The sequence below is a fragment of the Canis lupus genome, chromosome 5 (assembly GCF_003254725.2).
Source record: "Canis lupus dingo isolate Sandy chromosome 5, ASM325472v2, whole genome shotgun sequence".
Lineage (NCBI taxonomy): Eukaryota > Metazoa > Chordata > Mammalia > Carnivora > Canidae > Canis > Canis lupus.
In genome coordinates this window covers 44,075,567-45,154,394 of record NC_064247.1, presented here as the reverse complement: position 1 = coordinate 45,154,394, position 1,078,828 = coordinate 44,075,567, and the positions used below count along the sequence as shown (strand labels likewise).

Below are 1,078,828 nucleotides of genomic sequence, written 5' to 3'. Positions count from 1 at the left end.
GGAGAGAGAGAAAATCTCAAGCAGGCTCCATGTCCAGCATGGAGCCTGACCCAGGGCTGGATTCCAGGACCCTGAGAACATGACCTGAGCCAAAATCAAGAGTCAGATGCTCAACTGACTGACCCACCCAGACACCTCAATATTTTGTGATTTTTGCTGTATGTCTTGTACATTGTTAAAATTTTTATTCCTAGGTATTTTGTTCTTTTGATGCAATTATAAATAGAATTATTTTCTTAATATTTTCATATTGTTCATTGCCAGTGTATAGACATATAATTGATTTTTGTATATTGATTTTGTATCCTGACATCTTGCTGAAATTCTTTTTTAGCTCTAATAATTATTCTTTTTCATTCTCAAATTGTCCCAAATTTCACAAATAGGATATTTTTCAAGTTGTTCTTGTTTCTTTTTGACACGGCTCCATCAGTGTTTGAACACTTACTTTATTTTTGGCATCAGATCTCAGAGACTTCTGAAATTTTCCTTCTAAGACCTAGTATTAGCCATTTCTCCACAGAGCTCTAGTTTCTTTTAGCAGGGTGTATGATATTTAGAAACCACTAAGATCTTGGTACCAGGGGTGCACGTTTTTATTCTAGTGAAATTAGACAGAATGAAGAAATATATATTTTTCCCTGCTTTTTATTTTTTTATATTGAAGTATAATTAATATACAGTGTTATATTAGTTTACATGTACAAGGTAATGATTAAACAGTTCTATACATTACTCAGTGCTTATCATAATAAATGTATTCTTAATCTCCTTTATTTATTTCACCCATGCCTCCAGCCACCTCCCCTGTGGCAATCATCAGTTTATTCTCTGTATTTGAGTCTGTTTTTTTGTTTGTTCATTTGTTTTCTTTATTAGGTTCCACAAATGAGTGAAATCATATGGTATCTGTCTTTCTCCATCTGACTTATTTCACTTAGCATTATATCCTCTAGGAAATGGCAAGATCTCATTCTTTTTTTATGGCTAATATTCCTCTGTGAGTGTGTGTGTGTGTGTGTGTGTGTGTGTGTGTGTGTTTGTGTGTGTGTGAATAATCTATCAATGGACATTTGGGTTGTTTCCATATCTTGGCTATTGTAAATAATAAATAAACATGAGGGTGCACATATCTTTTCAAATTAATGTTTTTGTTTTCTTTAGGTAAATATCCAGTAGTGGAATTACTGGATCATATGGTAATTCCATTTTTAATTTTTTGAGGAACCTCCTACTGTTTCCACAGTGGGTGCACCAATTTGTGTTCCCACCAACAGTGCACAAAGATTCCTTTTTCTCCACACCTTCTCCAACATTTATTATTTCTTGTATTTTTTATTTTAACCATTCTAACAGCTATGAGACGATATCTCATTGTGGTTTTTATTTGCATTTTCCTGATGATGAGTGATGTTGAGCATCTTTTATTGTGTGTGTTGGCCAATTCTGTTTTCTTTGGAAAAATATCTATTCACGACTGCTGTCTATTTTTAATTGGATTATATGGAGGGGTTGGTGTTAATTTGTATAGGTTCTTTATATATTTTGGATATTAACCCCTTGTTAGATATATCACTTGCAAATATCTTCTCCCATTCAGTAGGTTGCTCTTCTGTTTTATTGATGGGTTTCTCAACTGTTCAGAAGCTTTTTATTTTGGTATAGTCCCAAGATTTTGAGTTTGTTTTTGATTCCTTTGCCTCAGGAGACATATCTAGAAAAATGTTTCTATGGCCAATGAAAAGAAATTACTGCCTAAGTTTTCTTCTAAGAGTTTTATGGTTTCGGCTTTCACATTTAGGTCTTTTGTTTGTGTGTTTATCTAGAATTCAGTTTTGTTTTGTTTTTTTTAGAATTCAGTTTTTTAAAAAATTTACAATGCTTTATTTTATTATTTTAAAATTTTATTTAAATTCAACTTACCAACCTATAGTATAACACCCAGTGCTCATCTCATCACCCTATTCCTCCACCCACCTCCCCTTCTGCAACCCTTTGTTTCCCAGAGTTAGGAGTCTCTCATGGTTTGTCTTCCTAATTTTTCTCCACTCAGTTTCCTCCCTTCCCTTATAGTCCCTTTCACTATTTCTTATATTCCACATATGAGTGAAACCATATGATAATTGTCTTTACTGATTGACTTATTTCACTCAGCATAATACTCTCCAGTTCCATCTACATCAATGTAAATGGTAGGTATTCATCCTTTTGATGGCTGAACATTTAGGACTTTAATCCATTTTGAGTTTATGGTGTATGGTATTAAAAAGTCATCCAGTTTTATTCTTTTGCAAAAACTAAGATTTTGGCACTAGGTATGCTCATTGTTATTGTGGTGACCTGTTAAGAAACATATATATGTTTAAATTATGTTTTAACATATTTAACATTTATTATATATATAACATTATATATAACATTTAACATATTAAATATGTTTAAATTAATATAAATTAAATATATATTTAAATTATAAGTTCATACTGCTAGTACTAATTCAAACTTAAGCATTACAAAATTTTTCCATACTCTTTTATTTTATATCTTTGTTCTTATACTGAAAATCTAGGTTTTTTATTAATAATATATTTACTTATTTGCTTTATCCAGGTGCTACTCCTAGTGTCATGTAAATTAAATCATTGTATTCTTCAGAAACAAAGACATTTTTCTTTTTAAAAAATTGTCAGTTAAATAGTGTGCTTGGTGATCTAGTTGATTTACATTCTAGTACTAGCTCCTTATCTTCTTGACCACTGGTACCAACTGGCTGACTGGCAGTTGGCTATGGATTTTTGTATGTCAGTTTTATATTCTACTATGTTAAGGAATTCTTTTATTATTTCTTTGTTATAGCATTGATTCTCATGGGCCTTATGTGTACAATATTTATACATAGTTTTACTCATTTTCCACTTCTTAATTCTAATTGTTTCCTCTTGCCTGACCAAATTAGCTAATATTTTCTTTTTTCTTTTCTTAAGATTTTATTTATTTATTTATGAGAGACACGGAGACAGAGAGGCAGAGACACAGGCAGAGGAAGAAGCAAGCTCCATGCAGGGAGCCCGATGTGGGACTGATCCCAGAACTCTGGGATCACGCCCTGAGCCAAAGGCAGACACTCAACCGCTGAGCCACCTAGGAGTCCCTGGCTAATATTTTCAACACACTGTTAAATAGTAGTGGAAACAATGGCACCCTTACCTTGTTCCTGACCTTAGAAGGAATGCCTTTTATGTTTCTCCATTAAATAGGATTTCTTAAATTTCCCTGGTTTTGAAAGTTGGTATGTCTCTCTCATTGATTTTTTTCCTAAGAAGTTTTAATTACATGACTATATTATATTCCATTGATTTCTGTTTTTATCTTTATTATTTGCCTCGTTGTGCTTTCTTTTGGGTCAGCTTGGTTTATTTCTAACCCTTTGAGTTGAGAATTTAATTCATTTATATTCATTGTATCACTTTTATATGAATTAAAGGCTATGAATTTTCCTGTGATTATTATATCACAAATTCTCAAATGTAACATTTTTCTTTATAACAGCCTCAGAAATTCTTCAGTTTTTTTGACTAGTCCTTTTACTCAAAGGCTGATAGTTTTTCTTTTAAAAATTTCTCTGTGGAAGGGCTTTCGATTTTTAAAATTTTGACATTTCTAGCATTATTGCCTTGTGGTAAAAATTTTTTTGTACTTCTGCTTTTTGGAACTTTTGAAGTTTTTTGTCAAGTTTGGTGACTCTCCACAAATACTTGAAAAGAAGGTGTGTTTTCTGTTATTGCACATTTGCATTTAAATTATGGACAACTATAAAAGAGTTCAATTATATTTATTAAGTGTTATATATGAGAAAAATGAGTGTTAATCAGGATTACATTGTAATATATTAATATAAGATTATCTAATAACTTTTAAAATCTACTAGAAATCTAGTTTGGCTGACTACTTTTGTCTGTTAGAAGTCTCTACTTCTCAAACTCCTAACATGGGATGTGCCAGTTGGCCAAAACTGGGAAAAAGAAGAAAATTTCATATTTTACAGTTATCTTGAAGTGTTCTTCTTTTTTATGCTCTGCTACTTATTCCTTGGTTATATTTTTTCTGGAATCAAAAAGTTCAAAGAGGGATGTGAGGTTTTGTTTTTATTTTTGTTTTTAAATTTTAGAAAATTATAGAAATGGTATGTGCTTAGTAAAGAAAAATGGGGTGGAGTATAAATGAGTAATAGTCCCATTGTCCAACTATAGCCATTGTTAATAGTTTGGTATTGTCATTCCAACTTCTTTTCACTTGTGTATACATTTTTCTTACATATAGTTATAATAATTATTATGGATTTATATCCCTTTTTCTTGTTAGCATTATAGGAAAAGGATTACCATATATTTATACATATTCTCTTCCTAAATACTGTTTTTAGTAGTTTCAGACATATCTATTCTTCTATAATTGGATTTTTAGGGAAGCCTGGGTGGCTCAGCGGTTTACTGCCACCTTTGGCCCAGCATGTGATCCTGGGGACCTGGGATCGAATTCCACATCGGGCTCCCTGCATGGAAACTGCTTCTGCCTCTGCCTGTGTCTCTGCCTCTCTCTCTCCGTGTCTCTCATGAATAAATAAATAAAATATTTAAAATATATATATAATTGGATTTTTGACTTTTTTGCTAAGTGAAAATCTGTTCGAATTTATTTTTTTAAAAGATTTTATTTATTTATTTATGAGACACACACACACACACACACAGAGAGAGAGAGAGAGAGAGAGAGAGGCAGAGACACAGGCAGAGGGAGAAGCAGGCTCCATGCAGGGAGCCCCACCTGGGACTCCATCCCAGGTCTCCAGGATCACACCCCGGGGCTGAAGGCAGCGCTAAACTGCAGAGCCACCCCAGGGGGCCCTGTTCTAATTTATAAACAATACAAATTGATATATAACATTCACATAGTACAGAAAATTAAAAAATAGTGTCCTTAATTCTTTCACCTAGAGGGTGAACTCTATTAGTATCTCGGTTCCCAGTTTTCTGGGTATCATACTTAGCATAAATGCAATCATAGTTTGCTAATCTATAACCTTGTTTTTTTTATAACTCAACAATGCTGTTAACAAGGAGAATGACAACAAAACCCCTCCAATCTTAATTGACACCAAACAATGTATTGTATTTTGTTTCATCAACTCTTGGCTTATCTTGTTTCATTTATATCCTCACCCATTTCCCCACTCTCAGATTATCTGTGGTTATTCGTTGAACCCCAGGCTCAATGATGACTCAGAACTTCATGAAGTAGTGTACATTTTTCAAGGCCCTTTACAATGATCCTAACTTTTCAGTTGCATCTCTTGCCACATCCCCATAACCCCTATACACAAGCTATTTCAAACTAAGATATGGCCATATCAGTCTTCAAACATGCCTTGCTCTTTTAGGCCTCTAGGTCTTGTATGTGTTTTTCCATTTTCCTGAAATGTTTCTTCTCTTTGTGTGTCAAACCTTTATTTACCTTTCATGGTCCAGTTCACATCACCTTGTCCATGCAGGCTTCTTTAAACTCCTGTGAGTATTCCTGTACCACTTTCTGCTATTTCTACTTTTGCCCTTATCACACTGCACATTCTGAGCAACTACTCAAACAGGGTGGGGGCCAGACTGCCACAGGGCCTGATATGAGGAAAAAACTTGGTAAACAGAGTCCATTGGAAGTTTTGAAAAGTATGCTTTAAGTTGACCTAACCATTTAAATGTTTAAAGGTATTAAAAGAAAATAGAAATGATTTAGTTTTATAATACTGAAGTGTAAAGTCATTCATAATTAAGACATTTATAAAATAAGAGATCAAGAGCCTTGACTACAATGAAGACTTAAATTTTATGTAAAGGAAAATACTATAAAGAATTAAAAGAAGAGATGCCTGGGTGGCACAATCAGTTAAACATCTGACTCTTGGTTTTGTTCAGGTTGTGATCTCAGGGTCATGAGATGGAGCCCCATGTTGGGATTCTCTCTCCTCTCCTCGCCCTCCCCCTGTGCTCTCTGTCTCTTTGTCTCTCTCTCTCTCTCAAATAAATAAATCTTAGAAAAAATAATTAAAAGAAAAGTGACTAAGATGGAGGAAAATTTTACAGTATATATAATAGAGAGAATATGATATCCTAATGTATAAAGAGCTCCTACAAATCAGTAAGAGAGAAGCTCAATAGAAAAATAAATGAAAGATATGAACAGATAATACACAAAAGAAACACAAATGGTAAATAAACATATAAAAGTTGTTTAAACCTCTTATTTAGAGAAGTTAAAATAAAGAGAACAATGTAAACCATTTTTAACTACCAGACTCTCAAAATTAAAAATACTAATAAGATTCAGTCAGGATTGTGAAGTTATAATGTAAAGGTAAACTCATATGATGCCACAACATATATAAATTGATAGAGTAATTTTGTAGGGCAAATTGCCAGTATGTACCAAAATTAAAAATTTACATTCTTTTGACCCTATTATCTAATTTCAAGGACTCTGTCCTATAGACATACATATGTGCACAAAATTATATATGAATATATGATATCCACTGAAGTCTTGATTAGACGAACAAAAACTGGAAACAATCTACATATATTACAGTAAGGATATGGTTTAGAAATAATAAATCATAATCTATACTTTTATGGATTACTAGGCATTGGAAAAATTTTCAGATATATTGTTAATGAAAAATATGAAGAATATGTAAATTATGATGCATGTTAGGTAAAAAATACTGTGTGTGCATGTGGTGGATAGTAAGTCCATAACTGGTGTATAAGAAATAGAACTTCTCGGGGTGCCTGGTTGGCTCAGTCAGTTAAGTGTCTGCCTTTGGCTCAGGTTATGATCCCAGGGTCCTAGGATAGAGCCCTACATTAGATCTTCCCTCATCCAGGAGCCTACTTCTCTCCCACCTCTGCCCTACCCAACCCGACTCTGCCCCTGCTCATGCTCAGGCACACTCTCTCTCTCTCAAATAAACAAAAAATCTTTAAAAAATAGAAATTCTCTTATTATTCTATAGTTCTAATTTCTGTTTTGAATCCCTACATTAGCAACTTTGTAGATACGCTCTCAGTGAATTTGAAGTTTCTTGTTCCTTTTCTGCAGGTCTTCATCTGAGTTCCAAGGATACAGTCAAGGGACAGCATTAAGTCCAGTAGGTACTTGAGGTCATATGTCAACACAGGCCTCTGATGAGATCTTCATCTTCTTGTCTGCTTGGTCACACAGGTGTTCCTGTCCTGTCAGCCCCAGATGTTATCCCTTCTACTTCACCCTGCCCGTGGGCACAGAAATCATTCTTTAGGACCAGGACTCATTTTGCTGCTTTTGCTCTCTAGCAAGGCACTGGAGTGTCTGAGAAACTCTATAGGCAACTTCTCAGGATACTGCCTCAGAGACAGTTCTCTGAGCCATTTATTTCATGGCATTTCAATATCTAAAGCACCATTTTCTTTGTTTCTGTACTCCTCAATTTCTAGGTGAATACTATCCAAGGAGAGGAGAATGACTCATGGGCTTTCCTCTGTCCTCAAATCTGCTTTTCTTATTATGTTTTTCTAAAAACTTTGTATATATTGAGACTCATCCTCATTCCAAGGATTTTGGACTTCTGGAAAGCAAAGCCAGGGAAAGACTTTCACAACCTATGTACTTGTTTTTTGTCTTCCTTCTCTCACCATGGCAATGAGCACAAAAGAGACAGGGTGTTTGAATTAGAGAGTTATAGCATGGAAGGAATTTGGTTAATATTTCTGAATATTTTCATGTGATATTTTTTACTTGTATTTATTCATATGTGGAAATGTAAAAGAAAGGCCTGGAAAAGTATATTTTAAATAGTTAACAGTGGCTGCCTCTGGGGAAGGTTGTACGATGTGGGGAGCTTTAACTCTGCTATGTGCCTAGAAGAAGATAGAGCTTGACATTTGTGAACCCTATTAATGAGTCTACACAACTCCAAACTAGAGGTTTGGAAAAAGTGACATGTACAAGACAGATTCCTCCTAGGAGCCTGAGTGGTGCAGTTGGTTAAGGGTCCAACTCTTGATTTCAGTTCAGGTCTTGGTCTCAGGATTGCAAGTTTAAGCTCCATGTTGGGCGCCATTTTGTAGAGCCTACTTAAAACAAAACAAAACACCAGCAGAGACACTTCCTTTTCTTCCTTGCTTACTGATTCTTTATAAAGAGAGTGGGTGTTACCTCTCTTTCATTTCCTCTAGACCAGGGATATGATTCATAAGTGATGGATTGATCAAATGGGTTTCTAATCTATATTTAATTATCAGTGGATTCTTCAGGGGATCTCAAAACCCTATTTTATTTCTATTGTTTCAAACTCCTCTTGTGTTGAATTTTTTTTTTCAAAAGCTGTTAGACAGTAGTAAAATACACTGATACGTTCTCTCTTTCACCATGCTTGAAAGACGGTAGACTGTCTTTTGGTTCCAGTCTAAACAGGGATACCTAAAAAGAAGGAAGGGGGGGAAAGCAGAATCCAGTAGAACATTAGTTGCAGAACAAGACTCTTGCAAAAATTGGTAAGGGAGCAGATTCATGTATGTGGAGCAAGGTCATACTTTTTTCATCATATACAGGCCTCTCTTCTTGTCCTTGGATGCTTCAGTAACTTAGATGGAAATAAATTCATATTTACATTTACAGCTGGGAAAGATCACTGTCTGGATGAAAGAAACAAGTTTTTAAAAGACCTTGAGTCTACTTCAAAACAATAAAATGCAATTTAATGGAAATGCATGCCAAGTCCCACATTTAAGTTAAAAAAAAATTCATCTGTAGAAGTATAGAATAGGAGGAACTTGGCTTGGTCACAATCGTTGTGAAAAAAAATTGTAAGATTTTAGATGACTTTATACTAGACTCTAAACTTGCCTAATGTTTCAAAGTTAATGTAATTTTCTTAGGGAGACCTTCCCTTTTGGTGAGTTTTAATTATCACTATCCTCCCACCCCCCACCATTATACATCTTAATAGTGCTTGTGTGCTGGGCTTTTCTTTCCCAGCACATGTTCCACTCGCATGATTATCTGTTTGGATGATGGATCGTTTAATGCCTTTCTCCTCTTTTGGACTGTAAGGTCCTTGAGTAAAAGAACCATATTTGTTCAGTTGTTCAGAGTTGTAACCAGGGGGTTAGTGCGGTAATTGTTCAAGGTAGTTGTTTAAAAAAAGAGGGATCCCTGGGTGGCGCAGCGGTTTGGCGCCTGCCTTTGGCCCAGGGCACGATCCTGGAGACCCGGGATCGAATCCCACATCGGGCTCCCGGTGCCTGGAGCCTGCTTCTCCCTCTGCCTGTGTCTCTGCCTCTCTCTCTCTCTCTCTGTGACTATCATAAATAAATAAAAATAAAAATAAAAAAAAAAGGAAGAATTTGGGCAGCCTGGGTGGCTCGGCAGTTTAGCGCCGCCTTCAGCCCAGGGCATGATCCTGGAGAGCTGGGATTGAGTCCCACGTCAGGCTCCCTGCATGAAGCCTGCTTCTCCCTCTGTCTGTGTCTCTGCCTCTCTCTTTCTCTGTGTCTCTCATGAATAAATAAATAAAATCTTTAAAAAAAAAAAAGGAAGGAAGAATTCAAGGAGGCATGTCAGTATTATAGGTGAAGGCAACCCAACATTTCAAGTCAAGCTCATAGAAACAAGCTCTCTTGAATATTCATATTGTCAAGACCCTCTTCCACTTTGCAACCCCTTTTACTCTATTTGCCCAATTCAGTTCTCCCTATCATCAAAAACCCACAAGCGATAATAAGCAGCAGCGGTAGTTATTAATAAAAGAGGGAAACATAAACCAGCAAATGTTAATCAGGGAAATATGTTCTCAGAGGTTATATCAAATAATCGCATTTATTTTTCTGGGGCCCCTTGGGAGATGTTGATATACAGCTCCAGCTAATCTTCCCTTGAAAGTGTCCATCATGCATCATGTTGCCAGGGATACCTCTTGGAGTCAGATGTTTCTCTCCCTAGGTACATCTTCTGTAAGGGCACTAGTAGGAATATTCTAACTGCTCTTACAAACATGTACAGGTCTCATTGGCTGGACATGGCAAAGGTGCTTCTTGCTTACATTGCAATCCAATGTGATTGATGGAGAAGAAGAGATATGGCAACTCTACTATCAATTGACTTCAAAGTCAGCTACTGGATCTTCTGACTCCAGCTAGCCTATGTTTGAAGGAAGAGAGTTTGAAAAATTTTCAGAGGCCAGGCCTCAAAGTGGTGGATATCATTTCTCCCCCATTCCCTTAGCCAGACTCATCATGGGGCCATAATCAACTGAAAGTTAGGCTGGCAAAGTAGTTTACTGCTTGCCCAGGAAGGAGAGGAATGTGGATACTGGTCAGCACCAGCCATCTCTGTCACAAAAGTAAACTAATATCATGCATGATAACAACGCACAGCAAATAGAATGGTTGTAAACTCCAATTTTAACTTTAATTTACTTCAACCAAAAAAGGGAGCATGTACACATATAAGCTTTAAAAGCATATGGGCTTTTCCTGAAGGAATCACAAGATCCTAACTTGCAAAGGCACTCTCCAGCAGAACAGGTGAGGACTGTAAGCCCAGCAGATGAGATTGCTTATCCCATGAGTCTCTAGTAAAGCCCACTTAATTCTCATTCACCTTTAACCACCCATTTAAAAAAATTATTTATTTTAGAGAGAGCGAGCAAGTGCGTGTGTGAGCAGGGTGAGAGGCAGAGGGGGAGAGAGAGGAACAAGCAGACTCTGTGCTAGTGTGGGACTTGGCACCAGTCTTTGTGCATGGCACTCAGTCCCACAACCCTGAGATCATGACCCCTGCGGAAGTCAAGATTGAGATACTCAACTGACTAAGCCACCCAGGCCCTGCTATCACCAACCATTTTAAAGGTGCCCCAACAAAGTCTTCTTTTTGCAAAAGAGCCTAACTCTTTTTTTTTTTAAAGAGCCTAACTCTTGACACTATTTTTTCCCCTTTCTTATTATACAAGTAAGATTCATTTGAAAAAGCTTGAAGAAATAAAAGAAATAGAAGGACATGAAGAAAAAAATCATTTATAGTCACACACCTGGGTTGTCCTTTTCAAAAAGGATTATTTTAAAAAAATAAGATTTTATTTGTTTGACAGAGAGTGAGCATACAACCAGGGTGAGCAGTGATGGAGAGGGAGAAGCAGGCTCCCTGCTAAGCAGAAAGCCTGACGTGGGGCTTGATCCCAGGACCATGGGATCACTACCTGAACCAAAGGCAGATGTCTAACCAACTGAGCCACCCAGGTGCCCCTCAAAAAGTCTTCTGACAAAGAGACTGAAGGAAGAGGAGAGGAACCGGGCAGCCCCGGTGGCGCAGCGGTTTAGCGCCGCCTGCAGCCCAGGGCATGATCCTGGAGACCCTGGATCGAGTCCCACATCAGACTCTCTGCATGGAGCCTGCTTCTCCCTCTGCCTGTGTCTCTGCCTCTCTCTCTCTCTGTGTCCCTATGAATAAATAAATAAATAATCTTAAAAACCAAAAGTCACCATTCGTCATGTTCCTTGCAGCTAACCACATTCTAATTGGTACATTGCTTTCATTGTGAAAGATTTAACATGTTGGATGAAAGGAGATTTAAAAAAAACTAAAAAGAGAGAAAGAGGGGAGGAACCCCCAAATTACCCTCCCTCAGTTCCTGTCAACCATTCCCATGGCCCTGTCTTCCACCTTGAAAGCTTCCCAACTACAAATCTATAGATACCCACTCACCCTGAACTTCATTTCCCATCCACTAAGGCATACATTTAAACTGAGCTATGGAGCAAAAATTTTCACAAAGATCCTTTGCCCTTTGATAGATTTTCTAATTTCTTTCTTTCTTTCTTTCTTCTTTCTTTCTTTCTTTCTTTCTTTCTTTCTTTCTTTCTTCTTTCTTTCTTTCTTTCTTTCTTTCTTTCTTTTTCTTTCTCTTTCCTCTTCTCTCTTTTTTTTTTTTTTTTAGATTTTCTAGTTTCTACACAAAAGCTCTTCTCTAACAGAAAAGAGTTGAATACAAAAACCTTTTGTTATAGCATGTTTGTGTCATTCACAAGAGGAAGGTGTGGATTAGCATAGTCTGAAGCATGCTTTATGTCAGACAAATCTAGATACTTTATGAAGGTAACTTCACATTTTATCTTCAAAGTAGTCCCCTGAGACAGACACTGGTCAGCGCCAGCCAGTGTCTGGTGAGAAAACTAAGGCACAGAGAGGCCAGTAACTCAGCCAAGGTTGCCCAGAAGGGATCAGTTCTATTCCATTGATCACTCTTCTTCACTCCCCCAAAGCTCCAGACATTATGGGGAAGATAGAGAAGGAGGATTTCTGGAAAAGCTCCTTGGAAATGGGGGGTGTCTGGACTAGATTGAGCTGCACATTAAGTTATAGGTTAGAAAACATTTCTTGAGCATCTCTAGCAGAGGAAGTTCTCCAAGGCATCACCTTGATTCTGGCCTCTACCTGGTAACCCCAGCCCCTGGACTCCTATAGCATCTCTCCTGCCCTTCTAGACTTGAGTGGTAGTGACTTTGTGCTGCTGCCATCTCATGCTCACCACTCCCTTGCAGTAACATCCCTTCATTCTGATGTAAAATGAAACCAGAATTAATATATCTTTATTGAGAACCTCTTCTTTTCCAAATCTAGTGCTAAGGGCAGAGAATCTCATGAGTAATAAGCAATGTATCAGATGCAAAAATGGGGAGCTTAGTCTATGGAGGAAAGACAGATCTTCAAGCACATTTCAATACAATATGGAAAGAACTATGACAGAGCTACAGGTGAAGTCTTGTGGATACACAAGATCAGGGTCAATTGGCCAAGCAAGAATGATGGCTGTTACACCTGTGTCTTTAGTGACTTTTGTGACTTTGGTGACTTTTGGTGTCTTTAGTCCATATGTTCTCTAGAGGCCAGTCACCAATCAACCATTGTGTCTAGACCCTCAAGATCATTGATTCAATCCCTTCATTTTACAGAGAAGGATATGCAAGCCATGATTTCCTCAATGTTTATTTTCTCCTGCCCTATTTGCATCATCCTTCTGTGACCCATAGAAAGGATAAGAGTCTCAACTATTCATTTTACTAGTTGTATAACTGTGTGTAGTTACTTAGGCTTTATCTGCCCCAATCTCTTCATTAATGAACACAATAGTAATCGTTCCCATCATTTACCACTGGTTCCATTTTACTCAAAAGGGAAAGTGATAGCCTAGTAGCAACCAGACTCTACTCGATTCCCCACACCTGCCAGCTCAAGACTCCCACTTGAGGGTCATGTTATGGATCTAGTGGATTGTTATGGATCTAGTGTGTTGTTTTCTCCAACCCCATTCAGCCAAACTCCTCTCCTTCTACAGCAGCCTTCCTTGCTCTCTCCACTCCACCCATTCTTGTCTCCTGCTGTTCCTCAAACCTAACAGGCTCAGTCCCAATGCAAGGCCTTATTCCTCTGATCCTTCTGCCTTGAATGCTCTTCCTTCAGGTACCTGCTTGGTTGACTTTTTTTTTTTTTTCACTTCCTTCGGATCTTTGCTCAAACTTTCTCTCTCAACCAGGTCTATCATGATTACCTGCAACCTGGGGTGCCTGGGGGGCTCAGTCAAGTAAACATCTGACTCTTGATTTCAGCTCATGTCTTGATCTCAGAGTCATGAGTTCAAGCCCCACATTGGGTTCCATGCTGGATGTGGAGCCTATTTAAAAAACAAACAAAAAAGAACCTCCACCAAACTCCAACCTACTCCTGCTCCTCCTTCCCCAACCAACATTTCCAGTCCCCCAGCCTGCTCTATTTTACATTTATCCATACACTTATGGATATCACTTATCATCTGTCAAACTTCAAAGCTTTTTGCTTTTTTCCCCCTATTGTTTATTGTCTGTCTCTCCCATCCCCTAATAGAATATAAGCTCCACAGAACAGGAATCATTATCTGATTCATTCCTTATGAATCTCAACAGCCTAGAATAGTATCTGACATACAATAGGTGATTAGCTGATACTTATAGAGTGCTATAAATAAATAAGTCATGTTTCTAAAGTTCTTAGCGCTGTGCCCAGCATAGAGTATTATCAAAACAATAGCTCACACTTATTTATTGCCAGATGCTGTTCTGAGTGTTTATGTATAATAACTCATTCAGTCCTTACAACAGACCGGGGACGTGGGCTCTACTATCTCCATTTATAGATGAGAAAATGAGGTGCAGGGATGTTAATGCAACTTATTAACATCACTCTGCCAGTAAACTATAGAGGCAGGATAGGGTGGCACCAGAGTCATTATTATTATTATTATTATTATTATTATTATTATTATTATTTTATTTTTTTAAAAATTTTACTTTTATTTATTCATGAGAGACACAGAGACAGAGAGAGAGGCAGAGACACAGGCAGAGGGAGAAGTAGGCTCCATGCAGGGAGCCCAACATGGGATCAGGCCCTGGGCTGAAGGCAGCGCTAAACCACTGAGCCACCCGGGCTGCCCAGAGTCTCTGCTTTTAATAGCTATGCCATACACCTTCTCAAAAGACATCATTTATATTTTTAGGTCAATTTAAAAATGAATCAGCATTTTTGAAGGGCTGAATTAGTACTCTAACAGTTGCATTATAGTAACATTCTATCGCATGAGGTAGGCACACAAACTCCATTCTGGACTTTCTACTTCTTTTCAACTTCCCACCTCACCCCATCTTTGCACCCACCATCTGCCATGACAAGTCTGCATCTAAGGTGATGGATTCAATCCATCCTCATCTAGGCGCAGATTTGGCAGAAAGTGAAGTCCAGAGGTTTCATTCTCTTTAAAGTTCTGAGATATCGAAAGTTGGTGCACCATTTGTTCATAAAACACTTGCAAAGTAATTTACTAGATTATTATAGACAGAGTTTTCACACATACTTTCATGGAATCTCTACATTGCAGGATAATTGGAATTACCCTGTTGTGAACAGGTAAAGCAAATACTACCCTCAATTTACAAATGAAAAAAGTGAGGCTTGGAGGAATTATACAACTTTTGCAAGAGCCTTAAAATGGCAAGTAAACTAGACTCAGTCGTGGTCGTTGACACCACACCTGGTGCTCTTTTCATATTATTCAGTGGGAGAGAGAACCACAAGATTTAGTTTGAGCATGAAGGTGCTCAAAAATGGTCTCTTATGGTTTTAATCTGTGATATTATGGTTTGCCCTTGAATGATTACTCCTTTCTGTGCTTGTTTCCCTTTTTCATGGGCCTCTTGCAGAACCCCAGTTTCTTGAGAGTAAGTTGATTTCTAATTAGGAGACCCTGAGTATTCACCTTTTGGTTGGGGTTATTCTTAGGTGGGTAGGGACCCAGGCTAGCTTGTCCTTGAATATGACCTCAAATAATTCTGCCCTCCTTGTACATGCATGCCAGTCCTCCAGTTAAGAGGTAGAGCTTACAACTCTATAGAACAACTGAGCCTGTGACTGATTTGTCTAATAAAATGTGCAGGAAGTACTTTTTGGGAACATTTGGGCCAAGGCATCTGGGGACTTCTCAGCCAAGTCTTTGAGAAGCCCAGCAGTTTCAGCTTCCTCCCTTTTGGAACCTAGCCACTGTCTTGTGACAAAGTCTAAACAACCATGTGGAGAAGACTCGAGGCTCTTGGCTGAGCACCCAGCTGACAGCCAGTACCATCTTGTTAGGTGGGTGAGCCACTGAGAAGTTGACCTTCAAGCCCCAAACACCACCAGATGACATCATGTGGAGCAAAAACGAGCTGTCCCCTTTGAGCCCTGCCCAATTTGCAAAATAAATGATTGTTGTTGTTTTAAGTCATTAAGTTTTGAGGAGGTTTGTTAGACAGAAAAAGATAACTGAAACAAACATCTTAGAATTCCTGAAAACATTTTACATCAGCAGTTTCTCCTCCCCTCACACAAGGTCCCACTGCTGAAAATGTCATGGCGATTTATGTAGGTATTGCTCTTTAAATTTTGACTATACTATAATGCTGGACACTTGGAGAACTTTAGATTGAAAAATAAGTTTAAGCGGAGACTGTCCTTAATTGTTTCCTACACTAACAGAACTCCTATCAGCACTGCCACTAGGATAATAAGAAACAACACCATTAATTCTATTGGTTTCAAAGATACCTGAGATGCCTTTAGGTTAGACACTTTCATTTATATTCTGGGACTTTCTGTAAGGGAGGGGGCAACAAGACATTTCCATTCCTCTCTATATATAGATACCTATACACACACATTGATTTATCGCAAAAAAAGATGCCATTCTTTTAAAATCTGTCATTGGGGGCACGTGGGTGGCTCAATGGTTGAGCATCTGCCTTTGGTTCAGGGTGTTATCCCAGGGTCCTGGGATCGAGTCCCACATGGGGCTCCCTGCAGGGAGCCTGCTTCTCCCTCAGCCTGTGGCTCCGCTCTCTCTGTGTCTCTCATGAAGAAATAATAAAAATCTTAAAAAAAAAAAATCTGTCATTGACTCTCTAAATGGACACAGTATTATAATAAACTACCATTTATTTTTCCTTTTGGGTCCATTACATGTAATAATGAAACACCGCCACCCTAGGTGCTGTCTCCATCATACAGAAGGGAAAATGGAGCCTTAGAGAAGATGGACAAGTCGGTAAGTGGCAGGGCTAGGATTCATACAGCTCTGCCTAGCTGGAGAGCCTAGGTTCTTTCTACCAGGCCCTTCTCCCCTTCACACACACACACACACAAACACACACAAGAATTGTGTATCCCATTGACTTTGAGGACTGGACTGTTGTTCTCATATTTCTGGACTTAGCTTTGTAAACACAATAACAGGAATGGAATTAATGTTTTCTTTTTGTTTTGTTTTTTGTTTTGTTTTTCCAATGTCCAGTGATCCAGATGTACAAATAAGTGGGCTTGTTTTGCATTTTTGACATTTGAAAAGAAATTCCATGTTGCTAGTGCTCATGAATGTGCCTTAGGGTACTTGAGTGTTTCTACTCAGAAGACCTCCTTTCAAACTGCATTCTTTTGCCATGGACCCCTGGGACTGTGGAGAAGGCTCCCCACTGGGTCTGCCTGGAGCAAGCTGTGACTGTGGGAGCCAGAGGCTTTTGGACTTATTTCAGCTCTGAGCTGGAGGAGTGCCATGAAATCACATGATGTTTGGACTAAAAGGGCAAGCCAAAGAATGTCTCTCTCATCCTGCCCTGGCCAGTGAAATCCAAGCACTGAGCAAGTGGGCCCCTCCACGTTGCCGCTTCAGTCCACTGGACATGCCAGGACAATGGAAGAAAAAGATGAGTCTCTAAGCCAGGCCCACTGGGGCTCCTATCACTCAGCAAAATTCCAAAACCAGTTAGTGAAAGTCAGGACATACAGGGAAAGATGGTGGCAGATCTCAGAAGGAAACTTTTTAGATCATCTGGTTAAATCCACTAGAGGGAATGAGGAGGGTGGTGGTGATGCAAATAGTAAGCAAGGAGGAGAAGTGACATAACCAATATTTTACAGATCATTTGAGTAACCAGGACTAGATTCCAGGTGTCCTAATTCCAAGGCCAGGTAGGAAGCCCCAGGAGCAGAGGGCAACCCTAGTCTAAGGTATTGGTGGCACGTGGCCACTATTCCTGAGTAGCTTTGTGAATTAGATCACTTCTTCTAGAGCCTATTTCTTCAAACTTTAGTCTGGATGCCATGGAGAATAAAGGTTGGTAAAGAAGAAAAGTCAGCTTATTGCTGATAGAGAGAAGGTACTCTAAGTTTCTACTCTCTTCCTAGACTCTTCTGTTTTCCTTCCTTATTTCATATCTTCCTATTCTTCCAGAGTATACAAAGAATAAAATAGAGTGTCATTTATCTAGATCACTAAGGGCCTCATACCAAAGAGGAACATTAGTTTCGCCTTCACTGAGCAACCTGCGTCTCTGTGCTCCAGTCACCTTTCCATGTCATCCCTGAGACCTACCACATGATTCTTGGCTTCCCACAGTGATATGGTAGAGTATAGCCATGAAGGCATGGATCTAGGTTGAATCCTGGTCCAACTTTTTTTTAGATATTGGAACTAATTGTACTAAATTGTAGATATGTAACTTCTTAAAAAATTAAACTTTTTATTTTAAAAATGATTATAGGTTCACATGCAGTTGTAAAAAATAAATCAGATCCCACAATCACTTTTACCCATTTTTACATAATGGTAACATTTTGCAAAACTATAGTCTAATAATCAAAACCAGTATGTCGATATCAATACGGTTAAGGTACAGAATAGTTCTATCACCACAGGATTCCTTGTTTTGTTCTTTTATAGGCACAATTTTCTCTCTCATTCCTGGCAACCAGTATATGTTCTCTATTTCTATAATTTTGCAATTTCAAGAAAGGACTATAAATGGAATCATACAGTATGAAACTTTTTGGGATTGGCTTTTTTTTTTTTTTTTTGTCAACAGATTCTCTGGAGATCTATATAGTTTGTTGCCTATATCAATTAGTTACTTTTTATTGCTCCTTCTTATTTTGTGGTGTGGAGGTACCACAGCATATTTAATCACTCACCCATTAAAGAACATCACGGTTGTTTCCAGGTTTGGGAATAGATTATAAATCTACTGAATCTTATGAATAAGATTATGAACAGAACCATTATGAACATTTGTGTATAGGTTTTGTGTGAACATAAGTTTTCCTTATCTCTGGGATATGTACCCAGAAGTGCAATTGCTGGTCTTATAGTAGTTTTTTGTTTAGTTTTATAAACTGTTTTCCAGAGTATCTATACCATTTTACATTCCTACTAGCAATGTATGACTGATCTAATTTCTCCATCTACATCCTTGCCAGTATATTAGAAAGCTGTATTTCATTTTAGCCTTCTGATAAAGTGCAATGATATCTCACTGTGGTTTTAACTTGTATTTCCTCAATGGCTAATGATGATGCGAATCTTTTCATGTGGTTATTTGCCATCTGTATATCCTCTTTAGTGAAATACCTGTTCACGTCTTTTGCATATTTTCTAATTGGATTTTTTAATGTTGAGTTTTGAGAATTCTTTATTATAAATACTGTTCCTTTATTGGATATGTGGCTTGCAAGTATTTTTGCCCTGTCTGTAGCCTGTCTTTTCATCCTCTTTTTTTTTTTAAGATTTATTTATTTATGATAGACATAGAGAGAGAGAGAGAGAGAGGCAGAGACACAGGCAGAGGGAGAAGCAGGCTCCATGCCGAGAGCCCGACGCGGGACTCGATCCTGGGAGTCCAGGATCGCGCCCTGGGCCAAAGGCAGGCGCGAAACCACTGAGCCACCCAGGGATCCCCTTTTCATTCTCTTAACAGGGTCTTTCACAGACCAAAAGTATTTAATTTTGATAAAGTTCAATTTATTAATTTTTCCTCTTATGGATCATGCTTTTAGCAACATGTCTAACAACTCTTTGCATAGCTGTACTTCCTAGAAGATTTTATCCTATTTTTGTCTAAAACTTTTATAGTTTTACATTTTACATTTAAGTCTGCAATCTAGGGGGATCCCTGGGTGGCGCAGCGGTTTGGCGCCTGCCTTTGGCCCGGGGCGCGATCCTGGAGACCCGGGATCGAATCCCACATCGGGCTCCTGGTGCATGGAGCCTGTTTCTCCCTCTGCCTGTGTCTCTGCCTCTCTCTCTCTCGCTGTGTGCCTATCATAAAAAAAAAAAAAAAAGTCTGCAATCTATTTGACTTGATTTTCTTTATTAAGTGTGAGATTTAGGTTGAGGTTCATTTTTTTTTTTTGTCAATGGATGTCCAACTATTCTAGCATCACCTATTGAAAAAGCTATCTTTCCTGGTGGACTGCGTTCACACCATTGTCAAAAATCATTTGGGCACATTTATGTGGGTCTATTTCTGTGTTCTTTATTCTGTTTCATTGACCTATGTGTCTGCCCCGCTGTCAGCCTAGCACAGCACACTCTTTTGATAACTATAGAGCGATACAAGGTAGAGTGATTCTCGCCACTTTATTCTCTATTTCTATGGAACTTAGAACTTATGTTTTTTTACCATTTTACTTGGGAATAAATCTCGAACTTACAGAACAGTTGCAAAAATAACAATAGTATGAAATATATCCATGTACTCTTTAGCCAGATTCACCAATTATTTATATTTTTCTGCATTTGCTTTATCACTTGCCCCGCTATACACAAACATATATATGATACTTTTTTTTTTCTAAACCATTTAAAGCTAAGTTGAATGTATCATGGCCCTTTATTTCTAAATGTCCTTATGTGTACTTCCTAAAAATATGGATATTTTCTTACATAACTACAGTATACTTATCAACTCCAATAAACTTTTCATTGGTGAACACTTTCACCTAATCGACTATCCGTATTTCATTTTTTCTGAAAATTGGCCTAATAATGACCTTTAGAGATTTATTTATTTATTTATTTATTTATTTATTTATTCACACAGAGACACACAGAGAGAGGCAGAGACATAGGCAGAGGGAGAGGCAAGCTCCCTGTGGGAAGCCTGATGCAGGACTTGATCCTAGGACCCAGGGATCATGACTTGAGCCAAAGGCAGATGCTCAACCAATGAGACACCCAGGTACCCCCTTCCTTTAGAGTTTTACAAAAGCCTCCAACACTGGGTCCAATCTATGGTCAGGTATTAGATTTTAGCTTTAGTTGCCATTTCTCTTTAGCCTCCTTTAATCTAGAACATCTCCATAGCCTTTTTTCATCTTTTATGAAATTGACACTTTTAAAATTCATAAAAATTTCATCTTTTATGACATTGACACTTTTTGAAGAATGCTGAACCACTCCTATCCCACTTTTATTTTTTTTTAAAAGATTTTATTTATTTATTCATGAGTGATACAGACAGAGAGAGACAGAGACACTGGCAGAGGGAGAAGCAGCCTCCATGCAGAGAGCCTCACGTGGGACTGGATCCTGGGACTCCAGGATCATGCCCTAGGCCCAAGGCAGGCGCTAAACCGCTGAGCCACCCAAGGGATTCCCCTAGCCCCACTTTTAAAGTGCAGTCCTCATTTGCGGTATATCTTAGATTTAATCCCTATGATTAGATTCAGGTTTTGCATTTGCGGCCAACATATTACAGAGCTGATCCGTCTTTTTCTAGTCTAACACATCTGGAGGAAGTCACATTTCATCTGCCTCCATTTTGATTTTGATCACCAGGTGAAGCTATTGTATGATATTTGTCTGGGCCTTAAAAAAATGGCAATTTCATGTGTAACCTGCCCTCTCTGATGCTGTTTTTTTTTTTTTTTTCACCTGTTAGGTGTGGATTAATAATTTCTCTCCCATGAGTATCATTGGGAGGGTTAAATAAACATAAAAAGCACCCCATAGGGGATCCCTGGGTGGCTCTGGTTGAGCGTCTGTCTGCCTTCGGCTCAGGGCATGGTCCCGGGGTCCTGGGATCGAGTCCCACATCGGGCTCCCTGCATGGGGCCTGCTTCTTTCTCTGCTTATGTCTCTCTTTGTGTCTCTCATGAATAAATAAATAAAATCTTTTTTTTTTAAAGCACCCCATAAATATTAGCTACGCTTATTGCAGCCAGCAAGTGTTAAGGGATCTCGGTTTGGATCTTCCCTTCGGACACTCTAAATTACAAGCAAAATCGCGACAGAGACAAAGTGGTGGGGCAGCCTCAGCTCTGCCATTTTGGGTTCCTCAACTGGAAAATGGGAAAATGCTGTGAGGTTTAAGGACTTGTATGTAAAAGTGCCCCTCTAGACTTAGACTGGGTTCTCAAAAAAATCATTAGTGATCCATAAGCTGTTAAAGGAGGAAGGAAGGACTATCTGTCAATAGTCAGTTCTTTTAAAAATTGAAAATTGAAATGTCAATTCAATTCTTTAAAAAAAAAAAAAAAGAATGTGAGATCATTCCTAGGCAGGAAAAAAATACGGTTAGAGCCCAGGACTTGGGAACTGTCCCCAATCGGCTGCTCTGGGCAGAGAGCTAACCTCTCGGAGCTTGAGTTTCACCATCTGTGATTTGGGGATCAAATCCGCGCACTTCCCCGGGGCTCCCGGCGTCCCTTAACGACGCCTCGCAGGACCTGGCACTGGCTCCGTCGACGTCTCCTGGGCGCGGGACGCGGGCCTAGAGCGCGCACCTGCAAGGCCGCGGGCGCTGGGGGCCTCCCGGAGGGCGCCCGGCTGCAGCGCCCCCGCCCCGCCCCGCCCCGCCCCGCCCGGCCGCAAGCTCCTCCCCCCCGGCCGCGGCCGCCCGGCGACCGCCCGGCACCTGCAGACGCGCGGCGGCCGGGGAAGCGCGAGGCCACCCTCGGGCGGCGGCGGCGGGGGAGGGGCGCGGGCGCACAGATGGGAGCAACTGAGAAGGGCGGCAGGAAGAGCCGGAGGCTGTTTTCTTCTCTGCGGCCGTGGAAGGCGACCCGGCGGCTGTGGAGGACGCGCTCGGCTCCCAAGGCGGCGCAGGGTGAGTGCGGTCGCGGCCGGGGACCTGTTGGGACGAGCCTCGGCGGCGTCTCGGGCCCACCTCCCGGGCCCTGGCACCTGGGGCTGCGGGCAGCGCGGCCTGGGCGTCGGCCGGGCCTGGCGACCCTCCCCCCCGCCCCCGCCCCCGCCCCGGGACGAGACCAGCTCCGCGCGCTGCCTCCGGGGTGCGGGGGCCGGCGTCCGCGCTGTCCCCCGTTCTCCTTCCATCCCTTGGCCTCTTAAGCATCTCTCCTCGGGCCAGGTGGTTGGAGCTTGCTTGTTTCCTGCAAAAGCCCCTGTGTGCACGTTTGACTCTGGCCAGAGCGAATTCAGGGTGCCTCGGGGACACTGTTCAGGTTTGCGTCCCGCCCGACACCTGGCCGGTTGCCTGCAATGCAGTAGCCATTGGAGGAGTGAATCTGGACCCAAGGCTGCCTTCAAGGTCTCCCCCGTCTGCACCCATCCCCCGTTCCCACCTGTCTGCGGTGATCCCCAGTTCTCTCCTAAGCTCGAGCCACAATACGCTGCTTCCCAAACCCCATTACACACCCTGTCCCCACCATGGCCTTAACTCCCATTTATCCAATCACTGATTCACCCCATTCCTTCCTTCCAGAGTCTGGGTTGAGCTCTTCCAGCGTGCCACGGCCTGGAGTGAGCAAGATAGGCAAGGCCCAGCTCTAGGCACTACTTCTAGAGGGGGCAACACGTTGCACACACAAACTGGCTAAACCTCTCCATTACAAATTGCTGTGGGTGCTGGGAAGAAATCACATAGTGTGCTGAGAGAAAAAGAAGGCAGAGGCACCCTGGCTTATATGGCAGATGGACGGGGAAGACCTCTCGGAGGCAATGGGATTTCACCCAGGACCTGAAGACTGAGTAGGAGTTACTCCAGCATGGAGCCTGGGGAGAGCACCCCTGCCAGACAGTAACAAGTGGGAAAGGTTCCCGGAGTGCCTGAGCTTAGCAAAGGGACAGTGGGAGACGCGGGACCTGGATCGCGGTCTGGGTAGGACACGACGAGGAGTTTGGATTTTATTTCCTAAGTGAGCTGGGAAGCTACTGGTGTTCTAAGCAAGGACATGTCATGATCTGCTAGCTCACTGCCCTGTGTGTATTTGCAGTAGCCATGCCTTTGTCTCTCAGCCGACCCATCCATAAGGAAATGCCATTTCCTTTCTGAAGCCTTTCCTGGGGTTTCTGCCACCTGTAACCTCTTTTTTAGCGTTTTGTCACCCATAGGGCATCTGTCACTGTTCATCTGGTCTAATAGATTCCACATGGGCAGGTTCTCATCTACTTGGCCTTTGCGTACCCTACCAGGCTAAGACCAGGCTTGGTACTTTCTTAGATAACCTGTTTGCTAGAGTGTGTGTGTGTGTGTGTGTGTGTGTCTCCTGTCTTGTCCTTTCCATCTGTTTCTATCATCTGAGGATTCTTTTTCTGAGAGGCTGACATGCCTTGATTCCTAAAATGGCCGACCCGATCCAAGGCAGAAGCTACACTGCACCAGGGCCCTGTCATTTATACGGTCCTCACCCCCCCACCTCCACCGCAGGATTGTCTTGAAGATTAAATGAATTGATGAGTTAAATGAGTTAATAATTGTGAAGTGCTGGCACAGTAAACATTCTAAAACTAAACTTGACCAAAAGCAAGAATTATTTCTTAATATTTATTTATTGCATTAGAAACAAGCTTTTCTATTGTTGGTGGTTAGACTAAGGCTTGGTATTGTCATCTTGCTGGCTTTCAAAGAATGTGTTATTACTTTTAGTCAATGCACAATTAAATTCCTTCCCCACTGCCATTCAACTGTTGCTGAAACTTCATAGGTCTGAAGGCTAAGCACCCTTTTACTTTAGTTTGGCTGAGGAGTTAAATAGAAGGGTCACTGCAACAAGTATTCCTTGAGTGATAATTACATGCAGTATGAAATTCCAGGTGTCTGCGAATGTTTGCAAAAGAGGACAAAACGGCTATTTCCACTGCAGTAAAATGGGTTACGATAAGTTTCCTAGTTTTATAGTTTTTATTTTTTAAAGATTTTAATTGTTTATTCACAAGAGACCCACAGAGAGAGAGGCAGAGACACAGGTGTAGGGAGAGGCAGGCTCCCCACGGGACTGATGGTAGGACTCAATCTCAGGACCCCAGGCCCAAAACCTGAGCCAAAGACAGACGCTCAACCACCCAGGCACCCCATTTTATAGTTTTTAAAGTCAGGTCTATACTGTGTATACAGTTGTCCTCTCCTCTCTTCTCTGTTTTTGTCCCGGAGGTCAATCATGGCTTCTTGGGACCTATTGCCACACTATCCCTCTTTTTTCTTAAGTAGGATCATGGCTGATCACTGTATTTCTCTACTTCTCCCATACAACCTGGGGATAAGGCCATTATAATATTTTATATGATACTTCACAGTTTATAGAACATGTCAACTACAAGATGTTATTTTAATCTTGATAGCACACTGGAAGGAGGGAGGGCAGATAGTGTTTATTTCCCCCATTTTATAGATGAGGAAGGTGAAGCAAGAGACAGAGTGACTTGCAGGAGGTCATATGACTAGTCAGTGGCAGACTCGGGCCTGATTGCCCATACAGCATTCTTTCTGCCATATCTCCCTGCACAAAATAAACATGCTTCAATATCTATACTCATGGAGAGAAGTAAAATTAATAAATATCATGCAATGCAAGAAATCCATATCCCGATTTTATTTGTGTTTCTTTTAAAGGTGCCCTGAATTTCTTATAATGATGGGACATCATCACATAATTGATAGACACCAATTTGGGCATCTAGAATCATGTGCTTTGGTGCCAGACTGTGATTTGAATCTCCCATTACTAAGTGGCACAGTAATAAGCTGTGTGATCTTGGGCAAGGTGCTAAATCATTTTAAAACTCAGTTATATATCATATATAAAATTGAGATGATAATTCCTATCATAATGTTCTGTGATGATTAAATGAATTAATGTATATAAAGTACCTAGTACACAGTAGCTTAGTTACTATTTTTATTGATATTAGTCCAGATAGTCTACCATATGATCACAACTCAACAATGGCTAGTCACAGAGCTGGAAAACTCAGTAACCTATGAGAATAAAAAATGACCGGGAAGCTCCTTAGGGGCAGCTGTTCCTTCTGTACTAACCAGAACATCTTTCACAGCATCTTTTTTGTTCCCACCTTTTTGTTTTTTTTCCCACCAGGAGGCTGCAGTGAGAAGTAGTTTAGCTTTTGGGGACTCTTGGCATCTTTTCAGCCTAACACTGTGTCCTGAATATAGCAGACATTCAATAAATATGTTTGTAATGAAAAGATCCTTTAGGAGATTATCCTTTAGGAGATTTTATATATCTATATATCTATATATATATCTCCAAAGAGAATGCACCAGAAATTTACCTTATGATCATTTGTGACTTTAAGTAGAATACATACCTAGATAGACAATTACTGAGTTAAAAGGTATATGCTTTTTTGATTTTGGAAAAATAGCTAACCTCCATACATTTGTGATAATCTAGTTCCTACCAGAAGTGTGTGCGATTCATGATTCCTTACATCCTTGCCAATACTGAGTACTGTCAGACTTTTTAATGCTTGCCAGTTTCATGGGTGTGAAATGGTACTGCATGGTTGTTTTATATTGAGTTTCCTTAACGAATGATGAAATGAAGATCTTTTCATGTGAATATTGGCCATGTGTGAATAAGGCCTATTCATGTTATTTCCCATTTTTTGCTTTAACTTGATGGTTTGTCTTTTTCTTATCCACTTACAGTTGTTTAAATATTCTGGATAGTAATAATTTGTTGGCTTATATGTCCAAACAACTTTAAAAAAATATACCTAAGCATGCAAGCTGTTCCAAATGGGAATATGAACAAGCTGTGCCCAGTGGAAATTAACCTCCCAAATGCTTCCAAACTTTCTAAAGAACTACATTTTAGACAAATATCAAAGCTTTTAGGTTACAGAAAAGGGAGTGAACAGTTGGTGGAAGTATTTTGTAAGAAGTAGACCTTGAAACAATGCTAGAAAACTGGCCCTAGTTTCTCCCACCAGAAGTTACCTCCCTGAAATCCCAGCGGGTCAAAGAGCCCTTTCCTGAACTGTAGTATTCCCTGGAAAGACAGATTGGAACTTGAGCCAGTCTCCATCAGCAGATGGTGCTTTCTAGGACAAGTTACTTGGAGAGGAGGACAGGTGATCAGCGGTTTTAATCCTCCACTGCCAATTTCTAACCATATACCCCTAAAAACAAATCACGCTGAATGGAAATATTGATTACTACCTAGGGATATTGGAAAGATCAAATGAGATCATAAATATAAATATGAAAGACCTATGTAAATACAAGGATATTTGCTAGGCCCTGTGAAGTAACCAACACTGTGCCAGAGTGGAGAGAACTTGACCTACAACGATCTTTAGGCCCTGTTCCCTACCATTTGTTCTGCATACGAGTGCATGATTGTCGAACAGTAGTTCTCCAAGTGTGGTCTCCAGACTAGCAGCATCAACATCTCCTGGATCCTGTTAGAAATGCAGTGTTGGCCCTCACCTCAGAGCTACCAAACCAGAAACTCTGGAGGTAGGGTCCAGCAATCTGTTTTAACAAGCCTTGCAGTAATTCTGATGTATGCTAATGTTGGAGAACCACTGGCCTAGTGGGATGTGCAAAGACTTAAACGTTAGCAAATGTGGATTCTAAAGTGTTAACTCCATTTGCCAGCTTCTTGCATGAGCAAGTTCCTAGGCCCCTTATTGGGTTTACAAGCTCTCATCTATAAAAGGAAGATGGTATCACCTCCCTCACAATGTTGTCTTGAGAACAAAGTATCCTAGCTGTGCTACTTTTTAGCTCTGTATCCTTTGGCAAGTGGCTTCTCCTCATTTCTGCCTCATTTTTCTCATCTGAAAAAAGATGGAACAGCAAGAATTATCATATATGCACGGTTTACTGTGTGCTGGCCAGGGTCCGAAACAGGTGCATATTTTTGTTTTATTTAATTCTGACAATAACCTTTTCTTAACCATCTCTGTCTTACCAATGAGAAAACTGAAGCACAGGGAGGTTAAGTAACATTTCCAATGTTACACAACTGGGTAAGCTAGGATTCAAACCCAGGCAGGGTGCTGTGAAAGTCTTTCTTTCTTTCTTTTTTTTTTTTTTTAAGATTTTTAAACAAATTTATTCATGAGAGACAGAGAGAGAGAGAGAGAAAATGAGAGAGAGAGAGAGGCAGAGACACAGGCAGAGGGAGAAGCAGGCCCCACGCAGGGAGCCTGACGTGGGACTTGATCCCGGGACTCCAGGATCATGCCCTGGGCCGAAGGCAGGCACCAAACTGCTCTTTAAACACAATGCTTGGCAAATAAGTTCTCAATAAATGTCTGAAAATGATGATAAGAAGAGTACCCAGCACAGACTAGGCACTCTATGTATTAATTGCCTTCCCTTTGCCTTGTAGCATGGCTTCATGGGAGCCTCTGCAGCTTTTCTTACAGTCATGCTGCCCTCCCGTGTGCTGGCACAAACCTTCCTCCACCCCCAATCAGCAGTTTTTCTCTATTTTACCTCCTTTATGGCCACTCCAGTGATCTGAGCAAACTATACAGAGGCTTGGCTGGATGGAGGAAGATGGAATGTGGTGATGCATGTGGAACCATCCTCCTGTCACCACGTGGTGACAGGAATGAATGACTAAAGCTACAAGAGGGTCAAGGCAAGTCAAAGAAAGGCCATTAGGTCTGCCTAATTTGGGACATAACCTCTAAGTCTCTTTTGCTCTCAGATTTCCAAGAGAATGTAAAAGCTCTTTTTTGCTCAGTTTTTCTTCAGAATAGAATTTACAGCTGGGAAGCTGAACCCACAATATTAACAACAGCATCTTTTCTTTCATTTTTGTTTTACAAGGACAATAAAAAGCCTATTCTTTTTCAATTCAGGGTTTCACTTATTGTTCTTGAAAATTCTGTTCGGTTTTGCTCTCAAGATGGCCTTCCTTACTGGGCATGACTCACTGGTCTAGTGACTCAGAAGTGGCATCAAACAAGACAAGGACTGTGCAGAGCTATGAAAGGACGTGGTAGCCAGTGGAGCCTGTTTGAGCTTTGCTAAACCCAGCTATTGACATAGGGCATCATTTCCCTTAATGGGTGTTTACAGAGGTCCTTGATACCAGTTTCTTTGAAGTGTGGGGTCTGTCAGAGACCCTACTTTATTTTGGAAAGCTCCAAGGCTTGAGCCCATTCCTGTCCCTCAATTGGGTGGGGCCTTGAGGTTTACTGTGGATCAAGACAAGGTTTCTGAGAATTCACCTGACCCTTCTTGGAATAGCTCTAGAAATAGAGGTGTAAGGCTTCTGTAAATATTGTAGCAGGAGGGAAATAAAAGCTCTTTTTATTTGAAGAGGACTTCAAACTTCTGTGCACTTAATTAAAAACAAAAACAACAACCAATCAATTAAGGATGCATAGAGATAACAGATATGCGATAAAGCAAATAGAGCAAAACCAAAACCGTTCATCATGCAAAATACTGTGTTGGGTAAAATGTAGGTACCCCTAGAAATGACCACACTCTTGAAAACAATTGGCTTTCTTTTAAATATAAATAGGAGCTCTTTTCTCACTTCTTCACTCCTCTCAGCCTTAGTCTTTTTTCCTGGGAAACCTACTTGATTAAAGCTCACCTCCTGGAGCGAAGCTGGCAGCTGAGGGGGAGCTACTCCTTTCTGCTGAGGCTTGTATATTCTTTCTGATGTGTAAGTCTCACAGCAGCCCTACAAGCTAGTTATTATTTCCTGTAGAAGGAGCAGAGGGGTAAACTTGACCCAGGTCACAAGGTAGTAATATTAGTCTTAAAGCATTTATGAAGCCCTCACTTTATGTGTCAGGCTTTGTGCTATGTACTTTACATGTATTAACTCATTTGAGCCTCACCCAACCCCAGGAGGTAGTTCCATTATTGTCTTTATCTTACAGATCAGGAAATATAGACAGAGGTGTAGGAGAGTGTCCCAGGTTACTTTAGGGCCCAGAATGTAGTAGAGCCCATGTTTGAACCATCTCTCCTGCTTTATGGCCCCTGCCCTACTATTCAAACCCAGGTCTTGGCATTCCTTTTCATTAATGAGTAAATCAGCATACCTTGTAGAGACCTCTTGCCCTGAAGCCACAGGCTTCTTCAGGACACAGTGCTTTTTTCAGCGCTATGTCATTCCCAGTGTTCGAAGCAGTACCGGGCACAATGTATATTTATTGAATGAAAGAGTGCATGAATGGTGGCTGCATATCACCTCCTTCTCTCTCCACTCTGCCCCTAAAGGTGCTCCTAACTGGGCACAATTTGGCTGTTCTGAACTTGGACCTTCAAGATGGAGATGTCTCTAGCTTTGATGTGGTCTATGCACCAACATGGCTCATTTGGTGGCCAGCAACGAGTTCCAATGAAGGCAGATTTTCCACACTGGTCTTAAGTTGTCGAAGAGAAGCATAAAGGTATTATTTACTGCCAAGGAAAGATGGGAACAAAAACTGAATACTTAAAATTTCCTAAAACTTTCAGGGAGTCTTTAAATTGTGGCAGCTAGAAATCAACTCCAGGACCCTTAGTGGCCATGGCAAGCTTTCAGTCTACAGCTCTATCTGACTGGCTACAGTAATGATCAGGTGAACACTAGCAATTAGTTCTCCTTAATGTGTCCAAGTATGTTGATAATTATACCTTACATTTATATAGGACTTAGTTTACCAAGTACCACATCTATTCTCCCTTTTGATCTTCTGAAAAGCCTGGCACATACAAAGGGTAGATATGATTAGTCCCACTTTACAGATGAGGAAACTGGTGCCAGAGAGGTTGTCACCTACCCCACACTACTCAGTTAATAGTGGTAGAAACAGGTTTTTGACCTTATCTCAACTACTCCAGCAAATTTTCCATGTCAATATTGCATTGTAACCCAGCAATTTCTGGGGTTGAAAGCAACAGGTAGGTGTATTTCTTGGTGTTGCTCTTCTTACAACTTAGTGAGGTCCTGGATTGGGTCACTTAATCTTTTTGGATATCAGTTTACCAATTTATAATGGGGGAATAAACACCACCCATCACCTAGAGTGTACCCAGAGCAGAGGAGGTTGTGAGGAGTCAGAACTTAAAATAATGTCTAAGTGAAGATGTTTGGAAGGGACTATGATGACCTTGACCCATTTTTCATAAAATAAATTGTCACCTCCTCTGACCACCCTGTCTAAAATGGCATGTCTCTTTTTCATTACCATGCTTCATTTTTCCTCATGACATTTATTACCATTTACTACATGTTCACATTTTTGTATTGTCTGTCTTCATACTCTCACCAAAATGTAATAGCCACAAGAGCAGGATTTGGTCTGTTTTCCCTAACAGATGGACTTCTACCTGGTACAAATAAACATTTGTTCAGTGAAGGAATGAAGGAATGAATCTGAGCTATGCAATGATTGAAAGTAAGTTGGAATTGGATGACTGAAAGATTTGTTTGAATTTTCCTTGCCCTCTAAGAGAGAGCTCTCATGGTCTGGCTTCCTCATGCCCATTTCTTGCTCAGCCCTGAGAATCAACTTACGCCTGAGTGAAATGGATTCAATGATCTGTGTCCACGCAGCAGACACAGGTCACTCTATGCCTCTGTATTGTAACAGCCTGTGAGCCCCTTGAGGAGTGGGACTGGTCCCCTTCACTGTTGTATCCCCACTACTTAGCATGGATCCTGGGTCACAGAGAGGTAAAAGAAATATGTGTTGAATGAATGAATATGAAAGAGAAAATAAAGCACAGGTCTCTTAATTCCCTCCAAAATTAAGGTCTCCATTTGAGAATAAGCTTGGCACATGGCACAAACATTCCTCTTTCAACCTGAACTAAATCTCTACAGAGATGAGGAGGCACTAAACAGTTGGTTCCCTAATCAAAGAGAAGGAAAGGCAAGCCTAGACTCCAGATCCAGTTCCATGCCATGTTTTGGAATTTGTGTTTACGTCGGCCTTCATCCCCATCCTTTCTGCTCCAGCATAAGCAAAATTATCACCCCGCACACTGACTTGCATGCAATTATCAGAGCTCGGGTGCTCCTCCGTTGAGGGACTTCGCCCCTAAGACTCCTGACTTTCTGTGAATGACAAATCAAAAGTCAGGTTTGCAGAATCAGCCGGACTTTCCTGCTCATTTGCAGCAGAGGGAGGAAAGAGAGAATGAAAGATTCTGAAAATAAAGGTAAGGGGCCAACTGCAGAGGGGCGACTAAAAGATGCCAGGGATGAAATGTCACTCCACAGATAAGGTTAGTTTGTATTAATGGATGACTTTAAATTACTGTGTATATATTATTTTAAAATTCTAGTTATGTAATAAACGTGACTTTTTTTTTTTTTTTAATGACTGGCTTCTGGTTTCCAAATATTGTGTCATTCAATTTTCCATATCTGTACTACCAAATAGAACAATATTTTTGCATTCTTCATGTAATCTTGGCTGCCTAACACATATTTCCATTTCACAGATTTTCTTATAATAGCTCCCAGGATTCTGACAATTTTATTTTGGGAGAGTTCACAATAGTTATTGATGGGTAGGTTTTCAATGCATTTATTGCAATTGGAATATCTGAAATACTTCAGACTTTTACAGTTTGGGTTCACAAGAAAATGTTGACGGGAGACTTGTCTGATGAACGTTAATCCTTTCAGGAGGACCCAATGGCGAAGCATCCCTGACCTTCAGAACTGTTTATCTTGCAGAGATGTTCCCATGCAAACTACCCCCACCCCTCCAGCCTCCAGCCCCTAATTCTCCCCGCCCCCCCCCCCATTACTCGAATTCTATTTTAAGCATGGGGGCAGAGAGAAATGGATTTAAATGAAAACCCTGGAAAGGATGGGGCTCACTAAAATGAGCCAGCCAAATTTTAATTCACCAACAGGGATTCTGGAGGATTCTGGTGTTTTAAATTCCCAGGCTCCTTAAATTTTCTGCCGCAGTTGGGGGAGGAGCGATAGACCCCAAGGTCTCCGGAGGCTACACGTGTTCCCCGACCCCGTTACCGGAGGGAGCCCTTCCTGCAGCGTTGCTCCTGCTCGAGGTCCGAGTGGCCGAGGAGGGCGCCGAGGGGCCAGGCTCCCGGGGAGGGAAGGCTCCAGGGCGGACGCCGCAGCGGAGGACGCCATCGCCGCGCCACGGTGCCCAGCCCCTGCTTCCCGAGCGCTAATTTTAGGGTTCGCCCGCCCCACTTTCCCCCGCGGGCTTTCGCAGCTCTCGCCCCGGAGAGGCTGCGCCGCAGTTTGCACCCCACCCTCTTCCGGCTGCGAGCTGTGCGTTGAGGAGGCCTCAGCACTTTGCCCTTGGACAGCGGGGCTGCGAGCCCCAGGGGGCGGCTGGCGCCCACCGCGCCCCTTCTGCGCCCAGTTATGTGGGTGACCTAGCGGACGACACAAGCCCCCAGGCTTGGCCTTCCCCAGACGAGTTCCCAGTCACTCTGGCTTGTTATAAGATTCTCACCTTTTTTGATCAGGGATGTTTATTCCACATTAAAAAAAGGACCCCCCCCCCAAAAAAAAAAACCCAAACCATCCAACCAACCAACCAACCAACCAACCAAACAAAACCCAAACCACCCAAAACACCAAAACCAAAATACAAAACCCCAAAGCCACAAACAGCTTGATGCCAGCGAGGAGACTAGTATTTTAATCTACTGAACTGTTTGTAATGAAGGCTCCCAAGCAATGGGCACTTTCTGTAAGAGAGGCTATAAAAGCGGCAGAGGTAGTTGGTGTTGGTAGTATTAACATCTAATAAGCTCTGGATCATTCACATCCACGTATTGATCTGTGTGGTTTCCATGTTTAAAATTTAATTAAGCAGCCCAGAGGTGGAGGTGGGGGGGCGGGGGGGGGGAGAAGAGCTATGTATGCCTGGGTCTGGCAAAGTGGAAAGAGGGCCTCTCTGCACTGCTAAGCCAGCCTCTCTGGTGAACAAATAAAACCTGTACTCCTGTAATCCAAAGTATTTAAAGTGAACTCAGAGGGTTGGCTTTCCCTGTGTTGTTTTCAGGGGCCAGATAAAGGGTTTTTGGAAAGAAAAAAAATTGCTTATATGCCTTGTCATGCTAGGCCATACTCATGTTTTAGAAATAGTGAAGACTAGCTCAATTGGAGGCTCAGGATAAGGCTAATTACTCACTGCTGTTTGGAATTTTAACACTCGGTTTCTCAGTGTGTCAGAATGTTTTAAGCTTCAAATCCCTAGCTGCTTTTTGAGGGGAGTTGGTATTTAGAATTTTTGTTTCACTTTGGGAAAGAGCCTTTGTTTGGGAGTCAGGATAGTTAGGTTCTGGCTTGTTTCACCTAATTTATTAGCGACTAAGGACAAGACCCTTTATTCCTTTCGATTTTAGTTTACATATTTATGAAATAGAGAAATGTTAAACTAGATCAGTACTCTTCAGATTGTGGGTGGTAAATAAGTAGTATGGTGAGTTTTGAGCAACATTTTAGAAAGATGACATAGAATAGAAAATGTTGGTCACCATTGCACCTGGTAAAGATAAACATTCTTTACTGAAACTTACCAAGACTACTGAAATTTTGGATATTTATGCTTGTTTCTGCATGTAGGTATGGGCTGTCTTGGCGTTAGGTCTGTTTCTTACTATGAATCCCAGTCAGGAGTTTGAGAAACATTGAAACACAGCACAGTTTATTAATTTGGTTTTCAAAGGGTCTGTGAAGTACAGTTTTATATGCATGCCCATTTGGTTTATGGATGAGGAGAACATTAATAGTTCTCAGATTTTCAAGATCTAAGATCCCCAATAGGTTCTGAAAGATTGTTTATCTAAGGTCTCCCAATACTCTTCCAAGCTAATTTATTAGTGATCAAAGAATCTTTTCAGGGCCAGGAGATGGGTATGTGTTGACAGAGAGCAGCTGAGTATACAGTGTGAGGTGGTGTGTGTGTGTGTGTGTGTGTGTGTGTGCACGTGCCCAATGGTAAGGAGAAGGAGTGACCGTGGTAACCAAACCATGAGAGCTATTTGTAGGTTCCAAAGTACCAGTCAGTGACCTGAATATGAAACATAATATCTAAAAATTTGAGGCTTTATGCTGAAAAGTACCACAGAAAAACTGTTAAAATGTTGTGAATTGTTCAGAAGTCTACTCTTCTTGCAAAGACTGAAAATGAGAATTAGATGAAATCTGAGGAGGTTGTCAGGGGCAAATAAATCATCAGGATATTGGTAGGCACAAACTGAATTTTTATAAGCTACCATCACATGACTAATGTTCAGGAAATGTTGATTTGTGGTTGAACAAATGCCTTTCTTTTTCCTCCTTTTGTTACCTCTTAAGACAGTTCAGTGAAACTTTTATTTACTTTTGAATTTTAAAGATTTTATTTATTTTTAGAAATTCATTTTTTTAAAGACTTTATTCATTAATGAGAGAGAGAGAGAGAGATTGAGAGAGAGAGGCAGAGACACAGGCAGAGGGAGAAGCAGGCTCTATGCAGGGAGCCCTACGTGGGTCTCCAGGATCAGGACGCCCTGGGCTGAAGGCGGCGCTAAACCGCTGAGCCACCCGGGCTGCCCAAGATTTTATTTATTTGAGAGAGAGACAGTGAGGGCTCCTAATAGCCAGGGGAAGGATAGAGGGAGAGGAAGAAGCAGACTACCCGTGGAGCAGGGAGCCAGGAGGAAGGACTTGATCCCAGGACCTTGACGTCGTGACCTGAGCCTACTGACCGAGCCACCCAGATGCCCCTCAGTGAAGCTTTTAAGTACAAAAACTATCATATGACATTTACGTGCATATCTCAAAATGCTTTGCAAGCCAGAAAAAAAAAATTATGTATGAGGCAACTAAGAAGAAAATAGTTGAATGAGTTAAACAGATATTGGCAAACATGACAGCTAATTATAATAATAACAACCATAATTCCTATTTAATGAACACTTAGTATGTGTAAAGCTCTCCGTGAGGTGCTTTACATACGGTCTTGTCATAACACTGTAAGGTAGGGGTATTGTGCATGTAAAGAAATGGATTAAGAATTTTGTATAGATACACATAGCTAGATACACGTAGCTAGTAAGTAGCAGAGTTGGGATTCAAACCCAGATCATTATACCTCCCAAACCAGTCACATGGTAGGCAAGGGCTTGAGAATAAGCAGCATGATGAAATTGCATAGTTACTAATAAAATTTCCAACATCATCTATTATTAGAAATGATTTACTTATTATTCAAAGGGAAATGAGAACTATAGAAAGTGATGGCTTTTGACTAATTTTCTGGATTGTGTTTATTTGGAAAATAAGTGTTTCAACTCAGCTGGAAATTTTCCTTTTATTTAGAAAGTTCTCTGAGTATTTTGTGCAATGAGGTTTTTAAAAGCAGTGATAGGAAAGAAGTGGAGAATTTGAAAATTTGGTTGGAAAATATTTTTCCTACAAGAATGTAGGGCAAAAAAGTTCTCTTTTAAACTTTGTTATTTTTCTGTATTTTGTTTCAGAATAACAAGCATGGCATTTTTTGAACAAATGAAGTTATGTATAACATTTTAATGTGGTTAAAGTAGGTGTAGAGTTCTTGAAAGAATTTGATTTGTTGCTGAAAGTTATTACAAAATCTGATTGAGAGTTTGAATAGGTCAGATTCAGCCTTTTAGGTGCTAAGTATTAAAAAGGCTATGGTATATGTACGTCTCCCAATCTATAATCAAAATACAATAAGTGAAAGGAAATAAAAAAATGTTGTGATTTTTCTTAACCACTATGACTATGTTGATACTTTTAGAGAAAACCCAAATTCTTTCAAGGATTTTTGTCATTTGTTGCTTGTGACTGGGTAGGTTGGAGAAATGATATGTTGGTTGGGATGATCTATAAATGGCTGCCTGATTTCTTAGTTTTCAGGGCTAGCATGTGATAAAACTGGATTTTGAGCCTGGTCTATTCCACTGGTTCTCAAATGGGCAAAGTACTGCTTTCAAGGGGACACACTGGAAATATGTAACGGGATCTAGAAGCATTCACTGGGCAGAAACCAGAAATGCTGTAAATGTCCTGCAGTATTCCAGAGTGTTCCATTCAGTGACAAATTATCTCATGTCCTGTGCAGCTTTCAAATGTTTTGCTGAAGAGGTAAGTGAAAACCCTCTATACTTTTCTGAGCCTAGAACATGCATTGGTTTTACACTGAAATATACGTGCACTGAAATTTCCAGGATTAAAAATACTGTATAAATTGGGTAGAGATCATACTTAATTTTGTTCAGAAAAACTACTTAGCCAAAGCAACGCTGCTTGTATCTGAGACATCAATATAACACGCCTGTGACATTCAGTCTACATAGAGGTACATGTACCTGATGACTTTATTATGTTCTCTAATACAGTACTGCTTGAATATTTGCATATTGAAATCTATATTATTTTATTATAAATAACTTTTACTTCTCTTACATTATAGTTGGTATATTGTATATATTTTCGTTTAGTTTTGTGTGAGATAGGGTTTTTTTACCTTTCAGTTTCATTTTGAGATACTAAAAAAGGAAATACAAAATATTTTTATATTTATATATATTTGTGTTACTCAGTGTGTCAAAATGATTTTATTTTGATCCCCTCAATGATTTTAGAGAATCTGAGCCAACATAACAAGTTTTGGAGATTATATATTCAATTCTATGATCCAGGTGTATTTAAAAAATTAGAATAATCTATAACAATGAGATTGAGCTAATCATAAACTGCCCTCTTTAAGGCAGAAATACTGAGATATAGATGTTACAAATCTAAAAAATGATGTCACTGATAATTGATATTTAGTTATGCTACTGTAACTGGCATTTTAAAATTTCACTCTCAAATTACTTGTTGTTAGGATATAGAAATATAGTTGATTTTTATTTCTTGTCCTTATTTTAGGACAAGAATTTGTCCTAAAATTTTAATTTTAATAGTTTTATATTTTTCTATTTATATATAATTTATATATTTCTGTGAATAATAGCAGTTTTATTTCTTTCTTTCCAATCCTTGGATTTTCATTTTAAAAAATATTTTATTTATATATTCATGAGAGATACAGAGACAAGGGTAGAGACACAGGCAGAGGGAGAAGCAAGCTCCCTTCAGGGAGCCCAATGTGGGACTTGATCCCAGGACTCTGGGATCACGACCTGAGCCAAAGGCAGACGCACAGCCACTGAGCCACCCAGGCACTCCTTACAAGAGAGATTAACCTGCAATTTTCTATTGTTGTGGTCCCTTTGCCAGGTTTGGACATCAAGTTTTGATGCCCTTATAAAACCAGGTAGGAGATATTTCCTCTGTATTCTGTTCTCTGGAATGGCTTGTTAGATTGGAATTATTCTTTAAGTGTCTGGAGGAATTTACTGGCGAAACCATTTGGGCCTGGAAATTTTGTTATAGGAAGACTTTAAAATATGGATTCATTTATTTCAATAGGTATAGATTTATTTAGATTTTCTGTTTCTTCTTGTGTTAATAAGGTGTGTTTTTCTAGGAATTTATCCATTTTATCTGAATTTTCAAACTTATTAGTAAAAGGTTTTCTTTACATTCTTTTAAGATCTTAATATTTATAGATTGTTTGGTCTTTTTTTTTTTTTTAAGATTTTATTTATTTATTCATGAGAGACACAGGGAGAGAGGCAGAGACACAGGCAGAGGGAGGAGAAGCAGGCTCCGTGCAGGGAGTCTAATGCGGGACTCGATCCCAGGAATCCGAGATCATGCCCTGAGCCAGAGACAGATGTTCAACCACTGAGCCACCCAGGCATCCCAGATTGTATGGTCTTATCCCTATATTTTTGTTGTTCTTGATACTGATATTGCTCTTTGTTTTTTTATACTGGTAAATCTTATTTTTTTGATGCATATTACCAAAGTTTTATGAATTTTATTAATTTTTGCAAAGAGTATTTTTGATTTGTTTTTTATATTATAAATATGTTTTCTATCTCATGAGTTTTTTTTTAAGATTTTATTTATTTATTCATGAGAGAGAGAGAGGCAGAGACACAGGGAGAGGGAGAAGCAGGCTCCCTACAGGGAGCCCAATGTGGGACCCCATCCTGGGTCTCCAGGATCACGCCCTGGGCTGAAGGCGGCGCTAACCCGTGAGCCCTCCGCCCCCGCAGCCCCCCCCCGCCCCCGCCCCCCGCCCCCGCAGCCCCCCCCACCCCGACCGCCCTCGCATGAGTTTTTTTTATCATTATTATTTACTTTTACACTCTTTGTTCTTTTTTTTTTAATTTTTATTTATTTATGATAGTCAGAGAGAGAGAGAGAGAGAGGCAGAGACACAGGCAGGCTCCATGCACCGGGAGCCCGATGTGGGATTCGATCCTGGGTCTCCAGGATTGCGCCCTGGGCCAAAGGCAGGCGCCAAACAGCTGCGCCACCCAGGGATCCCACTTTTACACTCTTTGATTCCAATTTTCTGCAGTTTTTTTTTCTAGTTTCTTAAAATAGAAGCTTTTATCTCTGTTTTCTTTAAAAAAATATTTTCATTTAAGGGTATTAGTTTTCCTCTAAGCATAGCTTTAGCTGAATCCTGTTTTGTTATATTTTTATTGTCATTTAGTTGAAAATATTTTATAATTTCCATTGTGTGGTTTTTTTTTTTTTTTGGACACACAGGGTCATGTAGAAATGTACTTCTTTTTTAAAAATGTATTTATTTAAATTCCAGTTAGTTAACATAAGGTGTTATATTAGTTTCAGGTGTACAATATAGTGATTCAGCAATTCCACACATCACCTGGTACTCATCACAAGTGTACTCCTTAATTCCCATCACCTATTTCATACATCCTCCCACCCACCTAGAAATGTACTTCTTCATTACTAAGCAGTTAAGGAGTTTCTAGTTGTTCCCCCTCCCCCCCTTGCTGTTTGTTTCTAGCTTACTTTTCCTGTGGTCAGAGAACATACTTTGGATGATTTTAGTTCTTTGAAATTTCTTAGAACTTGCTTTGAGGCCCTGCATATTGTCAATTTTTGTATCTGTATGTTACATGCCTACTTTTTTTTTTTTTGAGGCTGATTTGGCCTTTATTTTTATTTATTATTTTTTAAAGTAGGCTCCATGCCCAGCATGGGGCTTGAATGTACAACCCTGAGATCAAGAGTTGCATGCTCTACCAACTGAGCCAGCCGGGTGCCTGCCTGTTACATGTCTACTTCAAAAGAATGTGCATACTGAGGTTATTTGGTTCCATGTTTTTTTTTTTTTTTTAAAGATTTTATTTAATTTATTTATTCATGTGAAACACATGCAGAGAGGCAGAGTCACAGGCAGAGGGAGAAGCAGGCTCCTCACAGGGAGCGCGGTGTGGGACTCAATCCCAGGACCGGGATCATGCCCTGAGCCAAGGGCAGACACTCAACCGCTGAGCCACCCAGGCATCCCAGTTCCATGTTCTATATATGTCAATTATATCAATTTTTAAAATCCTGTAGCACAGATCTTGTATATCCTTACTCTCCCATTTTGACTTTGTATTCCCATGTTGCTTTTCATAGTTGCTAACTTTTGCTTTATTTAACTTTGAGGGTATGATATTAGGTGTATTCTCTCTCTCTCTCTCTAGAATTCTCTCTCTCTATATATAGAATTGTTATATCTTTATTGTGAAATATCTCTCATATCTAGTAATGCTTCCTATCTTAAACTGTACCTTTCTGATATTAATGGAGCCCTATCAGCTTTCTTTGGGCTAATAGATACATAGTACAGTTTTTTTTTTTTTCCATCTTTATACTTCAGTTTAATTTTGCCTTTATTTTAAATCTGTATCTTTTGTAAGTAGCATATAAATGAGTTTTTAAAAATCCAGCCTGACAGTTTGGTCTTTAAATATTTAAAGCATTTAATATAATGATTGATATATTAAGGTCTACAGCTACCATGTTACTATTTGTTTCCTATTTGTGTCTCACCTGTTTTATGTACCATTTTTTTCATCTTTGCTTTTTTTGGTGGGATTCATCAAGCATTACTTTTAACTTTCCCTTTTTCCCCTCAACTAGCATGTTACACATTTGTTTCCATTTTACTTTCTTTCTTTTTTTTTTTTTTTTTAAAGATTTTATTTATTTATTTTTGAGAGACAGAGAGAGAGCGAGGCAGAAACACAGGCAGAGTTAGGAGCAGACTCCATGCAGGGAGCCCGATGTGGGACTCCATCCCGGGACTCCAGGATCACGCCCTGGGCCTAAGGCAGGCTGAGCCACCCAGGCGTCCCTCATTTTACTTTTTGTGTGTATGTGATTAATCCAGTGTTGCTTTCACTTGATCACAAGTTAGGCTCTAAGAATATTTTGATTCCATTACCCTATCTTCCCTTCACAATTCCGCCTTCCCTTCTGCCTCTTGTGTCATTATTATAATTTATTTTAATTATATATTTAATTCTCCATGAGGCACTGATGTTGTTTTTACAATCAATCTCTGCTTAGGTTTACCCTAGCCATTGCTTAGATTTACTCACATATTTACCCTAGCCATTGCGTTTCATTACTTCCATGTGTTCCCTCTGAGATCTTTTCCTTCTGCATAGAAACCAAAACAACAACAACAACAACAACAAAATAACTTCTTTTAGTATTTCTTGTAATGCATATCTGGTATAAAAGAATATTCTTAGTTTTTTTGGCCTGGAAATAATTAGTTTTGCCTTTGTTTTTGAAGATAATTTCACTGGATGTATAGAATTCTGGGGAGAGGGGACACCTGAGTGGCTCAGTGGTTGAGCGCCTGCCTTTGTCTCAGGGCGTGATCCTGGAGTCTTGGGATCGAGTCCCACATCTGGCTCCCTGCATGGAGCCTGCTTCTCCCTCTGCCTGTGTCTCTGCCTCTCTCTGTGTGTCTCTCATGAATAAATAAATAAAATCTTAAAAAAGAAAAAGAATTCTGGGGAGGAAGATCCCCCCCTAACCTCACCCCGAGGCACTTTAAGAATGTCATTTTATTGTCTCTGGCTTTCTTCCTTTCTTGAAAAGTTGGCTGTTCGTTTTATTGTTGCTGTTTGATGTTACATATTTTTCCTTTGGCAATTTTTAAAGACTTTTCTTGTGGCACTTGGGTGGCTCAGTCGGTTAAGTGTCTGCTTTCTGCTCAGGTCATGATCCCAGGGTCCTGGGATTGAGAGCCCCTCATCAGGTTTCCTGCTCAGTCTGCTTCTCCCTCTGTCTGTGCTCCCCCTGCTTCTTCTCTCTCTCTCAAAAAATAAGTAGTCTTAAAAAAAAAAAAAGACTTTTCTTTATATATTCGGTTTTCAGCAGGTTTTCTACATGTGATTTTCCTTGTGTTTGTCCTGCTTGTGGCTTTCAGAATTCTTGAATCTGCGTGGCTTGATGTTTTTTGTAATTCCCATAATTCTTTGCCATTATTTTTTCAAATATTGTTTTTGCTTTGTTCTCTCTCTTTTTGGGACTCTAGTTACTTTTATGTTAGAACTTTTTACTCTGTTATGTACATGTCCAGTTTTATTATTTGTATTTTTAGTTTTCATTTCTCTTTTCCATTTTGATTATATTTTGCTATTTTAGGGCTCACTAGTTCTTTGCTGTGTCTAATTTATTATTACACAATCTGTTAATATTATTTTGTATTTTTCAGCTTTCAAATTTTTATTAGATTATTAGATTATTTTAAAAAATAATTCTCCAGAAAAAAAAAAAAAAAAACCCAGGGGTGCCTGGGTGGCTCAGTTGGTTGACTCTTGGTTTTGGCTCAGGTTCTGATTTTAGGGTCATGGAATCGAGTCCCACGTCAGGCTCTGTGCTTAACATGGATTCTGCTTGGGGCTCTCTCTTCCTCTCCCTTTGCCCCTCCCTCCGGTTCCCTCTCTCTCAAATAAATAAATAAATAAATCTCTTTAAAAAAAGATTCTCCATCTTACCTATTTCTTCAAATATATTAATCAGTCATTTTAAAGACCAGCTTATTAACTTTTATGTATGGGCCACTTGTGAATCTGTGTATATATTCTGTTTTTTCTTCTTGGTTCTCATCATATGCCTGACATTTTTTTAAAAAATGATTTTATTTATTCATAGAGACAGAGAGAGAGAGAGAGAGAGAGAGAGAGAGAGAGAGGCAGAGACACAGGCAGAGGGAGAAGCAGGCTCCATGCAGGGAGCCCGATGTGGGACTTGATCCCTGGTCTCCAGGATCACACCCCGGGCTGCAGGTGGCGCTAAACCTCTGCGCCGCCCGGGGACTGCCCTGCCTGCATCTACCACCAGGGATGCCCTGCCTGACTTTTTTTTTTTTTTTTTAATTTATGATAGTCACACACAGAGAGAGAGAGAGAGAGAGAGAGGCAGAGAGGCAAAGACACAGGCAGAGGGAGAAGCAGGCTCCATGCACCGGGAGCCCGATGTGGGATTCGATCCCGAGTCTCCAGGATCGCGCCCTGGGCCAAAGGCAGGCACCAAACCGCTGCGCCACCCAGGGATCCCCTGCCTGACATTTTTATATTAAATGTCTAATATTGTGTAGGAAGATGCTCTGGATGATGTCATCAACTTTATGAGAGTATTTACCCTATTCTTTGCTCACAGAAGGCAGATCACCTCAGTCTAATTAGGCACTCAGTCTAACTAAATGTGTTTTGCAGACTTTTAAGATTTGGTCTATTTCTGGGTTTCCCCAATCCTAGGCGCCCAGGAGCACTGATAGAGAGCCTGAGATGTTTCCCTCAGCAGGTCCCAAACTCCAAGTTTTGTCTTTCTAATACTGCGAGTCCACTGAATACTCTAAAAAAAAAAAAAAAAAAAAAAAAAAAAAAGCTCATTCTGCCTTTCATCTCTTTGGCTTCTGAGTCTCTTACCTTGTGCACTCAGTTAGCAATACTTCAAGGAGAAAGCTCATGTTAGGTTCACTTCTTTGAGCCTCTCGAGGATATGACTTTTTAGTTCTAAACTCCATTTTTGTCACTGCAGCCCCAGAAGAATGTCTAAAGTTCTGCACGCTTCGCTGCCTCTTAGCAGCTGCCCTCTGCTTGGCTTCTCAACTTCTTGCCCCATGCCAAGAACTGGCAAAAACCCTACTGAGAAAAATGGGCTTTCAGAAAGCTGGGCTTGCCTCAGGAAGCCTCACATCTCCCCAGGATCTGGATCCTCAAAGCTGGACTGATCGGTTGCTTTCCTGTTGCTTCTTTCAAACAGATGTTTTTGGACTTTACCTGGCTTTCTGATTGCCCTCAGCAGAACTGTTGGTCTGCTACAGGGGAAGTTATATTAATACTAATTAGAAATACTGAAAGAAGTTACGGTCTGTTATAGCCGAAAGTTGAAGCAGACCATGTTTGTTCTGTTTCATTTTATGTGAGCTCTTAAAAAATAAAAACAACAGAGCAAAAAATCTCCAAGGTATCAATGACATTTTAAACATCTTATATAAATGATAAAGAATGTGTGCAGTTGTTGATTTCTAGTTACTGTTTATTGCTTTTTAAAAGTGTGTCAGTATCTTTTTTCCCCATTTTTTTTCTTTGAAATACGTACATATTTGTGTTGCCTTATTCTGGAGAATGTGTATACTAAAAGACTTTTTCATTTTCCTGAGTCTGGTCCTCCATCCAAATGTTTAATACTTCAGTGATTTTATGAGTTGAATTTTCAACTCTCACCTCCCAAGTTCCCTATGATTCCAAAATTCACAAAGTGATTTGAATATTGCATTGTCATAAGCTTTAGAAAACTTGATTCAAACCTTTTGCCATAGCCGAGTAGATGTTTTTTATAATGTCCTTGTCAGGATGTAGAGTTACATATGGGGCTGGTCACATCCATGAGCTTCATCTCAGTCTGTGTCCTCAGTTTCTCAAATTCAAGTTCAGTTTATTCACTCATTCATCTCATATATTTTGAGCACTTGTGCACTAGACTCTCCTTCCTTCTCAAATACACATTTTTATAGTTCTAGGAACTAGGTCATGGCAATAAATAGCTCTCCTCAAGTGTGGCATAAAACTGAAGGGTGACTGAGTGATTGGTGCATAACCCATTTGTGGAAATGTTTTTCATGTTTCTTCACATTTCCTATTAAAATCAAACCATCAGGGTGCCTTGGTGGCTCAGTAGATTAAGTGGCTGCTTTTGGCTCAGGTCATGATCCTAACTAAGGTCCTGAGATTGAGCCCTGAATCCCTCCCCTTGCTTGTGCTCTCTCGTTTGGTCTTCCTCTCAAATAAATGAATGAAATCTTAAAAATAAAATAAAATAAGCTAGGAGCATCTGGGTGGAGTTAAGTGAGTTAAGGAGTTAAGTGTCTGACTCTTGATTTTGGCTCAGGTCATGATCTCAGGGTGATGAGATGGAACCCTGTGTGGGGCTCTGTACTGGGGGTGGAGACTGCTTAAGATTCTCTCTCTCCCTGTCTCCATCCTCGCCCACCCCACTCTCTCCCTTAAAAAAACCAAACAAGCTGGCATTCATTTTTCAGTCTTTTCAGATGTGTTTTCCTACTCCAGTGCTGGTAATGTTCTATTTCTTAGATTTGGCTACTGTTTTTTTTTTTTTTAGGTCCATTCAGTTTGTGAAAATTCATAAAGCTGAACACATGACTGGATCACTTTTCAGTATGTTTGTGGCACTTAAATGAAAAAGTTTTTAAAGGAACTAATGTTTTCATGTTAAATACAAAAAAAAAAAAAGTGTCATGGGCAAAAGGAGCTTAAGAACCACTGATCAAGTTCAGCCTCCAATCCCTAAAATGATTAGGAATGAGGAGACTGAAGCTTAGAAAGGAGAAATTGCTTGAGGGGTGGGCAAGGACTGGCAACCAGACTTCTCACTCCTGGTCTGTTTTGCTTTTCTAACTGGTTGATCCATATACATATAAATATATTTAATTTATTTAAAGTAATCTCTGCACCCAATGTGGGACTCGATCTCAAAATTCGGGGATCAAGAGTCACATGCTCTACCAGTTGAGCCAGCCAGGTGCCCCTCTAAACAGTTGATTCACACAGGGAATGAGGAAAGATCCAGCATGCACTAACACTGGAGCTGGATAACATTCTCAGAACCCCAAATGTATCTTACATGAGTCAGCCCTTAACTCCCCACTCTATTTCTGCCTGCTTCAACCTCTTCCCTGATCATTAAAAAATAGACACTTTTATCTCATGTGAACTTGGAGATGGTTATTTTATTACCTAAGAATCATTTGACTATATCTGCTTTAAAAAAAGGGTAATATGTGCCTGTGAAATCTAACAAGAGCCCAGCACAAGGTACTTTATTCCCCTTTTAAGCCATTTTTAGTTTGGTGCTGCATGGTTTAAATTTAGATACTTCTTCCAAACTGGGGATGGGGGTGGGGGTGCAGAGATTGAACCCAGCTGTGACTCCTGCTGCTGTGAAATAAATGGGAAAACCTGAGAACTAGTGTTAGGAGAGGATCTCAAGAGAGGGGTCCTGCAGGGAAGGGGGCTTGCCTTCACTGGGGTAGGGGAGCAGTAAGGAGAAAGAAACAGTGGTTGGTATCTCTTTCCCTCCTGCTCTTGCAAGATTTGGCCTCCTGAGAATGTGGTGAGGGCATTTTATTTACACACACACACACACACATACCCACCCAAGTCCATGCACAGGCACATATACATACACAGGCAAATAAACCTTGGAATTGTTAGTGAGTTGTTAAGTCGTTTTAATTCATTTTATTTCTCAAGGGCTAGATTTTGAGTTCCCAGCATGCTGTTCCTTCTATCCGGAATGTACTTACCCTCCTCTTTCCTGGCTTAGTTTGTCTCCTCTTTCAGATAGTAGTTTCCTCTGGGAGGCTTTCTCTGACTCCAGTCCCCTCCCCATACCTTGCCTCATAACATACTCCCAGAGCATCCTGTGTTTCCCTTTCATGTCACTTCTCATATTTTTAGTTCCTAGATTAAGTTCTGGCACACCACAGGCACTCAATACATACTGCAAAATGGGAAGGGAAGGGAAAAAAAGGAAGAAGAGAAAGAGGGAGGGAGAGAGGGAGAGAGGGAAAAGAAAAAAGAAAGTCATGATTCAATTCCTGCTCTTAGACTAACAAGGTGGACAAGTTCCTTAATTTCTGAGCCTCAGTTTCTTCATTTTCAAAACTGAAATGGTAATACCTAATTTACAGGGTTGTTGTGAGATTAGAAATAATACGTAAAAAAGCAGCCCAGATCCCACCTGGCGCCTAGTCTGCCACAGGCCTGACTCAATTTGATGTCATTAAAAAGTACATATGTTTTCAAAAGAAAGTATGATCAGAAAAGCACAGAGAAAATCTGTAAAATCATCTATTAATCCATACTTTAGAGACCACTGTTAAAATTTGATGTTTCAGGACACCTGGGTGGCTCAACAGTTGAGCCTTGGCCTTTGGCTCAGGGTATGATCCTGGGGTCCTGGGATGGAGTCCCACATCAGGCTCCCCTCAGGGAGCCTGCTTCTCCCTCTGCCTATGTCCCTGCCTCTCTCTCTGTGTCTCTCATGAATAAATAAATAAAATCTTTAAAAAATTTGGATGTCTCCCCTTTCTGTGCATATCTTTATATTTCCATATATGTGCTTTATGGGGTACCTGGGTAAACAAATAATATAGGGGATAGAGTACAGATTGATGTTTTGTCCTGTTTTCTGTTTAGATAACCCTTCTTATTTATTTTGGTGCATTAGAAGATTATTTGAGCTTTTAAAGATATGAGGAGGCCGGGGGAACGATTACTCCATTGGCCTGGAGGTTCAGAGGCCTGGAATTTTCATACTTACAGTTCAGTCCCCAGTACAGCTTGACTCTGACTTCGAATTTGGGTCTTGTTTTCCCCACCTGTGTAAATGAGAGAGTGGGTTTTGTTATAGATATTTTCAAACTGGGAACGTTGGGGACATGACTGTGGAGAATTTTTTTTTTTCATATAGGGTAGGATTGCCTCTGAGGAAGTAATTATATGGCTTAAAACAAATCCCAGAATAATTATATGGCTTAAAACAAACAAATACCAAAAAATCAAACATTTCTAATAAAACTCCGGTGTGCTTTTCCTCTTTTTCCCCTGAGATGTAATTCACATACCATAAAACTAGCCCTTTTATTTATTTTTAATTTTTAAAAATATTTTATTTAAATTCAATTTGCCAACATATAGTATAAAACCCAGTGCTCATCCCATCAAGTGCCTTCCTTAGTACCTGTCACCCAGTTACCCTATCCCCCCACCCACCTCCACTTCTGCAACCCTTTCTTTGTTTCCCAGAGTTAGGAGTCTCTCATGGTTTGTCTCCCTCTCTAATTTTTCCCACTCAGTTTCCCTCCTTTCCCTTATAGTCCTTTTCATTATTTCTTATATTCCACATATGAAAACTCACCCTTTTGAAGTAGTATACAATAAAGAGGATTTTAGTCTATTCACAAGGTTGTGCAACCAATTGCTGCTAATTCCATAACATTTTCATCGCCCCCAAAGAAACCTGGTGCCCATTAATGCTCTCTCCTCTTTTTGCCTTCTCTACCAGTCCACTTTCTGTTTCTATGGCTTTGCCTTTTTTGACTTCTCATATAAATGGAAACATAAAATATGTGGTCTTTTGTGTCTGGCTTCTTTCACTTAATATAGTATTTTCAAGGTTTCTTTGTATGGTAGCATGGGTAAGTGCTGCATTCCTTTCTGTTCAAGGTTTTCAGGAATTTTTTCCCCTCAAATTTGGAAAAAAAAGTTGATCAGACTGTTAGAAGTCCCATAGTAGTAGAATGCTTTATCAGCACGGTTCTTTGAGAGGCAAAACAATTTCAGTATTTCAGGCTTTTAAATAAAAGGCTCGGGCAGCCCCGGTGGCTCAGTGGTTTAGCGCTGCCTTCAGCCCAGGGCATGATCCTGGAGACTCGGGATTGAGTCCCACCTCAGGCTCTCTGTAGGGAGCCTGCTTCTCCCTCTGCCTGTGTCTCTGCCTCTCTCTCCCTCTCTCTGTGTTTCTCGTGAATAAATAAATAAAATCTTTTAAAAAAGGGCTCTATTTAGTGCATGTAATAAACCACTTAAACACCCCCTCGCCCAGCCCCCCAACCCTCCTTAAATCCAGGAGACGAATATACTGACTGGCTAGTTTTGTTTTTGTCCTTTGGGTCTGGGGTAATCTTTCACTGCTGGGAGTATATGAAGTGTCTCTTCCCAATTCAGTTGGTCAATTAAGATTAATCTTTTTGAAGACCCCTTTCAAGGGAGTATATTCCTTGCTGCCTTATCACCTGTATGAGAGGCTCCCTCCTAGCCATATGAAGTGCACACTATGCCAAGCACGGTTCTGAGTCACAGCGATATGAAGTGATCAGGAGATCGCTCTGGATCTCTCATTGGTGTTCCCAACCATTTCTCCTTCTCTAAGTCCCCATAGCTTCTCCACCCCATCCTTTTGTAGTATCTACCTTATTCTGTGCTGTATTTTAGGTTTGGGGAGGTATCTAATCCAGGGTCCAGCACTATGCCTATCACCAAGTTGATGCTCCTGATACATTTACAGAGTAATTTAATGTATCCTCTATCCCCAGCAACTTGGGAGACCAATGAAGAGGTGCTGAATGACATTCACTCTTACTATGTGTATATTCTTCTCTCATACAATTAGGGTCTAATTTTTGTTTTGTTAATTAGTACTCTGCATTAGCCATTTGAACAGCAAAATTCCAAGTGATCATCTGTTTTTGTTTCTTGTGATCACCTTTTAGGAATGAAAAGCCATGGACAGTCTCTTTCATCTTATTTGATAAATGTAGAAAACTATAACAGCAATGATGAGAGCAGTGTGTTGGTCTTGATATGACTCAGATGAGATAATGCATATAATTTCAAATCTTAGATATAGAAAGCAGGTTATTAATATTAAAAAAAAGTAAAGTTGCTACTTACTTTTACTATGTGCAAGCATTATGCTAAGTGCTTAGCGTATATTGTCTCATTTAAAACTAGCAATATGGGGATCCCTGGGTGGCGCAGCGGTTTGGCGCCTGCCTTTGGCCCAGGGCGCGATCCTGGAGACCCGGGATCGAATCCCACGTCAGGCTCCCGGTGCATGGAGCCTGCTTCTCCCTCTGCCTATGTCTCTGCCTCTCTCTCTCTCTCTCTCTGTGTGACTATCATAAATAAATAAAAATAAAAAAAAAATAAAACTAGCAATATTAATATGTCCGTTTAATTGAAGAAGGCATCGAGGATCAGAATCATGAAATAACCTTAGTCAAACAACTAGTAAGCAGTGAATCTGGGATGCCAACATAGATTTCTTTGACCCCCAATGTACGTTCTCTGTGCTGTTTTGTCACTTTAGATAAAAAAAAACTGTCACATCGTGAGAGTTAATGCCCACCTGAAAATTATGTTCTGAAAGCTAAATTATTATTATTTATAATGATATTATTACTATTATTTGTTTTTGGCCCATATAAAAATGCATAAATCAGTGAGAGAATGACTTGAGTAAAAGAAAGAGTGAAAAAAGGTTGAAGTGGGTAGATTGGAGGTACCATATGTATTAGTTTGCCACATAAACTAGTGCACTTAAAATATTAATTAAAATACTTATAAAAATATATTAAAATATTTATAATGGTAGATTTGCTGGAAAATAATCTTCAAAGAAATTAAAAATCCATTCAAAAATTGCAGGCAAATGAGGGAATGCAGTGTGAAAACATGAAGGGGGTGATGACCTTTAGAGGTCCATGAATCAGTTAAATAATGAGATTCTGTGGTAGTTCATTTTGGCCTCATTGTCCTGTCTCCTGTAAAGGTACTTCCTCAGTGACTCTCATAGAGTAGTAGTCATTTATTCCTGATTGCCATGTATTTCCTTTTTAGTCATCAGGGAACAGACTCATTCTAAGGCTTCAGAGATTGAATGAAGAATAAACACTTCCCTTACCCATTTTCCTGCCTTATTTTGCTGTGCCATTTAATTTAAGAGGTTGCTGGTATATCCACTGAGGTACCGGGAAGAATGCTAGGGGGTCTTAGCATTCAGAATGTCAAAATGTATTTTATTATTTCAGCCTTAAACTCTGCCTAATGTTCCCCTGTCCAGCAAACCTCCTGATGCTCTCTCCAGAGAAAACCTCTTTGTCTTTAGCTGGGATTTGGGGAATGGCAGCTGCCCAGCTGCATAAGCCAAGGGCAGGGGTCTACTGGAGACCTCACTGCCTTTATCCCTCACTATATTGCTCAGAGCTAGGTGTGCTATCACATCCTGAATCCTTAGGGGAGTCTGTATTATCGTTCAGCTTAATATCAGCTTCAGCTTTCTCGATTCTGTTTTTTCTTTCTAAAATTTGTTGCTAGTTTCCTCTGAATTAATAAGAAAGGATTAAAAGTTTGAAGGGAAAGCAAAATCAAGAAGCTTAATCTAACATGAGAAATTTATAATGAACGATAGCACTGGGAAAGGCCAGATTTGGGTCATCAAAAGTAAATAAGAGCATTGCACAAATAGGCATATTCAGAATCTTCTCAGGAGACAAAATGGTAATCTTTGGCCTCAGAATTCTTTGATTCGATTTGTGGGTATGCTAGTGCCCTGGAAATATTGAATTTTAAAGCAAGCTTTTAAATCAAGCATATGGAAAAAAACACATGACTTCTAAGTGTTCAGGTTGATGAATTTTTATGAAGTTAGCACATTTGTGAAACTAGCATCCAAATCCAGTAACAGGAGGTTACTTGCAACCCAGAGCCGTCTTCAGGCCACCATCCATGCTCTTACCACTGCTGAATAACTACTAATTTGACGTCTACCACTCTAGATTAGTTTTACTTGATTTTGAATCATTCAGTATATAATCTTTAGTTCTAGCTTCTTTTTCCCCAGTGCTGTCTGTATTTGTGAGGTCCATCCATGCTGTGTGGTAACTGTAGTGCATTTTCATTGCTATAAAGTATTCCAGAGAGTAAATAAACCACTCTACTTTTTTTCATTTTAATTTTGACAAGGAGAAATTTGTGTAATTTCTGGTTTTGGTGTAGTACAAAAAGTACTGCTCTGAACATTCTCAGTGTGTCTTTTGGTGCACTTATTTCTGTTGGCTGTACACTGAGAGTGAAATTACTAGGTCATACCATATGTGTACATTAAGCTTTGGTAGATACTGTCAAAGAGTTTTACAAAGTCGTTATACTATGTTTTACTTCCATCAGCAGTCTATGAGATTTCTAGTTGTTCTACATCTTTACCAACATTTTTTTGATCATGTCTGTCATTTTAAATTTTAGCAGTTCTCGTTGGTATATATGGTCTATCACTGTGGTTTTAATTTGAACTTCCATGATGAATCTGAGGTTAAACATCTTTCTAGTAGCCTATTGGCCATTTGTATACAGTTTTTTTTTGTGAAGGATCTGATTATGACTTTTGCCAAATTTTCTATTGGGTCATCTGCCTTTTTCTTATTGATCTGAACATTTCTTATTGATTTATATATTCTGGAAGTGAATCCTTTGGATATATGTATTGCAGAAATTTTCTTGCCTATGTGGCTTGCCTTATCACTCTCTTAATGATGTCTTTTGATGAACAAATTATTTGTTGTAGTACACTTTATTATTTTATTTTTATTTTTTTTAGTACACTTTATTAATTTTTGCTTTATGGTTACTACTTCTGGAGTCCTGTTTAAGAAATCTTTGCTTGCTTCAACATCATGAAGATATTGTTTTATGCTTTTTTCTAGAAGTTTTATTATTTTAGAGTGCATTTATGTAAAAAAAATTAAATGCATTTGTTCATAAGTCAGCCTGATCTATTAAAACCAGTTAAACATTAAATAAATTTAAATAATGACTTTTCCACAAACTCCATACCTGCATGATCTCTGGCAAGGCAAATTAGCATTCTGAACTTATCCTCAACTATAAATGGGAATAATAATATCTACCTAAAAATATTGTTGTGAGCATCACATCTATCTATATGTAAACTGTTAAGAAGTCAGCTATTATAAAAGACATTTTGGGGACAATTGAGGATATTTGAATATAGACCGGATACTAGATGCATTAGGGAATTATTATTAATTTTGTGGTCGTGTGAGAGAATATCCTTATTAGGAGACGCATGATGAAGAATTGAGTGGTAAAGTAATATGATGTCTCAATTTATTTGCGCTAAGTTCAGCAAAAAGAAAAAAACCCTCAAATATCTAGATAAAACAAATTGGTAAAATATTTTCTGTTGTTGAATCTAGGTATTAGGTATGTGGGTATTGTGAAATTCTTTCAAATTTTTGGCATGTGTGAAATTTTCATAATAAAATCATCAGGGTAAAGTTAGCTATTAATACAGTTATAGCATTCTATTATTTAATATTTTTTCCAAAGCTTAAAGTACATAAGGGCATAGTTCAGTGGTTTTTGAGTAAATGAGCTTGTTCCATCTAGGAAAGGAGAAGAAAATGCATTAAGAATAAAAAATGAACTCAAGAATTGCCAACTTGAGTGGGATAAAGCTGAGCTATTTCCAGAAAATGAAGGCATTGCTGGGAATATAAGTAAGGGGAAGATAAGAAAGGGATCTAGGATGTATTGAGTGCCCATTAAACTACTCTGCTGGATGCTATAAGCATTGTCACCTTTAATTTAAAAAGCAACTCTTTGATATAGGTAATATTAATAAAGTTCAGCATGCTTTGAATAACTTCGCTAACACAGCTGCTGGATAGTGGTCAGGATTTGAATCCAGATCTGTTTTGTCTTTTTCTTTCCCCTCTCCCTCCTTTTCTTCTTTATGATGAAGATTGGGTTTTGGTTTGTTTTGATTTTTAAATGAATGGTATTATTTTCTTTGTAGAAACTCTGGAAAGCACATATTTATCAATTACACTTATTGCTTAGCAAACCACCCAAAACTTAGTTGTTTAAGACAATATATATTTATTCAGCTCACAATTTTTTGGGCAGGAGTTGGGCTCAGCTGGGCAGTTCTGGTCTGGGCCAAGCTTGGCTCTTGTCAGGCTTGCTGTCATGTGTGGAATGACTGAGCCAGCTCGTCCATGAAATCTCCAGCCTATGGCAGACTAGCTTGTGATCATTCTTCCAGAGAAGGCGAGGAGAGCCCAAGAGAGCAAGAGCAAGCAGGAGTCCACCTGGCCTGTTGGGGAGAGGCTTAGAACTGGTACAATACCACTTCCCCTCTGTCTTAGTCCATTCCAATAGACTGGACTATTGGTGGCCTAGAGCTCTAGAGGCTATGAGGAGATAGGGTTGGTGGTGAGAGCCCTCTTACTGGCTTGCAGGTCACCTTCTTGCCAGGTCCTCACATGATGGAGAGAGAATGCTCTCGTCTCTCTTCTTTTTATAAGGATATAAGTGCCATCACTGGGGCCACCCTCATGACGTCACCCTCTCCTAATTACCTCCTAAATCCCCCACCTCCACATACCATGGCATTAGGGTTGGGGCTATAACACATGATTTGTGGGAACAAAAACATCTAGTTCATAACACCCTCTGTTGTTCAAAGGAAGTTTTAAGGCCAGCCCAGATTTAAGGAGTGAGAAAGTAAACTACTTCTTGGTGAAACGAAATGTGAAGTAATGTTGCAAAGTGGTGTGGATGGCAAGAAGTGGGGGAGGGCTGATTGCAGCCATTTTTGCAAACAATCTTCCACAACATACAAAAATAAGCATCCTTTAATCATTCTTAATACTACTATCAAAAGATAGTTACTGTTAATATATTGGTGTATTTCCTTCCATTGTTAGGTCTATGTACATATAGAGACAGACTTTTTTTTTTTTTTAAGATTTTATTTATTTACTCATGAGACACACACACACACACACACACACACACACACACAGAGATTGAGAGAGAGAGAGGCAGAGACACAGGCGGAAGGAGAAGCAGGTTCCATGCAGGGAGCCAGATGCAGGACTCGATTCTGGGACTCCGGAATCACACCCTGAGCCAAAGGCAGATGCTCAACTGCTGAGCCACCCAGGTGTCTCCAGACTTTTTTTTTTTTTTTTTTTTAAAGAATATGATTCATATCTAGAATCTGATTTGTGTCCTGATAATTTCTCTTAACGTTATATTGTAGGTATTTCCCTGACATTAAATATTTCTTGACAATGTGGTTTAATTTATGATGCATAGGAAATCAACAATACATTGCTGTGTTCCAGGCATTATGCTAAGCACTTTCACAGTTATCTTGATTAGAAAACAAGTTTCTTGTTAACTTGCAGGATTTATAGTCTGCTGCTGCTGCAAAAAAAAATCCCCCCAAACCAAAAAAACAATGAATTTTGAGTGATGAAAAAATCCAGAGAAAATTATAATGGTTAAAATATATCAGCAATGCCCATTTTTCTCCTGAAAGCTTAACCTGTCAACTTCAACCACTTAGGAAAGGGCAGTCTCCCTCTTGTTAATGGTGGGAGGGTTGGGACACTGACAAAGAGGAGATTGTGTGTTCTCCATTTCTGTCTGTTGCTTAAAGAAACCATTTTGTTGGACTAGTTCAGGTGTTAACATTACATTGTTGGCAATTGCAGACTGTTTTCAGTGAAAAATTTTATTTGCAAAGATTTTGATTTTGAGTCTGTGAACAGAGTGATAATTGGTGAGAAAAGGTGTAATGGAGGGAATACTTCCATTTTTGATAGTAAGAGATTCATGACGCTCGTGAATCAATAGAGAGAAGTTGGGATTGTTCCGATTTGAACTCCTCTGTCCCATTGGCTGGCTCTATGTCCTAATGATCAATAAAAAATTACAGAACCTGTGCCTAAAGACGACCTATCTAACCTTTCATTTTATAGATGAAGCCACATCTGTCCCATTGGCTGGCTCTATGTCCTAATGATCAATAAAAAATTACAGAACCTGTGCCTAAAGACGACCTATCTAACCTTTCATTTTATAGATGAAGCCACATCATCATTAATTTTTTTGATCTGGCTGTATTTCAGGATCATGCTGAACATTAGTTCTTACTATACAATGAGCATAATGTGATAAGGAGCATAAAATATGGAGGAGACCAAAGACCAGGACTTAAGCCTGGGCTTTGTATTATCTAGCTGTTGAGTATGAACAAATTGCTTAATTTCTTTGAGTTTCAGTTTTCTCATCTATAATTACAAAAGCTTCAGTCTTCTTAGAGGTAATTGTGGAGATTGATGGACAGTTTATATCTGCACTAATGCAGTAGCCACTAGCACTGAGTGGCCTTTGAGCACTTGAAATGTGACTTACCTAAATTGAGATGTGCTGTAAACGATGTGCTGTAAGTGTAAAATATATCCTGGATTTTGAAGACTTACTATGAAAAAAACATTAAGTATCTCACGGATTACTTTTTCCTATAGACTATATGTTGAAATGGCAATATTTTGTGCTCATTGAAGTAAATAAAATATATTCAAATTAATTCACTTGTTTCTTGTTTTTTAAAAATGTGGCTATTAGACATTTAAAAGTTATATATATGATTCATATATGAGGGAGAGGGAGAAACAGGGTCCTGCTAAACAGAGAGCCTGATGTGGGGCTCAATCCCAGGACCCTGGAGTCATGACCTAAGCTGAGGGCAGATGCTTAACTGAGCTACCCAGGCACTCCTGAGTAATTTCTGATTATATACCTTTTTTTTTTTTTGGGAGGTACGTATTGCCTACTTCATATCAATAAATATTAGCTACTGTATTTATCATACTAACGAATGTTAGCTGTTATATTTATATTAATAAATGTTAGCTGTTATGTTGATTATATTAATACATATTAGCTATTAAAATCATCATATCCTATTAATAACTTAACATCTCTCATATTAATTTTTTTGCAAGAGCTTTATTGAGACCTAATTTATGTACCATGCAATTCACCCATTTAAAGTGTATCATTCAGTGGTCTTTAGTACATTCAGAGTTGTGCAACCAATTGTCTATTTCTTTTGAGAACTTTCCCATGTCATTTTTCACCAACACATGATTTCCTATAGTCTATACAATATGGGCATAGTGATTTCGGAGGGAAGATGAAAGAGCCATCTTCAGTGATTCATAAACAATATATGGCCCAAAGGAAATATTCTTCAAAAATGATGATTTGTGAGTCTTTCAGAAGGATGGTCTGGAGTGTGTGAATCCTCTACTCAGGTCAAAAAGTAAATTTCAAGCAGAAATGATTTCAAGATGCTATAAATCTGTGTGTTTTCCCAACCCAGTAGAAATAATTTTATTTACATAGGAAACTAGCAGTAAAGTATAGCTTTATTGGCTGAATTCATATTAAGTAAAATACTTGGAATAGGAATATTAAGAGCTCTGACTGGTCAGAATGCCAGCCAGTCCCTTATGTGTAGTAAGAAATTCAATGACTAACCTTCATTGAGTGCTAGACATTATACAGAGCAACTTTCCCTTAATGTCTTTCATGGACTCTTCCCAGTGGCAGTGGTCATTCATCTATTTAGCAAGTATATATCCTGTATTTGCATTGTGTCAGGCATAGAGTTAGACCAAACATGGCCATACCATCATGAAGCTTATAATCTGATGTGGGAAGTCATACATCAAACAGGAAATTTCAAAGTAATGTATTATAAGTGCTATGTTAGAAGATGTACAATGTGCTGTGGGACACACAGAATTATGTGACTTGGTTTTGAGAACTTTGATGGATTCCTTGGGAAAGTGTTGTCTATGCTGAGATCTGAAGGGCAAGCAGGAGTTGGCTAGACAAGGGATCATAAAGAAGCTTTATGTCTAGACTTAGAAAGAGGATGTGGGGAAGGGGAAATGGTGAGGGCTGGGTCTCCAGAGGGAAGTAGTTTATCTTAGAATGTGAAGGGTTTGTTATGTTAAATACCTTAGACTGTGGGCAATGGGCAGCCCTTAAATGGTTTTAAGTAGTTGAGTCACATAATTAATTGGATTTGCATTTTAGAAAACTCAGAAGTGAATCAATTTGCTCACTTCCCTGTCTCAATATTCTTATCTTTAAATTGAAAGGGATAGTCTACCCTTTATAGCTCCTTCCAATTTTAATAGTCCATGAATTTCTGCTATCCTGGGAAAACTTAATCCATGCTGATTTCCAGATCTCTCAAGTAGCAAGGCGCAACTAAGATTATGGCCAGTACTTGAAAAGGTAGGTTTTGTGGAGATGGAGAGTGGGCAGGAAGCTGAATGGATGATACATTATTTCCCTGGGAAATGTGGAAACAGAAAGGTTATGCAGGATCCTCTGACAGTCTCCTGAAAGGGAACTGGTGGATGACTTTCATTTCTCAGATACAGTGGGATGGCACTTTGCCCTCTTCCAATGTAATGAAATCTGATGTTATGTTCCAAAAATTAAAGTGCTGCATACAGAGATGTTTGCTGATGAAATGATACAAAGTCTAGAATTTGCTAAAAGGGTAGTTAGGAGAGGCACCTGGGTGGCTCAGTCAGATAAGCATCTGCCTTTGGCTTAGGTCATTATCTCAGGGTACTTGCATCGGGCCCTGCTTTGGGCTTCCTGCTCAGTGGAGAGTCTGCCTCTCCCTCTCCCTCTGACCCTCCTCCCAGCCTGTGCTCTCTCTCTCTGTCTCTGTCTCTGTCTCAACTAAATAGATAAAATCTTTAAAAAAAAGGAAAAAAGGTAGTTAGGGGTTCATACATACAAAACATGGTTGTCTGTAACTTGGTAATTGTTGATGCTGAATGATGGGTACAAAGGGATCCATTATATAATTGTCATAATTGTATATGTTTGAAAATTTCCATAATAGAAAGCAAAAAGATAGAATAATAAAATAAAAATACTCTGATTTATTACCTTACTTCCTTATTACTTTTAGCACAAATGGAGAAAGAATCAGAGTGTCATTTGGTCATACTGAAATAGACTCAGAGCTACTGTATCATCAGCACTGACACTTTGCTTTCTTTTTTAAAAAAGTTATTTTTATTTTTATTTTTATTTTTATTTTTATTTTTTTAGAGAAAGAGAGTGATAGAAGAGAGTATGTAAGCCCAGTGGGGGTCAGAGAGAGAATCTCAAGCAGGCTTCACACCCAACACAGAGCCCGATGTGTGGCTCTGGCTCGATTCAATGACCCTGAGATCATGACCTGAGCTGAAATCAAGAGTCGGATGCTCAACCAACTGAGCCACCCAGGGGCCCCTGCTCTAAGTTCTGTATCAACTTTAAGGGCTTAAAATGTTTCAGACTGCATTGATATTGAGAAATAGATTTGTGATTCTATATGGCCATGTGCCCAGCTAAAGATTAAGTGTTCTGTTAGCATAACAGGCGGAAAGGAATATTGGGGATCTGGTCTCCATGGGTATAAAATGGGTATGGTAATCCTTCTCAAAACACCTTTTGGATTTAAATAGGTAAATAGATCTAAAAAAACCCACAAAAAAACAAAAAATAAAAGCCCAGGAACTTAATTTAGTGCTCAGGAAATGCTAATTCTTTCCCTTTAAGGAGTTGTGGTCAAATGAGTAATGGTGGTTTGGTGCCCTGGAGACTCAGCACCCCAAGAATTGATTCCGCCTGTAGCTGAGGTGATCATTGTCTTTCTCATCACTGTCATATAGGATCTGCCACATGCTCTAGGGCTCAACCTTTGCACAAAGGGGTTACAGAGAATAAGAAACTACATTTTAAACATCTTAAAGATAAAATCATATAAAATGAGCTCAGAGCAAAACATGGGAACGTCTGAGATTTAGGGAAACTTTCACTTCTGTGTAGATTTTTTAAAAAAGATTTTATTTATTTATTGAGACACACAGAGAGAGAGGCAGAGAGAGAAGCAGGTTCTATGCGGGAGCCCAACATGGGACACGATCCTGGGTCCCCAGGATCTCGCCCTGGCTGCAGGCGGCGCTAAACCGCTGTGCCACAGGGGCTGCCCAAGATTTTTTTTTTTAAGATTTTATTTGTTTATTCATGAGAGACACAGAAAGAAAGAGAGAGAGAGAGAGAGAGAGGCAGAGAGAGCCAGAGACAGGCAGAGGGAAAAGCAGGCTCCGTGCAGGAAGCCCAATGTGGGACTCGGTCCCGGGACTCTGTGATCACCTCTGCGCCAAAGGCAGATGCCCAACCGCTGAGCCACCCAGGTGTCCCTTCTGTGTAGATTTGTACCTGACTTTGGGGAACTAATTACCACATGAATATTTTCAGTTTGTTATTCCCAATATTGAAAGCAGTTGAACACAGGGCCAGTTTATGGTAGTCTGTCAGAGTCTGTCCATTTGAAAAGCTGGTTTCCTTGCTTATAAAATGACAAATGAAAGAGACATGTGCTTCCATGAGTTACTCTTGAAATGGTAATGTAGGTGTAACATCGTTAAACCATGAGCATGTCCTTGAAAAGTCAAGGGTAAGTTGAATGTTCACAAATGGAACAGCATTTTAAATGAGCTTACTAAAGAAACCCATGGTGAATTTTTCTGTAAGCTAAAGATGGCTTCTGAAATAACTTTTTTTGCATTTTCATTCAATTAGATACTGAACATCTATTACTTGGCAGGCACTATGGTAGGCCTGGTAAATATGATGAATGTTGTCTTTACCAGAGTTGCTCAAAATACCTGAATTATAAATAGACAAATAATATTCTCAGATTAACAAGTAGTCAAATAATAAAATTTGTTTCATCAATTCTAAGACAATTTTTAATATATTAACATTTATGTATCTGTACGCATCTTATTTTTTTTAAAGATTTTATTTATTTATTTGAAAGAGAGCAAGAGAGCACAAGCAGAGAGAGTGGCAGAGGGAGAGGGAGAAGCAGGCTCTCCCCTGAACAGGGAGCCTGATGTGGAGCTCGATCCCAGGACCCTGGGATCATGACCTGAGCTTAAGGCAGATGCTTAACCTACTAAGCCACCTGGACACTCCTAATCATCTTAAAATTGAGAATACTCCATGTATATATATCATCAGTAGTATATTTTTCTTGATGCTGTGACTAAAAATGTATGATTTCTTAGATTTGATGAAATGCAGCATTTGAGCAGGGCTTTAGTGTTTATTATGTGCTCTCATGGACCTTATTTCATTTGATTCTATGAGGTAGAACAAGTATCTCCTCAACTTTATTGAGAGGGAATGTGGCTTTGGGTGGGAAACAGGGAAAAGATAGAAAACTTGCATGTGGCAGGCCAGAACTCAAACACAGTTGTATTTTTTCCCAAAGCTAGTGGTTTTTCCACCATGCCTTGATGTCTTTGTAATCTGCATACATACATATTTATACACATACACAACAGGGGCCAAGCTTCTCTGAAAGCTGGGGGGCTTGCATTTAATGAATATAAAGATTATTTTTCCTTCTAGTGATTAAAATTAGGCCAAAGAGTAGACAAGTATCAATTTTCAAGAGCACAACATAAAAAGTCCTCTAAGCCAGATAGTTACAAAACAAGATTGCCTATTGGGAATCCATATAAATTAAAACCTTTTAGGTTTCTCTGAACAGAACCTACCACCTGGGGAGTAAAGCAAGGGTAATTCCCATAAAGTGCCCAAACTATTTTTCACTGGCCACGCTTAGGTCACATCCAAGAAATGACCCACATGTCATACAGCATTCATGTTGACCACTGGAATTGCCTCCTCAGGCTGCTGAAGTAGACAAAGTATAATTGGAAAGATGTGATTTTAAATACTAAATGACAGCTAGCTGTATGAGCTTAGGCAAGTTATTTAACCTCTCCTAGTGTGCCTCACAAAAGGGGTTGTGTCTTCATGGGGTTGTTGAGAAGATGACAGTTAAGGTAGGTAAGGTACCTGGCAAATGGAAAGTAAACTAATGGCAGTTTTTTGTTTTTTTTTTTTATTTTTTATTTTTTTATGACTGTTAGAGATTCAAGGAGGCACATGTTTTGGGATATTGAGTTACCTTAAAAAATATGCCCTGCCTGGAAAATTTGTCTCATCTTGTGGGAAACCCAACACTCCGCCAGGCACTGGGAACAGACAAGCTCATTTCTAAGGAAATATTGTAGGAATAGTTGAGGTTTTCCTTTGCTAAATATTATCAGCTCACTCTGTTTTTCCAGCACATTCCCTCATGTCTCTTGTGTATTGCTCTATGTGCAACTCTTGACAGCTGCCACTACTTAAGTATGTGCTCTCTAGTAAAACCTTGATTGACTGGGACTTAGAACTGAAGTACTTAAATGGTCATAGTTTTTCCCTCTGGGCTTCCTTTGGAGAAGGAAGGAAATGACAACTCAAGTTTTGAGAAGGATAGAAAAATTTGAGAACTAGAGGGAATGCTGTAATCCAACACCTTCAATTTTACTGCTAAGAAGAGAATGATTATCAAGGCCACTCTGCTGATTAATAATCGAGTCAGGAGAGGATTCCAGCCTGTTGCTCTTTCTTTTGGATGGTGGCCTAAAGATGTGGCTTTTGGCATCTGTCTTGGTGTTGTTATTCCTCCAGTTTTGGCCACTACACCAGAGGTCTCAAATTCAAATGCCTGCAAGGGTTGACTGACAAGGAATGAGTGGAGTAGGTTGGATGTTTCATATGGGAAAGTGGTGGTGAACTATGCCACTCAAGTTGGAGCCTCTGAACCTTCTGTGGAGATATTTAAGTTTACAATTAAAAGAAAAAGTACAGGGAGCCCCTGGGTGGCTCAGTAGGTTCAGTGTCTGCCTTTGGCTCAGGTCATGATCTTGGGGTCCTGGGATTGAGCCCCACATCAGGCTTCCTGCTCAGCAGGGAGTCTTCTTCTTCCTCTGCCTCTTCTCCTCCCTCTGTGCTTGCTCTCTCTCCCTCTCAAATAAATAAATAAAAGTCTTTTTTAAAAAAGTACAGGGCAGACAAAACAAGTTTGGGGGCCAGATATGGCCTGTTTGTCCCCAGTTTGAGCACTTCACATTGTCTATATCCATAGACTTTTCTTCAGTAAGGACATAATCTAAATTATGTACCTGAGGCATGTTGCCAAAGAAAGTTTCAGTGCTATTCATTGATTTATATTAAAGCATAAAATCGAAGAAGTGCATTTTAGAAACCCGATCATACATAATAATTTTTGCCTTTTGTGACAGAGAGAACAGAGCAATTCTGTTTTCATTTATTGTCTGGTTAGCCAGAACTCTTTGTTGTCCAGTTATGTATCCGAGTGAGTTCAGATGTCACAATGTGTAGGACATTCACAATTGGGAACCCTAGGACCTCTTGGTACTGGAGACTTTGCTATACATAGACATTCAAACATTTGTAACTTGTACTTGTAAGAAATACATTGATGTCATTATTGAGGAGAAATACACGCGCACTTTCACCACACAATCTCAATAGTTCAGGAAACAATATCTTACCAGATGCCAAAAACTGATGTTTTCTGACCTAGTTCATTTATATTAAAATAATGGTTATGAGGGATGCCTAGGTGGTTTAGTGCCCGCCTTTGGCCCAGGGCATGATCCTGGAGTCCTGGGATCGAGTCCCAAGTCGGGCTCCCTGCATGGAGCCTGCTTCTCCCTCTGTCTATGTCTCTGCCTCTTTCTGTGTCTCTCATGAGTAAATAAATAAAATCTTTAAAAATAAAATAAAATAATGGTTATGAATTTCTAATTTTATTTTATAATCTAATAGTAGACCACAACATAGTTTTTTAAAAAAATCACTAGACTAGGTGATTATTAATACATTTTATTTACTTATTTATTTATTTATTTATTTATTTATTCAGTAGATATTTACTCGATGTCTCATGAGTGTACGGTGCTCTTTTGGGTATCAGGAGGGATATAGACATGAGCAAAATACGGATTTTTGTTCTCAAGGAGTCTAAAATCTAATAAGAGATGTATGAAATATGTAAAACCTCAAGGCAGAACAATCACTCTACATTATACATAATGCTTTTATATTATACATCATCATAATAAATTTCTTAAGTTAGGCAGGACAGATTTTAGCCTAATTTACAGATAGGAAATTACATGAAAAAATGTTACTTTCCTTCTAAAAATACTAGAACAATAGTGGTAACTATTTGTTAAGCATTTACTATATGTTAGGTACTGATTTAATTTTCACTTACAGCCTTATTCTGATGGTACTATTCTTTTTTTTCTTTTATTAAGATTTTATTTATTTATTTATTCATGAAGGACAGAGAGAGAAAGAGGCAGAGACACAGGCAGAGGGAGAAGCAGGCTCCATGGCAGAAGCGCCCCCCCCCCCGCCCCACCATGTGGGACTTGATTTGATCCCAGGACTCTGGGATCACTCCCTGAGCCAAAGGCAGACACCCAACTGCTGAGCCACCCAGGCGTCCCTGGTGGTACTATTATGCTCATTTTACAAAGGAGAAAAGTGAGGCAGAGAAGTCAAGTAACTTGCCTAAGGTCATAGAGCTAAAAGGGTCTGCGGAAATAGGGTTCAGTCCTAGGAAATATCATTCCAGAACCTGAGTTTTAACCGCTGTGTTATAGTTCCTGGAAATTAAAAAGCACAGATCATAATCCAGATGGGTCATGGCATTTATTCATCTTCTCCTACCCCGCACCACAAAAATAGTGTGACATCTGTTGTGATGGGAGAGTATTTTGGGGGTGGAAGGGATGGGTAGGAATAGAGCCTGAACATTCCTCAGTGTGAGTAACCTTTGCCAAGTTTAGAAGTGACTGAAGTCAGCAATTGAAAAGGCAAAGGGAAAGAATACTCTCCCCCAAAGAGGGCACCTAATCCTTTGGCTCTGCTCTGTGATGTAGTATTCTTGAAATAAAGTAAATTGGAAAAAACAGGATAGTTTAGCTCTGAATGTTCACCTTGGATCTTACCAGTGCCCTTTGTTAGGCACGGATACTCATTCAGAATCACAAAGACAAATTTCTACTAGTATAGTACTGGAAAAAAATACTTATCCTTTATTGAGCATCTTCCACGGGAAGAACTAGGACTATTGGGCACTGAGGATAGAATTGTGCACAAGCCAGCCCAATCATAGTAATAACAGTGAATATTCATTAAATACTTATTCTCTATGTGTTAGGTACTAATTTAATTCTTCAACTATATATAATGATGGTATTTTTATTATGCTCTATTGTATAGAGTAGAAAAGTAAGATCATCATGGATAAGTGAACTTATTATGAATGTGATCTTTAGGATAAGAAAAACAATGTTAGTGTCAGAATTCGTATATATTCCAATTTAAGCTCCAAACTATTTTTTAGACTATTGTATGTTAAAACAGCTATTGTGTTTTCTACCTTTTTGTGTTCTTGTGTGTGTGTGTTCTTTATATCCTTAATTTTGTAAGGTCATGAATAGTTATTCTGATTAATTTTAATTATGTTAAATTAAGTGTAAAGAAAAAAATTAAATGGCCTCTTTAGCCCATTCAAGTTTTTCTTTAAATTTGCAAACTGGGGAGATAGATATTAAAAAATATAAAGGCATATGTTTCATCTTAATTTCTTCCAGCAATATGTCTGCAGCTCTGAAAACAGTTGAATGAAAATAACTGAAAGCACTCTTTTTGAAAATAATAATTTTCAATTTTGAAAAATGGTCATCTCTGAATTCTCTTAATCCAGTGATTATAAATCCAGAATTTGCCGAGGCACATGATGGACACTAGGCATTTACTCTCTCTGTGCCTCAGTAATGAATTAAAAGAGAAGGAAAAATGCAGAAAAGGATTATTTAAAATGTTATTTGAAAATATTTACTAGACTTTACAGAGTACAGTTTCAGTCAAGTACCTAAAAATCACTCAATCTGACAGATTTGGAAAATTGAAAGTATAAAATTTGTGTTTAAAATTGTATTACAGTTTTAACTGCTATCCCTCAAGTTGTTTGATCTTGTTATAAATAAGCATTAACTGCGATTTATGATTTGGGTCAGGTTACATCTTCAGTGAACGAATTGAGGTCTTCCCAGAGGGGAGACTAGCATTCTTGGCCTCTACTGATTCATCCTCTTCCTATAAGAATTTGCGTTTGAGTGATCCTTGAATAGGCAAATGTCTCTCAATCCAACTTATTTTACATAGACCGGTATAGAGCTAGAATTTCCTGGAAACTCTTTGGGTCCCAAGTGATTTGGACCCAATCCTATTAGATGCTGTTGTTTGATTTTGTGTTCTTAAGTGATCAAAATGACACCGAGAAAGCCATGAAAGGCGAAAAGAGAGAAATGCTGGCTTTGTGTATGGGCTTAAGCAAATTTTACATATGTGAACTTTTTTCTTGCTGATGCGTGATGAAACTCTGCCAAATGACTTTTGAAAAGCTCCTCACATAGTCATTCCAAATCCTAATAGGGAAAAGGACCATTTAAAAACCACAATTTCACTCGAAATGATAAAAATGAGGGATAGATACTTCTGCATGCTTTTTATATCAAGTGAAAATGAACATTTGATAATTGCATTTTGAGACTTAGAGTTATGTCCAGTGTTTGCAAGTCTTGAAATATCCAATGTTGGGGTTCTCTTTAAGAATAAGAAGGCAAAATCATGAATATAAAATTAGGTACACAGTCTTGAAAGGGACTTCTCTGCCAGAAAGGGGCTCTGGCCCTTCAGCTTGATTACCTTGGTGATTAATTCTCCTCTGATAATGAGTGACTGCTTTCTTTGTTTTCTCAAAATTATGAAAGAAAAAGGGGGAGGAGCCAGAGAATGGAAAGAAAAATCCTCGTCTCCTAACCATCCATCCCTTCAAGCCAACTGAGTGGTATAGTCCTTTTTCCAGGTCCCAAGGTAAATGATGTCAGAACTGAAATTGCACCTGATTCAATCTCTTCCCCGGGGTCACCCTCCCCAATTATTGGTTCATAGTTACTGAAACAGTCCTATCTACTCATTAGGTGGAATGGTCTCCTACTTAGAATAGCCAGCTCTTGGGGATTATTCCCCTTCTGGTTTGAAAGAAATTGCTGTTCCTTTCTGCCCTAGCATAGGTTTAACATGTGTTCTTTTTCTATTCAGTTAAGTTACAAGTCAGCCCTCCAGGACGGTAACCGTCGGGGTGGCTTTGACTTGCCGAATCTTCCAGCAAATATAGGCTAAGTTATACAAAATGGGCGTGTCTGGATTTTACCAAGAGACCCCCCCCCCCCCCACCGTCCCCAAAGCTTACGAAGCAGAGACACCCAGCCTCTTTCTTCTTTACGTGACGCGCGAAAATACTCTCTGCTCGGGTCGTAGTAGTCCCCTCCCCCTCCCACCACGCCCCATTTACCGCCCCCCCTCCCCCCCTCCCGCTCCAGAATCTCCCCTCCCTCACTCCCTCTCTTTTCTTCCCTCCCCGTGGGCCAGCCGCGCTTGGAGCTGCCCTGCTGCGCGGCGGGGCGACGCGGCGACACCTATAGGATTGCTTCCGGGCATTCCTCAGCCTGCGGGTGGCTGGCCCGGGGCTGGGAGCTCCGCAGGGCCCGCTCGCCCTCCCGCCCGCGCCCTCTTTTTCTCTCTGGGTCGCGCCGGGTGCCCAGAGCTGCGCTCTGCCCAGGGCGGTGGCTCCGCCGCTCGCCCCGCACAGCTCCTCTCCGCTAGCTGCTCCCTCTTTCCCTCCTCTTTGCGTCATGTCGGACACTTGATGGTTTTTTTTTTTTTTTCTTTTTTTCTTTTTTTTCTTTTTTTATTTCCTCCTTTAGCCCTTTCCACCTTCCACCCCCCCCTTCGTTTCCCAGGTTGATATTTTTTCCCTGGTCTCTGGGCTTGCCCATGAGTCTCCTCGGGAGCTACCGGAAAAAGACCAGCAACGATGGTTATGAATCCTTGCAGCTGGTGGACAGTAACCGGGACTTAAGTGCGGGGAGCGGCGCGGGTGGCGGCAAGCAGAGAGTGAACGCCGGGGCGGCAGCCGCGCGGAGTCCCGCCCAGCAGTCTCAAGACCGCGCCAGCACCATGGACAGCTCAGGTAGCGCTGGCGACGGGGTGCGCCCAGCTGGACTCCGCCGGGTCCTCCCGAGGCTTCCTACTCCACTAGCCCGACCCCCCCCCCGCCCCCCCCCCGCCACCTTGGCCTGGGAGGGGCCAGGATGGAGCGAAGGCATCTAATACCACCAGGGTGTTGCGTCTCTAATTTCTCTAGTTCAAGGAGCTAGGAAACGTTAGATCAGTCCTGAGGCCCAGGGACGTAGCGAGCGCCTCTTAATCTCGCTGGGCTGCTGAATACACTAGCTGGGGGCGGGGAGAGGAGGCGAAAGGGGAGGGAAGAGTGACGCGAGAAGGGAGCGGGTGGCGCGAGGAGCCGCTGGGAAGGAGGGCAGGGAGAGGCAGCTGCTTTCACTACCCAGCTGGATGAGGGGGAGAGGTGAAGGAGCCAAGTGCGTTGCTTGTTTTTGCAGCCTGCGGACGGTATTTATTCTAATTATTATCCTCGTAATGCTGATGTTGTTTGCAATTCTGTAAAGACGTGCCTCTTTCAAACTCCGGCTGTCGGCTAGGGTTAATGCTGTTACCTTTCCTCAGCAATTTTTACCTTGAGCGAATTTTTATCTAGAAGTCTTTTACATAGCATTTATGATTTGTTCAATGAAATTTATTTCATCTGCTATTGGCTTTGGTCTTATCATTATCTTTTTTGCATTGAGTGTATTAGTGTTTCATAAACTTTGCATAGAAGGAACACGAAAAAGCCTCTAAACTTTGTATCTGGGCTTGCAGCCTTTTTTTTTTTATTTTATTTTTTTTTATAAAGCGTTTTAACAAGTTGGATTTCTCTCTGTTGGAATGCTCTTTTAGCCATATCCATAGCAAAAGAGTTATTTAATATATGTATGTTGGACCAGGGGTATTATCATAGCTGTTTGCTCACCTTTTCAAGGAACCAGGATCAGAGGGTTGTTTACATAAAGATAATCTATAATTGAAGGCTCAGTGGTTTGTTCCACATTGGTGACTTTAATATACTGGACAACTTAGGACTCCAAAGGAAAGATTCATGTTGGGTTGTTTGGGAAGGAATGAAAGCAAACTGAATTTAATTCCTGTGCATTGCAAATAAATGCTTTTTTCTTTTAATTGTGTAATGGCTCTTCCTGGACTACCACTTCCTATTTTCCTGACCCCATAAGTGGGGTAAAATATTGTCTACAGATGTTCAAGTGTCCTGGCCTGAAAACATGTTTTACCCATACAAGTTCTTACTGAAGTTGAATAAGGTGTTGGTAGAGTGTTTTCTCAGGACCATCCTAAATTAAAGTTAAAATTACCTGAGGGATTCTTGGTTCTAACAGCTTTGGTATTGATATTGTACATAAGTATCTGATTTATGATTTTCTAAATCTGTGATAAAGTCCAAAGCATCTTTTGACTGGATGTGATTGCCTTTAAATCTTAAAAAAAAAAAAAAAAAAAAAAAAAGATTCATCCATTCCAAATGATGCCACTATAATCCTTTCTGGAACATAGTGGGCATGTACACAAATAACTGAAATGGAATAAACAATTTCCAAACGAGTGAGGAGGAGCCCCACCTTTAGGAAATGAAAGAAATATGAAATTTTGTATTTTTTCACTTTTCATAAGAATTAAGATTGGAATTTGTTTTTATTTTTTTATTTTTTTAATTTTTTAAGAATATTTTATTTATTTATTCATGATAGAGAGAGAGAGGGAGAGGCAGAGGCAGAAACACAGGCAGAGAGAGATGCAGGCTCCATGCAGAGAGCCCGACGTGGGACTTGATCCCAGGACCCCAGGATCGCGCCCTGGGCCAAAGGCAGGCGCCAAACTGCTGAGCCACCCAGGGATTCCCCCTGGAATTTGTTTTTAAAGTATATTACATTCTAGCATAAATTCAACACCTATTTCCTGAGTCCATTATGTGTCAGGTACTGTGCTAAGCACTGTGGGGAATATAATAGTGAATGGCCTTTAGGGGACTGTCGTTTAATGGGAGCAGTAACAAACACAGGGCAGCCTGTAGTAAGTTTGGATTTTTGAGGATTGTCTTTTTCACCAAATCAGACTTTTCCAGTAGGTTTAGGGAAGAATGAATTGAATTGATAAGCCATTGTAATGGGAAAACATTTTTATTAAGAATATTGTTATCTCTAAAGCATCGTTGTTAGGAATTGATTCTTCAGCTTGATCAAACTAGCCCCGTATGAAGAAGTTGCAGGGACTCTTCCTTTTGCCGGTTTCTCTTTCTGGTTAGGGAAATGTTGTGGCTTCATTATGGCAGTACTATGTATCTTATGACTTTTGATGCATATTTGCAATTGAGAACACAGTCTGGGATGATGATGTTTGTTTGGTTTGGATGAGCAGTTGGGCCCTGAGAACAGGGTTTCTTTCAGTGGGGAGCAAGTTTCATTGACCAGTGCAACTATACCTATCTTGTCTAATTATAGTTTCTTTCTTCTAAGATCCTCAAAGAGTGGCCTCATGAAATGTAAATGTATCCATTTGTTTAAGATATTTAATTAAGCTCATGGATCATTTCTAAAGCAGCAGTGATCCGCTCATTTATTTAATTCGTTGTACTGTGATGTGCAGGACAGGAAAGGTGGTTCATAGGGATCTAATAGAAATGTTTATGAATGGAAAATATGTCTAGAGGACTTAAAAATAAGTCTAGAGGATTTAAAGCTTAGTTTTAACAATACCTTAAACTTGTATAGCTATTTATAATAAATGGTACATATGGACACTTACCTTATTTCATTTCCCCAGAAGTCTGTTAGGCAGGTGATGTGGCATGTCTGTGCCTAGAGACTTGATATCAAACATCTGGGGTACTGTTACTACTTATAAAACCTAGGAAAATTTTAAGCCTGTTCCCCCATTTATAAAAGGAGAATCATGATAGTTGTTCTTACAATAGAGCTTTTAGTTTGAGGCTTAAAACAACATGAGGATATGTTTGCAATTTTCCTTTATTTTGCTGTGTCCTTAAATTAGATGAGGAAATCTGTTCTTAGAGATGGTAGGAGACTTGTTCAAGGTAAAATAGCTACTTAGTGACAGCCAGATTCAGGTTTTCTGACTTTAAGGTCTAAGTTTTTCTCCACTGAACTAAACTGTCTTTCTGTATAGATAAATATCAACTGATTATTGAAAAGGAACCAATATTATGTCCTTGGATTTTCCCTCTGTTTTTGGATGAAAGAGTGACAGATGTTCAGAGAAGTTTAATGACTTTCTAAGTCAACAGACTCTGGATTGGTAGATTTCAGAGCAGCCCCCAAGTCAGATGTGTCTTCCAGAGCTCTCTGCCTGCCTTGGCTCACTTTCTCTTCATTTAAATTATTCTCTAGCAGAGATTGCCATTCAAAGGTCATGCTCTCATCTCCAGATGGCACTGTAGCTATCCCAATTCATTAGCTCAGGAACCCCGTATTTATCTTGTGTGCGTTTCACCTACCATGGAAATTAGAATCTACAAACATAGAACTCCCAGTCTTGAGTCACTAAAGTGTTCCAACATTAGGCTTTACTTACCAAATTCATAATGGCAAGCCACAAAACAGTAGTCCAATTAAAATCCATTTCCAGATTTTAATGGGATTTAAAAGTATAGGATAATGAGGAGTGCTAAAATACTTCCCTGTTTAGTATAAATCTGATTGAAAGCAAAAATTACCTTTAACAAATCCAATTCTAGGTGGTGTTTTTTTTTTTATTTTTAAAGAGACACACAGAGAGAGGCAGAGACACAGGCAGAGGGAGAAGCAGGCTCCCTGCAAGGAGCCTGATATGGGACTCCATCCCAGATCCCAGGATCACACCCTGAGCCAAAGGCAGACGCTCAAGCACTGAGCCAGCCAGGTATCTCTCTAGGTGGTGTTTAAACACAGCATCTGTATTTTGAATCAGGCTATACCATTATGAAGTATTTATTTGGATAACTTCATATTGTATTGAGATATTATAAGCATAAATATGCTAGTATTTCTTTTTTAGGAATACCTGCCCATTTAAGGGTTTTGGAGGTTGAAGGTAAAGCTGATATACTAACTTAATTAGTGTGTGGTGAAAGTTTGAATGTTTCTAGGTAGCCATTTAAGGATGCATCCAAGGTCAAATGCTTGGAGACTGCCCAGTTGCATAGACTTGGAAGAGGAATTTCGTTCTTTCTTTTTTCTTTCTTTCTTTCTTTCTTTCTTTCTTTCTTTCTTTCTTTCTTTCTTTCTTCTTTCTTTCTTCTTTTTTTCTTTATTTTCTTTTTTCTTTCTTTCTTTCTTTCTTTCTTTCTTTCTTTCTTTCTTTCTTTCTTCTTTCTTCTTCTTTCTTTTGATTTATTTATTTTAGACAGAGAGAGTCTGAGAGTGTGTGAGGGCAGGGGGTGGGGGACAGGCAGAGGGAGAGGGAGAGAGAGTCTCAGGCATACTCCATGTTGAGTGAAGAGGTTGTTGTGGGGCTCCATCTCCAGATCCTCAGATCACGACCCTGAGATCAAAACCCTGAGATTGTAACCGGAGCTAAAACCCAGAGTTGGAGGCTTAACTGACTATGCCACGCAGGTATCCCAGAAGAAAAATCTTTTGAACCAAGTTTCAGAAAGATGACCATGTAGTCTATGATATACACCTTCTATGATGGAGCTACCACTGCTTTTTGAGGCTGTACCTTTGGATTGTTCTCATCAGCCCAAAGTTCTTTCTTTTTATTTAGGCCTTTTGGCTGTCTAGGTACAAAATAAATCTAATTCTTTGTCCACATGGCTACCCTTTGAAAATTAGGAAACAGATCCTGTTCCTCCTCTTACTACAGTTTTCTTCTTTTCTAGGCTAAATCTATATCTATAGCTATACATAAATATATGTATGTAAATTTATATTTACATGTTTATTTAGATATATATCTGGGTATCTTTAGATATCTGGATATATTGGATAGATATATAATAATATATATTATAGACAGATATATAGATGTATAATAATATATGTAATATTTAGATACATTTTTATTTTATTTAATAAGGTTTTAAAATTAATTTTTATTATAGAAGTTCTTATCATAAAAGTTTTCCATGCTCTTGTTAAGAAAGAGTTAAAGATTACAGAAAAAAATACAATGGAAAATATACCTTCCCTCTTCCCTGATTCTTTGTCTCCGCAATTACCTCTATTGAAAGTGTGTATCAACATATATATATATATATATATATATATATATATATATATATATTATATGTGTGTATACATAAGATTAAAATAATAGAATATAAAGTTACAACCCTGTATATTTATATACATTGTTCAGTAATGCTTAAAGATAAAAATTGTTACAATTTTTTTATTGTAGCAATGATTACAATCCAGGCCACCTGCCAGAGACTGTACATAGGATATCTTATTTAACCCTCATAAGAGTTCTTTAAGGTAGGTGATAGTTAATTTTTTCTTATAGTTGAATATACCAGGCACAGAGAGGTTAGGCAAGTTGTCTGAGGTTACACAGGCTCTACTTATTCAACATTGAGTAAAATGTCATAGAGAAATGCCCATAGGGTTGCAAGTGAAGAATTTAGTGGTAAATGTTTCTATTTGTTTCTTTCTCTATGGTAAGGAAAAATAGGAGTGTCTGAGGTAACTGAAATGAATGTAGTTATTTTTTCAGCTTGAATCTTGTAAATAAGACATTGCTGTTGAATTAAATATAACATAAAAAATTTTTAAATGCTAGAAAAAAAAGAAGGCAGAGAAAAAGCAGTATTGAGTAAGACTGATTAAATCCTTATATGACACTGAGAGAACAATATTGGTACTGCTTTATAACTTTATGGAACAGTATCTTGCCAATGAAAATGAGTCCACACTCTTCTCAGGATTAAGTCCAGAAATGGGCTTTATCTTTTTTTTTTTTTTTAAAGATTTTATTTAATTATTCATGAGAGACACACAGAAAGAGAGAGAGGCAGAGACACAGGCAGAGGGAGAAGCAGGCCCCATGCAGGGAGCCCAATGTGGGACTTGATCCAGGGACTCCAGGATCACACCCTGAGCCAAAGGCAGATGCTCAACCAATGAGCCACCCAGGCGTCCCAGAAATGGACTTTATCTTAACTGGACATCAGAAGTCTATCATGGTACCTCTGCAAGCCAGGCCAGTAGAACTTCTTAGTGTGTCTCCACTGGGAGGTCCTCATCCCCCCACCTCCATCTCTATGCTTTTGTACACACTGCGCTCTCAGGGTAGGCCAACTTTTCCCATAGCCATCTAGATGTCTACTTTTCCAGGTTAGCTCCTACTCATTTTTCAGCTCCTTAAACCCTGTAGACTGCATGAGATGGCCATTCTCCATATTCCTTCCCCAGCTAGTATGTTCCTGCCTTAGCAATCATCACATTAGATTGGGATATGTTGCCTGGCCTATCTCTCCCTCTAGACTATGAGTAAAGTTCAGAGCAGGGCTGTGTCTTACTCACCTTTGTATCCTTGTCACTGCTCGGCATTTGTTAGGAGCCTGATAAATACTCATTGAATGAATAAAAGCATGAACTGATTTTGAATTTTTAAAAAGGGCATTTTTAATGAAATGTATGCATCCAAACTATAAAATAAACATACAACTAGATTTTAATAGAAACGAGGCCAGACTTGATAGCAATGAAACTGCTGGCAGAAAGCTAGATCAACTCAAAAATGAGCATTTTTCATATGCAAAGACACTAGAGGGGAGAGAAAGATAATTAATACACAGTCCCAGACCCCTAAGAGCTTTCTAATGTGGAAATGTAAAAAAATAATAGCTTACCAAAAGACTGCTTTCTTGACAAAAAAAAAAGCAACCTATTGTAGTATTCATCATCAAGATAATTTTTTAGCAGAAAAGAACACTAAATGTATACAAATTTTTAAAATAAACTAACAATAGATTACTTTTCTCTGTAGATTTGTGTGTTCATCAATATTATGAGGTTGGAATCTTAGCTATTTTCGGGTTTAATATTAAAAATTTTATCACTTTTGGCCATCTGCAATTGTATGTAAGCATTATGATATCCTTTTATAACCTGTATTCTCCATTTTGAACTCCTTTTGTAGAGAGTCTATAATTTCGAAGTGGAGTAATGAATCCTGGAGTTTAAATTGTACATTTCCTCATTGGCAAAACTTTGTAACTCAGGAAGAAACTAAATCATAATTATTGTCTACTTAAACAACATCTCTTGACATTTACTTAGAAGCATTTTTAAAAGAGTTTATTTATTTGTTCATGAGAAACACACAGAGAGAGGCAGAGACATAGCTGAGGGAGAAGCAGGCTCCCTGTGGGGAGCCTGATGTGGTACTCGATCCCAGGACCCTGGGATCATGACCTGAGCTAAAGGCATCTCATTGTCTCAACCACTGAGCCACCCAGGTGCCCCTGCTTAGAAGCTTTTGACAGAGCAACTCAATGTCTGTGTAATAAGTCCTTCATGGTCTAAGGAATTAGGAAATTTCATGACATATGCCAAGAGATCTGGCAATTTCTACTTCTTAAAATTGCTTCACCTGACATGTCTTAGGCCATAGCCTGGACCCAAAGTATTTTTTTCTTTCAATAATGCATCAAAGCATAATTTAAAAAGGCACTAGGGATTAAAATTAAAATTCAGTTGTGTGTGATGTTGAGAATGCAAATAACCCTACAAATGAAGGAATTAGATGGTCCAGGGCTTGCTATTCATTTTGGGTTTGCACATGCAGAAAATTATTTTTGGCACATTGAAGTGTAGTACTCTACCTGGTGGCTGGTGAGTTTGCTTGGCATGTGTTATAAGCCACTTCCTGATTTTAGAAATATTATGCTGTGAAAGAAGTACACATCAGAATTAGGTATATTTGGCACAGGGCAGGGTGAAAAAGTGGTATTATTAGTGGTATAATAATAGACATGTAAAGTGCTATGGAGTGCAGAAGCAGGAGGCATAATTTCAACCAGGGGGACTAGGGGAGACCACAGTGGAAAGGGCCATTTGAATAGAAAGTCAGTAGGTAGACAAGGAAAGGAAACCTGTTTTGGGCTGGGCTGAGAGCTAAGGTGCAGTGGCATCATCATATATGCATGGGGTATTGAGAGATTTGCATTTAGGCCTGGAAGCTGGAGCCCATATGGATTGGAAGTGCTATCATGGATGGTGCTGGGAAGACAGATTGAACCCAGATCAGGGTAAGTGTGTTGAGAAGATTGGACTTCATTCTGTAGGCAGTGTGAGGGTCCTGAAGATTTGGGAGAGGGGCTGAGGCAGGGCTGACTTACTCATAGGCATGGCACCTAGGGATCACAACAATTTTAAGGCTGACAAACGTGTTTTAATTTTGATTTCTTTTAAAAACCAGAATAAAATAAATGAGTCTAACCTTAAGGAATTAAGGAATTCGTCATCATACCAATGCAGTAAAAAATAATTTTTTTAAATGGGGAATGAACACACAAAAGCAAAACTACCTAGGGCCCATAGAAGTCCCACTGCAGTTCCAGAGAGAAGAATGTAATGTGTGAATACTGGAAATTCTTTGCAGCTGCATAAAAGGTGGATCCCATCTGTGGTTCCCCACTGTGTCTTGGCTGCATCAGATTTACCTGAGATGCAGGTTGAAAACAGATTCCTGGACCCCAGGGATTTATGATTTACTAAGGGAGGGGATGTATTGACAGGGAGAGAGCCTGACCCTGATGGACAGGGAGAAGAAATACATGTCCGTTAAGTTAATGACCTGAGAAATAATGACAGCCCCTCCAGGGTAGTGCTACTGAACTGTGGAAGAAAGAGGAAAGCATTGCACAAAAGACTGGACAGACTGACAGCTGACTGGATGTGGGGTGGGAGGTATAGGGGAAGCTAGAGGTGTCTAGCCTGATAGAAGAAGAGGTAGTATTTTCATTCTTGGCCCGAAGTGGAAAATGTGACCAATTGGTTTTCTATGCTACAGATGCACCATGAACATACTAGTGAAAGGGCTGAAAATGCTGTCAGGTTGGCACAAGGTTTCACCAGGTTTTCAGCTTTTTGATAGACTGCCCACGAGGCTGTGCAGATCTCCAGGGCAGTGCTGTGGAGGAGGGAGGAGGCAGGAGCAGGGTCTGTGCTTGCCTAGGGGAGGAGTAAGGTAATCAGTGGAAATGCTAGAACTGAAATTCTACGGCACTGGGCTGAGTGGCTGGAGGCCAGGATGGTGTAAAGTAGCCAGCCTGCCCTTATGCCTGTTCTCACAAGGCAAGCCCTAGGCTCTGGGTCCTTCCTTGCCCGCTGATGGGGAAATAGGAAGAAAGCTCAAACACCAGAGAAACCTGGAAGATGATTATTGAAGCAGGAATTCTTAGTCTCTATGGAAACAGACAAGTGCCTGAAAAAACACCCTGACCACAGAAATCCTCAAGGACTGCGTTGTGCCAGCGTTTGGCCACTTGAGCATCACAGCTGAATGGTATTTCTCTTCACTACTTATTCTTCCTTCACTTTCTCCCTCTTCTATAGTCCTTCCCCATATTCTCTTCCTTCTGCCTCCTTCCCCTCCATCTTCAGCTTCCTTGTCCTCTTCTCTCCTCTTCCCCTGTCCTACCAGCATCTTCTCACTTTTTCCCTAGTTAGTGAATCAGCATATTTGCAAAAGTTGGAACCCCATGCTGTAGGAGGGCATGTGGATGACTTTAGTTTGGGGGTATGAGTGTGGGGGTGTATGTGTGTGACTTAGCTCCCAGGCTGCTGTGTGTGGTCCAGTGGGTGTGAACACTGGTGTCACTTTCCAATTTGGGTAATTGCATCTGACCTACCTAAAATTTCCCTTGCTGTTTCAATTAGCCAAGTGTTCCGCACCGTGACTTGGTGATGAGAGGTTTCATAAGCCTCCATCCCAGAGGTAGCTGCATTTCATTCAGATGAAGGAAAGAATTTCACTTACTAATTTGCAGCTAGGGAGTACAAGAGAATAGCACACCATTTCCCCCTCCCTGTCTCTCCTACCTCCTCCCTGCAGGAAGGCAGATCTTTTTCTTCCCTCCCTCTGTTGCTAAAGCCCAGATAAATGGCCCTATTTTCAACCCTTCCAAGTCCAAATTTGTGGATGCTATTGGATAGTGGGGATATTAGGGAATCATGAGTCAGAAACCCCAGATGTAAGCTTTGACCTTGGGCAGGTAATTCAAATGAGAAAAATCATATTGGCCCTTCCTGTTTCACAGGCAAGGGAAAATGTGGGACTGTGGATGAAAACACTTTGTAGTTGGTAAATTCTGCATTCATTCATTTCATGAATGTCTCATGATTGCCTATTGTGTGCTGGCACAGTTCTAGCCACAGTGATACAGTGGAGGATAAGACAGATAAGACTTGGGTGCTTATGAGCTTACATTGTAGCTCACAAGATATGCCATAAACCAGTAAACAAGGATAAAGGATTATATGGTATGCTAAATGCCACGGAGGGACTAGAGTGAGGGAGAGAATAGCTCAAGGTGGTGGTGGGGAGGAGGGAAGCCTAATTTACAGAGCACAATCAGGAAGGGCCTTTCCAAGGAGATAGCATTTGAGCTGACATCCAAAGAAACAGAAGCAAACAGGAAAAAATAAGAAAGCAAGCTGTAGTATGTAGCGCATTTTAAGTACTAGGTTCAGCAAATACAAAGACCTAATTAGAAGAGGGGCCAAGCTCTGTGAAAAGATATGTAATTGTTACAACCAGCACTTAGTGAGCCAGGAGGGAAGGGGGGCAAATGAAGTCTGAGTTGTGTTTTTAAAAGATCATTTTGGCTGCTTGCATCAAGTAAGAATTTGAGGTGGCTTCATAGCTTCATAGGCATTCGAGACCATAGACAGGATGTATATCCCAGAGATGACATCAGTAACTACACTGTTCAACACTAATGGTCGGCCTTTTTTTTTCAAGTTCAAATGATAATATTCTCATAGCATCTTAGTGTTGGCAACATGCTTTTCTATACCCTATCACACTTAGTTTTTAGAATGTCCCAGGGAAATCGGTGGCATTAACAATGTTTTAGAGGTGAGAAGCTCTGTAGAGGTCAGTGAGCTGATATGCAGTTAAGCCAGCAGCAGGCTCCAGGTCTTCTAACATACTAGAGCATAACACATTTGCAGAGGAGGAGAGCTGAGGTCTTGGCCAAGATGTATCAGCTACTTTAAAAGGAGACAAGCTGGAGGGATAGAACAGTAAAATTGGGTATTAACTGCTAAAGAAATTGGCTTAGGTTGCCTTGAAATGTATAGCAGCATTTCACTTTAATTATTGGTCTTAAAATCCAGCCACTAAATCCCCTAACATGATAGGAGCCTGGCTTTGTCTCTCAGTGTGCCAGGAGAGAACTGTCTCCATTATGCTTCATTGGCACACAGATCCTGGGAGGCTTTCACACACTGTCTTGTTTTGTGAGCATTTGCAATTATAACAGAAGACAGTTCTATATCATATGTTGCTTTGTTTTCAAGCTATTGCATGAGAGCAGGGCTTCTTGTCTCTTAGAAAGCAAAACCAAACCAAAACAAGAACGCTGTTTTTTGCTTACAGCAGAATACATATTTATGAAGAGAAAATATAAAATAATTTAGTAAGTGGTATAAAATTTCATTTCCTTTCTCTCCAACTTTTAGTTTTACCCTACAGATATAATTAATATCAATTGTTTCTTGTATGTATGTACAGAATTTTCTATGCATTTACAAGCTTATACACAACCACATAGACACATACAGATTCCTGCATACTGACATATGTGTATGTACATATTCATATATGATAAATACCTGTGTATCCTGAGATCCTTCTGTACATGCTATTATATAACTTGATTCTTATTTAACACCAAGTCTTGGATAATGTTATACATTCTTACCTAGTGAGGTACCTTATTTTTTCTAATGACTGCTTTGAATTCCACTGTTCTAATTTTTCTATTGATAGGCAGCAAATATCTTTGAGTATGAATTTATGTATTATATATGTGGTATGCCATAGGGTCAATTCTTAGAACGAGTTGCTAGGAGAAAGAGCATAGTCACATCACATTATGATAGATCTGCTAGATTTCTTTCTAAAGAGCCTTGTACCAACTTAAATTTCTGCTAACGGTATATGTGACTACTTATTTTCCCAGGCTCTTATTAAAGTTGATGTTGTTACCAAATTGCTAAATTTTTGGCAGTCTCATAAGTGAGAAATAGTGGTAATGGTTTACTTGAAACTGGCATTACGTTTTGATACTTCCATGCGTTATTTTTGTTGTTGGAAGTGGGTTTTTTTTTTTTTTTAAGATTTTATTTATTTATTTGAGAGAGAGAGAGAGGAAGTGTACGTGCAAGAGAGCATGAGTGAGGGGAAGGGGCAGAGCGAGAGGGAGAAGCAGACTCCTGGCTGAGCAGGGAGCCTGATGCAGGGTTTGATCCAAGGGCTTTGAGATCATGACCTGAGTGGAAGGCAGACTCCTAACTGATTGAGCCCCTCAGGTGCACCAGAAATGGGTTTTAATTGCTTTTTATTACATAGGTAATACATATTTAGGGCAAAACAGTTTAGAAAATGTAGAAAAGCACAAAGGGAAAAATAACTGATAAACTTGTTTTCTGTAGATGACTATTATTGACATTATGAAATACATACTTTTGTCTCTTATCTGTGCATAAGTATGAATGAAATGACTGCGTTACCTTCTTTGCTCTTTGTTGATTGTGGCCACTAAGGTTTTCTTGTGAAATACAGCAATACAGAAGTGGGGAGTACATGGGAACGGTAGCCAGTGGTTGTTCAGATTCAAATTTTGATACCATTGACTAACTTTGTGAACTTGGGCAAGACATTTTACTCCTCTGAGCCCCTCTGCAGAACAGATAATGTCTTTCTTATCAGATTGTTGAGAAAAGCAAATGAGATAAGGTTCAGAAAAGTACCTAGTGCATTCCCTGCTCTAGAGTTGCTACTTGCCTAATGTTGGCTGTATCAAGAGGTTGACATGAAGTAAGACCATATTGGCAATATTTAATTATCCTGAGGTTTCTTTAAGGCAGATCATATTTCTCTCTTCATTTTACAAGGTTCTGAGCAATTTCTTCATTATATTCATACCGGGATTGTTCATAAGCTTTGGGTAATTTGTGGTCACCATATAGTCCTCATAAATGTGTAGGATATCTATTATTACAACTCTTGGTTGAGGCAATTAGCAGGCTTGATACATGGTGGGGTGCTCAGAATAGCCCGGTTTAAGGAGAATTTTGAGGGTGGAGGATGAAGTGAGGAGCTAACTAACAACGAAAGGAAATTACCATTTATGTTCTAAGTATAAGTAAGCATTGCTTATTTTTTCTTTTTCTTTTCTTTTCTCCCCACCCCCCTCCAGTGTTTCCACAAAAGCTAATTCATGTAAAGCAGTGGTTCCCTACTTTATACCCCCTCTCTCTATGGGACATTTGGCATGTCTAGAGACATTTTTATTTGTTGCAGTTGCAAGGATGGATGATGGGTTGTCATTGGCTTCTAGTGGGTAGAGGTCAGAGTGCTGCTAAACATCCTGTAATGCACAGGACAACTCTCCACAACAAGGACTTATTTGACTCAAAATGTCAGTAGTGCAAAGGTTGAGAAACCCTTATACAAAAGGAATAGATATATTGAGTATGAATTGAAGATGGCGAATTTGGTGAAGTATGTGTCCATGGACCCATCAGGTCTGGTCAGTACTACAAATTAAACTATATCTAAAATGAATTCTTTCTGACTGCAGGGGGGTTGTCCCTTGCTTTTCAGAAAGATGGCATAGAAAAGATGTAAGCTGTGAAATAGTTCTGTTTGTTTGTTTAGGGCTATTCTCTAAAGGCCACTGAAGTGTTAGAGAGTTCAAGTTCCTGTCTCAGTTTTCTCAGAATCCAAGGTAGACTTCTTTTGTTCCATCAAGCATTTATTCATCCTGCAGACACTATTAATAGTGACCATTAGCCTAAGTACTGTGCTCTGAGATAAAAAGAAAAAGAAACAAAAGCCATGCTATTTGCCCTGAAGGAGCTTGGAAGTGGTATTATGGGTAAGGACTCAGATCTGGATCTGTGTTTCCTCTCTTCCTGCCCCTGCCATTTGTAAGACATTGGATTTGGGTCCTCAATTTAGGTTGAAGTGAAGAATATCTAGCTCATGCGATTGTTACAATGATTAAAATATTGACAAGCCGAATATTTCTTTTTTTAAGCCGAGTATTTAGAACAGTGTCTAGCTCAATAAAATTTTAGTTGGTTTTATTATTTTTATTTCACTACTATTACTGGAATCCTGGAGCTTTATAGATTATCTAGTTTAGGATTTTCAAATTTGATTAGTACTAGATTCCTTTTCTCAATAAAGCCTTATCCAGACTCCCAATATATGAATTACATGAAAACAGAGGACTCTTGTTAAAGTAAGGATGGGAAAAAAAAAATAAAGTAAGGATGGGAGCCTGGGATACTGCTTTCTTGGGACCACTCACCTCTCTTTCCTAATTGCCAAACATGAGGCTATGGAGAATCCACTTTAACAACCCCAGTCTCAAACAGTTCACTCATTTTAAGAGCAAGGAAACTGAAGCCCAGAGAGAGGAAGTGATTTAAATGGGGCATTAGGCAAGTACATGAATAACTCTAATGTACATGTGTCAAGCACAGAAATGATAGTCCTTTTTTTTTTTTAAGATTTTATTTCTTTATCTGAGAGAGAGAGAGACAGAGAGAGCTCACGAGCAGGGGAGAGGGTCAGAGGGAGAAGCAGATTCCCCACTGAGCAGAGAGCCTAATTGGAGGGTGGGGTTGGATCCCTGGACTCCAGGACCATGACCTGAGCTGAAGGCAGATGCTTAACTGACTGAGCCACCCAGGCACCCTGGAAACAATGTTCTAAGAGGGAGTTCAGAGAGGGCAGAGACAGATTCCTTGGCTAGGTTGCATTTAGGATCAGCCTGAAGAATGAACAGGATTTTAAAATTCTAGATAAAGTGGAAAAGAATATTTCAGAGGAAGAAATAGAATAAAAAAAATGATGGAAGAAAAAGCATTGGCGTTCTTACCCATGTTTGTAAATTATCTTTGGTTGCAAGTAAAAAAAAGCTTATTTCAAAATATTTTAATTGAAAACTGAAGGAAGGGAGTTGTAAAATCACAGTGTACCTCCTGGGTGCCAAGGCTAGGGAATGGAACTCGGCTTCATTTGGGCCTGGAACACCAGAGCTGAGAGCCTTCTGGCGGCCTCTGTCTTTCTTGTGCTTCATGGTTCTTGTTTTATCCTCTCCTCTGCATTTGCTGCATCCTTCATTCTCTCTATAGAACAGCTTTCCTGTCTTTGTGTGCATGGCTTCCCCGAACGTGACAAATTTGCATGTCACACATTCAAGCCACCCATCTGCATGGATCATTTGTCTCCAAATCTCAAACTCTAAATTCCAAGAGGAGAGAATCTATTGGCCTAAGAGATATTACTTGTGTACCTCTCATCCAGTAGTTGTAGCCAGAATGACGTGCAAAACTTATCATGTCAACCCAGTTGGCAAAGCCCTACTCAAGGATGAAAAAGGAACAGAACTGACCCTCCAGTTGTTCCTTTAATGTAAGTGCAGACAGACATCTATGTTGCTGTACCTAAGTACGAGGTGGTTAATATGGGCAAGAAGTAAGTGAGTGAGAAGTGAGTGAGTAAGTGAGAAGACAAAGGCTTCTCTAAAGAGGGACAATAGTGCTGACTCTAAGGTGTAGGGAGGATGTCCTCAGGAGGAACATCCATAATTCCTTGGAGGAACAGTGAATGTTTGAGTAGCCGTGAGCAGCTGAGTACTTAATGTGCCAGTAACTTCAGTCACTCATTCAGACAATGAATATTTATTGAGGGCTTGCAAGGAGGAAGGTATGTTTATGGATGAAGAAATAAAAATTAGAATAGTTCAGCTGCTTCCTCAATGTCATAGAGAATGGGAATGTGAACCATATCTAGCATGTACCAAAGTCTTAAAAACTTTTTTCCTCTTTAACTTCGTCATTTATGCTTTTTTCTACCTGATTCTACAAGGTCAAAAATTACTTAGAGCAAGGTCGGTGGCTCATGTTTTGTTTTTTTTTTCTCAACAGCCTTTGAAATTGTGCCTTGTCCTTACTTCCTAAAGTGAGAATAGGCACATAGTTTTCATAACTATAAAATGATTTATGTGTGTTTGTTTTAGAGGGATTGTTTGGGCAGGTGATTTCTAAAATGCTTGGTAATTCTAACATTTTAGTATTTAGAGACTTGTTCTGTTTCATCTCAGTAAAGTTGGCAGTCAGTTAGATTTAATTTATTATAGAATTACTTATAATAGGAGAAATTTTAAAACACCCTAAGATGTTTCAAATAAAGGAATTGGTTCAGGTAATTATGATATGCCTATATGGTATTAATTACTAAGTAGCCATGAAAAAATAATTGTTTAAGGAATTTTTTACTATAACGGGAATATCTTTGAAATAGAAAGATATGTGGAATAAACAAAGAATAAACTATGCTGAATTAAACTATATAAACATGTATATATTTATATATACATATAGGAAAATCATTGTAAAAGGTAAAAAGGTAAAGGTAAAAATGTAAGGTAAAAATGAAAGAACTAGATCAAAATATTGCAACAGGATATTTGAGTCATAGAGTACCTGCATTTCCAACACTTTATTTTCTGTGTGTTTTGCTAAAGTTTCAATAATAAATTCATATTTCATAACTACAGTTTTATATAACTATATTCTTTTTCTGTTGCTACTTTCTTAACTGCAATTTGTATTGAAATAATTATGGATTCACATGCAGTTCTAAGAAACAAATACAGGGAGATCCTTGTAAATGATGAGCTTTTCTCAGTGACAGTATTTTACAGAACTATAGTGTAATATCACAGCTAAGATATTGACATGGATACATCCCACCTCATATTTCCCTGGGCCATGTGTTTGTGTGTGTGCACATTCTGTGCTATTTATCATGGATTTATGAATCAAATACCACGGTCAAGATACTACTGCACAGTTCCAACAGCATAGGGAGCCCTCATGCTGCCCTTTCATAACCAAGTCACACCCACCCACCATTACTCTCTTAGAAATGTAACTAAATCAGGGCACCTTGGTGGCTTACTGGTTGAGTGTCTGCCTTCAGCTCAGGTCGTGATCCCAGGGTGCTGGGATTGAGTCCCACATCCGGCTCCCTGCAGGGAGCCTGCTTCTCCCTCTGCTTGTGTCTCTGCTTATCTTTCTGTGTCTCTCATGAATAAATAAATAAAATCTTTTTAGAAAAGAAATGTAACTAAATCACACGTGTAGGGCATTTATTTTATTTTGCTTTTTCATCCGAAGCCATAATTGTAGAACCTAATTATCTTAAAGTGGAACAATTAGTAGAATGTAGGAATTTTAGAGGGGAAGTGGGAAAGTTCTTATGATTTTCCACCCTCCTTTGAATACATCATCAGCTTGAGCTCTCTTTCTACCTTTTGTTCTCAGTAATTTCTGTCTTGAGTTAGCTATCATTTTCTTTTTTTACAGACTTTATTTATTTGTTCATGAGAGACACACAGAGAGAGGCAGAGACACAGGCCTTGATTATACTCTGTGTTTAATTCTTTGTGACACTTTTACTATATTATAATTGCTTGTAGATAACCAATAACGGATGGGTGGATAAGGTCTGGATGAGAGCTCTTTCTCAGTTTCTGATGAACCTCCAACTCCCAGCTTCCCTTTCTCTCCTACTCTTACTTGCTTTTGATCCTCCTTGCATGTCACAGCATTTATGTAGGAAGTCCTGGTTAATTTTGGCTGTGCGAATATGTGCCCAGTCCACAAATTCCAGCCCTCTACCTACTGGTGCTTCCACCGGGATGACTAACTTCCATCTTCTGAGCTCCTCACATTTTTCTCTTTTCCTCCTCCATTTCTAAAGCTAATGCGATATTGATGATGACTGCTAACACTGTGCCATGTGCTTGCCATGCATTATCTCTTTTTTTTTTTTTTTTTTTTGCATTATCTCTTTTAATGCAGTATACTTTAAGGTATGTTTGCTATTCCTGTTTTTAAAGTGAGAAAACCGAGAATCAGAAAAAGGTGGGCAACTTGTCCAGATCATATATCCAAGGAAGTGGGAGAAGTGGATTGAAATTCAGAACTGTCTACTATAAAGCTCGCTTTCCCAACCAGTCTGTGAGAAGGAGCTGAGTCTGGTTTAACCCCATGGTCCTCGCCAAACTCAGCACTTTCTTCTAGAAACCTAGTCTAGATGGAACCCTTCAAGTCAGGTAACTTCGGACTTTGGATGGCAGCCATTCTATTGCCGGGCAAGAAACATTGCTAAGAAGTTGTCTTTTGATGTTTAGTGGAAATCTGTCCTTGACTGTCACTGTGCTGTTTCTAGGTGGGTTGTAGTTCTGTCCTGTGGTGCAATATAAATTCCTCTGAATCTGTAGATCTCTTGTGGTATAGCTAGAAGGGATTTTAATGATTTTCTGGTCCTATCTGTTACAGATGAGGAAACTATAGTGCAAAGAGAGGAGCCCTGTTCAACTTACTACACTTGAGTTACTTGAAACCTAATTCTGTTGCTCTGGCTTACCTTTCTCCTCGATCTTACAGTCTTTCCTCCTGAGATGGGTTTTTCTGACCTTTCATTGCCCTAGTCATTGTCCTGTGGACACTCTCCAGGTGACCACTGTCCTCTTATTTCTGGAGCTGACCTCGATATTCAAAATTTGGGTTGATTGCCCAGAACCCTAAAGATTAATTCTGCAAGTCATAACGAGAACCTGCTGTGTGGATTACTTTTGCGGTAAGCATCTTTGTCCCTGAGATCTCTGTGGCTAACATTTTTGCCACATAACTTAATTGGCTGTAAGGCAATTTTGCCGTAAAAGATAACAAAAATAACTGTTTGACAGTTTGGATTCCTTTCTCCATTGACACAGAATCCTGTTTTTATATTATATAAATCTTAGCTCATATAATGATCTATACAGTGGCCTAGTGTTTTAGTCCTACACTTCCCATAGAGCTTTGGAATGTCTATAAACAGACTTGTGATAGTATACCAGAACAAAGAATAGCATAGAAGACTTTTACAATGCAATAGAAAGCTCAGTTACGAATAAGCATCCTAATATTTGAAAACTGATACCTCTCAATGAAGGAAGAAATTTTAGCAAAAAAAAGAAAATAGTGTGATGGCAAATGAGGAGATAAATGAATCAACAAGCAAAAAATGTATAATATGACAAATGAAAGACTTCAAAGACAAGTGTGTAGGTACAATCCACAAAATAAGATCAGTTATTTGTGCAGTATTGCCATGAATTTACACACATATTAAATGCATTCAGATATTTTGTATTTTGCAATAAAATCTTTTCGTTTTTCATATTTCATTACAGCTTTTTAAATGGATGTCTCTTTTATTTTTCATGTTTTTATCTTTTACAGCAGAATTGTCTTATGGCCAGTTAGTTACATGATGAAAATGTTTGCAGCAAAAAATGCTCAGGGCAAAGAAGTCTATGGCAAAAATGCTTATGGTTAAAAATATCATGCACCTATTTTGTGCCAGGGACATGTTGTACCCTCCAACACATTCTACCTTTCTTCTAACTCTACAGTATTTATGAAGCTCCAGGTTTGGCTGCATATATTAAAAGCCATCATAACTCTGGCTTAAACTGATGGAAGCTTATTTCTTGCTTTTATAAAAGCCTAATCTGGAATGGCAGCTCTGCTCTATGAAATAATGAGGGTCCCAGGCTCTTCTCTCTTGTTGCTTTATGTTCCTTAGGATGTTCCTTTCTCCCTCCTTATGCAGGATGGCTAGCCAACACATTTGTTTTCCAGCATACTTCTTCCGTCTAAGACACACTCTGGAAATTATATTCTCACTTCCACTCACTTCCTGTTGGTTAGAACTTAACCACATGGTCACATTTTGCTGAAGGGAAGTATGGGAAATGTAGTCTTATTTTGGGAGGCCCCATGATCAGCTAAAACATATTACTAAGGAAGGAGAAGGGAAAAATGAATATTGGTTTAATAAATAGCTGTCTCTGCCACATCCTTCCTCATGTTTCAGCTCCAGGAAAACAAATCCCCAGTTGTTACTCTATAGTTACTAGCCTCCCAGGCTTATGAAGTTCTATTTCTAGGGAAGATGGCAAAGCAAGACCCCCTCCCTTTCCCCACCCAGGAGAGTTAAGAGAAATTCTCAGGATTTCATGAAAGGCTGAAATTCAGAATCTTTGGTGAGCAGGTCACAATGGTAGAAATAACTATCATTATTTGAGCTTCCTAATTATTTGTCATGCATGTGCAAATGCTTAACAGGCATTATCTTACTAGTTCTCAGAGGCATTTTGGGAGGCAGGTACTTTTATTAGTCCCTAATTTACAGATCACATTTTCAGAGATGAAGTGACTCCCTCAAGGTCACAGAGCAAATACGTGGTAAAACTGCTATCTGTCATGGTGTGCTGGTGGCCCGAGGTCATTGCCCTCTCCACTTTGATTCCAGGCAAAGCAGAGTTGCTCATTAACACTTCATAAAGCCCTCTCATGTTCTTCATAATCATCAGATACTTCTAATTATAACCTGAGCAGGAAGTGTTGTTTTAAATAGGTTATGAGCCCAAGTTGAAGAGATGGGTCTTACATCCTGTTTGCTGACTTTGAACTCGGGAAAGAAAAAAAAAGTTGATGACCAAATTGTCAAAAGCTATTGTCCCTTTGCTCCATCTTGTTATCAGCAGTGTTCCTTGGGATATTTTCTTTTGTGTGAGGAAACTGAGGTGCAGAGATTATAGGATTTATTAGTTATGGTAGAGCTGGGAGTTGACTCCACGTTGTCTGAGAGGATCAAGGAGAAAGAATCAATCATCCAAAGAGCCAGGAAGAGGTTCCTAAAGAAGGAAAAGCAAAAATGAATGCTTTCCCTGAGTGGGGAAAATGGAAAAGAGGCAAGAAATAAACTAAGATCATGTTTGAGTCTTATGTATTTTAGAGTTATGGAAGCGGAGAGAGAAGCTCATTGTCAGTCATACCCTCAGCCCCAGTGGAGAATCAATGGCTATTTGGGGGCAAAGCTTAATGAAGCTAGGGCAGAGGCCATCATGCTTGTCAAGTTCTACTTTGCTTAGGTATCTTTGGAAGAGTGATCAACCACTTCCTTGATGAAGTGTTGTTCTCTTTTGCATCATTAAACTCACCTCCAGAAGTGGTAACATTGGCAATGTTCTTTCTGAATTTTTTAGAGATCTTCCCGGGGCTTTGAGCATAGAAAGCAGTGAGTTTTTTATATTAGCAGTGGTGTATCAAGATATTTACATATCCCTTTCCTCTTAAAATCCATTCAGGCACGTAAAGGGTTGAAAATCAGATGATTACGTGAGAGTTTCAAACCTGGGATTTATAGAAAAGTGGGGGGTACTCAAAAGAGTGTGCTGTTGGTAGAGGTGCTGAGCTGCTCTGAAAACAATGGCAGATTCTTTTATTTACAATGACTAGAGCCTCCCAGATGTGCATCAACTGGCAACAGTCCATCCATTGCTAGCGGATTTACACATGGTTCCAGTTTGGGCACTTAGGTTTTCAATCTGATGTTAATTCAGCTATTCATATTAAGGTTTGTAATAGACCAAAAGGTTCTTAAAAAAAAAAAAAAAGCAAGCACAAAGAACGCAAGTCCAGTAATTAATTGTGGGACTTTGATAGTACATTCTGGACTTATCATTTGCTCAGGCTCAGCAGAAATCCTTTTGATGTACTTCCAATAACAATAAAAATAACAGCTTGGTGAAATAAATGGACTCTTAGGTAGAGAACTGAAGTTCTGGGAAGAGCTCTGTCTTCTAATCTTATTGCTCTTTGGCAGAGGCCATGACTACAATCCATCGATGCCTTATTTTTAGTCTATGAAGGGCTTCCTTGGACATCATTTTACTTTATTCTTACAACTGCCTTGTGAGCTGAGTATAATTATCTTCATATTGTGGCTGAGGAGAATGAGGCTGAAAGGGGTAAGTGACTTGCCCAAAGTCACAACATAGCTAACAGGTGACAGAATCAGGACTATAACCTAGATGTTGTACTTAGAGGCACAACTTCTGAAAAAAAAGTAGCTTTAAAATCTAAAAACAAAAAACAAAAAACCACAACAACCATCAGTGCAACCTTTAGGATAAGGTGTAGGGATTTTTTTCCCCATAAATATAGTTTTAAACATTTTAAATAAATAACTGCAGATTCTGTTCTGTACTGACCTTAACAAAACTTTCTTTTTTTTTTTTTTTAAGATTTATTTATTTGACAGTGGGGGGTGGCAAGCACAAGCAGGAGGAGCAGCAGAGAGAGAGGGAGAAGCAGACTGCCCGCTGAGCAGGGAACCCAATGTGGGGCTCGATTCTGGGACCTTGGGATCACGACCTTAGCCAAAGGCAGACGCTTAATGACTGAGCCACCCAGGCACCCCTTAATAACACTTTCTGTAATGTCCCTGAGTCTAGAGTTCCTCAGGACTATCTGATTTTATCCCAAGCTTCGATCTTTAATATTGCCTAGTGTTTGATGATATCACATTAAAGGCAGAGCCTAGAGAACCATTTATTAAGGATTTGTTGATTGTTTGCATGATCTTTTTTAGTTTGTTATTTTATTTTTTGGGGATAGTTTTATGGTTTTATTAACACAAATACGACGTGCGCATAAGCTGTCTCTTTATTTTCTTTGCTGCACAGCCTGCTATTGGGATTGGTGACTCTCGTGGCCAGCCAGCTGGCCATCTTTCCACAATGGCTCTGTGGTTTTTGGAGGAGATATTGTGAGCAATCTCTGCACAGTGAGATTTGTTGCACATCAGCAGCACTTCAAGCTCCTTGATGTTATGGACTAGGAACTTCTGGAAGCCACTGGGCAGCACATGCTTTGTGATCTTGTTGCTCCTGTAGCAATGTTGGGCATCAATATCTGACCTTTCAATCTTCTATGCACCCTACTGTTAATGTCTCTGGCTTTCCCTCTGTTACACTTAATTTCGACATACTGGTCTGACTGGTGCCTGGTGAGCTTCTTGCTCCTCTTTTGAATGATCTTGGGATTCACCAGAGGTCTGAGGGCAGGCATCTCCACAGAGGAAGAGAAGGGAGTTGCATGACCTTTTTAGAAAAAGCATAGGACAGCCCTGGTGGCACAGCGGTTTAGCGCCGCCTGCAGCTCAGGGTGTGATCCTGGAGACCCTGGATCGAGTCCCATGTCAGGCTCCCTGCATGGAGCCTGCTTCTCCCTCTGCCTGTCTCTGCCTCTCTCTCTCTGTCTCTCATGAATAAATAAATAAAATCTTTTTTTAAAAAAAGAAGCATACATATGAATAGAAAGAAATAAAACTATTTCGCAAAATAACCAAGGCTCTAGCCATGTCCATATCTGATTCACTTTTTGCAAGAAATTCTTGAAGATATATTTTTAATTTCTTGAACTAGATCATTGAGAAAAAGATGGCAATTTTTGTTGTTAGGTTAATTTATCTCTGCTTTGAGAGAGGGCCATGACAAAACTGTATCAAAAGAAAAAGAAGATTCTCAGATGAGATCATACTTGCAGAATTTTTTAGGCAGACATGAAGACTCTAAGTATAAGATGTAATTGTGTTTGACACAGAACTTAAAGAACATAGACTATGAAACCCTTAAGCCTGACAGCCTCTGGCAAGGTGGTAAATCATGTGAGGCCCCTTAGAATGGCCTTTCTTGTGACAACACACAAAATGTAACATATGCAGAATTGTTGCTGGAGAGACAGCTAAAATACTCTCCAGCAGCAGCAGCAGCAGCAACAGCACAGGAAACAGAAAAGCATGTACATAGTTCAGGAGAAAGCCAGAGCCTGGGCTATTGGGAGAAAGAAACTCGGGTGATTTCCTGGGACTAGCTAGAGCCAGGAGCTGGAAAATTGGAGAGGAACACAGGAGGTGAGACTATTGAGGTAAGCAGCTCCCAGGTCATTCAAAGCTTTGTAGACCCTGTTATCTGGAGCACCTACAAGTTTCTAAGAAGGGCTGTGATAAGATTAAGTTTGTATTTTAATGACATCTTTCTGGAGAGGACTGGAAGGGTTCCAAGCTGGCCATAGGAGACTGATTTAGCAGGACACTTAGGCTGCAGATGGAAGTGGCCTAAACTAAGGCTGTGGGTTTGTAGGAACAAAGGGAGGAGACAAGGTGCCTCTTAGATCTCTTTGTATTCACTCATTTTTGCCATAAAACCTTTGTTGCCATAAAACCTTTGTTGACACTTTGCTTTTGTGGTCAGTCAACAAGAGAGATTTATTGATGCTTTTTTTTTTTTTAAGATTTTATTTATTTATTTATTTATTTATTTGAGAGAGAGAAAGCATGAGCAGGGGGTCAGGAGACCAGTCAAATGGAGAAGGAGAAACAGACTCTCCATTTAGCAGGGAGCTGAATGTGAGGCTCACCATGGGGCTCCATCCCAGGACCCTGGGATCATGACCTGGGCCAAAGGCAGACGCTTAACCAACTGAACCACCTGGGTGCTCTTAGACTTGTTGATTCTAGAACAGATTCTTTCCTGGTAACCACTCCCATACTAAGCTGCTAATACCCTTGGGACTTTTTTATTCAAAGAATCTTATGGGCAAATGATTGCCTTGTTTGTTTATGTCTATATCTCATCATGCAGGGACATTTTATTCTAATCTAGGAGGAAACATATGTCTTAAGTGGCTAACCAGAAGTATAGTGGTTCAGCTTTTTTAGAACATGATAGACCTTCTAATCTATATGTTATACGAACACTAAAAATGCATGTGTTTCTTTTAAGATACTAACAAAAGTGGTAAGAATGACTATCACTAAAATTTGAAGGCCTGTTATGTATAATTTGGGGCACTCCATCACCTACAAGACAAAATTCAAGTGTCTTAAAGGGGCACACAAGCATTTCATAATGTGTTTCCTACCTACCTACCCCACCACCCTTTGCTTGACACTGTGAAGTATTGTTGACTAGTTTATAGTACAGAATTTAAAAACAAAATTAATAATGTTTATTGAGCCAGACACTTTGGGAAATAACATTGCCCAAAACACACTATGTCTATCCTTTTATGGAGCTGCTTTTCTAGTAGATGGAGACAGAAAAAAAAAGATAAAAATGTACCATGCAGAAAAATAAACTAGATTGGAGGGTGCTGCTTTATATAAGGCAATCTGGAAAGCCTCTCTGAAAATGGAACATGTAAGTAGAGACCTGTAGGAAGCAAGGAAGCAAGGCATGCATGTATCTGGGGGAAGACTGGGTTAGTAAGTGCCAGAGCCCTGAGACAGCTAGCTATATGTTGAATAGAGGTGCAGTGCGGCTGCAGCGAAGACAGGGAAAGAGAGGTTGGAGATGAAAAGCCAGAGAGATGTGTAGAGCTCAACTCCTACAGAGCCTCATAGGCCATCACAAGAACTTTGATTTTTACTCCAAGTGGGATGGGAAAGCAATGAAAGATTTTAAGCAAAAGAGTAACATAATTTGCCTTATTTCTTAGAAGAACACTTTTGTTGCTCTTAGTTTAACAGACTGCAGGGAGGCAAGGGTGGAGACAAAGACACGAGTTAAGAGGCCACTGTGTAATTCAGGTGAGAAATGATGGTGACTTACATCTATGGTTGGTGGCACCATAGGCGGTGAGGAAAGGTGGATTATATCTATATGTATGTGTGTATATAAAATATTGCATAAAAATTATGACATATAATGTGTATAATATGTAAATACATAAACCTTTCTAATTCCAAATATATATGGATGTATGAAGGGGAAACAACACAGATAGAAAGCAGAAACCCATGTCCCTATCACTTAGCTTCAGTAATTCTCGGCTTGTGAACAATCTTATTTCTCCTGTATCTGTACTTCTCCCCTCTGGATTATTGTGAAGTAAATCCCAGCCGTAATATCATTTCATCTTTAAATATTTCAACATGTCTCCAAAATATAAGGTCTTTCCTTAAAAACATTATCACAATATCTTCCTTCCATCTAGAATATTAATAGTAATTCCTTAATATCATCAACTATCCATTGTGTTCAAAATTTCCCAATTCTTTTACGTAGGAGTTTTATTTATTGATTTTTCTTTTTATAGTTTGTTTGAACAAGGATCCAAATAATGTTCATGTTGAGGTTGGTTGACAGGTCTTTTAATATTTTCTGAAATTTCCTCTCTATCTCTTTTTTGTCCCCTTATAATATCTTTGTTGAAAAAATCAGGTTATTTGCACTATAGATTTTTCCCAACACCTGGATTTTGCTAACTGGCTGCATCCCTGTGGTACACAACCTATTCCTCTGTCCTCTGTGTTCCCTGGCAGTTAGATCTAAAGGCTTGATCAGATTGAGATTCAGATTAGATTCTTGCAAGACTGTCTCATACACTGTGTTTTGTATTTCCACTGGGGGTACATAATGCATGGTTGTTTCTGTTTTTCTGATCACTGCCTAGTTCCTTTATTTTATTAGGAGTTGTGAAGGGTAAATTCTATCACTTCTTCATCTGTTAGCTGGAATACTTCTATGGAATAAGTACTCCCCCCTCATCAGCTATTTGGTTACCCTGAAACACAGTTCATATAGCAAAGGCAGGAAAGGCTCATTTCTTTCCTTTTACTTATTTTTAAAAATAAAGAACTGGTTCCCTAGCCTTCTCCAAGGGTGACTATGAAGTTTCTCTCTCTCTTTTTCTCTTTATCTTATTGTTATGAACTCATGTTTGTAAACATATCTGTTTCAACCCAGAGCACTTACTATTCTTACTCAAATGGACCCATCTTTGACCAAAGCCAGCCTTTTCAATTGGTGTCTGTGTCTTTTTGACACATTGTAGTAGTCATTGACTCTTTCCTTGCTTTCTGATATCACTCATCAGGCTCATTGTATGTTTTCTGTTCCAATCTTTAATCAGAAATTTTTCAAAGTTTCCTAGTTCTTTTTAGAGGGAAATGATATTTCAGGACCACACTCTTGTGATAGATGCTCATTGCTGCTGAGTTGGCCTTTGTGTCTGGCCTTGTTCAGTGGACAGAATTAGAAACACATTTTTAAGAGATATTAATTATTTATTTGTCAGTGAGAGAGAGAGCAAGCACACAAGCAGGGGGAGCTGGCAGACAGGGAGAAGCAGGCTCCTGAGCAAGGAGCCCGATGCAGGACTCGATCCCAGGACTCTGGGATCATGACCAGAGCCAAAGGCAGATGCTTAACTGACTGAGCCACCCAGGTATCCCAGAAACACATTTTTTTAAAAGATAAAACACATCATGAATTCATTATGATACTTCCAACTCAAACAGGAATGTGGGATTTTTACTTCTATCAGTCTTTCACACTGGTATCTCTTACACCTGCATCTCTTTTTTCCCATTCCAAAAATCCTGGTTCTCAATTATGCCAATATAATTACTTATTTGCCTTTTGCCATAATACACAGTCACTGAATAATAATATCAACACTACCACCAAACCAGTTGAAGGTTGTTACGTTTCTTGGTTGTTTCGTTTTGTTTTGTTTTGGTCTGGATATATTTCACTTTAAGACAGTTACTTTGTGTCTTAAAGTCACTTGAAGTATTTTCTGTCTGTGTGGTTATATCATTGATTTGAAACCTAGTTGGGTTCATTTACTTCATTTTGCTCTCACTTTTTAGAGGTTGCTTTTTTTTTTTTTAAGGATTTTATTTATTTATTCATGAGAGACACAGAGAGAGAGAGAGGCAGAGACACAGGCAGAGAGAGATGCAGGCTCCATGCAGGGAGCCTAATGTGGGACTCTATCCCGGGTCTCCAGGATCACGCCCTGGACTGAAGGCGGCGCTAAACCGCTGAGCCACCTGGGCTACCCTAGAGGTTGCTTTTAAATGGATGTTTGTAGTTATATATCTACATAGCTCCAAATTCAAATCTATCAAACAAGTGTATTCAAAGAACTCCCTGTTCCCTATACCCTGTCTCCTGCTGCATTGGTAGTTTTGAGTTTATCTTTTCACTTTGCAAATATGAGTTTGTGTGTGTCTGTGTGTGAGTGTATTCATTATATAGAGATGTTTCTCCCCAATGTCCCTCCAATCTGTCTTAGATAAGTAAGAGTTGTGCACACATTTTAGGTTCTGGATAAAATTTGAAGGTAGCACAGACAGTATTTTCTGAAAGATGGAATGTGAAATATGAGAATAGGGTCCAGGCTGCTACCCTAGAAGTATTGCTTAATTGATGGATAGAACAGAATAACCCAGCCCTGCGAGTCCTTCTGCCATTTGTCCAAATGGGTCTGGTTAGCCGCCATCATCCTTGCAGACTCTGTTCAGCTTGCCTTTCCCTCAGGTGCACTTCTCTGTGTTCCACTGATATCCTGTGTGTAACACTGTCCTTCCCATGTGGTACCTACTGCTTTTGTTTATGTTACCTGATCAGTAGACTGGGAACAGCTTGAGGGCAGGGATCATGCTTTCTTCTATTTTCCTACCACCCAGCACAAAGCCGTTTAGTAAGTAGCAACTCAATAAATATATGAGTAAATGAGTAGGCCGAGCAGACCACCAGGTTCTTTTTACAGGTATTTATTTCTGATTTTCAGAATAACTCCACAAGGTAGATGCTATCCCATTTTACAGATGAAGAAACTGAGGCACAGAAAGATTCAAGTGCTTATCTAAAGGAGTAGCTGGTGAATTACTGAGCTGGAGTGGACACGGGCCTGTCTGATGCCAAAAGCACACAGCCTCACCTGTTGTTTAGATCTGGGTCTAGGCATATTCATTCGAGAATTGATTGTGAGAGACTACCAGCACTTTGCTTTTATTGACTGTGTCACCTCAGCAAGTGAGATAGCCTCTCTCTATCTGTTTCCACGTCTACAAAACACAAGATTGTAATATTATGTACCTCATAGGGTTGTAGAGCATTTAGAATAATCCCTGGCACACAGTAGGCATTCAAATATTAGCTGATTTTGTTAGTGTTTATTTTGACTAGCAGAATGCTAGAATATGCTTACTACCACTGGCCACAGTTCCCTGCTTTGTGCTGTGTGCAGTCTTGTCTAACCCACCCAGCTGGACTTGTAGGAGCTCACAGTTACTTAGTTAAAAAGGCAAGTTGCAGATGTTTAAAAGTTGCAAAAAAGGGCACCAAAAGAGTGGCTAGTCAGTTTGAGATTAGGGCCAAGTGCAGGGAAAGAGGACAGAAGGAGCTTGCAGCTCGTTACATAACAGGGCCTCCCAGACAGAAGTAGAAAACAGGAGTCAGGATGGAGATTTGAATGTCTTTGCTGCCCGTGGTGACAGTTAAATTTCAGCTCCTTGTCTGGTTTGTTAGGGCCCTACCCCTCCCTTGTCCTGTAGCAAATTGCATACAATTGCACACTCACATTCTGTAGTGTCTATGAGTGAAGACTCACCAGTGCTACAGGACCTTAGAGAGCAGCTAATTCCACCGCCTCATTTCACGGAGGAACAGATTTTGTCCAGAGAGATCACGCTGTCTGCTTCAGGGCACACTGATATTCGGAACTTAAACTCCTTTGGTTCTCCTCCAGAGCCAGATGATACAGATTCCCAAATGTCTAGGTTCAGCCAGAGGGAGTGGCCCCCAATGTGGACATGTGTGAGGAGGAGAGTGAGGGTTCCACTCCTGTCTGCTCCATCATCCTTGGCCAGTTCAGGCTTCCATGCCTGTGAAGGGCCAAGTGGCAGTGGCTGCTGAGGGAACAGTTGGGAGGCCCCAGGACATAGCCATCTTTGCTACCTGATTAGTGTTGGGTAAGGTCTAATCAGGGGCCCTTTCAGATGTACCTCACCCAAGCACTGTTGGCCGTTGCACTGAGACCTCTACTTTTCTGTCAAACGGGTAATGAAGAATGTGGTAGTAAAAGAATGTAGAATTTAGAATCAGGTAGACCAGATGCATGTCCTTACACTGCTGTTTGTTAGCTGCATGACTTTTATCCAGTTACTTAACTTTATTTTTTAAAGATTTATTTATTTATTTATTTGAGAGAGAAAATGAGAGCATGAGCAAGAAGGAAAGTCAGAGGGAGAGGGTGAAGCAGACTCCCCACTGAGCAGGGAGCCTAACTTGGGGCTCTGTCCCAGGGCCTGGGATCATGATCTGAGCTGAAGGAAGACATTTCACTGACTGAGCCAGCCAGGTGCCCCCATTATTTAACTTTATTTTTTTAAAAAATATTTTCTTTATTTATTTGAGCGAGAGCATGAGCAGGGGAGGGGCAGAGGGAGAGGGAGAAGCAGATCCCCTGCTGAATGGGGAGCCCAATATGGGGGTCGATCCCAGGATCCTGAGATCATGATCTGAGCCAAAGGCAGACACTTAACCAGCTGAGCCACCCAGGTGTCCCCCCATTATTTAACTTTAATGAGCCTCAATCTCCTTCTCTGTGAGATGGGTGTAATAATATCCTCTTCAGCAGGTTGTTGTAAGGTTTCACATATGGTAGCATTTGGGAAGCACCTGGCAGATAAAAAATGCTCAGTAAATTATAGCTCCTTCATCTCTTCCCTTTTCCCTCTCCCTTTCTCTCTCCATTCCCTCCTCTTTCCCTCCCCTGCCCCCCTCCCTCTCTCTCTCTTTCTTTCTCACTTTGTCTCCTCCTCCCTTTCCCCCACCCCACCTTCATTTAAAGCTGCTTATCTTTAGTGAGGAAGTTTGGCATAGGGCTGTGGCTGTGTTCTTACACTTACTTGATTATCAGAAGGTCCTCAGGAGTGTTGAAAGATGCAGACTTTGGGTCCCACCTTCAGATTCTGATTCAGAAAAAAAATGGAGGGCAGCTTGGGTGGCTCAGCGGTTTGGCGCCTGCCTTCAGCCCAGGGTGTGATCCTGGAGACCCAGGATCGAGTCCCATGTTGGGCTCCCTGCGTGGAGCCTGCTTCTCCCTCTGCCTGTGTCTCTGCCTCTCTCTCTGTGTGTCTCTCATGAGTAAATAAAGAAAACTTAAAAAAAAAATGGAGATCTGTATTTTAAACAGGCACCTCAGGCTATTTTAATGCAGTAGCCTGGCACCTACCCTTTCTGGAGTCAGACCTAATATTTAATCCTGGGAGCCCCTGGTACCATTGCTTACTAGGCTTCTTAGGTTGGGCAGGTTATGCAACTTCTCTGAGCCTCATCTAAGTACCTGTAAAGTGGGGCCATCATAGCCTTTTTGCGAGGTCCTTGTAAGGGTGAAATGACTCGGTGTGTGTGAAGCATGTGGCTTAGACCTGGCACATAAGTGGGGGCCAGTGAAGATTAGTTTCCCCCAAGACTGTCATATTTGCATGTACAGTTATGCTATGCACAGGCAGGCTTTTCTGAAGGGTGCAGTGGGGACCGAGATCAGATAACAAAAAACTGTACCAACCTTTTCCAACATGTATGAAGGTTCTGTGTAAGCTAGCTGTAATCCCATTTCCTCCTTTTAAAGAAGGGAACCAAACCTTTCAAATGCATGCACTGACCTACTCTGACACCATTCTTTGGGTTTTGTGGAGGACACATTATTCATGATGGAAGGCCACCTGCTTTCAGGCTCTCATGTTGTCCCTCCTTTACCAAGGCTCTCTTTTGTGATTGTCGGTACCCACCTTTGAAATCTCAGAGCCTGTGAGCTCTGATGATGTTATCTGGGATTTAAAAGGCACCAAGGGAGACTAGGCACCGCTAATGATTTATCATCCCTCTCAGCCATAGCCCTCTCAAAGAAGACTGTGACCCTGGGTTTGTTAGTGCTAATGTGCTTTTATACCTCAAAGGGCCTTGACAGTGAGCAAGTCTACAAAGTCTATAGAATGGTTCTCTGGGAAAGATGGAGAGCATGTTTGCAGGCTGCATCTTTGAGCTCTTGCTCTTTCCCTTCTTGGGTGCTCTGGGTGCCATTCCTAGAATACCTGTACGTGGGCTAGTAAACAGGAGAATCAGCTGCTGCAGCTGCTGACCTTGAAGACTGTGTGTGCCTGTAGGGTGAGTACCATGAGGCAGCAAGAAGACGCTAATTCAGAAAAGCTTCTCTTTTTTTTATTGAAATATATTTGACATACAACATTATGTACCTTTAAGGCATGCATTTTGATTTGATACGTTTATATATTGTAGCATGATTGACATTATAGTGATGGCACTTCCATCATGTCACATGATTATCATTTCTTTTTTTTTTTGTGGTTGAAATAATTAAGTTCTAGTCTCTTAGCAAGTTTGATGATTATAGTCTGTATTTACTGTGCATTAGATCTCTAGGACTTATTTACTTCTTGTTTCAAGTTTGTACTCTGTAAACCACATCTCTTCTATCTCCTCACCTTACAGCCCCTGGTAACGCCATTCTATTTTTCTGTTTTTATGAGTATGGCTTTTAGAATTAATTAATTTTTTTTAAGGTTTATTTACTTGAGAGAGAGAGAGAGAGAGAATGGGGGGAGAGGGAGAGAGAGAGGGAGAGGGAGAGAGAGAGAGTCTTAAGCAGACTCCCAATTGAGCGAGGAGCCTGACTCTGGGCTTGACCTCATGATACTGAGATCATGACCTGAGTCAAAACCCCAAGAGTCAGATACTTAACTGACTAAGCCACTCAGGTGCCCTTGGCTTTTTTAGATTCCACATATGAGAAAAGAACATTTAAGCCACTGCTAACACCCCTTTATATGACCACCAAGGCCTCATGAGGGACCATAAGCACAGCTGAGCTTTGGCTTCTCTCCTCTGTCAAAGTCTCAGAAGGCAGTTTTCCTTTATTTGTGCCTTTCTAGTGCCTGATCTTTCTCAGTTTTTCCCTTCTGAATGTCTGTTCTTAAAAGATACCCTTAGATCACACCAGAGGAGACACCAGGCCAGGATCTGGCTTCTCTATTCTCCAGCAGTTCTTTCTGGCTTAACCATTATCCTTTGTGTCCTAAGCTTTTAACAAACACATAGGAGGTAACCAAATGTCATGAGAAGAACATGAGCTTTTGAGGACGACAGACCTGAGAAAAGTCTCGGCTGTGTAACTGTATTTGTGTCTTTGGTCTGCTCATGTGTAAAAGGGGGATAATAAAGCTTATCTGGAAACATAATTGTGAGGATTAAGTGAGATAATGGGTATGATGCTTGGGGTACCACTTGCCAGCAGTCAGAAGGTGATTCATTAATAAGTGTTAGCTACAGCCATTACCTTGCAGCACTTCAAAGCGATTGCAGTAAGTTTAAGAATGAAGTGGGGCTCCTGATTTCTTGACAGCTCTATTTCAGTTCAATTCAGTATCCTGTTTTGCAGTGTTTGTCCTGCTAGGTGTCCTGCTGGGTGCATGATATGGATATAAATTAAACATGGTCTCTGTCTCACTAAGCTCATCTTGGTGATTCTCAAATTAATTTGTCTTGTTGCAGCTTCAACAAAAGCATTCCCCTCCCCCTTCCAGTAATTCTAAATAAATGTCTGCTCCTTTGAAGGAGTGGTTAGTTTGACCTTCAAAACCTTTGGGGACTTGCAGATTACTCCACTTCCTAGTCTCACCTTCTACTCTCTTAATACACTCTCTACATCTTCCCAGTTCCCTGAGGAAACAGCATATCCTGGTTCCAGCACATACCACAGTTTGTACATCAGACACATTAGTCACCGTCTCAGAGACCCCTCCTTCTCTTCCATAAGGGACTAATTCCTATCTCTCAGTAGTGGGTGAGGATTCATGCCTGTAAGTCTTTGTCCCAAGAGCAGATGGACTCACATAGACCAGACTGGAGGAAAGAGAAGAGACATACAAGAATCTGTATCTGCCAAGTTGCCAAGCAGAGACAGAAGCTACCTTGAACTCAGGAAGTCCCTAGGTATAAAGTGACATGTCTGTGCTATTTGTGGTGCCATTTCTGCAGCCTGCAGTAGAGAAGCCACATGGCTCTCTCCTGTCTCCCTTCCCCCTCTAGGCTCCTTATAGTTGTGGGTGATGGCAAAGATGGGATGATGATGATAATGGTGCTTCTTATTGAGCGCTTTATATATATATGAATATATATGTATATATTCATATGTGTGTGTATATAATGATTAAAATTATTATCTCAAAATTGAGATCCACAGAGAATACACAGCATCCTTGAGCATGTAGAAAACAGGGAAGGTGGTAGAAATGATTGCAATGATTGCAATGACTCCTCCAAATTTGACTTCAGATTTCTGATAGGTAACTAGTTTGCCAGGAAAATAATTATCTATCTGTCTTCTAAGAAACTCCAATGTTTGGCTTAGTTGTCACTACTGTAGTTCAGTTATCTTCCTGTGGATGAAGAAACAGTTCTCAGAAAATTTAACCCAGCTGCTAGTGCTATGCCCAGAATTCAGTTAAGTCCATAATTTCCAATTAATGGGCCTTCATGCCAAGATTGGGTCATATCACTAATTTTGCTTTTATTTTAGAATTTCCACTGTCATGATTTATAGGGAAGCTCAGCCAGTCTTGTCAGGATTATTGGAGCATAATTAAGCCAGGAAGACAGCCAGAACAGCTATTTAATAGTTAACATAGGAGCCAGGGAGGGATCCCCTTCCTTTCCTTAGTAAGCCTGCCTCAGGCATCTTGGGGCCACATGTAAGAATTTCCAACTGAGGACCATTTCCTGGAAGTCTGATCTCTGCTTAATTCAAATTCCCATATGGTAAATCTCCAGATAAGGGAAAGATTTCACTAATCCAGTTGGTGATCCATTGTGAGCAGTGTTACAGTTAATTTAGTGCCACCACATATACCCCACCTTAAGTTACCATTTACTAAATTGTCAGTGTACTAGACAGTAGGCTTTTACAGATGATGGATTTAATCTCTGTGATGGTTCTATGAATAAGGAATCATAGGCTTTTCCTTTGTCTAAAGTTTATACAGATAGTAAGTGGCCTTTCCACTGAGTTGATGGAAGAACTTGGCAGTTCCTAGATGTAGACCATTCCTAAGTGCGTGTTTCTTTCTCTTTCTCATGGTCATTTGCCTGATAGGATCTCCTCCACTTTGCCCTAGGGTAATAAGAAGATAGGCGTCCATGGGAAAATACTACCTATGATAGCCTTGCAGCTGACAGATGGTTTTCTGCATTATCTCATTTAAACCTTATATATTGAAGGAAGATATTATCTGCCCCCATTTTACAGATGAGGAAATGGGGGCTTAGATTAATTAACCTGCCCATTGTTGCACAGGAAATAAGGTCAGTGTCATAAATCTGCTTATTTGCAAAGCTTAGGTCCTTTCCATCACATTATTTGTACCAAATGCTTCTTCCCTTTTCCTGGTTCTCTAGGAGTGCTTATTGTTGAGTTAATGCTCTTTGGGATAAGTAGAACCTAGAGGGCCAATTTTTGGAAAGCAGGGGATCCACAGAGAGGTTAGGAACCAACCTACTATTAATAGATAAGGGTGTGCCTGGAGAGTTAGCCCATGTCCGCTGTGTGCCAAGCCCAGACCCACAGTCTCTTAAGTCTGGCCAAGCACTGAAGCCAACCCCTGTCAGTCTTTGATTGAATCTTCACAGTGTTTGTTTTTTTCCACATGAGAAGATAATGGTCAGACCTTTATGAGAATGTCTCCACAAGCCACCTCAATGCCAGAAGCTTTGTCCTTGAGAGGAAACAGAAGAGTTGCAGGTTTTCTTTGCACTCAGGTAGCAGATATTCCTCCCAATGCTTGCTGTGGTTTGGTTTGGTTTCGTTGACTTTTTTTTTCTTTGTTTTGTTTTGGTCTTTTGTTTGTCCCACAGTTCACCTTCAGAATGTTTCTGCATTTCCTGTTGAGTTAGCGTTTAGATGTGTCCTCGCTCCAAGTTCACTCAGTGTCATTAAGCATCTTTATGCTTGGCATGACCTAACTAGAGGTTCCTGCTAACACATTTATATGAGAATTAGGTGCCAAAAGTACTGCTTTGAAATTTCCTTCGGGTGCCCTCAGACGAAATACTGGCTTTTGAAATATGTCCTAAAAGATGTGCAGTCTCTGGGGAATTCCACTTGTCTGAGGCAGTATTCATCTGCTCTGGGAACAGCTTCTTGGCAATCTGCTGATAACCTTTTTTAATCATTTGTTATGTAAGTGTGAGGACCAGTTTCCCAAGCAGCTGTACAGAGAGCAGATAAAAGTTCTTACTCTTTAGCTTGACCTTCAAGCCTTCTGGAATCTGAGGACCCCCCACATTCCTAGTCTTGCCTCCCTCCCCGTCTATACAGCCTCCACATGCTCCCAATCTCCCTATAGGATCTCCTTGTTCCTGGACTTGCCTCAGACACATTACTCACCATCTCACAGTGCCCCTTGCTTCCTCATCTTTTTAGTGGAGGCTGGAATACCCGTGTCTCAGTGCTTTCAGTGAGGTCCCCAGGGCTGTTATAACTCATGCCCAGTTATGATCCTTTCCCTTTAAAAAAAAGATTATTGATTTACTTCAGAGAGAGAGAGAGAGAGAGAGAGAGAGAACATGAGTTGGGGGTGGGGTGAGAGAGAGGAAGAGAGAGAATCCTCAAGCAGACTCCCTACTAAGTGCAGAGCCTGATGCAGGGCTGGATCCCAAGACCCCGAGATCACAATCTGAGCCAAAATCCAGAGTCAGCTGCTTAACTGACTGAGCCACCCAGGTGGCCAGTCGTCTTCCTTTTTATCTGTGTCCCTTCAGCCCATTTCCACCCAAACTGCAAATCACATACCAGCTCTTCATTAAAGCCTTATTCCTTACTACTTCCGGTGACCTGTATCCCTCTCTTCAAACTGGACATAAGCACTTCTGAACTCCTGTCCACTTTAGATGTACATATAAATAGCATTTGGTAAGTCTGAACAAAAGAAAAGCAGTTAATAATTATGGTACATCTCTATGAGAGATATTAGAGAAAACTCGTTAATTACTTAGAAGACTATTTTTCAGGATTAAGTGGAAAAAATGGAAGGTCCTAAACTGCATATAGTGTGATCTGACTTCTGTGTACATGTACACAGAACACACAATATGTTTGTGTGCATGTACATAAAAATGCAGAACGAAAAATGCTAGGATACACGGTTCTCCAAAATGTTAACAGTGGTTGCTATTGTTTGTTTGTTTTAAAGCTTTTATTTATTTATTTATTTGAGAGAGAGAAAGAGACAGAGTGAGGGAGCGAGGCCAAGCAGGGGAGGGGCAGAAGGAGAGGGAGAAGCAGATTTCCCGCTGAGCATGGAGCCCTACAACACCGGGCTCCATCCCAGAACCCTGAGGTCATGACCCAAAACCAAGAGTCAGTTGTACTTCCAGCTCTAAAATACCAGGATGCTTTATTGCATATATCAGTTGATCCCTCCCTACAGCTCTGTGATACACGGTTATACGAAGAGTTCTCACTCTGACTTGTCCTGAGTGACTGAGCAGGGTTCGCTGCTTCTTAACACAGCATTGCACTTTAGCAGAGAATGACCGTGGCATGGTAGACAGGCCTATGAGACCACGCATAGTATTTTGTGGTGATTCCTATGTTTGTCTATCTTTTCCCAACTAGTCTGGGCTCTATTCAAGTGTATGGCAATAAAGACATTAGTTTTGGAGTTAAAGGTGTGTGCATGTGTGCACATACACTTCCACACACATATACATCAAAACTTATCAAGTGTTTGCATTTTAAATGTGTGAAGTTTATTGTATTTCAACTTTATAAATGTCAATAAAGCTGTTTTTTAAAAAAGTTGATCATAATAGTGGGGAAAATAATTTTATCTTCTGATACATCTATTTGAGGCATGGAAACACATTACTAATATCCCATCGAGTATTGAAATGTTAGGAGTCTGAGTTGCTTCCTTTCATGGACCAAGCAAGACTTCCACCTCTTGACTGTGTATCTGACTGTGTCTCATGAAATGAAAACAGATAGACATTTGTATGTCCTCACTAGATAACCCTGTGTGAATGAATCTGTCTCTTATCTGAAAAATAAGAGGGAAAGTATCATTCAGTACTGTGTGGGATAGTGTGTGTTTTGAGTGCAGTGTTTAGCATGTAGGAAGACTCCCTTATGTGGCATCCATATATGTTTGTGTGGTATGTAGTATATACACATCGACCCTGATTTTGTAAACAACACATAATATACATCCGTGGTAGTTGCTGTTCTTCTTGAGAGCAATGATTGGATCTAGGAAATCTGATGGAGTAGCAGCTCCAAAATCTCTGTGTAGGAGGAGTTAAGAGGAGGCAGTCTCACAGGAAGAAAAGGGGTTGAGAAGCTCCTCTTAGAGCTGCATTTGGACAACAAACACAGTGCTTTTTTTCAAATTCTACATGTATCTGGGGTTTATTTGGGAGGACTAGAGTTCTATCAGCCACCTTTTGAGGCTTCAATTGTCTTCCCTCTTTCTAAGAAAAAGAACCAAAATGTTGTAAAGAAGACTTTTGCTTGATTTTTTTCTTTGCAGTATTTTTAAGCAGGTCCTTTGCTATCTCTGTCCTCCATCACAGACAGGGTCAGGTAACAGTTGAGGATGTTTTCTCTGTTTCAGGCAACAAGGGAATTAAGAGAAATATCATAGTCCATTTAATGCAATTTAAGCCCTGACCTTTTGGTTAGAGAAGGGAGAAAAAAATTGATAGCCTCTTGCTTCCTGGAGTTGAGAGGCTATGTTGTAGGCAGAACCCTTTCTATTTCTTCGGAATTCTCTTGGGTGTTCTGATCTTGCCAAGTAGGTTTGATCATTGCTATTTCATAATGGTGAAGCTCTTTAGTTGACTCAAGTGTTGGAAAGTAAAGATCTTTCACATAAAAAAAAAAAAAGGTCTTTCATGTAGATCTGTTTTTCTGGCACACTGTAATCACTTGAAATATTTGCAAATAATAATCAAATTAAGCAATATCCATGTATCCATTGTTTCATATGAGAGTTTATAGAATAGAATTTGGATGACAACTGTAGCCCTATCCCAGGGACCCATGAAAGAATAATATATGTCACATTGATTCAGCTGGAATTTCCCTAGCATTGACCTCTGCCTTACTTTTATTCTTCACAGAGTCAATTTTGGTCTCACTGTAGTCTTCACTTGGATTCCGTTTCTCATTCTTTCTCCTCTCGTTATTCTTTTCTTTATATCTTGGATTTTTTCAGGAAAGAGTAGCCAATGATGGTTACTTACTTGGCTCCCCTTACCTATCTAGAGATAGAAATTTCTCCTTGGCTTTTTGGTAAAGTGTTAGTCTTCTATACAATAAAACTATTGTTGAGTTTCATGAAATCCCCATCTCTCAGGAAAGCATGCCAGTGGGTGCTAGAAGATACTGTGCTACAGTTAGAAATTCAGAGAGGTGTGAGGAGACAGTAAAAGTATCTGGCTATATTTGCTGCCTACATTTAGGCAAAGACCAAGTCACTGACAAGTTGATGTGTTTGGTCTTCCTTGCCATCCCTTCCCTCTTCTCTCTGATTCCTGTATTCTATCTATGACAGCCCAGTTTCACATACATTTATTGAGTGCTTACTGTGTACCAGATATTTTGGTAAGATTTTAGGGGGCTATGAAGAAGTGAAATATTATCCCTGTTACTAAAGACCCAGAATCACTTGGGATTGAGTGTGATGGGTCAGACCCACTTATAAATAATTCTCAGACTGCTCCAAATCCTATGATGGGGATGCAAAGTGAGGTGGGAGCATGGGGCTGTGAGAGATGAAGTTCTTATAAAAGAAGGCAGGATAAGAGGTGGTTAATAAGGGCAGAGGCTTTGGATCCAGCCAAACTGGGGTCCCATCTCATTCTGCCACAACTGTTACTAAACTTCACCAGAGCTTCCTTTTCCTCAGTGGGCCTCCCACCTTCCACTATGCTTAGTGTGAGGATCTAACTCAGTAGTTTATAGAAACTGCTCAGCAGAGTGCCTAGTCTAGCGTATGTGTTTAATAGGCAACCTTAAAAACAATTCTAGTATTGTAACATACAGAGTTATATTAGTTTCAAGTGTACATTATAGTGGTTCAGTAATTCTATACATTACTTAGTGCTCATCATAGTAAGTGTACTCTTAATCCCCCTCACCTATTTTACCCATCGTGCCAGTTACCTTCCTTCTGAGAACCATCAATTTGTCCTCTATAGTTAAGAGTCTGTTTTTTGGTTTGTCTCTTTTGTTCTTTGTTCATTTGATTTGTTTCTTAAATTCCACATATGAATGAAATCATATGGTATTTGTCTTTCTCTGATATATTTCACCGAGCATTGTACCCTCTAGATCCACGCATGTCGTTGCAAGTGACAAGATTTCATTCTTTTTACGGCTCAGTAATATTCCATTGTATGTATATACCACATCTTCTTTATCTGTTCACCTATTGATGGACACTTGGGCTGCTTCCATAATTTGGCTGTTGTAAATGATGCCACAATAAACACGGGGTGTGTATACATATACATACATATATATGTATTCAAATTCGTGTTTTCATATTCTTTGGGAAAGCAATGGAATTATTGGATCATTTGGTAATTCTATTTTTAATTCTTTGAGGAACCTCTATACTGTTTTCCATTGTGACTGCACCAGTTTGCATTCCCACCAACAGTGCATGAGGATTTTTTTTTCTAATAGATGGCCTTTTAAAAATGATGATAGTGGGGTGCCTGGGTGGCTCAGTTGCTTATGTGTCTGCCTTTGGCTCAGGCCATGATCCCCAGGCCTTGAGATAGAGCCTTATGTTGGGCTCTCTGCTCAATGGAGAGCCTGCTTCTCCCTCTCTGTCTGCCCTCCCCTCACCTGCTCGTGCTCTCTCTCTTGCTCATTCCGTCTCTGTCTCAAATAAATAAATAAGACCTTAAAAAGTGATGATAGTGTCAAAGAGTTTTATAACTTTGGTGGAGGAGGGACTTAGGGAATCATCTAATTCATTCCCCAGGTTTTATATTCTCTGAGACCACGAGTCTGTGATTCTCCCATGGCCACATGGCTCAAGAAGTTGCTGGGGCTTTTTGCCCCACTAAAGTCCTGAGAAAAACAAACAAACAAACAAACAAACAAACAAAGTCCTGAAGAGTAGGTACAAAAATACTGAACCTAGTGATATTATGGTATCTGGAGGGATAATAAAATACTTAATAACTGGTATGACTATAAATTAATATATAAACATATATCAAATGTAAAGTATAGTCCCCTTTTATTCTTTAAACAAATATACATATGTACATATAACTGCTTAACAGGTGATAATATTTATAGCACAAACTATCATTCTAATTTTCACTTTTGTGTTGATTTTGGACATTCTTTACAATGTTCTTGTCACTAGCTAAATGTTCACCGTTTCTGAGCCGTGGTTTGACATAGGGAATGGCAACAGATCCTTCCAGCAACTTCCCAATTAAATTGATTGTAATGAGCCCTAGTTCTTTATTCCAGCCAAAGAAGGGCTGAGCATACTGTTGTTTTGTCAGAGCTGTGTTGCAGGTGGAACCAGTGCTTCCTACGTGGTTTGGGCCCTCAGAGCCTGAATCACTGGCACCACCTGCTCTGTGGCCTGTGCCTGCACTGCTGAGCTCCTCTGGAACTGCTGGTGGGTGCTGCAAACCCAGCCTCTACCCCCCTGGTCTGTTGAGTGGCTTCCAGATTTATCCATGTCTAGAAAGGCTGCAGCGCAATGGCTTGTAGTTTTACAAGTAACTTGTAGTTTTATGACTGACTTGTAGTTTTAATAGCTCATACTATGTGCCAAATAGTATAGAAGTATTGCAATATTTCAAAAACCAGACCGCTGAATCTGTGTGAACCTAGGTATTAGTCGTGCAAGTAGCACATAATAGTTTCCCATACCAGGCACCAGATCACTTCAAGATGAGAAGAAACCCCAGAATATAAAGAAGTTCACCTCTGTTTAACATTCAGGACTCTTTCCTACTGAAAGGGAAAAGTTTATATGTGCTGTAGCTGAAGCTCCAGAAAGAGGCTTTGTCCTTGTTGTCCCATCTGGCTTCATCAACCCTGAAACTGAGCAGCATAGCCTGTTTTTGCTGAGGCTTTGTAATTTTGCTGGAGACAGCCTTTTTTCATAGCTTCAGTCTTTCTATTCCCCAGAGCCACCTGGTACCTATCATTTATTAAGTGCATGCAACACACCAAGTATTATGCTAAGGGATTACAGAGTTTTCTTGCATGATCCTCACCAGAATACAATGTGATATTCTATTAATACTTCCATTTTACAGATAAGGAAGTCAAGACTCTGATTAGGTACTTAACTTTTGGCTGCTCATCCAGTGGTAGCAGAAATTGAATCCAAACCAGTTATAGCTGCTTAAAGCCTATGTTTGACTATAGTGGTTTTGTCCTATTCCTAGCCTCTTGTTGGCCTATTTATGTTTGTTTTATTTAGTTTTTTTCTTAATGTTATTTATTTTTGCTATGAAATTGTTATTTCTACTTGGATCCTCCAGTATTTTGTAGCAGACAATCCAATGACTCATTTACATGAGAGCTGAATTTCTAAGAAACTAAAAAATTCCTGATTGTTTTGGAAAATCTCACTATTTGGGGTACCTGGGTGGCTCAGTGGTTGAGCATCTACCTTTGGCTTAGGTTGTGATCCCAGGGTCCTGGGCTTGAGTACCACATTGGGCTCCCCGCAGGGAGCCTGCTTCTCCCTATGTGTCTGCCTCTCTCTCTCTCTCTGTGTCTCTCATGAATTAATAAATAAAATCTTTTAAAAAAAGAGAAAAAAGAAAATCTCACTACTTAAAAATCATATTGGGGACACCTGGCTGACTCACGCAGGAGAGCATACAGTTCCTGATCTCAGGGTCATGAGTTTGAGCCCCATGCTGGGTGTAGAGATTAAATAAATAAACTTGGGCAGTCCCGGTGGCGCAGCGGTTTAGCACCGCCTGCAGCCCGGGGTGTGATCCTGGAGACCTGGGATCGAGTCCTGCGTCGGGCTCCCTGTGTGGCGCCTGCTTCTCCCTCTGCCTGTGTCTGTGCCTCTCTCTCTCTGTGTGTCTCTATGAATAAATAAATAAACTTAAAACAAATCATGTTGACATATATGGCCTCACTTGATCCTTTTGACATCAAAATACATGTAGGAACGTTTTTGTTTTCAATTTGTTCCCATTTACAGAGGGAGAAGAGGTCTGAGAGGAAGATGATATCATGTTTGAGGACACAGAGTTTTTAGGTAGAAAAATGAGGTCTCCAGTCAAGAACTCTCTCCCCAATGTTCTTCTCTTTTTTCCAAGCTGTCCTGAACTAGAGTGTATGAGGAATGAGATATAAGCAGCCTTTGATTCTGGAAGCCAAGACAGTGGGCTTTTTCATGGTCAATCTTGTTATTATGCCCATGGGATCCATTTCTTTAATTTGGGAAGCCAAGAGCCGGAAAGTCAGCTGTAAACAAGAAGGATGAATCTTTCTGTGGAGATGACACTGGTTCTGTGCTTTTTGCTGGGTGTTGTGGAGAAGGAATAGTATTTTCATAAGACAGGAGTCAATAGTACATCTCTGCAAGCTCCCAAGTTTGTAGAAGGCAGGAAAGGACATGTATAGTGTTATGACTCTTAGATAACTATGGAAAAATATGCTCCATTGGTGAAAAGGAACACAAATATGAGCAGATTATTATGCCAGTATTCAGGTTATTAGTCACTCTTCAAACAGACTGATTCTGAACCTACAGAATGATACCTCATAGTGACTAGACCTGAATGACAAAGATGTTCCAGAAACAGAAAAGGTAATGCTCTGTAGAAGAGTCTTTGTGGAGGTTCAGAGAACCCACTGTAGAAAGCTGATGTCCCAAGAATTTCAATTTTGCCAAGTGTCCTTTGCCATTCTTTTCTTGTCCTGATGTACTAGCTTAGCTTGAGTATTCAGACTAGAGCTGAGACAGTCACAACCGTGATGAAGCAGGGTCTCAGGTCTTAGATTACTTAGAGTACTACAAGATATTCATGACAAGTTCCCATCCTACTAGGAGATAAGGCTCTGTATAGGGCTACTCCAGTGCTTGTAGGCAGCGTTTGCCTCCATCTTACACGCTGGGCCTAGAAACCCTTCTGTGGCTGTGAACTCCAATGAATTGTGCACAGAGGAAGGAGGTCTCTCCAAGCCTCTGAGAACCACATATTGAACCTTAACAGCATAGCACTTGGCTGTTGTCTTTATCCTACATAACTTGTTTTTTTTTTTTTTTTGTAGAACTTACAAATTTACAAATTGTAAATTATAGAAAATTTAGAAATTATAGTTTAACAACAAAAAAAAAATCACTTTTTCTCTCTCTTCAATTGCTGTAACTATTTTTGAAGGTGTAGCAGCTAAGAGCCTAGACTGTGGAGCAGTCTGCCTGGGTATGAATTCTGACTTACTGACTTTGGGATCTAGGGTGGGTCACTGATGTGTCTTTGCTTCAGTTTCCTCATGTGGACAAATAGGACAGCAATGAATAGTATCTCCTTCACAGGGTGGTTGTGAAGATTTATTACTACATGTAAAGAATTTAGACTAGTACCTGGTACAGAGTAGGCATTCAGTAAGTTTGACTTGTTATTTTTATTTTATGTTTAGTAAATTGTCTTAATTCTTTCTCAAAATGCAAATAATTTTCTTTTGCAAAAATGAGATTGTAATTATGTGTTTTGTATCCTGCTTATCTTCCACGTAATTCTTTATCATGAGCATCTGTACTCTACTACAAACTGGTTTTAATAGCTGATTATGTGGCGTTGTTAGAGGTACTCAACCCTTCCCTTACTGTGGAGAAATACATTGATAATCTTTTGCCATTGTAAACAATACCTCAGTGAACATGTGGCTTGCTAAATCTTTGCATACTATCCTTTTGTTTTGATGACAGTACTTTATCAGGGAGCATCTTTTTTTAGGGGTCACCAAGCAAAATTATATGCAGCCTAGGGTATCATGGACACATATATTGTATGAGCAGTAGGAGCATACATGGAGAATGACTGAAGTGCATCATGGTCAGGCCTTTGTCAACATTTTCCTTCCTCTTTCATAGTACTTCTCATAGCATCTTGCTAATGGCTTACAAATCAGTAAGATGTTAATGAAAAGTAGCCACGCCCACTTTTCCTATTACATTAAGGCAGTTAAGACCAGCCTTAACATTTGTGCTAGTCTTCTTAAAAGCATATTCAATGCCAAATAGCTATCAAATAACCTCAAATCTTTTTTGGAATAAAGTGTGATATAAATACAGAGCAAATAGCTAACTCAGTCCAGTGCACAGCAGAGATTTTTTCCCAGAAGATACCAACATTGTGTTGCTCTGTGAGAACCAGTAAGGTTCCTCATGTGACTTCTCATGACTTGGAAGGGATGGGAGGCTGTGCCTTATCTCCTAAATTAGGAATTCCAGGAAAATTGTGTTTACATCCTTAGAAATGACACAGGGGCAGGGTGCAGTTCTCTAGTGCTTGTCTTTGGTGGGCTAAGATTTTTTAAATGATAAAACAAGACCTACTTGGAGCCTTAGAGGCACAGACCTGGATCTTTGTCTTTGGATCGTACTCTCATATTCTATCAACTCTGACCTCCCCACTCCCACCTTCTAAGACCCACCAATCCCTGAGGACCCTTTAGTAAACTCAGGGTATATTGCCACTAGTTGCCATTTAGTTAAAGCATTTAGAAATATTTCAGAGGTGGCAAGGTTTGGATTCCTAAGAATGCAAATCTTTTCAACCAACTAGTGCAGGGATTACAAAACTTTTTTGTAGAAGGCCAGCTATGAAATACTTTCAGACTTTGTGGGCCATCGGCTCAACTACTCAACTACTCAACTACTCAACTCTGCCATCATAGCATGGAAACAGTCATAGACAATGTGTAAAGAAATGAGTGTGGTTGTATTCTAATAAAACTTTACAGATAGACATTGAAATTTGACCTTCAAATCATATTCACCTCATTAAACATTTTCTTCTTTTGACTTTTTTTTTTTCAGTCATTTAAAATGTAAAACCCATCCTTACTTTACAGACTGTACAAAAATAGGCAGTAGACTAGATTTGGCCTGTGGGCTGTAGTTTGTCAGCCCCTGACCTATAATAGCCATTATTTTTCTCCTATGTATTACTTTCTGACTGCACCATTTCCCTCTGTGCTGTGTCATTTTTTGAAGCCTCTCGGCCCTTTCTCTCCACTAGGACTCACATATCCTTTGGCAAATCTCTGCTTCTGGCCTTCATGTAGCTCATCAGGGAAGGCCAGAATACCTAACCTAAAAGAACCAGTAGGGCAAATTCAGATAATATATCTCCTCTCTTTTTTGTGTCCTGGCTAGTTTGACATATAATAATATGGGCTATGAAGGGTACAAATAGACCCTGACAATTGGTTCTGATTTCTGTAGGGCTCCAAGGTTCTAATGAACAGTGCATGCAGCCTTAGAGATGGTGAGAGTCTGGTTTTTAGATAATCAGGGTATTTATATACTCTTAATAGGCTGCTACCATGCAATTCTGCTCCAGCACAAAATCGAGAGTCACAAAGAGGCCTGAATAATCAGTTTGGTGTCATCTCTTAGAAGAGTGGTATAAACAAGGGCTTTGGGGCTGGAGAGGAAACTTGGGATGGAAATGGGGGAATTATAAAGATTTTATACTACCCTATCCTCAATATATTTAAAATGAAACGCGATACAGATTTTTATGTGAGGATGCATTTAGAGGGAAATAATATGCCCTGTGTCATAGGGAAACAGACCCGAAAGGACATTCTCAGATCTGTGGTTCTAGCCCTAATCTGTGCGGCTGCCCATCAGACCAATTCCTGACATTTTATTTAAGGCTATGAAGCAGTGGGAGTGACATAGTGTATCTACCTACATAATGAGATTGGTTTGGGGGTCTGACAGATGCAGTGATTTATGGGAGTGTTTATTGTGGAAACATCTGCTGCTGAGAGTAGCCAGATGAAAGGTGTACAGGTGGGAGGTGGAGAGCAAGGAATAGGAGAGGGGTGGTTGTGCATAGGGCAGGTAAAGGTTGTCCTAAGTACAGCTGTTAGAATGGAGCTGATATGGAGCTGTAGAATAGCGACAAATGGTAGAAATAGCCTAGGACTTGTATTGTGCAGATCTGGGTTTGAATCTCTGGCTCTGCAAGTAGTTAGCTGAAATTTTAGGAGAGTTCTTCCCTTCTTTGAGCCTCCATTTCTTCATCTATAAAATGGTGATAATAAACACCCTACCTCTTTCCACCTATGTGAAATTGTACTAACATAAAAGTCCAAATGGAGTTCCTGGTACATAGGGGATCTCAGTCTGTGGTAGACATTATTCGTGTTTGTCCATGTGTTCATTCATTCGTTTACTCATCACCATTGACTGTTCTTTGCAATTTCTAATAGAGCTGTATTTTCAAACAGATGCCCAATCGTGATGTAGGCATTAATACCTCCTGTGACCAGGATGAAAGTACATAATAGTCAACATGTATTTATAGATACATATGTGAGCATCCAGATGCCACATAGGAATTTAGTGGGAACCTGAAGTCTGATATAAAGAACAACTGCCTGGCCAATAAACACAATAAAAGATATACAGATCCCTAATTGGGGAAGGCACAAAACAAGATAAAAGTGAGATATTGCTTCACACTCACCAGATTGGTAAAAAATTTAAAGTCTGACAATACCACATGTTGTATTGCACTACTAGTGGGAGTTTAAACAGATATGACTCCTTTGGGAAATGATTTGTCAATATCTAGAAACCTGAAAATGTGCATATCCTTTTTAATAACAAGTTCCATTCCTAGGTATAACCTAGGGAGAATTTCCCATATATAATCAAGGCGATGTGTTCATAACCACATCATTATAGTAAACGACCTTAGTGTCCATCAGTGGGGTAATGGATCATACTTTGAGTGAGCTAAAGGAACAAGTGGCACCATGATAGATGAATTTTAAACCATGCTAAGTGAAAAAAATAAAATTTCAGACAGAAAACCATTTATATACAGCTTTAGAACATGGAAAAACAATATTAATGTATTGTTTATGGATACCTACATATGTAATAAGTGTTTAAAGATATTATTTGGGTTGATACATATGAAAATCAGAATAGTATTAGGGAAAGAAAGAGGGATGTGATTGGAAGGGTTGCCTAGGGGACATCTGGGTGGCTCAGTGGTTGAACGTTTGCCTTTGGCTCAGGGCGTGATCCTGGGGTCCCAGGATCAAGTCCCACAGCTGGCTCCCTGCATGGAGCCTGCTTCTCCTCCCTCTGCCTCTGTCTCTGCCTCTCTTTCTGTGTCTCTCATGAATAAATAAATAAAATATTTTTTTAAAAAAATGAAGGGTTACCTAAGGCTCAAATCCCAACCCTGCCATTTAATTACTACCGATGTACCCTCACATAAGTTCCTTAAGCTTTGTGCCTCAGTTTCCTGATCTATGAAAGAGAGTAATAATAGTATCTGCTTCACAGGTATGCTTTGACAATTAAATGAGTAAATGTTGGCAAAATGCTTAGGATGATACTCAGTAGGTAGTAAGTACTATATAAGTGTTAGTAATTATAGTTATTACATAAACCTTTTTATCTTTTGTTTATTTTAAAAAATCTTAAACATTGCATTTTTTATTTATAAATATTTCAGTATTTATTCTGATAGGTGAGCACTATTGTTGAACACAACTATAATATTGTTATTACTCCTAAAAAAGTAACAATAAATCCTTAATATCAAATAGTAAGTGCTCAAATTCCAGTTGTCCCCTAAATGTGATTAATTTTTTAGTTTTGTTTGGATTAAGTTCCAAACAAGATCCACGCATTCTGCTTGGTTGACTTGTCTTTTGAGACATTTAATTTATAGATTCCTCCTCCAACTTTCCTTTTTCTCGCAATTTATTTTTTTTAGCTTCATTGAAGTATAATTGATATGCAAAAAATTACACACCTTTAATGTATACACTCTGATGACTTTAAACATGCATATACTTGTGGTACTATTACCACAACCTCCAAAAATCTCCTTGTGTTCTTTTGTAATTTTTTTTTTGAGAAGAACACTTGAGATCTATCTTCCTAACATATTTTAAAGTGCATTATAAATATTGCAATTTTTAAAAAAGAAGAGATGTCATCCTATAGTTGAAAAGTGAACAAAGATTAAAAGTATCAGTATAGAAATTTTAGGATGTGGTGTAATAATAGTTAGCTACAATCTATTGACTCCCTAGATATAGTAGATACTATACTAATAGTTTTATATGCACTCATTTAACCTTTCCCAATGAAGATGGCACTATTTTTATCCTGATTTTATAGTTAGAAAGAAAGAGGCTTATAAAGACTGTTACTTGCCAAGGTCACACAGAAGCAAGGCTGGGCCAGAACCCAGGTGAGAATGACTCATGCACTTGACTGCTAGGCTGAACAGACTACCTAGCCATTGTTTACACTAGCCTCCTATATGTAGATTTCTTCTTTCTTCCTATATCAACCTTTATAAGTGGAGTTGTGCTGTGGTAAGGAACATTCCCAAAATGGGAATAGGGGCCCTGCTAATAATAAAAGGTTATTGGTCACTCATGCTACAAATTATTCATCAAAAGTCAGCTGGGAGCTCTCTACTGCACAGCTTCTTACTCCAGGACTGAGGAGCACAGCCATGATCTCAAACCTTAACAGTTGCTAGGGCAAAGAAAGAGAGAAACAGAGACACAGAGAGGGAAAGAGAACTATAGAAGAGTTTCACACTCAGAGTTCAATGCTCTCTCCTGAAAGTGACACACAATATCTCCACTCACATATCATTACCTATCATAGACTAGAGCAATGGTTTTCAGCTGGGGGCAGTTTTGCTCCTCCCCCCAGGGGATCTGTGCCAGTGTCTAGAGACAATTTGGATTGTCACACAGGCAGCAGAAGGGTGCTATCTAGTGGCAAGGGGCCAGGGATGCTACTAAATACCCTGTAGTGCACAGGGCAGCCCCCCTCACAGCAAAGAAGTATTTGGCCCTAAATGTCAATAGTGCCAAGATTGGGAAATTTAGTTAGAGCTAACCACAAGGGGCCAGAAGATACAGTCTTGGGAATCTGTAAGGAAGGAAAAACTGGAATACTTGACAAATAACACTGATGATCACTATGCATCCTAAAAACTGTTATGAAGGCCCTGGAGAAACTATTTTCCATGATGGAAGTGAAGAATGACTTGGAGGGATAGCCATAGGATGAGTCTTCTAACATAGCCCACTCCATCTAAGGGCAGAGGAAGTCCCTGAACACACTTCTAAGAGGCTCTTCCTCTGATGTGGCACTGTCTGAAAGAAGTATAATGCAGGCCACATGTACAATTAAGATTTTTCTAGTATCCACATTAAAGAAGTAAAAAGGAGCAGGTGAAATTAATTTAAGAGTATAGTCTATTTGGTATATTCAAACTACCAGCATTTCAACATGTAATCAATGTAAAAAGTATTAACGAGAAATTTTACATTTTTATATTCTTTTTTTTGCCCCATCTTTGAAATTTGTTGTGTATTTCTTACCCATAACACATCTCAATTCAGACTAGCCACATTTCAAGGGTTCAGTGGGCACCTGTGGCTAATGGCTATAGCACTGTGAGGTTCCTGCACCTGAGACTTAGTGAATTGTTTCCCTGGGCCTCTGAGGCCCAGAGAAATTCTAAGAGTGGGCATCACTTCCAGGAGTATCTGCCCCAGTCTGTGTACGTTTTAGGGATGAAGAGAGACTGTGTAGCCTGTACATCACCTCCATTTCTGTTTTGCGTTGGCAGGTGCCTCATCTCCAGACATGGAGCCCAGCTACGGGGGAGGTCTCTTTGACATGGTGAAAGGAGGTGCAGGGCGGCTCTTCAGTAACCTGAAGGACAACTTGAAAGACACCCTCAAAGACACATCTTCCAGAGTCATACAGTCTGTTACCAGGTATGCACATTTTTTCAGCTGAGTTAATGGACCTCCATGCCCCCAGAGAATCTGGTTATCTGCCAACTGCTTTTCTGGCTCAAGGATTGACAATTGTTTGATGTAATTGCATGGAATCTGACCAACTGAGCAATGTCATTGAAGCCATAATGTTGAGGCCTTCAGAATATCAAGCACAGGCTCAGAGAACTCACTCAGCACATTTTTACATTAAAATATAGTGGTTGCCATTCTTATCTTGTGAATCCAGCATCCTGGGTTCTTGTGCGTTATCTGCCCTTGTTAACCATGTGACCTAGGCAACTTAATTGGCCTCTCTGAGCTTGACTTTTATGCTCTGATAGGATTCATGTCTCTGGTTGATTTGAGAATTAAGTGAAATAATAAGGTATGTGTGATCTGAAAAAGCAATATTCATGGATTTTAATTGAAACAATTATCTTTTCTATCTTAATAGCCCTTTGAACCTTGTTCAGTGGAAGAAATTTTCTACCACTTCCACTATGAAGATTCTTACAAGCAGGCCATATGAATTATTTTTTATTTGTATTTATTATAAAATTTCAGTGTCACCTAAAGTTACAGTATGCAGTTTTGAATCATAAATTCACATGTCAAGTCCAAAATTTCAATCAACATTTTAACCCTTGTTCAAAAGAATTTATCCCTTACCTGCAATCCCCATCTAGGGCCTGATGGGCAGAGAAACGGTGTCCCTGTTTCTCCATTATTTCCTTCCTTATTCCCTAGCTGCTCATGCTTAGAGGAGATATTCACACATAGGCACAGTGGCTGGAATAAGCTGTGTTAATGAATAAGAACCTTTTTTTTTTTTTAAAGATTTTATTTATTATTTATTCATGAGAGACACACAGTGAGAGGCAGAGACATAGGCAGAGGGAGAAGCAGGCTCCCCGCAGGGATCCCGAAGTGGGACTCGATTCCGGAACCCCGGGACCATGCCCTGAGCCAGAGGCACACACTCAACCACTGAGCCACCTAGGCATCCCTAAGCAGCATTTTCTATTCTGAGATTGATTCTGTTCATGAAGCATCATCTACAAAGGGTATTGGGGCACACATCAGTTAGAGTGGTAGATTCACACTCCTGAGAGTGTGGGTTGCTTCTCTCAATAATTGTTCTTTGTTAGAGAGAAGGTCTTGAGGGAAGTAAAAATGCCTACTGGATGGAAGTGTCCAAGTCATGATAGGCAGGTGATTGAGAGAGGGGAATCCTAACATATTTGGATCATTTTAATGAGCACCCTTTCCTGTCTTGCTTTTAGCTACACAAAGGGAGATTTAGACTTCACTTATGTAACCTCCAGAATTATTGGTAAGTTTCTCATGTTTAATAACTGCTCAATAGCTCAGCTTTCATTATTTACCAATGGCAACAGCAAACCTGTTTAACCTCTCTCTTATGATCTCTCTCTTATGATCCCTCCTAGTGATGTCCTTTCCTCTGGACAATGTTGACATAGGATTCAGGAATCAGGTTGATGATATCCGAAGCTTTTTGGATTCCAGACATCTTGACCACTACACGGTGTACAATCTGTCACCTAAGTCTTACCGAACTGCCAAGTTTCACAGCAGGGTAAGGAATTTTAGTGCTAGGATCACATGGTTTGAAGCTGTAACGGTATTTTTCCCTTTAAGAGCTGTCGTTAAAGCCTTGGTCCTCAGCCACACAAAGCTGATTAACTATATATTTTGGATGCTTCTAGCCACAAAATATTTATTAGGCTATTATGAAATATTTTGAAGATTTTCTTTGGGTGAGGACATTTGCAGGAAAGTCTGTCAACGAGATACCATATAATCTGAGATCTCAAATCACTTATGACTGGTTGCTCAGTTGTTAGGGCAATATTGCTGTGAGGCTCAGTTGGAAATTGAACTGCTATGTAGGGTGGTTGGTGACCGCTATACTACAGTGCTGATTATGCCTTTAACCTTTCCTTATTGCTACTTCAGCATCATGATGAAGCAGTGCCACTAGACCGGTACAGACAGCAGTTAATGGAAATAGCTCTCTGACATTCAGTAAAGGTGCTTCTTTCATAGGTAGAGGATACCACACAGACAGTCCCACACAGTAGGTGTGGTAATACTGTTCCTAATATTTGGAGCTTTTATACTGTCTTTTGAGATGGATGGAGATCTGGGGCACAGAAGAGTAAGGTGACTTGCCCAAGACTACCACTAGTAGGTGGTCTCAGGCTTGTGTTCTTAACCATTACTGGGCTGACAAAATTACTTGGAAAAGCTGGCATATCCTCCTAAGGAGCTTTTTGAATGAGGCAGAGAAATATTCCTAGTTTCCTGCTGGTTGAGAAGCCGTAAGTGCTGGCTTAGGTTTGAATCTGATGTGGAATTCTTGATTTACTCCCTAAATTAAGGCTTTTTCTCTCTCAAGAACAATTTCAAATATTTTGATTTAACCTTAGATATGATTGGTTTTGCAACTACATCTGAGTCTATTAATAAATAGAAAGGATTTTCTATACAATGGGCACTTTAAAAGTGAAAATTGATTTCAAATAAGCAAAATGATAGTTGGTTGTCCATGCTGTGTATCTAGGATTTCAGCTTTGATGCTGGAACACATTTTGGTCAAAATCTCTGGGTTTTGGCTTCCAGATCTATAAAAAACACAAAACTTTGGTCTATGTGTTCTCTAAGACCTCTGCCTGCCTTAATGTTCAATAAGATAAGGGAGAGTTTTGCTAAGGACTTTCTTTTCTCTGAGTGTTCCTGGAATCAGCAAGAGGAAACCCAATGGTTCTCAAATTTAGTGAGCAAGAAAAGCACCTGGAGTGCTGGTCAAATACCTAGGCCCAGAATTTCTGATTCAGCAGGACAGGAGAGTGGTAGGAATCTGTGCTGCTAACAACTTTCTGGGTGCTACTCTGGCTGTTGCCCTGGGGACCACTCTTGAGAAGCACTGATAAAACCATTCTGTAGCAGTTTGGTCTAAATTGCCATCCTGTAATGGAGATTTTAAATGCAGCTCTTTTAAATTCCCTATAATTAACTGCCTTTCCAACTCTTATTCCATCTATTACCTAATTCAGAGCAAGTGAATTAACATCAAACAAAAATGTGAGTAGATACTCTATTTCTAACTTGGATACAAATCTTTTGAATTGATTTTTCTTGTTTGGCAACTCAGTGTCATCATTTTCATAACTGAAGGACTCTGGAACATTCTCCACAATATTTCATAGAAATTTTATTAGATCTTGAAAGCCCTGTCATAGTCTGGAAAAATTTCACTCTGAAAGTAAAGAAAGATATATCATTATAGAAGCATTCATACACATGAGGATATCTCTTTGTGTAGTATTTGTAAAAGCAATCTCTATAAAGGTACTTAAAGAAAGGCATCTATTAATGTAACTACATGTTTTGTGACCAGTCTTAATAGTGTTACAGCAAGACCAGGACTTACATATTGAACATCTGTCCTGGGCTACTCTTGTTTGCCCGAGAAGAGCAGGAGGTATGTTTATTTTATTTGCCACCTAGAACAGTGCCTGGCATGGCTAGTACATGTTTTGCAGAAGAAAGAATATGCCAAGAATTGTTACTTATATAGATCAAAAATACATTTTTGGTTCTTGTTCTCAAGACACTTAAGCCTAGCTGGAAAGAGAAGCCAAAACATACTAAAGACAAATGCAAATAATATTTACAATCCCTACTGAGGGAGTTTAGGGAAAGGAGACAGCCGTGAGAGCTAGACTTTGAAGCATGAGTAAGTCTTGCTTACTTATGAGTGTAAGTGAAAGGAAGGGGGTTATTTCCTCTCTGTGCAGATTGTAGAAGGTATCTTACAGAGCTCTTCATGATTGGGACTCTGTCTGCCTCTCCAACTTCATTTTTCACTGTTCTCCACTGCCTAAAAAAACCCATGCTCAAACCAGGGGAGACACATACTGTATCTTTGCATGAGTTGCTCCTCTCCCTAAGAGGCTCCCATGTCATACCTCCCCATCGCCTCTAATAGCTTAACTTTGCTAAGGAGAGGATTTGAGTATGCTACCCCACAGGCTTTTCCAGTTGTTTTCTTCTAAAACCCAGGCCTGCAACATATCTTCAGCCTGTCCCAGACAGTCCCAGAACTTGGCAAAATGAAACTGGACCCATTGACCTAACTAGCTTTCAGCTGTCGGTTCCATTTTAGCAAGATAGCCCTGAAACCTTAGTATTTTTGTCTTAGCTCTGTTTCCGATTTGGCTACATCTCTTTTCAAACCCCAGTCCTTTCTCACCCCAGCACATATACCACAAATTGATTTGCATTGCATTGTTGCATTACTTAGGAAAGTTTTTTTGGTTCTTATCTTCCAGTGCACAAGGGCTAGAACTATTTCTCCATCCTTCTGGGACAGTGGAGTGCTGGGTCTGCAATTAAATTTTATTCTATTTTTTTTTTAATTTTTTATTTATTTATGATAGTCACAGAGAGAGAGAGAAGCAGAGACAAAGGCAGAGGGAGAAGCAGGCTCCATGCACCAAGAGCCCGATGTGGGATTTGATCCCGGGTCTCCAGGATCACGCCCTGGGCCAAAGGCAGGCGCTAACCCGCTGCGCCACCCAGGGATCCCAAATTTTATTCTAATAAATAGAGAGGGCATGGGGTGCCTGGCTGGCTCAGTCAGTAGAGCATGCAACTCTTGATCTCAGGGTTGTAAGTTTAAGTCCCATGTTGGGTGTAAGGGATTATTTAAAAATAAAATCTTCTTAAAAAAAATTAAAAAGAATTAATGTAGATGGCAGAGTCTTCCATAAATACCAATGTTGGAAAAGACCAAACATGAGACTGGTTTTATTTAGAGACTCACAGGGGTCTAGCTCTGTGTATATCTGAACTGAGTCACTTGACATTTTTATTATGTGATGTGTGTTTGGGGATATGCGTGGTAGTGGCAGAAACAGGCTGTTTCCAGGAAGATTTCACTTTGCTGAGGGGAGTCATTCTGTATTGTGATTAGCTTTTATGCTTGGAAGCCACATGGTTTGATAGGAATCATATAAAATAATCAAATAGCAGTTTCCTTAGTATGTGCATGTGTAGCAGAATGTTAGAATAGGACTCATAGTTAGTCTCCATTTTAACAGAGGTCCCAACTCAAAACAGTACTTGGCAGATTGCCCCGCTTTCAAAGTGAGGTGCTAAAATACCTCTTCAGAACTATACCAGAGGTATTTAACATCAGTTTTCTTACTAGTCTTAGCCAGTTTCCACCTTGAGGAAATAAAAATTACCGATGTTGACAGGAGAGTCCTGGAGACCAGTGAGATGCATTATCTGAACCAGATGTTCCTAATCTCAGTTAAAGAAATCCAGGTCCACTGTATATTCAGATCCATGGATGAGCTTCAGAGAGTTTAACCATCTCTTTCCTTCCTTCCTTCCTTCCTTCCTTCCTTCCTTCCTTCCTTCCTTCCTTCCTTCCTTCCTTCCTTCCTTCCTTTTTTTCTTTTTTTTTTTAGTGATAAACTATACATGCCAGGAACATACACCATCTTAAGCATTGGTCAGAATACAGTTCGGTGACATTGAATACATTCACAATACTGTGTAACCATCACCATTGTCTATACTCAACCTTTTCCATCATCTCTCAAATAAACACTGTACCTATTCACTCTGTGGGTGCAGGTATACTGGTTTACTCTGCACAGGTTTAGAACTGCTCAGAATATCAGGAACCACTGCTTTACACATTTCTCAGCATTGCTGTTGGCAGGAAGTGGAAAACTGGATGAATGGCTACTAAGTTTAACCTGGTACTGAAGTTCTTACATTCTGATAGCGCTCCAGTGCCCCTTTGAGCATCCTTTTTCCTCTGTTCAAGTGGAAGGAAAGTATGCTGAAGGAACCCTGTTAGGGGCATAGAAAAATTAAACCCAGTGGTTCCTTTAAGACCTTTCTTCATTTTGACTGTTTCTAAACTACATGATCTTATAGGATTTCTTCCCCTTGGAGAACAAATTGATTTTGGGGGGAATATGCTATCAACTTGAACATCTTAAAGGTCAGTCTTCTATTTGTTTCTTTATTTCTTTTCCTTTTCCTTCCAGAGCTCACCAAAGAGGTCACCATAGCTCCCAGTTGTTTGGCTTTGGTTCACTGGTGGGTGAGAAGGGTTGGCTATAGAGGAGTGACTTTACAGCTAACACAGCTAAGGATGGGGCAAAATGAGGTAGGAAAAAAAAAAAACCCTGGCCTAGAAGCCGGAGGACCAGTGATCCCCACACTCTAGTTCTGCAGGCTTCAATGAATTATCTTAATCTTAGAAAATATAGCCATCACTTGAAGCCATAACCACCCCACAAGTATAAGATGGAATTACAGTCAACAACCAACCATCAGATAGTGTGATAGGATAGAAAGTACATGACTCTTACTATTTTTTTTTATTGATATGAAATTATAGCATATACACAAATTTTAAACTTTAAAAATCACCCTAGGTTCACATCTCAACTGTTTTCTTCCTGGTTAAATCACTTCACTTCACCCAAGGTACTGTTTTCTCCTGTATAAAATGGGGCTGACAATACCAAAATCTACGTTGCAAATACTTAGAGAAGTTTTTTTCTGTAGGTTTGCTGTAAGGGATAAACTTGATAGCAGTGTCTGTCCTATGGAAAACAGTTGGTAATGGGTAGTTAATGATTAATGTTAGTAATAATAAAATGCCACATTAAATGATTGACTGAAATACCTTGTTTTCCAAAAATGATGTAGCAGATTCTTAAAATCCTGGATATGGCTCTTGAGTCTGATTCTCTCTAGTGCCGTCTGCTCTTATGCTCAGCAAGTGGGATGCTTCTGCCATTTTATCTCATGCTTGGGGTGATGGAGAGATGAAAACGGAATGGCATCCAGCCCTGGTGCTGTTTTGGCTTCTTTCCCCACTGGGTGGTATCATGGCAGCCTGTAATCCATATGGCGTTTTCTGATGCTTAGTGGCTCTGGGAGATGTTTAGAGACTGGAGATAGCATTGTGAAGTGTCACATACCCAAGGATTGTGCTTATTGCATGAACCTGTGAGACCCAGGGAGCTGCAAAAATAACTTGCAGTGAATTGCAATTCCTTAAAATTTTTTGTTTTGTTTTGTTTTGTTTATGCCTTAGTGGTTTCCTTCCCTTTTATACAGAGTACATGCTTTAAAAAAATTCTAATTGTATGTTTGCTTAATGGTGTATAATTATGTATCAAGTAAATATGTAATTATGGAGTACTTTAAATTAATATTATTTACTTGATTGATTTAATGATTCTGGAGCTTTTAGCCTATTGTGCTAAGAACAATTTAGCTGAGACTCATTGCAGATATTGACATTTAAAGTGTTTGTATGGTTGACAGCTTCTACGAGGTTTAAAAATACTGCATGGAAAAACAGTTTATTCATACTTTTACATGATTGCAACCTAAAACAACAACAAAATTGATTCACCTGTTCCTTCCCTGAGATATTGTACATGTAGACAAATCTTAGTACAAGAAGGAGTTGCCAAATGGGGTTCAATCCTTTGTTACTTCACTCATTCATTCACTCTGCAAATATCTTCTGAGCACCTGCCATTCAGCTAACATACGGACATGACTCTGGGGTTACAAAATGAATAAGTTATCGTGTCTCTTCTCATGGGGCTTAGTGTCTAGAGGGGGAGACAAATGTAAAGAGTTAATTTGAGTACAGTTGGACAATAAGCTGGCACTCTCTGTGCTTATGCTGTGCTACTTAATTCTCCTAACAGTCTTGTAAATGCCCACTTTAACTTTACATACGAGAGATTTTAGGCTCTGAAAGATCAGTAACTTGACTAATGTGAATCTGGTTATAAGCGGTGAAGCAAAGGTGAAAACCCCCAGCCCATGGGTTCAACCATGTTGCTCTACTGATAAAATTTTAATAGATGAAAATGGACAAGAGCATGGGTACGAAGAACTAAGTTAAGATTTCTGCCTGTGGGTGTTAGAGAAACTGTGAGAAACAAAAGAGCACTTAAACTTGGGTTTTAATGGATGAATACAAATTTACCAAAGGAAGATAAAACATTGCGGATAAGAACCAGTTTGTACAAATGTACACTTTGCAATTTCTCTGATGGTAAAATAAAATTTATCTTCCCAGCTATTCTTTTTTAAAAAAGATCAATATATAATTTCCATCCCTTAAGAACACATCAGTTAGGCATCCATTTTGAGGTAAAGAATGGGCCAGAAACAGCCCTGATTCATGTTGGGTAAAAAGAGCAAGTTGATACGGAGTTTAAGCTGACAGAAGCCCAGTGGTGGGTCACCCTGGATTGTTTGGTAGCTATGTCAAGCATTTCAACTACTTTGTTTAATAAACCACACCTGTCATTGCTGAAAGGCATAGGGAAGTGAGTACCTGAAAAGTACCTGAAAGATCCCCTGCCATTTCTCTATAATCATCTTGTAGAGAAATGTTACCAATTAAGCTAAAATATTGGGCTTTCTTGACAACCCCAGAGAGAGAAACTCCATGTCTTTGCTTTTAGATGTCAGCTCTACAGAGACCACACAGCATTTCCCATTTATATTTTGACTATTGATTATCTGGTTACCAGAAAAAGGCAACCAAATAGATTGCTCCTGCCTCTCTCCCCACTGTTAAACATTAGGAATTTGAGACACTTGGGTTTTCTTAGGCCAGTGGTGTTAGTGTTGCAGAGTATTTTCTGGTAACACCATCCATATAAAACCTAGTCTTTCTTCAGAATTCCCTACCTCAGCAAATGGCACCTGCCATCCTTTTATCCAGCCATTCCAGGCTGGAAATCTGGGAGCCGTCCTTCATTCTTTCTCCCTCATCTCATAAGTACATCTTTCCACACTTACTCACTGCCCCCATACAATCAGTCTCCAAAACATATGAACAAATAATTCCACTTCATCTCTAATTCTTGAATCCATCAAGTCTTTTTGCACCCCACTGCCACTCATCTAGCCCAAGCCACCATCATCCCTGACTTGGACTCTTCAGTGGCCTCCTGACTACTCTTCCTGGCTACTCTCATATCATCCACATCCAGTCTCCATATTGGATCCTAAGAGATCTTTGGAAAATATAGATGAGAGTCACTCTCCTTCTTAAATATTCTCCCAGCTTCTAACAAGACCTTGTATGATCTGGCCCTTCAGTCTACATTCTTGCCAAACAGGGTTTCATTCATTTTATTCAAACAAGGCTGGCTTCATCTGAACTCAGAGCTTTGCATTGGCAGTTACCTGATAAATAATGATAATAACAGTTAACATTCCTTAATCACTTTGTGTGTGTCAGATACTGAGCTGAGCCTTTAAAATATATCCTTATGTACTAACTACACCCTATGAGGCAGGAGGTACCACTCACCACATTTATGAAGGAAGAAAGGACTAAAAGAGGTCACCAAGTTTGCCCACGTCTAACCTTCTCTTTATTTTTATTACCCAAATTAGTAAATATCTAATCATTTAGAGTTCATGCCCAATATTTTGAGCAAATGCTAATCTTTACCAGTATACTGTTGTCTCACAATGATTTATATTCAGAAGATCTGGGTTGCGCTGCTGGTACTGACTGGCAGTATGACTTTAGACAAGACAGCCTCTGAGAGTCAGTTTTCTCATCTGTAGAATGGGGAGCACATTAATACCTGACTTTTATGATTGTGTATAGTTCAGAGTCAAACATAATTCCAGGAACATAGTCAATGCTCTGTAATGAGTTCAATGAACACATGTGTTAGATGAATGAAAATACTAAATATTACCCCCAGGAGTTGTGAGTTCCCTCATTAAGGCAGGAAGAAATTAGCGCTCCAAGCAAGGGTACCTTTGGCTCACTCTGCAACTCTTTTCATGTTCTCATGAGAACTGGTATAAAATTAGGGATAATCCAGAATTTATAAGGTAATACTATAATTAAATATCTAATAGGCACGTCAAAACATTTTATACATAATAGAAATGAAATGCAATCTCATAGAATTTTTAAAAATCCAAATATGTAGTTTAAATGGTCTTTTTCTTAGAGAGAGAAAGAGAGTGTGCCTGCGGGTAAGGGATTGGGAGGGGGAGGGGGCAGAAGGAGAGGGAGAGAGAGAAGCTTAAGCAGACTCTGTGCTGAGTGCAGAGCCCAATGCAGGCTTGATCTCACGACCCTAAGAGCATGACCTGAGCAGAAATCAAGAGTCGGTCACTTAACCAACTGAGGCACCCAGGAGCCCCTTAATGGTCTATTTTTATTTAAAACATACTTTAATATGCGTTCTTATATCTTTACTAGAATGGAATTTTTTAATTAAGAAATTGCTATATTAAACAACTCTTTTTTCTGTGTTTGGACCCTGTTCCCATCTCTTCCTGTCTATATTAAAAGAGAATATGGTATCATATTTCAGAAGTTGTTTGGTGCGACAGCTCCTTATGAAGAGGAGTTGCTTGGGGAATTCATTTCCTTTTGCTCTGTTTCCTTAGGTGTCAGAGTGCAGTTGGCCCATCAGGCAGGCCCCCAGTCTGCACAACCTTTTTGCTGTGTGTCGGAATATGTATAATTGGCTACTCCAGAATCCCAAAAATGTCTGTGTTGTCCACTGCTTGGTGAGTAACCTTTATTGTTGTTGTTGTCTTTTGTGCTAGTTAGGTTTGGTTTGGACAAATACAGCTGGCTCTATAGAGAATGGTGGAGAGGTAACATTTAAGCTAAATAAGCATTTATTGAATCCCTACTTAGGATATAAAAAATGAGGGAGGAATTTATTATTCTTGCCTTAAAGCTTGAGAGAGGCAGATATATACATAAAATTATAGGGTCTCTAGAATGTGCTAAGTATTATAAAAGAAGTAGAAACAAGGACTATGGGTACATAGGCAAAAATACCATTGAATCCTGTGTGAATAAAATTGATAATCACATTGGAATTTTTTGTGCTTGAATAAAAATGAAAAATAAGAAGACCTCTATGCCCTTGTACGTGGTCACATAGATTGACTGTATTTTATCACAATTCCTAGTGAGACTGATGACTTTTCAGATCACTGACTTAAGAGTCCTTTTCCCCAATTCTTCTCTGGTAGCCTATTACCTACTGTTTAAAACTCAACTTCTGGTAAAATCTCTGACTCTATGGACATTCCCATTGACTATCTATCTCAGTGGCATCATCATAATCTGGTGATCTGCCTGTTTCTCCACTAGACTGTAAGCAGGCAAAAACTGTGTCTTCTTTACCTTTTCACCCCGAGTATGAGTATGAAAGGTTTGAAAAAATGATTGAATACATGAACAAATGAACACACAAATGGAATCTGAGTATAAATACTGTAACTATTCATTGCTTTTATAAACTTCAGGGTGTATTTTTTTTTTTTTTTTTTCTCTATGATTACTTGACAATTTTCTCTCTCCTTCTTGAGAGCCAGTTGGCTAAAAGAGGGAAGAAAGCTAAAGAACATATTTTCTTCTTTCCATCTCACATTCCCAAACTCTTGGCAACAAAAGAAAAACACTTGGTGTTCATAGGAGTTTAATGCAGAAGGCCAAAGTGTTTTCCTTTGGAGACACAACATATTGTACAATGGAACAGATTACTTTCGGAGACTAAGCAGGCGTTAGGCACCTTGGTGATTTTCTCTTCACTCAAGAGCTTTCTAAAAGGTCAGAGAGCCAAAGTCTGACAGCCTTGTAAGGGGAGATGGATCAAGAGAGACCTGAGGCTTCCCATTCTTCAGATACAATCATGAAGAATAAAAAGCCAACAAAGAAGAAAAAAGCAGACAAAGGATTATGACACCATGGGCTGCTCTCTGGCTCACTGAAAAAAGATACACATGAGTCAGACATCTGCACCAAGTCTTTTTTTTTTTTTTAATTTTTTTTTTTTTTATTATTTATGATAGTCACACAGAGAGAGAGAGAGAGGCAGAGACATAGGCAGAGGAAGAAACAGGCTCCATGCACCGGTAGCCTGACATGGGATTCGATCCCGGGTCTCCAGGATCGCGCCCTGGGCCAAAGGCAGGCGCCAAACCGCTGCGCCACCCAGGGATCCCCTGCACCAAGTCTTTGGGAAATGGAATTGGAGCTGGAAGTGAGAGCTTTTATTTTTATCATATATATTTATTAAAAATAATTAGCATATATTAATCTTTCAGTAAAAAATTGATTAGACTTTTTAAAAGGACTTGTGTGGTAGATAAAAAGAGGGGACACATATCCACGAGCCATGAATCAGTTAAGAGTATCAGGAAGGCTAAATCTAAAAGGAATAAAGATTTAAAATGTCTTTAAAAAAACTGTCCTTGGAATATGGACAATAACAAATGCTTGAAGCACATGGTATAATCTTAACCCTTTTATTCTGTTTTCTCTATCAGGGGAACAAATGTCAGGCTAGGAAAGGAGTAACAATGATCATAAAGGCACAGCTGGTAGGTAGTGAGATATGAAAAGAACCTCACAGTACTGAAAAATAATTCACTCTCTAGACTTAAATTCTGTGACAGAATGCTGAGAGCCCTTGGAAAAGCAATCATGGACTCTTTATGTAACATGAAGAAACAGGAAATAGAGGTGCCAGGCAAACAAAGACAGCAGAGTTTTTCCAAAAGATAGAGGAGGTTGATCCTGGGAAGTTACAGGCTGGTGAACTTGATGGCAATTCAAGGCAAAATTCTAATATAAATCTTTGTACAGATGATTTTAAACTCTTAGGAAAAAGAAGTCCTCATTGCTTCCTTATGAACACACATGTCAAAACAACTGAACTTTTGCAACAAGACCAATTGATTAGTAAGGACAGTTTATTCGATTCCTGCAAGATATTTCCCAATTTCTTATCAAGATAGAGAAATTTGGGCTAGGTTGTTATACATTTAGTTGGATTGTGGCTCAGTATCTGCTTCCAAAGGTAGGTGATTAATGGATCAGCATCCTTCCAGGAGAAGGTTACATTTGGTTGCTTTTTTAATTAAAAATGTTGATGATGGGACGCCTGGGTGGCTCAGTGGTTAAGCATCTGCTTTCAGCTCAGGGCATGATCCTGGAGTCCTGGGATCAAGTCCCAAATCGGGCTCACTGCATGGAACCTGCTTTTCCCTCTGCCTATGTCTCTGCCTCTCTCTCTCTCTCTTTGTGTCTCTCATGAATAAATAAATAAAATCTTTAAAAAAATGATGATGATGTGAAGATCAAGCTTACTAATTTTCTCAGAACTGGGAGGGTCATGTAATGAATCTGGATTTTAAAAGCCATTGCAGGTTGATTATTTAAAAGAAGCTAACAATGTGAAATTAAACACAGAATAAATGTGAAGTCCTGAATCTTGTTGTAAAAGATTAAATATATTTGTCTCTTAGCTTAACACATCATTTAAAAAAGAACTAGGGGTTTTAGTGGATAGGAAGATCATTAAGAGCTGATGGTGTGACTTAGCTGCATATAAACTAGTTTGGCCTGAGGTTATGTTCGTAAAAGCATAGTGTCCAGAGTAAGAAAGATATTTCTTCTCCTCTCTAATTTGGTTGGAATGTATCTCATATCTTGTATTTCACATCTGGGTAGCACATTTAAGGTTGTTGTTTTAAAACGAATCTGTTCAGAGAAAGTTCGCCAAATGATGTCTCTAAAAATGCAATGTCAAATGGGAAAGAATCAAAGGAACCGTGTATTATTTGGGGTTCTTTAGGGAAACAGCCAACATATAATGTGTTTATTATAGGAATTAATTGGCTCACGCACTTGTGAAGGATGAGAAGTCCCACAATTTTTTGCTCTTTGCAAGAGAACCAAAAAAGCTGGTGATGTAATTCAGTTTGAGTCCTGGGTCAGTTCTGATGTCCTAGGGAAGAAGATAGACATCTCTAGTTCAAGAAGATAGAAAATTCGCCCTTCCTTCACTTTTTGGTTCTGTTCAGTCCTCAACAGTTTAAATGATGCCCACTCACATTGATGAGTGTGTATCTTTTTTTTTGAAAAAATTATTGCTTTATTCATGAGAGACACACACACACACACACAGAGAGAGAGAGAGAGAGAGAGAGAGAGACATAGGCAGAGGGAGAAGGAGGCTCCCTCCGGGGAGCTCAATGCAGAACTCGATCCCAGAACCCTGGGATCATGCCCTGAGCCAAAGGCAGACACTCAACCACTGAACCACCCAGGCATCCCTGAGGGTGTATCTTTTTTTACTCAGTCTACTGAATCAAATGCTAATCTCTTTTAGAAACACCCTCGTAGTCACATCTAGAAATAACATTTTTACCAGCTATCTGAGCATCCCTTAGCCCAGTCAAGTTGACACAGAAGATTAGCCATCACAGATTGTTTTTAACCTGGAAAATAGAAGAGCTGGTGGAAAGGGAGGGTATTTCAGATATGTGAAAGGCTTTCCCAGGGAGAAAGAAGTAGGTTTACTTTTTCCTGACAGAAGGAAGAATGAGGATCACTGAGTAGAATAGACTTCAACTCAACTTACTCAAGATAAAGAACTTTATCCTGAATAAGGATAACTTTATAAGATGGACTAGGCTTCTTCCAAGTAGCAGCAAGCTCCATGTCACTTAAAATATTCTAGAAGAGCCTGGGTCACCATCTGTCAGGAATGTAACTGTGTATGTTTCTCCATTGAATGTGGTTGAATCATACAAAGCTTCTTTATTTTCTATGATATTTTCTAGGAACATACCTTGGGTGAAATATATACATAGCATATTCCAGAAAGCAGTATTTACCTAATCTGTGAACTCTACCTCCGGCCTGTCACCAAGAGACCTCAACTACTAGTTCTGACCCTACAGGTCCAAAGCTACTTTGAAGATTAAATTGTTTTTCAGTCAATCTATGTGAATCAAATTTATGTTGCTTGGTTTCTTAGGTTAGCAGAGAGTTAATTTCACCCTAAGAATAACTCTTTCTTGCCACTTTGTGATTTGAAGACCTGGGACAGAGTTTGGTTTTTCAAGTGCATACTTTTGAACTGAAAATCATTCTATTAAGTGATTTTCTCTTTTAACCTCCAGTACAGCCGTTCTCGGTGGTGAGTGGCTGATTGGCTCATGTTTGTGACAGGTTTACGTATCTTCCTTGGCAGGATGGACGGGCAGCATCGTCAATTCTGGTTGGTGCTATGTTCATTTTCTGTAATCTCTACTCTACTCCTGGCCCAGCTGTGCGATTGTTATATGCAAAGCGACCCGGAATTGGGCTGTCGCCATCTCACAGGAGGTAAAGTAAGCTAGATGCAGGGTAGGGACAAATGTCTTCAACAAGTATTGTGCCCTTAGAAAAAGGAATTGACCTTATTATATTCTGTTAGTCACAGTTTCTTCTTTTAAATAACTTCTCCTTACTTTTTTTGGATTAAAAGTGCTTCTGATGATAAATTCTAAAATTTTTCCAGAGCCAGCCTTTAGCTGATAAACTGAATCTGGTCGATCAAATAGGAACAGAGGTGCAAATATCGAGCTAGTATAAGACTCCCATAAGCTTTTTCATTTAATAAATACCCCTTTATCAGTTCTTTGGGGGGACATATAGCGATGTTGCCAGCTGAAAGCTTTCCTAAATTTTTGGCCACATCCTCTTTTGGTAGTTAACGTTTAAGGAAATTACACAGTAAATTGTTATTATAAGTTAGTCATTTATAAGAACAGACTTCATGGCAAAGATTGCTTCTTTTCTTCTGGTGTACTGGGCACTAACAGAATGTGAATCTTATGTTTCAGATATCTGGGCTATATGTGTGACCTCCTAGCAGACAAACCCTATCGCCCTCACTTCAAACCTCTCACTATTAAGTCCATCACTGTCAGTCCAGTTCCTTTTTTTAACAAACAGAGAAATGGATGTCGTCCTTACTGTGATGTATTGATTGGAGAAACTAAAATATATACAACCTGTGCAGATTTTGAACGAATGAAGTAAGTCATGATACTTTTCTTCACTTCTTGTAAATTGCTCAATTCCTGTGTAAGTTGGATCATATTCTTCCTGTGAGAACTACATTACTGTGACATGGCTGGTACTAAAAAAAAAAAAAAAAAGTTAAGCGTAGGTTGTAATTACAGAAAAGCACAACTAAATAGAGCGATGCTATAGCTCCCTCTCAAATGGAGATACCAGCTAAGGGACTGACATGAGCTGTAATGAGGATGAAGACAGTAATGGGGACAGAGGACCTGCACATTTAAGAAAGAGGTGACCTTGATGAGATTTGGTGAGGATGAGGGAAGAATCAGGGATGAATGAAGTTTCTGAGTGAGCAAGTAGGTAGACAGTGATGTAATTAAAGACGTTATAGAATCCACAAATAAAAAGCAGGTGCCAGTGGCAGGTGGCTGAAGGGGTAGTGTGGAGAGAAGCAAGTGGATGGTAACATAAAATGAAGTTAGTTTGGAATAGATTGAATTTGGGGATTGGTATCCAAGATCCTCATAGACCATGGCATTGCAATTTCTATACTGATCTGAGTTGGATATTTTTGTTCCCTCTGTCCCTGCTTTTACTATTAATTTAAGTTAGGAAATGACAAATACATCAGGGCTAGGTATATTTGAGGGTTATGAGAGCTGCAAAGTAGGGATGGCTGTCAATTTATCTGGAAATCCAGATAGGACAGAGATAGAGAGGACCTAGCATTAGACCCATACAATCCCACAACAGAACCAGTTTGCACCCATGGCTGTACTCCTGACTCTGCTCAGATAAGAAATGGTTCTTGGGTCCAGGCTTGGAAAACAGGTCCTTGGCCAGAGCCACAGAGGATTATACCTATGTGATTATACAAGATTAGACTCTTTCAATGTATATTTGTGTCTCTGTTTAAAGAGAATATCGTGTCCAAGATGGAAAAATCTTTATTCCCTTGAGCATCACTGTGCAAGGAGACGTGGTTGTTTCCATGTATCACTTGAGGTCAACCATCGGGAGCCGGCTACAGGCTAAGGTATGGTTTCAGGAAGAATCATGGCATAAATTCTTCTGAGCCTTTAATAAGACTATTTTATTTTATTTTATTATTTAAAGTAAGCTCTATGCCGAGTGTGGAGCTTGAACCCCAAGATCAAGAGTCACGTGCCTTACCGGCTGATCTAGCCAGGCATCCCTTAGTATAAGGAATATTTTAGAGTCTTTTCTCTGCATCACTTTGAGTTTGAATGATTTACAGTTTTAGTATTAGAAAGAGTCTTTAAAGATTACTTATGCCCATTTCCCTGATTTTATAGGCAGTGAGACTCAGAGAGGTTGTGATTTGTCTGGTTTTTGGCATGATAACTTTGCCAGAAGCTGACAGCCCTAGAACTTCTAGCAAACCTTTCTCTTTAGAAGCTTGTGCCCTTTTTATAGTGTTCCATCTGGATCAGTGTGAGAGGAGATATTTCTGTTAAGGATGTGGGGTTAAGTAATTATATTTTTTCAATTTTTTTATTACAATAAGATTCACATAACATAAAATTCACTTTTAGTGTATATAGTACAATTATGTTTAGCATTTTTAAAAGGTTATGCAGCACTACTATATAATTCCAGAACATCTTTGTCATCCCAAAAAGGAACTCTATACTTATTAGTGGCCACTGCTCAATCCCCTCTTCCATCCTCTGAGCAAACACTAATCTACTTTCTGTTTCTATAGATTTGCCTATTTTGGACATTTCATATAAATGGAATTATACAATATGTGGTCCTTTGTGACTGGCTTCTTTCACTTAGCAGAATGTTTCTGAAATTCATCCATGTTGTATCATGTATTAGTGCTTCATTCCTTTATATGGCCAATTAATATTCCATTATGGCTATATCACCTTTCATTAATCTCTTCATTAGTTGATAGACATTTGGGTCTTGCCTCTTTTTGGATATTATGATTAATTTTATAAGTAATTGTATTTTAATTCATCAAATATTTGCTAAATGCATGCTTTGTGCCAGTTATTGCCTTAGGAGTTTAGGACAAACAAGAATAAGACTGGGTTCCTGCCCTTAGGGAGCTCAGCCTAGCAGGAGAAATTCACCACATGTCCGAATATCCATGATCACAGTAGAGATAGGATGAGATGCTATAGTGGGAATGATTCATTTTAGCCAGTGGTGGCTACAGAAAGGCTACAGAGAGGATATGACCTTGTAAGGTGGCCCTTGAAGGTTGAGTTCATCAGGTTGGAGCAGAGGCATCCTGGGTAGAAGGAATGGAATGAGCCAAAGTATGGCAATGTGCAGCAACATGGGACATTAGGGGAAGAGGAAATGGCTTACCAAAGCAGAGCTCGTGGAAAAGAGGCTGGAAATGACTCTAAGCTATTTCTAAATGGGAAGGTTATTTAGTATTTATAGTAAACAAAGGCTCAAATGTCAAAACAGTTGAAGGTGCACAGCTCCCCAAAATACAATCTTTTGATCCAGTTCCCTTTTCACTGGCTGATTGTAATATGCTTCTCTCATGTATTTTTAGGTGACCAACACCCAGATATTCCAGCTTCAGTTTCATACTGGATTCATACCACTGGAAACCACAGTTTTAAAGTTCACCAAGTGAGTTCTGCATGGATGGAACACCCCTTTCAATACAAGCAGCTGTGAAATGCTGGGAGCCAAGTGCCCAAGGCTCATTGGCTCTTTGCTGCAGCATCCCCTGGAATCCTGTGGTACAAGACTGTTAAGAGTATAGCTTAGCAGCACAGAGAGCCTGGCTGCATTTGGAACTTGCAATTGGGTATAATTTGTTTTGAACAATAATGGATCAAAGACTTCAAATAGAAAGGACTGAAGGATCATATGAGGGAACAAGACTGGACAAAGTGGAAACAAAGTATCAATACCATTACCCTTTGCATCTGTATATCCCTTTGTGTTTCTCAACAGGGATGGCAGTTTAATCTGTGGTATGATATGAGCAATGACCCTTAAGACAGGATGCCAGGCCATAGCACTGAAGCAGGGTAACCTTCTATCCCAGATGGTGAACCTTAGTTGCATTATTATGGTGTGGTCCAGGGAGCTCAGAGGGATGGCTGAAGCCAGGGAGATAGGATGAGGGTAGGGGTAGACATTCAGGAGCTCAGGGTGGCAGCTGGGGCCTATTTCATTAAGTTGACAATTGATTTGGCCTTGCCCATGCATACTGCGTGGATCTATCAGCCCTCCTTCTAGAATGCTTTATTTCTTTCCTTTTTTTTTTTTTTTTTAAAGATTTTATTTATTTATTGATGAGAGACACTCACAGAGAGAGGCAGAGACATAGGCAGAGGGAGATGCAGGCTCCTTGCAGGGAGCCCGATGTGAGACTCGATCCTAGGACCCCAGGATCACGCCCTGGGCCAAAGGGAGATGCTCAACTGCTTAGCCACCCAGGCGTCCCTAGAATGCTTTCATACACAGTAGTATCCAAATTCTTTGGGCTTTATTCTCCTTTTTCTCTACATGAGGAAAACAGGCTCAGAACAGTAAAGTAACTTAACTGGTTAATGATTGCTTTCTCCCTAGGAATGAGTCTCAGGGTTAACCTGAATCAACCTACAATGGTTTCTGTGCTGAACATCCTACTGATTTCATTGTTTTTACGAATCTTATTCTTTTAAATTCCCGTGTAGGCCTGAGCTGGATGCATGTGATGTACCAGAAAAATATCCTCAGCTATTTCAGGTGACTCTAGATGTAGAACTACAGACTCACGACAAAGTGATAGACTTAACCCCACCATGGGAACATTACTGCACAAAAGATGTCAATCCCAGCATTCTCTTCTCTTCTCACCAGGAGCATCAAGATACTCTGGTGTTAGGAGGTATGAGTCCCCTGCTGGTTTTGTTTTCAGGACAAAGCCTCTGTGTTAGTTATCACTTTGACTTATTTCCTATATTTTCATTGATGCCACATGGCTTTTTGTCTTGCAGGACAGGCTCCAATAGACGTCCCTCCAGACAACCCCAGGCATTTTGGGCAAGGTGGCTTCTTTTCCTCTCTCTGTTGGCAAGGTACTTCCAAGCACTTCTCTGAGTTACATGGTTAGATCCTTAAGTCATGTGGTTCTTCTATAAACATGGTTAGTTCTCAAAGCAGTCTCAAAGAGAACAACACTTAGAAGTCATCCTTGTCCCTCCTTATTTCTTTCACACCCTCCGTGCTCATTCCTTTTACAAATCAGGCAATTTGAAATTACTTCCCTATTTCCAACTCCATGGGTGCTCTTAGACTAATGTAAAAAAAAAACATTTTAAGCCAAATTCTACCTTTTGTCTCTGTGCTGTTTTGGATCCCATCTTTCCTGGATTTATGAATAAGCATGATATTTTCTAGGATTTCTCTTTATGATGCCAACACACGAATTAATAAAGGACTCTGTCTCCTACCCTTGTGTACATATTCTGAAAATATAAAATCTGGCATTTCCCCTAGAGGGCTCTCACCACTAACAGGGCAGATCTAAACTTCCCCTGGTGCAGAAAAGGGGAACACTTTGCCCATATGTCTCTTCTACGTGCTTTAACAGCCATGGCAGAAATTGGGCTCAATCATGGTATCCTTTTCTGCCAAACCTGGGGTTGTTTTTAGAATATTTCCAATGTAAAATTTGAGACTGCTGCCATTAGTAGACTGGCATTGGCATTCTGTCCATATACATTTGCCTCCTTGCTGTAGAGTTTGCTGAGGTTAACTGCAAGATCCAATGCAGAATTGAATTGCAAGGACTTTCTCTAAGAAAGGGGTAGGAAAATAGCTTTGGCAATGCTCTGGTTAACATTCTTTTGATTGACCTTTCTCTGCTATGTGAACATAAGATGGTATTCTCATTGTCTATGAAGTTTTCCACATTTGGTGAAAAAAAAAAAACTTCACAGAATTCCTTTGAATTAAAAGCCTTACTCTCAGAATTTCCTACTGAGAAATGAGACCAATAACAAAAAATTTGGAAAGCCCAGCAAAACCTAGACAGCAGGTAGACTTCCCAATTCCTCCCAGTAACAAGCTCCCCGTATCTTACCTTCCTCACATAAAGGCTTTTAATAAAACTTCACTTTTTCCTCCACACTGACATTGTAGTAAGTAATTTAGAAATCATTCCTGTTAGGCTCTGAAATAGGTTTTAGCACAAATGCACAGCTTCTTATCTGAACCCCACAGAACCAGAAGTATTTAGGAATTGCAAAAGTTTTTGAATTTTAGAAAGATGATAGGGTACATAAATTGTATATTACTCAGCATCCCCCAGCAGCATCTCAGACAACTTGTAATGGAACATATTAATGTTTCTGTAGTGAAACATATGAAAAGAATAATACCGGGTGAGATAAATGAAGATTATAAATACTTTCACATCCGTTCTGGTTAGATTTTTCCATCAGCTGAATTTCTTCCAAACTTAGGGAAACCTTCCCCTTTTCATAACTTTATGTATTTCAGAATTAGGGATTAGGGATGTGGATCTGTACTTGATTTGAAATGGGGGTATACTTGACATTAAATAACAAAATTCCCTTGTAGGATCTGTCTCAAGGAGGGCCTGGTAAGTCCCTCACCAGCCTCTCCATTCCTTCCCCAGAACAGGCTTCTTCCCTGCTGCCCATCTTATGCTGAAATGGTCTCCTTTCAGGTTGGTATAAGGACCATCCTGGATGGAGCCTCTTGTCAGTTCACTTGTTAGGTGTGTGTGTGGTTTGCTTCCACTCCAGATTGTGGGAGGAAAGACTTGCTTTTGGCTGCAGGCCTGGAAAAGAAAAGACAGTGAGAGGAGTTGGCAAAGGATTAGGAAATAACACGGTTGTTTTTTTTTTTTTTCTCAACAAAGTGCCTAACATAGCACCTGGAAGATAATAATCATAATCATAAACACTCAAGTGCTACTTAATATTTATCTGATACTTTCTGTATGTCATTTCATGTAATTTTTACAGCAGCTAGCTGAGTTAGGTTTCTTTGTTACCCCATTCTGCTGAGAAGGAAACCAAGACACAGAGGAGAAGTAAAGGAATTTTCTCAATGTCACAGAACCAGTAGGTAGTAGAGCTGGGATTCAAACCCAGGCTATCTGGCTCCATAGTTCGTCCTCTTCCCCATTATGCTATATTGCCCCTCAGATGCTCAACAAAGGGCAATTGGATGCAATGTGAAATACGGCAAGTTTTCTATTAATAAGGATCTAAAGGCAGCATTTGCTCAGGGCTGCTCCTTCCCTCTTTCTGGAGTTACATACTAATTCTAACTCACAGAAATCAGTAATGCTGTGGCCAGTAACCAACCCTTTATCTTTGCCTTCCTTAGATCAGAAATCAGAAAAATCATTCTGTGAAGAGGATCATGCTGCCTTAGTGAATCCAGAAAGTGAGCAGTCGGACGATGAACTTCTGACCCTTTCCAGTCCACATGGCAGTTCCAGTTGTGACAAACAACAGGGAGCTAAAAAGCCCAGCAAAAAGCAGCAGGAGCCAGCTGCGCCTCCACCCCCACCACCTGAGGATGTGGACCTTCTGGGCCTTGAAGGGTCTGCAGTGAGTAAGAACTTCTCTCCGCCAGTGGCTCCTCCCACCAATTCTGAACTGCTGAGTGACCTGTTTGGGGCTGGAGCCGCAGCTGGGCCTGCCCAGGCTGGCCAGTCAGGGGTGGAAGACATGTTTCATCCAAGTGGACCTGCGTCTGCCCAGTCGACACCACGCCGATCTGCCACATCCACCTCTGCATCTCCGACCCTAAGAGTGGGAGAAGGTGATTTTTTCCGTGTTGCACTGTACCTCTCAGTTTTGAATTGTAAATTTTGGGCCAAGCAGGCACAACTGAACTTTCCTAGTAAGCTAGACTTTTCTGGTCTCCCTGAAAGTCTTTTAGAGGTCTCTATCTTCAGTTAAACTGAGAACCCAAGAGGAAATAGAAATGTTGTCTGTTTTGGTAGGACAGTGTAAGAGTCAATATTTGAGCTCTTCATCTTTTCTTTGTTTTTTTTCTCCTCAAAGCTTCAATCCCTGAGCTGCTTCAGTTACGTTTGCTTGGAGATGTAGATTGATGAATTATTACTAATCATAATAGCTAATATTTAAGGAGTACTTACTGTTTGCCTAATATGAAATTTAACACTGAACATGGATTCAGTTATTACAAAAACCTGGTAATTAGGTGCTCTTATTGTCCCAATTTTTATAGTTAAGGAAACGGAGGCATAGGGCCAAATTAGTGGCATACATTTATACAGCTAGTAAGTGCTGGGGCCAGGGTCCAGAACTGGGCCATTTCACTTGAGAGCTCTCTCTTTAGTTTTCCTGTAATGTTTCCTGGAATTGTAATTTTCTGAATACACTTTGATTATGCAGAGAAGTACTTGCTTACCTCAAGATACATTTAAGGGACATATGCTAGTTGACTATATACAGCTGACTATAGTAGAGCAGTTATCACCCATGTGGTTCAGCTTCATTTTGCTCATTGCTACAGATTCCACCTATGATCATCCACAGTTTTTTGAAATTTGTAAGACACTGTAGGTGGGTAAGCATTTGAGCTGCCCCTTATTACCATCACCATTATCCAAGATGACATCACATTAGGAAGAGTAAAGAGAAATGTCTCCACTCTCCACTCATATGGTAACCTTTGGGGACTTTCTTTCCCAAGCAAATCCTCTGGTTCTCGGAAGGCTAGGCTCTGAAGTGGTCTTGATTTATAGCCTTCAACTGAAGGCATTATTTGTAAGAGTGAGCCTTAACATCATAGAATGTGGATATTGAGGCTCAAGCTCCTACATTCGGGATTGATGGAGTCACTGTGGTACCCAGGTCCCCTGAAATCCAGGCTGTTTCCTCTATCCTTGGCTTCCTTTTACCCAGTTCTATTATCTGACAGGGAGAGACTGAGAATCAGTTGAAGTATTTTTTTTATGAAAGGCAACAGAAGCCCTAAGAAATGATACAATATTAGTTTTACTGTACTGTTGCTGGAGACCTCAGCTGCTCGCTTTGTTCTAGTCTTCTTAGTACATCCACAGACTTTTCCTCACTTCACTAAATCTGCATCTGGTTTCTAGCAAGTTATCAAGGGGTGGTGTTTTGAGAAAGCATTTGAGTTGTGCATAGCAACATTCATTTTTCCTCTTTCTAACTTTAAAGTGAACCAGAAACCACTAAAAACACAAAACGAAGCAAAACCTGATCAGTGTGGTTTTCTACTGTTCACTTTGATAGCGGAGCTACCCCACCTAGTATTTGTCCACTAATGTATTCAGTAGGAGCACAGTTTATTCATTGAGCATCTCTTTTGGCCCAAGTATGGTTTTGCTAGTCATTTATAGAGGGCCCAAGAGGTCCTCATTTATAGTGTTTACAGATCATCCAGTGGATAAATCTACAGTCCTCCTTTGTCCACAGAAATAGGATTATTCTGTACAGTCAAATCCTTAGGTTCCATCATTGGCCTGGGGGACGTTTTAAGGATGGGATGGGCTGTGGGGCAGCTCAGGAGGCAGACTTCATCCCCATTTTTCAAGTATTTGGTCTAATGCCTGCCTATAGTGACAACTCTTCAATATTTACTTAATGAATGAACTCACAGGACAAAGAGACACGTTTTTCATTTGGTTGCCTAGGTGCCACCTTTGACCCATTTGGAGCCCCTTCTAAACCATCAGGTCAAGACTTGCTGGGCTCTTTTCTGACCACATCCAGTGCTTCCAGTGACCCCTTTCTTCAGCCTACAAGAAGTCCTTCACCTACAGTGCATGGTAAGAACGTATTTTAGTTAATTAATTAATTTTTAAAAGATATTATTTATTAATTTTAGAGAGAGAGAGTGTGTGAGCAGGGAGAGGGGCAGAGGGGGGAGAGAATCTGAAGCAGACTCTTTGCTGAGAGCAGAGCCCCATATGGGGCTTGATCTCATGACTGCAAGATCATAGCCTGAGCTGAAACCAACAATTGGACACTTAGCCAACTGAGCCACCCAAGTGCCCCATAAGAATGTATTTTATATTGTGTTCAGTGGAACATCATTTTCCACAAGACACTAATAGGTCCTCATATATAAAAGCATCCTGTAGGTGATTTGTTTTGTTTGGGAAAAGCTACATAATGCATCTCCCTTTTGGAAATCAAAAATTACAGTAACATATTAAATGCTCTGGATTGTCTTGAGCACAGGAAATGTGGCTAGTCTGATTTGAACTGCTCTCTAGATATTAAATATATGACAAATTTCAGAACTTAATACAAAAAAGATTGTAAAATATCTCATTAGTATATTTATATTGATCCCTTAAGGTAATATTTTGAATGCATAGGATTAAATAAAATATATTAAAATTATTTCCACCAGTGGTTTTTTTTTTTTTTTGCCTTATTTGATGTGACCACTAGAAAATTAAAAATTACATATGAGGACCACTTTATATTTCTATATTAGAGACTTAGGTTATATGGAAAGAATAGTAATTATCCATTTGTTCAGTACAAAGGGTATCATTTAGGTAACACTGATTAAAACTGGAGCTTTGTAGTGGAGAACAAATGATTTCAAGCTAGAGAATTATAGCTTATTCTCACTGCTGAAGTCTACTGAACATTACTGGCCTCAGTCTGCAGGGTGAGGTATTGTTGAAGGCACCCTGAGCTCACCAGGTGAATGCAGTCTAGTCATCATCAGGTTGACTTCTTGGAAGCCAAGCAAATGCAAACAAAGGATAGTTGTACAACATTGGCCAAATTCTGAAAATGAGAACTCATTCAAAGAAAAACTTTTATGGGTGATTTCCAATTGGTCTTAAATGTCAAACTATTTAAAGTGGGGTCATAGGACAACATACAAGAAATTCACCTCTCACCTTGAGTAGTGGCCCCTGAAGAGAATCTCCTGATTGGAAGTTAATTACTTTGGGAAGAAAGATGCAGGGATAGGGGTTAAAGCTGTCGTTTCTGCTCACTCGGCATGGAAGCCAGAGTCATCAAAATGGCCTATGTAGCCCATGTGCTCTCATGCACTCCAGTGCTGTGACCTCATATCCTCTCCCTCTTGCTCCTCCATTCTAGCCATACTGGCCTCTTGCTGTTGTACTGGCTGTCTTCTCTTCCCCAGGCATTGGCATGACTAACTCCTTCACCTCCTTTGATCTTTGCTCCCCTGGCACCTTCTCAGTGAGGTCTCCAACTGCTTCACTTCATATTATAACTCATCTCCATGCCCTTACTCTAGATTTTTCTTTCCATTGTATTTATCAACTCAATAATTTATGTGTTATGTATTCAGCAAAAGTTTACTCTACCAATGTGTATTCTTCTAATACATCTGATTCTCTATAGCTGAACATTTCTTTCAAATTCTACATTTGGAATTTTGAGAGGGGTCAGAATGATCTCTCTTCAAATGGCAGTTAGTTTTGAGTGATAGTGAACTATGACACCAGCATGGTAAATGATGTATATAGTTAGTGCTCAATACATGCTCTGCTTGACTCATCATTCTTCGTTCAGTCACAGCAGAAGATAAAACAAAATTTCAGTTCTAAGCTGATCATGGCTCTCATACACTTATTAATACCAACTAAAGGCAAATGGAGTTTAAGTTTCTTTTTACCTTTTCTTATTGGCTACTGACTGTGCTATATGTAGAGGTAGGACACACAAAAATAAGATTTTTCAGGTCTTCAAGGAACTAATTCAAAGTGTGGATGGAAGTAAAATATGGGTAAGCCAATATTCCTTCTGGAAGACAAACAGACAGTATATGGGTTTTACCCACTGTAATGTAAATAACCATAGATGAAGGCACGAAAATATCAGTGTTGCAGAATGTTGGGAGAACTTAGAAGGGGAGATGAATCACTTGGGACCCACTTGGTACAGGTCATGCAGGCTTCATGGAAGGGACAGTGTTTTTCTGTGTGAACTCAAGAAAGCAGGTTCTCAGTTACTTTGTTATGATTCTTTTTCTTCCCATTTGCAGCTTCTAGTACACCTGCTGTGAACATTCAGCCAGATGTTTCAGGAGGTTGGGATTGGCATACCAAACCAGGTAAAAGTCAACTGGTTATTTTTGTGCACATTTAGCCAATTGCTAAAGCATAATCCTTCACCCAAGCTATCATGAGTACCTGCAGAGTATTATAGCCCACCTAGGTAATTTCCTAAAGACTGACCTTCTGGTGGAGCTTTTCATATTGTCTTTGATGACATGGTAGTAGTGTGTTTTATTATACATTATTTAACTATTCACAGTTTCATTTGCTGCATGTCTGTTTTCACAATAGAATTAGATAACATCTGGGTATGTAGCTGACTCAACCACTTAGAAACGTGCAGATTTTTTTTATAAGCCTGACCCTCCATTTTTCAATCCGTAAAACAGAGTTAATAATCTTGTCTCACACAGTTGTATAAGTGAAACAGCTTATATGAAGTTTTCTGGCATAGAGTAGGTACTGAATAATCTGCATAGTCTTTCTTAACAAGGGATTTGTTTTAGGGTTGAATTTGTCTGTAATAAATAAATTCTCTTTGTCATGGCTAATATGATAGTTCTTGAGAGCCATCTTGTATGACTGCATTTCCAGTACAGTGCAAGTTAACACACACGCTCATACATATATGCACACGTGAGCATGCGTACACACATACACACATTATATGCTTATCACAGCAACTTTTTGAAGCAGTTACTATTTCCTTGTTTAACCAATTAAAAAATATTGAAGCTCAGAAAAATCAAGCAACATGTCAAGTTACTCAGTTAGGAAATGGCAGAGCCAGAATTCAGATCCAGTCCTGACTTCAAATCTCATTGGAAAGAATGAAGTCAGGTGATATGAGACGTAAACACTGGACATAATAGTTTACAGGGATGGCCAGGAAATGACATATGCCTTCTCTGTTCCCTGTTCCTTCTCCAGCCCACTATTGCTTAAGTCAGGGAAATATGGTCTGGTAACTTCTAACATATTTGCAGACCCTATCCTAATTTGCTATTGGAGGCAAGATGAGCAGTAGCTCTGGATTTCTGAATTTCAGAATTCAGCCTTGGACAACTAACTCATTTTCAATGATTTTATCCGTTTCAGGAGGTTTTGGTGTAGGAAGCAAGTCAGCTGCCACAAGCCCAACAGGATCCTCACATGGCACACCCACCCATCAGAACAAACCGCAGACTCTGGATCCTTTTGCTGACCTTGGGACACTAGGTATGAACTCAGCAGGTTAAGATATAAATAGCACTTATTTTGGCTACAAAGCCTTACATCTAATCTCTGGTATTACAATAAGCTGGTATTGTTACGTGGGAAAATACATACTAAAATAGTATATTCTTAAGCAATACTCTAAAATTTGAGATTGGCTTTAAAAAAAGAAAACAGGCTTCAAACACTGAGTTGGAATTAACCCCTAATAAACCGTTTCTCCAATGCATTATTTTGGATTAGTAACATAAGTATAGTTAGAACCTTCAGGAGCACCTAATAACAGAGTTTAGCAAAGGTAAGGGACATGTAGGGAAATGCTGAGAAATGATGCTAGTCAAGATAGATTTGTGCCATATGGGGCCCGCTGTGCGCAGGCCTTCCTGTGATGGCACCCCTGGGATCCTCACGTCAACATCCCTCTTCTCTCCACTGACTACAGCGCTCTTTGGTCAGTTTGTAAAATTCCATACAGAAAAAAGAGTCTGTATATTATTTTCAAAATGCCTTTCATCATATGTTAATCACTGTTGTAGGATAAGTATTCCATGAGCAAGTCATTTTGGAAGCACTAAGTTTAGTGAACATTGATTATTGCAAAAACTTCTATGCATAACCGTTCATTGTGATGTTCCCCAAAGGATGTAGTTTGCAGGGTTCTCAAATTATGTTACCAAGGAACCTTTTTTTCAAGGAACAGTTTGTTGGACTAGCATGTCATAAAACTTTTTTTTTTTTTCCTTTCTCCTTCCTCCTCTGGGCAGTGTGGAGTTAAATAAGGATAGGGTGTTCCTCACCTAAAGCTTCGAATTGGCCATGCTGATAGTTTAGGTTCTCAAGAGAACCCTTCTGAGTCTTTAGAGCCAAATCATCTATAGGGAATGAGAGCATGACTCCATTATTGCCAGTAATTGTGTCAGAATCTTGACCTTCCATCATACACTCTTTAGAATTCTTTTTAAGAATTCTCAAAATGATTTTTCTTTCCTTTCTTTTCCTTCTTAGTATAAGCTTCAAATTTTAAAATCATAACATCAGGTGAAATTCTGCTTCAAATAAAATCTTACTCACTGTTCATTTTTTGTCCATTCCACAACTATTTGCTAAGTGCCTTCTGTTTTTTAACATTGTGTTAGTAAAAACCAAACAAACAAAACCAAAACAAAATTCCTGCCTTCCTGAATCCTATATTCTAGAAGGGGAAAGAAATAGTAAATGAACAAATGTATGATAATAGTATCAGTTAATAAAAAATAGCAATGTTATTTTAGGTCCTCTACCTGTATCATTTTATTTAATCTCCTCAATAATCTTTCGAAATAGGGACTGGTATCCTCATTTTGCAGACGAGGAAACTGGGGCACAGAGGATTAAGTCACACACCCGAGTCACATGGTTTCACACCCTGAAGCTCCAGAGCTCACACTTACAAGCCCCATCTTAAGCGCATGGGAAAAAAAAGCAGAGAGCATGTGAGTGATGGATGGCCTGGGGTGTTATTTTAGGTATTAGGTGGTTAGGAAAGACCTCTCTAAAGAGGTGATCTTTATAGAAAGTTCTTTTTATTTTTTTATTTTTATTTTTAAATTTTTTTTTAAAATTTATTTATGATAGTCACAGAGAGAGAGAGAGAGAGGCAGAGACACAGGCAGAGGGAGAAGCAGGCTCCATGCACCGGGAGCCCGACGTGGGATTCGATCCCGAGTCTCCAGGATTGCGCCCTGGGCCAAAGGCAGGCGCCAAACCGCTGCGCCACCCAGGGATCCCAGAAAGTTCTTTTTAAAAATCCAGCATCATATCCTGCATTTAGTTGTCATGTCCTTTTAGACACCTGTAATCTGGAATCATTCCTTTATATATATATTTTTTCCTTTTATGATATTGATCCTTGAAGGATATATAGACTAGTTGAGAAAGTCTCAGTTTGGGTTTGATGTTAACTTTGATCACTGGCTTTAGGGGCTGTCTGCCAGGTTTCTTCATTACAAAGTTACCATTTTTTCTCTTTGTAATTGATGAATAATCTGGAGATAATTTGAGACTATCCTATCTGAGAATATCCGATTCTCCATCTGATTTAGCTACTGGTTTTAGCAGTCATTAATAATTCTTGCCTGGAGCAGTTATTACTATGATGGTGACAAAACTGTGATTTTTCTGATTCTGCCCTTCTTTTTGCATATATTAATTGGCATTCACTTTTTTTTTTTTTAAAAAAAGAATCTCTTTTTCTTTCTGTCTCTCATCAGAATGGACTAATATATTCTTTTTTTGATTCGCTATTGTCATTACTTTCTGTAATGTTCACATCTCAGATTTGGTTTGGTTTGTGAAAGTTCCTTTTTTTTTTTTTGCTTCTGTGCCCTTTTCACTTGTGTTCATCAGTTTTTGAGATCCTTCTTTCTTTATGGCACAACGAAATGTTCTTTGCTTGTTTTGAAATGTCTGTTCCCCAGTCCTAAAACCAGTCATTCTCCAAGAAATCTTTATCCATTTTTGTAAAGAATGGCATTTGGAAACCAAGGTCTGTGTGCTAAGGGTGTTCACTGATACTGGAGTGGGTGTCACTGCTCTGCCTTTCAGGAGACAGAGAGGGGAGATGAGCAGGTATAACTATATATAAAATCCCATCCAGTCACAGGGATTTTCTGTGCTTTGCCCTGTTCCACATGTGTGTCTTCCATTGCCCTGGATCTCAACAGCATTAACTGTCATACAACAAGAATAATTTCAGAGTAGCTACACCCATATCACTGCAACAACAAACCTGCTGGGTAGGAGTTCTTTGTCAGTTTTGAAAGATAGTAATTCTTACAACTGCTGGGAAAACTGGCTTCCTACATTTCTTCATTTTTCAGGTCACATAACTTAGGAAAGTGAAGTGACTTTCCTCAAGCCTTATACACTGAACCAGGTGTATAAGCAAAGGGAAGAAGAATTTTTGACACCTTGGCAATTGCTTTGAGGATTAAAATTAAACTTCTAAATTACATATCTGCAATTCAGAAAAGACAAAAGACAGTGTCCTTCTCCTAACGGTATTTTCACATTCAACAATTCTGATATGAACACCAATGCCTTAGTTCCTCCCATAGACAGTCTGATCTAATTGGTCTGGCTGTGGCCTGAGTATAGGGAGTTTTAAAAGCTCCCCAGGTGATTGTAAAGCACGACCAAGCCTGATAACCACTGCTTTAGCTTTTAATGAGGATAGCAGTGGCCTCTGGGTTTAGCTGCTGCTTTGCATTTTTGTCAGTTCCCTGCTTCAGTAGCATTAAAAATTAAATTTCTGAACATGGTAGAGAATATTCTGGAAGAGTAGGCATCAGAAAGTCCTGCAATGTTGATGAGCCCCTTGTGAGCAGGATCAGCATTTGCCTTTTCACCATTATGTCTGCAGCCTAGCATATGAAAGATGCTCAATAGTGTTTTATAAATGAATGAATAAGGCTGGCTAATGGTTTATCTATCTTATTAATTCTTTCAAAGAACCAACTCCTGGTTTTGTAATGAATGAATAAATAACAGTGTAATGGGAATATGGAAGCTTTTATTTTATTTTATTTTGTTTTGTTTTATTTTATTTAGTTTTTAGGCTTTTCCATATTTATTGAATTTAATATATATATTCTGAAGACAATATATATCTATCTATATCTATCTATATATATATTCAGAAGACAATAGTAAGGAGCCTCACACTGTAAAATGAAATCCCAGTGCAGAATGAATACCCCGCCTAAGGTGTATATTGATGTGCTGTTGGCAGTTGGGCCCAGAGGCTCATGAAAGAGGCTTCGTGCTCTGAGTTACATATTGACAAGGGGCAATGCCAAGCCTCAGACCTTCCATCATTACCTTTTCCTATTAACAAGTATTTATTGAGCCTTTATCATGTACTGGTGTATACTGGTCATATGAATTTACATTGTATTATAATATATAATGTCTCTTAATTCACTTAATTCAGGGTTTGTGAAATATTTTCATATAGCCTTTGTGTCTTTATTATATACCTGTGATATAGATGTGGTTCTGGTTTTACAAATGAGGAAACTGAAGCTCAGTGAGTTGAAGTTTTTCACTGAGCTTCAGAAGAGGTAGGATTCTCTATAGATCATATTCTCAGTGCTGCATTTCCAGCGCCCAGCAGAGTAAATGGGACACAGATACCCTGTAAATACTGATGAATAAACGGATGGATGGATGAATAAATGTGTGCATAAATGGGTGAAAAAACTGAGACTCAAAGTCAGATTGACTCCAATTCCCAATGTCCATAATACAGCATTCCCAGTGGGGAAGGCAGAAGGAGTCCTAGATGAGAATAAGGGAAAGATTTATAGAAAGAAGAAACAGTAAGGGATAAATTGTAGTGACAGGCTCAGAGATTTGGGGAGGAATTCAGGATTATGGGTGCAAAAAATGAGCATGACATTTGGAGGTAGGATGCCTATAGTTAAGTCCCAGCACCACTAACTAGCTGTGCCATCATGGGCACATGTGGAAACTTCTCAGAGTTTTGGATTTCCTCATTTTCAAGGTGGGGTCAGCATGAAAAAAATGGTCAACATCACTTGGTAGCAGGGAAATATAAATCAAAACCACAATGAGATACCACCTCACAGCAGTCAGAATAGCTAAAATTGACAACTCAGGAAAACAGATGTTAGTGAGGATGTGGAGAAAGGGGAGCCTTCTTACATTGTTGGTGGGAATGCAAACTAGTGCAGCCACTCTGAAAGACAGTATGGAAGTTTCTCAAGAAGTTAAAAATAGGGCAGCCTGTGTGGCTCAGTGGTTTAGTGCTGCCTTCGGCCCAGGGTATGATCCTGGAGACCCAGGATCGAGTCCCACATCGGGCTCTCTACATGGAGCCTGCTATTCCCTCTACCTGTGTCTCTGCCTTCTCTCTCTCTCTGTGTCTCTCATGAATAAATAAATAAAATCTTAAAAAAAAAAAAGTTAAAAATAGAGCTACCCTACAACCCAGTGATTCACTACTAGGTATTTATCCAAAGGATACAAACAGTGATTTGAAGGGCCACACGCATCCAATGTTTATTGCAGCAATGTCCACAATAACTAAACTATGGAGAGAACCCAGATGTCCATAGACAGATAAATCGATAAAGAAGATGTGGTGTATATATACAATAGAATATTACTCAGCCATCAAAAGGAATGAAATCTTCCCATTTACAATGACATTGATGGAACCTAGAGAGTATTATGTTAACTGAAAAAAGTCAGTCAAAAAAGACAAATATCATATGATTTCATTCATATGTGGAATTTAAGAAACAAATCAGATGAACATAGGGGAAGGGAAGGAAAAATAAGATGAAAGCAAAGAGGGAGACAAACCATAAGAGACTCTTAACTATAGGAAATAAACTGAGGATTGCTGGATGGGTGGGGAACCTGGGTGATGGGCATTAAGAAGGACATTTGATGTAATGAGCACTGAATGTTATATGCAACTGATGAATCACTAAATTCTACCTATGAAACTAATAATACACTACATGTTAATGAAATTCAATTTAAAATAAAAATATATGTACATACATACATACACTACTTATGGATTAAAAACATAAAAATAATAAAGTGGGGTCATAGTACTACCTACCTCCTTAAGAGTGTTGTATAGACTGAAGACAGTAATATACACAAACATATTTTGTACATAAATATTAGTTATTTTATTATCACTCTTACTTTGGATTTGGTGCATGGAAGGCTTCCTCGAGATCACTACATTCCAGTTTCTCATTTTGCTTCCTTAAACAAAGCCACAACTGGCTTTTGTATTTTGGAAAGAGCCCAGCATGTATGGAGTGAATACTTAAAAGTTTGGAGATGGTGGAATCAGAATTCTACTTAAATTCCCAGCACAGAGTAATAATCATTTTTTTAAAGCTTGAGTAAGATAATTTGCCTGGTTGAAAGTTGTGTTTGCTTTCCTGCAATGAAATGCAAGAAGTGTGAAATTGAAACCTACTTCTGAAATTTCAAAATATCTTTGTTTACTCTTGGGTACTAATCACGTTTGTACTTACAACAAACAATGATTAATCTTGATCATTGACTTTTAAGTCATACCTTAATGAGTGAGCATATTTGTTTTATTCTCTATTCTTGTCTTTTGGTAGTTTTTCTTCCAGTGAAAAAATAGAATGTGCTTAGAAGGTAGGAAGGAGGGAGATGGCACAGAGGGAAAAGCCAGGGCTCTTCAGGCTTGGAGTCAAAGACTTGGATTCAAATCCCAGTTCTGCCACTTGTTGGCTCTGAGTCTTGGAGTAAATCACTTAACTGCTCTGAACTGCAGTTTGCTTATCTGAAGAAAATGATGGGGCTATTAATACATACCTCAAAATGTCAATGTGGAGATTAAAGGAAATATATACCTGTAATTTCTCTATTAGGAAGGTTCATTGTGCTATTAGTCAAGGTAATTTCCGCTCAAGCCACTGAAAACAGTAACTTGGGACACAGGAATTAGAGGCTACTCAAAATAGCAGTCCTACCCTCTCTCTATTTGTGTTTCTGTAGGTAGTTCTTCATTTGCCAGCAAACCCACCACACCAACTGGATTGGGTGGAGGATTTCCACCTCTCAGCTCACCACAGAAAGCGTCTCCCCAGCCCATGGGTGGAGGGTGGCAGCAGGGAGGCGGCTACAGCTGGCAGCAGACACCATCTAAGCCACAGGCTGGCATCCCCCACTCCTCTCCTCAGAACCGGCCCAACTACAACGTGAGCTTCTCAGCCATGCCTGGGGGGCAGAATGAACGTGGGAAAGGATCAACTAATTTGGGTAAGGATGATGGTGTGTAGCCTGACCAGAGGGTAGCCTGTATTGTCATACTACCTGTATGTGTGTACATCTGAAGAAGGAGACTGAAAACAATTCCAGTGTTTTCTGAATCAGTCTTATAGTTGTAGAGGCACACCATGATCCCTACTTCCCACTCTGTGCCTGAAGCACCTGGGTTTACCATGCTCATAACACTTTAATCATTTTGTGACTACTAGTTCACTTGTCTGTCTCCATACTGAGACCAGATGGAGAGCAGGGACTGTGGCATATTATCATTAGCCCCTAGCTTAGTGCTTGGCATGTAGTAGGCATTAAGTGAATACCGAATCAATGTGAATGGAGGGGTGGCTGGTTCTTGGAAGCTGTTATTCCTTTGGAAAAAGGAGTAGAAGAGACAGGTTGGGAACCTTGCAAGCACTGGTCATATTTGAATCCTGATTAGAGGAGTGTGTACATCCTGGACATTTAGTCTTGCTTATGCTCTGGTTGGTGGATGTTTCTGAGATCATTGGGTTTTCTATGATGGTTTTTATCCTCTCGTCTGAGGAGAAAGTTAAAAGAACACAAACAAAATGGGCCAACAGCTAAAGCTGGCTAGAGGATACTGTAGATAGGACTCTTTCTTTTTTTGAATGAGATTCTTGATAACAAGTAAAAAATAATGTATTTTGCCTAGTTAGGGATGGTTAAATTTGAGTTTATTAAATGGCCTGTTATAATGTATTACATTTCAATTGATTTGCTCGTACTCAAGAACTAAATGTATAAGGACATGGTAAGGAAACAGGCCTTTCGATGGACCAAGGAAAAGGAAATTCTACTTTTTCTAGTAACTGTAGCTCTGCCACTTATTCCAAGCAGTTTCATGTATTATTTCATATAATCTTCAAAACCAAACCCATGTCGTAGACAGAAAATCTATGACAGAAATAAATAGTAATTTCTTAAGTTTGTACAGCTTGTTAGTGACAAAAGCAAGATTAAAACCCAGACAATGTGGCTTCAGAACCCCTTCTCATAACTGTCACACCCCTTCACATAACTGTCTTCTCAAGACAACAACATAATGGATTTTTTTTTCATATATAACATCATGTTTGTTCTTTGGTTAGCAGTGGATATTGCTTGGACAATTCCATAGAGTCTTGTAGCTTCTCTTCCATTTTTATTTTGAGTAGGGTCTTTAGTCAGCAGATATTTATGGACCATCTTCAGTAAGAAAACATTGGGGATTACAACAGTGAACAAGACAGACAAAATCCCTCATCTCAGAGTACTTAAATTTTAGTGTGTGCATGTGTGAGAGTGTGTGTTCAGAACGTCTTATAGTATAGAGACGGCAAATGGGTTTCAATTCACATGCCACCTTTGGTGGATGAGTACTGACAGTGTGGATTTCTGTGTTTTGGTTCTATTCTGTTTTAATTTAATAAACATTTAAGTAGTAAGGCACTATTCGAAACACTTTAAAATGTTAATGTACCAATTCTCACAAGAACCCTATGAGGTAAGTAAGTATTGTTAACACTATCCCTGTTTTACAGATGAGAAAATTGAGGCATGCAGATGATTAAGTGACTTGGCCCAAGGTCACATTGCCAATAAGTGGCAGAGCTGTAACTTAAGCCTGGAGAGTCCAGCTCCAGAGACTTTGCTCTTTGCCACCATGCTAGGCTGCTTCTTTAAACACTAAGAAAGATTGTGAGGCTACAGCCAGACTTGGTGAATAAGAGCACTGTAAGGGACTAAACTGTCAGCTGGGTGTGGGCAGGAAAGTGGTGGCATCTGTGCAAGTACCAAAACCCAGGTGTTATTCCCATCACTGATACTAACTAGTTGTCTGACTGGGGTGAGTGGGGTGGGAGGCATAATGAGTATCCTCAGCTGTAAAAAGGTGACACAATGGGAAAGGTGTTATAGAGTTGGATTTAGTCTAACAATCTGGCCTGGAGTTCTAGCTTTGCCACGGATATGGTTTATGATTCTGGGCAAATCTCTTAGGTTCTCTAGACCTCATTTTCCTCATCTGTTAAATGGGCATGACAGTCTCATACCCTATTCATTTGTTAATATAAGGACTAAGAGGATTAATGCATGTGAAAGCACCTAAGTGCTATGAGGTGATATGATTTTATGTTTAAGAGTAAAAATTATAATGATTTTTCAAAAACTGTATTGCAGAAGGGAAACAAAAAGCAGCTGACTTTGAAGACCTACTTTCTGGTCAAGGTTTCAATGCACACAAAGACAAAAAGGGGCCTCGAACAATAGCTGAGATGAGAAAGGAGGAAATGGCTAAGGAAATGGATCCTGAGAAATTAAAGGTGAGTGAGCCCCCCCCATTGTGATTATTCTGTGTGACAAAGTCATGTGACAAGGTCATGGGTATGGAGCATCAGTGTTCCTGTTTCCTGGCTTCCTCACTGCTTCCCTCCACTTTCAACCAAAGCAGTTCTACTTTTATCTGTTTTTATTCTAGAAGTCTAGGTAAGATTAGATTTGGGGAAAAAATATTTCCCCATTAAAAAGAAATTGTAAACCAGATACTCCAGTTTAGCTTGGAAATAAAAGGATGGTTATGTGGATGAATTGTGTGAGGTAGTGAAGGAAGGGTTTGTAAAAGATCAAGAGAATTGGAATGTTTCTCACAGATGGAGAGATTGAATTCCTACGTGACAAAATTCTAAATATGCTGACCCACTAGAACAAACTGGGAGATGGGGCTCTGATCTTGTTACTGCATTAAAAGATCTCCAAAACCAGGATTAGCACAGCCAGTCCATCTTACACATTTTAAAGAAATGTAACATATTTCCAGACAGATTTGAACATTTGTTAAAAATATATAGATTCTTAGAAACTCTTTTGAGTACTCTTTGAGGATCCTTTGTTTGTATGTGCCTTTTATTTCATGTAACACCACAGGGGTTTCATATACCTTCCACAACTCTGTGTTCCATCTTGATAACTTTTGTTCATTAGGCAAACTCTGAAAGTTTTCTATGAAAGAAAGTAGTTTATGCTTGGTTATTTAGCTATACAGAATATTTAGTTGCTTGGGAGAGCAGCCATCATTACCTTGCCTAAACCATTCATTTACCAACAAATACCCACAGAGCAGCTATTATGTGCTCAATGCTGGTGTGTTCTTACAAATCCTTCAACTTTATCACCTCATTGGTTCAAACTATGAGCATTCATAGAACTTCTTGGATAATTCATTTTTGAGCTCTGTTTTGAACCAGGCATGTTATTTGGCTCCTGAGTTACACTGATATAAAAGAAATGGTACCTTTTCTCAGACAACTCTGCCTAATGGCAAGGAAGGACAAACACACAGGTGATTATGATAAGGTATCACACATATTATGATAGAAACATGTTTAAGGGATTATCCCAGAGAAATTTGTTCTTTTTTTCAAGGAGTATTTATTTAGTGTCTGTGTGCTAGACACTGCACTAGACAGAGGCAGATAGCAGAGACCAAAGTAGACATGGGGTATGCTGCCATAGAGTTCATGCTTTAGGAGTGAGATTAACTCTGGGGTGGGGCATAGAGGAAGGAATTCAAGCTCTCAAAGGTGAACAGTATGAAATTCATGAGCAGGCTTTAAAAGGACGATGAAGGGTCAACCAGAAAGACAAGTTAGGAGTTGGATGGGGAAAATGATCCCAGGCAGAGGAAACGGCATGGCTGTATGCACAGAGTCCTAAGTAGTTGATGTTGCTCTGGGTTCCAAAGTCTTGGTGGGGACCTTGGGGACTTGAAAACATTTGAATTTCCTAATTCTCTGTGCATTTACAGATTTTGGAATGGATTGAAGGCAAAGAGAGAAATATCAGAGCACTTCTGTCCACAATGCACACTGTGCTGTGGGCTGGGGAGACCAAATGGAAACCAGTTGGCATGGCAGACCTGGTAACACCAGAACAGGTGAAAAAGGTGTACAGGAGGGCTGTGCTGGTGGTACACCCAGATAAAGTGAGTATAACTTGCCCTATCAGGTTGCTTCTGCCATCCTCATTCTATTGGTTTCTGACCATGTATTAAAACATTATATTCTCAACTTGCTGGTTACTAGGCTATTTAAATGATAAAATAAAGTCCATGGGCTAACATCAAGTATTTAAACAAATAGTTTGCTTTATGAAGCAAGAGAAATTAAACTATATATTACAATAATAGGATGAGAGGGCTTTACTTAAGTGTATGATTTACCATGGACTAATTTTCAGGGAACAGATTTAAATTGTGTCCTGGTTTAAAATAGTAAGGATGGGCTAAGAACCGGACAGAGGAAAATTTTTCTCCTGTAGAGATATAGCAGTATGTTTAGTCACAATTATGGGGGAAAAGCTTTAGAATGTAGTTGGCAAAATTGGTGTGAATCAACAAAGTGTTCAAAATGCGGGATCCCTGGGTGGCGCAGCGGTTTGGCGCCTGCCTTTGGCCCAGGGCACGATCCTGGAGACCCGGGATCGAATCCCATGTCGGGCTCCCGGTGCATGGAGCCTGCCTCTCCCTCGGCCTATGTCTCTGCCCCTCTCTCTCTCTCTCTGTGTGTGACTATCATAAATAAATAAAAATTAAAAAAAAAAAAAAATGGAACTAAACTTGTCATTATATCAATTGTGCCAGTTTATGTTTGCATTGAAGTACATACACATATACATGCTCTGCAATGTCAGAAACTACTGCATGGCACGACTGAAATCATAACACGTGGAAACCTCTTAGATAAAAGTGAGTCGCCTTGCTGTCATATAGACAAACTAGGTGTTATTTATCCCTGTCCTGTTATGTGAGGCTATGGTTGAAATGCCACTTGGGAACACATGTTTGAATTTGATATATTTCATTTTCATTTCTCCATACATTTTGTGACTAGTCTGAAGAGAAGACTTAATAAGAAACAATGTATTCCAGTGAATCAAAACAGAAAAAGAAATAGGAGCCTAGAAAAATACACAAACTCTACACCTGTGTTGTGGGTCTAGGAGTTTAGAAATACAATCAGTTATAGATAAGCTATCATGAGCCTTTGTCAATTAGTAGATAATTCTGGAGAATGGGTGCATCTTTTGCTGCTCGTTAAGTGCTCTATATCCACTCATTCATGGATTACTATTACTGCATATGAATCCCTAAGGGGAGGGAGTATTGGGGAGGTCATAGTAATTAGGATCATATAGATTGAGCTATAAAAAGAGAAATGGGCTAATAGAAAAACATTTCAATTACTCAGAGCCCACATATTAGCTGTGAAAATTGCAATACAAATAAAATTTTGGTCCGCAGTATCTAATGTTTTTTTTTTTTTTTTTTTTTTTGCTTTTGCTTCTTCTATAGGCTACGGGGCAACCCTATGAACAATATGCAAAGATGATTTTCATGGAGCTCAATGATGCCTGGTCTGAATTTGAAAATCAAGGTCAAAAACCCTTGTATTAATTCGTGAGCTTTTCCACCTCCACTGCAGACCTGTGCTAATGCTTAGTGTGCATCACAATTCTGAAGTTTTCACAGGTGAACCAAAAAACTCCAGTAACATGTATCCAGTACTAAACTGTTAAATTACTCGTGAATTAATTCCTCATTGATAAGGAACGTGGATGTTTGTTTCCCCAAGTCCCCACCATAAAAAGTCCAAAGCAAGGGAAGGAACTTTTAGTGAGATGAACTTGTGGAGTTACAACATTCCAGCCTGCCCTTTGGGGAGCTGACTCAGCATTTTGTGGGGAAAACAGAGGCCACCAAAGGCATAACACCCATCTCATTGTCTGAGAACAGGATTAATGAGCAAAAGCTATGATAATTGGATTTACATGATGGATTTTAACTAATGGCTTTTAGATTTTATTGGAAAGATGTAATTTGAGCCATGGCTTTACATACATTCTAGGAACACAACCACCAAGTATTTTATTTTTATGGAAATTTACAATGGTCTTTAGCATAATACTGTATACTTCTTTTGGTCAAGAGGACTAAGTGGTGTAAAAGAACTTGAATTGTGGGAAGCGATTGTATTACAATGCAGCAATTGCCAACTCTTCCTAGATAAGCTAAAAGTTAGTGGAAATGCTGACTGAAGAAAACAGTGACTCTGGAGATAGAAATCTTTGCTCCTGTTCAGAAAGTTGGGCTTCTCCCTACCTTTCCCTTTAGAAAACTGTGGTTGCTTAGAGAACATGTCTTAATGACGTAACTTCAACTCTAAACCTGATTTGAAAGAAACTTACAATGTTGTCATTAGGCTTCATACGCTTCCTTTTGCTTAGTCAAGAAAATGTTCTTAGCTGGAAATGGGTTGTGAAGCAGTTTGGGACAGTCACAGTGTAAGTGTATTAGGAGTCTCTGTCCTCTAGGTTTGTGAGCGGTTGCTGTGAGAGGGTAGCAAATCCACACTCAACACGAGTAATGAGGTAGGCACAGTTGCGGCAGGAGAGCTGGGCTCACCTTCCCACCCGAGTCCGATGGCTTGTCCAGATTTGCCTAGAGGAACCGTGTTCTCCTCCCACATGTTGAAACTGGATCCCTTGGATTATTACAGTGGGGGTTATTTTTTCAGAGTAGCCGGGGGCCCACAGGAACAGCATTCACACAGGGACATCTGTGAAAGCAAAGCAAGAAGGAAACCTTTGCAGACTTCACACTGGTTGGATTTCAGTTCAGTGTTTTGGCTGTTTCTCATCTTGAGGGGTCAGCACTTGCTGTCCCGTGACTTCAGGAAGTTTCTCTGGGGGTGCACATACACGATGTGCATAGTAAATATATGCAAAGCAGACGGCAAAAAGATTTCCATGCTAATGTTAAAAGGTTCATGCTCAATATTGTGAAAAGCTTTCAAAAGTTGTTTTTAAAAGACAATCATTTTTCTGTTTCTATTTTAATTTTCTTGTGGCAAACTGTACCAGAAAAGCAGCATGTCAAAAATACTTTGTTCTGTATAGAACTAACTCTTTCTTTCCTGCTTGCTCACTTTCTTGCTTTCTTTCTCTCTCCTTCCTTTTTTTGTTATGTTTGTTATTTATTTTACCCTTTACTGACAATGTCAAACTCACCAAAAATATTCTCTTTTTAAATATACAGCTGTAAACTGTTCAAGGTAACCATAACAAACTAGGTGTTATTTATTAACGTATTATGAAATAATGTTTGATCCAGTATGTGCTTGTCTTATTTAAAATTGGAATGTGAGACATGTTGCTGTGACCTGGGTTTTTTTTTTTTTTTCTCATTCACATTTGTAGATATTGTGTGAACCACAGTATATAATGATAATATTAAAAGGCTATTATGTGAATGTCACGTACATTTTGAAATGATAGAACTATATTAGCTTTGTATCATGTTTGGGTAATTCATCAATGTTCACAGTTTAAAACATCATTAAATATTATGTAATTAGCAATGAGAAAGAATCTTACCTAACTTATTAAATTTGGGATTTCCCTCATCTTTTTCCAGATACATTATAATTCTGGGCCCTATTTATCTCAAAACTCTTAATATATGCAGACCAACAGGTTTTTGCATTCCTTTTAAATATCTGGTTGTGACAAAGCTTGTTGTTGATCAGATTCACTGTTTCATTCATGTTTATTGTAATATATTTTTTGTTTTGTAAATATGTTACACACAACAAAATGTGATTGGTCTAAAATATTTGTAATGTATATTAAAAGGCTCAAAAATATTTGTAGAAACCTAAGTTATTTTTGCACTTGTAGGAATATAATGACAAGTTTGAGTTGTATCTTCTGACATGATTCACTTTTAAGAAAAGTTACGGGAAAAGAATATGAAAAGCATTTAATACATTTGCACCAAATTGTAATCTGAGAGGATTTCTAGATGTATACTTTAACCACCTCCAAACCACTCTTTCCCTACACACACACACACACACACACACACACACACACTTTTGTTTGATCATGCTACCTAAATACTATGTTTTAAAAGGAATCAGCATAGAAATCCTGGTCTCCTAGATAGAATATTAATGGATTTTCAAAGCTACATTTGTATGCTGAGGCAAAGGGATTCATCCTGGGAGTCTGGAAGTTTGTCATAGAATACAGATATAGCCGACCTATGAGAAATATGCGGATTAGGGTTTCTGAACCCCCACAGTCAAAAATCCATGTATAACTTTTGACTCCCCCAAAACTTAACTCTTAAGAGCCTACTGTTGACCAGGAGCCTTACTGAGAACATAAAGTCAATTGACACACATTTTGTATATATATGTATATAATACAGTATAATGTATAATATTTTATATTACAGAATACTGTATTCATATAATAAAATAAGCTAGAGAAAGGAAAACGACAAGGAAGAGAAAATACATTTACAGTCCTGTGTTGTATTTATTGAAAAAAATCCACGTATAAATGGACCTGTACAGTTCAAACCTGAATTTTTTGAGGGTCAACTGTATTTTAGTTCTTTAAGGATAGAAGCAGCATGTTCATTTGGAAGCATATGCTGCAAATCAAAAAGCATTTGAATCATCCCTCTGCTGTCTCTGTCTGGAAGAATGTTCAAGTTGGATCCTCGTGCTGCTGATGAAACCCCATTGTGAAAGGAGTGAACACAAATGTTGAATTTCAGAAACAAAAAAAAAAAAAAAGAAAAAAGAAACAGTTATCACAGCAACAGGACAGTTTCCCTGCTGGAAACATCTATGGGGGAATTTAGGTCAAGTAAATAGGTCTTGGTTGTTCTAAAGATAAACCATGGTGTTTGCCTTAACGGTACAGTATTGGTTTGAGACCAGAAGACTGCGTTTAAATCCTGGTTTTTCTACTTAAGGACTGTCCTATTCGACAAGTTGCTTAAACTAAAGCTTAATTTTACCACTTGTACAATAGAGAGAATTGTGGCCACCCTGCAATGGAGGCATTAGGGACTGTACAGAAACTGCTATCAAGTGAGTACTCATGACACAGGAGCTGTTGTCATTGTTACTGAGAGTCTGTAGGATGAAGTAGATCACTGCAGGTCAGTATTGGGGCTGGAATTACTCCAAAACTTTGGGTTACGGGGAGTGAATAACATAAATAGAAGAAAGCTTCAAAAGAAACTTGTGCCTTGGCCCTTATTTCTGTATCCATGGAACTCCAGAGATCTGCCTGCGTAATGTGGCAGAGATTTGAACCGTAGGCTCTGTGAAGGGATGGCTGTGTGAAAAGTGGTTGTGAGTCAGGGAGAGAAACTAATGTTAACTCATTTCAGTGGGGGCATCACCCTTGGATTTAACTTAAGCCCTGACTTGAGAGCGACCTTGGTACAGACAGATGCCACTGCATCTATCTTGCATGTACGATCCTAGGTGTTATTATATACATTTGTTTTCTTATTTCATTCTCAAAAAGTTCTTAGAGGCAGGTTTTGTAAATCCTGCCTCAGGAAATGGAAGCCTGGAGATGTTTACCCAGACTTCGGGTATGAAGCTAGATCTTTCTGTAGGATACTACAGAGTAGGATGGTACTATGGATGGTGAACTTGCTAATTTTTTTTTTAAAGATTTTATGTATTTATTCATGAGAGACACACAGAGAGAGGCAGAGACAGGCAGAGGGAGAAGCAGGCTCCCTGTGGGGTTAGGACCCCTGGATCACGACCTGAGTCAGCCAGATGCTCCGCCACTGAGCCACCCAGGTGCCCCTGAACTTACTAATTTTTGTTAATTCAACCAATATTTTGTGTAAACTGTATGCAAGATACCAATAGATATGTAAGGGAAAATCAGAATGACCAAATCTGCCCTGTAACACCTAAGAGGTTGCTGTTCTAAATACTACAACAGATTTATAGGGAGTAGTATAAGTGCTGATTGTCAAGTTCACCAGTTTTGGATTTTATCTCAGCTTCTCTACTCACTAGTGACTATTTGAGCCTCAGTTTTCCCATCTGTAAGATGGAGATAATACAACCCAGTTCACAGTGTGAGGCAACTGAATCAAGGAGAGAATATAAGAGTTTATCTAAAGTGGTTCACTGAAGTCCTAGGCAGCGTGAGGGAGGACATGGGTCTTACACATCCAACTCCAGGCTAGGTTTCAACTCCTAAGGTTTTACTTTCTTTTTGGGTAGCCCTTTTATTCTTGAGGAAACATGGAATGGGTAAGTGAGAGAACAAATTTTCAGTGCAACATCTGGCAAAGGGAAAGCAGATTTTCTCAGGAGATGGTTAAAGCCTCTGGAAAGATGCTGTCTCTTTAGAGTGTTTAGTAAACTGGAGAGGACAGATGGTGTGAATTACTGCAATTTTGTGAATTATAAGAAGTATATGTCTGATCATTTGGATGACCAAAATATATTTCTTACATATATTTGGTCTTCATCACAATTCCTGGCTCACAGCTCCCCAGAGCCTTGGAATTTCCTTTAGTGTAGAGAATGATGAAGATGTTTTTTTGTTATGTTAATGAGGTGACTTTTGGAAAGCAGCTAAGGATCTGGGCTGGTTGCCAATGGAGCCAACCACATTTTTTAAGGGGGTTGGTACTTTTGGTCCTACCCCTGACCCCCAGGGTGGTGGGGAGGAGCTGGAGGTTGAATCATTCACCAATGCCTAGATTTAATTGATTGTGCCTATGTAATGAAGCCTCCGTAAAACCCCAGAAGGACAGGGCTCAGAGAGCTTCCAGTTGGTGAACACCTGGAGACATGGACGGAGAAGCTCTCCTGAGAGGGTGGAAGCTCAGTGCCCTTTCTGCACACCTTGCCCTATCTGTTTCTTCCATCTGGCTGTTTCTGAGTTATAATCGTTTATAATAAACTAGTGATCTGGTAAGCAAAATGTTTCTTTGAGTTCTGTGAACTGCTCTAGCAAATTAAACATGAGGAGGAGGAGGTCCTGGGAACCTCTGATTTATAGCCAGTCCATCAGAAGTACATGTAACAACCTGGACTTAACAACAGCATCTCAAGTCCAAGGTAGGTCAGAAGCAATAGGTAATGACCTGCCTTATGACTTGGGACGGAAGGTGAGAGGTGCAGAGTCTTATAGGATTAAACCCTCAACCTGTGGAATTTGATGCTATCTCTAGGTAGAGAGTATCAGAATTGAACTGAATTGTAGGACACCCTGCTGGTGTCCAAGAATTGCTTGGTGTTGTATGGGAAGCTTCCCTACTCACCCCCCTAACCCTCCCAACCCCCGCCACACACACACACTTAGAAATTAGGTCCAGGAACCGAATTTAGAGATAAATACTGTCTCTGCATTTTTCTGATTCCAGACATTACCCTTGAGCCAGCATCTCATCTATTTGCTTCTTATTCCCTTCCAGTTTCTTACAGCTAAGCCTACTCAGATCAAGTTGCACCTCTGAAGTAATGTCACTTTCCTCCAAAATCACTTCCCTTGTGTGGGCCTGGCCTCAGGCTGACTTGGAAGGCTCCAGCAAACCTTTATATACGGCTTTTCAGGCACTTGCTGGGTGCCTAGAAATAGGGAAGTGGGGAGATTTGACCCTATAGAAAATCCTCATCAATTAAGGGGGGAAAGTCTAAACTTTCTAATGAGAGCAGTTTGGCAGTATGGTAAGGGAGCCAAAAAGGACAGGCTTCCAGTGTATGGCTGATAGGCGGTTCCCCCTGAATGCTTTAACAGATATTAGGAAGGGTGTGATACAGAAAAGAGGGAAAAAGACGTTCTCAACGATCTTGAGTAGATTGCAGGCTACAAAGCAGAGCGCAGTGTAATTCTGGATCTTCAAGGGTCTACAGTGAGCCAAGTATTAGCAACACAATGTTTTTTTTTTGTTTTTTTGTTTTTTTTTTTTTTGCAACACAATGTTTTTAATAAGTGTACCTCCATCTCTGAGGAGAAATGGAAGGGGCTAGAAAAATAAATTCACAGGTAAGCATGTATTGAGACAATAATAAACTCATTGTACAGTTTTGAGAAAGTAAAGTGAATGGGGATCCTGAAAGGTGGTGGTGGTGAGAATTTGTACTTCTCACGCAGCCAGGGGAACCCCTTTGTCTTTCCGTCCCTTTGAAATATAAGAAAAAGCAATAGAAAAGGGGCAGTAGTTCTCAGCTACAATGAGGCATAAGTGACCTGTAATCCAACCTCCAAAAAGCTGGCAAGTCCTACCTTTTCTGAGCCTCTTTCCATAAAGGTAAAATAAAGCACTTGGATCAAATGGCTCTTAAGGTCTCTTTCAGATTGGCCCCACCAAGACAATACTCTGTATTCCTGTGAGGAAAGGTAAGTACCAAATGGCCCCCTGACGTTTAAATTGGCCTTGGTTACCTGCAGACTTTGAGGTCCTAAGGTGTAAGACTAATACATATTTAGGGTTCCTGAAAGCGTACCGCAAAGCTGGGGCTCGGTGGCGCTGGACCCGTACAGGGTTGGCTGCGCTGGAGGGTCTTGGCCTGCGCACCCAGGGGACCGGGAGGAGCAGAGGCCCCAACCGACGGATTGAAGGACTGAGCGTGGGGCAGGTTCGGGGATTACGCGTAGGGCTCAGGATCTAGAAGGAGGGGCCTCTGGGGGCAAGGTCGGTTCACGCGCTGAGAGTGGGTGTCCAGGCCAAGCCCCGACCGGGATCACGGGGTGGGGCGGAGCCCTGCAAGCTGGAGGCGGCGTACGGACGAGCTGGGCGGGGCTCTGCGTGGCCCGGGCGGGGCTCTGCGTGGTGGGAGTGAGCTTGGGACCCGCAGGGATCCCGCTCTGAGCCGAGGAGGAGAGGCGGCCGGGACCAGCAGGGCGGGGCTCTGAGTGGCGAGGCGGGATCGAGACCCCAGCGGCGGGGCTGTGCAAGGTTGGAGGGAACTTGGGACCCACAGCGTCTGGCAGGGGCGGGGCTCTGCGTGGAGGGTCTTGGACTAGGAGGGGCGGGGCTCCGGGTGGCGGGGCGGGCCCGGGACCGGTGGGGGCGGAGCTCCGGGGGCGGGGCGGATCGGGGCGGGGCTCTGCCGGGAGGGGCGGGGCGGATCGGGACTGGAGGGGGCGGAGCTCCGGGGGGCGGGGCGGGGAAGATCGAGAAGGCGGGGGCGGGGCTCCAGGGGCGGGGCGGGGCGGGGCGGATCGGGGTGGGGCTCTGGTTGGCCGAGCTGGGAGGATCGGGACCGGCGGGGGCGGAGCTCCGGGGGGCGGGGCGGATCGGGGCGGGGCTCTGCCGGGAAGGCGGGGAGGATCGGGACAGGCGGGGGCGGGGTTTCGGGGACGGGGCGGGGCGGATCGGGGCGGGGCTCTGGTTGGCCGAGCTGGGAGGATCGGACCGGCGGGGGCGGGGCTGCGTGGAGGGGCGGGCCCGGGCCCGGCGGTGCGGTGCTGGGCCGGGTCTGGGCCGGGTGTGGGCGGCAGCCGGGCCGTGGCAGGAAGCCGGAAGCAGCCGCGGCCCCAGCTCGGGAGACATGGCGGGTGTTAAAGGTATATGGGTGGCCGCCCAGCTCGCGGCTCCTGCGGTGGGGTGAGCCTCCGTCCCGGGCTAAGCCTGGAGCTGCGCCTGAGCGCGTGGGCGGGGACCGGCTTCCCCCGGGCCGGGGCGCTCCCGTCTCGGCTCGCCCGCGGGGTGCGGGTGGACCCGCAGGTTCTCACGCCCTAGCCCGGCTGTCTGGGGCCGTCCGGGCGGGGCCGGGAGCAGTGCCTGCCTGGGACGCCGGGCCACCCCGGAGCATCACCTCCCGGCTCCTCAGTTCCTCGGAGCGGCCCCCGCCCCCACCCCTGCCGAGTTTCAGACCGCCTGGGTCTCTTTCCACTTCCTGACGTGTCCACCCTGACGCCTCTCCTCCTCCCTCCTGTAGCTCTGCAGTTTCCCATTTCCTCCGGAGCAGCCATTGTCTCGAGTCTCCTCGGCCTCGGGGCTCTTAATCCTCCCGGTACTGATCTTTTTTCCAGTTGAGCAGAGTTGACTGCAGGCGACGGAAAGGCCGCAGGAACTGCTGTATTTCTCGTAATTTGGGGTGTAGAAGAGGTGCAGTGTTATCGCTACTTTAGTGTTTATCTGTGGACAGACAAGGAGGAGTGTTTGTACCGTGTGTGTTTTTTTGACTGGGGCAGTTCCGCAAGGGGATGCCGAGAACACCAGTTCCCTGACTTGCTCGCCTGTAGAGAAAGGGGAGATGGCAGCGGCGGGAGAGGCTATTGGAAGGTTCCTGTTATTTTGGTGGGAAACCGTTATATCTCTAATGTTTGGTTAGAGTAGTATAACTTGTTCCTATCTTGGAATTACTGTCCTCTTTGGAATTTGTACCCAAGAATCTTCCCAGTTAATCAGCATCTGCTCTAAACATGTATAGACTGTATCTGCATGCATGTGCGTGCACTCTGAAATTTATGTGAGTATGTGAGCTGTTAGCCGCAGACACATTTTGTCATTATTTATGGCTGACTTTTATATCGGTTTAGTAAACACGATTTACTTGGACATTGTGTTAACATGTGTCCGGTTGGACGTTGTGCTACACGTGTCCAGTGTGTAGCATGTCCCTCTGAAGCCGGTGCAGAAAACAGATGACGTGTAGTATCTCAGCACTGGACTGTGCTGTTTAGTCATGCCCCCCAAAACTATCAAATAATAATAAGGTTATGTGTGAATGTGTTAGAAATCATGATGTGGTAAAAAGGAAGATAGACTATGAAATGGCAAAGGACTAAAGGAAAGGGGAACTGTTTTACAGATAGTTCCCCTTTTATTGAGGGACTACTGTATACCTGTGGCTTGGGATAAAAAGATAAAAGCAACTTTGGGGTGACAGAACTGGAAATAATTATATTACTGTTGAAGTCTTCAACAGTGCTTAGATAACAAGAGCAGCAGAGAGATGGTGTTGTGGATTGAATTGAATCCCTCAAGAGATTAATGATCAAGTTCTAAGTCCCCACTACCTGTGAATGTGACCTGATTTGGGAAGAGGGTCTGGCAGATGTTATCAAGTTAAGATGATACTGCATTAGAGCGTGCCCTAATGCAATGACTGGTGTCCTTATAAAAAAAGGAAATTTGCATGGAGGGCTATAGGGACAACACCATAGGGAAAGAGAGGCCAAAATTGGAATGATGCAGGTAGAAGCCAAGAAGCACCAAAGACTGCCAGTGACCACCAGGAGTTAAGAAAAAACAAGGAAAGATTCTTGCCTTAGAGCCTTCAGAGGAAGCATGGCCCTGCCCACACCTTGATTAGAGATGCCAAGCCTCCAGAACTGTGAGAAAATAAACTTTGGTGGTTCTAAAGGGTCCACGGTATAGTACACTGTTAACAGCAGCCCCAGGAAACTAACACAAATGGAATTCCTTAACCTTGCTCCTGGGAGAAAAAGGACTGCTTTCACAAAAGAGGCAATTTTGCACTGCATCAAATCTAAAAAGATCAGTCAGGTAAAGCCTTACTGAGGATGGAGCAAGGACAGAGTTTTTGCCAAGTGGAGAGAACATGTTCCCAGAACACTGATAGGCTGTGGAAGCAGCTGTGAAGGGGTGACACCAGCTTCGTTTATTGGAGAGATCACTGTCTGCTATGTGGATTGGAAGGGTCACGGTTGGAGGCAGGTGTGAGATGGTGAGGGCCTGCACCAGGGCAGTAGCGCAGGGTTCAAGAGAAGAGGGTGGTCGTCTCACTCCTTTAGGGATTCCCTGGATCCTGGAAAGTGCAAGATCGAGATGCCAGCAGATTCAGGGGCTGATGAATGTCTGCTTCCTGATTCATAGATAGCCATCGTCTTCTCACTGTGCCCTCATGTGGCAGAGGGCAAGGGAGCTCTGGGGTCCCATTGATGAGAGCCCTGATCCCATCCAGGAGGGCCCCGCCTTCATGACCTAATCACTCCCAGAAGCTTTACAGACCGTCACATTGCCAGTAGGGTTTAACATGAATCTGATGAGGGGACACACTCATTCAGCCTATAGCAGTAGGTTTGAGTGACATCTGGGAGGAGTCACTTTGCCTTGCTGATTTTTCTCGAAGATAGAGTGTGATGATAGTGTTGGTTGTTCTTTCAAGATGGAACTTAAAGGGGAGAAAGTGTGTTTGGAAGGACAGAGTAAAATGTTTCCGTTTTACAGGTTGCATTCGAGGTCCTTGCTGGCTACCCAAGCAGAGAAGTGCGGAGTGGAGTAGGATGCGCAGGCCTGGTTCTTAGGACCTGTTCTGGGCTTGCGGCATCAGATGTGGCTGGACCCTTGTGGTACCAGGGAGTTTGGGGTTGAATGCAATGTGTCAGCAGAAGTGTACAGTGGAAAGAAATGAAGGTGAATTCTTGGTTAGCTCCAACTTTGATAGCGGAGGATGTGATTTCCTAAAAAATTAAAAAAGAATCAACCGGAGGTACATTTGTGACCTTTGAGAGATCAGTATCACAAAACAGAAAGAAGATACTATGGTTCCTAGCTCTGAAAGGTCTCCAGCAGGAGGGAGTGATATGGATGGTGAGGCACAGCGCAGGGACAACGCCAACTGGGGAATGACCATATGTAGTGAAACAGTGTGTGCAAAGTTACTTTTGTAAGCGTTTCTTTAAAAAGTGACATGTACCACATGGAAAAATATAAAAATTAAAATTGATGGTCCTTCCTTGCCCCCTAATGTCTGTATACTTGCAGATGTTTTTAGAAAGCACCTTAGCATCTTCCTATAAAGCAGTCTCCTCAAATCTCTTAAAGTAAAAGGAAATAATCAAAACGTTAATTAAGTTAGTGAATAATTTTGAACATTATGGATTTTTTGAGAAGAAAATTTGGCTAAATTGTGTCCTGTGCTTTGGGTTTATACCTTGAGCAAAGAACTTTGCTAAAATGAGCAGATACCTTCATCAGGCAAGATTTATATATGGAGCACCTCCTTTTGCCAAACACTTCACATAGATTATCTCCTTTACTTCCCATAAGCTCCATGAGAAGGTGGCACTGTTATTTCCATTTCACAGGTGAGAAATCAGATTGAAAGAGGTTCAATTTCTCTCCAAGGTCACACAACCACTTGGTGGTCCAATGTTAAGATTTGAACCCCTGGGGACACCTGGGTGGCTCAACAGTTGAGCATCTGCCTTTGGCTCAGGGCGTGATCCCCGTCCTGGATTCAAGTCCCATATCGGCTCCCTGCGAGGAGCCTGTTTCTTCCTCTATGTCTCTGCCCCTCTCTGTGTCTCTCATGAATAAATAAAATCTTTAAAAAAAAAAAAAAAAGATTTGAACCCCTGTTGGTGACTCAGAGCTCAGAGCTTTTTTAACAGCCCTGAATCTTTATCTCCCACTCAGCAGCATTACAAGAACAAATGCATTCCTACCCCCTCAGAGATTAGTGTTGAACAGAGGCAGGGAATAAATATTTTATTCAGTGGATAGTAGTTGGGAATCATTTTCTATGAAGACATGAAAGCAGTCTTCAAATACTTGAAGTATTGTGGTTGGGCGAGGCAAAATGATCAAAAGGTATATGTATTACAGTGAGGCAGTTTGGGATATAATTTAAAGAGGATTTCCAGCATTTGGATACTGTCAGAAGAAAACGATCTGCCTCAGGCAGTAGTGAATTCTCTCCACTGGAGTTGTGTGGACAGGCTGGCTGGTGTCTTATGATGAATAGATGGAACTCCTATATTAGGGGTTGGGGAATGCTTGAGAGTGTTCTCACCTAATGGTTTTAAAGTGGTGGACATAGCTAGTCATTTGCCCGTCAAATGTGACATCAGCTAATAAGTAAATCACTATATTTGCTTAAATTGGGGATCTTTTCTTTAACTGAATGTTTTTATTGAGATACAGATCACATACCAGGGGTGCCTGGGTGGCTCAGTAGGTTAAGCGGTTAAGTGTCTGCCTTTGGCTCAGGTCATGATCCCAGAGTCCTGGGATCGAATGTCTGCATCATCCGAGCTCCATGCTCAGTAAGGAACCTGCTTCTCCCTCTCCCTATGCCCCTTTCCCCTGCTTGTGCGCTCACTTGCTCTCTCGCTGTCAATTAAATAAATAGAATCTTTTTTAAAAAAAATCATGTACCATAAAACTAACCCTTTTATTTTTTTTTAAGATTTTATTTATTTATTCATGAGAGACACAGGCAGAGGGAGAAGCAGGCTCCCTGTGCGGGACTTGATCTCAGGACCCCGAGATCACGACCTGAGCCAAAGGCAGATACTCAACCACTGAGCCACCTAGGGGTCCCCAAACTAGCCCTTTTAAAGTGCAAAAATCTGTGGTTTTTAGTATATTCACAAGGTTATGCAACCGTCACTACTAGTTAATGCCAGAACATTTTATCACCTGAAGGAGAAAAACTCCATACCCATTAGGAGGAACTCCCCATTCCTCCCCTCCTCCTCCAAGCCTCAGGCCACCATTGATCTGGGACCTTTAATTCTGGGTTTTTGTTTTTCACAGCTCTTGTGGCATTATCCTTCAGTGGGGCTATTGGGCTGACTTTCCTCATGCTGGGATGTGCCTTAGAGGATTATGGGTAAGTTATCATCTCAAAAACAACTATTCTTGTTTTTTGTGCCTTTGTCACCATTAGTTTGGGTGTTAGCAAGTTTGTTCACTGTAGCACTGAGCTTTCACCAATGAGTTAGTGAAGTCCAGATGCCTTCACAGGTCAGTTGGATTTGTGCAGAGAAAAGCTTTTTGTAAACTTGATGTATTCGTTTAATAAGCATCTACTGAGCACCTACTCTGGACCCACTGGGGATACAAGAATGAAGACACAGTCCTATCCTCAAGGAGCCTGTGGTTCTAGTTGTACCTGAGAGGTAGGCAGGTGACGGTCCGGTCCGGAGATGAGAGCTGCGGTGGAGTCAAGTGTACAGTACACAGAGAGCTTTGAGAAGGCAGGTTTGAGTCTCTCTGGAAGAGTCAGGAAGGGCTGCGGAGAAGCAGCAGCTCTTTAAGCTGAGACGTGGTGCCTGTATTAGGGTTTGTGGGGCTGATGAGTTAGGGAAGGACATTCCAGGCAGTAGGAACCTTCAAAAAGATTTATTTGGCAGCTGTTGGTTGAGTGCCTACCGCATGCCAGCCACCATTATGAGAATTAAGGAATCTGAGAACCAGGTCCTCTCTTAGAGTGTGTATTTCAGCGTGGGGAGCACAGACAATAAACAAATATAAAAAAAAAATCCATTCTATCAGTGGTAGAAATGTTATGAAAGATAAAGGGCCCAGAGGTCTGGGAGAGGGTGATCAGGGCAGGCCTTTCTGAGAGGGTGACATGTGAGCAGAAACGTAAAGAAGAAAAGGAAGCAGGACATATAATTAACTGGGGAAAGAGGACTTCGGGCAGTAGGAAGGTCATATGCTGAGGCTCACATATATGAAAGTATATGGACTGTTCAGAAAACCACTCGGGGTTTGTTATGGTGGGGCATAGAGGGTAGCTGGGATGGGCAGAAGAAGGGTTGGTCAAGGATGTAGAGTTCATCCTTAGGGCACTGTATGCCTTGTAAAGGAGATGAGATTTTATACTTCAGGCAATAGGAGCTGGAGAAATAGCTTGAAAATAGGTTTAAAGGGTGAGGGGGTTTAGGTTTTCAGGTCAGTCTGGCCAGAATGTTAGTGTGGATAGCAAGGTACTGAGAGTATAGTCAGGGTGAGTAGTAGGGCACTACCATCATAAGTCAAGCAAAATGTAGGGCTGTGGCAAGAGCAGTAGAAAGGAAGGAGAGAAATCCTGGTGGCAGAACTAATAGGTTTTGTTAACTGACGTCAGGGTTCAGCAAGGGGAAAAGGTTCTGGGATGCTTCCAGGTGATTGGCTAGAGCAACTTACTGCACGGAAGATGATGGAACTAACTTAGACCAACTGGAGCCAGTTGTTAAGACATTGATGAGTTTAAGTCCTCATCCCAGTCCCAGCCAGCTATCACAGAAATTGTCTAAACACAAGAGGGAGCCCTGCAGTTATAAGCAATACTCATATTTGTCTGGAGCTTTTGCAGCTGTTACGGGAGTCTAGCATTAAGGGTATAAGCTATCCTCATTTCTAGCTGGGGACCCAGAGCCCAGAGAGGTTAAAGACTTAACCCAAATCACACAGCTTTAAGTGATTCATGTTCAAATTGGACTCATGTTCTGAATCTCGACCATTTTTCTGTAACCAACTCTGAATCCAGGTGTTATAATTCTCTGTGGTCTCTATAAGGTTAAAAAGAACAACCCCCCCCCCCCCCAAAAAAAAAAACCCAGACAAATGAGCCATTACTACTACAACAAAGAAATTAGTTTTATGTCATAACAATGGTGATCAAGGATTATCATCTTCATTAGGAGTCAGCATACTGGCACACAGGCCAAACATACCCTGATGCATGTTTTTGTAGTTAACGCTTTATAGGAACACAGCCATGCTCATTTAGGTACTATCTTCGGCTACTTTTATACTACTGGGACAGAGTAGTTGAGACAGAGAACTTGTGGCTTGCAAGGTCTTAAGTATTTACTATTTGGTCTTTGCAGGAAAAGCTTGCCAATTTCTGGCCTACATGTTTTCCAAATAGTATACATTTAATATTTAAATTTTGTGTATAAGCAGGGTTGCTTCTCTATTAGTTCTTGTAGTTGAATATTGGTGGCTTATTGTGAATGGAAATGTAGTCTCCTAGATTTTTTGTTTTTGCTTTTTAAAGATTTTATTTATTCATGAGAGACACACAGAGAGGCAGAGACATAGGCAAAGGGAGAAGCAGGCTCCCTGTGCGGAGCCCAATGCGGGACTCGATCCCAGAACCCTGGGCTCATGACCTGAGCCAAAGGCAGACCCTCAACTGCTGGGCCACCCAGATGCCCCTCCTAGATTACTTTACAGACAACTCTCACTGTATTTTAGGAAGAATTTAGAGCTCCTGGCTGTGGGCATGTCCGTCATAGCTGGATCTATTCCAGGCCTCTTCCCCTCTCTGTATCTCTGTTTCCTCAGTGGTAAAATAAAGACTTCGAACTAGAGAATCTCTAAAAGTCCCTTCACCAGGATTGGGTGATTTTTGAAACACACAACAATCCCTATAGTTTGAAATTAGGAGTTAGAATTCAGTGTTTACATCCTGAGTCCTCTTGATAAAGGGCCTTTTCTGTTCTTGCTTTTTGGTTATTACCATCCTGCACTCCTAGATCTGTGGCTGAAATAAACTTTCATCACATTATAGCTTTGCCACAACTTCTGCTTAATGGTGCTGGCTATCAGGGTGGATCTGTGTTGTGGTGATATATATTACTGTGATGTGGATATATAAAAATGAGTAGAGACTATGCTTTTTTCCTCCCTCAAGAAATGAAGCATAATAACTACCTGATAAAGATAAATATTTTTGAAGTAGTTATAGAGAAAATGTAATTGAAAAGCAGATGGCAATTTTTAATAAACGTAAAACATTAAAATTTTCATTACAGTATTGTTACCTCTTATAATAAAGGTTATCTAAAATTTTTGCTAGTAAGCATCTTTATTTTTATGACTTCCATTCATAAAATTCATTCCGTTAATTCAGTAAGTATCAATGGAATACCTCATTCTAGGCCATGGAGATAAATGGTAATTGATTAAGACAGATTAGATTCTTGTTCTCATAACAAGGAAATATCAAATAGGGATAAGTGTTGTGTAAAAAAAGCTAAGAGAGTGATGTGCTTAAGGATAACTTGAAGTATTTAAAATGGGTGGTCAGTTGTATTTCACTTAGTGTGATAGCCTCTATGTCCATCCATGTTGTCACAAACGCAAGATCTCATTCTTTTTTATGGCTGAGTAATATTCTAATGTGTATGTATGCATACACACACACACACACACACACACATATATACACATATATTCTTTGTCCCTCCATCTGTTGATGGACTCGAGTTATTTCCATATTCCATATCCTGGCTATTGTAAATAAGGCTGCAGTGAACATAGGTATGCATATATCTTTTTCAAATTAGTGGGTTTTTTTGTTTTCTTTAGGTAAATACCCAGTAGTGGAATTACTGGATCATATGGTAACTCTAATTTTTTTGAGGAATGTCCATACCATTTTCCACAGTGGTTACACCAATTTGCATTCACACCAACAGTGTGCAGGGGTTCCCTTTTCTCCACATCCTTGCCAACACTTGTTGTATCGTGCCTTTTTGATACTAGCCATTCTGACAGGTGTGAGATAATATCTCACTGTGGTTTTGGTTTGTGTTTCCCTGATGTTGAGTGTTGTTGAGCATCTTTTCATGTGTCTGTTGGCCATCTGTATTTCTTCTTTGGAAAAGTATCTGTTCAGGTCCTCAGCCTTTTTTATTTTTATTTTTTTAAAGATTTTATTTATTTATTCATGCGAGACACACAGAGAGAGAGAGGCAGAGACATAGGCAGAGGGAAAAGCAGGCTCCATGCAGAGCTCGATGTGGGACTCGATCCTGGGACTCCAGGATCATGACCTGAGCCGAAGGTAGATGTTTAACCACTAAGCCACCCAGGCGTCCCCCTCTGCCTTTTTAAAATTGGATTATTTGGGGGGTTTCTTGGTGTTGAGTTGTAGAAGTTCCTTGTATATTTGGGATATTAATATCTTACTGGATATACTACTTGAAAATACCTTCTCCCATTCAGTAGGTTGCCTTTTCATTTTATTAATGGTTTTCTTCACTGTGCAAAAGCCTTTTATCTTACTGTAATCCCAGTAGTTTAATTTTGCTTTTGTTTCCCTTGCCTGAGGAGACATATCTAGGAAAATGTTCCGAAGGCTGATGTCAGATATTGCCTGTGTTTTCTTCTAGGAGTTTTATGGTTTCAGGTCTCCCTTTTAGGTTTGTAATCCATTTTGAGTTTATTTTTATACATGATGTAAGAAAGTGGTCCAGTTTCATTCATTTGCATGTAACTATTCAGTTACCATTTTTTGAAGAGGCCAAATTGATGGCTGGGTCGGGAGATGGAGGGATGTGCAAAATGGGTGAAGGGCAGTGAGAGATGCAGGCTTCCAGGTATGGAATGAGTAAGTCACGGGGTTGAAACACACAGCACAGGGAATGTAGTCAATGGCATCATAATTGCAATGTATTTGGACATATATGGTAGCTACACTTTTGAACATAGCATTTTGTAAAGAGTTGTTGAATCACTGTGTTGTACACCTGAAAACTAATGTAATGTTATGTGTGAACTATATTTCAGTTAAAACATAAATAAATTAATGAAATTGAATGGTCAGGGAAAGCCACTTTTAGAAGGAGACCTCTCAGTTTAGATTACATAAGAAAGAGCCAGTCAATGAGAAGAGGGGGAATGGTGCATTCCAAGCAGAGGGCATGGCTAGTGCAGAGGCCTTAAGACAGGGATGAGCTTAGGAGTGTTTAAAGAATAGAAAAAAGGCTGGTATGGCTACTGACTGAGTGAATGAAGAGAAGATGGCACAAAATGAATGGAAGACGCTGACAGATCATATAAGGCTTTGTAGGCCAGAGCAAAGAATCTGGGTTTTTCTAAGCCATCAAAGGGTTTCCAACATGCATACACTCAAAAGATCTCTATTGAATTAGCGTGTGCAAGGCACTGTACGGTGTTCTATAAGGAAAACAAAGATGACTAAGATGACTAAGCTTGTCTTTAAGAAATTACAGCTCAATAATAACAGAAAACAGTAAAGATTCTAGATTACACATCTTGTAGTTGTTTTTTGTAACACGATGTAAACTATCTACATATTAATGGACTAGTAGCTTATAATCATTACATCTTATTGGTTCCTGGTATAAATCATCTCATGTACGAATATTGAAATTAAATTAATGACTTTGACCTAGACATCAAAGATAATTCTGACTTTGAAATGCAGTGTGTCTTTAAAATGTAACCATAGCTTTTCTTTTTGGGTTTCTTCTGGGTCCACCTGACAGCGTTTACTGGCCCCTGTTTGTCCTGATATTTCACGCCATCTCTCCCATCCCCCATTTCATTGCCAAAAGAGCAACATATGACTCTGACGCAACAAGTAGTGCCTGTCGGGAGCTGGCATATTTTTTCACTACTGGAATTGTTGTTTCTGCCTTTGGATTTCCTGTTATTCTTGCCCGTGTGTCTGTGGTAAGTTTTGTTTTCTATTGTTTTGCCTTGTTGTTGCTGAGTGTTCTTCAAAGGCTGTGTCCAGAACATCAATTTCATTTCCATTGCTTAGGCTTGATACTCAAATCCAAGTGTGTTTTTAGTTCCTCTTTTCTTTTTATTTATTTATTTATTTATTTATGATAGGCACACAGTGAGAGAGAGAGAGGCAGAGACACAGGCAGAGGGAGAAGCAGGCTCCATGCACCGGGAGCCCGATGTGGGATTCGATCCCGGGTCTCCAGGATCGCGCCCTGGGCCAAAGGCAGGCGCCAAACCGCTGCGCCACCCAGGGATCCCTAGTTCCTCTTTTCCATTTTAGATCTCCCTATCGGTGTCTTGGCCATATTTTCAGAATGCTTTCTTTGTCTCTCTTATAACTTTTAGCCAGACCATGTGATTTCTTGCTCTTTCAACTTTAAGCTATTTTCTGGAATTGTGCTTAAATCCTTGCCTCCTAGAGCGATCCATGGAGACTATGGTAGTAATGCTCTTTTGGTTCCAAAGTAAACATCACATCAGATTCTTCTCCTGCAAATAGGATCATGGACACAATTTTCAACCCAATACAGTGGGCATGTTTTGAGGAACAACTACATGGCCAATAGAAATACAATGAATAAGATGCCATCTTCACATCTAATATAAAATTTTTCCTTTTGTTTCCAAAACACATATCATGGGTATAGTTTATTCACTTCTTTGACGTTCACTGTCTTTCATACTACTTGCTTTTATTCCCCCTAACTACATACTGTTTCAGTTTCATGAAACTCTTATTTGGGGCATTGGATATCTTACTTGTGGCATTGAAACTTTGGAACATCTGCTATTTGTAAGATACCAGGAATAAGAGCCAGATACTGTCTCTGTTCCAGAGAGCACAGAAACTAGCCTGATGGGTAAGTACACTATAAATGTATTATGTGTGATAATTGAAACATGATTACAACACCATAGGAGCACCAGGAAGAAAGACATTCCAACTGGCATTTGATGTAGGCCCCTAAGGATAAATAAGGTTTTGATTAAAGTAGGGAAGACTGTTATATGGAATGGCACCCACGTGTGAAAATGAAGTATGTGGTATTTCAGTGTGTGGAGCCAAAAGGATGTGGTTGAGATGGAGGCTAGAAAGGTTGATGAAGCCCAGTTGGGCAGGCTCTTGAATGCCATGCCAGCTTGAACTCTGTCTAGATAATTTGAGAAGCATTGGAAGGTTTTTGAATGCAAAATCATCATGACCTTATTCTTCTTGTGCCTTACACTAGTACTTCTTATGTTTGACTGTAAGGATTTTTGTTTTATGCATCATGTTTCATGAAGAAACTTTTTTTTAAAGATTTTATTTTTTTCATGAGAGACACACAGAGAGAGTCAGAGACATAGGCAGAGGGAGAAGCAGGCTCCCCGCAGGAAGCCCAATGTAGGAATCAATCCCAGACTCCGGGATCACACCCTGAGCCAAAGGCAGATGCTCAGCCGCTGAGCCACCCAGGTGTCCCTCATGAAGAAACTTTCATTGATGTTCTCTTTCTACTGGTTAAGTTAAAACAAAAAATGTCCACTAGAGGGTACTCTCATCCCTTACTCTGCCCCCCTAGAAGGATCTGCCAAGCTGGAAAGCTGTTTTCATTTGTATGCAGATTATTATTTAAAGCTTTAAAAAGAAACAGACCAATCCATAACTCTCCAATTTCTATTCTCCTGAAAGAAGGCAATGGGTATAGAACGTTTAGTACCCAATATTATACTTGGACCCTTTATATTCTGGCTGCTTGTATTTTACTTAAGGCAATCATCATCTGCTGAAAACAAGTTGAGAAATACGTCTAATGGGGAAAATGATAAGGATGATACAGACTTAATTATCTAGCATCACGAAGTAATTAGGCTAATTACTGAATAGTTCACTGTCTCCTGCCTGTTATATTATTAAGCCTTTTAGCAGTTTTATGTAATATTTCATTGCATGACTCTAATGCAGAAAATAACAGAGATTTTCAAAGAGTACAATATGAAGAAAGTAAAGATTTAATCCTTTTTTTTTGTGTTTCAGATCAAATGGGGAGCCTGTGGCCTTGTGCTGGCAGGCAATGCAGTCATTTTCCTTACAATTCAAGGTTTTTTCCTTGTATTTGGAAGAGGAGATGATTTTAGCTGGGAGCAGTGGTAGCACTTTATTCTGATAAAATGCATTTTATTTCTTAGAAGTCATACTATATGTACTTGTGTGTGCATGTGGCCTTTTACTATGAAATATCATATGCTGTTTTTTTTTATACCTTTATCATGTTCACTGTAAGGACTGCATGAGAAAAAGTTTTATTTCCAGCAAATAGACCTCTCCATTTCCTCAAGCTGAATTATGTTATTTGTTGGCTGTTCATAGGGTCATGGTGCTCTCGGATACTAACATGGTCTTGTAGACAGCTGCTCACTTACGCCGTGTACCTTTTGCCGGGGGATGCGCTTGGGTAGGCAGATAACACTGGAGCAAGTGTCCATTCTGCCCAGGACTTCCAAGGTGTACTTGTGGCCCAGAGAGACAGATGTGGCTCCCTCTTTGTGTTGTAGATCCTTGGCGCGCAAAGTGTGGTCTGCACAGCACCCACCTCACCGGCCAGTAGGTACAGACTCAGAGGCCCCACCATGGACCTAGTACATTTTGGATGAGACCCCAAGTGAATAATTATATGCACATTAAAGTTTGATAAGTGCTGTCATAGAGGAATGAGCATCACATCTAGCGTCCCTGTCTTCCCTTTGGCTTACCCACTTAACCTCTCTGGGCATGAGCTGCTCATTTGTAAAAATGGATTCACCTGCCTTTGTGTTGATGCCTAAGTTCAGAGGCCCTTTGGTATTTGCGAAATGCCCAAATCTATAATCTTGTTCTTCACATTGTGGAATTGCTCTCAGTAGGGAGGCACTATGTCTTCATACTGTCTGAGAGGCAGTGGCTGGGTGCATAGTGCTGGGAGAGCAGAATCACCACAGAGCCCCCCTGGGGTGTACAGAGGGAGGCCAGGCTGGAAGCAGCCCCTGCTCTAGCATGGTGGGCAAGAGAGGATAGATAATAACTGCTTAATTTCCCTTTATAATCACACACTTCTCCCCAGCTCCTTCTCTGTGATGCGCTCCATCTCCACCCCACCAAACACACACACTCCTCGCAGTTCTGTGTTGCCCTTACTTCCTCACGGCTCTGGCTTTTCCAAGGTAGGAGGCGGAGGGCGAGCTGCTTAACTTTATCCACATGTTGATGTGCTTACTGTCCTTCATGCCTTGTAGGTCTTTTTCTATGTATATATAAAACACCTTAAGCCACTTTTAATTAAATGAACCATTGGGAATACGTGTCATGCTGGGTCCTGTAATCAATTTTTCTAGCTCAACTTCTTGTCCAAGATCTATTGAGAAAGGGAAATACGGGAAATAGAACCACTTGGTGAGACTGTAATGACATCAAAACACTGAAATTGTGAAGTTTGGAATCTGAGGAACTGGCATATATTTTCATATTCTGGAATGATCCGGGACCAGGAGAAGAGAACAGTGATAACTAAAAGGACAACGTGCAGTTATATTTTGTCCTTGTGCATGATTTTATGTTTTCAAAGATCTATGTACATACAGAATTATTGATTTTGTTTCTGATATTTATACTAGAAAAATTATATAGACACTTTATAATTTTAACCAGCATTTTAAATAATACTTGCACTTATTTTATTGTAATAAATTTCTCTTTTAACATAAAAGAAAGTTTAATTTCAAAAGTCTTTATTCTGATGTAGCCTTGCTTAAAAGATAAGAAGTGAGAATTTCTTGGCATTCAAAATGGGCAGTTTGAGCAATAATCTATCCGGCCTTATATAGTAATAGCAATAAATTTTAAGATACCATGTGAATGTCTAGTTGGCTTGTAATAGTATTTCTTTTCCTAACATGGAAATAGTGTTTAATTTATACTCCTCTTTTGTAAAAGTATCTTTGTTACTTATACATATTTCAGAAAACCAGGTAGCCTTAATATGTAGCCTTAAAGCATTGCCTCTGATTGTATTTCCAGAATGATATAAAGTACTTGCATAGAGAATATTTGTAACTATTCCCTAATAATAGAAGGGTTGGTTGAAGTGATATATTGTTGAATTTGCTCTTTGTCTAAAAATGAACATTTATTCTTAGTGGTTAACTGTCAGCTGAGTAATAAGTGTCAGCAGGAAGCAGTGCTGTGTATGAATGTACAAGACAAAAGTTTCCTTTTGATGACACAAGTGTTGGAATTTGTTTTTTCCTTTATAAAAGGTTCGTTTTTTTTTCCCTGTATACCTTAGAAAATATTTTGGAGATGCAGAGCACATTGATTACATTCTAAAACTGAGAATACACATAATGAATTGCTCTTATGAGTAAGTCAGTCATCTTATGCAGGGATTCTCTATCATACTCCAAACAACTGACTTATAGGTGGGCTTTGAAACACTTCGCCACAGAAAATGGGAGATTGGTGATCCCAGGCCAAGCCTTCTGAGATGTAGTGGACTTAACAATGCTCAGGAAACCTGCCTGAGTTTCCGGTTTTAGAAACAGGGTAGCACGAACAAGGTGGAGAAAGGAAAGTAAATCTCCACCTCTTTTCCTAAGAACAAAGATCTTTATTCAATTTTTGCAACGCTTCCCATCCCCTAACGCCCTTGGAGTCCAGGTATATTCCTGAGTTTTTTTGGTCTCCTCTCCTGATGTGGGACCTTCCTCCCAGCCTGCCTCACTTCCTGAGTTCCTCTTATGCCCAGATTACCCACCTCCCAGCTCCTACCCAGTCAGTTTTCTTAGTGTCGCTGATACGGTGCAGTGCTGATCAGACTCCTCCCCAGAAAGAAAGGCTGACTTGTGATCATCTCCCCACTCCCCTGGAACTCTTTTTTTTTATTTTATTTTATTTATTTATTAATGAGACACATAGAGAGAGGCAGAGACATAGGCAGAGGGAAAAGCAGGCTCCCTGTGGGGAGCCCAATGTGGGACTCAATCCGGGGACTCCAGGATCACTCCCTGAGCCAAAGGCAGCCGCCCAACTGCTGAGCCACCCAGGTGCCCCTCCCCTGGAACTCTTAACAGTGCCCACAACATTGAGCAGTTCCCAAGCTGAGCTGCAGCTGCATTTTCACAAGGTAGTGCCTGAGAACCCAGTGGCTTATTCACAGAAAATGGCAGTGTTTCAAAGTGAAGTGGAAAAAGCATTCCAGCAGTTTATAGAAGAATAATAATATTTGGGTTAGGGGCAACCCTCTCATCTTTGATCCCTTCCTCCTGGTGAGTTCTCAGCTGGTTGCACTTTTTCATGGTGGTTTCTTTTCCTCCACTTACAGACCCACAGATTCTCCTTACAGTCCTCAAGAAATTTTTACCTCTGAGCTATTCCCCTGACGAAGACTCAAGAGGCTGAAATGTTTCATTAATAACATTTCTATGCTCCCAGGGAAATGCTTAGATGTCACAGAAATGAGCCCCTTTTGCAGAAAAGTCCAATTTTGCACCATAATTTAACCAGATTTTTATGAGGATACTAGCATTTTCCAAGCAGAGTAATTAGTCCACAATGGGGAACTGTTATTTTTGTAAGTGGATATAGGTTGTTTGTTTTAATTTTTTTTCCCCAATCTGCCTCATGAAGTCCCTTATTTGCAAAAATCCCAGTGCATAATAGCTCATGAATTATAATCTGTTTTGTAAGTGGCCATGCTACCGGAACACAGTCAGTGGTACCCCAAACATAATGTGAAGGATCTCTAAGAGTGCTTTAGAATGAATTATATATGTATGATAAGGATGATTACTTTTTCAATAAAACTTGTCATTTATACTTTAACAAACACTCTTCTTGTATGTTATTAAAGTGTTTAATTTGGGCAGATTAATTTTCCTAGTCTTTTTGTTTGGATAATCTTAATGTGAACGTGACTAGTTTTGAGCCTACACTTACTGTGATAAAAGAGAAGCAGGATAGGGATATGTGCATTCTGGAAGGGATCCAGTTGCTAATTAGAGCTTTGCTGAGGCTAACACTCCTGTGGGTGGGGGTGGGTGGCTGGACCTGGTTAATAATCAGTAATTCCTGTATTGGAAAAGAGAGAAAAGTCAACTCTTTAAAAAAATTGCTGTACATACTTTAAAGAGTTTTTGTGCGCTATAGAAAAGAATGAGCTGCTGTAAAATCCTACTTAAAGAATAATATGTTCTCCTTATGCATGAAACATTTGGGGAAGATCTAATGTCTTTCAAGTGGATTTAGGCTGCTAGATTACAAAGAGCCTGAGCTAGTTATTTCTTTGTGTTGTCTGAGTAAGTGTAAAGTTTTATTTTATTTATTTTTTTTAATTTTTTTTTTTTATTATTTATGATAGTCACAGAGAGAGAGAGAGGCGCAGAGACACAGGCAGAGGGAGAAGCAGGCTCCATGCACCAGGAGCCCGACGTGGGATTCGATCCCGGGTCTCCAGGATCACGCCCCGGGCCAAAGACAGGCGCCAAACCGCTGCGCCACCCAGGGATCCCAAGTGTAAAGTTTTAGTAGAAATTTAATATTATCAATATAACCATAAAATGCCCGTAAGAAAGAACAGTTCCCAAGGAAACTTCTCTGGTCCAAGGGTTTTTACATATGCATTTTCATTTAGAAAGTACACTGGATGCATCAAGGTTCCTCCTCTGAGGCTGAGAATGGATGTGTCTGAGAAATCATGCACCTGGTATTTAAACAGCATCTCCTGTTTTGAGATTTAAACAACAAACTTCCCTCTTTGTTTTTTGTCAGTTAAATGCGAATAAAAAATGTCTTGTCCAGTCATTGTAATTGGAAAGTTATTTTCTCCTTTCTGCTTCCTACAGTGGCTCTTTACAGATTTCCACTGAGGGTATCAGTTTTTGCAGAAAGAAGTAGAAAACAAATGTCTGGGTTGTTTGTTTGTTTGTTTGTTTGTTTTAAAGAACTAAAGTGGGGGTGCCTGGGTGGCTCAGCAGTTGAGTGTGTCTGCCTTTGGCTCAGGTTGTGATCCTGGGGTCCTGGGATCGAGTTCTGCAGCATGATCCCTGCAGGGAGCCTACTTCTCCCTCTGCCTATGTCTTTGCCTCTCTATGTCTCGCATGAATAGATAAAATCTTAAGAAAAGAAAAAAGAGAACCAAAGTTGCTGGAGAATTTAAATTTCAGAACTTCCCTCACATTTTTTTACGAAGTGTAACTTTGTAGAAAGTGAATTCCAGTTCTAACATTTAATACCTTGTAGTCACCAGGCATAGTGCAAAATTAATAAATGACCATTTTGAAACAATTATTCATGTTCAGTATTGGGCACTTAGACGAAGTGGTCCTAATCTTGAGATCACACATATGGAAAAGACCACACTTGAAATCTGCATAGTATCTCTATTGTTGATGATCTCATAATCAAAACTGGTTAATTACAGCTGTTTCACACACTTTCAAATTAATTATTAGAGATTATTAAATCAAAAGTGTGCCTTCATTTTCTTATCCTCCGTATAACTCTAAACCATCAATTCAATCTTAGGTGGATAATTATTTTACTTAATAATTTAAAGCATAAATGCACTTATGTTTCTGCAGTTGAGAAACACATTTTATCACCACATTCTATATCAGCATTTATCTCTTCTTTTAAGATTTTATTTATTTATTTGAGAGAGCACGAGCTGAGTGAGAGGGGCAGAGAGGAAAGCATACTCCCTGCTGAGCAGAGAGCCTAATGTGGGGGGCTCAATCCCAGGACTCTGGGATCATGACCTGAGCCAAAGGCAGATGCTTAACTGACTGAGCCACCCAGGTGCCCCTATCTCTTCTTTTTCTATAGCTTATCAGTAAGGGGAAGTTGAAGGTTGGGGGCAGATACACAGGCTGTTTGAATTTAGCACCCTAAAGCACATTAGTGAGAGATTGAATGCAAGGTGTCACATAAAACATTTTTGAGGACAAATGAATAGCATGAGAAACTGCAGGATTAATACACTTTCCACAAATTTAGTTGGAAGTTTAATTAATAGAAATATATATTTATTAATAGAAATAGAAATTAATAGAAATTAGATTAATTAATAGAAATTAAATTAATAGAAATAGAAATTAATAGAAATTAAATTAATAGAAATATATATATATAAAATGCATTAAGGAATAAACTTCATTTATTCAACAAAAACCTATCCTCTGTATCTATACTCACTGACTTGGTGATCTCATGCTATCTTGTGCCTTTAAATAACCTTTTGTAGGCAGCTGATACACATTTTATCTCCAGCCCAGACTTCTCTAAACCCCCGAGTTATATATACAACTGCCAACATAATCTCTCCACTTGGATGCCTAATAGGCATCTCAAACTCAGCATGTCCAAAATCAAACTACTGACTCTCTGGTTCTGTTCCTCAGAACAAAGGACTTGGAAGTGTTTCAGAACTTATCATTGCACATCCCCCATGCAATCCATCAGGAAATCTTGTCACTTCTAGCTCCAAAATGTATCCAGAATCAAAACATTTCTCAGACCACCACTGCTACCACTGTGGTTTGAGGACACTATCCTATTTTGCTTGTGTTACTGCGCTAACCTCCTCACTAGTAGTTTCCCTGCTTTTTGCCTATTTTCTCCTTCAGACTAGTCTCAACACAGCAGTCAACTTGAGCCTGTAAAATGTAAATCAGATCGTGCCACTCCTCTGCCCCAGTGGCTTCCCGTCTCACTTTAATAATAAAAAGACACAATCCAGTTTTAAAAAGTGAACAAAGGATCTGAATAGGCATTTCTCCAAAGATATGAAAGTGGCTAATGGATACATGAAAAAAATGCTCGAAATCTGAAATCCGGAGACATTAGGAAATGCAAATCAAAATCACTTTGAGATATCACATTTCCCTAGGAAGGCTAAAATAAAAAAGGCAGACAATAACAAATATTGACAAAGATATGGAAAAATTGGAACCCATGTAAATTGCTGGTGAGAATGTGAAATTGTGTAAGTACTGAAGATTTTGGCAGTTCTTCAAAATGTTAAATTTTGAGTTGCCATATGGCAGCAGTTCCATTTTCCTAGGTATATAGCCAAGAGAGATGAAAACATACATCATACAAAAAATTATACACAAATGTCCATAGCAGTGTTATTAATAATAGCCAAAAAGTGGAAGCAATCTAAATATCCATCAACTGAGGAGTGGTATATCCATACAATGAAATATTTTTCAGCCATAAAAAGAGGTGAAATACTGATACGCGGTTGGATGAACCTTGAAAACATTTTGTTAAGTGGGAAAAAAAGCCAGGCACAAAAGCCCACATACTATATAATTCCATTTATTTGAAATGTCCAGAATGAACAAATCCGTAGAAATAAAATGTGGGTATGTGGTTGTCAGTGGCTGAGGGAACGGGAAATGAGGAATGACTCTAATGGGCACAGAATGTTTTGTGGGTCATGACAATGTCCTGGAATTAGTGGTGATGGTTGCACAACTCTTTGACTATACTGAAAGCCATCGGACTATATACTTTAAAAAGGTGAATTGAATAGTATGTTAATTTCATCTCAATAAAAAGTCATAAAAAACAAAAACAAAAAAAAGTAGGAACACCCTAAATGTTGATGATAAGTATGGTATGAACTTGGCATGGGTGATAAAAATGGTTCTAATTTGAGTGTGGTGATGTTTGCATAACTGTACTAAAGACCAATTGTATACTTTAAATGGGTAGATTTATGGTATGTGAATTATATCGCAATACATTTGCAAAATATAATGAATGAATGAACTCTGATTTACAAAAAAAAAAAAAAAGTATCAGTTATTCCTTGGCTTTGTGTGGGAAATATCTTTAAGAATCCAGCCAATACCAAAATAATTCAACTTATGAAGGGTTTTAATTTAAATGTGTGTTGTCATTTTTCTAGATTTTATAGATTTTTTTTAAAAAACGATTTGATATTCATTTTAGAGAAAGATAGCACAAGTTGGGGAGGGACAGAAAGAGGGGGGGAGAGAGAATCCCATGCAGGCTCCTTGCTGAGCTTAGAGCCTGATGCAGAACTCCGTCTCAGGACCCTGAGATCATGACCTGCATCCAAATCAAGAGTCAGATGCTTAACTGAGCCACCCAGGGGCCCCTAGATTTTGTAGATTTGTCCTCGGGTTTTTTAAGTTTGAAATTTTATTTTTTTTATTTTTTAATTTTTTAAAAAGATTTTATTTATTCATTCATCAGAGACACACACACAGAGAGAAGTGGAGACACAGGCAGAGGGAGAAGCAGGCTCCAGGCAGGGAGCCCGACGTGGGACTCGTTCCCAGGTCTCCAGGATCAGGCCCTGGGCTGAAGGTGGTGCTAAACCGCTGAGCCACCGGGGCTGCCCCAGTTTGAAATTTTAAAATTTACTTTAAAGGGCAGCCCCGGTGGCATAGCGGTTTAGCGCTGCCTGCAGCCCAGGGCGTGATCCTGGAGACCCTGGATCGAGTCCCACATCAGGCTCTCTGCATGGAACCTGCTTCTCCCTCTGCCTGTGTCTCTGCCTCTCTCTCTCTCTCTCTGCATCTCTATGAATAAATAAATAATATCTTTAAAAAAATAAATAAAATTTACTTTAGAAACAGTTTTTTAAGGAGGACCCCAATTGTATAAATGTCAGACCCCACAAATCTTAGGACTGTGCCTGGTCATAAGAGTGATCAAAACAGACAAAAATTACTTGTCATACTGAACTTATATTTTAGTGGAAGAAGAAAATAAAAAAACTAGATAAATAAATAAAATATCTGGCAAGTGCTTTGGGGGAACTTGATCAAAAAAGATGTGACTGCAGTTGACCTATCCTCTGGACCTGGGTACTCAGAGGCTCCTTACACCCACCCCTGTCCTGAGGATGTGGATTCTACTTGCCTTCCCTGCTTCCAGAGGCTGTTCTAAGGACACAGCCTTGAGATGGCAATGTGATATTGAACATACCCTCATGGTGTATGTGACTGAGCCCAGTTAGGGCCTCTTTAGAAGCCTCTTAAGATTTGGAGGGCAGGTGCAGAGATCCATTTCTCTGGCTGCTGCCTAAGACAAGTGTGTGTAAATTCCCTTTGTTATTTTTTTTTAAGATTTTATTTATTTATTTATGAGAGACACAGACAGAGAGAGAGGCAGAGACACAGGCAGAGGGAGAAGCAGGCTCCTCTCAAGGGATCCAGATCCCGGGATCACGGCCTGAGCTGAAGGCAGACGCCCAAACGCTGAGCCAGCCAGGCGTCCCTCCCTTTGTCATTATTAAAATTGCCACCTACCAATCTGGAGTGGTCTGCTTCTTCCTTTGGTCTCTCCCTGCCCTCTGTATAGTGGGGCTGGTTTCAGATTGCACCAGGAAATCTGAGATGGTCATGAACCTACAGGTGCCATGGTGGGGAAAATACATCAGGGAAGGGGGTAAATGGTATATGAGGCTTTGGACTTTACATAGGGTGGCATGTCATGCAGGCTTCACTGTGAAGAAGACATTTGAGTTCAGTTCCAAAAGAGGTGAGAAAGAGAGCAATGTAGATTTCAGAGGACAAGTCAATCTTTGAACACATCCTTAATTATTCTTTAAGATGCTTTTTCAGAAGATCAAAGTGGGATTGAAGAGTATACACATTTCTTTTTTTTGTGGTACTAAATCATCTTGCTTAACAGGTTTTTTTTCTTTAAGATTTTATTTAATTTATTCATGAGAGACACTGAGAGAGCAGAGACACAGGCAGAGGGAGAAGCAGGCTGTCTGCAAGTAGCCTGATGTGGGACTCGATCCAGGGACTCGATCCAAGGGCTCCAGGATCACACACACCCTGAGCTGAAGGCAGACGCTCAACCGCTGAGCCACCCAGGCATCCCTTTGCTTAACAGTTCTTGAGAATACTGTCCCCCGCCCCCCAACCAAAATATGTGTTTTCGTGTTTTAAAAGAATTACTAATTTACTCAGAAAACAAAACAAAAAAACGACCTCAGTGTTATTTTAAGTGAAACTATTTAAGAACTGGTGATATGGAATTCTTTTTCATATTTTCCCCCTCTCTTTTGTGAATTACTTACATTTCCCTTTTTAAATTGATACACAAGAGTTTTATACATATTAAGAATCAAAGTACTTTACTTCTGCAAATATATTTGCACACGATCACCTAGCAAAAGGTAGTCCTGTGATTTTATTTTATTTTATTTTATTTTATTATTTTATTTTATTTTATTTTATTTCAGTCCTGTGATTTTAAACTTGATATCATTTTCCTACCTACAGAACTACTTATGTAGCCAAATATATTAATTTTTTTCCCTAAAAATCTGAATTTGTATGTATTCTTAGAAAGTTCTCTGTTTCAAGAGAAAAAAAGATATTCCCCTAAAGCATTTATGGGTTTATTAAGAATACATTTATCTTTCATTCATCTAGCATTTACTTTGGTAAATGATAGGGTACAATAATATCTGTGTGGATATCTTCATCCAGTATCTTAGCTGCTTCATAAGTTGTCTAAACTATTCATTTAATTTCAAATATCGCCTTTAACATATAGTAAAACTGTAAATTCACCTAGTTTATTTCTAGATTTTTCTCTTCTGTTCTTTTTTGACTTAATATGTATTCCCGAACTGAACTAGTACCATATTTTTAACAAATTGTATAGCTTTATAATATGCTTTTAAATTTGGTAGACTAAGTTTGCAGTGATTTTTCTTCTTTTCATTAACACAAAATTCTAAGTACTATTGGCATTTATAGCTTGAGACATAGAAAGTATAAATAAAATAGCTCTTGTTCTAGGAAGTGAAGCTATGTGTTAGTTGACACTCTGTCAGGTCTTGGTCATTGATAAAGAAGAGAGTAAGTAAAGTGTCCCTCATAGATGGTGGAACAAGTAGCAACTGGTTCCTGAATTCTGGTGCCCATCAATTTTGAAGACAAATGAAGGCAACGTCAGGAAGACTGTTATGTGTTCTCTCTTCATTTTTCTGCTCTTAATACATTTTTTTGTTGTTGTTATTGGAAATTATCCTGATTCAGGTTGAAAACTGCTGAAAACAGTGAATTCTTAAGGTTTGTTTTTTCGACTCCAAGTCAGTCCGATTACAAATCCCCTTGTAGCTGATGTAACCCAGGTCATTCTTCAGGTGCTCAACAACTTTTAGGGACCTGCCGAATCTTCTGTATTTCTGAGCAGCATTAGTATTAGAGGACCTTAAATTTACATGTTTTATCAGATGGAAATTGATTTTGGTTTGTATTTATTTGGATCGTGAAATATTTTAATCAAAACAAATACAGTGGGCACATTGTAGGAACTCTGAACATGAAATGGCAATTTAATTGATAAGGAGTTTCTTAGAGAAGGGGTAGTAAGATTAAGTAGCCTTAGCTAAAAATAGGTTTAGTTTAAGAGATTAGATTATGACCTATATTTTAGCCTCTGGTTTTCAGTCCTCAGCAATTGAGGACTATGTGGTGTCTTATTAAAGGTGTCTTTTGTTAATTTTTAAGTCTGCTTCTTTCAACCCAGTGGGAAGTTCCCAAGTGCTTCCTCTACAGTTTGTTTGGGTTTGACATGACTCTTAAAAACATGGGAATAAAGTCTGAGCTGATAACTGAATTAAATTAACTCACATAATTCACATACCACACACACAATTTACCCATTTGAAGTGTGTAGTGCAACAGTTTTTAGTATGCACACAGAATTGTGCGACTGACAATACTATCAATTTTAGAACATTCTCATCATCCCAGATGAAATCTGTAACCGACAACAGTCACTCATTCCCCTCTCCCCCAACTGTCTCAGCCCAAAAAAACCACTACTCTGCCACTTTGTGTCTCTATGGATTTGCCTATTCTGGATATTTCATATAAATGAAATGAAATATAATATATGGCCTTTTGTGACTGGCTGCTAACACTTAGCATATTTTCTTTTCATTCTGTTCTATTATTAAAATATAGTTGGCATTTTCTTTCCTAAAATATTTTCATTCATTTATTTTTGACAAAAATTGTCAAAGAAGTTGACAAATTATTTATGTAATTCATTTATTTTGGACAAATAATTGTCAAATATTTAAGATGAACAACACAATGTTTTGCTATACATATACATTGTGAAATGATTACCACAATCGAATTAATTAACACATCCACCACCTCCCATAGTTTCAATTTTTGTGTGTATGTGGTGAGAACACTTGGGATTTATTCCATTTGCAAATTTCAGGTATACAGTACATTATTGTTAACTATAATCACCAAGCCATACATTAGGTCTCCTGAACTTACTCATCTTGTAACAGACGTCTTGTACCCCGCCACTCCTAGCCCCTGGTAACCACCATTCTACTCAAGGTTCCAATGAGTCTGACTTCAAAAAAAATTTTGTTTAGATTCCACGTATAAGTGATAACCATACAATACAATGTCTTCCTTTGTCTAGCTTATTTCACTTACATAATATCTTTCAGGCTCCTGCCATGTTGTTGCAAATAGCAGGATTTCTTTCTTTCTCATGGCTAATATTCCCTGTGTATCTATCTATTCTATCTTCTTTATCCAGTCATCCATATATTTAGGATATTTAGGTTGTTTCCATATCTTGGCTATTCTGAAAAATGCTGCAATGACCATGATACGCAAATATCCCTTGGAGATACTGAATTCAATTCATTTGATATATACCCAGGAGTGGGATTGTTGGATCTTACGGTAGTTCAATTTTTAATTTTTTTGAGGAAATTCCATACTGTCTTCTGTAATGTTTTACAAACCCACCAACAGCATTATAAAGGTTCTCTTTTCTGCATAATCTCACCAACATTTGTTATCTTTTGTCTTTTTGATAGTTACCATCCTAATAAGTATAAGGTGATATCCCCTTGTGGTTTTGATTTGATTTTCCCTGATAATGAATGATGCTGTGCATCTTTTCATAGGCCTATTGGCCATTTTATGTCTTCTTTGGCAAAATGCCTCTTCAGGTCCTTTGCCCATTTTTAAATTGGTTATTTACTTTTTGCTAGTGTACTGTATGATTCTTGATATATTTTAGATATTAATCCCTTATCAGACATGTGGTTTGCAAACATTTTCTCCCATTTTGTTAGGTTGCCTTTCCAGTTTATTACTTCCTTTGTTGTGCAGAAACTGTTTAATGTAGTTTCACTTTTTTTATCTTAGTATTTGTTGCCTGGGCTTTTGGTGTCTTAGCCAAGAAGCCGTTGCCAAGGCCCATGTCAAAGATCTTCTTCTGTATGTTTTCTCGAGGAGTTTTATAACTTTAGGTCTTACATTTAAGTTTTTTGTGAGTGGTGTAAAACAGGGATCTGATTTCTTGGGCTATCTTGGTGATATTTAAAAATACATGCTTCCTTACCTTGAGCACTGTTTTAAAAACAGAATGCTGGGGTTCATTCCTGATGGATTGTGAAAAGCTTCTCCTATAATTTCTTTTTTGTCCTCTCTACTTTTCTCTTCACATTAGCCTGTGGATCTATGTCTTCCTGAACAATGAGTCAGAAACTGATTCTGGTGTCACGAGTATGAATCTTAGTCCAGAAATTTGGGTGCAACAATTATCTCCTGTGATGGTTAATTTTATGTGTCAACTTGACCAGCCAGAGTTCTCAGCTATTTGGTTTTTCTGTTTGTTTTTTTCATTAAGGGTGTATCTGGATGAAATTAACATTGGAATCAGTATTGCCCTCCCCAGTGTGGGTGGGCCTTATCCTATCATGCAGACAAATGAGTAGAACAAAAAAAGGCTGAGTGAAAGAAAATTCACTCTCTGTCTTCAAGTGAGGACACTAATTTTCTCCTGTCTTGGAACTTGGACTTGGGCTAGAACTTACACCATCAACTCTCTTGGTTCTTCGAATTTCATCTCTACTGCATCTCTAGTTTATTGACCACAAATTTTGGGACTTCTCAGTCTCCATATTCGTATGAGCCAATTCCTTATCATAAATCACCCCTTTTATAATCCCACCCCACTCTCGATATATGGATGGATGGATAGATGGATGGATTGATACATAGATAGGCAGATATATAGGTCTCCTGTTGGTTCTGTTCTCTCTCTCTCTTTTTTTTTAAAGATTTTATTTATTTACTCATGAGAGACAGAGAGAGAGAGGCAGAGACAGAATCAGAGGGAGAAGCAGGCTCCATGCAGGGACCCCGATGTGGGACTTGATCCTGGGACTCCAGGATCACACCCTAAGCTGAAGGCAGACACTCAACCACTGAGCCACCCAGGGGCTCCAGTCCTGTTCTCTGGAAAGCCCAGATTAATTTAATTTTCTTACTTTTTGTATCAACTTGAATTCTGTGCATCCCATCTCGTTGGACTGATTGGAAATTCAACTCCAATTTTTTTTTGAAATTGAAACTTAGGCAGCATAGAGAACCCACATCTTAAGGCAAGGGGCAAGTTTTCTACCTTTATAGTCATTGATCCTTATCCATCATGAGTCATTGTGGAGATATTCATTGCCTCTTATTACACAACTCTTTAGAATGAGGAGGTTCTGCACCTTTGGGGCTGCCATTGATGAAAGGGCATCTCTAATGAGACTTTACCAGAAAGCTCCTTTCCCTTTCTGGTCTTTCCACCATCACAGGACTCATGTCAGGGATTAGGGCCTGATCCTGCTTGCTTAAGGGATTGACTTCACTATTGTTAAGATTTCAGTTCTCCCCAACTGATCTGTAGATTTCGTACAATCTTATTTATTTATTTATTTATTTATTTATTTATTTATTTATGATAGTCACACAGAGAGAGAGAGAGAGAGGCAGAGACACAAGCAGAGGGAGAAGCAGGCTCCATGCACCGGGAGCCTGACGTGGGATTCGATCCCGGGTCTCCAGGATCGTGCCCTGAGCCAAAGACAGGCACCAAACCGCTGCGCCACCCAGGGATCCCGATTTCATACAATCTTAATCAAAATCCCAGCAAGATTTTTAGGAGAAATTAATATACATCCTGATTGCCAGACTTATTATACAGTTAGCTAAGACAATGTGATATTGGAGAAAGGACTTTCATATAGGTCAATGGAATAGCATCAAGGATTCAAATAGAAATAGACCCACACATATATGATCAAAATGATTTTTGACTAAAAAAATTCTAAGCTGAGGAGACACAGCAGTGAACAGGACAAATTCTTTGCCCCCATTGAGCTTACCTTCAAATGGGCAAGACAAATAACTAAATTTTTAAAGTTAACAAATTTTGAGTAATAACATTTAATAATGGTGAATGCTATGAAGAAATAAATCAGGATAAAGGCATAGAGAAGGACTTGCAGGATGGGCTACTTAAACTGGGTGGATAGAGAGGTTTCTTGAGCAGAGATGTGAATAATAAGAAGGAATAAATGTGATATGACCTATTCTTAGGGTACAATTTTGGCTTTGTTCACTCATTCTTTTAATAATTTTTTTGCTAAGCACCTATGTTACAGATATTTTTCTAGGTGCTGAGGATATAGTAGTGAATAAATCAGGCAAAACCTCCACCTCCATGCAGCTTACTTTTTTGTACGGAAGCAAAGAATAATCTATACAAATAAGTAAAATGTCTGTTAAATGCTAGAGCAAAAATATAAAGGAAGGGATCTAGATGATGTATGTGAGTGTGCTTGTGGGGGTGGCCCAACGATACTCATTTTAGATACAGTGGTCATGAAAGGCTTCCTCAGAAGATGACATTTGAAGGAACTGAAAAAGATATATGGTCATGGGGTGGGAAGGTGACCCAAGAAGAGGAACAAGTGCAAAGGTCCTGTGGTGGAGCATTCCTATTGGCCAGCAAGTAGCATTCAGGGGAAGAGTGGAAGAGTGGAGGGTGCATAGAGATTAGATATATCCTACAGGTCACTGTAAGGTCTTTGACTTGCTTAGAGATGAGAAGCTAATAGAAGGCTTTGAGCAGGAGTAGCACAATAGAACTTAGCTCTCAATGGGATTCCTATTTCAATTAAAACTATTTTATAAAGAAGCAGAGAAAACAATTTACTTTTACAAATTAAATGTGTTTGTCTTTGAAACAAGGAAAAGAGAGACAACAAGCCACAGAAAACAAACAAATGCATTGTGTTCAGGGACAGACTGCTAAACCAATGACAGTGAATCACAGACTCATAGAATCAATTATGTCCAAAGTACTCAGGAAATGGTTTCATCCCTAAGTAATCATCCCACGTTGTTAAACTCTGTGGAGTCAGATTTAGCTGGTAGTAGGTGGAATGAGATGAGTTCCCATGAAAACATATTTTCAATGAAGTTGGCAAAGAATGCTGGGTAAAGCCAAAATAACCCAAACTATGTCGAAATTGTGTTGCGTTGAGTGAGCCACATCCCCAGCGGGGCTCTCCTGCGTGTCAGTCCCTGGGGCACGAAGATTGCGGATGCTAACCTTTGATGTAGCGGGATGGGGGGCGGGGGGGGGGGGCGGTGGGACAGGGCTGGAGGAGCCTTGACACACACCGACGCTTCGGTGCTGCCGCCCTCTCGTGGCAATTCCGGGAGTTGACTTTGGTGTAATTTAGTCATTTGCTGTCAGGACCCACATCTGTTTAAGTTAACTATCAAGAAAAGGAAAGTGATTTCTAAGCATTAGCCCTTGGATTGCATTCATTTAATTAATTAAATGAGCAAGGGGAAAGAAAGTTGCCATTTTATTGGCTGGCAGCACAATTCTTCCGAGGAGAAGGTCGTTTTTTGTTTCAACTCAGAAGAGCCATTTATTTGAGTGTCCGGAGCTGAGACCCAGGATGGGGAAAAGGGTTGAAATATTTTGAATAATAAAGGAGGAATTTGGGCTTGGCATCAGTATGAGGGAGTGCTCGTGACCCTGGGGAGAGAGGGAGGGAGGGAGGAAATACTCCAGAGCACGAGTCCATGGGGAAGGACTGAGAAATCCTGGCAAGGGAGACTGGGACCTGAGGCTGAAACAGTGCCCAGGAGATGTTCCTTTGAGAATGAGCCCAAGGACTTTTGAGAACAAAGTCTCAATAATAACCTTTCTGGGTTTTGTCGGGTGGGGGTGACACCCTCAGGACTTCCCCACTGCCACACCCTCCTTTGCCCAGACTCTCAACCTGCGATGCACACTGTTGTTGACCATGGTGTTCTGGTCTATAGGAAAAAGGGAAGATTTGGGAAAAGGGGAATGATTGCTTCTTGTGGCTAATGTGAGCTAAGACAGAAGGACAGCCAGCGGCTGTGTGAGTCACAGGGTAAAGAGGAATTCAGAACAAAATGACAAAGAGGTGAGTGAGAGAAATGTAAGCCACCCCAAATATCTCAGAAATGTTTGTTAGGGGGAAGACCCTCCTATTTGTGGGTTGAGAATCAAGCCAGTTTTGTCTTGTTTTTAAAATTATAGCATGGAAAGATAATTCCCCAAATGTTGATAGACTTTGGGACACTGAGGTGGTGATCTTTTGGTCATATGGATGTATTAATAGCTAGCATTTTGCTACCTGCAAGGCTGTGGGACTCTGATTTGAAAGAATTGTTATTTGAAAAATATAGCTTAAAAATGTAATGAAATTCTTAGAAGCACTATGTATAAGAGCTCACACCTGGAAACAATCCAAATGACCATCAGCTGTAGATGAATAAATTGTGGCATATTTATGTGATAGAATGCTACACAGCAATAAGAGTGAACGATCTACAGCCACGTGGAAAGCTTTGAATGAATCTCACAAACAAGGTTGAGTGAAAAACCAGATCCAAATGGGTATATATCGAATGATTTCATTTATAGACAGTACAAAAACAGGCAAACTAAACCTTGCTGTCTACCCTGGGGGCTGTGGTAAGAGCAGGAGACTGGCGGCGGGGGGGGGCTCTGGGAATGCTGGAATGTCTAGTTTCCTGACCTAGTGGTGGATACAGAGCGGTTTTAAGTTTGAAAGTTTACTAAGTTGTACACTTAAAATATGTACACTTCTCTATGTGTAAGTGTAAGGAAACTTCATTTCTTCTGTTTCTCCTTTGCTCCCACAGGACTATCACACTCTCAGCACTTCCCACACCAACCAGTTCTGTGACACCACCTGGATGTTCTCCAATTTAAGTCAATTCAGACACTGTCTACCCCAGATAACGTCAGATCACACAGTTAAGGGCTCAGTCCGGTAAGACTGCCCCGCCCCCTTTCAGTTGTCAATCTCAAGTCCCGGTTGTGACCTGTGCTTCTGACAGATTGCCTAAAAATCAGAGGTTCCCATGACTCCTTCTCTGGGTTCAATTAATTTGCTAGAGTAGGTTACAGAACTCGGGAAAACAATTTACTATAAACTTAATATAAAAGGATATGATAAAGGGTACAGATGGACCAGATGGAAGAGATGTATAGGGCAAGGTGTGTGGAAAGGGGCTTGGAGCTTCCATGGCCTCTCTGAGGGCCACTGTCCCAGCACTGCCATGTGTTTACTAACCTAGAAACTCTCCAAACCCCATACTTTGGGAATTTTTATGGAGGCTTCCCCACATAGGCATGATGGATCATTAACTCCCCTTTTAGCCCCCCGCCTCTGGAGAATGCAGGGGTGAGACTGAAAATGCCAAGCTTCTACTCATAGCTGGGTCTTTCTGGTGACCCGCCCAGGAACCATCTGGTTCCTAGGAACCATCCAGGAGCCCACCAAAAGTCACCTCATTAGGACGGAAGACACTGTTCTCACTCAGGAAATTCCAAGGGATTTGGGGGCTCCTGTCAGGAGGCAGGGTCAGAGACCAAACGTTAGAACAGATGCTCCTGGTGCTCTTACCACTTAGGAAATCACAAGGGTTTTAGGATCTCTGTGCCAGGAACCAGGGACAGAGACCAATGCCTGTGTTTTTTCCTTTTATCTCACGGAATGTTATACTGCAGTAAAAACTAAACAAATAACAAACAAACACCTTGGGAATGCAAAGATCAAGTAAGGATGCCAGAGGAAGCTGAGAAAAACTTCATGGGAATGCATGCCTAGGTGGCTCAGTGCTTGAGCATCTGCCTTTAGCCCATGGCATCCCTGGAGTCCCGGGATCGAGTCCCGCATCGGGCTCCCTGCAGGGAGCCTGCTTCTCCCTCTGCCTGTGTCTCTGCCTCTCTCTCTGTGTCTCTCATGAATAAATAAATAAATATTCTTAAAAAAGAAAAACTTCATGGAAGGGGCATTCCACTCAATTCAACACACATTATTGAGGTATCATCAAGCATCGGAGACCCTGTAGTGGAGACTGTGAGACACGGATGTACAAGGACTCTGAATCACTGACTCACAGGGAGGAAGCATCGGCATCAGTCTGAGGCCCTCATACTCTAAGACAGAGATCGACATGCTAACATTATTAGCAGTAGTCCAATTCCGGCAACATGGTTCACTATACTAACATCTATCACTTGTTCAACATTTTACTACAAATGTAAGTGCTAGAAAGACTGGAAAGGAATGAACAAGTCATTATTTGGAGGCAGTGTTATTATTTACTTAGAAAATCCAAGAGAATTTATAGATTAGAAAAATATTTATCAAGCCTAATAGTCAGAATATAGATCAATATAAAAAGCAATTGCTTTCCTATATGCCAGTAACAATTAATTAGAAATACAGTTTGGTTTTCTTTGTTTAAAGATTGATTTATTCATTTTAGAGAGAGGGAGAAAAGAAGAGAGAGAGAGATGGAGTGCACACGAGCATGTGGGGGTGCAGAGGGAGAGGGGGAGAGAATCTCCAGCAGATTCCCTGCTGAGCACAGAGCCCAATGTGGCCCCATCTCATGAGCCTCAGGTCATGATCTGAACTAAAATCGAAAGTGAGATGCTTAATTGACTGAGCCACCCAGGCGCCCCAGAAATACACTTTCCTCATATATAGTACCTAGGAAAATAAGGCTTATTTAAAAATGTGCAATGCCTCCTTAGGGAAAAATTTCAAAATTTTATTGCAGGACATTATAAGCATTAAATGAATAAAAAGATATACTATGTTTAAGTATTAAGGGATTAAATAGTAAGCACTTAATAAATATTGATATGTGATTGAGTTAAGTAATGCTGGAAAGGGCCATACCTTGGTCCTTTGTTTTGGTACCTTTTCCTTACATAGCACCAGAGTAGTACCTGGTACATAGTAGGGACTCAGATATTGAAAGGTAGAAAACAAAGGAAGGAGGGAAGAGGAGGAAAGGGTGAATAACTCTCTCAAATAAATACTTAAAATCTTTAGGGACACCTGGGTGGCTCAGCAGTTGAGCATCTGCCTTTGGCTCAGGGTGTGATCCTGGGGTCCTGGGATGGAGTCCGGCATCAGACTCCCCATAGGCAGCCTGCTTCTCCCTCTGCCTATGTCTCTGCCTCTCCCTCTTTGTGTCTCTCATGAATAAATAAAATATTTTTTAAAAATCTTAAAAATTTTAAAAAACATTTTGAATTCTTTGTATTCTATTACAATTGTTGCTTGCTAACATCCACTTGCTTCATGGTGATAGTGTATTTGTACAGTCTTCTGTACTTTTCAAGGCTGTTTCATTTCATGTTTTAATGTATTCCATATAGCACTGTGAAAAAAAACCCCAGCGTCATCACTGGGAAATCTGGATGTTCTCCAAGCCTTAGATCAGAAATAACCTTGCTGTTTCTCAGATCCAAGGTTTCTGACTTCAAGAGGAATGACTTAGTACTCTACAAATGCCAGCCTCAGTGGACAATAAGCTAGATGTGTGGGCTATGAATTGCCATCTTAACTGGGACATTTTTGAGAGTGGAAGTAGGTACCATTCGTTATGCTGGCACAACAGGTATAAATTGGGATGATCCAGGCACATCTGAGATACAGTCACTCTAACTGTGGAAGAAAACGGAGTGTAAGTTAATCCTCCTCAAGGGCAGCACATGTCAAAAGACCTTTACCAAGCTATGGCGATTGTAAACACCGCCCCTGGTGATGTTTGAGTTTTTGATCAAAGTCAATAATCGGTAACTTAATAAAGAGCAACTAAGAATTGAAGTTTGCTTTGTTTAAGAGGAAGGTCACCTGCTTGGAGGGTTAATACGCTACCTGCATGTGGGGCAAAGTTAAGTGTCATTCTTCTTTTTGTCCTTCTAACCCCAAATGCTATTTCTTGTTCAAGTGTCCAACACAGTGTGAGTAAGGTAACATTGGGAGCTGACTGTAATTTTATCTTCTTTCTTGAAGTCTTTTATAATATGAACATAATGAGTAGATCTGTGAGTAAACTCATTACTAGGAACAGTCAATACTTGTTTTCCTGTGAAGCTTTCAGTGATTATATTAACTGAATAGAGGTTTTCTTTAACTGCAAATCTTTCAATATACAGTATTAGCAATTTTAAGTTAGAGGTCACTAATTTGTAAAGATGTTGAGCTTAGTTGTTTTTTTTTTTTAAGCATGTTCCACTTCTGCAAATAAACAAGAAAATTTCAACTTAAAATAGAAGGCTAAGTCAATTTCTTAATTACATGTTTTAAATTAACCTGCTAACTCTCTAACAAGTGAAAATTCTCTTAACACTATAAGTACATAAAGCATCAAATATGCAGATTTGATACAAAAACGTTAATATATTTGTTTAAAGATTTTATCTATTTATTTGAGAGAGAGAGTAGGTGTGAGAGAGACAGCATCAGGTGGGAGATGCGGAGGCACAGAGGGAGAGGGTCAAGCAGACCCTTGCTGAGCAGGGAGCCCGACTCGGGGGTTGAACCCCAGGACTCTGGGATCATGACCTAGCCAAAGGCAGATGCCTGACAGACTGAGGCCACCAGAAGCTTCCCAAAACATTAATATTATGTGGTTGATTCTCTTCAGCACTTCTATATTTAATTTTAGATCTTTCTGAGGACAAAGTTGTTTTCCAACGAAGAAAACATTTTGTCATCTCAAGTCATTTGGGGAGATACTACTTAGCCAAATGAGACTGTATAATGAATGACCAGAGACAATAGCAGAGGTGCTGACTGTATTCTTGTCTGGGGCACCAATGAGTATTTTTACTTGGTTAAATACTTAGAAGCAGATTTTCTGGATTGAATTATAAATGTGCATTTAACTGTCAAATAAACTGCCATTTTGTTTTCCAAAGTGGCTATACCATTATGTATTCTCACCAGCAATGTATGACAGTCCCAGTTCAGCTCACTCAGTAGTATAAGAAATTGTTTTTATATTTAGCCTAATAGGTATGTAGTGATTTCTCATTGTGATTTTAATATGTATTTACCTTAATGAATAATGATGTTGAGAATATTTTTATGTACTTATCATATCTGTATCTTTAAGTAAGTATCCATACAAATCTTTGGTTCATTTCTTTGAGGAGTTGTTTGACTTATTAATATTGAATTTGAAACTTATTTTGTTCTGGGCTTGTCTTTTTACTTTCTGTTTTTTTTTTTTTTTTTAAAGATTGTATTTATTTATTTGAGAGAGAGACCATAAGTGGAGGAGAGAGGCAGAGGCAGAAGGTGAAGCAGGGAGCCCGATGGGCTTGATTTCAGGACGCTGAGATCATGACGTGAGCTGAAGGCAGATACTCAAATGAGTGAGCCACCAGGTGCCCCATCTTTTCATTTTCTGAAGAGCATCTTTGGAAGAACAGAAATTTAAAATTTTGATGAACTTTAATCATTTTTTAAATGGATCATGTTTTTGTTATTATCTTAGAAGTCTTTGCCTAAACCTAGATTTTCTCCTATGTTTTCTTCTAGAAGTTTTATACTTTTAAGGTTTAGATTTGGGTCTATGCTTCATATGAATTAATTTTTTGTATAGGAAAGGAGTTATGAATCAAGATTTTTTTTCTTTTTTACATATAGATATCTGATTGTTCTAGTACCATCTGTTGACAGGCTGTGTTTCTCCTTGAATTGCCTTTGTGTATTTATAAAAAATAAATCAACATATGTGTGAATCTATTTCTGGATTCTACAGTCTGTTCCATTGATTTTTTTATAACTACCATTTCTCCAATACCAGACTGTCTTGACTAATGTAATTCTACGTATATAATAAGCCTGAAAATCAGAGAGTATGTTAGGTTTCCCTAAAAAAAAAAAAAAAAAAAAAAAAAAAAATCATGCTAGGATTTTGACGGGAATTGTACTAAACCTGTAGATCAATTTGGATACAATTGACATCTTAACAGTATTGAGCCTTTTGATCTATGAACATGGTTTGTCTTTCCATTTGCTTAGGTCCCCTTTGATCTCTTTCACCAGTATTTTGTTTTCAGCATATAAAACTATTTATATTTATCCCTAAGTATTTTGTGATTTTTTTGTGCTTTTAATTTTTTAAAATTTCCGTTTCTAATTGTTCACTGCTAGTATATAGAAATAGGATTTTTTAAAAAATCTGACTTTTATGAGTTTGGGATGTACCTGAGACCACACTCAGATTTAATAATTCACTAGAAGGACTCATAGAATTCAGCAATATTGTCACAGTTATGGTTTATTACAGCAAAAGGATATAGATTAAATTTAGCAGTGGAGAAAGGTCCATAGGGTAGGGATCAGGAGAGATGACATGCAGAGCTTCAAGTTGTCCTTTCCCACTGGAGTTATGCACAGTATTTATTTTTTTCCAGCGATGGAGTGTTACAATATACAGAGTATTGCCAGTCAGGGAAGCTCACCCAAACCTGGGCATCCAGAGTTTCTACTGAGGATTGGCCAGGTGGACACAGCTTATTACCTGGGGGCTAATGTCAGCCTCCAAGCCCTTCCAGTGGTGAGGCTGATTCCATGTCGCTCAAGACCTCATCATAAATCACATTGTTAGCCCAGACCACGTGGTGTGACAGATGGCCCTCACTCTAGGTCATAGAATTAGCCTGGACTATCTGGCTTGATACAAAGCCCCAGGTAATCAGACACTTCTGTCATGCAGAACATTCCAAAGATTTAGAGGTTATGTCCCAGAAGTCAGAGGCCAAGAGCTGAAACTTTCTTTGGGCAAAGTTAATCCTTTGTTTTCGTTTTTTTTTTTTTTTTGGTAAAGTTAATCCTTGACTAGCTAATGATGTTGAGTATCTTTTCGTACGCTTACTGGACATTTTTATATTTTCTTTGGAGAAACAGCTATTTAGATCCTTTGTCTATTTTAATCAGGTTATTTATCTTTTTAACATTGAGTTGTAAGAATTTTTTAATACATTAGATACAAGTCTCCTCTCAGATAAATGATTTACAAATATTTTCCCCTGTTTTGTGTGCTGGTGTTGTCTTTTTACTTTCTTGATGGTACCCTTGAAAGCACAAACGTTTTTAGTATTGGTGAAGTTCAAATTATCTGTTTTCTTTTATTTTTGTACTTCTAAAGTTATAAATTTAATTTCTTTAATAGGTGGAGGACTCTTCTGGTAAAATCTTACAACTTGAATGAACTTTGTCAGTTTGTATCCTTCAAGGAATTTTTTCATTTCATCTAAATTATAAAATGTATGAGCCCAGATTTTTTTGTTGGATTTCCTTATTATTTGCTTAGTGCCCATAGGGTATGTGACACACACACACATACACACACACTCTCTCTCTCTCTTTTTCCCTTTCTTCTTGGTCAGTCTAAGGTTTATCATTTTTTTTTTTTTTGCCATGAAATCATTTAATGGGGATTTTCTTTTGCTTCCATATAAATTTATCTTTGTCTATTTGAGATATCAGTTTTTCTTTTCAGTATTGAATAGCAGAACAGAACTAAATCTACAGATAAAGAACTATGTAGTCTCAAAACTAGAGTTGATGATACATTTGTACCCAGTCTGAATGATTCTAAATAGCTTGAGTTTTGAGATCTCAAAGGCTAGTAGCCTGTTACCTTCTGTGTGCCTGGGACAAGCTTGGGTGTAGTGTAAGTGCCTGACTTTAAGCTTTTGTTTGCTGAGACATCCATTTCGAAAGACACCCATCTTGAATAAACATACTGTCAGCTGTTTGACATAGCTACCAGCAAAACAACCAGACAAGGAAGTTCTCTCTTCCAGAATGCCCTGGCTAGCCTAGGTTATTGACTATGTGAGTCTCCTGTCTAGCATCCTAATTCCTGCTCTTATGCTTTAAATTAGCCAGTGAACCCATAACACACTAGACATTCTACCTTCCAGCTCTAAAGGCAAAGCCTTAGATCCATGCTCCCTTTCTTTACCCATGATCTTCCTGTTTGGCCTTCAAGTATTCTGTGTACCCTCCGGGACTTGTGGGTACTAAATCTTGTTCCTCAAAGATCCCTGAAGGTTTTTGCTGATGTGTGTCTTGAGATCACAAGAACCACAAAGATTCATCCAGCCACAGCATTGGCCCCAATGAGGGAAATGTCTGTGGGGCTCACTAGGAGAACTATGGGCCCAGGTGAATGCCTCAAGCATTCCTAGCCTGGAGCATACCCATCAACAGGTTAGAACCGATGCAACATTGGGTTAGCCTATGATATATGAATGCCTATAGAGTTTGGGCTTATAAAACTTGTATGGCAAATAAATTGAAATGTGATAGCAGTGTGATTCTGTTTACTTGCAGATGACCAGATATAACTCCAAACATGTTTCCATGGTGATCTCTCTGATCCATGAGATCAAAGCTGTGGTATGAATAGCATTCTTTCATCTAAGCAGGCACAGTGCTGAGAACAGTCTTGACAACTATACATAAAGCCCAAATCTCAAATTTAGATGACAAAATTTAAGGACTTAATTTTCACTGAGGGATAAACTGGGATAATATTGGAGGGAAAGTCTATGTGAGCTCTTGGAGGCTGCCTTAGCTCTCTCACATCCTGAAGTCACCATAGAAGTAGAGTTAACGCTTAAAGAATGCAGTAGTTAGACACATCAACCACCACACAGTTGGAAATCTGCTTATAACTTTTGACTCCCCCAAAACTTTACTAAGTAGTTAAGCAGCCCACTGTTGACCAGAAGCCTTATTGATAACAAAAGATCAATGAACACATATTTTTTGTTATATATAATATACACTGTATTCTTACAATAAGGCAATACTAAGTAACAAAAACTCAATTGAATAAATTAAAAACATCTAGTTGGCTTTATTAATCAATTCATGAATTGGCCATCATCCCATCTAGCAAATAGAGGGGGGCTCCAAAGGGCTATAGAAAAGAAGTTTTTAAAGATAGAAGAGTGGAAAAAAATTATTAGCAGCAAATCCATTGTTTTTTGGCAAGGTTGCCTTGGAGGAATGGAATATCAGTAAATTTCCTAGTGCTGAAAGGAAATTCCCATGTTGACTGGTTAAAAGTTACATTTCTGAGGAGCTGAAACTGCAGTTAGGGTTGGGACCAGGGTAGTCTTAGTTTACTTACTTGAAGTTTTTTTTTTTTTTTTTTAACTTACTTGAAGTCTTAAGTGGCATCAATTTGGACCTGTAGTTTGCTTTTTAGCAGTAAGCTAGAGAAAGAAAAATGTTATTGAGAAAATCATAAGGGAGAAAATACATTTACAGTAGTATACTGTATTTATCAAAGATAATCCATGTATAAATGGACCTATGTAGTTCAAAACTATGTTGTTCAAGGGCCAACTGTACCTTCATTTATTCCTTCTTGAATGCACTTCCTTTCTTTATGTAGATCCAGGTTTCTGGCCTACACTATCATTTTACTTCTCTCTGAAGAATGTAACATTTCTTTCAAAGCTGATCAGATAAAGTCTTTATGTCTCCTTCACTTTTCAAGGATAAAAGTGTATCTGATTTGCTTGACACAGAATTCTGGGTTTGTGGTTTTTCCACTCTCATCTTGTTTATGTGGTTTTTGAAGGTACATCAATGTAATTCTTATCCTTGTTCTTCTAGAGGTATTATTTCCCCCCTTCTGTCTTCTTCCAAGATTTTCTCTTTGTCTTTGACTTTCTGCAGTTTGGATATGATATGACTATGTGTAGATATTTTAGTATTTATCATGCTTGGTATTCTCTGAGCTCCCTAGATCTTTGATCTTATAGCCAAGAAGAGGTTAATAAGACATGATGACTAAATTTAACATGGTATTCTGGATACAGTCTTGAGAAAAGAAAAAGGGCATTAAATAAAAAATAAAGAAATATGAATAAAGCATAGACTTTGGTTAATAACCATATGTTAATATTGGCTTACAGTTGTCACAATGAGCCATACTAGTTAGTATAAGATTTTATTTTTTATTATTTTTTAAAATATTTTATTTATTTATTCATGAGAGACAGAGAGAAGCAAAGACTTAGGCAGAGGGAGGAGACGCAGGCTTCCATGCAGAAGCCTGATGCAGGACTTGATCCCGGAATTCCAGAGGCAAATGCTCAACCGCTGACCCACCCAGGCATCCCAGTATAAAATTTTAATAACAGAAAATTTGATTTGGGGTATATGGGAACAATCTATCTTATCTTAGCAACCTTTCTGTGAACCTAAAACTATTCTGAAATAAAAAGCTTACCAAAATAGTGGATGGCATAGGACGAGTAACAGTTTTGTCTTGCAACCTAGGGAAAAAGAGAGTTGGAGAAAATTCACAGAGGACTAGGACCTATATTTCTTTTTCATGTGGGAGAAAGGAAATGACATTTGATTAGGAGAAGGGCTGAGACAAATTGAGGTGTCCAACTTGTTTCTACTTTGCTGTCTCGTGCTCTTCCTGGGAAGAGCAAGAGCTCCACAGAGACATGTGTACTAGATGGTGAGATTTGACAATTCAATGGTGCAGGAGGTGGTGGTGTGCAAACTCAAATGCCCATAACACCCAGTTAGGTGGTCGTCTAAATGACTGAGCAAGCAGAGTGCAAGAACTATGGGAGGGCTGGGAACTGTAGCAAATAGGAGAGACAAGTTTTACATGAAAGAGCAGCTGCTACTCAGTGCTGGCTGATTTTTGCTGTGCAGGAAGGTTAGCTCAGATGCCTTATTTTTTGATATTTTGAAAGAAGTTGGAAATCCAGATTTTAAAAAAATTATGTGAAATAGTCTACTTTTTTTTCCCCAAATGGTCTTCTTTTTTAAACATTGGCAACTGTTTTAGAAAGTTTTTGTTAAATATCATGCATACCCAAACTATGCTGGAGGAAATATTTCTGTGGACATGGTCTTCACACTGCCAGTTTGCAACTACTCTCTATAAACCTGAGCTCTGATGAGCAAGGTGGACCAGTCTAGGGGAGCCAGAGCTTTGTCTGTGTAAAGTCTGTGACTCTTAAGGTCAATATGGGGAGTAAATGTTTGACCTCATCCTTGAAAGTTTTGGATAATGTGGAGAATAGCTATATGGCATCCCTGGCAAGTAGTATGAGCAAAAGCTGAGGGTTACAACATCACAGGGTGTGTTTAGGGGACTGAAGATTCATGAAGACTGGGAAGTTATTGGGCTAGAAAGTTGGATTAGAGCTAGATTATGGTGGTCCTGGGCATTTAGACTTTATGCTTGGCAGCACATGACTGATCTCCAGCTTCTCTTGAAGGAGCACAGGGCAGAAATCACGAGCTATAATGAGAAATTGGACATTAACACCTAGATTTCCCAGCCATAAAGAGCAAGGCAAGAGTAATATAAATATACTGAATGTAGTTAGAAAAGTTGAATTTAAGTGAGAGAAACCATTAATAACAACCAGCCAAAGAGTATTTATGCATATGCCCTTGTGTGATTATTTGATACATAAATAACCTTTGTAACTGAGCTAGACTGGCCTTTCTGGGCCCATCAGAACAGTTCCCACAGGCACCCCAGCTTTATACCAATGAGGAAGATTAGATTCATCCTCATTCTCTTTCCTCTCTTAGTGCCTCTTGACCCCCCAGGGATGATTACACTGATCCAGGGCTGTTGAAACGGAGAAAGAAACCTATGCCTGACCTGTGCACATGCACACAGCAGTGATATTTGATGTAAGATTAGGTCAGAGTCGGCTAGGAAGCCTTATTAGGTATGGCATACAGCCAACAAAATGAAAAAGGTTTATCTGGGGGGAAGTTTCCCTCTCTGCTTGTCTGTCCTTTCTTATCCTCCTTTCTCAGTCTCCTTTAGACATCCTTTTCCCCAAAAAAATCTAGTCCATAATTTCTGTTTGAAACTCGTCAAATTCCACTAGGCCACTAGATGAGCACATTCCAACCTCAACAAAAGCATTATATTTCATATTCTTATTGTTTGAATTCTGGTATTTTAATAGCCCACAAGAGGCTGAAATAACTACCCCCACCTCACTACCATTACCGAGAAGATCAAATATCATTTCTAGGATTTATTATAAGCTCCTTGGGGTGAAAGTAGGAACCAGAGGCCAAGAAACTGGCAGTTACATATTTTAAGTAGGTTATTGCTAATGGTTGGCGGGTCCTTTCTAACAATGAATTAAAGTTGGTGTTCTTGTTACTTCCATCTATTGGTTCTAGTCTGTCCAATGAGACAAATCAGCTCTAATCTCATTCCCATTGTATGGAAGAGAATTTATTAATGACAAAAACTATTAGCAACCCTGAAAAAGTTGTTAAATAGTGTAAGTCCCTAGTGGGATCCTGTCTGATTTCTCCTCCCTTCCCAACAAAGCAGAGGGAAATTCCTCTTCCCTCAAACAAAGGAAAAGTTGCTTATGATTTTGCCAGTAAGATTTATAATGAAAACTTCTTTTGATGTCTATATGATAAGGATGAAACTTTATGTGAAACTTAAATAATGAACATTCATGATATCCAAATGGGTGTTATTTTCTATCCAAGTAATAGCATGGGGAAAGGTCCTACCCCGTATTTCAAATTTGTCCAAAATCTTTTTATAATAATAAAGTAATTTTATGTAATTTTCAACATTTTTAAAGCACTATTTGAAGTCAAGCACGGTGAATAAAGTGAATGTTTGAGACACCTGATAATCCTTTATTGGAAGGTGGTAAACAGGGCACAAGTAATAGTAGGGACCTTCATTAAAGAGGTTCAAAAATCTCTTTAAGGTCAATTCACCCAGGGGAACTCCAAAGGTGTGCTTGTAAGCAGCAATAAAGAAAGATAATACTCATGATGACTGTTAATCAAGTAATGCTGGATTAAAGAGTTATTTAATAATCAAACTTATTTTGCTCATATAAATGTTTCTATTTATTTATTGTTTTGATCACCCTTAATTTGCCTCTGTGTAAAGAGAAATATGATTCTCTTCATACTTAATGTAAGATCCAATTATTTACTCCATGATTGCTAACTAAGCACCTTTTTTACACCAGGCACCAAGGGTAGGAAGAACAACACTGTGGTTTTGGTCCCTGCTCTCATGGATCTTTGGTAAGAATGGGGTTTAAGATAGGGAATGGAGAACAAAAAAGCAAATCTTTGAGGCAAGCCAGTTGGAAACCACTGCTATTTGTTATATATGCCCACATTTTAAGTTAAATTTTTACCTTTCCTCCAAAACATCATCTTGACACCATTATAGTCCTAGGAAGTATTAGGGATCACAGTCATGAAACTGTGGCAAGTCTGGTGTCTTTATAATGTTTACATTGCTTGTGACCTTTGCACATGAATGTTTTTGCCCATGTGGCCAGTCAAAAAATGATCAGGTTGACCTGTTTTTCCAAAAGACCTTTGACCAAGTCTTTGATGAACAAACAGAAGATCATGTTTTCCAAAAGGATCTACCTACAAGCAAAATTCTATGGTGGCATAATTTTTACATAAGAAACATGAGCCAAAGTTGAAAAAAAAAAAAAAAACAGTAGTGAGGGACTGAGTTCAACTTTTAACTTTTAAAGCCTCACCATAGTAAGGATTTGACACTGAGTTATTTTTCTTTAATTTAATGTCATAAAAAATTAGAAGATACTCATTCATTGCACAAATATTTATTGAGCCCCCACCACATGCCAGACACTGTCCTAAATGTTGAGACACAATAGAAAGCAAGATAGAACTGGTATCTATGGTTTAATACACAACTACAAATTTTGAGGAGGTGCAAAAGAAAAATGGAAGAGAACACAGAGACTTAATGCAGGATAGACAGGGAAGGCTCTCTGAGAAAGTGATACCTTTAAGCAGAGACCTTGGATAAGTAGAAAATTATCTCATCAAGAATGAAGAGAAGATATTTCCAAGCAGAAGGAGCTCCATGTGAAACAGTATATTGTGACTTCAATAAATTTCATTTTGTGAAAAATTTCTAAAGTTCAAAATAGAAATTCAATATCCCATGATATTAGAAAATCCCATCACTTTACTTTAGACCGGCCAGAAATGTGTGAGGAAGGAAACTTCAAAGAGGTGGATTTTATTTTTCTGGCTTGTAAACAGAATGCCCCAAAACACTTTCCCAATGCTTGAGGTCAGCTTATAATTACTTTTTCATCATCTCAGATAAACTTCCAGACTTTAGTAACATAGTAAAACTTTTTTTCAACCTTTGTAAATAAATATGCTACAGTGAAATCTGGTTCAAAAGGTAAAACAAAGGGCAACTCAGGTCTTCAAAACACCATGTAAATTTGAGGTGCTACCAAACATTCATTAAAAAAAAAAGAAGAAGAAAATCAATTCACCAATGGCTTGGTAGTGTGAGGTAGTAAAAGGAAGCAACTCAGACCAGCTACTGTAATTCATTAACGGGGCTGTCACTGGGAGAAGGAGAGAAGGGTGCTGTGGCCAAAGAAGTTAGCATGCAGTCATGCATTCTTTCCTTTTCTGTTGTATCCTGTTGAACTAACTCTATTCTTCTGGATCATTTAGCTATGGCTATACATTATATATATGTAAAACAATATAAGGGTGCCTGCCAATCTGGGATTACCATTAGTCCTTTACTTTGATAGACTTTTGGAAGGGGTATGTCCTTGAGCCCACCGGGGAATGAGGAAGGTGTCTCCACACACTCTCACACCCTGCCAAAAGTCAATGCATGGTCCTACAGCTGGTTGGTTGGCTGGCACATTTTGTAGCTGGATAAAAGCACATATGTTTTTATTCAGAATCTCCACTTTTAAAGGGACCTCAGAGAACATTTAATCTAAAAACACATCTAATGTAGTGCAATATTTCTGTAAAGTACACATATAAATTTACTATGTGCCTTCAGTTCACTGTTTCCCCGAGGCAGTTAATTCTCTTTCTGACTGTGGCCATTTTAAAAGTTTCTTCCTAATGTCAGGGTAAAGTCCATTTTCCTTAACTTCCATGAGAAGTAATAATACTATCTCTTGAGCATGTCTCTGTACCAGTGCTGTGCCAAGGGGCTTCCCATGCCTTGTTTCTAGTGCTCCCAGCACTAGTGGCAGGAAGGATCACCGTGAGCATTTTACAGATGGGGAGAAAAGGTCACACGGTGAGAGAGGTGGATCCAGTCTAGGCTAAGTTCCACGCCAAGGCCCCTTCCTCGACATCATGCATAATTCTTGTTTCAAGTTTGTGTATTTGAAGGCATCTCTTAAATTCTGCTCAGTTTCCTCATTGATTTTTCATATGCTGCTTTCCGTTGCTCTCAGGACACACTGTGACTGCATCTTTATGAAAGCTATAGATCGATGAATATAAAACTGCACAGAGTACTCCAGTTGAGATGTGAGTATTGCAGAGACTTCCTTGAGTCTTTTATTAATGACATTTATTCTTAAACAGTAACAGTAGCATATTAATTAAGACATAGGTTTAGGTAAATTTAACTCCTGGCTTTAACACTGACAAGCTGTCAGACTCTGGGCATTTTACTTCCTGGATTACTAGTTTTCTCACCTATAACAAGGGGGTGATGATGATGCCTACTTTTTAGAATTGTTATGAGAATTGACCTAATACATGTAAAAAACTTAGCATGATGCTCAGTGCTATGCTCAATGAACAGTAAATATTATAATTTCTTGATTTGTAGTAAACCCACATTCTGGGGGATGAAGTTAGGCTTCACCTGTACCATGCTTATAAATTTGAATCTTAGATATAAATTTAAAACATTAAAAAAATCTATATTGAATTTCATCATGGTTGGATTCAACCAAGAGTTCCAGCTTGAATCTTGTTTCTGTCGTTCATTTGATGATTTAGTAATGCCTTCTAGTTTTGTGTTGCCTGAAAATTGGTAAACATATTTTCAGCATTTCATCCAAGTTGTTGCTTGAAGTGATTACATAGTGAAGTTTATGTTCCCATGTAGTTAACTTACTGTTCTGTTGGTTCCCATTTACTTGCTTCCACTGCGATTTTCCTCACGCTTTTGTATCATACACTTGTTATATTCCCTGGTGATCCCTTGGGTTTTAAGCTGCCTCTGACCTATGATTCCATAGATCTCCTGATATTGACATAGCAGAATCTATTAACCGATTTCTAGAGTAGAAACCAGACACCTGGGGTTCACACTAGCCTTTCCATCCGTGCACTTTAAGCTCTCTGTGGCTCTGTTTTTATACTTATAAACCTGAGCAAATATTTGCCCTTTCCTTCCTTCCAGTGCCATGGAGAAGATGAAATAAATAATTATAAAAGAACATTGTGTTCTTCAAAAAATGGCAGCATACCATTTACAGATAAATTCCTCATCTAGTCACTACCAAAATAGCTAAACAACTAACTGTTGGCAAGAGAAGTCCCTGAGCAGCAAGGCAGCATAGATGACGCCAAGCCTGTGTGTTTGTCATCTGCATTTTGCTCAGAGACCCAGACTCATTTAAAACTTCATGACACACATACCTCTGACAGGCTCAGCTCCTTCATTTCCTAGTCCATAGGCAAGTAGAGGTAGGTAAATTGAGGATAGTGAGGTGGGTAAATTGAAAGCACCAAAGTAGGCAAATTGAAGGTAGCAAGAAACAGATAATCATTTTAAAAGAAAAAGAGAGGGGTGCCTGGGTGGCTCAGTTGTTTAAGCATCTGCCTTGGGCTCAGGTCTTGATCCCAGGATGAGCCCCGCATCTGGCTCCCTGCTCAGCTGGGAGCCTGCTTCTATTTCTCCCTCTCCCTCTCCCTCTGCTGCTGCCTCTCCCCCAGCTCGTGCTCTCTCTCTTTCTCAAATAAATAGATAAAATCTTAAAAGAGAGAGAGAGAGAGAGAGACAACAGAACTACAGATTAGAGACTTGAGAAGTACACAGATCTGAGACCATTAAGGACAGGGGAAAACAGCCTTAAACAGCTGAGGAGATTCCAAGAACATCACTGGATTATAATCTAGTACCACCACTGATGTTCAAAATGATCATTGATTTCTCTGTTGGATCGCTGTGTTTTCAGGTGTGTGCAGCCTTCTTTCTGCTCTCTTTTGAAAGCAGCACTGTGACTGTCCTTTGGAAAACTACCTTTCCCGGGTTGTACTCTGTGTCAGAGGAGCCGTCACTCAAGGTGCCCTCTCTGCTGCTGCACAAGTTTGAGCATCTGATCTGAGCAGATCAGTTGCTATTGGGCAGGAGTTTGGATGTTGAGCCGGGTGACTCATACCTGTTGGGGCTGCTTGATCCTGGGGTCCCAAACTTTATTCTTCCCTTCCACACAGACCCTTGGAACTGCGTGATCCCTGACCTTCTCAAGATTGGTTATCCAGTTTTCCTTAATTTGAGGAATACTCTGAAACACTGCAGTAAAATATTTAGCTTAGGGGCATCTGGGTAGCTCAGTCCATTAGGCATCTGACTCTTGATTTTTAGCTCAGGTCATGATCTCAGGGTCATGAGATCAACCCTCGAGCCAGACTCTGTGCTGGGAGTGGGGCCTGCTTAAGATTCTCTCTCTCCCTCACTCTGCCCCTCCCCAACCCTGCTCCTCGGGTTGACCGAACACATGCTCAGGCTCTCTCTCTCAATCTCTCTCTCTCTCAAAAAAAAAAAAAAAAAAAAAAAAAAAAAAAAAAAAATCACTTAGCTTAGTTAGCCAAAAGCATTTTTAGGCTGCTCACAGTTTGTGATCCGGAACCAACACGGATTCATTAAAGAAAAGGCTCAATTTTGTTCCATATGCAGTTAAAAAGCCACAGATATTTGTAAAAAACATTTAAAATATTTCCATCCAACTCTGTTAAAAGAAAATTTAAAACCTTAGCATTAAATGGCCATTTTCATTCTAAAGCATTTTCGAATTTCCAAACCACACCAGATAAATGAGTTGTGATTGTGTACACACCCAAGAGTGATTGCATTGTAGTTAAGCTTGAGTATATCTTGCTTAAGTCTGTCTCCGCATGGCTCTGGTTAGCTCCTTGTTAAAATGATGACTGATGTCATAAAAATGGCCTGAGGTTACATTTAAAATGGAAAACCTTCAGTCGTGGTCCAAATACTGTGAACATTCAGCAAATATCTGCAGCTGTGTTCTGGGATAAAGCAGTGAGCAAGGTGGAGCTAATGGTCAAATAGCCCAGTGAATGTGTACGGAATGAAAGGAGCCTTTGCTTGAAATACGCTCATTGCCCATGACTCTGGCCTTGTATTTCTCCTGCCTAGAAAATCTAATATCTGACCTTTAACCACATCCTTTACCTATCTTTTCCCCACATATCCCATTCATTTTTCAAGATCCAGATCAGATACCTTGATCTCCACTAAGCCTCTCACAATAATAACAGTGATGGTAACTAAACATTTACTGTGCAGGACTCTAACTTCTTTACTTGGACTACATTATGTATTTCTCATAATGCCCTCTGAAATATTTATGTATGAAGCCTTAGTAATCTAACTGATGGGATTTTTGGAAGATTTATCACTTGAAATACTGAATTCGGTATGTTCAGATTATTGGGATCTTTTTGACCATAAGATCTAAAATATAAAGTGGGAAGGAAACAATTTTATACCTGTTATGCATCAGAATTGCCTGGGGGAATTTTTTTTTTTTAAATAGAGATGCCTAAGTACATCCTTCTAAAAAATTCCAGTTAATTAAAAATACACAAGCACACACATTTGGAACACAGCACAAATAATGACCCCAAAATCCTACCTTCTTAAGATAATCACAAACATCACTTTGTGTATTTCCATTTGATCTATTTTGTAGCTCTAAAATTGTAAACATTATATGGAGTTAAACATGGCCTTATCATTGAGAACTTCCCTGACCACCTTATTTAAAACTATAACTTAGGTCCATTTCCTTCCCTATTATGCTTAACTTTTCTCTGTAGAATTTCTGACCTTCTACTTATTGATATTTTAATTCATTTATTTTTCTCCCCCAGAGTAACCTATCTTCCCTTGCCTCACACCCCCTAGAATGTCAGCTCCAAAAGAGCAGAAAGTTTTATCTGCTTTTTTTACTACAGTATCTACAGCCCTAGAAGAGTGCCTGGCACAGAGAGGATGTGGAAAATGAATGAATGAAATTGGCAAAATGCCCTCCAGAAATGCCATACTGTTTCCACTCCTACAGAAATGTTGACTATGTCAGAGAAGTATTTTTGGTGGGTAGAAGTTTGAGGCACCAATCGAATGCTTCCAAGACTCTCTGTAGAGGGTGCTGAGAGTCAGGAGCCTTGCAACACGAGAACAAAGTGTGGTTCCTGGGACTGCTAGGCCAATAGCACATGCCATACACAAAGGGAGATGCTATGCTGAAGGTACCACCTGCCCTAAAACAGGTTCAACAGGAAGATTTTTCAAAACATGTACCTGTGCAGCTATTGGTTTCAGGCCTTGAGCACCTAACTTGTATACACTACAAATTTTGAGACTTGTTCAGGACAATGTTCTGGTTACTTTGGTTCGCATCTTTCTACCATCCAGATTGCCTAATTTTTGACCTTTTTATGAGCAGAGTACTGCTTTCAGTGCTGTTTAGTCATTTCCCATGGCTCTCTATACTTTAGAGTAGCTTTTAAAGTTACTTGGGCCATTTTGGGTAGAAGACTTTGGATGACAATTTTGTGCAACTACATAAATGGAAGGCTTCTTGGTATTATTAATGTTCAAAATATGCAAACTACACTCATATTATTCAACTGGAGATTGTTTTGAGGTCATTTTTTAATTATAGAATTTCCAAATCAGAAAGTACATCTGAAAATAGAAAGCTGGAACTAAGTACATCCAAGAGCATGAAGGACTTTTTTTGTTTGTTTGTTTGTTTGTTTTTAAGATTTTATTTATTTATTTGAGAGAGAGAGAGAGAGAGAGAGAGACAACACAAGCAGGGGAAAGAGGGAGTGGGAGAGGGACAAGCAGAGTCCCTGCTGAATGGGGAGCCCATTGCAGGGCTCCATCCCAAGACCCTGAGATCATGACCTGAGCTGAAGGCAGATGCTTAACCGACTGAGCCACCCAGGCACCCTGAACATAAAGGGCTTTTTATAAGAAGTAAGAGGAGCAACAAAGTGTAGGGGGAGAGCACCAGGGCCATGACCCCAGAGATCTGGGTCCCATGGGCTTCTCTGCCCATCAGAGACTAGACTGCTAGTCCCCTACTTAGTTGGGAAATGGGCCTGCTCATCCTAATTCCCAAGCTTTGTTATGTGGAACTATAGATATGTGAATCACAATGAAAATTGTAATGTTTATTCAATTGAAAAAGCTGCATTAATTTTCTTAAATGCTGGAGAATGATGGTAGGTTGGTAGAAAGAGGGATTCTGAAAGACTCTGGAGCTTATTTTCCCAAATTGTTTTGCATGGCATACTACATCAGTGACATGTTTAGTCAGCTTTTGATGATGGCTAGCCTCAATATCTCAGTGGCTTATCCCCCATATACATTTATTATCATGCTCAATGTCTTCAGTTCAATCACAGTTCAGCTGGTCTAGGCTGGGCTCCACTGCATACTCAGCATCAAATTCTGGTCACCATGGCTTGTTTCCAAGCTACTGGTTGGGTTCAGATCTTCTCTATGTATCTGTCATCAGTCTAGTACAAGTGGCTAACCAAGACAGGTTCTCCCAGAAGATGCAGAAGTGAGAGAGAGAAACCGATCTGCACCAGAACATCCAAGGCCTCTAATGTTCCATTGACCAGAGCAAGTCACATGTCCAACCCCAATGTCAACGAGGTTGGGAAGGATACTTCATTGACAGTGGGGGCAGAAGAGGTGAATATTTGCTAAACACTAATCCAAACTTTCTCAGACATCTTTAAAAAAAATAGGAACATGCTTTAAAGAGCTTAGAAATTTCTTAGATGTTCCCAGTATATAATTACGTATTAAAGGTTGTAAGAACTCCTATTGTAAATAAAGTTGTCTGGTTTTGCTTAGCATAGTGATAACCAAATTTATGTGACCATAGTAATTTTTACCTATACTTCACAAAACCCTTTTATATTTCATGAAACAGGGTTTTCACTCAATACATTTTGGTAAATGCTTTTCTCAAGTGTGCAATTGATCAATTGTCAAATGTACTCACTCTGGACCATACAGACCTTTCTTTGACTCTTGGCTCTGGAACAACTTAAAATGTCTGGTGGTCTAACTGAGAGTTCTCATGATGAGTTTCTGCACAAACCTGGTTAAAAAAAAAAAAAGATTCTACCATCGTGGTCCTGACTTAGGAAATATAGAAGATACAGCCTCTCAAACTAAGTATGTACTATATGTTGGCTAATTGAATTTAAATTAAAAAAAAAGATAAAGCCTCCTCCTGGTAGAAGAAATTATAAATGTGTGGAGAAGAATAGTGTGTTGGTAAGAAAGAGCCCTAGTGATTTGAAAGAAGGGTGTTAGGGCCTGAATGTTTATATGGCTGCCCCCCCTCCTCCATTTATATGTTGTCTTTGCCCCCAATGTGAAGGTACTGCGAGGTAGGGTCTTTCAGAAGTAATGAGGATTAGGTGCAGTCACCAGGGTGGGACTCTTATGAGTGGGATTGTGCCCTTACAAGAGAACCTGTGTTCTTTCTCTGCTCTCCACCGTGTGAGGACATAAGTAGTGGGCAATTTGTAATCCAGAAGGGGACCCTCATGGAAATTCAACTGTGCTAGCACCTGATCTTGTACTTCCAGCCTCCAGAACTGTGAAAAATAAGTACCTGTTGTTCGTAAGCCACTCAGGCTGTTGTATTTTGTTTTAGCACCACAAGTTAAGACAGAGGGGAAGAAACTCAGAGAGGAAGCAAGAAAGAGGTAAAAAAAAAAAAAAAAAAAAAAAAAGGATGCACTGCAAAAACATATTTGATCTGAGCTGCCTGAGGACAAATAGAACTTTGTGTTAGGTTCTTGTCCCAGGCCCAGTTCTACTTTGTGGGATTTAAAGATCTATGTTTGTTTAATATAGACTTTGGATAAAAGAGCTCTGTTCCCAGGAGATGCAGGAAGCTGCATTGCTGTAGGTTCCACAGAATCTCAGTATGTCAAAGCAGGAAGGATTTTGAAGATTATGTATCCGAACACTACAATTTTACAAATGAGAAAGTTAAGGCACAGAGAGGAAAGGAAAGCTCAAAATTATTCAGCCAGAAGAGATAGAAATGTACCTACATCTCACAGCTCTCAGAACAGGACACATTTCACAAGAACAACTATGTTATTAAATAATAATAGTGATAATGATAACACCTACCACTGGTGAAGCACTTATTACAGCCATGCATGGTTCTAAGTACTTTATGTGGATTGTTTCTTTTATGTGTCATAATGATCCAATGAGGTAGGTATCCTCTGTCTATAGGAGGACATTGGAGCACAGAAGAGCTAATAAACTTGCCCCCAGGGTTACCTGCAAAGAAGTGACAGAGACAGGGCACATCAAAGTAATTTTCAAAGCCACATCTGGCATATACCAGTTCTTGTTCCAGAAGTAGGGCAATACTGAATGCCCTCATTCACTCAAACAGAAAATGGGTTTTAAGACATGTTTCTTGATCTTCCCTGTATCCACCAGTAAACTCAAGCATCATCTTCTCATGCCAAATAGGCACTAAACTACAAATCCCCTGAAACAACTGGGGAGAAATAAGAATTAGCAGTATTCACTGCATTCACAGGAATACTGCTCTGAAGGTTTGAGTTGCAAGGAAGAAACTTGGTCTTAGTGGGTACTTAATCAGTTCAGATGACTCAAAACAAAGCAAAGCAAGACAAAACTCTCAGGTGAGTAGAATTGTGGAGTTGTGTGAGTGGAATATGTTAACCATGTAGAGTGGAAGCAGGCCAGATAGAAGTTGACTAGAAGCTAGATTTTGGAATGAGAGCAGTGCCAGTGAGTCTGCCCATCAGTCACAGATGTGAGAAAAGTAGTCAACATCCACAGCAGTGGACAACAGGTAAGACCAAGGGGAAATCCATGTACCCTACCTTTGGAACCTGGAGCTTGACTGGGTTTTGCCTTGTTCAAGAAGTAAAGAAGAAAAAGTAAATTGAAATGGTCCCTTGGGTGGAAAAAATACTGTGCAACAAAGAAAAGAAGCAATATGGAGCAGATTTGGGAAGAGTACACATTTCAAAACAAGTAGCTCTGGGATCCAAAAGGATATTTAAGAAAGAGTTTCATCCTCAGAAAAGGACAAGAAGATATGGCATTTGTGCCCAAGGGGCAGAAGGCCCTCAGCACACTGAACTGGATGGAGACAGATGTGTTAAAGAGAGGCTGCAATAAAGCCAAAATATAATGGAAGTAGGATAAATGACCCCACACTTCTGGAAACAAACTTAAAAAAGAATATTGGTGCCAAGTTAGCCTTGTAACAGATGGCAGTTTAAAAGAAAATGACAAAATACCTACAAGTGAATGATAATGAAAGCATGTGGGATGCCTGGGTGGCTCAGGGGTTGAGTGTCTGCCTTTGGCTCAGGGCGCATGATCCCAGTCCCGGGATCGAGTCCCACATCAGGCTCCTATGAGGAGCCTGCCTCTCCCTCTCCCTTTGTCTATGTCTCTGCCTCTCTCTCTGTGTCTCTCATGAACAAATTAAATAAAAATTTTAAAAAATATAATGAAAGCATTTTGTATCAAAATTTGCGGGAAGTAGCCAAAGCAGAGGAAATTTATCAATTTGAGTAGGTTTTCTGAATAGAAAATAGCAATACTGAGAAATAAATTAGCAAACATCTTAACTTCACCTGGAAAAAAGAAGAGTAAGCTAACAGAAGAAAAAAAAAGCCACCAACCAACAAAAAACAGGAAAGAATATAATGTAAAAATAATACAAAACAGAAAAACAATAGAGAAAATTGGCAATACCCAAATATGATGCTTTGAATAATAACAACGATAACAATATTAACAAAAGAGCTAATATTTAGCACTGACTAGCACTGTTTTAAATGATTTATTTATGTTCGCTCATCTAATCTCCGTAACAACCTTACAACGAGGGTAATGTAATTATCTCCATTTTACAAAAGAGGAAAATGAAGCGAAGAGAAGTTATAGCCTGTCAACAGTTATACAACTAGTTATGGTGGAGCCACGATCTGAACCAGGGGGTCTGGTTTACCCTTCAGAAGACAGAGCCTCTATCAAGTCTGATAAGAAGAAAATCAAAGAGATGAGTAGACAAAATACACAATAAAAAGGGAGAGAGAGAAAAAAATTTTGAACAACCAGCTTATATTTTGATAAATGTGTAAATGTGCATACTTGTTTGCTAGGGCTGCTCTAACAAAATACCACTGTGGGTGACTAAAAGGACAGAAATTCATTTCCTCACGATTGTGGATAATTGAAATCTAACATCAAAGTTCACCAGTTTGGTTTCTCCTGACCTCTGTCTTTGGCTTACAGATGCCTGCCTTCTCCCTGTGTCCTCACATCGTGTTTTCTCTGTATGAGGGGATGCTTGCTGTTAAATTTCTCTGTGAGTCCAAACTTCTTTATATAGGGACACCAGTCAGATTGGATTAGGGCCTACCCTACAGCCTCATTTTAATTTAATCACCTCTTTGAAGGCCCTTTCTCCCAATAGAGTCACATTCTGAGGTACTGGGCGTTAGAGAATCAGCATAAGAATTTTCTGGGAACACGGTTAAGCCCATAATAGCCTAGAAAAGTGGATTGCAGTGGGGTGGTGACAGGGTGGTGTACTACTGGCCTAAGGTAAAATAGAAAATTAAATACATCAATAACAGTATGGTTGTCAACCTTCTTCTTTTACTTTCCTACCCATCAATGAATTAAAACCCTGTTGGTCTTACAGGTGAGCTCAAACACATTTTCCAAGAAACAGAAAATCCCTTTCTGGAAAGAAAAAGCTAAGAAACAATTGACCAACTTATTTCATTCAGAAAGTAGGTAGAATAAGTGTAAAGAAATGTTAGGCTTCATGTTTAAAACATAGGTACAAAAATGCCAAACAGCACACTTAAAAAAAAAAATCCAGCAGTGTAAATAAGACCCTAATACATCTTGATCAAGTTCAATATATTTCAGAACATAAACATACTTTAACTTTGGAAAAGTCTGTTAATAAAATTCACAGCAACAGATTAGAAAAGATAAAAGATTTATCATCTCAATGTATGTAAGAATTTGATAAAATTCAATATCTATTCATATGCTATTTTTATTTTTTAAAGTAATCTCTGTGCCCAACACGGGACTTGAACTCATGATCCTGATTGAAGTCAAGAGTTGCATACTGAGCCAGCCAGGTCCCCCCTCAATGTCTGTTCATGATTGAGGAGAAAACCTTATATAAAACTAGGGATAAAGCGAATTTCAGCGGTTTAGCACCACCTTCAGCCCAGGGAATGATCCTGGAGACCTGGGATCGAGTCCCACGTCGGGCTCCCTGCATGGAGCCTGATTCTCCCTCTGCCTGTGTCTCTGCCTCTCTCTCTCTCTCATGAATAAATAAATAAAATCTTAAAAAAAAAATAAATGTAAGAACAAGAACTCCAGAAACACTCAGCCAGAACACTCCACTCAGTCCTCTGTTCTAAGAGACTTAACCAAAATTAAAAAAAAAACAAAACAAACAAAAAACCAAGAAAAGATATCTCCCCAAAACTTACAGTAAGTTATACTTAATGGTATAACTTTAACACATGATCTTTCAGGTGTTAAAACTAACAAGAGAAAAAATAGTGTCAAAATTACAGAGAGAAAATTATAGTTATAAGGAATTTATATGATTATTTATGTAGAATACCTATGCAATCTAGACATACGTTACTAAAATTGATGAAAAAGTTTAGATACGTTGTTGCATAAAATTTAATATACAAAAATCCATTGTATTTCTATGGAACAGCAACAAAAACTTAGAAAATAGTTGAAATAGAGGCTTTTGGATGGCTCAGTTGGTTAAGCATCTGACTCTTGGTTTTGGCTCAGGTCATGATCTCAGGGTCCTGAGACTGAGCCCCACATTAGGCTCAGCATACTCAGTGTGCAATCTGCTTGTCCCTTCCCCTCTGTGTCTCCTCTTCTGTTCGTGCTTTCTTTCTCTCAAATAAATAAGTAAACAAACAAATAAATATTTAAAAAAAGAAAATAGTTGAAATAAAAAGGTACAATTCTATTTTCAGTAGAAATTTTAAACACATAACACACATATACATGCACAAACACACTACTGAAATATAACATTAAAAATCTTTATGGAGAAAATTATAAAATTTATTAATAGAGATTACAAATACCAGAATTAATAGCAGATAATAGGTAAACTATCTTGGATGTCTACTCAAATGGAATAATATATTCAATGGTATTAAAATAAAAATCTAAAAATGATTTGGGTTGTCCTTGAGAGCTTGACACAACAAAGCTTGAAAGCTGGTTTTAAAATTTATATGTATCATTGAGGGCCCAAGAATGACCAAAATAGTTCTGAAAAAGAAGAAGCAAATCTTATTATAATGTTGTATGAAATAAGAAATGGTGATTGGTGCAAGAACTATGAGACCAAGAGACCAATGGAACATAACAAATTAGATATATACCAGATACTCATGGAAAAATGGAATGGTCAACAAATGCATTGAAATTGTTGAAAAAATGGAATTGTATCTGTACTTCACAGTGAACATAAATATCCATTCCATATTGAGTGAAAATGTAACTGTGGAAGGCAAAGCCAAATAAAACTTTTAGGAGAAAGTATGAGGAAATGTCTGTGACTTGGAGTAGGAAAATATTATTTGGACAAGATCTAAAGAGCACAAACCACCAAGAATGATGAATGTAATTGCATTAATTAAGAGCTTTCGTTCATCAGGAGACACCATAGAGACAGCAGAAAGGAAAAGACTTGGAGAAAGTTAGATGATAGATAGATAAATAGATATATAGATACTGTGCGTATCTGGCAAATGATTACATAATTGGTATTCAGAATATACAGTATTTGTACAAATCAATAAGAGAAGGCCAAAACCATGAAAATACACTCAGATTCATTAACAATTTTGGAAATGCAAATTAAAAACATAATGAGATAACCATTTCAGACAGAAGCCTGACACTAAAGATGTGGCAGAGAGAACATAGTTGAAGTAGAGCTATATTCAGTAGGTAGGAACTACTGGTTTAAGATTTGATTTAAAACTACTTGGATTTAACTCTTGTAGTTTATTTATTTATTTATTTATTTATTTATTTATTTATTTTCAAAAGACTTTATTTATTTATTAATTCACGAGAGACCCAGAGAGAAGGGCAGAGCTATAGGCAGAGGGAGAAGTAGGTTCTTCGCAGGGAGTCCAATGGAGGACTCGATCCCAGGACCCCAGGATCATGACCTGAGCTGAAGGCAGACGCTCAACCTCTTGTAGTTTTAATCAAGAGTTTTTCCAGTCCTATTACTCACTAACTATTGACTATGAATGACTTGCTTAACTTCCCTAAGTCTTAATTTTCTTATCTATACAACAGGCAGAGTAATAAGAAAACACATGTGAAGTCCTCAGCACGTTGCCTGGCACATAAAAGGATAGTCAGTGCAGGTTCATTGTTATGTAAATATTATAGCTAGTGTATGTTGAGTGCTCACTGCACTGGGCTAAGTGCCTCGTGAGTACGATTATCTCTTTTAATCATATGTGTTTTGATTATATTCATTTTACAAATGAGGAAACAGGCATAGGTAGAGACAAGGGAGCTGGGACTCAAACCCACATCTCGTGGGCTCTGAAGTCTGCATGCAGAATTCAGCTTCATTGTCTCCCACTGTTACCACAGAAAGCCTATCCTAGGGTCGATACAGATGATCTCCAAGGTCACATAAATCCTTTATTGCCATCACATGCAGACACACATGGAGGCTAACCTATTTATTTCCCTTTCTGGTTAGAAGTTGTGTCATTTTTCAGTATTGTTCTAAAAACAGATTAGTAACAATAGATCCTATAGTGCTTCTATTATCAATTTGTACAGTTGGCCTACAACATTACTCATAAAAATGTTCTTTTGGAGCTGCTGTGGGTCTCTGAACATTTCTGCAATGCCATTTGTACAGAGAGTGCATCTGAGAAGAATGAGGGTAGGGAATAACATAATGAAGCCTATTGGGAAACCCTCTTTCTGGGCTAAACTGGAGGTTCAGATATGGTATTATGTTTCTCAACTCTGTTCTCTGAAGCCCCATTTTGGGGTCTTAGACTTATAAGGGGCTTTAGCAATTACCTTGTTCCACCTTTTCTTCTCTGTCAGAATGACTGGCAATATTCCTGACAGCCCACTTGCTGTAGTTGGGCAGGGAGACGTATTTTCCTGGGAGTTTTTATTTCTGGACCCCACCAGTGGTTAAATAGCACATTCTTCTATCTTCAGGTCTGTAACTTTCATTCTCTGATGAATTCTGCCTTTTAGAGCAGCATAGAATAAGTGTATATTTTATACACGACAAATTGTTAAAATTTGAAGACAGTAATCAGGTTTCCTTTGTAAGGCAGGTTTCCTGTGTGAGAAAATTGGGTCTCATTTTGTGTTCCATTACAATCACAGCATCTAGAACACTGTGGGAAATAAATAAGGTATTCATGAAATGTCTTGATGAATGACTTAATGAGTTTTCTCTTCTCTACGCTAGCAACTTCAGAGTCTTGAACAATTCTTCATGAGACAGGGCTTCCAGATTTCTCATTGACTTAGTGATCCATTCATGAACATGGTCTAGTTCCTTAACATCTTTCATAAAGTGACTGCAACATTGTGTTTCTTTGAATGGAAAACCAGAAATGTGACCATTAACTCTTCTCGAATGTGAGCTCCATGTGGTTGGGGACCTACATATCATGTATAAATACATAAATGAGTGGTTGAATGAATAAATGCTTAAGGACTTCTTTAGGTGATTACAGTATTATGTTTGACTGTACCATGGTTGGTCACAACTGGTTGGAATAAAGGTGAATATCTGACTTTAACTGGGCCAATTAGATACCTCTCCTGGAGTGTGGAAGCCCTGTCTGAGAGAAGGGAGAGAAGATGAAAGGCCCAGAATTGAGGCTGAATGTAGAGATGTGACTAGTCATAGCCTTAAGGAGTGGAAGTAAGAGAAATAGTGCAGGTCCACAGAGAGAGACACACCCCATGGCTGCAAGTGAACCACATGGCTTCCCAGCACCTGGCTCCAGTTTACTCTGGGGGCCAGATTTTGTGAGATCTCTGAATCTTTTTTTTTTTTTTTTGTGGCAATCTCTGAATCTTTATGATAATTCCTGTTCCATTCTAATACACGGACACACGCACACAAATGCACACTCACATTGCATAGAACAGTTTATTCAACCTAGTATAACACTAATTCTTTTTTTTTAAAATATTTTTTATTTATTTATTTGAGAGAGAGAGAGTGAGAGCACGAACAGGGGGAGTAGCAGGCAGAGGGAGAGGGAGAAGCAGGCTCCCGGCTGAGCAGAGAGCCCGATGTAGGACTTGATCCCAGGACCCAGGGATCATGACCTGAGCCAAAGGCAGAAGCCTAACTGACTGAGACACCAGGTGCCCCTATAAGACTAATTCTTGACTCACATTTTGCATTCAGAAAACTAGAATGCCCGGGTCTTTTCCCATGAACTGCTGTCAAACTGATTGTGTAATTTAGGTTTTGGGGAACATTTGTTCATGCACCTATTCATGCTACAACAGTACATTAAGCAACTACTATATGTGAATATACTTTCTATTGTTTAGTTATTTGCATGTCAGTTGTCACTTTTTGCTGCTGACAAGGACTGCTGCCTCTCATAATCCTCCCTTTCTATCTACCTCTTATCAGCAGTGGAATGAAAAACAAACAGGTTACCAAATACTGAGCTGTGAGCAGTAACAGCAAAATAAAAGTCCTTAAGCTCTTAGCGTGGGCATGTGCAGGGATGGAAGCACATGATGTTTACTGTATCTATGCTGCCTCCAAAGAGAACATTTTGCCTATTTTCTGTTTTCCTCTTAGATTCTGGGTTGTTGAAGATGTAGTAAATAAATATTGTGTAACTGGGGTGTTATGTGTGTTCAATACATACATATTTCACATAAGCTTCTATCTAAATATATATACATAGCTAGGGAAAAACTGAATAAGGTTTCTACCAGAATCCAACAGTGAGGAAGAGTCGATGATATTTTAAAAAATGAAATTGGTTACATTTATAGACTAGCAGATGTACTTGGGGACTTTTTCTCTCTAATTATTATAGTCAAAATGCCAGTGTAGTAGCCAAGTTTATTACTTGGTCTGTCCTCCTTTTTCTTTCTTTTCTTTTCTTTCCTGTTCTTTTCTTTTTTTAAAGATTTTATTTATTTGAGTGAAAGAGAGAGAGACAGAGAACAAGTTCATGGGAAGGGGCAGAAGGAGAGGGAGAAGCAGACTCCTCATTGAGCAGGGAGCCTGACACAGGCTGGATCCCAGGACCCTGGGATCATGACCTGAGCCAAAGGCAGATGTTTAACTGAGCCACCCAGGCGCCCCCATCTTCCATTTTCTTTAGCAATAAAAGCAGAATGGTGATCAACTAAGGCATTTGAATCCTGCCTCTATCTCTTAGCCATACAACTTTTCCTCTGTTCTCTTAATTTCTTCATACCTCAGTTTGTTTATATCTAAAATAAAATGAATACTACCAAATTGTAGGAATTGTGGTAAAGGTTAAAACACTCGCATGTCTATGGAATACTTGGTGTAGTGCCTGGCACATGGTGAGTATTCAATAGCTGGTAGCTTTTATTGTTCTTTGTATTTCTGTGAGACTCTGTTGTCCGTGACCTCAGAGAGAGATATAGAAAACAACGTGCAAGACAGAGAACTGAGAGAAACATTTCCTAAGAGCATAATATGTTTTCTGGGAATTCCGATGTTAGTTTGAAAAATCTTCAACATTTGTCAGTGGTAACACAACTTATTTACAGACCTGCCCTGGGGATAATGTGAATATTCTTATGAGCACTATCCCAGATTTGTTCTTCTGTGAGAACCAACTCCCTTGTGCTTCTTAAATTTCTGTTTTCTTGGTCGAGAATTTCTGTTTTCCCTAATGTACCATGGGTTTTCTCAACTTTCCCCCTTTCAATCCTAGGAATTTCAATCTGGGCTGTGGCAAGAATGGTATTTCGAGGAAAGAGATATGAGAAATGGCAGTTCTTCACAATGAACACTGTTTTTAGACCCCAGAATAGTTTTTCATCCCTTCTTAGACATTTTGTGGGAAATGGCCTATCCTGTGTATGTTTAATACTTGAACCTAAGAGAAAGTTCTGACTAGCCGACAGCCATGCCCTTAATGGCTGAAATGTTTGTATTTTGATCTCCGCCCCCTTGGATGACTGGTGGAACTATCTTCCAACCTCTTTCCTGAGTTTCTGAGACTTAAACGGAGAAGTAGAAATGAGGACTTTGAGCAGAGAGTTAATCCCAGAGGTGTAAATAATCCATCAAATTCATGGAACACTGGGTCAAACTTGCAGGGGAGCCTGAGGAATCAGATGCCCTTCCATTTTTAATAATAGGTAGAACGCTATTTGGAAAGCAGGTGGTTAAATAGGCCAAGTGACCACAAAGTTATGACTCTAAGATAAAAACTGTTGGCTGAGCAACATACCATCATACATATGGTTGTATAATGTGCTTCCATATTCTTACCTAAAATAAGTGCTTGTTGCTGGCACAGAGATCAGCCTGGCCTTGAAAATTTGCTGCTGCTTGTCAGATGTGAAGTGGTTGATGTTTGTGATGTACTTAAATTCTCCTTATGGGGGCAACCCAGATGGCTCAGCAGTTTAGCGCCGCCTTCAGCCCAGGGCGTGGTTCTGGAAGCCCGGGATGGAGCCCAGGGATGGGGATGGAGTCCCACGTCGGGCTCCCTGCATGGAGCCTGCTTCTCCCTCTGCCTGTGTCTCTGCCTCTCTCTCTCTCTCTCTCTCTCTCTCTCTCTCATGAATAAATGAATAAAATCTTAAAAAAAATTCTCCTTATGGTAGAGGCAGTTATTTCCCTCAATATTCAGATTATGTCAGCTGGGTCCAGAAAATCTTAAGAAGCTCCTTTTCCAGCTAACAGGTTTGTGTCTATTTGTTATTCGTTTGTAAAACTTCCGAAGAATCTCAAAAGCTCATATTATTCTGAAGCAAGAAATGAAACTTCTTAGAGAATATCCCACTAAGTTACTATTAAGTAGCCAAACATTACCTTTACCTATGCTTTAGTTAAGATTTCAGAGAGAAATGTGGTCAGGTTTATCAGTGTGATTCGCTCTCTAACGTTGTCTCTGCTAGGAGAGAGCCACTTTCTCCTGTGATCGACTGCCCCGGGGGACCTCAGGAGATCTCCGGTGTAAAAAGCAAACATCCTTTTTAGCAAAAAGCTGGATATTATGGTAGGAAGTATGCAGATCATCTTGCTTATTTTACCATCCATCTGGGCAGAGATGGAAACATTATGAGCTGGGAACATTGAGTTTCGTTTAACCTGTATTGTTGCCTTTTAGAAGTTATCTGTTAGGAGTAGTTAAGGTAAATGGATTGCTTCTAAAATTGTGAGATGAGCTATAGGGCAGCATTTCTATTTAATTAGCTTTTCTTTCTTTTTGTATTTTCTGTTGAGAAATACGGAGGAGGACGACGACATGAGCTATTCATTCGTTGAAGCATATAGTTTGCTTAGAATCCTGAATAGCTTAGCTAAGAACACCATTTATGGCTGTTTCCAAAAGTATAGCTAGATAATTTGTAAATTCAATTTCATGTCAATTGTAATCTACTTTTTGTGCTCCTTTCTATACTGTGTTTACCAAGGTCAACCATAGTTTATACTTCTAATTAGAAAGATTTACATTAGAATATCTTTTCTATGTACAAGTGGGGGTACACTCATTATCTTCTCCCTCCACTCCCAGAGCACACAAGCTCCACACTTCAAGATCACATATGCTTTTCCCTCTTCTAATCTAATATTAAATCATATGGATTTTATCTTAGAGCCCCCCCCCCCCATTTCCCATTGCCATTGTCATTATCTTAATTCAGGCCTTCTGATTTCATCCTTTAAATGTTTTTTTTTTTAATTAAAAATTTTATTTACTTATTTGGAGAAAGAGAGAGAGTGCACGTGTGAGTGATCTAACTCACTGCCAAAGCCTTAAAAAGATCTGTTATATAGCCTCTCTCCCTGCATTATATTAGAAACACGATTGCCAGTTTAATTTTGTTTAATGCTTCATTCTGGTTTGCAAGACCCTAATAGCGTGGTCTTAGACTTTTTTTCCAAGGTTATCTCACATTAGTCTCTTAATTTTCTTTCTTTCTTTCTTTCTTTTTTTTTTTTTTTTAAGTAAATTCTACCTCCAATGTGTGGCTTGAACTCACAACCCCGAGATCAAGAGTCATGTACTCTACTGACTGAGGCAAACAGGCACCTACACCCTCTCTTAATTTTCTTAGCTCTCTACATTTTAGATACACTTATCTATTAGATACGTGACCACAATCTCTGGCTTTTCCCAGTTTCAGTGGTTTTGTTGTTCTCTTCATAAAGAAATGCTTTTTTCTCCTATCATCCCATATGATAAAATCAGTCCATCTTGTAAAGCTTACTCTAATGGTCAATTTCTTTTCCTGATCTCCCTCCTCCTTCTTCTTTGGCAGATCCTTGGAACTTGTTCTCCAGCATTCATTAGTCCTTGCTAGCTAACTATCCAGACTCAGCCCCTACACATTCCCAATTGTTTGCCTAATAACTTAGAAAGGGCGCCAGAGATGCCCACAGCAGCCATCAGAGGCTGCGCCAGCCTTTTCTCTTTTTTTCTGGTACACTCTGGCCCTCCAGTTCTAGAGCCTGCAAGTTCTTTGCCCAACTCTGTCCTCTCTCCTGGGCATCTTCCACCCCAATTCTGGTTCCTTATTATTTCTACTTGTTTTCCTAGCGTTTGATGATTGCTTCTCCATCATGGATTTTGAACTGAATTGTGTGTGTGTGTTTTCCTAAAGTGGATTTTCTTGGGCAGAATCCAATCTTGCCTGGTGCCAAACCAGGGGGGGAGGTGGTCAATCAACTATCTTTATTTACACTTTTTTTCCTTTTTAAAAATTAAAACAAATTTCAATTGTGGGAACACATACACATAATACAAAATTTACCGTCTTAACCATTTTTGAGTATATAGTTATGTAGCACTAAATATATTCACATTGTTATGCAACCAATCTCCAGAACTCTTCTCATCTTGCAATCTTTATTTTTCAAACAGCCATTTATTTGCTTGCTCTATTTAACTTGCCTATTAGACTGGAAGTTTCTTGAGGACAAGGCTGTGTTACTGATTTTTGTATCCCTTATCAAACTGCCCAGTATAATCAATTAGTAAGGTAATTACTTCATGAGGTTGAATTGACCCCATTTCCCCCATGTGCTCATCTAACCTGCTTTCCTCAGGAACCCTACTCTGCTCACAGACCTGGATCCTTCTTTCCATGAAACCGAGAGTAGTTTTGAAAACATTTCCACTTAGATAAGCAAAGGAGGTGAGCGTCCATAGAATTAGAATTCGGCTTGAGGGGTTGATCTGCTTTGGAGGTTTTGCTTTAACTGCTACATGGTGGTGGTGTTTTTGTTCTGAGAGGTAGGATAAAGCTGTTTTATTTATTTTAAGAAGGCAGAAAGCCAGGAACACATAATTGAAAGGAAGTTTCTGTGCTGGCATATTATTATTCTAACTAACATGGTAACAAATAAATTGCAACTTCCTTTTGTTTGAAGTGATGGGTGTGAACTGGAGTCTAACATTTTACACTTGGGGAAATTGCCAAGTAGCAAATACTTTCATGGTTCCTATTTTTTAAAAAAGGCCTATGAATCTGCACCCTGCTAGGAATGTGTTTTGTTATGTCATTGCCTCACAGAATTCTACTGTTTCTGTTACTCCTGTCTCCAGCCTGAGGGGAGACCCAGTGTCTGTCTCCCCACTCCTTTTCATATCCCTGAAGGCTCGCAGAGGGCTCATGTCTCCCGGAGTCACCTCTCCTGGGTTTTCTGCTTCTGCTTCTTGTGGCTGTTTTCTATCTTCTATCCAACAAGTGCCCCAAAGCATCCCATCTTCCTCAATTTCTCAAAAATACTGCCTGTGTTGTCCAGAAGAAATATGTTAAGTGGGGAAAGAGGAGGTAACATGAAGGAAAGTGGAGGTTACTTAATGGTGCAGAAAAATTTAAATTAGATATGAGGAACACTATGCTTAAACTTCATTGGCCATTCCTACCCCTGGAAATATTTGGGGGCCTGATTTCATTCTTCAGTATCCTTGGTCTCTTGCTGTATCACTGATTTCATCCCATTTCCTTGATGGCTCATCTTTGGGGCCCAATCTTCTAGTCAGTTCTTGGAATACTACAATCCATCCAAATTTAGTTCATTGTTTATCTTGCCCAAATTTCTATCATGCCCTGGGACTATCATTCCATAATTATAATGACAAACATTTTTTTGTTTGTTTTTACTAAAAGGTAGTTATCTCCTTAAAAGTAATTTAGTTTTTTTTTAACTTTTATTTTAGAACAGTTTTAGATCTAAAGGAACGTTGCAAAAATAGTACAGTTTCTATGTACCCTGCATCAAATTTTCCTTATTATTAACATCTTACACCAATAGTTCTTTTGTCACAATGAACCAATATTGATACATGATTTTTTTTTTTAAGATTTTATCTATTTATTCATGAGAGACACAGAAAGAGAGGCAGAGACATAGGCAGAGGGAGAAGCAGGCTCCATGCAGGGAGCCCGACGTGGGACTCGATCTCGGGTCTCCAGGATCAGGCCCTGGGCTGAAGGCGGCGTTAAACCGCTAAGCCCCCGGGGCTGCCCTACCTGCCCTACATGATTATTAATTCAATTCTATACTATATTCAGATTTCCTTAATATTTTCCTAATGACCTTTTTAAAAAATGCCAGGATGCCATTCAGGATACTACACTACATTTAATTGTCATGTTTCCTTGGAGTCTTCATAGCTGTGATGTTTCTAAGACTTTCTTTGTTTTTGATGACTTTGACAATTTTAAGGAGTACTGGTTAAGTGTTTTGTAGAATGTCCCTCAGCTGAGATTTGTCTGATGTTTTTCTCATCATTAGACTAGAGTTATGTGTTTCTTGGAGGAAGAACACAGAAGTCAAGTATGATTTTTATTAACATGGCTTATCAATGTCAATGTTGACCTTGATCCTTACTTATTACTAGTGCAAGTGAAGTAGCCATGGACTGAGAAGAACAACATGGTAATAAGGGGCGCATACATTTTAAGAATGTGATTCTGGGTCACCTACCAGTTAAGCTACCCAGACCAGCAGAGATGCTAGCTGAGTAAAGGAGATTAAGAATAGGAAGTAGAATTTTTCACAGAACTGGAGCAAACCATCCTAAAATTTATATGGAACAACAAAAGACCCCAAATAGCTAAAGCAATCAAGAAAAAAAAAAAAAAGGAAGCAGGTATCACAATTCCAGATTTCAAGTTGTACTACAAAGGTGTAGTAATCAAAACAGTATGACATTGACAAAAAAAGTAAGGACATAGATCAATGGAACAGAATAAAGAGCCTAGAAGTAAACCCATGATTACATGGTCAATCAATCTTTGACAGAGGAGGTGAGACTATGCAATCGGAAAAAGACAGTCTCTTCACCAAATGGTGTTGGGAAAATTTGAAAGCTACATGAAAAAGAATGAAACTGGGGATCCCTGGGTGGCGCAGCGGTTTGGGGCCTGCCTTTGGCCCAGGGCGCAATCCTGGAGACCCGGGATCGAATCCCACGTCGGGCTCCCGGTACATGGAGCCTGCTTCTCCCTCTGCCTATGTCTCTGCCTCTCTCTCTCTCTCTGTGACTACCATAAATAAATAAAAATTAAAAAAAATTAAAAAAAAAAGAATGAAACTGGACCACCTTTTAACACCATACAGAAAAATAAACTCAAAATGGATTAAGTACCTAAATGTGAGACTTAGAAAAAATAAAAAATCCTAGAAGAGAGCGCAAGCAGTAATTTCTCTGGTATCGACCATGCAACATTTTTCTAGATACATCTCCTGAGGCAAGGGAAACTAAAGTGAAAATGAACTATTGGGGCAGCCCTGGTGGCTCAGTGGTTTAGCGCAGCCCTCAGCCAGGGGTGTGATCCTGGAGACCCAGGATCGAGTCCCACGTCGGGCTCCCTGCATGGAGCCTGCTTCTCCCTCTGCCTGTGTCTCTGCCTCTCTCTCTTTCTCTCTCTCCTCTGTGTCTCTCATGAATAAATAAATAATATCTTTCTTAAAAAAGAAAATGAACTATTGGGACTATATAAAAATAAAAAGCTTTTTCACAGCAAAGGAAACAAACAACAAAATGGAAAGACAACTTACTGAATGGGGGAAGATATTGGCAAATGACATATCTGATAAAGGGTTTGTATCCAAAATATTTGAAGAGCTTACAAGTCTCAACTTGACTCAAAATACAAATAATCCAATTTAAAAATGGGCAGAAGACATGATCAGATATTTCTCCAAAGAAGACATACAGATGACCAATAGACACATGAAAAGATGTTCATCATCACTAACCATTAGGGAACTGCAAATCAAAACCACAATAAAATAATCACCTCACACCTGTCAGAATAGCTAAAATCAAAATCACAAGAAACAACAGATGTGGAGATGTGGAGAAAAAAGAAGCCTTGTGCTTTTGGTAGCTCAAACTGGTGCAGCCACTGTGGGAAAACAGTACAGAGATTTCTCAAAAAGTAAAAATAGAATTACCATATAATCTATTAATTCCACTACTGAGTATTTACTGAAAGAATATGAAAACAATAATCCAAAGGATATATCACCCCTGTATTTATAGCAGCATTATTTACAATAGCCAAGATATGGAAGTAGCCCAAGTTTCCACCAATAGATGAATGGATAACAAAGATTTGTTTTATATATACATATATAATATTAGATTTGTTATATAATATTAAATATTTAATATACAATATTAAAATATATATAAATATTTAAAACAGAATATTACACAGCCATAAAAAAAGCCATCAAAAAAGAATGAGATCTTTCCATTTACAATAGCATGGATCGACCTATAAAGTATAATGCTAAGCAAAATAAGTTAGACAAGGACATACTGATTTCACTCATGTGGAATTTAAGAAACAAAACAAATGAAAAAAAAGAAAAAAAACCCAGGAACTAACCAAACAACAGACCCTTTAAAAAAAAGATTTTATTTATTTATTCATGAGAGAGGCAGAGACACAGGCAGAGGGAGAAGCAGGCTCCATGCAGGGAGCCCGATGTGGAACTTGGGATCCTGGGATCCCAGGATCACACCCTGGGCCGAAGGCAGACACTCAACCGCTGAGCCACCCAGGTGTCCCTAGACTCTTAACTATAGAGAACAAACAGATGGTTATAAGAGGGGAGGTGGGTTGGGGGGTGAGTGAAATAAGTGAACGGATAAAGAGTACACTTATCTTGATGAGCACCAAGTCATGTGTAGAATTGTTGAATCACTATGTTATATTCCTAAAACTAATATAACACTATGTTAGGGGATCCCTGGGTGGCTCAGTGGTTTAGCACCTGCCTTCAGCCCAGGGCATGATCCTGGAGTCCCTGGATCGAGTCCTTGGATGGAGTCCCCAGATGGAGTCCCGGGATCGACTCCCACATCAAGCCCTGCATGGAGCCTGCTTCTCCTTCTGCCTGTGTCTCTGCCCCCTGCGCCCCCACCCCCCCGTGTGTCTCTCATGAATAAATAAATAATTAAAAAAAAAGCCCACTATGTTAATTGCACTGGAATAAAAAAGAAAAAATAAATAGGTAAATAGGAAGTAGAGAAAGGTGATAGGAATCTACTATGTTTCAGGGACCAGCTGCAGTGACAAGCAGCTTGTCCCACCAACCTTCTTTATCTTGTAAGTTTTCCCACGGGTTAAGACCAACTAGAATTCTGGAAGAGTTCTTCCCAGGTGAGGTAAATGTATTATATGAAGCAAATGAATTCAAGCAATGGAGAGGTGGATTGTAGTGGATGCTGTGTTTTGCTGTTTAGACTGTATCTTGAGACCTGATACTCACATTTCTCCAGCTGCCCAGAGCACCAATGTCTCCCATCTGAGTCCAACCCTGGGACCAGGTATTGGAGAAAGAAAACCAACTCACCTGATTGTGCCTCTATCACGGGAGCAACTTACATCCCATGACTAATAAATGTAGGTGATACAAAGCCCTCTCCCCTTGCCTCACTTAGGGATATCTCAGAAGGGTCATCCCAGCTTCAGAGTTCTTTGTGAAATTGATTAGGCATCTGTGGCAGCTGTCTTGCTTTTCTTCCTTTCCAGCTGTCCAGTTCTGCTTCTTTCACTCCCTTGGAGATGATGTTCTGTGGAGCACTGCCCAATGAGCCACCTGCATGCAAATCTCCATCTGGAAGTCTGTTTCCTGGGAAACCCAGCCTTTGACACACAATGAAGAGACCTGAGAATATGTAAAAATACTTCAGTTTATCTCCATCTTCTCTCTCACGTATGAGCTTAAATCTTAAATGGGAGGAATGGCAGGGTGAAGGAAAGAAAATAAAGATGGCATAAGGGAAAGATGAGAGGATTGGACCCTTGTAAAACAGAAGTCAGAGGACATAATCCATAATGGGCCAAGCAGTCTCTGAGCCTTAGGAAGAGATAAAGAATGAGAGAGGTCACCCAGGAAATTCATGAGGGGATTGGAAGAGAGTAATAGTGAAGTGCTCTGTGCACCAGCTTATTGAAATAAGAAATTCCTAGGTTAACTTTACGCTAAAATTGAAGGCACTAGTGCTAATCAGCCTGCAATGTCTGGGTGGGTTTTTATTTCCTGTGAGTCTGCCTGTTTTTGCAGTGTGAAAGATTCTAGACAGTTTTAATGGGAGGATTTCAGGCCCATCCTACAAAGGTGGGTGTGGGGAGGTAGGTCAGCTGGTGGAAAAGTGAGTAGATGGGATCTTCAGTTTTTGTTTTGTTTGTAGAAGTTAGGATGACTTAACCCTTGCTAATGTCACACTTTCTTGAGGTTTAGTGAAAAATTGGCCTTGTCATGCTGTCCATCCTAATAGAGCCTAAACTGCTGGAAAATTCAGCAGAGTCCTTCTCTGTCACTTAAACGATGACACTTCTAACTATGGCTTCTCTTCCCTGAGGTCTCATTGTCATAGTAATCAGTTTTTCTTGATCTGAGAGTCTTTGACAATTCAAGGTGCTAATAGCAAATGAGATTTATCACATGGATGTGTTACGTGCTATTCAGCTGAGTGTGATCTTTGGAGGGCAGAGACCACATCTACCTTGTTCATTGGTGGTTGTCTAGCCATGTGCTAGATCTTGGCTAAGAGTAGGTGCTCCATAAATTCATTGTATGACAAAGCGAATTTTGAGCAAAATAATTAATGTCTAAGATCATTTGTTTCCGAATCTATTGAAGTGGTAAGAAAAGTCTCACTTTACTTTCTTCATTATCTCTATGCAAATGTTTTAATACTTAAAGTAAGCCATCATGTGTAAAACTAATTCCTTTATAAAAATCACTGAATCAAATGACTTAGATTTGAAAGGGAACATCTAGTGTACTCTCTCATGCAGTATAGCTTTCCTTTCTGTTGCATGCCTGACAAATAGCTACTCAGCTTCTGCTTATAGTTTTAATGCTGGCAATATCTTGGTGAGCCTAGTGAATGTCAGAAGACTCCAGAGCAGTAATATGTGAATTTTAATCCTAGGACTGGTGGCATCAGCCTGAACTGGGATCTTGTTAGAAATGAAAAATCCTTGGGATGCCTGGGTGGCTCAGTGGTTAAGCATCTGGAGTCCCAGGATCGAGTCCCATGTCGGGCTCCCTGCATGGAGCCTGCTTCTCCCTCTGCCTATGTCCCTGCCTCTCTCTCTCTCTCTCATGAATAGATGAATAAAATCTTAAAAAAAAAAAAAAAAAGGAATGAAAAATCCCAGCCTCCATGACAGACCTGAATTGAATCTCAATCTACATTTAATAGGCTCTCCTACCAATTCACCTGCATATTACAATTTAAGAAGTATTGCTCTAGAGCTTTTTAAAATTTTTTTTATTTTTAGTAGTGTTCTGAAAGCTTATTTTTATAGTATCCACTCATTAGTCTCAATTTAGTTTCTTGCAATTTTATATAAGTCTAGAGTCTTACTTATTCCACATGAGAACCATTCAGATCTTTGAAGGTAGAATCCAGGTTGTTTATTGTCTGGGATCTTTCTAATTCTCCAAGGCTGGAAACTTTCCTTTCCTGAGCTTTCCCATGGTCACTTTGTTCTGTAGGATTCTTTTTTTTTTTTTTTTTTTTTTAAGATTTATTTATTTTAGAGAGGGCACGAGTGGGAGGGGCAGAGGGAGAGGGAGAAAGAATCTGAAGCAGACTCCATGCTGAGCGTGGAGCTGGGCATGGGGCTCAATCTCACGACCCTGAGATCAGGACCCTGAGCCAAAACCAAGAGTTGGGCGCTTAACCCACTGCACCACCCAGGTGTCCCTTGGTAGGATTGTTTTAACAAGAATATCATAGTCTGCAACTGAGGGATTCATGAAGGGAAATGCAGGCTGCCTCATCCTTTTGCCTGCGGAATGGAAACAAACAAGAAAGAACATTTGAGCTGATTGTTTATAAACTCTAGCCTTAGGACATATAAACAGGATGCAACCACTTATCTCACTCATATTGATTGTTTCCTACAGATTGTGGTATTTTCCTAAATTTGCCATCTTCTCAGGGACAGTTGTTCCAACTCGGTCTTCTGTTTTCTAAACTAAAAATTACCCTGTTCATTCAACAGTCTCTTGCATGGCTAGATTGGAATGTAAAGTTTTTGAGAGGAGGGGATGAAGTCTTACTTAATGTTTTTTGTTTTGAATTTCAGGTTAAATCAGTGCTTAGTACATAATATGCTTTTAATAAGTAATTTTTGAATACACAAATGAATTAATGAATGGGGGAAAGTGCTTCCAAGACCTTAGTTGTCATCTTTTGAAAATACGTTAGGTTGGGGCACCTGGGTGGCTCCGTCAGTTAAGAGTCTGTCTTCAGCTCAGGTCATGATCCCAGGGTCCTGGGATTAAGCCCCACATCAGCCTCCCTGCTCAGTGGGGAGTCTGCTTCTCCCTCTCCCTGCCATTCCCTCTCCTTGTGTGCTCTCTCTGTCAAATAAAAACATAAAATCTTAAAAAAAAAAAAAGAAATAAAATACATTAGGATGTCACTATCTGTAACAAAATGTGACATGATGGCTTGGGCAGACTAGTCCATACGTTGTATGACTGTTTTGGCGTGGAGGTAGTATTAATTCCCCTGATCAGGACCAAAGAGACTATGACCCCCATCATGATGGTCATTTAGGGGTTTAGGAAGTCAAAATAGATGTCTACAAAGTCAATTCAGTTTATCAATAAGGTGTAATTTGCTTTAAGTGACATTTTTTAGAGTTTTTTTCCTTTTGGATATGAGGGCCTTTCCAAGGTTAGGTTGGCCCTTCTGGCTAGAGAGCTGTGGTCTTTCCCCCTCCTTCCATCATTCTTTGCTTCCTGATGTCTCTAACTGCATCTGAAGCCACTTCCCTCGCCTGAAATCACTCTTTGTCTAAGTATCACTATGAAAAAGACTGTGACTAGAGTAGTAAATGCAGAATAGATGGAGAAACATAATGATCCAAGAAAGATGATAGTGAAGTATGACATTTTCTGGTGTTGGTTATAATAATAACGGGTAGAAACAGAGGAATCAGGAAAACAGACTGGCCCCTTTGCCATGGCAACAATGAGTGCATTTATTATATAAACAGAAGAAGGAAAGGCAATTATTTGGTCCCTGTGCTTTTCTTTCCTGATCCTCCAGTTCTCCTGTTTTTAGTTTAGATTCTCAAAAGATGGCAGCCAGTTATCTTGCAATGGCATTGATCATTTCTTTTAGTGCCTGAGATGTGCAGGAATACACTTGACTTCCCAATATTTTACTATTAAAAATAAATAAATCAAGGATTTCTATAAAAGCTCATCAAAGGATAGCTTGTGTTCTATTTCATCAAGCATAAAAGAATGCTCTCTTTAAAAGTTTGTATCTTTACTTTGATACAATAAACACAAACAGGAATCAGGTACTGTTTTCTTTCTAATTCAGTATCATTAGAAAATTGTCTGATTCATTCATATGTGTCTCAAGGCTAAGTGGTCGTCAGTGAGTGTCTGACAGAGGAACACTAAGTGGTTCTGGTTTAAAAGGAAAATCAATGTACACTGAGTAGCAGTGCTTCAAAGATAGTTCAAAAAGGTACTTTTCTTTCCTATGTCAAAATGCACCTGATGTCCTCAGGTACCAGTGGGAAAAGGAAAGCTATTAAATGCTTACGATTGTCAAACAGTGTGTTTTAGGAGCTAGGAAAGAAGGAAAAATAATTGGCAAATGAACTGCAATCCACACAGTGGATTTCCCAAAGAGAATTGCTGTTTTCACAGTATTCTTCCCCTTTTGGAGGAGGTGGTGCAAAATTGAAAAGTGTGCAGTCTCATTCAATGCATCTTCCAAATAATGTCTAGAATTTGCAACATGAGCTGTAGGATAGGTAAGCTGATGAGGCAAAGAGCCTAAAAATATGCCAAATTTCTGGGTACAAATATCAGCCCCACTATTTTTTTTAGCTTTGTATACCTAACGTCTCTGAGTCATAGTTCCTACAAGTGTACAATTAGGACAGTAAGTTCTACCAGAGAGAGGAATTGTCAGGTTTAGTGCAATTAACATATATAACGCAGCCAGCAGAGGACCTGGTACGTGATAGGGCTTCAAAACTAGGAACTTTATTTCCATTCTTATTGTTGCTTTAGTTCAGATCCTCAGAATATCTCCTCTGGGCATTCTAGTTGCTTCCAGTTTTCCTTGTCCATAGTCTTCCCTTTTGTCCATTTTGTTTCTTCTCAGGTATTTTTATAACATTTTTCACACAATCCTCTTAACTTAAACTTAATATTGTGCCATATCTCACTTTCTAGAGGAAAGTTCAAACTCCTTATTTAAGGACATCTATGATGTGATTCCAAATAACATCTCCTTTATAAAGACCTTGTGTTCTCGTGGTTGTTTCCTCTTTGTGTCCTGAATCTCTTTCTCCACATAATTTCACTAATTTCTCCCCCTCTCACTGCAATACCTTCTATTTCTGTAATTTGAAACCCTATTTATGCTTTAAATTCCATCTTGAATGCTATGCCCTCCCTCCATGAAATTTTCCTTAATCCTTTAGACAGAAGTGATCTCTACTGACACTGCTTAATGATTCCTTATGATATTAACAATAAATGCCTATGAGCCTGTATAATGCTAAACTCAATGGATAATTACAATTTGGATATTATCTAACCTATCTAGAGTAGTTCACAATACAAACAACTCTCCATCCATTGTTCTCTTTGATTTCTAAAAGCTGGATTTTTTTCCCCTTCTGAGTCTTCTCAGAGGTTGTCTTAGTTTTCTAGGGCTGCCTTGGAAATATACCAGAAACTGGATGGCTTAGAACAACTTAAATTTGTTATTTTCCAATTCTGGAAGCCAGAAGTCAAAATCAAGGTGTTAACACGTCCATGTTCCACCTGAAACCTCTGGTGGAGGATCCTTTCCTGACTCTTCCACCTTCTGGTAGCCCCAGGCATTCCTTGGATTGTGGCAACATAACTCCATTTTTGGCCTCCATCTTCACATGGCCATCTTTGTCTGTAATATTCTCTTTCTGGTGTCTCTACTTTCTTATCTTATAAGGACCCCAGTCACATTGGATTACAGCCCATCATAATTGAGAATGACCACATATTAATTTGATTATATCTGCAAATACCCTACTTCCAAATAAGGTCACAGGTATCAGGTGCATCAGGACATAGCTTTCTGGGGTAAAAAATTTGACCCATAACAATGGGGCTCCTATCTTTTCTTGCTTTTTTTAAATAATAGGACTCTTCAGACTGATTTTCTAAGTTTTCTTCTCTCAACAGTCATTTAAATAATGACTAAAATTATAGAAGTTGATAGTACCAAATATGGTGACTCACAAAACACAAGTGGGATGCACAAGATACAGTTTTTGGATATATTTTCCTAGAATGTAGCTACTTTCCCTTAACTTTTCCTCTCAAACCACATTTGAGATGCATTTTTAAAAAAGAGAATAAGAGATTTTAATAAGGCAACATTGAAAATGTGGAAGTTATATGAGATAGATATGCAGTGGTCCTCATCTTTTCTCCTTCATATACAAAACAAGAAATGGTTGCTCACTGGAAGCATAATTGCTGTGGACTGAATTTTGTCCCCTCAAACATTTGTAGATTGAAGACCTAACCCCCAATACCTGAGAATGTGATTGTGTTTGGAGATATGGCCTTCAAAGTGGCAATTAAGTTAAAATGAGACCATTAGGGTAGACCCTAATCTAATCTAACTGGTGTTCTTAGAAGAAGAAATTTGTACACATACAGAGATACCACCATACAGAAAAGATTGGAGACATGGAAATGGGGTTGGATAAGGAGGAGAGGGAGAGAATGAGAGAGGAGGGGAAGAAAACAGAAGAGAAGGAGGGAAGAAAAAACAATTTGTTGGTGTCATTTGTGCCATGTTGAGAATCAACTATTACTGCACATTTCAACTCAATAAGCCAAAAAATACCATCACTCCTGCTTCTGCCCTTTTTCTCCTTAAGATGATTTGGGATGCTACTAACTTGCACGCAAAGCATCTGACTAACCCATCTTTTTTACTCACTTTGGTTTTTTTGTTTATATCTTCTATTTAGGTGGTATTGCAGAGGACATCTTTAGCAGTATAGACATTTATCTGACCTCTCACAAGGGCAAGTAAGTGGAATAGTGTAGTTCCAAGATTTATCACCAGATATATCTGTGATTTATTTATCCACAAAAATTCGTGACTGCTGTTTGTATGATCAGTGTCTTGAGCTATGAGTAGTCTTGAGGAGGAGAATGCCCTAAAACTCTCTTTTTGTAGCCCTCATATATAGACACTCCTCCTATCCCTGAATCTTTTCTTAAACCTTTGAGAGTAGAGCATCAGCCCCTAAATTTTATTGCACATTGGAATCATCTGGGAAGCCCTTAAAAATCTCTAAGTCATACATCCACTTGGCAAGACAGTTTGGCAGTTTCATATAAAGCTAAATATGTACTATTGTATGATCCAGAAATCCCTAGATATTTACCCAGTTGATTTGAAAACTTATGCCCCAAAAAAAACCTCCATGTGAAAATTTATAATAAGCAGCTTTACTCATAATCAACAAGATCTAGAAATGACCATATTTTCTCCAATGGGTGAATGAATAAACAAATTGTGGTACATACATATAGTGAAATATTACTTAGCATTAAAAAACAATGAGCTATCATGTCACACAAATACAGATGAATGATAAATGCCAGTCTGAAAAGGCTACATACTGTATGACTTTATAGGACATTCTTGAAAGGCAAAACTATAAAGACAATAAATAGATTTGTCATTATTGAAGTTTAGGGAGGGGACAAAGTTGAATAGGTAGAGTACCCATGAGCATAATGGTGGTAAAAACTTTCTGTATGTTGCTGTAATGTTGGGTGTCTGACACTATGTCAAAACTCATGGAACTCTATAGCACAAAGAGTAAGCCTTAATGTATGCAAATTAAAAAATCATTTAGAATGCCAAGGGATCCTAAGATGGAATATAGAATATGAGAAAACAGTCTAACTCTGTTACAAATGTATGGAAAAAACCTCGCTGCTGGGACTAGGGGAAAAGGCTGACCAAATAACTTTAGAAATGAGTGGTGACTAGAAGACCAAAGGAAAAAGGATTGTGCATAAGCACTCTATTCAAATTGAAAAAGTTTCCCATGGGGGCATGGGTCCTGAAAACAGTATACATGTATACCAGAATTAAACAATTCAGTAAGTGGATAGTAGAAGCCTACAGGTAAGCAAGGGCAGAGGCAGAAATGATCCTTGTGGTTATGGATAAGAGACACAGTATGAACACTATGCTCTAGATGTTTACATATAGAAATATATATATAGATATGTATCTATATGGGGATTAGCTATATACATACACATTTTTTTGCTCAGTCAGCTGAAAGGGCCAAGAAACAAGGGTACACACACACACACACACACACACACACACATACTTGTTTCTAATACTATTGTCCACTAAAAAGAACCAGGAATCCTTAGAAAAGTGGCTGACTATAGAGGAAATAGGCAAGATGAGCCTGGAGCATCTTATAGTGTCAGAAAATATGGAAGTGCCAAAAACAAACAACACCTCACAATGATGGAGCATATCAAAGGGAGACAAGAGCCAATGGAAGGTGTTCCTAATGGCCAAAGATGGCACAATGTGAGCAACAAAATAAAGTAGCATTGGATTATAACCCAGAATATAAGCGTTTTTAAAAATTTCATTTATTTATTCATGAGAGACACACACAGAGAGAGAAGTAGAGACACAGGCAGAGGGAGAAGCAGGCTCCATGCAGGATGCCCGACGTGGGACTTCATCCCAGGTCTCCAGGACCACGACCTGGGCCAAAGGTGGTGATAAAACACTGAATGACCCGGGCTGCCCTATAATCCAGAATATAAAATAAATATCTGTTCATCTATATTCATATAAATAAATGATTGAATCAGTAAATAATTGTGGGAGATATAGACATATTTCTGATACAGAACTCCAAATAATCTATGTAGATCCTCTGTCCTCAAGGAAGAAGAACACAACTCCCACTTCTTAAGTGTAGACTGCTCATGACTTCTTCCTAGAGTACAGAGTGGAAAGGTAAAAAAAAAGAGTAACTTTACAGTGGAGAAACCTGGTGAACACTGTGTCTCCCACGTGATCAAGGTCAACATTGTAACAGTGATAAATCTTATTGACAGTATGTACTCTTGATACAATGTGATTGAGAGTAGCACTTTCCCTCTGTGGTCTTCTTTCCCATGTAACATAGAATCATAGTTTCATCATTAGAAAAACATTAGACAGATCTAAATGGAGGGATGTTGTACAAGTCCTCTGAAAATTCTGAGAAATTATCACAGCCAAGAGGAGCCCAAGAAAACTTGCTGACTAAAACATAACGTGATATCCTAGATGGGATCCAGGAACAGAAAAAGAATATAAGGTAAAGACTAATGAAATCTGAATAAAGTATAGACTTTAGTTTAGAATTATGTCTCAGTATTTTAAGATTGGTTCACTGACTGACCAATGCACCATACTAAAGTAAGATATAAATAATAGAGGAGACGAGTATAAGATATATGGGAACTCCACTATCTTTAAATCTAAAATCTCCTAAAATAAAAAGTTGTTTAAAAATTCCTTTGCCAAGTTCTACCTCTGCCAATGAAATCAGTATTTCTGGGCTATAAGCCAGGCATCATTATTTGTTTCTAGAGATCCCAGATGATATCAATATACAGCAAAAGTTTAGGAACTTCTGGAATAGGAGAAATCTCTGAGCCTGGAGGCTGTTATGTTTTGGCATTAATTCACTCAGAATGTTCCGAACTAAATAAAAATGTTGTGTTGCTTCCATTTTATACCTATGTGAAGTTGAATTTTTAATAATGAGTGTGATAAAAATAAAGTCCTGGAACAAGTTGCCCATTTGAACACCACTTGATGGTACATAATTAGAGACTGAGCCACTAAATGACCAAGGTATCAAGCATATAATTATAAACAATATCGTATCTTAAAATAAAATTTCTCTTGTAATTTTCCTGCAATTGAAATGAAAAATGATGTTCACATGTACACCCTCTCCTCTCTCTGGTCCCTGGCCCCCTCACCAGAGTATGTCAATATGCTCTAGTGGACCCATGGTCTGATCCATCTTTTACTGTTTTTGATCTACTCTGTGGCCCGTGGAGGCTGTCTGTGGACTGCAACACCCAGGCCCGCTGAGCTCTGAGTTCAGGCAGGATGGAGGAGATAGATGCGGCCTTTTGAGCTCCACTCTCTCCATTCCTCATCATGGCGGGCAGTGGCTGCCTTTGTCCCTGATCCAGGTCTTATTGTCTCCTGTCCTTGCTTGGCTCTTTCCTCATGCCTTCAGGCCCCAGAGAAGTAATGGCTTCCTGCTGTGGCTATTTCTGGGTTACTCATATCCCCTACTGGAGTTAAAAAAAAATTGCCCACACCTCTGTAGTCACTTCACTGAAATATTTTTAATTTAACTCCTTTGAGAGTGCCTCATACAATCAGTGTGTAGTTGTCTACCATTTCTTCTTGGGAATGAAGACCGCCCCCCTTCCCCACTTTTTTTTTAACTTGATATAATGTACTGCTTACTTCTTTGGCCTTAAAAATGTTCTATGTTTTGTAAAATGATGCTTCATAGTAGAGACCATTATTTTTCCAAAATCCTTTCTTGGCAAAAGAAACGGTTGGCAAAGCTATGCTGGCTCACCACACATTTTTGAAATTTCATTTTTGAAATCCAGAGTCTGGGAACCATTGATCTAAATGAGTATTTGACTTTGAAACATTAAGGGAATTCAGCAGTAATTCTTCTTACCACAAGAATCTTACAAATCTGGGGAAAGCAGCCAATGTGGACACTGTCATGGCAGGCATTCAAGTTCCTGGGTTTAGTTGTTTATATAACAGGATCTCACTCCTGGTAAAGAGGGAAATAGTATCGGAGCAAATAGAAGGAACTATAAAAATGCAAATGGTTATTTTCTGCATCTTTCACTATTATATGTTGCTGCAGATCTCATGGGGGAAGAGATAGGGGAAGAGGTTAAGAGTGCGTCTGGAAGTGTAGGCAAAAAGTTTACAGGACTCTTCCATGTAGTTTGAGTGAGAGTGACTAAGAATTTTCGTGTTCTCAGATCCAGAAATGTTTGTATTTGCACTGATCCAAGTTCTTTTTATTATAAATAATTGCAGAAGTTCATTTATAGATGACGCCATCGCTAACTGTGTTTCATAATGTCAAGTATAGTCAATTTATAATTGAAACAAATTTCTGAAGTACCCTGTGCTTGGGCAGGGTAGAACATAGGGTATGATTTACCAGGTTCAGTCTCCTTGACTTTAAAATTCTTCTATGTTAGCAATATAATATTCTCCTTTGTTGTGTGGTATCACCTTTAATTTTGACTGCAAAGACATTAATGCGTGATTGTTTTTTAGCTTTCATCCATTTAAAAATATATTCCTTGTTTTTTATATTCTCATTTTCTGTGTTTGGCTTGAGAAAAGACACAAAGCAATCTTTTAAAATTCATTCTTTCTAAAAAAAAATTCATTCTTTCTTTTATACACTTTAAAAAAGGAATTTAGTAGGGTCAAATGGCTTAGTCACAGGGAGGAATTTTTTTTTTTTATACTGTTATAATCCAAACAGAAGCTATTGTCCATATTTCATGAAAGATGAACTGATGAACTCAACAATTTTCTTTCTCTTTACATTTTTACGACTTAAACAAAATAATAGAAATGTTAAACCCTGACTTATTGCTTTCTTTATCTGATGGTGGAACCCACAGTTGAAAAACCTGGGAATGGTCAGTAGCCATGTTTCCACCTTGTGGAGAGATGTAGTAAAAAGGAACAAACCCCACTCGTATTGAGAAGCAGAGATAAGAGATGGAGAAGGTTGGGGTACCTGAGTGGCTCAGTGGTTGAGTGTCTGCCTTCGACACAGGCCATGATCCCAGGGTGCTGGGATCGAGTCTTGCATCAGGCTCCCCTCAGGGAGCCTGCTTCTCCCTTTGCCTATGTCTCTGCCTCTCTCTCTGTATCTCCCAGGAATAAATAAATAAAATATTTTTTAAAAAAAGAGATGGAGAAGGTTATTGGTGGTTTTAGGGTTCCTGAAGACCAGCTACATGTCTGCTCTTCCTGGTGTTTGGTTGCTCAAATCTTCCTGATTCCATGAAATAAAAATTTCCATTTTTGTCTAAGTTACTATATTGGGTCGGTCAGCCATACATAGCTTGAGCTAGCTTAAGTAAAAGGAAGGAATCAAGGAAAGATCATGAAGCAACTAGGAGAGTTGATTAATACAGCTTCATGAAGGCAGGAGCAAGCTCTCTGGGAGAAACTCAGAGCCATGGGCCAAGAAGTAGGTACCATCAGGACTCACTTTTTCCTTATGTGACCACTGCCTCTTCTCTGCCTGGGCATCATGTCCTCCTGGAGGAATATTTTGATATATTACTTACTGTGTTTTCCCCCAGTACTTTTCATTTATTTATACTGTAACAACTCCATTCATGGGCATTTTTGTGTCCATTGCCACAGGAGACATGATAACAGACTGTGTTTTGAGTCCCAAATTTAGACTCAATTCAGGCTCTGAAGACTAATAGAGGTATCCTAAATTAGAGAGAAAGAAGAAAGCCAAAAGGGAAATAAAGAGAGCTACATTGGTGCACCATTGAAAAAGAAGCCCTGTACCCCATAGATGGACGATTCCATCGCTAAGCAACACACTGTGGACATCTATGTTTACTGGCATTTTAAACAATGTGTTTCATAATATCAATTACAGCCAATCTATAGTTGAAAACATTTTTTTTAAAGTACCTTATGAAGTTTATATCTGAGGACTGAACTTGATGCAGGAGCAGCAACGGACATTCCCAAAGAGTTTGGGGGAAATCTAAGAGCATAGAGAATCAGAGAGTAGAAAGAGGCATTGCCTCTATCGTAGATAGAGCTAGGGATGGAGAGAAGACCCTAGGGGCTCAGCAACATAGGAAAGCATGGGGCAGCACATAAGAAGGTCTGTGTGGTGAAGGCAGTCAAAACTGAAGTAGCTTTGCAGAGTTCCAACTTGACTCACTGAGCAAAATTCTTGAGAATGGCACAGATGTGGTTGTGGATTGGAAAGCCTCATCAAGGTGGCTATGGTCCAGGGCAGTGTTTGGAGAATACTCGGTTCACTTCAGGAAGGCACCAGGGGCAAGCAGGGAGAGTCATTGATCCTGAAGTGACCTTTGGCATGGACCCATGTAGCTCAACATCTGAAAAACAGACACGCTGAGGAGTTAGATGTGAAATTCAACAGATGACCAAGGATCAGAACTTTTGCTTATATTGGGTCCAACCTACCTTTCTGTCCCACTGCCTACTGCTTAGAAGTTAGAAGAAAAGTTAGGGAAACAAAAGAGGAACCTGATTTCATTGAGGATTAGTTTCTATCTGTGTGAAAGAAAATATCACTGAAGAAATTAAGTTGAATTGCATAAAAAAATTGTCACACTTTCTGAACACCTGCTTGTGTGGCCTGGAATTCAAATTCTGTCTTCTCCTGCAGGCTGTGTTCTTCCATGTGGCAGAGAACCTGGCTGCTGGCAGCTGCAGTTAACAATCACACATGTTCACCATCTGAGGGAAAAAAGCTCTTGACCTGTTTAATATCCCCTCCTTGGTCCTCCCATCCCAGCTTCCATTTGAAAAGCCTCAGATATCAATCTTTGCTACACTTCTATTCATGTTCCCACCCCATTGACCAATTATAGAGCCAGAACTGTGAGATATTACCATAAAGCCGAGCTTGGACCATGTGCTATGTTGCCCCTGAAGTCAGGAGGCTGTAGCAGATCCATGTGCTTAGAGTCAATGGACCAGTAGTTCCACTGCCAAAGGAAATCCTCTGACCAGAGGAAGAAGTGGGGAGCTGGCTGGTAAAATAGTAAGTCTGTTTGTATTGGGTAGCTATCTAGTAGGACCACACTGATAATGGTATTCTAATGTCACACTGAAATGCTGAAGCTAAGTAAGATAATTAACAAGATACTGTGTCTTTTATGACCTTTTAGACCTTTGGGACTAGAAACTGGGCTCTGAAACAAAACAAAACAAAAAACAAAACAAAACAAAATGAAACAATGGCACCTATGTGGTTCAGTGGTTGAGCGTCTGCCTTTGGCTCAGATCATGATCCTGGAGTCCCTGGATCGAGTCTTATATCATGCTGCAGGGAGCCTGCTTCTCCCTCTGTCTATGTCTCTGTCTCTCTCTCCGTGTCTCGCATGAATAAATAAATAAAATATTAGAAACAAAAAACAAACCACCAATGACAACAAAAACACTTAGCCTTTTCATTGTGAATGCGTAAACTCTGTAGCAGCTCAACTATGAGATTTGGCTAATAGGCCATGAGTAGGCCTGGTGCTTTTTGCTCTCAAATCTTATTATATGCCTGCAGAGAACAAAGTGCTTTGTTCTACGTGAAAATTAGTTTATAGTATGTGTATACTAATCATCAAGATTATCAGAAATACTGGCCACTCTCCTTTAAGGTCCATAGGGACCTAAATCTGAAATGCATTTCGATGAAAACTTCATTTGGCCTCATAATTCTGAAATTATTCTAGCCCACTATTTATTCATAGCAACCTTCTCAGGGAACAGGCTAGGAGTAATTTCTCTACATTTACTTTCTTTACTTTTTATTATATATTCTTTCAAGTACAAAGAAATGATAATTACTTTGGCTTAATCTGGAGAATTTTGTAATCGCTTTTACACCCTGGTACCCATTTCTGATAAAAAGGGAAGTGGATCATAAATACAAGGATAGAGCAAGAAGTACTGACAAAATATAGAAAAGAAAATCCTATTTTAGTCCAAGTTCTGATACTAATTTTAACCTTCAAGTTAAAATCATGTTTATACTTGGTACTAAATTGTAAGCAAATAATCCAATTACCTTGCCTTTCAACTCTAAACAGTTTTTTCATCCTAGATGATTTAGCTACTATGAATTTCATTGCTGTTCTGTAGCTTTTGAGGCAGGCAGGATAATACATTTCGTCCACATGCACACCAGTAGCATCCCAAGGGCAAGAAACAGTTTTGGACAGATTAAGAGCCTAAATGAGTTACAAATTGGGGCACTGGCCAGTGAACAACAGCAAACAGTAATGGGGCTGCCCCAGGCCTTAAGGTGTATCTTAATGGCTCTAGTTCCCAGGAGTCATTTCCAAAGAACACATGATCTTACACAGATACTTTCAAATAGCTTTTTAATTTTTTTTCCCTGACTATAAAGTAATATATGATTATTCTAGATAATCTGGAAAGGTAAAAATTATTAAACAAACTCATCTATTCTTCAATCCAAAGATCCCTACTGTTAACATTTCATTACAGTTCTCCTCATTTTTTTTTCTGTCTGTATATTTAAAAATTCATTGAATTTATATTACATATATAATTCCTATGGAAAAAATTCTACAGAAATTCAGAATAAAAATCTTTTTGTATATAATTTTAAATAGTACTGTAGGTAAATAATCGTAATTATTCATAAAATAAGACAGTCTTTGCTTTTTTTTTTAAATAATACAGATGGAAAACTATACAATTTGCCTTTTCTATTTTGGTCCAATGCATATTAATTGAGCAATCCAAGATACTGTGATATACTTTTAGGGGATAGGAAACCAAACACTAATAACATATTTGCCCTCAGGATATTTGTGTAGATCTCTGTCATGATAAAATGGACACAAAATAAATTTTTAAATGATCGTAGTCCATAGGTAGCATAGCTCCAAATGAGGAGCTTACAAAGAAGAGTCAATTTAGTTGGATGTTGACAGATTAGCTAAGATGTTGACCAGCAGATAGAGGATGATGATGGGTGATGGTTTAGGTAGAAGTGTTGTGGGATGGAGGAAGAACATTCAGGATGGAGGAAACCTGGGTGACTCAGTGGTTGAATGTCTGCCTTCAGCTCAGGTCATGATCCCTGTGTCCTGGGATTGATTCCTGCATCAGGCTCCTCGCAGGGAACCTGCTTCTCCCTCTGCCTATGTCTCTGCCTCTCTCTCTGTGTCTCTCAGGAATAAATAAATAAAACCTTAAAAAAAAAAAAAAAAGAACATTCAGGATGGAACAGCATGAACAGGGCAAGAAATGGGTAAAAAAAAAAAAGTTGTGTTTAGATAACTAAGTGTTGTCCTTCATGGTGGGAGAAAACATTGGACAATTAAATCTCAGTACATTGAGAATGAATTTGAATGCCAGAGTGAGTTTAAACTTTAATCCATAGGCAGTGGAGAACCACGGATTCTTCTGAGCAGCACATGAAATGATGAAGACTGTATATTAAGAGGATTATAAAAAACCTAAAATTCCTACAAGGAATGATATATGGCCAAATGTGTATGGGTAGGTGTTCATGTAATTGCTTTCTAGGTTTCCTTTTTGAAAAATGTAAATCATAGATGTTTTTGTTTTTCTCTCTACACCCCAAGAATACCTTTTTAGAACTTCTGGGAAGAGCATACAAATTTCCTGAAGTATTTTAATGCCTAAACTTCCTTATTAGTATTTTTTAATCATTTACAATTTGACAACATAATGTTCATTTGTTCTGTATATATTTTCCCTTTATCTTTCATAAAATGCTTTATGCACTCAAAAAGCATTTATGGGGCAACATTATTAGTAGAATATTGTATTATATAATGAGTATTATAGAAACTATGTCTTCTGGATAATTTGGGCCTGGAGATAGCATTTTAGTAAGAGGAATTTTGAATATTTTTCACATAAGGATAAAATTACTAACATTTATGATAGCCAAACTTCATTAGTTGATACCAATTATCCTTTTTATTAAATATTTGGAACCACAGGTTTTCTTTATTTGTTCTTCAGTTTCCTTCCTACATTTTTTTTTTAAGAGAGGGAGAGAGAGAGAGAGTGAGAGAGTGTGAGTAAGGGGAGGTTGGGAAGGGTAGAGGGAGAGGATCTCAAGCAGACTCTTCCCTGAGTGTGATGTGGATGCAGGGCTCAATCTCACCACACTGAGATGACCTGAGCCCAAATCAGGAGTCAGACACTTAAAGACAAAGCCACCCAGGTGCCCCTCCTTTCTACATTTTTAAAGTGTTTTCCTTTCATTGCTTTTTACTATTTCATTTAACTTTGAATTGCTGAAACCTTTTGAAAAATGTATTTTAGGGGTAGTATTTGTGTTTAATGTAGAAAATTCAATTTAGGCTTCCATTAAATCCGCTTTTACATTTTCTGCTCTAGACTTACCATTGTTTAATATATTTCTGGTGTAGGTAGGGGTACTGGCTACCATTTACCCAAATAAGTTGGCCTGATAATTATCGGCAAATGGCATGTCAAGAGACCCCCAAATTTAAACACCCTTGTGTAAAAGGTCTTTTCTTCTAAAGTTAACTTCAGTCTCAGAAACCATTATTTAATTAAGCAGTTATATTGTGCTTAATATATATAATATATAGTTGTTTAATATATACATATAAATATATAATATATAGTTGTTTATATAACTAATGCAATGTTACAGTTAAATATTGATGATTGTATTGATGAATTATTTTTTACTATAGCACCTTTTAAGTTTGTGAATACAGCTCTCTTATTGGTAGATCCAAATGCCTTTGTATCCATTTCATGAAGCCTCATCACATATTCTGAGATTCCATATTTGCTACTTTCATTCTTTTCCCTTCCAAAGGCATGAAACTCAGAGCAATTGTAGCAACACAGAAATCACAAAATAAAAGCTAACTAAGACAAGTGGTGTTTTTTAGGACCATGATAACCAAATAGTCTCAAATTACTCTCATGAAATTTTAACACTTGGGTAATCTCCCATAGTTTTTAGATGATCAAAATAATGCCCTTTCACCTCTCACCATATTCTCTACCTCTTTGACATTACTAAGGGAGTGTGGAATATAAAGCTGGTCAACATCAAGACAACTTTGCTAAATACCCCTCTGCCCATAGACACTAATGATTTCTGCAGAGTACTGGGGTCCCAGACTTAAAGTATTCATGTATAATTAATCTGAAAGTCACAGCAGAGCATATACATTACAAGCTGTCAAGTTATTTGGCTGCTTAACTGAACTAATTAAATAAAGTTAAACCTGTGTATGTATGTCTAAATAACAATCTGTATCAATTAATTTTCCTGTTTCAGATTTACTGGTTCACCCCAACAGTCTTGGAAATAAGACCCACAGACACACACATTCTATTTACTTTTTTATTTATTGCAATAGAAAACAGATGTGGGCAAAGTAAAGCAGTATTCACTTTTGGAGGGAAAGGATTGTTCATGCTCTGTGAATGAATTAACTCTCTGTGGATGTAGTAGGTAATATTTTTCCTATGTAACTTTTCATTTACAGCCCAAATCCTCTTCCTGGAAATATTCTGAAGTTGCAGCTCCAAACCATAGATACTTTAGTATGGTTCAGGCCTAATTACCATCATTCTGATCTTTCCCACCCAGTGTCATCCTCCAATATTTCTGATAGCCAGTCCTTTATTCTCTATTTAAAAATATCTACTAGTGAAGAGTTCATTTGTCTCGCCTGGTAGCCCATTGTACATCTAACGACTATGACAGCTGGAAAGGGATTCCTTTGATTTGGTTTAAATCTGGCTACCTGTGCTTTGCATTCACTGATTTTACTTTGGCTTATAGGTTCTATATAGAAAACCTACCACATCTTCATGATCATCTTTCCAGTGTTTGAAGTAAACTATCATTCTTGCCTTTCTCCAAAAGCTAATTACATCCAATTTCACTTGGCCTGCCTATTAAAACACAGAGTTCTGTTTCCTTCTCTTCAGAGGCTTTTACTCATTACATCTTTGATGGGCCCTAGGATTTTTGTCTGTTTTATAGTACAAGCTGTGTAGTTTTGTTAGCCTATTTTCTGCATGTAGAATTCAGAGTCCAACAGCTTTCTTTGTTCCTTACTCTATCCCTTGAAATCCAAGGTGGCAGTATTTCCACTGGTATAAAATTTTTGAGAACCTTAAAGGTGTCCTGGGTATGTTAAAAGGAATTCACTCCAGAAGAAAAGAGGCTTATTCATAGATCTTCCCTAAATAATCCCATTTCTATTTGGGAGATCTGAGGCGAGCCGTCGTGTGACTGAATATTCTGATTTTTAAAAAATCTTTCTAACGTATTAGCAAAAGGTTGACTAGCCATATTCTTGGCTTTTTCTCTACAGCACACTTTCCTGGTAGTAAATCTGTCAATCTTTGTACCCTTCAGAAATTGGATTGGATAAGAATTGGATAAGCCAAGAATTTCCCAATCATCAAGTCCTGGTTACTTTTTATTTGAGAATTCTTTCTTCAATCTATTTTTTCTTCTTACATTTTATTGTAGGCAGCAGGGAGAAGCCAGATCACATTTTCAACACTTTGCTTGGAAATCTCCTCAGCTCTACGTCCAGTTTAACTATATACAAGTTATGCTTTCTATATAACTGCAGGACAGAGTTCTGTCAAGCTTTCCTCCACTTCATAACAAGAATCTCCCTTTCTCAAATTTCCAATAACATGCTCCTCACTTCCTCCTGAGTCCTCACTTAGCAGAGTTGTTAACAACCATATTTCTACTAGTAGTCTATTTAAGACAGGTTAGGCTCTTTCCATTATGCTTCTCAAAATTCTTCTAGTTTCTGCCTGCTGCCCAATTCCAACACCATTACCACATTCTTGGGTCTTTGTTATAGCAGCTCCCTGGTTTCAGTTACCAAAATCTTTTTGGGTCCAACCAGAGAAGCAGAACCAGTAGGGGATATAAAGTAAGATATTTATTGGAAGGGATATGTGATTGTAGGGACTGGCTAGACAAGTCTAAAATCCATAAAACAGATGGTCAGGAAAGGCAAAGCTGGAGCACTTGGTCATGGGCTGAGGCTTCTGTCCATAAGTGGAATTACTTCTTCTTCAGGGAAGATCCAGATCTACTTTTACAGCCTTCACCTGCCTGAACCAGGCCCTCCCGGATTATTTAGGATAATTTTTCTTACTTAACGTCAAGTGATTATGAACTTTAGTCAAATCTAGAAAATATCTTCATAACAACACTTAAATTTGTGTTTGATTGTGTAACTAGGAACTGTAGCTAAGTCAAGTTGACAACATCAAAAAGACCATCATTGTACCCTATATTACACTTCTATTCACCACAACCTCCTCCATTTGGATGTTCAGGCTTTGAAGGGATTTATCCTCAGAGACATCTTAAGAATTACGATAAAACATTTCTATCTTGTTGCCTTGTTGTGCACAATAGTTCTTCAATTAGTTGTTACCGCTTAACGAGCTGCAAATTATTTCTCCATGGGGACTTAAAAGTTTGATGTATATTAGATACAGATTCTTTTTGTTGGAAGCAACATTGCCAGTAAATAGTCTGTTGCCTTGCTGAGGACCAGCAGCATTGACATTACCTGGAAGCTTATTAGTCATGCAGACTCCAGGGCCCCACCCCAGCACTCCTGAATCAGAATTTATGTTTTAAATAACGCTCATTTGATTCAGTTGCACATTAAAGTTTGCCTACTTTCTTAACTGTTTTAACTGTTATTCCTGGTTCTATATTTATCTCTTTCCACACCTAGTGTGCTTTCCTTCCTACAAATTTGAAAATAATTCTTGAGCCTAAAAGTTTTCAACATTTCTTCATTCATAGAAGTTAAAGTCCAAATGGCCTTCAAAATCCACATGACCTTCACAGTTCTTCCTATTACCATGTACTTTTCTAGGTACACCTTACTGACCATACCCAGGGCTACACTACTGGCACTCTCCTAAGCTACTATGCCTTCTTTCCTCTGTGTTCCTTCCATTCTCTGTTCCCCTGCATGGATTGCCCTACAACAACCTGGTTGAACTATGGGAATCCTAACTTGCCTCCTCCAGGGTAAAAAGAACCCATGTTGTTTATCTTGGTAATTGTGCCTGATACATAATAGATATTGATTATTTATTAAGAGAAATATAAATGATCAGAGTATAACTCCCCAAAATAGTTTCCAGGGATGCTGTGAAAGCTAATTTACATTAATAATAAACAAACATAATAGAGTTCTAGGTGACAAGTCCTAATATGAAGGTATAGTTATTATCTCATTACATTGCATGACATTTCAGAGGGGCAATTATTATCCACTCCATTTTACAAAAAAGGAAACCGAGAAAGAAAAAGGATAGAGAACATAGTCTCGTAATTAACGTGCATTTAAAAAAAAACCAAGGCAATCAGATTTCAGAGTTTACGTGCTTGCTATATGGCTTTACATACATATAAAAACATTTTTTCACAGTCTTTTGTAAGTGTAAATTCTAAAGATTTGTGTGGTAATTAGACATGTAATCAATAGTGACAATTATCAATTCATTTTTTGAAGACTATGGAAAACTTTTAGAACACCATAGAAAAGGTGAAGTGCTGTTTTAATTAAAACTACATTCAGTTAACAAAAAACCTTTTTAAATATCTATTGCAGTGGATATGTATGCTTTTTTGCCCACTTTCTCTAGTTTATTTTTGGATACCACTTTCCCCCACTCTAAGTTATTTGGTTAGGGTGAGATCAACTCTTTTCCCATTCCCTATTTTCCAGGAGTGCACAGGTGGTACATACCAGAATGGTCATCATATTCCAACTCACCGGCTGCCATGACTGGTTCAGGGATGAGCCTATGACTCAGGTAAGCCCAAGAATGAGAAACTGTTGGGTAGTTATTAATATATTGGTTGATTGTCTAAAATCGTAAGAGTAGAAAAGTGAGAAGGAAAGTCAAAGAGGGAAGAGGTGAACCAGGAGAGACTGGAGTCATTGAAATCATCGCAGGAGTTTCAAGAAGTGATGTATGTGTATCATGAAATTACCAGCTGAATAGTATTTATGTTTTTGAAAGTATTTGTCAAGCAAATACTTGGACAAAATATTTTACTCACCAAGTAGCTATAACTTCAGTCATCATTGATTGTTCTCAGCAGGACCTGTATCTGTGTAAATAGGCATATTATTGATTTAAAAAAAAAGTAGAAAAAGGTAGATATCTCATTATTTTCTTTTTCAAATCAAAGTTTTTCTTTTAAGGACTTTTCCTTCACTCAAGGCAATACTGAATGAGTCAGCATGTTAATCTGTTTTGCTCTAGTAAATCTAGTAATATCTTCTTATTATATTGATGTTTTCCAATGCAGTAATAATTGCCTAGCTGATTGGTAGTGATTTATTTATACCCATCTATTCATTCAACAGCTGTTTATCAGGCTTCAGACATGCAGCAGACATTGTGCAGAGGGAATGAGATTCAAAGTTGTTTCCTAACCTACAATGAAAGCTCCATAGGAGCCCCTGACTCAGAGCCTGGTGCTTAGCAGACATTCATTGTTGGATCACATTATCAGAAATCCATACCAACGGATATGGGGTGTATTTCTGTATTAATTTAGCAATGGTAGCTGCTGAGGAGCCTTGCTCGGCCTTCAAGTATCACCTGTGACTCAAACATGAATTTCAGGCTCCGGCCTCTGCACTTTTTTCCTCGTTGCAGTTATTCCTCATAATGCTCAGGTTTAATGATACCTTTGTTTAGTATCTCACAATGAAATGATAAATTCTACTTAGCATCAATATGATTTTGCATATGGTGCAGAAATGACACCTTGATACCACAGTAGACAATCATTTTGGTCCCAATTGGTTTACTAGCTTTAGTGGGTTGAATTGTGGCTTCCCCCAAAAAACATGTCCACACTCTAAACCCCAGAGCCTACGAATGTGACCTTATTTGGAAAAAGGGTCTTTGAGATGTAATTAAGTAAGGATCTTGAGCTGAGATAACCCTGGATTATTTGGATGGTCCCTGAATCTGATGACAAGAATCCTTGTAGGAGGCAGAAGACATAGAGGAGAGGGCTATAGAAGATGGAGGCAGAGACTGGAGGAAAGCTGTCACAAGCCAACGAATTCCTGGAGCCACCAGAAGATGGACTAGGCAAAGGAGGGTTCCCTTCTAGGTCTTTGGGAAGGAGTGCAGGCCTGATGACACTTGATTTTGGACTTCTGACCTTCAGAACAGGGACAGAATAGATTTCTTTTGTTTTAAGCATTAAGTCTGGTCATTTGTAAAAGTAGCCTTAGGAAACTAATTAGCTGGTTCACACAGATTATCTAACTACACACAGATTATCTAACTAAGGGTTCTGTTGTGTTGTTTATAATAATTTGGGAAAGTCAGTATCTCTACTCCAATTCTTGTCTCTGTCCAATGGAGACATTTGTCTGTCTTTTTGAGGTTTGATGAAACCCAAAGTTTAGTGCTTCTAACCACAGATGCCCCAGAAAGCCCATTTAATGCACAAATATGAAATTTCTGAGTGAAGTGGCCTCAACAAGTGGTCTGGAGATCTCAAAGCTTCACTTCATAAAAGTGCCACTGGTTCTGAGCGGATATTCCTATGGATGCAAAGTTCTATTTACAAAGCTCCACAAGTTGACAAAGTGGCTGGGTCAGAGAGCCAAGACATATTGCTTCTGGCCCTACCCAACTCTGGGCTACTTTCTTTACCTCCGCTGCATCTTCCTATGAGGGTGTTAGGCAAGTTCCCTTTTTGGAGAGAGACCTTTGAAAAATTAACCATTTCCTTCCCATAGCCAAGCCAGAGTATGTCCACTCCCCTTTATTCTTGCCTTGCCCGGTTGGTTTCCTGGGTGTCACCCATCATAATTGTAATTTTGTGAACACCTGCTTGTCCATCATAACTCCAAGTTCAAGGAACATAAGAATCATACCTAACATATTGTTTGGCACATAGTAGGTCCTCAATAATAGTGTTATTATTAATAATGATAAATAGTGAATGAACATTTTGAGGGGGGTAAGAAAATGTCTCTTAGGGGGTGTCATCTGTTCAAGAACAGATTTCTTTGGTTGGTTTTGGTTTGTTTGTTTGTTTGCTACATCAAACGCCATAGACTTTCAGGCCTGAAGGAGAAGTGGCCATTTAGTCCAGCCCCGCAGAGACGCACGAGGACCCTCTTCAGCCCTCCCGACCAACAGCATGCTTGGCTGAGACATCCTTGGTGACAGGGAACTCACTCCCTCTGGCCTTCGCCATCTGCTTTCCTTCCCCACGCCTCCCCGATATTGCACTCTTCATCACAGCGCTTTGCACGCGCGCTGCAGCGGAGGCCCCGAGGTCTGGGCGTGGGAGGAGCGGGAGGAGCAGGGGAAGCGGGGCGCCTAGGCCGGGTCTGGAGGCCCCCGGAGGGGCGCGCGCTAGCCCACCGCTGCCCTGGCCGCGCGCCGCCTGCCTGCTGGGCTCGCCGGGCCGCCGCTGCCCGCCGGGAGCGCTCTGCCCCCCCCGCCCCCGCCGCCCCGCCCCCGCCCCCCGCCGCTGCCCGGCTCCCCGCCCGTGCACCTCGGCCGAGGAGTCCGCGGCCCGCCGCGCGCGTGCGACGCAGGTGCCCGAGCCCCGGCGCCACCGCCATCTCCGCCTTCCGCGTGGTTGGACCCCGGCAACCAGGTGGGACCCGCTTCTCTCCCCTGCGCCCCCGGGGGCCGGAGGAGCGGGCGCTGGGGCGCGGAGCCCGCGGGCCACCTGGGACCCGGGAGTCCGGGAGGACCGGGCGGCGCCAGCGCTGGGGGGCGGGGGGCGGGGGGCGGCGGGGACCGTGGGCTCCTGGGCGGGGGAGCGGGAGGCTCGAGGGGCGAGGAGGAAAGGGGCGCGCGTCCGATGGCCCCCCCCCCGGGCGCGCACCTGCCCGGCCCCCCCCCCCCCCCCGGGCGCGCACCTGCCGGGCCCCTCCGGAGGACGAGCCGCCCAGCCAACTTCTTTTCCAGGTCTCCCTCTACTTTGGAAACTGAAGGGACCGCGACACAAACCAGTAAGCCCTGGGGCTCGGGGAAGGATTTGTTAGTTTTGCTGACAAAAGAACAAACTTTGTGCTGCAAGGGGCGGTTTAACATCCGAGCTTCTCTTTTCAACCCTCTCCGATTCTAACCCCCCCCCCCCCAAGAAATGTGAAAAACAAAATAAAATAACCAACCCGATCCAGCTAAAAGCACTTACCTAAAAGGACTCACAGAGGTGAGAAAAATAGACCTAACTGAGCAATCATTGGAAACCCCAGGTCTGGCGAGGCAAGCTCAGAAGCCGGTTGTTGCCAGTGCTATTTCTAGGACTTGTGTTTGTGAACAGGTGAGCTGGCTCCTTTACGTGTGTAAGAGTTCCTTCTGTTGAGGGCCTGCCCGGAGTGCCTCTTGTGCCATTAGTGTATTGAGACACATACTCTTTCAGAGCTCTGGATTTGGAGTCAGAATATCAGGATTTTGCATGATTGGCCATTTACTATCTGTGACAGCTGTGGTTAGCTTAATCTCTCTGAGCCTCACTTTCCTCATCTGTCAAATTAGAGGGTTCCGATTCTGGAGGCCTTTCAATAATATTTAAGATGTTTCCCGACTTAAACAGGTATGATTCTGTAATTCTCTATCATGCTGCAAACATTGTGAGGCTCATAGTTTCATGAAACTTCAAAACTCTTATTTTGATCTTGGCATTTTGTTTGTATGCATTTACGACTTGTGTCTTTAGGGTTTTCCAACCAAAAATTAAAGAGAAAAACACTTATTAAAAGACTTCGGAAATGTATAGTAAATATTTAGATTATCTCTGACTCTACCTTAGGGAATTCTGTTCAACTTTAAGCCAATATTTGCAGTACAGCAACAAAAACGTGTGGCTTTAGCACAGCACTTCTTTTCTGGTATCGTATTTTTGGAGGAAATAAAAATTGTGTTTGAGGAAAACAAAAATTGTACCTTTCCTGTCAATTACTGATCTCGAAACATCTGTTACTTTTTAGCATAAGATTGTGTGCAGAATATTAAAAAAGTGGCTTCAGACCATTTCAGAGCCTCTCTGAAATTAAGCTCAAAAGCAGAGATGCCAATTTTGGTAATGCATTTTTGTGGTCTTGGAATGAAGCCCAGAAAATAGCAGAGGTTAACTAAACAGGTAAACCAGAAATTAGGAATTGACACACACACAAAGTTGTACAAGAAGCGTGTGCCCCAAAGTGTCAGTGAACCTTTTATTTATTTTTGATAAAAAATAAACAACAAACAACTGTTGGCTTGTTTCAGCAGACAGAGGATGTTAGAATGGCTTTTGTTGTTACTTGTAATTTAAAATTATTTGAGATATGTTCATCAGTAGATAGGATAGGTTTTAGAAGTGTCTCTGGCTCTTTTTGGTGGCTTTGCTATAAAATAAAATAATATATTCCCACCCAGAATATGCATTTTTTGTAGTTTGGGAGAGTGGAAGGGATTTGAAGTATAATACTCTTTCATGAACACATTTCCTTATTTCTATGGCCTCTTCCTCTTTGGGTTGGAAGTGTCCTTAATCACTCAGGCATTTGTCTTGCCTCATGTTCTCTGGTGAAGTAGGTGATCATCTCCTTTGAAACAGATGCTCAAGGAGTTAAGTAAATTGTTTGTTGAATGAGCAGAAAGCAGGAAAACCCAAATACCCTGCTTTGTAGGTGCTTATTGGAAAACAATAGATGGATCTGACCACTTGAAGTCTACCCCCAATTCATTCATAGCTTGGGAGTGTCACCATGGTTGGCAGGAGCTCTGTTCCTCTTTTGTAATGAATTTACCAAGGAAAAAAGGGTCATGTCTTCACACTTAGATCATTATTATATAATCCAATGGTTTTTGTTTGTGAAGTGCAATATCTCTGGGGGCCTTGGAAATAAAACTTAAAATATCCAGAGAAAAAAATTGTCTTGGCAGTTGCTGTACTATTTCTTTCATACCGAGAACCAAGCACATATACTAAAAAAAAAAAGTATCCTGTGGAGTTAAAAATGAAGAAAAGGGCTTACAGACTCCTCTAATTCTTAAGATTTTACGTGATTTACAAATTCCACTTTTAATTAAAACAGAAAGGCACAAATATTCACCTACTGGCCAGGTCTAGTACATGTAACCTTTTGAAGTTTCAATTCAAATTTGGTCTGCTTATAATTTCGAATATTCTTTCTCACATACTTTTAATTAAAACTTTTGTGATGCAATAGTGATATTTTCTGATGTCTTTTCATGCGCATGATCTTATTAATCTTTAATTTTTTAACCCTTTGAACATATATATGACATATATATACAGAAGAGTTACACAAAACAAATGTAATGGTTGGTTGACAAATAATAATAGCAAATCATTATAACAGATAATTATAAGACAAATACCCTGTTATTTGCCACATCAGTAAGAGGACATGCCGCTATCTAGAAACTTCTTGCTTGTTCCTTCTTGATCACAAGTTTAGTTTCACCTTTAAAAAAACATTATATGAACTTAAGAGGCATTCTTTCATAGATGGTCTTGCATTACATGTTTGTGAGATTAAGCCATTTCTTTACTCCCTTTTAAAGCAAAAACATTTTTTAAAAAAGATTTTATTTATTTATCTGAGAGCGAGAGAGAGCACAAGTGAGGAGGGGAGGGAGAAGTAGGCTCTTCACAAGCAGAGACCCTGACATGGACCTCGGGATCATGACCTAAGCCGAAGGCAGATGCTTAACCAACTGAGCCACCCAGATACCCCCCAAACAAAACCTTTTTAAGAGAGTTGTCTTTGTTCCCTTCTGCAATGCATCTCTACATATTTTTTAAAAAGGATCTTATTTATTTATTCATGAGAGAGAGGCAGAGACATAGGCAGAGGGAGAAGTAGGCTCCCTGTGGCGATCCCGATGCAGACTTGATCCCAGGACCCTCAGATCATGACCTGAGCCACCCAGGCTCCCTGCATCTCTTCGTATTATCTCTTAAACCCATTCCTGTTAATCTTTTGTTTGCAGTACTCTACCAAAACTACCCCTGTCATGGTTACCAATGACATCACCTTTCCTAAATCTGATAGTCAGTTATCAGTGTTATCACTGTCTGCTCATTGTAATCCTTCACTATTAACTTTCAGGTCACCAAACACACTTGGTTTCCCTCCTTCTTCATTGGCTGGTCCTGTCTCCTTTGCTGGTCAAGAGCTTCTCTGAGGTTTTACTCTTGGAATGCCTTAATGTTTAGTCCTCAGGAGCTCTTTCCCCTTGACACGCTGATGATTTCATGCAATCTCTTTATTTTTTTTCTTTAATTTCTATAATTGTGTGCTGGTGACTCCAAAATGATAGCTCAAGTCTTGACCTCTTACCTCTCTATAAGCTGCCTAGTCAACATTTCCATTTGGATGTGTAGTAGACATCTCCAGTTCTACATTCTCCAAACAGAATCTTCGTCTTGCCCAAGTCTACTCCATCTGTAGTCTTTTTCACTTCCAACCACCCTTTCAGTTGTTCTGGCCCCACAGTCATCTTAGTTTTCTCCCATTCCCTCATACCTGAGATGTAATGTGTTAGGAAATCTGCTTTGCCCTATCCTTAGAATCAATCCAGAATATAATTACTTCTTATCACCTCCCTGGCTGCCACCGTGGTTGCAGCTGTCATTATATCCCATAAGAATTACTGCAAGGACCTCCTAACCGGTCTCCCTGCCTTTATCCTTTGCCGTCTATGATCTATTCTCAAAATTGCAATCAGAGTTCTCCTTTTACTGTGTATATCAAAAGATGTCACCTTTCTGCTTCAAAAGCTCCAATGGCTTTCTAGTTCATACAGAGTAAAAACCAAATTTCTTAGGATCGCCTACAAGACCCCTACCTGATACTTCTCTCCCCTTTACCTATCTGATCTCATTTTCCTACTGTTTTTCTCACTCGTCTTGATATTCCTTGACTATATCAGAGGCCACCTTTGTTCTTCAGTTTCCTCTGCCTAGAATACACTTTAAATGTTCAAATACTTTTCAATGAAGCCTACTCTGAATATCACATTTTCCCCCCACTTGTTCTAATAGTTCCTTTTTTTGGTGTTTTCCGATTTTCTATGGAGAAATTTAAAGGAGGCAATTGACCACTCCTGACTGTTAATCTGCCATAATTTCCCCCTTCTTGTTCCTCACAGAATATGTTAGCTACCAAAATGGCCTACAAGGCACAGACACAGGTCAGATCCAAACTCCAAGAGAAGGAAAGGGCTCTAGATAAGAAAAAAAAAGTAGGGCAAGAAAATATGCCTGTTTCACTGTCCTGGGGAATTGCTCATATTAACCTTCTGCTTTTCAGAATGAGCATTTTGATAATCTTGGATGCGTTGGAGCAAGCGTGGGGTTGGCTTTGGGTGGGTTTCCATTAGTGGCCTCTACTCATCGTTTCCAACAGTTTCCTTCTGATGGGTTTGGAAAATGGTAAGCTATTTGTGAGCTTCTAACACTATCACATTTCCTTGCATTTGGAGGGAATGAAGTCTAAAAAGCACTCTTGTCTCTCACATAAACAGTTCCGAACCCGGCTACGACTGAATATCACATTTAAAACTATACATCCTCTTACTTGCAATACACTTTCTCCCCTTTCCTTTGCTTTTCCCCATAGTACTTATCACCTTTTAAAATACTATGGCTGGGACCCCTGGGTGGCTTAGCAGTTGACCATCTGCCTTTGGCTCAGGGTTTGATCCTGGGTCTGGGGATCGAGTCCCACATCAGGCTCCCTGCAAGGAGCCTGCTTCTCCCTCTGTGTCTCTGCCTCTCTCTCTCTCTGCGTGTCTCTCATGAATAAATAAATAAAAATTTTAAAATAAAATACTATATGACTTCTCATTTACTATTTTTTTCCTGTTTTATTTCTATTCAAATATGAACTCTATGAGAATGGATTTTTTTTTTTTCTATTTTGCTCACTATTGTATCCCCAGTACCTGAAATAGGGCCTGGCACACAACAGCTGCTCAGTAATTTTTTTGTTGATTGATGCCATATAGAACTGATAGTGGCAGTTGTTTTACATTGCTGGATATATTATATTATGAATATAATATCTTTTTGTTTACTGATTCTGAATAACTGGATCATTTTCATTTCTCCCTACCTTCCTCCTTCTCTTCTTTCCTTCCTACCTACTTCCATCCTCCTTCCTCCCTTTCTTTCTGTTTCTTTCTTTCTTCCTTCCTTCCTTCCTTTTCTTTCTCCCTCCCTCCTTTCCTTCCCTCCTCTGTTCCCTTCTTTCTCCTTCTCTTCCCTTCCCTTTCTCTCTCCCTCTCTCCTTTCTTCATTCCTTTCCTTCCTTCCTTCTTTGTTTCTTTCTCCACCATAAACAAAACAACTATGATTCTTCTTCTACAAGTGTCATGGTGCACAGATGCAGGAGTTTCTTAAGAGTATAAAACTACTAGTCAAATTACTAGATCACAGGGATTACAGATAGTAGCTTTGTTAAATAATGCCACATTTTCCCCCAATGGGTCTACCAGTTTACATTCTTGCTTTCATTGCTCTACATCTTTGCTGAAACTTAGTATTATCAAAACATTTAATTTTTGCCCATCTGATGGGTATGTATTGTTGTCTCATTATTGTTTTTTTTTTCATTACTAGTAGGATTGAGCCTGATATCTGTAAGTTATGCTGTAGTCACAAATGATCTCCAAATCTTATTGACTTAATGAATAAAGCTTTATTTCTCATCCATTCAAAGTTATGGATTGAGGCAACCCTCCAGGGCAATTGTCCTTTGTAACTCAGAGGTCTAAATTCAGGGAATGTCCATCATTCTGTAGCTGTACAATCTGCAACACAAGTCTTTCCCAGTTGGTATGGTATGAGAAGAAAAGCATGGATAATCATGAGCCAGTTTTAACTACCTTTATCTGGAAGTGACATGAATTGTTGCCACTCACATTTTAGAAGCAAAAGAAGTCATGTGGTATGCTGAAATTCAGGGAGGTGGGGAAGGTTAATCTTTGGTGCCAAAAGGAAAATAAATCTGGGAATACTGGTGAGTAAACAATTTATTAGTTACCTGTTGCTGTATAACAGATTACCCCAAAATTTAATGGCTTAAGACAACACATATTTATTATTTCAAATATCAAGTGTTAATATATTCATAGGTGTGTTTCTGGGCACTATATTTGTGCTTTTGATCTCTTTCTGTATTTTTGCCCATATCCCATTGTTGTAATTACTGCAGATTTAAATTAAATTTTGCTATCTGGTAAGTGTAGTAGCAAATCTTCCCACCCTGTGCAATTTTTTCAAGAGTGCAATAGCATTCCTTGGCCTTTTGCCTTTCATATACATGCTTTTGGATCAGCATTTCAGGTTCTATAAAATTTGTTAGGAATTTAATGGAGATTATGTTGAGATTGTGTTAAGTCTATAAATAATTAAAAGGAAATTGATATCTTTTAAATATTTGGTCCTAGAATCCGTGACTCCCAGTATATTAGGTCTTCTCTGATTAAGAAATGTAAATGTTGTTTAATATTTTCCTTAGGAATTCTTGAACAAGTTCATGTTAGATTTATCAAAAGAACTGCGTATTTTAAAATTTATTTAAAATAATATCTTTAGAAAAATTCATTGTTGATGCCATATAGAAATACACTTGACATTTAAACATATTTTCAAATTAATAGCTTCATTGGACTGTAAGTCACATATCATAACGTTCATCTTTTTATGGTATACAACTCACTAGTTTTTAGTACCTTAACAGACTTATGCAAATTTATGCAGCCATCATCACTGTGTAATTTAAGAACATTTTTATTACTTCTTAAACTCTGTATCCATTAGCATTCATCCCCCAATCCTTCTCCTGTCCCTTAAAACCACTGATTTGCCCTCTGTGTTTATGGATTTGCCTATTCTGGATATTTCATATAAATAAAATCATGGGGCCTTTAGTGACCAAATTCTTCCACTTAGCATGTTTTCAAGGTTCATCTATGCTAAAACATGGATCAGTACTTCATTCTTTTTTCTAATAGCCAAATAATATTCCATTATATGGAATACTACTTTTTATTTATTCATTCATCAGTTGATGGACATTCGGGTAAGTTTCCACTTCTCGGCTATTATGAATAACGCTGCTACTAACGTTTATGTACAAGTTTTTATGTGGATGTATGTTTTTATCTTTTTTGGGTATATAACTATGAATGGAATTTCTGAGTCACATGGCCACACTATGTTTAACACTTAAAGATCTGCCAAGCCACATTCCAAAGCAGCTTTCATTTTACAATTCCACCAGCAATGTGACCCTTAAATCTGCATTGCCAACATGCCAAGCTTAAAAAGATGTGATTAATGCCATTATAACATTTTCAAATAAATTTTATTTAAATACTTATAAATACTTTTATAAGTATTTATAAGAAATATTAGGCACAGCAATGCCGGATATGCAGTGAAAATTACTGTCAAATTTAAGTGCCACATACTTGGGAGTTTAAAATCTTTTTCAGGGGGATCCTGGGTGGCTCAGCGGTTTGGCTCCTGCCTTCAGCCTGGGGCGTGATGGGGCGTGATCCTGGGGTCCCGGGATCGAGTCTCACATCAGGCTCCCTGCATGGGACCTGCTTCTCCCTCTGCCTGTGTCTCTGTGTCTCTCATGAATAAATAAATAAAATCTTAAAAAAAAAAGGTGAAGTATAGATAAAATAAAAAAAACATCTTTTTCAGAATTGTGAACACTTAATAAGTTTAGGTAGACTATGAGAAATTTTTGTGGATATTGATTCTCATTGAATGAAAGCAAGTCACGTATTCTTCTATAAAGTTAGTAGGCTAGGTTCTTCCCACTTATACAATTTTATGGTACCAAATAAAGTCTCCCCAATGCAAGTGAATACAGTCTACTTTCAGGTAGTATGGGAGAGTGTTTGCCTGGCCAGTGCAATCTCTCAGTGATCTGCCCAGCTGGGTGAGAGGTGTGGCCCTGCCTAGAACAGCATAGAGACTTGCCGAGGAGAGCACAGAGCTGTGGAGGAGCCACTGCTTGGTGGATGGGTGGATGATCTTGAAGAAGAGAGTCATGTGTTTGAATCACAGTAGAGCACTATGGACTGGCAAAAGAAAATGACCTCTTAAGGAGAGGAGACTCTCTTAAGGAGCATTGTGATACTAATTTTAAAGTCTTTGGCAATTAGTGGGGAAAAAAACCCTGGAAACAATATAGACTTACAAATGTGTATACATATGGGTATAATAGTGAATGAGAGAGAAAAAGGAGGAGTTGGGGGCAGAGAGAGGCTTTACTACTGGGTTAATAGTTTCTATAAGGTTTATGGGAACATATATATGTTTTATCTGTTGGTACTAGAAAGTAGCTAAAGATTTGAAACAGATTCTCAGGAGCTTCTATAATGATATTATAATAGGCTTTAAACGTGTAAACTCATGTTTAAGGATAGCTGCTACTAAATATTTGTTTTGTGAAGGCGTAGGACAACTTAGTTTTTCTGAGAATCATATTTTCTCATTTTACTTTATCCAGCAGCTGTTATTTGGTTGTCTAAACCTATGAAAATTGAGAAACTATGAAAATGAGATAATTGAACAATTAGATTTCTGTATGTACTAACAAAATTTTTGAACTAAACTGGTTAGCATTTAGGAGATAAAGAAGAAAACAAATTATAAGCTGACATAGATAGCATTTAGGAGATAAAGAAGAAAATAAATTATAAGCAGACATAGACGCTATATAAACAGAGAGAAAAGATAATGACACATACATAATAAGCACTCAGTAACTATAGTTGCTGCTATGTTATTAAGATGTTATCCCTTAGAATTATGACATATTTACTATATTAGACCTACCCAGGAGGTAGCTGTTTCTCTAGTGAAATGGGTGTCTTGAAACAACACTGCTACTCACAGGTTTGATTTGAGGGAGAGAAGATTTTTGTACAGAACAAAAGGATGTAAAAAAATGTTCTTTCTATAAAAAGCAGTCATCTGGACAAGTGGCTTCTTGAAGGGTCTTTTGATTCTAAATGTGCAAATCAGTTCTCACACAGGATTTCCTATTGTCTTTTATGATATTCTTTGGCTGATCTTTGTTTTTTCTGACCATAGGTTCTATGAGAATCTCTCTTATAACCCTGAAATTATGCTTCATATGCCTTCCCATTCTTCAAGGGGTCAGTTAACTCATTACTCCTCTCTGGTATCTGTTACGATTTCCCCAAACTAGAAGTAATTTCTCTGATTTCTCCTAATTACCCTCTTTCTTGGTAGTTGTAATTCTGTAAATGTAGACATCATGAATTTTAAAGATATACTACCATTTTTGTACCTCCAGGAAAGAAAAACCTCTGCCTATTTAACCATTTTACAGTGCTTTCTTATCCTTTAGAATTTTTCTTTTGTACCTACTGGAATAGTTCTTTTAGAATTATTTAAATAAAAGATTTTTTGTTTAAATTGTGTCATTCTCATAAGGAAAGTATAAATCAAAGAAATTGGTTAAGGAATTCTTTTTCATATTCAGAATCTGGGTTTTTTTTTTTTTAAACTAGTTTTCAACTCAGTGCTGTTGATATCAGTATTTTTCCAAACACTAGCATTTTCTGGATTATCAAGAATATTTGTGATATAGCACTACATAAAAGAATGCTTCACTGTTGTTTCTTAGATTTTCTACCAGTGTCATCCGTTTTGCAGACTTTATGCTGGTTCTGTATATGATCTTCCCATAAGATGTCAACACAAGGTTTTCAGACAACGCTCAGGGCTCCTATTTCTTCAAATGGACTTTAAATAGTTTGTTGACCAAAATATTGATGGGTTAAAATTGTCCAGGCTGTCATGAGGTAAGCACCCCAGTTTGTCTGTATGCAATCAATGACAACTCAATCATAGCCGCTACTAGGCTATTGGTAATTGTGAGATGACATCAATTTTAACAAATATCTTGATGGCAGAGGTGTTAACATATTGTGAACCTTAAAGTAGAAGAAATACAAAACTACTCTCTTCTTTTGTATTCCTTAGAGTTCAGCTAAAATTTCACTTCTGTGAACCTTTTGTCGGCCCCTAGGACTTTGTTACTGGTATTTTCTCTGAAATCTCATAGCCCTCTATTTAGTTAAAAGGACTAAATAATAATTTTACATGAAAGTGATCCACACGCATGGTTACAAAAACCAACTGCAATAAAAACAAAACAAAACAAAACAAAACAAAGCCTCTAGTTCCCAGCTTCGCTGCATTCTCTATGCCAATGCTGACTTCAGGAACAATTAACTTGAACCATTTCTGGTTTTGGTTCTTAGACCTGTGGTTATCTCTGTAAAGGCTGAGTAATATACTGACTTCTTTTCTTTTCATTTACCAACCTTAAACAGATACCATAGTAGAAGAGAGTTTAGCTTACTAGTTTGCCTTCCTTCTTTCTCTGTTCCTACATATAATTATATTAATTTTCTGAGCTTTTTAACTGGTTACATTTGTAATTCCTTCCACTATTTCTGTTCCATTCAGTACAGACAGTTCCTCTTGACTTCCTACATGATCAGGTTGGTATATTTTACCCTTTTGCCTTTCTCCTGTTTTTCCTTATATGATCATACTACCTGAGTTTTGAGAACTTTATATAGTGAAAATATTGTTAATATTTTGTATTTGTGAGAATATTGTTAATATTTCATATTAGTATTGTAATTAATTGAATCTTTCATTTTGGTCTATTGGTTGAACCAAAAAGTTGAAAAATCAATAAATAGCATTAATGTTATTATGACTTGGTAAATATCATTCACTGCAGAATCAAGAAGTGTTCCAGGATTACATTTCATTTAATGTGACTCCTTAGCCAACCAAAGAATATTCCTAGAATCAAGGTTAAGGGGATGCTTATTTCTTTCAGATGGATTCTTTAACTCTAGTATTTGGTCAAAATTATGCCAAATATGGGGTACCTGCCTGGATCAGTCCATAGTGCATGCAACTCTTGATCTTGGGGTCATGACTTCAAGCTTCACGTTGGGTGTAGAGCTTACTTTAAAAAAAGTATGCCGTATTTTACTTTGGTTCATATTTAGAATAGGACTTTCTATAAAGCTTTTCTTAACTAACTTTATTTTTTCTTGTTAGGAGAGGGTAGGTGGGCCTTCTTCATTATATCCTTAATTTTTTAGTTTTTAAATTCATTCTCTTTATTTTTTATTTTTATTATTATTTTTTATTTTTTATTTTTTTAATAAATTAATTTTTTATTGGTGTTCAATTTACCAACATACAGAATAACACCCAGTGCTCATCCTGTCAAGTGTCCCCCTCAGTGCCCGTCACCCACTCACCCCCACCCCCCGCCCTCCTCCCCTTCCACCACCCCTAGTTCGTTTCCCAGAGTTAGGAGTCTTTATGTTCTGTCTCCCTTTCTGATATTTCCCACAGATTTCTTCTCCCTTCCCTTATATTCCCTTTCACTATTATTTATATTCCCCAAATGAATGAGAACATATAATGTTTGTCCTTCTCCGATTGACTTACTTCACTCAGCATAATACCCTCCAGTTCCATCCACGTTGAAGCAAATGGTGGGTATTTGTCGTTTCTAATGGCTGAGTAATATTCCATTGTATACATAGACCACATCTTATTTATCCATTCATCTTTCGATGGACACCGAGGCTCCTTCCACAGTTTGGCTATCGTGGCCATTGCTGCTATAAACATCGGGGTGCAGGTGTCCCGGCGTTTCACTGCACCTGTATCTTTGGGGTAAATCCCCAACAGTGCAATTGCTGGGTCGTAGGGCAGGTCTATTTTTAGCTCTTTGAGGAACGTCCACACAGTTTTCCAGAGTGGCTGCACCAGTTCACATTCCCACCAACAGTGTAAGAGGGTTCCCTTTTCTCCGCATCCTCTCCAACATTTGTGGTTTCCTGCCTTGTTAATTTGCCCCATTCTCACTGGTGCTAGGTGGTATCTCATTGTGGTTTTGATTTGTATTTCCCTGATGGCAAGTGATGCAGAGCATTTTCTCATGTGCATGTTGGCCATGTCTATGTCTTCCTCTGTGAGATTTCTCTTCATGTCTTTTGCCCATTTCATGATTGGATTGTTTGTTTCTTTGCTGTTGAGTTTAATAAGTTCTTTATAGATCTTGGATACTAGCCCTTTATCTGATAAGTCATTTGCAAATATCTTCTCCCATTCTGTAGGTTGTCTTTTAGTTTTGTTGACTGTTTCTTTTGCTGTGCAAAAGCTTCTTATCTTGATGAAGTCCTAATAGTTCATTTTTGCTTTTGTTTCTCTTGCCTTCATGGATGTATCTTGCAAAAAGTTGCTGTGGCCAAGTTCAAAAAGGGTGTTGCCTATGTTCTCCTGTAGGATTTTGATGGATTCTTGTCTCACATTTAGATCTTTCATCCAATTTGAATTTATCTTTGTGTCTAGTGTAAGAGAGTGGTCTAGTTTCATTCTTCTGCATGTGGATGTCCAATTTTCCCAGCACCATTTATTGAAGAGACTCTCTTTTTTTCAGTGGATAGTCTTTTCTGCCTTGTCGAATATTAGTTGACCAGAGAGTTGAGGGTCCACTTATGGATTCTCTATTCTGTTCCATTGATCTCTGTGTCTGTTTTTGTGCCAGTACCACACTGTCCTGATGACTACAGCTTTGTAGTACAACCTGAAATCTGGCATTGTGATGCCCCTGGCTCTGGTTTTCTTTTTTAATATTCCCCTGGCTATTCGAGGTCTTTTCTGATTCCACACAAATCTTAAGATGATTTGTTCCAACTCTCTGAAGAAAGTCCATGGTATTTTTATAGGTATTCTACTGAATGTGTAAATTGCCCTGGGTAGCATTGATATTTTCATAATATTAATGCTTCCAATCCATGAGCATGGAATATTTTTCCATCTCTTTGTGTCTTCCTCAATTTCTTTCAGAAATGTTCTGTAGTTTTTAGGGTATAGATCCTTTACCTCTTTGGTTAGGTTTATTCCTAGGTATCTTATGCTTTTGGGTGCAATTGTAAATGGGATTGACTCCTTAATTTCTCTTTGTTCAGTCTCAATGTTAGTGTATAGAAATGCCACTGATTTCTGGGCATTGATTTTGTATTCTGCCACGCTGCCGAATTGCTGTATGAGTTCTAGCAATCTTGGGGTGAGTCTTTTGGGTTTTCTATGTAGAGTATCATGTCATCTGCGAAGAGGGAGAGTTTGACTTCTTCTTTGCCAATTTGAATGCCTTTAATGTCTTTTTGTTGTCTGATTGCTGAGGCTAGGACTTCTAGTACTATGTTGAATAGCAGTGGTGAAAGCGGACATCCCTGTCTTGTTCCTGATCTTAGGGGAAAGGCTCCCAGTGTTTCCCCATTGAGAATGATATTTGCTGTGGGCTTTTCGTGGATGGCTTTTAAGATGCTGAAGAATGTTCCCTCTATCCCTACACTCTGAAGAGTTTTGATCAGGAATGGATGCTGTATTTTGTCAAATGCTTTCTCTGCATCTAATGAGAGGATCATATGGTTCTTGGTTTTTCTCTTGCTGATATGACCAATCACATTGATTGCTTTACAAGTGTTGAACCACCCTTGCATCCCAGGGATAAATCCCACTTGGTCATGGTGAATAATCTTCTTAATGTATTGTTGGATACTATTGGCTAGTATCTTGTTGAGAATTTTTGCATCCATGTTCATCAGGGATATTGGTCTATAATTCTCCTTTTTGGTGGGGTCTTTGTCTGGTTTTGGAATTAAGGTGATGCTGGCCTTATAGAATGAGTTTGGAAGTATTCCATCTCTTTCTATCTTTCTGAACAGCTTTAGTGGAATAGGTATGGTTTCTTCTTTAAACGTTTGATAGAATTCCCCTGGGAAGCCTTTGTCCCTGGACTTTTGTGTCTTGGGAGGTTTTTGATGACTGCTTCAATTTCCTCCCTGGTTATTGGCCTGTTCAGGTTTTCTATTTCTTCCTGTTCCAGTTTTGGTAGTTTGTGGTTTTCCAGAAATGTGTCCATTTCTCCAAGATTGCCTAATTTATTGGCATATAGCTGCTCAGAATAAGTTTTTAAGATCATTTGTATTTCCTTGGTGTTGGTGGTGATCTCTCCTTTCTCATTCATGATTTTATTAATTTGAGTCTTCTCTCTCTTCTTTTTAATAAGGCTGGCTAATAGTTTATCTATCTTATTAATTCTTTCAAAGAACCAACTCCTGGTTTTGTTAATCTGTTCCACAGTTCTTCTGGTCTCTATTTCATTGAGTTCTGCTCAAATCTTTATTAACTCTCTTCTTCTGCTGGGCATAGGATCTATTTGCTGTGTTTTCTCCTTTAAGTGCAAGGTTAGATTTGTATTTGAGTTCTTTCCAGTTTTTGGATGTATGCTTGTATTGTGATATATTTCCTCCTCAGGACTGCTTTTGCTGTATCCCAAAGATTTTGAACGGTGTATCTTCATTCTCATTAGTTTCCATGCATCTTTTAAATTCTTCCCTAATTTCTTGGTTGACCCTTTCATCTTTTAGCAGGATGGTCCTTAATCTCCACGTGTTTGAAATCCTTCCAAACTTCTTCTTGTGATTTAGTTCTAATTTCAAAGCATTATGGTCTGAAAATATGCAGGGGATGATCCCAATCTTTTGGTATCGGTTAAGACCTGATTCGTGACCCAGTATATGGTCTATTCTGGAGAAAGTTCCATCATTCTCTTTATTTTTTTGGAATCCATTTCATTCTTCTTTTTGAAGACCATGAAGTCATACTCTTATTTGGCCTAATGACTTCAATTTTGAAATATGGCTTCCTTTTTTCACTTGTGCTATTCTGTTTTTTTTTTAAAGGTTGTATTTATTTATTCATGAGAGACACAGAGAGAGAAGCAGAGACACAGGCAGAGGGAGAAGCGGGCTCCTCGCAGGGCCTGATGTGGGCCTGTGCTGAGCCACCCAGGCGTCCCTCTGTGTTTTGTTTGATTGTTTTTTTTGGTCACATTTTTGCAACTTCAGAGTCATAGTCCATATTGAGTTACCTTCATCCCTGCCTTCCTTCTGGCCATTTCCTTTAGGGGTCATCAGCTACCTGGACTGGTCATTCTCAAGTCTGTGGAGGCATCAACTAGTTTGCTTTGCTGAATCCTGAATTCCTGAATCCCTCTTTCTTGGTTTACTCCTCATTTTGCTGGAATACTTCATAAAATTACTTTTGAGAAGAGATTCATAGGATATAAGTTTTCTAAGTCATTGTGTTATTGAAAATATAGTTACTTTTCTCTGATGCTTGCTTGACTGGCTAATAGAATTTTCCACTCTAATAATTTTCCGTCAAGCATCACTGGATTATCTCTAGTATTCATTGTTTTGGCATAAAACATTTGCTTCCATTCTGTGCCTCATTCTTTTAGAGATTTTTTTCTTCCCTGGAACTGTGTCCTGTCTTCTCTTTGCTCTTTTCTAACTTCTTAGTGATATGTTTAGCAATGGATATTTTTTCATTCTTCTTCCTTGGATTTGGTACACTTTTTTTTTTCCTTCAGTTTGAAAACTTGTGTCTCTCATCATCAGCTCTGGAAAAGTTTTTCATATTATTTAATTGATCATTTTCTCTTTATTCTCTTTTTCTGGAAATACTACTGGTTAGATATGGATCATTTGACCCTTTTTTAAAGCATTTTTTTCTCTTTTTTTGAGGAGGAATTAAGTGTACAAAGGTGTTTTCTAACATTTCTATTGAAAAATGTTCTTGGAACTATGCATGTAATTTTCCAAAGCTCTTTCTTCTGATGATGATTCCTTTGTCAGAGCAATCTTTGAATTTATGGATGTAGTCTTCTGAAATGTCTTTGAAGATATTCATGAACATTTGTTAAAGCTATTTTTTTCTACTCTGATTTATTTATATTTATGATTTATCTATGTTCCCTGTGGTAGGTTCATTCATTCTTTCTTTCTTTTTACCAAATTTTTTCATCAAGCTGAAGTCTTCATATCTTAGTTCATGTCTTCATTCAACATGGCTGTTAGGGAAGAAATAGAAAGAAAGTGAATTCTATGCATATAGGCAGTGTTTTCAACTAGTAGGCTTTATTCTAGGCACTTGAACAGGGATCTGCCTTTTAGGCAGAAGGCTTGTCCTGCTAAATATCAGAACATGTAAGTTCTTGGGGAATCCCTGGGTGGCTTAGCGGTTTAGTGCCTGCCTTTGGCCCAGGGTGCGATCCTGGAGTCACAGGATCAAGTCCCACGTTAGGCTCCCGGCATGGAGCCTGCTTCTCCCTCTGCCTGTGTCTCTGCCTCTCTCTTTCTCTATCATAAATAAATAAATAAATAAAATCGTTTAAAAAAATCCTCTTAAAAAAAGAAAAAGAACATGTAAGTTCTTTACCATGTTGGTGTCAAGTCTATATTAAACTGCCAAGTTCTCAAATAACTTGTACTTTTAAACTCTAACGTATAGGAGTATATGGGACAGGTTTTTTTTATACATTTATTTTTTATTGGTGTTCAATTTGCCAACATATAGAATAACACCTAGTGCTCATCCCGACAAGTGCCTACCTCAGTGCCTGTCACCCAGTCACCCCCACCCTCCACCCACCTCCCCTTCCACCACCCCTAGTTCGTTTATGGGACAGTTTTTAATTGTCTTTGGCTATTTGACGTTTTTGAATATTTTGTCTATGTTTAGGGATTTTCCCACTTTATAAATCTTTATTTCCCAAGTTTCTTAACTGCCTACACATAGACTGTGAACTAGGCTCTATCACTGAAAGGCATTCATGCCAGATCTTAGATCAAAAGTGTGAGATGCTTCTGCCAAGATGATGGAAGTTTTTAAAATTTTAAAACAATTTAAGTCTTTAACAGCTACTTGATGGAAAGAATAACATGACCAGTTTCTGTCCAATGTGAAGAAATAAAATTAAACATATTTAAAATGACAAGGTTAGTAGAGATAGACCAGGATATGTTTATTTTGACACTTGAAGAAATAGGGTTTTTTATTTATATTTAAACAAAATACTTAAATGGTGTTGTCTAAGTGAAGGATGGGTGCTTCTCCAGCAGAAGTAAAAGCAAGAATTAGTGGCAGATGGAGCTCATTAAGTTTACTCATCAAAGCAACGGAATTGTCAGAATTGTTTTTCTTACTCATAAACCTTTCTACAAACCTAGAGACTTTGTGAGATCATTGGAACAAGTTGTAAATAATTTCCTTCTTCCCAATCACTCATTCAAACACTAATTGAGACTATTCTGCTTTATTTAAGTAGAATTTGATATATAAAGTTACACAAAGAATTTTCTATGATAGAAGTTAAAATCTGATTTTCTTCTGAAAACCCATAATATAACAATTTAGTAGAATATAGATTTCGATTTTTCTTTTTGTTTAAAGTTTATAGTAATAACTGAAGAGTCAGTAATGTGTTTAATATGCCTACTCTGGCATGTTATGAAAATCGAATTATTGGCTGCACATCAATGTGTTATGGATGGATCATTTAGTCTATGGATAAATCTTTTATACTTTATGAATGTTTCAAATAAAATACATTATTCATTGTAACTGTCAACATAGAATGACTACATTCCAGGAGGAATGTTAGGCAATATTATCTCGAACTCCTCATGGCTTGGTGTCTATCAATGGATCAATTCATAGGAGCACTACTTACTGGGTTCCTCAGGAGGAATTACCTGAGCAATGTGAACTCCATTTATTTATGTATCAGGATCTTGTAATCTGGGAACTTTGGATAAATTTCAGAGAGTTTGTTAACCCCCTGAAATTATAGCCCTAATTTTGGGTATATGCATCTCCTTTTGGGAGTTGGTCCCTTGCTCTTAACAAATTCTCAACAATAACCATATTTATTTATTTTTTATTTTTAAAAAAGATTTTACTTATTTATTTGAGAGAGAGGGAGGGAGAGGGAACAGATGTGAATGGGGGCGGGGCAGAAAGAGAGGGAAAGAGAGAATCCTAAGCAGACTCTGTGCTGAGAGTGGAGCTGGATCTCATGACCCTGAGGTCATGACCTGGGCAGAAATCAAGGGATTGATGCTTAACCAACTGAACCACTCAGGCACCCCAACAAGATCCATCTTTAAAAATGGTTAAAGGGGCAACTGGGTGGCTGACTTGATTTAGCTCATGTTGTGATCTCAGGGCTGTGAGATTGAGCCCTGTGTCAGGCTGCCTGCTTAGTGGGGAGTCTGCTTCAGGATTCTCTCTTTCCCTCTGCCCCTCCTCTGCTCTCTCTCTCTCAAATGAATAAATAAATCTTAAAAAAAAAAGATTAAGAATTGGAGATTTTCTTGCCCTCTCCCACTGCTCCTCCCCCTTGTATGCATGTGAGTTCTCTTTTTAAAATAAATGAATCATTTAAAAAAGTGGTTATGAATAACCATTCTGAAATTCTCTCTGGAATTAAATATGATTCTCTATGATGGGTTATATTAGAATGACTCCTTTAAAACAATTTTTAAATTTGAGTATAGTTGACATACAATATTACATTAGTTTCGGGTGTACAACATAGTGATTTGACAAGTTTATACATTATGGTATGTTTGCCACTAGTGTACCTACCATCTGTCACCATACAACACATTGCAATATCATTGTCTATATTCCTTATGCTATGACTTTTATTCCCATGCCTGTATTTCCTCCTTTCCTTCACCCATTTTGCCCCTCTCTCTCACCTCCACCCTAGCAACCATCCCTTTGTTCTCTGTATTTATAGGTGTGATTCTGCTTTCTGTTTATTCATTTTGGTTTTTTTAGATTCCACATATGAGTGAAATCACATGATATTTGTCTTTCACAGTTGTCCATCCATGTTGTCACAAATGGCAATATATCCTTTTTATGGCTGCATAATACTCCTCAGTGTGTGTGTGTGTGTGTGTGTGTGTGTGTGTGTGTGACATCTCTGTTATCCATAGAATGCATCTTTTGAAGATTATTGTTACTTTCTTGGTATGATGCCACTGGCCTATTTTGAAGAATATTTCAGGAAAGAGTCATATTATGCCATTCATTTATTCACTCATTCAGTTAATGTATAGAGAGCACCTAGTATGTGAGAGGCAGGCTTCTATGTATGAAGGATATAATGATGAAAAGGAAATAGTAAAAAAAAAAATCCCTTGGTCTAGTGGCATTTACATTCTAGTGGGGAGTTAGACAATAAGCAAAACAACAACAACAACAAAAACAAAAAAACAAAACAAGAAGTCATATTCACATTAGATAGTATGAAGTAATGAGAAAATTCAGCAAAACATCAAATATGACATGTCAAGGTAGGGAAGGTGTTGAAATTTTAGATGGGCTAGTCAGGAAAGGCTCTGAGAAAGGGGCTTGAACAAATGCAAGAACAATGGTTGATGAGTTCAGAGGGGCAATAGAGATCCAGGACCTTGTAGTTCTGTGCAGGACTCAGGCTTTTACTTAGAATGAAAAGGAGAGTACTGCAGTGTTTTGGGCAAGACAGACATGATCTAGCCCACTCTGGCTGCTGCACTGAATAGAATGAACTGGAGAGTAAGGGCTGGAGCAGGGAGATCAGTTAGGAGGCTCTTCTGACTGTCTAGGGAAGAGATAATGGTGACTTAGAATAGGATATTGGTAGTGGAGGGGTTGAGAAACTTTTGAGCTTTGACGTTCCCATGAAACTCTGGTACTGTTAGGATATTCATGAGGCTATTACCTGTTTTGAAGTTACTGAGACAAAATTTCTTTTCTGTTTTTAGTGTCAGGATTATTTGAATATTTCCCCAACCTTTTGGTTTCATTTTATTTTAAAAGTACTCTGAATTTATAATTGGACAATTTGACATAAGGAAGTAAAAAGGAAATTAATAGTCCATCTTTACAAAGTGAATTCAAATTAATGGCATTTTGTATATTACACATGTTTTGGTCATCTTACCATTAGTTTTCACTTTGCTTAATTTTTTCCCTCACAGCTTAAAAATTTCTCTCCCTTTCTTTTTGATAGTATTTGTATTTTCATAAACCCCCTTATGTATTCCTTTCTGCTACAATGGAGGGTCATATAAATATTTGTCTCATTGAGTCTATGTAGGACCACATTTCACACTCTCTTCAAGGTTACGTCTATGCCCTTTTCATTTTTGTGATTGTTTCTCTGCTATGTAAGAGTGAAACCTGCCTGCAAGAATTCAAACCATAAGAATAGTTGGTGTTTGCGTGGAACATTAAATAAAAGAATACTTGTCTTATATAAGCAAAAACAACTGATCTATTTGGTCATTTGACTCAGCAGATTAGTTGAGTTAAAACTGAGTCAAACCAATTGTTGGACTGAATTACTTGTCACAGTTGATTCATTCAAAAACACTTAGTCTAATGAAATATTTTATCTATGACACATCCTGATTATGAAACTTACACTTAGGTTTATTTTATAAGACTTTTAAAAGAGTTTTTATTTAAATTCTAGTTACTTAACATACAGTGTAATATTAGTTTCAAATGTAGAATGGAGTGATTCAACACTTCCATACAACAACCAGTGCTCATACAACCAGTGTACCTCTTAATCCCCATCACTTATTTTATACATCCCCCCCACTGACCTCCCCTTATGAGAAAATTTTGTATCAGAACTAGGTAGCATAAAGAATTTTGTGTCAGAAACAGATATCAAAAAATTCATATCATTAAATAATGAAGATTTCAAAGACTGAACTGATTTTTTAGAAATCCTAAAGAAACATTGTGATACCAGTATATAAAGAACCAAACTTCTGATGAGAAACCGAGAGGGTGAAGAACAAATTGCCAGACTACAAAATGTTTATACTCATACATTTTCTTCCTGAGTGTTAAGTTGTCAACTAAACAAACATGTTTTTCTGTTTACTTATCACATGGTACCAGTTCTCAGATATGACTTATAGTACATATTTCTCACTTAATATTATATAATATTCTTTGTGGTAAAGCTGTGACTTCTGTTTTAAAATAAAATCGCTCAGAATCGTAGGAAGCTCTGAAAGGGATTGTAGAGCTCATCTACCAGGGGGATTTGTATGTGAGGAACTTGAGGTCTAGAGCATTCAAATCCCGAGTCCTATAGCTGATTAATTGAAGAGTCTAGATTGACACTTCAAGACTTCTGACACCTAATTCAGAGTTTTTTTTTTTTGTTTTTTTTTTTTTTTTTTTTTTTTACCTCAGATTAACTTTTGCGTAGTGACCTGAATCCCCAATCTGAGATAACAAAAAACACTGGAACAACAAAAGCCTTTAGGGTTTCATTACAGATTGGAGCCCAATATATTAAAATTATGCTACCATTCTAATTCATGGTGTACTAGTACAAATAATCTTATTCATGATGAATTTTAAATTGAGTCGACTTCATGGGAAAGCTGGTCTCTTAGAGCTCCCTATCATTTGGATATATTAAGCCATCAGCCTTTCCTTAGATTACTCTGATAACTCTCCAATGTGAATATTACTGCATCTGCAAATAAACAGTGGGGGTTTCCAAAAGCATACGGGAAAGTTTCCTCCTCTTCCTTAGAAATAAATATACAATCATTACCTATACTATAACTGTTTGGCTTTGTAATATCACAGTAAAGATAAAGGCTTTAGAAAATAAAGAGAAATTTAAGAACTGAATATGAGGATCCCTGGGTGGCTCAGCAGTTTAGCGCCTGCCTTTGGCCCAGGGCATGATCCTGGAGACCCGGAATCGAGTGCCACATCGGGCTCTCTGCATGGGGCCTGCTTCTCCCTCTGCCTGTGTCTCTGCCTCTCTCTCTGTGTGTTTCATGAATAAATAAATAAAAATCTTTAAAAAATTAAAAAACCCTGAATATGAAAAAAATTAATCTTAGATTGTACATATTTAATCAACATTATGAATACTCTGTTGAGTTAAAAATTCGGTCTTATCTTATGATGCCTGTCCCGGTTTGTAATGGCATGAAGGAACATTAAAACTTTTTTGAGGGCAGCCCAGGTGGCTCAGTGGTTTAGCGCCACCTTCAGCTCAGGGCATGATCCTGGAGACCCTGGATTGAGTCCCATGTCAGGCTGCCTGCATGGAGCCTGCTTCTCCCTCTGCCTGTGTCTCTGCCTCCCTCTCTCTCTCTCTGTCTCTCATGAATAAATAAATAAAATCTTAAAAAAACTTTTTTTGAATATGCCATATGTGAATATGTGGTTTATATCTTAACTGTGTAAGATAGTGTGTACACAGGACTAAACCTATAATGTATAGTTGTACTTTAACATGAGATACTTCTCTCATATTGATGCAGAGTATTATAGAGGTTTAAAATTTAAAGACTTATTCATAATCCTTTTCATTTTATATTTTCCCAGACAGCTTGTATAGATGTCAGTTGTTTTTTTGTGTGTGTGCGTGTGTGTGTATTTGTTTTGGATGTACTATTTTTCAGGTCTACTTCTCTGAAGTAAGATGACTTGTCAAAAATTCTGTGTGGCTTTGTTACATTGGGGTAAGTAATTTGCTTTGTAAATGTTCATGTATAAGAGATTTTGCCCTTAGAGATGTGCTGTTTCTTTTATTGGTTAGCAGAATTTTCCTTGTCTACAGTTAGGAATTCTCATGCTCATGATTAAAAACGCAAATCAAACAAAAGTGTTAAGTGTGAAAATGAAAACCCTTCCCAATCTCCTGGGAACAACCTGATGTGTAGCTTTCCAGAACTATAACACACAGAAACACACGCAATTCGTATCTATGGTTGCAAAAATAGAATTGGTCTATACACATTGTTCTGTGTTTTTCTGCTTAATAGTTTTTCAATTTATCATGATGGCTTTTTTTTTTTTTACTGAGTACTTACTGATACATTTATTCATTTAATGGTCGCATAACAATGAACTGTATGAATATGCCTTAATTTATTAATCTATTTGACCAACTCCCCATTGATAGACATTTCTTTTTCTGTAACAAATAATTGAAATCCATATACATCTATCTTTATATATTTGGGAGAATAGTCCTGTTGATTAATTATTAAGGAGGAAGTTCTATGTTAAATAGTATGCGCATTTAAAAATTTGATAGGTACTGTGAAATCTTCTCCACAAAGCTTGGTACTATTTGCAGTACTAACACAAATATATGAATGCTATCCGATTGCATTTCTGTCAAAGATGTATATTATCATTCTTTTACCTCTTTGCCCTATCAGATAAGGCAAACATGACATCTCATTTCAGTTTTATTTATTTGATTATTTGTGAGGTTGAGCACTGTTTATTGACCATTTATATTTCTTAGGAGATTTTCTAAACCATATACTTTGATCATTTTGTTGTTGTATTTTATCATAGTGAGTTTTAGAAATTTCTAAAATGTACCTGATATTTAGTTCTGTATTAGTCCGGATTCTCCAGGAAACAGAATCAGTAGGATTTAGAGACAGGGAGAGAGAGAGACAGAGAGACAGAGAGAAACAGAGAGAGGGAGAGAGAGAAGATTTATTATAAGGACGTCGCTCACAAGATTGTGGAGGTGAAAAAGTCCCATGATGTGCAGTTGGTAGGCTGGATACCCAGGAGACCTGATGTTTTAGTTTGAATCTGAAGAAAAGGAAAGGAAAGGAAAGTCCAAAGGAAAGAAAAGACTGATATTAATGTTAAGGTCATCCACAACGTCCTCACAGATACACAAAAACTAATGTTTGACCAAATGAGCGAATGTTCCATGGACTTAGACAAGTTGACACATAACCTTGATCATCATAAGCCCTTAACAATTTATTATGTTTTACAAATTTTTTCTTCCTGCCCATTGTCTGTTATTTAACTTTGTTTTCTTTTATAGTACAGAACATTTATGTACGCACACCAACACCTTTACACATGTGTAGAAATAAGATATAGTGACACTTAAATGTTTTAATTTTAATTTAGTAAATGTAGCAGCATTAAATTACAAATGTATATATAGATATCAGATTGGTAGTAAAGCTTTAAATTTCTATATCAAGAAGCAATTTACTTGGTGATAATATTTAAAACATATGGCTATGACACAAAATAATGGATTTATTCTCACATGGAAGGGAGATGCTGTTTTAAGTGCTATTCCATATTATAACTCTGGTACACAATGACAAGTATAATGCTATAAGGGGATATTATCAAGGAATGGTGTTTACATTGAAAATTTCCATCTTGAATACCACTAGAAGAAGAATTAAGTGTGTACTAGACTTCTTCCTACCCATTGCAGGAATATATCCTCAAGAGAAAGCTTACAGAGGTTTTTTAAAATGTCATTATTTTAACTACTGTGAACCATAGCATGCTTGTTTGAAATTAGTCACCCAGTGCCAATGACTTTTGAGCATACTATTCTCACTTGTTTCTTACTGCATTCTAAAGATACTCTGATTTAAAAAACCCTCAAATCATCTAATTTAGGTTATGTTTCAAGTTTTTAAAATTAAAACAGGTTATTTTTAACAAAAATATTTTTAACAAAACCGATTTATTTTTAACAAAACCCATTTTATCTGGCAATCATATTGGGAGATAATGCAGCTGTCCACCTCTGGGTCACCTAATTCTAAGCATCTCCTTGGCTAATCCAATTTGAAAGTACTCTTAGGAGCTTCTCTACAAGTCTTCCTTGTTCTGAATACTGTTCTTTCTTCTTGTAGGCATCTATATCTATGTCTGTGACATTTGTTGTTACATTTAAAATTTCAAATACTTTGAGGGTTTTAGGCTCATTTCAGTTCAGAGGACTGAATCTTCCATGTACACCTAGAAAATGTGCTTTTAATTAATACCAACAAATATTCATAGTTTTGCAAAACCCAAGAAATAACCTATTTTTATTGAGATGTTATAATTTCAGAAGCATATGTTAGAAAGATGAAGTCCAAAGGAACACAACTGTAATGAAGAGTCACTTTTAGTGATATTATGATACCTAATTGTTATCAGTGTGGGCAAAATAATATTAGTTGTGTTAGTCACGTTTGATTTAATTTTTGCATCTGGTACATTTTTACGTTAGTTTATTTTTATGGAAAAGTTTAGAAATCAAGCTTTAACAGTCATTACTTACATATTTAGGTATTTTTACATATATTACTTTTATAATTTAAAACATTTTTTGTGAATTATTTTCAATTGCTATTTTCTTAAATTTACTCTAATTCTTCAAAATTATCATTCCATGCAAATACATGCTAAATTCTCAGAATTCTCATTCTACGTTGGTTTGTATATGAGGCAACACACTGTTGAATAGTATGAGTAGCTTGAAAAGAAAGAATTATTGAGAATTATTATTTTATTTTCAAACAATTACTTATTAAAAACCAACTACCACTTTTGAGAATTTTTTGGGGTACGAGATTATATAATTATTCTTAATTTTTACATGTCTAAAAAGTGAAAATTGTCTGTAATAAGCAATAGAATTTTCCTGTCATTGTATATTGATTCTTGGAGAGTGCATTAAGCACATGTCTTATACAGTGTCATATATCTAAGGATCATGGGCAGATTCAAGAGATCATCCAACTGTATTGATGTTGAAGAAAAACCCTTTCTAAAAGCTCTCATCGTGCTAAAATATTGGTATTATTTCTTTAAGAAATATTAAAACAATACTTTAATATTTGTTTATAAAATTGCACATCTAGATATTTCCACTTTTACTGAAAGTTTATTAGAATAATCTTTTTTAGAAAAAGTAATTGCTATATTTTTATTTAAAATATAAACATAGAATGCTAGATTAATGAGGAAAATGAAGCATGAATTTTCAAAAAGAAGTGTTAAAGAGTAAGGTTTTTCTCCATAAATTAATGGATCCTTTCAAGTATAACACATTGTGTAATAGAAGCTCTGCATTATGCACAGATTGAGCACTTAGAAAGGTAAATAATTACTGTTGAGTACACATGGCTTAATCTTAGCTACTTCCTATTTACGTCTTAGTCAAAATGATTGTTTTTCTATGTATCTGTTTAATATCCCAACAGAATTCATTTATTTGACAACTGCATTTAACTTGGCATATCCAATTACTCCCTGGAGATTTAAGTTGTCTTGCATGCCACCAAATACAACCTATGACTTCCTTTTGCCTGCTGGAATCTCAAGGAACACTTCCAATTTGAATGAACATTATGAGGCAGTTGTTGAAGCTAAATTAAATTCAAGTAGTACCTACATTTCTAATTTATCTTCCAAAACAACTTTCCACTGTTGCTTTTGGAGCAAGGAAGATAAAAACTGTTCTGTCCATGCAGACAACATGGAAGGGAAGGCATTTGTTTCAACAGTGAATTCTTTAGTTTTTCAACAAATAGGTAAGTATTTTAATGTTCCAAGCATTAGCTATTATTTAACTATTTTAAACAAAATGTTTTCATTCTCTGAATCCTGTATGAAATAGATATCATATGGATGGGATTCTTAACACATATCATCATTTTATGTTAGTAATAAAGTTATTATTATAAACCAATGAGCCCTGAATTATTTTACGTCTTATAAAAATGCAATGAGGGAACTCTTTTAAATCCATTTCTTGTAATCTTCTGAATTTGCTTTAAAATAGAAAAAGCACATCTTATTTTGTTGGATAGATAAAATATTCAAAACATGAATATTGGGGTGCCTGGGTAGCTCTCGGTTAAGCATCTGCCTTCACCTTGGGTCATGATCCCAGGGTCCTGAGATTGAGCCAGGATCAGTAGGGTGTCTGCTTCTCTCTCTTCCCTTACCCCTCCCTCATCCTTGGCTCGTGTTCTCTCTCTCTCTTTCTCTCTCTCTCCCTTTCCCTCTCTCAATAAATAAAATCTTAAAAAATTCAACTGTTGAATTAATTAAATTTTAAAGTACTTATAAATAATATTTGTCCAAGCAAGAAATCTCTCTTTAGCCAATTATGTACTTTAAATCAAGAGGATTTTGCTGTTTAAGTATATTGCATACTGAATGTAGCTAGTGCCATTAATAATTCTGTATCTGGAAATCAAAACCACAAAATCATTCCCAAGCCTTCTGGAAAAGCTAATGGAGCAGTCAATTGATTCAATAATACAAAGAGACCTACAGTATGAAAATAAAGGCACACATAAATATGGCACTCCTATAAAGGGTTAATCAGAATTTCTCAATCTCAACATTAACATTTTGGCCCAGACAATTCTTGATTATGGGGGGTTATTATGTGCATTGTAGGATGTTTAGCAATATCCCTGGCTTCTACCTACTAGATGCCAGTAGCTCCTTCCCCAAAACGTTATCTCCAAACATTACCATGCTCCTGAGGGTCAAACTGCCCTTGGTTGAGCATTACTAATTAGATGGAAGAAATACTCCAATTTATTGAAATTCAGCTTGGGGATAAGAATAAAGCATAAATACATAATTAGAGTTTTAAAACAAGTTAGTAGTAGTAACTCCTAGTGTCTCCAACTGAGTCTATGGCCATTAATCAATAAAATTCATTTAATTTTAAGTGAGTTTTTTAATTTGTAGGGGAACTTAACTTGGCCTTCAGCAATTATTAAATATACCAAGAGTGAACTTAAGGCAGGGTCTTCGTGATGAGTTTTGAAATGATCAAAAATGTTAGTACTTTGTTCAGTTTTCAAGAGGAATGATTATGATGCTATAGATTTAAATTTTACACATAAAACTTACATAACTAGCCACTTCTTAATGATTTTAAGTTTTTGTAACTGAAAGTGAGGGATTATGTGATAGTTACTGAAGATTTCAGCTGATTATTCTACCAAGCATGCTGTTTACTTCATAAGAGGGGGGCACTTGATGGAATGAGCATTGGGTGTTATGCTATATGTTGGCAAATTGAACTCCAATAAAAAAAAATACAAAAAAAAAAAAAAAAGAGCTCAACAGTTTTGTAAAATCCCTACCAGCTAGAAATCCTCAGGTTTGGGGAAATATGTTAGTGTTGTCTTAAGTTAGTCATTATTTGTAGTTGTTGCTATTCTTGCCTTTTAAATTACAAATCACCAGTAATTTATTATCAGGTGTGTTTTTCCATGCACAGTGAAGTAAACTTGCATCAGTTATATTTGGGGCCAATAATAATACAATAGCAAGAATTTAAGATATGAATCATATAGTTCACATCTGAATCACTGCCTTTATTGCTAAAGCAGATACATAAAAATCACTCCACATTTACTTGTACCTTGATATTGAATATGTTCTTTTCTGTTGGAAAGCAAGCATGTGACTTTTGAGGCCTTTGTCCTCCTTAAGTAGTTCAAGATTTAAAAAAAAAGTGTGAGACTTTACTTCTTTTACTTTACCAAAAAGAAACTAGGGGCCTAAGGGCCTAGGTGACTTGGACAGATACATACCACTGGTTAGAGCTGGCTCTTTTTCTCTCGGAATAGGCAGTGGAAGTTGTGTCTGAACACTGGTAAATTTAATTTAGTTCTCCTCTTTCACTGAGTTGTTCAGAATGTTTTTCAGATTTAATATAGTTTATTTTTAATTCAGGTGCAAACTGGAACATACAGTGCTGGATGAAAGAGGACTTGAAATTATTCATCTGTTATATGGAGTCATTATTTAAGAATCCTTTCAAGACCTATGACCTTAAGGTCCATCTTTTATATGTTTTGTAAGTACCAAATAAATTAATTTGGAAATTTCTACAACCCCATTTTTTTTAAATGCAAGACCTTCCATATATAGAAGTGGATTATGAAAACTCTCCTATCCCTACATTTCATTTTGTATATATGTACATTTCTAGAAGGCAGTTTTATATAGTTTTTCATGCAATATTCATCTCTATTAGGTTTCTCTTTGCTCCTCCTGTTGATTATTTTTATTGTTTTGTTGATTAAGGTAGCAAGACACCGCAGTTATGGATGGGCATATATTCTGAAAGAAATATGAACTCAACTCAGGGGTCTTAGATATTTGAGTGGAGGAGAAAGCTTGTTATGCATTTCTTTTTCATGGAATTTTTTTTCATGTTTGATGATTTTGTTAGCTTAAAAATATAAGTGCTTGATATTTGCGCTAGCTAGAGAGCCAAGATGGAAGTTTTCATAGCCATACACTCACAATTCCAGCTAATACATCATTCAAGTTTTCTAATAACTCCAGTGATAATACATATATTTCCATGTGAATTTTAGCTCTTTAAAATTTTTTCTAATTTCTTCTTTTATGTGATGCTTAAGGAGAAAGAGACTCATTTCCCTCAGTTCTGTAGTTATTGAGATCATACCATTAAGGAGTGATGTGCTAGAAACTGCCCATATAAACATGAGTCAAGATAGAAGGTAGAATGGTGGTTACCAGGGACTAGGGGTAGGAGTAATGGGGAGTTCTTGTTTAAATATGTATAGAGTTTTAGTTTGGGAAGGTGAGAAGTGTTCTGAAGTTAGATGGTGGTGATGATTACCCAACAACATGAAAGTACTACTGTCACTGAGCTGTACACTCAAAATGGTAAATTTTATGTTACGTGTATTTTAAATAAAATAATTAAATTAATTATATATTTAAATACATTTTAAATTAAAATAATATTTAAAGGAAGCAAATATATTAAAAAAGAATAGTTATGATCTCTGCCTTGAAGGCATCACAGGCTAGTTAGTGATGGGGGCAGATATGCACATAGCTTCAGTTTTAGTGGTTACTATTGTATGTTAGGTAGGTACGTGAAGCTATGGGAGCGCAAGGTTATTGGGAAGCCTTAGGTGGGGATGTCTGGTGCAGCTGAATTCTAGATGACTCTGGAAGCCCCTCCTAGCTCCTCCTTTGTACAATTCTCATTATGGTCAGAGTCCTAAATGGAACTATTTGATTGGTGAGAATGTGCCCCTAGCTGCCAGTATTTGTGCTGTATGAAATACTAGATTTTCCAGACAAATTCTGGGCAGCAGGAAACCTAGATACATGTTCACAACAGAAATGACTGAGCTGTGTATCTCTAGAGGCTCACAAAGTAGCTGAGGTTGTAAAGTGGGAAAGATTAGAGTAGTAATTAGTAATGTATGGCCAAGGGTGGACATTTAAAGGATAGGAAAAGAAGAAGCTTGTTTCTAGTCTATAGATAATGACCCAGCAGAGAGAGAAAGTCTGAAGATAGGTAGAAGAGGACTCTTTGAAGGTCTATGATAGAGTGAATATTTAAAAAAGCAAGTTCCAGAAAAAGAGCACAGTTGGAAGGTTGGCCTTAAAATGAAGGAGGCTCACTTTGACTTTGATGAGGAAAGAAAGGAAGTACTCTTTTGGGTGGAGATATATTTGAAGTTTGGAGCAGGACGTTTCCTGCTTTATTGAGAAAAATAGATTTTAGCTCAGAGAAAAGAATTCATTTGCAATGTAGCACATTCCTATGATGACCTAAATATTTTGGATGGTGATCAGAAACTTGCTGGGTGCCTATTCAAGAAAATTTCAAACGTTATCGGCAAGCTAGGGCAATGTGCTTGGTGTTAAAGCTCTGTGACTATGTATAAGGATTTAAATTTTATTATGTATAGATTACAGTTATGTCTTGAGGTCTGCATTTTCAGAAAAGATACGCGTGAACATATCAGAACAGTACAAAATTACATAGTAACTTAGCTAGAACTGAGAATTTTCACTTCACTTCACTTGACTACACAAGTAGCCATTGGTCTATTCATCTAAAGGGTCAGAACCAGAAAAATGAGAAAATTATGATAAATTAACTAGATTTTTCAACTTTCTCATATGATGAATTTAGCAGATTCTTTGACCTGCTTTTTATTTTTATTGTTTTTTTTTTCTTTCTTTCTTTCTTTCTTTCTTTCTTTCTTTCTTTCTTTCTTTCTTTCTTCTTTCTTTCTTTTTAGACAAGGAGGGGCGTGGGGTAGGGACAGAGGGAGAGAGAGAATCTTAAGCAGGCTCCATGCCTAGTGGGGAGCCTGACTCAGGGCTCCATCCCACTACTCTGAGATCATGACTTGCACCAAAATCAAGAGTTAGGAACTTAGCTGACTGAGCCATCCAGGTACCCCAACCTGCTTTTATTTTGAACTCAGGTTTCTAAAAATATATCAGTACAGGAAAACTTATCATAATTGCATACAATTTGAGAAAGTTTGTGGGTTTTTTTCCTTTTTAAGAATTTTTTACCACATTAATTGTTCTCTTCTTTGTATGATTTGGTTAAATTGTCCATTTTTACCAATTGTTACATACTGTTTCTGTCTTGAATTCTGTTGTGTACATCTTTGGGCACTGTATCTCCAAATAATTTAAATAAGACTTTTCAGATCAGGAAGAAGAGATGGTCAGTATAATGGACAATTCCCTCCTTTCCATGAGAGGGAAAATGCATAAAGGTAGTTACTGTAAGAAGAGTTTTTAATCAAAATCCCCTTCTCTAGACATTAGAGAATTCTTGAGGCAATCTTTTAAATGCTTCCATGTGTAAATAAGTATTTTTTAAAGGAACTAACACCTAATGTTTATAAGGGATTTAATGCCCTATACATATGTCCCTTAAGGGAAAGCATTGTTTGAGCTCAGATATTAATGTTTGTCAGAGAATCCAAAGGAGAGATACCATAGAAATGTGCTACTTTGGAACTGCTTTAGGGCATTTTATCTTTGACCTGGAAGAGAAATCCTTTTCTTCCATTGTGAGATGTCTCCTGTGTGTACCAGCCCCTGAGCTGAGTGTGGGGAACCATGTTGAACCACTCAGACACAGCCCTTGTCCTCCTGGAGCTAACAGTAAAGACAAAGAATATAACAAAGTTTGAAAATGCTGTGATGTAATGAACACAGAGACTTGTGAAAGCATATACAGAGTATTAGAAGTATCTGCCTGGATTACAAGGGGTCAGGGAATGAGCCAGGTTGAGTGAGGAGTATTTGCAAAGTCCCACAGTCATATCTGGACATTTGAGGTTATAAAAAGTTAAGTATGCTTGGGTTATAAAGCTGGGGAATCGTGAGAAATCAAGGTGGATGAATAACTAAGAGTCATCCAAGGAGTTTGCACTCTTGTAACTGCTAACATCTAGTTTACTTTGTCTCTTTACTATTACCCCCTCCGCATTCTTGGTGATTTCCATATTCATTTGGATGATCTTCAATTTCTTGAAGGCTTTACTTTCCTTGTTCTTGTTTCTTCACTCTGCCTAGTTCACCCATTTTCATGGCCCTCCTCTAGACCTTGTCACTACTGGTAAGAATGCTGTCTGTAATTTCAGTTTCAGGGATCCCACTCTTTGACCATCTCCCCCTCTTCCTCACTTTAGGCTTATTCCCTCTATTACCTCACCCTCAGAAATAATTCCCCATGTTTCTCGGCTCTGTCTCCTGAGTTTCTTTTTCATGAAAGACAGAGGTATCTCTGCTGCAGCAGGGTGAGGGGGAGGAGCAGGAGTTCTCAGCATGCTTCCATCAGCACAATTTTGGGAGTCCAGTGGCTTTGATTCATTCTGTACCCGTTCAGTCTGAGCTAGCCACATTCTCTCACAAGACAACACAGCCTCCTGTGAATCTCATGGGGGTTTACCCCTTTAGATAAAAGCCCACAGATCTTTTAGAGATAAGCCCTTCTTTGCCTTCTCTTTGATCTTTGCTTGGGAGCCATTTCCTAGAGGTGCCATCTTTGCCATCTGGAGAGGCTGGGCATCTCACCACTCTCAAGACGTGTTTTCTTTTGTTTGACAGTCCTTTGCTCAGTGGTCTATCTCTTCTTGTGGCAAGAAGAAAACAAGGGGCACCTTCACCACCTACTTGGCAGTCTGCTGCAGCAGATCCACCAGTTCGGGAGATATATTTCCTGCTGCCCAGGGAACTGTAGATGTGTGGCTTAGCTTTCTGCCAATATGTAAGACTCTCTTTCCTCCAAGATCCAGTCTGTGTTCCTCACTTGCTTGTGTGCCCTCACTGGTAGTGTCCTCAAACTCCACATTTCCACTCACAGTCTATTCAAGGCAGTTGAGGCTTTCTTTATCATGCTTCTCCAATTGTTCCAGCTTCTGTCGTCACCAGACTCTAGGGCCACTCCCACATTTGCAGGTGTATTTTTTTTTTAAGATTTTATTTACTTATTCATGAGAGACACACAGAGAGAGAGGCAGAGACACAGGCAGAGGGAGGAGCAGGCTCCATGCAGGGAGCTTGATGTGGGACTTGATCCTGGAACCCCGGGATCATGCCCTGAGCCAAAGGCAGACGCTCAAGCTCAACCGCTGAGCCACCCAGGTGTCTCTGCAGGTGTATTTCTATGGCAGCATCCCATTTCCAGGTACCAATATCTGCCTTGGTTCTCTGTGCTATATAATAAGCTACCCCAAGTTTAGTGGCTTCTAACAACAATCATTTATCATCTCACAGGCCCTGTGGGTCAGGAATCTAGGAGCAGATTAGCTGCCACTTGCCTTAATGTCTTTCACAAGGTTCTTCCCAGGCTGGGACTGGAGGTCTCCTTCAGTTCCTTGTCTGTGGATTTCTCCATAGAATACCTTACAACATGGCAGCTGGCTTCCCTGAGAGGGAGCCGAAGACGCTCCCCAATGACCTTGCTTTTGATTTGCAGCAGGAAATTAGGGGGAGGTTAGCTTCTCTTATAATTGCTTTTCTCACTGACATCTACGCCTGCTCACATCAGTGCCCATGCAGTTTCTTTTCTCTTCTTTAATCATGGATGAGTTCTCTGGGTTCCAATCTAAAGTGAATCCTTTCTCATGTGTTTTTAGTCCCATCCCCTGTAGCTTACTCAAGGATTTTGCTTTTGCAATGATCTCTCTTTCTTATATCATCAAGTTTTCCTCTCAGCTGATAAACATGCTGTAGTAACTCCTATTTAAGACATAGATCACACATTCCATCAAGTAACCACCCCATTCCACTGCTTCCTTTAAAGAAAACCAAGTTTTGAACTGTTTGAATATATTAGATTTTCAGAAGCTAATATATAAAGTCAAAAGTGGTTTCTGGTTATGAGGGAATAATACAGTCTGGGATTACTCTTCTGACTCTTCTGTCATAAATAACCAGAGAACGTGATAAAATGTGGGAAACATCTGTTTCAAGCTACAGGACAAAAGCAGAACAGAACTGTGATACCTAAGGAAACAAAGTGAATCCTGAATTACTCAGATTTGCTGGACTAAAGGCAATATCCAGAACCTGGCACAGGGCTGGGAAACTCTAGTAGAACCCAGTGATAATGCTGGATCAAGGAGACAGAAATAGAAATTCAGAGAGCCTAAGGAGGCTTGAGTTTGTGAGGCAGAGGACTTGAAGCAGGGAGTATGCAGAATTAGTACTGGGGTCCCCTTCACTCTTTGACTGATTACTAATCTGTCCCATGATGTTGAGTAAGAAACACTGAGTTGAGTAAGAACCACTAGGAAGAGAATGATCACCAGGAACTGTAAGCTAAACAATTCTCAAAAGTTACATAGGACCAGGAATAATTAAAGTTTCCACCAAGCAGATTGGAGATATTTGTTGAATATCAAATGACAGTCAGTAAAAACCTCATTATAGCCACATTTTAAAAGTGAGGCCAAATTAGCCTTAGTAGCCTTAAGGCTACTGTATCTCCAAAAGAACTTCTAAGAAGCTTGAAAGGTTCAAACTGGTGCCCAGATAACTTACCTGACTGCCAGAACAAAATCCAACATTCTTTAAAGTAAAACAATACAGTCCAACACTCGAAAATGTCATATTCATAATGTCTGACATCTAGTAAAAAATGGTGACACACATGAAAGAACAGGAAAATACAGCCCCTAGCCAGGAGGAAAAGAAACATCAATCCATAGAAATAGGTCCAGAAATGAGAGGGATAATAAAATTAGCAGGCAAGGGTGGCTATTACAATGTTCCACATGCTCAGGGATATAAAGGAAAACATGAATAAAATGAGAAGAGAAATTGGTAATATAGAAAAGAACTGACTATAATTTTAGAGAAGAAAAATACATTATTTGTAAAGTAAACAAAAGTACCCAATATAAATTAGAACATTTTAGGGCTAGTATCATTAGTGTGTAGAGGCCACAGTGCTGTCTCTGTGAGAAGTACATTTTCCATTCTCTTTCCTTCCTTTATTTTCTTCCTTCCTCTTCCCATCCTCCTTCCCTCCTCCTCCTTCCTTCTTTCCCGACCAGATGGACTTGTGGATTCTTTATTTTATGGGCTATAATCAGTTGCTATCATTCAAAAAAAATTTTTTTTATTATTTATTCATGATAGTCATAGAGAGAGGAGAGAGAGGCAGAGACACAGGCAGAGGGAGAAGCGGGCTCCATGCCGGGAGCCTGACGCGGGACTCGATCCCGGGACTCCAGGATCGCGCCCTGGGCCAAAGGCAGGCGCTAAACCGCTGAGCCACCCAGGGATCCCCTCATTTTTAATTTTATTGTTCAAATTGCCCCATATTTAGCCATTGGGAACTTATTCACTGGCCTCTATGTCCTTTTGATGTGTCCCATCCTTTTTTTCTTTTTTGAGAATTTCCTTACTCTCTAGTACTACAAGACATTTCGGACACAATACACACATGATATGTATGTATCATATCCACAAATCTATATTTCTATATCTCTGTATAGACATATATTAAAAGCATGTATTCTTACTAATATCCTCCATTTTAAAAAATATTTATTTATTTATTTATTTATTTGAGAGAGATTGAGAGTGGGGAAGAGGAGCAGAGGGAGAGAGAGAATCTCAAGCAGACTCTCTGCTTGAACAAGGAACCTGATGCTGGCCCCCATCTCAGGACACTGAGATCATGACCTGAGCAAAACCAAGTTGTTATTCATGACCTCAGCTCAACCAGCTGAGCTACCCAGGCACCCATAATGTCTCCCATTATAGTCCAAAAACCATAGGATCCATTCCAGCTTTCCTTTTTTTCTTCCTTTCTTCCCTCTTTTCTCCCCTCTCCTCCTCTCCTTCCTCTTTATCCTTCTCCTTCCCTTTCCCTCTTTCTTTTTTCTCTATTTTCCCAGCAGTAAGAAATCTGGCTTCCACTTCCCACAATTTATAACCCATTTGCTTAGTCCTAGAATACATGTAAAGTAGTTTTGGAATTGCTAACTTACACCACTGTGAAAAACAAGGGTACTAGCTAGAGTACAATATTTCCTTTTTTTAAATCTTTTTTTTTTTAAAGATTTTGTTTATTTATTTATTTATTTATCATTCATTCATTCATTCATTCATGAGAGATACAGAGAAAGAGGCAGAGACACAGACAGAGGGAGAAGCAGGCTCCCTGTGGGGATCCCCATGCGGGACTCCATCCTAGGACCCTGGCATCATGCCCTGAGTCAAGGGCAGATGCTCAACTGCTGAGCCACTCAGGTGCCCCTGAGTACAATATTTCTTGTACACTCATTTTGCCTTTGCTAAAGCTGAAGGTTACGTGATCAAAATACTATGTCCCAAAGTTAATTAAGATATTCCCTCCTCCTCTACCCCTGTGGTTATATTGTTAACTTGATAGATACTAAGATTCATTTGTTTAGTTAGCATTCTTCTTTTCCTTTTCTTTTTTTTTCTTTTCCTTTTCTTTTTCCTTTTCTCCCTTTCATCTTTGTTGATTTTTCATTTGTTTGGTAATATCTTATATCTGAAGAGTACTTTGAGTTTTATAAAATGCTTCTTAAGCTTGTCTCCTTGATGAGATTTATCTAGTCATTACTTTTCACTTGGGCCTGATTCATAAGATCTGGAGTGGAGCCAGTAGTTTGCATTTTTATCAAGTTCCAGAGGATGTTGATGCTACTGGTTTGGGGCTAACGCTTGGAGAATCAATCTATGGCTCCTACTGAAAACAGGTTCCTTAGCTCCAGACCAACTGAATTCTCCATGGAGAGTCTAGGACTCTATTTTTAACAAGGCTCCAGGTGATTCTGATGATGAGACTAGTCTGTAACACTAATTTGGTCTTTGAGCTTTGGGGGATTGGTAAAGTAGACTTTTTGGGTAACAAAATTTATTTATTTAAAATAAATGACTTGATCAAATGATATACAAAAGTAATACTGTTCTAAACAATTCCTATGTACACATTTGTCCACCCTAGTTTGCTCTCAGTTTATGTCACAGTCAGGACCTTGGGTGGCATCCATTTGATGTTATTCTTGTAATAATTTAGCATAGATCTTTGCTTAGAGAAGTTTTAATATATTCATAGAAAAATAATTCTGGGAACAAATAATTTGACTGAAGGTCAGAGGATAGAATGTGCTCTCTCTATAAACCACTGTGGCTATCAAAAATGAAATTTTGGTACTAAATATATATCTTACTTCTGACCAGAAAATAGCCCATATGATGAAATTTGCAAAGAAGCCAAATTTAAAATTTGAGAAGTCTTTTTTTTTTGGTTTTGTTTTTACTATTTTCACTTTTAAGTAAAGTTTGTTCACATACAGAGAAATTAATAATTGTGGCACTGAATTAGTGTGTGTTGGCAAGGCATAAGATACTTTGCTGCATAAAAATTTTTCAAGCATTTTGGAAATTCTTTTTTTTTTTTTAAAGATTTTATTTATTTATTCATGAGAGACACACACAGAAAGGCAGAGACATAGGCAGAGGGAGAAGTGAGCTCCCCCTGGGGAGCTTGACGTGAGACTCGATCCCGGGGCTCCAGAATCACAACCTGTACCAAAGGCAGAAGCTCAACCAATGAGCCAAATGAGCCACCCAGCTGTCCCAATTTCAGAAATTCTTAAGTTTGGTTTAAGTCAATGTCTCTCCTTATTTTAAAAGTTTGATTACCATTTTAATCCTTATGCTTTAAATTATCAAAATTTAGAGTAGTTGTTTGATGTTTACAAATACTTCAAACTTCTTTTAGAAGATGAAAGTAGTTCTTAGGCTGACTTTGACAAATAACGAGGCTTGTGTATTCCAGTTTCCACACAAACTGAAAAGATTATGCTCTCATAAATATGAGAAATATCTAATATTTTCTTCAAGGAAAAAGTAATTTGAAATAATCCTCTAATTCTTTAAAGTTCTGATTTATAGAAATGTTAAGGTGCTTCAGATTATAGTTGTTTTTTAGTTGTGGCCACTAAGGAATTAATCCCCTACATAAAATAATAAAATGGCAGCAGTAACAGTGTCTTGTGATAATAAGACACCTTGGGTATAATGAAATGAGCAATGAACATGGAAGCACAAGACATCAGACAAGTTTAAGGACTACATTGTCTCTGAGCCTCACTTTCTCACTTAGAAAGTAGGTGATATTAGTTCCCTCATAAGGTAGTTTGAAAAATTAAATTAGTGATTCTCAGGGTGTTTGTGTAAATTGTAAATATGCTATAAAATGAAATATGATGATATATTTAATATGGATTCTGTATTTTTTGCCCATTGAGTTCCCACCAGTAGGGAGTACAAAATGTTTCTGGCCAATAGCTGGGATTGAAAATTTTTTCTTTTTCTTTTTTTTTTTTTTTAAGTGAAAATTTTTTCTTTAAGGGTCAGATAGCAAATATTTTAGACTTTTCAGGCCAAACTCTCTTTCGTACAACCTTGTAGTCATAGTTAATATGTAAATGAATAAGCATAACTATGTTTATGGACACTGAAATTTGAATATTATGTAATTATCATGTAGGGACATTCTTCCTTTTTTTAAAAAACCATTGGTAATGTAAGAAACCATTCTTAGCTCACAGGCTGTACAAAAACAGGTATATTTGGCCTGTGGGCTGTAGTTTCCTTACCCCTGTGAAGGATATTTGAATATTAGTTTTAGATTGATTATTAGTTTCATAATGGGTTATCTGTTGGGGTGCCTTGGGAAATTTCTAAATGGATATGCTTTAAAAAAACAAATAATGAATTACTAAAATAAACATATAAATTACATATAATCATGATTATGAATATATACTATATATTTTCTTTGTATATGTTGAAATTATAAAGAAGTTAACAAGGAGATTGATTAAACAGAGCACACAACAGTGAAGTAATAGAGAAACGAGGTAGTTAATCTAATTGGTAATCAGCCCAATTCTACAATTATCCAGTCTATTTAGAAAAAATGAGGGGATCCTTGGGTGGCTCAGCGGTTTAGTGTCTGCCTTCAGCCTGGGGTGTGATCCTGGGGGCCAGGGATCGAGTCCCACATCGGGCTCCCTGCATGGAGCCTGCTTCTCCCTCTGGCTGTGTCTCTGCCTTTCTGTCTCTCTCTGTGTCTCTCATGAATAAATAAATAAAATCTTTTAAAAAAATGGAATTGGCAAGACCATCTATAGTAAGACAGTGCAATTCTAACCTTTCTTTTTTTAAAAAAATTTATTTATTTATTCATGAGAGGCGGGGGTTGGGGGGCAGAGACACAGGCAAGAGGGAGAAGCAGGCTCCATGCAGGGAGCCTGATGTGGGATTCAATCCTGGTACTCCAGAATCATGCCTTGGGCCGAAGGTAGACGCTCAACCACTGAGCCACCCAGATGTCCCTAACCTTTCTTTTTAAAAAAGAAAAATATCACTAAATTTTCTGTCCTTTAAAAAGTGTCAGTCAAGAACGATGTGCTTATTTTCTATTTAGTTCTATTTTTACTATAAAATTTGGGAGTTCTTCAAAGTATAACACCATACAAGCATATTTCTGACATAAAATACCACAATTTTTTCAATTTGTTCCATAATCTTTTGATAAAAGCCTTTAATATTTGAAAAACACCTAAAAGGCATAATGTGGTTTTTTAAAAAAATAACATTTCATTGGCTTTGTTTAAAGATTTAAATAAAATTGAAAGTGCTAAGTCATTCCAACGCTAATTCCAAATGGTATTTTATGGATCTATAGCACTTTAAAGTTTTCAAAAATACTTTTATGTAATTGTCTTTGATATTTATAACAGCCTTATAAAGATGATGCAGGAATTTTTCTCTGCTTTGTTGATTGTGGAAACCATGGCTCACAAAAAAGAACTTACCTGTCTAATGGTCTTATGGCTCATAAATAAACAGAAGGACTTGATTTTAAGTGTTGGTGTTAATTTACTGTGCTTCCTACAATAATATTATTCCCTATTACAGTGCCCAGTAGACTGCTTTACACGTTAAAAGGCCTATAAATGTTATTTCTTGATTGTTTTCTTTTAGGACTAAGGTAATACTGAAGTCTATCTCAGGAAACTTGAAAATCTATCTTAACTCACATTTAATACTAGTGGTGTATGTATGAAAGATTTGGATCCATTTCTTTCATGTTGTATTGATATCTCAATTCTCAGATATATGCTATTTAGCAGTTTCTAAAGCAATGCTTTCTCCATAGTAATTTTTAATTAGTATATTTAGCACTTACAGTATTTCTGAAGGCAGTGATCATATCTAAGTATTAATACTCTCTTCGCATCCCCACATTCTTTAAAAAAGATGGAGTGGTTTAGATAGAAGGCAGCAGGTGTTTTTGGACAGAATGGGATAGCTTAAGCAAGACAGGGAAATATTAATTACCCCTGTCCACCACCCCCCACCCCGAACTTCCACCTTAGAGGTTTTTTTTTTTGTTGTTGTTGTTTTAAAATTTTATTTATTTATTAGAGAGAGAACAAGCTGGAGGGAGAGCAAAAGAGAATCTGAAGCAGACTCTGCACAGAGCCCGATACGGGACTTGATCCCAAGATCCCAAGATCATGACCTGAGCTGAGACCAAGAGTTGGCAGCTTAACCAGCTGAGCCACCCAAGGGCTCCCACCTTAAAGTCTTTTTTACTTACACCTAGATTTAGACTCTCAAGGCAACCAGGCTGATTAAAAAAACTAACACTAATAAATCAGAAATAACAACTCTGTGTCTTTGTTGCATGCCATTATTCTTTCTGCCTTGAGATAGGTAACTCAACCCAACTAGTTACAGTCACCCACTTACAATGGTTTGATTTATGACAATGATATGAAAGCAATACTCATTCAGTAGAGTTTTTAATTTTGATCTTTTCCCAGGCTGGTGATATGTAGCCCCTCTTGATGTTGGGCAGTGGCAGTTCCTAGTCAGCCACATGACCATGAGGGTAAACAACTGATACACTTAAAACCATCCTCTCTCTCTCTCTCTCTCTCTCTCTCTCTCTCTCAATGTCTCCTTTAACTCTTGTATGCTATTCAGTAAATTACATGAGATGTTCAACATTTTATTACAAGATGGGTTTTGTGTTAGATGATTTTGCCCAACTGTAGGCTAGTGTAAATGTTCTGGGCATGTTTAAGGTAGGCTGGGCTAAGCTATGACATTTGGTAGGTTAGGTGTATTAAATGCATTTCAACTTGGGATATTTCCAGTTTACAATGAGTTTATCAGGAGGTAACCCATCATAAGTCAATGAAAAACTGTACAGTTACCTTTAAAAAAAAGATTTTATTTATTTATTTGATAGAGAGAGATAGAGATAATGAGAGAGAGCGCACAAGCGGGGCAGGGGGTGGTTGTTGCAGAGAGGGAGAAGTAGGCTCCCGACTAAGCAAGGAGCATGAAGCGGGGCTGGATCCCAAGGACCCCAGGATAATGACCTGAGGTGAAGGTAGACTTTTAACCAACTGAGCCAACCAGCCACCCCTGCAATTACTTTTTAAGGTTAGTTCACTCATTTGTAGGTTTACAGTGATAGGCAAAGTATTGCTTAAAAAGTTTTTCTTAAATTTTCTTTTTTTGAGTAAACAACTGTATTTACATAAAATTAATAGACAATAAACTGTATATATTTACACAGTTTTTTTAATTTATTTTTTATTGGTGTTCAATTTACTAACATACAGAATAACCCCCAGTGCCCGTCACCCATTCACTCCCACCCCCCGCCCTCCTCCCCTTCTACCACCCCTAGTTCGTTTCCCAGAGTTAGCAGTCTTTATGTTCTGTCTCCCTTTCTGATATTGCCCACACATTTCTTCTCCCTTCCCTTATATTCCCTTTCACTATTATTTATATTCCCCAAATGAATGAGAACATATAATGTTTGTCCTTCTCCGACTGACTTACTTCACTCAGCATAATACCCTCCAGTTCCATCCACGTTGAAGCAAATGGTGGGTATTTGTCATTTCTAATAGCTGAGTAATATTCCATTGTATACATAAACCACATCTTCTTTATCCATTCATCATTCGTTGGACACCGAGGCTCCTTCCACAGTTTGGCTATCGTGGCCATTGCTGCTATAAACATCGGGGTGCAGGTGTCCCGGCGTTTCATTGCTTTTGTATCTTTGGGGTAAATCCCCAACCAGTGCAATTGCTGGGTCGTAGGGCAGGTATATTTTTAACTGTTTGAGGAACCTCCACACAGTTTTCCAGAGTGGCTGCACCAGTTCACATTCCCACCAACAGTGTAAGAGGGTTCCCTTTTCTCCGCATCCTCTCCAACATTTGTTGTTTCCTGCCTTGTTAATTTTCCCCATTCTCATTGGTGTGAGGTGGTATCTCATTGTAGTTTTGATTTGTATTTCCCTGATGGCAAGTGATGCAGAGCATTTTCTCATATGCATGTTGGCCATGTCTATGTCTTCCTCTGTGCAATAACCAGGGAGGAAATTGAAGCAGTCATCAAAAACCTCCCAAGACACAAGAGTCCAGGGCCAGATGGCTTCCCAGGGGAATTTTACAGTTTTATTATATATTTAAGGTTTAAACTTGGTAAGTTTTGGTATGTGAAATCACTCATAAAATCGTCAACCCTAATAAAGAAAATGAATATACTACCAATCACAGAATTGCTTACTGCCCCTTTGTAACACCATCCACCGCCTGTATCTGTGGCACCCTACCACTCTCATCACCCTCCATTGTCCCCAAGTAATGAATGATCTGCATTGTTACCCAGGTTACTTGGTATTTTATAGAATTTTATATAAATGTGATCATACAGTACTTTTGTCATGCTTTCATACAGCACGATTATTTTCAGATTCATTAATATTGTGTGCATCCACTAGTAGTTCATTCCTTTCCTTTTTGATATATTTTTTTATTGGAGTTCGATTTGCCAACATATAGCATAACAACCAGTGCCCATCCCGTCAAGTGCCCCCCCTCAGTGCCTGTCACCCAGTCACCCCATCCCACCGCCCACCTCCCTTTCCACCACCCCTTGTTCGTTTCCCAGAGTTAGGTGTCTCTCATGTTTTGTCACCCTCTCTGATATTTCCCGCTTATTTTCTCTCCTTTCCCCTTTATTCCCTTTCACTATTTTTTATCTTCCCCAAATGAATGAGACCATATAATGTTTGTCCTTCTCTGATTGACTTACTTCACTCAGCATAATACCCTCCAGGTCCCTCCACATCGAAGCAAATGGTGGGTATTTGTCATGTCTACTAGCTGAGTAATATTCCAGTGTATACATAGACCACATCTCCTTTATCTATTTATCTTTTGATGGACACTGAGGCTCCTTCCACAGTTTGGCTATTGTGGCCATTGCTGCTATAAACATCGGGGTGCAGGTGTCCCGGCGTTTCACTGCATCTGTATCTTTGGGGTAAATCCCCAGCAGTGCAATTGCTGGGTCGTAGGGTAGTTCTATTTTTAACTCTTTGAGGAACGTCCACACAGTTTTCCAGAGTGGCTGCACCAGTTCACATTCCCACCAACAGTGCAAGAGGGTTCCCTTTTCTCCACATCCTCTCCAACATTTGTTGTTTCCTGTCTTGTTAATTTTTATCATTCTCACCGGTGTGAGGTGGTATCTCATTGTGGTTTTGATTTGTATTTTCCTGATGGCCAGTGATGCAGAGCATTTTCTCACGTGCTTGTTGGCCATGTCTATGTCTTCTTTGGTGAAATTTCTGTTCATGTCTTTTGCTCATGTCATTATTGGATTGTTTCTTTGCTGTTGAATTGAATAAGTTCTTTATTGATCTTGGATACTAGCCGTTTATCTGATACGTCATTTGCAAATATCTTCTCCCATTCTGTAGGTTGTCTTTTAGTTTTGTTGACTGTTTCAGTTCATTCCTTTCCATTGTGAAGTAGCATTCCATTATATGGATATGCCACAATTTGTTTATCCATTCACCTGTTGATAGACATTTGAGTCACTTACCATTTTTGGCTGTTACAAATAAAGCTGCTGTAAGTCTCTGTGTTCGTTTGTGCATGAGTCTCTGAAAGGACATAGGCTTTCATTTCTCTTGGATGAATACCTGAGATAGAATGTGTAAATCCTATGATAGGTGTAATTTTAACAACTTAAGAAATTACTAAACTGTTTTTACAAAGTGGTACCATTTTACATTCCCACTGGCAGTGCATTAGAGTTCTAATTTCTTCACTTCCATTAATTAACTTCTGAAATTTTAGCCATTCTAAAAGGTGGATAGTGGTATCATTGTGGTCTTAATTTGCATTTCCTAAATGACTAATGATCTTGGGCTTCTTTTCACATGCTTATTTTCATGTGTTTATCTTCTATGGCTGAGTGCATGGTGAAATCTTCGCCTGTTTTTTAATTGTATTGTTTTATTGAGTTTTGAGCATTCTTTATATCTTCTGAAGACAAGTACTTTATCAGATAAATAATTGGGAAATATATTCTTTCAGTATATGGCTTGTCTTTTTGTTGCTCCATAGTGTCTTTCTTTCAAAAAATAGAGTTTTCAATCTTGGTAAGAGTCCAGTTTATCAATTTGTTCTTTTATGGATCATGGTTTTGGTGTTGCATCTAAGGAAATGTTACCTTACTCAAGGTCACACATTTTTGTCCCCATGTTCTTGAAGTTTTATGGCTTTAGGTTTCTCGTTTGAACTGATGATCCATTTTGAATTAATTTTTGAATCTGGTGTGAGTATGGATTGAAATTTGTTTTGTTTTGCATATAGATATCCCATTGTTCAGCACAACTTAATGAGAAGATTACCATTTCTTCACAGAGAGAAAGCTCTGTATCCCTGTAGAAAGCTGGTTGCCCATATAGGTGTTGGTCTCTATTCTGTTCCATTAATCTGTTTTTCTGTCTTTATACCAATACTCTGTTAGCTTGATCATTGTGGTTCTTTAGCTATAACCCCTTGTTTTATTATTTTAACAATTGCTTTAGGATTTATGATATAGGTTTTTAACTTATTATAATCTAACTGATGTACCTTTAAGTAATTTTATATCAATTAATGTATAGTATGAGAACATTAAAACTGCATGCTTACATTATGTCTCTTGCCCCCAAACTGGGAGCCAGTGTCATACATTTTACTTCTACCTGTGTTATAAACTCTACACTACATGGTATTATTTTTGCTTTAAGCAGTCAGTAACTATTTACCCTTTTAAAGCTATTTTCAGTTCTTTGTATAGAATCAGACTTCCATCTGCTACCATTTCCTTTTTGTATGATTGACTGTCTTTGGCATTTTTTTTATAATGCAGACCTGATAGTGACAAATATTTTCAATTTTGGTATGCCTGAAAAAAGCCTTTATTTCATGTTTATTTTGAAAGATATTTTGGGTATAGAGTTTTAGGATCGCAATTTTTCTTTCCTTTTAGTACTTCACTGTTGCTTCACTATTTTCTTCCTGCTATTATTTCTAATGGCTAACCTGCTTTAACCCTTTCTTTGTGTTTCTGATATAATGTACCCTGTTTTTTCTAGATGCCATTTAAGCTGGATGTCCAGAATAGTTCACCTCAGTTTGGATTTTTGTCATATAGTTTAAATAAATCCAGTCCTGTCACATCTGTGCTGATATTTAGCTCTTCCTTTTTCACATAGGCCTGAAGTTTTAGAAGAGTCACCTCCAGTCCCCCAGAAGGGAAGTTTTCAGATTGTTCCATGCAACTGCAGTGTTCATGACAGCTGTGAATGCCATGTGCCTGTGCCAACAGCCAAACTCAACCACACTCTTCTTATGTATTTGAAAATCACGTTGGGTGGAATAAATTTTCAGTCACCTCTAATGTCAGTTAAGCCCATAAATGTTGGTAAGTTGTGCATTAGAAAGGTAATAGATCTAAACATCAGTCATACAAACAGGTTAAATATTGTGTACAAAATTTTTCAATAGCTTATCTTACTTTGACCAATGTGGTAAGGACAGCAAATGTAGAACTGGGAATATTAAAAGCGGCTTCTAGAATGTTTTCACAGTAGTATAGATATCTCTGCAATTATAACTTCAGTTCTTTCTTTTTTAAAGATTTACCTATTTATTTTAGAGAGGGAGAGAGAGTGTGTGCAAGTGCGAGTGAGGGGAGAGGCAGAGAGAGACTTTTTAAGCAGATTCTTCACTGAGCATGCAGTCTGATGAAGGTCTTGATCTCATGACTCTGAGATCATGACCTAAGCAGAAACCAAGAATTGGACACTTACTTAACTGACTGAGTCATTGAGGCCCCCCCTTAAATTCTTTCTTAAGAACAGTTTTTCTTTCAGTCTTGGATCTGTCTAAATGATATGTATTATTTGGTTGTTACTTTTTCACTGGTCAGATAACAATTTCTAAAAGTAATTAGAAGTTTATTTTTTTATCTTTATTTTATACTTTTTTTTATTCCTTCAATAAATATTTCTTAGAAGCTCATGTATGTCAGCCACTGATCTAGGAGTTGGGGAAACAATGGTGAATGAGACAAAGTTCCTGCCTCAAAAACCAGAGACAAACAATAGTGAGCAGAGAGAAACAATAAAAAAGTAAACAACTAAATAATTTGCTATACAAATCTGATTGTAAGAAAAATCCAAATAGGTAGTGCCATCACATATTTTTAGTGCAAAGATTCTCAGTTTCTTTTGATCAGCTTGAACATATGATTACAAATGTGAATAATATAGGCCATGTTCACTTAAAATATTTAATTTATTAACTTACTTTTATATAGGTATGTATTTTATATATAACATATAACTTAACAGCGTTACTATTTTCCCTATTTCCTGAGACCATTATATATAAACTCTTTGCATGCATCTTAGCATCAGTAGATGTCTAGTGACACTAGAGCCACTTTTCCAAGTATCTCACACAAAGTTTTTCTACAAACTTCACTGTCATTTCCTTCTAAGTTACTGGGGATATGCCACTTTTTGAATCTGCATGACATCATATTTTAACATTAGGATTTTCAAATAATTTGTTCTCTAGGGTTATATTTGTGGTCTCTACAACATGATTAAAATGTCATCTAAGGAATTCTGTCATGAAGTTATACCACAGGAAAAATATATATGAAATTTATAAAATATTGTTATGTTCTCTTTTAAAAACTAATTCTGTCAGGTGATTTTTAGAAACATTTAGAGCCAAAATTTAATTAAATATTTAAAAAAATAGTTAAGAGAAGGTGCTATGATAGAGTTTGTAAGAAACTTAAATTTTGTCTTTTCCTCAGGAATAATATTTTTTTAAACATTATTTATTTATTCACGACAGACACACAGAGAGAGGCAGAGACACAGGCAGAGGGAGAAGCAGGCTCCATGTAGGGAGTCCGACATGGGACTCGATCCCAGGATCACACCTGGGCTGAAGGCGGCACTAAACTGCTGTGCCACAGGGGCTGCCCAGGGATAATCTTTTGAGAAAAAAAATTTTCCTTATACTTGGGCACATATGATAATGTCCTAAAATTTTAAGTGCCACAAAAGAAATAAGACATGGAGAGGGCCAGGTAGGTGTAAGGACTGTTATTTCAGCTATGGAGGTCAAAGAAGACCTGTTAAAGAGATAGCATTTGGGTTGAATGTAAAAAAGAGATAGCCATGCAAAAATCCAGAGCAAAAGGTGCCTCAAGCAGGAAAAATAGCACCCATAAAACCTCTGAAATGGACTGAGCTTGGAAGTTGGAGGAACCAAAGAGAAAACCTTTGTGCTTAGAGTGAATAAGGCAGGGGAATGTTTGGAAGATGTGGTCAGAGGTATTGGATTCAGGTCATATGGTAGGCCAGGCTATAGAGTTTAGATTTTATTCTAATTACAGGGGAAGTTTTGAACCAATAGAGTGGTATTTTCAGGTGTGTGTGTCTGTGTGTGTTTTGTCTGTGTGTATATTTAAAATTTACTTGACATGTGAAGAAGGAAATCAATGGGGAAAAGAAGAATAATAGTTACAAGACTGAAATCAGAAGGCTCAGACAGGAGGCTAACTGGAATGATCTAGCTGGTTTAGGAATGTAGCTGTAGAGAAGTAAAGAAATGATCATAGTTGAGATTCATTTGGGAGATGGGGCTGACCAAAATTTCTAGTGGATTGGGTGTAGAGTATGGGCAGAGAAGAACCAAGGATAACATTCAGACTTGGCCCTGAGCATGTCAGTGAATAGTGGTACCAGATACTAAGATGGGGAAATTTAGGGAGGATCAGGTATGTGACACATTATTTTTGAGATGCTTATAGATATCCAAGAGATGCTGAGTAGACAGTTAGACATATGATCGTAGAGTTCAGGAAAGATATATATGGGAGTATCTGGCATATAGATGTTTATGGGACTGCCTGAGATCATCCACTTAGAGTTCAGTGAGAGAAAGACTGAGGCAATCAGAGAGAAAAGAGGAGTAAAAGAGGTTGGTGGCCAGGTTGGTGGCCTGGAAGCCATGTGGAAACAGAGTGAGCAGCTGTGGAATGCCACTGACAAATGGAGTAAAATGCATCGGACAACTGGCATTGTATTTGGCAAAGGATGATGACTTTGACAGAGAAGTTTTGGTGGATTGCTGAGAAGGAAGACCTGATCACAGTAGGTTGATTAGGAAAATGGAACACAAAGTGGGGAGAGTGAGTAGTGCCAACTTTTTCAAGGAATAATACTCTGAAAGAAGCAGGTAGATGGCAGTATATCTAAGACTGGGGACATGGGTGATCCAGTGAATGATTTGTTTTTAGATTTCTAATATTAAGGTACATATGTATGCAGGCAGGAAATATACGATAGTTTATAATTTCATGATTTCTATTATTTCTTTATTTTATTTTAGTTTTTATTTGAGAGAGAGAGAGAGAGAGCACAAGCTGAGGGGAAGAGGCAGAGGGAGAGGGAGAAACAGACTCCCCACTGAGGAGGGAGCTTGATATAGGGCTCAATCCCAGGACGCTGGGATCATGACCTGAGCCAAAGGCAGCCACTTAACTAACTGAGCCACCCAGGCACCCCTAATTACATGATTTCTGTTTGATGTTTTTGTTTTGTTTTCTTTTTGATCATGAGAACTCAACTAATTTCACCTATTATTTCTAGACTTTAGTGTTTGTGCTTTAAAGTAACTAAAATTTATAATATGTCACATAAAGTAAAAGCTTTATAAATTTTGACTCAAGACAAAAACTATGTCTAAATTTTCGAAGATATAGTATGTTAATAATAATATGCCACTTTAGTTCTTGATAAATAAAATTTAAATCAGCCAGCATTTCAGTGTAATGATTATTTCTACATATGTTAAGTCCTGCTATTTAAAATCTTGAAAAAAACAGGGCAGCCCTGGTGGCGCAGCGGTTTAGCGCCACCTGCAGCCCAGGGCATGATCCTGGAGACCCTGGATTGAGTCCCACAGTCAGGCTCTCTGCATGGTGCCTGCTTCTCCCTCTGCCTGTGTCTCTGCATCTCTATGAATAAATAAATAAAATCTTAAAAATAAAATAAATAGAATCTTGAAAAAACAGAGATGCACAGAAAAGAGAAATGCATCATCTATTTTCTATCATTTTGGCATTTTGTTTCTATTTTATATATATTTGTAAATATACTTTTATTTGTTAATTTTAACAAATCAGGAACTAAAAGTATAAATGGTGTTTAATAAACTTTTAAAACTAAAAATCTTAAACATTTTCGGTATTCTTCTCCAATATGATTTTTAAAGGTTGCATAGATTTCCCTTATAGGGATAAACCATTATTTATTTAATCTTTTATTGTAAGAGGTTTACATTGTTTCTACAAATAATGTAAAGGTTATGTGTGTTTAAAACTATATACACACACGTACAACCTATAAACAAATGAATATTCATATATGAACACATGCATATACACATGAACTCAAATCATTTACCAAGTTAAACACATTGTTAGGCTAAGAAACTCTATCCACATTTCTGGTGACAAGCCAGGGCCTGCAAATGCTATGTTTATTGCATGTAAAATATGCATACTGTGGATTTTTTGAGTAGATGTGTCTAGATTATATTTCAAAGTTAATAGACTTGCTGAATTTTGCATGCATATTTGCATGCATTTTTGCATGCAAACTAAGTATGCATTTTCCAAGTACTGTCCTGCAAAATGCTGTTCTTTCTTGTCACCCACTAAATCAGTGTGTGAGTATGGTGGGGGAATTCTGGAAGTTTGGGGAATGCTAGGTTAAATAAGGTTAGCAGACATTTTTTACAGCAGGAATTTATGCTTATCAAAACAACCTCATTACTGATTTATACTTATTACCACTTGAGAGAGGAAATGGGTATACATGGGTTGCTATGGAAAGGTACAAGGAGACCTAATATTTTGCTTGTATAATTAGCCTTTGAATAAGGTCACCTTTTAAGTAGTTGAAAGAATGGGAAATGCTAAAAATTCATTTTGACTATATTTTATGATTATCATGAAAATTGCTTGACTTAAAAATGTTCTTTTTTTCCTTAAGTGAAGCCTGATCCACCATTAGGTTTGCATATGGAGATCACAGATACGGGCAATTTAAAGATTTCTTGGTCCAGCCCAACATTAGTACCATTTCAACTTCAATATCAAGTGAGATATTCAGAGAATTCTTCAACAAATGTGAGAAAAGTAAGTATATTTTAGAAAATAAAATGAAAAGTTGAGAAGCAAGTAAAGATGAGATGCTTTCTAAGTCTCATAGAAAATGCCCTTTGCAGGGTACCTGGGTGGCTCAGTGGTTGAGCATCTACCTTCAGCTCAGGTCGTGATCCTGGGGTTGTGCAGGCTCTGCATGTAGCCTGCTTCTCCCTCTGCGTATGTCTCTGCCTCCCTCTGTATGTCTCTTATGAATAAATAAATAAAATCTTAAAAAAAAAGAAAAAAGAAAATGCCCGTTGCATGCCAAATATACATGGTCCTTCTAGAGCAGAATCAACTGTAATTTAATATTATATCATTGGCTTTCATTTAAGATCAGCATAGGAAATGAACACCTGAACAGCATGTCTGCATCTTTGGTAAAATCCTTTTAGAAAAATTGTTTGATGTTGCACAATCTCTCTTACCTATGGATGCGTGTTATATGTTGAGGACTGTGACAAATTCTTCCCAGAATTTATTGCCAGAGAAGGTTCCTCTTCCAAAAAGAAGTTTACGTAGATTAGTATCTTTCTTTGTCTCTCCCTCTCCCTCTAGTTCCCTCTTCCTTACACACACAGCTAAATAACTACAGAAGTCCAGTTATAGAAACTTTAGTTAATAGTTATTTTTTTCACTTACAGAGCTCTGGTTTTTTATTTTACAATTCAAACTTAAAAAAAAAAAGATTTATTTGAGAGAGAGAGCAAATGGGTGGGGGGAGGGGAAGGGGAAGAAAGAAAATCCAAGCAGACTCCCCACTGAGTGTGGAGTTGTCCTATGACGCAGGGCTGGATGTCACGACCTTGAGATCATGACCTGAGCTGAAATCACGAGTCAGACACTTAACCAACTGAGCCACCCAGGTGTCCCTCAAACTTTTTTTTTTTATTGTTCAGTGTATTTATATACAGGCAGTGCTTTCATTTGTAATGAAAAGTGTGTGAAATTATTTTCTCATTCTTTCAGTATTTATTGAGTACCCACTAAGTGCTTGGAATTGTTCTATTTGCACCAGGATATACTGGATGGTAGAGCTAACTGGACAAAGGAGTTTGAGGGTACTGGTGCTATAGGTTTTAATATTAAGTGGAGATGAGGAAGACCTCATTGAGAAGGTGACATTTGAGTGAGGACTTGAAGGAGGTTGGTGATGTAGATATCTGGGGGAATTAGTTTCCAAATAGAGACAACAGCAAGTCAGAGACCCTTAAGCTGGATGAGAAGGGAGAGGCCGGGAGAGTGAGTGAGGGCAAGAGTAGCAGTGGATGAGTCAAAAAGGAATAGGAGAGGAAAAGGAGAAGGTCATGGACTATAGCATTTGTTATATAATTTGGAAGTAAACACCTGTCTTTTAAGCTCTGGGCCTATTTTTTTTTAAGATTTTATTTTCATAGAGAGCAGAAAAGGAATCCTTAGTGTCATGTAGGGAAAAAAAAAAAAAAAACAGAGGACAAGGCTGGAAAACAGAATTTATTTGCTAAGCAATTCTTAGTAGTGGTTGTTTTATGCAGAATTAGGTCTCTTAAATATTTTCCCTCTAGTTTTCAATCTGTATTTTGATTTATTATAGCTTATCTTTGGGTTCAGATTCTTGAAATTATTCATGCCCTCCTCTGTGACAGTTTCCTCTAGGAATGTTTATAATTCTCAGTCCATTCCTGCTCATCATTTTCTACCACATGTGTAATATAGATGTTAGCCGTGGCTTAAAACTCCCCATTGACTTTAGCCATACCTGTCAAATTTTGCAAGGTCAATATTCATTATCATTCAGTTAAAAATATCTGCTGATTGTCATTATGATTTTCTTCTTGCACTCATGGGCTACTTAAAATTTTATTGACAAAGGTGCAAACATTTTTTTTTTTAAGATTTTATTTTTTTATTCATGAAACAGAGAGAGAGACAGTAGAGACATAGGCAGAGGAAGAAGCAGGCTCCCTGTGGGGAGCCTGATGCAGGGACTCAATCCCAGGACCCTGGGATCATGACCTGAGACGAAGGCAGACGCTCAACCACTAAGCCCCCCAGGTGTCCCAACATTTGTTATTGGTTACTGATTTTGGTTAAATCCCACTGTGGCCAGCTAACTATTCTAAAGCCTTTAATTCTTTGAAATTTCTTAGGACTGCTTGTTCTCCATTTTGATAAAGGTTCTGTGTCAACTTGATGCTCTGATGTTTTCATTTTTCATGTTTAACAGGCTAATGAAATTGTCTCAGCTACATCTCTGCTAATAGACAGTGTGCTTCCTGGGTCTTCATACGAAGTTCAAGTGAGAGGCAAGAAACTGGATGGCCCAGGAATCTGGGGTGACTGGAGCACCCCTCTTATCTTTATCACACAAGGTAGGTTTTGTAAGAGTAGCTCCTATTTTTTTTTTATTTATTTATTTATGATAGGCACACAGTGAGAGAGACAGGCAGAGACACAGGCAGAGGAAGAAGCAGGCTCCGTGCACCAGGAGCCTGACGTGGGATTCGATCCTGGGTCTCCAGGATCACGCCCTGGGCCAAAGGCAGGCGCTAAACCGCTGCGCCACCCAGGGATCCCAAGAGTAGCTCCTATTGAGAGGAGAATATGCTTCCTGATTTCCTTTGGCCTATTATAAGCATCTTAAATTTTGTGGCAGTAAACCAAAAGAAGGGACACAATATTAATATTTTATTTAAATGTTGGCAGGTTAATTTGTGAATGAAAAACTTGTATAAGAGTTCCCATGTTTGTGTATCTTGCTGAATTACTCTTACCTATTCAAAATATAGGGTTAATAGAAAGGTTCCAAATTTACAAATTCAGAACATTACTGGTCTCAATATTTCCTTTATTTACATTTAAAATCAGATCTATTTATTTGACATAAATTTCAAATATTCAAATTTCATTTAATTATTACATTTATGTAATATAAGTAATAACATAATGAAATAATTCTTTTCACTACAGATGCTTGCTTTTGAGACTTTTCACTTACAATTTTCATATTTTTCAAGTTGTCTTTAACATCAGAGAAACTGTGGTTTATTCAATACTTTCTCATGAAGTTGAGGTGGTGTTTTACAAAGAGGCCCAGCCGCCTAAGAATAGTCCAGCCCTGTCATATGCTAACTTGTTACCCTAGGAGGACACTTCATGGTCCTTTGCCTACTTGTCTGATCTGTCAAAAGAGCAAAATTATTCCTACTGAAATTCATGCAGGTTGATTATGGGTATGTAGAGACAGCAAGTACCCTGTAAATCACTAAGCAGATAGTCAACATATTTAATGAAATAAATTTGTTTATTGTTTACTTACTATTTAAAAAGTACTGATCAGGGCTGCCTGGGTGGCTCAGTCAGTTAAGCATCTGCCTTGAGTTCAGGTCATGATCCCAGGATTTTGGGATCGAGACCCACATCTGGCTTCTTGGTCAGTGGGGAGCCTGCTTCTATCTCTCCCTTTGCCATTCCTCTCAGTTGTGCTCTCTACCTCTATCTCTCTGTCAAATGAATATATAAAATCTTTAAAAAAATTGATTAGTCAAAGAATCAGTAGCATTAGTGGTTTAAGAGCACTGACTTGGAGTCTGACAAAATATTATAGAACTTCAGGCCCCACCACTTATTTGAAAAGTTTCTTAACCTTTCTATGCCTTGCCTCAATTTTCCCAATTGCAAAATAGGAACATTCTTATAGGGATAGAATGAATCCTTGTACCAACTGTGCTCACTGCAGTGCCTAATCCTTCGTAATCACTCAATAAATAGTATCTGCAATCATAGTTTATAAATCCATAATCTCAATACTCAAAATCTCAGTATCTAATGAAGGTGAGAGGTTGACATGATACATAACTAATTGTATGAGCAAGCTTGTCAGAAGAGTTAACAAAGTACTAGGCAATAAGAAGGATTGGTTCTCACCAGGGAAGTCAAGAACCTTGTGTCAATGGATTTAGAAGACATGGATTTCTCATCACGATTCCTCAGATAATTATTGAACATCACAATGTGTGTGCTGACACCTCAGCTTCTGGAATTTTTCTAAGGAAGGTTACCTTTTCTACCTTCAGTGATTTATTGTTGATTAATTGGTCTTAATGAGCAGCTGTGAATTATGTAAAGAGGAATGAATTACAACATCAAATTTTAAAGAATGCCCAATGGAGGCTTTTTATAGTGGGATGGGGTAAAGTGGATGGCAGAGGAGGGAAGTAACCCTGACTCCCACTCTGAGTGGCCTGTGGCTTTCTGCCTTTACGTACCATCTGGTGAAATATTTCTCTTTCACAGGAAGATGGCTTTCTTCTTTATTTTACTTCTCTTTTTTTTTTAATTTTACTTCTTAATTAGATTAGAAAACCTACCCTGACTAAAGAAGAGGGAAATTCTAAAAGAATCTAATAATGTAATACGTGGGTACTGAATCACAGGTAAAAGGTATAACTAGATTCATACTTCCCTACTGAATAATAATACTAATAATAACAATAAAGATAGTTATGGGGTGCTTCCTGTGCTTCAAGCACTGCTCTAAGTACTTTACGTATATTAACATTTTATCCTCTCTATCCCCTGTGAGATAGGTACTAATATTTCCTTTTTATAAACAAAGAAATCAAGATTTAGAGAGGTTAAATAAATTGTAAAAGTCTAGAGCTGGCAGTCTCATTCCAGCGTTCATGTTTGTACGCACTAATACAGTGATGAGGTACACGATGTATATGTAGGCGCATTTTCTGGTGTCACTAAAAATTGATCCTGGGAACTAATAAGCAGTAAGCTTAATTACATAGAGCATTTCAGTGGAACACCTCATTTCCTTCATGATTCCTGATAAATGAGGTTTCAGTGTTGCTTGGGTTTTTCAGGTCTTAGGTTTGCTGAGTTGCCTTTAGAGCAGTTCCGATACTTCCAGCACTCACTGCACTGGAGGCTTGTTCTTGGATGGTGTGCACCAGTGAAGTATCTTTCTCCAAACTTGGGAGCTTCCTATTCTTTTGGACTTCTTTTTGGATCCTTCTCTCTTAAATCTAGGTATTTAATATTGTTGGATTATCCTCTGTTATCAACGGATGGGTCCTACAATGGCCTCCACCTAACAGAAACAGTCTAAGGTTGAGGCACTAACTTATTTAGAATGAATTAGCATACCTACTTTATTCATTTCCGAACATTTGGATGTTACTGATTTTTTTATTTTTTGCTTTTTGTTTTGAATAGAGGTTGTCTGATGTATCGCTGCCAGAGCAAACAGATGCTAATTATCAGTACCTTTATAGCTACTACTTTTTATTCATTGATTTATCAAAGCTTTCTCTACCAAGTGCACAATTAATGAAGCATTGACAGTTTTTAATCAAGGCAATCCTATGGATTTTTTGAAAATGAATTGGCTAGATTCTTTGTTTAGCTGTTGGGAGATCTTGGACTCTGAAGAAAATCCAGGACCTTACCGGAACTTAAGAAGTCCAAGAATATTGTACTTTAGTTATGCTGCATGCTGAAAATAAGTTTAGAAGTGCTGACTTCTTGTAATACGTTTCTTAATTGTATTCTTGTGCTGCCAAAGGAGAGGAGAAACAATTTCAACATTTCGTTCTAGACATTGCTGGTAATGCATTAGGGAAAATATTTTCCCCTTGAAGAAAAATAGGAAAACTGCTTTGAAAATTTAAAAATCTATTTTCTGGCACTATAATAAACACATTTTAAAGATTTTATTTATTTATTCATGAGAGACACACAAAGAGAGGCACAGACACAGGCAGAGGGAGAAGCAGGCTCCCTACGGGGAGCCTGATTCAGGACTCCATCCCAGGACCCAAGGATCATGCAGATGCTCAGCCACTGAGCTACCCAAGCGTCCCAATAAACACATTTTAAAATAACTTTAAAATGTTTTGACACATGATTTATGTTCATGTAAGTAACTCACTAATATCAATAGAATTTCTTTTAATGAAATTCTTAGTGTAGATTCTGCAAAAGTATTTCTTAGTCATGAGAAGAAAATTCTTATTTTATAAATGAAATATTGTATAGTATCTCACATGAGAATAAAATATACATTTATACTATTTTGAAAATCAAATATTTAACATTTACTTCCTACCAATTCCTATATATTCAATGTAGATTTTACAAAATCAAGTTTTTAATAACTTGTTTTTCTTCTTTTTAAGCTAATATTTTAGTATTTAATCATGCCAAATACTATGACTTTAACTGTATTTCTCAATTAAGCCTTACTTAGGCATTCAATTTTGAAGTGAAATGCCTTTTTTAGTATCTTTAAAAGATTCAGCTTAACTTTTGAAATCTTATTTATACTCTTAAAAAAAATAAATTAGGGATGGTTGAATGGCTCAGTCAGTTGAGCGTCTGCCTTCAGCTCAGGTCATGATCGCTGAGTCCTGGGATCAAGCCCCGTGTTAGACTCCCTGCTTGGCAAGGAGCCTGCTCCTCCCTTTCCCTCTGCTACCACCCCCTGACCCCCGACTCATGTACCTGCTCTCTCTCTCTCTCTCTCTCTGAGATAAACTCTTTAAAAAATAAAAAAAATAGATAAAAATTACTCTTAGACTTTTGAAGCAGTTCAGTAGTGAGATGTGTAGCATATTGAAGGTAGGTTAATGATCTTTCAGATCTGTGCTAGGTATGTGTGTAGTAAGCATTGTCCCAGTGAAGCCTGAGTGCCACCCTAGGCTAGGATTAAAAATCTAATGGACTGGCTTCTGCCAGTGACTTCATGCTACTAAAATTTTTCCTGTTTATGCTTGACTATAGACATTCAAAGTACAAATGTTTTGTATAGGTTGTAAATATAAAGACTGTTATTATAAAAAAACTTAAATAATAAGAACCAATGAAATTTTTTGTTTTTGTTTTGGGGGCAATCCAGACGATATAAATGAAAACAGATACTCATATTCTTTCATCAGAAAATGGCCTACCTTAAATTTTACAACTGAAATATACTGTTTTTATAATGCATTGTAGCAGAAATAATTTCTTCTGTGTAAACAATCATTACCTTCTATTCTGTTTCTAAACTAAAACTATAGGCAAGCTATGTTTCCAACAATAGGGGGCTGGAAAAAGTAGTATGGAATAGTATAGAGGCCTTAAAAATAATATTTTAGAAAAATATTGGTTCTCTTTGTCCTTAACCACAGCATATTGGTGTTAACTAACTTAAGATATTACAGATCAGTATTTACAGTGTTTCCTGTTTTGGTGCTTTGGTACAGCATTGATTTTACATATCCCTAACTGGTTTTCTTATTTAAGGCTATTTCTCTACTCTACCTGTTTATTTGAAATTTTCATATATCCAAATGAAACAATATCAACCACCATTTATTCTTCAGGTTTTTGCCTTATAGTGATTTGATTCAAGAACTTGCCCTAAATTTCACTGATTCTTAATGCAGATGATGGAAAACGTGTCATAGTGGAATTAAATTATATTTATTTGAATGAATTTTCTGCCTATCAATTAGCAAGTGACAGTTATGCATTCAAAGATATTTTATAATAAGTCTGTATGTTTAGAAAATACTGAAGATATTTTTGATGTTCAAGTCCTTTGGGAATAGGAGTGCCTGCAATTCCATAACCAGGCAATTACAGTTACACAGTCTCTTGGTACACTCATTTTATTTTTGGCAGTGTGATCTTGAATGCATTATGAATCTTTTCACATAGCGTAAATTCCTAATGGGATGATGGGATGTTTTTGGTCTTCCTCTGATATTTTCCCTTTCTTCTCATACTGCAGATGTCATATACTTTCCACCTAAAATTCTGACAAGTGTCGGGTCTAATGTTTCTTTTCACTGCATTTATAAAAGTGAAAACAAGATTGTTTCCTCAAAAAAGATTGTTTGGTGGCTGAATTTAGCTGAGAAAATTCCTCAAAGCCAGTATAACATGGTGGGTGACCGTGTTAGCAAAGTTACTTTTCCAAATCTGAATGCTACCAAGCCTCGAGGGAAGTTCACCTATGATGCAGTGTACTGCTGCAAGGAGCAGGAATGCCACCATCGCTATGCTGAATTATACGTGATTGGTAAGAATACTGAACTTCTCTTCATTTTCTTCCACAAGCAAATTGTTATGATAGGCCCTATGTTAGAGTCCCATTGATAATGTAAGGAAATGTGATTTTCATTAAAAATTGTTTGATGTTTTTGCTTTGTATTAATATTTTAATGTGTTTTAAATAGATGTCAATATCAATATATCATGTGAAACTGATGGGTACTTAACTAAAATGACTTGCAGATGGTCAACCAATGCAATCCAATCACTCGAGGGAAGTACTTTGCAGTTGAGGTATCATAGGTATGTATTGTTTTTGCTGTTTTCTTTTTCTGTGGCTATGGTGAGATAAGACTTTCTGTAGAAATATCATCATAACAGTCCTCTAGTAGATGTTCTTCCTGAAAGAGAAAGATGGAATCTACTTGATTGGAAAACATTTGAGGGATTAAATAAATTGGTGGCTTTTGAAAAAATCCACATTGAGGTAAAAAGTGTAGTTTTTTACCTCAAATTATTTTTTTCTGATAATTGATTAATGTCCCATAATTGCATTTTAACTACAGAATGAAATCCAGGAAAAACTGGCTTCTGTACATTTTAATTTGACTTAGAGAGTTGACCAGAGGAGAATAGCAATGATTGTAGAAGTCCAATGTCATTTGCTAAAGATTAATATTTTGGAAAAAAGCCAGAGGTAGTAGTGCAAAGATTGTGAGAGATAATATCAATACTTTTAGAAGTAAAAAAAGATTAAGAAAGAAACATTAAGGAGTAAAGTGTTATAATAAAAAGTAATTTGTGCTTGTTTATTTTTACCCTTCTCTGTTTTGAAAAGAATTCAAGGCATCATCTTCCTATAGTATCATCTGAAATAATAGCACTCTTGATTAGGAGACAGTAGATACATTTTTATTTTTATAATCTCTCATAGTGGTTTTCAATTATGTGTACTGTTCTCAAACACCCTGTCTTAAATTGTGTTTGTATTGGGGGTCTTCCAGTTTGTATCACTTGTCCTCATTTATTTTTAAAATCTAAGTTTTCTACTTGAAAAACAAATCCCCTTCCTCAAATACTGCAGTCTGAATTCTATTCCTAAAGTGACCAGTCTTTTCTTATGTAGCATTAGAAAAACTGGGGCCATTTCTACATTTCTTACATGGGAGTAATAGCTAACTTCATCCTACCTGATATGAGTATTTTAAAATCAATAGAATATTTATGGGATTCCATTTTACTTTTATAATCTGTCTTTACTTTCTTTCCATGACATTTTTCACATTAAAAAAGGTGTTTGTGGATGACCATCACATAAGCTCTGTGCATCATTTATCTTGCTAACATTTACAGAAGAACTACAGAGGCCCCTGCATGTAACTCGGGCGGGTGTTTTAACCTCTTTAAGCTTAGATTTCCTTGTCTGTAACCTGGAGAGAATAATAGAACTTACAGGATTTCTGCAAGAATTAATGATATATTTCATTTAATTATAATTGATAGAATTTCTACAGGTAAATTTTCAATAAATGGCTGTTGCTGTCATGATGACAAAGACACTAACCTTTGCGTTCCAAGTGGAGTATTAACTGTGCTTCGGTACATGGTCACGATTCTTCTTACCCTCAGAGGACTCTTCGAGCCTTATTCTCTTCTCTTCCCCCCACCCCCCAGCACTCATTCATGCACACACCCCAATGATTGTAATTTTGAGGAGATGAGCAGGGAAAATGTCACAAAAAATGGAAAACGAGAAACAGAAGAATATACATTTTTCATTTTCTTGTAACCTCCTTACAGCATTTATGGAAACAGTAACTGCAATTTTAACCATTTAAATGCCATATTCAGAGCAAATAGTGGCAGCAGGGCTACTTCAAAGAAAAAGAGAAATGCTTTGTATGTTCTGGGGTGGAGTGTGGATCAGGACAGTTATAAAAATTACTTTCTTAATTTTCTTCTCTGAGAAAATGTGTTATATATCTAACCATATGATTCAGATATGAATCAAGAATTGGTATTATTTTCATCATATTGCTTTGAACTAGAAAATATTAGGACATTATCAATTAATCTATATTTTACTATCAATTATGTCTTCAATTTGTGGTGGAATTTAATTCCTATTTAAAGAGTAAGGGATTTATCTTTTTTCCCAACAAAGGGGACACCAATTGGTAATGTTCCCAGTAATACTTGTGATCTATACATTTAAAATGGCATCACTTATGCATAATGTTAGCTTAACTTTCAAAGTGTTGTAGGATCTACCTCTAATTGGATCCTTATCTCCTTGTTAGAGCAATGCCATTTATTTTATTTGCATTTCCACTTAGTACAATAAAATATTTAAAGGTTTATTGTCTATTTTTAGGGACAGATATAAAATTGTGATATAGCTGGGAATCCAAAAATGCCTTTCCAATAAGAACATTTATTTTAGATGGAACAGACACTATGGTATTCTCAAATATCTTACTGCTTTCATCAATGTTGTATATTAACTGACTGTTCTCATATCTTTTAAGGAGCAGCCTTTACTGTTCTGATGTTCCATCTATTCATCCCATATCTGAACCCAAAGATTGCCATTTGCGGAGGGATGGTTTTTATGAATGCATATTTCAGCCAATCTTTCTATTATCCGGCTATACAATGTGGATTAAAATCAATCACTCTTTGGGTTCACTTGACTCTTCACCAACGTGTGTGGTTCCTGATTCCGTGGGTATGTCAAACTGTGTTGTGTGTCTTCATTTTTACTAGCAGATTTGGATTCAAGTTAACTCATGGAAACTGTTGTGTTTTACCATTTTTTGATTACACAATATTTAAACATTTTTTTCATGTTTACAGTGGAATTGAGAAGACAAGCAATCTTACAAAGTTATGTCATTTTTATTTTATTTTAAGTTACATATAGCACAATATTATTGCCATAGGAATATTTTCAGCATATAATCTGGTGAGTTATATTGATCATTAGGAATAAAATTTAGCAGTAATATTATTCTAAGTAATGCAGTGCTTTGTTTTTCTCTTAATATACTTGTGAAAACATTTGGTGTTTTCAATTTAAAAATTTAATTTGGGTATTGTGATGGATTTTGTAATCTGAGTAGTAAACCCAAGGGTTTAATTTGTGAGGTTATGTAGGATGCAGAAGGATTCAAAATAACTAAAGTCTGAAGAAGAGAAAATAGATCAAGGATGATGATATCCATCATGATACTTTACTCTTTTAAAAAGATATGTTAATTTCAAAGTTAAGAGCTCTTGAAGTAAATAATATATTCTTCCAATATTGCTGAGAAATCTTTGAGAAATGACCCATTTATGATTATACAACAGAGGTAAAAGAATATCTTTTGGTGCTATATACTGTTTTGTTGAGAAATTAAGCCAGAAATCAATATTTGATTCATTATATTTTCAAATAGTTAGTATACATCTGAATTAAAACTTATATTTTGTTAAATATAGCCTAAAATCATAATTGTTACGGTTTTAAAAATCACTATAGAGTCCCAATTAATTGATTTTCCACATCGCTCCCCCCCCCATGCTATTTAGTTTGATTACATTTAAAGTGATTTTAGTGTAAGCAATACTTCTCTGGAACTGAACATCTTGGGACAGCAGAAAACCCTTCTACTACTCTCTACTCCACAAATATGCACAGATGTAATCTCACATGTAAGATGTGACAAATGCAACATGGATTCAGTTCTATCTGCTATCCAAACCTTCAATGTTATTCTTTTCAGTACTACAATAAGGAGTTCGATTCTATTAACTACTTAGTACTAGAAAACAATGTGGAGATTCAAATGCCAGCTCAATCTGTTACTACTTTGTGAACAGGGGCTAGACATGTATGTAAGTGCTCTGTGACTATTTTATCACCCATAAAACGTGAAAAGCTCCTCCTACCTTCCCAGTGTGTGTGTTGTGGGGATCATGCAAACTCTTGTACTTTAAGCATCCTTTCCATAAACTAGATATTCATGGATTATATCCATATGACATCTGTATGATTCAGTTGAGTACAATCTTAGTGTCTCTCAAACATACATAGTTTTTCTGAGGAGAAATTATCTTTCCAGGAGACAAAATGCGTGTCATCTTACTGTTGGTGAAGAATGTCTTCTTCATATGTGAAGAATTGAATAAGTATGAGAACTCTTATAGTAATGAGAAAGTTTAGGGGTTTTGGTTATCAACAGTCTAAGGTATTATTGATGAAGTCCAGAGCTTCAGAGTTCACACTAGTGTACTCTGGGACTTTGGGACATTTAGTTCCCAAATACGTTGAGTTTGCTTATTTTTTTTTTTTGAGTTTGCTTATTGTCTTTTACTTTTTAATTTTTTTTGAAAGCTCTTGCCCTTCTGATCATCTTTGCCTCTATCTCTGTCCTTCAAAAGCCTCTTTTCCTTAGATGATAGAGAACCAGGGCTTTACTCTATAAGACTATCTCGACCATGGCCTAGAAATACTTAATAATAGAACTGTTTGAAATTCGCACATGTGGAAATGAATGCAATGTGTGTTATATTTTTCCTTTTATTAAAGCTCTATGTAGAACAGAGTATGCTATCGATACTTAGATGTTCAGTATGGAATCTTTTGCATGCAGAACTAATGGCTCAGTTTCTGTTACTTGCAGAGTGACATGGTCAATGTATTGATTTTTTTTATCAATCTATTTGCAAAATAGAGATAATCCTTTTTTATGTGTCACATAAAATTATAGGAGATCAAGTGAGATAATGAATGAGAAAGCTTTGAGAAAGAGATATTGCTTTACAAATACTGAGTATAAGGGTACCTGAGTGGCTCAGTTGGTTAAGCATCTGCCTTCAGCTCAGGTTGTGATCCCAGGGTCCTGCTTCTCCCTCTCTCTCTACCTGCCACTCCCCCTGCTTGTGTGCACACACTCTCTTTGTCAAATAAATAAAATAAAATCTTTTAAAAAGTAAGTAAGTAAATAAATAAATAAATGTTGAGTATCAAAGTTCTAACATCATAGTGACATTTTAAAGATATTGTCACTGTTTAAATTTCTGTTACATTATACTATTTTTAAAATTTCTAGTGAAACCGCTGCCTCCATCCAGTGTGAAAGCAGAAATTACTGTAAAAATTGGATTATTGAAAATATCTTGGGAAAAGCCAGTCTTTCCAGAGAATAATCTTAAGTTCCAGATTCGCTACGGCTTAAATGGAAAAGAAGTACAGTGGAAGGTACCTTTTACCTAGAAATGTCTTCAGCTTGCCTCACTAAATGTTATTTCTTACAACTATTTTAATAACTGTATTGCATAAGATTTATTTTATTGACATAAAAGTACATCTTCCTGTATTCTGTAACCATTTTTGTTAAATAGATTGCTTTAGGGTCTAACTCTTCTAAGGAATGACATTTCCTGCAATCCATCATTTCCCAAAGTGAGTGTGATCCCATAAAGTATTCCTTGACAAAAGATTGCATGGCTGAATCAACTTAGGAAACCCGGCATCCCTAAGTGTTCCTAGTACAGAATCACATTATGTTACATATTAAAGGTTCAGAGAGGTCCTGCATTAAAGAAGCATTTGTGAATTTATTTGTGACTTTTGTTTCATCCTGTGTTTCACAATTTCATTTTACTAAGGAACCCTTTTTCCTTTAACATCTAATAATATTCTTTAGTACATGCATGTTCAATGAGATACTTTTTTGGAAGAAGCTGCTTTAATCAAACAACCCAAATCACGTCTATAGTGGTAAGCGTGCTATGATGACTGGCCACATCAGTTTTTAGATGGCAGTCTGTGAAGATCCAGAAATATCAGGAATCCTAACTATGTCATTAGGTAATAAAGATTTTAGCTGAAAGGAATGTGACAGCTTACCAGCTTATTGAGGAGACTAAATATCAGAGATACCACTATGTAACCACTAGGTTAAAATTACTGTGAGTTTTTGTGGCTAGAGGATTAGTGGACAGAGATTAGTAGCAGAGTTAAGAGTGACTGGAGAGTGAGGCTGCCTGTAGGCCAGTCCAGATCTTGTCCTGAAAAGGAAACAAGATGACTAAGACAATCCTTAACTTGAAGAAACTCATAATCCAAGCCTACTACAAATATCTCTCAAGCCAGAAAACACAAAATCAGGTCTTTCTGAGTTTTGGCATAGTATTAAGGTTGTACGTAGAATGCAGTTCAGGACCTGTTAGCTACGTAGGTGATAGTAATGATTAGTCTAATGTTTGGCCTTACTTTACAGATGTATGAGGTGTATGATGCAAAATCGAAATCTGCCAGTGTCCCGGTGCCAGAGCTGTGTGCAGTCTATGCTGTTCAGGTGCGCTGTAAGAGGCTGGATGGGCTGGGATATTGGAGTAATTGGAGTAGTCCAGCCTACACAGTCATCATGGATATAAAAGGTCTGTAGAGATTCTGTAAATGTGTCTTAAAAATGCACAAGGGTGGGATCCCTGGGTGGCGCAGCGGTTTGGCGCCTGCCTTTGGCCCAGGGTGCGATCCTGGAGACCCGGGATCGAATCCCACGTCGGGCTCCCTGCATAGAGCCTGCTTCTCCCTCTGCCTATGTCTCTGCCCCTCTCTCTGTGACTATCATAAATAAATAAAAATTAAAAAAAAAAATGCACAAGGGTGTGTTTCAAATATGACTAAAAAAGGTTCCTTCCGAAAACATGTATACAACCTAGGCTGCTTGTTGTTTTGCAGTTCCTACCAGAGGACCTGAATTTTGGAGAATGATTGATGAAGATACCTCCCGAAAAGAGAGAAATGTTACTTTACTTTGGAAGGTATTCCTACTTTTTATATTATTCTTAAATTTAATTTTTATAAAAAAAAAATTTAATTTTTATACTCATAAAAGATTTACTTTGTTGTTCGGAATCCTGTCATTTTTAGGCTCTGCAGCCCCACATTTTGTTTTCGTTGTGAGATATGATTGCAGAGAGCTATGAGGAGAGGGCCCAGGCACAGAGGGAGGGAACTTCATTCTGTTCTCAGCTGAACATATTAGAGCTCAGTCAGCATTATTTTGTAAAAGTCACTTAGACTCTTCAGCCTCAGTTTCCTGATATAGGGCTGGACTGGATTATGCTTACTCAAATCTTACTCCTCACCTACCCAGATTGTTCCACACCCTGCAGGGATACACGTATATGTGTTTGTATTTTTTTTGTTGTTGTTATTATTTTTGACTTAGAAGATTCTTGGTGACAAAAAAATATATTGAGAGGCACTGTTCCAGTTTATTGTAGAGAGTCATTTTCTGTAGGTTTATAAGGGACTGAAAGCCCTTAATCTTATTTGAAACAGGTGATGGTAATGTGGCAAGTGGGGCATATTGTTAATACTCTGTAGATTGGAAGAGCAGAATTGGACTAGGCATATATTTTAAACTGGAATCATCAGTGATCTGGTATGATTTTTTTAAACTATGGGACAGAAATTCTGGGGTGCGATCAATATACACAATTCTGATAGCTTCTGCAACTTGAATTAGCAACAGATTAGAAGAAAACAAATGATAAATCTTACTGGGATTAACATAAATGATGATGAACATCTTTTCAGCTCTTTCTTGTTTATAGAACTAGAGTGTTATTCCTTGTTTGCTTTTTCAATGAGGAAACTCTTGACTCCTTGTTGTTCTCTCTTTTCTCTAAAATTAGTGTGAAACTTCTTGGCATGAAAGTGTCCTAATTGTATCCATACTTAATTATCTTTAAATGATTTATTCTCTGAGACTTAAGGGAAAAAAATAAAAGGAAGAAAATAAATCTCCTGTGTTCCATACCCACCCAGATGCCTTTATTGCATCAGTGGTCAGAGAGGGATCCTATCCTACCTCACCATCCCATCCCTCAGCCTTGAACTAGACAGGGCTTGTCCTGGTCTGACCCTGCCTCCCAGTGGGGAATGTATAAGAAGAATTCATGAGCTTGGTTGGTATAAAAAGCACTGGAGCCCTTAAACTAATCAATTTTTATGTTTACTACAGCCTCTGATGAAAAATGACTCATTGTGCAGTGTGAGAAAATATGTGGTAAAACATCATACTTCCCGCAATGGAACATGGTCAGAAGATGTGGGAAATCACACTAAATTCACTTTCCTGTGGACAGAGCAAGCACATTCTGTTACAGTTCTGGCTGTCAATTCAATTGGTGCTTCTTCTGTGAATTTTAATTTAACATTCTCATGGCCTATGAGCAAAGGTAAGAAAGGATGCAGGGTAGTAAACCTATGCCCCTTTTAGTATTTAATCTTTACATAATCCTCCCATTCTAAATGATCTCCAAGAAACCTGCAATTCTCTGAATCTGAGAGACTCTTCTTTTCTGAAAAATAGCAATGCAGATTGTACTCTGATGATGTAATATGGTCCTTGAGTCTTCATGTGATAGAACCATGTTGAAATAGTATTATGATAAATAAGAATATTCTAGCAAATCTGATACTTAAACCTTTTAGATCAATGGAAAATGTATGTAAATCAATCTCTTCCCTTGTCTCTCTCTGTGTGTATATATATGTATAAATAAGTACATGGACATGTGTGGGTTATATTTATTACATATATGTAATAGTATTATATATTATATGGATATAAGTAATTGCTCAGACTTGAAAATTAACCTGTACTTCATTTAATAAGAGTGGTGAACCTTCTTTCATTAATTTTGTTATATTTGATTAACTAGAGAATTGAGAACTACCTTTAGTAGGAGTTTCTAATCTGGATTACATATTCAGAGTGTAATTTTGTAATGAAAAATTCAAATCTTCTGTACCTCTACTAATCTCTTCCATGAAGTCTTTGCTTATTGCTTTAATGAGATATGTCCTAAATCAAGGTGCTTCCTACCTTTCTTAAGGTATTTTATATCTTGCCTTACATTATGATTACTTTTGTACATATGTCATAAGCTTCTTGTAAGTTCCATAGCACTTGTGCAATGTTTTACATTTAAAATATTTTCAACTAGTATGTTTTAGAAATATTTATTGACTGCTGCACTGTGTTAGGTGGTGGGAATTCCAATGTGAGAAAAAGTGTAACAGTCTCAGCATTCAGAAACCATTCAGAAACCAGCAGAAAATCCCGAAAGGCTGGGAGGTAGCCTGAGGCTTGGCCCAGACATGATAGGCAGTTTATCCTCACATGTGGAGATCCAGTGGAGGCTTTTACATGGGACTCTGTGGAGGGTGTTAAATAATCAGATTTGTTTGAAAGCTCAACTCTCTTAGCAGGAAAGAAGAGTTTGGAAGGAAGTAGAGGGTGAATAGGCTTGTGCAGTATTCCAGTGGAGAGCAACTTTCTTGCCTCTATCCAAAAAAATCCCATTTTGGTTTTTCCTCCATGGCATATGTTCCCACATCTTTCTGCATATGTGACTCTGTAGTATAAAAATAATTGCATTGTATTTACTGATGTAGATCTTAGCTTTCTCTTCCTTTACCCTTTCTCCAATAGATATATGCGCCTCAAATGTATTAGATTTTTTAAAATTAATTTTGAATTTAAAAACAAATTTCCTTCTTTTCCCCTCAGTAAATACTGTGCAGTCACTCAGTGCATATCCTTTAAACAGCACTTGTGTGCTTCTTTCCTGGACGCTAACACCCAGTGACTACTATCTGACGTATTTTATTACTGAGTGGAAAATTCTTAATGAAGACAGTGAAATCAAATGGCTTAGGATCCCTCCATCTGTGAAAAAGTATTATATCCACGGTAAGTTTGCTGTGCTTTAATAAGTTTCTCTTATGGATTAGCATGAGCGTGATTATTAATTTAAGTAAGATAGCCAGTTAATGAAAACTTCAAAAATATAGATGATAGTACCATCTTACCACATATAATTCTATCACTTTTTTAAAAAAAGATTTATTTATTTATTTATTTATTTATTTATTTATTTATTTATTTATTTATTAGAAACACACACACAGAGAGAGAGAGAGGCAGAGACACAGGCAGAGAGAGAAGCAGGCTCCATGCAGGGAGCCTGATGTGGGACTCGATCCCGGATCTCCAGGATCACACCCTGGGCTGCAGGCGGCGCTAAACCGCTGTGCCACCGGGGCTGCCCCTATCACTTTATAATAAACATTCAATTCTGTTTCATTTGATCCTTTTTTAAAAAAAATTATATTTATTTATCATGAGACACACACAGAGAGAGAGAGAGAGAGAGAGAGAGAGAGAGAGGCAGAGACACAGGCAGAGGGAGAAGCAGGCTCCATGCAGGGAGCCCGACATGGAACTCGATCCCAGGTCTCCAGGATCATGCCCTGAGTTGAAGGCTGTGCTAAACCACTAAGCCACGTGGGCTGCCCTCATTTGATCCTTTTAAAATATTTTACACAGTTGTAATCATATCATCTATCACTTTTCTTCTAATTTGTTCATTTGATATACCACAAACATATTTCTATTTTCTCCCCAATCCTTTTAACCATTATTTTTAATGATCATATAGCATTTTATTCCTAAGTCTATTTAAACCTTTTATTTGAGAACATTTTTGTTGCTTCCAGCTTTACTTTTTTTTCTAGGCTATTTTTTAATGGCTTTTGATATCTACCACTAAATTGTTTTCCCAAATCTGTGTACCAACTTATAATTGCCAATAACAGTGAGTGGGAATGCCAGGCTAAAGGTATACAAATTTAGGACTTAGTGATGTAGGCAGCATAAACTCCCCAAAGTAGACTGGTTGCCCCAGGAAGTGATTAAAATATGAAGTAAACGTGCACAATACAGTATCTCCAAGTCTGAGTAAGATTTTAGTAGGGCACCTAACGATTACTATGACCCTATTATACAATATCACTCCAGAGACTTTTACTTCTATTTCATTCCAAAGACCCTAGAATTTAGCATCAGGGCAAATAGAAATGATTGTTAGAGAACTAGATTCAGTTCATTACTACTGTTGTCCAGACGGTTAGTCTCTGTGCTTTTTTTTAAACCATGGAAATAAATAATTTAGGCTTCAAAGAGATTTATCCCTCGTGGAATATTTATATATTATTAACATTTGTAAAAATGATACATCACTGATTGATTCGTTTCGAACTTTGCTATACAGATGGTTGTCCCCCTGACAGGGGGACTCCTGGATAAGCAAGGGGACTCCTGGCCCCCACCTCCACTTCTTTGTATTTCATAAGACTCAGTCTCTTAGCTGCCTTGAATGGGGGAAAATAAGTAAGCTAAATGCTTATGAAAGGGGAATATTGCTAGCTTTGGGGATATGGGAAGGAAGGTAGGGCATATTGTCCTGGAAAGGGAAAGTGGATGTAACATACACTGTGAGCTTGATCAAACTGGGTATCATTGGATCATGCCTTTGATAATTGGAATATCCTGTCTCTGGGTAATATTTTCAAAAATTATTTGAAAATTATTGTTATTAGTTGGAGAATTTGGATTGCTTAGGTTGTTTTTGAAACTCTCTTCATCATCAGTTTCAATCCATAAATAACTTATTTCTATGTTTGGAAAGATAGGAGAGTCACCTAAAATTTTTTTTATATATGTTTCACATGTTAATATTAATTCAATAGGAATGACCCTTTAATATATTTTTCTCCTCAGATCATTTTATCCCCATTGAGAAGTATCAGTTCAGTCTTTACCCAGTATTTATGGAAGGAGTAGGGAAACCGAAGACAATTAATAGTTTTACCCAAGGTAAGAATTTTCCTTTTGGTTTCTTTTTACACAGATGTGTAGTTTCTCACTCAATTAGCAGTTATATTACCATCTTATTTTCTTTTCAATGGAGTCATGGATGAGTCCAGAGTCTTAAATAGATGTGCTAAGGAGTGACAGTAAGGGTATGGGGTTCCTTGGTGTTAGTACTGAAAATTAAAATTTTCAGTCTCAAATTGGGTAAAAAATTAATGGAAACAAAATAAAGGAAAATGTACAGTAGTATAATAAAACATATCAGAAAGACTAATTAGAAAAATAGTAATTTTCTGTGGATATAAATGCATCTACTCCAAACAATATGTTTTGGGGTACATACTTAGGAGCCTTTAAATTTTAATCAGTCTTTTAAAGGAAACATTTTTCCTCTAAAAATAAAACTGGAAAAATAGTTATAGAAGTAAATTCACTGTGCCCCTTAAATTCCTGATTCATCTTAATAGAATATCAACATTTTGATTTTGCGATTATTGCATAAATTATCTTCAAATCCAAGCAAACTAATAATGAAGTTTCAAGAGAGAAATATTTTGCCTGGTTTTAGAATTCAAATAATTATAAACATTCATTCATTTATTATTTGACACATACGGGCTGGACACAACTGGGACTTGAATAGTAAATATCAGTCTTTGTCCTTATGGAACTTAACACCTAGTGCTCGAATGTGAGTGAGAGTAAATAAATCATGTATAATATAATGGCAGAGTGGAAGAAGTGCCATGCTTGTTGTGATGAGCACTGGGTGTTGTATGTTATGTGATGAATCACTAAATTCTATTCCTCAAACCAATATTACACTACATGGTAACTAACTAGAATTTAAATAAAAACTTTAAAAAATTACTTGGGCTCAAAAAAACCCCAAAATCAATGAAAAATAAATAACATAAGAGTGGCAATTGGTAATAATTAATAAAAGGACTAATTTAATAATAATAAAAAATAAGTGCCATGAAGTAAAATAAAGGTAAGATGAAAGGATAGAGTTAAAATGTGATTCTTTAGGGGCACTTGGGTAGCTCAGTGGTTGAGCATCTGCCTTTGGCTCAGGTCATGATCCAGGTGTCTTGGGATCAAGGCCCCCATCAGGCTCCCTGAAGGTTTTTCCCTCAGCCTATGTCTCTGCCTCTGTCTGTGTGTCTCTCATGAATAAATGAATAAAATATTTTTTAAATAATGATAAAATGTGATGCTTTACTTAGGATGGCCAGAATTGGTCTTTTTCTCTGTGCAGGTGACATTTAAGTCAAGCCATGTAAGTACCAAAAGAGAATAGCATTTTAGGCAAAGGGATATAGCAAGTGCAAAGGTTCTGAAGAGTGAGCATGCATGGTGGCTCAAGAAAAGCAAGATCAATGTATGTGGAGCAAACAAGGTAGAGATTGGCAGGTGTTGAAGGTTGGCTTCTCTAGAAGCAGATTCTGAGACAGAGTCATCAGAACAACTTTAATTGGCACTTTGACTCATATAACCTAAACTGATCACATGGAATCAGCAAAAATTTATTTATTTATTTATTTATTTATTTATTTATTTATTTATTTATTTATTTTTTTAGCAAAAAATACTTTTAAAAAATGTTTTGCTAACTTACAGTAAGCATAATTCTGCATAAAATAATGATTTCATTAATGTGATCATAACTATACTTTTATCTTTTCTTATTTTTATATCTTTAAAGGTAATACAGACTTATAGTGAAATCAGAAAAAGTCTGCTGTAATTTTTGATACAAAAAGATGTTATTATTCCCTCAAGCTTCTGAATCATGTGAATTGTATTTCTTTTTCAGATGATATTGAAAAACACCAGAATGATGCAGGTCTATATGTAATTTTGCTGATAATTATTTCCTCTTCAATCTTACTGCTTGGAACGTTGTTAATATCACACCAAAGGTATTGTACTTGGTGTAATGAATCTTTATGACAAAAGCCCTTGAGCATATTTAAACCTTGATTTAAAACCCAAATCAGAAACATTAAAGTATCCTAAATACATTTATGTGTTATTCAGTATACAATTAAGATGGCCTAAAAAGAAAAGACCTGTTTTCAGGAAACCACATTCTGTTTTGCTGGCACAACACAAACGTCATGGAAGAAATTCATTTTTTAAATGTAAATACATTCAGGAAATAGTAAGCTTATAACAGGAAATCCTAGGCACTGTGTTCTCAGAGATGGCAAAAATGGCTTTTAGATCTGTACTATTTGGGTTAAGGACTTTGAGCGGTGAAGATTAGCTGAAGTGGTCAGTTCATTTATGATTAGGAAGCACTCCAGTTTTTAAAAATCAGCAGTATGTGGTTCCCCAGCCTGTCTGGTTTGGCAAATGGCCTTGAGTTTCTTCTGGTTGCAGGGTGCCATATCACCACGTGCCAAAAGACTTAGACCTATGAAATTATTTCACACGTGTTAAATCTCTGCAGAAACTTTTGTCTAATAGCAAAAAAAAAGAAGGATGGGAGATTTTAGAATCTGAATATACCTTTTAGTCAAGTGGACTGATGGGGCTATATCAAGTAGAATTGTTTCTGAAACTCTTGATGCCCCCCCCCCCTTTTTTTTGAGAGAGAGAGAGAGAGAGAGAGAGACAGAATGCAGAGGGGAAAGCAGTGGAAGGAGAGGAGGAGAATCTTAAGCAGGCTCCTCACTGGGCCTGCTCCACATGGAGCCTGAGGCAGGGCTCAATTTCACTATTCTGAGGTCATGACCTGAGCTGAAATCAGGAGTCAGATGCTTAACCAGCTGAGCCATCCAAGTGCCCTGATGGCCACTTTTAATATATTATTTCTCCAGAAGAAATCCACATAAAGCCTTTAGCATAGTGCCTGGCACAGAGCTTTCAATAAATGTTGGTTATTTTATTATTATAGAGATTATTAACTTTGATCTAGATATAATGTTGGTAGAAATCTTCATGGGATAGCATGTGAAAATGAATCATATTCTACTGAGCAATAGCTGATCTAGAGATTAATTTCTAGTTTATGCATTAACTGTGAACATTTTCAATATGAATGTTTTTTGTTTATTCTTCGTAGAATGAAAAAGCTGTTTTGGGAAGATGTTCCAAACCCCAAGAACTGCTCCTGGGCACAAGGACTTAATTTTCAGAAGGTCCCATTTTTAATTTTTTTAACCCCAAATATATAAGATTGCAATTTAGATGCTCTATGCCTTATATAGCATCAAACATTTTTAAGGTTTGAAATATTTTAAGAATAAGGTTTGAATCTTATATTATTCAATTCATTTAAATATGAGTTCTGTTCATTACGTATTTTCAAAAATAGCAGAATACAGGGATTTGAAATTAGAATGAAACAAAATTCAGTAGGTAGTTTTCCATATGAAAATTAAATATAAATATATATATACACACACACATATAGACATCTTCTGTGTCATAGTGTATAATAAATATTAGAATATTAAGGGTTCAATCTGATGGCAAACAGATATTTAGATATACTTTTTTGGTGTAAATCAATTGTCTTTAGGTAAAGGCTGGAATCAATATTTTTAATCCCTCTAATTAGTTTCATAATTATTTAAGTCAACGAAAAACTATATAAATAATACTGTCCTCAAACACTACAACCTGAAAAAATGCAATTATCCTATAAAAGCTTACATTTAAGTACATAGTTTTTTTCAAGCTTAAGTACTTTATAAATTAGGCAGCTATAATAAAATTACTTGTCCAAACATCTTAGAATTTCTCAGAAAACTCTAGAGTTTAACCGATATTTTATTAATTCTCATAATTTCCCCTGAAGCAAGGTTGGGTTTCCACCCATAAAATTGAGAAAATAGAATTCAGTTTTCATGTAAAAATATATCTACAATGTCTTAAATAGAAATCGTATGGAGGTTATTGAACAGTCTCAATGATTACATCTTTATCCTTAGTTACTGTTAAAAGTCTTCAGTGGCTTCCTTTTAGCTACAAGTTAAAGTACACTCCCTTTAAGCTAGTACTCAGTAACTTCTCTCTACAATCTGTTACCAACCTACATATTCTATATCTTCTGTGCCTGGGCCTTGATCATGCCTTTGTGTCCCCTTAACCTCCACGGACTGCCCCTCCTCCACATTGGTGAAAACCTCTTTTTCCCCAAACCTTCCTTTAACAAAAGTAGTTCAGAAGAATTTCTCCCCTTCTAATTTCCAGAGCGTTTTACTGTTTAATTTATTGTGAAAATGCTCTGAGTTCCTAGGGTATGTTTTACTCCTTACAAATACATGTTGAACTCTTGCTACATGGGAAGTATTAAAGTAGAGATTCATTAAAGCATTGCTGGTAATTAAGAGTGCCCGTTCATATATGTGCAATTCACTGAGATACAGTATACTCTTATATGCATTAAGATTTTTGCTTCAATCCCCAGTATCTTAGCTTTCTTTCCTGTAAAATGAGGTTTAATGGAACTTACTTCATAAGGTTGTTTTGAAGATTAAAGAAGATGATACTGGTAGTGTGGTAAAGTCTCAGTAACTATTAGTTATCATTATTTTACATATTTAGATTTTTTTAATTATTATTCTTTCAGTTACATGGTGGGATAAAGATCATTATTTCCATTTTATAGAAGAAAAAAATTGAAGCTTATAGTGGTTAGGTATCTTGTTTTAGAACCAGGCTTGGCTTGCCCATTTGTGTGACTATGGGGCCTGTTTCACTAGTCATTCTTCTCCAGAGCAGTGACTTTCAATTTTTTTTTTTTAATTTGACCATGACCTACAGTAAGAAATACATTTTACCTTGCAGCCTAGTACATGCATAGATGTCAATATGCCAAACTGAAATGATTTTGTTATATGCAGTGGTCTGTTTTCAAAATTCTGTTTTCTTTTAAAAAAATACTGGTTGCAACTACTGATGTCATATACTACTGGCCTATGACTTACAGTGAGAAAAACACTGCTCTATAGCTTATCAATAAACAAATAAGCAAATTTGTGATATTGTAGATATAATAGTACAAACAATTGTAATCTTTCAGCAGAAATGATAAGGTCTTATCCTTAGACCAGGCAGCACAAGATGATCATTCTCTTTATAGAAACTTGACTTTGTTTTGAGCCCACTCAGTCCCATACTGTAAACCTCTCAGCTATGCCCTTATGCACTTTAAGCCGTGGAATCCTCCTTTCATTAAACAGAACTCATGATTTTTTTCAATTAGTAAAATATTTGTTCCTCCCCTGTCTCTTCCATTATGGATTCACACAGTAACATTTAATGTAGCTATAGTGATATTTAAGCCATATGTATTCATTCATTCAATAAGCACATAGTGAGTATTTATATGTAAGTCTAGGATGTTGCTAGGATCTTGGGAAACAAATTTTTCAGAGATTCTCCTTACTATCTGGGAAATAAGATGGTAAGGTTATAGAGGAGTGGTTGAGTAGAAAGCACAATAGAAAGAACTTGTCTTCTTTACCATCTCCAGAATAGTTTATTCATTTTAAAATTAATTCATTAGTTCATTTCACTCATTCATTCACAGGCTATTTATTGAATACCTGTCCTCTCCTAATCACCATATTATACCTTCAGGTTTTACTGATTAGGAAAACTGAAACTCCTGGAGTGGACAGTCTAGTGTGGAAATAAGCATTAATCAATGATAATGGAAATAATAATGTATAAATGATATATATAACATACTAATACTTATAAATTACATATTGTGAAAGAAAAGAATCCAGTATGCTGAGCTTATTGTGTGGGATGGATGGGGATGAGAGGTACAGATAGGAAAGCTAGGCTCTGAAAGATGAGTAGTCATTGACTAGTTTTTGTGGTGGAGAGGTAGAGCCCAGACAAAGCCACCTTCAAATACAAAGCCCTGAGGTAGGAAGGATTGTAGCACATTCACAAACTGAAAATAGGGAGATTAAAGGAGGAGACTATTTGTCTTAAATATGAATAGTTCTTTCTTTTAATATGAGCAATTTTTTTGGTCAAAAACTATATATGTAAGTAAAAATTTTATTTTTATATTTTTAAAGATTTTATTTATTTATCTGAGAGAAAGAGAGAGAGAGAGAGAAAACACAAGCAGAGGGAGTGGCAGGCTGAAGGAGAGGGAGAAACAGACTTCCCACTGAGCAGGGAGCACGACTTGAAGCTTGATCCCAGGACCCTGGGGTCATGACGTGAGCCAAAGGCAAACACTTAACTGACTGAGCCACCCAGGTACCTCTGTCAATAAAAATTTTTAAATGTCACTATACGGGTATATCTGAATGTGGGAATAACCATCTTACTGTCCCTTTAAGAGAAGCTCAAATTCTCTCTCTTCAGTGAAGCTCTGAAATCTCCCCTATGTACCACCATGAAAATAGTTTCTAAATGTTTACCAGGACAGGGAAACAATCAGGCTCACCTCAGCATATGAAGTTTGAACCTGCATCAAGTGATCTTACCCCTTTCCGGAAGATGACCGGCGCAAAGGAACCCCTTGGTGGATAGAGGTTGAGTCAGTGAACGTTTGTAGACTATGTGCTACCCTGCTGTCTCACACACGCGCTCTGAAGATGAGCACAATGTTGCAGCAGATCATCTGACAGATATTATTCACAAGGAGAATGAAATATCACTCAATTTTTCCATGTTCTAGTAAACTTAAGAAACGCGAAGAATTTTTGAGATACTGTGGGTGTGAATATATCCTTATTTGTAAGATTGATTTATTTCCCTCTGAAAATGTTTGACTTTATAATCTGACAAGATATTATTTGAGCATAACTAGTCTTCAAGATGCTTAGTGTATTTCTAGGGTTTAACAGGTACACAGATAACATAGGAATAATTCAGTTTTGGAATATAATATGAATATTTGAAAAGTGAAGCAGAATATGATTTCCAAGATTTTTATTAATGATAAAAATCTAATCTTTTAAAATTCAATAACAAAAAAAAATCTCTTCTACTTTAATCTTCTAAATAACTAAAAATGTACTTTTTTAAGGAAAAATAATATAGTGTAACTCATGCTGTATTTCTAATGAGGTTAAGGCAAATTTACTATTGGCTCTTTGCTTTCATATTCATTTATTTTATTTAACTCTCTCGTGGCCTAATAGTCTTATATGTTCTGATGACCATACTGAGTCTCAGAGTGGTTCAGTAGCTTCTCTTGATCATCTAGTCTCTAGTTGTAAAAACCTGGGTTAAACCCAACTGCATCAGACTCAAACTGCTGCCCTTGCCATCGGTTCCATATTAACAGTGTATTGTGTAATGTAACTAATGCCACTAAACTGTACACTTAAAAGCAGTTGAAATGCTAAATTTTATGTTATGTATATTTTTGAAAAATTTAACAAATGAGTAAATATCGGAATAGACATTTCTGCAAGGAAGATATATAAATGGCCAAAAAGCACTAATGAATATATGCTCAACATCATGAGCTCTTAGGGGAATACAAGCCAAAACCACAAGATACCACTTTACACTAGCTAGGATGGCTATGATCAAAAAGACAGTAAGTGTTGGTGAAATGGAGAAATCAGAACTTGTACTCTTCCGGTGGGAATGTAAAATGATGCAGCCTTTTGGGAAAATGGTCTTTAATTATTCTTTAGTAGTTAAACAGAATTACTGTATGACCCAACAATTCCATTGCTAGGTATATATCCAACAGAAATGAAATCATGCAGACATTTATACATGAATGTTCATAGCAGCATTGTTCATAATACCCAAAATGTGGAAACAAGCCAAATAATTACCAAATTATGAGTGGATAAGCAAAAGGTGATAAATCCAATTTTAAAACAAAAGGAAACAACAAACACAAAAAAACCTACTGCATATTGCAAAGCAAGTGGACTGTGACAGCCCATTGCTCTTAAAAACATGTATAGTATTTTCAGAGGAGATAATTTTTTACATGATTTCTTTAATTTGTTCTCCAAATTCAGATTATTTTTAAACATTGTTTTTTTTTTAATATTTTATTTATTTGAGAGAAAGAGAGAACAGAAGGAGAGGGAGAAGCAGACTCCCTGCTGAACAGAGAGCCCGATGCAGGGCTCAATCCCAGGACCCTGGGATCATGACTTGAGCTGAAGGCAGATGCTTAACCAACTGAACCACCCAGGCACCCCTGAGCATTAGTTTTCATGAAACTAACCTATACTTAAAATTCCTTAGACATCCAACTTGATATCTAAAATGGTCCCTAAAATTAATCTTTTCCACTTAGCTTGCAATTTTCATTCCCTTTGGCTTATAATTAATTTAAATCCATATTTGCCTCATTTTTTAAATAAAAATTATAATGTTTGTCCTGCTTGTTATCCTCAGTAGTTTCAGTGCCTCCTTCCCTTCATAGGGGCACCCACTTCCAAGAATATAGTATGTATTTGTCTAGGTTGTGCTTTTATACTTTCCCACACCTGCATAGATGCAACTATGACCAATGGACAATAACACTTTGGGTTATTATTACTGTTCATGACATCCATATCATTCAAAAGTTATTTTTGTTCTCAGCATTGTTTTTTGAGATCTTTCCATGTTGATACAGTTAACATAGTTTTCCTATGTGTACTAGCCCATGATATTCCATCCTATAAATATATCACAATTAATATGTCTATTCCCCTACTGATGGATATTTAAGCTGTTTAAAAGCTTTTTTGTTTATTATAAATAATGCTGTAGGAAACATGATTGTATATGTCTGTTGTCTGGGGATATTATTTAAAAAAAAGTTTTCGTATTACCATATGAACAATGTGCATGGTTTACTGGTGAAATAGTATAGAAGAATATTTATGCAAAATACAGTGTCCTCCTCTCCTCCTACCTACCCTTAGTCTTGCTCTCCAAATGCTATTACTTTAAACTGGTTTTCTTTTAATTTTTCTGGCAGATCACCTTTGTATTTCTAACAATAATATAATGTGGGCAGCCCCGGTGGTCCAGCGGTTTAGCACCACCTTCAGCTTGGGGTGTCATCCTGGAGACCAGGGATCGAGTCCCACATTGGGCTCCCTGCACAGAGCCTGCTTCTCCCTCTGCCTTTCATTCTCTCTGTCACGAATAAATAAATAAAATCTTAAAAAATAATATGCTTCTACTACTATGAAATATAGTTATTATGTATTAATTTCTGGCTATAATGAAGGTTTAATCATATATATATATGGTATATATATATATCATATATATATATATACTTTTCCTGCCCTTCTCCTTCCCCCATGCCCCTACCACATATTGTTTTGTCACTTTTATCAATTTTTTCAGTAATTACTCTGCAACCTCAGAAAAATCTTCTTATATTCCAGTTATTTCCATCAAATAGAGAATACTTCTTGGAGCTCTCCTTTCTCCCCCTTTCTTAAAATAAAATCCATTTCTCCCTCCACTTCCCAATCTCTGTAAGTATAATTCTACGCTTTAAGACAGGATCGACAGTATGCTTTGTGCTATAATCATTTAAAAATAGAAAGTCAATAAGCTGCATTTACACTGCTATGAATATATAAATACTGTTGTTTGTAGAGCAAGTAATATATTTGATGACAATATTGGGAATACTAATGTCACAGGAGAATATATTTTTTAAAGATATTAGAAATATTTCACCTGTTGGTCAAAATTGTGCCAAATTTTAGGTTGGCTTCATTTTTAGTTTCTGTGGGTTGTTGCTAGTTTTTCTAGGATTTCTTTTCTTTTTTTTTTTTTTAAGATTTTTTGAATTTCTGTGTGCTACTATTATATAAGTTTCTTCACTGGATACTTTTCTAAAATTGCTACAAGCCATCAGTCACTATTTTTCCTGAACGGATTTCGAGTGACTGCTGCTTCCTAAATTCTCTTTCTCTTTCTTGATGAACTACATCCTTAAGTAACCTCCTAAGAAATGTATGTGTCAGGTCAGAGTCTCTTCATGCCAGAGATTCTCTTTATTGTGCCTTCATTGATTGATAGTTTGGTGGAGTGTCAATTTCTAGGTTGGACAAGTCTTTTCCAATTGAACTTTGAAATGATTCCTTGCCTTATCATCTAGCACCCAGTATTGCTTCCAAGAAGTCAGATGCCATTCTGATTTTTACTCCTCACTGGTTAATTGCAGTTTTCTTGCATTTAAAGTAGTCTCTCCATTTTTGATATTATAAAATTTCAAGGATGGGTCTGGGATGTTCTTTTTCATTTAACTTGGTCACCAGTTGAAGACACTTTCGATTCCATGATTCTGGTCATATCTAAGAAATTTTGTTATTTCTTTGCTAATTTCTTCTCCTCCTGTTTCTTTTGTTCTCACTTTTTAGAATCTGTTAGATGTTGAACCCTCGGCATAGATCTATCTTTCATATCTCTTTAATATGTTCTGTTTTGGCTTTTGTTTTACATTTGAGACCTTGCTGTATCCTATTCTTTTAGTGCTTCTGTTGAGCTTTTATTTACTATTATGTTTGTAAATTTGCAAGTTTTTTTCAGGGTATTTTATTCTGATTTTATGCATACAATATTTTCTTAAATCTTATAGAAATACTAATTAAAGGATCATTGTTTAAAAAAATCCTCTTTTTTCCCTATTCTCTGAATTCCCTTTCTTCTAGGATCATGTTTTCTTCTTGTTTATCCTTGCTTTTCTTTTTTTAATCTCAGACTTTCCCGCAAATATCTAGTAATTCTTTGTTTTCCTTTAATGTTTTAGAATGAAATAATAGGCGAGCTGAATAGGTGAATAGGTGAGCTTGGGAGCCCAATGCATCTAGGCAGGGATTATTGCTTGGGTGGGTAGATAGGGCTCTGGCTAGATGAGGGAAGATGTATTCACAGGCACTAACACCCCATAGCTGCTTGGTAACCCCATGGATAGCTCCTTAGTTGATTTTGAAAACAAAACCTTAAAAAAAAAAAAAAAAAGAAAACAAAACCTTAGTTTGGGTGTGAAAGGTAGTTCTAATGTGAAGGCTTTCCCATGTACAGGAGAGAACTAGAAAAGCCCCATCCCACATAGTTCATGGTTTTCAGCCTCAGGTCTCATACCTCCCTCTGTTTTTACCTACTGTTTCTTCACTCACCATCTCTACTGTATTAAACTGGGCAAACAGACTTTCTCTTCAGCCACAGCCCACTCTGGAGATACTTTGGTCTATAGCTTCCTTTGCTAATCCACTTTGATCTACACTCTTCCAGTTGTTTTCTGTCTCTTAGAAATGAATTCAAAATCTTATTCCCTCTTGCTTTTTCAGATTATCTTCTGTGTTGTGGGTGTGTATTTGTTATTTGTGTACTTTAATTCTAATAGAGTATCTACAAAGATGAGAGAGCAACGTGTTCAACCTGCCATCTTGAAAAGAATACCCCTGTACACCATTTATCTTGATAATTTAAAAATCAGAATTGTAAAAAAAATAAAAATAAAGATAGAAATCAGAATCTTAAATAAAGGCTGAATTCTTGTTTTAGGAAAACGTATTGTAGTGATGCAATAGACTTGCTTTTCTTTTAAGTCAAATTTCACAGTGTTTATAACAGTGTACCCAATTTGCTTTTTTTTTTTTACTTTTTAGTTAGCATTTTTGCCTCATCCGTTATTTTCTGCCTCTAAATCTAAGTCATCTGTATTTTTTTTTTTTTTTGGATGTCTACCCCTCCCTTTTGTTGTCTACATCGATGTCCGTTTCCACAAGAATGTACTCCAGTTAATAATGTACCTTAGGAGTTTGAAAGCTAAAACCAAGTGGATTTTTGACTTGTGATTCAAAGACTGTCTAAGATTCCTCAGTCTGCTCTATGCCTCCAAAGAAGCTCAACAACCTGCAGGTTCTCAGAACCCTAGTCTCACAGATGTGAGGCAGAATATCCCTGAAATTGCTTGAATGGTCTCATAGAAGTGGGTAAAGCTGGTGCAGTTTTGAGTTGGAAGCTCTATTTAGAAGTGTGCGTTATTGGGCTTAAAAGAGTATATCTCATTCCCCTAAAATATAACTTCAGTTTTGTTTATTTTCATGTTCTTAATATTTATGATATTCCCACGGGTTAGAAATAACTAGAAGAGAGTATGTATTAGTTAACTGAAAACTATCACAGCAAGTAGAAAAAGCAAAACAAAGAACATGTTTTCCTGCCAGTTTGCATTTAGGATATCTTTTAATCCTTCCATTGTTTTATAGAAAGATTGTTGGACTAGGAAAAATTAAAGAACTAAGTCAGGGTCCTCACTCTGGTTTAATTAGCTCTGTAACCTTAAGCCCTAGCTGCTTTGTTGTAAAAAAGGGAGGCACATGGAACAGATGGCTTCTTAGATTTTTCTAGATTAGAAAAATCATGATAGTGATCTGACATTCTCTTCACTATTTCAGCTCTTCTCTTTCTTCATTTAAAAATTTTTGTTTTTACTACTCTACCCTTTTACTCTTTCTTGTTCCAAGCTCTCTATTACTACTGTTGCTCCCCCACTTCCTCCTTTTTATTTTTCCTGCTTTTTTTTCCCCCTCCTTATTCTGTAGTCTTTCCTTGTCTAGGGTCACCAAGACTGTTCCTAGAGTGTAATGTTAAGGCATGCGTTATGAAAATAGAAGAGGCAACCTCAGTTCAAAATTTTACTCTTTCCTAAAAAGATGTATTACTGTCGTGTAACAGAAGAATTTATAGTCCAGAAACCATGCCTGACAGAAAATGTTTTTGAAATCTTTTATCTTTTGCTTTTAGAGTGATTTTTTATTTTGCTTTCTTATTTTGTTTTATTTTATCTAAACAGAGAATGGACATTCTTTGAAGTCTAATCATGATTACTACAGATGAATCCAATGTACCAACTTCCCAACATTCTGTAGAGTATTAGAAGATTTTTACACTTTGAAGAAGGGGAGACAAATCTAAAAAACATTTGAACTACTGAGAACTAAAATATGGTGGATGGTGTTGATTTAGAACTTAAAAGGGTAAAAAATGTGGGGTCAAGAGATAGGTCTGAGTCCAAGTCAGTTTGAATGCATGATTACTTTTCAGGTCTCCTAAAGTTTAAAAAGTAATATTCATGGTGTCTGGCTTTTGATTTATCATTTGTGTAGTCATGCCACAGTAAAAACTATGCCTATTGTTCTTACCATATATCTATCTATTCCATATCATCAGGTATGTAGTGGACAATGCTGTACCTAAAACTGTAGTTCTGACACGTAACTTTGCCAACACAATGAATCTGATCACAAGATACAGTGAAACTATATAGTTTATATTTTTATGTACAAAATTTCTCATTTTATATTCTTTTATAGACACCTATGCTTATAAACGGACCCATTTGGGTATTTTTTTCTTTTGTTTTGTCTTGCTTTTTTTACTGTCTTGTAGTTTTTATGTCTGTCTACCCTTGGTCAATCCAGGAATTCCTATCTTCAGTAGTCTTGCAAATGGCTTAGGCACCAGCTTCTATTTCAGTTCAAGGAAAGCCAGAAGTTAGGGTTTGTGCTGGTCACAGGCCAGTGGAAGTTACAGTTCATATCACGATGACCTGACATATCCAGGTCATATTGACCAGATCAGAAAACGCATCAGTCTCCAATTCAACCTCTTTGTGAAATTCTTGCCTAAATGTAATTTCTTTACACTGAACCACCCAAAGCTTCTGGCAGCAGAGAAGTACAAAGCGATGCAGGAGGGGAGCTTTTTATAAATAGTTCGTGGCAAGCACAGGATATTTCTTCCTGAAAAAGGACCCTTGCTATCTCTATAATATTAGCATACTAAGTGTGTTATGTTGCTCACATTCATAATAAACCAAAGCATCTGTTTAGTGAACCTAAAGAATATTCAAATTTAGGCTATATATAGATCACTTGCTTTCAGATTTCACTCATAGTTTTGTCTATAAAAACAACACTAAAAATGAGGAAGAATGTGTCCTTTTTTCCCCTTCATTGACTTTTAATAGATATCATTGGAATATAAAATCTAAGTGTGAGATTATGAAAGGTTATTCTTTAATTTCTACCAGCTGAATATGTGTTTAATATGTTCCCAGGCTATTCTAAAATCTTGAAAAAATAGATGCATATAATGATTAAAGTGATTTTTAAAAAATAAACATATTTTTAATAAAGGTTTCTGACCCACTGATGAAATATACTTCAATAATATATGGGTATGTAATTTCTTGTTAATTATTAGTGAAATCTTCCATCTGAATGCATTTGAAGACATGTAAATTACTCAGTATCAATAATTAGTTGTAAAGCTTTAGAGCACAAAAGATGCCAAAGATATCATCTGAAGAGCATATGTGAGTTTGACTGTGTGCTATTGGCTATTTGTGAGTATTTTTTGTTTTCATATTGATAGCATGTAATTCCTTTATTTGGTGATCTTAATTTCGAAGTTCATTTAAATTTTAAGAAATTCAAGACATATAGTAGCAAGTTTAAGAAAAGGCAAAATAAGCAAGTAAATATTTGAAGGAAATCATAAATCTAGTGATAGATTTCTGATAGAAATAGAAAAAGGCATAGAAAATTTTCATATATTATGTTCACAGAATAACAGAAAAGGTTCTGTTAACATGATATTTGTCATTATGCAGTATTTTAATATCCATATAAGTCTGTTCAATTTTTATTATATTTAGTGTTTGGTATATTTATTCTTTTATAGTTATAATCACCAATGTGTTTCATTTGAGAGTTTAAAACTGCTAACGAAGTATGTTTTTATATGGAATATATTTGCCATTATGAAGAATAGTTGGGTACATTGTTATTTCAGGCAATAAATTTGAATTCATTCTAGTAGTTTAAAAATTGTACTATTCAGAAGTTCAATCATATGTATGTTTTATGAATTGAACACATTTTCAGTAGTACTTCATTTAGTTCTGTTAAACTTTCAGTGTGATGTGCCTGGTATTTTTTATTTTGCATTTATCTTTTCAATATGTTTACATTGTATGAGTTGAGCTTTTTGCACATAGGTTCTTGATTTGTAGCTGCATGGCAGGGCTTTTTGTTGTGATGTAACCAGCATTCTTATAAAAGATACGATGTGCATTTGTCTTGTGTCTTTGTCTTCATTCCACATGTTCCATAGTATGTGTTTTTATATGAAGTTATTTAAAAGGAATAGTAATTTAACAGTCTGTGATCGTGTCTCTTACCATCCTTGTTTTCAACAAATTGGTATTAGTTCTTATTTTCTGATAGTCTTAAACAGATTTTTCAGTATGGTGTAAGGCAGGTAAGTCTTAACAGTCACAAATAGTCTACCCTTATATCATATGTCATGGGGCAGTTATTTTCACTGTCATCAGACTAGTTGGTTTGCTTATTTCATTTTATTTTGGTTCCTTTTTTTAAAATTTGAGGTTTAAATTTTCAGTTTTTGGAAATCTAATTCGCTGTAAAATATTAGGAATTCTTCAGAAAACAGCCCTTTTTAATTACAATCACCAATCTCTATTGAGAGCTAAGCACTTTCAGACCTTCTCTAATTTATTCCTCACCACAATGCCAGGAAGTAAATATTGAACACATTTTAACAGATGAAGAGACAAAAAGGCAAAGAGGTTAATGTACTTGTCCAGGGTCATAGAAGGACTCAAACCAAAGTCTGTCTCATCCCACTTTTATTTTTTTTTATTTCTTTATTTTTTTAAAAGATTTTATTTATTCATGAGAGAGACAGTGAGAGAGAGAGAGAGAGAGGCAAAGACACAGGCAGAGGGAGAAGCAGGCTCCATGCAGGGAGCCTGACGGTGGGACTCGATCCTGGGACTCCAGGATCATGCCCTGGGCTGAAGGCAGGCTTTAACTAAAGCGCTGAGCCACCCAGGGGTCCCTCATCCCACTTTTAACACTATCTTCTATTGCTTCTCACCTATGATTTTTGACATATCCGTTTTCAGTCCAAAAAACCCAGTTAATTTGTGGTTGACTTATGTCCTTTAGTAGTAAGCTTTCACACTTTCATTTCTGCATTGATGTCATAGTGAAGCAAAAAAAAAAATAATAATAATAATACAATTGAGCATTAAAATGTGTCTTTTCTTTTAGCCAGAAACATTTGAGCATCTTTTTATCAAGCATACAGAATCAGTGATATTTGGTCCTCTTCTTTTGGAACCTGAAACCATTTCAGAAGATATCAGTGTTGACACATCATGGAAGAATAAAGATGAGATGGTGCCAACAACTATGGTCTCTCTGCTTTTGACAACTCCGGATCTTGAAAAGGGTTCTATTTGTATCCGTGATCAGCACAACAGTGCTAACTTCTCTGAGCTGGAGAGCACCGTGGTAACCCGTGAGGATGAGGGCAGGAGGCAGCCCTCTGTTAGATATGCCACCCTCCTCACCAGCTCTAAATCAAGTGAAATTGAGGAAGAGCAAGGGCTTATAAACAGCTCAGTCAGCAAATGCTTCTCTAGCAAAAATTCTCTACCAAAGGGTTCTTTTTCTAACAGCTCATGGGAGATAGAAACTCAGGCATTTTTTATATTATCAGATCAGCATCCCAATATAATTTTGCCACACCTTCCATTCTCAGAAGGATTGGATGACCTTTTGAAACTTGAGGGAAATTTTCCTGAAGAAAATAATGGTGAAAGGTCTGTCTATTATTTAGGGGTCACCTCAATCAAAAAAAGAGAGAGTGGTGTGTTTTTGACTGACGAGTCCCAAGTGTTGTGTCCGTTCCCAGCCCACTGTTTATTCACTGACATCAGAATCCTCCAGGATAGTTGCTCACACCTTGTAGAAAATAACTTCAATTTAGGAACTTCTGGTCAGAAGACTTTTGTACCTTATATGCCTCAATTTCAGATTTGTTCCACTCAGACTCAGAAGATAATGGAAACCAAAATGTGTGACCTAACTGTCTAATTCCATTCAAGAAGCATCTCAGATTTCTGTTACAATGAATCAGATGAAGTGTAATATATTTCACTATGGTGGTGGATATGGGAGAGAGAAAGAAAACTATCAGTCAAAACTGAAAATGACTGTCCCCAAATCAATGATCTCTGTCCTCGCTTGGTAAGATAGACAAAAGAATGTGAGAAAGCCTTCAAGATCCTGGCAATATAGACTGACTCTTCTAATGATTCCATTAACAAGCTACAGTGGGAAGGTCTCCAATGGCTTGTTTCTAGCTAGAAATAAGCCCAACAGATATCCTCTTTTGTGAACATGAGACCTATATAGAAAGAGCTGATCTTTTCAGATGTACCTAAGTTTGAAAGACTTCAAACTGATACTTGTGAGATGGAACTTGCTTCAAGGGTGTGGTTGTTTTACCTTGAGTTGTCTTTGTTCTCCAGTGATTTGCACGTGCACACACACACACACACACACACACATACACAGGTTTATACCTAAGAGGCATCCTCATACATTTTTAAAGTATGTGATGTATTTGTATTTTGTGCTACTTGACTGTATGGTTTTAAGATTTTGCAATTTAACAAACTTGTCTTGAGCACTTACTCTGTGGTAGGCACTCCACAACAGCTGCAGATAAGTAGAAGATTTAGCTCTGTCTGGCCTAGGGGGATAGACTTCTGAAGCTGACAAGTAAGCCAATCTTTATGTATCAAAGCTAAGATATGTACCACTGAGTGAAACTACCTATTAGAATGGCAATACCCACAACCAATATTTTGATGACAACAAAAGTACTTTTGAAGACATAATATCTGTCTTAACTTTTCTCTGTAAAAGATGTTGCAATGGTCACTTTCTGATACAGTTAGACTGCCAAATGTTACTGTATATCAGTCTGGAATCATTGTCTTCCCTGATTCCTACTTGCTTATACATTATTTTTCCCTCACTTACTGAGCATTCTCTCTCATATAACCAACCACTGTATTAAATTTTTCCATACTTTAACTCAATTATTAAAATAATTGTATGAGACATGTATTCCTGTAACATCCCTTTTAAAGATTAGAAGATTAAGTCATTTTCCCAAGGTCACAGAGTTAGTGGGTGATGGAACCAGAATTCAGATTTAAACCCAGATCTTTTAATGCTAGTAATTATGTTTGAAGCCTATTCCTTTACATTGCCATTCATTAAAAATAAGTGATTTGTAATCAAATAAGATTTATTAAGTGGAAATATAATGCTGGATGAAAATTAAGTGAGAATTACACAGATGTTGTTTTTGTCCTTAAAGACTAGAATATTTATTGTCAGTTTCAGTTTCTGGTATGGCAAGAAAACTCAAAGGCAGCATATTGAGTAACAAACTAAATTAAGAAACTGACAGAGATGTTGAATGGCAATAATTAAGAATTTCAAGATCAGTATGATCAAAACAAATACTTCAGTCCTCAAAAATATGCCTGTTGGGTTGCTAAACATCACCAGTTTCATACTTAGACTGAGAAAGGATCCTACTGATTTTACTGTTACCCTAAATAAAATCCTGCACTCCATTTCTATTCTAGTTGTAGCCACATGAAATGCTCAGTTCTAGACAATGACAAAGATCTCAGGCCCCAACCACCAGGTATTTTTGCACACCTCATGATCATTTGCCGATTAGAAATCAATAAAACTGTTTGATATCGTAAGCATTGTTGAGCTATCTCAGGATCTCACATACTCAGCTGATGACTCTCACCAGAGAAAGGTAGAGGGCTTACATCAATTCACTGAATAATTGGTGTGGTATGAAAGCCTTACTTCTATACAAAGATAAATCAAGAGAATATTTTTTTTTCCCCACTGATGTATTAAGTGGTTTACAGATCCAGAAACAGAAAGAAATTATTGCATGTATTGAAGTTCTGGTAAAATGGACCATTATTTTTAATGCTGCTCAGAGAATACATTTAATTGAGAGTAGAGTAGGGTATAGGAGAGACAGAAGAATTACATCTTGCTCCACACTGCACATATTTAGAGATTAAACACTAAGCATGTCCACTGAGACATAGCATTCTCCTGCAGTTTGGGATTCATAACTGTAGGGAAGATAAACTGCTAGATGTTCCAGTCACCATGGTACATGAATGCTGTAGTGAATTCAGAAGTCTCAGGACCACTGTAGTGCTGTAGATCTGTGTTACAGGAATTTAGTAACAGCACATTAACTTGAGATCATTAATATCGTCCTGGTGCAACTTCGGTTCCTAAAAACAAGTGAAAACATCACAATTATTGATATGCCAAGAAAATTTCTTTCATAGAAAGGGCTCAAGTGGTACAGTTTGGCCCACTGGCATATGTAGATTTAGTTCTTATCTATGGCCAGTATGTTAGGGCTGTGATTTTCACTTTTGAAAGTTTGATTCACTGTTTATATTACTATAGAATTTATATACTTCAGGATGGTCAGGTATCCTCCATTTCTTCCCAAAGATTCTTTTAAAAAAAAATGTTAAGGGAGAGAAGAGCTGAAACATGGATTTGGACTTTTACACTTAGGATAAATATGGAATTTTGAGTATATCATATAAGGCCTTGAATTGCAATGCAAGTTACTAGTCAGCCTCTCTAAATCTGAACTTAATGAAAAGAAACTCAGAAGTTACCAATTTGAGCTATGACCTCAAGTTTCACCAGACTGCCTGAAGACAAATCATTTGTCAGTGTTAATGAGATTATATGTTTCTTAGGTTAGACTCCCAAGAACAAAGACAAAGAAAACAAATCAAGGTATGCTTATCAGTAACAGCAGGGGCCTCCTGTGGGAGCTGTTTGTTCTCATTTGGAGATGAGCTACATATGAACAAGAGGAGTAGGAACAGATCTTTTATTTTTAAACCTAGTCTCAAGTAGTAAGAAGACTTGGATGAAATTTGCAAACCAGTGGGTAATCCTGGACCTAGAATCAGGTTTGATGCTGCTGAGCATGAGCTGCTACCTTCTCTCATCCCTTTCCAATAAAGCCAACTCCCTTTTTCCAAATACCAAACATATGGTCACATTCCCTTAGGAATATTCATCCCGACTACCCAAAAGCTGAGAGAAGATAAACTTCCTCCACAAATTGATACCAGATTCCAATGCTACTTTGGTTGGCACAGGATCCAGGCTAGGTCATAAGAGCTGTGCCTGCAGGCTCCTGTGGAGTTGGACAACATGCTAAATAGATCAGGACATGCAGCAACCATATGTCCCATAGACATGGATGGAAAAAGACCTCTTCCCCAATTCTTTCCTGTGGTTTTTAAAAGAAATTTGTTCCCCTTTTCATCTTTTAAGGGTCATCTTGATAGTTATGGATTTTTCTAAACTATTTATTATTGAGAAAACACATCCTCAGATTTAAAACACAAAATTAAAATTGTCCACTCTACTATATGAAAAGCTGCATTTGAGAAAAAGAAAATGTAAACAGTTACCCACCCACCCCCATGTGAAGAAACATTTACACCAGGAAACTAGATAAGTTACTACTTTTACTTTTTCTTGAACAACTAATTGAAAACAGGCACTCCTGCACATAATCACAGTGTAGAGGGAGTAATTTAGAATACAAAGGTCTGTATGGGAACTGAGATGTTATTACATGCATTTGAGCATTGAGAAATGGTTTTCATGGGTTCTTATACTGAACAAATTATTTTTATACAAAGTTTATCACTCAGTATTTTGGCAAGCTGCTGGAGATGTCTATTTTTCAAAATTGATTACACTTTGGATGTTTGGCATTAAATTCAATTTTGTGAGGATCTTTGACAGGATATTTTAAATAATGTTTATTCAAAAACTCTAGAACCAAGAAAGGATTTGGAAACTATCTAATTTTGTACTGAAATACCTAGATCACAGACGTTGTGCTTTTAAAACTTGTCATTAAGTATTTGGCATGCAGTGAACACTTTCTCTTTAGTCACAATTGGTACATTAATAAATGTTATAAACAAGTGCTAAGATATGATCACCAATTGTTTTATAAAATGTAAAATGTATTTCAGTTCTTCTTTATGTTCCTAAAATCATAAAGAAGGAAAATAAATTATGACTGTGAATATTTTTATCATCATAAATCATGAGCAATGTCAGAATTTTGAGAAATTGAATGTCCAAATAGAGTTATTATGAATTTAGGTTATTTAGAATTATTTTATCTATTATATGATTACTTTCAGCAAAGATTTGAAAATACAAAGAAGTCATCTTTTATGTTAATCTTTTTAACAAAATTTTTATATGTTGTTAGCCTTTATATCTTCAAAATACTTACATAATGCCTGACCTTTGAAAGGGGTTTGAAAACATTTTAGATGCAAATATCTCCCTTCATTGTTATTGTCTCAGGTATCTACTCCATACATCACCCACACCAAATTTTTCTGGCATGATAGCTGTTTAGGATGAAAAAGTACTCATTTTAAATATCAAAAGCTCTTTAGTTTGATTCTTTATTTCATTAAGAAGTCTTGATTTAGTGATCTGTGAACATTTGTTTTGTCATTTAGGTTTCTAGCAATTTGAGTTTTTTTTTTTTTTTTTTTCATTTTTTTTTTTTTTCATTTATTTATGATAGTCACAGAGAGAGAGAGAGAGAGAGGCAGAGACACAGGCAGAGGGAGAAGCAGGCTCCATGCACCGGGAGCCTGACGTGGGATTCGATCCCGGGTCTCCAGGATCGCGCCCTGGGCCAAAGGCAGGCGCTAAACCGCTGCGCCACCCAGGGATCCCGCAATTTGAGTTTTTAACCATTATTTGGTCTAGTATTCAGACGCATTCTCTTTCTTGTTTTCTAATTTTAAAATGTAAATAGAACAAATACACACAGGAAAAAACAGTACAGAGAAATATAAGCTAAAAAGTCTAAGTGTCTCTTCCCTCGTACCCTTCAGTTCTGATTCCCCAGAATGCTTATTATTATTATATCACATATCTTTCGAAAAATTTATATATCTGGGATTATATTCTGTCTGCCGTAAAGTTACCCTTTTAATAGGTCTTGGTGATATTTCCATATAAACCCATATATATCTGCTTCATTATTTGTAAAGTTTTCATGGTGTTCCATTGTATCAAAGTACAATGATTTATGTTTACAGTTTACAATTGGTGAACATTTAGGTTCCACTCATTTACTATTATGGGCAATACAAGTGAGCATTCTTGTACCTAATTGTCTTGGCATACTTTTGGCAAATCTACTTGTCAGGAGTCTTGGCTAAAGTGTAAGAAATCAACTCAAATTGTCTAAAGTATCTTTTTGATATTTCAGTTTCATCTTGTTTAGTGAAGTTGACCATATTTTCATGTTTATAAGCTATTTGCTTTCCTCTACTTTCATATTCTTTGTCTAGTTTTCTATTGGGTTATTATAATTTTATTGATTTCTTATAATTCTTTTTTACATATGTGATCTTTTTCTTAATTGAGATATAGCTGATATGTTGTAAGGTACACAAGCCTTCAGTGTATAGCTTAATGAACTTTTACACATTTCCCCCTGAGTATTTACCCAGGAGTAAAATTGCTGAATGCAGAATAGGTTCTAATTTAGCTTTAATAGATACTGCCAAATAATGATTTAACTAATTTACACGCAGAAGAGTTCTGCTTCAACACTGATATTGTCAGCCCTTTTAGCCATTCTGATGGTTGTGCAATGGTTTCTCGTGGTTTGGGTTTACACTTCTGCAATATGTGATGATTTTGAGTAACAATCCCTTTCGACATTTTTGCTGTTTTGTTGTATATCTTATTTCTATGTATTTCATAAACATCTAAAGTGTTGTGTTATATTGTTGCTTTAAGCAGTAAATAGTCTTTTTAAAATCTGCCCTTTGTAGTGTAGTCTATTCCTTTTTGCGTGTCTCTGCTTCCATCTGGGATAGTTTCCCTTCATCCTAAAGAACTTGCTTGTCCTGTGGATCAACTGTGACTTCCTTAATAACTATTTTTTCTGGTATTTTGTGCTATTGTTTTGGAGTGAATATCTTTAATCTATTTGGAATTAATTTTGTTATAAGGAGTGGAATAATGATCTAGCTTTTATTTTTTCCAAAGGTCTAATCAGCTGTCCCAACACTGTCCCAATTTGATTCTGGAACAATCTTTTTGCCCACTCACATAAAATGTCACATTTATCATTTATTAATTCTCAAGTATATTTGTGATTATTTCTGGGCTCTCTATTCTTTTTCATTGATTGTGCAATCTGTTTTCATCTGATTATTAAATCTATTGATTACCACCAGCTACTCAATATGTTTTAATATCTGGAGGGCTGGATTCCTCATCCAGCCTGCTCTTTATGCTTCATTGATATTCTTTCAGAGCAATTTTAGTATCATTAAGTTTTTTTTTTAAGATTTTATTTATTTATTCATGAGAGACACAGAGAGAGAGAGAGGCAGAGACACAGGCAGAGGGAGAAGCAGGCCCCATGCAGGGAGCCCGATGTGAAACTCAATCCGGGGACTCCAGAATCATGCCCTGGGCCAAAGGCAGGCGCTAAGCTGCTGAGCTACTAGGGGATCAGGGATCCCCCATCATTAAGTTTTATAAAAAATAATTCTGTTGTTATTTCAGTTGTAGGTAAGATAAAAGTATTGTAGTTAAGATAAAGTATAAAAAATGTTATCAGTATTTAGTTGCCCTACGTTGCCTATAAATTTAAAACTTTGGACACCTGAGTGGCTCAGTGGTTGGCGTCTGCCTTTGGCTTAGGTCATGATTTCAGGGTCCTGGGATCCAGTCCTGCATCGGGCTCCCCACAGGCAGCCTGCTTCTCCTTCTGTTTCTGACTCTGCCTCTTTCTCTCTATGTCTCTCATGAATAAATAAATAAAATCTTTAAAAAAATAAATAAAAATAAAAATTTGGAGGGAACTGTGCCTTGTATCTTGCTAAATAATGAGACAAATCATTCATATCATATCTGCAATATTAAATTACTTCCAGAATCTACCTTTGATACTAAGGAATAGAAATGTGGCAGGTGCTGTAAACTGCATGCTTTAGATATGCAGATATAAGTAGGGTGATTATCAATCCCACTGTGCTTGTCCAAGTCTTCCTTTAGGTATATATAATGATCCCTGTCACTCCTATAAATGTCCAGTTTTGACAAACAAAATACATGGTTATCATATAAAGGATTAGCTCTCTGACAGTAATTGTTACTGTTGCTTTTATCTCTTTAATGTATCAGTAGTTACTAAATTTGTTCAGGTATGGAACATCTGGAAATCATAGTGCACTTTAAAGAACATGAAGATACTGCTTTAAATCTCCCACTGTAACACCTGAAAACAACTATCTAGTAGCAAATAGTTATTTGTACACATGTGTCTGTTTCTCAAAAGTAGCATAAAAGCTTTCTTTATCCAGCAATATGGTACACTAGATGTTCTGAGAAATGTCTCCCAATACAGCATATCTAAAAAAAAATTGGTAGGTTAAAAAATCATTTTAATGTAGGCTTTGTTGAAGGATAAAGAAGAAAATACCAGAGGAGTCTAACTTTGGAGTCAACTGATCTCCATGACCTATAGCCTAGTTTTGAGAGGGAAACATGTCAAAAGAAAAAGAGTGGAGAGACCTTTCATAGAGGACCTCAGAAGTGAACAAGATAAAATCTTGCTGGGGCTTATGTTCTTATCTCAGCCACTGTGCTGGACCAAGTTGAAAAAATAAAAGGAAAAAAAGAAAAAAGAGCTACCAACCGTCAGGTCTGCATCCACTCAGATTTCTAACCTCAGATTTTCATTCACGTGGATTTGGGGCCCAAATTTATACTTGTGTGGTCCAGAAAAACACAAATAGAATATTTATCTTCAGGAGCTCAAGATTGGTTGAACCTTTAAGGTCCATCACAGAAGCAAATACAAATGAAATTTGGGTAAACCACCTTCAACCTAGACCCAGAAGACCTCAAAGTTCCAAGGAACATATGGTTATTGACAAAGTCACTTCCACAAGGACACAGATCCCACTAGTGAGAATCAGCGGGAACAACAAATGATGGTATCAGAACTACAGAGACTGGAAAATCAAGCCAATATGCTGAGGAAGGAGGAAGAGGAAAATGGAAAAGTTTGGTCCTTAAAGACAGTTTTGAGCTGCATATCAAAATTTATGAAATGCAGTCAAGGTACTTAGTCTGTAATATACACAATAATGTGGATGAATCTCAGCAGAATTGTACTGAGTGAAAAAAGCTAGAACAAAAAAAGAAAAAGAGTACATACCAAATGATTTTATTTGTTTAAAATTCTAGATGGGCCACCTGGGTGGCTCAGTGGTTGAGCATCTGCCTTCGGCTCAGGTCGTGATCTCGGGGTCCTGGGATGGAGTCCTGCATCAGGCTTGGCCCTCTGCAGGGAGCCTGCTTCTCCCTCTGCCTATGTCTCTGCCTCTCTCTGTGTGTGTCTCTCATGAGTGAATAAATAAAATTTGAAATAAAATAAAATAAAATTCTAGGAAATTCAAAGTAATCTATTATAGAAATTAGGTCACTGTTTTTTGTTTGTTTGTTTTTTTTTTTAAAGATTTTATTTATTTACTCATGCAATATATATAGAGAAAGGCAGAGGGAGATGCAGGCTCCCTGTGAAATGCCATACACAAAAATAAACTAAAAATGAATTAAACACCTAAATGTGAGACCTTGAGACAATAAAATTCCTAGAGGAAAATATAGACAGTATTTTCTAAATACTGACCAAACAAAAAAGCAACCTACTAAATGGGAGAAGATACTTGCAAATGATACATCCAATAAGGGGTTAATATCCAAAATATATATAAAAAAACTTATACAGCTCAACGCCAAAGAAACAAATAATCCAACTAAAAATCGGCAGAGGACCCAAATAAACATTTTTCTAAGGAAGACATACAGATTTCCAACAGACATACCAGAAGATGCTCAACATTACTAATTTTCAGAGAAATGCAAATTAAAACCACAATGAGATATCACTTTACACCTGTCAGAAGGCTAAAATCAAAAAGACAAAAAATAAGTGCTGGCAAGGATGTGGAGAAAAGGGAACCCCTATGCTCCGTGGGAAGAAATGCAAATTAGTGCAGCCACTGTTGAAAACATGAAGGTTCCTCAAAAAATTAAAAACCCATATTCCCTGCCAAGCGGGGAGCCTGATGCGGGGCTCCATCCCAGAACCCTGGGATCAGGACCTGAGCTGATGGCAGATGCTCAACCAACTGAGACACTCAGGCGCCCCAGTAGGTCACTGTTTGCCTGGGGTACAGAGGGGTTAGAGGAGGGATTGCCAAGGGGCACACTTCAGTCTAAATTCTTCCTATATAAAGCAGAAAAGATGTATACCACTTCCAGGATGGAAATGTAAGGCCTACCCATTCTTCCTCTGTTCTTTCTTCTCCCTTCTGACTAGCTGGAACCAATGATAACCCACTCCTCAAAATGTAGACAAAAATAAGGACCTAGAGCATAACGGAGCAGCACATTTTATACCTGAATGGTCAAATGAAGTAAAGTTCAACGTGTCCTTGAATTTTACCCCAGACTATTAGAAGAAAATAAACTTGTATCCTTTAAGACACTGAATTTTCTTTGGCTATTTTTGTTACAGCAGCCTAGCCTTACCAAAATAGTTCTTGAATTTTAAATTCCAATGACATTATTTTTTAATTCGAGGAATTATTTTTCAAATCAGCTGGTCATTTTCATTATATCTTGTTCAATGTTTATTTTTTGAAATGTCAACATCTATTTCTTTTTTAAAATTTTTATTTATTTGAGAGAGAGAGAGAGAGAGAGTGAGCACAAGCAGGGGAAGAGGGAGGGGCAGAGGGAGAAGCAAATTCCCTGCTAATCAGGGAGCTGCGCATGGGGCTCCATCCAAGGACCTTGGGATGATGACCTTAGCCAAAGGCAGACACTCAACCACTGAGCCACCCAGGCATCCCAAGGGTCCTAGTTTTGCCTGAAGCTCTCAGGTTTATCTCCCACTCTTTGCAATGATAAAGTCTCATTTCCCAGTACCATGTAAGCATTAATCATTTGGCTCTGGGATAGGGTTGTCAGATAAAATACAGACCACCTAGTTATATTTGACTTTCAGATAAACAATGAATAATTTTTTTAGTACAAGTATGTCCCATGCAATGTGTATTTTTTCACTTGTAACTCAAATTTAACTGGGTGTTCTGTGGTTTTATCTTCTGAATTTATTATCTGAATTTGGTTTTCAAACTTTTCTGGCTTTAACACCCTGTTCAAGATTTTTGACCTTGAAGATTTCATTAACTTTTTATCGAGTGGTAGATGTTTTCCAGTGGGATGTCTGTCTGTCTGAGAACATCAAATCTATCCACTCTCTGCTTAGGCATATAGATATCTTTGGGTTGTACTTTATTCAAGCTTAGACTCCATCGTATACTTAAAGATGTTGCGTATTTCTAAGTGAGATAAACTCTTGATTTCAAAGACTATTTATGTCAACTTAAGGAAATAAATATTTCCAGAAAATAACCTTAGCCAGCTAGATCTTCTGTGGTATGTTTCCCAATAATCTGGGAATAATGAAGTTGTAAGAGTCACTTTATCAACCTTACTATTTGAAAACTAATACAAACCTCCCAAACTTAAACTTTTATTTTCTAAAATCTTTCCTACTTACTATGTTTTGTTGATTCCATCTGAGTATGGTATCTTTCACCTTTGCAAAACTGATGTTATTTCACAGAATGAATGAGAATACTTCTAGATTTATTTACTTTCAAAAATTTTATACTTAATTGCCTTAGGACTGATGTCCTGGGCTCCATGTCTGCCCCTCTTCATTTTCTAGCGATGATCCATGAGCACCTACCTGTCTGGCTATCTACTTCTGATCTAGACTGGAGCTGGAACCGGAATTTGGTGTCTCTCAGAGCCTGAGGCGGTACTGGGGGATGCTAAGTTCATTATTTTTGGCCCCCCCGCCCCCCACTCAGCCTGCTTCTTGTGGAATCTTTAGTCCTGGAAATGTGTACTTCCAAGGTCTTCTCTGAATTCCCCAGTCTAGAAAAAAGAAGATAGTTTTGGTAATTCCCAGCACTACTAATGTATAGTCCTTTAAGTCTGAATGCCTGTCACTCTTGTCACTGTCTATCACTATGGAAAGAATTAGCCATTGCCTCTTCCCTGTACTGGAGGTGGGAGGGAACTTAAGGTAGAAGGTCATGTTGGGTGCTGTGTGCTCTGAAGCCCCTGATGTACTGCATTAGTACGTCTTTTAAGCTACACAGTGTTGTCCAGACATCAGAGGAAAGGATGATTTGTATCTAAGAAGTGAGGTCCTTTAAGTAAAAAAAATGCTGTAAAGGACATGAAATCTTGGTAAAGTGGATGCGTGGTGCACAGGAGGTGGCTATTCCTTCTAAGCTGCGATGTGTTTGATATGCAGTAGAGGGCACTTGAAGTGAGAAATGTTAATTATTTTCTTCAGAGTAACTGATCCATTAAAGTTCTTGAGGCAAATCAACTGCTTCCAATTCCCTAGATTTTCCTTGCAGCAGCTTCAGCAATATGTGCCCAGCATTGCTTGGTGCAAGACAGTCTGTGCTACAGACTCTGGTTATAAGGACTAGGCATAGAAACTGCTCCCAGTTGAGATTTACAGCTGGATTCCATAGCTCAGCCAGATGTGTAGGCCAACAGAATATAAGATTAATTAAGGTGCAATGGCTGTGGGGAGTGTTAGCATAGTAGAAGAGAAAAAGGTTTTAGAGAGAAAAACCAGGCCTAGAAGGAAGAGATTCATGCCAGAGAGTACCTGGGGGTGTAAGAGATGCAGGTCAACTATATCACTCAACTTCATCAGAAATATATATACCTAAAGCCAGGAAAACATATGATTCTAAAATATTACACATGGGATGATTAGTTTTCTAAAATAAAAATCCCTTGCAGATATGTAATGTTAATCCTACTTAAAATAGCTAACAAATTATGATCATTACTTTTGAAATGTTATGCACTCAAGGAGTAGCATCTTTGGGAGGCTTATGCCAAAGAATGTAAAATTGAAAAATGTAGCCATTGGCTTTGCAGTAATGGCAAGATATTAGCAGAAGCTAAAATTTAGCTTTGGATGATTTGATTTGAATCAGGCTAAGATAGTTTTTATATAAGTTTGTGTCATCTGCTTTATGATAGCTAAGGTATGCATCAGCTCTCTAGACGAACTCACCCATACCACAGCATGGCTTCCCTAGGAGTTAGCAAAGACAGGTGCGCATGCATCATGCTGGGGAATGAAAATCATGAATTTTAAGATCCAGGAATCACAGGCCCAAATTGTGAATTAATGCCATGGCAGGAAATAACAGTGTACTTAGAGTTTCCCATGCATAGGAGGATATGATACTGATAAGTAAGAAATGGAACCCAGGACAGAATGAGATACAATTCATATTCTGCTGCAAATAAATTAGTAAGATATGGGCAAATTGACTGTCTCAAGCCATAATCAAAATGTTGACTTAACTCACAAGGAGAAATTTCTCTTCTAAACGATAACTTTGCAAATTTTTCATTGATATAGACACTACCACGTAAACCCTAATCCTTACCACAAATTCGCAACCTCTACCTCGAAATTAACAAACCCAAATGGTGGGGGCCTCTAATAATCCTCAGGGATTTCTCATGTTCCAGCCTAAGACTGGGCTCATCCTAAGATCTTTAACCAAAAATATTCTTTCCTCCTCTATGCCATCATACCTGCAAACTTGATAGGGAATACAGAATTGCCAGGTTATTCTAACCACAGGGTTCTGTAGTGGTGGCTAATTGGTTACAGGGTCTCTAGAAATAGATGGAGAGCCTTGTGAGGTGTTGCTTGACATATATAGGAAGAAAAATTGGGATTTTGCTGAGAAGACATGAGGACCCATTGTAGAGATTCATAACTTCTTACCAAGTTCCTAGAACTAAGTTTGCAGAACAAAAGGCCCTCAGCTGAGAGCAACTGGAGCCATTAATGGTGGCTGGGGCCAGCCAAATTAATGGTGCACTGGGGATAGGGAAATACTCAGGTCTTTCAGGGATTATTATATGCTGGCTCTGGATTTAAACCCATTCCCAGAGGTGAGAAACACCCGCTATGTTCCACAGGTTGGGTTTTATGGAGATGAGTGAGAGATGGAATCTTGGCCTGAGTCTCAGATTTGCCTTGTGTTCCTTTTCCCAGTCCCAGATTATGTAGTGGGAATAGACTTTCTTTGTAACTGTAAGAGTCACCATGTTTGTTTTCAGACCCAGGAGTGGGAGCCATTGTTGTGGGAAAGGCCAAGTGGAAGCCCTTAGAACTGTTTCACCCCTAGGGACAAATGCAGAAATAAATGCCACCATTAAAGACCTAGGAGCTGCCATGGGTGCTCCTACCAGATCTCAAACTGAGGGTTCTTATTGTCTAGAAACTGATTATCTCCCAGTAGGTGACAGCTCCCACCCAAGACCTTCCACCCAAGTAGATGACTGCGTGAAATGTAAACAGCTTTCTCCTCAAATTCAATGAAAAAAAGATAAAGATGGTCATGCTTTCATCTTCATTCTTTTTTCATTATTTTCCTAGCTATCTTCTTTCTTTTGCTACTTTAAGACTACTTTCTGTGGCTGTGTGTGTCAGAAGATGCTTTACTGGGGAATCTTGATCTGTACACTAAAATTAGACTCTTATTCTTTTTTAAAATTTAATTTTCTTTAAATTCAATTAATTAACAGATAGTGTATTATTAGTTTCAGAGGTAGAGGTCAGTGATTCATCAGTTGTATATCACACCCAGTGCTCATTACATCACGTGCTTTCCTTAATGCTCATTACCCAGTTACCCCCTCCCCCACCCTTCCAGCAACCCTCAGTTTGTTTCCATGGTTAAGAGTCTCTTATGGTTAAGGCTACTTTTAAGCATTCTGATTAACTTCCTCTCTTTCCTTCCTTCCTTCCTTAGGTATTTGTGCCACTTTATCACTGATTCTTAAGTGCCACCCCTGGGCCCTCCCATGCCAGTATCCTATTTTCCCCATTAAGCTCAGGAACCCAATTCCATTGCATCACCCTGCATAGTCACAGCCTCAGAAGACAGTCACCACATCAGCATTCAAGGATGCAGGTGCCCCTTCATGAAGACATTTTTTAACTGGTGAAGGGAGTATCCCCTGGTCCCCTGAGGAGGGTATGACAAAGATGGTTGAGTAGGTTGCACATAATAGATCCATTCCAACTTACCTATTTCTCTAAGACTTTGGATTCTTTTTTTCATTAGGATGTCAAGAAAGTCACAGCCAAACTGTTACCACCCCTAGGCACAGAAAGATGAGTGGACTGAGTTTCCACCAGAGAACATAGTAAACGAAAGAGCCACTGTGAGAGGAGGAGTGGGCTTCAGATGAGGGACACAAATCTGAAGGCCTTCTGGCTCTAGATAGGGAGAGAGCCAAAGGAATCACTACCTCAGCATCACTCTCCTCACCTTCCTTGTTTGTTTCCAGAGGTTCAACTCGTCAAACCCAGCCAGAGGAAGGAGCCAAATGGAGCCCTGTTGATACAGGCCATACATGATTAGCTTTCTGAGGCTAAGAGAAGTATGGAAAGAGGGAAAGAGCAGATAGCAAAAGGCAGAGAGTTTTTAGTTTCCTCTCAGCAGAAAAGAAGTGGAGATTCATAAGTAAGTTTTGTATCTTTTTTAAAAAATATTTTTAAAATTTAAATTCAATTTGCTAACATATAGTATAACACCCAGTGCTCATCCCATCAAGTGCCCTCCTCAGTGCCTGTCACCCAGTCACCCCAACCCCCTGCCCACCTCCCCTCTGCAACCTTTTGTTTATTTCCCAGAGTTAGGATATTACTCAGGCATCAGAAGAGATGAATACCCACCATTTGCTTCTATGTGGATGGAACTGGAGGGTATTATGCTGAGTGAAGTAAGTTTGGTGTCTTTGTAGAAAAAAAAAAAAGCTGGGATGCCTGGGTGGCTCAGTGGTTGAGATCTGCCTTTGGCCCAGATCATGATCCTGGCATCCTGGGATTGAGTTCCACATTGGGCTCCCCGAGGGAAGCCTGCTTCTCCCTCTGCCTGTATCTCTGCCTCTTTCTCTCTGTCTCTCAAGAATAAATAGAGAAAACCTTAAAAAAAAAAAAAAGCTACATTTCTTCCAACATGGCAGATATGTATAGATGTAAAAATGAGTGGCACTTGGATTTTCTTGCTTCCCCCAAAAAGAGAAGGGAGCTAAAGGCCTCCTCCCACCTCCTGTACAAAGAAGGACAAACCAGAATCTTTGTCAAGAGGTCAAATACATTCACCTGGACAAGAACATAGTAAAGCCAGACTTGAGAACAGGAGACTCTGGTTCTCACTTGGTACCTGTTTGCTGCAAATGCTCTGCTCCCCTGTGTGTGCATGGCTCACTGACTCATCTCAGGTGGACCTCTGCTCTGATTTCCTCACCCAGAGGAAACCCAGAGAGACCATCCAAGACCAGACTATTGAAATCTGTGACTTTTCCTTTTTTTAAACCATTCTCTAAGTAGAATTATATTAATATTTATTTTGCTTACTTTTTTGTTTGTACATTTTGCTACCATATAAGCTTATGTGCTTCCGGAGGGCATGGTATTGTTTTTTTCAACTCTATGTCCTTAATGCCTAGGGCACTGCTTGAAACAAAGTAAACCTATCATTTTTTTCCCTAAATAAATACATTATTGAATTCCCAGGAGCCTACTCTCAGAATCATAGTTCTCCTTGCACATCTTTAGCCAAGTGCTTTTCAAAGATAGCCTTTTTTACTATCTGGGTGTTATTTTCTGCCCATTGTGCCCTGTGTTCAGTAGCTCAGAGCGGCACAACACAATGAAAATTCAGAGACTTACATCAGTTTGACCAATTCCTTGAAAGACACAAACCACTAAAGCTTAATCAGAAGGAAATAGCCTGACTAGGTCTGTATCTATTAAAGACATTGAATTTGTCCATAAAAATCATCCCCCAGAACACAAACTCTAGGTCCAGACATTTTAATTCGTGAATTCTAGAAAGCTTTAAAGGAAGAGATAATCAGTTGTGCACAATCACTTCCAGAATTTTTTTTTAAAAGGAGAAAATACTTCCTAATTCATCTTAAGAAGTTAAATATGCCCCAATACTCAAACCAGACAAAGATATAAAAAAGAAAACAACAGACACAAATATAGACGCAGAATCTTCAAGAAAACATTGGGAAATCAAATGTTGTACTTACATGGATACCCCTTTGTATCTGTCTATGCGAGTGCCTGGGGCCTAGTAGATCTTTGGTAAATCTCTACTTGTGTCACTGAAGATTCAAAATCAAATTTTGAGGGAGACGTTTAGGACAAAGAAGTGTTGACATTGCTCACATTGCAGAGGAAAGTTAAAAATTAATTAACAAAGAAGATTTTGGCCTGAGAATCATTTCCTCTATCTCTTTTAAACCTTTGAAATGACAGCCCTCCCTATAATACATGATTTCTTTATTCACCCCACTTTACGTTGTCTTGGTTGGGGCAAGATCACTGGCGTTTACTGAGGACTTTCCAAGTGGCCAACGTGCTGGTGATTTAACTTCATTTTCTTGTTTTAATCCTGATAATGGTTAATAACCCCAGCAGGAGACTGGGAGCTTAGTGAATTTCCCAGCAAGTTAGAACTAGTAAGTGGCTGAGTTAAGGAAAGGAGTGGGGCCTCAAAGCATAGGAAATATGGGAAGCAGCTCATCAAATAGTGTGCTTCTCACTGGAAAGCGCTCCTAACTGGGGTGCGAGATCTGGAGTGGCAGTGGCTGAGGGCAGAGGATCCCTGGACCCCAAAGCCCCAAGGGGTTAGGAAACAGGCCCAAGAAGGTCCCGACTTGCGTTGTGCTCTGCTGCCACCTGCTGGTCGTCTGTGGGAAGGCAGATAGAAGCTTCACCCGCAGTCCGTGCTCGCCCTCCTCGGGGTCAGGCCTGCCGTGACTACAGCGCCACCTGCAGTTCTTCTGGAGGAGTTTGTTTTTACAGCTTTGGCTTGGCTCTATTGGTGCAGGTGTGCGCGGAAAGTTTTTTTTTTTTTTTTTCTTTTTTATGATAGAGAGAGAAAGAGAGAGAGAGGCAGAGACACAGGCAGAGGGAGAAGCAGGCTCCATGCACCGGGAGCCCGACGTGGGATTCGATCCCGGGTCTCCAGGATCGCGCCCTGGGCCAAAGGCAGGCGCCAAACCGCTGCGCCACCCAGGGATTCCCTGCGCGGAAAGTTCTGAGCGAAGGACCCACGCCTCAAAGTCTCAAGTTCCAGCCTACCAACCGGATGCAGGCGGAAGCCGCTCCCCTGGGTCCTCTGAACCACTGATATAAAGGGGATGGATGGTTCAGATGGAGGGCCCAGACGTGCCTCACCGGCACCCAGTGGGAGTTTTTCAAATGAGAGTTTTTCCCTTTTTTTCCTTGTCTTCCCTTCACCAGACCTCCCCAGCCCGCCACCCTTTGCCCACCCCCAGCTCCCTGAGAAATGCTGGTCCCCCCGCAGTCCACCTATTTGGAGCACACTTAGAGCCTGAAACAGTCCCATGGACTCGGGGCCTTCTTGCTGGCATTTAGGACTCTGCTCACTGGCTAAAACTCTGCCCACAGACTTACTCAGGAGGAAGCACCCTCATTTGGGATGTGTGCACCACTAGACAGTCTGCAAGCTGCTGACCTGGTTATGCCAGGGCCTCGGCTAGGTGGGCTGTCAAAGTCAGCAGGCTTCCCAGACTCAGACTCCAGATTGTTCATGAAACAGTTGTGGAAATGGTGAATGGAAACCCTCCATGATGACTTCAGAAGGCCGCCCCTTATTTTTCCACCTGCAATCTGGGGAATACATATAGTCACACATATACAAAGAATAAAAAATTTCTGATAAAAGACCAAATATCAAACAGCATTTATCTGGGGGTGATGAAGATATTTTTCTATTGTGAACATTTATTACTAGTATGATTTTTTTAACTTAAAAAAATGCTTCTTAAGCAGAGACCATATTCCTGGGACTTTTTTTTTTTTTTGCTCTGGGTAGGGTGGACATGGGTCTCCCAGGCAGGAGAGGGAAAGGCAAAAAGGAGCAGCTCTGCTTCGTGGTTGCAGCTCACTCACGCCAGCAGTTTGAAGACTGTGGCAGAGCTCTTTGGCCTCACTCGCTTGGCGGGGAAGGCAGGATGCTGGCTATTATGGAGTCTAGAGACCTGGCACTGTCCTCGTGTCCCTACCTCTTCTCATTCCTGCCTCACCCATGATCCCCTGCCACTACTTCTCTCCCTAGCCCTCCTCTCTCAGGGCAATTGTCCCACCCTCACTCCAACCTCTTTTCCCATTGTCATGAGAAATGATCACAAACAAGTGGCTAGAAACAGACATCACAGGTACCCCCCCCATTTTTCAAAAGTCTAAGTTATGCTGCTTCCTTTTTATGAAAGACCAGTGTTAGTATCTGTTTTTGAGAACCGAAGGACATAAGAAGGGAATTTTCACTTAAAAAAAAAAAAAAAATCCCATTCAGGGTGTATTTTGCAGACCAGTTAAACAGAGGCAGTAGGCACCCTGAGCGGGGAGCGTGGCGCCACCAAGTGCCTTCCCTTGGAACTACACTCAGAAATCTCAACGTCAAGGGGCCATAGCTTGGAACTGTTTCTGTCAGCATCTGTGCTTTATCTCCATTTATTCTGGGCATCTGTTGGCAAGATGTGTCCTTGTGGATCAGAAAAGCCTAAAGGAAGTTATTTGAGAGGTCTGGGAAAGTTCAAAAATGCTTTCATAAAAATTCACGGTAATTGCTTCTTTGCTTTATGATGTTTCCATTTAGAAAGGTTTTCATAGGAACCCTCAAGTTTTGGATAGTGGGGGAAACCTGTGTCCATTCAGAATAAATTCAAGGGAGAGAGGGAGGGGCCACAAGGACTTTTTTTTTTTTGCCACTGGAGACGCTTGTGGATGTCAACATTTAAGACTTATTAACATGTATAGTTTAACTTGAGCTGAGAGGAGCTAAAATCTAGGCTCTCCCCATTAGCAAAATAAACACCACATGAGTGAAATCAAATTCAGCTTCTCCCCAATCCCAATAAACTCTTCACGGTCTCCCTTTCTGAAAACAGGGCCATTATCCTGCTAGAAACTAAGCATAGAATCTGGGAGTTACTTTTTTGACTCTTTACCCCATCTGAACAAGCATCCAATCCTGAAGATTCTGTTTCTGGGCCTCACTATCATCTCTCCTTCCCCCTGCCGCTTCCCTGTTCCATCTGGTTGCCTCTGCTCACTGTCCCCACCCCCCCAGTGCTAGCCTCCCAAGCCATCTCGATCTCTCAGGCTTCCTCATCTTTCCATCCATCTGAATGCGACGGAGATGCTGCTTTCATCCATCTGAGGGCCAGTTTTGACTGTTCCTGCCAAAAACATTCCCAAGGAATCCAGCATTACCAAATAAAATCTGAAGTCCAGAGGTGGCCATGTAAAGCCCTCCACAATTTCATCCCAGGATTATTGTCTGTTCCTCCCCTCCTGGTAACCCAGTGAGCAGCCAAATTTGCCTATTATTTCCCTGGGGCTACAGAGAATGTGAGACACACTCTCACAGCCTCTTGCCCTCCAGTCTCCAAATCTTCTTGGAGAGGCAGCCAGCAGTGTAGTCAGTGCTAAAGAGATCAAGGTCCAAAGCTGTCTAGGAGTGTAGGCCGAGAGCCTCGCGGGAAGGCAGTTAGCCTTACCACTTGGGGTGGGGATGGGTGTTGGGGGGTTGGTGGATGGTTTAGGCAGGGGCAACAGGCAAGCAGATGTGTGGAACTGCAAGAGCACAGGGCAGGTGCTACTACAAGTAGTCCAGGTTGGCTGGGGCTTAGGTTGCCTGAGAGAAAGCAGTTGGAGAGGATGCTGGGGGCAGTAGAGCAACAGCACTAATGTTAACATCATCCTCGGGGCCCTGTCTTCTGCTCAGCACTTTTCAGAGGCTTTCCTCTGGATATTTTTCTTTTCACAAGACCCTGGATATTGGTATAGTTTTTTTGCTAAAATATGTGTTACGATAGCACCAATGAACTCTCATGTGATTGGAAAAATGGGAGAATGATTTCAGTATAATGAAGTTGGGTTGGTTGAAAGGCAAAATCCTCCCCTCCCCCTGGGAGAAGTGGAATTGGAAGAGCAGGAGTATAATTAGAACTTTCAGCCGGAAATAAGAAAACCTTCAGCTCAACTATGGCTTAGGCTAGGGCCTCTACTGCTCTATTTTAAGAAAATCAAAAATGAGAGCCTGCCCCGGGGCTCTCTCTCCAGAGAGCCCAAGCTCCTGACTCCTGGCTCCTGGCTCCCTCTCTTTCTGCACTCACTGCAGCTCCCCCAGCTCAGAGCTCTGCTTCTGTCTCCATGGGCTTCGCTGCCACAGGATAGCATCTCCACTCTATAATTTTATGTTTTAAAAATATCCCCCAAAGCAGCTTTACATGTACTCAATAACCTGCCTGGAGTCTCTGCTTTACCTCCTGAGATTCCAACTGTAGTTTTCCTTGTGCTCTGGTTGCAATGCTTCACAGCGTCGGAGAGACCTGCCCGATTTTATGCTTCCCTTCAGTCCTTTTATCTTTAGTATGTGATTTTTGTAGAACAAGAGATTTTTCAGGATCATATATGTAATGCAATAGGAGACATGAACCATTGAATTCCCACTGCATAGAAGAGGAAATGGGACCTTGGATGCATGTAACTTGCTCTTGTTTTGCGTAGCCCGTCAATGGCAAAGCTGCATTTTCCAGCTCAAGCAACATCATTCTGTGGATGTGGATTATACAGGGTCTTATGTGCCACAAGGGCTGGGTGTGTCGTTGTTGTTTTTTTTAAATCTATATCTCTCAGCAACTAATCTAGCCTTTTATCCGTGATCTGTGTGGTGCTGGGCCAGGGACTGCAAATTGCATTTCCTGGACTATTTTGCCAGCTGTTTTTCTGTGAGGTTTTGCCATCGGGAGGCACTAGAAAGAGACTGGAGAGTTGAGAGCAGGAGAAAGCTATTTCCTCCCTGTTCCCCTGTGCGTGTCCCTGTTTCTCTGGTTGGCTCCTCTCTGGTTGTGTGCCCCTTGGTTGTCAGCAGCAGCTGGGTGGCAACTCCATTGGCAAGCAGGGAACCAGCTGCCCCATGATCCTTCACCAGATGGGCCTGAAAAATCCCTTGATCATCCAAAGCTTTGTTGGATTCTTCTCCCACAGTGATCTGAGTGCCAGCTTTCTAGAGCTTCCTCCAAGAAGTCTGAACGCCCAGCTCTTTAGTTCTGGAAACACCATCTTTTTCCTTGAGGTTCCTCCTTCCTAATGAGTGAGGTTTTCTCTCTGCAGTTCTTACTCTCTAGAGGTGGCGGTATTCCCTTTCTGCCCTTGCAGGCTTCCGGCACTTAAATAACCAATTTCTAGCATTAAATGCCCTCTCTTTGAAACACAATGCATCCGCTGTTTTTCAGAACAGTTACCGACAGTGATATGCTTATGAATATTCCTCTGTTGGGAAGGGTGAATCTTCTAAGGCATCTCAGTAGGAAATGGACTACTTGCTGCAGATGTGACTTTATTTCGTTTTTTGGTAACATTTGACTCTGTTGACCACTTCTTCCATTACACATTAGACCATCTTGTCTTCTGTAATGTCACACTCCCATTGATACCTCCTATCTTTCTAGCCATTCTTTCTCAGTTTTTAATGAAGACTCTTTTTCCTTTATCCTGGTGCTCCTTAGGGCCCTGACAGTAGCCATTTTATTTGTTCAATCTACCCATTTTCCCTGGAATAGCTCATCCATTTCCCATAGCCTCAGTTAGGATCTGTCTTCTGTTGACTTATAGATTCATGTTTTCAGCACAGACATTATTATTGGGTTCCAGACCCATTTATTCAACTGCCTTCTGGAATGTGTACTTGGGTGTTCCTTCAGTTAGTGGTAGATGGTCTGTATACTGATGGAGGGGTCCTGGTTTCCATCCAGAGCATGGCTAGAAAGCCCTTCTACTTCACCCAAATCCAAGCATCCCAACTGAATTGATCATTATCTGTTTCTCCTACCAGCCCCTGCCCACCCGCCCCCCCACCATGTTCCTAGTGTGAGTGGCTAACTTGAGTTTACTCAGTTATCCTAGTCAAAAACCTGGGTGTCTATTTCTATCCTTGTCCCTGCTTCTCCTTCATGTCTCATAGACAAATAAGTCTTGTAGATTAAATCTCTGTCACTCAGAATGTGCTAAACAAATCAATGGCCAATATGGTGCTGTGTCCTCAATAGCCAGAATAGGTGGATCCAGAAAGCAGTAGAAGTAGATGTGACCTCATCACTTCCAGTGACTTAGGTGGGGTATTTATACTTTCTGTCCTTATAACCTAAAGTTCTGCTATGTTAGGGGTCCTAATTCCCAATGGAGTGGGAATGCCTCTTCCAGGACATGCCTCTGCATAGTTTTCTGAATTAGAAGCTGCCACCTGGCCACTTTGGGCTCTTCATACATATAACCTATCCAGCAATAAAGGAGTTATTTTATTTGATATACTGGACCCTGATTTCTGTGAAGTGGCTACACAACAGGCAGCGTGAAGGAGTACATTTGGAACTCAGAGAATTCATCGAATTTGTTCTAGCTTTAGATCAGGAGTTGATAAATTTTTTCTTGAAGGGCCAGATAGTCAATATTTTCAGCTTTACAGGCAATATGGTCTTTGTCATAACTACTCAACTCTGCTGTTGTAGCAGTCATAGATAATACATAAATGAATGACCATGGCTGTATTCCAAAAAAGGTTATTTAAAAAAACAGGCAGCCAGGCCAAAGGCTACATTTTGCTGACTTCTCTAGATTTAACTTTTAACCTTTAGAAGTAACCAAGAATTATAGAGCATAGAGCAAGATGTCAAATGATATCATGAAGATGCAATCAGCCAAATTCAGAATGTGAGAAGTTCTGTAAAACAAATGACTTATTTTCTTCAGCAGATAAATGGATATCAAAACAAAGAAAGAGGAAGAATGACTATATATTAAGAAATTTAAACAATAGGAGCCTGGGTGGTTCAGTTGGTTAAGCATCTGCCTTCTGGCTCAGGTCATGATCTTGGGGTCCTTGGATCGAGCCTCACATTGGGCTCCCTGCTCAGTGGGGAGCCTGCTTCTTCCTCTGCTCCTCACCCTGTTCATGTTCTCTCTCTCTCTAATAAATAAATGATCCCTCTCAAATAAACAAATGAATCTTAAAAGAAAAAAGAAACATATTAATAAATTCATGGGGTGCCTGGGTGGCTCATTTGGTTGAGCATCCACCTCTTAGTTTCGCTCATATCATGATCTTGGGGTTGTGAGATCTGGTCTTGCATCGGGCTCAGCATCCAGTGCATAGGTGGCTTGCTATTCTCCTTCTCTCTCTGCACCTCCCCCTGCTCATGCTCTGTCTCTCTAAGATAAATCAATAAGTCTTCAAAAAAATTTATTTTAGATCATCTGGGAAAATCAAACATAGATTGGGAGTCATATGATGTTAAGGATTTTTTTTAAATGTATTTTTTTAAAAAAGATTATTTATTTATTTATTCGTGAGAGACACAGAGAGAGGCAGAGACACAGGCAGAGGGAGAAGCAGGCTCCGTGCAGGGAGCCTGATGTGGGACTCAATCCCAGGACTCCAGGACCATGTCCCAGGCCGAAGGCAGGCGCTAAGCCACTGAGCCACCCAGAGATCCCCTAAAAAATGTATTGAATATGATAAAGGTGTTGTGGTTGGAGTAAAGAAAAATGCCTCATCTGTCAGCCACATATAGTGTAGTATTTAGAATGAAATGATGCAACATCTAGGATTTACTTTCATGAGCAAAAAGAAAATATGTGTGTGTGTGTGTGTGTCGGTGTGTTTTGTGGGGGTGGGTATTGATAAGACACTAACAATAGTATGTTGACATTAGTTGAAACTGTTATATACATGCGGTTTCATTGTACTGTTCTCTTTGCTTTTGTGAATGTTTGAAACATTCCATAAGAAAAACATTAAACAATAGCAAAAATAATTTTAATTGAATGAAAACATTGACACTATTGCCATGCGAACTCATTTATTATTTGGGTACCCACCAGATGAAAAACATGTTGGATGCTCAGTTTTATCAGCACACAACTTTCTCAGTTTCCTCAGTGGTAGTTCTGTTTCTGACCTGCACTTTTGGGTAAATTTCTTATTCTACTAAGTTGTATTTTCCACCAGGCATTCTCTAATGTTTTCACAAAGCTAAAACATGTCTGCTGAATAAGTACAAGAGTACATAAGAGACATCATTCTTTTGCCTGATTCTCTCAGTGAAAAATTTAGGGGGGAAATGTTGATTCATTTTCTTTTTTCCATTTAAACATCAAACATATATATTCCATGTGCCACACATGACACACATCTGATGGCTGCTCCCAGTATTAACCTTATTGGCCTGATTCCTTAAAGCATTTGAGCTTAGAATCCCCTGGGACACTACCCCTACCTTTGACACCTAGGAACTACCTGTCACTGCCTAGTTTGCATGCACTCTCAAGTTCTGTCTCTTTTTCAAATATGTCATTTTTAGATGAGGGAAAGTCTTCATTTTTCCCTCTCCTTTCCCATCTTTTTAGTGAATTTTACTGCCTCCTAAGCTTCTGATACATATGATTGAGTAAGGGACAGGTGGGGCTAGGTAGGGAGAGATAGGTAGGGGCTATGGGATCGGGCTCACAAAAATTCCAGAAATGTGGAGGTGAAAGGAAATCAGAGAGACAGAAACAAACCAGGCCATCCTGTCCTAGGTGTCAGAGGTAGGGTCTTGTTATAACGGCTACTTGTGACCAGCAAAGAATTACCGGACCCTAAAAAGAAAGTAAGCCATTAAAGATGTTATTACTAGTCCTTACTCAGTAATGCTATCAATAAAGATGTTACAAGGGTTTAGGTTCCCTGGCTGGCTTTCAATAAAAAAACCAACCCAACAGGCCCCAGTGGCAACCCTGTTGGGACTCCTCTTATTCCTGAGAGCTTTTTCTGTATCCATACTAAATAAAACTCTATTACTCTACTCACTCTCCTTTGTCCACAAGATTCATTCTTTGACTATGTGAGACAAGAACCTAGCTCTCCCGCATCATGATGAAGATAATAAATGACTTGCCTTTGACCTCAAGCCCATGGGTTTTTCATGTATATAAGGCTGTGGAAAGTTTAGCCTTAGAAATTCTAACCCCAACCATTTTTGAAAGCCAGAAAAGGCAATGAATGAAAATTATTAACCAGGAAGTAGGGCTTGGGCTGAGGAGATTAGCCCCCTGAGTATCCTTCTGAGGGACTGCCTATTGGATGAGAGAGGCAATTCTGCTGAGGAGAACCACAGAAATCCCCACCTTCACCTTCAACTTCAGCCCACTCAAGGCCTCAGATGCAAGTACAGCTTTTCTTGGCCTTAAGAAGGCAGCTCCTTAGCTCCAGTGCCTCCATCTGCCTCCTACCACCTGCTTACTCCTGGCTGGAAGTACAGAGGTCCTAAATTTAACATAGGAAGGGTGAACATTTTTGAAATTCATTTGTCTACTTAAAAATAAAAAAAATAATAAAATAAATTTATTTGTCTAAAAGAGGGTAACTTTGTCCAATTTATAAAAAGATACCAAATGTTTTAGGACAGCCCGAAGTCAAAAGCTCTAGAACCAGCTTGACCAGAGCTTATGAAAATGTCCAAGACCTGAAGAACCGTAGAGAGCAAGTTGGAGTCACTCATATCAAGCAGTGATGGAAGCAGCCAGGGGCAGTGCCGCTAAGACTGGGTATCTCTGAAACCAGCACAGGTTGATGACACCCAAACTGATAATCAGCAGAACCAGAGGGGGATGCAAAGGCCCAAGATTGATTAAACTCCTTTAAAAAGAGAGGATTTTTTGTAGCCAACTGTCAGACTCCCCAGACAATCACCCTTTCACATCTGACAGCATCAAAAAGCCAACTCTGCTTGATGGATCCCTGAACATCACAGAGATCCTCCACTGCTTAAGCGTAGTAACTGACTTCAGGTTTGGTTCATTAATTTCTTGTTGAATCTTGTCTGTTGTGTGACTTTGCCTGGTGCTTTGCTTTGTGTGACATGTAAGAAGCCAAGCTGAATGTATATATGTGAGATATCATTGAATTTGGAATCCTAAAACTGCTTTACAATTTTTTTTAATTTATTTTTTATTGGTGTTCAATTTACTAACATACAGAATAACCCCCAGTGCCCGTCACCCATTCACTCCCACCCCCCGCCCTCCTCCCCTTCTACCACCCCTAGTTCGTTTCCCAGAGTTAGCAGTCTTTACGTTCTGTCTCCCTTTCTGATATTTCCCACACATTTCTTCTCCCTTCCCTTATATTCCCTTTCACTATTATTTATATTCCCCAAATGAATGAGAACATGTAATGTTTGTCCTTCTCCGACTGACTTACTTCACTCAGCATAATACCCTCCAGTTCCATCCACGTTGAAGCAAATGGTGGGTATTTGTCATTTCTAATGGCTGAGTAATATTCCATTGTATACATAAACCACATCTTCTTTATCCATTCATCTTTCGTTGGACACCGAGGCTCCTTCCACAGTTTGGCTATCGTGGCCATTGCTGCTATAAACATCGGGGTGCAGGTGTCCCGGCGTTTCATTGCATTTGTATCTTTGGGGTAAATCCCCAACAGTGCAATTGCTGGGTCGTAGGGCAGGTATATTTTTAACTGAGGATAAACTAAAATTTACCCCAAAGACTGTAGTCAGAGATGAAGAGGGACACTATATCATACTTAAAGGATCTATTCAACAAGAGGGCTTAACAATCCTCAATATATATGCCCCAAATATGGGAGCTGCCAAATATATCAATCAATTATTAACCAAAGTGAAGAAATACTTAGATTATAATACACTTATACTTGGTGACTTCAATCTAGCTCTTTCTACCCTCGACAGGTCTTCTAAGCACAACATCTCCAAAGAAACGAGAGCTTTAAATGATACACTGGACCAGATGGATTTCACAGATATCTACAGAACTTTACATCCAAACTCAACTGAATACACATTCTTCTCAAGCGCACATGGAACTTTCTCCAGAATAGACCACATATTGGGTCACAAATCGGGTCTGAACCGATACCAAAAGATTGGGATTGTCCCCTGCATATTCTCAGACCATAATGCCTTGAAATTAGAACTAAATCACAACAAGAAGTTTGGAAGGACCTCAAACACGTGGAGGTTAAGGACCATCCTGCTAAAAGATAAAAGGGTCAACCAGGAAATTAAGGAAGAATTAAAAAGATTCATGGAAACTAATGAGAATGAAGATACAACCGTTCAAAATCTTTGGGATACAGCAAAAGCAGTCCTAAGGGGGAAATACATCGCAATACAAGCATCCATTCAAAAACTGGAAAGAACTCAAATACAAATGCTTTACAATTATCTTAACCTTGCTTTATGATTGAATAAAGCTGCCAGTGAGATGAGACACAACTTGTGTGTGTGGCTTCACAATGCGCCCCCATCAAGAGTAAAAAATATATATACATATACATATACATATATATGTATAAACTGCTGGGTTCAGTGCAGCCCCACAGCCACTGAAGGCAGCCTGGTGTGGTAGGCTCTTCCCCTTCCCAGGAGTAGAGCTAGGAAGCAAATCTCCTCACACCTCCTATTTTTGTCATCCATATCACTCTCCACCACCCCCTCAAAGAAGTCCATTCAGCTCTGGGTTTTTTTCTATATAAGATTTTATTTATTCATATATGAGAGACACACACACACAGAGGCAGAGACATAGGCAGAGGGAGAAGCAGGCTCCATGCAAGGAGCCCAAAGTGGGACTCGATCCTGGATCCCAGGATCACACCCTGAGCAGAAGGCAGATGCTCAACCGCTGAGCCACCCAGGCGTCCCAAGCAGCTCTGGGTTTCTAATGCAAATGAGTTGTATCAGCTAAGGCTGATCTGAAATTCGTTCAGGACTCCAGCGAAGGAGCCTTGAAACCAGAACTGAATTCCATCCCAAAGTGATATCATTTGTCACTCCAGTGAGTGCCTACTTTGTGGTAGCATGGAGAAAGAAAGGAGTAAAGCAGCATCTGAAACAGTCTGTACTTAAAAAAAAAAAAAAAAAAGAAAGAAAAAGAAAAAAAGATTTATTTATTTAAGAGAGAGAGAGAGAGAGAGTGCAGGCGAGTGGGGAGAGAGGGTTCCAGGGAGAGAGACAGAGAGAATCTCAAGCAGACTTCCCTGCTAAGCAAGGAGCCAGACCTCTGGCTCTAATCTCACAGCTTTGAGATCATGACCTGAACCAAGATGAAGAGTGGGATTGCTTAACCCATGGAGCCACCCAGGCGCCCCCAGCCTTACTTTTTAATGTCTCATTTAACAAATAAATAGTAAGCAAACCTCTAGTCTGTGCCAGGCTTCTTATTGCTGTTGCCCTCTGGATTTTCCAAGGCACCAACGCCCCCATCCTCAGCACTTTGTTTTTTAATCCAAGTGTTCAGCCCATCAATTCAGGCTGCCTAATTATCCTAAGGAACAATGGAAAAAGACTGCATTTCCCTGAAGAATGTGCTAGAAGAAGCTTATGTGGCATCCACATTTGGGGTATCTCCATGTCTTGGAAGCAAGGGAAACAGGATGGGCCTTGGAGTCCAGCAGAGTGTGGGAGGAAGTCTGCTCTGTCATTTGCAGCAAGAACATATAAATCACTTAATCTTTTTTATAAAACCATGATAATGAGCTAGATAGTAACTGAGGGATTAACTGATTTATATAGGCAAATCGCAGGCCCATAGTAGGTTCTTAACAAAATTAGATCTTCCTTTTTCTCCAATGTTCAGTGTGGTCTTCACTGAATATTCACTTTGTGCTACCACAGTGTTCTTTATTGAAAAAGCTAAACTGATGTATTTCCGAGACCCACCTGACAGCAACGGTGGAAATGCAGTCTTGTATGTACAGTCCCCACAGAAGTGAGAAATGGATAGAAATGAGGTAGACACTATTATGCACTTATTAATAGGAATAGGCTGGAGGAAGGGAAATTAATTTACTAAATAGAAGGAATATCTTTTTATAAAAAAAATCTATGTGCAGAAATGCCACATTTGTGTCATTTGCTTTGCCTCCTGGCTTTTATCTTGTTTTCTTCTGGACATGGGATTCATTGCTGTGTCCCCAGTTAGGTATGCATTCAGACCTCACCCATAAAATTTCCTTACTCTTGGATAGATGAATATCCTTCAGCAAGTGCCTGTGTTATCATAACCAAAAGGGACACTTGGCAAGTTTCCTATTTATAACTTAATCTTTCCCAAGGGTATCTTGACCATACATACATACCAAAGACCTTACAATGGGCATACTTCTTAATTCGTGATTCCAATTCTGGGAAATTTTTCAAAGGAAATAATTAAAATGTGCTAAAGATGGATGAACAAGCATGCTATTTGTAATTTGAAATGGAATGTTATGTAGTCATTATTAATTAATTTTAGAATTAATGTAATAATAATACATTATTAATGTATTATAGAAGAATAATGATATGGAGAAATGTTTATAGTGAATTTCTAATCAGGAAAACCAGTAAGGCACTTTGATTTGTTATGGACTGAGCTTTATAGAGTCTAGAAGGAAATAGGCAACTTATTTAGTGATTATTTCTGGATGATGGAATTAAAGAAAAATTTTAGTTTTATTTCTTTGTACTTGTCTGTGTTTTATAAGTTTCAGGATGAGCTATTACTGTCACTACCAGCACAAAATGAATGATGCTTTCTTTCCCTTTAGAGACTCAGAATGCTGGTCCTACTTCTCAGAATATCACTTTCCTTCTCTTTGTCTATTGAAGAGAATTTTCTGTTCATTATATTGACCAAGAAGGAATTTACTGAAAATTCAAGCAAACAGTCATTTATTTGGGCAATTAAATTTGCAATTTGGGAGACACAGATTTGGGTAGAAACCTGAATTGTCTTCCTAGGAAGACAAAAGAGGGAGCTGAGGTATGAAAGTGCAAGGTCATGAGAGTGGTTCACACTTGGGTCCTCCATGCAAAACAGGGATTGAGGCAAGATTAACTGGGATTTGCTGGGTTAAGAAGCAAATGAGGGTTTAAAACTTGTCAAATAGAGTTGGCTCCATTAAAAAAAATCAAAAGTATAGTTGGCACACAATGTTGCATGAGTTTCAGCTGTGCAACATAGTGACTAGGAAGCCTATATATTATGCTATGTCATTGCAAGTGTAGCCTCCGTTTGTGTTTTGGCTCGGTTTAAAGTGAAGAATGGGAGTGCTAGGTGTCATGGCAACAAGGCAGTTAAGTCCAGGCTGAGGGGTTGCAGTTGGCAAAAAGTTCAGAAATTGCTCCTGCCTTAATGGCTTCCCAGCCCTTTTGTAAAAGGAACTCTCTTAGCTAGGCTTGCTTGCTCCATTTTGCAATATTTTGTAATTATTTAATACTTAGCTTAAATATCACTGATCCCCAAATTCTTTGCTCTGCCCAAGTCCTTCCGCATTTAAAATGTCTTGGCCTTAAAACACAAGAATACACATTTATCACTTACCACAGGCTAACAAACACTTTTTAAAACTTTTTGTATGTATTGACTCACTTAATTTTCACCACAGCCAAATGAAGTAGAAGACACTATCTCTACTTTTTGGATAATGCAATTGTGAAAAAAACAAAATTCAGCTGAGTAAATTTTAAAGATCTTATTGGCTTTATTCAGTGATCCATGTAGCATATATAAAGGAGCTTTGAAGAGCTCTACAAAATGAGAGACCTTTATAGGCAGAAGAAGGTGGGACAGAGTTACCAGCAAAGTGTTTCAGGTAGGTCACCTTCCTTTGGAGCACAGCAGGGGTCTATCAGACAGATGACCTCGTCTCATGCAGACCAAGGAATTCAGGATTGACTGGTATAAGATTCCACTCCTGGGAAAGGTTGAAAGTGTAATTTAAGTATAAAGCCTCAGTTTGGTGATGTGGGCTTAGTACAAGTGACGCCATTTGAGGCCTGTTCCCCCTTCCTTCCTAAACTGAAGCTCAGAGATCAAACAACTTGCCAAGATTACACAGCTAGCCAATAGTTCAGTAAGAACGTTATGAGCCTAAGCAGTCCAATTCTAGAACCCATGCTGTAAACTTCTCTGCTAACCTGCCACCTGCTTGCATGTGTCACTTACCACAACCTATAGCACTCTTGGTTTGGTTCTGGAACTCCATGCTCTCCTGCACCATGAGCCTCTTGAGGACCCCAGCAGCTAAGTCCGTCCCCAGCACCAAACATCTTCAGAAGTAAATACTTCTGGAATATATAAAATCACCAATGAGGCTTACCAGTGCTATTAAATACTGAACCAAATGTTTATTCTTATAGAGAAACAGTGGGAGGAAGGGGAGAGAAAGATGGAGAAAGGAAAAAGAAGGTGAAGAAACAAAGAGGAATAATAGGAAGAACAAGGAATGGTTGTCAAGAGGAAAAAAAATGTTATGTCAAGGCCCTGGGGCCATGCAAATAACACCCCACTCTCTCTGTTTGGCAGAAATGCTAGTTCAGGGATTTTCTTTTTTTTTTTTTAAAAAACGCAGCAAGCCTTTTTTTTTTTTAAAGTGAAATTTTGTACCGAAGGCTAACATATAAAATAGATGCCGCTGGGCATGGAAGCAGAGCTTACTGTAATCATCTGGGGAACTCCTGGCCGCCTCTAGCCCTGCTACAGCCCTGAGACACCTCTGGAGAAATGTTAGAATCTGAGAGCAGTTTGAAAGCCACTGACTTAATTCATTCCAGGATGGTGGTCACAAGTGTGCCTTTGTGAGTAGAGCCCTTATCTCCTATAGGATCAATGTTAACATTTGCAATCTGTTTCTGAGATACCATTTCATACCATATTAACTCCAAAATCAGTCATTAAAATAAGTGAAAAGAAGATGAAACTGTTACGTAATATGGAATTTACATAAAAATGTTCCTTTTGGGAGACTTTTTCCTACGTGGATTTTATTGGCTGAAGAGGTTTTTGTTTTGTTTTGTTTCAAATAATGATACAGTGATTCTGTACACTACTCAGTGCCATCGTGGTAAAAGTGTACTCTTCATCGGCTTTATCAATTTCACCCATTTCCAGTCTGCCCTTCTGGGAACCTCCAGTTTGACATTTAAGAGTCTGTCTTTTGATTTGTTTCTTTTTTTCTTTGTTCCTTTATTTCTTAAATTCCACATATGAGTGAAGTCATATGATATTTGTCTTTCTCTGACTTATTTCACTTAGCAGTATACCCTCTAGATTCATCCATGTTGTTGCAAATGGCAAGATCTCATTCATTTTTATGGCTGAGTAATATTCCATTGTAGATATATATACCACATCTTCTTTATCCACTTATCCATGGATGGGCACTTAGGTTGTTTCCATATCTTGGCTATTATAAATAATTCTGCAGTAGACATAAGGGTGCACATACCTTTTTAATTTTTTTTTTTTTTTTTGCACATACCTTTTTAAATTAGTGTTTTTGTTTTCTTAGGGTGATACCCATTAGTGGAATTACTGGATCATATGGTAATTCTCTTTTTTACTTTTTGAGGAAACTCCATACTGTTTTCCACAGTTTCTGCACCAATTTGCATTCCCATCAATAGTGCACAAGGGTTCCTTTTCTCCATATTTTTATCAATCCTTGATATTTCTTTTGTGTTTGATTTTAGCCATTCTGACAGGTGTGAGGTGATGTTGTGGTTTTGATTTGCATTTCCCTCATGATGAATGATATTGAGATTTTTTTCATGTGTCTGTTGGCCCTTTGGATGACTTCTTTGGAAAAATGTCTATTCAGGGCTTTTGCCCATTTTTAAATCAGATTATTATTATTATTATTATTATTATTATTATTATTTTGGTGTTGAGTTGTAGAAATTCCTTACATATTTTGGATATTAATCCCTTATCAGATATATCATTTGCAAATATTTTCTCCCATCAGTTAGGTTGCCTTTCTTGCTTGATGGTGTTTTTCTTTGCTGTGCAAAAGTTTTTTTCTTTTGGTGTAGTCCCAATAGTTTATTTTTGCTTTTGTTTCTGACTAAAGAGTTATTTTTTAACTTCAAAGTCCTTCTTTGATAACTATTCTCACAACAAATGTAGGCAGTTGCACTGCTCCAAGGATTTCAAACTGCTTTTAAAATTAGTATTATTTATCCTGAAGTTTAATGATTTAATATTCATGAGTGCCTCGAAAACCTCTGAATGGAAGAAAAGTTGGTGGGGGGTAAATTTCCAAGGTAGCTTTATTTTTTTCAGTGATTTCTTCCTCAAAACAGAGCAAATCTGACTTCAGCCAGCTGGTCATTAATGTTATTCTACTTCTTGCTACATCAGGATCCATAATAGAGTTGCTCATTAGTAATCATACCTAAAAATGCTGATTATGACTATGAGGTTTTTACTTATGATAAGGAAGATTATAAGAGCAAGGTTTTTCGGGTCAATTCATGTACTGACTTTAGCTTGTGTATTAGCCTATAGCTATCTTTTGAGTGGAACAATCATAATATTATTTCAGTCATAGCAGACATGGCTTGGTCTTGAGGATACTGTTTATAGAGGATTGAAAGGAGATATTTATGTAACATAGGTTGTGTTGCAAATATCTTCTATACCAGTTTCCACATCCAGGACAGAATGTGTTAAGTAGAGTACAACTTCTATGACGGGCCACTACCTTGTGGTGAATTCACGTCTCTAAGTAGAAAGGATTCTCCAAGTACCCACCTGATAACCATGTATCCTTTAAATCAGAGTTGCATTTGCAAATAAGCCAACTTTGATGTATCTTTGATATTTCAGTTGTTTGATGAACCAGGAAAATAGCTGCCACTTATAAAAAATTTCTAAATGCAATTATCTTATTAGTTTGACATGCATCATCTCATTTTATTCTCAAGACGATCCTATAAGGTAGGTGCCATTTATGTTCATTTATAAAAGTGGCTCAGAAAAAAATATGGCTCAGAGTCTTTCTCACCACTTGCTTAGAAGCATGGTGAGAATTCAAACCAGTCCATTGGACCCCAAAGCCCAGCCTCTTGACTGCTCTGCTAAATCAACCCTTGCCATGTTTTCCAATTATAACTGTATCTTTATTTATTATACTTCCACAGTCTAGTGCATGCAGGCATTTAAGACATATTTGTTTATTGAATGAGTAAAAATGATGATTTGAATTGTGAATAACCAAAATAATACACTAATTACTTCTTAAATATGTGTAAGCACTATTTAGTTTTCTCCATCTCTACTGCCAGCACTTGCTCAAGCCACTATCCATTTTGCTTGGCCTCCTTCAAAAACTTGGCCCTTTCTGATCTGTTTCACTACAGCAACCCGAAAGAGTATTCTGAAATGCAAAATGTTTCCCCCTTCATCCTCATAAAACAATTTTCAATCTTTTTCTGTTGCTTCTCAGATGGAAGCCCAAATATTTCACACAGGATACAAAAGCCCTTCCAGCGTCACCTCCCACGTGTCCTCCGTGGCCCCCAGCAGTCCAGCCACTCTACTCTGGCTGTGCTGGTTCCCTAAACTCTCACCTGCTGCTTCTCTCCTCCAGAATCTGCTCATGCTGTTTCTTCTGTTGGAAATGCACATCTTTCTTTCCTCCATCCTTCACCCCCAGTAATTCCTCTTTACCCCTTAGATCTCAGGTCAACTGTCCTTACTTAGAAATGATCCCCTAGCTTCTCAGTCTAGATCAAATTCTTCCCAAGTTCCCTTTGATGGTACCTTGAACTTCTTATTAGCACTAGTCACTACTGCAAGATTACATTTATCTATTTTCTGCCTCTCCCATTTCAAATGTAAGCTCCATGGGGTCTGACCATTTTCACTCACTTTTGTGAAGACATTCAGTGCCTGTCCTATACTAATTGCTCAATAGATATTTAATATTCAAATATAAATACAGTTGGGATATTGTGAGCTTGGGTTTTCTCATTTTCTCTCCTTATCATCATCATCTAATGTTTCTGGAGCAACTATTTTGCTCAGGGCACTTGGCTGTTTATTTATTTATTTTTAAAGATTTTATTTATTTATTCATGAGAGACACACAGAGAAGGAGGCAGAGACATAGGCAGAGGGAGAAGCAGGCTCCATGCAGCGAGCCTGATGAGGGACTCGATACCAGGACTCTGGGATCATGACTTGAGCCAAAGGCAGACACTCAACCACTGAGCCACCCAGATGTCCCCACTTGGCTGTTTAGAATGGATTTTTAAACCTTCAGGACATCTGTGGCTAGGGCTCAACCTAGGGAAGTTCACAGAGTTAGAATTAGAAAAAGCAAAGCACGTGTGTGTTGGGCAGGTAATAAAGGGAAAAGTTGGTCCGGGAATGGCTGGGTCACTGATCACCCACAGGCTGCCCTCCTTCTCTTCTCATTACCACCTTCCATTTTCCTTCAAGTGGGAGAGAAGGCAAGTTCAGAACGTAAGCTGCCTGCTGACCTGGGTGCTGCAGAGAGCCGGTGATTAAAGCTGGAGATGGAACTCTTTTTCTCCATTTCATCTTCTTGAATGTAATACCAGCTGTGTTTTAAGCTGAGCTACCGTGCACCTGCTGGGAAGCCGTTTTCTACCCAATGCTATGAAAATGATGACATTTACTCCTTTGAGTGAGAAAGATGATCAACTTGATAGGAGCCTAGAGGAGGAAAAATTTTTTTCAATTGGGTGTGAGTCTTCCACCCACTGACCAGTCAAGGGACTAAGAGCAAAAGCACATGTGTGTGTGCGCATGTGTGTCGAGCAGTGTGGATCTGGGGTTCTCTATTTCCAAAGCATCTATCACTGTGAGCAAATTCAATTTCATGAAATTGAAATGGTAGGTGCCGTGCTGGCTCTTGAAATGACTGCTGGCCTGAAGCTCTGGGGTTCTTCATCTGCTTTGTCTCTGAGCCCGCTGGCTCCATTTATAAAACTAGAACCTAGAGAGGCAGATTATATGCTTACTTCTCCACCACATTATTAAAAAGCATTATTTTTCACCAAAAAGAACAGAGAAAAGCCAAAGAAAAGGACAAAGCTTTTCTCTCCAGGGGCATAGCATGTTGATTTTCTAAGCATTCACCCCAGAGAAAAGAAAGTATTCAGTATGTAGTTATCTTTCTAAGAGAAAAAATGAAATGTGCTAGGATGGGTATTTCTATTCAAACTTTGCACATCATATCTGCCCTACATTACTAGCATTCTCAAGGAACGAGAGTTTTTTTCATTTTTATTTTTTTAAAAGCCTCTCTTATGATTTGAATTTAGAAGTGTTAGAATATTAGGTACTGCCTTGGATTGAAGTATTTGGGGTCAGACTGTGAAGTTTATGATTGAAATGTTTCTCACCCTGATTTCTAGGATATCAGCCAAACAAATCTGTGGAAGCTAGAAACTCCCTATCAAACTAAAAAACATGGGATGCTTGGGTGGCTCAGTGGTTAAGCATCTGCCTTTGGCCCCAGACATGATCCTGGAGCCCTGGGATCGAGTCCCACATCGGGCTCCCTGCATGGAGCCTGCTTCTCCCTCTGCCTGTGTCTCTGCCTCTCTCTCTGTCTCCCATGAATAAATAAATAAAATCTTAAAAAAAAAAGGTAAAGGACATTTACCTTTCTGGGTTGTCAATACGAAGTTTTTAAGGTTGATAAAGTTGAAACATAGAATAGAATTCACTGGGAATTCATCTGCTAGACCATGTCTTTCTTTTTTTTTTTTTTAAGATTTTATTTATTTATTCAAGAGAGACACACACACACACAGAGGCAGAGACATAGGCAGAGGGAGAAGCAGGCTCCATGTGGGGAGCCCGAAGGCAGCTGCCCAACCGCTGAGCTACCCAGGCATCCCCCATGTCTGTCTTGTTTGCTATTGAATTCCCATTGTAAAGCACAGTGCCTCAGTTTTATTAAGTCCTCAAAGAATGTTTCAGTGGGCTAAGTGACTACATGATTTTTTCAACATCATTATTAATATTACCCTCTTGAGCACCCCAATTTTGTAGGGAATTCAGTGAGGTCCTTGTTTCCTCTGCTTGCTTAACTATTGACCCCAGTGACTGTCAGGCTGCAGAGCAGCACCCTACCCAGTTCCTGAGCTTGTGTTGCAAGTCTACCACATGTCTCATCCTTACCAGTGGGTGGGTTCTGGAATAAATCTTGTTGCTGTAACCCCAGCATCTGTTGTATTTGGATGAAACCTCAGAATGAGATGCTTTTATGCTTAGATTGCCAGCTTCATTCATCTGCCTGGGAGCATGCTCCTCTTTTATTGGCCAGTAGGGGTTTTCTTCAACAATGGTCAACCAATAGATAGTGACGGACAGAAAGTCTGCTGAGAGTTTCATCTGTATCTGCTGCCTTCTACACAGACTACATAGATCCTGTGCCTGAGAGAAATTCACAATAATAATCAATACTTACTGAGCTTTTATGTGCTTGGCGTAATTCTAAATATATTGCCTATTCTAGTATATGTAATTTTCATAACAGCCCTATGAAGAAAGTACTGTTATACTCTTTTTTAAAAGATAGGGAGATGGAGTACAAATAGGCAAAGAAAAGTTTTCCTAAAATTAAACAGCAGCATGATTCAATTCAGTTCATCTAATTTGGGAGCTCATATCCCTAAGTACTATGCTATCCTAATTTCTCTGTAGGCAAGGAGAATATTCAGTCCTTATACACTGATAAGTTTTAGCAGCTAGTTACCATTCTGCTTGATTGGGAGTCTATTCTCACTAATATTTTTAATATCAGCTCTTCTCTTTGGGCATTGTGAGGAAGAGTCTTGTCTATCTCTGGGAACCTGTTATGTAGCGACTCTACCCAGTATTAGAATCCATTCCTTCTGGACTAGTCCCAGAGCTAAGGGTACATGGAGGATGAAGAGGATACTTTTAAGGCAAGCCTCAAGTATAAAACAATAGATTTGATTCAAGGTAGCTTATACACAAGACACCAGCTAAGAGGTATAGGAAATCCATATATAAGTTCAGAGAAGGAGAAAACCATTGAGACTGCTCACAAGGGAGGCAGGCCTTGAACTGAGCCTTGAAAGAAAAGTTGGGCCAATAACACAATAAAGAGAGACTGGAAACACTATGTGCCCAACAACTAAGTCAATCTAAAATGGCAATCAGAGAAATAACTGCTAATTAGCAGAAGGGGTCAAATTTCAAGCTCTAAATGTCTGCCAGGCAGATGCCGATGAAAACTAGAAGTGAAATTTTGCTCCTGCATATCCTTTGCCAGAACACTAACAAGCTCTCTCTTGTATTTAAAACTAAGAACAGTAGAGATTTTAAAAATTGAGTTCTAGTAGTATCTGTGACTCACATATGTACAGGGAAAAGATAACCAGATGAATTCTTGCAATACCGAAGACACTGAAATAGAAGTCCCAAAGGGTACACATAGGGGTAAAGCCATATGTTCTTTTGGGGGAGGGAGAGTAGGGTAACTCCTTTAGATCAGGAAGGGAGAGTATTCAGAAAAGCATGCAAGTCCAAGGGACTAGATTTTGAATCTAGTCTTTGTCCTTTGATTTTTAGATATGTCACTCAGTGTCTTAGTCTGTTAGGGCTGTTATAACAAAACCTCATAAATTGGGTGGCTTATAAAGAACAGAAATTTATTTCTCACAGTTCTGGAGGCTAAGAAGTCCAAGATCAAGGTGCCAGCAGGTTTAGTGTCTGGTGGAAACCTGCTTCCAAGATGACTATCTTTTTGCTGTGTCCTCACATGAAGGGGCTGAGAAGCTCTGTGGGGTTTCTTTTGTAAGCACTAATCTCATTCATGAGGGCTCCACTCTCATGACCTAAGCACCTCCCAGAAGCCCCTCCACCGAACACATCACTTTGGACATTGGGTTTCAACATATGAATGGGGGAGATATAAACATTCAGTCCATTGTATCCAAACTCCCAGTTCATTTCGCCCGAGGATGTAGAGTGGCTAAACACTTGAATGGTTTTGCTACAGACTGCGTGGGTTCAAATATTTACTCTGCCATAACTTAGTGGCAAAATTTGGGGGGGGGAAGCTTTTTTTTTAAACTTCTTAGTGTTCCAGTTTTCCCATCTGTAAAATGGGATAAATAATAATTAATAAAGTTTTTACAGGAATCACCGAATTAATTTAGAAATTAAAATAGTGCCTAGCATAGGGGAGGTGCTCAACAAATGCTAGCTATTATTAAAAGCTGCCAAATGGAGGTAATGACAATTGCCTCTCAATTATCTTTCTCATGAGAATTCTTTAAGATAACCTACAATGAAAGCATCTTGTATATAATAGATACTCAGTGATTGTTGACTCCCTCTCATTACTCCAGCCAATATTAGCTGCCAGGTAGCAGTAGAAAACATGGAGAAAGCAAGACACATTTCAGTAGCATCAGATTTAGCCTATGTTTATATTTCCTTAGAAACCTATCTTGAAACAAACTTGAATTGGTGACAGAAAAAGGACACCTTTTATTTTTGTTTTTCTTAATTTTTAATTTTTATTATTTTTAAAAGCTTTCTTGAGGTCTAATTTATATACAAAAAACATTTAATGTATACAACTGGATAGTTTGGACATATGCATATACCTGTGTAACCATCACCACAGTCAAGGTAATAAACATACCCATCTCTATCAAACCATTCCTACTGCAGTCTTCCCCTGCCCTCTTGTTTTGTGATAAATCACTTAACATGTAAGATCTACCTTTTTAATAAAATTTTTGAATGCACAATACAGTATTGTTAACTATAGGCATTAGGAGATGCCTGTTAACTATAGGAGATACCTGATGTAAGTGGAATCATGCAGTATTTGCTTTTCTGTGACTGACTGGCTTATTTTACTTAGCATAATGTCCTTCAGGTTCATCCATATGACAGGATTTCCTTTTTTTTTTTTAAGGCTGAATAATATAAATTATTTATAATTATAGATAAATAATATAAATTAAAAATTATCCTCATCCATATCTTTGGATGTATGGATAAGATCTCCGTATATCTATATATATATACACAACATTTTCTTTATCCAATAATCCATTGATGGACATTTAGTTTTTTCCATGTCTTGACTATTGTGAATAATGCAGTGAATGTGGGAGTGCAGATATCAAAGAAAACATACAGATGGCCAATAAGCATATGAAAAGGTACTCACTATCACTAACCATCAGAGAAATGCAAATCAAAGCCACAATGAGGTATCCTCTTATACCTTAGGATGGCTTTTTTTTTTTTTTTTTTAAGGTAAGTGTTGGCAAGGAGGTAGAGAATTGAAATCTTTGTACACTATTGGTGGGAATGTAAAATGGTGCTGTTGCTGTGAAAAATGGTACGGGGGTTCCTCAAAAAATTAAAAACAGAACTACCATGTGATCCAGCAAATCCATGCTTGGTATATATCCAAAATAATTTAAATAAAGATTGCTTTTTTCCCTTAAATTCATGTGTCATTATTCACAGATGCTTATTATGGTCCAACATATGTAATATTTATGAAAAAAAATCACGACATTTTCTCTATCCTTAAAAAACTTCAATTTCATTTGGGAAAGATGATCTTTGCTACCCAAATTATCACTAGAAAGTAAGAGCTGCCAGGCAATTGGTAATACTGTCATCCTATGTGCTAGAAAGACGGATAGACTGGCCATTATTCTTCAAGCTTCCCTAGAGGTTTTTTTCCTACCACATCCATCCATGAAGAGTTTCAGATATTTGTGCTGTATAATTTTTAATGGATACCTCCAACTTTGGAGCTTGATGGACTCTGGAATTAGATTGTTAAATATCTGGTCCTGGCTCTGCTACTTACTAGCCATGTGACTTTTGTCAAATTAAGCTCTTCATGCTTCAGACTTCTCACATGTAAAATAAGGAAGAAGATAATGCGTGATTCCTGGGATCATGGTGAGGATCACAAGAGTGAATAGTGGTAAAGTGTTTAGAAGAATGGCTGGCATTGTTGGAAGGCCTGTATATGTGTTAGCTAGCTATCATCTTCTGCTGTTGTTCCCTTAAATATTTCTTTCAGAGAGAAAATATTGTTCTTTGCCTGGATAAAACTGTCTTTGTCAGGCCACAATAGACAATTCTGTCTCTGTGTTTCAAATCAATCTGGATTCATAAATTTAAAAATGTCTAGTCCAGGGACTCCTGAGTGGCTCAACGGTTGAGCATCTGCCTTCGGCTCAGGGTGTGATCCCAGGATCTGGGATCAAGTCCCACATCGGGCTCCTTGCAGGGATCCTTCTTCTCCCTCTGCCTGTGTCTCTGCCTCTCTCTTTCTCTCTGTGTCTCTCATGAATAAATAAATAAAATCTTTAAAAAAAAAGTCTAGTCCAAAATATCAATTTCCTCTTATATATTAATTGAACTTTTGGCTTTCCCTTTGTTGGTGAGCCACCAGCCCCCAGAGAAGCTGCTCTCTGTTCATTTCCTCCCCAGTGAGTTAGCTGCTATTTCTGACTTTGACCAGATGGTTTCAAGAGCATGGTATTTCAAGTGGACTCACTTTTGGTGGGGGGCTTCTGTGGCCTCTCAGGGCAGCAACCTTGTTGAAGGCCATGCTTTGCCTTTGACTCATCTCCCAACCCTATCATGCCACCCTAGCCCCTAGTTTTCCAGCTATCTCTCTAGCAGATTCTCCTTACTGGAGTTCTTCACCTTTCTAGATACTCCTCTAGACAGGATTAACATGGCTCCAGGATGGCCTTCTTTCCTGATTGGCTCCTATTGAGACCACAGGGAACAGTAACTCATCCTTTGCTCTGACAATCTGGAAATGCTGGCACAATGCAATGCAGCGACTTTTAACCTTTATCTGCAGACACTTTATCTTTCTCTCATGAGGGTCAAGGCAATATTCCTTAGTGTTGTCAGCTTTAGAGAACAATTTAAAGCTCTTAGAGAAGCCAGTGCATGCCCCCTCCATAAGCTAAAGGTTACTGAGGTAAATCCTCTCCTTTTGGGAAAATTGATTAGGGTATCACAACAAAGCCATTTCCAAAGAAATTTCTTTACAAATCATTCCATCTCTCTGTCCCCTCTCTCAATCCTGTTATAGGCTGTACCTGCAGTTTAATATCTGCTATATACCACATCAGTTAAAATAGATGAAAAGGATCTCATTTTAACATGCTATTGTTATTATTATTTTTAGTCACATTTGGGAATTTTAAGAAGTCCAGAGAATTTTATTCCTTTCTTTCTTTTACCATATCAAGGAGCTGGAGATTCAGCTGAAGAAAAATGTCCAGCAATCTTTTCATTTTGAAGAATCATCTTGATAGATAGAAGCAATTAGAAGTGAAAAAAAAAAAAAAGTAGCTGGGTCAAATCTCAGTCAGAAGATGGCAGAAGTCCCAAATCTTAAACTAGCAGCTCAATTTAAGCCTATTTTCTCTGTTGTGTATTTTATTAAGCCACTGGGAAAGGATGCCAATATTCAGCCTTAGGGACTTGTGTAAAAGCTTTTTCAATTGATAGCTACAAGATTTGAAATAAATAGCATTCTGAAGTTTAATAGCGGCTTTACAGAAAATAAGCTATACATTTGTAATACATTTAACAAGAATAATTAGGAACATGTGTTTATATTAATAAGAGGTATAGATTTGAGTTGGGCTCCATGATGGTTTAGTAAATAGGGAACAACCAATAATCCTTTCAGGATTCTCAAAAGTGATATTGATCTTTCCTTAGTCTTTTTTCTAACCCATGTCAACCACTCAAAAATAAAAAGATGCCCTTTAAAAGGAAATTTGCAGAAGTGTGTAAATACTTGCTTGGTATTGATGAGGTGTGGTAAAATAGGTGCATTAACTAACATAATTCAGGTGGAAATGTAATTGTTACAACCTTTAGAAGAAAAATTTGACAAAATGCATTAACAGCGCTAAAAATTACATACTCCTGAATCCATTAATTTTTTTTTTCTAGACTTTATCCTAAGGAAAGAAAAAACATGCAAGAGTATTTTTTCAAAGAAGTTTTTGTAAGTGGAATAATCTTAATGTTTAACAATAAAGCTTTACTAAATTATCATATATATATATGATGGAATTTTATGGAATCCTTTAAAATTAGGATACAAGTTTTTTTTTTATCAATACAGAAAATATTCAAAGAAAAGTAGATCGAGAGCAATATAAAGAAGCAAAACCCATGTTTGTTTTACATTTCATATATTTATGTATAAGATATATAAGTCAGGAAGAACCACCATTTTAACAGTGGTTTTCCTGAGCAGTGTAATTTTGAATGATTCTCTTATTCTTACATGTATTTTCTAATTTTTCCATAACAAGTATGAATATTTATAAAGAAGACAGTCATTAGAACAGGATTTATATGATTCAGAATCAAGAATATATCAAAAGAAGAAGAAAATATATCTACCCAATATTGAATATAGATGGGTATAAGAGAAAAATATAGCTTAGTGCTAATGGGAAAAGAAAACTGGAATCTTCTTTTCAATGAATATTGATCACCTGTTAATTGTATGGTTCTGTGTGTGCAGCAGAGACTCCCTAACATACCTAAGGCAAGAGGGTTAGGTAAAAGGACATAGTAGAGTATATATTTTTAGTGAAACAGTCAATTAAATTTCCTGGATTGTGAATAAATGTCCCCAGTATTCATCTACTATGTTAACAGATTTTGAATTCTATCCTACTTTCTTTTAATTGAACTATGGAAAGTTGGTCTTTTATTTTTGCATATTTCCCCCCTACAATAGAAAATATTGGTTATTTGTGATTAATATGAGTGCATGGTAGTTTCATTTGAGTTCAGCCAAACCCTCCAGAATGACCCTTCTACCAAACTCTTTCATCTGCAATGCAAATGTCTTCTGCAAGGCACATGTTTCCAAGGAAACTTTATGGAAATGGAAAAGCTCCAAACATATCATCTTATATCTAAAAGAGAAAATGACACAATGTTAATAACTAATGTGATTGTCTCAGGCTCAATGAAATGCATCAGTCATAGCTGTTCAGGATGGAGACCAGTAATAAAAAGGGATGCCCTAACTATGTTCTGCATGCCAAAGAGAGAAATATGCTCACATTATATCTTAGCTATAAACCATGAAAGGGAGAAAGTGTTTGTGGGAATAAATGGAAAATCATTAGCAAGTCTCCATCAAGAGGGCAAGGAGAGAGCTAATGCACTAAAGCCAAACTGGCTTCTCAGAATATGTTTATCAAATCTGTCGCCCTCCTCCCTCAACGCTCTCACTCTCTTTGCTTTCTTTATCCAGTTGATCTGAACTCTCAACCTACAGAGAAGGCAGTTATTAGTAACTAAATTCTGTATGTAAAATGTTTGAACTAACCTAGAATAACCAACATAATACTTAAGCAGAAGTACAAAGTAGGAAAACTGGCAGTACCCTCCTTCAAGACTTACTATAAAGCTAGAATAATCAAAACAATGCAGTACTGGCAAAAGAAGAGACAAATAGATCAATGGAACACAGTTAAGAGCCCAGAAAAGTATCCCCATAAATAATAGTCAAGTGATCTTTGACAAAGGAGTAAAGGTAATACAATGGAGCAAAGACAGTCTCTTCAACAAATGGTGCTGGAATAACTGGACATCCACATGCAAAAAAAAAAAAATGAATCTAGACACAGACTTTACATTTTTCACAAAAATTGACTCAAAATGGATCACATCACATACCTAAATGTAAAACACAAAATTATAAAACTCCTAAAAGATAACATAGTAGAAAACCTAGATGACCTTGGATATAGTGAGGCCTTTTTATATACAATACCACAGACACGATACATGAAACAAATCACTGATGAGACAAACTTCATTAAAATTAAAAATTTCGGGATCCCTGGGTGGCGCAGCAGTTTAGCGCCTGCCTTTGGCCCAGGGCATGATCCTGGAAACCTGGGATTGAATCCCACATTGGGCTCCCGGTGCATGGAGCCTGCTTCTCCTTCTGCCTGTGTCTCTGCCTCTCTCTCTCTCTGTGACTATCATAAATAAATTAAAAAAATTAAAAAAAAATTAAAAATTTCTGTTCTGAAAAAACAATGTCAAGAGAATTAGAATGTACTAGGGCACAGACTGGCAGAAAATATTGGCCAGCAACATATTTGGTAAAGGACTGTTATCCAAAGTATACAAAGACTGTTATCCAAAGTATACAAAGAACTTCTAAACTCAACAATGAGAAAACAACTAGATTAAGAAATTGGCCAAAGACTTTAATAGACACCTCACCAAGGAAGGTATACAGATAGCAACTAAGTATCTGCAAAGATGCTCCATATCAGATGTCATTGGAAAAATGCAAATTGAAACAATAGATACCACTACATATCTATTAGATTGGTCAAAATCTGGAACACTGATAACACCAAATGCTGGGGGAAGATGTGGAGCAAGAGGAACTCTCATGCCGTGCTGGTGAAAATGCAAAATGGTATAGCCACTTTGGAAGACAGCTTGGCATTTCTTTACAAAATTAAACATACTCTTACCATAAAATCCAGCAATCATGCTTCTTGGTATTGACCCAAAGGGTTAAAAGCTTATGTCCACACAAAAATTTGCACAAGGATATTTATAGCTGCTTTATTCATAATTGCTAAAACTTGGAAGCAACCAAGATGTCCTTCAATAGGTGAACAGCTAAATAACTGTAGGTGTAATCTGAGATTAAAGAATGGAGAGCATGATCCCTGATGTGTGCGCTATAATCAAGTATTTGAGAAACAATTTGCAGTTTTAAAAATATATTAACAAATTTGCTAAGGAACATAAAAGAAATTTAAATCAACTTAGTGACATATTTTGCTTCAAGATGAGAAGTGGCATTAACAATGTTAACCCTAGATTAGTTTAACACTTGACAGAATTCCAATAAAATTTCCCCAAAACAAAATGGTTTCAATGTTCATCTAGAACAGGGGTCTGCAAGCAGAGGCCCATGGGCCAAATTTAGCCTATTCTTGTTTTTATAAATAAAGTTTTATTTATAAAACTCTGTAGTGGCAGAGTTGAGTAGTGTGACAGAAACCTTTTGGTCTGTAAATCCTAAAGTATTCACTATGTACAGAAGATGATCTCCAGTCACTGATCTAAAAGGACAAAAAGGCAGGAACAAGTAAGAATATACTGAAATGAAAAATAAGAAAACAGATGCATTTCCAATTTTAATTCACAATAAAGAGCTTTAATATCCAAAGTTCCTTGTTTCCAAAAACACATATTTTCTCACATTTTTAAGGTCCTAAAGTTAAAGTGAATACCAAGATAGATATCAAAATAAACTTGTCATCAAACAGAATAAATTGCACCACAGTTATTACTGTCTATACTTGTGTAAATTTAATGTCTTTAGAAAATATCTCTAAACTTCGCCTTATTTAAATTATGCAAGTAAGTAACAGTATATATTTTTCAATTGTAATAAATACAAGTTCACTTCTTTACATCAAAAAGATAAACATTCTGTAAATATGCCCTAAGGAAAAAACTGGACACACATGTAAAGATGAATTTGGAAGAATAGTAATGCACATGTTGCAGGCTACAAAACGGCAAATGTGGTCCATCTTCTATGAAACGAGATGTTTGTGGTTGTTTCTATATATACATTTCTATGCAGTTATCTATCTATCCATCTATCAAGTCTGGAAGGATATAGAACAAAATCTTACCAGTTATTATCTCCAAGTTGGAAAGTTACGAGAAATTTCCTACTTTTTTCTTATACTTTTAATTATTTTCTAATTGAAAAAATGTATGCCTATACTTATGTATATATAGTGTTCCTTTATTTTATTCCTTTACATATATAAAGGAATAAAAGCCTCCTTAAGAAGAAATAAGAGGCAAAGGGCAAATTGGATTTTTTGATAACGGATAGAGCAAATTACTATTATTCTTCTATATCACGTATTATAAATCAATGTCACATGATGACTCCTATATAGACATAGTCAAAAATCATGAAGGGGCAATTCACAAAAAAATAAACTAACTCAGCCTTCTAGTCACCAAAAGTTATGCATTAAAATGAGACTCTTCTTTTTCCCTATCAAAGTAGAAAATCATTTTTTAAGGTGGAACATTCAATGCAGAGTATTGGCAAACATTTGGGCAGAACCTCCATTTGTTTTGATTCATGTTTATACATGGAAGGAGTGCAGCTAGATTAATACCTCTGGCTTCTCTCTTCTCAGCCCTCTCTCTCAGCCTCCATTGTTTTTTATGGGAGTGACCTGGTGATCTTTGGAGAAGAAACTAAATATATTTGTCTAAATTCTTTCTCAATTCTAATTCTGAGAAGGTATGCCTGCCATAATCTGCTTTCCTGTAATTTTCTATGTGATCTGTTTACTGGGCAGGGTCCCAGGGGGTAGCCTGTGGACTCCTCCTGGGCGGGAGATGGAGCCCATAAGTCTGTAGGCTTAGAGGTCAGATATTAACAAAACAGTTTGACAGCAAATCTAAAGCATTGTCTTCAAATTCATTTTTTATCAGTAATAAAACTATGTTTTCATCTTCATTTGTCTGAATCTTGCTTCTCTCCAAAATCCCAGGAGCAAAGGTAAAGGGAGAGGAGAACTCCCATATACCACTAGGGACAATATAAAGATAATCATCTTCCTGGAGAGCACTTTCACAACATGCTACAAAGGCTTTGTCCTATTCTGGTACACTTCTCTAAGGACTCATGCTATAAAAGCAATCAAAGGAATAGACAAAATATGTGTATATGAATGTGTAGCAGAGAGTACTATTTATGATAGCAAAAATTAGAATAAACATATGTCCAACTATGTAGGATAATTAAGAAAAATATATTTGTATATGATACAAAGATATTAAAAATCATGTGGAAGAGTATTAGTGGCATGAGAAATAGTTCACTATACAGTGATAAATTTTTAAAATGTGCTACAGAATAGTGTATCAATATATCAACTTTGTAATGAATTATGAATCTTATAAAGTTGAGTAAAAGAAATATTGGTATAACAGTATCAAAATATTGACAGTATTTACTTTTGGGTTACAAGAGCTATTGTTTCTTTTTTGCTTCTGATTTTCCAAGTTTTCTGTATTATGTATGACTAAGATAATTAGAAAAATGTTATTAAAATATAATTAGTAGATGTAGCAAATCGATAAATTTGTAATTATATTTATAAAGACTTTCTTTTCATAGAATACAAATTAGTTCAAAATTATGTTCATGTTTAAAAGAGTTCTTAAATGTAGGAAAGAAAAAATTCTAATTAGAGGAGTATTTGGGTGTTTCAGTGCTCTAGATGACCGACTCGATTTGACCTTGGGTTGTGATCTCAGGGTCCTGAGATCGGCTCCATGCTGAGTGTGGAACTTGCTTGGGATTCTCTCCCTCTTCCTCTGCTCCTCCCCCAACTCTTTCCCCCCACTCTAAAAAAAAAAAATCTAATTAAAATTAATGGATGTACCATGGGCAAAAAAGAACTGGGTTAATTCTGTTTTTGTTATTTGTAATAACTCGTATCTTCTAAAATTCAAGTGATTATAATACATACCTTGCAGAACTGTGGAGGATGAAAGATCATTTATAAAAATCGGTGAGCTCTCAACAAGTGGTAACTTTATTATAAGTAATAGGTATTTATTTTCAAATGGTGAAGTATGGTCATCCATTGAATTCCCATTCCTCTAAAACATTTATTCAATATTTCCATTAAGTGAGGAGAGTTCTGAAACATGAATTAAGGAATAAAGAATTAACATTGAAAGAGCCAAATTTAATGCTAGAGAATTTACATATGTCATCTCATCTTATAAACCTCTGATGCCTTGATTAAGCATTAAAGAAATCTTCCCCTAAAGTGATACTTTCAAATATTCCCTTTTTTAATTCCCTCAAGTTTTTACACTCTGATGCAGTCTATCATGGTAAGACTCTGGACAGATGAGAGATATTGACTTAATTTTTGTTTTTTGAAGTAAGAGAAAGGCTACTGTTAAAAGGGAAGTAGGAAATAAGAATCTATATGTTGCTAGGATAGGGTACGTGTAGAAATAGAGGACCTGGAAATTGATTCCTTTGCAACTGTCAATAACCGTGCTCCTTTGGAGTGTCTCTGTGCTCTCCGAGAGATGCACATTCCAGTTTGAAGACCAATCTAGAAGAATGGGATGGCTTTGCTCAACATTAAATCTCATGTGGAGGAACAAAAAGAATAAAGAAAATCTGTATCTTAGATATATGGAAGAGATAAGAATAAATTATTCATATAATAATTAGAACAACTAACATTTTGTTAAGTTTACCAAGAGTATTATAAATTATCTCATTGGGTCCTTACAAAAGTGCTATGAAGAAGTTTGGATAGTATCATTTCTTTAAAAAGAGGATTTGAGAATTTAAATAACTTTCTAAGCTCACACGAAATGAAGTGGCAGGACCAGGACATATATCCAGTCTTCTGGGTATGCAAGATGTGTACTGGGTAATAATTATTACTTGTACTATATTATGTCTGAAACCATTTTAAATGACTACATTCTCCTTTTGAAGATTAATTTTGTTAAAACTTTCTTAAAATAGTATTCTCAAGTATTTTAGTAAAGGATTTGTAGAATATATAGATTTATTTTCTTACTGCACATGTTTTCTTTGAACCATCGAGCTAAAAATTCTATTGCTATTTAGTTTTTAAATCAATGTTTATAGAGCATGATACGGTATACATAATGACTTGCAATCAAGAATGACATCACAACAATTTCAAAAGCCATGCGTTTTTCTTCTTGCATATATATTCAGTACTTTAGTTTGGTATCTGAAGCATTAATGTAAAAATATGAAGTTTATGACACTTAACTGAGTACTAGTACTTTCAATTAGGAGTTAAAGCTGATATATTATTTCTCAAAATATTTTTTAGATATTTGTATTTTATGGATTTTTTTCTCATTAAAAATAATGAGATTGTCAATTGCTAATGAGAGATGTAAATTATTGTTTTTGGAGCAGATCATCAGAAAATTTTGAGACTAAAAATGTGTGTGTTAAAAATCTAAGCATTTTGTCCAACACACTTGCATTTTATAAAATAGAAGTTTTAAGAACTGTTTTCTGGTATTTAATGACTTACAGATGTATGTATCTTATTATACCTGAGAGAGGCCCCAAGGTACATCCTACATCCCATGGGAGGCACTTTTTGAAGGCATGCATAACTAATTGCATCCCACCACAGCGGACACAGGGCTTAATACTTGTTTCCAGGAAAGCCAGTGGTAGGTCATGGAAGGCAAAATAGGGGACATTTACCATACCACTGCAAATGGTTCGTGATGGTTAATTTTGAGTGTCAACTTGACTGGACCTTGGGAGGTCCAACTAGTTGGCTGAACATTATTTCTGGGTGTACTTATGAGGGGTTTTCTTTTTTTTATTTTTAAAGATTTTATTTATTTATTCATGAGATACACACACACACACACACACACATACAGAGGCAGAGAGACAGGCAGAGGGAGAAACAGGCTCCATGCAGAGAGCCTGACATGGGACTCCATCCCGGGTCTCCAGGATCACCCCTGGGTCGAAGGCGGCACTAAACCGCTGAGCCACTCGGGCTGCCCCTACCTATGAGGGGTTTTCTGAAAGAAATTAGTATTTAAATCGATGGAATGAGTAAAACAGATTGCCCTCCCCAACGTGGATAGGCATTCTCCCAACCATCGAAGGTCTGAATAGAAGAAAAAGGCAGAGGAAGTTTAAATTGTCTCTCTCTGCCTGTTGCACTGGCACATTGACGCTTTTTACCCTTGGTGCTCCTGGTTCTCAGACCTCAGACCTGAATCTACTCCATTGGCTCAAACCATACTACTGATTTTCCTATGTCAATCTTGCAGATGGCAGATCGTGTAGCCCCTTTGCCTCCATATAATCATGCAATCACCTTATAACAAGTCATAATATTTTATTGGTTCTATTTCTTGGGAGAAATCTGACTAATAAAACATTATAAGAAGATATAATGTGTGAAAAACCACAATCCCTTCCCAAAGAAATGGTTGTCTAAATTAGAAAAATTCATCCCAAAATCCAGAAGCATGGAATTTTTTCACTTTGAGGATCATTTCCTTAAGCTTGGAGTTTAAGAGGGAGACAATTCTTTAATGATATATCTGATCAAAGGTTAATATCCAAAATATATTTTAAAAACTCATAAACTTAATGGCCTAAAAACAATCCAATTAAAAAATGGGCAAAGGACCTGAATAAAAAATAAAATACCTTTTTTTCCAAAGAAAATATATGAAAAACCAACAGGTACATGAAAAGATGCTTAACATCACTAGTCATGAGGGAAATACAAATTAAAAACAAAATGAGATATCACCTCATGCTTATTAGAGTGGCCATCACCAAAAAGACAAGAGATAGCAAATGCTGGTGTGATTGTGGAGAAAAGAGAACCCTTGTGCACTGTTGGATTGTGAATTGGTACAGCTACTATGGAAAACAGTTTGGAGGATCCTCAAAAAATTAAAAATAGAACTACCATATGATCCAGCAATTCTTTTTCTGGGAATATATCCAAAGTAAATGAAAAAACTAACTTGATAAATACCTGCACCCCCATGATCATAGCAGCATTACTTACAATAACCAAGACATGGAAACAATCTAAGTGTCTGTTGATGGATGAATAGATAAACACATTGCATACGTATATATACTGCGGAATGCTATTCAGCTATAAGAAACCATAGATGGAATTTGAAGTCATTTTGCTAAGTGAAATAAGTCAGACAGAAGGACAAATATCATATGATCTCATTTATATATGAAACCTAAAAATAACCTGACCTATCCCGCACTAAACTCCTAGAAAGAGATCAGGCTTGTGGGTAACAGAGATAGAGGGTGGGGGGGAGGGGAAATTGGAGGAAGGTAATCAAAAAGTATAAATTCCAGTTATAATTAAGAACTAGGCATGTAATATACAACATGATGACTATAGCTAATAAGTTGTATAATATATAGAAACATTGTTAAAGAGTTAATTCTAAGAGTTCTTATCACAAGGAGAATTTTTTTTTTAGTTTTTCTTTTCTCCTTTCTTTTTATTGCATCTATAAGAAAAGATGGATGTTAGCTGAACCTATTGTGGTAATCATTTCTATGTGTATATATAAATATATATATATAATATATATAAGTAATATATAATATATATATAAATCAAACCATTATGCTATCCTTTAAAAATTTATACTGTGATATATGTCAATTATTTCTCAATAAACCTGAAAAAAGAAACCAATAAAAAAGATAAAAGAATAAGAGAAACAGTAGATTCTTCCAAAAGGCAGAACAAGAATGAAACTCATTGTAGAACAATCAGTATAACAGAAGTACAAGAAAGTGTGAACCCTGATATAAAAGGATGTGAGAAGGCCCTCTGAAGAAGAATCAAGACACAGAAAATTCAAGATTTAGAGACATAATGAGGGCCCAATTGGAAGAGTATCTAAAGAGAAAGAAGAAATAAAGTGACAGATGAGAAGAAGGAAGGAAAAAAAGAATGAGAAACCCTACTGGCCTGTAATTAGGCAGAGGGAAGTGCTGTTGCTGGGATACCTGTTCAGGTGCTGCTGGCAATTACTGTCCCTGGCAGCTGGGTTCTGAAGAGGAGTGGCTCTTAAGTAGCTGACAGCCTTTGTGCTTCTGGTCATTAAAAATACAACTTAATAACAAGGGAATTCAGCAGAGCTGTGATTCTGAGACTATTGCCTTGGCTGCAGAGAGGGAAGTTGCCCATTCTTCTGTTCTGGCCCTGGCTGAGTTTAAGCTGTAGTTTTTGAGTATGCTCTGCACAGGGGACAGGAGCTCAACATTACAATTAACTGTTTTAGTTTCTCCCAAACTTTTCCCAGAATGTCTATATTACTAAGCCATAAACCACTGCAGTGTTCCTCTGGAATGCTTTCTGGGAATATCATTGCACAGATGCTTTCCAGGAACCCTCAAATTTCCAGACTTTCATCTTCCTGTGATTCCTGTTATTTTGTATATAAAATTTAAGATTATAGTACCTGACAGCATTATGATTGGATATATAATGATCTGTGATTCACATTTCAGAACAACAGATATTTTATAATCTAGGTATCATTGTATAACTGTAGATACCCAGTGTTTGCTTTTAAATGTGGGGCAGCCCGGGTGGCTCAGAGGTTTAGCTCTGCCTTCAGCCCGGGGTGTGATCTGGTGACTCGGGATTGAGTCCTGTCAGGCTCCCCGTATGGAGCCTGCTTCGCCCTCTGCCTGTGTCTCTGCCCCTCTCTCTCTCTCTCTCTCTCTCTCTCTCTCTCTCTCTGTGTCTGTCATGAATGAATAAATAAAATCTTAAAAAAAATAAATGTGGATGACATGTCTAAACATAATGCTGCAAAAAGATGGAAAAGCTAACTTTAGAAAACAGCCCTCTTTCTGATATTTGCTTAATCTATTTTTATTTTTTGGCTCTTTGTTTCTCACATATATATTTCAATTTCTATAACCTAGTAGAGGTTCCATGTTTTGTAATTTCTTCAGATTCTACACATTGGCTTAATATCTTGGTCTAGTTTTCCTCTACTTCAAGCTCCCATGGGTTTTCATAAAAGAAACTTCCTGTAACAGCCTTGACTGTGCTGGCTCTAGCTCTAGACCTTGTAGAAGAAGGATCAGATAACTGGTATAAATGTTCCAATTGGGAAAATCTCTTTGCCTTTCAAGAACCAAGCACTGAATGTGTCCAGCTGATGTATTATGCTGATTGCATTTAGGATGTATTTAAATTAGAAATCAGCTACATGCTTCACCCATGAGCTTTGGCAGAAAGCAGGGGAGAGATTTTTTTCTTTCTTTTGGAAAATCAAAATTACCAGGAGAAGAAAGCATGGATGCTGGGCAACAATAGATAATTACCACAATCATATACATAAAAGTTTTAGTAATTTAATGTGTCATCAGCCCAAAGTGTTTATATTTCCATCCTGTAATTAAGTTTTTGAATCTTGAACTAAACTTCAGGTCATGGAATCTGAGAAACCCTAGATCCTTTATACAATCCATCTTTACTCATGGTTATTTTAATTATGTATCTAAGAAAGATATTATAGTTGACTGACTTACATTTGAAAAGTGAAAAATCATGTCACGTTCTTTGAGATAAATTAATATTAATTTATTCCTAGATTACAGCATCTAGGAAAGTCTCTGCCATAGCTCACTAATAAGATACAAACATACATCAATTTCCATACTTTCTTAGTTGGAAGCAAGTTGCTTATTATAATCCCATAATATGTAAGACACAATCAAAAGTCAAAGCAAGAGGTTACCATACATTTAAACTGTAACACACACATATAAAGCAATATAAAGTTTGACTTATAAAGCAATCTTTGGAAGTGGGGTGTGGGGCTCATTGCAACATGTCATTTAGGTATCAGATTATAATAGGCTGTACTTACTGCAAGGGAATACTTTACTAATAGTGGTGTATTATTGTGCAGAAATTTGTATTTCTGATAACATTCCCAGATCTGCTCAGTAAGGATTGAAGAGATTCCCAATCACACTCAATCTTGACAAGCCCTTTTGCAGAAGCAAGAAACAAAACTAATGGTCTTATTATCCCTTCCCCACTAAGTACTCAGGATAGTCTAGGCTTTAGGAAATAACAAGATCCGTGACCTTAGTCATTCCCAGTTTCTATCCCTGGATGTTTGCAGAAGCTAAAGGGACTGCTCTGAAAGCTGAAGATCCTGGGGATAAATACAATTCAGATACCTGTGTTAGGGAAGAGAAATTTTCCTCTACTCTTCAAGAGTCTTTTGGCTGATCTAAGAATTAAATTGACATGAGACAGATAAACAAAAGAAAATAAAATTTATGTGTGTACAGGCACTAATATGAGGCTAACAGACGGGCAGTTGAGGCTTATATGCCATCTAGAACTAATAAGGAGTTAGGGGTCTGGGACTTCACAGGGAAGGAAGACAATTCACAGGAAGATGGAAAAAAAGTTTCCCATAAGGAAACAATAGGACATAGAGAAGAATTTTAAAAAACAGACCTTGCTAAGTTCCTCCCTGTCTACCATACCTAGTGCATATTATACTGCAGTCATCTTTGGTGATAGCTCCCTTTCCAGAGCATGTCTTCCATCCAAGTTCTTTTAGGCAGTTAGGGAGAAGGTCAAAAGTTCTTCCTGAGCCTTCTGTTTCTTAAAAATAATCAGCTTAAAATAATCCACATGCCAAAAGACACATTTTGGAGTGACAAATTTTTCTCCCCTACACCTGCTAAGTTAGTAAAGTAGAATTTCTTTGTTTCTCTTGTTTTCTTAGAATCCATACATGGGTTATCAGTCTGTATCTCTGAGGCCTATAGCAATTATTTTTATTTTTACTTATGGTCTCATATAGTTCTTTGAGTAGCAACAGTCTTGCTTTCTGGTACAGAGATCTTTCCCCCTTTGTCAGAGCTTTTGGAGGAGATGAGAGGGAGAGAGATAGAACGCAGTATTCATGGCTAGTGGCATAGGCAAGGTTGGGGTAGATGTAATTAACTAGGGAGCTTCAAAAATTTATGAGTCACCAAAGTGATAAAATCCAAAGTACCAGTTAAAACAGCTTAGAGAGGCTGGAGAAAGAGATGAAGCAACTTTTGCATCATGGAAACCTGATGCCTTTCTTTCCTCTGGCTTGTGTAAGGATCGCTGTAATGCTCAGCACAAAGTAGCTGTTGCGTAAATAGATATTGCATATTGAATGAGTGAAATATAAAAACATGATGAGTGTAGGAAAGTTTTATTTTTCATGAATAACATCTGGGTAAAAATGATGAAGTGAGGATGACTCATATAATTTCCCTCTCTCTGGTACCCAATTGAATCAGGAAAAAAAGTAGTAAAATAAAAATAAGCAAAAATAATCATAAGAAACCTAACAAGGAAAAGGGACAATACTTTCTGACAAAATTTTAAACTATATGTAGTTGTGGAAAGAAAGAAGATGTGAGCCTTGTTTTGTTGGGTACTGATCTGGCCTCAACTCTACATCAGCTGTAGGGAAAGAAAATGGATCAATCCAATTCTGGTCTTTTCCTTTCTTTCTTTTTTTCTTTCTTTCTTTTTTTGATGAAATATAAGCAGTTGAGGAGATAAATTAATGGGCAAAGGATCAAGTAAATAATGTTTTACTTAATAATAATAATTAAATAAATAATAATAATAATTAAAATGTTAAAACACAAAACATATCTAAGGCCTTTTTACAAAAACTGCACTACTCCCAAGTTGGTATCCCTCCAAACCCATTACCCATTCTCAAACTACAGCCTAGAATAAGGTGGGAAGGGAATTTTAGGAAATTTCTCAACAGGATATCAGAGGAAATAAAATAGGTATTCAGAGCAGGCCACATTATCATTGGATATATATGAAAAAATTGCATGACAACTATGCAAACAATCTATTAAAGCATGAAAGTGAAACATATTGTGGAAAAGACAAATGGACAACGGGCAATGCAAAAAATATCACTCAAGGGTCAGAAGGCAAATTCTTGTGATCATGTCCTGCTGTAGAAGGATTAATACAAGCACAAATTTGGTAAAATGGGAGTTCTGATAAGTCAAAGAATAAGATGACACAGGAAATTGCGGGGATGAGATTAAAATGTGCCAAAATAACATCATCATGTAATGGACGAATGGGAAACACCAAAACTAGAATATACATGACTCATAGACAAATTCCTGACATGGAGGAAAGGGTTGAAATGATCACACTGAATGAAGAGAAAAATGATGATGAGTATAAAGCAATTTTAGATATAATTATAGGTTGAAAAACAAGATAATAAAGCATAACTATACTTGGTGTTTCTGAAGTAGAAATTCCAAGAAGCAGGGAAGATGTGCAAGGTTAATAGGAAAAAATTCTGAAGTCGGGGAACTACATCTGAAGATTAATCAATGAAGGAAATCAATCTAGAATGAATGACACTATTTTAAAAGACCCCTCCAAATTATTGAAGCTACAAACCCTCAGAAGGAGTATCTGGCAGTGTTTCCACGCTTCTACAGAATATAGGAGCACTCACCAATGATTGTTTTCAGCTTTGGGCTTTTGGTGGCAATGCTGACAGACAGAAACAAAAGTTCTGCTCTTTAGACTGTTCCTGTACATATGCACCAGAGATGTCGGCTATTATGTTCTTGTAAGTGGGTAGGTCAATGTAGCCTGGATATTTTATTATGCACTTTAAAAAATTACCTGTATTGGGGCACCTGGGTGACTCAGTGGGTTAAGTGACTGACTACTGGTTTCAGCTAAGGTCATGACCTCAGCCTCCTCATGAGATGGAGCCCTTTGTCTAGCTCCTCCTCCTCTGCCTCTCCTCCTGCTCTGCCCTCTCTCTCAAATAAATAAGTAAATAAATAAATAAATCTTAATTTAAAAATGAATTAAAAATTAATTAAAATATTTTAAAAATGCCTGTTTTATTTGTAATGAGCTTGTATCATGCATTACAAAATTAATTCATTCTTCTTAAAAAAATTTCTACAGAAGAAATAACTTCCCAAATTTTTTTTAAGATTTTATTTATTTATTCATGAGAGACACAGAGAGAGAGAGAGACAGAGACATAGACAGAGGGAGAAACAGGCTCCATGCAGGGAGCCCAATGTGGGACTCGATCCTGGGATTCTGGGATCATGCCCTGAGCTGAAGGCAGATGCTCAATCACTGAGCCACCCAGGTATCCCCCAAAATTGTTTTTATATCTCTCTATATATAACAGTAGCAATGTTTTTTTTTTTTTTTTAATTTAATTTATTTACTTGAGAGAGAGAGCAGGAACAGAGTGGAGGAGCAAAGGGAGAGCGGGAAAGGCAGGCTCTCTGCTAAGCAGGGAGCCTGTCACAGGGCTCGATCCCAGGACCCTGAGATCATGACCTGAGCCAAAGGCAGACACTTAAGCAGACGTTTAACCGGCTGAGCCAACTAGGTACCCCAGACAGTAGCAATGTTTTACAATATCCTTCCAGGAATCCTATAAAAGACAAAAGAACCGAGTTCCAGCTTCTGCTTCTGCTAGTCATTTGGTATTACTTTGGTCAAGGCACTTAGTCTCACTGTCCATTTCCTTAACACAGCCAGTAGGCAGGCATTACTCCCTTCATTTTATAGAAGAAACACTTGCAATTAAGTGACTTGTCCAAATGCACAGCTAACTTTCTGATTCAAGGTATTATGATTTTCCCATCACTCTACTTGGTTGAGTAAAGTAAGTTAATAGATAGGAAAGTGTTTCTCAAAGGAAACCGCCTAAGCACTATCAGTCTTGTGGTGGCATTATAGACAGCAGGACCTAGAAGTAACTTCATGTTTTTTTTCCTCCAGTTTATTACTACTATTTTTAATATTAAATGAAAGCCAAGTGCAAGTTCTTCTTGCAGTGTAAAAAAGTATACTTTTTCCTCTCTGTCTTATAGTGTTTTATGTCCTACTAGAATTTGGGTGAAGGAGAAATACTAATAAGAAATACAGGTGAAAGATGACTCCTTCCTTATTTAAAGGTGGTAAAGAGGGATCCCTGGGTGGCGCAGCGGTTTGGCGCCTGCCTTTGGCCCAGGGCGCGATCCTGGAGACCCGGGATCGAATCCCACATCGGGCTCCCGGTGCATGGAGCCTGCTTCTCCCTCTGCCTGTGTCTCTGCCTCTCTCTCTTTCTCTCTGTGTGACTATCATAAATAAATAAAAAAAAAAAATTAAAAAAAAAAAAAATAAAGGTGGTAAAGAAAATTTTATTTCTGCTCGCACATTTCTACTGGCCCCATTTACTCCTTATATGCCCATTTTTAACCATGTAGTAGAGGACATACTGTTATTCGTCTTCCTCCTCTTTTACATTCATATGACTACTCTCATTTATAATGATAACTGATCACAGAGAGCAGCAAAAATACACTCTCAGAAAGGGGGAAATGGTCGTTCTTCTTGTTCCTCATTTTCACTCCCTCATGGTGCCCCTTAGTAGCTGGCTCACCCAACAGGAAGAAGGGAAATGGAGTTTACTAATACATCAATACATGGGATGGAAAAAATAAATAAAAGAAGCCACCAGGAAGAAGGCTTCCAGAAGAAACATTATGATAGGACATTTATTAAATAAATGTAAGTTCAAACATATCTCCTCTCTGGAAATCAAATTAAAACACAGCTTTGATGCACTTGCTATTTCTGAGCCAGTTCTTGTCTAGCTTTTCTGAAGCTATCCAGACACCAGTTTTGGATTTTTCAGGGTTGCAAAAACCAAACCAAACCAAAACACAGCATCAACAACAAAATTCTGTGTTTGCTGTATACTATTTTAATGATTTTGTTCCTTTAATCATTCATTCAATAAATAGTAGTTTCTTACTATGTGTCAGGTACTAAAATAAGAAAATATTATTAATATATTCAACAATGCACTCCACCCTTTTGCTAATGGGTGTTCAAAACCTCCTAAGATTGATTTATGGGGATCCCCTTGGCTCACCTAAACAATAGGGTGGGCTGGCTGGACCTTTGGCAGGCCTCAGGGGTAACTGCAGCAAGGACTTAATTGCTATCTCCCTTGTCCCTCCCTAGGCCTCACTCTTGCACCCCTTTCTCCATTTCTGTGCAAAAACCTCTATTTCGTCCTGCACATTAATTTTGTGCCCACAAGCATACAACTATAGCTGTGGGGATCTCTGGTCCTTACAGATTTATCTCTGGAGTAGAAAGCAAACCTTTCCCAAACAACTTCTGTTAATTGCAGGGAACCTACCTGGTCAAAGGATGTGCCTAAGTTTGGACCAGGTGGTTGGGTACAATATCAGCCCACTAATGGTCATATGCCCACACCTGGGGCCAGGAAGGGAGAGTCTATTACCAGAATATGAAGTGAGAAATCAGGGAAAAGGGGACAATGCTATGTAAAAGTAACCACTGCAAAGACAGCATTTAACTAGTGTTCTAAGACTTGCCAGAGAAAAACACCATCTAAAATTAATACTTCCCTTTTAAAAGTGATGCAATTTCAATTAAAAGTGTGCAAAGAAAATGATTGGACAGTCTAAAAATGAATAAAATAGCCCAAACAATTTTTAAAATGCTTAACCAACTTCCTTGGACCCCCAAGACTCAGCTAATACCTTCAGTATTTATTTGACCCCCACGACTGGTTAGGATCTCCCTATTATACATATTTGCAGAATGGCACTTCTCTTTTCTCACAGTTAACATAAGGGCAAATAATTATTTGTTTAAAGTTTGTCTCTGGTGAGAGGGTAACCTCCATTAGAACTGGGACAAATTCAGAGTCTCACATAATGCCTGGCACATAGTAAGCACTCAGTAGTCATTAATTTAATGAATGAAACGAAATGAATTGTTTGATATGGGATGATGGTCTTCTTTTACTTTTGTTTCCTTATATATATACACCAGAATTCTAAAAATAATGAGTTCTATCCCATTTTTTTTCTTTTAAATCCCAGTATTTTGGAGTCTGCATAATCCTAGGTCCTTATATCCTTTAGACCAAAACTTTATAAAATGTGTGTATGTGTTAAATTAGTAGGGTTGTTTGTTCGATAGAACTTTAGAAAAAAGAGACCAAAAAATAAAAATTAATTTTCAGTTTGAGAATTGCTAATCTGTAGCTGTACTGTCTTACAAAAGCTACTCCTAGATAATGATATAAAACCATTTTCTTTGTGGTAAAGTGATATGAATCTTAAAATCCTTTATAGTAAAAGAACACGTGATCATTCTATCAAAATGGAATCAAGTTCACTTTAGAAAAGTTTAAAAGGCATAGTATTCCATATTAGAATGTTTTCACTGCCAATGTTTTAACTTCTTTTGTTGAAAATGGGGACAAAAGTAAAGTCTTCATCAGTCTCATATTCTAAAGCTAAAGAAAACATATTTTCCTGGCATGTGATTATAGCTTCATCAGTAACAGAGGAATAAAGATATTTCTCATGTTAATTCATTTAAATTGTCAGAACAATTTGAAATTGTTTGAATTTCAAATTGAAACCCTTTGAAATTGGAATCATTATTTTATTATCACATCATTTTTATGGATGATAACCTGGGGCTTGAAGAAGGAAGTCTCTAGGGGAAGGATTCAACCCCAAGAACAGTATTCAGACAACACAGTCAGCAGTAGTATTTACACAATGAATCACATCTCAATATCATACTGAAAGTAAATCAAGGGTAGAGATGGGAAATCCATAATGATCATTGATTATGTGTTATTAACATACTAAGCCTTTTACATGTGATAAAGCATTTAATCCTCACTATAATCTGATGAGGTGGACACCATTATGATGATTTGATGAATGGGGAAATAGAGGCTCAGTGAGGTTAAGTGAGTTGTTTATGTCCTCAGTTAAGTATGTTTATGTCCTTGCATTGAATGGGCAAGTCCACGAGCCCCACATGGCCCAGATCATGGCTTGGTGCAGAAGGCAGTAGCCACAGTCTTGGTGGAAGCAATCAATGTGTGTTACTCCTGAGCCTTGTCTATACATCACATTGATCCTACCTGCTCTTCTTTCTTCAGTCGAGTCTTCTTAAGGTGACCTAATGATTACTCCCATTTTGTAGACAAAGGTAAACATGGTGACACAGTTTGATGAGGCTGTGGATTGAACATAGGGCAGATCGTAAAGCCAATGCATAACAAGACATGAGTGAATCACTATAGCCATTTTATCTTATTTTATTTTCACTGTGGCCATTTTAAAAGGAGCAGTTTAATTTTGGCAAAACAAAAACAAAAACAAAAAACAAAAAAAACCTATTGGGCAGCCCCAGTGGCTCAACAGTTTAGCACCACCTTCGGCCTGGGACCTGGTCCTGGAGACCCGGGATCTAGTCCCACATCAGGCTCCCTTCATGGAGCCTGCTTCTCCCTCTGCCTGTGTCTCTGCCTCTCTCTCTCTCTCTTTCCCTCTCTGTGTCTCTCATGAATAAATAAATAAATAAAATCCTAAAAAAAAAAAAAGACTATCTTGTTTCATTGACCAATTGGAAACACTGCGAAAAGTTGTTAATATACCCAGAACATGACCTAGTGGCTCTTCAGTGGCTGGATCTGTCCATGTAGGCTGGCCAGAGACACTTGACTCAGATGTGATCCAGCCCCTTAGAGCAGAGACTGCCACCCACAAAGGAATCAACACAAATCTTTAGTTGAGCGTGGTTTCAAAATAGATAACCAACAGATATGCTTAATAAACCACTGAAAGAACTACTGATGATCTGGGAAGCTAATAGGTTATGTTCCAGGTTTCAAAGCAATTCAGGAAAGAAAATAATGCTGAAAAGTTGTAACTGGGCTCTTTTGAGAGATATGTTTTGATCAGGGAATCTTTTGATCCCTTCATACTTGAAATTCCTTATATTCTTTGTATTTATATAGCAAATTAAAATGTGGTGCTTTACAGTTTACTTGTGTTATCACATGGGTTTTCTCCCTTGAGCGTTGAAAAATGATGTGAAGTAGATAAGAAAGTATTTTATTCCTCAGAAAAGGAAACTAAGCTTCTATATTACATATTTCGGCCATTTGGGCCAGATATGTAAAGAGATTACATATTTGGGCCAAAGATACTCAGTGGAGACAGTACCTATGTCTTGGTCTTTCTCTCCCGACCTCTCTCCACTACACCACACTGCCTCTCAAATACCACCACCTGGGAATCCGCCTGGCTTTCTTTTGTCCCCTATGTGGAAAACCAACTCTGAATGCCAGAATCAAGAAGCCATCTTACAGAAAAGGATCGATTGTTATAGAGGAAAATAGATGCTATACAACCTCAAAAAATATGAAGAAAGCTCTATGGATTTGAGAAGTGTTTCCCCTTCTGATTTGCTCATTCTTTATGCTCAGAGGTTGTGACCCGCCGCTGTGCTATACCCATGGTATGAGCCACATTCTGTCTCTCTTTTCTATTTCATACAATAGCATTCAGTACTGCATGCTCAAAATTATCCTGCCATCCTGCTGGGAAAGCTCACCCCTTTTAAAAAAATAGAGACGTTAATATATTACTATTTAGAAACTCTGAAAAAGGTTGGGTAAGCATACATATAAATCATCTAGGCATTCAACAGGAATTAATTGCTTTTAAAGAACCAAGAATGTTCCATAAAGAGGTGATGAAAATTAAAAGGTATTTGAGCAGTGGTGTATTTTCAGAAGACCGGAATCTTACTGTGTGAATTGGCCTGTTATAAAAGCATCAATAAGCAGTGTATTTCATTGGAAGACCCAAGTACGAGGGAGTCAGAAATTTTGACTTCTGTTTAAAATGGGAATTCTTACAAATAAATTCTGAAAGGCATCACATAATTATCTTGCTTTTCCCACTGAAAAACCCAATGTATCATAAAAGGAAAAAACCTTACCAATATCTTCTCTTGAGAGCAGAGGGAAGACTACAAGTCTTGATTTCTGAACTCACCAATCATCTCTTTAACTCTTTTTTATTGGCCTGTTGGGTATCTGTGCTTCCAGAGTTGCTTCTTTTAAATTGGTTTTTGTAGGTCTACTCCTTAAATTCCAAACCTAATTTATCTATTCTGAACCCATCATTTCAAACCAGTGGCAGTTCTCAACAGGAAACTATATAAGAATATTGGAATCACCTAGGCAATATTTCAAAACACACCTCTCTTTTCTTTTTCTCTTCTCTATCATGTTCCGACCCTACCCTTAAAGGCTGTTTCTGAAATCACTCCTTATAAAGGTCCTTGGAACAAATTCATAGAAACATGCATAAGATAATTTTCTCCTAAGCTTTTTTGGCTGTGTAATTCCCAAGAGAGCAAAGGATTTTACTGACTTCAGACAAACATCACAAAGCACCCAAACTTAGCAAAACAACAGAATATAAACTAAGGCAATAAAATAGTAGAAACAAATTATATTTTTAATATTCTTCCCATGTTAATAATCTCTAAACTGTTTCTGACAATAGTTAAAAGGAATCTGAAAATGTATTACCTCTGTACATTCATGCTCCCAATGGCTTATTATAATAAGATTTTAATCTAACAGAGTTGTTCCTGTTCATTCCTCCAAGACATCATTACTTTGCAGAATAAAGAAAAGATGGGCAAATGCCTACCCAACATACTCCAGGGTGTTTGTCATTAAGCTCTGAATACCCCTACCTGGAGAATTGAGCTTAGTCAATCACTATACCTAAAACTTAACTGGGTAAAAAAAATAATAAGCATTAGTATGTTAGAGACAGCTTAGATGTTTCCCAGAAGAAAGGCTGTAAGTTGGTGTGTGGACCAGAGTAAAAGTTAAGGAGACAGGTTCTGGGTACGTGAGAGTAATGAGGAGGAAGCAGGAGGATCCTGTGTTTCATGATAGATAACTCTGACTTTTCTCATGGGGTTTCCTGTTTCTAAGTCCTGAAATTGTAAATAACTGAGAAGTCTTGCCCCTCTCTGTGATATTCCTCTCACAGGGAGTTGATTCTCTTCTTGAGGTATGATTAGTGTACATATTAGACACTAGACCTGCCCCACTTCTAGCTCCTTCTAGCTCCTTATTGTTTCCATTCACTACCATCGCTTGTCCCCCAGCGAGAGCTAAGGCCAGGAGGACAAGATAAGATGAAAAGGTCTCCTCCACAGCCTGGCTCCAACCTCAGATGAAGGGATGAGTTGGGGATTTGGTGATGGGAACCCAGTTACTGGAGAAAGAGTCAAGGTGGAAAATCATAAAACTCAAAGACTGAGTCTGGATGGAGAAAAGACTTGTTACACTTACTAATTTGATGCAAAGGAAAAGGGGTAGCTATCATAATAGAAAATGGATTCTAAATTATCTAAAACTTGGAAATAGGCAAAGAGATTATGGCGAGCTCTGTCAGGGTCATGCTGATTGAGTTTTTTAATGGGCTAGGCTAGGGTACTGTACAACTCAATGGGAGCAGAAGTTAAGTTATAGATTTTTGTCGGGTAAAATGGATACAGCAAAGCTTACTATCTATTGCCCTGTAAGACATTAAGCACTTTTGTATGTAAGCCAGCTCTCTTCTCCTGACATTCTTTTTTTTTAAAGATTTTATTTGTTCATTTGAGAGAGAGAGCACTAGGGAAGGAGAGAGGCAGAGGGAGAAGGGGAGGAAGAATCAGACATCCCTGAGCAGGGAGTTCAAAGTGGGGCTGGATCCCAGAACCCAGAGATCATGACTTGAGCTAAAGGCAGATGAAAACCACTTGAACTACCCAGGTTCTCCTTTCCCTGACATTCTTTGATTAAATTCCCTGTATGCATCTTGCTCCTAAAATATTCTTGGGCCTGTTTTAATATCTTCAATATCCTTCTCATTATTTAATGAATTAAATAAAATCTTTGATACATGTTTGTTTTGTATTTGTATCATGTTGTGATTTTTAATCTTTTGAGAATTAGACATTAAAAATTTGACAGTTCATCTACCAAGGTGTCCAATTAAGAAAGAAGTAAACTGTATTGCCAGATGTCCGTTTGTCTATCTATCTATCTATCTATCTATCTATCTATCTATCTATCTATCTACCTACCTACCTACCTACCTATTTCATGGGCTATTAAGCCCAGAAACATTTTTCCCTTGGCTCCCTGAGTGAATTCCAAGTGATAAGACAACTTTAAATTTTCTGATTCTCTAGTTTTTTCATCTAGTTTCATTTCCCATTCCCCTCCCACCCTGTACCCCAGTTCTGTCCTGGTTGGTAAATTACTCCCTGTGGGTATTGCTTAAAATTGTGTGTTTGGCTTTATGATATGATTTTTTATATGTTTGGCTTTAGTGATTGCTGCAAGAGGCTGATGGCATATCTATTCTCTGCTGGGTAAGAGAAACCAGAATCTAGTTAGTCTTTTTTGCTTGTGTCTTTTTGTGAGCTCAAATTGAGTAAGAATTTCATGCCCTTTAGGGAGAAAAATAGCTGTATGAGAGCTAGATGAGTGAATTTTTGTATTTTTTATGTTTACATCTGACCTGTGATGGAGTCATAAAATAAACTAAAAACTCCACATTTCTGTGTGCAGAACAGAAAAGTATTTTGCTGTGGAAAGTGTTAATAGAATATTGTCTCTTCAATTACAGGAACTTTGTTCTGTTCATTTGATGAGATAAATAAGTGCTTATAAAATAGAACAGTTACCAAAAAAAAAAAAAAATAGAACAGTCACCAAATTCACAAATATGAAGACTCCAAACTTATAATTATTGTAAATGTGCTAGACCCTTAAGGAAAAATAAAATCCTTTTTATATAAGCTGCTAGCTTAGAAAAATTTTTGGATAAGAACTTTAGTTTACATAATTATGATGAATATTTGGACAAATTAGACTGGTTTAGTGATTTTTGTTTAAAAAAGTAATAATAGCTCTTTGTCTTTTTCTTGAATGAATCATTATGGAGTTTGAAGTAAGCATAGCTTAAAAAAAAAGGTTTGAGGCAATGTTTCCTATTTTTTTTTTTGAGGCAATGTTTCCTAATGAAAAGACTAGTTAAGCTAAATTTTCAAAACTTCATGTATTGATTTTTTGATCAAATGAGTTAACATTAGTCCTATATACTGTTTAATATTGTGAATAATGAAAGTTTTTGTTTGGCTGAATTGAATCATAATTCCAACAAACATTTTTCTTTTTTTAAAAAAATATTTATTTATTTATTTATTTATTTATTTATTTATTTATTTATTTATTCAGAGAGAGTGAAAGAGAGGCAGAAACATAGGCAGAGAGAGAAGCAGGCTCCATGCAGTGAGCCCGACGCAGGACTTGATCCTGGGTTTCCAGGATCACACCCCGGGCTGAAGGCGGCACTAAACTGCTGCGCCACCGGGGCTGCCCTCCAACAAACATTTTTCTAACAATAATCATGGTTTATAGTGTGTCAACTTACAGGTTCCAAGATTTTTAGGTAACTTAAATACTTGTATTTATGTCAAACTGAATTATTTTTTTAAAGATTTATTTATTTATTTAAAATTTTAATTTATTTTTATTTTTTTAATTTATGATAGTCACAGAGAGAGAGAGTGAGAGAGGCAGTGACATAGGCAGAGGGAGAAGCAGGCTCCATGCACCGGGAGCCCGACGTGGGATTCGATCCCGGATCTCCAGGATCTTGCCCTGGGCCAAAGGCAGGCGCCAAACCGCTGCACCACCCAAGGATCCCCCAAACTGAATTATTTTTTAATTACCTTTGAATAGTTGGAGAATTTATAATTAACGTAGAATTCTGAAACATTGATTACTAAGCATAATTTTAAGCATAATTTATAAACTATTGTTTCTTATTTTTATATACTCTACAGGGTGGATATATATTTGGGTTATATTAATGAAAATGGCCATTTTAGCTTCTTTAAGAAAACATGAAAGGGATCAAAAAAGAGGTGTGTGTCTGCAGTTTATTGAACTATGTGTATTCATGAGATTTGCTTGTTATCTAAGAGACTTGTAAATGATAGACTGTTACCAATTCCTACCTTTTGGTTTTCTCTGCAATACAGAAGTTTCTACTTTAATTAAAAGTTATACTTAATATGGGTGGCTGAGGCTATCTTAGGAGAAATACAACTGAGTACATGATTTTTTTTTTTAAGGAATAATGAGAGTACTTTTGTCCTAAAATAAACACTCATTCCATTTTAGAATGTGAGAAAGCTTAGTAAAATACAAAACCTGAGGAGTTATTTTATAACTAGAAGCTTTAGCCACCCTCATTCATTTCGGCCACCCATGATTCAATCTTAATCAACCATATCTTTTTACAGTTTTTAAAAAAATATTATTTATTTATTTATTTATTCATGAGAGATACACAGAGAGAGGCAGAGACACAGGCAGAGGGAGAAGCAGGCTCCATGCAGGGAGCCCAATGTGGGACTCGATCCTGGGACAGCAGGATCATGCCCTGAGCCGAGGGCAGATGCTCAACGCTGAGTCACCCAGGTGTCCCAGTTTTTTTAAGATTTTTTTTATTTTTTTTTATTTATTTATTTATTTATTTATTTTATTATTTATTTTTTAAGATTTTATTTATTCATTTATGAGAGACACAGAGACAGGAAGAGACAAAGACAGAGGGAGAGGCAGGCACCCTGCAGGGAGCCTAATGCGGAACTCCATCCCAGGACCCCTGGATCTTGCCCTGAGCCAAAGGCAGATGCTCAATCACTGAGCCACCCAGGTGCCCCTCTTTTTACAGTTTTTTGTTTGTTTTGTTTTTTGCTTTTTCTTTCTCAAGATTGGTTCTAAATTAAGAAAAAAAAAATTTGAGATTTTTTTTTTGTACCTCAAATTGGTTTTGGATTTTCTCATAAAGCCCTTGGAAATTTCCAAAAGTTTCTTATTGTGCTTATAAAAATAAGAGTGCTAAAAATAATTAGGGTTGTTTGATATGTTCCACATTTCTTAATTAGTTGAATACTAGTGTAAGAGTTGCACGGGGAGAATTGTCAAATCAGAAAATATGCTTAGTCTTTCTTAGGTTAAGTTTGTATAGGAAACATGATATCCTTAAAGATATTTCACACCTTGTGTACTTCTATGGGAAGGCCCTTGAGATTTTTCAATGCTTTAGTGATCCATAATGTGTTCCTAACCTTAAGGGAAACATTCATTGATCAGCTTCTTAGAAGATAACAATGTACTGCACATAATAGAAAATTATTACTCTCCTCCATTCTAATATTATTGGTCCTTGGATTAAAATAACTACAATCACTCAGTTTCATTCTCAAATAGGTTTTTGCTTTCTTTAGATACTTGCTTAAAGATCCTACTATATAAGCTACAGGCTACAATATGTGTCTTCAACATATATGGACAGACTTAGAGCCTTGCAGAAAGGACTGTATCAAATAGTCTTAATAATTGGTGTGTAAAAAAATAAACTGTTGTGTACAGGCCTCCAAGCTTATTTCGGTTAGATAATTTTCAGACTGAGTCAATATCTTTAAGACTTTTTCCAGTCTGGAAGTCGATGTACATCTGAAAGCTGACTGCTGACAAAACATCCAGATCAACACCATAGGCCTGAAGAAGGAAACTGAATCGGTGTTTGTTTGGATTATTGCTGATAGTACCTTTAACATTCTCTTTTTAAATGTATATATGAAGAAGTCCTTTTTCTCTCCTTAGAAGCTTATTTCTAACCCATTTGGGAAACTATGCTTTTATAAACTGAAATGAAATGTTTTTGAATAGTATTTGATACCCCTCAGAATTCAGAAAAAAACTTTTACTAGTCTTCTTACTTTTCTTTTTTTTCCCTCTTTTTAAAAATTTGTTTATTTATTTAGACAGGGGGAGGGGCAAAGGGAAAGAGAGAATCTTAAGCAGGCTCCATGCCCAGTGTGGAGCCTGACTCAGGGCTCAATCTCACGATTCTGAGCTCATGACCTGAGCTGAAACCAAGTATTGGACACTTAACCAACTGAGCCACTCAGGTGCCCCCATCTTCTGACTTTTCAATGGCAATATGTATTGTTTATATATTCAATAATAACCTTTGTTCTTTTCTATCAGCATATGATTGAACAATTCAGTTATGCAACCAAGGCCATGCCTGCATGCTGTACTTGACAAATCTCATTTTATCAAGTACAATAAACTCACAAATAAGGACCAAGGATCAATCTTATATGAGAATCCAATGTGTTCATAGGCCTCCTAAGAAAACTGGGTTGGTATCTGGACTAGAGAATTCCAATCTCAGAGGTGATTAAAAAAAAAGGATACTCCGTGTCAGGCCACTCCTTAGCAATTTTTGAAAACCTTCAAAAATATATATATTCTCCCAAATTTATAGGTACTGCAGATAAAATCTGGAGAGAGGGAGGTTATCTCAATCTTGGCTTCCTAGTCTCAGGGTAAAAAGGAAAATAGGAGACTTTTAAGAATTCAATACAAGATTCCTTACAAAAATCTCCAGACAGAAGTCAGTTATCTCATATTTAGTTGCTCAAAACTGTGCAGCTTTAGATTGGCAGAGTAAACTCAAGGAGGCCATGTGGCTATTGACATTCTTTTTTGCACCTATGTAAACAATCAGACCAAAGTTAATGAGCCCAGCTATTTTGTGCTCATGAATGTTATTTGGAGTTTATTTATAATCCCCAAAGGGGAGACTATTAGAAGAATTACCCTAAATTTGGGAATAGGCAAGAGAGATTACTTAGTGTACTTTCAGTATAGTGTTGGGCTTGACCTTCTTTTGACCATATTATTTTACAATTTGGTAGGAACTGAGATTACTTTGTGGATTTTTCACTAGTTCCCTTATTAATTGAATTAAATAAAATATTTAAACATGCTTACTTTATATTTGTATAAGAATACAAATTTTCTAAACTTTTGAAAAATATAGTACTGGAGACAATAGTAGAAGTTATGCATAGGGCAGCCCAGGTGGCTCAGCGATTTAGCACTGCCTTTAGCCCAGGGTGTGATCCTGGAGACCTGGGATTGAGTCCCACGTCAGGCTCCCTGCATGGAGCCTGCTTCTCCCTCTGCCTGTGTCTCTGCCTCTCTCTCTCTCTCTCTCTCTGTCTCTCTGTCTCTCATGAATAAATAAATAAAATCTTTAAAAAAAGAAGTTATGCATAGATATTTGGTATAGCAATATATCATTATGGAATAGGAATATGTTATACTGCTAAGTGAAGTGGGCCCTTACTGTGGTCCCTTAAAGTACTTGGCTAATTGTTTTAAGGATACAGTTATCAAGAATAGCAATAATAGTAACAATTGTTAAAAGAATAACAATTATGTGCTACTTAATAGTCTAGAGACTTTGCTTATATTACCTATTATTCTCACCACAGTCTATGTGGGAAGTATTTTCCTCCTTTAACAGATAAGGAAATTGAGTCTCCAAATTCACAGCGAGTAAGTGGCAAAACAGTCTTAATCCCAAATCCGTCTGACTTTAAAACTAGTGTTTAAAATAAATAAATAAATTAATAAATAATAAATAAATAAATAAATAAATCTAGTATTTTCTGCTTCAATTGTCTCCTACTAGGTGAATCAGCCTCCAATAAACAGTTCCTGTCTTCAAGGTGCTCACCAAATTAAAAGAAAAGAAGTTTTAAATGTACAAAAATGTCAGCAATACTTCTTGAAAAAATCCACATATAAGTGGATTTGCACAGTTCAAATCCATGTTGTTCAAGGGTCAATTGTATATTATGCCTAATTTTTATTTCAGGTTGATTTTGGCAAGTTATGTTTCCTTTCAAGGATTCAGTTTCTCCTCTGCTGAACTGTTTCAGCTCCAATACATTTTTTTAAAAATCACACCCATTTACTATCCTTTTTATTTTTTATGTCATTCATTCCCTCTTTGCCAGCTTGGATACCATTGTTAATTGTTAGGCTTACTCCCTGATTTACACTATTGACTTTTTGTATTGACTTGGTAAAACTGAATTTTGATTTAATCCAGCATCATCTCCCCTGTGTCTGCATCTGGGCAGCTGAATGTGCCTGAAGAAAAATGCGCAATGATGTTGACTGTTCTCACGTTACATTTATGACCATTAATGTCAAGGCAGTCCTCGTGGAGACAAATCCATATTTTCCTAGTTAATTCACTCTCCAGTCTAATAGATCGCTATTTTTCTTTCCTTCTCTTGTCCCAAACATCTAATACCTTAGGCCTCTTCATCCTGTGTGGAGGACTCTGCATCCCTCATTTTTATTGAGAAGATAGGCATATTTATAATACTTCCACATAATACCACCATACATCTTTTTAGCTACTTATAACTCTATCCATAGACTACAAATTCACTCCCAGTTGAATGGATAGATTGTCCTTGCCCCCAGCTAAGGCTCCCTGCCTTGATGCAAAATATCTTATTCCTTCTTTACTCTTCCATGATGTTGTTCCTGCAACTGTCCCCTTATTGCTTCATCAGTTTTTCCAGGCTGCTGGATTATGATCAGAGATCACACAAAAATGTTCTAATAAAATTGCCTCTCCAGCTACTGCCTCAGTCCTGTATATAGAAATGTCCTCAGAAGACCTGCCTAAAATCATTGTATCCACTTATCTGCCCCCTTTCATTCTTTTTTGAATCCACCCTCTTCAAGTTTCCTTCCCGAACTCTGAATATTGTCAAAGCCATCAGCGATTGCCACGTGGACAAAAACTGTTCAATTTTCCATCCTTATATTATTTGAACAAAACCAGCATTTGACATGACTGGGAGTTCTTTCCTTCTTTGAACTGTTTACTCACATGCTCCTAATACTATCACTTCCTCTCTTGGTTCTCTTTCTAGCTCTTTTGACACTGATCTCCAGCTCTATTCTGGTTATCTCCTTGGATTTTAAGCATTGGTGTACTCTAAGGCATACTCTCTTTGCTATCTAAATTTACTACATAGGGATGCCTGGGTAGCTCAGTGGTTGAGCATCTGCCTTCAGCTCAGGGTGTGATCCGAGAGTCCTGGGACTGAGTGAGTCCCTTGGTCACTGCTATGGGTTGAAATGTGACTTCCTCCACCCCAAATACATGTGTTGAAGCCTTAGCCCTCCCCCACAGTGTAATGGTATTTGAGATGAGGGCTTTGAAAACTAATTAGGTCTAGATAGGATCGTGAGGGTAAAGCCCTCATGATGAGATTAATGCCCTGATAAGAGGCTAGAGAGCTTGCATTACTCTCCCCATCCCTCCTCTTCAGTCCTGTCATGACTGAGGAAAGGTCATGTGAGGATATAATGAGAAAGGGGCCACCTGCAACCCAAGGAGAGAGCTCCCACCAGGCACCAACCCTGCTGACACCTTGATTTTGGACTTTCAAGTCTCCAGAACTGTGAGAAGTAAACTGCTAGCTAAGTCACTTAATCTATACTATTTTGTTATGGAAGCTCAAGCTAAGACAATTACTATGTAGCTGCAGAAGACCAGGGCTCAATAACCAGAAACATGGACTAGTTTTTGCCATGCCTTAATTCACAATTGAACTTGAACATCTGCACCTTAACTCTAAGCCACTACAGCCAGATTATAGCTGTGCTTTCTATAGAAAAGCTAGCAAAAACCAGATGCTCAGCTGAAAGTCCCTTGGCAGATTCTTTTTGGACTAGTCAGAACCTCAGTGTGACACTTGATAGTCATTGGCAGTCTAGGCACTCATCCTGTTCAACACTATATTCTAGGTACTCAGCATTGTTCATGGGACATGAGAATGTTCAATATGTGTTTTATGTTTGATGAATGTTGATTAAATGAATGAATGAACACGGAGCAAAATCTTCTTTTATAATATTGATCATTAAACAAACTTTCCTTTTTTCTTTTTTTTAAAGTTTACTTTTTAATGCTACCATTAGAAATGAGGATATTTTCTGCACTTCCCTGCCCACAGAGTTCATCTGATGATGTGTGAATGAGCTCATTGGAGCTAAATATGCTACATTCAAATTGATATTTGTCACACTACTGTTTGTCATTTGTAGGGTTAATAGTGCTTGTGTCCAGACTAGAAGTTACTACCCAAAATCATTTGGCGAAAATTCATTACTATAAATTCTCATGGAAATGTTAAGAAAATGCAAGTTTTAAGTCATTATAGGACTGAGGTTTAAAGTCAAGTTAAGAATTCTCCAAGTTCTTAAATAATGACTTAATTACTATGTAAAAGATAGGAAGATTGGGTTGGTTTCATTATGGCCAACCAAATTGATTCTGTTCACTAGTCTGGAAATAAGTGAATGAATCCAATTTATGCCAAGTGCTTTATGTAGTGTATTTTCTCTCTCAATCTTCCAACAGTTCTCTGGAGTACATATTATTGTACATATCATGAATAACCACATATTCAAGACTATATAAAATCCTAGCAAATTCTACTGCCAGGAGACTACTGTATATCCCAATATAGTGAAGACTGTCAACTTGAGTAACGCCACTACTGTTCTGGGTCTTGTAGATGAAATTAGTGGACTTTCAAACTTTCTGCATCACAATCTATATAGTGCTTAGAATACTGGGAAGAATTGAAATTTATTTACGAGGTAGGTTGTCTACAAGAAGACAAAGAGACATGAAGATTTGAATTGCCTTCAAGCTATGTTTTTACTTCAAAATAGGTCACAGTCTGTTTAAATTCACTTTTCCAAAGAATGTGTCACAGATGTGAAACCAGAGCAAATCTGCAATTTCCTAGACCACACATGACCTTGTTCATCCAGTACCAACCATGACCCTACTTTAGATTTTTGCTAGGTGGCTCTCTGTGGGATGAGTTGGATGTCTTCTTGAGGCTGACATGATAAGTGGGTGACTCTTGGTTTCCACTTAAGGACTGAGGTTTGAGAACAGCAGTGTTGAACTTGTAGATGCTGCCCTTTCATTAGCTAGGGGCTAGGCTTAGCTTCATGCTTTCAAAGTCAACCCATCTTGGCCTAAAGTCTAATAAAAGAGCACTTAAAAAGGGCTATGGGTAAATACATCATTTCCTTAGAAGTTGTCATTCCTTTTGACACTCAAATGTATGATTAATTAATAAAAAAGGAAGATTATGTACCTGAAATAACCAGATGAATCACACCTGCTAAGATGATTATACCTTGCATGTGGAATTTAGTTTGACCTTTTTACAAAAAGAAAGTACGTGTAGTACTATTATTGTTCTGTGACACGGCACATTTTTTCCCAATGTTAAAGAGAGGCTGGTGGATAAAAACATATAATTCACACTACGCCTAATGACTTTTAAATTAATTTTATTTAATACTTAGATAGCTAATAATTCTCATGATTTTCAAATCAAATAGTATAAAAATTCACTGAAAAGCTGGTTACCCATGCCCCAGATCCTGTCCCACTCCCAGAGGTAACCACTTTTATTTGTTTGTTGGGTATCCTTTCAGACATTTTTAAAATGAATGTTCAACTAAGACATATATATTCTTACTTTTATCCCTTTGTAACTTAAATATATATTCTTTTTTTTGAAAAAAATTTTTATTTGTTTATTTGAGGTAGAGAGCATGAGTGGGGAGCAGAGGGAGAGGGAGAAGGAGGCTCCCCACTGAACAAAGAGCCTCATGCAGGGCTCCATCCTAGGACACTGGGATCATGACATGAGCTGAAGGCAGAGGCTTAAGCAACTGAGCCATCCAGGTGCCCCTTAAATATATATTCTTAATTTTATTCCTTTGTTATTTAAACATAACCTCTTTTTAAAAAATTTTATTTGTTTATTCATGAGAGACACATAGAGAGAGGCAGAGACACAGGCAGAGGGAGAAGCAGGCTCTATACAGGGAGCCTGACGTGGGATTTGATCCTGGGTCCCCGGGATCCTGCCCTGAGCCAAAGGCAGACACTCAACCATTGAGCCACCCAGACATCTGCATAAACTCTCTCTCTTTTTTTTTTAACTTAATAACATGTTTTGTAAAGTTTTCATAGTGTATTTTCTTTTATTTTTTGTATCTGCATAGTAGTATCCCATTGGAAGACTGTAAAAAACATTTGAGTTGTTAAAAAACAATTGTGTTGTTTCGAATCTTTTATTATTCCAGATAATATTGCAACAAATAAATTTGTATCTTATTTCCAGATATACTCTCAGATTTTCTACAAATAGGGATGATTTTACAGCCTTAATTACAGTTTATATATATATATATATATTTTTTTTTTGCTGCATCCCAAGGTTTTATCTTTTTAAAAACTTTTTATTTAAATTCCAATGTTTATATCTTTATTTCTCTTTGCACTGACTTATAACCCCAGAATAACGTTTAAAAATAGTTTTAATTCATCATGGTCTTTTTCCTTACTTTATTAGAAATTCCTTTAATGTCTAATTTTTAAACATGGCTTTCATATTGAGACAGATGTATTGTCTTATTAAGGAAGTATTCATATATTCCTAGATAAAGAAGAGTATTTAAAAAAAATCAAGAATGGTTATTGACTTTTTTTTTACTTTTTCAAATATCTTTTCAATGTTTCTAGAAATAACCCTATGTTTTTTGTTTTTTAGATCTTTCCATATGATTATCTGAGTAAATTTACTAATGTTGCATGATTCTTACATTCTTGGTTTCTGAATTTATAAGTAAGACTGATCTATAAATTTCTTTTATGTCCAAACTGGTAGATTTTAATTTCAATGTTGTCTTATAGAATTTAATTAGAAATATTCATTTCTTATGCTTTTTAATCACTCGGACATAAAGGCAGAAACATAGGCAAAGGGAGAATCAGGCTTCCCGGGGGGAGCTTGATGTGGGACTCAATCCCAGGACCTGGGATCATGCCGTGAGTGGAAGGCAGATGCTCAACCACTGAGCCACCCAGGTGCCCCTTCCTTGTTTTTTTAAAGTGTTTTTCTATCTTTTTGAGTTGGTACTTATTGAATTAATTCAGCTAATGCTGTGTCACAGAATTCTGATGAGTAGTGTTTTCATTTATCATTATTTTCTAGAACCTCTACAATTTTTGTTATAAGAGTACTTAAGAGAGTATTTTGTTGTTGTTGTGTATTTCCAGGTATGGAGATTTTTGTTTTTCTGATTTTTCTCTTAATTTCTAGCTTATTATATTGTGATTATAGAATGTCATCTGTGATTCCTTATTTTCAGATATTATTAAAGTTTTCTTTGTGGCTTAATATATGCTCATATTTCATGAATATGCTATTAATCCTTTAAAAACATATTAAAAACTCTTTTTAAAGTACAGCATCTGATATATCCACATTTAGACTAGGGAGATGAGTAAAATTCTTCTATTTTTTATTTCCTTTCTATATGTCTATCTCTTATATTGTAAAATTGTAATATAATATATATATTATATATAATATGTATATATTATTGTATTGTAATATATGTAATTGCTACAGTGCATTTGGATCATAGATATTCATAACTTTCACATCTTCATTGTGAATTTTACTTTTTGTGTTATAAAGTGTCATTCTTGTCTTATACAATACTTATTTGTCCTGAATCCAACTTGTCTGAAATTAAGGTCAAACTCTTGCTTTTTTATTATTATTTCTTTATATTTGTGTGTGTGTGGATGGGGCATTAATTATTCAGGTAAAACTTTGACTTTCCTTTTGTTATCAACCACTCTAAATCTTTCTTTCTAACATATCTGTCTACAGTATAAAGTTTGACTTTAATGCAATTTGAAGATCCTTTTAAAAAATAACTCGACATATGTATTGATTTAGAAGTATCTCTGTCAATTCTTGGATACATTTGTGCGTGTGAATGTATGTGTATATGTGTTTATAGTTCTTCTATTTAGGAAGGTGTGCGTTAAGGTATGTATTTGCTTTCTAGTGGCTACCTTTATAATTAAGTCTTCATTTTATGTTCATAATCCTCTATTATTTCAGATATTATTAGTTACAAGCAGTGATAAATTTCCATGCATCTCCTTCTCTTTCCGACTCTGCATTATCAAACTTTGTTTAAAAAATTAAATTTTCTAGGGATGACTATATGGCTCAGTGGTTAAGCATCTGCCTTCAGCCCAGGGTGTGATCTTGGAGACCGGGGATTGAGCTCTCTGCATGGAGCTCAATCGGGCTCTTTGCATGGAGCCTGCTTCTCCCTCTGCCTGTGTCTCTTCTTTTCTCTGTGTGTCTCTTGTGAATAAATAAATAAAAATCTTTAAATTAATTAATTAATTAATTAAAATTTCTAGTGTTTATCTTTGTGCTGTTATGCACATTTAGTGTACAACTTATATGTCAGCTTTATTTTTTTTATTTATTTTTATTTTTATTTTTATTTATTTTTTATTTTTTATTTATGATAGTCACAGAGAGAGAGAGAGGCAGAGACACAGGCAGAGGGAGAAGCAGGCTCCATGCACCGGGAGCCCGACGTGGGATTCGATCCCGGGTCTCCAGGATCATGCCCTGGGCCAAAGGCAGGTGCCAAACCGCTGCACCACCCAGGGATCCCATATGTCAGCTTTAAATGACATTTTCAACCTCAGCAGTTATAGATGAGTCGATCAGTGAACTTGCTCCAATTAATACTATCTTTTTCCTTTTCCTTCTGAATATTTGTGTCTATATAGTTTCAAAGTCTATAATATAAATACATTTTTTAATAGTCTAAACTTTAGAATACAAGTGTATTCATTGTTCACCATGAGTCTTTTTAAGAGAGCTTCCTCACATTTAAGATTGCTCACAAAGAAAAGTCTTTGATTTTTAATGTTTTAAACATATGGTCTTCATACTTGATGAAGAACTTGGCTGGATATAAAATACTTAGATCATACTTTCTTTCCTTGAAAATCTCATGTTTTTTCCCATTAATGTGGCTTTGGAGGAGACTGAAGTGAGGTTGACTCATTTTTCCTGATACAAGACTTGATCTTTTTGCTTTTCTGCTTCAAAGATTCTTTCTTTATATTTAAATTTTAATAATTTGTTAGCATATGTCTTTGCTTAATCATTATGAATGAATTTTCTTTAGCACATGGTGTTTACTTTCAATATGGAGATTCAAGACTTCTGTATTAATTTCAGGAAAGTTCTTTTATAATTTTGTTTGAAAGTATTTGTTCTATCCCACTGCTAACATTTTCTTCTTCAGAGACTCCAATTATAGGTATGTTGGCTCTGCATCATATTTCATCTATTGTTTGCATTTTCATACAATGCCTAAAAATATATTTCTCTTTATTTTCATTTAATTTTGACAATTCTTCTTATATACATCTTTGCTGTCTCTTAACTCATCCACAGTGCTTATTCCCCTCTGTGTTTCTTCCAATATCGTCTTTATTTCTGTGATGGTTTGGTCCTTTTTTCTTCTTCGTATCTGATTTGTTTCAGCTCACTTCAACCTCACCTCTTTCTTGAGTTTCTTCATTTGTGTGTTGTCACATTGCATATTAAATTATATTGCTTCATTAACATAATGGGAAATATATTCCATTTAGGGAGTCAATATAGCTTAATGGATAAGAGCACAGACACTGGAGAAACACTACATATAGTCACTATTTTCATTGGCTCTGTGGTAACTTTTCTTTTTTTCCATATCTTTTGGTAATTTTGAGGCTCCTTTTCAGAATCTTTCTAATAGTATCTTTGTATCCTTTTTTTGTGCCAGTTTCTTCTTTATCACCACTCACTCCTGAATGGTCTTTTGTAGAAAACTCCTGAATTGGAGGCTTCAAGATAGCTTTCCTATTCTCTCAATCAAAAAGCTTACTTTCTGTGGCAGATTGTTATATACTAATGACCCACAACATTGGACACCTCCGCATACCCATGCCCTTATGTGGCCCCCACCCCTTACATTGACTCTAGACTTAGCTATATGACTTACTTTAGCCAATGGGGCATTTGGAAACATGATGCAGGCAGAAACTTCAAAGGAGCACGAATATTGGAGCCTGCCCTCTCTCTCTCTTGCTGCTGGGAACTATTCCAACTCCCCATGAAAAAGCCTGAGCTAGCCCCAGGCCTCCCTTCTGAGGCCCAAATACGCAAGTGAGACCTACTGAGTGATACACCAGGTGAAGCAGAAATAAGCCGCCCTAGTTGAGCCCATCCCAATTTATCACTTCATTCAATTGTAGGCAAATAATTGGTAGCTCCTAAACCATTGTTTTTGGTGGTTTGTCATGCAGCAATAGATTACAGATTCACTTTTATTGCTGCTGCAGAAACAGTCCGCTTCCAGTAATTATGGCTTTTCTGTAGACTCACTCCCTCTAAGTCTCTGAAGTAAATTTAGTTCAAGAGATCGTCTGCCAACAGATCTATGCTCCCCAGTTCTTAAAGACAAGGAATAGGTCTTCTACATCTCATAGTGATTACCTTATTCTCAAGGATTATAGTTTTGCTGCCTGATGCTAGTGGGTTCCCTGGAAACTCTCTGTGCCTCTTCTCCTCATCTCTGTATGCCTCTTCTGCCTCACCTGTTCGACTCTTGCTCCATTTTTTTTTGGAGAGACACAGCTGCTTTTGCAATTTAAGGTAAGCCCTTTACTTTCAGGAAATGCATTTTTGCTGGTACTTTCTGAAGTCCTTACTGCTGGTTCTCTTTGACTCTTCCTGGACCTTTTCTGTATCACTTCTGCCCAAATGCAGCTGCTTTTAGGCAACTTTTACAAGTAGTTTGGAATTTGTCAGTAAAATTTTTGCTTAAAATGGCATTTAACATTTTTTCCCATTGTCTTTGTTAGTTTAGATATTTCTTATGGAGAAGTGGGAAGAATTTTTAAATAGATGACATCATCTTCATACAGGAGTCCATTTAATCCTTGTTTGCAACCAGAACCCTTTGGACACGTTTTTCTGAAGATGATGTAGTATAGTAACCTTGAGTGCTTTAGTAATCACTAATACCTTTAAAAGTTCTAACATTCACAGGGGGAGCATGTCACTCAAACTGATTCTTTTTTTCCCAGGTTGAATCACAATTTAGGGTCCTATCTCACATTCTATTTGGGCAATGGGATGTTTCTATTTAATAAGTCTGACTAATTAATCCTCACTGTAGTTCAGGAAAAAGTGGTTGTATTGTCATCATTTTTGAGACAAAGACTGTGACAGAATCATGACTGTATTGCAGGATTTATTGGCTTTCCTCCACATGCTCATTGCCTCACTATTATTAATTTTGGCTTTGGGGTCAATTTCAAGCTAATAGATAAGTAGATGGCATAGAACATAAAGCAAAAGGTCCAAGAAGGCAGCATTTCAGCTGTGGAGAACTGGGTGCTCTACACTCCAAGTGCTAGTATTTGAAAATGTTTCCTTCAAAACCACCAAGGGGAAAGATTACTGGGCAGGAGTCCATTAAGTCCCTACATTGAAAAGCTTTCAGGTATGACTTTCATTGTGTGGGTATGTGAAGGTGATTGGGTTAATGAGTGAGCAACAGAAGGTTACTGTCACTTCTTTGACAAGGTCCTATTTGCTTTTTATTACACAGTTCAGAAGGGATCAAATTCGCTGACCCATTTCCCTTCCAACTAGAGAAAAATGCTTCCACTAGTATAATTAGTATGTGCTTCTGTGTGTCATATGTGATACTTGTCCGTTTTGGGCTTCCATAATAGCTTCTCCCACGAGGCAGAGAGCTTCCTGGGTGCAGGGTCGGTGCCCCTGATCATGTCTGTATGTCAGCATCTGACCCAGTGTATTGTGCTCAGTGCGTAACGGGTGTGCCATAATGTTTATTGGAATAAATTGAGAAATAAGCCAATTTTATCCATTAAAGTCTTTGCGGTTTCTAGCTAGTTGTAATAGTTTCATATGCAAAGTTACTGCATCTCGCTTTTCCTTGCCAGCTCTCTTCTCTTCCTCTGATTGGAAGAGCTGGACAACTGGGGAAAAGGAGACCTGTGTCTTCCCACATCTGGCTCCCCCTAGCTCCTGCTCCCTCCGCCTCAAGTGGCAGGCTCCCACCCAGCTGTGCTCTTCAAGCTGGGGGCCTTCAGGCTACGGGGTGCGTGTTGCTAGGTCCTTACAAGCTGTGGGACCCGCTCCTAGGCTATCTTGGCGGAGCGCCTCCTTGGAGGTGAGCGGACCCAGCGGTTCAAGTGGCACCGTGCTTAGCCACTCTGGAGCATCTTCGTGCGACAGGGAGCAGCGGGGTCTCACCCTCGTACCGGCTCCTTCAGCGTAATTTGCTCCGCTCGCTCCCTTTCCTACCGCTCTCCCCATCCCCCCCCCCCCCCCCCGCCACTAGCGCTGAGTGCTCCCCTCCCCATCCCCTTTTGTGCAACCCGTGGCTGCGGAGCTTCTAGTACTGTATTCATGGCAGATGAAGAGAGAGTGACTGACACGTTCCAGGGACGGCGAATCGCAGCGAGCGCGGGTGGCAGGGGGAGGGTGTGTAGTGGCAGACGGCCGCTGGGATTATGAATGGGGGCGGGGGGGCGGCGAGTGTGGGGTTCAAACCGGGATCTTCGGCAGCGGGCTTTGGATAGGCACGCAGGGTTGTGCGTAATCCTTCAGCTCTGGTGGGAAGGGAGATGCCGTGAGCTCCTGGGGGAGGCGAGGGTTATTTTGCAAAACTCCCTTAGTGTCGTGCAGCAGAGTACTGCGGGCGGTCGGCGAGGTAGGTGGAGGAGGGAAAGACACGGGAAGGGAATCGGGGAGAGGCCAGCCCCCGGGGACGCTGTGCCTCGCTCCCCGAATTGACAGGTGGTGGCCTCAGCAGTTACAACCTACTACCTAGCATCTCGTCCGTGCAAAAACGATCACGTTGTTAATTCCCCGCACCGCGCGGAAGAGCGCAGCGCGGCAGAGCAAGTGCCACGGGCGAGCTGCCTCCCGGGGAGGGGGTAGTGGGGGTACAGAGAAGGGGGGGTTGGAGGGGGGCAGCGGAGGACACCGGAGCTTGGGCGCTTGGCGGCCGTCTGCACCGCGGGGCTGCCCGCCGGTCCGCGCGCGCGCCCCGCAGCCGCCCCCGGCTCGTGCGCCCCTTTCCGGGGCTCCCGGCCCCGCCTCGGCGGCTGCGGGCTCCTCGTCGCCCGCCCGGCTGCACGCGAGCGTCTCCCGCCGGCTCCCGCGCCCGCGGAGCGCTGCACCGACGAGCCGAGCCGGGCGGAGCCGCCGCGCTGCACCAGCGGCGCCTCGGGCAGGAGGAGGGCGGCTTCCGCGGTAAGGGCTGCCCAGGAGGCTGCGGCTTCATTTTCCTCCTTCTCTTACTTCATCAAACAGCGAGGCCGGAATGGAGAGTGTGGGGCGCTGTGGGCTGGCGGGGGGCGGGGGCGCGGGGGGCCGCGCCAGGGCGGTCGTGGGGACCCCTCGTAGGAAACCCGCCAACCGGCCTTCGCGCCCCGCTCCCTCCTTGCCGGCTCCTGCCTCCGCCCGTGAGCCTCGGGGCGAACCCCTGGGCGCGGGAGAGCTCGGGAGGCTGCCGGAGGCCGAGGCGCTCGCGGGGCTGGGCTGCCCGGCGCGCAGAGCCCGGGATTGACCGCGGGCGGCGCGCGAGGGAGGGAGCCCAAGTCCCGGGAGTTTGGCGCGGCTGCGGCCCCAGGACGGTCCCGGGCACCCGGGTGGCGGGGGCACCCAGTGCGGCGCCGCGGGGCCGCGGCAGAAGGGGGGCTCTGCCGGCAACTTTTGGGAAGCCCTGTCTCAGGTGTGGGGAGGGGTGCTGGGATGTGTTCAGGGCCTGGCCCTTCCTGAGCTACAAGTGTGTGTGTGTGTGTGTGTGTGTGTGTGTGTGTGTGTGTGTGTGTAGGGTTCTTCTCCCTTTCCTCCCTGCTAGCCCTCCTCTTCCATCAATCTCTTCCTGCCCCCTTTCACAGACCACCCCCTCCCATATGCCGGAACTTCAAGCAAAATACAAACCTACCGTAGTCAATAGCTTTAAAGCAAGTAGAGGGACGCCAGGATGGCTCCGCGGTTAAGCTCTGCCTTGGGCTCAGGGCCTGATCCTGGAGTCCCAGGATCGAGTCCCACATGGGGCTCCCTGCATGGAACCTGCTTCTCCCTCTGCCTGTGTCTCTGCCTCTCTGTGTGTGTCTCTCATGAATAAATCAATAAAATCTTAAAAAAATATATAAAACAAGTATAAAGAAGAGAGAGAGCACAGAGGAATAGTTCTTAATTGCATCGTGGTTCATTTTAAAGATGAAAATACTGTATATAAATAACATATAATGTATTATATATGGTGTGATATACATATATAATATAATATACGCACAGGCCTAGGGTAATTTTTAAGAAACATTTTGAGACTGTCACCTAAAGTTATATTACATTTGCATTATGTTTACATCATGTGTATATGGTGCTATTAAACAGCAATGGTAAATCTATGCATCCTGTGTCTGTGTCTTAGATCTGTATGGGCTATACAGATCTATACTGTTCTTTGAATCACATCCATCTTTTAAATTCAGAGATTTCCAGTTAATTGAAAGCCTTAGAATAAGGCTGTAAGAATAAAAGGCTAAGAAATTAAGAGAAAAAGTATGGATGCTGGATTTTTTTAGTGGATCAGCCACATACCTCTCTTTCCTTTTACTAAAAGCTGGTTGTTATGCCAGTAATTTTCATAAAAAGAAAAACAATTTGAGGACTTCAAAGTGTTTTTACCTAGGCCTGAGGTGTAGGCAGACGTCTGGCATATATCTGTACATGAATTGACAAGAAGGTAGATAAGGCAAATGATTTCACTTCAGGTAAAAAAATTCAGCTGCACTTCCTTCTGAGGGCACCTCATTTAACTTCTGATATTCCCACAGAGGAACCCCCTTGCTGTCAACCTGTGTCTTTGTGTCTTTGGCATCACTGTGGTTTGATCAACTCTTCAAATCAATACTTGCAGAACTTGGCTAGTAACATATTTGCTGGCTGTTTCTGTTCTTTTTCTTTTTAAACAACAGAATATTACTTCCATAAAAAATAAGTGAATAAGTAAATAGATTGAAATTGTTGAGATGGTATGATTGACACATTGACACCTTGAGGCTAACTATATGTGTATCATCTCTCTGTATTCCTTATGATGCTTGTGAGCTGAACAATTTTGCATTGTGTCTACTCGCAGTCTTTTTTCTCAGCCAGTCTGCTTTAATTTCTGATTTGACATATTTTTGCAAAGATGAATTATCTTAAATTTCTCTAGAGGTTATCTAGTTGGGCCTACTAATTTCTTTTGAATAGAATTGATTATGGTTTGAGGAATAAGAAATCAATCATATATGGTTTTCTGATCTTGGTGTCCTTCACCTATCTGGAGGTAGGTATTTAATAATAATGTGTATGCACAAGTAGGGATTCATGTTTCATAGAAATATATATTAGACACGGAAATGACATTTTCATTTTGGTTTGTAAATGGTTGTAAACTGAAGATTTAAAATTATTAAGGAATAAAGAGTCCCATGTTGCTTTTAGTATCTTATCTGGCTGACTTTCGTTAGGGAGCCAGAGGTACATGATGTGGTCTTAGAAAGATTTAGGGGTTAGTGATTTGGATTTATCTTTCGTTATTATGGCATAAAAATTCATTACTCTTTCCAAAAAAATCTGAGGAGCGGAGTTTGTAGAAGAAGTGAGGTTGTTGTTGATTATATGACAAATGGGGTTTCTTTGAGCACTGGTTGTTGGAGTCACCTTATGGTAATATGGCAGACACTGAGGTGCCAAATCCCCCTTCAAGAAGAGCTTTTTGCCCCAGCTTCTGAGAGTGCTGTTAACACATAGCCTTCAAGGGTCCTTGAAGGGGATTGCCTGAGTTGTAGGAAGCATCTTTGTCCAAGGCCATGTCTCTTTCCAGGGTAGCTCACACCCAGTGGCTGATCCATGTGTGGGGTATGAAGGGCTGGTCATCTCCACACAACTCTGAAGGACCATTCTAGCTCTGAAACTCCCTACAGGACTTGCATTGCAGCTTGACATTTCCCATTTCTGCCTCCTTCCCCATTCTCAGATGTTGATAGCAAGGTGGTCCTTAATAAAATTGCATGCTCAGCTTCATCTCCGAGGTGGCTTCCTTGGGGAAGCCAGCCTATGACAACGTCTCCTCCATGCACATTCATTTTGCCAGTTTTGATCTTTTGTCTTTTAAAATGTAGTGCCATTTCTCATTGGAAGACATTTCTGTATCTCTGCTGCCCTTCTGTTTGTTCCTCCGCGTTTTCTCATTCTTTCCTTTTGTTGGATTTGCGGTGTCTTTAATCTCTTTTCCATCTAATGATATCAATGCTATATCTCTCATTTCTATTCCTTTAGTAGGTATGTTTGTTTTTAATATTCAGATTTTGTCTTAACAGATGAATAAAAATATCTACTCTCTTCTTGAATAATATAAGGGCCTTATTAAGTTATAATTCTGATCATACTCTGTATTTCATAATATTTTGTGGCATAATAGTTCCGCTACATTTTTCACATGGATTGTGGCATTTTATATAATTAGTTTTTTGTTGTTGTTGGTTTTTTTTCATAGTCAATGTTTATTTAGGCTTATCCACATTTTCTGTCCTCATTGTAGTTTCTTGCATCCTTTTCCTTCCTTCTGGATTCAAATTCCTTCGGATGGAAGTAATTCTTTGATAAGCATATGCACATGATAAATATCTCTTCATCTCTTTTGTTTGTTTGTTTGGAACTGTATTTTATCCAAACACTTGAATAATAGATTACCTGGGAGCAAAATTCTAAGTTGACATTTATTTTTCTTACCACTCTGAAGATACTGTCTTCTAGCCTCTGTTGTTAAAAATCAGAGATTGTTTCTTGGTTGCTTTTAGGATTCCTCTTTGTCTTTGGTGTTCTGCAGTTTTATTATGGTATGCCCGGATGTGGATTTGTTTTTACTTTTTCTCCTTGAGTTTTCTTATGATCTAATCAGGTGATTCTTATATTTCTTGAATTATTACAAATTTGTGGCATGTCTCATCATATATTATCTTGCCTCTATTCTCTCTAAACTTTCCTCTGTAATTCTTAGTAGGTATATGTTTGACCTTCTTGTTTTATTCCTCATGTCTATTACCTCTGTATATATATATTTTTTTCTGTTAGAAATATTTTTAAGAGGCATTGGTGTAATTCTTCAGGACTTATTCCAGCTAATCAATTCTTCTTTATTTATGCCTATCTTTTAAGTTGTAGCTTAAAAAAGGTTGAGCTATATAGCTCAATATATATATAATATATTCAATAGCTATTATTGAGCTATTAATTAGTGTTTATTTTCTAGAAGTGCTAATTGATACGTTTTCATATCTACCTGTCTTTCCCTCTAGGTTTTCTATCATTTTATTATGAATTTTGTCCTTATTTTATCTCTTTAATAGTCACACTCGTCCTATTTTATAGTTTCAGATTATTCTCTTACTTGAAATTCTGCTGGTTATTCCAAAACTACCCATCCACTATAAACAGATCTTTTCCTCATGTGGTTTGTGACTGGGATTATGACTCATCTTCAGCCAGGTTTTTACTTTTGTTTTTTTCATAGTAGTTTTGTTTTTCCCAGTTTTTGAAAGTTTCCCTGTAGAGTGTTATTGTGCTTGTCTTCATAGAATACCTCAGGAGTTTTGCTGGTCTGGGATCAGCTTGAAAACAAAAACTATTGAAGTATAATTGACATATTACATTATATTTTCAGGTGTACAACATGATTCAATGCTCATATATTTTGCAAAATGATCACCACATTAAGTCTAGTTAACATCCTAAGGATCAACTTTTACATTAATTTCCTGGCTTGAGATTCTTGAACCATGCAGGTGATATGTGTGTGTGTGTGTGTGGGGGGGGGAGTGCTTAGGAATTTAATCCAAAGAATACTTTTTTCCTTTTATCTGGAGCCCCAGAAAGAGACAGGTTTTCTTGCTACTTCTGAGGCTGGGCTTCTAGTCCTTAAACTATAAAGTCAACTTCTTGAGAGTTTTCCTTTATACAAAGGTTTTGGCTCCAGTTACCTTCCTTTTATGGGTCCCAAACCAAGTTGCTTGTCCCTACACACATATGAAATCTCCAGCCTCTTGGCAGGGTTGCTGTAGGGCCAGTGTACATGCTTGCTATTCTGATATTTGTTTCCTTTCTGTTTTAATATCTGCAGATGACCTTTTTTTTTTCCTCTTCAAGTTTATTTAACCTATTCAATTATCCTGGTCTTTTAAAAGACTTATTATCTATGTGTTTGTAGCAGAAGGGAGTTTGGTCCTCATTCATTCAGTCGGCCATGCTAGTGGAATAAGACAGCCATCAGTGACTGGATCCACTTTGAGAATTGACTCTTTTCAATCACTTTCTCTTTTTCTTTTAGTTACACTATTTTTATTTTATATTCATTTTTTCACATTATTTTTAAAAACTTAATTATACTAGCCTTTCGTTCTCTATCTCCCTCCCTTCCTCCCTCCTTCCTTCTTTCCTTCTTTCTTTTTTCCTCTTTTTCTCTCTTTTTTTCTTTTCTTTTCTTTTCTTTCTTTCTTTCTTTCTTTTCTTTTCTTTCTTTCTTTCTTTTCTTTTCTTTTCTTTCTTTTCTTTTCTTTTCTTTTCTTTCTTTCTTTTCTTTTCTTTTCTTTCTTTTCTTTTCTTCCAAGAAAGATGTCTTACAGAGTGTCTCAAAGTTTGGATTTCTCTAGTGATTTATTCACTTGATTAGATTCAGGTTAACCATTTTGGGCAAGAACATTCCTATGTGGGTGATGTGGACTTCCTGTTACATCACAGCAGAAATGTCTGTTTATCCCATTACTGGTTAGACCACTTGAAAGGTGATACCTGCCAAATTTCTCCCGTTTTGTTTCTCTTACCTTCAGACTACGTGAAAAACCTGCTTCCCCACAACTTTTACCCCATTTTTGAAAATTAATTTTAAAATTTTGAGATAGCTATAGATGGACATGCAGTTAAAGGACATATACAGAGATCCTGTATACTCTTCACTTTCTTTTGAACAGTAACATTTTGAAAAAACATGATACAGTAATACAATCAGGAAATTGACATTAATTGAATCTACAAATCTTACTCAGATTTCACCAGTTTTACACTCATTTGAGTGTGTATGTTTAAGTCTATGCAGTTTTATCACATGTATAGGTTTATGTATCCACCACCACAGTCAAGATATAGAACTTTTCGATTACCGCAAGGATCCTTTATGCTGCTCCCTTTTAGAATTAACTACCCCTGCCTCCCTCTCACTTCCTGGCACCATTTCTAACCCCTAACAACCACTAATCTGTTCTCCATCTCATTTTGTCATTTCAAAAATGGTACATATATGGAATCATAGATAATATGATCTTAAAGATTGCTTCTTTTCTCACTGTAATTCCCTAGAGATTCATCCAAGTTGTTGTGTTATCAATCATTGTTTCTTTTTATTGCTGAGCCATATTCCATTCATCCATGGAAGGACATTTGCACTGTTTCTAGTTTGGGGCTATTATGACTAAGTTTCCTATGCACATTTGTGTATGGGTTTTGTGTGAATGTAAGTTTTCATTTCTCTGGGATAAATGCCCAAGGGTGTGATGGTTGAGTCCTACTGATAATTGCATGTTTAATTGGATAAGAAATTGCCAAATTGGGGGATCCCTTGGTGGCTCAGCGGTTGAGCATCTGCCTTCGGCTCAGGGCATGATCTTGGAGACTCAGGATCAAGTCCTGCATCGGGCTCCCTGCATGGAGTCTGCTTCTCTCTCTGCCTGTGTCTCTGCCTCTCTCTCTCTCTGTGTCTCTCATGACTAAATAAGTAAAATATTAAAAAAAAAGAAATTGCCAAATCATTTTCCAGAATGGGTGTACCATTTTACATTCCTACCAGCAATGTCTGATGATCCTGTTTTCTGCATTGTTAGAATTTGTCTCCATTTTACTTTGTTTTCTGTTTGTTTCTTCTTCCTTTATTTCTCTTTACTTGCCTTCCTGTGAGTTAGTTGAAATGTTTTATAGGATTCTGTTTTGATTTATTTATAGTTTTTTCAAGCATATTTGTATAGTTTTCTCAGTCGTCCTGTTGGCTCTTACTATATGCATTTATGTTTCTTTACACTTGCTTCATTTTAAATGCTGTTGTCTTGAATATAAGACTGTCATTTTGTTTGTTTGTTTCAATCACTGAATAGGAAATGATGTAGACAACTCATACTGGGAAAGAATTTGTGGTTGACAGTTCTTTTCTTTCAGCACTTAAAAAATGTGCTGCTCCTTCAGGTCTCTACGGTTCCTGATGAGAAAATCATTGTTATTTGAGTTGATGCCCCACTAAAGGCAATGAGCTCTTTCTCTCTAGTTGGTTTTATGATATTTTCTTTATCATTAGTTTTTAAAAGCTTGGTTATGGGCAGCCCGGGTGGCTCAGTGGTTTAGCTCTGCCTTCAGCCCAGGGCCTGATCCTGGAGACTCGGGATTGAGTCCCACGTCAGGCTCCCTGCATGGAGCCTGCTTCTCCCTCTGCCTTTCTCTCTCTCTCTCTCTCTCTCTCTCTCTCTGTGTGTGTCTCTCATGAATAAATAAATAAAATATTAAAAAAATCTTTAAAAAAAGCTTGGTTATGATGTGTCTTGGCATAGATTTCTTTGGGTTTATTCTCTTTGAGTTTTGGTTAGCTTCTTAAATTGATGTGCTTTTGTCTTTCACCAAATTTGGGAAGTTTTCTGGAAGTTCCCCCCCCGCCCCCCCCAAATACTCTTTCAGCTCTACTGTCTTTCTCATTTCCTTCTGGTCCTCTAATGATAGAAATGTTGGATCATTTTTTATTGTCCCAGAGGACTCTGAGGTTCTGTTTATCTTTTTGTTTTGTTTTGTTTACTTTCTCTCTGTTTTTCAGATTTGCTAAATTCTGTGGAGCTATTCTCAAGTTCACTGATTCTATCCTCTATCACCTCTACTGTAGAACCACTGAGTATTTTATTTTTGTTGTTTTATTTTTTTGTTCTATAATTGCCATTGCCATTTTGTTTTTTAAAAAACTTATACAATAAAAACCAAAACTTACACATTTTTGTTCAGATTTTCCATACTTTTTCACTTATTTCCAGAGAATCTGAATTTGCTTGCTGAGGTATTCTTTAAAATGCTTTAAAGGAATGCTTTAAAATTCTTATCAGATACCTATGGTAACTGATTCACTTTAGTGTTCGTATCAGTTGATTGACTTTTCTCATTCAAGTTGTGATTATATCCTGGACATGTTGGCTACCAAGTTGGGAGGCTCAGGTCTTGTTTACATCTTATGAGTTTAGCAGCCACTCTGTTTCGGTTAGCACACAGGTCCTGGATTACTTTTCTGGGTTGTGGTTTCAATGACAATATGATTTCCAGGGGCTTTGCTAGCTGTTTTAATCTGTTTATTTTGTTAGGTGCTTCTGGGCTCTCATTGAACCCTGTTGATACTACTGGAGGGTGGTGGAAGAAGCCTCCCCAGGGCAGGCCTGCTGTACCTCTAGATGAGGGAAGGGATTTTTTGGCCTGTAGGGATAAAAAGGACTCCCCAGCCCAGAGCTTGTTGTGGCGGGATTCCCCCTGCCAGTGCTGTGAGGCCATCTGGTGTTGTTGGCTGGACCCCAGTTAGATGCAGGGGAAGAATGAGCCCACCTATATCATCCACTGCCAAGTTGGGGTTGGAAGACTCTAGACCCAGGTAACCTGCAGTGGGATCAGGAGTACTTAGGCATCCTACTACCCTGTTTTTCCTCTCGTCTGGCCTGATTAATCAGCCCACCTCCTCTTTTCAGTGTTTGGAGTCCTCTTATGTTATTTCTAGTGTTTAGAATTGTGCTAAGTGGGAAGAGGCTGGGAGAGGTAAGTAGCTGCCATCTGTGTGGACCAGAAGTATATGTCTTTTAAAAATACCAGTTTGAAAAAAAAAAAACCAGGTTGACTAATTAGCCACATTATCCATTAACATAGTTAAAGATACTCATTTGACTGTGTTTTTCTGTAATATGTGTTTGTGAGAGAGACATAGACTAAGCCTCTTAAATTTACTTAAATTAATTTAAATTAAAATTAGGTTAATTAATATTACTGTAATTGGATAATTAAATGTTAAGTCAATGCTGTCAGTGGGATATAAGACAAAGATCTACGTATGTGATGTTTTCTCTATCAAACATTTTTCTCCAAGTTGTTCTATTGCATTTGAAAAATACTAGTACCTTTTTTTCTTTTCCCATCACTGGAAAATACTAAAAAAAAAACCTTTACCAGATGGATACTTTGAACCATAGAGAAAATAAATGACATTATTTGCATAAGCAACTTGGTGATATTTAGAGTGGATTGAGGAAAAGATACCAGAATTCTGTCTTTGGCTGTCCTGGTTTATAACATAGTGCTGACTCATGGAATACTGGCATTTTCAGAACTGAAAATGAACTTAGAGTTAGCCTATTTCAACCTTATTGTTTTATATTTAAGGAAACTGATACCTTGAAAATAAGGGAACCTAAGTTCCTTTAGTTCCATAATGGCAGGGCTTATTTATTCTGAATTCATAGTATTTCCTAATTTTGTTTTCTTTAAGAAATCACAATCACTTTCTTTTTAGAAGACTTTAGAAGAAAATTAAAATTATATATTGTAGCATGATTCCCATTCCCTTTTCTAAGGAGAAGAAACACTAAATAAGTTGGGATGGCATGATGGTACTTTTTAAAAAAATAGGCATATTTGAAAATATGATGAACTTATGGACCCACTATCCAGAAAAATGAACACAAACTCAATAATTTGCATGCAGTATTAAGGGTTTGTGAACTCTGAGGGAAGACCGCTCCTAGGGAAGACCACTATGCTTCTTGTCTTGTTTGTACCATGTGATATCTATGGATGGTCTTTGCTGGGGAAAATGACATAGGGATAATTCCTCATTTTATATTCAGACTCACCCTTCAGAGCTTGTGGATCCTGGCAGTTGTCCTGGGCACAATGCATTGGCGTACTGAGGAATTTGTTTTCCTGCAGGTTCTAGAGAGCCAGTAGGTGAGAAGAATATAATGGGACCAGCAGGTGTTAAAACAGACTGTGGGAAATACAAACAGGCAACTCAGCCCATAATACTTGCTTTCTCCTCCTACACACACATACACACACACCTCAAGATTCCTTAGAAAGATCCTTCTTCTGCTCCCATCTGCTGTCACCCTCTTACTGTATGGAGAAACATTGCCCTTTGGAGACAATTCTCTTTTGCTCTAGTAAGGCTGTTCTGGTAGTCATTTAAACCAAATTTCACCCACATCAAATGTTAGGGGTTGAAAGAACAAACTGTTTAGTGTCATTTGATGTATTTACTGTGTACTTTTCAAGGAGGAGAAGAAAACCATGTCCATATTTTTCTTACAGAATGGGTCAAAATAATTTAAGAGCATAGGATAATAAATGTTTCTGCGTTCAGTGAGTGAGGCCAGCATTTGTTAAATTGTTAAGCTTAAATTACTTTTAAGGAATCTGTTTATGTATATACTTAAAGGAAGCTCCTATATTTTCTTGGTGACTAGTACAGTGTCCTGGATGAGAAATAAGACTCTGAAATGATTTGATGTGCCATGCTGTATACTAGAGTGAAAAACTTCAATGCAGAAAAAGAGAGGTAGTATAAAAATAAATAATACAATGACTATTTTTATTTCTTAGTGCTTTTATATATTTTAAAATATTGAAAAAAATAAAAAAAAACAAAAAAAATAAAATATTGAAAAGAATTTTGTTTTCAGGGTTACTCTTTAGTAATTGTATAATTGAGGGCTGAGAATCACAAATCCTAAGTGCCATTTCTGTTGTGCCACTAAGTGGGTAAGTGACAACCCCTGTGTAAGCCTTAAGGTATAAATGAAGATGTTGAATTATGGTAATCTCCAAGAGTCTTTTCAGCATTATGACTTAGTGAAATTTTAGCAGTTGTTATTTGACACATTAGGAGTTTTTGATATGCCTGTGTAATTAAGTATTAGTCATAAGAAAGCTCTCCAGGGAACTAATTTTTAAATTTGAAATTATTATAATACCTTGATGGGTCAGAAATTTGCATTAGTCAGAGAGGTCATGGTTGGGTTAGGACTACCTAAGTATACAGGTACAATACAGCACAATTTGGAGAATAAGCATCTTAATGCTGTTGTGACAGTGGCAGTAGTGATGATGCCAATGTGGACGGCACTGGATTTCATTGGTCTGGAGGTGCATGATACTGTAGGTTGCTCATTCAGCATCATTTACGTCTTTTCTCTTTATCCTCCTGTGCTATTCGAATTGGAAGGCCAATCATTCAACTTTTCAGCCTCCTTTGAAGCTAAGAATGGCCCATATTACAAATATTAGATGGAGATTTCTGGAGAATGCTTTCCTTCTTTAGCAAAAGGGAAAGCTTCTTAAGGAGAAGGTTCTTGCCCTTGACCCTTATTCCTTCTTTCTCAGTAGAGCCTGGACGCCCTGCTTTGAGGTGAGCATCATCTTGCAAGCATGAGGAATAAAATCAGATGATCAGGATGATGAAGCAGAAAAACAGATGTAGCCCGGATCCTTGATAATATGTTAGAGTAGATCTATCAGCTCTGCACTGCCTACCTCCAGTCTTATTATTCCATGAGAAAAAATTAAACTTCTGTTTCTTCCAGTATTTATTAGGTTTTCTGTTACTCCGAGCCAAACACATTCCCAACTGAATATGTAAAGTAACTATTATGACTTTGCATTTTTGAAGGATAAAATTAGTGTTTATAGATCTTTGTAATTACTAATGTTGGGCTGCAAAATTTGGACTAGTTTGTACAAATATCTTCATTGTGAGGAAGCTTGGGTGTGAAAATTTTGGATAATTTGTAAAATTTTTATTTTATTCTTCATAGCATGAAGAATAGCATAAGACTGTTTTCTATTCCTTAGAGAATATTTCAAATTTTATTCAATGGGTGAAATTTATATGAGGAAAACTATTTCTGTGAGTCACAACTCCCACTTTGCTGTAATCTTTGGTAAGATGGGGATATAGCCGAAGAATGCCAATGAACCTTGAAAAAATGTTTTCCTCATTTAATTTATAGTCAAAAATGTATAGTTGAGTGGGTTGCCTGCTTTACTGTTTAGTCTAAGTTTGTTTCCAGCATATTCCTTCTGACCTCACACTTTTGGATGACTGAAAAAGACTTAAAAAGAAGGACTTGAAAGATTGAAAGAAGGATGACCATTTGCAGTATGTGGATATAGAAGATGGGAGAGGTTTTTTTTTGTGTGTGACATAGCATTTGCACCCCCTCTATTTGGTTTAAGTGCAGGGAATTAATTTTTGCATATAAGCCAAATAATGAGAGAAAAAGAATTCAATCAGGATATATGTGTGTTTTTTACATTTTTTCTCAATTAGAATTGCATTCATTTGAGAGTCACTGAAAATTTGGCATGCAATACTACAAGTAAGGAGTTTCTTTTTGTTTGTTTGTTTGTTTGTTTGTTTTACATGCAATAAGACATCTGGAAGAAGACTGTCTAAGGCTGGGGCAGCTGCACAACAGGGTTGTCAAAGATTTAGGCTTCTTCTTGCTTTTGGCTCTACTGTCATTATTGTATGGGTTTCATTTTCTTGGTGGAAAGACAGTTAGTGAACATATGGGAATGGCATCTGGACCACAGGCAGGAAGAAGGGGCCAGACAAAAGGCAAGGCCCATACCAGCCATCAGTCCTTTTTTAAAGTGAGAGCTCCCAGGAAGATGACTCTGGTGACTTTAGCTAATATCTTACTAACCAGAATTATGTCCGTGGTCTTGCCAGACAATGGGGAAATCTAAGAAATAGAAGTTTTTTTTTTTTTTTCATAGAAACAGAAAAAATACAAAAAATAAAAATAAAAAAACCAAACAAACCAAAAAAGGGGATGATGTACACATTTCTGTCTGTATACAGTCATGCTCTATATTAGGAGATTACAACTTGTTTCATGAATCAGGGTGGGGAAATGGTTGTATACGGATTGATTTAGAAAATAGTTACCAGTGCAGACAAAAAGGAAAAAGATATAACTAAAAAGAAGAAACACAAGTTCAAAGATTTTTCAGTGTCGAAAATCCATATATTTTTCAAGATAATATAGTTTTAGAAAAAAAAAACTTGATATAAATTCCTCCTTTTCCTCTGGCTTAAGGAATCATTTATTCAGTATAAAATCTTTATGTGTTCCATATGTTGAGAATAAATGTATATTCAATCCTGTTAAAAAAAATAAGGGAAAACTTGTACCTCCCCAAAGTCAGGTTTCTGTTATATAAGGAAGAAGGGAAGAATGGATACTGGGTAGCCAACTATCATTGTCATTGTATGAAGAATATTTCTCAGCTTTAAAAATTCTCTTTGTAGTGTTATATCATAAATGCATACCCTGGAGATTTCTTAAATTATAACAGTATAAAAACAGTTATTAGTTATTATTGCCTTAAATACCTATAAGTTAGTCATTTAAAATTTTGTATCAGTTGCTGCTTTGTGTCAAGATAGCTGACTGACCTATACAACTCAAAGTATATCTTGATGGTCACTGGTATTAAGCTAACTGTGGGCAAAAAGTCATAATTTTTTTTCTATAATGAATAATGACATAGATAACTGTGAAATTCTAAGAGATCAGACAGTGACAATATTACATCCTAGTACAGTCATTCATGAAATACTATGGTTTAATTTTTGTTTAAATTTGCATTTATATATTTTGGGCTATTTTTTGTCCTAAAAATTTTAATGACATATATGAATTATACCCAAGAGCAGATATTTATTTTAAAAAGAATAAAATTGGCTGAATTCCAGCATTTCTGCTTAGCTGTTCTCATTCAGGATATTGGCAGAAATATCCTATAATTGAAGGTTTATTCTCCAATTGATGTAGGCACTCTACTTAGAAGCTGTTTATCCACATCAAGAAGGATAATGGATTTTTTTGTTAAATTTTTTCCATTAAAATAGGGTGAGGCAACTGTTCTCACCACACTTCAGAGGGACAGCACAAAGATAAATGAAATAATGGATGTGAAGTGCAACTTTTTTTTGCTTTGAAAGAAGGTGTTATATAAATTCTACAAATAGTATCATTAATGTGTGAATAAGATGATGGGTGAGCATTTCCAAAAGTGAGTATCATAACTAGGCATTTTTAGTATGATCCTCAATGTCAGTTTTTTCCAAGGAGAGCAATATAGCAACACATTCTTATGTTCTTGAATCAAAATATTAAAGGTAAACTTCAATGTGAGGGGAAGAGAATGTATAGAAAGAGCTTCAAAGAGAGGTGATTTATTGAGTAATGCAATATAATACTAGATTTTATGCAAATATAGAAAGTCCTTTGGGTCTCTTAAGTGGTTAGGGAAATGGGAAAGCTCTGATTAAAATGTGAATTCTGATTCCAACTTAAGAGTTGAACTTCTTATGGCTATTATCTTGAAAATAATGAGGTTCTGCTCGACTCATAAAAATCCTCAAAAAAGATTTTTGTAATATCTTTGGTAAAGGTTTTTGTTATGTTCTTGGCCACAGGTTTTTATTCCATGAAAGATAATTTGGGACAGGAAGCTATTTCTTATTTCTAACTTCACTGCCATGCTTTCTGTATGCTGGTAAAAGCGGATCACCTTATATGGTGATAAGAACCTTTGACTTTTAGCCAGGGGACGAGGTTCACGTCTCAGGTTTGCCACTAATTTATCTGGGTAACTGGGAAAGCTATTCAGTTGCTTTGTGCAAAGCAACATCCCTGAAGCCATCTCTTTCTCCTCTTCGTGCATTCAAGACTTAAGGTGCTTAATTAAGTTGACTAGTTGAAGTCATAGGGTCAAGTCACATCTCTGTGGGAAGAGTACTGCCTCTCTGAGTCAGTCTTACCATGATGGGTATTCAGCCATGAAACTGGCACATGAAAGCTGGAAGTGAGCACAAGGTGGGAAACTTTGCTTCTCTCTGTGCCTTATTCTCATGGGTAATTTGTTGAAGATGATGCTTAGGTATAAGCTCATTGGTGGTTGATGCTAAGGGGATAGTAGCTAAAATTTTATGGAACAAAATTGGGCAGTTAAGGACAGTGTGTCATACTTTGTAGATCTGATTATCTATATTTCTCTCTCTCGCTCCTCAAGTCTTTGGAAAGTCTTGTTTAATTGTCTTATCTGTCTTTTGGAAACAGAGAGGAAGGTCAAATTTCAGGAAGAGCTGTAGGGGGACGACTTCCCTCCCTCTAGCCCAAACCAGTGTGCTAGTAGCAGTAGGAGCCACCACTAGAGAGTAGGAAATTCCCGAGAGACATTACAGAGATTATGGTGGGGATTGAGGAGCTGTGGCTGCCAAACGCTGCTAGAGGTCCAGCTGCCATTCTCAAAATGGAGACTCTTCCTCCACTGCACATCTTAAAAGCTTGGTGTTTACTTTTGTTGAAGAAGGTGGCAGGTTCCCAGGAGGCTTGCAATTTCCTCATCTGGAAAATGAGGGGATTGAACCAAGTCGTAGTTTCACAGCCACTTTTATTTTCTTTCCTCTGACTCCTTTATTTTGAAAGTTTTTTGTCCGCCAAACTATTTCTATAATTATGTCTTTTTAAATAACCAGAAGCATATAAGGCAGCCAATTAGAGCTTCCAACTAAATGTGAGATAACTAGTGTTACCGTTCCGAGAAGTTACAATTCAGCCAAAAGCGAACAAGTTTGATATTCTTGTTCACTCAAGAAAGCAATAAATGTTTGCAAATTTATCCGACTGCAAATTTACAGTTTGATATGTCGTCTAAGTGCAGCAGTTCTCTGTTGTATTTTTCCTCATCTCTGATTCCTACTTTCCAGAGGAGTTAACTTTCAGAGTCTACTGTTTCTTCATGTTTCCCTCCATTTTGTGCAAACAAGATGCTTATTCTGCTATTTCTTGCGTTTTAGTTTTATTCTTTATGCATTTGTTTCCTGCTATGGATTTGGACACACACACTCACCTACTTTGCTTCCTCAATTTAATTTTCAAATTGCTGAGACTGTAACTATCGTTCACAGCTGAATCCTTTGGCGTACTAGGATTACATTTCTTTATGCATGTTTTTATTTTTTTCCTATTTCATAACTGTTTTATTTTATTTTTCAGAGTTTTTGAAGTGCCTCTCACCATTTCATCCACAAACACTGCATCTAAATTGTAAATATCTTTTTAATATATTTAGTTTCGTTAGACAGTCTATGCATTTCATCCTTCTGCTAGCCACATGCATCCTCAAGCTGTGTGTATGTTTGCTCACTGTTGTGATTTTGGAATTTTTTTCCCCATGTAAATCAGGATGACTGGTGGGCTGAGGTAACAAGTAGCCCTCAAACCTATAATCTTTCAAACACAACAGAAATATATTTCTCCTTCATGTCACACTACTGAACTGTTTCAGGTGAGCTGGGAGGGGTGACCTGCTAGTTCTGGTGAATGGGATGTAGTACTGCTTTGCTTCCAGAAGTCACTCATGGGCCCTGCTTAAAGGAGGCACTGTTTTCAGTACATGAGTCCCAAAGTCATCATGGATCACTGCATTCAGTCAGAGCATGGAAGTAGTGCTGGGCATGGCTTACATCCCTCCCACTTAGAAGTCTTTGTTGAGAACACACTCTTGTGGCCAAACCTAGTTGCAGGAGAAGCTGAGATAATGTCTTTGCTATGTGCCCAGAGAAGAGAAATGGGCTTTGGTGGACAGCTAATCAAATCTTCAGTACAATTATTCTGCAGATGTCTCCCCCACCCTTTCTATGTTGGATCCCTTGTTTCCTGATTTCTATAGCTCTAGGTTTTTCTTGATTTACTCTCTTGTTTTGATGGGTGGAGCATGTCCTCCAACATCTTCCTAAGAAAGAGAGTGTTGAAGGTAAACATTTTGAGATGTTTTATATCTGAAGGTGTTTTTATTTTGTTTTACACCTGGTAGATAGTTTTTCTGGATGCAGAATTCTTGTTGGAAGTCATTAGTCCTCAGCATTTTAGTGGCATATTTCATTGTCCTGCTGTAGTTTTAGCTGTTGAGAAGTTTGCTGCTATTCTGATCCTTCAAATGTGAACTTTTTCTTTTTTCTAATTTGAAGCTTTTAGCATCATCTTATTACCCTGGGAATTTTGAAATTTCAAGATGATGTGCTGTGGTGCTAGTTATTTCTAATTAATTATGTGTGGGAACTCAGTGGGTCTTTTCTTTTTGGAAACTTGTCCTTCAGTTCTAGGAATTATTCTTGTATTATTAATTTCATCAATTTCAATGTCAATTTCCAATTAAGCTATTGGAACTGTGCCAAAATAAAAAGCTTTTGCACAGCAAAGAAAACCATCAATGAAACAAAAAGTCAACCTATGGAATGGGAGAAAATATTTGCTAATGATATATCTGATAAGGGGTTACTGTCAAAAGTATATAAAGAACTTATACAACTCAATATCAAACCCCCCGAAATAACCCAATTAAAAATGAGCAAAGGACCTGAATAGATATTTTTCCAAAGACACACAGATGGCCAACAGACACATGAAAAGATAGTCAACACCGCTAATCATCAGGGAAATACACATTAAAATCAAAATGAGGTATCGCTTTATACTTGTCAGAATGGCTAAAATCAAAATGACAAGGAATAACAAGTGTTGGTGAGAAAGTGGAGAAAAAGGAACCCTTGTGCACTATTGGTGGGAATGCAAATTGGTGCAACCTCTAAGGAAAACAGTATGGAGTTTCCTCAAAAATTAAAAATAGAATTACCATGTGATCTAGGAATTCTACTACTGGGTATTTACCTAAAGAATATGAAAAAACACTAATTAAAAAAGATATATACATTCCTATGTTTATGCAGCATTATTTATAATAGCCAAGATATGGAAGCAGCCCACATGTCCATCCATAGGTGAATGGATAAAGATATGGTATACATCTTCTACAATGGAATATTATTCAGCCTTAAAAATGAATGGGGGGGATCCCTGGGTGGCGCAGCGGTTTGGCGCCTGCCTTTGGCCCAGGGCACGATCCTGGAGACCCGGGATCGAATCCCATGTTGGGCTCCCAGTGCATGGAGCCTGCTTCTCCCTCTGCCTGTGTCTCTGCCTCTTTCCCCTCTCTCTGTGTGACTATCATAAATAAATAAAAATTTATAAAAAAAAATGAACTTGAATGTTTAAAAAAAAATGAATGGGGTCTTGCCATTTGCAACAACATGGATGGATCTAGAGAGTATAATGCTAAGTAAGATAAATCAGCCAGAGAATGATGAATATCATATGATTTCACTCATATGGGGAATTTAAGAAAAAAACAAATAAAGAAAAAAAAAGATAAGCCAAAAAAATAGACTTTTAACTACAGAGAACAAACTTATGGTTACCAGAGAAGAGGTGGGTGGGGGGAATGGGTGAAATCGGTGAATGGTATTAAGAGTATACTTATCTTGAGCACTGAGTAATGTATAGAATTGTAAATCATTATATTGTACACTTGAAACTGATATAACAATGTTAATTGTATTTGAATAAACATTTTTTAAAAAGTCAATTTCCCCTACAATTTAACATTTCAAATCAGAAAATCAGGATGCATATTAAATTAATATAATCTTATAATAGCCATTGACTTGGTGACAGTCATGACATGGTTATGTAAAAACTATTCTGTTGATACTCCCTTATATGAGTAAAAATATAGTGCCAGGGTCAAAGAGTTTTAAATGAAATATTGTAAATCTTTTCATTTGGTTTTCTTGGTTTTCTCTTTCTAGAACTTCAGTTACTTTATTTCATCTAATCATAATATGCTTTCTATTGTAAAATATATCATTTTATGTACCACTGAGAGAAATATACTTGCAATAAAACTATGAAAAATGTTTTATTATCACTTAGAATATTAATTTTATTCTGATTGAAAGAATATGTTTAGACTTAATTAAACTATATCATGTATTTCTGTGAATGTGTAAAAAAGATTACCGACTAAAATAAATTGGATGAGTTTTCTGAAAACTTATTCATATTCAGAATTTATCTCTTCTGAATCTCTTTTTAAAAATTTAATTTTTATTTTAGAGAGAGAAAACGTGCATTAGTGGCAGAGGGGCAAGGGGTGAGAATCTTCATGTAGACTTCTCACTGATTGTGAAGCTAAACGTGGGCCTTGATCTCATGATCTCATGAAATCATGACCTGAGCCGAAACCAAGAGCCACCGGACACTTAAGTGACTGAGCCACCCAGGTGCCCCATCTTGTGACTCCCTTTTGAACTCCAAGTCATTACCATGTGTATTCATCCCTGCGTGCGTCATCACTTCCTGTGCCAGCAATACTGCTGGCCCTGAAAAGTGACCTTGATCAAGTAAAGTAAGACTGGCTTGTGATTGCTGCTATAGCAAATGTTAAAATGTTAAAAATGCTTGATTCTCCACTGCTCCTATCTCTTCCTCACAAGCATATGATTTCTAGATGTTAAGAATGTCCTATTTTCATTTCTTGGGTTTTCTTCCAACGAAACTAATACTCATTCTGCAGGTTTTCATGAATGTGCAGGTCATGACAACCACTGCCTCACTGAGAAGAATGGTAGGATACTATCAATTGTAAGATGTATCTGATTTCAGATATATATTATGTATATAGATGTATCTGATTTCAGCTATAATGCTGTGGAAAACGTGCATGATATTTACATGTTGAGCCATATAGATGAATCCTGTAAAAATTTCTCATCTTTTTAAATCCAGTTTTTACATCTTATGTATTGTTATACAATTTCTATCAGTATAGGTAGTACAGTCTTTCTCTTCTGTGCGCCTATTTATAAAAGTGAGGAAGAACTTGAATTTTCTCAAGATGAAATGGTAAGAATCTCTGAGGATTCTTTGCCTCTAACAGTGCCAGAACACTCACCTAAACTTGGAGGTGATCAAAACCTAAGAAGTACCATGTTTATGTTCAGGCAGTCTTTTGCAGGTGCATCAGGAAGCCATGCCTAAAAGCAGTGAAAAATATTTTTCCATCTGTTTCTTTGTATGGATTCACATTCATAGTGTAAATGCTATTCTATAACTGGATATGTTTGGCCAAAATTGAGTGAAAAATATAGCTTTCTAGCATGTTTATGAATGGCTGTATAGTATTAATAAATCCTTTCTCTAGTGATGAACATCACATTGCTTAGTTTTTGCGTCTAAACAATGACTTAATAAACATCTTAATATAAATGTCTGTAATTTGTTGAGTAAGGGAATATACACATTTCAAAGGCTTTTTGCCACCAAATTGCCTTTCAGAAAGGTTATACCCAACTTAGACTTCTGTCAGCTATACATTAGAGTGATCATTTCCTCATATCCATCTGATTCTGGGTTTTGTTGGTCTTCTGTGAATGTGAGGAGGAAAATGATTTCTTTGTTGTTTTCAATTTGTTTTCTTTGATGACTAGGGAGCCTGAAGAACTTAATGTGATACAGTTTCCTGTGAGAGAGACAGACTGCCCAAGTAGGGCAGCTGGAGCAGATTTTGATTGATGTTAGTAGAAGGTATCTGGCAGGGAATGAGTAGTTACTGCTCTCTGGTCTAGGGAACTCCATCTTAAAGTCTTTCACCTTCATAGAGATCCTATTCAGCGCCTGCCTTTAGTGGCTGGATGCTTTCCAGGTAGCACAGTTTTGGGGCTTTGATTATGGTTTCTGTGGGAATATAGCCCTCAAGGCTGTATGATCCTCATCTAGTCCTATAGACTGGGTGGCCTTGGGGCATTAAATAGGGGAGATATAAGTGGGAGCTTTGAATCAGTGGAGAGCAAAAGGAGGGGATTCACCAAGCAGGTGGAAGAACACAAATGTTTGAAGGTAAATAGCATAAGGTAAAGTGAGGCAGTGCTTGAGACAATTGTCCATATAGTGGAGAGGGAGGGGGACAATATGTTTGCAAGGTGCGTTGAGGACACACTGTGAACTCTGAATGTGTCTTGAATGTGAGTTTAAGGATAATGTTCTTTATCTTAAGGGCAGTGGAAGACCTCTGACATTTTCAGAGTACTAGTATGGTAAGACCTGACAAATGCCATATTTTAGGAAAGTGCATAGCATTTAATGACATTGGAAATGTATTCAGGCAAAATACAAATGGTTGCATTTCTGGTTTCTTCCTGTGTCCTGTAGTTGATATAAGCTAGAATCTTTTTAGTTATGGCTGATTTATGTTCAGAAGGGATACAGAACCAGGTGAATGCTTCCAGTATCCTGTTGTTATTCTCTTTTTCCCAGAAAGGGAAGGAGAAAGTAGCTCAGTTTTTGATAGGTCAGACCTTTAGAATATGTATGTATGAGTTATAACAAAGTTACAATTGTTTTTTAATTTGTCATGTGGTATGTGGGCAGATATTTGGCATATAAAACTGGAAAATGAATTCAGAAACTGCATCAGACACCCTATAGACTTGCCATACGATAATCAACTTCGCCAAATGGCAGCAAATGTGTCATTTCAAATGGAAAATGCACGCATTAAGCCATTTAGACTAGCAAAGTTATATATGTTATTCTTGAGTTTCATTTATATATGGACACATCATTCACAATTGAAATATCAGAGTAAATGATATCCAAACACTACCTTCATTTGTTTGGGAAATTATCTTAAGCACAAAGTACAGGATATTTAAAAAGGCCCTTATCATTAATTCTCTGGAGTTGGGTAGTTTACAAAATTTTCTTATTTTCATTAAAATTTAAACTGTATTTTCTGAAATAGCATTTAATATTCTTTTAGATAGTCTGCTTTGGCTTGGTAGTCAATAGATGAGTAAGTAATTTCATCTCAGGTATTACTGTCTGATGGACAGTGATTTTCAGAGATGGTCATAGACCTCATCAATGACCATTTCTTAGAAGCGGCATGGCAAATATCTTTTAATACATCATGCCTTGCACCTAGCTCATTTCTGAATAGTTACTGCTGTGGATCTTTTTGGTGCTCATAAAATGCAGTTAAATTTGTAGTTGAAGAATACAGTTTTTATTCCTCCAGTAACTACAGCCAAGAGCTGTACTCTCTCTCAGCCTCAATAAGTCATAGTGACATTCCTGAGCACAAAGAAGGATGCTTGTTGAAAGCGGGTGGGTGGTGAGAGAGATGCATATATAGCTTTCCTTTCAGATACAGTTAGAGGGCTCCTCCAAGGTGGAGTGTTTATAAATGGTGGAGTATTCCCATCCTCCTCAGTTAAGATTTTCTGCTGCAGCTAAGAAAATTTTTACTATTTATTTCAACCTCAGTACCTTTATAAGAACCTTGTTTTTTCTTTTTTTTTTTAAAAAGATTTTATTTATTTATTTGAGAGAGACAGAAAGAGCATGAGTTGGGGGGGGCAGAGGGAGAGGGACAAGCAGGGCTCAATCCCGGGACCCCAGGATCATGACCTGAGCTGAAGGCAGATGGTTAACCCACTGAGCCACTCAGGACACCCCAAAACCTTGTTTTTTATCTTGGTGAGAGAAGATAATTAATATTTATTGAGTACTCCCATGTGTCAGTCACCTTACTCAATGATTTAAAATGCTCTTTCATTGAATTCTTACTATAACCTTGTGATAGAGGCATTATTAAACTTATTTTGAAGATGAAAATAATGTGTCAGCCAGATTAAGTAATTTACTTAAGTTTGTATGACAAGAGGTGATTTTCGTTTTCTTTTTACCAGTCCAAAGACTATAATTTTTTCTAGGCCCTGCATAATGAGACTCAGTATGCCAAAATTTTAAAAATATTTATTGAGAGTTTTGTTATATTCCAGGTACATAAATTATCTCATTTAATCTTCATCAAAAATTAAAAAGATAAGTAGGTACATTTAATTTTAAAGGTGAGGAAACTGAGAGATTCATAGTCTGAGTAATTTGCTCAACATCACATAAAGCTGGGATTCAAACTAGATCCAAAAGCTTATTTTCTTACCTAGTGGATGACCTTGTAAGCCTTCATCTTTAAAGGTTATGTTTCCAAATTCTTCTTATTTTTTTGCAATGATTTTTTAATTATCTTTTTTGCAACTTCAGTACGTTTAGTACTACCTTTTCATGTAAACGTAATAAGAGCCTATTACATGTTGTTACTACATTAAGATTTCTCAACCTCAATACTACTGACATTTTGAACCAGACAATTCCTTGTTGTTGGAGAGGAGGCTTGTCCTGTGCATTATAGGTTAATTAGCAACATCCTGGCCTCTTGCAATGGCACTCTTCCTCTTCTCTGACGTGGGGACCACCAAAAATGCCTCTAGACATTGCCAAATATTCTTTGGGGTGGGGGAGGAAATCACCTAAGTTTGAGAAATGCTGGTCTGTTATCTCCTCTTCAGTCCCCTGTGTAAGGCTCATACTCCTGTGACCTCCATTGCATGCAGGAAGAGTAATTTGCTCAGAGCCACGTTGCTGGGTAATGGCATCTCGAGGACTCAAACTCAAGGTTTACATACATTTTTGGACTACTTGTAGTTTTCAGTTCATGGACTGTGTCCTCAGGCCCAACTTCAGATTTCTGGAAGGCTTGGGCTCTGAATGTTGTTCTTTTTCTTTTGCCCCAGGGGCGCCTAGAAGAGTACTTAATATCACAGTGCTTTGACAGATGTTCATTAAATAAATGACCCATTTTATGTGAGTCCTATTTAAATAAGAATCTTTTAAATAAAATTTAGCTTAGTGCAGTAATTAAGACCACAGAGTTTGGAATCAGACACATCACAGGTTTAAATCTCCTCCTTGCCATTTATTAGTTCCAAGATCCTGGGAAAATTTTTGACCAAAGCTAAAAGCTTTGGTTTCCTCATTGTTCAGAACTAATAATTCCTCCTGTGGATATTGTGAGGAGTAACTGTCATCGATCCAAGGACATGACATAATGTTAAAAACAATTCAGTAAATGGTAACTACGAGTAATACAAATAATCATAATATTTACGATAATAAAGTGGTTTTGATTTTCCCTTTGTAATATGAGATCATTATGTGTACTTACATTTCAATTAAGTTAGAAAAAAATGTTTTGTCTATCTGGAACAACTTGAAAGCTGCTGTTGCGTTAACATTAAATTTAAAAATTACATAAAATAAAAAGAACATTCAAAAGAGAAATGAGGAAAGTAGTGGAGAGGAGTGTGAGGCTAAGCAAATAAAAAACAAGACTATTGAACAGAATAAAATACTGAATTATTTAGGTTTCAGTGGAGAATTAAGTTTAGCACATTTCATTTCAGTAAAGAATTATTAACCCTCCTGGTTGCTTGAAGGAGAGAGAGCCTTCTTTTGGCTACAACAGCAGCTGAATTGACTCATCCCTGGATCTCAGCCCTCAGCCTTCTGCTGGTTTGGCATCTCCTGCTTCCTTCCCTAAGGTCTGACCTTTTGCCGCATTTCCTCTGACTCATTTTTGGGTTCTGATCCTCGCTGCTGCTGCTCAGAGGTTTCCTTTCCTAGGGAACTGGAGTCTTCTTTCCGCTTAGTTACTGACTTGATTCAGTTTCCCCATTGGATTCCTTCCTGAGGTGGCGACATGCCCTGCCCTTTGGCTGCTCAGAGGTAGCATTTCTCACCTTCTGCTGCTCCTCTGGCCCTACGCCAACTTTTCCTTCCAAAAGTAATTGGTTGTAATCATTTAGGTTTTAACTATAGGTTGGTGGCTTGGAATTCCCCAGACAGTAAAATGTCATGATGCAAATTCATTGGTTTTAGAGTCTTAAGGGCCTTTTTGTGTCTGCATTGCCTTTCAAATGTTTTCTTCATTTTTCGGTATACTTTGGGAATAGTAGTATTTTAGGGAACACTGAGATACATAGATGATGCTGTTCTTGGTTCCAGGACCTGCATGGGCTATGGTGGAGGGACAGAGGGGATAAGTCACTCAGCCCCTTTACAAAATTATGCATAGTGGCACACAGGTTGAGAAGCGCATAATAACAGCACTAGAGGTGGGGTGGGGGAGTGTAAAATCTTTAACAGTACTCCAGCCTTTTCCTTTTCTATTTGCATATCACATGCTTTCTAAAGGCCCAGCTGACCCTGGCAAAGCTGCCCCAGGAGTAGAAAGACTAAATGAGGATAAAGGCCACAGAAGTTTCTCTAGGGGACTGGTGAGGGAAGAGTTAATTCCATTTTAAGATATTGTGGGAGCTGTTGGAACTGGAAAGAGACTGGGAAGGAGGTGAAACCAACAGTGAGGTATTGATAATTTGGAGCATTGGCTACCCAACTGAAAAGGAAAGAGTCACTTGTTTTATATCCATACAGAAGTGACCTGAGTGTATATCAGTGGGCCAGCTGTTAGCAGTACATTTACCACCTTGGCAAATGAAGTTATGTTTACACCCTTAGCCAATTATGTCAGGTCACCATAATGACCATGTAGATGTGTGGGGTTTGGGGAGAAAGAGGTCAATATATTTGAATTACTGTTTTAATAAGTGGGGGATGGTGTTACCAGTCATTAACAAAAGGAGTGAGAAAAAGTTGTCGTTTCTGATGGGGAGATGGCACATTGGGTTTTGAACATCCAGAGTTTGAGATATTTGAACATCCAGCAACACAAAATAATAGCTATCTGGAAAGTACTTGGAAAATGGTTCTAGAACTATCAAGGAACAGCCTCATCAGAGAAACCAGATTTTAGAAGTGAACAATGTCAAGATCCATACATATTTGGTTGGTGGAGGTGTGGGTGATCCCTGGAAATCATATGCAAAACTCTATGAAGAATGTTGTGTACCAAGAGGGTTTTTTTGAGGAGGGGGTCCTCCATAGTTACAAGGAATCACTGCCACAGATAGTAAATGAAGGCTTGAAAGGCAAATTGGCAAGAATGCTTATTTTAAAGTAAAAGAGGAAAATGAATTAAAGATAACTTTACAGTATTTTTTTTAACTTGGCAGTTAAAAAAAGACCATGAATGGGGATCAGTTTGGGAAAATATATGATTAGAAATATTTATTTTGAGTTGGGATAAAACTTTGGAAAATAATGTGTCCATCAGGTGGCAGGGATTGTGGCAAAGGGGAACAGAAGAGAGATCAGAATATAGATTTGTTGGTCTTCAGCATCCCAATGATATGACAAGCCTGGGTGTATTTGAGCTCTAAGCAAAGGTTTAGAATAAAGACAGAACAATGCAGAAGGCCAAGTTTTGAGCTTTGGGCAATACCTAGAGTAGAGAGCCAGGTGAACAGAAGGACTAGGGTCCTCTGGGCACTTAACTGAAAATTCAGCTGTGAATCAGCTAAAGCACATTGCTTGCCAAAGCCTTGCCTGAGACAGCTGCTGGTTGACAGAAACGGCTCAAGAAACAAATCACTTTTTTCCCCTAGTTTCCTAGATTGGTAGTCTTTAGATCTCCCTTATCTCTACAACAAAATTTATTTAAAGCACACTGTTATATCTTATGTATGTTTGTGTGTGTGTAAATACATATGTATATGTGTGTATGATATACAGAATGCATGAAAACAAATTTATGGAGATGCAATAAATTGACAGAAGATGACTTGTAATATGTATCCCTATAACTGGCAGATTATTTTGTGGACCTTATAAATTTTTAAAACAACTTTATTGAGATATTACTTGTGTGTAATAAGTTATATTCATTTAAAGTCTGCAGTTTGGTGATTTTGACAAATGTATTCACTTATGAAACCACCACAACAATCAAGATATTTTTATTATCCTCAAAAGTTTCCTCTTGCTGCTTTTTCAGGTCATTCCTCCCTCCACCCCAGCTTATGGCAACGATACATCTCCTTTCTTTCACTATAGCTTAGTTTGTAGGTTTAGAATTTTATATAAATGGAATCATACCATATGTACTCTTTTGTCTCGTTTTTTAATGCTGGCTCAACTTAATATGTTTTCTTTTTAATTAATTATGGATATACCACAATTTATCCATTTATCTATTGGTTGGCATTTAGGTTGTTCCTAGCTATGGGCTATTACAAATACACCAGCTATAAACATTTTTAAGTAAGTTTTTATGTGAACATATGTTTTTCATTTGTCATGGGTAAATCCCTAGTTACGGAATAGGTTGGCTGTTCTACATCATCAGAAAGTGTATGGCTATGCTAAAATTGTTGCATTTCCCAGAATATATGTATTCATTCATTCTTCATTCAACACACATTCTTGAGCAAACACATTTTATGCTTTGAAAGCCAAAATTAAATATTGTATCTCTGCTTTCGTAGGAATTTAATTTGAGAAGTATCAATTTAGAAGTCATTTATAAGATCATGTTGATGTTTCAAGTCACTGGAGAACACAATAATTATTGATCAAATGATTGGTCACTTTGGGAGAAGAAATTGAACAATCTTGGCTCTATAAATTGAATAAAAAAGAAGTACTACCAAAATTAAAAGTCAAACTGACATTAAATACCATATGGTATCCTGGATTGGATCCTGGAACAGTAAAAGGACATTAGTGGGAAAATGAATGCAGTGTATATGGGAACTCCATATAATCTTTGCAGATTTTTTTGCGAATCTAAACCATGTGAAAATAAAAAGTTTTATTTTTATAAAGGTTCACTGAGATACCAAATGTATATATTGTTTCTGCTTAATAAAATTATAAGCTAAAAATTACATTAAAAGTGAGAAAAACATATGACAAAGACATATCCTTAATGAAATGTATTTGTTAGTCAATAACAAAAAACCTAATCCCTCGAAAGAGAAATGAGTCAAGAACATAAAGGCAATCAATAAAATAATTTGTACATGTGGCTTGTGTAAAGAAGAGACTCTATTCTGCTGCTGCATATTTCCACGTAGGAGGACTTCAACTAGAGAATCACATTGGCTAATCTCCCCATTTCTCACTCTGTCCTATGTGAGGGAGGATGAATTATCTGATTTTAAGAATTTGGGAGAAAAATATCACACGTGCATGGCTCAGCTTTTTCTTTGTCTTCTGTTTTCTACAGATGCACCTCTGCTGCTTATGTTTCAATTTAAAAGAATGTTGGGACACCCAATTGTTACCAGAAATTAAGTATTCATATCTGAATTAGCCTAAACATTAAGAAAGTTATTTTTTGGTTACTATTTGTGCTTCAATTTTTAGTGAATATATAATTATATTAATTATAATAGTTAACATATAATCAATATAATTATATTAATACATTATTAATACACTGTGTGTATTTATGAAAGACACAAAGAGGGTGTTGTGGTGTGTGAGTGTGTGTTTTTGGGGAGGGGTAGAGAGTGTGATTAGTTATCAAAAACCTAGACAGTTAATAAACACTTGGAAATCTATTGATTCTCCATAGTATTCAAACCAATGCAACTTAAACAAGAGGGTACCATGTTTTCTGTTATTAAATTGATAATTCAGAAAAGGCTTCAGAAGGAAAGATAGCAAGTATTGAAAAATTTGTAGTGTAAGGATTTTTTAAACTGTGGGCAGTGATATAAATTGGTACAATTTTCCAAAATCATCAAGTTGTGTCAATAGCCATAAATTATTCATCAATTTCATAGTTAGGATAAAATCTAAAGTAGTAGTAAAGATTTTCACAATGATTTATAAGCAAGAATGTTTTTTATTATTATTTTTTATTCATGAGAGACACAGAGAGCGAGAGAGGCAGAGACACAGGCAGAGGAAGAAGCAGGCTCCATGCAGGGAGCCCGACGTGGGACTCGATCCTGGGACTCCAGGACCACGCCCTGGGCCAAAGGCAGGTGCCAAACCGCTGAGCCACCCAGGGATCCCCTGTAAGCAAGAATGTTAATCACAGCATTATAAGGGGCAAAAATGAGAAACAACATAACTATGTAATATGAAAATATTGTACTACTTATGAGTAAAGCTATACAAAGCATTTTTTGAAGAGTAGTGAGTTTAAAAATGCATGTGATATAGTATAAATTAGATTAAAGCAAGATACAATACCAGATGTATGATTGTGATTTTGTAAGCAGCTTTTCTTTATGAAGTTTTGTATAAGATATTTATAAATTATAATTTGAAAAAATAATTTTGTAACAAAACAGACAAACATATTCACAAACATATCTATTAAACAGAGTATCAGGGGCAGCCCGGGTGGCTCAGCGGTTTAGTGCCATCTTCAGCCCAGGGCGTGATCCTGGAGACTCGGGATCGAGTCCCACGTCGGGCTCCCTGCATGGAGCCTGCTTCTCCCTCTGCCTATGTCTCTGTCTGTCTCTCTCTCTCTCTATGTCTCTCATGAATAAATAAATAAAATCTTAAAAAAAAAAAAAAACCAGTATCAGCTGAGATCATTCTTGTTTTCTGGACTTGCAGCTGAGGTCCAAGGCCAAGAACAAAAGTTACTATGTACCCCACAGAGACAGTTGTTTTTTGGGGGACTGGGGAGTGCAGTATTTGCACTATTGGGGGGCTGATGCCAATCTCTCCCAGTTAAATTAGGAGAGATTTACCCCTGTTCTGTTCTCTTCCCTTCCTTCAGAAGAGTTAGCCTTTAGAAGAAGGGGGTGGTAATCAGGATGCCTCACTTTATTATCACGATTTTTAAGAGTCAGCAACACAAGTCTGGCTTTCACTGGTGGCAGGGAAATAGGAGAACTTTGAATTCAGTTTAAGGTTGAAATTTTAAAATGAAAAGACTGAATTTTAGATATCAAGGTGAGACTTCTGATAATTGAAAGTTTATGTGTATACATACAACGGGTGTTTGGTTTATTGAGATTTATTAACTTATTGGAGTATACATGTGGATTGATTTTATTGTTTTCCACTTGTGATATGTTAAACTGGCCCCCCCTTCCCTCACTTCATAATTGTGATTCTTACTGACATGATGGCCAGATTGTATATAAACTTTTTAAAAAAAAATAGAATTGTGTTTATAGTTTGTACATATCTTAATGAGCAAAAAAGGGCTAGAAGAATATACACTAAAAATTGATGATGGTTATTTTTTGATAGTGGGATTATTGATGCATGCTAGTGACATATTTAGTTTTCCCTGTATTTTCAAGAAGTATAATTTATAATCTCTCATAATATATATTATAAAAATAGGGCTTTTGCAAAATCATAACTGAAAATGATGTTCATTGAGTTAATTGATTTACATTTTATAAGGATCCACATATCACTGTCGTTCTTAAAGATTGACACTTTAGGAAAATGTTTCTACAGATAAACTTGCAAGATTACTTTTGTTAAATAAAAATATAGGGCCTCTTCTGCTTTATTTACCAGAAGTCAAAGCTAAATTAACTGTCACTGCCGTTGATTATGCTCTTGTCATATTTTGTGTAGAATGCCTTGGCAGCCTACTAACTATTCTCTGTTCTAGCCTCTTCCACCCTCAACACTGCCTTCTGAAGGATGTTTCTGGAATGCAGATCTGGCTGTAATTATTTCCCTGTTTAAAATTCTTCGGTAGCTTCCTGTGTCGTAAAACCAAACTCCAGGCCTAGCTCACCAGGCCCTTCCCCCTCAGGACTCTGCCTGGGGTCTTGCTTCTTTCCCTATTTACATCCTATTCTTTAGCTTTATTAAATTACTTGTCATTTTCCTGGGGTGCTGTGATCATTTTTTCATGCTTTTGTTTCTCATGCTTTTTCCTCTTCTCTCCTTCATTCTTGCTACTGTCCCTTTCTTTGGAGAGAACCTCTATTTTTCCTTTAATGAGCTCAGTTTTACCTGGCAGAGGAATCTGTTTTTTTCTGTGTTCCCAGCACCACATGTGCAGAATTGCAATTTTTTGGCTATTTGAGTGTCTTCCCTATAAATATTGGGAAATACTCAAAGGCTAGAATAATGTTTTCCTCAGCTAGCTGAGGGCTTATTTTATAATATATGTTTAATATTTCCATGTGTAAAGCTAGAAACTTTACATACATTGTCTTTTTAAATTCCCTGTAGCACACGTATGAGGTGGATGTTATTACACAGATAAAGAAACTGAGGCTTAGAGAGGAATATTTATTGTATTGCTATTTGCTGACAAAACAAGCCTTTCTCTGGAACGTTGCCCATTGTTACACCTGGAAAAACAGGGACAGGGAACCATGTTTCATTGGCCTTAGCAAATCATGTGAGCACTCCTAAGTACAACAGGATGGGTATACATAATCCTCCTATAAAGATGGCTCTTAGAGAGGAAAAATGAAATATTTGGCAGATGTTAACATAACCTACCACAGGGAACCTAAATGTTTTATGATGCACACTCAGCACCCATTATTGTGCCTGGTCCATTATAGAGCTCAGTATATGAGGTGATTGAATGATTGAATGTCACAAAACTAGTAGGTAAGCCAGAGCTGTGATCTGGTTAGTCTAACTTTGGAGCCCACTCTGAATGACTTCCTTATTTGCATTACTTAGTCTCAGGTACTTAACAATACCCCTTTCTTGAATATCTCTGCTCACTCTGTCTTGTATTTGCTTTGTTTTTCATCATTTTCTACGTAGCATATTTGCAATGACAGTTAAAGAGGTTAGAGAGAGAATGACCCCAGACATAGAATGAGGCCGGGAATATTGTTTCTGAGAAATCAGATTAAGAAAAAAAAATTCAGGGATCCCTGGGTGGCGCAGCGGTTTGGCGCCTGCCTTTGGCCCAGGGCGCGATCCTGGAGACCCAGGATCGAATCCCACATCGGGCTCCCGGTGCATGGAGCCTGCTTCTCCCTCTGCCTATGTCTCTGCCTCTCTCTCTCTCTCTCTCTCTCTCTGTGTGTGTGACTATCATAAATAAATATAAAAAAAAAAAATTCAGGAGTGCCTGGGTGGCTCAGCCGTTGAGCTTTTGCTTGGCTCAGGGCGTGATCCTGATCTGGGGATCGAGTCCCACATTGGGCTCCCTGCAAGGAGCCTGCTTCTCCCTCTTCCTGTATCTCTGCCACTCTCTGTGTATCTCTCATGAATGAATAAATAAAATCTTTAAAAACAAATGAAAAAAATTCAGAAGGAAAAGAGAGCAGCATCAAACAGCAAGAGACTGATGAGGAAAAAAGTCTAAGCTTTGATTAGAAAAGATTTTTGCTGTCAGATACTTCAGTGGAGCCAAAGGAGAAAATAAATGAATATTTTCAGATTTGTTTAGACCTTCAAAGGCAGAAGCGACAGTGACAATATTTATCTTTCGGGGCATTCTGAGACCAATTCCTGGGGTTCAGCATTGTCAAGATCCCATATTTGAGGTACAGAGTTTTTCTCTCTTCGGTACATTCAGGTGGCCTGACATACACATGTCTTTAAAAATTAAGAATGGATTCTAGTCCTGAATGACCATGTTGATCTTCTTGAATGCTTAAAACCAATTTCAATAATCCAATACCAAAAAAGTAGAATGTCAAATGTGAGTTAGTTAGACACTTTTTGAAATTTTAATAATATTATTTTATGGTTGCAGTAAAATATGAAATCATAAAAGTTCATTGAATCGTTGCTTTCTCACTTATGAGATTAGATTGTGTGTGGTCCCAGAAATGAGTATTAGAATAAGGCATCCCACGTGGGCAATGAGAGTTCCCTCAAGAGATCTTGATGCAGAGGAAAAGCATAGGTTTTAAGTAAAAGAAATCTAGGTGGTTTAAAAAACTTATTTAACTCCTTGGATTTAGATTTTAATTTAATTTCTACTTAATAGCAGCGAAATCATGGGGAAATTAATTTCTTTGATTTCTACCTCCTTGGATTTAGATTTTAATTTAATTTCTACTTAATAGCAGCGAAATCATGGGGAAATTAATTTCTTTGATTTCTACCTCCTTTACCTATAAAGTAGGAATAAAAATATTTGCCTTGAAATTTTATTATAATAAATAATAATAATAAGTGTACAATATTGGCAATCAGTTGTAACCCCAAAGATGTACTAATTAAGATAATTAGTGATAATTATTCAGTTAACCATTTTTAGATCTTAGGGAAGAGCAAGATATAAGTGAGGTTAAAAAGACAATTTGATCAGCACTGATTTACTTTTGGAAATTTCCTAATATGTCAGGATTAACAGTGACACATGGAGGTTCCCAGTAGGAGAAAGTTCTTGCTCCACAGACTCACAATCCATTTAGCTACTTGGAAGCTGAATAGAGAATTTCAGATACCCTGACCATAATTGGCAAATCCTACATCTTGTGTGAATCTATTGAGAGATGAGTGTAAAGCAGAGACAGGGCTCTCTGTCTCTAATGATGACTCCAACTTGACTACAGGTTGGCTAGGCACAAGGAACCTGGCTCATTCTGCCCTTGGAAAGGGTAAAGTAGTGCATCATTTATAAACAGCAGCTTTTTTTTTTTTTTTAATTCTTAAGGAAGCAGGAGAATAATTGCCATAGCAACAGCTATCTCTTCCAATCCAGATAAGCACAAAGATACCCCTTGGTAGAAGATTGGAGATGTGGGAGGTTGTAATCCTGTTATAGTTTATTAACAAATTCCTTAATCTTTTTTTAAAAAAATATTTTATTTATTCATGAGAGACACACAGAGAGAGAGAAAGAGAGGCAGAGACACAGGCAGAGGGAGAAGCAGGCTCCATCCAAGGAGCCCCATGTGGGACTCGATCCTGGGACTCCAGGATCACACCCTGGGCCGAAGGTGGCACTAAACCACTGAGCCACCTAGGGGTCCCACAAATTCCTTAATCTTAAAGCAATTTAGCAAGTTCTTTTGCCACGTTTTCCTGTAAAGTAGCATAGATTCTATATAATAGTTCTTGGGGCTGGAAGCTACCTCCTCAAGAGATCTACTTTCTCCAGAACAGATAAAAGTTCTCCATTTAGGGATACCCAGGTGGCTCAGTGGTTTAGCAATGCCTTAGGCCCAGGGCGTGATCCTGGAATCCCGGGATTGAGTCCCGCATTGAGCTCTTTAGATGGAGCCTGCTTCTCCCTCTGCCTGTGTTTCTGCCTCTCTCTCTCTGGGTCTTTCATGAATGAATAAATCAAATCTTTAAAAAAAGAAAAAGTTCTCCATTTAATGAAAATTAACTGAAACATTAACTGCTTTATCCAGTTACCTTCAACAAGAGGTCTTGGTCCTTCTTGCAACTTGCAACTAAACGTATCTTGTCCACAGTTCTCCCTAATCCAGCTCTTTCTGAAGTCTCTATTTTAGTTAATCGTTCCTGTTTCTCTTTCTAGGAACAGAAGCTCAAAATTGAGTGTCATTTTATAGTCCTATCTCACAACCTAAAATTGTTGATCTCCTGCCAACTTTGTCATCCTGATACAGTGGTTCTCATTCCTAGCATACATAGGAGTCACCTGTGGACCTTTTAAAAGTAACACTCCTCAAAACCACTTGGGTATGTTGGGCTACCAGTATCCATATTTTGTACTGCGTAAGTTTCATAGATTTTGAAGAATATATATAAAATGTAAAAACAAGGTATGGATATAATAAAATGACTTTTGTTAGCTACCACCCAGTTTTAAAAAAAAAATTACCAATGGAGCTGAGGTCTCTTGTGTCTTCCTGGTCTTTCATTTCCTTCTCCCTTATTTCAAGAGTAGTTTCTATCCTGAATATTATATTTATCTTTCCCTCAGATTTCATTATAGTTTTATTACAGATATGTGCCTTTCTAAACAATAAATGTTCAAATTTTGTTTGAGTTTTATGTAAATATTTTTATACCGAAAATGGTGTTGCACAGTGATTTTAGTTAGTGTTTTTCTGCTAACTAATGAGGCTAAGTATTGTTTCTTGTGTGTATTTACCATTCTTGCTTTCTCTTCTGCCGAATTTGTTCCTCTTTTACTGGAATTTAAAAAATTCCACAGGTAATTCTGAAAGCAGCCAGGGGTGAGGGTAACTGCCTTCATGTCTCACCCTTCTGACTTCCTCATTGTTCCTACTGTGTCTGTACTTGGTCAGGTTCCCATCACTTTGGCACATCTCACATATTTGCAGTACTCTTTTTACTGATCTCTGAGCCTCTGGTCTCCCCACGGTCCATTCATTTGACCAGGTTCTGTTCCTGGAACCCATTTCTGACTGATAATCTAACTCCTTTGGAAAAAAATGTGGCTGACTTCCCATTGCCTGCTAATAAAGTCTGAACTTCTTGTACCATTTTGATTAATACCTTCCTACGTCTCTAATGTTGAGCCCCTCTAGTTTTATCATATATCTTTTACTTCTGTCTGCCCTAATACCTTGTTAATCTCAACATGAGCACCACAGTTTCCTTCCCTTCATGCTCGATGACCCATGCACTCTAACATTGTAACTTCTGGTAACTGTTTATATTTCCCTTATTCTACTTACCCCTTCCTCCCTGGTGTTATAGTTGTCTTTGCCAGGTAGTGAAACTGTGAAGTACAATCCTTTATTTTTCCACCTCCACCTCAGTGTCTTTTATATATGAGGTGACAGTAAATTTTGTGAATGGGTGAAACCATGGAGTGGAAATAGAACCCAAGTCTCAGAATTTATACTTCTATTCTCTGTTAAATAAATCAACTCCTTATGGCCATAAACTGTCTTCTGATTCATGTGTGCAACTCTTCTTAACTAGAGTATCTTTCACATGCTTGGCATGAAGATAAAAGACCATGGGCTTAATTGTTGATATTGTCTAAGTAGACATACTTAAAGTTGCACGATAAACTATACCTTAAGACCAAAGATATGTTGGAAAAAGTTCTTAGTGATGAGAAATAGGAAATACTTTAATGTGAGTTTACTTAAAGAAAGCAGTTAAATTTTATTAGGAATTAAGTCTGGTGATTAAACTTTTTTAAGTAACTGGGCAGTATTACTTGTAAAAGATATTGTCAGGGCTCTGTATGCAAGTTATTAAAGGGTTAATTATGTAGAACTATAAAGAAATAAGACTGAACTTCTTTTTTTAAAAAAAGATTTTATTTATATTCATGAGAGGCACACAGAGAGAGAGAGAGGCAGAGACACAGGCAGAAGGAGAAGCAGGCTCCTGGGTCTCCAGGATCAGGGCCCGGGCTGAAGGCGGTGCTAAACTGCTGAGCCACTGGGGCTGCCCAAGACTGAATTTCTTATGTGACTTACAAATTGTCCCTGAAGTTATTTCCTCATGAATGTTTCAAAAATATTTTTAGAGATGATATCATCACTGAAATATATATATCTCCAATAAAAATATTGCATATATATTCATTTCATATACCAGTAAGTTCTCTTGTTAAAACTATTCTTGTCATTTACAAAATTTTTAAAAAAATATTTTTAAAGTAATCTCTATACCTACCATGGGGCTCGAATTTACAACCCCAAGATTAAGGCACATGCTCCACAACTGAGGCACCCAGGCACTCCCTATTTTTGTCATTTTATAATCTAATCTTATAGTAAACCATTCTTGGTAGATTTTCATGCTGTTGATCCTGAATGTTGACTTTGTTGCTTCTTCCTCAGGTCTCTGGGTTGGGCTGTTAGGCAGGCAATCAGGAGGATTAGCTTTTAGAAGCTCAGTTAAATCAGATTCTTTAGTTATACCCCATATCATACCAAGGATCCATTAAACCCAGCCTGTTTCTCATAGTGACAGTAGAAGACTGTGGCTATTTTTTTTTTTAAATGAAATCCCCTAAAATTATTTAAATCAGTAGCAGACCGGATTGGCTGGTTATTGAAAAGGATTTCTTAACCCTTTCTCCTTTTATCTCTTCTTGTCTGCTTATGTTAGAAGTTGAAAAGCCAGATACTTGCTTGTAACTCTGTTCTGGAGAGAACAGAGAAAAATAATTCGGAGAATTATTTTATTTTATTTTATTTTTTTCTTCGGAGAAAAATAATTTGCTTCTGAATGAAAAGGATGTGCATATGAAGAGAAGTTATTGGCATCTTCCCTTTCCTTTCCTTCTTTCTTGGGTCCTGTTGAGATGATCCCATATATATGAAACTGTAGTAATTGTCAGTGACCACAAGGACAATAACTTAACACACCAAGATGCGGGAGCAGAAGTATGGAAAGAAGCTGCTGGTTCATGATCCCGTTGATCAATGGAATAAATTCTTGAAATACTACCTCCATACATAGGTATAAGCAAACAATTTATTGGATTTTCTATAATTTGAAGCTGATTATATCCTAACTGATAGAGTCACATGTTGAAAAGGTCATCCATGTGTAATTCTCTCTATAATCTTCTTGAAAACATCTCTCTCTCTCTCTCTCTCTTACACACACATTTCTGCTTATAATTTCAACAGCCTGTTGGTGAGTTTTCTGGTGTCTGTCCTGAAATGAGCTTTGAGAGACTCTCCCTTAATTTTCTTTTCCTGAGATAACAACTTCTTACTCATTCTCTTTATATATTACATCCTTCTGGCACTGATGGTGAATACTTTTATGGTGATGATATTATTATCTTCATGGAAATCTGACTCATACTAAAATTTCATCATATTTTACATTTGAACTACCATAAAATATTCTATTCTCATCTATGTGGAGAAATGCCTGGTTTACAGAGGAATTGCTAACTTTGCCCCTTTAGGGAGTTTTAACAAATTCTTCACTTTCAGGACAACTTTTCTTCTCAAAGTGCATACACCCTAGAAATTCATGAGAATTCTTACTTGGGAAAAATTGCCCTGTTGGAGTTAGGTTTACCATAAATTGTTGTGATGCTTCTTTGCAAAATAACCTTAGTAGTATAAGTTTTTTGTTGTTGTTGTTTTTGATCATGCTTCCTAACTTTGTGATGGAGTTTAATGGAATCATTGAACTTGGATCATAGATATCCAATAAATACGAGGCTTTTAATTCTAGAGCAGGAGAGGCTAGGCTTTTTCTGTAGAGGTCCAGATAGTAAATAATTGATGTTTCACAGGCCACATGTGGTCACTGTTGCATAATTTTCTTTGTTTTTGTTTTCATAACCCCTTTAAAGTGTAAACGCCATTCTTAGCTCATGGGTCATATAAAAACAAATTGTAGGTTGGATTCTGTCCATGGATTATAGTTTACCAACCTTTGTTCTAGAGGTTATTCTGGAACATAAGGTTAAGAAGCTTCCACCACCCCAAAAATAGAGGTAAACAGCTGAGAGTACTTAACATAAATGTCAAGGAGAAGAGACAGAAAAGGAGAAAACAATATTCTAGCATTCTAAGCATTTGTCTGTTTGTAGTGTGAGGGTAACTTTTGGTTTCAGCTCCGAAATGTAGAGACCTGGAAAGAGTATCACTTTCACCTTTACAACAGGAATAAAGCTGAAAAGCCACACATTAATGTTTTTTTCTTTCTTATGTGTTCAGACATGTTTTCTTGGCTTTGCACACCAGTTATTTTGCCTGGACTTGGAAGTCCCCAAATAGACTCAGGTATATATATTTTGGAGTGGGTTATTTCTTCTGAGAACTAATTTTGCCATTTGTGGTTTTCTTTCTGAAAGTTTCATTTTCAGATGGCAACATTAACTTCTCATTGTAGTTGCTAATAACCTCTTTGGAAGTTAAAAGTTAAAAGTCAAAATTAGAAGTGGTGGAAACGTGTATCTTCCTCTTCAATTAGTGGTTTTCAATAAGGAATAAAAAGTGAAGGTAGTGATAAATATCAGTATTTCATATGACACTTTTAAAGATCTAGTTGTGTATATTCTTGGTTGAAGTTATTGGGTGATTATAAATAATACATAGTCTAATGAATAGAAAATTATAGTAGACATTAGTGCTACTCAGTAATATGTTCAGTTCTGCTACTTCTGAGCGCAGGAGATATACTCCTTTCGGACTCTTCCTTGAAGCTACATGTAACTTTGTGACTTTCCATGATGAATAGAAGTGAGCAAAAATGAGCAATTGTCTAGACTTGGAGTATGCATAAATAAGAAATAAACTTTTGTCATATCAAACCACTTAGACTTTGGGGATTACTTATTGCTGTTGCATGATCTAGCCTGTCCTTACTGATACCGAGATATATGTTATCGTGAAAGTTCAAGGACACCTGGGTGGCTCAGTGGTTGGGCATCTGCCTTTGGCTCAGGGTGTGATCCCAGGGTCCTGGGATTGAAACCCATATCGTGCTCCCTGTGTGGAGCCCGCTTCTCCCTCTGCCTATGTCTCTGCCTCTCTCTCTGTGTCTCTCATGAATAAATAAAATCTTTAAAAACAAAATTCATAAATTAGTGGAGGTGTCTAATATATAAGTATGTATAATAAGTAACATGTAAATAAGTATCTATATATATAAAAATGGGTTTCAACCAGGTTTTACCTATAAAAAATATTTTCTCAAATACAAACACACAGACATTCCCAATAGACAAAGAGATAAATTGCACAACTACCTTGTTAGAAGCAGAAGCTGGAATAGCCCTCATTAGCCAGTTTCTCTTCCATCTTTCATCAGACTGTGAGGCTTTTGGGATCCTTGGGCCCATTTATAGAACTCCTAAATCTTAACAAAACTCAATTTAAAAACCACAACTATAGGAAGATAGATTTTAGCTCCATAAGGAAGTACTTTCTCTCAATCAGACATATCTAAAGGTAGAATGGGATGCTAAAATAGAGAGCTCCCTTCATAATAAGTGTTAAAACATTGATTGATTATACTAAGCAGGTATGTGATAGAAGGCATTCTGTTACTAGCTGGCCATTTCTAGCTTCCAGGTTTTTGATTCTTAGGCTTTTTCCAGTGGATAACCTCCTCTGTTATTCTTTATCTCTTTCTCTCCCTTATTTTTCTTTAGTTTATCACTTGTTTACATTATCAAAAATTTATCTATTCTTCTATCTGTGTTGAGTAATGTGCTTAAATCAGCTTGTACTAGATGAAGAGAACCAAACTTTAAATTTTCAGGAATTTTTGGAGACAGTGGTTAAACAGACATTAAAACTTAAATTATACGAAGAAAAAAACCTTAAATTATGTAGACTTACAATGAAATAAGTTACATTAAAAGACAAGGAAATAATATTAAAAATCTACCTTTTTCTTAATTACTTTGCTACATTTTTCTATTATTTATGCTCTTGAGGTTATTTATTTATTTATTTTTTTTTTCTTGAGGTTATTTATATCTATCATATATATGGTGGAAACATACAATGATGTGCTAATGACCATCTCACTCAGCTTTATATTCAGTGATGTCATGTTGGAAGCTTGAAATTATCCATGATGGGAGTTGGAAGCTTGAAATTATCCATGATTATACCACAGAAATCATCAAACACTGTAAACCAGACTCTTTCCTCCAGAGAGCTTCTTGTTAAGCTTTTACCAGCACACCATTGTGTGTACCTATCTCTCTCCCTGCCTCTAGAATTTAAGCTCCATGAGGATACATACATTGTTAATGCTCATTCTTGTCAGTTCTCAATTAATATTTATTTATTGGATTAATTAATGACTGACTAATATTAGGGCCAGCAGGAATTTTAAAGGAAGCAACATTAGAGAAACCGAGGACCACCTTTAAATGAGGTTGAAATTGCTTTCTGTGGTTTTTTTTCCCTGTAACTGCCTTGGCTATTTTATACTGGCAGTACAGAGGAGATAACATTTAACAGAATTCAATTTGCAAACAAATTATTTCTCCCTCTTCTTCAAAGAGAGTTTCCCCGAAGCCATCCCTGCACCATTCACAAGTTCCTGAAGAAAATTTGACACCTTTTCTTCCCTTGATACGTTTAAGGCAAGTGCAGGCAGGAATGCTGAGTTACCCGGCAAAGAGATAAGATCATAAGATCGTAACTCAGAAAAACCTTAATTCCCAAAAACTCAATCTCAACAAACTCAATGAAAATAAGACTGTGAAGTGGATTGTCTGGCAGTCCAGAGAAGCCTGCCCAATTAGGTAGCCCTCTGGGAAGGCTGAGCAAGAGAAAATGAAGGCAAATTACACCAGCCATCGTTTTGTTTTTTTTTTTTTTTTTTAATTTATGCATGAGAGACACAGGCAGAGGGACCATCAGGCTTTCTGGGGGCAGATGGATGTGGAACTCAATCCCAGGACCCCGGGATCAGGACATGAGCAGAAGGCAGCCACTCCACCAATGAGCCACCCAGGTGCCCCCAGTAAAGAGGTATCAGTGAAATGTTCCCTAGGCTGAAATCTACTGGTTATCCTAATGAAGTCACTAAAAGCACCACTTTTTGACCAGTTTGAACACATTTAAAAAAAAAGAAAAAGTGGTTTTTGAGAGCATCCGGATGGCTCTAGACCAGGGTTCATGAGCTAACAATTGCAGGCGGTATCTGGGCTGCAGGTATGTTAGGTAAAAATCTTGAAATAGTTTCCAACAATATCAAGGGATTTCCACTAAAAATCTGGAATTCTGACTTCTTTTGAAAATTCAATATGTCCAGTAACACCAGACCTATATTACCATAAGGCAAAAATCCCCTTGAGTTAAGTAGTCCTGAGTTCTTTAGATGGATCATACACTCTAGCTCACTACCATGCTATTCAAGAGGTCAAATGTTCATTGTATACTTTTCTAAGATGAATATATCAGCCTGCACCAGATCTTTGTCATTAAGCTACCATGGTGGTAGGTATCCTAGACATAAAGAACTAAACAATTAGCATCTTTCTTTGTAGACTACATAAAATTCTTATTTACATAAAGGATGAAGTGCTTATCACATGCAAATGGGCAGCTTCTTAAGTAGTAGTTCTCAAATGTAGTTCACAAGGCTAAAGATCCTATATCTGATGTGCCAGCTGCTGCAGTAGCCGGAGGACCATAGTGTAAAGTAAAAATTGATGGGCAGTCTTGTTGGCATATGATTTTGTTTTAAGCACATCTAATGTATTGTGTTTTTGTGGTGGCCTTTTTCCCCTTTGGATGTAAAATACTATCATAAAAATAAGATACCTTTCTTTTATAGCTACATGAGATATGCATAAGTTAGTTGATTTTTTCTCCTCTTGATTTTTCTGTTCAAAATAGACTTGTACCTAGCCAGTGAAGCCTCTGTATGTAATTTGAATTTACAGTGCCTAAGAACTGACATTGTTTTTTGGAACAGGTAAAGTATTTCACTGATATTTTTGCATTTTGTGTTCTAGATCATAAAAAATGTGCATAATGACAATAGATTGTATTGCCTCCTGGTTGTGGAGGATCGATCACATTAGAGAGTATGTGGAAGTAAAAGCTATAGCAGAAACTCACACTTCCAAGATTTAATAAGGTGTCTAATTTAGAATTAATTTTGCTTGTACAATTTACATTTTGGTCCCACTGATTCTTTCTTCTTCCTCTAGATGATTGTAATTTTTTTTTCTTTTCTGTTTCTTTGTTGTAGGAACAGAGTGTGCTAGTGATTGATCTAACCCTGGGAGATGACTTGACAATACTTGACAATACAAAGAGGTTACTCTAATTGTTTTTCTTTCCCTTCCTTTTCCTTTAATAAGAAAGGCAGAAAAAGAATTCCTATTTTTCTTGCATGTTGGAAAAGCTCCTCTAATGTTAATCATTCTTACTGATTTACAAGCTCTTGATTTTCTGTTGCTTAAAAATGACAAGTGCAAGCAAACATTTTTGTGGAACCCAAAAAGACCTTGAAGCTAATAAATGCTTTGTATAATTTCATTGTGTTGGATGAAGAACTTAAAAAGATTGTGCTAAGGACAATGATTTATTTCTGAAAATTAGTTGTAACTAGTGGCTTGTGCAGTAGGCATATGTAAGATATGGAATTTTGCTCTATCGTCTAGGATTTGGAAATAACTATAACAGCTATAGTTAAAATCCCTACACTAAAATCCCTATACTTTTTACCTTCACTGTTCCAAGATTAGGTCTTGACTTCCTTTGTTAGATGCCTTTTTTTTCCTCTGTGATTTTATATATAAAAATAAAACAAGCAAAACGAAGGAAGTGTTTGTGCACATTACAATCCATGAAGAAAGATGATTATTAAAGTTAATAGCTAAATTGTGAAATCTATCCATGTCCTTAAAACTCAATTAATAAATAGTCTAACAATCAGGAAAGAAAAAGAAATAAAAGGCATGAGAATTGAAAAGAAAGAGCTAAAATTGTCTCTATTTGTAGCTGACATGATTTCATATATAGAAGTCCTAAAGACTCTACCAAAATGGCTAGATCTAATCAACAAATACAGTGAAATTGCAGGATACAAAATTTAACAGTAGAGTTTCTATATACTAACAATGAATTATCTGGAAATGAAAACAACCCCATTTACAGTAAAAAAGAATTCTGTTGGTTATATTGTTCTTCAGTAAATATGGTAAGGATTCTGGTATATATATATATATATATATATATACACACACACACATATATATATATATATAAATATGTATTTATATACCAGAATATACGGTATATATGTATGTATACATATATAATATATGTATGTGTATATATATATGTATTTATATACCAGAATTTATATACATGTATATACCAGGACCTATATTTAATATAGCACACTTTAAAATAATTGGTTTAAAATAATAAAAGTTTAAAAGAAACAACATGTAGTTATGCTTTTTAAACTTGATGCAAAAATAATTCATTGGATTTAAAAATAATGATTTTCTTAAGATATTAAAACATTATCCTGACTTTTTAGTGAATAGTTATACTTTTATTATAACCTCTTAAAAGTTTAGTTGTTTTGTGTTTAGCATATTTCAATATTATAAGCATTAGCAATGTTAAAAAGAAACTAAACAAAGCAATAGATTGATGAGTCAGTCTGGTAAATAGAAATAGTAAAAAATGATTTCCAGGAAATATGAGCCATTTAAGGGTATGCACTACCTCTTATATTGTTTTATGCAAGTATCTTGAGAGTACTCATTAGTTACCAATTCAGTGCTGGGCACTGGATGAATTAGATAAACTTCCTGTCTCCTCCAAGGACAGATGAAGTGGCTGGCTTTGTTCCTTGTATGAGTATTATTCATCTGTGTTCTTTTAGCACTTAGCACAGAGCTCCACACATAAAAAGCAGTCAACATCTGCTTGTTGCATTGAATTGAATATTTGTGGCAAGAGTGAAAAAGTAAAAATCTTGGAATCACTAAGTTGACTTATGTTTGGGCTTCTCAAAATTTTGTTAATGGAAGAAAACACAGGTGTAGGATCTCTTGAAATCGCTAGGATGTAAATTATTTAACAGTATTCAAATAATAATATTGCACTTCGAGTTTATGGTGTAAAACATTTGTGCTTTTTTTTAATACTTCGTATAGTGCAAAGAACAAGAATCTACAGGTAGGGTAGCTGTGTGATCTTGGGCAAAGTACCCTACCATCTTTGAACCTGAGATTTTTCATCTTTAACATGAAGACCAAAGAAAGATTTGTAACCTGAAGTCACAAATGACCTTAAGGGAATCCTTGAATGACTCTGAATGGCATGTAAAATGATATGTAGATGTTTGAGAATACATATATTTACTTGGAGAAGATCCAAACTTCAATGGATTCTCAGCAATCTAGATTCCCTTTACCTCCTGAGTTTCATTTCTGGTCTAAATTAGCTCTACAATTTGCTTTACTTTTAAAAACAGTGCTTAGTGTAACAAGTAAAAATTTTATTCAGTAGATTGAAGTTAGGAAATAAACTTTTCAGCTTGTTATTATACAAGAGAAATCCCATTTGGGGTTGTTCTCTGGTTCCTCTCTTCACCAAGTCATTAACCCATCAAGCAGCTAATGAATATTTATAGATAACCATTATATATTGTGAACTGTTGTAACAAAGGGGAATAGTGAAGGGTATACCAATATTTTTCCTCAAAGAACCCATTATCTAATTAGGAAGACTAAATCAATCTAATCTTTCATTTCAGTGTAGTCATGGAGATGAATCTTACACCATGGAAAATTAGGGGGAAGCTATATTTAAGACAATCTTGGCTATAAGTAAAATAGACTATTAATTCTAACTGATAAGGAGATATTTTCAAGGTTCTAAGTTAATCCATTTATGCTAGACACATTTACTGAGCACTAAGTCTGCAAAAATATACACTAATAAATAATATACAGTCTTTCATCATTAAGAACTATTATAGTGTAGGAAATAGACATAGAAACAAATAGTTACAGTGTTGTGATCTGGTATCTTAATTCAGTTATGAAAAAGGTGCATGGGAAAACAGAAGAATCATGCTAAGCCGACCCATAAGGTCACTGTCAGTGGTCTTAAGTCTAATTGAGTGAAACAATAAATACACAAGTAGCTAAAACATAGGATGAAATATATTGTATCATGATTTGCTATGAAGGAAGCATCTGAGGAAGGAGAGTTCTATGTTGTCATAAGGAAAGGAGTATAGGGGAACAATAGAAAAAAGGCTTTGTGGAAACTTGATTGTGGTGGGGTTAATATAGAGGAGATGAGCAGAGAGGGAGTGGCAGGAGCAAAGACATTGGCTAAGGGCATATTTATAAAACACAGCACATCTTCGAGTTTACCTGGAGCACAGGGTATATATAAAGCAGCAGCAGGAACCAAGGTTGGAAATGTAAACCAGGGTCAAGGGAGGAGTCTGAACCTTATCCTTGAGGGAGTGAGAAGTATTATGGATTGATGAACAAGGGGAAAATATATAGAACTATACTGTCTGAGGGTTAACTAGGATGAATTTGAAAGTGGAGAGGCCAAAGAAAGACACTTGCTGTAACAATGAACTGGTGAGTAGTAATGGAAGGCTAGACAGAGAACATTGGGAACAAAATGGAGGGAACAGATTCCTGTGGCATTGCAGAGGCAGAAGCAGCAGGATTTGATAGCTGAGGAAGTGTGGGAATGAGTGAAGGCAGAAATGAGTCAGCATTTTTGCACCTGGATCATTGGGAGGTGGCTGTTGCTGTTGGCAGAAGTAAGAAACTCAGAAGGATGAATTGTTGAGGAAGAAAAGATGGTAGAGTGAGTTTAATTCTTATTGAGGTCAGTGTGGATGGGACCAGCCATGTCAAGTTTGAGAGCATAGAATATGGGACAGATTTTGAAGGACAAACTAAATTTAGGTAAATGTGGAGGAAGGGGTTCAACGTACCAGGCACAAGGACCACCATTCATGGAGGCTTATAAGTGGTACCCTTTAAACAAACCATAATGAAAAATATGATTTAATTCAGCAAATATTGAATTTTACTGTATTGTAAATTCCATAAAGTCAGGGGTCAAGTTTATCTGACTTCTCATTCTAAATTTAGCATGGTGCCTAGCACTTAACAGGTGCTCAATAAATATTTGCTGAATAAATAAATAAATACCCACTCCATGCCAAGCGTTGTGAAAAATACTGAGAATAGAAGCAGAGAAGAATAAATATGTGCCCCCAAAGAACTCACATATATTATATTTAACATATAATATTATATAATATTATATCCTATCATAATATATGGCAGCTTGTGCCAGACAGATAAGGAAATGGAGGAAGGGTTCCAGACAGAGGATATTATATATGCATAGGCATGGATATTGAAAATGCATGATTTTTGGGGAAAATATTAGATCCCTAGAATGTATATGGGTGAGGGAGAAGGGAAGATGAGACTGGAGTTTTAGGTGGAGGCCATTTCTTAAAGAACCTTATCTGTCATGCAATGGGGCTATGAACTTATTCTGGAGTGCCTGGGATATACTGAGGGATTATGAAGAGAAGAGGTGACATCAGAGTTAGATTTTAGGCATAATCACCAGCAGGAATGAGGCTGAGAAGTCCTAGCTGTGCTAGCTTCCTACACAATAGAAACATACTGAGACCCCTTGGGAAGATCTCAAGAAGATAGATCCCTAAGGAAGATTTTAAAATATTCATGTGCTCACTTCTCCCCCCATCATTTGACTTTACCCTTTGGAGGCTAGTTATTCTAATTCCTGTATGGGAAACTTTGCTCTTTCCTTCCCCAAAGTACAGCTATTAAGAGAGCCTGTGAAAATTTCCCCCTATTAAAGCCATTTGTGGCCATGAGAGGTACTCCATATTAACCCTTAAGAAAAGTGAGCTATATTTTGGACTTTCAGCTTTTCCAGTTCCTAGTTATCAGATTTGGGGCATGTTCATTTGTATGTCTAAACCTGAGTTTCTTCATCTGAAAATAAAGGTAAAATTTCATAAGAAAATCCATGCATTTAATCACTTTGGCTGATTATTTTTAAATCCATAGATGTTGAAAGACAGGATATATTTTTTCAAAGTCTGCTTTTATTTTTCTTCTTACATTTGCAAATAAGAACTCTTGTACCCAAACATATCATTCTTGCAATTTTTTTTAAGAATAAAGATATATTTTTTGAAGATATAACATAAAATTTTCCTTCAGTTAAATATAATTATTCTAAAAATGGCATATCTCTACATATGTTTGCTTGGTGAAATTGAATATGACTTGCCTGTTTCTAGAATGTGACATAAGTGGGAATAAGACAATTATAGATAATTCTGGTAACAAAGTTGCCATATAAGGCTTACATGAGTGGATAGCTTAGTTAGATTCTCTTTTTAAGTTTTAGGTAGTTGAATTTATTTTTTCATGCTTTATATTTTCTGTTTTATCTTCCGGGAAACAAAGTACCATCTCATTGCATTTATTCTTATCCACGTCTTCGATGTATAATCATAATACTTGGTTCATCTGCAGTGCCTGACATCTGGCATACATAATTTGCTTTATATATGTGGACTTAGGCCTGTGGGCAAAACAGCAAAAGCAGTCAATAGTATAAGAGTATTTATTGCATCCTAATGATGGTGCTGGTGCTGTGTGGGGGTGCTGTAGGAGATAACAAAATTGAGAAAGAAAATATTTTCTCTGCTTTCAGGTAGCCTACAATATAGCCAAGTGGTCCAAATATAAATACATTTTTGAAGATGAATAAAGGTAGTACACATGAGAGTGTTTGGTATTGCCTTGATGATAGGTTTGATATTACAGAAGAAATATTGTCCTCAGAGCTGGAATCTTAGATACTATTGTGTACTCTTTGACAAATGGAAGGTTTCCAGTTAAACTAGTTTTCTCATTACTATTAATGTGGCAGCCTAAAATGGTTTAGGAACTTATTTTATGTTGGATTTGAAATTTAAAAAAAAAATGAGACAAAAGAAACAAAAACTAATTTGAGTCTCTTGTAATCTCTTTTATGACAAGAGTCTTGTCCCAAGATTGTTTAGTGACCCAAAACAAAACAATTCGTAGTTTAATTCATAGTTTTTTCCCCTTCCAACCACATTAGTTGAAAAAATTGCAACTAGAAGAAGGAGGTGAAGAGAAGCAGGGAGAAGACTCAGGAATTCTATTCTGCTTTTTGGCTCAAGAGTAAGATACTATGACCAGTTGGACAGCTTTCCAGAAATCATAAGCAGATGAATGGACCAGTTGTTATTATTACAGAATTATTAAGGAATTCTGAAGTGAAAGTGACTTGTAAAACAGCTCTGATGAGGAGTATTTTTATTGAAGGTTGGATCACTTCAGTGGGCTGTAGTTTGACACATGAAATGATAACGATCAGCCTAGATAGTCCCCAGCTGTTGTGTTAGAAGCTGCAGTGAAGAGTCGGCCCACCCCCATCTGTCTTACGGGCCCCTCTACCTAGCATTTCTGTGTTCTGGGTTTCTATGATGCGACAAATTGTTTTTAATTGGTATTTAATTTTAATTTCTCCTCTGTATAATATACCAGCATCTGACATAACATTCAACAAAACATCTTTGGCAGTTTTTGGAAGTTAGCTAATATGACATAGTTATTTCCACATTGTAAAGAAAGCTTGCTGGAATGATTTGTTGAGGAATATACATTCATTGCAGTATAGATATGAGATACTTTTATTTTTTTCAAGTCCAAATTTTTAACCTTACCATGTGACTCCCCTGTTAGTATCCCTTAGGATACTAATCTATCCCTTGGATAGATTCTGTAGCTTTCTAGTCATTTTCAGTTATTAAAACTAGATTTGGTCTAGTTTAAAACTTCATTCTCATTGGTGAATCGAAACTTCCTCTGTGTGTAGTATGGGTTAGAGTTGTAGCCCTGACTTTATTACAGAGGTAAGACATGGACTGCCTCAGAGATACCATTTCCACTGTATTCTTTGAGGTTAGGCTCTTTGGGTGTGGGGGGAAGGTGGGCACAATGAAGGAATAAGGAAACAGAAATTTTGTAGTGTAACTGGTTTTGTATTGGCGACGTGGGAAAGTGCCCCTGCTGTTATTGTAGTCCATCCTGGCCCAGGCTGATCTTGGTGGCCTCCATTAGTCACTGTGAAGGAATATCCACATAGGTACTATGCATGTTTTTGGGGCATTGTGGTCCCGTTTACTTCTGCTCCCTTTATCCCCAAGGACCCTGTCAGACTGGGGAAGTCCAGTCTTTCTTGAGTTCTGTATTTCCCTCCTTTGGGTGGGTGTCTCATTGCAGGAACCACAAAGACCAGTCCTGTTCAGTCCCTTTTGAGGGGCTTAGGGAATAAGAAAGAACAATAAGCACTTTGTTCTTCAATGTGCCCTATACCACAGACTCTTTAAACCTTGCTGGTTTGGCCACTTTGGTAGGCTTTCCATCTTCAATAATCTCTTTTCCAGGAAAGGACCTCAGGCTCTCTGGTCACATATGCCTGTAACTTTAGGGAGTATATTCTCCTCATCTTGCTCATCTCCACGACAGGACTAGGGCAAGCCTGCAGGTTCTTTCTTCCTAGGAAGCGTCCAGCCACAGTGGATGTCAGGACTTCCCAATCTCTATGAATGCATCTCTTGGAGTCTCTCTCATGTAGTTCTAGCAAGAGAAAAGCACAGGAAGAGGAGGGACTGGATTCTTTCCATGAACTCTGTACTCCCTGAAGCTTGTAGGAACAGATGGCAGGCTTTAGTAGACTTGATTGAATACGTAAATATTTGACAAATTATATTTCAACAGACAGAGGGAAAGATTGTGGGATTTTAGAAGGTTGAAATGAACATAGAGGTGAAAAGGACATGTTTGACACAAAGAAATAGTCCAGTTTGGTTGTGGCATGGGGAGGTAATGGCCAAGTTGCAGAAAGGAGAAATATTTGGGACATTTGTGGAGAGTCTTGAATACTAGGTTGAAGAGATCCAAGTTAATTATTTTAGGAAGAGTTATGATGCTACTGAATGTTTTTAACCAGGAGAGGAATAAACTTATGATTTTGTCTAAAATGTTGTATTTGGTCAACCATGGGTCCTTCTCTTAGCCTCCTTTCTTCCTGAATCTCTCTGTCTGACTATAGTAGAATGGGCATTTTGAAAGTATGGGGATGTGATGAGTTGCCATGCTCTTCTGTAGTTCTCAGTAGTCTGTGACACAACTGCATTCACTGCCCCTTCTGTATCATTCCCATCTTCATGTAATTAGAGCACACTGAGAACTCAGAAAGAGGTACTATCAAGGGAAAATCTAAAAGGTGGAATCTCTTTGGTATGATATTATCATTCAGTATCAGGTCCTTGGCTTTGAACACCTGGAAACTCAATTTTGTCAGTATAATGAGAGTTGAGTAAGTTCAGGGGGACAACTTCACCAGAATTTAATGAGCAGGGACTAATGTAATGATCAATTTTGTGAATTCATTAATTTTTTTTTTAAAAGACTTTATTTATTTATGATAGTCACAGAGAGAGAGAGAGAGGCAGAGACACAGGCAGAGGGAGAAGCAGGCTCCATGCACCGGGAGCCTGACGTGGGATTCGATCCTGCGTCTCCAGGATCGTGCCCTGGGCCAAAGGCAGGCGCCAAACCGCTGCGCCACCCAGGGATCCCAATTCATTAATTTTTAAATCAACTATGAGATCTAGCTTTTAAGCAGTAAAATGGACTCATTTGAAATATACAATGTGATGAATTTTGAAAAATGAATACAAGTGTCAAACATCAGCCACATGTAAAGCTTTTTATTCTCCCGAAAGGTCCTTTATGCCAAGTTGTAGTCACTTCTCATGCCTTACTGTCAGCCTCAGGCAACCACTGATATGCTTTCTTTTTTTAAATTTTTATTTATTTATGATAGTCACACAGAGAGAGAGAGAGAGAGGCAGAGACACAGGCAGAGGGAGAAGCAGGCTCCATGCACTGGGAGCCTGACGTGGGATTCGATCCCGGGTCTCCAGGATCGCGCCCTGGGTCAAAGGCAGGTGCCAAACCGCTGCGCCACCCAGGGATCCCCTGATATGCTTTCTCTTACTATAGGCTACATTTTCTTTCAAAGTTTCATATAAAAGGGATCATAATATATACTCTTTTGTAGATGGCTTCTCTTGTTCAACAAAATGTTTCTGAGATGCCTTTATATATTTCACATATCAGGAGTTCATTCACTTTTATTGTTGACAAGATTTTATTGATATACTACAAATCATTCAGCCACTTACCTGTTGATGAATATTTGTTTCCAGCTTTTAGCTGGTATGAGTGAAGTTACTCTGAATATTTATGTACAAGTCTTTTTGTGGATATAAATCTTCATTTCTCTTAGTATATTAGTCAGGGCTCAGTCGAGAGAGAAAAACCACATAGTAATTTGAACAGAGTAAGTGTAATTGAAAAATTTAATAAAATAATTAAATAGCACATAATTGTTAATAGGAGAGTATTATTAGAGAATTAATGGAGTAATGGGGAATTGGCTATTAAGAGGTAGAGAGAATTCATAAAGAATACAAGATTAGCAGAATATGGAGCAGCCAAAAAAAAAAAAAAAAAGAATATGGAGCAGCCACTGCCCCTAGAACTGAGATAGAATACCCAAGGAGGAGTCCTGAACTGAGGTCCAGGGCTCAGTTGAAAGGGTATGCCATGACTCAGTGGATGGTGGAGAATTTCCATGAGGTCCTGAACCAACAGAACTCACTGGATATCTGCCTTCAAGAGTGCTGGAGAGGGAGAGAAGTGTCCACAGGGAGGCACTATACTCTGGAACTCACTGCAAAGATACATGGAGTGGGACCAGGAAGTTGTCCAAGGACTGGTGCCTAGTTGGCCACACTCACTGGAAAATTACTGTCTGGTGTACCAAGGGAAGACCTTGTACACAGGGGGCACACAGTGGCACTCAATAGGGAAGGATCTTAAGGGACTGCTGAGAAAAGCCAGTCAAGTGGAGTTGTTTTGCCAGTGATGCTTCTCTGTGGGTGTCAGGGAAAGCAGTTCAAGAGAAGGTGCCTAGTAGGTGGCACTGGTGGGAAAGTTGCTATTGGTCCTGGGGGAAGCTATTCACAGTGAGGTGTCCTGAGAGTGGCATTCTATTACAAAGCTTCCAGATGGAATGCTAAGTGAAGGTGCCCATGGGAAGGTGCCATATGCTTTGGCCATGCAAGAAAAAACTGTCTACTCTGATATAAGAAGTACACCAGAACCAGAAAGAGAAACCCTTTCTTTCTTCCTTGTTTCCAGAACCCTCTACTGTAAAGTTTGCCATTATACCATTTGGCAAAGGAGAGATATTTATAGCATTCATCTCTATTATCACACAGCAGGCAATGAAAGGTGGATATAGAACTAGGCATTAAAAACCTGAAAACTAGCACATTTGGTAAATATGTATGTGTGGACTTATGGAATCATATGTTACTATTGTATGTTTAACTGCTAACTCTTTTCCAGAATGGTTGTACCATTTACATTGCCACTGGTCAGTAATCTAAGAGTTTTTCAGTTGTCACACACCATCACTAACACTTGGTATTATTAGTCTTTTTCTTTAGCTAGTATCCTGAATTTGGTATGGCATATTTTTTTGGTTTTAATTAACACTTTTATGATTTTTTAAATTTATTTTTTATTGGTGTTCAATTTACCAACATACAGAATAACCCCCAGTGCCCGTCACCCATTCACTCCCACCCCCACCCCTCCTCCCCTTCTACCACCCCTAGTTCGTTTCCCAGAGTTAGCAGTCTTTACGTTCTGTCTCCCTTTCTGATATTTCCCACACATTTCTTCTCCCTTCCCTTATATTCCCTTTCACTATTATTTATATTCCCCAAATGAATGAGAACATATAAGGCTTGTCCTTCTCCGATTGACTTACTTCACTCAGCATAATACCCTCCAGTTCCATCCACGTTGAAGCAAATGGTGGGTATTTGTCGTTTCTAATGGCTGAGTAATATTCCATTGTATACGTAGACCACATCTTCTTTATCCATTCATCTTTCGATGGACACCGAGGCTCCTTCCACAGCTTGGGTATTGTGGCGATTGCTGCTAGAAACATCAGGGTGCAGGTGTCCCGGAATTTCACTGCATCTGTATCTTTGGGGTAAATCCCCCGTAGGGTAGTTCTATTTTTAACTCTTTGAGGAACCTCCACACAGTTTTCCAGAGTGGCTGCACCAGTTCACATTCCCACCAACAGTGTAAGAGGGTTCCCTTTTCTCCGCATCCTCTCCAACATTTGTGGTTTCCTGCCTTGTTAATTTGCCCCATTCTCACTGGTGCTAGGTGGTATCTCATTGTGGTTTTGATTTGTATTTCCCTGATTGCAAGTGATGCAGAGCATTTTCTCATGTGCATGTTGGCCATGTGTATGTCTTCCTCTGTGAGATTTCTCTTCATGTCTTTGCCCATTTCATGATTGGATTGTTTGTTTCTTTGGTGTTGAATTTAATAAGTTCTTTATAGATCTTGGAAACTAGCCCTTTACCTGACACGTCATTTGCAAATATCTTCGCCCATTCTGTAGGTTGTCTTTTAGTTTTGTTGACTGTATCCTATGCTTTGCAAAAGCTTCTTATCTTGATGAAGTCCCAATAGTTCATTTTTGCTTTTGTTTCTTTTGCCTTCGTGGATGTATCTTGCAAGAAGTTACTGTGGCCGAGTTCAAAAAGGGTGTTGTCTGTGTTCTCCTCTATGATTTTGATGGAGTCTTGTCTCACATTTAGATCTTTCATCCATTTTGAGTTTATCTTTGTGTATGGTGAAAGAGAGTGGTCTAGTTTCATTCTTCTGCATGTGGATGTCCAATTTTCCCAGCACCATTTATTGAAGAGACTGTCTTTCTTCCAATGGATAGTCTTTCCTCCTTTATCAAAAATTAGTTCACCATAAAGTTCAGGGTCCACTTCTGGGTTCTCTATTCTGTTCCATTGATCTCTGTGTCTGTTTTTGTGCCAGTACCACACTGTCTTGATGACTACAGCTTTGTAGTACAACCTGAAATCTGGCATTGTGATGCCCCCAGCTATGGTTTTCTTTTTTAAAATTCCCCTAGCTATTCGGGGTCTTTTCTGATTCCACACAAATCTTAAAATAATTTGTTCCAACTCTCTGAAGAAAGTCCATGGTATTTTGATAGGGATTGCATTAAACGTGTATATTGCCGTGGGTAACATTGACATTTTCACAATATTAATTCTGCCAATCCATGAGCATGGAATATTTTTCCAACTCTTGGTGTCTTCCTCAATTTCTTTCAGAAGTATTCTATAGTTTTTAGGGTATAGATCCTTTACATCTTTGGTTAGGTTTATTCCTAGGTATCTTATGCTTTTGGGTGCAATTGTAAATGGGATTGACTCCTTAATTTCTCTTTCTTCAGTCTCATTGTTAGTGTATAGAAATGCCACTGACTTCTGGGCATTGATTTTGTATCCTGCCACACTGCCAAAATGCTGTATGAGTTCTAGCAATCTTGGGGTGGAGGCTTTTGGGTTTTCTACATAGAGTATCATGTCATCGGCGAAGAGGGAGAGTTTGACTTCTTCTTTGCCAATTTGAATGCCTTTAATATCTTTTTGTTGACAACATAATTTTAAAACAAGTATAGGAATGCAAAAAAAAAAGGAAAAAAGCTATAATAGAAAAAACAATTAAAAAAAACTTGTGGAAGGCTTATATTTTTGGATTACAAATTTTAACATAAAGCTACTATAATCAAGACCCAAAGAAAAAACACATATCAATGGAACAGATCAGACAATCTAGAAAAAACAGACCAGCATGTGTGATCTATTGATTTTTGACAAAGTGCCCAAGGTATTTCAATGGAAGAAAGTCTTTTCAACTAATGGTGCTAGAACAATGGAGTATTCATATGAGGATTCATATTCATACCGATAGAAACTTATCCCATACAGAAACATTAATGTGAAATGGATCATATAATTCAATGTAAAAACTAAGTCTCTAAAACTTATAGAATAAAACAAAGGAGAAAACATTTGCTACTTAGAGAAAGATTTAGTAGATAGGACAGAAAATTACTAACTGCTAAAGAAAAATTGTTAAATTAGACTTCACCAAATTTTAAAAGTTCTGCTCTTTGAAACTTATCATTATCAAAATGCCAAGGCAAGACACATACTGGGATAAAATATTCATAACATATATATCTGACAATGGATAATCCAGAATATATGTATTTACATACATACACATTTTTATACTCTGTGTGTGTATGTGTATATACAGAGAGACATAAACACATGCTTAGAACTTGGTTATAAAAAGACAGTCTAATTTTTTTAATGAACAATATATTTTAACGGACGCTTATCAAAAAAAGATATTCAAATATCCAGTAAGAAAATAAAAAAATTATCAACATCAATCATAAAAGTGTTGGGGGAGGGGCAAGATGCCGGAAGAGTAGGTCCCCAAATCACCTGTCCCAACCAAACTACCTAGAAAGCCTTCAAATTACCCTGAAAATCTACGAATTCGGCCTGAGATTTAAAGAGAGAACAGCTGGAATGCTCCAGTGAGAAGAGTTCGCGCTTCTATCAAGGTAGGAAGACGGGGAAAAAGAAATAAAGAAACAAAAGGCCTCCAAGGGGGAGGGGCCCCGCGAGGAGCCGGGCTGAGGCCGGGGCGAGTGTCCCCAGGACAGGAGAGCCCCGACCCGGAGGAGCAGGAGCTGCACCGACCTTCCCGGGCGGAAAGGGGCTCGCGGGGAGTTGGAGCAGGACCCAGGAGGGCGGGGGTGCCCTCGGGCTCCCCGGGACAGTAACAGAGCAACTGCGCGCCCAGGAGAGTGCGCCGAGCTCCCTAAGGGCTGCAGCGCGCACCGCGGGACCCGGAGCAGCTCGGAGGGGCTCGGGCAGAGGAAGAGGCTCCGGGCGGAGGAGGCTGCGCGGTTCCAGGAGCAGCTCGGGGGTCTCGGGCGGCCGCTCCGCAGAGGGGGAGCCCGAGCGCTCCAACAGCGCAGGCCCCGGAGCACAGGGCGCCGGGACACAGCCCAGGATCTGGCCTCCCCCCGGGACAGGCAGAGGCCGGGAGGGCCCAGGACAGCGAGGACGCTCCTGCCCCGAGCTGAGCAGATCACCGGCCCCCCCGGAGCCTCCAGGCCCTGCAGACCGAGAGCTCCGGAGTTCCTGCGGGGGCTGACTCCAGGGCTCCAGAGCTGGCCCCGCCACTGGGGCTGTTTCTCCTGGGGTAGAAACAAGGGGTAAACAACCCCCACTGAGCCCTGCACCAGGCAGGGGGCAGAGTAGCTCCCCCAAGTGCTAACACCTGAAAATCAGCACAACAGGCCCCACCTCCAGAAGACCAGCTAGACTGACAAGTTCCAGGGGAAGTCAAGGGACTTAAAGTATACAGAAGCAGAAGATACTCCCCCGTGGGTTTTTTGTTTTTGTTTGTTTTGTTTTGTTTTGCTTTTTGATTTGTTTGCTTCCCCCACCCTTTTTTTCCCTTTCTTTCTTTTTCTTTCTCTTTTTCTTCTTTTTTTTCTTTTTTCTTTTTTTTCTCTTTCTCTTTTCTTTCCTTCTTTCTCTCCTCTCTTTTTCTCCTTTTCCCAATACAACTTGCTTTTTGCCCACTCTGCACTGAGCAAAATGACTAGAAGGAAAACCTCACCTCAAAAGAAAAAATCAGAAACAGTCCTCTCTCCCACTGAGTTACAAAATCTGGATTACAATTCAATGTCAGAAAGCCAATTCAGAAGCACTATTATACAGCTACTGGTGGCTCTAGAAAAAAGCATAAAGGACTCAAGAGACTTCATGACTGCAGAATTTAGAGTTAATCAGGCAGAAATTAAAAATCAATTGAATGAGATGCAATCCAAACTAGAAGTCCTAACGACGAGGGTTAACGAGGTGGAAGAACAAGTGAGTGACATAGAAGACAAGTTGATGGCAAAGAAGGAAACTGAGGAAAAAAGAGACAAACAAAAGACCATGAAGATAGATTAAGGGAAACAAACGACAGCCTGAGGAAGAAAAACCTACATTTAATTGGGGTTCCCGAGGGCACCGAAAGGGCCAGAGGGCCAGAATATGTATTTGAACAAATTCTAGCTGAAAACTTTCCTAATCTGGGAAGGGAAACAGGCATTCAGATCCAGGAAATAGAGAGATCCCCCCCTAAAATCAATAAAAACCGTTCAACACCTCGACATTTAATAGTGAAGCTTGCAAATTCCAAAGATAAAGAGAAGATCCTTAAAGCAGCAAGAGACAAGAAATCCCTGACTTTTATGGGGAGGAGTATTAGGGTAACAGCAGACCTCTCCACAGAGACCTGGCAGGCCAGAAAGGGCTGGCAGGATATATTCAGGGTCCTAAATGAGAAGAACATGCAACCAAGAATACTTTATCCAGCAAGGCTCTCATTCAAAATGGAAGGAGAGATAAAGAGCTTCCAAGACAGGCAGCAACTGAAAGAATATGTGACCTCCAAACCAGCTCTGCAAGAAATTTTAAGGGGGACTCTTAAAATTCCCCTTTAAGAAGAAGTTCAGTGGAACAATCCACAAAAACAAGGACTAAATAGATATCATGATGACACTAAACTCATATCTCTCAATAGTAACTCTGAATGTGAATGGGCTTAATGACCCCATCAAAAGGCCCAGGGTTTCAGACTGGATAAAAAAGCAGGACCCATCTATTTGCTGTCTACAAGAGACTCATTTTAGACAGAAGGACACCTACAGCCTGAAAATAAAAGGTTGGAGAACCATTTACCATTCGAATGGTCCTCAAAAGAAAGCAGGGGTAGCCATCCTTATATCAGATAAACTAAAATTTACCCCAAAGACTGTAGTGAGAGATGAAGAGGGACACTGTCTCATACTTAAAGGATCTATTCAACAAGAGGACTTAACAATCCTCAATATATATGCCCCGAATGTGGGAGCTGCCAAATATATAAATCAATTAATAACCAAAGTGAAGAAATACTTAGATAATAATACACTTATACTTGGTGACTTCGATGTAGCTCTTTCTATACTCGATAGGTCTTCTAAGCACATCTCCAAAGAAACGAGAGCTTTAAATGATGCACTGGACCAGATGGATTTCACAGATATCTACAGAACTTTACATCCAAACTCAACTGAATACACATTCTTCTCAAGTGCACATGGAACTTTCTCCAGAATAGACCACATACTGGGTCACAAATCGGGTCTGAACAGATACCAAAAGATTGGGATCGTCCCCTGCATATTCTCAGACCATAATGCCTTGAAATTAGAACTAAATCACAACAAGAAGTTTGGAAGTACCTCAAACACGTGGAGGTTAAGGACCATCCTGCTAAAAGATGAAAGGGTCAACCAGGAAATTAAGGAAGAATTAAAAAGATTCATAGAAACTAATGAGAATGAAGATACAACCGTTCAAAATCTTTGGGATACAGCAAAAGCAGTCCTAAGGGGGAAATACATCGCAATACAAGCATCCATTCAAAAACTGGAAAGAACTCAAATACAAAAGCTAGCCTTACACATAAAGGAGCTGAAGAAAAAACAGCAAATAGATCCTACACCCAGGAGAAGATGAGAGTTAATAAAGATTCGAGCAGAACTCAACGAAATCGAGACCAGAAGAACTGTGGAACAGATCAACAGAACCAGGAGTTGGTTCTTTGAAAGAATTAATAAGATAGATAAACCATTAGCCAGCCTTATTAAAAGGAAGAGAGAGAAGACTCAAATTAATAAAATCATGAATGAGAAAGGAGAGATCACTACCAACACCAAGGAAATACTAACGATTTTAAAAACATATTATGAGCAGCTATATGCCAATAAATTAGGCAATCTAGAAGAAATGGACACATTCCTGGAAAGCCACAAACTACCAAAACTGGAACAGGAAGAAATAGAAAATCTGAACGGGTCAATAACCAGGGAGGAAATTGAAGCAGTCATCAAAAACCTCCCAAGACACAAGAGTCCAGGGCCAGATGGCTTCCCAGGGGAATTTTATCAAACGTTTCAAGAAGAAACCATACCTATTCTCCTAAAGCTGTTTGGAAAGATAGAAAGAGATGAAATACTTCCAAATTCGTTCTATGAGGCCAGCATCACCTTAATTCCAAAACCAGACAAAGACCCAACCAAAAAGGAGAATTACAGACCAATATCCCTGATGAACATGGATGCAAAAATTCTCAACAAGATACTGGCCAATAGGATCCAACAGTACATTAAGAAAATTATTCACCATGACCAAGTAGGATTTATCCCTGGGACACAAGGCTGGTTCAACACCCGTAAAACAATCAATGTGATTCATCATATCAACAAGAGAAAAACCAAGAACCATATGATCCTCTCATTAGATGCAGAGAAAGCATTTGACAAAATACAGCATCCATTTCTGATCAAAACTCTTCAGAGTGTAGGGATAGAGGGAACATTCCTCAACATCTTAAAAGCCATCTACGAAAAGCCCACAGCAAATATCATTCTCAATGGGGAAGCACTGGGAGCCTTTCCCCTAAGATCAGGAACAAGACAGGGATGTCCACTCTCACCACTGCTGTTCAACATAGTACTGGAAGTCCTAGCCTCAGCAATCAGACAACAAAAAGACATTAAAGGCATTCAAATTGGCAAAGAAGAAGTCAAACTCTCCCTCTTCGCCGATGACATGATACTCTACATAGAAAACCCAAAAGCCTCCACCCCAAGATTGCTAGAACTCACACAGCAATTTGGCAGTGTGGCAGGATACAAAATCAATGCCCAGAAATCAGTGGCATTTCTATACACTAACAATGAGACTGAAGAAAGAGAAATTAAGGAGTCAATCCCATTTACAATTGCACCCAAAAGCATAAGATACCTAGGAATAAACCTAACCAAAGATGTAAAGGATCTATACCCTAAAAACTATAGAACACTTCTGAAAGAAATTGAGGAAGACACCAAGAGATGGAAAAATATTCCATGCTCATGGATTGGCAGAATTAATATTGTGAAAATGTCAATGTTACCCAGGGCAATATACACGTTTAATGCAATCCCTATCAAAATACCATGGACTTTCTTCAGAGAGTTAGAACAAATTATTTTAAGATTTGTGTGGAATCAGAAAAGACCCCGAATAGCCAGGGGAATTTTAAAAAAGAAAACCATAGCTGGGGGCATCACAATGCCAGATTTCAGGTTGTACTACAAAGCTGTAGTCATCAAGACAGTGTGGTACTGGCACAAAAACAGACACAGAGATCAATGGAACAGAATAGAGAACCCAGAAGTGGACCCTGAACTTTATGGTGAACTAATTTTTGATAAAGGAGGAAAGACTATCCATTGGAAGAAAGACAGTCTCTTCAATAAATGGTGCTGGGAAAATTGGACATCCACATGCAGAAGAATGAAACTAGACCACTCTCTTTCACCATACACAAAGATAAACTCACCTCCACCTCGTACCATTGAGAATAGGGAAAATTAAGGCAGGAAACCACAAATGTTGGAGAGGATGCGGAGAAAAGGGAACCCTCTTACACTGTTGGTGGGAATGTGAACTGGTGGCAGCCACTCTGGAAAACTGTGTGGAGGTTCCTCAAAGAGTTAAAAATAGACCTGCCCTACGACCCAGCAATTGCACTGTTGGGGATTTACCCTAAAGATACAGATGCAATGAAATGCCGGGACACCTGCACCCCGATGTTTCTAGCAGCAATGGCCACAATACCCAAGCTGTGGAAGGAGCCTCGGTGTCCATCGAAAGATGAGTGGATAAAGAAGATGTGGTCTATGTATACAATGGAATATTACTCAGCCATTAGAAATGACAAATACCCACCATTTGCTTCAACGTGGATGGAACTGGAGGGTATTATGCTGAGTGAAGTAAGTCAATCGGAGAAGGACAAACATTATATGTTCTCATTCATTTGGGGAATAAATAATAGTGAAAGGGAATAGAAAGGAAGGGAGAAGAAATGGGTAGGAAATATCAGAAAGGGAGACAGAACATAAAGACTCCTATCTCTGGGAAACGAACTAGGGGTGGTAGAAGGGGAGGAGGGGGCGTTGGGGGTGAATGGGTGACAGACACTGAGAGGGGCACTTGACGGGATGAGCACTGGGTGTTATTTTGTATGTTGGCAAATTGAACACCAATAAAAAAATTATTATTAAAAAAATTTATGTTGTCAGAGTCTACAAAGGAATTTAATGAGATTTCAGTTGGGATTGAGTTGAATCTATAGACCAATTTGGAAAGAACTTCTATCTGAACAAATACCATTAAAATAGTATTTTCCTTCAGATAGGTCTTTATTTCTACAATGCTTTGTAGTTTTTATTGTACAAGTCTATACACAAATTGTTAAATTTATTCATACATGTTTCATGGTTTTAGATGTTCGTTTAAATGGTATTTAAAAATTTATTTTCCAGGAAGTATTTTTGGTAGTGTATAGAAATAAACTTGATTTTTTGTATTGGCATTAGTACCTTGTTAAAGTAACTTACTTATTCTAGAAGTTGTTTTTCTAAATTATTTAGGAAGCTTGCTTCCTTCCTTCCTTCCTTCCTTCCTTCCTCCTTCCTTCCTTCCTTCCTTCCTCCCTCCCTCCCTCCCTCCCTCCCTCCCTTTTCTTTCTTTCTTTCTTTCTTTCTTTCTTTCTTTCTTTCTTTCTTTCTTTCTTTCTTTCTTTCTTTCTTTTCTTTCTTTCTTTCTTTCTTTCTTTCTTTCTTTCTTTCTTCTTTCTTTCTTTCTTTCTTTCTTTCTTTCTTTCTTTCTTTCTTTCTTTCTTTCTTCTTTCTTTCTTTCCTTTCTTCCTTTAATTTCCTTTTCTTGCCTTGCTTCAATGGCTACTATAGTGTTGAATATTACTGGTGAGATTGGAATCCTCACCTTTTTTACCCATTAGGGGGAACATATTCATTCTTTCATCATTACAATATTAGAAAGCGTTTTTGATAGACATGTCCTCTATTGCTAGTTTTCTGAGAGTTTTAGACCTTTTTAAATTAGGAAATCTTTTTTGGAATCTATTGAGAAGACAATATGTGTTTTATTATGTTATTGTCATGAATCACATTGATGGATTTTTGAATGTGAAACCAACCTTATATTCCTAAGATAAATCTGCTTGGTTATGGTATAGTACCCTTTTTTGTATAATGCTGGACTCTGCTTCCAAAAATTTTGTGAGGTTTTTTTTTTTTTTTTGTATCTATAGTCATGAAGGATATTGATCTGTAGTTTTCTTGTTTATACTTTGGCTAAGGTATGAGGGTTATGCTGACCTTATAGGTCAGGGAAGACCTATAAGGGAAGAGTTTCTTCATCTTCAAATATCTAAAGGAGTTTAGGTAGCTTTAGTGTAGTATTTTACTTAAATATTTGATAAAATTCCTCAATGATGCCATCTGGGGTTGGAATTTTCGTTAAGATATTAATAGTGAATTCAATTTAGTCAAAGGATATACCCAAGGGTAAACACAGGAATAATCACGTGTATCATAATTAAATTGCCAAAGGCTAGTGATGGGGATAAATACTTAAAGCGCCAGAGAAAATCAAGACTTTTAAGTGATAGAAGATAAACCGTCTTATGACTAAAATACTCCTATTTGTTATCCTGGGTAATCTTTCCCTAAAACTGTTGAGTAGGGTGTATTAAAAATGATTGAGAGCTCTCCTGGGGCACATGGAGGTTTCTTAAGGGTTTGTTTGCCTCAGCTACAGAAAAGTTTTGAAAACACTGTCAGTAACACAGATGTACTTCCCCTATGTTGTCCTACCTCATTAAATGCAACCCTGCCTTGTGATGGATGTCATTCTGTACATCTCATCCTTTCTTACATACCACCCAGTCTTTCAGGAAATTCTTTCAGCCCTACTATCAAAATGGCTTAAAAATAGCTTGTCACCATTTCCCTGCTGCCATGCTTGTCATCAAAGGATGCTTGTCACCATTATTTTGTGCCTGGAATATTATAGTTCTCTGCTTGTTTTCTTTACTTGGTCCATGAAACCTGTACACACCCCTTCCTGCAGTTTAATGTTTTAATGTTGTCATAGTACCTAATGTAATGATTTCCCGTCTTATCCAGAGTAAAAGCCAATTTCCTTAGAATATTCTGCAAGGCCCTACATAGACTAGCCTCACTTGCTTATCTTTTCCCATCCTGCAACATATTCCAGACATAGTGGTGCTATTTCTTAAACACACCACACACGTTTCCATCTCAGGGCCTTATCATTTCTGTTCTCTTTGGGGTTTTTTTGTTTTTTGTTTTTTGTTTTTTTTGCATCAACTATTTACATTGCTTCTCTTGCCACCAGCAACTACCTTCTCTATTAGGTCTTCTCTGGTCAATCTATTTAAAATTATACACCTTTCCCTCCTCATTATTCTCCTTGTTTTTATTTTTTTGGTAATGATTGGTTATCATACAACATAGGTACATATTTTATCAATTTATTTTGTTTATTTTTTTTCTGTCCCACCTAGAATCTTGTTTTTGTCTGTTTTAAACACTAGAATATCTCTCTTGCCTAAATATCATTGATAACATTAAACACTCAAGAGATATTTGTGAAATAAATGAATATTTGAAGTCAGTTATCTTAGTGACCTAGATACTTGTGCCTTCCAGAGTCAGCATTTCTTTGCTCTTGACGGTGCTGTACAAAAACTGGCAGGTTCTTGATCTATGAACCTCTCCCACACCTTTTTTTTTTCAGACTTCACACAGACCACCCTGTTGCCATATTTTCTTCTTTTGCAGGCAGGTTACATAATAACCTATGACTAGCATAGAGCTTTCTTTTGTATTGAAACATATTTTCCTGGTTTTGCACTTGGTTATTTTCCTTGGACTTAGAGGTCCCCAGATAGACTGAGGTATATATCTTTTGCACCGGGTTGCTTTTATTGAGAACTAATTTTGTTGTGATTTCTTTCCAAAGGTTTCAATCTCAGCTGGCAACATTAATTTAAGTTCCAGGGCAACTCATTGTAGTCACTGATAACCTTTTTAAACGTGCTAAGAATGAGTTCAGTTCAGCTGTGAGCATTTGAATTCATATAATCAGTGTTTATTCCTTGCCACGCTCCTTGTAATAAATGTTGGTTAGGTGTACTGGCTAACCCACAGAAGCCTATTTTATTCACATGAAGCTGAACAGTAATTCTAATAATATCATTGTACCTACATGATTTATAAACTTTTTCGTACGAGAAAATGTATTCAAGCTCAAAGCAGTTGTGAGGCTATCTGGCTGAAAGTTCCAAGTAATTGATTTGCAAACATTTTTAAAATATAACTTGATGACATGTTGGGGATTATATTACTTAAAAATATTTCATTATATTGGGTAAATGTGACAGTTAGTGTTGATTGAATGTTGTATACAGAAATTAGGATTTTAAGAGCATTAAGTTATGACAGGCTTTATTTCATAGTTTTTTGCCTTTGCTTTTTTTCCCCAGCTCATATACAGCATTCTCTTCTTTTGAGCCTAAGTCACCTAGGTTAGCAAATCAGATAGTAGCATTGGCTATTTTAACATTTAAAAGCTTAGCAGTTTGGTTAATGGAAGGACAGAGAATTTATCACAGAATGATAAAAGGCTATTCTTGTGGCCCTGATTTTGTTTGCTGGGCAACCTCTTAACATGGTGAATGAAAGATAAGAGATGCAGCTAAACTTTAAATTCTGGCCTGGAACATTTGCAAAGATAATCTACGTTCTTATTATCATGTTGTAATTATAGTCCTGTAGAGTCACAGAGTGACCTCTAGGAAAAAGAGACCAGTTCATCCTCTAGAAAAGTAAATAGACTTCTAGATCTCATGATGGTTATGAACAATATGCTATTAGACATGTGATGTTCCAAGGGGGATTCAGAGATTTTACAAAGGATTTGTGCATGATGTGCCTGTCTTTGTTCTCTTCAACCTTCCTCCCATAATTCAACAATCCACATTCTGTTGACAATTATCAAGAGATAGGAAGAGGGAAGATTTTGCTCCTATTTTAGAGATATTTGTCTTTGGTAGTGTGAATTCTTAGTTTTCTGTGAAGCTGTTGGAATTTTATAATTTATTATATGGCCACATTTTGGCATTCATGTATTCTACCTCAAATACTGGTCTATTGCCCTTCTCTGTCTCATGTTTCTCAAACTGGCATCTATAAATACCTAAATCTTTGAGAATTTATTTTTGGCTATCCATAAGTAAAAGGAGAATGTTTAGATTTTCCATTTGGTGATACAAGGTAATTGACATAAAAAGTTCTAGATTAAAAAAAAAAAGTTCTAGATTATCTGGATGCCCATATTCTTCCTTTTTATCTTTTAAGATTTTATTTATTTATTTGAGAGAGAGAGTAAGGGAAGGAAGAGTGTACGTGCACACGTGTCGGGGGGAGGAGCAGACAAGGAGGGAGAGGGACAAGCCCACTTGGTACTGCGTGCAGAGGGGCTTGATCCCAGGACTCTGAGATCATGACCTGAGCCTAAACCAATGGTCTGACACTTCACCACTGAGCCATCCAGGTACCCCATGCCCGTTTCCTGTTGAGTTTACATTTACATGGGAACAAAGTGAGTCAATTGACATCATGATAATTAATGCAAAAGTTTTGCTATAGCCTGAATTGAGAGAAGAGTTGGAAGGGTTTAATCATCAGAGGTTGCTGGTTTAGGGATTTCAAATACAAAGAATATGTAACATACTATGTTTATCTTGCATATGAATGTACTGGGTGATTGGGTAGATTCTATCTTTGTACAAATTGCAGTGCTTATTTCTTTTCGTTTTGCATTTCAATGAAGTTATGTTCAGAAGCAATATTTTAGCAACGTTCGTATTGCATTTTGATATACTAATATGTTTGTCGCATAAAATGACCAACTGGTTGTTAAAGATGAGTTTGCTATTAAAAAAGGAATAAAATAAAAATTAATCAGTGGTCAAAATATGCTCACAATAATAATTATCAAGCGAGTAGTAATTGACATAAAACATATAAATACTGTAGATAGATACAGCTTTCCATTAGTTTACTCAATGTTGGCAACTCAGCTTTGGAAAAACATTATATATCACATCATGAAATTAATGTAGTTAAATTGATAATTGTTTTGTAATTTTGGTTAGAGGAAATTTCTCCACTCTTCTTATTTCTGTGTAGATAGATATCCATTAGAGAAACACTCCTGACATCTTGCTGCAACCCTCAATCTTGCCCATGGAGGAAAAGGGAATTACCTGGTTGGACAATGATAACCATTGATCCATTGTAAATTGTGGCTGTTCTGTAGAGCCAGACTTTCTATGTATCAGTTGGAAAGACTGGACAAGTATTGGACTTGAAGGGTCAGGGCAGGGAATGCTTATCCTAATACTAATCCAAGTTCTTTAATAGCCTCATCAGTATGAAAGATGATATTTTGATCTCCATCTATCTTTTTTCTTGATTAGTTCCCATCTTGGGAGGGAGAGGAATCAATCATTTTGAGCCAAACCCCAACAGGTTTTTTTTCATTCATTTAATTTGTAAATTTGCTTCATTTTTATGGTTTTATGGGAGTAATATGCAAAGGATTTCATTCCTTTTTAATGTTACACAAATAAAAGTAAGATTACAATGAAAATAAGTTAAGCCGATACCAAGAATCCTTGAGCATGCTCTTCCAATACTGTGCATTCATATATCATGTAAGTTACAGAAGATCTGAGATAAGAGAATCATCACTAGCATACTCAAACTCAAAAATAAAAAAAGACTAAAGCAATTTCTCTTGAAATTTTAACCAAAAAGTAAAGTCAATTTGATGAAGTAGTTTTAGAATATGATAGTGATGACAGTTTTAAATTTTTCCTGAATTCACCATAAAAAAAAAAAAAAAGCAATGGGGATAGCAGGTCTCAAACCTATAGACATTATCTGTAACAAAATTAGCTGACAAGTATGAATCACCAAATATGGTCAAGTCAGGTAAAACCCACCAATAGCAATAAGACCCACATCATAACAACCTCTAAATGTATGACACAGGGACATGTTAAACCCCACTACAGGAATATAATCAGTATATTCTGGACTGTGGGGAGAAATACTACTGAAGAAATGATACCTTTAACAAATAACAGAATAAAAAAGAATAGATTATGTGGCATCTGGGTGGCTCAGTGTTTGAGCATCTGCCTGTGACTCAGTCTGTGATCCCACGGTCCTGGGTTTGAGTCCTGCCTCGGGATCCCCACAGGGAGCCTGCTTCTCCCTCTGCCTATGTCTCTGACTCTCTCTCTGTGTCTCTCATGAATAAACAAATAGAATCTTTAAAAAAAAATAGAAATAAAAACAAAAAAGAATAGATTAAAAACACATCAGAGACATGTTAACATTTTAGCTGGTTATACTATATAGATTATATTAGGATCTTCATTCAAACAAACAAACTATAAAAATTAAAAGAAAATTTAGGAATATGAACATAACTGAGTATTTGTTTATATTAGGGAATTATTAATTACACATTTTTAGATGTAATAAGTGTATTGTGGCCATTTTTAAAAGAATTTCTAACTTTTGGAGATGCACAATGGAATATTTGCAGATAATATGATGTCTGGGGTGAGGAAATAAAATGAGGTAAAGATAGAACAAGATTGGTCATGAGTTAATAATATTGGAAGCTGGATGATTGAGGTTATTATAGCATTATAGCATTCCCTCTCTGCTGTGGAATACTGAAATTTCCTGTAATAAACATTTTTTTTTTAAATCCACTGAGAGAACAAAAAGATGTTGAAATGAGCCTATAAGGACCAGAGGATGGGCTATAAACTCTAGAGAAAGTGTTTTTTTATAGTACAAAGTGAAGGAAGGCCAAAACAGGTTTTAAAATCTTGGATATCTTGGCTCAGTAGGTTAAGCATCTGCCTTGGGCTCAGGTCGTGATTCCAGGATGCTGGGACCAAGTTCTGCATCGGGCTCCCTGCTTGTCAGGGAGTCTGCTTCTCCCTCTCTCCCTTCTCCCCTGCTCGTGTCCTCTCTCACTCTCTCTCTCTTTCTCTCTCTCTCTCTCTCAAATAAATAAAATCTAAAAAATAAAATAAAAAAATTAATTATATGTGCTGCCAAAGCGAGCACTAAAAAATTAAAATAAAATCAAATCTTGGGTATCTAGTAAAAATCATTCTAGTTCTGTTTTAATATTATAGCTCCCTAGCACTTGCCAACAGCAGGTAATTCAAAGTCCTTTCTTTTTAACTTTGTAATATATTTGTGTCTTTTTAAAAAAATTTTATTTATTTATGATAGTCATCAGAGAGAGAGAGAGAGGCAGAGACATAGGCAGAGGGAGAAGCAGGCTCCATGCAGGGAGCCTGACGTGGGATTCAATCCCAGGTCTCCAGGATCGCGCCCTGGGCCAAAGGCAGGGGCCCAACCGCTGCGCCACCCAGGGATCCCTATATTTGTGTCTTAAACTTAAAAAAGTCTGTCTGACAGATTGGCAACTCCCTTGACATCTTACCAAACTGGAGCTTCCCAGTATGGGAGGTGAGAATGGATTACAGGCTTGCTTATGCTTTTGTAGTGGCTGGGCCATTTAATCTCATGGACTAAGACTTTGAGCTTTAGTTGTAAGCAGCCTTATCTTTTTGTCTTAATATATTACACAGGTATTATAATTTCTTACATGTGTCATACCCTAAAGATTCTTGGAAAGCACTAAACAAAACCACAAATCTGACTTCTTATTCTACTTGCAAACTGTTTCCTGGGGTCTTACAGCACAGTTCAGAGTGGTCAGTGTTTTTTGTTGTTGTTGTTGTTTTCAAACAGGATTACACATTTCAGAAAGGAGCAGATGCCAGTCTGTCAACCAACACATACTTATTGATTTCCTAGGCATAGAAGTGTAGGAGAATACATACTTTGCCTCACCATCTGTTCTTTATAAAAATAAAAAATTGCTTTATTTCTCCACTGACTCTTAAATTGCAAGTTCCACTGACACTGGTATTACAAAAGTCACCAGTGAACTCACTCAGTGGTCATTTAATAAACATTTAATGAGTGGCTAACCAATGTCTGACTCAGGAGTGGGTCCTGGAGGTACAGAGGCAAATATGTGAAACATGGTGTCTTACTCCCCTGTTCTTTTCTTAGTATTCAGTCTGTTTGCCCTCAGCACTAAATTTGACATCTATGACCTCTGCTTTGTGGAAACTTCATAATTATTAAGGTTCCAGATGGCTCCTTAGACTCCCTCTAGCCCCAGCTTATTCCATCTCTCATATAATTCACCAATTGCTGATGCCTGTGATGAAACATAGGCATTTTAACATTATTATCCTGCATTAATTTACCAATAGTTGAGCATCCTGCTTTGTTTCAGGTTCTGGGAATCTTGCTGTCCAGTGGGAGATGGATAAACACTGTGTTAGTACAAGACTGCACAAGGAACAGAGGGAGTTTTGGACAATACTGCAAGAGAGGTCTTCACAGAATGTGAAAATTAGGCTGAGTTTCAAAGGATGGCATACGGAGTTGAGTTACCATTTTTCTTTCAGTGACTCTCCCTTTTGCAGGTAACTGGGGTTAGCAGTAGGACACTCATTTATTTATTCAATCATTGAGCAGATATTTATTAAGCACATATTATGTGTCAGGGGTTCAGCAGGTGAACAGGTATCAGTCCAACAGAGACAACATGGTGAATACAGATAATCTGGATCAGAGATAAAGAGTGGATCAAGTCCAAATGGGGGAATGGGAAACCCAGTCTGATTCTTGGCAGATGCCCTGTCCTCATGAATTTGGGGTAGGGGGATAATTATATGGTTTTGGAGGTATAGGTAGATAATGCAGTTAAATCACTTTACATTTTAGGTACAATATGTACCATCTACATGGGTTCTCATCCCAAATGTATTATTTGTGCAAAGCTATCCTTTCTGTGTCTTTGTTTTCATATTTGTAAAATGAAGATAAAGGTAACCAACCTATAGATTCTTGGGAGTAGTAAATAGAACTTATGTAACTTAAGAACTTTTGTCACAGGGAGGGTGCTCAATAAATGTAACTGTTTAAAGTTTGGGATTTTGAATTAATGTTAGTTGGCAGTATTTCTGAAAAAAATGAAACAACAAGGTTGTATGTATGTGTGTGTGAATGTGTGTACACATGTGTGTGCATGCATTGTAAGTACAAACAGTTTAAGAGCTTACAGAATGTCATAGAATTAATTTATGAACCACTGGTAGTAACAAATCATTATGAAGAATCAGTTGTCGGTTTCCAACAACAGGCTGTACATCCAAGAATGTTGGAACTCCACTCTTTTTCTGAGAGGAAGTCTGCATGGTATCTGCATACTTGTCAATAGCTGACTGAAATTTACTCCTAATAATTTATGAGATGATATTTGTATTTATTTAAGTTTTAGTACTAGAATGCTGGAACAGAGCTCCACCAATTACCCGCCTTTATTGCATTTTTAAAAATGTATTTTTCTGCATCTCTTAGTATGAAAGACAGAATTCCAGTTTACTTTAACTTGCTTGTTATTAGTGATTTTTACATCATCTTGGGGAAATACTCCCATAAAGGCATTTAGAACCTTTAGGCCTTATCTCCATAAATTTGACTGCTTTTATTAGAGATGGTAAAAATGTGAATATGGTTGTGGGAAGAATTTGAGAACTAAGACAGCTCACATATGTCATAAGATTAATTTTAGACTAGATATTTTTTATTCAGTGCTCACTTTCTCCTTTTACAGAATATTATGCTAAGATTTAAAATATCCAAAAAATTTTTGACCACAGAGATAGAATTATTTCCCAAGAGGATTGATTCATTATTCATTAATATTCTTCTCCAAGCTGAATAAATTTCAGAGGTAGACCCAGAGATATGGTTTACATATCCTAGCCACATCTCCAGAACGAAAATGTTCATGTCCTTAGATGTTTTTTTCTCCAAATCATGTCCTGGAATGCTCATAATAGCACATTCTACTGTTTATTGAGCACAAAGTTATTTTATAGAAGGATATAATTTCTCAATAGTCCTCTACTAAGCCCTTTGCCTCCCTTACCATTAAAAGAACAGACGGGTGAAAAAAATTACTTTCTACTTAGAGCACAGCAAACTCATCCAGAGGATATTTGGATTTAATTTGGAAAGAATCAATAAATTTTCATCTGGGTGCATTGATGGCATCCCTTTGTAAAAATCTTTGAGACTAAAAAAAGTAAATCAGTAAAAAAATTACTAATAATACACTACTAATAATTCATCTATCAAATCATCAATAATTTATTGATTAGTCTTTAGTGAGGAGAGGGACTGTATTTTCATTTTTCCCATGTAGATCAGACTATTTAAGCAAATTATCAGTAGTATGATGAGTATCTTATTGTCACTGTATAAGCATGCTAAGCTTATATTTCATTAATTTCGAGGCATGAAAGATTATCAGAGAGTATAGTGATAGGTAGCGATATGTTATGAGCTAAGTGGGTCCCCACGTAGACAGTTTTAGTGCTCTAAAAGTCAGATAGGTAAGAAAGAGAATATGTGGGTCAGGAGATCCCATATCAGAGGAAGGACCATACTATGAGCCTAATGTGCGAACACAGCACTGAAGCCCTGGAATGTGCTCAACGTTGAGATCCTGGGTAGAATATTTCAACCCAGGAACAGGGGGCAATAGCAGGGAACCCAGCTACCACAATTGGGGCTTAAGGTCAAGATTTACTGTGAAGGAGAAAATAGAAGCTTGGCAATTAGGGTAGATGGAGAGTCAGTATCCTTCACATAACATGCTATTATAATCTCTTTTGAGTATGCTTTAAATCTCCCCATAACTATGATTAGACTTAGCCTCATTCTGGATGGCCTGGACTATAGCCTGCAGGTAAGAGTTAAGATATAAAGCTTTCTCATTGATGATTCATCCCTTGGTGAAACACAGTTCCTCTTTGCTTTCATATGAACTGGTCTGTTAGTTAACTGCTAACTAATGTATAACATAGTGATTAAACAGCAGTTATAGTATTAGATCCCTTTACTAGCTGTGGGATCCACATCCGGTTATTTAACCTATAAAATGAAAATAAGAAAATTATCTCAGAGCCTCATTAGGATTGATGTAATGTAGTAGGCATAATTCCTGGCACATAGCTCAGCAGTATTTGCACTTTATTTTTAATTCTAACTAGTTACCAGGTATAAAAAGAGGACTTTAAGTTGGGCTGAAAGGTTGACACTCAGGCACCAGTTGACAGTCTTCTGTCATCTGACCAGACACTCTGTAGGTTGGCTACCCTTTTGCCTCTTTCATTGTGCCTCTCCGCCTGGCTGAACTGTGTGACAGTTTCATAATAAATATCAATAAAAACCCTGTAATAATACTTACCAAGAAATAGAACATTGGAAGTCTTATCTCTATAGATCTGTTTATTTCTTTTTAAAAAAATATTTTATTTATTTATTCATGAGAGACAGAGAGAAAGAGAGACAGAGACAGAGACAGAGACAGAGAGAGGCAGAGACACAGGCAGAGGGAGAAGCAGGCTCCATGCAGGGAGCCCGACTCGGGACTCGATCCCGGGTCTCCAGGATCACGCCCTGCGCTGAAAGCGGGGCTAAACTGCTGGACCATATAGATCTGTTTAATATGTTAATTTTGCCTAAACTCTGAATATGACTTTCCATTCTTGAATACAATTTAATATGGAAAGGTATTTTGTGGATATAATTCTTTTTCTTTTCTTTTTTCTTTTTTTTTTAGAGTTAGTAGGCGTGTATACAAGTTGGGGCGGGCGGAGGAGGAGAGGGGCAGAGAGAGAATCTTAAACAGGCTTTATGCTCAGTGTGAGCCAGGCCCCAAGCTTGATCTCACAACCTTGAGATCATGACTTGAGCTGAAATCAAGAGATGGTGGCTTAATGGACTGAGCCATCCAGGCACCCCTGTGGATATAATTTTTTTTGTGCAAACTTGAGAATTCTACTAAGAATAAGATGCAAATATGCTTTTTAAAAAAGAATACATGAAATAAAAATTGTTCTCTTAATGGTTACTGTTTTGGCTTCATAATTAATTTTATGGGAAAAAACCTATATATGTAATTTGTAAGTTTTTATCCAGTTCCTTCCTTATTGTTTATCAAACTCATTTTTTTTTCAAATTTATAAGTACCAAATTTAGCCATATTTCAGTAAGTGTAAATTTTTAAAAATTGCTGCCAACACACCAAATTATTTAGGACTTTGTCTGAAATTATTTTCAGAAAAATGGTTATGTTTCTGAGTAATGAAATAATGAATGGTTACATTTATGAGTAATGAAATTGCATGTGTGATTTATTGAATAATTGTTAATAATTAATGACAAATAATGAAACACAGTAAAGAGATCCTGGCCTCAACTAATGTACAGTCCTGAAAATGCAGTCGTGAGCAGATACCTCCTAGTAAGTTCAGTGTCTCAGCTGAGGCTGGGTTCACTGTAAGAATGGGAAGTAAACAAAGAACAGTGGTGGTTTAATGGTACCTTATTTAGTACTTAGATCAAAGAGTTATTAACAATTCTGAACCATAGCAGCTTTGTAATCCTCTGCACTCCATGAATAGATTGCCAAGGTAAATCTCAGTTCACTTAGTGTCTAGAGAAGGGGAAAAAGCAGCTATTTAGCTATCAGAAGTTTCAAAGGAGGAAGGGCAGAATGGCATTGTTAATGGACATGGATTTTTTTCCCACCTTCTATCAGTCTTCATGCTTCATTGAATACTTACTGTATACAAAGCACTGTGGGCAGGGCAAAATCCTGTATATTAAGCATTGTGGAGGGATATAAGAAAGTACAATATAAGCCTTTGTATTATATTTCAAGTAAAGAAAATCTTTCACATGTAACAGCTCATCTGATCTTGACACCATCCCTGTAGAGAAGGGGATACAGATGTTGTTACTGCTTAAAGATAAGACATCTTGAGGTTTTTTGAAATTAAAAGTTTTGCTCAATCATCTGCAGACCTGGCATCTGGATTCACATCTTCATGTACAAATATACATTCACTCAAAAATATTTATTGAGGGCCTACTAGGTGCTAAGTATTGGTGCTATGATAAAAAGCCCGTGCTTTCCTGGAACTCACATTTTGTAAGGGGAAAAGGAAAAATAATTCCAAGTAGAAAATACTGGGCTCTGGGTAGATGGTGCAGATGCAAGTGAAAATGCATGGAAAGTTTCTGCTGGGTTTTGAAGTTGTTTGTGGGAGGGAAGGCGGGGTGTGTATGTGCAGGGTGCTCCCCCTCAAAGGGAAGGGGAAAGAGCAGGGGCATCAGAATAGAACCCAGGATTATAAGATGGGCAGATCACCCAGCTAGAAGCTGATAGATCAGATGACTGGAAAGGTTGGGAATTACGTCCAGATAGCCAGACACAAGGTTTAAGCTTTATGAGGTGAGGGATCATTGAGGGTTTTTAAGCATTAGGATGAAAAAAAAATTAGTGCGGTAGAGTGTGATATGTGTATTCTAAGATGTGAGATGAGAGATGAGAGATGAGAAACCAATTTCTTAATGATCAATTTAAAACATCTCTTCTAAAGTTTCTGGGAACCCTCATACACCATTGGTGGGAATGCAAGCTGGTATAGCCACTCTGGAAAACTGTATGGAGTTTCCTCAAAAAGTTGAAAATAGACATACCCTATGACACAGCAATTGCACTACTAGGTGTTTACCTCACAGATATAAATTTAGTGATTGGAAGGGGGACCTGCACCCCAATGTTTATAGCAGCAATGTCCACCATAGCTAAACTATGGAAAGATTTCAGATGTCCATCGACAGATGACTAGATAAAGAAGATGTGATGTATATATATATCTTCCTCAACCATCAAAAAAAAAAAAAAAAGATAAATCTTGCCATTTGCAACGACATGGATGGAACTAGAGGATATTGTGCTAAGCGAAATAACCCAATCAAAGATAATTATCATATGATCTCACTCATATGTGGAATTTAAGAAACAAAACAGAAGATCATAGAGGAAGAGAGGAGAAAATAAAATAAGATGAAATCAGAGAAGAAGACAAATCATAAGACTCTTAATCATAGGAAACAAACTGAGGGTTGCTGGAGGGGGGAGGACAAGGTAACTGGGTGATGAACATTAAGGAGGACAAGTGATATAATGAGCCCTGGGTATTATATAAGACTGATGAATCACTGAAATCTACCTCTGAAACTAATAATACACTATGTTAATTAATTAAATATAAATTAAAAAATAGTAAAAATTTCTAAAATTAGCCATGTTATATGAAGCGATTAGTATAAAGGTCATCACAAAACTTTCCTAAATTGTTCTTTGGAAAAATACAAAAGACATTAAAAATATTTTGGGAATCAATTAGGAATTTAATAAAGTATTGAGTTCTGTATATGTGTCTTGGGGCATGGCATGATACTCCATAAATAAAGCTAGAGATTTTTGTCAAATTCTGATTCTCTTTCTTCTCTGTATTTTATTCAAGGATATTCTACATAAATTATTTTTTCTTTATATTTTTTGATCTTCATTCTATTGCAGTTTATTTATTTTCATATATAGTCAAAGTGGTTCAAAAATTGATATAAAGGGGACAGGCAAGATGAATGTCTTAGGTTTTAAAGAACAATGCAGATAAAATTTTTGTTATATACCCTAAACCTCCACTTTTAACTTAAATCACATAATAATTATTTCATTATTGGGTTTTTTTTTTTTTTTCAGATTTATCCACCCCATTAACCAGTATATACACAGCACGGTTTTTTAAAAACATAAACATTTCTTGAGGGCACCTTGGTGGCCCAGTGGTTGAGCATCTGCTTTTGGCTCAGGTCGTGATCCCAGGGTCCTGGGATGGAGAACCGCATTGGGCTCCCTGCAGGGAGCCTGCTTCTCCCTCTGCGTATGTTTCTGCCTCTCTCTCTCTGTGTCTCTCATGAATAAATAACCAAAACCCACTTTAAACATAAACATTTCTTTATCTAATTAATGTCATCCATACCCCCGGAACACAGATCAAACCAGGAGAAGGGCAAGGAGTAGATCCCATGACAAACAGGGCCAGAACTAATATGTAATTCTGTGTAGCAGGCACAGCTGTATCCTGCTTTTTCCCTTCTGACATTTCCAGAGTATCATATGAAGTTTTACTTGGTCATTCATTGGTTTAACAAATGTTAAGTATCTGCTAGATAAATGCAATTCAAAGATATATAAAATCAAAAGCTTAATAAAGGAAGAGACAAATTCACAAATAAATAACATATGCAAAACATAAATAATATAAAGTAAGTATGTATAAAGAGTGTTACAGAAGAACAGATGAGAAAAGATTTAATTGGGACCAGAGGAAGCAGAAGTGTGAAAAGCTATAAAGAATGTGATTTGAGCTGGGTTTCAAAAGAAGGAGATTGTCTGGTACTCAGGCATTCAGAAACAGGGAAAGCATGAATAAAAGCACTGCAAGATTTAAGGGAAGTTGTTTATCAGGTACAGTGACTAGGCCTTATAGCTAGGGTACAAGGGATATGAAAGAAAATGCGAGAGGAATGGTCAATTGCCCTTTAGCCCAAGGTCACTTATGTATTTGAAGAATATCAACTTTAACCAGAATTAAGGACTGTTTACTCTCTAGGTTATTGAAGATGAGTTGTATCCATCTTCTTCCCCTTCTCATTGCTTATACACAACAGCAAAGGGTTACTGCTTTTCCTAGTCTGAGTGTCTCCCTTCCCGGATAGAAGGACTTTGAAATGGAATTACAGAAGGAAAAAATGCAGGTGGTTTGCTCTCCCAAAACATTCATATTTGCTGCTTCTCCAGATATCTATATGCGTCATGATCACTACAAGACAGGAGAAGGTGATTCAGACATGTATGACTCTTTACTTTTTGTACCTTTGCTAGCTAAATTTTAGGTGTGGCCAGGGAAGAAATAATTTGGACGATCATTCAAGCTATGCTGCTTCAGCTTTCCTTTAATTCCTGGACAGGAGTCTCCAGTGATGTCAGCTGCTGTGAATACCTCTGCTAACTTGTGACTAGTGAGGACTCAGAATTTTAGACCAAAGTCAATCAGGTCAGGCCTGACTCGATGGCCATCAATACAATGTAAATCTTTTGAGGAGCAAACAATTTCTTTGCCTCTTTTGGTTCTTCTCTGCTTCTCCAGATTTATTCTCTGCTTTTCTCTGTGCTCTCAAAGGCTGCCCTTGAAGACTCCACTGTTGGTGCTTCCTTGCTGTTTGGATTCCCATTGATTTTGGTCTGTGAGAGGCAGTAGTAAAAGAGGAGAGGGAATTTGAAGAAAAGTGGTTGGGGTTGAGGTATTTGTTACCCCTCTTCCTTTCAGACCATAGTCTGGCAGAAATTATATTCCTTTGACTCAGCCTTGATTCCAGCTCTTTTTAGGTTTCAATAGCACTGTACCCTTCCCATGCCTAGAGGTATAGTGACGCCCACTGTTTCTCATCCTTGGGTGCTTCACCATTCCTTACCAGTTTTTCTTTCTTTCTTTCTTTTCTTTCTTTCTTTCTTTCTTTCTTTCTTTCTTTCTTTCTTTCTTTCTTTCTTTCTTTCTTTCTTCTTTCTTTCTTTCTTTCTTTCTTTCTTTCTTTCTTTCTTTCTTTTTTCTTTCTTTCTTTCTTTCTTTCTTTCTTTCTTTCTTTCTTTCTTCTTTCTTTCTTTCTTTCTTTCTTTCTTTCTTTCTTTCTTTCTTCTTTCTTTCTTATTTTCTTTCTTTCTTTCTTTCTTTCTTTCTTTCTTTCTTTCTTTCTTCTTTCTTAAAAAGATTTAATTTATTTATTCATGAGAGACACGGAGAGTGGCAGAGACATAGGAAGAGGTAGAAGCAGGCTCCCTGCAGGGAACCCAATATAGGACTTGATCCCAGGATCCTGGGGTCACTACCTGAGCAGAAGGCAGACATTCAACCACTGAGTCACCCAGGTGCCCCCTTACCAGTTTTCTTAACCCTGTCTGTAGCTTTGTAAAATGTCCCTTCCTTTAATGCTCTTAAATTAAATCCGTGGAGTGTGTTCTCCATCTGTGCTCTGGTTGCTGGGCTACACCCCGCACATCCCTCCTTCAGGAGTGATGAATGGCTTTCTGCTTTCTTAAGAATCACCCTCAGTCAGTCGCCCTCACCAAGGTCCTGTCTCCTTCCTGGGGCAGCTTACATCCAGTGACTGATCCATGTGTGGGAAATGAAGGGTTTGCTCCTTTGGACCCAGCAGGGGACAGCCATAGAATTGTTTGAGACCTCTTCTGGGACTGCACTGAAGCTCAGCTTCTCCCCCTGCCAGACCCATTTCTTTGTTCTCACTTGCACAAATATGGATGCTGAGAGTGCTCTATAATAGTTATCTGGAAGGCTGATCTCACCTTCAACATCCATGTCACAGAGAGCCCAATTTACCACACTTGTTCTTAAAGAGAATGTGTGCTGCCAATTCTTGTTAAAGATTAATTGACTTCCCTTGCCTGTAGTTGCCAATGGGACCCACAACGGACATAGCTTTGTTTTTGTACCTTTCCAGTTCATTTTCTTAGTCCTGTTATGATATTCTCATACTCTTAGGTTAATGTGTATTCTTGAAAAAAAAGATCTAAAAATACTAATTAAAGCTACCTAAACTACCAATTTATGCCTACCTAAGTCAGCAAACATTTAAAAATATAATATCATCCAGCATTGTTGAAGTTGTTTTGGCACAGATATATTTATACACTGCTGACGGCATTGTTAATAAAAATAACTCTTCAGAAAAATAGCATTACATTATACAGCATTATGCTGCTTGGCCTAACAATCATTTTCCTGGGAATGTATTCTTACACAATTAAATGGAAGAACAAAGCTATATGCACAAATATCTTCTTTGTTGACAGAAGAGACTATCTATCACTCAATATCTGAAACAAAATACTGAATTTCTTACTTTTTTAAACACGGGAGAGTCTTGCTTTTTAGGCCTTTCTGAGCAAGGCATGAATCTGATTTTATAAGATTTGGGGAAGCATGAAGTTTAAGATTTGAGTGCCTAAAACAACATGGGACTGTTTAATGATGGTTGACCCTTGGTTGTAGAAGTGTGGTTACCAGTCAGTCAGCTGATGGGCTGACTTTCAAAAGCGTGATCACTGAAGTGAAGCTGCTTCCATTTGGCTGACTTTCAGAATCCTGAGGTGCCTTTAATTGGCTAACTTTCAGAAACTTGCTTATTGAAGTGAGTTGTCATTGACCAATTAAATAAGTATAAACTTGGCTGGGTAATGGCTTATCACCATGGCTACTGAATAATCAGTCTTTCACTAGAAGTGTAGGAATTTTTTTTCTCTCAATAACATAATCTTTAAGACATCTGGATATAATCTCAATGCCTAATAATATGTAAATGTTGTTGAAGATATAATGGAATGTTATGCTATCAATAACCACTATTAATTTTGAATAGCCACATAATGAAAGGTTTATAACATAAGAGTAGAAGAGGGATTTTATTTATTTATTTATTCATTCATTCATTCATTTCTTTTTAGATGAGGGATTTTAAATTGCTTTTTTTGTGTTGTTGATTGGTAACTGAAAAAAATGATATATAGGTGAAAGGATCGGCTCATGGATGAATGATGACACTTTTAATGTCTATATAGGCTCATATGGTTTATACACACATATATGCAATGTTTTTCAAAAAGATTGTACAAGAAAGTTAATCTAATAATGCAATAGATTATAGGAGTGTTTGAATTTTAAAAGAGAATATTGAGGATCAAAATGCCTCTAAGATACAAATGAACTAATTTAGGCCTTAAGAGTGGAAAGAACATTGAACTTGGAATTAAGATCTTAATTAGAGTCCTTAATTTGTATCACTTTATTGGTTTTCTGACCCTGGACAAACTATTTGCCCTTTCTGAGCCTCATCTGCTCATCTATAAAATGGGGCTAGAGATTATCTACTTTACGGGGTTAAGATAATTAGATGAGACTCCTTTGTGAAAGTGCCTTTTAAACTGTAAAATGTTAGGCAGACTCTGGTATTAATTCCCTGCTTTTCACATTCAGTATCTATACTGTGGGTTACTCAAAGCCAAGTGCTAAAAATGTGAAATGAAATAAAATAATAATGTTTTTGAAAAAGAAAGCGCTCCATAACATCAAGAATGTTTATAACTGAAGCCAAGGAAGGCACATGCTGCTGCTGCAGAATATTTGTCCTCTTAATGTGGCAGATAACTCAGCATCAGACTGCGTTGGCTGGGAAGAGGACAGGGACAGTCTTCCTAGAACACTCCAGCAGCCTCCTATTGTGTAGCTGCTGATTTAGTGGGGGCATTTGGGAACAGACACATTGCATTAGCATATGGGCTGCAATGTGCCTTTACTCAGAAGTTCCATTTCATTTGGAGTCATTGCTTAGTAGACACCTTCATGAAAAAGTTACAATTCTGTGCCACAGAGTATGTAACTATTGCAGTGAACAATAGTGCCTATTCCTTCCTATCCCAGAGCTTCCACTGGATTTATAATCCTATCAAAATTCAAACTTATTCCCAAACTGAAATCATACCAAGGTTGAATAGTTATTAATTTGGCAGACTCCACAGTTTTAAAGTTCAGCTTTCTCCAACTTTAAACAGCTAATCCATAAATTAAAAAAAAAAAATCCTGTTTGTACTATAAAGAATATGAGGAATTTAGAATTGCCAGAACTGTAAATCTTAAAATGACTTGGGGGAATTCTGTAATTTAAATCTTCCTGAATTTGTTTTCCCCAGACTGGGAAAATTCAATATCATTTTTGCTTAATTTTCAAATTTAGGTTCAATTTCCCTATACATGAAACTAAAAAACATAAAGATAATTCATTTGCCTTATGTTGCTTTGCATATGCATGGAAAGACCATTTGTATGTCTGTTCATATATGAAGATCACATTTAATACAGTTAAAAACCAGGGATGCCTGGGTGGCTCAGAGGTTGAGTGCCTCCCTTCTGCCCAGGGCGTGATCCTGGAATCCGGGGATCGAGTCCCACATCAGGCTCCCTGCATGGAGCCTGCTTCTCTCAGTATTACTTTTCTTCCTGTGGTCACTTAAGCATCCGAACTGACTTAATCAGTTAACAAACTAGATATTGTGACAGATCGAAATAAAATATTTTCAGTCTCCATGTACTTTTTCACTCTATGCATGGGAGACAAAGTAGTATTGACCAATTAAGGGATAATTGAAATCTGCTATACTCAGAGTTGGGAAAGGCATAGAGTCCTATGAGAGAGATAGAGTTTAAACTGATTTTAGAGAATTTGGATATATGGAAGAGAATGAATAAGCAAAAGAAAGAAATACGTCTTGAGGGGACATAGCAAGGAATATTTGCACCTGTTTTGGAAGTAAATTGAAGGAGATCAAGTACTTAGAATAGTATCTAGCATGCAGTAAGACCTCAGTAAATGTTTTTTGTGGAAGATATTCATAAGTTTGTACTGTTGATGTATTGCCAAAGGCTCCCTGAGACCAGAACCTTTATCATGCCTTCTTTCATTCATTTATTAAAGTAAATAATTATCAGGTGATGGAAATATATCCTGTTGTAAGGATTAGTTGCTTCTCCTTCTTTGGTAGTTATACTTATTATAGCTTTTATAAGGATAGAGTATAGTTACACTCCTTGGTGTATCATCTTCTGAGTGTCCCATACAGGAACTGGCCAAGCATCTGGGTGAGCTCATTGTTACAAAACATGCCTTTCTTGTTTCAGTAACAGAAGTCTGAATTACATAAGAAATGTGGAATAGATTTTACATCACTGCAATTAATCTTACTTATTTCATTTGTTTGATATTTCAGTGTTTTCATGGATTTAAGACTGAAATGCTTTTTCATTTAGTGAAGGTCATGTCACAATTTCCAGGGTGGAATGGACTAATAGTTGGCATATGTGCAAATTGTTTTGAGGGACTGCGTGATAAATATTAAAAAGAACATATTATTTTTACTTCTCACTATAGAAAATGAAATAAGTGTATTGTGGAGGTCAAATAGTTGTTCTAGGAATCATTAAGAGATTGAATGCAGCCTCAGGTGGCCCATGATGGCCTCTGAGATCAGATTATCTTCTTTATAACTCTCCTTTGCAGAAGTAAAGGTGCATAGTTAAATCTCGTCTGCAGGTGTCTTATATTTAATATTCATTCATTTAGTTTTGCTTTGATATAAAGGAAACTCTTATAACAGTAATTCCCCTTTTTAAACCTAGCAAAGCCAGAGAATCATAGAATTCTAGAGCTGGAAGGGTAGCAATTGTCTTCCATAATCCCTTTATTTTGATTGTGAGGAAACCAAGGCCTGTGAAAGTATCTTACTTGTTAAGTCCATGGTAATTAGAACGGACTGGAACTCAGGTCTTCTGTTTCAACTTTCTACAAATCAGAGATGCTCATATGTTGATAGTATACATGTAATTTTTTTAAAGATTTTATTTATTCATGAGAGACACAGAGAGAGAGAAGCAGAGACATAGGCAGAGGAAGAAGCAGGCTCCCTGCAGGAAGCCCGATGCAGGACTCAACCCCAGAAGCCCAGGATCGTGACCTAGGCAAAGGCAGCCACTCAACCACTGAGCCACCCAGTATACATGTAATTTTAGAGTACATGACTTAAACATCTTGATTTAAAACATCTTGACTTAAACATCATGACTTAAACATCTTGAGCCACTACAAATGGGTAACTATTTTATGTTGAATGACCTTATTTAAATAGGTCAGGATCTTGTTTTACTGCAAGCAGAACATGCCTCAAATCCTCTTTATGCCTTTGATTCAATTACTAAGTCTGGCAAGTCATGATGACTCTAACTTCCTGATATCAGGCAGTAATTTTTAAAAGAAAATTGTCGATATTAGATATAAGACCCTCTTCACTTAACCTATGTCACCAGTACAGAAAGTGTCTGCATCTGTACCCATCCTAATCCTGGCCCACACTTCTGTCTATGGCTAACTGTCTTTCTGTGCTGTAGATCTCAATCCCCTTCTACTTCATCATTATCCTTTTGCCTTCAACCTCTCCCTTTGTATCAGCTCTTTCCTCTTCACAAACAAGCTTATTCAAGTCCACTCCTACCCAAAACAATAGAAATCTTTTATTCTCCATCTGTTGCTTTTTCTTCTGTAGATAGACTCTTGCCTCTTTTTCCATATAAAGTTCATGAAGACATTGCCTACAGATACTACCTCCATTTCAGTAGTTCAAATGTACCCCTCAGTCAGTACTAAGGAGTGAAATTGTACCTAATATAGTGTTGAAAAGTTAAATATTTCCTGTAATAAATAACAATGAATAAAAATAACTCCCCCAATAAATAAATCAAATTAGTAACAGAGACTAGGAGTTAAGTATCACACATAATTAAATATTGTGTTTATAGTAGACTCTTACAGGTGATCCATCTTGTAAATAAGCTACTTAATATCATTATGACAAGACATAGAATATACTAGTTCCTTTCTTAATTTGATCTTTAAAATTCAGAAAAATAAGACCACATGGCTCAGCTTTGGAGGAAATATTTGCAAAGCATATATTGTGTATAGAATTTGTATTTAGAATACACAAATAACTCCTACAAATCAGTAAGGAGAAAACAACCAGATAAAGTTACAGATATAAGATTTGAACAAATCACAAAAAAGTTATCTGAATGGAGAATAAACACATGAAAAGATGCTCCACATTATGAGTTATTAGGGAAATGTAAATCAAAACCATAATAAGACACCACTACACTCCCCCTAGAATGGCTAAAATAAGAAAACAAAAACCCAAATCCCAACAATAGCAAGTTCTGGCAAGGATGCAGAGCATCTGGAACTACACTGCTATAGAGAATGCAAAATAGTTTAGCCATTTTGGTAAACAACTTGGTAAGTTCTTCTGAAGTTATACACTTAACAAATGACTCAGCTGTCCCAGTCCTAGGTATTTACCCAAGAGAAATGAAAACATGTTCTCTTACAAATATTTTTTTATACTTGGTTGTTCACTTCAGTTTTTATCATAATCACTAAACTCCTGAACAATCCAAATGTTTATTAACTGGTTAATGGATAAATTGTAGGTATGTTCATTCCATGGAATACCACTCAGAAATAACAATAATACTGTTCAAACACACGGTAACATGAATTAATCTCAAAAGTATTATGCTAAATGAAAGATTCCATATGTGAAAGTCTGCATGCTATATATACTATTTTATTTATATTAAATTTTAGAAAAGGCAAAATTATAGTGACAAGAAGTAGATCAGTGGCCAGGAACTAGTTGTGAGAGAACAGATTTATTGCAAATGGGCAGGAGAGAACTCTTTGGGGTGATGGAAATATCCTATATCTTGATTGTGTTGGTGTTATAGTACTGTGCACTAGTCAACTTAAAGTTTGTGACTTTTAAGATGCTATTTTTACTTCAAGTATGCTGATTTTTACAATGGCACTTGAACACAAACATTAATTTCATATAGACAGGGTAAGTAACATAAAGGATAAGATTATAAAACTTCTAGAAGAACAGGAAAATAGGACCATAGACTAGGAAAAGCTCTTTGTGCTCTTTAGGTAGACAAAGATCTTAGACTATAAAATCAATGTAAATGAAAAAAACTGATAAATTGACTTTCACCAATCTTAAAAACTTCTCACAAAAAGCCCACTTATAATAAACCAAATAAGCAAATAATAAACTGGAGGAACTATATCTAGCAAAGAACCTGTATCAATATTCAGGTATGCCTACAAAAATTAATAATGAAAATACAAACAACTTGATTAAAAATGTCCAATATACTTGATCAGACACTTAATAAAAAATGATATACCAAAGGCAAAATAACACATGATAAAATTTCAACATTACTATTATCAGGGAAATGTACTTTGAAACCACAATTTGATACCATTTCATACCTTGTAAGATGTTAAAAGTTAAAAAAAAAAAGAAAAAAACAAAAAACCCTGAAACTGACAATACCAAATGCTGGTGAGAATTTGCAACTACTGGAATTCTCGTATATTGTTGGTTGGCATATAGCATAGTAAAATCACTGTGGAAAACTGTTTGGCAGTTTATTCTAAATTTAAATATACTCTGTGATTATATTCAGAAATTTCACTCTTAAGTAATTTCTAAGAGAAATATACATATATGAACACACAAAAACTTGTACAAAATACTTCTAGCAATGATATTTATAATGCCCCCAAATGTTAGCAACTCAGTTGTCTATCAGAAAGGTTAAGAACTCAGTTGTCTATCAGTCAGAGAAAGGCTAAACAAATTTTGATATATTTATAGATGAAATACGTTTTAGCAATAAAAAGAAAAAATAAACTGCTGATAGATGTGATGAAACAGATGGAACTCAGTGATGTTAAGCTGAACAAAAGAAACTAGGCACAAGAGAACATACTATATAGTTGCACATAGATGAAGTTCATAAATACATATTGTGGTAAAAATTCTTTTTAAAAAAGATTTTATTTATTTATTTGAGAGAGAGAGAGAGAGAGTGAGTTAGGGGGCTGTGCAGAGGAATAGGGAGAAGTAGACTTCTGGATGAGCAGGGAGCCCAACGTGGGGCTCAATCCCAGGACCCTGGGACCATGACCTGAGCCCAAGGCAGATGCTAAACCAATTAAGCCACCCAAGCGCGTGTTGTGGTAGAAATTCTTTAAAAATTTTATTAGTGGCTTAATTTCTTTATTGGAATCTGAATAGATTCTTTTTTTCATTTTTGAATCTGTTGACTTCACTAAGGTATGATCATCATGGGTCACTTTTTCCTGGACCACACTAAGGCTTTTCACTCTTCTTCAATGTTCTTTTATTTCTGGAAAATTATCTTAAATTATACCTTTAGATATTTGCCTCTTATATTATTGCTTTTCCATTCTTCATTTCTTTTTCAAAGGTGCTAATTATGTATCACCTGTTTTCCTTATTTATCTTTATTTTTCTAATCCCTTTAAACTCTGCTCATTTCCAAACACTTGCTTTTATGTAAGCCTGTACCCTAATATGTTTCTAGCCTCATCAGTTCTCCCTTTTGCTGCTTGCAATTTGGCCTTTATTTCTCTGTTGATTTTACTGTGTGCTTCCATTTCTTTACTAAGCTCTGTCAACTCACACATCCATGCTTTATCTTCTTTTGTTTTAGAATAATTATTCATTTGACAGGTATTTATTGAGTCTTTACTACCATGTGTTAAGTACTATTCTCTCAACTATGACTTTTTTTTAAGATTTTATTTATTTATTTGACAGAGAGAAAGTGAGACAGGGAGAGCACACAAGCAGGGGGAGTGGCAGACAGAAGAAGCAGGCTTCCTGCTGAGTGGGGAGCCTAATGTAGGGCTCCATCCCAGGACCCTGAGATCATGACCTGACCCAAAGGCAGATGCTTAACCAACTGAGCCCCCAGGTGCCCCTCACTATGTGTTTTCTATGTGACATTATTTTATAGAAATCCTCTTTCACTCTCACATTTTCTCTAAATATATATATATATATATATATATATATATATATATATATACACATACACACGAACAATTTAATAGCAATGTGCTTGATTAAAATTTTTATGATAGTATTTTTCTAGTGGTGTTATTTGAACTGACTTCCTTCTTTCTGGCTGTCCCTTGTTCCCTCCCCCTTTCCTTCTGCCCTTCCTTATTTGCATAGATTTTGTGTTCTTTTTTTTTTTTTTTAAGATTTTATTTATTTATTCACGAGAGACACCGGGGTGGGAGAGACAGAGAGAGAGAGACGGAGAGACAGAGAGACAGAGAGAGAGAGGCAGAGACACAGGCAGAGGGAGAAGCAGGCCCCATGCAGGGAGCCCGATGTGGGACTCCATTCCAGGTCTCCAGGATCATGCCCTGGGCCGAAGAGAGGCGCTAAACCACTGAGCCACTCAGGGATCCCCCTCTTTTGATTCACATTCATCTTTGAGTGAAGTGAGTTCTTCTTGGTGAATTACCTATTGGAGGTCTGTATGAGGGTAGAGTCAGGATTTTGTTTTAGAAATAATAGAAATTCTCTTTTTGTCATGAGGTTGGATATGTGAATGATTTAGACTTTCTTTATTTCTTGACTTATTCAGCCAACCTAGATTGACTCTGCAATGTTGTTTTAATTTTGTTTTTTGTTTTTTTCCATATCATTATTTTTAATGTCCAACGTTTATGAGGGCCAGAGCTTTCTCCCCAACTCATGTTTATAAATTTTCTTCTTTTTTTTTAAAGATTTTATTTATTTATTCATGAGACAGAGAGAGAGAGAGAGAGAGAGAGAGAGAGAGAGAGAGAGAAGGCACAGACACAGGCAGAGGGAGAAGCAGGCTCCGTGCAGGGAGCCTGATGTGGGACTCGATTCCAGGTCTCCAGGATCAGGCCCTGGACCCAAGGCGGCACTAAACCGCTGAGCCACCTGGGCTGCCCATGTTTATAAATTTTCAATTGGCTTGTGAGACCAATAGGGATACTTCTTGTCTAATTTGGTTTCCGGGAAGATTTTATTCAGGTCTTCCATTGTTATCTGATCAAATGGAATTATGTTCTTCATCTTCTCCAGCTTTTTTGCATATTCCTCAATCCTGGCCTTCGAAAGAGACAAAAATGCAGCACAATTTTCACATCTTTTTCCTCAGCATCCACCTGGACAGTATATTTATCCTCTGGCACAGGAACCTTCAGGTCATTAAACTTCTTTTCAAAGGCATCTACCAAGCCAGCCTTTGCCACATTGGCCTTGTAGTAAGTGCAGCTGATAGTGGGTGGTTTCTTAGGGAGAATAGCCAACCTGTAGGGTAAACTTCTCATTCCAGGATTTCAGGGGTTGGCAATGGCCTTCTGGTTTTGGGGTATGATCTCCCCAAAAGCTACCCAGTCAATTGCTTTTAGAGCAAGTTTTCACCCAGCCATCTTGAGATCCTTCACCGACCCTGGTGGCGCACAGTCCACCTGTTGTTTTTATTTTGAATTGTACACGGTAATATACTCTAATCTTTTCAGTACTTAGGGATTCTACAGATATTAATTTCATCTTGCAGTCTCCTCAAACCAAGCTTGTACTTCTATAACTTTTTGGAGACATTTCTTTTCAGAGGTAATGACCACTTGATTTCTCTGTTTAATAATCACTGCTCAGTCCTTATCTTGCCTGATCTTTCTGTGTCAGAAGACCATGGCTATTTTGTGCCTCATCTTTTTTTTAAAATATTTTATTTATTTATTCATGAGAGGCACAGAGAGAGGCAGAGACACAGGCAGAGAGAGAAGCAGGCTTCATGCAGGGAGCCTGATGTGGGACTCGATTCTGGGACTCCAGGATCAGACCCTGGGCCGAAGGGAGACACTCAACTGCTGAGCCACCCAGGCATCCCTGTGCCTCATCTTTAAAACTTCGGACAACCTTGGTTTCTGTCTCTATTATTTCCTTATTTTTTTCCTAATATTTTTGAGAAATCCTTTTGGTCTTGTTACTGTCCTTCTTTCAAGATCCTACTTGAAAAAAAAAGATCCTACTTGAAATTACTTTCTTATTGCCACAAGAATATATTTTCTAGAGTGCAGAGTTGAATATTTTAACCCTCCACCCACAATTCTTCAAAAACATTTCCTACTCCCATGCTAAATGGAATAAAGTCCATACCATTTAACATTATATTAAAATATCAACATGTTCTGTCTCTTACACATCTTCCCAGTTGTTTTCCACTGCTCTTCATCCTACAGATTCTATTCTTTGGAGCCATACAGACTAGATATAATTCACCAAACATACCAAAATGCCAAATGTCTCTGATGTTTCTTCTAGCTGGATTAATTTTCCAATTATTTTTCTTTGAGGAAATCTATTCAGTCTTCAAAACTATGAGCTTGTATAAATCTAAGATCCTCTTATTTGTGCTAATTAATAACCCTTTCCAGGCGTTTCTTCTGTACATAATACAAAACACTCATTACTGCCCACTCAACACTGCAGCATCCTAGAATGTGATCTCTTTGGCAGCCAAACTGGTGTCCTTTGTTAACAGTGCCTGTCAAATACTAGATCTATACCTCTCCTTAACAATTTTTCTTTAAAAAAAAAGAAAGAATGATTATCTCATAAGATTTAGGCTTGAGACCATCACCTCATTTCCTGTCAGGCACTTAAAAACATGACTAGATAGATAATGGAACAGGAGAACTCATAGATACAAGTTATGGATCAAGACATAGTTTTCTCTATGTTCAGTCTTAGTATAGTTTTAGATTTAATACATGCTTAACAAATTATAATTGTTTTATTGCCATCTAAGCAAAGATAAAAAAAATAGCAATACTACCTCAAATCATCAATAATATTTCCCTAAGAAGTGAATGGAAGACCTATGTAAACTTTGCATTTTATGTTTGAAATCTGTTCACATTTCTACAAAAATCTGATCTACATTCTCATTATATGTGTATATGAGTATATAGTATAAATGTATTATTTCTACAACACAGCTGGTAGAACAACTATTGAACTTTTTAATCTGGACTGGCTATTGTTAGGACAATGATCTGTTTACAGTGACAATCTATAAAGTATAGATAAGGCCAAAAGACTTTTTATGATGCAGATGTTGTTACATAGCTTTATAATAAAAGAGAAAAAGAGATTTTGCTTGGTTTTCATTAATTACTGAGGGGAAATGTTATATATTATAGTCATGGCTAGAGAGTAACTTATCAGTATTATTTCTTATACATAAATAAACTCTAGTGGATTTGGGATTAATGTCATTTCAGACATTGTATTATTTTCTCATCTTACGATCATCCTTTTGTGATGATTGTAATGTTATCTTGTAAGATTCATTTTGACCCCCATGCTCAGATCCCTGGAGACTTCTTCCTCAGTGAAGCAGTTGTTATGTTCTCTTGGTAATAAGAAAATTCAGACATAAATAGCTCTAAAGCAGAGTTATATAAGGTCTTGTTATTTCAGTTATGCTTTCTAAAAGGAAGGAGGTTAAAACTGGGCATCTTTGTGGTAAGATGGAGAGATAAGACTTAAAGGAAGTATTTTGATGAGATTGTGATTTAGCAAATAATTTAATGAGGACCTACTAGGTGCAGGACCCTTTCCAGGCACCACTCACTATTTCATTTAGTCCTTACAATAGAAGTGGGAGACATTGTGCCTCTTTTTATAAATAAGAACACAGTCTCAGGGAGGTCAAGTAAATTGCTATATGTACCACAGAGTTGGAATCTCCACCTAGAGTTTTTTGAATTTACTTTCAGAGACCTTTCCTTTATACAACAACTGGGTTGCACTGGATACAGTTTATACTAGAGAATCTGCTAATTCCTGTCACTAATACCAGAAATATGTTGCTTCCATCATTCAAAAGTACTTTAATATTTTAAAATATTGGTCATTTATGATTACAGCAATGTCAGGAATATATACAGCAAATAATCATTTTTCATCAATAGAAGCACAAGATTAGAGGGATCAAATGACTTATTAAAGATCCCATAGTCACTAATGCGGCTCTTGTGGGTGGCTAAAGATCAGTGAGAGGACATCTCGCTTCATTTGGAATTATACTTTCCTTCACCTTTCTAATAAAATCGTACATATCTTACCAGAGCATGATTTAGATTTACCTTCTCTGTGAAGTCTTTTCTGGTCTTCCTAGGCAGACTTCTGGAACCTTCCTGTGTGCTGCTGCAGCACCTTGAAAGTATCTCTGTCATATAATTAGTGGTATGAACTCTCTATTCCCACTCTACTCTACTGAGGCTCTGCAGTCCTTGAGGATCGAAGTCATGCCTTTTCCTCTTTGTCTTCTCAGTGTCTACACAGTACATGGCTCTCAGTAGTGCTTAGTGAATGGTTGTTGTATAAATGAACGCATTCATGGATGCCTGAGTACGTGAATATATGAATTCATAAGTAAATTGCTTGGTGCTGAAGCCTTGTGTATGTGAGTTAGCATGCTCTCTAATATATGAATAAGCCTTTGCCAAAAACAACACAAAATAAAACAAAAGCCTTTAATTTAGAGACAACACATGAAGACACTGTAGTGGGAGAAGAAACAATGGACTAGAGCCAGATTACTGGAATTTTAGTTCGACTTATGCCACTCACTGGGTGAATGCCAAATCAGCTTTTTAAGGGCTCTGTGTTTCATCTGTAAGATGAGGGAATTACATATGGCAAAAGTTACAAAAATGGTACTTGAATAAAGTTTGCAAACACTGTTCGAAGGCATTTTATGGGGGGGTATTATAGGAATATTATAGTATTAAAAGGTATTTATGGTGGTGTTATAGGGAGTACTGTAGTGGTTTTTAAATTTTTCTTTTTAAGGGGACCTCTTGTCAAATAAAATCTTACAAAGAGACTCAGAATGTGAAATATATAAAAATTGAGATTTTGTGGCTGCCAAGCCTCTTTATTCTCTAATACCTGCTCCTTCTGTTCTCACCTCTTATGTATCAGATGTATCAAATGTTTGCTAAATTCATGAGTGAGTCCATTCTTAGAGTGAGGCCTAATTTTGCATCTTTAAAAATAAGGAAATCATAGTTTCTTAATATAAAGATACTTAAACACCAATAGCAAATGTTTACTTATGTTCTTTTATGCCATATCAAAACAATGTAATATAGCATTCTGGTGTCACCAAATTTAGTTGCAGCCTTCTGTTTATGAGGTTTTTTTTCCTTTATATATCCACCTAGATTTGGATCCCTGATCTTTTAGGAGGTCTGGGACAACTTGCCCTAAATTGAGTGTCTGCTTCTAAATGAGCAATAATCATACCCAGTTAATTCAGTTAAATCAGCAAGTGTCATACCATTAATTCATTTGAGGTCCTGGGAAGATTCCTCACAGTTTTTGGATTTCCCTCATAGGAAGTCTATGATATAGTATTTATATTTCCGAGAAGGGAGCACATGGGGGTTTTGTATGCTTACTTGCTCAAGACAATAACGAACTGCTGCACTTTGTGATTTCAGTCTTCTTAAAGAAAGAAAAAGAATTAATTTATGATCAGTGTCTGGGGTCTTTGGGCCTAAAAGAAAGACCTTGATCAAAAGCCTTTCTATCTCCCACATGTCCCATGAAGCATGTTTGAAAAGCATTATACTGGTGGACAATTTTTAAAAGCCTGGGGATGTAGCACTTGTGAATGAATATCAAGGGTCTTCTGTATTAACTTAAAATAATTTTAGATATTGAAGCAAAGATAGAAAAAGAAAATACTTGTCAGTTCTTGCTCAAGCATGAGATAAAATAGAGGCCTTTTTAGTTATGTTTTATACACATAGTCTAAGTTTTCCAACTTAATGTAAATCTGTATAAGATTACATAAAAGAGTAGCTTTTCATAGGCTCTGTATGTTCTGAAAACAATAGAATCTCTTTTTTTGTTTCATTATTTTAAGAATTATCTGGTTCCTTTCTTGTCCTGAAATTCCACTTTTATTCCCAAGTATCCTCTGTATCATGGCCCTAACCCATCTTCATTTGCTCTTGCTCTCTGATAATAATGCTTGTTTGCCTCTTCCAAGAGGCAGTGGGGGATAAAGCTTAATTGTGTGAACTCTGGAGGCATAGTGCCTCAGTGTGAAGCCTGTCTCTGTACTTTGCTAGATGAGTTTGCTTAGACAAGTCATTTATCCTTCCAGTGCTTCAGAATTCTTACATGTGCAATGGAGACAAGAGTAGTTACGAGAATTATATGAAGTAATATATTTAGAGGCTATCAGATAGTGCTTACCACACAGCTATTAGTATTCCCATCACAGGAGTAAGAACATATATTCTGTCAATATTGGTTATTTGTGAGGTGATATTTGTAGTTTATCAGGCATTCTGGTTCAGTCTCCTGCCCCCTCCTATCTGCTGCTCTTGGATTATCACACTTTTAGTGTTTCAGGGAGAGGCATAGAACATATGTATTTTATTCATTCAAAAATTTTTTTAGAGTAAATATTTCTTGCTTGGGGCAAGGAATATAGTGACTAGCAATATTCACTATGAGCTTCTGAAAGGTACAAAACTATGCATTCTTACAAATAAATACAAAATTATGATAAATACTGTGAATAAGAAAAAAGTAATGGTGTGGTAAAACCTTGTGACAAGCAGAGTAATTCAGTAAAGATTTTTCTGAAGGAAAGATATTTAAGCTGAAAGCTGAGGAATGAGTGAGCCAGGCAAAATCGAGGAAGTATTACAGTGTAGGAAAAGTCCTGAGGCAAGGAAGGCATGTTGGGTAAACCCCAAATGCAATTTGGCTAAAGCTAAATGAGATAAAGGGAACAGTGATGTGAGATTAGGTTGAGGAAGCAGGTGGAAGCCAATATAAGAAGGTGAGACTGCAAAGGCAAGGGGAGACCATATCTGCAGGGACTTGTATGACATATTAGGGTTTGGATTATCCTAAATGTAACAGGAAGCCATGAAGAATGTAATGCAGGGAAATAATATAAGGAATTCTGCACTTAAAAAAATCACTTTGGAGGGACACCTGGGTAGCTCGGTGGTTGAGTGTCTGCTTTTAGCTCAAAGCATGATCCTGCGTCCGTGGATTGAGTCTCACATTGGGCTCCCTGAAAGGAGCCTGCTTCTCCCTCTGCCTGTGTCTCTCATGCATAAATAAATAAAACCTTAAAAAAAAAAAAGCCACTTTGGAGAATAGATAGAAGGAGAGTAGAAGGGCTCCTTTCTTTGTTCCTTAGCTACAGTACCTGTACAAGAACTATAACCTCCTCTATGAAGCTTTCTTTATAATTTTTGCTTGTAGAGATGACCTTCACTCATTTGTTCACCTAATGAACCCAACGTCTATTCCTGTCATAGCACTTTTGACACTGTGCTGTGATACTGACACATGCCAAGGACACATTAGGTATTGTTGAATGAATAATCATTTATTCATTGCTCTGAAAACAAGACTGTGGGCACATTAAAGTCAAGGGCACTTTTATAAGAAACTCTTAACTATAGGAAACAAATTGAGGGTGGCTGGAGGGGAGGGAGGTGGCGAGGATAGGGTAACTGGGTATGGCCATTAAGGACGACAGGTAATGTAATGAGCACTGGGTGTTATTAGCAACTGATGAATCACCAGACTTTACCTCTGAAACTAATAATACACTATATTTTAATTAATTGAGTTTAAATAAAATAAATTAAAAAAATAAATTCAAGGAAGTCATTTAGCCCCTAGTTTTGGGCTGATTGGAAGTTAGACCTTTAGGCAGTGGGGATGGTCTTTTTATCCCTTGCTATGGAGAAACAGTTCACCTAGTTTTTTTTTTTTTTTTTAAGATTTTATTTATTTATTCATGAGAGATGGGGGGCGGTGGGCTGAGAGAGAAGCAGGCTCCATGCAGGGAGCCCGATGTGGGACTCGATCCCGGGACTCCAGGATTATGCCCTGGGTCAAAGGCAGGTGCTAAACTGCTGAGCCACCCAGGGATCCCCCAGTTCATCTAGTTTTTAGATATTTTTTGGAAGCAAATGATCATCGATATGTAGCTGTTGGTTTGATGTGTCTGTGGGAGGAGGAGTTCAGGATCTTCTTATGCCTCCATCTTGTGGACGACCAGTAAGGCATTACTTATACAAGTAGAAACCTGGGAATAGTTTGTTAGTTACTTTCTGCATGTTCTGTTATTGTGGGAAATTAACATTCATCCAAACAAATTGTATACTAAGAATTTTTTCGTTTCTGTCAACATGTGTACTGATTTCAAGTTTGTATCCTATTAGTAATTTACAGAGAACACATTTTATAGTAGAAATTGATTTTAAATGGTTGTTCAGGGGACACATTTTACTCAGAGCAGCATTTAGCCTAGCTACTTTGCAGTCTGATGACTATTAAAAGAATTCCATTATCTCTTTGTTACTTATTATTCTCTCAGGCTAAAACTCATGGTTTAAGTTCATATTAATTCTTAATACTCTTCAATTTATATCTCAAAAGTCATTGATGCTTATTGCCTAATTAAACAAACTGATTTTCTCTCCAGAAATACTTATATCTAAGTGTTGGGTGCTTAGAGTCTTAAGAAGTTTTACACAGAAAATGTCTTATTACATACACATTTTTTCCCCTACAAATGTCCAGAGTTAGGTGGTGTTAACCTAAAAATTGAAAGTTATTCTATCATCAAAAATTTGGGAGTAGCAGAGAATTGCAATTCAGGACATGCAAGCTATGGCAAAACCAGAGTCAAGTCAAACAAGCAAAGGAAAGGAATATTATTTTATAAGGAAAGAGGAAGTTGGAGGGGGTTGTTTTGAATAGAAGTCCATTGGAGAAAAGCAAGAGTTTAGGCTGATGACAGTTTCTTACTGACATAATTGCAGGGGTAGTCAATTTTTTATAGGAGATGTAATGTACATCTTTCCCTATTGAGAACTGTAATTAATGATTTTCTCCTGATGATAATTCTTCAGTTGGAGTCTGTAATTGATGGTCTTCTTATCTGACATTTGAGTGTAATTGATGGTCTTCTTATTTCCCCTTTCTATGCTCCCCTATCTGGCCTCCCAACTCCATTTTAGTGAGGTTTCCCTTTGATACAGGAGAGCTAAGTTCTTGTCTCATGTAGTCAAAGAATGAATCTCATGGGCAATGGAGCGTGAGCAAAGCAACAGAAGTTTATTAAGCAGAGATACAGAGAAAGCTCTGAGAAGTGAGAGGAATCCAGATAGGATTGCCACTGAGGGCTTTTCATGGTAGTCTTTTATTGAGAACCTAGCCAGGGAGCCCACAGGCTTGAGATTCTTGTGCAGTCTTGGTTTGAAAATGGACTTGATGACTTATTTCTTTGTGGTCTGCTGAGTTTCTGTGATTTATTAGTAGCCATCAAAGGGAGACATTCCCTAACATTTTGGAGCTAGGGAGCCAGGTTTATTTATTTACTTATTTATTCATTCTGTTTTAAATGTCTTATCTCTGTTTTCTTGGGATGAATAGGATTCTGACTCTGGGACCTCTCAGTGTCCTTGGGGTTTATGGGTGCCCACAGATTCCTGGGAGCCTGACTTTGGACCATTCCCTTATCTTTCCCTGCCTAGCCCCATCTGCCCCTAACTCGTTCCTATATCACCTTTGTTAATTTTCACAGTGGATAACTATAGTGAGGTGGTAATGTGCCTCTGAAAGGAGACAGAAATTTAGACTCCTCTTTGTCTAGCATTTCTTCCCCAAATGCACACTATATAAGATGCTAGCCCAAACCAGAAAACCCTCCTTTTCTTGAGCTAGACTTTATGCTACTTATTTTAATAAGTTAATACATTAACTGATCTGGTACAAAGGATCTTAGGTATTTGTACTTTATGAGTCATGAGTCAGTAAAATTTTCAAAGGATCAGAGGACTGATAGAGTTGCCAATGTTTAATATTCTCAGTTGAGGGGATCCCTGGGTGGCTCAGCGGTTTGGCGCCTGCCTTTGGCCCAGAGCGCGATCCTGGAGTTCCGGGATCGAGTCCCGCGTTGGGCTCCTGGCATAGAGCCTGCTTCTCCCTCTGCCTGTGTCTCTGCCTCTCCCTCTCTCTGTGTCTGTCATGAATGAATAAATAAAATCTTTAAAAAAATATTCTCAGTTGAGGCCACTGAGAAACAAAAGAAAAAAATGCTCATGCCCCATACATTATTATCATCTCATGGAAGGAAATTTTAACATCTGAAAGAACGATGAGTAGGAGTTTTCCTGTTAAGCTACAAATAGCAACTATAATCCAGAAGAGAGGACTAAAACCATCAAAATATCTGATATTCTCTACAGAGAGCTGTATACAAAAGTGGTTAGGCAACTCCTTGTGAGAAGTAGCAGTTGGATTACTCCAGCAACCTCCCAATGCCCATATAACCACTCTGGGTGGGGAGAGAATGGCTGTGGAGAGGTTTTGGAGAAGCGAGTTATTGGCCTACTAGAGATGAAAAACTATTTGTAGAGATCAGGGGTATCTTCCACAAAAGGAAGGTTAGCTTCTGTATCCCTTAGATTCTAGTTAGGGATTTAATACAAGAGATTTATTATGCAAGTATTGAATGATGAAAATGAAAAGAGGTCTGCCAGGTAACCCAAAGAATAATGAAGAGACTTCCATTCCTAGGGAAGTGGACGAAATGGTTTTATGAGATCTAGGCATGTAAAAGAGGATTCACTACCATAAAAGCTGGTACCACCAAGGGGTCACTTTGAAACTAGTGAGCAGACATTTGATGGGGATATTGTGTGGATGGTTCTGAATTTGCCAGAATGGAGTGGCAAAGTTATTTCTACTCTTGGAAGGAGGAAGAAAGTACCTTTTCCTCAGCTCTCTTACAGCTTCCTACTACTGATTCCCATAGTCATCACTTAAAGGAGGCCAGCTAGCAAAAGAATCTGTAAATGTAGTTTGCAAAGTCTCTGCCTCAACATCACAGAACAGGATTTAGAATGATTGGCTTGGGGCTGCAAGATATTTATAAATAACTGACATAGTATCTCATTTCTCCATTGATCACTTATGCAGAATACTTTCTAATCTCTTTATGACTTCTTGAGCAATGGAGAAAGAGAAATGGAGAGAGAGAGCAGGGCAGAGGGAAGAGATAGTAGCAGAGCATCCTATACTCTCATCACCACGTGACAGGGATGCTGGAGCTTATTTGGCATCAAGAGCATTGTGGCAGAGATGCCTGGGTGACTCAGTGGTTAAGTGTCTGCCTTTGGCTCAGGGCATGATCCTGGGATTCTGGATCAAATTCCACATCAGGCTCCTTGCAACGAGCCTGCTTCTCCCTCTGCCTATGTCTCTGCCTCTCTGTGTGAAAGAATTTTCTTTCACGAATAAATAAATAAAATCTTAAAAAAAAAAAAAGATACTGTGGCCTGAGCCATCTTGTCAGTACTTCAATCAAGATAGTAGACTTTTGCACAAGGTAGTCCTACCAGCAAGAGTTTCAATGTGTATCAATAAGTATGGGAGCTGATGAGACTAGAATGTTTATTTTCCCAATAAGAAAACTCCTATTTACCCCTAAGAAGAGAGTGAGCATTTGGACACCCTATAGAGAGGGATTTTTTTGTTGGAAAAATAGCGGCACTCAATAGAGCTGCAATTAAATGCCCAGTTAAGTAAAAAGACTTTTGCTCCTTTTCATTAATTCTTCCTCTCTGCTGCAATGTGGAAAGAACTAGAACCTAAAATAAAACTAGAACCTAAAATAAAAGAGTAGACCATTCCCTCTGTCCACTCAAGTCCTAACCACTGCCACTGAGTGGTCCAACAGAGGCTGGCCATTGAGCTGGAAAAGAGAGATGTGATTTAAAGCACATATAAGCTGCAGTAATGGAATCAGTCTGAACTGTTGTTAAAGAAGAGAAAATGGATTTGACATTGCAGATGGAAAGCAGTTACTGGAGAATAATTAAAGCTAGTACATATCTGTACCCTACTGAGTTCAGATTGTTTAGTAAATCAATTACACAAATAAAAATTAAAATTTTGGACATCATCTCAGAATAAAGGGTAATCTTTAAATTGGAAAAAGTTTTCTTAAAAACTCAAAAATATTACCTTATTTTTCTCATTTCTTCATGGTTTGATATAGCATGTGTCCATGGTGTGGAATTTTAAAATGATTATCATTAGTCATTGAAATTTTTATCAACCAAGGATTACTAGTATTGAAAGCTATAACCTGTCAAAAGAGAAATTCATACTTAGTGCTACAGCAGGCAGGATCCCTTCCCTCATTTTAGCTTTTAAATCTCTGTGGCGAGAGGAGGAAGAAGGATAGGTGAAATTATTAAAGAATACTGTAGTCTTCGAACATAAGAGAATGTTATGAATGAGTAACATAAGTTTAAAAGCATCTTTTAGATGGTGAAATGTAAAACCATAGGAAAACTATTAAAATATGCCAGAAATGGAATTTGTAGTCATCATACTTACTCATCACCTTAGAAATTCTTAGAAATATTTTGTTTTAATGAAGCATATGGTGTTCTATGTATTGAGAAGCAAATTTTGCTAATGGAAGAATAATCTCAAATGAAGAGAACTTGATCTCTTCTCTTGCCTATATTTGCCTTAAATTTGAATCACTTAAGACTTCAGTATTTTTTAAAAGGTAAAAAGATTAGGGAGCATGGTTCCAGAAAGCTGATTAACTTAACTTGTATTTCCAACATCAGAAAATGAAGTACAAATCACTTCATTTACTACTACCCTGAAAAGATGTGAATAAGACCCAATCAGCTGCATAGGGATAGGTTAAGAGGCTTTGCTTTAGAACCAGAACATTCTGATCTGAACCAGCAGAGGGTGTGACTTTAAGCATATTTCATTGCTATTCCAAGATGTGATTTCCTCACCTGTCGCTATTATGTGCCTACCTCCTTTGGTTGGCTGCTCTTATGAAGCATATTTCAAATCATAAATGTATGGTGCTTAAACTGGCATAACTTGTCAATCTCTGTTAGCCTGAATGAAAGGCAACTGACACTAACAATCAACAATAAAATGATTTGTAATCTCCTATTCTCCTATATATATATATATATATATATAGTCATATATATGACATATTATATATCATAATACTATAATATATTCAATTATATCATATATTGTATATAATATTGTAAAGTAATATATTAGCACATTATAACCTTTCTCAGAATTCCCAAATAGAATCACTATTGCCATCAAAGAGTGAAGACATAAAACTGTTTCTGCCTTACAATAGCAACTTGAGATAATGCCTGACCTTCTTTTCTAAAAGCCATAAAACCATTTTAAAACTCCAACTGCATTTATTCATTCATTCTTTGAGCAATTATTTATTGAGAGCTTGCTTTGTGTCTGTCACTGTACTAGGCACTGAGCAGGGATATTTCAAAATTGCCATCTGGCTTTGTAAAGTTTTTGGAGCAAATCTGTTGTAAGTCAGGATCCCAGCAGGAAATAGTTTGTGTTCTCAAAGGGGTGACAGAAAGGTACCACTTAATGAGGCACTATTTACAAAAGATGTGGGCAAGGTTGAAGATAAACAGAAAGGTACGATGAAACAGCACAGGGCTAGCCTACATCTGAAGTGTCAAGTGAAGACATTAGTTAATGGAACCTAGGGACCTTCAAAGACTGGTGCCTGGCTGTGACCTAGAGTAGAAGACTTTAACCATTGCTACACCATGGCCGGCAGAGAGGGACCTCTCTATCCTCTTGCCCTCTCGTCTACTGCCTCTGTTTCTCCTTGGTTGAACAGGAGCCAGAGGGCTAGAAAGCCCGTGGACTGTGTCCAGGATGGAAAAGATGGAGGGGTGGATCTCTATTGGAAAATGAGGACTATACAGAAAATATCTCTCCTATCCCTTTTTTGTCTTTTATATAACAGATGTTGTGTTTTATTTCTGAGTATAAAAGTAAAAATATTTTTAATATATAACATTTGGAAATCTGTCTTATAACTTGAGATCCCGCTTTTCCTAGCCAGGACATACTCTCAGTTAAAGGTACATAAATTTATCCAGTAAGCTCTCACACTCAAAATGTCATAAAATATAAGTTTATTTCCATGGCTTAGACCTCTTAAAAGTACTCTTGCTTGCCAGAAAATCTACTGATGTTACCCAGGAACATTTTGTCTTTCTGCCTGTCATAAATTTCCTTAGCATAGCATCCTTCTGCATGTATCATACTCTTAGTATATCAAATTCCATTCCATATTTTTGCACACCATGTTGTTCTTCATAATCTCCACTAAACAAATCCTACTTATTATTTAAGGCTAAAAAAGAAACCTCATTTCCTTCTCAAAGCCTTCCCTGAAACCCAGCACCAACAACTTCATTTCAAAGAAGTGTTGAATCTACACATAGGATTTTAGCATTTAATTATTTTCTTTGATATACTAATTTTATAAATATTTTTGAGCAGCTATGATCTACCAAGTAAATATTTAATATGTGTAAATTTTTCCTTCCAAACTAGACCTAAAGTTCTTGGGGGCCAGATTTGCTTTGAGCATTTTTTTAAAATACTTTTTTGTATTTGAATGTAGTTGACACACAATGTGATATTATTTTCAGGTGTACAGTATAATGATTCAGCTTCTGTATATGTATGCTGTCTCATCACAAGTATAGCTACCATCTGTCACCATATAATGCTTTTATAATATCATTGACTATTTTCTCTATGCTGTGCCTTTTATTCCCATAACTTATTCATTCCATAACTGAAATCTTATATCTCCCATTCCCCTTCACCCGTGTTGTCCATTCCTGTACCCTCCTTCCCTCTGGCAACCATTGGTTTGTTCTCAGTGTTTATAAATCTGAATCTGCTTTTTGCTTGTTTTCTTATTCATTTGTCTTGTTTTTTAGATTCCACATATGAGTGAAATCATATGGCATTTGTCTTTCTCAGTCTGACTTATCTCACTTAGCATAATACCCGCCAAGTCTACCCATGTTGTCACAAATGGCAAGATCTCACCGTTTTTCTATGGTCTATGCATACCACATCTTCCTTATCTATTTGTCTTTGAGTGGACCCCATATTTATTGCAGCATTATGTGTAATAGCCAAGATATGAAAGCAACCTAAGTATACATTGAGCTTCATCTGGATCCCATCATACTTTGTGTAAGCCTGAGAAGGTATTGTTAAGGTCTTTATTTCTGCTGGGAAAACTTGATCGTTGTCCCTCCTTGCTGAAGATAGCTTAGAAATTTCTACTCTAGTTGCAGTGTTTTATCCTAGTTTTTAAGTATAGTTCTTACCAAGCAAAATGAATGTAAGATAAAAAGTAAACTTTTGCCTCATAGATTTTTCCCACTAATTTAGTATATGAAGCCATTTGTTAGAGATCACTTTGGTGTTCTTATTTTCTTTCCAGATCCACACTCTACTAATTATTGTTTTTTTTTAATTGACTGCACATAACATTTGCATCTTGATAATCCTTTATTTATTTATTTATTTTTGAGAGAAAGAGGGGGGTGGCGAGGACTGAGGGAGGGGGAAGAGAGAATCTCATGCTGAGCATGGAGCCTGATGAGGGGCTCAATCTCACGATGCTGAGTCCATGATCTGAGTCAAAATCAATAGTTGGATGCTTTACCGATTGAGTCAACCAGGCACCCTGCATCTTGATAGTACTGATGCCAAACTTATCACTTACATGTGTTTGCACCATTGTATGACATAATGCTGCATATATTTTATTAAGTGTTCAAATTCATTTGGAACTTTCCTAATAGTTATTTAAGAGACCGTATAATTTATCATCTAGCTGTGGCCTAAGATTTAAATCCTACCCTGTCACTGTTCTTAGTTTCTTCATCCAAGATAAGTAGGTATCATTTACTTCACAAAAAGATAGTCTCCCAAATATATGGCAGACTAAGTTTTGTAGAAATAAAATAACTTTAAAATAAGTTAATATTCTTATGCATTTTGTGGGTCCTTATTGTATGTATATATACACATTAATATATTATATGTAATATAGTATAAAATAATGTATACTAAAACATATTAACATATATATAATAATTATAATATATAATAAAATATATATAAGATCAGCTTTTAGTTCATTAAATAATACATCACAAAAAATTTAGAAAACATAGAGAAAAAGAAAAGCCTCTCATAGAACGTTTACATGATGTTCACTGTTACCATTTTACACAGCTTCTTTCGTATTTTTCCATACTTTTATTTTTACAAAATTATAATCACTGGAAATATCCAATCCTTTATCTTGAATGTAAAACTTAAATTTTGACTCTTTTTTTTTTTAATTTAGGAGCATAAACTTTTTTTTCAGAGTCTACCTTATGGAAGCACTCAAGGTTGGAGATCACTTTGTGAGAAAATGTTATTTGCCTACTTTTGTTAGATGTCAAGAAACCTTTGAATAAAAGCTCTAAAATTCTGGCTACTCCGGTTTGGTCAGCCTTAGTAAAGTTCAATCATTCCTTGGTGTATACTGAAAAAATTCTTTTCCTTGGTATATTAAATCAACTCCCTGAAAAGCGTATGGGATGGATTCTTTCCCTAGAACACTTACAAAGGCAAAGTTTCTCCCTACCCCACTCTCTTATCCACCCTGTCAGTTCTGCTGCCAACTTTTGCATAATATAGTCAAATTATGTGTTCGAAATTCAACCCTGGTTTCCTGGGTGATGGTACAATGCCACTACTTAGTATTCCTAGTCACATAGCTACAATTCCATCACGCTCTTAATCTATATATATCTTCATGTTCGAGAAGCAGACATTTCAAATCAGGCATGTATTGAGAGTTTAAATGTACAGAGTGAGGAAACATAGAAGCTTCTTGAGCTCAGCCATGATGCAGGATGTGAGAAACCACCATATGGACTAATGCTTCTTGGATTCGGTGATTTCGGTAGTATATCTTTTCCAGTTCAATCCTGCAAACAGAATTCTTTATATTCTCTTGTAGACTATTGGATGCCTAAACTTTAAATTTGGACCCCTGGGTTTTAAAAACAAGAGAATAGTTTTTCTCTGGAGTTGCACAACCAGGTTATTAACATTATTGAGGTTCTTTATTTCTGAAGTGGCTTCCAATTATCTACACAAAACAGATTTCATAAATTGCAACACTTCTTTTTCAAAATGGCCAGGTTTGTGATTTTGACCAGGTAATTCTAGCTCTCTCTAACTAAAATTTTCTGTGATAAATATTTCATATGTGCATATATATATACACACACATATATATGCACATATATATATGCACATATGTATAGGAGATTTAAATTGATGGCAAATTGAAATTAAGATTTTTGTGGCCATATATATTTTCTGTATTGGTTTGTTTTTCCTTCTTTTTCTTTTTTGACCATAATATCAAAGCTATGAGTTCCTTAAATTCTAAATCCACCAAAAAGAAAAAGATTCTAAATCTGCCATATTTTAACTGTGTTATCTTGGTCCAATTATTTTTCTGATCATTTATTTCCTCATTAGGAAAAAAATGGAAATAATCTCACAGACTGTTATGGGGATTAAATGAAATATTGAATGAGAAAGTATAAAGCTCTTCACAAGTATGTATTATTTCAATATTCTTAGTGATCATTCATTACTTGGGAGCCTAAGTGTCGCCCTCTATTCTGTTCTCTCCCCCTGAGAAGCTTTGCACTGATTTCTTGGGATTTTTGTATTTTGTGAACCTCTTTTCTCACATATAAGATTGAAAAATTGGCGTGGGAAATTGTCATATTTACTTATACATGTACATTGTATCCATTCAAATATTAGTCTGAAGAATACAGATAAACCATGTGTTTTTATTCAACTAAGGAAACTGAACTCTTTTTTGTGTATGTGTCTCTTTTTTCTCCCCCATAGGTCTTAAAAATTGTCAGCAAAACGTGCTGAACAACAGACATCCTAAGAGGGGGATACTTTCACCTCTATAATGAAGAAAAGCAGGAGTGTGATGGCAGTGACAGCTGATGATGTAAGTTCCAAAAGTCAGAGTTGCTCGATTCCACCCATGTTTTGTCTCCTCAGTGAAGAAGTTGCTCCATAATTTTATCCAAAGGGCAGGCAAGGTTGTTGAACACCATCGTTTTGTCACTAGTTGTTCCTGTGACCCAGGCATCACCAGAACCTAGATCCAGAATTCTGGAATTTAGACAGCAGGAACACTGCCCTCTCTGCAGCTTGGAGATGGTCTCAGGTTGAGTTTTATGGTTTCATTCACAAAACCTCCAATCTCTGATGGATGCCTACATTCTGGCTCTTAGAAGCTCCTCTTTCTGCATTACTTGCCTTATCAGTTCCCTGATGACTCTCTTTCCTGTCTTTACCCAGGGACAGCTAATTCTTGAGAGTCATGTCTTATGGTGGGGTCTTTGACGACTGCTCCTAAGAAGCTTGTGATGTACATCCTGTAGGTCTTGGCTACTCCAGTGTTATCCTCAGAGCAGCAGCATTCCCTAAGTGTTTATTAGAAACACAGAATCTTAGGCTATGTCTTAGACCAACAAATCAGACTATATTTTAGCAAGATCCCAGGGTGTTTAGATATATGTATTCTTTTAGAAACCCTGTGCCAGGTCATCTGAAGGTCTGTAAACTCCTCATCTCATAACTTTGCATCTTGAGCAACTGAGATTAATTCTCTCCTTTGTTTTCAATTGACCAGTCCCCTATTAGTGTGTCTTTAATTGTCCAGTTTTTACTGTTTCTGTTTGTAATTGAGCCAAAAATCATATGCCACTAATCTGATGTGCAGAAGGAAGGGAGGGAGGTTGGAAAAAGAAGTAATTTTCATTTCTGTAATAACTCATCTTGTTGTTAAACTCCTAGTTCAACAGATGGAGGAGGGGCTGGGAGGAACTTGAACTTGGTAGTTTATATAAAATTCTGTCTTTTGGGTAAATAAATGCTCCGTCTTTTGGGATTCTTCCCAGTTCTAACTCCTCCCCTTGAATTGCATGGCATTGGACAAAGGGATTTAACACTAGTTATTAACATTGTGGTAACAGATGTGTGGTATTGTCCTTATCCTGTATTGCCTCTTTTCCATGCACATCTCCTGTTACTGAGTTGAGGAACAGCTCATTCCCCCAGGTCTTTGGTTGTCAAGTCTCTGTCCTTGGTCGTGTTGCTTAGGCATGTGACAGGAGCACCAGGTAATGATTGCTCTCACCGTGAGCAGCATACCTTCTTAGTATACTGTGAGTTTGACCTTCTTCTCCACTGTATGGACTCCACCTAACCTCTCAGGGGGGCTCTGGTTGTTTAAAAGCTTTGCTTTCTCCCTAGCCCTTACCCTCAGTCTGCTCACCCCACAGACTTCTGTTCACTTTGCCTCATGCTGAAGCAAATCTCTTAGCAAACAAGCTGAGGCTAATTCTCAGCTTCTTACTGTATCCCTGTAAGTGCTTGTGAGATCTTGAAGCCACAAGTCCAGAACAAGCCTTAGCTATGCTACGAGGCTCTTGCCCTGCAAAATGCACCCCTTTGTCATTTCTACTCTAGATTAGTGTTCTAGTATCATCACCTATGACAATATTTCCTTTCTTTATTTCCCCCTTCTCTGTTCCCTGACCACAAGGGAAATTCCCTTAACTCATATTCTAAGTTTTAGTACACACGATAAAAAGCGATGTTCAGATTTCCATGCTGTGCTCCAGACATCTAAAGGAAAACTTCTGGAATTTATAAATAATTTTTCTTAAGATAAAAGAAGCTTGGGATTGTCTCTTAATACTATCTGTAGAGTGCATGCTCCAAAAATTTTTTTTGGGGGGGAGAATAAAACTAAGTAATGCATTCTGTCTATAAAAGATGGACAACCATTCTGTCTTTTTCATTGCATCCTTACCGTAATAATCTGAATCCTCCCTTGAGGCAATTAGTTGCCACAGTCAAAATACAAAAGATGGGGGTTTTGCATACAAGAAAGAAAATCCAAGAAAGAAGAGCACATTCAAAGAATATTAAGCCGATCAGAGTGGGTGATCGTTACCTAGGTTTGCACTGTTCAACATGGTAGTACTAGCTTCATGTGACTCTTAAGCACCAGTGTGAATGGAGATATGTAAAAATAGATCTTGGATTGTGAATATATAATAGTAAAAATAGAAAAGAATGTAAAGTGTGCCATTAATAGTTTTTGATATAGATTACATTTTGAAATGACAATATTTTGGATGTGCTAGTTTACAATATACCATTTTTTTTTTAATTTTTATTTATTCATGATAGGCGCACAGTGAGAGAGAGAGAGGCAGAGACACAGGCAGAGGGAGAAGCAGGCTCCATGCACCGGGAGCCCGACGTGGGACTCGATCCCGGATCTCCGGGATCGTGCCCTGGGCCAAAGGCAGGCGCCAAACCGCTGTGCCACCCAGGGATCCCTACAATATACTATTAAAAGTAATTTTACCCTATACCTTAAAATAATGTAACACATCAACTATACTAAAAAAAAAGTGATTTCACCTATTTCTTTTTTACTTTTTTAATGAGGCTACTAGAAAATTTAAAATTTAATTTAATACATTTGGCTCTCATTTGTGGCTTGCACTTTATTTCTAGTGGACAGTGGCGACCTGGAACTTTTCACAATGCACCTCCACTCTTTGAGTACAGTGTGAAAGCTCATACTTATTGTTACACACAATACTTCTTTCCTCACAACAAGAGCAATTTAGCAGATTTTACATTTTATATGCTATCCTCTTGAAGTAAGATTTCACCCTTAAGTCAGGAAGATTTGATCATATATCCCTTTATTTTAATTCAGCATTTATTAAGTGATTTAAATATTCACTTAGTATTAATTTAGCACCTGTGTTCTTCCAAATGCTGGTTAGGTTCTAGAAATTCAGTAGCACAGTGTTCATGTCCCTTTGAAGCTTATATTCCAGAGAAGAGGTGGAAAAATCAATAGAAAATTATAAAATAACCATAACTATGATGAAATATATACAGAAAAATGAAGTTGGTCAGTGGACAAAGAATGCTTGAATGGTAAGAATATAGAGTGTTTATGGAGGGATAATGTGAGGAAATGACATATAGACAGAACATATGGGCAGTGAGGAAGTGAGCCCTCTGAAAATCAGAGGGAAGAGTCTTTCTTTCTTTCTTTCTTTCTTTCTTTCTTTCTTTCTTTCTTTCTTTCTTTCTTTCTTTCTTTCTTTTTCTTTCTAGAAGAATATTTCTGGTAGGGGAAGGACTTCTGCAAAGACTTTTACTGCATGTAAGACACTGTGTTCAGCTCTGTCAGAATAAGCTGTGACTTATGAATAACTGTGACTACTGTGTTTATATACAGTTATTTGTTGTACACAAATACCTTTAATGGGAGAATTAATATGATGAATGACATTGGAACAGTATATATTAAGCTTTGCATCTGGGAGCTAAGTCCCTGAAGTCAGGAGTAAATTAGTACTATTCAGGTACTGAACATAGCAATTAATGATAATTCTAGGGATTTATTATTTATTTGTTTATTAAAAATTGTATTTATCCATTCATGAGAGACACAAAAAGAGAGAGGCAGAGACATAGGCAGAGGGAGAAGCAGGCTCCATGCAGGGAGCCTGATGTGGGACTCTATCCCAGAACTCCAGGATCACACCCTGAACCAAAGGCAGATGCTCATCCACTGAGCCACCCAGGTGTCCCATAACTCTAGGGATTACAGGATAACTTAAAGAGGTGGGACTTGCTGGTTTGGGGAGGAGTTGAAAAGGGGAAAATGGCTAAAGAGAGTCAGAAAGAAGAACCAGGAAATATGTGTTTGGGAGACACACACACACACACACACACACAGAGGGACCGATTTTATATGTAAAATATATTACTTACCTCTGGGCAAACTACTCATAATAGATGTCGATTGCCTATGATAAAACTATGTTTTTCAAAGGCAAAATTACTTTTATTATTGTCTCATGGAACCTCATGACATATTTAGTCTTCCTAGTAACCCTAGTGTCACTTGATGCTTTCCATAATTTCCATTTCCAGTTTTATAAGGTTTGAAAAGCTCTGGCTTATGGTCCAGATTGAATTGTACCCAAGCACACTAGATGTCCTTGGAAATATCCAAACACATTTCCTTACCAGGAGTTTAGTCAGAATCCAATAGTTGGAGCAAGCTCGAAAAAGGGCTGGGATATACTTAACCAAGGCAACATAAAACAACAGCAGTGGCAACAAAGTCATAACTACTTAGGCACTGCTATGCCTCAACTGTGCATTTAAGTGGTCCTACTTGGATTAGTTTTAATTTGGAGCTAGGACAGAGTACCCCTGGTATCTCCTTCCCTTCCTCCCTGCAGAGTTTTCCCACTTAGGTGCAGGGTTTCACACTAGCTTCTCTTTTGTGATAACCTTTTGGAGTTATATTGGCAAAAATATTGATTTTTTAAATAGCTATCCAGGAGCATGAGGATAATCCCAAACTGGGTTATTTCCCTTGGGATTATAGAGATATTGGGTGAATTTGGGGCAGTATAATACATTTTAAAATTTGCGATTTCTAGAAGTAACATTCAAATTAATGTTCATTTTCCCCAGATCTTTAATCTGATGAGTGGGTAGTCAGCCAGAATCAGGCTAGTTAAAATAGGACTATAAGTCTAAGATCTCAAATTCAGTAATTGAGAATTGACTGAATTAGGTTGTTTCCTTGAGGATGCTAGTGATTTGGGGGGAATGCTGTACAGATATGAGTATGAGAGAGTTTGAGATAATTATGAAAAGCTCCACATGGGTTAATGAGTATTTGTAATATAATATTAATGTTTCCAGTATTTAACTTAATTTCTAAAAAGCCACCCCATTATGTTCTTTTGTGACAATGCACTTTCACATTAACTGGGATCTTTTTAAAAATTTATTTATTCATGAGAGACACAGAGAGAGAGACAGAGACACAGGCAGAGGGAGAAGCAGGCTCCATGCAGGGAGTGTGGGACTCTATTCTGGGACTGGATCCTGGGACTCCAGGATCACGCCCTGGGCCGAAGGAAGGCACCAAATGGCTTAGCCACCCAGGCGTCCCTACTGGGATCTTTAAAACAAGTTCTTTTAACTCAAAGAATGACTTCGGATTTGTAATTTAAGCCTGTTGACAAATCAGTGTGGGAGATATTTTGTGGTAGGTGGGACTTTGTTACTTTTCAAACAGCAAATGTCGAATAAGTACCCATTTAGTTCAATTATGACAATTAAACCTAGTTGATAATACTTCATTTTTCTAAAAGAGAAAAATATCCAATAACTTTATTAAGGAGTCTATACTGGTTGGTGGTTTAGCTAAATGATATCCTTATTTCTGTTCTCTGGTACAAAGTCTCTTGCATAGGTAAAGTATATACTCATGACTTGCTTTCCAGATAACCAGTACTTTCTTTATATGAATATTTAGAACAGTCTGACTTATAGTCATGAATTCTGGCTTTTAATTGTTTTTGAATCTCTTCAGCAAGACTTTGTGTATTCTGTTTTATTAATGTGATGGCATCCCATTTCATGTAAAAAGAGTGGGGCCCCTGAAAATTGTCAGGCCTATTCATACCCAAATTTCCTTCATCAAAATGTCTTGTGTGGATCAGAGAAGCATAATCACTAGAATAGAGATTTCTTTGCTTTCTTTTGCTGTTGTATCCTTCTTAAATAGCACAGTGCAAAACTATAATAGATGGGCAACAAATATTTGTTGCATGAACCCAGGTAGACCTTGAAACTTGAATTGTTCTTGTATAAACTAGGATAGGAATACGTGGAGTGGGCGATAGAGAACTTCTGTTGTTTAAACCTTTGGAGGTCTATTCCCAGGTTCTTCTAAATCTATTCTGAAAGGCTAGCAGGAAGGCCGTGTCTTTTTAGGGCCACAGAATGACTTTCAGGTGAGGCACCTTGGTCTGGTGACAGGACTTCCATTATTCCATATTAAGATAAGAATAGAATAGAGGGTGACAGTTAAATTTTTTTAACTCCAAGTTGCTATCCGTGGGTATTTGCCGTGCTATGACATTTTCTGTCTTTGAGCTGGTATGAATGGTACATAGACAGTGGTTCATTTGGGGCTCCCTCTCCCAGCAGTTCCAGGAACCACAGTCACTAAGAGATACAGGAAGAATGAATAACTCTTATCAGTGGTTATAAAACAATGTCTTTATCTTCTAACAAGTAGTTCATTCATGTCAGCATTAGGGTATGTACTGAACACATGCAGTTCAGTTCAGGGTTGGATAAAGTGTGCTCTTCTTTTTCTGAGCTCTTATAGAATTTTACCAACAACAAAAAGAGAGAGAGAGAGAGGGAAAAAAAACTTCAACTCTTCAACTCTGAGGAGGTCTTTTATGGGAACAGATAGTCAGTTACCCATAATTATCAACATCTTTCTGTCCTAAGATAGAAAATATTTTTGTTTTAAAACACTGAACAAGAGAGTATATGCCTTAACTAATACAGTTTTTTCCCATGTTGCAGAATGGTAACAATGATTTCCAAAATATATGTTCAATTATAAGCTTTCATTTTGCAAGTTAAAAAAAAAGGAAGAGAAGAAAGAAAGAGAAAGAAGATAGAAAATTCTCTAACTCACATGCTATCATTAGTAGCCTATAACTGGGATCCTAAAACTAACCAAGAATATGCAACTGATATGTTTAATCCAAAAGTTGAGACTTAGCCACCCTGCCCACTTCTTGTTTTCTCTCAAGGTTTTGTCAGTGTTAGATTCTGATTGTGAAGATCAGGACTTTATGACTGATGACTTGATCATTTGGATTCTTATTTCACTCCACTGTACATCATTTTAAACATTTGAATTTCATTTTCTTTTTCTTCTTTTTTCTTTCTCTGTGGTCCCTCCAGAATGTTAAAGATTATTTGGAATGTAGCTTGAGTAAATCCTATAGTTCTTCTAGTAACACACTTGGGATTGACCTCTGGAGAGGGAGAAGGTGTTGCTCAGGAAACTTACAGCTACCGCCACTGGCCCAAAGACAGAGTGAGAGAGCAAGGACTCCTGAGGGAGATGGCATTTCCAGACCCACTACGCTGCCTTTGATGACACTTCCAAGCATCGCTATTACAACCGTAAGCCAGGAGTGGTGAGTAGTCTTGCAATTAATGTCAAGTCTAAATTTTATTTTCTGATTATTCCAACATAATTTCCTGTTACTAAAATGTTAGTTGTTTGTGGAATAACTAAGGCTATTGACATTTTGAGAATTTGTTTTCCTTTGGGTAGCAAGATGAGGCCTTTTCAACAGTGAAAATATTTTCAACCTGTTAAGATTGGAAGGAGCCTATTGAGGGAGGAATGAAATACATTTTTATTAATGTCAAGGGAAAACAAAATTACTGCCTATGATCTGCTGTTTTTAAAACTATTTGGTGTGCATCAATATGTTTCCATTTAGAAAAGCACAATTGTGTCAGAGTACCTAAAGGAATTATATATGTATATATGACAGGAGATATTCTTATTGCTCTGCTCTACATATAATTATAGCTTCTTTTTATTATAATACCACTTTACTAATCTCAGTTTGTGATTATGTATGAAATAAATTTTTCATTATAAATCAAAAAAGGAATGAAAATTATACCATGAGAGATGCTTGGATTGTTTTTGCAAAATCTGTATTTGTAAAAAGAGGCTTTTTAAATCTAGGGTTGAGAAGTAAATCAAGTACACATAATCTTATAATTGTGGTTAAAACTGTGCCCTGATGCTGCTTCAAATGTGTGTTTTATCATATATTTAATAATTAGCATTTTATTTTTTTCTCTATGCAATTCTTAAATATTTTCCAAGAATAGCCTGCTTACATAACATGAAGTTTTATCATTAAAATGAAAGATATTTTCTTTATATTTTGTATAGTTTTAGATTGTAAAATTATGGTGCACCTTTTGTTTAAATCATTTATTAAGTAGAAGGACTAAACATATTCAGTCATTAAAATCTGATTTTTATGGTACCCTTTCCACATGCTGAACTCTGCAGTGCTGATGAGTAGCTCAATATATATCCATTGAATAATGCAGGGCATTTTTTAATTGTTGCTTATCAAATACACTCAGAATTAGGTCACTGAGACTACAGCTATCCCAGTTATTGGCATGAAATGGTTCATCAGACAGTGTGTATGTGATAGAGAAGCGTGATAACACATTGTCGGGAGAATGGGTTAAAAATTTGAGAAGCACTGATTTACCATCTTCTGTTGAACTGAATTAACATTCGAATAGTCATAGCCAATCATTGAGAACTAAAATGGGCATATCACTCCCAGATTGCTTACTCAATTGCATAGCTTCTGTAATTTATCTTGGTTATGCTTCTGCAGAATTGCAGATTTGGAGTTGTAAAGAATTCCACAGATTTATTTTTCAGCAAATTGGCTCTGGTACAGTTGTACCAGTTGTTACAATATTGAAATGCTTTCATACCAGTTGGTAAATGTATGCTTTCCTGAGTTCTCTGATTGCCCTTTCCATCATCCCAGACTCTTTTCCCAGAAGTAAATTCCTCACAAGCCAGCAGCTAAAGAGGTGATGACCAGCACAGCGGGGTCTGGTTTTGGCAGGGGTTGATGATGTACTTTTTAGAATAACAATCTGGATATAATGTATCTTGCAAATTTTGAGTTTATTTATTTCAGGGACACCTTGAGAGTTGTTGAATTGTCCTTCACAAAGAAGTCGCAAATCCCGACTGACATTTGGGACATGTTTGTCTCTCTCTCTATTGAGTATATTAATCTGTACAGAGACAGTAATAATACCTCATAGGCTATTGTGATGATTAAATATGGTAATCTCTATAAGGTACCTATCTTAGTAAAAAGCACATTAGGTTATCAACAAATGTTAGTTTCTCTCCTCTTGAACATTATCCAGCGAAGGCTTTTGAAAACTAGTAAACCATGTCTCAACTATTAGTGGCCTCATGCTGGGTGTCCTGTAGTTTAGATTGAAATGGAGGATTTAGCCATTATCCAGAGAGTTTATGTTGTGTAATCGGTAATACTACATATTAGTAGTTCAGTCATAACATGTCTTTCATTTCAATTACCTGGATACTTTTTAGTATATGAGAAAATATCAGTCATTGACTCTAAATTTAGTTTTAAATATAAATAACTGAAAGCATTTATATATATTCCTTAAAAATGCTGTCACTGGAATATTGGTAGTTACAGACTGATAAAATTGCTGGCTGAGGAATCTGATTGAAAGACATTTGATTAGAAGTGAGGAAGTAGAGTTCCACCTATCATTATTGCCATCAACTTGATACAAATTCACAAATGTAAGAGATACAGCCTATGACCATATGAGAGAAAGAATTATACTGACCACTTAAAGCACTGAGAATATGGAATCAATCTCGTCTAAATAGTGAGCAAACTTTCTGTGAAAGGCCAGATAATAAATATGTTTGGCTTTGTGGGCTTTGAGTCTCTGTCACAATGATTCAACCCTGCTGTGGTAGTGTGAAAATTGCCATAGATAATGCATAATGAATAAAAGTAGCCATGTCCCAGTAACATTTTATTTACACGTACAGGTAGTGGGCTAGATTTGGCCCACCAATCAGTTTGGTGACTCCTGATCTAGACTGAAAAAGATCTCTAGGCTATAACACCCAGTTACAACTGGGTGAAACTGATCTTGAGCTTCTGGTTGGTGTGGTAAATGTGCCATAGGTATAGGGCTGTGTGCTAGAGATCAGATTTTTAAAGCAAATGAAGAACTTTGAGTGAGTGCAAATGAAAGGTGGTGCCCAGTATATAGAAAGATCAGTTTCTTGCCATGTGTACCTCTTCCTAGGGTTACTCATAACATGGCAATTTACTTTTTCTAGAGCAAGCACTTTGAGAGAGAGTGACAGACCAATAGAGGGTTAGATAGAAGTCAAAATATTTTTACAGCTTAATCATGGCATCTCGTCACTTTTACATATTATATTCATTAGGTCTAGTCCATACACAAGGGGAGGGATTGTACAAGGGCAGGAACACAAGTGGGTGGGCATCATTGAAGATCAATTTAAAGGAAAAAAAAAAGATCAATTTAAAGTCTGCTTACCATATTGCAGATATTTTCAAACATTTAAAAATTTATTGGAATACAGTAAAAATAATTATTTTGCCTCTTTGCTCATTTAGATATGTGAAATTTCCATAGATCTTTTTTCTAGTATTGCTATTTTCTGATGGTTCTTTTTCATACTTAAAAAAAAAAACCTTTTTATTAAAGTATACCCACATACAGAAATGATATACATAAGGGTACACCTTGATAAAACTCAACACAACCACATAATTAGCACCCAAATCAAGACACTGAATTTCACTAGCACCCCACAAGTCAGCTTTTTTCTAGTCACTAACTTCTAACAACAATGATCAGTAATGTTTTGTCTTCATATAAATGACACGGCACAATATATACTTAGATGGGTCTGGCTTTCTTTCCCTCAGCATTAGATTCATGAAATGTGCTTAATTTGTTTTTTTATTGTGTGCTGCTCATTGTCATTGAAACATTATTTGTAAGCAAATTTATTTTTTTTATTTATTTGCTTATTTTATTTAAATTCAGTTTGCCAACATATAGTATAACACCTGTGGTCATCTCATCATGTAGGCAAGTTTAAAGCCTAAAGTTTAAAGAAGAAGGTGTGTTTAGTTACAGAGAATTTGTTTTTGATTCTATCAGGTTTGTAGAGTCACTGGGACATTTCTAGAGTGATTTGAGTTTTGTTTTTTGTTTTTTCAAACATCCAGGCTGATGGTCACAACCTATTAAGGACATTCCCCCTCTGCTCTTCTATTTTGTTTTGTTTTTTTCCTTTCTCTTTTACATCGACTCTGAGCAAATACCCCTATGAAGTCCTAGTTTAATTTGGGAGGACTTTCCTTTTGGACTTCCCACCACGGCATGTCTGAGCTTTGATTGCAGTTCCTCTTGACTCACAAGGCCATCAAACTAATGTTCACATTTATTCACTGTGACAAATGTCCTCAGGGCAAATCAGCATTGGTGTTTATCATATAGCTCTGGTGAGACACTTCTCTTTAGATTTTGGCTTGTCAGTTCCTTACTAACTGGTCACTTTGGTGATATTAAGGAGGTAAAGAGATACTTAACCTTTTTAAAGCAAAGGGTTAGTTGAAATAATCTAGTTCACTATTAGCAGAAACACTTCATAGCTATATGTAATGGATTTCTTAGACTCCTTCATCCCACATTTGTTTCATCTGTGAAATTTCCTTCAGTGCATTTTTTAATAGAAGATTTTTTTCATATTACTGAAGGTTATGCTCCAAGAGAGCTAATGTGGCCCCATTTCTTTGATTTAGGCTCTGAAGACAGTCTTTGCTTAAGTTAGGATTCTCCAGAGAAACACAAGCAAAAAGATATCCAAAGGATATATATGAGATTTATTATAGAAATTGGCTCAGGCAATTATGGAGACCAAAAAGTCCCATAATATGTCATCTGCAAGCTGGAGAACTAGGAAAGCCAGTAGTATAATTCAGTCTAAGTCCAAAGGTCTGAGGAAAGGAGAATTGATGTTATAAGTTCCAGTAGAAATCTAAAAGTTCAAGAATGGGGGGAAGAGGTGTGATGGTGTAAGTTCCAGTTTCAATCTAAAGGCCTAAGAACCAAAAGCACTGATGTCCAAGGGCAGGAGGAAATGGATGTTCCAAGCAAGGAACAAATTTGCCCTTCCTTTACCTTTTTGTTTTATTCAGTCCCTCAAATGTGTGGACAGTGCCACCTGCATTGGTGAGAGTGACCTTTATTCAGTCTCCCAATTCAAATGATAATCATTTCCAGAAAAAGCCTCATAGGCACATCCAGAAATATGCTTTACCAGCTTTCTCAGCATTCCTTAGTCCAGTCAAATGGACACATAATATTAACCATCATGTCTTAGAATCTGAATATTCTTGACTTTGAGTAATAATATTTCTTATTTTCTGTAAGAGACATTAATGCTGCTACTGTTTCATGTCCCTTTCATGAAAGACCATCTGAGTTTGTAATACTCTAATCTGATATTTTAGTATCTTCTTTCCTTTAGTATGTATATATTGGGATTATTTTTTTAAATTTTCTCTTTATTAGTTGATCTCTTTGTTATTTAATATACTCCTAAGTCATTGAGTTCTGGATTTGATAAAAGGATCCATTGTAGAAACAAATTTTCATCTACCTGCATCTTTCCAGAGTGGTTGATTCTACTCATGAGATTTTTTTCCCCATCCGGGTCCAGACTATATTACTATACAATTTGGCTCTTTTATAATATGCCTCTTCTTTCCTTTGCTTTTCTCTCAAGTCTTAGTTTCTTTTTTTTTTTTTTTTTTTGAATGGGGGTTAGAGAATCCAGAGAGTCACAGCTGAGATCTGCCTCCTTGGAGCAGAAGCCGCTGGAGTCATACATTAGTGGGGAAACTTAAATGGTAGTTACAAGGGAATCCTTGTATGAAGGCTGTGGACTGTTAAGAGAATGAGAAATTCATGGGGGTTGCATTGTTAGGGAGCTTTACTTCCTGTAACCCCAACTGTAAAGAACTTTGGTAAAGAACATGGTAAAGAACTTTGAAAGGCCCTCTTTTGGCTCTGGCACAGGGAGAGGAAAAGTAACCACTGTGAAATATGCCTACACTGTTCTCCAAAACATCCTATTCTTCAAGGGAAATTACTTTACTGGAACCACATCCCACCTAGGGGGAGGACTTTCTCCAATCCCAGACCCTTTAGACTGCCTGTTTTAAGTATGGGAGGAGAAAGCTAAGAAGCACTTGTGACATAGTTCCACTAAAAGAGTGATGTGTGTAGAATCAAAAAATTATGGAGTAATTCTTCTCTCCAATCCCTTTCCACCACAGCAACATTCCTTCAAGATAATAAGAGTGAATTACAGCTTAAAAAGACTTTACCTAAGGAAGAGTTTGTAGGGAAGCTCATAGAAGATAAAGGAACCAAAAGAAAGACACTAGAGGAATTGGAAGTCTCTAGCACTAATGGTTACAGCAAACATTGAACACAGCCCAAACCCTAACCAGATCAAGACCAAACTTCACATTAAAGGCCTGCTTCCTTCAATTTCTATTAACTGATATGTCATGCTTGGCTTTTAATGACAAGAACAAAATTACAAAATATGCTAAAAGCATGAAAAAACAATTCGAAGGCATAATGCAAGAATCAGAATGAGACTCAGATATGACACATATATTAGAATGATCAGAAAGGGGATTTAAAGTGACTGTTAGAGGGGTGCCTGGGTGGCTCAGTTGGTTATATGTCCAACTCTTGATTTCGGCTTGGGTCATGATCTTAGGGTAGTGAGATCAAGCCCTGTGTCAGGCTCTGTGCTGAGCATAGAACCTTCTTAAGATTCTTTCTTTCTCCTCTCTCTCTGCCCCTCTGCCCTTCTCTTTCTCTATCCCTCTTTCTAAAAACTAAACAAACAAACAAATAAATAAATGTGACTGTTGGGTATATTAAGGGCTGTAGTGGAAAAAGTAAACAACAATCAAGAGGTCAATAGTATAAAGCAGAGAAATGGAAACTTTAAGACAAATCAAAAAGAAATGCTGGAAATAAAGATCTCTATAACAGAAATGGAGAATGCCTTAAATGAGCCAATTAGTAGAGTGGATAAGGCTGAGGTAAGAATTACTGAGCTTGAAAACAAAAAGTTTGCAAACTGAAATGTAAAGAGAAAAACAAAAACAATAAAACAGCTCTACCAAAACCATACAAACAACAGAACATCCAAAAATCTGAGAGAATTTTCAGAGGTGTCACATAAGTATATGAGAAGTGGAATATGAGAAGTGGAGAGATAATGGAAGAGATATAAATATGTAAGTAATATTGAGAATTTTCCAAAATTGATGACAGATACTCAATAATATATTTAAGAAGGTTAGAGAATGTCAAGAAGGATAAATACTCAAAAATCTATACCTGGGCAATATCATATTCAAACTACTGAAAACCCAAAACAAAGATGAAATCTTGAAAGAAGCCAAAGAATGAAAAAAATGTATATAGAGAGAAACAAAGATAAGCAAGAAGCAAACTTTGTTACAAAATTATGAAAAGAAGAAGAGAGTGGAGTAAATTGTCTAAGACTTTGAAAGAAAACCTTCACTAACCTAGAATGCTATAACCAGCAAAATTATCCTTCAGAAGTGAAGAAGAAATGAGGATTTTTTTTCATACAAACAAAGCCTAAGGGAATTTATTGTCAACCTTCCTGTCCCAAAAGAAATGATAATAGTTCTTTGGTGAGAGGGAAAAATATAGGGCATAAACTTGGATCTCTATAAAACAAGGAAGAGTGTAAGAGAAGAAATAAATGAAGATAAAATAACATTAATCTTAAAAATATTTTATTTATTTATTTTGAGAGGGGGAGTGGGAGAGAGAGAGAGCATGTGTGAGCACAAGCAGGGAGAGGGTTGAGGGAGAGGGAGAAGCAGACTCCCTGCTGAGCATGTACCCAGATGCAGGGCTTGATCCCAGGACCCCAAGATTGTGACCTGAGCTGAAGTCAGAGGCTTGACCAACTGAGCTAACCAAGTACCCCAACATTAATTATTTTTTACTAATCTTTTTTTTATTATACTAATCTTAACTATATAAAACATGAGAGGAATAAAAATGTGTCGGGGGATGATTATATATGGATAAGTGAAACAAATGACAGAAATGCCATAATGGACAGGAGGGAGTAATTGGGGCTATTTTGTTTTAAAGTACCTGCCCTACACAGTGAGGCAGATTTGGATTATTTTGAAATGTATGTTGAAAACTCTATAGAAATTACTACATTAAAAAATAAGTACAATTGATATGCAGAGAGAGGAGAAACATAGAATCATAGAAAATGCTCATTTAAAACCAGAGAAGGCAGAAAAAGGGGAGGAGAACAAATAATAAAAGCCATGAATAAAAAAAAAGCAATAAATATCAATATCACCATTTCAGCAAATGACAAAACAAACAAGCAGAAAAATCATTATGGATATATTTGACTTAAGCAGTACTACCAATTAGCTTGGTTTAATGAAAATTTTGTAGAATATTCCATCCAAAAACAGAATTCTCATTCTTCATAAGCTTGTGTTGAATGTTCATCAACATACATTGACTCTGAGCTATAACATACACTTTAACAAATTTAAAAGAATAAAAGTCATACAAAGAATGTTTTCAGACCATAATGGAATTAAACAAGAAAGCAGTAACAGGTAGATAGTTGGAAAAAAAACCCCAAAATTTGGAGATTAGATAACACAATTCTAAATATCAGACAGATCAAAGAGAAATTTCAAGAGAAAATTAAAAATATTTTGAATAAGTGAAAATAAAAACATAATTTATCATAGTTTGTGGGATGTAGTAAAAGCAGTGTTTAGAGGGAAATTTATAGCATTTGTATATATTTGACAAGAATAGAGATAAAATCAGTCACAGGAAACTAGAAAGAAAAGGAACAATTTTAGACTAAAGCAAGCAGAAGAAAATCAATAATAAAAATTAGAGCAGAAATCAATGCAACTGAAAACCAGAAAACAATAGAGGACATCAGAAGGACAAAAAAAAATGGTTCTTTGAAAAGATCAATAAATGCATTGATAAACCTCTCTTCAGGCTAACCCAGAAAAATAAGAAAACACACAAATAACCACTTTTAGAAATGAGAGGTCATCACTATTAATCCCATGGAGATTGAAAGAATAATAAATACCATGAATAACTCTATTCCTACATATTGAAAATTTAGATAAAATGGACTAATTCCTTGAAAGACACAAAGTACTAAAATGCACTGAGGGAAAATAAATAACATGAATAGGCCTTTGTTCATTAAAGACATTGATTAGAACATTCATAACCTAGTAAAAAAGAGAGCTCCAGGCCTAAATGGTTTTATTGATGAATTTTGCCAGACAATGAAGGAAGAAATGATACCAAATCTCTACAATCTATTCCAGAAAATGAACTAATTCGATGAGGCCAGCATTTCCCTAATAACTAAACCAAAAACATTATAAGAATGCAAAAATATAGGGATGCGTGGGAGACTCAGTAGTTGAGCTTCTGCCTTCAGCTCAAGGGATGACCCTAGAGTCCCGGGGTCCCAGGATAGAGTCCTGCATCAGGTTCCCTTTAGGGAGCCTACATCTCCCTCTGCCTGTGTCTTTGCCTTTCTCTCTGTGTCTCTCGTGAGTAAATAAATAAAAAATCTTAAATTACAGACTAGTATCTCCCTTGAACAGAGATACAGAAATCCTCAAAAAAAATTAGCAAATAAAATTGTGCAACATACACGAAGAAATAAATAAATTGGGATTTATTCCAGATATGCAACACTGGTTTACCATTTGAAAGTAAATCAATGCAAGCTACCACACCAACAAAGAAGAACAATCATGCATTTTTCTCATTTGATGCAGGAAAAGCATTTGGCAATATCTAATATTCATTCATGGTAAAAACGTGTAGTAAACTGGAAATAAAGGGAAACATCCTCATCTCGAAGATTTCAGCCTATTGCTAACATATTTTATAGTAAGAAGCTAGATGCTTTCTGTCTAAGGTCAGGACCAAACTAAGAATATCCTATCTGACCAGTCTTATTCAAAACTGTACTAGAAATCCTAGCAAGTGCGATAAGACAAAAAAAAAACAATACAAAACAACAACAAAAAAGGAATGAAGGTAAACAGTTTGGAAAGGAAGAAATAAAACAATTTTATTTTCAGATGACATGATTGTCTATGCAGAAAATCCCAAGAAATCTATGAAAACAAAACAAAACAAAACAACATCAAAAATTCTTCTTTTTATATGTATATTTTTTATTGGAGTTCGATTTGCCAACATATAGTATCAAACCCTGCGCTCATCCTGCCAAGTGCCCACCTCAGTGCGCATCAGCCAGTCACCCTGTCCCCCCACCCACCTCCCTTCCACTACCCTTCGTTCATTTCCCAGAGTTAGGAGTCTCTCATGTTCTGTCACCCTCTCTGATTTTTCCCACTCATTTTCTCTCCCTTCCCTATAATCCCTTTCACTATTTTTTTTAAAGATTTTATTTATTTATTCATGAGACACACACACACACAGAGAGAGAGAGAGAGAGAGAGGCAGAGACACAGGCAGAGGGAGAAGCAGGCTCCATACAGGGAGCCCGACGTGGGACTTGATTGTTTCACTATTTTTTATATTCCCCATATGAGTGAAACCATATAATGTTTGTCCTTCTCCTATTGACTTACTTCACTCAGCGTAATACTCTCCAGCTCTATTCACGTCAAAGCAAATGGTGGGTATTCATCGTTTCTAATGGCTGAGTAATATTCCACTGTATGCATAGATACAGCTTCTTTATCCATTCATCTTTTGATGGACACTGAGGCTCCTTGCAAGGTTTGGTTATTGTGGACATTGCTGCTAGAAACATTGGGGTGCAGATGTATTGGCTTTTGACTGCATCTGTATCTTTGGGGTAAATTCCCAGCAGTGCAATTGCTGGGTTGTAGGGCAGATCTATTTTTAACTCTTTGAGGAACCTCCACACAGTTTTCCAGAGTGGCTGTACCAGTTCCCACTCCCACCAACAGTGCAAGAGGGTTCCCCCTTCTCCACATCCTCTCCAACATTTGTTGTTTCCTGTCTTGTTAATTTTCCCCATTCTCACTGGTATGAGGTGGTATCTCATTGTGGTTTTGATTTGTATTTCCTTGATGGCCAGTGATGCGGAGCATTTTCTCATGTGCTTGTTGGCCATGTCTATGTCTTCCTCTGTGAGATTTCTGTTCATGTCTTTTGCCCATTTCATGATTGGATTGTTTGTTTCTTTGCTGTTGAGCTTAACAAGTTCTTTATAGATCTTGGATACTAGCCCTTTATCTTATAGGTCATTTGCAAATATCTTCTCCCATTCTGTAGGTTGTCTTTGAGTTTTGTTGACTGTTTCTTGTGCTGTGCAGAAGCTTTTTAACTTGATTAAGTCCCAATAATTCATTTTTGCTTTTGTTTCCCTTACCTTCATAGATGTATTTTGTAAGAAGTTGCTGTGACCGAGTTCAAAAAGGGTGTTGCCTGTGCTCTTTAGGATTTTGATGGATTCTTGTCTCACATTTAGATTTTTCATCCATTTTGAGTTTATTTTTGTGTATGGTGTAACAGAATGGTCTAGTTTCATTCTTCTGCATGTGGCTGTCCAATTTTCCCAGCACGGTTTATTGAAGAGACTGTCCTTTTCCCAGTGGATAGTCCTTCCTGCTTTGTCGAATATTAGTTAACATAGAGTTGAGGGCCCATTTCTGGGTTCTCTGTTCTGTTCCATTGATCTCTGTGTTTGTTTTTGTGCCAGTACCACACTGTCTTGATGACCACAGCTTTGTAGTACAACCTGAAATCCAGCATTGTGATGCCCCTGGCTCTCGTTTTCTTTTTCAATATTCCCCTGGCTGTTCAGGGTCTTTTCTGATTCCACACAAATCTTAAGATGATTTGTTCCAACTCTCTGAAGAAAGTCCATGGTATTTATATAGGGATTCCACTGAATGTGTAAATTGCCCTGGGTAGCATTGATATTTTCACAATATTAATTCTTCCAATCCATGAGCTTGGAATGTTTTTCATCTCTTTGTGTCTTCCTCAATTTCTTTCAGAAGTGTTCTGTAGTTTTTAAGGTATAGATCCTTTACCACTTTGGTTAGGTTTATTCCTAGGTATCTTATGCTTTTGGGTGCAATTGTAAATGGGATTGACTCCTTAATTTCTCTTTCTTCAGTCTCATTGTTAGTGTATAGAAATGCTACTGATTTCTGGGCATTGATTTTGTACCCTGCCACGCTGCCGAATTGCTGTATGAGTTCTAGCAATCTTGGGGTGGAGTCTTGGGTTTTCTAAGTACAGTATCATGTCATCTACAAAGAAGGAGAGATGACTTCTTCTTTGCCAATTTGAATTTTATTTCTTTTTGTTGCCTGATTGCTGAGGCTAGGACTTCTAGTACTATGCTGAATAGCAGTGGTGAGAGTGGACATCCCTGTCTTGTTCCTGATCTTAGGGGAAAGGCTCCCAGTATTTCCCCATTGAGAATGATATTTGCTATGGGCTTTTCATACATGGCTTTGAAGATGCTGAGGAATGTTCCCTCTATCCCTACACTCTGAAGAGTTTTGATCAGGAATGTATGCTATATTTTGTCAAATGCTTTCTCTGCATCTATTGAGAGAGTCATATGGATCTTGTTTTTTCTCTTGTTGATATGATCTATCACATTGATTGCTTTATGAGTGCTGAACCAGCCTTGCATCCAGGGGATAAATCCCACTTGGTCATGGTGAATAATCTTCTTACTGTACTGTTGGATCCTATTGGCTAATATCTTGTTGAGAATTTTTGCATCTGTGTTCATCAGGGATATTGGTCTATAATTCTCCTTTTTGGTGGGGTCTTTGTTTGGTTTTGGAATTAAGGTGATGCTGGCCTCATAGAATGAGTTTGGAAGTATTTCATCTCTTTCTATCTTTCTGAACAGCTTTAGTAGAATAGGTATGGTTTCTTCTTTAAACATTTGATAGAATTCCCCTGGGAAGCCATCTGGCCCTGTACTTTTGTGTCTTGGGAGGTTTTTGATAACTGCTTCAATTTCCTCCCTGGTTATTGGCCTGTTCAGGTTTTCTGTTTCTTCCAGTTCCAGTTTTGGGAGTTTGTGGTTTTCCAGAAATGCGTCCATTTCTTCTAGATTGCCTCATTTATTGGTGTATAGCTGCTCATAATATGTTTTTTAAATTGTTTGTATTTCCTTGGGATTAGTCTGATCTCTCCTTTTTCATTCATGATTTTATTAATTTTAGTCTTTTCTCTTTTGTTTTTAATAAGGCTAACTAATGGTTTATCTGTCTTATTAATTCCTTCAAAGAACCAACTCCTGGTTTTGTTGATCTTTTCTACAGTTCTTCTGGTCTCTATTTCATTGAGTTCTGCTCGAATCTTTATTACTCTCTTCTTCTCTTGGTATAGGTTTTTTTTTTTTTTTTTTTTTTTAATCTCACCAGTTTTATATTTGCTGTTGCCCACAGCAATCCCATCACTCTTGGTATAGGTTTTATTTGCTGTTCTTTCTCCAGTTCCTTTAGGTGCAAGTTTAGTTTGTGTATTGGAGTTCTTTCCAATTTTTTGAGGGATGCTTGTATTGAGATGCATTTCCCTCTTAGGACTGCTTTTGCTGTATTTCAAAGATTTTGAATGGTTGTATCTTCTTTCTCATTAGTTTCCATGAATCTTTTTAAATCTTCTCTAATTTCCTGGTTGACCCTTTCATCTTTTAGTAGGATGGTCTTTAACCTCCACATGTTTGTTTCTTCCAAATTTCTTCTTGTGATTGAGTTCAAGTTTCAAAGCATTATGGTCTGAAAATATGGAGGGGAAAATCCCAATCTTTTGGTATCGGTTGAGACCTGATTTGTGACCCAGTATGTGGTCTATTCTGGAGAAAGTTCTATGTGCACTTGAGAAGAATGTGTATTCAGTTGCATTTGGATGTAAAGTTCTGTAAATATCTGTGAAATCCATCTGGTCCAGTGTTTCATTTAAAGCTCTTGTTTCTTTGGAGATGTTGTGCTTAGAGGATTTGTCATTTGCAGAAAGTGCAGTGTTGAAGTCTCCTACTATTAGTGTATTATTATCTAAGTATGTCTTTACTTTGGTTATTAATTGATTGATATATTGGCAGCTCCCACATTAGGGGCATAAATATTCATGATTGTTAGGTCCTTTTGTTGGATAGGTCCTTTAAGTATGATATAGTGTCCCTCTTCATCTCTTACTACAGTCTTTGGGATAAGCTTTAATTTATCTGATATGAGGATTGCTACCCCAGCTTTCTTTTGAGGACCATTTGAATGGTAAATGGCTCTCCAAACTTTCATTTTCAGGCTAGTGAAAATGAAACCTAAGGACACCTCATTTTCAGGAGGTGTCCTTAGGTCTAAAATGAGTCTCTTGTAGACAGCAAATAGATGGGTCTTGCTTTTTTATCCAGTCTGAAATCCTGTGTCTGTTGATGGGATCATTTAGCCCATTCACATTAAGAGTAACTATTGAAATATATGAATTTAGTGTCATCGTAATACATAATCAGTCCTGTTTTTGTCGATTATTTCTTTGGACTTCCTCTTTCTTTTATGGGGTCCCTTAAAATTTCTTACAGAGTTTGTTTGGTAGTCACATATTCTTTCAGTTTCTGCCTATCTTGGAAGCTCTTTATCTCTCCTTCTATTCTGAATGAGAGCCTTGCTGGATAAAGTATTCTTGGCTGCATGTTCTTCTCATTTAGTACCCTGAATATATCCTATCACCCTTTTCTGGCCTGCTTTGTCTCTGTGGAGAGGTCTGCTGTTAATCTGATATTTCTCCCCATATGAATTAGAGATCTCTTGTCTCTTGCTGCTTTAAGGATTTTCTCTTTATCTTTGGAATTTGCAAGTTTCACTATTAAATGTTGAGGTGTTGAACACTTTTTATTAATTTTGGCGGGGCAGGCCTCTCTATCTCCTGGGTCTTAATGACTGTTTCCCTCCCCAAATTAAGGAAGTTCTCAGCTATGATTGGTTCAAAATTGCTTTATGGCCCTCTGTTCCTGTCTGTGTTTTCTGGAACCCCAATTACACATAGATTCTTCCTTCTGTGGCTATCATTTATTTCCCTTAGCCTTTCCTCGTGGTCTCTTAATTGGTTTTCTCTTTTTTTCCTCAGCTTCCTTCCTTGCCATCAACTTTTCTTCTATGTCGCTCACTCTTCCATGTCATTAACCCTAGTTGTTAGGATTGCAGTTTGGATTGCATCTCATTTAATTGATTTTTAATTTCAGCCTGATTGTATCTAAATTCTGCAGTAATGAAGTGTCTAGAGTCCTTTTTGCTTTTTTTCAGAGCCACTAGTAGCTTTATAATTGTGCTTCTGAATTGGCTTCTGACATTGAATTGTAATCCATATTCTGTAACTCTGTGGCAGAGAGTACTATTTCTGATTCTTTCTTTGGTGGTGAGTTCTTCTTTCTAGTCATTTTGCTCAGTGCAGGGTGGCTGTATGAGTGGGTGAGTCAGGAATATCAACCATGAGCTAAGTAAATGTCACCCTAGATGATTCTGACGAGGTCAGAGACCAAAAAATGAAAATAAACATCAGAATAAAATAAAAGGACCACTAAAATGAAAAACAAATTGTAAAACAAAGTATTAAAAAATAAAAGGCCAAGAATCCCAAAGAAGAAGAAAAGAAAGAAGAGAAAAAAAGCAAAAGTAAAGAGGAAAAAAAGAAAAAAGAGAGAAGAAAAAAGGGGGGACTGGGAGATGATGGTGATGACAAAGTTGTAGTGAAGGGAGAATGTAGTCTACCTGAGGGGTCCTAGAGGATGATCCTCTTGGTTCTGAGTGTGTTAAGTTCTGTATGTTAGAAGATGCTCAGTCCTAAATTTATATAAACCTGAAATACTTGTAGAGGGCCCCAACGTTGACCACCAAAACATAAATGAGATAAAAGAGGGTGGCAGAATGGGAATGAAGAGAGAATATAATCTCAAAGAATGAACCAGCATGGTATACCACTTGCTTCTGGGTGCATACTGGTCATGTTTTAGAAGGTATTAACTTCCGCCATTGTAGAACAAAAAGAGGCAGAGAAACCAAAAACACAAAAGAAAAAAACATATCTTTATATCTCCCAAAATTAAATTGAGTATGTTGAAGGGAATCTAGAAGTGGAAGATATAACTAAGACATGTAATTGTAGAAATATGAAAGTAAAAAAGGAAGAAACTTAAAAATGAAGAGGTGGTAAAATATTGTAGTTAAGGTGGGAAAAGAGAAAAAAATCGGAAATTTTTAGTCTGTTATAAAAACGAGTTGTACTGGAAAAAGGTCAAAATGGTGGGGGGGGGGGAACCTTCTAGTTTTATATACTGTAAATCCCTCGACTTCCCCTGGAGCTTTCCAGCCCTGCTTGGTCAAGAACTTGCTCTTTCCTTATCTTCTGGGGGAGGGGCCTGCTGTGCTGATTCTCAGGTGTGTACACCTGGGAGGGCTGCCCCACGCCCCCGCCAGGTGCCAGGCTCAGTGGAGCTGTTTACCCCGTGAGGCCCCTGTTCCCTGGCGCCCCGATCCATCCTAGGCACAGGGTGACACAAGGAGGAATGACAACACTGGCCCCGGCCAGCACTCCAGCCCTAGAATCAGCTCCTGGCAGTAACTACCGCAGCTCCCAGTCCGCACTGGCCGGGATGCTCCCAGGGCTGGGGGCGCTGACCTGCACAGCTCGGGGGCGCCTGGCAGCAGGAGCGGCCTCGCTCTCCTGTGCCCTCCCTGCCTCCACCTGTCCCAGGGGTACCGCAGGATCGCTGTGTCCCCTCAGCGCCCTGGGATCTGGGCCTTGTGCTGCTGGAATCTCGCTCCCGAGGCCACGGCTCCCGAAGGCAGCAGGGCGCAGCCCCTTCCGCCCGGAGCCCCCGCCTGACCGACCATCTTCTCCCTGAGGTCCCGCCAGCTGCGAGCTCCAGCCCTTTACCAAGATCAGCCCCAGCCTGCGGTGTGTGGGGCGCTATCCCCTCGGGCGCACTTCCTCTGTTAGGGACTCTGGGAATCTGGAGGCTCCACTGCCCCTCCTGCAAGCCTGCCCAAGTTCCCTGCGAGCGCTTTCCATCCAGGGAAAATTCCATGCAGGTTTTTAAAGTTCTTGCTTCTCCAGGGCTGGGCTTTCCTGTCCCTGAGGCTCTCCCCGCCCAGCCTTAGCCCGGCTCCTCGCGAGGGCCCCTTCCCCGTTTGATTCTTTTTTATTTTATTTTTTTCCACCTTCCTACCTTGTTAGAAGCAAAAACCCTTCTCTCTGTAGTGTTCCAGCTGTAGTCTCATTAAATCTCAGGTTGAATTCGTAGGTTTACAGGATGATTTGAAAATTATCTAGGTAAGTTGGTGGGACCAGGTGAGGTGAGGACCCTACTCCTCTGCCATCCTGCCTCACCTCTCAAGAGCAAAAATTCAACCCAGTTTCAGGAACTAATAAATGAAGTAGAGCAAAATTGAGATTACAAGTTTCATATATAAAATTGATTGCTTTCCTATACACTGGAAATGAATAATTAAATTTGAAATAGATAACAGATAATAATATTTACAAGATCATGAAAACAAAAAGAAATATTTAGATATATTTAGAAATTTGTATGAGACATACATGCAGAAAACTATGACATTCTGATGGAAAAAAATCAAAGAAACTCTAAGTAAATAGATATACTTTGCTTGTAAATTAAAACATTCGAAATTGGTAAGACACAATTCTTCCCAACTTGATCTATAGATTGAATGCAGTTCCAATAAAAAATCCCAGCTATGTTATAGGTATTGACAAAGTGATTTTAAACTTTATATACAGGTCAAAAGATTTAGACTAGCCAACACAACCCTGAAGAAATTGCAAGATTCATTCTGATTTCAAGACTTAACATAAGCTGCAGTAATCAAGATAGGATTATATTGGGAAAGGAATAGATGCTTAGATCAGTGGAGCAGAATGGAGAACCCTGAAATAGACCTATAAAATATAATCAACTGGGATCCCTGGGTGGCGCAGCGGTTTGGTGCCTGCCTTTGGCCCAGGGCGCGATCCTGGAGACCTGGGATCGAATCCCACATCGGGCTCCCGGTGCATGGAGCCTGCTTCTCCCTCTGCCTGTGTCTCTGCCTCTCTCTCTCTCTCTCTGTGTGACTATCATAAATAAATAAAAATTTAAAAAAATATATAATCAACTGATCTTTGGTGGAGAAGTAAAAGCAATTCAGTCAACAGAGGATAGTATCTTGAACAAATTTTGCTGGAATAATTATCTATCTATATGTAAAAAAAAAGTTAATTTTAGACAGAAAGCTTACACTTTTCACATAATTTGACTCAAAATGGGTCAGAGACCTAAATGTGAAATGCAAAACTATACAACTCCTAGAAGATAAAAGCAGAAAACCTAGGTGACATTGGATTTGGCCACCAGTTTTTGGAAACAATACAAAAGTGTAATCTGTGAAAGAAAAAACTGGTAAACTGGACTTCATTAAAATTAAGAACTTCTGGTCTGTGAAAGACAGAATTAGGAGAATGAAAAGACAAGCCATAAACTGGAGGAAAATATTTGCAAAACACATAACTGATAATGAACTTGTATCCAAAATATACAAGAAACTTAAAAAATTCAACAATAAGAAAACAAGTAATCCAATTAGAAAATAGGCCTCTGATCTGAAGGGGCAACTAAGCAAAGAGAATACACAGATGGCAAACAAGCATTTGAAAAGATATTCAACTTTCCTTTTAGCCAAAGGCATACATTGTTCCAGATCACCAAGCATGAGTCTTTATCTGGGGGTATTTCTTTTTCTACGCCAAGCCAACTGACCTGTATTGGAATTGAACTCCCAGGTATTAGAAAACAGTACTCTTTTATGAATGCTTATATCTTAATAATGCAATAGAAATATTTTCAGGTGCATTTTCAGTTGGATAGGAAGAAGCTCAGAGATTAAAAAAAAAAAAAAAAGCAGGGAATCTTATTTTAGGGTTTTCCTCATGGTACACTTTTTCTTAAGAAACAATCTGGGAACGCCTGGGTGGCTCAGTGGTTGAGCGTCTGTCTTTGGCTCAGGTTGTGATCCCGCTGTCCTGGCATCAAGTCCCACATCGGGCTCCCTGCAGGGAGCCTGCTTCTCCCTCTGCCTGTGTCTCTACCTCTTTCTCTGTGTTTCTCGTGAAGAAATAAATAAAATCTTAAAAAAAAAAAAACAATCTGACTTCTTTGATATTCCCTCAAAGAAGATTATAAATATCAGTTTGCTTGTCTCCCATCTCCATTTGCCTGAGAGCTGCGCTTTACTTCTCTAAATGTTTCAGTTGTAAACAGGATGATTCTATTTGTGCATCTTTAAATGAGATGTGATGTCCTCAGTGTTCACCATCCCAACTTTTACCTCCACTGGGGAGAGTGGTGCCAGATTCCCTATTGCTGTGTGGAGGGCTAGAAGCATTTTTCGATTGTTCTCATTATCACAGAGGGGGGAAAGCGGTCAGTCTGCTGAGGTGGTGACTCAGAAACACGGGATGAGCTTTATTGCTCCTCCAGTGTGTCACAAGTTTACAGTCTGATGAGGTTTTCAATAAAAATATTTTACACTTTTGAGCTGCCTCTCAACTATAGCTCCTAAAGCCCTGTTTTAGAGATCAGAATACCCACAGATGCTGTGTGCAAATGCCAGAGATTCAACAAAAGCTGGTGCGAGGATAGGAAATTGATGACACATACATCTGTTTAGCTCCCACCCACTGGCTTTACCACCCACTGAAATTTTGGCTACAGAAACTGTATCTGTGACTTGTGCTTTGAGCACTGCTATCTACAGGTCAGCAAGTCACCAAGTACTCGCTGCCCCAGGGTCCCCATCTCAAGTATGTGAGACAGTGGACAATGTTATTTAAAATCAAACATCATCCTCTCCACCCATCATTGTTTATATTGTTTATATATTCTATTATCAGATCAAAATTATATTGGAATATGGGAGGTGCAGGTTTTGTGTAGAAAGTACTTAGGATAGGACCTACCCTTTATGATTATGATAATTGGTGTTAATACTTTATGGTATAGATAATATTCTCACTCTAATATGTTATAGTATATAATGTCCTTTTCTATTTCCTATTGTATTTAAATTTAATTCCACAGTGACTCTGTGAGGTGGGCATTATTTCTAAAGGTAAAACAAAAATAAAAAATGACTTCAAATAAAATATAATCATTGGAAAAAAGGGTTTCATAATACAGAAAGAATTTATTTTTAATGTTTGATGGCCGACAGCTTTTGATTCCCTACCTCTCCCCTTTGCCTCACATCTAGGAAAGATGCACTCCCCCCTTAATCATAATAAATTACTAAGCTACTTTTCACTTTTCTCTCAACTTTTTTTCACTCTAGAGAGAACCTGAGCTCTTCTCTTGGGAAATCATTTTGCTCTTTACTATGTGAATAGTAAACTTTATTTTGTAACTGTTATTCTTATGTGTCATCCATTCTGTCATCTATAATAAATTCCTTGGCTGGAGCAGCCCAGCATCTAGCAGGGGATGTTAGGTGCCCAGATATCTTAGTTTTAGGAAAGGTGATGCTTTATTCCTTCAAGCATGTGGTTATTGCAGACAGCAACCAAAAGTATTGTGCTTAACTCATGGCTAAGAACTGAAAGATGAACAAGACATGGTTTCTGTTCTTCCCTTCAGTAGTAATAGCCCATAGAAAAGGAAGATGTTAAAAAAAAAAATCACAGGGATGCCTGGGTGGCTCGGCACTTGAGTGTCTGCCTTCAGCCCAGGGCGTGATCCTGGAGTCCCGGGATTGAGTCCCACATCGGGCTGCCTGCATGGAGCCTGCTTCATTCCCTCTGCCTATGTCTCTGCCTTTCTCTGTGTCTCTCATGATTAATAAAGTCTTTTTAAAAAATCACAAAATAATGTCATCGGGAGTATGTACAAAATACTGTACAGGGAATGCAGGAGAGTGAAGGCTCTTCTTCCTGGTTTGGACAGTATGTGTGTAGAGACAGAAAAGCCTGAAAGAGAATGGAATGCTGAAAGAATTCTATTCAGCTTTATTTGGCTGGAGAACAGGGTGAGTGCAGTGAGATGCAGTTGGCAAGGCCCTTGAAGGCTCTGCTGGTAAATTATCCTGAGGATATTGGTGAGCTATTGAAGGGCTTTAAGAAAGAAAGAAAAGAAATAAAAGAAGACTGCTTCTATTTTAAACAGTTAACTTTGATGGCAGTGTGGAAGACAGCTTGGAGATAAAAAACTAATTTAGAGGGACACTGTCTCTGTCCAATAAGTGGTGATTGATGAAGGAGCAGAAGGCAAGCTGAGGACAAAAAGCACAAACTGGCAACCTGCAAACACCCCTCCACCTCACCCCCCATCCAAGGGGTATCTGTGTAACATTCCTCAGACCTTTCTGGCTGCCCTAAAGCTAAGGGAAGGAAAAATATAAGTGGTTAACTTATAGAGATCAGAGTCCTGCAAGACACAAGTCTCCCTCAGTTACAAATGTCTTAGTGATTTACAAGAAAAGAGCATTCTTATCGATAACCTAACTTCCAGAGGAAAATGTAAATAAAAGTAAATGTCCTTATAGGCTGCAGCTCATTGACAGATATTTGAGGCAAGCAGAATATAATGTTCCTCCAGGAAGCTCCAGTTGTCTTAATGTTACTGTCTTCCTAGAGGGAAAAGCAACCTTAGTTTGACAATAGCAAGGCCTCTGGTATCCTGTGAGTCTTCTTTAGCATATAAAAATCCTTTTGGAACTTTCCTTATCTTTCCAGGTCCACCCCACCTGTTACAACCCTGGTGCAGCAGTTCTTTCTGCCCATGGGTCCTGTCCTCATGCTTTAATAAAACCACCATTTTGCACCAAAGAAGTCTCAAGAGTTCTTTCTTGGTCTTTGGCTCCAGGCCTCACCCCACCAGACCTCACCTACATTCAAAAACTATATCAGTGAAGATGGCTGAGTCAAGACAAGAGCAAGGAAAACGGTTAGAGGAAGGGAAATGTACCAGGTATTGTTCTAGGAGGTGGAGTGTAATGATGAAAAAGGACAGTGAAATACTTTTTTTTTAAAAAGATTTTATTTATTTATTCATGACAGATACACACGGGGAGGGGGGGAGGGAGAGGCAGAGACACAGACAGAGGGAGAAGCAGGCTCCATGCAGGGAGCCCGACGTGGGACTCGATCACAGGTCTCCAGGACCACACCCTAGGCTGAAGGCAGTGCTAAACCGCTAGGCCACCAGGGCTGCCTAGAAATTCTCTTTTTATGAAGCTTGCATTCTAATGGGTGTCTGTGAGAGAACTCCCTAATTCCTTCTCTCCAACAATAAGAAAACTCCGGAGTTGTTACTGAGCATATGGCTACCAGGAAATAGACTGTACCTTTCAGCGTTTGTTGCAGGTCCCTCTTAGTCTAGGTTGAACCCAGGTTCTGGCCAGAACATGCCCTTGAAATAAAGAGGCATCCTTCTCTTTCCTCTTTCCCCTTTTCTGCTAGCTGGAATGGCTGTGCAGTGGTGATTTCTTACACTGTGGGCCCAGGTGAAACCATAGGGCTGATGAAGCAGCAAAAAACCAAAGGGTCCTGAGCATGTGACAAGTTCATGGAAGCTGCCACACCAGACTGGATTTGAATGTGAAGTAAATTCAATTCTATTGTTCTTTTGGGTTTCTGTCTGCTATAGTAACTGAACTATCAGAAGCAATACTGAGAGACATAGACTATTATAATGGAGGCTTACATGAAGGAAATGCCCAGATCATCTAAAAGTATAAATAAATTCTGTATAAGTAATGTTGTATACCGCTGAATCTGTTAAGCTTAACATATTTTTCAAAATAAGTACTAGCTGTACTTTGCACTCAGGGAAGAGGTTACTAAATGTCCAAGCTAGTCAGTCACTTGCTCCTCAGACAAGAGAGACCTACTTGTGCAAGGAATTTACATTTGGGTGTGCCAGCCAGTGTGATATAAGGGAGACTGGGAGCTGAATATCTCTTCATTATGTCTTCTTCTTCTCATCTGATATACTTCATTATGTCATCTTATTATCTGTTGTACTTACGAATCCTATTTCAAGTATATTGGTTAATTAATAAAGTCATGAGTCTGTTTCTTGATTACAGTAAATGCAAGCTGATTACAGTAGTGATTATAATAATAAACAGAAAACTATAGGCTGAAACAATGTGATGAAGGAAGCAAATGGGGTAATGTAGATAGAGTAACTGTGAGCTGAGCAAAGGAATGGTACTTTAGATAAGGTAGCTATTGGAGTCCTCCAAGAAGAGATATGTGATTGATAACCCAAATGATAAAAACCAATTAATCACCAAAAAGTGTGTCTGTGTGTGCTTTGTAGGCAGAGGGCATAGAAATATAAATGCTCTGAGAGGGGAAAGAGCCCAGGATGTTTGAATAGGAGAAAGGAGGCCAGTGTGGCTACAGCACAAAAGGCAAAGGAGAGGAAGAATTATGGCTGGAATTAGAGGCAGGAAGCAGCTAATCATTTGGACACTTCTGGGCTAGTAAGGAGTTTAGTTGTATTTTAAGAGCAATGAGAAATCATTACAATGTTTTATTTGTTTGTTTATTTATTTATTTTTAAAGATTTATTTATTTATTCATGAGAGACACAGACTAAGAGAGGGAGAGGCAGAGACAATAGGCAAAGAGAGAAGCAGGCTCCTTGCAGGGAGCCTGATGCGGGACTTGATCCTGGATCCCAGGATCATGACTTGAGCCGAAGGCAGGTACCCAACCGCTGAGCCACCCAGGTGTCCCCATTACAATGTTTTAAACAAAAATGTGACATGATCTGACTTTCAAAAAGTAGTGCTTTGGATATGGGTATGTTGTTTAGAAGGAGCCTGATAGGGCTTGCTGCAGAATGCATGAAGAGGTCTGGGAAAGGGAGGAGTCAAGACTCAATGCTGTGCTTTTTGCTTGAGCAGCTGGGTTAAGTGGTGCCATTTGTTGAAATTAGAAACACCTGGGGAATGATTGTGGGGTGGGGGGCGGTGTGTAAACCAAAAAACTTATTTTATATTAGGAGAATCAAAAGCTTCTAAGGGATCTTTTATGCTCCATTGGTCCCATAGCCAAGCCAGGCTCTTTAATTGGTTATAGCAGTTGTGAGACGTCAAAGAAGCTGGTCCTGGGTGCCATCAGGGAAGTGTTAAACTCTAACAGCACATTATACATAATTAGTATACTCATTGTTATCTTGGCCAAGAATCAGTATCTGACTTCCAGTTGTCCCTGAAGATGAGCAAGGAACTCTTCTGGGTCAGCTGTAATATAACTCTATTACACATTCCACCCACCTGACTTTTGGTCAGGGCTTCTTAATTATACTTTGCTCATTATCAGTCTTTTTTCCTGAATCTTTTGCACCATTTATGGAACAACAACAACAAAAAAGCAAAAATACAAATGGTAAAATAGAAGTTATTTGGTTCATGAAATAGAGTATAGGGATTGCTTTAAAGAAATATTTCAGTTTTCCAAATATCCAGCACAGATATGTTTGTAATCATGCACATATGCACATATTCATCAACTCTTTTACTTCCTTTCATCACCAGAATGTGAATTTCATGTATGGTGTCAATAGATTGATTTAATATAAAGAAGAATTGTCAAGTAAATCTCCTTCTCTGGCCAATCAGCTTCCATTGGAAGAACAACATATGGGTTTTTTTTTAAAATAATAAATTTATTTTTTATTGGTGTTCAATTTACCAACATACAGAATAACACCCAGTGCTCATCCCGTCAAGTGCCCCCCTCAGTGCCCGTCACCCATTCACCTTCACCCCCCGCCCTCCTCCCCTTCCATCACCCCTAATTCATTTCCCAGAGTTAGGAGTCTTTATGTTCTGTCTCCCTTTCTGATATTTCCCACACATTTCTTCTCCCTTCCCTTCTGTTCCCTTCCACTATTATTTATATTCCCCAAATGAATGAGAACATACAATGTTTGTCCTTCTCCGATTGACTTACTTCACTCAGCATAATACCCTCCAGTTCCATCCACGTTGAAGCAAATGGTGGGTATCTGTCATTTCTAATGGCTGAGTAATATTCCATTGTATACATAAACCACATCTTCTTTATCCATTCATCTTTCGATGGACACCGAGGCTCCTTCCACAGTTTGGCTATTGTGGACATTGCTGCTAGAAACATTGGGGTGCAGGTGTCCTGGTGTTTCATTGCATCTGAATCTTTGGGGTAAATCCCCAACAGTGCAATTGCTAGGTCATAGGGCAGTTCTATTTTTAACTCTTTGAGGAACCTCCACACAGTTTTCCAGAGTGGCTGCACCAGTTCACATTCCATATGGGGGTTTTAATTTAATTTCCTGATATACTTGACCATTGACATCCGTGTTATGATAGTTTTTTTAAAAATCAAATTATTTTTACTAATAACTTCATTATTATACCAAAGAGTAGTTATATTATGAATTAGGCTAAGATCATTTCAAAATGTCAGTTAAAATTAATTTCTCGGCAAGAGTAGTCCTTGCCTATGTAACAAATTATCATGGATTGGATTATAAATTTAAGGGCCAGATCTCATAAGTTCTGATTTCAAGTCTCTTATTGGCATAACCATATGTCCCCCATTTCATACTACAAGATTGCACTGATACAGTTTCCCAAAGGACCGTATGTTTTAAGTGATACCTATCTTCCCCTAATCTGTAAAATTCTAGTTAACTGTTCTGTGTTTACAGTTCTGACTAACTGCACTATTTGGATATGTTTGATTTTTGTTATGCATAGGGACTTGGCAATTAATGAGCTAAAATAAACTATGTTCTCCATTTAAGAATTTTATTCCTTGTACTTTTGCTACCAAGGCCCTGGATCATAGTCCTTTAGATACTTCTGTTTCCATCTGAAAGAACATACTTAACAGTCCCTCTTTGATCAGTATGCAGGCTGCTTTCCATATTTGTACTCTAGTAGGTTAACTATCTGTTTAATTATTATCCATTTTTATAAAGCTGTGTTCTCTCCAGGCCGCTTGCTGTTCTTTTCCTTATTCCCGAAATAGCATTCCTTTTAAGCAGCAAGTATAGGCCAATACATCGTTTTCCTTAGTATGACTCTTTGTATTAGGGTCAAATTTGGCTTGTTTTATAACTTCTAGATCTATGTCAACTTTCTCAATATTCATTTAGAACATTTTGACCAGTACTAGTCCCTTGAACAAACATGTTATTATCATAGAATGTGTATTGCTTAACTACAGGTTGAATATATATTTTGGAACCAAAAATGTTGAGTTCCCCATATAGGTACAAGTAATCTCCAAATATATTTTGAGTATGTGCATCTTTGGGTGGAGGTCCAATACACTGTCAGAATTTTGAAATGTTAAGAATTACTGTTCCCAGGATCATTCCTGGCATCATTAATGCCAGTTGTTTAGTGGATCACTCATTTCTCAAATATCTATTGCCATATTACTTTCCAAGATTGAAAGTATTGGAGGAACATATTTATGTGGAAAAAACATTATGGCCTTGGGGCATTGTGAAGCAATAGAAAATGTTAGTCTAACTCAGGAACAAGATTAGCTGTAGAGATGCTGATTTGTAGTCTTGAGATAGAAAATGATAGTTGAGTTTTCTATAGATAGGAAAATGGAATCCCCAAAGGAGTTTCTAGAATGAGAAAAGGACAGCATTTGAAAGGAGGAGGAAGACAAAGAACAAGCAAAGACAATGGAGCTTGAGCAGCCCTGATAATACAGGAAGAAGACCTGAGTTAGGAAAGATGGAGCAGTTAAACTTAAAGCTATAGCTGTTATCTGGTCACTTTGTTTTCCTTTTGTCAGTAGACCAGTAAGCAAAAAAGATGTTGCCATATTGACAAGGTTAATGGACTTTAATCATTAAGAGAATTTAAGACTACTGCTAACTAATGGGTTAGGAAGCACAAATACCCTAAACAGGTCACAGAGGAATGAATGGTGAGCAAAGCCACTTCTACTTCTTTTTTTTTTTTTTTTAATTTTTATTTATTTATGATAGTCACACAGAGAGAGAGAGAGGCAGAGACACAGGCAGAGGGAGAAGCAGGCTCCATGCACTGGGAGCCTGACGTGGGATTCGATCCCGCGTCTCCAGGATCGCGCCCTGGGCCAAAGGCAGGCGCCAAACCGCTGTGCCACCCAGGGTTCCGCCACTTCTACTTCTATACCTTGGCTCCCTGACACATGTATTTTCCTACCTGAGGCTATATAACTATGTAGCCGTGATTGATTTAAAGTGTATACCTCATCCTAAAGGGTAATGCCCCATCCTACAATGGTGTCATCTACCTACTGGCACCTCAGTGGCAACTTAGAGTCCATTCCTTTCTAATGGAACTTCTAGACAGTGTGGTGGTAGTAGGAGCAGTGTACCCCTCAGTTATTTCTTTTCCACCATTTCTCCTCTGCTGTAAAGTGATCCCTTGGTCCAGGTTGATATTATGTGGGATTCCAATCTGGTCATCAATATTCAAATTCTTGAGTAGTGGTCTGGCCAAGATATTGTGGGTAAGGCAAACCCAGACCAAGAGTGTATGTTTGTCCTGACTAGATTAAATACAGATTTTTCCTGAGTGGAAAGTGTCCTATATAGTCAATTTGCCACCAAGTTGTAGGTTAGTCTCCTTGAGGGATGATTTCTGCAATGTTCTCTGTTGCTGCCGGGTCCAAAATAAAGCAGCAGTAATTACTAGATAAGCTTTCAAGAGGAGGAGTCCATTATGCCATTAGATCCATTCATATTCTCCATCTCTACCACTCTGGCCACTCTGTTTATAAGATTGTTGATGAGTCTACAAGATGATGCGTCTACAAGATGGCCACAGAGTCTGGCTGACATTTACTGGCTAAATCAGCTTGATGTTTTTAAGGTTTCTTTTGCAGTGGATTCTCTCTGGTTGGCGTAGAAACATGCCATAGGACAATTCCACACTTGGTACCCATTCCCATAGGCCCATCCACATGCCTTTTACCCAGACCTTCTTATACTTAGTCTTCAAATATTGCTTGTTCCAGGGTCCTGATCAGTCAGACAGCCAAGTCATTAGCCCATATATCCTAATGCCAGGCCACTTTTTCTTTCCTTAACTTATTTTTCAGGGCTACTCTGTAGTGTAACAGCAATTTATTTTTCAGCTTACACCCACATACTGGACTCTATTCATGTATTAATCTTGGAGTTTTCCATTCTTCATCAACAAGTTGTACAAAACCCTCCATGAGTACATAGGTGTGAAATAGGGGAGAGACATTGCTGTAGCAATGACGGATGACATGGGAATTACGAGTACAGATTTGTGCTGTTCTCTTGTAATCTCTGGACCTATTCAAATTTGATCCCAGGTGTGTCACATCCCTATTATGGTGGATTGCTGCTGGGGTCACCTGACCTTATCATTTGTTGGGTCTGTTAGTATCACCAGTGTGCCAGTAAATGTTTAATTATCATCTCTGAAAAAAAAAAACACCCTAGTTTGTGGCTTTTGCTGAATTTTGTATTGTAAATATTCCCACCCACTGCTGATTTCAAGCTGCCAAAATGGTGTCATGGAGATGTGCTGGTATAAACTCTCTCTAGCACATCACTATATCTCACTGGTGATAGAGGTTTTGGCCACTTGATGTCACTTGGGGTCCTGTGGTTTGATGCTCAGTTTTTCCTGGGGCCCAATGTCATGGTAGGAGTGGTATGTCAATAGTTGATACTTTTCTGCCACAGATGTCATAGCTTTTCTCTAGAACCCTGGGAATGTGTACTGTATATAATATATTTTGCTACCACAAACAATTCTAGTGCTGTGAGTGATGTGGACCAATCAAGAATCCTAGACCTTATGCAGAACCTTTCCTTGCCTTGGGTTCCACTCAAAACTAATAACTTTCTACATCATCTGACAAATGGGTCATAGTAGTATTTTCAGACATGTAAAATGCTGCCTCTAGGCTGTCTTAAGGAAGCCTGTCAAGCATTTTGATTTGTTTTAGTCCTAGGAGTTGCAAAGTAATAACTTATGCTTTATTTTTGAATATACCAAGATGCCCAGAACACTGGGCCTCTAGGAACTATACCTATGTGGCAGGATTCTAATTCTTTCTGGGTTTTGTGTCCTTCTGGAACATGCATGTCTACTTTCTAAGTAGCATGTCTTGCTACTTCCTGCTTATCAGGTAGACTAACATGACATCATCAATATAGCGGGCCCGTGTGATTATTTGTATAATGTTCAGATGACTGAAGGCTCTCCTGACCATATTATGACAGAGAGAAAGAGAATGGACATAGCCCAGTGACAAGACTGTAAGGGTGCTCTGTTGTCAGTCCATGTGAATGTGAGCTTCTCCTGATTCTTCTTCCTTGATAGAAATGAGAAAGGAAACATTTGTCAGTTCAGTGATGCCATACCAAGCAGCCAACACTATTAAGCTGATCTGGTAAAGATACCACATCTGGTAAAGCAGCTGTAATTGAGATGAATGCTTGCTTAACTTGTGGTGGTCAATTATAGTCTTCTTTCTGTAGACTCTTTAGTTTCCACAAGGACAAGACTAATACATTAATAGGGCCCTACTTGGGACCACTGCTATATCCTTTAAGATTTTGAGGGTGGCACTGATTCTTGCCATCATTTGAGATGCTGTTGTGGGTTGAATTGTATCCCCCAAGAGATGTTTTGAAGTCCTAACCCCTTGTACCTATGAATGTGATTATATTTTGAAATAAGGTTATTGCAGGTGTAATTAGTTAAGATGAGATCATGAGGAGAAGGGTGGGCCCTTAATAGGACAGATATCCTTATAAGAAGATGGAAATTAATTAATTAATTTATTTATTTATTTATTTAATTTATATAAATTTATTTTTTATTGATGTTCAATTTGCCAACATATAGAATAACACCCACTGCTCATCCCATCAAGTGCCCACCTCAGTGCCCGTCACCCAGTCACTCCCACCCCCCGCCCACCTCCCCTTCCACCACCCCTAGTTCCTTTCCCAGAGTTAGGAGTCTCTCATGTTCTGTCTCCCTTTCTGATATTTCCCACTCATTTTTTCTCCTTTCCCCTTTATTCCCTTTCACTATTTTTTATATTCCCCAAATGAATGAGACCATATAATGTTTGTCCTTGTCCGATTGACTTATTTCACTCAGCATAATATCCTCCAGTTCCAACCACGTCGAAGCAAATGGTGGGTATTTATCGTTTCTAATGGAAATTTAGACACAGATACAGACATTCAGGGAAGATAGGTAAAGGGAAGAGAGACTGAAGCAGAGACTAGAGTTATGCTACCACAAATCAAGGAATGCCTGGGGGCTGCCAGAGCTGGAAGAGGCAAGAAGGGATCCTGCTTTACAGGCTTTGGATGATGGCTCTGCTGACTTCGTAGTTTCAGACTTCTAGCCATTGGAACTATGAGAGAATTTCTCTTGTTTAAATGCAACTGGTTTTTGGTACTTTGTTATAGCAGATGTGACACAAATATTTTTTAAGAATGATTATCCTCCTGGAGGAATGGTAGGAGTACTTTAAGGATCTTCCACATGGCTTTCCTACAACAGCTCTGACTTTCCAATTCAGAGAACAAGGTTAGAATTCTGCTAATTGCTAAGTGTATTCATTCCAATCATATGTTTGGAAACCAGGGAAATGACCATCAGTACTCACTGTAAGACAAACATCGTTGGGTTTCAGTTTCTTAACTGACTTCCATATACCTCTACTCTTAATCAAAGGTCATGATAGTATTTAGGATCTTTGGCTATGAGTTCAATTTGTATTAAAGAGTTTTCAAAGATCTGAGCACTCTATAGAACTAGCTGTGGTATTGCCAGATCTTTCCTTTTCTTTAGTTGATGTGTTCTGGGTCAGAGAACTGGGTGTGTGAACACAGCTCTTCATTGAAGGTGGCTGACCTCAAACTTTTGCTCATGTGTTCTTTTTTTTTTTAAAGATTTTATTTATTTATTCATGAGAGACACACACACAGAGGAAGGCAGAGACACAGGCAAAGAGAGAAGCAGGCTCCATGCAGGGAACCCGATGTGGGACTTGATCCCTGGACCCAGGATCACGCCCTGAGTCAAAGGCAGCCGCTCAACCGCTGAGCCACCCAGGCGTCCCAGCTCAATGTGTTCTTGATCGCCATTGCATGTATGTGTGTATACACATGTGTATACATGTACATATACACATGTACCTTTTTTTGACTGTGTATCTATCTTGGTCTTAGGGATCAAATGTTTTATAAGCCATTTTCATAAATTTCTATGAGTCAGGCCTCGCTGACTCATTCTGAACTTGTTGCAGTTTATAGTAATTTTGTCTGCCTTCCTTCTAAGGGGTATATGCTGCCACTGACCTCCGCTATTCTTGGATTCTATCATCCCCATTGCTATTAGGGAATGCTGTACTAAATAAGATCTCCTGTCATTATTCCCAGCCTATTGAATGATGTAATGTCTTTCTAACCCCTCTGCCTTGATATAGGGAATGTCTCCTTTGACTTCCTAAGGACCATGGTCAGCCACAGGATTTTTTATCTGATAGAGTGGACCTTATGCATGCTTCTCTGAGCTTTTAAACTCTTCTCCATACTTTGATATAGCAGTTGTGGCATCTCTATTTTGTTTAATATAGGCCTTTGCTTTTTTCAATTGTTCAAGGGTGATTCCAACAGCCTACTACAACTGGCATCAGCACCTTTCTGGGGTATTGAATCCTGTATCACTGGAAAGTACCACCATATTGACAACTCTCCCTAATTCAGCTTTATTTCCTGTTTCCTCTTGACCTAGCCCCACCAGGAACCATTCCTATTTCCTGATAGTGAGATATCCAGATTGGGATCATTTTAGGCATTTACTTCCTTTTGCTTTAGCTGGCTCAGCATTTCCTAAATCAGGTTATACTGAGATTTGACTTTAATTATGAGCCAAGAGAGAAGGTGAGGCAAATCATGTAAAGGGCAAGGAATACCTTCTAAGGCACTTGCCTCATTTGAGGCCTTTGTAGAATTTAAAGCACGTGTGTGTGTGTGTGTGTGTGTGTGTGTGTGTGTGTGTGTGTGTTTAGCTCTATCTTCTGATAAGGAGTAATGTGCTGGCCATTTCTTTAGGTCCGTAGGATTCAGAATTTGAGATTCTTTGTTCTTTTTTTCTTTTCTGTTCTCCTTTCTTTTTCTTTTCACCTTTCTTGCTTTAGTTCTTTCTTTCTTTCTTTCTTTCTTTCTTTCTTTCTTTCTTTCTTTCTTCTTCCTTCCTTCCTTCCTTCCTTCCTTCCTTCCTTCCTTCCTTTCCTTCCTTCCTTCCTTCCTTTCTTTCTTTCTTTCTTTCTTTCTTTCTTTCTTTCTTTCTTTCGAGTGAGAGAGAGACACTGAGCAGGAATTAACAGGGAGGGGCAGAGGGAGAGGGAGAAAGAATCTGAAGTAGGCTCCATATCCCACATGGAGCCTGATACTGGGCTTGATATCACAGCTGTGAGATCATGAGCTGAGCTGAAATTGAGTTAGATGCTTAATCAACTGAGCCACCCAGGTGCCCCAGGATTTGAGATTACTAATCGTGTCTACACAGATAACCCCTTCCAAGTGTCAGGTTCCCACTTCTTCCTTTTAAAGGCTCTGAGTTGGGATCCCTGGGTGGCGCAGTGGTTTGGCACCTGCCTTTGGCCCAGGGCACGATCCTGGAGACCCTGGATCGAATCCCACGTCGGGCTCCCGGTGCATGGAGCCTGCTTCTCCCTCTGCCTGTGTCTCTGCCTCTCTCTCTCTCTGTGACTATCATAAATAGATAAAAATTTAAAAAAAAATAAAGGCTCTGAGTTTGTATAAGAGATTTGTCAGGGCTGGGATTCCACCTTTCCTGAGGCTCTGCTAACCATTAAGTCCTGTCCTTGTTCTGCTGTGACTGCTATCTCGCTACAGGAGCAGAAATGCACTTCAAATGTTGCTATGGAGTCCCTCTTACTGTCACACTTTGATTTAAATTGTTCATTAATACACCCAAGCCTATCATTTTCTCTTTTTAATCAGTGGTACCTAGCAACAAATAACCAGTTCCACGGTTCTTACAGTTATTACTTTTTCATACCTCTAAAACACCCAGGATATTGTTCCAGCTGTTGTGGCCCCTTCCACTTTTATCCTATCACCGATTGTCATAGGTGGAAGCCAGACAAATGTCCTAGCATTCCAAGGACTATCCATGTTTTGCATATTCCCGGTGATGGGATTCTCATTGCTGTCCCAGCCAGAAAATGGTCCAATCCTAAGATTCCTATACTTACAGTCTGCTTCCTGGGAACATTTCTGGTATCAACTGTTTTAGACTGGGTTCTTAGAACAAACCTGAGATAAGAATTCTTGTTTAAGTGCTTATTGGGAATATGCTTTTAGGAAAAGAGAGGTGAGGGAAACAGAGCAGGGCAGGAAAAATAACAAGCACGAATGTGGTCTCAGGAGAGATTGGTTTCAGTTTGATCCCAAAGATACTCCAGAGCACAAGTGGGATGACAAAGCCAGTCTCACATTGGGGCAAGTGGGCTGACCTTTGTATTCCATGCCAGTGGGTCATTGGCCAAGTCAACTCTGGTTGGGAGTGGGGAGAAGCAAAGCTTCTCCAACAAGGGGCTCCCATTCGGTCCAGGGCATTCCTCTATATTTTTATCTCCAACAATCACAGCAAATGGGACAGCGGTACACCAGCCAGAGGAGAGGATGGGGCAGACATGGATCCACAGCATCCACCACAACAATGTAGAGCTATTATGAACTGCAATGATCAGCAAATTTTTGGAGTTATTCTGTGTCTAAGGTAAAAAAAAAATATTTCTTTAAACTGTTTAGAAATCTACTCTAGGCGTCAGTAGGAAGGTTGTATTTATCTACCCCTCTTTTCAGTGGAATTACACTCAATCCTGCTGATTATAAAACCCAAATTTCCAATTCACCATCTTTGACTAAAGATCCTCATGCAAATGAGATCTCCCCTCCTAGTCTGCTGTCAACTTGTAGAGTCCCCAAATTGAGAATGTTATTTCCCACTGTGACCTTGGTTTATTTCATCATTTTTTCTCTCCCTCTCCCCCTACTTTTTTTAAAAAATATTTTATTTATTTATTTGAGAGAGAGAGAGAGAGAGAATAAAAGAGATTGATCAAGAGCAGGGGCGAAAGGCAGAGGGAGAAGCAGACTCCCTGCTGAGCAGGCAGATGCCTAACCAACTGGGCCACCCAGGCACCCATTCTCTCCCCTTTTTATCTCTGTTTTTACTATATACTGATTGGAGTGAGAGATTAGGAGAACCAGTTTTTTCAGATACGTTGTCCCATTTGGAATGGCCTTTTTGCTTTTCATGTGCGAGTGAAAATGTCTCTATACTAGAATATATTATTTCTGAAAAGGGAACAGAAAGTCAAAAAGAAAAGCTGAAGGGGATGATCCAAAAAGTAAGGTACTAATGGTTGAGAATGAGATTTTTATTTCCTATATTTTTTAATCTGAGTTTCAGAATTTGTGGGGTTTTTTTGCCAGAAAAAAATAAAGTGTAAATTCAGCTCAGGGCTTCAGTGTTTTTAAAGGGTTTATAAATAATCATTGTCTCCTCAGTTGCCAAAAAATAGTATATGATTAGAACCATCCTGTTCTTTATTCTCCAAAGCTCTGAGAACACTGTGGAATAAGTAGCCTATGCTCCAAAAACACCAGAAAAATGGTGGTGCATGCTAATGTGCTTTGAAAACTGCAAATTTACATAAAAATAAGGTATTAAGAGATGCCTGGGAGGCTCAGTGGTTGAGCCTCTGCCTCAGGTCATGATCCTGGGGTCCCCGGTTTGAGTCTCACATCAGGCTACCCTCAGGGAACCTGCTTCTCCCTCTGCCTATGTCTCAGCCTCTATCTGTGTCTCCCATGAATAAATAAATAAAATCTTAAAAAAAAATTCACATTATATCATAACTTCACCCCATATGTAAATCCCTTGTTCCAGCCTGAGATTCTTCCTCCCACTTGCTACAATCCCCTTTTTATTTTCTGCTTCTGAGGTGTCAAAATTTTGCCCATAATTCTGGTTTGAATTGCTGCTGTAGGAAACAAATTCTGATACTCCAAGATTTGACAACAGAGGGTGCATCTCACTGTGGGGAAAACCATGATGAAAACCTGTGGGCTTCACTCTTGTCTACTGAGATTCTCTTTCCACGTGGTATCTCCTTTCCTTAGGATGATATCCTCAAAGTGTGTTTGCCAAGCCAGAGTATTAGCATCAGTAACGAACTTGTTAAAATGAAAGTTATTGGTTCTAACCTAGTCCTATTAGATTAGAAACTCTGGATATGGGGCCCATGGTCTGTGTTTTAAAAACATTCCAGGTAATTCTGAGACCTGCTAAAGTTGGAGAATCAATCTCTGAGGGACTCTCTTATTGATCACCTTTGATACCATTTTTTTTCTGGCCATGGGAGTGCTCCCTTATTGAGCACTCAAGCCAAATAAACCCTTAATTGCCATGGCACAGTTGGAACATTTAAACTAACTTTCCTAATGGTTTGTCCATAATAAAAGGAAAATGAATTTCTAGAGTAAAGTATAATTAGACCCAATGATTCATAAAATATAGAAATGTGTTATAGTGGTTAAAAGCACCAGTTTTAAAGTCAGACAAACTATAGCCTTTGAAACCAGCTTGTTACTTAATCATATGAAGGGTCTGCATCTGTTAAATGATGGTAATAGTAATGCCTGCCTTTTAGAGCTGTTGTAAAAATTAAGTGAGGTAAAAAAGGTAAAGCAATTAGCAAAGCTCCTGACTTATGCAAGGTGTTCAATAAATAGTAACAATTGTATTTTGCTCAGTCGTCATCAGTACGTAGCTCCTATTTGCAGTGGATCTCAGCGATGAGTTCTTAGGCCACCTCCTCAGGGCATGGAACATTTTTACCCTTAGAGTTCAGAAGCAGCCCTAAGCATGTCTTAGGGTCCTTGGAGTCTAGGCCAAAAGAAATGCAGGGATTCTCTCTCCCTTGTCTGACTCTTATAGTACAAATTCCAGTTCACAGTCTCAGTACCCTCCTCTTACCCAGGCTATTGTTTTTGGGAAACATCAGGCCCATCCCCACCATTTACAGGGAGGGCTTGGAGCGAGAGTACAAATTAAAGGCCCACACAACATATATTTATAGTCATAATTTACAGAGCAAGCTAAAAAATGTTTTATCCTCTGTATAGGCAGGATAACAGCCCCCACAAACCCTGGAACCTGTGACTATGTTACCTTACATGGTAAAGGGAGTTTGCGGATGTGATTAAGTCAAAGACCTTGAGATAGGGAGATTATCCTGGATAATCTGGTCAAAATGTAATCACAAGGGTCCCAGGGTCTTTGTAAGAGGGAGGCAGTAGAGTCCGAGGAAATGCGACAACAAGCAAAAAAGTTAGAGTGGTACGATGCCATGCATGAGAAGTGCAGGCAGCCAGTAGATGAGAGAAAAAGCAAAGAAATAGATTCTCTTCTGGAACCTTCAGGTAGAATGCAGCCCTGCTGACCCATTTTGGACCTCTGAGCTTCAGAATTGTTCGGGTAATACATTTGTGTTGTTATAAGCCACTAAGTTTGTGATAATTTTTATAATAGTATTAAGGAATCCATAATCCTTCTGCTTTCGTAACAATGAAATAAAAAGAAGTGTGTACGTATGCTTTTATAAGACTGCAAATTGGCAAAATATCAATGATGATTGAGTTTAATGATTATTTTGTGTAGTGAATGGTGTGTGAATGACCCAGTGATACTTAAGTGAATAATAAAAAGAAGATATAATTCCTCAATTATTTTTATTCCATTTCATTTATTTTTCTTGCCTTTATTTCAGCATAATTATGCATTATATTGTTCAGAGAATTTGTTTTTAATAGACAGGATTGGTAAATTAGACCACTTTTCTTTAGTTATTGTAAGTTATCTTATGATTTAGAGAAATTTGGCTCTACTAAGGCAGTAGCAATAGAATTGTCAATACTCTTAAAGAATCTAGATTTAGAAATAAACTATTAATTTATATGTCATATTTACATATTTTAAGGGGATAACAGATGATAAACTATTATGATATCAGGGGAAAAACCCCAAAATATTTAATTTAAGCAAATAGATGTGTTTTCTGACATTTATAAAGCAATTTCTAGATGCAAGGAGTTTTATTTAAATTCTTTTTTTTTTTCTAATTTTTTCAATCCTGGGATATTAAAAGAAAATGTAAAAAATAGAGAAGTATGACGCTTACTTTGTTCAAAACTTTGATTTCAAGTGCAGCTATAGGATGACCTGGAGTGGCCAGAATATAGTCTCAAGATTATTTGTACACAAATCTTCTTCATTGTTATACAAATATTTTGAACTTCTTTTTCTGATTTTTTAGTATTTTATTGGACTGTCGCTTAGTGGCATATTTCACATGCAGTTTATTTTAATTTGGAAAAAATTTTTCAAGAAATTTAAGAATTATTTTTATTCTTTTAAAAATGAAATAGCCAAACCCATATCTGTGTTTGTGTTCTAGTAAAGCTTTTGCTGAATCAGCGACAGCAAGCAACAATTCATGTTAAATGATGATGGATTATTCCAAATTTAAAATTAATCACATTTTCACCAAGCATCTTGATTTATTCCTACTTGAGGATATACTGTCATTTTGCTTATTTCTTCTTAGGCATCCTTTATCATGTTTAAATAAAATTTTTGATAGAATTTCATTGGCATTCCCATTGTGTGCCAAGAGTGGTTTTAAGGATAAATTTGATATGTATCTTATTAAGATGCTTTATTTTGGGTAGACCTGTACAATATTGTATATACTATTTGAATTGCTCATAGATAGTCATTGTTAACAGCCCAGTTGTGACTGCATCTTCCAGTAATAGGTTCATACTATGCACTAGCCGTACATGGCCCAAAGAATGCCAAAATTATGTGTTGAACACTTTTTTTTGCCAGCTATTTAGCATGAATAGCAAAGACCTATCCTTAATAATATTTCAAATTATTTAAATAAACTGGAAATATATTTGATATCTTTGAGAATTTTATTAATTTTATTAAACATGTTGTGAAACAAAAACTATTAAAAATTCTAGAGCACAATGTTTATCTGGTTGCCAATTTTAAAAAAATCTGCATTACACTTCATGCATTTTACATCTAGGTTTCCATATATACCAATTTATTGTTAATTTGGATTGCTTAATATTGCATAATTCTCCATAGTTTCCACGTGCAGCTGTTGAAAATACCACCCCAGTTTGTAAGTACCTTGAGAACAATGAGCAGGAACACAGAGAGAAGTAGGAAAATGGACACTTGGTGTGGCTGGAAAACGATATGAGACTGCATTCTTTCTGTATGAGAGGATATTTTTAAGTAACTTGACTTTTCTTTTACTTAAATCCTTCTCCATATTCTGAAGCTATGTCTGTCTCAATGTCAGTCACAGATTGTTATTGATACATGTTATTGATACATGTCTCCCTGGCACACTTGTGCAAGATTTCCTCCAAGAGGTATGCATTGGCTTCCAGGGTATGGACACATCAAACTTTACTAGAAAACACTAAATAATTTTCAGTCTTAAGTATGAAGACACAACGAGGTTTTATCTTCTCTCTCGGGCATGGAGTTTATGAACTACCCTCTAGAGTTAAGCGTGGTATTCAGTGGGGGAACATCCACCTTTTTAAGGGGTATTCTATTCTCTACCCACAGAAATGTGTCATCCCCCTATTGCCTGCAAAAATTGGTGGTGGCAACAAAGGCATAATCCATGACTGCAGAACAACATAATGAGCCACATGGCACTTCTATGCAGGCTAACACACACACACACACACACACACACGCACGCACGCACACACACATAGAGCGAAGAATTTGAGTAAGTTGCTCAAGCTTGTGTTAGTAACTGTGAGACTCAGGATTCAAGCCCAGGTTTGGCTTCACACAAAGCTTGTTCTGGTACTCCAGCCTGTTTCTTTAAGAGCAGTATTTATACTTCTTTCTCTCATTTAATTGTCCAGCAACTTAGCTATACCAGTTCATATTTTGTCACTCAAAACCAGTTCATTTTTTGCTCCTTTGGGGAAGGCCTCTTGATCTCCTTTGGATTTTATAAACATAATTCTGATGTTAGCACACGATTTAGTCATCTTGTGGGTTATATACTAGCCCCCTACTGATCTTTGAGGACAAGGAGGATCTTACTCATTTCTGCATATCTGAGACCTAACAGAGTGTGTGGAATACATTAGGAGCTGAACAAACAATTTTTAACTAAGTTAAATGGAACAATAAGAATGTTACTGATTTTAATAAAGAAATCTACCACCGCTGGAATTCAGCAAATACAGAATCATAAGTTATGGGCATGACATTCAGAAGTCACTCAAATGTCTTTGGGTTCCAGACTGATTAGCTGCTGGGATATTTTAAGAGGAATCCTGAGACAATTCCATAGTTTTCTTCAGTTATTCAGATACGGGCTATTCCATCCTGTCAGCAATTTCTTCCTGATATTTAACCTGAAGCAGTACTTCTAAATGATGTGCAGCAACTCTGAAAGAGAGGCTGTAATTGCTAAAGTTTCATTCTGACTCCTGGGGTATATTTTAAGATTTGAGAATATTAAACTCAGCACATTTTTAAAGAGCAGTATTTTTAGTTTTTGGGCAAATGGTCCTTCTTTAATTCAGGAAACAAAAGGTGTAGGTTTAACTAGCAGTGATAACTAGCACCTTCCTTTTCCTCTCTAAACATTTTCCACCAACCATTCTCCTCTTCAAGCAGAATTGTTCACTCCTTCCCTCCTCCATGTTCTCAAAGCCTTTTCATTTAAAACACAGACGTGTACGTCTGCAGGCACACACATATACACACAGATATCACATTACATATATATGCTATTTTAGATGCAGATTGTAGGAGGAGATATAGATAATAGTTCCTTCAGTTTCTGAAGATTTCGTACTATGTGATTCTCTAGTGACTTAACACTGATGTAGAGACTTTCAGTAAATGTTTGTGAAATATCTGGATAATAAGTGAGATAAAGTGAGGTGGAGCTTGACATAAACATGCTACTTTTGTTTTTATTGTGAATGTTATTGATACATGTCTCCCTGGTGCACTCCTGCAAGATTTTCTCCAAGAGATATGCATTGGCTTCCAGGGTATGGACACAGCAAACTTTACTAGAAAACACTAAATAATTTTTCAAAGTGTATGAAAGATCCTGCCAGCAGGGTATACAAACTCCTATTTATCGATACACTATCTGGCCCTTGATAGTGTCAGACTTCTTAATCTTTGCCAATCTAGCTTATATGTAATGGTATCACATTGTAGGTTTAATTTGTTTACATAATTACTAATGAAGTTGAACAGTTTTTCAAAATTTTTGAAATTTACCATTTTAAAAGACTATTTTTACAGCAGTATTAGGTTTGCAACAGAATTGAGATAGAGGTGTATAGAGATTTCTCTTATATCCTCTGTCTCCCTCCATATGCAGAGCCTGCCTCATTATCAACATCACTCATCAGAATGGCACCTTTTCTTAAACCAAGGATGACCCTACATTGACACATCATAACTATTCAAAGTCCATAGTTTCCCTTAGGGTTTACTTTTGGTAAGTACATCTATGGGTTTGGACAAATGTTTAATGACATGTATCCATTATCATGATGCCATATAGATTATTTGCCCTAAAATTCTCTATGTATCGGACAGCCCTGCAGCCAAAGCCATCTCTTTACTGTTGCCATAGTTTTGCATTTTCTAGAAGGTCATATAGTTGGAATCATATAGTATATAGCCTTTCGGATTATCTTCTTTCATTTATATATATACATTTAAAGTTCTTTCATGGTTTTTTTTTAATTTTTATTTATTTATGATAGTCACACAGAGACAGAGAGAGAGAGAGAGGCAGAGACACAGGCAGAGGGAGAAGCAGGCTCCATGCACCAGGAGCCCGATGTGGGATTCGATCCCGGGTCTCCAGGATCGCTCCCTGGGCCAAAGGCAGGCGCTAAACCGCTGCGCCACCCAGGGATCCCTTTCATGGTTTTTTTGATAGCCTGATAGCTCATTTCTTTTTAGCACTGATTAATATTCCATTGTCTGGATATCCTCAGTTTATTTATTCATTTATCTGCTTAAGGGTATCATAGTTGCTTCCAAGTTTTGACAATTATGAATAAAGCTGCTGTAAACATTATGTGCAGGTTTTTGAGTGAACATAAGTTTGCATATCCTTTGGGTAGATACCAAGGAACATGATTGCTGGATTATACGACAAGAACATGTTTAGTTTTGTAAGAAATTGCCAAAATGTCTTCCAAAGTGACTATACCATTGTGCATTCCCAGCGGTAATGAATGAGAATTCCTGTTACTCTACATTCTTACGAGCATTTGATGTTGTCAGTGTTCTGGATTTTGGCCATTCTCATAGGCCTGCAATGGTTTTTTATTGTTGTTTTAATTTGCATTTTCCTGATGATACATATCTCCTCATATGCTTATTTTCCATCTTCATATCTTCCTTGGTGAGGTGACTATTATGGTCTTTGGCTCATTTTTATTTTTAAGTTTTTAAAAAAGATTTAATTTATTTGAGACAGACAGAGACAGACAGAGCATTTGTGCATGAGCATGAACAGGGAGAGGCAGAGGGGAAGGGAGAAAGAATCTGAGCCTGAGCCTGAGGCCGGGTTTGATCCCAGGAACCGAAGACCATAACCTGAGAGGAAATCAAGAGTCAGACACTTAACCCACTGAGCCACCAAGGCACCCCTTTGGCCCATTTTTAAATCGGGTTATTTTCTTACTGAGTATTAAGGGTTCTTTGTATATTTTTGGGTAATAGCCTTTTATCAGGTATCTGTTGCAAATATTTTCTACCAGTCTCTGGCTTTTCATCTAGTTCTTTTTACATTGCCTTTGGCAGAGCAGGACATTTTAATTTTAATGAAGTCCAGCTCATCCATTTTTTTTTTCATGCTTTTTGTCTTCGGTGTTCTATCTAAAAAGTTATCACCACACTCAGAGTCATCTAGGTCTAACATTTTCTCCTGTGTTATCCTTTAGGAATTTTATAATTTTTCATTTTACATCTAGGTCTATTCTCAGTTAATTTTTGTGAAAGTCTAAGATTCATTTTTTTTATATAGATCTTCAGTTTTATCAGCCTCATTTGTCACATGCTTTCTTGGGGGGAACCTGATCCAAAACAGTCTTGTTTATAAAAATGTTTAGAACTATGGCCGAGTTCAAAAAGGGTGTTGCCTATGTTCTTCTCTAGGATTTTGATGGAATCTTGTCTCACATTTAGATCTTTCATCCATTTTGAGTTTATCTTTGTGTATGGTGAAAGAGAGTGGTCTAGTTTCATTCTTCTGCATGTGGATGTCCACTTTTCCCAGCACCATTTATTGAAGAGACTGTCTTCCTTCCAATGGATAGTCTTTCCTCCTTTATCAAATATTAGTTGACCATAAAGTTCAGGGTCCACTTCTGGATTCTCTGTTCTGTTCCACTGATCTATGTGTCTGTTTTTGTGCCAGTACCACACTGTCTTGATGACCACAGCTTTGTAGTAGAACCTGAAATCTGGCATTGTGATGCCCCCAGATATGGTTTTCTTTTTGAAAATTCCCCTGGCTATTCGGGGTCTTTTCTGATTCCACACAAATCTTAAAATAATTTGTTCTAACTCTCTGAAGAAAGTCCATGGTATTTTGATAGGGATTGCATTAAACGTGTATATTGCCCTGGGTAACATTGACATTTTCACAATATTAATTCTGCCAATCCATGAGCATGGAATATTTTTCCATCTCTTTGCGTCTTCCTCAATTTCTTTCAGAAGTGTTCTATAGTTTTGAGGGTATAGATCCTTTACATCTTTGGTTAGGTTTATTCCTAGGTATCTTATGCTTTTGGGTGCAATTGTAAATGGGATTGACTCCTTAATTTCTCTTTCTTCAGTCTCATTGTTAGTGTATAGAAATGCCACTGACTTCTGGGCATTGATTTTGTATCCTGCCACGCTACCGAATTGCTGTATGAGTTCTAGCAATCTTGGGGTGGAGACTTTCGGGTTTTCTATGTAGAGTATCATGTCATTGGCAAAGAGGGAGAGTTTGACTTCTTCTTTGCCAATTTGAATGCCTTTATTATTTTTTTTTAAAATTTTTATTTATTTATGATAGTCACAGAGAGAGAGAGAGAGAGGCAGAGACACAGGCAGAGGGAGAAGCAGGCTCCATGCACCGGGAGCCTGATGTGGGATTCGATCCCGGGTCTCCAGGATCGCACCCTGGGCCAAAGGCAGGCGCCAAACCGCTGCGCCACCCAGGGATCCCTTGAATGCCTTTAATGTCTTTTTGTTGTCTGACTGCTGAGGCTAGGACTTTCAGTACTATGTTGAACAGCAGTGGTGAGAGTGGACATCCCTGTCTTGTTCCTGATCTTAGGGGAAAGGCTCCCAGTGCTTCCCCATTGAGAATGATATTTGCTGTGGGCTTTTCGTAGATGGCTTTTAAGATGTCGAGGAATGTTCCCTCTATCCCTACACTCTGAAGAGTTTTGATCAGAAATGGATGCTGTATTTTGTCAAATGCTTTCTCTGCATCTAATGAGAGGATCATATGGTTCTTGGTTTTTCTCTTGCTGATATGATGAATCACATTGATTGTTTTACGGGTGTTGAACCAGCCTTGTGTCCCAGGGATAAATCCTACTTGGTCATGGTGAATAATTTTCTTAATGTACTGTTGGATCTAATGAGAGGATCATATGGTTCTTGGTTTTTCTCTTGCTGATATGATGAATCACATTGATTGTTTTACGGGTGTTGAACCAGCCTTGTGTCCCAGGGATAAATCCTACTTGGTCATGGTGAATAATTTTCTTAATGTACTGTTGGATCCTATTGGCCAGTATCTTGTTCAGAATTTTTGCATCCATGTTCATCAGGGATATTGGTCTGTAATTCTCCTTTTTGGTGGGGTCTTTGTCTGGTTTTGGAATTAAGGTGATGCTGGCAAGATACATCCACGAAGGCAAAAGAAACAAAAGCAAAAATGAACTATTGGGACTTCAAGATAAGAAGCTTTTGCACAGCAAAGGATACAGTCAACAAAACTAAAAGACAACCTACAGAATGGGAGAAGATATTTGCAAATGACATATCAGATAAAGGGCTAGTTTCCAAGATCTATAAAGAACTTATTAAAATCAACACCAAAGTAACAAACAATCCAATCATGAAATGGGCAAAAGACATGAACAGAAATCTCACAGAGGAAGACATAGACATGGACAACATGCATATGAGAAAATGCTCTGCATCACTTGCCATCAGGGAAATACAAATCAAAACCACAATGAGATGCCACCTCACACCAGCGAGATGGGGCAAATTAACAAGGCAGGAAACAATAAATGTTGGAGAGGATGCGGAGAAAAGGGAACCCTCTTACACTGTTGGTGGGAATGTGAACTGGTGCAGCCACTCTGGAAAACTGTGTGGAGGTTCCTCAAAGAGTTAAAAATAGAACTGCCCTACGACCCAGCAATTGCACTGTTGGGGATTTACCCCAAAGATACAAATGCAATGAAAAGCCGGGACACCTGCACCCCGATGTTTATACCAGCAATGGCCACGATAGCCAAACTGTGGAAGGAGCCTCGGTGTCCATCGAAAGATGAGTGGATAAAGAAGATGTGGTTTATGTATACAATGGAATATTACTCAGCTATTGGAAATGACAAATACCCACCATTTGCTTCAACGTGGATGGAACTGGAGGGTATTATGCTGAGTGAAGTAAGTCAGTCGGAGAAGGACAAACATTATATGTTCTCACTCATTTGGGGAATATAAATAATAGTGAAAGGGAATATAAGGGAAGGGAGAAAAAATGTGTGGGCAATATCAGAAAGGGAGACAGAACGTAAAGACTGCTAACTCTGGGAAATGAACTAGGGGTGGTAGAAGGGGAGGAGGGCGGGGGGTGGGAGTGAATGGGTGACGGGCACTGGGGGTTATTCTGTATGTTAGTAAATTGAACACCAATAAAAAATAAATTAAAAAAAATGTTTAGAACTAACATGGCTCCTTTCCCCTCCAAAGAGTACATATTTAAAATATCTACACATGTCATAAATTTTTCCTGGGAGCCATGTAGAAATACTCTAACTTTACATCATTCTACAATGAAAAATCAAGATCCTAGAGTTGAAATAACTCACCAGAGGTCCCAACTCAACTTTAGTCTCTTCTCACCTCCAACTGAAGGGAATTGAACTGTAACCTTTTTTTTAAATTTATTTTTATTTTTTTTTAAGATGAGAGACACACACACAGAGAGAGAGAGACAGAGACACAGGCAGAGGGAGAAGCAGGCTCCCTACAGGGAGCCAGACATGGGACTCGATCCTGGGTCTCCAGGATCTGGGCTGAAGGCAGCCCTAAACCACTGGGCCATCTGGGCTGCCCTAAACTGTGACCTAGAATGTGTCTGTAAGTTCTGTTATTCAAGCAGTCTGTGGTTCCTTTACCTTTAAGACCAAGGCACTTACCAGCCTTTAGTGCTTTGCTCCCTCTATGCCTCTTTGGTGTATTTGTTCTTTCTTTGAATACTTCCAGAAGTTTCTTCCTCTAGTTCAGAGCTGTGACTATAAAATAAAGAGTACGGAGAAGATAGCCAAGGCATAATAACAAAGAAATTTAATATAATCTGCTTGTTTGCTTTCAGTAACATCCTTACATGCAGTAAACATGGAGGTAGATGCAGGGCCAGCTTCGTGAGCCTGTGATAAGTACAGAGTCCCATATTTGAGAGGGCCCAGCTCTTGCTTTAGTGCTTTGCTCCTTCATAATCATTTTTGAACAAGGAGCCCCACATTTTCAATTTGCCTCACAAATAATGTAGCTGGTCCTGGGTACACAATTTGGTATAAAAAGAGGAACATGGGTGCCCGGGTGGCTCAGTCAGTTCTGCCTTTGGCTCATGTCATGATCCCGGGGTCCTGGGATTGAGGCCCGTTTAGGGCTCCCTGCTCAGTGGGGAGTCTGTTTCTCCCTCTTCTTCTGCCCCTCCCTCTGCTTGTGCTCGTGCTCTCTCCTTCCCTCTCTGTCAAATAAATGAAGAAAATCTTAAAAAAAAAAAAAAAAAAAAGAGGAGCATAGCCCTTAGAAACCTGTAAGATGTAGAATGGAATCCAGCCTTTGTTTCCTATGTTGTATGGCCTTAGGCAGGATTCTTAAACCCTCTGGACCTCTTTTCTTATTGAGTATATATTGATGACAGGGCTTATGCATATTGGAAATTTGCTTTAAAAAGTAATTAATAGGGATCCCTGGGTAGCCTAGCAGTTTAGCACCTGCCTTTGGCCCAGGGCATAATCCTGGAGTCCCAGGATCGAATTCCACATCAGGCTCCCTGCATGGCTCTGCCTATATGTCTGCCTCTCTTTCTCTCTCTCTGTGCTTTTCATGAATAAATAAATAAAATCTTTTTTAAAAAATAAAAAATCTTTTTTATTTTTTTTAAATAAAAAAATCTTTTTTTTTTTAAATAAATATCACTACACTTACTACCATGTGAAAAAATAGAATTAGTGAGGTTAAGCTAGTGAATTCTGGAATCAGATTTGCTGGGTTGGTATTTGAGCTCTGCAATTTACCAATGGGGATGCCTTGGACAAGTTTCTTAAGCATTCTTTGTGTCCTATCTGAAAATCATAGGAGTTCTCCATCAATACTAAATGAGTGAATTGTAACTTCTCAGCATGATACTTGGTATATATAGTATTCATTCAAATGTTAACTGTTAACTGTCTTTAGGAAAGATATTCCAACTCTTTTAAAACATTCATGCTATGGAATAAAATAATCAAAAAAGGATCTTTTGGAGAAAAAAGGCTGAGAACACATGTGAATAACATCGTAGTGAAGGACAGAAACTGTGTGGCCTTGTCCATGTAAATTCTGCTTAGCCTTCACCTCTGGACCAGTCAGTGTGTCCTTGAGAAGAAGGGATGATCTCTTATCAATATGTCCTGGAGAGTTAATTCTGGTGTACTGTTTTACATAGTGTTACCTTTGTAATAGAAAACCTGTGAGCACAGCTTCCCCATGATGCTTGCAAGCTCATTGTCTTCAGTTTTTTTTTTAAAGATTTTATTTATTTATTCATGAGAGACACAGAGAGAGAGAAAGAGAGAGAGAGAGTGAGAGAGAAAGAGAGGCAGAGACATAAGCAGAAGGAGAAGCAGGCTCCCTGCAAGGAGCCCTATGTGGGACTTGATCTCAGATCCTGGGATCACTCCCTGAGCCGAAGGCAGGCGCTCAACTGCTGAGCCACTCAGGCATCCCTGTCTTCAGTTTTATATTCTCCACACCTCATTAGAGGAACAAGACTCCTTCAGTTATAATTTACCTCATTAGTCATCCCAAAGTGAATCAGAGGTCAGGATAAACTCTGAGAGGGATCTCCAAGTCCTTGCAAAATTTTTCAGGATGGTCCCAAGTTATAATACAGTGAATAACCAAACAAAAGGAGAATAAGAACCTTTGGTTTTGTTTTAAGGCAGACTTGTCCTTCCTCTAAATTACTCTATCGTAATCTGCTGTGGACTGAGCTGTATTCCCCTAAAATCTGTATGCTGAAAACCTAATACCCACTGTGGTGGTATTTGGAGAGAGGGCCTTTAGGAGGTAATTAGGGTTAAATTAGATCATAAGTATGGGGCCCTCGTGATGGGCTTAGTGGCCTTAAAAGAAGAGGAAGAGAGATATTTTTGTCTGCACGTGCCCATACTGAGCTAACTGAGGAAGGTGATTTTTTGTAAGCTAAGAAGAGAGCCCCCACCAGAACCCTACTGTGCTGGCATTCTCATCTCATGGGTTTCCAGCCTCAAATACTGTGAGAGAGAAAAAAAATTGTAGTTAAACTACATAGTCTGTGGTATTTTGTTATAGCAGCCTGAGATAAGATTATCCTCCCACCAGTTTTTTTTTTTTTTAAGATTTACTTATTTATTCATGTGAAACACAGAGAGAGTCAGGAGACATAAGCAGAGAGAGAAGCAGGTTCCCTAGGGGGAGCAAGACTTGATCCCAGGACACCCAGTGGCTCAACCACTAAGCCACCCAGGAACCCCTAAAATGATTCCTTTTGACAATTTTCTTCCATCATGTGTTTTTATTTCATATTCTCATTTGGATTGATGTTCTCTGAGCACTAATTGATTAATTACTAGAAAGATTCAGGAAAAAATTGAATGGATCTTCCCCTGTAAGGGTGTCAAGAAAGTATTTCCTTTGCCGTTGTGGGTTGAATTGTGTGTCCCAAAACATAGATCGAATCCTAAATCCCTGTATCCATCAGTGTGACTATATCAGAAATAGGGGCTTTGTGGTTGTAGTCAAGATGCTGCCCTAATCCAATGTGACACCTAATCCAATGTTACTTGTGTCCTTATAAAAGAAGAGGAAAATGCCACGTGAAGACACAGGCAAGTGGAGGAATGAATGCCTTGTGATGACAGGCAGGTATGGGAATGCTGCAGCTATAAGCCAAGGAATCCTGAGCATCTATGGCCACTATCAGAAGCCAGAGAGAGGCAAAAACATTTCACGTAGAATCTCAGAGGGAGCCTGGCCCTGCTGACATCTTAATTTCAGACTTATAGCTTCCAGAACTGTGGAGAACATATTCCTGTTTTAAGTTACCTGGTTTGTGGTACTTTGCTATGGAAGCCCTAGGAAATTAGTACACTTGCCTTCTCTCATTCAAGCAGCTTTTTATTCTTGTTTTTAGCCTCTTCTCTGGAGATTGTCATCAGTAGAATTGCTTTCAAAGCAGCAAGATACACAGGCCTGAGGACCTATTAAATCCCCTAGACATTTAGTTTTGTAGAATAAAAGATCTCCTGGAGAAAGATGTTGCAGTGGCTATAGAACTCATGCCACGATGCTACATAGTCCCCCAGACCCCACACATTCTTTCCCTTATTAACTAAACCCAACTGACCCCAACAAACAAAATGTACATATATATTTGATGGTATATGGGAGGTGATTTCAGTCTATTTCTTGCCAAGTGTGTGACTGATAAAAGGCCACAATGTGTAGACCACCCTCTCAGGTGTAGAGGGAGATGTATAAACTAGAAAGGACAGTAGACCTAAGTGGCAATTTATATTCCAGATACTTTTTATTTATGAACTCTCACCCACAATTGCAAACATGTTCTTCTAAAATTTTTTACTGAAATATTTAATTTTATTACTGTCTGAGAAAAGGATTATGGAGTATATTTAAATCATCATTTAAAATTTGAGGCCATTTTCACAAGCAGAAATAAATATTCATTTGTTTTATTTTCCAACACAAGGGGGCAGCATTGCCGCACCGTTCATTTCCCAAAGGTCTGACTCGGCTAGGCTATACTTTCTGTAGGTTTAATTAATATAGAGCACCTCTTTCAAATAGAGAATCATTTAAGCATTGCACAAAGGTAGATCCAGGATATTTATCAGCCACATAAAATTCGTTTTAGTGCTAGTTTTGAGACCAATGCCCTTTGATGAGCATTCACACAAATTTTATACATTTTATATTTGCTTCATTGTTTCTGATTCTGTAACAATCACTTCTAAAAAGAAGAATAGGTAATACTATGTTTTGTGGTGGTTACATGTGATAATTTTCTAGAAATCTGAACCACTTGTTCAGATCTGAACCACTTGTATGCAATTTTCAATCATATTTCTGAAAAGTAGATAGAGTATCAGGAGATAGGTCTGTTTGACCCACAAAGCAGGTGAACTTCCTGTCAGATGTGATTCAACATGTCTGCAAGAGAGAGTAGAATTGGTGCCAAGTTTTCTGGCAAGTCTGAACATGTGAGTGCCCTTGGGGATGGGGAGTAGGAGGGCAATAATAATAGTAGTGGTAGTAATAGTAATAATAAGAAAAAATACCTTTTTTTGGTTGCTTGCTGTATCTTAGATCCTTTATTTGCTTAACTTATTATTCTTAATACTCTTGTAAAGTAGGTATCTTTACTCTCATTTTTATAACGAGGAAGTAGAAACTTACTGAGTTAAGTGATTCACCCCTCTGTTCATGAAACTCATAAGTGGCAGCACTGACTGCTTTTCCCACTTCTTCACTTTTGCCTCTCCACCAACAGTGAAAGAGACTGAATTCAGTAATTTGACTCCCCCCAAATCTGATTTGATATTAAGACTTCTTCATTCCCTACCCTATCCAGTTCATATGTATAGTTTAATCTAGTCTACTCTGATGATTGATTTTATGTGGTAGTTTTAATGGGCTAAGGAACCTTCAGATAGTTGGTAAAACATTATTTTGGGGGAGTCTATAAGGGTGTTTTCTGGGAGAGATTAGCATTTCAATCACTAGATTGAGTAAAAATCACTCACATCAGTGTAGGTGGCATTCAATCTTTTGAAGGCCTGAATAAAACAAAAGGCTGAAGGAGGGTAAATTGCCTCTCTAAGCTGTGACATCTCCTGCATTTGGATATCCATGCTCATGGGTTTTGGACATGGATTACGAATTTCATTATGGACCCCCTGGTAATCAGGCCTTTGGACTCAGACTGAGATTACACAATTGGAAATCTTTATTTCTTCTTCCTTCCTCTTCTCCTCCTCCTCCTCCTTTTGCACATACATACCCATTCAATAAATAATGGATATATTTTAAAAATTTACTCTACTTTGTGGCAAGGGGACCAGCCTCTGACTCAGGCCATCTGTAATTCTCAGCAGTGCCCGTTGAGGCCACTAGGTGTCTCTAGAAAGCTTGAATTTAAGAAAAAAGATACTTGAGAACTTGCAACATGCAGTGTGTATAAACTATGAGCCTTGTAAAAACAGGATAATAATGGCTAACCTTCTCTGAACTCAGCTTCCACTTGATACATGCCTATACTTTTGTACTTATCTAATTAGTTCAAATCAATAAACATTTCTTGAGCACCAAATATATACTAGGGAAAACGTGTTCATTTTGAAATGAGCACTGTTCTAGGCCATGGATATTCAGCAGTGAACAAAGCGAGCTGATCCTTTGCACTCCGGAGTTTGTATTTGTAAGGTTGATAGTAAAGACACACATGTAGAAAGTTTGCTAATAACAATAGAGAAGAGAAGAAGAAAAATAAAACTTGGTAAAATGTTAGAGAATGATGGTGGCGGTTATTTTAGAAGGGATTGGCTGGAAGGCTTCCTTGAGAGGGTGAAAACTGAGCAAAAATCTGAGATAAAGGACTGAGCCACATATCCATCCAGGAAAGTGAGTTCTTAACAGTGGGAACAGAAAGTAAATGCCTTGAAAGATGACAGTGTGCTTATTATGTTTGAGAAACAGCCAGGTGACTGGGAGGACCATGCAATCCGATGGGTTTCCTACATAACTCCTTGTTTCTAGGAGGTAATATCTGTTAGAATATTATGACTTGATAGCTCCTTTCTTAAAGGTGTCCATGATAAGAATGATGGCAATAATTAATTCTTACTATTTGCTGTGTGCCAGGATAGTCCTTAAAACCCTACCAAAGAAACATAATTATCTCATGTTATTCAGAGAATCTAAATAGCCTTTCTAAGATAACACATCTAGTAAGTTGGTGAGACAGCACTTGGTCTTGTTTGAAAGTACAGGCTGCAGGGTAATTCAATGGGAAGACGAATGAGTGAAACGTACATAATGATGTGAGGGGGTTATGGAAAGCTACCAAGAGGGGATGACGTGTGACTTGTGCGATGGAAGATGAGGATGAGTTCCTTCAGAGAGTGGAGATAGGGGTGGGAGTGGAGAACCTCCTGGCAGAAAGAAAGGGTTGGAGGCTTGGAAGAGCATGGTTTCTGCAGGAAATAGCAAAAAACAGTTATATGTGGCTGAAGAATCTGTAACACTAAGTGTGATAGATATGTTCTTGTGCCCACAGTGCCGAGGGTCTGTTCCTGTGACACAGGGCACTTTCCAGCCATGGCTGGTTAGGAAGAGATGGAGCCCCAATTCAAATGCAGCAGAAATCTGTCTTACTAGGGACATACGGGTTGTGTGGCTTGGCTCAAACAGATTGAGTTGGCTGAATCTGATTCTTTAAGACTTTGAAGCAAGGATACCAAACTATTGCTACTCCACATATGGCCCTGGAATAGGGAGGTTATCCAAATTGGGGCATTCAGGAAATTATTTGAGGCCCTGTCAAAACTGCTTAGGAAGTTGTTTTTAGAAGAACAACAAAGCAAGTGCAGAGATGAGTGAAGATGGAGCATCATGAGGTCTCTGAGAAGAAGAACCTGGAGTGGAGACCATGACCCCTCATTTCTGCTGCACCTGCTGTTCTCAGCTCTTTAGGCCTCCCGAGGAAGGTCTGTTTCCTGTCCTGGATCCCAGAGATCTCTGTATCCTAAAATTAGGGGAGATCATAGAATTTATGATCCAGAATGGCACACTTTTGGGAGTAAAGGTGGATACTATAAATAATAGCAGGCATAATTAGGATGCATACAGTTGAGGTGGGACATGTTTAACAGCTTGCTTTCCAGGAAATAACAATGACAACAGCAAAAGACCAAAATTTGATTTGTAAGGCTTCCCCCTTTCCGTGGTATAAATACTCCCACCATGGTTGATTCCAAATTCCCAATGTGGTATCGACTGTTTTGAAAAAAATATTGAAAATTCAACAGTCAACTTTCTCAAGCTGTGACAAGCCAGCTCCAGCTCACCCTGGATGCCTACGGCCCTACCTAAAATACTCTCTTCCCCAGGCCCCCTCCCTTGAATTTGTACTTAGGGTTTTGAGCATATTGGATCCTTGCAACTCCCAAAGTGCTGATGAGAAGAACAGTAGTTAGTGCATTTGGACTTGGAACGATAGACATTGGGAAATCTTCCTACAACGCTCCATTCCAGCTCCTTGTCTGAAGCTTCCTTTCTATTTTCCCGTGTGCCCAGCACAGTGAGGAATATACACTAGTCGGTAAACAACCGCTCAATTCATGCTTCAGGTGTCACTCATTGGCTCCCCTGCAAAAAGGTTACCCAGTTGTGCTTTACAGTTTGTCTGCCAGCAATGGGAAGGTACCTTTGTGACAGCAAGCACAGCTTCTCAGGGGATTTTGAGCCTGGGGCTCTGACATTCTCACAGTGATCTGATTGTTGTGAACACACTAATCCCTGTCAAATGATAGCCTACCACAAGCAGAAAATGGAGTTTATTAATTCAGTTATGGATTGGTCTTACCCTCTAGCCACATGGGTACTATCCGACCGATGCTTCTCCTTAGCCTGCTCACAATGCCCTGAGGCAAGTGTTGCCAAACTGGTTCTTTGTTCTTCATTCTTCAAATAACACAATCTTTATCTTCCAGAAACTGGACTCTTCCAACCTGTTGTAGAAACAAACTGATTACCTGAGCTCATTAGTTAAGACTAGATTGTGCAAAATACATTCTTGCCTGCAAATCTAGATTTTTCTTTTCTTTCCCATCCACCTTTTTAGTCCTATATTTGCTTGTATGTAAAATCTTTATAGATTCTTGGAGATGGGTGAAATATCAGAATTCAGTTTCTAAGTTTTCTAAAAGCACATATCCCTGTTTTTGCGAAGAGGTACGACTAGAAGACATTTCTTCTGAAAATGCTAAATGAATTATTGTTAAGTAATTGATATTGCACCTTTACTGGGACAAAATTTATCCCAAGTCAGACACATGTGTGCTCATGAAAACGCACAGTCTTTCCCAGCACTTCACAGCTGAAGTGAATCAAGCAAAATGCCTTGTTACTACCTTGTATGACCACTGTCTTTTTGAAGTGAATTGCTTAAATAGCTGTTTATTTACAAAAGTCTTCCCAGTTTATGTGCTGACCAATAAAATGGTTAAATAACAAAAATTTTTCCAAGGGCAAGCATCCCAAAGTACTGTAAAAATAAAGGTACACATTCACACTTGTAACTACAGACACTAAGTGTCAGCTTTCAGTAGACATGCATTAGAATCAAGATCAAGATTCATGACTCTTGGTACTTTTGGCTGTGACAAGAGAAATTAACTTTTATAAACCATAGTGTGACAATCAATTCACCACAAAATTTTTGTGCTTACAATGTGTCCATTAATGTCCTTGCTAGTGTAAGATGACATGAGTCTAAGTAGCTTTCATAGCATAATATATATAAAGATGTTTATGAAAGAATTGCTTGAAATTCTGAAAAAGAGTAAAAATTCTACATATCTAATAAGTGAGCTTGAGTTAGTTTCAGACAGATAATGCATTGCTATCAAACCATTTGAAACCATGTTGTAGAAAATATTTGCTGCTGCAGAAAGATATTCAGAATATATTGCTAAGTAGTGAAAACTAGCTACAAAACTTTATAATTTTTTTACATATATGTGTGTCTTTTGTGTGGTGTGTGTGTGTGAATGTGTGTGTGAAGACTAGAAAAATATATATACCGACATGATCTGTTGGCAGTGATTGTACCTGGGTTGAATGATTCAAGTCCAATTGGTTCATTTCCTATTTACATTGTTCAACGTGTTCTGTTTTACTGCCTTGAGCATACTTGACTATTTTAAAGAAAAGTTATTCTCAGTGAGCTTTCTGGATTTTGATGTAGACAGTCATGCACAATTAACTGTAAAATGAGGCATATGTGTATGCTAAATTTATGGAGCAGAGACATCAGAGTAATTCACTAAATTTCTGCCCTTCTATTTAGGGATGGGTTTTAGAATAGTGAGCAAAAGTAACCTAGAAGAATGAGAACACCTTGGGTAACATGAATTGATGTCTGCTTAAAGAGTTAAGGCATCTCATTACCCCACAGAGCAAGGAGAACAAAGCTTTTACTGTACTATTAATTAGAATTCAGCTTTGCATAGTCTGTGGTTACAAACTTCAGTGAAATTGGTGCAGGATCCTATTCTCAAAGGGTTACAAAGCACATATTGTTGTCAAAGGAAATCCAGCATGGAAAGATGGGATCCTTGATTTAATATATTAAAAATTAAATATACTTGATATAGAGCAAACCACATTAGACAGTTTTATAGGTTTAAATGTTAAACAGTGCTGATCATTTCCAGGAATCTTGATGGCTTTTTTTTTTAATTTAAAAGTGAATGTATTTATTTTTCCACAAATCCAAGACAACATTTTTTAACAGTTTATCAGATAGGCAAAAATCAAATTGGAATATAAACATTGTCAACCATGATGGTTTCCAATGAATGGATCAAGGTAACCCATGCATAAATTTCTATAAAGCAAACATGTTATCTTACTTGAGTTCTTGGCATACGGCCTGATACGTAATAGACACTCACCAAAAGTATGCATACTTGATAGAGCTTGAAAATGTGCTTACCTGAAGTTTCCAATTTGTGCTTGCTGTTGAATAGAATGGTGTGGAAGAAAGCATAAAGGGTCAGAGACCAGTGACTTGGGTTCTAGTCTCAGCATTTTTATGATCTCAATGTGACTTCTCTTTGTAGCTCCATTTACCTGTTTGTTAAAAAACTTGAATGGGAGTTTCTTTCATATTTAAGTACCTACTCTTCAATAGGATCCCTCAGGGTTTGTTGTTGTTGTTGTTGTTGTTGTTTAATTCCTTTCCCTGTTGCCAAAGCTCATGTATTTATTAATGCTTTCCACAGATGCTTATTGAATGTCTTCTCTGTGTGTCAGGCATTGTGCTATGTCATACAGAATAGGCCTGCAAACAAGGCACAAACAGTCCCTGGTCTTGGGGTCCCTTTTTTCAGTCAGAGAGTTTTGTCCCCTCCTACTTGACTAACTACATTTAAAAAATATTTACTCATTGTTTAAAACATGATCTTCTAGTAATGGGAAGCTATTCTTCTTGAAAAATTGTCATCAGAGGGCTCTCTTTGATGGACATAGGAATTCAGGAAGATTAAATTTGCAATTTGTCTTTCCTTGTTAAGTGTTTTGAACAGAGCAGAACAATGACAAATTCAGTGTTTCTAGCTTTTTATGACATAAGGGTATACTTCACATTACAATGTAGATATATGTTTAAAATGCAGGTTATAAATTTTACAAATGGTCATGTTTTCAGTGATAAGAAGTAATGTTTTAGTGACTCACAGTGAAGGCATATTGTCGTGTTATTATGACCCAACCTACATTTTTCTTTTACTATAAAATTTTTCTTAATGCAGATCATCTCTGTACTTGAATAAAATGGGAGCAATTATATTAAAATAATCATAGTCACATTTTGGCACAGTGTAGATCTTTTTATTACCTTGACCTAATTGTGGATGTACTAAAATATTCCACCTAGTTTTACCAAGGAAATCCCTCACTTTCTCAGGGTAAGTCAGGATAGCCTGGTTAGGCTGTTATAAAGAAAAAAAAAAAACCCTCCAAACTCTCAGAGGCTAAGACACTATACATTTTTTTTTTCTTGCTCATACTACACATTCATCTTGGATATCAATGAGCTAGACGTAATTAGATTATAAACCTTCTGAGACTCGGTCTGAGAGCAGCCACCATCTCAAACATCTTCCTGAGAAGTGCAAGAGGACGGAGCTCTGGAAGGTCTCACTCTGGCAATGAATTGTTTAGTTATATCCTGTTACACATCCATTGGTCAGAATTAGGCACGTGTTACACATTCTCACAAGGCGGCCAGGAATTGCTATCCTGCCATCTGCCTAAGAGGAAGACACCTGGGATACTTGATGAGTAACACTAATTGCTACCATACACAGCCTGAAAGGCTTGTTTTCAGGCATTAGCTCTCTTAATTTGCTAGGGAATCAAGTAGCTGTTGGTTATCCTAGCCACTTGTTTAGTTGAGAAACCACTTTTAAAAAAATATCAAAATTTTCTTTCTTGAAAAGATCTACTGCATTATGTTATATTTTGCTGAAATTTTATCAATATCCTCAAAATTTAGGTTTATGAAAACATTTGCAGTGATGTGTATTTCTACACTTTTGCCCAGGGGTATTAATCACTTTATTACTATGATTCTCAGCAATAAAAAAAGAAGTAAGTTTAAGTTATAGTAGAGGTGCTTTTTTTTAACTTTCTTTTTTTAACTTTTTTTTTTAACATTCTTCTTTTCCACTTTTCATTAGACCCTTTCATAGTTTTGCTTTGAATTGCTATTTCAGTGTTATCCTATGACAATACTCTACTAGTGCATACTAGTTTTTCATTCTAATGCACTTCTGTACTAAATGTACTTTGATTTAGGACTTAGTCCTAAATAGGTCCTAAAAAGTCCAGATAGGACTTTGTCAGAAAACCATTTAAGACTCACAAGACTTTTAAATATCAATTCCAAAGGTTCATTTCATTATTTAACTTTCTTAGGTAAGTGATAAACAATGAGTACCTTTTACTTCAAATTTTCAAACTGAAGCATCATTTTTACTACTATTTATTTATTTATTTATTTATTTATTTAAGATTTATTCACTTATTTTAGAGAGAGAGAGAGAGAGAGAGTGCACACACACATGTGAGCAGGGGGAGGGGCAGAGAGAGAGGAAGAGAATCAGACTTCTCACTGAGCTGAGAGCCTGGACCTGAGGCTTGAGCTAAGGAATCTGAGATCATGAGCTAGCCCAAATCAAGAGTCAGACGTTTAACTGAGCCACCATCATTTTTATATGCATTAATAATTTTATTCATTTACTTATTCAACAAATCTTTATTGTACTCTTAACTGTAAGCAGGTATGGAAAGTAATCTAATTATAAGGATATTACTAAAAATGTACGAGGAGTTACAAATAGCTTTGTAAAGAAGTTAGCCATCCTTTAAGGGTCATAAATGTTCTATTCAATCATATGAAGAGCTGGCAATACAAACCTAACAATAGAACATATGCTTTGGAATATGTCCAGTGGCAGGGGCTAGACTATGTTCTTTCCTGTGAGGCTTTGCAGAAGAGTGATATATACATTTGGAGGATTATTAACTGGAGTGATGTTATGGTATGTTGCTGTTAAATATTCTGGGATCCATACGTTACTCACTTGACCAGCCAAAAGTCACTATCTGTCAAATGTGGGCCTTAGACTTTGTAGGAATTTAGAATATAAAGATCATTAAGACACAGACACATTCTCATGGAATTCACAGCCAACTGGGAAAAATAGACATGTTAATATATAATTAACAAGTATATAATATAATAAATTTTATGGTAAAGGTGCCTACCAAAGACAATGGAAATTGTGGAAAACCAACCTGGAGGTATCCACGAAATCTTCCAAGAGCTAGGTAATCAAGTGACATTTACTGGGGTTCTGAGTGGAATTTTCTTTTGGGAGAGGAGGGAGAAGAACACTACAAGCATAACAAGCAGCATGAGTGATTAAATACATGAAAGTGTGAAAACGTGCAGCTGGAGGGCTGAGTACATGGGTACAAGGAGTGTTTGGGGAGCGTTGGCAGGAGATGAGGCTGAAAGAAAGCCCAGGGCCAGACAGAACACGGTCTTGGCTTGGGTTTGCTATAGAAGAATATATTATTTTTTAGGATCAGAAAGGAGAGGCATTAGCTAAAGGGATTGGAATTTATCCCACGTGTGCTTGGGATCTTGAAACTGATAAAGCAAAAGAGTGACATAGCCAGGTTGATCTATTTAAGAAGATAAGATATTGTAGTGGGAAATGGAGGGGGAGAAACTAGAAATAGTGAGACCTGGAGGCACACAGAACTTAAATCTTGGCTTCATCTGCTTAATTCCCCAGTGACTAGATTCTTGGCAATTGAGATAGGTGACTAATTCTTGTACTCTTAATTTATAATATTATGACTATGTGCATAGGAAATGGCAGCTGGTCCTTTAATAATTTGATTGCTTTTTCTACATAAAACATCTCCATTAAATTTTCTTTCAAGTACCAATGCATTTGTTAGAAAGCAGCAGACATGTTAATAGCACCATTGCCTTCCTCAGCTATGAAAATCTATGTGGTTCTGGATACTTATGTAGGCATTTCTATTAATAGATAGCAGTAGTTATCCTGGGGAGATTTCTAAGGGTATCATTTCATGCAGAGCCTTATGTGACTTACATGCAAGAACCCATCAGTAAATAAAGGCAAGAGTTGATGGCACACATGTAGCTATCGGCAGAGTTGAGAGAATGATATATAGTTGAAGTGATATGAAAGTGCTGGCAGTGACATTTATTCCAATTATTTTAGAAATAGAATATGATAGGCCCTGACAATGTTCAGGGAGGATACTGTGAGCAGCTGTTTTTGACAAACCAAGAGAAAAATGAGGGAGAATGATTAGTGCCCAAATTGACTACCTCTAAGTAATCATCTCTAGAAATGCCTGAGCAGGTGTTTTGCTAAATTCCTGGAGCTTTAACAATACATAATTTGAGAGATTTTGGAAATGAGCATCATGATCAATAATGCAACAAAGTAAGTCATAATCCCTTCTTTCTTTGGACCATTAAATGCCTTGTCTTGTATCTTGTGAATATAAAAGCCATTATCTGTATTATCAAGAACTATCCACCCTTGTTGCCTGTTAGGAAATCACACTTTTCTTTCTAGCCAGCCTAGGTAAACTTTGGTACAAAAAACAGAACAAAACTTGGTTAAAATGTTATCAGTATACACTTGTTGGATTTTCTGTTTCTCTTAAGGTGATTTATTTGATCTTTAAGTTTTTTTTTTTTAAAGATTTATTTATTTATTCATTAGAGACACACACAGAGGGGCAGAGACATAGGCAGAGGGAGAAGCAGGCTCCCCATGGGGAGCCCGATGCAGGCCTTGATCCCAGGACCCCGGAATCACGTCCTGAGCAGATGCTCAACCACTTAGTCACCCAGGTGCCCATGATGTTTAGGTTTCTAAGCCCTTAACTCACTTGCATGTTGGAATACAGGTCTGTTTTGACACAGTACATTTTAAGTAAGATTCCAGTTGTCTTCCAAATCATTTTGCGATTTAGATGGTCAATCTCCTAAAAGGCCAGAGATTATTCCTTCAAATGACCTGCTGTGTGTGTTTGCATAGTTCGCTTAATACCATACCTTGCTACATTATGCAGAAGGTTTTGCTTTGTTTTTTCGTCATTGTGATTGTGCATTTATGACAGATCTTGAGTTCTCAGAAAATCCATGTATGTTTACCTTTTGAGCCTTAGGGTTATTTTTTTTTCTGCAATGTTTTATAGATTTAGGATTATTTGAGAAGAGGTGTGATAAACCTAAATATTTCCTTGCAGAAGGGACAATTTGTCATTTTCTAGATCAGTCTATCTGGAATTGAAACTAGCTTCAGCCAAAGAATGTTGATGTTCTTCAACTGGTGGCTGTGGAATTGGAGGAGGCAGAGTCACCGGAAGGTCATTTATTTACCAAAAGTAGTGGATACGAAAGAAAAGGTAAAAGGATCACATCCTATCTGATATATTCCAATTTACTGACTATTTCTACATGGCTATTTCTGGACAGTATTTTCATTTTTTTCCTTTATTTATATGAATTATGCTATAACTTACTAGTCTTCTTACCTTTTTAGTAAAAGAGGAGAAAATAACACACTCTATTGTTTTTAACTTCTTCAGGACCAAACATTTATTGAATGCCCACATTGCACCATGCATAAAGTTGAATATAACAAATTTTTGCCATAGAGAATTTCTAGTCTAGCTAATATCTTGTCTTGTACATTCTTCTGATTGCATTTAGGCAAAGTTCTAGGAACAAAGTGTTCCTCTGGCTGAAAAATCTGCCCCTCCTGTTTCTGTCAGGAAAACCCAGGGTTAACTAGCTTTGAGCATTAGCTAATGACAATATCGACAAAATAATGACAAAAATGAAGCCCTTTTTCTCATTAATTGGAAAGCCACATGGAATTATTCTTTAATATAGCCCATTTTCGGGGGATCCCTGGGTGGCTCAGCGGTTTAGCGCCTGCCTTTGGCCCAGGGCGCGATCGGATCCTGGAGTCCCGGGATCGGGTCCCGCGTCAGGCTCCCGGCATGAAGCCTGCTTCTCCCTCCTCCTTTGTCTCTGCCTCTCTCTCTCTCTCTCTCTCTCTCTCTATACATCTATCATAAATAAATAAATAAATCTTTAAAAAAAATATAGCCCATTTTCATAGAACTAAACTGTAAGTGGATGGATGCCAGAGAAATGCTTTAATTCATAGATAATTATGAATAATGTATTTCCTAAGTCGATATTCAAATACAGTGTCTATTCTTATATTTATATATGTATTTTTACATGTAAAATAACAAATATATAGTCTGGTTTATAGAGTAATTGAATTTTAGTGAAACAGACATTCTAATGGAAGAAAGAACTTTGAAGAGAGAGCTGGGTCTGAATAAAGCTTTTAGGAATCTTAGTTTTCAGCTATGAGTACCTTACCTCTCAGAACATGAGTTTCTTTTGGTATATAACAGGAGATAAAAATACATATTGTAAAATCACTGTAATATCTGCAAAGCTACTAGAACACAGTAGACACTTAGGAATTAGCTATTTTCTTTTTATTGTTGGCTTATTTTGTAATGAATATTGAAGTTCTATTATGAGCAAAAGACTGCAGGAAGATAATGTGGGAGAGACACAAAGAAACCAAATAAGATCTGTCTGAAGTAGCTTGCCTGAGTTTAGATGGGGAGACAGACACATTCACACATCAGACAAGTCTGAAATAATCCATAAAACACACAAAACAATGCAAAACCTGTATGGGGTTGAAATGTAGTGCTGGAATAATTTTTATGTCATGAAGGTGGGAATTCTCTATCATCATTGCCCTCCCTCCCAATCTCTACTTAGAGATCTTGATGTAAAAGAATACTTTCTTGTTGTTTGAAGACTTAATTTTTTAGGAGTAATTTTTAGGTTTACAACACAATTGAGAGGGAAGTAGAGAGATTTCCCATATATCCCCTGCCCTCACATATGCAAAGCCTTCCCCATCATTAACATCACTTACCAGAGAGGTACATTTTTACCAAAGATGAATCCTCCATTGGTGTATCATAATTACTCTCCAGAAGTCTACAGTTTACCTCAAGATTCACTCTTGGTACAGTCTATGGGTTTGGACAAAGGTGTTATGATATATATTCATCATTATAATATTGAAGTATTTTCACTGCCCTAAATATCTTCTGTCATATGCCTATTCATCTCTCCCCCACTGATCTTGTAGTTTTTTCCACAGTTTTGCCTTTTCTAGAATATTATATAGTTGGAATCATACAGTATGTAGCCTTTTCAGATTGGCTTCTTCCATTCAATAATATGCATTTAAGATTCCAGTAGAATACTTTTAATAAGCTCAAAGGTGTTCTTGAGAACCATTATTGGTGACCGATGTGTCCAACTACAATAAATAAGACTGTGCTTGTAATTACCTGGAATTGTTTCAATTCAATTCTGTATTAAATTCTCACCATTATTTCCAGGAGGCCTTCAGTCTCTAAAATTATATCTTTAAGTTAATTCTTTTACAGGAAGTACTGTTTTTAGGCATTGGCATAATTAGAGGTGCTTACAGTTGATCACTCTACACTGCTTGAGTGAGGCCACTCCCTTCTCCCTGACCCCTGGCCAGACTTTACTAATTGAGCATGGCACTCTTTCCCACTGAATGCAGCCTCACAAACCTTCTTATTTCATCCTGGTGTTTCAAGCAATCACAACCAAATTGATTTGACTTGACACCTGATATAACACCTGTTTGTCATTCTGACCTAAGCATTTCTGAATTTGAGAATTCTATGTTCGTTATCTTAACTGAAGGCAAATTTATCTAACCCAGTAAATCTATATTCGGGAAACTTGACTTACTATTTAATTCTGCTCTTTTTTCTTTTGGTCTCATTATATGCTAGAATTATATGGGATCAACTCTGAAAACATGGTGGAATGCCACAGTTTACAAACTTTGGTGTACATCACAATCAACTGAAAATTAGTTAAAGCACATTGCTGGGTCCCACCCTCAGGGTTTCTGATTCAGTAGGTATCAGTCTTTAAAAACAGGTCCAGAATACACTTTGGGAGATATAACCCAAAGTGATGCTGATAGTGCCAGTTATGGAACCATACACTTGGAAAAGCACTGATAGAATGAAGAACAAAGAATAATAGAAAAGTTTCTCAGGCATCATTATTAGTGCTTTGATTTTGAGTAAATTAAACTATCTGAGACTGGGAAGCCTGGGTGGCTCAGCGGTTTAGCGCTGCTTTCAGCCCAGGGTGTGATCCTGGAGACCCGGAATCGAGTCCCACGTTGGGCTCCCTGCATGGAGCCTGCTTCTCCCTCTGCCTGTGTCTGTGCTTCTACCTTTCTCTCTGTCTCTCATGAATAAATAAATAAAGTCTTTTAAAAAAAATAAACTATCTGGGACTGAACTTTTTCTATATGAAATTTTCTCTATAAGAAGACCTGCATCATGAAATTATCTTAAGCATTACAGGAGATAATACTTCAAGCATTTAGTACAAGTAATCCCTCAACAAATGTTTATTCCCTTTGTAAATTTTTGTGTATTTTGTAATGGAATAAGACACAAACATCCAACCAGATCTAGCATTATTCTGGTTCCTATATGGAAATGGAGATGTATTGTTCTTGTTCTTTCTTCCAAGAAATGTTACATATACTAATTATCAGAAACTAACTCCGTGGTATTCTTACTCTATTTGCTCTTTGCTTTGAAAATCTTGTCTTAGGTCTTGAGGAGAAAGCTTTACTTTATTCAAATTTGGGAAAGTGGACAAAAGGGAACTGTACACAAAAGCTAGGAAGCCACACTGAGTCTGGAATTTCCCTCTTTACAGGGAATGCCTAAAAATGAATATGATAATGTCTATTACACTTTTTAGATCCTACTAGGGAATATTACTATCCAAATGTATGTGCCTACCAGATTGCATTGCAATGCAATGCTGTTTAAATTTTAAATTGGAGTTTGTTAATTTACATGAATTACCCTGCAAAATACTAGGTATGAACATTTGCATTTTATAGGCAAGGACCTGAGAAACAGAAAGCTTGAATGAATTGCCCTATGATGATGAAGAAGCTGGCTTATGTTAAATCTCAAGGCACGGAGTCATGATAAATAATTCACTTTCTTAGGTCATTCTCCTTGATTGCTCTTCAATTTATCAGCAGCTTAATTTGTTTCCACATAAGTATTTTCACATACAGATTTTTATAGATTGCTGTAGTTTTGTGCTTAGTAATCTTAATAAAAAGCACCAAGAGTACTGTTTAGGAAATTTAATGTTATCTATGGCAAAATAGTTCTTAATTATAATGCAGTGGTTCTGGACAATATAAATGATAGCTTAGAATTGAAAGGAGAATTACTATGCTTGCCACAAATCTCCTTGTAAAAAGCTCAATGTTTTGAATACTGGATCATTTAAAATTTTATACAGATTCATGAGTGTCTCGGCATCTCATTCATTTATATATATCTGGATTTTTAATATATATTCTTCAAAATCCCATTAATCATTATCCTTTTAATAAATATTTTTAGCCATCTAACTCAGGTGTATGTGAAATATTTTGCCACTTTTTATCATCATCATCATCATCTTCATCACCTTCCTGTTTTATTGAGCTATGAAAAACTGAATATCAAGTTCAAAAAACATTTCCATTACTTTACCAAAATGAAATTCTTTATTGGCACCCCATGCCCCACAAAAGAAGAAATGATTCACATATCTTGGGTCTTCCCACCGAAGGGACATATAATGCTACCTGGACCATTACCATCCCCCAAATTGCTTGCTTCTCATTTTGAAATGAAAAGAAAGCCTTCTCAGCATATAGTATTCTGTACAGATTGCCTTCCTGCCTTTGGCGGAGCTCCTGTGTCCCCTGTGAATCATGCTCTGTACACAGTGTTGCTATTGTGCTAGCTGGAAGAGCGAATCCTGCTGGGTGGTGGTGCAGTAACTCCATCGGGAAGGTCACAAGTTCATGTCTGCTTTGCCTTCTGTCTAGCAAGAAGTGTTTGGGCTAAGCAATAGATAATTGGGATATTTCTCTGCATATGGAAGGTTCAACTTTTCAATGGTGGTAGCCACCCAGCAGTGGTGGCTAAAAGGTCATGAGGAGTAGAGAATTCAAGACCACTTCTTCTCCTTGCCTTTGATCTGTCATTCTGCACATGTCTCTCAGCATCTCTTTTCAGGGCTGTAGGAATGAATTTTCTTTAGGACTTGGTTGAGGTGATGGACAAGGGGATGAGTGCTTAATGAGAGTGCAGATAAATGTTCTTATAATTTAACCATGTGGCCTTTCTTTGTTAAGCAGATATTTATTAAACACCTACTGTATATTAGACACTGTTTCAGGTGTTGGAGTCAATGTAGTAAAGAAAACTGAAGGTCTCTGTCCTCATGGGACTTTGGTTCTAGTGGGAGTGACAGACAACCAGCAATATCAGGGAGTGATAGATGCTGTTGGAACAAATCTGAGTAAAGTGAGAGGGAGGCTAGGGGCACTGTGTTACACAGAATAAGTAGGTAGAACCTCCCTGAGGAGAAGATGTATGAACATATATCTGAGGAAATAAGGAAGGAACCATAGAAAGATCTAGAGAAGGAGCTGTCCAGGCAGAGGTAAAAGCAAATAGCCCCTGTGGTGAGTGTGCTTGGCCTTGTGATGGGCCAAATTGTAAATTCAACATTTATTTAAAATAGGAAATGTTTTGTTCATAAAACTTATTTTATATGAAATACATTTGAAAAGATTCTATTAGGAAAAGGAGTCATCACCATTTTAAAGATGTGTATACAGTGAAAGCAGGAAATAATATTTTCTGTCATAAGTCTTTCCCCCTGGTGGAACCTTCACAGGATTAAAACAATATACTTCATACATAATGTACTGTAACTGCTTTTTTAACAGCTGAAAATGTACAGAAAATGCTATTTTGACTGTCTATCTTTAGTCTTCAGCTGTTACTGTCACGATTCAGAAATTTGGATCTCTGCCTTAAGAGGCACATTTCCTTAGTGGTAAAAAATAATCTGATGGAATCTACAGCCATAATCATAGGCTGCGATTTTAGAGTATAAGTCACCTGCTACAAAGGGGGAGGGGTGTTCCTTTTCTTTTTTATTTGAGTCTCATTTATGTTCTCAATATGTTTCACTTTGAATTTATATTTTTCTGAAGATGAAATTTTCTTTGGCTTCTGTAAATGACAAGCAGTGCCCATGAATTTTAGTGGCTACTGTAACCCAAATTGCATCTCAAAATGTGTCTGGAAATCCAGAAAACTGAACTAAGAACTGGTGCTAGGCACAGATTGGGAAATGGAATTAAAGAGTCTGTAATTGACTCTGGAGTAGGGGGTTGGTGTGAAGTGGCACCTTAGAGTATCTGCTAAGAATGACCTGATTCCAAAGGAGAGAAAAATTTAAAGAGATTACACAAAAGTGGTATCTTTAAAAATTTAGTCTCACTTCTATAATGATTAAATTACCAAATATAAAATAAAAATATTGGTTATAGCTAATGTAGCACAAATGAAACAGTTTAAAATCTGTTCCCAGAACTTGAAAATGAGTATGGATTTCATAGAAAAATGCTTTTCACAGTAATGATAACCAAGAGGATGAGGTTTTTAACCTGGGAGTCCCAAAATGTTAAGTTTCAAGAGTTTCTGTTTAGAAGCTAAAACAGGCTAGGAAGAGATTCATAGGAGGATATTTCTATTTTTAATATTTAAGAACGGAAACAAAAGGAGATTTATAAGAAAAATTCCTAGTTTTTAACAACACATAAAGGTCAAATAAATTCTAATGTTGAGTTGCAAATGAATGAACATGCTAAGGCCCATTGAGCCAATTATTTTCCCCTTCCAAAACTGACTTAAAGCTAATAAGGGGAGATCCATGGGTGGCTCAGCGGTTTGGTGCCTGCCTTTGGCCCGGGGCGTGATCCTGGAGTCCCAGGAATCGAGTCCCTATTTGGGCTTCTTACATGGAGCCTGCTTCTGCGTCTGCCTGTGTCTCTGCCTCTCTCTCCCTCTCTCTCTCTGTATCTCTATGAACAAATAAATAAAATCTTGAAAAAAAAAAAAAGAAATTAAAAAAACTAATAAGGTCACATTCAGACAAAATTATTTAAAAAATAACTCATTAGTGAAGTTACTTGCTGCCCAGGTGAAACTAATAATTTTTATTGCATCTTCAAATTATTTTCTATTGTCCTGAAATATGGCATTTATAAAGAAGTAATTCTAGTTTCAGGATATAACATAATTAAAGTTAATAGGGGGCAGCTGGGGTGGCTCAGCGGTTCAGTGCCACCTTCAGCCCAGGGCATGATTCTGGAGATCGAGGATCGAGTTCCACATCAGGCTCTGTGCATGGAGCCTGCTTCTCTCTCTGCCTATGTCTCTGCCTCTCTCTCTGTCTCTCATGAATAAATAAATAAAATCTTAAAAAAAAAGTTAATCGGTTTTTATACAGTGGAATTTTCTTTATATTTAGGACATATCCATATATTTCCTTCTTGTTTTTCTTTTGCAATGTAGTATAGCAGATAAGAGCTTGAGTTTTGAAGTTCAGTGACTTTGGGTTCAAATCCTTACTAACTGGATGATGTTGGGTAATTACCTTCCTGTAATTCAGTTTGTTCATCTGTAAAGGGTAGATTATACTTCAAAGAGTTATTATGAGGTATGTGAGGATAATGTGTGCAAAAGCACCTAGTACATAGTAAGCTCTCAATAATACTAGTTACTATATCTTATCCCCCAACTTGTTCTCTCTTTCTCCTTCTGCCTTTCACTTCCTCAAGAGAAGCCTGGAAAATGCCCTTCTCTCAGAACCCTCGGAAGGAACCAACTCTGCCCTCACCTTGATTTTGTTCTTCTAAATTCCAACACTGTGAGGCAGAAAATTTATGTAGTTTGATCACCCAGTTTATGGTACTTCCTTAAAGCAGCTCTATCAAATTAATACAGATTTTGGTACCAGAAGTGGGGGACTGCTGTAACAAAACTTAAAAATGTGGAAGTGGCTTTGGAACTGTGGGGAGGGAGGGACTAGAAGGAACGAGATTGCCTTGAGGAGATTTGGTAGAAATATAATTGTTACAGGTGCTTCTGTTGAGGTCTCAGGTGGAAGTGAAGAACATGAATTGGACACTGGAGAAAAGGTGATCCTTGTTATAAAATGGCAAAGAACTTGGCTGAATTATGTTTTGTTTTGGTTTTTTTTGTGGATGGAAAGTAGAAACTGTAGGTGACAAAATTGGATTGTCAGCCAAGAATATTTCCAGGCTGAATGTTGAAGGCATGACTTGGTTTCTCCTTTCTGCTTATAGTAAAATACAAGAAGAGAGAGATAAATTGAAGAAGTTGGTAAGTATAAAGAAACCAGGACTTGAAGATTGGAAAATTCTCAACCTTTTCCTATTGCAAAAGAGAAAATGTGTTCTAGAGAGAACATCAAGGGTATAGCTGGACAACCATGTAACTCGTGGATCCAATCAATCATCTCAGCAAAAGTAAGGAAGACAGAGGTGGTTATCCAGGAAAGATCTATGGTGGACTCCCTTGTCTGATGGCTTGGACCCCTAAGGATTGCATGGAAGACTCCCTCAGGCTTTTGAAAAAAAATTTTTATCAGCAGAAACACTGCCAGTTTGGATTAAAGGGAGACAGAGAATGAAATGAAGGAAGGCTATCAGACTTCTGAGATTCCACAGGTAGGAGACAGGCTGATAAATCTATCCAGTTGTAGACATGTATAAACCTTAAAGAAAAGTAAAGAATAACCTTGAAGGCAATTCAGAGGCCAGTGGCTACTACCGACACTACAAGCCCAGAGGGCATAAGCCCAGGAGGGTGGGGCAATGTCCTCCTTCGTTCCAGAAGGGAGCCTCTTCCTAAGTTTCAGAGGGTGAACCACTTCCTTGGTTCTGGAGGGCACTCCACCTCAGGGCTGAGGGCTCAGAGGACCAAGCAGTGAGCCAAAAAAGATTACTTTCAAGTTTCAAATTCTAATGGAATTTGTCCTAGTAGGTTTTAGACATGCTTGGGACCCATGACTTTTTCTTCCTTCCAATTTATCCCTTTTGGAATGGAAATATCTATCCTGTTCCTAATCCTATCTCTGTTGTTGTCTGGTTTCCTAGGTTCACAGATTGAGAGGAATTTTGTCCCACAATGAATCTTGCCCCAAATTTTACCCATAACTGATTTGGATTATTTAAATGAGCATTTGGACTCAGAGTTGATGCCGCAACGTTAAAAATTTTGGGGAAGATTAAAATGGGATCAATATACTTTGCATGTGAGAAGGACATGAATTTTGAAGAGTCAGAATGTAGAAAGTTATGGGTTGAATTGTGTCTCTCCCATATTATTAATATGTTGAAGTCCTAACTCCCATTACCTTAGAATATGACCTTATTTGGATACGGAATCCTTATATAAGTAATGAAGTCAAAATGAGGTCATCAAAGTGGACCCTAATCCATAGGACTGGTGTTCTTATAAAAGGGGAAATGTGGACAGACAGAGTCATGAGGAGAAGGAAGACAATGTGATGAGATATAGAGAGAACCCATCCATCTACAAGCCAAGAAAAATGGCGCAGAACAGATCCTTCCTCCACAACCCTTCAGAAGGAGCCAACCCTGCTGATAGCTTGCTTTTGGACTTCTAATTTCCAGTACTTTGAGATCATAAATACCTGTTGTTTAATCCACCTGATCAGTGATATTTGGAATGGCAGACCCAGAAAACTAACGCACCCCCTCTCGTTACTATTATGAATGTCAGAAGGTCAGCCTAAGTGTTACAAAAACTGTCTTATCTGTGTTTGATAAGGAATAATTCAAAGAGCTGTAGTTATTTAAGATATAAAATAAAGTACTGGAGGATAGATCTTTGAAAGTCTATCATTGTATTTCCAAGTCATAGAACTAGAACCAGTGGGAAGACATCATTGGGAAAGTTTTGGGGTTAACAGAACTGTTCTGTATCCTAATTATGATACATGTTACATGGCTCCAGATGTGTTAGATTTCATAGAACACTGTACCAAAAATGGTCAATCTTATTGTATGATAAATTTAAAAATAAAACAAGAGAGATGAAAAGTAACCAAGGGAGCTTTATAAAAATATACATTCTATTTAAAAATCTTCGCTACAAAGTTTGGCATGCTTACATATAAAATGTCCCCACTCTTGGATTTTACATATGCTAATATTGCACTGTTTCAGTGGTATGAAATATTTATATGAAATTAAATTTGAGTTACTTCCTAATACTAGAATTTCACACACAGTCTTAAGATTCTGTTTTCTTCATTATAAATCAAAAAACCGGGATCCCTGGGTGGCACAGCGGTTTGGCGCCTGCCTTTGGCCCAGGGCGCGATCCTGGAGACCCGGGATGGAATCCCACGTTGGGCTCCCGGTGCATGGAGCCTGCTTCTCCCTCTGCCTGTGTCTCTGCCTCTCTCTCTCTCTCTCACTGTGTGCCTATCATAAATAAATAAAAATTAAAAAAAAATAAATCAAAAAACCATCATCATTAATGTCACTGAATTTTTAAAAATTTCTGATGTGAACAGACTTTAAATTAACAGAATATGTTGTAAATAAGCCAGTATTGAAATTAAGTGAGACAATTGTGATCTAATCCACTATTTTGGAAGCATTTTCCATGTTGATGTGTTCTGTATCCTTTTTGGACTCACACTGTTATCCACTAATTTAGGAAAATATTGTTTCTGTAAAATACTTGCAAATATAAATACTTAAAAATGAAATGGATCCCTTAATATTAATCTCTTTTTAAGAGCAATGGAATGAATTTGACTTAGTTTTCATGTGTGCTATATATTCTTTCTATGATCTCTGTAGTATCATAGTTAATTGGCCCCACACTGATCATTATTTACATTTAAAAATTTTAACTGTAGATTAATACCATACTTTTTTTTTTTTACATATTTCACAGAAGACTTCTGACAGAGTAGAAATAATAAAAAGATACAAGCTCATTTAGAGAAAGAGGTTTTCCCAATGTGCCTTTGTTTTTAACATATATGTTCCTAATTTCCTATTCATTTGAAATCACCCTTCTAGGTAATTTGCTGACAGGTTAGTATTATCGTTGGGAACTGGAATACCTTATTTTAATGCAGATTTTAAAACACCTACCATGGGAACAGTTTCTCTCCTTGCATTTAGGTATCTGACTCATCTTTGCTAATATATCTTGATGTTAACAATGACCCAGGAAACAAAGAGAGGATCTTCCTTAGTATTTTTGTCTGTGTCCTCTGCCTTCACAGGATGTGCTTTGTGACAGAAGCACCTAATTACTCTGCCAAAACCAGAAAGCACCATGAGGAGAGGGCCTAGCAAATCTATCCTATAAGTACATCATCTAATCAACAGAGATCATGACACATGGATATTCCGCTTTTGCTTTGCAGTAAGAATGTGAATGATAATAATAGTAATAATACTATTTTTTTTAAAAGAATGAAGAAATGCTGGTTAAAATGGCAAACATAACCAAACTGCTAGGATTTAAGAAGCTCATTTTGGAAATATTTGTAAGCTCAAGTACAAGAAGTTGGGGGTTGGCTAGACTAGCTGTCAAGACAATAAGAACAATCTCTGGCTGACAGGAGGCATGATTTGGGGCACTATATTCATTTTCTATTCATATTTTCAATCAACATAAACTAAACAATCAGAGCAATGTCAGGCTGTGGAGATAAAGAGATGAATAAAATAATTTATGTCCTTGGGGAGTTCATAGGTTACTTTAGGAGACAAACAAAAATATGTAGTACTATATCCTCTGAAAAATTCTGAAGATGAATCCAGTGCTGGTGGCATGCAGATGGGGTGAAACAGCTGACTCTGCCTATGGAAGCTGAGAAAGGTTTCAGTGAAGAGTTTTCATTTGAATTTAGCCTCAGTGGATGAGACGGTAATCTTGGCAAAGAAAGTAGAGAAGTAACACGTTTAGGCAGTGAAAACTACATAAAATAAAATGCAAAATTGTGGAAGGGTTATGGCTTAATGCCACTGTAGCTCTTGCTCTCCTTTGAGTAAGGTGTTTTATCCAATTTTGGCCTACTACCTCCCTCCCTTATTTTAATCTGCACTCAGGAGATCGTTCATTTATTCATCCAACAAATATTTATTTAAATACCTACTATGTAGTCAGTACTGTTCTGGGTTTGAGGATTATACCCGTGAACAAAACAAAGTTCTTATTCTCATGAAACATAAATTCTAGGAAGAAGTATAAGCAATATAACTTCCCTCTGTAGGATTCAGGTGACATTGGAGGTGGTACAGATTAAAACTGATCCTTCTGGAGCACTAGTTTCATAATGGTGAGTAATTAAATGGATAAAAGTGAATGAAGCATTCATATAATCTTATAAAGATAACATGCTAAATGACTTCAGACTCAAGGACATTTAGTACTTGTGAAAATACACTTTTAAGAGTGACATGACCAGACCACCTTGGGAGCATGTATTCCCTCTTTTGTCTCATTAGATTCCTCTGTTATAAAAAGTATGTTGCAGGATCAACTCCTTAAAGATATGCAATTTTGTGTCGTGATGATCTCATCTGAAAATGAGCAAAATAATGTGCATTCAGTCTACAAATATTTATTGAGTATCAACTGTGCCAGACTCTGTTCCATATTCTAGAAACGAACAAGACTCAGCCCAGCCCTCAAGGACATCTGAGGTTAATACTACTGGGAAGTCCAACAAAGATTTCAATACCACTTGTCTGATAGTTTATAATGAGTAAAAGCTGAAATGACTTGTTGAAATATTTACAACAATGTCTGGCACCCAGTAGGCATGCAAGAAATGTATGCTACTTTTCTGTAATCCCTTAATTCTTAAAGAATGGTCAGTTAATTGTTCTGCTCCAAGATGGCTAGATAACTATTTCCATTCAGCTGAATGTGATATTTTCCTCAGTCACGTTAGAATAACTCTAGCTCTATTTCTTCAAATAGAGATATTTCTGAAATAGAGACATTGGGAGAAGTTGCCATCTGTGGTGAGTGGGGCATTCTGTTGAAAGAGGCTACCAGTGTTTCTTGGTGTTCTTTATTCACTTCTTACCTTGTCTGAAAGAAGAGCTCGTTTGTATTTAGGCAAAATAGAGCCTAATGGCTGTGCTCAGGTGGTATGTTTTAGAAAAAGAACACTGGATAGTGACTTAAAGATATCATCCACAATCTTTTAACTATTTTAATATTGATACTCTTAAATCTATTCCTCTTCTTTTTTTTTTAAGATTTTATTTATTTATTCATGAGAGACACACACAGAGAGGCAGAGACATAGGCAGAGGGAGAAGCAGGCTTCCTGTAAGGAGCCGATGTGGGACTCGATCCCAGGACCCTGGGGCCACACCCTGAGCTGAAGGCAGACACTCAACCACTGAGCTACCCAGGCATCCCAAATCTATTCCTCTTCAAAAAGAAACTTCTGGATAAATTCTGTCTTCTCCAATATCCAGCTTTGTATTTAGAGTAAATGTGTGCCATGTTATTTTTTGTTCAACATTGTTTTATGTAATATTATTGCATAGAATCAGTGGTTTTGTGCCTTTAAATACTTTAGTTTTATAATAGCAGTTAGTTAAAAATTGGTCCCTCAGTTCAGAGAAAGTTAATTCCAGGTAAACTTTTAAAATCTGAAAGATATTGAATATGGGAAGAATGTAATTGTTTTCACTTAAAATAATTTGCTTACAGAGCCATAACCTTTAAAATACATTTAACAACATCATAATACTTGCACTAGAAGTTTATCATTTTGTTTTGGTTATAATTAATTTGCTTTCCATTTCAATTTAATGGAAAGTCAAAATGTTTTCAAGTTGTCTGTAATATTTATAAATAACACATTATTGATTGTTTTTGACCATATAACTCTATCCAGATCCTTTAATGATGTTTTGTTATGATAAATTCTTGATTCTTATTGCTTTCACAGGATGTGGATACCAGGAATTTAATTTAAAATTGAGACATAGCTATAATTGGAATTCTCAAGTAATTCCCAAGGGCAACTATCTGCGCACTAATAATTTTTTAAAAGATTTTATTTTATTCAAGAGAGACACAGAGAGAGAGGCAGAGACATAGGCAGAGGGAGAAGCAAGCTCCCCAGGGGGAGCCCGATGCAGGACTCGATCCCAGGATCGGGATCATGACCTGAGCCAAAGGCAAACACTTGACCACTGAGCCACCCAGGTGCCCTGCGCACTAATAAATTGACTCAGAATTACTAATCTCTCTTTTTGAGATGCCAGGGGCTAAGCACGGCATGTAGATAGGAAGGTTTTTACTTTGGCTCCTTCCTGGGCTCTCAGAAGGGCACATAAACTGTTTGCTTTCTTCTTGGCTCTTTTTCCAGTTCTCCTGTCTCTCTCAGAACAGTATATTCTTTGCTGAAGTATAGCAGGGTATTATCTGCTTTCACTGTGCTTTTGTGTACTTTTTCTTAGATACCACCTCCCATTTCCTACTTCCTAGATTCATCTTTGATTTCAATAGTTAACATGGTATAGAGTTTTTTCTTTGGCATTTTGACTCTAGAAACAAACATTACTGCTTTTACCTGTAGACATGCATTTCCTTTCCTCTGAGTAACTCATTTAGACTTAAAATAGTCTGATTATCTTTTAAGTTTTATATCTCAATTAACTGTCTTTGGTGTTCCTTAATATTATCTAGAGTAGGTGGAGTGAACAGACTTTATTTTTGAGAATTTTCTGTCTTAGGATGACTCCCAAAATTTCTTTAACTGGGATATTGGCTTGTCATAGTAGACAGTGAAAAGAATAATGTGTAATGTCACATAATGTCACATAAATTGCTAATAAGAGGGGACCCGGGTGGCTTAGTGGTTGAGCGCCTGCCTTCATTCAGCTCAGGATGTGATCCCGGAGTCCTGGGATCAAGTCTCACATCAGGCTCCCTGCATGGAGCCTGCTTCTCCCTCTACCTATGTCTCTGCCTCTCATTATGTGTCTCACATGAATAAATAAATAAAATCTTTTAAAAAATTACCAATAAGAATTGGGAAGTAATTACAGTTGCATCATTATGCTGTTTTAGGTAAGTGTCTATCAACATTTCCCTACTTGAACCCCGGTTTACATACAGCTAAATCTAGGTTATGAAATTTGCCATCATTGGGGAGAGAAAGAATCCCTGAAATGCTTACTTTATTTTGGCAATCTTAAAAAGTGAATACGAGAGAGATCTTCGTAACTTCAAATTGCCTTTTTTTTTCTTGCAAATGAGTCACTCTGAATATTGGTAGGATCATATATTCTCTTGTCTCAGCTTTAAATCACATTATCATTGGAGGAAAGTCCTAGCTTTTTCATAATGAAGTAAATAGGTACCAGCAATATTTCCTCCCATGATATTACTAACAAGCCATTCTCGAATAGGGCAGTTGATATATAAAAAATATGTGCCGGGGCCTAGTGGGACAAACTGACTGTTTTGACTTCTCGGTTCCATATAATAAAAGAATGCTCTATTGGGAATCAGAAAGCCTGGACTTTATCTTTAGGTCTACTGTCAACTGCAAATATAACTTGGGACAAGTTACTGAAGTTCTTTAGTAGGACTATTGCCTTGTCTTTGAAAGGAGGAGCTGAACAAGGTGATGACTGGGATTTATTCCAACTCTGAAATTCCCTAACTTTGCTTTTGTTCCTGAAATATTTTTAGGGTTTTATTGCAATATTGAGAACTTTCCAAGATAGTACCTGTAAACTAGGAGTTTGAATCCTTTCTGTTATGGTTGACCGACTTCCCTCTAAGGCGGGCATGGGGCTCATCTTTTCCTAGGTCATCGTCTGCTCTTATTCAGTCCTTCAGATGTTCAGCCAGAGTATGTGACATATGTGAATGATTTTATAAAGGTGGAAGTCCTCACCCTTAGAGGAAAATTAATGTCTCCCTTATTCACTGAAGTCTTTCTGTGAATCATTCCTTAACTGCCACTCTCACTGCCTAGCCCTAGTTCTGCTTTGTCAATTTTTTTGTGAGATCAGGCCGGCCCTGGCGGCAGTCATTGCTGGTGCAGACTTTTCACAACATCCGTACACTTCAAACAACACCATATTCTTTTCACTTCCACGTGCCTTTTGAAGTATAGAAGCTGCATGTCAGTCTATTTCTAAATGGAATTTTAGGTAACAATGATCTGCCTTAGAACTTGAGACATTTTTTGGATTCCCTTGCCTGTACATCTCATTTGCATGCCCTTAGGAACAAAGTACACACACACACAGACACACACACTCAGACATAAACTGTCTTGTACACCTGAGTGCATGCGTGCATGTGCATTTACACCTCCCCCTTGCCCCCACGTGCAATGCTTGACTTTGGACTCTGTACTTTACCGGGCAGCATTTTTCCGTGTTGTTACCTCCATTTCTGTTCTGCAGAGCTTTGGCTTTCAGAAGTGACTTTGCATCTAACTAACAGACTGGCTGCTGTGGGCAACCCTTGAACAATGAGCTTAAACAGAAGAATGAGGGTAATGTTTATTGGAATAAAGATTAGCCTTTAAATTCCTCAGGGGAATGAACCAAATCCAATGTTTTCCTGTTAGCTGACATTTTTTTATATTGATGCTGTTTTGGATCTTCTGGAGAAGGGAGAAAAAAAAAGAAACTTCAGCAAATCAGCTTTTTCATTCAGAAATGGAATTCGGGGGGCTGTTTTAGCTAGGCTTTTTGACAGTCCCTGATTTAATGTTTTCACTGTGTTGAGAGCAGTAGCTTTATAAATCCTGTGAAAATCTGAGCGATGGAGGGTGTTGTTGAGAGGGAAACAGAGTGCAATTATTTAAATAATCGTAGGCCAATAAGCATTTGGTAGGTGGAGTTACTGTTGTGTGCATTACAGGGCAAGATAATTCTGAATGAAGACTTTAAATATCACACATGCTGGACGGTCTCTAGTTCTGCTTTTTGTGCAAACAAAACAAGAGACTAGGTGACTACGTCTTGCCGACTATCCATTAGTGAATGCAGCTTGTTTGATAAGATTTAAAAAAATACATGTAAAGGATTTATCAGAAGCCCTTATGAATATTTCATGAGTTGATATATTCAGCTGAATGAATTCAGTGAGTGTCAGTGTGTAGCTTGCAGACAAACCTCATCCACAAGGAGGCTACTGACATAGGAAGCACTTTGGCGCATTTTCAGAGGCAAAGCCAGGCTGATAAAGCTCCTTGTGACAGCCTGACTTGCCATTCTTCGAGTATGCTGCTCCTGCTCTAAGCAGCTCATACACTGGAGCCGCAGCTTCTGAAATTAAACTGGAAAACAGTTTGCAGACTCATAGCCTCCTAACCTGCAGCTGTGTCTCTGCTATGTTTGAGGTTTTTGTTTTGGTTGGTGAAAGCAGGCGCTCCATATAAGACATGACAGCCAAAGAGTCTTCAAAAGAACTTACTGCTTCCGAATCTGAGGTTTGCATAAAGACTTTCAAGGAGCAAATGCATTTAGAACTCGAGCTTCCAAGACTACCGGGAAACAGACCTACATCACCTAAAATTTCTCCACGCAGTTCACCAAGGAACTCACCATGCTTTTTCAGAAAGTTGCTGGTGAATAAAAGCATCCGGCAACGTCGGCGCTTCACTGTGGCTCATACATGGTAAGACGGGACTTGGAGGTGTCTATAGTGCTTTTCATTAGCGGCCGTGATTCAGAAATGTAGAAAACAGAACATTTGAATTTTGTTCATAATGCATAACACGAGTGTGAAATGAATGGAGAGCGGGTCCGCCGAAGAATACATAGCGGACCGTGTATTAAATTATCATTGTGCTGCCAAGCTGTTTCCAGATAAAATAAGCCTTTAACTGTAGGGGGCCTTTAAAATTACTGCTCAGAAAGAATACCTAGCCGATTCTAGGTAAATTAAATGCCGGAGGAGTTGTACACATTCAGTTTTTTGTTTAATCTATGCTGAGGTGATAGCTGACTATTTTGGGGGGTGCTTTGTGGATGTTGTTGATGATTTTTTTTAGTAGTAGATTTTTTGGTACAAGAATTACTATTTTAATCTTAGTTCTAATTTATGTCTTAAGACAATGCATCAAGTTAAACTTCATTATTGCATTGCCATGTTGGTAGTGTAGAAACTAGTGGGGGTTTGATTTATTGACTTTACTTAGGGCAAGGGAGAACAAAGTTCCCACTTCTGAAATGGCATGGTTAATTAGACTTATTTGGATTCAAATTGCTGTTGTCTTTAAGAGCCTTTTGTAAAAAAAAAAAAAAAAAAGTGACTCAAATTTATAGGCAGTGATAAATTCCAATTTATTTAGGAATACCAAGTAAATAAATTCAAGAACTTTCTGTAAAAATTGCACTGAGTCTGCCACCTTTAACATATATGTTATATGCAATAGGGTAGCTTCCTTAAATCAGTATGATCATGAAATGTAAGAAAAAAAGCACAGTAGAAAGTAGATGAACTTTTATCATCTATGCTAGGGCATTTCAGATTTCTCTGAAGGATGTATTTTCTTTCAGATTAAGATACTCTTCAAAACTGGGTATCTATATAGTTTTTATTTCATAAGGACCATAGCAATAAAGGGAGCTAGTACTCCTTATAGGCAAGTCTAACACTGATTTTGTGACTGCATGTTAGGTTGCCAACCAACATCATAAACAGAGGATATCTGAGTTTGCACATTAATATTTACTTAAATTCTGATTTCCACTCATCTGAAATGTTTGTCTCATCCACTGTACAGTACATTGGTAAATTCAACTTACTCCTAGAAATATGTAGCTTGCTTTTGCTGGGTACCACATGTTTAGCTAAAACATACTTTACCTAGCTAAAAATGATATGGTTATTTGTGTTTTCTGAAAACAGATTGTAGTTCTTATAATTGTTTTATTAGAGTTTTTTTTTAGGTCATCTTTTTGATGAATTAAATCTTAATTATAGTCTCATATGTGGAATGCACGTGATTAGTTTTTTAAAAACTACCAATGTAGCATAGGTATAAAGAAATTTATGTATAAGTATGAACTGAAGAACTCCTTTCTCTGGTGGTTTACTCCTGTCCTATTATTAGTGTGTATTTTCATATAGTTTGCTAAGTAGTATATAATTGAAGGAGAAGGGATGTGGTATAATTAATTCTTTTAAAAAGAACTAAGATGGAAAATGTACAATTAACTAATAGACTTATATGTTTTAATACTTGTGTTAATATCAAACCATTGTTTTGACCAGAAGGACATTTAATCTTAGTAAGCTAGTTTTCAGATAATGGTAAATCCTCCTAAAACTTTGGTAATATTTTCCTTATTGTAGAGTTTCGGAATATAATAATGTGACCTTTCTTTTACTTGGAATAGATTTTTGATGTGTTAGGAACATAGGCTATAAATGCTGGATTTTTTTTCTCTTCAAAAGATCCCAAATTTTAAAGTGATTAAAGACCCAGTTTCACTCATGCATCATACAAATTTTCTTACAGCAAGTTACAAAGAAGAACAATTAAATGATATCTAAGGCAACTTATGCTATTGGAGTGATCTTCTAGATGGGTTAAAACAAAAATTTCTACAAATTGTCAAAAAAAAAGCCCACAAAACATATGACTTAGTTATAATACACCATAATATAGGTTTAAAGAATCCATTAGTCACCAAACTTATAAAATGACTTTAGTTATGACCATGATTCATTTCCACCCTTTTTCTCCCTCCCAACTCACATACTTCATTTCTTATCATTCTTAGTAATGCTCTATCAGTTTGTTTTCAGGTCTTGATTAAGTCCATATCTACATTTATTTCTATTGTTTTATTTTGGTGTGTGTTTAGTATTTTTCAAACTTATTTTCATGAAACATTCCATGAAAATTTCTTTTTAGAAAATATACACCTTATGTATTTGAATGACTTTTTCACTTATCTTAAAAGTTATGTTTTTTTTTTGGCATCATATCTAATAGTTACATGAGTAAATAAGAGCGTAAGTACTTTATTTTTGCCTCTGTCATGATGAAATGTAACCATCCTTTCACGATCAACGATTGGTATTTTCCAAACCATGCATTTAAGTTAGAAATTCCAAGATATGCACTTAGAAGTCTCTAAAAACATGTTATTACTTTACAGTAGACAGTAAGCTTCTTTTAAGAAGACTGGATTGTTTTGATTCCAGCATTGAAATTAAAGTAATTTTCATGATGAGGCTAAACAATGCAGAAGATGCAGTTTATGTCCAAACCCACTGAACAACTTTTTTTTATCTTTAGTTATTTGTAGATTTCATATTTTGGTCAGATGAACGTGTAGTTCTGGTTTTGAAAGCCCAAGTTATGAAGTGTGAGCTAATGGCAGAAAATTTAAGAAGCACTTGTGAAATATTGACTCTGGGCTTATTTTTAAAATATCTGAAAACAAAAGTAGATATTTGGTGTATTGTCACTAATCAGAATATTTAAACAATCCTAAATCTGGAAGGAATTTGAATGATTATCTCACTGCTTCCTTTTACCCTTGGGCAGACCACAATTACTCCATCTTTGACATATGGAAATCTGCCCTATTTTTTATGACTCTGGAGAAAATAGTTCTCTAACCCCATTTGGTATACAATCTCAATACTTGATAGCCCAGGGATTGGAAAATTCTTCTGGATGATTAATCTATATATAACATATAATATTTATAATCTGGCTTTTGGTCCTCAGTGAACACCAAGAAAAGGCTTATAAGAACCTGCCTAAATCCAAAGATTATTAACTGGTCCTATAAAAACTTTTTTTTTTTTTAATACCCTCAACATATAGAATTGAGCACTGCTGTGAACAAGAAGAAATTCTGATTCAACCTGTGTGGATTCCAACACCTACCATATTTGAAGTTCTTTTCTAGAATGTTCACATGTATTATCTCATTTAAGTTTCATTTAGAGTATAAGAGTACTCTAAATTCATGCTCTCTTCAAGATTACATGTTGCAGATATAAAAAAAATGTTCTGAATTGCTTTAGCTTCTTCCATGCATTTCTACTCTGTTAACCATTAATTTGATTCTGAATCATCATCTTAAATTTCCAAATTTTCCCTGGAGTTCTGAAACCCAGTTCTGAAACCCAGAACAATGAGTTCTGACGCCATACTCATTGTTAGATGATATGAGAAAATACAGATTAAAAAACACATCTTACATTGCAAAGTGTCAATGAAATGTTTAGGGAGTTGGAAAATTAATGCTGGAGTCCTTAGGTCAACATATTATTTATCCCTAACCCAAAGGGTGACAACTTCAGAGGTGTAATTTCTTCTACCTGGCTCTGTGGACTGCTTTTTCCTGACTGGCACTTGCCACAGTGTCCAACTTCTTCAAGTTTCTTCCATTGCTAATTTTCTAACTGCAGTCAGTGGTTCTCCTCTACAATCAGCAGAGTGCTCTGTGAAGAGTTACTGGTGATGGCCTTCACTGTATCCTGGGCTCCCCACACACCTCTCCCTATACTCTCCTCTTGAAGAGCAAATGTATTGGTGAACACCACACTCTGTCCATCTATTCATGCTCACCCGTGGGAATATGCCTGCCCAAGGAATGATGTTCTTTCAATTGGAGTTAGTATTAGAAAAAAAGACTTGTGTTTTTCTCCCTTTCCCCCATTTAGTTCTACCTATATCTTGGGAATCTTTCCCGTTTTCACGAAGGTTCATGAAATATGTACTTTTGTGCCTAATAATTGAATGCAAATGTATTAAAAGATGTAGTTCATAGTCTACAGGAACTTATAGCAGACAATACAAAACTGGAATGACTAGGGGAAGAGTAAAAATAGACCAATGAATATAGTATATGCTTGACTTTTCTCTAAATTTTAGGCACAGTGTAGGCATAAACTTAGGTGATTTAGGGCTAGTTTCTTAGCGAAGCCTACAAAATCTGTGCCTTGTATTCTTCAATTTACTTGAAATATTTCCTGGCAACATTGGAAAAGTTTTGAGAAATATCAATGTCTTTCCATATTTACTGATTGAACAGTTGATTGAACAAAACATTTATTGAGAGACTACTGTGCTCCAGGCCCTACTCTGGGTTTAGGAGATAAAAACTGAGAAAGATAGAGCCCTTGCCTTCAAAGAACCCATATACTGCCTGGCAAACAAACTTATATATTAATAATTAATCAATGGTGTGTAAATAATGCTATTGAAGAATGATGCTCCAATTTGTCATGAAAGCACAGGAGAAATAAAAAAGTCAGTCAATGTGTTAGAAAAGGTTTAGAGAAGAGGTGATATTTATGTGGAGTCTTGAAAAATGAGTAGGCATTTTCTGGGAGTAGAGTAGGCAGGAAGGCCTTTTTTTTTTTTTTTTTTTTTTTGGTCAGAGAATAATAATAATAGGAAATTCCATTAACACATAACAGTAATAATAGCTCACATTTATTTAACACTTGCAATGTATGTTACATTATTCTAAATTTCTATACTTATTTAGTCCCATGAAAAACCCATAAGTTATGAGGTATACAGTATTACTAATTCCATTTAATAGAGAAAGAAGTGATGCATAGGGAGGATAAGTAATTTTCTCAGGGTTACACAGCAAATAAGGGGCTGAGCTGGGATTTGATTCAGAGCATGGGGGAAAGTGAGCAAAGTTTACTGAATTCACAGGATAAGATGCAATGTAGCAAAGATAGGAAGTAAAACTGTGCCTGTAGAGTGCAGCCATACTTTAGAGATTTCACTATCATAAACAAGACTTGGGGCTTTATTCCATCATCAGTGGGACCCACTGCAAGATAGTGAGAAAGGGATTGCCATAAATAGCCTTTACTCTGGTAAGAGACTGGTCAGGCATTGTGAAGAATGGTTTGGTGGATGAGGAGATTAGAAGTAAAGGGAAAAAAGGAGAATGTGCTTTTGAGGGTAATGACTTCTAATTATTGTGTATATCCCATAACATTGAAAACTGTGCTTATGACATTCTTTAGGACTTAACAAATTACTGTTTATGGAAAATGGGAGGAAAGTATGTAAATTTGGTATCCTCTCACATTTATCATCTACATTATGATGCTATGCATAGTATTAGCTGATGTGCACTATCCCCAAATGTATCAAAGAATCATAGCAAAGGTGCTTGGGGGGATGGTGCATCTGGAAAAATGCTAGTGCTCAGTCTTAATTTACTAGACGCGCTTATGTTACATTTTATGTGTATCCTAGAGGCTTTTCTTTTTGTTGTTGTTTTTGTTTTTTACAGAAATTATCTTAGTGTATGGACTGAACTGAAGCTGGTAGAAATCTGTGCCTCATATTTGCTTTAATTAGAGCAAGCATTTTCTCAGTAATGCAAGTCTATAAATGGAGTTTTCCTAGCCTTTGTCCGTAAGTCTTCAATATATTGAATTTTAAAAATACTTACTGTAAAAATGGCTTCGTAAAGTAACGATGACAACTCCCAAGACACATGCTGGAAGGTGGTCTGGCAAGTGTGCCTGCTGTCCAACTGCTAAAGTTTATCCCCCCTTTGTGAAATCCCATTCGCTTTCTTTTCCCATTTTCCCCTCTTTTGTGGTCTCCCAGTTTTTCTCCTTGAATGTTTATAGATGCTTTCTTCTCTAACATCACTGTTAAGATACCAGCAACATTATGCTTAATGCATTTAAATGATTCTCAGGAAATAATCCAAAATGTTTACCATGGTTTACAAGGCCCAAGATTATCTGGCTCCAGGCTACCTCTGACCTCATCTGCTATTCTCCTGCCAGGTTAGCCTCCTTTCTGTTCTTCACCAAACCTAGCATGCATGTTTCTACTCCTGGGCCTTTGCACTTGGTGTTCTTCTGCCTGGAAGGGGAGAGCCTTAGATGCTGATATGGCCCATTCTCTTGCTTCTGTCTAGGTTTCTTTTAGAATCTCACTTGCTCAAGAAGGCTTCTCTGACCCCTCCACATAATAAATACATACATACATACATACATACTTTACTTCCTTGTCCATTACTCTGCTTTATTTTTCTTCTTGGCACTTGCCATTACCAGAGGATATTCACCAGAAAAGACATGCTTGTTTGTCATATTGGTTTTTTTCCCTCTGTTATCTGTCAACCCTTCTAAATTACAGGAGGACAGGAATTTTGTCTTTACTACATCCTAGGCACCTACAAGCAAGGCTGGTACTTCATAAATATTTGTTGGAAAAATAAAAGAAAATGTCTCTGATCCCTGTGTCTTGCTCTTTATTCTTAGAGGATATTTCCTTTGGCCTGATTGAAGAGAAAAGGAAGCTTAGCTAATACTCATTGGGCAAGCTTTCCATACATCTCTTAAAGTTGTGTTCCCTTTCTGCCAGTAGGGCTACTCCACCTTGCTAACTGTTTTGTACTCTATGATGTTGCAGATACAGGTTTAATTACAACTTCTCACTAGAGGCTAAATATTTTACATGGTAGCCTATTTAATTAAGCCACTTTGTACAAATCATACCACCTAGCCTGTAGTGCTGTAAGGTAAATATTTGTCCAGAGCTCTGTACAATTATTTATTTGGTTGTTCTTCATGCACCAAATAGCACAGTTGGTGCTTCAGCTCAGGAAAGCTCTACATATCTCTTATTAACTGTCTGGGTGGAAGTGTTGTACAGAGGAATCTATTTGTTATATGGCCTTTAAAATGTTTGCATATTATACAGTAAAATGTTTGATTATCACTGTTTTTCCACTGATGCAACACCTAAAATATTAATGTAGCAAGAGCTATGGCAATTTGAGTTTTTTTGTGGGATTTCCCCACAGGGAATTTGGAAGTAAGAGTCTATGACTTGCAGAGTGAGGAAATTGTGAATTAATAACCCTTGTTCTTTAGAAAAGACATCAGCAGGAGTGAAAATTTTCACTTGGCACTATCTCATTTTTTTTTTTTTGTACTTTGAGGGTGAGACCTCTGTTGCTCCCAGTAATTTGTCTGACACAGATATGTTTCAATCTCATCATGTACTTTAAGTTAAAAAAAAAGTAATTTGTTGACCATTTCAGATTACTTCTTGCTAGAACTAAGGCATTTTCTCTGTGACAGAGAATAAGAATGATTGCTTCTCTAGACCTTTTGTGGAAAAGAACACAAATCACGTGGCATGCTCCCCAGACCCACTTGTCCTATACCCCTCACAATTGAGGCTTACTGTGAATTACACAGATTGGAAATAAAGGGGGAGGGATAGTATGGCTTCAAGAAAACTGCTTTTTTTAAAGATTTTATTTATTTATTTATGAGAGACAGAGAGAGGCAAAGACATAGACAGAAAGAGAAGCAGGCTCCCTGCAAGGAGAGCCCGATGTGGGACTTGATCCCAGATCCCGGAATCATGCCCTGAGCCCAAGGCAGATGCTCAAGCACTAAGCCACCCAAGCATCCCAAGAAAACTGCTTTCAAACTGCATTTTTAAACACATCAGTCTGCTAGGAACCATTTTGGGTATTCCTTGAAAAATAGGGTGCTGACGATCTTTTTCCTGGTCCCAGGTGGACAAAACAATGTGGATAACTGGAGCCTTGGAGAACTTTGGAGGAGTCTCACATAGATTCCATAATATCCAAGTACTTGAAAACCACCAGTCTAAGAGATTAATGAATTGAGAGAGAGAAAAAAATTTCTGTGTGTCTGTGTTTGGTAAAGTCATAGAAATTTGCAGACAATTTATAAAATTAAAATTATATGAATTTAAAATATCCAGGAATGGCAGCAGGACAGATGGGGAAGGTGAAAGTGTCTAGGTCAAGGAGAGGTCACTGGGAATGAAGATTTTTTTTAAAAAGATTTTATTTATTTATTTGAGAGAGAGCGAGCAGGGGAGAAGCAGAAGGGGAGGGAAAGGAATAGGGAAAGAATCCCAAGCTGACTTCCCACTGAGCATTGAGCCTGATATGGGGCTTGATGCCAAGGGTTGATCCCAGTACCCTGAGATCATGACCTGAGCTGAAATCAAGAGAAGAAGACACTTAACTGACTGAGCCATCCAGGCTACCCTGGGAGTGAGTATTTCCAACTTCAAAAAGGTGAAAGAGTAACACAATGAATACTCTTTACCTAGGTTTACTAATTAGTAATGTTTTCCTACGTTTACTCTATCTCTGTTTCTCTCTCCATATCTAAAACAATGTGTGCGTTTTCTTTAGTTTGAAGAGAGCACATTTAGATGGGGAACAGTAGTTTGGGGATCAAAGGAGACTCATATTTATTTTCAAAATATGGAATTATATTTCCACTCCATCAGCATGTTCTCATATCACAATTTGAGTTTAATTCTTAATAGTGTACTAGCATACTGACAAGTTATAAATAAGTTGTGTCCTCCTTTTTAAAGTCAACCATTGGAACAGTTACAGTGGAGGGTAAGAGGCATCTATAATAGTTTATTACTTTTCCTAGTGATAAATTGTTTGTTTTTAGGTGCTTGAAACAGTTTCTAGGAGGATGGATGTCTGGTATTTAAATTTTCTTTCCCCAAGAAGAGATACTTCTTTTTCTAAAATTTTAAAACTTGTATCACTAGAATGGAACATTATATAATGTCTTTATATACTACACATGAGGTTCTATCACTGTATAATTTTGATGTTATCTTGAATTATTTTACTATTAATTTTCATTTTATGTTACATTGCCCCGAGTCAAGAAAGCTAGTTGGTTTCAGTATTTTCTCTTGACTTACTGTTGAAATTTTATCTATTAATTGTATTGGACCTGAGTTCCTTCATTTGCAAAAAGAAGAAAATAGCCATATGTTTAAATACTTTCAAATGTTAATTTAAAAAACATACCTGTCTATCTGGCTTGCTATCCATCTTCTAAGTGTATTAAAGTACTTAACACAGTATTTCATGCATCATAAATCACATAATAGATGCTACTGTTTAATTATATAACTTTCCAAATCTCTAAACATACTCAGACATTAACATTATTGTCAGCTTTGGTAAAGCAGAAATTATTTTTCATTATTTGAAAAACATCACTGGGTATGGACTGTGCTGCTTGAGAGTCAAAATGCATGTGAATTTGCAAAGAAGTAATTTTATAGTATCCACAGTGTGACCATTTTATATACAAAAGAAACAAAATATCATTTATTATCATGTGATAATCACATTCTAATGAACCGTGCATAATTACGCTGATATGCACATGAGAAGACCCAGTGCGAATAGCTTACGTCCACTAAGAAACTTTATGGCCTTGTTTCGCTGCTATTTCCAATATATTTTGAAAAGTAATTTGTCATTGTCCACTGTGTGAAAGAGATAGGAAGAGAACCACACTGAAGTAATTCCATCCATTTGACCAATCAGCTTGAAAGCAAAGGCCAAAAAACAAAACAAAACAAAACACCAAACCCAAAAAAACCCATAAGAAGATGCCTTGTTTATTTCAAGATCCCACATATAAAAAGCCAATATAGGATTCAGTGAACAAATGCCTTGGAAAAATTCCAGTGTCATCAAAAACTCACTTATTTCAAAATGTCTCCTTGCTACTCTCTCTGTTGGAGAAGGTCTGAGAGTACTTTTGTGGCTTATTTGGGCCACAATTACCTCAGCAGTTTATATAGGAAACCTCTCTCATCATCAGAACTATTTGTCTCCTCACGAAAGGTCGTCCAACTCTCTCTTGCTGGTACCTTAGAGCTGCCCATGACTTCCCTCTGAGATTTTACCATTGAAATCCAGATGCAAATTTTAACTTTATGGGGATAATTATGCCCTTTCTCTTCACCTATCAGCTTTCTCTGCCAGATCTGTGCTCACTCAGGAACCAGAGTTGTGCCTCTAACATGCTCATGTTTACCAAAATAACACAGGGACTGTAGGAAGCTGGGTGATCTGGTGCAGATTGTAACATTTGAATCCCAACTCCACTTTTTATCAGACACTAGGTTTTATTTATTTATTTTATTTTTAATTTTTTTTAAATTCAATTAATTAACATATAATATATTATTGGTTTCAGAGGTCAAGGTCAGTGATTCATCAGTCTTATATAATACTCAGTGTTCATTACTCACGTGTCCACCTTAATGTTCATCACCTAGTTACCCCATCCCCCATCCCTTCCCCTCCAGCAACTCTCAATTTGTTTCCTATGATTAAGAGTCTCTTTGGGTTTGTCTCCCTCTCTGATTTCATTTTGTTTTAATTAATTAATTAATTAATTAATTAATTAATATTTTTTCCAGACCCTAGATTTTAGACAAACCATTTAACTTAGCTTGGTTCCTCTTTCTGCATCTGCAAAATTAGAAAAATGCTTCTTATATCTCAAGTGGCTGACAGGCACATGAAAAAAGGCTCAGCATCACTCGGCGTCAGGGAAATATAGATCAAAACCACTGAGATACCACCTCATACCAGTCAAAATGGCTAAAATTCACAAATCAGGAAACAAAAAATGTTGGCAAGGATGTGGAGAAAGGGGAACACTCTTACACTGTTGGTGGGAATACAAGCTGGTATAGCCATTCTGGAAAATACTATGGAGGTTCCTCAAAAGTTAAACATAGAGCTACCCAGTGACCCAGCAATTGCACTACTAGGTATTTACCCAGAGGTTACAAATGTAGTGATCCAAAGGGGCACCTGCATCCCAATGTTTAGTAGTATTGTTCACCATAGCCAAACTATGAAAAGAGCTGAGATGTCCATCGCCAGATGAATGGATAAAGAAGATGTGGTATATATGTCTATATACAATGAAATACTATTCGTCCATCAAAAAAATGAAATCTTACCATTTGTAACAATGTGGATAGAACTAGAGGGTATTATGCTAAGTGAAATAAGTCAATCAGAGAAAGAATATTGTCTGATCTCACTCATATGTGGAATTTAAGAAACAAAACAGGATCATAGGGGAAGGTAGGGAAAAATGAAATGAGGAGAAATCAGAGAGGGAGACAAACCATAAGAGACTCTAAATATGGGAAAGAAACTGAGGGTTGCTGGAGGGGAAGTGGGCGGAAGATGCGGTAATGCGTAATGGGCATTAGGAGGGCATGTGATGTAATGAGCCCTGGGTGTTATATATAACTGATGAATCACTGACTTCTACATCTGAAACTAATAATACACTATATGTTAATTGAATTTAAATAAAATTAAATTAAAAAAATACTACTTGTATCTCATTAGGCCACTATGGAGATTAAATGAATGTGTATAGTGTGCTTAGCACAATCCTTGGCCAATAACAGGTAATCAGCAGACATTAATTCATTAGTGTATCCATAGCTTAGGATTCCATATAAAAATCTATAACATAGGGATCCCTGGGTGGTGCAGCGGTTTGGCGCCTGCCTTTGGCCCAGGGCGTGATCCTGGAGACCCAGGATCGAGTCCCACATCAGGCTCCCGTTGCATGGAGCCTGCTTCTCCCTCTGCCTGTGTCTCTGCCTCTCTCTCTCTCTCTGTGACTATCATAAATAAGTAAAAATAAAAATCTATAGCATATATCATTATATAAATTAATTAAATATTTTATTGACATGGTTTAATTAAATAAGTCTTTATTAAGCAACTTGTGCATATTCGTTCTTTTTAAGACTATTTGATTTCATCGGATACTTAGTTTCCTAGGATTGTACTTTATCTTAAAACCCATGTTAACTAGTCTTTCCCCAGTAAGATAAAATTTAAAATGAAAGAGAAATCACCATGCTTTATGGGGCTTAATCACTTTCATTCCTCACAAAGACAACTGCAAACGACTTTTCCACACAATGATCTGTATTCTTTAAGATTTCAGTAACCTTCTTGAATTCAATACTTGCCTCTCTTAGTGAAACTGGTTGCCAGTGAAACACTAAGTTAATTTAAATATATTTCTACTAAATTAAAAAAAAAATGGTTCTTTTTCAAGGACCAGAATGTCCGTGAAGTTGTTTTCCCTAGCCAGTAGAATCTAACTTCCTAGTTATTTGTTTATGGAAGAGAGTTTATTCATGAGAAGCAATGGGAAAAGAGCTTAGGATCTAGAGTCAAAGAATCTAGACGTGCATCCTGGCGCCACTACTTACAAATTTTTCTTGTTTTGTTTTATTTCTGAGTGGGGCAGAGCAAGGCCTTTAACCTTTTGAAACCTTAAGTTCCTCATCAGTAAAAGTAGAAATAAAACAATTCTTTCCCTATTCACATGTGAATTAATTTACAAAATTGATTAGAATTGTTGAAAAACACAAAGAGTTGGAAGTTCTTTGCTGGAAGAAGAACAAAGATAAGATTATAGGACAGAAAGTCATGCTAAACTGTTGCTATGGGTTACAAAGCAAAGTCACTGGCTTACATGTTGCAGGTGTATTTGGGTTGTATGTAAAAAGCATCCTGTTAGTAAACATTATTAAACACCACAAACATTGTCCTGAGAACGTTTAATTTCATACAAAGGAGAGGAGTTTCTGTTCAGTGGGACCACTTATGTGAGAGACTGAGATGGAGACAGGGGCTAGGCTAAATGGTAACTATGGATCTTAACTGCCCCTGTGGGTCCTTACATCATTTTAGGTGCTTCCTGCAGAAATACAATAGAAAAACTCATATAACCAATATTCAGTACAGTGAAAGTTGTGTTTAATATTTAGCCAGATGACTTTACAGCACTTAGATAAAATTGCTCTTTATTTCTTCATCATTTCCAAGAATATGTAGGGATGAAAACAGAAATAAAGGTTATTGCTTTTCTTTTGACACAGACTTCCTTCTCACATTATCATTGATCAGGTCAAGTCTGTCTCCTAGCAATTGAAAGGCAGTAAAAGGTTATATCTGTAAGGCAGGTGTTTCTATTAAAATGAATTCGTACATCATTGAAAAATCGGCTACCCCAATAAACTCACAGCTTTGCAACAATGCAAAATAAAGTTAAATGATTTGGGGCTTCACAGGGATCATGCCAAGTTTTTGGTTCTGTCTAAATTAATAAAATAAGATTTTTAGGACCCTATCTGGCAATTGTAGACTAAATTAAGCAACTGCTTCATCAAAATAAAGATTTGCAGAGTCTAATATGAAAGAACTATCTTTTTTTTTAATTTATTTTTTATTGGTGTTCAATTTACTAACATACAGAATAACCCCCAGTGCCCGTCACCCATTCACTCCCACCCCCCGCCCTCCTCCCCTTCTACCACCCCTAGTTCGTTTCCCAGAGTTAGCAGTCTTTACGTTCTGTCTCCCTTTCTGATATTTCCCACACATTTCTTCCCCCTTCCCTTATATTCCCTTTCACTATTATTTATATTCCCCAAATGAATGAGAACATATAATGTTTGTCCTTCTCCGACTGGCTTACTTCACTCAGCATAATACCCTCCAGTTCCATCCACGTTGAAGCAAATGGTGGGTATTTGTCATTTCTAATAGCTGAGTAATATTCCATTGTATACATAGACCACATCTTCTTTATCCATTCATCTTTCGTTGGACACCGAGGCTCCTTCCACAGCTTGGGTATTGTGGCGATTGCTGCTATAAACATCGGGGTGCAGGTGTCCCGGCGTTTCATTGCATTTGTATCTTTGGGGTAAATCCCCAACAGTGCAATTGCTGGGTCGTAGGGCAGGTCTATTTTTAACTGTTTGAGGAACCTCCACACAGTTTTCGAGAGTGGCTGCACCAGTTCACATTCCCACCAACAGTGTATGAGGATTCCCTTTTCTCCACATCCTCTCCAACATTTGTTGTTTCCTGCCTTGTTAATTTTCCCCATTCTCACTGGTGTGAGGTGGTATCTCATTGTGGTTTTGATTTGTATTTCCCTGATGGCAAGTGATGCAGAGCATTTTCTCATGTGCATGTTGGCCATGTCTATGTCTTCCTCTCTGAGATTTCTGTTCATGTCTTTTGCCCATTTCATGATTGGATTGTTTGTTTCTTTGGTGTTGAGTTTAATAAGTTCTTTATAGATCTTGGAAACTAGCCCTTTATCTGATATGTCATTTGCAAATATCTTCTCCCATTCTGTAGGTTGTCTTTCAGTTTTGTTGACTGTATCCTTTGCTGTGCACCCCAAGATTGCTAGAACTCATACAGCAATTCGGTAGCGTGGCAGGATACAAAATCAATGCCCAGAAGTCAGTGGCATTTCTATACACTAACAATGCGACTGAAGAAAGAGAAATTAAGGAGTCAATCCCATTTACAATTGCACCCAAAAGCATAAGATACCTAGGAATAAACCTAACCAAAGATGTAAAGGATCTATACCCTCAAAACTATAGAACACTTCTGAAAGAAATTGAGGAAGACACAAAGAGATGAAAAAATATTCCATGCTCATGGATTGGCAGAATTAATATTGTGAAAATGTCAATGTTACCCAGGGCAATATACACGTTTAATGCAATCCCTATCAAAATACCATGGACTTTCTTCAGAGAGTTAGAACAAATTATTTTAAGATTTGTGTGGAATCAGAAAAGACCCCGAATAGCCAGGGGAATTTTAAAAAAGAAAACCATATCTGGGGGCATCACAATGCCAGATTTCAGGTTCTACTACGAAGCTGTGGTCATCAAGACAGTGTGGTACTGGCACAAAAACAGACACATAGATCAGTGGAACAGAATAGAGAATCCAGAAGTGGACCCTGAACTTTATGGGCAACTAATATTCGATAAAGGAGGAAAGACTATCCATTGGAAGAAAGACAGTCTCTTCAACAAATGGTGCTGGGAAAATTGGACATCCACATGCAGAAGAATGAAACTAGACCACTCTCTTTCACCATACACAAAGATAAACTCAAAATGGATGAAAGATCTAAATGTGAGACAAGATTCCATCAAAATCCTAGAGAAGAACACAGGCAACACCCTTTTTGAACTCGGCCATAGTAACTTCTTGCAAGATACATCCACGAAGGCAAAAGAAACAAAAGCAAAAATGAACTATTGGGACTTCATCAAGATAAGAAGCTTTTGCACAGCAAAGAACTATCTTTATAAACACAGTACTCGCTTGGGATTCAAAGGATTTGAGTTTTAATGTGAGCTGCATCCCAAATGACCTGTGAGCACATACATTGTATATTTGCTGCTGGTAGCTTTTTTTGTCAAGTGGAATTAATAATTACCTGCTCTACCATCCATATCTCGTGCATTATGGTATGAATATTGAATACAAGTGGCTATAGAGTGCTTTGGTTTTCTGCAAAGTAACGTGGCAGAGACATTGAGAAGAATAAAAAGTCTTCTAATAGATCTAGGCATAAAAGATTTTTTAAAATGTGACTCAGCTTTAAGATGCATTAATGAATTTTATATATTATGTGAACCCTAAAAATGGTTTCGCCAAGTACTTGGTACTCAGATAGTTTAGATGTTTATGTTTAGAGCTTCTTAAAGCATTGTCATATTTGTGTATGTCAGTACTTTTTCAATGGCTGGACATTTTTCAATGGCTAGATAGACATCACTTACTGAATTAATTCTGATGTATGCCTTGCATTTTTATTTTTGTATCGATTCCAATCAACAAATGTTTATTATTGGATAAGGCAAACATGATAACACTTTGCCATTAAGGAGCTTTAATCTAGCCAAGGAGAGTATATAATCACTTGGCATGTGCAATAACTTTTTTTGGATAGATATGTGTTAAAAGGATATAGGTATAAAATATAGTACTCTCACTGCTAGCAAGTGGTGCCAATCTGATTATGAAACTGAAGGCTTACAGAGCAATGATGCTGTTCCTCTTTCCAAATGTCTGTGAACCTTGACTTTGCCCCTATTAAGATTATTTATTTATTTATTTATTTATTGAGCAATTAATCACTAGTGAGCTATACTTGGGAACTGGTGTACCAGCAAGTAGTTTACTGATATGAACAAGATGGAAGTATGCTCTAAGAGAGAAATAAGATAGCAATAATTAAGAATTTTTTGCATAAAGAATCATATTACATACATATTATATCATCTAATCCTTATCTCCATTTACCGATGAGGAAACTGAGATTCAGAAAGATCAACTGATTGATCAGCTGTAAGCCAGCTATGAGAGGGTAAGCCAAGAAATAGCCAATGTGTTCTGATTTATACAGTGCTTATATGGACAAGTTCCCTAGATTCAGTGGCACTCCTCCACTCCATTTCCTTCTCTGCCTCCAACTCTAAACACCTATGGGAAAACGCCCAGGGTTCTCATTCTCTCATGTCTCCTTATTAAAAGCTTTCTCACAGTGATGAACTGACAAATTCATTCGCACTTAAGCATAATTGACTCACGGGGTTTCATGTGTTATTCCATTTTATGGAAATAAACATTAAACCAGAAGAATTAATTTCTGCTTGTAGAATTTTGCACATTGGAGAGCAGAGTCAAAGGGAAGTATTTGGGGGAACAAAAGGGCATTTTCATTTCTTTCAAGGCATGAGACCTAGATGACAAGCTGAATGTCCCAGGCACGGAGTTGTATTTGCAAACCTTTCATTCATTTACCACGTTTATTGCCCACGTGTTCTGTGCCGATGTTTCCTGCCTTCCTTCCTGTTTCCATGGATCTATTTTCTGTGTTTGTGGTTGAAGCCAACCCTTACATGGTGCAGTACATTGCATTTTATCTCCATCACCCTGTAAGGCTTTGCTTTTGCAGTGCCTCTGCTCTGTCCTGCATCGTCAATTTTCTACCCTATTAGAGTATATCTATCAGTGTGCAAACAAGCCATAGTTCTATTCATATCTGTATGCCAATGACTTCCAAATTTATATCTCTAGCCAGATTTCTCTGAAGTTCAGACTGATATATCTATCCAACAGCCATCTTGACAGCTAAATCTTCGCACATCTAAAACTGACATCATGATTCTCAACCCTCTTCCCCCTTTGTTGTAATCTATTTTCTATCTCACTAAATTGCAATTCCATTTTTCTAATTACTCAGGCCAGAAACCTTGAATTTCTTAATTTTTTCCCCTGAGGTGTCTATATTTTTACCGCACACGAGACAAACATATTTTTGTTCCTCTTTACCATTGGGATATAGACAGAGGGTGATACAGCATCTGAAATTGTAGTGTATAAAAAACCCTGCACACATACCATTTGTCAAACAATTAAGATATTTCTAAAGTGTGAACAGACGTACAATAGACGTACAATTCCTTTTCCCTTAGCAAAAGGAAAGATAATCCAACATTTTTGGTTTTTGGTATAAACACAGAACTTATATATGGTTTTCTAGGTTATAATAATTACAACCTGTTCCTTCTAGGGACTCAGCTAAGGAACTCATTGTTAGTTGAGATCTAGAATTTATAATTGTTTTCTTTTTCATATTGTAATAATGACAAGTATCAGCAATTATATCATCACTTTTTGCTGTGATCCAAGTGCTGTTTTTTTGAACTTCCATGCCAGATTTTTTATCCAAGTTTGGGACCTCTTAAGGGTTGTTTAGCTTTCAATGAAAGACAATCTTTTAAGGAGTTTATGTCCTAAATATTTTCTGGTTTTGCAGTAGCACACATCAGATACAGTTATTGTGTTTGGATTGGGATTTTCATTTTTAACATGTTCTCAAATTCTTTAGACATTTAATGTTTCCATCTGGCCCTCATAAAAAATTTCACATTTGTAATGCAGCTCAGGTTCCTGCTCAGAGAGCATCATTATAATTCCATCCATGACTCTAGTTTGATAGAGTAGATACTTTTTTAACTTTGGATTTTGTTTTTTGCTTTTTCCCCCTTCTTTTAATCCTAAGAATAACACTTGATTTTAATGGTGCATTTCTCTCTGAAAACACAGTGTGTATACCAAGACAACAAGCTCACTCCTCACTTCTGGACAGTTTGAAGCTGCTAGAGTAGGAGAAGTTACCACACTGTGAGTCTGGTACAAGAAACTTAGCAGTCATCATTCTTTCTCTTCATTAAACAATCTGTTCTCAGTCATCACAGATGGAGGGGATATTTTCAAGGACTTGAATATTTTCTTGAAATAACCAAACAAAGCATGTTAAATAGTAGGTTCTAGGGCACAGTTCAAACAAATGTTCATAACTTTTAGCAGGGTCTTTTCCATTCTGTGAATTTCTTTAGTAGGTACTTATGTAACCCCACTATATGCTAGGTAATGCTCTAATATCTTCATACATATTAAATTATTTAATCTGCATGGCAACATTATGAATAAAGTGAAGTATTGTTAATATCCCCATCTTAAGGACAAGAAAAGTTAGACAAAGATGCAAAAAGATCACAGCTAGCAAGTGGCAGAACCAGAATTCAAAGTTAGTAGTCAGGCCCAGGTCTATGTTCTTAAACATCAAACTATGTTACGATTGATTGTGTTCAGCTGCCAGTTTCCAAAAATATATTTTACTTTCCCAAAAATGAACTACATACTCTGTGTAACTCCCCCAGAACTATGCTTGACTTACAGCTGACACTCAATGAATGTTTGCTTACCTAAGTGTTTAAGTAATAATGACTGTGTTTGCCATACTTGAAATGGGTAAAACCAAAGGCAAATCACAATGGGGCCAGTGGAGAGGCTGCTCTTCATTCAGAAATGCCAGTGGGTCCTAGTATTTAGGGATAACCCATATATGAGGCCCTGCTACTCCTAAGATGATGCTTTGGATTTTGAATTTTCAAATCTGGAAGAATTCTCTTGATTTCACTCATTGCTCTTTATTGACAATTTAAAAAATTTAATAGTGGTAAAACACTCATAATTGAAATTTACCGTCTTAAGTATTTCTTAGTATACGGTTCAGTGGTGTTGAGTGCATTCACATTGTAATGCTTCTCCACTGTAACTGCCTTTAGTAGAGGGAAGAGTACAGATATTAGAGATATAAATAATTTTTTAGGCACAGTTGTGAATAGACAATATCAAGTGCAATCCAGTCAGAGGAAAAAGGCAAAGAGTGTCTAAAAGGAAAACAAGATGAAAAGTAATGGCCAAGAGATACTGTGTGAGAGAAATAAGAAATATAGGATATCATAAGAGATAATGAAATAATAACTTTGTAGATTCCCTAAGCTTCCCGTATTTCATATTTTTGTGTTCTTCCAGTTTTCTGGTGGTAAAACACTTAAAACCACAAGGACTCCACTGATTGATTTGGTGTCAGAATTGAATAGATAAGGAGCACAGCAGTGCAGCTTGCTTTCAACCCCAAGTCAGACTTGAGTGTAAGGAGATGTTGAAATATTCCAAGAGGCGGAACACATAGAACAGCTATTGAAAGAGAGACGTGTAGGCTCTGTTGGATGTTCCTGCAGAGAAAAAATGCAAATGGGGTGGGAGTGGGATGGACTAGCTAGCATAGTGAGCATTGGCTTCAAGCAAGAAGGCTGGAGGATGATTCTCAGGAATTTAGATTCTGCCCATACAAATACTTCTTTGCCTTTTTGGGATTTACAGACTTGGTATCTTCCGTCAGACTGTTGAATATGGGAGCAAAGATTTGAGAGCAGGAAATGTATTGTCCTTGGATAACCAACATCTTTCATTATGTGATATATATATATATATATATATATATATATATATATATGATCTATGTATGTGTGTGTGTGTGTGTGTATATATATATATATATATATATATATATATATATATACTAAATTTATTTATTTATTTATCTATTAAAATAAGTCTGGAAAAAGGGATCCTATCCACTGGACTTAGCCTGCAATTTGTTTAATACTGATGTGTCTAAAAATAAAAATACCTAATAAAAGGTTAACAGGTAATATGTGGTTACCATAGTCAGGATAGTGATTTAGCACTTCTATAAACTAATAATGTTTGAATTTATTCTACATGTATTCAATTCTACATGTATTCTACAATGTACTCAACATATTCAATTCAAGTAAACAACTGATTTTCTGTGGCCAAAAAATTGCATGTGGAGTCATATTGTCTTGCTAATTCAATTTACTCTATTTAAGCATAGTCAGTAATGTGAAAATAGTAAAATGTCTCCAGTATTTCTGTAGATTTTCTGGTTTTTAAAACTTCATTTATGACAGAACTAGAAAACTCTTTAGGAAATTATAAAAGAAGTCATTCTTTCCTGGTAAAAATCTCTACACAATCCATTTCTTGGGTTTAGAAGCTCAGATGAGAGCAACTATTTTTTTTTTTTAAGATTGTATTTATTTATTTATTCATGAAAGACAGAGAGAGAGAGAGGCAGAGACACAGGCAGAGAAAGAAGCAGGCTCCATGTGGGGAGCCTGATGTGGGACTCAATCCTGGGACTCCAGGATCACCTCCTGGGCTGAAGGCAGCCGCTTAACTGCTGGGCCACCCAAGTGTCCCAAGAGAACAACTACTGATTATTCCCTCTTACTATTGTGAAGTGCAGAAATGCTTAATGGAGATAATCTACTATTAGTAAGGTTAAAGAAAATTTCTTTTTCTTTTTTTTAGATTTTTTATTTTATTTATTCACGAGAGACACAGAGAGAGAGAGAGAGAGAGACAGAGACAGAGAGAGGCAGAGACACAGGCAGAGGGAGAAGCAGGCTCCATGCAGGGAGTCTGACATGGGACTCGATCCCAGGACTCCAGGATCATGCCCTGGGCTGAAGGCAGGCGCTAAACCGCTGAGCCACCCAGGCTTCCCAGGTTTAAGAAAATTTCTATCGAGGAGTTCTTTCTAAGAGCCATTTACACTTCACCAATTATATGTAAACTTGCATGTGGAAATCAGAGTTACCTGATTTATTTTTGTATTTTAAAACCACTTCCACATTGGCACCTGGGTAGCTGGCTAGTTTTATATAGCTCTCCATAGATCATAGACTCTTTGAGGTGAAAGTTGGCTCTTACTCTTGTGACATGACCTCTTTAGCTGTTATAGTGAAGGTAAGACAAAGACTTTTGCCTAAAGAGTATGTGGTTTTGACTTTTATAAAAACAGTAGGTTCTGACCAAATAAGTTTTATGATTTGGTACTTCAGTTTTGTGCTTTACTTTATTTGTGCAGACACAAGCAGAAATCTCACAAGACATTTCCCAGATGAGGTTCATATTCTAATATCCCTTACTGAAAATATTTGAGCACCTAGAAACTGTTTTACAGTGATAATCAACATCCTATATGATCTTCCAAATAATTCAACTTAAGGGTATGATTTGGAAATTAGTAGCATTATCATATTCAAATGATACTGTATTGTAAAAGTGTCAATAGAACATAATTTTAAATTAGTGGAGAATGCTATATATCTATTATCTATCTATCTATCTATCTATCTATCTATCTATCTATCTATCATCTATCTATCTATCATCTATCTATATCTCCAATATCAGTTGAGGGCCTACTGTGTGCTAAGGAAGATACAAATGTATATAATAATAATTAAGAGGTTTTGTTATATAGACTGTGATCTATAAATAAAAACAGATGATTAAAAATAAAACGCTATAGGATGTCATTAGATAATTTTATATTTTATAATTATGAAAATATAAGATTGAAAACACCATTTTTAAATATTTTGTTTCTTTTTAGAATAATTCTATTCTTAAATTAATGGTAAGAGTTCTTACTATTTTCACGTTCAAATGCATCCTCATATGATGAAATATAGTTTTGATGACCTGGTTAATACTGATGAAAACTTTCAGTGGCATTGCCTGGGGCTAGTAGTCTGCTGCATATTTTATTTTGATACTATGGCAATGACAACTAAATGTATTAGTGCTTTTCCTAGCCTAGAAATCAGTAATTAAGGAACTGATACCTAATTTCTTTAAAAAGAAATTTTTAGAATAAATTTACTATTCACATAGAATTATTTAAATGTCTCTTGCAAATTTATGGGATGGTCCAGCAAATACTTTACTTCTTATGTATTTAATTTTTTTAAGATTTTATTTATTTATTCATGAGAGACACAGAGAGAGGCAGAGACATAGGCAGACGGAGAAGTGGGCTCCCTGTGGGGAGCCTGATGCAGGATTCGCATTCCCAGGACCCCAGGACCTGAGCCAATGGCAGATGCACAACCACTGAGCCACCCAAGTGTCCCTAGAAAATACTTTTAAAAAAATTATTTTCAATATATCATATCCTTTGTGCAGTCCTTTGCAAACCAGTTTTCTATGGGAGTTCTTTCACCTTCAGAAAGATAATTAGAATTTACACATGTAACACATCTTTTTTATTTTATTCTTCTACTGTATAGTACTTACCTAAATCTAAGCTAGAAGTCTGTCTAGATCTGGTTTGGAAGGCTAGTTCAATAGACAATATACTTAGAGAGAAACAGGAACTAAGTGTGCTGCTTTGGTTCATTTGCAGGTGTCATTCAAGCCTTGGGTTTATAATCTTCAATTTAGGTGAGTCAGCCAACAGGACTTCACTGAGTGGTCACTCATGACAAGACCTGCACTAAGTTGTGGACATAGAAGTCACAGAAAAATTAATTAGTCATTGTCAATTGGCATCTATTGATACTCAATGGCACAATTTCTCTTTCAAGTGTCTTCATTAATGTTGAGGAGATTCAACCTTTTTAAAATACCTATTTGAAAGTTGGCCTGGAAAGTTTGTTGCTGTTCAACAGTATAGCTAGCTAGGTGAGTTACAAGAACAAGTCATAATTAGGTCAGGATAATAGGTGCACTGTGGCAGTTTGCTAGGTACAGTTGAATTCAGATTAAAGCACATGTCTGATAATTATGGAAGTCACAAATAAATAAATAAATTGTGTCTCTTGAAGAACACTGAGAAATAGGATTCTTGCCATTGGGTGGGTATACCAAGTGGTTATAGTCCTTTGTTACCTTGGAGAGCTCTCAATAACCTCTATCTTTGATTTTTTGTAAGATTTTACTGAGGCTTTTTGTCTTCCTAGCCCCGAGGCCTACTTGATTAGTTCTATCATTGTAGTAGAAGTAAGCAGATAATACAGCTTTACTCTAATTTGGTATGATTAGACTGAATGGTAGTGCCAGGGTGTCATCTTCATCCTACTAAAACATTTTGGCTCTCATGTTAGATCATGGACAATACTTACTGATTCCTCAAAGTTACATATGTATTGAGGAAGACAGATAAGCTTATCAGGGGTTCACAGTGTTTTCCTGCTTTCTTTCCAGTGAGAGGAACCATTTTTTGGTTCAGACAAGAGAAGTGTTGCCAAGAACCAGGTAGCATGTGTTTAGCTCCAATTAGTGGTATAGGGAATAAACACTATAAGAATTTGGAGAAAAAAGTTATGAGTAAGGGCTGTAGAACCTATGAAAGACTCCACACAATAGCCAGCCTTGTAGTAATGAAAGGGTTCAGACAATCTGGGAGACGGAGAGGGGAATTTCAGGTGGAGAAAATGTTAACCATTTTCACATTCCATTGATTTTTGGGGGAAGTTAATTACAAGACAAAATCTTTCTCTTTAAATAGCCTATAATCCACCTGAGGGAGAAAAGAAACATGTAAGCATGAACCAACATTAGAATAATTACCAGTTATGTAGTAAAAGAACAAAGAGGTAGAGTATAAACTTAATAATGATGTTTTGGAGATAAAGTCTTAGGAATGAAGGATCAGTGTTGGATAGGGCTAATTAGGGCAATATTGTAGAGATTTGTCTTCTGATGAGTTACTATTTTCTATTTCTTATGTTAGTGCTTCTTAAGTGTATTTTGTGTTTTCTTAACTGGAGCATTGACCTCAGGAAGAAATACCCATAAAGTAAAAGAAAAAATTCTGTATGCAAGAATATCTCAGTTATATACATTTTGGTCATGACTTCTATAGGTTATTTCAGCCTGAGGGTTTTTTTTTTTTTTTTTTTTTTTGTTGCTTTTGTGTTGCCTACTCACTACTGCTCATCCTTCTGCCAGCCTCTTGACTTTTAGATTCTCTACTCTGAGAGACTCTCCATACAAGTATTCTCCATTAATGTGGAGTAGGGTTGCTTGTATTTGCAGAGTTTTAGGAGATAGAAAAATAATAATGGGTACAGATAATAGCATCATTATTAATAGTATTCAGTCAGGTCTTTCACCAGGGCATTTTCAGAATGTCTCCAAAAAAATAAATCCAGTGTCACAATATCTTGAAGTTGGAAATGCTTCAGAGGTTGCCTCCTTTACTCCTTACCCAATCAGGTAGTCACTTCCACTGCATCACATCTCTGGCAGCTGGTCATCAGGCTCTGTGTGAACAGTTTCAAAAATGGGAGGTTCCCTACCCAAGGTGGTTTTTCATTCCACTGTTGACCAATCTTAACATTTAAAAAGGTTTTGCATTAAGCTAGCATCTGATTATGTGGCTTTAGATCTTTTGTTCTAATTTCTTTCTAGGGAAGCTATACCAATGAAGTCAATTCATACATTTATGCAACAAAATTAACTGGGGACATAATAAGTACAAGGAATTTTTTTGACCTACAAGTGATAAAGTTATGAATAAGGATATTATGCTTTCCCTCAGTAAGAAGACAGATTTTTAAAAATTTTACTATTTATTAAGAGAGGAGAGAGAGTGTGCAAATAGGGGGCAGAGCAAAGAGGTAGAAAGAATCTCAAGCAGACTCCCCATTGATCATGGAGCCAGACTCAGGGCTTCATCTTTCAACTCTGGGTTCATGACCTGAGCAGAAATTAAGAGTTGGAAAAAAAAAAAAAAAGGGTTGGATGCTTAGCCAACCAAGCATCTGTATCAATAAATGAATGGACAGATGAATAAATTCTTACGTTTTCTCTTTTTCACTACTGAATAATAGATAAACTCGATATATAGTTGATCCTTGAACAATGTGGGGTTTAGGGGTGCCAATACTTCATGTAGTTGAAAATCCACATATAACTTTTGACTCCCCCAAAACTCAATTATTAATAGGCTACCATTGAAAGGAATACTGATAACATAAACAGTGGATTGACAAATATTTTGCATGTTATATGCATTATATACTACATTTGTACAATAGAGTAATATAGAAAAAAGAAAATATTAATTAAGAAAATCATAAGGAAAAGAAAATACATGTACAGTACTGTACTGTATAAGAGGACTGGCACAGTTCAAACCTATGTCGTACAAGTGTTAACTTTGTAAGTAATTTTACAAGAGAAAAATGTCAGATGGGGCATATTGATGTCCTAATATCCTCTAGAGTAGTGATTAATTTTTTTATTGTATACCTTATCAGTATAAAACATTCAGGCAAATCTTACATGTATGTATAAAGTAGCATGTATGTATTTATTTTAAGTGCATATTAAAATTATAAATATGAAATATTGAACTAAATATTATGTATGTATATCATGTATGTATGTATGTATGATTTATCCTTATATCTCAAAAAAGTGTGTTATACACCCACTTTGAAGACTACATGATATAGTGTAAAGGATTTATAGGTTTTTGCCTATTCAAATATACAGTCTCTTGAGAAAACCAGCATTTTGATTGTGTGTCTTTATTTTTTCTAATTGGACTCAAGTGATTGCAATATGGTAACATTTAGGATTTGGCTAAAGAACATATTAGAACTAAATTAGAAAAATAGACTTTGAGATAATATTAAGAGGGTATTTCAAGAAAGATTATGATAGAAGTAATATCTGAAGGACAAATAACTTAGATGTTCTTTTCATATAAAGAACGGGGGGGGGGAAAACACGATAGCTATGCATAAAAAGGAATAGATGTTTGACTGCCATATAAGCTAAAATCTGGATATCTTTGGGAAACTGAAAACCCATTTGGAGTACCACAAATAGTAGAAATCTGGGATTTTATTAAAGATAGATATTTTCAAAGAACATAGTAGTACAGAGACAAATTTAAGAAGTAGAATGAAGAAAAAGAAAATAATATTTTGCTATTCTTTTTTTCTACTCTCTGCTATGTGAATTTAGATTACCATGATACAAATTTAACAGGCTTGAAACTACTTGTTTCTCTCCAGAGTGACACTTCCATGAATTTCCTAATTCTGTTCATTGTATCTGTATCCTATGTCTCCCAGGATGCAAACTGTAAACTTGACCCCTCTTCCCAATTTCACAATTAGTTGGCTACCATACTCTTTTGATTCTCTGTTTGTAATATCTACCAAACAAATGATCATATCTACTTAGGTACAATCAACACTTAGGTCTTCCACTAACGATAGAGGTTTTATGCTTTTAGTTTCTCTGTGAGCTCTGGAAAATTCTATAGTATTAAATGTTAAGCTTAGGATGGTAAATGGATTTTAGTAATTTTATTTTTAGCTTCAATTTTGAAGAATCTTGCTGAATGTATATGTTTCAGAATACAAACATTTAATACTATACATTTTTTTCTGTTCAATGAAATGTTTTGTTTTCACTGTTCTTAGGGTTACAACTCTGAAAAAAGAATTTTAAATATCAATGACATGCTGTCAATGTTGCTTTAGAGATGAAAATGTAAAGACAATTTTGGTTTTCTAATAAACCTAGGAAATGTCCTTGAAATATCAATGACAATATTTTCTCAAAAGCTTAACATACATAGTAGAAGGGACCATGAATATGATTAGGACTCATGGCTATGGCTATACCTTTTTCCTTGACCCAAACTGACTTTGGACCTTGGATAAGTATCAGTCTTACTCAGAATAGAGCTTGGACTTGATACCATTGATGATCCCTTTTTAGGTCTAGCTAACATTGTGTCTCAAGTCTCTCTTATCCCCATGTAGCCCTACTTAGGAGTGGTCCATAGGATGGAAGTGTAGCCTTTTGAGATTAAGTTCTCAGGCTTTGGGAGTCAGACATTTAAGTACACATCCTGGTTCCACTAGCTATGATACCAGGGATAAGGTTTTGTTTTTTGATCTGTAAAATGGGGTTACTAACAGCACTTAATTCAAAAAGTTGTTGTGAGAATTTCATGTGTTAACATATAAAAAGTGCTTAGGACCCTGACCAGCACTTAATAACTATTATTTGTTTGCTATTATTGATATCTTTATAAAGCACTCAGCATAGTGCCTGGCAGCATATAGTATATACTCAGTCAAGTATTAACTATTATTCTTATTGCCAGAAACTCCATTCCAATTTCCATAAACAGTATTTCAGACTTTGGCCAAAAGAAAAACAGATGAGAGTATATCCTCTTAACGCAAGTCTGTATTCTTCACTTCAACAGAGAACACAACAAAGTGGGCGGGAAAATGGCCTCCTGAAGATGGGTACACACTTCACCTTGCAATGTCATAACATATGCTAGTAAAGGACTATTATATAATACATGGTTAAGTAAACTTGCTTTTTCATTTTTCCCAGCTGCAAATCAAGATTTTCCTTGAGTTATATTATCAATTCTGTGCCCCAGTGGTGCCGTAAAAATGTGTAATCAGATTTGTGGCCCTTATTTTACCTGTTAGCTTGATGCGCTTTCCTTTTTCATATTATAACCCAGTAAAATTAAAAAATACATGATTAGGTAGGAGGATTGCTCTAGGCTTGTACAATGCATTTAATATAATAAAGTTTAAATAGAAATATTTTGAAATAAATATTATTTATATTACAAATATTTTAGAGCAAACGTTTTTCCAACTTACCATTGTTAAAAATGTTTTAGAGTAGAAGATAAAAGATGAATCTATTGACTCTTTGTTCTTAAGCTGAGACAACCCCAGTATTGATTAATGTGCAATATTTATGAATGATACTATTACTTTTTATAATATTAATTATAAATCATGTGTTTCTATAATCATCACTACAGACAAAATATCTTTCTTGTAATCATCATAGCATAATGAAATCAGTTCCTTAACACCTAGACAAAAAATCATGAAAAACCTTAAGCATTAATTTAGGATAGTTTGCTTTTATAGCTGTAACTTTGAAATAACCAATATCTAATTTCTCATCTGTGATCATAATGATAAATGATATTTGCTTGATATACAAAAGTCCTTTCAACCGATATCCCTATTGTTGCTCACTAGAAAGTATTAACCCTCATTTCAGAGTACTTGGAAGGATTAAGTGACAGAGTCAGTAGTGACAAAATTGGTAATTAAATCTGGGCTCTCAATGCCAAATACTGCATTTGCAGGTATTGAGAATGAATAGACTAACATAGTTGATTAGGGAATTGTAAGTGAGAGTATAGTACTTTCTCACCAGGGATTAAGAAATAGGAATCAATATCCCTTCTTCTTTACTCTTTTTTGACATTCCTTTACAAAAAAAGTGCAATGAAAGCAGAGGGGCAAGGAGACATGGTTAAGGACAGAAATTGATTCATAGTCAATACACATGTTTTAGCCAGTAGAAAAGCTCTTTTCCATTGGTGAAAATTTGGTGGCATTCACCCAAAATATAAAATCAAATTGATATTTTTTAAATTGACAAATTTTTGAGATTGATAACGTAAAATAAAAACAAAACATGTCAGTGACCCATGTATGTGTGTGTGTGTGTGTGTGTGTGTGTGTGTGTGTGTATTATTTCAGAATTGGGCTGTCGTCAGTAAGTTAGAGAGCATTTGTTTTCATTTTTAATTATTGATCAGCTGCCTGTAAAGTTCATTTTCTATTAATGCGGAGGTGGAATGGTGTTTTTCCTTCCTCTTTAGTTCTTGATGAACCCCATATGTTTCTGGTGCTCACAGCTCTTCAATAATTCAAGTGTTTCATGGAAAAAAGTCAAGTTTTGAAAATCTAGATCAGTGGTTCTCAAAGTTGTTTTTTTTTTCCTTCCTATTAGCAGTAGCACTATTTCTTCAAGTTACATTTAAAATACATTATTTTAAATACATGTATTTAAATACATGTATTTTAAAATACATTTAAGCAGAGCTGCTTGGTTTGCATATAAGAAGGACTATTACATCGTGATCCCCTTCAACTTTTCATCCCTGTGTGTCGACTCCAGAGGTAGCTCCTTAAAAGCCTGGGACTTTCATTTAACATAATTTGAAATATATTGGCATAGATGATAAAACATTCAGCTAGAATGTAGCTTCTGGCCCACGGCTGACAAACCAGCTCTGGGTTTAAGCCATGACCATATTTCCAACTAGCCTTGTGACCTTGAGTAAGTAATACAATTTCTCTAAACAACATTTCCTCCTTAGTAACAATGAGCATAAAATGGTGCCTATGTCATAAACCTGTTCTGAAAATTGAAACAATACCTGCAAAGTGTTAGACATGTCTTACTGGTGTCAATATTTAATAATCTCTTCTAAGACAGTGATACCGTGTTGGCAATATAATGAAGTGGTAGAGAAAATGCTACTCACAGTAATTATGGCTTTCTTGATGAGAGGCCTGAATGCTTCAAATTATAATCCTGAGAAACTATAGTTTATGCTTTTTTTTTCAACTCTAAGATTTGTGTAAAGACATCTATCTTACCTGGAATAATAAATTATAAAGTATCCTTTAACATACTGTACTGGTAAAAATTCTTAAGGTACTAATTTTCTTTGGTGGTCTATACAAAGTTAATATAATTTCATGAGGTCAAGATGGCATACTTAATCTTCCCCTGTGCAAATGGACTATTTCATTTGGGATAGAGTCTCTAAAGTAGAGGTTTATATGCCATGGTATCATTTATTCAATTTTGAATAAGCAATCTATTTTCCTGCCTTCCCTCCATTCCTTCCTTCTCCCCTTCCCTTGCTTGTGCTCTGTGCCAAACACTTTTTCCTATGAAATAAAAAACCAGATGGGTGTCACAACTGAAGAGGTGGTGGCTGTCCTCAAGGTACTATGGCGTCTATCCCTAGATGTCACTTTAATCTGACTACTATGCAACTGAACTTTTCAGCAGAAGCAAGGTGAGAACTGTCTAGAAGGCAACCTATAAGGCAATATGGACAGTGTGGAGTAGTGAACACCTTACTCTTGTTCTTTCTGCATTCTCCAAAACATCTTGCTTTCCCCAGTCCCCCACATGTGGTACTTGACCCAGGTTCTCCTTGTTCGTCTTGCCATGCTACTCTCTGGCTTCATTGAGAGTTGCACTGAGCTTCAGAAGGGTAGTGCCTCTTCACCACCAACTCCTAGGCCTCCTGCAAACTATTCTTCAATTTACTGAATGTAGTAGAGGTCCCTTCTTAAAAATATACATACCTATGGAAAGTAGTATATTTGAGAGTATACTTTGATTTTTAGTTAGAACCTTATCTGGAATATGTTAGTAGCCAGCTGAAAGGAAGCCTACCTCAGGAAAGATGCCAGAGAGCAGGTGGACCTGCCAAACAAGAGAAGACAAAAGTACCCAGGCTAAAAAATAAGAGGAGCAAGAAAGGAGGCTGAGTGTATTCTTTCTTTTTCCTTCTTTCTTTTTTTTTTTTTAATTTTGCCTTAAGCTTTCCATTCAAATCATCTTGTGCTTTTTGCACTAGCTATTCGTATTAGTCTTTTGCCTCATTAACATTTCAAAGAGTTAGAGACAATGAGTGTGATTCTGTGAATCACCCAATCCAATGAATGTCAGCTTGACTAACCCAGTGACACAGGTCCCAGTGCCACCCCCGCCCTGTCCTTACATTCCAGAATTCTCTCCCCTAATTTTGATCTTTCTGTGCTTCTGTCATCCCGTTTTATGAGTTTCTTTTGCCTGTTTTTAAGATTTTATTTATTTATTCATGAGAGACACAGAGACACAGGCAGAGACATAGGCAGAGGCAGAAGCAGGCTCCGTGCAGGGAGCCTGATGGGGGACTCAATCCTGAGACTCCAGAATCATACCCTGGGCAGAAGGCAGACTACTCAACCACTGAGCCACCCAGGGATCCCTCTTTCACCTGTTCTACTGAATCCTGTGTTTTCAGTCTTTCCCTCTCTTTCCGTGTTTCTTTCTTTTCCTTTATGAATTATTTTTTCTCTCTTTTCTTTCTCAAAGTATTTTGCATACCTTTACTCTGTACATGTCATAGATGTTGAATTGTAAGTTTGGAATTTGTTACTTCATAAAGATTTACAGCCTCTAGTTTTCCCTTAAATAGCAAGTGAGTTGAAAACTTTAAATTTCATGTGTCAAATGAGAGAAAAAGAGGCTGTTGTTGTTGTTTTTTAATGTGTAATCAATTCCCCCTTTGAATTCTAAGTCAATTTTTTTCAGCAGAAGAAAGAATCATCATTCTAATTTAAGATGTTCTTTTAATGCTACTAGACAAGGAATTTAGTTTATACATGGTGTTATGGGTTATTGCTGAGCTGCCTCTTCCTCTAGTTTTAGGGACAAAATTTTATGAATTGGCTTAACTGTAGAAACTATTCTCTAAAACATATACTGAACACAAAAAGACAATTCTGTGTTTGGACAATTGGACAACTGAACAATTATGTACAGACCTCAGCCTGTAAATGCACTGAACTCAAAACCTTTGTTCTTTTTCCTTTTATGCTTTTCTCTCTAGATCTTTAGCCTTTCTAGTAATTCATGCTTAAAGTTCTGAATCTTGGAAGTGGTCATATTTCCATTTTATTTCTACCTCTGTTCAGCATCATCTCCCCTAGCTTTTCCTCTCTGGTCCTAAAGTTTTGATGTTACATTCTCTGTCTCCCATGAAGCCCTTCTAGTGGACCAGCTGTGTCATTTCCATCTGCTATAGCACCCATTCTCTCTCCACTTGACAGAATCAAGGAGGGGAGATTACTTAAACCTTTCCACTTTCAGGTCACCATTCTATCTCCCTCTTCTTCTCTGGTATCTTAGCTCTGCTAGAGAGGAGCTTATCAGTCTATCAGAGTCCTTTAGGGTCCCCTTAGTCTTTGAATACTTCCATGCATTATACTCTCATTATATGTAGTTTGGATCATTTCCTGGTGTCAGTTGCAAAAATATGCTAAGCCAAAACTGAAATTTTAGTTTAATTAAAGATTTCTCAACAATAAAAATATTTTTGAATTTTGAGTGCAGTAAAAATTGTTTATGGAGGATATTTTCATCACTGGGTAAAAGTATGAATCAGAAAAATGTTATTGAACCAAAACAAAACATACAGAAAGCTCCTTTTTTACCATTATTCAATTTTAGTGCAAATTGTATGGTGAATCAGAAAGAAGAGATTAATGAAGTAACTTTTCCAGAACTTTGAAAGATTTACAGTTTGGTTAGAGAAAAATGGGAGTGTCTTCCAGGAGCTCAGAATTGCAGGAGTGAGGGGACATTAGATGATGGAAAAAAATTGGTACGTGTTAGTATGGTACGCAGCTAGAGAAGATGTGTACAGTGGGCAGGATTCATTTAGTCAGTGGTATATTAAAAAAAATTATCTAGTTGCTCTTATCTGTGCCAGTTACTGTACAAAGCTTCAGAGTTTCAGTGGGAAATAGAAACATACAACATAACATGTAAGAATACATATGTATTAATTGAACAATTACACAAGAACTTAGTAATAAGCCACATCATATGTGTTTCTACAGAAAGAACTTAAAGTTTTGAAAGTATATAGCTGAGGGTATTGATATATAGAGTGGGACCAGAGATTTCCATGATGAAGTGACATCGACCCTAAAATCTAAAGCAGAAGTGAAAAAAATCTGTTTTGCTTTAAGATTGGCAACTCTGTACATAGAAAGTGGTTGAAAATATGGAAGAAAGGAAGATGTCTGCATGACATCTGAGGTGGTCGAAGGAATTGAAAATAGGAAATGAAGTAGAATTTTAAGTGAGGGCTCATATTTTAGTGGTGAGATTGTTTAGCAAACTTGAGCAGGATGTAAACTGGTGAAGGCATTGCTTTAAGAAACTGGTGGTGATGGATTGTTGAATGATTGGAGTAGGAAAAGACTATAACTAAGGTCTAAGGTCAGATGGAAGATAGCTGCATATAAGCAGGCATGGAGTAATAAGGTCATGAATCTAGATAGCTCAATATCCATGTGAAAAAATCCTGTATGTGTTTCCAGTTTTGTGACATCTTTTCACTCCTATTTTTTCAATTTTTAATTTTTTAATTTATTTTCCACTCCTTTTTTTTAAAATGAGGTTGAGAGTGTGTATCTCCAAAATCATATGTTCAGTGAAATCTCCCCCTCTTCCCTCAGGAAGAGTTATAGCTACTCCCCCAGAATCCCACAGAATTCTATTTCTATCTCTGTTAGCATACACTCTATGAAACAATTAATTATTTATGTTCTTGTTCCCTGAATAAAACTGTTAACTTCCCATGGCTGGGAGAGTTGTTACTTATTTTACATGGGCATCTATGGCAGAGTTCTTCCAGGGTTGATGAAAACCTTAGAAGTTTTCATGTGAGATTATATACTATAAAATGTTAGGATTTCTAAAAGGTTATGGTGATGCGTCTCTTGCTATTTGATCCCGCTCCTTGGAGCACACTTTCTCGCAGAGAAATTGGGGGTAGTTAAAACTAAAAAACAAGAGGAAATAATACATCATGGAAAATTAAAATGGGGACAGCATTGAATCATTTCAGAAATAAGTACATTCTCAAAAGGGTGTTCCTTTTCCAAGCCTACTCACTTTGTAACTTTGCTCCTAACTGAAAACTCTAGCTGAGGAAAATGCCTCCAAGTTCAATTCTTAAAATTCAATCTTTCTGAATACTATGATAATTGGTAAGGTTTTGATTCTGTTGCTAAAAGGCCTAGGGTTTGGTCTTTAGTATTCTAGTCTTGCCCTGCACCTACAATTGCATGATACTGATAAATTGGCCTCAGGCACAGTTCTTCAGCTACCTTGAGACCATGAAATAATCACATTATGACCATACACCTTATTCCCCCCATTCCTTCCAAAATTATTGCCACTAATTTGTGCTGTCCTCTACTCATTTCTTTAATAGAGACATTCAATTCCCCTCCCCCCCAAAATTCCACACCGTGGATTTTGTTATTAACTGAATGGCTAAATGAATAAAGTCCACCTGTGCATTTTCTCTATTTTCCACATGTAGCCTATCTTACTGCCTCCTTTCTGAATATGTCTTTACGTAAAAAAGAGCCAGTATTTCCTTGTTGAAATTAGTTTCATGTCCAGAGCAGAAAGATTTGTTACTTTTCAACTCACAGAAGGTGAATAGTAATTGATTTATCTTTTTTTATATATTTTATTTATTTATTTATTTATTTATTTATTTATTTATTTATTTATTTATTCATAGAGACAGAGAGAGAGAGAGGCAGAGACACAGGCAGAGGGAGAAGCAGGCATCATACAGAGAGCCTGACGTGGGACTTGATCCAGGGTCTCCAGGATCACGCCCTGGGCTGCAGGCGGCGCTAAACCACTGCGCCACTGGGGCTGCCCCCTTGATTTATCTAACAGCATATTTATTTAGTTTTTAGTGTGACATGATCAAACAATAAAACATGCTTTGCTTTTCCATTTTTAGTGGCTGGTCTCAGAAATCCCCAAAGACACTCTTCGCTCTTTTCTCTCTATCCCTCTCAGTTTCTTGGTATCTAGCTCCCCTTCCCTCTCTTGCCTTTCCCTCTTCTTATCTATCTATCTATCTATCATCTATCTATCTATCTATCTATCTATCTATCTATCTATCATCACAAAACATACTCTGGAACCAGATAAGCATGTTTTATTTTTAATTCTTTTTAAATTCAATTTAGTTAACATATATACTGTATTATTAATTTCAGGGGTAAAATTTAGTGATTCATCAGTTGCATATAAACTTTTTTTTTTAAGATTTTATTGATTTTTAAGATTTTATTTATTGATTTTTAAGATTTTATTATTGATTTTATTTTATTTATTTTATTTATTGATTCATGAGAGACAGAGAAAGAGACAGAGAGAGAGGCAGAGGGAGAAGCAGGCTCCATGCAGGGAGCCCGACGACTGGGACTGGACCCTGGGACTCCAGGATCACGCCCTGGGCTGAAGGCAGCGCTGAACCCCTGAGCCACCCAGGCTGCCCTAAACATGGGTTTTAATCTTGTTGGCTTAAACCAACTTTCACTTAGCTGAAACCTCAAAAAGCAATTTAGTTACTGAACCTCAGTCTTGAATCTGAAGATGGTGAATAATTTTTCTTGTGGGGTTGATGGCAGAATTAGAACTAATATCTATGAAGCATTTCATAATTGTCATGTAACACATAGTGGTTATTATTTTGATACATTTTAATGATATGATTATTCTGCAGTTTTGTATAGGCATAAATAGCTATTGCTTTCTGTAAGCAACTTAATTCACGTTTTCTGATCAATTCTGGTGAGCATGGGAGAGGAAAGACTGATATTTAGATGCTACCCCTTTAAGAATGGGGGTTGGGAAGATGAAGCTGGGATCCTGTATTCCCCGCCTCTGTCAGGTTGTAGGATAGGATGGATCCTCCTGTTAGGGAAGATAGTTGCACCATCTGAACACTGGCGTTCCCAACTCTATGTCCATCTTTCAGCCTTTTCAATGAGGATGATTTTTTGTATTGACAGGAAGAGTACTTCTTGGCATTGGTTTTGTTTCTGCCTAACTCCTAACACATAAACCTTTTAGCAGAGATCATTCAAAACACCCAGGCCCTCCTGTCATTGAATGGAGAAACAAGAAGCCTCTTCTCTGTAGAGAAATTTCAGTCTTTTACAGTGATGCCTAGTTCTCTCCTCTTCCTTAGGCAGCAGGATGAAGGGGGCTGGAGGCACAAAGGCATGTTTCTTCCCACTCCCAAAGAGAAAGACTATGTAGAGAGAGTAGGCTGGATGTTACAATTCTTTGCTGCATTAGGAGATTAAAATGACAGGTGACACTTCTCTTGATAAGCTAGGCACCTAGAGGGAAAAAGTTTTTTTGTTTTGTTTTGTCTTTTTAATAAGAAGAATATGCTCAGGTACTGGGTGTTGGAAGATAAAAGCATGTAAAGGATTTAATGAAGACCTGTGAATAATTGCAGGTGCATTTTCTAGTAGAACACAAAAATGTAATCCTGTAATGTCTGAGACCTTTTGGGATGCAGTTTTAAAGAAGTACTTTTATTCAGGAAGTAAAGTTTTTGATGAGACAAAATAAAGGTAAAGAAGGGATTGGCGCTTTGGGCTCATTTTTAGGGAGTAGCTCAGGCATTGTCATGTAGGAGTCATTTGAGAGTCAATTGTCAGCTGAAAGTATTGGCAAAGAGGAGGGAGAAGACTGGAAGGAAGTGAAAGGCAAAACCATCCTATTTACTGGATAGTTTTGTTTAAAAACTAATGTACCTGATCTTCTTGGTGTAATAGTTCCATCTTTGTAACCTTTCAGCCTGTCTTTTCTGGAATTGGTAAGATTGGAATGGGTGAGAACTGACCATCAAATGATTTCTTGTTGAATTATTCCTTCTCTAAAACTGACCCATATTAACCTTGTGTTGTAACCATAAGGACTGGGGGTGGTAGTAGCTACTTATTTCTTGGGCAAACATGCTAAGCAAAGTAACATAGAAAGCATGATGTCCCAAAGATAACCTGCTGGTTTACCTCTGATTTAGTGAATATTGTTTAAAATGATTCAATTCTAGTAGTTGGCTTCTCCAATTTGTTTACCTCCCCGTCCTTCCGGAGGTACAAAAATGTTCTGGCCTGTTCTTAGTAACCAAATGGACACTCTTTGCACTGATAATACCCCTTTGATATTGGTTTGTTCCACATTATCATGCAAAACCAACAACTGTACAGCCTCTGAAGCTTTTTGTCTTTTTTTCTTTTTTTTGAGTGTAGTTGACATTCAATGTTACATTAGTTTCAGGTGTACAGCTTAGTGATTTGACGAGTTTGTGCATTATGCTATTTTCACAAGTGTAGCTACCACCGGTTCCATCACATCTTTATTACAGTATCTTTGCACTCTTTATGCTCTGCTTCTTATTCCTGTGACTTACTCATTCCATAACTGGAGGCCTGTCTCTCTCTTTCTCTCTTCCATTCACTCATTTTGTCCAACTTCTATTCCCTTTTCTCTGGCAACCATCAATTTGTTCTCTGTATTTATAGTGCTGATTCTGCTTTTTGTTTGTGCATTTATTTTTTTTAAGATTTCACTTATGAGTGTAGTCATATGGTACTTATCTTTCTCAATGTGACTTATTTCACTTAGCATAATCCCCTCTAAGTCCATCCATGTTGCCTTAAATGACATGATCTCATCCTTTTTATGGCTATGTAATATTCCATTGTGTATATAAATATTTTCCTTATCTATTCATCTATTGATGAAGCAACTTAGGTTGCTTTTTTATCTTGGCTATTGTAAATAATGCTGCAATAAATACAGGAGTGCATTTTTGTCTTTAAACCTTACCAATCTTTCTTTCCTTCTTCCTTTTTCTCCAAACTTAAAATGCAGCTATATACAACTATTAGCAGCTTCTACAATATTTTGACTTTGCTTATGCTCTACCCAGTGTTTTGAACATTTTGACTTCTCCACTTGCCTTATCCTACTAAATCCTCAAGACAGGGCTCGATGCCCTATAGAAAGCAAGGCTAGTTGAAAAGGTGAAGTCAATTAGCTGTCTATCTTGTGTGCTTCAGCTAGACTTCTGTACTTTATAATAGCATTTATCACAACAATTGAACATCTTTTTCCTGCCCTCCTCTTCCTGGGTCATGAATAACTTGAGGAGAGAGATCATGTTTTTGCATATATATAGCACCTAACATATGATTCAACATAGTGTCTGACTCAGTAGGTAACCAGTTGGTTGAAAGAATAAATGAATATATGAATTTCAAGTGCTTTATATAATGTATATATGATCTGTAAATGTTAAATAATGTTTTAAAGGAGTTACTTTCCTTGAAGAAAACAAACTCATCAATTTTATTTTTAGCACAAAAGTTTAGAAAGATGTACAGGGTTCGATTAGTAGCTGTTTTCAAAGGATGTCATATATGATGGTCACTAATCATATACTAATTCCTTTTCAACCAACTTCTGGTGATTTTTTCCCCCTGAACACCTTCAACTCAAGTAGATATTATAAAGATTTGTATAGATATTGGAGTGATTCATATAACTCTAAATTGAAATAGCTAAAAATGAAAGTGTTTTATTGTTAACATTTTCAGACCAAAGATAGCATAAGGTGAGTTTTCTTCATGTTTTCCAAGGAAAGGAAGACTACAGATATTTAATTTGTAATATGTTTTAACATTAATAGGTAAAAAATAAAGTTTATCTGAGGAATGTTTATGTTGAGTATAGCTTACTATGTTGTTTCATTACTACATACATAATGGCAGCAATTCTTCTCATGTGCCTGAAATACATTGTTGAATCAGAGATTTACTGAATTTGAGGATGAAAATAGGTTAGAATAAAGTACAGGGCATGACTGGAGCTGGAAAAAAAAAACAAAATTTTATAATACAACAAACTTGAATTCAAGTTCTAAGTCCTTCACTTAGTAGCCCTGAGAACATGATAAGTTACTTAATCTTCCTGAGCCCCCCTTTCCTTGTCTGGAACAGGTTGGTAATATGTAGTCCAAAATGTTAATAGATTTGAAAGAAGTAATGTAAGGAAAGCAATCAGCCCAGTTCCCAGCATACAGCAAGTACTCAGTAAGATATCATTTCTCTTTTCTTTATTTCCTCAGTATTATTCAGGCACTGTGTTGCAGTGGTTTGGGGACCACTATGTATTTAATAAAATACTTCACTGGCATGAAAAGTTTTTGATCTGTTAAAGGAAGAAAATTTTTATTAAAAAGAGTGATTATCTTTATATTATCAAAAATAGATATAATTGTTACTATAAAAGTAGATTGGGTGGTGATTATAGTTAATAATAGTGTCTTACAAATAAATAATCCAATTTAAAAAATGGGCAGAAGACATAGGCAAACATTTCTCCAAAGAAGACATCCAGATGGCCAACAGACACATGAAAAGATGTTCAACATCACTCATTGTCAGGGAAATGCAAATCAAAACTACAATGAGTATCGCTTCACACCTGTCAGAATGACTGAAATTAAAAAACTCAAGAAATAAGTGTTGGCAAGGATGTAGATAAAAAGGAACTGTGGTGTAATGTTGGTGGGAATGCAAACTGGTACAGCCACTGTGGAAGGCAGTATGAGGGTTCCTCAAAAAATTAAAAATAGAACTACCCTAAGATCCAGTCCTACTTGGTATAGAGATTAAGAGTACACTTATCTTGGTGACCATTGAGTAATATATGGAACTGTTGAATCACTATATTGTACACCTGAATCTAATATAACACTATCTTATATACTTGGAAGTTGATAAGAGAGTAGATCTTAAATGTTCTCACCAAAAAAAATAAAGGTAATTATGCGAGGTGATGGAAGTGTTAACAACAGTATGGCGACAATCATTCTGTGATATATAAGTGTATAAAAGCAACACATTGAGCACCTTAAACTTACACAATGTTATATGTCAACTATATCTGAGTAAACCTGGAAAAAATTAATTGGATATATTACTTAAAAATATTTGACTATTCAATGCCAATGAAACTTCCAACCAGAATCAGTAGTATGAGCCCAGTAAATAGTGGATTCAATTGAAACCGTATTCTACCAATGGTGTGGTTCTTTATAGTGTAATCTTTTAGGTCAACTATTTTCTTACTGTGTGAAATTCATGTGTTCTTTTCATGAACATGGAATTATAAAATGACTGATGTTCTTTTGAGTTTGGGGCTATGTATTGAGCTTTAAGAGACCTTATAAAGGAAGAAAGGGGGCAGATGGATCAGTGTGCCTACTGTGTGTTTTAATGGCTATTGAGTATCTGCATGTGTTAGTACTTATAGAATAAAAATCATTTTGAGCCCATGGCCTTTAACAATAGTTCTTTAGAACTGCTAGAATAAGAAAAGAAACTAAAGAAAACTCCTTTGAATTCTGACCAGAGAAAGCAGTTATAAAATAAAGTGAAATGGAGAAGTCAACTAATTGGATCTGTTCCACTATTTCAGTCGGTCTGTGTTGATCTATGAGCAAAACTGGTTGAACGGCTTACATGACAGCCCTCCAAGTACATGGAAAATTTCCCAAGCTCATGCTGGTTAGGAAACAGAAGTCCTCTTTTAAAGCAGTGCAGAACTCAGCAGTTTGGGTTTCATTGAGCTGGCTTAGTGGTTTCAACTTCTATAACTTCCATATGGAAACTTAAGGGAAACATAGAAGCTAAACTGTCTTATAGTACTACCTGAGAGCAGCTCCTATTTCAGGGGTCTCTGTTCAACTGACCTAGGACCCTAAAGATTTTTGTCCTCTGAGTAACTGGATTTCTTTCCTAAAGACCAACAGGACCAATCAAACTTAAGAAAACTGATTTCTAATGGCAGTTAAAGGAGAAAATCCAGTTTAACCGTCTTTTCAGAATTCAGGAGCCCTTGGAACTGGTTCACCAAAAAATGAGCAAAGGAGCCAAACAGAACCAAAACCAAACAGGCAACAAAATTGTGTTCTATAGTAAAACAGTGATTATGCAATAATTTTAGCTTTCTTTTGCAATAGTCTAGAGGCAAATGGGAAAATTTGGTTGAGCATTGTAAATCACAGGCAGTTAGGGATTATGATTGGCAAGAAATATGCATGTAGTCTTAAAATTGTAAAAAAAATTTTCACTTGGTTCTAGGATGATATTGAGAATCATTGAGAGTCAGCTAAGCATTATGATAAGCTTCTTACATGTATTTTCTCATCTGATTTTGTCACCAACTTTGTGGGGATAGGAATTGTTTTAACCTCATTTTAGTTTCTGAAGAAATTGACAGGCAGATGTAATGTCTTCTGAAGGGTCACACAGCTGAGAAGGGAGGGATCCACATTGATTGTGAGGTGTGTTTCAGCCTCTTTCCAACATCATACTACATTTTGCGACGCTTATCATTTATGTCTTGTTTGATGGATTTAAAAGTGGTTAAAATAGGTTGACTCTTCCTGAAAATATTGACACTAAATTTTTTAAAAATTGTTTAAAATCCTTTGCATGACTAAAGACTTTGCTTACCCCCTTGAGCAAGTTTCTACATAGATGAATATCTGTTGTGAAATGAAAAGACTTGTTTTAAGAGAAAATAAATAATGACCTATGTGATGACTCAGCAGTGTTTCTTTCTTTTGCTTTAGGAACCTATAGCATGTTTGGATTGCCTAAGCAGAGAGATTATAAATTCCATGTTTTAAAAGTAAATGTTTGAAATATTAGCTATACCTTTAATTAGATAAAGTATCTGGACTCACAGTGAGCAAAGGAATCTGAAAAAATTGGCATATATCGATTATATTTGATTATATTTTATAATTTATAGTATGTTGAAGTTAGAACTTATGTTCAGCAAAACTGCATTACATTTCTTTTCTTTCGTGAGATGTTAATCAAATATCCCACATAACTGAAATTGAATTTAACTCCTAGAGAAAGACATTATTTTTAGAATATTTTAAAAGATTTTATTTATTTGAGAGAGTGAAAGGGAGAGAGAGAAAGAGAGCACAAGCAGGGGGCAGGGAGGAGCAGAGGGAGAGGGAAAAGCAGACTCCCTGCTGAGCAGAGGTGAGACTTAATCCAAGGACCCTGAAATCAGAACCTGAGCCGAAGTCAGCTGCTTAACCAACTGGGTCACTCAGGTACCCCTATTTTTAGACTTTTGAATAAAGATCTCTATACAAAAAGTTCTATATTACCATGCCTTATTATGATCTGAATAAAATTTTACCTTTCCTCGACTCTTAGTCATCATTATATACATGATGGGAATCTAAGAAAATGAGAATGAACATGACAGGCAGTGGGACAAGAGACATGGAGATTAATGCTGTGCTGAAGGAACTCTGTGTAGTGCAATTATCATAGAGGTGAGGGAGATGGTGAGTGGAAGGAGGGCAGGTGTAGAGTGCGAACAGGTTACAAGTTGGAGCTGGGAGCCATGTTCAGGAACCAGACTTCATTTTGTGCATGATGAGGGATGTTTCCAGCATGTTTTAATTTTAGTTAACTTATTCTCTAGCAGTAATGTGAAGAGATACTTAAAATGGGCAAAACTGGAGGTAGGGAAATGGATTAAGAAGTGACAACAAATAATCAAAGCTTGGTAAGATGAAGACAGACTAAGTCTATGGTGATAGCAGTGGGGAAGGAGACAAGTTAGAGAAATATTTGATCAAGTCTGATCAGTTCTCAAAGTTTATGTGGAGCAGCAAGAACAAATCTGGGTTTTGGGGTAGCCTAGGGGGCTCAGCGGTTTAGTGCCTGCCTTCAGCCCAGGGTGTGATCCTGGAGACCAGGGATCGAGTCACACATTGGGTTCCATGCATGGAGCCTGCTTCTCCCTCTGCCTGTGTCTCTGCCTCTCTTTCTCTCTGTGTCTCTTATGAATAAATAAATAAAAATCTTTATTAAAATTTTTTTTTAAAAATCTGGGTTTTGTGGGGCCTGAAACTTGCACAATTTTTGAAAATTCATATGCAAAATTATGAATGTAAAATGAGGTATGAAAGTAAATATTTACTTAGAAAAGCAAGCATGTAGTTACACATTTTAAGAAAACGACAAAACCCATAAATCTCACCAAATGCACAGAGAAGTATATCTCATTAAGTACAAACTAAATGTATTATTCTCTCAACTTCCCTTTAGCCATTTCCCAAAACTGCCAGTATCCATTTTAAATATCTCTGCACACAAAGAAATATGACAGGTGAAACCATTGTGTTAAGAGAATCAATAGAGGTAGGATACATCCCAGAACCTTTTGTACTTGGTGGAAAACTGAGCCATCGTTGTGACTGGTGAGCAATCAACATAGATATAAACCATTCCTTTTTTTTTTCTTATCTGGACAAAATATTTCCAGTTTTAAAATCAAGATTCTGAATTATAGGTTTTGGCTTTAAGAATATAATAATGATAGGGGTGGCTCAGTTGATTGTCTGATTACTGATTTCTACTCAGATCATCATCTTGGGGTTGTGAGATCAAGCCCCAGTTTGGGCTCCCCACTCAGCTTGGAGTCTGCTTGAGATTCTCCCCCCAATCTGCCCTTTTCATTCTCTCTAAATAAATAAACAAATAAATAAAATCTTAAAAAAGAATATAATAATGATTATAGTTGTTAATAGTGAGGAGTGAGGAAGAATATGTATTAAGAAAACATTTTGTAACATTACTTTGCAAGGGAATACAATATTCCTCCAGTGTTCATTCATTTTGTACCTTGCTGAATAAAGCTACCTACAATATTCACATGTAGTGGCCTCTGCTGTGGTCTTTAAGAACCAAAAAGCTTGAAGCATATAATGAGCCAATGCAGATAAACTAATCTGAACTTTAGATTTTTTTTTTTTTTTTTTGCCAATTTGAGATCTGTGAGCAGAAACAAGATAGCAAAAGTAAGAATAAAGAGGATTTCATCATTTGCTTTATTTGGAGGATAGCAGCTTTTTAGCCTTACAGTTTTAATTCCTGTGGTTTTTTTTATACTTGTTAGACAGTTGGTCATTCCAGTAAGAAATGTGGCAAGATTTGGTACAATACAGAATTTATGAAGCTTTCTGTCTCAACTTTGAGAGACAATATAGCACTTGGATTAAATATAAGGATCCTGGAGCTGGACTGAATGAATTGGATTCCCAGCTTCACTGCTTACTGGTTTTACTCAACCCCTTTGTGTCTTGGTTTCATGATCTGTTAAAAGCAGATAACAATACCTACTTTACTGTTGAGTGGATTATAGGTGTTGATAGATGGAAAGATCTCAGAAGCAACTCCTGGTACACAATAAAGAGGCATTATATAGGTATTTGTTAATTTGTTTTCCAAAGAGAAGCAGCCATAATTTTTCTTAGAATGGCCTAGAAGTCCCTGTACAACTGAGTAGTTTTGTTTCCAAACTTTATTTCTAGCCACTGTGCCAGGTAGGCTCAAACCCAGCCCTGCATTTTCCCAAACTGTTTCACGTGGGTGTTTTGAGATAATTAATTTGTGGTGCCCAATAGATGGTGAGCTGAATTAAATGAAATATTTTAGAGGTGGCAGAAATTTCCAAGCAGCTTTTCATGTCCTACACCCATAGTTCCTTGTGGTCCAGGGAGGGAATCTGAAGATGATTGAACAGTAACTTTAAAAAAAAAATTCTTTTAAAGATTTTATTTGTTTAAGAGAGAGAGAGAGAGAGACAGAGAGAGCAAGTAAGAGCACAAGCTCGGAGAGAGGGAGAAGGAAAACAAAACTCCCTGCTGAGCAGAGAGCCTGACGTGGGGGCTCGATTCCAGGACCTTGGGATCATGACCTGAGCCAAACGCAGACGCTTAACCAACTAAGCCACCCAGGCACCCCAAACAATAACTTTTCTGTTTGAGATCAGGGAAATGCTGCTATTACTGTGGGCTTTCATTGAATAGGACTGCGATCTACTATGCTAAGACTTTGGCCTCACCTATTTTGGGTGGTGCAAGTTTAGGTCCTTTGAAGAGGCAGGCTGTAAATGCCAATTAAATAAATTCCAACATTAGTTGTCATGTCCTGCCAAGGGAAGTGTTGCTTGTTTACGTAGCGTTTGTGATCTTGTTAATACTGGTGATGGCCACCTGTGAGTGTGAATAGGGCTAAGGAGCTGAGTGGCAGATGAGTCATTTCCATAAGGTCTGCACATCAATTCTGTTCTTTGGATCATGACAGGAGATGTCCTTGGAGGACCATTGCCATTTTAAGACTTGCTTCTGGTTTCCTCTTTTATTCTTTACATCCCAGCCAGTTGTCCCTTCACCCAGGCAGGAAGCTCGTGGTTCCCTCATTGCTGTTCCTCTTGTACCATTTTCTAGACACAAAGCCTAGATGACTACCATTATCATTTTTCTTGACTTTTGATCACTAAAATTCCTCCAGATATCACTTGTATTTATGAGTAAACTTTTCCTTTTGAGCTGCCCCCATACTCCAAGGCGTCTTTCTAGATGAACTGTTTCTTGACGGCTTAGGAGCAATAAGCTCCACCATCCACATAACAATGAACAATCTTTTCTGCAGTCAGTAATACAGGTTCCCATGAGTGTACCCTCTTAATGACTTGGGGGTGGTGGGGAAGAATCTTGACCAGATATTACCTGATTTGGGGGAGTAGAACAATATGAATATGGTATACAATATATTTTTCTTTTTTTTTCTTTTTTTTAAAGATTTTATTTACTTATTCATGAGAGACACACACAGAGAGAGAGAGAGAGAGAGAGGCAGAGACACAGGCAGAGGGAGAAGCAGGCTCCATGCAGGGAGCCCGACGTGGGATTCGATCCTGGGTCTCCAGGATCACGCCCCAGGCTGCAGGCGGCACTAAACCACTGCGCCACTGGGGCTGCCCTACAATATATTTTTCAATCATTATCTGGAACGTGTAACTATCATGGTCAATATGACTTGTGCTACAAAGAAAATAGTCAAGAAGAAATAAATTATGGAATCCATGGATGTTTAGTGATAGAAGAAACAATATTATTGTCTGGCTTGGCTCCTTTTTTCTGTAGCTGTGGAAGGTGAAGCCAAGTAGAGTCAACTTGCTCAAAAACACAAGGAGTCAAGAAACTGCAGTAACATGGAGGTAGTTTTCTGGTTCACAGCCCAGTGCTCTTCATTATCAAACATCTCATACCTGATAGCATATTTGAAAATGTCTGAACATTTTTGGCTGGGAGGCTCCTTGAGGTAGCTTCCTTTTCACTTGATGTGTGAGAAAGCACCCAGGAAGTCCACTTTTAACCTATCAGTAAGTCAGTGATGGAATAGATGCCTCCATTTTTAAGTTACTGTGTTTGGGGGGAGGCCCAACTAATTAACTCTAGGTCTTTCTGGAATCTGTCTGCCACAGTTGCCACAGTAATTCATTTGCCTTCTGAACTGTGGAGCTTTTTCTACATTCTTTATCTCTTGTTCGAATTAATTTTTTTAAATTAATTACTTGTTATTTTGAGAGAGGAAAGAGCATAAGCTTAGGATGAGATTAGGTTCTGTTCCAAATTTTGCCATGAACATGAAGCCTGATCATGAGTAAGTCACTTCAACCACTCTTTGCCTTAGTTTCCTTACATGTAAAATTGGAGCATTACTCTAAAGGACATCTCAAATCCCTTTCAGTTAGTATGAATGGGAAAAGCTACAAGTCCCTGAATTTACAACTGTCATGTTAGTTACCCTCATGCGTTTCATACATTTCCAGTGCCTGGTTGTTGGAAGAGGGACAAGGGTGGGAGTTTGGCATCTGTGTTTGTATTGTCAGCTGACAGGCTTTAAAATAGAAGTAGTATGTTTGAGTAGCAAAAAGACCATCTCGAGGTTTCTCACTAAGTAATGAGAAGATGCTGAAGAGAATTTCTGAGTAAGACACGGAGATATTTTGAGAGGTTTTTTTCCAATCAAGCCTTCATTTCATATTAAAATAAAAATGCATGTAATTAAAATGTAGCTGATTTGTATTAACATTAATGTGTTTGCATGTATCTTAAAAGTGGATCACATAACCATGGATTTTCTAAATAACCCTCCAAGAGAATAGAGTAGGAAATTAGAGTTATAAGACTTGACTCATGGTCATTTGTGGGTCTTTCTTGCAAGTATAAATAAGGAAGGCATTGGGGATGGATCTGGATACCAGTGATGCCAAAGAGCTTGATTTTAGCATTTCTTGGCCCTTTGTATTTCACCGTGCTGTATCTCTTCAAAATGCCTGTCACTTTACTTTTGCAGAAATACAAATTGAACCCTGAGTTACTTTCTGCCTTAGGGATGGAAAAACATTTTTAAGCCTTTCCATTCTGATGCTGAGAATTAAGAAAAAGCAATGTGAAAAATACACATAAATAAAAATATATTTTAAAATACTCATAGAAGTAGAATTTAAGGAAGTAGTTTTGAAGAATGGACAACAAAAGACACATACCTATGTTTTTTTTTTCCTTCATTGCTTCGTCATACAGTCTTGTGGAAATAGATGTGTCCTCAACAAATTAAAGAACACAGGATATTCATTGTCATTTAATAGAACATTGAGCAACTTCAAAATTTGTTTCCATAAATTGTATGCTTAATTGGAAATATACATTTAATTCAAGATCAGTGGAAAATCTATTGTTCGTTACTAATGACTCAGCTGCTCAAATAATCTATCTTATCAGTGGCCAGTGGCAGGAATGAGGCTCTGTGCAGTATTGTAACCATGACATTAGTGACATCATTTAGTGAAAATAGAATTTGGACTGTTTAGGAAACAAAGCAGTGGCTTCTTTGCTTGACTGTGTGAACCTAATGAAAACTAAGAGAATGTAATAAGCAATGTTGATTTCTCTACATATAAGTAGCAATTTTATGTAAGTGTGTGTATATATAGATATAGATATATAGATATATAACAAAATATTTCATTTAAATTTTCCTACTAATGTATGAGAGTCACAACATTCTGTAGACTCTGAAAATAATATTGTTCATGTATTGGAAAGCCTTGCTATTTGAAAAGCCATACTCTTAACTCGATAGGGCCAAGAAAACATACAACATTGGTTCTCTTCTGAGGTATACCTTTGTGAAAAACGATCCTGTCACTTTTCCTTTCCTGGACCTCGGTAACTAAAAATAATGAAGAGTATCCTTCAAGGCTATGTTAGTCTGTGGTGTTGGGAGATCTGTGAGGGGAACACCATTGTTACTACAGTAACAAAAGTTCGTCCTTTCATGGACACACAGAGGACAGATGGAACATTGAGGAGTAGAAAGCAATTGGAAGAAGAGGTGCCATCCAATGAGAATGGAAGAAACTATGCATGGAGTACTTTTTTGAGAAGTATAGGAATTTGGGACAAGTCACTTGATCTTACCTTCGGACAGGGTTTAAAATAATACCAACCTCATAATCACTGTGTTAGTACATGAAAGAACCAAATTCAAACTCCAGTCCATGGACTGAACATCTTTAATTATGGAGAAGATTAAAAATTCAACTTGGGATATAAATCATTCTTTTGAAAATTTGAGAATGAAGACAAAAAGATCTTTTTATCCTTCATTCCTCTCTTTACAAAAGACAGTGACTTGTTCATGTTTGAAGTCTCTGGATAGAGGTAGAAAACATTTATTATACACTTGTAAAATATGTAACTGGATGATAATTTGCAAAGGAAATGAAGAAAGTGCTACTAAATGTTACTTTTGACCTTCAAAAAGATCTTAATAGGTTTAATAGTTTCATTCATTTGCTAATTTGGATAGATTGTCAAAGCACAATTTTATTTTAATCATCTTTTCATGCCAGAATAGAATACAAAGTTGATATATTTATAAAAGATGATATGTTTTTTAGAAATGTTTACCTGTAGATTAATATCATTCATGTACTGTGGTGGATGTGGTGATATGCCATCCAGATACCCTTCCAAAGAAAGACTTGGCTTGGCTCTTGCCTCCCCATCCAGGATTATGCCATTCCCAGAGCAGTCTGCTTCCATGGCTGATGGAAGCTGGAGGTATAAAGGTCCAGCTATTTGGGCCCAATGTGGAATAACTCTGATGTCCTGTGGAGTTGACCAAGGCAGTAGGGATGCTCTGCACTGTAGCTCAGATTCTCCTGCCAATCCTCCTCCTTTCTCATCCCTCCACAGGTATTGAGCCCCAAAGCACTTCTTAATTAAACATTGTACATCCTGAGCTCCATTACAGAGTCTGATTTCTGGAGAACTGATCCAGCATTGTGAACATCTTTCTGTTGCATGCAAATTCTCACATGAATAAATTTATGTGCATAAAATTAAAAATGTATACATGACATTAAATTATCTACTCTATATATTCTTTAAGAATTTATAAGAAAGAAATGCTTGCAATATTTCAGTTTGCTCTAAGAATTTTGAGGAAATGCCTTATTATATTTACAGGATTTGAGGAGACCTACAGATCCTATTAAATCCACTCATACAGAGGAGAAGCTGGCACCCCAGGGTAAAAGGACTCACTTAAGGTCATGCCGCCATAGTAGAAATTAGAAACCAAGATAGGTTTCCTAATTCCTTAGCGTCTTGTGTTCAGAGACAATTTTTTTATCTTTCTTTTCTCTTCGTTCCTTCCACCCAGTTTCTTTATTCATATCTCTAAGCCGCAGCTGTTTCCCAGAACAGTAAAATCCTTCTAGAGAAATTATTAGGAGTGTGTTGTATGTAGGGAGGTATAGAAAGGGCACATATAGCTCTTGTAATTCTGTCAGCTGGTGAAAGTGCTTAAAATTGATGGGTGCTTTCTGAACCCCATGGAACTAAGCAGTTCTCCAAGATTAGGTGATTATTAGGCAGTCCCTTCTTCCTGAGAATGCAGGAGGCAGGCTGATGGACAGCTTCTTCATTTCACATGCAGGACTACGCACTTGTACCTTCCTCCCATGGGCATGAGAATTGCATTCAGTATTTCTCAGGAATTAGATTCAACAAAATGCCATTAGAAGTATTGCAATCTAAGAAAAAATGTGTTATTTTAGAGACTGTTTTAGCCTTTGAAATATGGAAATACAATGCATTTACTGCTAAGTACGTTCCAGAGGGTATGACCTGGCTTTATTCTGTATTTATATCTATTTATCTCTTAAATAGTTGTGATCTATTTATCTTTCCTCTAGTGCTTTAATATTTTCACAACTACTCAGCATTCTATAGAATACTTCCATTTATATAGGTAGATGTTGTCAAATAAGTAATACTCTGCATATTACTATATTCAGACACTGGAAAAGGGAACTATATAATACTCTCACTGAATTTAAACTTCACAGTAACACTGTGAAGTAGATATCATTTTTATTTTTGGATAAGAAATCTAAGGTTCATCAAGTTTAATTTAGATAACTACTTGCACTTGACCTGGCTATTTATTACATCTCAGACATGCTCTAAGAGCTTTACATATATTAATTACTTATTTGTTAGAATGACTCCATTGAAGTAAGCCCCATTGAAGTAAGCCCCATTGTTATCACCGGCATTTTATGTATGAGAAAGGTAAGATATGGAGAGATGAGGTAACCTGAACAGTATCCTTTGGTGGATAAATGGTGGGAGTCGGAGTCAGCCTAGCTAGAGTTAGTAACCACCTTGGTTTGCCCAGGACTGAAGGGTTTCCAAGGATATGAGACTTTGAGTGCTAAAACTGCAAGAGTTCCAGGAAAACTGCAACAATTGGTCCCAATAGATCCAAGTTGTCTCAGCTTTTGAACCCTCCTGTGTGTGACGATAAGGTCTGCCTTTTATGTTTCCGTCATATATCCATGGTTTGTGTTATGGTACAAAATATATCACAAAAGTGATCATGCTTTGCTAAGTTGTAATGTGTTTGGGTAAGTAATCATATGCCAACACCTCACACTTTTTTTTAACAGCTTTATTGAGGTATAATTGATACACAAAAACCCCAGCACATATTTAATGTATGTATTTTGATGAGTTTGGACATATGCATATACTCATGATACCATCAATACAAATTAAGTAATAAGCACATCCATCACCTCCAAAAGTTTCCTTGTGTCTTCATTTTTAAATAAGCACTAGAGATCTGCTTGGAACATAATATCTATAGTTAACAGTATTGTATTATACAATTAAAAAAAGTTGGTAAGAGGGTAGATTTCATGCTCTGATTCTTAATTTGGCTTCATGTCATTTACAAGTGGGCCATTTACTTTTTTTATACTTGGGTTTCTCCCAAGCCTATTCCTTATTTCCTGTAAGTCACCAGGACTCATAATATAAAATTATGCCTTATTTGCCCCTCATGGATCCCTATTGAAATGACACCTTTCTCATATATACCCTACGTCTCCATTTTCCCACATGGTTCTGGAATGTATAATGAATACATTCAACACACATAGGTGCCTCTCAGCTTTCTCTCCTGTCATGCTTCCCTCTTAGGTTCCTCCTTCCCTAAGTGTTATTATTTCCCTATTCCCCCTCTTCCACCCCACTACCTTAGTTTCATAGCTTCTATCTATAACATAGTACTGATAAAATTGTCTTAGGATTTGAAAGAAGAGAGAAATCGATTCAAACTAGTGTTGTCATGGACACCTTTGTAGAAAAGATATTAGTTGAGCTGAGCTTTGAGGAATGCAGAAAATTTAGATGGATGTGATTTTTTATTTTGATTAGAATGATTTTGATTTTGAAGGAGGGTTACTGTCTAGAAACTAAGGAATATTAAATTACTTTTTTTTTAAATTGCATGGCCTCAACCATAAGTAACTTAACCACTGACTATCTTAATTAACCAATTTTTATAATCTCTGTGTTTGAAGGTAGTGTTTCATAAATGCCTGGAGGCTCACAGTGATTAATTATATTGGAGTTTGGTGTAGCATTGCAAAGAGCACACATGTAAACACTTAGACGAAAGAGTAACTTTGGGCTAGTGTTTACCTTCTCTGGACCTCAGTTGTCCTTGGACTAGCAATATCTACCACAGAGTTGTGGTGAAGATAAAAATACATGAAATATTTATTAATAATATAACCAGTTTGGTACCTGGCACATAGTAGCTGCTATTAAGTTTTAGTTAAAGAATTATCATTCTGTTTATGGATAAAGGCATGTTAAAAACAATTTTATGGGCAACCCCGGTGGCGCAGCGGTTTAGCACCGCCTGCAGCCTGGGCTGTGGTCCTGGAGACCCGGGATCAAGTCCCACATCAGGCTTCCTGCATGGAGCCTGCTTCTCCCTCCGCCTGTGTCTCTGCCTCTCTCTTTGCTCTCTCTGAATGAATAAATAAAATCTTAAAAAAAAATTTTTTTTTAATAAAAAATAAATAAAAACAATTTTATGCTTCTCATAGTCTGGTGAGTTAAACAAGTAGAATGAATGGCTGCGGTTGGTACTCTAGGTCAGTAATAAGAAACTATTTTTAAGCACATCACATTGTTTCCCTCTATTGATACGCCTTTTTTTTTTTTTTTTGTCAGATTGGGGTGTATGTAGTACTCTCCCCCATGCCTCAGTAGTAAATGTTTGAGAAAACCAGATACTTTTACTTTTTAAAGCATAGGTTTTTTTTTTTTCTTTTTTACAGAAAATGATATGTTAGAAATCTGAACCATGGACAGTCAATGAAATTTTGTTATAATTAAATTGTTACAGCAAACTTTAAAAAAATTTCCACTTAAATGTTAGATTATTGACAGTGAGGTCCACAGGGAGTTTGTGGTTGAGTACTTTGTTCACACAAAAATATTTTTGTTCACAAAAAAATCCAAAATGTTTCATTGTTCAACATAGTTTCATTTATACTTACACAGGGGTAGCTACTGCTTTTTGTAAACAGATATATGTTTTTGGCTTTTTTGGGCTGTACTTCCTCTAGGGTACCCTAATAAGGGCAAAAGTGATTTTAATTATGTTTTTTCCAGAATGGATGCAAGTCTATTATTTGGATACATCTTATAATCAGATACTGCTTTTTGTAAACAAATATATGTATCTGTTTCTGGGTGTGCTTCCTATAGGTTACCCTAACAAGGGTAAAAGTGTTTTTAACTATATTTTGTCCAGAATGGAAACAAGTTTATTATTTGGATATATCTTATAAACAGGTATGTAGATGATATTTTATCTCTACTATTGAGTGTTTTTTTTTCTCAATCTTCTGTAATATAGTGTGTTTAAGGCTGATGGTTTGAAGGCAGTAAGAAACGGGAATAAAGTAGAATTTTCCACTTTAAATTGATATTTGGGTGCAGTTTCTTTCTTTTTTTTAGATCCTTGGTCTATTAGAAACATAGTAGTGATGTTTATACAGAAGCAATTTGGAAGTGATCATGCTTGGTTCTCCAAATGTGTCTTTGCTTTTCTTAAGAAGAGGTGGTGGTAGGGGTGGGGAGGGGTTGCTTATTCATATAGTTTGCAAAGTGTTGAATACTTTAACCATTTTAGCATTGAAAAATTGCTAATGTTTTATTTTCTGATCCATGCATAGGGGATAATTTTGTCCAGACAAGAAAATCTAAACACTATAACATCTTAAATATTAAAAAATAATAAAAATAAAAAGCAGGAGATGCTCTGGTTTTCTTTACAAAATGCAGTTTTCTACTCTACAGATAAACCATTGGGTGCTAATCATGGGAACTGTTGTAACTATAGCACATAATGATGGCATCCCATATATCAGTATCATGGAGAGTTTAGAGAAGGCATCTTTGAGAGACACGCTAGGGGAAACAAATTAGACATTATGTATAGCTCTCTTCCAAGAATTTAAAATGTTTTCAGTTACTGTAGGAAATTAGACTTGTTCTGTGTGACTTCATGTGAATTAGGAAGAACAGATGATGTTAAAGATGAAGGAGATTTCTTTTAAGTTTACCAAAGGTCCTCCTAACAAATAGAGATAATAGTAAAATTGGTGGCACTTACAGGTCAGGTTCACCCATGACAATGTGATTAGGAAGAGGATAGGAAACTAACTGTCTTTGAGGTATGCTAGAATGAGATTTCAATTTTAGCTAGAAATTAGATAGGATATTAGACAAGCTAACCTTCAAAGACCTTTCAATGTTAAGATTCTATGAAAAACAATGATTGGCTTGTGTTAACAGATTTGTAAAAAGAAAGCATTCAGTACCTGGACTGCATTAGTCATTGCAAATCCAAATGAAATTCACTAATGTACTTAAAGCTGTTGACTGTTTTTATTACCCACTTCAGTGCAATGAATAATATGTTTATTAGTATGGATTTTCATATTCCAGGTAAGAGCCCTTTTGATAAGAGGTGAAGGAAGAAGAAGCTGTCCCACATATAGCATAGCCTGGTGGATGGTAGTTTTGTATGCACAGCTAGTCTATACTCTGACCTTATTAAAACATTGATCAGCTAAGACCTCATGAAGCATATTTGTACACAGCTGCCTCATTGTAGATAGCATTCATTTTGTGCCCTCGTGGTTTTGCACAGTGAGGCTCTGAAAGACACCAGCTTAAAACCCTCACAAAACTGTGAAGATAGAAATGTGTCTAGTTTCTTACTAAATTGGAATGACAAAATGTTAAAGCAATAGAAGGTGAAAATTACATGTTTTAGTCATTCTCAAACATGGTTATCCTTTGGAATTGCTGGAGATTTAAAAAGAATAAGGATCTGGTTCCCATACTCAGGGATTTTTAAAATTAAACTGAAATTGGTTATTGGTTGGGCTTTGGTTATTTTTTGACAATTCCCTACAAATTCCAATGTGTAGACAGGATTGGGAAGCACTAGTCTTTTCTAACTTATTCATTTTTCTTAGTGGAGATATTAGGTATTAGGACTTAGAAAAGTAGTTCTCCAGTCTTTTAAAAAATGTTTATAGCAGGAGTGCCTGGGTGGCTTAGTGGGTTACCATCTAATTCTAGATTTCAGCTCAGGTCATGATCTCGGGCTTGTGAGATCCATCCAGCCCTATGTTGGGATCTGTGCTCAGCGTGGAGTCTGCTGGGGGTTCTCTCTCTCCTGCCCCTCCCCTGCACACACTCTTACATTGTCTCAAAATAAATAAAATCTTTCAAAAAAATATTTGTGGCATACTCTCAAAAGCTGTAAGTTTGGGCTTTTGGGATACCAGAAGATTGAAAACCACTCTCAACCACTGAGTGTCATGGTAGGATGATGGCTCACAGTGTCTACAAAAACATTCCCAGTTATGGTGTCCTGATCAACTTTGTAAACAACCCTCTACTGTCCTGACCATGCTCACTAACATTTGCACAGTCAACATTCTGGTAGGTTTTCCAAATTTGTGATTTTTCTTTGTTACCAGCTTCTTACTAATCCTAATTGCAAAAACCTGCATCCTCCCTGATATCCAAGTCCATGAGCTGCCCTGCTCAATGTTTCATCTAGCAGACGTTTTATGTACTCATTCATCACTGGAGATGAGGTGAGAAAAAAGTCTATGTCTTCCTGAAGCTTACAGACATGAATCAAATAATAATTTTAAGCTAATGTAAAATTGTGTCAATGACAAGTACCAAGAAGATGTACAGCCCTGTGAAAACATGTAAACTGGGGAGCTGATCCAATCAGGGAAGTCTGGGCAAGGTTTCCCTGGTCATGAGGTGGATAAGTTAGATTTAATCAAGCAACGAGTGAGAGGGAAAATCATTCCTGATGGAAGATATTAAACATTTTACTATAAAAATTTGCTATGCAATTGTAACAAAATATAATTTTATATATTGATCAGCAGATCAATATAAATTCAGCAGAATACCTACAAACAATTTGTGTGGAAAGAATTTTAATTTGTAATCTAACAAATATAATGAGTTGAAGTAACCTCTTATGAAACTTGGAAATGATGAGTTCAGTGAAATTTGGTTATTGATATTGTTAAACCCTAGAAGCTGCACAAATAGTTAAGGATAATGTTTTTATAAATGGTCTTAGAATCAGGATGATAAATTCATTAATAGCTGCATTTATAGAAATGGCTTTTATCATTTTCGATAGGGACAGTTGAAAAAAAAAAGCCAGTTTGACATTCTATTTGAGTTATAAAGTATAGTGCTTAAGATGATTTTTAAAATACACATTTTATTTTCTTAGGTCTCTTGCATGTTCTATTATTCCTTTCTAATTTCTCAAATAGAAGAGATCAAAATAGAAGAGATCAGTTTCTCCCAATAGAAAATAGATCAGTTTCTCCCAATGTGCTTAGAATTATTGAATATAGACTTGCTAAAATGTCCTTAGACAATATGCCAAAGTTCTCCAGTAACTTTAATGAAGGGCAGAGAATAATAGATGAATCAGCAATTTTAGGCTTTTCTACTGAGACAACATAATGGATGACATAGTTCTCTGGGTACATGTTCTCAATCCAATAGTTTTATGTCCACTTCTGTTTCTTCTAGTTATGAAGGAATTTAAGAATGCATATAAGTGAGAAGAATATTATAGAGGTATCCTTGAAGCTCGAATTAAATGTTACAAACTTCTGTACCTTACTATATTTGATTTCATTTCATAGCTGATCATAGCTCACTATTTATCCATTTCAACACTGCTTTAGAAGTTAATGGACTATTTTATTTTTTAAAATTAAATTCAATAATCTTTGAAATAATGAGGAGAGATTCTTTATTCTAACAATTGGGCCATTGAGCTGGTGGTATTCATTTGTATAGAGAAAGATCTTCAGTTGTGTCTTTTTAGTGGAAAAAGGCAGATTTTATTTTAGTCTTCCCTAGAAAGCACTGCCACCCATCTCTCTGAACTAACACACTTCTCAGAGGTGATGAGTGTTGTCTTGACATAAGAAGTTAGAGACTGATGATACAAGAAAAAGAGGTTCTTATCTGCCTTCAAGCCTTGGCACCTGCTGTGCCAGCAGACTGACATGCTCTTCTCTGCTTTACACCAAAGAAATCCTATTCATGTCTTAAATTTAACTGAACTTCTTGAAGTCTTCCTTAATATCCTCTAAGAGGTATTAACCACTCCCATCATCTGCATACCCAGTTCATATCTCTCTCTCCTATAAGACATATTCTCAGTTGTACAATTTATATACCTTGATGCAAAGACCCAAATTCCTTAGCTAGGGACCTGACTTGGGCCTAATCTACTGGTGTGCCTTTTAGTATAATTTTGGTGTGTATTATGCACTTGAGAAATGTTTATTAAAGTAAAAGAAACAATCGGATAGTTGCCTGAATGAGTGTGAATGAAGATGGAAAGACTTGCTCTCACACAGAAGTTGCAACAAATTAAACACATGTTAAGACCATTGGTTTCTGCCTTCAAAGTGTACATGTTAAGTATGCAAAGAAAGTCACAAGAATCTTGCTTTGATGTGCAATACAAATATCCAATATCTTAGGCCCTGGTAACAACAACCACAAGAAAGCAAAGTGGCAGACCTTCAGGAACTGATGATGCCAGCTCTGCTTTCTAGCAGTTATACAAGGATGGCATTTTGATGACTAAGAAAAAAAGACCTTATTTTGTGAGGTGTCCCAGTGATGTATATTGAGTTATAAAAATCTGGGAGCCAAGAGCAACTGAGTTACAACCATCTGGCTAGTTTCCTAGTGTACGAGTCTAGGAGTATCTGGAGCCTGTTCCCTATATGCTAGCTATGACTTTGCCCTCTCTGAGGAACCAGGCTCTCTTTATGCTCCTTATTCTTGTGCTCATTTTCCCAGCTCTGAAAACCTTGAGTCCTAAGAAAAATTCACTACCTTGGTGTAATAGATCCTACAACATAAGGAGGTTGGGGGATTGTCACCTAGGTGCTCTTTAGTACATCTGGTCACTTCTCAGGTAGTTCTCATGTGACTTCTATCCTTTTTTTTTTTTTTTGCTTTTCTCTCCCCACTTCCTTTCCCCTCACTATCACCAGTCTGCCAGATATGCTGCCCTTGAGGTCTCGGAAGCTCTTAGGGACAGCTCTATCTCTCTAATATACTCTAATGGATAAATGAGTTAATTGGTATTTAATTGGTATTCTTTCAAGTCCTATAAAAGCTGGCTGACATCCAAAATAGGGCAATTATTTAAAAAATAATAATAACCCTGAGTAAAGAAGTGCTTACCTCCTTTGATATGTTTATTTCTTAAATTTCAAAGTAGAAAATTTCTCAATGTTTTAAAATAAATGAAGTATCAAAGCCCAAATTAGAAGCAGACAGTTTTATAGATATTCTTGAATATTCTATATGTCAACTATTCTGGGTCTTTTGGAATAAGCAGGTGCTTCCCTATTTAGTAAGAACTCTGAATGCCAAACATCATTGTGAGGTTTCAGAAAGGTCAGGATTAACAATAGTTAACATAGAGTCACTCAAAGTTGTCAGTGCTTTTCTCCTGAGAGTGATGAAGTAACCTGTGAAAAAAAACTGAGGTATAGTTGAACAGGATTAGATTTTCAACTCCTCAAGGTTATTCATATTTTAGATTTTACTTAGGTTTCTTTTAGCCTTTGTCAGTCAGAGACCCAGCAAAACAGACTTTGTCACACTTGTCATAATGAGATGTTAGTGAAGAAGCTACTCACAGAGTGTGATCAAAGTAGGGGACCAAGCAAGGGGTGATGAGACACCAAGAGATTAACTACAGTGGGAAGGCTAGGTCTGAGGGGGCAAGAAATAGTGTTAATGGGGCCATGAGCTGAAGCTGAAGGAATGGCCACTGAGTGGAGCTGTGGGAATGGAAGGTCATGAAACAGAGAAAGAGAGAAAGAAAGTCAGAAAGAGAGAGAGAGAACAAAAGATGAAAAAAAGAAGAGAAGAGAGCAGTCTAATGCTAGAAGGCTACCCAGAAGAAATATTGATAGCCTGTCTCTCTTTTAGTCTCCAGTTTCCCACGGGTGTTTACCATCGGTTAAATCCAAATGGAAGTCCAGTCGAGCTTCCTCCTTAGCCCACTTACCTAGTGATCTCACTGATTCTTGTTCTCATGGTCTATTGTGTTTTTCGTTGTTGTTGTTTATGTTTTTATACTCTGAAGTCTATTTTTTCCTGCTACCTGTATGAAAATCTATAGTTGCCTTATGTCTTAATGATTTCTTGAAATTAAAGACTAAAATCAATTTGTTCTTAGTTACATGAATCTTTTATTATTTCATTCATTCATTCATTCATTCATGGAGCAAAATATTTACTGAGTGACTGTTAACAACATATGTCATTGAATATAAGCTGTCATCAGTTTTTTTTTTTTTTTAAGATTTTATTTATTTATTCATGAGAGACACAGACAGAGGGAGAAGCAGGCCCCATGCAGGGAGCCCGATGCAGGACTCGATCCCGGGTCTCCAGGATCAGGCCCTGGGCTGAAGGTGCCACTAAACCACTGAGCCACTGGGGCTGCCCCAGCCATCATCAGTTTTTTTTCTTTGTTTTTTTTTTTTTTTTTTGCCATCATCAGTTTTAAGTAACACCTTAACATTTCAGAAATATTAACATGTGAAAAAAAATGTGTGCTTTAGAATTGATGAAATTCTACATGATGGGTATATTTTAATTTAGAATAACTTCGGTTGGGAAATAGTTTATGATCTAGGATTTATAATCAAAAGAAAGTAAAATAAAGTAGAACAAAAAACATTATCTGGGTACTGGGTGTCATTTTTGTATGTGGCTCTTCTTTTTTCAGTAAGTCTATTTTGTGCTTTGAGTGTAGGAGCTGTGTTATATTTCTTTGACCTTTTCTGTGGTGTGATTATACAATCAAACACAGAATGTTAGTGATGGAAAAGGTTTTTGAGGTCATTGAGTGATCTAGTCTAACCTCCTCCTATACAGAAGAGAGAATCAGAAGTATGAACTTTCCCTGTTCACTCAGCCAGTCAGTAGCAGAGAGGAGATTAAAATCCAATTCTCAAATAAATAAATAAATAAATAAATAAATAAATAAAATCCAATTCTCAGATTCCTGGTCCAGGGTTTTGTCTGTTATACAACATAGTTTTTAAGAGGTACATACTCAGTGAATGATAACACATGTTATGTGTTTATCAGGTTCATAATTAGTTTTTGAAGGTTAATGAGAACTAACCCCAATACTAATACTCTTCTTGGGTATTAGAGTGTTACTGTCATTTAGCCTTAGTACAAAAAAGTTTAGTGATATCTTTGTGTCACGTTAAGGTGTGTGTCTATGTATGTTAATAATAGCTTTTACCTTAGGAAAATTTCATCTAGTTATTGTTATACTGAATGGCTCATCTTGTCTTCTTTTGAGTGCCCTTGTTCTTCCTTCTAACAACAAAAATGAAAAGAAAATAAATAAACATGTGTAAGTAATTTGTATGTATAAAAAATAAAATATGCATAAGTAATTTGATCATTTATTTATTCATCTAATCCTTATCAAATACTTAGTTTTCAATTTCTGTGATGGTTGTTCCCATATTCTTAATTAATTTTGTTGTACTTAGTAATGAGATTATCCCTCCCTAATTTCCTAAGTTAACTATCCATTTTGGAATCATGTACATACAGTGGAAATTTGAATGAAAGGTACTGAACACATTGAATTAACTTTTGTCATAGCTATTTGGCTGTAGTATGCTTTTAGTCTACTGTTTTCAACATATATCATCTATGTTTATTTTTATATCGATTACATGAAAAGAAAAAGTTTGCCTTGAAGCCTTGCAAATTAGTGAGTAGTATTTTTTATACAAAATTCTTAAGTGTTCAAAGATAAATTATTTCCAGATTAAGTAGGAAATGATTGGTAGGTAGTATTTCTGTTGGGTAAACAAAACTGATTCTGCCTTGGAATTTAACTATCACATTTTGGCACTAGCTTTGTTGAAATGTTAACGTGGATGTAATGTGTCAGCATTCAGAAAAATGTATATAAAATTTGAAAGCTCCAGGTGGATACGTATATATATTCCTTAAAAGCTGCAGAATATAATTATGTACATAAATACCATTTGGCTTCCTTCATTCTGACTACAAAGTTACAGCTTCATGTCCATTTCTGCTTTTTAATGCCTTCTATCTTACATCTCTTATTCACACTCCTGGCCAACTAATCTGAAGGCACAGCAGTTGAAGCCCAGTCAGTATTTAAGAGTGTTGATTTTGGAGTTCCAAAGGCTTAAATATGAATTTTGGCTTAGACTCTAAACTAAATGTATGATTTTAGACATCCTACTTGATCTAAGACTCAGTTCTCTTACAGAATATAATAGAACTTTACAAGATTATTGTAAGAAAAAGAATATATATAATTTTTGTTCTGTGTATAATGTTTGGTACATTTTAGCTGCTGTTTTTATTTTGTAATATTTATACAAGAACTAAAATTGCTAAAGCTAGGGAACATATAAGATTCAACAATCAAAAGTTAGTGCCTTGAGGGAGCTATAATTGTTCTTGTCCCTCTAAAAAGCCAGGAGTATAACACAGCTTAGAGAACTCTCACTGAAAGAATAGCATAGAGCAGAAATACAACTCAAAACCAGGGAAGCTATTCCCAGGGAAACAGGGTAAGAGTCAGCAAGCATCTTGCAGAGCAAGCATTTAAAGAGAAGAGACCTCTTTGAAGATTTGTGTAGCAGCTATTAGAATTAACTAACTGCTAAAACTATGAAAGCAGAGTTGGTGAAGATAAGATTTTGAAAGTAATGACTTTTACTATTTTTAAAATTCAAAGCACACTCAATGCACACTTTCAAAATTTATATTTTACCATTTTGAATTTGGAATTGATCTTACATTTGAGGTTAATGTCCTTTCCCTACCCCCACCCTCAGCCAGCCCCCTGGGCATGGGAGACTATTAAATTAATTCTGTGTCTTATAATAACTCAAATCTCTGGATAGAAGTAATAATATGTGCTTTGCTCTTTAATTAATATGCTGAAAAGTTGCAGAGGGAAATACAGAAAAATTTCTCTTATTTAAACATAATCCCCAATATAACCTGTACTTTCATATAAAATCATAATATAGACTAAAATGGGATGCAGAATATAAGAGGACAGATTCTCAAGAAGACCAATACAGAGTCATAGAAAAGGAAAACCCAGAAGGCATCAGGATATAGATATTTCCCATTTTTGATCTTTAAAAAAATTTTTTTTAGGACAGGGAGAGTAGGGGAGGAGCAGAGGGAAAGGGATAAAGAATCCTAAACAGGCTCTTTGCTCTGCACAGAGCCCGATGCAGGGCTTGATCTCATGACCCTGAGATCATGAGCTGAGCCAAAATCAAAAGTCAGATGCTAAACCAACTGAACCCACCAGGTGCCCCTGACCAATTTTTTAATACCAGAATTACAAGAACATTACTTATAGTTTGTAGTAGGTAGGTATATGTCCAATGCACTGTTTGGTTAACTATGGATAGATTTTACCTCACAGTGTGACTAAATCCCTTTGAATTAAATTTTAAGCTATCTTTATAAAGTCCTGAATTAAAAGAATTCCATTCTTTTATGAGACATAGTTATTTAATAAAACTTTCATTGTATAGATAGTTGCCAGGACCAAATGGATATCTAACTGACAAATGAAGTAAGAATTGTTTGACAAAGAGTGGGTGGAACATATAGGAGGCCTTCTAAGAATGATTTCTAGATAAGGTTTGGTGGCCATGTTAACTTCCTGCTCTGTCCTTACATGGTTGCCTTTCGTCTATTTCAATTTGGGCATTGACCTTCATCAGCAGTGAAGCTCTGACGCATAGTTCCAATGGACTTTTCCAACCTGATTCCTATTATTGAGTCTTTGACATCTAGTCAAAGCATATCTTTCTCTGAGCATGCTCTATTTCTTTCCTGCTTCCATGCTGCCATTTACTACATTTCCTCCATCCTGAAATACCCTCCTTGCTTATCTGTATGATGAAATCCTAACCAAACTTCAAATTGTCATCGTTCACTAAGACAATTTTCTTGATTATCATAGGATTAATTCCTCCTCTCAGCTCTGATAGCACATTTTTGTATTTTGCTTTCAGCATTTGCAACAATTAGCTTTGCATTATACTAATATGCAGAAATTATATCCCTAATAATTTATGATTCTGTCTTTTCAGTAGAGGACACACATTTATTGAACACCTTCCTTTGGATACTAGTGATACGGAGTTGAAACGGCCATACCTCCTGCTCTCCCAGATCACAAGTCTAGTAAAGACACATAAGAAAACTTTCTAACACTGAATATGATAAACACTATCATAGATATATAACAAAGTGTCATGGGTTATAAAGAGTAACACTTGTTAATATTCATTTTAGGGGAGAGTTCAGGTGTAGACCAGAAAAAACTTCCAAGAGCAAGCTAAATATTAACTTTGTAAATAGCCTCTTTATTATATTTTCTCATTTAAATCATTTGGGTAGGGATCCCTGGGTGGCGCAGCGGTTTGGCGCCTGCCTTTGGCCCAGGGCGCGATCCTGGAGACCCGGAATCGAATCCCACGTTGGGCTCCCAGTGCATGGAGCCTGCTTCTCCCTCTGCCTATGTCTCTGCCTCTCTCTCTCTCTCTGTGTGACTATCATAAATAAATAAATTATTAAAAAAATAAATAAAATAAATCATTTGGGTAGAATTCTGTTTGTTTATTTATAATTATTAAAATTATATTTATTTTTAATTCTTTGTTTGAATCTTTGTTATAATATTTATTCCATCCCCCTTTATGCTTGTGTATGTAGTGTGTGTGTGTGTGTGTGTGTATGTGTGTGTGTTATGTATTTGTGTGTTTATCTAGCCAGACTGTGAAATCTTGATTAGGGTATACACTGTTTTTGTGCAGTTGCTATTCTGAAGGTATCTATTTCATGTCCATACACTTTACAAGATTGTGAACTCTTTTGGGACAAGTGCATTGAGCTGTTCAATGCCTGTAACATAACAGGGCAAGCACTCAATAAATGTGTTAAACTAGATTGATTAATATGTCTATATACATTTTTTTAGGAGGAACAGGTCTGTTGTAGTTTGTAGTTGGAATATATGAGTGTTCTTGTTACTATAAATAGTCTGTAATTTCAGGGAGGAAAGGCGTTGAGGGTGGAAGGGACAGATTTGCAAGCTGGAAAAAAAGAATGTGTCAGTATATGGGAAGGTGGCAAAGAGAGATGTAGATGGAGTGGGAAGCTGGGGGCAGTGAAAGGTGGCAAAGAGAAACATAAAATGACAATAAGCCATTTAAAAATAATTTGTCCCCAAAGTACTGGCTATTCTAGATTTATCTTTACTGAAAAATTACATATTTTTGGCTCACCTTTTGGGAATGTGGCTATTTAGGGGAGGGCAAAACTAGACAAGTTCAAATTTCCATGGGAATAATTATCAAAAAATACTGATTGATGAGGATATTAGGAAGCAGGGAAGGAAAGAGATAGTTGCCATGGATACATAGACATTCAGAGAAATGCACTTGAAGAGATACCTTATTTCTTTCAGCTAAATATCTGATTAACCCCAAATTGCTACATCTTTGTTTATAATTTATTTTTGATATTTCTTAAGGTTTAAGAACATTTTTTTCTATCATGGTCAGTTATATTTACAGAAATTTAGGGAGTATTCTTTCAATTCCATAAGACAATGTCTTTAATGAATATAAAATCCTTTAAAAATATGACATATTTGCTATTTAACCTATAGGAGCATTTTATGAACACACATCTTTTTAATTTATTATTTTCCTTAGAGTATAAAGTGATGTTAATGGGATGCCTGGGTGGCTCAGCCTTTGAGTGTCTGCCTTCTGCTCAGGGCGGGATCCAGGCATCCTGGGATCGAGTCCTGCATCGGGTTCCCTGCATGGAGCCTGCTTCTCCCTCTGCTTGTGTCTCTACCTCTGTGTGTGTGTGTCTCTCATGAATAAATAAATAAAATCTTTAAAAAAATATGTTAATCATGAGAATTTACTTACGGAAATTTAAATTATTGCTTTTAATTTGCATTGAGTAGCACATAAAATACTCTGCAAATATTAAGAGAAGACTGCTTCAAGTATCACGATACATTTAAAACAGGCTTACTTTTTCTCTAAACAAGTTTTTACAGCTTGAATTTTGAGATCTTTTTTAGGTTTAGAAGTTTATTTTGGTTATTTTGACTGTCATCTTACTATAGAAACATGAGGAAATTTCTTTCATGGACAATATATTTGTGGGAGAAGAAATTAGATGATTGAAAAATGTACATGTTTGTAACAGTGCCAGATGCAGAGATTTGGTTTGATAAAACAGGATATCAAACTTTACTGTTACCTGTACAGTTGTAGGATTCAATTTTAAGGTTCCCTTTGCTAAGTACTTCAGATAATATATTCTGAAGTGATTCCTTGCTTTTTCAGTCCTGTAAAACTGAAATGTAAAGAACTTAGAGAGAATACATGATTTCCTAACAGGTACTGATACTCCTTCAATGTCACGCGTGGACTGAATTGGCTTTTTGAGAATTGCTTTTTCCTGATTGTCACCTCTTGTCATCTTTGGAATTCAGAGTCTAGTTTTCTGAAAAGAGAGTAGGTACCTCTTATGGGTTCCTTATCATCACTGATCTTTTATATTTCAAAAAACATATGAAAAGCATCTTTAGATGCTCTAAGTCTATGTGTTATCTATAAACTTAGGAGAAGATAGCATGTTGGTTTTTCAGACACTGTGGGCAGCCAGAAAGCCTTCTCCTTTACTGAGATCATACAACTTTATAGGTAGGAGAGATTTAGAGGTGGACTTATCCATTTCTTTCATTCTTAAGGGGAAAACACTGGGGGACAAAGAAAATAAGATGATGTATTTAAGGCTGTCTCCTGTATGTCAGTCAGCATTCCCTCTGCAGCACCAGTACATTCCCAAGGCATAGCTTGGGTTTACCTTTGTCTACACTCTATGCCCTCATCTCTATTAACCTACCCCAAAGCCACCATAAATAAATATACACAAAGAGGCTGCTCATGTAAATGAAGCTTCAAGACAAATCCTTCACCGGGTACTTTCCCTGTAATAAAAATTCTTGAGGTTGATGAATATTGTAGGGAATGCTTAAGAAATAATGAGAATGCAGTGACGTTTAAGAATGGTGTGCATCTATCTAAATAGGATGGACCTTCCTCCAAAAGGTTCTACATCCAAACCACTACCAAGTGAAGGAGACACACCTGGATTCTTCTATACTTACTGTATTAAGACTTTTTCTTATCTCTTCTCAGTGCTAACATTTTTAAACATTGCATGGACACTTTTTTTGGGGGGGGTGGATTTTGTTAATAAAAAATTTACTACCGAAATGGTTTTAAATTTTAGTTTGTAAATTTAACATTTCTTTGGAGAGAACATCCAGGTAGCTCTCCAGTTTATGAAGTGATTAGATTGCGAAGCTTTCTCTTTCAGAGAGTGAACATGGCAGTTCTGAGGATACAATGCCTATATAGCGTCACCTTGCAAAATGGCCCCAAAATGGCCACCTCACTAGAGTGTTTTGTTCTTCCATTCCGAAAGAAAAGAACAGGCTGAAGTGCAATTGATGAACCACACAGGATATGTATCTCCTGAATACCTGTTCTATTCTAAGTACCCTGATAGGTTCTAGGAAAACCAAGGCAAATCATATATGGTTTCTGCACTTGAAGTTCTACAGTTTAGTGGAGGAGAAAGACAATTTCTATTTCTCCAAACCTATTTCATGGCGTTATAGTGAGAATTCAATGAGGCAGTGTTGGCTAAGGTTTTAGAATAGTGCCTGGACAATAAAGCCTCAATACTAGATCCAATGCTTTATGATAACATGAATTATGATTGAATAAATGGAAAGCCCAGTGGTAGGAGTCTTAGGAACCCTGCCATATAAGCAGTTCATAACACTTTCCTTTTCCAGCCTATCCTGACCCATTCTCCCCATTCTTACCTTCTGTTCTTTCTTTGGTATATGATATAATGATGTGGCCATGTCTTCCTTTTACACTGTTTGAAAGAAAAATATAGCCACTTTCAAGTTTTAGTTGGCAACAAACTCAATAGGAGGCCAAATAACATGTATCTTCCCAAATTAAATATTAACTAATTTTAAAGATTTTATTTATTTTAGAGAGAGAGAGAGCACAAGCAGGGGGAAAGAGCAGAGGGAGAGGGAGAAGCAGACTCCTTGCTGGGTAGGGAGCCTGTTGTGGGGATCAATCCCAGGATCCTGAGATCATGACCTGAGCTGAAGGCACATGCCTAACTGACTGAGAAACCCAGGTGCCCCCTAAATATTCATTTAAGTTGTATCAGTAAATGTAGAAGTTCTAGAACTCTGGAGGAAATCCTACTCTAATATGTGTGGACCACATTTGGAACATTGAGCCCTGTTTTGGATGCTGTCCTTAAGGACATTAACAAACTAGTGAGCATCCCAGGAAGGGAGTGTAGGTTGCTGAATGGTATGGAAGCTACAGGAAAGAAGGAAAGAATTTAAAAGCATAGAGATACTTAGTACGGAAAAAAGTAGAAATAGGGTATAGGAGAGCTACCTTTAAATATAAGAAGGGCTCTGTGGGCAGAGTGCTCTTTGGAAAAGTCAAGGCTGGGAACGGAGTCCCTCAGACATTGCTTTTATTTGGTGGGCCCTGTAGGTAGAGCATAGGTCAATAATACCTGCTGTTTAGGCAGACACAACTTCCCATTTGACTCATTGTTTGTGTCAAAAGGTTCTAGAGGTGTGATTGTTCATTTTTATGCTCTCTGAAGAGGAGTTGGAAGTCCTTTGGTTTAATGAACTAATTTGTACACTTATAATGGTACACATATCCAAATGTTTTCTGGGTCAGAAAATATTGTTAGTATCAGTGACATCTACTTGCCTTTAGAGAGGAGCAATTAAGGCAAGCTTTCTTTCACTTGATCATTATTTGATATTTATTCATATAGTGCTAATTAAGCCAACCACTTATTTAAGAGAAGCTTACTGAACAAAGATACGTTGACAAAAGAGAATTAATCCCCTGTACTTTGAGAACCTAAGTCCTATAAACAGTGCCTTTTAAAAAAATTGTGGTGAAATAAATGCAATATTTATCATTTTAACCACTTTATTCAAATGCAATGGCATTCAGTATATTTACAGTGTTTTACAACTATCAGGTTATCTAGTTACAGAACCTTTTTGTTACCTAAGAGGGAACTGTGTATCCATTAAAATAGTCATTCCTCATGTTCCCCCCCTCCATCCCGTGACTACCACTAACCTGCTTTCTGCTTCTGTCCCCATGAATTTGCCTATTCAGGGTTTTTCATATAAATGGAATCACAATAAGTAGCCTTTAATGACTGGCTTCTTTTACTCAGCATAATTGTTTGAAGGCTCATCTGTGTTGTAGTATGTACCAATACTTTATTTCTTTTCGTAAATGAATATTGCATTATCTAGATATACCACATTTTGTCTATCAGGTGATGGACATTTGAGTTGTGTCCTCCTTTGGTTATTGTGAATGGTTATGCTATGAATGCTTTTGCAAAAGTTTTTGTTTTCAGTTGTTTGTGTACATATCTAGGAGTGGAATTTCTGGGTCATATGCTAATTCTTTAACTTACTTGGGAACCTTATTTTTCTTTTTAAGTGAGACTTCAGGTCTTATATTCCCTGGTGTGTCTTGAGCTTATGAATTTAGAAAAGTCGTCAGTGTCTTTATCCCCATCTCTAGAGATTTAGCAATATCCACTTAGATATAAAAATGAGAAAAAAAATCAATTCATAATGGCGACCGAAATCCTGGAAACAAATTATTAGGAAAGATACAGGTCTAGAAAGGAATTGCTGCATGTTTTCAGGCCAGCAGGCCATATCATTTCTTTTTCATAAGATGTTATGCAACTGGGACCCTGCACCTCCTGCTTGCAGGTTGGTCTCTATACCATGCAATGGGATGATGTCTTCCAGGCCTCTTGCGCTTGTTAAACCCTAGCTTTTGAGGATGCCAGGGTGGCTCAGCGGTTAAGCGTCTGCCTTCAGCCCAGGGTATGATCCTGGAGTCCTGGTATCGAGTCCAACGTCGGGCTCCCTGAAGGGAGCCTGCTTCTCCCTCTGCCTATGTCTCTGCCTCTCTCCTTCTGTGTCTCTCATGAATAAATAAATAAAAATCTTTAAAAACAAAAACAAAACCCTGGCTTTTGCTAATGTTTGCCAGGCAGAAATATGCTTCCAGATTTTGATTTCTCAAAAGACACTGGAAGTCTGGATTTTTATATGATTTTCTGAGTTGTAAATGTCGCCAATTCATTCCCATTAAAGAAAAAGCAACAAAAAACAACAAGAATACAACACCGAGCAAAACAAGACTGGGAGTTGAATTTGGCTAACAGGCCATCAATTTACTATTTCTGCTCTTTTTTTCTTTATGAATCTACCACCACTCAGAACACTGTAAAAGCAGTAAAGTCAACAACAGCCAGTGCACTTATACTAAGTGCTATGTTTCAGAACTAATCGAAGGATTTGACATATGTCAGCTTAATTCTCCTGATAGTTTAATGAGGTAGGTGCAATTTCCTTATCCTTATTCCCGTAGAGCACTTCTCAGAGTACTTCAGTTATTTATTTACGAATTTGACTTTCTTTATATGTGAAGCAACTTATGGGCAGGCACCATGTTTTGTTTATATTTATGACCCCTTGACTAAGTCCGGTGCCAAGTATATGTAGATACACTCTAAATTTCGGTAAAGTGAGTGAATGAATTGTATCTGTCCCAGACTATAATTCTTGTCTACTCTGCAATAGTAAGAATAATCACTAACACTGAAGGCTTCATGTGGTTGGGGCAGAATCAGGCACATAGCTATTATTTTATTAATAAAGTCCACACTCCTTCACACTATGAAGAAGCCAGTTGTTTGCTGTCTAGAAATAGACTTTCTGCTTCAAATCTTTCCTTTGCCTGTTAAACTTTGTGTGATCATGGTCAAGTAACATACCTCTGTGTACCTAATTTTAATTATCTTCAAAATGGTAGTAGTGATGTAATGGTAACCATGACTGGCCTGTTCCAATGTTGACCACTGGCTCTGGACTGTTGTAAGCAACTTATATGAATTATCTCTCTTAGTGATATCGAGCTCCTGGATTTTGTGAGAATTAAATGAGTTAATTCATGTAAAGCATTGATATTCTGCTTGGCACACAGTGAGCAATCAGCATAGTTGACTATTACTATTATGCCCATTTTTGCAAAGAGGAAGTTGAGTAGTAGATTAGTGAATAGTCCAAGGTTACACGGCTAGCGAACTGCAGAATCGGGATTCAGACTCTGCCTGTTTGGCTTAAGACTTTTTTCCTTAACCAGTGTGCTGTACTGCCCATCCCCCTGTATATTCCTTCCTCTAACCCCTCTTTCCATGGCGGCAACCTCTACTTAGTCCCTAGAATACAGTCAAAATCAGTTCCTTCTTCCTTCTCCAAGCTACTTTGTTCTTTATTGGGCAATTCATTTTGTACAAAACTGTGAAATCCCTCCCTCTCCCACCCTTATGCTAAAGTGTACTTTCAATTTTGTCATAGATTTCAGCTCTTATTTTCTGCACCATGGTCTAGCACAGGAGCTTTGATGAAAACCACATAGTGCATGGGGGGTTCTATCTGGTTTAGAACCATTTTTTAACTTTGATCAAAAACCATTTTTATTGTTTCAAAGTGCGGATCATTTATAGCTTTGGGGAAGGGTGTGGCAGGAACAGAAGGAAAAAAAAAAATCACTCTAACTACCCATCCATGAATTCACCTATTCGTTCCAGAAATGTTTTGTTTTAGAACCTCTACTAGGGGGATGCCTGGGTGGCTCAGCAGTTGAGCATCTGCCTTCAGCCCAGGGCGTGATCCTGGAGTCCCGGGATCAAGTCCCACATCGGGCTCCCTGCATGGAGCCTGCTTCTCCGTCAGCCTGTGTCTCTGCTTCTCTCTCTCTCTCTCTCTGTATCTCTCATGAATAAATAAATAAAATCTTAAGAAAAAAAAAAAAAAACAATACAACTCCTACTGATTGAGTCACTGTAGCACAGGTGCCCCTGCCGGTGATTTGAGGGAGCTTGGGGATTCTGACCTTTTATCTCTGTCACCTTATTTACGTGGTAGGCTGCAGGTTACATGCGATATGTCGGATAGACCCGCACTCCTCTCAATTCCCTGTGATATTCTGCAAGGTGGGTAATGCAGTGTATTGCACATAGTTTATGTAGTATACCTGTAAAGCCAAATGTAATGCAGCTCATCAAATGCAGCCAATTCAAGAAACTTCAGAGAATGTGCCACAAACTGTTTAAGAGAGTAGAGAGGATTATTTAGAGAAAAGATTAAAGGAGCTAATTACACACAGCTTGAGTGAGCAGAAACTAAAGGGGAGAGTTAATGGTTCCTTGATATTATTTGAAGATGCTAAATGATGAGGAGGAAACAATATTTTGTATAATATAATGAAGAGCTGTTAAGAGCAGAGAGACAGAATTGAGAATGAGGATATTAAGTGAGGTACGTATGAATACTATTAAAAATAAAATGTATAATATCGTGAAGTAGTCTTTCCAGTTATAAGGTAGAAGGCTTTCTTGAAGAAATAAGAATAAGCATAAACACGGACTAAGGAGTTTTTAAAGAAAACAATTCGAATACTTGTTGAACAGTTTAAATAATCTGCTAATTTTTGGTGTTTATTAGTGTCTAATTTGAGCAATCCTTTTTATTCCAACAAAGGCCCATACCATCCTCAGATGTTCCTACAACACATAGTCCTGCAAAATCCTAGGTCTGTAACTCTGAGAGGCCCAGAGTAGCAGTATTAAACAAATTGCTCTTTAGAATTTTTTTTTCATTGGCACACCTCTGAGAGGAATGGGAGCTGTTGCCCAGCCTGTGACATTTGCATGTTCTTGTGCCACTGTGTTTTCCTTTCCCCACGCGAGAAAGTTTCCAGCCCACACAGGAAGGCCATGTCAAAATGTTACTAACCCAGCTCCCAAAATCATAGCATTCAGTGTATGTGTGTGTGTTTTGTTTCGTTTTTTTTTTTTTTTTTGCATTTAGCTTTTTAAAATTGATTTCGTCATTTTTATTATTTCAATTTAAAAAAAATTCTAGTTAGTTAATATCTATGGTAAAATTAGTTCCAGGGGTAGAATTTAGTAATGCATCACTTACATGTGCACTGCAGTGCTCACAAGTGCCCTCCTTAATGCCCATCCCCCACCCACTTTCCCTCCATCAACCCTCAGTTTGTTCTCTATAGTTAAGAGTCACTTGGCATTTGCTTCCCCCTCTCTCTCTTTTTCCCCCCTTCCCCTATGTTCTTCTGTTTTGTTTCTTAAATTCAGTGCATGCTTTGCAGCAAGCTGTTATCAAGGCAGTGTACACCCGGAGCAGCCAGAGTAGCCCTGCCAAGCCTCTTCCCTGGAACTACCCTCAACAGCTCAGCCTCAGGCCACCATAGATTTGCATCTGCGCTTTATCTCCATTTATTTTGTGTGTCCATTAGCAAGATATGTCCCAAGGTATCAGAAAAGCCTAAGAGAACTTATTTTATGAGGCTGGGAATGCTAAAAATCCTTTCCATATAAATTAATGGTAATTGCTTCTTCATTTCATGCCATTTCAGCTTATGAAAGGTTTCATAAGAATGTTCTAGTTTGAGGTAGTGGAGAAACTGTATCATCATTGAATACATGGACAAAGGTTTTGGTGTATGGATGCTATTGTTGAGATAGCCTGAATTCGTAATAAAAATTATAAGAAGTGTAACCTATGATGGGAAATATGTAAAACAAAGTGTATGTGTGTGGAGGGAGGGGGAGTAATGTCTTCACAAAAGTGTCCCTAGGTGCTAACAGAGAAGCCCTATCCTACAGGTAGCACCAAGGCAGTCACCTGTGTATTACAGGCACGTTCTTTTTGGCTTTCTTACTCCCTATCAGAATGTTGTAGATGGTTAATAAGTGGCCTTCCTTATTATCTTTAGTCTTAGTGCAGACCTTCTGAATTTTCCTTCCCTTTTTCTTCTTGGTCTGCTTAACTCCTTGCTTTGGAATGTCATGCAGAGCTTTCTCCATGGTCTTTCCCTTCCACGAGAGCCAGCTCCCTGAGTACCAACTCTAGGGCTCTTCCTCTGAATTTATAAATTCTGTTAATCCTTGCCTCTTCCTTTTCCTTCCAGCTTGAGGACAATTAGCTACTTCTTGGCAGTTACTAAGACCTGGCTTACCTCAGCATCCTTATTTCTCTTTTAATCATCTAATATCTGCGCAACAAATTCCCTGTAAGTAAACTCCCTTGGTTTGAAATATCTAGGTTGGTTTTGGTTTTAATGACAGGACCCTGAACAAAATACTCACCCCCAGGGTTCCTGTGTGAGTATCAAATGAAATAATGTTGTGAAAAGCACTTAATCTAGTACCTGACCTTTAAAAACATTCAAGAAATGGTGGTCTCTGGTATTATGCAGAGACCAGCTTCTGGAGCTTTCCTATTTCAAGATTGGGTCAGTCAGGCCCTGGAAACATTGTGAGCCATAACTTTCCATACTTTAATGATGAGAGCCAGCTCCTGAATAACCAGAATACCCACAGAGATGGTGAACAGATCACCTGAGGGTTGGATATACTGCCACTGGTCAGTTGGTATTACAAAAGTTTGCCTTCAGTGCTTGGTGATAGATAAAAAGCTCATTCTTTTCAACAGAAATCAAGTACTATGTATGAAGAAGTATACACTGGGGAAGTGTACCTGTCACATAGTCAGCACACAGTAGTACTGGGAAGAAGGCCTAGGCACTGTCAGAGTGCAAGAGTTTGGGCAAGTAAATCATCAGTCTCGACTGCCATCAATTCTTCTTCTCCATCAGTTCCTGCAGCTATGGGTAGTAAATGCAGAAATAACTGATATTCATAAAGATGTCTCTGAGTCATAATCTAAAGTAGTGGTTCTCAGTCCTGGTTTTACATTATAATCATCTGAGTCATTTAACAAAGAGTCTGATGTTCTTGGCCCAACCTTCAGAGATTCTAATTTAATTCATGTGGGGTGGGGCCCAGGGAATTGGTATTTTTAAATCTCTCCAGTTGATTCTAAGGTGCAACTAAATCTCTAATCTAAAGATAAATTACATATCTAGCATACTCTCATTAAGGTGACAGGAGACCAGATAGTACATATTTTTAAATATTCCCATTGTAAATGTCTTTCTTTGAGGGATGAGGGCTTTCTTTTAGCTTTCTGAGAAACTGGATAATGTTCATTGCCTTAGATTCATCCCTATAATTGTTTCCTCTGTGTACATTTGGTCTACGATGGCTCTTCTTACAGTGTAGAGATACCTAAAATACTTCATAGAACTAGTTCTAATGTAGTAACTGAGAAATTCTTAATTCAGTTGAAGCTGTTTACTACAAAAAACATTGTCCATAGAAGTGAATCAGGCAGTGTGTGTGTGTAGCTGCAGATCCTCTGGATTTGCCTGCTAAAATGCCATGTGCTCACTTCATAAGTCACTTCTTTGAAAGTATCATCAGATGTCTGGAAGGGGGGGGTTGTAAAAAAAAACTCTTGAAATGGGTTAATGTATTTTGTGTAGCCTCATAACTGAGAAGTCAGAATGGAAACATACATGTGAAAGAAGTGAGAGAATAAAATGAGAGAAGCACTGGAGCACGGCAGCATTCACTCCTGCTCCCAAGTCCTAACATTTATTAATGCGCATCTCCCTTGCACATTTAATAGGGCAGCTTTGTAGTGTGTCTTTTACTGTTATCTTTTGGTTTTATTTTACTTGTCACATTGACTTTCCCCTGCTCAATATTCCTACCCTTGAGAACAAAGCCTGCTTTTTTTTTCTCTTTAGGGACCTTGCTTATTCACAGTAGGTAGTCAATTTAAACCTAAGGGAATGCCTACCTACCAGTGGAATTGATATGAAGAGTAGATGTCTATGAAGTGTAAGGTATATAAAAGTCAACTGGCTCCCATTCCTTCTGTTTTTTCTTTTGACAAGACTTTCTGTTTTTCCAACGCTCATTCCCACTCTTTTTTTTTTTTAATATTTTATTTATTTATTCATGAGAGACACAAATTGAGAGAGGCAGAGACACAGGCAGAAGGTGAAGCAGGCTTCTCACAGGGAACCCGAGGGGGGCTCCATCCCGGATCCTGGGATCACGACCTGAGCCGAAGGCAGACTCTCAATGCTGAGCCACCCAGGCGCCCCTCATTCCCACTTTCTTGAGAAAGTGCATAGTCTTTGGCCTCAGAAGGCATAAATCTGAATCCTGGCTCTGTCATTTTCTCATTGAGTGACCTTAGGCAGATTGCCTAAACTTGCTGTGCCTCATTTTAAATGAAGATAACAGCAGTGTCTGCTGTATAGGAATTTTGTTAGGATTGAAATAAGATAGTTCATGTAAAGCCTTACAAAATGCTCAGTAGAAAGTGCTCAGTGAATCTTCACAATTTTTATTGGGGGCAGTCATGAATGTTATTTATTTCTTCATTCCATTTATTTTCCACAAATAAAATTCACTCGTGAATTCCTTATTCATTAATAAAAACATTTTAAAATGTTTCGAATATCTTCTATGCTTGAAGTACAATGCTAGGCACTCGTGAGTGAGATAGAAATGTTATTTTACCTTCTGGAATTCAAAATCTAGTGGGAGATAAAGATTAACAGCAGGCAATTAGTAAGAAAATTACTGTGATTAGACTTGACCTTTGACTCATTCATTCCCCCCCCCCCCCCATAGTCAATCACAAAATCCTTTCCAAAGAAAGGAACAAAACATTTTCTTTAAAGTGTTTCCAAGCCTCCCTTTTGCAGTCCTCTGCATTCTGTACTTTGTCGTTTTGTGCCCATCACCACAACAGCCTTCTAGTTAGTGTCCACGCCTGTAGGATTTTCTCGTTCCTTCTCTTCCTCCATGACCACATTAATCTTCTTTAAACACTGCTTTCATCATGTCACTACCCAGTTCAGTAACTCTAAACAGCTCATCTGTTCCTCCCCTATCAAGTCCAAAGTTATCTGCTAACTTACAGGACCACCCACCATTTGTCCCCAACTCTCTGTAATCATGTCTCCACTTCTCAGGGTGTAGCAGCTGCTGTAGGACGATAGACTCTGCATGCTGGAGACACTAAACCTTGCCTCCAGACTTGTCACTATTGTCATAGGCATGGCTAACTTTTAAGTGTTGAAGATGTGGTTAGTATTGTATAGCTGTTTTACAGAGCTTATCTCTAATGTGTATGCAAGTGAGACTCCATGGACATCATTTTCCTGATTTACAAATGAAGGAAAGGATTCTGAGAGGTTAAGGCATCCCCTTAAGGAATTTGCCTATGTCATGTCAGAATTCAAACCCATGCCCGTCTCACTTCAACTTTCTTCTCTTTTCACTGCACCTCTACACAATGCTGTACTTCGTACTATGCTATACTATACATGCTGTACACCCTATTCTACATAGTATTTGGTCCAGAGTATCTTTCTTCTCATTCTGTCAATCTAAAACCTTAAATCTCTCCATGATCTAAGTGCCAGTTCAAGTCTTAATCTCTTTTGGAAAACATCAAATTCTTCTTGCTTTTATTGATTTCCTTCGTCTTTGAATGCCTGCAATATTAACAATCTATATCACCTTGTTTTTAGCCTTTACCCTTGTAGTGTGTTTTATTTTTCTATACGTGCCAGTCTTCTTTCCCCAGCTACCTTGTGGGTACCTCAAGGGCAGGCACTCAATATTATTTCATAATCTCTCAGATGAGTACTTCGGATGTCTAGAGGCCCATATATAGAAGTGGGGGATAACATGCAAACAAGGGGATTCGAGATGGTAGATTTCATCTGTTTTTAGTTTTTTTTTTTTTTTTTTTTTTTTTTAAAGGATAGGTGACAGTCTCTTTGTTCTTCTAGGGGCTTTGTCTGGGTTTTGGTAAAAACTCAGGCTGTGATTTTGACTTGAGTGGAGGGGATTCTCACTGATGGGGACTGGTTGGAGTGTCAAGCAAGCAGCAAATTCAGCTGAGATTCCAGAGATGGTTTTTGTTTTGGCTGGAAACAGATGTACAAATCAAGAAACCCATGCTAACACCACCGTGTGCATAGAGCTAGGGCAGGAATGGTGGGAGATATGGGATTATTTTGATAGATTTAAGGGTGTGCTGATTTGTTTAGGTAGGACACAACAAATGTGAGGATGAGGCTGACAGTATATCTATGCAAGGAATTTGTCCTCATGGCCTTGTTGTCGGTTCTCTGTGTATGGAATAGGATCAAGTGGAGGTGCTTGTCAGTATTCACACTCCTGTGAGCCATCCAGATCCATCCAGGACCTACTGAGTTATTTTTTGGCAGATCCATGTTTTGGACAGATGCATGTTTTATAAACTCCCAAGTGATTGTCATGCAGACTAAAATTTGGGGGCCATTGAATTAGGGGCACAGTGGGTCAGAACCTGTGAGTTTCAGGGATGGGTATCTGCTCTTAGGCTGATTTGGAGCTGATATTAGACAGAACAATTTTAGTAGGACTTAGAGGATTAGATACCATTAAATTTTTTATGAAATATAGAATGATTAAGTGGTTTGGAGCAAGTCACTGAATTTAAAAAGGGATTTTATGAGAGAAGTACAGACAGGGAAATTTAGAAGCCCTCTTAATAATAGGAGAAGGTACAAATTTAATGAATGGGCAAATTTTAATATGAACTAGCAGCACATCCTGCCATTTACCTTCCTATGAAGCCGCTCTAAGAGCATCTAAGAAGTTTTATTTTGGGAGAAGGGAAATCTAGAGTGGCTCTACATGCAGCTAGGGAAATAATAACTTGGCAGCAGCTGAAAACAGAACCATAGGTTGCCATAATTAGCAGAATGGCTGGGCACTCTGATTCTAGAAATTTCTGCTGGATTCTGGATGGCACGAACACAGAGATCCAGGGTAGGCAGCGCATTTTCCCCTTGGTCTTGACAGGTTATGGGGTATCTTGACAAGCTTTGTTTGTGTTAGCATAAAAAATAAGTGTTTGACTACAGTTTTGTGCAGCTGTCCTTGGTAATGAGGCACTCAACCCACACTACTGCTTGTTGTGTTATTGTTTCATTTGTTTGTTGTAGTGATTTTAAATAGAGAAAGAAAGGAATTGGGGAAAATCCTTGAACCAAAGCAATTAGACAACTTCAATAATGAAATGCTACCCAGGCTTGGGCGATAGGAAATCTATGCAATCCCACAGCTAATGCTGTTCTCGCTATAGGGATTCATTGAGCTTATTTTATCAGCTCAGTGGGGTTTGATGTCTCTCTTCTGTGATGAGGGGGGGAGGGAGCAGAATTATACCAGGGTAATGAAACACACCCCTCCTGCATTTATGGAGTGTTTTATTAAAAGCATGTTACTTTGGCCTCATATACCAGTTGCAGTGAGCAGGTAAAAATGCCAAAGTAGCTCTCAGGGGAAACACTTTCCTTTGTGCTAATTTAAAATTCTTCAAAGAGCACCAGCCTGGTGTGATGTTAATATTTTGTATCTTTGCTACCTGAACTTTTCATAAAGGAGTTGGTAGGTGCAATATAGTAAAGGGATGTGTAGAATTTTAGAGTCACCTAACCAAGGCCAGCTTTTCACTGTGATCAGCTTTCAGAATCATTTTTGTCCTGACGTTCTACACTCTCGTTTATTTTCTTATGTCATTAATTATTAGGAAATTCTAATGAGTGAACAGGCCTATAACATTTGCTTATGAATACTGCCATTAATCACACTTCATTTTTAAAAAATTTTGTCAGTGAATTTTCATGATTTACTTCATTTCTGCACATTTTAACCCAACTTTGCTGTTTGCAAACTTACCATTAGTTCCATCCAAGTAGAATTTTATTCTCCAGCTTATCTTGCTCCTAATTCTTCCAAAACTTTAGGGCCCATGATAAGTTCTAGGACAATTAATTCCTACCACAGTAGGTATTAATCTCTATACAGGAGATAGACTTATAAAAACAAAATAAATTCAACACAGTGTGATAAGGATAATAGTAGAGGTGTTTGAAGAGAGAGATATAATGGAGAAAAGTGATGTTTGAATTGGATCATAAAAATTGAATGGAAATTCACCAGACTGTGAAGAGAAAGGTGCTCATGCCAGGGAGGGAGACATGCACCTCCAAGCACATAGAGTCATGAAAGAGCAGAATGTTAGATATATTCTGAGAGCAGTTGGTCATTTTGTGTCCATGAAGTGGGAGTTGGAGGGCAGAAGATAAAGCCAGACATGTAGAATCCAAATTGCAAAAGGTTACATTCTACACAGTTGAGCTTGAGGTTTACCCTACTAGAACTGGAAGGGCAGTCAATGGCTTTTAGTGGGGAGAGCGTATTTAAAGCAGCATCTTAGAAAGATTTCTCTGGCCAAAGGAGACAGAAGGGTTTGGAGTGGGCTAGCCTGGAAGCAGGGAGACCAGTTAAGAGGCTGTGGCAAAAGTTCTGAATATACCTGAAGGGAACTACAACTTGGGCTTAGGCCCTTGGGATGGAGAGACTTTGCTGAGCAAAGATCAAATGAGCTTGGTAGACAGCTGTTTGAAGTAGAGAGAGGGGAGGGAGAAAACACAAGTCCGAGTTTCTAACTTGAGGTGTTGGCTGGTGCTATGTTGGTCAATGCAGATGCATGAGGAGGTTTGTTAGCTATAGGAAGAAGTTTTAAAGACAAGAAGTTCAGTTTTGGAATCAGAGGTTCTGAGCACCTCTGGATATCCAAGTGGCAATGTCTAGTATTTATTAGATGAAGAGGCCTGAAGCCCAGAAAAGAAGTTTTGACAGGAAAAATGGTTCTGAAAGTGTGGGGACTTATTACTGGTGTACCGGAATCATAGCTTTTAATGCTATTAATAATGCTATGCCTGTAGCTTCATTACATAGATGGCTTCTTTAGAGGTTACTCTGAGTCTTTTTTACATCTTCTCTTGCTCTGTGAGATCTACTCTATATTGTATTTCTGATATTCTTTCACCCCAAATGGAGTAGAGACCTACCTATTTATCTTTTTTTCAATATCATCCTATTGAATATTCAATAAGGTGAACTGGGGAGAAATTGGACTGAGGGAGCCTGATAATCACTTGGATTTTTTCACAGATGCTCCAGGCCCCCTCTTCTGCCTGGAACAGTAGGATTATGTCCCTTGGGCTCCTGGAGATTTAGCTATGTCAGTAGTTTTTAGCTCTTAAAATATGAGTAGACAAACCATGTCATTCCTATACAGAAGCTTTAAGAACGAATTTGCGAATCACCATCCCCGCCCCCCCCCCGCCCCCCGCCGCTGTCTCTGCAGACAGGAGACAGGAGCCCTCATCAGCCAAGGTTCTTGAGTGACTGTAATAAGAGAGTCCCCCATATGACCCACTTAGGGAGTGTGAGTGAGTAATAAAATTTCCTGCAGGAAACCACTGAGCTTGTTATTCTCAGAGCATAAACCAGCCAGTCTGACTGGCAAAGAGCTAACCAGACGTGGGCTCCAGCCTGGTCTCTGTCACGAATTAACTAATTCTGAGCAAGTTGCACAACTTTGCTGAGCACCAGTTTCTTCATTTTTAGAATGGGAATAATGATACCGAGTTAGCCAGATCTCTGTGAGGATTAGAGACAGGGGTACTGAGTATCTTCTATGTAATAGCCATTCATGAATTTGCAGCTATTATTATAATTATGGACGGATTATATTATTATATTTATGGATGGTTACTCAGTTTTAGTATATTGATTTTGTAACACACTTTCAGATTTGTGATATACTCAGGTTTCTTGAGCATGTTATCTATACATTTATCTGATAAGGCGAAGGACATAACTGGGTGTTCATGCCAACATAGATCTTCTTATAGATATGCCATTTATTATGGACTGTCTTTATTTTTTAATATTTTATTTATTTATTTGAAAGAGAGAGAGAGAGAAAGAGACAAACAGAGAGCACACATGGGGAGGTACAGAAGGAGAGGGAGAAGCAGGCTCCCTGCTTAGGCTTGATCCCAGGACCCTGGGATCATGACCCAAGCTGAAGGCAGGCATTGAACTGACTGAGCCACCCAGACATCCCTGAACTATTTTTGGATAGTGTTGTACCAATAGTTCACCTTGAAATAGCTCCAAATTTTTCATCTTGTCCATGAAGATATAAAGCTCTTCTCGGAAGTGCCATATAAAAGAGGTTGCACTAAACCAGTCGCCTTGCTGAGACTGCATCTGAAATAATCACTTGGGTTTCTTGAATATTTGTAAACTATTTGTTTAGTAATATTCTGGATTCCATCTCCCCTCCCAGACAAGCCTCTTGTGTGCATTCTGAAATACACAAATAGGTTCTTAACTATTCTATTTACTTTCAACATAATCCTATATCAAAATTTACATCATTCTGCCATCATAGAGCTATCTGTCATAATCCGTTATCAGCTTATGCCATACCCTTTATTTAAAACTCTCCATTGGTCCCAAAAGACTATTGCTCACATGATAAAGTTTATGGAAGATTTTATCCATTTGAGTATCAATTGGAAAACTTAAATCTATGTGTGGAGAAGCATATAATACACCCTTGACTTAGGTGGCTGATAAATTTAACTCTTAGAAAATAGAAGAAGGGATGATAGGAATTGCATCCCATAACTTCATTTTGAAAAACAAAAATAGGTATTATGGAAGAGATGGGAACTTATGGACAAAGTGACTTTGACAAATGGACATATAAAGACTAGAGAAAAAAAAAGAAAAACTAGAGAAAGACAAGAAGTAAGTAAGGTAAATGTAGTTCTGGAATAATAGAAGAATTACCTTCAGAATTAGGTTTGAGACCTATAAAAGGAAATACCACTTACTGTGATGGTATGGTCAGACTATGAATCGTCTTTCTTCGAAGAATGGTGTAGGCTGGAAATATACTTAGAATCTAAACAGGTTTAGATAGATTTATAAATATGAATTGTACCATAGAGGGCAGGAGAGGTCATAAGAGAACAAGTATGGTATTGAAGGGAACTTTGATCACCCTATTTTATAAGAGGAACTTATGCTAGATGATTCAGAAGCCAGACCAAGTTTAGCCATTTCTTTGTTCTTATGCTAGGTATTATCATAGCTCAACTACTCAAAGGAACAAATTGCCACAAGTTCACCATTGCCCCTGATGACAAAATCATTTCCATATATATTTGTGTGTGTAGTACTAAAATTATGAAATTATTTCTTTAAAATTTTAAAATTCAGACTTCTATTCTGCATAAAGCATACTAGAAAATGTTGAAAGTCACAGGCTTGAAAATACTTAATTACAAGTGTGTGTTTTTAAAAATAATCTATCCTCAGTAGCTGTCATCATACCCCTTCCCTAGGTAGCTAAGTTAATTGGGAAAAAGAAGAATGTGTGCATTGGAGCTCAGACTTAACACACTCTACAGTGCCCCTTTCCTGCTGCCCCAGGCAGCACCCTGTCGTGGCCTGCCATTCCACCTGTGTAATGGCCTTTCAGAAATGACAAATAGTTTCTCTTAGGTGGAAAGATTTAACTGGCAATTAAGGAGGCATCCTAGGCTTAAAAAAAAAGTAACTGTAACTTCCTAATTTTATTTTCCTAGCATCTGTTCTATTCAAGCCAAGCCTACTGCGGTGATCTTCATGGAGACAATTCAGTGGTTTCCTAGCAACCAAGTTTCCTGTGGTTTCCTTGGTTATAAGCAACGACATAACTCTTGTGGGCAACTTCAAAAGCACAGAAGAAAACCCTCCTTCTAAAGAATGAGGTTCCAAAAAATTCAGGTTACTGCTTGCTGAGTGTCTCTGTTTATAATGAAGAACTGTATCTCCATAGGCATTAATAACTGTAATAAATAACTTGTGGAGATTGCAAAGTAAAATCACATTAGGTTATGTATTCTTTTTTGTTGCTTTTGTAATATGCCTGATCCTAACTTTTTCCTTGAAATTAGGATATTTTTCCTATCTCTTCTGATTGACTATTGTCCATAGGTAGCCTAGCAGATCAAATTTCGTCACCTTTTTATAATTGTATGAGGGGTCATTTAGGAAGACAGCAAAGTGATTGCTCAACTGTAGAATCAAATAATACCAACTTGTTTTTAATGATTGAGTGTGTATTAGAAGCTTAGATAGATGGCTGGTGGGAATCCATTAAATAACTGTAAACTTACACTGACCAGTAATTTCCAGTGCAGTGTGACTAACGTTAACTACTTCTACCTACTGAATTGTTTTTTTTTTCCTTTTATAATTACTTCTGAAGAACTATACTGAGTAGCTCTATTCTCTGGGGATATATCTAAAATACATGATATGTCAACAGAAGAAAAAAATAGCAGCATACATATTTAGAAGTAGAATTTGTGCCACTTAGACTATTCATCTTTGCAACTTCAGTGCCTATCCTAGAATATAGCTTGTGGCAAACATGAAAGTCTGAATTAATGAATGACCATGGTCAATAGCTCATTTAGTTTTTCTGGTAGAAATCAAGATTTCGTGTGTAGATCAACAGGCTAAAATAACAATGGAGAAGGAGATAAATATAATGAATTCTGTGCACAAGAATTTTAAACTGTGAGTCAAAATGTATTACTTTCATGCTATTCATTTATACCTTCCAATATTTATTATGGGCCTATGAGATCCCAGGCTGTGTGCTCAATGCTCAGAGTAAAATGGTGAATAAAATTTATTTATTTATTTATTTATTTATTTATTTATTTATTTATTTATTTATTTATTTTTAACTTTTGTGTATTTTTTTTAATTGGAGTTCTATTTGCCAAACATATAGTATAACACACAGTGCTCATCCTGTCCAGTGCCCCCCACAGTGCCTGTCATCCATTCACCCCATCCCCCACCCGTCTCCCCTTCAACTACCCCTCGTTCGTTTCCCAGAATTAGGAGTCTCTCATGTTCTGTCACCCTCACTGATTTTTCCCCACTCATTTTCTCTCCTTTCCCCTATAATCCCTTTCACTACTTTTTGTATTCCCGGTATGAGTGAAACCATATAATAATTGTCCTACTCCGATTGACTTACTTCATTCAGCATAACACCCTCCAGTTCCATCCACATTGAAGCAAATGGGGGATATTTGTCATTTCTAATGGCTGAGTAATATTCCATTGTATACATAAAACACATCTTCTTTATCCATTCATCTTTTGATGGACACCGAGGCTCCTTCCACAGTTTGGCTATTGTGGACATTGCTGCTACAAACATTGGGGGGCAAGTGTCCTGTAGTTTCACTGCATCTGTATCTTTGGGGTAAATCCCCAGCAGTGCAATTGCTGGATTGTAGAGTAGCTCTATTTTTAATTTTTTGAGGAACCTCCACACAGTTTTCCAGAGTGGATGTACCAGTTCCCATTCCCACCAACAATGCAAGAGGTTTCCCCTTTCTCCACATCTTCTCCAACATTTGTTGTTTCCTGTCTTGTTCATTTTCATCATTCTCACTGGTGCGAGGTGGTATCTCATTGTGGTTTTGATTTGTATTTCCCTGATGGCAAGTGATGAGGAGCATTTTCTCATGTGCTTGTTGGCCATGTCGATGTCTTCTTTGGTGAAATTTCTGTTTATGTCTTCTGCCCATTTCAGGATTGGATTGCTTGTTTCTTTGCTGTTGAGTTTAATAAGTTCTTTATAGATCTTGGATACTAGCCTTTTATCTGGTATGTCATTTGCAAATAATCTTCTCCCATTCTGTAGGTTGTCTTTTAGTTTTGTTGACTGTTTCCTTCGCTGTGCAGAAGCTTTTTATCCTGATTAAGTACCAATAGTTAATTTTTGCTTTTGGTTCCCTTGCTGTCATAGATGAATCTTCCAAGAAGTTGCTATGGCCAATCAAAAAGGGTGTTGCCTGTGTTTTCTAAGATTTTGATAGATTCTTGTCTCACATTTAGATCTTTCATCCATTTTGAGGTTATCTTTGTGTCTGGTGTAAGACAATGGTCTAGTTTCATTCTTCTGCATGTGGCTGTCCAATTTTCCCAGCACCATTTATTGAAGAGACTGTGCTTTTTTCAGTGGATAGTCTTTCCTGCTTTGTCGAATATTAGTTGACCAGAGAGTTGAGGGCCCATTTCTGGGTTCCCTATTCTGTTCCATTGATCTCTGTGTCTGTGTCTATTTTTGTGCCAGTACCACACTGTCTTGATGATCACAGATTTGTAGTACAATTTGAAATCTGGCATTGTGATGCTCCCGGCTCTGGTTTTCTTTTTCAATATTCCCCTGGCTATTCAGGGTCTTTTCTGATTCCACACAAATCTTAAGATGATTTGTTCCAACTCTCTGAAGAAAGTCCATGGTATTTTTATAGGGATCCCACTGAGTGTGTAAATTGCCCTGGGTAGCATTGACATTTTCACAATATTAATTCTTCCAATCCATGAGCATCTATCTGTTTGTGTCTTAATTTCTTTCAGAAGTGTTCTGTAGTTTTACCTCTGTGGTTAGGTTTATTCCTAGGTATCTTATGCTTTTGGGTGCAATTGTAAATGGGATTGACTCCTTAATTTCTCTTTCTTCAGTCTCATTGTTAGTATAGAAATGCCACTGATTTCTGGGCATTGATTTTGTACTTTGCCACACTGCCAAATTGCTGTATGAGTTCTAGCAATCTTGGGGTGGAGTCTTTTGGATTTTCTATGTACAGTATCATGTCATTGGTGAAGAGGGAGAGTTTGACTTCTTTGCCAATTTGAATGCCTTTTATTTCTTTTTGTTGCCTGCTTGCTGAGGCTAGGACTTCTAGTATGTTGAATAGCAGTGTTGAATAGAATAGCACTATTCTAGTGTTGAATAGAGTGGTGGACATCCCTGTCGTGTTCCTGATCTTAGGGGAAAGGCTTTCAGTTTTTCCCCATTGAGAGTGATATTTGTTGTGGGCTTTTCGTAGATGGCTTTTAAGATGCTGAGGAATGTTCCCTCTATCCCTACATTCTGAAGAGTTTTGATCAGGAATGGATGCTGTATTTTGTCAAATGCTTTCTCTGCATCTATTGAGAGGGTCATATGGTTCTTGTTTTTTCTCTTGTTGATATGATCTACCATGTTGATTGTTTTATGAGTATTGAACTAACCTTGCATCAATGGTGAATAAAAATAAACATGTTCCTGCCTCAAAGAACTAGGAAAATAAAATTATTGGGAATTATAAATTATTAAATGATAGTCCAAACAAAAGTAAAATTACAACTTTAGTAAATATTTTAAAGACAAGCTGCATAGTGCCATGAATTTAACAAGGAAACTTGTTCTGATTTGAGGGTGGGCTAATCAGGGACAATTTCTCAGAAGAAGTAACATTTAAGCTGAGAGATGAAAGGTGGAGTAGGCATGACAAAAGAAAAAGATAAGTGTAAGTGGGGAATAGTATAGACAGAGGAACATGTGCAAAAGACCTGTGAAACTTAAGAGGAGCCCAAGGGAGTCCAGTGAGACTGAATTTCAGAAAGTGGAAGTGAGCACAGAATGAGAGGAAGTTTCAGAGGGTTCAGAAGGGCCCCTCAACTGGCCTTATAGGCCATGTTCAGCATTTAAGAGCAACAACGTAGAAGTTTGGAAATACTGCACATAGTTGCATTTTACCACTTATAGTAATAAGTGTATTTTAAAAATTACTGAAGACCTTGACTTAAAGGTGAAAACTGAATTTTGAGGTTATGAGAGAATTGAGTAGCTACACAATATGGCTGGTGGTCTGAAGGTGGCATTGGAACAGACTGTGCTAATGGACTAGTGGTCTAATTTAGAGAAAATTGTGATGCCCCCTTTCAATTTTAGAGAAAATTGAAAGTCGGACAGCAGCTTACATAGTCCATGCAGAAAGGCTGAAAGCCAGAGGATCAGAACCAGTCAAGAACATAGCAATAGAGGAGGAGGTAGAAAGTAGAATTTATTGAAGCTAAAAAAAAAAAAAAAAAAAAGAATTTATTGAAGCTGAGTTTTATGGCAGGTGCTCTATACACATCATTTCATTTAGTTCTAACAACTGCATAGCAAAGTGTTATTATTATTTTCCCTCCTTTTTATATTATCAAGAGATCAAGGAATAGGGACTATAAATAATATAACATGATAACATGGGTAACATGATAGCAATTTGGCTGGGATTAGAATCTAGAACTTTTTTGGGTTCTAAAAGGTGTGGGTTTTTTTCCAGTATAAAAATTCATTTTTCCTCTCTTCTATGCTGTAGTTTGGGTCACAGAGCCTGGATATCAAGATGCCCTTTATATAGTGTCTTATAGCAATGAGGGAGACAAAGACATATTTTAAAATTTTTTTTAATTTTTATTTATTTGTGATAGTCACAGAGAGAGAGAGAGACAGAGACAGAGACATAGGCAGAGGGAGAAGCAGGCTCCATGCACCGGGAGCCTGACATGGGATTTGATCCCGGGTCTCAAGGATTGCGCCCTGGGCCAAAGGCAGGCGCCAAAACACTGCGCCACCCAGGGATCCCACAAAGACATATTTTAATATTGCTTAACTGAGGCATCTAGAAAACAGGCAACACTAAGCCCAATTTAGAAAGACTAAATTTCTTCTTTAGTATTTTTTAATACAACCATTTATTTTTGTATTTATTTTTCAAAAAACTTAATTGAATTATTCTTAAACTGCATGCTTTAACAATCATTTTGAAATTGATGTATTTGCAATTTCTTGTATTTAGTTTGGTATCAAGAGGAAGAGTAACCAAGTGATTTATGACCCTCATATTATAGAGTCAAACATTTAGAACTAGAAGGGACAGGGCTCCTGGATAGCTCAAGGGTTTGGCTCAGGTCCTGATCCCAGAGTCCTGGGATTGAGTCCCGCATCAGACTCCCTGCAGGGAAGGGAGCCTGCTTCTCCCTCCGCCTATGTTTCTGCCTCTCTCTCTGAGTCTCTCATAAATAAATAAATAAAATCTTTAAAACAACAACAACAAAAAGAACTAGAAGGGACAAAGAGGTCATTTGAGCCCGTGAAGTTCACTCATACATTCAATGTTTTTTTAAATTGAATTTCTACTGTATGCTACGTACTGTTTTCTAGGTATTGTGAATACTCCATTGAACAAAGTCTCTGACATTATAGGAAACACAATCTATTGAATTATAATTCATTGCCAGGGAGTAGGAAATGATACAAAGTAAAGCAAACAGATGGCAGCAGTAAAAGTTGGTCAAGGAAGAACTATCTGAAGGAAGTGACCTCTGATAGAGACATTTCTTCAAAGGAGACATACACATGGCCAACAGACACATGAAAAAAAGTGTTCAACATCATTCAGCATCAGGGAAAAACAAATCAAAACCACAGTGAGATACTACCTCACACCTGTCAGAATGGCTAAAATAACAAATCAGGATACAATGAAGGGAAAGGGTGCAGTAAAGGGGGAACCTTCTTACACTGTTGGTGGGAATGCAAGCTGGTGCCGCCACTCTGAAAAACACACTGGAGGTGCCTCAAAAAGTTAAAAATAGAGCTACTCTATGACCCTGCAATTACACTGCTGTATATTTACCCCAAAGATACAATTGTAATGATCTAAAGGGACACATGCACCCTAATGTTTGTAGAAGCAATGTCCACAATAGCCAAGCTATGGAAAGAGCCGAGATGTCTATTGCCAGATGAATGGATAAAGAAGATGTGGTGTGTATTATATATATACACAGTGGAATAATAGTCATAACAGATGAATACTTACTATTTACATTGACATGGATGGAATGGGAGGGTATTGGGCTGAGCGAATCAGATAATAACAATTATCATATGGTTTTACTCCTATGTGGAGTAAAGAAAGAAACACACAGAAGATCATAGGGTAAGGAAGGGGAAAACTGAATAGGTAGTAATCAGAGAAAAGATACAAACCATGAAAGACTCTTAACTATAGGATAGGGTGATTGGGTGATGGGCATTAAAGAGGTATGTGATGTGTTGAGCACTAGGTATTATATGCAACTTTATTGAACTCTATATCTGAAACTAATGGTGTACTATATATTGGCTAATTGAATTTAAATAATAGTAATAAAAAGAAACCTAAGAGAAGCTAAGGAGTGCCATATAGAAGAAGAGAATTCAAGGCAAAGGGACCAGAAAGCACAAAGACACTGAAAGAAATAATGTTCTTGGCTGGTTGGAAGAAGGGCTGCACTTAAGATTTTATAAAAATCTAGGGATGCCTGGGTGGCTCAACGATTGGGCATCTGCCTTCAACCTAGGACATGATCCTGGAGACTGGGGATGGAGTCCTGCATTGGGCTTCCTGCATGGAGGCTGCTTTTCCCTCTGCCTCTGCCTATGTCTCTGCCTCTGTGTGTGTGTGTGTGTCTCATGAATAAAAAAAAATATAATTTTATAAAAATCTAATGGTTAATGACTATCTTATCTCATAAGCTGAGTTTGTAGTCCTTGTGTAATAGAAGAGACTCTCAAAGATCTATCATTTACCTTATGACTACTGAGTCTCTGCCTAGAAGCCATCTAAATTCAAATCTGGCTTCTTTTAGTTTTGGCAATTCTATTGAAAGTGATTTCTTTTCAGCATTAGGATTTAATTTCCTAAACACTAAAAATCACTTTCAGATTACAAACTTTGAGAATCACTTTAGAATTATTAAGGCAAGGACACAAATGGACTCAGTGAAAATAGTTCTATTGGTGCACAATATTTTATAAATTGTGAAAACTCTAGAATTTTAGGATTGAACAGTGATGTCCAAAGTCATATAGAAGCATATTCATTACTACCATATTAATTATTATTATTATTATTATTATAGAGCCAGTCACACTTCTGAATGCTGAAATCATGTGAACATATTTTGTCCTCAGGACCTTTGCCAAAGTTATTATTATTATCATCATCTCTGTTTTAAGATGGGGGAAATGAAGGAACACAGGGGTTCAGGAGTTTCACCAAGATTACACAACTAATAAGCATTCAACCTGGGAGGTCTGACTCCAGAATCTGAATTTAACCATTATATATTAGACAATATGAAGAAATGGAGAGTGATGGGCCACCTGGTTGAGCATCTGTCTTCGGCTCAGGGCGTGATCCTGGGATCTAGTCCCACATCGGGTTCCCTGCAGGGAGCCTACTTCTCCCTCTGCCTATGTCTCTGCCTCTCTCTCTCTGTGTGTGTCTTTCATGAATAAATAGATAAATCTTTATTTTTTTTAAAGATTTTATTTATTTATTCATGAGACAGAGAGAGAGAGAGAGAGAGAGAGAGGAGAGAGAGGAAGAGACACAGGAAGAAGGAGAAGCAGGCTCCATGCAGGGAGCCCAACATGGGACTCGATTCCAGGTCTCCAGGATCACCTGGCCGAAGGCAGATGCTAAACCGCTGAGCCACCCAGGCTGCCCTAAATAAATCTTTAAAGAAATAATTAAAAAAAAGAAATGGAGACTGATGATGTAGTAAGTTTTCAAGATCACACCTACACAGGTAGAATTTCAGCCTTATTGTGTATGAGCCTAGAATTTGAGTCTTCATCATTATTCTGCTACAGAGCATCATCCATCCTTGAAGAATATCTCATGACTATCTCCATTCAAACTCCACACTGGGAGAGAACTCTGTCTAGGAGAATGCACGTGGGCATTTTTAGGTAAAAGAATCTTATTTAAATCTAGTTTTGTACTTGCTAGCTTGTGATCTTGAAAAGTTAATTAACTTCTCTAAGTCTTAGTTTGCTTATCTATAAAATGTGGACAATCATACTTGCTAAATTATGTTGTACAGAGAAAGGAATGATGTAAAGTGCTGGACACAGTATCAAGTATATATGAAGTAATTAAAAATGGAACAATTATTCTTTTCCAAAGAGGCAACTAAGGCCAGAGAAATTACATCACAAGCTAGTAGTGGAGTATCCAGGATATAAATTAGGTTTCTTGATTAATATATTTCTAGCACTGAACCACACAAAGGACTTAGTGACAAGATTCATAAAAAGTGACGCCAGTTTACTGGTATATCTGTTATTCCAGTTCAGAATATGTGGTGTTACTTCCTCAAGCTAATTTACTGAACTTCAAGTTTGAACCATGCTGCTTCTACATTATGTATAATGTCAAAGAATTCTGTGTAACATAATACTTTTCCTCTCCCAATTAGATTATAAAATCATAATGGAGGAGGGATCTGTTTCTCGGTTATGTGTTTTTGTATTTCTCTCTTTTTGAACTTAACCTTCCAGTACAGAAGAAAGGTCTTTGATATGAGGAAACTCACAATTCAACCACTTTAACTGTTTTTTTAAAATCAGCTTTGTTGAGGTCTACTTTACACACAATAAATTATACCAACTTTAAATAATTGATTCAATGAGTTCTGACACGTGTATAGAGTTGTGTAACCACCACCACGATTATGATATGGAACTGCTCTGTCCAAAATGGTAGCCACTAGCCACCTGTGGTGATCACTTGAAATGTGAGTAGTCCTAACTAAATTGGGGCTTAAGTATAAAATACACACTGGACTTCAAAGGTTTAGTATGAAAAAAATTTGAATATCTCATTAATAATTTATATTAACTATATATTGAGAAATATTTAGATATATTGTATTAAATAGGACATATTAAGATTAACTTTACCCATTTCCTTTTACTTTTTGAATTTGGCTAGTAAAATATTTAAATTGCACATGTACCTGGCACTATACTTCTTTTGGACAATGCTTATATAGAACATTGCCATGACCCCTAAAATCTTCCCTCTTGCCACTTTGCTGTTAGCCTTCTTCCTCTATCTCAGCCCTTGGCAATCACTGATATTCTTTCTGTCACTGCAGTTTTGCCTTTTCTAGAAAATCAGATAAATGAAATCACACAGTGTATAGTCTTTCATATCTGGTTTCTTTCATTTACCAATGCTTTTGAGATTTATCTATGTTGTTATGAATCAGTGGTTTGTTCCTTAATTATTGAGTGGTATTCATGAATAGCTATTCTACAGTTTTATCTACTTCTCAGCTGATGGACATTTGGGTTGTTTCCATGTTTTTATCTATTGTGATAAAGCTGCTATGAACATATATGTATAAGTCTTTATGTATACAGATGTTTTGTTTCTATTGGTAAAAATATTAGGATGGGATTACTGTATAGTGTATGATAAGCATATATTGGACTCTAGAAGAAACTGCTAAGCTGTTTTCCAAAGTGGTTGTAACGCTTTACATTCCTGCTAGTGTGTGATAGACCCAGATGCTCATATTTTCATCAGCTTGATATTGTCACTCTTCAAATTTTAGTGAATGTCTATGATATCTCATTGTGGGTTTAATTTGTCTTTTCCTTAGGACTAATGATGTTGAGGATCTTTTCAAGTGCTTATTGACCATTCATATTTCTTCTCTGATGCAATGTATCATTTGAGTGTCTTGCCTATTTTTTGAATTTTTTTGTCTTTTAGCTGGGTTGAAAGGATAGAGTCCTTTAAATATATTGAATATGGTAGTTCCTATTTTTATGTCTTCAAGTTCAGTTATATTTTTCTTTTGCAGTGTTTAATCTGCTGATGATATAATACATTATATTTATTTCATTTCAGATACTATAGTTTTCTTCTTTAAATTTCTAATCAGCTCTTTGTTATAACTTACATATTTTCTTCTTTACATTCATTTTTTCCTTATATTCTTTAACCAATGGAGCATTTTTATAAAGAAATATATTTTTAAAAAAATATTCTTCCCTACAAATGCCATTAACCCTATTATTTCCAGATCTGTTTTCATTGAATAATTCCCCCCTCCATTTATTAACTTTATTTTCCTGTTTTTTAATTGATGCTGGACACTTTGGATTTTATATTGTTTATTATTGGATTTTTATGTACATTTAACTAGTGATACAATTTATTTTGGCAAGGCTACATGAAATTGGCTTGTTCTTTTGAAGCTTGCTTTTCAATTTTGTCAGAGGGGTTCAGAGTAGTGTTTAGTCTCGGGTTAATACACCTTCACTGCTGTGGTGATAACTGTATGATGCTTCTTATTGATATTCCATGTAATCACACCGGCTGGTGGAAACATGCACTGTGGTTAGCTCTTTATGAGCTCTGAGAGTTGTTCAGATCACGTTTTTATTTTGTTTTGTTTTCTAGGCTTGGGTAGTTTCTTCTCATACAATTGCATATTGGTATTCAGCCAGACTCAAGGGGACCACTCAGTAGAACCCAAGAGAACTGTCTCTGTGGAGCTCTCTCATCTCTGGTACTCTATCTTGCATTTTCTATCAGCTTGCCCTCCCTAAACTTTGCTCTCTTTCTTCTCAACTCATTGGGAATCCTGGTCTCCATCTGGATTTCCCTCTGTGAACTGCAGTCTGACAGCTCCCCTCAGGCTGTACCCTGCATATTCATTGCACTTACTCCATTTATTTTACCTTCTCTAAGGAATCACAGTTCATTGTTTCATATTTTGTTCAATTTTCTAGTTGTTTGAGGTGGAAGTGTTCATTCATTATTCTTTCATGGCTAGAAGCAGAAGTCCAAATACTTTACGTTTGAAATCAAATAACTTTTAAGCCTTCAGAACTTTCATATGTAGCCTGAGTGCTTCCTTCCATCATCAGTTCAAAATGTCAGCACCATCCTGGTGATTCTTCAAGAGGTTAGTTCAATTTTTGCTCCCTATGTTCCAAGAAAAACACAGCTAAGTATATTAACATATTAACATTCAAGAAACGCTGGCTACAGATTATAATAAACATGGCTGTTTCTAAATTTTAAGACTCCATTTTTATATCAATTTAGAATATTAAAAAACATTTTAAGTGGAGTACTTTCCTTGAACTCTCCTATAAATGCTTCACTCAGCTATATTTTGATATTTTGTGTATAACTTTCATTAAGGTGATATAAAAGCATATTGTACCTTCAGTTGAAACACACACACAGTGAAACTTAAATTACCATAATACACTTTCCAGTACTTTTTTTACCCCCTTGGTTGCCAAAAAGCTCTGAACTAAATCTAATTTTCAGGTCTTTTGTTTTTGACTTGGTGAAAATCTTGAACAATATTGATGAATAAATTAATAGATGTCATTTAATGTACTTTTGTGGTTTTAACTCATTTCAACCTTGTCCCTTTATGTTATTATGATTTTTTAAAAAAAATTTTTATATATATATATTTTTTAAATTTTATTTATTTATGAGAATGCACAGAGAGGAGAGAGAGAGAGACAGAGATGCAGGCAGAGGGAGAAGCAGGCTCCATGCACCGGGAGCCCGATGCGGGATTCGATCCCGGGTCTCCAGGATCGCGCCCTGGGCCAAAGGCAGGCGCCAAACCGCTGCGCCACCCAGGGATCCCCTGTTATTATGATTTTTAATAGCAGAATATACACTTTTAAATAGTGTAAGAATAAAATATTTTTCTATCTTTACAATGCTGGACGCAGTTTGGATTCAGTAAACCCTGAGAAAACAGAAGTCCACTGCTGGTAGGCTAAAGCTAGTGAACATATTTTTTCTTCCTTTCTTGAATAGTTAAGTGAGCAGGGAGGGATTTATTAAAGTCAATTTATCTCAGTGCCAAGCACATACTGGCACCTACAATGATACACAAAATGTGATGGATGCTAGGAAATAAATTGAGGGATGCGGTCTCTATTTTTATGGAGCAATCACTCCAGAATTCTATTCTGTATTGATGTTATCAGAACAGAATGCTTTCTCTGCTTAGAATGTTCCTTTTCCTTGCAACACACTTCACCCAGATAATCTCCCGTTTTGCTCTTTGTTTCATTAAAGTCCTTGCTTAAATATCACTTCATCAAAGATGTCTTTACTGGTCATATTTTGTAAAATGGAATTCCCTCTTTATACTCTATTTTCTTACTCTGTTTTATGATTCTTCATTCTTCTTGTTACCTCCTCTGTTCCTTACTTCAAATAAGTTCGATGAGAAGAAGACCTATTCTAAATTTACCCCGAGCTATTTGTAGCTAGAATTTCCTACTGCTGGTCAGCTGTATTAGAACTCATTGAGAATACAGTTTCTAAACTTCCTGTTGTTTGTATAAGGGGTATCATAGATATAGAGTTGAATTGTACATCCCTAACAGGCATTATTGCAGAAACAAGATGCCGAAAACCTTTCTATCGCCTATCTATAGCTAAAATCTAAGCTTTTGAGATTTTATATGTTTATCTACTTACTTAAAAGATTTTATTTTTTTATTTGAAAGAGAGCTCAAGAGAGCACAAGCCGGGTTGGGATGGGGGGCGGTGGGACAGAGGGAAAGGGAGAAACAGACTCCCCACCGAACAGAAAGCCCAACCTTGGGCTTGATCCCAGGACCCAGAGATCATGACCTGAGCTGAAGGGCAGATGCTTAACTGACTGAGCCACCCAGGTACCCTCCTTTTGAGATTTTAATACTTTGATTCTAATAGTTAATTCAAATAGACCCCAGTAGTGCTACATACTAAGATCTTTTAAGGTCTTTAGTTTGTTTTTAAGAAAGTTTTCTGCATTGTGCTATTATTCTGTTTCAAATACGAAATTGTATCATACTTCCAGGGAGAATAAATAGTCTAACTGTTATTTGTTTTGAATTTTATGAAAATGTAGCTAGTCCCAGAGAGACTAAGTTCTGTATATTTGAAATTATCTTTCCAGCAGCACATGTGAAATAATGGGATTAATTTTGCTGTGAGTATCACTGGTGAAGTGAGCCGTATTGTTGTACTAAGAGCCTTTGATATTTTAGAAGCTTACCATTATGGCCTTTTAATCATACATTTTCAACTCATGAGAAAAATATCTGGGGTTATTGTATCCTTATAGAGTACTTCTGCTAAAATTCCTGCAAAGTAGATGTCTTTTCTATATTTTGATTTGTCTTACATATTGGTTTAATATAATATAAACATATTTGTTTAATATGGTTCAATAAAATAAAGCAAATAAATATCTTTTATAATCAGAAACCAAAACAAAAACAGAAGGGATCTGTAAAAACATTTAGATACACTTCTTCAGTTTACTCTCCTGAGTCAGAAAATGGCTTTCTGTAAGACACAGAGTTAGCAGGAGCCAGTACTGGAAATCAAAAACCTCCTGTCCAGTGTACTAACACACCAAGCTTCTTTGGCTCCAAATTCTTTGGACCTCATGCCTTAAATATTGTTTCAATTGTAACATGTTGCTCATAAAGGTTCCCATGCCAGAGAATAAACCACAGTCTACCCTTCAGGAAATTATATAAAAGGAAGGATCTTTATGGTTCTTTATGAAAATAATATATTCTAAAACTGATACAAGAAGGTTTGTTATTAGCAACAGGGTAAAATCACTTTGCCTTCCTCAAATTATTTAGTTTAGTTGTAGGAATGCATTGTAAACATCTGTAAATTGTTGGTTTTGTTACAAATTGGCATCTGCTCCTGTAGAATCACCATGACTCTTCATGGTAAGGTTGAAGTGAGTTGTTGATACCACTGAAAATCATGGAGTAAGAGAAATCCTGCCTGTGTAAACTCCTTGGTGTCATTTCCTCCTTCTTGAGAGCTTCAGGATACTTGAGGACCTGAAACAGCTAATGCTGAGTGTATGTCTCCAAAAGGCTGAAACTTTAAAAGATTTTTTTCATTCATCAGATTTCCTGGTCTTACTCTGCTTCCTATTTTATGTCTTAAACTTCTGAAATGAGGCCAGCATGTCTTTCTTGGGAAATGTCCTTAGAGTTCCTCTTTCAGTGAAGTATTTTTCCAAACATGTTGATAGAGATTGAGTCTAGATATCCATTTAGGCAAATTAAGCTCTAGAAGTAGCCTTGGCTTTTCTAGTGAAGTTCATGGTAAATCTAGTTAAGATTTTACTCTATACTTGTAGTTTTCAGTATGGTCTTACCACCACAGAGAAAAACAAGCCTATAAATACACATAAATAGACAATATAATTCCATAACATTGAGTTGGTATGATAGCCATTAAGCACAATGAATCAGCTATATAGATATTTTTCCCCCTGTGCAATCTGTGAGAACATTTTAGGCTTCCATGTGGCCTCTGAGTGAAATTTACTTTTCATTACAAAATCTGTTTATACCAAAGCATATGCTTTCCAGGAAATGGGAAGTCATATTCCATTGCGAATGCATAAAAACATACCAACACACTACATACAAATTAAAGTAAGATCGATAGCCATCATTCAATATTTTCAGTGTATGATTGAAATGAGAACATCACAGTAATGAGCTTGGGTTATTAATGTCCATTTCCTTCTATTTTTTTTTTTTTTGAGATTATGGTTTATAGTAATCTTAAAAACTATTTTTCTTTTTGCACTTAAAAAAAGTTTTCAACCTTTGGATTATTCAGAAAACAGCAAAAAATACCTGTCTTCCCATGAGGCTTTTCATGGGAAGTCCAGTATTACACCAAAAGACTTTTTATTTGTTAGAGTTTTTGTCTCAGAGGATAGTATGCTATTACGCAGATGTATTCATTTCCAGGAAGAATACCAAGTTATCTGCTAGTGTTTTTCCCTTTAGGAGCTTTCATGATTCTAAGATTTAATGAGATAGGTAAAGCAAATCTTTCTGAAGACAAATTGGATACTGTAGAATTCAAAAACCATTCCAAGCTTCCAGGTGAATACGATCAATCTTAGTTGTAAAAGCATCAACTCAAGACAGTAAAAGCTATTTGCAGCTCTTGTTGCTATGAAATAAATGTCAATAAAACAACAATAGGAGCAACAAATCTTGACACTTATGGTGAAACTAGAGTTCAAACATTTCATTTGAATTTTTTAAAAAGATATACATTCATTTTAATGCCCTTTATTAATGATACAAGGGTGTTAATATATGTTTCTATTTATTATGCTTAGTCCAACTTCAATTCTACTCACAGAGTTGTTTTACACTATTTGATTCAACTGACAAATCAAGTCAAACAAATGATTTCATATTATCTTCCAATGAACGTAGCTTGTCTGATTTTGACCAAATTTGAGCCAAACCATTGGTTATATAGAAAGCCTCTATAGTGACTTTATATAAAAGGAAGGATCTTTATGGTTCTTTATGACTATTCCACACACCATTCCCACACCATTGATTCCATCCCATTAATCTTCTCATCAACTTTTTTGCTGCCCAGTGTTTTGTCTGTGGTGCAGATGGTGGATGGAGAAATGAAATTTGTATTGACTAAAATAAGTTATTTTAATATTAATATTTTATAAGAGATATTTTAATATCTCTTGCTAGTCATTGTACCTGGTCATTAAGGGGTAAAGTAATTAAAGCATTGTTATTAGAGCATAGAGTTTGTGAAATTCTATTTTAGGCAATCCTGGTGGAGATAGATCTAAAATAGACCGACAGATGTCTCGGGAAACTTCTTGAAATTCTTTTTGTTTAATAGTTTCTTTGCAAATTATGCATGAGAATACACAGGTAATTGGTGATGATGGGATAATTCTTGAGGCATAACAGTAGTTCTGTAGGTGAAGTTAGATGGCCATATTAATATTGCTAAGATTTTTGCAATAGGTATTTTTATTAGTATATCAAGGATCAAATCTGTGCAACTCCTTTTAAAAGAATGTATGGGTGACTTAGTTAATTTCTATGCAGTACTCCTAGACAAGATTTTCTGATTTGTCTGATTGCAGAAAGATCAAGTCACTCACTGTCAACAGTTTTCAATTGAAAAGTTAGTCTTACTATAAATTTCAGGCACTACTGCTGAGTTTAGATCACATAAGAAACTGTTAAGAAAAAAGTATGAAAAGTGTTCATAAATATAGATCAGTGCTGGTGAAGAGAATCCTTATTGATACCTGTTTTTTTATTGTTGCAAAATATACATAACATAAAGGCTACCAGTTTGACCATTTTTAAGTGGATAGTTCAGCGGCATTCAGTACATCCACACTCTTGTGGAAACATCACTATCATTCTCTAAAACATTTTCATCCTCACAAACTGAAACTCTGCACCCATTCCCCCGCTCCCTTCATCTCCTGGCAACCACCATTCTACTTTCTGTCTCTATGAATTTGATTACTCTAAGTATATCTTACAAGTGGAATCATGCAATATTTATCCTTTTGTGTCTGCTTTAATTCACTTAGCATAATGTCTTCAGGTTTCATCTACATGGTAGTATGTGTCAGAATTTTATTCCTTTTTAAGGCATGATATTATTTTGTTATATGTGTATATGATATATTGTTTATCTATCCATCTTTTGGTGGACATTTGATTTGTTTCTACCTTTGGCTATTATAAGTTATGCTGCTATTATGTACACTGGTGTATCTGCGTTTAAGACTATTGTTTAGCTAAGGCTTTGCATTAAAGTGAACTTTCTCCCATAGTAGTCTGAGTTAGTGAACTTTCTCTTGTCTCATATGTTGGCTATTCGAATGGTATCTTAAAACAGTGATTATCAAACTTTAATATGGATCAGCATCACTTACCTAGAGGGATTATTAAATACAAATTGCTGGGTCCTACCCCAGAGTTTCTGATTCAGTAGGTTTAGAGTAGGGCCTGAGAATTTGCTTTCCCATACATTGCCTGCTGTAGCTGTTGGCCTAGGGTGTACACTCTGAGAACCACTGCCATATAGCTTTGTCTTAGTTGATAAAGACCCTCAGATACTGGTTTTGCCACTAATTTTTTCACTCTGAGCAAGCAACTTTCCCTCTTCACCTAAAAACTGAAGTGGTTTACTAATATATGTGAATTATTCTCTAATCTCAAATTCCATGGCTATTTATCTATTCATAGGAATATAGGAATGTAGGAAAGAAATTGCATTCCTGAATTAAGATAATTTGAGAGGATTTATAGAAAGATTTATTTACAAGGGTATATAAAGGAAGCCACCAAGGGCAGTTCAGTTGCCCAGGTTAGAAACAGTGGTGCTTTTACTGTCCCTAAGCCTCAAGAGAGAGGGGAGGGAGCCTGTTACATGTGAGGTATCCAAGGAGATGATAGTCTTGCCATTTGGTCCATGGTGACCTCCTAGAATCAATGCCTCTCCCAACCTGCTTCTACTCTCCATTGGCTGAACCACAAACAGAAGCTGGGGCAAGAGAGCCAAGTGACTTCATTCATCAGGGGAGCCTTTGTAGCACGAAGGGGAAGGTAAGGGGAGGGGAGAAGGTGGGGAATGCATGTAGAGGGAGAAAGCAGAGGCTATCCAGCACATTGGAACTGGCAAACATAAGAAGCAGTTGCTGGAACATCTATCATAGTGAGTTGCTTTGTTCTTTTCTTTTTTTTAATTATAGCTGATTTTTTTTTCTATTGCCACTAAGGTGTTTCAAAACATGATCTTAAATCATATTTCTTTGCCTTTTCAGTCCCAAGTGAGTATAATTGTCGCTGTCTGACAGATGTTGATTAGTCACACTCATTATTGTCTGGGCCGTCATTTATGTCACAGAAATGTTTGTAGGTATGATTGTTTGTAGAATGAGGCTTAGGGACGAAGGGCACTGTTCCCTACTTGATTTCAGCTTTCTCATCAATAGTGGATCAATAAGTCATGTGTTCATTAAGATCCATACTTAGTATGTGTGCATGCACTCATATACATATACTTATATATGTATGGAAGTCATATATGCATACACATAGGAGGCTAAGTTTATTTGAGAGAAAAGGGAAACATACTTGAAAAATCCAAGTAGTAATAAAGAGGTAGAAATCATCCCAAACTCTTCCAAGTTGGATGTTCTTGTGTGGCTTCCTTTTAGTACTTTTTATTCAGAGCATTTATTACAATTAATAATGATCTGTTTGGAGAAATTGTTTATTGAATGTCTGTCTCACTAGAAAACTTAATGAGGACAGAATTATATCTTTTTACCCCCAAATGGGGCATTGGTGACTATTGCACTAATTAAATAACCATATAAACATAGATAGCAAAAATAAGTAATGCATTAGTGCTTGCAAGTGGATAAGCAAAGACTGACTGGATGTCTACCATGAGCCAGATGGCTTACATACGCTCTCATACCTGTCTCCTAGTCACCACAGCCAAGATGACAGTCATAAACAAGATGGAGAGGACAGCACCTCCGTGTGCCATGCCTCTGTCATGTATGCTGGCTGTTATTATGCAATTTCTCTTTGTCTCTGCTGTTGTGTGTGTTTTCCTCCTATGCTTCTAGCATTAATGCATCCACACTTTATGGTATTTAATCATTTTGAAGTGTTTTTCAGTTTACCAAGAGCTTCATCCCCATTAATCAGGAAATTTCCATTGTACCTCTGTGAGGGAGGTGGTGTTCTCCCCACTTTACAAAGGAGGAAACAGGGACTCATAGAAATGTGGTGACTTTCCCGACATAAGACAGAAAGTGCATAGCAGAAAGAAGCTGAAAACTAGGTCTTCCAAATCTAGTGCTGCCCCCAAGCAATCAAATTGTCTTGTGCTTTGTCTCAAGTAATTGGTGACAGCATCTGAAGTGGCCAAATTTCTTTCTTGTTCCTTTTCTCCCTTAGTGTTAAGTTTTTGAACCGAAATTGGGATTCTCATTTTGAATTCTCAAGCACTCAAAGGTGCTTTTCCCCGTGGATTTGAATCAGATGTGTGAATAGCATGCAAAAAGGTTAATCTGTTTACCCAACCAGAACATTTTGCACTGAAGAAAAAAAACCTTCAGGTTGCATTGCTGTGTTGCTCCAGATGTCCTATGCTTTGAGCTGCTTTATTTGCATTTGATATTTGAAAGCTTGTGATCAATTTACAATTATAATTGCCATTAAAATTTTACTTTAGCGTTTTGTGGGGGAAAACATCTATTTACATTATTTTGCAGAGTTGGAAAATTTCTAATGGTTTCTAAAACAAAAATAGGTTTCATCAGGACAAGTGAATACAAAATTCTTATTCCTGCTCTATGTTGTAATTATTTCCTAATATAAGATCCTGTTATTTTCATATATGTGTTTTACATTCACTGTGCTAGTCCATAATAAAATAATTCTAATCGTTGAATTATAGAGCTGCTCTAAGAGAACGAAGAGCCCAAACATGAAGAAAATGAAACATTGGATGTCTGTCTAGACAGCACTTGTAACTAAGTTAACAATGAGCCTAATCCCATTTGTTAAGTGTTTCTTCCCCTTCATATTTCTTTAAAAAAATACAAAAAATGTATTCACTACATGCACTATCAATCGAATTCTTGTCAGTGCATTAGAAGAATTCTTAAAAATTATCTGTTTCTTTAAACTCTAATAATAGAGGGAAGAAAAGAGTAACTTATGCACTGAACATATTGTTTTGAGAGTTGATAGACAGTAATAAACATTTATTAAGCACTTTGTGTTAGGCACTGGGCTAAGTACATTTTATGCCAAATTTATTTGATGCTTGCAAGAATCTTTTGAGGGTAAGTACTTTCACTTTTAGGAACCCTTTCTAAGGTTTATAGTATTTACGTTGCCTGAGGTTTTAAAGCCAGTAAAATGTAGATACAGCATAAAATAAGATTTTTAAATGAAAGTGAAAACCAGGAAAAGGCAGAACTAATAATACCTGGTTCTGAGTTCTATTATTAGTCTAATAAGAATAAAATAATTGATGTGTAAAATTATACAAGCTTAGATTGAGAAAGAAACTTAGATTAAAAACTCCCTGCAAACAAAGACAATGTCTAACTCATTTTTTAATGTCCTTGAGTATAATAGCCCACAGAAAATATCTGTTAAAATACCTGTTTAATCTCAAAGCCTTTCAAGGTTAGGGAGTTTGTGGTTTAATTTATTCTTGAGAACTTTCAGGCATCAAGAAAGTATTTTTTTATTAAGATTTTATTTATTTATTCATGACAGACACAAAGAGAGAGAGAGAGAGAGAAAGGGAGAGACACAGGCAGAGGGAGAAGCAAGCTCCATGCAGGGAGCCTGACATGGGACTCGATCCCAGGTCTCCAGGATCACACCCTGGGCCGAAGCCGGCGCTAAACTGCTGGGCCACGGGAGCTGCCCTCAAGAAAGATTTTATTTGTTAAGTAACAGTCTGTCTCCCATAATTTCCCCTTGTTGAAATTGTCCGATCATGGAGCAGAAATGGATATAGCAAACTTTAGTAAGATAATATTGATACTTAAAATGGATGATGCAATTCATACAGACTTGTTGGTGCCCAGTATTATTTTGAACTCCTGATCTGCAATGATTCACCTCAAAACAATGGTTCCCTTCTCTTGTCTACTTTTGGATCACCTGGGGAATCCTTAAAAAATATAAATGTGCAGGTCCCTTCACAGACCAAATGAATCTAAACATCTGGAGTTGGGCCAGACATCACAATTTTTTAACAGCTCCCCAGATAATCCTAATGTGAAGTCAAAGTTGGTAAGAAAATGAATATTAAATATAGAGGGTTCTTGCCAGGCAAGGAGCAACCTAGCTACCTAGCCAGATAATCCAGAATGGCAATGATTTTATGAATTATCAAGAGTTAAGGTCCAAAATTTGATTCTAACCCTGCCTAGGAGTTAATCAGACCCTAGGAAATTGATAACATGTTAGTCAAACATAAAAATTTCTGGTATTGAACATAGAATCCTGGAACTATGGGGAATCTCCATTGGGCGCATCCACTATCTGAAAAATCTCTTCTTCCTTTTTGATTAGCTGGGCAGACATAGTCATCAAATCATTGCTGTGGAAGGTTGACCTGAGGGAAGTTAAGTGTTGGCATATTTTGCTTAAGGTGTAGGAAACACTGATAAACTGTCCCAGCCTTGACAACTAATGACAAAACTCTTTTGTTCAAATTGTGGTGTCTTACAGATTCAGGGTTATATTTTAACAGTTTTTGAAAATGTCCCCTGGATACCCTAATTTAAGGTTGCCAAATCTACTTCCCCGACTCCTGTACTTCTATGATTTTGTGCTCATCTCTCCTTTCTTTAGATATAATACCTTATCTAATAGTTTTTAGCATTGACAACATTCTGTTTCTGTAATATTTTCTTGGTTGCATTAGTCAAGGGTTCTAGGGCCCCTGAAGCATAGCCTGTAGGATGCTCATCAATGTGTAGAAGATAGGAAATTTGGAGAGATAGAACCGACATTAGAAGAGCAGTTGCTTTTTACACTTTTCCAGTGAGACCTTCATCAAAGTTGATGCTCACTTGCATGGGCATACCCAGATTTTGAAAACTCTGTCAAATTATCTCTATTTTCTGTTTCTTTATCTGGGTCTTTTTTTCTTATTGTAGGCTTTCCTCAAATGTGTGATGATTCCTGATTGTCCTTTCAGATTCAGGGATGAATCTATGAAAAAGTTGGTTTGGAGCTTTGTTTGCATGGATAGGTCCAGCTTCAGGGTACTCAAGCATGAATGGACAAGACATCAAACTGGGCATGTTGTGTAGTACTCCTTCTCAACCACTCACGTCTTGGAAGTTTCACCATATGGTTTAGTAAATTCTTTTTTTTTTTTTCTTTTTTTTTTTTTTTTAAGATTTTATTTACTTATTCATGAGAGACACACAGAGAGAGGCAGAGACATAGGCAGAGGGAGAAGAAGGCTCCATGCAGGAAGCCTGATGCGGGACTCCATCCAGGGACCCCAGAATCATGACCTGAGCCAAAGGCAGACACTAAACCACTCAGCCACCCAAGTGCCCTGGTTTAGTAAATTCTTTAGAGGGGCTCTTACAATTTTTGACCTGAGGACTGGGATGGAAGTATAAATATCTGGAAGTCTATATAGAGACTTTAGACTGTTTTTCCAGTTTTCCAGATGAGGCCTCATTCTGACTCCCTTTTCAGCTGAAGCCTCCAGGATGTCATTAGCCTGAGTCTCTCTGTCTCTGCCCTGCCTCATCATTTACCCCTCTTCAATCCAGCTTTGTTCTTCTGAAGTGCCAATGACAGACCCCTCCCCCTTATCTTCATCTTTGTGTACTATCAGAATTTTCAATTTTTATTATTATTATTATTTTATATACATATAAAGAGGAAAAGAAGACAGTCACTTATGGATAAATTAAAGCAGACATTCAGAAAAATTGTTGAATGCAGGTTGCCACATAGATAAGTAGTTGTAGATTATGTACATAGTTGCATTTCATCTCTTTGTCTGCTCAAGAAAGCTTTTATTAATTAAAAACAAACAAAAACTGATAATAGTATAGAGATTTTCTTAACTTCTTAAGTCAAATTCATGGATCCCAGTACTTGAGTATTAATGAGAAATTCCTTCTGACCCTCTTTACAAGTGTTTATGAATAACTACTCTGTTAGAACACAGATTTAAAACCATTTCTTTAGAAAACTCAGGAGTGCAGATCTTCACAAGCTATAATTATGATGTATCTGTCAAGGTAACATTTAGTACTGGTAGAGATAAGATTGTACTTGAATGCAGAAAAATTAGCAGATTAAGTATACATATTGGAAGAGATATGATAGTAAAACGTGGAATTTACTAATTTTTTTCAAGATTTCCAAGGCAGCCACTATTTCTAAATTATTTCTGTATTCTCCCATAACACTCAGCATATATCTTTATCCATTGGGAGTATGTGCTCAATTTTCAATTGATGCACTGAGTTAGTTTCTGGGACCCCGGCAGCCCACCAGTTTATAAAATATGAGAGCTGGAAGGAATTTTCAGACCATCTAGTTTTTCCTTGATTCTGGGACATTTTTCTTCTTCATATACAATCATTGCTGAAAAGAGGATGTGTATGAAAATTGGTATGTACAGATAGTGTGTTAGTACTCTTTCTAATGAAAATACAACAAAACTATTATTACATCTTTTACATTGGTGGATTTTCTTAGAGTTGGTGGCATTTAAGAATTGAGTAGATACAGAGGCACCTGGGTGGTTCAGTCAGTTGAGTGCCTGCCTTCCCCTCAGGTTGTGATCATGGGGTCCTGGGATCCAGTCCTACATGAGGCTTCCTGCTTGGTGGGGAGTCTGCTTCTCCCTCTCCTTCTGCCCCTCCCCTGCTTGTGCTCTCTTTCTCTCAAATAAATAAAATCTTTAAAAAGTTGATTAGGTCCATTCCTTGCCTGTTTCTCATGTGCCATACTTTTCCTCTCCTCTACTTTTGCACACGTTTTTTTTCCTTTGCCTGGGAGGTCCATTCCCTCTGTTTCTTGGTGAATTCCTCACCAATTTTTTCAAAACCTGTTCAAATGTCGCCGTTTCGGTAAAGCCTTCCTGAATTCTCATGGTAACAGTGAATGTCATTTCCTCTATGTGATACACATCACCGTCTTCATCTTTATATATGCCACCTTCTTCAGCTTTTTCATTTTAAAAGTAGCACAGTTAATCCAGAGAGATGAACTGGGGTTTTTTACATTTTACATCATTAAAGGTCTCAGAGAAACAGAGTGGTCTAATTGAAGACACACATCATCTCTGTGTGTTCAATTAGGTGGCCTAGCTGAATTCTGGATAATTACTATTGTGGTTGAATTCCACAGGTGTTTGAGGAGAAAATAGGGAAATAGAAGGATCAGGAGTTCATTGTAGGAGGTGCTTTGACCTCTTTACCATATAGTTCATGTATTTGCAAAGCTCAGTAGTGTGTTTTCCACTGTGATTTTAGCTAATGTGCCACTCTACGCAGAGGGAATTGTTACATTTAGTCCTGTAAAATCAAGTAGGATCTGACCCTTTAAGGCCATTAGTCTAGAGTGGGACACAAAGAACAGCTGCTTGTGCATTTAGCAACATGTAAATTTAGCCACCTGTATCCCCAGACTATGGGGAGGAAGGAAATATATTTGCTTATTTCTCAGGAGAAATAGTACTGTCTCTGGCATTCTTCAACAAAGTAGAAAAGCAGTTATGTGTTCCAGTTTGCTGCCCTTTAACTGATTACTGTCACAATTCCTCCTTATGTCTTCCGAACATAGTTTTCTGCTGGGATTTCCGGGAAGCAGAGAGGACTCTGCAAGAAGCACTGGGTTGTTAACAATATCACTGTTACAGGGCAGCCGGGTGGCTCAGCAGTTTAGCGCCGCCTTCAGCCCAGGGCGTGATCCTGGAGACCCGGGATTGAGTCCTGTGTTGGGCTCCCTGCATGGAACCTGCTTCTCCCTCTGCCTGTCTCTCTCTCTCTCTCTCTCTCTCTGTCTCATGAATAAATAAATAAAATCTTAAGAAAAAAAAAAACAAAACTTTAACCTTAATAGTCACTTAAAAAAAAAAAACATCATTGTTACGGATTGAACTGTGTTCTACCAGAAGATGTTGAAGTTTTAATTCCTAGTACCTTTTGAATTTGGAAATAGGGTCTTTGGAGATGATTAAGTTAAGATGAGGTCATTAGAATGGATGAAATTTGGGCACAGATGCAAGTGAAAATGCCATTTACAAGCCAAGAAACATCTGAGGCCATCAGAAGCTAGGAGGGAGGCATAGAACAGATTCTCCTACACGGCCCTCAGAATGAACCCCCCTTACTAACACCTTGATTTTGGATTTCTAGTTTCCAGAACTGAAACAATAAATTTCTGTGTTTCAGACACCCAGAATGCCCTGACTGGGGACATCTCATCCTTCTTCAGTCTCCTGGGGAAATTAACTTCAAATACATTTTTCCCTAACCCTAGTAGTGATGGCAAGAATTAGAGAAAAGTGTGTCTCACATAAAAGTCATAAATCTCTGCTCCCTGTTCTTTCTATCACATCTGCCTGAAAATTTCAGGTCTGAAACTTAAGCTGGTGATTCCAGCCTGGATTCAGCACATAAATGGGTTTTATTGCCTGTACAATGTTTTATTAAGATTAAAAATACAGCCCCAGGGTCCTGGAGTCCCAGCCAGTTCCTATCGCAGTCCCGCAGGCACCCGTCTAGTTCCTTTCAATATGACAGATGCCACTGTGTCCTTCACCAAGGACTTCCTGGCGGGTGGAGTGTCTGCTGCCATCTCCAAGACGGTGGTGGCGCCCATCGAGCAGGTCAAGCTGCTGCTGCAGGTGCAACACGCCAGCAAGCAAATCACTGCAGATAAGCAATCCAAGGGCATTATAGACTGCGTGGTTTGGATTCCCAAGGAGCAGGGAGTCCTGTCCTACTGGCGTGGTAACCTGGCCAAAGTCATCAGACACTTTCCCACCCAGGCTCTCAACTTCGCCTTTAAAGATAAATACAAGCAGATCTTCCTGGGTGGTGTGGACAAGAGAATCCAGTTTTGGCGCTACTTTGCAGAGAACCTGACATCAGGTGGCACCGCTGGGGCCACATCCTTGTGTTTTATGTATCCTCTCGATTTTGCCCGAACCCGTCTAGCAGCTGATGTGGGCAAAGCTGGAGCTGAAAGAGAATTCAGAGGGCTCGGTGACTGCCTGGTTAAGATCTACAAGTCTGATGGGATTTTTTTTATATAAATTTATTTTTTATTGGTGTTCAATTTGCTAACATATAGAATAACACCCAGTGCTCATCCCACCAAGTGCCCCCCTCAGTGCCCGTCACCCAGTCACCCCCCCCCCCGCCCACTGCCCCTTCCACCCCACCCCCCAGTTCATTTACCAGAGTTAGGAGTCTCTCATGTTCTGTCTCCCTTTCTGATATTTCTCACTCATTTTTTCTCTTTTCCCCTTTATTCCCTTTCACTGTTTTTTATATTCCCCAAATGAGTGAGACCATATAATGTTTGTCCTTCTCCAATTGACTTATTTCACTCAGCATAATACCCTCCAGTTCCATCCACATTGAAGCAAATGGTGGGTATTTGTTGTTTCTAAATGGCATCGAAAGATGAATGGATAAAGAAGATGAAGTCTGATGGGATTAAGGGCCTGTACCAAGGCTTTAATGTGTCTGGGCAGGGTATTATCATCTACCGAGCTGCCTACTTTGGTATCTATGACACTGCAAAGGGAATGTTTCCAGATCCCAAGAATACTCACATCTTCATCAGCTGGATGATTGCACAATACATAACAGCGGTGGCTGGGTTGACTTCCTACCCATTTGACACTGTTCACCGTCGAATGATGATGTAGTCAGGGTGCAAAGGAACGGATATCATGTACACAGGCACACTCAACTGCTGGAGGAAGATTGCCCGTGATGAAGGAGCCAAAGCTTTTTCAAGGGGGCATGGTCCAATGTTCTCAGAGGCATGGGTGGTGCTTTTGTGCTTGTCTTGTATGATGAAACCAAGAAGTTCACATAAGTTATTTCCTAGTTCTCCCCCTGTGAACAGGCATGTTGTATTATATAACATATCTTGAGCATTCTTGACAGACTGCTGGCTGTCTATTTATCAATGGCCACTATATACTAGTTGAAAATGGGAAGCAATAATATTCATCTGACCAGTTTTCTCTTAAAGCCATTTCCATGATGATGGGACTCAATTACATTTATTTCAGTTACTCCTGATAAATAAATTTGAAGAAAAAAATGTCTGAAATTAAAAAAAAGGATTAAAAATACAAAGGGGCAATTGCAGGGCTCAGTCAGTTAAGTGTCTGACTCTTGATTTCTGCTGAGATCATGATTTCAGAGTTGTGAGATCAAGCCTGGCATCAGAAACTGTACACAGCACAGTAACAGCAAGAGTCTGCTTGAAATTCTCTTTCCCTGTCCCTCAGGCCCTTGTGCACTTGTCCCTCAGGCCCTTGGCCCTTGTGCACTTTCTCTTTCTAAAATAAATAAATAAATAAATAAATAAATAAATAAATAAATAAATATCTTTGAAAAAAATTTAAAACACAAAATAATCATAATGATTTGTTACAAGGATATAAAAATTATAAGATTTCACATCAAAAAACTGAATTTCTGGCACAGTACTCTGGCATTCCTACACAGTAGTAAGCTAATTCCATCTCACTTCCAATGAAAGGGAAGGGGTATGCATTTTTCATTTGCCACTTTCTCCATCTTCCTTATTATTCCTACACCCTGTTCTGGCTCTTATGAATGCTACCTCCATGATCCCTATAGACATTTGAATTTTAGGCCTCCATGGACATTAGTACAAGAACTCTTTATTTTCTTGTTATTTTTTTCTAGAAGTACAAAATTTAGTTTGTCATTGTAGATGCCTATATGTTAAATCTACCTGTGTATATGCCCTGTAATGATTTACAGAGCAATGCCCAATAGCGCTATGTATATTGCAGAAATTAAACAAATACTCATTTAAAATTCTTTGTCCAGGGGTGCTTTGGTGGCTCAGTCCGTTGAGCATCCAACTCCTGGTTTGGGCTCAGGTCGTGGTCTTGGGGTTGTGAGATGGAGCCCTGCATCGAGCTCCATACTCACTGCAGTCTGTTTGAGATTATAACCCCCCCACCCCTGCTCTACTCCTCCTGCCCCTACTCATGCTCTCTCTCTAAAATAAGTATTTTTTTTAAGATTTTATTTATTTATTCATGAGAGACAGAGAGACAGACAGAGAGGCAGAGACACAGGCAGAGGGAGAAGTAGGCTCCATGCAGGGAGCCAGATGCAGAACTCGATCCCAGGTCTCCAGGATCATGCCTGGGCTGAAGGCGGCACTAAACCGCTGAGCCACCCAGGCTGCCCTAAAATAAGTATTTCTTTAAAAAAAAATTCTCTTTGTCCATTATCTAAAAATCAATTTATTAAGCACCATGAGGTCAATAAAGATAGACCAGATAGTGGTGCTGCCTCAGGGGAGCTACAGTCTATGCTGGAAGTAAGATACTGAATCATGCATGTAAGAGATTCAAGAATAAAATGAAAAGTGTAAAGACCAATGTAAAGTTAGATAAGAATTCAGAGGAAGAAGAGAGCATTTCTGACTTGGACCACCAGGGGAAGTTTTGTACTGGGGGAGGCATTTTAGTGGGGACTTGGAAGAATGTAGAATGTGATCAAACATGAAGAAAACTGGGCTTTTGGGTGGACAAACATCTGGTCATTTGAGAAATAACAAGTAGTTCAGTTTGATGAAACTAAAGGAGGTTATGGGGAATACACTAAAGAGGATAATTTGGAACCATCTAATGTGACATGAACATGAACATCAGGCCTAAAGAGATTAAGCAGCAGTGAGATACCAGTCTCTTTAAAAAGCTACCTTTATTCTTTGGCTATAGCTAAGAATTAGACAAGAAGGCTGTGCTTTAACTTTTGTTGCTTAAAAGGGGAAAAAATGGCCACTTAATGTTTGCATCTATTAAGTTTCATGGTTGAAAATTCCCATTTATGTTCCCTAATTAGCAGCAGTTTTCATGGAGAATGATTCAAGCCAGTTCTTGGTAGGCAATTCTAAAGAAACAATACAGCATTCTTATTTCTGTTGCAACTTCCCCTCCCCCAACTGTCTAATGTCAGTGTGTTAGTGTTCTTTACTTTCACAAAAGTATACTCAATGTCCTGTAAGTTGAGTGTCACAACTGTCCATCGAGAGAGCTTGTCTGCCATTTTGAATGTGAGCTAAATAATTATCGCCTTTTCTATTTCTATTCTATATTCCTTTCCTATTTCCCTTTCCTGCCCCAACTTCTTCTTTTCCCTCTTTCCATCCTCTCTTCTTCCTTTCTCCCTTCCTGTTCCCTTCCTACTTGTGTAAGGTAAAGTAGAAGTGAAGAGCAATGCCTTTGGAGTCAGACGACCTGCATTATAATCTTCATGCTATTACTGACTGGTTGTGAAATGCTGAGATAGATCTAGTTTCTTTGATCCTCAGTGTTCTCATCTACAAAATGTGATGATAATAATACTCACTTGATAGGGTTCTTTTTAGAGTATTCATACATTAACACATGGAGAAAATTTAGAACAGTGCCTTGCCCATGTTAAGTACTCAGTTAATATTAGCTATTATTGCTATTGTTATTGTCCTCCCTGAAGATGGGCTTTTTAAAAAAATATGGAGATAAATAAGTCCTATTGTTTCATGTTTCATTTTAGGCCCAAGAGATATATTTTGATATTGAAAACAAATGTTATTATGAAATAACATGTAGAACTTACAACCTAGCTCCACATAATGAAGACACTGAATTATTGCAGGTTGACTGACAAGCTGATTAATTTTACATATATAATCCTTAAATTGCTTTTAGAAAATCTATCCATATTAAAGATACTGTCTTATATTCTCTTATTGAAATAAGAAGCTTACCTGGGATATGGCATATTTTATATGTAAGAACTGAAGGGGTCTTGGGTTTTTTTTGTTTTTGTTTTTGTTTTTAGGATTTTTTGAAATCAAGGGATTTTTCCATGCTTTGACCATTTATCTTTTTTTCTTTTCTTTTTTCCTTTTCTGGGAATATCCAGCATATCATACCTTGACATTTGAAAAGCTTAATATGTTTCCATATACAAGTAAGCATATTCTCCTTAAAGTAGGTCAAACAATGAATTCCTGGTACTTTTTTGTTAGGATAGTGACTCTAACAAGAGGAAATAGCACTATTTAAGAGTGTTCTGATAACCATGATTCTAACAGGTATGATTACTGAGATCCTAATAGGTTTGACAAAAAACTGTACAAATATAACATTCTTGACACCATTTTGAAAGCTCTTCCTCCATAGTGCCTTTGTGTATCTGGGTAACTTGCTTAAACATTTATGTTTATTAGCATTTTCAGATATTTGTATTATAATTTCTCAACTTGAGTTTTCAAAGGAAGAGGTGGGATATGAATGGGAGGGGACCCCCTCTCACCCCTCCCATCCCTCCCACTCCTTCTTTCCTTTTCCCTTATCCTTTCTCTTTCTTCTTTTTTTCAAAGGCTTTAAAGTCATGCTGATTCTTTTAAACTGGTGAATGTGCAATTAAATAATCATCACAGACACTTGTGCCCTCCTCTCACTGTTAATTTATCAAATAAAAACAAATTAGTTGTCTTTATATACAGTCTATTAAATTTTGCCTGCCTTTAGGCCAAAAGCAAAATACCTGTTAAAGGACCCAGAAGTCACGGTACTTATGATCAATCATGGGAGATCCTTTGTCCTGTCCGTGGCTTTGTTATTTAACTTGTACACCTGGTTAATGATTCTTGCCCTTCCTTTCTACCTCATCTAATAGGGTTCTTGAGCATATTCATTCATTAATACATTGCAAATAATGATAATGATATCCACAATTAGGATAGTAACATAGAACTTCTATTCAGCTCATGAAAGAAAGTTTTAAAAATTTTCCCTTATGCAAGGTGAGGACTGTGAAAGCCCTTTGAAATATAAAATGCAAAGCAAATATAAGGTATTGTTTTCATTAGCAAGTTTAAAGAAAACTGTTCTATAAGGAAAAAAGTCTTTGTGGTACATTTAATTTTATTTTTCAAATTATGGATTCACCCCATGAGAGGTGATGTACTTAACAACATCAGCATATGTGAAACAAGACTAGCATAATGCATAAATGTAGTTCCAGAGGAGCTGGGAAGGCACCAAAAAATGTGCTTGCTTTGCCATAGCTTGAAATGGAAAATGATCACTCTCTTTGGTTAGTTCTGAAGAGCTAACAGATTGACAGTAATATGAAAAAGGATCTAATTTTACACTGGTGCAATTTAGATAAAACATAAAATTCTGGTGTTAGAACACATGTACTTGCTTATAAATTTTATTCAATTGGACACTTTGAAAGGAGTGCTCATATTTTGGCAATATCCAAGTAGATGTTAGAATGATGGAATATATTACCATTGAAAGTGACTTCAGGAATCATCTAGTTTGTTGATTTGATGGTGAAACTGAAACCCAGAAAGGCAAAATGATTTTGTTATGACCACTTTCAGGAGCTGAGCCAGGTTCTTTCTATATATTACCCCCCATATTTTGACTATAATAGTTCAAATCTTCACTAGATTGTGTTTCCTGAAGGCAGACCCTTTGACTTACCCATCCATCTATATATACATCTGTCAAGATTTATTAAAAATTAATTTAAAGGCTCATATGTATTAATACTCTGTTAAGTGATGGAGATACAAGAGTGATTGGGATGAGATGGCTGATTTCATGGAGCTTATAGTCTTAGAGGGGAGGGGAAAGATGAGAGGGAGAAGGAGAGGGTATCTATAATTTAAGCAGAAAATGTAGCAAATATCAGAGGTACCCACTAACAGACAATAAAAAGGAGTGAATAATTACACTGCAGAGTAAGTCAGAAAAGTGTTTTGACAAGAGATGTTTGAATTGGCTCATGAATAAAGGTCACTTCCTCACCTAGCAAAATGTCAGCAATTCATTGAATACATAACTGAATAATCAAGACTTGGTAACTTTCTAATATGACTCTGTTGTTACTAATATCAAATACAAATAAATTACTGGGGATCCCTGGGTGGCGCAGCGGTTTGGCGCCTGCCTTTGGCCCAGGGCGCGATCCTGGAGACCCGGGATCGAATCCCACGTCGGGCTCCCGGTGCATGGAGCCTGCTTCTCCCTCTGCCTCTCTCTCTCTCTCTCTCTCTCTCTCTCTCTGTGACTATCATAAATAAATAAAAAAAAAATTTAAAAAAAAAAAAAAAAAAAAAAAAAAAAAAAAAAAAAAAAACAAATAAATTACTGGTAGTTTTCCCTACAGTATTTGCTTTATGGAACCTCCTTTCTTTCTTTTTTAAACTTTAACTTTCTTGGCCCATGAGGACATTTCTTTATCCCTATCCTACCTAATTAATATAATAGCTTTGATCTTCTAAAACTTACAAATGTTTTATTTTTATGTATTTATTTATTTTTCTTACAAATGTTTTAGAAGACATAAGACAAAGCGGTAAAATGATCATTATTTTCAAACTGAAAAAACAAAAGTAAAAAAGACTGCCTTACAACTCCTCCTTACAGAAGAATTCCAGTTAATAAATGTAGGAGGAGAGGCACCTGAGTGGCTCAATCAGTACAGCATTGACTCTTGATTTCGGCTCAGGTCATGATCTCAGGGTCATGATATGGAGCCCCATGTTGGGCTCTGCTCTCAGCGGAGAGTCGGCTTGAGATTCTCTCCCTCTCCCTCTGCCCCTTCCACTGTTCACACATCTCTCTCAAATAAATAAATCAATCTTTAAAAAAAAAAAGATTCTATTAGTTTATTCATGAGAGACACACAGAGAGGCAAAGACATAGGCAGAAGGAGAACCAGACTCCCTGCAGGGAGCCCAATGCAGGACTTGATCCCAGGATCCTGGGATCACACCCTGAGCTAAAGGCAGATGCTCAACCACTGAGCCACCCAGGTGTCCCAATAAATAAAACATTAAAAAAAATAAATGTAGAAGGAATGAGAGAAACAGAAAGTCATCTTTAGAACATAGCAGTAAGAGTTGCAGGCAAGATCCACCAATGGACACTAAAACTACTGGGTTTGAGAAAGAATAGGTATTTCTGTAGTCTCAAAGTATCTACCACCAACATCCTTATTACAGAGATAAAGATAATTTTATAGTGTTTGAGAAACCCAGCAAATTCAACATCAACCAATGATCAAGTTTAATATGATTGATAATAAGATATATTGAAATAATGTACTCTCTTACAGGATATACTCAAAGAGTGCATCACTTCTGAGAGATATTTTACATTACTGACTGTTACTCTTTCAATGTATCAAGGTCATGGAAGATAAAGAGTGAGCGACCATCATAAATTAAAGATGCATAGAGAAATTTAAAAGCTAAATGTAATGTGAGATACTGGATTGGATGGATCATGGAACAGAAAAATGAGTAGTAGTGCAAAAACTGGTAAAATATGAATAAAGACTACAGTTTAGTTAAGAGTATTAGACCATGTTAATCTCTTAGTTTAGGTATGTGCACTATGGTTATACAATACATTAACTTTAGGGAAACTGAGCAAAGAGTGAAGGATACACAGCAATACTCTTCTATTTCTGCTACTTTCCTGTAAGTTTCAAATTATTTCAAAGTAAAAAAAAATTAAAAACATAATTCTCTTGACACATTAGGGACTCTTTGAAGTGATTTGAACTTCAAAGACAGGGTAATATGATCAAAGCTTTTCCAAATTATTCATTAAAGATGTTGATACAGAAAAAAACATGGATGCATTTTGTAATATTTTTATTCTAGGGTTTAAATGAAGTATACAAGTTAAAGTATGGAGTTTAATTGAACTATATGATTTCTTTTACAAAAGTAACTTTGAGCCTGCGAAATGTCAGAAATAGTCTTAACCTGTCTTAACCTGCCCCACCAATATTTTGCTATATTTATGCTATAGAGTACAGCAGTCTCCACCTTATCCACAGAAGATAGTGCCAAGATCCCCAGTGGATGCCTAAAATCACACATAATACCAAACCCTATATATACTGTTTTTTCCCCTACATATACATGTGTGATGATAAAGTCTAATATATAAATTAGGAACAGTAAGAGATTAACAAGAATAAGTAATGATCAAATAGGACAATTATAACAATATACTATAATAAAAGCTATACATTCATAGTCTTTCTTCTCAGAATATCTTGTCCTGTACTGACCCTTTCTTTGTGGTGATGTGAGATGATGAGGTGACATGAGGTGATGAGGTAGGCATGGTGACATAGCATTCAAGGCTACTGTTGATCGTCTGACATCACTTCTGGAGGACAGTTGACCTTGAGTAGTTGAAGCTGTGTTTGGAAAGACAAACCAGGTATAAGGGGGACTGCAGTGCATAAAGAAAAGAAGAAAACATAACTTCTTATGTGTATTCAAGAGGTTGATTCTTGGGATGTAAAAAAGCATAAGACAGTAAGACACTTCATAATCAAAGAAAACAGAATCTCTTTCCTTATAGAAAATATTTTCTATCCCTGAAGACATTATTGGCTTGAAACTACTGGCCAATAGTCACAGTATTGACTTTACATTTTGAAACTTTCTAATATTTTTATTACTCAATTTATGCTTTTATTTGCTTTTATTATAATAGATTATTTTAGTCAGCTGATGATTTTAACTGAGGGATTTTCTAAGCTATTCAAGTGTAAAAGTTCATAGGTAATTCTATTGCCATGTTTAGAATGCCCGATGTCCATACTTCTAAGTCATGTAAAGGTTTATTTGTTTGATCATAAGTGAGCTAAGTGGGTTTTATTACACATTATTTCTAATAATATCATGTGTTTGAAAATTCCACTAGTTTAAAATAGGTAGATTCTAGGTCTAATTACTAAATTTTCTTTGCTCAAAATTCTGTGCAACAAAGGTGAAAGGGTTTGTTTCCAAGGAAACAAATGCATTCCATTTTCATCACATAAAATGTTTTCGGCAAGAAAATTCCATAACCAGTCTCCAGGGAGATACCGTGTCATAAGATAGCTCTCATTGGAGATTTTTCCAAAGGAACACTTTATTTTATTTTTGTTCCCTCTAAAATCATCCTGCATTAGTGTAATTGTGATTGTATTGGATTTCAAAAAAATTAACAAGAGATCCATTGTCATCACCTTATTAGGGTCATAAAATGTACAATTCCAGGAGAACGTGATTTTCCTCTGACCATTAAGTTATGTTTATATTGGAGTCTAAATAGCATGTATTCAGGATGTTCACTTGAGAAGAAACAGCCTGTTCTAAGGATGGTATTTGTCACCCTGAGGGCTGAAAAAGAACTTCACTCTTTATTGGCATTTATTTGAAGTTGGAAATGACTGCTTCTTTTTAAGAAATTTGAAAACCATATAAATAGCCTGGCTTTACATATTCTAGTGATTGAATAACTGAATAACAAATAAGGAAACTGCAGGAAGTAGATTCAGCTCACATAAGTCTGAGGCTTTGTTCGGTCTGATATATCTCTTGTAATAGTTGTATCTCTTACCCATGTGCATGCTCGCATTTAGGGACACTCTGTTATTCATCTTGCAGTGTGGATTTGGGATGTAATAAGTACAAAATCTTTGATAATGGAATGAAGTACTTCTATAGTAATATGACAAAATTTTGAAGCAGAAAACAAAATCATTGTGGTATTATGGGGGCTAAAGAGAGATGGCATAATAGTCAAAATTAGAAGCCATGGCTCTGTCCCTTACAAATTCTGTGACTAAGCAGGTCACTTAAACCTTCCTATAAGTGGGGAAAGAAGTCTTTTTATCTCATATGGTTGTTAATTAATATGTATAAAAAGGATATTTAGTGAAAGAATTTCTTTAAAATATGGAACTATTCCATAAACAAGAGTGTGAATTCTTCTGTAAAAGCAGTAACCACCTAATATGTCTTTTTCCTGATTTACATACTACATTTGCTTTGTTTCTACTGCAAATCTCTTATATGATCCAGCTAATGTGAAATAATTAGAAAATATCACCTAGAGTCTAAAAAATAGAAGTGATTTAAAAAAAAATTCTGTAAAGGATCAGACTCCAGCCAGCCTAATCCTAATACTACAAATCCCCCACATTTTATCTTCAAAGGTCCAAAATGTGGCTTCTAAGGCAACACACTTCTTTTCCATAACTCAATCAAAGAAGGTGGGAAAATGGATCTGTTTATGAACTGGAGACCCAGTGGACCAAATAGAGTCTCTCTAAAAGATTTAGTCTGTATAGTCACGTTTTTTTGTGAGAGACTTACATGACAGACAGTGGCACACAGGAAAAGCAGATACTGACAACAAGATGTGGCATCAGTAAAACATTTACTCATTTTTCTTTCATTCATTCATGTGAGGAAAATTTTTATAGAGTGCTCTCTAAATGTCAGAGACTAGGCTAGATGCTTTCAACACACGTGATCTCATTTGATAACCTGCGACATTTGGCGAAGATATATGATCTTCTCCATGTGATGGATGCTGAGGGGCACCACGCAGACCCCTCTTAAAGACTAAGCATTAACTCTTCATCTGCCCTCAGATGTTGGCAGTGGAAGGCTTTTGCATGACTCCCTATCAAGAACTGCTCTCAACCAAAGACAGTTGAGTTGCCCAGGATCCCACATTCTCTTGGATTCAGTGACTGATAGACATGGGTTTAGAAGGCTCAATAGCTCATCTCTATTGGGAACATCACTGAAGGGCCACCACATCTCCAGAGCATCAGTAGGTTTGGCTGAGGCCTCTGTTGGAGCAGCATCACAGATCCCCTGCTCTGTCCAAACCTTATCCTTCACTCCTCAGACATGTGATATTTGCAAAAGCACTGGCTTACAAACCTCCTGCACACAAATCTTGAAGGCTCAGAGACTCTTTTCTGAACATCCAGAATGGTGATCTGATCTTCTCAGAATTGGTCAAAAGGGTTGCACAGAGCTGATTCTAAGGGCAGGATAAACATGTCAAAATGTCACCATTAAGAAGAAGCAAGTAGGAGCTAGTGAATGGATGAAAATTGATCAAAGTGTTACCAAATGGAAACACACATTTACACCATTTGTCTTACTGGGAACTTAAGAAGTCAGATCCACTTAGCAGACACTTATTTAACCTTATTGTTTTCTCTTTTTTAAGATTTGATTTATTTATTTATGAGAGAGAGAGAGACAGAGCGAGAGAGAGAGGCAGAGACACAGGCAGGGGAGAAGCAGGCTCCATGCACGGAGCCCAATGTGGGACTCGATCCTGGGACTCCAGGATCACGCCCTGGGCTGAAGGCAGGTGTTAAACCACTGAGCCACCCAGGGATCCTGTATTGTTTTCCCGTATTATGTAACAAAATATTGAACAATCAAAATAAACAGCTATAAATAACCTAAAATACTTATGAGAAATCATCTTAAAACAGTTATTGGTAACAGAAAACAGATTCTGAATCTAGAAGAACTGTGGATATCAGAGAAAGTTAGCATTCATATTAAACACTATTTTATGTTGCCTATGAAAATGGTAAAAATCAGACTTCATGGCAATGTTAACCTTCAATGTTTTTTAAACCTTCAATGTTTTGTGAATGCCAAATATATATTAATAACCAGTAAAGGATGGTGATTTAATACTGCTAATTTTTCTAGTAGTAATAAATTTAAATCCATTAATAAATATCTATTTGGCAACTCCTATGTTTACCAGACATTGTTCTAAGCAGTGGGGCTAGAAGTATCTGGAAGTACACAGATAGTCAACAAGTAAATAACCAAATATGTGAATAACACCACTCGGTGAACTGACAGCTTAACAGTGAGGCAACCAATTTAGAACTTGTGGAAAGAACCTTCAGGCAACAGATGAACATAGAACCCTACAAGAAGAAGGAGAGGAACTTTGAAAAAGAAGAAAAAAAGATAGGATGACTGGAGTGGAGGAAGTGATGGGGAGAGTATAAAAGTAGCTTTAAAGTTAGCCAAGAGCCAGATCGTTGTAGGTCATGAAAGAATTTCCATTTTATTCTGAGTATGATAAGAACTCATTAGTGTGTTTTAAGCAATGAAATAACATGACCTTACGTGTATTTTTAATAAGATTGTTCTAACTGGAAGTGGCCCTGGAAAATGGTATATTCAGGAGCCACTCCAGCATTACTTAGTATCAGGTGCTAAAGAGACCACGTTTCAGACAGATCTCAGTTCATATTCCAGCTGTTTTTTTCTATTTAGAGGTTCTCTTCTGAGTCACAGTCACCCTGTTTGTAAAAGGGAATAAGACTTAGTTTGCAGGACTTTAGGATTGGATGGCTCATATGCAGTGCCTGACATGGGGTGAGAGATCTGTATTTGTGATAGAGACAAATGAAGAGTATAGGACTGAATGAATAGTGATGCAAATATGCTGGCTTTTCTCTGTTCTTACTTGTGTTGGTGCTAGAAAGGCTACAAATAAACTCTGACCTTTCTTAAAGAGAGAAAGAATCCTTTCGGGGTCATTTAGCTTCAAAGGGAGTCAGAAGTGAAAAGCTGCTGAGTCTGTAAGACTGGAATGTTTCTTTCATATTTTCCCCTATTTTTTTCATTGCCTTGAAATCCTATACCACAGGCAGACTGTTTGTGTTGTCTCCAGATCACATTAGGCAACCTTAGATAGCAGCCTACGATGATATGGTACATTTATGGAGTGTGTGCATTTGTATTTCATGCTCTTTGCTGTAGCAGTGATTCAAAAATAAAGCACCACCAGAGAAGACTAAGGTTATCCAACTGGTTTAACAGGCTTTTTAGGACTAGGGAGATTCAGGTACAGCTCAGAGGCAACAGTAGCATGTCCTGGAAAATATTATGCTTGGAAAATCTATTCCCTGAGGCAACTTCTGGATACAAGAGTTGATACAACTAGCTTCTAAGTTACTTGCTTAGAGCACAGGTATTAAAGCCTAGGGGTCCCAGCAATCTCTTCTGAGATATTGTAGTTTTGTGATTTTGTTTAAAGTGAATAGGAAGAACTTGGTAGGAGCAGGAGGAAGCTGGGTGATAAAGACTCACATACAGAAGTGGGGAGGTTCCCTCTGTTCTCCTGTGGTGCAATTCACTTTTTCTTCACAATATAATGCCCCACAGCATTATAAACCCAAGTGATCCTACCAACTTCCTATACAGTAGAGACAGCTTTGAATATCACTCTTAGGTATCTGAAGAAATCCACTGTATATTATTATTATTGCTTGCTTTATGAATCCCAGTATGTAAGCTTGGAAATGCAATCAATATACCACTTCCTTCACTTCTGCAAACACATCTTAACTTCTGTCTCTGAGACCTACTCTAGTTACCTGGTTGAAAACTCAAGCTCAGGTCTTTCTGGGGTTCTCACCCTCAAGAATGACTCATAACTCCTGGTCTCACTGTCAAGTATGACTGTAGGACAGCCTTGTCTCTGGTCATTGGACCTGTAGGCTGACTTGACCATGAGAAGAAGCCTGCTGTCCCTATTCTTATAGCAGCCTTCTGTTGCTTCCTTGCCATGCTTGGGACTCAGGAATCCTAACCTAGGCTTCCTCTGATCCTATCCGCCTAGAAGCCCTAAGAAGCCTTCTCTTTTCTCAAGCCTTTGCCACCTTCTTCATGGTATTATCAGTGAGCAGAGACCAGGACCTCTCTATTATCAGGAACCTAACTCAGGGAGAGAGAGTGTTGAGGAGAGTTGGTAGATGATTTTGAGTCCTCTTTCTGTTCCCATTATCTACCATACTAAAAGCTTTCTGCTTTTCTTGATTCTTCCACTGGGGCAATGAACTCAAAGCCTACCTCTTACTTTAATGGGAGATAAGGGAACAGGGAAAAGGCAGGGAGAGAAAAGCGTAGGTAATCTTAAATATCATATAGACAAAACTGGGGGGGCGGGCAGAAAGACTCCTAAATCTGCCACTAACGATGGAAATCTTTTCGACGTTGAGATAGAGATCCAAATGAATATGTTGAAACCAAAAGAACAGTTTTCTTGTCATGCCAGAACTATGCTGGCTTCCTGAGTAAATATAATCTGATTCAGCCTGAGAAACATTATGTCTTAGGCAGATAGTTACAGACTTGGCACTGCAGATGAGCAATGCAATCATGCAGTATTTTAGAAAACTTCTCTATTTAATAATACAATGCACTGAGATGCAAGTGATATATAAAACAGCATAGCTCTCAAAGGTACGTGACCCTTTACTTCTTCTCCCCACACTCAAACAGCTTTGACCCTTTATTTTATTTTTAGTGTAGTTTGATTCTTTTCTTTTTGGTGTTTCAGGGCTTTTAGATGAAGCTCCTGTTAATGTTATCAGACACCTCATGTCTTATTTCACACATACATTTAGGATCAGCATTCACACGCATCCCAGTGTGTTTCAGTTAGCTAAACATGGATCCTGGACCTAACAGATATAGATGCATTATCTCTTGCTGCAGTTAATTCACTTGCTGGTTGTTAGCAGGTTGCTTATGTTACCTAAGGCTCAGTTTCCTTATTTGTAAAATAGAAATAAAAATAGCTACTTCATAATTTTCTTCTGAGGTTCAAATGAAATTCTATGATGGAAGGAGGTTTGTAAAATACTAGCTTTTATATAATCCTATCTTTTTTTCCAAAAATGTTTGTTACATGTTTGCCATGTGCCAAAACTTTGCTTTGGAGCTATATAGATAAATAAAATATGACCATTTCCTCCAGCAGTATAATCTAGTCAAGAAGGTAGATAAATAGAAAAGCGCAGTGTAAAGCATTACCTGTAAAGATACAAATACATGCATAAAAGAGCTAACAACACAGTCCATTTTTTGAGGGTAGTGCTAGAATTGGCTTTCTGAATGAGTTGATGTCTAAGTTGAGTCATATAAGATGAAGAAGAATTTGGTGATATGAGAAGAATAGGTGAGAAAGACATTCAAAGGGATCAATAATAGAATTATAAAAGACAGTAAAGGGCTCCCCAGGTGGGTCAGCGGTTTAGCGCCGCCTTCAGTCCAGGGCCTGATCCCAGAGACCTGTGATCGAGTCCCACGTCAGGCTCCCTGCATGGAGTTTGCTTCTCCCTCTGTCTGTGTCTCTACCTCTCTGTCTCTCTCTCTCTGTGTGTCTCTCATGAATAAATAAATAAAATCTTAAAAAAAAAAAAAGACAGTGAAGTAGCAAACATCCAGGTGTTGGTATGTGTTGGTAGAAACGGAGGATCTGTACATATTAATACTGCTGGGGCAGTATTAACACCATTACAATGATTAATACATCTTATTTATTTATTTTTGAAGTATTTATTTATTTATTTATTTATTTATTTATTTATTTATTTAAGAGAGAGAGAGAGAGAGAGCACAAGCAGGGGGAGCAGCAGAGCAAGAAGCAAGCTTCCTGCTGAGCAGGGAGCCCAAAGTGGGGCTTGATCCCAGGATCCCAGGATCCCAGCCTGAGCCCAAGGCAGACATTTAACAGACTGAGCCACCCAGATGCCCTTATTAATACAATTTAAAGCAACATGTAGTTGGAGATGAAAAAGAGGAGGTAGTTAAAGGCCAGATTATTCTGATAAGGGGTTCAGTCTTAATACTTTGGGGAATTAGAGATCACTAAAGGATCTCTTGCCATCAGATTTTAATTTTAAATAATGCCAACAAAGGTTTTTCACTGGGTCAGTAGTAGATTTGAGATATCAAAACCACAGTTGGAGTGACAAGTTAGATCAGTAGTCCAGGGGAAGCAATGACAAGTGCAAAGAAAAAAGCAATACTTGGAGATTGATTTAGCTGTTGAGGATATTGACTTAAATATGGGAATGAATGATAGTTGATGCCAATGATTAAGAAAAAATATAGAGATAGAAACAAGTTTAGAAACAAGGATGAGTTTTGTTTGGAACAGATAAAATTTAAGGCATCCAGATGAAGATGTACAGTTGGATGTTAGGATCATGTACATGAAGCTCAGAGAAGAATCTGTGCCAGTCACATAGATGTATTCATTATGCTTAACAAATGCAACTTGAGAGGCAGTGATCATAGAGCATTTTAATCACTTTTAGTTCCCCAGTCTCATTTTAGTAATTAAGATATTAGATCTCAAAAAAAATTGATCTCATGTAGTAGCTGAAATTTCAAATTGCCATTTTAAGTTAAAACTCCTGTCCTCCACTACTTTGGGCATATAACAAGGGTCAGGAAAGATCTCTCTTGACTGTACCAATATAATATAGTATTGAGTTTTTCTGGTTGTTTCAGGTGTTTCAATATGATTTTTTCTCCCATGGACCCTTTTTTGAGCTCATTGAAGAATTATGTACTGAGCTCTCTAACCATAGATCCCTCCATGTCAGTAGTGTGTCTGCTTTGGCTGATTTCTTCTAACCTTTCCCCACCCTCACCTCTATAGTACCTCTTTGTGAAAATGCATTAGTATAACTATGCTCTGAATTTCCAGTTCTGCTCAGGTGCTGTAGCTCTTTATTCTGAACAATGGACTACTTGATATCTGTTATCTTGGAGCCTTAACTAAAACCAAGATAGAATGAACCTCATTTTTCAAAGATGTATGAATCATTTCATTAGAAATTTTAATGGAAATGATGAGACCCCTCTGCTCAAGCAAGAATGCTCACAAGGGAAAATAAGTGTAATAGGGACAGATTTCTGAGAGAAAACGTCATTCAGAAAGTGAAGAGAAGCAGAGAAGGAGAGAGACAACACGGATGGAATTGAAGTCAAAGGAGGACTATAAGAGTAAGGAGTCACAGAAATTACAGAGTAGGGAGTTATAAGGAGGGCATAACCACCATATTAAATACATGTAATTAGATAAGGACTAGCATAAGAATATCAGATTTAGCAATTAGGAGATAAACCATTACCTCAAGCAAATCCACTTAAAGAGAGGGACACAATGAAGGCTTTAGAGAAGTTTGGATGAGAGAGGAGAGTATGGATGTTAGATGTAAGGTCAAGGTAGAGATTTAGGAATGGGAAAACAGCTACATGTTCACAGGCTGAGGGAAAGCAGGCATTAGTGAGGAATGATTTGAAGATACGGGAAAGAAAGAGGATAACTGATGGCAGATGTTTAAAGCTGATTATTTCTCTTATAGGTATTTTCATGACCTCATGGGGTATAGGAAAGAAGGAGCTCAAGAGCATAGCTAAGGGAGGCCTGGGTGGCTCAGCAGTTGAGCGCCTGCCTTCGGCCCAGGGCGTGATCCTGGAGTCCCAGGATCGAGTCCCACGTCAGGCTCCCTGCATGGAGTCTGCTTCTCCCCCTGCCTGTGTCTCTGCCTCTCTCTCTCCATGTGTCTCATGAATAAATAAATAAAATCTTTTTTTTTTTTTTTTAAAGAGCATTGCTAAGAGGTTAGGGCTAATTAGAAGGAGGGATATCTCATTCTCTGAAAAAAGGAGGGGAATTACATAAGCATACATTTGGATGTGTTTGTTCATGGAGGTAGAAAGTTGAAAGGGATCACATATGATGGCTTTAGTTTTCTCACTGATGGTAGGGGGTATGGCTATTTTGCTGAAGGTGATGAATCAGGATCTGAGTCACTCATCCTAATCTAGTCATTTGGAAATTAGAAAGATTCAGCTGAGTGGAGGGTATTATTATGCCCAACATAGAGATGTCAAAACAGTGATTCAGAATACTTCAGTGACTTGTCTTGAGGTCACCCGGAGGCTAATGTCAGAGTCTGGACTGCATCAGGAGTCTCCAGATTGTTAGAGAGTCTTAAGAGATTTGTATGTTTTATATTTACCAAGGTATAAAGGGTAAAAATAAAAAAATTTTAAAAATATCTCTTATCACCATTCCTCTCTCCTTTTTATAGCTAAACTAACAATTATTTACTGAGTATCTTAAATCTCCTGTTATACCTTGTGGTAGGTGCTATGCTGGGAAACCAAATATGCAGCTAATATTTAAGAGTACTTAGTATGTTCCAGTAACTATTCCAAGTACTTTGCACATATAAATGACTCTAGTCCTCACAACAATCCAATGAAAGTGGAGAACTCTTATTATTTCCATATTATGGCTGATGAAACAAAAATCTAGTAAGGTTGACTAACATACATTGGATCACACGGATATTAAATGACAAAGCCAGGCTAGTCTGGCTACAACACCCAGTTTTATCCATTACAATGTACATAGTTCCTGCTCTTGAGGGGCTTATTTTCGGGGGGATGGGGAGGAAGCAAAAGGAAAACAATGTTGGCTTTAACATATAAAGCATTCAATGGCAGGAAAATGTAACAATACAAGAAAAGCAATAATACAGGGCATGATGAATTGCAAAATGACTGGTCTAGATAATTAGAAATCAAAGAGCTCAGTGTGGACTCATTTGCCTGGCCGGTAGGATTAGAATAGTTTGACTCACAAATCTGAGAGAGGTAAGAATAGACTGAGGTTGAGAATAGGCAACTCTTTGAGGTTCCATCAAAATCATATCCATTCTACATTTCATTTTTAAAAAATGAAGAAAGCAAGAGCTAGGTTTTAGACAAAGCAGATGATTCACATCCATCTGTCCATCTACCATCCACCCATCCATCCAGCAAATTTCATTGCATCTTTGCTCAATATATTCAATACTGGAGTTGTCAGGATTCTTGGGCTGCAGCCATAACTTGCTCACCTCTGTATCTATACTGGTACATGTTTTACTAATATTTAGGACTAAGAGATATTTGTTGAATTTAATTGATCAAAGAGGAATAGTCCAAGTAGACATTTTTTATAATGTACATATACATAAACCCTTAAACTCTTTTATTAAAACCTAAATTACCAGGCTAGACTTCCTTCTTTCAGGTAAATTCCTTTATTCTTAACAAACCTAAGTTAGAACCTTCTGAACCCATTGTGATAAATTACACTAACATTGAACTGCAAAAGAGTAAGTGGGTAAGGGCCTTGATTCTTTTCACTTCTAAGGAAGCTCTTTAGCACCCATTAAAAATTACTGGCTTTATCCCCAATGTATCCACATATCAAAGGTGTATTGGGAGGGACAGCTTGTATTGGAACTCAAATGTCTGGGTACAGCCTTTGTATTAGTTTTTTATTGCTCGCATAACAAATTACTGCAAATTAAGTGGCTTAGAACAGCACCTATTTATTATCTCAGTAGTCAATAAATCAGAAGTCTGAGGGCAGCATGGCGCAAGTGGGCCTGTTGCACTGAGTTTCACAAATCAAAGTCAGTGTGTCAGCATGGATGCCTTCTTTCCTGAAGGCTCTGGGGATGAAATTTCTTCCAAGTTCATTCAAATTCTTGACAGAATTCTGTTTCTTGTGGCTGTAGAATCATAGTCCTTGTTTTTTTGTTTTCTTCTGAAAGCCAGCCCTTCTCAGCCTCTTAAGGTTGCCTGAATGCTTGTCACATTGCCTCCTCCATCCTTAAACCAGCAAAGGCTCATCTGCATACTGCAGACTTTCTCAACTTCCCCTTATGCTTCATCTCTCTTCTGCCTCCAATAGAAGAAATGTTCTCTACTTTTAAGGACTCAGGATCAGATTGGGCCCACCAGGAAAATTCAAGATTGTCTTCTAATCCTAAAGCCTGAAATCTTGGAGGATTAGGATGTGGACATCCTGGGACATCGTTACACCTCCTACTTTCTCCCTTCTAGGACAATGGGGCTAGGGCCAACAAAGTGACTCTTTCTATAAGAATACACATCTGCTCCAGAGCCAAATACCTACCTGTTGTCTCTCCAGTTCCAGTTAGAGAAGAGGTAGACATGATCTGTGGAAAAAATTTCATCAGGTATCCCATTGTATATATACTAGGCATAGGATCAGTTTTTGCCTGTGTGAGGTGCTTAGTAAAATACAGCTATGGTGATAATGATCACAACAGTGATCTTACTAAATTTGACATAGGACACTATGCTAGTAACTGAAGCAGATTCAAAGAAAATAAAACATAGCCTCTGTCTAGGAAAAATGACAGGTATATAGATAAATATATTGAACGGACAGAGTGGCAAACACCTTGAAAAGAGGTACTTCTTTTTCCTTTTGTTGGCTGTTCTAAATATTCATTTTAAACTGCCCTCAATCAGATAAAAATGATGTGAAAGGTGAAAAGCAGTTTGTTAATATGCAATTTGCCCCAACTGGCATGCTCCCTATGCATTGCAGAAAGGCCAGCTACTTGATGAAATGGTCTCAGAGAGGGCCAGGGACTGGCAAAAAGGTCAGCAAAGATTCTCAGATTTAAAAATAGAGAACTAAGAAACAAAGGCCTCAATGCAACTTTTACAACTACAAATTAAATGCAAAGAATGACACATCATTACATAAGCAGCATAAAATATAATTTAAATGTCAAAAGAGCTGAAGATTCTTTAATCATGTAAGGAAAAAAACTGCAAATTTGTTTTATTTTGTTTTTATTGAAGTTCGATTTGCCAACATATAGTATAAAACTCAGTGTTTATCTCCTCAAGTGCCCTCCTCAATGCCCGTCACCCAGTCACCCCAAACCTCCACCTGCCTCTCCTTCCACTACCAGTTATTTGTTTCTTAGAGTTAGGAGTCTCTCATGGTTTGTCTCCCTCTCTAATTTTTCTCTCAGTTTCCCTCCTTTCCCTTATAATCCCTTTCACTATTTCTTATATTCCCCATATGAGTGACACCATATGATAATTGCAAATTTTTTAAACATCTCAATTTGTGCTATACAAAAAAGGAAAATGGCATTGTTTAATAATGCAGAAATGCAGGAATCAATCATGTTTTTATAGTGTTTATAGGAATCCTTATGTTTATTTTGTTCAACTTTAAAAATATTCATCTTTAAAAGTTCTCATGACTTTTGGGGACTGTGGATATATTTGAGTACAAGAGAGTATTATTTGACTTATGACAGTGCTTAAATGTGATCTGTGTGCTTGTTAAAGTTGTAGTTAAGTCTTATATATTCGAAGGATGCATGTTCATTGGGAGGAGTAGGTGTATTGCAGATTGTTCTTGCTCTACTACTTCGAATATAATTTCACATACATTTTGCTCTCTTGAAAATTAGCTCTGTGGCAGTTGGTTTCCCCACTTTTGCCACCCACTTACATTTTAGAGCTCTGTTTTGAAGCTTGTGAGATATATTTAAAAACATCATATTAACGTTTTAGGTCTCTGTCTGGATACAGTGGTTTCACATATGGTGTGCTTTGGCAGATGCAGAATTTTACTAGTGTTTGGTTGTCAAATATATCAATCGAATCAGAGCTAAATATATATGTATGTATGTAGGTAAGTATGTATATAAATATACAATTATAGGTATATATGTGTAAATTTATGTGTGTATGTATAAGCTAGAGCTTAGGAAATTTACCTTCATTTATTTATTAAATGTTTAATGAGCTCCTACTGTGTTTCCTATAGTGACCTGAACACTGAGAATGCTAGTGTTATTAAGACATATGATCTGGTCTCAGGAGCTCTCAGAATTCTGGTTGAGAGAAGCTTCAAATAGTATATTGTGGTAAATGCTGTGCTAGCAGCCAGCCGTGCGTGTGAAGATCTTTGGGAATATAGAAAAGAAACCTACTCTAAACTAGGGCAGAAAAAATTGAGTGAGGATTCCTGGAGAAGACTTTATTTTAGTGAACAAGTCTTTAGAAGTAATTTGTTTATTTAGGTTTCTGGTATTTTTTTGGTATCTTTTCAGATTGGATGAATTCCCCAGTTTAGTGGAGGATGGGATATAAAGGAAAGGAGAGAGAGAAAAAAAAGACAGAAATTGAGAAGGGATCTCAGAATGTGTCTGTGATTTGCCCTGGGATGTAAATGTTATTATTGGTTTCTGTTTTCCGCTCTGGATCTCTTAGAGCAGGGAGTAGGGATCATCTCCCTACATCTGATGGAAGTCAAAATAGGATATATAATCCTTTCTGGCCTGTGAGAGGCAGGGCTTGAAGGAGCCATTGTTTGTTTTGTTTGTTTGTTTGTTTTGTATTTAGTGTCTTTTTCTTTTTCTTTAAATATTTTATTTATTTATTTATTTATTATTTATTTATTTATTTATTTATTCATGAGAGACGGAGACAGAGAGAGGCAAAGACACAGGCAGAGGGAGAAGCAGGCTCCATGCAGAGAGCCCAACATGGAACTCGATCCCAGGTCTCCAGGATTAGGCCCTGGGCTGAAGTTGGCACTAAACTGCTGAGCCACCCGGGCTGCCTGAGCCATTGTGTTTAAGGCAATATTTCCTGAGCCCATCTTGGGTGATGCTACATGTGGCCAGTGGACTTCCCTCCCAGGTCAGCTGTTGCTTGAACTAGGAAAGCAGCACAAGGTATTAGGTACCTAAGGTGTCATGAAAACAGTAGGGGAGTAGAAAAAATTTTAAGTAACTTCTAAGAAAGTCAGTAAAGGGTGGCATCCCAGTTTACATGTTGCTTCACTGGGCTCTCTCCATAATTGAAAAAACTACAGTCTTTTGCCAGGAGTTTGGCATGCAAACATTTTCTAATAAAGAAAACCATAGTAGGAACTTGGATTTTGTTGCAGTATGCCAATACACTAGCAGTGTGTGTGTGTGTGTGTGTGTGTATGTGTGTGTGTATGTGTCTGTATGTGTACTGATAAAAAAAAAAACAGGAAACATCATTAGAATGCAAACACAATAGAGTTCATTTACAAGAATACCTGCTTTAAAATAACCCTACTGTTATAGGGAAACAATTTCTGGACTAATTTTTGTATGTGTGTGTGTAAAACTCTACAAACAAATAAGAAATATATTGAAGTTACTGTTAGTTTTTTTACACAGCTACCCTATGATCCCGCAATTGTACTACTGGGGATTTACCCCAAAGATACTGATGTAGTGAAACGGCAGGACACCTGCACCCCAATGTTCATAGCAGCAATGTCCACAATAGCCAAACTGTGGAAGGAGCCATGATGTTCTTCAACAGTTGAATGAATAAAGAAAATGTGGTCTATATATACAATGGAATATTACTCAGCCATCAGAAAGGACAAATACCCACCATTTGCTTCGACGTGGATGGAACTGGAGGGTATTATGCTGAGTGAAATAAGTCACTTGGAGAAAGATAATTATCATATGGTTTCACTCATATGTGAAATATAAGGAATAGTGAAAGGAGGGAAACTGAGTGGGGAAAAATTAGAGAGGAAGACAAACCATGAGAGACTCCTAATTGTGGGAAACAGGGTTATAGAATTGTGAGTGAGTGGGGGTAACCAGGTAAATGGGTGACAGGCATTAGGGAGAGCACATGGTAAGATGAACACTGGGTTTTATACTATATGTTGACAAATTGAACTTAAATGAAATTTAAAAAATACCTACATAAAACCACAACCCTTCTCAGACTCCTTTGTAGCCAGGAATAACAATGTAACTTAGTTTGGGCCCTTTAGATATAAACAGAAGGGGCTCAGATGGTATTGTAGAAGGCTCTTCAAAAGGGGGCAGACATAACCGAAATGTGTCTTTTTCATATCGCCATGTGCCATCTTTCTACTCAATTCACATTGATGCAAAACCATCTCATTGCCAGGATGACAAAAGTCTTGCACTGAAGTTAGAGCAGGAAGAAAAGCCTGGTTCTCAAGCAATAGCTCTGGGCTGCCTACACTAGGCTCTTTGTTATAGGAGAAAAAAATAAACTTACTTGTTTAGACCACTATGGCTAGGCTTCTACTAATGCAGCTAAATTCAATCCTAATTGGTAAAGATGGCTTGTGAGTAAAAGCAAAAATAGTTAACCAAATAAGCAAGAGTGATTCTGACTGTGAGTTAAATGTCTTAAGAATCATGGTGATAGAGAAAAGGAAACTTCCTTGATCTTTTTGAGTCAGTACTTTGCAAAGGGTTCTGGGTCTCTCCCTCTCCCTTCTCCCCCTTTCTTTTCCTTTTTTTCTAACATCTAACATTCTAACATGTTTTTTAGAAAATCCATCTATACATCAATCAAATAAGTATTTATTGTGCATTTGCTATGTGTCAGGCATTGTGTTGGTTCCAGGGATACAACAAATATATGATGTGGCCTCTTAGGAAGCACACGATATAATGAAAATGAGGGTATCAAAGTTGGTTATAAATAGGCTGAATTTCAAAAATGTGATTTAAAAAAACTTCTGAAATTCAAATATAGACTAAATTATTGTTTTTCAGCTGCACCAACAATTTGGAGTTTGAATTGGCTGATATATTAGTGACACAGAAGAAAAGGGGCCATGGTACTTTGTCACTGGTGATTTTGAGTTAAGGTAACATACAATCAATGTTTTTCTAAAGGAAAATAAATTAAGTAGCTGAAGATAGGCCATCTTGGAAGACATATAAATGCCACCAGTTATGCCAGGATACTTATGGAAGGCTACTCTGCTTTGGTAAATTTCCAGAGGCTCCCATCTCTACTCCACACTAACAAATATTTAACTTTGAAGGTAGTAGAATTGACTGATATCTGAAATATAACCTCCTTATACCCTGATAATGTTCTGGTGGCTACAAAACGCGATCTACAAACTTGACCGCTAGATCCTAAAATAAACATTAATTTGAGCATTGATGCATTCCTTTCCAGATATTCAGCATTTTCAATCACCTACTGTGTGCCAGAAACCACAGGTCATGAGAAAACAAAGTAGAGTAGCATGTTATTTGCTCTCAAGCTCCCGGGAGCCTGTGCCTACAAAAGCAAACAGGGAGGTAGCAGTTTCCAGAGCAGACACGTAAGATAGCTGCAGAAAGTGCATGGAGGGTTCATCAGTAGAAAGCCAAACAGTTTTAATGGTATCAGAGTACAAAAGAATCTCGTAGATAGTATAAGTCAAGCAGTACAATGAGTAAAGCTATTATTTCTCTACTTTAATATTTGGACGTTACTACAAATAGGATGAGAGAGCCCAGGTGTATAACCATACCCTGAGGTGCTGTTAGCTCTCATATACTGCAAAGTTAAAAGTTGGGCCTTTCATGGGAAGAAAGGCACTTCATCACCATCTTTGTATGATGAATGCAGTGTTTTTTGAGGTCTTTAGTCTCAGGGACCTTTGGAAGTTGTTTCCAAGTCTTTTATTTAAGTAGTAGTCCTGTGGTGTTCAGATGATAGCAATTGATTTCCACAAAAGCTTTTATGCCTTATTATTGCTTGCTCTTTAAGAAATGTGGGATGAGATAAAATGTAGATGGTGCCTTTCCAGCCATTTCATTGCTACTTTGCTTCCCACAGTGGATTGTTGTGCTTTTCTAGACAGACACAGAAAGTTGTTTTTCTCCTAATTATTTCTGCAGAGTGATAGTATCAGTTCTGTGATGTTGAGTAATGATCCCTGCTATTAAGATTTTGTGTGTATGTGTGTTTTGAAAATAATGGGACTGCTGGATGACTGCAATATTTGTTTTGTTTCACAAAAGTCACCAAGGATAGAAAAACATTTGATAGGTTAGCCAGTCCATCCCCCCACCCATTTATGCAAGTAACTTCTAACACCTGCTCTTATTATTATAAGATTTCTTATCCTTCTTTTTTACTCACAGCAAAATAACACAAGTATACTAAAACTACTCATTCTGAATGATATTTTTCCATTTGCAACAACATGGGTGACCTAGAGGGTATTATGCTAAGGGAAATAAGTCAGATGGAGAAAGACAAGTACCGTATGCTTTTGTTCATATGTGGAATTTAAAAAACAGAAAACAAATAAAAAAACAAAAAGCAGAACTAGACCTATAAATACAAAGAACAAACTAATGGTTGCTAGAGAGAAAGTAGGGGTATGGGCAAAATGAGTGAAGGGGTTTGGGAGATACAGGCTTCTATTTATAGAATGAATACATCATAAAAGTAAGAGGTATGGCATAAAGAATATAGTCAGTAAGACTTGACCAGGGAGGAGTTAAGATGATGGAAGAGTAGGAGAACCCTATGTTTGCCTTGTCTCTCAAACACAGGTAGATAATTATCAAATTCTGAACAACCAAGAAGTCAATCTGAGAAAAGAGAGAACAAAACTGCAAGTCTACAAGTAGAAAAGAGACCACCCTCTGGAAAATAGGAGGTGCAGAGATTTGGGGGAGATAAGAACTATGGGTGCTACAGAGAGGGGGGAGCCCTGCTTACAGAGACTACCACAAGGTATTATATGCAGCGGAGCACAAAAATCAGAAGTTTTAGAAGTCCATCACTACAGGGTTGTGCCTGGCTAAAGGTGCTCAGGTGGGGAAGTGAGGCAGAGACCCAAGAGTGGATACTGTGGTCTGAGGATCCCTTGGGTCACAAGGAGAATGGGTGGCATTGTTTCCAGGCATAGGAGTGGGGACTCCAGCTGAGGGCAGAGAGCCTGGGTGCCAGCTCTCTCTTTCTACCATAAACTCTGAACTGCTGAGAGGTTGTGCCACTGTTTTCCTGGCACTGGCCAGCAAAAGACAAAAGCACAGCAAGACTCTCCCCCTAAGGATCAGCACAGATCTGCACCATAGGAGTCTCCAAAATTTGAAGTTTTGAAACCTGGGTGGGCACCTGAGGTAAAACAGCTCAGACACAGGCAGGGTAAAGGCAGGGATCCCATGGAAGTTGGGGACACAAGAGGGGTGATTGTTTGCTCTTTTCACAGGGCTTCCTGAGGATTGGAGGGCACTAATTCTCACCTCTGGGGCTGGAGAACTGGGTGATGCCATTTTCACCCTATCAATGCTGAAAGTCTTCAGGGAGAAAAAGCAGTGCCACCTAGTGGAGGTCAGAGCTGCTTACACCAAGCCCTGGCCCCCTCACCCTATAGATGCATCTCCAATAGGGCAAGTTTACTTGAGAATCAGCACAGTAGGCCCCTCCCCCAGAAGACCAGCATAAACACCTCACATGCACCAAGTCTACTGATCATAGAGTGCTGCAAAGCTTCACCTCTAGGGGAAAGAGGACCTAGATTCCTTTCTATTTTTATTTTTAAATTCCTTAAAAGTTTAAAATTTTTTATTATTTTTAAAAAATTTTATATATTTTGTATTTTTATTTTATTTTTAAAATTTTTGGATCTAGCTTTTTTTTTAACAAGCACACTAAAACACACCCAGCACCTAGTTTTGTTTTTTGTTGTTTTTTCTTTGTTTGTTTGTTTCGTTTTGTTTTTTTTTTTTGACAAATGACAAGACAGAGCAATTCACCCCAAAAGAAAGAACAGGAAGTAAAATTAATAGCCAGGCCTTTAATCAATACAGATAGAAGTAAGATATTTGAACTAGAATTTAAAACAACAATTATAAGGGTTCTAGCTGGGCTTGAACAAATCATAGAAGACACTAGAGAATCCCTTACTGCAGAGATAAAAGAACTAACATCTAGTCAGGCCAAAGTTTAAAATGCTATAACTGAGATCCAAATCCAGATGGATGCTGTAACAAAGGATGCATGAAACAGAGGAATGAATCAGTGATATAGAAGATAAAAGTATGGAAAATAATGAAGCTGAAAAGAGGAAAAGGTATGGATCACAAAGGTAGACTTAGGGAACTCAGTGACTTATTAAAATGTAGTAACATTCATATCATAGGAGTACCAGAAAATGAAAAGAGAGAAGAAAGGGAAGATTTATTTGAGCAAATTATAACTGAAAACTTTCCTAATCTTGGGAAGGACACAGACTCCAAAATCCAAGAACACAGAGAACTCCCATTAAGTTCAGCAAAACCTGGCCAAGAATATCGTAGTCAAATTCAGAAAATACACAAACAAGTAAAGAATCCTAAAAGCAGCAAGGGGAAAAAAAAAGTCCTTAACTTACAAGGAAAGACAGATCAGTTCACAGCAAAGCTGTCCACAGAAATTTAGCAGGCCAGAAGAGAAGGGCAGAATAAATTCAATGTGCTGAATGGGGAAAATATGCAGCCAAGAATACTTTATCTAATAAGGCTGTCATTCAGAAAAGAAGGAGAAATCAAGTTTCTCAGACAAACAAAAAGTAAAGGACTGCATAACCACTGAACCAGCCCTGTAAGAAAGTAAGGGGGACTCTTTGAGTGAGAGGAAGAAACCCAAAAGCGACAAAATCTAGAAAGGAACAGAGAACATCACAGTAACACCAATTCTACAAGTAACACAGTGGCACTAAATTCATATCTTTCAGTAATCACTCTGAATATAAATACTCCAATCAAAAGACACAGTGTATTAGAATGGATAAAAAAATACAAGACCTATCTATATGCTGCCTATAAGAAACTCATTTTAGGCATAAAGACACATGCAGAGTGAAAATGAGAGGATGGAGAACCATATTTCATGCTAATGGACATCAAAAGAAAGCCAGAGTAGCCACACTTATATCAGACAAACCACTTTTTTTTTTAAAAGATTTTATTTATTTATTCATGAAGACACACAGAGAGAGAGAGAGGCAGAGACATAGGCAGAGGAAGATGCAGGCTCCATGCAGGGAGCCCGATGTGGGACTCGATCCCAGGTCTCCACGATCACACCCTGGGCTGAAGGCGGCGCTAAACCGCTCAGCCACCGGGGCTGCCCAGACAAACCACATTTTAAAACAAAGACTGTAACAAGAGATGAAGAAGGGCATTATATCATAATTAAGGGGTTTTCCATCAAGAAAATCTAACAATTGTAAATATTTATGCCCCCAACTTGGGAGCACCCAAATGTATAAATCAATTAATGATAAAATAAAGAAACTCATAGATAATAGTACAATTATAGTAGGGGATTTTATTTAACACCCCACTTATAGTAGTGGACAGATCATCTAAGCAGAAAATCAACAAAGAAATGACTTTGAATGACACACTAGACCAGATGGACTTAACAGATATATTCAGAATATAATATAATATCATAGTCAGAATTCTAAAGCAGCAGAATCCACATTCTTTTCAAGTGCACACAGAACATTATCCAGAATACATCATATACTGGGTCACAAATCAGCCTTCAACAAGTACAAAATGATTGAGATCATACCATGCATATTTCCATACCACAATGCTATGAAACTTGAAGTTAATCACAAGAAAAAATTTAAAAGACCACAAATACATGGAGATTAAAGAACACCCTACTAATGAATGAATGAGTGAACCAGAAATTAAAGAAGAACTAAAAAAGTATATGGAAGTAAATGAGAATAAAAGCATGACAGTCCAAAAACTTTGTGATGCAGCAAAGGTAGTCCTAAGAGAAAGTATTTTGCAATTTAGGCCTACCCTGAGGAGATAGAAAAAGAATAGTAAATAAAGCCTATATGCAGCAGAAGAAGAGAAAGTATAAAGATTAGAGAAGAAATAAGCAATATAGAAACAAAAACCCCTATCCAGACTTTTCAAAAAGAAAAGGGTCCCAAATAAATCAAATCATGAATGAAAGAGGTCACAAGCAACACCACAGAATTACAAATAATCCCAAGAGAATATTATGAAAAATTATATGCCAACAAACAGGGCAATCTAGAAGAAATGGACAAATTCTGAGAAACATACAAACTAGCAAAACTGAAACAAGAAGAAATAGAAAAATAAAATAGAAATAGAAAATGTGAACAGACCCATAACCAGCAAATAAATTGAAACAGTAATCAAAAATCTCCCAAAAAACAAAATGGGCCAGATCACTTCCCAGAGGAATTCTACCAGACATTAAAAAAAAAAGAAGTTAATATGTATTCTTCTAAAACTGTTCCAAAAAATAGAAACAGAAGGAAAACTTCCAAACTCCTTCTATGAAGTCAACATTACCTTGATTCCAAAACCAGAGAAAGACCCCACTAAAAAGAATTACAAAAAGTATCCCTGATGAACATGGATGCAAAAATTCTCAACAAGATACTAGCAAATCAAATTCAACAGAACATTAAAAGAATTGTTCACCACAATCAAGTGAGATTTATTCCTGGGCTTTAGGGGTAGTCCAGTATTCAGAAATCAATCAATGTGATACACTACATTAATAAAGGAAAGAGAGGATAGGAATCGTATGATCTCTTAATAGATGTAGAAAAAGCATTTGACAAAATACAGCATCATTTCTTGATAAAAACCCTCACAAATAGGAAGAGATGGAAATACCTCAACACTGTAAAGACCATGTATGAAAGACCCACAGCTAATATCATCCTCAGTGGGGAAAAACTGAGAGCCTTTCCCTTACAGTCAGGAATAAGACAAGGATGTCCACTCTCACCATTACTACTTAACATAGTACCAGAAGTCCTCGTTTCAGTAATCAGACAACGAAAAGAAATAAAAGGCATCCAAATCAGCAAAAAAGAAGTCAAACTTTCACTCTTTGCAAACAATATTATACTCTATGTAGAAAACCCAAAAGATTCAACCAAAGAATTGATGGAACTGATATATGAATTCAGAAAAGTCACAAGATATAAATCAATGTACAGAAATTTGTTGAAATTTCTATACAACAATAATGAAGCTGCAGAAAGAGAAATTAAGGAATGGATCCCATTTACAACTGCATTAAGAACCATAAGATACTTAGGAAGAAACCTAACCAAAGAGGTAAATGATCTGGAAATTAAAGAGGAACCAAAGAAATGGAAAAACATACTATGTATTGGAAGAACTGTGAAAATGTCTATACTACCCAAAACAATGTATACATTTAATGCAGTCCCTATCAAAATACTACCAATATGTTTCACAGAACTAGAACAAACAATCCTAAAATTTGTATGGAACCACAAAAGACCCCAAATAGCCAAAGCACTCCTGAAAAGGAAAAGCAAGGTTGGAGGTATCACAATTCCAGACTTCAAGCTGTATTACAAATCTGTAGTCTTACAGTATGATACTGGCACAAAAACAGACACATAGATCAATGGAACAGAATAGAAAACCTAGAAATGGGCCCACAACTATATGGTCAACTAATCTTTGACGAAACAGGAAAGAATACCCAATGGACAAAAGGCAGACTCTTCAACAAATGGTGTTGGGAAACTAGATAACAACATTCAGAAGAATGAAACTGGGCCACTTTCTTAAGCCACACACAACAGCGAATTAAAAAATGGACGAAAGACCCAAATGTGAGATAGGAAGCTATCAGAATCCTAAAGGAGAACACAGGCAGCAACCTTTTTGACATTAGCTGTAGCAACTTCTTACTAGACATGTCACTAGAAGCAAAGGAAACAAAAACAAATGAACTATTGGGACTTCATCAAGATAAAAGCTTCCACATAGTGAAAGAAACAATCAACAAAAGTAAAACGCAGTCTATGGAATGGGGGAAGATATTTGCAAATTACATATATGATAAAGGGTTAGTATCCAAAGTCTATAAAGAACTTATCAAACTCAACACCCTAAAAACAAATAGTCCAGTTATGAAACAGAAGACATAAATAGACACTTTTCCAAAGAAGATATCCAAATGGCTACAGACACATATAAAGGTGCTCAACATCACTCATTACCAGGGAAATACAAAACAAAATCACAATGAGATACCACCCCACACCTTTCAGAATGGCTAAAATTAACAACACAAGAAACAACAGGTGTCAGTGATGTGGAGAAAGGTGAACTCTCTCGCACTGTTGGTGGGAATGCAAACTGGTGCAGCCACTCTGGAAAACAGTATAGACATTCCTCAAAAAATTAAAAATAGAACTACCCTATGATCCAATCTGAGTGTTGATAGAGGGAGGTGGGTGGTGGATGGGCTAGATGGGTGGTAGGTATTACAGAGGGCACTTGTCATGTTGAGCACTAGGTGTTGTATGTAAGTGATGAATCAATGAATTCTACTCTTGAAACTAATATTGCACTATATGTTTAACTAGAATTAAATTAAAATTTGAAGAAAAAAAGGAATATAGTCAATGATATTGTAATAACATTGTATGGTGACAGATGATAGCTATGCTTGTAGTGAGCATAACATAATGTATAAATTGTTGGATCACTATGTTGTACACATGAAACTAGTAAAACAGGATGTGTCAACTATACCCAAATAAAAAATTAAAAATTTAAAAAGTGTATATGAACCAACCTTTCAAATCAAAAGACATAGGAGTGACTAAATGGCTAAAAAGATAAGTAAATAAGACCCATCTACATGCTACCTATAGAGACTCACTTCAGACCTAAAGACACATCACATACAGACTGAAAATGAAAGAATGGAAGGAGATATTCATGGAAATGGAAGCCAGGAAGCCAAACAAACAAACAAACAAAAAACCCAAAAAAACAAAAAAACAAAAAACAACCCTAGAGTAACAATACTTATATCAGACAAAGTAGATGTTAAGACAAAGACCATAGCAAGAGAGAAAAGACATTACATAATGATGAAAGGCTCAGTCCAACAAGAGATTATAACAGTTGTAGATATCTATGAACCTAACACAGACACACCTAAATACACACAGCAAATATTAGCAGACATAAAAGGAGAAACTGAGAATACACAATAGTAGGGGAAGTTAAGACTGCACTTAAATTAATGGAAAGATCATCCGGACAGAAAATCAACAATGTCTTTCAGGGACATATTAGACCAGATGGACCTAAGAGATATATATAGAACATTCTATCCAAAGTTAGCAGAATACACATTATTTCCAAGGAGGTCTGGAATAGTCTTTAGGATAGGTCACATGTTAGGCCTCACACACACAAAACAAAAACAAAAACAAAACAAAACAAAACCCCAAATTACTTGTCCTGAAAAAGACTTTAGGAGAAGGCCATATCCTGGGCAGCAGGATTTTTATGGACTTAGTATACCAAGACTTTTTCCCTGGATAAGCAGCTAAACAGAATTACCACTGTGTATGACTCCCAGGACACTTTTCAATTCAAAGTCTATGTGAATGGTGACCCTGACATTGTGCAATAAATAACATATGCATGCACACATGCAGAGTCCTCACAAAAGTCACAGCTCTGAGCTAAGATACTTGAAATGTGCCCATCTTATCATTACACACTTTGAGAGTCTGCTTGTTGTCCCTAGAAAGTCAAGGTTGTATTTTAAAATTTCAAGTAAATTTTGCCTCAATTCTAACAGAAGTCTAAGATGGAAATTATGTTTTAAATTGCTTAAAACAACCATGTCAATTCAGCTTATTTATTGGATCAGCACTTTTAAAATGAATGATTTTATACCAAAAAAAGGTAAAATAAACTGCTTGCAACAGCAGAAAATTAAAACTCCCAAAAAATTCACAATGTTTTAAAATCCTGTACTTTCTTATACCTACTATACACTAAAATAGATGGGTAAACACAAACGCAACTTCTCTGATGAGGAGCCATATGCAACTTTAGGACTTGGAAATTCAGCCTGTTTTGATTTGCGAGTCCACACCTTTTAGAGTCTGTGTATGGCTACACTAATAAGCTGGCCAACGGCCACAAAATAGGTGGACAGCTTAAGAAGCACAAGTGAGCCGATTTGTGTGGGAAGGAACAATTCATGTAGAAAGGAAATAAAAATAATGTCTATATGTGATCAATATATCGTCTTTTAGAAAGCACACTCAGATTGTGAGCCTCTTTGAGTCAAACACCATCTTTAAATTCTTCATGTTCCCATGTCATTGCCCCAAATAGATCCTCAATAAATATTTCTTGTTAATCAACAAGAAATCATATCATATCGTATCATATTTGGCCCTCCCCACAACCCTGTAAGTTGAGAAATACTGCCATTTTGCAGAGGATGGAACTGAGGTTGAGTATTGACTTGCCCAAAATAATACTGTTAGCTCATGATGGAATTTGGAGAGGGAACTTACGCACCATCCATGACATGAGATATCTTCTACATGCCCACATTGACACTTTCTTCTCAATAACCAATTTCAAGGAAGAGGAAAACCAGTCCACACATATCACATTGCCTTTTCTGGTTCAAATGCCTTGTTCAGAATAAAAGCTATTTTCTAAATCTGGTAAATCTTCCTGCCAGCTTGGATTCAACTCAGATTTTAGCATGAATGAGCAAATTATAGATGGCAGTAAAAGAGTGCTTCCAGGAGGGCATTTCTTACCCACTGTATTCTATTTCTTGGAGTTCTATGTGGAAATGCTTTACAACACTTAGGAAGAGAAACTGAATAAGAAAGCCTGATTTGTAGCAGGAGCTCTGTCCTAACAAGTGTCTAATGGTTTGGTATTACTCTATCACTTGAGGCAATAATTATTTGCATTATATCAAAATAACCATACCAAGTCTTGCAGAAAGACAATAGAAAGGAGGATAAACATATTTTCTTATCTTTTGAGGGTAGCTATCATACCCGTATCATTAAATGTATACATTCACACACGTAAGAATTTGTACCACCTTACCCATGGAATCCCTTGTAATCCTGTATGAATTTTAGCAGCTTTTCTATTTCTGTTTAAAGAGGGAGGAGAAGGGGCACCTGGGTGGCTCAGTGGTTGAGTGTTGGCCCTTGGCCCAGGTTGTGACCAGGGGAACTGTGATTGATTCCTGCATTAAGCTCCCCACAGGGAGCCTGCTTCTTCCTCTGCCTCTCTGTGTGTTTTTCATGAATAAATGAATAAAATCTTAAAAAAAAAAAAAGAGGGGGGAGGAAGGCATTGGTGTTTCGATAGAGATTGCATTGAATCTGTAGAGTACTTTAAGGAGTATTATCATCTTAACAATATTAACTCTTCCAATCAATAAACAAGGGATCAGGATTTGGATTTTAGATTGCTATAACAAAATCCCACCAACTGGGTAGTTTATGAAAAGGAATTTTTTCCTTACAGTTCTGGTGGCTTAGAAGTCCAAATTCAAGGCACTAGCATGATCACCTGGTGAAGGCTCATTTCCTAGTTCATAGCATATACCTTCTCACTGTGTCCTCACACAGTGGAGAATCTAGAGGTCTCTGCAACTTCTTTCATAAGGCACTAATGAAATTCATTCATGGGGACTCTAGTCTCATGACTTAAGTACCTCCCAAAAGGCTTATTTACTAAAATGCATTACCTTTAGGGGTTAGAATTTCAACACAGGAATTTGGGGAGGACACAAACATTCAGACCATAGTGCCTGGTCAAATTTATTCCTAAATATTTTATTCTTTGTGTTGCCATTGTAAATGATATTGTATTCTTGAATTCATTTTCAAGTTGTTCATTGCTAGGGCATAGAAATACAGTTGATTATTGAATATTGGTCTTGTATCATGCAACCTTGCTGAACTCATATGTTAGCTCTAATAGTTTTCTAGTAGATTCCTTAAGATTTTCTATTTGTAAGTTCATGTCATCACTAGATAGACATCTTTCTTCTTTGTATGTCAGCTATACTTCAATTAAAAATAAAAAGCTTCTCTAATTTAAAAAAAGATATCATTCTTCCTTTCCAATCATAATGCCTGTTATTTCTTTTTCTTTCATAAGTGTACTGACTGGAACCTCCAGTATAATGTTAGACAGAAGTGGTAAAAGCAGACATCTTGTCTTTTCCTGATCATAAAGGGGAAAGCATTTGGTCTTTCACTGTTGAATATGATATAGCTGTGGATTTTTCAAAGACTGAGGAAGATACATTCTATTCCTAGTTTGTTGAGTTTGTGTATTTTGTAAGGGTGTTAGAATTTGTCATATGCTTTTACTGTCTCTATTGAGGGGATCATTTGGGTTTTTCACTTTCATTTTATGAGTATCATATTATATTAGTTGATTTTTGTATGTTAAATCTACCTTAGATACCTGGGTTAAATTTCACTTGGTCATGATGTTTAGTGCTTTTTATACATTGTTGGATTCAACTTTTTAATATTTTCTTGAGGATTTTTACATCTATATCTATAAGGCATAGTAGCCTTTATTTTTTTCTTTTCTTGTGATGTCTCTGGTTGGTTTTAGAATCTGCCTTCACAGAATGAGTTGGAAACTGTTTTCACTTCATTTTCTTCCTCCTCCTTCTCCTGCTTCTTCCTCTAGAAGGATTTGATAACGATTTGTGTTAATTCTTTAAATGTCTGGTGGAATTTACCAATGAAGCCAACAGGTCCTGGACTTTTCTTTGTTGGACATTTTGTGGATCAAGGGATTTATAGGCAGAGAAAACAGTAAGATGCAATAGGATTTGACTGGTTTTTCAAAAAGATAAAGTCAAGCTAACAGGAACTGAAATGACTCCCTATTGCCTGACTGTTAAAATTAATCTCAAATAAATAGTGCTAGAAAAACTGGATGACTGAATGTATAAGAATGAAACTGGGGAATCCCTGGGTGGCACAGCGGTTTAGCGCCTGCCTTTGGCCCAGGGCGCGATCCTGGAGACCCGGGATCGAGTTCCACGTCGGGCTCCCGGTGCATGGAGCCTGCTTCTCCCTCTGCCTATGTCTCTGCCTCTTTCTCTCTGTCTCTGTGTGTGACTATCATAAATAAATAAAAATTAAAAAAAAAGAATGAAACTGGACCACTTGTTAACACCACACATAAAAGTAAACTCAAAATGGAATAAATACTTAAATATGAAACCTGAAACCATAAAAATCCTAAAAGAGAACACAGGCAGTAATTTCACTGACATAGGCCATAGCAACATTTTTCTACATACATCTAAGGCAAGGTAAACAAAAGCAAAAATTAATTTTTGGGACTACATCAAAATAAAAAGCTTTTGCAAAGCAAACGAAAACATAGACAAAAAAGGGCAACCTACTGAATGGAAGAAGATATTCATAAATGATATATCTGATAAAGGGCTAATATCCAAAATATATAAAGAACTTAACACCAAAATGCCCACAAACAATCCAATTTAAAAATTGGCAGAGGACCTAAATAGACCTTTTTCCAAAGAAGATATACAGATGGACAACAGACACATGAAAAGATGCTCAGCATCATTCATCAAATGCAAATCAAAATATCACCTTATGCTTGTTAATATGTCTAAAATCAAAATGATAAGAAATAACATGTACTAGTGAAGATGTGGAGAAAAAGGAATCCTAATACACTGTTGGTAGGAATGTAATTAGTACAGCCACTGTGGAAAATAGTATAAAGTTATCATATGATCCAATAATTCCACAATTGGGTATTTACCCAAAGAAAACAATAACACTAATTCAAGAAGATATATGCACCTCTCCCTATGTTTATTGCAGCATTATTTACAATAGCCAAAATATGGAAGCAACCTAAGTATCCATCAGTAGGTTAATGGACAAGGAAGATGTGATACACACATGCGAGTGTGCATGCACAATGGAATATTACATAGCCATAAAAAGGATGAGATTGTGCCGTTTGAGATAACATGGATGGACTTAGAGGGTAGTATGCTAAATGAAATAGGTCAGACTGAGAAAGACAAATACCATATACTTTTACTCATATGTGAAATCTTCAGAACAAAAAATGAACAAACAAACAAAGAGCAGAATCAGATCCATAAATACAGAGTACAAACTGATGGTGGCCAGAGGTGAGGTGTTTAGGGGAATGGGCAAAGTGGGTGAAGGGGAGTGGGAGATTGAGACTTCCAGTTATGGAATGAATAGAATAAGTCAATGGAATAAAAGTAATAAAAGGTAGCATAGTGAACAGATTATAATCAACGATATTATAATAGCGATGTACGGGGACAGATGGTAGCTACACCTGTGTTGAATATAGATAGCATAATGGATAAACTTGTCTAATCACTATGTTGTACACCTGAAACTAATGTAATATTGTGTGTCAACTATATTCAAATATGTAATCAATCAATCAGTCTTAGTTTAGTTTGTGACTCCTCCTAACATGGAACTTGATTAACGTATCCAGCTTCATTCATCTCTTGCTATAACTTCTGTCACACTATACGATCATCTAGGATGAAGAAATGATAATAATATTTATTCTTTTGCAGGCCCTATGGTAATCTCAATTAACCATTATGTTCAGTTTCCAGAAATAAAGCCTCTCTCACTTTATCACTTTGTTCATGAAACTACCATTCGCCAGAATAAACTATGCCTTTATTCATCCCTGCTCCCTCCTTGCCTCAGTTTTGTGCAACTGACAAATATCTACTCATTATTAATAACTTACTTCAAGTTTCACCTGCACAATGAAAACATTTTTATGTCCCTAAATAAAATATCAGTGAAGAACATTTAAGAAATACGGATATTTTTTCTTAATTTGCTTCTCTTGTGTACTATAAGTCCTTTGATTGTAGAAACCATTTTTATTCAGCTCTTTATCCCAAATCTAGCAAAGTGCCTGTCACATAGTAGACATTCAATAAATATTTGTTGAATTAATAGATAGCCCCAGCTATCCTGAGTTTCCCTCAGCATTTCATATTGTCAAGATGTTATTATAGTTCTCTGTGCTTCTAACAGCATCTAGTGTGACACTGATAAATGTTCATTGAAGTTAACTCAGCTGAATGACAAATTAATATTATAATATCAGCAGCACATTTTGAACCCTACAGTAAAAAGGCACCATAAAAGCCTCAAAGCAGCTGTAAAAAATAGAAATGGTAAAAATCTATTTGGATGGCATTTCTTTTTGAAGATACAAAACAATTCTGTTGTGTTTTGAAACATAATTACACTTGAATATTTCTGAGTAACAGAGCTGTGTTTGGGGATTCTGGTGATCATAACAGCACTGCTTGATACTAGGGAGGGGAACCCATTTTAGAAGCTTTTCAATGACAAGCTTTGTTTTCTGTATCTGGAAGCAATCCCCAGAGCCATTTACTTAAATGCCTTGGAATATGAGAAAGTCAGTAGCATTGTGGGATCCTCAAAGGGAGGAGCACATTTCGAGTTTTTTATATTGTCCTGTCACAAGGCAAAGGTGAACATGTGGAGTGGCAGCATTGTCTGTAATAGCAGTACATCAACCGCCACCCAGGCAAGGTCTGTGCTTTTTAATGTTGACATTCAAGGTCTCTATCAGTCAGAGTTCTCCAGAGAAATGACAACAACAACACACACACACACACACAAACACACACAGAACATGTATTTTAAGGAATTGCTCACAGGATTGTGGGGGCTAGCAAGTCTAAAATTTGTAGGTCAGGCTGACAGGCTAGAAACTCAGGCTGGAGTTGATGTTGCAGCCTTGAGTCTAAAAGAGCATGCTGAAACTCAAGCAGGTGTTAGTCTTGAGGCAGAATTTCATCTTCTCTGGGAAACCTGTTTTTTAAGGCCTTCAATTAAGTTGATGAGGCCCCACTCATATTATTGAGGTAATCTTTACTTAACTGATTTTTGACTTCAGTCAACAGAACGCCTTCCCAGAGACACAAAGATTAGCATTTGGTTAGATACTAAACACTGTAGCCTAACCAACTTAACATATAAAATATAATCATAAGGTCCTTTGTCGCTTACAGTAAGTAGCTTCCCCTCTCTACAACTTCTCAACTTACCATACCAACATGCCATCTCAACATGCTAACTTGTCACATAGTGCCATGCCCCACACTGGACTGCCATCTGGAAGAGCTCTGCACATCCCTGCCTTTTGGTGCCTTTGCTAGTTCCACTATTTCCACTCCAGAGTCTCCCTCCTTCCTTTTCCCAGCTGTTAGATTCCTTGACTTCTCCCTTAGACCCCATGCAAATACCATTTGCCTTCCCAAATGTTGACTGCTTTCCTATTTAGGTATGGAAGGAAAAGGACCTTAGGGAAACCAATTTGTCCCTGGATCCATCCTTGATCCTGCTCTTTGCTTTAGTTCACTTTTTGGTTTCACTCATGGATAAAATACCTTGTGAATTAAGCACACTCTTTTCTTTTGTCCTGCAATACATAATCTGAAGCACTGTCAGATAGCAGAAGTTTTTTCTGGAAGCATTTGTGGTATAAAGGTGGCTACACGTGCTTCATTTATAAAAGCAAAAGTGTGTTCACACTATCTTTTATTTCTGCATGAACTGAGAACACAAACCTCTTCCTGCGTCTCTCTCATCCACTATCCTCTGCCTTTGCTCAAAGGATAAGTAGAGACAGCCACAGTGTTTTTCCCAAGTCCTGTGGCAGCAGAAATAGAGACGGAGACAAATTCTCTCAAGTTATAGGGTTAGAGTTTTCAAGATGTATCTAGATGGAGCTGAAATCAGCTCTGAAACCAAGATGCTCTCTGAGTCCACTACTACCTGTTTCTTTCTCATTAGCTCTCTCTTTCTGACAATGTTTCCTCTTTCTGTAGAGTTGCTCCATTTTCTTCTTGCTTCTCCTGCCCTATAGGCCTCTTTTCTTTTCTCATGTCTTCTGCTTACCTATAATTTCTGCTCTCTCACAACTTCATATGACCTGTCATGGTTGCTCCAGACCCCCAACTACCTCATAAATGTTCAGATTCAAAAATATATGCCTCCAAATATATACCCTCTGGTTCATGCTAATCTTAATTTTTCTTCAAATGTATTTTTCAAATTAATTTTTAGCACTCTGATCCACAGATTGGTTCTAATATAACAAATATCATAACAGATTTATACACTTACATTATAATGTATATGTAATATAGTTGGTACCACTAGGGTAGAATTATTTATATCTCCCCTAGAATCTATCACATTCCATAGAAGCTGGCATCCTATAGGTCCTCAAAATATTGAATGAATGGCTAAATGAAACTCCTGACATCTTTACTTCTTACTCACCCTCTTCCAATCCACCATCAAAAAAATAATCTTTCTGAAACACAAGTCAGCCATGATATTTCCTGCTTAAAAATATTAATAGTATTTATCTTCCAAATTAGTATGAGGATATTTATCACTACTTTAGTTCTTACCTAACCCTACTCAATTTCTTGTACCTTATGTTTCTACAAAACCAATGTCATTCATGAAATACATTATGCTATTCCATACCCTTGCCTTTACACATGACAGAATCAGTAGAAATGCAGAAGTATGGGATGAAGTGAAGATGAATTTAACAGGTTAATAAGATTTAATGTCTAAATGATATAAATCTACTAATGTGTAAATCTCACAAAACCTATGATTACCCTGTATGTAGTAAGCATTCAGTATGTTCTTGTTAGAGTGGATTAAAACATGGCATTTGTGTTTTTATCTGGTTTCAGATCCAGTAGAAATGAGTGAGTGAAAGGAAAGTAAAAGGGTGAGTTCATTGGTAAATGAACAATTTCATCCTTTTTCAAACTCAATAGCTATTATTGTGACTGACAAAGCAAGTCTTATGAGTTGGACACAAACAAGAAATAGTCAGAAGAGTGTTTATTATGTCATCATAAATATTTATAAAATGGACATGGTGCAATGTTTTGCGAGATGTGGGTTATGAAAGATTAGATTGTGAATGTTCATTTAGATCAAATTACTAAACACCTGAAACTTGTATAGCATTTTCAAATTCATCAAACACACTCACATTCATTATCCTATTTAAACTTTAATTCTCAATCTCCACTGGACCATTATCTTCATTAAGATAATGTAAGCAAACATTCTATAATTCTCCATCCTTAAGATTCCCTCTGCAGACATCAAGTTCCCCATCAGGAACAAACCTATGTGTCTTCTCTTTTACAGCAAAGCTCAAAAGCTGTGTTCACTGTCTCTACTTTTTCATCTGACATTCTTTCCTCACTTAACTCAGGTTTGGTTTTCATCCCCACAACTCCACTGAAATTTCTTTTATCAAGGTAATTAGGAACCTCCTCCTTGAACCATTTCTCTTGTGTTGGCTTCAGACATGATATATTCCACTAATTTCTCAACTACCTTATTCCAGTCTGTCTCCTCCTCTCTCAGACTCTTAAGTGTCCCCCTGGTCAGTTCTTATCTCTCATCTTGTCTTTGTCCACTCACTCCCAAGGTGCCAGACTCTGCTTTTCAAAATTATCTGCAAATTGATAATTCTTACATTTGTAGCTTCAACCCAGTTCTTTCCCTACAGCTCCAAACTTGTATATCCAAGAGTTTTCTTAACTCTCTAGATAGGCATTTTAGGCTTACAATTCCTAAAGCAGAACTCTGGAAAATCCTGCCCTAATCCTTTCTGTGAAATTGTGCTAGCTTCAACCAGATGCCTGCACCAAAAACCTGCCTGTCATCTTAATGCCTCTTTTTCTTCCAGGCTCAGCGTTTCATCAATCAGTAAGTCCTGTTGATTCTACATTCCAAATATACCTGGAATCTAACTACCTTTACCTTGACCAATCTAGGCAAAGCCACCCTTATCACCAACTTCTGGAATCCTTTTATATCTGGCTCTGCTTCCTTTCTTTCCCCTTGTGTAGTTGTGGAAGACATTTTGGAGCAACAAGTAGTTCTTTTAAATGTAAAACTATTCAGTGGGATTCTTTTCTTGTTCTAATTAAAACTTAAAGTCTTTTCTAGAGCCTATAAGGTCTACATGATCTAGATTTCACCTTTCTGTCCAAGTTTATTTCTACCTTTAGGGTATTTGCATTTACAGACCCTGTCTCCCGTATTCTTCTATCACATTTTCCCATGATTCACTCCCTCAATTCCCTCTGATTTTACTCAAACAGGAAATCTCTCTCACCATCCTTTATCCTTTTGTACCTTAACCCACTTTATTTTTTTTATTTACTTACCTGTCAATATATTATCTGTTTGCTTCATTCTTTATGGTCCCTCTTTTCCTCAATAGAATATAAGTTCAAGAGTGTTATATTATTATGCCCAACAAATATTTGCTGAATGAGAGAACAAGTTGTGAATATAAGCCTTTTAACTAAAAGTTGAATGGTCTTTTCCACGATTCAAAGGCAAAGTAAAAAGTGATCATCTTTCCATATTTTTGATATCTCCAGAATATTCTGAAGAAACATTTTGAGAAACTCAATTTCAGATTCTTCTAGATAAATGGATATGTATCATATTAGAGCAATTAGGTAATTGCAGTTGGGTCGGGTAATTGCAGGGAAAGGGACATGGACAATACTCCAATGGCTCAGAGTCATCTAACATTAATGCTCCATTGTGTAGATTTAGTTACAGAGTCAAGAGTAGCAAAGGAGCACATCCTAAAAAAATAGGAACGAACAGATTTTTAAATTTTGACCTAGTGAAACTAAATGAGCAGAAGAAAAACAAATAAAACCATTTCAGATAGTCTCTATATAAGGTGACATGGGTAATGGGATCTTGGACATAGACTTAAGTGATCTTGAAGCTTCAGTCTGATTGTCCCAGGCCCTGGCAGACTAGGATTGTGTTCTCTTTTTTTATGTAGAGATTACTTTTAAAATGTTAACTTTTCCTGTCCTTGTTACCCAGGAGTTTATTGTTTCCCCCACCCTTGCCTGGAAGACATATAAAATTGGTTCAAGAATATTTATAGTAGGATAGAACAGTTGCCATTTGTTGTGAACTTACTATGTGTCCAACATTTTAAGTCTGTTAGCTTGTGTGATCTTCACATTCCTGAGGTAGGCATTTTTAGTAGACATTTATAATTCCGTCTATCCAGAACAGTCTTCCTCTTCTGGAAAATACCTCTTCTTATCAAACACTGGATGCTTTATTTTTTTAAAAAAAAGATTTTATTTATTTATTTATTTATTATTTATTTATTTGAGACACAGAGAGAGAGAGAGAGGCAGAGACACAGGCAGAGGGAGAAGCAGGCTCCACGCAGGGAGCCCGATGTGGGATTGGATCCTGGGTCTCCAGGATCATGCCCTGGGCTGAAGGCGGTGCTAAACCGCTGAGCCCCCCGGGCTGCCCTGGATGCTTTAATAACATCTTTGCATATAGCTCCCCACCTGCTGGCCAGAGATGTTATCATGTGGCCAAGGAAGACCCAATTAAAGTTCTTACACAGGAGTTTTACAGTGAATACTGAAGAAGAAAAGGGGTTTTCCTTCTAATGCTAAGGCTATATATTGCGGCCTATGGCCATGTACCGCTAGGAGGAGCTAGACTTAGAGAATTTACTTGGCATATAAAGAATAGAGTCCCACCAGGGACAGAGGTATTGGAGTCTTTCTATTTAGTCTTCCTTGAGGTTGGCACTATTTCTATTCTTTCAGTTGTTCCAATGGCTTCATTATATGAGCCAATCCTTTATGTCTCTTTTAATTGGATACTTGGGACTTGCAATTACAGGAGCCTTAAATAGTACAGCATATTATCTCCATTTTATAGGTATAAACTCCAAGGTACAGGGAAGTTAAATTACTTGTTACCTGTTAAGTGGCCAGATGAAACTTGAAATCAGGTCTGTGGGCTTCTAACTACCACCCCTGGTCTATCACTCTTTTCTACCCCCCCAAAAAAGTTAGCACTCAGCAAGCAGTTAAAAATGACACAATCTACTTAGGCTTTTTTTTTTTTTTTTTCTGTTCTTGTTGTATTCGTTTGTGTTTTAATGGCAACAAGTATCTAATGTAGTTATAGAAAAAAATTCTAGCTATCCAAGTGACCCCACACAAGCGTTTGCTTAAGTATCTTATTTGTGAAATGACCAAGTTGGACTCAATGACCTCCAAGATATTTTTTTTCTTTTTCATGGAAAGTTTTCCAAAGTCAAATTGATTCTTAGTGCCTCTGAAGATCTAATTATATGACTGTGCCTCTAAGATTTATTAAAATACAAAAACAAAAAGCCATCAAGAGGAGCTGCCTCTGTCAGATTTCATGATCAGGAGCCAAGTTGGCTTCCAGCCCTGCAGCAATAACTCGAGTGGCACTGTCAGAACATCAATATGTTATTTACAGATCAGAGTTCTATCCTGAAGGACATGTGTGCACTGTCAGGAAGGAATTTAAAAATTTCCAGAAACAACCATCTTCTGAAAGATGAAAAGAGAGTTTTTATTTTTTTTTTCCTTGAAAATTATAGTATACACTCCTAAATCTCGGAAACACATTATTTTGAAAATATGCTATAAGCACCTTTCTTTTGGCATTCAAATTAGGTGCTCAGCAACTCCTACAGAACATCTGGAGCTCTATAGATGATCACACTGAGAGATAAAATCAGTACACTGAAGCTCGTTTCGGCACCGACATGGCACAAACAGGCACAGGCATGCAAACCTGAACAGAAACACATACACACACCACACAGACTGGCATTTGTTTTCTTTGGAATGCGTTCTTAGATTGGGTGCTGGGAAATTATCCCCTGTGGAAGCCTTTTGATACTTGCCCAAGTCTAAAGGACCAGGATAATCTTAATCTGAATGCATTTTTGTTTTAACACTCAATTCTTTGTTTTTTTTTTTAAGATTTATTTATTCATTTATGAGAGAGAGAGAGAGAGAGAGAGAGGCAGAGACACACTCAATCCCGGGACTCCAGGATCGCGCCCTGGGCCAAAGGCAGGTGCCAAACCGCTGAGCCACCCAGGGATCCCCTAACACTCAATTCTTTGAATAAGATAATCAACTCTTTATATTTCTTTTCTTTCAATTCATCTTTTTGGAATCTCCTTTCTACTGAAGCTTCAATTATTTCTAAATTCATATTTAAGTAATGTTTTATTGTTTACCAGGTGTTTTATGCAAATGACCTATGTAAGTTACCTAGCAAACCAACCTATGCCGTCAGTAGTATTATTGTTTATATTTTACCTATTTATCTTCCATCGTTATAGCAGCTCTATTATAATTTGCATTTAAAGATAAAGATACTGAGGCTTGGTGTGGTATAAATGATTTGTCCTGGGATGCACGACTAATTTAGTGGTAGAACTGATATTCCACTCAGGCTTTGGATAGTGCAAAGAGCAGCGCTTCAGTGCCAAGCATATCTGGGCTGGAATCCAAGTTCACCCACTAGTTTTGTGACCTTGAGCAGGTAACTTAATCTCTTGGATCTTTAGTTCCATTATCTTTACAACAGAGTTAAGGGTTTCAAAATTACAAGCTTCTTAGGAGTATTAAATAAGAAGCCATATAAACCCCTTGACACTCATCACTTCCAGTGTGGGTACTTATGAATGTCAAGTAGGTATTCATCAAATGGCTGTAGTTTTAATTTTTTAACTTTTTGTGTGTGTGGTGTCATTGTCTGGTTTTGTATCAGGGTAATGCTGGTGTTGTAAACTTATTTTGAAGCATTCCTTCCTCTTCAATTTTTTGCAAGAGTTTGAAAAGGATTGGTATTAAATCTTTGAATGTTTTATAGAATTCACCAGTGAATCTGTCTGGTCCTGGAATATTGTTTGTTGGGAGGTTTTGATTACTGATTTAATCTCCTTGGTAGTAATCGATCTATTCAGGTTTTCTATTTCTTCATAAATCTGTCTTAGAAGATTGTATGTTTCTTGGAATTTATCCATTTACTTTAGGTTATCTAATTTTTTCATGTATATTGTTCATAGCAGTCTCTTATGATCCTTTATATTTCTGTGGTATCAGTTGCAACTTCTCTTTTGTTCCCGATTTGATTTACTTGAGCCCTCTCTTCTTCTTGACAAGTCTATCTAAAGATTCGTAATTTTTGTTTGTTTTCAAGGAACCAGCTTTTAGCTTCAGTGATCTTTTTTATTGTTTTTAGTTTCTATTTAATTTTTTCTGCTCTGATCTTTTTTTTTTTTAATTTTCTTCCTTCTACTAACTTTGACTTTTGCTTGTTCTTTTTCTAGTTCCTCCAGATATAATGTTAGATTGTTTATTTGAGATTTTTCTTGTTTCTTGAGGTAGGTGTATATCGCTATAAATTTCACTATTAAAACTGCTTTTGCTGCACCTCATAGATTTTGCTATGTCGTATTTCTGTTTTCATTTGTCTCTAGGTATTTTTTGATTTCTCATTTAATTTATTTGATGATCATGATTGTTTAGTAGCATGTTGTTTAATCTCCACATTTTGGTAGTTTTTTCCAGTTTTCTTATAATTGATTTCTAGTTTCATACCATTTTATGGGATGATTTATTTTATGGCCTAATGTGTAATTTATCCTGGACAATCTTTTATGTGCACCTGAGAAGAATGTATATTCTGCTGCTTTGGGATGGAATGCATCTGTATATATATCTGTATATATCTATTAAATCCATTTGATGCAATGTGTTATTTAAGGACAAGTTTCCCTTATTGATTTTCTATCTGGATGATCTATCCATTGAAGTAAGTGAGGTAATCAAGTCTCCTGTTGTATTGCTGTCAATTTCTCTCTTTAGGTCTGTTAGTATTTGCTTTATATATTTTGATACTTCTATGTTAGGTGCATATATATTTATAAATGTTACATCTTTTTACTGACTTGATCCTTTTATCATTGTGTAATGCCCACCTTTGTCTTTTATTACAGGCCTTGTTTTAAGGTCTATTTTGTCTGATATGAGTGTAGCTACACCAGCTTTCTTTTGGTTCCCATTTGCATGGGATATTTTTTCAATCCATTCACTTTCAGCCATTGTTCCCTTACTTCTGAAGTGAGTCTCTTGTAGGCAGCATATAGATGAGTCTTGTTGATGTTGTTTTTAAATCCTTTCAGCCATTATATGTCTTTTGATTGGAGATTCATCCATTTACATTTAAAGTAATTGTTCATAGTATGTATATATTGCCATTTTCTTATTGTTTTCTGGCTGTTTTGTGGTTATTCTGTTTCTTCTTCTTTCTCCCTCTTTCCTTCTGATTTAATGATTTCCTTTAGTGTTACGTTTAGATTTCTTTCTCATTTTCTTCTGTGTATTTGCTATAAGCTTCTGCTCTGTGATTACTGTGCTGCTCATATATATTATCCTATGTATATAGCAGGCTATTTTAAGTTGGTAATAACTTTAGTTGGAACCTATTCCCAAATTCTGTAAGTTTTTATCTCCCTGCTATGTTTTATGCTTTGATGGCTCATTCTACATTTTTTATTTTATGTATTCCTGAAATAATTATTATATTTTAATTAAGCTTACTACCTTTGTCTTTTCATCTTTGTTAGCTTTGTAAGGGATTAATCCACTACCTTTACTGTATATTATCTTTTCCAGTGAGCTTTTAACTTTCATATGTTTTGTTTCTTTTAATTACTGCCATTTCTTTTCAGCTTAAAGAATCCCCTTTACTATTTGTTATAAGACTGGTTTAGTAGTGATGAACTCCTTTAGCTTTTGCTTACCTGGAGAATTCTTTCTTTCTTATCAATCAATCTGATTGATAACATGGCCAGGTACAGCATTCTTCACTGGAAGTTTTTGCCTGTCAATGTGACTTTGAATATGTTATGCCACTTTCTTCTGGCCCGCAAAGTTTCTGCTTTAAAATTTGATGGCCTTATAGCATTTCCATTGTACACAACATACTGCTTTTCTCTTGCTGCTTTAAAATTTTCTCTTTAACTTTTGACATTTTAATTATGTTTCTTGGTGTGGACCTCTTTGGATTCATCTATTTTAGAACTTTCTGGGCTTCTTGGACCTGGATGTCAATTTTCTTTACCAGGTTGAGGAATTTGTTAGCCATTATTTCTTCAAATAAATTTCTCTCTCTCTTCTCCTGGGACTCCTATAATGAAGATGTTATTTCATTTGATTTTGTCTTATATGTCCCTTAAGGTATATTCACTTTAAAAATTTTTTTCTTTTTGTTACTTTATCTAGGTGAGTTCCATTGCTTTGTATTCCAGCTTACTGATTCATTCTTTTGCTTCATCCATTCCATTGTTGAAGCCCTTTGGTGGATTTTTCGGTTTACTTATTATATTCTTTAGCTCTATGATTTCTGTTTGGTACTTTCTTATATTCTCTGTCTCTTTGTTGAAGTTCTTACTGTATTTATCCATTCTTCTCCTAAGTTTGGTAAGCATCTCTATGACCATTAGTTTGAACTCTTTATCAAATAGACCACCTGTTTCATTAAGGTTTTTTCCTAAGGTTTTATCTTGTTCTTTTGTTTAGAACATATTCCTCTTCTCATTTTTCCTGATTCTCTATGTTTGTTTTTATGTAATAGGTGAAACTACTATCTCTTTCAGTCTTGAAGGAATGGCCCTGTGTAGGAAATGACTCATGGAGCCCAAAAGTGCAATTTCCCCTGGCCACCAGGTTTAGGCTTTTAAGGGGAGTCCCACGTGTGGGCTGCATGTGCCTGTCAGCTGTGGCAGGGCTGCTGCTACAGCACAGGATAGGGAGGCAAGTGGAATGTTCAACTAGCTGGCTATGGCATGGCTGTGATGCATGGCTCTAGGGGCTCTAGTTTTAACCCAAAAGCTTTTGACTGTTGAAGAAAAAGGGAGGAGGGCTCTATTCAGTGTTTATGTATGAGGGTCTTTAGAAGTTCCAAACTTTTGTAGTATAAAGTGGTCAGTGCTGAGGTGCTTTGAGCCTCCAGGAATTTTCTGCCCTCTCAGTTTCTCCCTAACTGAAAACTAGTATACAGGATAAGCTAAGCTTTCACAAGTTTCTTTGGTGGTTCTTTGGTGGTTCTTTGGTTCCTCAGAAGGTTCATGAGCTTGCCTACTTTGCTCTGCCAGTCTCATAACACTTTAACCTCCTCCCTACTCCCTACACACATAGAATCTAGCAGTCTGTGGCTTCCAGGAAAGGGAGAAAATCTGTTTCTTAGTCTGCTGATGCATTATCTGGAACTAGTATCTAAAGGAGCTGGTAAATTTTGTTAAAGTATGCATCAGATCTTGTGTAAACCAGCTAGTTTCTCTCTGTTCCATGACAACAGACTCAGCGTGTTGCCCAGTCTATGCTGATTCCTATTTACAGTGTATGGATGAGGTAGTGTCAGACCTTAGGTAAACTGAAACATGAGTTAAAGATTATCAGTCATTAGGATAATAGATTGATGGATTATCTATGGTGTTCCTCTCTGTAAAAAACAGAAAGACCAAATTCAATGTGATTGGAAGCCATCAGCCATACTATGGCCATAGATAGCTTGCTGAACTTTTCTTAGTTTTAGTTTTCAGTATCCTAAGTTGAGATAGGGTTGTCCATAAGGATTAAATGATGGTAAATTCAAAGTGCTTACTTCACTCAGTGTTTGAGATATAGTAAGTATTCAATGAATGTAAACTATTTCTATTGTCATTGTTATTTTTCTTATTGAGTCTCAGAAGCAAAATACAACTTCCCATCCATATAACCACTATGAAAACTTTTTGTAAAACACAGTTTCATATATAAACATTATCTCAAGAACTATGGTTTCTTACTAGAATAGTACAATCTTAGACTGCAAAGAGCTATGTTCAAACTTCTCACTGCTTTCTACTAGCTGTAGGATTGGGCAATTTGTATTCTCCTAGAGATTCATCTGCAGCATGGAATTAACAAGGCCTTCCTCAAAAATGTTGTGAGTGGTAGATAATCCTGCATGAGTAGCAATATCTGGCATAGTGTCTAATACAATGATGATTGTTGAGACTGGATCTGGACTTGGATTTCTTTATCTATAAAATAGAGATAAGGATACTTTTCCCAGAAGATTGTGATAGGATTTAAATGCAATATGTGAAATATGTGAAAGCACTTTGGAAATCCCAAAATAGTCAGCAGCCTGAGCTGACTCTTCTCGCCACCCCTGGAGGACCATCACAGGAGAAAGTTACCCCACCTGACTTCACCCATCCCTCAAAAGTCACGGAAGCAGAAACTCTTCCCTCCTTCCCCTTCCATCAGAGCTGGGTGACCAGCTCTTCCTTCCCCAGAGGATCAGATCATTCTTAGAAACCCCATGCAGTGTGTGTTGCTGCTCAACCCAAATTAACACTGTTGGCTTGGCCTGTGTGCTCGGCTCAGGTTAATAAATAGAAATTAAGTCATTAATTTCCTTTTTGCTGCAAAAACAAAACCAAAAAAAGGAAATTCCAAAATATTATATAAAAGTAATTATTAGTACTATTTTTAATTTCTTATCACTATTATTTTACTAATACTACTCTTACTATTATTAGTAGTAATAATAATAAGTAAAGTAATGCTTTTTTTTTTACTACTGTTAATCATTATTACTGCTTTTATTATTTCTAAGTCAGAAAGTATAGATTCTGATTTTTTATATCTAAGAAATACTTATGAAAAAAGATGGCTTGGAAATAACTTTTCAAATTCTTCAGCCCATAAGATTTTTTTTTAAGATTTTTTAAAAAGATTTTATTTATTTATTCATGAGAGGCACAGAGAGAGAGAGAGAGAGGCAGAGACACAGGCAGAGGGAGAAGCAGGCTCCATTCCATGCAGGGAGCCCAACGTGGGACTTGCTCCCGGGTCTCCAGGATCAGGCCCTGGGCTGAAGGTGATACTAAAGCGCTCACCCACCCGGGTTGCCCCCAGCCCATAAGATTTTATTCAGAGACACATTTATTATAAAGTACTTTAACCACTTACATTTCACATTTTAGCATGTAACGTTGTTCCTGAGCAAAATAATTTTTACTTTCTTTTTTGTATTATTTCTTATTTTAATTCCAGTATAGTTAACATATAGTGTTATATTAGTTTCAAATGTACAATATAGTGTTTCAACAACTATATACATTACTCAATATTCAACATAGTGTACTGTTTAATCCCCATCATCTATGTCACCCATCCCCCCCACTCCCCTCCACTCTGGTAATCAGTTTGTTCTCTATAGTTAAAAGTCTATTTCTTGGCATATCTCTTTCTTTTTTTTCCCCCCTTTGCTTATTTGTTTTCTTAAATTCCACATATGAGTGAAATCATACAGTATTTGTCTTCTTCTGAGTTACTTTGCTTAGCATTATACTCTCTTGCTCTCTCTATGTTGTTGCAAATGGCAAGATTACATTCTTTTCTATGGCTGAATAATATTCCATTATGGAATATATATATTTTTTTCATATATATATATGAATATATATCCATTCATCTGTTCATGGACACTTGGGCTGCTTTCATAATTCAGCAATTGTAAATATGCTGCAATTAACATAAGGGTGCATGTATATTTTTTAATTAATGTTTTGAGCAAAATAACGTTTTAAATGTCATTTGAAACTAGTGAGGTCAAAAATTAGTGAAGTAAAATAAGGGCTGAGTACTTAAAGGTTACCAAGTTGCCCATTACACTTCAGATTCTCAGTGCCAGCCTACGGAAAGTCTCTACTCAGCACTGGTGCGTGACTTACTACTAAATGAAACAGATTGCTCAGGCAAAGTTGTTTGGTGTCTTCCATGCTGTTAGCTGTTGATAGATGGCCTATGTGTCTTTGTGCTCTCAGATAACAATTATTCCCTGTTGCTTTTCCACTTCATGAGCTTTAGGCACAAGTCTTGAGATGTGTTTGTCTGTTAGTATGTAAGTCTCTGCCACTGTTTTCCTTCCATTTATTTCCTGATATTGCCTAGACTTCTCATCTGAAAACCAGGATTTACTCCATTAGCCACACATGCTTTAAGAGAAACCCAAAAGAGTACCATTTTATAGACATAATCCTAGAGTAATATATGCCATATGTATAATCTTTTTTCCCCATCTGGAGGAATTTCTACTAACAGTAGTTCAGCTCTTATGAAAAGACCAGCGATATCTGTTATAGGCAGTAGAACACACTGCACATTAAATGAGTCAGAGAACTTAGGTTTGGGCTTTGATTCTGGGATCTTTAGATGAGTGACCTCGAGGAAGCTGTGTCTCCCAGGCTTAGTTTCTTTAAGTTATATTTGAATCCGTGCACTGCCATTATATCCTATTGACTGTGTTCCTGGGTTTCACTAAGATAAAAAACTTTGTGCATCCATAGACACCAGTAAAAAGCGAAAAGACAAACATTAGAATGAGAGAAAATATTTGTAAGGGAATTTTTTTCAGAATATATAAAGAACTCTTACAATTCAGCAATAAAAACCAAATAATCTAATTTAAAAATGAGCAAAGAATTTGAATAGACATTTCTCCAGAGGAAACATACAAATGGCCAATAACCACATGAAAATATGCTCAACATCATTAGCCATTTGGACAATGTGAATCAAAATCACAATGAAATACCACTTCATACCCACTAAGATGACTATAATGTAAAAGGCAGATAGTAACAAAAGCTGGATAAGATGTAGAGAAATTGGAACCCTCATACATTGCTGAAGATGTTATAAAATGGTGCAGCCACTTTGAGACAGTTTGACAAACTGTAATGTCAAAATGTAAAAGTTGGGACTACCATATAACCCAGAAATTTCACTCCTACGCATATATCCAGGAAAAATGAAAACATATACGCACAAAAACTTGCATAGAAACATTGTTCATATACAATAGCCAAAAAGTAGAAGCAACTCAAATGGTAATCAACATAAGCAAAATGTGATAGATCCATAAAATGGAATGTTACTTGGCAATAGAAAGGAATGAAATATTGATCCATACTGCAACATGGATGAACCTTGAAAACTTGACATCAGGTGAAAGAAACCACAAATCATATGGTTCTATTTCTATGAAATGTTCAGAATGGGCAAATCTGTAGAAACAGCAGGTAGATCAGTGGTTTCCATTGGCTAAAGGAGGGGTAAATGAAGATGGGGTTTCTTTTGGGAATGATGAAAATGTTTAAAAATTGAGTAGCAGTGATGGTTGCACATGTGCGAGTATAGTAAAAAGTATTGAATTGCATACCTTACAAAGTTGAATTTTATAGGATATGAATTATAGCTCAATAAAGCTGTTATTAAAAAAGAAGAAACTTAAACTTTTTGATAATCCTATGGCATTGAAAAATAACATGATGTGCCTCCTTTTCCGTTTCCGAGAGTAAAAGCGTAGTTTCTTGCTCGGGTCTTATGGTGGTAAGTTAGCCACATGCCTTTTTAAAAAAACTCCCCTTATCGAGTCTTCCCAGATAGCCTTTGTTAATTTTATATTTCCTTCATAATCTGAAAACAGTCCTTTATTAGCTTTCCTGAAAGCCATCATGTTGCCTGCTTGGATTAAATGAACCACATTCACTAATGCCCCCCTCTTCTCTGTTTAGTGCTTCTAACAATTATATTGCTTTCTAAACCACAAGGGAAAAAATAAAGCCTTTTCCTATGGGGAGCGTTACTTACACATTCGCCCTAACTCAAAATATTATTCTTATGAAAGGTACTTTTATTGAATTATAAACTAGGCCAGCTATCTTCTTTCTTGTTAGCTGTAAGCATATGGACTGGCGTTTGTTTTTATTAATTAATTGATTAATTAATTTTCAATGAATATTTATTGGATACCTACTTTAGGCTCAGCATTAAATTAGGCACTGACAGTACAATAGCAGAAAAAATACAGGAATCTTTTTTCTCTTGGAGTCATATGCTAGTGGGAGGATATAGTTCATATACACAATAAATTACGCATGTTAAAAGGTGTTAAATGCTGTGCACAAACATAACAAAGCAAGAAAAAAGAGTGCTGGGGTACAGTAGGGGTGATGGAGGCAGGCCTCAACAACAATGACATTTGAGCGATCACTTAAGGGTGGAAAAAAGCCCTGGAGCAAAGTGGTGAAGAACATTTGAAGCTGAGAGAATACCCACTGAAATATTCCAGAAGCACAAGCATGACCAGCATGTTCTAGAAACAGGAAAGGGCCGCTGCAACTTAAATAGAGTGAGGAGGGGGTGCCTAATGAGCAGGTCAGGGAGATGATGGAGATTATATTTAGGGCCTCACAGACTTTGGCTTTTGCTGTGAATGTAAGGAGACCAACTAAATGTTCAGCCAATGAATGATGTGACCTGAGTCAGGTTTTTAAAGAATTACCCTGGCAGCTCTTTTGAAAAGACTATAGCAGGGCAAGGACTCCAGAGGAAGTCTAATTAAAAAACTGGTTTTCACATCTAAGTTTTCATTGTCTGTGTATCTACATTTTTTTTTATGCCTGTTGCTCTCATTACATAAAATGAGTTGGCTTCTCTGAGACATTGTGAGGTTTTGGACCTTGAAATGTGAAGGTAAATCTGAAATAGAGAAACCAGGTATCCCTTCTAGGAGCGCAGATCCTATTAAAATACACGATTATCAGGATCCAGAAAGGTGACAAATAAAACTAAGTCCTAAAACAGGAGACCAAGGGGAAGCCATTTGGATGTGTCTTCTCATTTGTCACAAATGGGTGTTTGTCAGCGAGAGCCATGCAATGGCCACATTCTACTCAGAGATCCCGAATGCTGAGGCCCTTACCCTGTCTGCTGAATGTCTTCAGGGTGTAATTTGTCCACTGGGAGATGCCTTTAGTTCTTCAGGGATCTGAGGATCTTTGAACATGTTACTGCTGTGCTGTGTTAATGATGATCCCAGTGGCCTTCAGGGGCTATTGTCTCTACTTAGAGGCCAGTCTTTCTCAGCGAGAGTTGGAAGTTGAAACACACACCAGAATGCTTAGAACAGTCAGGGGTATGATCCTAAACCTGGGCAAAGTTGAATTCATTATTCCAGTCACACTGTTATTTCTTTGTGTAACATAGACATTTTCTGTACTCTGTAATCTCCTGTGATGAAAAGGACTTATAATCTCTCCAGGGTTTTCTCCTTTGTTGTGGTCTAACATAAGTCATTCAGGAAATCTAACCCCGTGTGTTAGGTGTTCTTTCATCGTGCTCCGAATGGACTAAACAATGCAGAACGAGTCAGACAAGAGGTTTGATAGCTCCAAACACAATGCAAAGAGTAGAAGGAGAGAGAATTTTACTTGATCAATCTGATCACTATTTCAGTTAAAAGAAAACCCAAAAACATGTTGTCATATCACCAGGCATGGAGGAGAAAATGCAAAATGAAAGAGAAGACAGAGGATACTTTTAAAAGGGAGATTTTTCAACCATTTTGGAAACTCAAATTCTTTCCTTTTCTGAGGTAAATTGCAAGAAATGCTACATACACCATGGGAGCTATCATTCAGATGTGACTGCAAATCGATTTTCTCATTTGATATCTAAAGGAAACTACTGATGATGTTCCAGTTGAATGCTTACATGTTGATTGCTAAGTCATTTGTATTCGTACTGAAAATGATATCTACTCTGCAGTGGGAAGTGGCATGCCTTCGGAAAGAAAAATAAAAGGACAAAGAGCTAAGCAATAACTATGTGGCAGTGAGAACACAGGGAAATTAATGAAAATAAACTAAGGTCCCAAATAGTGGGATACTAATAGAGCACCAGCTCTTCAGGATGTTGCATGTTAGTGATTTGCTGCTTCCCCGGCGACATTCGTGGATATGGTAGGTGCTGTTAATGCTATGAAAAACAAACTTGACCTGACAGTTCAGGGGTAGGGCTGGGACATGGTTTCATATTTTAAATCACTAAATCATAAGAAATTAAAAATATGTAAAAAGACTAGGGGACTATGTTATGCTTTGTAAAATTGTATGATTTTTAGGAAAAATACTTGAATATATTTATATTTTAAAAGTTCTTTAGGTTTTTTTTTTTTTAATTATAGAAGTAGATTATGAATTAAGTGAAGTTTTTCTTTAAGAATAAGTTGATTCCTCAGGCCGGAGTAAAATTTGTGAATTATATTTATTTTTCTTGACTTGAAGTTTTCCTCAACTTGCATAAGACTATTTTTAAAAAGCTTTTCTGTATTAGACTCTTACAAAAAAGAAATATAATCTAATGAGCAGTTATTATAAATTATAAAGATTTTTAACCATTCTTGAATGTATATTTTTATGTGCTTAGTGAATAGTTGAGTATTTTTTAATCTTGTTTTTAGAGCTATGTGAGAGATGTAAATACTTTGCATTGTTTAAATATTTCTATTGTCTGTGAACTGTGTCTTCATTTTGAGTTAAGATGGTGATGAACATGGAATTATGGGTAGGTGGGAGACTATGGGTGACACAAAATGGAACCAAACAATGATTTGTGTGGTTTTACACCAGTTTACCCTTATGTCACCTATAGTCACAGATTTACATATGCATCAAAACAGGACTATGAGCATACATTTAAACAGGTATTGCTTGTTTGAGGATTACTTCACTTTCTAATTGCTCTGAATGCCAGTGCTTTGAAAGGGCAGAAATTATGGCTGGCATAATTTTTTTTTGCACAGTTCATAACACAGGCTTCTGACAGTTCATTCAACAAATACTTTGGATATTGATGAGTGTATCAGAGAAGCAAAGTACTCCTACTCTTAATTTTGAGCATAATTAGTTCTCAAGAACCCATCCACAGTTTTTCCTGATTACATGAAAATATGGGAGACATGAAAAGAAAAGGAACTTAGAATTTTTACTCTTTCCATCAAAAATGGAATTCAAGAGAGAACTAGGTCAAAAAAAGAACCCCTTTATCACATTTTGATATAACTTTAATAGAAGGCAGTCTTGGGGTTGAACTTCAGTGGTTTCTGAAGGAATAAAAGGAAATGGTTTCTTAAAACTGGAAAACACTTGGTTAGACAGTTAAGCAGGTTTCCTGATGGCTTTGGAGCTGTGATGTACAGCTAATGTCATTGCGCATTTCTAAAAAGAGGATATGTTTTAAAAGGGAAAAACTAATTTACACCTATGTAACCATAAAACTTTTGGGGGAGTGAAATACCTATTATCTTCATGGACCTCTGGAAAACAGTTTGGGTGATGTGAGGTTTCCATGAAGCAAACACTGCCTACATAACCAGATTACTGTGGGTGAAAATCCCAACTTCATTGTTTAACAACTGTCTGACCTTGTCAGGTCTGAGTACTAATTTTTTTGTTTGTAAATGAAGTTACAATGCTTCCGTTGAGAGGTCGTGAAATTTAAGTGATATGATGTGAATCACCCAACAACGTTTGGCACATATGAATCACCCAATAAGACTAAGTTCATTTTAAACACAAAATATGAAAAGTAATATAGATGTTACGTGTCTACTGGTGATATTTAAATGAGATGTAAAAGTACTTAGCACAATGCCTGGTCCAAAGAATTAACTCAACAAAATTAGCCTCTTTAACTCCTCATCTCATCACCTTACAGTTATTTGTAAGTTGGTAGCATTTCATTGAAAATCTAGATTCTTTTAGTAATGATATGCTGTTGAAATCAACTTTTTGAAAAATTTCACTTATCTATTGAAATTGAACATATATTTATTCAGCACTTAGTATATGGTAGGTACTGTGCTAGGCTTCTGGGATCCAAAATTGTGTAACCATAAGAGTAAACACACAAGTAGGTCAAGGATTATAAATCAATGTGTGAAAACAATAATATATGTATACACAGCCTGCTTTGGATACATCTATATCAAATCAGAGAATAAAGGAGGAGACCTCTAACTACAATTCTGATGGATTAGTAGGCCACAACAAGACAGAGAATAAGAAAAAAGACCTTCTAGGCATAACATAGCTTAGCATGACTCATTTTGGGAAAAACTGTAGGTGTTTCAAATCTCAAGAAGGGAAATGATTGCTTGAGACAGATATTGAAGACAAACGGAACTGGATAAGCCCTCAAGTAGCTATAAGTTTATCCTGAAAGCTGTGAGAAACCATTAAGGATCTTGAGGCAGGAGCAGCCCAGGTGGCTTAGTGGTTTAGCGCCGCCTTCAGCAGGGTGTGACCCTGGAGACCTAGGAATGAGTCCCACATCAGGCTCCCTGCAAAGAGCCTGCTTCTCCCTCTGCCTGTGTCTCTGCCTCTCTCTCTGTGTCTCTCATGAATAAATAAATAAAATCTTAAAAAAAGAAAAAGAATCTTGAGACAAGAAAGATATAAGCCATTGTGTAGGGCCAGCCTGGTGGCAGAGACTGGGGACTTCCACAAAGGTTGTATTCTGTTTTTAGAGGAGAAAATTCAGGCAAGGGCTACTAAACCTAGAAGAGTCTATTTGTGTTTATCTATAATCTTTGAGCTGACCCAATGGCTCAGTCAACTCTTAGATGAGAATTTGTAATGATTAAAATGGAACTTCACAATTAGACTGTTGAATTTTAAGTGGTAAAATATTTTCAAGGTTCAACAGCTAAAAGCTTGGAAACTCGTCTAGAATATCCTTGTAAGCCCTCTATGTGATAAAGATTTCTCTCTTTTTATATAACTCCTTAAGAGTTAAGTGCAAATTTGTCTTTTTTCCAATTGACCTCATTTGACTTACATACTTTTTTAAGTTACTTTATCTACATGTATTTTTCTTATTGAACTATATAGTTCAACTGCTAAGAATAAACTCAAGTGAGAAAATAAAATTGCACTCTACATTTTCAATTACACTGATGTCAATTAATTATATGTAAACAATCACTTAAATGCACCAGTGAAACTAAACTTTTAAGGAACTCTGGGGGAAATCTTTTTAGCCATGAGAAGAATTATAGTAAAATTACTTCACAATTTATTTGTTTTATATATATGTATGCCACATGATTCCCTAGAGCAGGGCATACCTACATTTATCATGTTTAGTAGTTAGGATTATGAGCTTAATCTAAAACCATGCTGGCTTCCATGGGAATCATATTAGAAACTAAATTATAGACTTGTAAACCTTTCCAGAAATCAGCAAATACTTGTTTTTTTAAATAATAGTTAAAAATTCTATAGACCCTGATAGAGTGCATTTGTCACTGTTAAACATAGAAGCTAAATTAAACTAAAATTAGTTCAAGAGCTAATTTTAACAATCATTAAGTTCCAATCCTGTGTGTGATTCTGTTGCAAAGGATACTTTTTTTAGCTCAAAGAAGGCCTTTGCATTAAATACCAAAGCCAACAGTGCTCACTTCAGCAACATGTATACTAAAATTACCAAAGCCAACATGAGAAAAAAATATGCCTGAGATCAGGTCCCTGTGATGAAGGTAAAAACAAGTAAAATTTGAATATCACAAAAATTCAAAAAATCTTTTACTGATTATTACTGAGGTACAGACAGCAAAACAAAGAACTCAGTTCAATCAATGACTCTTTTATTTAGCTGGAATATAAACTCTCAAACTTTCAAAAGTACATTTCTGTTTTTTCTGTGCTGTATCATTATCCTTCTCTTGAGACTTTAGCCATAGAACAAGCAGTATGAGTGAATGCCTATGAGCCTACTTTGATGAAGAAAATTGTATGTAATATTTGAAGAATTATATTACTTCTTCCTTCCTATGCTATTTAAAGGAACTGCATACAGTCTGCTCAAGCATAGCACACACTTCTAAGTCAGAGTAATCTATCAATCATCACATATTTGCTGTGCTCAGCATGAAGCTAGGTGTCAGAGGTATGCAAGAAAAGTGTGAATGCACTTGCCCCAGATTTAGAGCAGAAGAATAAAACCTTTCTCATGAAATTATTCCTTGAAAATTCAGGCAAAGTGTGTTTGTTCATTTGTCTGTTTGTTTGTTTGTTTGATTGATTGTTTTCAGGAAAGAAGACCAAAGAGGGACGCATATTCTTATTCAATATTAGAAGCTACGTTTAGTACCTAGTAATACAAGCTTGTTAAACACAGATAATACAGGCTATCAGATCAGTAGAAGACCTAAAATTACCCTGAGAGTTGATGCAGGAAGGGATGTTATCTTGCTCCCAAGATTTTCCTCTCTGTAACAAGGCAGCTTCTTCTTTCATTGCATAGTCAAATGAAACAAAGGCAAGGTTTTCCAAACCGAAGACAGAAGAAAAATTTGAAGATTAGAGGTCACTGACAAACAGCTAATCTGGTGGATAATGACTTGACAGGGCCCCACACACAGAACCACAGGTGTGATCCTGCAGTGGGGTATAGGCACTGTTTAAAAGCTACAAGAACCTCCATTCTTGGAATATTACCTCCATTCAGTTGCAGCTCCCCATAGTAAGCTCTATTGTGCCAATCACAGTAAGTTAGTCTGATGGCTAAGACTTCCTTCTTACAGCACAGTAATTTAATTTTCTTCTGTTAATTACAAGACCGAAGAAAATAAATAACTATACTCCTCAAATTATCCAAATGATTATACCACAGATGAAATTAAACATTTTAAAGGATAATCAAGTCATAGAATTAATATTTCTATCAAGATTATTTATATCAACTAATTAAAAGCTAGCTTTTGAGTTACCAGGCCTACTGAATCAGCTTTTAGTAAAACAATGCTATTGTATTTCACATAAAATATTTCTATTTCTAGCAAAATTTTTCTTGAATTTATGTATTATCCAAACTTGTGTATGGATGGTGTGCAAAGAAACATTGTATTCATAGCTAACCTCACAATTAATCTTTCTTTTTTTGTGACAAAATAAAACTACATTCATTCTTTTTTTTTTTTTTTTGAGTATAGTTGACACCTGAATAGACATTTTTCCAAAGAAGACATACAGACGGGGATCCCTGGGTGGCGCAGCGGTTTAGCGCCTGCCTTTGGTCCAGGGCGCGATCCTGGAGACCCGGGATCGAATCCCACGTCGGGCTCCCGGTGCATGGAGCCTGCTTCTCCCTCTGCCTGTGTCTCTGCCTCTCTCTCTCTCTCTCTCTCTCTCTCTGTGACTATCATAAATAAATTTTTAAAAAATTAAAAAAAAAAAAAGAAGACATACAGACGGCTAACAGACACTTGTAAAGATACTCAACATCACTCAGCATCAAGGAAATGCAAATCAAAACCACAATGAGAGGGATGCCTGGGTGGCTCAGTCATTTAAGCATCCAACTCTTGATTTCGGCTTAGGTAATGATCTCAAGATCCTGAGGTGGAACCCAGTGTCAGGCTCCATGCTCAGGCAGTCTGCTGCAGAGTCTCCCTTGCCCTCTGTTCCCCCCCATCCCATGCTTCTCTCTCTCTAAAATAATCAAATAAATCTTTTTTTTTAAAGAACCACAATAAGGTATCACTGTACACCTGTTAGAATGTCTAAAATCAAAAAAACAAAAAACTACAAGTGTTGGTGGGAATATGGAGAAAAAGGAACCCTCATTCACTATTGGTGGGAAAATAAATTTGTGCATCCACTGTGGAAAACAATATAGAGATTCCTCAAAAAAAATTAAAAGTAGAAATACTATATGATCCAATAATTCCACTGTTGGGTATTTGCCCGAAGAAAACAAAAATACTAATATGAAAAGATACATACACCCCTATGTTTATTGCAGCATTATTTACAATAACAAGATATAAAAGCAACTTAAGTGTCTTTCAGTGGATGAATAGATAAAGAAGATGTGGCACATATATACAATAGAATATTATCTAGACATAAAAACAATGAGATTGTGTGATTTGAGACTACATGGATGGATCTAGAAGGTAAGTGAAAGGAGTCAGACTGAGAAAGGCAAAAACTGTATTCATTTTTAACTGAATATTCATTGATTGTATTTGATGGCCCTGGTGATACAATACTTACTAAATATTAGTCCTTGCTATGTTCCTGCCTACGAGGAGCTTGTCCTCCAGTGACAGAGACAAACATGTCAATTGGAAGACAATTTGAGAAATGCCATAAAGGAGCCATGCAAGAAGCTCCTTAAGTCCCCAAGAAGAGCTAGCCTAGCTTCTCAGAAAGTTGATATTTAACCTTGGTCTATCAGGACAATAAGGAGGCATTCCAGATAAAGATGAAAGCAAATGCAAAGGAATGGAAGCAGAAGTGGCTGTGCCTGGTCCAGGGAAAGATAAATTCTATACTATGGTTTTATATATTTTATTTTCGGAACCTACTCCTCCTATGTCATTCCCTGCCCCAAACTGGAATGTGAATTCCATGAGGGCAAGATATTTTGTCTGTTTCATTAATGGATATATTCTAAATACTTAGAAGACTGTCTGGCACATAATAAACCCACTAAGTACTTGTTAAAATAAGGCATTGTGTGTGTGTGTGTATTTGTGTGTGTGCATGCATGCACATGCATACTCGCCTGTATGCATGTGTTGTGTGACTTGGCACTTAGGTATCTCCACAAATGCAAGTGATTTTGGAGAAATGACATTAGGAAATCGTTGGTCTCTGGTCCTCTTACCCCCTTGAGAATACCTGACCTAAAGCAAAATTTTATTTTAAAACTAAGAGTCACTGTGTAGCTTTTATTCTTACATTAGCAAAGTTTCAAAGCCTTCAGAAATTTTTTGCCATCAGAACTGGCATAAGTATCATAAGCCGCAGGTGGAAATAAGTTAAAATGGCTTGCGTCCATTGCATGTTGAAACCAGATAATAAATATTTAAGCTGTGACATTTTAGGAAATCCCATTCAAAGATATTTAATATAGACCCTCAGTGTTGATTTCAAGTAAGCAACAAGAATACCCATTTTTAAAGGTAAAGTGCCTTAATGGCTCAGTAAACAAAGATTTGGAAGATTTGGTAGATAATATGTTCTATGAAATACAAAAATTTCAGTCACACAGTGAAAAATCACTTTCTAAGATATAAAGGACAAGTCCTGGAATTGGAATTATAGTTCACACTTAAAAATACTATAAAGTGTCATCACAGAGTCTACCATTGCTTTTTTAAGAAGACAGTAAAAGGAAGAGATTATATATGCACCTTTTATTCGCTTATATATTTCTTGAAAAAGCTCATGATTAATGATGTTCTGAAGTTACATGTAAAATTTTCCCCTTCTCTCCAAAAAACTCAAAATAGATGAAAATGTATCTTTTAAAAATATTAACTATATACTCTATTCCAGTTTAAGGTATTTTATACATACTTATTCTTCATAATAATCTAATAAATAAGTACTATGCTCCCTATATTATGGATTATAAACTGAGGCTTAGATGGTATCGTTTTAACCATTTTTAAGGAATGAATATTTGAACAGATTCAGAACACAAACTTGGGTCTGTATGATTCTAAAAGTCTTGCTCTTTGTACCACATGATAAAGCTGATTGTGTAACTACTGATTTCTTGACCGCTGATGACAAGGTTTTAAATGTTTGTTATTATTTACAAAGTTTTAAAATATTTAAATTTTATTTAATGACTATATTTAAATTTGGGGGGCCTTATGAACAGAAAAATCATATTTATTTTCTAGCTTACTTAGATATATCTGGTGCTCTTGACAAAAAAATATTTTGATTGCTTACAAAAACAACAATCCACAAATTTTTATGGCACCCATGCCATGGGCAAATATATGTTACACTGTGTACTGAAACTGATGTAAATAAGGGAAAGATCCCAAGGACCCTAAAATTAAATTTGGATAATGAAGCATATATGCTTAATATCTAGTCTCTGCATATCATTCATCTGTTAAAAAATCCACCTTCACGTTTTACTACTTTGATTAATTCAGAGCCACTAATTCATTAGTGTTTGTCAACCAGGAGAGCTCACTCAGATATTTCTCTGTTAACATCAAAGCACCATCAAATTGTGGATGCCCAATGCTAGACTATCTAGATGCCTGTGCATGCTTCGAGAGCAGTGATTCTTTTCCCCTCTGTCTTGCAATGGACAGTGGAACTGCACAAGGCAGGTTGGAACATGGAATAGAATTGATGGTAGAGACTGCACACAGAGACAGGAATTACTTGGAGAAGATCCAAGTAATGAGCTGGAGAATGAGATCTACCTTTTGACAAAAAGGGCCCTTCTTCATGTGCTGCTCACATACCAAAAATGTATTAGAAGAGAAAAAAAAAAAAAGCTAAGTACAAGCTAACCTGTTTGTTTACCATTAAATTTGCAATGTCTAGGATGACACAGTTGTCAATCAATATTTGTTGAATTAAGCAGTAAACAAGCCAGGATGCTCAGGTCATTTGGACAAGTGTAGTTGTCAATAAATGATTAATTGGCATCCTACAGGGATTGATTGATGTAGACTGCTACCTCTAGCTTCACTACAATTTTTGGATGGAAATGGTCAGCTATGCACTCCTTAGAAGAACTGGAAACCCTCATAATGTGTAGATTTTAAATGCTTCTATCTAAACCTGATTCTGGAACTTCTGGTATCTTTTCTCATGGCTCCAGGATGCAGGGCCCATTCCCAATTGAAACAAGTCTAGAGGAGAAGGAAATGGGGCCTAATTGCCGAGGCCACCCTCTAAGATTCATCCTTATCCCACAGAAAGGATTCTAATGTCTTTTTTTGTAAGGTAGATCAACTGAAATCATAGATACTAATATTCATTTATTCCTTTGTCATTTTTTCAGAAACAGAATGCCATTCTGGGCCTAGCTGAGGGAAATAGAAGTGAACTATATATAGTCATAACTCTTTAGGAGCTCACACTCAGGTAGGGAGGCAGCAGACCTATGTATGATACATATGCTACAATTATGTGTCTATCATAAATAAAAGTATGTGTTAATGGGAATTGTGATGTAAAGGTGGAGCTGAAGGGCAGCAAATATACAAAAATGTGGAATAGTACAGTGAGTTTGGGAAACTGAGCATTGTGAGTGGGTACTTATAGACACATCAAGAAGATAGAGCTGGAGAGGTAGTCAAAGCACCTATCATATAGGATCTGTTGTGACATGCTGAGGAAGAGACTTTTTTTCATAAAAGCTTTGAGAAATCATGAAGGCTTTTAAGTAGGGAATGGCAAGGCCAGATTTAGCATTTAAAAATATGATCTTGGGGCTCCTGGGTGGCTCACTCGGTTAAGCATCCAACTGTTGGTTTTGGCTCAGGTCGTGATCTCAGGGTCCTGAGATCTGGCCCCTTGTAGGGCTCCCTGTTCAGCGGGGAGTCTGCTTCTCCATCTCTCTCCCTCTGCCCTTCCCCCTGCTCATGTCCTCTATCTCTGAAATAAATAAATCTTTGAAAAAATAAATAAATAAAAGTATGATCTTATAGGTAAAGCTCCAAGCAAGGGAACTGGTTAGGAGACTGTCGGGGTAATCTACGAAAGAGACAAAGATGACATAAACTAGGTCATCTCTGGCCAGATGAAGAGGAAACCAATCCAAGAAAGGTAAAAGAGGTAGAATCTTCTGGGATGCGTAACTACCTGAGCTATTACTTGCTTGTTTATGACACTTATGACAAGGTTTGGCAGACCACTTATCAGCATAAGACAGATTTCCCACAGCTGTGAATGGGACTTTGCTTTTTTGGGTACTGATACTGAAGATTAGATGTGGGAGGGAAGAATGATGAGTCTCTATTTGCTGGTTTGGTTTACTCCGTGGATTTTGTATGATTTACTTGGGTGTGTGTGTGTGTTTGTGTTTGTTCCCACTGTGTAGCATAGTACCTGGCACCAAAGCACAATGATACACATTTTTAAGCAAACATCTAAAATAATATCTATCACACTTAGAGCATCTGTTCATGTGTCATTTCATTGTATTATCATTTGGCAGACTTAGTCATGCAAGGACATGTACTTGTTTTTTCTGGGAGCTGGAATACAAGAACATGTTACCATTATGTGGAACAAAGGGAATGGGAAAGGGAAGATGGATTCAGTGGTTGGAGAGACTTTAGGGTTGGATCAGTTGGGAAGTTCAGCTTTGTAAGTAATGTACAAGATATTTGGTAGCTTTAGCTATGATTTATTGTCTGCTTCACAGCTAAATGAATGAAAGAGGGTAGGAAAAAGAAACTTACTTTTTAAATCCAAATAATAAAGAACATGTTCAATACCCTATGTTGGGTAAGCATGGCTAATTAGCAAGACGTTTGTTAGTCTAGCTAACCTAAACTTTTAGTTCTCTCGTTTATTTCTCACTGAAAAAGTAAGTCTCCTGCATCATAGCTTTTCGTATTTTTGGAATCTGTTATTGAGTTACAACAATATACATCATATATAATATTACCTGATAGAATAACATAGAGTGGATGATGATGCTTTGTGGATAATAGACAATTGATGAAGAGTATTGTTTTCTCTATTTCTTGTTCTCGGCCAGTCCGATTTTCTGGACTAAATGGCTTTGCATCCTATTCAGTTTGGCCACATAACCTTGAGATTGATGTTGGTATTTTCTCCTTTATTTTTATCCCAGATTTCTCTGTGGTCCACTTTATGTTTATTTTATCACCAGCATTGTTTGCCAACAAATATTCTAGAAGGCAGGGAGAAATGAGAAAGTATTCTTCATTTTCTTTACTCTGGTAATATTGTTCTATGCTTATGTCTCCTGGGTAACTTTAAAAACAAAAACCCATTTTAAGGATATTTATTAGTTAGACTGGTTATGATTAGCCCTCAGGATTTTTAGAAGTTTAAAGTCTCCCTTTAAAAGAGAGAGAGAGAGAGAGAGAGAGAGAGAAGGGAAGGGAAGGGAAGGGAAGGGAAGGGAAGGGAAGGGAAGAGAAGAGAGAAGAGAAGAGAAGAGAAGAGAAGAGAAGAGAAGAGAAGAGAAGAGAAGAGAAGAGAGACATTTCTTTAAAACTGTATAATTAGATTAAGTGCTGTGGGTTTGTTTGTTTTTTTTTTTAATTTTAATATGCTATTATATACTCAGGCAAGTAAGACTATTCCTAGGAAGAGATGCTTGAAAAGTCAGTAAATAATATGTTGTGCTTAACAAACAAAAAAGCAGTAAGCTCTCCTTTCTTCTTTCTGGCTTTGAGTGTTGTTAGAAGAAATGTTAACTCACGGAGCTCTGGATCCCTGCCTGTCAGATATCGTGGGATTTCTGTTGTTGTTTTATGTTGTTTTCTAAATGATAGTAAAACCATGCTATATATATTTTTCTTCCTGGACATTTAGACATCTCTTGGAAACCAGTTGAAGTTGGTCATTTGTTTTTTATTAATGTTTCAAAAGAGGCAGTAATTTGATTGTTTTGAGTTTTTTATACAAAATAATGTAGAGAGTGATCTTTAATAATTGATAATTAAACAGTAAAGGAAATCATGCCCATATTTAAATTAAATATTTTAGTAAGCATTCTTTTATTTAAGTTTTAATTGCATTATTAATTGTCACAAGATATTCCTAGGGAAAAAAACTGAGCATTTCATCTAATTGCAGCTTTTACTGCTTTGAATGATAAAGTGCCTTTGATTTGATGCTGAGCCAGGAGGGCTTGATTGATAATATCTGTCTCAGATGTCACTCTGGGAGAAAAGAATAAAACCTCAGTAGACTTGGTGCATTGCAGCTGTCTCCGCTGCTCCAATTTCTCTGCTCCATTGACGTCATTGGGAGGTTTCAAACCAGTCCAGAGTGTGTAGTAAACCTGCACATAAATGAAATGAAGAAACAGAAAAACACTGATTCATAACCCAACCCTCCATCCAAAGAGGTAGCTATTATATTTTCTCAGATAATGAGCAGATGTTTTCTCCTTCCCTGCACTTAAAAAAAATTATTAAAATGGAATCAGCAATCCAGAAATGTGGGAAAGCCTCTGACAAGGAATGTGAATTGCGTAAGCCCTTCTAAAATCAGATTACATCACAATGAGCCACATTTGTCCAGGGTTCTCAGATAGCATAACCTGCATCCCGCTTATCTCTAAGATCAGGGCTGTCTAAAGCAGAAAGTGGCCTGGGGAACAGCTTTCCCTGGGGGTTGGGGGCAGGACTACTCTAACCACCCAGGCTAGTTCTCTGCACCATTTCCTCCTCTTCTTTCTTCAGACACAGCCTTTTGTTTTGAGTTTCAGAACAGGGGCATCCATAGACAATGGTATGATCACAGAGTAGAGTACAGTATTTTCCAAGGAAGTATTTTTCTTTTTCTTAATGAATTTAACAAAGAGAAAACACACAGGAGGAAGCAGAGGAGGAAAACAAAACCTTCACAATGTTTTTAAAGCTGCTTTGTCAGCTTATTACATTAAATGTATGATAAACTGTGAACTTCAAAATAATTTATCATAGAGAGTTTTTTTTTCTAAATGCTGCCACATATCAATTGAGTGACTAGGCTGAATATTAATGTTCAGAGATGTCCAAAAGCTAATTTTGCTCATGTTGGGCAATTGGGCTACCAGCAGAAGGAGGAATGCTCTCCTTCTCTCTTCCTTAGGCTTGCCCCTTCCTCACTCTCCACCAGGTATGGCAGGAAAAGACTCACCGTTACCAAACAGCTTTCGTTTCTTATTCAGCCAACAATCTCCGTGGCATACAATTTGAAAACAACTACAACAACAACACAAAACAATCTTTATAAACTTTAAAGTCAAAGTTACGTAAGACATAGTTATTGGCCTTCAGGAGTCTAGAATACTGAGGAGAAGACATGGATCTACATGTAACTATTATAAGACAGAGTAGGAGAGTTGCATAAGACAAAGCGATGGCATCTGATTAGTAAATCTTGAATGAAGTAGCATTTCACATAAATACTGAAGGACTCTTGTTATTTCTGCAGGTAAATGTGATGACTGCAGCTATTGTGGGTTAAAGAACCTGCAGGAACACAGCCAAATAAGCAAGATGGTCTGAGAGGTGACAAGAATGATACAAAGGATCATATTTTTAAACTGAAGGCTGGGATCTGGGGAAGGTCAGTTAGGGTCATTATGGAAGACTTTTAAGTACCAGGAGGAGGAGGAGTTTGTAATAATAAAAAGAAATATAAGGGCTTTAATCTCAGAAGTAAAACCATTAAACCTGTGCTTTAGTGTAATCAGTGAAGCAGCCATATGTAAGGTGCACGAGAGAACAGAAAATCTGATTCATGACACCAACTAGAAGGTTCCATAGAAATCGAGGGTGGGGATGAGGTTTGAGGAAATAGGATAATGTGGGACTATGGGGATTCATTCATTTGTTTAAAAGGATTTGTTGAGCACTTTCTACCTGTCAGGTACTATTCTGGGTATGAGAATATGCCAGTAGCAGACTGATAAACTCCTCACCTCATTGTTCTTTCAGTCTCTAAAGGAGGAAATGGAAAAAAGGAGACAAATTCAAGTACTGTGGAGCTAGAAGTAAGAGCATTTAGTAATAGGTCCTGCTGAATGGAAGAAGAGCCCATGCTGACTTGGAAATTCTCTGCTTGACGCAACATGCCCCATAGCCTGTTAGCTAAAAGTGCATTTACTCTACAGAGTTACCCTTCTTCTATTACTATAACATTTCACTTGGATACCATCTAGCTCAGGTATGAGGACTTATGGAAAGATGTTTGGCAAAGCATCACACACTACATATATATATATTATCGTTTGTGGTTGTGAATGCCTTTTTAGTGTATTTTTATTCTAACACAGTATGAATATTTCAGAGTATTTAATCTGGGAAATTGTTTTTTTTTCCCATTTTACTTATCATTTTAAATCAGAGTCAAATATGCTTATATTCATTATGTGTTTTCAAAGAATCTCAGAAAAGTTATTTCAAAGGTATGTTTTTCGGAAGTTACCTTGCCATGTAATCTTTTAATCTTGTTTCTATGATTTCTGCTTATGTTCTAATGTAGTATACATTACGAATAATGATATTAGGTATTGTATAGGGAGCTTTTTTATGACCGTGTGTCCTTTTCTATGACTGAGTGTAGGGAGCAACTAAAATTAATATGCAGGGTGCTAGTTCCTCATGGGGAAGGGTTCAGTTCGGGCTTGCGTATTGATATGTTTTGGGAGCTATGTCATCTTAAGCTTCTAACGATCTTCTTTGAGGTTACTTAAATGTGATTTATCACATAGAGTATAGGTGGGTTTTCCTATGTATCCACAAGTCTCAGAACTTATTCATAATGCTAATTATAATGATTGGTGTTATAAATAAGTTACAATGTATATTTAAAATATTTAGCTGATTAGCATTACAGATAAGTTACAAGATATATTTAAAAACTAGCAGATATTAAGAATCTCATGACCCATCCAAATAAATGTGAGCCACACAATTAAATTATTACCCAGTCCATAGAAACCCGAGGATATTGATAATGACCTCTTTAATGTGTCTGCCTTTTATCAAGTTAAGAATGAGAATTCATGTGAAAGCTGAAATGAGAAACTGAAAACAGCACCTGGAAAATTATCTTTGAGGAGTATGTTAATAAAAATAAGATGATAAATTTTTACATATGTATGTTTTCTTATTAATTAGTGACCTTTTTTTAGCTTAAAGATGTCCTTTAATATTTCTTTTAATAGTGGTTTAGTAGTGATAAATTCCTTTAGTTTTTGTTTATTTGGAAAATCCTTAATCTGCCCTTCAATTCTGAATGGTAATCTTGCTGGGTAGAGAGTTCTTGGTTGGCAATTTTTCCCCTTAGCATATTGTATATGCCATGCCATTCCCTTCTGGTCTGTCTGCTAAAAAATCTGATTGCCTCATGAGTTTTCCCTTATACATAATATGCTGCTCTTCTCATGTTACTTCTAAGATTATTTCTGTATCCTTAACATTTAACCTTTTAATTATAATGTGTTTCTCTTTGGGTTTACCTTATTGGAACTTTATGTTTCTGGGCCTGGATACCTGTTTCCTTTTCCAGATTAGGGAAGTTGTCAACCATTATTTCTTCAAGTCATTTTTCTGGACCTTTTTCTCTCTCTCCTCTTTATGGGACTCCTATAATGAAAAGATTATTCCACTTGATGTTGTCCCAGAGGTCACTTAAGGTATCCTCACTTCTTGTAATTCTTTTTTTCATTTTGCTGTTATGTCTGGGTGTTTTTCATTGCTTTGTCTTCCATCTCACTTATTTGTACTTCTATTTCATCCATTCTGTTGTTGAATTCCTCTAGTGTATTTTTCACTTCAGTTATAACTTCTTTTTGGTACATTCTTATATTTTCTCTTTGTTGAAATTCTTGCTATGTTCATCCCTTCTTTTCCCAAGATTGGTGAGCATCTTTATGACCATTATTTGTAACTCTTTATCAGATAAATTGCTTAGCTCCGTTTCATTAAGGTGTTGTTTTTTTTTCCTGGGGATTTGCCTTGGTTAAAACAGATTCCTCTATCTTCTCATTTTGCCTGTCTCTTTGTGTTTATTTATTGTAATACACAAAACAGATACCTCCCTCAGTCTTGAAAGAGTGGTTTCGTGTAGGAATTGTTTGGTGTGGCCCAGAAGACATTCTCCTCTGGCCACCAGAGCCAGGCACACTATGGGCATCTCTTGTGTGGGTTGCGTGTGCCTGCAGGACATGATAGGGCTGAGCCTGCTGCTGGAGAAGTGGAGTTTGGGTCACTTCCCTGGCTGATAGCAGCTGGGCCACTGTACAGGTGGAGCAGGGTTCAAATGGCTTGTGCCTCCCAGTTGCAGCTTTATCTCTAAGTGCTCTGGGTGGGGTTCAAGGCACTTGTGTGTCCCACTGCAGTTCAGTCTTTGCACAGGTTAAGCAAGGCTCAGGGCACTCATCTGGCCCCGTTGCAACTTGGGTGTATATGGAGTGGGCAGAGTGTGGGGCACTTTCCTGGCCCAGTCTCAGGGGGTGGTCAGCAGGGAGAGTAGGAAGAGTAAACTTTGGTATTAGCAGGATAGACGGAAGGCACCAAAAATAGCATCCATCAGTAAGTTAGAATGAGATTGTGAAGACGGTGTCTGCCAGCCCTTTTGTTTTCAGATAAAGTCCCTGCAGGTTCCTGTGTCTCTGGTAGCTGCTTTAAAATTAGTGTGTCTCCCTCACTTAAGGTCTAGATGCTTTCAATCCCTTCCTTCCACATTGGATCTTATGGTGAGTGGGTTTGCATATGAGTTTTTTAAAAGTACAGTTTCCTTTCCTTGTGGTTCTATGAGTATTCTTCTCTTAAAACTTATTGATTTTCAAAACAAGACACTGGGTGGCTCATCTTTCCAGTGCCAGCCCCCAGGGTTGGAGTACCTGATGTGGGGCACAGTACCTTCAGGGAAAGTTCCATATTTGAGAGATTTCTCCCAATTGTGGAATCACTGTATCTGGGGTGGGGTTCAGCCAAGGCTACATCTCTGCCTCTCCTAACCCTTCTTAATGCATCTCTTTTGTCTTTTGTTGTACTATTCATCTAGTTCTCAGCAACCTTTCAGAGGAAAATTGTCCCATATGTTCCCAAATTGCTGTGTTCATGGAAGGAGGTGAGCTTATAGTCATCCTACAATACTGTCTTGAACCCCCTTCCCGTTTACTTGATTGGATTTTCTGATGAGCAATTCTAAATTCCACCTGCTACCCCTCCCCATTCTCCTCCATCCTTTCACTGTACTTTCTTTACTGCTTTCTGTGTCATGTCATATTGTATTTATTTGTTTATATGTTTCTTTCAACCCTGGGCCATGAGACCCTTGAAGCTGTGACTCTTTGTTTTATCTTTGTACCCACAACACTTAGTAGAGCTTCTGGCACAAATTAGGTCCTCAGAAAATGCAGGAAGTGTCAGGTCAACTGAACTTTCTTTTGATAATGGAAATACAGCTTTGGAGGGTAAGTATAATTTTCCTAAGAAAGAGGTTTTTTATTCTTTATGCCTAATAGAAAGGCTTTAGCCTTCATCATCAATTAAGATAATTTTATAGGAATAATAATAATAATAATAACAGCACTTATAGTTTACTGAGGACTTGTGTTTCCCAGGCTCGTGCTAAGTATTTAACATATTGTAATATCTTAGTCAATCTAGGCAAATAATATTACCTTCATTTTGCAGATGGGGAAATAAAAAGGTTATGTAACTTTCTCAAAGTCATATAGATATTAAGAGTTGGTAAAATCAAGTTAACTCATTTTTCTGCCTCTAAAGCCTACTTTTTACAGTTATGGGAAGTTGATAGTATATAACAAACCCATTAGAGAAGATATACATTTTATTTACGTACGGTACTAGAATACGGTAGCCACATATTAATGGAATGACTCTTATATATACCTGTTAGTGCAGGAAGATACTTGATTTCATTATAGTGTGGAGAGAATGGTCAGACCTTTCACAAAAAAGGAATTTCAAGTTCTTTGTCCAGTCTTTTAAGCATCTGGATATATTTTAAACATGATTTTTTTAAGTTGCCTTTAGTTTGGTTCTTTGACATGAAAAATGTGTTTTATAAAATAACTACTACTATATAAGGAACCAAAAGACTTGAATTTTGTTCCCAACTTTGTATTTTACTAATCTGTATGATCTGGCATGATTCCGTAAGTATCATGAATCTATTTCTTAGTTGTCAAGTAAATAAGCTAGATAGAATGATATCCTATCCCTCTGCTATGTTTGATTTGCTTCTGAGCAACCTCTGAAGTTCTAAATCAACATAATTTGGTGAGAGAAAGTTTTGGGGGTTACTTGTAGGGGGATATTATCATCTCAGAGCTTCATAATGATCTTATTTACTGGGTTTTACATGGTTTGGGATTAAAATGAGACTTAATGAGAGGGGCAATGTTGTTGTTGTTTTTTTAAGATTTTATTTCTTTATTCATGAGAGACACAGAGAGACAGGCAGAGACATAGGCAGAGGGAGAAGCAGGCTCCCTGTAGGGAGTCCGATGTGAGAGTTGATCCCAGGATCCTGGGATCACAACCTGAGCCAAAAGCGGATATTCAACCACTGAGCCACCCAGCCTCCCTGAGAGGGGCAACAGTTTTGAAATATGAAATAACAATGTCCTACACTTGGCCTTTTAATCTTTATGAACATTGATCAAGTCAACTTTAAATTGATTCTAGCTGACATTTGTAGGAAACCATAAACTAAGGTTATTATTTCTAAATGATTACATGGAACTATCAGCAAAATAGAAAGGTACTATGAATTTTAGCATCAAACTGGCTTTCACCATGGCAAGATAATTTTGGTCGCTAGATCATTAGAGTGATAGAGTCCTTGAACTGAAGGGAACCTTGGGAAATTAACTACTCTACCTTTCTGCCTTGAGCCATGTTACATTTGAACTAGAGAGATTAGAAATATTTTTTGTTTTTTTTTAAGGGAGATTCCACAACTTCCCCTGGTATCTTATTCCTGTAACTGGCAATCTCACTTGTCAGCAAAGCATTTTTCATACCTACTCTAAACCCCTAGGGCTGCAGTTTGAATTCATTTTCTTCTATCCTCAGAGGTAAAAAACAAACAAACAAACAAACAAACAAACAAAAACAAAAACAAAAAATAGCTGGTACAATAACTTCTCATGTACGTGAAGATTGTTATCGAGGTTTTTTTTTTTAAGATTTTATTTATTTATTCATGAGACACACACACATGGGGGGGCGTGGGGAGAGGCAGAGACACAGGCAGAGGGAGAAGCAGGCTCCATGCAAGGAGCCTGATGTGGGACTCGATCCCCGATCTCAGGATCACACCCTGAGCCAAAGGCAGCCACTCAACCACTGAGCCACCTAGGCATCCCTGCTATCAAAATATTATTCAACTCACATCCTAAAGCCAAATTCTTTAACTCTTTCTTCATAATTTCTTTTTGCCAACTCTTTAATCATCTTCCTTTTGCACATCTGAACTCTTCTCAAGTCTTCATTTTCTCAGCTGTGAGTTCCAGGATAATAAATATAGCATATGTAGTTGGTTAGCAATTGTACCCAGTGAATTGCATAGTTGAGTATTTTACATGAACATGACAACTTGGACTCTGTTTCTCTTTAAGCAAACATATGGGGAAAACTTTTTATTTTATTTTATTTTTTTTAAACTTTTCTTTTTAACAGTATAATTGGGAAGCATTGTATTAACAGCATGAGTGATTATAAGGGTGCACATTGCCTTAAAAATCCCGAATTTAGAAAAATCATAAATAAAAACTAATAAATTAAGGGAGATGATTAAAAAAAAAAAAAACAACTCTGGTCACTTTCCTTTAAATTTCTGCTCTCATCCTAAGCAGAAGCTTGATGTAGTGAGACAAGAATAAATTTGAGTATCAAAACAATTTCAGTTTCAGTCCTGGATGTAACTGGACTCAGTGCATAACTGCCTTCTAATTTATGAGCTTATATTTATGTTACATAAAATGATAATGATAAAAATGACAAATTCCCTGAGGATAAGAACAAACCATTCTTATTTATTTTGGTACCTCCAGAGCCTAGTTCAATTCATAACATAGATTAACACTCACTTAGTGTTTGAATTTTACTGAAGGGTTGCTTGTAAGAATTGAATGAGAGTACATATATGAAAATACTTGGTAAACTATTGAACTCTATGTAACACTGAGCCACTACTATTAATTTTTAAAGAGTCAGTATTAATACTGGATTTTTAAAAATTAAACCAAATTTTGATTTGCCTAATCCCCCTGGAATATTTCTGTTATCCATTTATTGTTTATCTTGGAAAAAAATTTCTGAAAGTTTTAGGTTCCTAGGGCACATGGGTGGCTCAGTCAGTTAAGTGTCTGCCTTTGGCTCAGGTCATGATCCCAGGATCCTGGGATCAAGTCCCATGTTGAGCTCCCAGCTCATCAGGCAGTCAGCTTTTCCCTCTACCTCTGTCCCACCCCACCCCCACTTTTACTCTCTCTCTCTCTCTCTTTCAAATAAGTACATTTTTTTTTAAAGAAAATTTTGGGTTCGTAAATTAAATAATCAGTGGTACAAAGCTTAACTTCTTGGAGTTTAATGCCGTCTTTTCTGATGAACAATCTGAAATGACAAATGAACTCAAATGTGACTAAGGTGACCTCCCAGAGCCCATTAGAAGTCACCCTGGCACCAGGAGAGGTGAGCTACTCTGAAAAACTTCTATTTTTCCAGGGCTTCCATGACCTTGTGTATATTTCCCTATGTGGGAGAGAAAAATCAGTGATCTCTTTGACTGACAAAAGCACCCAAAGGTTTAAATAACATTGCTTTATTTATTAACAACATAACTAAAAGGAGTCTTTTAAAGTACTTGACCTTCTTCCATGGGGAACATTGCCAAAGGGCCAGAGGAGTAATATAGGAAAAATTTTTATGTCAGGGATATAAAAAGGAGTGTCTGTAACTAATATGTTGATCTTTCTAAAGAGCACCCTTCCCTGTCTTTGTACTTGATTTACAAATATTTAACTCAAGGAACATGAGCTTTGGACTCAAAGTGATTTCGGAGATCCTAGGTCTGTCATACAAGTAGATCCTTGGGAAAGTTACTTAGCTCCTCTGACCTTAGTTTTCTTTTCTGTAAAATGGGAAATAAATTACCCATCTCCTAAGATTCCTGGCACTATTGGGATCTTGGTAAGTTTATTGTCTCCTCCACATTCAGTTCTCCTTCTCCTTTGCCCATCTCTTTAGTAAGAAATGGCTATTAATATGATTTGCAAAACTAGTATGTGCAATGGACCTAAGAGACCCCTGCAAGAAGTGACTGAGGGTTTTTGATAAAACACTTTATTGCATTTCTTTCCAAGAGTGATATTGATCACTTAGTAATAACACAAACCTATAAACCTCTGAGAATGTGTTTCTTTTTGAAGAACTAAGTTTTAAAAATTATATTTTTAAAAGTGAAAATTGACAACAGTCTGCCAAGGTTGACTGTATAGCATGGGGGAAAAAAGTCTGGATTAGGAATCAGGAGCCCTAGGTTTGGAGCTAGCTCTTTTACAAATTAGATAAATTCAGGTGAGTTACTTTTCTTTCTGGACCTTAACTGTTTCATCTTTAAAATGAGAGAATGATATCCAGAGTCTTCCTGCATCAACAGTCTATAGCACTGAGATTCAGACATTGCTGTTCTCTCAAAGAGATACTGCTTGGAGTCCCAAAGGGGTGAGGCTCCATCTTTTTTTGCCATCCAAACTTCAGGCATGAAGGATTTCTGCACCATGATATGGACCTTAGGCCAGCATATCTCTGTAGGGAAAATCTCAACTGCTTCATTATGAACATAAGAAGATTCCAGAGGTACTTTGCCCCCTCACATTCCTTTTTTAGATGAAGATCATTGCTGTCCTGATTGGAGAAAGTTTGTCACTAAATAGAAAAGTAGAAAGGACAACAGCAGAAGAACACTAAGCAGGAGTTCAAGACACAGAAAACAACAAAAAAGGGAATAAAAACCATAGAAATCAGAAATCATACAAGTGATTTACTTAGCTAAATCAGATTTCAGAGATTTGCATCAGGATCTGTTTGTGGCACTGCAGTGTCTGCTGAATTTACCAAATTCTCAGTATCACTTTTAGTAATCTAATTATCTTGGAGCTGGAATGTTTAGATATTTGTGATTCTCCCAATTATGGCCGAAATTAGATCTTTTTATTTGGAATAAAAGAATATATTTGAAGAAATTGTATTTTTATTTTTTTATCTCCATGTTTTCGGCATTTAGAAATGGACCGTGTCTAATTGTATGCTTGGCCTAGAGCCATAATCTTGGCCATAACAGATGATAAATCAACTCATTTCTCCCAACTAAAAGAACAAAATGACTTATAGATGTTAATATCTCATAGCTAGCAGCAGCCTTTCCTATTATGAGCGAGAGTAAAAAAAAAAAAAAAAAAAAAAAAAATCACCCAGAGACACACATCTTATGTATTGCTTTATTAAGTAGAATATTCAGGAATGGCATTTCTCATGGTTAAAACTGAATTGAGGTAGTCTATAGATATGCTATTGAAACGACAATAAAGAACCTCCTTTGCTGTTTTGTTCTGTGCTGATAAGGGAGAATGTAAAACCCAAAGAGCATTGATTTCTTCAAAATCCCCTACTTGAGACTTGGAATCCATATTTTGTATAAATTTATTTTTTCTCTCAAAAGATCAAAATAAAAAATAAACTAATTTAAAAACGCAAGGATAAGGCAAACAAGAACTACATGGTAAAATTTAGAGTCCCTAACAACTTGGGATTTATTCTGAGAGCATTTAAAGTGCATTCATATATAATTTGAGAAAGAAAAGGAAGACCCTACTGCTGTATATTTCTGTTCAAAATTTACTGCTCTTTCACTGCAATAGGAAGGAACAGATTTCTGTTGAGTTGGCAAGTTAGTATGCTTGAATGGAATAAAGAGAGCAGGCCAAAGAAATCACACTGCTTTTGGTACTTTCCTCGCAAAGAGCTTTTTTGGACTAAGTTCATGACCGCTGCAAGTACTCAGTTGCAAGAAGAATGTAAGTGGAGATCAAGTAGGCTGAGGCTTTGTATTAATACACTGTTAATGTTATTCATGTTAATTTGGATCTGGAAACTTAGGGACAAACCAAGTGACTAACACTCTCCAGTGAGCCCCAGGTCCCCTTCCTATTGAGTCCTGGATGTGGAAGTCATTTATTAAGCCTGATTTAAAAATCCATTCTCCTGAGCAATTGCAAAATAGCTGGTATTAAAGTTCTACATCTTATCTTTACATGCATTCCTCATGTACAGAGCTATTTTTAAAATGGTTTTCCTGGTTATAAAAGAAGTTTATGCCCACCAAGGGGGAATTATTAAAAAAAAATGACAAAAAGTATTTTTAAAATCTCTTTGTTTTTGAGAAAATACTCAGAAACCACAGTCAAGCCAGGTAAAGCCAAAAAAGGACATGTTTTGTAGAGATGATGAGGTAGCTTGGAGACACTGACAGAAATGCAGGTGTTTCCAAACTTTCAAAGACCATTAGGACTTTCCATGGCCTCTCTCTGCTCCTTTCTGCACTCCTGCTGTGTTCTTAGCAGTCTTTGGTAATCCAGTCTCTTCCAGCCCACGTGACAAAAAGCACAGGCACAGAGCTCCCAGGTTTTAGAATTTACACCTCCGTTCTATAGACCGCTTACTTACCATGCTCCCTCTCCATTCCATATCTAGACTCTTTAGAAAGAGACTCATAGCCCATCCTTGGCCCAATCACATACAGCTCAAGCTGAAATGAGGTCACATAAGACAGAACATAGTTGCTTCCCCTGCACCTAAATGGATCATGGAGTGGGGACACATTTCCTCATAAAAGGATACTCAGCAAATATTCCAATAAATCTCCCTTTTAAACCTACAATTCCTCCACCTAGAGATAATTACTGATAACATTTTGATGTCTTTTCTTCTGGCTTCCCAGGAAGCTTATGTACTGTTTAAATGTTGTTAGGATCGTTCTATTAGATTTTTTTTTATTTTTTTAAAGATTTTTATTTATTTATTCACAAGAGACAGAGAGAGAGGCAGAGGAGAGGGAGAAGCAGGCTCCATGGAGGGAGCCTGATGTGGGGCTCCATCCCAGGACCCCGGGATCATGCCATGAGCCTAAGGCAGATGCTCAACCACTGACCTATCCTGGTGCCCCTCTGTCTTAATCTTGGTTTTTCCAATTAATAGTTCATCATTACTACTCACTCATGGTTTGTAATTATCAATAATAACCACAAAATAACAACCACAGTAGGTAGCGTGTATCAACTGCTCTATGATTGTTAAGATCTTGATACAATCTTACTCTCACTGTAGAAAAATATGTATTACCATGTTTGCAGTGTGCAGCTGGTTATAATATACTTTCATAGATATTCCATTTGATCATCACAGCTGCTGTGAAACAAGGTATTATAATTAATTTCCTTATTTTACATATGAAAAAAAAAAGAACTGGAAAAGTCATGCAACTAGTAAATGGTCCTTTCTCGTCAGATGTCAAATTGTATTCCCTGGAGTCTATTCCCCACTGCCTCTGCTGGTCTTTTTCTGCATTCAGATAGACTGATTCTTTTCAGTTGTTCTTCAAAGCAGTCCTTGGCACAATACTATCTGTCCTCCTGCTGGGGCCCCTCTAGACACTTGTAGTAATTATAGGGAGAAAGGAAAAAGGTGAGGAAGAGAGTGGCAGCAACATGCCAGGAGCCGGGAGGTCGTAAACTTGTCCAGAACCCTGGTGGGGTTGAGGGCAGACAGATATGGCTTCCAAGTGGTCAGGCACAATGGTTTTTCCCCTAGAATCTCTGCTGCTCCTCACCATGGCTTGCACTGCTAGGCATCCTCACACATGGATATTTTATGCAGGAGCCTCTTTTTGTTTCTCCTTCCAATCCTGTTTCCTTCAGGGAAACTTGTAATATACCCTCTAGGAGTGAAATCCTAATATGGGACAGGTTCCAGTGGTCTCTCCAAGGACTTATGTTTCTGGGTCTCTGAATGGTCCACACCAGGAGGCGGCTTGGCCTGGAGCACAATCAGAACCTCTAAGGGACGATTGCAACCCAGCTCTCTCATCCCAGCCTCTCATGTCAGACGTAGCTCAGTAAGGAAAGATTGGAGGTGTTCTGGTAACCCTGTAAAGGAAGCTGGAGGAAGCAGCAAAAAGTAGAAGTTGGGCATCCTAGGTATACCAAGCATTATATAATCTTTCATATTAACGACAATCCTTTAGGTGGGATAGGAATAACTGATAACAATGAAATGTGGATCATCTATTTTAATGACCTTCATTAATTTCGCCAGGAGCTGGCTTGGTTCATGAATATGCTTGTTGGGAAATCTGTCACAGGCTAAATGCCTGGTGAAGCAGAACCGGAGTCTGACCGGGTAGTCCAAGTATAGCTAGAGTCTTCTGGAGTCAACCCTTGTCCCTTATGGCAGAGTCTGGACCTCATATAATCGTGTGTGGAATTTCAGAGACTGTGTGGTCCTCCAACTCAAGGCCTGTTTCCATTTTTCTTTGAATTCCTAGCATGTGAATTTAGAACATGTAAGTTACACTGAAGGAGGGTTGTAGGGTAAACATGAGCAAGATTCTGCATTGCGGCATGGCTTAATAAAATGGTCTGATTATATGGGCACTTAGGCCTTCACTGCTGTCCTTTACTGTCTTCATATTTGTCTTTCTCAGGCAAAACATTTAAGGCTGAGCCTGCTCTTTGGTGAAAGATCCCCAAGGCTTGTACTAAAAGGAAACCCTACATTTTTTTTCTCTCCAGCCACAAGCTTTGCAGGAAAGAGTAATGGAACTAAGTAAATAAACATAACTTATCATGCAAAAATTTACAGATTCTCAATTCATATGGAGGTAGACTGAGGGTTAAAAGATTAAAGTTTTCCTTATTTTTGTTTGTAGAGTAACTTGTTTATAATCATCTTGCTTCTTTGTTATCTGTTAAATTTGTAGTCTCTCAGTGCCATCATTTATTGTTAATACTATGCAGACTATAACAAGGTTGTTATAATATTCATTGATTAAAACTCAGCAGGATTAGAGCAAGTGAAATGTTTCTTAATGTGATTTATAGTGTTAGTCTCAAGAATTTAGAAACTAAACCCCAATTATTTACACAGATGGCATTTTGCTACTATAAATATTTATGAAACTACAGGTCACTGAAGATATAAATTAATTTCCCACCAGTAAAGACCAACAATTTAAGGCAGACAAAAAAAAAATTTCAAAACAGAGAATTCTTGTATTTTTAATAATAGCTTAACTCTGTTGCTGATCTTGTTACTGGCAAAAATCTCCAAAACTGAATTAGGTTTTGGGGTTTCTAAAATTTTTTTTAAGTAACTGGGAAACATAGTCTGCTTAATTTCTTATATGACACACAAAGGGACAAGAAACTATTCTAGGATGTGGTCCCACTTGTAATGATGAGTCACTGCCTACAGCAGGCATAATGATAGAGGAATCTATTTATTCCCATTCTCTAGGCTTCACACAATGAAGCCATGCAGAAATTATATAATTATTCCTCTTGGATGGATTTTCTTATTGGTTTGTAATTACAAAATACTCTTTGAGTACTTTCGTATTCTGAAATTAAGTCTTCAGAATTGCATTAAGAACGCTAGGGTCTCAGCTTATTTATCCTCTTCATATTCAATTTTACCAACTAATAGTGCAGCTTCTTAGGTGTTAAAATGTTTAACACCTCTTCTTTACCTTTCGCTTGGTTCAATTACCTAGACTAATTTTAAATAAATCCTAGGGGAAGACTCTTATTTTCACAATCACACCGTGTATTTTCCCACTAATTATAACTGCTTCCTGTATAATTTAAGTAGCATTTGTTGCTAATGTTCCATGCTTTCTAGGTGTGCTCTTTTCAATATTTCCTGTCATTTTGGGCCATTGTTCGTAAATGGTTGCTAATCACTCCCATAATTGTCTCTGAAAGAAGCCTTGAGGATCAGCACAAGTTCTCTTATATAAGCCATTGTTGGTACTATTTGCTTTTACTCTCCCCACCCCATCTCACCTAACTAACAACTCTTGAGTACACACTGTGTGAGGTGCTAGGGATAAAAAGATGAATCAATCCTAAAAGAATTTATGGTCTAGGGAGCATCTTCTTCTGGCAAGCTTTTCTAGTCATCACCTGCCAGTTCCAGAGATAGAGGTAGCCATGCAAGCCATGTTAATAAGTGCTTAACTGCTTGGAGATTCTTCTGGTATGATTCCTAAGATAATTGTCAAGAAAAGCTCTGATAATCTTCCTCTTCAGAAGACTTGCATTTCTTTGTAGTTGTAGGTATAGTGAGCCTAAAATATTCTCTAACACGGTAAACTTATTATTATAACTGGAGCCATACAAAAAAAAAAAAAAACCTGTTAATTTCCTACAACATACTATCTTCCTCCTTTAAAATAATTAAAATATTACAAAGCAAGACTTACTCAATATGTTGTTTAAAGGAAAGCTATTACAAATAATAAGTGTACCATAATGGATAAGTCATTTAAATAAATGTCGAAAATATATTGATCTAGTAATTACAAAATAAAATTGTGTAAATACTTTGTATTATTTTATTTAATTCTCATAGCAACGCTTTGAGGTATTTATTTATTTATTTATTTATTTATTTATTTATTTATTTATTTTTAAAGATTTTATTTATTTATTCATGAGAGACACAGAGAGAGAGGCAGAGACACAGGCAGAGGGAGAAGCAGGCTCCCTGCAGGGAGCCCGATGTGGGACTCGATCCGGGACTCCAAGATCCTGTCCTGGGCCAAAGGCAGGCGCTAAACCACTGAGCCACCCAGAGATCCCCGAGGTATTTATTTTATACACTCTCATTTATGGATGAAAATCTGAAGCTTAGGAAAGGAACCCACATGCCCAAAGTCCTTAACTAGTAAATAGCAGCAGGCCAGGACTATCTTGATTCCATAGGAAATGCTTCAACCCTGCACAACTTTGGAATCTTTCATCAGAATTATTTTATGTTTAATAGGTATGTCACATATGAATCCTAATTCTCATGTCTGCCCCCTTATAAGCTTTAGACATCTTTTCATGTGTGTTTTATAGGCAGTGGAAATTCAGTCTAATGATGATTTCTTGTCCCATAGCAATCTATATGAAAAGGTTGCTAACATCTGTTATGTTCAGGACTTTGTATGTAGGGTTACTCAAAGCACCATGAATCCAATTCAGTTGCTTATTGAGACCATTACTTCTTGAGTTTCTACTATATGTTAGGCAGTTTCTCCTTTAATCCTCTCTGTAAAAATACAGAAGAATACCAGTTTTCTAAAATCTGTAGTAATTTATTCAAGGTTACATAGGTAATAAATGAATGGAAGGTCTTGGATTCAGACTCTGCTGTTTAATTGCAAAGTGTACACCAAATAATGCTGATTAAGTCAGAGCTCATGTTACCATATGTTTATATCTAGCCATATGAAATTTTTAAAAACCAACTTTGTTGAGGTATACTTTACATACAATGAAATGCACATTTTTAAGTGTGATTTTTTCTTTTTTCTTTTTTCTTTTCTTTTTTTCTTTTTCTTTTTCTTTTTTTTTTTTTTTTTTTTTTTTTTGAGGGAGAGAGAGAGAGAAAGTGCAGAGCTGGGGAGCTTGTATAGAGGGAGAGAGAGAATCTTAAGCATCCTCCATGCCCAGTATGGAGCCCAACACAGGGCTTGATCTCACAATCCTGAGATCATGACCTGAGCCAAAATCAAGAGTCACACACTTAACCCACTGAGCCACCCAGGTGCCCCTTAAGTGTAATGTTTTTGATGGTATTTGAAGTGACTACCACTAGTCTCAAGCTATACGTTTCCATCTAGTAAATTGCTCTGTGCCCTTTTTCAGTCCTTCCCTACCACCTTTGCTTCAAGCTACCATGAATGTGATTGCTATAAGTACCGATTAGTTTTGCCAATTCTAGAACTTCATATAAAAGGAATTCTATACACTATATATTCTTTTGAGTCTGCCTTTTTCAATTGATATAATGTTTTCTGGGATTCACACATGGTTGCCAATATCAGTACTTCATTCTTCTGTATTACTGAATAGTATTCTATTATACTGTTATACTGTGTTTGTTTTTCCATTTGTCTGCTAATGGATATATGATTGTTTCTAGGTTGGGGTTATTATGAATCAAGCTACTAAGAACATTCATAGCCCAGTTTTATTGGCTCATGGACATCATTATCCCAAAACATTTTTTGAACTCAGCATTTGCCTTGAAGGAAGCTCTAATTGTTCATACAAGCCTGATCTCATGGAACATAACGTACTCTAGCCAATTTCTGAAATCCATGCTTAGTGTAAGCATTTTTCTCTGAGGTATTTGATGATGCATTTACAATATGCATTGCAATATGTCTGATTGGTTGTGTTGCTTTTAGGGTCAGTGATCTTTTTACTTCACACAAGTAGCATTCATCATTGCTTCACACAGTATTCATCAGGCTTCTTAGTTCTAAACTCCCTTAAAAAGTAGGTGAATATATGGAAAGGATATGAGGCTGTTCGTGCAATCACCAGGAACCTACAAAACAAGTTTTGGCAAACAGGCAGACCAAGAAAAGCTAGACAGTTGTCAGGGCCACAACCAAGATCACACACAAATCCTGTCCGTTGGTAACACCACTGCCCCAGCTGCTAACACTAGACTCTCCATTTCCACTCCTGATATAAAACCATAATTACATATTCCATTTCCTCGTTGCTTTCAGAAGGCTGCTCCTAAGAAACTTTCAGTGAGGCCCTTGATATGGGTTGTGGAGGAAGAGTAGAAAGCAGGAGCAGACATCCTAGAGGTGTGGTCCAGAAGCCTCTGCCTTCTAATTGAGACATCAAAACTTGTTTGAGCACTTTCTCCTCATAACAGAGTATAGCAGGGCAGGGTATGCCTGATTTTAAGACTAGGAAGATTAAATACACCATTAGACATCCCGGGGCCACATAGTCACCTGAATCCCACGTGGTGTAAATATGATATCACATGGTCTACAGATTTAGTTTCCTCTCAGATTCAGACACTAGTCAGATGCAACTTCTTACTTGTATAAAAGGCATGACTTTTCTCCAGGCAATCACACTATACAATCTAAGTCCATTCACTCTCCTAAAGTTGTAGACGAGTATTTCACACATTCAGTGACTCTCCTCAAACCCTCCCCACTGTCAGCTTCACCCATACTCACTCTCAGCTGATGATCCTATCAATTCATTGAGTGAAGTGAAGCAATAAGAAAAGCCTTCCACAGACTCCCTGTTACTAGCCTCTGCCCTCAAATACTCTACCTTCCCACCTATAGATGAATTATCCATGCTTCTATCTGAGGCCAATGCAATAGTAATGCTGTACCTTGGAGTAAATGATATTGGTTTATTAATAGTAAAATAAGACCCTACTAAGTCTTACGCCATGCTTTATCTCATTTAATACTCTCAGGAAACTTTTCAAGTAGGTTGTTTAATTAGCCCTGATTTATAAAGAAAGAGACTGCAGCTTAGGGGAGCTAGGTAACTTGTCCAAGGTTCCACAACTAGTACATAGCAGCAGACCAGGTTTGCTTAACTTTAAGACAGCAATGTTATCACAATTTCGTGACATTCCTTAGTGCATGGCAGGAGATAGTTCTACGGTTCCACCGGTTGTACCAAGTTACCTGATAGTCCTTCAGCCTGTATCTCAGATAGTTGATATTTGTTGAGGGGGAACTCAAACTTTTATTCTTGATGGATCTAATCCTTGAGGTCCTGAATAGGACAGAAACTTCTCTTGCCACCTACCACTTTGCATGGGCAGCAGAGCGTACTCTAGAAAATTCGTTGGATTCCCTCAATATTCATGTCACAGAATCTGCTTGAAGTTGGTCCTAAACCTTTGTATGGAGCCACCACTGAATCTTTTCTCTCATAATCCCAGTAAAAGCTCTATTTGATCTGGCCCTCTATTACTTCTCTGAACTCTACTCCTCTATTTTTTACTTTCCTTCTCACTCTTTTCTCTCAGCCAAATAGATTTTTGTGCCATTCTTCATACACACCATATCTGTAACACTCCGGCCTCAAAACCTCTTCTGGCTGCTGCCTTTGTCTGAAATCTCCCCAACTCCATATCCACATAGCTAACTGCCTCACCTCCCTCAAGCCTTGGCTTCAACCTCACATTCTCAGCCCCTCCACCCCATCTCCTAATCTTCATCATCTTGCTCTACTTTATTTAGTCTTCTCTATAGCACTTACACTTTCTAATAAACCATAAAATTTACTTATTTATTATTTTTATTTTTTATTATTTTCTCTCCCTACTGGGATGTAAACTCATTGATATCATTTCTTTTATGTTCACTGACATATTGCAAGCACCTAGAATACTGGCTCATACTAGGTTCCCAATATTTATTGAGCTGACCCAAATCCTGGAGATGTCCATCATGATATGCTTTCTGAGACATGCTGTAGATTCCATATAGCTTCCTAGCCTACACCAACACTTAAGAGCATCATTGGATAAGCTCAATAAGGAACAACTGACAGAGCTGTATGTACTGTGGCACAGCACAGCAGAAAGGCCTACTGTTGCTCTGGAGTCTGCTTAAAACTAGAAGCTTTCAAGTCACCTGGACAATGAGTCTAGACCAAACATAATAATATGGTTTATATTGCTTTCAAAGTCTATGGAGGGCCTTGGAAATATATCAATCAAGCTTTGGTTTCCAGACAGGGAATTTTTTTCAAATTAAATCTGAAAGGTTCTTAATTTGCTTTGCCCTTTATTTTAGCCCTGGAGACTATAATTAATTAGCCTCTACTCCGTGGACACTCTTTCAGCATATATCACTAACTCTCTAAAGGAAATCTTTCTAAGGAAGCCATAGAAATCTCCTTGACGGGATCCCTGGGTGGCGCAGCCGTTTGGCGCCTGCCTTTAGCCCAGGGCGCGATCCTGGAGACCCGGGATCGAATCGCACGTCAGGCTCCCGGTGCATGGAGCCTGCTTCTCCCTCTGCCTGTGTCTCTGCCTCTCTCTCTCTCTCTGTGACTATCATAAATAAATAAAAATTTTAAAAAAATTAAAAAAATTTAAAAATTAAAAAAAAAAGAAATCTCCTTGAGACTGAACTAGATGATATTCAGTGGCACAATCTTGTCCACCAAACATAAATAAGTGATCCAAGAGAGGGAAAGGTACCCTGACTTTCTTCTTATTTGGAGTGATTCAGAGAGTTCCTTCCCAGGGAACACCTTCCCTTCTTTTCTTCTAGCTAGAAATCATTAGTTCTAAAACTGCTTTTGAGATTTCCCCCCAAGACACCATCAAGTCTACAAAAAAGACTCTTGGTAACTGCTTGGTAACTGGACCTGATATCCAGGTGTTCCATGGGTTATTTTAATTTCTAGATCCTTGCTACATGTACCTGTGGAATTTCTGTTTTTATAGCAATTTTAACTAAGCACTATAAACATTAGTATTGCAAAATCATACATTTCATTGAGTATCTCAATCTGACCTAACATAATACTTTTTGTCCTTTTAGGGTCTTTTCTTTGAAACCCGAATTTGTAAGCAATAAACAACTATGTGTAACAGAGTCAATTTTTTTCTTCTTCTGCTTGATGGGGAACACATGCATGCTGGACTTCCCTGTGTTAATTTGCTTTTGCTCCATTGTTCCTCCACGATGCACTTACTGTCACTTGGAAATCCAAGACCCTTTGTGATTTTGGCTCCAGTGTAGATTTAGAGTAGCTCTATTTTCATTCATCTTCTTCATCACATTGCCCTGAATGATTTCTTTGGAAATGCAAGTATGATTATCATATTATCTCATTCATCTCTAGGTAAAATCATTCCATGCCACCTCATCACTTTCAGGACGAAGTTTGAATTCATTATCATGATTAAAAGTTTCCCTGTAATCTAGTCCTGATTATCTTTATAGACCTTTCTGCCAGCCATATGGATGCCTACTATGCAAAAATATTTCTCTATCAAAACTTGAAATGTCCCTCTAAGCATATCCATGGCAAGAGACATACTGCGATCTTGGGCATAATATGATGAAAATTAAGCAACATCTTTTTTTTCTTAACTGAAAAACTTTCTTTATTCTTGGTCCATGAAATGTTCCCTAGCTCTAAAAGCAGAACAACCATTTTCTCCAGAAAACTATATTTCTGGGATCACTACTATGTTTAGACTTTAAGTGACAAAAAGCTTCTGTTTAGGCAAAAAAATATTTTTATTCATCCCCTACTTTCCGTTCTGGTGTTGTTTTGTAACTTTGATTGATTTTTGAAGAGGAAAGAGACAGTAGTGTGAAGGGAGGTCACAAAGACAAGGGAGGCGAAGTGAACACCTATCTCTTGGGTACTTACTCTTGTGCAGGTATTGAGCTGAGGCATTGAACATATGTTACTGCATCAGGTCTAATTTGGGCATTTTCCTTAAATTTTAATATTCCAAAAACATGTCTTAAAACTGGCAGTGTCTTAAATCCAGTGAGATATGCCTTGTTTAATCTGAGCATCATCTTTATTAAGTTTTGAAGATCCAGCCTCTCTAATTAGAGAGGTTATCCACTCCAAGTCACAAGTAGAACCAGGATTCTAGCTCAGGTCTGGAATAGTTCCAAAAACCATTAACAAATTAGAAGGTATTACTTCAAATTATGATAAACACCTATGACTCATTATGACAAATTCAGGACCCTAGTCAGCTGTTGAGGGCAGTTCAGTACAAACTAAATGAAATTGAAAGTGATCCTCTCTCATAATATGGCCAGACTTGAAGGAATAAATGGGAACATGAGAAGGAGGAAATAGGCACAACTCCTAGAATAGAACAGGTACCGTCATGAGGTAGAGCTTAAAATGTGAGCTACAGTAGATAAGGATGAAAGCAGGAAGTCTAGACTAGAGTGACAGGCAACAGAAACCTGCTGTGGCAGGTGAGTGAAGTTTAGTAAGAGATGATGGGATGTTTTGATAGGTAAATGGAGCCCAGGAGTTAGAAAGCTCAGTCCAGGCAGTCTATAATGATGCAGACAAAAGGCCTCAGAGAGCTCTCTCAATAGATTTCAGGTCATAAGAACCATGTGTATGGAAAGGTTATAGTTTGAGCAAGTACCAGCAAGTGTGTTCACTCTAGAGGCAATAGTTTTGACAGTCATTGAAGAATATGATTTTTCTAGGATGGTGCAAGGGACAAAATCTTGGGGCTGGGAGATGCCAAGGAGATGAGAGAGCTAGCAATGGCATGCTGCAAACAACCCTGGGCTGAGTGCTAGAACTCCTAGTTTCTACCCCAGCTCTACTAGAAAGAGGAAGAAGAGCACCCCCAGGAGCTCTATGATGCCACATGAAGAAGGAGCTAAAGGAGTGGTAAGAGCAGTAAGCTGGCTGGGTTGCTGCTGGTCAAATGACAGAATATTCTACCTAAAGCTGCACGACGGCATAGGTTCCTTTCGGGGCCAGAGAACAATATAATGGCTTTTCTCATCAGGAGTGTTCAGAGACTGGGGATTGGACTGAAGCTGAACATGTCCCAGGAAAAACATAGCCCATCCACATGTGGGCCAGCTCAGTGGCAGGAGCCAAAAGAGACCAGGGAGGGCCCCCTGAACCAATTAAGTGATCAGTTACCTAAGAATCTCTCTGTCTCTCCTATTCTTTCTAACATCTCTCCTGACCCCAGAAAAACTAGGTCTTGAAAAGAGAGGTGAAAAGTTGACATAGAACCAGACTCTGTACCCCATCCCATAAGGTCTGGGCTGGGAGGAAGGGTGAAAGAGCAGAAGCCAAATGCCTAAGTCAGTGATTAGCAAGTAGAAAACATGACATTTGATATGAGAGTGGGGTTTTAAACTGGTATGCAAGTACCAACTTCTAAAACTGCGAAGTGATTAGGTTTATCTAGAATGTTATTAAAGTATCAAAATAAAGGGAAATTCAAAAAAGTATAATTGAAGAAATTAATTAGAAAAAAATTCTTAGTTTATCCCAAATAGAGTTGACATTTTGCAATAAACTGGTTACACTAGTGCTATAAATGGTACCATGGTATTCGTCTGCTAAGGGCTGAATCTCAAGCATTATTTCATGGATTTAGTTCTAGTATATCTAGCAAATTACTCTTTGAATGCAATATGTCACTTTTAACAAGAGCATGTACTAGATTATTAAAGAAGTCAATGCAATTTGACTATGAGCCTGCTTTCTTAAGACATCCATGAAAATGTCTCAGAACACAGTCAACTCTTAACTAGGGACAGAATGTGACAAGGTCATTTCCCAACTGGTTAGTTTATGATGTTCACTAGAGGAAAGGAAAAGGGATAATGAAACAAAGAGGAGGCTGTGTGGAGAAGTTAGTCTTGGAGGTAGCACAGTCATTAATGTGCCCAGTTCTTTCTGGATTTGACTATGACTCTCTGGACAACATGTTCTTAACCTCAGCCTCATTACTTCTGCATGGCAGGATGAATTGAGGACAAGTCATGGCCCTAGATCCAGCCTCAGCTATAAATTCCTTTGCTGTGAAATTGAATAAAGCTTTGAACTCAAATTACTTTTCTTAATATCATCCCACTTGCTTCATTTGCTTCAAGTTTATTCTTTAAAAAAAGATTTTATTTATTTATTTGAGAGAGAGTGAGAAAGTGAGCATTAGCAAGGCAGAGGGGCACAGACAGAGGAAGAAGAAAGCTCCCAAATGAGCAGGGAGCCCCATGTAGGGCTCAATCCCAGGGCCCTGGGATCATGACCTAAGCCAAAGACAGACACTCAACCAACTGAGCCACCCAGGCACCCCAAGTTTATTTTTTCAATATGAAAAATAAGGCAGGTCATTAAGTAGAGGAGGAGGAATGCAATGGTCTGCAAAGGTCTCAGTTTACCCTCACCAGGCTCTTGCTCATGTATGTCATTGGTACCTGCATTTAATCCACTGGATCAGTTCAACCTTATTCATTTTTGAAGGCCTTGTGAGGCTATTTAATTTCATCATTAAGTGTTTACCCCAACAGTGTAGCAGTCATGCTCTTATCAGGGAATATAAGGCATATCCAGCTGGGACTCTGAATGAAATTTGATAAAGGTTTATTTACAGATATATAGGCAGAGTTAAGGGAACCAACATAAGAGATATGGAGGTTCCCAAGGACTGCCAAAAGTAGGAAGTGGTTGCTAGTGCTAGTAATCTAATTCCCCTAAAGGAATAAGAGGAGGAAGCAGGGTTGCTAAAGTATAGTATGCAGCCACCACCAGAACTCCAGTACTAAGCAGGAAGGAACAAGAAAAGAAATGCCCTGACATCTTTGTCCTCCTGCCTGTCTGTCCCCTTTTAGTGTCTCCTATTGGCTAAATTCAACCAAAGTTAGAAGGCAAAGGAATCTAGGGGTCAGCCTCATAGTACACAGAGAAGGGTGGAGAATGTACTGGAGGAAGGAAATGGAGAATAATCTATTTGCTATTTGGGATGTTTATCTGGCTTGGTTTATTGTGTTTTTTATTTTTGCAATCCTTATTAAAAATCTATTTAGTTAAAAATTGTGTTTTTTTGCCAAGGCCTGGGTTTTGTCAAGCAATTGTTATTTATTATCTACTCACATTTCTGGTACCCAGACTACACTGGGATCTTCTGAACAGTGTATCATTGACTCCTTACTATAACCATAATAGAAATACATTTTAACTCCATTTTGTAAATTTTCTCAAGTTCTCATAACTAATAAATGGCAGAGCTGAGATTTGCACCTAAGACCTCTGATGACCAATCTGTTTCCTTAAAGGCATCACAGATGTAGTTCAGCCTGCACACATCTGGATCAAATGATCATAACATCCACACATTTACACATTCACTCAATAATTTATCCATCCTTCTGTATATCCATGCATCCAACCACCTATCCATCCCTTGATTGTTTCTGTAGACCTCTTTAGTCTTTTGAAATGAGGGAATAGATAAGTTGTTGAGTACTTTTCTGATTCATTCTTTGTGTGACCTTGAGCAAGACCCATTTAATATCTGAGCTTCAGTTCTTTCACTGAACAATAAAAGAAATGGGTTAGTTTAGTGGTTCCAAATTTATTGTTTTAACCATAGTAACCTCAAAAAATAAGATTCTAAGTTAGTGAAGTTGCAATTATCTGGATGAAGCCTGGAGAGAAGACCCCTGGAGTCCTGTTAAGTATATTCCTGGATCCTAACCCCACCTAACTCACCCTCAGAGGTCCCCAAGGAGTGCAGGTAGACAACCCCTGGTCACTCCTGATTTCTAAGATCCAGTCCAGCTCTCTAAAAATATGTGGGTCTGCAACTGGTTTCCCCACACAATGTAAACACAAGAGCAGGGTGAGAGATTCTGACCATGTTTTCAATAGCAAATAATGGCAACATATTAGGTATAATTTCTAGGAGATAAGGAACAAGATGATGTTTATAACTTCTCAGGTTACCAAATATCACCTAATTTGTGAAATCACTGGACTTTCTCAAACCTAAATTTATGATTCTTTATTATTCTGTTTCATTTCTCTTCTATTTCCAAATTATACCTTCATCCTCAAACTTTAGTGGTACATTTTTTTCCAAAAGGTAACCAATAATGAGGCTATAAAATTGAAACTGTGTTTCCAACTCCAGACAGAAAATGGATTATATTGCTTTTACTGTGACCCAGATAAGAAAAAAAATTTTAAGAGGGAAATTGCATTTGATCTTTTGAAAAATACAGCTTTGTGTGTGTCTGAAATCAAGTAGGAACAACAATCATATTTGCTGAGTAAAATTAGATTGCTGACCCTTTATATCCCCTCTTCTGATTATACAGGGGGTTTCCTAATGGTAATTGTCTAAATCCTAAGTGTTATGAATAGTACCATGTACATTAGTAGCTGTTTATTGAATATCCTTAGACGAATTCAGAGGCTACTATACACATAAACCATAGAATATATTTGAGGTATTATAAGAAAACTTTCCAGGGGGCACCTGGGTGGCTCAGTGGTTGAGCCTCTGCCTTTGGCTCAGGTTGTGATCCTGAGGTCCTGGGATCGAGTCCTGCATCAGGCTCTTCCCAGGGAGCCTGCTTCTCCCTCTGCCTATTTCTCTGCCTCTCTCTCCATGTCTCTCATGAATAAATAAATAAATAAAATCTTGAAAAAAAAACTTTCTGGAGACAGCATTTGAAGAAAACCTTCTATAATGGCTGGGATCGAACAATGAGAGAGAAAAAATTATTTCCAAGGAATGGAATCACAGGTACAATCCAGGGGCAAGTAACTGAATTGTACACATGGGATTGGAGAAGTTCTGTGTCGTTGCTGGTTGAGGTTCAAGAAGAAAAACACAAAAAAGTATGGCTGGAAAAGTAGTTTGAAGTTAGATCATTGAGAACTTTCATTGGGAAGACAGTGAAGGATGTTGAGGAAGGGAGTGACTTAGTTAGGAATGGATTATGGAAAAATTAAGCTGACAACATTTTATCAGATGGATTGATGGAAGAGTAATTAAAGGTAAGGAGAACACTGAGGAAAGTGCAATAGCTTAGAAACAACCTGCCAAACACTCTGTAAAGCTATTAGGTGCAACTAGATAGGGATATATTATCCAGTGCATGGGAAAGGTAAATGTGCATCCAAAACAGCAGCTCCTAGCCACCAGATGGAGGACAAGGAGGAAACCAGGAAACTCCCAGTCAGGGTCAGCAGAGATCTTAAATGCGATGAGAAAGAAAGTTTCCTCACAAGTCCAACAACATAGGCATTAAGAGAAGAATTAATTGGTTTCCATCAGTGAAATTTGGGAGTGGTCCCAGGGCTTCTGTTGTGGAACAAGCCTCAAAGTCTCTCTCTTTCTCAATTGTCTGGAAATTGCAAAGGAGGGAGACACAGAGATAAACTCATTAGCCACAATTCTTGCTGAATGATTATTGTTGTTTCTTCTCTTTAATGGTCATATTTCCATTTGCCAAAGAGCTATGATCCTCCTAGACAATCAGTCCTTTCTAATGTCAGTGCTTACCCCCAACCTCCAGCGCACCAAATTTTAATATTTCTGTGACTTCTGTGGGACCTCTTCTCTATCTTCCCAAAATGTTGTGATCTGGAGGAAATCTTCTGTCAGATGATTGTGTATATATTATCCAACCACTAGACTATAATATTCTTGCAAACAGTGTTGCTATTTATTCATCTTAGCACTCTTAACACCTACCATAAAGCCTAGCATTTGATAGAATTGGAGAAATTTTGGTTGATTAGTAACCTGGAATTATGACTATCAACAGGCATCCTTTAAAAATCTGTTTAGTTGGGTTTTAACTATGGTGTTCAATTATGTTTTTCTTATAGAAAAGTGATACTGTCATTGCATTTACTAATGCTCATCGTTTCTGCCAATGGCATTAAATAGCATCAGTACCCCTGTCTCCTCAGATTGAGTAAATAAAATCAAATTACCTCTCAGTCAGGGGATGCCAGTATATATGACTTCTTCACAAGTGCAGAAGTTAGTAATGTCAGATCTCTCTTAAATATGGGCTCAGAAAAGAGAAGTCACTAGAAGATTCTTCCTTTAATATTGTTTCCCTTGGAATATGGCCCAGGGGCAATGGCAGCATAATGGCAGCCATTAGTAGCTGGTACTGACAGACAAGTAATAAATCATAATGTAAGTGACATGTTTCTCACCCAGCTCTCTTGGCTGCTACTAAGAATCCATTGCTTTTGCTTAGTGCCAAACAAGTTTCACAGAGGTTGAAACTGATTAGTAAACCATCATAGAGATTTTATAGTTGACACAAATCATTTCACAGGTAATAGCATTTTCCTAAGTTGTGGTTTCAGTTGTGGGCACAAAATGTGCTGTTTCTATTCCTCCTGTGATGGTGAAGACCAAGTCTTGGAGAAAATTGAAATGCAGAGACACTCACAAAGCACATTATTTGCCCTTCCTTACCTTTGGATTCTATGCCCCGTTTTCATGATGAAAGGTGTTCTAATGATTTCTGGGTTGGGCAATGACATTAGAAGAGGTGTTACTTTATCTGGCATTACAATATAGAGATCAAATTATCCAAATCAAACTCTTCAATGATCTCATTTCCATTAGCCAAAATATATGCTCTCAAAAATTATGGTCTGTAGGTCAAGCACTGACAAGAAGACTGATGTTGCAGAAGGACTCTACATAACCTTGCAGAGAGACAAGATCAGGCAAAGGATGGGGATAGAAATGAGCCCCATCCTTAATAACAAAATCAGAGAGCAGGAACACAATAGAACTTCTAGTCACCATGTCTGTTAGGTAATTGGAAACAAAAGCCCAGAGACTACAGACTTTGTACAATTTTGGAGACCTTTATCATTTCTTTAGTTGTTTTGTGTGTGTGCGTGTGTGTGTGTGTGTGTGTGTGTGTGTGTGATTCTTTGACAGTTTTTCTATGGTGATTGGCATCAAAACTCTTAAAACTAGAAAGGCCTTCCTACTTATCTTCCAAAGTGTCATGGGGCTGAGGAGCTAGAGCTGAGAGAGCTACATATACCAAGCAGATTCAAGAGGAAAGTCCCAAGGGATGGCAAAAATTAATAACCACCAGGCAAACTAAGTAAAAGGAAGGAAGTGGAGAGAGGTCAGGAAATGTCTGGAGCCTTAGAGGTGGTCTGAGGCTAAGCAGCTAAGAAGCTCACAAGATTAGATATTTTACTTACCATAGGGAAAAATAGCAGAGGAGCTGATATCAAGAATGTTCTCTGATTGCCTTCTACTTCAAAGCATTATAGCCCTGGATTAATATTCAGTACTTCTTTGTTCAGGTACTTTTCTCTTGGCCTCATCTTCCTTCCATTAGAGAGAAAAAACATTTAGTTTCCAAATTGTCTCTTCATGAATTCCAGAGGATAGAGTGAGAGACATTCGGGAGCCTGACACATTAGCATCCTCTTAATGCAGTATGAAGTTGAGGGGCTTTTAATGTGGATATTCCTTATAAAAACTGATTATTGAAATTGCAAAGTAGCCCCATATGCTGCGTGCAGGCTGAGATGGATGATGACAGCAGAGCCTTTTGCATTATAAATTAGAATGCATGCTCCTTTCTTGAGTCATTGCTCTCTCACGTAGCTAATTTCTTTTTTTACCCATGATTTATCCTTCCCCACTCACAATCTTAAACTGTCTTTCCCTGTGCTACAATTATTTAATGGCACAGACTTGGATTTACTGTGCCTCGTTTGGCAAATTTAGAGCTTTAGGAAGGTGTCTTAAAATTGTTTCCATGAGCTTTCTGGAGATGGGTAATAACATCAATCAGAATTGATAGTCCCTTGAAGGAGAATAGGTTGAAAATGTTGCCAGAGCTCCAGGGAATGACATGAAGTTGGTATCTTCATTTATTTTTCTAGTTAAGGCTTGGCTGTTTCTGTCTAAAGTGATAAACAGGCATATCATTTTCGCTGCTATTAGCAGTAGCAGTAGCAATAACTATTTATATAATATGCATTAATATATCAGTGAGGGGTCTTTGGTTTCTTACAACAGATGCTGATTTTGACTAACTTAAACAAATGGGAATTTATTGAAAAGGTATCAGGAGCTTCTAAAATTGTTGGGAGTCTGGAGAACCAGTCCTATAAATAGTCAAGGATGAAGATAACTCTGGAGAAAAGGAGCAGGATGCTCCAGAATGGCCTCCCAACCAGAACCATTTGATAAAGACCACCCCACTAGAAAGGAAAGGAACTCTAGCCATTTTTAACTTCTTCATCCCTCTAGGGGGAATTTAAATTCTAAGGATGGAGCATCTTGTTTAGCTCAGCCAGAATTATACTCTGGATCCTTGTTTGGTTTAGGTAGGGTCTCTGGTTGCTTGTTATGTCAGCTGACTTTTTCTGATGGGGAAGACCAAATTGCTTAGGGGCAAAATGAGATATTGCTAAAAATAGGAAATGCTTATTTGGCAAACAAAAAAAAAAAATCCATTGTATTTTTTTTATAAAAAAAATGTAAAAACACATTATCCAATTAATCTTTGCCCCAACATTATCCAATTAATCTCAATTAAGAGATATGCAGTGTAACTGTTTTATAGATTAAATAAATTAGGATTCAATGTATTATATAAATTCTCTCAAGTAATGTAGCAACTAAGTGACAGAGTCATATGTCTCCTAATTATATATGTTATATTCTTTCCTCTTTATCTCTCCTATTCTGTGATTTGATAGTCAGATAGATAAGATTCTTGAAGAACTTAAGGTCCAGAATCTTGTCTCCTTCCCTCCTTCTGACCCTCCTGCTCTCTGTCACCATTTCTCTCATCTTTCTTACATTCATAGTTCCCTCAGTTACCATCAGAAACCCAAGCCTCCCATAACCACCCTGGCATTTAGCTCCAAATGGCCTGACACATCCCTTAATATAAGCTAATCTCCCCTAACCTTTACACCATACTGCTGGAACTCCTGGTCTTGGAATCATCAAGATTTCCTGCATTCTCCGTCTCTCAGTTGATTGATTGTTCCCTTGCTTTGCTATAACTGACACTTGACTTCCCTTCGGCCACTGGGCTACCCTTGCATTGTTCTTAAGAGATAGCTACCCTTCTTTTCTCCCATATTCATATACTGTAGGACCTAAAGGTAGAGGAGGTGCTGTCCTTACTTTTCATTGCTGCTTAGGGACCATTTTATTACCTTTCTTTTGCAAAAACCTGGCTCCTTTGAAGTACATGCCATCAGACTCTACCACCCAATATCCCTCCTGGGTGTGGTCATTCATCCATCTCGGGGTCACTTTGTCTAATTCACTGAATCCTGCAGCATCTGACTCACTCTTTCTCCCCACTAGGTAACTGTGTCATCATTTAGGATCACTTCCACATATATGTAGACAATCTATTCAATACTCTTGTCTTATGGCTATTTGCTATCACTTTGAATAATCTCTTGTTCCACACCAACTAAGCGTCTTTCCCATATTTATCCTAGATCTTTTAGTTAACAATAAGTGAACCATATCTGAAATCTTAAATATCCTACTGTCTAATTCTTACAACCCATCTTTCTGGCGCTTCTTTCTGTTTCTCACTGCTTAGATCTGTACCCTGTGATGCCCTCCAATTCATTGACACTACCACCTCTTTACTGTCCCTTACTCCCCTCAACTCTTGTCCTACATATCCCCCATTTATTTCCTTACCCAGCTTAGATTTAAGGGCTACATTGAAACTACTCCCTTATAAATACCCTTAGGTGCCTGCCTTACTCACCAGCAACATTTTAGACCCTGTTAGACTGACTCAAACTACTCAGCCTCAGCACAAGAGCAGCTGGACATGACTGGAGAAAAACACTCAACCATGCTTCTGGAGCTCATTCTAAATTAATGACTGCAAATATCAGATGAGTTGTCAGTATTACTCAGCAATTTTACTGCATGTTTCAGGTCAGTTCACTCTCCTATTCTCTTAAAACAACTATTTCGTGCCAGGTCATTTCTCCTAAAACCTACAAAACCAAGTTCATCTATCTCATTCTTACTGAGAAAATAGAAGAAATCACAGGAGAGTTAATTCTTGTAACCTCACAAACTCTAGCCCCTCCGCTGTATCCTGGACCCATCCTGTTTGGCCTCCTCCAGGACTTTGCACCTGTATTTCTCTTCCCTCACCTTGATTATCATTTTCTCCCTTTCTCAAGCACTCAAGTATGACAGTAAAGAAGCCAATGGACTCCATGGGTCCCTACCGATTACTGCTTCACATCTGCCCTCCCCTTCACAGCAGAACTCTTTAAAAAGTTGTCTTTGATTTCTTACCTCCCATTCTCACCTCACCCCACTTCAATCAGTCTTTAGCAAACTACTCTCAAATATAAACCACATCACCTATATTCTCCCTTTTCCCAAACCTCTGGTGCCTTATCAATCCTCATCTTATTTTACTCAGTACATAATATTTCCCTCTCTCTCTTTTTTTTTAGATTTTATTTATGTATACATGAGAAACACAGCAAGAGAGGCATAGGCAGAGGGAAAAGCAGGCTTCCTGCGGGAAGTCTGATGCAGGACTCAATCCCAGGACCCCAAGATCACAACCCGAGCCAAAGAAAGACTCTCAACCACTGAGCTACCCAGGTGCCCCAGTATATAATATTTCTAAGAACTACTGCATTCTTAATATTAGCTTAAATAGTTTTCCACCTTCACATTTTATAATGGGAGACCATGAGTGAAATAAATTCCTTTACATTCATAAAAAGGATTTGAACTGAATTAAGTGAAGAAAGCCTATCCCTCCTTAGGTACAGATATATCAGCTCCCATGGCATTACTCCTGAGGATTTTGAGCAAGACATGTACATCTCCAGCCAGGATTCATCTAGACTAAGGGTTTTTTATATTTTTATTTTTATTTTTAATGATAGTCACACAGAGAGAGAGAGAGAGAGAGGCAGAGACATAGGCAGAGGGAGAAGCAGGCTCCATGCACCGGGAGCCTGACATGGGATTCGATCCCAGGTCTCCAGGATCGTGCCCTGGGCCAAAGGCAGGCGCCAAACCGCTGCACCTCCCAGGGATCCCTAGACTAGGGTTTTAAAAACTATAACCTGAATATTGGGCCTGGAAACCATTAAAGGGCTATTTGATGCTTAACCTAGAAATTAAATCTCTTAAAAATTACCCTCTGTATAACTTATATAAACTCATACTGTTTTTTTTTAGGGACAGCTGGGTTGCTCAGTGGTTGCCTTTGGCTCAGGGCATGCTCCCAGTTTAAGGATCAAGTCCCACATTAGGATCCCTGTGAGGAGCCTGCTTCTCCCTCTGCCTATGTCTATGCCCTTCCCTGTGTGTCTCATGAATAAATAAATAAAAATTTTTAAAAAAAGAAAACAAAAATTTTTCATAGATTTATAAATTTCCATCAATAAATTTTCCATCAATCTATTTCCCACTATGGGGAAGTAATCCATTCACTGTATGTGTCATATTTAAAGGAAAACTAGGTGGCTGAATGATTTCTTCTGTTGGGGAAATCACTACAGATCTAGGAGAAATATATTTTGCTCAAAAGGAGTTGCTCATCTGCAAACAGTATCATTCTGTTTGTGAGTTTTCAGGTCCTTGACCTTATGGAATTAGTGACGTTGGGTTAGGAGATGAAGTGGTAGAGTGCAGAGATTATAAATTCTAAGACCTTTTGATTTGGCCAACAAAGTATTCTAAAGAAATTTATATTTAAATTTCTTTGAGCTGAGGATGCATCCAGTTCACTAAGACCTCAATAATTACTCTCCATTATATTATATTCAGCCAGTTTTATTTAACAAATCTTTGTTGATGGCCTTCTATGTATCAGGCACTGTATTGGGCCCTGGAGATATAGCTGGGAACAAGTTATAGCAAGATCTTAGATCTCATGAGGGTTGCATTCTAGTGGAGAAAGACTGATAAAAATGAGCAAATAAATAAATTAATAAAGAAATTCCAAATAATGATAAGTAAATAATGAAGCAAATAGAATAAGATGGTGTGGTGTGTAGTGTCTGTGGGAGGAGGTGACAATATAGATTGAGCAGACAAGGAAGGCCTTCCTGAGATTACGTTTGCTCTGAGACCTCAATGATATGAAGAACCAGGAACAGAACATGGTGAGCAGAGTCAACTGGCAAGTGCAAGTGGTTGTGGCAGGAAGAGTTTGCTTTGTTGAAGGAGAAGGAAGGTCAGTGCACCAAAATATGAGGGACACCCAGGTGAGTCAGTTAGGTAAGCATCTGACTCTTGATTTTAGCTCAGGAAGCCAGTATCTCTGGAGTCAATTCTTCCACTCAGTAAAGGTCCACCCATCCTCTGCTTGCTAACTCAGCACCATGGCATCAATTAGCATTGTTTCCAGCTGCAGATGAGATGATCTCATGGTCTTGAGATCAAGCCCTGCCTCGGTCTCCTCACTCAGTATGGAGTCTGCTTGAGATTCTCTCCCTCTGCCTCTCCCAACTGCCGTCAAATAAATAAATGAAAAAAGTCTTTAAAAATGTATAATGAGTAAGAAGGAGACTAGTTCAAAATGAGGCAGCAGAGAGCAGGTTAGGAGGAATCTTATAGGCTGCAATAAGGATGTTGGATTTTATCTAAATGTGATGAAGAGCTATAGAATATTTTAAAGCATGGTGTGGTTTATTTTTTAAAAGTTCATCCTGGTTACTGTGGGTAAAATAGGTTATAGGAGCCAAGACTGGAAACAAGAAGATCAGTGACTAAATAAACACTGCCATTAATTGAGATGGGAAACTGAAGGGCTGGAGGAGGAACACATTTAGTTGGAAAAATAAAGGATTTTGTTTCAGTCATGTGGAGTCTAAGATGCTTATTAGACACCTATGTGTAAATTATGAGAAGGCATTGGATATAGGAGTCACTGCATAAATTTACATTACTCCTGAGGGGGTTCTGAGTCTAACTCTGCTATAGTATGTAGGCTAAGAACATTGGTTCAGGAGTAAAAGGATCTTTGTATGAATCCACATTTTTCTGCTTACCAGCTCTGTGACCTCAAGCAAGATTCTTAAAGCTGTCTGAACCATAGTATCATCATTTATAAAATGAGTTTAAAATATTATATACTTTATCTGTTGATTGTAAAGATTAAATAAGTTGATTCATGCATAGTGCTTAACAAAATCTTTGGAAAAATATAAGTACACAACATATATTAGGTATTATTAATTGAATATCTATACTGAGATATGTCCTTTGTATACTTTATTTCACCGAATCTTCCCCAGATGACTCACATCAACCATTCTGGCTAAATATCAATATACAGGAAGGAGACTGAGAAGAGATGGATGAAGACACAAATTTATTTTTCACTTTTTGAAGAATGTGCACATCTCCACTTATCAATCTAGGAAACATTCATATGAACTTAAAATGTGTCTCTCTCCCTTGAAATCCAGATTCTTATATCCAGCTGCTATATGACATCTCTTCTTTGATGCCTGTCATTTCCAACTTAACATGATTTAATCTTCACCCCCAAACCTAGAATCTGATCTTTCTATTGGCTTCCTCATCTCAGAGGATGGCATCTCAGGCATCCTAATTGCTCAAGTATAAAGCCTCCCAGTCCTCATTGGTTCCTGTCTTTCTCACACATGCTTTATGGAAGCCTTCTAAGAAATGGCTCCCTGGCCTCATCTCCTCCTCTCTCCCTCATCCACTTAGCTCCAGCCACACTAACTTATTTGCTAATATTTAGATACACAAGCATGTTCTTACCTTAGGACCTGTTAGTGTCCTGTTTCCTTAGCTTGACACTCAAATATCCCAGATACTACCCTGAGATATATGCTTTGCTAACCTGACCATCCGTTTAAAACTACAGCTTCCCTAGTACTATGTTCCTTTTCCCCTTTAACTTCCCCTCTCTTCCCCATCCTCCTCTTCCTTTATTTTCCCTTCTTGTCTTTTCCAGGAAAGGCTTTGTACCGTGTTCCCTCCAAGGTAACCTAAGGTTTGTTTCTACTCCAGAGGTGCTGGTCATTCCCAGAGAAGCTCTACTCCCTAAAGCCAGTTTCTCTGGAGTCAGTTCTTCCATTCAGTAGGTCCACCCACCCTCTGCTTGCTAACTCAGTGCCATGACATCAATTTTGCATTGTTTCCAGCTGCATATGAGATACCCTACCATAGTGGCTAAACAATTAGGGCTGTGTTTGTTTGTACAACAAGAATTTCAGGGGTAAGTAGTCCAGAGCTTCATGTCACTCACTGATGTCCTGAGATTCAGGATCCTTTTATCTTTTTTTTCTGCCACCATGGTACATATCCTCAAAGCCCTAAGACTAAGAGTGATTGTGTATTGAGTCCCCTGCTCAGGGAGGAAAAATAAAGAAGAAAGGTAAAGGAGCAAAATACAGAGTTTTCTTAGGGAGTAAGGCTTGTCTTCTGTGGATCAAAATATCTAACTTTCAACTATTTTTAACACAAAAATGTAAATTTCAGGTGTCTGACCTGAGATTTGGGAAGGAACACCTTTTCCAGAGACTTCTGCCTACATGTCATCAGCCAAAATTATGTCAGTTGGATACTCTTATCTTCAAAACAGAGTAGGAGACAAAGATTGTGGGAGCCTCTGGGGCAACCACTTCAGTGTCTGCCATACACAATTTGTCTCTCCTTGAAGTGCTTATCTTCCCAGACTCAATTCAGCCTCCTGGCTTTGGGCCTTCTTCCTTAGAGCCTCCATTACAAGGTGGTGGCCAGCACTCCTGCACAGACCCAGGGAAATGTCTACTCCACACTTCAGCAGCTTCCCAGGCCACGCAAGAACTTTTTGGTCTGCTATGTGATATCTATAAATCTTGGGGAATTCCATTTTGAGAATGGGGATAGGTAAAATCTCTGGCCCTTTGTCTAAGCAAACCATACTGCCATTTCTGTTCTATTGCACTTGTCCAGCACTGGCATGACTAGCGAATTGTAGAGCTGAACATCTAAATCTTTACACATATTATTTAACATCATCCTCATAGCAAGCCTTTAGCTTTCTCTTCTATCACTGTTTTTACACATGCAGAAACTAAAGGCTTATGGAAGTTAAATCCAAGGCCCTTTAGTTGGCAACTGGCGAGAGCTTCGGTTCAGACCCACGTCTGCCTCTTTCCCAAGCCTCTGCCTGACCTGATGCATTACATTAAACTGCTTTTAAGCAGATCTTTCCCAGGGCAATCATTTCCCTCTATATATAGGAGCTCTTGAGTCACTCTAAGTATTTCTTAATGGGGTTGACCACTCAGGGCAGCTTAACAGTGTCTAGGCAGTCACTCTCCCAATTACAATTACTGAGTTCTCTAATTCTTGTGCTTTCCATCTCCCACTTTGTCCCTTGCTCACACATGGATTTAGATTTGCAGAAATGTCCAAAAAGGATATTCTATGTGGAAAGACAGTATAGGAAATAGGACAAGCATGAACAAAAGTGAAGTAAGTATAACTCTGGGAAAGTGTATATTTTAGCTTGATTAGAGATTAGAGATCCTAACACATATGCTTAGAAGGTCAAGTTCGAATCACACCATTAGGACCTTGACTATCAGACAGAGGAGTATGAACTTTTTTCTGTCTGTGGTAGTGATGTATTAGAGGTTTTGCCACAAGAGAATTTAATTACGCTTTGCATTTTATGCTGCAAATTTTTTAAAAAGAGGAGTTTGAAAACTGCTTCAAGTACCAAGCACACATGATAATCCTACTGCAAGAATTGTTAACAGACATTTGAAAGTTTTGCATTCTTTTCTGTCATATTTTTTTCAAAATAGCAATGAGATTTGTAGTTTATACATCAGAAATGTTAGTTTATAAATAAACAAAAGAAGAAATCAACTATTCCCAAACTCCATTTTCCCAATAGAATAAAAGTTGCTGCTATTTATATTCAATAAGGAATGACCTTAAGCATCTCTTAATTCTATATTAAAATAGTGAAACTTACATGGAAATTGCAAATTTGAAAAATTATAAAATTATAAAACCTGCGTGGAAAATGGAATGAGTTTTATAGCTTCCTTGTTTAGAGTAAAACGGTCACATTTCAGAATAGAATTTAAAAATTTTTTGAGGAATACTGAAGAAGTTAAGTGACTCATTTATAAAATTGAGAAGAAAACATGCAAGAAACAGCTAGCCTGCATAAGATGGTGTTTTTTTAATTTGTCCAAGTAATGCCACATTATTGAGGTGGCACAGAACATAGTACATCCAACCGTGAGTCAGAAATATGTGAGTCAGAAACACTGTGTGAGGAGCCCTCTGCCCTTTTGATTACTGAAACTGATGTTTTGGTTAGACTGGGTAATTTACCAGTAAGTTAACATAATTGAGTATTAAAGAGGAAATCCATGTCGAGAGAATTGGTTGTGAAAAGATAAAATGAGGAAATAGGATTAGTGACAGAGCTGAGACAAAATTTTCAGGGGACATCTCTGGCAAATAAATCAGCCCTCAAGTGTCTTGTTTAACTGTGAGTCAGTCAAAAGACAGGATTGTAGGAAAAGCAATTGAAAGGAAGTGAATACTTTGCAAATGGGTTTCCTCAACTACTTCTATTTGAAGATGATCATTGTTTCTGTTATTGAAAAGATGGATTTGTAAAGGAACAATGCTCTTTCCAAAATAATAAGTCATGAATAGGAATTGATATCTGAAGAAGAAAATGAATTCACATTAGTTATAAAAGCTTCTCAGTTATTTCAAAACACTGATGCTATATACACCTCTTCGGAAAAGATTGCTCTGGATGGGGCACCTGGGTGGCTCAGTCATTAAGCATCTGCCTTCAACTCTGGTCATAAGCCCACAGTCTTGGGATCGAGCCTCATATCGGGCTCCCTGCTCAGCAGTGGGTCTATTTCTTCCTTTCCCTCTGCCCCTCTGCCTGCTTGTGCTCCCTCTCTTTCTCTCTCAAATAAATAAATCTAAAAACAAAACAAAACAGAAGACTGCTGTGGAAAGAAAAGCTGAAACCTGCCCTAGTGATTTGGGGTTTTCATTCTCCATGTGCAGGCCAAATGTGAAGTAAAGGATCCTAATAGTTCCCCAAACATACTGTAATGGTGCGGCCATCCCCCAAGATTGACTGGTCCCATGTCTCGGGAATGAAAAGGAGGGCTGTCTATTCTGATGAAGGGCAAGCTGTGATCTGCTCAGAGATATTTGACTTAGATTACAGGAAGATTTAATTTCTAAAAATAATGGCAAAGAACAGTGAAGCCTGGAGACTTTGCTTGAGCTCTAATAGAATCATGATGCCATTTATTTTTGGAATGTTGACGTTTCTGAAATTCTTCAGATGCAAAATCAATGCTAAGTAGTTTTATAGAAATTGGATGCATTTTACATAAAATCACCACCAGAGCTGAGGACAGTGATGCACAAAGGCAGTGCAGACAGTGTTTTGAATGCACTGGAAAGCACTGTCTGGGAGCCTATCTGACAGCACCTGGCATCCATCCACATTTTCAGGCCTTTACCCTTTAAACTGCCTTGGCTGTTCTTGAGATTTCCAGCTCTGTCTAATTAGTTTATGAGTCTCTTAACCATTCATCATATTCTTCCTGTGGTTGTCATTGTTTTAAACATATTAGGGAGTCATTGGTGAACAGATAATATTTTAACCATGATAAATGCCATGATAAGATCACCTAGGAAATGAGTATAGATAAAGAAAACAAGGCTGAAAGCTGAGTCCCATGATTCTCCAGCGTGTAGAATCTGGAGAGAGATGAGAGACTAGGAAGGCCAATGAAATAGGGAGAAAACCAGAAGAAAGTAATATCTCAAAAATTAAAATAAGAGAAGGATAAAAGTGTCAAGCGTTCTCAACACTTTGAGAAAGAAGGTGACTGAGAGTTAGCTATTAGTTTGGGCAAGATATAGGACCCTGATGATCTAGGCAAGATGGATTTCCTATGAAGTGCTGTGGACCAAATCCTGGTTATACTGTGCTGACAAAAACAGAGATGTTGTGGAGTGGAGACAGCAAGTAAAGACAACTTCTCGAAGAATTTTGCTTTTAAAAGAGTGCAAATAAAGAAAAAAAGAAATGAGGCAATAGTTGAAGGACAGCATGGAGTAATCACAAGTCTTTTTTTTTTTTAAATCCTTATTTAGGTGCAAATGACATGCAAGAAGTTTACTTTTTAAAGTGTACAATTTCGACACATATACACTCATGAAACTATTGCTATATCCAAGATCATTCATATTCATTCAAACCCAAAAGTTTTCCTCTGCAATTTCTCCCAATCCTCCCTGTTACTGCGCCTCCAACCCCCCCAAAATCACTAATGTGCTGTCACTACAGTTCTATTTTCTAGTCTTTTAGATAAATGAAAACGTACAATACACTTTTGATCTACCTTCTTTTACCAAGAATAATTAGTTTGAGGTTAGTCCATATTGTTGCAGGTATTGATAGTTTGTTTCCTTTTACTGCTAAGTGGTATTCTATTGTATGAGAGCACTATGATTTGTTTACCTATTCACCTGTTATATTTGAGTTGTTTTCAGTTTTTTACTATAACAAAGCTGCAATGAATATTCTACATAGACAACCATATCACCTATGAATAGAGACAATTTTACTTTTCCCTTTCCAGTGTAGGTGATTTTATATCTTTTTTTCCTCCTTACTACACTGATTACTACTTCAGTAAAATATTCAGTAGAAATGGTGAGAACAGACATTCTTACTTTTTTCCTAATTTCAAGGGGCAATAAACTCGTGTTTCACTCTTAAGTGTGATGTTAAATGTAGCTTTTTCACAGATGCTTTTTTCCTGGCTGAGAAATTTCTCTTCTATTGCTAGTTTTCAAGAAGCTTTGTTGTTGTTGTTGTTGTTGTTGTTGTTGTTGTTTTACCAGAAATTCAAAATATTGAATTTTGTCAAATGTTTTTCTCTGCGTCTACTCAAGATGATCATAGTTTTTAAAAAAATATTAATAGGGTGAATTACATTGATTGTTTATAGGTTATAACAACCTTATATTCGTTGGATAAAACCCACTTGTTCAAAATATGTCAACCTTTTTATATGTTATTGGACTAGATTTACTATAATTTTATTAAGTATTTTTTCATGTGTGTTTATGAGGGAAATGATCTGTAGATTTTCTTTTCAGAGAAATGCTGACTTTAAACAATTAGTTGGGAAGTAGTCCCTCCTTTTCAACTTTCTGAAGGTGTATGTAGAATCAGTATTATTTCTTCTTTCAATTTTTGGCAGTTTCACCAGGAAGGCCTCTGGGTTTGCAGTTTTCTTTGTGAGAATGATTTAAACTTTTAAAAATTCAATTTCTATAATGGGTGTATAGGTCTATTCATGTTATCTCTTTCTTCTTCAGTGAGGTTTGATAGTTTGTGTTTTTCAAAGAATTTATCCATTTCATCTAAGTTGTAGAATTCATTGGCATAAAGTTGTTCATAGTCATTCCTTGTTGTCTTTATTATATCTTTACAATCTGTACTGATGTCTACTCTTCCATTCCTGATATACTTAATCTGTAGCTTCTCTTTTTTTTTCCTGGTAAATCTGGCTAGAAGTTTGTTAGTTTTGGTGTTTACACAAATAACCCATTTTGTCTACATTGATTCCCTCCCCCCCCCGCCATTTTATTTTCATTCTTATCCTTTATGCTTACTTTGGGGTGGTTTGTTTTCTTTTTCTTTCTTTCTTTCTTTCTTTCTTTCTTTCTTTCTTTCTTTCTTTCTTTCTTTCTTCTTCTTTCTTTTTTTTCTGTTATTTCTCTCATTTAAGCTAAAAACTGAGGTCATTTATGTTTATCCTTTTCTAATAAAGGTATTTGATGCCATAGATTTACTTATAAGTACTGCTTTAGCTATATGCCACAGATTTTGATATGTAATGTTTTCATTTTCAGTCAGTCAAAATGCTTTTTTAAAAAATTTTTATTTATTTATTCATGAGAGACACGGAGAGAGAGAGAGGCAGAGACACAGGTAGAGGGAGAAGCAGGCCCCCCACGGGACTCGATCCCAGGTCTCCAGGATCATGCCCTGGGCTGAAGGTGGCGCTAAACCGCTAAGCCACCCAGGCTGCCCTCAAAATGCTTTCTAATTACTTTTTGGTTTTATCTTTGGCTCATGAGTTATTTAAATGTTTAGTTTCAAATTCTTGGAGCTTCACTAGAGATATCTTTGTGATTGATTCCTAATTTAATTCCACTCTGATCAGAGACATTTTGTATGGCTTGAATTTTTAAAAACTTATTGACTCTTCCCCCAAGTGGCCTGGTGGAGGTGGTAGGTGTGTGCAGGCCAAACAGTGGAGCTGGACACAGGGTCGGTGGCCCAAGAAGAGTGCTGAATTTTTATTCCACATGCTTAAAAATGCAGAGTGATGCTGAACTTAAGGGTTTAGATGTAGATTCTCTGGTCATTGAGCACATACAGGTGAACAAAGCCCCCAAGATGCAACATAGAATTTACAGGGCTCATCGCTGGATTAATCATACCTGAGCTCTCCCTGCCACATCGAGATGATTCTTACTGAAAAAGAGCAGATTATTCCTAAACCAGAAGAGGAGGTTGCACAGAAGAAAAAGATATCCCAGAAGAAATCGAAGAAACAAACATTTATGGCCCGGGAGTAAATTCTGCATAGAATAAATGCAAATAAAAATTTAAAAAGATAAAAATAATAAAAACTTGAGACCTATTTTATGGCCTAGAATATTGTCTATTTTTGTGATTTGTTCCATGTACACTTAAAAAGAATGTGTCATCAGCTGTTGTTAGGTGTAGTGTTCTAACATCGTTAGTTAGGTTAAATTGATAGTGTTGTTCAATTCAAGTTTTCTATCCTTACTGGGTTTCTATTAGTTCTATCAATTATTGATACCATACTTTTTGATTTTTCTATTTGTCCTTCTTTGCTTTACTTTTTGTTACTTTTTTCGTGTATTTTGAAACTCTATTTCATTTATTGGTGCATAATTGTTAGAATTGTCTATATCCTCTTTACAAATTGTCTCCTTTATCATTATGAAATGACTTAATATTCCTAATAATATTCTTTATTCTAGAATCTACTTGTTCTTATATTAATAATGTCATTATGGATTTCCTTTGATTGGTGTTATTATGGTATATGTATTTCCACTCCTTTTTCTTTAACTTGGGTTTTTATATTTAAAATGGCTTGTTATAGGCAGCATAATGTTGAATCATGCTCTTTTATACATCTTGAAAATGTTTGCTTTTTAATTATGGTGTTTAGACTGCTTACATTTAAAGAGATTATTAACACGGTTAGGTTTATATTTACCGTGTTGCCATTTGTGTTCTATTTGCCCTATCTGTCCATTATACATTTCCTCTTTCTGGCGTTTTGAATAATTAAGAGTTTTATGCTTCCTTTTTTATTTCCTTAGGTAAAGCTCTTCATTTTTTTTTATTTTAATTGTTACTTTAGTGTTTCTAGTGTAAATCTCTAGTTTATCCCAGCCTACCTTCAAGCAATATCATATATCTTCAAATATAGTGTAAGAACCTTCCCACAATATGCTTCCATTTCTCCCTTCTTTGCTGTTGTGCTCTTATTAACATTTGATTTGCTTCTATGTACATTATAAACCTCACAATACATGGTTCTCATTTCTTATTCTTTTCAGTCAATTGTATTTTGAGTAGATTTTTAAAAGAAGCAAAAAAAAAAAAAAACCAATTCCTTTGTGTAGATACTGATTTCTATCTGGTATCATTTTCCTTCTGCCTGAAGGATTTCCTTTAACATTTCTTAGACTATAGGTCTGCTGGTGAGGAATTCTTTCAACTTTTCATATGTCTGATAGAAATCTTTTTGGTTGTTATTTTTTGTTTGTGGATTAGTTTGTTTTAGATATAAATTTTTACAGTTTGATTGTTTGCTGATGTGCAAAATGGAAAATGATGATACAGTAGCACAATCTCTGAGTAGAGGAGAAAGGGCAGGGTTCAGAACAGAAGGTTTGGCTTCAGATACAATCATGAAAACTTATCTATGGTCACAAAAGGAAAGACTGAGCAGATGTTTACTGATGTGGGTGAATTTTTTTTTTAAGATTTTATTTATTTATTTGAGAGAGATAGAGCACGAAAGGCCACAGAGGCAGAGGGAGAAGCAAACTTGTTGTTGAGCAGGGAGCCCAATGCAGGGCTTGATCCCAGGACTCTGAGATCATGACCTGAGCTGAAGGCGGACACGTAACCAACTGAGCCACTCAGGTGCCCCTGATGGGGGTGAATTCATTGATCTGTTAATGGATGCAATCAAAGTGGGTTTCCGGATTTGAATCAAAGATCCACCACTTAATAGCTGAGCTATTTAAACCCTTTGAACTTCAGTGTTCACATCCATAGAGTCAAATGAACAACTGCCACACAGAGTGACTATAGCAATGAAATGAGTTAATATATAACAAACACTGAGTACATGGCAGGGCACATTATAAATGCTCAGTATCTGGGAGGAAAAAATGTGTAATGTTTCTTCGCTTTACTGCCTGAGTCAAGGAGAAAAGATTCTAGGATCTCATTTTTCCACCTGTACTTTCTCTTATCCCCCTTCTCTCACCCCTCCTTCCTTCCCAAAAGAATACATTTAAGACTCAAATGCCAGGTTGTCTGCAGGTGCAGTGTTTAAGACTGATAACATTTGGAGGCCAGATGTTAACTGATATAAACACTATTAAGTGCTCAGTAGACCGGAGGCTGAGGCAATGATTTCCGATTTTATGATTATTATTTGAGTTTACAGTAAACTAGTCTGCCGCTCCTCCCAGCCCCCTACCTCCACCAAAAAGATGTGTGTAGCCTTTTCAATCTCAAGAGAATATAAATTATTTTTAAAAATATGAATTTCTGGAAATATTAAGTAATGACATTTCACACACCTAGAACTGTGGATGGATGCTGCCTCCTCGTAGACCTCACTACATCCTTGCAGCTCTGTCTAAAAGGTCAATGACTTGTGAAACTTAGTCTGAAAACTAGTCTCATTTTCTGAAATAGGCCCAGAGTAATAATCACAAAACATGCTGTAGCAAGTTTTTACCTCAATTGATATCTTAAATTTGAGCTTCCTTAGGATTAGTATGGGAACTGCCCCAAGGACAGGAAGTCAATAAATGAGCTCTTCTCCTAATAAAGAAATATACATTTTTAAATAGCAATAAGATGAGTCTGCTATGAATTACTGAGCTGATTGTTAGTGTTTAATACCCTTACACACTCAGTTATTTATTCATTAATCTGTTGAACAGATTAGTTCAGGACTAGCAGTATGTCCCAGGCCCAGGGCCAGGCACTGGCTAATACATTGGTAAATAAAACAGATGACCTTCATGGAGCTTAGAGTTTTATGAGTGAGGAAGACAAGTAAAAAATAATGAACATACAAATAGGTATAGCAAAAAGTTTATATAGGTGCTATGAAGATAAGGGACCCTCTACAAATAATGGGTTAGGGAAAGAATTCTTTTTTTTTTTTTTTTTTTCCCAGTAGCTAAATTAATCCAAGGCTTAAAGAATGAGAAGAAGGCAGCCATGCCTAGAGTGGAGGAGAGAACAAGCAGAGAGGCCAGCATGTATTTATTAATTTAACAAATATTTATTCAGTACTTTCTGTGAGTGTCCAAAGCAAATAAAATATACTAGTGAACAAAACAAACACACGCAAAACTAGCTAAGGTTGGAAAGTATTTGGCATGTTCCTGGAACAGAAAGGAAGCCCCTGAGGCTGAATCACATTGAACAGAGGGGAGTGTGGTATGAAATGAGGTTGGAGGGGTAGTGTCAGGAACTGGATTATACAGGGATTTGTAATCCATGGTAAAGAGGTGGGATTTTATTCTGAATGCAATGACATGATTTGATTTTTATGTTAAGAGATTGCTTTTATTGTTATATGGGGAAGATTTTGGAAGCTGGGAGTAGAGTGGAAAGCAGAGAGATTCATAGGGTGGCTATTATAGTTCAAGTGAGATTTTAATGCACTGAAACTGTAGTGGCAGCAAAAAAAATGTATAAGGTTTTGTTTTTGAGATTTTATTTATTTATTCATGAGAGACACAGAGACAGAGGCAGAGACATAGGCAGAGGGAGAAACAGGCTCTCTGCAGGGAGCCTCATGTGGAACTGGATCCTGGCACTCCAGGATCACTCCCTAAGTGGAAGGCAGACAACCGCTGAGCCACCCAGGCATCCCTAAAGTGTATAGTTTTGATGTAGGATGAATAAAACATCTTGTCCAACTGAAAAAGGAGGAGGATACTTTGAGGAAGGAGGTAAATCATGGATGATTCAACTGAATAGATGGCAGGTCCATTTACCACAGTGACGGTGGCTGGTTGAATAAGTGGATGAAGGTGGGGGAGGTTTGGGCTAAAGATTAAAATTAATTCAAGTGTGCGGCCTAAGTCATAAACAATGAAATCAATCCAAAAGTGAAATTTGCTATCTCATGGGATTAATGTGCCCCCCATCACTGGAGAATATACCAACAAGCTAAGTGACCGTCTGTCTACAGTATTTTAGCTATACATCAAGCAGAATTCTAGAACTGATTTCTAAATGGTATCTGAGAACTTATTAAAGAAAGCAACAATTCCTGGAAGCCATCACTGGTTGAACAAGAACTGGTTTTCCCAGATCATTTCTCTTGAAGGGAATTTCACTTGCCTTTGAGCTCCTGGAAACTGACATGATACTTTTAAATAAATATTTTATTTGATTAATAGATTTTCTTTTTGGCAGGGCTACAAACATATAAATGGGAGTATTTATATCCTGTTAAGACATCATTTGAATATCTTCTATGACAATCTTTTAGAAAAGATGGAAAATGTAGATTGGAAAATATGGAGCTAGTAAAAAATTTGTATACCCAAAGTGCAATGTAGAGCAGCAACACAGAGTAGTAACTTCTCAATTTTGGTTCCCCTCCCTCCCCCATGCTTTATAAAGTCCACATATGAAATACATTCCCACACAAAACTATTCTCATCTAGAGGGACCCCTACCTTTCCTGGGAATCACTGTTCTATGGAAAGTGACTTTTAGTTAAGAGTCTTTCTAAACCTTAGTACTTTTAAGTGAATCAAAGTCTGAGAGTAGATATGTGAAATTTTAGCCATAATTAGAACACGTAAAGAAAAGTATACTTACTTTATAACATTCATATTTCTGAAAATCATTTTTTACCTGGAAATAGATTGACAGAGCACTCTGTAAACTTGTTAGAAATAATGTTCTTATAATTATGAGGTAGGAATGTTTATATTTGGTTCTGCTTTCCTTGTACATCAAATCCTATCGCACAGGAACAACACAATGTGAAGTGATTAAAGGATCACATTAAAATAATCTCCTGAGCATTTCAAAAGGAAAGCTTTTAAAAGAAATGACCCTTGTCTTATAATCTCATTAGAAAAATGAAGTATTGGTATTACATCTTTGTTGATGCATTTCTTTCGTGAAATGTTTACAACCCAAGAAGGGATCTAAACAACAAGTAAAAGAAAGAAGTTGCAACATAAATTCCTCAGAAAAATTAAAGCTTTCTACCAAAGAAACATTAAGGAATATTCTTGGCACTTCTATTTCGGATACCACCAATACCAAGGGATGAGGATGACTGCTGCCAAGTAGGACCACTGCCTTCTCCTTGAGCTCAGTACCCTATGGAAGGTATTCCAGCCCTCTCTGAGGGTGATATTTAATAGCAGGCCCCGGGTTCTTCTTTATGGAGCTAGCTTTTAGAGGTCAGTTAGAGAAGAGGGGTGCCCACAACACCACTAATGTTTCTTCTTTTTGGAGAAGTTCATCTGTGCTATGATGAGTGTATCAAGGGGAGCTGATAAAAGTTTCTTGGTCCCAAGTCATTAATTCCTTCATTGGTATATCCATCAGACATTTATTAAGTACCCATACTCTGACAAACATGACTATTAGCAATGGGGTAAAAAATATGAAAAAGACGTTCTGTGCTCTTGACGAACAGACTAGAATAATAACAATTATGCTGGACAAGTGCTGTGGTAGAGATACACAGATGTCAATACAGGTATGGCTATATGAGACAATGGAACAACTAACTCAGCTCAGAAAGGGAACAGGGATGAGGAAAATTAAATCTCTGGCTTAATAAATGGCACCAAGTTGGGGCACCTAGGTGGCTCAGTGGGTTAAGCATCTGCCTTCAGCTCAGGTCATGATCTCAAGTCCCTCATCAGGTTCCCTGCTCAGCGGAGAGCCTGCTTCTCCCTCTCCCTCTTCTGCTCCCCCTGCTTGTGCTCTCTCTCTCTCTCTCTCTGTCAAATAAATAAGTAAAATATTTTTTTAAAAAATTTAAAAAGTAAATGGCACCAAATTCAAACACAATATCATCTGACCAAATTGTTTGGTAAAAAAGGGAATAGAAATGGAGATTGGGAAGAATCCAAGGGCAGACTTTCCCACTACCTCTATCAAATCTCAAAAAAAAAAAAAAAAAAATCTCAACTCAAGTGCCACCATCTGGGAATGATGAGGGGTGGTGGGGAGAGGAGTATGTGCTGGTGTAGAGCAGGAGACCACCTTTGTGGTTTATAGGGTGGGCCTGCTGACGCCCAAACTAAAGAAACACTCTTCTCCACACCTGTTTCTCCCACAATGTTATGTTTTATTTTCTTCAAGGCAGTTATCACTATCTGATATTACCTTATTTGATTTATTTCTTGTCCATTCCTCCCCACGAGGATCTCATCTGTCCTGCACAGTGTGGTATTCTCAAGCCTAGAACAGTGCCTTGTTTTATAGTGGGCACCTAATGAATGAGTTGAATGAATGATCATTAACAGTATAAAATCACATGAAGCCACTCTTGAGAACCAAACTTTCTTCCATCTCCAAAATGTCTATGAGATGTCTAATCTCAGAGGTGCCTCAGAGATCTTCTGTTCATTCTTTTCTTCATTCATTTCAGGAGTGAAAGACTGAGGTGTGAGGGTCAGGGAATGTGGAGTCTCTGTTTCGTTCCAGTTATTTCCTCACAGAGCAGGAACTGGAAGCCAGATCTCCAGAATCCCAGAGCTCTTCAGCATTACTCTGCTATCTCTGGTTAAACCTCTCTGTGGGCAAAGCAATTTTAGATTATTGCCATGAGTTTAATTTTCAAAGCCCCTAGGAAGAAAAGAAAACAGTGGGAAGCCGCTTCTAGAATTCAGATGGGAGGGAAGTTACAGACTGGAACTGGATTCTCTGCTGTAACTATGGCCAGAGGAGTTCGGCCTACCTGCAGCGAGGACATGAGCTCTACATCACGCTGCCTGTGATTTTGCACCATTAAGCCCCTCATTAAAAATGAGGCCTGGCAGCAGCCTGCCACCATTAATTATATAAGGGTGGGTCACTCATTGTGGGTAAAAATGCATGTCCCTGTGCAGCCTCCCCATCCCCAGGGACCAGACAGCACACTGAGGTCATGGCCAACAAAAGTATGTTTATTTTTATCAAGACTATAAGCAAGCATTTGAAGCTGTTAGTTTCTGAGTACAATTGAGGGAAATATTTTCCAACAGAACTTTAATGAAACATGGCATTTTCTCACAGATATACCACCACCATCCACGCACACACTTTCTATACACGAACAGAGACACAAAAGTTTTCAAAAGCCAAAACTCCCCGGGATGGAGTTCCTGGGATACTGCAGGGAGGTGAGAAAGAATGGGGGAAGAGGAACCTATGGATTCCACCGAGGGACTTCTCAGAAGTCTTCACCTGCCAGAGGTTTTAATCCAAATAGAAAAAGCTTTTTGTTAGATGAGAAATATAAACTGTGAGCTCCTCACATTCATTTAACAAACGCTAGTTATCTGTGCCTTCTGGTGTGAGATTTAGCTCTAGGCCCCAGGAATACAGAATGGATTAGGCTTAGTCCTGGCTTCAAGATCACAGACCAGTGGAGTGAAAAAGATGAATAAACAGAGGAATACAACCCAGTGTGGTAGGTTCTGGAATCAAGAAGACGTCGTGGTTGCAGGCTCTGTTTTCTCCTCTTTGAGATGGGAGGAAGAGAATTATCCTTCCTGAGCTGTATAAAATTTAGTGATATATGAGATACTCAATGAATACATTTTTAAGAAAGAAAAACAAAACGGAGACGATAGGGCACTTTCCCCCAAATGGCCATGAGCCATGCCCTGTGGATCTAAGCCTCTTTTGGAGAGCTCACCATCTTTACCATGGGGCCATTTATCAACATAAGCCAGAGACTCACCTCCAGAAGCGCCAGGCCAAGTTGGAAAAGAAGTCTCCTCTGCTTCAGAAAGGAATTCCTCCTCGGAGGTTGTTTTGTGAGTTTTTGTTACTGAAATTGGGGTATGCACGTGCAATTGGGGGTCAGGAAACAACTGCCCTGGGAACAATTGGCAATCACCTGGCTTAGCTTGAATTCTCGGAAGCAGAGCTTCTCTTAGTTTAATAAAAGGTTTCATGTATACCTTGTGGTTCTGTTCTTTATCCCTGATCTTTCCTCCTGGGCTTATGAATAAGGCCTCAGTCACTTTTCTCCCTGGAGCCTGCGAGCAGCCCCACCTCCGAGGGGAGGCGGGGAGGTGCCGAGGGTGGAAGCCTCAGCTGTCTTCTGCCATCTGCTGGCTCCCTCTTTGCACCGGTTGGGGCCTGGCTTTGCAAGATCTTAGGGAATGGGAACTGCCAGCGGAGAAAGCAATGGGGCTGAGAAGGCTGTGCCTTTCATGAAAAAGGAGATAAGAAGATGGCAAACTGAGACTGGCCTAGGAGGGCTTTTCCCATTATGGGGCTTGTGGAACGATGGCACCATCTCAGATATCCACGGCAGTGATTTTTCTGCACAAGATTGTTTTGTTCAGGGAAGACACAGCAGTGTGTCTTAGTTTCTTTCCATTTGTTCTGTTTTCTTTGATTTTACTTTTATTCTTAGATCGTCGCCTTCTAAGGCTTCTCACATAAGTCACTGCCACCTCTCTATGGACTCATCTGTAAGAGAGGGCAGAAACCCATTTCGGTGGGAACTGAGATGAGAGTAAGGAGTCAGGAAGAGGGTAGAGGAGAAGCATTTCGCAGTAAATCGCAGGATTCTTTAAGTGGCACAGCTGCCATTTTTTGAGGATCTGTCATTTAGAAGGCTCTGGCCCAGATGCCCAGGATACAGAAGTGAGTAGTAATATCAGGTCCCTTCTCTCTGGGAAACAGGAATCTAGTGGGAAATCAGCAAAATAGAGAACAAAGAGTGGAGAGGTACAAAGGGCCGTGATCAAGTGCTTCAGTAAAGGAGCAGAGACAGTGGTGAGAAAGGCATTGCCATTTCGGGGAGCACCACTTCTTACCCACAGATTACCCGCTACCACCACTGCCTCAGAGAGGCCGAGAATCCTAGCTACAAAGCAGGAGAGAGTCGTTAAAATATTCTGTCTTCGACAACAACGAGCAATTGATTCAGCCCAGGGTGATGGACCAAGGCAGGGAGCAGGAGGCAGCATCATGGGGTGGGGGGGGTGGGGGGGCAGCATGCAGAATCCAGGACGGGAGAGAGCAGTTCTGGGACTTTCTCTGAACCTAGAAAAAAAGCATTACTGTTTCCCTCCGTGTGCTGGATGTGCACGAGCCCTTCCAGGGAAGTACAGTGAAATATTCAGAAACTCATGAGTGACATCCCGCCTTAATCTATCTGAAAGTTATGAGTGACCTCATCTAAATATTACAGTAGCTATAAGCTCAAAGATATCAACTATGATATTATTTAAGACCGTAAATGCGATGCCAACAGTAAGGAAAGTGCTTAAGAAATTATGATACAGCTTCTGGGTGAACCATTAAGTGCCAGGGCATGGAAAATGATAATTCCAGAAACTGCAGTACATGAAAATACTGGTACAAAAAATCATGATACGAGCCTCCAGGAAAACTTATTCAGAGGGAAACATACTAAATTGCTAATAAAAGTGGTATTTTTTCTCTGTTGTCTGTGCTTTAGATGATATATAAAACTGTTATACTGATGACTGTTATAATGATTTTTTTTTTTATTACAAAGAAGTCTAAAGGTGAAATGTGTGTCCTGAAGGCAGGCGCAAAAAATTACCCTACGTAATTCCTCCTAAATAAATTATCCCCATTTGTGTGTCTGTTTCTGATATTTCAGATTCCCTTTTCTCCCTAATTGTGTTTCAGTTTGTGTGGTCTATTCATTTTGCTCGTTAGGTCTGTCCCCGGTCTTCCCCTAGCCCACAGCCCTCCTCCCACCCAGGGTCTGCGGGATGTATTGTGATGTCTGCCCGTGAATGTTGCTGTGACTGGGGCTGGTGTCTGGTTGGTGATTCATGTTTGTTTCTGAGTTGTACATCTGTGTTGGTTGCTTTGAAACAGTGCCCCAGGGGATATGAAAGGCCCTTTGTTTCACCAAGACTGCTTCTTTGCACCAGAATTCTTCCCTGGATTCTTCTGAATTCCAGCAAGCTCCACTATGAGTTTAGAATTTAGGCACGGTAAAGGGTAAGGAAACCAAACCAAACCAAACAAAAACAAACGAGAACAGCATGGAAAGAGATTTGGTGTCTGGGTCTAGTCCCTGCTTACCTGTCAGGACCAAACTTCTTATATATTAACCCTGGGGCAGAAAGCCTTTGACATCCGTGTTAAGGGTAATGCCTGGTGAACTTAAAGTTTCGCCCCCTAGGAATGCCTCAAGCAGAAAATAGGGCAGAATGAGGCCTGGTGGAAACCCTCCCTGGTGGAATAAGTTCTAAGACTTTAGTAGGCATACCCACTTGATGGGTGTCTAATATTTTAGCACAGGCACACGCATTCATAATGTTTAATGACTGCCACCACATGGGCACTGACCAATTAAATGGACACAGGTGATAGTGCTGAAGCTAGAGACCCCTGCTGTTCCAGACACCAACCCTGTAGTTACTGGGTCACCGGGGAGACTGGCAAATTCTGGAGGGCCTGGGGCAGCGACTGGCTGCCAACTGTTACCAAAGTATTTCAGTGTTTTAATATCCATCAAGGCTGAACAGATACATCCTAAAAGAATAACAGGAGTACACATGAAACTTCAAAGCCCGTGCCCACTCTTAAGCTATATGTAGTGTCATGTTCACCTTTTGAGAACTACCCTCTTTGTCCTGAAGAAGAGTTCAGAACCAGTGTCAGGACCTACCAGTTCTACAGGGTCTGGGTGACACAAAGGAGTCCTTATCCACAAAGGAGCTCTTTATTTTGCTCAACAACTGGTATAGATCTCACCCAAGGAAAGTTTGCAAGTCAGCTTTCATTATATTTTCACTCTCTGCAATGTAGTTGGCTTACAACATAGCTCTACCTCTAGGCAGGCAAAGAAACAAGCCGGTATATGTGAGTGATTGCCCACCTGCCTGCTTGCTTGTAGTCTTTGAAAGGCAGCCCCATCCCAGACCATTAGCCTGCTGTGAAAATCCATGCACTGGTGCCTAGAAAGTCCAAATACATATTGGATTGTTAAGGCTCTTTCTTGTCCTTTTAACCAGAGATTCTCACCCGCTGCTTCTTATCAGACACCTGGTGTTTGTAGGTTGGCTAAAAGCAGCTTCTCAGAATAGTCTCTGGGGAAGCATGATAACCCTGCATTGTGTTATTTCTTATTTCCTGTTTCAAAGAAACCTACAGCTTCAGGGTAATTTGCTGCTTCTGTCTTCATTCAAGATAACAGTCAAGGCTGCACGTAATCTTACTGACTCTCTACATACCGAACGCAAATTTTGTTTGAATTCAAAAGAAAAATTGCCCTCAACTAGCCGGCAAGTCATGCTGATAGGCTGTGATTAGAGAAGGCTGGGATTGTAGAGAAATGAATTGGAGGACTTGCGTCTTTCAGTACTCACCCTACAAGGTACCTCAAGGTACCCTTGAGCAAGTATTTAAAATCTCTCTAAGCCTTCATTTTCCTCAAATGTAGAGTGTGGACATACTGTATACTTCATCAGGTTGTTTTAAGGTAGGTGGAATAACAGATTAGAAAGCAATTTGTAAACTAAAGAAATGTAAGCAAAATTCACCCCAAGAGAGCAAGTTGTAAGAACTAGTGAAAGAAATGACCATGAGTGTAGAAATAAGTGATGGCAGCTGGATGAGTATGAAGGAAGCCCACTATTGTGGTCCTAGCTTAGAAGAGAGAACATTCCCTTGTTCATACTTTCTTCAGTACCTTTCTGCAGAGCTTTAGCTGGAGACCAGTGAGTGGTCTAGAGAAATGGTAGGCAAGAGGGTTACTGGCAGTTTAAAGCAAAGGGAGGTAGTGCACACGGGCAAATGCATAGAGGATGATGGAGAGCAGGGGAAGGACACAGTGCCTAACAAGCTACCAGGATAGGGAGAGAGGACAAGAGACTAAATCTCCACTGCTCTCATCAGTGTTCATAGATCAAACCTTGTTCGACTAATCTGGGCTTGAGGGTACCTTCCTAGGGTGAGCAGACTAACTAGAAATCCTAAAGTCTCTCCTATGCTGGAGCCAGTGGCTAGAACCCTAAGATAAAGTTCTGCAGCCCTGGAGGGTAATTTGGCATCACCAGATTAATTAAACCATTTTCTGCGATTAAACTTGCATATGAATATTAAGTCTCAGACTGGGCCTCCCATCTAATCAGCCAGTGAATGTTTTCAGGATAGCACTCTGTTCCTGAAACATTGCGAAATATGCATATTGTATCTTTAATGAGACCGTGATGTTTATTTATGGCAGGAAGAAGTCTCCCAGCTCTGAAGACTCATTTAAGTGATAGTTTAGTGTCTGACACCTAGAGCTGTGTTAGATGCAGTCTCTGGAGTTGCTTATTATCACCAAATTATTTTATGGTTGGCTCTTATTCTGAATTTGTCAAATGTTCTTGCCGCTGAAAGGTCATGGGGCTTTGCTCCAGGGTTCAAGTCCTGCCTCCACTATTTACTAATGACTGGACTTCTGCGGGACTGTTTCCTTCATACAAAATGAGAGTAATAGTGATTGCAACTCAAAACTGTTTAGAAGATTAAAATTTTGCATAAAGTGCAGACGTTTTATGCAAAATGCCTGGCACACTTTGGTTCTCTATGAATGTACATCGAATGTCCTCCTCCATGATTATGTGACCAGAATTTTTTGCTTTCTCTTAAGCTTTGATGTGGAAAATGGCCCTTCTCCAGGTCGGAGCCCGCTGGACCCCCAGGCCAGCTCTTCCTCTGGGTTGGTGCTCCATGCCACCTTTCCTGGGCACAGCCAGCGTAGAGAGTCCTTTCTCTACAGATCAGACAGCGACTATGACCTGTCACCAAAGGCAATGTCAAGAAACTCTTCACTTCCAAGCGAGCAGTAAGTATGAGCCCTGTGTGGCTTCCAGTCTCACACTTATCTCATCTTTAACCTGTCACAGCAGCAACAACAACTGTTCCCTCTTTAACCGTGGGAAGGAGAGAGGAGAAAAATGAACATGGGCAGAGGTGACAATGATGATCTTTAAGACATTAGTACTCACTAGCATGAGAAATATGTAGCTGAGGTCTCCAAAGGTATTCAAAATCTCAGGCACAGTGTACAGTTTTCCTCTGTTATTGATACTTTAAAAAAAAAAAAAACTGTCATTCGGCTTCATTTCCTGAACTGTTGAATCATTTATGGGTTGAGAACCTTGACACTTTTTGCAAATAATACTTGAATTTTCCACAGTATATGCAGTTTGCATGAGGCTATGGTGAAAAAGAAAAACAGCAATTGGGGACATGCCTCCTTTCTCAGTGGTCTTTGGTGACATTTAATAGCCATCATCTAGCCGTCTGCATCCCTTTTCTGGAACCTTAACCCAATGCCCACTTGCTGCTGGGTTCCTTGGTGAGACACAACACTCCACCACCCTATTAAACACAGTTGATGTTTTTGTTTTGCTACTATTAATTGTAGATCTCTAATTCTTAAAGAACAATGACAAGGTTGTATTACTCGTTTATTAAATTTCTGAAACTAAATAAAGCTGGATGCTGGAATTCATGCCTTAAGAGGTTTCTGGGCACATGTACAATTGTTTTTAACATCATATGTTATAAAGATATTGGTAGCTCCCTAAAATCTCTGGCCTGGAAATTTTCACTGGGCTCTCTTCTGCTGTTGGAAAAGAAGCAAAAAAGGGTCACCTTCTTATGAAAGGGGCAGGGGACATTTTAAAGCTACCAGTAAGAAAGGATTCTTAGGACATTTCTGCCAACAAATTCCAATAGAAGCACCCTTGGCCTAAAATGTCTCAATTGTTGGGTAGGCCAAAATTCATTTATTCATTCATTTTGCAGATACGTCCCAAATCTCTCCAATGTGCCATGCAGTATGTTAGGCTCTGGGAATAAAAGATTAACAAAACAGTGGAAAAATCACAGATAGGTTAAAAACAGATATTCTCAGAAAGGTTGCATGCTCTCAGGGAGGTTACAGTTAATAAGAAAGATAAAAAGAACACCCACATAACTCTACTACGGAGTGGAAGGAAATATTTAATGAGTGCTTATCTCAAGGCCAGTGGTACCAATATGGCTTATTTTTTTTAATCTTCATGACAGTCCTGTCAGGTAGGTACCACTATTATCTTCACTGTATAGATAATGAAAGCAAGCCTTTGAGAGACTGGAGAAAACTGCCCTCATTCCGTGACTCTATGACTGTATGCCATGCTGTATCCCACAATGTAGCTAAGACCACATTCAAATTTTTTTATTCTATTTGCCTATATTCTTTAAACTGCAGAGTAGAATCTCTACCACCAGATAGAAGACAGATGAGTGCAGAGTCAAGGTGCCTGAGGCAGGAGGAGAGGTAATCCCTTTGCTGCAGATCATGCCGAGCCAAGAATGTTTCTGACCAAGGTTTGCATGGGGGCTTGGCTGAGTATACCTGGAATTTCCTCTTTTACCAAGAGAAACACCTCTCTAGACATCGTAGGTAGAAAGCAGAGGAAACCGGGTGAGCTGAAAGTAATTATAGTTCCATTCACATAGTGTCTGACAGGTAAAAGATTAGCTTTGGAAGGCAGCTCACAGTACCCCACACTCTTGCCAAATAGCGTGATGAATCTCAGGGTCATTCTGAGGCTTCCCAGAAGGTTCTGACCAAACTTCAGATTAAATTCTGATAATTTTTTAAGAACCAAAGGTTATGAAAATTTGAACTCAAGGAGACCTTAAAGATTACAGTCCAACTCAGTCTACAGCTGTAAAAAAAGAGACCTAATTCTAAGTGACTCTGCATGTGGTGTCTCTAATATTCATGGTTTACCCTCTTCAATTTTGTCAACCAGCAAAATTTTCCCCCTAACTTAGAACCTACTGTAAATTTAGGCAAGTTATAATTGTATGTGTAAGTTATCTAGTATCATTCTCACTGTTTTGTTTTTGTTTTTCGAGAAAAGGACTTTTTAAAATTAAAAGAACAAATGTAGAAAGGACACACTTTCATAATAAAGAATAGCCTTTCCTGAGAAAACACAGTGGGCAATATAAGATCACCCTTTCAAAGATATTGATAATAGAATCTATTAAAATCTTTGAATAAAAATGGCGTATTTTTTTACTTTGCAAATGTTTCAACGTTAGAGGTAAACTTTTACATATTTGTCGGTTTAGGAATTTCTATTTCTCAATACAAAAAGAAGAGGAGCTTGAATGATATCCAGATTTTTCTGGTATTTCCTTTTATCAGGACTGTGTTGGAAAATCCAGTTTCACATCAGTAGCTTGAGCTAAACTGAAGTAATGCTCTCAAAGATATTTCACCTGATTATTACTCTTCAGAGTGAATTGAAATGAATAGAAGAAGAGCAACCCACAATCCTCTCCATGCTTTTCCTGTCTTCTTCCCATGGGAGCCAAGGAAAAGAAGGATAGGTCTAGAGTCTTGATGGAAAGGTCATTGGGTGGGGGTTATGGGATGCTCCCAGCTCAGAAGCTCCTCGTATTCAGCATGGTACCATCATGGATTTATGTAGAAGGTGGAAAACTTGCATAATAACTCTGTATTAAACCCTAGAGGTGGGATCCCTGGGTGGCTCAGCGGTTTGGTGCCTGCCTTTGGCCGGGGGCGCGATCCTGGAGTCCCTGGGTTCGAGTCCCACGTCAGGCTCCCGGCATGGAGCCTGCTTCTCCCTCCTCCTGTGTCTCTGCCTCTTTCTCTCTCTCTCAGTGTCTATCATAAATAAAAATAAATAAATAAATCTTTAAAAAAAAAAAAAAACCCTAGAGGTTACCAGGTATTTACCCCAATGACAGATGTAGTGAAATGATGGGACACCTGCACCCCGATGTTCATAGCAGCAATGTCCACAATAGCCAAACTGTGAAAGGAGCCATGATGTTCTTCAACAGATGAGGGATAAAGATGTGGTCTATATATACAATGGAAAATTACTCAGCCATCAGAAAGGATGAATAGCTACCATTTACTTTAACATGGATGGAACTGGAGGGTATTATGCTGAGTGAAGTAAGTCAATCGGAGAAAGATAATTATCATATGGTTTCATTTATATACGGAATATAAGAAATAGTGAAAGGATGGAAACTGAATGGTAAAAAATTAAAGAAGAAGACAAACCATGAGAGACTCCTAACTCTGGGAAACAAAAGATTGTTGAAAGGGAGGGGGGTGGGGAGATGGGGTAAATGGGAGATGGGTATTAAGGAGGGCACATGATGAGATGAGCACTGGATGTTATACTATATGTTGGCAAATTGAATTTAAATAAAATATTTCTTAAAACCCAGTAGTAGGGATCCCTGGGTGGCACAGCGGTTTAGTGCCTGCCTTTGGCCCAGGGCGTGATCCTGGGGACGCAGGATCGAATCCCACGTCAGGCTCCCAGTGCATGGAGCCTGCTTCTCCCTCTGCCTATGTCTCTGCCTCTCTCTCTCTCTCTCTCTCTGTGACTATCATAAAAATAAATAAATAAATAAATAAAAAGCCCAGTAGTAGGGACAACACTAGCTTTTCCACATTTCTCATCTGAACACTTTCAGAAGAGTAAAGGGAAACATAAGCAGGGAGAGTGAGTGAGAAAATATTAAGATTAAAAATGGGAATGGAAAATTAAAAGTGGCTTTAACTTTTAGCAACCAAAGAAAGATTGAAATAAGGCTTTTTATTAAAGAAAACAAGATCATCACTGGGTCCCATGAGGAAATTTCAGATGCTTTCCTAGATGTGGCAATACTCTGCTGATTTCTCTTTTGTTCCTCTGTTATAGTCATCTCTAACGTAATGCCTATGTACACCGAGGTACAGATTTCCCAATGGGAACATCAAGTACTGGAAACTGGTGAGACCAGTTACGTTGTTCAAAACTGTGGCAGGAACTACCCTGAACAGGATGGAGTTTTGACAGTCCACAAATCCACAGGGAAGGAAGATCCGCATTTCCTTCATTTGGTCACCCCGATTTGCAAAGCCTAATGTAGGCAAAGAGCATTTTAAAGTCATTTGTGTGAGAGCTAAATGGTCTCTAGAGAGAGCATTCAAGGGAAAAAAGCATTAATAACTGCTCACTTAAATGTAAGACCAGTTTATTGATGGACTACCAAAAAAGTACCCCGTGGTGCTTAAGACTTCAGTTAGACCTATAGCCATCACACTTACTAGCATCCTGACGTTGGCATTGAATCTCTTTTACAGTGCTAAATTACCTGTAAATAAAAGTGCACATAAAATAAAAGTGCATTTCCTATGTGCTAGGTACTATTTAAAGTACTTTACATACGTTAACTCATTTAATTCCCATTACTTTACTTGAGTTGGTACTATAATTTTCTTGTGTTAAAGATGAAGACAATTAATGCTTAAGGAAGTTAAGTAACATGCCTAATAAACGGGGAACCAAGGCTTCACTCTAAATCATATGGATATTTAGTATATATACAGACTCAAAATGAGGATGAAAAATAAAAATATTGATATTAATCTCTGCTCTGCCTACTTTCCCAGCTGTTATGAGGATCATATTCATTCTTTTTTTATAACAAAAACTTTTAAATTTAGGCACTCTGCAAGCAAAGAAAACATTTTCTGTGTCTTCATGAGGGTTGAAAGTTTAATAAGTCTATAGGGAGTTTTAATATCTTCGAATTAGGGGAATTATAGAAAGGTATTCGGGGGACTTTGAAAGGTCTGGCCAGGCAGGTGAGTAACCCACTTTGAATAGTTAGGGCTAAGATATAAGAGTTAGCCAGGTGGAGGATTATGCAGGAAGAAGGGCCATGTGCTAACTACTCTCTAGTTGTCAGGAGCATTATGAAGAAGCACAACTCAGTGCAACTGAGGCAGAGAATGTGAGCAGATGAGGAAGTGGTGAGAAGCAAGGCTGGAAAAGTAAACAGAAACCTCATCACCAGGTGCCTGTCCTAAGGAGTTGGTCTCTGTACTGAAGGGAATTAGTGGGGAGCTACTAAAGGCTTTTTATTTTTTAAGATTTTACTTATTTATTTATTTACTTACTTATTTATTTATCAGAGAAAGAGAGCATGCATAAGCATGGGCAGCAGCAGAGGGAGAGGGAGAAGCAGGTTCCCCACTGAGCAAGGAGCCCGATGTAGCACTCCATCCCTGAATCCCGGGATCATGACCTGAGCCAAAGGCAGATGCTTAACTGACTGAGCCACCCAGGCGCCATGCTACTAAAGGCTTTTAAGCAGGAAAATACATAATCCAATGAATATTTTTGAAAGATAGCTCTGATTACATTCAAGAGTGGTTTGGATGGTGGACAAGCCTAAAGACTAGTGTCCAAGAGCCAAATGGAGGACTGCTTTGGTAATCCACATAATAGAGGGTAGGGATCTACATTAGAGGAGATCCAGTGGGCAATTAATAAATATTTGCAAGTTAGCATAAGCAGGGGTTGGTGGTTGTATGGGGGGAGGTTTCAGACTTGACCAACAAGATAGGTGGTTGCGCCATATTTTAGGGTCAAGAACATTCTCTTGTCACATGAAATAATGTATGTGAAAATGCTTTATAAACTGTAAAGTACAACATTAGTTCTTTTGACTGCAAGAGGGGAGGATATGACTCTCCCAACAGAGTTCTCACCAGTAGGGAAGATAGACATGCAATTTTAAAATTATAATAATAATGATACCTACTACTAACAAGAATAACTATGACTAAATGAATAAATGCTTATATGTGCCAAGCATTGTTGTAAGAGTTGTACATGTACAACTAACTTAATTCTTACAACACACCACATTACAGATAAAGAAATTGAGGCCTAGAGAGGTTGCCTGATGTCTAATAGCTAGTAATTGTGTAATCCAGAAACAAACCAGTGCTGTCTGGCTTCAAAATCTGTGTTCTTGACCACCGTAGTATATGTCTATCTGTAGGACAGAGTAAAATCAGCGTTACAAGTAGAATTCTATGTGTAGGTATGAAACAGAGAAAGACAAAATTAATGGAATCCAGAGGGCATACCAAAGGAAGTAGCATTTTTACTTTCTAGAAAACCTTTTCACTGTTTAGTGCAGACCTGCACTCGTTTGAAGACCTATAGTTGTCGTCAGCAATTATTCTACAAAGTTGTAATGTGCTGGTTTTGTCACTAGATGTTGCTCATGCCATGGTTCTGAACATCTGGCATTGCCCTCCCTAGCCATTTGGGAAACAAAGTACATCAGTTTTCATAATTAATCATAATTAATTTTATTATTTCCGTGCCATTTTATTGTAATTATTAATATATCAAATTATGATTAAACATTTTAGAATCGTTTAATAAATAATCTGGCTGTGCTCAGATAGGAATTTTGTTTTGTTTTTTTCCTATGCTTGCTATAAATTACCTGCAAATTGTCTGATCCATTCCCCTAGCAGCTATTATATGATGTACAGCATGAGCTTTTGCCTTTCAAATCCTTTAAAGGAACCAGCGCTGGGGACCTGCAAGTCCATCTCTTGTTTCTGAATTTTCTGCTTTCCTTTAAAAAAAAAAAAAAGATTATATTTATTTGTTCACACACAGAGAGAGGCAGAGACATAGACAGGAGAAACAGGCTCCTTGCAGGGAGCACGATGTGGGACTCAATTCCAGGACCCAGGATCATGTACTAAGCCAAAGGCAGAAGCTTAACCACTGAGCTACCCAGGTGTCCCTGAATTTTCTGCTTTCCTAAACTTCAAAAGTTCCATGATGATAAAGTCATGCTGACATGGTGCCCCCTTAGTCTTTTCTTCCCTTAAATCATTGCTTTGTGCCTTTTTGGTAACTCCTCGTTCATGCAACAATTCATCAGCTTTAGGTGCTACATGTGTATGAGATTTGCTTACATGGTTAGCTTTTATTGGGTATTTAGACTCCCAAAATCTAGGAGCCTTAGATAATCTACTTAACTCTTAGCTTCATTACCTTAGATCCCCAACTCATCCTGAGGCCCTTATGAACAATGTGAACTTCCTAGCAGAAATCAGAACAAATAGCAAGATATTTCACCCATGTAAAGTTCATCTCAAGAAAATGGCTTGGTAAAGGGCAGTTCTTGGTATAGTTCACCACCCTGCCTTTATCACAACTGCTTCTCTCAGCACCTTCTTCTGTCTCCTTTGGCTTTTCTCCAAGAACCCTGAGGCTTCTCTCTTTCTCTATATTTCCCCACCTCCAGAAGCCAGTCCCTGCCATTGCTTTAACTTTCCCCACTCTGAAATGTGTAGCTCCAGTTCCCATATTTCTGTCTTCCTGCTTGATGTCTCCACTGGGATATCAATGAGGATCTTAAAATTCAGCTTGTGGGAAAGTGACATGTCTCCCGCCCAATTTCTCCTTACTTTCTTATTTCTGCTTATGACTTCACTATTTTCCCTCTCACCCATCTTTTAAACTGGACTAGTATTTCTTTATGACCCCTTAGCCAATTAAATGCTGAGTCTTTGGCAAGACTTAGGGTCTCTTCAAACTGTCTTTTCCTCTTTCTTCCTCTGCTTCACCAATTTCTTCTTGTCTGAATGACTGCATTATCCCTCTAACCATTCTTCCTGACTCTGTCCTCTCTTTGATCTGTCTCTTGGTGTCTGCAGCATTTTCCTTTCTAAAGCACTTTTCCATTTGTCTACCTCACTAAGAACCTTCACTAACTCCCTTCTCCCTTCTGAGTTATGTACCACCTCTATGACATGGTCTATACCACCCGTAAGATGGGTGTGAAGGACCCTCTAATCATATCCTCTAAAAATGTCTCTAGGTAGTGTGTTCAAATCTGCCCAAATAGCCACCAGGCATCTCAGTGAGCATGCTCAGTACTTTCCCATTTCATGCCTTTGTTCTTGCCATTTCTCATTGGTGGCATGCTTTTTAAAGCCTGCCCTTCAAAGTTCATCTCAAAACCACTCATTCAATCAAGCCTGCCCTACTTCCTCTAATTTGTAATTATTACCTCTCCTGTACAACCCATTAAGTTTTCCCATTAGGTGTTTGTATTTCTCATTCTATATCTATTGCGGTCTTTTCTGTATCCCCTACTGTGTTTTAACGGCGGGTAGGACAGGGGCGAGGGGAGGGTGGTATCATGGACTCTGTATAATTCAATATGCCAACTATGTAGGGTCATCATAACATAGGTAATTTAATGGCTAAAAACACAGATTTTGGCTACAAAACAGTCTTAGCTCTTCCACTTATGATGTGCTGGTTAAGCAGTAGCTTACCTTCTCTAAGCCTTGATACCATCTTTAAATGGGAATATTACGAGTAACCTGCCTTAAGCCTTCTTACAAGAGTTAAATGAGATATTGCACATAAAGTGCTTAGAGCAGGGTCTGACGTATGGTAATCATGCAAAGAATGCTCTCGTCAGTATTCTCTTTGTAGTCATTGTACACAGTAGATGCACAAGAACTTGACTGGAATGAATTGAAGGGGGACTTCTAGCTAAAGATGAAGGTAGAAAGCAAAGTATTATATTAAATAAGACCCCAGAGAGGTGCGTCCATATTAGAGAAGAGGCCCACTTGGGCATATGAGTTGTTGAGCTCTGCATCTCAACATCAAATGTAATGCCTGATACTGAGGCAGGTGCTGCATAATCATTGGTTGTGCTCACATAATAAGGTGTCATATTTATATGGCAATGAGGACAGAGAAGATCAGACAGTAAAAGAAGGTCGTTGTCAGTCAACTTCTGTGCAGCTGTTTCGATTCACAAATAATAAATTGGCCTGATTTTGTGTCTGCAACTAACAACAATGTGACTTCTAATGACTTTATGAAGAGCTTGCCAAATATGGGCTTAAGTAGATTTATCAAAGCATGTGCCAGAGAGAGAGTGCATTTCTGAAAACATGCTTTTGACTCTTCCTAAGTACAGATTTACGTAACACTAGTTATATCATCATCAGATCTTTGGGACAAAATGAACAACAGTGATATGGTTAATAGTAGGCTCAGTCTATACACTCCCATCTTGAAAGCTTCTCCTTGGGTACTTTAAGAAAAAAAGTTATATTAAAAACAAAAAAAGTAATGGGATTCCCAGACAGAAATCTGTGTTTAAATGGCATTAAGGCTGTGGTTCAAATCAACAAAAGCCAGGAAATCCAAAGTTAACCTTTATCCAGACTGTTATGCCATTTTTTCCAACTCTGTGTATGCCTGTGAGCAGCCTTCCCTTTGAATTTCCTGGCTCTTGGCAACCAAGTCGCTTTGAATTACAGTACTCTGGGTCTGCTATTTAATGGGAATGTACCCTGAGGATATACGCTTACTTGCAAGTGCTTTTCTGTGTCACTGTAAGCCCAGGAGCCATGAACCTGGTATTTTTCTCTTTCGAGTTCTTAGGGTTTCCATTTATGCCTAGATCAGTCCTGCCATATATCCAGGTAGAAAGACTTGTGTAACATTTGTGTTGCTAACACTGATAAAGTTTAATATTACAACTTTTATGTCATAGTTATAATTCAAATTCGTTTCTAAATGTTTGTTTCTCTCTCTTCACCAGACATGGCGATGACTTGATTGTCACACCTTTTGCCCAGGTATGTATCATGCTGGCCCTGGCTTGCTCTCCCTCTGCCCCAGGTGCAGTTTCTCTGTGGCCTCTGAACTTGCCCACTGGTCTCCCTTTGTTCCTAACCATCCTGATAATTGTCCTTCTAGGTCCTTGCCAGCTTGCGAAGTGTGAGAAACAACTTTACTGTACTGACAAACCTTCATGGAGCATCCAACAAGTAAGCATGAACTTTTTGTGGAGTTATGAATCCCTTCCATAAAGACAAAAACATTGAGCAACATTAAAAAGAAGAAGAAGAAAAAAAAACTATTGCATGGAAATTTGCCCTCCAAACTAAGTTAGGACAAACTGAATGTGAAAATAGGATGGAGCACCATAGTATTTTAGAACTGGTAAGATGTTAGAAATTAGTCTGGATCTTATTAATCTTTGCACCCTTGACACTTAGTAGACAATAAGAGTTCAACAAACGGAAGCTCAAGATGAGGATTTTTGTTGACATTTGCTTGTACTACTTTACAAAGTGTGAATACTTATCAGTAACAGCCATAAATTCTACTAAAATTCTTTGGGAATAGCTATTAATGAATTCAGAGATTCAAATGCAAGATTAAAGGTAGCAAAAAGTTCAAGTCCAAGTTGCCTTTTTTGGATACTACATAAACAGGCTCATGCAATTTAATGAATAAAAGTGGGATTATCTTCTGCTCTGCCCCAAATAACTATATAGCCCTGGTCATTTTGCTAACGTTGCCGAACCTTGGTCTCCTCATCTTTATAATGTAAGGTTTGAACTCCAAGTTCCCACATAACTTTCTCCTCCAAAATCATTTCAATCTGTGAGTCTAAGTGCTATGCATTCACTATCCAGCATTTTAAAAGATCATCACAGGGCTCAGAAGGTCCAAGAATCAATGATTGTGGAACGGCACCCAAGGCACTTCATGATCCAGTTCAAATTAGTTTGATTGATAGTTGACTGGGTTTATATTTGATGCAGTATACATGAAAGCTAGAAACTTGCCCGGCCTCTTTTGTAGTGATACTCCCTGTTTGTTCATTTATTAAATGATTCACCCAGAAGTATTTATTTAGTACATACTATTTATCTGTGCATATATGTATGTTTTTGAAAAATATTTATTGAGCACCACCTTTCACCAGGAACTGGTAATATAATAGTGCCCCAAAACAGACAAGTTTTCTGCCCTTTCAAGTCTTGCATTCAAATAGGAAGTGCCAGAGCATATGGTGGTGAATAATCAGACCAGGTCTCTAGCCACATGGGATCACATTCTAACAACTGTGGTCTGGTTGTTCCCTGCATGTTCTATTTTCCATCCTAATTATGAACTTACTGTTCTCTCTTCCTAAAATGTCTCTTTCCACCTGCCAGTGATTGTCTGGCTAAATCCTACTTGCTTTTATAGCTCATCTCTAGTATCACCTTCACCAGAATGCTTTGCCTGACCCCACCAAGCTTGGCTGACTGCCCCTCCATGGCCCCCAAGCACTCATCCAAACTTCTCACACCATTTAGCGGTCTCTGCCCATCACTAGCCTCAGTGTCCTTTGAGGTCCCTTTAGAATTACATTTACTTTTCCTTGAATTCCAAGATGTAGCAAAATGCCTGACACATAGTATACAATCTGTAAATATTCACCACACATATAAATTTTTGAATAAGTAATCATTAGAGAAAGACCACCAATTATTTGGACAATTATTATGTCAGAAGAGATTTCTTCCCTTTCCCCATCTTTTTTTTTTTTTTCTTTTCTTTCTTTCTTTTTTTTTTTTTTTTTTTTTTTTTTTTTACAGACAAGGGCCTCTGGGGCCATATTGTTGGTTTTATAACCCAGTCCTACCACTTGACAACTATGTGATGTGGGTACAACTTCTCTACTTCCCAATCTATAAAATAGGGTTGCTCTGAGGATGAAATGAATTGATATTTATAGAGCATTTATAACAACATCTAGCACATTGTAGGTGCTCCATAATTGTGAGATATTATAACTGATAGTTAACATTTCTCTTGCTGAATCCAGACAGTGTAACACTTTGGAATTTTCACATTCATTATCTCAGTTATAAGCACCATAAATGCTAGTTATGACAGGTGTTGTTGCCCCCACTGTGTGGACAAGGAGACAAAGCCTGGGGAGATTAAATGATTTGCACAAGAACGCAGCACTTCTGATGAAGAGCAGAGTCAGACCTCAAGCATAATAACTTGACTCTCATGGCAGTGTACTTTGTAAGGAATAAGAGTTGTTCTCTTCCCATGTAGCGGAAAACAGAGCTCTTTCTGTGTTTTTCTTCCCTGTGAGTCTCCTTGATGAACAGAAAACACTTCATTTCTGACTCTCTGGTCACCAAATGTGTGGAAGTCCCCTACCCTGCAATAAGAAGCAAGTCTTGGACACCAGCTGTGCATCGTACAATTTAACTCAGTTCAGACACTATCTACCTGTAGACCCCATCGGGTCCTAGCTTACAGGATCAGTCCCACAGGACTGCCTCCCACTTGGATGTCAGTCACTGCTCAGGCTGGCACCTGTGCTTCTCACCTACTGTCTACGGAGTGCAGTTTCCCACGGGCCCTTCCTCAGGTTCAACTAATTTGCCAGAGTAGCTTGTAGAACTAAGGGAAACACCTACTTAGCTTTACCAGTTGACTAAAGGACAAGACCAAGGCACACATGCACTGCCAGATGAAGAAGCTACCTAGAGTGAGGTCTGGGAGGGTCCTGAACACAGGAGCATCAGTCTGCATGGACTTGGGGGGCATCACCCTCCCAGGGTGGAAATATTCACCTGCCTGGGAGGTCTCTGAACTGCATGCTATTGGGATTTTATGGATACTTCATCATATAGACATGATCAATTATTAACTCTGTTTTTAGCCCCTCTTCCCTCTCTGGAGGATGAAAGGTGGGGTTGAAAATTCCAAACCCTTAATTGTTGCTTGGTCCTTCTGGTGTCCAACCCCTCCAAGGAGCCTACCCAGAGTTGCCTCATTAGAACAAAAGATGCTCCTAGTGTTCTTATCACTTAGGAAGTTACAAGAATTTTAGAAACTCTGTGCCAGGAATTGAGGGCAGAGACCAATATATTCTATTTCTATCACCTCACATCTTTGCTTTCACTACACTCATTAAGTCTTTTTGGGCTTGGGGGAGAAACCTCCCAGGGATTTTTAAAAGAGAGTCATTTAGAAAGAACTTATGGAATAGATGAAGGTCAGAGAGCCAAAAGGCAGAGACATGAACTAAGAGAGTGTTTTCAGGAATTAAAATATTAGGAGTGGGGCACCTGGGTGGCTCAGTCAGTTAAGCATCTGACTCTTGATTTTGGCTCAGGTCATGATCTCAAGGCCTTGAGATAGAGCTCTGCACTGGGCTCTTCCCTGAGGGCAGAGCCTGCTTGAGATTCTCTCTTTCTCCTTCTGCCCCTCCCCTCTACTCTCTCTCAATTAATGTTAAAATATTAGGAGTAAAGCCCTGGACTGAGAGATGATGGAGGTCAGAACTCGGGAGGAAAGATTAATAAGGATACATTTCGAAGGCTTCTTTAGCTTAGCAGGACTCAAGTTTACCACACTGCTCCAGGGCAAAGGGTTATAAGGGATGTTTTTAGTTATTGAGTGTTAACCAGCAACTTGAATATTCTTTTTCTGTAACTATGAGGGCATTCAGCCTAACTGTGCTGGTTAATCGGCTATGCCAGCTGAAGCTGCTTTCTTGAGAATCAAGTCTCTCCACAGCCTTCAGGGTTTTGAGACACATAAACCTTCAAGAACTAGAGTACCCTAAGACCACGATTGTCACATACAGAGCTGACCCCAGAGCCCATTCTCACAATGTGGCTGAGGACCACCCTCCAAATTATGGCCCTTTGCATCACCTTTGGTCCAAACCAAACCACACTCATCAAACAGAATAGATCTCCAGCAGTAGGATAGTTGTATCTGATGATCTGTCTCAAATCTAGCCCCATGTTTGTATAGTGTTAATCCTCTTATTGATTCCAAGTATTTTCTTGAAACCAAGACCACCTAACAAAAGTTCAAAGCAGGGCACACATACCACTAGAACTTCACCAGGAGTGGAGATTGCCTATCTAGCTTGGGCTGAGAACTGAATGATGGGCTTTAGCTACAAGTGAAGCAGCATAGTGGGTGCAGACTGGAAAACTGAGGGTTAATTTAATGCATCCTATCCTATTCCTAGATAGTCAATATCCTCAAAGAAATAACACTGAGGACAAGAATACCTGCCAGAAATGGGTCCACTATACCGAGACCATTTCCCACATATTCATTTGTCATAACAACTGAAACTGTAAGATTCATGGAACTCACAAGTTGCTTTCTGGGATATTTGACTTGGGTTCCAGGGTGACACTTCTTGCTTTAAATGTAACATTTAAGCAATAATTCTGTCCTTGGAATGGTTTTCTTGAGACATCTGGATAGTGTGGTTTACTATATGAAAAGGAACTCCCACATAGAACTCTACTTCTCATAAGTCAAGATTTCCTTTATCTTTTGGCTCTTTGCTCTGCATAAAAATAGTTCATTGTCTGCCTGAGCTTTACCACCCAAGGGGTGAAAATCTCAGTTTCTGTTGAGGTGATTTCCTTGCTCTTCCATGAAATGTTTCATTGAGAGATGCTTGATTGGGCCTGTATTTCTTGGCTTCAAATTAAAACCTATTATTTCTTCAGTCCCAGGAGTTAATTTTGAAAATATGGCCTTCATTTAGAGCTGTTAATTCAGATAAACATCCCTAAAGCATTTACTGGCTTCAACTGATGGAGAAATCACTTATGAGTGAGAATGCCCACCATTCTTCAGTCTGATAACCAGGGAGTAGAGCAGCTGGGAACAAAGAGGTGTCCTCCATCATTCAACTGTGCATCTGGCATTGCAGAAATCACTAGTGGCTATCAGGAAATCATGTGACATCTCTGTATCAACATTCTTCCAGGGCATGATTTAATCAACGTGTATGTACTCTTTAAGAAAGAATTAATAACCACTTAACTTTGTTTTCAATGTATATCTTTCATTGCTTTATGTCCTTTGGCATAGTATTTAAATTAGTGGAGAATAATAAAATCTCTAGCATTCAGAGGGGAAAGAACCCAGCCAAATTTCCTCAGAGTAAGTGAGGAAATATACATAAAAGTCCTCACACAGGAGATGGCACATTGTAAATTAGCAGTAAATGTTAGTTGCCGCCTGCTTTCCCCAAGTGAGGAAGAAACCGAGAGGTTCAGTGAGTTGCCGAGGGCTATACAGTTGGAAGGTGCCAGAGCCAAGATTAGGATTCCTGTCTTCTTATTCATGGTCCAGTCCTTTCTCTACTGTGCTATTCAGGGCTGTAAAATATTAACTGCTGTGGCCAAATTATCTTCCCTATTAATACCACATCTTTAATCCAGGCATATAACTTCTTATGATTCTTCTATAAGTTAAGGACCACTGGAAACTGGGCAACCAATGACATTTTCTTCTGGCACTCATGACAGGTTCTAATTGGCACTCTCATGCCCTGCAAGCAATAATACAGCTTTCAGAAGTCATTTATTCATTTAATATGTGTTGAGCCTCTTCTCTGCACTACGTCTTGGGAATAAGTGGGAAACCAAGTAAATATGGTTCCTGCTTTTGCAAAGCTTACACACATAGATGCTTATCTGAATTAACAACTCTAAACAAGAGCCTTATTTTCAGAATTCACTCCGAGGACAAAGGAATTTATGTAGCTTGTGTCATTTTCAAGAAGTCATTGGGAGAATTGGATGCTGCAAGTAGCCAAACTGTTAAGAAAGCAGAGATTCCCAAACATTTAGGGTCCCCTAGCTCAGTGTCTCCTTGCACAAGAGCTTTTTTTTGGAACTCAGCAAGAGAGGTAAAATAAAATTATTAACAATGTGTTATTAATCTCATGAATATATATTGAATGCCTCTATTGTAGCAAATGTTTTGCCGGTTCCAAGTTTACAAAGATGAATGAGACCCAGTCTTTGCTTAAATTTCTCACAGGTGAGTTGAGGAGACAGACAAGAAAATAGGAACTGCAAGACAGTCTGAGCAATGTGAGGATGGTGCAAAAGCAGCAAACCACAAGTAGCAAAGCCAGTGACTACTCACAGTGGGGAAGGCTAAGGAAGTGATGGCTGAAGGGATTCCATGTGCAGGGGAAGGAGTCTGCCACTTACAAAGAAGGAAAAGAGCAAGCAGAGCAAAACATTTGCAAAAGCCCAGTAATATGAGTACATGCTGTGTTTGTGGGAATAGTGAGAAGTATGCAGAACCAAGACTGTAGAGGAAAAGGAAACCAGATAAAACATTCATGTAGTATTTGGCTTCTCAAAGGATTGTCACATCAACAGTTCATTCAATAAACAGTTCACCAACATTTATGGAGTGTCCACTCTTTGTGAGGCAGGTTGGTATCTATCTACAGAAGATATACCGAAAGGAGTCAACACTGGATCCCCCCACCAATGGGATCATGGATTAGGTGGGGATAATATGTGCACATATGAGTTGTAACAGGAGGAAATAACCCTAAAGGTACAAAGCACCATGGGATATTAGAAGAGGGGTCAATTTTAGCTAACATGATGACATCCTTGGCAGAAGATGGCATTTGACCTTTGAAGGTGGGATTCCGACACCAATGCCAATGTGGACTTTTCCCCTACACATCCAAGCAGTTTTCCCTTAACACCAGCTGAATGCCCTACAACTCAACTCAGTTCTGATGCTCTATCTGCCTGTGCTTCTGATCCACCGACTATAGATCAGAAGTTCCCATGGCCCCCCTTCTTGGGTTTTGTTAATTTGCTAGAGTGGCTCACAGTACTCAGAGAAATATTTTACTTACAAGAATACTGGTTTATTATAAAAGGATATAATTCAGTAATGGCCAAATGGAAGAGGTGCAATCTCCTCGCATTCACCATCCTGGAAACACACCAAGCCCAGTCCTTCAGGGTTTTTAGAGGGGCTTCGTTACATAGTCATGATGAATTAAATCACTGGCCACCAGTGGTTACTGAACTTAATCTCCAGCTCCTCTCATCTCCCCAGAGGAGGGGCTGAAAGTGCCAACCCTCTAATCAGGTGGTTGATTCCCCCGTGATCAGCCCCCATCCTTAGGTCACTCAGAAGCTTTCCATAAATCTCATTAACATAACAAAAGACTCTTTTTATAGCTCTTTTAACACTTATAGCACTTTTAACACTTATAGCACTTATAGGTCACTCAGAAGCTTTCCATAAATCTCATTAACATAACAAAAGACTCTTTTTATAGCTCTTTTAACACTTATAGCTCTTTTAACATCTTATAGCACTTTTTATAGCAAATTCCAAGAGTTTTGGGAACTCTGTGGTAGGAATGAAGACAAAGATCAAATATATATTTCTTATTATAAATCACAACATCACGGAAGGGAAGGTGATATTTACACGTGTGGAGAGCTTCCCTTTCAGAGGAATAGCCTGAGCAATGTCAGGAAAGGGACAGCACATGTTCAAGGAAGAATAAGCGATCCTTCCTTCCTTCCTTCTTTTTTTTATTCATTAACCCTTCACTGAGTGCACGGCATATGAAAGACCATCCTGGGTTCCAGGGATCCAGTAGTCAACAAGTTGTTCCGGGCCTGCATACATTTTATATTTAAACTAAGGAGTTCCGTATTGAACACTCATTAGTGCCTATTTTAATCACAGTTTCAAAGTGCTACTAAGGAGAAGTATGAGGTACAGGAGATCAAACAGCCAGCCAGTGGTTTGAGATGAAATGTCAGGAATTCTACTAGATAAGCTGGGAAAAGCATGTTGAGGCCAAAGAGCAGAGGACTTTGAATGTTAAGCTAAGGAGTTTGGAATTTAATCTCTTACTTTTCCTGAAAAACAGCCCTCAGTATGACTGCAGGTGTTATCAGCAGATGGAATAGTGGAAAGAGAATGCACTTTGGATTCAGAAGGTCTTAGCTTTGAATCTCAACCATGCCAGTTATAAACCATGTGTGCTTCAGCATATTTCTTAAGCTCTTAACCTCTGCTTCAGTCTCCTTCTGCTTGAAATGAGATGATTATATTCCCAGTGGAAGCTAAGAAGTACCTAGCATGATGTTTAGCAGGAAAAAAGTAATTTTTGGATGACAAGAAAATGTCATGCCATAGACGGTTTAAAAGTATTGTGTTTAGGGGATCCCGGGGTGGCTCAGCGGTTTGGCGCCTGCCTTTGGCCCAGGGCGCGATCCTGGAGTCCCGTGATCGAGTCCCGCGTCGGGCTCCCGGCATGGAGCCTGCTTCTCTCTCTGCCTGTGTGTCTGCCTCTCTCTCTCTCTCTCTCTCTCTCTCTGTCTATCATGAATAAATAAATATTTTTTTAAAGTACTGTGTTTAGATGACCTAGCTGGTACATGTTTGGTAAATATGAACCCTGTCCATCAGACCCTGCAGCTGTCAGGCATGTTACCTAGAAACTAGGTTCCCCTAATGGATCACAGATGGATTTGGTGCACTTACAAACCTAGGAACTGGTGACCATACCAGTAGGGAGACCCTTTCTTAAGATCCTTGCAGGCCATTCTCGGTCATTTAGAATCTGGCTTCCTTCCCAAACTTGGTTGTGGATCAGAACTCACAGATTTATGTTAAGGATACAGATTCCCAGGCCCCATCCAAGATACACTGAAATAGTCTCTCCAGGGATGGAGAAGGGAATCATACTTTTAATAGCTCTGCAAGTGAGTAGGACACTCATCCATACTTGAGAACCACTGACTGGCCTAGAGTCCCACTCTCGTGCTTGTTGCTAATATCCTATTGCTCTTTAGTGGGGCAGAAAGTCCTCTATTCTAGTGGTTCTGAAAATGGGCTCCCCAGATCAGCAGTATCAGTACCACCAAGGCACTTCTAGACATGCAGAGTCTCAGGCTCACCCCAGGCCAGTTCAGTCAAACACCCTGGGGATTGACTAGTCTAGCAGTGAATCTTAGTAAAGCGTTCTAGGTGATTCTGATGACGCTAAAATTTGAGGACCACTGCTCTATACTATTTGGGGGAAGTTCTCCTGTCATGTGATGGGCAGAGAAGTTCCACAAAGCATGAAAAGGTTAGTGAGACCAGCAAAATTGGGGGGTGGAAGCGGGTTTGGGGGATAGAGAAGAGAAAAAAGAAAAACAAAAAACAAAAGGAGGAGCCCAGTATTTGTGAAGCCTGGGTTTGTTTGCTTGTGTCATTAGACTCTTGACATCAGCAGGCTTGTTACAATGTAGAATAATGCCCAATTCCTCTGTGAAAAGACCACTCCAGAGGTTAAGGAAGCTGGAATGCTATTCCCATGTGACTTTTGGCAACTGACTTCATCTCTCTGGGTCTCAGTTTCCGGAAGTGCAAAAGGGAGACCTGGACTGATTGGTCTCTAAGGGCTCTTCTGGCACAACATTCTAGCAGCGCTGCCAAAGGAATGGAGATCCACTCTGACATTTGGTGTTATTCCTGAGCAAGCGTATTGTCTGAGGACCTCCTGTAGCAGTGACACCTGAAACAGAGGGGCTGGTTAGGGACCTGGAGTAAACGACTTCCTTCCTGGAGAGCCGGAGCATCCAGGAGGCTGTGCATAGGGAAATTCCAGGCCATCTGGATATGAGAGGATTGCAGTCATCTACCAGTGTTATGGGAGACCGCCTTCTGGAGAGAGCATTATGTCATTTGATAGCTCATTATGACCTGGAAAACTCCTCAGTGATCATGGAGGTGGGGGGTGGAGAGGGGAGCAAGAGATGTGGAGGTGATGTTCATACACAGACTCGGGCCTTCTTTCCTCTGTTTCCACAGGAGATCCCCAGCTGCTACTAGTCAGCCACCTGTCTCCAGAGTCAACCTGCAAGGTAAGCTGCATCGTGCAGCCTAATCTCCCTGTTTCAAAGTAATAAATATGTCACTTATGCAGAAACTTTTTTTCAGATGATAGCATTTGTTTGCATATCATGGCCCTCTGAAGTCTCTTGTGACTTTTTTTCAAAGGCATAGTGGAGCTTTACTTCATTCCATGTAAAACTGAATGAAATGCAGTATGAAACAGTTTTCCCATCATGTGCGTGCCTGGGCTTTCCCATCATGTGATGGATGGGTGGTAATGGGGCTCCCCAGAAGGGAGGCAGGAGCTCTATTGATACTGCAACTTCACCTAGGCTTGCAGGCCCCAGTGAATGCCAGGACAGCTAAGTTCAAAGGCCCCGAGGGGCCCCCAGGTTGGCCTGAGCTCCCCACAGGGTATGTTAGTGGTTTTCCTCCTAGCGTCAACTAGAGGTCCCACTTGAATCTACATCCTTTCCAGGTGTGAAACCAAAGCCTTTTCCAGCTCACAAATCATTTCCCTTGGAGGTCATCCAACTTTGTTCCTCAGATGTATGTATGTGGGGGGTAGGCATGAGGGGATGGCGTTGTGTTTTTCTTGTGGGTTTTTTTTTTTTTTTTTTAAGAAACCTAATGTCTCATCTTACAGGGCTGTGCATATACTCTCCGTGCAGAGTTGAGAGTTATGGAGGGGCAGGGCTACCCTGAAGCAACACTCTGGAGATGTATTGAACATAAAACCTACTTGACATAAGATGCAACCAGTTATATGAGGTTTTTAAAAGTCCAAAATGGAGTCCCTCCACCCCCACCCTCCACCCTCCCAACCATTCCCTGCTAGAGTGGTAGTGGACCTGAGCAAAACTGCAGGAGAAACAAGAAATAGAGCTCTGTTGAGATTGTCTCACACCAAACAGCACTGCCTTGAACACTTCTCTGTCCAGCTATGGTATTCCCACTGGTTTATACTTAGCGATCTTCCTTCCTTGCATGTTGCATTCTCTCGCTGGTATCACAGCCATGAGGATGATGGAAATCATGCAAAAGCCCAACTTCTAAAACAAAGGAACAAAAATATAGGTTCCATTGGCTCGCTAGTTTCCGAAGTATTTATGGTACACGCTTTAAAAAATACTTTTATTAGAAAAAGATTGAGAATAAGAATAAAGGTGAAAGGAAGAAATTAAATAAAAGTAAGTTTGCCTCGAGAAACCCATGATATGAAACAGAGAGAAGAAAATAGTACTCTGTCCAGGGGCTTCAAAGACCTGGTGTGCTGATGTACTATTTCCGTTAGAAGTTTGATAAAAGGAAACTAAATAGAGTGTTTTAACATATAACTGGTGTTATGTAGTTGGAGACCAAAGGAGGTGGTTTTGAAACTCCTATCATTTCATCATTTTAGCTTACCAGTGAGACACCATTGCTCACATTTCTGTTAGCCAAATGCAATAAGAAGCTTTTGACATCAATTTGAATATTTAAACTGTTTTCTTTTTCTTGTAATAAATACTGACAAACATTAGGAAAATATGTGATATTTATGGCTCTATAAATTAGCTCATTAGCCAAAGATGTTGTTGAAAAGATCATTTTGTGATTATTGGCACAGTAACTATAGCTTGGCACCTAGGGATTCTTTTGCTAAATTCTTTTAAAACAATGAAGCAAAGAAATGACAATACCACTTAGGCAATTTGTTTTTGTCTGTCTTTGTGGCAAACTACAAAAATTCTGGCTTTTCATCGGGAAGAGAATGTAGCGATACCAATTATTACGTAATTATAGGTTTCAAAATCTCCTTAATGCTTAACCACAACCAGAAAAGGAAGGAGGACACACACATCCTGTGTTTTGTTCTTATTATCAGCTTAAATAAGTCAGGCAGATTTTTCCTGGTATTTTAATATTTATCAGCATGTGACAAAGAGGTGTGTTTAAATAGAAATTCTAAAGGGGAATGAAAAATAAGTAGCTCAGAGCAAACAGAATTAAAACGCTGGAGTGCTGCTTTAAAAGATGATTTTTCATGATAATAAGATCAAGTTTTCATTTATTATCACTAATGTGGAACTCATTGTTTCAATGAAATCTAAGATAAAAGATACAAGAAACCCATGATCACTTAAACAGATTTAGCAACAATCCAGTTTGTTAAGAAAGCCTGACTGACCTAGGTAACTGTTCTTAGATTTAAAAAAAAAAAAAAAAAAAAAAAAAAAAAAAAGCAAGTGTAAGAGAGAGACAGAGACAAAGAGAGAAATAAAAAAGTTAAATATTTTTAAAAGGCGTTTTTTTCATGTATCTAAATGAAGGGGATGCAATTCATTGTAAAAGCTAATTGTCAGAACCCATGGTTAAGCTGGTACATTTGCTCTTACAAATTGATCATTAACTGAAATAATGCATGGGGGAAATAGCAAATTGCTTAGTCTTCAGTACCTTTATTCTCTCTATTGAATCAAGGTTTCTCTTCTCAGTTCTCAGATACAACGTGAATTTCCCTCCTCTGCTAAGCTATCCCAATATTCTTTAAAAAAAAAAAAAATCAGTGTAATTGCTCCTTTTGTGTGCTATGGCAACAATCCTATTCTAGGTTATATTGCAATTCATGGCTTATGTGTCTCCTGCATTGGAGCACCTTGGTGGCAGGAGCTGCACCTTATTCATCTCCTTATTCAAAATTCATTAGCTTAGCTATTTTCACATAGTAGGAGGACAGTAAATCTTGATTTGACCAGATCTGCATAATGTTTGTGGAGTTTATCTTAAGAAAAACATCCATAAATTAAATTTCAACAATGAGTCAATATTTTTTATCTCTATGGATATGTGAAATATTCAACTGTGGTTTTTTTACTATGAAAAAAAATCAGTTATTGCATTGAAATGAAAAGAGGTTTAAAACACATTATATAACAGCATATGTATGTATATATGTATTTGTGTGGTCATATGGGTTTTAGACAGAAAGAGTTAAATACAAAAAGTTGGCGTTTTGCACTTTGAATTGCAAAGCCAGAGGAAAGTAATTGAGAATTTAAAACGCAGAAAGTATAGCAGCATGGAATTGATACACTCCTGGTTTCAGGAGAAAGATGCACTACATCCTTCTGGAAGTGTTGAAAATGCTAACACTGTGGAGTGTAGTGAACATCTCTATTTGTATCACATTTTGCCTTTGCACAAGCAGGAATTCCAGACCTTTTCCCTGTAGTGAGTTAGGATTGGAACAGAAAGGAGGAAAAACATAGAAGAAAAAACTCTCCAAAACAAGGCAGGTTTCTGTCATCTGTATACATTCAACATGGAAATTGGAAGTAATTTTTAGGATTTCAGGCCTCAAACTATTTTCAACAGAAAAAATCAGATAGATGAGGAAAACCAGTGTGTGTGTGTGTGTGTGTGTGTGTGTGTGTGTGTGTGTAGGATAATTGTCTCACTTTTTCCATCCATCCTATCCTTTGCCTTTGCATGCATTTCAATAGTGAGTACAGATATGTCATGGGAAGTAAGAATTTCATGAAAGAGTAAATCATCCAGCATTCACTGCCTTTACAAAATGACTCTTTGCTTTACAAAAGAATTAGAGAAGGATTCCTCTTGATGGCCAGAACCTCTGATTCATATGCTGTGACTTGATTTATAATGTATATTGTATATACAACATTTCAGCAGTCAAATCCATCTGTAAGATGGGATATTCTATATTAATCTTCTTGTTCTAAAATTTAACAATAAACATATTGAGCAAGAGCATCACCAATATAATAGATTGAATGACAGTGAGTCCCCAGGTCCATGAGTCATCAGAAATGACAGCAAACCAGGCCACGAAGATGACCAGAAAATTGCCTGAAGACTTCAGGCCAGACTGGTGCAGACCAAGAGTCTCTCCCAGCCTGGGTCTCCAAAGCCTTGGTTTATGGTGGTTTTCAACACCAGTCAATTAGACAGTTTTCAAGAAAAGCCTGTACATGGAGAAATAAGATGCGATAACATAGGACTTTCCTGTATGTCTGAAATAGGTTTGCCTAAGTGAGAAATAGACTTAATTAATTTTTTTCAGTACTCATGGGAATCTCTTTCTTCTATTCTGTGTCCAAGCCATCCTGGGTGAGGAAATGACTCTTTACTGGTTGCTAAAACAGAAGGGGCTTTCTGCTAAGAAGCCTACTTCTCAATATGAGTTCTTCCCACATCTTTACTTTATTATGAATATCCCCCCGAAGATTCATGGGGGTGTGCCAGACGCAGGATCTGCTCAAGGAGTGGACAAGGGGCTCAGAGAGTTATCTTGGATTCTAAGAAATTTCAGAAAGTCATGACATTGACTGAGTTCTCATTCCTGGCCAGAGCTGCCAGGTCCTAGGATGAGAAATGGACTGTGGGTACACAAGTAAAGGGCTCTCTGAGAACCACAGCAGTGGCCTGAGAGCTGGCCTGTGTCAGATGACTGGAAATGAAGCCTGGCATAAGCACGACATTTGCTTGGTTTCTACATTAAGCAAGAACTCTGAGGCAGGATTACAACACTTACGGACAAATACGAATAAAATCAATTGTGTTACCAAAGGCTGTGGCCATGTACAACAAAAGAGAGACTGGGGGAAATAACCAGAGAAAGAGGGCGGGGGGGTGGGGGGAGAAGAAGAAGGAGTGGGAGAAAAAACTAGAAATATCAGAGAATTTTTTCATTAGTGTTCTGATTGTCCTGTGGCCTGAATTATTGGAATAATTGCCTTAATGACTCACCTCGAGTGTTTAAGCAGCCTGCACACAAATGTTAGGGCAAATGCGCTAGAAAAGCCCCAGTAATTCTGGGAATAATTCCCCAAATGGTTGTTTTATAAGAACTTCTTTTGTCTAAAATAGCCCTCTTCTGAACATTTACCCCAGAGCATCAATATCAGGCTATTTATATTGATCTGCAATTATTTCATGTATGTCTAAAATTAAGTGTGGGTAGTTGCAAAAACTTTGACAAGTCAACTGAAGTGTGAATAGTTAAAATGCTACCCTTGAGCAAACATTGCCAAAAATAAAGCCCTGCTCATTAATGGCTATTTCCCCAGTTCAAAATTAATTTCTAAATTTAGTGTGACCGCTTCTTCGTATTCAGTGGCACCAGCGAAACCTGCCGCATCTAATCTCTCACTTGCTGCCTCAAAACTTGAGTCCATTCCGGGTTGACTCCACTTCATGTTTCTGTGCTGCCGAGAAACACCATCCACCCACCCCCCCAGAAAGTTGGAATCATGCATGTTAGTAAGTATTTCAGTTATGCTATTGACGTCAATGGAGTCATTAAATAGATTGCTGGCCCTCCCAGAGGCAAATCACTGCCAGGGACCTAGATACAGACACGTTTTTTACAAAGACAACCATCAGCTTTTGCTATAGCAGTAAGCCAGAGAAAGGGAAAAGTTTATACTGTAGCAGACCTATCTCCAAACACAGTTTATTTTTTTCTTTTGCATTTTAGTTCCGGCCTTTCTTTCTCTTTGGTTACAGTAGGCTCAGGCGATGCCCACATATTGTTGCCTCAGTGTTTTGTGTTCAAAAGCATCTCCTGTAATTGAGACCGTGAGGGGTGGCCCCCCACTTCTGAAAACGTGTCTCACCTTCAGCTCTCCACAGCCCATCTTGATGTTTATTTGGTGGCATAAATTGTCTGGGCAAACCGCTATTGTCTGCCAGCAAGGCTGTGTTTGATATAGGGTTCCCTGAGTAAACAGTGTTTTCTGAACACACACACATCCACACACGCGCACAACTTTGTCCTCTCTGCACTTCTGCATGGCTCGTAGCCACAGCCCTCCATCCACGAATCGACCTTAATGCAGCCTGCTCTGTGCTGGGGCACTGGGGGCTCTGAAGCAAGGGGTGGAGGAGGAGGCTAGGGGGAAAGCTTCACTTCTCTCAGCTGCCTCATCTGCAGAGCTGCCGCAGCAGGCAAGAGGCTGCCCACGTGCCCGGGGCCTCCAGAGCCGCAGCTGCTGCCTACCTCAAGTCTGGTCATGCAGCTCCCAGGTGTGTGAGAGAGAGCCCTTCAGGAAACATCTGTCTCCTTCTGGGTATTTTTGACAGCTCCATTTACCTGGACAGCCCCAGGAGTCAGAGCCAAAGATTCACCTCATACCTGGACTCCTCCACCTCAGGGTTAAGGAGCCATCCTGAGCAGACAGCTTTCTTCAGATCTGGTCACCTGAATCCACCATGTTGGTTTCAGCTCTCATCTCCCTTCCCCACCCGTGGTCTCCTACTCCCACACTGCCCCACTTGCTTGTCAGTTAGTGTGTGTGTGTGTGTGTGTGTGTGTGTGTGTGTAGACACATATATTGATATATATGTTTGGTTTTCTTTTTTAGTTAGTGTGTATATAAATGCCAGACATCTGACCACCGTTGGTCACCCCTTTTGGTGCATCTGGAGACCTGGATCCATTCCTCCTCTACCATTGCTCCTTCTCCTATATTCCTAGCTTTGAGTAGTGGCTTCACAGTCCATCCTTTATCTCTCTCTTTACCTCCAGCAGCCAATTCCCTTTTTTTTTTTTTTTTTTTTTTTTTTACGATTTCATCTATTTGTTTCAGACAGAGAGAGAAAGAGAGTGCATTGGGGCAGGGAGAGGCAGAGGGAGAAGCAGACCCCCTGCTGAGGAGGGAGCCTGACGTGGGACTCCATCTCAGGACCCTGAAATCATGACCTGAGCTGAAGGCAGACACTCAACGACCGAGCCACCCAGGAGCCCAACCAACAGCAGATTTTTATAGCCTTTCCTTGAATCATCCCCCCTTCTTTTCCTCTCCATCCCTTCTTTCTTAATTCAGTGCTTCATCCTCCCACACTTAAACCATTATGGTGGACCTCCCCCTCGGTTTGTTGTCCTTAATCCTTCCCTGCTGCAATCCACCCTCCATTCAGGTACTAGAATTAATCTTCTAAACCCAATGATAGTTATTTCCTTAGTTGGCTCTCCTTTGCCTTCAACACAAGATCCCTTCTTCTTACCAATTCCTGCAGAATTTTGCTCCTAATTCCTTCTTTGTTCTCATCTTTCACTTTAACCCCCATGCACAACTGATGGCTGAGGTGCCCTAAACATACTGTCCCTCAAATATGTCAGGTTCTTCTTGCCTTTCGGCCTTTGTACACGCAGTTCCCTCTGTCCGAGCTGCCTTTTCGCAAAAATATCACTCACGTATTGAGCTCGGGGATATTCTTACATTGTCAAGTGAATAACTTCTTTCGACTCACTGAATCTTGGATTCTGGAGTCAGGATTCAACTAAATACATAATCTCAATCCAGAGCCTGATATATATAACACATGCTTAGTAAACACTAATTCTTTTACTCATTCCCATCTGAAAAGTACATTCCTTACCCTTCAACACTCAGCATATCTGCCATCTTCTGTAGGAGCTCCCTGCCACACATCCAAAATTATTCTCAACTATTATCTTAGTTATTATCTCAAACTCAATAATTGGCTTGTCATATTATGCTGTATTTATTTAATTTTATTCCCTTCTCAACTAAGACTGTCCCAAGTTCAAGGGCTAATTTTTTTCAATATCCCCATTTTATAGAATATGACCTGGAATATAGTAGATGCTCAATAAATGTTTATGGAATGAAAAAATACAAATGAGTATATGCCATACCTGAATCAGGAAGGATTAGAGAATTCATATTTGGCTTGTCTAAATATTTTCTAGCTCTGAGGCATGGATACAATGCTGACATTCCTGACTAATCTTGACTACAGGTAACTTCTTTTCACTTGAAGTAAGCTCTTTATCATCTATTATTACTTCAGGGGGAAGTGGCAGTGCTAAGAGAAATACAATTAAAAAAAAAGACTGTAACTAGCTTATTACTTCATACTGTGCTCTAAATGCCTAGCATAGTGCTGGCACAAAGTAGGTACTCATTTAGTATATTGAATTGAACTGGGCTGGGAATACCTGGGCCAAAACGTTAGTACTTCTCTAAGACTCAGTTGTTTTCTTTGTGTTTTGTTTTTGTTTTTGTTTTGTCTAGAAAGTAGGCATTTTAATATTCCATCTTGTAAGATTGCTGTGAAGGTTAAATGAGAAAAGCTATATGTGTAGTGCTTAAGAGTAAAGACTCTGGAGCCAGACTGCCCCTCTCAAATCCCAACTCCATTAGTTGACCTTGGGACAAATTACTTAACCTCTCCAAGTCTCAATCGCCTCACCTCCAAAATTGGGATGGAAATTTTACATATCTCATATATTGGTTGTAAGGATTCAATGTGTAAACATACAAAAAGCACTTAGAATTGCTTGTGACACTTAGAAAGTGTCATTAGTAGCATTTTATTAGTAGCATTTTATTAATCATGTTATGCAATGTGCTTCCCATAGCAGGTGGTCAGTGTGTGATAGTTAGAGGCCCAGGCCTGCTGGCATAAGCAGGGAACCAAAACAGAAAGCCTTGCTCAGTTCTTTCTAAAGGGTTCTGATCTACTTCCCTTCTATAGTAATACAAACTAGAAGGCAAGCTTTCTCGAGGTTTAAGATTCCTTTTCCCTGAAACCATAAAAATCTGAAATAGATTTGGAGCTGAAGGTAGGACACCATACAAGGATTGCTCTTTCTCAAAAACAGATTGCAGAGAATGCTGGATTAGGACTCTGATAAAGGATCTTAGTTGACTGAGAGCTTTCTCTTGCATAAACTTAACCGGACTTCTCTTTTACAATAATTGCAGCTCTACAACCCATTACAGTTGTATTTGAATACAATGTTAAATACAGAATTGTATTTAAATACAATGTTTAGGGGTTAGTGCACATCTGCATGGACACAGGTTTTTCAACTTGGGGAGCTCAGCAGAGATTAACAATGGGAGCTGGTGCAGAGCTTCCCTTTGGAGAAAAGATAAAACCTGCTAGCAGAGTCTAGCCCAGGGCATGGCTTTGACTCCTTTTGGAAAGACCCTTCTGCCCTCGATCTTCTGAGAATGTGAAGGCCTCCTCTTACACACCTACCCCTTTGTTTTCCCTTTATTGAGAGGGAAGGAGGAAAGAAGGTCAGGTTTGGCCTAGAGAAGAATGAACATGGATGTTGGGAAATGAATGAGGAAGGAAGGGGACCTTCTAAGTTCCCTGTTTTCTCCCTCCTGCATCCCCAAGACCACATGATCTTGGGGGCAGGGTGAATTCTGCTTGCTTGTTTCTGATCAACCCTTGGCCAGCACTTTATGGAGTTGACTTTAGAGCTATTCTCGGAAGCCAGGAGCATTTCAGGGAACAGTCTTTCACCAAGAGAAGAGAAACAAAGCAGGGACTGTCCCCTTGAAACAGAGAATAGGCAACAGAACTCACTGGATCTTTTTCTTAGTTTATTGTCTTACTCCCAGCCAGAGCTGATGACAAGTAGCAAACGTCACTCCTCAGAGTTTTGTACTCTTTTCCTACCTCCTCTTTGGCTGTGTCCATGGCGTGAGCTGGGGCCATGACAATTACCCAGGCCATTTGATCCATGATCCAGCCCGTTCAGATAATGCAGTCTTTGCCACTCTATCCTCAGTAGTGCTTTGACTTCAAATTTCTAGGGTCTAATCTGGCTAGTACTGCCCACCTGGCAAACTATATAGTTTCTAAAGCCCACCTGCTTGCCTCTGATTGCAGGAGAGGAAAGGAGCTACCAGTTATTCAACTCCCGTTATGTGTCAGGCATGAGGCTTGGCCCTCTACATACATTATCTTACCTAATTCTCAAAACTGAACGGTTTTGTAGATGGTTGTCCTGATTTCACAGATTTAGAAAAAGAGGCCCAGGGAACACATGGGGTCTACTCAAGACCACACAGTTAGTGACAAAGTCAGAACCGAAACCCAGATCTGTATTTCTTGAAAACACATGTTCTTTCCTGTCGTCTAGACCACGCTGTCCCGGCCCCACCCCATTGTAAACCTCAGAAGTTATAACTGATGAAAAGGGGGGTGGTGAGAATTTTACAACAGGAGAGCAAACAAACTGAATCATCTACAGCTGTAATAGCTACTATATAATAATCTCCTCCAATTCTTTTGTTGCCTATCCATTTTAAGTCATAAAAAATGTGTAAATCTTAAAAGAAGTATCTCCTACATGGTAGTTATCCATTTATTAATTTATTCAACAATGTTTATTAGGTGCTTACTATAGATGAGACCCTGTGTTAGACACTGGAGATATAATGGGGAAGAGAAAGCATTTACAGCCTCGCCTTGTTGATCTGATAGCCCAGGAAATATTAAGCAAATAAATACATGATTACACATTTGATTATAATGAAGAAAAGTACAGAATACTATAATATTGCCTCACCTGTAAAAATGGGAATAATATTAATACTTACCATTAGGCTTGTTGTAATATTTAAGTAAACTATTATACGTAAAGCATTTAAAATACTGCCCACCATCTAGTATTATTTAGTGTTGGGTCTAATTATTATTATCATTAGTTATTATTGGGATTAATGCAGATTAGGAGACAGGGAAGGCCTTTGTGAATGACTTTGACTTTGAGACCTAAACACTGAGTAGGAGCCGGGTGGGTAGAGACAGTAAGTGACACCTTACAGGTGCTGCAGTCTAAGGTCTGGATCCATAGGGTGACAATGAGAAAGGCCAGTGAGCAGAGCATTTGTAGGCCATGTGTGAAACCTGTGAATTTTATTCTAAATTATGAGAGAAGCCATTAAGGAATTTTGAGAAGAAGATTGACATGCATGATCTGATTTGAATTTCAAATACAGCACGGCTCCCTGAGCCACAAGTCTGGGCTGTTGGCACCTCCTGTGGGCTCCCCAGGACATGCACTTTCTCTGGCACAATACTGGGCACCTGCCCCTTCTGTCCACCTTCATGGCTAAGCAGGTGAGCTCTGGATCCTGATTGGCTGGGTTTAGCTCTGGTTCTATTCCTATCTTTCTGTATAACTATAGGTGAGTAATTCCACTCTCTGGGCCTTCATTTCCTCATAGGTACAATCAGGATAACAATAAGATCTTCAGCAAAGAATCATCGTGAGAGCTAGATTATTGTATGTAAAGGGTTCAGCACAATGCCACACACAGCAGTAAATAAATGTTAATGTTTTTAATGTATTATAATGGCCTGTTTTCTTGATTACTTATACCTCTAGACTGTGTGCTCAGTGCCTGGCACAGGGCAGGTGCTCAAAAAAAATTATTGGAAAACATCATTGAAAAGGACAGTGAAAGAGAGGTAGTGCAATGAATTGTAAGCAAAAGAAGAGAAAGATTGCTGACTTGCTCATGGAAAAAAATGGATTTTTTAAAAAAGATTTTATTAATTCATGGAGACACAGAGAGAGAGGCAGAGACACAGGCAGAGGGAGAAGCAGGCTCCGTGCACGGAGCCTGATGTGGGACTTGATCCCGGGACTCCAGGATCTCGCCCTGGGCTGAAGGCAGGCGCTAGACCGCTGAGCCACCCAAGGATCCCAAAAAATGGACTTTCTTGAGTCGATTTCTAGTAGTAGATTCTGATAAGGCGAAATTAGCTTATGGGGAAGGTGAAACTGAATGACTTTGCAACTGCCCAGCTGCTCCAGCTTTGGGGAACTTGAAACAATGTCCATGAGACAAAAATATGCTTCAGGATCACTGCTGCCAATCTGGATTGCCATCTGCAGACAAAGAAAAGTGGGCTCCTAAAAGAGCTGCTGCATTCCCTCAGACTACAGGACTAGCTGTCTGGAAGGCACAGGTGAAACCTCCGGAGTTCTCCATTTGCTGGCTTTGGAGGACAGTCCCACTGGCCCAGAGTGTAACCCTGTGGCCAGTGGACTTCTTTTTCACCCCTACGTTGCTGACAGAGGCTCAGTTCTACGAAGCAAACCCATACCTTAAATGTGATGCATAGGCTTTGGGAGAGGCTTTTCATGGCTTTGCACAGCTGGGAGGTCTGAGGCATTCAGTGGCAACAGCTGCTCTACGTCTCGATGCAGAGTACCTGTCCCGACAGGGGATCCTTCAAATCTCTCTTGTGCCAGCCCTATGCCATGTGCGGGCATGTACATGCATGCTGGTTTGTTATTTTTTTTTTCAATCCTGGGGGGAAGTAGGGGTTCTTTAAATGCCTTTTTAGTCAATACAACGGGCCTCTGTCCTCACTGACCTCGTTTCTTATTATTTCTTCCTCTCGCATTGCAAATTTCACCAGTCTGTCTCTCTTCACCTGCAGATCGCGTCTAGGCTTCCCTCTGGTTTGCTGTTTTCTTCATGCCCCTCATACCTCCAAACCACCTTCTCTATAGGCCTCTTAATCAAACTCAAACATACCTATGGAAAGCCTCCTACAATTAGTCTTGCTTATTGTAATAATTGTCTACTCTTTTTTAAAAAATCTTGTATTTATTTATTCATGAGAGACAGAGAGAAAGAGAGTGAGAGCAAGCAAGAGAGAGGCAGAGACACAGGCAGAGGGAGAAGCAGGCTCCATGCAGGGAGCCTGACGTGGGACTCGATCCCGGGTCTCCAGGATCACGCCCTGGGCTGAAGGCGGTACTAAACTGCTGAGCCCCCCGGGCTGCCCTGTCTACTCTTCATATATTGTATTGGGGTATCCATGTCCTGCATTGGTTTTTAAAAACATAATTTTTCTTTATGCCATTGGCATATGTTCCTTCATCTGTTTGAGTTTTTGTGTGTTCTGTAGGCTAAAAATTTTTATTGTGGCCTCCTACCAAGTAAAGGGGAAGGGAAGTGCTAAGTTGAATAAGACTCAGAATCTGATCTTGAGTTTGGACCATCTGGGAATAAAAGTGTAGAGAAAAAAACTACCGGAAGATATAGATCATATCAGTCAGGATACTCCAAAGAAGCAGAAGTAGTGTGAGAATATATATACACATATTTATGATTTATTTTAAAGTTTTGGCTTGTGTTATTGTAGGGGCTAGCAAGTTTAAATTTCTGGAAACTCAGGCAGGAGTTAATGCTGTGTTCTTGAGGCAGAATCTGTTCCTTTCCAAGAAACCTGTTTTTGCTCTTAGGACTTCAACTGATGGGGTAAGGCCCACCAATATTGAAGGTAATCTCTTTTTTTTTTTTTTTGAAGGTAATCTCTTTTACTTAAAATCCACTGACTGTAGATGTTAATCACATCTACAAAATATCTTCACAACACCTAGATCTATATCGGTTAAATATCCAGGTACTATTGCCTAGACAAATTGACACATAAAACAAATCATCAAAAGGACCAACCAATAAATAAACAAGCCTGCCCTGGATATCAGACCAGAATTATGCCCAGTTCTACACACACACACACAAAATATAAGATCCAGGAGAATAAAAAATCTTTATATTCCTTCTGACTAATTGAGACTTTACTTCAAAACATGGTAAATAACCATTCCTCCCAGCTCACAGAATTGTTTTGAAACAGTATGATGGTTTGAAAGACCACAAGGGCAACGTGTTTGTATTTTGAACACCCTGACAGTCCCCGGCAGTGGTGACACACCTACTAAATGTTGGTGACACCACAGATGCCCCACATTCTCACCATTCTCTCTGCTGAGCAGCAGTGAGAGAAAAGAGAATCTTGGGCTTTGGCTCTACAAGAATGCCAGTCATTCTGTGCCCTGTATCTGGAGACTATAAACTATTACTGTAAACTCAGTTGGGAGAAATATTTCAAAAAACAGGTTAATTTGGCCAGAAATATGTTGGAGTGGGGTGAGCATCCTCTTTATGTATAGTACTTGTTTCCACAGAAGGGGGTCTGGAACATTCATCTCCTCTTGAGGAAATTTGATGTCAGCCCCATTCGCTAGGTCATCCATGAGACCCTTTCTTTCTCAGACATGGACTGTAACACCTCCTCACGTCCATGCTTTCTCTGCATCTTGTGTTCCTGCCACTGAGAACATACACATCAGAGATGAGGCCTCCAGCCCCTTTGCCAAGCACATAGCCTTGTGTTGGCCACAGCTCCCAGCCTCTGCTCTCACCACTACAGTTCTGCATCTCAGGGGGATTCCCTGGGTACTCTAACCGTGAGCCAGGTGGTTCCCATAACCACCTCTGTCCAGAACATCTCAGACTTGTGATCATTTACCTGTAGATAAGGAATTGCTCTCAGCAAGTAACTAAACTGAATCAACTATGGATACTTTCTAGCATCCAAGGAATTGACATCTCAGCTGGTTCTTTTCCCCCAAATCTTGCTTTTTCTCCTGGTCTGGAGTCACAGGTATACTCAAGTTGTAGAAACACTTCTCTTTGTGTCCTCTTTTTCTGCAGCGATGGAATATGCTCCTTCAATTTCATTTTCTGATTTTGTTGGTGGGATTACTTATTACCCTCTACTCCTTGGGTTTCTGTGGAGGAGAGTCACTCTGATTTTTAGCAGGGAACAGCATTGGGGAAACATTCCCTTTTCACCATTCTGTGTTGCCAGAGCAAAGACCAAAGGCAGGTTATACTGGGTAGAATTTATAGCAGAGACAAGTTTTGCCTCAGTGAACCATTTAGCCCAGTAAAGATTTGGCAGAAAATGGAATGTGTTTCCTGGGAGGTGGTTCATTCTGTGCGCCTTGCCAGAAGAGCATGTCTAGATAGATGTAGAAAGTTTAACATGAGATTCTCTTATTCAGAAGAAGGGCAGACTCAGCCAATTCTGAGATTTTCCCTGCATTATGAGCATATATAATTGAACAGTGGTTTGACAAATCACTTTTAATGCTATACTATACCCAAAGTGTTTTCTTCGTTTTCAAAGAATTCACTCTGAAACATTTGTTTCAACTACAAAACAGGAGGAAGAAGGGTTAACGTAATATTAAATCCCTGCTAAATATAAGATTTGCTGTTAGGAACTACAATCTTCTCCTCATCCATAACCCTTTATGAAGTCATTATTATCTCACTTTTCTAAACTACTGAAACCATGCCCTGGTGAAGGTAGCTATTAATATAAAAACACTCAGCTAGTAAGGGAAAGAGCTAAGATTTGAACTCTGGCTTGTTCGGCTCCAAAGATGCTTGGCACTAGTCCTCTGTGCTATCAGGTACATAAAGTCTTGTAGGTGATGCCCACTCAGGTACCTGTTTTCAAGGGATACCAGCCCTTAAGATGATGCTTACACCTGCTGCTCCAGTCATACTCAGCGTTCTCCTAACAATGCCCTCCTTTTCCTGTGCTACATTTAATCTACTCTTTTCTCCAGATTCTAGAACTATAGAGAATTTAAAAGAAAATGTGCTTCAAGCCCTTCAGGGAAAGAACTGAGCCAACAGGAAGGTGATAGTGTCTTTCTCTCTTCCGGAAATAAGTCCTCTTCACTGAAAAGTATTTTTGGTATTGAGTAGGACATCCCCACAAGGAAACAAGGCAAGGGAGAATTTTTAGGACATAGGAGAGCAGTGGGAGACTTATCTCCAGAGCATTACTCACTGCTTAAAAGATATCCCCAGCTCTGGCATCACAAGGAGAGAGTTAGATTTCAGATATATAGTGAAACCGGGGTGTGCCTCTCTTGAACACAAGGAGGCAGCTGTCCAATTCCAGGCTGGCTCTGGAAAGTCCCGTTTTGAATAATTTGCTTCTGATGGCGTTTTGTTCAACGTCTTTACCTCAAATGAAACTCTGACTTAAACGAAAGAGCACTGAGCTGGAACTCAGGAAACTGAATTTTAGTACCAGTACCAACCAGGTGTGTGACCTGAGGTAAATCATTTAACCTCAGACTTAGTCATCTTTATTTTGAATTAGTTTGAGTCTTTGAGTCTAGAGTCCAATCTTACAGAGTCTTTGGATTTCCAAAATGGCTTTTGGCCCAGAAATGGTAGTGTGTGGGAGTTGGGGTAGATAATTTTTTGTCAGAGAAAAAATAGCCCCTGAGCTAGTTATTGGTGAATCTGGAGTTCAAACTCAGGTCTCTGGTCTGGCTCCCAAACCTGGGCTTCTTCCACCCCTTCCTACCCTGATATTAGGCCATATTATTGTTGGATAACACAGTGTATCTTTATTCTTTTCCTAATCCCTGTCAGCCTTGCAGTTGGCACAGTTTAACAGCAAATGGTCATTGAGTGGTTATGAGTGCTGGGGAAACAGGAAGGGAGGGCACAAGGCCCCTCACCTAAGCTTAGAAGCATTCTTATGGGAAGTTTCTGGAGCCAGATTTCTTGGGTCCCAGTTCTACTACTTATTACACTAATTACTTCTGAAACTGGTAAACTTCAGATTCTTCATCCTCATTTTCTCGTCTATAATAGTTTCCTCTTAGAGTTATTATGAAAATTAATTGAGTTATTTCATATAAAACACTTGAAATAGTGCCAGTCATAGAGTAATGACTGAAGGAATACATAGTTGTTGTTATTGTTACCACTATATATGTTTGTTAGCTCCCTCATGCCAGAAGTCTTAGAAGGTTGCAACAGGGTCTTGTTCATTGGCACTTAATAAATCTTTTTGGATCTAATTATTCCACAACTCTTTACAATGCCTGTACTATGTGGAAGGCCTCTGCTGGATCCTTGTTAGAATCTGACAACTTAGGAAAAGTCACCGTGTTTTAGAGCTTATATAATTTGCAGAATTTTTCTCTTTAACTATTCATCTTTCTTGTGGCTTTTGTTTAGAAAGAGTTAAAGGAAGGAACTGGGAAGAAAATAGTCTACGTATATGCTTATTGACTTATTCAGATGAGCCATTTGGAGGAAGTGGAATTAACAGTAGGTCAAAGGGAAGATTAGAATCTTTTTTAAAGGAGAACCCTCTTTTAGAACTCAAATGTCAGGCAAGAGAGTACTACCAATTTTTAATGGATTATCTGTGTCAGACAGAAAGAGCAGCTCATTCTCTCATTCACTAACCCTCTCATTCATTCAGCATTGAGTGAGTACTCACCATTACATGAATCGAGCATTGTGGTGGGGAATGGGTATACAGAAATGAATAAGACAGTTTCTTCTCTGGAGGCGCTCACAGTCTTTTGGGGCTGGCAAACACAAATGGATATGCAATCCAGTGTGATAAGAAGTTGCCCAAAACACAGTAAAGTGCTCTTGATACACAGAGGAAGCCAAGTGGTGAGGAATAAGATTCTACTCCAGGTAATCTGTAACAAATAACACTGTGTTGCTATACCTGGACATTTTACAAATGATTTTTATTGAATTTTTAAAAATTAGTACCTCTCATAGCTAGGTCATTCATTACACAGCTGAGGGTTTGTTTGTTTGTTTGTTTTCTTTTTTTTCAGTCATTTCAGCTCAAGTCAGTGTGTTCATTGACTACCTATTATAACTAAGTGTGTTAAGAAAATACAGATTAATTTCAAACAGGTCACTAGGCTGAGGAAGTAGGAATGTATAGGAGGTATGACTTGAACTCTGTGTTGAAGGAGGGGTAAGAGTTCACAAGGGAAAAGTGAGAAATACTATTCAAGAACCCAGATCATGTGCCATCAAAGGTATAGTGGGCCAAAGAGTGTGGGCTTAGTTTTTGGAATGAAAGTCATCTTGGCAGATTCCTGAAGGGAGGATAGAGTGGAGGTGTGTGGAGGGAAATTAGGCAGAAAAGATCAGTGGGAAAATAATAGGAGGCTTTGTATACCTAGCACACAAATCAAGATTTTATTTCATGTGCATTGAGGAGCCAGGAGTATTTGTTACACAGGGGACTACGCTCCTCAGGATACTTTGTGTGGCTATTGGCTATGATGGCAGGAAATGATGCCAGGTTTAGAGTCAGAAAACATAAGAGAAGAATTCTAGTTTACCCATCGATTAGCTGTGTGTGGTCTTTTTTTTTTTTTAAGATTTTATTTATTTATTCATGAGAGACACAGAGAGGGAGAGGCAGAGACACGGGCAGAGGGAGAAGCAGGCTCCATGAAGGGAGCCTGATGTGGGACTTGATCCGGGACCCCAGGATCATGCCCTGAGCTGAAGGCAGGCATTCAACCACTGAGCCAGCCAGGCATCCCACTGTGCGTGGTCTTGAGTGAGTTGGTAACCCTTTCTGAGCTTTGTTTTAGCCTCCTTGTCTACACAGTAAACAAGTAGAAACTTCTCCAAAGGATAGAGCAACAACCACAACAGCAATTTTCATGGATCATTATTCCCAGGGGCTTTGAGTGAGGCCTTCTATGTAATATCTAAGCCTCAGACAACTCTGTGACTTAAGATGCTAAACATAGTGTACCATATGGCCCATCACTTCCACTCTTAGGTGTCTACACAAGTAAACTGAAGACATACATCTACACAAAGTCTTTTTTTTTTTTTTTAATTTTTTTATTTATTTATGATAGTCACAGAGAGAGAGAGAGGCACAGAGACACAGGCAGAGGGAGAAGCAGGCTCCACGCACCGGGAGCCCGACGTGGGATTCGATCCCAGGTCTCCAGGATCGCGCCCTGGGCCAAAGGCAGGCGCCAAACCGCTGCGCCACCCAGGGATCCCTACACAAAGTCTTGAATGCAAGTCTTCTTAGAAACATTATGTATAGTAACCAAGAAGTGAAAATGACCTAACTGCCCATCGCCTGAATGGATAGACAAAAGATGCTATATCCATACAATGAAAAACTATTTAGCAGTGAAAAGGAACAAACTAAGAAGACATGCTACATATGATAGGGATGTACCTCAAACTATCCTTCTCAGTGAAAGAAGCCAGACATGAGATACCATATATAGTATGATACCATTAATTGTATTTTATTTACATGAAATATCCAGGAAAAGCAAAGATATGAAGACAGGGAAAGTGGGGTAGGGGCAGAAGACAGGATTAATAGTAAAGGGACATGAGGGGTAATAAAAATATTTTTAAGCTAATTCATGGTGATGGTTGCACAACTTAGTAAATCTACGAAAAATTATTGAATTTTTACACTTGAAAAGGTGAAATATATTTATGCAAAATATGCCTAAATAAAGTTATTTTAAAAACAAAAACACTATGAAGTAGGCTCTGTTCTTATTACCCTTTACAGATAAAGATACTGCCTTTCCAAAGCCTCCATTAAAAAGTAGCAGTGGAGGTGGCTCAGTTTGTTAAGAGTCTAACTCTTGATTTCAGCTCAGGTCAGGATATCAGGGTTGTGAGATCAAGCCCCATGTCAGGCTCCACACTGGGTGTGGATTGGGATTCTCTCTCTCTCCCTCTCCATCTGCCTCTTCACCCCCATGCATACTCTTTCTCTCAAAAAAAAAAAAAAAAAGAGTGATGTATAAGTTAACTAACCTTATTATGATAATCATTTTACAATAATACCTGTATCAAATCATCACGTTATTTACCTTAAACTTACACTATGTAATATGTCAATTATATCTCAATAAAGCTGGGTGGGGAAGTAGTAGAGCTAGGATTAAAAACTCTTTCTGCTTCATTTTGAGCCCATGCCCTTGGCTACTATCCATACTGTGCCCCATTGTGACAAATAAATTAAGCAAAGGATACATATTTGATCACAGTATGCAAAGAGCAGGTGTGTGTGATTGAGTCTCAGAAAATCTTAGCTGATGCTGATTTTGGCAGCTGCTGGCCAGAGGGTTTGAAAGTCTGAGTAAATGCTATACAGCAGTCCAGGCAGGAGGCACCAGGATCGTGCCCAGGCGGGTACCATCAGGAAGAAAGAACAGAAGATGTAGAAAAGGAAGCCAAGCAAGGGTTATGCTCTTACTCTTCACGTATTTTAACTTCTCTAAATGGTGTGGGATGCTTGGCTCTATTATGAGAAAAGACAAAGAACAGAAGTCTTTCTTTCCTTCAGCAAACAGCTGACACATGTTCCCATCATAAATTTTGTAATTCAGGATGTAAAACCAAATCCAACAACCCAACCCAGCAAGAAGGTTAAATAAATAAGTGTTAAATAAATAAATGTAGGGTTTTCTCCTCTTTTGGCCATGAGTCTCCACAGAAGACACCATGTGCTTTTGTGAATTGAAGTCTGCTCCTCAGTTTATTCTCTGTATCAGTTTGGGACAACACCCCATTCAGGGCTATGAATTGAAACTTTGAGGATTTGAGATTTTTGTGTGTGTGTTTTCTTTTCCATTTTCCCACCATGAGCACCATCGTTAATGGTAGTTTGGAATCATAGGTGAGACATTGCTCTTAACATCTCATCTTTTATTCTGAAATGCTGGTAAATCTCAAAAGACAGAAACGTAGACTACAGCCTTGGCATATGCAGGACTAGGTGACTTAATGGGGTTTTTCCTGAGTTACTTTCTATGACTGATACTTTGTAACACAGATGTGCCTGCCACATGGTGAAACTTTATTATTAATAAATCCACTTTCCTCCAAAACAAACAAGACAGTGTGGCAAATAGCAGTGTTTGCTCTGTATACATCTGGGTTGGGTTTTCATCATTTCCTAGGACCAAGGCCCTGGTGCTTCCCATTGCACCAGTGAAAAAAAATGTGGGAATTCAGTTTGCCTATTTTGGCAATATAAACACAGGACAATTTGTGGTCATAAAGGCAGGACTCCCCGTTCCAGAGGGCTTGGTGGCAGCGGATGGGGCTGTGAGGTTCCTTAGGGAAGACAATATTGAATCTGGAAGTGCAAAGGACCTAGGCCATGTGGTAAGGTGAAAATTGAGAACACCTCCTGGTTTTATGGCATTCACTCTTTGAGTCACAGTCCCCAGAGAGCCAGGAAAAGCTAGTGTATGTCTGCCATGGTAAGTAAGTGTTCAAGTCTGAAGAAATCTTACACGTAGCAAAACTAAGACTGCCAGCTTTGTTCACTGTTTTAAGAACTCAACCAGTCACAATTTGAGATCTCTTTATTGGACCCTATGTGTGTAGCACACCGTCCCAAACACTATGAGCAATGTTAAGTTAGAGTCCCAGTCCTCAAGGAGATTGCAGTGAGCAGTTGAAGAATGATATTTAATTGTGAAACATTTCACCATTTAAGTAACAAAAAGCGATGAGTGGTGCCTTCCTCCTCAGGGAAGCCTTTTGGAGATGTCCCAACTCCACCACCTGTTCCTTGAGGGATCATCTTGAAACCCAAACAATTTGATTGAATTCTATGAGAATAGAATCCTGGAAAGGTCACAAGTCCTGGATTTAACAGTTAAAAAGCCCTTAAATCTAAATCCCACACTGTTCCACTTGTCCGCTGAATTGTAAAATCCCTGAGGACAAGTCTATTCAAACATTGTGTATCTCAAAACTTTTACATAGTGCCTAACATTTAGAAGGTACTCTATAAACATTTGATGTTGAATACGTGAATTAACTATGTATTCCTAGCAAGGTTAACCTAAGAGTCCTGAGTTCTTTCTGGAAAGAGAAGTAATCATACCTACCTGATAGGAATTGAGAGGTGGCTTAGAATGATGGTTGAGAATGGAGACTCTGGAGCTTCATGCCTGGGCCCAAATTCTGGCCTACCATTTATTAGTTCTATGGTTTTAGGCAAATAGCTTGTTTTTGCCTCGGGGGTCCCAAAGTATCATAATACTACCTATCCTTTAGGTTTGTTATGTGGATTAAATGAATTAACATTTGTATAGTCCTTAAACTATGGCCTGGTATGCAGTCTGTGCTATGAAAATATTTGCTAAATAAAAATAAATGGAAATTGGGTTTGTAGTGAGAACGAGTGAGTGCTAATATTATAATTATGTAATTATAATATGAGTGCTGATATAAAATACTTAATGTACAAAAGATGCTGAATAAATGTTAGTTCAAAGATCTTTATATTTGATCATCCTCATTTCCTGAGGCAGTGCTTAGCTCATAAAAAATGCACAAAATGGAATATAAATATTAAGTGAGTACTGTAGGTTTTTCTGAGGATCATGAAGACCTTTGGGCTAGAATTATGGGGAGGGGTTTCATCAAGGACAAAGAGTTAAGTTGGATCTTGGCTAGGAATTAAATAGGGGTAAGGAGTTCACAAAGAAGGCATATAATTTGCATAAACTGGAAGAAGGAAAGATCCAGTCATAGTCATAAGATGCTCCTTTATCAACAGGACTTGGCACCATTCTCTGGGGGAATAATTTGTCATGGGCCAGCTCTTTAAGTGAGTTGTCCAAAGCTCTGTTTCACTTCTATGCTTTCAACTGCTTAGATTAATATGTGAATGACTGCTTATTTATTCACTCGTTTATTGAGTGAGTATTATGTAGACTCCACTGTATATCAGGCATTTTGTTAGGTACTGGTGAGTAAAATAGAAATGGACCGTTTCTCTTTTGGATCAGGAGGGAGATACCAACTATACACAAGAAAATAAACAAGTTTGGATAAGTGCTTTGAAGGATATTTAGAGGACACAGCTATAGAAAATAATGGGGAAGAAAGGAAGTTGTTGAGATGGGAAAATAAGAAAATGTCTCTCCAGGGAGGTGACATTTCACCTGAACCCAGAAAGCTGAGAATGAAGGGGGCACTATTCCAGGCAGAGAAGCAGAATGTTTAAAACAGAATGTATTGAACTTGGTGTGTTTGAGGAAGGCCAGTGTGGCTAAAGTGAAGTGAATTGGGGGAGAACAGTACAAAATAGCGTCAGAGAGGGGTGAGGGCCAGATCCTGTAGGCCCTTGTATGCTCTAGTAAGGAGTTAAGACAATATTAAAGCAAATTAGGAAGCCCTCAAGAAATGGTGAAAATGTTATATAACTTTTTAAGGCTCACCAAGACATTAATGTGGATAATAAAGTGGATTAGAAAAGTGGAAGTGAGGGGAACATTGAAACAGATCAGGTAAGAGATGATGCTTGTTTAGTTGACAATGGTGGAGAAACAGCAATGGAGAGAAGCAGACATCAGATATGTATTTGGGTTATGGAAGAGATGAAACTTGCTAATGGATTAAATAGGAAGGGGTGAAGGTAGAAATATTCAGAGAAAGAAGAATCAAGAATGAAATCCAGGCTTCTGGCTTAAGCCAATCACAGCATGGATCTGGGTGCCCCTGACTAAGATGGATAAGATTAGAAGAGGAAATTTTGGCAGCTGGGGTGGGAAAGAAGTTCTTGATTTGGTTTGAGTTATTCATTTTGAGTGTTATTTTGAATCCTAGAGGAAATATGAGGTAGGCATAAAACAGGTTAGGCTAAAGATCTAAACTTGGAGTTTTGAGCACATACATTTTGAATAAATCCCTGGGCATGAATGAGAATGTAGAGGGAGAATATAAGTCTAGACCCATGTCCATGGAAAGTGACAGCATTTAGATACTCAGTAGAGGACAGGATTGGGGAAAAGATTGAGATGGAATGATTAGAGAGCTAAGAGGAAACCCTACAGTGTGGAACCTGAGGGCACTGTGTTGAGAAGAATGGCCATCAGCTGTGTTGAAGTAAGTTGAGGATAGAAAGTGACTGACTACCAGTTTTGACAACAGAATTCACTGATGATCTTGAGAAGAGCAGATTTATAGGACTTATAAGGATAGGAGGCAGAATTGAAGTGGGTTGAACATTTGAGGATAGTAAAGCAGATTTTTACATTGATGAAAAAAAAAATCCAGAGAGAAGGAGAAGTTACTGATGAAGAGAAAGAGGGAACAATCAAAGGAGCAATCCTAGAGAAAATAAAGGACAGTGGGGTCCAGAAAGCAAATTGAGGGCTTGGCATCTGGCAGGAGCAGGTGAAAGAGGGAAGCAGGAGAAAATGGATTTAGGCACAGGTAATAATAATCATGATTATAGCTAACATTTACTGAGAGTTCACTATGTACCATGTAATGCTCTAAGTAATTTTCATTTACTAACTCATTTAATCGTTATAACAATATTATGTGATAGGTTTGTACACATACTCAAAACTGAGAGAGTTCCTTCTCACCTGATGGTTTAAATTGTGGAGGGGGAGGCAGATGGAATATTTGAAAAGGGAGAAGATAGAGCATAGTGTCACACAAGGTTCCTAGTGAGACTTCTAGGCAGTATTGAGACTTTATCTGAGATTTGAAATCATGAATAAAAAGCAAGTGTAACACAAAATCCAAATGGGTCTTCTACAGCATTCAGCACGCATACTTTAGGAGCCTGATTTGATACTTAATTTGCAAGCAGGAGTAATTTCCAATGCCAGGAGTAATAAAATCCACTAGTATCCCCTACTAGCATCCTAGCTCTTGATAAATGTTTCTGAAGCTTTTTTGGACACGTGGCCACAAGGAGTCCTCCTCCTCCCCTGCTACCGCTTATCCCCTAGCTCAGAGGCGGAAACCATCAGTAGCCCATCGGGATGATAATAGAAACTGACTAACCATGTTTGAGCTTATAGGTATCAGAGGTCCAGGCTTAAATCTCTGTCCTGCTATACCTCGCAGCTTGCCAGGTTTCTGTCAAAGGTGTCTCCTCTGTCTAAGAAATCACCATTAACTCTTCCCATTGCCAAGATCTCGTGAATGGACAAGGGGTACAAAACCTTTACTTGACACAGGAAGCTTTAGATTGACAGCATGTACCAATAGCTAACATTTTATTAAGCACTTATTCTTTGATCAGACTCTGGGCTAAGTGCCTTTTTTATGTAGTATCTCCCTTAATCCTTAAAACAACAGAATAAAGTAAATATTTTTATAAGGTTTATATTACACATAAGAAAACTGAACTTTAAGGAGATTGAATAATTTTTCCAAGATTAGGAAGTTAACAATTGGAAAGGCCAAGAGTTGATTCCAGAAGTCTTAACTCCAGGATCCAGGCTCTTTTAACAAGTACATTATAATAACAGATCGGTGAGCATCCATGCCAGATCAAACTATTGTGCATATCAGTATGTTATTGTATGTTGCTACCATTCTATCAGTTTTACGCAGAAAACACATGAGTTTTATTTTCAATTAGATTGAGACTGGTTTCTACTCCCCCATGTTCTCAAAGAACAAATTCAACTGGGAGTGACTACAGAACTTATGAATTTTACTCATGTTTCCTCTTTTCAGAGCCACCAGCCCTGTTAAAAGAGAGGAGTTTATGGTTGTTGGTTTTTGCAAGCCTGTTGACCTATGTTAAGACAGTTTTCCCCAAAGTCAAACGTGTTGACACATGTGACACAGCATAAGCTGAGCTCCTTGGACCCTGAGCACTGGCGATGACCTGATCTTCCCACCATGTAATTATGAATTGAGATTTGATCTTTACCACAAATTCCCAGATAATTGAGGTCAGTAAGAAAAGTTTAGTCTCAGTATCTGGGCATCTCAACTGTTCAGGTTATTTGTGGATCGACTGATAATAAGTTATCATTACAATAATGACAAAAGCCAGAAGCTGATTAACTGCTTACTCCGTACCAACGAAGGGCCTCATGTGCCTATTTCACATATAACGAATTCTTAGGGAGAGACTATCATTAACCCTATTTTGAAGATCAAGAAAATGAGATGGAAAGAGATTAAGTAACTAGCCCAAAGTCACATGGCTACTAAAAGGCAAAATGAGGATTTAGAGTGATTCTAGAGCCTTTGAAAGCCAAGTCCTCTTCTGGAGACAGATGGCCATGGATATGAATTGTAGCTTTACTACTTACCAGTTTGAAAGACGAAGTGAATGGTCTTGCATGGTTATTGCAAGGATGATAGAAAAAATGCACATACAGCACCAAGCACATGCCTACCGGGTATTGGATACTCACTAAATGGTAGCTCTGTTAGTAAATGGAATAAGCCGGAAACTTAACAAGTATCCCATAATTTTGATCACCATAATCAGCAAACATTTATAATTCAAATATCTGCCTTATATAAAATACAATCTTTTCTCCTTATTAAGTGCCTAAATTACTCAGCTAATCAACTCGATGCCTCCACTTCCTTCTGCTTTCTTAGAGGTGATCTGTGCTCGAGACTGTCAGATGCTTTAATTCTACATAATTTAAAAAGTGAAATAAGTATTTCTGTTCTTTTGTCCTTTCTAATGAATTCAAGATATTTTCCTATGACTTTAGCTATGGATGTTTGCAATGGTCCAGAGCTCTCTGGGAGTATGATTAAAAAACAAGCCTAGCCAAAGTAGCCTGGTGACCTAGCAGCTCTGCCATAATAACCTATTTGGGGATGACATGTAATCTGGTTCATGGCATTTGGTTTAGTGGTTCCAATTATGACATATGATGATTCAAGTTTACTCATATACACACCAGAACTTCATTAAATGACCTTTTTCAAGGTCCTTGAGGTTCTGCAGGGAGGGAAGGAAGACACCGAGTTGCTTTAAACAAAGCAGCATTTGTTTTCACATCACTTGCTTAGACAAGTGTCCCCTCATGTGCAGCAGCTATTTGCTGTGGGGCTCTTGGCAAAGTAACTAAAATGTGACAGAAATTAAGGACAAATTCTGAAGTCTGGAAAATCACACTCCTCAGGAAATGTAAGCCACAAGATTGTAACTCAGTGAATTATTTCTTGTCATTCACTTCCTTGCTCACTCTTTCCCTGCATGGCCATTTCAAAAATGGTTAAATAAGGTATTTATCAGGCCTTGCTATGTGCTTTGTATATACTATACCAGGTCTCTGGAGAACTGAACCCAGGGTAAAATTATTTGCCATCTTTGAGATTCATTTTCCTGGTCTGTAAAAGGGAGAGTTGGACTACATCAGTACATCCCAAGTTTTATACATAGTTTAATAACACAATTTCGATATTATATTTTTTACTTAAAAAATATAAGAAAAATATTTTCAAGAACCACAGAAAATAGTGCTTGACAAACACTTCTTAGCCAGTAGAGATATAAAAAGCATAGACTCCCAACCAAAGGGCCATTTAAATCTGCATGAGGACCAGGCATGTGATATTTTTATGTTCTCAACCTCATAAAGCTAATTGAAAAACTCTGGATCAGATCATCTCTAAGGTTGTTTTCAAGAAGTCTGTAATTCTACAAAAGCTCCTCCCTGTAAGAATTGGTATTTTTATAGCTCAGAGAAGAGAGATGTATTCTTAGAGAAGTTTAAATCATTAGGGCTTGCGAGGTGATCAATCATTTCCAATATTGCCTTCTGATTGTTGATTTGTAGACAAATGTGTGATTAATTCTGCTGATATTGACCAATAGCCTAATTAACTTAGGCCCAAGGTCAATTTTTTACTTGTTTTTATCAACTTCTCTATTTTAATGGCCTAAATTACCCAGATAATTTAGTTAAGAGGTATTTTATTAAACTATTTCTGTTAACTTTCTCTTTGACTCTTGTGCTTTGCAATCAGTTAAGTAATAGATTTAAACGAAACAGTACTATCTTAAGTTCTTTTCTTTTAAAGCCATGTTTTATATGGATTTTCTTTGTATACGAACTGTTTTACGAATTCAAAATGATCAGGCTAAAGAAAAGAGAAACAAGATTAAACAACATAAAGGAAAAGATCAAAGAGCAGAGAAACTGGCAAGAAATGAACTGACTTAGGAAAAAAAAAATTAAGGAATAAAATCCAAAAAAGAATTTTTAGGGAAAATCCCTGTGTAGAGGAAAAGAAGAGAGAGATACAACATAGGGTGTGTTTCATGACTCACATGCGTTGGCTCTGTACCTGAATGATTCATTTGGTGGAAAACATAGCTGGGACAGAGAACTTTTTACTGGCCCTGAACTTTCTTGGAATCATTTGAAGCTTCATTTTGTGTGCATATTTTGTCTCACTCCTGCAAAATGGAAATATTAATTGCTTTTCAGAAATAGCCCTGGTCATTGGAGTTTATCTGTATAGCCACTTGAGATTTAGAATTAGATCATGGACTTTGGAATATGGAAAGTATTTAAGAAACTGGGGCAGGTTTGTTCCAAGTGACCTCTCTTTTCTCCTGACATGAATAGATAGATAGTAGGTCCCCAAAGGGAACCCTGTTGAGTAAATCCAAAGGGGACAGTCTGCCTATTGAAAGGTACAGACTAGATCAGAGCTTTTCAAACTTTTTGGATGATGACTCATAATAAGACATACATTAAACATCAAGACCCAGTCCCAACATATGGGGATAAAGTTTTATGAGACAATACCTTACTACATATGTAATACATGATATTTTCTATTCTATTCTATTCTATTCTATTCTATTCTATTCTATTCTATTCTAATCTTTTGTTGTTTTAAGTAAATACTGGCCAAGATCCATGAAACAGATTCCATACAGATCTAGGTGTGCTCCCCAATTTCTATCCTGTCTGCAACCTTCCCTAAACACACACATTGCTGCAGCCAGTTTTCAGGAGCATCTCTCTCACACTTCACCATCATGCTGAAATGCTTGCATTTTCTTGAATAGCATACTGCCTTTCACATCCCTGCACATGTCATTCTCCCTCTCCACTCCAAGCACTTTACAATTTTCTCACTCCACCTCCCCTTTCTTCATCAAGCTCATTCCTGCTGGCTAAGACTCAATGCAGAGGTCAACATTCTTCCCTTTCGATCTATGTCAACCTGTTTACTGTACTCTCCTGAGCATCCGGGGCTTATCTTAATCTCAGCCTTATCATGCTGTGTTATGATGACCCATTCATATGTTCTTCTTCCCCACTAGACGTGTCTTACTTACATCCCTAAGAAGTGGTCTAAGTTTGACACTGAACCTAATTAATAAATTTTGGTTGAGTGAGAGCCTGCCTTTGGTAGGCACTGGGTACTGAGTATCTACCTCCTTGGTAAGCTGTGGTCTGTTTACTGCAAACAAGGAAGTATTTTTTTTATTGCAAATACTCATCTGAGTTGCAGTAGATGTTGATGCTCATTAGAACCCATTTTCTGTTGCTTATAGAAGATAGTGTAGCAGAGTAGGTAAAGGTTTAGGCTTTGAAGCTGTGCAGAGCTGGATTTGAACTCTGGCACATGAGTTACTAGCTCTGTAAGTAAGTTACCTAACTTTTTAAAATCTCAGTTTCCTTATCTGCAAAATAAGAATAATAACATCTATGAGTGTTGTTAAGATTGTGTAGATGTTAAATAATGGAATGTAAGCTCCATGAAGGTAGGAATATTTGTCACTTTGGTTCGTTGTCATGGATTTAGAAGAGTGCCTGGCACATATTCATTGTATCAATGAATATTTTGCTCATAATAAGTCCTCAATACTTTATAGCAGCTCCTATTCATGTGGATTTCTCATCCAGTTTTGTACAGGATTCCTTAGACTACACATGATGTACATAATTCCTTGTAACTTCTTTAATCAGAAGTTAGGTTCCTACAGTGAGGTAATACTTCCAAGACCCTGACATTCAATAACTCCAGATGCATGTAGAAACATTGGTCTTCCTGAAGAATGTTGTATTTCAGGCCATTAAGCTACATTTAAGTTTAACCATTTCGAGGTTAATTTTATGGAGGTTCCTCGGTTCTGTTTTTAAGTTGCCACATATGGGTGTTTGATTCTTGCTTCTTCCCTTGCCCTTCTCTTCTTGTTATACATCCATGAGCCACATCATCATTCACTGCATGTTTGATAGACTTATGCAGATTCTGATTTAGGGTCTTGGGGGAAAATGATGGCATTGCTCAGTGTTCGTAGATTTGTTTCCTTCCCTTCCTCTACAAAGATTCTGTGTGAGATCCCTAAAGATGGAAAATCCATTATTACCTAATGTCCTTCACTCTTTTCCATTTCATGAATGGATGTTTGTATTCCAAGGTTTCATCTTAGGCCTTTCCCATTTTCAGTACTTTTATAAGTAACTTCTTGTGCCACATAATAAAGGTATTGTTTTAAGGTTTTCTGCATGTCATCAGCTTATAGACCTCTCTCACTCCTACCAGAATGCAAAACAAAGAAACAAATATTAAAAAACAATTCTCAAACTCTTCCACAAACCAGGGCAAATAAAACAATGGCATTGCTTCATTTTTATAATGCATCTGAACTAAAAGAATTCTCACAAGGATGTACTTACCTAGCCTTCACTTTCTCATGCACTTATTCAAAATACACTTTATTATAATATTTGCTGCAGAATCTTTTACATAGTAATGTTACATGATCTAGATTATTAGCCATTAGGGCTGTTTGCCTTATATTTCACATGACAAGAACAGGGTTGTCCTATCATTACCTACTCTATTGTATGTAAAAGTCTGCCAAAGCTGTTTTACTCATTTGTGAGTGAATTAAGGTGCTATTTCAAAGCATATTCCTTATCATATATACTAAGAGAGATATATACTAAGAGAGCACATATTAAAAAGAACATATATCCTGTGATACCATACTAGTTTAATATCTTACTAAATTCATCAACAGAATGATATATTAAAACACTTTTGTTCTCACATTAACTTCTGTTCTCAAACTTATGATTACCCCTAAGTCACTATAGTCATATCGGGCTGGTGGGGCTCTTCATTAAAATTTTGGAAATAGAAAGATGAGTATATTTTGGGAGAAAGAGAATACATTTTGGTAAGTGGAGTTAAAAGAAGGAGAAGCTTGCCTGACTAACCAGTAGGTCTTACTTAGTTGATTCAGTGATGAGGATCAGAGGAGACCACAGAAGAGCTTTGGGAGAAACAAAGAAGGTTAACATTTTTAGAACACCTGCTATGTACTAGGTGCTTCCCAGTCTTTTACATCCTAATGCTGAAACTATGGGGAAGATTATTGCATATGTTTTATAGTAAACTACTGCCCATAACAATTTTTAAAAATTTTTAAATTAATTAATTAATTTATTTATGATAGTCACACAGAGAGAGAGAGAGGCAGAGACACAGGCAGAGGGAGAAGCAGGCTCCATGCACCAGGAGCCCGATGTGGGATTTGATCCGTGTCTCCAGGATCGTGCCCTGGGCCAAAGGCAGGCAGGCGCTAAACCGCTGGGCCACCCAGGGATCCCTTTTTTTATTTTTATTTATTTTTATTTTTTTATTTTTTTTTTTAGTCACCAGTCCAAAGTCACTCAACTCTAGGAGACAGAGTTCAGATTTAAACCCATGCCTTTAAAACTCATGCTCCCTTTATTGACCACAGAGCCCCAGAATACTCCAGTTAAACTTCTGTGTGGCCATTTGGGTGAATTGCACTTGACATCATCTAGATTTCCTTACAAGCATTCTCAGACAAATTGAGGAGAGGTTCCACACAGTGGAATTGAATTGAGATAGCATCTTCTCCATCTTCTACCATGAATGATTCCTCTGAGAGCATCTCCATAGCCTGAAATGTGTTGCATATGGATCTTAAAACATTTAGTGAAGCAGAAAGCACCGTGTGCATGGTAGCCATTCCTATAGTACTTTTTAATAATAATAAATGTGATTGCAGAATGAAAATATTATAAGGAAAATAACATGCTATGATAGAAACTCATAATGTCATGAATATTAAAATCTAACTAAATACATCTTGGGGCCATTTGCTGTATTGCACAAACCCAGGCATCCAGAGGGACATTTCTCTCTAGGGTTCTTGCTTCTATCTCCATGTGAGAAGACTTTCAAGGGTCTTGTCCTGCAATTAGCAGAGTAGCTGGTGGAAGGAAGCCAATATTTTTCTTGAATAAATTTATTTTCTGGTGATTTTAGTTTCCTTTGTCGTGAGACTTCCTGAGATACTGACCATGAAGAAAATATTATCAATTTAGTTCTGGGAGCCGGTCAGCACTCAGATTGCACTTCTGGCTGCAACCTGGGACATCACTTCTAGCTGGATTCACTTCTCCTTGCCTACCAAGGAGCCTGAAAACTATATAATATGCTGAAGAGAAAACTGTAGCACTATCTCTCAGCTAAGAGATCAGCTAATTCACTGCACTTTATCCCAGCCTTTCATTTCACAGATGAAGGGTAGACTTGGAATGACTTCCTTATGTTCAGAGTGCTGATGATGGAGCGTGAGGTGGAATCCACATTCCCTGATTTGAGTCCAGAACTCCTTCCATTCCCCAGTCACTCACTTATATACATTCATCAAACATTTATTGGATGCTTACAGCATGAGTAGCTGTGACTACAAAGGTGAATTATGACCCAGACCCTGCACTCAAGGCCTTTACCCTGCTTCATGTTTTTGATTTCCTAAAGGGTCTGAGTTCTGTTAGGAAAGCGACTCAATGCCAGAGTAATCTCTTTACCCTACATGGATTTAAAAATCACAGTTGGTCATGTACAGCTCCATTTCTAGTATTTAGATACAGTCTTCATAAATGGCTTATTCTTTGGTCTTCAACTTTCTGACAGGAGTGCCTCAACCAAATATGGCATTATTGATAAATAGTATTTAAATGGGTGAAGTCCAAAGATCAAGCAAGTAATACTACCAATGGGCTCCATTTTCTCCCTAGTAAAAGAGTCCATACAGACACATGTGCTTGCATGTAAATATATGCATATGTGTTCATGGGGTGTAGTTCTCTGAAACAGAAGAAAAGTGTTTGTTTGCTCATGAATAGACCCATGGTAGAAACTACTAATATATTCTTGGCCTCACATGGCTGCAACACTCATCAGTCTACCAATATTGAATAAGCAGATTTGTGTCCATTGATAATTTTTAATAATTTAAGAACACTATTTTCCCATTATTTTAAGAACCCATCATAGAGCTTCTCCATTTGACTGGCAAGTATTCCTCGAGGGCCTGCTGTGTTCCCAGCCCCATAAGACCTTTGGGCTATGGGAGACTGAGTCAGAGATCATGATCCCCAAGCCGCTTTGACATTCTTCTTGGGGCTGTCATTCTTTGCTCCAGTTGATCCTGAGGTAAAAGAACTTGTAATGTTATCTCTATGTCACAGAGAAGGAAGCTGAGTCCCAGAGAGGTTTAGTGACGTGCCAAGATCCTCAACATGAGTGACTAAGAAAACTGGGACTGGATCCCCATTCTTCTTGCCACTAGGACAGTCTTTTTCTTTAGTTTTTGTTTTGTTTTGTGTTGTTTTTATCTATACCAGATTGCCTGCCCTTATTTTTAAAAAATAAAGCAGAGATGAGAGTAATTTTCGCAAACTTAAGTGTGATCTCATGATACAATAAAACTATGAAATAAAAATGTTAAAGTTCATTTTAAATACTACCTGAAACTAGATCACAAATATATTCTATAATTCTTCCTTCCCCTGGGCATAATTGAGTTCCTTTCCCAAATGACAGGTTTGGTTTTTCTATCCATGTGAGTTACAAGGACCTTTTTCTTGCAGGGATTGCTGCTGAACTTCTTCTAAGGAATGACTTTTTGATGGGAGAAATACAAGTAACATGTTCACTAGACTTTTACACCAAAGAGAAAGCTCCTTCTGAAGCTGAGAGTTTGCTGCTCATCCAGCTGATCAACTTTGCTGGAAAGTGGCCATTAGCCTCCTAAACCTCAGAGGCTTGCCCTAGTCATTTACAGTGAGCCTAGTAGCAGAAAGGGATTAGAACACAGCCTCACCAAGTGAAAATGGGGAAACTATCCTGCTTGCAGATTGCACCGCACTGTTTCTATACTAGTTTCTGGAGGATTTGAGAAGAACCAGAAAAGAAGGGACCCAGTGGCTTTGGAGAAAAGAGGTAATAGAAACGAACCAGACCCTGTTTAGCACCACTCCCTAGCTGGGTGACATTCATAAAACCTTTCCCTGCACCAGTTTCCACATTTGTCAAATGAGCAAGAAAAATAAAAAGAATTACAGATTGGTCAGTTTGATAAGTTTCCCTGATGATCATCCTACTGTTGTCTGTGACCACGACATGGGCTATCATGTTGTGCAGTGGGGGAGAATCAACAAACTGTTTTTTTGGCTCTTGATCACCTTATTTGATTTATTGTCAGCAGATGACATTAAAATGAGCTTGCATTTGCTGAGCAAATCTGGATGGGCAGTGGAAGGTGGAAACAGGGAGTGGTCTGGGTGGAGGCAGGAATTAGAATAATAATCCCTTGCATTTTAGAGATTGCAGAGCACTTTCCCACACATAGTGTCATTGGATCCCTGCAAAGTCCTACAAAGACTTGTGGTATTTTTAGTCCCATTTGACAAATCTGAAAATTGATATGCGAAAAGGTGAAGTGATGGCCCGAAACACTGGCCACTTCACAAAAAATTGCTAGTGGTAATATAAAAAGTAGAATAAAAGCCAAGTCCTTGCTTCCTTTTGCAACACACCAGAGAGTGATTAGAATCTACCATAAAGTGTTTTAGCCATACTCAGCTAATCAGCAACTGATTATAGTATACTGTTAACACAGGACTCCAATATTATTCTCCTTCTGGGCCTTTGGAACTTCTCTGCCTTCATCTTCCATCCCCCAGCCTTCTCTTTATCTAGTAACTCCTACATTTTATCACTCAGATACCACATCCTTCAAGAAGTCCCCAAGACTGTTAGGTGACCATCCTATAGGTTCTCTTGACTCCCAGTGATTATCACCACTAACATTACCACTGTAATTAAATTGCCTGTATTGAAATATAACTCTGAACTAAGACTGGTTATTCACAAGTCACTCATTGGTGGATTTTTCTTCACGGTTGTAACCTCAACACCTAGCATGAGTAAATGCTGTATGATCTACTGTAGCCAAAAGGGAATTTTGCTTCCATTACCATCAGCACTAGTCAGAGGAGATTGCAAGCTCTTTTAAAACCATCTAGGGCAGTACTGTTTCCAGAAGGAAGTTCTTAGGAAATGAAAGTCTAGCCATTCGCCTAAAATTTTAGGTTATTCCCAGAAGACTTAAAGTTGAAAAAAGACAAAAAAAATGTGATAAGGATGGAGGTTAGTGTTTGTGTAGCTATATGGGGAAAGAGGTAAGAGCAGATATTTTTGGAGTTACTGGAAAACTTAGCCATGACACCCAGCCTGCTCATGTGTCTGGTACTATTGCTAGGAACCAAGCTTCACACCAATCCTCTGTCAGATACCAGTTTCCAGAAAGAGACTTAAACTTGCTATTCGGTTATTTATAGCTATGTCTTCCCAGTTTGTGTCAGGTTAGAAGACCCTGCAATATCACTGATGTATGTTATTAGAACCACATACAGATAAAATACGATAAATATGGTAGATGAAGAACAAGGCTTAGGACTCACAACTCCTCTAACTGTGAAACCCAGCACTTATCCTAGTACCTATATATATACAAAAACTTTTAAAGTGTTTAGGAATTAATGACTGTATGGATATAATCATCATAAAAAATGAATTAGTCGAACCTTGGCAGTGAGGCCATTTCTTCAATGACAGAGTCTTAAAGGGCATCCAGGTCTTGACAGGGTTGAGCATCACAGGCATTGTACTGAACTTTTAGCAAAACAGTCACAGGCAATAGTAAGCAGATGGGCATGGCTGTGTTCCAATAAAATATTATTTACAAAAATAGGCAGTGGGTTGTGTTTGGCATACCATAGTTTTCTGACCCAAGTGTAAATTATAGCTACTCATTCTCATTTTTACGATTTTATTTCCTTCTGAAAAATCCCTCCTTAGTTCTCTATTGCCTACACAAACTCCTCAATTCTATTCTGTTCTGATCTGAGCAGTGCTTTCATACCCCATGCTACTTTTTGTTCTCTGGGCTCAACTCACATTGCTCTGTACCAATGACACGATTCCTAATGCTTTCTGCTTAACCAAATCCTACCCATTCTTTTTGGTAAATATTCCCAAATGCAGATAGAAAAGTCAAGTCAGAGTCAGCTGAGAAGCCTTTGGCATTAACAGTGCTTATCTCCCACCCACCCTAAATTCTGATAATGGGAGTGGTGGGAGGTGGGGATAAGGACAGGTATAGCTTTAAAATGTTGCTAAACTTATTTGGGCAACTCCTACTCTCCTTCTAAACTACTGCTTTATGGCACTACTAAAATCCCACTTCCTCCAAGAAGCCGTCCCACACTCAGCTCTTTTTCTTTGGGCACCCTTAGCCCTCGTTGGTCAAAAAATTAATTTTTAGCACCTATGGTATGTTTTGGTTATTTAAGTGATTCTTGTGCCCAGCATTGCTCTAAGTGCTGGAGGTACAACAATGAATAGGACAGTAAAGGTCCCTCCCTTTGCAAATTACATTCTAGTGATGAGAGAGACAAACAATAAACCCATGCCCATGAAAGTGAAGAAGATCATTTCAGATAAAGAAAACAAACTAATGAGATAAGGAGTAACTGGGGATGACAGATGGAAGGATAAAAAGGCACAACTTTATTTAGGAGAATCAAGAAGGGTTTAGGGAAACTATCATTGGGCTAAAATCTGAGTGCAGCAATCCAGGGGAAAATAATTATGAGCCAAGGGAATGCATATTTATCTTTCTTTTTTCTGAAAGTGCCATTGGACATGCATGTTGTAGTAGAAAGCCTAGGAGATGATTAAGAGCAGTTTCCTCATTTAGGATTGTCAGAGAAAATATGAGATGCTCATTTAAATTTGAATTGCAGAGAAATAACAATTTTTTCTAGTACAAGAACGAATTATAGTATAAGAACTAAAAAAAAATATTGTTTATCTGAAATTTAAATTTAACTGGATTCTTTGGTTTTTGTTTTGTTTTGTTTTTTGTTTTTTGGGGTGTTTTCACTAAATCTGACAACTCTACATTTTACTCATGGGAAAAAGTGACCCTGGGCAATATGTGTTCAATATCATCCAGCTACTTGGAGCTGAGCTAGAATAAAATCTGAATCTAAAGCAGAAGCAATTCAATTTGGTGTTGATATTATAGAAAATCTTATATTGCTTTCTAATTGTCTCACTGGGAAGTAATTTGTCTCCTCAACAACTCAAGGATGTGTTCTCTGTGAAATTTATTTATTATGTCATACAATAAGTACATTAATATTTAATTCATTCTTGTATCTCCTTACAATTGCAAGCCTGCAATAGAAGTAGTATTCTGGATACAAAGGTGATTTGGCCTCTGCCATTCAGATAATAGGAAAAATGAGCATCTATAAGTCATTTTAAGTCAGCTTAGAACATGACAAAGGGTCACTGCAGTGGAATGAGATGGCACTGGTATTTCTAGCAGGGAGAGATGGCCTCCAGTGTGAGAATCAAGGAAGCTTTTAAGTGGAAGCTAACATCCGACTTGGGTTTTGATAGATGGTAAGGATTTCAATAAAGGGGAGAGAGATCATCATCCAGGCAGAGAAAACAGCACACGCTAGGAGCGGGTGGTGAAAATAACAGGACTTGTGTGGGGAGCGAATCCATCTCTGTGGTTGCAGCAGAGAAGAAGTAGAGGGGAAGAGTATGTGATGTTAGACCTTGGTTATATAGAATCGTGAACACTGAATCACAGTATTCAGACGCATTTGATAAGTCATAGGAGTCATTAAGGAAATTTTTGTGTTGGCACTCAATGTAAGAGGCATATGTGAAGAAACTCAGTCTTCTGGTGGTGCAAAACATGAAAACCCATGAGATAGTGACTGTTAATGCCTTAGCTAGTTAAGTGAGGGCTGGACTTTAATGTATAATGAGAAAAAGAGGAACTGGATGCAATGGATAGTTTTGAGGTAGAACCCACTGAGCCTGCCAACTGGTGGGTTGTAGAAATTGAGAAAAAATAGAGGCATGAAGAGAAGCTAAGATCTGAAGTTTAGATGACTAGGGGAATGGTGGTACCATTCACAAAAATATGGAGATCTGGGAAAAGGGTGAATTGCAGGTCAGAAGAAGATAATTGCTTTATCTTTTTAAACACAGCATTATGGAATTTCACAGCTATAAAAGTCATGATTATGCCCAATCCGTCTGCTTCATGTAGAAGAATATTTGGTGAGAGTAAATGACTTGCCTACGATCACTCAACATGTTAAGTAGAAGAGCCAGTTTCCAAAATCAGAGTACTAGAGGATGGAGGAGCATACAATGAGGAGGGACAGTAAAATGGATGAGTAAACGGACTAGAAAGAGGCTGACAGAAAGAGGCTTCCAGAGGCATGAAGGGGTAGAGTGATGGAGTTCGACTTGGCCTCTGTGTTGCTAGTGAGGTAGGACATTGCATGTAGGGTACAAGTAAGAAGACAGAATTGGGAATGGTTTGGTATAACGCCTGTGGGGAATCAGTATTGAGACGATAAAACTGCACTTGGGGTTAGAGTCATGCGTGCGGGGTGGATGTAATGAACTTAGCCTTGAAACTTTCAGTTATGGCAGTAGAAGAAGAAACATGGCCAGTGGGGATTTCCCTGGAATTCCCAGGCAGTGGTGAGTGTCGCTGTTTTATGTATCGCTGTTGATGGGATTCATGTTGGATAAAGAGACCGGGCAATGTTGGGAAGAATTAAGGGCAAAAGTCACATTTACATTTATGAGATTCATCCCTGTTGTTGCCTATGGTAAGTGTTTTGGTTGAGTTAGCCACCACACAACTTTGCAAATACACAGCCACCCCCTTCTCTAGTGGGAAGAGAGTCTGATTATGTGAGGCAGATAAACAAAAGGTTATTTACATTTCTTTTCTATGTGCTTTCCTTGGGTAGAAAGTGGAGGAGACTTGATAGATACATTTCTCTGTTAAAATTGCATTTGGATAGAGTTGGTAGACGATTTGCTAAGGAAGTTCTTCATGATCTACTCATAGCAGTGCATTCACCTCATGTGTAGAAAAGAGGTTTTCAAAATGTTCTATGTTCTATGTAGCTTACATATACCCTGTCAACTCAGTAAAGAGGGTAAGTTTCAGTGAATGTACTGGCATTTCGAAAGAAGAAAATTGTATCGTTATGAGGGTTTGAAGCTTTAGGATTCACTGAACTAGTCTTAGTTATTTGGAAATGATGTACGCAGTAGTCCTGGAAGAAGATTTGAGGAAATGCTAACAGCTGCTTGGTAATATCTCTCTGAGAAGGCCCTCTGTTAACCAATCTGCGATGCAAATACAAATAACTGGATACACTTTAAGACACAAGACATATATTCTGAAAAACAATGTACCAGAGTGGTCAGAAATTTAGACAAGTATGTGATTGGTATGGCAAGTGGATTTAAGAAAGCTCCGAGTCACTCAACCTCCCTTGAGACTCCGTTTCTTCTTCTGTAAAATAGAGCTAATGCTCCTTCTAGCTCTCCAGCGCCTTTGAGAATCAGATGATGGGACGTGCAAGAAAGCACTTTTCAAATTGTAAGGTAGGTATGATATGATGCTTAATGAGTGTGTGTCCCTTTCAGTTGCTCATTGCAGGTGAAAAGAAGGAGGACTACCCAGATTGGAAACATCACTGGTGTCCAAAGTGTAGCAGGAGGATGAAGAGCTGTACCTTTAAAGCTAGACAGTGAGAGAATAACAGACTAGGGCTCTATGGCTTCAGGCAAGTTATTTAACCTTCTTGGGCCACAGATTCATCTGTAAGGTAGAGATAAGAACACTCTGTACGTTTCCCAAGAGAAATAGATAATTGTAAGGAAGCACTCCTCATTGCACCTTATGCACAGAAGACTCCCAATGAGTGGTGTTTGTTACTGTAATTCTGTAACGACAACAATAGTAATAGTATCAAAGCCTCAAGCAGCCACTTAGCGCTGATGGCCTGCAAGGCATCTGACAAACACAGACCTCCTGGGTTACTTATTTTATGGTTTCATTGTTTAGGGGAACCTTTGTCAGGCTGAGAACAGAGAGCAAGCCTAGGGCCCTGGCAGCTGGAATCATATGGCTGCTGGGCACTTGGAAGATTCAGGTGCCAAAGGCTTCTCAGGTGAAAGGGCTTCTGATGAGATGTACTATTCTCTTCCCTCCCACCCTACTCTCCCAGGTAAGCACTTTCCCTGAACTTCCTTGATGAGTCTCAGAATAATAGAACATCAGAGCTAAAAGAGACTCTAGACATCACCTCTTCCAACACTTGCTTTTCACAGCTGACGAAATGGAGCTCAGAGAGGCTGAGGGGCCTGTCTAGGGTGAACTGGTGATAAACCTGGAACGAGAACCCAAATCTTCCACTCTGTTCAGAACACTTGCCCTTGGGAGTTGATTTCACCTCCCTGTCTCAGTGCAAATGCAGGATTTCGAAAAATCCTGGTATTTCCTCCAGGAAATATTTCCTCCTTGAGAGCTGGGCTTGAATCTGATTCTACATGGAATCCCCTGAACGATGCTTTGTTACCTGAAAAAATAGTTACCCTGAAAAATATTTTTAAGTGGAATCAAATTTCTGGGATACTTAATTCTCATTCAGTTTGGGAAACTGGGGATCAGTGTAGAGATCATCTTTAAATGACCTGGTTCATTGCTCTATGCTGCAGTATATGAGAATGCACACTTCCTGCTGAAAGCTTCCTTCTCTAATTCTTCCGGGCAGCCAGTCCATCTTTCCCGGGCTCTCTTTCTCTCTCTTACTGGCCCAGTGTGGAGCTCTGTGCCAATGCTTCTGTTGCCATAGCATAGATTAGTGGCTAAGAGTGAGATCTGGAATCAGCAGAATGAAGATCCTGGTTGCAACTTACAAGAGACTCAGTGACTCTAAACCTGTACTTCCTTACCTGTAAAATGGGGAAGATGATACCTCCCTCCTAAGGTGTTAAACATTAATAGCGCGTGAAATCCTTACCACAGTGCCTGGCACATAGCACTCAGTCAGTGTCTTACACTGTATCTCTATTTGCACATTGAAGTGTCTGCCTCCCACACTAACTGATGATCTTCAACAGGTACAGAACCTTCTCTTGGTTAGTTTTGCTTCTGTGGGGCCTTGGATGGTGTTGTCTGGTACGTAATAGATACTCAATGTTTCCAGAGGGGAGGGAGAAAGAGAAAGGAAGGAAGGAGGGAGGGAGGAACCTTTGTGGGATGTGGCTGAGCTCCAAATGAAGAAACCAAAGACCTGACTTCAGGCACTGCTTCCCACTTGCCAGCTGCAAAGTGTTCAACTAGTCACTGGATGTGTGTGAGACTCGTTCTCTTTATCAGCAAAACGAATTTCCTAATACTCGTTTCACAGCACCCTTAGGAGGATAATTTGAGACAATGGATGTGAGAATGTTTTGTAACTTAAAATGGACTTTCTGAATTTGTTAGGAGAGTCATCCTCATGACAAGATCCTCCTTCTCTGTCTTCTTGATTTTACTTAATAATTAGGTAGCCACTGTGCAGTGATGCCTGTCTGTGGACTAGAAGGCACTGTGTCAGCTGCCTTCAAGATGTTTATAGCATGGAAGGGAGGTTAGGACTCATGGCTTCTGCCCCCCTCCATGACAGGTAGTTGGAAAGATCTTTTGGGCAAGGACCCTTGACCTCGACTGACCTACCTTAGTGAGTGCCCAGAGGCTGTGGTCTCTGAAGTGACCCCTAACAGTACATGCATGCCAGGCTTGCCCAAGTTCATCTTTGGAATGCTGCCTCCTTTGTGAAATGTCACCAGCGTCATGTTCTCATTTCCCTCATAACACACATTTTAAAGCAGCAAGCTGTATTCCCCATGACGTAAATGGTACAGTGGCACAGCAGCAGGGCAGAGGGTGGCTCGGTGCCAGCGGAATAGAAAGTCAGGGGCTGATTTCTGGCAGCCCACTTCCCTACTATGAGCACTGCTTATGGGGACCTGTTCTGGGACTTTGATCTTCATCCCCACGCCAAGACTTTCTCTTGCCTTAGGTATAAATCCCCAAGTGTGTAGGTCTGAAAGCGCCTGGAGAAACACAAATAAAGAAAAATTTTGTTTCAATGCCTCTTATACTCCATCAGGGAGCCATAAAGCCTTTTTGGTGTAAAAGCAGCTCCTTGTTATAGACAGTCCCTGAAAGCATTGCCTAATTTCCCCACGTTCAAATGCAGATTTTTTTTTCTGGCCTTTTTATTTTATTTTTTAAAATTCAATTTGCCAACATAGAGTATAAAACCCAGTGCTCATCACATCACATGCCCTCCTTAATGCCTGTCACACAGTTACCCCATACCCCCACCCACAACCCCTTCTGCCACCCTTTTGTTTGTTTCCCAGAGTCCTGCCCTTTTCATCTAAATGAGGCGTTTAATTGGATGTTCAACCTGCATTCTTAACTCTGGAGGCTCGGCTTTCTCCACAGTCTTTAGAAGGTTTAGCTCATGTGGGTATTGTATTAGTTTTCTATTGCTGTTGTAACAAATAGCACAAACTTTGTGGCTTCAAACAACACGAATCGAAGTTTTGGCAAGCCATTCTTTTCTGGAGTGTCTTAAGAAAAGTCCATTTTCTTGCCTCGTCCAGCTTCTAGAGGCTGCCTGTATTCCTTGGCTCTTGGTCCTATTCCATATTCAAAGCCAGCAATGGCTGGTTGAATCTTTCTCACATTCCATCACACTGACACTGACACCTCTGCTTCAGTCCTTCACAAAGACCTTTATACACTTGGTCTACGGAGATAATCCAAAGCAATCTCCTTATTTTAAGGTTAGCTCACAAACAACCTTATTCTCATCTGCTACCTTAATTCTCCTTTACCATGTGAGATAATATATGCACAGGTTGCAAGGATTAGCATGGACATATCTTTGAGAGACCACTGTTCTGTCTACCATGAGTATTGAGAATGACGTCAGAATCTCGGGATGTTTCTAGAGCAATGTTTGGCAAATATGGTTCATGGCCAGCCACTTGTGTTTGCAAATAAAGTTTTATTGGAACCCGGCCACATGCATTGGTTTATGTATTCTCTGTGGCTGCTTTCATGCCTAAATGGCACAGTTGAATATTCGCCACAAAGACTGTATGGCCCACAAACCTAAAAGGATTACAGTCTGGCTTTTCTTTTCTTTTCTTTTTTTTTTTTTTTTTTAAACAGTCTGGCTTTTCTAAAAAGCTTCCTGACTTTTCACTATAGCACCCCGTCTATCTCTGATTGTGACTATACTTCTACATAAAATCACTGGGGGAACTTCTGGATACGTTCTTCATGTTTCCCACTTCCCTGTTCCCCACACCCATACTTTTTAAATTCATAGCAGTGCTGTGCCTGCCTCTCTTTCCCTTCCTCCTTCTACCCTAAATGCCATAAAACTACTGAACCCTTATAGTAACTCTAAGCATTGTACTGTGTTGTCTCTTTATTTTGATACATGCTGGTCTCTTTACTTAGAATACATTTAGCTTCTTTTTCTGTCTCCTGCCAGGCAAACTCCTATTCATCCTTTAAAACCCTCCCAAGGCATAACTTCCTCCAGGAAACCTTCCCCAACACCTCTACCCAGGGATAAGTAATTACACCTATTCTCAAAGCAATCTTTCAGGACTATAAGTGCCTCAGTGGCAATGACTGCCGTATTTATCCTTCTTCGTATCCCCTGTGCCTAGCATAGGGGCTGATGTATTATGCATCTAATAAATATTAGTCTAATGAAGAGTACTTTAAATATTATCAGTCAGAGTTGAGGCACAATATAGTGTCAATAACAACAGATTCTATGAAAATTCAGAATTGGTCTCTGCTGATACATGGAGGCTGTATGGTCTTGGAGATATAAATTCTCTTCTCCTGGCCTTGGTCTCACTATGGAAAATTTGACCTAGTTCCTTGCCAGTGCTGAAAGAGATCTCCTGCATTAGGTTTGTGCCCTGCAGAGCTGGAAATCATCCAAGACATTTATCATTCATGGCTTGGCTTTGTGTGGCAACTGGGGGCTGAGGAAATAGGGAAGGAGGGAGTACAGGAAAATAAGGAGTTGGTGAGATAATATGGGGAATTATGAATTTGTTATTGACCTTCTTCCAGGAACCAATTAGAAGATAGACACATGCCCTCAAGAGCCACGTCCAAGTAGTACATCCTCACAATCCCTAGCCTACAATCCTTGCAGCAATCCATGCCTGGAGCTCTGACTATTTACTAGAGACCCACCTCAAATTCTTGTAACCATATGAGAATCACACCGAACTCAATTTGGTCTACCTTTCTCCCTCTCCCTCCTCCAAATCCCTCATGTCTGTTTGTGGTTCTATTCTTATGTCCTTCTTTAGGGCTAGGAACCTTGGTGACAATTTTGGACACTTTCTTCTCCCTAGTCCTCTGTATACCATCTCTTATGAAGATGACATCTTTTTTTCTTCTGGGCATTACTTAGAATTTAACTCTTTTCTTCCATTCTATTGTCACCATCTATTCTAGCCTGCATTGTTTTCAACTTAAATCCTTACCCTATTTTGCTCAGTGGTTGAGTGTCTGCCTTTGGCTCAGTGATCTGGGGTCTGGAATTGAGTCCTGCATCGAGCTCCCCACCGGGAGCCTGCTTCTCCCTCTGCCTATGTCTCTGCCTCTCTCTGTGTGTCTCTCATGAAAAATCCCTGCCCTAGGGTCTTCCTGGGGTCCCTAACTCTAGCTACTTCCCATTGAGAACCATCTGACATATTCCTGCTGGCCTAATTGTCTTAAATCCCAACCTCCCTCAAGCCTCTCCTCTGTTCAAGAGTCTCCAGCAGTCCAGACTCCTCTGCTTCACTTCATAATTGGACCCACTCTGACCCTCTAACCATTTTTCTTCAACATTCTTTGCTCAGTAAAACTCATCTTCCTGCTGCTTTGCATCTCATTATGGATTCCACATCTTTCCTTCTATGATTACCTTTCCCTGGCTCTTAATTAAGTTCAGTGCACTTCCACAAACATTTAGTAAGCACCTGTTCCATTCATAGCACAGCAAACCTTTGCTGCTCGCTGTTTTTCTCCAATGATCCAATGCACAGCCCATGGTGTGCCCTTGCTGTTTTCATTCTGTCTGTGTATCCCCGCTCTCCTCCTGGACTGCACATTTCTTGAGGATGGCCATGACTATGTCTTTTACTTCTGTGTATTCCCCACAGAGTTCCACCATTGAGTCCAGATGCCCAGGCCACCTTTCCAGATTCATCTCCCATCTCTCCATTCATTTCCCACCTGTTGTGTTCCTCTATATATCAGTGACAGTGCAATCTAACTCACAAGGTTCTTTTGAAGATCAAAGATATTTCATTCAGGCAGACTCTCAATTAATTATTGCTGTAATTAACATAATATCTGACTTATCCATCCTTTCCATAGTGCTTCAGTTTTTGGTGCACAGGCTCTTGAGCATTTGGAGTTGGAGAAAGTAACAAAAGAGATTTTATCACTACTAGACATGGAATTGCTCTTGCCCTGAAATCCTGTTTGGAACATTCCCCACTCAACCCCACATATTATGGAGTTTATTACATTTTATTTTGCCTGTATATAAGGCAAGTACTTATTACGTGCCTGCTGTTTGCCAGGTACTGTTCAGGGCTTGCCATTAGCAAATTTCAGTGGCCTTTTTTGTAGATGAGTCATTCTGCCTTCCTCATCTCAGACCCAGCCCTCCCTCCCTCCCTAAGAGGAAGTGCGGTATGGGAACTGCAATTCAAAGTTTTCACTGAGGGCTTGGTCCTGAGCCTTGGCCATGTAAAACTCACTTGCTCTCCACCCTCTCCAGGTCTCCTGAGGCTGCCAGGTGCCAGCTGGGGCCTTCTGTCTGCTGGCTGCCTGGGTTATTCAGTTTCAGAAAAATAATTTCTAATCCAAACTACAACTATTTGAAATTCATTCAAAGTGTAGCAGTAATTCATTCATTCAATAAATTCAATCACTGAATAAATTCAGTTCAGTAAATTTTTGCTAAATAAAAGCAATCACTCGCCAAGCCTGACTTAATCTCAAAACGCCTATTGTATGATTCCACAATAAGCTTTGTAATATAATCTATTTTTTTAAAAGATCATTATTCCCTTGTTTACTACTATTTTGAATAATACAAATTTTCATAACTCAAGGAAACTTTTTAGGCTAGATGACAGGGCAATGTGTGGTAAGTGCCAGAAGAACCACCATACAAAAACAACAAAACAAATTAAATGACAAAAACATCGACTAGAGAAACAATTTCTTTAAAAATCACTCTTGGAACCTATGATCTAGATTACGCCGGTTTTAAGACTGCTCTGAATCTGTGTTAAATTGATATATGTGTGAAGCTGACGAAAAGAGGCCAGGATGTCAGAAGTAACACACAAAACATTTACAGTCCTTGTCTGTATGTGTGTGTTCAGGGGGAGATTGATTTAAGCCAATATTTTTTACCTCGCCTGCACATTTATGTTGGCGGGATTTCACTGGTAAATATTGGTTTAAACCAAACACTGAAATCTTTAATCACGGTTAAACAGACACTGCATTATACTGCATCAGACACTGCATTAGAAAGGGAGAAGCAGAGAAAGAGTAAGCACAGCTTATAGCTACCAACTTTCAAAGATAGAAAGGAAAAGTTAGAATTAAGTGAAATTCTTCAGAGGTAGAAATGCCAAGAAAACCATTGCTGAAATACAAAATTTTATTTTTCTAAAGTCTGGAGTTGAGTTCAATTAAGTAACATCGTTTACAAACCAGGGGAAATTAGGGCAAGAGCAAGGTCCTGCTAGATCAGGAGAAAATGGCTGAAGGAAGCCAAGCTAGCTGTGCCATACAGGGTTGACTTCTATCTTCCCAAGCAATTTTTGTTTGTTACTGTGTCAAATGAGGTTACCATGAAATCTGGGACCTAATTTTATATTCCAGTGCATGCTAGTTGGAAGTTCTGAATCTGTCACATAAAACAACAGCATGTCTACCTGCAAACAAGGCTGCAAAAATCATACTATTAAGCTCTCTTACCACACACGCACAAACCCCGCCCACAAGAGAGTTGCTTGACTTTATTCATTCTGTGCCTTCATTCCCATCCAGAACTCCATAGATCACCTGGAGAGCCTGTAAATCTCCATGTCCCTTCCTCTCACCTCACCACCTCTGCACTCCCCATATTCCCACCCCTCTCGTTTCAGACACAGCCCTGGGCTGTTCAGATGTTTCTAAGAATGTCTTCAGGAGGACCAGCTGTTGTATTTCTGAAGTCTATGATTATCTCTGTTTAATTAAATCATTGCAGCCTGCATTTGGGGGTAGATGATGATCAGATTTAAAAGAAGCAGGGACCCTGCTCAAATAAATGGTCAGCCCTACCCGAGACTGCCTGAGGGGAATACTGTTTTTATTTGTTTCATTTGGTTTGGCTTTATGTGGTTTAGTTTGGTTTTGTTTGGCCTTTCTTTCTTTCTTTCTTTCTTTCTTTCTTTCTTTCTTTCTTTCTTTCTTTCTTCTTTCTTTCTTTCTTTCTTTCTTTCTTTCTTTCTCTTTCTTTCTTTCTTTCTTTCTTTCTTTCTTTCTTTCTTTCTCTTTCTTTCTTTTTTCTTCTTCCTCTTCCTTCCTCTTCCTTCCATTTTTCTTCCTTCCTTCCTCCTTCCCTCCTTCCTTCCTTTTTTAAGAAGTGTTTTTCATCAGATCCCAAGCGAGTTTGAGGCGACAGAACTTTAAGAGAAAAAAATACATCAAAAATGAAGACTCCAATAGGTTGGTGATCACCAAACCTGGCTGAGAATGGGGGCCGTCTGGACCAATTCTAAAAAGAACAAATTGCCCGAGCCCACCCTGGAGAGAGACTGTCAGTACTTCAGGGTATAGTCTGGGAATTACCCCCAGGAGTCGAGCGTAATGATCAAGCATCAACTTCAGATCCAGGCTGGGTTCGAGACTGAGTTCCAGCACGTGTCTAGTATAACTTTGGGCAAACTGCATGATCTCTTGAACCTCAGTTTGCTCATCTATAAAATAGGAGTAGTAACTATTTAATGAGGTTGTTGCAAAAATTAAAGGACATAATACACAAAGTCTCTTATGTACTGCCTGACTCCTGGTAGGTTAAAATAAAATGCAGCCCATCCAAATGTTTCCCTGGGACTCCGCAAATAGAGGCAGCCCTGAGGCATTCCTAATGGCACTGTAGGTGGACTGCCTAAGTTTGAATTCTGGCTCTACTAAATCTGTGACCTTGGGAAAGTTACTGAATTTCTGTGTTTCTCATCTGGAAAATAAAACAATCCATTATATATTAAATAATGCTCAAGTCATGAAATTTTTGATGACGGAAAAACTACTTCATGAATGTAAAGTGCTTAGAAGGTGTAACTGGTACTTGATGAATATTAACTACGATCATTATCATTACTATCTCTTTTAAGACAAGCATCTGTGGGTTTGTGAATGTTGCGATGTTCAAGTCGTGGCTCTAGGCTATGATCTATAACAGTGATGTCCAGAAATATAATGCAAGCTCTATAGATAATTTTAAATTTTCTACGTATAGATGCAATTAGCTTTAATAATGTACTTTACTTAATATCTAAAGTATTATAACTTCAACATGTAACCCAATATGAAAATTTATTGAGATATTTTGCATCACTTTTTTTCCACCCAAAGTCTATGAAATCCAGTGTGTATGATCCCCATGCACACTGACTAGGCACAGTGTAGTGCTCAGTAGCCACACATGACTAGAAACTACATACTGGACAATGCAGAAATTCCAAATTCTAAAGCAAATCCCTTTACCTTGATGAGCCTCAAGGTAAAGCCTCATTTGTAAATATGGCGATAACTTTTATGGCTTTGTTTGCAAAAGAAAATGAGCAAACTTCAAAGTGCTTTGTCAACTAGAAACTGCTGTTTGTAGCAGGCTTTCTGCTCTTTGCAACATTTGACTGTCAAATGCATTGCCATTCTCACATGGTAAGTCCCCAAAATCCTGTGATGAAGGTGATCTGAGACATCACCCAGGAGAGCACCAGGTGAATGGGGCTTTCCTACAGGTAGCTGAAAGAGATTTGGCTAATAATATTTGGAGAGGAAGGAAAATTTCTAGCTCTTTTCTGTTCCCCACCTACCATGTTTACTCCTAATGACAAAAACCTTTGCCTCTACTCTTCCACTCTCTATCCTTGAAATTCCTTTGACAACTTTCATATTATAGGTAAAAATAAAGGTAAGGTATAAATAATCCTTCTACTCCCTCTGATAACACCCTAGTTTGGGATCCCATTTCTTCTTAAGTCCTAATTTTTCCTGCAAGTAATGATCCCTAATATTAATAATTTATCAAGTGCTTATTCTTTACTCCCTCCTATAATCCTTACAATTTACTGCTATCAAATCAATAATTCATCTCATATAGGCATCATTGTAATGGCAAGAACACTACACTTCAAGTCAGAAAGCCTAGATTCAAGTCTCTAGGTTCTGCATTTACCACTTACGGGATTTGGAACGAGACACTAAAAGTCCCTGGACAATAGTCTCTTCCTCCATAAAAGATAGACAATAATATACCTCTCATAAGGTATGGTGAAGATTGAGAGTATATGTATGAAAGAAATCTATAACTATAAAGCATTGCACAACTATAAAACAGTATTAGATATTTATAAACCAATTTGGGTGTACCATTCTTATGTTGAACAATTTTCAATCCCGTTTCATTGCCTGACAAGTCAAGTCAAATACCTTAGTCTAGCATAAAAAAAAATTCTCTAAGATTGCTCTGACCACCCTAATTTGCAAATTTATTCTACTCTACCCCATTACTAAAACCCAGTGTTCTTGACAAATAGAACTGTTAAGGTTGATCTCCCCAAACAGAATTAAATGGTGTGGCATGTTTCTAATTTTATACTTTTATTCATGCTGTTCATTGCCTTACCTAATTTTTTTCATCTCTCAGAATTCCACTCATTCTTTTTTACCTGGCCTCCAAATCTCTCTTGATCTCTTTTTCCCCCCTATGTCTTTAAGATCTATCTGTGTTGCCTCTGAACTTACTTGTATCTTTCTTATGACAACTGTGAAAATATTTGGGATTCTAGTATCACTTGGTGCACAGAGATCTCCAGTAAGGTGCCTAAAATACAGCTCTTCAGGGTGAGTCAAATAACAAATTCTGCATGTGATTTTACAGAAGTCTCCTAGACAGACACAATGTCCCTCATATTAAAAGCCAGCCTAGGGGCCACCTGGCCGGTTCAGTTGGTAGAGCATGCAACTCTTGATCTCAGGGTCATGAGTTCAAGCACCATGTTGGGCTTGGAGCCTAGTCAAAAGAAAAAAATTTAGCCAACCTAGGAATCTAATCAAGATATGAAGGCAAAAGAAATGGAGAGCCCATTAATTGTGGTAACATTGAATATACATCAACAAAAAAAAAGAAAGTGGTTTGTTTGATGATGAATAAAAAGAGAACCGAGAACAGGAATTCCTGACATTTTTTTTCCCATACTGTTAAGTAGCAAAGGCCCCATTCCTTTTGGTTCATCAATATCCCATCATCGATGGGATAGGTCAGCAGTGCAAACAATATATTTTGAGCTTCTACCAGATAATAGATGCTGTGCTGCATAAAAGATTAAGCAAAAAAAAAAGATATCTTCCCTTCTCTCAGGAAGGTTATCTTTTTTTTTTTTAATATTTTATTTATTCATTCATAAGAGACACAGAGAGAGAGAGGCAGAGACATAGGCAGAGGGAGAAGCAAGCTCTCTGGAAGGAGCCTGATGCAGGGCTCAATCCCAGGACCCCAGGATCACAACCTGAGCCAAAGGCAGACGTTCAACCACTGAGCCACCCAGGTGCCCACTCTCAGGAAGGTTATCTAATGGGTATAATAAATCAAGAGAAATAATTGAAATGAAATATGGTCAGTTGGAAATAAAGGGTAGGGAGCTTAATCCAATTTTAAAATATTTAGAAAGCTTTGCAAAGATATAACTCTAGACTGAATCCTAAACGAGAAGTAAAAATTGGCCAGGTGAATAAAGCTGAGATGGGCACTTCAGACTTTCTTCAAGTCTACCTTGAAGAAAGCGGCCTGATCATCCAGCTAACTCCTCTGCTCTGATTTCATGCTTACCGAACAAACTTATGATTAGAAATTGGTCTCCTGTGTCAAGGAATGTAGAATGACCAGAAAAAGTCACCATAAATTATTATTCTGTAAATTGATTGGTCTCTTTTCAACGTGTTCTTGTGAGTTGGACTCATATGAGCAGAATGAAATCAAACCACGCTGACAAAAATCACATTCTGGACCTGAGAAGCCAAAGTGACTAGGACTTCTGGGCACTAGCCTAAAACCACTTTCCTAGAGGCCACCTGATTTCAATACCCAAGCATCTCAAACCCACTTACCTATCTCCATCTCCACGCTATTAAATTCTAGCCACCACCAACCAGCTCCTGCATAGGTAACTGCAATAAAATCAACAGTAATGTTACCAGCAACTGGCATGAATACTTTACTAGGTGCTGGGTACCAAGCTAAGGGGTTTGATGTGGCTACTTCATTTACCCTTCATAAAACCTGGTGGGAAAGATGTACAGTGCTGTGGGAGAGATGAGGAAATCATGACTTACAGAAATGAAGTAACTTGTCCAGGTTCACACTGCTAATAAATTAAATGGCAGAGTCAGAAATCAAACTATTAGTCTACCCTCAGACTCTGGGCTTTTAAATACAAGTTAGCTGCCTCCTTCCAGCCTTCAAATTTATTCTCCAAATTGCAGGGAGATTGATCTTTCTTAAAATGCAAATTTGGCTAAGCCACACCTTTGATAAGGCTCCAAAAAGATTTCCCATTGCTTCCAGAACAAAGTTCAAAGTCCTCTCCCTGACCTTCCTTGGCTCTGTAGGACCTGACCTAAACTTCTCTTTTCCTCTGTGTTCCTGCTGCAGGTACTGCTCTCAGTTCCATGAGAGCTGCTGTTATTACTGCCTAGAACATTCTCTTTCTTCTTTGTACCTAATTACTTTTTTTTTAGACTTTATTTATTTATTTGAGAGAGTGCAAGCTCAAGGTGGGGGTGGGGGTGGGGAGAGGGAGAGAATCTCAAGCAGACTCCTTGCCTTTGCAGGGCTCAACCCCATACCCCTGAGATCACAACCTGAGCCAAAACCAAGAGTTTGATATTCAACCGACTGAACCACCCAGGTGCCCCTGTAACAAATTCTTATTCCTTTGAATCTCATAACCCTCCAAGGTATCCCTGCCCTGAGCTCTATCATATCCCTGCTCTTCCTCAGACTTTTGGGTTCCCTATATCCTGTGGCAAGTTCTTAGGACAATCTACATTTCTTGCTAGCTCCTTTTCCAATTTTAATTAAATAAGTTCTTGTGTAATTGTCTATTTCTGCTAGAATATGGGCTTCAAATAAACAAAAACAATGTCTATAAAATTTACCACTATATCCTCAGAGATTCATGCTGAGCCTAAGACATAATAGGCACTAAAAAATCTATTCATTAATATGGTGTGTATATATGTTGGTGTGTGTGTGTGTATATATATATATATATATTTGTGTATAGATATACCTATATAATAATGTACATATAGTGTATATGTGTGTGTGTATATATGTGTGTAGTATGTGTATATATACATAGATGTATGTGTGTGTATGTGTATTACACTGCCATAAAAAAGGATGAAATCACGCTGTTGGCAACAACATGGATGAACCTAGAGGGTATGATGCTAAGTGAAATATGTCAGACAGAGAAAGACAAATACCGTATGATTTCACTATGTGTGGGATCTATAAGAACAAATGAATAAACAAGCAAACAAAAACCAGAATGAGACCTGTAAATACAGAGAATAAAATGATGGTTTCAGGAGATGGCAAGGAGGAGGGGCAAAATGAGTGAAGAGGGTAGGAAATAGCAAGCTTCTGGTTCTGGAATGAGTAAGTTGCAGGAATAAAAGGCATAGCATAGGGAATATAGGGATGATATTGTAACAGCACTGTATGGTGACAGATGGTAGCTATACTTACGGTGGACATAGCACGGTGAACATAGATAGCATAATGTATAGAGAAGTTGAATCACTATGTAGTGCACCTGAAACTAATGAAACTAATGTAACATTGTGTGTCAATTATACTCAAAACATTTTTAAAAAATCAACTCATCAAATAAATATTTGATCATATTCAACAAACAATAGCCAATATTTATCTGGTACTTATAACACACCAGGTACTGTCCTAAACCCTTTACATTACTTACTAATTAAATACTACAATCTACTATATAGTTCCCATTATTTTTCTCATTACATGGGCAAGGAAACTGAGGCATAGAGAAATTATAATACAATGTTAGGTAACAGTAAGTAGTGATACTGGAATATGAGCGCAGACAATCGGGTTCCAGAGACTAAGATTTAACCATCATTGTATCTTCTTCATAAATATTTCTTGCATAGATTTAATGTATTAGAAAAATATTTGGATAGCAACTTACCTCCACCTCTAATCACTTTCTTGTGTCACCGCTCTTTAACACTAACACAGTGGACAATGAAGTTCCTTGAGTACTCTTTCACATTGATAGTGTGAGCTATTGCCTAGATAAGTACAGATTCCCATTAGGAAGTAAATGCTAAAGTCAGAGTCCTTCTGAAGAGCAGGTTTCTGTAAGGAGAAGGCCATTGGAAGAGGGGGAAGTAGGGTAGAAGGGAATAGAGCTTGAGGCTGGCTCATCAAAAACATAGTTTTGCTCTGTCTAAGCCCACCTGGGTGAAAGAAGAAGGTGGACCATTTGTTTATAATAGGGCCCCTAGCTTAGTAAAAATTACCATGGAATTTAGAATCAGAGAAATTAGGTTCTCTCCCTCCCTGCTGGCTGTCCCCCTTCCCACTACCTCCCTCCTTCCTCCCAATCTCTCATCTTATCTCTCTCTCATTGGATAACTTTGAGCAAATCATTAAACACCAACAAGCCTCAATTTCCTCTCATGCATAATAGAAAGTGTTTAATAATAATATGTAATAATAATTTCTATCTCATGGGATTTATATTTCAAGGAAAAACTAAGATTTGCAAATGAAAGTACTTGGTAAACTGTCAAGTTACTAAACTAACTACTAACTACAAAAGCTAGTTGGATTGGACGTTTTTTAAGTTCTAGTCTTAGAGGAGTTTGCTAAAGAAATCGACATCAAAATGACCTACTTTTCACTGTTATTTCTCTTGAGGGCAGTGAACCTCTTCTGTGAATCCACCCACAGCGAAATCCCTGTCATATGCAATTGCAAAGTTCCATATTTATAGAGACACAGTGACAAAGTCCTGCCTAGAGAAAGGCCACGTAGGGCTTACAAACTGCCTTTGAAAGAACTATGTTACAGAATGTATAAATGTCTTCCAGTTTCTGTGATTTGTTCTAAGAATGTTTTACTCGAGGTTAAAGCAACATGCCTTCTTGAAATGTTGCACTCTAACACAGGTACATTTCATTTACCAGATATTCATCGAAAGAAAATAAATACCTTTGGACATAAGAACTTACAATTAAAAGAAAAGTATTGCTAATATAAGGGGAAAAAAATCATAACCAAGACCACTAAATAAATAGACCAATAGCCACAACTTAACACCTTGAAATAAAGAGAGGCTGATTTCCATATGTATGCAACTATTTTGCATTTTAACAAATACTTATTGCGTTGTGAGGAGCAACGGAGGAATGAAATAAGCCTGCTAACTTCCAGGTGCGGTGCGAAGAACCTAGAGCGGACATCTACAGGGTTAGAAGCTTGTGGATAAAGCTAGAGTCATAGGCCGAATACAGAGAATCCAATTAATACACACTTCTCACCTCCAAGGATCAGAAGAGTGGTTTCTTAGTTTTCCTGATGAAGGACTTCTTTAATACTTTTTCCCCCTGCGGGGCGCTTGCTTTAAAAGCTTTGTCTACAAAAACAAAAACTGTATTTAAAGGTAATAATTAGTCTATTAAATTAAAATTTTAAGCTATTTTATAGAGGCCTATTTAATGCTATTTCAGTTATTATGGTATTCACAAATTAAGAGCTAGGAAAGGTCTTGGGATACTTTCCTTTCAATGTCAAGGGTTTGCTTTATTTTGAGGTTAAAGTGTGGATTTTGCTGTGACTCTGTGTTCTGTGCTCTGCTTTCACAGAGCACTCCCAGTCATGTGGGAGAAAGCTTCCTGCTAGTTTGTGCCACTGGGCCATTGCATAAGGTCATTGTGTAGTTTGGGTACTGATCAAAGGTACTCAGCCAGGTGATGAGAAGAGCTGAATTTCAGCCCATGCGTCACTTCCCAACCTTTCTGCCCAAGGGCAATGTCTGCCGAGAGAAGGCACATTTTTCTAATTTTCACAAAGATAATGTATAAATTTGGGACAGGGGGCAGGGAAGGGGAGGAAGCTGCTAAGGCACCCCGTTTCACAGAGGGGTAATTCTGGAGAATGGGAAAGGTGTTTCTTATATGATCATTCAATGCAGGGGGACTATGTCTCATTCATTACTGTAACACCCAGCATTGAGCATCAGGCTTGGCTTATACTAAATACTCGATGTATTTTTGTGGAATGAATAAATGAACAAACAGCTCTCTTGTATAGTTCTCTACTTCTGAAGGTCCACTGATCTGGTGTGTCAGTCAGGATTTGGTGAAAGCAGAATGATATATCAGGCCAGGTCTATATTTTAGAAGTGAACATCAATAAACTCTAACCTAACCAAGAAGCAGTTCCTATCTGAGGTCACACTGTGGGAGGGACAATTTAGGATTTCATAGTCACTTACATGTACTCTTCTCCAGACCAAAACTCCACCCAGCTCAGCTATGAAATATGTGGCAATCTACCTTCAGGAAAGTGACCAGGAATAGGGATAAGGTTGGGGATGGGGACAGGCAATAAAAATGTTCCTGACATGTGTGAGCGCTGTACCAAACACTTGGCATGGGTTGCTTCCCTTAATTCTCACAGCTAGTTTATGCTGTCTTCCTGTTTCACAGGTAAAGAAACAGAGGCATAGTCAGGCTACTCAGCTTGTCTAAGGTTACATTGCTAGGAAATGAATGGCACCATCAGGATTTATAAATGTCTGGATCAGACTCCAATGTGTTCCACTGACTTTTGAGTTAGTAGGAGCATTCTGATCTATGCAATATAAATTAGCATATTGGGGGGGTGCTGTTTTTTAGCTGTGTTAGATTTATTCAAATTCTGTTGCTACTCATTCTATAGTTCAACAAAAGGAAAGGAAATTTGTGTTTTTTTAGAAATCCTATTATTTGCTTTTTAAAGTCATGTAACCAGTAGTCAGAGCAAGAGATGGACCATTACCAGCACCTGTAGAAGCCCCCCCTTAAGTCCCTTCCAGTCACTAGCTCTCCACAGTAACTAGTATCTTGACTTTTGATAACCTAGATTCATTTTTGCCTCTTTTGAACTTTATATAAATTGAATCCCATTTGTATGCGCTTTGCAATATCTGGTTTCTTTTGCTTGACATTTACATTTATTAGATTCATCCCTGTTGCATGTGACAGTTGTTCTGATTGATTTAACTATTGCATAACCTTGAAAATAACTACCACCTTTTCTACTGGGAAGAGGCCAATTATATGAGAAAGCTAAACAAAAGGTTATTTATATTCTTTTCTATGTGCTGTCTTTGGGCAGAAAGTGAAATGACTTGATGGATATGTTTCTGATACATATGGAGCTATCTTAAAGTTGTATTTAGAACGATCCCTTATATCAGGAATCTAAAATTGTAAAATACATAAAAGCTGAGAGTAGAATGGTAGTTGCTAAGGGCTGGGGGAATGGGCATTGAGAAGGTGTTGGTCAAAAGGCACATAGTTTCAGATATGCAAAGTGAGTAAGTCCTAAAGACTACTGTATAGCATAGTGCATATAGTTAACAATAATATATCATTTACTTAAAAATTGGTTAAGAGGGTAGATCTTATGTTAAATATTCTCATAACACACATGCACACCCCCATACCCGCAGAGGGAGGAAGAAAACTTTTAGAGGTGATGGTTTAGTTTATGACGTTGTTTATGGTGACAGTTTCACAAACGTATGCTTATCGTCAAATTCATGAGGATGTACATATTAAATATGCACAGCTCTTTTGTATGTCAGTCACACCTCAATAAAAAATTGGATTGAGATATTATTTGTAGAAAATTTATATTTGGGCTATAATGTGATGCTCTCATTTGCTAAATTCTTATCTGTATTAAGAGTTATGAGGGATCCCTGGGTGGCGCAGCGGTTTGGCGCCTGCCTTTGGCCCGGGGCGCGATCCTGGAGACCTGGGATCGAGTCCCGCGTCGGGCTCCCTGCATGGAGCCTGCTTCTCCCTCTGCCTGTGTCTCTGCCTCTCTCTCTCTCTCTCTCTCTGTGACTATCATAAATAAATAAAAATTTAAAAAAAAGAATTATGATACTCAGGGCTTCAAAATTGAAATGATATAGGTGTGTAAATGGCCTCTGTCTCCACTTTACCCAGAGATCAGTTGCATAATAACACTTCCCTGCACTGAGTGTGAGGCCAACTCTTAGGATACCTGAGGTCTGTTACCAGCTGGGTCACTGACTTCCTTACTGCTAAGATCTATTTCCATGTTTTCCAGCTATGAGGAGTTAGCTCTTTGTGGCCAGGCTGAGATTTCTCATTACCCTTTCCCTTCCCATCTCTGAGTCTGTCCTTTCCCACACCTCTCTCTGTCTCTTTCTCTCTCTCTCTCTCTATACACACACACACACACACACACACACACACACACACATTTCTACTGGATTTATGTAGAAAAAAACCTGGGGAAATTGGAATGTGGGCTAAGTATTAGTTGAATTGGAAAACCATTAAAACAAGTGTAACTCAACAGTTTGTATAGTATGATCTCCACATACATACATGAACATATATACACAAAAGGATCAATAATGATCTTAGTAAAAACGTGACATTTTTATCACGTTTGTGATAAAATGTTTGCCTCTTTGTAATTTTCTCTAATGTATCTATATCCCATCTGTAATAATAAATGTGATATTTACAAAATGTGCACAATACTTAAAGGTTGACAGTCTGGTTTTGTGGACATTCTCCTATTTTACCTTCCCACTGAGAATAGGGTAAGTTTTCTTCTTAACCCTCACTTTCCAGATAAAGAAACTTAGTCTCAGCACACTTAGGTAACTTGCATTAGGTCAGCCAACTGAAGCAAGATGAAGGACCAGAACCACACCAGGTCTTCTGAGTAAATACCACACAGTCTCCTTGCGCTACTGACTGCGTTAGATACATCAGAAAAGGGAAGAGGAGACTCAAGAAGGTGACAACATTTAAGAAAGCAATTACACAATTTTAAACAGAAAATACCCAAGGGGAAGATGCCACCCTAAATCAGCATTTTCAGGGATTCGTGCATTTTCAGTGTGGAGCTGAATCCTTTAGTTAAGAGACCAAGATATGGTCTTGCCAGGAATCCTGCTCCAGTAATTTAACCTCTGACTTCTTGGCTTGTGCCTTAAGGTAAATTATAGATAATCATACCTCTTCTTCATACCTGTGGCTACCACAGAGATGTTGCAAGGATAAATGAGTAGTGTCCTTGGAGCTCCTTTGAGGAGAGGGATTTATGAATGCCACATATTATTATCAGATTAATATTAACTATAATTATTTATCCATTCTTTCTTCCTGTTTACCAGGGCCAAATGCGATTCCTACCAGACCTACAAGAGGAAGTAAATCTCTCTTTGCCACTCTTGGTAGAGGGAAAAACACATGAGAGTTTGGTTTTCCCTGTCCCTCTGGAAATTTGTGATAAATAGGGTCAATCCCATGACCATACATGGTCCCATCACTTGCTCCCATCCCCTTGAGCCTTGCTTCTGTGATATTAAGCATTGTTCATTCTCAGAGCCTTTTTTTTTTTTTTTTTGTAAGACAGGAAATGACCAGCTTCACGGTCATGCAACCTGTGCAAGATGCATAGTGCCCCATATCCAGCAGGGCCCCATAGTTGATATCTTGAAACTTATAATAACTTTATCTTTGATCTTATGTTTTGTAAGTGAAATCTGAGGGTAAAATAGAATATACTTACTCCAGTGGCTTGGAGCCTTGGTTCTTAGGCTGTCCCACCTTTTTCCTGCCACTTGCCTGCCTCCCCTGGACATGTCATCAGCCACCTTGATCCCTGGCACCCTAGAACTCATCCAGCATCCCTCATCCTTGCCATCCATTCCCAGAAGGGCCTCAGGGTGCAGGTGCAGAGAGGGTCTGAGTTGGGCATGTGTGCCTTGCAAAATCTCACATGGGGCATGGTCGCAGCCATCCCTGGCCTGGGCTGGCATGGCAGTACCATGGTAGACCAGGACGTGTCTTGGTGGGAGTGAGCCTCTTGTCCACCTCTGATCTGGGTGTCTAGTATGCCCCATGCCGAACTTGTGGCATCCTTAGGGGCCACCTATCTGCTGTGGAGTGGTGCATCGGTACGGTGAGGAAGGGAATGTCTGACTTCCCCAGAGCCTGGCCCTGGCTGGGGCACAGGAGATGAGTTTGGCAGCTGGCGGATAGGGGTAGCCCTGTGACTTGTGAACTGTGTATTGCACTCAGTCACTGGATGCAGGGGCTGGGGCCTGTGAGGGTCTGCACTCTCCTTGTGGTATCCTTATGCCTGAGGGAACACAGTATTAGAGAGTAAATAGAACACACCATGCCATTGATGAATTGTGATAAATGTGCCATAATAATGTAAGATGTCAACAATAAGGAAACCTAAACATGGGTTATCTAGGAATTCTCTATATTAGCTTTTCAGTTTTTCTGTAAATCTAGAGCTATCCTAAAATAAAATGCTTAGACAAAACCCAAAAAATACCAGTATGACAGGTTGAGAGAGAGAGAGAGAGAGATTCCAGAAGGAAAAAAGAGTTTCATACTTTACTACTTTCAACAGCACTTTTCCTGCTGTTTGAATAAGAGGCCCTGCATTTTCATTTTGCACTGGACCCCACAAATTATGTAGCTCCACCCTTTGTGGACTACACAAGTCCTCTATCTCCCTTCCTATCCCTCACTACTCCCAAATGCCAGGCCCTGGGTTACTTTGATTACTATTAAGAGTTATGCTTCTCTGGATTGATCATCTACTGAGAACTGGCTACCATACCAGAAGCTTTAATGCTTTCTCTCTAATCCCTATATAACTTTACGAGATAAGTATTCTTATCCTTATTTTAAGATGTAGAAGTTGAGGTCCAGCATCACACAGTAAGCAGTAGAAGAGAAACTCAAAATGCTTGAGTCTCACTCCAGAACTGGTGCGCTAGCCACACTACTACAGATGCACCATTCAGCCTCTAGATATCCAAGTATTTGCAGGCTACTTGGGCAGGCACTTTGGTCTCCATTCCTCTGCGTATTTACTGAGTATCTGGTAGGTTCCAGATCTGGCGCTGGTGCTGGAGTCAGGAAGTTCGTGAGCAGCATCCGTCCTTTCTTTTGGCTGTACTACCCAGAAGTAGCAGGGGTTTGATGCCCATATACTCAGCCCACTCTGACATCTGTGCCTCCCACTTTAGTCTCTGTGATAAGAAGGGTCTAAAATGGGACACAAAGTCTTGACTATAGATTAAGAATCTGAAAAGGAACAAATTGTCATTAACTTCCACATTAACTTCAAAAAACTTTGAATTAAAGAATATTGTAGCTGACCATTATAAGAAAGGGCAGTGGAGAGGAAGGGCCTGTCACATTCACTGGCCGGTCACTGGCAAATCACTACTATACTAATTCTAGGAGCTCACCTGTCCTTGTTCTGGGTCACAGACCGGGAATGAGCTGGGCAGGTAACCCTTAATTGTGGATTTTTGAAAAGTCCTCCCTCTTTCTAGTGCTTTTGCTGCTATAATTATTGTAGTTCTTTTGTCAACCCTGAGTGGAAATTGGATCCCTTTTTTTCCCTCTCCAAGAAGGAGAACGGTGATAGATGATCTTACAGTCATTTTGCATATCAGCCAATTCAAAAGCCCTGAGCATCCCAGGTACCAGAGAACCACGGGGTGATATGGACAGCAAGGTGGTAAAGTCCAAGTAGTTGGGAAGTAGTTGGACTTTTCCTTTGATGAGAGGCTGGGAATGGGATAGAGGAGGTTCGGGCACTTCAGGAAAAGCTTCCTTGGAAGAAGTGCTCCTCTGGAGGGAACTAGAGGAAATAAGGGAGTGTTTTGGACACACTAGGGGGTGAGGAGATTCCGCAAGTTGAGGCAGCTGAGCAAAACTGGGGAGGAAAGGAGAAGGTATGTGTAAGTCTGGCTTGAAATGAGTTTTACTCTAAACACCTCAGTTCTTGTCTGCACATTGTTGAGGAGTGTGAAAAAAATAGAGGAAGACACCTCCAGCGGTTTTGGGGCTTTTTAAGTATGACATACAGGATATTGAATGTTAACCCCAAGCTATCCTGAGGTGTATGCATATTCGAGGAATACATAAAGCATCTATTCTTTGAAATGTGCGTCTGTGGGCAAGTGATCTCAGTCTCTTAGAGTCTGTTGTGCTTATTCTCTTTTCTTCGGGTTCAAGTATGAGTGCCACACACACAAAATTTCAAATAATGATAAAAGGGTATGTGGTCTCCTTCAGACTTCTGTATGAACATAGGAAAAAATGTATTCTAAACTTGACAGGGATGTATGTAATCTCTCTAGGAGAATTCCAAACAAGACTTTTGATTTTATTAGTGCCTATTATGTGCTTGCATTCCAGAAGGATTGGTAGAATTAATGAATGTTGTTCCTTTCAAAATCAGTCATGGTTGCAGGAGAGTCTGACTTTTTATAACCATCTGTAGCATCGTTAATTCATCCAGCATCTATCTATTGAGTTAATTCAGAGTTTACTAGCATAGAGGTCTTAAGTCAATATTCCTGAGTATTAGTTCAGACTCCTCAATGTTTGAGTATGGAATTGATATATTGTGACCATTCAGTAAGAACTTTATTATCACCCAGCAAAAAAGAAAAAAACATGATCTTAAAAAATAATATTTTTTGAATGGACAATTAAGAAACATTTCTAGAAAGTCTGTAGAGTTCTGTAACCACAAACCAGAGCACCCCACTTTAATCAAAGTGAAATTCTGCAGTGTCCCCATCTGGCTCCACCTGAAAGTCCGGTTCAGAATTTCCCAGTGATCCTGACAGTTGGAGAAGAGAAGTTTTAGCTTTGTTTAGTATAACAAGAGCTGCCTACCTACTGTGGCCCATAAGCGTGTAAAAAACTCCAGTTTCTCTCAGACCCAAGTCTTATCAGGGAAACTTCATTTTGCCTTTCCTTAAGGGAGAGAGTCAGAAGAGCGGAGGAAGAGCCACCACCTCCAGCTGCTGGGGGTCGGTGTTTGCGGAGTTAAAAGTCACTCCACTGTGTGCACATCCCCAGGAATGAGTGACTGACTGCCTCGCCTCCCAACGTTGACTGTCCGTGCCCCCACCCCGCGCCACCCTCCCAATCTTCCCCCCTGCGTTTCATTTAGAAGAAAAGCAAAAATGAGAAAAGGCTTTTCTCATTTCTCCTCTAGCCTGCAAACGCTCAGAAATGACATCACGCACCCTAAAGAGCCCCAGGATGACTAAGGCAGAGGGAGCCTGAGAAAACTCGCTGCTTCTGCCTTTAGGTTTGGGACACATGTATGCAGATGAGCCTCTGAGAGATGGTTCCCCGCCTTCTTCCTCGGAGGAAGTTTCTTGGTAGATCGCGGACACCTCATCCCCGCGGGGGGCGGGGGCTGGGGGGGCGGCGGCGGCGCGAACCCCTGGCACCAGCCGTCCCAGGCGGAGCGCCGCGGTGATTTGCTCTCCTGGTGGAGGGAGCTGGAAGGCAGGAGTCGGCGCGCGAATCATGAAGGAGCTCGGGGCGACCTTCAGTAGCTCCGGGGTGTGCGGCGGCAGCGGGGCCGCGGCGATGGACAGCCTGCAGCCGCTCCAGCCTAACTACATGCCTGTGTGTTTGTTTGCAGAAGAATCTTATCAAAAATTAGCAATGGAAACGCTGGAGGAATTGGACTGGTGCCTAGACCAGCTCGAGACCATCCAGACCTACCGCTCCGTCAGTGAGATGGCTTCTAACAAGGTAAGAGGCCCGCGGGCGCCTGGCTGCCCCGCGCCCCTCCCCGGCCCCCCGGCCCCCCGCGCCCCCCGCGCTCCCCGGGGCGCCCCGGCCGCGGCCTGCGGCGCGGGTGCATCCGAGGACGCCGCGGGGGACGCGGGTTTGCACCGCTGCCTCCGAGGATTCCGGCCCCGGCTGCCACACTCTGCTTGTGCCTCGATGCTAGGGCAAAAGCTAAACCCCCCCTTCGTTCCCAGAAACCAAACTTGTGTTGTTAATTGATGTAGTTCAGAATATGTCTAAGGGGAGAGGTGCTTCAAAAGCTCACGAATCACTGTGCAAAATTGAAAGGTCCCTTTTTTTTTTTAAAGACAATTGTCAGGTAGATAGCCTCTGAATGAATTCGTAGGGTGAAATGGACAACACGTTGCATTGCAATCAGGTGTTAGACCTATTATTATTATTATTATTTTTGAACAATAACGTGACCTCAGTATATCAGTGGAGAGAATGGTTAGCCCTGAAGCTTTAGAAATTCTGAAATTTTTCTCCGAAGGGCATTCTGGGATTTTCGAATATTTCTTTTGTGATGCTGGTGTGACCCGAGATTTTTTTTTGTAAAGGAAACAATATATACTTTATCTCCAACAAGCGAAATTTTTTTTTTTTAAAGTTTGCTGCTTTTCGAAGAATTACTTGAAAAAAGTTCCACCATACTTCAAAACAATAGTTTTGTTTACGATTCCCAGACAAAACTTAATGTGGAAGGGTTTTAATTATCTATCATTATATCATTTGTTTAATTAACACCTGGATTTAGAGTGCTAATTTATGTAGTGAGAGTTGCTGCTTTTTGTTTGTCTCCGCCCCCCCAACTTGGAGAATGCTAACTTTATAAATATATATGATGTGTGTGTGTATATATGTATATACTTACTGCTATTGTTTTTAATGGAAAACCTTAACACTGGACCCTTATAAGTACGCATTTTAAGAATCCCCAACCATCCTAGCCTTAGGTATTGTCTTACTGTCTTAAGGTTCTGGGTCCGGGAAGAGCTTTGCTCCACACCTGCCAACATGCCCTTTCCAGCCCTGAGGTTCGCTAGGGAATGTGTGTCCCTACTCCCTCTTTACTAGGGTTAAAAGTATCACCTTCCTATCAAGGCTTACTGGCTCCTGTTCACAGGGTCTGAGCAGAAGGAGCATTGAGTCCTTAGAGGTTTTGAAGGGGGCTGGGGTGGGGGGAGAATAGATTCTTTTTACTCTTGTTTATTGGTTAATGAAAGGGCAAAAAATGAAGTAAGTCTCTTTCCCAAATTTTAGTTTAGATTCAAGTTGGAAAAAAGAAAACTTTTGAGATTTAACTATTGACTGATGTTTTTCTGAAGTTCTCAAATGAAAGCCAAAATCTGGGATTTTCCAGGCTGTTGCAAATCTCAACCAACTGCTTCCCTATGAGGAGGGCTTAACTGCGTAACTTCTCCAATCCACACAGGATTCCAAGTAGAAAGATTTGCGCACATGCTTCAGCCTACTTTGGAGCATTAACAGATCCTCTATTTACTGTGTGCTGTGAGCATTGATACCCATACGAGTTGTAGATCCAATATCTAAGGGTAGTTTTTCAGCAGGTTTCACCATAAAAGACATGCTGAACTTTCTTCTTGGGTTGCTAAGAGAAAGCCAACTAACTCCAGGGGAGAAAAATAATACTCATTGAAAAACTGCAAATTGTCATTATTTTTCATTTTGATTGTTGATGCCTCATAGATTCTAACAAGGTTTGGATTTGGACTGCTGAAATGACACATTGTCTGTTTTGCAAATTTATTTTAAAAAATGTTTCATATTCCATGTAAGGGTCATTAAGGCTCTGAGACCAAGGACTGTGTAGGACCTGGTGAGAATGCCAATCACTTCGGGCTTCCGCTCCTCCTTTATGGTGTCCTGTGCAGGAAGCAATGAAAGTCGAATAGAGCTAACCCTAAGGAAAGGGCTAAACCTTAATGCTGGCATAGTTAGCTTACGTAGAAGGCATGTACCTATTTTCTACATCTGCGGTGGAAAGGTTGTAGGGCAAAGCAATTATCCAGTGGATAAATAGTGCTCAGCTGACAGCTAAAGTCAATTTCATTTGTAAAAAGATCTCTTTCTCTTTTTACTTAGCAATCATGTTACCCCCAAATCTTGATTATCCAGATAATTGTCTCAGGTAAAACTTAACCCATGGCTACGAAAATATTTTTGTGGCCACCAAAAAGAAATTGATCACTGTCAGTTTTGGGGGAACTTAATTGTTTATGGTAAAAAATAAAGTCCCACATTTAATCATAAATCTTGTTGAAATTATTTGAACATTCCACCCAAGTCAGTGTTTAAAAAATATAATCATCATCATCAGCACCATCACCATTGTCACTACTAGGTAGTTGTATCTAATCATCTTTTTCTTCTCCTCACTGAACAAAAGAGCCATGGCAGATCTGAGTTACAGATTTGGAAGTGAGTCTGAAGATGTTCTGTACAGGAAGTATGTGAAAAGCATGGTCTTTAGAGTCAAAAGATCACATCCTATCTCTATCATTTACTACCTACTTGACCTTGGCTAACTTACTTAACTCTTCTAAGACTATTTTCTTATCTGGAAAATAGGGATAAAAGTGGTACCTACCTTACTGGGTCACTGTGAAGATTAAATGAGATAATGCATCTAAAATACTCAGCAAGGCACCTGCTGGGTTGTAAAGATTCAATGAATGATGACTTATTAATAGCATCTGCTACATCTTTGCAAAAACTGTATGTCCTTAGTTTGATCAACTAAGTGATTTACTGAGTTTTCACCTACTCAGCAGTGGTGATGGGAAAGCCAGTGCTTGGCGTAGGCTGTGTTTGGGAACCTGCAAATGGTAGAGGGGTGACTGTGCCTAGCCGAGGAAAAGGAAGCAGTCTTTCATATGTAGCACATCTTGGGAGGGTTGTGTGTTTAGTGTTTTTCTTAACCCTCTTATATTTTAAAGAAAATTGTGATTCAAAGATTATAACCAACTTTCCCAAGTGTGCTTTAGAGCCTGAGAGTTAGATAAGGAACTGTTTCTGTGACCTATAGAAACGTAGTCTCCTCCTTGGGCCCGATTTCCCCTATCCCTTGAACGCTGGCCATAGGCCAAATGGAATTCCAGGATTATAGAGAACGATGCAGCCAGGTGGCTTAGTAGTGTAGGTTATTTCTGCCCCCCCCCCCCAAATTACAAGATGAAATAAATGAAGCAGTGTTATGAGGCAGTGACATTGTTTTTCAAGATGAAAAGGATGTCAAGTGAACCTTCCTGCCAGCAGCCCAAGTTCAGTTGGACGTGTTAGAACTGTTTTCTATAACGACAGATTGGCTTCTGAGACTTGTTCATTAATTTTTGCTTCAACTTTTATCGCCTCCCGAATTAGAAGAATTGTCTTACACTTCAGCGAAATGCATCAGAGCATGAGTTCCTCGGTGGCAAAACAGTCAGATGTTTTCAAAACAGGATGCTTTGGCTCCGCATTATAAAAAAGAGGAACGGAAAGAGAAACAGTATAGCAAGGAAGAAAGCAAATAGCCTCAGCAGGATCCCCAGCCCAACAACGGCATAAACACTGACCTATCTTCCTGACCTTCACTGTGGCTCAGTTCCTGACCTCATGTCACCAAAGCCAACCGACGTCATTGGAGGAGGATAGGAGGAATGGCGCAGCTGCTGTGCGGGTGACTAGAATTTCCTGTCTCCTTCCTGACAGACTCAGTCAGAAAAGTACAGAGTTGCAGCAACAGTGGCTGAGGAAGGACCCACACAAAACAATCCCAGTGAGGCGTAGTTGTGACTGAGGAGGACAGGGAGCTTTTCCCGAGAGTCTCTCGCCCCAGCTTCTCAGGTGAACGCGTCCAAGGGGTCACTTGTACCCAGCATGTCGAATGCTTTTCAAAAGATGAGCATGCTGTGGTATGCAGCACCAAGGAGCTCTGTTCAAGCAACTAGTCACTCTCCTAACTCCCCCACACTCTCCATTCTCCTGTTCTTTCTTGACTAGCTTTGCCCGGGGCTGTTTTATGTGTTGGGACAGAGGTTTGGGCCCAATCAGTGAAAATGGATGCTTCATTGTTGAAAAGAGCAGTCGTGCATACTAGCAGTAGTCTCTTTAAAATGAAGCCTCAGGACCTAGCACTTCAGTCCGTTTGCTAAGGAAATCTACAAGATAGGAATGGGAGATAGAAGGTCCTTCTTCTTTGAAGGGATCATGAAGTCAGCTGCAGATACCATCACAGAGGAAGTGAGTCCTTCTGGCTATACAGGTTTATTTTTCCGGTTCTTCAGGTGTGTCTGTACTGGGGTATTGAACATAAAGGCAAATAATCGTCTGTGCTCTTGGGTGGGAAGGAATAAACTCATATAATTCTACCAACCTGGAGCCACTTGGGACCCAAGTTGCATGTGATCAGGGTAGGCTGATTGCCCTGCACTTGGCTGAGTCCTTTTTCTATCCAACTGACTAATCAGTAAGTATGGGAAATGTTGGATCCAACAGAACCAAAAAGGAAATAAATCTGTTGGTCAACAGATTCATCTGATAGCTCTGTCACGAAAATGATAGGCAGGTGACCAGTTATCGAAGGAGACTGCTTCTACTTTTGCTCAAAGTTAAATGATATGACTAGAGCATTCCCACCCTTAGGGCAAGAGCGGTCCTTCACCTGAACTTTTTGCTTTAAGAGAACTCTAGCCTTGTCTTCCTTTAACTGTGCTCTGCTCCAGGAGGTGAGGAGCCGATGGGGCCAAGGGGTAGCTGTGGTGCCTGCTCCAGACCAGAATGCATCTACTAGACCCCCTACATTCTCTGCCCAATAGTTCTGAACCCTGTTCCAGGGCCGGTACAGACCTCTTTCCTGGATGTGCTGCAGGAATTCACACCCTTAGGCCCAAAGAGTAGCCTAAAAGGCAGCAGTTGGTTTTGGAAGAAGTGTGGAGGAGGAGTTTTGACATGCGGGTGGTGGCTGAGGGTGTAGTCACTCCTGCATGTGAGTTCCTTGGGGAAGAAATGGGACAGGGTGTGGTCCAGAGCTAGGTCTCCCTTCACTGACATACTCAAGGAATTCAAGAATTCACATTTCATGCTGGCCTTCAAAGCTGCTGGGAAGGGATGTCTGTTGAGGTAGGAGCACTGGAGGTAGCTTGATTTATAACTTTATTCAGACTTAGGTATGTGGCCCCACAAATGTTAGAGGTGGCCTGGATTAGAGGACAAACTAGAAGGAAAATCAGTTTTGACAGCTAGGTGGGACACTTGAACATTTTCAATCCAACTTTTCTCTCTTTACTCTCAGATTTCTATAGAACTGGAGGCACCAAAGGTAAAAGAGCCTAGCTTGAAGTCATGAGTTTGAGGTCTAGCTCTGCCTCCATTTAGGAATATTATCTTAAACAGTTAGTTCATTTTGAATCTTTGCCTTTCTTTATCTACAAAACAAAATAGTTGGGAGAAGAGTATTTTCGTGGTCTCCTGCAGCTCTTACATTTATTATTGGGACAGTAATAGTCAATAGCCAAACTACTTCTACGGGTATATACTATCTGTGCAAACATGGTGCTAAGCCCCTTACCTACATTCCATCATTAATACTCTCAGCAACCCTTTGAAATACATACTATTATTATCATCTCCATTTTATAGTAAAGTGAGATTTAAAGAGTTGGATTACATTGCCTTAAGGTAAAGAAGAGAGCAGGATTCACACCCAGGACTATCTGACTCACTGTCAATGATCCTAATGGGACAGCTAAACATAGAAATATAGGTGTATTTAATAACTCTTACACGGGAATTTTGTCATTTCTGGGAGGTCTTATTCTCCTAACTCTGGCCATCATTGCTTATTTGGTTCAGAATCCTAATCTGCAATTACCATATTCTGGACCTCCAGACCAGCCATTAATAACCTGAAACTCAGTCTTCCTGACTGGGAAGCAGTGTCTGTTAACAGAGAAAAGGGAGGAGAAAAACTGTAGTTATAGAAAATGGTTGTAGGGAAGCCTGGGTGGCTCAGCGGTTGAGCGTCTGCCTTTGGCTCAGGGCATGCATGATCCCAGATTCCCGGGATCAAGTCCCACATTGGGCTCCTTGCATGGAACCTGCTTCTCCTCCCTCTACCTTTGTCTCTGCCTTTTTCTGTGTCTCTCACGAATAAATAAATATTAAAAAAATTTTTAAATAAAATAAATAAAAGAAAATAGTTGTAAACCACTCATCGAAATGTAAATGACAGTACTAGACTTATCTGTTGCCTCTTGCGGACCAGTTTGCCAAATTCAGGATCTGTTTATTCCAAATTCTCTAACATGGCGTAAGAGAAAACAGTGAACTTTTGTTTAAAAGACAACCAACCCTGAAAATTCCCCTTTTACCACCCCTCTTCCAACATAAAAAGAAAATGGAGAGAGGTTTTTCTTTTATTTTTTTAATTATCATCCAAAAATTGAGGCAATTTCATTATATCCTTTCTAATACATGCCCCAGGACCATGAAACAGGATCAGTGCTCCAGTAGCAATAATATAGGGAAATTTTCTAGAGGTAACATATAGCCTGTCTGCATTAGACTTTGTCTTCCAACAAACAAGAAAGAAGAGAAGAAAGAGAAGATTAAGCTGTTTATCTGGTATTGTTTCAGTTACCATTTCTATGACAAAATAAGTTGTATTATTGACCATGTCATTGAGTGTTCTAAGTTCTACTCTTTGAAAACTTAACAAATCAAAGGTTTTGAAAGTTTAGTGCTTTGTAATAGGTTTGAATTTTAATCTGTTTTGCTTAGTTTAAATATTTCTTCCTTGATATATACCGAACCATTTCCTTCATTGAATTCTCATTCATTTACACCCTGGTCTTTCTGCTAATTCACTTGAAAGTCCCCAAGTGATCAAATCTCTAAAAATAAAATAGCAATGAAGTCAGGGCATATTACCTTTGATTGTTACATCCCCGGCTAGCTGGTAAGAAAAGAATATATTATCAAAATCTAATAAATAAGTCAATTTAAGGGGAGCTTTTATCTTCATATTAAAAAAAATCAGACAACAGTATTTGAAGTATCAAATATAAATCCAAGACACTAGTTTTAAAAAAATAGAATTATAATATTTTAATGGGATAAGCGTCTATTTCACATTTTTTATACTTCGTTCTCATCTTTCATTTTTCTTTGAGAATGTGTCCTAATCTAAAAAGCTTCCAAAATTGGTGCCATTGCTACCTATGAAGGAAAAGCCAAGGGTGGAGCTTAGTCTTATGCTAGTCTTCCCAAAATTTTACTTCTGAGTATAAATATGTTCAGCAAGTAGAGATACATCAGCTTTCTGGAAGCCAGGACTCACCAAACCAAAGATCCTAGGGAAGCCTTGTGCCACAGTCAAAAGATTTCACACTCTTGAAGGCACTATGCCAACAGTGGATGTGCGTCCCAGCACATCCCTCCACTTTAACATTTTTTCAGGGACCTGCCAGCCCCTCTCTGTCTTGCCCATTTGTACGTGATGTTTCCCTCAACTGGTGCCAAACTGTTTAGTCTCCTGGATATTTTACTGTAACTTCCTTTGTTTGATTTACTTTAAAGTGGCCAAGTGTTTCCACAAAGAAAGGACTGTTAAGTTATTTAGAAATGAAGAAGACAGTAAAACTTCTGTTTCTTTTGTTTCTGTTTTGGGAAGTGCCTGATAATCTTTTTCTCTTTAAGAAGTACCTGATAGTTTTTTTCTTTTTATGGAGCAGCATTTAAAGGCTATAAATCATGCATTTCTGCTCATCAGTACTGTGTTTTCTCCTGCTAATTACTTGCGGTTTAAAAATGTACACTTTTGGAACCTAAAGCCTTCAGAAAGTGAAGTTTAGTGAATTTATTGAAAATAAAATTTCATCTTAGTGGCTCAATTTCACTTCTTTATATTTTTTTAGCCATTCAAAATATAGCACTTCAAAATGCTCCTTAAAATGTTTAAATGGCCAAGTTCTTTTCACTCCTTGCTAACAGCATAGCATATTATAACCTTCATCAATTGTAAAAATGAAACTCAAGCACAGGTATTGGTCATAAACATGATCAAACCAATTAAAAAATGTAGACTTAGGACAAGAATTTTTGGTCATTTGCTATCTGAAAGAGTAAATTTTTAATTAGTTATTTTGGAAAAGAAAACAATAAGAAGAGAAGGTGTCATTAAATAAAAATACCTTTCCAATTCAACCACATAGGCTGTGTGATAAAGCTGATCTGACAGGACAAAGTGAAGTGGTTATTTGGTGTCTGTGTAACGTCTTCGGTCAGAATGCATGGGGAAAGTTGATAAATCAAGCCAGAAAAAGATGGAAATATATCCTTTCTGGTTATAGGCTTACATGGCTGCATTAAACAGATCCTAAAACTTTAAACCCAAAATGGAACCATAGATATCATTGATTTGAAGACCTTGTTTTATAGATGAGAGTGATAAAAACTGAGGATTAAAAATCTAATTTACTCCAGAGATCTTTGTAAAATATAAAACACAGTCTAAATGAAATATAATTTCATTATGACATGACTTCTCCAAGGTTAATTAGCAGAAGATAAGATAGTAAAATACAGGTCTGATTACAAATCCAGAAGGCTTATTACACTTAAGAAAGACATAGGACTTCCCTTTATCAGTTGCATTGGTTTTTAAGTTTGTTATTGTTCTCCTCATTGCCTTTCTTGAGTAAAAGCTATACGTGTCTTAATCACTTCAAGTAAAGAGAACTAATGTAGTAGTCCTGAAAATTGTGTGCTCAAAATCCAGCAGGAAATAGTTGAAATGAGTTACTTTAAATGCCTTTGCCATTGCTGTTTTTTTCCACTTTTTGCTGTTTTAATTTATGAATTAAAAAATGCATATATATCATCAAAAAATATATATGTACACCAGCAGGAAAATAAATCTCGTTTTACAAAGGCAGCCAGGATTAACATTTTTATCCTCACGTAATCAAAATGATACTCAAGTTTTAGTAGCTCCCATTGATCAAAACAGTGGACTTCCAACTTCCTCTCTGCCCTTGATGTTAGAAGATCTATTGAAAACCTGGTTTAAGAATATAAGAGTTTTATGATAACTTGAAAATGAAGAAATACAGGCCTTTATGCCTCCCTTGGCATTCCATTGCCTTGAAGACTTCCCTTTGGCTTGAATACATCATCGGTTCTATACTATGAACCTACCCCTGGTGTGCCATGCTTCTTGGCTTTCTTTTTTTGAAACCTTGATATAGGTACTCTAACTTTGATCAGATTTTCATAAATCATCCTATTACCTAGCTTATTGGTTAATATCATAGCTAATACTTTAGTTCTCTGAGGTTTTATGTCTACTCCAGATTGCAAGCTCTTGATGCCTGCATGATTATGTCTTGAATTTTTTGAGACTCCATGGATGCTTATAGTAGTAGGACTAAAAAGTATCAAAGAGACATAACTTTCTGTTTAATGGTCAGGAGAAAAACAAAAAGCAAATGAAGGCTTTTGTCAATTGATGGGAGTTGATTTGGGGTTTATCATATTTTAAGAAGCTCTCGGAAATTCTTCTTGATTTGGTCATTTAAGAAATTTATTGACGTGAGGACTTTTGATGGATATTAGGACAGGTAATGACTTCACTGGCGGGTACTGCATGATATTCAAGATGGAAATATTGTTTAGAATTTTGAAAAAATTTAAATTCGTGGAACATGCTCAGACTATCCAGTGGTAATATGAATTTCTTGTATACTTTTGCATGCCCATTTGATTGTGAGAAGCTAAGGACTCTGATAGATCATTCATTAATGATCTCCGGCTCCTGCTTAGATGTCCCACTCATAGCCCAGACGGGTCAGTTTAGCCAGCCAGATGCTACCCATCTACCCAACTGAAAGGCACAGTGCCCTCCCTGCCTCAGCCCCTATTCATTTGATTGCTATTGCCAGCTCCATTCTGTAACTAAGTCAGGATGGTTTAAATATATCTGCATTTACTTGGCGTGTCCAGTACATTATATTTGTGGCAGGGTGGGCTGCCACTGAATTTTTCCCTGCCATATTTTAACACACTCAGGATCTAGTTGCACAAAATTTATTTGCATCTTTCTTACCCATAGCATGGAAGCTTCCCTGATAATATCTCATTAAGATTTACCAGTATGACTTTTAAAATATTTTTAAATCAGTATAATTTAATTTCAAAGAATTTATCTAGTTTTGATACAATAATTTTAAATACTCTTTTGTTAATACTCTCCTATATGTTTATGGTATTAAGATAAACTCATTGTCTAATGCTGCATTGTAGATGGGGCATAGAAAAAATTTCAAACTAAGAAAGGCCATATACTGCTTTTCAAGAAACCCTTCAGTGCCCTTAGTAAATCCTAAAATAAGAGAGCCTGGCCAAAAATAAATAAAAACATGACCCCCTGGGTAGGAATGGGTTCTTTTTCTTTAAAGTAAGATAATAAATTGGATTGAAATGAGTAAAATATGAGCACTTTCTCATAAAGGTAATAAAGGAGAAGGAGATATTAGTGAGGAACGACTCAGGAAAGATTTTTCTGTTTTAATTATTGCTTTTCAAATCTAGCCCTGTGATCCAGGACTGCATTTCCCAGAGAACTCCGATTCTGCTGGAGGGAACATTAGTTATGGAGCAATGTGGGGATTTTTAAGGCTCATTTCTTCACTTTAAAGCTTATTTGCTCTCAAAGTTCCCTATGGTCCTGGGATAGAGCATTAAATAAAGGACCACTTTCTCTAAGTATATAGCTGTTTCTTATTTTTGTGTTGCCAGGTCCAAGGTAGCAAGGTAAGGAAACATATCTGAAGAGGGCTTTCCTGCTTACACAGAGCTCTCCTTATGTGATCTCATTCTGATGTTCACCAGGAGGAAAGTATTACTATATCCCCATTTTCGGTGTAAAATCAGGATGCAAGAGAGATCACTGATTTGTCCCAGCCCTTCAGCTACTCACTGCTGATGCCTAAGATCAAATCTCATTCTTTTTGCTCCAAAGTAAATAATTTAAAAATTAAAATTAAAGAGCAATCCACAGGATAATTTATTATCTTCTTATATGACTTGGTTACAAAACATGTAATCATAGATTTTGAAAGCTAAGGCTCAATCAAGTTCCCTTCTTATTTTTCAGACCTCAGTTTAGATGTTATCTCTTTGGAGAGAACTTCTCTAATTATCCTAACCCAATAACTTGTTGGTTTTACAATTTGCTATCACAATTTATAATTTTTATTTTCTGTTGTGGAACTTGGTATTTACTCATCTCCTCCCTCAGATGGTAAGGTTATTAGGGACATGAATTAGGTCTCCCTTGTTCGCTATAGTAGTCCCAGCATTTAAAACAGCTCTAGGCACATGGTAGGCATTCAAATAAATATCCTTCGCATGAGGCTCGGAAATTTAATCTAATTTGTCCAGAACCAACTATGTTGTTAGCAGCAAATCCATTAGAACCCAGGAATCCTGTTTTCTGCTGCACTGTACCACACTATGTACATTTGCTTGCTGTGCCCAACTCATTTTTCTAATTGTTCAGTTGAATGAGAAACTCGTCTCTGGTTTATAGTGACTCTTCAAAGCACCCCCAGAAGCAGCAAAAGCTTGCTCTTGAGCCTTCTCCCAAGTTCAAAGTCAGATACAAAGAACAAATTTATCAGAGTCAAATGTTCTTTCCTTGTAAACAGAAATGTGAAGCACATCGTGGTTGTCATTTGGTTCGGCATTGGGGTATTTAGTTTAGCTTTCTCTTGAAAAGTCTGCATCCTGTGGCCAAGGATCTTAGCCCTTCGGAGACTGGCAACACACACTCAGCTGGGAATATATTTATGAACATGTGTTGTGTCTGAAATTCAGCCATTCTACATATCTGTTGTGTCTGGAGTGTAGCGGTTTAGTCATTCTGTCATTGTCTGGTGATGTTTTTTGTTCATGACATACTGCTGATACTCCTCTCACTACTCTCCCAGCCACATATTCAATTAATTCTAGATGTGTTTCTGGATTGACCTCAACTGTAGCAATCTGAGCAAAATGAATACTTGGTGTAATTTTCCTTATGTCAGGCAACTTGTGGTCATTCCGGCTTTGTTAATACCTGAAGAGTTCCAAAGTCTCTTACTTTGAGAAAATTGGCTAAGTCATGGAATCATGAATGGATAGAGTTAGCAATAGTGAGACATCTCAGAATAGGCATTTTTTTTTTTAATGATACAGTTTTAACACAAGGCCCTTTTGAGTTATGGTTTCTTTCTCTTTCTTTCTTTCTTTCTTTCTTTCTTTCTTCTTTCTTTCTTTCTTTCTTTCTTTCAGTTCTTGTTTCATTTGACCAGCTTCATCTATCTTTCTGGCAATTCTGGTTTACACTCCTTAGACTGGTGAATAATCTAAATGTCAACCAAAGAGCCAGAACTTCTATGAGTAACTCATGTGTCATGTAATCAATATGACATAGCCCTGCGTCACACCTGCAATAACATATTGTGGGAATTCTGTAGTTAATTATACCAGCTACTATAAACAACAACAAAAAAAAGACTTCAGATGCCAAAGAGCCAGTTGCAAGCTCCACCCAAATGCAAACCCAACTGAAGACCATACCATAAGCTCAGATTCTTTTAAAATTCAGAGATAAAACTGGGGCACCTGAGTAGCTCAGTCGGTTGAGCATCCTACTCTTGATTTCAGCTCAGATCATGATCTCAGAATTGTGAGATGGAGCCCTGAGAGGCTCCACATTGGGCATGGAGCCTGCTTGAGATTCTCTCCCTCCCTCTGCCCCTCCCCCCCCTAAAATTAAATAATTAAATTAAATTAAATTAAATTATGGAACAAAACTGAGAAATAAAACATCAACTTCAAGTATAAATCCTGTGGAAGAAAGTCCAAGTGCTAGAGACACTTGGCCAATCCCTTTACATAAAATATTTCTAATCATGAAACCAACAAACTATACATCTTGGGGTGTATTATTGTGCAAAGTACTCATCCATCTATTTTAAATTGTGGTAGCTAATAATAAGAAAATGAAATACACCAAGAACTAATAAGAATAATAAGAAAATGCACTTTTTTATAGAATTACATTAGATAAGACCACTGTTTTCATCCTTTATAGTTTAAAAATACATTCTAGACTTCAACATGTGGCAGATTCTTCTCAATTTGTAAGTGCATAGTCTAGTGTGGAGATTACCAAAATGCCAAAACAGATAACGTGTATGCTTTCAGGGAATAAAATGATACGTCTATGTAGCCCATGGGTTTCCTTTATTTATTAGATGGTTCTTAGAGTTGATCTTATAAATTTTCAGCCCTGGGAAACTGTTAATCCAGAAGTACTGATTTCCACAGGAGTCTTTGAAGCATCACATTGTCTTTGATCTCAAATAGTATTAGTAGAAATCAATATAATTAATATTAAACACAATACATGTTACATGATTTATTTAAAGGGGTAGAGTAGTGATCTCAAAACCAAGCTGTGGTAGATTTTTGTGTCTACAAAAATATTGAAAATTCTAGTAAGATAATACTTAGTGCATAATTTTTAACACCTCAGGAGATGTTATAGAATAAAATTGGAAATCAGTTCTTAAAGAGAATCATGACCAATACTTATAGGGTTATGAAAAGAAAGCATGCATTTGGGGAATGATTTTCCTGTTTTGTTTCAATGGCTTTCAAGGCAGATATGGAGGTCTTGAGACATAGGCCTTGTTTTCTGCTAGTCAGTAGAGGACACTAGACTGCATGGTCTCTGGGTCTGATCTATGGTAAGATTTCTAATTTTAAAAATATAATAAGTTGTAGAACTTCTGGCCATGAAATGGTTCAGCAGAAACCTTAGTCATCTGCTTTGGAATCACATTAGCACCCCATGGCTTTGGAACTGGCTTTAGAAGCTTGAGGTTAAATATTAGCCATTATACACAGAAAAATTGTAGATAGTTTAAATGAAAAACAAAAGGGTAACTGAACAGTGTACCTTGATTCCTTGATTTTTCTCAGTTGCTGCAATGATTTATGTCATCTGCTGAAGGAAAGGCCTTTGCTATCTTTAATCGTCAGGCCAGCACCCCAGACTTGGCAACTATTCCTGTTTTTTTTTTTTTTAAGTGTATTTCTCTTAACAGCCAGATTAAAAGAGAAGGATCAAATACATAAAATAAGACTGAAACTCCAATAACAGATGCAGTGTTGCTGTGTTTCTCACCAGAAGAGAAGACCTCTGTCAAAAAGAACAAGTTTGAGCATTTCAAATTATTAAAAATATACAATACCTCTAAACCTGACATGAGTATATGATTTTGTAATCTAGTCTCTTTTTTTTTTTTAAGATTTTATGTATTTATTCATGAGAGACACACAGAGAGGCAGAGACAGAGGCAGAGGGAGAAGCAGGCTCCATGCAGGGAGCCCGATGTGGGACTCGATCCCAGAACCCCAGGATCATACCCTGGGCCGAAGGCAGACACACTTAACCCCTGAGCCACCCAGGGGTCCCATGTAATCTAGTCTCTTTATGGGATATTTGGAACATGTAGTATCTAGAATACACTTATACTAAAAAAAAAAAAAATGTTTATCTAAAATTTAAATGTATCTTTGAGCGCCCTTGGGTATAAATATAGTGTCTTTTGTCTATTTAATTGTGTCACTGCAAAAACTTTTGGAATTAAGGGAATGTTAAATTTCACTAACATTCTTATGGGAATTACTTTGGGTGTAGGAGAAGTCAATTTTTTAGTGCTCCAATAATGTGTGCCATGTCTCCTCTTGAACAGTTTCAGAAATCCCAAGAAAAATGGACAGCAGCAAAGAGGATAAATAGGTAGGAAGAAACACCTAATAATTTTGAGGGTTGTTTCAGACCTACTGTCAAGTTGTAGAAAGTTATATTTAAATTCTTTTGAGTTTTCGTTTTTTCAGTTCTGTGTATGAAAGCACTAATGGTTTATCCCTCTTTTGACTTTTAAAATGTCACTGGAGCAGATAGTTGTCCTTTAAGCAGCAAAGGGAGTTTATTCAGTTAGCTTCATCATAAATGCCAATGTTTTGCTGCAAAGTAATGCCAGAGATGTTTGTTCATGCTTGTTTTTCATGACATATTTGTTGTGGATTATTACATCACTGGGCAGTTAAGGGAATCACTCAATTCTGGTTGTTTAGATGAATTTCATTCTGTATGGCACATGGACAGTTAGAATGACCTAACTTTATTCTCTGGTATACCAGCAATATGCTCCAGATATTAACACAGCAGAGCTTGTTTTCTGGGATGGCCCATCTTGGAACTATAGTTTCTAGGGTAGTAGATGTTGATGGTCAGTGAATGGTATGTTCTTCCAGCCTGAATCCTGTTACTAGTCACTCAATTCAATTTCATTTCCCTCTCCAATAAGACAAACAGGTCATTAAAGCGACTGTGACATCAAGTTTCAAACAGATGATAGATAAGGAAAGAGAAAAAGGAGACAAGAGATGGGATGCTCACTGTCAGATGATCTGAAATGTTAAGAATTGTGGAAATCTTGAGTTTGATAAAGGGTTCTAGAGTAAGTACAGTAAATCCCTGTGTTTTGTTTACATCAGATTTTGCAAAGTGAAGTGTAGCGGCTTAGCAGTTAGAATTCTTCACTTCTTTGGGTCTTCTTTCCCTGTCAAAATAAGAGTATGAAAGAAGCAATGTTTTGGAATCAGAAAGAACCTTAGAAATTAGCCATTTTATAACTAAAGAAACTCTGCCCAAACAAAACAAAAGTCAACTTATCTGACCCAAGATCACACATGGAATTAGTGCCAGAACTGAACCAGAGACTAGCATGTTTCCCTGAGCTGTACACCTTCTCTGAGCCATTGTGACCTCCTCAACTGCCCGTAGCATTCTAAGGAAGAATTTTCAGCCCCTTTGCTTTCCTGATGCCCAGGAATTCTGATTAAGTTGTGACTAACAAAGTGTAAAATATGAGTCAAAATTTAGTCCCTAATAAAGTCATTGTGACTTTAATGACTTGGGCAGTTGTTTCATACTGCAAAAACAGGAAGGTCCCACACAATAAGGCGCCTGTCTCACAGATGGGCTCCTGCGTAGATGGCCACCCACAAGGGTAACTGCTGGAGCGGTCTTCCTCTCTGGCTCCATTTTTTTTTTTTTTTTTTTAAATCCACATAGTTTTCACCTACTGACTTCAGCGTGAGGTTATCAATGAGAGGAAGGTGCCTGTTTATCTAGTCTGATAGGCTGAAGATATACTAGTTCACTAAAGATTCACTCCTCCTGTGACATGCAAGTCATCCCCTCCCAAGCCCAGATTAGTCTTTTTTTTTTTTTTTTTAAGATTTTATTTATTTATTCATGAGAAACACACAGAGAGAGGCAGACACAGGCAGAGGGAGAAGCATGCTCTCTGCAGGGAGCCTGATGCGGGACTGGATCCTGGGACTCCAAGATCACGACCTGAGCCAAAGGCAGATGCTCAACCACCGAGCCACCCAGGCATCCCCCGAGATTAACTCTTCTATGTGCTTGATGCTAGCCCTTCTTATCATTACTCTTCTAATGTGTTTTATTCTTAGAAACATAAAACCACCGAGTTTTAGAACTGGGATGAATCTCTGAGATCCTTCTACTCCCTGCCTCCTGCGTGATTAGCGTAGCAAAACCTCGTTACCAAGAGTGCTCCTAAGTTGCTTGTGGATCTTTGCACAAAGCTCAAACCAGTCCTCTCCTGAGAAATCTAGAAAAATGATGAAGTGTTCCATCATTTCACAAAAACCTGGCTCAGAAGAAAATAATCTCTGTATGTAAGCACTGCAGCTGAAGAAAAATTGAAGCCATAAAACAAAATGTTCCTAGCAAGTGTAATTGAATTTCAGATTCAATTATATATTTTATATATATATTTTATTATATATATATATTTATATATATATTTTTTTAAATAGCTAGCTTTCCACTATATATTTTAAATAGCTAGCTTTCCACTATTAAAGGTAGCCTATTCAAAAACATTCACATATGATTTTATAGGGATGATATATTTAGGCAAGTAAGATTAAATCATCGATAGAGAATGGTATCTTTTTTCATTTTCAAAAAATAACTGCAATTTCTAGCAGTGTTCACAAACCAGTGTCAGGAATAAGCTTAAGGGAGCATTGAAGGAATTTGTGTTACTAAGGGTCCATTCACAAACTTTGCTTGTCTGTACTCAAAAGGGGCTTTGGCCATTTCCTCTGGGGACATTATTTCTAGGTAAGCTCTAACAGGGTTTTCTTGTAAGACAGATTCTTAACAGAAAAATAGAATCTGTGTACATTAGATGGTTAAAGACACATTTATCTTTGAAATAGTATGCTCCTGTTTGTGGATTTCTCTGCTGCATTTGACAAAATAAATAATGTTCATTCCCTTTCAATCCTGTAACTGCTTGGGACACGGTTTCACTCAGGAGCTACTTTACCTTCCTATCTAGACTGAACACTCAATGTGACAAATAGGGAAGATTCCAAGAGTCTTAGAATACCAAACTGTGGAGGCATTATAAATACTTCTTTTCCATTGTTGGTGACTTATTCTTACAGTCTGAAGCATGTCCAATTTGAGTTGTTTTTCTCGGTAGTATTGAGAGTTTTGTTTTCTGGGAAATATCAGTTGCTAGTAAATGTTGTGTCCAATCTGTAGGAGACTGCCTCAGAACTTGTTGTAGAATCATGACAGGTTCAGATCGAAAGGCCGAGAGCCGAAAACCATGCGTTATTTTCATCTTCTATATGAGAGGTGAAGTGTGGCTATCTCTGGCTCAACAGAAACAACTCTGACACTGAAAACCCAACTAAGCCCAACTTTCTGGCTGTCTCCTCAGCCTTAGCCTCAAACACAGTTCATGTCTGATCCACTCGTTGGTGTATTTCATCACACAGGTCAGCACTGATCATACTAATTGTCCTCTACATTACTGAATGTCAAAGATGCTCCTGTCTGCTCCTTGCAGGCCACATCTGCCTTTCTTGGTTTATACAGAGCCTGACATAAGTGGGCCATTCGTAAATGCTTTTTGATGAGAGCAGTGATGGCCTTAGTCAGTGTGGTTGGGTCCTCCCTTATGGAGGAGGAAAACCGAGGATTGTTGCTAAGCAGCCCGTTAGGACTGGGTCACTTCTGACCCTGAATGACCTCCATGTGCATGCTTCCTCACATCATGTGTTTCATCCATTCATACCTTAGGATGACTTTGCTTTTTGGTAGGCTTGCCACGCTCGTAGCAAAAGACTCATAGAGAGCAATATAGGCATGAGAAGGAAGGGGGTGGTATTCATCTCTCACAAATTATCTAGCCCTGAGGAGCCAACGTGACTAATAAAGACTGGCCTCACTCTCTATTAACTGTTGTCAACGAACATGCTCTAATGTATCTATTTCCAGTAGGATGAAAGCTGATTAAGAGGGTGTTTTTTTTTTGTTTTGGTTTGTTTTTTGTTTGTTTGTTTGTTTGTTTGTTTTTATTGCTCCATCTTTAATGCTTTGCCTGGCACATTTTAGAGGTCCAAAAAGTATTTATCAAATACATAATAAACTGGTTTTATTTAAATTGGTACAAACCCGATTGACTCCAAAATCTTCCTAAATATTTTACTGACCAAAGGAACCAAGATGGAGTGTTTGAATGTTACATTTGGCTAAGTCTTGTGCATAGTGTAAAGACATCATCTGTCTCTGCCTTTTTTTTCAAGATATATTTGCAGTGCTCCAAGTACAGTTTCCTTCTTTGCCAAAATTTAGCTGATCAATGAGAGTGCAGAGACCTGTCTTTTCCAGCTTCTAAGTCTTTATTTAGTGTATGTGCCTGGCTTTTGAAAAGTAAAATTGAGAGGCCACTATGACCAAGCAGGTATGTCTTCAAAAATATATAATTGGTAACTTAACGTGATTCACTTGGAGTTCAAAATTGCATTGAGGTTCAATAAGTAAAACACACGAGCTGAGACAATTGATCCAAACATCCCTGGTTACTGTTACTAACATATTGTGTTATGGGAAAACACACATACGCAAACAGAGTTCCCCCAGAACCTCTTCGAAGACAATGCATAGTGCCGTGAGCCAGCAGGCAACGGTACTAAGTTGCGCTGTCTTCAGTTGGAAAGGCCCAGTCTCCTGGGCACAGGCGGTGGCATCATGGGGGCTTGGATGCTTGAAGTAAAGCCATATTTGGTGCAAGATGCTCATTTGAAAGGAGAAAGCCTCACAGGAAAGAGAGCCAATTGCATGTGGGGGCTGTTGCCATGGTGCTTTGCTCCTGCTTTAACATGCTGTGCTTGAACTTCTGGGAGTCCAAGGGTGGGGTAACAGAGAGGAGGAAGGAGGAGGGGAGTGGGATGGGCCTGGAGAGCTCACTGCAATAGGACTCTAGTCTTCCATAAGGTTCCTCTTTCCTGTGCTATCTAAGGCTGGCAAGGAAAGGGGGCGGGGGAGGGAGGATGGGGGGAGGCAGAGAGATTGAGAGTCTACAGGAAGGGAATGACTTTCTCAACATGCCCCAGATTGCTAAAATGAAATAAAAATCAGTTTAACTCCTAAATATACCTAACATGAATTAGAAGACGTTTAACACTAAAATTCCAAAACGGCGTGGTCCTTCCTAACCCAAATAATTCACCCTTTCGTGATCCTAGATGGAAAGATCAAACAGTGTTTAATTCATTTGTCGAATGCAATCTAATATGCATATTAATGAGCTGATGGAGTGGAGAAAACTGCATTGGGCAGATGAAGTACTTTTTAAATGAAATAAGTTCATCCTTTTCCCACTTGTTTCATTGTGAAGGAAGGCTGAACACACTGGCACGCACTGTCGGTGTGCAAAAAATCCTCCAAAAAGCTAGCTTTAACAAAGCCTTCGTATTCTGAAAGCGTAGTCTGGAGGCAGCCACAGTTCTAACCTGTTCTCAGTTTTTTTTTTTTTTAAAAAAAAAAGATGTTTGGAAAGTAAATGACTTAAATGCACCATCCCCTTGAAACCGTCAGCGTGACTGCGTCTGTGTGGAGGAAGGTCTGCACAGTGGAGAGAGGGTTAAGAACACCTAGTTGAAATGGGGGAGGGGGAGGGGACCGACTTCAGATTTACTTAAATATTCATGGGGCTTCCTCCATTTTAATCTTCTCCTTTTTAAAAGATGGCTGTGTTTCCCAGTCTGGCAACCCCTCAGGGAAGAAGAATCGTTCCTTCCTTGCAGAGTTCAGCTGAGCAGGACTAATCTAGGATGGAAACCCCTTCGGCCACCAGGACTATTCATAATTCATAAGTGCTGTAAACCAGCAGCTGAATACATTTAGACAGCTCCTGCTCCTTCGTGCAATTCCTGATTCCATTACTCTCTCTGCCAGGAAAGAAGCAGGGAGCCCAGGCTTCTTGTCACAATGGAGTGTGAAGATGGGCTTTGTTTGGATTAGGAAATGCCCTAAGAGACTTTGTCTTTTCTAAGTTTTGATTATTTTACCACTGAATCTGCTCGGCTTTCCCGGGTCCTTTTCGGGAGTGCTCTCTCAGAACAGTGAATTGTTGCAAAGGGATTTGTGGATTGTGGCAAGGAGAGCTTTCCAAAATGCCTGAGGCAAACTATTTGTTAACTGTATCTTGGGGTTACATCAAGGTGGGTTAATTTGATTCTGTTATGTGTCTTTGATAGAATGTGAAACATTTACATCTGTATGCTTTCTGTGAAGTAGAAAAACATCTGTAATGATTTAATTTGTGTTGTCCCTTAGCCCACTGAGGCTGTTTATTGTAAAATAAGAGCATGTGGTATTACATCGTATTTAAGTAGACTGTGCTGTATTTTAATCCTATTCTTTTTATGCAGCTCGATTTTTAAAGGATGCTTCTTTTTTTTTCCCTTAGTTTTCTCTCCAATTTTTCACATATGATCTCTTCTCAAATAATATTTTAGAGTTAATTGCCAATAAATGTGTTTTAAAAGTCGTTACGTTTTCAATGAAATTATCTTGACCTCTATTAAAATTCCTTTTCCTATGTTTGCATCTTCAAGAGAAATAAGATAAGATGTTAATTCTAAGAAATCTTAAGAAAACTTCTTTTCCCCTAAGGTGGCATTGGAATGATTTCACATTAAGAGAGGTATTTTGTAGAAGAAGTATCATCTATTTAATGGTATCTGCTCCATTTCCAATCTCTTGGTTCTTAGTAAAGTCGAAAACATCTGAAGTGATCATTTGCTAGTTTTAAGGTGATTAATACATTTTTTCTTCTCATAAACAGTTCAAAAGAATGCTGAACCGGGAACTGACACACCTCTCAGAGATGAGCCGATCAGGAAACCAGGTTTCTGAATACATTTCAAATACTTTCTTAGGTAAGACATTAACTGGGAAACCTGTCCCATAATTGAGATTTTTCAGTATTAATCTTTGCAATCTGTCAGCGACATCCTTATGTGAGTTTGGAGTGGGGTTAAGTCACAGAAAAAGCCATTTCAAATAAGAACTAAAGACAACATTTAAGGTAAAAAAAAAAAAAAAGGCAGAAAGATTTTTTTTTTTTTTTTAAAGAATCAAAGACAGAAGGTTTTTATAGGCTAATTGTATTTCTGTGTAGCTCAGGTCACCCCTTATGCACCCACCCACTTATATCTTGGCCAAGACCTCCGAATAGGGCGGGGCGGCGGCGGGCGGGGGGGGGGGGGGTGTCCAGTCATCCAAACCCGAGGGACCAGTCTATTGGCTCTTTTGACATGGTATTCTTTAAATTCTTCCAATAACTTGACTTGGAGCAAAAGATTTCCTCTTAGTTGGTTTGTATGAGATACGGTTGGAGAATAATTGTGTGCCGATTTGGCCCATGGGAATAAGCTTCGGAAGTAATTTGACTGTTGCTTTGCTAAGTTATTTCTTAAAGATCAACGGGAAGAAAAGAATCTTCACATCTCTGAAAGATTTGGCTTTCTGCAAGCTGCATCATTATTTTCCCAATCTGATGCTTTTATCTATTGTGCTGTGTTGTCACATTGATGGTATTTAACACATGACACTGACAGTAAAGGTTTGCATTAAAGATCCTCAACTACTGTCAGATGTCCTGTTTGATTACTAGAGATTTCTGATCTCATGTTTAAAGCCATTCTGCTGTATAGTGAACCTATTTGGATTATATTTTTCTTTAATAGGGCTTGCAGAATATGCAAATCTACTTTAAAGCAAATAGGTAGCATTTCGATTCTGATTCTGTTGACTTTCAAATACTGCTGGATTATGCCTATTTACAGAACTCCATTATGTAGGGAAACAACCCATTCTTACAACTGAACATCACACCTCCCTACATTTTTGGCATAGCAACACATCATTTAATCCATGAACATCTGCCTTGGGGCCTTATAGAAACACACACCTCTTCTGGTTTTATTTTTTAAAAAATCAATCCTATTTCTCCAATACCAAAGCAGTTTCTGCTGTCAGCCGATCAATCTTTGATCTGTCTAGTGCAGAGCCCATGGCATTACCCTGCAGCAGATGGGCAGTGGCACAATTAACAAGTGCCTTGCCAACTGTTTCCTCTGTGGGTACCTTCCACACCTGGTTTTCTCCGGCGGCAGTTACAAACACCTTTGGGAACAAAGGAGAAGAATTTTCATATGTCCTAGCTCTGAGAGGCAGCTAGGATCTAATTGAACAGAAAATGTTATATACTGATCTTTTCTTCTCCATCATCCCCCCTTCATCCCTTTGAAGAGAGACATCTTTCGCTGTTCCTTTCAAATGTACTCTGCTCTGTGCAACACTCAAGTATTTTTCACAAACTGAGAATCTTACACTTTTCCAAGGCTAATGATTGTGGGAGAGAAGAAGAAAGTCGATTAGTGCAAGAACTCCTTTTTGTTCTCAAAAACATTGCATTTTAAAAAGCCGGGGCTTGTCTGTCATCTTGGGAGAGACTCTCACAACCAGAGTAAAGCTGCATGAGCCCTTTGTCATCCAAGACTGCACAGAGGCAGCTCTGTACTGTACACGTACTAGCTCTCACCAGCAGCTTGCCAAGGACAGCTAGAATAGTTTAGCATATCGATCTTTTTTATTTTTAATCATCATAAGCTATTAAGTGAGAAAGCTGATAAGATAATAAAGATGACCTCTCAGGGTCAACACTGTATCTCAAAAACAAGTAAATGTCAAATCTTGAATATTTCATTTGCTGTTGGCACATCTCTTGAGGAAACCAATCATTTGGCTTCTCATTGTTCCAAAAATTAAATGATCAAATACAGGTTGTTGGGGAAGGTAATAGAATCTCAATTCTTAGAGACTCAGCATTAGGAGGATGGGGTGTGTGTGTGCACAAAGTAGTCCTGATCAAACAGACTAGACAAATTAAAATTTTAAATATTCTTGGAAAAATATAGGAGAGAAAACATCCCTCATATAAACAAAAGATATGTCAGTTGCCTCATCTGTACAGTGGGAGCACTTGGCATAGGTGACAGAGTTCTTCAAACTCTAACATTTTATGACTCTGATATGAACTGAGTTGATTAGTTTTGCTAAGACATACCTGGCAGTCTGGATTCTCCATAATGGACTGTAGACTTGCAATCTGATAATCCTAAAAAGCAAACAAACAAACACAACTTGCTTCCAAACTGCAAATGTAGGACATGGGATTCTTTTTTCTTTTTTTTTAAGATTTTATTTATTTATTCATGAGAGACACAGAGAGAGGCAGAGACACAGGCAGAGGGAGAAATGGGCTCCCTGTAGGGAGCCCGATGCAGGACTTGATACCAGGACCCCAGAATCACTTTGCCCTGAGCCAAAGGCAGACACTCAGTCACTGAGCCACCCAGGTGTCCCTAGGACATGGAATTCTTAATCCTGTCTTGTGGGGGTGAATATTCCTGGAGAAGCATGAATAAAGCCTTCTTTATCAACGGTCAGATCCGCAAGGGACCTTAATGGCCTTGCACTCCAATTCTGTCATTTTATGGGAGAGAGAATAGGCCCAGAAGGACAAAGTAACCTAATCAAGATTAATTGGCTACTGTGTCCCTGAGCCAGAACGAAGGCTTTGCTCTCTTGACTCCCAGACTAAAGTACCCTGTCACTTTAACTAGGAAAGAAGGCTGTCAGGGACTCAGACCCTATAGAAGAAGATTGCACTGGGACACATGCTTCTCTGTGTGTGTGTGTGTCTCTGCCTCTCTCTGTGTCTCTCATGAATAAATACATAAAATCTTAAAAAGAAAAAAAAAAGAAAATTGCCTTAAAGGACACTTAAATAATGGGTATATTCTTTTGGAAAAAAGTCTTTAAGAATCGTGATTGTTGGACCTAAAAGTAAAATGTGTTTTTAACATTTCCCAGTAACATAAAAATACCTTGTCCAGAGTACAGCAACCCTCTCAGTGAGCAGAAAATGAGAAGACCTGAGTGCTTTAAGTTAAAATTAAAGAGCATTATTGCAGTAAGAGCCATTGATTGCTAAAATGTGTCGTCCAGGAAGGAGGGAATCCCTTACTCCAAGGATCTGTGAAATTTGTACTGTTTCCATTCAAGAGGATGGTGTTGAGATGGGCAAGTCAAAGGCAGGCAAGAGTCCATTTACCACAGCAGGCATTTACTGATGCTCTGATATGCTAATGAGCTCCAGGTTGCTGGCCCAAGAGGAGATAAAGCAGGACCTGTAGGAAGGGAGCATAGGTAAAGCAAGATAAGTAGATATATTATAATTTAGTAAATCTTTTTACAGAGAAAACTCATTCCTGCAAATCCCCTACTACGACTCAAAAGCCAGAGGACGTAGAATTTCAAAGATGCAAGGAAAAGAATTTAGACATTTTGCGTGATCATATGCCATGCTCTAATAAAAGTCCTTCAAATTATGCCATTAACAGAGTTTTGACGTGACCGTTTTTTGCATTTTTGTTGTTGTTGATTTGTTTTATGCTCGTCCACTATGTCCCCACTGTATTCTGACCATTTTGCAAATAAATGTAAATTTACCGAGCATTTATGGCAATTCTGTGAGTCTGTGTTTCAGGATATTTCTGCAGTGTAAGGGTTCAGCTTCTAAACAGAGGAGATTCAGACTAGGGGAACCTCTCAGTTGTTCTACTGCCTGCCTGTATAGGGAAACACCCATTAATGTCAAATTGCTCCTGTCTGTGAATAATGGCTTTCTTCTTTATTGTAATGTTCCAGACACAGTAGGGTTCAATTACTGGCTGTTGCAAGGAATCTTTAGTTAACACAGGGAAAGGCTGCTAGTCCCACTAGAGGTTTTCCTATGTACAGTAGCATAGGGGAAACTGACAGTCTCTTAGATAACCAGACGTGAGGAATGATGAAGAATGGTGGTCGGGAAAGACAGAGGCTACTGTGGCCTTTCCTTTTAGCGAAGAGTTATGCTTATTAGGAGTGAGGCGACAGAAAAGTTAATGTCAGAAATAATATAATATGCAGTATTTTTTGCCATTGATCGTGAGACCAGAAAGAAATTCTTAACGGGAACCTCAGGGCCTGGGTTTTATGCTATTAAGTCACTGTGTCTGGAACTGAGTAATTGTAAAATACATATCTGTGGAATAAATTGCCCTTTGAGCTTGGACAAATCGCTGACTTCATCTGAAAAGCGAAAGTGTGGGATTATTATTGGTTCCCAAACCTGGCTCTGATCATCAGTGTCATTTAGGAAGTTCTTTTTAAAAAAAAAAATACCGATTCAGGAGGACCGGATGGGGCTCATCAATCTGTGTTTTTCTCAAGTTCCCTGGGTGTTTCTGATGTTGAAGCAGGTTAGAAACCCCTGAACTAATTGAAATGACCACTAAAATTCCTCCCTAGGCAAAAGTCATAGACTGATGAGGCGAGGAGCTTATAGGTCCCTAAAGATAGCACAGGGATGCTAGGGATGGAGAATACCCTTGTTCCAGGTGTTGAGACATACTGGGCGCTGCTTCTGTCTCCCTGAGCTTGCTTTGCATTGAGGAGTTGGCCACAGGGCCCTAAGAGCAGACGGAGGTCTCTGGGGAAAGCATGTGACTGTGCCATCACCTTGCAAGAGTTGAAAGCAAATATTCTAGGTGCCAGCATGCCATCTGGAAACATGTCATTTTCAAATGGGGAAGTTGTCTTTGTCCTAATTTCTACTGTAACAAGCAGAGATACAGGTAGGAATTTCTGAGAGCTGCATTAACTCTTTCAGCCACAGGGTGTCATTTAGTTCAATGAAGTAGCTGTTCATGCAATTCACTAAATGATTGCCTCTGTGCACACTCACAAGCAGCCCTGTGACCTGAAAGAGTCAATGCATTTTGCAGAAGGACTCAGGATAAAGCCCCCTGTGAAGTAAAATGGGATATTTGGTGGCTGATGCCTTTAATAGCGTGATATAGAAGGAAGAACCTCCATGAGAAGGTAGATGTTTTTGTCACGAATTGTAGCTCTGCTATTACCTTGTTGTAGTGAAATTTTTTAAGCGATTAAACGAGATCAGCATAAATATTTAATCAGCATAAATATTTTAATAAATTTAATGCCTGTTACAAGTGAGAGGCATTGTTTATTATTAATTAGTAGAATGAATAAAAATAAAGCATGAAGTAAAGCTGATAGACTTTTCCTCTGAACCTCAAATGATGTTACCATATTTGTTGTTAAGCCAAGGCTTAACATAATTATATAAAGATCATAAACCATGCATTTCTCTAACTTACATACTGCTCATCTAAATTGAAATGCTGTATTTATTTAAAGTTGTATGTATTTTTAAATTAAAAAAATTAATACATATGTGAAACTAGTGATGTACTATATGTTGGCTAATTGATTTTAAATTTAAAAAATTAATACAAATCTGATAAAATGAGCAGAACATAAAGCCTGTTTTTATTAATCTGGATCTGGCTACGTGAACCTTTTCTATTATACAAACATAGAAGTTATTTTTTTCATAGAAGTTATTTACTTAAAAAAAACCCTACATATAAATATTGATGCCCTACATATAAATATTGATGCCTATATTTGAAAATATAGAAATGTAATTCTAAATTACACTACAGATAGAAGATGGAGGATTGAGTCCTACCTCTGCCACTGCTTGGACAACTTATTTAGCTCCTCTGGCCTCAGTTGGTTGAGCAATAAAATGAAGCCAAAAAAATTCTCCTATTTTCCCCATCAACCTCACAAGATTGTCCTGGAGGTCAAGTGAGATAATGTGGGATAGTCCTTTATAAGACTGTATAATTGTAGGACATTAGAAATTGTTTTGGATATTGCAGTGGGTTCTCATTGGCACACAGGGGCTGAAAAATGTTTCCCCTTGTTGCAGATAAGCAGAATGATGTGGAGATTCCATCTCCCACCCAGAAAGACCGAGAGAAAAAGAAAAAGCAACAACTCATGACACAGATAAGTGGAGTGAAAAAACTAATGCATAGCTCAAGCTTGAACAATACAAGCATTTCACGCTTTGGAGTCAACACAGAAAACTGAAGATCATCTGGCCAAGGTATGTCTGAGCTAGGGGCATGTGCATGCAGCTCTCTCTTTATAACAGGTGGCTGCCCAAAACTATCTACTAGAAAATAGTAGTAATCATTTTGCTTTATTATTAAATTGTATGATAAGAAGGCTGGTGTGGCCTCTTTGTCCATTGCTGGACACCTAATTCGAAACCCTTTTCCAACAACAAAGGACCTTTATTTTTTTATTCTGAGTTGGATTTGTAAATGGAAATTCCTCATGAATGAGAATCCTAAGGAAGGCACACTGGGAGAATCCACAGGGTGGCCAGGAGACAGGATTGAATTGTCCCAGAGGACAGATCTAGGACTATATGCCAAGGATTAGTTGGAAAATCAGCACTGATTGGCAGAGCTAAAGAAGAAATGAGAGAGGTTGACAGCACTGACTCAGATCCCAAACCTCGTGAATGAAGGAAGACACACATCCCCTAGAGGGCCACGTAAGGTGACCACGGAGGTTCCTGCAGCCTTGTGACAATAGGAAAGGAGCTTGCCATGGGCAAGGAGACATTCAATGAGACTTCTGACAGATGGCATTGGAGCAAGATTGATCTTACATTGGGGCAAGCCTCTGGGGAGAGCCTAGATCCCTTATTCTGGGCAAGAATTCAGGATAGAATAAATTACTCCTTTAATCAGATAATCTTGGAATAATCACACAACGGAGGACTGAATTGTTTCTCCGAGGCCTGTCCGTGGCCCAAGAACTCTAAGATGGAATAATCCATGGTTGGCATTCTTCGTGACCTTTTACTAAATTAGGGTTGACTTCCACACATTCTAGCAACTGAGTCTCCCCAACTGGGCCCTTTGCAATGATAGCCAAAGGGCAAGGGAGTTCCCCTGAGGTGGTTTTTCAGCTATTACTAATTAGCCAGTGCTCAGTGAAGAGAAGAGACAGGGAAATGGAACTAGAGGGATCTCTAAGCCACTGACAGCTACCTCTGAATACAACTTGGTTGAGGACTGATGTGCAAATACAGGTTAACAACTCAATCTATATATTAGACACACACTTTCCCTTTTCTGAAGAATATACAGAAACTTATAACTAATATGAAGAGGATGTCCAATCTCGTAGGCCATTCTATTTTCAAATTTTCATGCAACTAGACCCAAACACTCTAAAGAGACACTCCACAGTCTTAGCCAGCCATTGTCCAAAAACTAAATGAAAATAATGAGGCATGCTAACAAAACTAGTTTTATTCCTAAATTCCTCTCATTTTAATTACAGGAGCTGGAAGACCTGAACAAATGGGGCCTTAACATCTTCAATGTGGCTGGATATTCACACAATAGGCCCCTCACATGCATCATGTATGCCATTTTCCAGGTGAGTTAAAAGGAGAGTATTGCTTATTTAATTAGATGGCTCTTTATGATTTTTTTCCATCCCAGTTCACTTTCCTGATTTAACTTTTTCTTCATTTTTGAACATCCACTTATTTATTTTCTACTCCATTTTACTACATAGGAAAGAGACCTCCTAAAGACATTCAAAATCTCATCTGATACATTTGTAACCTACATGATGACTTTAGAAGACCATTACCATTCTGATGTGGCATATCATAACAGCCTACACGCTGCTGATGTAGCCCAGTCAACCCATGTTCTTCTTTCTACGCCAGCATTAGATGTGAGTAGTTATGATCTGTTTTGCATTAACCACCCATCCTCTTTAGAAAAGTGCTATACAGCATGTAACATAGTTACAGAAATAATTGCACATGCTCAAATGGGTTCTTTATTTTGTGTAGCATCTATCCGTTGGTTTACTAATAAAAATGAATGGCATTTCTACTTACTCTGCTTTCAAATATCAGAGTAACCATCTCTTTATATCTCTTAAAATTGAAAAGTTATTTCATTATCAAGCATTTAACAGGGTGTTTTTTTTTTTAAAGATATATTTATTTTAGAGAGAGAGCACATGCTCATGCATGGGGGGGAAGGGCATAGGGATAGAGCCAATCTCAAGGAGACTCCTCACTGAGCATGTAGCCCTTCGTGGGGCTTGATCTCATGACCTTGACATCATGACCTGATGATGGAAATCATCAGGTCAGACACTTGGAAATCAGGAATCAGACACTTAACCGAATGAGCTATCAGGTGCCCCCAGGGTGCTTTATTTTTCATTGCATCTCCAGTATGTAGTTAAGTATCCAGTTCAGCATCTAGTATGTAGTTTATCCTCAATATGCATATACTGATCTGAATTGCCCATACCAACCCAAATACTGTAAGGGATAGCACAGAAGTATAATATAAAATGTCCTACATAGTTCCTGTGGGGAATAAGCATTTGTTAGCTTATTCTCCTAAGAATTCATAAAACTGATTCTACAAAAGTAACTGAATATCTAAAACTGAGGAATTAATGAACAGCATTCCATTTTGCTAGACATCTTGCTAGAAGGCGGCTGTGACTCCTTCCTTAGTAGATTAATGCATTTCCATGCACCAGTGTTAGCAGCAATGTGCCTAGCAGGCCATATTCTTCCTTGACATATGGCAATGGTAGGTACTTCCAAAATGTGTAGGCTCACTGCAGAAGGAGACTTGCCAACCCCCACCAGATTCACAGGTTCAGTTTGGAAGGTGAAGAAAGATTAGACTGACCACTATTCTATTGTTTGTGTTCCATATTTCCTGATAAAAGAGATCCAAGACGATGGGAAAGTGAAATGGAGCTGAGGCTGTTTTATCCCCTGAAGGAGAGAAACAGTATTATTTGTATGTTCTGTATAAGGATTATAGAGTGGGCCAACACTGTTTATCAACTACCCACTGCTATTGATAGGATGCCTATTGTGCGTCCAGAAATTGACCACGGGGGCTGTACATGATGAGACAAGAGACCGCTCAACGTGTCCTTGAGCAACTAGTCTTCATAGGAGGGGTGTAAACTGAGCTGGTGGTTGAAGGATCAGAAGATTTAAGTAATCACAGAGGATGAGGAAAGACATTTCAGCCAATGAAAGACCTTTTAGTCAGAAGGAATATATATCTACACAAATATTAGGTTTAAATTATCCTATACAAGTAGGGGCAGAGGAGGCTTCACAACATGGCATGAAGGGGAGCAGAGGGGCATTAGGTTTCACTTCTAAGAAATCTTCTCAGATCTGGCCCATAGTAAACATTTAGTGGATAGGAACTGAAGGAATGCTTGAATGAATGAATGGATGGGTGAATATATGAAAGCTTCTGGCCACTCTACAAATTTAGCTTTGGGAAATAATTTATTGCCAGTCTTCTGAGTTTGGGATTTAGCCTTTCTTCTCTGAGTTACTCAGCCTGAAACCACGTGAAACCATGAATGTTGTTATATCTCAGAGCAGAGCCAGTCCGACTTGCTTTTTTGACTTGTATGCACTCATGTTATATAAGCACCATGCTTCTATACTACTTATCCAATAAATAAACAGGACCCCACCTGATTACTCGTCTTGAGCATGGTGCTAATGCCTTCCTATAAGCTTGATGTGAGCATGGGCTTTTGCCATCATCCCTTTCATGTGAGACCTTATGATGATGGATAGAGTGTACACTGAAATTAGTGTATTGAGACATCATATACATCAGCAAACAGTCCTTCTCCCAACAAGAATGGAATGGGATACTTCAATATGAAAGTGAATAAGCAGGATAGGCCAATGGGATCTGGAGTTAAATGTGCTCCTTTTGCTCTACAGGCTGTCTTCACTGATTTGGAAATTCTGGCCACCATTTTTGCAGCTGCTATCCATGACGTGGATCACCCTGGAGTCTCCAACCAGTTTCTCATCAACACAAGTGAGTTCACTACCAGAATAGTCATTCGAGATAATTGTATGATTCATTGCTTCATTTTTCCCCCTAATGTTTTCATTATGGATGATAATAAGGGTAATAATGAGGTAATCCTTCCATTCCACTCAAGCTGGTCAGACCTTTCCTGGATACTGTGTCCAGTCTGGCAACATAATTTTTGAGCTAGCATGGAGAACTTGGAAAGGGTCAGAGGGGAGCCATAAAAAGTACTCAACATTTGGAAAATACAATACGTGAGGAAAGAGTAACAGATGTGGAATTATCCAGTAAGGACAAGGAAAGGCTTGGGGATAACGTGATAATGATTTTCAGTGTTATGCAGGACTCTCCCATAGAACATGGTGACCCACTAGTGTCCCTCTCTACTGAGGAAGCTGTCCCAAATGTTGGACCTGAGCATGGGAACCTCCAAAAAAAAAAATAAGACTCCAAGGAAAGCACCAGAATGCTTGGTCTGTAGTAGGGAAGATGACCCAGTGACATTTAGCGCTGCTCCAGCCTTAGGATCCCAAACTATACTCAATGCTTTTGTCATGCTGAAAATGATTAGTATCCATGCTAATGAGAAGCCGTGGAATTTTCTCAATGCACTATTTCTAAGTGCTAAAAATCTCAGTACATTTTCTTCTGAGAATATTGATTATACAGTTGTGGTCATAATTGACATCAAGTGCTGATGGTTTTATGGAAATGTTTTGAGCCACTTGCTATAAAAGAGTTCCTGTCCTACTTTGTTATCAGAATATCTGAATGATCTAGGTATAGGGTAGATTCTTTTTTAACCTTGCTCTTCTACTGAAAGAACATAAACATCAGGCAACTACTTGGCTATTGGATTGTAACAGCTGGTATAGTGTGTGTCACAAATCAATCCATATACCAGCCAGTTAGCTTCACGCAGAAAAATGGTGTTTCTGCTACAGCCACCGACAACACTAGAACATATAAACGCAGTTTGAAGATCTGGGATTAATCACAGGGTCAACAGGCAGGAAGGGCTGAAATAACTTAATATACCCCACCATGTATTCTGAGGATGGAACATGAAGCACACAGTTAAAGCAATGGTATATAAGGGACAGCATCCACAACTAGTAACCTATCACCATCCCTTGGCTATTATTCTTTATTAAGAGAAAATGGTCCTTCTAGAATTTATTGACCATCTTCTCCAATGCAGACCAGGGCTTTAACAAAACATGTCTGTGGTTCTTCTGTGTGATCCAAAGCAGGCTGGAAACTGTTGTTCAGGTATCCAGATGTTGCTATTTATGACATATAGGGCCAGAGGACAGAAAATCTGACATCAAGATTGTTCTAAAAAATTACTGATGTTTCATTACCATTTTTTAGAAAGCTACAGAGAGCTGAATTATTTAGATAAAACAAAATTTCACACCCACACTATTATCATCTTTGAAAATCGGAAAGTCGCAATTGACAGAACAGGGGGAACCTATAACAAAAGTGAATCAGTTTGAAAATCCTCATACATATGATAAAGTTTAGTGGCATTTTCCTTTCCACAGCACAAAATGCGTGAAGACATAAAGGAAATTACAAACTGAGATAAAAGTAAGATTCAGTTGCTTGGGAATGAGCTTACCTAATGGTCGATTTTTCATCTGAAATGAAGAAGGAGAAAAAGAATTTTAAAATATTGTGAATTTTAGTCAAAGAGAGTTTATGCACCAGTATCTATGACAAGCATGTTTTGCTTAGGAATGAACTACTTCCTCTTGAAGAGGGAAATGGTTTCTCTGATGAGAAATGACATGTGGGTCTTGGTTCCTGACATCATGTGGAGACAACTAGATCTGATTTCATACTGAAGTAATGCCAACATTGGAATTATATCCCTTTCTTATTAAGTCATCATTTTCCGTGTTTATTAGATTCAGAACTCGCTTTGATGTATAATGATGAATCTGTGTTGGAAAACCATCACCTTGCTGTGGGTTTCAAGCTGCTGCAAGAAGAACACTGTGACATCTTCCAGAATCTCACCAAGAAGCAGCGCCAGACACTCAGGAAAATGGTTATTGACATGGTAAGACTTCCTTTCTACATCCTTCACTTACTGTTCCCTTCCCAGAAGGAGAAATCCCATTCTCTATGATAAACTGAATTTCCTGAGAGTTTCATTTTCTTTTTACCCTAGGTGTTAGCAACTGATATGTCCAAACATATGAGCCTGCTGGCAGACCTGAAGACAATGGTAGAAACAAAGAAAGTTACAAGTTCAGGTGTTCTTCTCCTGGACAACTACACGGATCGTATACAGGTATTTGAAGAATGCCTTTGATTTAACACAAAGCCAAATCAAACTAAACCGAACAACAAGTCAACAATGAAAACAAGCATCAGTTCAGTTAGCCACACATCTGATTATTATTACAACTTGGGTTTATTTTAAGAACAAGCTAAGGAAAATGGACATTCAAGTTTATCCTCTAATTTATGAAGAAAAAACATAACCCTATTTATTGAATTGCTTAGTGCTAAAAATAAATGGCAAAATTCATTTGTAATAGGGGATACGTGACTGCTGGTCCCAAAAGCTCGCGTTTGGATATAAATCCCATCGACTTGAAGATTGTTAGGTCTGTTTTGATTATACTAACTGCCATCAGCTGGTCTCTTTCCACAAGTGGAAAATATGAAGACATCTACTTTGAGTAATTCTTTGCATTTTTTCCAAACTGGGGAAGGGAAATGATGGCAGCATTTGACCTCTAATGTTCATTCCAATTTTTACATTCAATGACTGTCAATCTGAGAAGACACACATTTTCCCTTTCAGGACTCGATAATGGTAAATAACCATGTCTAGCCAGCACATTTTTTTGTGCACACACCACAATTATAATGCAACTAAAATGTTCTAGGGTTTGGTACCAAGTGTACTAGTACAAGAGATATGAGATGTTCTGGTAGTATTTACACTATATTTTATGGGATTTCTAAAACTTGGTGATTCCAGGTCCTTCGCAACATGGTACACTGTGCAGACCTGAGCAACCCCACCAAGTCGTTGGAATTGTATCGGCAATGGACAGACCGCATCATGGAAGAATTTTTCCAGCAGGGAGACAAAGAGCGGGAGAGAGGAATGGAGATTAGCCCAATGTGTGATAAGCACACAGCTTCTGTGGAAAAATCCCAGGTATATACTATGCCATTTTCAAAGTTTTTGTGAGCTCTGCTGATTGTAGAACTAGAGGGTTCTATCTAATTCCTGAAGTTATAAGGAAGCAACTACCCCTTTAGTTCCATTCTGCTTGTGACTCATTCGCCTTCTCCATTACACTCAATTTCACAGGGTGTAGACAAAGTAGGCCTCAGAAACTCATCGCAGCTTGATCTGTGTCTTCTCAAGCAGCTTAGAAAGTTGTCTATGGCCTTAGCAAATCTAGCTGACTAAACTTAGAGCGGCTGCCTCCTCACTGTCTCTCCAGATTTCTTTTCTCCCTGTCCTCATCCAAGAGCTCTACTCTTCATCCTTGCTTCCTCCGCCCTGTGTCTGTTGTCTCTCCATTATCAAGTGCACGGCCAAATGTGAATCTCATTCTGCATACCTCTTCTACCTCACAGTCAACGCCCCATCCTATGTCCCCTTCCAAGGTTGCTTCTCCACCTCTGAGAACACACTGACATCTTGGGTTGTGTCTGAGAACTGGGGATGCTATGCTGGAGGCAGGGGGATACAGAAATGCCTCAGACACTTCTAGTTGCAGAGTATGTCCCACTAGAGGTATCAATATCCCTACAAAGGCCTCAGGGCATGCTGAAATGTTATTTTTTCAGGGCAACGAATGGCCTGAGCCAGGTGGTCATGATCGATAATGGGTCCAGGTTGAGGAGTGCTTTTTTAATTCGTGTTCATCCTCTTTCCCCGCTACCTGCTACCCCCAAACTTACACATGTTATAATATCAATGCAAAGTTCCTTTGCAGTTATCATTTTGTTGTTTTTTAAAGAAACCCAGTCAAATGAGTTTAAAATCTGTGAAAGTGCTCTAAAAGTCTAATATGCTATAAAAATGCATGCTAACATTCAGTTGTCAGGGCCAATTCAAATCCCCTAAAGCCTAAATTTGAACAATTAGTTAAGTAGAATAATGTCCATTGATTATCAACAGTGATATTTTATATTTATATGGTGTTCTATGTGGTTTTCCATACATTTTCCCATACCTTGTCCTATTTGAACCTCAAAGAGCTTTGTGAAATAGACACAGCAGTTGTTTCCCAGTGCATCAGGTGGAGAAGCTCTCCTCTTGGTTCATTCACCAGCTCCTGGATGACCCAGCTACCCTCCGCCCAGAGCTCTTCACTCTCCATCACTGTGGGCAGGTCTCTCTGTTGCCATGACGTCATGGTCCACTCAGGTGTTTCCCGCAGATGGGCTTTGGCAAGCATTGTCTGAGTTGTCTGGCAATAAAGTCCTTGACTCGGTGCTCTTCGGATTTGTAGAGCTCTCTCATCCCTGGACCTCACAAATAAGCAACTAGAGGCTCCCTTTCAAAAAAGTGCCAAGCATTTAACAGAAGCAAAACAAATGAAGAAAGGAAATGACAGCACTTTGTTCAGCTGATCCCATTTTCTCCATTGCCTTGAGTTAATTTTTTCAGGTCCCTGGAAAACACCTTGAGAATAGTCTCTAAAATCCATTAAATACACATAAAGAAGGAAAAAAGAGAAAGGAGGGAGTGGGCAGATGCAAGAGAAATATCTGAATCATTTGCAGTCAAGTTCACATGTACCAATGCAGATGACAGAGGTCCCTGACTTTGGTATGAGTTGTGTTAAAATTAGGGAAGCACCAGGGATGAGAAGATAGATGATAGATAGGTTGATAGATAATGATAGATAGATATAGATATAGATATAGATATAGATATAGATATAGATATAGATATAGATATAAAAGAGTCACTTATGAACTTTGATGTATTAAATGATTTTCCAAAACCCAGAATAGCTGTTTAAGGGCAGGTTTCCAGTCGTATGGAAAGATAGCTATTTCATGTCCCACAGACACATATACGCTGCTCTTGCTCATTTACCCCTGAATCCAGACCCAGTATCTCTCCAGTCCCCCAGACCAGGACAGGGGAATTCCATTCCCTCATTCAACTAGTGCCTATTCTTTTTCACAACCTGCCCCCACCCCCAGTGTTTCCTGTTTGTCCGACAATGGAGAGGTCAGCATAAGGCCACAGAGCCAGCTCATGCAGGATGCATAGCCCCTGTGTAAACCATAACAGAGCCATAAGCCTCGTATTTATTCACAGGAACACTAGCAAAGGAACTGCTTAATTGTTTTTATTTTCCCTCCTTTCTCCTGATGGAAGTGATTATAACCCTGTGGATCTAAGACAATTGCAGACATGTCCACAGAGGGAATATTTGTTTGTTTAGGTGCTTGAAGTATCTTCAGATGTTTTACCAAAGTCCTCTACAAACAAAAGCATTCCGTGGAACTTGAGAAATTTCAGAGTCATCAGGGGCCGTCTCCTCTTCATTTTGGAATGGTGGCATATTTTAAATTAATCAGGGAAGGAATCTTGAGTCAGAACTCATTAGACCTGGAGCTTCCTTCTTTGGAGAATGACTCACAGAATCCAAGTAGAGGCAAAGTCATTCCCAGCCAGGGTTACATCCAGACTTCTTATCTGGCACACAAAAAAGGAAAAGTAGTATGTTCTAGTGAGACAAACACAGGCTTTGGAATCAGACCACTTACCGGCTCTGTGATCTCTGACAAGATATTTTGTCTCAATGAATCTTAGTTTCCTCCTTTGTAGAGTGCGGATAACAATACCTCCTTTGGGGACTTAAGAGTAATAACATATATATTACATCCAGTGCAGGGTGTACCACAGAGCATATGCTCAAATAGGGGAATCCATCATTACTGATCTCTCTTGGGTTGTTGTGGCTCTTTCTTTGTCTAGAAACCAGGACTGCTTGTTTGGTTTTTTAAGAGTCCATCATAATAATCGACTTGTAACCTTATTTTTTTCCAGGTCGGTTTCATTGACTACATCGTGCACCCACTGTGGGAGACCTGGGCAGATCTGGTACAGCCTGATGCCCAGGACATTCTGGATACATTAGAAGATAACAGGAACTGGTATCAGAGCATGATACCCCAGAGTCCCTCCCCACCGCTGGATGAGCAGAACAGAGACTGTCAGGGTCTGATGGAGAAGTTTCAGTTTGAACTAACCCTTGAAGAGGAGGATTCTGAAGGCCCTGACAAAGAGGGAGAGGGTCACAATTATTTCAGCAGCACAAAGACACTTTGTGTGATCGACCCTGAACATAGGGATTCGCTAGGAGACACTGATGGAGACACTGGGGCGGAGAACAAGACCCCGATCGACACATAATCGCCTTCTCTGTGGGGAGATGAACATTCCACCTTTGACAAGCATGCCAGCTGTATGGTAGGGCCAGCCCATCATGGGGACGTAGGCCTGCGCGGGACAAGGGCCATGTGGCCTTTCCAGTTAACTCGAGTTTGGAGCCAGAATGCAAGACCGTGAAGCAGACAGCAGTTCAGAAAATCCCACGGTTGACTTGCCTTGCTTGCAAGCTTAGTGGATGGAGAGCTGAAGCTTTATCTGGTACTGGAGGCCAAGATCAGATCCTGAGTAAATGGCTTGAAAATGGAAGACACAAAACTGAGAGATTTCTCTGCACTAAGTTTTGGGAATCTGCCCCCTCTCGTGACTGAACTGACTAATAACTTCACGTATAAATCCGCTCACCTGTCCCCTTGTCTGCCAACCTGTGTGCCTTTTTTGTAGAACATTTTCACGTCTTTAAAACACCTGTTGAATACCTAGAGTTTAGTATCAACTTCTACACAGATAAGCATTCAAAGTTGACATAAACTTTTTTGACTCTTTCTGGGGGTGGGGAAAAAAGGAAAGAAAATGGTCTTCCTTCTTTCATGGGCAATATCTTTCACTTTACTACAGTTATTTTGCAAATAGAAAGGATATGCTTCTAACTACATTCCACTTCCTTCCCCTGTTGTCCCATCCAACTTCACAGTTGCCCGTCTAACAAATCTCTGTCTGCCTGCTTACAGCAGTTTTTCTTCTCCTCTTAGGACTTCACTTTTGTGCTACAAACAGAATAAAAGCGAACAAGCTAAGAGGTGGGAAGGGGTAGTTGTGTCGTTCCCAACAACAGTCTGTAAAATGTAGCTTGATTAGGCAGTGCGCCATGTTGAGTCCTGAAGCCCTGAGCCACTGGGCGCTGCACGGCCCCCCATCCACCCCCCCACCCCCCAGCGTTCTCTACCCAGTGACACACCGGTTTCAATTTGATGCTGCCGTCCTTCTCTTGCACTGCCTTCTGCGCTAACACCTCCGTTTCTGTTTATTATAACAGTCTATTTATTACTTAATGTATATAATGTAATGTTTTGTAAGTTATTAATTTATATATCTAACATTGCCTGCCAATGGTGGTGTTACATTTGTGTAGAAAACTCTGCCTAAGAGTTGCGACTTTTCTTGTAACGTTTTGTATTGTGTATTATATAACCTGGACATCGCTTAAGAAAGACATACGACCCCCTCCCAGGAGGACATTCGTGGGCTTTTATTCAGACGGTCTGCCCCCTTCCCTGTCTGAGTTGCTAATTCTGCACAACTCCTTTGTGAACCAGTTTTGGAAACAGGATTCTCACATTCGATATTAAATGGTTTATACTGAGCTTTTACTTTTGTAGAGTTTGATAGGGGTAGGGGGCAAGGGGATGTAGTTTTTACCCATGTTCTATCCAAATCTGTGTACGCAGGAGTTGGGTTATGACTGGGTTCTACTATAATTGTGGCTTTGGTTTAAACAGCAACACTACATTTGCTCACAGATGGCTCTTCTGAGTGTTCCCAAACTACTGACTTTGAAGCAAAAGCCTCCTGCCTGCCATTAAGCAGGAATGTCATGTTCTAACTAATTACAAAAAAAAAAAAAAAAAACACACACACAATAAAGCAATGTGAATTTTATAATAAAATGTGAACTGATGTAGTAAATTATGCAAATGTGAAGCTTCTGATAACACTTGTTAGACCTGTAATTGGCTTCAGTCTCCATTTGTAAAATATATTCCACGCTTTCAGTTCAGCATTGTAACTCACTAAAGAAATGGCACAAATGTGCATGACCAATGGGTTTGTATGTCTATGAACACTGCATTATTTCAGGTGAACATTTTATTGTTTTCAAAAGTTTCTCACAATGTATGTTATAGTATTATTATTATATATTGTGCTCAAATGCATTCGTAAGAGACTTTTATATGAAGTGAATAAACAGAAGCATGATTAGATTAGACTGTAGGCCCAATTATTTTGTGGTTAGTTCTGACCTATGAAAAGCAGATCTTTTTTTCTCTTCTCTCCTACCATACCGCACTAAGGAAACCAATTACTTTGCCTGGCCAACCTCTCAACTGAAGTTTCAGAATCTGTGTCCCAAAAGTCCCCTAGCTTGGAACGTTTCACATGTTCTTAGCAAATATCCACACAGCTCAATGATGCGGGAGGTGGTAAAGGAAAACAAACAAAACCAGTTTAAGAGTCTGAAAAGTTTAATCCACTATAAATCAAGGGAATCTCCAACTTGGCTGAGTCCTCCAGAAAAAATGAATCATAGAATTCCAGAACATTAGCTTCATGGAGTCGGTTCTACTGATTCATTTTACACACAAAGGATCTGAGGTCCAAAGAGTCATCTTCAAGCACCATTGATAGAGTACTGATTGACTCTCATGGTCTTTTTGATGATTTGTGGAGCCCCTTATTGATCATCTGGTTTGATCTGGAAAGAGCTATATAAATATGATAGGCAGAATATTAAAATGTTTTGTTGAAATTTTAAATTTTAAAATCAGCTTTAAAAAATGTTTTCCTAAGAAGTGTGTGTGTGTGTGTGTGTGTGTGTGTGGTGAGGAAAGCCATAGATAAGAACCAGTGGATATTTAACCACAGGGAACTGTTTGTAAACTAGTAAGTGGGTCTGCTTTAGAATTCCACTCAATAAACTGAAATTACCTAATTCTTTACAAAGACAGGATGAGCCAATATTGCAGAACCAGTTAGCCTGCTGGTTGCAGAGCTAATGTTTACAGCACTTAGCTACCTTCTCTGATAGAGAAGTGCTTCTTAGATTTTTGGATTCCTGAGCTCTTACAGATTAAGTGACAAAAGTGAATTGGTTAGCAGAGTCACAGGTGTGACTTTCATAATGTCTACAGCTATAAATATTTATGAATATGTGCAGGTATGTTTTCTACAGAGAACTAGTTTTTAATCCTTGTTGCAAATGAGAATCGCCTGGAGAATAAATATTTTCTTAAAAAAATATTAATGCTTGGGTCATACCCACACTCCTAGATTCTATTTGAATTGGTGTTGGGTAGAGCCCTGGGCGCCAAATTTAAAATTCTCCACAGGTAATTCCATGTGCAATCTGAGTGGAGAGCTATTTGCTCCTGAAGAAAGAGCCATGCTTGGGACTAAGGCTTTTGTCATTCCTTTAATCTTGACAAAAGACTGGGCAGCTTAAAAACAACAGGAGTTTATTTCTCACAGTTCCAGAGGCTGAGATCAGTCCAAGATTAAGGAACCAGCATAGTCACATTCTGGTGAAGGTCCACCTCCTGGGTCATAGCTGGTACTTTTTTGCTCTGTCTTCACTTGGTGGAAAGGACTAAAGATCTCTCTGGACCTTTTTATTTTAAGGCACTCATACCATTCATTAAGACCCAGCCCTCATGACTTAAGCATCTCCCTAAGGCCTCACTTCCTAATACTGTCATCTTAGGGAGTTAGGATTTCAACAGATGAATTTTGGAGAGGACACATTCAGGCCATAGCAACTTTCTTTCACTGCAATTGTCTTCAGATATCGTGCACCCACCATGGCCAGGTGCTGGTTCAGGTACAGAGATGAGGCCAGGCATCAGAGATGAGGTAACTCAGAGCTCTATACTCCAGGAGCTTGCAAGCTGCTTGTGTTGCTCACCATCTGCTTTGCAGACCACAAAATCATAATTATGTTCTCAGGAAAACCACAATGAAGATAAGTCTAAAAGAAAGTTAATCATCTGGTTCTAGAACATAGGCTATAAGTATAACCGTTCTCTTATCTATGATGACACATCAGTGTTCCTAATGGCAAGGAGCTACTGTGGAAGCAGAAATTACTATGGTATCTTTGCCAGGGCTGAGGATACTTTAAAAAAATGTGTAGGAGCCTAAGGCTGACTTATAGAGTCAGGCACTATCAGACTTCCACAGGCTTATTTTGACATGAGTTGGAAGTCATGGAAAGTCTCAAATTCTCTTTGTTCAGTCCACTGAACAAAGCCTACTGGAGTTCAAGTAAAGAAACATGGTTTATTACATGGATTCTGGAGCCAACTGGCCTGGGTTTAAATCCTGTCTCCTCCATTTACTAACCACATGGCCTGAGATAAGTCACCTACTCTCTCGGCTACAGTAAAATGGGGATTATTAATTTGTCAGGTGGAGGTAATAATCCCAGGATTTTTCCAACATTCCATTGCTACTTATCTGAGCCCATGTCTTAGTGATTGATCAAATCCATGATCATGAGCTTTAAAACCTATGAGACCCAGGTGAGACAGGAAAGCTGGCAAATTCCCTTTATAAACCCACACCTTATGTATCCTGTACCCCTTATGAAGAATTCTCCAAGCTGGTTATCTCTCACATTCCTCAAGATTCAGATAAGATATCCTCCTACAGGAAGCTTCCCTGGTCCCCAAGATTGGGATAAGGACTCTTACTAGAGCTCCCAGAACAGCCTGTGCTTTACCTGTGTAATTAGCTGTGTAACCTTGGGCAAGTCACTTAACTCTCTTTTGCCTCAGCTTTATCATCTGTAAAATAAAGATAATTATAATAATACCTAGATTATAGCAGGTTATGCAAGAATTACATGAGTTGATATACATAAAGTTCTGGGAAATATTATAATTATTAACATCTACTGCTATACGGTGAAGTTTGGTTTCCATCTTCTCCAAAAAACATTGAAGTCAGAAGCTGGATCTTATTTCCTATTGAACTTCCAATGCCCAATCCAATATCTGATACAAATATATATTTGTCAGACTAAATGAATCAAGTGGTTTTGTGCAAGGGTAAAACACAATCTCATGCCTAAAGCTTTTCAAACCAAAAAAGGATGTTGGGAGGGGCGCCTGGATGGCTTAGTCAGTTGTCTCTTTTTTTATTTTTTTAATATTTTATTTATTTATTTATGAGAGACACAGAGAGAGAGAGAAGCAGAGACATACGCAGAGGGATAAGTAGGCTCCATGCAGGGAGCCTGATGCAGGACGCGATCCCAGGACCCGGGGATCATGACCTGACCCAAAAGAAGACGCTCAACCACTGAGCCATCCAGATGCCCCCAGTCGTCTGGCTCTTGATTTTTGGCTCAGGTCAAGATCTCAGGATCATGAGATAGAGCCATGTGTGAGGCTCCATGCTCAGTTGGGGGTCTGCTTGAGTTTCTCTCTCTCCCGGGGCACCTGGGTGGCTCAGTGGTTGAGTATCTGCATTTGGCTCAGATTGTGATCCCAGGGTCCTGGGATCAAGGTCTGCATTGGGCTCCCCGCAGAGAGCCTGCTTCTCCCTCTGCCTATGTCTCTGGCTCTCTCTGTTTCTCATGAATAAATAAATAAAATATTTTTAAAAAGAGAGATTATCTCTCTCCTTCTGGACATCTCTCTCTCTCTCTCTCTCAAATAAATAAATAAATCTATCTTAAAAAAATAAAAAGTGTTAGTCTCTGAGTCTGGAATGAATAAGCCATATAATTTTAGAACCAAAGATTTCCCAAAGATCATCTGGTCTACCCCATTACTTTTATAAATAAAGGAACTGAGGATCAGAGATGGCCAGTGATTCACCTGAAATCACACAGTATAGTAGTGTAACACAGTATAGTAGTGTTGTAGAGCCGCCATAAACAAGTACTGTAAACTGGGGGTGCTTAAACAATGGAAATTTATTGTCTCACAGTTCTGGAGGCTAGAAGTCCAAGATTATGATGGTGTCAGGGTCAGCTCCTTCTGAGGGCTATGAGAATCTGTTCACGCCTCTCCCATCACTTCTGGTAATTTTGGGACAATCTTTGACATTCTTGGCTTGTAGATGCAGCACCCTAATCACTGCCTTCATGTTTACATGGTGTTCTCTGTGTTTGTATACCTGCATCCAAATTTCCCCTTTTTATAAGGACATCAGTCATATTGGGTTAAGGACTCACCCTTCTCCAGTCGGACCTCACTTTAACTAATTACATCTAATCAACTAATTACATCTATTTCCAAATAAAGTCACATTCCGAGGTACTGGAGGTTAGAATGTCAAGATATAAATGTGAGGAAGGATATAACTCAACCGATAATACATAGTTACTCACCAGAAGAGTTCTCAATTCCTTACTCAGGTGTTTTTTTGTCAGCATCATGGATGTTGGGAGCTGTAGACACCCATTCAACTTTCCTGTACCTCAAAATTCTCTCTGAAATCAGAGGAAGAGACCATATTCCTAAAGAGGTACTACCCCATTATAAAAAGTTTAACACTTTATACCAAGGCATTTTGTTTTCTTAAGGTCTTTCTGAGTTCTTCAAATATATTAATTATTTAATTATTAAATGTTTCCTTTCCTAAATGCCACACGGAGAAGAAAAAGCAGAACCTTAGGGTACGAGGAAATACATAGCCCAGAGATTAAAAGCTTAGGCCTTGAAAATGAACAGATCCTGTTCAAATCCACTTCCTAGCTGTGTAACCTGAGGCAAACATTTAACCTCTTCAAGCCATGTTCCCTCTTTGTTAAAATGAGGAAAATAATAGTAACTCTTAATGAGATTTCTGTAAAGGACTAGTGAACAATGCATAAAAAGTGCCTCAGCATGAGCCATTATACATGGGTATCAGCTAAGGCTTCATTCTTTCCACAAATATTTATAGAGTGCCAATTATGTGCTAGGCACTGTGTGATGAGCAAAACACACAAAGTCCCTGCCTTTATGAAGTTTATATTTTCTAATGGGGGAGAAAGACCCCAAAGAAACGAGAAGATGATTACTACAGTATCTGAGGGTGATGTGTGCTTTGGGTTTGGCAAGGACAGTGGTGTAAGAGCAATGGCTCTGGAGTTCCTCAACTCAGGTAGGAATCCCAGCCTCACTCTTTGCTAATAGTATAAATTGGGGTGTAGCAAATACAAAGTGTGCCTGTCAACTTCAACAAAGAGCAGGAACACCAGGTAAAGGAGAGGAATAGGAAATGAAGCTGGCAGCCAGGTCACAGAGAATTGTTAGGCTTTTGCAAGGACTTCACAAAGTTATTGGATGATTTTGAGCACATGATTAACATGATCAGACCTGCATTTCTAAAAGATTACTCTGTAAGGAGAATAAATGATACTGAGGCAAACACAGACTCAGAGACCAGTTGCTGCTCCTATCATCCTCTGAAGTGACAGAAACTTGACAAGATTAGCGGTGGTAAAGGTGGTTCAGATTTGGAAGACCTGGGATACATATTCAAGGAAGAGCCAACAGGTCTTGCTGATGGATTTGAAAAGGGAAGCATAGGACAAGGAGTGAGAAAGATTCCAAGAGTGTGGTCTGGGCAACCCGTTGAATGGTAGGAATATTTACCACAATGGGGAGCAATTGGAGGAGAACAGATTTTGGTGAGTTGGAGGTGCTTTTTGTCATCCAAATGGAGATATTGTGGAGGCAATTGGTATATGAATCTGAAGTTCAGGGCAGATGTCATCAAAGTCCTAAACTTATCAGTGAGTAGGCTCCGTATCTACTTGTCCATGTGGACTAAATCTATTTTACCCCAAGGCATCTCTGACACAAAATGTGGCCCCTTAAGGAGGTTCCTCAAGAGATGTGCCCAAACCAAGCATTTTTGTGGTTTAATAGAATTTTATAGAAGCAACAGTTGGGTCTGGGAAGGTCACTTTCTACGACATGCTGCTCTCTGGACTGCATAGCTGCCTCATTACCTCTTCTCTGTACCCTCTGTCCTTGAACCCACTGAACCACCCTCTCAGGAGCAAACGAGTTATTTTTCCTGCCTTTTTGCACCACATTTAGCATTCATATTTTGTTCATGGAGTATGATTTAGGGAAATCTCCTTTCAAAACCAAAGAGCTTCTCAATATGTTCTTTGTGCAATTATATACATTGCTCTCCTAAGAGGAATTCAAATATAAGAACCTTTTTGATTATCTCTTCCCTCCATAAAAATGGAAAGTCTCACAAACTTTCTAAGAGGTAAGTGAGGAGAAGGCAAAGCTCAAGTGTCTCCTTATGGCTCCCAAGCCTTCCCTACCTCATGGTCAAACCCTGCTCATGACCTTTGCCAGATTTGCACTGATGCTTGAGCAGTGTCCTCAGGCTCTGCTCAGTGGTTAGGACTTGGGCTCTTGGGTAGCGATCTTATCTCCTGTTCTTTTTTCCTTCCTCTCAAATTTTACTCTGTCACTTCAAGGGCATGAACTCTTCTCCGTGTCTTTGATAGAACAATTCTTCCAAGCCCTTTTGTTGCTTAAGAGTGCTCTTTGCATCTCCTGTTTTACCCTAAGCAGCTCTCGCATTTCTCTATATAGCTCAGTGACCTGAGTGCAGGCTCTGGTGTGAGCAGAGGGGAGACCCACAAATAAAAACAAATAAAAAGTGGTTTGTTACAACAGAGGGGGAAGAACAAAAGTGGCCATTCTGGATGCTTTAAGGTACAGTATGTCATGTTCAGTATAGCTATTTTCAATAGTAATTTTGTTTTTATTTTATTTTTGTCTTTTTCATTGACTTCTAACCTAACTTTCAAGTAAGATGTGACTCCACGTTTTCTAGGTTCCCACATGGAAATCTCAAGAAGAGCCCAGCTGGAGTGCTCGAAACCAAGCAACTGTAAACTTTGTGAGGACAAGGACCAGGTCTGGGGCTTTGTTCTCTGTTTCCACAATGCCTAGCCCTACGCCTGGCACAGAGAGTTGATGATCAAACATTTGCTGAATAAACCTGGAAGGTGACTACAAGAAGACCTCAGTTAATAGGTAGATGAGAAAGATATACATTCCAGGCAAGTTGGCTCTTATTTCTCTCACTGGATTGCAATGATCTGTTTCCAGATCTGTCTCCCTACTCAACACTGAGCCCCTCCAAGCTAGGATGTTTTTCATTTTATTTCTTTTTTAATCTTTGTATTCCTCACTATCAACAGCATTATTCTGGCCTTAAGTGAAAAGAGCGTCCAGTGATGTTTCTTGAGGAAATGGCTGAAGAAACAAAAAAACCTTGTTATTGAAATAATTTGTGAACTATATCCATATACTTGATTTTCTTGGGGAAGAAATAGAGTATGCTGGGAAAACAAGATTTGATGAATCCATGTGACAGGCCTTGTTCTGCCCTTTCCTAGTTGTGGGAACTTGGGCACCACTTAAATTTTCTGAGCCTAGGTTTTCTCATAATTAAATGGAATAAGTAATAGACAGCTAAAGATGGGGTCATATATAGTGTTCCATATAGTAAATACTCTACTGTTTGGATGTATGTTCTTATGGATGAAAGGACTAATGAATATTAAAATACTTTTAAAAATCACCTCTGTCTCTGAGAAGCATAATGCAGCAATATCTTTTGATTAATTTAGTGTTCTCTAAATTAAGCTCCAGTTAGTCTAGATTTTTCTACACACACCTCAATACTCCAGAGGGATAAATGCTCACATTCCACTCCACCAATATGGGGCCATTCTGACACTGACAAGCTCAAGGAAACAGAAGGAAACATGTAGATCATATTAGCCTGTGGTGCTCCAATGAAGCAAATCCCTCAAAGTATGTCTGCCTGACTGAAAGCTTTCTGTTAATAGGGAACTTAGTAATATTTTTTGAGATGTTGTAAATTATTAGGTTTTTTTTTAATTATTAGGTTTTTAAGATGGAATCCAATTGTGCTCTTCTGGAGCATTCTCTCTGGTTTACTTTTTTATTCTATAGCCAAATAATATATATAATTCCTTTTCTAACTTCTTGTTCCAATTGAAGATAGGAGCCAAACTTTCAGAGTTTGTGACTATATGAACCTGGGAAGGATAATATAATCACTCTGTGCCTCAGTTTCCTTATTTGTAAAACAGAAGTGATAAGAACAAAAGCTTAAAAATTATTGTGAGGATTAAATGAATTATGGCTGAAAACTTTCAGATTAGTGTCTGGCCCACAGTACACATTAACAGATGTTAACTATATACAGCTAGAGACAGCATGCTTTCTACATTGTAGTTCCTTCAACCATATTTCATCCGACTTAAATTTATCATTCTGGTCAAATTATCCTGAGCTTGCTCACATTAACTGTGCTTTCTTAGGATGAATGTTCCAGAAGCAAGCACCATATTTTGGTCATGGTAAAGCACGGTATGACTCTTGCCCTTCTTTGTTCTGAGCACTGTTCCAGGGCCCAAGATTGTATTCATTTGGGGAGAAGTCAGTGACTCACTGTGATGATTCATAAGGTGCTTACAGGCAAACAAACCCTTCACACCTTTTCGCAGGAACCACTGTGAAACCACATCTCCTCCATTCTGTGCTTACAGCATTGGGTTTCTTCAACCAAATGCCACATTGACACTTTACTGATAACATTTCATCTGAAAAACTAGGGGAGTATAGGGAAGAACATTTTCAGTTGGGGTGTCAGACTGACTTCTGTGTGAATCCCAGCTACAGCACTATTTTTGAGACCTCAAAGAAGGCACTTGTTTGATTTTTGGTTTTCTTTTCTGAAAAATAGAGGAATGATATCCATGTCAAATGATTATTTAGAAAGATTAAGTGACATAACTTAAGTAAAGAGTCTGGCATGTTCAGGTATTCAATAAAAGAGTAATATTGGTGCCATACTATAGGTGATGATTAACTGAAAATATATGTATGGGGAAAAAATCTTTATATTTTTCATTTTAATTCTAAAATAAACATTGTTTTAGCCTAAAAATAATTGTAAATTATTATTCCAATAATTCATTAGCTTTGACCCTCTCCTTAGGATTTGTGATCTAAGTCTTTGATTATCATGTATTCTATATTTTCATTTCCATTGTTAGTAAAATGTTAACCAGGACAGGACAAGGAATGGAAATGTATGAAGTCACCAGCAGCCTTCCAGATCAGCATCAATCCATTAGTCAGTGTTCCATAGGCAATGGTAGTGAGTTGACTATAAATTCGGCTGTGTGTACCAGCTATAAATTCACCTGTGTACACAAATGTATCAGGAAAATTGTGATCAAAAGCTTTCCTGAAATTGAGACACGGCATGTCTAAAGCACTTGTCTCCTTGGTACAATCTACTAACCCTAACTGAGAAAAAAAACTACTATAGCATGACTTGATCTGAGGAAACTCCTCTGCTAAATGACCTACAACTCATATCTTAATAATCTGTTTAAAAATTTCTCATATAATTGATGTCATGCTTGACAATCTGTACTGATAGATTCTATCTTTCTTTCTAGAGATTGGGATAATATTTGTCTCTCACACACCCCCAAATTTGTGACATATTTTGTATTCTTTCTCATTTCTCCAAGATCACCAATTATGAATCAAAAACACATTTGGTAAGTCCTTTCAATACACTGGAAAATAATGCACTTAGAAAAATGAAATCACTTAGGAGATGCTCTCCTAACACCTCTTTGCTTTATTGAGCAAGTCTAGCAGAAAATAATGGTACTCATATCCTCTTGGTTAAGGGCTTCTCTCCTTCTACCTGAAGAAAACTGCCATCTTCCACCAAACATACAATTTCAGAAAGGATGTCAAAAGAGCAGTGAAAGAGGATAGGGGAACCTATCTACTGTTCGGAATAAGGGTTCTTTAGCACCTACTACTTTTTAATTCAGGAAACTTGTATTGAGTCCCTAATATTTCTCAGACAGTGTTCTAAGACATTGTTCTTGCTTTTCATGTGCTGGAGGATATAGGAAAACAAAGGTTCAAATAAAATATTCAAGCAGTATAAGAAGTGCTCAAGTAGATATATGTATAAAGAACACGAACGTGGGAGCTCATTCTTTTTGGAGGGGAATAATAGGAGTGTTTTTCTATGAAAGGCAAGGTTGAGTCTTCAAGGATATAGAGCAGCCAACAGACCAAAAGGATCAGGAGAGGAAGGGTAGGAAGGACACATGAAAAGAACACATAGAGGGGCGCCTGGGTGGCTCAGTGGTTGAATGTCTGCCTTTGGCTCAGGTTGTGATCCCAGGGTCATGGGATTGAATCCCACATTGGGCTCCCCACGGGGAGCCTGCTTCTCCCTCTGCCTATGTCTCTGCCTCTCTGTGTGTGTGTTTCTCAGGATTAAATAAATAAATAAAAATCTTAAAAAAAGAGAAAAGAACATATAGAGCCATGAAAGAGCTATTGTTGAAGCCCATCCATATATTCATATATTACACAAATACTTATTGAATACATACTGTGGGCCAGGTACTCTCCTAGATGTTGAGGATACAGAGACCTACAAACAGAGAAAAGCCCTACTCTCATTGAATGAAGTTAGAGACAGACATTAATTAAAATTTTAAAAAGTGAATGTGTTATTAGGAACTGATAGAAGTTCTCCAAAGGATGGAAATATAGTTACATGAGAATAATTAGAAGAAATCACCTCAGACAATTTATGAGGAAAAAGAAAAGGAAGTGTTTTATGACTGACTATAAAAATAATATTTGCCGAAGTCCTGTAGCAGGAAGGAGCAGAGAACCTAGGAGGGACGGAAAGAGAGCCAGTTTGACTAGAGATTGTGGAGTAGTAAAACATGAGCCTGGTGAGGCAGGCACAGGCCATATCTCACAGGGAATTTTAAGGATTTTGCTCTTAACTTACACAATGAGAATGCCCTAAGCAGTTTAAGTAGGGAAGTGAAATGATCAGACTTGGATTTTAGAAAGATCATACTAATTATAATGTGGAAGGCAAATCCTGAGAGGATGATAAAAATTGGAAGACAGTTAGCAGGTAATTTCAATAGTCCAGCAAAAATGATATGAACTAAGGTAGGACGGTGGAGGTGGAGAGAAATGCATGCATGCGGAATTATTTAGGTGTCACATTTATAGCTCTTGGTGATGAATGATTTAAAGAAGAAAAAAAGGAAAACAGAAGAATAGATTCCAAGTTTTTGGCTCACACAAGTGGAAAGTTGTGAAGTCAATTTCCAAAAAAAAGGATCACCAGGGAACTAGTAGTTGGCAAACGGGGAGGGAACAGGATTCCAGTTTGGGGTATGTTGACATTTAGTTGTCTTTGTGACATCTCAGCAGATGTGAAGGAGACATCAAAATATGATAGTCTGGAATGCAAAGAAGCCTGGGCTGGAAGGTACCCATAGATTATACACCTGGTACTTAAAGCCATGGGGTGTCTCACTATGTAGTGAGAAAAGAGAGTTGGGGATAGTACTAAACTTTGAGGATCTCTGTTATTTGATGAGACGATATAAAAAGGTTGGGCCTACAAAGGAGAATGAGGAAGACAAAGTAAAGGAACTAGGAGTATACCAAGAGAATCTGGTGTCTAAGAAGGCTAAAGGGGAACTAAAGGGTGGCTCAGTGGCTGAGCGTCTGCCTTTGGCTCAGGTTGTGATCCTGGGGTCCTGAGATGGAGGCCTGCATCAGGCTCCTCCCAGGGAGCGTGCTTCTCCCTCTGCTTATGTCTCTGCCTCTCTCTGTGTGTCTCTCATAAATAAATAAAATCTTTTTCTTTAAAAAAAAAAGAAGGCTGAAGGAAGAAAATATTTTAAGAAAGAGATGTTCTATAATATTGAACCCTGCTGAGAGAAGAAGTAAAATCAAAAAGGAAAAAATACTTACTTTAGTTAGAAATATGGATATTACTGGAGATCTTATATCATTTCCAGTAAAATGATGGCTTGGTGGTCAGTTTTCAGTGAAGAAAGAATAAGGGGAGGTGAAAAATGGATGTAGTAAGAAGAGAGGAGAAGCTCAGTTATGACGAGGAAGATTGGGAGAGACTCAGGGATCATTGATTGTGTCTGCCTGGGAAGGCAGAGATGGTGTGGTCCAAAACACTGGTAGAGGAATTGTCCTAGAAGAAAGGTCACTTCCTCCAATATACCAGAAAAGGAGGGGAATGGATTTAAGTGGATTCAACAAAGGGAAATTCAAAGAATTCCTTCTGATATCTTTGATTTTCTTTCTTTAAAAAAAAAAAAAAGATTTTATTTATTCGAGAGAGAGAGAGAATGAGTGGGAGGGATGGGCAGAGGGAAAGGGAGAAGCAGATGCCAGGAGCTGAGCAGGGATCCCGATGTGGGGCTTAATCCCAGGACCCCTAGATCATGACCCAAGCTCAAGGCAGATGCATAACTGACTAAGCCACCCAGGCATCCCATCTTTGATTTTCTTTTAACAAAAGAATATTGGCCCTTTCTCACTCACATTTTTTTTTAACCAGGAAGGACATCTGGTTGAAATCAAGTAAAGACACTTTGAGAGGATGCTAAAGAAATTCAACTATTATAGCCAAATAAGAATGCTAAGCCTGAAGAAGTGATAGCTCTACTTGGAGAAGGGAGATGATAGTCATCTTTGAATATGTAAGTAATTTTTACCTAAAAAAATTTTGTTTGTTCTTAATTTCACTAAGGGTGGAACCCAGGCTGATGGCAGGGAGATTTGGGGAGATTAGTTTGGACTCAGCATTTAGACAAACTAGATTTTCTAACCTGTTCTTGTGCAAAGATGAAATGTTTTGATTAAACATGTGGTGAATCCTCAGATACTAGAGTCAGTTGTTTAAAACTTGTACTTGTTGGGGCTGATGCAAAAGGGGAAATTTAAGCATGAGATGGGAGGCTGGATTTTGGGAATTCTATTTGACTGGTTTTTTTCCCCTTTACAGCTTGAGGTCATTTGTTCTCTCTTTCTTCATCTTGAAGTTTATTCTCCCTGAGAAGATAGAAAGATGGAAAGATAGGGAAGAAGAGTTGATAGGAAGTAAGAATTAGAGGCAGAGTTTTTCTTCGACTTGTTAGTTCTACTCTATTGGCTCCATACTACTGTCTATAAGACTTTCCTGTACTTCCTTGATGTTTTCTCTTTTTTGCTTGTGTGTGTGCATGTCTCTGTGTGTGTGTGTGTGTTTGTGTGTGTGTGTGTGTTGTTTGACTTGATTTCCATCAGAGCTTTGAATACTCCCTCTCTTGTCCTCAGCAGTTTTTCGCCTAGTTTATTTTTATTGTTTTCTTACTAAGCATACACTCATATTCATCAAGTGGACTTCGTGCCTCTTTTTTTATGGCTCTATACTTTTGTATCCATTTTTGGAAGTCATTCCTCTTCCTATCATTTTTATACTCGTTATTTTACTACCTGAGCTTTTCAGAGCACACCCTTGTGCAGCCACATGAGTTTTTCTCATTTCCTTCCCAAGATCCAGGAGTAATGGTCATATGCATAGAACCTAATAGATGTTATAGCACCCATATGTAGTTATTACTGCATTTGATTACCCCACAATGTCGCCTAAAGATGCAAGTTCTGTGCCACCAGCTCTAATAGCAACACTACTTCCCATAATCACCATCATGGTCATCTCCAACTTTGTTGTAAAGATAGAGGTCCAGAGAAGACTAGGAAGTGCCTCAGATCATTCCACTGCACAGCCCAAAAGCAGGGACTCAAACTGAGATCTGCACAGTCCTAACATTGAGGCTGTCTTATATGTAAAGCTGCTACTCCAGGACTTGTTTCCTCAGCTATTATAAATTTGGAGGCATAATCACTTTCTCCAAAATTACCTGTTATTTCCTCAACATGCTCTTCCTCTTTGGTTGTAATTACTTGGAATTATAGTTCCCTTAGTCAGTTCCTCAATTATAAAGAATGTTTATGAATTATTGACTGAACTTTCTGAGACCCACCTTTTCCAAATTCTTATGAATTCTAATGTTTCTTGGGTAGTCTGAGCGTCTCATCTGAGTCAAATTATTCTTCCCCTTTTGAGCTCTCTGTGCCTAAATTGTCCTCAGAGGCATATAAATACCCACTTTGACAGGGCATCTAAACTTTCAGTCTGTTTGTTGGTCACTCAGTCAATCAAAAACTACAGAGTGCTTGACATATGCCAACCACCATCTAGGCTTTTAGTATAGATTGGTAAAAAAGAAATATATAAACCAAATAGAGAGACATTAATCAAATAATTGCAAAAATAAATGTAAGTTGAGTATTTGTTTCTCCTTTGTTGCCCTTTGTTAGATTTCTTGTAGTTAATATGACAAACCTATCCCATAAACTTATGCCTTTAACCTTTTCCGCAATGCATCTTGCTCTCTTAGAAACCACCTAATGCATTTCACAGGCACATAGAACTTTAGAGTAAGAAGAGAACTCTAAAATTAGCCCTGTCTGGCACTTTTTAAACTTTAATGTACATACAAATCAATGGGGGATCTTATTAAAATGTAGCTTCTGAATTAGTAAGTCTTGAATGAGATCTGAGATTCTACAGTTTTAGCAAGCTTACAGATGGTGTTGATGCTGCTAATACATGGACTACACTTTGAAGAGCAAAAATCTAGTCCTCTGGTTTATAACTAGGAGCATCCATCAGAATAGCTTGCTCTCCCAAAATACAGATTCTGAATCAGATTTTAGCAGGGGATGGGACATATGAAAATCGAAAAGGCAGCCTCAGACTTCCAGTTAATGTGAAAAAATAGGAACTGGGTTTACCATCCTGCCTAAAACAACCAATAGAAAAAAAATAATAAAACCTTACGAAATAGGATACAATGGTTTTCAAGACACTAGATATTAGTCAACAAAGGAAAGTGATTTCTGAGAAACAGGAAACAAATGAGGTAAGCCCAACAATCTTCCCTGAGAGAATTTGCAATCTGTGGAAAACAGTTAGAGAATAGTAACCCTAGCAAAGCCCAGCTGACTTCCTGAGTTGAAGAGAAAGAGCCAAGAATCAGAAGAGAACAAGGTAACTAGAGGTCTCAGGATAGAACACCAGAAAGGAGGGTGCAGACAGAGAGAAAACCCCAGAAGCCTGCAGAAAGCCCACCTCAAGTATATGGCAAAGTACTGACCAGCACATACCTATGAGAAAATGACCCAGGGCAAGGGTAATAAGTACTAGAATGGATGAGATGACAGTGCCTTGTGCTCACATAGAGCTAGAAAGAGTGCCTGTACCTATCATCTGGACTAGGAAACCTTAAGATTCATGAGGTATTAGAGTACTCAGGAAATAATGCCACAGGTAAAGAATAATTAGCCCAGACTGAGCACTGCCATAGTCTCATCTAATAAGTCTTAAAAACAAGATCAAAAGGATCAAACTTTTTCCAACTAACTTAACTGCATCATAGAATAAAGCTTGGTTACATTTCTAGGAATACAAATTATCCAGCACCAAACAAGGTAAAATTCAAAATGTATGGCATTTAATTTGCCAGACATGGAAATAAGTAAGAACATATTGGCCCATAAGAAGGAGAGAAATCAGTCAAATAAAATTGACTCTGAACTGACAGAAATGTTAGAATTAGGATGTAGGAATACCGTCAGAGCCATATTAGAAATGTTTGAACTATAAGGAGAAATTAGAAAGATATAAAAATACAGTTAGCAGGATTAATAACAGAGTAGACTTTGTGAAATAAAAGATTAGTGGACTTAAATTTATTGTGATGGAAAGTGTTCAAAATGAAACACAAAGAAGGAAGAATAAAAAAAAGGAGAAATGAATCAGTCATCATTGTCCTTTGGGACAAACTCAAGGGATCTGATAATGTGTAGTTGGAGTCCCTGAGGGAGGGGGAGGGGCTTATTAAAATCTTTTAAAAAATAAATGCTGGAAAATTTCCAAATTTGATGAAAACTGTAAACCCACAAAAAAACCCTTCTGAAATGTAAAAAACTCAATGAAGCCCAAGAACAAGAAACTTGATGAAAACTGCATCAAAGCACATCACAATCAAATTGCTTAAAGCCAGCGGGGGGAGGGGGGATCTTAAAAGCAGCTATGGGAGTGATGGACGGGGCAGGGAATCATGTTATATTCAGAGGAACAAAGATTAAACATGGCAACAGATTTCTTGTCAGAAGTAATGGAAGCAAGAAAGCAATGGAACCACATGGTTAAAGTACTCAAAGAAAAAACTGTTAATCAAGATTTCTATACCCAGTGAAAATACCTTTCAAAAATGAAGGAGAAACCAGAGCTTTTTCAGATATACAAAAGGTGACAGAATGCATAGCCAATGGACTCTCACTACAGGAAATGTTAAAGGAAGCCCTCTGGAAAAAACAAACAAACAAACAAACAAACAAAAACAAACAAACAAACAAAAAAGGAAACCCTCCAGCAAAAGAGAAAGGAAATCAGGTGGAAACTTGGATCTATAGTGAGAAAAGAAGAAACCAAGAAATGGTAACTATACCATCAAATACATATTTTTTTCTTATTAAAAAATATCTTTTTATAAGATAACTGATTCAGCAAAATTGAAAATAACATAGCATGGAGCTTATAAGGTATATAAAAGTAAATGAATGACAGCTAGAGTACAAATGTTGAAAGTGAAGAAATTGAAGAGTGTTATTATCAGGCTTTTTGTTATACGTGTGTATAAAAAAGAACGTCTTCAGATCAATTAGTATAAAACCAATGTCATCATTTTGGATAGCAAACCTTCAACATTTATCCAGCGTAAAGCTAACAACTGTTTATAGCATTTTAACTTTTGTCCAGAAATATATTTTGTTACCAATGTATTTTGGAGAATGCATAAGGATACTACATTGCTCAAAGTTTTATATTCAATGAATAACAATAATAACTAAAATGTATTGAAGCTTTACATATAATAGCCCATCTAAGCCCTACCATAGCCCTTTGAGGCAGGTCTTCTATAAGCCTGATTTTATAGAAGAATGAACAAGGGATGAGCTATTACAGAATAGAGATAGGACACAAACCCGGATTTCAATCCTTTTAACAAAAGAACATTGAGAGTCTACGAGCTTAGCCACTACACATTGCCCTCTCTTTTTTGTTTACTTGGTTTTATCATTGTTTTTTGAGAATTTCTGCTTGTTAAAATCTTCTGAGTTAAAATGTTTGTGGCCTCACTGGGCATATGCAAGAATGAGTGTCTTGATTATTTCCTCCCCCCCCTCAAAAAAAATCATTTGAGATCTGTTTTTAAAAACAGTGATAGAGATAGATAGAGATAGAGATAGAGAGAGGGGGAGAGGGAAAGGGAGGGAGAAGGAAAAAGAGAGAGAGAGTGAAAAGTGAGAGAAAGTCCTGGAGAAATAGAGATTTGAAAAGACAATCTTTGACTCTCTGGATCCCATGGTTAATGGGGGGAGGAGGCAGGTAAAAACATAATGACTGGGGAACTGGGTGGTGCAGTTGGTTAAGCACTCAATTCTTGGTTTTGGCTCAGGTTGTGATCTCAGGGTTGTGAGATTGAGGCCTGTGTTGGGCTCCAAGCTTAACTCAGAATCTGCTTCGGTCTCTTGCCCTTTCCTTCTGCCCCTCTCCCCTGACCCTGCCCCATGCTCTTTCTCTCTCTAAAATAAATAAATGAATCTTTAAAAAAAAATAATGTGTCATTACCACCCAGTGGGGAAAGTACCATGCCAGCAGAAAACAGAGGGTATTATGAAATCACAGAGAGCTTTTGCTAGGTTTCTTTGAGAGCTGGGAGAAATATGGCAAGAATTCTGGGAAAAGCTGATTAGAATTCTGCAGTTGCTTCACAGTTTAGTTCTGTCTTTTTAATATTTGATTTAATCATCACGTCTGTGCTTGGAAGCATAGGCCCATGTGTGTGCAGGCCCCACGCTGCTTAACACAAGGGGTTGGCAATAGAAAGTACCCAAATATTTGATAAATCAACAAAATTTTACACACAATTAACCCACCAGGAACTGTCCTTAACCATTTATTTGTGCCTATATTTCTCTCTACACACTTTGGAACACCTGTAGCTTCTCCAGCTGGGACCCAAGGATGGAGGTTTCCCCTCAGTCTGGCTTACAAACTTTCCACCAACACATGTGCCTTTAGGGCTGTAACAGTGTCCAAGGGCTGCCAGAATAAGTGATCACAAACTTGGTGGCTTACAACAACAGAAACTCATTCTTTCACAGTCTAGATGCCAGAACTATAAGGTCAAGTGGTTGGTAGGGCTGTGTTCCTTCCAGAGGCTCTAAGGAAGGATTCTCCTTGCTTCTTCCAGCTTCTGGTCATCACATGGCTTGTGATTGCATAACTCAGTCTCTGCCTCTGTCTTCACAAGGCTGTCTCTTCTGTGCATCTGGGCTGTCTTCTGAGGATATCTGTCAGCAGATTTAAGGCCCATCCAACAGACCCTCATCTCGAGATCCTTAGTGATATCTGTAAAGACTCTTCTTCTAAGTAAGGCCACACCTACAGATTATAAGTCCCAGAAGGTTAGGCATATCTTTAGGGGGCCACAATTCAATTCATGACAGAGTCATTTCCAGCAGGGTCAGGACTAGGGTGAGGAAAGTGAGGCACTCGACTGAAGTGCAAAGTTTAATAGAGTGTCAAAAAATCCACAGTAATATAAATAAATAAGAAATTAGTAATACTAAATAAATAATAAATGCAAATGTTTGAATAAAATATTTCAAAAAGTCAAAATTAATGGAGAATGTGAATGCTTTAGGGGGCCTGGGTGGCTCAGTTAATTGAACATCTGCCTTCAGCTCAGGTCATGATCCTAGGGTTCTAGGATCAAGCCCCGCATCAGGCTCCCTGCTCAGTGGGGGAGTCTATTTCTCCTTCTTCCTCTACCTTTCCCCACTGCTCATGCTTGCTCTCTATCAAATAATAGAATCTTTTTTAAAAAAAGATTTTATTTATTTATTCATGAGACACACAGACAGAGGCAGAAACATAGGCAGAGGGAGAAGCAGCCTCCCTGTGGGGAGCCTGATGCAGGACTTGATTCTAGGACCCCACTATCACTCCCTGAGCTGAAGGCAGACACTCAACCGCTAAGCCACCCAGGCATCCCAAATAAAATCCTTTTTATTTTTTAAAAGATTTTATTCATTTATTCATAAGAAACACACACAGAGAGAGGCAGAGACATAGGTAGAGGGAGAAGCAGGCTCCATGCGGGGAGCCCGATGTGGGACTCGATCCTGGGACTCCGGGATCATGCCCTGAGCCAAAGGCAGACGCTCAACCGCTGAGCCACCAGGCATCCCTAAAATCTTTTTTATTTTTTTTAAAGAAAGTGAATGCTTTAAAAATATGAAATTTTAAATAAAAATTTAAATTTTTATTAAAAATAAAATAATAAATAAATAAATAAATTATAAATAAATAAATAAATAAATAAATAAATAAATAAATAATAAATAAATAAAAAAATTTAAATCCGTATTATTGACTTTTTCCTTCTAGGTCTCCATAGCTTAGCGTGTCACTCCTTTCCAGCAATAGCCCAAGTCTCTGATCCGCAGGAAGGATAAGCTGAGCCAAATCCACCATTTCCCCTGTCACAATTTCAATTTCAATCACTCTTCCCAGAAACATTGTGCTGGGGAGCTCTACTGAGGAGATCTGCCCACTATGCGCTGGGCTTCCCGCTTCCAAAGCAGGCTTATTTGCCTTAGGAATTGTGCAAACACCTCCTGAGAAGCTAATTAAAATGGAAGCCTATGCTGCCAATTCTGGGAAGCCTCCAAATAAGCATCATGAGGCTGCCAGAAAGTGTTTTTAATACACACACCCAACCTCTCACTGTGGTGGAAGGGGGGCAGAGGACTCTAAAGGACAAACTCTGAAAGGTGAGTGTGAAGTGAAAGTTTCTGAGCCCCACTGCCAAGCACAGTATGAAGCAAAGGGAGGCACTCAGTAAGTGGTAAAAATGAATAGGTGTTGCATGGTGAGTGGATGGAGTTTAGGAAATGAATACAAGTATATTTCTTCTTCCACTAAGAAAAAATGCTGTATATACTTGATTTGTATGCTATCACCAAATGCTAGATCAATACTATTGATTGATTATTTAATGCTAAGTAATCCATATGAAATAATAACCAGTGAGAAAGTGTAATAACTTGCAAAATATTTTAAAATTCGTAGCAAAAAAAATTAAAAACATTGAAACAAACAAGAGAAAACAGGAAGGAACTGTAAGAAAAACAGAGATGTAAAGGCATAAAGATAGACTTTTCCAAGTGGCAATGCACACTATATTCCTGGATGGAAAGACTCAATATCATAATAATATAAATTAACCTCGAATTTGCATATGACCAATGTAATTTCAAAAGAGAATTGATGATAGTTTGGGGGGTAGTTTAACAAACTGATTTTAAAATTCATCTAAAAGATCAAAGCAGGGGCATCAGAGTGGCTCTGTTGGTTGAGTGACCAACTCTCAGTTTCCCCTCAGGTCATGATCTTGGAGTCCTGAGATGAAGCCCCATGTCGGACTCCACACTCAATGCAGAGTCTGCTTATCCCTCTCTCTCCGCTCCTCACCTCTATTCTCTCTCTCTCTCTCAAATACATAAATAAAATCATAGATAGATAGATAGATAGATAGATAGATAGATAGATAGATGAAATATCAAACCAGTGAGAACAGCTGAAGATCTTTTGAAAGAACAAATTATAGATAATGTAAACTTCCAGATAATTAAAATTATTGTAAAAATATAATAAATAAGGCATGGGACAGTGTTACAGGGTAAGAAGATAGAAGTAATAGAAAGCCTAGAAACTGAACTTCCTATATATGGCTATTTAATATGTAGTATCATGTATTTCATATCAAATCATTTTTTTTAAATTTTTACTTTTATTCATGATAGTCACACAGAGGAGAGAGAGATAGAGGCAGAGACACAGGCGGATGGAGAAGCAGGCTCCATGCACCGGGAGCCCGACGTGGGATTCGATCCTAGGTCTCCAGGATCATGCCCTGGGCCAAAGGCAGGCGCCACCCAGGGATCCCTCAAATCATTTTTTAAAAGAAGACTTGATTGGGACACCTGAGTGGCTCAGCGGTTGAGCATCTGCTTTCAGCTCAGGGAGTGATCCTGGGATCCTGGGATCCAGTCCCACGTCGGGCTACTTGCATGGAGCCTGCTTCTCCCTCTGCCTATGTCTCTGCCTGTCTCTGTGTCTCTCATGAATAAATAAATAAATAAATCTTTAAAAAAAGAATTGATTAGTATTATCAAACCTAGAATTATTTATTATTAGAGAAAAATAGATTCTCATTTTATATTATATATTAATTAAATTTAAGTTGGTTGTAGAGGGGATCCCTGGGTGGCTCAGCGGTTTAGCGCCTGCCTTCGGCCCAGGGTGTGATCCTGAAGTCCCGGGATCGAGTCCCACATCAGGCTCCCTGCGTAGAGCCTGCTTCTCCCTCTGCTTGTGTCTCTGCCTCTCTCTCTCTCTCTCTGTGTCTCTCATGAATAAATAAATAAAATCGTTTAAAAAAATAAGTTGGTTATAGAGCTAAAGGGAGAAATAAATTATAAGAAATTATGGGAGACTACCTTATCTCTAGGTAAAGATAGGTTTTCTAAGCACAAAAAAAAGAAAAAGAAAAAGAAACTTCAACGAAAACATTGATCAGTTTTTCTCCATTAACATTAAAATATGTGTGTTAGAACTCATGATAAACCAACCTAAAGGAAGCCCTAACTTGGAGAATAAAGCCACATATATGAAAAGCATAGACTTCCCAAAGATCAAAAAGGTTAAGTTTGATTTTCAAAATCAATAAAGGGCTCTCAAAACCAATAAGAAAAAGAAGAGATGGGTACTCAAAAAGAAAACTAGGGCATCCTGGGTGGCTCAGCAGTTCAGCGCTGCCTTCAGCCCAGGGCCTGATCCTGGAGACCCGGGATCAAGTCCCATATCAGGCTCCCTGCATGGAGCCTGCGTCTCCCTCTGCCTGTGTCTCTGCCTCTGTCTCTCTGTCTCTCCCTCTCTCTCCGTCTCTCGTGAATAAATAAATAAAGTCTTTAAAAAAGAAAAACAAAAAACAAAACAAAACTAAGTGAACTCACAAATAGAGATTTCATTTGAAAAAGAAATTAAAATCACTAATTATTATGTGGAAAATATTAGCTTTACAAGGAAAAAAGAAATGCAAGTTAAAATAATAATGAAATACTATTTTTCAAGTGGGCAAATTTTTTTAAAAGATCAAACCTAATACTCCAATAAAATTCACATTCATATTTTTACATGCTCACTTCTGAGAGATGTATCAATAATACAACTCTTTGGAAAGGGATTTGGGTACTATTCAGCAAAAGGCCAAAAAAAACTCTAATTCTTTAATTTAATAATTCCATTTTTAAAAGTATTTTATTTATTTATTTAAGAGAGAGAGTACAAAGAGAGAGACCATGGGGGGAGGGAGAGGGAGAAGTAGGTTCCCCACAGAGCAAGGAGCCTGATTAGGGAGGGTGGCTAGATCCCAGGACCTGGAATCATGACTGGAGCTGAAGGCCGACATTTAACCGACTGAGCCACCCAGGCACCCCAGTAATTCTATTTTTAAGTGAAATTGAGGAAGGAAATGATGTAAGTAGGGATCCCTGGGTGGCGCAGCGGTTTGGCGCCTGCCTTTGGCCCAGGGCGCGATCCTGGAGACCCGGGATCGAATCCCACATCAGGCTCCCGGTGCATGGAGCCTGCTTCTCCCTCTGCCTGTGTCTCTGCCTCTCTCTCTCTCTCTCTCTATCATAAATAAATTAAAAAAAAAAAAAAAAAAAAAAAAAAAAAAAAAAAAAAAAAAAAAAAAAAAAAAAAGGAAATGATGTAAGTATACATGTAGGTTTATAAATAAGATATTCACTACGTTATTATTTATATTGGCATAAATACTTAAAACAGTCTCAATGTCCAACAATGTAAAGACAAATGATGGGATTTTATGATGTCATTAAAATAATTTTTGAGTAATATTTAATTATATATGCTAATATATTTTCATTTATATTTATTGAAAGCCATGTAATAAATATATAAAACAAGCAAGCACATAAACACACAAATGCACAAGAAAAAGAATAATTAACATCAATACATAATTATTAGGTTTTTCTGAGGCCTAAGTTTTTGACTGTCTTCAGTTTATTTTATTTTATTTTATTTTTTATTTTTTTATTTATGATAGTCACACATAGAGAGAGAGAGAGAGGCAGAGACATAGGCAGAGGGAGAAGCAGGCTCCATGCCAGGAGCCTGACGTGGGATTCGATCCCGGGTCTCCAGGATCGCGCCCTGGTCCAAAGGCAGGCGCTAAACCGCTGCGCCACCCAGGGATCCCTGACTGGCTTCTGTTTTACACTTTCCCACATATTCTACTATTAGAATACATTATTTAATAATCAGAAAAGAAAAAAAAAAGAATAAAAAATATGCTTAAGAGACTTGATCCCCAGCTCATAGGATGTCCACACTCAAAGCATCACTAGAGGGAAACCAAAACCCCAGAAAGCTAGCTGATTGGAAAAGTGTTACTTGCAAGCCCACTAGATGTGTCTGAGACCCCAGACTATCTCAGAGGATCCCTTTGCAGTCATGCAAAAGGAGGAGCCACCAGCCTGTGGTACTCTTGAGGACATGGAAGGCCAACGGCAATTCTTCTACTCATCTGAAGATCTGGCCATATCCACTTAAGACCAGAGAGAGTGGAGGCTATGCTGCCTGAAACAGCATCCTTCACCTGCCCTGATCCTGAAGCAGATTCTGAATTTCTCGGCCCAGAACCTGGAAGGTTCCATACATATCTGAGAATTGGAGAAACTGAGGGAACCTGGTTTCCCATCTCACAAACAAATATACCATGGCTCTCCACTCCTGCCCTGATATCCAGGTCCCTTTTACCCAAAAGTACATATTGTGGGTGGAGGTGGTGGTGGTGTTTCCTTAGACTACAATGGGAATAGCAGAGTCCTGCCATGTGGTGGCCATGTTCTTGATGGACGTGGAGTGTGCCATTTAGAGAGGGCAAAAATGGGAAGGCCCAAAAAACCGAAGTGGTGTGGGAAGGCCCAAAGTTTTGACGTGCACGTTGAAAAGTTCAGCAGCGTGGGATGCCTGGGGGCAGGAAGGGATGGCACCCAGTGTGGCCAGACTGCAAAAGACTTGAAGACCATGCAGAGGAGAGCTGTGGGAAGACTGAACAGAGTGGGCAATGGGACGGAAAGAGTAGGACCTCAGCAGAGCAAGGCCCAGGCCCTAACGGAGGGTGAGCAATGGCCAACCAACAGTGGGGCCAACTGAGAATGAGGAGCATGCCCTGGAGGGCACCACAGCCAGGTTCCTCAGATGCCCCCAGGCCCAGGCCAGCCCGGACGTCCCCATTGGGAGTGTCTGGATCACTGGGACCACATTCCCTCCCCGGCTGTACGTTTCTTCTCATGTGACCGAGAGTGAACAGCTAACAGGAGATCTGTGGTTTCAAAAGAAAAGGGTGAGGCTGAGGCTGAGCTGAAGCTACCCCTAGAGAGGAAGTAGCAGAACTTTGTTGAGAGGAGACTTCAGCTGTGAGAAACGTCTTCCAGAAATGCTGAAAGGAGGCCTAATGCGCAGCTGCTGGACTCAGAGCTGCCAGTTCAATTCATGGATGACAGACCTGCTCGGGTGGTGGAGAGCTTAGGAGACCAGGCCTACGCTCATGTCCCACTCCACCACCTCCCAGAGGACACAGGCAAGCTCCTTCCCTCGCCAGGACTGTTATCTCACATGTAAGATGGGGCTGATGGCCATCCCTACCTCATGGGGCTACAGAGAAGATAGAAGGATGTATTGCACAGAGGATAAATACCACTGAATTGTCATTAAGTTTTCCTTCTCTTTCCATCCACCGGGGACCCAGATCCATTATTTGCATTTATATTAAAAGAATGAGGACAAGGGTAAGTAAACAGCTACTTTACTGAGTCTCTGCTTCCTGCTTTACACATACTACCTTCTCGGTTGTCCCCATAGCCCCAAGGAGGGCATGAAGATCTCTCACGTGCATGCAAGTTAGAATCGGAGAAGTGAAGTCACTTGAATCAGATGCTGAACTCACTTGAGGGAGAAAAAGAATTCTGTTTGCCTCCAAGATTCCTGCCCGTCCCACCAGCCTGTGCTGCCCTCTCCAGTCCCAATCTCCACAAGCTTAGTGCCTCCCGCCCCTACACACATGCTGCTGTGGGAACGGAGCTCCTCACCCCTCCTTCCCACAGACCTGGAACATGGCCCTTGTCTAACTGGCCACGCCGAGCCAGGGCAGGACACAGACAGACGTAGCACCCCTGGGCTCAGAACTGCTATGGGTCACGGGTACCTTCTTCAGATGCCATGCCCGGAGCCCACTGCCCGGCAAAATATGGGAACTTAGGAGAAAACGCTGATTAGAAAAATCTGTGTGGGTGTCTATCCCACAGGGATTTTCTGAGGCTGGAGGAAGCCTGTCAGGGTACAAAGAACCCAGAGGGGTGAGGGGCTGGGAACTGATTGTAATGAGGTCAGATTACACGAGGCAGAGTGAGTAGTGTGATGCGGAGGCTTTTTTACACTCCGCATCCTACAATGCAATGACAGGGCTCAACTTTTTTACAGAGTAGGAAACCGAGGCTCACACTTGCCAGATGGGACAGAAAGAGCTGGGCTTGCGATGCTCTGAGATTTTAGTTTCAATCCCCGTTTATTTACTTATGCTGCTGAGTGATCTAGGGCCAAAAGCTTACCTGCTGGAATAACACAGCTACCACTCACACTGCCTAAGTGCTTACGAAGGCCCAGGCCCTGTCGCAAGCTCCTAATAGTTACTATCCCACCACGTCCTCCGCACAACCACAGGAGATGGGAGCCATGCCTTCCTTTCTCTCATGGATGAGAGGGAGCCACTCTGCAGACTCCGACCTGTTAGGGCTCAGAGTGCTCGTCTATGTTCTGAAGCCTCCTTGGCAGATCCTTCTCCTTTACAGAGCAAGGCAATTCTGATGACCAAAGAGTGAATGTTAGAAAAATTTTTTTTTTCTTTTGAAAACCACCACTCGGGATGATGCTGTCTGTATGGAGGAAGTTCCTAAAGAGACATTCATGATGGGTTCGTTGTTTGTGTTTTTTTTTTTTAAGATTTTATTTATTTATTCATGAGACACAGAGAGAGGCAGAGACATAGAGGGAGAAGCAGGCTCCCTGCAGGGGTCATGACCTGAGCAGAAGGCAGATGCTCAACCACTGAGCCACCCAGGCATCCTTCATGATGGTTCTGAAGGGCAGGGGCAGCATGGCTGGAGCCCTACTCGCTAAACTCAATCACCAAATCTCCCTCCCATTCAAAGGAAAAAGAGCTCCCCTCCCCTGTGCTGGGCTCTGCATTTCCGGAATCTCTGAGCTTTGCTCTCTAAGAGCGTCAGCTGTGTTGAAACTCTGTAGAATTCAGGGGCAATCTGTGCCAGGTCAGAGCTTGTCCCGTTATCCCTCTGGGAGTTTCCAGCTTTGTGGAGGTTCAATGACAACAAATTTTGTCCGAGAAACTTGAGAGCTCAAGTGCCAAAGTTCTCTTTACTGTGCCCAGGTGATTGACGAGAAAACTCAAAGGTTTCACTTTTATAAAAGAAAGAGAAATTACCCAGCCTGATTGTCATGAGAGGAAAGAGCCAACATTCTTACGTTCAGTGTGTGCAGGAATTTTACATTCGTTATCTGTCTTGGCTCTCACTCTAGAGGTAGGAGGTGTTATCCCCATTTCAGACAAGAAAGAACTGAGTTGGCCAAGGTCACCCAGCACATAGTGAAACCGGGAGATTTTTTTTTTCTTTTCAAAGCCAAAGGTCTTCTCACTGCCTAAGATTTCTTGCTAATTCTCTGGCCAAGAGATGGTATTGAGTATGGTCTAAGAACATAAAGCAACAGTTTAGGCTTAAATCCTGGCCCAGTAATGATTAGCTGTGTGACTTTGGGAAAGTTACTTGATCTCCCTGAAACTCTGTTTCCTTATATGTAAAATGAGGCTGACAGTACTAGCACTTGCTTTACAGTGCTCTTGGGAGTTTACCTGGGTTTATATGGGGGGAATGTTTAGAACTATGTGCCATAACATAATGTCAACTACTTTAATCATATAACTTGATTGAAGAAATGCACTGTTGTTTTACCAAGTATGTCTTGTCCTCTGGGGGTACGAAGAATTACTGAACAAGTCAGTATCTGTGCAGGTGGGTGCTTCAGATTCACTCATCCTACTATATCTCCACGATGATGCTATGAGTGAGGGATTTTACAGATGAGAACATTGAGGAACAGAGAAGTGAAGCCACATAACACACTTAGCACAGCTATAGAATATTGGAGCTGAGATTCAAACCTCTGCCTGCTTCAGCACTTCTACTCTCCCCTTTATCTCTCTGCCCACTGCCTTCGGGTGGCAATAGAGCAGCCCAGCAAGAGTACATGGGTGTACATGCATGTGACATGGGTCAAGCCAGGGAAGGGGGAATTGCCATCTGACTAGTGTTGCCTCATTTCACAAATGCATTGTTTTGTGACAGGTCCTCTGCACATTTATTATGGTTAATACTTTAAATACACAAAGGACAAAGGAAGCTGATAATTCACAGGGCTCCTGTACTGATTTGAAACGTCAAGACATTGGTCTGTATTTACTTGGTTGGTCTTTTTTTTTTTTTTTTTGGTCTACCCTCTTTGTGCCACACCCTGGGGCTCTGGAAGTAAATGGTGAGGTGATAGAATTTACTAAATATTGACACAGTGAATGCACATTCACAAACAATGATAAGCTCCGTGAAAGAAAGTTCTATAATGCTAAAAGGGATAGGTGAAGGTCTGACCTGATCTAACTGGGGCTCAAAAGGAAGAAGAGAAGTTAACCAGATAAGGAAGGAGGGGACAAATATCACCGAGTGAACAAACAGTATGTGCAAAAGCCCCGAGGAAGGAGGGAGATCGACTATTTAAGGAATTAAAAGGTCCCCACTGTGTATAGAGGACAAAAAATGAGGGAGAAGGAGATTTATGTTGAAGTTGTAAAGATAGGAAGGAATGAGAGTATATAAAACACTGGTGAGCACATAGAATCTGTCTTTGTTCTAAGAGAATGGAGAGGGATTTAGTTTTAAAAATTAAGATTTTTTGATAGATGCTGTAAAAGTTCTGTTTAGGATGTGGTTATTACTCACTGTCATTCAGGGCTTATTAGTCTAGACAAGTATCCCTAGACTCACGACGTAGGGTTGTGTGGCTCCCAGGCATGGCCAACTGTTAGAATAAACAGGGGAACTTTTAAAATACACCAGTACTTGGATCTACCCTCAGAGATTCAGATTTCATTTGTCCTCAGTGAACATCAGTCATTTGTATATTTCAAAGACTCCCTTGTGTTCTAATGGGCAAAGATTTAGCACTATTAGTGTTCTATTTTTGGCCATACATAGCTTTTACAATACATTTCTAAGGAATGTATTGAATGAAGACAGAGAGGCCACCTGTGTTGTAGCTGTTGATAAGTCAAAAATAAGAAGTGATATAATTAAGTTTAAAATAAGCAAATAAAAATCTTGAGTAAGTTAGAAAAATGAGTAAAGACAGTAAGAAAATCAAATGATACTGTGTGAATCCAATGAGTTACCATATGTACAGAGCTTACAGCAGAATCGGGCACATGGTCCTTGTGCTCGGGGCAGCTATCACCTCCAATCCTCTTGTCCTATGTGGTCGATATTACCTCCATGTTGGAAAAACTGAGGCCCAAAGGAAGCTCACCTTTCCAGCCCAGGGTCATGAAGTCAATGGCAAATGAGATTCAAATCCAGTCCTACTAACTGTCATGCCCAAGCTCTCAATAGTGTTAAATTTGATTTTAGGGCTTGAACGTTTTAGAGAGGGAAACGGAGGTTCAGAGAAGTTAACTTGCCCGAGGGCACATAGAAAGTGGTAAAGCCAGGACTTGGAGGTAAGTGTGTTTGAAGAAGAAAGAAAGAAGGAGGGGGAGGAAAGAGAAAGAAAAAAAAAGTAATGAAGGAAGGAAGACAAGCAGGTAATTCCAGTATTTAGAGCTGTCTCCAGAGCAAGAGAAATATGAGAAGATCCTGGCTTATACCACAGAAATGAATGCATTATTAGGGAGTTCTGGCTCTGGAAACCCCCAAGGACTTGCCTAAGAAAGGCTCACAAAGAGGTCCTTCTAGATTCCCACAGGCAAAGCTGGATTTTTCGTGGTCATCCTGAGACCACCTTAAGGGGCAGATTTCCTTCTCTTCACAGCCCTGGACCTGGATCGAAAGGTTTAGTTATAGAGGTGAGCTTCCACATCAAGGAGCATGTCCAGTGGCAGGAGTTGGAATTTGTTTTCATTGGCATGGGAAAATCCTAGCTGGACGATATGGAGAAGGCCATCAAAGGTGTTTTATAAGAAAACACGAAACCTTTGACAAGGAGATAGTTCAGAAGGACCCTCCAATATAGACCATGGCTGGCTCTTGCCTCCACTTGCTCATGAAGGACCTCTAGGTCCTGGAGAATGTGCTCCAGTAATTGGGAATCCCACATGTACTCATGAACAAGCTTTATTTGCCACCACATTGCTTGTGTCCCAACTTGCTTCTTCTGTTCCAGCATCCCCTTTCCATGCGACTTTCATTCCACATGAGAAAGGAAGTAAGTGTGGTGATGAAATGAGATGATACAATGCCTGACACACAGTAATAGGTTAAGAGTTGGTAGTGTTGCTTCTTTTCTCCCCCCTTTACTTCTTACCCATAAAATGAGTGCTTTGTGATAACTTAGTATCTGTAATAACATTTTAGGAATATATCAAGATTGTATTTAAAAAATGAGGTGAGGGGCACCTGGCTGGCTCAGTCAGTAGAGCATGTGACTCTTGATCTTGGGGTCCTGAGTTCAAGCCCCACAATGAGCTCTTAAAAAAAAAGACACAATAAGTGAGATGATACATAGTAGGCACTCAGCAAATCAGAGTTTGTTGTAATAATAGCATCAACATTGGAGAAAAGTAAGTCTGGTTCCTTCTGCCGACTTAACCCAGACACCCACAGGAATCAAGAGAGACCTGTAGGAGCTAGTTTGGAATATTGAAAGGGAAAGATAGTCCTTTTCTATTGATGATGCTAATTTAGACATTAAATGCAGGGGGATGACCCAATCGGGATGTGATAGCAATCCCAGGCCTGAGTCTCTGCATGTTACAGGGCTCCTTAGCAGAGTCCTGGTGGACACTTGACCTAAAAACACCAAGAGCCCAGACTTCTCCACCTGACCTCTCAGCTCCAGCCACCTTGGAGAATGGGGGTAAAGACTGCAGTTGCTTAGAGGGTGCATGCTGAGACTCAGAGCCTGAGCTAAATCCTCTAGATAGGTGATCTCACTTAGGCTGCACAGCAACCTGTTAAGTCCAAACTCTATCATCCCTATTTTACAGAAAGGGAAATAAGCAATTCAAAGGAGTTAAAGAGCATGCCCAAGGAAAAGACAGTTTTCTGGTTCCAAGACATGTCCTTAACTCCTTTCAACCCCCCAAGAATCTCTGGCAGATACTGCGGGAAGGGCTCCTCCTCTGCTCATTTGTTCTGACCCTAAAACCAACCCCATCCCCTGGCTTCCCAGGACATGAGTCAGGGTGTTTTCCTTCTCCTGAGAGTCTTTGTGAAGGAAGAATTTATTTTCCTGGCTTCACACCTTTGCCGCTGCAGCACACAGACAACTCATAGGACTCTGAGCTCTGGGTCCCTAGGGACAGTATGTGCAAATACCAGATGCAGCTGTGGCTCCTTTTGCACACACTGTTCTTGGAGGGGCTGAGCGAACTCCCCCCACCTTTGGGTACTGAAATGACATCTGGGGGTTATCCTGCATTGATCAAGATGCCTACTCCTCTGCAAAAAAAAAAAAAAAAAAAAAAAACAGGCTCCCCTCACCATTCCTGGCGTGGAAATGCCTGATGTTTGGGAGAAAACCGACAGTAAGTAGTAGTGCTGCTGGACTGCCCTGGCTCCCCCATCCCACATGAGTTTCCCAATCTCCTCTCTCTGGAATGGAGGCGGCACCTGCCAGAGCCTATACTGACTGCTGGCAAGATGGTACAGTCTTAGCAGAGCCTACACATAGCATTTGGGGGAAGAAACCTCTAGGCTTAAGGCAGGAATTTTCTTCCACGTTTCTACAGAGACCCATGAGAGGCATATCTGACAGAGACATATCTGTACTATGTGTGCCTCAAGTTCCGAAATCCCACATCAGCTGCACTAAGATGAAGTCGGCCACTTACTTGAATCCTCACATCCTTCTAGAAAATATTTGCCTTGCTACCACATTATTTTTAGGATCCTCATATAGAATTAAGATCCTCATAGAGAATTCTATAGATTCTGGATTAAAGATTTCATAGGAAGGTAATTCTGATCTTCTTCTGTAATAGATCCCAGTTTCTTGTCATCTAACCCAAATGCAGTAAGCCAAAAAATGTTGAGCTCAGAGAAACTGAGATCATCACACAAACTGCCATTGGTCAGGTCACCTGGAAGCAGCCTCCGTGAGGCAGATCTGTTGGAGAGCACTTTTGGAACAACATATACAGGAGAATGAGGGAAATGGAACTGAGCAGAGCCAGAGGCAGAATTACAGTGAACCAGAGGATTTCCACTGATCCTGCGTGAGAAGCTGGGCTGGTCTTTCATAAAGGTCCTAAATTAGCCTCTCTGTAGTTTGTACCTCTGCATGGCTCTGCCCCCCACCCCCGGGGAAGGAGGGTGTAAGCTCAGATGAGGCAGTTACCTTTGGCTGAGAGCCATTCTCCAAGAGAAAGTCAGTCATGAGCTCTCCAAGGCCAGCACTCCCAGCCGCTGGAGGTAACTGAGAGCCTCTCTTCTGAAGGGAGCTTCTTGTGGTACCCCCACAGTATCCGCTACACAAGCCAACTCTCTCACATCACAGGAAAGAGAGCCCCAGGGAAGGAAAGTTAGATCCCTGGGTCGCACAATAAAGCGGTGGAATAAATACAGTACTCGGGACTATAAGCCTCAAAGGGTTCTCCCTTTCATACCAATAAATGTATCATTTGATGAGCAGTCTCCTGTGTGCCAGCTAATGTATTAGGCATGTTATATGGAGTCTTACACTAACTAATCAGATCAAACCGCATAGAGTTTAGTTATAGAGGTGAGCTTCCACACCTTTTACCTTCATTTTCTAATGGAGTAAACCAAGGTCTCAAACACATGTAGTAGCTTAGCCAAGCGCCTGGCACATCAGACACACCTGTTGGTCTCCAAAGCCTATACTTAACAACCCCCACCTCCATCCCTATAATTCACCCAGCACCTTCCTCCCTATGACTGCAAATCACTTTGCTTCTCTGACCGTCAACAGTGAAATTGAGGAACAAATTATCTTTCCTGCACAGCAACCCCTCACCCCATGGGAACTGCTATTTTGGTCATTATTTGAGATTTTTGCCCTTTGCAATTCCCATGCATGCTTAATGAAATGAATTTCTACTTTATCCAACAAAAGAGGCCCATGGATCAAACCTTGTGACTAAATGTTATTTCAGCCATTTAGCAAATATTTAGTGAGTGCTTACCATGAACTGGCATCATGCTAAGCATTTCACATTTTCTGTCGGACTGCCCAATGTGGTCAGTGTTTTTATCCCTAATTTATAAATGAGGAAAAGGAGGCTCAGAAAGTTCAATCACTCACCTAAAACCACACAGCCTGGATTTAAATGCAAATCTGCTTTGTTTCAACAGGATTGTATCATTCACTGTCTGTTATTAAATAAATACGTAACAAATTCCTGTGCATTGCCCAGCACTGTGCGGATGTGTGCTGGGGACAAATCCTTACTAGAGACAAATACTCTCATTCCTTGCCTTCACTGATGTTGCATTCTAGAGCAGAAGTCACAAATACAAACTCCTACAGGGGCTTGAAGTGAAGTGAATGAGGGGGAATATGTGGGAGTGGAGGGTTACTCCCTGGCTTCTGTGGCCAGTGGCTACACAACTCTAGCCAAATGTTGCCATGTGAAAACATGGGCCCACGGCTGCCAGATTTCCTGTTCTCCAAGAGCAGCTAGAAATCTGCATCTTATATGAAATGCCTTGATATTTGAATATTGGGAACTAATCCAACTATTCTGTGGTGATTACTGTGGGTCAAACAAAAGACAAAAGCAGACCAGATTGAAACCACAAATGCCATCTTACACTTAGGTTCCCAGGGAATCAGCCCACCTGAGTCCAATCAATCTCACCCTGCAAGGTCAAGGGCACCCTACACTGTCCTTAGGTCTGGAGACCTAGCCCACGCTATAGGAAGCTTCAGGTAGTGTCTCTAAGCTTTCTTGCTAGAGGAACCCTACAGCCTCTGCAGAACCACTCTCTTATTCCTTGAAGCTCTATTCTTTCCTGAGCCGATGCTATTAGCTGACCCACTTCTGTCAGGAAATAGCTTGATCCTGGGCATCTGCAAACAGTAAGACATGGCTACGTGACGACTGCTCAGAGCCTCCTTCCCCCTTCTTGTTCCCGCTGCTACCAGATGGTTCACAGATAATGCCACGTCTTTCCTGCAAGAAATAACATTCCCATTCAGCTAAACCTCTCTGATCATCCTGGGAATGCAATTTCTCAGCCTTTCCCCTCTTGTCATCACTTCCCCTGTCTTATCTTCAGAGGGCTAGGGAACCTGAGCTGGTCACTTTCCAAGGAGAGTCAATCATCCCATGCTGGAAGGTCAGGGGCTCATGTAGATGGTATAAACTTGCAGACCCGGAGTTTTGGCTAACCCACGGATGATTACAATGTGGTTGTGACCACCCTGTCAGTCCCCCAAATTATTTGTGATGCCAATATCACTCATTCTTTCTACTGTTAAGACTCATGTTCTCTGATCAGACAAGAGAAGTTCTTACCTCTCACAAATCTCCCAGGAGACAAAAACAAGATGATCTTTGTTCATAAACCTGGCATCCAGCCAAGCTTTGATCTCTTATCCCAGGCTTCCCCCTTGGTCCTCAACAAGATTGCTGCTACACTTAGACATCCCTTTCTAGCTCTGCAGAGACAGCAAAAGCAAGGAGTGGGGACGTAATCATGGTTATCACCTACTCCTGAATAGTCATTAGTAGGAGGGGATTTCAACTCCAGAGATGAGGTCATTACTCGCTGGAAGAAAAAGCTGGCAAGAAAAAAAATGGCACCATTATTCTGGGTCATTCGTCATTTTTAGTGTGAAACTGATGGCTGACATGCCAAGACCTGAGGGTTTAAACCCCAGGGAATATGGAATATACCTGGAATAAGTTGCTTGACATAGGTGAATCTTGGCACTGGAAATGATCATGTGACGTTTCAATTATTGCCATGCTACCTTCCAAAGACTGTATTATGCCATCATTTTAAAATTTTGCCAAGGCACAAATTTGGATAACACTATGAAAAGCAAGTTATCAGATTCTCTATGGAGTTTCATCTCCACTTAAAACATGGTTTCACATAATCCTCGCAAAGAGCCCTGTTGAGTAGATATTATGTTCACCTTCCAGATCATTATATAAGAAGTCATGAGCTATGATAATATTCCTGAAGATGAGGACTTGAGAAAGTCTCAGAAAGTATCTCCTTTGCCTGTCAGGCATCCACTGAACTAACCTGCCTCTTCTTTACTTGGAACAATCCAGCTGAAAGAAAAATCATGAGCGCCATGATCTGAAGTCTTCTAACTGTGACACAGGCATCAGCTGAGGTCTCCCTGGATTTTGAGATCTAGCTAGAGCTTGCACAACCTCCCATTTGATCATCTAGGAGGACCTCATTGCTAGAGTCATTTGTCAGTTTTCTGGGCATTACACTCATATGGACAGCTCCTTTGAGTACAAGAACTGTCTCTATTTCTTTGGAAGTATGCCCAGGCCAACCTTTTCCAAGATTTCCATAAAAATCCAAACACATGTTTTAGGGTTTTAGATACTTTGCAAAACTGGGGAGAGGGAGAGGTAGATAAAGAGGAGATATGTGAAGAAGCACACAGCATACCACGATTTTACTCATCCTCCCTCTTTCCTTTCCCTCCTTTTTAATACTCTCTCCTGGCAGGAGAGTAATAACTCATCCCCTCTTATGTAATTCCCTGGTCCTTCTCACTAAAGTGGCACCAGCCAACTCCCAGAACTTGAAAGGGTTAGATCAGCCTCAAGTCAGGCTCTCAAAGTGTTTTCCTGTTCAAATGTTTCTTATATCTGTCGCTGAAAGAATAAAAATCTCTCCCTTTGGTGATATAACCATGAGAACTGCCCTAAAATGGAGCAGGTTGCCCGTGGAAATAGGGATATTGATTTCTTTTTGTAAGTCAAACACATAGAGAGCCATTTGGGGGGACATGAGAGAAGGATTAAATGTATGGTTATACCAAACTACCTTTATGATCCTTCCAACCCAGAGAATCTTTAGTGCAAGAGTTCCAAGCATGCCCAGACTGACAGCAGATGGATCAGGACTGGAGTCCATGTTCCTTCCATCTCTGCAGGAGTGTGGGCCCATTACTTAGTCCCTCCACCTCCATCACCTCTTTCTCAAATTTACAAGATACAAGTGATACTAAAGGGCAAAAGTTTCTGCTATTTAGCATAATGCCACAGTGTTCCTTAGTAACAATGCTCTTACTGCACAGGGAGGGCATCATACAAGAAGACTGCCAGCATGATCTTTAGTTTATTGTCATTGTGTTATTTGGCATGTTGTCCTAGTCTGAGAGCCAGCAGAACCTAATGAATGGAGTACCCAATTAGGAGTCAAAAGAATTAAATTCTAGCATCACTCTTGGTGCATAAGATCTGAGTGATGTTCAAGAGATCAGTTGACTGCTCCGGGCCTCATTTTCCTCTCTTGAAAATGATGTGATCACCATAATCCTCTCTGATAACCTCAGTTGTCATGAGAGCTACATGAGAAAATTAAGGTAGCTGTGCTTTGAAACCTTTAATAACCTTAAAAATCAGTCAAATGGCAATATTTTCCCCCTATGCCTTAGATACCCATCACACACATTCTTTGATTCTCTTTTTTTAATTGAAGTATAATTAATATATAATATGACATTAATTTCAGGTTTACAACATATTGATTCAACAATTCTACATATTATTTGGTGCTCACCGTGATAAGTGTAGTCAACATCTGTTACCATACAGCATTATTCCAATATTATTGACTATATTTCTTATGCTATACTTTTCATCTCCATGACTTACTAATTTTATAACCAGAAATTTAGATCTTTTAATCCCCTTTATTTTGCTCATGCCCCATCCCACACTTCCTGAGTCCTCCTCTCCTCAGTGCTTTTGTGTTGTCCCCAGTTTGTCTGGGACTCACCAGAGCATGTTAGCTTATTCATGCTCTTAGAGAAATAACCTCAAATCTACTCTACCCTCAATCCCTCTCCCTCCCACCCATGAAAGCCTACAGTTCAGTAGTCCCTACTATCTGCTGGTTTATGAATTTGTCGATGACCTTGTAAGCTATCATTCTTTGAAAACATACTTGTATTTGCTCCTAGAGATATTGCTCCAAACCCAACATTAAGATTAGGATAGTGGAATTATTTTAGAGGAGATGGACATTATGGTGTCTGCATAGTCTAAGACAGTCTGCTTTCTCTACAGGTGGGCCAAGTCTGCTCTTTTTTTGTGTCCTATTAGAGCTTCTACCCCAAGCTTTGCTATAAGCAGCTGTAAGGCACACAGACACCTGTATCCTTGGAACAACTTTCATTCTATATCAAACTGAAGAGGCATTGGACCAGATGACCTCAAGCTTTTCCTTCCAAATCCTGGAATCAAATATCAAAGAGATTCTAGGCAAAGTAATTGCCATCTTTTTTCATTTCTTCAACAACAAATATTTACTAAACCCCCACAGTAAACCAGGCGCTATGCCAGAATCTGAGCATAGGTATCTCTACAAATGCAACACAGTCTTGAACTGGATACTAACCTCTTTCCATGAAACAAATAAAGGTGCCATTAATTCATAGTATTTGAAAGAAAAAAAAAACAAAAGGCTTTCACATGCAATTTCTCATTTGTTCTTCAAATAACTCTGTTATCTAATAACAAATATCCCCATTGAACATAGGAGGTATCTGAGGTTCTAAAGACTTGAGGGATTTGCCTAACGTCAAAGAAACACTAAGTAGTGGTGCTGGAATTTGAAAGGACAGGAACTTTAAGGGAAAGGCAAGGAAGTCCATTGTCCTTAGTCTGTGCCACACATCTTTGAGATCCTGGACCTGCTTAAATTACTAGTGCAAACCAGACAGAGAGGTATTAGACAATCAGCTCACCCTAGTCCATCTGATGTATCAGGTGCCCTCTACCCTTCTACTTTTGCTCTCTCTGTTATAGATCCCATGTTAAGGTAAATGCAAAGGCAAGAGTGGATTTACATTGCTCCAAAAAAGGCAATACAGACTTTGAAGAGTGTGTCACATGCTGAGTCATTATCTTCCTCTTTACCAGAAGAGCCTGATTTCACAGCACACTTCAGAACTAGAGTGGGAGAGTCATGCACAAAACCAGAAGTCTAGTATTAGAATAGTCTTGAAGCCTCTAGGCTTTTTGGCTAGGGACAAGAATTTGGTCAGAGGGCTTTAACTCTTCATTCGGGCCAAAGGGGACAGTAACCATCTGCAGTTTCCATGACAACCGCCTTTTTCTCTTAAAGTAGATCTGCCCCAAGCACAGTGGAAGCTTGTAATCAGTTCCTAATAAATGTTTACAAATGGCTGATCAATGACTGGAAATAGCATCTCCCTTCTCCTGTATACACCTAATCATTACCAACAGTGAGTTCATAAGGGCTTCTTTTGCATTATAAGGAAATTTACCCGAGTGTTCCTGGAAGCTAACAGAAGTAGGTTTAGATAAACATTCTCTGAACCATTAATAGTTCAAACCATTCTAAAAATAGCCTTTGACTAGAATTTCTCCAGGCTAAATCAACTCACGTCCCAACAACTCCGTATCAAAACAGCGTTTCTTGGGCTCTTCTCCCACCTGCTATTGCAGTAATTCTGGCCACCTCAAACTCCTCCCTTGTTCATTCTGGAAGTCCCCAAAAGTGGCCATCTTCGGTAGCTGTCTTGGCTTTGGTCATTTTTTTTCTCATTAAGCCTGGTAGCAGTGATGTCTTCGGTCATGGCTAATGCCAAAGACTCCATGACATGTCTTTCTTCTGGAGCATAATGACCTCTCCATTCCACATGTGAGCTCATTCTGGCTCAGGTGGTATTCCTTCATGTGGACATGCCATTTTGAGGCCCAATCCACCTGTTCTCCTTATGCGTTTGGAACTATGTCCTAGGACAAGTACAACTTTAAACTATCAAGCTGAGATTCCTGCTACAAAGCTAAAGCAAGCGACTGCATTGGCTTTTTCCCCCCAAATAAAATAGAATTAGCCTCGATTTTACTGAAGAGATAATGATAAATGTGCTGACAACATTTGGTTTTCTTTTATTTCAGGTATAGTTAAGCTAATCCTACTCTTCATTCATCAGGTGCCTAGAGGGAGGAGAACTGAACTCATTTTCTCCCTCCTCTGGGAAAAGGAAGAAAAAGCAGAAACTTGGGGCACAGTCCCTTGATGGATCTGAGTGACGTAATTTCTTTACCAGAAGTTGAGACATATATCTGACAAGTGAGTTTATAAGAGAAATGGAAAAGATGATTTGAAATGAAGTTTCTTTAAGATGCTGAATTTCTTGGTCATTTCCTGCCTTGTTCCATATAGCAGTTAATATAGCTGTCAGGGATATGTAAAGGGAGCAAAGAAACTTAAACAAGAAGCACATATAAATAAAAAAGACAAACATGACTGGGGCATAAAATAGAGTTGGAATTAGGGTCATACAAAAATACCACTCACGAGGTTCTAAGCTTCCCAGTATTGACGCATAAAAAGAAGCCCGATTAGTATGGGATTCCTAGATTTCTCAGGATTTGCTTTAAATTTCTAAAGAAAAGATAGCTATTTTTGATACCAAATAAAAATAAATTGCTCCCAAGAGGATGTATAAAGTTAGTTCCATGAATAATTTTAGAAAATGCAGTCCACAAATCCAAAGAAAGCATTCAAAGGCAGAGGGTGATTAAAAGTACAAAAATGGAAGATGAAAGGTGTCCCAGTCAGACCTGTAGGCTCTTACTCTCTTTTCCCCAACTCCCCTGGTGGCCTCTCTTCTTGTCTGTGTTTTGCTCTATCTGGCACTCCTCTTTCTACTCCTTTTTTTTTCTCAGTGGCTCTATCCCTCTGTCAACTTCTCTTTCTCTCTTTCAATAAAGTTGTTTCCTCTACCTATCTTGAAGCTCAGAAAAAGCATTGTCCAAGGGCTTTGAACCAGACCTTTGTTTCAGTGTGGTCTCTATCCCTAAACATCCATTCAATACTTAGCAAGTGTTTCTTGAGCTCTAACTTAGGTGATCCCATCTAGTCTCAAAACTTGAAACATCGCCTGTATACTCAAACCTCCCAAGTTCACACATCTGGTCCTGACCTCTCCCCTGGAATCCCAACTTGTATATCCAATGCCTCTGAATATCTATCCCCACTCAAATGTCTGATAAGCCTCTCAAAGTGTCCATGTCCAAAATACCATGAAGTCTAGGTTTTTCTTCCAAAGCTTCTTCTGTCCAAATCTACTGCATCACAGGAAATGGACCTCCATTTACCCAGCGACTCAAGAGAGTTTTCTTTCCCTACCCTAATCGAACACATTAGGAAACCTTTCTGTTCTAGCTTGGAAAGAAACCCCCACACCCAGCCACTTCTTTCCATCCCCTATACCATCAGCCCAGTGCAAGTTCTCTCTTTCTTGTTCTACTGCTGAAATAACCTACACAATCTCCCTGTTTTGAATCTAACCTCCCTCCCAGGCTGATCTCCACACAGCCTCTGATGTAATCTAGTTAAAACTAAATCAGATCATGGCACTTCCTTGCTCAATACCCTCCAACACTGCCCTTGTCTTAAATAAAACCTAAATTTCCTACCAGGGAGTGACTTCAAGTCTGTATATGACCTGACCCTGACTCTGAATTCATCATTAAGCACTTCCCCCTTTATTCATTGTGCTCTAGCCTTACCAGCCTCATTGTTCCCAGAACAGTCCAAATTCATTCCCACCTAGGGGCTTTGCACTTGCTATTCCCACCACTTGAGCATGGTTCCCCAGATCTTCATAAGCATCACCCTCTCCTTCATTTGGGTGTTTCAAATGTCATCTCTTCAAAAAGGCCTTTCTCATCACCCCACCCCATTACTCCCTATCGCCTCCTTTGCTTGCTTTTTCCTCATAGCACTTATTGAGTTGAGTTACTTTATACACTTGTTTATTTGTTGATTGTCTCCCTCAGGCAGAATGTAAATTCCCTGAGGCTGTCTCACCTGCTTTGTTCCCATGGTACCCTCAGCACCTAATGACCGTGCTTGACACCTTAAACAAATTCAAAGCATTGTTCTTGAGAGAATGCTTGAATGTGCCAGACACATAGTGGACCTTGACTGTGTGTTAACTGAATGAATAAATATAACAGGTGCTGGAGACAAAATAGTCAACAAGACAGGCAGGTCTGTATGCTCATGGCACTTAGCCAAAAAGGCAGTCATTAAGTATTTAAGAAGAATAAAATTAGAAGAGTGATATGATACAGAAAGGTTAGGGAAGTAGCAGAAACCTCTAATATGATTTGGTATAGAATTTAACACCTTCAATGTATGGCCTTAAAAGCTAACCTCTCTAGGGCTTAGTATCCACCTGTGTGCCAAGGTATTCTCAGTTTTAGCATTATTCGTTGAGTAGCTTTTGCAAGGAAGAAAGGGGATATATGTACAATGCCTGGCACGTAGTAAATGCTCAGTAAGTTTCAGCTACTCTTGCTGTTATATTAACGTCTGTTCTGCTTTATGGAACCCTTCAACATCTTTTGAACTATTTTCCTACATTTAGGAGAATAGTTTACATTTTGAATTTGGCTCTGCTGAGTTAGAAGCCCAAAGTCTCTTTCTTAGCCTTTTGTGAAGCCCAGATGTCAGTACCTAAAGCGGTGCTTCCCCCAGCAACTTCATACTTTTTGATTAGGTATAGAGCAATGTGTTGATGCAGGCACCCAATTAACCCCATCTTTGAATAAAATGGTTGGCTGGCTGGAGTCCCCAGCTTTGAGGTATAGCATCAGCTGAGATTCAGACATTCTCAGCCTGGCATCCTCAACGTGGGGCTTGGGCTGTTGTTTCAAGTTGAATAGCCCCTAATTCCTGATTCTCTGGCTCTTCTTGGAGATTCTGTGAGTTCCCCAAGATCCTTAATAAATTCTTCATCTGCTTAAATTAGTTAGGGGGAGCTAATCTGCATCTAAGAACCCAAGTGACATACAGATCATCTGAATTATTAAGTGGTTTCGGACTTTGTGCTGTGCATACCATATTGATTATTGATCAAGGGCTTCTTTAGGTCAAAGGTATCAAGGAGGGGACCCTAGGATAAGGGATCATTACTATCTCAACAGCAACCTCTCCACATAGCCTTTCCTGATAGCAGCTGGAGGCGCTCCCTCCCTCCTCTGCCTCACACATTTTGAGGCTGCTTATTAACACTTGTCATGATCACCTGGCCTGGGACATATTGTAGGCTATGTCTCATTCTTTTTTTTTTTTTTTTCTATGTCTCATTCTTATCTTCCCTTCCAGTCCACATTCATTCAGCTTACCTGGGCACCTATTATGTGTCAGACATTAAAGGCACAGCTCACTTCCAAAGAGTTTACAGTCTCTCCAGATGACTAGCCTGCAAGCAACAACTGAGAGGCTCTGTGATATTAGGTCAGCAGGATGTTAGGTTAGCAGGATAATGTGATGACTACATGCCTAAATTTTGGGATCAGACTGACTTAGGTGCAAGTTCCAGTTCTGACACTAGCTGGTGATTTTTGCTAAATTATTTCATCTCTTACACTTCCATTTCCTTACCTATAAAATAAAGTTAATAATTACTAATAGGGTGGTTGTGAACATTACATAAAATCACATATATGAAGTAGTAAAGAGTGTCTGATTCTTTGAAATGTTCAATACACGCCATTATTATAAACAATAACAGGCATGTTCAGATATGCTTGGATGTCAGGAAATCCTTCACGGAGGGAAAAAGGCTTATTACTGAAAGGAAGCATTCTTAATCTGAGCAGGCAGGTGCACCCATTCATTCTGTTTCTTAGTCAACAATTTCTCATTTTTAAAAATGGTTTATTATAACATCCTGGGATGAGGAGTATCCTGTTTTGGCTCTTCCGTTTTGCAAACAGAGAAAAATGTCAAAAGTGAATTAACTCACTCAGGTGTGTATTCATTTTGTTGCTTAACTAGTCAAGGCTTTCTGTGAGAAAAGACTGCAAGAAATCCGATTGGATACCTCTTCTGTGCAGAGGCTTTCAGAAAACACAGAAATGGGTAACCACTGACATACCACTGTGCTCGAGGTGAAGCTACTGAGATAAACAAACACACAGTGTAGGCAGAAAAGTTAGAGTGATCATTTTGTGGTATTGGGCTAGAGTTACAGGAAGAAAGAAGAGCTCACGTCAAGAGGGCTGGTCTGAGAAGACATCATAAAGGAGGGAAACTTAAAACTGGGTTTCAAAAAATGAATAGAACTTTGACAGTGGGTATAGGAGGGTCAAGGGAATAGTATGAGAAAGCAGACAAGCTACCAACAAAGGGCATGGTGGTAAGGATACATGCTCATTAGGGAGACCTCAAACAGTCAAACTCTGCATGCAGAAAGTTCTTATGATGGGGGTAAAGAAGATAAGGATTTAGAGACAATTGCCAGATCAAGGAGTTTGGACTTCATCCTACAGACAAGTAACAGCCACTGCGTGTTTTTGATGAGAAGATTTTAGGAATATAAGCAGACTGTAATGGAAGAACATGAAGGGTAGAATAACAGAGGCAGGAATTCAAATCAGAAGTCATTGTCAGCATCCTGACGTAAAATTGGCATTGCTGTGGGACTGAAAGGAAGGGGCAAATGAAGCAGATATTTTTCCTGAATAATCACCAGCACTTACTGATTAGCTGATTACGATGGGAGATGAATAATCCACACAGAAAGAGCTAGAGGGGCCCTCAGCCCTGCAGTATTTCTGAAAGTGTTTCTACAGACTACCTCTAGCAGAAGCACTTAAGGTACTTGTTAAAAATTCAGATTACTGAATCCTATTTCTGCCTACTAAATAAGAATCACTGGGACCAGGAGCCCTATAGGTATGCATTTTAATAAGCTCCCCAAGTGATTCTTTTTTGTTTGCTTGCTTATTTTGTGTGTGTATATATATATATATATATATATATATATATATATTTTTTTTTTTTTTTTTTTTTTTTTTTTAGAGGAGCTGGAGAGGATGTGGAGAAAGGGGAACCCTCTTGCACTGTTGGTGGGAATGTGAACTGGTACAGCAACTCTGGAAAACTGTGCGGACATTCTTCAAAGAGTTAAAAAAAAAAAAAAAAAAGAACTACCCTACGACCCTGCAATTGCACTGCTGAGGATTTACCCCAAAGATACTGATGCAGTGAAATGGCAGGACACCTGCACCCCGATGTTTATAGCAGCAATGTCCACAATAGCCAAACTGTGGAAGGAGCCTCGGTGTCCATTGAAACACGAATGGATAAAGGAGATGTGGTCTGTGTATACAATGGAATATTACTCAGCCATTAGAAATGACAAATACCCACCATTTGCTTCGAAGTGGAGGGAACTGGAGGGCAATATGCTGAGTGAAGTAAGTCAATCCCCAAGTGATTCCTAAGGCCTCTTACAACTTTGAGAATTTCTTTTTCTCTAAGAAGGCCTTAGAGATTATTTGACCAATTGTATTTGTTTTCAAGATGGGAAACCCAGGTTCAAAGAGGTCACATAACTTTCCCAAGGTCACACAGCTATCTTGAACTAAGACGAGGACTTCTAACTCACTTGACTTGTTCTGCTTTGCCATGCAAGATTGATATCTGACAGTTGGGCGTGGCAAGGAAGGCTCACTTTCAAAGTAGTGAGGCAGAAAAACTGGAACTAAAACCTAATGGAGGGGAAATGGGCCCACACAGTCAATCCTAGCTCTCACAGGGTCAGCAGTGTAGGAGTATTTCTTGACTTATTATTACCCTAGATAGAACAAGATTTGTAGGACTTCGATTAACTCCTCTGAGTATCATCCTCTTTGATAAGCTATGTTACTTAAAAGACTTATACTGAATTTAGAGAAAGAAGATTTGGGTTAAAGTCCTTTTCTAGCTGTGTAATTTGGGCTGGTTATGGTATATTGTTACCACGAGATTGACTATGCCAATCCCCCTCTTTTATAGGTTAAAAAACAAAACAAAACCAGAAACTCGGAAGAGAAAAATAACTTGTTCAAAGTTACACAACATATTCACTCTCTAAATCTGCATTTCCTCAAAATGTCCATCAATAAATGAATGGATAAGGATGATGTGTATGTACACACACACACACACACACAATGGAATATTAAGCAGTCATAAAAAGATGAACTCCTACCATTTGAGACAACATGGATGAACTAAAGAATATTATGCTATGTGAAATAAGTAAGACTGAAAAAGACAAATACCATTTGATTTCATTCATAAGTGGAAAAAAATGAATAAATAAACAAAAAGTAGGATTAGACCTATAAATACAGAGAACAAACCAATGGCTTCCAGAGCGGATGTGGGATAAGGGGATGGGCAAAAGTGAAGGGGAGTGAGAGATACAGACTTCCAGTTATGGAATGAAGAAGCCATGGGAATAAAAGGCACAGCATAGGGAATATAGTCAATGATACTGATGTGTATTTTTGTGATGTATCAAGTAATAGTGATATATCAACATAGCTGGTAGCTATAGTTGTGATGAAAATAGCATAATATATAAACTTGTTAAATCACTAAGTTGTACACCTAAAACTAATGTAATGTTGTGTCTCAACTACACTCAAATAATAAATAAATAATAAATAAATAAATAAATAAATAAATAAATATTTAAAAAATTCAACTCTACCTTCCTCATAAAGCTTTTGTGAGGATCAAACAAGAAAATATATATGTATATTGGTTCATATATATATGTATGTATATATGTATATATATATATATATATAAATACATCACAGTATTTGATGTGGATGCCAGGGACTCTTAATTTTTTTCTTCTCACATTGATAAAATGGTAGCAATCATTCACACACACACATAAAACGTGTAACAATATGACACACAAATACACACATAAGACTTATATAAAAGAGTTTAGACAAGAAAAGGATGAAGGGTTAGTTAACTTAGGGTGGAAATGTGTTTATGAGCCCATTTCTGGGCTAACATTATGGACTCTATCATGTGGTTTCCTAGGGCAACAGTTCAGCCCTAACTGGTACTCCAAGCCTTCCACACCCTACTTTAAGAAAGGCAGCCACTAGCACATTATATCTATCCATCTCACCTTTTCTGGAGATAGAGAGTAGGAGTGTAGCCCAAGTGTGTCTAATCAGGTTGTCCAAGACAAGGGAAGCCTTAGCAGATATTTTGGACTTTCATGAAAGAAACAAATCTGTTATTTTTAACTCTTACATATTTGTAGACTTTGGGTCACTATGTCTCCTCAGAGGTCACCAAGATCTAGTGTTTAGCTTAAGACTCAACCAAAGAACTTAGGTGGAGGGCAGCCCGGGTGGCTCAGTGGTTTAGTGCCGCCTTCAGCCCAGGGCCTGATCCTGGAGACCTGGGATGGAGTCCCATGTCGGGCTCTCTGCATGGAGTCTGCTTCTCCCTTTGCTTGTGTCTCTGCCTCTCTCTCTCTCTCTCTCTCTGTCTCTCATGAATAAATAAATAATCTTAAAAAAAAGAACTTAGGTAGAGTATAATGGAAATGCTACCTTGTGCCTTCCTACTGTGAATCTTCATTCTTCTTGCTTCAACTTTTTTCACAAAGATAGAAAAGTAAAACACACTTATTCTTAACATTTTATTCTTAAGCACACCAAAGCTTAAGAAACACTGCCATCCCTGCGGTACAAGCCAATGTTTATGACTAGTAGGCTAAGCACATGAGGAATTTGTGGTGAATGAGTCAGTGGGAGGAAGGAAGAGAAGGGGAGAAAAAATAAGGACAAGAAATGAAGGATCTGCATGATTGTGGTGCTAGGAGCCAGTAGGATGAAGTTCTGGTCCTTGCTCTGTCATTAACTTAGTATGGAACCTGGGGTGAGTCACACCTCTTTTCTGGGCCACAGGGTACTCAACCAGGACCAGAAAGAATTCTCCAAGGCACAGCCTCCCAATCTATGTGCCGTATCACAAGAGTGTGCCACAAATGAATTCTAAATATGCTCTGAATGACTGAGGCTGTCAACACTCAGAAGACCTTGTGGGATTTGGAGTGGCCAAGGCTCTGGGGCTGAGTGTCTAACAAAAGAAGTCTCATCACAGGTTCCTTGGGTTAGTGATCTGAGGAGTCCAAGGGCCATCTTCATAGTTCCCAGAAAAGACACAATGAGCCATGTTTACCATGCATTCTTCTACTCTAATGCCCTGAGTACACCCATTCAGGTGCTTGATGGCCTGGAAATCTCAGCAGCCAGCTTCAGAGCATACCAACCATCCTAGACAAAGACTCTGGATCAGTAGGGAGATTGTTGCCAAGTGCACAAGAGCTCAGCCCAAGATGCAGCCACTTGGGGATGAACCAGTGGGGAAAAATGGTGGGATTTTCTGGTCTAGCCAGCAATAAACAGTAGCCCAGAATCTCTTGTCTTTATTTGTGTCAGATTCTCCGATCCATCTGCAGCTGAGGGACAAGAAACCCAGTTAGGGTTTTCCAAACTAAGCTACAGGATGACTGTTTTTACAATGCATATGCAATGTATTTAATTAGCCTTCCATTATTATTTTAAAATACAAGATATGTAAAATTTGAATTCGAAATATTTTTGTTTTTTCATAAGGAACTGGTTTCATAAATACTGGTTTGTCAATATAAGAAAAGAATAAACTCGTAGGTTTTTTTTTATTTCTTTTTTTATTGTTTTTTTTTATTTCAAAAGTTGCAAATCTTCCAAGTGTCTGTAAATAATGGTTTTAAAATCTTTATCATCTACTCATACAAATGAAGTTTTTTATTGATAGAGATCGCTAAGGATTTGAAATGATCCTCATTCAACAGTTTTGATCAGAGTTTCATGTAGACTTTTGACATAATCTGTTGGTAAAAGATATGTCCGTGAAAGTAAGTTCAAATTTCTCATTTAAATTTTTGAAATAATTTTATTTAGAATTTTTATATATAAATATTAAATTAAAACAAATTTTTTAAATAAAAAAATAAATTAAAAAAAGGGATCCCTGGGTGGCTGCAGTGGTTTAGCGCCTGCCTTTGGCCCAGGGCGTGATCCTGGAGACCTGGGATCAAATCCCACATCGGGCTCCCAGTACATGGAGCCTGCTTCTCCCTCTGCCTGTGTCTCTGCCTCTCTCTCTCTCTCTCTCTCTCTGTGTGTGACTATCATAAAAAAAAAATTAGAATTTTTATGTAAGTTTAATATGTAATATTTCCCTAAATATTTTGTATCTTATTTTTGCTATAAATATATAAAGCACAATAAATTTTTTTCACCAAGCTTTATATAGCTATTTCCAGATCCCATCTCATTTACTCCTCATCCTATTCAAATATTTTTATTTTTTAAGAGTGTGTGCTGTGAAAAAGATTGGATACAGTTGTCTAGGGTAGCAGTTTTCAACTGAGGGTGATTTTTTCCACCCAGAGGACATCTGACAATGTCTGGAGACATTTTTAGTTGTCACCGCTATGGAGCTGCTTACTGGCATCTAGTGAAATGCCAGTGATACTGCTAAACATCCAACAGTGCATAGGATGGTCCCCCTTAATCAGAGTTATTGGACCCAAAATGTCAAATGTCAATAGATAAACACACTGTTCTAGGATCCCTCTCACTCTAAAGTTCTATAATTCTGAATTATGATTTTTCTTGTTATTCAGCAGATAGTATAATTGGTAGTAATGGATTTGGCTAGGAATGGCCAGCTCTAACCTCCCCAGTGCATTTACAAGAGTAGGCCCTGTAAGCAGGTAAAGCACAGCACAGGGCTTCCTGTACACTTGCTGGAAATCAAGCTATGGATATGTTCCTGAGATGCTATACATTTCCAAGTGGTTGGTGTGTAACTTCTGTGGACACACAGCCTCAGCACCCCTAGGTGAGCATCTTCCTTTCCTGCCCCTTTACTTGTTTTCAAGTTCCATATTTCTGGAATTAGTCCATTGGACTATGAACTATCTTATTTGTCAGCAACTCTGCCCTCCATACTTCAGGCCTCACTAGCTTGGCTGAGATGGGTCTCTGATAGGCAGAGACTTACACTGGCCAGTTTTTCAAGCCACCCCGATCCCTTGCACTTGCTCCCACTTGCACTATCTTTGGAAGTTGAAGCCATCCTGTGTCTTGGCATTAATGCCCTGCCTCCAGGACTAAACCAAACTTCCATATCCTCCCTCTTTGAGGCACTCTCCCCATGGAGTTTTCATTACTTTAGGATGATTCAAATGATAAAGGATTGAACCTATCAGGACAGTGATACTCCTTGACCAGTATGGCTCCTACTACCCCTTCAAGTCAATTTGTATGACCTATTCACATCTGCAACCTAGTACCAAGAGCAGGTTTAATGGAGCATTAGATTCTTCTATTAATCCTGGGATTTAACTGAAGGTAGGCAATTCTAGTAAGACTTGTTTCTTGGGTGGAAGAAAGATCAATAGGCCAAGGGTCTTTGCTAGGGAAATACAAGCAAGACATTCAGTTATTGGGGGCTTCACTTGGCTCCTATGTAAAAGATCTATAGCAGCTAGAAGGTTGCTCAGATTCCTTCCAACTTAAAACAAAAGAAAAAGCACTGAAATTTGGAAAAATATATCAGTATTAGGACACACACACTTTATGGTATTGACTCATTGCTCATCGTGTCATTTCTACTGAAATGAGGAAGTTGGTTTTTACAGTTGGAGTCAGGAAATAGTTTACATCCTCTGTAAGGTTTAGAGTCCTTGGAAAACTATGGTCACTGATGTTACCCGTGATAGCACTTAAGTGTTGAAGAAACCAATCTTTTAATTCTCTTAAGGAATATATATTAGGCCCCTATTATTCTCTTTGAGTACTATAATATTTTTCTCTATTTTGCAGATGAGAAAATTAGGGACCCGATGGCTAAAGAGATGGTTCAAGACAACCCCACAGTTTTGAACAAGGAGGAAGGGGAAGGGCAGCAGGGCACAGGGGCTACATCCAAAATGATTAAAAAGTCCCCATTCTCAGTTCCATAATTTGAATCCTGAATGTTTGCTTCTCTGACCTAAAGTGCAACTGCTTAGGTTGAATACTCATTATCTACTGCCCTAATGTGTTGTGGCATGTTATTGATCAGAAGCAGGAGCATAAGTTAATGTTATTTATTTATTTATTTATTTATTTATTTATTTATTTTATTATTTATTTATTTATTTATTTTGATAAGACTTCACTTACCATCCTGCTTGTTTAGAAAAACTACTTGAGCTTTTTCCTCACACCACTAGGTCACACTCACCAGATGGACAATGTATTTCACCACAATGTGATAATCACCACCCTTGCTTTAGTTTTTTCCCCTATTCTTAGCAGATAGCTGAGTTGCAACATCAAACTTCAGTTCATGTTGGGTATTTGAACTGAGGACACTGACAGTCCAGCAAAGAAAGTGTGTCCTGCTGATGCACATTCCAGTTTAGAGGCCATGCTTTCTACCGTCCTTCACAAGCCTCTAGGCAGTTTAATTAGTAAACCCCTGATTTCTGGTTCAAGTTTGGAGTCCACTGGACTTCAGTGTGTGTCACAACTCCCAAGGCTCTCAAATCTTTTAGAGTCTCTAAGTGTTCAATGTCCCCCACTTGGAAGGCAGATGACCACATTTTTAGGCCTCATTTTACTGCATTCACCCCAGATTTTGTTTCCCTAATTAGGTATGTGGGTGTTTAGCCAAAATGCTCAGATAGTGTTGGCAAAGCAAGGCAATTGGAAATGTGTTTAGAGAGCTGCCTCCCGGTTCCATACTAGTTAAGGCTCTATATCCTCACCAACAGTTGGTGTTGTCCAGCCTTTCTGGTTTTAGCCAGTATAATAGATTGGAAATGCCTTCACATTGTGGCTTTAATTTGCATTTCCCTCATGGTTCTTACTTTCTGTATGTATATACACATACATAAAATCAAGTGTCTTGGATATATATGTATATTCATATAAAATCATTCAATCATGATATATAAAGAAAATCATGTTCTTCATCAGATACATGATCTGCAAGCATATTCTGTTAAGCTATAGGCTATATTTTCACTCTCTTAACAGAATTTTTAAGAGTACATGTTTCAAAATTTGATGAAGTCCAAATTGTCAATTTTTAATTTTGTGGATTTTGCTTTTGACATCATATCTAATAAAATTTTGCCTAATTCAAGGTTACAGAAGTTCCCTATATTTTAGAGTTGTTTTTTATATATTGTACAAGGTAGATATCAAACTTCATGTTTTTCAGAGATATTTAATTGTTCCAATGCAATTTTTGAAAAGACTGTCCTCTACTGATTTCTTTTTTACAAAAATCGGTTGTCATATATATATATATATATATATATATATATATATATGGTCTCTTTCTGGACGCTGAATTCTGATCAATGATCTATTTGCCTATTTTAATTCCAATGATACTGTTTTCATTACAGTAACTTTGTCATAAGTATAAAAATCACATGGTATTACTCCTTCATCCTAGTCCAACTTCTTTTTCAGAGTTGATTTGGCTGTTCTAAATCATTTGCATTTCCATTTGAACTTCACAGTCAAATTATCACATCTACATAGAGCCTGCTCAGGTTGTCCATATGGCTTCCCTGTGCTGCACCTCTCAAGGCAATAATCTAGGGTGAGAGAAGGGGGCAACTCATCTGATTTTCCCATCTCAGGTGTCACTGCCCTTCACTGTCTGATGTTCAGTGTCTTGAAAAACATACTTTCACACATTTTGTCTTTTTCTTCCTCTCTCTCTCTTTTTTTCTTCCTCCTCCCTCCCTCTTTCTTCCCTTTTCCATCCTTTCCCCACTTCTTACTTCTTTTTTCTTTCTTTCTTACTTTCTTACTTCTTTCTTTAATTTTCTTTCTTTCTTTCTTTCTTTCTTTCTTTCTTTCTTTCTTTCTTTCTTTCTTTCTGTTAAGCCAGGCAGGTGGGTAAATCTAGTCTGTTACCTCATCTTAGCTAAAAGCAAACTTGTGGTTACCTTTTTTTGAAATATCCTTATCTTTTAGATTAACATACTGAGCTATGTTCAGAAATGACATGATACCTGAAATTTGCCTCAGTGTACTCCTGACATCAGAAAATGTGTGGGGTATAGATGAAACACCTCCGGCCACAAGTGATAACTGTTCATACAGGATGATGGCTACAATGGAGCTAATTGTACTTCAGAACAAAACTTTCTATGGGCTTGAAATTTTCCACAAAATTTTCCCAGCGTAAGGATCTTAATGCCTGACTATCTCACAGGATTGTTGTGAGGATTAAATGTGGAATTATATGTAAAGTGCTCAGCCCTATGTTTTGAACTTAATGAAGAATAGCTATTAATACTATATAGTTCTATGAAGGCAACCATCAAAGATATACAGAAGTCCTTTTTTTTTTTTTGATATACAGAAGTCCTATTTAAAAAATACTTTCAATAAAAACCTTTTAGTCAAGAATAATTGTAATGATGAGTGTTCGAGCAATGGAGAATCAGTTTGGGCATCACCTCCTCTAGGTTTGGTGACTTTCTCTGAATTGCCTTAGTGCTCTATTCCAACCACTCCCCAAACACTTAAATATGGCTTGATAGCTCTACACTTATGTATTCACCTCCAATCTTCTGACATCTCCTTACATTCATTTCTGTATCCTTAGAGCCCAGCACAGTGTAGAAGTTCAAAACACACTTGTTGAACTAGTTTACACTGTCTTCTCACCTGCCCATCCCTGTGACCCTCTTCTCCCAGCATACTTTGTTTCCACCTCTTGAACAGTCTGCTTTGGGTTGATGCATTCTTGTTTGAGAACCTTGGCATTCAGTTTCTACCAATGTACTTCCTCAGCCCACTATAAGAAGTTGATAAACACTGTGTCTCTCCAAACCTTTCCCAGATATCTCCTTCTGAGTGGTGACTTGTTGAGCCAGGCAGCCAGGGTGACAGTAGGGAGACAGCAGTCACAGGAGGCCTCTGGGAATGAGTTCAGACCTGCATGCCACTGTTTCAGGCTAATCCAGAGCCTCACATCCTCTTGGTCTCCATGCAGGCAGACCAAGGTGAACTATTCAACCAAGAAAACTGAAGAACTTAGAACACAGCATGTTAGGACCAGAAGAACCATTGAGATAATTGAGCCTTGTCGTTTGTTCATATTTTCTCTTAATAGAGGGTAATATTCTTAAAAACAAAACAAAACAAAAAATAAAACAGAAGCATATATCTCCTACCCCCATCCCCAACATGGAGCTCTTCTGGTTAATAATGTTGGAAGAGACAGTCCTGGTCTCATTCCTCCTTTGCACATACCGCAACAACCAAATGTGCACATACACACACCCTTCACAATTGGAAGCATCTCTGAAGAATCTGTAGGTCACTGAGGAGTAAGAGTACAATGGGTGCTCAAATTCTTGGTTTCCTTTCTTTCTATTAACTACTTGATACTGCCACTCCTGACAAAAAAACAACAAAATGTTCCGCAGATATGTCTGTATACAGTGTAAACTATGGACATTGGGAAATGATGACATGCAGATAACATTATAGCAAACGTACTACTCTGATGGGTGATGGTGATAATGGGGTGGGGGTAAGTATATGTGGGAGTAGAGATTATATGGGAAATCTGTATCTTAATTTTGCTGTAAAGCTAAAATTGCTCTAAAAAATAAAGTCTTAAAAAAAAAGGATGAATCGGAAATGTTTTCAGCTTGTTTCAGGGGAAAAAAAGGGGGCTGCTTGATGTCCAGATTGAGATGATTTGAAAAGCTAAGAAGTGAGAGATAGCTTATGCTTGGAACGCTGGAAAGCATCAAAATCTGCTTTGAGGGATCCCTGTGGCACAGAGGTTTAGCGCCTGCCTTTGGCCCAGGGCGCGATCCTGGAGACCCTGGATTGAGTCCCACGTCGGGCTCCCGGTGCATGGAGCCTGCTTCTCCCTCTGCCTGTGTCTCTGCCTCTCTCTCTCTCTCTCTCTCTATCATAAATAAAAAATAAAAAATAAATCTGCTTTGAGTGTGTGCATGTGAGAGTGGTTTAATAGCACCACCCAGTGGCACAAAACAAAACTGTCACTAAAGTTCAAAAACAGGGTTCAGTCATTTAAAAAAAAATCAATCAAGTTTTAATTTGAAAGCCTCTGATATGTCGAGCTTTACACTAGACACTGGGAACATAGCAAGTGTTGTTTACAAAAATCTATATACACTGGTTTCAGAAATATCTGTACAAGTTGTTCTTATAGGCATCACTTATTTGTTATCTTCACTACTAAAAGATGAGCCGGACCTCTCAGACAGGTGTCTAAGACAGAGCTTCCTCACTCTTTAATCTATGGCCCAAAGTGATGTCAGTCTTCTTAGGGCCTAGAAAATATAGATCTTTTAAACCTCAAGCTCCTGGTGTGGGCATTTCTAGGGAAGCAAGACTTTTGCAAAATCTCTCTTAGAGTACTACTACCCAGTTGTTATTAGTCTGGGAATGCAGATGTATATACTTTCTTGAGTCTTAGAGAGTAAGGTATGTAGATTTGGGTTATCCCCATGGAATTTTGAAAAGAGGCAACCTATATAATGTGTCCAGGACTCAAAAAGTATCTGGTCAACTGGCAAATTTTTCTTCCTTCCACTTTCTCATGACTTCACCTTGTGAGTGCTGATCAGACTCAAGTTGGAAAGAACTATGGTTTGTATGCCCAGTGAGTGGAGGTGTCTTTGCTGGACATCCAGGATGACTTGTATAGGCCAAGCAGTCTGTGGCTAGCTGAGCTCTTACTTTGTCTTTTTTTTTTTTCATTTTTTTTATGAATCTAATCCACAGACCATTGGATAAACCTGAAAAGACCTTTGGTTCTGATCAGTATTGATCCTTTGGTGTTTTGTTTTGTTTTTCAGTTGCAGAAGTAGCTTGGACAAGTCATTTTCTCCCTCTGACCTTCATTTCTTTCATTAGAAAAATAAAGTCTGGAATAATTGGACATGGATAAGCGGGTTTGTTATCTTCCTGGAGAATGTATGAAAAATACTTTAGAGCTTCCAACAACCCAAACTCTCAATTTGACCTGAAAATTTAACTTACCAAAGGAAGACTTGGATTTCAATTCCTGCCAATATAGCCAACTAGCTGCTTTTAAATGGCCTTCCATATAATATTTAATTAGACAGTGGATTAGGCAAACACAGTAAACACAATTTTAATGCCTTTAGTACTTACTAGAGTGAAGGGAATTTTCTGAGGATCTAAGAATTAAATGAACAGTAACAGTAGCAGTGAACTAAAGCCTGAGCAGGGAGTAGGACATAAGTATGCAGAAGAAGCGGGATCCCTGGGTGGCGCAGCGGTTTGGCGCCTGCCTTTGGCCCAGGGCGCGATCCTGGAGATGCGGGATCGAATCCCACGTCGGGCTCCCGGTGCATGGAGCCTGCTTCTCCCTCTGCCTGTGTCTCTGCCTCTCTCTCTCTCTCTGTGACTATCATAAATAAATAAAGTCTAAAAAAAAAAAAAAAAAAAAGTATGCAGAAGAAGGAGCTATAAGATCATATTGCCTGGAAGTAAATGTTCACATTGTTGCAGTCAACACGTCTGTCTTAGGCTCTTGGGATTCTCCCAGATTTCATTCAATGAAATATAGTCCACAATTTTAAAAAGTCCATGAAAGCACAAGGAATAGGTGAGAGACAACAGAAACAATAAATGAAAGACTTAGATCTCTTCCCCAAAGACTTCAGATATTGGCATGAGCTGAAGAAAATGTACAATAATCCATGTGAAAGGTTCAAGGAACTAAAAAGAGAAATAAAAACAAGAAAGGAAACCTAGGAGATATATATATATATATATATATATATATATATATATATATATATATATAAAATGATAAGGCAGGTTATAGAAAGAACTAAATAAAACTTGTAGATTTCGGGACACCTGGGTGGCTCAGCAGTTGAGCATCTGCCTTCGGCTCAAGGCGTGATCCGAGTCCCAGGATTGAGTTCCACATGGGGCTCCCATTGGGAAGCCTGCATCTATCTCTGCCTATATCTCTGCCTCTCTGTGTGTGTCTCTCATGAATAAATAAGCAAAATCTTTAAAAACAAATGAAAAACCTTGTAGATTTCAAGTACACACACAGATAGGTTTCCATGGTTGAGTGGAACAGACCTGAAGAGACAATGAGTTGAGAAATGTAATTTGAAGCAATTACTTGTAATGAGGTCCAGAGAGAAAGAGACGATAACACAAATAGAAGATCAAGAGACACAGATCGGGGAAAGCAAATTCTAACACAACTAACTGGAGTACAGAAGTAAATATTGGTGCATGAGTGGATGGAGGCCTTGAAGGGTATTGATAAAGAGGGTGGGCCCTGGACCTCAGTACCTGAACCCATAATCCATTTCTGCCCTTCCCTAGCTTCATGATGTAGAGCAAGTAAGGTAAGCTCATCGTGACTGTTAGGTAGGGATAAGAAAAGCACTTACAGTGTTGTAAGCCTTAAATTAATTATTACATGTATGACACCTAGAATATTGTTCTACACAAGATTTTTTTTTTAAGATTTAATTTATTTATTCATTAGAGACACACACACAGAGACAGGCAAAGACATAGGCAGAGGGAGAAGCAGGCTCCCTTCAGGGAGCCCGATGTGGGACTTGATCCCAGGACTCTGGAATCATGCCCTGAACTGAAGGCAGATGCTCAAACCACTGAACCACACAGGTGTCCCCTACACAAAAATGTTTTAAAAAATCCTGCCCAGTTATTCACTTTTTTTCAGCTAAAGATGTGAATATGTGGTAACTTTTATTTGTTCTTCAGAACCTCGTTATAAGCTTTCTTTTGGAATAGTTGGTTACAATGACCGGAGGGCTCCCTTTTGAACTCATGACCAAGATCAAGCTAATCATTTCCTGATGAATCTATAACAAATAAAACAAAATATAAAAATATAAAAATAACAAACTGACATTTAGTAATGGAAGTTATAGCATTGTAGCAGTGCATAAAAAATGGCAGTATCTGGTATAGTCTAAGAGACAAAATAGATCTCCATGAATAGGAGCTCACATAGTCTTTTACTCTAATTAAAATAAAAATTAAAAATATAGCATACAATGTGTTATGTTTTTATCTGGAAGACAAATTATATGGATAAGAGCTAGCTTAATCTCTGGGGGGAAATGCTTAGTCAAATAACAGTTTTCATCCAAGAAGTTCTTTTAAAAATATATATATTATTTATTTAGTCGAGAGAGGGGCAGAGACACAGGCAGAGAGAGAAACAGGCCCCATACAGGGAACCCGATGCAGGACTTGATCCTAGAACTCCGGGATCATACCCTGAGCTGAAGGCAGGTGCTCAACCACTGGGCCACCGAGGCATCCCTATCCAAGAAGTTCTTTGCTTCAATCTGTTAGCAAATAGAGGTTTCCTTCAAAGATTGTATAGTAAGTTCTTAGGGATGTTGTAACAAATACCACAGAGTGACTTCAACAACAGAAATTTATTTTCTTATAATTCTGGAACTTGAAGTATAGGAGACCTGTACTTAGGAGACCTCTCCCCATGGCCTCAGGTACTTGTAGATAACTGGTTCTCTGCCTGCACCCGGCCATCCCTCTGATGTAGTATGTGTCTCAACTTCCTCTTATAGGTATACCAGACATATTGATTTAGGACCCACCCTAATGATCTCATTTTACTCATTTTAAGAGTTAATTAGCTCTTTAAACACACTATTTCCAAATACAATCACATTCAGATACCAGAAGTTAGGACTTCAATATATGAATTTTGGTTGGATACAGTTCAGCCCACAGTAAATTGTGCAGCAAATCTAAAATGAATAACTTAGCTGGGTAAAACCGTTTGGGCCTGACCACAAGATGAAACTTATCCAAACATCTACTTTGTTCTTGTCAGAAGGGACACACAGGCCACTCAAAAAAGAACTACAGGTCCTTACATTTAAGGAGATGATCAGCCGTTAGAGAGAAGTAGATATGAGTACATTTGCATGTCACTGTGTGTGTGTGTGTGTATACATGTATATACTTTTTTAAAATTGGGATAACATAAAATTTACCATTTTAATCATTTTTGAATGTATAATTCAGTGGCATTAAGTACATTAACACTGTTGTACACCATCACCACCATCCATCTCCAGAAATTTTTCATTAGCCCAAACAGAAACTTTATAATCATTAAACAATACTTCTCCATTCCTCCCTCCCCACTTCCAGCACCCATAATCACTGTTCTACTATTTGTCTCTATAAATTTATTTATTATTTATTTATTTATTTATTTATTTATTTTTTGTCTCTATAAATTTAGTTGGATTCTGGGTATGTCAAATAAGTGGAATCATATCAAATTTGTCCTTTTGTGCCCGGCTTACCTAACATAACTTTTTTTTTAAAGATTTTATTTATTTATTCATGAGAGACACACAGAGAGAGAGAGAGGCAGAAACACAGGCAGAGGGAGAAGCAGGTCCCATGCAGGGAGCCCGATGTGGGACTTGATCCCGGGACTCGAGGATCACTCCCTGGGCCGAAGGCAGATGCTTAACCGCTGAGCCACCCAGGCATCCCCCTAACATAACTTTTTAAGGTTCATCAATTTGTAGTATATAGCAGAATTTCATTCCTTTATAAGGTGGGGTAATATTCTATTGTATATGTGTATAAAATTTTACTTATCCATTCATCCATCAATGGACGTTTGGGTTTGTGGTATTCCTGGCACAGGGCTTCTAAATCCTTGGGATTTCCTGAGTGATAGGTCTGTCTTTTGTTATTCATAAAGAGCCTCTTTCGGGTATACCTAAATTTATGCTAATAAAATGATTTCAGATGGGAACTCTAGATTAACATCAGGATGGGCCTGGTGACCATAAAAACAGATGATGAGAAGTTTGAAATTTTCAACCCCACCCATCCACCACTGGTAAAGGGATATGGAGGTTAAAACTATAAAAACTCCTAATACTGGGGGACCTGGGTGGTGCAGTTGGTTAAGCATCTGCCTTCAGCTCTGGTCATGATCCCAGGGTCCTGGGATGGAGCCTGGAGTCAGGCTCCCTGCTCGATGGAGAGCCTGCTTCTCCCTCTTTCTCTGCCCTCTCCCTGCTGTGTGTGCGTTCTCTTTCAATCTCAATGAATACATACATACATACATACATACTCTTGAACACTGAGATTTGAAGAATTGCTAGGTTAGTGAACACATCAAGGGTGTGTGGGAGCAGTCAGCTTAGAGAGGGCCCTCCCTCTGTACTTGTCTTATGCATCTCTTCCATCTGGCTGTTCCTGAGATATATGCCTTTATAAAAAGTCAGTAAACTTAAATAAATGTTTCCCGAAGTTCTGCATTCTACCAAATTATTGAACCCAAGGAGGGGGTTGTGGAATCTCAATATAGAGCTGGTAAGTCAGACACACAGATGACAACCTAGGCTTGTGATTAACGTCTGAAGGAGGTGTAGACTTAATTGTGGGATTTGATGCTGTCTTCAGGTAGATAGTGTCAGAACTAAGTTTCATTTGTAAGACATCCAGTTGTTGTCTTCTGAGTATTGGAAAAGTCCCTGATGTGGGAAAATCTGTGCCCCCTCCCCCCAATATCACCACCACCATCTGGTATCAGAAGTTTTGAAAGTAAAGGTTATTTCTACCTTTTGCTATTGTGAATAATGCTTCTCTGAACATTGTTGTACAAGTATCTACTTGAGTACCTGCTTTTGGTTCTTTTGAATATATACCTAGAAGTGGAATTGCTGGATCATATTATGATCCTAGGTTTAACTTTTTGAGGAACCACTGTCTTCTGCAGCAGCTGTACCATTTTATATCCCCACCAGCAATGTATGAGGGTTTTAATTAAATTTCTCCACATTCTTTCTAACCTTGGTTATTTTCTATTTTTGTCTTTTGTTTTCATAATAGCCATCCTAGTGGGTATGAAGTGCTATCCCATTGCAGTTACAATTTGTTTCCCCAGTGATTAAGGATGTTGAGCATCTTTTTATGTGTCTATTGACTTTTTGCATATCTTCTTTGGAGAAATGTCTATTCAAGTCTTTTGCCCATTTTGGAATTGGGCTTTTTTTGTTGTTGTTAAGTAGTAGGAGTTCCTTATATACTCTAAATGTTAACCTTTAATCAACTATATGACTTAGAAGTGTTTCCTCACATTCTGTAGGTTGCTTTCACTATTAATAATATCTCTTGACACACAATAATTTTTCATTTTGATGATGTGCAATTTACCTATTTTTTTCTTTTTTTGCCTGTGCTTATGGGGTCATATCCACGAAACCCTTCCCAAACCCATTGTATGATTCAGTGCATTTTGAACAGCCTGATTCCCTAGAACAGCTTTATTATTTTTCTTTTTGTTTTGCAAACTGAATCATTAGCATAATGATCACAACAAATGACAGTAAATCCCTGTGTGTTGTCACCTGAGTCCATATATGCACTGTTACCAGTCCTGCCCTTCCTTTAAGATCTATAGAAATAGACAAAGAGTACTATGGCTCTCAGGGGACACATTGCTCACAAAATAAGTATATTAAAATAAAATAATTACCAACATTAAAATATATTTTTTAAGATTTTATTTTTATTTATTTCAGAGACAGCACCACAAAGGGGAGCGGCCGTGGGGTGGGGGGATTGGGGAATAGCGAGAGAAGTAGGCTCCCCACTGAGCTGGAAGCCCAATGTGGAACTCAACCCTGGGATCATGACCTGAGCTCAAGGCAGACGCTGAACTGACTGAAACTACTCTGTATGGCACTAGAATGCTGGGTACAAGCCCACAGTAAGTACACCAAGAGTGAACCCTAATGTAAGGTTCAATTTATTTGAATAGTTATAGTCAATGCAGGTTCATCAATCATAATACATGTAGCTTTCGGTGGAGGATGTTGATCATGGGAAGGCATACCCAAGTTGTGTATGGATAATCTGTGTCCCTTCTGCTTAATTTTGCTCTGAATCTAAAATTGTTCTAAAAAATAAAACTTGTTTTTTAAAAATCTGGAATAAACTACAGATTTCTAAGAATATTCATCTAGTCATTTTTTTCTGCCTTATTGTGTTACCCATCACCCATCACACACACAAAATATGTAAATAAGCACAGGCTCCGAGGAGATAGAGAAGAGAGTGTTCCAAGGAATTCATGAAAGTGGTAAGGAGATTTGAAAAGTGGCAATGATACCCTTCTTCTCTTCAACTTCAAGGAGGTGGTGGATAGAGGGGATGATAGTGCACTCAGAGAAACTGGAAGGTTTGGGCTAGTGGAGGCCAGTGCTCTGTTTCTCATCTGCCTTGGGAGGTGGCGAGCAGCTGCGGAGTTCTTATGGCATCACGGTCATAGGAGTAGAGTGGAGATGCTGGGTGAGGTACACCGGTTGATGGGCCAGAGGTGAACTCAGCTCCTTTGCTCACCAATGGAGCACTGAGAGGGGCAGAATGTTTCTGAGAGAGCCGAGAGGACTGTGGACATGACACTAAAAGACAGAGGAGCTAGGGATGCCTGGGACCCAGGGCAATTGCCCCATTCTGTATGATCAGCGGGCTTTGAGGACCCCCAGGATGTAGGTGCCACAGAGAGAAAAAGCCTGAGGAGAAAGTGTCAAGGGATAACACTTCCCCTAAAAAAAACCCCTAAGATGTCAACATTTACTCTAAATTGGCAACATTGTGTCTTGTTTTTGCTGGAATAGGGGCTTAAGGAAAAAAACCACATGTAGTTCTAAGGGGAGGAAAGGTAGTTCTAAGGATATGGCTTGGAAATTTTTTTTCTTAAAGATTTTAATTTATGTATGTATTTGAGAGAAAAAGAGAGAGAACACAAGCAGAGGGAAGGGGCAGAGGGAGAAGCAGACTCCTCACTAAGCAGGGAGCCTGATGTGGGGCTCGATCCCAGGACCTCAGGATCACAATGGGAGTCAAAGGCAGACACTTAACTGAGCCACCCAGATGCCCCAGCTTGGAAATTCTTAACTGCAGATGTATATATACTTAGAAAAACCATTAATTTGGAGAAATTATAAGTGGGGAATAGTGTCCTTTAAACTCATAATGTGAAGACATTTTTGTTCAACTACGAAGGAATTTCCCTTATTTTGTAGTTACTTTCTTTTTTTTTTTTTTTTAATTTTTATTTATTTTATGATAGTCACAGAGAGAGAGAGAGAGAGGCAGAGACACAGGCAGAGGGAGAAGCAGGCTGCATGCACCGGGAGCCTGACGTGGGATTCGATCCCGGGTCTCCAGGATCGCGCCCTGGGCCAAAGGCAGGCGCTAAACCACTGCGCCACCCAGGGATCCCCTGTAGTTACTTTCTTAGAGGAATACAGACAAAGCGTTTCTCAAAATCATAAAAGAACAATATTAGGTTCTTTGGAATGTTTGCCTTACATCCAAAGGTAGAATTCTAGATTAAATTTTTGTAATTCAGTGATGCACATACTTTTTATTGTGTTTATTGGGACATTGGGGGATATCAGCCACTTTTTTCTACCATGGATTTATTGACATACTAAAAAAATATTTAGGGAAAGCTTGTTTCCCTTTAAAAAAAAAAAAAAGGATGAACTCCTCCCAACTATATAGAAATTCTAAAAAAAAAAAAAAAAAAAGAAATTCTAGCAGAAGATTGAGGAGCACCAAGGACACAGAGATAAATAGATTTGAGAAAACTTTGTGGGATAATCTGCAGAAAGAAAAGGCTCAAATGTTGTTGGGAAAAAGGGAGTTGAATGCCAAGTTGTGTGTAGAACACAAGAGGATTGCAAATGGAGGTGGGAGTTAATCCTTGAAATTCATGAGCAAGTCTGGACCTGCCCAAGAAGTCACGGATGGTTATGTCATGAAAAACGTGTCATTCACAATAAAGAGTTGTCACAAGCAAAACTTAAAAGAAAGAATGTTATACATTGTGGATTTCTTAATTTTGGATTCTTTGTGATTGGCACACACAGGCTTCATTAAGATGTCTATAACAAGGCTTAGGTGAGGTGTGGGCCTCTCATCTTCTGTCCTTGCCTGGAGAGGTTCTGAGCTTCCCCTCTTATTGGATGAATTTCGCATGTCCCAGAATCAAGGGCTAGGAGTGACAAGGGCAGCTGCAAATATTCATGAGCAGCACATCGTTCTTGCCTTAGGTTCTTTGCTTCAGTAAACAAGTTCACTTGGGGGATGGCCAATGGTGGGTGTTGCTGGAACTTTCTTTAGCTGCACCAACAAAAAGAAGCCTTTTATTTATTTTTTTAAATTTCTAATCTTGTTCTCATTTGGATTACATACATTTGTTAGTTTAAGAAACATATTTAAGCTAAAAGTCCTATGTGTGAGACTATTTTTCTATTTTCTAGTGTTTACCAGTTTTCCCAAGTAATGTCCTTTTCTGTTCCGGATCCAACTCAGGATCATTACATTCATCTCGGTAGTCCTCTCCAGTCTCCATGACAAGAATTTTTATTAACTGAAAAAATTCTAAAGATTTTGTTTATTTGAGTAAGAAAGAGGGAGGAAGGGAGGGAGAGAGAGAGCGTGCTCACAAACATGAGCAGAGGGCAGGGGCAGAGGGGGAAGGAGAAGCAGACTCCTCGCTGAGCAGGAGCTGGAGCTGGAATCACGGCTGGGTCCCAGGACACCGGGATCACGACATCAGCTGAAGGCAGACCCTTGACTGACTGAGCCAACCACGCAACCCTGAAATTTTTATCTTCTAAGTTTCCTAGTCTGTGTGAATTAAAAACAAGAGGATAAAAAGCCCAGAAATTAGATCTGGCTGTTACATATGTTGAGAATGATTGAGAAAAAATGAAGTAGCCTAAAGAACCTGCTGGTTCTACACTGAGTAAAATTCACCTCTTGTAATGCACAGTCCTGTGAGTTTTGACAAACACATCCAGTTGTGCAACCATAGCAACCGAGGTGTAGAACAGCTCCATCAGCCGCAAGAATTTCTTTATCCTGCCACTTGCATGGTCAGGTCCTTGACACAGTCAAACATACTCTCCCCCAAAACACTCAGCCCACAGCAATTACTTTATTGACATAAAATTATTCATATATTCCCTTACTATCTTTTAATATCTGTAGAATGTATAGTGATGTCACTGTTCTCATTCCCATTACTGGTAACTTGTGACTTCCTGTTTTTGATCAGATTTACTGTTTTACTGATTTCAAACAATCAGCATTTGATTTTATTGATTTTCTCTCCTGTTATCCTACTTTATACTTCATTGATTTTTGTACAGATCTTGATTATTTCCTTCTTCCCTTTTTGGTTTAATATGTTCTTTTTCTAATTTCTTCAAAGAGAAGCTTAGCTTGTTGATTAGAGATTCTTCATCTTGTCTACTAAACATTTATTTCTAGCAATTTCAAGGACTGTTTTAGCTATGTTACATACAGTTTAGACATTGTGTTTTATTTTCATTCATTTAAAAATATTTTCTAATTTCTACTGAGTCTTGCCTTTTGAGGCATGGGTTACTTAGAACTATGTTACTCAATTGCCAAGTTTTTCAGGATCTTCTAGGTAATTTTCTGTTTGTTACTAGTTCAATTTCTTTTCTTTTTTTTTTTTTTAAGATTTTATTTATTCATTCATGAGAGACACAGAGAGAGAGAGAGAGGCAGAGACACAGGCAGAGGGAGAAAGCAGGCTCCACGCAGGGAGCCCAATGCAGGACTTGATCCTCAGTCTCCAGGTTCAGGCCCTGGGCTAAAGGCAGCGCTAAACTGCTGAGCCATCCAGGCTGCCCACTAGTTCAATTTCTGAATGATAACATGTTTTGTGTGATTTCAAGTATTCTTTTTTTTTTTTCAAGTATCTTAAATTCATTAAAATTGAAGTTTGTGCAGTGCCTTGGTGACTCAGTTGGTTAAGCAGTTGCCTTTGGCTCACATCATGATTCCAGAGGCTGCCCTCCCACCCCCTATTAGGTCAGGGTTCCCTGTTCAGTGGAGAGTCTGCTTCTCCCTCTCCCTCTGCCCCTCCTCCCTGCTCATGCTTGTGCTCTCTCTCACTCACTCTCTCTCTCAAATAAATAAATAAAATCTTTAGAAAAAATAAAATTCGAGTTTGCTTTATGAATACACAACTTTAAGAAAATGGTCTATTAGGATGTATTTCCAGCTGCACTGAACATATGCCTATTCTATTCTTCTTGAAAGGAGTGTCCTGTTAATGTCAATTAGTTCAGGTTTGTTGATAGTGTCATGCTGTTTGTATCTTCTCTATCCTTATCGGTATTTTAAATCTATTTGTTTTATCAATTTCTGAGATGGAAGTATTGAAGTTACCAACTGTAACTGTGGTTTCATCAATTTCTTCTTTATTTTGTCAATTTTTGCTTCAGGAATTTTAAAAGTCCCATTGTTAGGTTCATCTACATTTAGCATTGTTATGTCTTCTTGATAAATTGACTTATTATATAATAATGTCTGTCATTATCCCTGGTAATATTTCTTGTTCTCAAGTCTACTTTGTCTGATATTTATCTTCTCCAGCTTTCTTTGGATTAGTGTTTTCATAGTAAATCTATTTTTCATTTCTTTTTTACTTTTAACCTGAGTTTAAAATTAGTTTTTATAGATAGCATATAGTTGAGTTGCTCACTTACCCAATCTGATAAACTCTTTTAGTTGATATGTTTAGAATAGTTATGTTTAAGGTAACTACTGATACATGTTTAGGTAAAACCTACCATTTTCTTTGTTGTTTTCTACTTGTTCTATGCATAATTTGCTCCTTTGTTTTCTTTTTTTTTTTTTCTTTTGGAAAATTTTATTTATGTATTCATGAGAGACACAAGAGAGGCAGAGACATAGGCTCCCCTCCCCTGCAGGAGGATGCAAGACTGGATCCCGGGACCCCAGGATCACTATCTAAGCAAAAGGTAGACTGCTCAACCACTGAGCCAGTCAGGTGCCTTTCTTTGCTCCTGTTTTTCCCCTTATTTTGGATTGAGTATGTTTAAGTTTCCATATTACCTCCACTTTTGGTCTATTATTCACAAATCTTTTTAAACGATTTTATTTTTAGTGATTGTTCCAAGGTTTACAATATTTATCATTAACAAAGCATGTTTCCTTAAAATAATATCATACTACTTCAAGTATTATTTAAGAACCTTATAGCACTTGCTCCCAATTCCTCCCTCCCATATTTGATACTGTTGCTGTCATACATTTTTCTTTGACATGTGCCATGATGCATCACTATTGATTCTACTTTGGATAGCCAATTATTTTTTAAAGTGATTAGAAATAAAAAGAAAACTTTCTATTTTTATTTTCACCATTCCCAGAGATCTTCATTCTTGTGTACATCAAAGTTTCTCTCTGATAGCATCTTCCTTTTGCCTAAAGAGTTGCCTTTAGGATTTCTTAAAGTTCGAGTCTGCTAAAAAGAATTCTCTTGACTTTTGTTTCCTACTAATTCTTTCCTCAGTTGTATTGATTCTTTCATTGGGTCCATTACAATTGTTTTTCATCTCTGCCAACTACTGTTTTGCAAGCATTTCTATATGGCACCCTCTTTCAGTTTCAATTCTCTGGGTTGATGATATTCCCCATCTGTTCATGTATATTGTCCATCTTTTCTCCTAGAGTCTTTCATATATTAATCATTGTTAATTTAAATTGAAACCTGATCATTTCAATACCTGGGGAATCTCTGGTTTGATTTTATTAACTGCCTTCTGGATCTGGTTCTATTAATTGCTTTTTCTCCTTGACAGTGGTTGTATCTTTTTGCACCCAGGATGTGGTATGTAGAACAGTAGAGAGTAAGGCCAATGTTATTTATGCCTGCAAATAGGAATACGTCAGCTCCTGCTGGTGTTTGAGTCAATATGGTCAGAAACTCAGCTGGTTCCAATTTTGTTCTTGCTTCTAAGCCTAACCAGTTTAATTCTTCTGGTATTACCTTATACTTAAGGTGGAGGCTGGTTTGCCAGGTGGTTTTTTTTTTTTAATTTTTTATTTATTTGTGATAGTCACACACACAGAAGAGAGAGAGAGGCAGAGACACAGGCAGAGGGAGAAGCAGGCTCCATACACCGGGAGCCCGACGTGGGATTCGATCCCAGGTATCCAGGATCGTGCCCTGGGCGAAAGGCAGGCGCCAAACCGCTGCGCCACCCAGGGATCCCTGCCAGGTGGTTTTATCAATATTGCTGCCCTATCCTCCTCTTTAGGCCTTCCTTGTGTACCTATATAGCAGAGAAGTTGTCTCTCCAGTAGACTTGCCTTTCACTCAGCAGCAATAGACTGCTCTTGCTTGTTACTTGGTGGTTGCTGGCATGGTATTGGTAATGGAGCATGAGGGATACTCTGTTGCCCTGCTTCTGCCTCATTCTTAGGCAGGCCCTATATTTAAGGGTCTTAGAGTCGGAGCTTTCTTGGTGATCTTGCCCTTCCCTCAAAGTAGATGATCTCAAATAGGCCCTGTACAGCTTTCTAACTCTCCTCTAGTCATAGTTTTTTTCTTTTTCCCCTCCCCAACCCCCGCTGAAATGGATCTTCACCTACAGCCTAGGAGCAAGAGGGTTTGCTGCCCTTCCACTGACAGCTTAAATATTTGTTCCTTAGAGAAGGGCCTGGACAGGATTTTGGGCTTTTTCCATAGCAGAGCCTTCTCCCCTGTCTAGGCTCTCAAAAAAAGTTAGGGTTTTGTTGGATTTTTCTGGAGTCTTCTATTGTAGGATAAAAGCAACATTCTCTTCAGCTTATCTACATCCCAGATGGAAACTAGTAAGTCTCCAGATATACAATTTTTTAATTGTTCTTTTGTTTGTTTGCTTACAAATTTAACACACAATCACTATAAAAAGCTTCAGTCACTAAAAAAAAATAGGTTAATTAGAAATAATTTCACACAAATACAGCTCCATCAAGATTTATTTTTCCTGGCTCAATTATAAGCTTTGGAGAAAATGGCTATAAATTTGAACTAAGGTATAGTAACTCTGGACCTCAGGGTAAGGTGCTAAGGCAACACTGGGTAAGAATCTGGAATTCAAAAAAGTATCACCTTATGGTGGGCAGGTTTCAATCCAATGGCACAAACTGAGTGTTAATAGTGAACCATATGGAAATGATCAAAGCATCAGTGCTTGTTGACATAAATTTCCTAATTCTCTCTGTCTGAATGTATCTGAAAGTAGAACTCTTCCCCTGTTGTAGCGCTAGCCCCTGGAACACTGACTGCCATATAATGGTCACTCATAATTGTTTTATGAATACATTAATGACTGAGAAAGTCCCATGTTTCTTGCACAATCAGTTTTAAAGTCTCAAGGAGACACTGGACTTTCTGCTGCTTATAAGGGTATATGAGAGTTTCAGTCATCAATTGTAGAGATAAAATTAAAATTATATATCAGGCTGGTAAACAGATAGTGTAGATTGTGTTTCTTTAATTGAGATTCATGCTGCTTTGTAAACTTTATTTCCATCTATTATTTGTTTTGGACAAATTCAAATAAAAAAGAAGCAAATAAGGAAAATTAACTTAGAAAATTAGTGATGGAATAAAAATTTAAAGGAAGCATGAGGAAAGAGTATTTCACCAAAAAGTATAATTAAATACCTTCTATTTGGCTAGCTTTATGATAGGCATTCTGGAGTGCAGGTGCAAAAGAATATTGGAAAGAGCTTCATCAAATAGCTACAACAGAATTGGACAAGTTGATAAAGAAATAAATCAAGAGGAAAAAAAAAAGCCAGATCTTTACAGACATATGCCTAATTGATAAGAAATTTAAAAATTCAAAATGAATTAGACAAAGAAAAAGTTAAACAAAGCAACTGAGACTCATCATTTATGAACCTTCTAAGACTCCAACCACAGGGACTTATTGACCATTTTAAATCATCAAAGAATTTCCAAAGTATATTGATCTACAGCAATTAATTACCTTTTCTCTGGCTAACCTACCTCTGAGAATCTAAAATATTCTGTAACAATAGGTTGTTTTTTCATCTAAATTATTTTTCACAATAAAAAAATAAATCTTAAAAAAAACATCAGTTTCTGTGCTGCCACCTTAACCTGCTGTCCCGGTCAGACCAGACTATGTTGCCTTGGCAACTTCACAAGATAAAATGTGCTCCTGTGTCTACCTGTGATGTCACAGCAGATGGCCTTGCCTTGGCAGCAGAATGAAATGGTTGCTCTCTCCATAGCAATTTTTTTTTTGTGTTTGGACTGTCTCAGCATCACTATTCATAGGAAGGATCACACAATGTCTATTTTGAATGTGGTATTCTTTTAAGTATTAGATTGTTTTAGAGTCCTTCATCTTTCTTCCTCATGTCAGTCAATTAAAGCAAGACTGGAATATTAGGGGGTCCCTGGGTTTCTGTAGTTAATACTTTTTGTTGCTGACACAGCATCCATTCCTTTCTTCTTCCTTCCTAATTTTGTTTAGGTAACCACCCCTCACCACTCCCTGAAAGTCCTATTTGTGACTTTAGAATAGCATAACTTATCTGCAGCCCAGAAATAGATCCTAGTAACTAAACCAAGTAGAATAATTCTACCCTGTAGTGAGTGATTTATTCAGGGACCCAGGTTTAAGGGAATCAGTGCACAGGCATTTTCCTGTGACTGTATTGGTACATGATTGAGCATATGATCAGTTTGGCTCAGTCAGATTACAAAGAAGAGTTTCCATTCCATGTTTGGAGGAAAGAATCTCTTTTACTGGTTGGACAAGAATCAAGAATTCTTTTTGCCACAATTACAGTGAGCAAACAGGTTGAGAGCACATGGGATGCAAGCTCAACCCAAAGCTGCCACCTGGGAGAAAGGCACAGCAGAGAGAAGAGTATAGTCATAGAGTCAGAGCACTTGATTATGCCTTGCTTGCAGATTGTCCCATTTCTGGACTTTTTATTATATAATGTAATGCATCATTTTTTAAATTAATTAATTAATTTATATAATGTATCATGTTATTTAACACAGTTTAGAATCAGAGTTTCTTATAACCAGGAACGTCTTTTTTTTTTTTTTTTTTTTTTTTGAGAAGGAGAGGAAACGGGGGTCAGAGAGAAAAAGGATCTTAAGCAGGCTCCATGCCCAGTGTGTAAGCCTGACACAGGTCTCTGTCTTACAACTGTGAGATCATGACCTGAGCCAAAATCAAAAGTTGGACACTTAACTGACTAAGCCACCCAGGTGCCCCTAAACAGGAGCATCTTAATTCATAGTTTTAGTATTAGAAGCAAATATGTGACCTTGGACAAGCCCCCTCACATCTTTGGAACTTAGCTCTCCCATTGAACAATCAAAGGTTTAGATAGGATCCTCTAAATTGTACTAATTTTTTAAACTTCTAAAAAGGTAAACTGCAGTTCTGGGCACCATGTCATTTTTTTTTAAAGATTTTATTTATTTATTCATGAGAGACACAGAAAGAGAGGCAGAGACATTGGCAGAGGGAGAAGTAGGCTCCATGCAGGGAGCCCGATGTGGGACTTTATTCCAGGACTCAAGGATCAAGTCTTGAGCTGAAGGCAGATGCTCAACTGCTGAGCCACCCAGGCATCCCACGATGTTATTTTTTAAACAATATAAGAAGTCAAGAGGGCGGTTAAGGCCCAAAATTTACTACAAAAGATACTACAAAGTATGACACATTTTAAGAAGAATGAGTCTTCAGAAGTTTACCTAAAGGATTCAGTGGGAAGCACCCAAACTGCCCAAACCCTAGTCATTACAAGAAGAACCAAGAAGGGAAAAAGGTAGTGAACCTTCTGGAAAGTAGAGTTTGCAAAGAGTGGAGGTTTCCTTCCTCGCCATCGCTTGTGGAGGAGGGGTAGCCAGTTGCTTCAGAGCTCAGGGTCTCTGTTAGACTGGTTGACTAGTTCTTAAAGATTTGGGGTTCCCGCAATGAGAGGAGACCTGAAATTATTCCCCAGTTAGAAATCTGCATGGCTGGTAATTTATTAACCTCTTTATCACCATGAACAGAGGAATAGAGAACTGGAACATAGCTGGACTGAGAAAGGGACCAGAGTGAAGCAGCGTGCCTTGCAGATACCTGAAATCCCCTGTGGATGTCACCAAGAAAGGCTATTGGCCTAACCTGGGCTGCGTGCTGAATCTGGGAGCTGGAGCAGGATGGAGTACCTTTTGGGAGGCCTGGTGGAATGGGTAAGTGGCACAAAGGCCAGGTTTCCTAAAACATGGAGTTGTGTAGACAAGAGACGTTCTGCAGTCTAGAGTGAGGACTTAAATGTCGGCTGCATGTCACATGGGGCCGCCCTAATGGAGATGCACAGTAAATGGTTATGGAAGTCAGATAAGAAAGAAAAAAGTGAGTGGGTTAGTTCTCTTTGTGTGGTACTATACCCCCTATATAATCACACACCCACACACATTTTTTTTTTTTTTGGAAAATGAGGGTGATAAAAGTGGTATGTTCAAGCTCCCATTACTCTTCTTCATAACACTATAGCTCAGAAACACTCATTTTCATGTTCTGAGCCCCTTCCTACTTCTTTCATTTCAGGTTTTGCTACTCCTTTATACACACTTGGAACTCTTGGTATACTGGACCCATTTGCTGTCCCTGAAGTTACCACATGTCCTCTCACACTCACTTGCCTTCTCTCCTGGTCTTTCTGGCAAATTCCCTCTCTTCTATTAGGAAGAGATCTTGAAGGCTGTCTTGACTGCCTCTTACAAGATTTGGGTCTTTCAGCGTACCTTGTGTATCTCTTTTCATTAATCTTTATTTACTCCCTGAGTCGTGTACTTGAGGCTTCTTGTGTGATCTAAATCTGGTGTTTTTCTTACCTTGACATAGTACCATTTACTTTCCTCTGTATTAGTTTACAATGAACATTTTCCCACTGCTTTCTTCCTACTTCTCTGCCATAATAAAGTTATTTGGAATTCAAATTACATTCTCTGAGGTGTTATCCACACTTTCCATTCTAGGAAAATATTGAAAGAGCTGCCTCTAAGGTGAAATCCTGTTACTTTTATAGATAGGAAGGTTCTTTAAAGATTATCTAGTCAACATCCTTGTTTCAATGATTAGGAATCTGAGATATTTAGAGGTGCAATTACTTCTCCAAATTTATAGAGCTACTTTATAGTAAAGCCAGAACAAAACCCCTGATATCCCAATAGACAGGAAGGTGTGGAGGGTTTTTCCAACCTCCCCCAGTACTAAAGGCAAACCCAAACATACTATCTTAAATTGAACTCACTCAAGATTCTATGACAAAATTACTAAGTATCAGCTGAGTAATTGCATATTGATTTCAGAACCTCTGATCACAGGTTTGTGCACAGGGTACTGCAACCCAAAAAAGGCAGGATCACAATATGTGTCAGAAGAAATGGGGTTACATACTCCCTGTACCATTCTTAGAATTTGGGATTCTTAAGACTAGGAGAGACCCTACAAGTTACTCAGAGAAGTGCTTCCTATGTGTCAAGCATTTCAACAGACCATTGACATACAAAGTCTTATTTATTCATTACAAAACAAAATGTTGAGGAAAGTGTTAACCTCTGTTTATAAGATGGCAGAACTTGGATTCGGATAAGGTACATTCTTCACTCAAATTTAAAGCCAAGAAGTTATAGAGCTAATCTACAAACACAGGTGTGCTCAGATCCAAGACCTTAACCTTTCGTACCTAAATCAGATTTACTTCCTCCAATTATAGCATTCTTTTTCACAGATCACAGGGAGTAGGGGCCCCATCTTCATCTGGAACAACATAGTCTGGAATGGATTCTGTTTTGAGAGGCAGCTCTTTCTATATTTGAATAGCTCTGAGGTTTTTCTCTAATTTCTGACCCCAAAATTTGCCTACCAGAAACTTCCACTGAGTCTTTATGCAGCTTTTTGGAATAAATCTAAATAAGCTAATTCTTTGTAACTCTGCTTTTCCCCAACTCCTGTTATTTTCTCCACTCCTGAATCTTCATTTCTTCAGAGAAAATATCCTGAGTTCTTTTAACTATTCTTTGTAAAACTTTCCTAGTGAGCTACTTCCCAGGTGGCATTTATTACACCTTATATTTTATAATTGCCAGTGTCATTGTTGAAGTGCCGCACCCAGAACAGAACACAATTTCCCACTTGTCTGTTTCCAACTTGTTATAGAGGGTATTAAGTTTCAATGAATGCAGTCAAAGTTTATTAGCTCTTCATCAGGATCCCAGCACACTAAGGACAGATTTTCCGAGCACCCTTCTACAAGGCTTGAGAACACTCAAGAAACTCTCAAAAGCTAAGCCAACAGCACTTAAGATTTTTCCCATTAAAAGGAAACGCTATTAACATGCAGTCAAATACAGCTGAATTGGATCTCAAGTCCCAACATTAAAGACTTTTACAGGAAATTACAAGCTACTCAGCCTTATGTTACTTTTGTTCAATTAGTCATAGAGCTGAGTTATACTTGGTAGAACTTTTGCCAGCATCTGTGCTGAGATGTGCATTGGCCTTCATCTGATGCCATTTCCATGAACACTCTGGTTATTGAAACTAGGTCATAGAAATAATAGAACCACAAATTCCAGACTAAAGAGAAGAAAGAAATTTAGTTTATTCCTTGACTGCACATTTCAAGAATGCTTTTTACTTTAACGAGTTGCCAGGTCACCTGATGGACCCTTCTTTCCAAGACAAGAGAGAATCAGTAACAACCTAGAAAATGATTTTTCTCTTTCCTCAATAAGAAAGGAAATGGATAATCAAATAAATTTTCAATCAACACTGAATAACACGCATCTTTTGCAGTGTTAGTGCAGAAGCAATGTGTTATAAGAAGAAAAGTGTATCTTTTAGATGTCACAGCTAATAAATACTCTTTGTATGTTAGCAATAGATAAAAGGCTCAGCTAGATTGTAACCAGCAAGAGCATTTCTGTCTTTAGCATCATATTGCACACATGGCAGATAATGCTGTGTACATTTGCATGAGTAACTGAATGAACCAATAGAATCAAACCTACAAATGGTTGACACTGACTTGAATTATTAGGTTTGAGTATTTCTTTGGTGGGGTCTTTAGATCCTCTTTCAGTGAGATGGCCTTCAGATTTTTGATGTCATTGTTCATTACTAAGACCCATAACCAATGTCCCTAGACAAAATCAGATGCCTTAGTTTTATGTTCTTTCATGGTTTAGTTGGAGGAATGAGTGAACTGAACTTCTCCACACATATGGTTTTATTCTTCTATCTTGGGAGAAATGATATGATCAAAAGGAATATTTTAGAACAGGTCCATCTGATCCAGACACAGATTTTCCAAGCTAATAAAATAGGCCTTATCTTATGAATGGGTTTAGGAAGATGTTTTTAACAGTATCCTGACAGGATTATTATTTTGCAAGGAGTAAGGTAAAAATTTATGTCAATAGGACAAATGTGTTATCTTCATAATTCATAAGGGATATAAGTTATCTTAGAAGAAAATATCTGGTAGATATTTATTTTGGCAAAGAGTGCTTACTCTTAGGTAATTTGTGATGTAATCAGATCTTGTTGATATAGAGAGTCATTTGAAAACAGAGAATGCACAATCCTTCTTGCTCACAGAATGAGAACTCCTATCTTTCCATTTGTAAGATATCAAAACCTGGGCTAAGAAAATCCTTTGATATCCAGGCAAAGACATTAGCTAAGATAAAAAACTGGGGCCCTGTTCTCAAGTATAGATTACACGCACCCCCCCCCCCACACACACACATACACACACCCTCTACCATATAGCAGAGTAAGGAACATCACCAGGGAGAAAGGATGGGTGAGGGAACCTGTTTCACCAGAGCTATGATAACACTTAGTGTAATTGTATTTATTATTTGACTATTTGGCTAATGCTTGTTTCTACACACTGAGCTCCTCTGCACTGCTCCCTCTTGCATCTCTGTTCCTAGCCTGATGACTAGCATGTAGTAATTTCTCTATTAAATACATAAATGAAAAGGAAAAGCTTTCTTTCTCAGCAAAAATAAAACCCATAGGGTCTCTAGGTTGGAACCAGGAGAAGAACCTTTCAGGGGTGAGGGGTGGTTCGTGAATCAGCCCACGTCTGTCCCAGTGATTCATCTCTCCCTTCTGAGTCTGTCACTCATTGTCCCTGATATCTCCATGCTAGTCTACATCCTCTTTACACTCTTGTCCAAGCAGAGACACTGGACCTCTCTCTTAATATTTCTTGTTCCAGATGAGGCAAAACTAGAACATCCAAATAAAATTTTATTATAAACTCATGGATAATAGGAAAAAAAAAACACAGAGTTGCAGGGGCTTCAAAAGTCCAGTTTAAAGAGTTTTGTTTTGTTTTGTTTTGTTTTGAAATTTTGAGTGGTGTAGAAATAAATTATCTGGTAGATTTTTTTTTAAAGATTTTATTTATTTATTCATGAGAGTCACAGAGAGAGAGAAAGAGAGAGAGGGGCAAAGACACAGGCAGAGGGAGAAGGAGGCTCCATGCAGGGAACCCGACATGGGACTCAATCCCGGGTCTCCAGGATCACGCCCTGGGCTGCAGGTGGTGCTAAACCGCTGAGCCACCTGGGCTGCCCTATCTGGTAGATTATAAGGAGATAAAAGAAACCTAAATAAGTTAACTTTTGTTTCTTAATAAAACATTAAATTGGGCTTGTAAGTGCTATCGCCATGAAATATTCCAGAACCTACTATACCATGTGGTCCAATTTTCTATATTTTCAGGGAATCCAAAAATATGAAAAGAATTGTCCACCATCACACAGATAGTGGAAGAGATAGAACTGAAATTCAGTCCTCCTGATATCCAATCCAGTTCTTTGGCCACCCAGCTTAATGCTAATCACCAATTGCCTGTCTCTTAAGGTTTCCATGGGCCCTAATCATGGAAATCTAAAATAGATTATAAATCAAATTAATTCTACTTGTGATACTTTTATTTAAAATACACTTTTCCTTTTTAACTTCTTATTATTTTGTAACTGGAGATGTAACCCAATGCATTAAAGAAATCTTGATAGCTGCTGTTAACTGATGAATTGTTTGTAAGGTAGTAAGACAGGAGAAGAAAGGGTAGTTGCTTGTTTAGAAAAAGATTAAGAGTTCAGAGATCATTGCAACCTCTCTTTCAATTTGTCAAATGGAATTTTTGGATAATTCACGAGGCAATCACGTTCAGGAGATGGTTACATAAGAAATGAATAGACTGAATTGTTCTGGGCCAAGGGTGTGATGGAAGAGGCATTCAAGGATGGATTAAGGTGATGACACAAAGGGAATGTTGAGTAAATTTGCCTGGGAGGAGCAAGGAGAATGGGCAGAAGAGATAGAGATAAAGAATTGGGTATCATATCATCAGGCTCTATCTCCAGGTGCACTGTAATCTGCAATGACTGCTTTGCTAAGTTCTTGGATGAACAACTGCTAATGAGCACGTTCAATCATAACACTAGAAGAAAGAAATGAAAATAATGATGCGTGCAGAAAATTTCTGCCAAAACATCCTTTGGGCTAAACTATGGAAAGATGTTATCATTTCTCAAGGGGATTAGACTACATCACATGATGAAACCTTCATAGAAAAAAGGGCAGGCATGGTCATTAGGACAGGATGAGGGAAAACTAAGTCATCTACAGAGGCTGGAGAAGGCTATAGCATGCAATGTTAAAGGACTGAGCAAGTTTGAATGTGATTTTGACAAGCATGAGGATCAAAGAGTTCTTATCAGTGGGGTAGAGTATGTCCTAGGAGTTATCATAAGAAAGGGGAACACGTCAAATCAGAGTTATATATTAGACCTAGCCAGTAGGCTGTTATGGACATAACTAGACGGGTAGGCAGAAAACCAAGGCAAAGCACTGTGCGGTTCTACAGACTGGAGTGTTGAAGGGAAATACTTGGGAGGTACCAGAGAATTCAGGGTTTATTCAGTGCACCAAGGCTTAGTTTGTGGCACCAAAGGCCATTTACCTCTGGTGCACTAGATAAGAGAGTGATTTGGAGATTAAAAGCATTGATTCTAAATCCTGGCTTTGCAGCTTACCAGCTACAGGGACCTGGGGCATAAATTAATTAACCTATTTGAACCTCACTTTCTCCCTTTATGCAATGAGATAATGCCTAACTAAAGGGCCTTATCAAGAAAATTAAAGGAAATACTATTTTAGTTCATAGTTTAGTACATGGCAATGTAGTCAGTGTTCAGCAAATGGTCAATATATTATTTTAATTATTTTTCACTGATGAGAGCAAAAATTGCTAATATGCCCATGGGCCTAATCAGAACTGACAGGAACCAGGTGAACTTGCCTAACAGTGGTGGCATGAGATCTAGATAAGCAAGCCAAGGAAACAGGAATTTAGAGGTACAAGCTGGGTCTCAACCGTCATGGTGGCCACCTTTGATGGAATCTAGTTAATTCCTTTTTAAAATTTGTAGCCAAAAATAGAGTACAGAGATTTCATGTCCCAGTCTCTGTGAAGTTTTATTGTTTTAAGAACCAAACAAAGGTCAGCTCGGGTGGCTCAGTGGTTTAGTGCCGGCCTTCAGCCCAGGGCCTCATCCTGGAGTCCTGGGATCGAGTCTCACGTCGGGCTCCCTGCATGGAGCCTACTTCTCCCTTTGCCTGTGTCTCTGCCTCTCTCTCCGTGTCTCTTATGAATAAATAAATAAAATCTTAAAAAAAAAAAAAAAGAACCAAAGTTCAAAGTTAACATTTCAATTCAAGGCTCTACTGCATATGCCTCAATCCATATAGATAAGTCATTTAAACCATTGGAACATATGAGTCTATTTGTACTGCAGAAAATTCTAAAAAACACTTGGGTAAGAATTTATTTTGTTAAGTAGTTACGCAGTTCCCCTATGACCTTGTTCGGACTATCGATGGACATAGCAAAACCTTACTTCAGATAATGGAGAAAATACACTTCAGTCCAATGTCTGCCCATATCATCACAAATCTGTGGGATTTGAATACATGAGACTTTACTGTGTCTGAGAATATCATAGGATTTCCTGAAGATATTAACAAATGTAAGTTAAAGTGAACTTCACAGTTACTAACGACTCCTATCTCCCCATCAGTTGTGGACATGGAAATACAGTGTAAACATAATAATCCTGGTAAGAAAAGTCATTATTAGCTTAATTTAGTAAGAAAGAAAAAACCCATAGGCCAGAGGTCTGTTCCAATTCCTTTCTAATATGCATAGAGTTGTAGACCTTTAACTCTACCCAAGAGAAATCCAAGATATGGAATTTATTTATCCACCTATTCAACAAAGGCATTGAATTGTCTATAGCACTGGGAAGATTGAAGTGAGTACAAAAGATGAAGTGTCTGCCCTCATGGAGCTTACATTCTAGTGCAGGGAGACAGACAATAAATACAGAAATGAACACACACATATACTACAATTCAGGTAGAGATAAAAGGAATTAGGGAAAAATCTAACAGAATAAGGGCTGGCAGATGGATAGGAGAAGACACTTGTAGAGACAGCAGGTCAGGGGCGGGCTCTCTATGGAGGTGCCTAGTGAATGAAATGAGGAAGTGAATCTAGTAGAAGCCAGGTCCCGCAGCATCCTCTGTGAAATTCCATCAACCCTTGTGCCACCAATCACAGAGGCTTCTTCCTTGACAGCAATGCCACTGAGACTTGAGGACATGACTCCTATTTCCTCTAAAGATATGCAGCAAGAACACAAATATCTGCCATGTACTATACCACCTTTGTTGCCACCAGTTTTCATCACTTTCCACTGCCATCAGTATTTTAATACTAATGGTCTACCATCATGGATTTAGCAGCTCAGCTTTTTAGGTACTAAAGGTACTGTTTAAGCACTGTTTCTTATGAGACTGGGTAAAAGGAGATAAAAACATATGCAAGAACTAGTTTAGGTAGTTTGAAAAGTCTTCTGTATCAGGAATTTTTCAAAGTTGTTTTGACAGCAGAAACCCTTTTCTCAGATTTGATCTTATGTAAAATAGATTATGTAGTATTAAACAGAAAAAAAGAAGGACTGTTTTGAATGTGGTAGGTTGGAGGTCTCAAAGATGGGACTGCCCAGCAGATTCTTTGGCCTTCCTCAAAGCCCTTGGAACAAATAGAAAGAAGATGAAGTTCACAGATGGTGGGGTTTGTTTGTTTGTGTTTTTATAAAGATATTCAATATTCATTCTTAGAGTCTCTGGTTATTGGCAAGGCACTGCCCAATAAATTGAGGGCAGGAGTGAAGAGTAGAAAAGAAATGAAATCATGTATTGGTCATATTCTGAAGGAGATAAGACAGTGAGATATATGCAAGGCACTGTGTTGCTACTTCTAATAGATAACCATAAAGCATGCCTGCATTGGTCAGGAGTAATCTGATAGCAAGAAACAGAACCCCACTTTAAACTACCTCAAACAAAAGGGGAGTTTTTTTATGTATCAGAGATCATAATTGGTTATCAAAGAGGATCACATATAGGAAATAGTTTCATGCATGTTGGAGGCTGAGAGGATGAAAAGGGAATCCTAAGCTACCACAGGGATGATAGGTGCAGAAAGAAGTTACCTCCACCAGCTGGAGCACAAAACAGAAGGGTAAGTTTCCAGAACCATGGATCTCAGATAAATATCTCTGTGGACCTAATTCTCAGATTTTTTGAGGAAGGGGTGGCTTGCCACCCTGGCTACTGTTGGTTTCTCCAAGGGGCTGTGATGAGTCAGCAACTGAGAGCCAACTGGCACTGCTGGGCAGACACTGATGGTAGCATCCAGAAAACAGAAAAGGAGTTTTTCTTTGGGCCTCCTTCTCTCCCTCTTGGGCATCCTATAAATAAACAAGAAGCCAGCTAGCAGAGGGTTCTAGAAAATGCAGTTTGCAGAACATAGAAAGGCAGGAGGAGGCAGCTGAGAGACAACAGGTAAATAATTGGCAAATTGGCTCGCAGAATGCAAGGCAGCTTTAACTCAGAAACCACAGGAAATAGGACCCGGATGCTGCCTGGATTTCCTCTCCTCTAACTTGTGCTTGTCACGGCACATCAACTCAGGCAGTCCCATTCTTCATGAACATATGCCATACGCTACCAACACTGATGCCTGATAACTTTGGCTCCTTGGAGAGGAAGCTTTGTCCTCCTTTTTTTCAGGTCTACTTATAAAAATCTTAGGAAAGACTCCAGTTAAACTTCCCACTGGAAACAGGAGCTTCATCTAAACCATCCTACCATGACCAGGAACGTAGGAATCGCCACCGAAGAAAATAGAGTAGGTTCTGGAGAAGGAACCAAGAAGTGGGTGCAGCTATATCTCAGGATAGGGATCCTGGACAGACAAAACAAAAGGTAGCCCCCACAATGGTGGCAAGGGACCTAAAACAGAAAAAAAAAAAGCTATAAGGTGGGAGAAGTGGAGATTGAGAAAGCTTTTCAGATGAGTTCATTGAGATGAGTTGTGAAGCAAAGGACCTGTGGAAACTGGAGAAACCTGGAAAAAGCTTTAAGGGGGAAGGAGGATTATTTAAGAAGATATGGAGTCCTCAAAATGCACCTGCTGCTCAAGGCTTAGAAAGTAAACAGTTTGGTGGAATAAAAGTGAGGATTCCGGAAAAGTTGAAAAGCTAAATTAGGGGCACAACATGGAATACCTGGCTAAACTGCATGTTATTTATTCCTAGACATAGAGGTTTACAGAGTTTTATGCTGCAGGGAGTTAGGAAGGATGGGTGGGAAGATGAAGCAGAACACAGGAAGCCTAAGCCCTTTGGCTTTGGCCCAGGTGACCTGAAATTTAACTAAATTATGTCTGCTCCACCTTAATCTTGCTCTAATATGAACTTGACCCAAATTTTCAGCCATTTGGAGTTTCAGGGTTTTTTTCCCCTCTTCAAGGTGGAATGAATAAAATTGTGCTGTTTGACTAAGATTATGCTTATGAAATACTTGACCATGGGCAAGTCAAGATGAGTGTATCTCAAACTTGGTAGTCACAAGGGGTATTTCTGTTCTCTTTTGTAATATTTCAGTGATGGATCAGTAATATTTTTGGTGATATCAAAATTCCCACAAGAATCAAACTTGTCTAAGATTTTTGATATACCCTCTCTTCTGCTCTCAGGATACTATAATTAATGCATAGGCATTGGATCCCTTTTTAATTCCTTCCTTTCCTCCCACTATCTTTTGGCGAGAATCCCATTAACTACTACACTATTATGAGAAAGGGAAGAGGAAAACCAAATCAGTGAAATGTAATTCACATTATGTTTGTTCTTTGGGATTCTCAGGACTTTGGAGCAGGCACAAAAAAAAACAAGCTAAGAGAGCCTAGTTTGCCATGTATGAGTTCCCTCCACAATGCGGGAAACAGAGGCTGAAGGGAATGTAAACAAAATTAAATTTCTTTATGAGCTGCAGACTCTTGACAAGGACTTGTAACAGAAGAGTATATCATTCTCCAGGAAACTCCCAACTGTCTTTTTTTTTTTTTTAAGATTTTATTTATTTATTCATGAGACACACGGAGAGAGAGGCAGAGACATAGGCAGAGGGAAAGGAAGCCTCCCCAGAGGGAGCCCAAAGTAGGACTCAATTCCAGGACCCTGGGATCACAAGGCAGAAGCTCAATCACTGAACCATCCAGGTGCCCACTCTCAACTGTCTTAATGTTAATGCTTTACTAGAGGTAAAAACAATCTTAGCTTGAAAATAGCAAGTCTTCTTTGCATATCAAAGTCCTTATGGACACCTTCCTTTTGCTTTACCTCCCTCAACCCCCAAGTATATAATCAGCCATTCCTTACAACCCCAGTGCAGGAGCTCTTTCTGCCCACAGGTCCTGTCCTGCTTTAATAAAACCACCTTTTTGCACCAAAGACATTTCAAGAATTCTTTCTTGACCATTGGCTCTGGACTTAACCAACATTCCAAAAAAACACATTAATATGAAGACTAAATGAGGTAATATTTGTAATTAAAAAAATCACTTCTTAAATTCTTTGCGATTTCCAAACATGGATACCCTCACAACCACATGAATGGAGCTGAGGCCAGGATTCACTCACTGGCCTACTTTGGTTCAGGTGACATTTGCAGACATTGCTGTTCAGCTTCTTTCTCCAATTCCCCTGCCATGGTTAGAAGCCAGCTGACTCAGAAGGGCTCAAGGTCAGAGATGAGGATGCCCAAATTTCTAAGTGGCCAAAATCTGAGAAGGATCCAGAACTCAGAACTCAGAAAAGTTAGAGCTACTCTGGGGGCAACTGCAGCTATAAGATGGATGAATCAACTCGAAAGCACCTGCCAGGGGACACCTAGGTGGCTCAGCAGTTGAGCGTCTGCCTTTGGCCTGGGATGTGATCCCAGGGTCCTGGGCTTGAGTCCCACATCGGGTTCCCTACAGGGAGCCTGCTTCTCCTTCTGCCTGTGCCTCTGCCCAACCCCTATCCCTCACAAATGAATAAATAAAATCTTTATTTAAAAAAAAAAAAAAAGCAAGCACCTGCCAGGATTGAGAACTACATGAACAAGCTGACTAACCAGAAGAGAATAACCAAAAAACATGTGCAAGTAAAAACACACCAATCATAATTGTTTCTTAGCAGAGTGTGTTAATTCCAGTCCAGTGCGACTTTTCCCAGATATGCAGAGCTCAGCTAGTCACTCAAAGGCAACAGCTTTAAAACTTCCAAGGACTTCTGATTGTCTCTGGGGTAAAACCCAAACTCCCTGCCCCTTCCATCCAGGACCCTTCATAAACTGGCTCTGATTCACTGCCTTCACAACCTCATTCTCTCCTTGGATGGCTCTTATTGGATCCAGCCTTCCCAGGACTCTGCCACTGGGGCTGATGGCTCCCTCTCCCCAACTGTCCCATTACCACTTCTACTCATCTTTCATGACACAGATCAGATATCACTTCCTCTGAGAAGATGGGCATTCTTACATTCTCCTTCCTTATAAAACACAACTATTAAAATAGATGGTCTTTCAACTAGGCTATGAATAGTCCCTTGAAGGCAGAAGCTAGGGCTGATTCATGATTACATTTCATCTCTCTGTCTCTCTCCACCCCAAATTTGGCATTTATAAAATTTTTGGAAAGAATGAGAAAACAGTATCTTTCTTGCATGAATATTTTTCCCTGAACCCTGTTTCTTCTTGGATCCCCCTATCAATTAAAGCAGTAGTAGAATGGAGAGCAGGTTCTGGGATCCCTCAGACTTTGTCATCGCCCTAGTCTGCCACTTATTAACTTTGTGACCATAATCAAGTTACTCAAATTCTCTGTCAGTCCTCTCATTTGATGAGAATAATTACATTTGGAGAAAATATGATGACCAAATAAGGAACTATTTATAATTTTTAAAAATATGAATAAGAGAAATGCTATGTAAAATTATTTTAAAGTGGAAATAAGTAAGTTTTTAAAAAATATTTTATTTATTTATTCATGAGAGACACAGACAGAGAGAGAGGCAGAGACACAGGCAGAGGGAGAAGCAGGCTCCATGCAGGAAGCCTGACGTGGGACTCTATCCTGGGTCTCCAGGATCACGCCCTGGGCTGAAGGCGGCGCTAAACCACTGAGCCACCCGGGCTGACCACAAGTAAGTTTTTTTAAAGTTATTTACTCAGAGGGTAGAATAGGAAGACAGAAAACAATAAACAAATTAAAGGAGGCGAAGATAATGAGAGCATTTCATAAGTAGCTTCTGATAAGAGGTAAATAAAAATGGCTAATATAGTGTCTGAAATGAAAGTCTGAAGAATGTGGATATGTCCACCAACCTAGAAGCTCTCAGAACCTCATATTATGTTGATTTCATCAAGGTTTCATTACAAAGGCATGATCAATTATTATTTCCATTCCCAGCCCCTCGCCCCTCTCTGGAGGATGAGAGATTGAGGCTGGAAATTCTAAGCTTCTAATCCTGGATTGGTCCTTTTGGTGATCAGTTCCCATCCAGAAGTCCACCCAGAGCTGCCTCATTAGAACAAAAGATGCTCCTGGTGCTCTTACCACTTATGAATTTATAAGGGTTTTAGGAATCCTGTGCAGGAACTGGGGGCAGAGACCAATATATATCTGTTTTCTATTATCTCACAGCAGTCAATTCCAGTTACAACAAAACAAGGTAGCTGGTGAGCCATTTTAAGGACAGAAATAAAATTTACCAGGGAAACTTGCTTCTCTTACAACTATGTGAAATGATAGCTCAGATTTTAGGGGGAAAACAAATCCAAAAGTAATTGAAAGGTAAACTGGGACTCAAGGGGGTAATAAAACAAAGGACAGCTATAATGAGAGTTATCCAATTATAATTCTGTGAAGAATATGAAATAATACCCCATCAAGTTCTCTATTACAAAAGGCATTCGTTTAAGGCTGCAGTTGTGAATAATTATTCCAATCAAAGATTTCCATAGAGTAACAATGGTGGTATATAAACTATATAAACAATCAGTTAATGAAATGAGTCATAAAGAATGAGATAAACACCTCTAATATTAACTATAAATGCAGCTTCTCTCTTGCCTTTCCTTTGTATACAGCAATGAGAAATGGAGGCTGAGTGACAGATATAAATAAAATTCAACATGTGCACAGTGAAGTAGCATCACTTAGCTGGAGGGCATGTGGTTGGTCACCTGAGATGTTGATGGTAAAGTCTGATTGTCTGGAGATAATGAATATGACAAAATATACAAATCAAAGTCACAGTCTTATGTTATACATAACCTCAGAGGTCTTAGTTTAAGATGCATTTATTTTTAATTTTTAAGGTAAACTTAGTAATAATTTAATAAATTAAGTAACCCCTTAATTTGGGTTTGTTTTTTTTTTTAGATTATTCAAGGGAAAATTCTTTTTCTTTCTTTTTTTTTCTATTTTTTTGGTTTAAAAAAATACAATTTTAAAGAAAAAAAATTAAACATTCACAGTAATGCCAGTGCACAAAAATAACCATTTTACTATTTGTGTATTTCATTCTAATCTTGTTTTTCTTTGCATATGAATATAAATAGATTGAAAAATGAAAATCATTCTCTCTATATAATTCATACCCTGCCTTTTTCATACTGATAGTTATTTTAAGCCCAGAGCTAACAAGTTTGGTTGTCTAAAATATTCACAGAGTATTAGAAGCAGCAAATTATAAGAGAGATTTAGGGACCGTTAAAGGAAAATATGCTCTCAACTCTCGAATGAGTGTCTGAGAGTGTAGTAAATTAGAAAAATCTTTGAGTGAATAAAATATTAAAAAGCTCAGGATTAGAGAGGAACTCAGAGATCATGCAATTCAACTATTGTGCAAATGTTTAATTACTTCTACGGCATCATTGTGGAATGAATATCTTAGTGACAAAGAATGTAGTACTTCCCAATGAAGCCCTTTCCATTTCCAGAATGGTTTGTATGCTAGTTAGGGCAGGGCTCATATCTGTAACAAGTAATCTAGTCAAATAAATCTAGTCAAGTCCAAAATAGGTTACCTAATGGGTAGCAGGCTTCACCCCAGGTACTGAGTCAGAGCATGGTCTCCTTTCATTTCTGGCATGTAGCTTCTAAGGCTTCCAGTATCACCCACATGCGGCTAGTGGAAGGAGAAAGAGCATGGAGGATTGTGCAAAGGAGTTATTTCTAGAGCAGGCCTGAAAGCAGCAAATGTCACATTCCATTGGTCAGAACTGGATCACATGGACATACTTAACTGCAAACAAGGCTGGGAAATATGTCTAATTTTGTGCCCAGGACAAGGAGAAACAGGTTTTCCTAAATGACTAGCCACTCAATGCTACAGTTTTATCCATCAGAAATTTCATTCTAATGTTGAGCCAAAATTCCACATAGATTGGTTCTAATTCTGCCCCAAGACAGTATAAAATGATTCTAATCCCTCTTCCATAAGATAACCCTTCAAATATCTAAAGAATGATTTTATGTCTCTCATATGTTTTATTGTCTTCAATCTAAATACCTCCAATTTCTTTAATTTCTTCACTTGACATTAACAATAACTTCATTTGAGGGCCATTTTATATAGAAATAAGCACATTTACATACATCAGTATACCCCAAAGGCATTAAATTTTTAGGCATGAAAATAATAACTAACGTGTAAATAAATCTCAAATATCTACTAATTATTTAAGCTTACAGGCAAAGTATGTAACACAGTCCAAATGTCACTGAAAATTATTAAAATGAAAAGGACTCTACTGTTTTGAAAAGTTAAGTTTCATGTAACGAGATATTACAGTGGGACTTGTTTACCTTATCATAGTATCAAATAAGGCATTCTATACATATCAGGATCCCAAAATGAGCCTGAGATACAACTTCTCCATTTACCTCTATTCTTCCAAACGCAGATTTATAAAGAAAATGATCCTGAGAAAATAGTCCTAGTCTCTTAAACTCCTCAGTCAGATCAAAAATAAAAATGGGGCCAGATTAAAAAAAAATTGGGGAAAGGAGATGCACTCAAAGAGGAGTGAGTTTGCCTTGCTGTAAGTCTCTACTTGGCTGTTTTGGAAAAGTGGAATTACTATCTTCTAAATCCTAGTGAAGTGATCTTCAAGAGGACCACTTGGAGAGATTCTATGTGGCCACTGCAGTTGGGAGGTACCAAGGTGAAAACTGGTGTTTAAGAAAGCACAAGGAGACTGTGGACGACATAGAGAGTGAGGAAGAGAAAGATTGATTAGTTTAGGGACCCAGAGCCAGGGTTGCTGTCATGGTGAGATCAGCCTTTACTCTGGAGTCTGACAAGGCAATATAGGCATGTTTCCTGTGGACTGTCTGTGGGCCACACAGACCATATTAATATGGAGTCTTCTTGGTTCTTACTTAATAGGGTGACCCATAGGAGAAGAAGATATCTGGGAGCTGAGAAAGTAATCATATGTCTTGCCATTGAGAATAGAGATGCATCTGCCTAAGTCAAAAGAAATGGAAGAGAGTAGAATTAGCATAGCACTTTTATAGAGCTCACAAAAGCATATCAAGAGGAAGTCAAACTTAATTATCTTCTGGGTCCATCCAGAGCTGCCAATTTAATCATCTTCCAGGGCTATAGGACATAAAGATACACAGCCAAGTAAAAATTTCCCATCTCCTTATTGCACCTCCCCACACTTTGCCATATGCAAAGGTTCCATATGAAGACCAGATGAGCAGGGACAGGAGAAGGAGAAACCCAAATGTCCCCTTCCTGCTGTGACCTCCAGTCCAAAGCAGACCCAACTTGGGGAAGGAACAAAATGTGGTTTCAGAGTTTTGATTAATATCTTACATAGAGCATTCCAAATACTGAATTGAAACTGTGTTTACAACTTAAAATAACCCTAAGACTGTTTTTTTTTTCTCTAAGATTGAACAGAAAATTTATGAGACCTGCCCAATTTTCAATCAGACATGGGGAAAGATGATCACAAGTAGTGTTTGTTCAACATGCTGGTTCCACTTGGGTATTTGGAAAATTCACTAATGTGGAACATCTCCTTCCCAGATGATTCCAGATAAAAAGGATGTTTATCTGGAATAAAAAATGACCAAGTATAGCCACAGGATATGTGACATGAAACAGACAATTAGGAATACCCCTTATCTGGATATGATTTGCTATGTTTGGGTAACAAATCAGCCCAGAAACCTTAGTGGTCTTACCCACACCAGGTTTATTTCTCACTCACAAAATCTGCTTAGGTCAGACAGCTCTCTAAGGCTGTTCTCTTCCAAGCAGGGATCCAGACTCTTTCCATTTTGTGGCTACATCATCTGGATAAAAAACAGCTTCCAAAGTTACAAAAGAAAGAACCTGCAGAGCTCATGCCCACTCTCAAATGTTTCTGTGCAGGGTTAACCCGTGTCACTTTTGTTCAGACTATTGTTGAAAATTGGTCATATGGCTCTATCTGAAGATAAGGGCCCAGGGCATTTTTCCTTTGGGCTCAGGAAGGAAAGGAAAGCTGGGTAAGATTAGCACCAGTTAGTTTGTGTAGAGACCTCAAACCTCCTGACTGGCTACTACAGCATAGATAAGAAGGACATCTAATGTTGCATCACTGGGAGGGTCATAATGTTCTTGTTCCTTCCTAACTGAAGATCCAGCATTAATCTCATGCCTCTCTTAGGAAGTGACAATTTGCATCAAAGGGAGAGGGGTGTAATGATACATCTTTTCACTATAAGGAAGATAAGCAATCTGAAGAAAAGTGAGACATGGAGAGAGGTGAGAACAGTGAGGTCACCAAGAGTGCTATAGGTTTAATATACAGATGTATGGTTATTGGGTTAACAAATAATAGTGCTTAGCAAGTTGCAAACTATGTTTTAAGGAACATTCTCCAAGGAAATCTCTGATCAAAATTAGTGTCTGAAGCACATATTAAGGATCAGCATGAAACAGAAATATACACAAATGATGGTGAGTGTATTAAAAGGCCAGTAATGGGAATTATAGTAATGGTTACTTGATTAAACACACTCAATATGCCCAACAATGGGCAAGATGTTCTACAAACATTTTATCCTTATTACAAAAGAAAGAATGTATTGTGATACTCATTGTATAGATGAGAAACAAGAAGAACTGAAGTTAGGTCATATGAGATAGGAATCTTTTAACTCCAAGCAATGGAAACTCTTGCTTAAATTATATGAAAATGCACTGTCTTACTGAACAGCTAATCCAGAGGGCGAGAATTAAGTTTCTACTGTGTTAACAGGGTGCCAAGTTATTTCCAGCTTTCCATTCTGCCACCTATAACTTCTTTTCAGTTATAAGATGGCTGCCACCAGGAGATGCTTCCCAATTAATATTAGTAAGAGAAAGAGAGAAAAAAAGAACTGTTTTCCCTTTCTTGGAAGCCACCTGCTTTCCATCAGTCCAGTGGTTCTCAACTGAAGATAATTATGCCTCTCCCGGGAAATTTGGAAATGTCTGGAGACATTTTTGGTTGCCATGACAGGAGGCAGAGACATTATTAGCATCTAGTGGGTAGAGATGTTGTTGCAGGATATGCACAGGATAGCCTCCCACGACAAAGACAAAGCATTAGTCAAAACAAAAGATCAATAATGGTGAGGTTGAAGAACTTTGTGTGGATTAAAGCTACATAAGGCCAAGAAACACATCTGTGCTCACCAGTTTATCCCCACCATGTAGCACAGTGCCTGACACACAGAAAGTATATGTGTCAGTATATGTTTTAAGCAAAATATTTTGCTTAAAATGGATGGAATGATCCTCATGATGGTTCTGTGGTATAGGCAAGGTAGGTATCATTATTACTTTTTTTTTTTTTTTTACATAAAAGGATGTTTAGGTTCAGAGAGCTTAAGGGCCTAACTCAATGTCAATGTCACAAAATCAAGAATCGAATTCAACCTCCCTAAAACTGTTTAGTAGTATTCTTCCCCACTGCCCATGTTTCCCATGCTTCTCTACCAATATAGATCTTGGTGTAAGACTACCTTCAGCTAGATTTTAAGAAGCCAAGACTCAAGTTGACACACAGAGATCATCAGTTCCCAAAGTTAGGTTGCTTCAGCCTCATACAACCTTTCTCTAGCTACAGGCCCACTTACTTTGCAATTCATTATTGGAGTCTACCTTTTTGGGAAGCCATTTTCCCTGGCCCCAGAGACTGGGAAGCTACTGTAGTTTTGTTCTATGAACGAGGCCTGAGATCTCGACTACACTGAAGACATCAGCCAGCTGTTTTCAGAGTTCCTGTTCTTGTTGTTTCCTTCTGTCTGCTACTGCAAAGAATTTGGTAGTTTGAGTGATCTAAAGTGGGGCAAGTTGTTCACTACCTTGATCTGATTCTGGAGGTTTTTATAAAACATCTTCATATGAAAGCTCAGATGACTGTCCAGGGTCGAGGTCTCTTAAAGATATCTGGAATTTGAAATTTGGATTAGGAAAAACCTTCAAGGATTGCTGAGAGCAGATACTTAATCCTTAGCACTCTACCACTCTGACCTTCCCCAAGAAATTGCTGATGTGGTAAGATAGCACACTCGAGTCATCTCTTGCACTGTAGGAGTTCAATACATGTTTGCTTCCTATATCTCTTTCCATCCCTGAATATTTAAGTTCCAGATTAGTCTTACAACCAAAGAGTAAAGTTTGGGGTGCAGAAACTCTGTTTTTAATGGTATGGAAGAGAAGTGCCTAAAAAGTGAGCCTTATAATAAAGAAGACCTGGCTGTCACCCTCATTTCTATTCTTGTTTACTTGATCACTCAACTATTTTATTGAAACATGGAAACTAATGATTTTTTTTAAAACTTGGAGAAAAGGATACCCTCTCTAAATAGTCTCACAAAGACAAGGATAGTATCTAGGAGGTTTAATTTCATCAGTTGACAAATATTTATTGAATCTGCTCTGCGTGACGTGACACTGGACACTCTGCAAGCCTCAGAGAAGCTTTAGACTCAGGTCCCAACTCCAGAAGATCATGATACTTCTAACTTAAAAGCTCATGGGTCATACAAGATACAAACTTAGTGGGATCCCTGGGTGGCACAGCGGTTTGGCACCTGCCTTTGGCCCAGGGCGCAATCCTGGAGACCGGGGATCGAGTCCCACGTCGGGCTCCCGGCGTGGAGCCTGCTTCTCCCTCTGCCTGTGTCTCTGCCTTTCTCTCTCTCTCTGTGTGTGTGTGTGACTATCATAAATAAATAAAAATAAAAATAAAATGATACAACCTTAGTAAAATGGAATGCTAACTGTCTATAATTAACAACAATCTATTACAACCCCCAAAGAGAAGTCTCAAGGCAATATGGGAAAAAAATGGATGAATATAGGTTAATAGAAATCAATTGTAAACAATTTAGTACAAAATGGAGATTCCTAAAGTAATCATTGACTTTAGCCAATCTTTGGCTCCATTTGAGAAATTTTTAGAAATCAGATATGAGATGGTCCTTAAAGGATGCATAGTATTTAGGTAAGATGAGTTCACATTATACTGCCCAGTCCAGTTTACCCAAAATAAATTCTTTATGGGAGCAGAAGCTGATTTAGTTTACTAGTTTCTAAAACATACTCTAGGAAATGATTCATCATTTTTGAATCATCATTTTTGAATTGAGAATACTGAAAACTCTACTTGATAAAAACCAAATTCTCAAGATAATTTCATATATACATGAAATTCATTCCATTGTTCCCTGGGGTTCTTCCTACATAGTTCCCATGGTGTAGGTAAATATAACAGATCAAGGAAATCATGAGTTAATAGTACCATTAGGTAGTTTTGAGCCACTACTTGCAGAATTTTTTAACACCTTCCCTAACTTCCATTTCCTTTTGTGGCCAACATGATCTGAGTGGCCTCAGTTTTACTCCTTTGGCCAGTGGTGCCAATCTCTGCATTTCATCAACCTATTGATCTCTCCTTTCCAAAGCCAGATAGATCTTTCTAAAACTCAAATATGAACCTAACACTATCTTGGTTAGTGTCATCAGTGGTTTTTCATTGGTTGTAGCAAAGTTCTGCAGGGTTTATATGCTCCTGTGGATAATCAAAACATGTCAAGTATAGTTTTTAAGGAATTGATTTCCAGATACCTAATTTCATTCACACTCTTTGCTAAAGTTGATGTTCCTGCAAAGACACCTATGGCTAGAGAATCCCTTTCTCTACTTTCCAAAAAAACCCAAGAAACAAAAAAATGGCCAAACTTCACACTTATACTAGATTGTTTATGGAAATTCCTTAGGTTATAAACAACTTTAAGGTACCACAAAGGGAAAAATTTGAAATATTAATATAGCTATGGAGAATGTGAATATCACCCACAAGTGGGTAGAAAAACTCTATTGTAAATTTGGTGGGTTCCATATTCCTTGTTTGCAAAGATAGAAGAAGAAAAAAAAATTTTTAGAAGAAGAAATTGAAAAAGACATAAATTGTAAGCTGAGGATTAAACATAGTTTGATAATGAATCATTATATAATCTTTAGGCACATAAAAATACCAAGAACTTGGTAACATTTCTTTTTTAAGACCATTAAACACAGGAAATATACATTTTTTAAAATTTTATTTATTTATGATAGTCATCACAGAGAGAGAGAGGCAGAGACATAGGCAGAGGGAGAAGCAGGCTCCATGCAGGGAACCTGATGTGGGATTCGATCCTGGGTCTCCAGGATCGCACCCTGGGCCAAAGGCAGGCGCCAAACTGCTGCGCCACCCAGGGATCCCAGGAAATATACATTTTTAAAAGGTATATCTAGTAATAGCTACTAAAAATATGAGAACACTAGAAGTGAATCTAACAGATATGTGTAAAATTTTCATGGGGAGACTTACAAAATTTTATTGAAAGACTCTAAAGACTGAAATAAATGCTCATGAATTGGAACACTTATAAGAGTCCAAGTTCTCCTCTGAATTGTTGTATACATTTAAATAAATAAAATATAAAATCCTAAAAGGTTTTCCATGTAATTTGGTGATATGGGCTCATGTCTCCCCAGAATTCATATATGGAAGCCCTAACCCCCAGTACCTCAGATTGTGACTATGTTTGGAGATAGGGCTTTTAAAGAAGTAACTAAATTAAAATTGAGGTTATTAGGGTAAAATTGAAAATAAGCATACCCTATAATCCAGTATTCCAACTCTTTGACATGTATATATTGAATACATTTTAATGAGCACACAGACGCATGTAGAAGAATGCTCAGAGAAGCACTTTTTGTAATAAAAGATAAATGCATGAAGCCTAAATATCCACCTCCAGAAATATGGTTACATGAACACAGTGGAGTCTATTTGCCAATGAAAATAAATGTTTAAGAGCATCACAAATAAACATGATACTTCTCACAACTGTGATAATTAGATTTAAAAATTAGATTGCAAAAAATATATATGATGAGATGTCACTAAAATCAAATTAAAATGAAAACTATTGGTAATGGGAACATACATGTGAAGTTAAAAAATGTATTTTGAAAAAAGAAATCAGAATTATCAGGTGAAATTTGGAACAGTATTTCTGAGTGGGGTGGTATGGCTTGGGGGAGAGATAACACAGAAGTACCATCACTTGGGGTATTAATAAATAATAATGACATAAAATCAAGCTTTTCATACTAGATTTACACCTTCTATATATATTAAATTTATACTATCTATATATCTTAAATACTTTATAATACATTAAATAAAAACAGTAATTTCATTGTAAGTTCTGTTACAAATTATTAATAACTTTATTGACAATAATTATCTCCTTCTCTCGCTATACTTTATCATTTCCCATAATCACTTTTATTCTGTCTCAAAGGATGACTATCATAAAAATATAGTGCTTACATTTCAAATAGGTAAAGGTTGACTGTTATAGAAAAATTTGACCTAACAAGTGTCCTTATCTCTTTAAACTGAATGACAAGAAAATACAATAGATAAATCTCTCACATGAGAGACCAAAGGAAACTTTTCCTTAGTATGGATGACCACAATTCATCATCCAAATGGGAACACTTCTGACAGTGACATGGAGAAATATTAAATTAAAATAAATGGAGAGGGATCCCTGGGTGGCGCAGCGGTTTGGCGCCTGCCTTTGGCCCAGGGCGCGATCCTGGAGACCTGGGATCGAATCCCACATCGGGCTCCCGGTGCTTGGAGCCTGCTTCTCCCTCTGCCTGTGTCTCTGCCTCTCTCTTTCTCTCCGTGTGACTATCATGAATAAATAAATTTAAAAAGAAAAAATAAAAATGGAGAAATAATAAACCTATAACATGAAGAATAAAGAAGACTGTCACGGACGATCTATCCCCAGTTGATCATTTTACTGGCCACTGCTCTTTGTTTCTTTTATCAGCTATTAAACTGAGGTTTCTTTTTTTTTTTAAGATTTTATTTATTTATGAGAGAGGGAGAGAGAGAGAACTAGAGACACAGGCAGAGGTAGAAGCAGGCTCCATGCAGGGAGCCCGAAGTGGGACTTGATCCGGCACTCCAGGATCATTCCCTGAACCAAAGGCAGAACTTAACTGCTGAGCCACCCAGGCATCCCTAATCTGAGATTTCTTTATTAACACACAAAAGTACCTGAATAAAGTAGTTTGTATCTATGTCATAGTTTCCTCTTTATTAAAGCTGATTCCTAGATTTCCATTTCTGACAAGTTGTTAAGGGGTCTGGAGAAAATGTTCTGATTTATAACACCAAAAAAAGTGCTTGATAGATGTACCATTGAGGTAGAGCAAAATAAGCTTTAAAAATGCAGGCCAGAGGGATCCCTGGGTGGCGCAGCGGTTTGGCGCCTGCCTTTGGCCCAGGGCGCGATCCTGGAGACCCTGGATCGAATCCCACGTCCGGCTCCCGGTGCATGGAGCCTGCTTCTCCCTCTGCCTGTGTCTCTGCCTCTCTCTCTCTCTCTCTCTCTCTCTGTGTGTGACTATCATAAATTAAAAAAAAAAAAAATGCAGGCCAGAAAAGATAAGGAAGAGGGAAACCAGCAAGGGAAGGTAGCTCAGGAGTGGTAGTGTCTTGAAAGTGTCTGATGGCCAAGAGTTTGGGCATTCATACTTCAAGGGGCACCAAAGACCATTCCTGGCACCTGAATAAATGGGAAGGTGGTCCTGAACCCCTTTTTCAAGCAGGAACCTGGAAGATGATGTCCTCTAGGGATGTTTAGGTGAGGAGGATGGAATACCCTGTAGAGGAAAACTGTGGTAATACTTACATTCTTAGCATTGACTGTGAATGAAAAGGTAGAAAAGAAAAGAAAAGAAAAGAAAAGAAAAGAAAAGAAAAGAAAAGAAAAGAAAAGAAAAAATCTTCCCTGAGAAATCTCAACAGAATCCCACAGTCACATAACCCCAGGTAAGAATTCACACTTATTTGTGGTCTAAGAACTTGAAATAAAAATAATTGAGTTGAAAATAATCCTATATTGGTAGTGTTTGACAGGTGCCCGACAGAGCATAAGTAGATCCTTTTTTAGGGGAAATCACATTAAATTCAGTCTTGAAACAAGATATGGATTAAGTTTTTAGTCATGTGAGCTCACAGTCAGATATCAACAATGTGTGAAGCAAAACGCAACAGAAACAACCAGTAGAATTAGATCCAGTAAGTACTTTTATATATAAAAGTTAACAAATAGATATTTTAAAAGCATGTTTAATATGCTTAAAGAACCAATAAGAGTATCAAAGTATGACCAGGAAGATGTGGAAAAGAAAACAAAGCTTTTAGAAATGAAAAATATAATAACTGAAATGAAAACTCAATGGATAGGTTGAATAGAAGATTAAGACAGAGCTAAAGATAGTTAGAGACTTAGGAGCTAATAAGATTTCATAGATTGCATTACAGAAAATTATTTCATTTTTAGCCATCTTTTTGTTATTGATTTTGAACATTTACTTGTAAATGACTCCTGAATCAAAAGAAAACTTATCATGGAAAATGGAAAATATTTAAAAATGAATATAAATAATAAAACATATCAAAACTTGCAACATTCAACTAAAGCAGTACTTGAAGAAATTTTATACCATAAAAGGTAATATTAGAAAATAAAGGGGCACCTGGGTGGCTCAGTCAGTTAAGAATCAAACTCTTGATTTCTGCTCAGGTCATGATCTCAGGGTTGTGAGATGGAGCCCTGCATTGGGCTCAGGCACTGGGCATGAGCCTGCTTCTGATTCTCTCTCTCTCTCCCTCTTCTTCTGCATCCTCACCAACCACTTGCATGCTCGTGTGCTCTCTCTAAAAAAAAAAAAGAAAAGAAAAGAAAAAAGAAAAGAAAAGAAAAGAAAAGAAAAGAAAAGAAAAAGAAAAAGGAAGCCTTAAAATATGCCAGCCAAGCCTTGAACCTAAGAAATCAGAATTAATTGAGGAGAATAAGCCCAGAGAAAGTAGAATGAAAGAGCTTATAAAATAACAGCAGAAACATTAAATAAATAACAGGGATACAATGGAGAGATTCACCAAACCACATCTAGTAATAAATAACCAAATGAATATGCAATGCCTATGTTGAATTTAGCCCAGCTATTCAGTTTAAAATGTCAGAAAACCAATGAATATAATTGGACACATTATGTTCTTTATAAAAGAAAGAAAAAAGGTATGAAAATCTCAATAGACATGGAAAGTACATTCAATAAAATTCGACACCCATTCATAATAATAATTATTAGAAAACAAGGAAACAAAGGAAATTTCCTTCATCTGATATACATTATCTCTCTACTTTATGAGAAAATATTATTTTAATGTGGCATTTTATAAGGGCCAGCTTAAATTATTAAAAATATAAACCCCTACTAGGAAATGTATATGTCTTCTGTAAAGGTGTTAGGCGTATTGAACTACATTTTAAAAATTATCATAAATAGTTAACTTTCCCACCCTACAGGTAATTTATAGCCTAGAGAAATATATGGCTTGATGTACCCCAAAGCTATGTTTATAAAGTTGATAATGGTTTTGGTTAAAAGGTAGCAGCTTATGGTTATGTCTCAATTTCATGACTATGTTTCCAGAGCCCCAAATCAAAACTTATTGCCTTGGACACTAAAAACTTCAGAAGAAAATGGGACAACATATTTGAAATCCGGACTCTTCTTCATCTTATGCCTTTCAGACTTCTCTAACAAAAATACCTGAAACTGGAAGACTTATAAACAGCAAACTTCTCTCTCACAGTTCTGGAGGCTGGGACATCCAAGATCAGAGTACTAGTATTATTCCATGTGTGATGAGAGCCTGCTTCCTCACTGAGGCCATCTTCTCACAGTGTCCTCCCATTACAAAAGATGCAAGAGAGCTTTCCAGCACACCTTTATGAGGGTACTTGCTAATCTCATTCATGAGGGTGGAGCTTCTCAAAGATCCCATCTCCTAATACCATCAATTTGTGGGTTATATTTTAACATATGAATGAGAGGAGACACAAACGTTCAGAGGATAGCATTCTGTAAAATTTGAAATGCATAACTATTGGATCCAGACAATAATACAGAGCTTTGCGTCTGATTAGTAGGATGAGCTCAGAAAGTACATGATGCACTATGGCAATCGTTCCTGTGTTATTAGAATGGGATGATTTAAAGCATGGAGACCCCTTTAAAAAAATCCTTTAAAAACAACTGTTACTTGGGGTTTGTTTGTTTGTCTGTTTCTGAAATTTTTACTCCTCGATTAGAACAAGCAAGAGCCTTCCATTCATGGTCTCTGGAGGCAGACTGAATGGGGTTCAGATTCTAATTCTTCTTCTTACTAGCTATTTGCCCTTGGGAAGGCATTTAAACTCTTTGGTCTTCAGTTTTGTTACCTGTGAAGTGGAGATAATAACATTTATATCATAGCATACAGATGAAAGAAATACTGCATTTCCTGTGCTTAGCATAGCATTTGGCACAAGGTAAGCTCAACAAATGGCTGTAATTCTTATCTTTGTATTTCCATGTCCATACCTCTTTTGAGGTAGCCCATCCTTTAAAATCCTACTTGAACATTCCAGGCTTTATATTATGTGTGCTTTGGGGAAAGAAGGCAAGAAGTCAACATTTAAGACTAGGACTGAGTATTAAAGGTGGAACAGCGCCCTTCTGAGCTCGAAGTGAATCTGACAGCCCTGGTCAGCTCCAGTCCTTTGAAGCCAACTAACTTCATTCTCAGTGGTAGAGCTGGGGATGGAAAGTTCAGTTCAGAGGCCAATTGCCTTGGGACTAGAACCAGCTACTTAATTGGCAGGGCTTAGTGCAGAATGAAAAAGTGGGGCCCTTTGTTTAAAATTAACCAATTCTTGCTGAATTTCAAGAGAGCAATAGTATAGCATTAAATCAAGCCTGAGACCCTTTAAGCGATGGGGGTTCTGCGTGATTGCACAGGCCGCCTGTCCATGAAGCTGGTCCTGCCTAGAAGCATCTCTCTGGGTTTTTATTCTTGGAGAAAGAAGATTTGTTTCTTGTTATTGAAACCAAAGAATTTCTTATGTATGAACTTGAGTTTCAATTTGGGACTCTCGTAAGAGATGTACTTGGGAGAGCTCTGTTTCCCTTCATAGGGTGATTTTGGTGTATAAAGCAACTCTATTTGCATTCTCCTTTTAGCATTGTAGGTTCACACATCTTAAGAATAAAAACACTCCATAAATGTAATTACGTTTGAAGGGAGTCCTAAATGAAAAAGACCAAGTTTGTCATAACGGTTATCTCTGAGGAAGGAGGGAAGTGACGAGAATTTTGGAGAATGTTGGGGAAGAGCTACAACTCTATATTTCATTGCCAAATATAAAGACACTTAAATTTCAATTAATCTGGGTAATAAGTACACATATACTAATATATTAAACTCTGTAAGCTTCTGTATTTGCCATATTTTACTTTAAAAGTATTTCCAAAGTACCCAAACCAAAGAAATGATAATCTTTAAATTGAGTTTTGGGGAGTTAAGACAATAATTTAAATTCCAGTTATGCCATGTGATATGATTGCATAAAACCTTGAACATGTTATTTTAACTCCCTCTGCTTCCATTCTCTTTTTATGAATTAAGAAGGTTGAATCTATAATCTTTAAAGCAACTTTGGGGCTATTCATTTTTACTCCTATAAAACAAAGATTACACATAGAACATGATTTGAAATTAATTATAATTTAGGAATGTTGATTCAACTAGTATAATTGATTGTGAACTGATGGGGTAATGTGATAAAAAAGATGACCAAAATTAATGAAAATGAGTAAAAATAAGGGAAATACTGTTAATCCTGAATGCAAAGAAAGATCCCTGCTATGGACTATGATTTCTATTGTTTATATAAATAATACCAGTAGCCCAAGTTAAAAATTTGGGGGTCATTTCAGTATCCTCCATTTTTCATATCCACTATATTCAATGTAGGTATTTGATAGTACACCCAATTTGAATAGGATTCTATGCACAAGGTACAAATAAGTTGTAGGCTCAGAACTGAAATGGACCTTCCCTCCAGTTCAACTGCTTCACTTCTTGGATAATAAACTGAAACTCAAGAAGTTTAAGTCACCTGCCCAAGGTCATCTGACAAGGTAGCAAGTGAGGAGGAACTAGAACAGAGCTCTCTTGATGGTCTATTAGCACTTCTTTCTTTATATCATGTTGTCACCTTTGCAAGGGATGGCATGGTGCTATCAAATGACACGTTCATCAAATATTTATTGAGCACCTATTATGTATCAGGCACTGTGATATAATGATAAACAAAAGGATGTAGTGGTAAATGAAACAGTCATAGTCTCTGTCCTCCTGGGAATTACAGTGTAGGGGGAGGCAGAATTATTTATTAAATAATTGTACAAATGTGTAAGCACACTGTGATAAGAGCTATTAAAAAGTGCAAAGTGTTACTATGAGAATGTATTCAACTGATCTGACGGGGTAAGTTAGATATGGAAGTCAGTCTAAATTTCTCTAAGGATGTAATGTTCGAACTAAAATTAGAGTGATAGGATCACAGACCTTAGAAACTCAGAATGGCTTCTACCTACAGCTGCTATGGAGACTTGGTTTCCAAAAGCCCAAAGGATTAATAAAACTAAAATCAAGTTCAAACACATGAACCATCTGGTTCAGTCCAGAAACATGGTTTCCTCAAGCCAGTGTAAAGTTCTGAAAAAAAAAAAAGTTAAAATCTTTGAATCAAAACACTGAGCATTTACTTTTGGAAGCTGATTCATTAATGCTAGGTAGGGCATTCAAAAGCAGATTGGGGTCAAACAAACAAGAATTGAAACACCAAGGTTAATATAGGTGGCAAAGTTGGACAATGGAAATTCATCAGTAGTTGTAAAATTGGCAAGAATGCTGCATTTGTGGTTGACTTGATAGTATCACCACCAGTCCCTTTTGAGGCTACAAACTACATTACCCAGAATTCCTCATCTGTAAGTTCCAGAGTTCAAATTTGCCAATGGAAGAACTTGCATGAGATTTGAAAGGCAGAAATGAAGCAGAAGCTATTATGTTTGCAATATCATGGCAGTCATACATGGCAGGCTTCAAAACTTCTTCCAAAGTTCCTACTTTTAAGTTGCAGTAGTTGCAGATTTCTCCAAAAGTGGCAGTTTTCGTTCTCTGTTCCATGGCTTTTGTTGATACCACAGTGAAACTTTCTCCCATCATCCAGCCTTGGAATAGCAGATATCCCAGATCCCTCAGATCCTTCTAATTTGTAAGCTCTAATTTCTATATTAAAGTAATTATTTCCATTATACTTGTCATCACCCTGTTTCCCTGACCAAACCAAAACTAATAAAACCTTTGGGTTAAAAGTAGCCTTAGGGGTACAGAAACTTGTGGATGGGAGTGTTGCATTGGTTCTCTGACCTGATTAGATTTTAAAGTATTAATAACCTTCATTTTTAGTGGTAGTGAGTCAATGGTAGTATATGGCAGACAGTAGGAAAACGAGTTACTTATATTATCACTGTAGTTACCTGGAGTCAAGTACCCTTATAGAAATCGAGGCTGGAAGCTTCTGTAATAGAACAGTGTAATGGAAATAAGCGCATAGTAACTGTTGGATAGGTTGGTTGCTTCTATATGTAATGGAGAATTTAGGATGGGGAGGTATACTTAGGTCTCTGATTCCTGCTTAAGGCTAGGTAAATAATCAGAAAACTTCTATGACTGCCCTGAAAGAACCCCTATCTCCTAGAGCCTCAGGGTTGAAGTTTCTGACAACCAAATCCAAAGTTATTTTTTCTCTCATGTTAAATTTAGGGCACAGATTGGGAAAGAGCAAGACCTTAAAAACTGGGGTAAGAATATCTGGCAGATTTTAATTAAGCTGAGGACCTGGAACTTCAAATTCCCCTGAGCCTCTCTTGCCAGTGGAAATAGCCTTTTTTTCCCTGTGTAAAAGGGTTAGACTCTTCTTGCCTGCAGAACCCGTAATGACCATTCCAGAGACAGTTTCCTTTTAGGTAAATGCTGATCCTTAAGACTAATCCCCATCACCACTATCGATGCTACACCTTTACTACGACTCAATACCCAGGATAATCCAGATGAACAGGCATTGAATATAAGGTCTTACCAATTATACCAGCAGAAATTTGAGAAATATGGATGAGAAGAGATCTTCAGAAAGGCAACAAAGCAAAACTAAACAAGTGGGACCACATCAAACTAAAAAGTTTCTACAAAAAAATAAAATAAAATAAAAAGTTTCTACACAGCAAAGGAAATTACCAACAAAATGAAAATGTAAGCTATGGAAAGGGAGAAAATATTTCCAAATCATATACCTGATAGAAGGTTAATATCCAGAAATATAAAGAACTCATACAACCCAAGGACAGAAAACAAAAACAATCCAATTTAAAAATAAGCAAAGGAAGTCAATGGACATTTTTTCAAAAAAAGACATACAAATGATGGCCAACAGGTATGTGAAAAAGTGCTCAATATCACTAATCATCAGGGAAGTGCATAGTCAAAATGAGATATCATCTCACACCTGTTAGAATAGCTATTATTAAAAAGACAAGAAATAGCAAGTGTTGTTGGGGATGTGAAAAAAAGAAAGCCCTTGTGTACTATTGGTGGGAAGGTAAATTGGTGCACCAACTATGGAAAACAGTATGGAGTTTCCTCAAAAAATTAAAAATAGAATTATCATACAATCCAGAATTCCCACTTCTAGATATATATCCAAAGGAAATGAAAATAGGATATCAAAAATATATATGTACATTCATCTTATCACAACATTATTCACAATAGCCAAGAAATGAGTATAACATAAGTGTCCACCAACAGGTGAATGGATAAAGAAAGTTAGTGTACATATAAAATGGAATATTATTAAGCCACGAGAAAATGAAAAATCATTCCATTTGCTACAGTGTGGATAGATCTTGAGGTAATTATGCTAAGTGAATTAAGCCAGCAGAAAAAGACAAATAACCAAACTGTATCACTTAAATGTGGAATCTAATTATTTTTAAGTCAAACCCATAGAAACACAGAATATAAAATGGTTCTAGGGACTAGGATGTGGAGGAAATTGGAAGAAGTTGGTAAAAGAATACAATAATTATTTTTTAAAGAAGGGATTTTAAGGGCATTAGACCAGGGTGGGAGAAATATAATATTGAATCAGCCTGAATTTATTAAAATGGATGCATCAACAAGAGATTCTGAATTCAAGGTACTAGCTCAACCGGCTGAGAAAGACTCTAAGAGTTTCTAGATGGGTTGACTGAAATTTAGTGGTCCATAATTAATGAGGTTAAGATATCAAAACTTCCTTAGTATACTATTGAGCAGGATTTTTCAATTTGGGCACTATTGACATTTGGAGTTAAATCATTCTTTGTTGGAGTTTGGGGACAGAATGTAGAATGGTTAGCCGTATCCCTAGCTATTACCAATTAGGTCCCAGTAGCATCTCCTTTAGTTTAAGTCAATCAAAAATGTCTCTAGATATTGTCAAATGTACCCTGAGGGAGCAAAATTGGCTTCAGTTGAGAACCATTGCTATAGAGGAAGGTATCCAAAGGCTTATAGAGATATGAATGTTGGAGTTTATTTGTTAGGAATAGCCTGCTTACCCATCTGCTACTTGTGCCACCTGGGGAGGTGAGGACCTTCCACAAGGCTTTGAGAAATAAATCAGTTAAGACACTATCAGTATTCTTGAAAGACTCTGTAGTGGCAGTTGCTTGCAAATAAAGTAAGAGATGCTGCCATAGATATAGGCTCTGAATTCAATGAATGATGAAATCCTTGAGTTCTAAGATCCAAGAAGTAATCAGAATGATTTGGCCTACAGAAATCTTTGGTAGTGGCTAATTTATCATACGGACCCTGGGACCACAATAAAACACCCACTTCATTCATAAAAGCAAAAGAAACAAACACAAAACTTGATTGGATGACAGAGACCTAATATAGATCAATACAATAGCTGGACACATTTCTTCAACAAGTTCCTAGACTTGAGCCAAATCACAGACCTACAGCCCCTTTTAAAAGGGACGGATTAGGGATACCTGGGTGGCTCAGTGACTGAGCGTCTGTCTCTGGCTTGAGGTGTGATCCGGGGTCCTGGAATTGAGTTCTGAATAAGGCTGCTCACAGGGAGCCTGCTTCTCTCTCTGTCTATGTCTCTGTCTCTCTCTGTGTGTGTCTCTCATGAATAAAATAAATAAAATCTTAAAACAAATTTTTTTAAAAAGGGAGGGTTTAGGTATGGTCAGGAGAGTAAGGTCTCCCCAAGGATGTCCACATACTAAACTCCAGAACCTGTGGATATGTCATATTACACAGCAAAGGAGAAACCAAAGTTGCATATAGTTTCTACTCAGCTGACTTTAAAATAAAGAGATTATCCTGGATTATCTGAGGGAATCCATGGTAATCACAAGGTCCTTAAAAGATGGCAGATGGAAGCAGAAGAGTCAGAACTGAAGAGATGGCATTGGGTGAAAGTCTACCAATCACTGCTGGTTTTGAATATAGGATGGGTATTGAGCCAATGCAAGTAGCCTTTGGAACAGCCAAGAAGGTAGATTGTTCCCTACAGCCTCTAGAAAGGAATATAGCCCTCCAAAAAATAAATAAATAACTTCAGGCCAATGAGACCCACTTTTGGATTTCTAACCTCCAAAACTTTGAGTTAATAAGTTTGTATTTGTATTGTTTTGAGTCATTACATTTTTGGTAATTTATTATGACAGACATGAGTTATTTTAAGTCAATACACGAAGTTATTTTAAGTAAAGAATCTGCTATACTTATAAAAATTGTCTGTAAGTCTGCCTCTGAACTTTTCCCAAAGGGACTTGCGTCCTTACCATACTGAAGAAATGGAAATAGCCACACTTTCCAGGGATTAGTAGAAACTAACTCTGAAATGATGCTCATACCTGTAGACCCATATGCCACTGTGGCCCAATAGTTAAAGTAGGGACGCAAGAGGTCAGGTGGTTGGTTAATGAAGTTTCAGCTCATGCCTGCCTATAAGGCCATTAGGTCTCCAGCACTCTCACTGTTTACCTAGTTCTGAATGCATAGCTCAAATAGACATATTCAGACTTCTCATATTAGTTTCTTGATCTGTGGAGTGACAGATTGTGGTAAGAAAGTCCTCTCTCTTCTAAAATAATAAACCAAAAGTAATGCTGCATCAAAAATTTGAAATATGGAGGGCTATTGGTTCTTACCACTCTACCCATGTGACCTATCTACTTGACTAGGTGCAGAGAAAAGATAAATCTTGGAAATGACAGTGGATTACCATAAACTTATCACATGGTGAGTTTAGTTGAAACTATTGATCACATGTGGATTTTTACTGGAGCAAATTGATGCAGCTCTTGATAATCTGGTAGACAGCTATTGATCTAATGAATTTTTTTTCTACACTTGTTAGTAAACACAACCAGAAGAAGTTTTCTTTCATGTAGAGGGAGTTGCAATACACCTTCACTAGGTTACCTTAACCTCACACGTCTGTAATACTTCAGTCCTCAAGGACCTTGATGGTTTAGCAATTCCACAGAACATTTTTCTTGTCTACTGCTTTGATGATATCAGGCTCACTGGAACTGCTAAGCAGGAAGTAGCTAATATCCTTGAATACCTTAATAAAACCTACACGTGTCAGGTGATAGGCCCATAAAATTCAGAGATTGCACTCAGTGAAATTTCTAGGAATTCTATTGTGTGGGATATATTGCAATAATACCTGCAAAGTGAATCATGAGTGGCTCCAACCACTAAGAAAAAGGTATAACATGTAGGATACTTCCTTGGATTTTGAGGCAATCCTCAAAACGTCATTTAGGAATTCTGCTTTGATCTATCCATTACTGAGTATTAATGTGTTATTACTAACAGTTTTCAGTAGGACACAGAGCAAGTGCTATGTGACAGGTCCACGGTACTTCCTGTTCAAACTACTCCACCACTTGAGCCATATAACCATGCATATTCAATGGTGGTGAAGCATCAGCCACAGATATGAATGCTATATAGAGTCTTTGGCAGGTCCTTATAGATAAATAACAGTGCATACCTTTTGAATTTTGGAGTAAAGCTATGTTGTCTTCTGAAGATCAGTATTTTCCTTTTGAAAAACAGCTTTTGGCTTGCTCCCAGGTCCTGGAAGAGACTTTTTTTTCCCCCTGGGAAACTAGACTGGATCCACTGGCTCTGGATTCAGAGTCTGCAGACCCCCATCCCTATAGAGCCCCACCTTTCAGGAGTGGCTGTCTGAGAAGTCTGAAGGTAGGACGAGACCCTGGGGATATTGCTGAAGGAGGGACATGTGTCTGGCACTCCTACTTGCCTCCTCCAGAAGGACCTGTGCCAGGTCAGCAGGGGCAGGCCAGGTGGGGAACTCACACAACGCAATGATCAACAGCATCTATGTATTGGAAAATTGCAGGTCCTTTCTTTCTTTCTTTTCTTTTTTTTTTTTTTTTTAAAGATTTTACCCACCCATTCATGAGAGACAGAGAGAGAGGCAGAGACACAGGCAGAGGGAGAAACAGGCTCCACGCAGGGAGCCTGACGTGGGACCGATTCTGGGACTCCAGGATCATGCCCTGAGCCGAAGGCAGGTGCCAAACCGCTGAGCCACCCAGGGATCCCAGGTCCTTCCTTAATAAGATACATCCTCCTGCTTAATTCAGATATTTGTACATTTCATCCAGTTAGGGGAGATGGGGGAAGAGATGTGCCATCGAAGAAAATACACCTTGGGAGAAGCTTTTCTCACAAAATGTGTGTTGTCTGGCTCACCAAGTTATAAACTTCGGTGAGTTCAACTGCTTCATCATCAAGTAGAAGGAGTATATACAAGATAGGGCTTAAGCTGGTACTAGAAGCACAAGCAATTTGCATAGGAAATCACTCTTATGGTTCTTACTCTTATTGACAGACTTCCCTTCAGTCAGCACCTCTAGTTTCATGGTGAGCTCATTGACAAAAACAAAGCCTGTTCACAGATGATCTACATTATATCCTAGTGGCTATAAGCAGGCAGCTGCAACACTGCAGCATCACTCAGGAGCGACCCTAAAGCATGCTGGTGAAGGGAAATCTTCCCAGTACAAAGAATGTTGAGCAATATACTTATTATTCATTTTTCTTGGACAGAACTGTGGGCAGAGATATGCATCTTTACTGTATTCTGGGCAGTGGCTAACAGTTTAGTTAGACGGTCATAGAATTGAAAGACACAGAATTGCAAAATTATTTACAAGGAAGTCTGGAG

The 1,078,828-nt window shown here is 38.2% G+C and overlaps 4 protein-coding genes, 8 long non-coding RNA genes and 2 pseudogenes across 32 annotated transcripts; 7 read left to right on the top strand and 7 right to left on the bottom strand.

The window, feature by feature from the left end:
- Positions 1 to 22,335: 22,335 nt before the first annotated feature.
- On the top strand, positions 22,336 to 161,201 carry DNAJC6 (DnaJ heat shock protein family (Hsp40) member C6). 6 transcript variants are annotated; one of them, XM_025427989.3, is made up of 20 exons: positions 22,404 to 22,526; positions 67,238 to 67,503; positions 118,348 to 118,498; positions 119,785 to 119,834; positions 119,950 to 120,098; positions 129,014 to 129,136; positions 133,627 to 133,760; positions 134,261 to 134,455; positions 135,363 to 135,480; positions 136,987 to 137,066; positions 138,125 to 138,318; positions 138,428 to 138,508; positions 140,793 to 141,233; positions 143,101 to 143,235; positions 145,449 to 145,517; positions 146,560 to 146,679; positions 153,235 to 153,498; positions 155,683 to 155,825; positions 157,307 to 157,483; positions 158,852 to 161,201. In XM_025427989.3, exons 2-20 carry the CDS (start codon positions 67,308 to 67,310, stop codon positions 158,951 to 158,953), a joined length of 2,922 nt encoding a protein of 973 aa, XP_025283774.3. In that variant the 5' UTR covers positions 22,404 to 22,526; positions 67,238 to 67,307; the 3' UTR covers positions 158,954 to 161,201. The 6 variants fall into 6 exon arrangements, with proteins under 6 accessions (XP_025283775.3, XP_025283774.3, XP_048966297.1 ...); XM_049110340.1 differs by lacking the exon at positions 22,404 to 22,526 and adding an exon at positions 31,596 to 31,808; XM_025427990.3 differs by lacking the exon at positions 67,238 to 67,503 and having other exon boundaries at positions 22,336 to 22,526.
- Positions 161,202 to 166,780: 5,579 nt separating this feature from the next.
- On the top strand, positions 166,781 to 183,414 carry LEPROT (leptin receptor overlapping transcript). 4 transcript variants are annotated; one of them, XM_049110338.1, is made up of 5 exons: positions 166,825 to 166,908; positions 167,283 to 167,357; positions 171,854 to 171,929; positions 177,328 to 177,514; positions 178,296 to 179,579. In XM_049110338.1, the coding sequence occupies exons 1-5, from the start codon at positions 166,893 to 166,895 to the stop codon at positions 178,383 to 178,385; spliced, it is 444 nt and encodes a 147-aa protein (XP_048966295.1). In that variant the 5' UTR covers positions 166,825 to 166,892; the 3' UTR covers positions 178,386 to 179,579. The 4 variants fall into 4 exon arrangements, with proteins under 4 accessions (XP_025283781.1, XP_048966295.1, XP_025283779.1 ...); XM_025427994.3 differs by lacking the exon at positions 178,296 to 179,579 and adding an exon at positions 179,592 to 183,414 and having other exon boundaries at positions 166,835 to 166,908; XM_025427996.3 differs by lacking the exons at positions 167,283 to 167,357; positions 178,296 to 179,579 and adding an exon at positions 179,592 to 183,414 and having other exon boundaries at positions 166,781 to 166,908.
- Positions 183,415 to 196,498: 13,084 nt separating this feature from the next.
- On the top strand, positions 196,499 to 202,489 carry LOC112647620 (uncharacterized). The gene is made up of 3 exons (XR_003128384.3): positions 196,499 to 196,884; positions 197,630 to 197,760; positions 202,040 to 202,489. It is a non-coding gene; the product is annotated as an uncharacterized LOC112647620 (long non-coding RNA).
- A 57,719-nt stretch (positions 202,490 to 260,208) lies between these two features.
- LEPR (leptin receptor) lies at positions 260,209 to 354,007 on the top strand. 5 transcript variants are annotated; one of them, XM_025427999.3, is made up of 21 exons: positions 260,209 to 260,344; positions 260,662 to 260,705; positions 260,952 to 261,019; positions 283,165 to 283,224; positions 286,744 to 287,073; positions 289,247 to 289,370; positions 306,465 to 306,673; positions 311,334 to 311,479; positions 313,695 to 313,839; positions 319,254 to 319,544; positions 319,702 to 319,819; positions 322,045 to 322,244; positions 324,613 to 324,761; positions 325,786 to 325,945; positions 326,250 to 326,332; positions 327,541 to 327,757; positions 329,095 to 329,277; positions 331,147 to 331,242; positions 333,059 to 333,164; positions 334,313 to 334,388; positions 347,301 to 354,007. In XM_025427999.3, exons 4-21 carry the CDS (start codon positions 283,185 to 283,187, stop codon positions 348,126 to 348,128), a joined length of 3,501 nt encoding a protein of 1,166 aa, XP_025283784.1. In that variant the 5' UTR covers positions 260,209 to 260,344; positions 260,662 to 260,705; positions 260,952 to 261,019; positions 283,165 to 283,184; the 3' UTR covers positions 348,129 to 354,007. The 5 variants fall into 5 exon arrangements, with proteins under 5 accessions (XP_025283784.1, XP_025283782.1, XP_025283787.1 ...); XM_025427997.3 differs by lacking the exon at positions 260,952 to 261,019; XM_025428002.2 differs by lacking the exons at positions 260,952 to 261,019; positions 347,301 to 354,007 and adding an exon at positions 344,015 to 346,298.
- Positions 354,008 to 430,436: 76,429 nt separating this feature from the next.
- On the top strand, positions 430,437 to 973,206 carry PDE4B (phosphodiesterase 4B). Its single transcript, XM_049110336.1, is given in 18 exon segments — positions 430,437 to 430,554; positions 535,613 to 535,724; positions 542,618 to 542,856; positions 850,964 to 851,158; positions 860,800 to 860,836; positions 860,958 to 861,028; positions 870,684 to 870,736; positions 933,313 to 933,425; positions 954,770 to 954,863; positions 960,836 to 960,996; positions 960,998 to 961,015; positions 962,269 to 962,367; positions 962,509 to 962,673; positions 964,736 to 964,835; positions 966,749 to 966,903; positions 967,015 to 967,137; positions 967,837 to 968,019; positions 970,885 to 973,206. Coding segments are annotated over 17 exon segments (2,214 nt in total). The 5' UTR covers positions 430,437 to 430,554; positions 535,613 to 535,682; the 3' UTR covers positions 971,251 to 973,206.
- On the bottom strand, positions 518,654 to 519,132 carry LOC118354872 (ATP synthase subunit d, mitochondrial-like; annotated as a pseudogene).
- Positions 659,262 to 667,836, bottom strand: LOC112647183 (uncharacterized). The gene is made up of 2 exons (XR_003128167.3): positions 667,566 to 667,836; positions 659,262 to 659,333 (listed from the first exon to the last, which is right to left on the bottom strand). It is a non-coding gene; the product is annotated as an uncharacterized LOC112647183 (long non-coding RNA).
- On the top strand, positions 667,856 to 703,037 carry LOC112647182 (uncharacterized). 5 transcript variants are annotated; one of them, XR_003128163.3, is made up of 6 exons: positions 667,856 to 667,992; positions 669,553 to 669,616; positions 689,513 to 689,630; positions 691,223 to 691,290; positions 693,291 to 693,392; positions 702,756 to 703,037. It is a non-coding gene; the product is annotated as an uncharacterized LOC112647182 (long non-coding RNA). The 5 variants fall into 5 exon arrangements; XR_003128162.3 differs by lacking the exon at positions 691,223 to 691,290; XR_003128161.3 differs by lacking the exons at positions 689,513 to 689,630; positions 691,223 to 691,290.
- LOC112647180 (ADP/ATP translocase 2-like) lies at positions 728,043 to 729,358 on the top strand (annotated as a pseudogene).
- On the bottom strand, positions 728,354 to 739,395 carry LOC118354873 (uncharacterized). Of its 2 annotated transcripts, XR_004816238.2 has the most exons (5): positions 739,292 to 739,395; positions 736,630 to 736,761; positions 733,824 to 733,873; positions 729,090 to 729,378; positions 728,354 to 728,490 (listed from the first exon to the last, which is right to left on the bottom strand). It is a non-coding gene; the product is annotated as an uncharacterized LOC118354873 (long non-coding RNA). The 2 variants fall into 2 exon arrangements; XR_007410812.1 differs by lacking the exons at positions 733,824 to 733,873; positions 739,292 to 739,395 and having other exon boundaries at positions 736,630 to 736,793.
- On the bottom strand, positions 845,265 to 846,485 carry LOC112647184 (uncharacterized). Its single transcript, XR_003128168.3, has 2 exons — positions 846,065 to 846,485; positions 845,265 to 845,878 (listed from the first exon to the last, which is right to left on the bottom strand). It is a non-coding gene; the product is annotated as an uncharacterized LOC112647184 (long non-coding RNA).
- Positions 856,911 to 870,495, bottom strand: LOC118354874 (uncharacterized). Its single transcript, XR_004816240.2, has 3 exons — positions 870,208 to 870,495; positions 857,656 to 857,790; positions 856,911 to 857,193 (listed from the first exon to the last, which is right to left on the bottom strand). It is a non-coding gene; the product is annotated as an uncharacterized LOC118354874 (long non-coding RNA).
- LOC125755127 (uncharacterized) lies at positions 916,897 to 924,143 on the bottom strand. The gene is made up of 2 exons (XR_007410813.1): positions 923,756 to 924,143; positions 916,897 to 917,927 (listed from the first exon to the last, which is right to left on the bottom strand). It is a non-coding gene; the product is annotated as an uncharacterized LOC125755127 (long non-coding RNA).
- On the bottom strand, positions 935,256 to 950,343 carry LOC112647181 (uncharacterized). 4 transcript variants are annotated; one of them, XR_003128160.3, is made up of 4 exons: positions 949,266 to 950,343; positions 948,985 to 949,147; positions 947,476 to 947,718; positions 935,256 to 937,764 (listed from the first exon to the last, which is right to left on the bottom strand). It is a non-coding gene; the product is annotated as an uncharacterized LOC112647181 (long non-coding RNA). The 4 variants fall into 4 exon arrangements; XR_003128157.3 differs by lacking the exon at positions 935,256 to 937,764 and adding an exon at positions 939,885 to 940,038; XR_003128159.3 differs by lacking the exon at positions 935,256 to 937,764 and adding an exon at positions 940,070 to 945,955.
- Positions 973,207 to 1,078,828: the final 105,622 nt, after the last annotated feature.

Excerpts from the sequence above, each read along its gene's own strand:
- LEPR (XM_025427997.3), top strand. The coding sequence starts at position 283,185 with ATGACTTGTCAAAAATTCTGTGTGGCTTTGTTACATTGGG. Across the intron at positions 289,371-306,464 it reads GTCCATCTTTTATATGTTTT|GCCTGAAGTTTTAGAAGAGT; the intron begins GTAAGTACCAAA and ends TTTTTCACATAG. Across the intron at positions 333,165-334,312 it reads TTGTTAATATCACACCAAAG|AATGAAAAAGCTGTTTTGGG; the intron begins GTATTGTACTTG and ends TATTCTTCGTAG.
- LEPROT (XM_025427994.3), top strand. Across the intron at positions 171,930-177,327 it reads TGTGCCTTAGAGGATTATGG|CGTTTACTGGCCCCTGTTTG; the intron begins GTAAGTTATCAT and ends TCCACCTGACAG. Across the intron at positions 177,515-179,591 it reads TTCTTGCCCGTGTGTCTGTG|ATCAAATGGGGAGCCTGTGG; the intron begins GTAAGTTTTGTT and ends TTTGTGTTTCAG.
- DNAJC6 (XM_025427989.3), top strand. The coding sequence starts at position 67,308 with ATGAGTCTCCTCGGGAGCTACCGGAAAAAGACCAGCAACGATGGTTAT. Across the intron at positions 137,067-138,124 it reads ACAGTTTTAAAGTTCACCAA|GCCTGAGCTGGATGCATGTG; the intron begins GTGAGTTCTGCA and ends ATTCCCGTGTAG. Across the intron at positions 155,826-157,306 it reads TGGATCCTGAGAAATTAAAG|ATTTTGGAATGGATTGAAGG; the intron begins GTGAGTGAGCCC and ends GTGCATTTACAG.